The sequence below is a fragment of the Ambystoma mexicanum genome, chromosome 14 (assembly GCF_040938575.1).
Source record: "Ambystoma mexicanum isolate Mex_15411 chromosome 14, UKY_AmexF1_1, whole genome shotgun sequence".
Classification (NCBI taxonomy): Eukaryota; Metazoa; Chordata; class Amphibia; order Caudata; family Ambystomatidae; genus Ambystoma; species Ambystoma mexicanum.
Window position 1 is genome coordinate 112,987,356 of NC_090940.1, and position 1,153,433 is coordinate 114,140,788.

Below are 1,153,433 nucleotides of genomic sequence, written 5' to 3' on the forward strand. Positions count from 1 at the left end.
TGATATCACTTGAACCATGCTGAACTCACTTTTTCAACGCATTTTTTTATTTTTATTATTAGTACATGCCTTATACAATAAGAAAAGAATATTAATTTAACAAATTCATTAAATACCATTCTTAAATTAGATTACAATATTATTGAAAACACACCACTCACTCAATTTCATTAATTTAAAAACATTTTTTTAACTTGCTATCAAGACTGAAAGAAACACAGTAAACGAAAATGCACTCTACCATCACCTGTTTATAGTCATTATTTCACAAAGCGTGCAGCTATATGCATCCCTCCCATTTCAAAGTACCCATCATCTGCACCTTATACAGGGCAACTGTGTCTCCCAGTCACCCACTCACTGCTGGGTCTGCCACCATCTCACGTTAAATGCATCATGGTGTGCCTAAATGCAAAACAAAGACAAGCCAGAGGAGAGCTCTGCCACGCTCAGAAGTCTCTCTCCAAGGTGCAGTGTTTGGCGAATGTGCGTGGGCTTTTTGTTTCTGCAGTTCCCGAATCCAGGAACATCCAGCCCACTTCCAGCACGGTATCCTGTAACGCTCTTACGCTTAGCACTTAGCTGGTGTTGGATTTACAAGATCTGCCATTTGTATGTGAAGGCAGCCTGACTTCATATATAAAAATAGGATTGCAGAGTTTTTGTTTCCTGAATTCAGTAATGGTAATAGTTTGGAAATGAGCGGCATTGACTAGTGCAATGCGCTCTATTTGGCACAAACTGCCTGTTTATTACGCCGTCTTCAGTTACTACAAAACATGGCTGCTAGAGCGGTCACCCACCCTCCCTATGTTGCGCACTTGTCTCCTATTCTTCGTCAATTGCACTGGCTTCCGGTTGAGAAGAGGGTGTTGTTCAAGTCTCTCTCTATTGTGCATGAAGCCTTCTACAAACAGGGCTGGATATCTTCAGGCTAAATTTCTGCCCTATACTCCATCTAGAGCACTCCGCTCTCAATTCTCTCTGACCACCCGAATTCCCCAGACCAAGCTCTCCCGTGTTGGTGGACACGCCTTATCTGTGGCTACATCAAAAGCTTGGAATGCCCTACCCTATGTTTTACGCTAAAGGGAGGATCATTTTTCTTTTCGTCATGCATCAAAAAACGTATCTTTTCTAATCTTTCTGCTACTTAGCCTGCTCCCTTTCGGCTCTCCTTTCTGATCAGTGCCAAGATGCCCTCGGATGAACGCAGCACTCTACAAATTCCTATAACATAACATAACATAACATAACATAACAGTCAAAGGCTCTGGGAAATCATCAGTAACATATATTTTACCTATTAAAACAAGCGTTGACCAAGCCATCTGGTTTGGCTTTGGTGTACGTGCCCCTCCTCCACCTTGTGTCAACATAGACATGGCCCAGCTTAAACAATGGAGGTGCAGTAGCTGTAGACATTGCATTGACACCTCCATCTATCTCCCCCTACACCTGTTGTATACTGACCCACACACTATCATGACACTTACAACATTCCAGAACACAGAGGGATGTACCTGTGTATTTGTGGTTGTCTGCAATGGAACTTGCTCATGGACATTATCCTCTGCATTACATGGTAGATTTGTGCTCTAGCACCTTGAAGAGTCTTTTGTCCTGGATGGAATTACAAATAAAGATCACCGACCAAATAAAGGGACAGACTCAAAGAATATGACAAAAGACTACTTTATTCTCAGTTCATAAAGTAGGGAGACCTGACAAACATCGGACTGATGCATGCACTCAGAAAGCAGCTTGATTACACAGAGGTCTTTATACCCCAAAATGTGTCATCTATGACGTCATTCTACATGGCAAAATACAAAACCCATCAAGGGGAAGGATTGGTTAAGGGAACATATCTACTTATAGAATATATAAGGATTAGTGCATCATTGGCTACCCCTTATCTGTAGGGCACGCCTTAACTACCTCTGCATACGTTCAGTACTGATTATGAATCTGTGTGATTTTCCTGCCGCTAAATAACCCGCAACGGAAATGACCGCATGGGAAATGTACGCAATACAAAATTTTCGTACATTTCCCATGCGGACATCTATTGCAAAACAACCCCAAAACCATACAAACACACACCCCACCCACACCCCCAACACACCCACACCCCCTACTTACCTTTTCTTCCGATGCGCTGTGTCCCTGCGGCACCAGTTCCCTTTCACTTCCATGATCAGGAACCAACGCTGCAGGGTCCTTTTCTTTCCTTTTTTTAATTAAATTGTTTTACTTTTGATAGGGTGCGCTGTGGGGGTGTCCCCTGCAACCCCCGCTCACTAGTGAGCGAGGGTTGCAGGGGACACCCCCACAGCCCCCAGCTTTTTCTTTTTTTCTTTTTGGTCGATTGAGCTGCGGGGGTGTCCCCCACAATAGTATAGTGAGCGGGGTGATGCGGGCGACACCCCTGCAGCCCCCAGCTTTTTTTTTGTTATTTTTATATTTTGATGAGCAGGTCAGCTGCAGGGGTGTCCCCACAACCCCTGCTGACTATTAGCACCTTGGTCCATGCCGGTAAAATACCGGCACCGCCTTGGTGGAAAGGGGAATTACCGCCCTATTCCAAGGTTGGTGGGGCAGTAATTCCCCCTTCCCCCATTGCCCTTCCCCATTCCCATTTTTGCCCCATAGGGCATAATGGGAATGGGGAAGGTGCTAATTACGGCACCGCAAATTGCGGTACCGTAATTAGCTCCCTGGTCCCTTTGCGGGTTGGTTTTTAACGCCTGCAAAAAGCAGGCGCTAAATTCTCCAACCCACAAAGGGACCTCGTAGTAAGGCGGTAAGGGTTTACCGGTACCGGTAAAATACCGGTACCGGTAAACCCTTACTGCCTACCGTGTAATGAGGCCCTGAGTCTCTTTCTGAGGTAGCTTGGTTGTATCAGACATGAATCGGCGTCCATTTTCCTATCATGGCCGTCCTAGTCACATTAAATATACCTTTGTAGCAAGCTTCTATATGTTTCCTTTCTACCGTGCGTTACTACATATTTACAGTTATTGATCAGTAAGTAACTTTATCGTCTTTATAGTCATGATTACTTCAGCTTTAGGTACATGTAGGGGAGAAGGATAGCTCAGGGGCAACGCGTTTGTCTTGGAATCAAGACAACGCAGCGCAATACAGGTTTGAATCCCGATCCCGTGCTTAGAAACCACTCGCTGGTATTAAGTGCGTTATATAAAAACAATTATCATAATAATTATTATAATGTTCCTCTTCGAGCTTCAGTTACATTGTTACTACATCGTTATTCTTAAGTATGTTCATATAATTTTAACATATGTTCATATATCTTCTTTATGACGTCACTCTGCCCTCGTCAGATTTCACTTAATGCTCCATTATGTCCGTAGATGCGTGCTGACATCCTTCCATGTGAAAGCCTTCCACTGGCTAAGCATGAGGGTACATTCTGTACGTCTGTCTGAGTGCATAACATCCCTCGTACACTTAATGTGGTATGGGAATGACACAGGGGGTCCCATTTACTGCTCTTTTCCAACCATTCCAGCTTCACAGTGGTGATGGATTGGAAACTAGTGAGAAAGCGGCTACCTGCTCCTCTACATTCTCCCCTCTGGTCGAATCTTTGACCAAATTCTCTTCTTCCATCGTCTTCATCTTCTCTTTATCATTTGCCTTCATCTTCTCTTCATACTGTTTTTCATTCCCCTTAATCATTTCTTCATATGATCATTTCTTTGGGATCCAAATCTTTGTTACCCCCCTTAGGTTGCCTGCATTCTTTATATGTTCATTCGTAAGATGCTAAAAGCCCTTGGTGAGTATGCTAACAGGAACATGCTCTCCATAAATAATAAGAAGACTCAAATAATGCTGAGCATTGTGGAGATCTCATGCGTGTCAGGCTTAATGCTTGGCAATCCAATAACATTTTAGGCAGACGGTACGCTTTAAAAATGGAAAATACATTATGTCGATATTGTAAAAATTCAGATGAGACCCTGAAACACATTGTAGTGGAATGCACAGTATTAGCAGCTCAAAGCAGCAAACATTTTCAGAAAATTCTTGAAATCGATGTCAATCTAGATGCACAATAAGCTTGGCAAATAATATTTCATGTGAGGTATAAATCAGTGAGATATGCAGTTACGAATTTCTTAGCAGAAGTAAATCTGGCGAGTGAGGAGATTATGGAGTCAAGTGTTGAAAATCATTTTTTTATGAACAAGTGAATCTCTAACGAAAAATGCAGATATGATTATGGCGTAATATATTGTCATTTGCACCCTATTTATTTCCATTTCTCGTTGCACAATGATCTTTGGTTTTCAGTCATGGAATTTCATTTTGAGGTATTTCTAAAATTGTACAATTCAATAGAATGTATTTTTAATTTTAAAATGTACATGTTTAAATTGTATCCTTTTTCTTTTCGCGTTTCTCCATTTGGGACTGTATTGAAAGGTTGATTTATCAGCCAAACAATAAAAAATAAAAAATAAAAATTATATGTTCATCCACACTCTAGGTCATGTGACAGCACTCTTCAGATGATGGACAGAATATCTAGTGTCCTACACATTTTAATGATCCTTGGGCAGTAGAACTTTGTTCCTGGAGGTGCAAGGGAACTCTTCTTTATATTGTCATGGGTACTTTCCTTATCCTGTACTTGTCCTCCATTTGCAGTACTTATGTCATTCATTATCTTCATTCAGGCGAGTTGCTGCTGACCCCGAATCACAGAATCTTCCACTTGACTGCACGGTGCCAGCAGGACATTACAAGTGCCAGGACAGCGTGAAGTCAGGGGTCAGATTCAGTAACTCCCCATTCCCGTAGAGTCCCATAGGACTCCACGGGAGTGGGGAGACGGAAGCACCGGCACCGTTGCTAAAGGTGCCGAAGCTTCCGTGACGGCTCTGCCTACCGAAGCCGATGCGCTCGGCAAGGTCAGACCTGACGGGCACTACGGCCCCTGCAGGGAGACTCGTAGCGTGGTGGTACAGAAACAAGGGTGCTGGTAAGCTTACCAGCACACTTGTTTCCGGACCGAAACACTCAAATGAGGCGCCCATTGTCCCAATGCCACCCTAATGAGACAGAATCCCAGCAATACCAACACTAGTACTGCACCAAGTATTTTGAAAGCGTTTGCCAACTAGGCTGGAATCCATGATAATAAAGATGAAAAACAATCATATGGCGCTGTCTCATCAACTCCAACCTCCATTTTCGTTTGCAGAGTTGTCAGAATAGTTATTGCCTCTGTCAGGGTTCCTTCCATTCCCTTTCTTATGAAATGGTGGAACGTACAGCAAGAAGGCCCCATCTTGGTGCACACTCCTCTTTCCATTGCTGTAATCAGATCTAGAACATATCTGTTCTGGAGAGTCATCAGCCTGATGGTTCTTAATTCTTCTCTGATTGCATTAAATCCTTTTATCAATGAATTGATAGTCTGCAGCAGCTCCCATCTTGTAACCTGTAGCCACTTGGCGTTCACTGCAGTCTGGTGTCCTGGCAAAAATATAGATGTCATTATTACTGCTTTCTTGCTGAACAGTCTATGTTCATTTGAAATATTACCATAGGCCTCGCTTTATTTTGCTGAAAAATATTGCTTCTCGTCTACCGATATAGGTTGAGTGATCTTTTCTTTCTCATATGGTCATCAATTTTTGGAAATACATGGATATGAAGGTCACTTTTGGGGATCACCAATGCTGGAACATATATCATTACCATGGAACATATTCCTCCCTGGTTTTTAGACAGCTGCATGTAGGCTCTGGATCCACAGGCCCAATATCGGTCCATCAATATTGCAGTTCCTCCATTCATTACTGGAACTTTGATTATTTGTCCACTTTCTCTGTTTTCTTCAACCAGGATCAGGCCATCATTCCTGAAGCATGTTGTTGCATTTGTTATTGGTATTATAGATGCAGGTTCTGCTTCATTGTCGATCCATGTGGGTACCTTCAAGTGCTTGGCCCATGATCCTATGCATTTGTCACTCATTATCTGCACTATGCTTGCTGATTTTTTTTTCAGTAGATGTGCAGGGCAGGCCAATAGTGCTTCTTCCCATCTGGAACTGATGACAACACATCTATATAGCACTAGCTGAGCTCTCTCTCCACATGTTGACTCTCCTGATTTTTCAATGATTTCTGAACAGTTCAATTTCTTCATCTGGACAACTTTTATTCACTCTCCAATCTAGGATGGATACATTAGCTTCTTGCTTGTCCATCCTAGTCCATCCTTCTTCTTTTCACATAGGTGTCGTCATATGGGAATACTATTTCTGATCACCATCGTAAAATAGCCCATTTTCGTTCCAATTGTCCTCCAGTTGTGCATGTTGCTGGATAAATGAGGCACTTTGCATCATGTGTAGACATTTCTCTTGCAATAAATGGTCTTTCCGCATTCATGGCATACAGTATTAGGGAACAAACATAACAGATTTTGTCTGACGTTCTTTCGCCCACATCTTTCATGTTCTGGTACCATAGGTTATTTTTTTTTTAAATAAATCAAATAATCAAGATATGTATTTATATTGTCTTGCTCTGCCTCAACATCCCTTTTATATCTAAACAGATGTCTAGACACATTATGGAAAAAGCTGTCTGTACCTCGATTGGGAACAATAATAAATGTTTCATTAACATCGTTCATTACTGTATTGCCTCGTATAACATGTCTGAATGCCATAATGATAAGGAAGAAAACACAAACCATAATACACAATCATATCACCATCAAAATTCCATGAAAACCTATTGATATTCTGGATGGTAGTGAATCTCTGAAATTTTGAAGCCTCCCCATTTTGTGTTTATTTCAATTTGCAAATGTATTACCCCTTTTGAATCCCCTTTGTATCAGAAACTGCAATATAATTGCAATTCTCGTTCTCCAAATCATACAATTATACTTGGTATCTCAGAGAAACGTAATTGTATTTACTCCTCTTCACATCAGGGCTGGATAAAACTGTAATATGTAGGAAAAATAGCATACACGAGTTTGTGTATTATCTCTATAATAGATAACATGCACGATGGACGATACTCTTCTTTTTACTCCTCTTCAAACTCCAGATTCTTCTCCCATTGTTCCTTTGATCCTATCTAAAAAAGTTCCAGGATAACTGCAAGTCTATCTTTTCTTTATCGAATTTTGGGAAACGCTGGTCCTTAGTCTATGCCGCTTGTGTGCACTTCATTTTCTTTATTCACATTTATAGCCATTGAATGGTCTGCATGCGTGGAACTTCTTCTCTTGCATTACTTGAACGGGTCAGCACATGTGGAACTTCTTCTCTTGCTTTAATGTGGGCAGTTGCAGGAGGGGTCGATGGTTCACCTTTAAACAGTGTAATATCAAGCCGGCGCAGCCAGGCACTTCTCCTTTTCAGTTTGACTGCGGTGGGACTAACGTCCTCCACCTCATGTGGCCCTTCAAAACGGGGTGTGTTTCAAGTGCCACATAATCTATATGTAGATGCTGAAAGGGGCCATTGGTCCTCTCACTCTTTGCAAAGTGTATCCTGCAGTACATTTTGAGGAAAACCACTCTTCTGCAATTGTAGCAGCAAGACTCTCTCAAGTCGTGTGTGCTGGGTAGTGAAGCTGCTCCAGCGCTACTCTTTATAATGCTAGAGGCATAACTGACTTTCCAGTACTATCCTGTCCCCAAATTGCCTCAGTGGGAGATAACAAACCCCCCTGCTTTTTCTATAAATCCTGCTCTTCTTACGAAGCTCGTCCGTGTATTTCAATTAACTGATCAATAGACAGCATGTTAAAACCCTACTTTACTAACATACAAAGTCCTGTCATTTGTTTAACATCTTCTATTTCTAAACTAGACACAGGCAGACAGTTGGCTGCCTTTTTGGCTTCTTCATCTGCGGCCTCGTTTCTGTAGGAAATTACGTCTGCTCTTTTAGAATGCGCTGTGCATTTTACGATTGCTGGGGTCAATGGAAGACTTAATGCTTCAATAAGCCTATCTAATATGGCTGCATGTTGCACCGGAGTGTCATCTAAGCAAAGAAAGCCCCTCCTTTTCCAGCGTGACAAAGCTGCATGCACAGTTGACGTCACATAGGTGGAGTCACAGTACACCCTCCCTGCCTCATCCTCAAAGCTCTGCAGTGCTTCGATGAGTGCCACTAATTCTGCAGCCTGTGCTGAGTAATTTCAGGACAATTTTGCACTTGTCACTACCACCAATTCACCCTCTCGATTCAGTTTTACTACTGCTGATCCCGCATGCCTTTCCTCAGTTTTTTTTAATCAATTCTCAATGACCCATCAATAAAGACAACTTCCCCCCTTCCAAGAGCATATTCTCTAACTTGGGGGGTTTCGTTATCATTTTCAACATACGTTGTGAAATCATGTACATAGTCATCCTCTCCTACTGTCTCTGCTATAAACATTGCAGGGTTCACTGTTTTACATCTAACAATTTTCATTGCAGGATCTGAAATAATCACCTCACACCTCGATGCTCTTTATGTGGTCAATGTACTTTTGGCTTCTCTAAAGATGCAAATTATATATGCCCTTCAAATAATGTTATTGAACACCCCATTGTTATACTTCAAGCCTTTCGTATTGTAAATGCAGCAGCTGCTAAAGATTGCTTACAAGGGTAGTTGCCCTTTCATAACTGGATCTAAAATCCCACTATAATAAGCTAATGGCTTGTGCCCATATCCTAATGTCATCTTTTGAGTGAGAACTGCTATCATAACCTCTCCATTTGAATGAGGGAATAAAGTGAGGCAGAAAGGTTCTGCAGAGTGTGCGGAGAAGTGTGCTACTGCAGCTTTAACTGTTCCCCCAGAGACATTTGCGAGGCACCTGTGAGCTTCGGAAGCTCGTCTTCCGGCGAAAGCAAAGCAAAAGTGAGGCAGAAAGTTTTCTGCAGTGTTCAGCGAGGCTTCTGCGGAGACTAAAGATTTTGCCAATTGGCACCGACGCCTACCACTCCTCCCTCAAACCCATGCTGCCTGCAGTAGCGCTAAGACCTCTCTACTTACGTGCTTGATCGCTGAAATCTGACAGAATTTTGGAATCTAACTGTTGGGCTACATATAACCAAATGTCTGGAGGCTACCTTTGTGGCTTGGCATTCATCACTAGGGCCGTTTGTGCCTGCTGCGCTATGAAAAATGTTTGTGTCTAACGACCTGTACATGTGCGGGGAGCCGAACGTCAGCGACTGTTGGTACTTTCCTTTGAACTGACTGCACATGCAAACAATCTGTGCTTGTAAAGTGGAAGAGACCTGGGTGAACTATGGTAGTTTGTGACAACACTTTAATATTTGTAACCTTCAGTGACTGAATTTACCACACGCATTTGATCTATCACTCGACTAGCTTATTTACTTATTTACTGCAAAAGTGGGTGTAAGAGATCGTCTGTGGTCCGTGGGACTGAGTGGCAGACAGGCAGCATACCTTGCCGCAAGGGATGGGGCACTGGACCAGTGCTTGCTGTAGGAGGAGATAAGGTGCTTCTGACAGTTTCTGGCTTTTTTGCCCTGTAACGTGTAATGAGCCCCACATGACAAACGGTATTGCAGCACTTCGATCTTTAATACAAAAGAAAAAGTACACTGTAATTGTTGAGTGGGGGAGGGACCCCCTTTTAAGCTGCGATTGGAGGGACGGTGCTTGTTGTTTGGGTCTCCCCCCAAAAATTCTCTGAACGCCACCTGATTTGCTTTTTACTCTTGCTTGCTGGTTTAGGAACAACTACTTGAAACCCACCAGACTTTATAATAACAACATTGAAAACTAAGAGAGACTCAGTTGAGCAACTACTGGAAGTGGCACGAGGACCAGAGGGAAGCGCGCTAGAAGTCCACGAATGAATACATCAGATTTAAGATCGGTCCCTTGCAGGAAGAAGGTTTCGACATTGCCAGTGCTTAATGCTCCCGCCGCTCAACAAAAGATAGAGCCATTTCAAAAGCAACTCAATGGTACCGGCTGATTTTGAGCAGGATAACATAATGGCATCTACCCTCTCTCGCTCCCATGACTTGGAAAACTTCATGACCTCTTCCGAGTCAACGCTTGAGTCTGGGGAAACAAGGCGGGTACACCTCCGATGCCCCAATGACGGCTGGGTCGTCAGATCCCTTCCTAAGACTGCTGCCTCGCAAGATTCCCCAGTGAAGTCTTTACCCCATTCCTTTGATCCAACAACGAATGGTAAGCAACCAGTGCTTCGAAAAATGGTGGACAAGCTTGTCCAGTGCAGCTTGGGCTAGGGGTGCAAACGTCAAAAGTGATTAATTTGGACCTCTTGTTCCTGAGTGGGCAGGCACGTGATTCTGGAAGGTGCCACCAGTAACCCTGATCCCCTTGGCTGCTGGCACTCAGAAGGCTCAATCTGCAGGAGTTTCAACTACTGCCCCCCATAGCGGTCCTAAATTGATCAATGGTAAACAGGTCTCCTGGCTTGAATGGGTAGACGAAGTAAGGCCCAAGACCTGGGATCAGGAGAGGGAGTTGCACGATCCAGCATGGTGCTCAGATCTGTTGCACATTAAGTTTGTGGAAACAAACACTTCAGTGCATAGCCCTTTTTCAACTGATCTTGGCTCGTTGAACTATTACATTTGATACCGGATCTGACAATCATTTCTTCAAAGGACTTGGTGAAGCTCGAGCTCCCCAAATTTAACAGTAGCGACAGTTGGGTAGTGGCAACACTTGTCTCACCTTTAGTGGTTGTGCGATTATGTAATAATGCCAGGGTCTTAATGCAGCTGAGCTTTGAAGTCTTGGTCTTCTGACCAACCACTTTGGACATGCCAAGTAATGTGGAGATGCAACCTTGGGTGGCACAAAGGGGCCTTGAGGGAAATAAGAAAATCCAGGAGTGGCCGAGACAGAGTGGGTAATAGTCCAGGGTCCCTCTGGCCATGCAGTGACAGTCTGCTGTTGAAGAAACATGGGCGTTTCCATGTGCTCTCCTGGAACTCGATGGGCCACAACTCTTTCCTTGGCAAGGTTCAAACAATGAAGACCCTGAGGAGTGTGGTGTGCTTTTGTTTACAGGAGACCTGGCTGTGTCCTGAATATTTTGTCTGGTTGGGGTGCCCTTAATGGGTCCGCCCAAAAGGAAGCCTCTGTGCAGGTGCCAGAGTTCTAGCAGCTGACATAAAGAACTTGTGAGATCAAACTGTGCCAATTGTGCTGGTGAACCTTTATGAGGGTGGGGTGGGGGGTTGTTGCCAGCAGAAATAATTGATATTGCTGTGGAGACATTTAGAGACTGGCTTGTGCACTTCCCTGGAGGATGTATTATATTGACTAGTGATTTTAATGTTGATTGTGTAGGCAAATTCTCAGCAGGGGAGGGGATTGATAAAAAAGAAGGGTTGAGTACATGGGCCAAAGAGTGGCTGGGTGCAATGGCTGAGTTTGAACTCAGTCCATTGCATTCAGAGGAGGGGCGGATAATATGACCGGTCTAACTACCAACATAACAGTCGTATTTGTTTTATTTTTACAAGTTATTGTTTTGCTGGATATAGCCCAGAGTTGGAAATTAGGTCCTTGCTGGTAAGTGACCCAGCAATGCTTACTTTGAGCTGCCATATGGCCCAGTGTGGTGAATTCACAGGAAAACAGGCTGCGTTGGTCAGCTGGCACCATTACAAGGTTCAACCTTTCTCTGAGAAATAGTGGCCTGACCCCGGAATATTGCCAGACTGTAATATTGATCTAGGAACATTGCAAGCCCATTATGGCCCTACTGAGCGCAGGTATGTTCTTAACCGGAACGGCTATAGCTAAGAAATGTGAGCTAAATGCAGCTGTACGCAGGTTAAGCAGAAACGCCCTTCTTATGGGGAGTGACAAGCGGAAACAGCTAAGGAGTATTAGGGCCGGCTATAAGAATTGACTCCGGAATTATAGGTTCTCTGTAAATGACACCGGGTGGAAATATTTGAATAGGTTAATAACCACAAATGACACCAGGAAATGTTGGCACCTGCTTCGAGACCAATAGCTGAACTTGCTGGAAGAAGAGATAGTGGGGGTAACAGAGGACCAATGGGCGGTTTTTATTAGTATTACAAACCCAAATCTATGACCAACTCACTGGTAAGCCTACAATGGAGGAGGTGGACTTGGTGGAATCCATAATTAAAGTGCAGGTGGCCCAGGTGGCCTCTCCAACTTGGTGTTGATGGCCGATCCGCAAATGTGGGCTTACATCTCACACCAACTCTTCTGGCAGGTCTGAGTAACTGGATGTATCCCTAGAACATTGAAAGTCAACCTTAATTCCAGTTTTTAAGAAAGGATGCCGAGATCTGCCATCCAACTATAGATTGTTAGCAATACTCGACGTCAGCTCAAAGCTTTTTGCTAACTTACTATTAGAGTTGTTGTCAGCTTGGGTGGAGGAAAAGGGCTTGCTAAGTTATCAACAAATGGGATTCAGGAAGGGGTGTTCTACTACTCATTCGATCTGGACCCTCCTGACCCTGATCTTGGACACCCAGTGTTATCCTGGGACATCATTATTCAATTATTTGTCTGCTTTGTTGATTACTCAGCTGCCTTTGACAGCCTTTGACAGCATGGTAAGAACTAAAGTTTGGGCCATGTTAGAATCCTGGCACATGGAACCATCACTGCTTTACTTCTTTAGGGTGCCCTATAGCGATACTGAGGTCAGAGTCATATTATCCCAGGAGGGGGAATTTTCGGCGCCTTTCTCCACCAAGTGAGTTTTAAAGCCGGGGTGCTTGTTGGCCCCCTGATTTTTAACCTATATATTTCTCAATTGCTTCAGAGCCTGATTCAGGTCCAGAACATCCCGCCATTGTATGGTGGAGAACCCCTTCCTTGTCTATCCTATGTGGATGATGTCGTTATTTTGGACCAAACCCAGATGGGTCTCCAACGTTTCCTCCTTGCTCTCCATAGGTTTTCGAGTGCCTTGGGTCGCAATACGAACATCTCTAAGACCAAAATGATGGTATGTGCAGGGGGGCCCGTTTAACTGGTGGGTGGGGCCAAGTTGGAGAGAATTTTAGAATGTAAATATCTGGGCATTTCCATCAGGGCAAATTTGTCCTTTGCTCATTTGGCCGATGCTATCACCCGCAAGGTTTGGTACAAGTGGCTGGGACTTAGGAAAAAGATGGACGCTCAGGGGGGCAGACGTATTGAAGCAAAAATTATAGCATACCAGACCTCAATTGTTCCAGTTTTGTTATATGCTCTAGAGGTCTTCCCACTGAAAGCGGTGGTGTATTTGGGTAAACTTGAGGGGAAGATACTAAGATTGTTGTTCAACCTACCGCCCTGTGTCCCGGTGGAGGCCCTGAGGTTTGAACCTGGCCTTCCTCCATTAACATCTTTATGGGCACTGGAAGTCGTTACATTTTGAGTAAGGATTCAGTATGATCTGTCAAGAAAGGACTCCCTCTTGGGCCATTCTGCCCAACATTCCTTGAGATACTCTAGGAATATTTGGTATAGGCATTTGGACATCAGAGTGAGGTCTTATCCATTGGAGATTGGGGTATCCCCAATTCCCAAAACCTAGCTCTATTTTAATCTGGCAAAGATACCGGAGAAAGCCTGGTCCTATGATGCAGACCGGGCACTGACCCATCTAGGTACTCTGCAGAAATGTGTCAAGTATTCCCAGCAAGCATTTGTACTCAGAGCCCCCAAGTCATACCTATTAAAACCTTGCATTCCAGCTCTTACTAGATTTATCCTTGAACTGGGGAGGCAGACCCTTCCGGTTCTGGAAATTCCTTGGACATGGCTGGGCATCCCCCAAAGTGATAGAATATGTAGACTCTGTCATAAACACATTGGGCCTCATTACGACTCAGGCGGTAAGGGGATTACGGCAGCGTAAACAGCGCCGACCCTTACCGCCTGATTCCGAGGTCCCTTAGCGCCATGGCGGATTTAACACCTGCTTTTAGCAGGTGTTAAAATCCATGGCGCTAAGGGACCATGTTGTTAATTACGCCACCGTAATTTACGGTGGCGTAATTAACGCCTTCCCCACTCCCATTGGGGAAGGGTAAATGGGGATTGGGGACTTACCGCCCCGCCGACCTCGGAATGGGGCGGTAAGTCCGCCAACCACCATGGCGTAAACATAGTTTATTACGCCATGGTGGTAAAGGTACGACCCAGGCGGTAACTTACCGCCTGGGCCGTAATGAGGCCCTTTGAACCTGCCTGCCAGGTACTGACTTAATGGGAGGTGCTTGATAACTCGTATGAGAAAGCATACAATAAATTCAGTTTGACCACATCTGACCAACTGTGGAGCAATATTTTTGTCAATATCAGAGAAATGTTAATGAAATTTAAACTGTGATTTTTTTGTTACTGAATTTTATGATTTGGTAACACCTATCTTAATGAGATTTTATGGGCCTATTTAAAAAAAAAGGACCTTTTAATGTTTAGTTTGTTTTAAAAAAAAAACGTTTATTTATTAAGAGAACTGCTTCACGGCAGGGCCATTATACAAACATTGCATTAAGGTTCAGGCATAAATCTGCTACATATATGTACAAGGCAAACAGTTAAATACATTAATTCATGGGGAGGGTGGAGGTGTTGCATCAGCCTCGGGTAGCAGATCACATAAGTAAAGCCGCAGCAGTGTCCAAATGTCCTTGGGGTTGCAGGGTGTTGGGACCGACAATACAAAGAGCTCCTCATCATCATTCACCATACATAAGTCTTTCAGGAAGTCAGTTCGAGTTGGTCTCGCCGAGGATTTCCAACACTTCAGGAAACATCGCTTGGCGATGACGCATGAGATATTAAACAGTCGCCTAGTGGTTTCTTTCACCTTGCTAATATCCCCAAACAAATATTTTAGGGGGGATGTGGTCGCTGGGATCAAGGTGATCTCCTCAAGGAGCTCTGCCACCTCTTACCAGAACTCTGCAATCAAAGGGCATGACCAGTACATGTGGTACGTTCCAGCGTTTAGGGCATCACACTTTGGGCAGGTTCCTGTACAGTTCTCTACGAATTTGACTAATCTGGCTGGAGAGTAGTGCAGTTGATTTAAAATGTTGAATTGTATCAGTCGCAGCCCAGAGTTCATCAAGACAGTTTTGGTGAGTTGACAATAGCGGGACCACCTAGTGTCATCGATCACGGTGCCCGTGTTGCATTCCCAGGTCTCTTTGATTGTGTTGCATGAAGTGGAGTGTGCCTGAACCTGGAAGTATAACATTGAGACCCCCTTGCCATGACCATCTGCGGATACCACATCTCTGATACAATCATGCGTTGGGGGTTCCAGTGGGAATATTGGCCATCTAGCAGCGAACGCAGCCCTCATTCGGTGAAATTGAAAGCGTTTAAGCTGGCCCCCACCCACTGCGTTAATAAAGTCTGTAAGTTCACAGAAAGTGCCCTGCGGGAACATGTCCCGCATTTTGAAGAGTTTATCTGGATCCCATGACTGCTGGAGAGCCCTGTCGAAAGTAGGGGCAATGCTGGAGAAGTTCCATAGGGGGGATGGGGTCTCTAGACCAATTCTCTTATATATCCTGGAACAGGCATGTTTGGTGGTTCGTACCGGGTCAAGTGGGCAGGTGTCTTTGTAGGTAGAGTTGAAGATAACGGAGCATATGTCGTTGGGGCAGGCGGCATGTTTTTCCAGAATATGTGGGTAGCTGTGTCCTCCAGGTCGAACCAGTGCTTCACAAATTGTGCCTGTGCAGTTAAGTAGTATAGTTCAAAGTCAGGGGCGACAGTACCGCCCTGCGAAAATGGTTCCACCATCTTCGCCGACCCCAGCCTAGCCGTCTTCCCATTCCAAATAAAGGAAGAGGCAAGTTACTGAAGTTTTGTAAAGAAGGTCTTGCCGGACCAAATTGGGTTGTTATTAAAGTAATATAGGAGTTTGGGGAGTACCACCATTTTGAGAAGTGCCACTCGACCGTATAAGGATAGCGGAAGGTTAGTCCACAATTGGAACTTAGTCGTCAGGTTTAGTAGTAGCTCCCCGTGGTTTAGTGTATATAGCGTTTGTTTATCCCTGGTTACCATTATACCCAAATATCATACCTGAATAGGAGTGGGCTTAAACCCCCATATCCTGGAAAGGTCTCCAGTGTTCGGGGTCAATGGGAATATTTCAGACTTGGGGACGTTGATTTTGTATCCAGAGTAATCCGAAAATGTGGGAATGTCTGTCATTATATGTTGCACGTTCTCCTGTGGGTTTCGGATATACAGTAGGGTGTCGTCCGCGTACAGTGATATGATCTGTGGGGGACCGGTCATCCTGAGTCCTCTGTGCGAGTAGTTCTTACGGATATATTTCGGCCATTGGTTCTATAGTAAGTGCAAATAGGATGGGTGAAAACGGGCAGCCCTGTCGAGTTCCTCTGTGTAACAAGAATGTGGGGGACAAGGTGTTATTGGTCAGAACTCTGGCCACTGGCTGTGTATATAATAACCAAACACATTTGACAAAATATTGACCAAGACCGAACCGCTCAAGCACCAAAAAGAGATATGCCCAAGAAACCGAGTCGAAGGCCTTTTCGGCGTCCAGAGCCAAGATGGCCGCTGTCTTGAAAAGGGGTGTTTCTTCCTCGGGACCAGCCCTTATTAGCATAAATCACCCAATTCCACCCAAATTACAGATCCGCTCGTGCCAAGCAATGAACTCATGCTAGTGAAATGACACCTACAGTATAAATTTAGCATTCATTAGACATACAGCATAATATAACAGAACAGTAAATTTAGCAATGGAACTTGGTAATGAATAATAGAAATCACACAACTTAGAGAAACCACAAAACTTAGAGAAACACAGTCTTACGTCCCTTGAGATGGTAATCAGCGCTAGGAGACCCGGGTCATGTTAAGCTAACTGCTGCCAGCCCCGCTCACAGATAACAGCGCTGCAAGGTGCCGCAAAGAGCCACATCATGTTCCGGGCCCTCACTCTTGCTCGAAGCCAGTCCGCGGATGGATCTCCCGTCCAGTTCTGGGTGCATGCACCTTTTGTGCTCTCGTGCCGTCAATCAACATGACGCACAGTTCCAGAACCTTCGTCGTGCAAAATATGTTTGCCCATGGAAAAACCCAGCTCTCTCTGAGATGCTCCGTTCTAGCACCCCTCCCTTGGAGCCCTGTCTGCGAAAGCACTGGAATGTCTCATCAGCGTGGGGAAGGCAGTACCAGGCCGTCTCAGAGAGAGAAGGTATGTTTACAAAGCCTGGCAGAGCCACGATTGCAAAGGCAGAATATTCTAGGAGAAGCTGAATTTAATTAACCCCTAGTGAGCAAGCTCTACCAGGCCTGCACTCATAGCTTAGTGTCTATAGCGCTTCAAAGATTGGCTATCTAAGTGCTATATAGGTGCCATAATGCTCCAAACACTCAAATACAGGTCTCTATTAGCTACCAAACTGGGGCCTCGGCCCTGCATTTCTATGCACAATGCATAATGTAATCTTCCACCCCTCCTAGGCCTGCACATGCCTTGTAGCTCACTACGGCTTAAAGTAGGCGCTACCCACATTACTTTTAGCATTTAGCACATACTTTGAATAAGCTATTGGTTTTTAGTTGTTAATGCAGCATATAAGGCCCTAATATGGAAATATGGCACTTTGTATCTCATGACAGCCGCCCTCGCCGCCGGGTCGATCTGTGCCATTACGCCAAATAAACGCCTCAGGTTTAGGGCCGTGGATCTGGTTGGGACAAAGCTGGCCTGATCGGGATGTACCAGAATTGGCATATATACGGAAGGAGTCTGGTGGCCAGTACCTTAGCGAAGATCTTCGCGTCAGTATTCATTAAGGATAGGGGTCTATAGGAGGCCATATCTTGTGCTGGTCTGCAGGCTTTTAGGAGGACCGTGATAATTGCTTCGCGCATTGACTCCGGGAGTGTGCCTCGGTCCATAGCTTCCTCCCACACTTTCAAAAGTAAAGGGGCTAATATATCATGAAATTGTTTATATAATTCGGAGCCCAGGCTGTCTGAACCGGGGGCCCAACCAGAGGATAGTGATTTAATAGCTACAACAATTTCCTCAACTGTGATGGGTTGGTCAAGTATGTTCCGTGTCTCGGGAGTTAGTGTTGGGAGGTCTAGGTCATCCAGGTACCTGATTGTGTCTTCCCTGGAATTCACATCATGGTTAGAGCATAGAGAGGAGTAGAATTAGGTGAATGTGGCATTAATGTCCTGTTCTTTATTAACCGTTATCCCTAGAGTTGTCTGTATACTGCGGATGGGAGGGTGGTGTCTATCGGCTTTAAGCATATTGGCCAAGAATTTGCCGGCCTTATTACTTTCCCCATATCTGCAGCCCTTAGCTGGGGCTGTCATGTACATGACCTCCCTATTGGCTAGTTCGTTAAATTCTTTTAGTGTAATATGGATATTCGATGGGGTTTCCTTGTTAAGTGTGGCACTGTATTCAGTTTGTAAAATGTCTATTTTGGCTTTGGTTATACCCAGTTCCCTTCGCACGGATTTCAGCACACCGGTGGACTTGCCTGGATAGCTCCCCGGATCCAGACCTTGAATGCCTCCCACAGGGTAGCATAGGTGCTCACCGACCCCTCATTAAGTTCAAGGAATTCCTCAATTTCAGTATGAAGAGCTTCACATATTTGGGGGTCTCAAGATTGTGGGGGGCATCCTCCATCTTCTAGCAGGTGATGGAGTATCACTTAGGTTGATATCAAGCGTTATGGGTGAGTGGTCTGAAAGGGTGCGGGGGTGTATTTTGCAACCAGAGACCGTTCCAGAATGGGATGAGCTGATAAGCCAGTAGTCTATATGCGAATGGGAGTCGTGCACGGACGAATAGAGGGTACATTTCTTCTCGTATGGGCATAGTGTACGCCAAGCGTCTATTGTATCTGTCTGTTCCATTATTTTTTCTCAGAACCAGTGCAGCTTTGGAGGGGGCCCTAGGGATGGCTGACGAGCGGTCTAGGGATTGATCGAGGATTATGTTGAAATCTCCTCCCCAAATTATTTGTGCCTCCCCCGATGCGGACAGCATATCAAGTATTGTACAGTAGAATTCAGGGTCATCTACGTTAGGGTCATATGTGTAAATTATTACTATCTGACGCCCCGCTAGTTCCCCCCATACCAGTGCATATCTACCTTGTGGGTCTATTTTACTAGAATGATGTTTGAAACACAGCTTGGGATTTATAAGCGTCAGGACTCCCCTAGATTGGGCCGAGTATTCCGTGTGATATCTATGAGGTCCCCATCGTGGCAGGAATTTGGTATTGACGTTACCCAATGCATGTGTTTCTTGTATAAGACGAATATGAGGGTCATGTTGCGTTATATAGGCTGCGATCTTCCTGGCTTTTACCGGGTTGTTAAGCCCTCGGACATTCCAGGAAAGTAATTTAATATTTAAACCTTTGTTAGCCTGTGTCATAGACATATCTGAAATTGCCTATTTGTCCGTTGTGTTGCTGCATCTCTGCGCAGTGCGGGGCTCCCACCATAGAACAGCTCCCTGATTTTAGCCTTGTAACTTCCCCTAACAGACCTGGCCAACTGCCAGGAGTAACCCTTTCTCGATTCCCTCTCCAACCCCTACCCGCATCATCAACCTCAACAAGATGATGTAGCCCTTGAACCATAACTTTGGAAGTCTCCTGGGGGTGCAAGCTGTACTCACATGGCGGCTGACTAAGGGGGCTCACAGCCCTACTTCAAACAAGTAGTGGTCAGGGCCACCTCATCACCCTCGGGTTTTGAACTTTATAACGGGTACAGTATGAACGATTGTCTGTCAACCGGCAGGGTCATCCATTTCCTCAGCAGGCTGCAGTGGCAGATTCTGGTTTATTGCCTGATCTCTGGGGGGCAGAGGGATGGAGGCTTCAACATATGTCATGGCTTCCGTAGGATTTTCAAAGAAATGCGCCCTGCCCCCGTGTTGAATTCTCATCTTTGCTGGGAAGATGAGCGCATAAGGGATCCGGCATAGCCTCAGTTGTCTCTTAACAGGTTCGTAGGACCTTCTTAGTGTTTGCATGTTTGTTGAAAAGTCCGGATATATATGTATTCTGCTGTTCTCGTAGTGTAGAGTGCCTTTTTCCCTGGATAGTCTCAGGATAGCGTCTCTGTTCCTATAGTTGAGGAGATGGGCTATTATCATACGGGGTGGTGCTCCGGGCTTGGGGGTAGGTGCCAGGGTGTGGTGGGCTTGTTCCACAAGGAAGTGGTCTGAAAAGGAGTCAGCGCCAAGAAGGGTTTTCAGGAGGGTTTCCACCTGGCGTTCCATGCACCCCCTGCCAAAGGTTTCTGCCACCCCGACTAGGCAGATGTTATTCCTTCTGGACCTTAATTCAAGGTCCTCGCATTTATTTAGAGTCTTTTGGAGGTCCCCTTTCAGCAGAGCGATATCACGGCTGTGTTGTGTTATCGAATCTTCATTGGTACTGATCCTATTTTCCACCTCAGTAATAAGTGTGCTCTCCTTGTCTACCCTTGCCTTCAGGGAGCTGATTGTCGCCACAATTTCGTCTAATTTACTGTTGACTGCGAGGAAGCCGTTCTGGACCGTTGTCATTAATCGGTCTACTCTGTGGTCCACCGGGGTCTCTAGTTGGCTGTCCATTAGTGTTTGTGGTGATGTGGTCGACCCATGAGGCTGGGAGCTGGCAAAGGAGTCCATTGGACCTGTTTTCTTGGAGCCCACTCCCTTCTTGTCATGGCGGCCCATATGGTGAACCGAGTCGCTTGTGTTCTCCCACATCCCTCTGCTCTATGGTGTGTTATTATCCAGCAGTCTTGAGTGGGGTGTAGTATTCTCGCGGATAGTGATGTTGATCCTTCCCGCCATTCGTGTTGGGCTTGTGTAGCTCAGTCGCAGTAAAATAGAGGTGCCAGGGTTGTACTGGGGTTCAGGCTGTTATGACTGAGCTGTATATCGAGATATATATATTTATGTGGGCTCTGCCAACTGTTGAAGCTTTGTATTTCCTATATTCACTTGCAGATGCCCATCTGTGGTCAGTTGCCAAGGTACAAACTGGAGCATGCTTATCTGTTTGGAGTAGTGCTCAGTGGCATCCGTAGCGCGTGTACCCCCCGCCCGCCGCTCTGTGTGTCTATCTGGAGCCGGATGGGTCTGTACTGAAGGGAAGGATTTATGTGATCCTCTTAAATGGTGAGTATTGTAGCATATGGTTGATCTAGGCGGGGCACCCTGCACTGCCAGTCCGCCAGGGCCCCCTAATTTACAACCGCGCCGGTCGGCTCCAAGAGTATCTTTCCCCACTGGGCCCCGAGATGGTGTCTTCTGAGCGTGTGCCACGGATGCCCCAAATGTCTAGCAGCCCCGCTGTCCACCCCAATGCCGCTGCCCGCCGGATTCTTCCCAGGGCGGCAGCCTGTGGGGGTGGTGTGCGTCTTTTGAGCGGGCAGGTTTAGGGTAGGTCGCTCCAGAACCCGATCGACCCTCCGTAGCCCGACAGGCAGCCCCCAATGTACAGGGAGTGCACGGGCCAGAGCAGCCGGACCGCTTTATGGAGGGACAGCTACACAACCTCCTACCTTCAGGCTGGTGTGTGTGGGCCATGGTGGGGATCGTCATTGTGTAGCAGCGGTCTGCGCCGCAAGGGCCGTGGCAGCTCCGGTGACCGGGGGGACCACCCAGGTTGCGGGTCCGCACACCCCCAGCGTTCGCGGCTGGAGGGTAGGTCCGCGCCCCTCCAATGGTCGCGGTCGCAGCTGGGCAGCAGGGTTGTGTGATTCTGGGGGGCCGCCTCACAGTGTTCCAACACGGCGGCCCACCTCCTCCGGATCGCCGCATTCAATGGGCGGGAGCCAGCACCGACCACCCCAGCCGTCCCCCCTGGTCTGCTCCATGGGTGCACACCTGGGATAGTCTCCGGGTAGTTTGTGGAGCTCGTTTTAGGCCAACTCTCCTGTGTCACGGCGGGTTCGCTGATGTCGAGGCGCGCAGCGTGACCCTTCCCCCACTCGGCCTGCAGTTGGTGCCTCGCCTCTGGCCTGCCGTGGTTTCCTTATGGAGCTGTGACTCGGGGTTGACTCCGCCGCTCCCACGGCGTGAGTTCGCAGGGTGATATCTCGGGACTGCATGTCCGTTTTCCCCCAGGTTTTGTCAGGGTGATGCTGCAAGTCTTCCGTTGCCCTTCGCATGTGTTTTTAGGTGGCTAGGTGGCCCCTGAAAGGATTAATTGGAAAATCGGATAGATTACGGGCCGGAGCTCTCCTCTCAGGCAGCCATTAGCTTTGTGCGCAACAGCGCCCCCTAATGTTTTGTTCTTAACTATAGATTTTGTAGATGGTTTTCTTTTTATTCTGTACCAGTGTAAAAGGCTACAAGGTAACAAAATGAAATGTAATAAAAAAATAAAATCAAAAACATTCTTCATGGTAATCTGGAATTCCTAACAAGGGAGCAGTGCTGATATGATATGATATGGCATTTATAACGCGCCTACACACAGTGTTTCAAGGCGCGATGAGGCAAGGGCGGGGGAACAGAGGGAAGACAGGCAGCGATCTTACTAGGCCAGCATGTCCTGTGGGACCCAACAGGGGACACTATCAAGGTGGCAAAAGTGGTAAAAACACTAGGGTTCTACCTTGATTCCCACCTCTCCCTAACCAAACAGGTGAGCGCAATGGCTTCCAGCACCGCATATACCTGCAAGCTGATCAGAGCCGCAAAACCATACCTATCCACTGCCAACTGCCTAACCCTTGCCCGAGCATTAGTGCTGTCGAAATTGGACTATTGTAACGCTCTATATATAGGAGCCAACAAACACACGGTGCAAAAGATTCAAACACTACAAAACAATGCCCTTAGGGCTGCCTTAGGAATTCCAAAAAGGGAGCATATTTCAGAAGCTAGAAGACAATCTAATTGGCTCTCCACAGCGGACAAAATCAAACTTAAGACAGCTTCTCTAACCTTCAAAAGCATCAACTATCTAGCACCTAAATACCTAGCCGCTAGATTCAACAGAAAAATCTCCACTAGACCCACCAGAGAAGCATACTCTAACCAGTTAATGATACCCCCATTCAAACTAAGTACGGCCGGAGGAAATAGCTTCCCGGTCAAAGCTGCCCAGCTTTGGAACTCCCTCCCGCCCGGCCTGAGATCCCCCCAATCCTACGCTCACTTCAGATCCAACTGTATCAATTGGATCAAAGAAAATGACCGATAGTCCATTACCACTGTTCTACAAACGGACTATGTACATAATTATATATCCTCTTTCTCCCTACTGCATATTTCCTGCTTATATTATGTTACATGTATATAACATGGCCTGCATTATGTAATTTCTACTATGTATAATCACTATTTGTAATCATATGTAACCTGTAAAGTTTAAAGTATCCTTGAACAACGCGCCCGGTTACCCTCGGGTCTGGCGCGCGCTATAAATAATAAACTCAAACTCACTCAAACTCAAACAACGATGTGGGCAACCTGACAGTGTCATTCAGATTGCACAAGTGTATGGGAAGGGGGAAAAGAAAAGTGCGGGGGGAGGGGAAAGTGCAGTACAAGGGATAATAAGATAATAACATAAATAAATAAGGAACGGCCAGCTGGTCGCAAGTGCAGGGTGAGTGCAGACATAAGTGCTGATTTGGGGACTGTAGGGATACAGAAAACAGTCCCCAGGTGCAGGGGTTGCGGAAGGCAGCGCAAGCATACAACTGGTAGGTCTTGGGCCCGAAATAAGATGGGTGGCCAGGTAACCCGTGCAGTCTCAGTATCAGCCAGGACTTCAGCAGGGGAGAGGGGGAGAGAAAGCAGAAGCAAGGGTGCTTCCAGAACCGAAGATGGTTCTCCTCAAGTTTCAGCGAGGTGGGGAGGCTGTTCCAGAGGGAGGCCTCAGCCGGAGAGAGAGATCTACCGCCAACTCGTTGCTTGGAGAAGCGACTGACCCTGAGGGAGTTGGAGGCGGATGAGCGAAGAGCTCGAGAGGATAGATATTTAGGAAGTGAGAGTTAAAGGTATTACGGCCCCAGAAGGCCTTGTGGATGATGAAGAGGGTTTTTAACTTAATTCTCGCAGCCACTGGGAGCCAGTGCAGAAATTTCAGTCCTGGAGAGATACGATCCCTGGGCTTGAGGCCAACAACAAGTCTTGCAGTCGTGTTCTGGATGAGTTGCAGAGGGCGTAGAGTAGAAGCAGGCAGATTTAGAAAGAGGCTGTTGCAATAGTCCATCCTGGAGAGAACCAGCACTCTCGAGACAGTGAGCTTCTGGGGGAAGGACAGGAAAGTAAGAATACCTCTGAAGAGGTGCAGCTGAGATAGTGTGACTTCTTAGAGACGTCAGAGATGTGAGGGGAGAAAGAGAAAGAGAGTGTGGAGTCCAAGATGACCCGCAGGTTCTTAGCCTTACAGGTGGGAGCAGGAAGAGGGCCAAGAGAGGCCGGCCAGAGAGCTGCAGGAAAGGAGGGAGTGGGTGTGCCGATGAGGAGAATCTCAGTCTTACTGGCATTAAGGCAGAGGTCATTGGTGCCCCCCCTGATTTTTAACCTATATATTTTTTAATTCCTCAAATACTTCAGTCATTTCTTCTGTCCATGTTAATGTTCTCTTGTCTACCTGAGCTTCTTTAAGTCCTTTTAAAAGCAGTTGAATGTATGTACTTTAATCAAACACCCAGGCTCTACAGTAATTACATAAGCCTAGAAATTGTTGTATTTCCCTGTTTTGGGTGCTAGGTTTTCATGATCGCTTCTGCCCTATGTAAGGAACTCATGGTGGCAACAGTAAAGACAGACACAAGTGATCGCAGTTCAAGGGTGTTTATTGAACTTTATAATGGGCGAAATAAACGCCTAATCTAAACCTAAATCTAAGATGGGAGCAAGCTACGACCACCAAATAATAATAAGGCAGTCCTAGTGGCGTCTTGTCAAATGAAAAGGGCCTATACTAAAATAAACTATTGCCAATCCTTACTACTAAATTACAAAAAGAGTGTGGTTTAATGTTCACCAGAAAAGAAAGAAGTGTTCACAAAATGAAAAGTCAGGATGGTATGGCTGGGTCTCCCTTCCCCACGCTTGAAGCATGGGACAAGACAGGACTTCTGAGCGCAGCACACTACTGGGCCTTGTCAGCACGAGGTTCACCATTCCAGTTCAACGATATCAAAACCTTCAGAGGCTAAGTCTCTTTCCTGACAAAGTCTACGGCCTTTCAAGTGCAGTTTGCAATTGTCTAGAGTCTTAATGTTCTTTTGAACAACTTCTCACTGTGGACAACCCTCGGCCGGTTTCGCTCTTGTCGACATAATGTTCACAGGTGTATTAGTTTCCACCTTGCATTTTGGGCCTCCCTCCGTCGAGTTCACTACGGCTTTTCTTTATCACAGTTCATGTATTTCTATCACAGTTCATGTATTGCTCATTCTCATCAGAAAGCGGGGTTCTCCTTCTCGTAGCTTTCTTTCGGCATCCCTCTGTCGGGTTCAAACTTGCCTTATTCCACAGTTCACAATCTTATTGGAAAGCAGGGTTCCCTTCCCCTAGCTTTCCTTCGGCATTGAGTCAGAGACTTTCGATTGTACAAGGGATTTGATGTGACCCTTGTAGGACCACTCTGACGCCTCTCGTCACCCCCTCCTAGGGGCTTCTGGTTCTTGTAGTTTCTAAAGCAGGTCCAGTTCAGATTCTTTCGAACGAGCGCCCATGTGTGCCGATCCCTCTGCACCTGAACCTCAACTGGGCTTTCTTTAAAGTTCAAACACACACACAAGTTCTTTCTGTTTCAAATTCCTTGCATTCAAAATGTTGCTACTTGCAACATTGGGCTCAACACATTTTGTTTGGCTATCAGCTTCCTCCAATTCACTGGCTGTGCTGAACCCATTGGTTTCTTTTCATCTCTGGAGTCAAGGATAGTACCACGGTAGCAGCTTGCCTCTCCGCCTGCATTATCAATGCCGGAGGCTCCTGTGTACCATTGATATCTGCTCCTCTGCACCCCAGCTGTAACTCCCAGTCTTATGATTTCCCTTTTGGATGCTTCACAGGTTTAAGTTACAAAGGGCAAGGGTAATCCCCCCTTTAACGTCCTTCAAGGTCTCTCCGCTTTTCTTCTCTGTTTGAACTGACGATGTAGCTGTTTCCTTGTGCGTTCGGCCTTGCTCGAAGTGTGCTTTCGTGTTCCGCCTTTTACCCCTGTGGGGAAGTTAAAGGGCTGTCAGTTGTGTGTGATTCTGGTTAATTGCCTGACACTCCGGGACATGTCAGGTGTACAGTTCTAGCGTTAGTTTGTTGCTTTCACAGTGTGAGACAGTGTTCGTGTTGGAAAAGTGGGGTGGGGGGGTCGAGTTTCTAAGTATCCTACTGAGTAGGATGGGTAAAAGGTGTAAAGAGGAATTATATTCTTCATCCTAGGGGGGTAGGTGAATTTTGATGGGTGACTTTGGTAGCGTCTGTGAAATGAATAGGGGGGACGGTGTTGTTTTGTCAAAGCAAATTGTGAATTCGGGAAATAATGATCAGATGGACGTGGAGGAAAACGACTAGCGGTATTCGGGTAGGATACGAGAAAATAGGGATTCTGGGAGAGATAGTTTCCATGTGTAACAGGGTTTGGGTCCTTGGGGATTTGTCATATTGAGAGGGGTTGTTGGATCTGGGCAAGAGAGATTTATTGGGATGAAGGGAGACAGATGTGATACAGCCTACTAAGGTCTAAGGAATCTCGTCCTCCTCTCCTTCTTCCCCGGTATAGTACCGCGTCTCTCCTGGGGTATTTCCCTGGGTACAACCCCAGGATCCCCTACCCAGGTGATCCTCCCTCGCTCGTCCGCACCAAGGATTGGGATCTGAGAGTGCCAGCCCTTTCTTGGCCACTTGAATAAGGGATTCTTGAGGTCTACTCAGGAAAATACCTTCAGGTTTCTCACACCTTTCAGGTGTCGCATTTTTTCACTCATTAGAGATGAACTGTCCTATATAGAAGACTTCTTCCAGACAATTTAGTAACTTCTCTTTGTCTACCTTATACCCTTTCTCTGAGAGTATTGTCATGAGCTTAACTGAGTCGTCTCTGCACCTTTCTTCTGTCTCACTGTACATCAAAATGTCATCCATGTATTGGATTATCGGACATTCGTGTTGGAAATTACCCAAGTCCATCCGAAGGACTTTATTAAAAATTTAAAAGGATTCACAATACCCTTGGGGCAATCAAGTATGTTTCAGGCGAGTATTTCTATACGTAAAGGAAGTCAAATCTTGTGAGACTTTGTCTATGGGAATTGAGAATATTGCATTTTTTAAATCTATAACTGTAAAATATTTGGCTTTAGATGGGATATTGCAAAATATTGTTGCAGGATTTGGAACTAAAGGAAACTCTGCTTTGACAATATTGTTTAGGGGCAAAGGTCCTGTATAAATCTCCATGACCCCCCCCCCACTAATATGCTTTGCTTCATTAAAGTGGAAATGATCTCGAATATGCCTTCATCCACTTCTCTAGACATGGGGTATTGTTTTGCCCGTGGCAAAAGGGCTCCTGGTTTAATCTTAATTTTAACTGCTCCTATTCCTTTTAATAGACCCACGTCATATGGGCTTGTGGTCCATAGAAAACTTGGCACTTTCTCCAAGACTTCCTGAAAAAATGGCGGTTTCTTTCTTACCAACGCTATTCTCTGCAGTATTTCTATATTCTTTACTTTAATCCAATAAGTGAGATTTATAAAAAATACCAATACATCGTCTGAGTGGTCATCTTTAAACAGCTCTTTGTCAGTCAAATTTGTCAGTTTGAATCCTTCACTGAGAGCTATCACCGTTCTCCATCCTCTTCCCTCATCATCTGTCCCATGGAGCATTACCCTTTCATCTCTGGCCACTGTTGCCTCTAATTCTAAGGGAATAATCTTCCCTTCTTCATCGTCCATAGGGATTGCTGGCCTAATCAAAAATTCAGCAGAAATTCTCAATATTTTACCTATCAATCTGGGTAACCATGATAATAGAACAGTCACTCCTGTAAGGAACTCATGGTGGCAATAGTAAAGACAGACACAAGTGATCACAGTTCAACAGTATTTATTAAACTGTATAGGTGTGTTGGAAAAATGCCTATTCTAAGCCTAAATCTAAGATGGGAGCAAGCGTTGACCATCAAACAATAATAAGCCTTCCTAGTGGCGTCTTGTCAAATAAAATGGCCTATACTAAGAAAAGCCTATTGCCAATCCTTATGCTAAATACAAAAGAAGTGTGGGATAATGTTCCTAAGAATGAAGGAAGTGCTCACAAATAATAATTCAGGATGCGTTAGTCGCAGTCTTCCTTCCCCACGTTTTCAGCATGGGACAAGGTATAGGATTCTGGAGCACAGCACACACCCAAGCTTTCCCAGCACAAGTCAATAGTTCTGCTCTCAGCAAGCAGGGCCTTTGGTGGTTAAGTCTCTTTGCTACAAAAAGTCTTTTGCCTCCGAGGACCTGATGGGTTTTAAAATAATAAACAAAAGTTCTGTATGTACGTTGGATGATGACTTTTCAACCCTGGATCCCCCTCTTCTGGGCTTCAAATCCACAAAAAAGTTCTTAATGATATTAGGACCTTCGGTAGTTACATTCTCACGCTTCCAAGGGCCTGACAGGTTCAAAGTGCAAAACAAAAAATTCAACAAAAGTTATTTTCTGGTTGCACTCTGGGTGATGATTCTTCACCCTTGGGTCCCCCTCATCTGGGCTCAGACCCCTTTCGAATATCAGCCTCCCTCCGCTGGATTTACTCTGGCTTGTATTCAGTAACTTGATCTGTTACCTTCACGCGTCGGTGGGTGTCGAGTTCACTACGGCTCACACTGACATGTTTTCTCATTTGGCATTCAGAAATCATCAGGTGACGACTGTTCAGCCCTTGAGTCCACCTCGTCTGGGCTCAGACCCTTCCTGAATGCTTGTCTCCCTCCGTCGGGTTCACTATGCTTTCTGAACACAATCTCATCGGTGACATTTACAAATCTTAATGTCCTTTCAAACAGTTCACTGTGGACATCCCTCTGCCTGGTTCACTCTTGTCAACACACTGTATATTGAGACTTTAGACTTCGCCCCCTGTTTGTCGGCATCCCTCCTTCGGGTTCACTCTTGCCAACTTTGTTACTCGCACATTTTCTCAGTCAGTTCTTGTGATGCAGGGTTAGCTTCACAATCATCTGTCGGTCAAAGACTTTCGACTGTACAGAGGATTTTACTGGACCCCTGTATGACCACCTTGATCTCTTTCTCGCTTTTCCCAAGGCCTTCTGGCAACAGTAGTTTCTACAATCGGGTAATTGCCCAGAGTTTCCTGAGTGAGCACCCACGTGCTGCCAGACTCCTCTGCTGCTGGTTTTCTCCCTTTTTAGTATCAATGGTTCTTTGTACTTTCAGAGTTCAATTAGCCATTTGCTACTTTTTGTTCAACACAGTTCGGTTTCTTATCGGCTGTCCCCTCGACTCACCGGCTGTGATGAACTGCTTGGCTTTTCTTCTCTCGGGAGTCAAGGTTGGTACCACAGAGACAAGCGTCTCTACCCAGCTTGGTTATCAGCAGAGGAGGGCCCTCTGCACCTTTGACATCTGCTGCAACACACGCTGGCTATTGTTTGCGGTCTTACAATTCCTTCTGCAGAGGTTTCACAGGTCTTGGTCATGCACCCTATCTGTCTTTCCCTTTGTCTGCTTCCCTCCATCTCCCTCTCCCTCCTCCTCCTCCTCTACCTTCCCCACATCCTAATGTCCACCCCCTCCTCTCACCTCCCCCTGCCCACCCCTTCCTCCCTGCACAATCCCTTCTCTCCCTAATCTTATCCACCTCCCCACTGCCAACCCCATCAGCATCATCATCATTGCCCTCTGGAACGCCTGATCCATCTGCAATAAAGCCAATGCGGCCCTCGACCTGTACTTCTGACTCAATCTTCACTTCCTCTGCATCACCGAGACTTGGATCCCCCCCTTCAATTCCACTGTCCTGCGTCTCTCTCCACCCCCTCTTCCTCCTTCTCTCACATTTCACGCCCTTCTGGCCGCGGAGGCGGTGTCGACTTCATTTTTCACCCTAAATGTCTTTCCTCATCCCCTACCATCACCCTCCCCACCTTCACTTCCTTTGAATTTCTCTTCAAATCCTTCACTTATCCTCAGACGATCTTCTTCTTAATTATTTACAGACCTCCTGGCCCCCTCTCTTCCTTCTATGAAGACCTGGATCATATTCTCTCTCTCATCTCTCCCTCCCCTACTCCTCTCTCAGTCCTCAGCGATTTCAATCTCCCTCTCTCATCCCCTTCTCATTCTTCTCCTCTTCTATCATTACTCGACTCCTACTGTAAAAACATAAAAATAATATGAGGCCGGGAAGCCCAAAAAGAAACACACCAACACAGGTTACAAAGAACATACAAGTGCTTTATTTAAAAGCTACAACAGTTACCAAAGTCAATTGACAAACAGGATAGCTATTCGGCTCTCAGAGTAACATAACAAACTTCAACGAGAGTTCAATGCGTTAGTGAGAGAGACCGCACATTGGAATACTTGGGGTCTTTTATACTCTTTATCCAGCCCTTGGCCAACCCTCTCGCGGGTTAACCATTCTAGGGGTTGGGCCTATGGGTTCCTTGCCAGGTCAATCCTATAATATATGCATTTTGATTAGTTTCGCTGATATAGTTGTACATTTACACATAGGTCAACAGTAGGACAAGGTCTCAGTTCGCGACCCCAACAAGTGGCCTGCAGGCATATTAATTATTCATGTGTACGGGGGTCACAACGGCCAGAATCTTACTCAGAATGTCATTCGGCCTCCATTTTTGATGTTGAGGGTGACTTCCATATAACAAGAGAACCTAAAATGGCGGCTTAATCCAAGATGGCGACTTACATTACTTTCTCTAAGGTCAAGACCTTGAGGTGGAGTTCGTTCGATGTTTAGACAACCTGGCGTAGGCCAATACAGATACAATTGTTGCGATAGGAGGTATAACATTGTTTCAATTCCGACAAACCCTCCTTTTGGCCTATGCCAAGTGCTAATATCATTTCTAGTATCTTTGTAAATAACTCCATGCATTGTCGTCCATACATCCTGAATCATTATCTGTAATGTCTATAGCCATTAGGTCGTTCATCAGAACCTCTTGTAACACAAACTCTTTAGATGCTGTATCTGGGGCATACATTTTGTGCCCTACTGTGCTCACTGCTTGAGCACAACATCCCCCTAGCATTGCACATACACTAGGTAGACATTGGAAACAGCAACAAAGCAATAGCAGGATTCCCAAAATAACCAGTATAACAGAAAGCACCTTCCAACCCCAGGATCGTAAAGAATCCCAGAACCAGGCGCTAATATTCCAATCTCCCAAAGGAACATGCACTTCAGAACTAAGGATGTGCAAGTTCTGTATTGCTTTGAAAATTGTCGGTGAGGGATCTGGTACGAAAACACAGCAAGCGGACCCCACTAGTTTGCATACTCCACCACGTTCTGCCAGGATGACATCTAATGCCATCCGATTTTGGAGTGCTACCAACTTTATTGATTTTTGTTCTAGTGTCATATTGTAGAGTATATCCGTGGTCCGGTTGATGGTTCTCTCCAGTACCCTTGCTAGTCCCCTAATATTTTCAGAATTTGCTATCTGTCCCCAAAATGGCACAACTGATTTTGCTATATCTCCCAATACTTGCCCAGGGGTATCTCTGTTCTCGTCCCGCCGTGGGCGAGCCTTAGAAACTTCCAATGTACTAGCTATAAATACCCCAGGTAACAGGATTCCTAAATAACAGGTTCCCTGCCAATCCTTGGGCAACCAGGGGAATGCTGAACTACCACAAACGAAATAGACAGGCCCCCCTACATACAGAGGCCTGTTCTCCCCGGTCAAATTTACAATGTTCACACAACCTTCAAAATCTCCCATCGACCGAGTGCCATTTCTTTGTACACAAAAAGGGACTGAATCGGGGCTATTATTAATAGAGTAGGAAGGAGGCACGGCGTCCTTATTGCCTATCGGAGCCATTTTAAAGGAAATTAGAGTTTGCAAAGGAAGAGATAGTTTATCAGATGGCATAATAGAAGCAACATTAAGTTTACTTCTATTTGCAAAAAGCGAGCATCCCAGGGGAGTCAATTCACGTTTCTCAAAATCATTTAAATTAGTTCCATCAAAGTTCCCTGAGATGCTATCATTCCAATGGCCAAAGAATAGTGCTCTAAGAGAGACATAGCAAGCAGTCGTTAAAGGTAAAGGGTGAATATACCATCCTAGCCCCTTGTTCCCATGTTGCGGTAAATGGGTACAAATCCAGCAATTACTCTTATTACAAATGGCATGCGTTGAATTCATTATTATCATTAAAGTGTTATTATGGTACTTTCGTCTATGCTGGGAGTCTCTAGGTGACAAAGTGTGAAGGTGTACAGAGGGAGTTAAAGCAGTAGGTACAATTTCAATTGGCAGTAAAGGGTTTAGAGGGTACATTTCTTCTAAGTACCAAAGTCCCACAGCAGTAACTATACAAATTCCAATTATTATTAACACAACACAGCAATACGTTTTCGGGGCCCAGGCACATTGTTCGTTGTCCGAGTTGGTCACCCCCTTATTTACAAGTCCAATGCGAGCAGCAGCAGTGGAGGTGGCAGGCATCGTAGTTTCTCAATCGACAACCCCAATGTTCGTTGCTGGCGACACTTACGTCGCGCAACTTCTTAGTCCTTCCCCACCCCTAGCCAGCAGAATCCCTTTTTTCCTTTTTTGTTCAAAAAAGAACTTTCCTTTACAAGAGAAAACTTTCAATCACTTTTTCTTTTTCAGATGCACAGAAAAGACCCGTGCGGTAGTTCTATTTTCTTTGTCGAAGGTTGCACCTGGTGGTAACCGGTACTGTTTGATCCGGAAATAGGGTAACGTCACTTCCTGAGGGAAGCAACGTATCGGAGGCGACGGAAGTCGCAGAACTTGAAACAGTGTTTTCCGGAAGTGACTTTTTCAAAGAGTGCGGAGACGAAATGGACTGTTCCCCAAGCTCCACGGGCTCAGAGAAATTCTCCGACGCACTCACAGCGCTGTTTGCTACTCCAGGATCAGAGATTGTAGCCTCAGAGAGGGGTTCTGCTTCTTCTGTAACGTGTGGCGTCAGGTGAGGAAGTTTCTTGACATGCGTTGCGTGGTTCCAATGCTTCTTTCCAGCCACCCGCACTGCTGTTTGGGTGACCAACAGTACCTGGTGGGGTCCCCGCCAGCGAGGCGCGAGACAGGAAGACCTTTCGTAGGCCTTCCCTAGGACCCAACTTCCAGGCTGAATATCGTGTCCTGGGCCCGTAAACCGTACAGGTAAAGCTGATTGGACCTGATGATAAATGAGATACAGATGTTTAGTCAACTGGTTACAGTAGTCTACAAGCAATACATTGTCTACCTCCCTCAATGCTTTTGGCTTCGGAAGACCCCAAATGTTAGCAGGTCTCCCCATCACTACCTCAAATGGAGAGAGCCCAGTCTTAGTTTGAGGTGTAGTACGCATGGCTAACAATACAATAGGTAAGGCATCTGGCCATTTCAATTTGGTGTCGGCACATGTTTTTGCAAGCTTATTCTTTAGGACACCATTATGTCTCTCTACCAACCCAGCACTTTGAGGATGTCTAGCCGAGTGAAATCGTTTTTCAATGTGTAACGCTGTGCATATCTGCAAGGTTACTGCTGCAACAAAATGGGGACCATTGTCTGACCAAATTACCCTTGGAAGCCCAAATCGTGGAAAGAATTCTTTTACCATAGTCTTTGCAGTGGTCATGGCAGTAGCATCCTTAACGGGGAAAGCCTCGACCCATTTACTAAAAGCACAAATAATCAAAAGAACATATTTTAGATTGTTACACTGTTCCATCTCAATAAAATCAAAGTGGATGACCTCGAAGGGGACAGAAGGGGGCCCAAAACTACCCCTTGGAGTTACTGTCCCCTTCCCCACATTGTGCTGTAAACAAATCATACAATTCTGAACATGTCGCTGTGCAGTCTTCAAAATGTTATCATTTACCCAGACTTGTTCTAGTATTTTCGTAATCTGTCCAGCACACACATGCGTAGGACCGTGTGCCATCATAACCATTGCCAGCACATATGAATCAGGGAGCAACCATTTTCCTTCAGATGTATCTACCCAACACCCATTGTCATCCAGTTTCCCCATCCCTTCAGCCCACCTTTTGGATTCTTCTATTGTGGCATCAGTTTGGATATCCCGCACAGACCCAATACCCTCATCCATTACATAGACATCTTTTGTTTCCCTTAGAGCATACATGTCTGCGCTAAGGTCTGTGGCCGTTTGCCTGGCTATCTGGTCAGCAAAAGCGTTCCTTTTTCCCACATCATCTATGACCTTACGATGTGCTGCACATTTCATGATCGCTAACTGCCTAGGGAGTGAGAGTGCCGAGAGCAATTGCACTATCAGGGGACCATGCTGAATCTTGGTCCCATGTGAGGTTAGGAACCCTCTTTCCGACCAGAGCCTCCCAAAGTTGTGAGCCACCCCAAAGGCGTACTGGCTATCAGTATATATGTTTACTGTATGCCCTTCGGAGAGTTCACAAGCCCGGGTCAACGCTATAATCTCTGCGGCCTGCGCTGAATTATGCAGAATTCTCTTAGTTTCAACAACCGTACTCAACGTAGTAACTGCATAGGCAGCTGTAGATGTACCATCTGAGAGTTTGAAGCAGGAGCCATCACAAAACAGCTCCCCTTCTGCATTGCCCAAAGGAGTATCTATAAGATCTATCCTGCCCTTCATTTCCTGTTCAGTGGTATACAGGCAGTCATGTAATTCTTCGTCACCGCAAACAGTATTTTGCGGGAAAGGTAGAAGTTCAGCCGGATTAAGAACACAACACCTCTTAATTTGAATATGAGGGGCAAACAGAATTAATTCATACCTTGTCAGCCGTGCAGAGGTGAGGTGTTGCATTTGAGTCTTATTCAATAGGACATCTACAGAGTGAGGTACCATCAAAATTAAATCATGGCCTAGGACCATTCCCTCACTCTGTTTTACAGACGCGGCAGCAGCAGCGACAGCTCGCAAACATCTTGGCAAAGCGCATGCGACAGGATCAAGGGCGGAGGAGTAGTAGCCGCACGGCCTATTCTCCCCTCCGTGTTCCTGTGTTAACACAGCCAAAGCACATCCATCACATTCATGCACAAACAACACAAAGGCCTTGTCGTAATTTGGAGTACCCAGAACCGGTGCAGAACATAACGCGGTTTTGAGAAGCTCAAATGTTCGTTGATGTTCCGATTTCCATGGCAGCGGCAAAGAAATGCCCTTCTTCGTCAAAGCCAACATCGGCTTTATCACTAGTGAAAAGTTCGGGATCCACAACCTACAGTAAGAAGCCATACCTATTAAGGCTCTGACTTCCTTCTGTGTATTTGGAACAGACATGCCAGAAATGTGTTTTATTCTTTCAGGTGTCAATCTTCTCCTCTCCTTTGACAGGAGCTAGCCTAAATAGGCGACCTCCTGACAACAATATTGACATTTTTTGAGCGAAGCTTTATGACCATTTTTAGCCAGATGAATAAGCAACAATACAGTGCCTTCTTTACAAGCACTTTCAGAATCTGCAGCCAAAAGCAAATCATCGACATACTGAAGCAGTATACAAGTAGGTGGCAATTCAAGGGTATCAAGCTGCTATTTCAAAGCTCTACTATAAATGCTTGGACTTTCAGTATACCCTTGAGGTGCACAAGTAAATGTCAATGAACGTCCCCCCAAGGTGAACGCGAACAAATATCTACTCTCCTTATGTATAGGAATACTAAAGAAAGCATTCGTAAGATCCACAACACTAAAGTGCGTAGCTGTAGCAGGGATCATTGTTAGTTTCATTGTTACATCAGGCACAATTGGAAATTGTGGGGCGACAACTTTGTTAATAGCACGAAGATCAATTATGAAACGGTATGGGATTGCATTGTCGCCTTTCTTGTATACAGGCAAAATCGGGCTGTTACATAAACTACCTGCAATCTCTTCAATCACCCCTCGATGCACAAAATCGGAGACAATGCACTTCAAAGCATGCTCACCCTCAACTGATATTTTATATTGCAGAATGCGTGGTAGTTTAACTCCATGCTTCAAAACTATTTTAACAGGCTCATTCTGTAGCACCCCGACATCATTGTCGTCAACCGCCCATAAACATTCCGGAACAACACTAAACTCAGGAGGCAATGGTCGAGTCAAAAACAGAGAATTGGGAAGTTGCTGTGGTGAAACCGTCAGTCGCACTCCGTCAGAGGAACAATGAATTACTGCATTCAGTTTCTTCAACAAATTTAACCCCAGCAAATTCTCTCCACAGTTCGAAGTCAGGAGGAAGGGACAATGGTCCGTGAAGGGACCCAAAGAAACAGACACCGGCGAAGAAACCGAGCAAGCAATTGGTATACCAGAAAACCCTACAGAAACATTTGTTTGCCCTGACAGTGGAATGTTTGGAACCCGCAAATGATCAATGGAGCACTTCTGTGCTCCAGTGTCTATCAAAAACTGATGCTTCCTATTCCCCATTAATAATTCAACGTAGGGACCTTTCTGATTAACGGGAATAGGTGAAGGTTCCAAACCCTCCTTCAGGCAGTCCTAACGAAATAAAATGTCATCGGAAGGAAGCTCTTCAGAAAGGTAGGCAGCAGAAGGGTGATCAAATATGTTTCTCGTGTCCACACTCGAAGTCTGATTTTCCCGTGAAAAAGGTTGCTGAGGATCTTGCGAGAACTGACCTCTATCAGGGCCCCCCGCTCCAGGGCGACCTCTAGGTCGTCTACCCATACTCCCAAATGCATTGTTTGACCTTTGGCGAAGGACGGGGCACTGTGCTCGCCAATGACCTTCCTGGCGGCAATAGGCACATTGATTAACATTCACAGGACCCAAAGGAGCGTTTCCTTTTGGGACATACTGACCTCTGATCTGTGAAGTACCTCCTCTGGGATTTCTAACAATTTGTTGTAACAATACTTTAGTCTTCAAATCTCATTTTCTCTTCTCTATTTTCTCTTTTTCATTATTAACACGGTTCTCATAATACTGAGCCATGTGCAAAACTTTGGATTGGGATTTCGCCTGCCAAGCGCTCTCAGAGGACATAATCTGTGACTGGATGTCGGGTAACAATCCACGTACAAATTTGTCCACAAACAACCTTTTCCCAGACTCTGTGCCCAAGTCCTGTCCACTGAAGTCAGAGAATACCTGTTCGAATCTATTAAAGAATTCGGTGGCACCTTCAGTTTTCCCTTGAACACAGGCCGTAAGCTTCTCCCAAATAATTCTTTTCTCAGGACTTATGGTTTTCAATTTTGCGACAATTCTATCAGGCAAAGTAAGTATTACCTGAGGTGGTTTCTCACCAGCTGGTCTTTCCCCATCAAGCCTAGTTATGTTAGCCCACGTATCTCCCAACCCAGGTACGTCGTCTATTGTTCGAACCTGCTTCCATAAATCTACGGGCAGGAGTACAGGAAATAGCAAGTCAATATCACTTAAGGTGAACACAGAGGACTGCAAAACGGACTCTATCTCTTTGTAAAACCCTGTCGGGTTTTTCCTGATATCGGGAATTGATTGTCTGATAGTGTTCACTTCCTGTCATGAAAACGGGACGTGAACAAATTGTGATACATAATGTGCAGGGATATCCACAGCGGGTGCACCAGTCCCAGCGTTGGCGGGAATATCAACCTTCGGGACAAATGTCGGAGGAACCTCTCTCATAGGCAACTGAGATATAGGTAACTCCGACCGCTTACTAAGCAACAGAGCCAGGTCGAGCGCTAAGGCAGTCGAAGAAGTGTCGGGCGAAAAAGCCCTTTTACAAATTCCCAATAACTCTATAGGACAACTAACCTTCTTCCTTACACATTCTTTCTGCAGGTACTGTACCATTACCTGAATCACCTTCCTCTGCATTTCTACTGTATACTGACTATACGTGTCATATACTTCATCTGGCGGTACCGATGAATCCAAGATCCATCGAATCTATCTCGATCTACGACACGGGAGGAACCGTTTCTGCACATACATACTGTCGTCTTCATCATTCTCATCTCGTGATTTCTCAAAGTCCCTCCTATACTCAAACAATCTCTCAACATGACCATGTACTTTCTCCTCTGTGTCCCTCGAAAGTGCTAAAGTATTTAGATCCCTCACACCTTGTGGGAGATCCGAATTTTGTAATCTACCCCACATTACACATAAATGAGTCCCCAAACCTTCGATAAAAACATTTTTCTCTGGAAAATTGTCCATATTTGATAATGTGGAAAACACGTTAACTTGATCACCTTTCTCCATACAGTGCTTAGCCCAAGCAAATAATTCCTGTTTCTTGTCTGCAGAAACAGTATTTCGAGTGACAATCTTCGACCCCGCACCCCGATCAACTTCAGTCAATACAGAACCACCCGGGAGAAGAGGTGCAGGCAAATTCAATGGGGGTGCAACTATCGGCGTAAGAGGAAGGGGTGGTACGATAGGTGGAGGTACAACAACTAGAGGAATAGGAACAATAGGTTGCACAGGGGGAACAGGAATAACAGCAGGAATAACAGCAGGAATGGGCAGAGCACCCGGGAGAGGATCATACAGAGGTGGCGCGGAGGCACCGGGCCTGTGTTCGTTTAACTATTTTTCAATAAATTCTTCAGAAACATGGAAATCTTTAGTGAGAAAGCCCTATCCATATTTTTAACTGACTCCGAATGTTTTTCCTTATCATATCAACGCCTTTTCGGTATTTGTTTTATGACGGGGTGCATGTTTATCCCTACTTTTAAGCTGCTGCAACGCTTCTTTTTTCCAATTCTGCAAAACATCAAATGCTGCAGGTCTGGCCTTCTTTTTTAGCAAGACCGATTCTAGGTATTCAATACGGGGGATCTCGAAACTACCATTGATTGGCAACTGAAATTCGGAGGCATGTCTGGTTTGTCTGTGCCAAATATCATTAAATACTATACTTCCAATGCCATACTTACAGTACATAGTACATGCCGGCGACCCATCCTGTGATGCCGGGTGGCTAAATTCCAAAGATTGTCGATCGCTGCAGAACACAGCCCTAAAGCAGCTAGACAATTTCCCAGGCATTTCACAAATAATTGGTGTTACCTGGTCAACAATTGTGTCTGCAGATACAATACGCCAAATTCAAATTGTCAGGGTTAAATTAAGAGTCGGGTCACGACTGCACCTGACCAAACCTAAGGAGGACCGTACGGTTTACCAAAAAACTTACCTAACGAATTTTACCTTGTGTTTGGTGGTTTCGACAAATCTGCCCGCCTCAAAAATGGACCCTCGTCAAGATGCCGTGTCAGACCACACGACTATCGTCCAAGGATCGGATCGTGCAGCGCTGCCGAGGAATCGCGTCTCGTTCGGTCGGGCCCGCAGTATCACACCGTCCGATCCCGGTTCGATAGTCTGCGTCAACCTTCAATGATCTGGCATCAATCTTGAGGGTCCCTGTTCGGGCGCCAACTGTAAAAACATAAAAATAATATGAGGCCGGGAAGCCCAAAAAGAAACACACCAACACAGGTTACAAAGAACATACAAGTGCTTTATTTAAAAGCTACAACAGTTACCAAAGTCAATTGACAAACGGATAGCTATTCGGCTCTCAGAGTAACATAACGAACTTCAACGAGAGTTCAATGCATTAGTGAGAGAGACCGCACATTGGAATACTTGGGTCTTTTATACTCTTTATCCAGCCCCTGGCCAACCCTCTCGCGGGTTAACCATTCTAGGAGTCAGGCCTATGGGTTCCTTGCCAGGTCAATCCTATAATATATGCATTTTGATTAGTTTCGCTGATATAGTTGTACATTTACACATAGGTCAACAGTAGGACAAGGTCTCAGTTCGCGACCTCAACAAGTGGCCTGCAGGCATATTAATTATTCATGTGTACGGGGGTCACAACGGCCAGAATCTTACTCAGAATGTCATTCGGCCTCCATTTTTGATGTTCAGGGTGACTTCCATATAACAAGAGAACCTAAAATGGCGGCTTAATCCAAGATGGCGACTTACATTACTTTCTCTAAGGTCAAGACCTTGAGGTGGAGTTTGTTCGCATACGATGTTTAGACAACTTGGCGTAGGCCAATACAGATACAATTGTTGCGATAGGAGGTATAACATTGTTTCAATTACGACACTACCTCCTCTCTCCCCTTCCTAGCCCCCCTATTCACTCCTCTGGCTCCACGCTCAATCTCATCTTTCTCTCTTCTTACTCTTCTTACTCTTCCTCCCCTGTATCGTCTCTCCCCAACTATCTCTCCGACCACGCCTTGCTCTTTTACTCCCTCACTCCTCCCTCCTCCTCCTCTTCATCCTCCCTCCTCTCCCTCCTCTCCCTCCTTCTCTCGCAGCGACCTCTGCAACTTCAACCATTCTCTCTTGCCAGACTCCTGTTCTTCCTCCCTTTCCCCCCTCCCTGACTTCGCTTCCCTCTCAGCTGATGACGCCCTCTCCTCACTGTCCTCCTCTATAACCTCCAGTCTTGACCAACTCTATCCTCTTACTTCCTTCTCCCCCTCTCACAAACCTTCCCAACACTGGCTCTCCTCTCACCTTTTGTCCATGTGCCGCCTCCTCTGTCGCCTCAAACAACGCTGGCTCAAATCCCCTTCTCTGACTAATCAATCCTTTTATTTCTCATATCATTCTCTCTATGACTCTTGTCTCTCATCTGCCAAGCGCTCCTACTATTCTACCCTCCTCCACTCACAAGCCTCTCACCCCGCCGTATCTCCCAGACCCTTTCTCGCCTTCTTTCCCCTCCTACTTCTGACCCTTCCACAAACTCTCCCCTCTCTCCCTTTGCTAACTTCTTCTCATCCAAAATCCTCTCTCTTTGCCAGAACCTTCTCTCCTCTCCTTCCTTCTCCCCTCCTTTCCCCTCCCCCTCTTCCAGCTCTGCTAACTTGTCCATCTTCTCTCCTATCACCCCAGCCTGTGTCTCCCATCTCCTGTCCAAAACTCACCCTACTGCTGCCCCCTCTGATCCCATCCCCACTTCCCTCATCCCCAAAATGTATCCTTTAACATCTGTTTCTCCTCTGCCACCTTTCCTTCAGCTTTCAAACAGGCTACCATAATCCCTATCCTGACAAAACCTTCTGCTAGCCCTCTTCTTGCCTCCAACTTCAGACCAATCTCCCTTCTCCCCTTCATCTCAAAGCTCCTCGAGCGCCTAGCCTACTCTCAACTTTCTGCTTTTGTCTCATCCCACTCCCTCCTCCCCACCTCTCAATCTGGTTTCCGCCAACACTCCACTGAGACTGCCCTCACCTATGTCCTCAACTCTCGCCTCACTGCTCGCTATGCTAAGCAATCTTCAATTCTCATCCTCCTTGACCTTTCTGCAGCTTTTGATACCGTAGATTACCCCTTACTTTTTAGCACTCTGTCCTCCTTTGGCTTCAAAGGCTCTGTCCTCTCCTGGCTCTCCTCTTACCTCTCCAATTGATCCTTCACTGTCTCCTGGGGCGGCCACACCTCCTCTAGCCTCCCCCTGAACTATGGCGTCCCCCAGGGATCCGTAATTGGACCCTTTCTTTTCTCTCTCTATACCTCCCTTCTCGCCCCAGTCATCTCTTCTTTCGGCATCTCCCACCCCTTCTACGCTGATGACACCCAACTCTTTCTTTCCTTCTCTTCCTTCACATCAGACCTACACCACACTCTTTCTTCCTACCTGACGGCCATAAAAAACTGGATGTCATCCCACTTTCTTTCCCTCAATACTGACAAGACTGAGGTGCTTTTGTTCTCTCCTAACACTCTCTCCCCTCCCCCCCTCCTTTCATCCACTTTCCACCTTCCAACTTCCCCATATCTAACCATGCCCGCAATCTCGGCCTCCATTTCGGCTCCTCTCTCTACTTCTCCAACCACATCTCTCTAACCTCTCATGCCTGTCGGCACCACCTCTTCAACATCCGCAAGATCCGCTCCTCTCTCACCTTCCATGCTTGCACACTCCTAATCGCCTCCCTTATTTTCTCCCGCCTCTTCTACTGCTCCTCTCTCCTCTGTGGACTCCCTGTCTCTCACCTGACTGCCCTAAAATCCATCTACCACTCCTCTATCCATACTCTATGTCTTCTCGGCCCTCGAGACTCTATTTCGTCCTCTCTCTCTCAACTTGGCTGGCTTCCCTTCCTCTAACAACTGAAATTTCAATTCCTCTGTCTTGTCTAGAAATCTCTCCATGACCTGCCCCCCCTACCTTTCTTCCCTCCTCTCATTTTACTCCCCCTCCCCCTCTCTCTGCTCAGCAGATCTCTACCTTCTCACTGTACCCCCAGCCCCTGTGCCTCCTCACGCTTCCGCTCCTTCCAACTCTTGGCCCCCCTACACTGGAACTCCCTACCGCTCTCCATCCGCTCCACCCCTACCTAATCATCCTTTTGCTCCTCCCTGAAAGCCCTTCTTCTTCACTACCCCCCTGACTCCCCTTCCCTACCCCTCTCCCCTTCCAACCCCTGCCCCCCCTTCCCTTCCCTCCTTCCCCCTTCCCCAACAACCTCAAATTGGTCACTGAAACCACTTAGGAGCATTGGAGGTCACCAGAACACTCCCCCTTCTCTTCCCCTCCCCCATTCCCCTCCCTCCCACTCCCCTGACCTCAGAACAGACATTATAACCCCCATCACCTACACCCTCTCCCCTCCCATTCCCCTATTCTTCCCCTCCTTTTAGTAAATGGTTCTACATATTGTTCCAATGATTTGTTTCATGTTTGTAAATATGGTTCTCTCACTATTGTACCTGCTGTTATACTGTAAAGCGCTTTGTCATAAGCGCTATATAAACTCAATAAACATAAACATGAACATAGGAGAGAACAAAATAAATAGAAGTAAATAAATAATTAAATAGGGTGTTAGCGGTGGTAGTGCAGCCTGTAAGAGGCAAAGGTGCTGGGTAAATCAGATAGGGTACATCAGATAAGTGCAGAAGAAAAGTGGGTGGGGAAGTGTATGGGTACAGATACAGGCCCCAGTACAGGGAGTGGCCCGGAGGCAGTGCAGTAGGATGGCAGGGTGAGCAGGTACCTGGGCCCGAAGGACAGAGGGTGGCCAGGTGCACAGTGCTGAGGGAGAGGGCAGATCAGCAGGGGAGAAGCGGGGCAAAGGCAGAAGCGAAGAGGAAGGTCTTGAGGAGTGATCCTCCCTTGTCCGTCTACCTCTAGGGTTGGTTTTGAGAGAGCCGGTTCTTCCCTGGCCACCTGAATAAGGGATTCCCGGGATCTACCTGGGAGAATACCCACAGGTTTCTCACATACCCTTCCCCTATGCTGGCTCAACAGCAGTGTTTCATCTGGATAGTCCATGGTGGAACACCCAGGTCGTTGGTCCAAGCATTCCAGCATATAACTGGGATTGTTACTGCTGGGACTCTCAACCCTTTCCTGGTTGCTTAGGGCGTGTGTAGGAGATAGTATTAAGAGTTCTCTGACTTCTTTTTCTCTCTCTTGAGCTTCCATCGACTTTTCCTCTAGATTGTCAGGGCAGATCGCCATAACATGACTCCAATCCCCACAAAATAGGCATTGTTCAGCCTGAGAGGTTTCTGAGTTATTCAGGGTAATAATGGATATTGACCCTCTTGTATCCTTAATCAGGGGGCTAAAAAGAAATTCAGGGCGTCATCACTCTCTAAGTTTAGTTCTTCTTAGTCACTTTCCCTTATTTGTTCGCCTCCTGTTATTCCCTCTGAATAGAAAGGATGGGGTCCTGGGATTTTGTTTTCTGAAAAGGGAGTCTCTAAAACCCTTCCTGATGTTTCACAAGAGGATATTTTCCCCACGATCCCATATATTAGGTTTTCATTGGGTACTTGCCTTTTATTTTCCTCTAGTTCAGATTCCCTAGGTGTTTCGTGTTCTAGACTTCCCAGCTTTTTATCTTCCTCAGTCCTTGAAATGTTGGAACCTAGTGTATAGTTTTTACATTTTCTCCCCACCCGGAATGAATTCGCAAGGAATTTCTTTATGGAAGGTGTTTTATACTTCCGATGCCAAAGCTAATGGGAAGTTAGTAGGGCTTCTAATTCTGGTGTTGTTGGATTTGGGTCTTCTGGGGAAAGGAAAGGATGGTATATCTGAGACTCATTCAACCTGCTAGGGTTTTGAGTGGTTCCCTTAGATGGGGGATTCTACATGGTCTCACATATGAGGGTTCCGAGAATTTCAACTCAGTGAATATTTTTTGGAGCGGAAGAAAAATTAAGAAAAACATGTTTTTTCTCATCTCCTCAAGATAGAAGGGGAAATATCTATACTGACTTTCTTGTGGGGTATCGCGTATACGGCTGAGTGGCAGAACAACGTATTTGTAAGTCCAGAGAGACCACAATTGTATCCCTCCCTGGTATGAGATAGTCTTGGGGATATCAAAGGTAATAACTATTGCCCTCTATTGTTTTCCGTAAGGGTGGGGTGGCCTGGGGCTTTAAAGTGTGAAAGGCAACTCCCAGTCTAAAGGTGGAGTGGAGTCCCTGTGAATTTGATGCATTTTCTCAGGGGCGGTTCTCTTAGAACCTGGTTCTCTATTGTGATAGGGTCCCCAATTTGTTTCAATTGAGTCAGATCCCACACCTGGCATCATATGTAAAGAACTCATGGTGGCAACAGTAAAGACAGACACAAGTGATCATAGTTCAAGGGTGTTTATTAAACTGTATAGGTAGGTTGGAAAAATGCATATTCTAAGTCTAAATCCAAGATGGGAGTAAGCTTCAACCATCAGTGTTGTTTAAGTTAAAGCAGGGATAGCTTGCTTTAACTCTTGCTTTAGCTCCAGTAAATCCTTTTTAATCCCACTAATGATGTCATCCAATATTGCCAAAGAGGTGTTAAACACCTTCTTCATAGATTACATGCCATCCATAAGGGGGCTCAACTGTCTAGGACTGCCTCCAGTGCCTTAAAGTCACTGGCTTCCGAGCAGGAGCTAGCATCGACATGTATATTTACAGAATCAGTACTGTCTCCTTCCACCTCTATATTTTCCGTCTCCTGTTGATCGGTGGGTAGGGTCAGAGAACCAGAAGGTGATGTCATAGGTGCCATCTCCCTTGAACCCACTGACTCGTCTTTCGGTGCAGGCTCCTGATGCTCAATGTTTGTCACAACGACAGCCCTGTGGTAGTGACAGACAAAATACTGGACAATCCTACCACACTATTTGAGACTGCTCCTCTCTGTGGCCAAGACGCATTCCTCTATCCTTCCAGCCATCTGTTTTAAATAAGAGTTTAGAATTGTTTGGGACCCTGGGGCATCCCTTATCTGGCCCAGGTTATGCTGAGCCTTCTTGCTCTTCTTTACTTTCCTAAAGGGTAGATGCCTAGAAATGTCCTTGCTTCTCAAAGGGTTAAAATAACTACACATACACAATCTTAAAACATGATAAAACAATTCACAATTAAGCTAAAACTGATGTTCTAAAATACTTATGATATCCTCATGACACCCCAATATTCACGCTCGTGAATCTCACAAACCACTGATTTAATAAATTCAACAAAACAAATATGGATGATGATAATTGAATACAACCCTATATAATCGGTGTGCCAAGCCGTGTGAAATATGCAAATGTGCAAATTCATAATTAAAAGTGCAGAATTACAAAAACAAGTATCTAGTCCTAGGGTAAATGCTTTACATCCTTGAAGTCAATTTGAAGCAATAAGGTGTTGAATCAAGATTAGAGATTAGGTTAGAAAAAAATGTTTCAGTTATATTTACTAGAGCTCAATTTGGCTGGGATGAGCAAGAATTGGAACGCCTTGGGTACATCCGACTGGCTTGAGGAGCTGCCTTAGTCTGACGCCCCCCCCAGCCACTCCACCCATTGCCACGCAGTTGGCAGCCACACCCGGACTCTCGGGGTAGAAGAAGCAATACACTGTAGCAAATTTGTGAACCCTACTTACAGATGGGCCCAGCCCACACAGGGTCTCAAACAGTTCCCAGAAGCACTTGGATACTGGGGGGATCTTGGAAGTAATATCAAATAGGCGACTACTCAGCCATCACAAAGTCCCTTCTAAGGTTGCTGGGGCTTCCACATATATAAGTCTAAGCTTCCCTAGTGCTTCCAGCAATAACTTAGGTCGCAATAACACTACAGGCATTATAGACCAAAAAGAAAAATCTTAGAAAAATTACAGAAATCCAGAGGGTCCCACAGTCTCAGTGGAGAATCCTCTTAAAAGCGTGCCAAACCAGACAGACTGGTGGCGAGCAGTAACATTTAAATCACGAGAGTCGCTGCATTCATTGTTGTGGGGACTATCGATCAATGGTTATCAATGATTGAGGGATCTTTTTCTTGCTTTGTGAGTGTTTCGCCGATTACAAGAAGGGCTCCATGGTGCTTACACGGGTGTCGCTCTCGCCATATATGTGAACTCAGGGACCCGAGTGCTTTAAGACGAGGCGGCAAAACATAGAGGTAGACGGGGATGCAGAAATTACTCAAACATAAATAATAAAAACAACTCGGGAAATTGGCAAAGTATGGTTCTGTTTGAATATCAATGATCTAAAACAGGGAGTTACAACGGACATCATCGGACGTCGCAAAGCACGATCTCAACATGACTTAGAAAAAACACATCCTTTATAGCAAATAATCGTCATCCCTGACGTCATGTTACGTGGCAAACTACAAAACCTAGGAGTAACAGTGGTTGGCTTTCAGGGAACATCTAAGTATACGTTCTATATAGCCGAAGGTGATGATTGGGTGTCCAAGTCAGGTGGGCAACTAAGCCGATCCCAAGTGAAGGGTCATCTTCATCATCACTAAATATACAACAATCAATTGGTTACACAAACTATAGTGCTCTTAACTACGTGGCCCTCTACAATTGGCATGGCACACTTTTACCCTTCTGGAATATTTCACATGCTAGCAGCACGCAGGCTAGTATCCCAGGTGCATGGAGAGTTGGTGTGCTCTTGCTTCCCCACCAATTAGCCCAACATCACTCCTACAGTCTGCCAGTCAATTAAGGTTTTGAACTCGGCCTTGCAGAAGCTGCTTGTGCCTGAGAAATAAAGGGAGTGTGGCATTGTTCTGCCTCCTGGTTTTGGTGTAGCTCAACCCACTGGAGACCACTTTTTGAGCCTTATGCTGAATTTAATTCTATTAAACGATGAACTCTTAAGGCCTTCAGTGTTTTTTCATACTACTTCAAACAGAGTTTGTTCTTTTCTCACATTCGTTTGTAGCCTTTTGGTTAATAGACTAGGGCATCCCAAGAGGGAGAGGGACTTATAAATAAGGGTTAAGACTTTCTATTGCACAAAGCCACCTTCACAATGGTCTAGGAGGACTTGCTGAACCCCACTTTGTGTTGTCCCATTCTTGATGCTATTGTAAAGTGCTATCCCTTATCATTTACATAGGGTTTGTCTAACCCAATGCCTTATACTATTCACATTTAACAAAGCCACTCAAACTCAATCCTTGTTTCGCTGTTGTGTCATTTCTCAACCTTTCTACAAAGTAAAGGGCTCTTTCGGCTTGTAATGTGATAGTAGAAAAGGCCATTTCAGCTAACAAGCCACACATGTTCCAGTGCCACCTGTTAGCTATAACTCGAAATGTTACCTCCAGTCCAGAGCCACAGAGCAAGGCACTACTGGTATTCAAACTAGCTGAGAAGCTTGCATGTTTTCTCCATATGGGATGCAAATGGTACCTGTGTATGGTATAAATCCCATGTGGTAACATAACTTAAGTATCATTGATGCTCACAGTAAAGGTAGAAGGGTTCTTTTCTTGCAAACCCACAATAAGTATTTGTTGAACAAGGTTTGGAGAATTACATTCTTGGTTATAAAGGTCTCTTGGAGATAATTTGGGAAATTCACTCCATTTTCCAGAAGGCAATGGCAGACCTCTCTTTCTCTCACAATGGGGCGAATTCTGAGGTGCATCAAACGTAGGAAAGTGTTCTTTCATGAAGGAGGAACACTTTCCTTACAAGCACCATATTCTTATAAAGAAAGAATGTGGTGCAGGGACATGAAAGCCTCGGCCCTAGCAACCATCAGGAATGCAGGGCAGCCACATGGAGGGGATTCTCCTCACAGCAGCACTGGTTTAGCACATTAAAAAAATCAGTTAAAATACGGCACCTGTGAGGTGCCATTAAACTCTACTGCACACTTTTTCCCTTTATAAATATAGAATTTTCATAGACTGCAGCACCACTTTTCTAGTTTAATGAAAGTTTAAGAAATCGTTCTTAAGTTAGAAAAGTGGCAGTCTTTTAAGAAATGGTTGCAATGCCACTGGAGCACATGTTTCCCCCACGAGAGATTGGAGCTGCCTTTTACTGCTGGAAAGCACATCTCCCCTCCAATACTCCCACCCACTTCAGAATGGTGGTGCTGGAAACTGGAGGGGAAAAATATCTTATTTCCATGCTCTTTTTATCCTGAGCTCAAAATCCCCTCTGTGTGACAGGGAAACTGTCATGTTCACCGTCACATTCGTAAATCTCCTGGAATTATATGAATTCTCATGCAGTGCCACTATATTAAAAAAGTGTTTTTTCAGGTGGAGAAGAAAATTATGGGATCTGGGGTAGTGCTGACGACAGCCTAGGTAATGTTGTTACGCCTGTGCTGAGCAACGAATGCAGAGAACAAAGTAAACAAAATAGTTTCTGAAGTAGAATGGACAAAAAATGTCAAATAGCACACACACTCAGCAAACAAAAGGTCTCTGCAGCATTTTCAAACTTTACAGAAATTGACGGAAAATCCAAAATGGCACTGACTCCATCTGATAATACAAATATTGGGGCCAGGGACGACATCAGGGCCATTCAACCTTTTCAAATGAAAGGGGCCTCTAGCCAATGGGGGCCCCCAGTAACTGCCACCAGTCAGCAGTATTGTACCACAGCAATATATTAATTTCTACATTTTCCTTCTGGGGCTCAAAATGTGCGCTTTTCAGCTCTCCCATTACAAGCTGCTTTTTCTCTTCCCACGGGATATCCAGAAGTGTTATCGCCTCATTGCTTTCGAACACTGGGTCCTCCACATGAGGCCCTTGCTGACAAAGAAGGGTTTATAGCTCCTCGGTGGGCATTTAGTGTTTAAGCTCCCTGATATTAACCTTATCTTTGTCGCCATTGTAATGTATGCACCCCACGGGTGCCTCACACTGTTTTCACTCTCAGTATGGGGCCCCCAACCATCTTGTTGAAATGGGCCCCCACACATCTTCAGCCGGGCCTGTTTGTGGCAAACCAGCTTCATCGACCACTAATGGCACACCCATGAGGATGCTACTTCAACTGGCTTTGCGGCAAGATGGCGGCTCAAAATTCCAATCACGTACAGGAGCACCTCACGATGGAGGTGCTACCTGACATGATATTCCAAGCAGTGACACAGGTCATCCCAGTGACCATCACATGCGCTGTGCCACCATCACAATCGGGGCTTCTGTGCCTCACAGTGTCTGTGGGATGCTTTGGCACTTTCGCTGCACTTCCTAGAATGTAGCTTTAGAGCTCTTTTGATCTCAAATTGTGTGTTAGAAGCTTTGGCACTTTTCTCTACATTTTTCACAATGTCTACTGGACGCTTTGGTACTTTTGCTGTGTTTACCTGAACGCGGCGTAATGGCTCTGTTCCAGAATTTAGTTTAGATGCTTTGGCACTACTGCATTTCCCAGAATGCAGCGTCAGGGTTATGTTCAACTTACATTGTTTCTGAAACACTGTGGTACTTTTACTACAATTCCCAGAATTCAATAACTGAACTTTCCTTCCCTTTCACTCTTTATGGGACCCTTTGATACTTTAGCTATATTTACCTACATGCAAGGGTTTAGGTGGGCTGTGGCTAGCCGGGGTGGAGCCCCTGCAGTCTCCAAAAAAGGGTTCTGAGACAGGGCGCTGCCGGGGCTCTCTAAAGTCCCCTGACAGCCCCCTGCTGATGAGGCAACTAGAGGCCAGTGCTTTTTTTCTAAATCCTGAAGCTCTCAAGAGCTTCAGGTTTTAGAAAAAAGGCTGTTTCTTTCATAGCAGTGCCACCAACACCTGCCAGGCATCACTTTAACCAAGAGATGCCCAGGGTCTGCTGCCATCATTATGGAAGAAAAGTCTAGGCCGCTAAAAGCCAAAGTTTTTTCCCCTAAAGCCTGAAGCTCTCGCTCATTTGCAGGAGCTTCAGGCTTTAGGAAACAAGGTCTCAGCTTCTCGCGTCCTCGCCTTTTCATCCTTAATGGTGGTGCCGGCCACCACCAGGGGATGGCTGCATCTCTTAGTTAAAGGGATGCCGGGTGGGGGCTGGTGCCACCATTAAAGAAGAAAAGATGTGGCGCTGACCCCTAGCAGTAATCCCTCACATTTAACCACGTCCTCGTATTGTAGTTTCACCTCGGGTTTCCTGTAGTCTCCCAAGGTCAGGGGCTTTTCTGACTTCTCGCAGCCCCCTGCTCAGGGGAGTTGCTAGGTCTGGAAAAGATCCGGAGCTAAGCTGATGTCAGAACTGTTGGGACTGGGGGCTAGCTAGTCTTTTGGCTGTAGCTCCTGAGATTCTATCCGGGGCTACAACCAAAAGATCAGGGGCTATAGCCCCCTTAGCCCCCTCCTAGCAACGCCCCTGCCCCTGCTTTTTATGGAGGAGCCCCTCGCCCCCTTCTTAATTTTCTTTCTAACTTGTTACCAGCGTCTACCTTCCTATGGTTTAATAAAAACGTGCACCCCTTATGCTTTTTTAAATTCCAATCCCTTATTTTAGGTATTCCTGTGTTGCCTTTTTGTTCGCCATCTTGAACCTTTTCATGTTTTTTTTTCAACAAAGTGTTTTTTTTTAACTGACGTTTATGATACAATGAGAAATGAGCATCGAGGATCGCGCCTCTCAGCATTTAAAAGGCGAACGAGTGGCATTTGGGTTCTAGAGAGGGGCAGATTCTAATTACAGGCGCTAATCTGCATTTGCAATAAATTCACCTGAACTGATTTTGAAAGTAAGATCATATATATATATATCTGGCAAGAGACTCTCACTGGGGGAACTTTAACTTTTTAACTGCTACGAACGAAAATAAAGGTTGTATTTATAACGTGCAACCCGAGTAGCAGTGTTTGTCGTTGGCTACAAATGACTATTTTTGGAACATTTATGTGTGGAGTGCTGCTCGCCTGAATTGTGTCTTTTGATGTTCTTCAACATTACAATATATATATATATATTTTGAGCCACGCCACATATCTCACAACATCAAATAGTAGTCAACGCTCGAAGTCCACCTCCAGTTCTGAGCCACAACAGCAAGGCATTGTGGGTATGCAAATTAGCTCAAATGCAAACCTTTTCTCTGGGAAATTGTCTTTGTCTAAGAGGGCAGTGATACTTTATACATAGCTTAATCAACCCAAGGCAGGCCTTTGTAAGGCTGCCAGGACAACCACATGCCTGGTTTGACCCTTATTAGGGATCAACAGCGCGGTACAATCCTGACAGCCTGTAGTTGGAGTATTTGGCCATGTTTTCACAACACCAAGAAAGTTATGGTGGGTTTAAAAGGTTTTAAAAAAAAACTTTCACCGGAATATGTGACTTTGTTCAAATGGACTACCCTAATGTGTGACTTGGCTCAAATGGACTATCCTTCTTTTACCTTTCAGGTGAACGTTTTTTTTTCCAAACCTTTTTAAACCCGCCATAACTTTCTTGCACATTCAGCACTGAGACTGGCTCAGAAGCAACAGGCCAGTAAGACCATCAACACAAAATGGATGAAATTATAATGTCAATAGCTTGTCAAAAATAGCGATTTGTAATGCTTTATCCCTGCTCAACCCATTCCTCTTGAGCACACTGATCATGGTGTTTTATTCCTTTCTATGCTCCAGCCCCACTCTTATTAAGACCCAACCAGTACACAAAGGCGGCTGTTTGAGTGGGAGCAGCTTTCGCATTGACTCCGATTGCCCATGGCGGTGGTATGGAAAGTAGTCCTAAAGGTCAGCAATCTCTCTGTCCATGATCTACATACTGCAGCTGCTCTCAAGATGCTCTCAAGAATGATCAATGGGGTTTGCACTTGCACTTTATTATTGTGTTCCATTAAATTGATTCTTACATCCCGCATGTATTTTCGAGTTCTTCTGTTATATGCATTTTACCATGGAGTGTTGTGCTTTTTTAAATTGTTGCAATGACATTGTTTCTGCTTATAATGTTCTCATGTAATTGATTGAGACGTGCTTTTATGCCTCAATGCCCAATAAAGTACTAATGATGATTTAGTTATTTATTACATTTTTGACAATGCCCAGATCCGAGGGTATCACAGCGTTAGTACAGCATAAAAGTGAGAAAGCAGAAAACATCATCGCGTCAAGTCAGAATAGTAATGGAGAGCCATTGTTACACATATTTGTCGAACAGCCCGGTTTTCGTCAGTTTTTTTAAAGGCAGATAAAATATGTTGAATCGACTCAATAGCCCAGATGGTCAACGTTCAGATTAGTTTTCCACTCTGTGGCCTCTGGCCTGCTCCCACAACCAATTGCTCCCTTATCACTCTTTCTGTTCCTGCCCCCCCCCCCACCCCTTTCCTCTCTACTCTTTAAGACAGCATAAGCACTATGCAAGGAACCTAGATAACAAAACAAAGCACTGGCGATCTGGTTGCCATCGGTTTAACGCCACCTCAGAGGTTGTTGTAAGTGCAGGGGCATGAGTCTGGTTCTCAAGGTCATGGTGGCGTTCGGAATCTGGTCATGACTCCCTGAACAGGCATATGTAACCTGTGGTGGTCCAGATGTTTGGAACCATGACTCCAAAAACAACAGGGAACTTATTTGGGCCAAACACAAACCACCTTCAAGGGGTGCTTGCCCTATCCTCCTGTCAGATCAGTTTTGGGGACTGGTTACTGATACTGTCCCGATGCTTCATAGGTTCTGTTTTCAATTTATTCCAGCCAGATTGACCTGAGAATGGTCATTAGTTAAATGTCGGGACTCCCGATACTTGGTGTTAATGAACTTTTACCATATCCCCAATTCCCTTCTGGGATAGCATACAGTGGGGTGCTCAGTGACCCCCATGATGCCTCGCCATTGACTAGGATGGCTAGGGCTGATGGAAGTTGGATGTATGTATGTGCTGTGTTTGATATAGCACAAACCTAACTTTCAAGCAACTAAGTGATGTGCAAAAAGGGGGTACAGCGGTAGGAGGCTATAATATGGATGAAGTGTAGACTGTTAGGGGTGCACTTGGAAGGAAACAGGGAGACAGGATGAGGGCTAAAGGCAGTGCTTTAAGTGGCCTATAAAATGGAGCCGGTGCGTGGGGGGGTCCAAAAAGGGGCATGGCCTGGCAGGGGGTTGGCACTTCAATTAAGAGGCAACACTTGCATCACCGTAATGTCACCTGTTAGACCATGCCCCTGTAAGAGCCCCGGCTCGGTTTTGCAAAAGGGCCGCAGCCTAAAGGCAAGTGCAGGGTGGGCGAGAGAAAATGCCGTGCTTCATGTTCATCCTCTGACAAACTGGCCTGTCGCCTGCTGCAAAGGCAATACCGGCTCTCCGTTCTCTCCAAGAAGAGAGCCCTCATCCAAGGCCGCATCTCTGCGGGATCTAACAACTCGGCTGAACTCTTTAAAATCTGCAAGGAACTATCCAATCCTGCCGCAGTCTCTACCTCTCCTGTACCTTCCAAGCCCTCTGCACGACCCTAGCTTCTCACTTCATTTAAAAAACTCAGGACTTCCTGTCCTCACTCTCCTCCTGTCGCCTCCCTCCTTCCATCCCCTACTTTTCCTCTGGCCCTTCTGCAGCCGCCCCCCTCTCTCATTCTCTGCCTTTTCCCTTATCTCTGATGACGATGTTTCTAGAGTCCGATCTATGAAAGTCTCGTCGAAGCAGGTTCACCCCTGTTCCTCCAAACTATCAAGGACCATATCGACTCCCTGGCGCCTGCCCTGGCTGATTTCTGCAATCACTCCTTAGCCACCTGAGTCTTCCCATCCCCCTTGAAGCACTCCCTTGTGCACCCCCTTCTTAAGAAACCCTCTGCCGACCCCTCCTGCCCGGCTAACTATCGCCCAATCTCTATCACTCCCTTCCTGGGCAAAGTCCTGGAGAAACTGGCCATCTCCCAGCTCAATCTCCACACTTAATCTGTTGGTTGTCTTCATGCCCATCAGTCTGGCTTCAGAACTGCTAGAAGCACGGAAACTGCTCTCCTGAACATCCGTGAAGACCTGCTCTCCAACCTTGACTCCAACACACCCTGTGTCCTCATTTTGCTTGATCTCTCTTCTGCCTTCGATACTGTCAACCATGCCATCCTGCTCAACCGTCTCCGTGATAACCTTCGTATCACTGGTCAGGCTCTGGCGTGGCTGACCTCTTTCATCTCCGACCGACCCACCCAGGTCCAACTTGGGTCCTTCCTCTCCGATATCTTTTTCTCTACCTGTGGTGTTCCCCAGGGATCTAACCTCTCTCCCTGGCTGTTCAACCAATACCTGGCACTCCCAGCCCACCGCATCGCTGCTCTCTGCCCCACTTTTCAGTGCTATGGGGACGATACCCAGCTCATTTTCAGGCTACCCTCGGCCTCCTCCTCTCCTTCCCTCATCTGTGACTGTCTGTCTGCTATCCAGGAGTGGTGTGCCGCCAATGACCTCTGCCTTAATGCCAGTAAGTCTGAGATTTTACTCATGGACACACCCACTCCCTCCTTCCCTGCAGCTCTTTGGCCGGCCTCTCTTGGCCCTCCTCCTGTTCCCACCTGCATGGCTAAAAACCTCGGGGTCATCTTCGACTTTGCACTCTCCTTCTCTCCTCACATCTCTGACGTCTCTAAGAAGTCACACTACCAGCTACTTCTCCTGAGAGGTATTCTTCCTTTCCTCTCCTTCCCCCAGAAGCTCACCGTCTCCAGAGCCCTGGTTCTCTCTAGACTGGACTATTATAACAGCCTCTACCTAAATCTGCCTGCCTCTACTCTCTGCCCTCTGCAACTTATCCAGAACAGGACTGCGAGACTTGTCCTTGGCCTCAAGCCCAGGGATCGTATCTCTGGACTGAAATCTATGCATTGGCTCCCAGTGGCTGTGAGGGTTAAGTTCAAAACCCTCTGCAATGTCCACAAGGCCTTCTGGGGCCTGGGGCTGCAATACCTTCAACTCTCACTTCCCAAATATCTTCCTTCTCGAGCTCTTCGCTCATCCGCCTCCAACTCCCTCAGGGTCAGTCGCTTCTCCAAGCAACGAGTTGGTGGTAGATCTCTCTCTTCAACAGGGGCCTCCCTCTGGAACAGCCTTCCTGCCTCCCTGAAACTTGAGGCAAACCATCTCCGGTTCCGGAAGCACCTCAAAACCTACCTCTTTGCTTCTGCTTTCTCTCCTCCTCTCCCCTGCTGAATTCCTGGTTGTTACTGCACTGGTTACCTGGCCACCCTTTCTGACCTCGGGCCCAGGCCCCGACAATTGCACACCTCTACTGCCTCCCTGGCAACCCCCGCACCTGGGGACTGTTATTCTGTATCCCTACAGTCCCCCTACCAGCACTTATGCCTGCTCTTACCCTGCACTTACCACCATCTGGCCATTCTATTATCTTATTTATTCCACTATCCCATGTACGGCACTTTCCCCTCTCCCTTCCCCCGCGCACTTCTCCCTTTCCCCCTTCCCATGCACCTGCGCAATCTGAATGACACCTGGCCTAGTAAGATCATTGCCTGTCTTCCCTCTGTTCCCCCTCCCTTCCCTAGTAGCGCCTCGAAACACTTGTATATAGGAGCGTTATAAATGCCATACCATATGATATCATATAAAGGCGCATTCAGATTAGGTAAGTGTAGCCACTTAGTTGCAGCACCGACCCCCTGCCAGGCACCACTTTACATCCATCACCACCCTAAAACCTGGGGTGCGAGGGTGATGATCCCTGCATTTCAAATTAAATGGGTGCCTGGCTGGGGCGGCGGCACAAGGAAAAGGCAGGCAAGGCTTTCTTTTCTAAAGCCTATAGCACTCGCTTATACGCAAGAGCTTCAGGCTTTAGGAAAAAAGCCTTGGCTTCTAATGGGCTGGGGTTAGCAGGGGACGTTAGGGAGCCCCGGCAGGGCTCTGTCTCAGACACAATTTATGGAGCTTGCCAGAGGTCTGCCCGGTTAGCTCTGGCCCACTTAAAATCCTGGCTAAAGGCAGAGCATACAGAGTCTGGAGGAGAACGTGGACCCATTTTTGATTAATTAGTTGTTGGACTCCCAGCTATCCACATAGTGAAGATATATTCCGGTGAGTTTCATGCACACTGGCCTTCCTAACTGCACCATTGAGTCCTGTTGTCTGCCTGGCTGTTTCCATCATTTCCCTGTTTCTGCTTTGAGGGAGGAAGCCAAGTGCATTTACTTTTAAGGCCCCCCACCAAAAGATGTGAATGCGGCACATCATTAAGCAGCTGCTTCCAGTTTCCCAGACATTTTCTAGGCCAGGGTTCTGCAACTTGTGGCTCTCCAGAGGTTTTGGACTGCAACTCCCATGATCCCTTACCATTGACTATGCTGGTGTTTTGCTCGGTCTTGAGGAATATCTTAGAAAACCGCTCATCTGACCACACTGACCCAGAGCTCTCAGACTCAGGAAGGCAATAATTCACACTAAGATCATTTGGGTAGCCCTTTTACATAGCATCACCATCAAATATCCAGAGTACGTATCCACAGTAGTACACGCATTTTGACACCCTCCGCTAATTGGCATAGGACCGAGATAATCGATTTGACAAATTTGTCCAGGTAATTTTCCTCTCTTTAGCGTACCCTGAATACTATGTGGGATAGACCAATGTTTATGATGTTGGCACACGGGACATTGTAAAATCACAGTTTTCACAATCGCTATGGGCAAGCTAATCCCTCGATCCTGTGCGCACCTGATAGTAGTCTTCTCTCCAAGGTGCCTACTTTTCTGGTGTGCCCATTTAGCAAGCCCTCCCAGATTATCTTCCTTAGGCGGCCCATGACTGAATTTGTGGCAAGGTCATCTGCCACGGAATTAAATTACCGTTCCAATGAGTCAGTTGGACAATGGACATCTACATGATACACAGTTACTGTACTATGGATCAGCATTTCAGCAATATCCTGCCACAATTCTTTCCCCCACACCTCTTTAGAATTAATCTTCCATCCATTCTTTTGCTAGGTTGGCAACCACACAACCAGTCTGTTTGCCACTAACCAGGAATCGGTGTATATATGACAGCAACCAGGTGTCTCCGGCTTTAATGCTTGATTGACTGCATGTAATTCTGCAAATTGGCTCCTCCTCCCTTTTCCTGAGGTGGTCAATATCTTCCTCTGCATGCTCTGTCTGTTCCCTCGTTAATTCTCCATATGGCACTCCCCATTTTACAGGGGTCTCCCTCACCCCATTCTCTTTCGAGAGTTCCAAATCAACCAACGGAACACCTGCTACTTGTTCGTGTAATTTTGTCACTCCCCCTTTTCTGGTTTTGGCCCAATCTTGTATGTACCACTTCCACTCAATGATATTTGCCTCTTGGGCATGTCCTATTCGGTGTGTTTTAGGAGAGCTTAATACCCATTGCATGATTGGAATTTCGGGCCGGATAAATACATCATGATCTATCGTTATTTGCTCTGTTTCCACAAGAGCCCAATAACATACCAACAACTGTTTTTCAAAAGGAGTATATCGGTCACCAGCATCAGGTAACGCACAACTACAAAAACCCAAGGGAACACACTTTTGGTCCTGTTTTTGCCACAGGCTCCAGTTTGTATAATTGTCTTGCATTGACACATTCAGTTCAACCTCCCCTGGCCTTAAAGGCAATACATCCAGTACTCTCTGAACAGTATCCTTTGCTAATTGGAACGCTTTCTCTTGTTCCTCTCCCCACTCAAAATCAGACTTTTTCTGCGTCACTTTGTAAAGAGCTGCTAAAATCTGCCCTAAATGTGGTATATGCTGTCGCCAAAACACAAACAAACCTATGAACTGTTCAGCTTGTTTTTTATTCACAGGTGTGGAAAACTCGAGAATCTCCTGTTTGGCCTTTGGCACCATCTCCCGGTGCCCATTATGCCACTGGATCCCCAGAAAAATCACAGTCTCCGCAGGACCTTGGGTCTTATCCTCATTGATCTCCCATCCCTCTCTTTTTAGTCCTTCAATAATAAGATCCTGATGCATCTGCACGCTTTGCTAATCTTTTCCTTGTATCAATATATCATCAACATAGTGCGAGATTTGCACATCTGGTTTACACAAAATTGTATCTAGATGTTCTGCTACCAGCCGGTGACAGATGCATAGGACTATGCATGTATCCCATAGGCAGTCGTTGAAACGTATACTGCCTTCCGTTCCACGAAAATGCGAACTGCTCTTGACAGTCCTTCACAATTGGTATGATAAAGAATGCATTCACAAAATCAATTACTGCATACCATGTGCCTTCAAACCTTTGCACATTTTCGTTCAAAGTAACCACATCTGAAACTGTGGGGACTAGCAGAGGAGTATATTTATTCAACTCTCGATAGTCCACAGTCATCCCGTAGCTTCTGTCTGGCTATTTGACTGGCCAGATCAGATTGTTCCAAGCCGTAGTAACAGGTTGTAACACACCTGCCTCATCATATCCTTTGATGGTATCTGAAATCTCTTTCTGCCCCCCAGGAATCCGATATTGTTTCACAGAGATTTGTTTAGTGGTTAGGGTAACATTCACAGGGGGCATGTTCAATCTTCCTACAAGTACGGGAGTACACGTTATTGCACTCACCCCAAACTGATAGGTTTGCCCTCTAATCCGAGGGTTAACCAGTCCAGAATGTCAAAACCAATAATCAGGTATGGGGACAATCAATACTCGATACGTATTCCTTTTCAAATTACCAATTTACATCTCAACTTTTGTTTGAACTGCGGGAGTCTCTTTACCTCCCAATCCCGTAATAGTAAAATGTCTAGCATTACATTTGGAAGGGTTCCCATAAATCAATGAGGCCTCCACCCCAGTATCAATTAAGGCGCAAACCTCTTGTGTATTTCCTGAGTGACAAAATAATTTTACATTCACATGAGGCCATCTGTCTGCCTTAAATTGGGCAGCAGCTACCAGGGTTTGACCACAATCCTATTCATGTTTTGACTCTGTCTCTAAAATTGCACTGACCACTTTTTGTAAATCAGCATACATCGGCTGATATGATAAAGGGGTCCCTATAGCCTCTTCTGCAGGTCGAGCAGAGGGACCCTTTCCCTCATTGGATTTCTCAACATCTTGTCTTTTCACTTGCTTATACCGCTCTTTGCCGTCTAACCCTCTTTTTTATATATATACGATACATTTCATGTGTCTCAATTCCGTCAATGTCTTCTCATGGTACTCCATCTTTTAAGAGTGCCAAAAACATACCTTTCCTGGATACACAGGAATCTCGACTATCAAACCTCCTTCTGGGAGTTCGTCTATCACTGCGTGCCTTCTTTTATTTTTATTTTCTCTCTCTCTCTCTCTCTCTCTCTCTCTCTCTCAGGGCTTGTCTGCACTATTTTCCCATTCCCTTAAATCTGCCAGCTGTCTGATAGCATCCACCACCTCCTCGGTCATTATACCGGTCATTTGAACCGATAAAGTTATGATAACATGTTTCTATGCCGGAGGTGCAGTTCGAATGAGAACACTCCTGGCTGATACCGACAATGCCATATCCCACATATGTGCGGGAGCATCAATATGTATGCCTTCCTTCATGGCATGTTCTCGTAATCTTTGGACTGCCTCTCTCAAAGTCTACAATTTCTTCTTCTCATTAGGCCAATCCGAGATGACCGGATACTTACAATTACACCCTTGAGCGGCTAGTTGTAATATTGACACCTGCGGGTCAACCCCTTGACCATCGGCCTGGGGTCTTTCATGCAGTGCCTCCTGGATATGAGTCTCATAGGACAAGGGCAGGAATCTTGAGACATCTGTCCTGTCTACCAATAGATTCACAGCACCCCCATCAAATAATCTGGCCGTCCACATCAGCAATGACTCACCACTTCTCTGCTTCAATCGATTAATTATTTCCCCAAATTCTTGTTGCGTATAATCCTCGAACATCATCATATCTACCATGCCACCTCCGGGATTATTCGAATGGGGTCCCGCTCGCCTTCGTAATATCGGCCTCACAGTCACTCTCTTGTTTTCGGACTTGGTTTCGACAGCGCCTCTCTCTCTGACCCACTCTCAGAAGTAGTACTCTCAAAAACATCTCCAGCCCATTGATCGGGGTCTGAATTCACCCCTGCGGAGGCAATTATTGTTGCAACTTTCTGGATGTTTACCCTCCCTCTTCTCTTCCGATATTTATACCTGGTAACTCTCACGGCAGCTCTCTCGGCTACCGCCTAAACCTATCTCCCTGGTCTCACTCAGAACTGCGCCATACACCCAGGTTTGTGCTGATTTATTATAGGGGCTTTTAGTCCATCCTGGAATCGTAACCTCAGGACAGTCTCCGCCCACAAAGCTTCTCTTTTTCCTAAATAGGGAACTCATGATAACAATGAGTGTTTCACGTCTCTATACCCAATACCTTTAAACACATAATCTTTTTTCCAACCACACACCAAAAATTGCCTATCTGAGTCTGAGCTCCAAATTCGGCAGGGCTCTTTGGTATCAATAACAGCACAAATACCCTGCTCACAGTGCCAAATTATTTTGCTCTGTCTCGTGGTATATCTTAGAAAACCGCTTACCTGACCACACTGACCCAGATCTCTCAGATTCAGGAAGGCTATAATTCACACCAAGATCAATAATTAAAATATAATCAGCTCTTTACAGGCCCTTTATTCATATATATAATAAAACATGCTTAACACTCTATAAATGCATACAATCCAGACATAGACGTTAACAAGAACAGAGGAAATACCTCACGGTTATAGTTTTTGAAGAATGCTTCATCTTGGCCACCACAACACTACCCAGTAGCAAGGCAGGTAGGCAGACAGATCACGCACTAATGGGGTCTGGAGCGGAGTGTCCTCCCTCTCAGTGAGAGTTCTTCTCCCGGGGTTCCAAATCTGTCTATTACCTGGATGCCCTCTCTCTTATGGGGAAACGAGGTCCCCGCCTTCCTTAGGTTGCTAACCGTTCCCGGCCAAAGGACGGACAACAGGTATGGGTGGCATAGAGGTGGAAAAATCCAGTTAATAGTGGAAAAACCCAGCTCGTCTCTTGCGCGCTTGTTCCCAGCATTTCTTATCACTGCACCTCCATAACTTCAACTCCCTTTCCGGCGTGTCCTTGGTCACACAATGCGCCGACTATTCTCTATAGTGTGAATCTCAGCTTCCAAATATAAACATTAGAACTGTGGCAGAACTTAGATCCGCTAATTCAATTCAGAGGAGCATAGACTTCCATTGTGCACATGGGAATGAATGTCTAATATGGTGGCGTACCAGTGCCATGTTTTTTGCCTCCTTTTCTCACACGCATTACAGCTGGCTAGGGCTGATGAGAGTTGTAGTGAAAAACATCTGGAGTGCCAAAGGTTGTTCTAGGCCACTGTTTACCCGGTTCTTAATGCAACTCTGAATATGATTCTTCTGAGTTTCCGTTATACCCGGCTACCGCCACTGCCACTCACGGTTCACAGGCTGGTGCCTGTGTTCCCCCTGGTGCTCCCATTGCTGATTTGCGGAATCACGGAAGCCGGCGGGATATGGTGCGCCACGTCCAGAATGCCAACCGTCATTGGTGCTCATGACGCACCCTTAGCATCACCTTGATGACCAACACCGCTTCAAGAGCACCATAAAACGAGGGTGCGCCCAGGGTACAGCGCATCTTAACGCTCTGCACAGGCTCTGCATTGTTCTTCCTTGCTCTTCCTGGCAGTACCTTCCTTGCCCTGCAATTCTGCTTCTGTTGACTTTAACCCTTGTGCCTCTGTGTTGCAGGTCCCTGTTTGGCCTCCACCTCCTTTTGTTTCCCATTTTCTGGTTGTCCTGCCTTGTTCTGTTCTTGCTTTGCTCTCTTCAGGGAGTTTATCCCTCTGCCTCCCTTGTTGGTCCCTGGTCTGCCTCTGCCTCTCCTGTTCCTACTGCCCTGCTGTTGGTTTCGCCTATGTTTTCTGGTCATCCTCCATCTCTGACCCTCCTTTTTATTTTTGGAGTGTCCTTACATGGTTCATCTGGATACTCTGTCAGAAGCCCCTTGTGCCCTCTGGTTCCGTGCTCGCACTGTCTTCACTCCACGGAAATACCGGAAGGCGACCACGTGGTGTGAGGAGCCGGTGTCCAACCGTCCCTGAGTTCCAGATTCTCAGGGTGGAAGGAGTCTGGTTTCTCCTACTGCTTATTCATCCAGAACTAACCTGGACCTATCATGAACCGCACTTCCTGTCAAGATCCCGAGGACCCGGCGCCCTCGCGGTCAGGTATTTGACAGTTTCTATCCAGGTTTCAAAACTTCTGATTATAGTAATTAACTAAACATTTAAATAGTATACTTTCAGGAGTAAATGCCCAGACAGCAATGAAGCATTTACTGTATTGTGGGGCGGGGGGTACATTGTGTAACCCTCCAGTAAGATTCCAGGTTGTAACTGTAACACTGGTACACAGGTAACACCGGTACACAGGTACCGTTGCAAGAAATTGTTCATTTCTGTTTATTTCTCTTTTAGACACCTGTATTTGAAAGAATAAATGAATAAGTAATGTGCAACTTTATGCAAAGGTGACCGTGTTCTAAAGGAACATGGGCGTATTAAGTCTTATCTGTGGCTTTAGGCCTTCAGGGTAATTCATCCACAATTGTGTGTTTGCAGAAAAATGTGGCTACTATTATTCACGTTGTCTATGTTTGTTTTGCAAATAAATGTAATAATTAATATTGCCTCTTGTGTCGGGTTTTCAGGAGCTAGGACTACGAAATGAAGGGGGTTGTCCCATTTTCGCTGACAGGGGAGACATAGAGACACCTGAGGAGAAATGTCTGTTTTGTTACTGTTGCCCACCCTTGGCCAGAGGGAAAATGGTATGGCCCTGGAGCTGGCAGAGCCCGCGTTTCCGGTCCGAGGGAGACCTCTGGGGAGAGCAGGGAGACAGAGGGGTTTCATTATCCCTCGAGTGCCCTGTCAGCCCTGTTTCAGGCCAGTTCGGCCTAATTTTTATGCATTTTTCTCTTCGGAAAATCTGCAGAAAGAACGTGTGGAGGAGTGAGCCTGCGACAGATGGACCAGGGTTTGGCCACGGTGCCTCTAGACACAGTTAAATTGCTGCCGCGCTATGAGGTAGTTTACCCTTTGTGATGGTTCAACTGAGAGGTAGGAAAGGGATAAAGCTTAAGGGCGGATGGTCTGTTGCCCATGTTATATATTTTATTATGGGCTCAACATGAGGCTGGATTAACGTGCAACATTTTAGTCAGGTTTGTGAGAAAAAGAAGAAAGCAAACACATACCGACAGAGTTCCTGTTTGTTTTTTATTTTTACATCCATCTAATTCTGACATCAAAACATTGTATTATTCAATATAACAATGCAATCACTTTTTTTTTTAAAGTTTCATAAACACACTTTAAAAACGTTTACATCAGTGAATGTGTGTTACATTGGGTGCACGCTGAAGGGCTCAGTCCTGGGGTTTGTGCTTAGTGGGAGAGGTACCTTTACATATCACTACTGATGAAATCCTGGCTATAACCGGCCCCTTGGAAACCTTCACGGGAAAGGTAAAAAGTGTGGGGCGCATTCCTGGTCAGGACACCAAATGTTATATGCTGTGTTATGTATGTAATTCTCTTACAGGTAAAACCCTGCCCTCTGAGATTCGAGGTGGGGAGCCTTTGATTATTTGCTCTATCTGGACTTTAGACGCCTGGCCCGGAATACCTCTGCACCCTGAAGCTGCTACTTCGACCAAAGATGCCATAGTCATTGCTGCCGCTTTGACATAGGCCGTTATGGTGACATTGGAGTGGCAACCTACACCATCTTTCATGCATGAACATGGAACATACACCAGACTACGACCATTTTCAGGAGAGAAACCTGTTCCAAAAGGAGAGGAGGCCTATGAGTTATGGGCGGACCTCACCAAGCTTATGCTGCAAGACTGGAAGGCGTCAGATCCTGACAAGAGAAGGTCTGTAGTAGAGGCTCTAAGGGGGGCCTGCACTGCAGATGGTACAGTCACTGTGAGCTTTGTGCCCCAACCCTACTTCCCAGCAAGTGATGGGAGCTTTGGAGGGAACTTTTTGGAACTACTGAGCCAGGAGAGGCCCTAATGATGAGGTTCCATGCCACCACCTTGAAGCCGGGAGAGAAGCTATCAGACTACCTGGTAAGGATTGATTACATGTTACGATTGGGCCACGAGGTAGAAGAATACTGCCGAACATGTGCCTGGTGTATCGCTAGGAAGACGCTCATCTGTCCGCATGCAGCATTGCAACACCTACAGAGCTCTGGACGATGGATTTAGTCTTTGTTGACTTCCTGAGCCTTGAGTTGGATAGCACCGGGATCAAAAACATATTAGTGGTGACTGATCACTTTACCCGGTATGCCCAAGCATACCCCACGAAAGACCAGAAGGCCACCACAATAGCCTAAGCACTGTGGGACAAATAGTTGTGACCTATGGCTGGCCAGCACGGCTACATTCAGACCAAGGGCCTGACTTTGAATCTAAGTTAATAAAATAACGTATGCAATTGATTGGGGTGCGGAATCCAGGACTTCCCTATATCACCCTCAAGGTGACCTGCAAGCGGAGCGTTTCAATCGCACCCTTCTAAGCATGTTGGGCACGCTGACGGAAAAAGAAAAATCTCGCTGGAATCAGCATGCCTCAACATTAGTCTATGGCTATATAACTGTACAAAAATGACAGCAGAGGTTTCACCCCATATCAGCTTATGTTTGGGAGAGATGCCAGACTTCCTATAGACTTATGTTTTGGGGTCTATTCAGATGGCACCAGTGAGGAAAATCACCCTAAATATGTCAGAGACCTTCAGGATCAGTTAAACCAGGCTTTTCAATTGGCTCATGAAATATCTTCACTGTACTCACCTCCTACCGGTAGGGGATGATGTAGAAATGGATCCGACTGGCACTGAAGTTACTCTGTCCCCCAGAAAGATGGCTACTAGGAGTCGTGCAGAGGAGCCTAGCATTGTGAACAACACTGAACCCACAGGGCCCAGGGCAGATGGTCTGTTGCCCTTGATATATATTTGATTATGGGCTCAACATGAGGCTGGATTAACGTGCAACATTTTAGTCAGGATTGTGAGAAAAAGAAAAAAAAAGACACATATCACAGAGTTCTAGTTTGTTTATGGCAAAAGAGGTAAGTTCATAGCCTTGTCGGTCTATTTCTGTGCAGCGCGATAAAGGGAGAAGGGACGTGTCAAAGACTGAGGGATGGCGAGCTGAATGTTATCCCACATATGGTATATTCTCTGGTCTTTGCTTCAGCTGAGAAACATATATGTTCTGTCTGACAGTTCATCAAAAGGAGATCAGGTATTAAACCGTGTAGATTTTTCTTTTTTTGGTTGCCCCAAACGCAGATGTGATTTTGGTGCCATGGCTGTTCAAGCTCTGGCCAGGCCACGAAACATATAAAGGCTTGTTTCCCTGGTAATGTATTCACAGGCCTAGCAGGTTTTGGCTGAGCCGTGTTTGAGTAAAGCTAAATCCGCACTGAAGCCACTTAAGGTTTCTTTGTTCACAATTCGTGGAGCTGGGGTGATTTTCAGAAATAACATGAAACCTCAACACATTGAGAGAAGAATGGAGCTGGTAGCCAGCTTTTGACAGCCTCTTTACTGTGTAGTGAAATAGCTCATGGAAGCTGTCTGCATAGCCTCTATGGGCTACTCTTTTGCAGATTTCTCCATGAACAATTAAAGGATAGTTCCGGGACTTTTTTTTTATTGTCCCTACGGTTCGGCCATGTGTTTTTAAGCATAAATCGGTAGATCGTAGAAAACTTTCCTATGGACCTTACCCGACTTTTCGTCCATTAACGCACTCGAAATCAGCTGCCATTTTCTGACAATCCTATCATTTCCCCCCATCGCCCTGGCTCACCTGCTTTTGCGGCACTAAATCAAATCCCCCGCCCCTGAGCCTGACATCAGCAGACGCGTACCGCCCATTTCGCAACGCCAAAGCACGTTTCGTGTCAGCAATCGCTGCGCCTCAGCTAATGAAGTGTCGCCATGGAAATGGCAGGATGCCTCTTTCCTCAATAAGTATAAACACACCGTTTCACAACACACAGCAGCAGATTTTCGATTCCATTCCTCTCTCTGTGTTACTTTGTGTATTCTGTGACTCGTTTCTGTGCTCTGGTCAGCTACCTTCGCCGCTTCTAGGCCTTGTGAACACCTGTACCATCTCTGTAAATTATTTTACTTTCTTTACCACACAATGGCTACAATAATGCCGTATATGTACGAGCCTGAGTACACCGAGGAGGAACTACTGGAAAGGCAAGCACGCGAAAACGATGGGGATTCGGACGGCAGTTGGGAGGACCAGTCAACGGATGAAGAGCCTGGACCATGTCGCATGGACGGCGTCTCCACCTGGTGCACGTGCAATCGGTGCGAGCTAATGCCAACTGAGGAGAACTGCTGCTGCCGTGAAAATTCCGGGTGCTTGGCCTACATTTCGGAAGGCGAGCCAAGCCCGCAATGCATCACCGAGCTGCCAGAGTTCAGGGAAGCCTGCCTCTCACGGACCGTGTTGAGGATGATGATGGTGCTTATGCACGAACTTCGCGGCACTGTTCGTCCGCGTAATCCGAGTAACGAGTAAGTATACTCTGGTTTTGATGTCAGTGATGCCACTACTATTTCATGGTCGTCTCCCACATATAAAATGACATCTACATATCATTCGAATGCATGCAAATTGGTTCCATATTGTGCATTTTCTAGATAGAATTTTTTTCAAAGCAGAATTACATTTTTTACCTGAATCGACAGTGATAAGAAAGTTTTGTCATTTTAATACAAAATTTTAATACATTTTAAAACTTTAGGGACGCTTCGCTACAATAAGGCCTTCACTAAAAGAAGTAAACAATGGGTGATCAAACCAGTGTTTGAGGATATGCAATATGAGTTTATTGAGAGACTTATTGTTGATGTCCTAGATAGGCACATACATGGAGTTGTGAACGAACCTTTGCAGGGGACAACTGCATTGCCACCCAACATTGCCTCTGTTCCATGTCCACCTAAAGCAGAGCTCATTGAGAAATACACATCACGGTTTAAATGTTTGTAATTTGATTGTCTGTTCTCTCGAGTCTCCTCATGTTGCAGGCCCATTGAATATGTGTATCTATGTAATGTGTAAATAAAAGTGATTGCTCAGTGTACATGCAATGTGTCTCTCCAACCTTGCCCCTCCCTTCACCGTCCAGTTGTGCGAACCACCCGGGTGTCACCTGTGACTTTGCTCTGGAGTCTCCTCATGTCGCAGGCCCATTGAATATGTGTAGCTATGTATTGTGTAAATAAAAGTGATTGCTCAGTCTACATGCAATGTGTCTATCCAACCTTGTTCATTTGCGCATTAAATTAAACCAAACAGTAATATAAATCATTTTTCAAAAAATATAGAATGTCTCCGTATTTATGGTTCTCTGGGGCTGCAAATGCACGCAGACAAAATGCAAAGATGGAATGTAAATTTCAAGTCCTGTGAGATGGCCTTACACTGAATGTAGCTAACTAGGAATGTGTGCTCGTTCAAAGTGAAGGTCAGCTGCTTTGATTTTTTGCTCGGGTGCCGGAATGGCCCACGACTCAGTATAAGGTTCTATTGTTATTTGACCTTGACAGGCCGGGACCATCCCGAAAGACTTCTTTTTGGTGGTGTGGTGCAATAACGTAAACGATAATGAATATAATTTCAGAAACGAACGCCATTTAATGTTCGTTCATTAGAAGAAATAACGTCGGCATAGAAGGAGTGGTATTTCGGGGCTGCCCTACGCACAGACACAATGGAAAATGCAAATATAATGTAAGTAACTGTTTAGATGAGTTTATACCGCAATTTAATTACTATGCAGTAGCTTTAAAGATGGGTTAAGTTGTACTTGTTCGTTCTGTGTGGCATATTGTTTTGTACCGCGCACTATCTTGAGGAGAACCATCTCCTTTTACGGAAGCACCTCAAAACCTTCCTCTTTGCTTCTGCTTTCTCTCTCCCTCTCCCCTGCTACAACTGGTCCACTGTCTGCGACCTCGGTCCTGGGCCCTTCCACTCTCCACCTGCACTGCCTCCCTGTCAACCCCTGCACTGGGGGACTGTCTCAGTATCCTACGGCCCCCCCTTGACGTATAATACCCAGTTGCACTGTCCTAGCTATGAAATAATTTCCCGACCTAATATATAAAATGAATAATTTTAATAAAGATCTGATGGTGAGACTAATTTCATTTTTTATGTTTTAAAACAGGTACATCCTTCATTATTGTATGTGTCACGAGTACCAGACACCGGCGGATGGCTTTTACAACCGCCAGTTGCTTCTCCGCGTGAACAACGTTTCCACCCTGACCATTTTATGGGACGATCGCCAAGTACAAGTATGCCCTTACGCGGTACTAACGGCTAGATGCAACATACAGACCGTTGTGGTGGCCTAGTGCCTCGTTGTTGGAACAGCCATGCGATTATCAGTGTGACCGAAGAGCTTATTTTATCGTAAACCAACACCCTGTGTACTGCACACGAACATCGCTTGCCTCAAGACGAACTATTTTGGATCGACAGCAAAGAAAAATGCAAATCGCTGAATATTCTCTAAACATTTGATGTCCAATAAATGTACTTTGCCAAATGTACAATCTTGCCGTATGCTTTTAAACCACAGTTTCATATTCCGAATTGTGGCGCTGTATTGTGAGATGATCTAAGACCCTGTGTACAGCAAAGGAACATCGCGTGCCTCAAAACGAACTTTTTGGAACGTGAGCAAATAAAAATGCAAATCGCTGAATATTCTCTAAACATTTGATGTCAAATAAATGTACTTTACCAAATTTACAATCTTGCGGTTTGATTTAAAAGTACAGTTTCATATTCCGAATTGTGACGCGCTGTGTTGTGAGCTGATCTGTGTTTGTTTCCGGGTTCTGTGTGGAGTCGCGTAGAAGACGCCTGGGCGCGTTTGCCTACGCAGCACAGTCACGTCACGGATAGAGGCGGGGAATATGAATGTTTTGATAAAGTCTGTTTCAGGGGTGGGGGATTTGATTTAGTGCCGCAAAAGCAGGTGAGCCAGGGCGATGGGGGGAAATGATAGGATTATCAGAAAATGGCGGCTGATTTCGAGTGCGTTAATGGACGAAAAGTCGGGTAAGGTCCATAGGAAAGTTTTCTACGATCTACCGATTTATGCTTAAAAACACATGGCCGAACCGTAGGGACAATAAAAAAAAAGTCCCGGAACTATCCTTTAATCTTCTTCCCTCCAATCTAGGTTTTCGTTTTATCAGCTGACTCGAGTGTCACTTGTTCATGTGTAAGTAGAGACACAGAAATACCAGTGTTTGTGCAGGTCACTATCCCTTGCGCCGACTACGCTTTATACGTGTATTCAGAATGTCTACTTGCCACTCTCTAGGCGTTGGGGGTTTGAACAGCGTTCTGGTCTATTTCGCTACTACTTCACTGAAATAGGTAACATTTATCCTTTAAACTAAAATCCAGGCCCCTGCACCGTATTTAGAGGAGCTTGTATGACCATTAAGTGACATCTCGATTGTGTCTCGTTTGTTTGTGGGTATTTCTTTGTGTGAAGGTAATCCTTCGGTGTGGTAGACTGCAGCTACCTATGATATGATAGGTTATTTATAACGCGCTTACTACCCAGAGGTTTCTAAGCGCTGACCCGGGGATTGAACTTGTGTTGCTCCGTGCCGTCTTGCTTCCAAGGCGAGCACTTTGCCGCTGAGCTATCCTCCCGAGACTATAGGGTTTCAAATGTGTTCTGGGGAACGTCATAAGTAAATTCAGACTTACTGTCTGAAGAAGGGAAATCTATCACTTTGTCCTGCAATATTGGGTGTTCTTGTTATATGAAAAAAGGGTCTGGCTAAGTCGCTGCTACACCTATGCAATTACATTTAACTCATATTTTATTACAACTGTCCTGATCTTAGGTTAGCTCTCATGTATACATGTCTTGCTTGATGAATATGCTGTGATGCACTTTAAGCTTTTGCCTGACAGTCAGTGTTTTCAGTCTTTTCTCTGTATAAGTGACTGGTAGAGGCTTAAGGCAATAACCGGTGCTAATTTTACACTCACCCAGAATCTCTCAAAGAAGAGTACATCATCATATCCCAGTGTTATCACTTTTCTTGGGGAACTAAAATATACGGCAGACCTCATCTGCCTGAGTTGCTGGTGGGCCATCCATGTGAACAACTGCACAGGGTTTATACTGGGTGGGAGGTGGTCGCCATAACCATATGTGTTTGAAGGCAGCAAACATGACGGCCGCTCCTGCCAGGTTGGTCTTTTACCTCCCTGAGTTCCTGCTGCCCATTCTGGTGGGCGAACGCGCCGACCTCCGGGTGGCAAATGGCGGGCGCCGCCCTTAGTGGAGGCACTCACCCAGCCAACATAGAGAAAAGGAGCAATCTAACAAAGGACCAAGAGCGGGCCCATATTCTGGGGTGTAACCGGGGGGCGGAAGTATGTCATGAGGGGCGACAAAGGGAAGGGGGAAAAGGACCAAGAGAGGTGGGGGGGCTATATAAAGCCTTTGCCCTCTCTGGGGCGCCCTCTTGGTCCTGCTCCCCCTTCCATCCTAGTGGAAATCCCACCCACCCATCCCACTGCAGGTATAAGACCAGGTTACTGTCTTGTAATAAGTGTTATTTTCTCTTCCAGAGCGCCCAGCGGATGTTACATGTTGATCCTGAGAAAAAGCACTGACAGATCCCATAGGGGACTGCGCAGCAATAGCTTAGAAGTAACGGCGCCCAGGAGTACTCGACTCAGGGGAGGCCCTGGAAAAAGGGGGAGGGGTTAGGGGGCTTGGAAGAGCTTCCAACTCCAAACGCAGGGGTGTGGGGAAGGGAGAATGGAAACTGGGGGGAAGGTGAGGGGAAGTTGTGGGGGAACGAGAAGAATGAGGTTACAGGAAGGTTTGGTTAAAGGAAGAATTTGGGGAATGGATAAGGTGAGTGGGCTAAGGAAGGAGTTGGGTAAGGAAAGAAGTGGGGGAAGGGGAAGTATCTAGGTGAAGAGTGGGGGACTGAAACGGCCCTGGGGTGGTAAAGGTTGACAGGTCTGGGAGGAATTAGGCGGTTGGGGAAAAACTTGCTGGGGGATGATGGCTAAGAACTGGGGGGAATGGGCAGGCAACTTGGGGAATAGATAGAACTGAATATTGAAGCAAGGGGCGACAGGAATGGAATAAAACTAAAAATGGGGGGCGGGAGCACTGGGGGGAGGAAGAAGAGACTCTGGAATGAAGGGGGGAGGTAGACAGGGGTAAGGGGCCCAGGTAGGGGGAAGAAGGAAAGGATTTGGAACTGAGAATTAGAATGTTAGAAAGAACAATTGAATAGAAAATGAATTGAAGAAAAGCTCATGAACTCTAAGCAATAGAATTTGAATGTTATAACAAGTGAAGAGAATTAGAATGAAAGAAAAGTACATGAATTGAAAATGAAATAAAGAAAAACGAAAGTGAAAAGTAAAACAAAGAAATGGCCATGGGTAGAGAGGGAATGGTTATGGAGGGACGGGCCTACCCGACACAGTCCTCTGGACACTGACCGAGGCAGGGAGGTGCTTAAGAAGCCACACCCAGCGTAGAATATTCCTGAGGTCTGGTGGAGAAACGGATCACCTGTAAAATAACTGCTGGCTTTATGCAATAAAGCTTGCGGCAGCATTTGTGACTTCCACCTTTGAAAACTGGTCTTGCCTCTTTATTTTCGGGGAACCTTCTGGTGGTCTTGGCAGGGTGGGGGAGGGCAGAGGGGCTGAATGTGGAGCGGCAGCCTAGATGCAGGGAAGGCGCAGCGGTGGGATGTCCCTGCTAAGGGGGATTACCCCCCCCCACAGCCCCTTTCCCGCTCCCTGGCCCATCCCGCCACTCCCCTTTCACCCACCACTTCCCAGTACCGCCCCCCCTGCATCTTCCGTCCATTCTCCGGGTCACGTCCCCGAAGCCCGATGTATTGTGCGTCAATCAATGTGACACAGTCTTGGATTCATGCTCGAAGCCCGCAAACATAAGACCGACGTCGCCCATGAAGGCAGCTCCCTGCAAAGTTGCTCTGATGTCTCCCCTCGTGTCCCCTGTCCTCCCCCACACCCCCCTCCCGCAGTGTAGCCCGGCCTCCCAGCTCTTCCTGCCCCCATATACCTGCACTGGCCCCTGCTGCCTCTTTCATCCGCTTTAGAGGCCACTCACCCGGAGCCCGGGCAGGCCACTATAGCATTAGCCTGGGAGTCATAGTGCAAACCATCTGGAGTGCCAGTGGAGAGGTAAAGGAAGCACACCTAGGCCCTAGGGCACCCATGCATGGCCGGTGAGGCCAACAGCATAGAGGACTCAGCCTGCTGCTGATCTCAGATCTATGTTCCAGGCCCACAAACATAAGACTTACGCTGCGGAGGACTGACCGAGAAGGCGGCCCCTGCTAGGTAGGTCTTATGCCTCTCTCGCCCCCCCCCCCTCCATGTTGGTGGGGGCGCACCATTCCTACTGCTGCAATGACCCGCCACCCCCTCCCTCCCCCCCCCAACAATTACCTGTACTGGCCCTCGATGCCTCTTACGCCCACTCTCCAAGTTGCTTATTCGGTGTACTGTGCCTCGCACAATGTGATGCGGTCTCTTGTGTGTCGGGGTTCAGGGGGAAGCAGTCTACAGACAGCAATCGGCTGATCTCACCAGCCGTGGGAGGATAGCTCATGGGCAACGTGCTCGCCTTGGAAACAAGACGACACGGAGCAACGCAAGTTCGATTCCCCGGTCCGCGCTTAGAAACCTTCTGGGTATGAAGCGCATTATAAATAACCTATCATGTATGAGTGACGCTACCAATGAACCACTCAATGAACCAACATCAGTTTAGTGGTGCACTAAACAGCACCTCACAAGCTTGTTTTATTTTGCGAACAAATGTCAGAAACTCACTTATATAACGCAATGCTATTTCATGGCAGCGTAAAATTAAGACTTTTGGGACTGTGCACCTTTTTTCAGTTTGCATAATCAGTCCTAACCATGCTGCTCCAGTGCGCAGGTAAATACTTAAGAAAATATATGTTATTGACTTGCAGCTGGCTTGCTTAGCCAGTGTTCTTCCTGCAGCACTGATTAAACGAGTCCCACATTCCGATGCCTTGAAGATTTATAGAAGGTTTTCCTGACTGCTGGTGTTAGATAGAGCTGTACATTTGCACAATGGCGCAAAATGCAAATGAGACCCTTTTCGATTCCAGCCAGATACATGTATTCGAGCAACTGCACCAGTGGCGTGTGACTAGCAAAGCAGCATTGGCCTTGTGTTTAAAGAGTGCAGAGGAAGCTCACGCCCCCCCACAGACCCCCCACCGCATAGCATGAACCCAACCCCCAAAATCATTTCACGGTCACGGGTTCGAGCCATGCCTGAAACATTGCGTAAAACACACTGGATCTCATTAAGAAGACTCACCGGATTTATGCAAGATAGTTTTACAGGGGTTTACCAAATACTTATTTAGCACAATAAAATTGTGGCTTGATATGAAGCACTGTGCATTCACAGTTCAAATAATACATTAAGTAAACTGTGAAAATAATCAATATTATAAACTCATTTCTATGATGTAACTATTTTCAGTAACTTCAGGTGCTCATGGTTGAGGTCCTTGGCTACCCGGACCTATAAATAATCAGAAAAGGAAGATGCCCGTTATTGCTAATGTAGAACCCATTGGCACTCCACCTGTATTCACCATCTGAAAATTAAATAGAAAATATGAATTTCAATAACCACATATTGACAACAGAAATTGTATTTAGTGAGTTTCTTTAAGTTTCACTCATTGCAAAAATATATTCTACTAAGTATAATTTTTTAGAAAAAATTCATCCAACTAACAATTCATTCTCGAGGGGGTCCAATAAATACAATGCAAAATCCGCAAATGTGTGTAAACCTCAGATCTAGGTCAAGTTTAAACTTACATGGGCCAGAACAGATGCGGTTCCATTCACCATCAGAAATCGCAAGACCCAAATCTGAGCACCATACTGCCCTACCGTGATCAGAGACCGTGTTAACACTTATCAGAGCGAGAAGTTTGTACAATAATGAGGCTGAAAGAGGTGCGCTCCTGTCCAAATGTATTACAGAGGGGACATCATGCAAAGAGGGTGAAAACTAAGTCTTACAAACTTCAAAAAGCACATGATATCGACAATCCTCTGATGGTCGCAACTTATATTTGAACCGCAGGAATTCAAAGAAAAGCATTGAAACACCATTGTGGACTTGGCCCAATTTCTAAATACCTACATATTGCCAAGAGGACCGGGGAAGTCTACGGTTGTTGATCCGTATGACTGTCCTGTATCAGCAGTTGAATTGCTTTATCAACGTTTTGTGCTAAGGGTTCTAAAAGACTGTTTGTTGCCGCTATAATGAGTCTCCCCGGTGGATTCACCAAACTTATTTTGATCTTTGGAAGAATGTCTAAAACTGGCATCATAGGGTGTGCCTTTGTCAAAAAAAGATTTGTATGATGTGATATCACTTCATTATTTTCTACCTCACTTAGAGTTTCTTTAATTAAGGGTTTCACTTTATTAGTAGTATCAAACAAAAATTCCATGTATTTATCTTTATATAATAACTATCTTTCAATTCAATTTAAATAGTGATTTTTGTCCAAAATCACCAGGGCTCAGCCCTTATCTGCAGGTTTCAAGATAATATTTGTCTTCTTCCATAGTTTTTTAATCACTTGCCTCTCACGATTAGAGAAATTACTATGACGTCTATTCTTGAACCCAATTTTTCCAAAGCCCTTCAGAACTTTTTCCTTAAATACTTCAAAGGTAGAATTTTGTATTGGCGGATACAATTTACTTTTTGGTTTCAACTCCAAGAAATCTGGAGTGTCTGGAGTTTATTCAGTCTTAGTTGTTTCAAAGAATAACTTGAGCTTCATTTTCTGAGTTAAAGTAAACAGGTCAATCTTTTCTATAACAGGTTGCTAGTATATTGAGGTCCAAAGGTTAAAACTTTTTGGAGTGTGTCATTTTCAAATTTAGACAATCGGTACATTGCTACGTTTTCCGTGGGAGAGTTGACGCTTTCCTGAAAGGATTTTTTCTTTTTCCCTCTTCTTGTCTTTTTGGTTGTTCTCAAAAAGAAACCTGCACATTTAATGTAGAAATACTTTCACCTGCTTCTGATTCCTCTGCGGTTTCTAAGGTATCTGTTTGCAGATTTCCATCTTTGGATTCAGCACTAGATATCTCAGAGGATAAATTATCAGTAGAAGTGTCCTGTTTTGCTCTTGGAAATTGTCTTGGTGATCTTTGGGTTCTACTTTGACCATAATATTCCTGGCATGTGTACACAAAATCCCATTTGTAGTCTAGTGTCTCTACGAAATGTCCTTATTTATTTTTTAGTTTCATGTTCTTTATGATAGGTGTCACGACGCGTCCGTCCTAGAAGTTGTGGACACGATGGAAGAAACACTAACGGAACCAGCTGCTGTAGTCTAGTGTTTGGACTGTTTTGCCATGCCCCCTGAGGCTCGACGTTATCTACGCACCGGACAGCTACGCCGGTGCGTTGCAACACTTTGTTTCCGCTTTGAGTCTACACGCTGAGTTTCTTCCTACGCGCCTGCCTAGTGAGTATCCTCTGCCCTCCTGCTGCTTCCCCGCTTGTGTACTGTTTCCTACTTTCCTTCACTGCGCCTCCCGCTTGCCGCCTGCAGACTTCATCCTTGCTTACCTTGCTCTGCCTGCTCTGTCCCCGCTCCTCTTCGTGTGCAGCTGCCGCTTCCTCTCCGCAACATTCCAATCTCTTACCTCTTCGTTGTGCCTGGATTCCGCATTGTTTGGATTATCAGAAGAGCCTTCTGGGAATCGTAGTCACTGCTCACCTGCATTCCATCCTGCAACAGAAAACCATTGCGCCAGGGTTTTTTCCGGCCTCCGCCTTTTTCCCTGGAATTAGGGGCGGACTCCCTGGGGGTCCCACTGCCGAGCAGTCTACTAGCTGGCAAGGTGGCCTCCAGACGAGTTCGTCCCAAACCCTGCAAAGAAAGACAAGAGGGAACCTGGAGAAACAGAAGGACGATTTCTACAGAGAGCTCCTCTGAGGAACAAGAGACAGGTGAGAAGGAAGAGGGGGTGGACTATCCGGGCATTGACCTGCACATAGAACCTTCCATATTTGAGAATATGTTTTTAATTTCTCGTTGATATCATCTAAGGTGTCTTTTGACTGTTCTTGTGTAAGAAGCAACGTCAAATTAGTCTTGATCTGAATTATATCTTCCTCAGTTCTATTGAGTGAGTGTGCTATTTCCTAAATGGTTAAAATGATCAAATCCAGAGAAGAATTGTTCAAAATCTGGTGCCATCTTTTCACAAATGCTGTATTCTCCTTGCACAAAGTCGGTTCAAGTGAGGCTCGTAAACTCTGGGCATACGTTGTGCTCGATGATATTGAGTGAGTATGGCAGTATGTCATTTTTGATTAATCTCTCTCCAGAATAATTTCTCTGATTGCTTAATAAGTTCTTCTGGTTTAGTTACACGAGCAAGTTCACTTTCTGTGATTTTGATGAGGGTTAATATTCTTGAGGCTTCTTCCTCTGAGTAACCAAGTGTTTCTGCTCTACTGGAAGTTAGTTAAGCACTTTTTGAAAAAGTTATCATTTCTGTTAAAGAATTAAAGAATTAAATATCTTTGAGCGTGCTTTCCCAAACAAATGTAGGCCAACGAAACATAATGAAATATGGCAGTTGGAATGCAATGCTACTTTATTCTAAACACTTTTCTAGCATGCAACTATTTTCAGTAACTTCAGGTGCTCATCGATCAGGTTCTTGGCTACCCAGACCTATAAATAATCAGAAAAGGAAGAGGCCTTTTATTTCTAATGTAGAACCCATTGGCACTACCCCCGGATTCATCTTATGACAATTAAATAGAAAATACCAATTTCAATAACCACATATTGACAACAAAAATTGTAGTCTCTTTAAGTTTCACTCATTGCAAAAATATGTTCTACAAAGTATAATTTTTCGAAACAATTGCTGCTTTTCTATGAATGCACACAGTACAGATGTCTTCACAGGGCTACCTGCTTCAGAAGGTATTCCTTGCTTTTTTCGAATGGCAATTTTCCTAAACAAATTTAGCTGATTTTTGACCACCCTTTTTTACTGCAAATCTATATGTGATAATTTTGGGTATATTTTTTTTATAAAGGAGGGGTTCAAGGGGGTGGGGTGGGGTGGTCTCCCCTTATTTTTGCAGTAAAAAAGGATAAATAGTCTGGCAAAAAAAGGAGGATACCTAAAACATCCCGCTAGATTAGAATATGAATCTGAAAGTACAGGTGCCTCACAAGACTATCTGTCGAAATCTGCAATGTCACTCTGTTAGGAGCCCTACCCCAATGGACTACATATCCCAGAATGCACTCTGACTCATTTAATACAGAGGCTCTAAACAGACTTCACAAATTAAAATATCCCGTCCTTCACTTATGCTAGGTGCCCTTTCAAAACGTCTTACCACAGAATACCTCAGAATACCTCCTCCCCTTTATGGAGGAGCTCCGCCACCAAGAGGACTACACTTCCCAGGATGCAACCTACAAAACAGAATGGAGAACTCAAACAGTACTTCCTGTTCCAGAATACCGTATGTCTAAGCATGAACAGCCACTCACAACACAACATGACATGTCCCAAACCTCACTAAAGTTCCCAGCACATTGTCCTGATGTTTTCTCCCAGATGTTTCCCATATCGCATGAAATACTCTCCCAATCTCCCTGCCACTCCCCCAAATCTTTGTGAAGTTCTGTTAAATGTCCCCAGTGTTCACGCCACAATGGCCTGATGGTCCATCTAAATAATGTTGGACAGCGTTCGCTACCACACATGTATTGTGTTGTAAATATCAGGTTACCCAACTAAATGGTACCCAAAATAAATGTGTGGATCTTGGGAGGATGAAAGGAACAGCCTGCTATTTTTGGATGCTATCCTTTGACCTGTAGGTCATAGGCACATACACACACCTCATGCACACATCTCAACAGCGGGCGCTCAACACAGTCAGCTAACTTACCCCTTAATGTTCCCCCCAAATCTCCACAATGCTCCTTTCAATTGTGCCAGGTGTTTTTCCCAAATCTCACTGATATGCTTTGAGGTTCTCCCAAATTAGCTTTTACGTTTCCCAGCAAATCACCCCAATATTTACCCCAAACCTCCTCAACATTCTGCAAATATCCCTCATCCTCCTTGGAAATCTGCTGGGTGTGTGGCTATTTGCACATGAAGTCCTTCTGCTTGGTGCCGGATAATGGGGTAAAATATGCTGCTGGAGCATGGAAGGCGCGGCGTGTGGGCAGCGGAAGGGGGTGTGCCTAATTGCATAGATTGCAGTTGCCTGACGATGAAGATGCTGAGTGTGAGTAGCCCGGTGGCTCCACAGAGGGAAATGGATACAATGCAAGTGGAAGCAATGACATGGAAAGAAAAGTATCCAGGATCCCACCATAAAGTGATGCATGTGCCAAAGTGTTCTCTGCTTATGTCATTATGGAGGACCCTCTTCAATAGGGGTCTGCAACCGTTGGCTCTCCAGATGTTAAATGTTAAAGGTATTTGTACCGCACACCGTCACCAACAGAGTTGGTCCCCAGACGCTCTGGTGGATCTGTAAACGACAAGGTGGGATGGGTTAGTAAGGTGAAGAGGGAGTAGGATAGTGAGAGGAGTGGTGTTCTGTTGGCAGCTTCAACTCGGTATACACCGGGTGCTGAGCTTTGGTGCGAGTATTGGATCGGTGTCAGTCCACGTGTGCTGTTGGTGCGGCTTATGTGTTGTTGCAGTGTTGTGAAGTGCGTGCCGCTTGTTGTGCGAGAGATGGTTGTGTGAGTTATTTGAGTGAGATAAGTATGCAGAGAGTTTGAGCTTATATTGGTTAGTGGGTTGCCTGACATATAACATGCTAACATTCACAGTTCTGTCTAAGTGTAGCACTTGCTGACCTTCATAGTTCCGTCTAAGTGTGCCACTTGCTAACCTTCACAATCCTATGTAGATGCGGCACAGGCTAGTGTTCACAATTCTATCTAAGTGTGGGCATGCTAACAATCATAATTCTATCTAGATGTGATGAGGCTAATGTTCACAATTCTAAGTCTGGCACATGCTAACATTCAAGTTTCACCTAAGTGCGGGCATGCTGACATTCACAATCTTATCTAGATGCGACGCAGGCTAATGTTCACAATTCTATCTAGGTGTGGCACATGCTAACATTCAAGTTTCATCTAAGTGCAGTTTTTGTTGACCTTGACAAGTATGTTAGTATGTAATGTAAGGCAACATCTACAATCCTGACATGAATAGGTTCAGTCTGGTGGTCACAAATCTTTCTAAGTATGCCTGGTGTGAGTCTATGGCAGTCTATGTTACGTTAAGGTAAGATAGAGTGGCAGGGGTTTTCTGGAGTAGAGTAATTGCTCTTCTCCCCACCCATGCCGCACTTGCAGTTTTTGTTGGTGTCTGTTGACTGCTGGCTTCACTGGCTTCCCCTGCAGACACCTGCAGACACATCTTGGTGCCGCCAGTGTTGCAGCCGCCCTTTGCCTTGGGGCCCTTAGCCGCAGGGGCTGCTGGGCAGGGGACAGCCCTGGGCTGTTTCTTGTGAGGGTGTAATGGGCGAATCAGGACTGGTGGGAGGCGGGATCGAGGCACCAGGAAGCGGCCCGGGGAGAGGGGGAGCCGCGCGCACCACGTGCTTTGTAGGCATATCATTTCAAAATACCAAAAGGCCAGGCTCTAGGCTGGGGCATGGGGGCACTCACCTTGCCTGGGCGGGAGGATGAAGTGGTGTGGGTGCGTTGCATACACCAGGTCATTAGGCCTGTGTGTTTTGCCTGGGCCCAATGGGCCAATCAGGACCGGTGGGAGGCGGGATCGAGGCACCAGGAAGCGGCCCGGGGAGAGTTGGAGCCACGCGCACCACGCTCTTTGAAGGCATATCAAAATACCAAAAGGCCAGGCTCTGGGCTGGGGCATGGGGGCACTCACCTTGCCTGGGAGGGGGGACGAAGTGGCACGGGTGTGTCGCAAACACCAGGTCATTAGGCCTGTGTGTTTTGCCTGGGCCCAATGGGCCAATCAGGACCGGTGGGAGGCGGGATCGAGGTACCAGGAAGCGGCATGGGGAGAGAGGGAGCCGAGCGCACCATGTGCTTTGTAGGCATATAATTTCAAAATACCAAAAGGCCAGGCTCTGGGCTGGGGCATGGGGGCACTCACCTTGCCTGGGAGGGAGGACGAGGGACTACAACCCCCAACAACCCATGCCAGGATAATCAATGGCAAGGCATGGTGTTAGTCATACTCCAAAACATCTGGAGAGCCACAGGTTGCAGACCCCTGCTCCAGAACAATGCAAGCCCCACATCTTTTTAATGCTATGCAAATTTCCCTGATGTTGACTTCCATATGCTTTACACTTTCCAGGATGTCCCTTTGCAAACCTTTGATGTTCTTTCCAAATCTACCGTGTATGCCCTGCACATCTCTTTGATGTTCTATTACAATCTCCCTGATGCTCTATGTACATATCTCTGAAGTTGCCTGCAGATCTTAGATGTGTTTCTGCAACTAGCCCTCGCTTTTCCTGCAAATCTCCACTCGGATCTCAGCCACTATCCCCGATGTTGAATGCACATCTCTGTGTTGTGCGGCTACCTGAACATCCAGTCCTGCTGCTCATTGCCTATTTGTGGTGAAAATGATGGGTGGAGGACTCCTGGAAAGTCATGTGAGGAGGACGTCTTTCCCTTGCACTAATGACAGACACCTGATGGTGGCGTGAGAAGGCAGCGCCTCCCAGACTCGGGCTCCAGGCCTGCCTGTGGATTGTACAGGGTTATAGTGATAACAAAGTCCACATGCTGATTCCAGATCTTGCAGCAGACCAGTAGAGAGTGTAGAAGTCTATGGGGCATGTTCTCTGGATTTGAGGGCTTCAAACTGATTGCGGCCCATGTTACATAAGTGGGTGGTTTAAGCTACTTGGCATCAGAAGGGTGGTCGGTGCAGTCCATTGAGTAAGCCCAGCATTCAGGGGTGGACTGGGTACCAAAAATGGGCCCTGGAAATAATTTTCAAAGTGGCTCCATATTACCCATGTTCAGCAAGCACACCCCTTTTCCTATGGGAAAATGTGGAAATACTACACAAAAGAGGCCCAGGGTGTAGATGCCTCCCGGGAAATCTCCAGAGGTTCCGGTAGGTCAGTCCACCCCTGCTGACAATGTCACGTGGCGATTCCAGCGGGTGGGGACTTTCACCGTACACCACCGGCAGAAACCGAGTAGGCGAGTCTACATTAGCACGATAGAAGTGTACCAAAAAACTAGTGGAAGTGTGATTCTAGGGGGGGGGGGGGACAGAGTAGGAAGGAAGGAGCAACGTGCAACACATTTTACATGGGCTGCAGTCATGCTTGTTGACAGCCAATTGAGCTGAAATAGAATTCAGTTTAGCTGAAACTGGTATCCGGTAGCAAAATGGAAAAGTGTGCTTTAACTTCACAAAGAACAGTTCTGGAATGGTGAAAATGTTTGCTAAAAGTTGTGGAACTGTTAACAGTAAAAAATAAAAAGTAGTGGAACACCGATCCCGACCGTTCCCGCTCATTTCAACCACTGCCGACTCTGCACGGGCGAGTGGTGCCCGCGTGAATACCAGCTGGGTCTGAGCTGGTCTAAGAGCAGCCCTTTGTCATAGCAACATTTCGAGTGTGTGTGCACACGTGTGGGAGGTGCAATAAGGAGTCTAGTTCCAGGCCTTCCAGCGGACCAGTACAATGCATTGTGGGAAATAACATTTTTTTGCCTTCTGGTATCCAGCGTCACTGTCTTACGAAGGTTCAAAGCGCACATTTTGTTCCAGGTCTTCCAGAAGTCCACAATAACGCGGGGGTGAAGAGTTGAAAAGTGGGGGCTTCAGGTCTTGCCTCAGAACATCACAATGTCTATGCCTTGTGTGGATTGTGGCGATATAGAATATACATATTCCAGTTCCGGATCTTGTAATGGACCAGCGCAGTACATTTCGGGAGAAGTATTGTTCTTATCTTGAGCACGCCAAATAACACAGGTAATTGATAAAGCCTTATTGGGAGGAATAACTTTGATTTTCCAGTCCTGAGCAACCAAACTATTCCCTACATAAACAAGCTTTATTTGGGATTCCTCACCCACTTAGAATATTAAACTACACAACACTTTACACTCATAAAGTAACAAGCAATTTCTGAAACTACTCTACACTAGCCACAGAAATAGAGACTAACACAAATGTCAGCATGCTCCAAAATCGATGTTGCCTCCCTCAGTAGACATATCCACACTAATGAACAGCCGGAAAGAAGGGTGAACTGGGGATTCCTCCCAGGGGTCCCCTATCCCTGTGGGTGAGGGAAGGGGGCACTACGCTGCCCTCCACCACTCGGTGGAGGCATTCCTGCTGGATGGTCCTAGCTACAGCAAGGTGCATGTGACCAAACACTGTGGACTCCTCGTCCCCTTTTGAAGGGACCTGGCTGCTCTTTGTAATCCCACTGCCCGAGTTTAACTGCCTAGCGCTTAGAAATATATCTGTCAAGACGTGGGCACTTCAGAGCAGGGCGTTGTTCATAGGTTGCATCCATGATATGATATGATAGGTTATTTATAACGCGCTTAATACCCAGAGGTTTCTGAGCACGGACCTGGGGATCGAACCTGTGTTGCTCCGTGTCTCTTGCTTCCAAGGTGAGCAGGTTGCCCTTAAGCTATCCTCCTGAGTGAGTTTCATCCTTCGAAAATAATATCTCTGTGTGGCAGCTTATTTATTGGAATTGCTGCAGTCAAGCTTTGCAGCAATGGATCCAGGGCTAAGTCATTTCCTCACATAGTAAAAGATATGTCTCCACCCCCCACGGGGCCCAAAGTGAGTTAAAGAACAACCTCCAGGAGTCAAAAGAAGTCCACAGGGATATGCTCAAGCGGCAACGCTCAATAGTTATAAACTTTTATCAGTGCTAATAGAGACCCTAGGGGGACACCCCTAGGCTACAGATCATCCGCGTGTTGAGATCAGAAGATGAAGCCATCCTTTTTCAACATCCACAGTGGCCCGAGAGCTCTCCTAGGCTCTTTTGCTCGTCACTGCACCAAACTGGGCCTAGTTCTAAAGGTATCAGGTAATACTATCCCCACCAATAAAATCGCCATATATATAGTCATCGGGAAACGGCATAGGCGATATTATTGATGGCGTTCATATAAAGGGTAAATGGGAGCAGGAGTTTCGGGCGTGTCCCCCGATCCCTTTAAAACCTGCAGGTTCCGTGGGGTAATATTGCCACAAAAAACAGCGCCGTTCTTGTATGGTGATATTTTTGCAGCGATATTAACATATGGAACCTTCCTAAATAGGCAGACGAGAGGTGAGTCGAAGGGGGCTTCTTGGGAACCGATCGGAAGCTGAGTTTTCAATGAGTAGCTATATTTCTGCAACTTTAAACAACCCCAAAATGCATTTTGGGTGATTTATTTTTTTATATGATGCTGCGGTCCAAAGTCCCTGTGCATCTCAGATCTACAAATGTAGCACATTGTCATTATATAATAGGGTCTGGCTCTGGGCTCTTTGCCGATAAGCGCCTGTCAGCAGGGCTGGTTCTAGGGTGCGACAATCTCTGGGGTGCCATATTGACTCATCGTGCAGCAAACGGTGCTCAATTGCCAGGGTTTGTGGACAGGAGGGGAGCAAAATATCAGTTCCTTTAGGACAGGCAAAACCGCTGCATGCCATTCTGTTTTGCGCAGTGCTCCAGATAAGATTTTGAAGTGGGAGTATCTTACTCTCTTTTTTTAAAGTTGGGAGTAAAATGATTTTTTAGGGAGTTTAAATGTAAATCTAATTCCCAATGGGAGTATTTTATAAGCGAGTAAACACTTATTTTAACTGGAATTGTTTTTGTAGCAATAATTCCTTTGCTCATAGTTATTCATACACATTAAAAGACACATGCTTACGTCTTCCTCTCAGGCAGTTATAATGGTAGTATCTTCCTGTGGTCCTATGTTTACTACTGGTCAAACATATCCATGGAGCTGTGTGGGTGAAAGCAGGGGCGCAAGGCCTTACAAGTCTGTTTCCCATTTTTTGTTGGGAGTCTTTTCACTCCCTATTTTGGTTTTTGGTGAGTATTTCCCTATTTGTAGGGAGTAAAAGTGGTCGATACAACCCTTATCTGTAAGGCTGGTTTGGCGGTGCAGTAAAAAACAAAATTGCGATAATTCTGTTACCACCATTTTTCTGTACAGACAAATTCCGAAATTGACCTTGAAGTGGACGACTTATCTCATACACGGTGCTGGAGGTAAATCTCCATCTTTAATGCCAATAATTTGGTGGAATTAACTGTGGGCAGAATTACCATCTCCGGTAGTTCTGCCAATATCCCCATTGTGTCCTATGTACTCCAAAATTGGGTTTAACACTGCCATACCACCACTCAGAATCTGGCAGTCAATCCGTCAGACCCAACGGCAGTACCCGTAATCGAGGTTGGCGGTAATTCTGCAGTAAAACTGCTGAATTGCAGCCAAACAACCATTGAACTGGCTATGTGGTAAGGATAGCGTAGCGCCACCCACTGGTCATTATAGGACTAATAGAGAAAGCAGGATGGCTAAAGGCTGTTTTAAATATGCCCTGCTAAACACCATAAAGGGATGGATGGAACACTTGAAAATAATCATAGCCAGTAGCATCGCTCTGGACAGATATTTTTCTTGTCTGTGCAATTACAGAAGGAGACCAGTCACATGCAAATTAGTATTGCGCCTGCCACCAACCCGAACCGGGAGGCAACATCACCTCTGCGCGGTAATACAAGCAACCACAGCCATGTTTTTTACTCTGTGTCTTTGGCATAGATGATCTGAAACGAAAGACACTATGCCAGACTACAGTTTAATCCTCCGACAAATCTGAAGAGAGGACTTTGATATTTTACCACTCTGGGACTGGAGTTTAGAAAAATTCAAACCACTCCACGCACCAGCATAGAGGAGAATTCACCGAATTATCTCGGTCCATTCACCGTTTTAGAATTGTGCCGACTAACGTATACCATCGGTCTATGGTATGAATATTGTGACATCTACCCAGAACCTGTGGGTCTTTAGAAAATATGCTCTCTATAGAAACTGAATAAAGAAAGAATAACGTTTTATTTGGAAGGCAGTCTTCAAATGGCATAAAGGCAACAGAAAATAACCAAAATATTGGTCCTAAAAAAACTACTAACAAATAAAATCACCGGAATCACAATGTGCGACTACGACGATTAAGGGAAGATTCGGGTGTTAGATTACCCCTCAGGTCCAACACGTGGACATGCAGCTTGACTCTTGGCATACCACCGCCCCCATTTAAGGACACCCATTTAAAACACCCAATTGCCGGGCGAGTGGCAGCAAAAGGTTCCCCTTGGGGAACAAAATTTCCGTATATCGCTTAAGTTGGTTGGGATAGCACCGCACCTTTACTAATCACTACTGGATTGACAGAGAGACACGGGAGAGCCAGTTGGTGTTATGCATAATAAAAGCATGGCGCCAACGCAAGGCGCAGCCAGTAGCAACTACCATAGATTACCTGTGGCGGCTTTCTTTTGGATCATCCGTGAGACTTGCATAAAGCTCCCAAAATCATACAAAAAGATTTCATTATTGTAAATTCCATTTGCAAACACATCAGGGGCATTACCTCTGTGATGGAGAGCCATTACCCTGTCATTGTGACTCTGCCACCTGCTGTCACACACTGTTACCCCAACAGAGCAATTGGGATCATCTGTAAAAAGCCTCTTGTTGTGTTACTTAAAACATGGCATTGCAATTTCTGTAAAGAACTAGACTAGGTTACAAAGCATAACAATTTCTAAAACTGAAAATCATCAGTTGATGTCACTTACTGTATGTTTATTATTTGTGTGGTAATGGAACTTGTATTCACATTATCCATTTCAATAAAACACATTACTGTTTGAAATATTGACCACAAGCAGATGATCTTGTCACAGATGTATATTAAAGACATCTCCAGAACGACTAAGGATGCAACTGGAAAATATGTAGTGCGAAGTGCACACATTTGAAAACTGCAAGGAGAAAACCTGGGCCCACAGCTAGGCTTTCACCTTTGACCAATCGATCTGACCATTGGCAAATCACTCTACATAAAAGGATCTCGTTTTCTTTGGCTACCAGAATTGGGATCCCCTACAAGCGATCCTGTGTAGTGTGAACTCGACAGAAAGCCTCACTCTTGCATGGTGTAATAGACTGCAGTGTTTGCTCCATGTGTGATAATAATGTTTATCATTTATAAAGTGCACATGACATTCTGAATTCTCCCTTAGCTTGACCATTGCCCGAAGCCCCATCATGTATTTTCCATGGTTCGCTTCTAACAGAAACGTGAAATAAATGAAGTGCTACATTGTTTGGCTGGTGAGGGGGCTAGCCTGAGCCTTGACTGTGTATGGAGTCCACCAGTCTTATTTTACTCTTCACACCTGCCCATATCTGGGGCACTGGCCATGGGGTTTCCATCTTCACACAGTTCCTGAGTGGGATGGTGGAAGAGAAGAGAAGGCAGGGGTCCACTTTCTTATCCTGAGGCTTGCTCCCTGCCACACTATGCCCACCATCCAGGGCATGTGGGGGCCGCCTTCTGCTCCCACGTTTGCCTGCTGGAGGACTGGGGAAAGCTGCCTTAGGGCTTTTGCCCACTGGCAGCTTTGCTTGCTTCTTGCCCACCCCTTCCCAGGCAGGAGGGCATAGGCTGATAAATGCTACTCATTGTTCCAGCCTCAGAAGCATTAAATGACCTGCCGGCACACCCAGAATACAAGCGTGTGACCCACAGCCAGCCTGCACACAGATCACTGCAGCAAGTGCAGCATCCAATGGAGTTACCTTACATATCAAAATCAAATGATCGATTTGCTGGGTTTACCTTCTTGGGGATAGGCTAAAAAATAGGGGCTGGAATATGAGAAAACTAATTCTAGAGGGGAAAGTGAAATACAGTCAGAATGCAAGGCAATGTTTTATAACTGTGTATATAGATATCTATCTATATAACAGTGGGGTCACATCTTTACACTACATAAGTGATGCATGCAAGGCTTTGAATTAATCATAACCACTATCATTGCATTGGGCAGCCTCTCATGACATCCCTTTTTAGCCCATCTGACCATTGCAAAAGGGGTCCAGTCAGTTGCAAACTAGTCTTGGTTCTGCTATCAGCGTGTGTGTGTGTTATATACAAGCTTTCCCAGAGCAAAGACAGTGGTTATGGCAAGTGGCGGACTTAACGGTCGGCAGACAGACAAAAGGCGAGCGGGCCCCTGTGCCCTTCCCAGTCTCTCTGAGACACACGTTGCAGTCAGACCCGAATTTCAGCAGAATGGTCACAACACACTGTAATGGAGGCAATGAATCTATTAATGGGCTTTAAACGCCTGCCGCGCAGTGCACAATTGCCATTATTACTCTGTGTTAATCACTTCCCAGTTGTTCTCTGCAGCTCGGTCCAGGGTGCTCTGGCTGGGCAGTTTACTTCTCGCCGTATCCCCTCTCCAGAAACGCACGCTCCTCTGCTCTAGCAAGTGTTTAATGTATTATAGTTAAGAAATAATGCAGATTTAAGCAGACCTGAATTCTGCTTCTTGTAATATTAGTTCAGGTCTGGATGTCTGCGCTCGGGCCTTAAAAATCACAATTTAAATAAAATGAATCATGTGTCCCTAAAGTTCATCTTTGCGCAACTCCGCCCACTTTGGGGCCCCGCCTCCAGGACCCGCCCACTTGGGGGCCCTCTGTAATTTTTGCCCACGGGGCCCTTTGCCTTAAATCTGCCACTGGTTATGGTTCATTTAGTTTTGGTGGAAAAAAGTCCAGTGCATCGCCCAGAGGCACGTGCCCGCTATGCAACTTCCTGTGATGTCAGTCCCCGTGTTGTCACTTCCCATGACATCGCCTGGGTTCAAGGTCGCACCGTAAGGTTAACTCTTGGGAGAAACTCCAAGAGGGCTGGTGATGTGTGGAGCATGGTTGCACATGTTTCTTTCCTACAGTGGTAGCAGTGGCGCGTGATGAATAATGCACCACCCGGCTTTCTAAGCCTGATAGTCAATGTATTTCATAAGTTATCAGCGTGCACCCTCTAGCGGCCGCTTGATATACAGGCCGTGGGTTAGGCACTATTTATCATGGCGAGAACGAGCGGCATAAACATTTTGTGCATATTCATCGTGTGCAGTAATGGGTAGGCTCGTGAACACTCTAAATGAGCAGTTAATCGTCAAGAAGCTAACAGTTATACAATGACTCTCGTTTTAGAACACCTAATGCACTGCCGTATAATAAAGTGCCTGGGACGTGGCTATGTATCTGGTATAACTTGTAATCAGTGCAAAACTGATTGGCTCCATTTTTTGTATTGGTTATAAAAAATGTTCGTACTGTGTATAGACCTAAGGAATATATTACAACAAACAATGGCAAAGCCAACAGTTTTGGCTTGTGTGCAGACATGGCATAGGCGTTTTTCAAGCACTGCCGTAATGGTGCTATGTGGCTATAAAATGGCAACAGCTGGAAAATGGTGTTAGTACCTGGGAATATGATGGCACTGCCTCGCAAAGGCCCAGACAAGGCCTATGTAAGAGCCAAAACAATTGGCTTTGCCAATGCGTGTGTTGAACATGAATTCAGTGCAAGTAACAGTTGCAATGGCTCACATATGACTTAAAAAAAGAAATGTCTGAAGGCACACTTGGCTTAGGCATTTTTATTACACCAGGAGCTGATTTACAGTGGCACTGAAGCCATTACTCCTTGGAAGATCGCTTAGAAATGACAATGGCAGACCCATACATGCCCATAGTTTACTTGTGACAGAGATAGCTCAAAGAGATCCCAGGAGGGTGTGTTTTGGGCCAGGGAGCAGGGGAGAGGACAGGAAGTGCAAAGTAATGACCGGAGGGATTAGCATACCCGTGGGCGTTCATTGGATGGAAAAATCAAGCAATACCCACAGGATCTGTATACTTCCCCACATCCCATCTCCCTCCTAGCCATACTCCTATGAAATAGTTTTGGCTTTATCAGTGGTAGTCCCCCTCTTCTCAGCATAGGCATTTCGACACAATGGTAGTGTGGACTGTCAGGAGGGAATGGGTGACTTGTCAAACTATTGAGTAGAAAATAAAAAGGACCAATACAAAGAGCACAAAATAACAAATGTATATATATATATATATATATATATATATATATATATATATATATATATATATATATTGTCACCACACTATAGCTAAGTTGAGTATCAAGTGTTATAGGAACCCCGAAATTTGAATTGCTAATAACATTTGACTTGCATGACAGATTTGGCTGATATTTTGCAAACAAAACGTTTGTCACCAGTATGCCCACACCACCCCACAGACAGGACATTTTGGGAAAGATTTGTTATAAAATGAAAGAGTTATTACGAAAGCAAAAGACCTGCTGTTTTTGGCCTACTTCCATTCATTTCCACATAGAGAAAAGTCCACATTTCTACACAGTGCACAGCGAAAACCGCTGGACGGAATTGGACCAGGCATGAAACAACTTGGGCATGAAGCGTTGACTCGATTTCCAGGAGACGTCTGGGTTTATTCTGTCCAGTAGTTGTTAAAATATTTGATGGAGAAGGGGGTGCCCCATTCTTCCAGAAGTATAGTTATATCTCAGATGGTGCTTTGCAGCAGAGAGGCTTTTCACAAATGAAAAAGCTGGCTTTTGTTGTTGTTCCATTCAATAGAAAACCGGGGTTATAACATGTGTAACCGTGGTTAGCCGAAAATGAAATGTGAAAAAAAAGCCCATTTGGAGGATGAAAAAGGATAAAACGCCATCAGGCTAGAGCTGGGGAGGGCGAAAGAGGACACCATGAGAAACGGGGGAATAGTGTGAGGGGCTAGAGACCATGTTCAGAGATCGAACGTTTTCGCATAGCCGGGGTTATACTGGGGATAACCGCGGCTATAGTAGAAAATGGGATTGGGAATGAAAGTGCATCACACGAAACTACAAGTGTTGGGGGGATGGGAGAGGACTAGGGAGGGAAAAGGATTTGAGGAGACTTGGGGGAGCATAGCAAGAGAATGGGGGCATGTGGTGAGTGCCTGGGAGGGCCGGGAAGAGTTTTGTATTTTGCACGCTTTTTATGCATAGCCACGGTTATTTGTAGTACATTGCTAATATAACCGCTGTTATGGGAAAATTGTTTTTAAAAAAAAGGAAAGTTACAAAATGAGAAAGTGGAATTTTACAGCTACAGTGAGGTGGGGGTAATGGGTGTGGCCGAAGGATGTGGTTACTGAGTTAATTTAAGGAACCAAATGGTGCAATATGGAATGTGGACAAAGCCAAAGGCCATGGTCACCGGCTATGTGGGCCCCAACAAAATCTATTGGGGCAACATGTCAAGGTGTGCAATATGGAAAGTGCACATGGCTGAAGGCTGTGGCCACTCCCTGTGGCAGAAGGCCATGGCTAGTGTGCCCAAAAGAAACCTAGTGGTGTGACCACGACCGAAAGGCTGTGGCTATTTGGCCCGTTTAGGAAACCTATTGCAGCAATATGTAGAGTGGCCATGGCCGAAGGCCCTGAGCACTGGCCATGGCCGAATGCAATGTCTATTGTGACCAGAAGAAAGATATTGGGGTAACATCCAAATGGCATCCAAGGGTTACTGGTGCACACCAAAATTCGGATTAAGTATTCAATATGACTTAATGTTGCCAAGTGGAGAAAGTTTTAAGGTGCAGGGGAGGAACTGTGGTCCTGGCACAGAACCACCATCAAAACAAGAAGAAGACAAGAGGATCCATGGGTAGAATCCTCCCGTCCCCTGCACACTTTGTAGATCTGTCAATGACAGTAGGAGCATAAGTTCAAATATTTTCCTTTAACAGGTTTTGTGAAGGAATCTGACAAAGTTCGTTTATACAGGTTTTATCGATATGTAATCCAAATAGCTGAGGGGCTTAACATTTGTCACAGATTGAGCATTGCAGGAATTAACAAGAAATGCAAGAATTAATGATAGGCCATGAACTAATTGAGAGGAGACTAAACAGTTCATAATCAGTATATTTAAAGCTGGGCATAATTTCTTATTCACATCCAGATGGCTCCATGTGTATGAGTAACAATCATAAATACTGGTCTACGAGTGACAACCATAAAAAATGGCCTATCATTAATTCTAGCATTTATTGTTAATTCCTGCATTTCTCAATCTGTGACAAATGTTAAAGGGATAGTCTAGTAAAACATTTTATTTTAAAAATAGATAGGCAACATTAAAAAAATAATACTAGCACTTTTTTTAAAAAAACTTCCTATGTAAAATTTTGAGCTATTCAAGCTCAAAATTCGCAAAAGCAAGCACATGGGCGCATCCATTTTGTGAAATGGATGCCCGCCTGTGCTGGCTTTTGCGGCACTATTGAAGGAAAAGACAGCAAGCTGTAGTAAACAAAAGCTACCTCTGGGTTGCTTTTCCTTCATTGGTGCTGTACGCGGAGGACAGGGACCGGAGACCAGAGCAGGAAAGCTGCAGCTGAATCTCGGTAAGTGCTATTTATTTTTTTTTAAAAATAAGCAATAGCTGCGTTTTTTTTTCTAAGTTTTCCGGGCTGGAGGAGCCCGGAAAACTTAGAAATAAAACCGCAGCTTTAAAAACGTTGTATTTATGTTTGCGGTCGCTTTTGAAGCGACCGCAAACATAAATACAACATTGTGTTTGAAAATGCTGCGGTTTTTCTTTCCAAGTTTCTCAGGCTCCTCCGGCTCGGAGGAGCCTGAGAAACTCGGAAAGAAAAACCGCAGCATTTTCAAACACAACCGTGTTGTGTTTCTGCCTGCTGTGGCTATCACTTTGGGTCTCCGGTGCTCCCCCAGGGGAGCACCGGAGACCCAAAGTGAAAGCCAAGGCAGGTAGAAACACAACACGGTTGTGTTTCTGCCTAAATCTGATTTCCCATTTGGGGCTCTCGGGCTCCCAACGGGGGGCCCGAGAGCCCCAAATGGGAAGGCTGATTTGGGCAGAAACACTGCAGCATTTAGCATTTCCCATTTGGGGCTCTCGGGCCCCCCGTGGGGAGCCCGAGAGCCCCAAATGGGAAATCAGATTTAGGCAGAAACACTGCAGCATTTAGCATTTCCCATTTGGGGAGCACCGGAGACCCAAAGTGAAAGCCAAGGCAGGCAGAAACACAACGCGGTTGTGTTTCTGCCTAAATCTGATTTCCCATTTGGGGCTCTCGGGCTCCCCACGGGGGGCCCGAGAGCCCCAGATGGGAAGGCTGATTTAGGCAAAAACACTGCAGCATTTAGCATTTCCCATTTGGGGCTCTCGGGCCCCCCGTTGGGAGCCCGAGAGCCCCAAATGGGAAATCAGATTTAGGCAGAAACACTGCAGCATTTAGCATTTCCCATTTGGGGCTCTCGGGCCCCCCGTGGGGAGCCCGAGAGGCCCAAATGGGAAATCAGCTGTAGGCAGAAACACAGCGGCATGTAAACACAACCGTGTTGTGTTTCTGCCTGCCTTGGCTTTCACTTTGGGTCTCTTTGGGCCTTTGGGTCTGCCTGCTGTGGCTATCACTTTCGGTCTCCGGTGTGGAGGACGAAGCCTCTTCTTCATGAGCCTTGCGGACTGCAGAGGAAATATCACACATAAGGACAAATTCAGTAAAGTTCAAATTCAATGTCAAATCGATATGTAATCTAAATAGCTGATGGGCTTAAAGGGATAGTCTAGGTCCGAAGACCCTAGCTAATGGGCTTGAAATAGGCCTTTGACCATGGCCACCTAGTGGGTCAAAAAGAAACATATTGGGGGAACATATTGGCCGAACGCTCTGGCCATGGCCGAAGGTCATTGCTAGTGGCCCGTAAAAAACAATGGTATAACAAAAACCCTGGAAATTCAATAAAGAATCCTTAGCCAAGGTTCAGTTTAGTTACAATTGAAATTCAGCAGATGTGGGAAGCCATGACCAGCTTAACTCGTTGCGTTCCAGTTGCAAAACCCATGAACACATACATGTTATAAAAGAAGGGAGTCACAATGATATACAAAATTGCATTATGGGGGACATCAACTGGAGCGCGCCTAGTTAAGCCGGTCATGACTTTCCATATCCGCTGAATTTCAAGGGTTTTGTTGCGTTAAATCTGTGCAGCTTAACTGCACATTAACTAAGGTTTTTTCATTGAATGCATATATATATATATATATATATATATATATATATATATATATATGAATGAGAGGAGGCCACTTTACTGAAGTATTAATTACATCAAGTATGCCACCAACGTTCCTGCTTAAGTGCTCTTAGGTCCACAGCATGCAATTTTAGTCATTTAGAAAACATATTGCAAAAATAAAGTGTAAAAACAGGCAAAATCACCTGTACACTTCCTTTTCATACTCCATTTTCAAAAAGTGTAAATGCCACCTGTGTCTTGTGCATGGCAGACGAGGTTTACAGTGGATTCTGATAGAATCTGCCTTTGGTGCACAAAAACGGCAGATTCCATGAAAATCCATTCCTTTAACCCATGTGCAAAATCTCATCAGTGCTTAATTTGTAGGGGTGTTTGCCAGGGCTCAGCCCTGGCACTTATTATTGAGGCCAGGCATTTAATGTCTCAGACTCGCTTTAATTATGAAGTGGTGATAGTCAGTGCATCCATCAACCACAATGAGCAGGTGTGAGCTTTAGAGTAACCCCAAATATGTCAACACCGTGGGTGTCGCTATGCCTGGTGGCAGCAGTGGTGGACAACTGCTCACCCACAGTTTTGTCATGATTTATTACACGGCACACGGCAGCCAGGGAACTCCTTCCCCTAAATTGAATATGGCGCACAATAAAACGCTCTTTATTTTTAATATACTACGGATTCTTTTTGAGTAGGCCTCCAACCTGTCTCGCACCCAACCTCCACAAACACCCTGTGTCACAATGGACTAGGAACCAGGCCGGTGTGTATTAATAAGATATTTATTGATTTATTATTTAATCAAAAAGGAAAATCAACCAATTACACAGCCACCAATGTTGTGGCAACATAAAATGCAATAATTTCTACAAAACAACCAGGTTTAATATATACTATTACAGTTAATTCCGTTTTTAAGGAAAATTTACCACAAAGTGATAGCACCTATATTTAAGCACTCTCCCCTGCAACACTCACCCAGAAACATCAATTGGACTTGATTCCTTTGAATGGAGGGCAGTGGCAAGGAGTAGGAAGATAGAGCGAAAATCGGTTTTGGGGTGAAGCCCACCACCATAAGATGGGAAGCCAGCAAAGAAAAGGAAAACCGTTTTTGGAGCAAAATGGAAGAATGGGTTTTTACCATTTCTCACAACTGCTAGGGGACAGAATAGAAGAACATTTGTGTTGCTTACACTTAGGAGACCGACACAGTTTTAGAGTATAATAATCAGCACACCAGGAAAAATAGAAATAGAGTAGGAAAATCAGTTTTTGGGAGAAAGCAAATGCAAAGGGAAAATACAGTGGCAAATGGAAATTGGTTTACACTGAGGCTTTTCATGAAAGGTAGGCTCTGGGAAATGGAGATGCTTACAATAGGAAAATCGGTTTTCAGTTACAATGACAGAGGCACATAACAGGTAGACTTCTGGGCAAAGGGATTGCTTACACTAATGAAACCAGTTGGGGTTTAAACTGACGGATGCAAATAGGAATTTGTTTGGTAACGCACACAATAAACAGACAAATTCGGGTTTCAGCTCACAAGGGGAATTATTCTTTTGAGGCAACACTTTAATGACTATAACAATTAACAAAAACACTGCGAACAAGATTGTTGGTTTCGAATTTCAACAATCCCGATCCGTGAAATTCAATGGGGGAATTAATTGATTTACTTACAAAAATACTAAGGATTTACACAGACAAATGATGGGTCTTTCAATGGGGATATGCTAACATACACAGGCCAATACGAGATCCTTCTATGTGGAGATGACAGAACTACACGGGCAACAAGAGATTCTTCTATGGGGAGATGACTGAACTACACTGGCAACTGAGGTTTCCAATGGGGAAATATTGAATGCACTGCTACAAAAATTAAGGGCTTATGCAATTTAGGGCTGCGGTTATTGATACTTACATAGCAAGCCTTTGTTTAAGATTCAGGAAACCAGCTGGATCTCAGGACACTCTGGAAAAATAGGCCAGGTCTGGTCACTGCACTCTCAAAGATGGTAGGTTTCAGCAGCCTTCTCTCCATCCTCCTTTTTCTGCCTTCCCCGGTTGTTGTCTGTCTGTCCTAGTACAGTCCCCCTTATATAGCAGAAATTACATCTCTACTTTTACAATCTAGGGGAAGTACCCTGCCATAATCCCTGCTGCTAGTATTGGACAGTTACCCTCTCTCTCTCCGCCCTCAGTCAGGATTGGTTTGGGGGAGGGGAGCACCATCTGTCTTTTTCCATTAATCATTATCCTTTGTTCTCCTTACAACGTTTTGGCAAAAACTAGTTATGTATCATAACTTCATAATTGTACTAGCAACTGCCATATGAAACATATATTCTGTTTGAGCTAATCATGGGAAATTAGATAAGCCGACTGCCAAATCTGTATGATGTAGCATGGCCATGTGTCACATTTTTGTTGTTTCCATAAAATGTACAACAGTTATGAATATGCAAGTTATCAAGCATATTCTTAATTTCATTTTCCATCTTTCATCAACTCTCATAATTGTCACATGTTCAGATCCACCAGAAACCTAATCTAACTGGCCATTACAGTTCCCAAAGTCATAGGCAGATGCATTTTATACCCCCAAAACCGCCTAGAAATTACATGAAAAATGGCATAAAAACGAAATTAATCCTCAGTCTGATTGCTGCGCAAAATGCCTAAAACAAAAATTGTCTTTTGAATTAATTGGAAGTGTCTCCTGTTCAACAAAAGGGAGGCTGCTTCATCCCCCACAGCCATCTGTCTCCCCGGGCTCGCCTGTGATCAGAGTTTTTATGAGTCTCTTTGAAGTCAGTGTGGGCACTTTTGAAGTGGGTGCAACAAGGACTCACATCTTTTTGTCCTGCTTCAGCCAGGGATTATTTTTCCTTGAAATCCCTGCTTTAACTGCCTTCAGTACCAGCTAGTCTGGGGAACAGTGGGCTTTCAACACCTGCAGCAGCAGATTCTGTTGCAGGGCATCATTAGAATGGAGATGTGACATCCAGGGATGGAAGTGGGGTTTTTCATTGTGAAGTTTTGACCTCAGCCAGAACCAGTGTTTCCTGAAGTAAGTGTCTTTTCACAGTTACTCCAAAAGAGTTTTCACCCACAAAACTCTTTTGGAGTTTTGTGGGTGAAACATAAAATACATTTGCTTTGGTCACCCCACACATCATGTTTTGCTTTCCTGACGTTTTCCTGTGAGCAGTGATATCTTTTTCCTTTGTGGTTTTTTAAATCCGTTTTTATTTTCAAACACATGTGCAGGCCGTTTTTGCTTTTAATGTTTGAAAATCCTGTTTTCCATGTCACAGGATTCTTTGATTCCCCCTTCTTGGGTGAATTAACTGCTGCTTGTCCATTGATAATGATAGGTAGGCCTCTTTGCACATGGCTCTCAAACTTTACATGAAACAAAAGAAAAAGCCAGGCCGTTTTTGTTGAAATGTTCAAATGCCTGCCATTCATGTGACAGGGAAAGCAAAAGCCAGGCCGTTTTTGGTTGCAGTGTTTAAATGGCTGTTAATTCATTTGCAACAGACTTCTGTGTGGGGCCTTTAAATGCACCCCACAGTGTCACAGGAGTGCTAGAAAATATTTGGGCCCTGGCACTTATTTTATTACAAATTAAGCACTGGGTATAATACCACAGGGTATTTGAAGGCACAACAGTATTTTATATCCCTACTGTGCCCCCCGCTCTACGTCCAAATAGATTCCAAATTCCCAGAGCATGAATGCAGGCTGTTAACTCCTCATGCCTTGATTTACGCCTTGATTTTACACTCTAGGGACTTGGAAAATGATTTCCATAGAGTGAAAAAATGTCTTGCTCAAAAAAGAAAGACATGGCATGCTCAGAGTGTAATGGGCGTGGGAGGCAGGGAAATCAGAGGGAATGCAACAGTCAAAGAGAGAGGGGCACCATGGATTTCTCCCCTTAATGCAACATCTACTGTATACCTAGGCATCTATACTGCACACTGCTGCCATCTGCATGGTCTCCAGTCACTCTGGCAGCTCTGAAAGAGAGCAGGTGGGTTAGGGTAGTGGGGGGAGAGGGAAATGCAGTACAACTTTGATGTTGTGTTAATGCGTGCTGATCAGAAGTACCCTGAGCTTTGTGTGAAGGTCTGTGTCGGGAGCACAGAGGCATTTGTGCTCAGAGGCGTGCCTTGCATGCCCGTGGCGCTCGGATGCGTTGGCTGGCACTGTGATATGTAAGTTGGTCGTGGAGGTGTATGGTTCTGTTGGTTGATGTCTCCTAGTAGGGTTATTCAGTTGCGGTGTGTGAGTGGCATGTTTGCTATGCTCATGGGGTGTTTGAGATCGAGGCCGAGAAGGATACTGCAGAGAGGTTAGTGCTGGGCCTGGTGGGTCACTTGGAGCATCTGTTCGGCGTGGCAATGGTGATGTCTCGATAATGGTGCCCTTCAGAGAAGGTACTTCTGAGGAGATGCCCTGTCGCACCCTAGAGTGGGTTGGTATCCCTGCCAGTATTGTATTTATATTTGAATTTCAATTATTTCTAGAGCGCCCTCACCAAGGCGTTTGGCAACATTTTTAATGAGTTGGTACAAAGTTTAGTAACAATGACGTATAAAAACAGGGTACAAAAGAAAGAAGTTGAAGAAAAACCATATAGTAGAAATGCAATGATAATTCAGAAAAGCAGTCAGATTGTAAGTCAGGAAACATGATGAATATTACAAGGCACAAATCCAGCCACCTCAAAAGCTAGTTTTGGGGACAGCAAAACAAAATAAAAAAAATAAAAAACATCACAGAGCGCGCAGCGACTGGTCCATTTGCGAGAGTGGGGGGAACACGGGAGGAATGGACAACATAATGAGCATGTAGCAGTCGGTAACAAGTAGAGAGTGGGGGAGAATAAATCCTGAGGGGAGCTCAGAGTAGGAATTCCAGAGTGGGTAGAGTCCTAGTAGTTGTTGTAGAGTGTACATACCACCTTAAGTGAGGGACGACCTTAAAGGCGAGGAGGAAGGACATGGACAAGCGAACAAAGGGGAACAGGATGGGCTGCCTCCTAATTCGCATGCGGGGGTTCCAGAGTGAATGATGACGCAGTCTCCCCTTGTGCCGTGCCAATAAGCGATAGAACAGCCGTGTCTGTAGCAAGAGGTGGTGGTGAGATGTGCAGGTGCCAGTCACTTGAATTACATTGGCGAACAGAGAGCAAAACAGAATGACACTCTTCTATCAGCAGGCATGTTCTCCTCCCCTTGCTTAGTCTGATGGCACTTTATCTTCTCCGCCAGCAAGTATTTACTTTCCCTTGCGTAGGGTCTTTGATATGCTGTGCTGTTACTACTCACCATCCAGAGATCGCCCACCTTGCTTAAAATATTTCATTCAGTAAAGAAAGCAAATAATTACATAAATTCGTCATGGGGCTATTAGGCTATTCACAGGTACAGAACCAATGTAACATAGTGGCGTATTGTACGCTTCACCCCATAGACTTTTCCGAATACCATGCATGTCACACGAGGGAACTACACAGAGGCCAAACAAAAAACAGGCTATGCGGTAGTAGAGAAGTTGGTAGTGGGGGAAGGGATGTGCGAGAGTTCGGCCAGTCACGGCGAGCAGGGGCCTCCTATCGTTCCGTAGTGGCACGATCTTCTTAGCTCTCATTGGGTGTCACCAGACTTCCTGGTCATTGGAAGGACGTCTGCAATGGGATTCCTGAGCTGTGTCTCCTCCATGTGTTAGGCTCTTGACTCAATCTCCTCTTCCTCTGAGTCTGCTCTCAGCCGGCTCTCAACTTTTCCTCGTCTTCCCATGGGCTTGTTCTCCGCCAGTATCTGAGACATAGCCCTCAGCAGGCTCTCAACCTTTCCCGCTCCACCTCCTCTGCATCTTTCCATATCTGAGATATAGCCCACGGCAGGGTGTAGGCTTTCTCTGCCCCCTGTTTCTGGCACGTGCCCGCCTTTGGGGTATGGCTTCCTCAGCACTCGGTTCTCACTCTGCTCTCCGGTTAGGCTCCTTTTCCCTACAGATAGAAGCCTAGTCTGTCTCTCTACCTACAGGACTCTGTCTTTCTACAGGAAGGTTGATTATCCTGACTGAGTATTCTGCCACTTATGTGGTTGTTCCCCCTGCTACCTCTCACCCCGGTCACTGATTGGTTATTTCCAGCTACTAGTTGTGTTTCCCCAGGTGTTGTAATATGTATCTTTCCCTGGTTCTGATTTCATTTCCTCATTTGTCAGTTTGTTTAATGGGTCATTGTGTGGCACTGGCCCAGATCCTTATGCGGTTGTACCGCCATGTTGGTAGCAGACAGAAACCAAATTGCTTGCATGTGGCTCCGCTGTGAGAGCCTGTGGTCTTTGGCAGGTTTATTGGTTTAGCTGTGAAGTTGCTGGCAATACTTTGGAAAAGTTCATCCATGCCGGGGATTGAGCAAGAGCCTTGGAAGAGTCCTCACTCCCCCGCGCATGCGCCAGAGGCTCAGTGGCTGTTCGGCAGCAAAGCTCCTAACAATCTGTTAGTCTCAGTGATATACTGCTAAAGAATGCCTTGCCTTCATTTTAGCTTTCTCCCCATTCCCTAAGGTCTCAAGCCCCCGGAACAGATTGGGAAGATGGCAAGCGTCCCTGAAGGACCTTAGTTGGGGTACAAATTACCCAGGGTAGGAGGAAGCAGGAATGTTTCAGACTGTGACGCCCATGATTTCTCACCATTGACTATGCTTGCTAGGGTTGATGGAAGCTGTAGTCCAAAACATCTGGAGAGCCTAAGGCTGCACACCCCTGCCATAAGGTGTCGGGATAAGAGATACATGGGTGCTGGTGTTCCTGCACAGAAGGGGTGCGTGTGAGAGACAGGGGATCCTCCTTTAAGGGAACGCGGTACTGGGGTGACAGGGTCATGCATGGGGTATAGCCCATATCTCCGGGCTAGCATGCAGAGCATGTGCAGTATCATGCCATGTCAAAAGGAAGCAAGAAGACCGGGGGCACTAGGATGGGCTCTCGGCAATCGCCTGCAAACCCATGCAGGTTGCACATTGCTCAGCCTCTCTGGCTGGAGAAAGAGGGACAGATCATGTGAACAGAGGGACAGATCACGTGACCAGAGGGACAGATCACGTGACCTCATTGCAATCTACTAAAAAAGGCAAGTGTTGGCTCATCTGTGATTGATAGCATGAGCCTGGGCAGTGCCAGGCTGCAAAATCTTGGGTATCACGTTGGCAAGGCAATACAATTCCATATCACAACAGCCTCCATCAAGGGTCTCCTTGAGCATCTCGTAAGCCCATAATCCAACCACACACCTCCCTTGTACATCAAAGAAATACTTTGGCCAGTCACTGGCTCCTCGGGTAACCGCATATTGAAGACCGAACACAAAAACGACCCATTTTGTTCGGTCGATTTTGTGCGGTCCACAATATGCCGTACTATCACATTCTATGATACCCAACCCACCGCCCTTGAATTTACCGACCCCACTTACCCCCCCACCCCTCCCACACTGGCATGTTTTTTACAATTGGGGATGTGGGGGGGTTGTTCCCCTGCCTATTCTTCTGCTCCGGTGCAGGTGTTTCCCGCCATACACAGGACCCCGTCACGGCAGCTGCTACTGCTTTCTGTCTCCCGAACACATTACCGCTTCTCTCCCCACACGCCTTCGGTCCTGTCAACGGACGCTCTGCTGCATACTACTACGAGCTGACCACAAAAGTGATGGGTGGAAGGTTTCGAATTAATCTAAACCACTGGCAATTGCTCTGGGCAACCTTCCACACCACCGTTTTTTAGCCCGTCTGCGCCATTGCAAACAGGGACCAGCCATGTGCAAATGAGTCAGCAGCTGCCGCCACCGAAGGTAGCAGCCCAGCCCAAACTGCTAGGCCAGGTCCCCTTTGCACAGAAAACCAAGCAACCCCAGATTGCATATGGTCTTTCCCCTTCTGTAATGGCTTGGCAGGCGAAGAACGATGGTCTGGAGGGTTTCCCTGAGCAATGCCAGTGGTTAAGATTCAGTCTAAACCTTACAGCCATCACCTCTTTGTTTTTGCTTTGTCACCCCGAGTGGGACGGGTATGCCCAGATGTGGGTCCAGTGCCTGCTGTGTCTAGAGACCTAAGCTACTCCTCACTGATGAGCCCCAACAAGGGCGAAACATGTTTGGGGATGCTCGTGGTCTCATGCAGAAGGGATGTGACCTAGCAGTTCGGGCTGGACTGCCCCTTTTGGGGTGGGGCCAAGCCTGATTTGCATATGGTCTTTCCCCTTCTGTAATGGCTTGGCAGGCGAAGAACGATGGTCTGGAGGGTTGCCAAGAGCAATGCCAGTGGTTAAGATTCAGTCTAAACCTTCCAGCCGTCACCTCTTTGTTTTTGCTTTTTCACCCCGAGTGGGACGGGTATGCCCAGACTAGGGGTGTCACGGTATTAGTTTTATGACGGTACAATAACCTTCTTGCCTAATGACGGTATATCATGGTTATCGCGGTATAGCAGGTGGAGTTAACTAATCTTAACAAATATTTTCTAAAAGGTCATAAATTGTCAGATTTATCATCACAAAGAAAACCATGCCCCCAGGGCCAGAATTGGGCTTTTCAACATACTTTCCACTGAAATGCCACCCCTTGCTTCCACCAAACACAAACACACGTGTGGAGAGGAGGAGGAGGAGGGGGTGGGGGAGGAGGAGGAGGAGGAGGAGGAGGAGGAGGAGCCCTGCTGCGACTGGCAAAGCAAACTGAATAGCTTTTCTTAAGTGGTAATTTAGGCTTTTAGCTCCCCCACTGGCTACTGGTGAAAATGAACATGTTGCCATCTTGATAACCTGCATGCCACAGATCAATGGAGTCTGATGGTAGTATACACTTGTGCGCATGCACACGCACTCTCTCTTTACGTTACAGCCTTTAGTTTACTTCCGGCCCAAAAGGTGTTCAGTAATCACGGACATGTTACCCTTTGCTTTGGCAGCAGGGAATACCCACAGAGATTAGTAAATTTCGCAGTGTGACTTATCATATGGAAATTCAATGATAGAACTAGGGAAATCCCCCATTGTCATATGTTTAGAAAACATTATCCATTGTAAATATATAAACCACAAAGCCACCAACCCAAAGTCCCGGGAGGATAGCTCAGCGGCAACGTGCGCGCCTTGGAAGCAAGACGACACAAAGCAACACAGCGTTATAAATATGCAAATAAGACAAAAACAATTACGCAACTAAATAAACAAAAACAATTTCTTTAACAGCGCTGCGATGCCCGCGGGCTGTGTGAGCGCTTTAAAAAAAAAATGTAAATAAAAAAAAAAGCAAACCGTTTTCCTTCTTGGCAGTGTATTTATTCTTCCTATTGCTAACATATTGATTTTGTGTCAGGCACGTGTGGTTTATGGAATGGCATTAAAAACTGCTCAAACTGAAACTACTTGGCAGACGGCATATCCAACAGTGCAAGACCAAGACTGTGCAGCACTTGCTTACTGCAGCCTTTCCAAATCAGATTGAAAAGCACACTTAACGGTATGAACGGTATACCGGTATAAACAATGTGACGGTTATTATTGTTCAATTCATTGGTTCACGGTATCTTTAACGGTATACCGTAATACCGTTACATCCCTAGCCCAGACGTGGGTCCCGTGCCTGCTGGGCCTAGAGACCTAAGCTACTCCTCATTGATGAGCCCCAACAAGGGCGAAACATGTTTGGGGATGCTTGTGGTCTCATGCAGAAGGGATGTGACCTAGCAGTTCGGGCTGGACTGCCCCTTTTGGGGTGGGGCCAAGCCTGATTTGCATATGGTCTTTCCCCTTCTGTAATGGCTTGGCAGGCGAAGAACGATGGTCTGGAGGGTTGCCCCGAGCAATGCCAGTGGTTAAGATTCAGTCTAAACCTTCCAGCCATCACCTCTTTGTTTTTGCTTTGTCACCCCGAGTGGGACGGGTATGCCCAGACGTGGGTCCCGTGCCTTCTGGGCCTAGAGACCTAAGCTACTCCTCACTGATGAGCCCCAACAAGGGCAAAACATGTTTGGGGATGCTTGTGGTCTCATGCAGAAGGGATGTGACCTAGCAGTTCGGGCTGGACTGCCCCTTTTGGGGTGGGGCCAAGCCTGATTTGCATATGGTCTTTCCCCTTCTGTAATGGCTTGGCAGGCGAAGAACGATGGTCTGGAGGGTTGCCCCGAGCAATGCCAGTGGTTAAGATTCAGTCTAAACCTTCCAGCCATCACCTCTTTGTTTTTGCTTTGTCACCCCGAGTGGGACGGGTATGCCCAGACGTGGGTCCCGTGCCTGCTGGGCCTAGAGACCTAAGCTACTCCTCACTGATGAGCCCCAACAAGGGCGAAACATGTTTGGGGATGCTAGTGTTCTCATGCAGAAGGGATGTGACCTAGCATTTCGGGCTGGACTGCCCCTTTTGGGGTGGGGCCAAGCCTGATTTGCATATGGTCTATCCCCTTCTGTAATGGCTTGGCAGGCGAAGAACGATGGTCTGGAGGGTTGCCCCGAGCAATGCCAGTGGTTAAGATTCAGTGTAAACCTTCCAGCCATCACCTCTTTGTTTTTGCATACTACTACGAGCACACCCCTCACAGCACATACTGGTTTGGACATTGGTTTTTCTTTGTGTGGACGCTTTGCTGGTTTCACTTCCTTTGGATTATTGGATGTTCTGCTGTTTTCACACTACTCTTAGTTATCACCCAAGACCTTCAGGATCCGCTTGCTTGCGCCCTCGTGCCGTTCGGGTCAGCGTTCCCTCTGCCAGGCACTCCTCCTGGAACTTGGTTCTTCTGGTGCTATACTCCTGCTATTGCGATGCATTCCAATTGTTGGCTAACGAGTAGGTTTCAGTTTACCAACACAGACCAGCAGGTAAGAGTGGGGTTACTGAGGGTGGTGCGGCTCGGGGCTTACCACTTGTGGCTGCCGGTATTTACTGAATCCATTCCTCTTCTTTTCCCCTAGCTCTGCTGCGGCTCCTGCCTTTTCACTCAAGCCCCTAGCCTGTCAGGTATACTATCGTCCTGCAAGCTGTGCTCTTGGGGGGGGGGGGAGTCTTTCTCTAGTTGGTATTTCCAGAATTCCGAACACCCCCTGATAGAGCTGTCCCCGTGGACTGTGGTTCTTCATTACTGCCCACGGTACGTGACAGAGCATCCCAAACAGGGATGCACAGGAAAGGTACATTTGTTTTTTTTTTATTTAAAAAAAAACGAAAGAATAAAAAAGCACCCACTTCATGGGTGCTAATGGTGATATAGCTCTCGGCGGCGGGCCGACCCTTTCGGTAAGAGGACCGACGCCCTCCTTAAGGGACCCTCGCTGCGCTCAGGCCCTTAACTTGGGCGGCGGGCTGTTACCTACAGGATCGGCCCACCACCACGGGGCATATCGCCTTATTATTTAATAAATAACTAGTGGAAATGTCATCACAGTGTCCGCGTCCTTCTTCGGACCCGCCACAGAAGACTGTGCCAGCTAATATTTAGCTAACTTGTGGAGTAACATTGAAGGCAGGACTCTGCGACCTGTGACTCTCCAGATTTTTGGGACTAGTACTCCTGTGATCACTCACTTCCATGTGTGTCAGTTAATGTGTGGTGTGGTTTGTATTGTTTTGTTGTGGGTAGCTGATGATAGATCACTGATGCCCTGATGAAGCTGCCCAGGCTTGTTTGTGTGATTGACCAGGATTCCAGAGAAACAAACACATGTCGGTCTACGATCAGGATTGTCCACAAATATGAAATAGTATATGATAGGTTGGATATTGGGAGTATTCCTTAACACTAGTGGAACGCTTGGCTGTCCACACAAGTGGTCAACTGTAAATTGGTCGAAAGACAAATGGTCGACGTAATTTGGTCGAAAACCAAATGGTCGAATTTTTAAAAAAATTTATATATGTATTTTTTAGGTTTTCGTTTAGGAAAAAAAGGGTTTTTTAGAAAAAAAAGGGGGTTGGGGGGAACCCCCCCCCCAAAAAAAGGGGTGAAAATAAAAAATAAAAAATTCGACCATTTGGCTTTTCGGCCAAATTGGTTCGACCATTTGTCCAGTCGACCAAATTTTTTCGACCAAATGTCTGGTAACCGAACGCTTGATATAAATGTTAGGCCTGTTTGTAAGAAACTATGAAATATATAATATCATTTTGATCATATTTATTGTACAAAGTATTCCCTATCAACAAAAATAAATAACAGTTATTTCGAATTCTGAGATATTTATGCTTCAAGTACTCATGAGCTGCAAAGATAACAAGAGGAAGCTAATACTTATGCAAATTAGTTTTCCTTTGATTGATTTGATGCCGCATTGACATCCTTTTTCCACAATTAGAGCCCCCTAATCTTTTTATTTTTTTTAAAAATACATTTATTTATTGAAATTTTCAAGTTAATACAAACAACAACAATGTAAGGACAGGCAAGTAAACACAGGTATATCAATTACAAAACATATGACAACAGTAAACCATTATCCATATGCAAAAGAAGGGAAGGGAAGAGGGAATAAAAAAGTGAAAGAAAGAAGGAAAAGAAGAAAAAAGTAGAAAGATGAGGACGATAGAAAAGAGAAAGGAAAAAAAAGTAAGGTAAACCTCAAGCGTAAAACCCGTTGAAAACATCCCAAATGTCAGAGTATATTTGCTCTTTTATCTTGACCTGGTATGTCACGCTTTCTCTACATGAAAGAATCGATAAACCATGCAGCCAGTCTTCTACAGAGGGCATGAGGTCGCTCTTCCAGCACTTTAAAATCTGCTTCTTGGCCATGATTAGAGCTCTGTAGGCCCCAAAGCGCAAGCCAACAGACACATGAAGCCCGATCGGAGACAACCACAACACACTCATCTGTTTCTTGATTCCAGATTCTACTGGCATTGCACAGTCTGCAATGGAACGTTTTGCCCAATCATTTTCTAGCAATTTCTAAGACCAAAACTGATACATGAGAAGTTTGGAGGTATTCTCAGTATAAAGAATCCATTTCTGCCTTGGTACCAGTAGGTTCATGCTGAATATGCAGTATTTCTGAAATGCCAGATGGAATATTTCAGAAATACTTGATTTTCATTTTTATTAAAAATATATTTATTTTATTTGCTTTGTTATATACCAGGGTGTAACCTTGCAGCCACTTTGCTGTTTAGTGGCCGAAATCCATATGGAACAGCAGTGGTTTACACAAGTGCTGACCCATGGAGAGGAAAAGGCACAGAAGGGTTGGATAAGATCCTTAGGTGCTTTGTGCATCTCCTGTATAGGATTTTGGGGTGAGATTGTGAGAATCTGGGACTCCAGGATTACTGACATACAAAAATCCAGACCAGGACTTTGCAATGAAGCAATAACTATTTTCTGCAAAGTTCGATGAAAGTTCAAGCCACAGTTGGTGCTGTGGTCACACGCTGGAACCGATTCTCAAAGAGTTCCGTAAGTATCTCAGATCTGCACCTGCTGGCCTATACCTATTCCTCAAAACCTAAGACTAGAGCCACAGCCTGAAACCTGTGGCTTTCCAGATGTTTTGGACTACAACTTCCATGAGCCCTCCTCATTGACTCTACTGGCTGGGGCTGATGGGAGTTGTAGTCTGAAACTTCTGGAGATCCAAATGTTGTAGACCCCTGATCTAGAGCAAATCTGGAGCTGCTTGGAACCTCCCTGAGATGCCCGTGGACAAATCTGTATGAACTGCATTTGCATTTTCAAGAGGCTCCAGGCATCTCACGATTTGCTCCAGCTACAGGCTGGCGGAATCAGTTACACGATAGCAGGTGAAAATCTGAACAGCTCATGGGTATCTCCTCATTTGCTCCAGTGTAAATGTGTTTATACAGGAAGTATTACCAATGAATATCAGAATGAGTGACTAAAATACCTCCCTATATACTCAAGTACTTCCACTTACTCATGGATGGATATCCAATTATTTGTTGTTTAGATGTCACAAATGTCAAGTGGTAAATTTGATCAACCTAAATTTAGTTTGTGCATTTGTGTTTTAATAGGGGGTGGGGGATCCCACCTCCAGATCCTGCTCCCTCTACTCTTCCCATCCCCTCCCCTCCTGCTTCCAACCCTTCCTACCCCCACCTCCCACGTATATATTTATTTTACCCCACAACTAAATTGAGGTCGACATCATTTACTACTTTCAAAAGTGTGTCAACGAAAGCACTATATGCGGTTCCGCGTGTACCATGCTCACTCATGAGTTTCCAGCTCTCACGCTGCATCGTGAGCGCGCTTTGTGTCAGACCCCCGAATTCAGTCTTAAAACACCTATTTTGAACAAAACAGATTGATCACCTTTATTTATCTAATATAACATGTTTCTGAACAGAATACAGCATTGTTGTTACGCAGCACCGGGGGAGGGGGGTCAGGCCATGGAATGCCCTTTTTCGTAATCGTGCTATTTTTTCGGTGGGAAAAAGCTGAACCGCTTTTCCTTCTCTTTTTTGCCATCGGCCGAGGGGGTGGAGGGCAGGGGGAGGCTCTGAGTCATTCTTTGGGGATGTGCCGATGCGATGGCCATTGTCAACATCTGGATCCAGTTGTCCGTTTCGGCCTGTCGGAAAGAAAAAACAAAAATAAGAAAAATGACAAAAACCAACTAGCATCCATAAGTGCTAAAATGGCAGAAAGGCGTTTCACTTAAAACATGCACACGTACTCAATACAGCGTAAACAAGTGCTTAGAATAGAATTGGGGAAACATTTTCCATGCACTCAATTGATTTCCATAATGTGACAATACTGAGCCTAAAGCTCAAGACTAAACTGGCATGCAAAGAGGAAACCAGGAAACAGGCCTTCTCTTGCTATGCCCCATTCTTCTGGAACACCATGACAGAGGCAATCAGGTGTGCTCCAACATTCCTGCAGTGCAGGAAGGAACTCAAGACCCTGCTTTTCAGGGAATACCTAGGGGTCACTTAGGAGCCGGTACTCTTCGGTATATACCAGCCATGTAGTATGGGATTTCCACGCTGCATATCGGTCCTGGTCGGGGACAGATACAGTGCTTGTTTCAGTAGTCGATGATCTCACCCGACTCTGTGATCAGAGTGGTGTTGGAGCGCTGATTCTACTTGATTTGTCAGCTGTGCTGGACACCATTGAGTACTCCATCTTGCTTGATCACATGGCTAAGGCTGGCATTACAGGCTCAGTGTTATCCTGCTTTAGATCCTTTCTTGTAGATCAGGCTCAATCGCTCTCTCTTTTGCCTTACCTATTGGCAGCGGCACTGCTGGTCTGCGGGGTCACTCAGGGCTCTGCCCGTTCTCCCATTCTTTTTAACGTGCACATCCAGCCTCTTGTGAAACGCATCCAGTTGTACGGCTTCTTATGTTACTCTTATGCTGAGGACACTCCCATTGTCATATTCTTAGATCTGACTCCGCTCGACACTGTCCCTCGGCTCTGTGGTTAAAGATCTCGGTAATAAGATTTCAGCCTCGCTATCAGCGCAACCTCAAATTAGCACTGTTTGTCAATTTAGTCTCTATAAACTCAGAATCCTTTGGAAGGTCCTTCCATATCTGCCAGTTTATATGCTGGCTCCTGTGGTAGCCTCATTGGTTTTTGGAACTATGTACCTAATCCAGCATTTACAAGTCTTGCAAAATCTGGCAGCCAGAGTTGCTAATCAGTCGCCTTATCGGGTCCATGTCTCCCCTATTCTACACTTGCTGCACTGGCTTCGAGGGCCAACCTTAGCCGGCTCCAATTTAAATCTCTAAGCATCGGCCACTGTGTTTTTATGTTTTGGGACTGAATATCTTCAATCCAAATTCCATCCTTATGTCCCTTCTTGAGCCTTCTGCTTGCAAAAGATGCCCTTCTTCTGCAGGTTCGCCGTTTCCGCCGCTCCCGGTTAGGAGGCTGTGTTTTCTCTGTCCCTGCAACTATGTTGTGGAACCAGCTCCCGCGTTCACTTCAGGCCATTGAGGATCATCAACAGTTTTGCTGCTCTCTAAAAGCGCATCTGTTTGTTGGGTTTTATTTAGCGCCATGGTGCCTTTTGGTGTAAGTTGCACTGTACAAGTAACCTAACATAACACGCTACTATAACCTGTAACCTCCACTCCTACCAACCTCTTTTAACCCCACGTTACCCATACAGCTCTCTGCTGCTTCCTAGCTAAGACTGCACGATATAAATACAAACACAATATACAAATACAAAAAAATAGTCAATAACTGTAGTTATTGCCTCTCTGGTGAAATAAGGTAATATGGTCCTATTGTGTGGTGACAACGTTTCATGCCTCATTCTAGGGACATCTAGTGGAGTGACACTGGAGCCAGGGACCTCCCTCAGCTAGTGGCTGAGGACCCCGGGGATGGAATGGGTAGGATTCCCTGGTCACTCTCACTTAAGCCGCCTTCACAGGGCAGGAGACTGTCACTTTCCAGCTAAAGATACCACTGGTACTTTAAGGGCCTTGCCCAAGGACCCACGACAAGCTCAACCAAGCACAGTGGCCAGCCTCCCCTGATATTGTGGTGAAAACTCAGATGCAATTGAAATGCCCCCAGAGGTCCCACTGCAGACACGGATCGTCTGCTGGGCGCAAATGTCAGTGCAAATGCATGGACTGACATAAACAAGGAATTCAAGATGGCAGTCCAGATTTTGAAATCAGTGGCCCACCCTCAGTGTAGATTTCGGGTAACAACGTATGCTACACCTAAGGTGAAAAGCAATTCTGCGGCAACCAATCACGCACTAGCATTAATAATGATGCACATGTTCAGAGGAGTAGTCGCTAGATTATAAAAGGGGCATCCCTAGAAGGGATGTTCAGGGTGTTTGGAGAAAGAGGTTGTGTAGATTTGGCGATTCTTGAAGGAGGTTGTGGAGGGAGAGAGGGAGAAGAGGCATAGTCATTAGGAGGTTGATGAGGAAGGCATCAGTGGGTGGTGAGTGAAAGTCATCAGAAGGAGGTTGGAAGGTGGGGAAACACAAGAAGCTAGCAAGGTGCCAGCTAGCAAGAGCAGGAAGGAATGACAGGGCATGCTTAGCCCAGAAGGGATTAAACCCACTATGAGAGAAAGGAACGAGCATATGGCGCGGTGTCAAGGGGGTGGGGAGATCAGGACTACAAGAGGAGAAGAGGCTGTGGAGAGAGAATTAGTTAGGACCCTAATGAAGGGAGGTGACAAGGTCCTCTTAAGCGCACCTTAAGCTGTGGAAACTCGGACAGGAAAACTCAATGGGGTCTGTCTTAAAGTGGAAGGGAATCTTCAATGACATCTATGGCTCACAGAGGAGACCCATCAATGACTACAGGACCGTAAAGAAGGTTTGGAGGTGGTTGTATCCCAATATCAAAAACAGATAAGAGGAACCTCAGAGGGTGTCCCTAGAGACTGAGTCCCAGGGGTACCCTGAACTCTTGTGAACCTTATAGGGTGACCCTCAAACTCTTGGAACTGTTTCCAGAGACTCTACTGACACTTTAGGATTTGAGTTTGGATTTTGTGTGTTAAATAAAACCTGTTTTACCTGAGATTGTGTGTGGCCTATTTTGTGACCCATTTGGCTGTAAACAGCAGACAACGAGCTTAAGGGAAAATATCAAGTATTATTAACCAGCACCAAGGTCAATAATGCTGTTAGTGCATGATCAGCTTCTTCTTCCCTGCCTTTTGTCTCTTGTGAAAGAGCTTTTGCTGACGGTGGTGCTGGTATTTAGAAATTGCATTTGGATTGGCAGGACTATCCCCAACATTCCAAAGGATATGCCTACAGCACAACACGGCATTAAGACAAACATAACTTAGAGGATTAAACCCAGAGCAAGAAAATAACATTGTTAATGCCAAGCATGAGCACCTCAGTTAATCTTGAATAGGGACCATCCTGCACTACAGCGGGGCTTCTCCTCTTGACCAACCAGAGCTTGCGAGAGTGGAGATCTTCTGCAGAGCTCAAGGCAAAGTAACCACCTCATGGCTGTTTATCTGAACAACAAATAGGAAAGACCCTACCCTGGCTAAAAGATGGATACTATGCTGCCTAGTAGGCAGGATTAGGAAAGACTCTACCCTGGCTAAAAGATGGATACTATGCTGCCTAGTAGGCAGGATTAGGAAAGACCCTACCCAGGCTAAAAGATGGATACTATGCTGCCTAGTAGGCAGGATTAGGAAAGACCCTACCCTGGCTAAAAGATGGATACTATGCTGCCTAGTAGGCAGGATGTTCCCAGAATTGAAGGGCTAGATTTTGAGTTTATGCGTTGAAATATGCAGGACTCATCAATCAATCAATTACTTCCCAGTCCCGGAAGAACGACATTATTCATTGAAACATGCGAACTACATAAAGGCAGTTATTATGGAAGGCAGGTTTATCTCCCACACCGACTTTCACCCAGGGCTGCAGTAGGAAACAAACATACTCCACTCCTTCCTGAAGATCAACGCACTCACATGCACCATTGCCATTGTCTTGCCCACCCAAGATAATGACTTACCTCATCCTTTCCATGGAAAAGCCATTGGTTGCCGTTGTTCAGTCTAGAAAAGATTTTAAAAACAAGGTTTAATAAGAGCACACCTATCTGATAATTAGATGCAGAGCTACAGTAATGAAATGTTCATTTAACACAGTCACTAGTTTGCATATACCTCCAATACATAGTCCCTCCGTGCTCACGATATCCTTCTTACAGTCTATAGTGCAGTTTCAGGGATAATGATAGCGGGTTTGCAGAACCCAGTGATGAGTGCACAGAATTCAGGAGACAACTCTTCTTGAAGAAAGGGCCCAGTTCTCGACTATAATACGTAATTAGACTTTGGCGACCTGAAGATAAACTAACAATAACTAAAAGGATGGTGATCTGGCACGTATGCGAGTCCGCAAAAAGCCGCATGCAACCTCTTCCGTAGTGAACTGCCTTCCATTGATGCCGAATGCTTCAACCTTTCTTCTATTCGTCCTTGACTGTGCACCCTGCAATTCTGGCTTCTGTGACTTTTCACCAAATTCTAACAGTTCTTATATTTTTTATCATGTTTTACTGTTTTTTCCGCCCCCCATGTAATCCCCCTTCACTCCTCCACCCATTATTGCCCGACCCCAACCCACCATCTCCCTTCAGGCAGAACAATCGATAAAACACATGTTATGATATGATATTTTATTCATAGAGCACCCATACACAAGTGTTTCATAGCGTGACGAGGCAAGGTGGGGAAAAATGGGGGGACAAGACAAAGCTCTTACTAAGCCCAATGATATTGAGATCGCGAAAGTGCAGGGGAGAGGAAAGGGGAAAAGTGCTGAGAGAAGGGGAGGAGGAGCAAGTGCAGGCCATAGGATCTAAACATCGAGAGACAGAAGTGCGGCCAACAGCTGGCAGTAAAAACAAAATCCGACCAGTTGGAAGCCGCGAAAGCCTGAAACCAGATGTAGGATAAGGACTTTTGCTACTAATTGCAATCTAATTTGCAGCAGATATGGTGGTGGATCAGAGGAGTGTTCTATTTTTTTGACAGATAAGCTCAGTCTTGCAGTCTTCAGCTTGCTGGGTCTAAGGATTCAAGTTGCGCACCACTGATTAGGCCCAACAAAGTCGTAACGCGTCTTCTATGTATGGGATTTCCAAAGTGCAAACCTACCTGGGACGCAAGAGAGCGTCGTATGGAGGAAGCCCACTCAGGTGGTTGCACGTAGCAGAGTACTTTGGATGGGAGGAAGAAGGGGAGGCGGGGATGAAGACGACTCCAGAGGTGTCTTCGGACGCAGAGGATGCCGCTTGGCGTTAGCCCCCTTATTTATTGCTAGAGATAAGATACAACAACAGCACAGTTGTTTGCTACTTGGGCACCTCCTAGTGGCAAAGGAGTATTAGTTAAGCATTTATGCCAATCAATGTTAGGATCCTGTCCGGTCTCGTTCCGTCCTTAATCCTTCCGATGTCGATACACTAGTTACCAGTAAATCAAGTAATAATGACAAATAATATTACAGCACTCCGAAGGGTCTGCTATATAAAGCATATTGTCATCTCTTTTTCCTTGTCTTCTTTTTCTGCATATGGCTGAATAACTACAAATCCAAACATTTAAAGGCTAAGGATGTCTGTGGCAATGGTTGCATGAACACATGTTCACCATTAGGTGGCGGCTCTGACAATATATAGCCACACTCTCAGCGTGCAGTGTGTGCCGCTGCGCATGAAGAATTACACCACAAGATCCCGTACTTAGAAACCAATCTCTGGTATTAAGCGCGTTATAAAAAAACATTTTGGCATTCAGGTCGTCTGTGGCCGCCTTTTCAACACCACATTTGGAAAGAGTGTGCATATGCAGGATACGCTGTCTTCATGGATTGAGCTGGTGAAAAACGGTATGCCAGCGAGACACCTTGCACCGATTTAGACCACAGGTGAGACACCATGCACCGGCATGACTTGACAAATTCACAGGGAAAGGAATAGTGGAGTCACTGCATGCCATCGGAACACTGTGTTGTCACAGTGAGATTTGTTTGCACATAGCTTTACTTTGCATACTGTGATGATTTGAAGGAACTCCACATCCTTTATTATGAGAGGACCAAGCCACCGGGGAGAGGGTTGGTCCAGAAGCGACCCGTTGTGCATCGGATGTATACGGTTTGGCCGTGGCACAATTGTTTGACCAAAGCCAGCACTACCAAACATGGGGAGCGGGCTACACCCCCGCAACCCCTGCTCCCCATGTTTGATAGTGATTACCCAAATTGATCGTTTACAAACGATCAAATGATACTGGCCAAATTCTGACAGATTTACCATATGATCGTTTGTAAACTATCAATTTGGGTAATACCATATGCATCACATGGGATGGATGGGGTGTGATTGTCTGTGCTTGGTCTTCTCTTTGAGACGTGGTACTCAGATATCCCCTTTGAGGATGCCATCCCCTCAAATTATGAAAGGGGACTACAAGTTCCAGCAGACCCTGCAATTAGCAGAGTGAAATCGCAGAGACCACAAGTGCTCAGTAAACTCAAACCGTGGAGTAGAATGAAACCACAAGGGTTCATTTAACTCCAGCCAGAGCTTAGAATGAAACGGCTTGCTTTTACAATGAAACCACGAGATTTCAGAAAGCACAAGCCTTGGAGAAGAAGGGAACTGCGTGTGTTCAATGGACTTAGAGCGTGGAAGGGAATTAAATTGCAAATGTATAGGGGAAATACCTTCCGAAGCAAGGACACAGTCTGACCACCCACAAGTTGTGCTGTCCAGCGGAAATACAAACCCTGCAGACATTCATGGAACGCTGCAGAGTCGAAACCACACTTACAAGTAGTTTCAAGATGTTGCCAACTTCCTGGCACACACTTAAAGCTTGCCATTAAACAATATGCGGGCAAATGAATTCTTGCTTTATACCAGAAGGATAACAATAATTAGACAACTCTTCAATTAAAACCTCAAAGGAGACGAAGCCAATCAAAAGACCTGAAACGGACCGCTCATGGGAAGGATCAATCTGGGGCTTGCTTGCAAAAAAACACACTGGGCCAGGTGTATAAAAGGGGATGGGGAACGCCAAAGAGGGTCGGAAGCTAAGAGGAAGCAGATGCGCTACTCACTACTCCCTGGACACCAGAGTAGACGGTTACCTGGAATGGGATAGTTTACTTACTGGCATCTGTTCAGCTGATGCTGTGGCACATGCATGACGGAGGCCACGCCACCAGGATTAGCGGCACGCTGATGGTGGAACACAGGGACAGGTTCTACCATCAAGAACTGAAGTTAGAAGGAAGGCATGAGATCTGGGCAGACCCTGGAGAAGCGTAAAGGAGAAGAATCCCTGTCGGGAGGGATACAATATTGTCTAAATAAAAGGATTCTGGATGAAGGGGGTGGGGGAAATATTTTTTTATCACTAAGAGAATTTGAGAAGAAGATAAGAACTAAGAGAGTCTTATTGAGAATCAGAGATCATGGAGAAACCTAAGAGTTTTGCTGAGAACCTGACGTCCCGAAGTGACCTAAGAGCTGTAGAACCATTTTTCGTAATGAGACATGAGAAAGACCTAAGGGAATCTTATTTAGGACCAGAGGTCATAAAGAGAACAAGAGTTCTGCTGAGAACCTGACGTCCCAAAGAGACCTAAGAGAGCCTTAGAACCAATTTTCGTAACAAGACATTAGGGCGACTGATAACCAGAGGGTTCCATGTGTTAATATCCCCGCAAAAATATCGCCATATTTATGCGGCATATTGACCGATGGACCCTGCGGGGGACGCCCCTGCAATCCCACATTATATTGAAATGTGCGGGGTACAGCCCCACAACCCCCGCTCCCACAAATGATCCCCCCAAAAATATTACCTATGGCGAGACAAACAGCCATGTGTACGGCGATATTTTTGGTGGGGATATTTTGTAGGGGTACCAACCAGAGGTCATAGAGAGACCTAAGGGAATCTTATGGACGACCAGAGGTCATAGAGAGAACTAAAAGCGTTACGATGGAAACCGGAGTCTGTGACTAGACCTAAGATAATTGTTCTAGGAATGAGAGATGGTGGAAAGGCCTATGAGAATTGAGCTGAGAATCATAGGCCTTAGAAAAGGCCTAAGGGAACTGGAGAAGAAGAGACCTGAAGTGGTCTGAAGGTCTCCTGTGTTGAGAGAAAAGGTGGGCAAGAGGCCATGGGGAGGGCTGGGATAAAAATGTGTTAAGAAGAAGAGACCACAAAGAGATCAGAACAAAGGAGCATTTTGTGTTTGTTCATAGAATGGGGCTTGACTTTGAAAGCTTCGGTTGACGAACACTTTTGTTGGCCAGACTTGGGGAACGCTTGGATTGCGAGCACAGGGTTACCCTGGAGGCTAAACGACTTGTCAAGAGTAGGTTAGAACTCTTATGTCAGGCAGTGCATTTGAACTTTGGTTAATAAACTAGCGATTCTCTGGAGGGACCGAGACGTTTAGGCTTAGGGTTAAGAGATTTATGTTGAGCGAAGTGATATTCCCGAAGTGCTGGGAGCACCAGGGAGGCCGCACCTTAGTGTCCATCCATGACACTTCTTTACAGACTTATCTCTTATGGTTTCTACAGCACCTTCCCTAGATCCTATAAGCGCTTGTCCAACCCATACCTTAAATCCCGCAAAATTAATAAAACCCTGTATACGGCAAACTCGCCGGTCACTGGATCTCATTTCACCACATCACTGCAATAGAGAATGCATCATTTATTTATTTGGTAATATACAAATAAAGTCTGTAGAAAATCCCATAAAATTAAATGTACTGCTTTCAAGCATAGCTTTATAAAACTACTATCTTGTATTTTCCCCTTCGTTTTTTTAGCCAGTACAATGTCAAGAGCGATGGTCACTGGGGCGCCATAGCTCCTCATCTAATTTGCAGCAGTCTCATTATAAAAGTTTGCTCCATAACTCATCAGGATTGGACTGGGAACCAAAAGAGGCCCTGGAAATAATTCTCAGAGCGGCCCCATATTACACATTTTCAGGAAGCCCAACCTTTTTCATTTTGAAATGAAATGGGTAAACACACAAAAGAAGTCCAGGGTGCAGAGACCTACTGGGAAATCTCTTGAGTTCCCCAAAGGCCATTCCACCCCTGCCTAGGGTGCAGAGACCTACTGGGAAATCTCCTGAGTTCCCCACAGGCCAGTCCAGCCCTGCCCAGTGTGCAGCGGCCTACTGGGAAATCTCCCGAGTTCCCTACAGGCCAGTCCAGCCCTGCTCAGGGTGCAGAGGCCTACGGGGAAATCTCCCGAGTTCCCTACAGGCCAGTCCACCCCTGCCTACGCTGCAGAGGCCTACCAGGAAATCTCCCGAGTTCCCTACGGGCCAGTCCAGCCCTGCTCAGGGTGCAGAGGCCTACGGGGAAATCTCCCGAGTTCCCTACAGGCCAGTCCACCCCTGCCTACGGTGCAGAGGCCTACCAGGAAATCTCCCGAGTTCCCTATGGGCCAGTCCACCCTGCCTAGGGTGCAGAGACCTACCGGGAAATCTGAGTTCCTCACAGGCCAGTACAGCCCTGCCCAGGGTGCAGAAGCCTACTGGGAAATCTCCCGAGTTCACTACAGGCCAGTCCAGCCCTGCCCAGGGTGCAGAGGCCTACTGGGAAATCTCCTGAGTTCGCTACAGGCTAGTCCAGCTCTAAACTCATCTTCCTATGGCAGAAGAAAAATGCCTTTTTCACAAGTTTCTCTCCACTGATCAGAGGTCAGGCTCACAGAACATAATCATATGATGTGACTATGCATCATGACACCGTTATGCAGAGAAATAGCTACAAATGTCATTCATTCTGAATGAATTGCCAGATACTTCTTCCTGATCTTCAAAGCTCTAGTTATTAAAGATTCTTCAGCAAAACACGTAAGTGCCTGTTTAAGAAACAGCCCACTTTAAAGCGGTCTGTATTGTTTAAACCCTTGGGCTTTGCAGACAGGAGCCAAATAGCTCTTTTGCATTGTAACATATAATGGACAAAACAAATGTAATCAAGTTTCCACTGTGTAATTATCACGACTACAAACATGTTCTTCTTGACCCCAAAGCTATTTACTCATTAAAGTTGCAATGAGGAGGTTGTCTAAGCGTGAGGTTCAGAAGAGATCTGACTAGATGATTTTTTGTATTTTTTATTTTTGTATTTGTAAAGCGCACTACAGCCCAAGGGCATCGAGGCGCTGTTGCAAGCAGATGCCTTAGTTACAACATTATGAAGGATTGCTTGTGAGTTACAGAGAGCAGAACCTAAGCATAATGAACAGGAGGCAGGTGTATGGAAAGACAGTGTAAATAATTAACTCATAGCATACAAGGAACAAGTTACTTACCTGTAACTATTGTTCTCCAGCATGGGTCTGGCATGGATTTACATGCTCATGAATATTCCCCGTCGTCAGGCTGGGAATCCTCGGTAAAGAAAAAATCAGTTTCAGTTTCGTTTCTGAACTGTCCTTCTACTAATAACAATAATACTAATAATAATACTAATAATAATCTAATAATATCTACTAAGATACAGGGTGCAGTGTTGTTGAAACATTTGTGTGTGATGGCGAGGGTTTTGAAGGTGATGCGTTCCTTGATGGGGAGGCAGTGGACTAGTCTCCTGGTAGGAGAGATATGTTCCCTTTTTGAGATGCCGGTGGCAGCCCGGAGGGTGATGTTTACCCAATCAAGAGAGTTCCCTTATGTAGGGGAATTTTCAAAGGGAAACCCAAGCTGGCGATTGGTTTAGTAGCTCGGAGTCCTTGTCCAATGCCTGGTGGTTGTGATAGTCACATGATGTGCAGGATGGCAGTCTCTGCTCTGACACCATTACCACTGTGTGTGTCTCAATTCTTGTCCTGCAGCGCAGCATGTCCCGACCTGCTGCGCCCCGCCCTTCCAAACATCACAGTGGTGACAGAAACGTCCTTTCACTATCTTCTTATATTCAGATATGCTAACAGGCCACAAATTCCCCCACCCTGTGCTTTGCACCAAGTTACATCCATCACCAGAAAGACACACTTAGCACGCTCTGCCTCGGTCCCGCGAGAGCCCACGGCATTCTCACTACTGGGCAGGACACTGCGGCTTAAAACAGTATTCCTGGTTCCATCTGGTCTTGGTGAAAAGAGTTAGTTTAAATAAAAGATTTTGGCTCTGCTAGATGCAGGTATTTTACGTAGAGTACAACTAAAAGTCATAAAATAAAAGTGTCTAAAGGCTTCCGTTATATATTTTTTAAATCAATCATCAATCAGTCGTATGCATGCCGGTATCCACTTATATTTCCGAAAACACATTTTCAACATGCCATTTTCCCGAAACAAATATGTCGAGAAAAAAAATTCCGAATGTATAATTTTTTTATTTTATGTTTTATGTTTGTTTTGTGGGTAAAAAAAAAAGTGTCAATAAAAAAACGTGGGGTTGGGGGGGGGAACCCCCCCATTAAAAAATAAAAATAAAAAAAAACAATTTGGAATTTAATTTTTTTTCCGACATATTTGTGTCGGGAAAATGGCATTCGAAAATGTGGCGTTCGAAAATATCACTATAAACCATGCCTGCCACGTGTGGACTCAACACTAAAGCACTTACATACTAGACAAAGCCCAGAGGCCATTAGGCAGTGTAGGAGATGAAGCACCTCAGTGTAATTTGTAAGCTTCTCTTTAAATTCGGGTTTAATAAAAGTCAGAATCAGCCCAGGCAGAAGAAAGGCAGGAGTGAGCATCCCAGGGTTATCCTCCCGCACATAAAATTATTTTTATTTATTTATTTATATTGCAGCGTAGTCCGCAGGCATCAGGGCGCATACATTTAGACCAGGACAAACATATAGTGAACGAGACAACTGGATGCTAAATGTCCCTGTTATTCTTCCCAATGAGGGCAGGTTCAGAACTGCGTTGCAGGGAGAACCCATGAGTTGCCTGCATTTCTGTGCATCTTTTGCAGTGTCGCGAGATACTTTAAATAATCCTGAAATTGGAGCTGGCCATTCTACCTCCTGGAGAAATCTGACCCAGACAGGCACATAGCGTCGGGAAGAAGCTGCTCGCTGAGAGACGGGAAAAGAAGAAATTGAATTCGAGGCAAATTTGAAAGAAAAGAGAAATAATTACTCCTAAATGTTCCGATAAAACCTATAGGGAGATCCTGGAAGAATTAACCGCGAGTCCCTTGAACTAACACTAGAATTGTGACGGCTAAAAATAGAAGAAGAAAATACCTTCTAACCCACACAGAGGAGGAGCATGATTACCCTTTGTATTTTATGAAGACGCAACTGAAGTTTGTGGTCTGGTCCTGAAGAAAGCTGTTAGACATAGCAAAATCCGCCGAAACCGGTAGACCGATACAAAGTGTTCAGGCTAATCCCCTGTACCCCTAAGACTCTCGGACTGTTTGAGCGCATGGGTTGTTAAAACTGTGATTTTCTATTTGCACAGCATTACTGTCTGCATACATTTACACACACAAGCGGGTGAGATTAAAGGAGGAAACACTAACCCTAGTGTTTGGGCTTTAACGAAATGCAAAGATAGGAAAGTAATGAGTTAGGCTAGGGCCAGCCCTTCTTCTATCTCCTTCCCTAGATAGGCGGCACACCAGGGCCCACTAGGGATAGACAAACTGACTAAATAGGGGATATCTAGACTTTCCGACAGGGAGATTTAGTGAGCTATAGGCCACTGTGTTGACGTTTTAGAATAGAGGCTTTCTACTTGTTATGTGTGTTAATATGGATGCATGTGTTCATATCCCCGCATAAATATTGCGATACAAACATATCACCATATTTTTCCGGCGATATTGAGGCATGGACCCTGGGGGGGACACCCCTGCAACCCCTGCATTATTTTTAAATGTGCGGAGGACCCCCCACAACCCCTGCTCCCACAAATTATCCCCCCAAAAAATATCGCTGATGGAGTTCCAGACGACCATATATACGGCAATATATTTGGTGGGGATAATATGTAGGGATACCGTTAATATTGCGAGCATTAGGTGGAAGCTACTGCTCAAGAGCCCTCCATAGTGTTTTGGCATTCTACCGCCTGCTCATTTTCAGTGGAGAGGGACTTGACTCATGGCCTCCATCCATGGATGGCACACCCTGCCTCTCAGGGGAGGCATATATTAATTCTCACTGGATTTAGGGATGTCACTCTCTGCCATGGTTGTGATAACCAGCTCTATCTTGCTGACAACCAACTCACTTACAGCCGGGGTCTGCAACTTGCAGTTCTCCAGATGTTTTGGACTATAACTCCCATGAGTCCTCAGCATTGACTTTGCTGGTTAGGGCTGAAGGGAGTTGTAGTCTAAAACATCTGGAGAGCCACAGTTTGCAGAGCCCCGATTTATAGATACCTGCACTTTGTACCATAATTGCTCTTTCTTAGCACTTAATCTCTCCCATTGTTCCCTGGTACCACTTACTGATCTAAATGTTCAATAGCTGTGTATTATCTCATCCCTTCTCCTACCCACCTTGGGGGCCTCAAAGTATTATAAATCAACCATACGTAAATAAATAAATCAAAGGCTGGTCGATATCAGGGAGAGGCCAAAATCAATGCGTCCAGGGGTGTTGCTAGGTCTGGAAAATATCCGGGGCTAGGCTAATATCGGGACTGTCGGGACTCAGGGCTAGCTAGCCTTTTGGTTGTAGCCTCAGAGCTGCTATCAGGAGCTACAACCAAAAGACCCCGGGCTATATCCCCCTCAGCCCCCCCTAGCAACGCCTCTGAATGCGTCCATTGACCGAGGAGCAGTGGAGTGTTGCCGTTTACTAATACCAATTCTTCGTACTAAAGGCTCAATTTCTTTCTCTTTGCAACTGATGGTTATCAGTGAAAAGGTGGAACTATTTAAGTTTAACAACAGAAGTTAAAACATGTAGCTTAAAACATGCAATGTTTCAGTACAGTTTGTATTAGTGAACATTTATTTTTGAATTTTTGAAATGTCTTTTTCTTTGCATTTTTATTTTATTTCTGCCTCATGCTCCCAGCACTCTGGCTGTTTCCTCTGCATATACTGCTGGCTATGGGGCTATCATGGATAAAAAAAAAAGAAGCAGAACAAAAATAACCACATAACAAAAATGACAAAACCAAAAAAAGCAGAACAAAAATAACCACATAAAAAAGGACAAAACCAAAAAGAAGCAGAACAAAAATAACCACAAAACAAAAAGGCCAAAACAAACAAAAGAACAAAAATAACAACCACATTACATAAGGTACCCAACACACACGCAAAAAACATTTTTATCAAGAAAATAAACCTAAGAAAAAGTAGAGAAATCCTTATTTGCCACCACTGCAGTTAATGGTCGTCACACTGGATTGTGCCCTAACACGGGTAGTATGAATTAAGTAGTTCTGCTTTAGACTCCAGATCTATGTACATCAACATGCAAATTGTTTTTTAATGTCCTAATAAAAGAGTAAATCTACCTCAGCCTGAATACATATTTCTTCTTCTTGTAATCCCCAGCTGCTTCACAGGTGGCGCTCGCGAGCGTGAAAGGTTCTTCTCCGTGGAAAGGGGCGCTGGAGTCGTAGCTTTTGGCGTCTTTGTAAAACGACAACTCGTTCCTTTGGAGCACGCAGTAGAGGGTGTTCCAGGACCTACAGACAAGGACATAAGCTTTGTGAGCAGCATTAACTGGCAGCTCTATATCATGGTGCGAAAATATTGATGTTACAACAAGCGAACCAAATATTTTACTATTTGTTGAAGTTGGGAGTAAAATGAATTTCTGTGGAGTAAAAAGGCAATGTAACCCTATTGGGGGTATTTTATATGTAAGTAAAATATATATGTAATCTCTAAAACAGATACCATTTTGCAATTCATATATTTTTGTATATCTCCTAGTAATTCATGCAAATTATGCTTTTGTAGAACCAAATGTGTTAATGGTAATTTTGATCGGCCTAATCTGAGTAGTTTGACTTTCTTTTTATATTAATGGGAGGATCCCGGTCCATACCCTACCTCCCTCTACTATGCTCCCAATCTCCTAACCCCTTCTCACCGCCCCACCCAATAATATATATATATATATATATATATATATATATATATATATATATATATATATATATATATACACACATATATACACACACACATTTTTTTAGATCAGGCAGCAATAGTATCAGAGCTCCTTCCTGTGGCACTGCTCTGCTGGAACCACAGATCTGAACATATCCATGGAGCTGTTTTACTGGAAGCCGGGGCAGGCTCCTATGGTCTGTCCTTTACTTTTTTGTTGGGTGTATTTTCAGTCCCTATTTGTTTGTTAGAAGAATTTGCCTGTTTTTAGAGATTAAAAGTGGCCAGTGCAGAATTTATCTGTAGGGCTGGTTACAACATATGAATGGTTTTGCATCAACATAAGATATCTCAAGTTTGCTATGATGCTTCCTCTGCATAACATTTGCTTGTCCCGGGTAGCTCTCCACCCCGTTTAACTCTCCACCCCGGATAGCTCTCCACTCCGGGTAGCTCTCCACCCCGGATAGCTCTTCATCCTGTGTAGCTCTGCACCCCGGGTAGCTCTCCACCCCTTGTAGCTATCCACCCCAGGTAGCTCTTCACCCCTGGTAGCTCTCCACCCCGGATAGCTCTCCACTCCGGATAGCTCTCCACCCCGTTTAACTCTCCACCCCGGATAGCTCTCCACTCCGGGTAGCTCTCCACCCTGGGTAACTCTCCACCCTGGATAGCTCTTCACCCTGTGTAGCTCTCCACCCCGGGTAACTCTCCACCCCCAGATAGCTCTTCACCCTGTGTAGCTGTGCACCCCCGTTAGCGCTCCACCCCGGGTAGCTCTCCACCCCGGGTAGCTCTTCATCCTGTGTAGCTCTGCACCCTGGGTAGCTCTCCACCTCTGGTAGCTCTTCAGCCTCAGGTAGCTCCTCACCCCGGGTAGCTCTCTGCCCAGGGTAGCTCTTCACTCCGAGTAGCTCTCTAGCATGGGTAGTTCTTCACCCCGGGTAGCTCTCCGCCCAAGATAGCTCTCCACTCCGGGTAGCTCTCCACCCCGGTTAGCTCTTCATCCTGTGTAGCACTGCACCCCGGGTAGCTCTCCACCCCTGGTAGCTATCCACCCCGGTTAGCTCTTCACCCCTGGTAGCTCTCCACCCCGGATAGCTCTCCACTCCGGGTAGCTCTCCACCCCATTTAATTCTCCACCCTGGATAGCTCTCCACTCCAGGTAACTTTCCACCCCGGATAGCTCTTCACCCTGTGCAGCTCTCCACCCCGGGTAACTCTCCACCCGGATAGGTCTTCACCCTGTGCAGCTCTCCGCCCCGGGTAACTCTCCACCCCGGATAGCTCTTCACCCTGTGTAGCTGTGCACCCCCGTTAGCTCTCCACCCCGGGTAGCTCTTCATCCTGTGTAGCTCTGCACCCTGGGTAGCTCTACACCCCTGGTAGCCCTTCACCCCGGGTAGCTCTCCAGCCTCAGGTAGCTCTTCACCCCGGGTAGCTCTCTGCTCCGGGTAGCTCTTCACTCCGAGTACTCTCTAGCATGCGTAGTTCTTCACCCCGGGTAGCTCTCCACCCCGACTAGCTCTTCAGGCTGTGTAACTCTGAACCCCGGGTAGCTCTCCAGCCCGGCTAGCTCTACACCCTGGTTTGCTTTCGATCCCCGGTAGCATTTTGCCCCCAGGTAGCTCTCCGCCCCGGGTATGTCTTTACCCCAGGTAGCTCTCCATCCTGGGTAGGTCTCCACCCAGGGTAGCTCTCTACCCCATATTGCCTCTGATCCCCATCACCCATTTTCACCCCTCCTTCTTCCCCCAAATTAATGTATACTGCATCCTTACTACATTCCCTCCCCACTGTTTTTTTTCATGTTTCTGGTGGTTTTTTCATCTGAAAGTCGTGCGCATGGCCCTGCCATTTCTCACTGCCGACCTCCAAATTCTGGACATTTCAGCCATATTCATGTCCAGACATAAATATGGGAACAGTCTCAAACATGGACCCCCAAAATATCTAGTAAATGGCATTCCCGCCAACCAAGCTTGTGTTCCCATTATCATATACATCGGGGGTCTCCAAGTACAGTCCTTAAGCGCATCCCCCATGCCACCTTTTAGGATAATCCCTGCCCATGAGAATGACTCCCATTAGAGTCATTGGGGGCCATTATGACTTTTGTGGTGCAGGAGAAGTGCAGGAAAAGTGCCAGTAAAAATGCTGCCGGTAATTCCATTACCGGCACCTTTCCCACCCCGCAAAAGTACAGGTTTGCTGATGGGGTTCACTGATTTACCTCCAGCCAACAGCTGGAGGTAAATCAGGCCCCCACTGGTAGAAAATGCCAGCATTTCCTATGGGACTCCATGGAATGGGGATTTACCACCCTTTCCGCCACCTGTAATATCTGAGCAATACCGGGATATCAGGCAGAAGAAATGTTAGGCCAGTTTCCGGCATCCCGCGGGATTTACCGGCGGGAAACCAGCAAACCTTTAATGAGCCACAATGTATTTATTTGTGTTGTGTGGAAATCCTGAACACCTGGAGTGGATTTGGCACTTGGGAATCACACTTAAACAGTGAGTCAGTTTCCTAAGACATGAACAAAGATAACAGTTTTTAACTTTCTCTTAGAATTCGAGGAGGTTATTTTCTGTCCTCAAATACACACTTCCATCTTCAGGAGCAGCCTCCCTCACCCGCCTCTCAGACCGGCCTCCTCCACGTGGGCTGTGATCTTGCTTCAAGGATGTGTGCACTGAAGGCCGCTCCTTTTCAGTGACGGTGGGTAGCCTGCGGAACTCTGACACACAAGCTGTGCTCCATGTGGGATCATGCAATCTTTAGGACACAGCTTAATAGTTAGTGTTTCACTATGTAAGAATCCGTTCTATGTGATAATGTCGCCTGGGAAAAAGTCACCAGGACGAAATGTATTTTCCTGCACCCCTAAAAGCCTTCCATCACATATTCTAGGATGGGTATTATTTAATATTATATAATCTGGTCCTAGAATATTTGGGGAAAGTGCTTGATTTGCTTGGCAGAGCAAATTTGTAGAAATGTTTCCACCTGGTGACCTTTTCACAGGTGATTTTTATCACTGGATACCAATCCACTAATGATGTCTCATCTTTTCATAACATACGCTTTTAACATAACAACACATATTATTTTATCATGCCCTGCCCAGTAATGACCAAGAGTGGCAGGATTTTGCAAAAATTGTATCTTTGTTATCTTTGAGTGTTCTCCACTATTTTAAAGAACATTGTAAAAGTAATCCTAAGAGTAAACTTTACCTGTCCTTCATTGACTTTGCAAAGGCTTTTGACACTGTTTTTTGACCTCTCTTGTGGAGGAAATTGAAGTCATGGGGAATTGACCCCATCCTTATTATATTTTATTACTGCCTTATATACAGATACAGCAGTTATGGTGCATACCAATGACGTGGGGGCAATTTCTAGGGAAATAAAGGTAAACAAGGGTTTGGAGTAGGGGTGCATTCATGCCCCCCTGCTTTATAACTTGTATGTCACTGATATGGGCGTGGCCATTTCTGAAGCACGTAACTCCCCTCCCCAAATCGCCAGAATCCCGGTCTCTTGGCTGGGATATGCCGACGATACTGTACTTTCGGATTTAACGCCTATCGGGTTGCAACATTCACTAGATGGTCTCTCGTTGTATGCCGCAAAAAACGATCTAAAAGTGAATGTTGCAAAAACTAAAATATTGGTTCGTGGTGAGATACGTAAGAAGACCAAATTTCGTTGCAAGTTAAATGGAGTTTTTATGGAAAGAGTAGAGCATTATATCTACTTAGGTTTTCCAATTGGAGCGTCCTCTTGTAAAGACTTCTATGGGGATTAAATATGTCCTACAATTCTTAAGAAATGGTTTTATTTTAAGAAATGTATTAAAAAAAGGTAGGAGACAATGTTGAGGGTTTGTTACAGATTTACCAGAGGAGCATACGCCCAGTGATCCTTTATGGATTGGCAATCTTACCGAAATCGATAATAACTTCGGTAGATAGACTTGAAGGTAAGATCCTGAGATCGATTTTGGGAGTACCTGCTACCGTGCCAGTTGAAGCACTCCAGTGTGAATTTGGTATTATTTCCATTCGCTCATTATGTTTTCATCAACGTTGTAGCCTGTACGACAAGATAATTACTCATCCTCCTGGAACGAATACAATAATTGGCTTTCTGTTCACTCTGTACTCTCTTGAGTCCTCTAATAATTTTGTATTTGATCTGTGTACTAATAATCTCGATATTGTCTATAATAATATAATCGAATTCCCTAATTTTTTTGATATTTTAAAGGAAAAAACGAGAGTCTTGTACATAATTGCCAATCTTGACCTACTAGCTAAAAAGAAAATATACACTACGTTCAGTAAACAAGGTTTTAAATTGAATATTCCCAGAACCTATTTGACCAAATTGTTCTCTCCTCAACTTTCTTATTAACTTACATATGTACGCTTTAATATTTTACCATGTAGAGAACATACGGGTAGGTGGTTGAGCCTTTCCCTGTGAGGAGCGGATCTGCCAATTATGTAAATTAACCATTGAAAGTGCCTGTCATTTGCTTACTAATTGTCCTAATTTACAGCACTATTATGCGAGGAGTTACACTACTTTTGTCTACAACATTAATTTGATCAGCACTGAGCAGTTTTGGAGTAATATTGTTGGTGCAGAATCGATAGTCATTCCAGCTTCTGCGTACCATGTCTGGAAAGCTGCTCCTAAATTGATTGTATTAGCGTGCGGATCATGCGATTTATAGCAAGATTCTACACAATTTATTTATCCTAGTAATTTTATTAGATTGATTACAGTTCTAGTATTTTGGTACCAAACCTTTTAACTTAATTTTGTATTTTTACAATTTACGGTATTATTTATGTGTATTACTTGCTGTGCGTTCATAAGATCGAACCAATGTACAATACATTTTTTAAAAAGCATCTTTGTTATGGTTAAAAGAAGAGCTGGGCTATAATTCTTTTGAATGTACGGCCAAACTCAATTACTGTCCCTACCACTTGGTCTGCCAGGAAATCTGCCAGATTACGAGTGGCAGTAAGGCAGTATTAGCCCCCTTGAGGGAGTGCTATAGGAATCCATGGAGATGCCTTAATAATGCCTCTGGATGGTAGACCGCCCATGGTAATTTCTCTAGGGTTTGAAGGTAAAGTGGAGGATTTGCCTCCTGCCCAGTGGAGAAGGCATTTCCTCTATTGCATGTGCAAACGTGCAATCTGGTGGTGCGGTCATTCTGTTTCTGATATTTCTTTACTGCACCATTGTATTCATTGGGGCTCATGTTCAATTGGCGCGTAACGTTAATGAAAAGCGTAAAAGCCTTGCATACTGCTTTTACGCCTTCCATTAACACAACCCCACCTTTTCAATCATTTGTTTTACCGAAAGGAGTGGCGAAATGCAACTTCCGTTTCCACCACCTCCTTCCTCTCTGCCTTACAAATGTTACAGCATTTGTGCCAGCATGAATTTTCATGCCTCAGCAAACGCTGGAGATCACTATGGGATCTGCCAGCTTCATGCACCAGCATAAAGCAGGGAGACCCCATAGGGATACATTGTACACGGTCCCTGCCATGCTTGCATGTCGGAGAGCATTTATTTGTAATTGTGAACGCTGCTTGCCATGCGAGCATGCAAAGCGGCGCTCACAATCAAAACTAAACGCTGCCTGGCATGCCAGCATTCAGGCAGTGTTTGCTCACTCTGCACTGCGGAGTGCAAATGTGAAGAGCAAAAAGCAGCGTACATGCTTGTACGCCGCCTTTTGCCCTTTACATGTGTCCCCCGCAGTGTAAATGACCAGCATTTGGTGGTGAGACCCGCTAACATTACAGTGTAAACGTAACGGCTCCCTGCCTTCAAATTACGATTGTAATGAACATGAGCCTTATAGTGAGCCCCCCGAAACGAACACATTGGTAAATGCTATTTTGATAAAACATATTATTTTAATATTTTGTATTATTTCTATTCTTTCATTGAAAAAACACATTTTGTTTAATGCAACCATGAACATTTATTGTTACGGCAGGGTTTCCATGCAAATGTGACAGAGCAAACAAAAATGATGAATACAAAAATGTGCTTGCATCTGAATCGCAAAAAGCCTTTGAGAGTGTTTCATTGATAAAGGTTTCTGAAGACACTCATAGCAGCCAGCATAAACTGTTTCGGTTGCTTGAACTATCATTCTGAAAATTAGAGGGCCACTAGTTTTGGCTCATAAAGATTGTGATAGCCACCGGGAAGGGAACACAATCTTGGGATAGAAAGTTTGTATTGGCTTCACACTTTTTTTTGCATTTCAATGGTGGAGGAGGTAGAACCGCTGACAGTAGCAAATTCGCGGTGTAATCCAAACACTTGCCACATTTAGGTGATATAAAAACAGTGGTTTGAAAGGCGGCGGGTTAATTGGACTCATGAAACAGGTTCCGGTTTAATAAAAGGCTCCGAAACCGTGTGTGCCTTCAGCCACTTGGTGTCCAACCAATATAGGATCCCAGCATACAGTCCTGAATTAAAGTACTTAGCTTGCCTCTTTTTATACAGAACATGCACATTTTAGTAGTATTTTATTATTGTTTTCTTAAGAAAATGTTAAGATCATTAGTAACATGTCATTACTTTGAAGGGGACTGTGTGCAGAAAGTGTTAATCTATAAAAGTTGTAATGTGAGTACTATCTGAAAGTGGCATAGCTCAGGGGCAACGCGCTTGCCGTGGAAACAAGACGACATGGTGTAACACAGGCTCGATCCCCGGGTCCGGCGCAAACGCGTCATAAATAAAAAATTACAATGTGTTCGCCTCATTTGGTCTTGATATCATTGCCTTAATCCCTTCATGAGTTCCTGTATATTCTATGCATAGCTTGTGGCGCAGTCTCTCGTGTGCCTTTTCATCCCAAACAACCTCTGTGGGATGTACTCGTTAGATGTCATAATCACATGATATGTTTTCTGGCGTTTGTGTCCTTCTTTTATCTTCTTTTCTCATTTCACAATCTGCACGGCTTTTTAGCGTGCACTCCTCACCTCCTTGTAAAAGTATGGCAGGGAGCAGGAGGCACACATCACTGCACCCCTCCTACCTCCAGGTAGTGCCATACATAGGAAGGGAGAGGGGTGAAAGGGGAATGGTGCGCACATTTGAAAGCGTGACACTGAAATAGAGGAAGGACATAGCAGCTTCCACTTCCATTTTAATGCCATACCCTTGGTCATGTGTCCACGTAAATGAATTGTCCCAGGGAGGACATGTCAGCAGAAAAAAAGTTATTACTTTAATACAATGGGTGAGATTATCCCTGTGCCTTAATGTATATTCCTGTAAAATTGAAAAAAGTAGACATGGAACTTGGTTTGGGGGCGGGTACTGTAAAATGATTGTAGCAAGTATTTACATTGCTCCTTGAAATGTCAAACTTTCACCCCCTCCAGCGCCACCTGCTCATCTGTCCACAGAGCAGTTTCATTTCAATGGAAGTGAGTGGACAAAGACTATACTATCCCCTTTGTAGGAAAGCGGGTCTTCAATGAAATGATTTAATTCAGAAACAATCAGCCACTAAACAGGCTGTGAATAGCGCTATCGTGTGTCACCCTACAACCGCACACAGGTGCTGATAACCAGGGGCAGAGTGGGGCCTAAAATGGGCGTGGACACCAATGAAAAAGTGGCTCACATAGGGCAATTCGCGACTTTCATAACCGACTGTTTCAGTACCACACAAGGGGGAGGTTTTGGTAACATTTGTTGCAAATAGTGCATTTGAAAGCATAGTCGGTTAGTAACATTGGCCAAAACTACCAGCGACACTGTACAGTAACTCAAAGTGGACCACTTTGGCAAGCAAAAACGGTCCACGTTGAGTTTTAAAAAACGAGCCCAATGTTAGCATGTTGAGCTGTCTCTGTGGGCCTTGCCATGTTGCCCTGTAGACCGGTCGTAGCCTGCTCAGTGCCTCCACATAGGTCATGGATTTGCAACCTTCTGCCTGGAAACAATGCTGAGAGAAATGGATCTGGGGACTGCCACTGGTGGACACACTGGAAATAACATTGAGGGTAACTCGATATTTATTTTAAAGGCACTATCCAACACTTTCGACAAATATTCTAGGACTGGAGTTTGTTTATATAATTGCACCAGTCTTAAAACATGTTCGGAAGGGTGTTTAGTGCCTTAAAAAAACATATCGAGTCACCCTCGATGTTTTTTCCAGCGATTATATCACATACAACCGGGGGAAAGCTCCCCATTTCTATCCTACTCCCACCTATGAGCTTGGCAGGGACTTGTCGCAAGGGCAGCATGGTCAAAATGGCTCCATCAGGAATATTACAGTTGCCATAGAGTTGCAGAGAAACGTGGGAGGAATACGCGCAAAGACACTCCTCCTACATGACAGGGGTTCTCAAGAGCGCAAACTCCTGGTGGTAGCATGCAAGCCCTGCACACAAAACAACTTGTTCAAGAGCATAGACTCTCACAAACCCAAAAGCTCTTTTCACCCATACAGTAAAACGCAGCTCCAGGAAACTGAAAACTAGAATGTTTAGGTGCTGACCGCCAGATACTTTCTCCATGTACACGCAAACTCTGGAGATCCAAGATGGCCGTCTCGCAAGAAGAAGCCTCTGCCCATGGAGAGAAAGAGGGAAGAGCTAGAAACATGAACCAGCCAGATACACCCCTAAAGGAAACTGTGGCCAGTTACAGATCCGGGGCTCGGACTGTGTACCCATTCAACCCATAGTCCTAAAACCAGCTATGAGGTGGAGCTGGGTATGTATCAAAAGTTCGTAGAGATACCAGGTAGTGTGGGAGTATAACATGAGCAGAAACAAGGAGAGGGGGTAGGTTAGATGTTAGGAAAGACTTTCTTTTTGCAACTTTCCCTCCTTTGACATCAATGGAACCCTCTCACCCCCAACTGTTTGCTATTGTTTGACTCCTGACCTGACTTTTAGAAGGTAAGTAAATTCCTTTTTTCTTTGCTCATCTTTTTTTGGACAGCGCATAAAGTTACCAGTGCAGGGGGATCCTGTCCCCCTTTGTGATATTGCTTGTTATTTTTAAGCTGCACACACGACCTTACAGTGAAGTGTGTCAGGGGTATTTTGAATCCCTTTTTCATTTTCTTTGAGAAGCATTTCTGTTACCTACATGCTGTGTCCAAAATGGGCTGGTGGCAGCGAATATCATTCAACCATGTTTTTCATTTTTCACGCCTGCACTTTTTGCAATTTTCCACATGATGCATTTTTGATTACCTTACACTCAAAATCGCCATGCCTCATGCTTTTCATCCAGGACCTTGGTCATCTTGTCTTTTAGCCCCATTCCTGCCTACTCAGGTCAGGAAAAACAATATAAGGAAAGGCCTTTCCTGGAAAAGACCTCTGCGTTCCCAGGCAAAGCAGCCTTCTTTGCATCTGGCTGGATATGGGGGCTGGGCCTGTCTGGTGCCAATCCACACTCAGGCCAGGGGATTGTTGGTTGCTGAGCAGATGTGGGGCAAGATGGTGTACACGACTGGACAGCCGTTTCCAGTATGAATGGTGCAGATCCTTTCCATAGGTGGGCCGGGGGTGAGCCTGGGTCAAATCTAGGATAAAAGGAGGACTCTTGCAGCCGTTCTTCAGATCGCCGTACGAGCCAAGATCCTTTTGAAGAGCTGCAGCCTGCTAGAAATCCAAGCATGACTGTAGAAGACATCCAGCATTGCCTCCAGCTAAATCCTGGTGAAGCCCTTCTTCTCTGGACCGGTTTCTTGACGACCTTCGTCAGTGCTTTGATTCTGAGGCTGGTGAGGTCAAACAGTCCAGACATTTGCACACCTATTCTGCCCTCGTGAGCCTTTTGGAGTGTACCGGGCTGACCAGCGGCACTCTGGGCCTCTCCTATGCACCAGTTTCCATTATGAGTTTGGACCTGGAACTCTGCACAGGCTGCTACCTAAGAAAGATCCTGCTGTTGCTGCTCTCCAACCAGTATAGAGGTCCTCCTGGAGCAGTTTCTTTGTGTCGGCCATGTGAGTCGCCTTCACTTCTGCTTGCCTCCATTATTTCCAGGGGATCACGTTTCATCGTGGGACTTGCAGGGGTCTGCATCTCGGGGTGGTTTGGTCATCCAGCTTCCAAATCACAGGAAGCGTCTTGACAGAGTTTGGAACTTATGTTTTTGTTTGCCTCTCTGAACCCCTACATTTGGGTGGCCCAAAATGTGTATAAAGGCCAACATAAAGGCTCTTGACCAAGATCCAGGAGTTGCGCCCTCTGTTGAGTCCACTTGCTTTTTTGAGAATCCATATATACGTTTGGGGCAATACGATGTACAATTCATACTCCTGAAGAATTGTTTATCAGGTGTGAATCCTATGTGGATTCTTGAATTCTCTTTTTATCATGTGTTATTTAGCATTTGTGAGTTGCTGGAACAACATGAAATAGAAATGCAAAAACTTTTAAAAAAACAAATGAAACAAAGGGGGTCATTCCGAGTTTGGAGGTAGCCATGGCGCTTTTAGCACCATGGTTGCCTCCAAACTCTGGTCCGGGTCCGGTCAGTCCGAATTGGGACTTACCGGGACATTCCGACCTATGCGGACCCGTTAAGTCCCCATTTCGAAACCCATTCCCCATTCCCATTTGAGCCCCCATAGGGCTCAATGGGAATGGGAAAGGAGCTATTGACGAGCCCGCAAATAGCGGGCCCATTATTAGCTCCATGGTCCCTTAACGGGTCCCGCTAAGGACGGCTGGTCAGACCAGCTGGTCCTGGTAGAACCTGCTAAGGGACCTCGGAATGTGGCGGTAGGGGGTTAAGAGCACCGACATCCTTACCAGTGCCGTTAACCCCCTACCGCCATACTCGGAATGACCCCCAAAGTGTCCCAATTCATTACCTTATGGAAGGGTAATTCTTTGGCTTTGAAAAATACAGAGCTGTACTAGGTTTTGTTTGAAGTTTTTTAATATATTAGTAAGCCTACAGATGCAGGAGAAATTCGTTTTTATTATGACACCCGTACAGCACAGTCACTAGGCTACACCCCCAGGAGGGTACAACCATCCTATTAGGACCCAACGTCGTAATGAAACCATCCTCTTAGCACGGTAAGGTGATTAGATGTCTTGCCGCCCATAGTGATATTTTCCCTATTTCTGATGCCTATCGTGGATTAAGGCTTTTAACCTTTGCTCAGTGCTTGTGTGCTAGGTTTATGCAACCTGTGGCTCTCCAGATGTGTTGGACTAAAGCTCCCATCAGGCCTAGATACCATAGTCAATGATGAGGGATCATGAAAGCTCTAGTCCAATGTACGCATTCTCTTCACAGCACTTTAACCAGAATGAGAACATCACATTTGGAATGATTACTTTTCAGTACACAACTATGCAAATGGACCATTGTGGGTTCCCCATTCCCGACAATGGGGAAAAGCGAGAGCACTGTTACCTCAAAGGATGCATAGACGAGGAAACAAAGGCAGACTCAAATACCATTGGTATGATGTGGGCTATCGCTCCATGATCAAAAATGACAACAATCCATTACTACACCTGTTTGCAGCCTTTTTGGTGGGTCCTTCAAAGTCATGTTTGCGCCCAAGATATCCTTTCATCTCGATGCTGTGGGAGCTCTCGGGCTGCCGGGGGAGAGTGAGCGACTCTTGTATCTCACTCGTTGGTGTGTGCAATACGGTACGAGGTGATTCCTCCGCCTGTTCTTCATGTCCAGTCGTCACTTGGCCTTGGATTTCCACTGGAAGGTCTTCAAATGACTGAGACATGGTTACAAGGTTGGTTTCTACATCAACTGTCACCTAATATTAAGAAAAACAATGTTCATGTTAAAAGTGGCCAATTGTCATACCTGCCAATGCTTACAACACTTGTAGCCAGGTGAGCGTATTGAAGAGGAATTTGAGCAGAGCTGCTTTGATCAAACAGAGAGACGAGAATAAGCATCTCCGAAGGGGGAGGGGGGTTGGAATATATCTCTTTGGTAATGTGCTGTCAGTGTTTGCTGTTTGGACCAATAGCCTATTCAGGAGCTACAAGGAAAGTCGAGGTTGGGGGCGCCATTTTAAAGTCAAGGTTTAGTTAAAACATTGCCACTTGAAAGTGTGCAGCTGTGGTTAGTGTGAATGGACCATTGCAGCTGCTGGTTGGGTATATGCTACTGCTGGGTGTCATGGCCTGTGTTATAGAGATAGCCTTTGGAAAATGTTTAATACATACATTCATAAATATTCTGTGTTTCAGTTGAGGAAGTGGATGTACATGATGGTTACTCCGTACTGGTGTATGTAGGCACAAACTGGACCGATTAATGAGAAATGGAAAATACAAAGGCATAAGGGGTAAGGGAATCATTCTTAAAAAACGTAATAGAGGGTTTCAATAGAAAGAGAATTAAAGGGTCACAAAGCTGCTCTTTGACTCCTCCTACCCTAACGGAAACTGGAGCCACCCACAATAGGGACATTGTTCCTGTGCCTACTTGTCAGGTACCGCTGATTAGGAAGGTAAGCAGCAGGCAAAAGCAGGAAGGATAACAGAGTATTTTGCCCTTTTTGTCTCTGTGGAACCAGGGTTCGGGTCAATATGTGCAGACATTCTATCGGCAGTGAGTGCAGTGCACTCCTTGTGCAGTGCAAGAGTAACATCTTTGGGTTATTTCAAGACTGATGCATCGTATCAGTCTAAATTGCCAGGTATTAATCTATGATGTTGGTGTTTGCGCAGTAGGTTGCCGGTAAAATATCCCTTCAATAGCCCCTTCATAGGGTTTGTATGAATCTGCTCTGTGCATAACTAATGGGTCACTCTGGACACTTGTGTAGATCTCCCCAAAGCTAAGCGACTGCAGACTATATAAGAGGTTGTGCCTTTGCAAGAACATTTTGTTGCTGGCTGCAATCTGCTGGTGCTGGGAGCTTTTGATGTGGTGCCCACTCATCGGGACCTGTAGGTATGCAGACAATCATTAGGAGGTCGGCAGTACCTGTCGGTAGTACCAGTGGGTTGCCGTCGACCTCGGAACACCGTTTCCATCGCCTGATATCCTGGTGCCACCCAGATATTACAAGTCCTGGTGGTCTGGGATGTCAGGCAGAGGGGACTGTAAGTCCCCATTCCCTTGGACTCCCAAAGGACTCCACAGGAATGGGGACACAGAAGCACCGGCACCGTTGCTAACAGTGCCGGTATTTCAGTGAAAACCATGCCTGCAGGTGCTCCCGGCAGGTCAGACCTCCTGGTAGCACTCGCCCTTGCAGGTCGCCTCGTATTCTTGCGGTCTGGAAAGGGTGCTGGTACTGTGCTACCGGCACCCTTATTTCCGCGCCGCCAGACCTGTAATGAGGCCTAATGTGTCTGTCACCTCCAGAGGTTGTATTTCAACTTGACCATGCTTCACCTGAGCTCAGACTAGAAGGAATTGCCCTTTGCTTTTTGTGATACTTTGAAATTTGCCGAGGATCCGCTCTGAATATGTAGCAGCACCTGTTGCAGTGCCGTTTTGTTAGGCTTTGTAAACTTGGTGCCATTAACAGTTGTTTGACTCCTTAACACCTCTAGTATCCAGCAGTGGTACTGCTGCTGCCATCCATCTTGGGTCTGTCTCTACATCTTTTAACCATGTGATACGTCAGCATTCTGGTGAATCATCCACTCCTGCAATTTGACACCAAGTCTGTCCAGTGTGACTCTACCACACCAATGCAAATGAACCAGCAATATTCCATATTCAACAAGATAAGAATGTGGTGAGAGAAAGAAAATATAGAAAATGTTCAGCACCCCCCAACTCCCTGTCTTCTCGAATTCACCAATGTTATCAATTTCCAAGAAGTTGTGAAGAATGCCTGGCAGCGACTTCACCCTTACTGACACCTGGTGGGACTATGACGTGACGCTGTCAATACTGAAGTTTCGCAGATTGTTACAGCAGTTTCCTCTGAACTGACCATACTTAAAAGCAGGTAGATGGCCTGATCATTTCAAACCATGTGCACATTGACTGTTTTATAATGTGGTTATGCTGGAGGCACCATGTGAGATTGCAACCCCACACTCACCCTAGTTGGCCGTTCGGTTGATTGTCGGCTGTGGTGACTCTGGTGTCCTGATACAGAAGCCTCTTCTCTGTCTTCTTCTTCTTGGTGACTAGGAAAAAATTAAGAAGTAGGACACATTTAGCTGTGGTTAAGATAGGAACCTAAAGATTCAAATGTTTAATTTATTCTACCACATTTGAACTCATGATGCACTCAAACCGCCATTGATCAGAGAAGAGTTTCTGTTACTCTTCCTCCTGACACCACTGCCTCTACTTGTTGCTATTAACCGCTCTCTCACCACCGACATCCCGTCTCTTGCTCTTTCACATTCTTTGTCCCACCCTTCCTCTTGCACACTCTCTTTCTCTCTTGTCCCCGCTCCTGCTCTTTCTGCCTCTCTAAACTCCTGGAGGGTTACATTTAGTCCCCAAACTTTAACGCAGGGGTAGGAACCTACATCTAATTAGATGTTTTGGCCTACAACTACTTTTAGCACCGATCAGGATAGTTGTTGCTGTGTGATCCTGGAAGTCATAGGCACAAACATCTGGAGAGACTCTATGATGCATATCCATGGTCTAACCTAAACCCCATTTACTGCAGTAGCGTTGTCTAGTTACTGAGGAACATGTCACCTACTGTGTCTGATGCCCTTGTCCTGGTGACTTCTCGTGATCATGGTCCACACCCTGTGCCACTTTAAGTCTCGCCGCCTCTTGATGTTTCCTCATTTCTAATAACTCGAGCTGGAAGAGAACAGCGTGGGATTAAAAGAGCAAAGTAAAGAAGAGCGAGTACGTCATTTGGGGAGCACTCAATGAAAGCATGATTTCAGACACTAGTCATTAACACCTGGGTCAGAAAGCACTGTAGTCTGATCCTTCTGTTCATTAGATCCCAGGACCAAAAGCTAATGACTACAATGACAACAGGGAAGACAAATGAAGTCCATGGAAGCAAACCACTGCTACCAGCACAAACTCAAAAACGGCTATGAACTGTGAAAGAAAGAACATGAAAACAAATAGACATGAAGGAGATGTTAAAATCTTTCAATGCATTTGCGAAAATATTTGTTCCAGAGAAAATGTTAATTTGGGTTTACGAACCAAAACAACTGGTTCCATCGGGTATAAATGATATTTTTGATTTTTATTGTATTTGTATTGTATAGGGGAAAGCAGAAAAAAGATGTGTTTAGAACAAAATGGCCATGAATGATGGTAGCAATCCCATGTTTGGGTTCTTTACAATATAGAGATTTGTTGGGTAAATGGAAACCAAAAATTGGGAAAGCACTTATGGGAACGAGTTAAACACTAAGCGTGGGGACAAATGAGACCAGTAAAGGAGGTGGGAGCAACCAGGACCAGTAAGAGTGAGTGACAATCAAAAGGGAAAGGGGCAAGGGGCCAACTATGGTGGGATGGCATGTGGTCAGTCAACAAGGGGATGGGGTAGGGGGGAAGCCATGGTCAAGCAAGGGGAGGGGATTGGAGGAAACTAGACCCAGCTAGTGGGAAAGAAGAGATTATAACCAAGACCATCCAGGGGAGGAGGGTGTGGGAAACCAGTACCAGCCGGAGGACAGGGGTTGTTGGCAATCATAAGAACCAGGGGTAAGCGTAATTCAATGAGTGAAGGCCACCTAGCCGGAGCAGCAGTTTGAGAGGCACTTACCAGGAGCGACAGCCTGGGGTCCTTGTGATTGGTATGGAGAGGGCAAGTCTGGCAAACAGGCTAACGGGTGAAACATTCGTGCAATGGGCCTTCACCAAGCCATCCGGGTGCGGAGGCCCAACCCCCAAAGGGTACATTATGATGCAATGCCCATATGGTATGGCCTTCCAAACCCCAGAGACAAATGTGCCAGAATGGCTTCTGGGGCAACACCATGGTGCTGGAGAGGCAGCAGGCAACATCAAAGTATCAGGCAAGTGTAATGGTCTGGTTTCCTTCCTTAGGACTTACACGCTGGGTGTTAAAAAGGGGTGAGGGACCAACAGAAAGAGATTTGATCACACACTCTCTTCTGGGCCTAATGCAGGGTTTCTATGTTGTATGGCTAATAAATCCCCAAAGTTCCCATGCCCCAATGGCTTCTGGGGTGAGTCATGGGGAGCTGCAGTGGTACCTCGAGTCAACAGGGAGCATCTGAGGACCAGGCAGGCATGACTGCTTTGCCACTCCAACTACCATAGAGCGGCTTAGCTTCCCTCTTTGGCTGTATGCACTGCCTCGTTTTAAGGTTAGATGGCTGTACAAAAAAGGCCTTAGCAGACAGACTGGGATTGGTAGAGTCCTAAATCCTATGTTAGAGGAGTTGATCAGGAAAGCACAATATCCATAGAAAACCCCTAATTTAGGGGTGCTAGTGGGCAGCTGAAGGCAAGAGGATAGCTCAGGGCCAACGTGCTCGCCTTGGAAAAAAGACGACACAGAGCACCACAGGTTTGATCCCCGGGTCCGCACTTAGAAACCTCTTGGTTTTAAGCGTGTTATAAATAACCTATCATATAATATGATAAGACAGGGATGACCCTAAGAGATTGTCTTGGATTTTTGAGAAAATGTATTTTCTATTAAACAACAGAATACACTCATATTTGTATGATGTATGATGACTAATCCTGGTCGAAATAAATTGTATGCTGGGAACATAATTCAACTACCCATGTTGTCTTAGAGTTTGTGCTACTTCACTTCATGTGTTTGTGACAATGTAACTCTACTAAAAGCTATATTACCATGTTTTCCTATTAAAATATGTTTCCTAGTTTAGTATATGGTATTTATAAATTTCAACAAATATCCTCAACACATGAAAAATGAGAAATAACAGTGAAAACAGGTAACTGATCTGAATCATACTAAAATGACTCTTAACTGCCTCTAGTTTTGGACAATTCCTTGAAAGGACACTTACGGTAGTCAGTCTTTCTAGAGCTGCAAACCTTTCTTCCCACGTAGCTGTAGATTTCTCAAACGCTTCGTGCCTTTTGATCAATTTCTCGACGTCGTGAACGCTGTTTCCATAATCGCGGCTGGCAAGGTAGGATTCTTGCGCTATTAACCAGGCTTCTGCCACAGAGGCGTCTCTGGCAAACTGGCATACTTCCAATACTGCAAGCAAAAGACGACACAGATCCGGGTGAAACGCAATTCATGAAAGTCCAAAAGCTGGTGAACATTCTGGACTCTAGTCTGAAAAGGATCAGCCTCTACAATTTATAGTTTATTGTGGGCAACTTTCTCAGATGTCCAACTTCCTAGAATTCCCCAACAGGCGCTGAGCTGAAGGTACAGACAAGGCATTAATAACTGGAAGGATATTTTCAGGGAAGGAAATTGATGTTGTGTATGACTTCCATAAGAAACCACCAGCAACTATTTCCTTACCCAAATCACATATCCTCCTCCTGTGACATCACAGCAGAGGATTATGACATTCATAATCAACTGTTGTGATGTCACAGCAGTGGTTTATAGCATTTCCTCTTCTTGCTTCTGTCTTCTATTATCCGAGGGTAGCAGGGAAAGCACAGCACAGCACACCAACTGCATCAATTCATAGCTCCCCCTTATGCCTCCCTTCAAACCACTTGAAATGACAGCATAGCGGTCAGAGGAGGGACCCAGGGGCCCACACACTTCATTACATTATATATGGGTAGTTTTGAACTATGGGGTGCGATCCAACTCGTATTCTAACTCTAGATGTAGTAGCTTGCTCCGGTCCAACTCACACCTAGATGGAAACTTTTTGCAAACTGACTGCTTGGCTCACAGCTTCATAGATTGAAGCACGCTCTTTCATAGAACTTATTTGAATGTTAGCACTTTTATCGTGTTGTATGCTCATGTTTGTAACTGTTACATCCTTTCAATTTTATGTTGCTTTTAACATTCTAAATGCTCAGGGACAGAGTGCAAGTTGGGTACGAGGGACAACGTACAAGTGTTAAACAATTTGCGAGATACAGCCAATCACTGTTCAGCAGAGTCTGCTCTCTAGCTCCAATAGTACAAGGTTGCGCACTGCGGGCAAGCTTCCTGCGTGTCAAAGGTGCAATTAAGACATGCTCGTTTGCGCTCGCCTGCAACAAGATCAAGGCCATACCACACCTGCAGGACACCCGAATCACTGATGCCGGCACAATAGATCATCTAAATACAATCCTGAAGTACTTACCAACTGTTCACACCCCAAACCCTTCACTGGATTAGGAAATTATTGTTAAAATGAAACTAGATAACTTATATCATCCTACCCGCCTTACTAAGAATTATTGTATCAATAAGCTCCAGGTAAACAAGTAGTTCCCAGCACTTAAAGGATCCCAAAAATACAATACCAATAATCTACGCTGCCTGTTAGTAACAAGCCAGTTTTGTAGTTTATGACAGATAGCCGATTCATGATTTAATTATTGACCACAACTCAAATATCTTATTTGTCACAGAGAACTGGATTGCTTAGAACAACGCTAGCCTAATGGTAAATCTAACCCCATCAACGTACAGATTCATTTTGAAACCAAGAACAAATAAAAAAAGGTTGGGGTTTAGAAATTATTTATAAATCTGACATGACTATTACCTCACTTACTAATACTGACCTTGCTCTAACTGAAATACTTAAGTTCAAAATCTTTTCTGAAGCTAGAGACCCACTCAATAGTGCCCTCCTATATAGACCTCCAGGCTCAAAACTTCGCTTTGTGCACAAGCGTTCTGAACTATTGTTTGATCTACTAATGACCAGTAATAGCACACTTCTCCTCAAGGACTTTAATTACTGGACAGAATCCATGTTGGATCCCATTGTAGCCCATCTACTGGACTTCTTGAAAGACTGTCTTCAAATGTCAAGTTAATTATCACACCCACCAAGCAGGCCATACATTTGACCAACTCTTTACACAGCAAGCAAGTGTAACCATAGACCCCTCTCTACCACTCTCATGGTCGGATCATGTGGGTATTCCCTTTCATCTTAACATTGAATCATGCACACCTTTAAAGACCCAACCTACTACTTCTTCTGTCACACGCCCATGGAAACAAGTCACGAAAGAAAGAATAAATTACTTTCTACTTGCAAATCCTTTGGCTATTTTTCACATCTCTGACAATGATCCAAATAATTTAGTAGATACCCTTCATTCCTGCACTATACTGGATAGCATTGCTCCGCCAATATCTACCTCAAGAAGCAAAAGATGCGGCAGTAAATGGTTTACACCTGAATTGAATATCATGCAGGGGAAGGGGAAACATCTGGAGAGACGAGGGTGCCATTCGTACAATCCAACAGCCCTGAGAAAACTCAAACAACATCAAAGTAGATATACAAAAGTTATCTTTTAGGCAAAAAGGAATTACAGAAAATGTAATCAGCTTCTAACTACTCTCAAACACTATTCACGATGGTAAATGAGTTATATGCCGGTCCCGAATCTCCAGAACTAACTCCATCTCAATCTGAAGTTGATCTTCTTGCGTCCACGTTTAAACAGAAAATATAACAAAATAAAAATTAAGTGGATAGCTCCACCTTTAATAGAAGCCCACACAGTTCAAATGATGTCTACATGGAAACTTCACCATCTTTTTTCCTTAAAAAAACTAACAATGAGCACGCACTTCGCAATATCTTACTATGTTCATGTTCTCCATCTGACACAGTTCCTCCAAACCTTGCACAGGACCTTCACTCTTTTTTTCAGGACGACATTCTCAATCTAGTTAATTCTTCTCTATCATCAGGAATTTCCCCATCTATATGGAAAAGGTCCTTTGTTAAACCACTGTTAAAAAATTCCTCTTTAGATCCTAATGACCCGGGAAATTTCCACCCAATAGCACAACTTCCTTTCTTAGCCAAGCAATTGGAGAGAGCAGCTGGGTCCCTAATACGATGCTTTACTGAAAGCTCAGGAATACTAGACAGGAATCAATATGGTTTATGCCCATTCCGGAGTATGGAATCTATTACAATGTCAATATTTGAACAGCTAAGAGAGAAAATAGACAAGAATCAATCTGCGATCCTTATACTATTGGATCTGTCGTCCACTTCTCTTATTGCTCCATGATTGCAGCCTTAAAGATGAAGCTCTGGACTGGATCTGTTCCTTTCTTACAGAGCGACATCAGCAAGCGTGCATGGGCCCATTCTTTTCTCAACCCATGTCTGCAACCTGCAGAGTCCCACAGGGCTCTGCACTGTCACCAATCCTGCTTACTTCATTTCCTTTCCACAACAAGTAACTGTTATTAGCTTCTTGGTACTCTCCCAATTAGATTTTAATAACAGAATATATCTAGGTGCACCAGAACTACTTCTTCAACGCCTACAAAGAAACTAAAATGCGGCAGCTAGAATCTTTCTAAAATGGAAGAAACAAGATCATATTATTCCGGCCTTGAGATCCTTGCACTGGCACCCCTTAAGAAAGCGTGTAGCTTTCAAAAGCATGTATATTGTCTTTAAAAGCCTGACACGCTACAATAGTGCCTGGCTAACACTAAGACTATAAAGCAACGCCTATTGCAACAGCTACTGGTGTCAACAGCAGCAGCTACCTATGGCTACCTTATACCCAAGTGCCCACTTTTAGTGATCTTACAACGTGGAGAAAAAGAAAACTGTATGCTTTCTCCAAATAACCTGTCATGCCTGCTTATGAGCTTTCTGCACCATTAATGTCCTGCCACTCAGAGTCAATGCCAGAATCCTGCTGCCCGCTTGCCTTAACCGTCTGTGATAATGCCCTGCACTCCAGCCTGATAGATTGTCTATTGTGGCTACTGCCCGTTAATTGCCCGCTGTACTGTGCCAATCACTACCATAGTCTACACTAAGGAAACTGAACCTAGGCTTAATGCAAAGTGTCCTACCCCACATTTTGGTTTGTAGTCTAAATGGTACCTGGAATTTATACAACCTGTTTTGCACATTGCATTTTTAGCCTTTACTGTGAATTTTGAATCTAGGTGAACCCCTATCGCCGCTACTGTACCTACTTGTTCTGCACATTGCATTTTTAGCCTTTACTGTGAATCTTGAATCTAGGTGAACCCCTATTGCTACAATTGCACCTACCTGTTTTGCTCATTGCGTTTTAAGCCTTTACTGTGACTTTTGAAGCTAGTTGAACCTATTGTTGAAATTGCACCAACCATCCGTACCTCGCTTGCTCCCAGATTGTATAGAGACCTTGAACCTAGGCGTTGCCCCTTATGGAGTCCCATTGCCAACCATAACTAACTGATAGCGGTAGCGTAGTACTCACTGCTGGATGTATACGAATTGTTCGAACTACAATTGTTCGAATCACAATTGACCTTTGCACAATTGACCGAATTGTGAAGGTCAATTGTTACATATCTGCGGGGGCAAACCCCCCGCAACCCCCCATTATATATATATATATATATATATATATATACGGTCAATTGTGCAAAGGTCAATTCGGACCCTTGACTTTCGATCAATTGGGTCATTCGAACAATTGTGTTAGAACAATTTGGGTAATACCCTCACTGCCTACTATTACCCTGCCTACCATGAGTAACAACTCTAATACCCAGACTGTCCTACTTACGATTGGACTCTTCACCATCATGGCCTCTGCTACCTTGAACACAAGCCCACCCATAGACAGAAACATGAGACTCAGAGCAAGGCTACCCTACATCTATGAGCCCAAAAGAAATTATATGAATAGTACCACTGGACCCTTCTCTACCCATGACTACCGGGCTAAGCGTGCACAGGCAACCAAAATAGGTATCCCAATCCTGGTGCCTGCCCAACCCCACATAAAGAAGCACCCGAGTCAAAATAGACACCTAATCAAACCTTCACACAATCCTAACCCTAAGAGTACCCTGACATTAACCGGGTCACTCATCAACGCAAGATCTATGGTCTATGGTAGCTAAAGGCGGTGGCCTAGCCATCATCTCTAAAACTACCTTGCCTATTAGGCTTACCATCTCACCTCCTTGTTCATCCTGTGAAATACTCACAGCTAAATTGCTGTTATCCAATAACCGCACGCTGACCATCCATTTGATTTACAGGCCCCCAGGACCATTAGGAACCTTTGAAGATGACCTTACCAGCCTCATAGCAAATAACACGAAAAAGCATTCCCAAACCTTGCTGATGGACGATTTCAACATCGGCCTTAATGACCCAGACAACAAGCATGCCCACTCAATAACAGCCCTAGCTAATGACCATGGGCTCACCCATAAAGTCCTCTCACCTACCCACATCAAAGGTAGAACCCTTGATTGGGTATCCAAACTTAACTGTAACATTGCCATCACCGACATCATCCCACAACCTTGGACGGACCATTACTTAATCAACTTCACTGCCACACTCGATCTTCTCAGTCCCAAAAGTATCAGTATGAAACCCCCCCTCCCTACTAGGAGTAAAAAAGATTACTGCTGAAAAACGTATCCCGCTCCTCCTCCTCGCTATCAAGGATCTGGAGAATAACACTGACCCAGACACCTTAGTGAACACCTTTAACAAAGCAATGACCACAGCACTAGTCACCATCGCATCAACTAAACTGCGCAAAGGCAAACAGGAGGCACACTTATATCTAGACAACCTATAGCTCAATGACCCGGCCCTATGGTTGGAACATTTCGCTAGGAAACCTACTCCAAATCAACCTTGCTCCTTATCACTCAGGAACAAGAGATTAGGTTCTAGATTCCGCATACGACATACCCGCAGCAACATCTCCAAGCAACCATCACACACACTACCGCACTCACCCTCCCCCACCACCAACAGTAAATCCGCTACTACAGAGGCTAAACCGCCTCTCATCAAGGGCACCCTTATCAAAGCCAGATCTCTCCCAGCGCACGCACTAGACATTGCTGACCTCCTCACATCCTCAGATCTTGACTTTATTGCCATATCTGAAACTTGGCTACATGCCGCATCTGGCCCCTCACTGTCCCTGGCCTTACCACCTGACTACGGTATCACGCGATGTGACCGCACCACTGCCCAAGCCAGAGGTGGTGAAGTGGCTTTCATCCACAAAAACACTCTTGATCTAAGAGTGTCAACTAACTCCAAACTTGAGTCAGCTGAATTATTATCAGTTAAACTATCACTAACGCCCAGTCAAACGGCCACCCTCCACCTTATCTACAGGCCCCCAGACCCTGCACCCACTTTTGTCAGTGAAATATCCACCCTCCTCCTCGGCAAAACAAAAGCCAACTCTCAAATTATCATCTTAGGCGACCTTAATCTGGGACTTGGTGACCCTAAAGATCCCATTGCATTGGACCTGGAGAACGTTCTAACCAACTTTGGTTTCACCTTACACATTCAAGAGCCTACTCATACTAAAGGCAGGACCCTTGACTGGTTAGCCGGCTCCAACTGCAATATTAATGTCCTTGCCCCTGCTTATGGTCTGACCACCACATCATCACCTTCAATATAGAAGCCACTCCCCGTATCCCGACTCTGATAGCTCCAGCACTCCCCACCAGAAATAAAAGGGACATAACCAAGGAGAAACTCCTCCCCCTGCTACTCCCTTCCCTTCATGCTGACTCCTGCAATGATCCACCTCCCTAGCAGGAATCTACAACTGTAGTATGCTCACGGCCATAGACGCTATCGCTCCCATCAAACTCAGGAAGGCTAAACCACGTGCACATCTTAACTCCTGGTTCACACCACAGTTAAGAGTGCTCCACAAAGCTAAACGCTGTGCTGAAAATCGTTGGAAAAGTCATCCTTCTGATGAGCACAAAGACGGCTTCTTCCTTGCATCGCTCACCTACAAAGAAGCCATTATCACCGTGAAAAAAGACTCCTTTAATAACCGTATCCTGCAAGCTGACTCGAACACCAAGGAACTTTTTAAGATCCTAAAAGAGCTTGAAACTCCAGCCACCCCACCTGATACCTGCATTAAAGATAGTAAATGGTGTACCAATATTCAGTCAGCCATACTGAATAAAATCTCTATGCTACAATCCAAAATTAAAGACAAACAAGATAGTCTGGAACTGGACAACCGTCCTCCCACCCCGGGATGGGCACCCCCTCTAGACTCGTCTAATACCAAACCTTTTGTCTTCTCACCGCTCACTATTGCTGCGGTAGAAAACATTATTCTGAGGATCAAATCATCTAATTGCCCAGGTGATCCGTGCCCTGCTCCCATTGTCAAGGAATCTGCCCACGACTTGGCCCCTTTTATCACGTCCTTTATCAACTCCTCCTTTAAAACTAGTATTGTCCCTGACAACCTCAAGGACGCATGGGTGATCCCATTGCTTAAAAAACCATCCATAGACCCAAGCATACCCACTAACTTCAGACCCATAACCACCGTCCCGTTCCTGCTCAAAATCTTAGACCGTGCAGCATACCTCCAGATCCAAGATCACCTGGAATCCAACATTCTTCTAGGTCTTATACAATCTGGATTCCGCCCTAGACATGGAACTGAAATGGCTTTGATAGACCTCAAAACACAAATAGAAGTCCTGAAGGACAAAGGCAAACTAGCCATGTTACTTCTCCTCGACCTTTCTGCGGCATTCGACCTGGTCAATCACCAGATCTTATGCAGGCACCTCCACTCTGCTGCCCACTTCTCTCCTTCAGCCACGGCTTGGATCAAATCCTTCCTGAGCAATAGATCTATGAGGGTCTTCTCTCCGTCCGCAGCTGCAGATCCCTCCCCAATTCACTGTGGCATTCCTGAGGGTTCCTGCGTGTCACCCACACTCTATAATGTCTTTACTAAACCGCTCTTTGATGTACTCGACTATCTGGGTGTCTCCTACACAAACTACGCCGACGACACCCAGATACTCATTCCCATCACTGGAGACTACTTAGCTGACACCAAGGCCCTCAATGACGTCTACCTGGTCATCCAAGCCTGGATGGCCCAACACCAGTTATGCCTCAATGACGACAAGACTGTAACGCTCACCTGATTCCCACGGAGGCGCTGACCCAAACTGGACTGCTACAGTTGCTTCTATGACTATGATGAGGCGTAGAACTCGGAAGACGCTCTGGGCAGGACCTCCGAATATTGACTGTCTGGCTTGTAAGGTGAGTTTTCTGCAAGTGGAAGAAAAAGGGGTAATTACAAGCTGGTTGGATAAGTTCTGCCACCAATCTTCTGCTTTTCCCACTTCTTGGTTCTCGACTGGCCTCCACGAACTCTCACCTTTGGTTTAGTAAAGCCGAGCTCTCCATCCTGCTTCTGGTGCAGGGGCGCGTGGAATCCAGTTACGTCACTGGATGATTTCAGTGTTTAGGCTCAGTGTCCTTTTGTGGCTTGTAATAGTCCTTCAGGTGCCGAGGAGCTGTTGGCGACACCACCACTGCTGTGCAAGAAGAGGCTCGTGAGTATAGAAGATCTGAGGCCGCTTCTGAAGGAGCACCCTTTTATAATGTCCTTTTCTGTCTTTCAGGTGCCGAGATGCTGTGGGTGATGCCGCCGCTGTTGCACGTGCGGTGGCACGTAACTATAACTGAATTGTGGCCGTTTCCAAATGGGCGCCTCTGATAATGTCTTTTCCTTCCTTTCAGGTGCCGAAATGCTGAGGGCGATGCTGCCGCTGCTGCGCGTGAAGAAGCGCGTAAGTATTACTGAATTGTGGCCACTTCAAAATGGGCACCTCTAATAATGACTTTTCCTTTCTTTCAGATGCCGAAATGCTGAGGGCGATGCTGCCGCTGCTGCGCGTGAAGAAGCGCGTAAGTATAACTGAGTTGAGAACCCTTCGGCTCGGACACCACTAACAATGTCTTTTGTCTTCCAGGTGCTGGGATGCTGCCGAAGCGAAGGCCGTGGTGAACTTCTGTGTGATCACGGATGGATAAGGTAAGCGAGCGCAGCTGCGAGCGTGTTGCCCGTTTTCTAACCTTATGTCTTTATTTGCAGGTTGTCGGAGACTGGACTCTTGTGGCTGAATTCTGGTGAGTAGATGTTGCTGTGCCTTTTCTTCATCCACAGGTTGCTGCTCGAGAAGCTGAGGGTGTGTCTGGACCTGGAATGCAGGAGCCGACTCGGTGAGCGTCCTGCTGCTGTTGCAGAATAACGCGAAGCACGTGAATTCTATCGGGCGTGGTTTAAATAGTGGAGAGGTGCTTTGGTGCGTATTCTTCCTCCAGCCTCACCCAGGTAAGAAAAGAGTTCCAGTGTCAGAGGATTAGCATCAGCCCCACCCAGGTAAGAAAAGAGTTCCTGTAACAGAGGATTGGTCCCTCCCAGCCAGTGGCTGGGACTTCACCCAGCTTGGATTGTTCTAGGTGAGTATGCAGCATGGTCTGCCACAGGTAAGTCCACCCAATCACTACTGCACACTTTAAGAATATGAGCCCGGCGCCCATGGCGCCGGGACTGTGGTTCCTTATGAGCCTGGCGCCAGAGGCACCAGGACATGGTCCAAAGGGCCCCTGTAGGGGTCTGCTGGAACCGGGGGTGTGGATGATGAGCATGCTTCCTGGGACGCTGGGCCAGTCTTAGCTCCTCGGGAGTAGCGCTCATGACAGCACCCCCCCTCAAGGCCCCTCCCAAACTTGTCCTCCCCCGGGGTTTTGGTTTATCGGGAAAGGTTCGGTGGAATTTCCTGACTAGACGAGGAGCATGGATGTAGTCATAGGGTTCCCAGGATCTTTCCTGGGGTCCGTAGCCTTTCCAGTCGATTAGGTAGAATAGTTTTGATTTGATGATCTTGGAGTCCAAAATGTTTTTAACTTCAAATTCGGGCTCTCCATTCACCTGAATGGGTTCTGGAGGTCTGGTCAGTCTGGTTCCAGGTTGCATGGGTTTCAAAAGAGATACGTGAAACACAGGATGTATTCTCATATGGGTTGGCAAATCTAATTTAACGGCCACTGGATTCATTATGGCCGAAATTGAATATGGTCCCAGGTATTTGGGGTTGAAGGTGCGAGGTCCTTTTAGCGATAAATGTTTGGGGGACAACCAGACTTGATCCCCAACCTGGTATTGAGGGGCATTGCTTCGGTGTTGGTCTGCTCCTTTTTTGTACCTTTCTTTAGCTTGTTGTAGATGTGCAGTCGCTTCCTTGAAAGCTTGGGTAATAACAGAGTGCAACTGATCTACGGCGGGTGTTCCAAGATCTTGAGGTGGGTCGAGGTTGGAGGTTCGAGGATGAATTCCATACAAGATGTAGAAGGGACTCTTCCCGGTTCCCGAATGAACTGAATTGTTGTATGCATATTCAGCTATCCAAAGGATGTCCTTCCAGTTGCTTTCAGACTGTTGTAGCATGCATCGTAAATATTGTTCGAGAGTCTGGTTTGTTCTCTCGGTTTGCCCGTCGGTCTGGGGGTGATGGCTGGTTGAAAGTCTTACATCGATTTGAGCTGACCGACAACAACTATGCCAAAAGTGAGAAATAAACTGGCTTCCTCTATCAGAGATTAGTACCGACGGGAAGCCGTGTAACCGGACAATGTTTTCAAGGAATTCTCTGGCTAGTACTGAAGCTGAAGGTAAGCCTTTTAGCGGAATGAAGTGGGCCATTTTAGAAAACAAATCCACAATAACGAGAATAGTGTTGTACCCGGAACAAGAGGGTAAGTCTGTGATGAAGTCTATGGAAAGGGTATGCCAGGGACACGGTGGAATGTCTAATGGTTGCAGAAGACCAGCCGGCCTTTTCTTTTGACCCTTGTTTTGAGCGCACACACCACAGGACATCACAAATTCTTTTATGTCTTTTCTCCATGAAGGCCACCAGAAGTGTCTCTTCACTTTTTCTGTGGTTTTGGCGATGCCAGGGTGACCCTCCATTAATGAATCATGATAACAGGAGATTACCTGTTTTTGTAAATCGGCGTGTGGTAGGAATAATCGTCCTTGAAAATAAGGCAAGTCATTGTTTACGGTGAAGTTCTCTCCTCTTTGTAACCAGCTCTGTAAGTCTTATGGGGTCACAAGTTGTTTAGTTTTTGCCTCAATATCCTCGATGGATTGCGAAGAAATCAGACCCAAGATCCTTTGTTCAGGAATTATTGGTACGGGTTCGGGATTGACAACGTTATCTCCCATTCCAATTCGGGAAAGAGCATCCGCTTTGCCGTTCTTGTTGCCCGGGCGGTAAGTGATCACGAAGTCAAATTCAGCAAAGAATAGAGCCCAGCGAAGCTGTCTGGAGGATTGAGCTTTGGCGGTTTTCAGATACTGTAGATTTCGATGATCGGTGATCACCGTAACGGTGTGTTTGGCCCCGAGGACATAATGCTGCCAGGCCTTAAAGGCGGATTTAATAGCTAAAAGCTCTTTGTCCGTGATGGTGTAATTAATCTCAGGCGCCGAGAACTTTCGAGACCAAAACGCCACAGGATGCAGTTGGTTAGTCTCTGGATCCCTTTGTGATAGAACTGCTCCCATTGCTAAACTGGAGGCGTCGGTTTCAACGATGTAAGGGAGATCCGGGCGTGGGTGTTTCAGTATTGGCGCCGAGGTGAACTTGGCCTTTAGCTCTTGGAAGGCTTGTTCAGCTTCTGCAGACCATTCAAAGCGCTTATTTTTTCTTAAGAGGGATGTGATGGGTTGTACCACTCGTGAAAACTCTGGAATAAATCTGCGGTAAAAATTGGCAAAGCCTAGCATGCTTTGAACGCCTTTCACGGAAGTAGGAGATGGCCATTTGAGGATTGCGTCAACTTTTCTCGAGTCCATGTGGACTCCTTTGGGTGTCAGAATAAATCCCAGAAATTCGACCTCGGTGACATGAAAGGCACATTTCTCGAGCTTGGCAAAGAGTTTATGTTGGCGAAGTTTTTTAAGGACCGCCCTAACATGATTTCGATGATCAGCTTCCGAAGATGAGTACACAAGAATGTCGTCTATGTAGACGACAACACAGACATCAATGAGCTCTCTGAGGACGTCATTCATGAAATATTGGAAGGCGGCCGGCGCATTGCATAGTCCGAAGGGCATCACTTGGTATTCAAATAGCCCATACTTAGTGCGAAATGCTGTCTTCCATTCATCACCTTCCTTGATCCGTACCAAATGATAAGCTCCCCGGAGATCAAGCTTGGTATAAATACAGGCGTTTTTCACCTGGTCGAGGAGTTCCGGGATCAGAGGTAAGGGGTATCTGTTTTTTACTGTTATCTGATTCAGAGCACGGTAATCAATACAGGTTCTGAGGTCACCTTCTTTTTTTGGTACGAAGAACAGAGCCGAGGATGCAGGAGACTTTGACGGACGGATAAAGCCATTGGCCAGATACTGGTCTAAATACTGTCGCATATGAAGGTTCTCAGGCTCGGTGAGGGCGTAAATCCTACTGCAAGGGGGAGTTGCACCGGGTAGCAGATCTATCTGACAATCGTATGATCTGTGAGGTGGCAAGGTGTTAGCCTGTTCCTTTTGAAAAACATCTTGGAACTCTCGATACTCTTGAGGTAATTGTGGACCGTCAGTCGTTGCTGACGCTAGGCCAATGCTGGGTCGTGGATAGGAGGTTGTTGCACACCCAGGGAACATTATCGTCTTTGCTCGCCAATCAATCTGAGGGTTGTGTTTCTCCAACCAAGGGATTCCTAGGATTACTTGGAATTGAGGAGCCTTGATCACGTCGAACACAATTACCTCCCGATGCCCGTCTTCGCCTAGTAACGTCACTTCAGCAGTGGTATGGGTTACCGGTCCGGAGGCGATTTCGGTCCCATCCACCGTGGTAATGACGTCTTTAACCGCCTTTGGACAAAGAGGTAGGTTCATCCTGGAAGCCAATTCGCGGTCCACGTAATTTCCTATTGCTCCACTATCAATGTATGCCTTAATAGCATGCAAACGTTCTGGTTGCTTTGGGTTTACGAGGACCATAGGCATTATGAAGTGCGAGGTCAAAGAACTGGTTTTTAAGCTCGGCAAGCGGACCTCTACACTTGTCGGGCGAGGTCGTTTCCCGGCTCAGGCTTTTCAGAGTTCTTGTCAGAAGCTCCTACTGTCTTCTTAGGTGGTTTTACCAGGCAATCTCGAAGAAAATGTCCAGAGTTTCCACAATAGAGGCACAATTGCATTTGTCGTCTTCTGTCACGCTCTTTCTGGGTTAAGGGACCCTTTACGGCCCCAATCTGCATAGGTTCAACGGTGTCGACCCCTTTGGTGTTGCTTTGTGTTTTCGTGAATACTCAGGTTTCAAACCTGGATCGGTCCGCCTTTCTGTTTTGGAGCCTATGATCCAATTGGACCACCAAATCAATATATTCCGAACAGTTCTGAGGAGGATTCACGACCTGGGCAAGGACGTCTTTAAGTTCACCACGCAGACCTCTGTGAAATAGCGTGATCCTTTTATCCTCGGGCCATCTAGTTTCCACGATTAACCTATTAAAAGATGCAATGTAGGCTAAGAGGTCCTGGTTGCCCTGTCGCAGGGAGAGGAGTTCGTTGTCCAGGGCCTGCCCTTGGGAATGTCTTGCAAAAAGTCTCTCCATACTCGCCTGGAAGGCTGAGAAGTTCTGAAGAATTGGGTCATCCTGTGTAACCAGAAGGATCGACCAATCAGCAGCGCTGCCGCTAAGATACGAAAGTACAAAGGCTACCTTGGTCTGGTCAGTTGGAAAGGCTGCGGGTCTACAAAGAAAGTGCAGTCGGCATTGATTTATAAACACTGCAAATCTTTTAGGGTCACCAGAAAAGCGTTCAGGTGGTGCCAATGGCACATTTCCAGGTAGGTTGATTTGAACGGGATTGGTTGAAGTAACTGGGGTATAATTCCCCCCTGAGTTAGGTAGAGGAGTTTGCCCCGCTTGACTCTGTAATAACTGTCTGGCGAGATCGTCAGTTCGTTCTTTTGATATTATCAATTCCCTCTTAAGGGCGCTTGTTTCCTGGCGAGCAGCATGGACTTCAGCTCTTAATTCCCCCAACAATTGGCCCAATCGGTCTGTGTCGGAAGTTTCCATAGCGCCTGGGTAGGAGATTATGGGTAGTCTTCGCGTTCTGTAACGCTCACCTGATTCCCACGGAGGCGCTGACCCAAACTGGACTGCTACAGTTGCTTCTATGACTATGATGAGGCGTAGAACTTGGAAGACGCTCTGGGCAGGACCTCCGAATATTGACTGTCTGGCTTGTAAGGTGAGTTTTCTGCAGGTGGAAGAAAAAGGGGTAATTACAAGCTGGTTGGATAAGTTCTCCCACCAATCTTCTGCTTTTCCCACTTCTTGGTTCTCGACTGGTCTTCACGAACTCTCACCTTTGGTTTAGTAAAGCCGAGCTCTCCATCCTGCTTCTGGTGCAGGGGCGCGTGGAATCCAGTAACGTCAATGGATGATTTCAGTGTTTAGGCTCAGTGTCCTTTTGTGGCTTATAATAGTCCTTCAGGTGCCGAGGAGCTGTTGGCGACACCACCACTGCTGTGCAAGAAGAGGCTCGTGAGTATAGAAGATCTGAGGCCGCTTCTGAAGGAGCACCCTTTTATAATGTCCTTTTCTGTCTTTCAGGTGCCGAGATGCTGTGGGTGATGCCGCCGCTGTTGCACGTGCGGTGGCACGTAAGTATAACTGAATTGTGGCAGTTTCCAAATGGGCGCCTCTGATAATGTCTTTTCCTTCCTTTCAGGTGCCGAAATGCTGAGGGCGATGCTGCCGCTGCTGCGCGTGAAGAAGCGCATAAGTATTACTGAATTGTGGCCACTTCAAAATGGGCACCTCTAATAATGTCTTTTCCTTTCTTTCAGATGCCGAAATGCTGAGGGCGATGCTGCCGCTGCTGCGCGTGAAGAAGCGCGTAAGTATAACTGAGTTGCGAACCCTTCGGCTCGGACACCACTAACAATGTCCTTTGTCTTCCAGGTGCTGGGATGCTGCCGAAGCGAAGGCCGCGGTGAACTTCCGTGTGATCACGGATGGATAAGGTAAGCGAGCGCAGCTGCAAGCGTGTTGCCCGTTTTCTAACCTTATGTCTTTATTTGCAGGTTGTCGGAGACTGGACTCTTGTGGCTGAATTCTGGTGAGTAGATGTTCCTGTGCCTTTTCTTCATCCACAGGTTGCTGCTCGAGAAGCTGAGGGTGTGTCTGGACCTGGAATGCAGGAGCCGACTCGGTGAGCGTCCTGCTGCTGGTGCAGAATAACGCGAAGCACGTGAATTCTATCGGGCGTGGTTTAAATAGTGGAGAAGTGCTTTGGTGCGTATTCTTCCTCCAGCCTCACGCAGGTAAGAAAAGAGTTCCAGTGTCAGAGGATTAGCATCAGCCCCACCCAGGTAAGAAAAGAGTTCCTGTAACAGAGGATTGGTCCCTCCCAGCCAGTGGCTGGGACTTCACCCAGCTTGGATTGTTCTAGGTGAGTATGCAGCATTGTCTGCCACAGGTAAGTCCACCCAATCACTACTGCACACTTTAAGAATATGAGCCCGGCGCCCATGGCGCCAGGACTGTGGTTCCTTATGAGCCTGGCGCCAGAGGCGCCAGGACATGGTCCAAAGGGCCCCTGTAGGGGTCTGCTGGAACCGGGGGTGTGGATGATGAGCCTGCTTCCAGGGACGCTGGGCCAGTCTTGGCTCCTCGGGAGTAGCGCTCATGACAAAGACGGAGCTCCTCATCCTGGGTACTTTGCAACACCTTAGCAAACTAGACCCGTCCTACCAGTCGTTCATTATTGATGGCAATACCATCCAAGTCTCGAAAGACACAAAAACCTTAGGCTTCTACCTTGACGCCACTCTATGCTTATCTCGTCAAACTAATGCAGTCAGATCAGCCTCCGCATACACCTGTAAACTCATTGCAGCCTGCAGGCCATTGCTGACTACCCCGAATAGTGCCACACTTGCCAGAACCCTCATTATGTCTAAAATTGGCTATGGTAGCGATCTCTACTTAGGAACTAGCCAAGAGAACCTGAATAAATTACAAATCACCCAGAACAAGGCTATCAGAGCTGCCTTAAACATCCCTCGAAACCACCACATCTCTGAACCTAGAACCAAGCAGAGAATCTCACTGAAAACACTTGCCCTCACGCACAAATGCCTGGCTAACAAGGCCCCCCCGTACCTCTGCAGTCAGCTATCCCGACATGCGCCCACCCGACCTCAGAGAACCGCTCAGACCCACTGTCTTTCGATCCCCAGGTTCAAACTCCAAAAAGCGTGTGGCACAAGCTTCCTTGTCCTTGCCTCCAAGCTATGGAATGCCCTCCCTATCACCATTAGATCTGAAGATTCCTTTAACTCATTCAAGTCCAAAACGAAATCATGGCTCTTCAATCAGCACTGAGGCATGCCCTGTACACCTCAGCCTTGCTAGCATTGGCCCACTGATCCTGCCTGTTGTACACTTTTGACTTTATGTCAAATGTCAAACACTTGCTGCTCTGTAAATTATGTATATTGATATATTCGTTGATGATCCTTTGCAAAAAACTATGGAACTATATACACGCTCTGTGTAAATTATGTATGTATATATGCTCTGTATGTAACCTTGAATAAGTTGCGCCCTGTTGCCTCTGGGCCTGATGGTGCGCGTTACAAATAAAACAAATACAAATACAAAATACACTTGAATGCCTGGTACACGCCCCAACTTAATGAGCTAAGAAAGCAGGAAAGAAAGCTTCAAGCCGTCTGGCGCAACTCGCCTACAGACAATAACAAAGCCAAACTAGCCCAATTATTCAAACGCTATAAGAAAGAAATTATTAACACACAAAAAATCTATTTGACGACAGAATTACAAAAGCCAAATCAAACACGAAGGAACTCTTCTCCATCCTTTGGGAAATGGAATCCCCCTTACAACCAGTAGACACTGTCCCAAAGGACAAGATATGGTGTACTAACATACAAAACACCCTATCGAATAAAATCTCCACCCTCCAGCTCAAAATAACCAAAAAGAAAGCCTCTCTGCCCCTCTCTGATCAACAAACGCCACCGCCCATTTAGCACAATACTATTCCGCCCTTCAGCTTCAAAACAATCTCAATCATTGATACTGAAAAGGTCATTCTCTCCCTGAAACCCTCCAACTGCAAGGGCGACAGCTGCCCAGCGCAAATAATAAAGGATGCTGCCAGAGACTTAGCCCTTTTTATCTCGAAGCTCAAACTCCTCCTTTAAATCAAACACAATACCTACCAACCTAAAAAAATCCTGGGTCCTCCCCTTAGTTAAAAAACAAACTCTTGATCCTGCCATCCCCACTAACTATAGACCCATCACTACTGTACCATTCCTACTATGCAGATGACACCCAGATCCTCATACCCCTTTCGGGCAACTATGAAGTGGACCTGGCCTTGGTGAATAAGATATACATCCTCATTCAGGCATGGATGGTGACCCATGGCCTCTGCCTGAATGATGATAAAACTGAGATTCTGCTCCTTGGATCTGACTCTAACCTAAAAAAACGAACCTCAAACTACGCATCCTTTAACATTGAGAACAATATCATTAAGGTTATGCCTGAGGTAAAAGCTCTAGGATTCTATTTGGACTCTTCTCTCACCCTGAAGAAGCAAGTCAACTCCCTCTCCTCCTCAACAGCTTACACCTGTAAATTAATCTGAGCTGCCAGACCATTCCTCTCCAGTGCCAGCTGCATCACCTTGGCCAATGTTCTTATCATGTCTAGACTAGACTATTGTAACGTCCTGTATGCAGGAGCCAACAAGTATGTCACTGACAAACTCCAAAGATTGCATAACAACGCCCTAAGAGCTACGTTAAAGATCCCTTCCAGAGAGCACATCTCTAAATTCCAGAAAGAGGCCATTTGCTAATAATAAAGAATAGAATCCTCCTCAAAACCATATCTATTACCTCCAAATGTCTAAACGATCTTGCACCTCCCTACTTATCGGAAAAAATCTCTAGGAAATCCACAACCCGACCTTTGAGATCTGCCAACACATTCCTGCTCGAAATCCATATGTTTAAACTAACTACAGCTGGAGGAACAAGCTTCCCAGTCAAAGCTGCGCAATCATGGAATACACTCCCAACAGACCTTCGATGTCCCCTACCCTACGCCAGATTTAGAATCAATGCTCTCAAATGGCTTCGCTCTAATGACCCATAACCACTCTTGCTGACAACACTGCACCTAACAGTATCACTGCGACCGACCTGTCATGTATCTGTTCAGTTATACCTTCTATGCTTTACGAATGCCAAATGTATATACTGTTTCACTTATTGTACTCACACTGTATTCACCTGTATCCACGAATGGCAAATGTCTGTACCGCTAATTTACTGTATTTCACACTGTACTCACATGTATGTACCAGCCTGTGACAGGCACTGTAACTAAGCTTTGAGACTTCTTGTACTGCTGTGCCCGTGTAAATGTGTATACTGCTGGTGAGGGGAGCGTGGCAGTGGGAATGCCAACCAAGACCACATTCCCCGGATCCGCTATTGTGGTTCCCAGAACCTTCACCAGAGGAGGACATTCTCCGTCTGGACGATAGAGCTTAATAGCCTTGAGCGAGTAAATGTGGAAATGTCAAACTGCTGCTAATACGATCGAAAGACTAGTCCATCAGGAAGTCAAGAGACTTGGTGGATGAGGAGACAGATGGATTTACCCTGTCCTTGGCCAGATCTTGCATCCACATCGGGATAGGCAACTGGCAACCGGCTCCCAGGTGAATGTTTTCTGTCTTGATGGCACAGTTTTTAAAACTGCTCTGCCATCCACTGCTTCACCTCCCTGAGACAGCTCCTTGACACTGCATCATCCTGGATGGACGACACCCAGAGACAGATGTGAAGGCATCATGAATGAGACACAGACAACGCTCTGAAAGTTTGGGCTACACATTTCTATTTAATATAAAGAAGGTTGATAACTTGCCCTATGCTAAGGTGGGAGTTCCCTACCTAAATAAAGCAAAGGATAGCCTGTGTCAGGAAGACCAAAGCAAATGCCTGTCTGTGTCCAAAACCTACAATTGCCCTCACACCTATTTGGATGCTTATGAGCTTGTCCAATATATATCTGCTTGGATACAACTGTACTCACGCTACACTTCATGCTACCTCATGTCAGAAAAATAACAATCTGAGGGACCTCGACGCGTGAAGGAACATGGCTACATGGAACATCACACTAGGGATAGTATTACTGGCATGCCCTGTCAATGTCCTTTTTTGAGTTTCGAAAACAACAACTGTAATACTCTGCAGCTTCCACTAGATGTCGGCCTATGCACAGCATGTGAATCTAAGCAGATACAAGCATCAGGAATACGATTACGGTGAGTAATATATCCCATATATTGACTTGCTGACTTGGTTGACTTGTTGATAGATTAACTTCCAGTGTTCTCTTTTGACTGATCTTTGTATTTGACTTACTGCTATTATTTGTGCTGAAAAACCACTAGAGAATAGTTTTAAGAATTTTAAAAAAAAATAAAAATGAGTCAGGATAATCCTTTTTTAGGAGAGCTGAAAACATAGGCCTGGCTGACTGTGTTAAATCTGCCCCATTGAAGGAATTGGCTGGAACAACTGGAGCTTATAATGGAAAAGACGCTGCTTTTTTTGAGGTTGTGAGACAGCGAGACAAGAAGCCCTCACTTCAGTGAATTGCGAAAATAGGCAGCATTCCAAGGTTGTATATGACTACATTGGTGGAAAAAACACAATTCCAAAGAACTAGCTGTGAAAAAAAATTGCTAAAGACATAGGGCCTCATTGTGAGTTTCACGGTGCACCTACCACCAAACTCCAAGTTTGGTGGAATTACCGCTTCCAGAATTACCTAGTGGTAATTCTGCCGATTTCTGGAGGAAAGGTAGAGGATCTACCTCCAGCTTGAAGGTGGAGGTAAATTCTTCACTTTTCCTCCAAAGATCGACAGAATTACCACAAGGGAATTCCCTGAGTGGTAATGCTGCCAGAAATCCCAAATGGAGTTCTAGGGATTGCAGAAAATGGGGATTTACACCACCTACCCTCCACTTGTAATCCTGTGGTAAATCCACGGGACCACGTGGTGGTAACAGTAATTCCATTTGGCGGTATCCAGAGGATTTTTCTTTATTACCGAGATACCACCAAATTCGTAATGAGGCACATAGCTCCCATTGCTGTGAAAAAGAACAAATGCCAGTGGAACTTTATCAGTGACCACCGGAATACGAGAAGAAAACGTAAATGTGGTTCTAAGTTATCACCTTTTATTGTCACGTTCAAGCAAAAATGAAGACACATAAAACAACTAATGCAAAAATGAAGGGAAATGTTTTTAAAGTGGTACAATGCTGTCACTCCCATCCTAAAACCTAGCACTGCCACCCTGCCCCAGTTATACTTAATATGGGCCCTTCCCAGTCCCGCTCCCATGATATGCCATCTTTAGGTTTGATCCCACTCACGGGAATGGGGGAGTGACCCACCATACCTCCCAACCCACTCTTTCTCCCCTTACCACTCACCCTGCGGCAGCTTAAACAGACACATATTCCATGTTAAGTTTCGCTTTACTTTGGCAGGTAAACCTCCTTGTACCACCTTTCTGCTTCCTTCTCTCCTCTCCCTTGCCACTGCCCTGCCACAGACAGCAACCCACATGTCCCCCGGCAGAAATACCAGTGATGACGTAACTTGGCAATGATACAAAATCCCAGTACTTTCTGGAATCTGATTTTCCCACCAGTGTTTTTTACACCAAAAACCTCAATGGTCATCGTATTTCAAAATACTGCCTGTTGTTGCTGTCCACCTGATTATGGGGTAGGTAATACTTACCACATGCAGTATTCTCAGGAATACCATAAGTGGTAAATACCACCTGATAATGAGGTGAAGTACCTCATGAATTGTGCTCCATTTTTGACCTGTTCCCAGGATGTGGAGCTAGCACATCCCATCCCTTTAAAAATCCCTTTCTCAAAGGTATAATCTGTTGGAGGACCCCAAAAGGGTGGACAAAAGGCTATCAGGTAATATTATCCCCACCGATAATATCGCCATATATATGGTCGTGGGGTAAGGCAATAGGCGATGTTATTAGTGGGGATAATTTTTGGGGTAAATGGGAGCCGGGGTTGCGGGGGTGTCCCCCAATCACTTTAAAATAAAATGGGGGTTGCGGGGGTGTCCCCTGCAGGTTTAATGGGTTAACACATGGAACCGACAAATGGTCATCTCCGATGGGCACCTTGTCCCTTTCTGTGCGTCCTACTGTAGAAAGAGATCATTAATGTCTCCTCTCTGTGCTAATTTGCACTGTATAGTAGCGATATTATCCGCTGCTTGCACACAATCCATGTCAGCCTCAGAACAGGGAAGGAAATAAATTAATAAAAACACAGTTTGCAGATCTCCTGAAAAGCAGGATGTGCTCTTCTGAAAATTCTGGATGTGTAAACGGTTCCATGATGTCTCCTCGCAGCAATTTGCTCGAGGACCATTTGTTCGAGTTTTATTTTTTACACATTTCACTGCAAATAAATGCCTGGCATCCCCCACCACCCCACCCTTGTAAACAGACATCAGAAATGAGCGATCCTACCCAATGTTCAATGCACTTGTGGAAACCTGGCCGTTCAACGAATATGACTAGATCCTTGGGGCAGGACTTCCTGTTATTGTCCCAATGTCTGTTCCTTTGCCTCTTTTCCTTCCACTGTACAGACGCCGTGATACCCTCGGGTCTAGGCATTACACAAATACAATAAATAAATAAATGCCTAAACCCTACCCCCATCTGCATTTGCGGTGAAATGCGTAGAAAAAAACTCGAACAAATGGTCCTCGAACAAACTGGCCTGCGAGGAAATGGGCTAGTACGGCGTACTCGCCCTGCCAGTGACAGTGTTATGATCAGACGGATTACACCGTCCAGTAACAATAATTACTGCATGTGGTAATCCCAAGAATTGAATTCAGAAACCTCAGAATGAGGGTCTCCCTGGCAGGCGTGATAAAGCCCCTGTCTTGCGAATGAGAAATGCAGAAACCTGCTTTGGCCTTGGGGGGATGGAGGCTTGGAAGGAAACTCAAGAGGGTAGATATATTGTCCAACCAGCAGACCCCTCCCTGCCTTGTGATCTGTACTGCCAAATTCAGGACAAAGTGCAACTGCAGGCTTTTAAAGTGTTGTGGGCCGCGCTTTAACTGGCAGATTGTAATTAAACGTCTGGTGATGGCAGCTTTCACTAAGCTCAATTTGGGTGACAGAATGTTTTGGGTGAAGTCTCCTCATCTGTGAAACTCCACTCCAGGCTCCATCATCTGGGTGGTGGAGGACCCCCATGGTTCGATCAGAGCTTCCTTGGCATTAGTAGTAGTGCAACTAGATGGCCAGGGAGGTCCTCAGGACCAAGAAGACACTTTGGTGACAACTGTCACATTTTATAAGTGACATAGAATGTCATCTATATAGACACCTTACAAAGATGATTCAAGGTAATGGTAGGGTTTACACATACCAGATAATGGACCATTATACCCTCTTATTGTTTGGGCATAGCCCTTCCTCAAGTGCATCGTACCACAGGTGCAGAATACCAGGGCCATGCTTGAAATGACTGCAACTTGAGTGTTCCGTAAGAGAATGTTTGTCAACCAACCATACCATATGTTGTGTCTGTTGATTATGGATTATAATTTTCAAATCAGGACATTCTATAATAGATCATATTTGTTGAGGCCAGTAAAGATTGCATTTTGATTCGTTTTTAGTCTTGGATTGCTTCTATAAATATGGATGACACCTTAGCTTTGTACTCTGTACATCTGGCTAGACTTTAAAAGCCTGCATCCCACAGTGGTCCCTTCTTTAGATGTAATATTAGTATTACATTAGGTGCAGCTCGTGAGAATGTGGTGCTGGTACGCCCTTACTCTCCTCCCTCAAATATGTTCTGCCTATCTTCCTGGCTGCCAGTCACATGGCAGAGAGCAGGAAGGCATGTGGCACAAAATACAAATGCCGGCTTTGTTCCATTTACAAATGCACCAATTATCTTTTAATATTGTGTATAACTTGTCTTGAAACCTCCTCTAATTTTTTCAGCAATACAGGTTGAAGCCTTGCTATGGAGTTGCATCACACAGACCTTAAATCCATGCCAATTTAACTGTTAATAATAACCATAGAAAAAAGACTTCTCATTCAGTGTTTTTGTTGACGTTAAGAGTAATTCCTGATCACAGCAGTCCCTAGTTGGAGACTGGATCAATTGCAGTTTATTTTTTTTCTAGAACTGCAATAACGAGTCATCTACAAGGGATGGCCACTCACTTAAGAAAGCCCAGACCTGCAACTTCCACTGAACATTTCTTCAGCACTTTCTGCTTAGAAGCAACTTCCTACCTCCGGTGAACTGAGCTCTTGATGCTATTCTCCTCTGCTGTCCTTCTTTCTACGCACCACCCCTCCCCCCCTTTCATGTTTTACACCTGGAAATGACTATGCTGTATATGCTATGTAGCATATCACAATGAATACATAAGTCAGTCAGACCCTCATTACGATTTGGCCGTTGTGGAATTAACGTGCTGGTATTACAATATACCGGCACGTTTCCGCACTGGCCAACTACAAGTTTGCCAGTGAGGTGCATGTTATTGCCTACAGCTAAGAGCTGGAGCTAATTTCCAGCACCTTACCGGCATAAATCGCTGATATTGCAAATCCCCTCATGGGGTCCAATGGGACTCCATGGAATGGGGATTTTTTCACTGTCACTGGGAAATACATAATCTGGCAGTAATGCCAACAGACTGAGTGCTGGTAATGGTATTACTATTTGCGGGTATCCTGGCGGAATTACCATCAGGATGCCAGCAAAGTCGTAATGAAGGCCATTAATATACAGATCACACACATATTGTGGCCCATTACACATTTGCCGGTATCCTGGCGTACTGCCAGACTGTATTACCGTTACTGGCACTCGGTCTGGTAGAATGTCCAGTGGATTCCAAGTGCCGGGTGATGGTGTAACTCCCCATTCCATGGAGACCCAAAGGACTCCATGGGGGAGTTTACCGGTATTACAGGTGCTGGCATTACCGGCGCCTGTAATACCTGCACTTTTTGCCCGTAAGGTGGCGGAATGACCTCTAGCTTTTAGCCGGAGGCCATTCCAACCACCTTACCAGCAAACTCCTAGTTGGCCGGTGCGGTAATGTGCCAGTAAACGTTAATACCGGCACGTTCTTACGCAATTGTAATTGTAATGGTTTATTTATAACGTGCTTAATACCCAGAGGTTTCTAAGCGCGGACCCGGGGATCAAAACTGTGTTGTTCCGCATCGTCTTGCTTCCAAGATGAGCGTGTTGCCCCCTGAGCTATCCTCCCGAGACGTTTATCCCGCACCACCCAACTCGTAATGAGCCCCAACTTGTTATTTCCAAGCTTGGTAGAGAACGTTTATAAATGTAATTTGCTAGACTTCAAGATGCACAGTGAAGATCTAGTTTGGAGAGCAAGTTGAGCTATCTGGGTGGAATAAAGATAAAGGCTAGCAAGGCAGCATTTGTCATGTGGTGACATAGTGGCTGATGCTCCCTTTGAATCTAAAATGCCCCGTGATGGTTTCTTCTAGAATAGGGATCTGGAACCTTTGGCTCGCCAGATATTTTGGACTATAACTCCCTTACGCCCAAGGCCAGCATAGTGAATGGTCAGGGATCATGGGAGCCATGGTCCAACACATATGGAGAGGCGGAGGTTGCATAGCCCTGTTCTAGATTAATCCATGAATCAAAGCTTAGAGAGCTCTGGCCTACCAACCTCTTGGCAAATGGGCAGAGTTGTAGTTACTGCCACAAGTTATCAAAATTGCTATGCAAAATAAACAAGTAAATCAGAAGTGTTAGCGCTAGTTCTGGTTTTGGTGTGCAGAATTATTTAACACATGATGGGGGGAAGGGAGGGGTCATTTTGCAATTCCCCCAATTGGAAAATAAGGTGTAAAGACGGCCGTTACACAATAACGCCCCGTATTTAGACCTTTTTTTACGATCCCAGGTAGCTTTCTTTTGATTTTACCTCACTCATTAACATTACACCCCTCACCAAAATGAGCCCCCTATGCGTTAGGCAAGAGCAAAGTTGCAAAGCGGGGACCTATTAAGTCGAAGTGCAAATGTAAATTGTCCCCTCCATGCAATTTATTATATCAATTAAAATGACCCACTTGCAACATGCTGCGCGATGTATGTACTGGCTTGGAGGAATGAAAGACAAGCAATTTATAATTACTTTCATTGTAACCTGTACTTCAACCAGCACTTTGATGCCCACGGGTTTAGAGCGCTTTACACATGTATAAATAAATAAACAAACAAACAAACAAACAAACAAAGCAGCCACTCTGCCTCCACGTGAATCAGTCCTGTTAAAAATCAGGGAGTCACCATAGTCAGCCATGACCGACCCATGTGGTCTGCCAATGATCCTAAAAATGGGGGCAGGAGGCTTGGTGTGTCCGTCCCAGCCCCTACCTAAGCCTATGAACATATAAGCCAGGCACCCTCCTCTGGAACAGCCTCCCCCTTTCTCTCCACCTTGAGTCGGATCACCTCAAGTTCCGCAAGCACCTCAAGACATTCTCACAGGCCTACACTTATTGTATTGGCTAGTGACCCTCTTCCACCATGTGGACACCGCCTGGCACTCTCCCCTCCCCCTCTGTGGAACCTCTGGCCCTTACCTCCTCCCCTGCCCCTTCTCTCTCTCTCTCTCTGCACTTGCACGCTCCGATTGTTCATAAGGCCTAGTAGGACCGCTATTGTATTTTTGCTCATCACTGTTATCATACTCCATTGTTTTGCTGTTTCATTGTTCCCTTCCCTTTGCCCTGTGGGCGCTTTGAAACACAATTTCTGGATGTATAAGTGCCTTACAAATGCCCACTAAAATGAATACATAAATGAACGAGGCTCTGCAGTGGTGATCAGAGACAGTAAAGCCATTGGTGTCTTGTAGGAGTGACTCACATAAGCGAAGCCAGTCCCAGCGCTTGTCCCACTTGTCCATCATTTCCGCTCTCTTTTCAGCGATCTGCCCCAGCTTCTCTTTTATCTGAAACGAGATGAATCGTAACAAGGAGAGTTCATCCATTTTCTCTCTTTGCATACAAAGAAATGAGACTATCAAAAGGAGTGGCTGAAAACATTATCTTTTCACAGGCACTTTGTTGAAGTGTGGAGCAGATAAATTAAAAATGTTCTGTTTATATTTTACTATTTATACCTGTAGTCAGACCTACAGATAAGTTGTGTATTGGCCACTTTTACTCACATAAAATTGGCAAATACTCAAAAAGGATTCAAATAGAGAGTAAAAATACTCTCAACAAAAAAAGGGAAAAAGGCGTGAAGAATTTTGCACATAGTACCACAAGAAGAAACTACTATTTTAACTCCCTGATTGGAAGAGGTAAACGTGTCTCTTTTAATGTGCATGAACCAGGTGCAAATAAATAAATATTACAAAAACATTTTCAGTTTACAATATTTTACTCGCTTATAAAATACTCTCATTGGGAATTGACCCTACGTTTTACTCTCTAAAAAATCATTTTACTCCCAACTTTAAAAAATAGGGAGCAAAATACTCACACTTCCAAATCTTATCTGGAGAACTGCCTTTAGTGCATGCATTCTTTGGGCACACGGTAGCTGCATATGCTGTGTTATGATATTAGCTCTCTATGCTGCGCCCAGTCATCATTGCAGTAGTCGCAGAATTCTTAGGCTTGTCTAAGAGCTGGTATATTGTGCCTCGGCCGGATGTATTCAGAATACACCACCTCTTGGATAAGCATATTTAAAGCTCCCTGGGGTGAGCTTTTTCTTCAAGTGGGCACATGAATATTCAACACCAACAGACAGTATAATTGATAAGACCCTCTTTATGAAGAATGCCACACAGTGCTGGAAATAAGTACAATTTACACTGTCGATTAACTTTGGTAAGGAGCGGGAAGAGACTAGGGTTCGGGAGCCATTTTTCTGCCTTTCTCTTCCCCACAGGGATAAAAGGTGGAGCACGAGAGCACAATATGAGCAAGGCAGACCGCACTACGAGAGGGCTAACTCAGCACGGCTGTTCAAGAGGAGGAGAAAGACGGCACGAACTGAGAGGGTGACAAGGAGGGAAACGACCCTGCCCTTTCCGAGCCAGGCCCGTGAGACCCCCACAGAAGGAATCGTAAGACCGGGAACAATAGCCAGCATGTGTTTCAGCAGATGTCGACGGTACACTAGACCCTTTTCCGCTGTTAACCAAGATTGCCACTGTGGTACAGAGGGGAGACGCTTGCCACTGTGGTACCAGCCTTGACTCCAGAGACAAGAAAAAGCCTAGTGGTTCATCACAGCTGGTGAGTTGAGGGGAGAGCTGATAAGAAACCGAACTGTGTTTGAGCAAAAGTAGCAAAGCAGCTAATAGAAGAAAGTACAAGGAACTGTTTGATTAATACGAGAGGGGAAAAACCAGTGGCAGAGGATGCAGACACCAGGAGGGTGTTCACTTGAGAAACTCTGGGCGATTACCCTATGGTGGAAACTACTGTTACCAGAAGGCAAAGGGAACGGCGCAAGAATAGGGTCAAAGTGGTCATGCTTTAAAATCCTCTGTACAGTCGAAAGTCTTTGACAGACAATTGAAGATAAAGATAAGGGAAGTGAATCCTGCATCATAAGAACTGTTGAAGGAACTATATGAATTGGAAAAGTTGGCAAGAGTGAACCCGACCAAGGGATGCCAATAAAAGGGGGCAAAGTCTGAAATCCCAATGAATAGTGTGTTGACAAGAGTGAACCCAGCGGCAGAGGGATGTCCACAGTGAACTAAAAAGACATTAAGATTCATGTCACAGATGAGATTGTGTTGAAAACCATAGTGAACCCGGCAGAGGGAGGCTAACAATCGAGAAGGGTCTGAACACAGAAGAGGGGGGTCCAGGGGTGAAGAGCTATCACCCAAACACAAGCAGAGACAATCGGAGAAGAACTTTGGAATTTTTGTTAACCTTTTGTTTAATATTGTGGAGCCCATCACACCCTCAGAAGCGAGAAGCTTGAATACCGAAAGGGCCTGATACTGCTAAAAACTTCTTGTGGATCTGAGCCCGGAAAAGGGAGATCCAAGGGTGAAAAAGGCATCACCCAACATGCAAGCAGAAAGGAACTTTATTTTTTTGTTGAAGACATCAGGTCCTTGGAGGCAAGAGACTTCTTGTAGAAAAGAGACTTAACCACCTTGTCCCATGCTCAAAACTTGGGGAAGGGAGACCCTGACTTGTGAACACTTCTTTCTTTCCTGTGAACCCTATCCCACACTCTGTTTGTATTTAGCGTAAGGATTGGCAATAGGTTTTTCTTAGTATAGGCCCTTTTATTTGACAAGACATCACTAGAACTGTTTTATTATTTGATGGCCGTTCCTTGCTCCCATCTTAGATTTAGGCTTAGATTAGGCATTTTTCCAACCCACATATACAGTTTAATAAACACCCTTGAACTGGGATCACTTGTGTCTGTCTTTACTATTGCCAGCGTGAGTTCCTTTCATGTGGTGTCAGGAGTGGGATATGAATCAACTGATAAAAATTGAAACCCATGTTAATAATTGTGGTACCACCGGAAAGGGGAACATAAAAGAGTTGATCTCCTAGATTCTGATAGCATATCCACACTGAAAGAGGTCCTTTTCTTACAGTTGTGTATTCCACCTAGTCAACAAGGTCTATTCTTTAAAACACAAGTCTTTTTGGATACACTTCCTCTCTACCATTACAACATACAGCCTTGGGATCGAATAATTCTCAAAGTTCGACCTGTGTTTTCTTTTTATCAGATCTGGTACTCTGAGTCCAAAACATTTTTTTTGGGGACCCTTCAGGGTTAACAACACATTTTCCCCAGCCTACCCCTTTGACAGCCTCAGATTCAGAAGATTCTGAGAATTTTGAAACCTTATCCAACGGAATCGAGAGCTGTCACTTTCAAATTCAGATACCACAGAAGGAACCCTTACACCACCATAAGAAATGGCCGACTGAGCCAACGTCATAGCCCAATTAGCAGCCTATCAGATACAAGCAGAAAATAGGCTCCAAGAAAATGTAACAAAATTGTGTTACAAACTAGGCCAATACTACCAAAGGGTGTACTTCAGCCATATCTTGAAGGTGAAGATAAAACATTTTTATCTCAAAAATTTGAATGCCTGGCCATTCAGATGCAGCTAAACACTTCCATTTGACCCATTGATGGGAAGAACAGAAGGACCATAAGTCCATCCATCGAATTCAACCTCAAGGAGTAGATAAACAAGGGGAACCACACAAGAGTAAAAAAAGAATACCCTGGGAGAAAATAGAAAGTAGAAAAATTGATCCTAAGGCTAATGATGAAAGTAGAAAGGAGGAGGCAAAAGGAAGTAGCTCACCTCCTTTGATATGTTTTTCTTGCAGAGAAACAGGACATCTAGCTAGACACTGTCCAAAGAATATAAAAGATGAGCCCATGAAAATAGGCTGTTTGGAGGGCGAAGAATGGGAAGAACCACAGGAGGAGATAGAAACTTTCAGTATCTGCCTGTGTCAAACTCCTGTTGAGTTTACCTATGAAAAGGCTTGAGTGAATGGGAGGCAAGTGAGGGCCCTGATTGACTAAGGTATATACGGGCTGATTTAGTTACAACCAAAGATCTGGGCAATGCAGCCCTAGTTAGAGTGACATGTGTACATGGAGACAATGAGGTGTCTCCCAAAATACAAGTGCACATTGAGATCCGAAGTGAGTCCTGCGAAATATCATCCGCTACAATTCCTGGACTCGTTGCTCCCATCTTAGATTTAGACTTAGATTAGGCGTTTTTCCAACCCGCATATATAGTTTAATAAACACCCTTGAACTGCGATCACATGTGTCTGTCTTTACTGTTGCCACCATGAGTAACTTACACAGTACTGAAAAACATGTTACAACCCCCTTAGTAAATGCACTTGCCACTTATTTTAAGCAGGTAGGTTTATTAAACATTCACGCATATTTTAAAAATGATGGGTAAGCAATTAGTTTATGAAAGCAGAGACATGTTGTATTGTATCTTATTGTATTGTAGTAGTCATTTATATAGAACTATTTTCCATTTGAATGGCCTCCAAGCACTTTGTGGTAGGAACGCCCTTGGGGACCGAAGTCCAGGTATGGGAGAGTTCGAAGAGGAGGCTTAAGATGCGTGTGTTCATTTGGCCAAGATTAGGACTTAGGTGGGCTGGCTAGGATCCAGTGAGCAACCCAAGCGCGCAGGCATGTGGGTGCGTGCTGAGGGAAGTCACGACAGAGCGCTGGTGCTGGAGACTCGATATGTAGGCAGCTAGACAGAAATTTGTCATAGGCTGTCACTGTATACTAATGGCAGATGTGATGAGGCAAGTCTGCTGTTTCAGTGCGACGTGATTATGCGTCCAGCTAGAACGAATCTGTCAAAGTCGTAGCTGCATTCTAGTGTGCGTGGGTGGATAGCCGTGCCGGCGGCAGATGTCCACCGAAGTGATGCGTTCATACATACCTTAAGCTCAGATGGAGCTTATCTTTGATGTCGCCGTGACATCCGATCTTCTGTGTGGTAGAAAGAGCCAACTACCTTTCGTAGACCTCTCTAGGCACTATGGACTGGCTACCCTCAAGTATACCAAGTGCAATAGACTAGCTGTCCTACAACATCTTCTAGGCGGGACAGACATGCTACCATAGAAACTAGGATAAGGGATTCTCTAAGCGCAATAGACAGATTACATTCATAGTCTTACTACATACCTTCCACGTTCTACGAACGCCAACCAAAGCAGTCTAATAAGCGCAATATCAAGTATACCTGCATGTAACCACTGTGCGTTACAATGGCTAACATAACATAAAGATACTTTTTTCTAGCAGGACATGGAGGGTTACTTTATACATAACATTTTTGATGCCAGTGAGTTTTTCGTTGACGTTCGCGGCAAACCTGAAAGTCTTGTGCCATCAGGAGGTAACCCGTCAGTCTGATCGACATCGACCTCAGCCAGGAGTCGACTGGACGCCACTAAGGAGGGGAGAAAAGCCCAATGGGAAGCGAGGCATCTGTAGACATCTGTTCCTTCCCACCCCACCAGAACCAGAATAAGTCTTGGTGGTGACCAGCCATAGCAATGGTCAAGGGAGCATTCTTTAAACACAGTTACTCCCGCCAATCCCTTGGCCAACGGTTTTCCTTCAGGGTGGGTATGCACTCCATCTTGAAGTGGCGGCACACAACCCAATCATTTAGTGTCTTGCAATTCATTACAGGCCGCCTGACCACGTAATCCCTCTTTTATAACAATAGAGACTGTATTTTGGAATATACGCTGATTTCTTCAAAATGAAGATTGGGGTTTTCATTCACTGTTTGTGGACTAGCACTAAACAATTCAGTTCCCTCAAGACTATTCTCCATTGGAATTATTTGCTGAAGTATATGGTCTATATGTTGTCCTGACATTGTAATAAATAATATACCTATTCATGTTGTCAAATGTGTGAGAATCCCTCTGTGGAGAACAGCCAGGGCCAAATAACGTGTTCCAAAGGAAGGTGACCCCTCGTCTTCCCCCAAAACAAGGCTCACACATTGAACAAATGTTGAAGTACTTGGGGTTCACTCTTGCTTAGTAACGGCAATCAAGACATGGACCCCTGGCATTCTGTCCCCACAAGGACGCCGTTCCTCCTTGATGGTGACCAACAAGGCAGAAACACATGTCTGAGGTTGCTGTTGAGAGCCATGTTAAGGGTAGAATTAACTGGCGTTTTGGGCGGGCGGGCAGCGCCACCGCCACAATCAGGTCAGTGCGGTTGGGGGGGGGGGATTGGGATTATTTATTTTAAAAAAAGGTGAAGTGTGGGCGTCTAGAAGATGGTGGAACGGGGCGAGGGAGGCAGCGAACGGGCTCCATGTAACGTGGGCTGAGCTCAGCCCGCGAACCAAGGCACCTGATTGGCTGCGCCACCTTGCCCTGGGTGCTCATCTTTGCTTCATTTTATAGTGCTAGAAAGAATAGTGAATTATAATCATTGGTTGTTAGGAGCATATTTTTAGTTTGCGGCGCTACTGCTGCCGTCTATAGAATTCTATTTAAGAACAGGAGGCATTAGGAGGACGAGAGGCTGCAGCATTGGCTATTAAAGATGTATGAAATACATGTTAGACACGTTTTTAAATAGAGTTAAGATTACTGTCTATAAAATGGTAACATCTACTAATGGGAATCTGAACATGAAGGTTAAAACAACCACTCAGTGTACATTGCTGCATATAAACAGAGGCTGTCATTGCATTAAAGCTCCAGCTGACATGGATGACAGAATGTTCTGATACAGGTGAGGCAGACTAGTGTGTTTTTAGTTGACTTTCGTATAAATGTTTTTTTTTTTTTTTTTGCGTAACTCTGGCCTTACTGCGCGCGCCTGAAATATAGATACATTATTAAAAACTTAAAAAGTGAATATCTCGAATTCGGCTGATCCTTTTTAAGAATGTTTGAGGCACGAGTCAGTTTCAGGTGAGGGGAGGGGATAGGATTATTCCGAAAAAAATCTCAAACATTTAAGCAAGCAGTGTTGAGATATGAGTGCTGGAAGGGTGTCATTTCTACTCCTGAACACTTCATGTAATGTAACTTCCCATGATGCCCTCGAGTATCAAAGATGTATGCCACTCCAATGATGTCATCTCAGGTGCTGTCACTTCCAGCTATGCCAATACTTATGCGAATTAGGAGCACACAGTTTGGCACACAGCCCCACCCAGCCCCAAGTCGCAGGATCAGGTGTAGGGATCCTGGAAAGCTGGATGGGTGTTGCCCACTGTCTTGCATTGGCTGATTCTCTGATCCAGGAAAGGGGAGATGTGTGTGTTCCTGGGCCCATGGGGCAGGCCTTGCTGTTGCTGGTACCTGGCGGTGCCCCCCAGACCTCCTTCTTCAGACCCCATGGATGCCATATCCCCACTACTTTTATCTAGTTTATTTATTGCCAATTTCCCGCCTGGTTCATGACCAATCCCAATGAGGGTGCGAGAACTGCAGGTGGCCAGACTTCTCCAAACACCACTATCAGATTAACCTTGTTAACCACTTTAAGCAAAACCCCAGCACGTCCTCCCAGATCCTCTGCTAACCTTCATCGTCAAGCTTCTGAGATTGAAGCGTGAACGAGTAGGAGGCTCAAGCTCCTCTGTCATTGCACCCAATCTCCGGACCACATCAAGATCGAACCCTCTCCCACCGCCTTCAGACAACTCTTGAAAACTTGGCTCTTCGACAAATACGACTAACTCCCCATAACCCTCTTTGAGATCCACCATGTCCTGTGACATTCCACCAGCTCGGTTCAAGCGCTGTGAATCCTCTGGGTTTGGGCGCTATATAAATGTAATAAATAAATAAATTAAATCAGATCTTAAAAAAGTCACACAAGGATCCGTTCTTACCTCTTCTGACGCTGGATGCTTGCGAGCCAGCAACACGTTTCCTAGGTCAACACAGCTGGCATAATTTCGATTCCTCGCTTCCATCTCTGCCTTCAGCCCCTGATGGTATTTCATCAAAAGCTCAACGGATGACACGTCTCTATTTGAAAAAACAGGGTAAAAGATCATATCCCCGACACCGTTAATGGAAATGACTAGCGATGTTTAGCACAACTGTGAAACAGCACTCCTGTAAATGATTTGACGTGTGCTGAAAGTGCTGATTCGACAAAGCAAAGGTATAATTACAACATCATGCAAGGAAATATAAAACAACGAATTTACAAAGCAGCTCCAAATGAAGCTGCATGCGAAAAAAAGGTGGGTTGCATCTAATTAACACAACAGTGAATAAGGCCGCGTGTAGCTGGTCACAGTGACATTGTGTGTATCTGGGAGTGAGTTGTTTGTGTGATTTCCATTAACAGCCACTTTGCAGCTGCGTAGAGGACTGACAATGGCTGGGCAGCGTAAAATGGCAATGGCTGGGCAATGTAAAATGGCAATGGCTGGCCAGTGTAAAATGGCAATGGCTGGGCACTGTAAAATGGCAATGGCTGGGCAGTGTAAAATGGCAATGGCTGGCCAGTGTAAAATGGCAATGGCGGGGTAATGAAAAATGGCAATGGCTGGGCAGTGTAAAATGGCGATGGCTGGGCAGTGTAAAATGGCAATGGCCGGGCACCGTAAAATGGCAATGGCTGGTCAATGTAAAACCTACACATGCTGCTGGAGTATCACAATTCTCAAAGTAATGACGCAGAGCTTGCTCCCATAGCGATTTGCCACAGTTCCAAGCTGGCATAAGAAGCTGTCTAACACTACCTCCACTGGCCAGAGGGAAGGAAACACTGGAGCAGGCCTGAGAGAGGTTCAGAGGATGGCGAAGGAGCAGAGCAGAAGTAATCACATAAAGGAGTTTACAAGGCTGGCAGAAACTAGTGGGAGATGTCCATTGTGACTTGTCTTCGAGCCAGAATCCCCAGGCCACAGACACATGTCATCCTTGGCCGTGGAGAGTCGGTTCCTTGGCCGAAGCAAAGAGAGAGCAAAGTCTAATCTCCAGGCGTCGTGGGGACGCAGAGAGGAGACACTGTTTGTTTGTTTGTTTATTTATTTCTAATGCGCACCAGACCCAAGGGTAACAGGGCGCAGCAGTAAGAAGATGCAAAGCTTACCTAGTTACAAGAATAGTTACAATGAGACATATATAGTTACAAGTATGTTCGCAGTAATACACAGATACAAATATACAGGTTAAAGCAGGTTATGCACAGGAAGGATCGACAGGCACAAAATCAAAAGTATGATGGAAGGGATAGTCTAAGGCAACCTAGGTGGGGCTGGTGCAGTAGCACAAGCTAGTGGTCAGTTGAATTGAGCATGTTAATGTAATTACTTCTAAATTGTAAGTACCGTTGATCTGCTCTAAGATGGTGTGGCAAGGAGTTCCATAGTTTGGATGCTTTCACAGGAAAGTTATTGCCACCAATCTTGGTGACTCGGAATCTTGGTACAGTAAGGCAGTTTGTGTTGCTGGCTCTAGTGGGTCTGATAGACGTTCTTCTGTGGAGTCTGTCTATGAGGTAACTAGGGGCAGCATTGTTTAATGCTTTATAGGTAAGGGAGGCCGTTTTTAGAAGAATTTTGTTACGGATGGAAAGTCACTTATATTGGAGTCTAGTTGCACAGATATGTTCTCTTTTATTCACGCCTAGTGCAGCTCTTAAGGCGTTATTTTGGAATGTTTGTAACCTCTGGATCTCTGGATAATGGCTTTATTGGCGCCACTGTATAGAGCATTGCAGGAATCTAGCCTAGAGAGTATTAATGCTCTTGCCAGGATCATGCAATGTTACTCACCAGTTGCTGAACTGAAAGTTTTCAGTCTAAGCTGGAGTGTACAAAGGTACGATCCAGAACCAGACCTCCTCAACGCGAGGACCTCTTTAAGGCAATGTACCCCTCTGCTGAATAACAAAACAGTCAGAGGAATCAATTAACCAAAAGAGCGGGGAGAACCACACCGCCAAACCCAGGCTGTAAGAACAAAGCACAATATTATGTCACTGACTTGGAGACAACTGTGTGAATTCAAGAGCAGACCAACAAACAATACCTGGTAAAGGTTTGATAGGACTCTAAGGCAATATAGGATGGGTAGTCGGAAAACAAGAAGACTGAAAATAAGGAGAGACAGGTAAGAATGGTAGTCTAATGATTATCAAGAAAACAAACTAAATGACTTTTGGGCTTACCCAATAGGTGTTTTTCGGGTAGTTGAAGTACTAATCAACGGAAGGAAAAAATAACAAACAGGAAGGTTAGTAAAGGAATACTACCCCGAAAGGCACGAGGGTCGCAACCTAGATCCGGGATGGTGCACTGCAGGAGAGCGTTCAGAAAGTGCACAGTTGCTGGAAAAGTTCCAAACGCAGATGTCCATACAATGGGTCCAGTATGATAGGATATGGTCAAGAAGGACTGTTCATGTGTTCATGTATTCCCCCTAAACAGCAACAACTCAAACATGGAATGTTGTAGGCTGAGTGGTGGTCGGGTGAAGGGAAGAGGCCAGCAAGAAGTAATAAATGAAATAAAGGCAGCGTGAGTTCTCAGCAGGTAGGCGGAACAGCTGTTGAGGAAACCGCTACAAGGAGCGGCGCGCCGGCAGAATGGCTTGCCTGAAGGAACGAAGGCAGCGAGGAGTGACGGCAAGCAGCCGCCGAAAAAGCTGCTGCAAGGATGCAGCAAGCCAGGATGGTTCGTCAAATCAAAAGGGTGATCCAGTAGAGAGGTCAATGGAACGTTCCGGTTTCAGAGTTTAAGAAGTGATTCTGGATCAAAGGAATTGCAGTAGTAACGCTAATTAGAAGCAGCGTTTACTTCTCTGGCACTCGTATTTGAAGAGGAAAGGAGGTGTCACTGTGCGCGTATTGCGCGTAGACGTTGTGTCACGTGACTACCCGGAACACGGGCAGCGGAAAAGCCACGTCTCCATGGTAATCTCCAGCGTTGCCAGATCGGAGATGCTTGGAGACGGGGAACGCGGCGGCGGTTCATAACAGTATCCACCCGCAAAGGCCACGGCAACCCCCTGGCAGCATGGAACGCACGCATCAATGCAGGTGAGTGAATATTAGACAAGGGTTCCCATGTGCGGTCCTCCGGCCCATAACCCTTCCAATCCACCAAATAGTAGAGCGACCCTCTGGATACCTTAACATCAAGGATGGCAGAAACCTCAAATTCCTCCTGCCCGTCAACCTGAACGGGCGCCGGGCGTTGAGACAGACGAGTAGCCGGGAGGCAGGGTTTAACAAGTGCCACATGAAACACCGGATGGATTCGCCATGCAGATGGTAGGGATAACCGAACTGCCACAGGATTGACGACCGCAGTGATTTCATATGGGCCAACATATTTAGGTAGGAGGGATCTTTTTCCCGGGATCTTCAAGTTGCGAGTCGACAACCACACCTTCATGCCCGGGGTATATACCGGGGCCGGGGTTCGGTGTGCATCCGCGGACTTCTTAGCGCTAACCTGAGATCGTAGCAAGTGCAACCGGACATCTCGATGTAGCTGATCCATGTCCCTAACACTAGCCAAAGCCGCAGGGTTGTCTATGGGCAATGACGGATCCAAAGGTAAGGATCGCGGGTGGAAACCATATAAGGCAAAGAAAGGAGACACCCCTGTGGCGGTATGTAACAAATTGTTGTATGCAAACTGAGCCAGTGGTAAGGCGGTTAACCAAGAAAACTGAAACTGGAGACATAGGCCCCTCAGATATTGTTCCATAGTAGCGTTAAGGCGTTCTGTCTGCCCATCCGTTTGTGGATGGAAAGCCGAGGAAAATCTGTCATCTATAAGGAGAGAAGATGTAAGAGCCCTCCAGAATCATGAGGTAAACTGGGTGCCTCTGTCAGAAACAATGATAGAAGGCAAACCAAATTGTTGAAAGACAATTATACGCACCAACTCAGCCAGAGTAGGGGCATTAGGAAGATCGGCACAGGGAATGAATACTGCATACTTGGTAAAGTAATCAATTACAACTAGAATAGTATTCATTCCTTTGATGGCTGGAAGCTCCACCACAAAATCCATGGATATCATTTGCCATGGTTTGTATGGAACTGGTAGGGGCTGTAGAAGACCCACAGGTTTGGTTCTAGAAGATTTGCATTGAGCGCAAATGGCGCAAGCAGAGATGTAATCCATGGCATCTCTGGACATGGATGACCACCAAGACCACCGGCGAAGGGACTCTACCGTCATTTGGTGGCCAGGATGTGACGCCACCACTGAGTCATGAGCCCAGCGCAGGGCGTGAATACGGGCAGGGCCAGGAGGTATGTAAACACGCCCTTGGATGAAAGGAAGCCCCCCTTGGACGTCCAAGTTGAGTGATGTTACTTCGGGTGGGTTGGAACTCACACAATCCTCAATGATGGAACGTAGAGAAGGCTGGACAGTGCACCCACATATCACCTTTTCCCCCAGTAACGGCGCCGGATTCATGGAAACCGTTTTATCATCGGACGACTGCCTTGACAAGGCGTCCGCAGGGACATTCTGCCGTGCCGGGCGGTAAGTGATGATGAACTGAAATTGTGAGAAAAACAAGTGCCACCGAGCTTGTCGGGCGGTAAGGCACTTCATGGTTTTGAATGCCAACAAGCTCCTGTGGTCTGAGTAGACAGTAACCACATGTTTGGCGCCTAAGAGATGGTGTCGCCATTCCATGAAAGCATCTTTAATGGCTAGCAGTTCTCGTTCCATGATAGGGTAATTTCTTTCATAAGTGGATAGTTTCCAAGAAAAGAAGGCAACAGGATGTATTACCCCTGTGAGGGAACAGAGTTGAGAGAGAATGGCGCCTATGGCATACCCTGATGCATCTGCTTCAACAAAGAAAGGTATGTCCTGATTGGGATGTTGTAATAAAGGAGCTGAGGTGAAAGCCTCCTTCAGAGATTCAAAGGCTGACTGAGCATCGTCATTCCACATGAAACGGACCTTTGAACTAGTCAGGGCCATCAGTGGAGCAGTAAGAGCCGAAAATGAGTGAATAAAACGTCGGTAAAAATTAGCGAAGCCAAGAAACGATTGAAGTTCCTTGACTGTCTTCGGGATAGGCCAATCTAAGACTGCCTTGACTTTGGACTGGCTCATCTTGATACCTTGGTTGGTGATGTTAAAGCCCAAAAATTCAACCTCGGAGGAGTGAAAGACACATTTTTCGGCCTTGGCATATAGATGGTTTTCTCTTAGTCTCTGTAGGACCATGGAAACGTGTTGAACATGCTCTGCCATCGAGGCAGAGTAAATGAGTATGTCATCGTGGTAAACCACAACAAACTCGTCTTGGATGTCATGAAAAACGTCATTCATAAGGTTCATAGTGATAATATCGAAAACCAAAATCTCGAAAACCAAAATCTCGAATACAAAAGGCCGAAAAATAAAATATCGAATTTTTTTTTCAATGTGTTTTTTTTTTAAATGGGGGGGTTCCCCCCCCAACCCCCCTTTTTTTTCATTTTTTTTTTATTTTACCCCTTTTTTTTACTTACCTGACCCCAAAAACATATATAAATAAATAAATAAAAAATTCGATATTTTTTTTTTCGATATTTTTTTTTTCGGTCTTTTTGTATTCGATATTTTGGTTTCGAGATTTTGACTGACTACCCATTCATAAATGCCTGAAAGGTGGCAGGGGCGTTACAGAGCCTGAACGGCATCACTAGGTACTCAAATAGACCAAATCGGGTTTTGAATGCAGTCTTCCATTCATCCCCGTCTCTAATACGGACGAGGTTGTAGGCCCCTCGAAGGTCCAGTTTGGTAAACACGCTGGAGTTGCCCAATTGATCAATAAGAGTGGAAATCAATGGTAAAGGGTATTGGTTCTTTACTGTTACCTCGTTCAGTGCTCTATAGTCGATGCAAGGGTGTAGGTCCCCTTCTTTTTTGGGAACAAAAAATAAGGGAGATGCTGCAGGGGACTTAGATGAGCGTATAAACCCTGTAGCAAGTGCTTTGTCCAGATATTCTTTAAGCACCTGGTCCTCCTTAATGGACAATGAGTAAACTCGCCCCGAAGGTATCTTGGCCTCTGGTACCAGATCGATGGGGCAATCATAGATACGATGTGGAGGCAACGTCTCCGCCTTGCATTTGTCAAACACATCGAGAAACTGCGTATATTCGATTGGGACCGGGGGGACGGATGTCTTGGTGATTGCCCCTATATGAGCGGACAGACCTGATAGAACCCGGCTTGGATTGTCGTCAACAATGCCTAATGAGGAGAAACAAGTGCTGTTACAAAAAACAGATGGAAACTGAACCAGGCCTAAGGACCAATCTATCAGCTGGTTATGTAGTTTAAGCCACGGGATGCCCAAGATTACTCTGTAGGCAGGGGCTTGGATAAGGTCAAAGCATATTTCTTCTGTATGGCCTTCGGCCGTGGTCATGGTAATAGGTATTGTCTGTTGAACCACCAATCCTGAAACGAGTGCTGATCCATCGACTGCACTGACATTTTCCGGGTGTGATTTTTTTAGTTAATGCTATTCCAGCGGAGGTCGCAAAACTTTGATCGATATAGTTACCGGTGGCTCCGGAATCGATCACCACTGAAATCGGAACAGGATTTTTCAAGGCCCCTGTGAAGGTGACGGGCAGCTTGATTAAGGTAGTCTGGGTTTGGGAGGAACAGAGGGAGTCCAAAACCGACTTTCCCGACGTATGGACCCCATTTACTGTCGGGATTTGGCGTTTCCCGCCTTCTTCTTTGGTTTCTTGGAACAGTCTGGCAACAAGTGTTCTGAGGAACCGCAGTACATACACAAATTGTGTGTACGCCGGTGTTCACGTTATGCCGGAGTCAGCGGCCCTCGTACGGCTCCAATCTGCATAGGTTCCGGGGTGGGAACCCCCGCAGTGGGCATGTCTGGGACAGAAAGCGGAATGCTGGGTCGCTTTTCTCCCTTGCGTTCCGCCCTTCTGGCATCTATCTGAAGAACCATGTCTAATAGTTCATTAAAGGCGCTGGGCACCACTGGTACAGTAGACAGTGTGTCCTTTACTTCCTCGGAGAGGCCTTGATAGAAAACTGCAGATTTCTTTTCTTCAGGCCAATCTGTTTCTGCAGCTAGTTGGTTGAAACGGGCCAGATAGGCAAGCAAAGGTGTGGACCCTTGTCTCAATTTGAGTAATTCAAGATCGGAAGCTTGTGAGGTGTAACGGGTATCAAAGACCCGACTCATAGCAGTCAGGAGGGCATCACAATTGTAAAGAACATGACTGTTCGATTCCAGCAATGGATTAGCCCAAGAGGCGGCCGTCCCTCCTAAGTGTGAAAGGACGAAAGCTGCCTTAGTGGTTGAAGTCGGAAAGGAGGTAGGACGACACAAAAAGTGTAATTTGCACTGGTTAATGAAGGTCCGATAATGTTTCGGATCCCCCATAACCGTTCAGGAGGAGCCAGCGGGAACTGGGATGAGAGGACAATGGAAGGGGGCTCTGGAGCAGATATAGGAAAACCCGAGCCGAAGGGGGCCCCAGCTCCTCCTTCTTGCCCAGGAGGAGCAGATATAAGTGATTGGATCTCATTAATCCTCTGCTGGAATTCGGCTTTCATGGTAGCCATTTCCATTCTCAATCCCGCAAGGTGGTGCAGGATTTCTGCCATGGGATCAACCGGCTGTATGGCTTCTGCCATGGGCTGATCGGATTCCATGTTCTTTTATGGCTTCTAATTCTGTTACTCACCAGTTGCTGAACTGGTCGGGGCGTTGCTCGACCTTGGGATAACCGAAGAGGGAGCAGCTCCGGAAAGTTTTCAGTCTAAGCTGGAGTGTACAAAGGTACGATCCAGAACCAGACCTCCTCAACGCGAGGACCTCTTTAAGGCAATGTACCCCTCTGCTGAATAACAAAACAGTCAGAGGAATCAATTAACCAAAAGAGCGGGGAGAACCACACCGCCAAACCCAGGCTGTAAGAACAAAGCACAATATTATGTCACTGACTTGGAGACAACTGTGTGAATTCAAGAGCAGACCAACAAACAATACCTGGTAAAGGTTTGATAGGACTCTAAGGCAATATAGGATGGGTAGTCGGAAAACAAGAAGACTGAAAATAAGGAGAGACAGGTAAGAATGGTAGTCTAATGATTATCAAGAAAACAAACTAAATGACTTTTGGGCTTACCCAATAGGTGTTTTTCGGGTAGTTAAAGTACTAATCAACGGAAGGAAAAAATAACAAACAGGAAGGTTAGTAAAGGAATACTACCCCGAACGGCACGAGGGTCGCAACCTAGATCCGGGATGGTGCACTGCAGGAGAGCGTTCAGAAAGTGCACAGTTGCTGGAAAAGTTCCAAACGCAGATGTCCATACAATGGGTCCAGTATGATAGGATATGGTCAAGAAGGACTGTTCATGTGTTCATGTATTCTCCCTAAACAGCAACTGCTCAAACGTAGAATGTTGTAGGCTGAGTGGTGGTCGGGTGAAGGGAAGAGGCCAGCAAGAAGGCTTACCTTATGAAATAAAGGCAGCGTGAGTTCTCAGCAGGTAGACGGAACAGCTGTTGAGGAAACCGCTACAAGGAGCGGCGCGCCGGCAGAATGGCTTGCCTGAAGGAACGAAGGCAGCGAGGAGTGACGGCAAGCAGCTGCCGAAAAAGCTGCTGCAAGGATGCAGCAAGCCAGGATGGTACGTCAAATCAAAAGGGTAATCCAGTAGAGAGGTCAATGGAACGTTCCGGTTTCAGAGTTTAAGAAGTGATTCTGGATCAAAGGATTTGCAGTAGTAACGCTAATTAGAAGCAGCGTTTACTTCTACGGCACTCGTATTTGAAGAGGAAAGGAGGCGTCACTGTGCGCGTATTGCGCGTAGACTTTGTGTCACGTGACTACCCGGAACACGGGCAGCGGAAAAGCCACGCATCCATGGTAATCTCCAGCATTGCCAGATCGGAGATGCTTGGAGACGGGGAACGCGGCGGCGGTTCATAACATGCAACTGTCATCTGAGAGGAATGGCTTGCCTGCCTTGATGAGCTTACAGGTTTAAGCGGTGGTGGAGCCCAGAGATTTCACCTGTTTGTCAAAGGACATGGTAGAGTCAAGGTAAAAGCCAAGGGTTTTCACCTCCTTGGCTACCCTGATGATGTTTCCATCAATGGCGAATGATGAATATTCATGGCCTAATTTCTTAAGATTAAGGTGGGTGCCCAGGATGATGAGCTCTGTCTTATCATCATTCAGGCATAGAGCGTGGGTGGCCATCCATGCCTGGATGATGAGATACACTCTATTCACCAATGCTAGATCCTTGCCATAATCCCCAGAAAGTGGGAGGAGAATCTGAGTATCATCTGCATAGTTAGTGTAGGTGATACCAAGAAGGTCCAGATCATCGAACAGGGGCTTGGTGAACATGTTGTATAATGTGTGGGAGACACATGAGCCCTTGGGTACAACACAAGTGATCGGGACAGGGTCTGCAGCTGCCGATGTGGAGAAGACCCTCATAGTTCTGTCGCTCAAAAATGATTCTATCCATCTGATGGCCTCTGTAGAAAAGTGAGCTGCTGAGTCCAAGTGATTACAAAGGACCTTATGATCCACTAGGTTGAATGCAGCTGAGAGATCTAACGGTAGGAGGAGGGCTGTATTCCCTTTATCTCTTAACTCATCAACCTGTGTTTTTAAGTCAATGAGGGTCATTTCTGTCCCATGTAATGGATGAAAACCAGATTGTCTTGCTCCCAGGAGCTTATGCAGTTCTAAATATTTTTGGATCTGGGTGTATGCGACCTTGTCAAGTATTTTGAGTAAGAATGGTACCGTCGTAATGGGACGGTAGTTAGTGGGAATAAGTGGGTCTAAAGATTGTTTCTTTAAGAGTGGTAGTACCCAGGATTGTTTCAGATTAGAGGGAATGGTGCCAGATGCGAAGGAGGCATTGATCAGTTTAGGGCATAATATAGGGATGAATCTTTTCACCTATGCCTCATGCAGTGTCCCAGGGGTCATTCCTGTCACCCATGCCTCATGCCGTGTCCCAGGGGTCCATCCTTTCACCCATGTCTCATGCAGTGTCCCAGGGGTCAATCCTTTCACCTATGCCTCGTGCAGTGTCCCAGGGGTCAATCCTTTCACACATGCCTCATGCAGTGTCCCTGGGGTCAATCCTTCCACCCATGTCTCATGCAGTGTCCCATGGGTGAATCCTTTCACCCATGCCTCATGCTGTGTCCTAGGGGTCAATCCTTTCACCCATGCCTCATGCAGTGTCCCAGGGGTCAATCCTTTCACCACAGGGTCAATCCTTTCACCCATGCCTCTTGTCGTGTCACATGGGTCAATTCTTTCACCCATGTCTCATGCAGTGTCCCATGGGTGAATCCTTTCACCCATGCCTCATGCAGTGCCCCAGGGGTCAATCCTTCCACCCATGCCTCATCATGCTGTGTCCTATGGGTCCATCCTTTCACCCATGCCTCATGCAGCATCCCAGGGGTCAATCCTTTCACCACAGGGTCAATCCTTTCACCCATGCCTCATGCAGTGTCCCAGGGGTCAATCCTTTCACCCATGGCTTATGCAGTGTCCCATGGGTGAATCATTTCACCCATGGCTCATGCAGTGTCCGATGGGTGAATCCTTTCACCCATGCCTCATGCTGTGTCCCAGGGGTCAATCCTTTCATCCATGCCTCATGCAGTGTCCCAGGGGTCAATAATTTCACCCATGTCTCATGCAGTGTCCCAGGGGTCAATTGTTTCACCTATGCCTCATGCAGTGTCCAGGGGTCAATCCTTTCACCAGTGCCTCATGCAGTTTGCCAGGGTCAATCCTTTCACCCATGCCTCATGCAGTGTGCCAGGGGTCAATCCTTTCACCCATGTCTCATCCAGTGTCCCAGGGGTCAATCCTTTCACCTATGCCTCATCCAGTGTCCCATGGGTGAATCCTTTCACCCATGCCTCATGCTGTGTCCTAGGGGTCAATCCTTTCACCCATGCCTCATGCAGTGTCCCAGGGGTCAATCCTTTCACCCATGTCTCATGCAGTGTCCCATGGGTGAATCCTTTCACCCATGCCTCATGCTGTGTCCTAGGGGTCAATCCTTTCACCCATGCCTCATGCAGTGTCCCAGGGGTCAATTCTGTCACCACTGGGCCAATCCTTTCACCCATGCCTCATGCAGTGCCCCAGGGGTCAATCCTTTCCCTCATGCAGTGTCGCAGGGGTCAATCCTTCAACCCATGGCTCATGCAGTGTCCCATGGGTGAATTCTTTCACGCATGCCTCTTGCCGTGTCGCAGGGGTCAATCCTTTCACCCATGCCTCATGCAGTGTCCCAGGGGTCAATCCTTTCACCCATGACTCATGGAGTGTCCCATGGGTGAATCCTTTTACCCATGGCTCATGCAGTGTCCAATGGGTGAATCCTTTCACCCATGCCTCATGCAGCATCCCAGGGGTCAATCCTTTCACCACAGGGTCAATCCTTTCACCCATGCCTCATGCAGTGTCCCAGGGGTCAATCCTTTCACCCATGGCTTATGCAGTGTCCCATGGGTGAATCATTTCACCCATGGCTCATGCAGTGTCCGATGGGTGAATCCTTTCACCCATGCCTCATGCTGTGTCCCAGGGGTCAATCCTTTCATCCATGCCTCATGCAGTGTCCCAGGGGTCAATAATTTCACCCATGTCTCATGCAGTGTCCCAGGGGTCAATTGTTTCACCTATGCCTCATGCAGTGCCCAGGGGTCAATCCTTTCATCCATGCCTCATGCAGTTTCCCAGGGTCAATCCTTTCACCCATGCCTCATGCAGTATGCCAGGGGTCAATCCTTTCACCCATGTCTCATCCAGTGTCCCAGGGGTCAATCCTTTCACCTATGCCTCATCCAGTGTCCCAGGGGTCAATCCTTTTACCCATGCCTCATGCAGTGTCCCAGGGGTCAATTCTTTCACCCATGTCTCATGCAGTGTCCCATGCGTGAATCCTTTCACCCATGCCTCATGCTGTGTCCTAGGGGTCAATCCTTTCACCCATGCCTCATGCAGTGTCCCAGGGGTCAATTCTGTCACCACAGGGCCAATCCTTTCACCCATGCCTCATGCAGTGCCCCAGGGGTCAATCCTTTCCCTCATGCAGTGTCGCAGGGGTCAATCTTTCAACCCATGGCTCATGCAGTGTCCCATGGGTGAATTCTTTCACGCATGCCTCTTGCCGTGTCGCAGGGGTCAATCCTTTCACCCATGCCTCAATCAGTGTCCCAGGGGTCAATCCTTTCACCCATGACTCATGGAGTGTCCCATGGGTGAATCCTTTTACCCATGGCTCATGCAGTGTCCAATGGCTGAATCCTTTCACCCATGCCTCATGCTGTGTCCCAGGGGTCAATCCTTTCATCCATGCCTCATGCAGTTCCCCAGGGTCAATCCTTTCACCCATGCCTCATGCAGTGTCCCAGGGGTCAATCCTTTCACCTATGCCTCATGCAGTGTCCCAGAGGTCATTCTTGTCACCCATGCATCATGCAGTGTCCCAGGGGTCAATCATTTCACCCATGCATCATGCAGTTTCCCAGGGGTCAATCCTTTCACCTATGCCTCATGCAGTGTCCAGAGGTCAATCCTTTCACCCATGCCTCATGCAGTTTCCCAGGGTCAATCCTTTCACCCATGCCTCATGCAGTGTCCCAGGGGTCCATCCTGTCACCCATGCCTCATGCATTGTCCCAGGGGTCAATCCTTTCACCTATGCCTAATGCAGTGTCCAAGGGGTCAATCCATTCATGCATGCCTCATGCAGTGTCCCAGGGGTCCATCCTGTCACCCATGCCTCATGCAGTGTCCCAGGGGTCAATCCTTTCACCTATGCCTCATGCAGTGTCCCAGGGGTCCATTCTGTCACCCATGCCTCATGCAGTGCCCCAGGGGTCAATCCTTCCACCCATGCCTCATGCTGTGTCCTAGGGGTCAATCCTTTCACCCATGCCTCATGCAGTGTCACAGGGGTCAATCCTTTCACCACAGGGTCAATCCTTTCACCCATGCCTCTTGTCGTGTCACAGGGGTCAATCCTTTCACCCATGTCTCATGCAGTGTCCCATGGGCGAATCCTTTCACCCATGCCTCATGCAGGGCCCCAGGCGTCAATCCTTCCACCCATGCCTCATCATGCTGTGTCCTAGGGGTCAATCCTTTCACCCATGCCTCATGCAGTGTCCCATGGGTGAATCATTTCACCCATGGTTCATGCAGTGTCCGATGGGTGAATCCTTTCACCCATGCTGTGTCCCAGGGGTCAATCCTTTCACCTATGCCTCATGCAGTGTCCAGGGGTAAATCCTTTCACCCATGCCTCATGCAGTTTCCCAGGGTCAATCCTTTCACCCGTACCTCATGCAGTGTCCCAGAGGTCAATCCTTTCACCCATGTCTGATCCAGTGTCCCAGGGGTCAATCCTTTCACCTACGCCTCATCCAGTGTCCCAGGGGTCAATCCTTTTACCCATGCCTCATGCAGTGTCCCAGGGGTCAATCCCTTCACCCATGTCTCATGCAGTGTCCCATGGGTGAATCCTTTCACCCATGCCTCATGCTGTGTCCAAGGGGTCAATCCTTTCACCCATGCCTCATGCAGTGTCCCAGGGGTCAATCCTTTCACCACAGGGCTAATCCTTTCACCCATGCCCCATGCAGTGCCCCAGGGGTCAATCCTTTCACCCATGACTCATGCAGTGTCGCAGGGGTCAATCCTTCAATCCATGGCTCATGCAGTGTCCCATGGGTGAATCCTTTCACCCATGCCTCCTGCCGTGTCGCAGGGGTCAGTCCTTTCACCCATGCCTCATGCAGTGTCCCAGGGGTCAATCCTTTCACCCATGGCTCATGCAGTGTCCCATGGGTGAATCCTTTTACCCATGGCTCATGCAGTGTCCCATGGGTGATCCTCATGCTGTGTCCCAGGGGTCAATCCTTTCATCCATGCCTCATGCAGTTCCCCTGGGTCAATCCTTTCACCCATGCCTCATGCAGTGTCCCAGAGGTCAATCCTTTCACCTATGCCTCATGCAGTGTCCCAGGGGTCCTTCTTGTCACCCATGCATCATGCAGTGTCCCGGGGGTCAATCATTTCTCCCATGTCTCATGCAGTTTCCCAGGGGTCAATCCTTTCACCTATGCCTCATGCAGTGTCCAGGGGTCAATCCTTCCACCCATGCCTCATGCATTGTCACAGGGGTCAATCCATTCATGCATGCCTCATGCAGTGTCCCAGGGGTCCATCCTGTCACCCATGCCTCATGCAGTGTCCCAGGGGTCAATCCTTTCACCTATGCCTCATGCCTCCCAGGGGTCAATCCTTTCACCCATGCCTCTTGCAGTGTCCCACGGGTCAATCCTTTCAGCCATGCTTTTCAGCCTGAATGTGGAACTGCTGGGAGACCTTTTTTATTTTTTATTTTATGATTGTTTATCGGCTAAATCGTTGTTTAATCTTAACAATATTTCATCAACAAATTAACAATACAACTTTTTAAATTCTATAAATGACTAATTTCATAAAATATATCAACATTTAAAATTCAGAAAATCGATTCATAAATGTAAATCCACATTTACTACACATTAAATTCATTATATAAGAATCAGGATTCAACATTAGTAACTTTTCCTTCAACTTCATCCTACAAACCCAGAGAATTAACAAAACCAACAATTGCAAAAGCTAGCGATACTGGAACACCTCTCATGCAATCTTTCCAAAAAGAGGCCTTATCTCACAGCTGTCTCGTGCAGATATATTTTGCGAAACAGACTTCACGATTATGGTTCAAGTTCGGGATGTGCATAGTTAAGTGTTCCAGTGTTTCAATCGAGCCCGCCTTACAACAGAAGTGACAACCAGTGTCCTTAGTATCGACAGACTTGTATCACCCCAGAATTTCTCTGGTTTTAAATTGCTTGCAATGGAACCTTACAAAGTCCCGTCTAAGCGTTTGACAGGGGCTCGGTTTCCAATGCTGGGCTAGCTCCCCCAGTCGCTTAGGCTCATGGTATACATACAGCAGACTCTTCTGTTTATGCAAATGACTGTCATTTTACACCAATCAAAAAGTTGGATGGCTTTCTTTGCTCTATTTGGAGAGCTTACAAGTTCCTTTCTTGTAAGACCAATTTCATCCAAAATGGAGTCACAAGACTCTCCAAAATCCCTCAGAATCTTTTCCTCCCATCCCAACAAGATTCGGCCCATATCTGAGTGGAGAGTTTGAACAAGGTGACAATGATTTGTAAAAAAAAAAGACCGTTTTTTCCACTTCTGGAACTGCTGGGCGATCACTGGGATGGGCACTCAAACCCTCCAGTTAGGGGGTAACACCCCGTTGCACCGCCGAAACCCATCTCCCCTTGGAATCTCCAGCCCAAAGCACTGTCTCAAACTTAGCTGTTCTAAAACTTAATTTCCTGTGTTCTCAAACTCCACCCTGCCTTGCACTCTTGCGATGCTCTGGTTACAGGGGCTACATAGCACGGGCCCCGCACAGGCCCCACCTCTTTGGTTTTCTTCCACTGGTAACTAAGCACCCTGAGGCCTGTGGATTAGTGGCACTATAGAAAAACTCAGATAGATAGATGTGTGTATCCGTTATGATCCTACATTGGGCCTCGATTCAGGTTTTTCAGATTCAGCCCTTGGATTACCACAGCTGTTAATTGCAGTTACTGCATGTTAACGCATGCAACATGCTGTATATAGCATGTAGATTTCCCGAAGGAATGCATGCGCTCCCTATGAAAATCTGCGTGGTAACTTTTGGCACCCTGAAAAAAAAACTGTGCATCCCTATTTGGGGTCTGAAAGGGGTTGGGTTCTTAGCATTTCACGCCCCTCCTGTATTATGTATAATCATTTATCTTTAGAGACCCAGCCCGAGGGCCATACCTGAAATATGGGCACTGAAGACAGAGTGAAAGGCTCAGAATAGTGAGGGTGTTTAGCAAGCTTTACACCCTCATAACTCCAAGTATGGCCTCATAACTCCAAGTAAGGGACCAGGGAGTTAATAACGGGCCCGCTATTAGCAAGCCCGTTATTAGCTCCCTCCCCATTCCCATTGAGCCCTATGGGGGCTCGAATGGGAATGGGGATGGGTATTTTGAATGGGGATTTACCAGGTCCTCCAAGGTTGGAATGACCCGGTAAGTCCCCATTCAAGGAACCCGGAACCGGACCGATTTTGGAGGCAGCCATGGAGCTAATAGCACCATGGCTACCTCCAAACTCGGAATGAGGCCCAAAGTCAGAGAGAAAAACAGTCTGAAGAGAGAGAGAGAGACAGAGACAACGTCAGAGAGAAAAACAATGTGGAGAGAGAGAGACAGAGACAACGTCAGAGAGAAAGACAGCATGCAGAGAGAGAGACAGAGACAGGGACAAAGTCAGAGAGAAAAACAGTGTGGAGAGAGAGACAGAGACAACGTCAGAGAGAAAAACAGCATGCAGAGAGAGAGACAGAGACAGGGACAACGTCAGAGAGAAAAACAGTGGAGAGAGACAGAGACAGAGACAACATCAGAGAGAAAAACAGCGTGCAGAGAGAGACAGAGACAGAGAAAACGTCAGAGAGAAAAACAGCATGCAGAGAGAGAGAGAGACAGAGACAGGGACAACGTCAGAGAGAAAAACAGTGTGGGAGAGAGAGAGAGAGAGAGAGAGAGACAGAGACAACGTCAGAGACAAAAACAGTGTGGAGAGAGAGAGACAGAGACAACGTCCGAGAGAAAAACAGCGTGCAGAGAGAGAGACAGAGACAGGGACAACGTCAGAGAGAAAAACAGTATGGAGAGAGACAGAGACATGGACAACGTCAGAGAGAAAAACAGCGTGCAGAGCGAAAGACAGAGACAGGGACAACATCAGAGAGAAGAACAGCATGCAGAGAGAGAAAGAGAGCGACAGAGACATCAAGTCAGAGAGAAAAACAACGTGTAGCGAGAGAAAGAGAGAGACAGAGACAAAGTCAGAGAGAAAAACAGTGTGGAGAGAGAGACAGAGACAGGGACAACGTCAGAGAGAAAAACAGTGTGGAGAGAGAGACAGAGACAACGTCAGAGAGAAAAACAGCATGCAGAGAGAGAGACAGAGACAGGGACAACGTCAGAGAGAAAAACAGTGTGGAGAGAGACAGAGACAGAGACAACATCAGAGAGAAAAACAGCGTGCAGAGAGAGACAGAGACAGAGACAACGTCAGAGAGAAAAACAGCATGCAGAGAGAGAGAGAGACAGAGACAGGGACAACGTCAGAGAGAAAAACAGTGTGGGAGAGAGAGAGAGAGAGAGAGAGAGAGACAGAGACAACGTCAGAGACAAAAACAGTGTGGAGAGAGAGAGACAGAGACAACGTCCGAGAGAAAAACAGCGTGCAGAGAGAGAGACAGAGACAGGGACAACGTCAGAGAGAAAAACAGTATGGAGAGAGACAGAGACATGGACAACGTCAGAGAGAAAAACAGCGTGCAGAGCGAAAGACAGAGACAGGGACAACATCAGAGAGAAGAACAGCATGCAGAGAGAGAAAGAGAGCGACAGAGACATCAAGTCAGAGAGAAAAACAACGTGTAGCGAGAGAAAGAGAGAGACAGAGACAAAGTCAGAGAGAAAAACAGTGTGGAGAGAGAGACAGAGACAGGGACAACGTCAGAGAGAAAAACAGTGTGGAGAGAGAGACAGAGACAACGTCAGAGAGAAAAACAGCATGCAGAGAGAGAGACAGAGACAGGGACAACGTCAGAGAGAAAAACAGTGTGGAGAGAGACAGAGACAGAGACAACATCAGAGAGAAAAACAGCGTGCAGAGAGAGACAGAGACAGAGACAACGTCAGAGAGAAAAACAGCATGCAGAGAGAGAGAGAGACAGAGACAGGGACAACGTCAGAGAGAAAAACAGTGTGGGAGAGAGAGAGAGAGAGAGAGAGACAGAGACAACGTCAGAGACAAAAACAGTGTGGAGAGAGAGAGACAGAGACAACGTCCGAGAGAAAAACAGCGTGCAGAGAGAGAGACAGAGACAGGGACAACGTCAGAGAGAAAAACAGTATGGAGAGAGACAGAGACATGGACAACGTCAGAGAGAAAAACAGCGTGCAGAGCGAAAGACAGAGACAGGGACAACATCAGAGAGAAGAACAGCATGCAGAGAGAGAAAGAGAGCGACAGAGACATCAAGTCAAAGAGAAAAACAACGTGTAGCGAGAGAAAGAGAGAGACAGAGACAAAGTCAGAGAGAAAAACAGTGTGGAGAGAGAGACAGAGACAGGGACAACGTCAGAGAGAAAAACAGTGTGGAGAGAGAGACAGAGACAACGTCAGAGAGAAAAACAGCGTGCAGAGAGAGCATAAGAGAGCGACAGAGACATCAAGTCAGAGAGAAAAACAGCGTGCAGAAAGAGACAGGGACAAAGTCAGAGAAAAACATTGTGGTGAGAGAGAGAGAGAGAGAAACAGAGACAGGGACAACGTGAGAGAGAAAAACAGTGTGGAGAGAGAGAGAGAGACAGAGACAACGTCAGAGAGAAAAACAGCGTGCAGAGAGAGAAAGAGAGAGACAGAGACATCAAGTCAGAGAGAAAAACAGCATGCAGAGAGAGAAAGAGACAAAGTCAGAGAGAAAAATAGTGTGGAGAGAGAGAGAGCGAGAGAGAGAGAGAGAGAGAAACAGAGACAGGGACAACGTCAGAGAGAAAGACAGTGTGGAGGGAGAGAGACAGAGACAAAGTCAGAGAGAAAAACAGCGTGCACAGAAAGAGAGAGAGAGAGACAAAGTAAGAGAGAAAAACAGCGTGCAGAGAGAGAGACAGATATAAAGTCAGAAAGAAAAACAGCATGCAGAGAGAGAAAGAGACAAAGTCAGAGAGAAAAATAGTGTGGAGAGAGAGAGAGAAACAGAGACAGGGACAACGTCAGAGAGAAAGACAGTGTGGAGGGAGAGAGACAGAGACAAAGTCAGAGAGAAAAACAGCGTGCACAGAAAGAGAGAGAGAGACAAAGTAAGAGAGAAAAACAGCGTGCAGAGAGAGAGACAGATATAAAGTCAGAAAGAAAAACAGCATGCAGAGAGAGAAAGAGACAGAGACAAAATCAGAGAGAAAAACAGCGTGCAGAGAAAAAAGAGACAGAGACATCAAGTCAGAGAGAAAAACAGCATGCAGAGAGAGAAAGAGACAAAGTCAGAGAGAAAAATAGTGTGGAGAGAGAGAGAGCGAGAGAGAGAGAGAGAAACAGAGACAGGGACAACGTCAGAGAGAAAGACAGTGTGGAGGGAGAGAGACAGAGACAAAGTCAGAGAGAAAAACAGCGTGCACAGAAAGAGAGAGAGAGAGACAAAGTAAGAGAGAAAAACAGCGTGCAGAGAGAGAGACAGATATAAAGTCAGAAAGAAAAACAGCATGCAGAGAGAGAAAGAGACAGAGACAAAATCAGAGAGAAAAACAGCATGCACAGAAAGAGAGACAAAGAGAGAAAAACAGCATGCAGAGAGAGAGAAAGAGAGAGACAGAGACAAAGTCAAAGAGCAAAACAGCGTGCAGAGATAGAGAGAGAAAGAGACAACGTCAGAGAGAAAAACAGTGTGGAGAGAGAGAGAGACACACAGAGAAAAACAGTGTGGAGGGAGAGAGACAGAGACAAAGTAAGAGAGAAAAACAGCATGCAGAGAGAGAAAGAGACAAAGTCAGTGAGAAAAACAGCATGCAGAGAGATATAGACAGATACAAAGTCAGAGAGAAAAACAGCATGCGGAGAGAGAAAGAGACAAAACAGCATGCAGAGAGAGAAAGAGAGAGGCAGAGAGAGACAAAGTCGGAGAGAAAAACAGCAAGAGAGAAAGAAAGAGAAACAGACAGAACGAGAGAGACAATGAGAGAAAGAGAGAGTGATAGAGAGAGAAAGAAAGAGACAGACATAGAGAGACAGAAAGAGAGAGAGAGAGAGAGAGAGAGAGAGGGGGAGAGAGAGGGGGAGACAGAGACAGAAACAGAGCGACAAAGAGAGAGAGCAACAGCGAAAGAAAGACAGAGAGGGAGAAAGAGAGAGAGAGAGACAGACAGACAGAGACAGAGAAAGAGAGAGCGACAGAGAGAGAGCCCAAGGCAGAGAGTGAGAGCGAGAGAGAGGGAGAGATAGAGACAGACAGAGAGAGCAAGACAGAGAAACAGAGTGACAGAGAGAGCGAGACAGAGACAGAGAGGCAGATAGAGAGTGAGAGAGGGAGAGAGAGAGACAGCGAGAGAGATGGGGAGAGAGAGAGATAGATGGGGAGAGAGAAAAACAGCATGCAGCGAGAAAAAGAAAGAGAAACAGACAGGAACAGAGAGACAGTGAGACAAAGTCAGAGAGAAAAACAGCTTGCAGAGCGAGAAAGAAAGAGAAACTGACAGAAAGAGGGAGACCGTGAGACAAAGAGAGAGAGCGATAGAGAGAGAAAGAAAGAGACAGACATACAGAGAGAGAGAAAGAGAAAGAGAGACAGAGAGAGAGAGAGGGACAGAGACAAAAACAGAGACAAAGAGATAGAGCAACAGCGAGAGAAAGAGACAGACAGACAGAGACAGAGTAAGATAGACAGAGAGAGAGAGAGACAGAGAGAGCCCGAGGCAGAGAGAGAGAGAGAGAGAGGGAGACAGAGAGAGAGGGAGAGATAGAGACAGAGAGAGAGAGAGAGAGAGAGAAAGGGAAAGACAGAGAAAGAGTGACAGAGAGGTAGAGAGAGGGAGAGAGAAAAAGAGACAGAGAGAGAAAGAGAGACAGAGAGGTTCAGAGAGAGAGGGGGAGAGAGAGATATGGGAAGAGAGGGGCAGAGAGAGAGACAGAGAGAGATATGGGGAGAGAGAAAGAGAGAGAAGAGAGGGGCAGAGAGGCAGAGAGACAGAGGGCGACTGAGAGACAGAGTCCTAATCTGGGTCCAGCAAGGCATTATTATTATTCCAGACCAACGAAACTGCAGCGTTTGCATCTTTCCCTTGAAAGGGAGGGGGGTGTTCAGTGGTTGAGGCCTTATACAAATGAAACACAGGAGGTGTTACCTGTTTTATTGAGATGAAGTGACACTATTACAACACGGTGCTAAGATTGATGATCATAAACCAAGGAGTGCACAGCACAGGTTTTAAGTCTTAAGGAACCTGATCTTGACAGGTGCCTGCCCGTGCACTGGATGCGGGGACGCTAGCAAGGCACCTGGGTGTTGGAGCAGAGCGGAAGTGGGCTCTCATGTGTTAAGTGTTCCGATGTAGAGTTAGGCCTTCTGCTTGGTATAGGTGCCAAACCAGCTACAGGCAAAAGGTGTTCTTCCAATCGTGGCCTTTGTTTGTGCCAACATCGCTTTACATAGCAGGGCATTGTGGGACTTGGCGGTACCTCAATGGCTTCTTGGCTTATCCTCTCATAGATTACCCATTTCTCTCTTTTCCCCTAAGGCTGCCAGCCAATACTTGGCTCCGTCCATTCACCTAACCAGCCTTATACCCATTGATTACACAAGCAATTGGCAACTAGGGTTTACTGCAGAGTGTTCTATAAGCCAAGTGAGGGGCCACCATTTTATTTTCCTCTTCCCTTTATGTCAAGGGAATGCTAGCAATATGAAAAGCAGGGGCCTTTGCAAGGTTTCTTTTTAACATAGTGGGTTTGGATTGAAACAATCAAACTGAGCGGAAGTATCATTGCAAAGGGGCTGTACTTAAAATGGCTGGTGGGTCAATGTTCAAACTAAGTGAATGGATTTATAGCCTGCCTTTGTATCGTGTAGATGTTATTAACCAGAACCGGCCTCAGTGTAGTGATTAATGGTGTCTCAAAGGGTACACTACACAGACTCAGTCATTGGGGATCATGACAAGTTTGCTGGTCCGGAAATTAGGCTGCTGGTAAGCTCACCGGCACACATGTACTTAAAATGGCTGGTGGATCAATGTTCAAACTAAGTGAATGGATTTATAGCCTGATATGTATCGTGTAGATGTTATTAACCAAGACCGGCCTCAGTGTAGTGATTAATGGTGTCTCAAAGGGTACACTACATAGACACAGTCATTGGGTATCATGACAAGTTTGCAGGTCCGGAAATTAGGCTGCTGGTAAGCTCACCGGCACCCTTGTTTCCGGGCCGGCTAACTACATGTTTGCCTGCCGGAGCTGCTGTGCCCGGCAGGTCAGACCCTGCTGGGCGCAGCGGTCATGGTAGGCAAACCCGTCACAGAAGCATCGGCACCATTAGCAGCGGTGCTGGTGCTTCCATGTCCCCATTCCTATGGGAATGGTGATTAACACATTTACTGGCGTTTGACATCCCGGCCGCCGGACTCGTAATGAGCCGGTGGCACCGGGAAGTCGGGTGCCGGTAAAGTTTTACGGGTCTGGCGGCAACTCGCCGTTAGCATCGGCAGGGTTACCGCCGGACTCATCATGAGGCCCATTGTGTGTGAGACAATCGCATCTTTTTTTCCAAAGGCATATGAGACTAAACAATGGAAAAGATCAGTATCAATGAGAGGCCGGCGATGGGCTCACCTGGGCTTTTCTTGCGTCTCAATCTGCCTGATAATACTCTCCATCCAAAACATCAGGTCCCGGGCCATGCTGAAGAAGCGATATTTCTCTGCCGTGGTAACGAGCTGCCCGCGCCGCCCCTCGCAGGCGTCCAGAAGCGCCTTCCAGGCATCGACCACTTCTCTCTCCTTTTCTTCTATGGCCACGGCCTGCGCTCCTGCATATGATGCTTTCAGCCGTGCCGCAACGTCCTGGTAGCGCTGAACCTATGTGCACAAATGTAAAAACAAACATGTGCTGAAACCCATGCCTCTGGAAATGTGCAGTGTGGTATGTAGGGCATTGCCATAGACAATGAAATGCTTCTTCAGATTCCAATGTGGTTTAGTTCTTGGTATTTGTATTTTATATTTATTTGAAGAACAGGGATGTCTATTTCAATTAGAAATGACTTACAGTAAAACATCTACAGGTGTAGGGGGCGTTTCCAATGGGACATAGACCAGGGACAAAACAAAACAAAAAAATATTTAAAAAATGGGTGACTTACAAAGGTAACATTAACCTAGGGGTGAGGAGCAAGTGCTTCAAACTAAAAAGGAGTACACTACAGGTATAAAAAAAGACATTATTATGCAGCTTTTGAGGGACTGGTGAGGTGAAGTAGAGAAGATGGGGAAGGGGACAATGGGAGCTCCTGCTTGACAAGTAAGTGAAGTTTAAGCCGAGCTTTGAAGAGATCCACAGTTGGGCTGGATTTGATTGTGATGGGGAGCGAGTTCCATTGAAGCAATAGATCCCGAGAAGCGGGGGGCATTAATGAATTGGTAATGCGCCCAGGGCAATAGTTACAAGCCTGGCGTTGAAACCGTTTCTTAACTCGAGGAAAAAAACTGCAAAAAATATGGCCGCCAGGGATCGGGGAGAAGGGACTACACTAGCCCCTTCTCCCTTTTCATGACGGCTGGGGAGATAGGAAAATAATTCCACAGAACTTGGTGCTCCGAACAGAGCGCTGCAAGGGAGTCTTTTCTGGCAGGTAACGACCCGGGGAGGGCCAAATAAATTGTTTTTAATAATCTGATTATCCCTCGCCGGGTACTAATGCAGCATGTTGAGTAGGGAGGAAGAGCGAAGGGAAAGCAGGCACAAGGGGGCATGAACAGTGACGGAGGGTACTCAAACTGGAGCACCAGTGATGGCATCTCTGAGATGAGCCTTGGGCAGGTGTAGAAGTTGGTCCGCTGGGCCTGTTTTTGAGGACGGAAGGATTGTCCCAGATGCAGGCAAGCTCACAAGTGCTTGTGAAAAGGTCATTTCATTATGTCTTGACTTGTGACAGATCAGTTTCAGTACATTTTTAAGTATGTAAAGTCTAGAAACTGACATTGAGGCTACACAGATTTCAAAGTTGATTTTGTTTTTCTAATGGCAATTCAAACTAGATATATGATGCTTTCGAGAACGTCCTGCAAAATTGAGAGCCTGTGTTTTAAAAATATTCTTGACCGAGGCCTGGCAAACAGGGCGATTGTGTTTTAATGTAAACCTTTCAATGCCCTTAGGAACTACATATAGATCCTCGTTTCCATAATAAAGCACAGAAGATCCAGAATTGAAAGTTTTAAGGATGACTGAATAAAAGGTCCGACCTAATTACCAGGAGTGGAAGAAATATAGCATTGCACCCATTACTACATTACCTTTTGGATTAACCAATGAAAGTTGCAGGATTTGCGGCATTGCGATGTCATGAGATAGGGAGAGTTTACGCCTTCTAAGGGAGTGTTTGAGTGAAAAGCTGTCTATTTTAATCTGCATGCTAAGTTTGAAATACTTCTGGATGGGCAGACTCTGCCTGATCAATTTTCCTTTGAGTTTACAGGATCCGGTTTGATAAGAAAATCCAAGAATGCCAAAAACAGCACTGTATTCTAAAACCTATGCTGTCATCTTTATAAGCCACGTGGCCCATAATTTAACCCTATTAGGTTAATTAACACTTGTTCTCCAGCGGGAACACCAACCAAGGAATTAAACATGATTTTGGTTATTTCTTTTCAATTTTGGGCCTTTTACTACAAGAACAGCAAACCATGGATTGCTTATCTGTTTGACAGGTCCCCTTTGGTCATTTGCAAGACTTTTTTGGTTTAAGGGGATAAAGACATGTCTGTTACCCTGGCCTAACAATTTCAATTATGAATAAGTTTAATAAACATATTTCATTGGAGGAATGTGTATTAAATGCTCACGGGTGATTTAAGCTCTGAGAAGGGATTCTCAGTTTGCTTAAAAATTCAGGTTGACAAACACCAGACACTGCATTGAATCTACTCTGTAATTTTATTAATATCAGCCTGACATGATTTGGTGCTCTTGCAAAAGACATATGTCTTTTTCGTTGAACATAACTTGCTATTAGCAGATCTGCTGGGCGCTCTTAAAACTGTGACAAGATTGGATAAAATATTGCTTTGAACTATAAAATGTTACACAGGACCTCATTACGAGTGTGGCGGTCATTTTAGTGTCAATGGGTCCCGCAGACTGACTGCAGGTTTACAAGTAGTGTTACGGTGGTGTTGGTCACCATTGAAGGACTAGATAGGGCTCCACGGGGATTCTGGACAATTTACCACGAGCGGTAATTCCAGTGCAGTAAATCCTCCAGTTTTTTTTAAGGTAAAGTGAAAGAGTTATCTCAAGCAACCGGCTGGAGGTAAATCAGTTAGTTCAGTTCCAAAGTCAGGATTCAGAATTGCTGTAAAACTGGCAGTCATTCTGTTCCTGCCCCACCAAAAAAGCAGACACAATGGAGAGCAAAATGTTGCTGCACAACGAAATTCGTACTGAGACCTTGTTTGGAGAGCCGGTCTTGCAAGCTATACCTGCTATATGCCAGAGTGTATTTACCCCAGCTGTAGAAATGGATGCAGGCTTACAACATCTGGCAGGTGACCTTTAACCCCCTTTGTTCTATGTTGAATTGCTGTATAGCTCCCCATCATGTACGAAATAGGGTTATCACATAACTTTGAGCAGACAGAGTCCCTTGTGATGTTTTGGAATATAACTTTGATATCTTTTTCCAAACTATATAAGTGGGCCAGTTGTTAGTCCTCAGTTTTGTTGGGAGTTACCACCTCCCCCAACCCCATCACCCATGTTTCTAGATCTTTTCTATAAAAGATACATTGAATGCATACTTAGATACGTGTTAGCCAATAAACAAGGTCTCTTCAAGTTGCTAATAATGACACACAAAGTATACAAGTGCATAAGTAACACATTAAAAGAACTATCATTATTAAAGCATATGTAAAATATATACTGCTGGGCATTAAAGTGTCTTACTTGAACCCTTGCTCTTTAATCTGTTTCTGTTGATCCTAAATCTTTCTTGGAAATGTACATATGTCGCCGCTTGGACTAAGTGGCTCTTGCTTTCTGCTTGGATTTAATGTGGGCAAGATCACCCAAGATGACCCAACTAATGTGGGCCAACCTACAGCTGCAGGGAAACCTTTTTTGCTAGAACACAAGAACCCAAATCATGGCTGTAAGCCATCCACTACTCACCATCACTGGGAACTCAGAAATGAAAAAAGACACCTTTCACAAGACTAACTTTTGAATAGTCAGATGATTATGGCCCAAGCGGAGACCAGCATCCATGGAAATGAAGGACCTTATGCCACTCTTCCAGCTGATTGATGGAGAATATGGTATGCATGATCTTTGCCAATCTGCACACTATTTTGAAGAACAAAATGTCAAGTGGTTGGGTCCATCTCAGATTAAGAAGACATTGGCCCTCATTACGACCATGGCGGAAATCGCGGTGCAAAATGCACCATGGAGCACGGCGGAAAGCTGCCGATAGCGCCATGGGGGTTGGCGGATTTTCCGCCCCATTCCGACCTTGGCGGGGCGGTAAATCCCCATCCCCCATTTTACCCTTCCCCATTCCCATTTTTGCCCCATAGGGTATAATGGGAGTGGGGAAGGCGTTAATTACGCCACCGTAAAATACGGTGGCGTAATTAACAACAAGGTCCCGTAGCGCCATGGATTTCTCCGCCCGGAAAAACCAGGCGGAAAACGCTCCATGGCGCTACGGGAACTCGTAGTAGGGCGGACGGGTCCGCCGCGAATAACGCTGGCGTAAACCCACTCCGCCAGGGTCGTAATGAGGCCCATTGTCTGAGATAAAAGGTAGTCATCACACCAGTGCTATCTACAAAACAGAGCTGTGTATGCTCACAACATGGTGCCTTCAAAAAGCCCCTTTGAAGAAACAGCATGAAGGAAAATGGGGCGTACAAATTACCCTAAGCATTTCAATATTTGTGAAATTGGTAAAAGTGTGTGGTCTAGACCTTGAGCTGATCTGGGTGCAGAAAGCGTCAATTGAATTGTTTCAGAGTGAAACATCTGGTATCAGAGGCCAGCTAGCAAACACATCTTCTAGAATATTGGCCGAATGCAGAGGGAAATAAACTGTGGCAGCTTCAAAGAATCACAAGAACTTGAGCCTACATGTTTTACTGTGAAATTCTTTGCAGCATGGAGATTAATTCTAACAGTCAGGTTTGGATGGCACGGTTAGGAGGGTGACATTTAAGCAATGGGAAAGCACATTCCATGTAGCAGGATCAAACATATAGGAGTTTGTGTGCAAAAAGTGATTGGATGGCTTATTTTCATTTAATCTTCCAATCATATTTCAAAGAAAGCCGCCCATCACTCCTCCAGAGGCTAGTGGTGAACAGAAGGGTAAGTTCAGCAGCTTCATTTAACCCAACTCATAGAGGTAGCAGAGGTTATATAGATATGGTGTGCCTTTTGTACTCCCTGATAGCATCTCAGAACCTTTGGCCCCGATGAAGGGCCATTGTACTTTTTAGTCGAAACTTGAGGCTAAAACATGTTAGTAAAAAGTGATTAAAAACAGAAAACAAAACAGCTAATAAAACTAGAAAAATCATAAGGCATATTTACCATTAATCTATCAAGCGCCAGATTGATTAAATCATAAGCGTTACTAAGCAGTTGACATGGTTCGAAAGCCAGAACATGGGGGTTGCAATTACTGCACCTAGCCACGCCTGAGAGGGGTCCGGAACCATGAGACTGCTTCTGCACGAAAATTCTAATCCCTGATGAATAACAATATCTAAAAAAAATCTATGCTCCATAGATCCTCAGAAAATCTGCTCAGTGTTGTTTTATAATTCGTTGGCTGTATTTACTAAGATTTGCTTTAACGTCAATTTGGAAAGGTCCATATTGACTCAAGTAGATCTCGGGGAAATCCTAAAACTCTACAAGTTGGCTCCAGAACATATGCTGCAAAAACAGAGGCAGGCATTGCTATTGCCGTACACTTTATAGCACTGTGCCATGGACACGGATACCAAATATAGGCACGACCTTGTGAGACACACTATGAACACTGCGTTCTACAGTAACGCAATGTATGCAGCACTGGCTTTATAAGACGTTAAAGGGCTACAAAATTTATGTTTAGAGGGTCTTCCTAGCCATCAAATCATTTTTAATTTTATTGCTAATGGCATATCCGGACCCTCAGATTTTTAGAAGCTATCTTAAATTGAAGTTTAACCGCTGTGAAACACTTGAGATACAAGGGTCAAGATTTGGGATAAGTCGTACTGATAGAACCTGCTGCCTATGTGGGTGCCTTGTGTTGGAATCTTTCGAACATCTGTTTGTGCATTGTGACAGTTTAGTTAAGATTCACACTAGCTTCCTAAAATCTTTCAACAACTTAATTGATCCCGTGATGTCACATTGATATGGTGGAACCTCAGGCAAGGAGGTGATATTCATTTTATATTTTATATGGTTACATTTTATCAGAAAATGTTAGAAATTGTAGACATTTTTAACTGTATATTTTAGGTCGTCTCTATTTTGTGTATTGTGTTCTTATTGATGATGTGATTTTAAAGATTGTTTTAGCTATAAAAAATATGGAATTTCGACACTGGATGTTTGATGGATATATGTGTATGTATTTCATGTTGTGTATGCAAAGCCATGAAGCTACAAGTATATTACGAATAAATAAATAAATAAATAAATAAACTAATTGTATTGCTTATAGCGCGCACCAAGCTCAGGAGCAGCGGCATGCTTTACAACAGGAGGGTGCCAGCATTGTACTTGGCATTTTGTACAGTAGCGCAATAATGTTGGAGGAGGGAAAGATACATTTTTACATGTTCGACAGGTAGTGTTGAAAGAGACAGGCCCTCATTACGACCCTGGCGGAAAGGGGTTTACGCCGGCGTAAACCATGGCGTACCTTACCGCCTGAGTACGAGTTCCCCTAGCGCCATGGTGACTTTAACGCCTGCTTTTAGCAGGCGTTAAAATCCATGGCGCTAAGGGACCTTGTTGTTAATTACGCCACCGTAATTTACGGTGGCGTAAATAACGCCTTCCCCACTCCCATTATGCCCTATGGGGCCAGGAATGGGAATGGGGAAGGGTAAATGGGGATTGGGGACTTACCGCCCCGCCAACCTCGGAATGGGGCGGTAAGTCCGCCAACCCCCATGGCGGAGTTGGCAGCTTAGCGCCATGGACCATGGTGCAAATTGCACCATGGACCTCCGCCAAGGTCGTAATGAGGGCCACAGTGTTTTGCGGTACTGGAGGAAGACGGGTGCGTTTCGAGCCTCTGCAGGGATTGAGCTCCACATAGTTGGTCCGTGGCAGGATAAATAACAAATACCATATTGTAGACTGTTCCTTAAGTTTGGAATTTTCAGAACAAAGCGCATACTTATTACTGACTTAGTTATCAGACCATCAGTGCTCACCCACATGGAGCACAAGGAATGCAAGAGATGAAAAGGAAACGGAGAATACAATACCTGCGTTCCCATTGAATGCATGTCATGTTCAAATGCATTATGCATTCGGTGGAAAGACTCAACGGTGTAGGCATCAAGCCCAATCTCCTCTGGCAACTCCTTGTGCTTGTCTTTGATGAGGATTAAGAGATCGCCGCCATCGTCAAAGTATTTGTGCAGGTCGTAGGAGGCGGAGAGAAACTGCATGCGCGTATCGATGAGCTCCAAGAGATCCGCCCAGCTCTCGTTGAGGCTGTCTTTCCACTCCGCTATGGCGGCTGCCTCCGAATGGCCGGCGTCAATCAGTTCCTCGATCAACAGGTTCACGTTATCCATTCGGTCTTGCCCCACGGCACCTGTTTCTTTGGCAAACTCACGGAATCTCTCTCGAAGCAGCTGTTAGAAAAAGCAGATCATGTAAGGGTTGCATCTGGTCTTTTTTCTGCAGCAAGGTAGATATGGAATTCAAAAGAAAATTAAAGTGGAGAAAGGCAACATTTATTTTTTAACAATTGAGCCATTTAGCTTTGCTTCATTTCTACAAGTCCCCAAAGAATGCTTGTTGTTTAGGTTTTGTTTACTTTTAATACAACACAGTAAAGAACATTTGGAAAGTAAATAATCAGCATTTAAAATAAAAGTGGTATAGACACCTTTGTTCGCACCCAGAAAAATCTGATCTTGGTTGACACAGACTGTTGACATGAGGGTGAGGGTTTTAAATCGGAAACCGTGTGCTGTGCTGCAGAGCCGCAGACTGAGATGGCTGACTACGGGCTCTTCTTCCTGAACAGCAATGTATCCTCTCAAAAAACATCCCTCCATGACACACAATTGCTGAGCGAACGGCTTCCTACTTGTGCACTAAGAGATCTTGAATCCAACAAGATGATAAAATCTACGCAATCCCCTGCGGAAAGCCCACTACCAGACCACCTTGAGATTCCCCTCTCTCCTCAGCACTGACAACAAAGGAAATGTGGCATGGTAGGCCACTAGGCAGAAGTTCCTGGGGCTGCTGCGTGCAACGTGCGCTGCAGCATGCCGCTGCCTGCGTGCTGCTGCTCGAGCGTGACGCTCTGGACTTGAATGCTCACTTTGGAATCCCTCCGCTGCGGTGCCTTAAGTGTGTCTTCTGCTGGTGCTGCACAGGCCATTGACTCTGGGGAGCGGCTGCTAGGCACGCGCCTCGGCACATACTGGTGATTCCCTGTGACAAATCAGACTGTGCCGCCTCCACCCACTGCTGAGGTGAGGACGTGTTAGGGGGCCTTCAGGCCATTGGGGGGGCTCCCTGGGCAGCGATGCAGACCACATGTGCCTTGTATGTGGCTGGCATGCTCTGGCCATCAGAGCCTGTGAGTGGTGACTATCAACACAGCGAACATATTGATGAGTCTCTCGGTAGCTTCTTAGCACCTTACGTGGCCGTCTAAGAGGGTTTGGCATCTTTGAGGCGGGGGAGACCATGTCAGAGAATTATGCTGATGTTAGGGCAAGGGCACCTTCTTGCAATTTTGGAGACAATAAAAGGAAGAAAAAAGGGTAAATGGGTTCAGCACTGTGTGTACCCTTTTGATAGCAACCGTTTCAAGTAATACAGCTGACCGACTTGGGACATATGATGTAACCCATGCTCGTGTTCCATGCCTGAGGAGAAGGCTTAGGTGTCCAGTGCACTGATCTACTACCCACATGGCTCACTACCGGAGTGGTCTCCTTGATAGTGTCACTAAAATCATCTGCCTGCTCTAGATTGATCAGCGTATCTCGATATCCCCTGGTCTCCATCTTGTGGTGCCAGCACGAGAGGAATTAAGAGGCATGGCAGTATGGACAGCTTTGTCATAACAGTGGCAAAAAGAATCTCGTCATCTCCTGATTATGGGATCAGGGACTGAGCACTAAATGATGTGAGAGAGCAAGGGAAGCTCCAAAATGGATGCAGCAAAATCTTCATTCATCTTGACTTCCCCACAGCTTTTTTAGCAGAACACAAGACCGTCCGGGGTGTCAAAAAACTCCTACATTGACAGCAAGTCCCAGGTGCCATTTTGTTTCTAGTGAATATGCGTCTTCATGGCGAAGATAGGCCTTGCTTCTTTTTTCCTCCTCCAATGCCTTTACATCCACTGAGTCCAACATACCTCCCACACCCGCTGGAAGACTTTCACACGATCAGGGATTTCCCTCGTACATCCTCGACCATAAGGAAGCCAAATGACCGACTGCTTGAGGGCCATTGCTGTTTGGTTCGGAGCTGGGCCGACATCCGTGTGACTGCAGTACGTGCACTCTCAACAATTGGCATCAATGTCCTTCTGATTATGTGGAAATGGCAGCCCACAGATTGTCTCTATGCCAGGTAGGCCTGGTCATTGCAGGACCTACGGGATTTGATGTGTGGTGGGAAGTTGACACTGTTGAGTTCGGGATCCGAGTGAGGATGGGTGTCTGGCAAACAGGTACAAAAGTTTGAAAATTATTTTGCTTACAATTTTGCTTGGATGGTATGAAATGCAATTTGAGGGGTGTTAATAACTTGATTAAGCCAAAAACGTACTTGCAAGTATTGAACCCCGTAGGGGCCAGCTCCATGATGCTGCAGGAAATGCACTAGGCCAAACGTGGAGGTAACGGTAGGTTATACACACCTTTCTCAAACCAATCCAGGAGGGTTACCACATAGAGTCATTAGACCCTGGGGTTCCACTGCTCAAAGCCAACATAGATTGTCATAGGATTACGTGATATTTAAAAGGACACTACTGGGGCCAGGGGATTGTCCTCATTAACTCATGGTCTTGAAACAGATGACCTTAACATTGTTTTCTAGAATATGCTTTTTAACACCAGAAGCCCTGGTAATATGGGGTGGTGATTTCAACAGCATAATAGGTGTGGAGATCGACCACACAAATACAACACCCAGAACACTATCAAAGGCAGTACAAATGATTATCGAAATGATGGGAAGCTTAGATCTTGTAGATATGCAGAAGCAGAATGTATGTGCATACACATTCTATTCTACCATTCATGATACGCAATCATGTATAGATCTGTGGGTAATGACTAAATCAATGCTGGGTCAAGATGATTCCTGAAGGATCCTCCCCCGAATCCCTGCACATTCTCTGATCTTTCCTCTATCATGTTACATGTCAACATGGGAGCCAAATGCTGCCCTAGATCCCCCTGGCGATTCCAACCAGCGGCTCTACTTCATACTGCCTGCAATTCCTGCCTATATAACAACATCACAAATTAGCATACTGGTTCATGTCTGTGCATGCTTTGGGGGGCTTTTAAGGTGTATAAGGGGGATAGCTCTGTCCACAGAATCTCAGATACCCAAAATCACAAAAAAAGCCATTCATATAGCTAAGAACATGCTAAAGTCCCATGAAGAAACATTCTAACCATGCAATTGGGTCAAACACATACCTTTTTATCAGTGTGACTCATAAGAACAGATCATATAAAAATGTGGGCGAAGGATACAATGCTCCATAATAAAAACATTATAGTTCAAGCTGACACGAGAAGTACCAGAACAAAGTTATATCACAATTAAACAGATACAGATCTAACATTTGTAGCAACCCACAAGTCTTGGAAATTCATTCCTACTGTTATGGCCCCCAAATATAGTTACCTTGAGAACAAGATCACAATACAACTTTAATTTACTTCGATCTAAGGTACCAAGACGAGCAGAAATAATTAGCAACAGCTAAAGCAACCACAGGTGTGGGGATCTAGTTTGAAAAAAGCAATGCTTCCAGCAGAGATGAAAGGTGGTTCAGGTATATATATAATTAGTACAAAAGGTGCTGTTTCCTTAGTTTCCGGTATAAACTGCACTTAAGTAAGAAATGCTGTCCATCTTCAGTAATAGTAATACAGGCTGGAACCTTATTTGATAGATTTAAGCTCCACTGCGCTGTGAAAGAGGCCAATGGGATAATGCCTATTCTGGATTAAGTGTAAAGCAACTTTCTGTGCTCACCCACCCAATTAAAATATGGTTCACAGCCCCAAAATGATTTGATGGCAACATAATTCAATGGAGACAGAACTAGACTTCTTTCATGCTGCCCCAAAGTGGGAAATTAAATCTCCTCACTAAACGTGCCATGGATACTGAGCACACCACGATTATTGCCAACATAGCAGAGACATCATCCTCAATATACATGACATGGAAAGAGGGAGAGTTTATCGCTGGACATAAAGAGCTAAATCACACTTTTGCTCACTTTTACTTGACATAGTATGGGGATCAAGATAGTGTATCTGCAGATGAGACCCAACCCTTTCTTAAAAGAATCCCAGCCTCTGCAATGACCAAAAGATGGGTGAAGTGCTTGAGACTCTATTCACGGTAGAGGAAATTATACGGCATCTATGACCTGCCCAATGGAACAGGAGGGCTCTAATTAATTGGTAGACAAGACACAACGTCATCTCTCTATGAACCAATGAGGTCTTGCTGTTTTTAAGGACACAAACAAGATCCTGGTAACAATAATGCAAAATGTTTCACAATTGGCTCTAATTTGTGGTTTTGCATTAACGGGACCAAATGAGAAACTGTTCCCCTTTCCTCCCACCACTACTCCACTTGAGGATCTTAGGTAGGTTTAGGTTGGTGGCAGGTACCCTCACATATCTAGGCATCTTCGCAGCTAGCTCTCCATCTGCTTTGTATTCTAACAACGTCGTTCCATGACCATGTACCCCTAAAAAGTGGGATGTTATCAGAAGTGATCTCATTGGTGTAAACACAAGCCTTAGGTGCAAAGTTAATTAAAGTCGCCAGTGAGATGAAGTATTACCCTACACCCATACGACCAAGGACAGCCAGCATAAAGTTCCACTCTAGAGAGTCGAATGCCTTTTCTGTATGTAGAAAGGGAGCAAAATCTGGCAATGTATCATATGATGCTAAAGTTCCCAAAGGTTATGGGAGCGGGAGCACCCGGTACAAATCAAGATTGATCATGGCGGATCATGTCTGAGAGAAGGTTGAGGATTCTGTTGGCCAAAATATTTGCCAAAATCTTGTTATTGGTGTTTAACTTTGATAGTGGCCTGTAGGATCAGCAGTTGCTAGGGTTCTTGTTGGGTATAAGTAAGACTATAATCTTCAGTTGAGGAAGGCAATGCGTCTTGTAGAAATGCCTCTGAGTATACCTCTAGAAGTTTGGGGGCCAGCACATCACTGTGTTCTTTATAGAATTTGATGGCAAGGCCATCTGGCCTAGGCCAGGAGCTTTGCCAGATTGTAGGCTCTTAATTGCTTACATGATTTCAGCTGTGGTGAATGGGTTGTTAAGTAATGTCCATTGTTCATCCCTCAACCAAGTCAACGATGCAGGTATATCTAGTTAGGTATGAGCTGGGGTTCAAATTTGGATCAGTAAACAGAAGAGTAATATCTAACAAAAGCTGTGTTTATTGCAGTGGGGCAGAGCAAAGTACGCCTTCAGTTGATAGTATAGAGTCTATCTCCGAAGATTCCCTTTCCTCCTCAGCATCTATGCTAATAGTCACTGAGGTTGGCCAAATTTAGCAGACTTTTGAGCCCCTGTCTTTTGTGTACACATTTTATCCTCCCGGTCCACCAGCTGGCAGAATTTGGCTAGTTGTTGCTGCAGGTCCTTAAGTGTCCCAGAAGAGCTATTGGATGAGTGCTCAATTTCCAGCCACTTTAGATCGGTTTGACACTAATCTGATTCTCTAAGCAATCATTTCAATATTCCGTAATACAGACTTCCCGGATAGACAGTCTGAACGTTTCACAGACTGAGATAGGACTGTTCACAGAAGGGGCATTACTTTTAAATAAAGATAACAGCCTCTTCCCTAATGTCTGCTTTTAAAAATAAGTCAGTTAGGGACTCTGGCTTAAATCACAATGTATGGGCCCCGGGGTGGCGTTGAGATGTCTTTATATAAGTCGTAACTGGTGAGTGACGAGATAAGGACTAGGGGAGAATATCACAGCCTAGGGTACCAAACCACATATCTAGAAGGTATGAGAATCATATGAGTTGCTGCCAGATTCTAATTAACTTTAAATAGGACATTGCGTCTCGGAGAGAAGGAGCCACTTTGGGGTGGCCTTGTCCCTTTGAGGAGGTTCTATCACGCTGGTCACGAAGTGTAGTAATGAAGTCACCACCAACTAGAATTTCGTAGCCCACCAAGTAAGAGTACTTGGCAAAAGGAGGATTAAAAGGACTGGCCATCTAAGTTAGGAGCGCAAACATTAATAACAACAGTTTTAATACCATATAAAACCCCAAACGCAAGAACATATCTACCCCCCGTATCTGACTCAGTACATATACATCAATGCTTTTGTGAACTAGCGTTATCAAACCCCAAGCACATGTGGAATTCCCAGAGACCCACTCATTCTTCCCCCCAGGATTTAGCTATGGCTTCATGTGCAGAGGGTGGTAAGTGCGTCTCAATGTTACACCTGTGGTGTTTACGATAGGCAAACATCTTACAGGTTTTGATAGGGTTGTTGATACATCTATCGGTCCCAGGTACTTTTACCATTCCGTTTAAATGTTCCTGTGTGTACTTATCAATAAAGCTCCTGACTGAGTAGCTCGCTAAGAGTCCCCCAAAACTAGATTGTTCTGGCATTCTATAGTGGTTACTGGTTTCTGCCTGCAATGTAGGTTTTAAGATATGACCTCACAATTCACTCTCACCCTCGCTGGCAACCCCTACTTCGCCAGCGGTTTACCTCTGTTCATTGAACATCATGGTACAGTTTTCCAATTATTTGGCATTCTCCTAGGGGGCGACTTTGAACAAGCCTGAGCTACCCACTGAATATTTTGGACAGATGGAGCGCATGCTACTTAAACTTAGGTGAGTGCACACATACAGGTAAAGTTACGGGTACTGTGGTAGCATACTTCAGCAATTGGGACGCGACTTTCGAATAGCAGTGTTACACAGTTCCATGCCCTCAGTTTGAGCGTTGAAGAAATGGGATTTATTGTTGTGTATCATCAGTTTTGCTGGATAGAGCATGGCATACTGGATCTGATGGGCCCGAAGAATCTTGCGGCCATTGTTGAAGTACTTTCTTGATACTTGCACCATTGGGCTGTAGTCAAGGAACATTCGGAGGACTGCTGATTCTTATTGCATGTGAGCCATGTGCCTGGCGGTATCCCCTCCGATGAAAATGAAAACCAAAGCAACAAGGCCGAAAATACCAAATTGAAAAAATCTAATATTCGCAGGATTTTGGTACCTTTTTTAATAAATATATAGGGGTTGAGGTAAGGGTATACATTAAGGTAGGGGGATGTGGTGCGGCGCTGTGGGGGCTCTGCCCCCACAATTTAAAAAAAAGAAGGAAATGGAAAAGAAAATTCAGAATTGACCCCAAAATATTTTTTTTTCCGCCTCGTAATTTTTATTTAGCTATTTTTTTTATTTTTTTTTCGATGAAACATCTTTAGCTATTTTAACATAGAATCGTCCCTAACTGCACAGAGTAGTAACTCTCAATCTCAGTAGTTGAAAACTCTTATGATGATAGATCGTCAATACCGGGTACCGTACGTGGACTGAGCACCCTGTGTGCATGCCGATTCTGCAAATATGGCATTTACACAGGATCACCAAGTAGTTCGGGAAAGACCTTTTCCAAAAAACAGTTCCAGGGTGCAAGTGGGAGTAGAATCCGGAAGGCGAGTATCCGGATGTTGTTGCGTCGAGAGCAGTTTTTTCGAAATCATTTTTGGCTTGGGCTTTACTTCGGTCTTGAGCACAATGACCGATGATTCAAGATGTTGCAGTTTGTCCTTAGTTATTGGTATTCGCTGTTCAGTTATTGTTACTCTGGAGCACAGCTGTTTAATTTTGGCACAGGATGGTTCGCCCTTCGCAGTGAGGTTGTTGAGGTTGCTGTCTATGGCGCCTATGCTCTCCGGTAAATTTTGCAGAAAGTTGGCTATTGTGTCAACAGAGACTTGTGTAAGAACCTCATTGTTCTGGCTGTGCCCATTAGTATCGCTTTGGTCATCGCCAAGAAGGCTGTTCTTTGTGAAATAGTCCATTTTGGTTTGCTTTTTTGGTGGGCAAGATTTACTTGACATTTTGTAGTATAAAGAGGGCTGCAGTACAGCACCCAATCACAAGGTGGTGTTGGAGGCAGCTCGGCATTCACCTGACAGCACACAGCTTGGTTAAGGCTGTGGTTCGCCAAGTTTACTTTAATGCAGCAATGGCAATATTGTATGCCTGGTTCAAAACAAGTGAGTAGCTCAGAGTACGTAATTCTTTGATTGTCTCGGGAGGATAGCTCAGGGGCAGTGTGCTCGCCTTGGAAGCAGATCACCTTGGAATCAAGACAGAGCAACACAGGTTCGGTCCCCCGGGTCCGTGCTTAGGAACCTCTGGGTATTAAGTGCGTTATAAATAAACAATTATAATAATTGTATGGGCACACCAGCTATTTAATTGTCAGCAGTCTATTGTCGACCCTATTATTCGGCCCTACGCTTGGGGCTTGCGCTGTGGGACTTTTAGGTAAGTAGTGTAAAACCCCACTGCTAGCAGACTGTTCCTGATGGGATGTGTACAGATTGTGCAGCACTGGTGATTGGGCCGGATTTTCCCGGACCCGGCAAAAAATGTTTCCCTGAATCTCAGATCCAGGAAGTCCATGTGATCCTGTTATGGGTTTTAGTGTTATCGAACTGCTTTTACTGTCGAAACCGGGATTCAAACTCATGTTGTTGGGAACAAAGTCGAGAGATTTATTCACAAGACACCTGAACTTCCGGTCAGGAACTCTATTTAAAAGGTGCTTACACCGTTATAGGAAACGCCCATCCTCTCTTGGGTGATTTTGCAGATATAAATGATTTAACTCCTAAAAGGGACATTTTTATTTATTAGGGGGCTGAGAAAAATCCCCTGACCCCGTCACCCACTCCCTGCAGCGACCCGCGGTCCCCCACCTCTTTCGCTGGTGGGATCCCACAGATAAAAATGTCAATTTCCAGTACTGTGCATATGCCTTGCCTATCTGAGGGTTGAAGTTGCACTCAAACTGGGTGCTCAAGCCCAGCGTCAGTGGAAGCCCATCTCTGTGGTACGCAGGCCTGTCAACTGACCCGCGACTCGCGGGTTTGACCAGCAAAAAAACACAAAACCATTGTGATAGCAAATGTGTTGGAAAAGCCAGAGACAGTGAAACAAGGTCATCACCATGCTATGCTCAAGGCCATGAACGGCATTGCCCCTATCAAACTCAGGAAACCTAAACCACGTGCACACGTCAACTCATGGTTTACACCACACTTGAGAGTGCTACGTTAAATAAAACATAATGCCGAAGCCTGTTGGAAAAGCTATCCATTTGATACCAACAAGGACAGCCTCTTCATATCTTCCTTCAACTACAAAGAGTCTATCTTCCAAGAAAAAAAGACACCTACAACAAGCGCATTACGCAAGCGGACTCGAACACCAAAGAGCTGTTCAAAATTCTGAAAGAACTTGAATCCCCCGTAACTCCCCCTGACTCTTGCAGCAAAAGACAGCACATGGTGCTCGAATATACAAAAATCCCTTTTGGACAAAATTGCCACTCTCCAAGCCAAAATCAACACTAAAAAATGCTGCCTACAGCTAGACCAGCAGCTCAACATCCCTACTAGCACTAACACACCCTCCACTCACACCGTCAAACTCTTTAGCTTCTCACCCCTTACCATTCCCGAGGTTGAAAGCATCATCAACAACCTCAAACCCTCCAGTTGCCAAGGCGATACCTGCCCAGCATCTATTATTAAGGAGGACTCACATGAACTAGCCCCTTTTATCACCACCTTTATAAATATGTCCTTCAAAACAGGCACCATCTCGGATAACTTGAAGGAGGCATGTGCATCCCCCTTCTTAAAAAACCCACCCTTAATCCGAGCATTCCCATGAATTACAGGCCCATCACCACAGTCCCCTTCATGCTCAAAATACTAGACTGAGCGGCTTACCTGCAGATCCAGGATTACTTGAAATTCAACAAACACCTTGGCCTCAGGCAATCCGGCTTCCGGCCAAAGCACGGTACTGAAACCGCCCTTATAGATTTAAAAACCCAAAGTGAGGAACTGAAAGATAACGGGAAACTGGCCCTTCTACTACTACTAGGTCTCTCAGCAGCTTTCGATCTGGTTAACCACCAAATCCTCTGCCAGCATCTCAAATCAGCTGCCCACTTCTCTTAAACTGCTACCTCCTGGATTAGATCATTCCTTGACAATAGATCTATGCGGGTTTTCTCCCCCTCAGCATCCGGTGAGCCATCACCTATACACTGCGGTGTTCCTCAAGGATCCTGCATGTCACTGACACTCTATAATGTGTTCACCAAACCATTATTTGATATTCTTTATCAATTGGGTGTCACCTACACAAACTACGCCGATGATACCCAGATACTAATCCCCGATCACTGGTGACCATGCAGCAGATACCAAATCCATGAACGATATATATTTGGTTGTGCAGGCATGGATGGCACAACACGAACTTTGACTCAACGATGACAAGATGGAACTCCTCATCCTGGGATCACAACAACGTCTTAATAAACTAGATCTCTCTTTTAAGTCATTTACTACTGATGGCAATACTATCAAGGTATCCAATGACACTAAAACATTAGGCATCTACCTTGACTCTACTCCATCTCTGTCTAGACAAACAAATGCTGTTAGCTCAGCATCTGCTTATACGTGCAAACTCATCACTGCATGTAGACTCTTCCTGACTACCGCAAACTGCATCATTCTTGCGAGAACACTGATTATGTCTGAGATTGACTACTGCAATGGCCTTTATCTAGGAATTAGCCATCACAACTTAAATAAACCCATCCTAATCTATTTTTTGCTTAAAAATTGCCCAAAAAATGAACGATTCGAGTTTTCGGCCTCGTTATTTTGTAATTCGGTTTTATGGGGCATTACCCATAAATAATGCAGGACATCTCACAGAGAGAAGGACATGTGCTTAGCGCAAATACCACAATTTGGCAGGGGACGAAACTATTCTCTTGCCAAAATCCGATGCACCGCTTTCAGAGAAAAGGGGGTTGCGGACAAGGGGCGGTGCAAACGGAATCGAGGGCTCTACCTCTTACTCCCCTCTATGTTTATTATTTACTTCTTAAATGACATGAAGGGAGCGCCTCTTAACACCCATTGCATTGTTGAATGCGAGAGCCACTGTCTTGCTTATAGTCAACCATAAGGCCTAGAAGGTTGTGGACACCGTGGAGCAAATGTTGGGCACACCTTTAACTTTGAATCCAAATGTGAGGAGTATTTTGCCCTACTGCCCAATAAGAAAAAATTGATCAATTTGGAACTTACGGTCACATGATCCAAATCTTGGCCCATTTCCTGCGAAGACGCCACCACGTCTCTTTCCGCAATCCATTGCTCCAGATCTTCCACCTCGCGCTTCAGCTGGAACATGTGGTACATATTGTTTAGGTTCTGCCTCCGCTCGGCGGCCAGGTCTTTGAGGCCCGCGTACTGCTTGTCAATTTGCCCCTGAAGTCGAATGATTTGCTCCCTGAAATTTAGAGGACGGGTCAGTGCAAAGGAAAAGCAGATACACCTGTGTACATGTCTACCATATGTCCGTGGGAGATAAGATCTGCGTCCTCTAACATGTGCAAGGAGACATTTGTACTTTTGGTACATGCAATGCAACTATGAATGCTTATTGGAGTGCAACACGCTGGTATTTACCTAGGCCACAAAGACGAGGATCAATAATTTCCCTAAGAAACCACTTTGCTAGAGCTATGCGTTAGACTATTGGGTAGCCAACCTGTCAACCTGCAGAGGATCTGACCTACAACTCCCATGATCCCACACCAATGACTGTGTTGGCTGGGGCTTTTGTGAGTTTTAGGCCAACGCATATGGAGGGGTGAAAGGTTGGCCAATCCGCTTTAGAATCTCTGCATGTACAGTCCTAGTCAGCATTAAAAGAATGGGAGAGACCCTGTGCCGCTGCATGCATGCTCCCACAGTTCGCGTTACACAATTCTCTGATGCACACACAAAAGGGACTCACAAGGCGTAGGATGGGCTGGTTGTGGGCAGAAGGGATCCAGACCCGGGTCCCCCATGCCTCTCCCCAAACCACGCAGCGTCAGTGAGTGCATCAATCTTGCAATGCAGAAGACAACTAAAGGCCCCCATCTTCATCTATCATCTCTGAGCACCACTAACCACCACTGATGTACATTAGCATGAATCGCCCCTCCCTGCCAATTCCAACCCCCATATTGTTATCCGTTACCCCTATTGTACAGTACTCCATGGCTTCCCAGAAAGGTTCTTTCTTCATAAAACCTAGATGCAAAATTCATGCCAGTACATTCCTAGAATGTTGCCCACATTCTGGCAATTATAAGAGTAACAAAAATGTTGAACATGTGTCTGCTTTCAGTTACATTCATTTTGCGAGAAGGCATAGAGAAAAAATGAAGGAGTTAGATATATCTCAAAGAAATGTGGGGACCTCTGAAATTGTTCAGCTGTATGCCATAGGTAATGGTTGCAGCTAGGATAAAACACAATAAAAAGTCAGCCACCCAGAGCAATGCTAGTGGTGATCTGTCCATTCAGCGCTTTTTTCGTACCTTCTGTTAGTCTCCGTAAGTGGGTGGGGATATGGCCAGACATCCCTTGCTCGCTTTGCCTAAGGAACCGAGCCGAACAATGATGATGCCCTACTTAGCTCAAAAACATGTCTGCGGTGCTTGCGCTCTCGTGCGCAGGGGCGTGGCCTATCTGTTCAGGCTGGACTGCTCCTATTGATGGAAGGACTGCCTACTGATTTGCATATGGCTGGTCACCTTCTGTAATCACGCAGATGGACTCAAAACAATCAAATGGAACATGGAAGCTGCTCAAAGCAATGGCAGTGGTTACGATTCATTCAAAGCTTTCCATTCGGAACTTTTTGGTGTCCACTGGTGTGTGCAGACTGCATACGGAGGAATTCCTGAAGTTTGGGGCCTTCTCCGATTATGGTTCAAGGAGACGTCTGAACACCCCCACCACACATTCAGCCAAATTGGCTACCAGCCATAAGCAATATATGCAGAGTTATCATCAGCCACATTCAGACAATATAGTTTGCATACATTTTTGATGTGGTCTCTGAATCATTTTGCAAAGGAAAATTAGACAAGTCCATTTCTCAAGGGCGAGATCTACTGCTCTCTTTTAGACTTGCCACATTAGATACATTCAAATCCATTGAACATAAATGGGATTTTTCTTTTTTGCATAGGTTATCCTAAAAACCTGGTGTGGTTGTGGCCCTTGAGGAATGGACTTGAAGACCCTCTGCATCAGTGACTTGATTCATACCAATAGGATATTTGTAAAATCCCGGCACATATCAATCGCAAATTATGATTCACTTGCCATGGCCGTACATACCCTTCTGGGTGCTCCAAGCCCAGGATCCTCTGTGCCTGATCAGCCAGCTGCTTGATGTCTTTCCCATAGTGCTCTATGGCCTGCTGTAGATTCAGGTGTCTTTTCAGCATGGAAATCCCACATTCTTCGTCCTTCACCCAAAAACAATAAGAATTGCGTTATTTGGTTTCCCTACTCTTGCACATTTGATGGAGTTAACAAGAGACAATGGCTAGGTCTGATTATCGAGGGATTCTGGAAAACTCTCAGGTTCATCGTCCTCGTTATCGCCGTCATCACTGCATTCAATAAGCAATACGCGAAACTGAAAATTGGTGGACCAGCATTCTCCTGCATCTCGGCAAAACTTTGGAACTCACTCCCGAAAGAAATTCGAACAACAGAAGATCAGCTAACATTCAGAAATGTACTAAAAAAACATGACTTTTCAACTCACCAATCTTAACGGAAAATTCCATTGCAGAATAAGAGCCATCACAACACAAGAGAAGCACCCAAAACAACCTAAACCAAACAAACCCTGGATACCCAAGGAAACATGCCACTTTAACGCAAGCCACCATAGAAGAAACTCTGCTCCCTACCAAACCAACATCATCCTTGAAGAGAGGGGCACAGAACGGCCTCATCACTAACCCTAATACCAACTTTCCTATTTCCTGCACACTCGCTGCAAAACACCAGAACACAAACATACCTCACCAAGAGCAGAAACCTGAAGCCACCACAAACTACACAACATCTGCAGTCTCTTCTAAACCAAACAAACTACAGGAAAGAAACCAAATCAGGAGCACACACACCACCTCAGCCTCATGCACAAAACACCACCAAACCATTACCGACCAAAACAGACCGATCACTCGGTGACCGCTTTTTTTTAACTGAAGCTGCCAACAAAACATCAAAGCTCTCTTGCGCTCTAACCCTCCCATACCCCCCCTTCTTTTTCAGATCTGCCAGAGCGCCTGGAGACCATGAAAAGGCGGTGGTGCGTGGTATAAATCACAATGACATAAATAACACCCCTGATGTGTTCCCTGCAGGCCTGATCTATTATGGATATTTTGTAACATGGTCCCTGCAGCCCTCACCTTTCTTTTCTTAAAAAACCCAACAAAGAATGCAAATTGATATGTTTTTACATGCCTATTGTTGTTCTCTATACAGCAATTGGTCATTACATTACATTCATATTTAAAAAAATAAAATATGCCTGGATGCGCCATGCTTGTGGATCTAGCAAGTTGGAGTCCTGTATTTCGTAACTATATAGTGTACTTTAATTAATTAATCTTTTATTATATAAGATCACTTATGTTTCTAGAAGGGGCGCGCTAGAAAAGGATGCTGCAGTGCTCTAAGGGTTCCCTGCCTGCAGCCCAGCAGGGCATTTTAGGGCCATGCAGACTATGACATCTTGCATCAGTGCAGGAATCCTCCTAGTCAAACTCGCTGACTCGAACACTCAAAGTTCTGGGAGTCAGTCCCTGTATCACCATAGCAGTCAGGGGACATGAGATTTCACGTGAATACGTTTGCCTAGGACTACATGCAACCTCCAGCAAAAAAAAAGAACCAAGCCCAGTTGCCAGAGATGGCCCGTCCGGCTAGGCCAGGGGTCTGCAACCTTTGGCTCTCCAGATGTTTTAGACTACAATTCACATGATCTCTCTCTCTATTCACTATGCTGGCTAGGGCGGGTGGGATTTGTAGTTCAAAACATCTGGAGAGCCACAGGTTGCAGACGCCTGGGATAGGCCTTCCTGAAGAAAAGAAGGTCAGCCGCTGGTACTATCGTCTTATGTAGGCTGAGTCCAAATACCTGGAAATTACTATGAAGCCAGGAGGGTAACATGTCCTGAATAACTAAACCCATCCATGAGCTTGAGGATCTGAACAGAAGGGCACTGGTTACCAAGCAACACCCTACTCCCAGCCACCTGACCAAGACCAAAACAGAATTAAGAAAACAGATATGAATCACTGCCCCCAAATATGCATGAGAAGAGGAGCAGCACAACACAAGACCTCTGGGGTAGTCTGCAAGAATCCGTTAGATACAGGAAGACAGGTGAGGTTTCCTGGGCTAGACTCACCCTCATGAAATTTGGACTGTGAGGAGAAAATGAAGTGGGAATGGAGATGCCCCAATTCAATGTATGCTGAAAGAATTACTGCTGAAACAGAGTTTTTAGAGATTCTAATGAGCTGTTGGAACAATCAGCAGCCAAAGGAGAGCCGCTGGCCTCCAGGTGGCCGGGAACGCGGGCCAAATATGGCAGTAATTGCTACCTTTTCTCTCTGGCACAACTCCTCCCCCAAGTTTGGTATTTCTTTCTGTCGCTGTCCCATGTTGATTCCTCCCCACGAATTGTCCCCTGCCCCGCGTCGTGTGAACCAGTCACTCTCCCCAAAATTATCTGCCCGCTCTGCCTCCGCAGCTGGTACATTTACAAGCTCTCACCTGGCCATGCCAGGAGAACAGTGAAGGGACTTACTCCATTCAATATTTCCTATGTTGACCATATGTGTGTATTTATTTATATAAAGAGAAATCTGGCACCGCCACTGCAATTTCCCTCAAAAAAAACTCTTAGCACCCCGGATGAAAGCCCCACGGTGCTAATAGCGATAAACACTGCTTACGAGGGAGGACAGTGCTAGGAAAAGCCCTTACACCTCACAAGGTCCTCACTGTGCCTGGGCAGTCCCTGGTCGGCTGGCGGGCCGCTATCCGCCCTGTCGGCCACCGTACGGAGTATTTATAGCTTTAATAAGAGCCTACAGAGATATCTAGAACACGTACAATAAGATTAGTATCTTCAACAAAGAAAAGGTGAAACCCCCTTGCTGGAAACATTTATGGCAAAAGCATTTGCTGCATTTTCAACGTTATAACCGGTTCTGGCTAATGCTGACCTCGAAAACTGGAGCCGACATTAACCAGTACAGAGGGATAAAAGTCATGGTTATACATTGGGGGGAGGAGCAACGGAGTACAACCCCTTGTTGTGCAAAAAAAAATACATGCTGAAGTAGTTTTTATCAATAATGCATAGCATTGAAGATCCAAGGGTCAGAGTTGCTATTAATCGTTTCAATATATTTTTATAGACCTAGGGGGTCATTAAGAGTAACCGTTCTGGAAAAAATGCAGGTAAAATGGCTTGCACTACCGGCTGTGGCATTCTTTCCGGACCACCTTACTCCGGGTCTACCGATAGGAGCAGTGAACTACCGGCAGGGCCGACCTGCCGGGAGTTCAGGCCCCTACCAGCAGAATAATCACTGAAACTATGGCACCGTTAGCAACAGTGCCGGTGCTTCAGTAGTTCCCATCCTCTTGGACGCCATGGAATGGGAATTTACTGCTGTTGCCGCCACCCGGAATATCCCGGCAACACTGGGCTATCGGGCGCCGGTAACGGTAAGGCGAGTCAGCCGGTAACCCGCCAGTAGAACCGGCGGGTTACCGGCAGACTCTTAATGTGGCCCTTAGTATTTTATTATGAATTTATGCAATGCTTTACAGGAAATATGTATGAGTAGCATTTACACCTTTATCTTTCGGAATTTGTATTTCTTTTCTGACATTATGAAGCCGCCGAGCTAGCATAGGTCCGTTCTAACCTTAAATATATGTTATTGTGTATTTTGGAACACGTTCAGGTGCACAGTGTGGGCATGACCCTGCAATGCTTATAAGATAATTACATTGTAGCTAGTCTTTGAAGTTACCTTTGGTTTCTCATCACCGATCATATTCAGCTGCTGCTCGCAGGTCCATGCCTCAGCGTCCGTGGCGTCCATGTAATACTGCTGGGCCTCCTGCGCTTCTTGCAGGCGTTTCTTTCGCTTTGAGGTTTCCGCTTGCAGTCTGCTCCACAACTCTTGCAACAAGCTCAGCTGTTTGTCGATGTCTCTGAAATCGACATCCGGTTCCGCCCTCATGGCTTCAGCCCTAATGAGCACGTCCTTGATCCGGGGCTGGTGTCCTGTCATTTCATTTTGCAGCGTCTACAAGGGAAGGATCAGCTTTTTACATTTGATGCAATCAGCACCAGCAGTCACCCAAAGCAACAATCATTATCAATCAAATATTCATTGCATTCTGACCCTTGACCATCTTTGCCACTACCATGTCCCTTTCAGAGTCACAAACCACTAACTGGTACCTTTCGATGCCCACGGTACCAGGAGATGGGTTGAAGCTTTATTAGCGAAGGGTTTAATATGTGGGTGTCCATCTTGTGCATGCAGTACTCTTAAATCTAAAATTAACTCTCAATGAATAAGGGCATTTTTTACATCAGGAAGACCATGAAACATGTCACCTTGAGACAGTGCTGTGATAATGATGGTGGGTTTTGAGGGCCGTACCAGCCAGTGATGGCCCCCTAGTCTGCATTGGTTTGCCTAAGCTCGGTGAGGGCCTTCTACAAATACTAAGGGCCGTTACCAGCTGGAACAGCCCTCAGAACCAGTCGGTATCACCATTAGTACCCCTGACTGACACGTAGGAGTGCTAAAGGGCACTTTATTTGTGGGTAATGGCTTTCCCACACAAACAATTGCAAACAAGACGGACACCTGGAAAATAGAAATGGGAGGTCTTGGAAGAGTCTCATTTCTATTTCCTGAGTTGCCATTAGGTGGGTGGTGCTGGTGCAGCGAAAGTGGCAGGTCATTCTTCACTGTTTTTCATGTTTTTGGGGAGCCAGGGAAAAATGAGAATGGGCGAGCTAACTGGAATAGCCGTCCGCTTGCTTGGAATGTTGGTCTTCATCGAAAGATTCGGTATTACCCAAATTGATCTTTTACAATCGACCTTTTGCACAATTGATCTAATTATAGTGGTCCTAATTGACCTTCTGCACAATTGACCTTTATATTATTTTAGTTATTTTATATGTATTGGGTTGGTTTTGGATTATAAATAATATAAGGGGATTGGGTGGGGGGTTGCAGGGGTTTTTGGATTGGGTGGGAGGTTGCGGGGGGGTTTCCCCCCGCATATATGTCCTAATTGACCTTCTAAATTAGGTCAATTCTCCCGAGGTCAATTCTCCCGAGGTCCATTGTTAAAACGTCAATTAATATACAACTTATTTTGAAGCCAGTTCCATATCCACATATGTCAGAAGGAAAATGTATTCCCGTTAAAACATCATGAAATGTTCTTGTTAAATGGCTTTAAAAGTTTTTTTTTTATCAGTAGCCATTTAGTTCTTCCAGGGGCTCGTTGGGTCACTTACTGGTTTCGCTCGCCCCTCCCACGTCTGGAGTAGGCACATGAAGTTAAGGGGGCCATCCTTCCCTCTTGTGCATTATCGTGTTGCTCTCATGGTGGTCTCACACAAGATGGCTGGTGCCATCTTGGTGAAGCAGTCATACGATTGAGGACATCGTCATGCTGCCACAACTCAAGCCACAGAAGGTTTACCAGAAACAATCTCCCGCCATTTTCAGTTGCTGTATGCCCTCTGAAGAGCGCCATCGGCTTCTTGTGCACAAGCTACGCTGCGATTCATGACATCTTCATTACCCACTGCCTTTCTCGCTAAAGGCATCCAGTTCAGGAAGTGTGCAAACCCATCCAGAGAGACTCTTCACTCTCTGGTTAAAGAAAAGTCAGACCTCTCTCTTAGCAAATCCAGCCATCGCTACATGTAGTGGTTTGAGACGCCGACTGCCATGTAAGTTCCGTGCGCCAATCACCCTACTGAAGACAGTAAGGGTTTGTGTATATTACAGTGCTAGCATGGGGCATGTGAAGGCACCAAACATGGACCAGATGGTCTTCAAAGTAGTAAGCAATCCCTTGAAACAAACTGGTGTGCCAAATTGCTGACTTGCAGAAGGCATGCAGCCTTCCAATCCACACACAATCCACCAGTGCCATTAGAAATTATTTTCATGCTTGTTAGCAGCCCCAGCGGGGAAGCCAAGCATTGAAAGATGGGCATGGAGTGGGGTCTACAGGCTCATCGACCATTGCAGATACAATGGACAGTGTCAGAATGCTGGCACTGGCATGATGGACCTCAGTTTACAGTGTTTACAGTCCTCATTGGTATGCTCAATTCTCGTTAACACCTGGGGCGGCCACTACAGCCAATGTGGTTGCTCGGAACACGTGCTGAATCTTTGGTTGTATACTAATTGACTTTTTAACAATTGACATCGGGAGAATTGACCTCGGGAGAATTGACCTAATTGAGAAGGTCAATTAGGACATATATGCAGGGGGAAACCCCTGCAACCCTCCACCCAATCCAAAACCCCCCACAACCCTCACCCAATCCCCTTACATTATTTATAATCCAAAACCAACCCAATACATATATAAAATAACTAAAATAATATAAAGGTCAATTGTGCAGAAAGTTAATTAGGACCACTATAATTAGGTCAATTGTGCAAAAGGTCAATTGTAAAAGGTCAATTTGGGTAATACCTCAAAATACACAATGGTTTGCAGGTGAGCGGGTGAGTTGCTCTTTTAAAGCCTAACCCTTGGTCGGTCACTTAATTAGTGTTGGACCTTTTGAATTCTTTTTTCATGCAATGAATTGCTGCTTGATTTGAATATGAAAAGTTAGAGTCTAAAGCTTGAATTGTGTTTGATCACATATGTAATAAGGCATCCTCAACTGTGTATAAGGTCACTGATAAATTCCCTACACCCGCAGGCCATAAGTGGTTACTTCTTACGGCATTCGATACGTTCATGTTCAGGGTGCATCACTGTGTGTAATTCACTAAGTGACCCCAATCTACACCCACTCCCCAGGTTTCAAACTATAAGCCTCCATTTTTATTCTCAATTTCCTCAACTCTCTTACCTCCACAACCTTCTCGAATCTCCTTTGCTCTAATTTTAAACCGAGCAGCCATTGTGTTAAGTACCTCCAGACAAGGTCAATGTTTATGAATGTTGAATGATGACTAATCATGTAGACCCCAATGATTGCTTGCTTCCTACACATAACTGCCTCGCTTAGGAATTTGGGGTGGGGGAACGCTGCCTCCAAATGCACATTATAATAGTACTTCAAGTCACATTGGCCCCATTTCTGAAAGGGTGCCAATGTTGCACTGGAGGTCAATGTAAACTACACCCCGGACGTACAATACTGCTCACAATCTGCTTCCAAGGTCATAGGTAAATACATTACCACCGCAGGTGATTGCATGACACCTGATATTCTAAACCAAAGAAAAATATGGTCTCCTCAAGTTCTGGTGATTTTCCCCAAGAATAAGATCAGATCTGAGATGGTTTTCAAAGGCGCCACACCCATACGCAGCTGCTACGTTGTGAAGTGTGTGTTCCGAGTAGTCACATCACACTCAAGTAATGACAGGGTTTTTTCCCCACACGGGACCTTTCACTGCCCTCATACAGTATATGTGGCACCGCTGGAAATGCAGAAGATGCCGTATTGCCCACAAAGATATCTAACCCCGGTGGTAATGTTGTGTTGCTAGCAGGGGTCCTGAAGCACAGTGCCGCTAGCATGTGGCATAACCATGATGACAGAAGACCAGTCATTTACCACTGGTGGTATTTCTCACACAATGAGACTGTTCTGATTTGTTGGACAATATAGAGGCCTTCACAAGGTGACTGAACTTTAAAGTAAATTACAATACGCATTTTTATATTGTATTATCTATAATATGCAAGCCCCTCATTTGGTGTGTCCTTTTCTCACTGTCCTATCCTTCCAAATAGCATTTTTCTTGTATCTGTATTCAACCTTACCCCTTAACCTAATCATTGCATACTAAAAACCTTTTTAGGGGGTTTTGTAGTCTTTTTCTGCTTGTGTTTTAACATACATTTTGCATCTTAACTCACACATGTTGTTTTGTAGAGCCTCCATTGTTGAATTTTTTTGGTTCCCTACTGTTGTTTTGAAGTTTATATTTGTGGAGTGGACAGTCTCCATTTCGTGACTAAAAAAGGGGATATTTTTACCTGGCTGTTGGTGCGCACAAAGAGTGGCAGGGTGGTTGCGGACACGCTTTCCTCAGTAAATTCTTAGGGAAGTCGGCTGCCCCTACTGTGCCACTGACACAATTTCCACAGCACATTCTAAGGTGATTACACCCCCCCACAATACTATGGATACACAATCTATATTCTAAATTTAACATCATGGTTAAATGCATAACTACGCACATTGGTGGTTCGCAAAAATACGCTGTGTGAACTTTCGCTGTATACATTAGGATATGGCTTGTGTGATAGAAGAAGAAATAAAACATTGATACAATGTAAATGCGGAACAATACCTGCAACAGGGATTACTGGGCATAGGACGTCAGCCTGTACGCGCTGTTATAACAAGATGGCCGACTCACCCGTATGCTTCACTGAGAGTGCTAGTCCTTACCTCCTTGGCTTCCAGCTGAAACAGGGCTTATTGCAAATGGAATCTGTGACACACAGGCAAGCGCAAACTAGGGATTGCCTTTGCTTACCTGATTCTTCTTCAGCAGTAACTGCACTGTTTGGAGATTGTGCCCGTGGTCTGTGGATTCGGCCAGCGGCAATCTTTCCTGCACCCAAAGCTGCAAGAAAAAGAGATATCAGCAAATGCCTAGCTAGTATGCGTGACTACGCCAGTATCAGTAACACCACAAGACAGTGTTCAGGCGCAACTCAATGGGATGACTCGGAGCTTCATCTGTGATGAGCATACATTAATGTAAACGTATAACACAACAGCCCCTATTGTGGTGGCCTTTGGGTATTAAAACCAGCGAAGGCTACCATGGTAGCATATGTGACCTGTGAGTGATGGGTGGCACGCTTAAAAAAAAAGACTCAGGATCAGATGTATTCACCAAACCAACCCACCACAGAGGCAGCCATTTTGAACATGCCACACCCAAATCTGCAAAGCACAGGGCATCATTACAATTCTCTCCTGCTGTTGTGAATTGCAACATCAACATTGTAGCTACTTGCGCGCTGCAAGGCAAAGGCTTTGGAAACTGGGCAGTGCCCTCTTCCTTGCCCCTCACAGGGACACATGTCAGTGCTTGGCAGGTATTCATGGGTATTCTGGCCAGGGGTGGAGTGGGAGCCAAAAGTGGCCCTGGAACTCTTATTCAATGTGGACCCACACTGCCCACGCGAGAGTAGCTAGAGAACCCAACCCCTCCAAGGTGGGGTTGAGGAGGTTATCCCTAAAAGAACATTTGGAGAACATGGATCCGAGTGGTGCAATGCAAAGCACGGTTGTCCATGTATACGGATTAAAGAGTAGTATAACATGACAAAAACACACATATTAAACCTATTTGTTAAGTGGGGGGAAAACAAACTGTAATCTGTATAACACATTCTTTACTCTAAAGAGCTGTGGGGATCGTGGAGGTGAATGCATGAGAGGGCGCGAGGATCGGAGAAGCAGGCAGCAGCCATCTTTATTTGCTGATGTAGCAGTTAAGACTGCAGACCTGTTTCAGCGTGATCAAGGGGAAGAGAGAAGGGAGGGGAATTGAATTGGGCTCGGTGGGTATGCAGCTCACTGACGCCAGGCTGCATGATTTCCAATTGTGCACGGTCCCGACCTGCAGTCTGGGTGATTTCCGATATCAGGTGTAGAAGATAGCTCAGGGGCAACACACGCTTGTCTTAGAAATAAGACAACGCTGAGCAGCATGGGTTTGAGGCCCGGTCGCACTCTTAGGGGCTGGACTCTGGAATGAAGTGCAATGTAAGAACCCAATTTAATTTTTAAAGATACAGCAAGGGTGATACTAACCCCTAGAAAGAGCACTCATAGATGTTGCTTTTTAACAGGAAGGCACATTATAAGTACCTCCTAGTACTGGTTCTAACCTTCAAAGTGGCTTCAGAGAGACCACATCTGTGGGAAACTAAGCATGAAGTTGCAACAGCTGACAACAGAGAATGATGAAAAGTAACAAGAGTCAATCCCGGAGAGAAAGTGAACTATGTCTGACAGTTAAACTGCTTTTCAGAGCAAGCAATATCTGTCTGACCTGCTAAACTTGTTGATGTGAAGCCCCAGAATTCCTTCAAAGAACCCCTCACTTTTGTGGATGTGGGGAGGGTGTCAGAGGTCTTCCTGCTGAATGCATCCTCCGCAACAGCAGGAAGAGAGTTGCAGGTTTCAGGTCCGTAAGCCAAGAAGACACTGTGATTTGGGTCTTGGGATCTTGGACGTGGAAATCCAGTAGGTGTGTGCTGGCACTTTGGCCCCATCAACATTGTTGGTCTTTTAGGGAAAGTGCAAAGATTCTCCCTGGATACAAAGGGTCCCATCTAGTGCTTCTAAGCATGGTTGTTGTTGGTGCCCATGATATGATAAGTCATTTATAACGCGCATGTACATAAGTGTTTCTAGGCGTGACAAGACAAGGAGGGAGAAGACAGAGGGAGGACAAAACAAACAATCTTACTAGGCCTTGTGTCATTCAGATCGTGCAAGTTCAAGCAACGCAAAGTGCAGGAGGGGGAGAAGAAGGAAGTGCAGGGGAGAGGGAAGGGGGAAGTGCCATCAGGGCAGCATTGCTCTGAGTAAGTGCAGTCAGGGAACCATGGCTCAGGTAAGTTTAAGGAGGCAGGGAACTGTAGGGTTACAGTTACAGCCCCTAAGGACGCAGTAGGCCCAGAGCCTGGTACCCATTGAGACTCTGGGGGTAGCCAGGCAACCAGTCAGTGCAGCGGACAGGAACGTCAGCAGAGGAGAGAGAGAGAGACAGACAGAAAGCAGAGGCGAAAACAAGGTCTTGGTCCCATAAGCAGGGATATACCAGTTTAAGGCAATTGCACATGACTGCATTGGACAAACATACATCTGGCCTTTTATTATATTGTATGATAATTGAGTAGGATCTAGGGCCAGTAATAAGACATTTTGGGGGTCAACTTAAAACAAACTCTGCAAAATGTTTGATTTACAAAGACAAAGTTTTCTTTCCAAAGATGTTGTTTGCAGCACAAACATCTCCAAAATTAATTAGAAATTCAAAAATTGTATTTCCCCTCTCGAACTACTTAAGAGACACAAGTGGGGTTGGGGGAGAGAAGGTGGTGAAAGTGTGCAAACAACCATGCGAATGAAGCATGATGGTTTTGCGCAATAGTTGTGCTCCAGCATTGGGTTGAGAGTTTGAAGTGAAACAGGAGGTGTGGAGCTGCAAGGAGTTTTGCCCCCTAAGCAAAGTGTCATTATGCTGCCCCTTTCCCCTAGGATGAGGCCACATTAATCACGTGTAGAGGCAAATTAGTGCCACTGCCACCTTGCCGAAGCCACTCCGGTCAGCTGCCTGGTATGCTCCCTTAACCAGAGACATTGCTGGCATGGCAGAGGTGGTAGTGGGGGTTACGAGGGACGACCTCCCACACTAATCAAGCAAGGAGGAGCAAACAACAAAAAATGGCTTCCAAAATGAAATTCTATAAATCACTGTAAATACGCGACTGATATCCAGAGTTAATGTTTCGTGTGCAAAATGTCAGCACAAAATCTGTGAGACCCTCACAATGCTGGAGGAGTGGAAGGGATGCACCAGGGTTTGGTCACAAGTCCACCTCTTCATTAACGTTTTCATTAAAAAAAAAGATTTTAAGCGGAGCGCTGTATCTACCAAAATTCCTCAGCCTCATCCAGCGCTTCATTAAGTAAAGATTCTGAGAGGGCCTTTTTCGAAGAAAGAGCTCAGTGACTATTGCATGTTTCATTGAGTTTAGATGTTATAAGCACCAGCGTCATTAGATACTTGATATGTAAAGTCACGTAATATACCATCTAAAGCACTTTTTGAAAGAACAATACTCTTGTTACTCAAAACACAGAAAATCTAGTGGGTACCAAAATCTACAATCTGCATGGCTAGAATGAAATCTGTGCCTGATCGGAATAGATATTCTAAACTAAGATTCCAGTTGATATCATGAATGTTGGAAGACAGGGGTGGTGAAAAGTTTATTTGCAATCTTCAATTGATAAAATCCATTGAACTCATCCCGGCTTGATGTTGCTCTGGCACTTCAATCTTTTGTTTAGACAGACATATTTAGGAATGCTGATATAGGTGAATATTAGATAAAGAGAGGGATTGTCAAGGTTTTGGGGCCTCTAAGGTGATTTTCTGGTTCGAGCTTAAACGCAAGCTGTTGCTTTATATCCTCCACTCCTTAGGTGCTGCCCTGGGATCTCATCCCATACTCTGCACTGCATTATGCTCCAAAAAAGCTTAACAAGGAATGGAGGTAGCAGCCTGCATGAAGTTAACGTTAAAGGGACAATAATACTTCCATATTTTGCAAGATGTTGTAACATCTATCATGTTTTCAATAAGCTTTGCGATGCATGAGGACGAACACTTATATCGAAACAAACACGTTTTGTAATAAATTGAGTGGGCAAAATGTCAAGCATGAAAAATGAAAAACGGACTTGAATTGGATACACATTGCCTCATTACGAGTATGTCGGTGTGGGTATAACATGCCGGTAATTCTGTTTACTGGCACGTTTCTGCACCGGCATACTCCAAGTTTGTTGGTGGGGTGGCTGGAATTACCTCCAGCCAAGCACTGGAGGTAATTCCGCCACTCCACCAGCAAGAATTACTGGTATTATCGGCACTGTTATTACCGGGGCTGGTAATACTGGCAACTCCCCCCATGGAGTCCGGTGGGACTCCATAGAATGGGGAGTAACTACCCTTACTGGCACTTGGAATCTGCCAGTAATTCCAGCAGACTAAGTGCCAGTAACAGTAATTCCGTTTGGTGGTATCTCGCCGGATGTACCGATGGGATACCACCAAATTTGTATTGAGGCCCAATTTTGTTTTTAAAAATATGTTCAAAATGATTACATGTTGAAGTCTGACAGTAGATAATACAGTACTGAATGACATTCGCTGCATCAGACGAGAGGGGGTATTTGACATATCACTTACAGTTTCATCCGCCAAATCCCTGTGCAGTTGGTGCAGCGCCTTCGATGACTGTAGTTTCTTTCTTCTGGTGTGCAAAGGCTCCAAGAGTTGCACAAACTTGGCTTCAATATCCCTCTCCTTCCCATCGATGTGCTCCAGGCCTTCCTTCGGCAGAGGCGGCGCTTGAGATAAAAGTTCTTCCACTTCCAACTTCCGCACACTCACTTGATCCTCCAGCCGCTGTAGATATGCAGGGAACACAGCACTATTTAAGTAATTTTGAACAGTTTGCGAAAGATACATGCTATAGAAGCTGCGAACACATGGCTGAGATGAAATAGGGGTTTTGTAAGCAGAAGAATGGGTGCAAATAGAGAGCATTTCTAAGTCCTAGTGCAGAAAAGGATTTATCATCTGAAGCTTAGACACCTCAGCGAATGATTTCAGATAAATTCTCTTTCCATGACATTGAGACCTTAGGACGCAGCCTCCTCCTTAAAACCACGGCATGTATGTAACTGCATGAGTGGCTGCCACCTCTTTGCCAAGCCTGAGGAACTTATAAACAAACAAAGGCTAGATTGGTCGCTCCAGGCCTTGAGGACTGCACACATGCCAGATTTTCAGGATATCCCTAATTTGTATTAATGAGATAAATGTGCATGCAGTGGTTCCAAATGCATGCATATTTATCTCATGGATGTTAATGAGGGGCATCTTGAAAACCTGACATGTGTGTAGCCCACAAGGCCTGGAATTCGACACCCTTAAAAACATCCTGATCAATGGTGAGCTGATCTGAGCTTCTGGGCATTTCCATGTTGTACTTCTTTATTGGGGTAAAAAGGGGTTTCAACCTGAAACACTTACGAATAGGGAATCATAGACATCGAAGCAGTCATGGATCAGGTTCCATACAAAAGAGGGACAGGTAATTGTGAGGGTTCAGAAATGTGAGATGGACACAAAGGTAAATGTTTTCTCAAGGTTTGCCATTTATTCAAATAAAAAAGGTTTGATAGACGCCTATCTTTCCCTATACTAACAGAGAGGTCCCTGCCTAGCAAACTAAAACTAAAGAAAAATGGCCTACTGTCCACAGCTCTGACCCTCACACTAATACATACAATAAAAATATACAAGGCAAGTATGGCAAATATTTTGTTCAACAAAAGAATTTCTTAATTCGAATTTAAAAATTCTTGAAAACACTCCTTGTGACCAGGGTTGGACTCCCTTCCCCTAGATCAATTCAGGAATACTTTGATTACAGTTCTGATTCAACAAAGTTCTGCTCAAGGTAACAGAAAAGTATTTTTTCAACCACTGTGTCTTTCTCTGGGATACAACAAATGTTTCTTCCACAGTATTTGGTTGATAATTCAAAACAACTTGATGTTTTCCACAATATCTCTCTTGAAAAGATAATTGCCTTTCTTTCACAAACACAAGTTCAAATCAATGTAATTATTCTGTTTTCATATAACACCTTCTTCAAAGGAACTACTTTTAAAATAAAGGTAGCACTTCAACTTTTCTTAATACATAGTCTTGAAGTAAAACACTTTTGTCAGGATAGCAAATCAACGTGTCTTACTGTTGCCACTGCTTGTCAAACAAATGATAAAGTAAATGGATTTTCTTCAACAAAGCTTCTTACAACCCACCTCTTTGCCACAAAGGTATTTTATCAAACTATCTTCTTTCCTGGTCCACTCGCCTGCCAGGACTAACCACTATAAACCCTTTCCTGTTATACTCGCTTGGCAGGAAGAAAAACTCCTACAACTACTTTTAAACAAAACTTTGATGGCAATATTGTTTCCAGAGTTTTCCACACCAATCCCTCTTGGAAAGAGGGTTGAACAACTGCATTTTCATATGGTCTCTCGACTCTTGACAACTTGTGTTCCAGTTTTCCCCAAACTGAGAACGGAATATAGAGGAATTATTCTCAAAGTGCCTCTTAATAGCTTCTAGACAGTTTCTTGACTGATAGCAGTTCAGGTTACAAGCTTCCTCCAGTTGAGATCCCTAAAAGGACGAATTGCACCCTTGTCACCTTTGTATGGTTTCACAGGCTCTTGGCTGTTGGCAATGTGAGAGGTAAGCTTTCCCAAAAGTATATCTCTTATAAGGGGATGTATGCCTTGGTTGCTTTATTGAGGTTCTCTCACAACTTCTTGGCTGGTGGTAAAGCTGGTTATGAGCTTTCTCCAGTGGTAGTATGTTTTTCTTGTAGCTTCTTGACTGTTGGTAATACTAGTTAGAGACTTTCCCCACTGGTAGTTCTGTTAAAGTCGTTTGACAGCTTCTTGGCTGCTTATAATGCTGGTCATAAACTTTCCCCACTGTTATTCTTTCATAAGGGAACTTTCTTCTCTGCCACTTTTGTTCAATTTCTTTACTTATTCAATATTGAGAAAATGTTTTTTGTTTTGATTCATGAATTGTCTGGTGTTCAAAATTGTTATATTGTAACAATGTTCTTGTATGGAGCACCCCGGGTCAGTATTCCCATTTAGCTAACGCACCGGTTCTCTGTGGCTGCTCCGTCTTGCTGTCAGGCTTTGTGGCAGACTTTCAGCATTTAGTCTGCTTTCTCTCTCTCGCCTTTGCAAACCTCCAGTAAGATGCTCGTCAGTCTGACCGCTTTGTTGATCTCCCGCGACTTCACCGACCTGCCGTATGCTGCTCTGGGGGCACATGTCATGCCCCTTGCCAGCCATTCTGATCAGAGGCCAGGGGCTCGTAGGGGTCCTTCCTGGTGCATCTATCCCAGATGGCGTTTTTTGCACAATAGCTAAGTGCACGATTCTGCTCATGAGGGGACCACCATCATATTGGCACTGCGCTTGTGTGGACGGCATGTTCGTCGTTCCATGTATGCGCTGTCCTAAGGGCTACGTGGAAGCTTCTGTTTGCCCTCCAAGCATTCTTTTCACCCCATTGCGCTATATCAGGAACGGAGCCGGTCAGATCATCACTTCTCAAGCTCTCTCCATTGACTTTCCTCAGTTCTGCCTGTCTGCTTTGGGTTCCCCTATCCTGCCTGCCTCGTCAGCCTGTCTGTAATTTCTGCTGAGTCCCTGTTGGTTGTGCTTCTTTGCCTTCATCCAGCACTTCTCAAGTGACCACCTACCTGCGTACCATTCGGATTCTCCAAGGCCTTCCCTGTCAGTGCTTGCACTGTTCTGACGTCACGAAAATCAGGGAAGTGCCATCAGGTGGCATTGGAAGCCGACTCGGCACTGACCCCTGGCTCAGAGCTGGGGGAGGGGGGGTGGGTGTTAGGTTGATTCCCTGCTCTGCAACAACTTCTCAACACCTCCATTGGCAGTCTGGCTTCAAGATCCAAGCAAGAGCCCCAGTCAAGCAGGTATGCAGCACGTCTCCCCTCAAGTTGGGCTTCTTCTTAGTATGCCGCTTCCTGCTGGGCGTACTCTGCAATTCAGTTTGTTTTCACCCTTCATGATGACTTCTGTTGGCGTGCTTCTTACTGTGGCTACTCCTGCGCCTCGGATAGCTTTGGCTTCCTTAGCTACGCCTCCGGCACGGCCTTCAGTAACTCCTTGGTCTTCCTCCTCTTCTTCACCTTTCTTCCACAGCTGTGCCTCATCTTGGGATTTAAATATCCCACTCAGGTACCCTGGTCCTCATTGCCTCTGTGTCCTTCCTCCTCGTCCCAGTATTTCTAGCATTAGGGGAACTGGAATTCATGGAGTATTGTATGACATTAGTTTGTAATTCAGCATTAGAATGAGAACTTCTAATTAAGGCAGAATTATGACAATTCAAGGTTCTCATTTTTAATTCCTGAACCCTTCAGGCACCAACCTTATTCTGTTTAGAAACTTTCTCATGACAGGTTCTTTGGGTATTCATAAGGGAGGGATTGGTACACTGAAAACATGCCATTAGGTGTTTGGGAATGATTTCACTTTCATCCCCAGAAGAAAATGAATATGGAGTCCCTCCCAACTGAGTCACTACTTTCCCTTGACAGCCATCTCCTCCCATGGAGGTTTTGGGGTTTCCCGGTCCCAAATAGGATCTCCTGATGGAATTCCTTCCTTTTCCCATGAATGGATTGGGGAATATATAAAAGAGGCTTTATTAGCATTTATTTGCAGTTTTCAAAGTTAGGAAAGTCTGTGCGAATAATAGTTTCTTCAGGGAGTCTGGGGATAATAGCAGCGTTTATTCTTGAAGCCTTTCCTTGGATTCCAATAGTAACTGGGGTTCGGTGATCCCCTGTACACAAGTTACCTTAATGGGGTGACCCTTTTCCCGACCTTTAAGAGGTATTAAATTGGACTTCAGGCTGGGGTTTGGTGATGACTCCGCTGGAGACATCACATAATGTAGTCAGGGAGGGGAGAAATGCAAGAGTAAGTAGATGGTGGAGCATCTAGGACATGAAGGTGAAGTTTGAGCACAGATTTAAAAGAGTGATTTGTAGGGGAGTTCATAATCTGAGTAGGTAGGGCATTGCCCTCAACCAAGGCAAGGAGGGAGAAGGAGGAAAAGCAGGAGGAGTACAGATTGGACAAGGAACAATGGGACATTGGAGGGTAGAGGAGCAGAGGGTGAGAGGAGGAGAGCAGGTGGAGATTATGCCAGCTAGGTAGGGCGGGAGGAAAGTCATTGATAGATTTGATGATGAGCAGTAGGAATGTAAAGAGTGAATGGCTTCTCATGAAGAGCCAATCGGCATGGAGGTGGTGTTTGGATGTGGGAGAGTAGTGGGGGAGATTACAGAAAAAACGGGTGGCAACGTTCAGGACTTGTTTAAGGAGTAGAGGCTGAGGCCCAAGCAGAGACTGGCACAGTATCCAAGGCAACTAAGAACTAGAGTTTGAAACAGCGTTTTCGCAGCATTGTAAGTGAGGAAGTGTCAGATGTTCCTGTTGTTGAGGAGGTTAATCCTGTCCAAGGTGGAGTTGGCGGTGATGGAGGTGCGGTCACTGTTGGAAAGGAACCCCTAGGTTTCTTGCCTTCAGGGAGGGGGAGAGTAGGCCAGGAGGGAAGGAGATAAGAGATGGAAGGGCAGGAGGGCATTGGATGTAGGGGGTCAGCTGACCCACCTCTTGGAGAACTCAAGCATAAGACAATTTGTTTTTAGTGACAAATCGCAGAGAGGCAGGCTGAAATGTATGATGCTACATCAGGGGTGAAATTAGGGAGGGAGAGAAGATTTGTGTGTCATCTGCGAAAAGGTGGTAGGAGAAATCAACGGAAGAAATCAAGTCTCTAAGGGAGAAGGTATACAGGGTGATGAGTAACAGGTCAAGGACAAAGCTCTGCCAGATGCCAACTGGGATATGGGTCAGGTCAGAGGTGGCCAAGTTCCATGATATGGAGAAGGACCAGCAGGATAGGTAGTATGCAATCCATTTCAGAGCAATGCCTTGGATCCCGAGACCTTTGAGGGTGAGAAGGGTAGAGGAATGATCCACATTGTCAAAGGTGGCTGACAAGTCAAGTAGGATGAGGATCGGGCTAATTTGCGACGGTGAACAGTGGTCTGGAATTTGGAGACATGGGTGAGGACTGTTTCAGTGGATTGATGGCAGCAGAAACCAGATTGCAGAGGGTCACAGTGGTCATTACTGTCTAGTTAGATGGAAAATCTATTGAAGATGACATGCTCAAGAATTCAAGAACAGTGGGGGAGGAGGGATGCAGGTCTATATTTGTTGGGATTGCAAGGGTCCACAGATGGCTCTTTGAGCATTGGTAGGGTAGGAATTTCTCTTTGACCTTCCTGGGGGGAGGGAGGGAGTTCACAGACAAATACTGTGTGGGGCAAAAAAAAGAGAAAAGCTTCAAGGCAGTGTGCCCTCCAAGGTGCTGATATTGATTAAAAATACTACTGATAATAATATAAATCAGCTTACCTAATCATTGATTTATATATCAATGACTAGTATGCCTTTGCATCTTCAAAGCGCTGCAGCTAACAAGGGAATCGTACCAAAATGTCGCCCTCACAATCATGACCGCTGAAAATGCTGACTTTTTTTTTACCCCCCTTACACCACATATATATGTGGGGGGGTATAGAATATAATATTAATATGGGGGGCTCCAGGGGGTCTCCCCCGCATATATCAGTAGTGTAAAAAAAATAAAGTCGGCCCTCGCAATTGTGAGGGTCACAATAATCACATAGATCCCAACAGGTGATATCATTATCCCTACTCAATGCTATTTATTTTAAATAATATGACAGATTAAAAGGTTTAGTGGACCTGCTGGTAGTAAACCTAGTTTCCTACAAATTGCACACACATCCTGGGAGCACTCAATTTCACCCAATTTTCAACCGATCTTTCAATCCTATTTTAGCACTTTAGTAGACATTAATAAATGGTGAACAAAATATGACTTACTTTGTGTTTGTTCAGAAGTTTGTTGACGCTAGTCAAATCCTTCCCGTAGTCGGCAGAGTTCAGCTCGTCTTCCAATTGGCTGATCCACTGCTTGATGTCTGCATAGCTCTGGGCGTGCAGCTCCGAGCGGTTTGCATCAAACAGGCGCTGTGCTTTCTGATTCGTCGTGGACTCCAGCTCCTCCCACAGCCGATGCAATTCACCTAGCCTCTCAGTGACGATTGGCTTGAACTTTGGTTTTCCGGCAGCCAAGTTATTCCCTTCCTTGGGTTAAAAAATGTAGACAAAAATATGTGACTCAACTTCCCTAATTATCCAATTGTCCATAAAATATTCAGATTATTCAATTATTAACTAACACTGTCAAAAAAGTTCCCTATTATAGGTACAAGTAGTCCTATGAATTAGAGCCTCATTACAAGTTTGCCGTTCCGGAATTAATGTGATGGTAATTCCGTTTACTGGCACTTTTACGGACCGGCAAACTAAAGGTTTCCTGGTTTGGTGGCCTGAATTACCTGAAGCATTTAGATCTTGCGACAAAATAATATGATTACCATCAAGCCCGCCGATAAAGGTGAGGCAATTGTAGTTTTAGACACAGATGAATATATCAATGAATGCCTTAGGCACTTTAATAACGGCTGTACGTTAAATGACGGAATCCAAAAAGCTCGTATTACAACATTGCAAAGCCCACTTGCCCGCATTTTGTGATTCGAGTGTTTTAGATTTTGGTTTTTTGTTCCCCACTGTGCCTTTAGTGTATGTGGGGGACACCCCTCCAACCCCTGCAGCCCATAACCGAACTAGGGTAGCGTGGGAACCACCCGCAACCTCTGCTCACCAAGTTCATCATTTTTGGATTAGAGCCTCATTACCAAGAGGTGGAGGTAAGTCAGGCACCTCACTGGCAAAAAACAGCCAGTATTACCGGCACCGGTATCACCGGTGCCGGTAATATCAGCAATTCCCCCATGCAGTTCTATGGGACTGCATGGAATGGGGATTAACCTGCCCTTACTGGCACTCAGAATCTGCCAGTAATTCCAGCAGACCAACTGCCGGTAACGGTAGTTCAGTTTGGTGGTATTCCGACGCATTTACAGGCAGAATATCACCAAACTTGTAATGAGGCCCACTGATTTGAAGACAGTGAATAATGTATGTATTGTGTAAAGTATGGTTTCTCTGAAATCTTGTCTATGGCCCCTAAAAAACACATAGTTGAACACTTAGTGGAAGAAGAAGCCATCCTTAGCAACGCTTGCTGGCACAGTAAATGACTAACCTTTAGCTAAAGAGAGAGCCACACAAATTGTCATGTTTGAAGGAGTATTGTTTTGTAATAATTCTGACAGAGCCTTTGAGGTTGTGTTTTAATAAAATCCTCTACTAGGAGCAACATAAAAGCATGTTTTGTTTAATCACCTACTTGTAAAGGGTCATTTCAAAACAGGACACATGTTTCGGGAAGACATCCGGTTTTCAGACCGGAGTTCTTCAGCAGGTGTAAAACTTGATCTGTCTACTTCTGATAATAGATTGCACCTGGTTGGACTACTGCACCGCTTTGATGAAGAGAGACAACCCCAACCTTCTCCTGGAACTACAGGTTTCCCACAACTCATTGACTGGACTTGTCACAAACGCTAGTTGCTAGATACCCATGCTCCCTGTTCTGCATGTCTACATAGGCCACGGGTTAGGCGGGGACATCCAGTGAAGCTTTTTATTGTGGTTCCTAAAGAGATTCATGAAAATGCCCCAGGAATGTATATACCGTCTTCGCCCCCTTAAAAGACTGAGAAACCCCAAGATATTCTAGCACGAACCTTATTGAGCTCCCCCCTCTTTTAAATCCTCCTCCTTGAGTGGTCAATATTTGCAGTGAGGGGTGCTGAACTTTGCAATGTCCTCTCGTTAACTCACTAACTCACTCCTCATTCATAAACCTGGCTCTTAATTCAAAATGTTTACAAATCGTCCATCTTTGCTTCCCTGCCCATCTTCCCAAGTACTATCAAACCTTTCCATTATGCAAGTAAATAAATAAAAAAGTCTGACAAGTCATCTGACATAGGTAGGTATTTTCCTAACCAGCCCATCATGGCCCTAACATGCTAAAGTGTCCCTTGGCTAAACAAGTGCTTGTTTCTGTCATGGGGCAAGCCTGCACTTTGCAAACTCAAAACCCGGCAGAAGTGATTTTTTTAAATGTGTTATTCTTCTTTACTTACATGCTGATACAATTCCAATTTCTGACGTGTTCACGTGGATTATTATGAAGCACTATATCTGAATACAATGTGCACCTGGATTAGAAATATGATTCAATGGCAAAATGTAAGAAATATGAAGTCAAAATTTAATGGGTCCCTCTCTTGTCCCACAGAGGACTGAACCCTCCCCTCCAACTTCCTCACTGTATAAGCGATATTAAAAGCTATTGTCAGCCCTGTTTTAGCTTTGTTTTGACTAGTGGGACCAGGCCTGAAATACCTATAGGAAGTACAAAAATGTATTTTAAAACATGGGATATGTCTAGCTTATTGCTCATTAAAGCTGACTATTGTTTATGTTTCAATAAAGGTAGCGGGCGCTCCTCTCCAGAAAGAACATGGCATGATAACCTGTTCTGAGATGAGAGTTTGCAGCACACGCTTTTTGCTCACTGTACCTTTCACAGATGGGAAATATCCATTTGCATATCAGTCTTTGTCCCGCCCACATGGGCAGTCCAGCAGCGAAATGCTATGGCAATTCCTCTCTGAACAAGAGTACCAACAGCAACCCCATACACGTGTTTCAGCCTGGTTGGGCTTCATCAGTGAGGTGAAGCTGTGCCTCTCTAAGCACAGTGAGCAGGGAGACCACGTCTGGTTGCCCCCAGGTAACTCAGGGTGACCAACCCCAAGTTCCTTGCGGGTGGGACAAAGACTGATATGCAAATGAGTATTTCCCATCTGTGAAAGGTACATTGAGCAAAAAGCGTGTGCTGCAAACTCTCATCTCAGAGCAGGTTATCGTGCCATGTTCGTTCTGGAGAGGAGCGCCTGCTACCTTTTTTTTAAAATATTTGCAAGGAACTTGGGGTTGGTCACCCTGAGTTACCTGGGGGCAATCAGACGTGGACTCCCTGCTCACTGTGCTCAGAGAGGCACAGCTTCACCTCACTGATGAGGCCCAACAAGGCTGAAACACGTGCATGAGGTTGCTGTTGGTACTCTTGTTCAGAGAGAAATTGCCATAGCATTTCGGTGCTGGACTGCCCATGTGGGCGGGACAAAGACTGATATGCAAATGGATATTTCCCATCTGTGAAAGGTACAGTGAGCAGAGGCGTTGCTAGGGGGGCACCAAGGGAGCTATAGCCCCTGATCTTTTGGTTGTAGCCCAGGATAGAATTTCTGGAGCTACAATCAAAAGGCTAACTAGCTCCCAGTCCTGACAATTTCGACATCAGCGTAGTCCCGGATCTTTTCCAGATCTAGCAACACCCCTGACAGTGAGCAAAAAGCGTGTGCTGCAAACTCTCATCTCAGAACAGGTTTACATGTCATGTTCGTTCTGGAGAGGAGCACCTGCTACCTTTTTTGGACTATTGTTTATGTGCATTGTTGTTGACTATCTGACAAGGTGGGAACAAAAATAATACTGTCATCAGTGTGTATGTGTATACTTCATGTCCTGACTTTAATCAATTACATGTCTGTTTAATTTGGGTCTGCAAGTCACATTTCTGTAAATCCTTCAATTTTTTAAGTATGATTATTCCCCTCTCACACAAAATGGTGGCCGTTTCAAAGCTTTTGTTTGTCCTTGGTGACGCCGGCAGAGTTGACTCAGCCCATTATGCTTCCGCAGTCAATGAACTGAGCACCATTCATTTGGGGAGTAATAACAGCCGGGTGGAATGTTTGAATCCTCGCAACCAATCATGGTCGAAGCCTTTTTCTCATTAGTCTATGGTTTGGGCATGGATCCTCCTGGTTCTCAGGACTCCAACAGCCACGCTAGATGCCACTAGTTGCCCAGTTTTCCTCTCAATTCCTTCCCCTCTGGCACAGCCACCGCTACCTGACTAATGCTGCCCTCTTTGCCCCTCGGACCACTCATTTGATTGGCTGGCCTTCCTTCTGTAGCCCCACCCAAAGCCAAGATACAAACAAAGGACGTCCACCCCTAAGACCACCGAGTGTCTGTTGCTTGGCGGCCATCTTGGAATTAGATTTATTTCTAAAACTCAGAGCAACGCCTAACACCCGTTCACACAACAGGGTGCTAGTAGTCTTATTCTCCAAAGCCCCGTTCAATACAGGATTTTATGTGATGCGCGCCCCTCTTATGCGCCCTCGCTTTGCTCGTGACTTAAGTCAGGTTTCCAGCACACATAAGTGCCATATAAACATTTGTCATTCATATTTTATATGGTGCTAATAAAATTATTGTGAATTTATTGAGTTTTGACAAAGATCAATAGTAAATGAGAGGATGTACTGAGACTGGATGTTGATATTTCAGCATTTCAAAATATTGAGAGCGGAAAATAAAGAACATAAAAAAGAGCAGAATATCTAATATGTCATAACAAAGAGTTCGAAAATAAAGTCAGCAAAAAATAAAGTAATGGCTTAGAAAGCATTGTTTCGGGGGATAAGAGGCATCCAATGGCAAATGGGGCGCATGGTGGTGTCCCCCATTACTCAGATATCTGTGGAAAAGCAATTGGCAAAAGGCAAGTGTTGATGCTTTGCATAGAAACTTGACTAAATGAACAGGACATTGATATTTCTGCATCAGGATCAATGCATTTGCTGGAATTTCAATATTTTAACTTCAGATGTAAGAGGTCGCTATTAAGGCAAGCTTTATTTGGATCCAGGATATTATGGCATGGAGCTGTTCATATACCGCGTGAACAACACAGAAAACAGAACAAAACATGGGTGCTTATGTAATTGTGTTACCAAGAATTGGAAACAGTTGTGTAAAACTTTACCTCTTCAACCTTGTCCAGCCAGCCTTTGTTAGACGCCAGCTCTGCCATGAAGGCCTGGTGTTTCAGCCATTTACTGTGCAAATTGTGTGCTTCATCGTAAGACATGTCCTGAGCGGTCAGCATTTTCTCGTTGATCCAGAAGGTAAGCTGCAAATAGGTGTAAATCAAAGCACTTAAGTGATAGGTTAGCATAAAATTCATCTTTAACATCCTAATAAAACACAGCTAGCTGAGCACATACCGGCTAGCTTAGGCGTCTCCTCAGGCCTAACGCAGCCAGAACTCAGTCTGGGTGTCCACCCTCCGGGCGTTCAACCTACCAGCGCTTTGAGGTCATACCAATGATACATAAGGCGCTATATAAATGCCAAGTAACATAACATCGCAGCACAAAAGGTGCCATGTTTGAATCCCATTCCATAAGTGGAATGTTTGCAATTACTGTTGCACGCAATGCATCCCTCTACCTCGGAGTGTTGCAACCTTTGGCTCATCAGATGTTTTGGACTACAACTCCCATCAGCCGTAGCCAACAAAATCAGCAGTGATGTATCATGGGAGTCGTAGTTCAAAACATCTGGAGAGATGCAGGTTGCAGACCCCTGCTAATTTAATTCCATCTCCTATTGCACGTGCATGCCTGTTTGCATGCTAAATTAATGTGTTCCAGATATTCAGTAATCTAAGTGAAAGACATTTAATCCCCTATGCGATTACTCAATTTGCAGCAGGCGTTGGCAGGATTTTCACTGTCTGCATGTTCGTTTTTCAACAGTTTTCACTGGTGCTTAGATTATCCCTGTTTGTGGCCAATTTACAAAGAATTGACTATAATTTACAAAGAATTGATTATCAGTAACTATGACTTCCCTTTGGCTTAAACCTTGACCGGGCTAGTTTCATCACAAAGAAATTACTATTAGCACATGGAAATCGTTCTTGACCTCCAATCAGAATGTTCACAGAGCGCAGTCAATAACTGCTGATATTGACCGCATTCTGAATCTTCTGACTTCAAAAGCAGACAGGGAAATAAAAATTCAGAATCCAGGCGAGATGTCTTTCAACAAGACACCCCCTGAGTAAGAAGCTTTTTTCACTGCAACATCCAACTTCGCACACTAACTAGAAATCTAAAACATGGGAATATGCTTTCACTTTTTTTAATAGAGAAACTTTGCTTTTATGCGACCCCTAATGCATGCTCATGTTAAACCTGCTATAGTGTAACCAAGGTTGCAAATGAAATGCTTAACGTATGAAGACAATCCTGTTATTTAAACACTACAAAATAAATCCACACTATTTTACTAACTCACTTTGTTGATTTACTTTCTCGTTATCAAACTATGATATGATATGTCATTTATAACGCGCCTGTACACAAGTGTTTCTAGGCACATGTATTGAAACTACCATCATGTGCCAACAGCTTGATAGACCTAACTTGGTGGTGGGTCATTATCCCACGATAGCAGCCCATCCCTCGGTCTATACGGCTGCATTAGTAACTTTGACTTGTTATCGACTTACTAGGAGCTTGTCGGCAGTAAATGAGGAGTAAGCAAGACTTACTCATAGTAACTTCTTTGTGAATGATATTGCCCTTCAAAGGTTTAAGTCAAGGGTAAGTCAGAGTTACTCATAGTAACTTCTTTAAGAATTGACCCCCAAACAGTGGAAGAGCTCGGCGCAAGTGCAAAATACTGTAACACTAATTTGCAGAGAACGTAAACGGCGCTAATGCATGTCACAAATGGAGTCATCTCTCGAGGTCAAGGTAAGTCTGTGTCACTTGCAACACGTTCTTTGTAAATTGGCCCCTAATCATTTCATTCCTTTTTAGAAAATGTCTTATTTAGCCGATTCGCAAAGGTTCGGTGAATTGTAAATAGGATGCACTCATGTTTGCTTTTGTGAATCCACTGCACTTTACCTACATACAGGTATGAAGTGACGGGTGTAAGTGCTTCTTTCCACGGGAGTAGCAAGGGGTGGCAGATGCGACCCCTGACAACCCCCAAATGACTTTCCTGCATAACCGAATGGAAAAAAACAGACCCCTGTAGGGTTCTCCTCACTTTGTATATTTCCATCATATCGACATGATCAGGAAACAGGCTGTCAGCATTGCCTGCGCCACCCAATGTTAGTCTTTCTGCGTACATGCTGGGAAAACACACTATGCAATACACCACCACCAATGACATTAAGGGGGTAATTCATAGAATTCAGCGCACAAGTGGCGCACTCGGCTGGCGCACAGTGTGCGCGTGCGAATCCCTGCGCCAGCCGCATGCGCTAAAATCAATTTCCGCGCACAGCGTATTCATGGATTCCAGCCACCAAAACCAGCCGTGGCGCACAGTGGTGCAGCGACCCTGCAGCAGCGCCAGTTACGCCCCCAAGAACGCCTCTCGCGCAGGGAAAAGCCATCAATATACCCAATCCAGCGCAAAGGGCTGCGCTAACCCTGTACCAGCATGGCAAGCGGGCTACGTGTATCACTGGGGTGCGCGGGAAGTACCTCACGCGATTGGCCCCGTGCGAGCAGGGTACGCATATTTCAGGGGTGCGCGGGAATTTCCACACGCGATTGGGCCCGTGCGAGCAGGGTACGCGTATCTCAGGGGTGCGCGGGAAGTGCCACACGCGATTTCAGCAGGACACGTGTATTTCAGGGGTGCGCGGGAAATTCCACATGCTATTTCATCATGGTACGTAAATTTTGGGGTGCGGGGGAAGTTTCACACGCGACATCAGCAGGGCACGTGTATTCCAGGGGTGCGCGGGAAGTTACACACGCGATTCCATCAGGGTACGTGTATTACAGGGGTGCACGTGGAGCACCACACGTGAATTGCACGTGTGGGTCCTCCCAGGTGTTCCCTCTACACCCTCCACGGCCCCTGCAGGTGGCTCACACCACAGGGGCCTACCCTGCACATGTCCTGCAGGCACACCATCCACCATGGCCATGACCCCCAGCCAACCCACATGTCAACTTGCACTACTGCCCACCAACGCATGTCCCCCTGCACCCCCAGTCACCAGGGGCACCCTCCACCAGGCACCCACCCATGTCTCCCACCACCCCCACCCCCCAGCAGTGCAGGGGCACCCACCACCAGGCCCCCACCCATGTCTCCCACCACCCCCACCCCCCAGCAGTGCAGGGACAGCCTCCACCAGGCCCCCACCCATGTCTCCCACCACCCCCACCCCCCAGCCACCAGGGGCACCCACCACCAGGCCCCCACCCATGTCTCCCAGCACCCCCACCCCCCAGCCACCAGGGGCAGCCTCCACCAGGCCCCCACCCATGTCTCCCACCACCTCCACCCCCCAGCACTGTGGGGCACCTGCCAGCAGGCCCCCACCCATGTCCAACTCATGTTCCCCACCACCCCCACCCCCCAGCACTGTGGGGCACCTGCCAGCAGGCCCCCACCCATGTCTCCCAGCACCCCCACCCCCCAGCCACCAGGGGCAGCCTCCACCAGGCCCCCACCCATGTCTCCCACCACCCCCACCCCCCAGCCACCAGGGCCAGCCTCCACCAGGCCCCCACCCATGTCTCCCAGCACCCCCACCCCCCTGCCACCAGGGGCAGCCTCCACCAGGCCCCCACCCATGTCTCCCACCACCCCCACCCCCCCAGTCACCAGGGGCAGCCTCCACCAGGCCCCCACCCATGTCTCCCACCACCCCCACCCCCCCAGCACTGTGGGGCACCCGCCACCAGGCCCCCACCCACGTCTCCCAGCACCCCCACCCCCACCCCCCAGCCACCAGGGGCAGCCTCCACCAGGCCCCCACCCATGTCTCCCACCACCCCCACCCCCCAGCATTGTGGGGCACCCGCCACCAGGCCCCCACCCACGTCTCTCAGCACCCCCACCCCCCACCAGTGCAGGGGCAGCCTCCACCAGGCCCCCACCCATGTCTCCCAGCACCCCCACCCCCCAGCACTGTGGGGCACCTGCCAGCAGGCCCCCACCCAAGTCCAACTCATGTCTCCCACCACCCTCACCCCCAGCACTGTGGGGCACCAGCCAGCAGGCCCCCACCCATGTCCAACTCATGTTCCCCACCACCCCCACCCCCCAGCAGTGCAGGGGCACCCACCACCAGGCCCCCACCCATGTCTCCCAGCACCCCCACCCCCAGCACTGTGGGGCACCTGCCAGCAGGCCCCCACCCATGTCCAACTCATGTTCCCCACCACCCCCACCTCCCAGCACTGTGGGGCACCTCCCAGCAGGCCCCCACCCATGTCTCCCAGCACCCCCACCCCCCAGCCACCAGGGGCAGCCTCCACCAGACCCCCACCCATGTCTCCCACCACCCCCACCTCCCAGCAGTGCAGGGGCAGCCTCCACCAGGCCCCCACCCATGTCGATCACCACCCCCACCCCCCAGCCACCAGGGGCAGCCTCCACCAGGCCCCCACCCATGTCTCCCACCACCCCCACCCCCCGGCACTGTGGGGCACCTGCCAGCAGGCCCCCACCCATGTCCAATTCATGTTCCCCACCACCCCCAACCCCCAGCACTGTGGGGCACCTGCCAGCAGGCCCCCACCCATGTCCAACTCATGTTCCCCACCACCCCCACCCCCCAGAACTGTGGGGCACCTCCCAGCAGGCCCCCACCCATGTCTCCCAGCACCCCCACCCCCCAGCCACCAGGGGCAGCCTCCACCAGGCCCCACCCATGTCTCCCACCACCCCCACCCCCCAGCAGTGCAGGGGCAGCCTCCACCAGGCCCCCACCCATTTCTCCCACCACCCCCACCCCCCAGCAGTGCAGGGGCAGCCTCCACCAGGCCCCCACCCATGTCTCCCACCACCCCCACCCCCCAGCAGTGCAGGGGCACCCACCACCAGGCCCCCACCCATGTCTCCCAGCACCCCCACCCCCCAGCCACCAGGGGCAGCCACCACCAGGCCCCCACCCATGTCTCCCACCACCCCCACCCCCCAGCAGTGCAGGGGCAGCCTCCACCATACCCCCACCCACGTCAACCACCGCCCCCACCCCCCAGCCACCAGGGGCAGCCTCCACCAGGCCCCCACCCATGTCTCCCACCACCCCTATCCCCCAGCAGTGCAGGGGCAGCCTCCACCAGGCCCCCACCCATGTTGACCACCACCCCCACCCCCCAGCCACCAGGGGCAGCCTCCACCAGGCCCCCACCCATGTCTCCCACCAGCCCCACCCCCCAGCAGTGCAGGGGCACCCACCACCAGGCCCCACCCATGTCTCCCAGCACCCCCACCCCCCAGCCACCAGAGGCCGCCTCCACCAGGCCCCCACCCATGTCTCCCACCACCCCCACCCCCCGCCACCAGGGGCAGCCTCCACCAGGCCCCCACCCATGTCTCCCACCACCCCCACCCCCCAGCAGTGCAGGGGCAGCCTCCACCAGGCCCCCACCCATGTCGACCACCACCCCCACCCCCCAGCCACAAGGGGCAGCCTCCACCAGGCCCCCACCCATGTCTCCCACCACCCCCACCCCCCCAGTCACCAGGGGCAGCCTCCACCAGGCCCCCACCCATGTCTCCCACCACCCCCACCCCCCAGCACTGTGGGGCACCTGCCAGCAGGCCCCCACCCATGTCCAACTCATGTCTCCCACCACCCCCACCCCCCAGCACTGTGGGGCACCTGCCAGCAGGCCCCCACCCATGTCCAACTCATGTTCCCCACCACCCCCACCCCCCAGCACTGTGGGGCACCTGCCAGCAGGCCCCCACCCATGTGCAACTCATGTTCCCCAGCCAACATGTCATCACAATCTAGATCCCTGGTCCCTATGGTCAGCCTCCAAATGCAAAACACCCACCCGAGTATTGCATCCACCCACTCATAATTTGCAATTACATCACAGAACACCAATTGCAAGTTCTGAAACAAACACATTTCCCTCACATACACCCAATGGGTGTCAGTGAATCTCAAAACACATATCATGAAATGCATGAAACCAATGAGATACCACACATTGAAGTTCACCAAAAAAAATATGTATTAAAGGAAACATAAATAGAATAAAAAATGAAGAAACAGAAATGTGAATGTACAAAAATGAAAAGAAGCATGTCCGTTAAAAAAAGCAAAACCAAAAATAAAATTCCAAAGTAATGTTGTCCAAAGTCAATGTCCACAAAACAAAATCCAATGGGAAATAAAAAAGAAAGCCATTGCTCCATGGTTAAAAAGTGAAAAAAATACAATCCAACTGTGAACTATGTACATGAGAACAAACCAGGGCCCATTATCCCAACAAAATAAAGGAAACCTATCTAACTACACTAACTAATAAAAAAAACTATATACAAAAATGTGGCCAATGTCCGAAAGGTCCAAATGAAATAAAAACAAAAATGAAACCTAACACTACCTACATAACTATGTACAAGGGCAGCGGGCTAGTTTCACGGCTCACTTGTGGATGTCCCGGGCCAGGGCATCATCGAACTCCTCCTCAATGTCCCGGAGGCGGTCCTCCTCCATGGCCCCGAGGGTCCGCAGGGCCGTCGACGTCTCCACCTCCAAACCCCTGCGGATAGCCTCGAGGCACTCGGCCCGCCTCAGGGCCCTCCGCATGGAGTTCTCCACCCTGACCATTGTGAGCCGTGCCTCTTCCGCCCGCTGCCGCTCCGCATCTATGGCGTGGCCCAACCGCTGCCACATGGAAGACACTCTCTGTCCTGGGTCCTCCTGCCCTCTGGCCGATGCCTGCCCCTCCGATGTTGAAGGCCCCGAGCCTTCATGGCTCCCACCACGTTGCTGCTGCTGCTGTGCCTCTGCCCATGCACTGCCTCCTGCTGCCTGCACATCCTCCGCCGGCTGGGGTGCTGTCGTAGATGTGGCCACCCCTGCTGGACGTCCGACTCCCGACTGTGGCAGGGATGCCTCCTCCACCAGCCTGGCCGCACCGTCAGAGGCAGCTCCACAGGGCACCCAGGTGACTGATGGGTGGGAAGATGGCACAAAGGACGACTGGCGCATAGGGGGTCCAGTTGAGGAGGGGGTCGTAGCAAGCCCCATCAGACGGAGGAATCCGGCCTGGGTGACCTGTCCCAGCAGGCTGACGTGGTCAACGAGCCATTCGAGATGACGTGCAGTCTCTTCATGAAAAGACTGCAGGTCACCTCGCATGGCCCGTTGACGCAAGGCCACACCAGCCAGGACAGGCTCAAACCGGACCTGGATAGCCACGTCCGCAGGCAGAGGAAGGCCAGTTGACGTGAGCTCATCCCCTGCCTGAAAACGGGTCTGGACGTAGGCATCCCTGCTGGTGCAAGATGATGCAGGGACAGGATCAGGGACAGGATTGCACACAGGCACCTCCGCGGCGGCCTGTGCTGCCTCCTGTCCCTGGTCCTGCACTGCACCACTAGCACCAGTGGGATCCCCACCTCCAGACCCCGTCTCTGGTGCTTGCACGGCCTCCTCCTCCACCAAACCCCCCACCAACCTGGATGACTCCGTGCCATCTTCCCCTGTTGGGCCCTGTGGGGTCCCAGCTGCCCCTTCTGCTGCCGAGGAGTCCAACTCCAACCTCCGCCTCTTGGACCTCCCCCCGGCAGCTGCGGCCTGGGACGCGGCACCGGACTCCTCACTCCCCGACGAGATGACAACATGGGAGGGGAGCCGGGCCTTGCGTCTCCGGCTGGCGGTGGGATCCCCGCCGCTGTGCTCCACAGCACCTTCTCCGCCCTCTTCATCAGTTGACGCTGCAGACAGGGAGAAACAAAACACAGGCATCAGGGCACTGTACAATGGACACATACACACATGACAGTTGTACATGAGTGGCATTGGCAAACCTCAGACATGTCATCACAATCCCCAACACACGTCATTACAACTCGCACACATGAGCCATACCACAGCCATATCGCAACTGCCACCACCATCCATACACATACAACAGCATGAGCAGCCAAAGGTGAGCCAGACATCACTTGCAACACAGGAAGTGCACCACACATGTACACACACCACCACACTTGCATGCATGTGTACACCTCTGCCAAGTGTCGCAGTGTTCAGACAGGCATCCATGTCACATCTGCCAATCAGGCTTCCACATACCGCTGTCACATGCATCCATGTTGCATCACTGTTGCACCCTTGTCAAATACACACACATGCACATGTACACAGTGCTGATACATGCAGCCAAAAACAACATACATGCGTGACATTACGGACATGTCTACTCACATACACATTCATCCAAACATGTGTGCCCACACAACTGCATTTGGCATGCAAGCCTACACACACAAGCACCATCCATGTCTCACACATTACAGCCCTCGCATGTGTCAGCCCCACGGCCCTGTACACCCCCACCCATACTCGACCCCATACAAACAGATGTGCAACCTGCACACTACTGAATAATCACCACACGCACTGCTCACAATCAGGATGCATGTACACTCACCGCTCGACTCCAGACGGGTCTGCTTCTCAAGGGCCTGGACGTGGAGTACTGGGGATATGCGTTCCAGGACCCTCATCTGTTCTTCCGACAAGTGGCCCCGGCGCCCCTTGGCATCCGCTGCCTTCAAGAGGCGCTGGGCCTTGTTCAGGGTCCTGGACCTGAAGTCCTCCCAGCGCTTCTTGACATGTTGTAAGTCGCGGACTGCCACCCCCTCCGCGTTGATGGCAGTCACGATGTCAGTCCAGATCCGAGTCCATCCTTCCTTGTCGGCGCGGGAACTTCCGAAGAGGGCATCATACTGCCCCAGGACTTGCTCCACCAGGACACCAACTTCGGTGGCACTGAAGCTGGTGCCCCTCTGCCTCTCTGGCCGGGGGTTGTCAGTGGTCACAGATGGTGTTTGCCCTGACATGACAACCCCAGAGGCAGGAGTGGGTGGGCAACTGGGTCCTGGGGCTGGGCTGTGGAGCGATGGAATCCCAGTCGGGAGTCTTCAGTTCCAGCAGGGGTGGTCACAGCAACAGCACCCCTGGTTGATGTGCAGGCAGCAAATGGCAGGGCACGTGGGCAGCAGGCAGTCAGGCAGCAGCAGATGGCAGGTGGGAGCGTGCTCAGGGCTCTGGGGGGCAGTAGTTTGGCCTTCTGGGCAGGAGCGTGGTCTTCCGTGTGCTTACGCGTGGCCAGCTTGATACGGAGTGATTTGGCACGTGAAAAATCTGCACGTCAGCGTGTAATTTGAGGAAAGGCCCTTAGCGCGTAAGCGCGTCTGCACGCATACGCATTTTCATTGGACAGAAGGCCCCTCAAGCGCAAGTGCCCCTGTGACGTGACAGACGTGCATGGGCATTTCAGCGCGCGTGAAAAACTGCACGTCCGCGTGTAATACGAGGAAAGGGCCCATGCGCGTAAGCGCGCGTGGAAAACTGCACGTCCGCGTGTAATACGAGGAAAGGCCCTTAGCGTGTATGCACGGCAGCACGCATATGCGATTTCATTGGACCAAAGGCCCTTAGCGCGTGAGCGCGTGTGAAAAACTGCACGTCCGCATGTAATACGAGGAAAGGGCCCATGCGCGTAAGTGACGTGACGCGCGTGAGCGTTTCCCTCAGCACGGGTTAAAGGTGAGCGGGCCCAGCAGTTCGCTGTACGTGCCTTTCGTGGAGACCGACGTGTGTTGCTGCTTCCTGTTGTTTCGCGCGCCATCACAACTTCACAGCTATCAAGGACGTATCTCTTCTTTTGGCGGGGGTATTGGCTACGCGTGTTTTTCTGCATCGCGCTAGTCAGACGGTGAGTCGCACACGCTCTTTTTCCCACTGCGGGTGCCCCTGTGTATCGCACCCATTTTGTTAACATCTTGCTTCCCACCCCCTTCACCCCAATTGCCCAGGTCAATTGTGGTGTACACCTCCCATTGGCACCACTCCATCTGTGCCAGCACTACTACATCTGTGCCATGGTTGGGAGGCCACCAAAGGTGAGGGGCGCCTCAGCTGGGCGTACTCCTCGTGGCGGGCGTGGTTGGGGACGTGGCCATGGTGACCAGGGAGTAGGGGGACTCTAGGGTGTCCAGGGCAGCCACAGAGGGGGAAGAGGCAGGGGTGCGCCACTTGAGCACAATGTTGTGCCATGTGTCGGTGCAGCCATGCCACCACCCCCTGTGGTTCCGGGGGATGCAGCTCCTGCATCTGGCACTGGCACCCATATGACCCGGCAGTCCGTTCCATCGACTGCCACGGGCCCAAGGGTAGTGGTAGCTGCAGGTGCAGCTGTGGACACCGCCACCCAGGCTCAGGGTCTGCCAGCGCAGGCTGCGTTGGCACTTGAAGAGCCGTTGGTAGATCTCCAACTGGCCAGGGGGGAAACCATAGGGGCAGGCCGGGCTGCTCAGACCAAGACACGTGTCCCTGGGGCAGTCATGTCATCTGCTGCCCCGAACAGCCGGGTGTTGGCAAGTGCAGGGGCAGATGCACCCAACAGCACCCCGATTGTGAGTCTGCCAACCAGGACCGTTGCGGTCAATGACCCTGCCACAGCTGATGTTGCTGCGCAGGGTCCATTAGTGGGCACCCAGCTGCCACTGACACAAGTCAGGCCTTTGGTCATCCCTCCACCTGCCACTCCCTTGGCTCAATCCACCGAACCCACTGGCCATACTGGTCAGGGCGGCATTAGCCAGCCAGGGTCTGCGCCACAGTCCAAGAGGAGGAAGGTTGCACCTGCAGCACAGGCTGGGACCCCACACACAGCCACGACCTCCTGCATGTCGAGGAAGAAGGTACTGGACTTCCTCGTGGACTACGTGCGGGGCCACAGCCGTGACATGCTAGTGGGTGCCAATAGTCAGACTACGGCTGCCCAAAGTGACACCCACTGGAAGCATGTTGCGGAACATGTCAGTTCATTCGGCCATGAGGTGCGCACGGCGCAGGAGTGCAAAAAGCGTTGGAATGACATCAAGCGCAGCACTAAGGCCAAGCGTGCCCCAAATTACAACTTGACTCTGGTGACTGGCGGTGGGCCTGCACCAGAGGAGGAAGAACTCACTCAGCATGAGGCTCTCGTTGCGGAGTTCATACCACCTGAATCGGTCGAAGGAGTAGGAGAGATGCTGGACTTTGATGCCCAGTCCAGTGAGTGTTGATGCGTGTTTGTTGAGGACGTGTGTGTTTCACTTGTGGGATGTGTTGTGCATGATTGCTGCTACATGTGACGTGTACATGGTTCTGATGTGTAAGTAATGCAATGCTACCGTCATGCATGTCTCCTCTGCCTGCATGCGGGACTCCATGTAGGCATGCTCCCTTGCCCCTCCTCCGCCACCCTGCACCCCAGTTCCACCTTTGCACTGGTCTGCTTCAATCTTGCCAATGTGTACTTTCTTGTTCATGTGTCCTGTGTAGATGCTAACTTCCAGCGTAGAATCTGCCAGACATATGCCGTGTGGTACAGCCTTAGTACTCGATGCAGGGTATCTCACTTGTACTGTGCATGGGTCAGATGTCCCGCAGGGACATGAGTGCCCATTCATGCTCCATGTGCATTGCACACATGCCCCTATGTGTCCTTGACTGGATGATCACTGTAATATAAGTCCTTGGTTACATACATTGCCTGCCATCTCATCAGCCTTCCCATGTCAACTGTGGCTCAGTCCTGCGTTGCACACATGTTTAGGCTCTGACAATCTGTGTGGCTCACAGGCCTCAGCCTGTTCAATGGCCAATGACTCTGTCCAACTCTTGTTGTGTCTTCTTCACACGTGGGCGGCCTCCGGAGTTTCCATCATGTGTCCTGCCCACTGTCCCAGCATCATTTGCAGTGTTGAAATTTGAATCACATTAAGCTGTTGATGCCAGTCAACACTGCTTGTCAATACACAGGTGTATGGTCAGCCTTTTGATACCACGCTAGGCATCCCTGCTTTGGTACTGGGGTGGAGGGGTGCTTGGCTTCTAGACATGGTACACATTGAATGCACAATGCACGTGATGTCTGAATTTGACATTGCACTGCCTTCACATATCCTGGCACACACCATGTAGTGCTTGTACATGTAGGTAGTGAGTGGCGTACACATTTTCTGCACTGCATAGACCCACTTCCATGGAAACTGCCACCTTTCAACAGGTCTGATCACAGAAGCTATTCAAAGTAGACCCAGCATGCATGCCAGGTCATATGTTGTGTGTCACATGTCTGCCGGATGCCTTTGCTGTCGGTGTGTGTGTGTGTCGTGTGCTTCTGACATGTGTATTGACCTTTTTCTCTCTATTTTTCAGGTGATGACACAATGGAGGCGGAGGATGGTGTTGTCATGCCAGACACAGGGTTGGTAACACCACATCAACCCGGCACTAGTGGGGGTCGTGGGGTGGTAGGCCACGAAAACCCCCAAGTGCTGCAGTCCATCTTGTCTCTGGCTGCCTATGAGTCCAGCCTTGATGACGACTCTGATGTCCATGTTGAGTTGGATGAGCATCAAGTCCATGTGTCAGGGGTGAGTGATTCTGATGTGGACACTCCTCTGTCTGCGACACCTGCACTGAGGGATCAGACAGTCTTGGTTCCTCCACCCGTGGTGGATCGGGACACAGGGTCACCCTCCACACCAGTCACTGATGTGCCTGGGACATCACATCGACGGGGGCATGAGTCGTGCAGCCGCAGGCGGTGCCAACACAGCGAGGACCCCCGGTCCTTGGGTCCCGCAGGGGTCAAGCCCGGCAACGCGGTCGCCGCACGCAACCGCTGTATACTGAGTGGGAGCAAGACATGACTGCCAATTCCGAACGGCAGGGGGCAGCAATGGAGAACATCGCTGAGAGCATGGAGCGTGTGGCCCGATCTGTGCTCCCCCCTGGTAGGCAGGTGCTTCTCCAGCAGCAGGCGGCACGGTCTACGGCCCGCTCGCTCAGGCTGGGCATGGCGGCCTCCGACAGGGCACGCCAGGCTGAAATGTCGTCTCTGCGTCAAGCAATTGCTGCTCACACAGAGGCGCACATGGATACCCTGAGGGAGGAGTATGCTTCTCTCAGATCCACTCTGGGTGTCCTTATGATGTCCCAGAGGCAGCAGGCAGAGGAGAGGTTTGCACAGCTTGAGCGTACCATCTCGGCTGAGCTACAGGCTTGCCGGGAGGTGCAGCGGTTGTCCAGCCAGGCCTTGCAGGAGGAACTCAGTGTTACACGTGCTACCTTGCAAGAGGAAGCACGTGTATCACGTGAGGTTCTGCATGCAGACCTACGTCACATCGCCACACAGAACCAGGCTCACCCGTCCGGCAGACTTGCTGCCGACGAGGGGCAAGCTGCGGCTAGGCGTGGCCAGGCTACTGTGCCACGTCCTCCTTTCCAGGATGAGCCAGACTCGGACGACCATCTATCTCCCACATAGGTCGTGCTGTGCAGGCGTTGAGCCCATGGAGGATTTTTTTTTTGGCTCAGCATCATCGCATGTGGATGTTGAGCAGCACCCTGTACCTCCCCCCTTCTGGGTGCCTCTCCTCCCCCCCGGGTCGTATATGGCCATTTTTGATTTTTCTTCTAGTTTAGTTAGTTAAGTTTCTGTTTGATAGTTAGTTTAAATAGGTAATGTACGTTTTCCATAGTTAGTGTAATTAGTTAATAGTTGAGTTAGTTTAAAATTGCTAGTCTATTGTGCTTTCATGTCACGGTGCGGTGCTTTGTGGCTTTTGAAGGCATCCACTGTCTGTTCCAGCTGGGCCCTTCATGGTTGTCTTGTGTATGTGTTTGCTGCTTGGGGTCCTTGACTCACATATGCCACTCCTGCCTCCCTTATCCATGGGCTCGCAAGGATGGTTCGGTGTTACAGCATTTTACACAAGGGCTTTGGACTGTCATATCTGTGGCATGTCTGGTGCTGTGTGACTTGTGTTGACACCCCTAGTGGGGATGATTTAGGTGTCATTGTCCACTGTTCAGCTTTTGCTAGATGGGGTGTGTCATGATTAATGTGGACATTGATTGCTATGCATTGTGTAGTATGTTTCATATCTTTCCTGTACATGTGCTTGTTGCAATTCATGCTGTAGATAGTGTTCCACACTTTGGAGGTGAAAGACGGACTGATGGTGTGATTTGTGATGTGACTCTCTGACATGGTCAAGTAATGAGATGCCTGATGAGACACACACAGATGTCTTTGAAGCATTAATCATGTGTTTCATGCCCTTTCTGCAGGGGGATGAGCCTCCAGAGCACCTTTGCCAGCAGACATGGCCCATTGGACGACGGAATTCTGGACCCGTTTGTTGGTGCCCACATGCACATGTGTGCACAAGCAGAGGCACAGTGATTGCAGACCCACATCCTAGAACTGCTGACATGTTCCAAGGAACTCCAGGCAAGGTGAGCATCACAGGGGGGCCACGACACAGCAAAGCTTGCACCAGGCGAGTTGCACATGCAGGCTTAGGCACAGCACTGAGGGTGAACTTAGACGAATATTGGTGTTGAAGCACACAATGCAGCTCAGATGTGTTTGTGGACTGATGGCTGTTGATAGTAGGGTTGTCTGGGACACATGCAGGGGCAGTGGCACATACCCTCCGGTACACCAAGGTCCATTGAGACACTTGTATCAACCATTTAGCCTTCCGAGACATGGAAAAGGGCAGCTCACAGGGACATACAGCAAGGGACATACTCGGGTGCAGTGCATGTCTTTTCCACGTACTTCATGATAAATGCACTGCCAACTTTGTTTCGGTCATGGTAGTACGCAACTTGCTCTGTAGTCATGGCTTGCTATATGGGTCTGTCTGCTTACCCAGGGAACATTGCATGTTGTGTGAATTGTGACACATTGGTGTTCCATTTGCCACGCACCCACCACCGGCTGACTTACTGCATTGACTGTGTATGACCCGTCACAGGGGTGATGTTATATATGGGTACGAAGCATCGACCACAGATTGTCTGTTTGTAAAGTAGTTTGTTGCTATGGGGCATGTTTGGTGTTGTGTTTTTGTGTAATTGGCATGTACAGCTTGTTGACTGTGGCTCTCTTTGCAGCATTGCAGTGCTCCTGTAACCGGACCTGAGAGTGCGCAGGCAGGAGGCCAGCACTCAAAACCAGAGCTAAGTGTCTTGTTGTTTGTCTTACGAACTGCTCTGCATAGGCTTGCTGGGGAGTGTACTGATGCATGCATGTATGTGTGGTTCAATTTGGTATGTTTTTTTCTCCCTAATCACACGTGATCCTATGCAATTTTGAAACCTGTACCCTCTACCCGGTGTTCCTGCTTCCCGTGCCTATCCAAGCAACGTTCCCTGACCCTCTTTCCCCACTGGGGTTGCGGATGCCTGTGTAAACCCCGAACTTGCAGGCGCCAAAACCCTAGAGGGGGTGGTTAGTTCGCACCACTCCTGAGCCTGGACTACAGAAGGCCATGACAATGATGTCCAAGTTTGTTTGGATTGTGTATGTGTTCATGCAGGTTGTACATGTTCGTGCATTCCCTACTTTCATGTGTCATTCCTCCTCCCCTCTCCTGCCACTCATTCCAGTCATCCAGTGTGTCAACAACTGTCCTGACTGCATATCCCTGAACCTCATTCCCCACCAGGGTCTCAGGGGCCTGTGTGAGTTTGACCTTGCAGGCACCCGGGACATGGTGGGGGTGGTTGTTTCGTGACACTCCCGCGCCTGTACAGGGGACCTGTGACAGTACATATCCATTCATGGTGCATCATCCTATGTCATGTACCACACATGTCTCACATCCTGTCGTGACATTGTTTTGCTGTGCTACCTTGGTTGTTGCATCATTGTGGTAGTACTTGGCCTTTGTGAGGTACTGCTACGTCAAGTCATCTACTGGAGGTTGTTCGGGTTCGTTTTTATGCCTTGGATTTTGTGATTTTGGAAATGAGTGTGGATTCTGAGGGTTCAGGCATCTTTTTACACACAAGGTGGGAGATGGTGACGAAGGGTAAAGGTGATCCTATGGCCAGGTGGAATTGAGGTTTGGAGGCTCCATGACCCAGGTGCAGTTGTTCAGTGGGTCATGGTCATTTGTGAGGGAGGGGGGGGGTTGTTGTTGATAGTTGCCTTGCCCTGCAGTGTGATGGGAACTCTGACATAGTAATGGTGGTATCCTATGTACATGTTGTGTTCTGCTGATCAATGCCTGTTCATGTGTTGTGTTTTCCTTTCAGGTGCGAGGGGATAGTTGTGGTTTGACATGCGGGGATGTACACATGGTGGATGTTCACATGTGATGTGTAGGGAACACTGATGGTCACTTGAGTGCACATGCATATGTGGAGTGCATGTCCTTGCAGAACCACACACTTGCACTCTGATGCACTACATGTACTCCCACCCTTGCATATCCACGTGTACACTGTTTGCCTTCTGGTGCCCACTGTGTCCCGGCAGCACATGTTCTGTGACCGATCATGGATCCAGTACATGCCTAATTTGATGTTTGACGTGGTCTGTCACTTAGATGTGATGCTCAGGGTGTGCATCACACACAATGGCTGTTCACTGTGCTGTGCGCTGAGCAGTGTGATGCAGGAGTAGGACACTGCACACATGAGCTGCAGTGTTGATTTTGCAATGCATAATGTGCATGTAGACAGGCATTCATTGTGATGTTACGTCTACGACTGTTGTAATGCATTTGGAAATGACTTATTTTGGGTGGGAGATTTTGTTGGTCGGTCATTTCATCTGATTCCGAGTCAGGCAGCAGTGTCCGATGCCACTGTACATTTAGGACATGGCAATGTGTACCTTATCGTTACTGCATTGGTGTATGGGTATTGCTTGCCATGTCATGTTGATGTTTGGGAGGGTTTGAGTGACATGACAGTGATGGCCATGGCCTGTTTTGCAGGTGTGTGTGATGCACACCTTGCATGTCCAGGTCATCCGCTTCTCAGAGCAACTAGCTGGGGGTAGATTTCTCTCCGCAGCAGGGCCCTCCCCCTGGAACAGACTTCCGGCCTGACTTGAACTTGAGGGGAACCATCTCCAGTTCTGGAAGCACCTCAAGACCTTCCTCTTTGCTTCTGCTTACTCTCTGCCTCTCCCTTGCAGAATTGTCCACTGGAACTGCACAGGAGCTGCAACTGGGCCACTCTCACCAACCTCGGTCCCTGGCCCAGCCACTTTCCACTTGCACTGCCTCCCTGGCAACCCCTGCACTGCAGTACTGTCTCTCTATCCCTACAGCCCTCCCTTCCCAGCACTTGTCTGCACTTACCTTTGTAGTTGCCACCAGGCGACCTATGTATTATTTTTTTGGGCTACTTCCCCTGTACTGGACTCCCCCCCACCCTTCCCCTTGCACTTTTCCCATTCCCCCTACCCCTGCACTTGCACGATCTCAATGACACCTGGCCTAGTAGTACCGTTCTCTGTGTTCCCTTGTTCCCCCCTCCCTGCCTCATTGCGCCTTGGAATACTTGTGTATGGCCCATATCATGTCATATGTCATATGTGTGCCTTTTGGTCACACAGGATAGCTTGTGTTTAAGTAGCTAGGGATGCAGACGATGTGGCACTTCCATGGCAACTATCTCAGGGTGGTAGGGTTGTGACAGTTGACTGTCTCTTTGTCATCATCGATTGTCACCTGGTATGTGCCAGGCCTGTGTGCACTCCGCAGGGGTGGGAGTTTAGGTGAAAAATGTGGCCACAAGCTGGGTCCGTGCTTCCTCGCCACGTGCCCTGTCCCCTCCCATGGGCAGCACCTGTGCCTGTGGTTGGGGATGTGGGGGCACCACCATGTCCACCGGGACGCCCTACCGTGTTGCAACATTGTGCAGGACACATGCTGCCACAATGATCCTGCACACTACTGGTGGTGCATAGAGTAGTTGCCCACCAGAGCAGTCAAGGGAGCGGAAACGTGACTTGAGCACTCCGAATGTGCGCTCCACTATGCCCCTGGTTGCAATATGGGCGGCGTTGTATCTTACCTGGGGTGGTGTGGTGGGGTTCCGGATTGGCGTCATCATGTGGTTGCTCAGAGGGTAGGCACTGTCCCCTGGGGAGGTGATAATAGTTGAGATTATTAGGGTTTGGATATTTGTCTGTGTGTGACTTGCATGCATGTGCAAGGGCATTTGTACTGACCTAGGAGCCATGTGTCGCCATGCTGCCCAGCTTCCAGGGCCCGGCTCAGGGCGGACATTCTGTATATGAAACTGTCATGGGTGGAGCCAGGGTAGTTTGCATAGATAGAGGTGATGATTCCCTTTGCATCACATACCACCTGTACATTGATGGAATGCCAGTGTTTGCGGTTTCGGTAGATGTGCTCAATGGCCCTAGGTGGACGTAGGGCCACATGGGTGCAATCTATGGCACCGAGCACTTTGGGGAAGTGTGCCACCCTGAAAAAATCCAGGACAACGGCCTGCCTTTCTGCGGGTGTTCTGGGCATGTATATGTGCCTGCGGACTGAGGGGCGCGCTGTCATGATTGCCAGTACCTGGTGTAGGCAGCGGGACTTGCGTGGCCTATGAGACCCCCCCACTATGGCAGTGGCCCGCTGAAATGACCCAGTGTCCAAAAAATGCAGCACATTGAGCAGCTTCTCCAAAGGGAGCAAAGGGTGGGGGATGTGAGGTCATCTTCCCACTCCCTGACCAGGTCTAGGATGATATGGGGTGGAAACCTATACCTGCCGTAGACCTGGTCATCAGGCATCCCAAAAAGGCTTGTCCGTGGTGCGAAAATGCGTGCCATGGCTATTCTCCTCCTCCTGCGGTGTCCCACGATCAGTGCAGCGACAAATGGGGCATTCATCGTAGCTGTATATACGCGTTTGTTGTTTGCGCGCACTTTTATGCTGTGCGCGGGGACGGCTCCGCCTGTCTTCGTGTGGGCGGACGCGTTGACACCTGTGCACGTCTTTTGCCGTGCGCGGGTTTCCCGTATTCGGATACGGTCCGAGTGTCATCGCGTGTGATCGGTGGGGAGTGAGCGTACACGCAATTGGCCTGGGTACGTGTGTTTCGGGGTGCGTGGGAAGTTCCACACGTGATTAGCCTGGGTACGTGTGTTCCGGGGTGCCGGGAACTTTCACACGCGATTGGTGGAAATCCACATGTGTTCTGTCATCACGTGCAATGAGGGAAACACCTGCTCGCGTCACGTCACAGACGCGCTCACGCGCTAAGGGCCTTTGGCCCAATGAAATCGCATATGCGTGCTGCCGTGCATACGCGCTAAGGGCCTTTCCTCGTATTACACGCGGACGTGCAGTTTTCCACGCGCGCTTACGCGCATGGGCCCTTTCCTCGTATTACACGCGGACGTGCAGTTTTTCACGCGCACTGAAATGCCCATGCACGTCTGTCACGTCACAGGGGCGCTTGCGCTTGAGGGGCCTTCTGTCCAATGAAAATGCGTATGCGTGCAGACGCGCTTACGCGCTAAGGGCCTTTCCTCGAATTACACGCTGACGTGCAGATTTTTCACGTGCCAAATCACTCTGTATCAAGCTGGCCACGCGTAAGCACACAGAAGACCACGCTCCTGCCCAGAAGGCCGACCTACTGCCCCCCAGAGCCCCGAGCACGCTCCCACCTGCCATCTGCTGCTGCCTGACTGCCTGCTGCCCACGTGCCCTGCCATTTGCTGCCTGCACATCAGCCAGGGGTGCTGTTGCTGTGACCACCCCTGCTGGAACCGAAGACTCCCGACTGGGACTCCATCGCTCCACAGCCCAGCCCCAGGACCCAGTTGCCCACCCACTCCTGCCTCTGGGGTTGTCATGTCGGGGCAAACACCATCTGTGACCACTGACAACCCCCGGCCAGAGAGGCAGAGGGGCACCAGCTTCAGTGCCACCGAAGTTGGTGTCCTGGTGGAGCAAGTCCTGGGGCAGCATGATGCCCTCTTCAGAAGTTCCCGCGCCGACAAGGAAGGACGGACTCGGATCTGGACTGACATCGTGACTGCCATGAACGCGGAGGGGGTGGCAGTCCGCGACTTACAACATGTCAAGAAGCGCTGGGAGGACTTCAGGTCCAGGACCCTGAACAAGGCCCGGCGCCTCTTGAAGGCAGCGGATGCCAAGGGGCGCCGGGGCCACTTGTCGGAAGAACAGATGAGGGTCCTGGAACGCATATCCCCAGCGCTCCACGTCCAGGTCCTTGAGAAGCAGACCCGTCTGGAGTCGAGCAGTGAGTGTACATGCACCCTGATTGTGAGCAGTGCATGTGGTGATTATTCAGTAGTGTGCAGGTTGCACATCTGTTTGTACGGGGTCGAGTATGGGTGGGGGTGTACAGGGCCGTGGGGCTGACACATGCGAGGGCTGTAATGTGTGAGACATGGATGGTGCTTGTGTGTGTAGGCTTGCATGCCAAATGCAGTTGTGTGGGCACACATGTTTGGATGAATGTGTATGTGAGTAGACATGTCCATGATGTCACGCATGTATGTTGTTTTTGGCTGCATGTATCAGCACTGTTTTACAAAGGTAGCGGGCGCCCCTCTCTCGCAAGAACAGACATGATAACCTGTTCAGTGGTTATTAACCACTTGAGAGTTCGCAGCCACTGCTTTTACTCACTGTGCCTTTCACAGATGGGAAATATCCATTTGCATATCAGTCTTTGTCCTGCCCAGGGGCAGTCCAGCACCGAAATACAATGGCAATTCCAATCTGAACGAGAGTACCACCAGCAACCCCATACACGTGTTTCACCCTTGTTGGGGATCATCAGTGAGGTGAAGCTGGTTGCCCCCAGGAGACCTAGGGTTACCAATCCCAGGTTCCTTAAAAAATAGTTTTACAAAGGTAGCGGGCGCCCCTCTCTCGCAAGAACAGACATGATAACCTGTTCAGTGGTTATTAACCACTTGAGAGTTCGCAGCCACTGCTTTTACTCACTGTGCCTTTCACAGATGGGAAATATCCAGACGTGGTCTCCCTCTCACTGTGCTTAGAGAGGCATCAGCTTCACCTCACTGATGATCCCCAACAAGGGTGAAACATGTGTATGGGGTTGCTGGTGGTACTCTCGTTCAGATTGGAATTGCCATTGTATTTCGGTGCTGGACTGCCCCTGGGCAGGACAAAGACTAATATGCAAATGGATATTTCCCATCTGTGAAAGGCACAGTGAGTAAAAGCAGTGGCTGCGAACTCTCAAGTGGTTAATAACCACTGAACAGGTTATCATGTCTGTTCTTGTGAGAGAGGGGCGCCCGCTACCTTTGTAAAAAAAAATGTATCAGCACTGTGTACATGTGCATGTGTGTGTATTTGACAAGGGTGCAACAGTGATGCAACATGGATGCATGTGACAGCGGTATGTGGAAGCCTGATTGGCAGATGTGACATGGATGCCCGTCTGAACACTGCGACACTTGGCAGAGGTGTACACATGCATGCAAGTGTGGTGGTGTGTGTACATGTGTGGTGCACTTCCTGTGTTGCATGTGATGTCTGGCTCACCTTTGGCTGCTCATGCTGTTGTATGTGTATGGATGGTGGTGGCAGTTGCGATATGGCTGTGGTATGGCTCATGTGTGCGAGTTGTAATGACATGTGTGTTGGGGATTGTGATGACATGTCTGAGGTTTGCCAATGCCACTCATGTAAAACTGTCATGTGTGTATGTGTCCATTGTACAGTGCCCTGATGCCTGTGTTTTGTTTCTCCCTGTCTGCAGCGTCAACTGATGAAGAGGGCGGAGAAGGTGCTGTGGAGCACAGCGGCGGGGATCCCACCGCCAGCTGGAGACGCAAGTTGTCATCTCGTCGGGGAGTGAGGAGTCCGGTGCCGCGTCCCAGGCCACAGCTGCCGGGGGGAGGTCCAAGAGGCGGAGGTTGGAGTTGGACTCCTCGGCAGCAGAAGGGGCAGCTGGGACCCCACAGGGCCCAACAGGGGAAGATGGCACGGAGTCATCCAGGTTGGTGGGGGGTTTGGTGGAGGAGGAGGCCGTGCAAGCACCAGAGACGGGGTCTGGAGGTGGGGATCCCACTGGTGCTAGTGGTGCAGTGCAGGACCAGGGACAGGAGGCAGCACAGGCCGCCGCGGAGGTGCCAGTGTGCAATCCTGTCCCTGATCCTGTCCCTGCATCATCTTGCACCAGCAGGGATGCCTACGTCCAGACCCGTTTTCAGGCAGGGGATGAGCTCACGTCAACTGGCCTTCCTCTGCCTGCGGACGTGGCTATCCAGGTCCGGGTTGAGCCTGTCCTGGCTGGTGTGGCGTTGCGTCAACGGGCCATGCGAGGTGACCTGCAGTCTTTTCATGAAGAGACTGCACGTCATCTCGAATGGCTCTTTGACCGCGTCAGCCTGCTGGGACAGGTCACCCAGGCCGGATTCCTCCGTCTGATGGGGCTTGCTACAACCCCCTCCTCAACTGGACCCCCTACGCGCCAGTCGTCCTCTGTGCCATCTTCCCACCCATCAGTCACCTGGGTGCCCTGTGGAGCTGCCTCTGACGGTGCGGCCAGGCTGGTGGAGGAGGCATCCCTGCCACAGTCGGGAGTCGGACGTCCAGCAGGGGTGGCCACATCTACGACAGCACCCCAGCCGGCGGAGGATGTGCAGGCAGCAGGAGGCAGTGCACGGGCAGAGGCACAGCAGCAGCAGCAACGTGGTGGGAGCCATGAAGGCTCGGGGCCTTCAACATCAGAGGGGCAGGCATCGGCCGGAGGGCAGGAGGACCCAGGACAGAGAGTGTCTTCCGTGTGGCAGCGGTTGGGCCACGCCATAGATGCGGAGCGGCAGCGGGCGGAAGAGGCACGGCTCACAATGGTCAGAGCGGAGAACTCCATGCGGAGGGCCCTGAGGTGGGCCGAGTGCCTCGAGGCAATCCGCAGGGGTTTGGAGGTGGAGACGTCAACGGCCCTGCGGACCCTCGGGGCCATGGAGGAGGACCGCCTCCGGGACATTGAGGAGGAGTTCGATGATGCCCTGGCCCGGGACATCCACAAGTGAGCCGTGAAACTAGCCCGCTGCCCTTGTACATAGTTATGTAGGTAGTGTTAGGTTTCATTTTTGTTTTTATTTCATTTGGACCTTTCGGACATTGGCCACATTTTTGTATATAGTTTTTTTTATTAGTTAGTGTAGTTAGATAGGTTTCCTTTATTTTGTTGGGATAATGGACCCTGGCTTGTTCCCATGTACATAGTTCACAGTTGGATTGTATTTTTTTTTCACTTTTTAACCATGGAGCAATGGCTTTCCTTTTTATTTCCCATTGGATTTTGTTTTGTGGACATTGACTTTGGACAACATTACTTTGGAATTTTATTTTTGGTTTTGCTTTTTTTAACGGACATGCTTCTTTTCATTTTTGTACATTCACATTTCTGTTTCTTCATTTTTTATTCTATTTATGTTTCCTTTAATACATATTTTTTTGGTGAACTTCAATGTGTGGTATCTCATTGGTTTCATGCATTTCATGATATGTGTTTTGAGATTCACTGACACCCATTGGGTGTATGTGAGGGAAATGTGTTTGTTTCGGAACTTGCAATTGGTGTTCTGTGATGTAATTGCAAATTATGAGTGGGTGGATGCAATACTCGGGTGGGTGTTTTGCATTTGGAGGCTGACCATAGGGACCAGGGATCTAGATTGTGATGACATGTTGGCTGGGGAACATGAGTTGCACATGGGTGGGGGCCTGCTGGCAGGTGCCCCATGGTGCTGGGGGGTGGGGGTGGTGGGAGACATGAGTTGGACATGGGTGGGGGCCTGGTGGCGGCTGCCCCTGGTGACTGGGGGGGTGGTGGGAGACATGGGTGGGGGCCTGGTGGAGGCTGCCCCTGGTGGCTGGGGGGTGGGGGTGGTGGTCGACATGGGTGGGGGCCTGGTGGAGGCTGCCCCTGCACTGCTGGGGTGTGGGGGTGGTGGGAGACATGGGTGGGGGCCTGGTGGAGGCTGCCCCTGGTGGCGGGGGGTGGGGGTGCTGGGAGACCTGGGTGGGGGCCTGGTGGAGGCTGCCCCTGGTGGCTGGGGGGTGGGGGTGGTGGTCGACATGGGTGAGGGCCTGGTGGAGGCTGCCCCTGCACTGCTGGGGGGTGGGGGTGGTGGGAGACATGGGTGGGGGCCTGGTGGTGGGTGCCCCTGCACTGATGGGGGGTGGGGGGTGGTGGGAGACATGGGTGGGGGCCTGGTGGAGGCTGCCCCTGGTGGCGGGGGGGTGGGGGTGGTGGTCGACATGGGTGGGGTCCTGGTGGAGGCTGCCCCTGGTGGCTGGGGGGTGGGGGTGCTGGGAGACATGGGTGGGGGCCTGGTGGCGGGTGCCCCTGCACTGCTGGGGGGTGGGGGTGGTGGTCGACATGGGTGGGGGCCTGGTGGAGGCTGCCCCTGGTGGCTGGGGGGTGGGGGTGGTGGTCGACATGGGTGGGGGCCTGGTGGAGGCTGCCCCTGCACTGCTGGGGGGTGGGGGTGGTGGGAGACATGGGTGGGGGCCTGGTGGAGGCTGCCCCTGGTGGCTGGGGGGTGGGGGTGGTGGTCGACATGGGTGGGGGCCTGGTGGAGGCTGCCCCTGCACTGCTGGGGTGTGGGGGTGGTGGGAGACATGGGTGGGGGCCTGGTGGAGGCTGCCCCTGGTGGCTGGGGGGTGGGGGTGCTGGGAGACATGGGTGGGGGCCTGCTGGGAGGTGCCCCAGAGTGCTGGGGGGTGGGGGTGGTGGGGAACATGAGTTGCACATGGGTGGGGGCCTGCTGGCAGGTGCCCCACATTGCTGGGGGGTGGGGGTGGTGGGGAACATGAGTTGGACATGGGTGGGGGCCTGCTGGCAGGTGCCCCACAGTGCTGGGGGGTGGGGGTGGTGGGAGACATGGGTGGGGGCCTGGTGGAGGCTGCCCCTGCACTGCTGGGGGGTGGGGGTGGTGGGAGACATGGGTGGGGGCCTGGTGGAGGCTGCCCCTGGTGGCTGGGGGGTGGGGGTGGTGGGAGACATGGGTGGGGGCCTGGTGGAGGCTGCCCCTGGTGGCGGGGGGTGGGGGTGCTGGGAGACATGGGTGGGGGCCTGGTAGAGGCTGCCCCTGGTAGCTGGGGGGTGGGGGTGCTGGGAGACATGGGGGGGGGCCTGGTGGTGGGTGCCCCTGCACTGCTGGGGGGTGGGGGTGGTGGGAGACATGGGTGGGGGCCTGGTGGAGGCTGCCCCTGGTGGCTGGGGGGTGGGGGTGTTGGTCGACATGGGTGGGGGCCTGGTGGAGGCTGCCCCTGCACTGCTGGGGGGTGGGGGTAGTGGGAGACATGGGTGGGGGCCTGGTGGAGGCTGCCCCTGGTGGCTGGGGGGTGGGGGTGCTGGGAGACATGGGTGTGGGCCTGCTGGGAGGTGCCCCACATTGCTGGGGGTGGGGGTGGTGGGGAACATGAGTTGGACATGGGTGGGGGCCTGCTGGCAGGTGCCCCACAGTGCTGGGGGTGGGGATGGTGGGAGACATGGGTGGGGGCCTGGTGGTGGGTGCCCCTGCACTGCTGGGGGGTGGGGGTGGTGGGGAACATGAGTTGGACATGGGTGGGGGCCTGCTGGCAGGTGCCCCACAGTGCTGGGGGTGGGGGTGGTGGGAGACATGAGTTGGACATGGGTGGGGGCCTGCTGGCAGGTGCCCCACAGTGCTGGGGGGTGGGGTGGTGGGGAACATGCGTTGGACATGGGTGGGGGCCTGCTGGCAGGTGCCCCACAGTGCTGGGGGGGTGGGGGTGGTGGGGAACATGAGTTGGACATGGGTGGGGGCCTGCTGGCAGGTGCCCCACAGTGCTGGGGGTGGGAGTGGTGGGAGACATGAGTTGGACATGGGTGGGGGCCTGCTGGCAGGTGCCCCACAGTGCTGGGGGGTGGGGGTGGTGGGGAACATGAGTTGGACATGGGTGGGGGCCTGCTGGCAGGTGCCCCACAGTGCTGGGGAGTGGGGGTGCTGGGATACATGGGTGGGGGCCTGCTGGCGGGTGCCCCACAGTGCTGGGGGGGTGGGGGGGTGGGAGACATGGGTGGGGGCCTGGCGGAGGCTGCCCCTGGTGGCTGGGGGGTGGGGTGCTGGGAGACATGGGTGGGGGCCTGCTGGGAGGTGCCCCACAGTGCTGGGGGTGGGGGTGGTGGGGAACATGAGTTGGACATGGGTGGGGGCCTGCTGGCAGGTGCCCCACAGTGCTGGGGTGGGGGTGGTGGGGAACATGAGTTGGACATGGGTGGGGGCCTGCTGGCAGGTGCCCCACAGTGCTGGGGGGTGGGGGTGGTGGGAGACATGGGTGGGGGCCTGGTGGAGGCTGCCCCTGCACTGCTGGGGGGTGGGGGTGGTGGGAGACATGGGTGGGGGCCTGGTGGAGGCTGGCCCTGGTGGCTGGGGGGTGGGGGTGGTGGGAGACATGGGTGGGGGCCTGGTGGAGGCTGCCCCTGGTGGCGGGGGGGTGGGGGTGGTGGGAGACATGGGTGGGGGCCTGGTGGAGGCTGCCCCTGGTGGCTGGGGGGTGGGGGTGGTGGTCAACATGGGTGGGGGCCTGGTGGTGGGTGCCCCTGCACTGCTGGGGGGTGGGGGTGGTGGGAGACATGGGTGGGGGCCTGGTGGAGGCTGCCCCTGGTGGCTGGGGGGTGGGGGTGGTGGTCGACATGGGTGGGGGCCTGGTGGAGGCTGCCCCTGCACTGCTGGGGGGTGGGGGTGGTGGGAGACATGGGTGGGGGCCTGATGGAGGCTGCCCCTGGTGGCTGGGGGGTGGGGGTGCTGGGAGACATGGGTGGGGGCCTGCTGGGAGGTGCCCCACAGTGCTGGGGGGTGGGGGTGGTGGGAGACATGGGTGGGGGCCTGGTGGAGGCTTCCCCTGCACTGCTGGGGGGTGGGGGTGGGGGTGGTGGGAGACATGGGTGGGGGCCTGGTGGTGGGTGCCCCTGGTGGCTGGGGGTGCAGGGGGACATGCGTTGGTGGGCAGTAGTGCAAGTTGACATGTGGGTTGGCTGGTGGGCATGGCCATGGTGGATGGGGTGCCTGCAGGACATGTGCTGGGTAGGCCCCTGCGGTGTGAGCCACCTGCAGGGGCCGTGGAGGGTGTAGAGGGAACACCTGGGAGGACCCACACGTGCAATTCACGTGTGCTGCTCTCGGTGCACCCCTGTAATACACGTACCCTGATGAGATCGCGTGTGGAACTTCCCGCGCACCCCTGGAATACACGTACCCCGCTCAATCGCGTGTGTAACTTCCCGCGCACCCCTGAAATACACGTACCCCGCTCAATCGCGTCTGTAACTTCCCGCGCGCCCCCGAAATACACGTACCCCGCTCAATCGCGTGTGTGACTTCCCGCGCGCCCCCGAAATACACGTACCCCGCTCAATCGCGTGTGTAACTTCCCGCGTGCCCCCGAAATACACGTACCCCGCTCAATCACGTGTGTAACTTCCCGCGCACCCCCGAAATACACGTACCCCGCTCAATCGCGTGTCTAACTTCCCGCGCGCCCCCGAAATACACTACCCCACTCGCATAGGCCCAATTGCTGTATGTTGCCACTTTTGTGATGCGCTGGGACTCTACCGCCTGCCTTCGTGTGGCGGACGTGTTTCAACTTGTGCGTGTCTTTGGCTGTGCGTGGCTTTGCCCTATTCGATTCCATGAATACGTGTGGTTCGAGTGCGTGTGGGCGTTCCGTCTGCTTCCCTGCAGTACATCCCCAGTTACGCCCTTATTTTCGCGCGTTGTTGCCCATTCCGCGCGTTACGCCCCGTGTCCCGCCCACTTTCTGGTGTATAGCGCCGAGGTTGTGCGCTTTCACTGTGCGCGTCGCGCACGCCTTTCGGGATGTTGCAGTGACTTGTGCGTCATGCACGGGTTTGGCGCACATCCCGAGGTGTACACGCGCAGGGACTTCCATGAATCGCACGCATGCGCGTGCGCCTGTTTTTTTCCGCTTGCGCCTGCTTGCGCCTGCTTGCGCAGAGATTTTCGGCGCACGTTTGTTCCATGAATCGGCCCCTAAATTAACACCAAGGGCCTTATTCATGGAACATTTAGCCCGGTGCAAAGTGACTTTGCACTGCCAGCAAACACCCTGATTCACAGAGCGGTGCAAATTGTATTTTTACAGTGCAAAGTGACTTTGCACTGGTGCAAAAGTGGTGCCCAGTCACTTTGCACTGCAGAAATACACGTTGCACCGCTCTGCGAATCACGGTGTTTGTTGGCAGTGCAAAGTCACTTTTCACCAGTGCCCAGTCACTTTGCACTGCAGAAATACACGTTGCACCGCTCTGCGAATCAGGGTGTTTGTTGGCAGTGCAAAGTCACTTTGCACCAGTGCAATGTCACTTTGCACCACGCTAAAAGTTCCATGAATTGGGCCCCTCGTCCAGTTCAATCATTTATTATACGCGGTATCTCTGCGTTTCCTGAATATTTAGTGTAAACCGTGTTTTACCATATGCAGAAAGGGCCAGCTCGTGGAACTGTTCACAAAACAGGTGGAGGTAATGCATTACACATCTGTCCTTGCAGCTGCCTGAAGCACCTGTTCTGAGGATATTGTCCGTGGTGCCAAAGATTGCAGTCATTTGGAAGGAACCCTAAAAAACGACCATCATAGTTGGAACAAGCATTGGCAATGCCAACAGTTTTGGCTTTTGTGCAGATATGGTAAAGGTATTTACCAGACATTGTGGTAATGGTGGCAGAAGCTTGAAATAGTCCACACACTTTGGCATATGATAACAGGGCCTGGCAAATGCCTATCTAATACATGTAGACAAACAGACATTGTTGGCTTTGCTAATGCTTGTAAACCAAGTGGCTAAAGGCGAACTGTTTAGCACATGTGTATTGCACCATTGGTGGGTTTACGGCACCATTTAAACCATTCCGCTCTCAGAAGACTGCTTCGAACAAAACAGGCGGGTAGTTCGAGCACAACGTTTGATGCTAAGGCTTGATTAAAGCGAGCCCAAAGAGTTCCCATGAGGTGTTTTGACAGGGAGGGGCAGGATCTGGGTGGAAATGGCCATAGGGATTAGCATGACCATGGGCAGTCAATGGGTGGGCAAATAACCAAACAACACCTACAATCATTGTGTCCCTCCTCGTATGCCATTGCTACCTGGCTGTACTCCAAGGCATTGGTTGCTGCTTTTAGGTGGTGCTAAAGCGACACCTTATAGCCAAAACTGAAAATGATACAACACATCAAAGCCTACATTCAAGCAGAGGATTAGGGTGGCGAAAACATCACTTTGCCCTTGGAGGTAGCAGCTGATTGGGTTGAGGCTTTCCTTGTTGTTGATTTTGATGTGTGAAATTGATGGGCACAGTGTTTTTTTTTTAGCTTTCTAACATTCCACCATTCATTCCCCCAGAGGCCACACAGTTGAAGAATTGGTGGGAAAGTCCTGCAAGTGTTCAGACCCTTTCAATGTAACCAAGAGCAAGGGGGTGCAAATGGCCCACATCGTGGATATCCAATTATGAGGATCCCCAAGGGTCATAAACCCAGTTCAAGGCATATATGAACCCCACTCCCCACATTCACCCTAAAAGGAACTATGGGCTGTACCCTCAAGTGTGCACTGACTCTATTCAACAGCGCATGATGGGTGTTCCGGAGGAGGGGAAAATTCAACAACATTGGCAAAACCAAGAGATTTGGCTTCTGTGTTGGAATGGGACAGGCATTTGCCCGGCACTGCCATAATGGTAATGCCGGCTCATAAAATGGTGACAGCTGGAATAGGTGTGATTACCTAGGCATATGAAAGCGGTGCTTGGCAAATGCCTATCCCATGTCTACACAAAAGCCAACACTGGCAGCTTTGTTAATGCTTGTTTTTACCTGGATTTCAGTGCAAGGAACAGAAATAAATCACGTGGCTGAATACACACCTGGTTAAGACATTTTCATTACAAAGCAAATGGGATGATACTTGGAAGTTTTTCGAATTAATCCCAACCTCTGACATTGCTCTGGGCAAACCTGCAGACCATCGTTCTTCACCTGCTAAACCATTACAGATGGATTAAGACCATATGCAAAGCAGGCTTGGTCCCACCCCAAAAGGGGCCGTCCAGCTCAAATTGCTTGGTCACATCCCTTCTGCACGAGACCACAAGAATCCCCAAACATGTTTCGGCCTCGTTGGGCCTCATCAGTGAGGAGTAGCTTGGGTTTGGCCCAGCAGTCACAGGACCCATGCCTGAGCATACCCGTCCCCGAGTCTCTCTCTCTAGGCTGTACTCCAATGCAACTGTTTAGATTTATAGGTGGCGCTAAAGCACCACCTAATAGCCAAAACAAACCACTGACGTCCTACCGAGTTCTTTGCCAAATCTGGTTGAGCCAGGAATGGCTCCATCTTAATAAACCCATGACCAAAGTGATCCTCCGCAGCTCAGCGAGTACCACCGATAAGAGCATAGTCCAGAAGGATCTTCCACCCTTATTTTGGGTGGAGAATCGCCCAACAGAGTAAGGTGAAATGCCTGGATGTGATACTACACAACACACTCACCCTGTACTGATGGGAAATTGTAATGGGTTATTTATAATGTGCTTAATACCCAGACGTTTCTAAGCGCGGACCCGGGATTCAAACCTGTGTTGCTCAGCGTCGTCTTGCTTCCAAGCCGAGCACGTTACCCCTGAGCTTTCCTCTCGAGAAAACCAAGCAGTAAAGACCTTTTTGTTCATGATCCAGAACCATTTGAAGATTCATCCTTCAAAAACCTAAGGACAACGATCAATGTTTCGCTTTGCTCGATGGTGGACCGTAGCCATGCACTATGTTTGACTCAGTTGAGTACTTAGGTAAAATCTAAACTAATTTTGGGGTGAGGGGGAGACAAGATTGTTATTCCGGGGAGATGAATCATGGAACACATTTCTGATCCCCCCTGTAGGAAGGTTTGAGAAATTGTACGCTTCCAGCCATCACTCACTGATACTCCACCTCAAAGAATTCTTGACAACATGTCTTAGACCAGTGCCTGGAGGCAATCAGTTTGACGAAGGAGCTATCCAAACGTAGCTACTCGCCCACTGGTTGAAGGACGCACCCTTGGGTGATTCACTGCAGTTATGAGCTTAATGTTGATTAAAATGTGCCATCAGAAGGGTCAACATGGACAGCAAGATAAGAATAGTCTCGAGTAGCTGCGACCTACAGAAGAGAGGACTGGAGTGATGACCATGGCGTCAGCTGCCATTTTAGAGTGGAAGTTGTGAAATCCCATGTATGTAATTTGGAAGTGTCTCCAATCTTTTGAATTTCCAAATGCTTCCACTCTTTTTCCCTTTGGAGTAAAATACTTTCCTTGGGAAACAAGTAGAAGCCAGTTCTTGGATGGGACTGCAGCCAGAAGCCTTCACCTTTATTTTGTCAAGCTTGAGTGCATATCAAAGGCGGAGCAGCTGTTTGGATTTGGAGGGGAAACTTTGGGGGCGTTTGGGGGAGAAACTTGGGGGACATTTTGAGGAGAAACCTTGGCAGGGTTTGGAGCAAAGCCTTGGCGTCAGGGCAATTAAAGGCTGCCAGCTTCAGAACTCTAGGCATTAGCAACCAGAGCTGGAAGAAAGATTTAAAAAACACACACTGCAATCTATGCATGTCTCTGACTGCCTGGATTAGATTTTGGATTTTGTTTTTATTATTCCTATCACATAATAAACTAGCCAAAAGTGCTTACTAGGCACCTATGAGACGTAGGTTATGCAGAAACTGGCTAAACAGACCTTACTGGGTTGTCCAACTCCAGGCCTGAGGGCCGGACACCTGATGGGTTTTCAGGATATCCCTCATTAATATTCATGAGCAAAAATATGCATCATTGTATGCAAATTTATCTCATGAATATTAGTGAGTGGTATCCTGAGAATCCGACATGGATCCGGCCCTCGAGGCTTGGAGTTGGACAATCACTTTACGCCAACATTTCCCCCAGGTTTTGTGGCATGTGTAGTGAATAAAGAGTATTTTTCACTCAGAAATAAAGCAACAAAGTGTCTCCCCAAAAAATGAAATGACCCAAGAAATGTACCTCCTGGCAGTTCTGTAGGAAGCTCTGCAGATCCCGGTTATCCGTCAGCAGCAATGACATTGCCTTCGATTTGCCAGCATTCGCTTTGTATCTGGGAAGACAGATAACATCCAGACCAGTTAGCCCTTTGTAGGAGAAACTAATGAGAATACCCTCCCCAGAGTTTATTAATGCATTGATCACGTTGCTAAGGCACCAATACATCATTCATGGATCATTGACGCATCACCATCAATTTACGACTGCCCCAGCAAACACAATAGAAGCAGAAACCTTGTGTTCTGGCAACAGACATGCAACTAGGATATTTCAAATGCAACACCAGTTGGAGTGCTTCCAGCAGAGTTTCCATCCATCCAGTGGTCCATGCCCTAACACCAAGCATACATGGTGGACACCCTAGCCAACATCGAAGCTAATAATATCCCATTGTTATATTGCGCGTCATGCTAGTTTCCTCCTGTTTCTAAGTGCTGCAAAAGTAGGTGTTATTATTAACCAATTTACAAGGTCCTTTTCTTAAATGAGGAGAATCTGGCAGAGAGTGCCCCCGCTACTGCCTCCTTAGTGCGGGTCCTCAGCTGTATTCTCACCATTTTCTCTATCGGGAGTAAACAGGCCCAGAAACCAAGTGGACCCTGTGTCCCTGTGCCTCTTAAGTCCCCATGCAGAATGTCCAACGAGATCTCCACTGTGCACGACACACAGATAGGTTTGCAGTTAAAGTCTGTACGCATCCACGTCAGCATTAGAATACCGATGCGGGTGGGAACGCCGATGGAAACCGTGCCTGGAGAGGGGAAACACTTTGAGCAGATGTTCTGCCATGTTTCTCGCTCCGTGCGGGGAATCTGCTCCAAAAGTATGCAGATGTGGCATAACCTGAATCCACACCATTTACAAAATGACACTTTTAGCGGTATTCAGTTCATGAGTTGTTAATGATGAAGGGGTGAGTCGACCGTGTTAAGATCCAACACGCACCCTGCAGGGTGAAGACAGGTTCCCAGGTGAGCGCTTACCTGGATGAGCTATTTATTTATTTATTTATTTATTAAATTTATATAGCGCGCAGGCAGCCCAGGGGCATTGTGGCACTGTTACTTGCAGGAAGACTTAGTTACAATGTGAGCAGGTTGTGCCTTGGGTTACAGTAAGGCAGTGACCTGTGATCAGATATATCACATAATACATCATACAATACAATTATGAGGGCTAGGCCATGTAATTGTTAGATGAACAGGGTCGTTTTCAGGGTTTTCCGAAAGGCGGTCAGTGAGGGTTCAGAGCGCAGGGAGCTAGGGAGGGTGTTCCAGTGTACGGCAGCGAGGTACGGGAAACTGGAGCCCCCTGCTCCGGTCTTTTTTGCCCTGGGTACTGAGAGCATGCTGGCATAGGGTGATCTAGTGGGTCTTGTGGAGGAGACCAGGTGGATCCTCTGCGAAAGGTACATTGGGGCGGCAAGATGGACACATTTGTGGGTGATGCTTAGAGCCTTGAATAGGATCCTCTCCTTTATGGGGAGCCAGTGGGAAGCTTTTCTGGCAGCGGTGATGTGCTCTCTCTTGGCAATGCCTTGTGCAGCGCGTAGGGCACTTACTAGCTCTTCAGTTCATGACAATCACAGCAGTTATGGTTAATTGCATTAATTTATTATTTTTTATTTTATTTATTTACTCGTTTATTATCGCCTTAGCAATTTTTACAAGAATCTTGAAACTGTTCCTTTAGGAGCTAAGACATTTACAGCCAGAAGCAATCGTAGAGACGGTATAGACATCAAGGCCGGGTAGGGGAAAAGATGCAGAAGAACGGAGCCCAAAAGAGGATAGTCCAGCCGAAAAAGGATGGGAAGGAGGGAAAGGGCAAAGTACGAGACAAAATTCAGATCCCAAGTCCCTCGTTTTTCTCAGTTTAGAGTCAATTCCCAACATGCTCTTCACCCGCCAGGTCTTCTGCTTGGACTAAGGACCGCACTTCAGTTTGTAAGTTTATGCTTTGGAAGGCGGTATTCCAGAATTTTGCCGCAGCCAAAGTCCAGGACGTCTTTTCCTCTGACGTCAGCCTGTTGCACCAAGTGGCTTCTTCTTCTCCCAGAAAGCCCACCAGGTCAGTGCACAGGCTGTTGAGGTAGTCAGCCCGTACCTTTCTTAGTTCCGAGCACCTCATCAACAGATGTCTTATTGTTTCCGGTTTATTTGTTTCTCCACATAATCTGCATTCTTTCGTGGCTGTTTTCAGTCTAATTGCCTGAATTTCACGTGTCGGGAGGAGATTTAAGCGCGCTCTCATATAGGTTGTTCTTAATTGTTTGTCCAGAAACTTTGTGCAATACGGTAGCGGCTTATTCAGACTATTGAAGGTCGGTGGCAGATGTTTTGTGAGTTTATTTCCGTGTGCTTTTTCCAGGGTATTTATCCAGTCTTGTGCTTTCAATTTCGATTTTACTCTTACTGGATTCATTTGCAAATCTAAATCAGTACATGCCACCTCCTCCAATTTTTCTTTTAGCTTTTCCACCCACCTATTTAAGGCGGTCAATTTGCGACTTGATATTTCAGTTCTGATAATCTTGCAAGTCGGCGGGGCCTCAGGTAGTAGAGTATTTTGTAAGATTTTCATTGCACTCAATGTTACCGATTGTTCTAGAGAAAGCAGACCCAACTCTCGTCTAATAAGGTCCATTGAGACTGAATTGGGTAGACCTAAAAGGGATTTCCACAAATACCCTTCCAGTTTTCGCCATATGGTGTTTGGTATATTCAGCGTTGCCCCCATCCCATATGTAATGGTCGGGACTACTTTCCCTTTGTAGAATTGAATAACAGGTATGACTGAACATTTCCCATATTTTCTGTCCAAGGTCCTCATCTGGGCTGCTAAGGTTTTGGCTTTTTTCAAGAGTGTTGCTTGCATGGTGTCTTCCTGGTTTGAGGCATCTATGAAGAGTCCTAGATATTTGTAGGAGGGGACCACCTCAATGTTTTGCTTGTCCAGAAACCATTTGTGGTTTGTATTTCTTTTTCTAGAGCTCTTTCCTATTATCAGAATCTTTGTTTTTTTCTTGTTTATTTGAAGATTGCTTTGCTCCATATATGCTGCCAAGTTGTTTAGCTGGCGCTGTAGGCCTATCTGCGTCTGATCCAGTAAAATGAGATCATCTGTATATAGTAGCCGTGAGATATTCACATTTCCCAATTTAGGCGGAAAGGACCTTACTGAGAGTTCAGCTTCCTTAAAGTCTCCCAAATACGCGATAAATAGGGCCAGAGCTAGCGGACAGCCCTGCTTTACTCCGCGGTTTAAGGGAATTTCTCGAGATAGCATACCTTGGGTATTAAGGCACACTCTTAATCTGGTGTTCTCATGCAGGGCCCTCACTGGGTCCAATATCTCCTTCGGGCATTTCCATCTTTCCAGTTTACTCCATAATCTTTCCCTGTTCACTCTGTCGAACGCCTGTGACAGGTCTATGAACGCCTTAAACACTGGCAGCGCTGCTTGTTTTACCTTCGCTTTTATAAGGTTTAACATGTAGATATTCACTGTAGTGCTTCCGTTCTTAAGGAAGCCCATTTGGAAAGGATCATTGGCCGGTGACATCTTGGCCCATGTTCGAAAGTGGCCTAGGAGTAGGGTTGCAAACATTTTTCCTATTATGTCCAGGAGAGCTATCGGGCGATAGTTGCCCGGCTCTTCCCTGTTGCCTTGTTTGAAAATCGGTACGATCACCGCTTCTGTCCATGATGGTGGGATTGCTTGTGTTTCTCTGCAGAGATCAAAAAGAGTACTGATGAAATCTGACCATGCCTCCGCATTTTCTTTGATGTCTAAGTTACTGAGGCCATCCGGGCCCGGCGCCCTTGATTTCTTTAGTCTTGTTATTGCCGAGCTTATCTCTTGTTTGTCAGATACATCAATCCATCGCAGACCTTTCGTTCTTTGTGTAGGCCCTACAGTTGATGTCGGGGCTTTGAACAGAGCTTCAAAAAATGTGGCCTATTTTTCTTCGCTCACCGCACTGGTAAGTCTGTTGTCTATTTCTTTGTTGGGCTTTTTGATGAGTGCCGAAAAATCGCTGGTTTACCTGGTACTTAGCGCCCTAAGCATTTCCTCCACATCCTTCTGATACTGGACCTGTCGGTGCCCTAGACTCCAGGATTTATATGCCCTTGTTTCAAATTGCAGGTTTCTCCATGCTGTCGTAGTGTTGAGTTTCTTAGCTTGTTTTTTCATCTTTCTTAAGACTCCTCTCTTTTCCACTACTTCTTTATCATAAGCATGGGTATTTCCGGTTATAGCAAGGTTTCCCCCCTTCCTTTTCTTTCTGTGTTGTAACAGGAACGGTAGGTAGTCCGGCCGTATTGTATTCGTTTCCTGCGAGCTGGATTCTCTTTTGTAGGCCTCCGTGATGTTTACAATGTCCAAAGCCGTTAGATGCAAGCGAGTGAGCTGGTTGTTCACCTCTATCGAGTGTTTGTAAGTTTGAGTTGGAGGGCGTGCTGATGACCATGCGATAGTTACCAGGTTATGGTCACTCTCTATGGTTCTAACTACCACATAGTCTTCTATGTAGTATATCATTCTTTCGGACGTGAAGATGTAATCGAGGATAGCTTCCGATTCTCCTCTCTCCGAGGTGGGTATCATCTCCCCCCACACTCTCGATGCTGCAACATTGTGTAGGTTTCTTGATTTCATTAAAGACATCCATTTGGCTCCTCTTTCTTCAGCTTGTGTCTGAACTTTCTTCACCTCATTGTTTTCCGTGGTAAGGTTGCAATTGGAATTTAGATCTCCACATACAAATATTTGTGTTTGTGGGTCTTCCACAAAATATTATCAACCACTCTTTCTAATTTTTTGCAAAACTCTGTGCTTGATGTTCTCTGCGGATTCCAGTATACTGTTACAATTGCAATCTTCTCTGTTTCTGATTGACTAGTTCCCTTCTGTTTTTTGCTCCAGGTTGTTAAGACCGCAAGAATACCATATGATTCCGGTATTTTCTTTATGATTTCGATTCCTGATCCCATTCGAACGGCTATTAGTAGCCCTGCAGACGGACGGCCAAAGATTCTTTTTGTGGCCGCTGAAAATGCTATTTCAAAGCCGTCCAATGCAGGTTTCGCCATTAGCCATGTTTCCAGGAGACAAAGTATATCAAAAGCTCTAAGATCTTGGTTGTCTGGATTTGTTAAATGATGGTGTCCTCTAGTATTCCATGAGGCCATTTTCAATGTGTTCTTTATCTTCGTTTGATAGGGTTCAGACGGAGGAGGTTGCTTTCCCGGCTCTCCTCCTGATGGTTGCTATTTATCAGATTTCGACTTTAGTGCCGCTTTCAACCATTTCCACGGGCCTTTTGGTTTTCTTGAGTCTTCCATTTCTGATCCAAAATCTCCTCTCTCTTGAGTATTTTCGTACTTCTTTTCCTCATTTTTATTACCGTGTTTCACTAGTCTCTAATGGTGCTCTTTTACTTGTCGTTATAGTGTTTCTTGCTCTTCCAGACCGGAGCCTCCTGTCTTACACTCGTGGCGTAGCTTTCTATTCTTCTACTTGGCTCCCGTCTGTCCTCTCGGTTATTATATCTCCTATGTCTGAGGCTTCCCTCTTTGCTTTCCGATCTTCCTTCAAACTTTTTCGGCTTTTCGGGTATCTGAGGCTTTGACATATGTTGGCGTCTGCAATCATCGCTCTCCTTATTTCTCCCATTTCTTGTACAATGTTTTATCTCTTGCCTGATTGCTGTCAATGGGAAGCCTATCTTTTTTAGTTCTTTATATGGCTCATTTGTAAAGCTCTTTAAAGCCTTGCCTTTAATGTGGAGGTATGTTTTTGCTTTCTGATCACGATGATACGGTTCTATCAGGAGGAAGTCGCCTGTGTTCAGATGTTTCAAGGAGTCGATTTTGTTCACCGTTTTTAGAACTGTTTTCCTATTTAGGATGATGGACTCACTTTTACATGATTGTTCAAATTTGAACAGTCTGACTTCTTCCGGTTCTGTTTCTCGTCTAGTGGGTCTCTCTCGCATTGGCGTCCTTTTTGTTTTTTCCTCCCCGCATCTTTGTGTTCTTTGTTTTTTCGGGGTTTGCTGCTGTCTATTTTCATTCCTTTCTCATTTTTCTTCAGTGTTTTCCAGGCGGATCTGCTCCATTTGGTTTTCTCCTTGCCTTTCGGAGCATATTTGCCCCCTCTTTTTGGGTGTTTTGTGTTCACATGGGGTTGCTGCCTCAGTCAGATCTCTCTTTGGGTGTTCTTCTTGGGATGTATGCTCATAGTCTTTTTCTTGCACTGTCTCTTTTTCCATCTCTGCCTCAGGATAGTCTGATAGGTCCATTAATACGCTTGTCGTTAGAAACTCCTCCACCGTTCTTGGGGATTTTTCTATATGAGTGACCTCTTTTTGCGTTTTTGTTGTATTTTGAATATCTCGAATTGGGGTCTTGGTTAGATCAATTTTAATCTTTTCTTTATTGCCCTCTGATGGTGGGGTTTTATTCTTCGACGTTTCTGTTTGTGTTGCCAGCTGTAGGGCTATTTTTTCTTTTTGATCAATCCTAGGTATTGTTGGTTTTTGGCCGAGTCTCGGGTTTTGCCTTTGCATGGGGGGATCTTCTAAATATATGGATTGTTTATGCTTGTCGAAAATATGTTCCATTTCATCCTTCTCCTTCATTGGCCATGTGTGGGTTGCTCCTTGAGTTCTGCCTCCATGTGTGCCCATTTCGTCTCCCACATTGCTGTTTGTTTTTCATTTTTGGCTTCTACCGCTGTTAAGTAACCTTCAATAAACTCAAATTTTGATAGTAGTTTCCCTAGGATGGTTGTATTATCTTTTGTTGCTTCGTTTATTTTTTCATACAATTTCCCAAATGGGGCAAGAGGGTTCGTAATTGCTCCCATAATTGTTGTCATATCTTGTTTTCTGTTTGGCGATTTTTTCTGTGTGTCCATCGAAATTTCACTGTATCTTCTGTTCTTCCCCGGTGTTTGTTCTTGGTTGTACGATTGCAGGTTAAACTGTGGAGGGATTTCCGGACAAAGGGTGTCCGGGGGGGGGGGGGTTGAGGTTAGTCGATACACCCCGTGGTTCCCGGTATTGCTCATTAATGGCAGTGTTTTATCCGCAGTTTGAAATGAGCGATATTCACTCCTGTTCGGATGGTGGAGGTGAATTTTTGGCTATGGCTGCTCACTCATTTTTCCCGGTGCCCCCTGTGTTTGAGGGTACGCCCTCACCCGCTCCTCCTGTAACTTTTGCTGCCCCTGGGTTTCTGTAGCTGACTTCTTTTCTATGGGATCTAATATTTCCTGTTGTGATAGGCTCCTATCTTGCTGTAGATCTGACTCGGCGGAGGAGTTTTTCACTGGCTGAGCGACCTCTTTTAAATGTTGAGGTGTCATATCTTGCGCTGTCTTGTCTGAGTGCTTGCTATCCTTCCCTTCACTTAGAGGGGGCCTAGCATTTTCTTCTCCTGGTTGAATTTTAGGCTCAGATGTTTTAGGGTCCTGAGTTGGATTTAAAGTTCTATCGGATCCTTTTTCAATTTCAATGTTGGTGTTGCCTTTTGAGTTTTCAGTTTTCCTTGCTTTGTTTACTGGTAGGATCCCTTCTACCACTTCCAACATTTCTGCATCAGATCATTCTAGATCTGAATCATGTTTCCGTTTGTGCTGTTGTTTCTTGAAGAAGTTCATCAGAGCGTTTGAGATTAAAGGGTTTGGTAAGATGTCTGTTCGATTTTCCACCTTCTTTTTTGGCAATTTTTTACTTATTTTTTTTTCTTTTACTCCAAGGCTTATGTCCGTGCCTCTACTACTAGCCGGCACATTTCGATTTGGTTTCGTTTTTTTTTTCTTGCTTTTTGCACTTTTTCCTTTTGTTTTTTACTACAAGTTGTTTTAGTTGCCTTTACACAGGGCGTCTTTTTGGTAGCTAGCAATGTGTTCCCTTCAAGATTCGTCACACTCCCTTCCTCCGTAGTCGCCAGTTCAGATACACAAATTTCTTCCCTATTTACAGGGCATTGTGTTAAGTCGATGATAGCAGGTGTACCTTTATCTTTTGTTATGTTGTTTGTTGCTTCATAACATTTTTGCACCTCTATTTGAATCTGGGGATGTATTTGAGCTGTTATCAGCATTGACACTTTCCCCTCTCTTCCTGTTTCACCGTTGTGCGGTGGATGCAATTCAGGCTCTTTTATCTAAGCCCCTCCTTCTCGTGCCGCACCCTCGGGGGCTTCACTGTCCACTGCACACATTCTATGCGGGTTTGTTAATTGCAAATCCGCTGTCTCTGGAAATGCCAAATTCGATATGTTCTTGTTTATGGCCAGGCTTGCCTCATACTGCTCACATGTATTGGCTGGGCGGGCCGGAGAAAGGGCCAGCCCAGATTGCCCTCCGGCAGTCTCGGCTGGAACACCTCTCGCCAAAGCGGGCCTCTGGCCTCTATCCCCGCCATACACTGCAGCTCCCGCCTGGCCTGCCAACAATGTAGTTTTGCCCAAAGCTGCTGTCTTTATTGTTGCCTGTTCAGCACTAATAGCAGCCTTTGGCATTTTCTTTAATTTGTTTCGACGTTCCGAGGGGGCATCCGGAAGAAAGTCAAAGAGGGAATTTGTGTGTGTGACACATGTCGGAGTGGCTGTAGCGGGGGAGGTATTGTTCTTACCTCGTTTTAATAGAGGTGATTTTCTGTCCGACGGGTGTTTCGATTTACTTCTAAGACATCTCGGCTCCTGCTCATCCGCATCCAGCATCTCCATCTTCACACTTTCTGCTTCTGCCGCTGTTTTGTGGCTCCTCTCTGGGGAGTTAGTGTCTGTGCCACTGCCCCTCTGCACTCTCTGCATGACTGCAGACTGGTCGACTCTGCTGGAGTCTGCTGATGCTTCGCTGTCCGCTCTGAGGACACGGTAGTGTTTTTAAAGTGGGTCCGCCCACAGTAAAGGAAACGAAAAGCAGACTCTGCAGACTTCTCGACTCTGCTGGACTCCACTGATGCTCCTCTGTCCGCTCCGAGGACACGGTAGTGTTTTTAAAGTGGGTCCGCCCACAGTAAAGGAAACGAAAAGCAGACTCTGCAGACTGCTCGACTCTGCTCGACTCCGCTGATGTTAACCTTTGAGTAAATCAACCAATATACCTTGTCCTGGAGATGCTTCAAATGTAAGTGATTTGGCGAAAATATCATGGCACGCAATGAGCGAAATTGCGATCTGAGTTTGCCGCTTCTGAATTAATATCCACTGGCGGATTCAACATCGACATATAGTGGAGAAACACGGAAGACCTTGGCACCAGCCTATCCTGTTCCTTCATGGCAGGGAAGCAGAGTGGTAAAGATGGACAGGAGCAGATGTCTTCACAACCAATCACATGTGGCCTCAACCACAGTCCCCCCCACCTTCATTGCTTCCATCAGGTGTATAGATGCATGGACATTGATGGCAGCTGGAGCACATCTGCTATACCACCCTCCGAATCTATAGTATCAGTGTACCCTATTAATTCCCCAAGTGTGAGTTCACTCTGCTTCTCCTATCACACTCTTGGGATAACCTGAAAACACATGCAATCACTCATCTGTGTAGTTCATTGTTTGTCAATTCTTCTTGTGTATAGTCCTTGTGGACTATCTAGAAACCCCACTGGAATTTACCAGTCAACTGGTTACGAAGCCTAGCCTTACTTTACTTTATTAAGACCCCGCCAACCTATCATTATCCGTATGCTTGGCATTCCCTGATTCATCTCCTCTCCTGCAAACTATACTCGTGCATCACTCTTCATTGGTATCAGCAGCACGCCTAGCACTCCCCTAGCACTCCTGATCTGGCTTGGCATCGTTGGTGATGGGGCTCCAGTACTACATGAGAACCCTGCAAGAGCCACTGGATTGCTGGAGCCGGTTGTTTATATAGGACTTTCTCACTTAACAGCTAGAAACACTACAACAACAAGTTACTACTATTTAATCTAACAGTCATTATTTCTTTTTATCAACGTAGCAGGTTGAAAGGCAGAGTGGTCCCAGCCAGATTTAATTCTGTGACCTTCAGGTTACACACAGATTTCCACAGTGAATGCATTATTCCACTGAGCTATCTTGGCAGCTGGTAGTGACTTGTTGAAATCTGATATTGGCCCTCATTATGACCCTGGCGGTAAGCGATAAACGATGGCGGTAAATGATTACCGGCATCGTTTTCCGCTAGGTCCAATCATGACCCGTGACCGTTAACTACGATGCCATTAGCGGCATCGTAGTTAACGCTGCCGCTAACTGCAACAAGTTTGTGCGCATGCGACCCGCCACGCCGTAAATACCGGCATGGCACAAAGCTGCGCGGATCACGACCCAAGCGGACATGCACCTAACGCCATCACTAAGCCCGTTAAGTACCTTACCGCTATGGTGCTAATTACGCCATCGCGAACCAACCGTAAATGGCCATGTGCAGTGAATCCAGCTGCCACAGGTGCACAGAATCAGCACAGGTGGAGGCAATGCAGGCTCAGGAAGTACAAAAAGAGCACACCCCACCCCTTCCCACACCCAGTCACACTCCACAATGATACCAATAGGACTAGCAATGATGGGGCTGGAGGACCTGATAGCAATGCAAGTGCTACACCAACAACAACAACAACAACAACAGGCTGCACAGAGGAGACGCAGGAGGAGAAGGAGAGCAAGGCAGGGCCAACAAGCCCCACCAGCACAGCCAGTGGCACCACACAGGCAGCCCACAATCCCACGCATCAGAGCCAGTCCATTCAACCTCATCGCTGAGCAGATCCACACCCTGTACCGTTTGGACCGGGACACCATCACCGCCATCGTAGACATGACACACAACGACATCGTCAGCATGATAGAAACACCAACCGCCATCCCACCCCTACTGAAGGTAGTGTCTGTACTCCACTTCCTGGCCACAGGCACCTACCAGCACACAGTGGGGCACTTGCATGACATTTCACAACCATTATTCTCTCGTACACTGATCCAAGTGCCCGATGCCCTCCTCAAGCACACAGACGACCACATCTCATTACCACGGACTGCCCAGGAGATTGCAAACACCAAAGTGGGTTTCCATGCACTAGCCGGCATACCTGGTTGCATTGGTGCCATTGACTGCACCCATGTGGAATTGGTGGTCCCACATGCCATGGAGGCACTGTACCGCAACTGTAAACTATTTCACTCAATCAACGTGCAAATGGTCTGTGACTCCAACAGGATCTTGACACATTGTTGTACCCGATTCCCCGGAGCAACCCATGATTCAAGGGTCCTGAGGAACTCCACAATAGCACGCCACATGGAGCGACATGCAGCCCAAGATCCGGGCTACTCGGTGAGTTTAATGTCATGACCATGGAATTGCGAAGTGGGTAGGTGAACAAAGTACCAATGCATACTCCACCTGGCTGTGAGTAGCAAAGACAACGGAGCCAGATCATACCCTAATGCATCACAAACCTCAGCTGACACCAGTAAACCTAAGGCCTGATGTATGCAGCCCTACCATGTGAATGAAGGTGTGTCCCAACCATAACACAACCATCTGCAAGTGCATTGAACCAATTCAGACCACAATGACTTCAACAAAATGCACCTACATGCACGTCACCAAACACATCAACTGAAAGGCCTGTCCCCCATAACTGCGCACGAAGGAGGCACATGACCCCCCTGCATACATTGGTTGATGGCATGCACAACAGTCCATAAGAGCCATGAGCATATTCCTGTCGCATAGTGTAAATCAATTAGTGCATGTCAAAGTGGTCCGAAGTAACAGTTGGATGCAAGCCATGGTGGCACGTCAAGTTTTGAGTTTGATGTCATGACTGACACATACATTCTCGCCCACATACAGGTGATGCAGGCTATCCCCTGAAGAGGTGGCTACTTATACCAGTCCGGAACCCACAGAACCAGCACGAGGAGGACTTCAACCGTGCACATACACGTACCCGTGTGGTGATTGAGCAGGCATTTGGCCTATTGAAGGCACGGTTTCGCTGCCTCAGCAGGTCTGGTGGGGCACTCCTGTTCCACCATGAGAAGGTGGCAAAGATCGTCATGGCATGTGTCATGCCACACAATATGTGTGTCAGACGAAATGTGGCCCTGCCCCCTGACACTGAACTGCAACCACCTGACGATGAGGATGAGGAGGGTGTGGATGGGGCAGCACCTCATGGAGGCCGCGATGCACAGGAGGGGCGTGAAATGCGTCAAAATATCATTGACCAATGCTTCTAGCACACACGGCTGGTGTGTGTAACATGGAGACGGCACTTGGGGCACTGTGTGTGTCTGGGACATGCACACTGTGGACTATACACCAATAAAGCACACATACGAAATGAGCAATGTCCACACATTTGATTTGTGCAAAAGGAAAAAGTATATTATGAATGTGAATAGGTTTGACACACCCAATCCCCCCTCCCCCCTCCCCCCTGAACTCCCCAACACACCCAATCCCCCCTATACCCTCCCCCCTGAACTCCCCAACACACCCAATCCCCCTCCCCCTCCCCCTGAACTCCCCAACACACCCAATCCCCCTCCCCCCTCCCCCCTGAACTCCCTGCAAAGGTGTGACGGTGCCCGTGATGAAGTGGGTAATGTTCTATTTGTCCACTGGGTGGCCACTATTGGCAGCCCCCTCTCCCGGCCCCCGGGGCCCCCCTGCCTGTATTCTGCAGGTTCCTGGCTGACCTGCGGATGGGGCTGGTTGCGGCAGAACTTGCAGCGGAGGAGGTACTGGGCTGCTAGGTATGCCGCGTGTCCCTTATTGTCTGTACAAGCTCACCGAGCACTTTCCGCACCGCGGCTAGTTCCGCACATATGTCTTTGCTTGCGGATTGGATGGCTGCCTTGACAGTCTCAGCACACCTTTCCATGTGTGCACTTGCACCTCCACAATCAGCCACATGCTGCGTGGGTAGTGAGGAGTTGTTGCCTCGTCATTATTTGGTCCAGCGACTGTTGGAAATCTGGGGCATTGGATGTTGCAATTGCCGGGGTAATTCGGCTACTCCCCTCCTCCCACTGGGCTGGGAGTGGCTGGCCATGACTCTTCAGGGGATAGCCCCTGTGTGCCGTCTCCATGCAGGCTACTTAGGGACAGGTGGGGGGAATGAAGGTGGGCAGTGGGGGGTCCTTCTGTGTCATCCTCCTCATTCCCCACATCGCTGTCAGAGCAGGCTGCGATGGCAGCAGTCTCCCCAATTGTACTGCTCCCCGCAGACACATTCCCCTCAGTGGGCAGCAGTTGTTGTGTGTCTCCTGTGGGTGGTGCCATGCTGCTTGCCTCGGGGATCATTGCTGCCCTGGGCTGTTTTGCGACAGGCAATTTTGGCTGCTGTGGTTGGTCTTTGGGTCCAGCAGAGGTGGAGGGTTGGTGGGCTCTTGCCTCTGGCCTGGCCTTCTTGGCAGGTGTCGTGCCACTCTCGTCCCTGCCGGTGTCCGATTGGGAGCCTGTGGTGGAGCAGAGGAGGGAAAGTGTTATTGATGGGTCAGCGAACATTGAGCAGGCATTGTGATGACTGCCATGAATTTGATGGATAGATGGTGCACTTTGTAGGCTGTGACATGCAGGTTGTCTCCCTTTTGGGTGGGTTGAACATGCAGGAATGTGGGTGCCTGCTGTGGAGTGTGCATGCTGCATGTGTGCAGGGTGTAGGTCTTCTGCTGATGTGTTGCGTTAACCCTATAGGGCAACATTGTGATGCACATGTAAGTGGAATTCAGGGGGTTTCGCATGGCTAAATTAGAGGCACCTACCTGTGTCTCCTGATGTCCACCGACCCCCTCGATGCTCTCCATGCCGATCGTTGAGGCACATATCTCCTCCCATGGCTGCATCTTAATTGGGGAGTCTGCTCCTCCGCCAGTTGCCATGGACATGTTGCGGTTGGCCGACAGTATGCTCCTTACTCGGAGCCGGAGGTCATCCCACCTTTTGCAGCACTGTTTTGAGGTGGGTGCGTTGGTTCCTACAGCGCTGACCCGTTGTGCTACAAGTTCCCATATGGCCTTTTTGCGGGCTATGGCTGGTCTTGTCATTTCTGCGGAGAAGACGATGTCCGCCTTTTCCTGTAGCGTTTCAGTCAACATTGTTAGTTCCTCCCTGCTGAAGCGGTCCTGCCGCTGCCGATCGCAGGCTTTTTTAACAACTTTTGGCAATGTGGGGATGCGTGGATGTGGCTGTAGCTTTCTGCAAGGTCTCGGGGTCAGGTGTGCAGTGCTAGTGGAGGATTACAATGGATTGTGTTTTTAAAGATGGCCGTCGTGCTCTTTCCCGTTCCGCCGCGATGACGCTACTTCCGGTTCCGCTTACTGGCGGTCACCGCTAATTACGGTGACCGCTAATTACTTTCAGTGCTAAGATCGGTGGCCGGGATGGCGGTAGTGCACCTTACGCGGCATGCAATGCCGGTAGGTGCCGTTTTGGGGGCATTTACACCATGGCGCTGTTTACATTACCGCCATGGCGCAATGCTCGTGCCCGATGGGTCGTGATGTGCCGCTTTTTACGGCTTCGACCCAGCACGGAAACATTAATTACGCCATGGCGGTAATGTACGTTACTTACCGCCAGGGTCGTAATGACGGCCATTGTCACTTTTCGATTTGCCTAGTGTTATCTTTACACACCTCATGGTCTATAAGGTAAACAGTATAATCCGGAAAAAAGAGATTTAAAAAAATGTGAGTTTAAAATTTTAAAACGGGGTAGACACAAATACTCATAAGCCAGAGTGGAGAGCTGTGGTTTGGTCAAGTCCTGCCCCCATTGTGGATACCACTTATAAACCAAATTGCCACCAAATCAAATACTCGTAAGCAAGAGTAACCCATTAGAACCAGGTATCGATAACGGCGGAGAGCTGTGTTTTGGTCAAGTTCCGCCCCCCATTGTGGATAACATTTAAAAACCAAGATGTCACCAAATCAAATACTCTAGAAAATAAGAAGAATCTGGTCTCTTTCTGATTACTCAATGTCTAGCCTTAAAATTCCTCCAGGCACCCAAAGGCCTTCTTGAAATAAATTTTTTAGACATTGACTAAAATGTAGTTGGTTCCATATACAAAAACATGTGTCATCACACGAGAGCCGAAAACACCCATTCGACGGCCCACCTCTAATTTAGAATTACCTCTCTTCTATCGAAAGGATCTTCTCCTTGATTTTATCGGCATACATATTTTTGTCGCCTATGAGTTTGTTTCCGTGAACAATAGTTCCTGTGATTTTCTCCTCATTGGTTTCCATGGTGGACAGAAAATCTTCATGTTTTCTGATGCCGGCTTCTGCAGCTTCCAGAGTACTGGGGGGCTCCGCGTGACTGAGGTTGTATTCCTTGAAAACAAAACAATAAAAGTCTCATGAGTGGTTTATTAAAATTGAAAGAGGTCTTGCTTCAGAAATCTTTATCTCTGTGGATTTTGGATTCTCTGTGTAGATATCAAAATATTGACTACAAATTAAAGTTGTCCCAAAAAACAAAGGGGATAGAAATGGCACCCTGCTGCTTATCCCAAACCTCTTGAAGATCTATGTATATACTCTGACCATGACTCCTCAAAGGATGGAAACTCAATCCGTACTATGCCGATTAAACCTTTCCCACTCTTATACTAAATGTATGTTTTCCCATTCTCCGAAAATAAACCTAATGTGAAGAGCCAACAGAATTCTACTCTAGAGTCTAGACCGGAGTGCGACTTGGCCCGAGGAAGAGTGGGGTCACTATATCACTGTTCTCTTGATGGGACCTTCCAGCCGCCATGACATAGTGCCAATCCAGCAGGAGATATAGCTCATACAGAGATCAAGAAGACCATATTGGGGAGACTTGAGGATGACCAAGAGACACAAAGTCACATGCTTTGGAACACTAGCTTGTTGCCAATCAAACACTTTGGTAGATGGTCTACCGCTTCAAAGATCTAATGACAAAAGGGTTAATAAGCTTAGATGCCTGAACACTGTTTGAGACATCTGTTCAGAACATGTTTGCCGTCTTTGACAGTAGTAATATACAGTAGTGGCTTAGACAACATCCTAGCCAGGCCTTGGAAAAAGTGGTTAATGTTGCTGCCGCGTACGAACTGGCATGTAGCCACCAGATCCGCTCGCTCTGCCTCAATAACACCAGCCTCGAATGGGCCATCTAAAACTGATTCATGACAACAGAGAAACATACTGCGAAACCACCAGAAACCCACGACTTGAAATGAGACAGGTGTCTGGAACATCAAAAGCAAGATCATGAAGAATGATTTATTCCCCGTCCTATGCCATTCTCCTGCCAGAGTGGGAGCTAAGAACTCGATGACGAGTGCCGCAGCCTAGGGGATAAACTGGTGATTTGAGACAAAGTCACATCCTACTTTTATTTTTGTTGTAACATAACAAAACATGTATTAGGTATGGACTGAACCCTTGGTTTGGGTTTCAGGGTTATCAGTCAGGCATCCTTTAACACTGTGGTCCCTCAGTGCTCCTCTCGCAACCAGGTCCGCCTTCTTGGTAGCGAAAAGCCTCTCAAAACCTCTTTGATTTATAGCGTGCCACAATTCCTTCTTTCCTTCACTGTGTCTTTCTATGGTGGTATCTAGGGCGGTGTGGTTCTGACACTGGTCCACCTAACCTCTCCTACCAGTCCCAAACCCATCCCTAGCAACCTTAGGTCTTCCGACAGGGCCAGGCATTTGCGCAAGGGTTGTGACCACCAGGACTATAAGGATCCTGCCTAGTAGTAAAGTGTAAACTCGCCTGGCAGACCCTCAAGGTGTTGTATCCTTAAGCCGCCACACCACTGTATGAGATTTCTTGCACTGCAGTTCTGTGGACTGTCCCTCGTTCCCCTCCTTTACCTCCTTCCACCTTTGTTCTTTCTCCCATTTCTTCACCTCCTCTCTGCTCTCTTTTCACAATCTCCTCTCTTCCATTCTCTTCCCTTCTGCTTTGTTCTCTCCCTTATCCCCTTCCCCTACTCTTGCCAGCACTCTATTCCCACTTTCTATCTCGCCATCTTTCTCTTCCTTCAACACTCTTCTGCTTCCTCTCTTCCCCCTTCCATTCTCCTTTTTTTCACCCTTCAGCCCCTCTACTCCACTCTGGGAAGATTGAAAAGCAGTCACAGGAGAGAGGATAGGGGTAAAGAAGGGAAGTTTGCGCTAGGGGGCGAAGACACAGCAGAAAGGGTGGAAGCAAAGTTGGGAAGATTGAGAATTTGTTGCATAGGAAAGGGCAAAAATCCTCGGGAGGATAGCTCAGGGGCAATGAGATCGCCTTGGAAGCAAGACGATGCGGAGCAACACAGGTTCGATCCCCGGGTCCGCGCTTAGAAACCTCTAGGTATTAAGCGCGTTATAAATAAACAATTAAAAATGAGAAGATAAAGATGGGAACATTAAAAAGGTCCAGGAGAAAGGATGGAAGTAAAGAAAAGACAGAACAATTCAGAAGAATACAAAGGGCAAAAGGTAAGTAAAGATGATAAGTATGAGAAGAAGGCATGAGAAAAAAAGTGAAATTATGTAAACTATCAGAGGAAAGAGGAGAAAGGATGTAGGTAGAGATGAGGAGAGAGGAGTGGGTAGAGGGCTGCATTTGTCTCGGGAGGATAGCTCAGGGGAAACGCGCTCGCCTTGGAAGCCAGACAATGCGGTGCACCACAGGTTCGATCCCCGGGTCCGCGCTTAGAAACCTCTGGGTATTAAGTGCGTTATAAATAACCTATTACAATTATATATATGTAGGGAAAGTGGGATGAGGAGGCGCACAATGGAAGAAAAATGGAGAGTACAAACAAAGGAGCAGATGATGAAAGGTGGAGCAGGGCAAACGAGGAAGCGCCAAAAGGGAATAAAGAAAAGCAAAGGTGAAGCAGGGGTGATGAGAAGGAAGGGGCAGAAGACAACACATGGAAGCAAAGCTGGGAAGAGCTGGGGGAAAAGGAAAAACCTGGGAAGAAGGCGTAATGGAAGAAGTGGGAACATAAAGAGCGGGCACAGGAGATGGAAGACAGGGACAGTTGGAAGGGTAAATATGGTGAGAGTGAAGAGGCTGCCACAGAGGAAAGAGGGGGAGTAAAGACTGGGACAGCAGAAGTGGGGGATGCAGCAGGATGAATGGAAGGTTGCAGAGGGAGATAATGACAAGATGGAGGAGGAATGGAAGTCGAGGTGCGGGGAAGGAAGGGCACATGAGAGCGACTCCCGGTACCCCCACCCCCTTGCTGCGCTGCCCTTACCTGATTGCTCAGTATTGCCTCTGCCTGCTTGGCATCCTTCAAGAACTGCTGGAAAGCAAGGCACTGAGACAGGAACTTCTCTCTGCTTTTCCATATCTTGAGAAGGTCCTTCCAGCCGGTGTCCATTCCTTTGAGCCGCTGGCTCAGTTGCTGATACTGCGGGTCTGTCTGTCCGTAGGTCACTTTGCCACCCATGTCCATCACGCTGCGGTAATTATCTTCATGCTCATTGATGTCATCTTTGATGAGAAGATGCTTCTGGAGAAGTTTCTCTGCCTCTGGCAATGAGTTGGGGATGTCATCGGAGGCGATGTCCTTCTGGGCTTTGAAGAGCCACGCTTGCAGATCATCCAGATCCTGCAAGAACTTATGGAGCTTGCTGGCCTCGCCAAGCGAGGCTTCCTGGCTTTGCAGGGTCCTTTGCAAATCGCTCCAGACGCTGTTGATATCTTCCAACTTGTTGTTGATTTCCTCAGCATGGCTAGGCCTGTCTTGTGCCAGCCTGTGGGCGTCTTCCTGTAGGTTGGCCAACTTGGACTCGATGGCGGCGAGATCTCTCTCGATGCCGTACAGTTTCCTCTGAATGGCGATGACGCCGGCCAGATCTTTTCCCAGGTCCTTGGTTGACACGATCACCTTGTTCTTCTCAAGGATCCAGGTCCTGGTTTCATCGCAGTCTATGAAGTAGTTATGCAGGGCGAGGGCAGAGTCGACAGCCTTTCTCTTCTGGGCCACCATGTCTCGGAACCGGTCCCACCTGAAAACAAAAGAAAAACAAAACTGAATTTCTACTGTGCCATAACATATGCACTATCCTTTATTCAGCGGGCATAGTTTGGGAAAAACTAGACTGGCGCTAGAAGCAGCATTTAGCAAAAGGATTTACTAGGCACCCAGGCTCCTTTCAAGATAGTCATACCCTCAGTGATGGGTGGCTCCCAGAAATGCTGACCAAGAACAAACCCACCTAGAGCACTGGCCTTGTGCCATTGTACAGGGCCGTCAGCATCTCTTTCTGTCGCTATGGTATCAAATTAGAGCAAGTGATTGACATTCCAGTTGACCAATTAGAAGTGTTTTCTTATGTGTACAGTTGCCAGCATAAAGCATATAGCATTTAGCGCCCAGACGCCCTAGTGTTAGGCGTGCTTTACAAATGCCTAAACAGATAAATAAATAAATGCTTTTGGACACCATTTGAACTGCTATGAAACTCCAGTTGCTTGCACATTGTACAGTGCCTATTAAGTTTAATGGTGCCCAGTTGGTATTTTCATTTAGCCAGAAGAATTGCCCTTGTTTGTTCCCTGCTGGGCATATGTAGTTTAATGTTCAAAACCATTTGAAAGTGGCCAACTGGAATTGTCACCATTTGTATTATGATCTAAAGAGATCATGTTTTAAATACTACTCTCTCTTGGATATTCTGCTTCTACACACTCTTATAAAAGAGTTTGGCCCTCATTACGACCCTGGCGGAGAACCATGGTGCAATTTGCACCATGGTCCATGGCGCAAAGCTGCCAACTCCGCCATGGGGGTTGGCGGACTTACCGCCCCATTCCGACCTTGGCGGGGCGGTAAGTCCCCAATCCCCATTTACCCTTCCCCATTCCCATTTTTGCCCCATAGGGTATAATGGGAGTGGGGAAGGCGTTAATTACGCCACCGTAAATTACGGTGGCGTAATTAACAACAAGTCCCGTAGCGCCATGGATTTTTCCGCCCGGAAAAAGCAGGCGAAAAAAGCACCATGGCGCTACGGGAACTCGTAGTAAGGCGGAAAGGTACGCCATGCATTATGCCGGCGTAAACCCCTTTCCGCAAGGGTCGTAATGAGGGCCTTTATCTTTTATGTTAATTTGTCGTGTTTGATGAAGGATCAGGGTCTCACTTAGGGACGTCATTTCACCAAAATGCCAGGGCTATCGGAAGTGACATCACACAACCCTTGACATCTTATAACATCACAGAAAGTGATGTCATTTGACTCCACCTCGAAGTGACATCACTGGAAGCAATGGACCACGACCTTTCACCCATTGACAAAACAGGAAGTTGCATCACATAGCATTGTTCCTAGGTACACTAGGAAAAATATGGTTACGATGTCACTGTAATGTGATATACATTTCATACAAGAATGGATCACCATATGTATTGTTAATATCAGTGTGTATAGGCCCATATCACCATGTTACTGTGAATGCAAGCAGACGTCCAAGGTCAAATATGTTATCATATAGCACTTATGCTTAAGCGCTTTGTATAGAACAAATATACATACAATATCACCCAACCTGCGTTGCTACTCATTTATTGACCTCAGAAGGCTGAATGGCCTTGCCGGGATTCAAACCTGCAACCTGCAGATCACACACACATCGCAGCTGGTGCCCTCAATCAACTGAGCTATATTACCGGCTATAGCTATTTTACCAGCTATAGTAAAATGAGCAATTACATATCTGAATGTTCTCAAAGTCAGAAAGCAAATTACACTCTGTAGTGGATACCATTGAACTGGTAACAGAGATTTAACAGCAGGCTAGCTCATCTGCAGGTCTGGTGTAAAGATCTACTTTTCAGGCTTCAGAGGTTGGCAAAATACACACCATTGGGAGTGGTCATAACTGTGTATTAAAGAGTTTAGAGTAGTGCAGGGAAAGTAGTGCACTCACACGGCACCCCGTACTCTGAGCACTCTTTACCTGATACGTGCAAACAAACATCCTGAACAGCATGCCAGGGAGATGGGAAAGAAAGACACATTACAACAAAGCATTAATTGTGGCACAATGAAATCAAGGCCCACTTTATGTGCTATGGTCAAACATTTCTACACTGTACACAAGCTTTAGGGCACAAGGATTTTATCAAGTGACCAAGGACACTGAGATGGAATGTTTTGTGACGATCATAACAGAGAGAAGGGCAGAAAAAAGCATGATATAACTGCAACTTGCGAAAAGCACGATACAAAGTCCGAAATGGATGCTTATTCTACTCTAAATGCTTTTTTGAGGTTTTTGTCTGCATTGTCAAATTGAGGTGTTTAAGAACAGACTAAATCAGTGACTCACCCCCTGAAAAGTGCCTAAAAAACTTTTAATGAGTCTAGCAATTATTTTTGTTCCTATTCTTTCTTATTTAGGGTCACTGCTCAAAGTGTTACACTTGTGGAACCCCCTGTTTTTTAAGAGGCCTCAACAAAAATGCCACCACTCCAGAAACAAAGAGCCACATGGTGCTGGCCACAGCGCAGGAGCATCCATTTTTGTAAAAATAAAAAATATATATATTTTGAATTATTTTTGGGGTAGCAAGGGAGACCTCAGGGGTAGCAAGGGAGACCTCAGGGGTAGCAGGTGCGACCCCTGCAACCCCCAAATGATGTTCCTATGCTCACTTGGTCCTGCCAGATTTTAAGCCTGTGACTATCGGATGCACACATATGTCCAAGGTGAGGTTTTACCATTGCCAAGCTATCACGGTCGCTGGCAAATCCCCGCCAAAGGGATCAAACTCTTCTCTCATGCATGCCAGTCAGGGGCGGCTCATCCATAATGGGCGAGGGGGCGTCGACCCACCGGGTCTTGTCCCCTCTCGTTTTTTCAGCTGAGGGAGCACTCTGAACTGTTAAAAGGAAACCCCCCCCCTTGACAGTTAGTTCCTCAGCTGAGCTAGCTCAATGAGCCTTACAAGGCTGGGGGCGTTTGCTTCCTCAGCCTTGCATAGCTCATTGGAAATGCTGGCTGGGGAATTGCATGTCTGTATGTGCGATAGGGTGCTCCTGCGCCTCCTCCCACATACAGACAGAGCAGGCTGGAGTGGTGTGTCCCGTCACTCACGGTCAGTCAGACCCCTGAACGTATGTGCAGGGCATGTGCAGGAACCAGGAAGCTTCCTGCTTCCTGTTCATGCTTGCAGGGCCTGGAGAACTGGAGAGGAAACCTCTGGACCCACGGCAGAATGTACGTTTTTTTTATTTTCATTTATTTTTTTCATTTAAATTATGTGTATGCCTGTGTTATGAGTGAGTGCATGATGGGTGCTTGTGTGAATGAGACAGAGAGTGCTTGCTGTGTGTATGTTGTGTAAATGTGTGTGATTGTATGTTCATTTATTTATTATTTAAATATGTGTATGGATGCGTGTCTGTTTGTGTGAATGAGAGAGTGCTTGCTGCGTGAATGTTGTAATGTGTGTGCGTGTGTGCGTGTGTGTGGTCCACGGAGCAGATCTTGGCAAGAGGGGGGAGGAGGTTTGTACACCAAAGGCATTTGAAAAATGCCTTTGTTGCACAATCCCCCTCCCCACTGGCCAGAATCAGCTCTCCTTCTGAGGTGCTGTGGGGCCCAGGGGCCAGGGATGGCATTTTTTTAACTGGACATCTATGATGGATGTCCAGCAAAAATACCATACCTGCCTCCTTGGGCCCCAACGTCTTAGAAACATACATAATCACTTTGATTGTGTGTGTGTGTGTGTGTTTAAGGCTGTAGGGCCTAGGGGACAGGAATTGCATAATTTACTGGACATCTACGATAGCTGTCCAGTAAGAAAAAGTACCATGCCTGACCCCTGCACCCCCAGTGCCTCGCATAGACACAATCACATTAATCGTGTGCGAGTGAGGCACTGGGACCCAGGGGGCAGGCATGGCTTTTTTACTGGGTATTCCCAGTACAGAATGCCAGCCCAGTCCACTGGGATTCCTAGTGCCTCACATGCAATGTCATGCCTGACCCTTAAGCCCCCAGCGCCTCACATGGACACACAAAATTGATTATCTGTGCATGTGAGGCACTGAAGGGCAATGGGGGAAGCAATACCATTTATTAATTGGGATCTGATGCCCAGTAAAAAATACCATGACTGGGCCCCTCAGCACCTTGCACACGCACAATTAATGTGTGCCTATGAGACACTCAGGGGCCTCAGGGGTGGGCGTGGCAGTTTTTACTGGGTATCTATGCCCAGTATAAAATGCCATGGCTGTGCCCTGGGATCCCAACTCCTGACACTCATCTGCCCCCTCTGCCCCCAGCGCCTCACAATTACACATAATCACATTCATCATTAATGTGATTATGTCTGAGTGCAAGGCACTGGCACACCATGGAGCAGGCACAGCATTTTGTACTGGGCATGATTGATAAAGCAAGCATGATTAGTGTTATTATGTAGCTAAACTGGCATTTGTATGCAGCCAGTCTAGCCATTTCTTATTGTGGTATGACATTTTAAAGCAAGCATGATCAGTGGTATTATTCTCTCTGTGACATGACATTTTGTATTGGGTATCTTTTATAAAGCAAGCATGATAAGTGTTAATGTGTAGCTAGACTAACATTTCAATGCCGCCAGTCTAGTCATTTCTTGTTGTATGAAATTTGTATTGGGCATCTTTGGTAACACAAGCATAAGTGTTATTATGTAGCTAGACTGGCAATTCAATGCAGCCAGTCTAGTCATTTGTTATTGTAGCATGACATTTTCTATTGTGCTTCTTTGGTAAAGCAATCATGATTAGTGTTATTAGGAAGTAAGACTGGCAGTTTTATGCAACCAGTCTATCCACTTCTTATTGCGATATGACATTTTGTATTGGGCTGATAAAGCTAGCACGATAAATGTCACTCTGTAGCTCGACTGGCATTTTAGTGCAGCCAGTTTGGACATTTTTTCACACTTTGGCATGCATTTTTAATGTGAAAGCCAACTGGAGTATGTTCTTATGTGGGGATTTTGACATATATTGGAAGAACACATATGGGCATGTTTTCTTATAGTATCATTACTGGCATTCTGCACAAAGCAAACATGGGTATGTTATTATATGGGGATAATAGGGTATAATGGTGCAGTCAGCATGGAAATGAATGGGCACAGCCAGTGTTTTATACTGGCATATATTGTGGGAAAAGGCATCATGAAAATGTGTTAGAGAAATGCCCCTGTGCACTGTTGGTGACTTGCATCTATTGGATTTTTTTCATGAGTTACCCTACAAAACCCAATTGCACACTGTTTGGCTTTTTACCCAATTTTTCTAAAAGGTGTGCTCTAAAATGCACCATTTTCAACCATTTTGCCCAAAAATTCAAGGGGGGAAAACCCCACAGACCCCCCTTGAGTGGTGCGGGCACCCATGCTACGCTCGGTCGCTCGGGCATATCTGGAACAGATATTTACACCCCTCCAGTTAATAAATTCTCCAGCCTACGCTGGTGCAATTAATACATGGTTACTGTCACATGGGGACACCTGGAATCAAGACAAACACCAAGAGCAAGAAATCTAATTCAATACATTATTAGGGAAGTGTATAGAATTGGGCCAACCCAAAAGGGTAAACCAGAAATATCCTCAACAGAAGAAAAAACACAGGGAGAGTCTTCACCCAATTTCTCTCTCGCTATATTTTCTTACTCTCATGGGCGCGGGTAGGCCTTTGGACTACTGTAATCATATGGTCCCTGTGCAGGCTGTGCAGAGTGTTCCTGAAGTCTTACATCGCCTATTTCTGGTGTTTCGGACTTAAGGGTGGCCCAAACCTTTTTCTTCTACTCAAGAGGGTGGGCATAGAGCCAGGCTTTCTGGGCTATCGTAACCGATGAATCATAAGGCAGTCTGTGATACCCTGTTCCAGTCTCTGGAAAGAAACAGAAATATCACCCCCTGATCCTCCCTAACCCCCTGTCACCCACGAGGTCTGTTGTTCCTTCCTTTTTCTTCACTGAACTACCACTAAACTCCTTGGCCCTCTGTCACCCACGAGGGCTGCTTAGGGCCTGACCTGGTGCTCTGGCACCTACCTGATCTGACTGATTAGACTCTTCCCTGATACTCGCCTCGCTGAGCAACACTCCAATGAAAGCCTTGGCTCTGAACTCTAAGGCTCTCATCTTCCTCCTGTACCGCTCATCGCTGTAAGATAGCTCTTCCTCGCCACTCTCTTCTCAGCTTCTTCACTGTAGCATTCTCTGGCCTTGCTCTGATCTTCCTCACTACAAACTTCTTTGTCTGGAGAAGTCTCTTTCCAGAACCTCTTCTCTATCTCCCAACCCTTTCGCCATCAAGGTGTTGGGAAGGGCGGACGATTGTCCTGGGCCCCCAAGCGGTTTCAGATGAGTCATAGACATGGAAGTGGGGTGTAGGGGCTTGGGGAGGGTGCATGGGGTAAGGGGTGTTGATAGGGGTATTGCATGCATCGGATATAGAGTGCGTTGGGGATAAGACGCCATCTTCGAAAGTAGCAGCCATATTGGAATCGGGGGCTAACTCTGCGCTGGAACCAGGATCGCAGGCCCAGGCCACAAACATGGACACAAGCAAATGCATGCGGGAATAGGTTATATTATGGGCACCATTGAAAAAGCCCAGAGAATCATTGGCTCATGTTGCCGGCAGTCGTAGTCAAGGAACAATGCGGCCCTGCAAGGCCATGAGGTAGCTGAGAGCTCCCAGCGAAAAGCAATCCCACGAGAAGGAGGGCACGAGCCTCTGACCTTACCCAATGTGAGCTCTAAGTAATAGCACCCTGAGGACCCCTGTCCCAAGACCCCAGCATTCCAAGGTACCAGTCAGTCCCAGATCATGGACCATAAAGCTGTTAGACCCTGAATCAGTCAGAAAAGATCAGAAAGCAGGGACAAGCTGCCTTCACCATTACGTCAAGTGATTTGTGCTGCGAGGTGGCGAGGTGTCGGTGCCGGGAGGGGCAAAGCAACAGACCTAACATGTGGGTGGGGAGCTTTGGAAGGGCACCGGCGTATCTTGTATTGAGCTGGGGTTTGTGAGTTATAGTGACCTCAAAGTATCTTCTTGGCCGTTGTCTACAGTGCCAGATGCACATTATGTTAGAGATATAGAATGCATTGTTTTTCTTTGTATAATAAGCAGTTAATTGTAGCTTCATGCCTGATGACGTGCAAGGAGGAGCCCACATGGAAGACGATGGACAGAAAGGGCTGGGACCAATGGCCTGGCATCACCTATGGATCTGGTAGCCTATGTATAGGGTCGCGCCAACAAGTAATTCGAATTTGTAATGTATGTAACTTACGTCACTGATGATCCTGTGTGCCTTTTTAAAGTGTTGTTAGTGCCGATTTTGGCAGAATGTTCAGTGGAAGCAGAGCTCTTTGCTGGCGCACCTTCTTTTTTTGTGGAAATAAACCTTGTACTCCTTGCAAGAGTTGTGCTGGGCATTTATTTCCTATTGGGTTGTATTTTTTCTGGTGTGAGCGTTGAGGGGCTTCTCTACACAGGTAACCACCTCCTCTGCCTGGGCAATTACCTTCTTCACACTACCACTTTGTCCAGTTCTTCTCACTACAATCATCTCTCTCCTGCCTTACACTGTCGTTCTCACCAGCACCTTGCCTCTATCATCTTGGGCTGCTCTCTATCACCTTGTCCCTACAATCTGGTAGGCCTACATCCGTCCTCTCTCTCTTCCTCTTCCCCTGCTCCCTCTACTTCCTCTACCTCTGGCCCTTCTTCGGACACTTCTCCTCCCTCCTTCTCTGCCTTTCGCCTGTTCTCCCCAGACGAGGTTTCCAGACAAGTCCGATCTATGAAACAGGTTCACCCCTGTTCCTCCAAAACCATCAAGGACCACATTGACACCCTGGCTCCTGCTCTGACTGACTTCTGCAACCATTCCTTCACCACTGGAGTCTTCCCTTCCCCCCTGAAGCACTCCCCTGTGCACCCTCTTCTTAAGAAACCCTCTGCTGACCCTTTCTGCCCCACTAACTATCGCCCAATCTCCATCACCTCTTTCCTGGGCAAACTCCTGGAAAAGCTGGCCATCTCCCAGCTTCATCTTCACACCAAATCTGTTGGTTGTCTCCATGACCATCAGTCTGGCTTCAGAACTGCCAGAAGCATGGAAACTGCTCTCCTGAACATCTGTGAAGATCTGCTCTACAACCTTGATTCCACACCCCATGTGTCCTCATTTTACTTGATCTCTCTTCTACCTTTGACACGGTCAACCACGTCATCCAGCTCAACCGTCTCTGTGATAACCTGGGTAGCACTGATCAGGCCCTGGCTTGGCTGACTTCTTTCCTCTCTGATCGACCCTCCCAGGTCCAACTTGGGTCCTTCCTCTCCTCTATCTCTATCTCTACTGGTGGTGTTCCTCAGGGGTCTAACCTTTCTCCCTGGCTGTTTAACCAATACCTGGCACTTCTTGCCCACCGCATCGCCGCTCTCTGCCCCAATTTACAGTGCTATGCGGATGACACTCAACTCATTTTCAGGCTCCCTTCCGCCACCTCTTCTCTTTCTCTCATCTCTGACAGTCTGTCTTCTATCCAGGAGTGGTGTGCCGCCAATGATCTCTGCCTTAATGCCAGTAAGACTGAGATTCTCCTCATCGGCACACCCGCTCCCTCCTTTCTTGTTACTCTCTGGCTGGCCTATCTTGGCCCTCTTCCTGCTCCCACCTGCGAGGCTAAAAACCTCAGGTCATCTTCGACTCCAAACTCTACTTCTCTCCTCACATCTCTGACATCTCTAAGAAGTCAAACTACCAGCTGTACCTCCTCAGAGGTATTCTTCCTTCCCTCTCCTTCCCCCATGTTAGGGAGAATTCTCTGTTTAGGCTGAATTTCCCTACCTAGTGAGTCCCCCAGCAGCTTTGCTGGATTTCTGGGGTTTCTTTTTTTTTCTCCTGCCAAGAGTGGGACTCTTTTACCCTCACTCTTGGACATGTTGAAGTGTGTTTTCTTGGTTAAACCTTGTGTTGAATGGGCTATGGGGTCTTTTACTCCATAGGGCCTCATGTATTTTTGTGATGTGGGTTACACAGCACCCTCTGTGCCGTGACCCAGGGGTGTCCTAGGGACTCCCCAACATAGACTCCATACCCTGGGACTGACTACTGTCTCCCAGGGCATGTAAAGTCACCAAAGACTTTGCTAGTCTTGAATCCTGAACAGAACCAGTACAAACCATCATATTGTGGACGTACTGGCTGGGGCAATTCGATTGCCCCAGGGTCTGTTAGTCGAGGGGGCACGTCTCCGTCCCCCCTGATCGAGTTTTGGCTGGTGGCAGTGGAAACTACGTTTTATATTCAACCGCGAATATTTTCCTATGGGATTTCCCATTGTTTTAGGCTAACACATTTAATTATTTATTTACGGTAGCCTTAAACATACCGCCGGTTTATATATTTATTATTATGACTCCGGTTGGGACTTTTTGCCAAAACTTGATTCTAAAATGGCGTTGGCGTTCGCCTCTGTAACTCTGACCCAAAGTGGAGCCCTTTGTTCCACTTTTGGCGGGCTTCTCCACAGAAGCCCTCCAAAGTGGTGCCACTCTGTCTGGGGTACTTAGGAGGGGTGGAGGGGGATTTAGGCACCCTGGACTGAGTTACCTTGGTAACTCAAGTCGCACTCCGTCCTGATTGGCCCAAGTGGTGAGCCGGCCGGCTCACCACTTAGCATGTTTGAGTGACAGCTAGGCTGGGTGAATGGGGGTTTGCTGCATAAAAGCAGGGCTTTGGGGACTGGAACTTTAGAAGTCGCCACAGGACCAAGAATCCGACGAGGGAAGAGCTGAGCCGACCTGCTTCGACGACACCACCCGGTGGAGCCCTGCTGAACCGCCTCACCACTTTTCCCGACGACCGAGGAGAACTCTTAACGGAGTGGCTCCTTCCCTTGACTGGTGGGGACAACCAGTTTTCGCCTTCTTTTCGCTTCTCGAGGTATCTCGTGGCCGCCTTGCCAGTGCCAAGCACCCCGGCAACCGGAACCCCACCACTTTTTACCCCAACCACGAAAGTCGGTACAACCCTTTGACCGGAGGACTCCGCGGCTGGTTTCTTCCCGGGCAGTGCAACGACCTTCTTCTTCTGCTCTTCTGCGAGAACTTCTTCTCCCCTGACCGACGTCGAGCCTTGCTGCCACTGCCTGGAACAACTGCCACCGCTGGAGGATCCTTTCCGCTTAAGGTACCGTGTTCCGCCTGGCTTCCCTTGCCACCGACTGTACGGGGTAGATTTAGCCCCCGGCTTTCGAACCTGGGAGTGCCTGGAACACCCTGGCTAAACTTTCTAAGCCACTCTAAACTCTTTCTAACTCTTTGCAAGACTTTGAATCCCTAATAACAGTGTGATCTTGGGCACATTTTCGCTCCGGCTACTCTAAGAGTGGGCCCTGCCTAGTGACTTTTGCTCACCTGTGACTTTGTGCTTCTTTGAGTCTATTGCAAGTATTCTGGACCTTAGAGTGGTGTGTTTAACCCATTTCTGTTTCTTTTTACCCCTTTCTTGAACCTACTAGAGTGTCATCTACGTTAAGCGCTCACCTCTGTTTTAATTATGTGGTGTTAACCTAGAGTTGTCTAGATAGGAGTAAGGGTTGAAACTGCTTTCATTATAACTGTGTTTGAAGTGTTTTTACTATATTTTGCTAGAGTGATTTCAACTTATGTGTGTTTAATAAATAAATAACTATATACTTTGAAACCAAGCTCTGGTCAGTGTTTGCTTGTGCTATTGTATTTGAGTACCTATTGTGTATACTTTACATACTGCCTAACTCTTCTTGAGGAAAGTCTGACTGCTCAGCCACAGCTACCAGGTAAATCTGGGTGGTGCGGACTGCTACCAAGTGGGTTTGCTGCTATACCTGTAGTCTTAAATCTTTTGCAGTGTTCCCCAAGGGAACTGCACAGGTTTCTGCCTAACACTGGTGTACAGCGGTGGGATCTGTATTGAGTATACATTTTATTGTGCTTTAGATACCTTAGTGCAACTAACCACAAAGCGTAGCACTGTAAAAGTAATCCGCTAACATGTCAGTTATAGAAAGCTATAGTCAAGAGTCCCTTGCAGCCAAAACTGCTGATTGTTTAAGAGTGCTCTGTAAACATAAGGATCTCCTGACTAAGGGCAAGAAAATGGAGCTGATTGAAAGATTGTTAGCTAACCAAAGCCTGGGTGATGGTTCAGAGGACCCTACCACTCCAGTAACTGTAGATGACAGTATTGAAATTAACATGGAGCAAAATGTTGATGATTCTGAGGAAGAGTCAGAAGAGGAGGGTGAGGCTGTTGTGACTGTCCCCCCTAGGCCTCTGCCTGCTCTACCTGCTGTACCTACTGGACCTTTACCAGGTCCCACATTTAGTCCTCAATACTTTGAACTGGAGAAAATGAAACTAGAATTGGAGTATAAGAAACTTAATGCTCAAACTGACAAAGAACTAAGGCTAAGGGAAATGGAGCTCAAGTATGACTTAGAAATGAAGAAATTATCTGTTGAGAATGCTTCTCTCTCTGGCTCCTCTAGAAGTTCCAGTCCTAAAAGACCCCGGATGCCTAAAGAATTGGTTGGTATGTATGAGCCTAAGTTGGATGTGTTGGATTGGTTGTCTCTGTTTGAATATAATCATGGGCTCCAGAACATCACAGGAAATGACTTACTCACCTGGTTGTTCTATAGGCTTCCCCCTGTTGCAACTGATGTGGTAATGGAGATGGGGGAGGAGGATAGGAAGGACTATGAATGTGTGAAACTAGCTTTGATAGCTAGGTTTGGGAAGACCCCTTCCCAGTATCTTAAGAGGTTTAGGAGCCTCAAAAAGCATGATGGTACCCCTTGGGCTACCTGGGTGAATGAATGTTTGAAAAACTTAGAGGGATGGATTAAGGGTTACAAGGTGAACACTTATGAAGGTATGAAGAATTTGTTTATGTTGGAGACTATTTATGATGCCTGCTCTCCTGAGCTCAGACAACACTTGGCTGATTCCAGGGAATTGGATTCCCGGAAACTAGCTAAGGCTGCTGACTTGTGGGTTGCCAACAGGGCCACTCACAAGGATTCTGGGGCCACTCAGAAGAAGGATGGGGAGAAACAGTCTAAAAAGGACTCTAAAGAGAATTCTAATACTACAAATTCCAAAGAGGGCCCCAAACAAAACTATAAGGGTAAGCCACCAGGGAAACCAAATCAGGCTAGTGTACCTTCTGGTCCCAGACCAGAAGGAGGTCAGAACAAGCCTCCATTCCAGAGAGCCTTTGGCTCATGCTTTGTTTGTAAGGCTACTGACCATGTGAAAGGAGATCCCAGATGTAAGGGTAAACCTTCAGGGGTCCAGCTTGCCTCCTTAGCCTTCGCTCCAGAAGAGGAAGTACATATGGCAAGTGGAAACTTTCTATTACTAGCTGATGAACCCACTGGAGTCTCAGCTAGTGTTTCTTTAGTCTCTCTGGGGTTGTGGGAACAACAGAATTTAGATGTCTATAACTCTATCCCAGATAATACTAAAGAGTATTATAAGGACAGTGTCCAGGTGAATGGTCAGGAGACTCCTGCCATTAGGGACACTGGAGCCAGCATAACTGTGGTGGATGAACCATTTTTCAAGGCAGAGGATGTTGCTAAGGCACCCAAATGCCTCACCAAGTTAGCTGGTGGGCCTGTGCAGATGTGTCCCCAGTTACCAGTTCTCATCCAATGTAATGATATGGCTGTAAAAATACCTGTCAGTGTACAATGTGAAGTGCCAGGTAGGGTTCTGTTGGGTAATGACCTCAAAGCTCTTGGAGTTGTATCTCATACCCCCAGACCCCCTAGCAAAAGGTTACAGGAACTCACAAAACCTGCAAGAGAGAAAACCCTGAGAGGGTTATCTCAGGAGATGATGACAGAAATCACTCCTCTCCCACTGGAGCAACTTACTGCAGTAACTACCAGATCAGGAGCAAAGGGGCAACCCAAGACTCCTAGGAAAAAGCCAGCAGCAAGCACCCCAGTGCTTCCAACAAGGACTTCCCCTAGGTTGTCCAAAGTTACACCTGTAACTCCACCTCCAGCTGAGGCTGAGAGGGAGGTACCACCCTGTGTGGTTGAGCTAGACTCTGAGGAAGAGCTAGAAGGAGGCCCCAACCTTATTGGAGATTTGGACCCTGAGGACCATCCTGAGCTGCAGTCTTTACTGGCAGAAGGTGGGCCTAGCAGGGCAGCTTTTCGTAAGGGGCAAAGAGAATGTCCAACTCTGGAGGGTCTCCGCCACCAGGCAGCTTCTCAAGCTGATGGGCAAGAGCCTGGGAAGTATAGGTTACACTGGGAAGATGGCCTCTTCTACAGTGAACCCACTGAGTCTGAACCTGGAGACTACAAACGCCTTGTAGTCCCACAAGAGAACAGACAACAGTTCTTACAACTAGCCCATGAGATACCTTTGGCTGGTCACTTGAGTTTCAAGAAGACCAAGGAAAGGCTCTCACTCTACTTTTATTGGCCAAAGATGGGGGCTGAAGTAGATAGATATTGTAAGAGCTGCCATACCTGCCAGACTTCTGGTAAGGTTGGTTCCAAGAATGTGGCACCTTTAGTGCCTCTCCCAGTTGTGGGAGTCCCATTTGAGAGGGTAGGGATTGATATTGTTGGTCCCCTTGATCCTCCAACCTCCTCAGGCAACAGGTTTATCCTTGTTGTAGTAGACCATGCTACTAGGTACCCTGAGGCAATTCCTATGAGGACTGTTACAGCTCCGGCTGTGGCTAAGGCCCTCCTCGGTATTTTTACCAGGGTTGGGTTTCCTAAGGAGGTAATCTCTGACAGAGGGTCAAACTTTATGTCCCACTACATGAAAGCCATGTGGAAAACCTGTGGAGTTACCTACAAGTTCTCAACCGCTTACCACCCTCAGACAAACGGGTTGGTTGAAAGGTTTAACAGAACCATGAAGAGCATGATAGGTGCTTTAGAAGAACCCCTTAAGAAAAAGTGGGACCTTCTACTGCCATGCCTTCTCTTTGCTTATAGAGAAGTCCCTCAGGAGGGAGTAGGTTATTCTCCCTTTGAGCTTCTCTATGGCCATCCAGTCAGAGGTCCATTGGCCCTGATTAAGGAGGGATTGGAAGGTGCTCCTCCCCTCAAGCCAGTCAGAGTGACTGACTATGTGATAGGTCTCCGGAGGAGAATGTCACACATGATGGCAGAAGCAAGTAACAACTTGAAAGCTGGTCAAGCTCTGGTCAAACATTGGCACGACCAGAAGGCTAACATGGTTGAGTTTACTCAAGACCAGCTAGTTCTAGTTATGCTCCCAACAAGGCAGAGGGCCTTGCAAGACAAATGGATGGGACCCTTCAAGATTGTGGGAAAACTTGGAGAGGTCAACTATCTGGTGGATCTGGGCAGACCCAGGGAAGCTCCTAGAGTCTTCCACACCAACCGACTAAAAGCATACATCTCCAGACCTGATGTAGGAGCCTTGCTTCTAGCTTCAGCTGCAGAGGAAGAAGAGAGTGAATCTCTCCCTGATCTCCTCAGAGGTGTGCCTTTAGACGAAAAAGTTGAAGGAGTCAATCTCTCTTCAGACCTGACACCTGAGCAACAAGAGGAGTGCAAATCTATGTTAAATCAGTTTGCCTCCCTGTTCTCACTGTCACCAGGCTTGACCCCTTGGGGTCAGCATGAGATACTCACTGGTGACTGTCTGCCAGTCAAAAGCAGAGGATACAGAATGTCAGAACATGTCAGAACCCACATCAAAGGAGAGGTCAAGAAGATGCTTGATCTCGGGGTAATAGAGCCCTCTACTAGTCCATGGTCTAGCCCAGTTGTGTTAGTACCAAAGGCAGGATCCAAAGACTTGAGATTCTGTGTGGACTATAGAGCTCTAAATGCAGTCACCAAGACTGATGCCCACCCTTTGCCCAGGACAAATGAGTTGGTGGATAAACTTGGTGCAGCCAAGTACCTCAGCACATTTGACCTGACGTCAGGCTATTGGCAAATAGCCCTGACAGACCATGCCAAGGAGAAAACTGCATTTTCAACCCCAGTTGGCTTGTACCAGTTTAAGGTCATGCCTTTTGGACTAAAAAATGCACCTGCCACATTCCAAAGGATGGTGAACCAGGTTCTGGCTGGGATGGAAGACTTCTGCATGGCATACTTGGATGACATTGCAGTCTTCAGCCACTCCTGGGAAGAACATGTGACCCACCTAGGACATGTGTTGCAGGCTCTGGAACAGGCCCATTTGACAATCAAAGCCAGTAAGTGCCAGATTGGTCAAAGTAAAGTGGTCTACCTTGGACATGAGGTAGGAGGTGGAGAAATAAGGCCTTTGCCCAGCAAGATTGAAGCTGTGCAAAATTGGACAACACCAACTACTCAAACCCAAGTGAGAGCTTTTCTAGGCCTCACTGGATATTACAGGAATTTCATTGAGAACTATGGGACCATAGCTTCTCCACTGAATGTAATCTCCTCTCCCAAATTCCCTAAAAAGGTAAAATGGAATGAGGAGTGCAATCAGGCCTTTGAAAAACTGAAGAGAGCTCTTTGCCAAGCTCCAGTCTTGAGAGCTCCTGACTACCACCAACCTTTCATTGTACAAACTGATGCTTCCAATGTAGGTATAGGTGCAGTTCTAAGCCAACTGGATGAGAAGGGTAGGGAGCACCCCATTTGCTTCATCAGTAGAAAACTGAAGGATCCTGAGACAAGGTGGGCAACTATCGAAAGAGAATGCTTTGCTATTGTGTGGGCACTGAAGAAGTTTAGGCCATACTTGTATGGTTCTACTTTTGTTATTCAGACTGACCACCAACCCTTGAGATGGTTAATGCAAATGAAAGGGGAAAATCCAAAACTATTGAGATGGTCAATCTGCCTGCAAGGGTTTGATTTCACCATTGAGCACAGGTCAGGGTGTCACCATCAAAATGCTGATGGACTCTCTAGGATGTATATCATCGACTAGAGGTATGAGGTTCATCCAGGAGTGGATTAAATCCTCCTGTCCCTTAGTCTGGGGGGGGCGAGTGTTAGGGAGAATTCTCTGTTTAGGCTGAATTTCCCTACCTAGTGAGTCCCCCAGCAGCTTTGCTGGATTTCTGGGGTTTCTTTTTTTTTTCTCCTGCCAAGAGTGGGACTCTTTTACCCTCACTCTTGGACATGTTGAAGTGTGTTTTCTTGGTTAAACCTTGTGTTGAATGGGCTATGGGGTCTTTTACTCCATAGGGCCTCATGTATTTTTGTGATGTGGGTTACACAGCACCCTCTGTGCCGTGACCCAGGGGTGTCCTAGGGACTCCCCAACATAGACTCCATACCCTGGGACTGACTACTGTCTCCCAGGGCATGTAAAGTCACCAAAGACTTTGCTAGTCTTGAATCCTGAACAGAACCAGTACAAACCATCATATTGTGGACGTACTGGCTGGGGCAATTCGATTGCCCCAGGGTCTGTTAGTCGAGGGGGCACGTCTCCGTCCCCCCTGATCGAGTTTTGGCTGGTGGCAGTGGAAACTACGTTTTATATTCAACCGCGAATATTTTCCTATGGGATTTCCCATTGTTTTAGGCTAACACATTTAATTATTTATTTACGGTAGCCTTAAACATACCGCCGGTTTATATATTTATTATTATGACTCCGGTTGGGACTTTTTGCCAAAACTTGATTCTAAAATGGCGTTGGCGTTCGCCTCTGTAACTCTGACCCAAAGTGGAGCCCTTTGTTCCACTTTTGGCGGGCTTCTCCACAGAAGCCCTCCAAAGTGGTGCCACTCTGTCTGGGGTACTTAGGAGGGGTGGAGGGGGATTTAGGCACCCTGGACTGAGTTACCTTGGTAACTCAAGTCGCACTCCGTCCTGATTGGCCCAAGTGGTGAGCCGGCCGGCTCACCACTTAGCATGTTTGAGTGACAGCTAGGCTGGGTGAATGGGGGTTTGCTGCATAAAAGCAGGGCTTTGGGGACTGGAACTTTAGAAGTCACCACAGGACCAAGAATCCGACGAGGGAAGAGCTGAGCCGACGTGCTTCGACGACACCACCCGGTGGAGCCCTGCTGAACCGCCTCACCACTTTTCCCGACGACCGAGGAGAACTCTTAACGGAGTGGCTCCTTCCCTTGACTGGTGGGGACAACCAGTTTTCGCCTTCTTTTCGCTTCTCGAGGTATCTCGTGGCCGCCTTGCCAGTGCCAAGCACCCCGGCAACCGGAACCCCACCACTTTTTACCCCAACCACGAAAGTCGGTACAACCCTTTGACCGGAGGACTCCGCGGCTGGTTTCTTCCCGGGCAGTGCAACGACCTTCTTCTTCTGCTCTTCTGCGAGAACTTCTTCTCCCCTGACCGACGTCGAGCCTTGCTGCCACTGCCTGGAACAACTGCCACCGCTGGAGGATCCTTTCCGCTTAAGGTACCGTGTTCCGCCTGGCTTCCCTTGCCACCGACTGTACGGGGTAGATTTAGCCCCCGGCTTTCGAACCTGGGAGTGCCTGGAACACCCTGGCTAAACTTTCTAAGCCACTCTAAACTCTTTCTAACTCTTTGCAAGACTTTGAATCCCTAATAACAGTGTGATCTTGGGCACATTTTCGCTCCGGCTACTCTAAGAGTGGGCCCTGCCTAGTGACTTTTGCTCACCTGTGACTTTGTGCTTCTTTGAGTCTATTGCAAGTATTCTGGACCTTAGAGTGGTGTGTTTAACCCATTTCTGTTTCTTTTTACCCCTTTCTTGAACCTACTAGAGTGTCATCTACGTTAAGCTCTCACCTCTGTTTTAATTATGTGGTGTTAACCTAGAGTTGTCTAGATAGGAGTAAGGGTTGAAACTGCTTTCATTATAACTGTGTTTGAAGTGTTTTTACTATATTTTGCTAGAGTGATTTCAACTTATGTGTGTTTAATAAATAAATAACTATATACTTTTGAAACCAAGCTCTGGTCAGTGTTTGCTTGTGCTATTGTATTTGAGTACCTATTGTGTATACTTTACATACTGCCTAACTCTTCTTGAGGAAAGTCTGACTGCTCAGCCACAGCTACCAGGTAAATCTGGGTGGTGCGGACTGCTACCAAGTGGGTTTGCTGCTATACCTGTAGTCTTAAATCTTTTGCAGTGTTCCCCAAGGGAACTGCACAGGTTTCTGCCTAACACCCCACAAGCTCACTGTTTCCAGAGCTCTGGTTCTCTCTAGGCTGGACTACTGCAACAGTCTCTTTATAAATCTGCCTGCCTCTACTCTCCGCCTTCTGCAACTCATCCAACACAGGACTGCTAGACTTATCCTTGGCGTCATGCCCAGGGATCGTATCTCTCAAGGACTGAAATCACTGAATTGGCTCCCGGTGGTGGCGAGGATTAAGTTCAAAACCCTCTTCCTAAATATCTTCCTTCTCAAGCTCTTTGCTCATCCACCTCCAACTCCCTCAGGGTCAGTCGCTTCTCCAAGCAACAAGTTGGTGGTAGACCTCTTTCTTCTGCTGGGGCCTCCCTCTGGAACAGCCTCCCTGCCTTGCTGAAACTTGAGGAGAACCATCTCCAGATCTGGAAGCACCTCAAGACCTTCCTCTTTGCTCCTGCTTTCTCTCCTCTGCTCCCTTGCTGATCTGGTTGAAACTGCTCTGGTTTACCTGGCTTCCCTCTGATCTTGTGCCCAGGTCCCCTCCCGCCAGTTGCACACCTGCACTGCCCCTCTGGCAATCATTGCACTCAGGGACTGTTTCTGCATCCCTACAGCCCGCTACCAGCACTTGACACCTGATGTCAGCCCTTACCCTTGCACTTGCCATCAGCTGGCCGACTTGCCACCAGCCCGGCCACACTTTTATTTATTATCTTTGTGTTTATTTATTTATCTTTATTTATCTTTATTTATTTTGCACGGTCATCTCATGTACTGCACTCCACCCTCCCCTTTCTCCCGCACTTCTCCCCTCCCCTGCACTTGCATGATCTCAATGTCACCTGGCCTAGTAAGATCGCGGTCTCTGTCTTCCCTCTGTTCCCCCTCCCTTGCCTCGTCGCGCTTGGAAACACGTGTGTATAGGCACGTTATAAATGCCATATCATATCATATCTGGCTCTATTCATCTGACCACTATCTCATTTCTATCCCCTCTGAGTGTCCTCATTCGCCATAAAATCCACTCGCCTCCAACTCTTTTACTACCATCTTCTCAACCACTTACTCTTTAGCTGTTAGCGACTCTGCCATGTGTGTTGCTACCGACACCTCATTCTCTTCTGATCTCGCCACCTCCTTGCACTGGGGTCTTACCCTCTTTTTAACCACGTTGTCCTTATCCATTATCACCTCTGATACTTCTGTTACAACCACCACTTCCTTTCTTTATATTCTGACCATCTCCTTTCACTCTGGTCTCATCACCTCTTTAACCACCTGGGTAGATCTTACCACCTTCCACTCTGGTTTCACCACCTCCTCCTTGCCTACTATCACCTCTGGCACTCCTGCTGCTACCACCGCCTTCCTCCCTTCCGATCTACCCACTTCGCTCCCTTCTGATCTCACAACTCTCCCTCTCGCCTGCTGCCCCCTCTCTAGCACTCTCTGCCTCTCCAACCACCTCTTTCTCACTGCGTTCCACTCTCCTGTCCATCCAACTAACTCCCTCTGCGACGATCTCCCTTCTCCAGCCTTCAATAAACTGCTCCTGCAGATCAGAATACCAGACTGGGCTGCTTCACTCATACTGGGAGATCCTACTTCCCCCTGGGTGGGACTCTGGGTGAGGGTCTGCACCTGTGTTCATGAATTAAGCTAGCCCTGCGATTGATGTCACATGGAGTGCTAGGGGACAATCAAAAAGGATATCCCCGGCGGCCATCTTGGATTCTATGTTTGCGTATGGGGAGGCAGAGAAGGCTGCCATGTCTAGAACACACCTGTGTGCTGCCTCTGTGCATATACGTATAGTAGGGGGCTTTACGGGTGTTGTAGGGTTTTATTTTCAGGCTTGCTGGATGTTTTGCAATATCTTGGCGAGTTTGTGGGTTTGTGGACTTCTTGAGCAAGTCTGTGAACCCAGAAAGAATTCGTAAAACGTTTATTTGTGGCTTCCTGTGCACGTAGGGCTCTTGTTAATTGTGTTTTTTGGGAATATTTGGGGGTACAGGAGGTAGTCTTGGGGTCCCTGTTTTGGAGGGGGTCTGAGAGGGGTTTGCTTGCCTTGGGGGAGTGGACCTGTGGTGTCATGGTGACTGGCTCCTGCCAAGTGACGTGGACCCAGAGACACAGTGACCCGGGGAGCCTCCCAGTTCATTCCTGTGCCAATCGTCCACTGGCTCAGGGTGAGTGACTCTCGGACCCTGGAGCCACTCTCCCAGCAGAGCCAGTCAGGGGCCTTCGTCACACCACTTACTGAGACTTGGGAGGGTTCTGGTACTGATTTCTGAGCAAAAACACCCATTGTTGAGGCTATCCCTGGGAAATACGTAAGCTGAGGAGGTCTGTGAATGCCGGAATATGACACTGCAGAACTGAGTGCATAGATCATATATGCAGAAACAGTGTGACATGACAACAACATACGGTTTGGGTTTATTTGACCTAAAAAAATTGACCTAATCACATTTAATCAAATTTATTTGACCTTCTTTTCGGTCTAAAAGGTGGGGCGAGACCCCTATAACCCCCTCCCACTTCCCCTCAACCTAATCTATACCCTTACCCACCCCATAGATATATATTTAATTACATTTGACCAAAAAAAAGGTCATAATAATTCGATCAAATGTTTTCGGTCAAATGTTTTTTGGTGAATTATGCTAATACATAACATAATAGGTGTGTCAATAATACTGCCCTACAATCAATTGTCATGTTACATTCTTTGTCTGAACAGAATATCACATGAATAGTGAACTTAATACCAGTTACACAACATTGCAATCAGCAGTGATCGCCTTATAAAAAAATAGGAAGAGTAGAGGAGAATAACATGAAGGATGCATGTGCAGACAAATAGACTGTGTGATTTGCAGGGGCTTAGTTAAGGATAACTAGGGATAATCATTTTGAAAACAATAACTCACTGCCTGTACATTGAGGTCTCCTCATTTTTTACAAAATACATTTGAAAATGTGTTCTGGAAATAAAGTATGTATATATTTTTTTTTGTATTTATTTTTTTATTTTTCATTTGTGGTCCTGGTTGTACTCCGACAACCTTACACAGCATTAATTATACTTTCATTAAGAGGTTCAAGCATTATGGGGAAGAGTTGGCAGTTTATTGCTTACATTGCGAAAATAATATTAAAAGGTAATATTGAGCTTTCAGTCCTGCTTTGCCAACCCTGTTTTTGCGCATACACCCTTTTCTCCGCGGTGGGACGTCAGGGTGGCTACGCAACAAAGAAGTAATGGTGGAGTAAAGGAGTTTTGGTGGCTCAGCGTGGAAGGCTAGTGGTAAGGAGGGGGGAGTCTGGCAGAGGTGGAGGAGGTGGTTAACAGAGGTGTCCATCACACCCTAAAACAGAGACGGGAAAGGTGAGTGCGAGAGGAGGAAAGGCGGGGCTTGCGGGGTGTCCCCCAGCTTAAATGGGGTGGTCAATAAATTGTGTCGATGCCTCCTGCATTGCAAGACTTGGGACAGGGTGTGGAAGGTGGCAAAATGGAAGGAGTGGAGCTGTACATGCAGTGCTGGTGTAATACAAATGTCATAACCAGGTGCGCCTTCAACCCGGCAAACTATTGCCCCATCTCCATCACTCCCTTCCTGGGCAAGCTCCTGGAGAAACTGGCCATCTCCCAGCTTAATCTCCACACTTAATCTGTTGCCTGTCTTCGTGACCATCAGCCTGGCTTCAGAGCTGCCAGAAGCACGGAAACTCCTCTCCTGAACATCCGTGAAGACCTGCTCTCCAACCTTGACTCTAACACCTCTTGCATCTTCATCCTGCTTGATCTCTCCTCTGCCTTTGATACTGTCAACCATACCATCCTGCTCAACCGTCTCTGTGATAACCTGGGTATCACTGGTCAAGCTCTGGCGTGGCTGACTTCTTTCCTCTCCAACCGACCCTCCCAGGTTCAACTTGGGTCCTTCTCTCTGGTATCTTTTTCTCTACCTGTGGTGTCCCTCAGGGATCTAACCTCTCCCCCTGGCTGTTCAATCAATACCTGGCACTCCTGGCCCACCGCATCGCTGCTCTCTGCCCCAAATTTCAGTGCTACGCGGATGATACTCAGCTCATCTTCAGGCTACCCTCGGCCTCCTCTACTTCCGTCATCTCTGACTGTCTGCTATCCAGGAGTGGTATGCCGCCAATGACCTCTGCCTTAATGCCAGTAAGACTGAGATTCTCCTCATCGGCACACCCGCTCCCTGCTTTGCTGTATCTCGTTGGCCGGCCTCTCTTGGCCCCCTTCCTGCTCCCACCTGCAAGGCTAAAAATCTCAGGGTCATCTTCAACTCTACACTCTCCTTCTCTCCGCACATCTCTGACATCTCTGACATCTCTAAGAAGTCACACTACCAGCTGCACCTCCTCAGAGGTTTTCTTCCTTTCCTCTCCTTCCCCAGAAGCTCACTGTCTCCAGAGCTCTGGTTCTTTCCAAGCTGGACTACTGCAACAGCCTCTTTCTAAATCTGCCTGCTTCTACTCTCCGCCCACTGCAACTTATCCAGAACAGAACTGCGAGACTTGTCCTTGGCCTCAATCCCAGGGATCGTATCTCTCCTGGACTGTAATCTCTGCACTGGCTCCCTGTGGCTGTGATAATTGAGTTCAAGACCCTCTGCATCGTCCACAAGGCCCTCTGGGGCCTGGGGCCTCAATACTTTCAACTCTCTCTTCCTAAATACCTTCCTTCTCGAGCTCTTCGCTCATCTGCCTCCAATTCCCTCAGGTTCAGTCGCTACTCCAAGCAACAAGTTGGTGGTAGATCTCTCTCTTCTGCTGGGGCCTCCGTCTGGAACATCCTCCCTGCCTCCCTAAAACTTGAGGAGAACCATCTCCGGTTCCGTCAACACCTCAAAACCTTTCTATTCGCGTCTGCCTTTTCTCCTCCTCTCCCTTGCTGATTTCCTGGCTGACACGGAAACTGCACTGGTTACCGGCCACCCTCTCACCTCGGGCCCAGGTCCACTCCCCCCGCCAGTCGCACTCCTGCACTGCCTCCCTGGCAACCCCCGCACTTGGTGACTGTTTTCTGTATCCCTACGGTCCCACTTCCTGCACTTATCACCGGATGTCTGCACTTACCCTTTCACTTGCCACCTGCTGGCCGCACTTCTATTTATTGTTATTTATTTATTGCTCCCCCCGACCCCCCTGCACGTCTCCTCCTTCCCCTACACATCCACTCACTTGCGCGGTCTGAATGACACCTGGCCTAGTAGGATCGCTGTCTGTCTCCCCTTGTTCCCCTCTCCCTTGCCTCGTCGCGCCTTGACACACTTGTGTATAGGCGCGTTATAAATGCCATATCATATCATATCACTTGGTTTATATTGGCTCCTTGCACTGAAGCCCTGTTAAAAACAAGCATTGACAACACCAACAGTTCAGGTTTGTGTATAGGCACTGATATCATATGCCAATGTAATCCCACCATTTCCAGCTGTTGCCATTTTAATGGCAAGTGGTAACCGTTATAGCAGAGCCTGGCACATGCCTATCCCATGCCGACGCAAAAGCCAAAACTGTCGGCTGTCCAAATGCTTGTTTCACAGTTTAAATGTTTTAAGTATTTATTTATTTTGCATTTATATAGCGCTACGAACCCTCAGGCATCTGAGCACTGCTTATTACCCATAGTGTGTGGTGCTCATTTATCGACGTGCGGGATTCGAACCCGCGATGGCAAACTCTGCACAAATGTCATAGCAAGCGCTCTACTCTTGTGCTATCTGGCTAGCTTGTACAGTACAGTAGTGTGCAGTATGTGGCTTTGAAATGCATTCAGACATGTTAATTAGACTTTATTAATTCAAATGTATTCCCATTTGAAATGTAAAACCATATTGTAATTTGGATTGACTGAGACATTGCCCAGAAAACAAACATATGTTATGGAGTGATATAGGTATGGCTAAAAGTGCAGTGCTGAAATTATTTAATTCTAAATTGCTTAATTATAATAATATTGACCATTTATATTGTCCACGCCCAAACTGGGTGTTACTAGTTGCTATCAACACGTGTTAGTCTTTGCAAACTCAATGGTAATCACGTTTCCACCTTTGGGTTAAAAGCAAACCCTGCCCCCACTTGGGCTCAACCGTTTGCTGTTCTGCTTACATAAATATTTCTGCACCAACTGCATTGACCCACTGAGCTACCTTGCACGTCAGTGCACTACCTTACCTTGCATTCAGGTGGTCTTGGCATTGCTTGACTTCCAGGCTCCCAGGGTGGCCGCTCTCGATCAGATGTTGGGAGGCTCGATTCACGCCATCAATTCGATAGGCCAAACTGTTCATTTCTTGATCCAAGATTTCAAATCTGAAAAGATAGTTACAAAGTCAGAGGAGCACTTTCAGGCCAGGCTCTCACACATTTCAACGGCTGAGCATGCGTGGTGTCAACTATGACGTATTCAAGAGTTACTGGTAAATGTCTGCAATACAAAAACAGCTTGCATTTCCGAATGGATTGTAATTGGTTATTGATAACGTGCTTAATACCCAGGCGTGTCTAAGCGTGGACCTGGGGATCGAACCCGCCGCCTTAAGGCGAGCGCATTGCCCCTGAACTATCCTCCTGGGATGCCAACTTCCTTTTCCTGTTGTTGTTTAACCTCCCCCCCTCACTACACAAAAATACCCATTTTATCACCCATTTCAGAATACGAAATTCAATTGGGACATCCGTATGGGAGCCTGTACCCTGAAATCCCAGAATGCTTCGTTTTCAGAAGAGCATAGCAGTTCCAGTTACTGCCCTTGTGGAGGATATGCTGGGCGCCTTGGGAAACCTTATGGGAGATATGCTGGTCGCCTAGGAAAACCTTGTGGGGTATATGCTGGTCGTCTAGGGAAACCTTGTGGGGGATATGCTGGTCGCCTAGGCAAACCTTGTGGGGGATATGCTGGGTGCCTAGGGAAACCTTATGGGAGATATGCTGGTCGCCTAGGAAAACCTTGTGGGGGATATGCTGGTCGTCTAGGGAAACCTTGTGGGGGATATGCTGGGCACCTTGGGAAACCTTATGGGAGATATGCTGGCCGCCTAGGGAAATCTTGTGGGAGATATGCTGGTCGCCTAGGCAAACCTTGTGGGGGATATGATGGGTGCCTAGGGAAACCTTATGGGAAATATGCTGGTCGCCTAGGGAAATCTTGTGGGAGATATGCTGGTTCCTAGGGAAATCTTATGGAAGATATGCTGGTCATCTAGAGAAATCTTGTTGGAGATATGCCGGTTCCCTAGGCAAACCTTGTGGGGGATATGCTGGTCACCTAGGGAAATATTGTGGGAGATATGCTGGTCGCCTAGGGAAACCTTATGGGAGATATGCTGGTTGCCTAGGGAAACCTTATGGAAGATATGCTGGTCATCTAGGGAAATATTGTGGGAGATATGCTGGTCCCCTAGGCAAACCTTGTGGGGGATATGCTGGTCGCCTAGGGAAATCTTGTGGGAGATATGCTGGTCGTCTAGGGAAACCTTATGGGAGATATGCTGGTCGCCTAGGGAAATCCTGTGGGAGATTGGTTATTGATAACGTGCTTAATACCCAGACGTGTCTAAGCGCGGACCTGGGGATCGAACCTGCCGCCTTAAGGCGAGCGCATTGCCCCTGAACTATCCTCCTGGGATGCCAACTTCTTTTTCCTGTTGTTGTTTAACCCCCCCACCCCCCTCACTCCACTAAAATACCCATTTTATCACCCATTTCAGAATACGAAATTCAATTGGGACATCCGTATGGGAGCCTGTACCCTGAAATCCCAGATTGCTTCGCTTTCAGAAGAGCATAGCAGTTCCAGTTACTGCCCTTGTGGAGGATATGCTGGGCGCCTTGGGAAACCTTATGGGAGATATGCTGGTCGCCTACGGAAATCTTGTGGGGGATATGCTGGGTGCCTAGCGAAACCTTATGGGAGATATGCTGGTCGCCTAGGAAAACCTTGTGGGGATATGCTGGTCGTCTAGGGAAACCTTGTGGGGGATATGCTGGGCACCTTGGGAAACCTTATGGGAGATATGCTGGCCGCCTAGGGAAATCTTGTGGGAGATATGCTGGTCGCCTAGGCAAACCTTGTGGGGGATATGCTGGGCGCCTAGGGAAACCTTATGGGAGATATGCTGGTCGCCTAGGGAAATCTTGTGAGAGATATGCTGTTCGCCTAGGGAAATCTTGTGGGAGATATGCTGGTCGCCTAGGGAAACCTTATGGAAGATATGCTGGTCATCTAGGGAAATCTTGTTGGAGATATGCTGGTTCCCTAGGCAAACCTTGTGGGGGATATGCTGGTCGCCTAGGGAAATCTTGTGGGAGATATGCTGGTCGCCTAGGGAAACCTTATGGGAGATATGCTGGTTGCCTAGGGAAACCTTATGGAAGATATGCTGGTCATCTAGGGAAATCTTGTGGGAGATATGCTGGTCCCCTAGGCAAACCTTGTGGGGGATATGCTGGTCGCCTAGGGAAATCTTGTGGGAGATATGCTGGTCGTCTAGGGAAACCTTATGGGAGATATGCTGGTCGCCTAGGGAAATCCTGTGGGAGATTGGTTATTGATAACGTGCTTAATACCCAGACGTGTCTAAGCGCGGACCTGGGGATCGAACCTGCCGCCTTAAGGCGAGCGCATTGCCCCTGAACTATCCTCCTGGGATGCCAACTTCCTTTTCCTGTTGTTGTTTAAAATCACTCCACTAAAATACCCATTTTATCACCCATTTCAGAATACAAAATTCAATTGGGACATCCGTATGGGAGCCTGTACCCTGAAATCCCAGATTGCTTCGCTTTCAGAAGAGCATAGCAGTTCCAGTTACTGCCCTTGTGGAGGATATGCTGGGCGCCTTGGGAAACCTTATGGGAGATATGCTGGTCGCCTACGGAAATCTTGTGGGAGATATGCTGGTCGCCTAGGCAAACCTTGTGGGGGATATGCTGGGCGCCTTGGGAAACCTTATGGGAGATATGCTGGTCGCCTAGGAAAACCTTGTGGGGGATATGCTGGGCACCTTGGGAAACCTTATGGGAGATATACTTGCCGCCTAGGGAAATCTTGTGGGAGAGATGCTGGTCGCCTAGGCAAACCTTGTGGGGGATATGCTGGGCGCCTTGGGAAACCTTATGGGAGATATGCTGGTCGCCTAGGGAAATCCTGTGAGAGATATGCTGTTCGCCTAGGGAAATCTTGTGGGAGATATGCTGGTCGCCTAGGGAAACCTTATGGAAGATATGCTGGTCATCTAGGGAAATCTTGTTGGAGATATGCTGGTTCCCTAGGCAAACCTTGTGGGGGATATGCTGGTCCCCTAGGGAAATCTTGTGGGAGATATGCTGGTCGCCTAGGGAAACCTTATGGGAGATATGCTGGTTGCCTAGGGAAACCTTATGGAAGATATGCTGGTCATCTAGGGAAATCTTGTGGGAGATATGCTGATCCCCTAGGCAAACCTTGTGGGGGATATGCTGGTCGCCTAGGGAAATCTTGTGGGAGATATGCTGGTCGTCTAGGGAAACCTTATGGGAGATATGCTGGTCGCCTAGGGAAATCCTGTGGGAGATTGGTTATTGATAACGTGCTTAATACCCAGACGTGTCTAAGCGCGGACCTGGGGATCGAACCCGCCGCCTTAAGGCGAGCACATTGCCCCTGAACTATCCTCCTGGGATGCCAAATTCCTTTTCCTGTTGTTGTTTAACCCCCCCCCCCTCCCTGCCCCCCTCACTCCACAAAAATACTCATTTTATCACCCATTTCTGAATACGAAATTCAATTGGGACATCCGTATGGGAGCCTGTACCCTGAAATCCCAGATTGCTTCGCTTTCAGAAGAGCATAGCAGTTCCAGTTACTGCCCTGTGCAGCCATGGCAGGGATTTGAGGTGGATGGGGATAATGCAGAAATAAGTCACTGGGGAGGGGCCCCAGTTGCCTTTTCAACATTAGTATGTGATTCTCATTCATGACCACTCACACCTGCCATGGTACTAAAACCTAAATATACTTAGTGTCAATACTATTGCTAAACCCCAAAAACGTAGGGATCCATAATATTCTTTGTCCCCCACTGAGCTGAGTGTGGTCTAGGAGGTTCATGTACTTCCAAATAATTTTCTTCTCTGCATCACTGCCTAGGAAAATCTTGTGGGAGATATGCTGGTCGCCTAGGCAAACCTTGTGGGGGATATGCTGGTCGCCTAGGGAAATCTTGTGGGAGATATGCTGGTCGCCTACGGAAATCTTGTGGGAGATATGCTGGTCGCCTAGACAAACCTTGTGGGGGATATGCTGGCCGCCTAGGGAAACCTTATGGGAGATATGCTGGTCGCCTAGGAAAACCTTGTGGGGGATATGCTGGCCGCCTAGGCAAACCTTGTGGAGGATATGCTGGCCGCCTAGGCAAACCTTGTGGGGGATATGCTGGTCACCTAGGGAAATCTTGTGGGAGATATGCTGGTCGCCTAGGCAAACCTTGTGGAGGATATGCTGGGCGCCTTGGGAAACCTTATGGGAGATATGCTGGTCGCCTATGGAAATCTTGTGGGAGATATGCTGATCGCCTAGGCAAACCTTGTGGGGGATATGCTGGCCGCCTAGGGAAACCTTATGGGAGATATGCTGGTCGCCTAGGAAAACCTTGTGGGGGATATGCTGGTCATCTAGGGAAACCTTGTGGGGGATATGCTGGGCACCTTGGGAAACCTTATGGGAGATATGATGGCCGCCTAGGGAAATCTTGTGGGAGATATGCTGGTCGCCTAGGCAAACCTTGTGGGAATATGCTGGGTGCCTAGGGAAACCTTATGGGAGATATTCTGGTCGCCTAGGGAAATCTTGTGAGAGATATGCTGGTCGCCTAAGGGAAATTTTGTGGGAGATATGCTGGTCGCCTAGGGAAACCTTATGGAAGATATGCTGGTCGCCTACGGAAATCTTGTGGGAGATATGCTGGTCGCCTAGGCAAACCTTGTGGGAGATATGCTGGTTGCCTAGGGAAACCTTATGGAAGATATGCTGGTCATCTAGGGAAATCTTGTGGGAGATATGCTGGTCCCCTAGGCAAACCTTGTGGGGGATATGCTGGTCGCCTAGGGAAATCTTGTGGGAGATATGCTGGTCGTCTAGGGAAACCTTATGGGAGATATGCTGGTCGCCTAGGGAAATCCTGTGGGAGATTGGTTATTGATAACGTGCTTAATACCCAGACGTGTCTAAGCGCGGACCTGGGGATCGAACCTGCCGCCTTAAGGCGAGCGCATTGCCCCTGAACTATCCTCCTGGGATGCCAACTTCCTTTTCCTGTTGTTGTTTAAAATCACTCCACTACAATACCCATTTTATCACCCATTTCAGAATACAAAATTCAATTGGGACATCCGTATGGGAGCCTGTACCCTGAAATCCCAGATTGCTTCGCTTTCAGAAGAGCATAGCAGTTCCAGTTACTGCCCTTGTGGAGGATATGCTGGGCGCCTTGGGAAACCTTATGGGAGATATGCTGGTCGCCTACGGAAATCTTGTGGGAGATATGCTGGTCGCCTAGGCAAACCTTGTGGGGGATATGCTGGGCGCCTTGGGAAACCTTATGGGAGATATGCTGGTCGCCTAGGAAAACCTTGTGGGGGATATGCTGGGCACCTTGGGAAACCTTATGGGAGATATACTTGCCGCCTAGGGAAATCTTGTGGGAGAGATGCTGGTCGCCTAGGCAAACCTTGTGGGGGATATGCTGGGCGCCTTGGGAAACCTTATGGGAGATATGCTGGTCGCCTAGGGAAATCCTGTGAGAGATATGCTGTTCGCCTAGGGAAATCTTGTGGGAGATATGCTGGTCGCCTAGGGAAACCTTATGGAAGATATGCTGGTCATCTAGGGAAATCTTGTTGGAGATATGCTGGTTCCCTAGGCAAACCTTGTGGGGGATATGCTGGTCGCCTAGGGAAATCTTGTGGGAGATATGCTGGTCGCCTAGGGAAACCTTATGGGAGATATGCTGGTTGCCTAGGGAAACCTTATGGAAGATATGCTGGTCATCTAGGGAAATCTTGTGGGAGATATGCTGATCCCCTAGGCAAACCTTGTGGGGGATATGCTGGTCGCCTAGGGAAATCTTGTGGGAGATATGCTGGTCGTCTAGGGAAACCTTATGGGAGATATGCTGGTCGCCTAGGGAAATCCTGTGGGAGATTGGTTATTGATAACGTGCTTAATACCCAGACGTGTCTAAGCGCGGACCTGGGGATCGAACCCGCCGCCTTAAGGCGAGCACATTGCCCCTGAACTATCCTCCTGGGATGCCAAATTCCTTTTCCTGTTGTTGTTTAACCCCCCCCCCCTCCCTGCCCCCCTCACTCCACAAAAATACTCATTTTATCACCCATTTCTGAATACGAAATTCAATTGGGACATCCGTATGGGAGCCTGTACCCTGAAATCCCAGATTGCTTCGCTTTCAGAAGAGCATAGCAGTTCCAGTTACTGCCCTGTGCAGCCATGGCAGGGATTTGAGGTGGATGGGGATAATGCAGAAATAAGTCACTGGGGAGGGGCCCCAGTTGCCTTTTCAACATTAGTATGTGATTCTCATTCATGACCACTCACACCTGCCATGGTACTAAAACCTAAATATACTTAGTGTCAATACTATTGCTAAACCCCAAAAACGTAGGGATCCATAATATTCTTTGTCCCCCACTGAGCTGAGTGTGGTCTAGGAGGTTCATGTACTTCCAAATAATTTTCTTCTCTGCATCACTGCCTAGGAAAATCTTGTGGGAGATATGCTGGTCGCCTAGGCAAACCTTGTGGGGGATATGCTGGTCGCCTAGGGAAATCTTGTGGGAGATATGCTGGTCGCCTACGGAAATCTTGTGGGAGATATGCTGGTCGCCTAGACAAACCTTGTGGGGGATATGCTGGCCGCCTAGGGAAACCTTATGGGAGATATGCTGGTCGCCTAGGAAAACCTTGTGGGGGATATGCTGGCCGCCTAGGCAAACCTTGTGGAGGATATGCTGGCCGCCTAGGCAAACCTTGTGGGGGATATGCTGGTCACCTAGGGAAATCTTGTGGGAGATATGCTGGTCGCCTAGGCAAACCTTGTGGAGGATATGCTGGGCGCCTTGGGAAACCTTATGGGAGATATGCTGGTCGCCTATGGAAATCTTGTGGGAGATATGCTGGTCGCCTAGGCAAACCTTGTGGGGGATATGCTGGCCGCCTAGGGAAACCTTATGGGAGATATGCTGGTCGCCTAGGAAAACCTTGTGGGGGATATGCTGGTCATCTAGGGAAACCTTGTGGGGGATATGCTGGGCACCTTGGGAAACCTTATGGGAGATATGATGGCCGCCTAGGGAAATCTTGTGGGAGATATGCTGGTCGCCTAGGCAAACCTTGTGGGAATATGCTGGGTGCCTAGGGAAACCTTATGGGAGATATTCTGGTCGCCTAGGGAAATCTTGTGAGAGATATGCTGGTCGCCTAAGGGAAATCTTGTGGGAGATATGCTGGTCGCCTAGGGAAACCTTATGGAAGATATGCTGGTCGCCTACGGAAATCTTGTGGGAGATATGCTGGTCGCCTAGGCAAACCTTGTGGGGGATATGCTGGGTGCCTAGGGAAACCTTATGGAAGATATGCTGGTCATCTAGGGAAATCTTGTTGGAGATATGCTGGTTCCCTAGGCAAACCTTGTGGGGGATATGCTGGTCGCCTAGGGAAATCTTGTAGGAGATATGCTGGTCGTCTTTGGAAACCTCATGGGAGATATGCTGGTCGCCTAGGGAAATCCTGTAGGAGATATGCTGGTGGCCTGGGGAAATCTTGTGGGAGATATGCTGGTCGCCTAGGCAAACCCTGTGGGGGATATGCTGGTCACCTAGGGAAACCTTATGGGAGATATGCTGGTGACTGCTCCGTGTATTCATGTGGTTTCACGTTTGATATATGAATGGCGCTGCTATGCTTACCTGTTGTGACAAAGTCCCATGCCCACCAGAGGTGCAGTTACAAGCAGGCCCCACAGAGCACGCAAGGGCCCCTCAGGAGACCCCAAAAGTCACAGAGCCAGATGGAGGGAAAGAGAGAAACCCTCAGGCCTACACAGAATTAAGGGAGCCTGTAGCTCCCTCTAGCTAGACCCAATCTCCCCGCATCGGAAAATAAGCCTTTCCCTATTATAAACCCATCTTGCAACATTCAACAATCCCCAGCACACAGTGAGATGCATGTGTTTCCTCTGCACCGATGCAGAGGAAAGAATGTATCATTATGAATGACCCCCGCATGGGCTGCAACAATCCTGCAGATGCAAAGTTGCATGGAGATAACAGAACACAAACTAGCTTTGAATGCAGGGAACAAACAGTAAAGGCAACCCATTGTTTCACTCCAGAGAACACTGTGGAAGTTACAATATTGCACATTTGCAGTATCCAGTAATAACAACGAATAACCTTTTTAACAAATAGAAAATACAGAAAATGTATTAAAGATTTATATAGGGTGTGTGGTATGGGATTAAAACGGGAGGGGGTTAGGGCCAGGTTATAATCATAGAGAGGCAAGGGGCTGGGTGGGGGACACCCCCAAATAAAACACATTTAAAAAACTGTATTTTTTCGGTATTTTCATTTCGTTAAAAATGTTTGAGTTGAAAAAACTTTCGTTAAATACAGATAGATCTGCAAATTCCTCATTGCAAAGGAGTTCGAATGTATCAACACGATTTACTCACTTAGCTGGGGGTTTTCAGACCAGCAATTCCCATTATGGGAAAGCAGATGGCGGCGCAGGTGGAGACAGGCAATAGGAACCGTGACTCTGTCGGGAGGGTGGTGAGATCCTACACATTGCAAGGGCCAGTCTGCAATCCAAGATGGTGGCAGGTCTTAATATCAGCTGGGACACTGCCCTTCTAAGCCCAAATGACCCATAGCCCATGTCCCAATCCCAGAGAAACCCCCAGCCCCTGCAGTCCTGGTGCCTAAGCACCAGCCAAGAGGAGAGGAGACTGGCCTTTAAAAGGCATCCAGCATGGCCAGAGAGGGTCCGCTCCTGGGACAGTTGGAAGGAGGAGGACATCAGACGCTGGGAGACCCCAAATATAGAGACCCAGTGTGCACAGAGTCTGAAGGTGGACACTTGGAAGGAGATCCTGGTGTATGGAGAAGTGAGAGACGCCTGGGAGATTCTGGTAGAAAGGAGAGATATTTATTTGTGCTGGAGGAGGAAAAGATGTTTGAGGAAAATTCGGATGATCGTGTTGAGGAGAGCAAGGAAAGAGATATTGATTTGGAGAAGGAGTAGTAGGTTGATTTGGAGACAGAGAATGAGGGTTTGGAAGCAGAGACAAAGGTGTCCCACCTTTGAGAGGAAAAGCAGGGGGTATCATCTGATAGGGGAGAAGAGGACTGTTGTGCAAGAGGGAACGCACAAGAGGGAGGCAATATCACCTTGGAGAGGAGGGGATGAAAGAGTTTGTGTGTGCAGGAGTGTTTGGGGGAGCAGAAAGAGAAAGACATTGTGGAATAGAAGGGGCAGAACATATTGTCATGGAGAGCAAAGAGAGAGACATTATTGGAGAGAGGAAGGAGGGGCGGGGCATATACTCGTGTGATGGAAAGAGGAAGATGTCATTTTGAAAGGACGAGAGATTTTTCAGGTGCTCTGGAGAGAAGAGGAGAGTAAAATAAAAGGGTGAGATTATGGTTGGGAGGAGGTGTGTAAAGAGCTGAAGCTGGCAGATAGTTGGGGATTGAAGGACAGATATCATCGACAGACAGAGGGCAAAGGACTGAGTTGTTATAGAGGGGGTAGACCCGGACCATCAGAGAGAGGATGAAGTAGTGGAGACCACCCACTTTGGCAAAGATAATAGGGAGGGTCCGGAGAAGCAGCTGAGTCCAGGGGAGAAAATAGAAGAGGGTAGAGGTATGAGATGGCATTTCTACAATGGAGGGCAGTTGATGAGTACTCAGGGCTGAGGAGGGTCTGAGAGGGACCATCCTGTGGAAAAGTGGGTGGGTATGAGTGGTGCCACACTTCTCCACCAAAGACAACCAGGGCACGCCTGACCAGCCCAAAAGTACTAACCTTGGGCGCAACCTTGCAAGAAGACCTTGCTAACCCAAGAGGAAAGAGATCTGAGCAAGACCCTAATGAGGCAATTAGCCGGAAGACCCCGGAAACACCTGTCTGTGAATAGAACCGTGGGTCTGTAACTCTGGGAAATCCGTAATCCAGCAGAGGAGCGGAGGACAAAACAGCATCTTGATTGAGGGCCACAAAGGATGGCATAGACACTCAACTTGAGGAGGATAAGACACTCTGGATGCTTCTTTTGTTTTGCACCTTCCACCAGACCTTTGGAACTTTGGAGCATCCTTGCTATTGACCTCTTTTGGAGCAAGAGGGGGAAAGGAACATGCAATTTAGCTGTAACTATTGTTCTCCAGTATGGGTCTGGCATGGATTCGCGTGCTCATAAATATTCCTCATCGTCAGGCTGGGAATCCTTGGTAAAAGAAAAACAGTTTAACTTTCACTTACATATTGTATTTCTCCCATAAACCAATCACTGTCCTCTGGGTCATACTGCCCCTATCCAATGACAGTCCTCTCCCTAAGCCCCTCCTCTGGCAGCCATCTTCAGATTTGGTAAGCATGTAAAGTGGCAGTATGACCAAAAAGAGCCACAGAGGAGACAGAGGGAGGGTTTGCATGTGAATCCATGCAAGACCCATGCTGGAGAACAATAGTTACAGGCAAGTAACTTGTTCCTTCTCCAGCATGGGTTCTGGCATGGATTCACATGCTCATGAATAACAAATAGACAACAGTACAACATTACACAACCACGGGAGGTGGCAAGTCTCAACAGAAACAATTCACCCTTACCTCTGAAACAGACTCACCTCAAGCGAACAGGTTGCGTAGCACTGCTTGACTGGACTTCTTCCTGGAATCCCTGTCGACACAGTAGAACTTTGTGAATATGTGCATGGACCTCCACGTAGCTGCCAGGCAGATGTCCAGCAGTGTCACACCAGCCAGGAACACTGTTGTTGCATCGATCGCTCTGGTAGAGTGTGCTCTCGGACGGCCGGACAGCAGTCGGTTTGCTAACCGATGACAGTGCATGATGCAGCCGGAGAGCTGGTTCACAGGACCAAAGTTCACAAACAGCTGTGAAGTCTTTCGTAAAACTCTTTGTACATGCCACGTAGAACCTCAAGGCACGAGCAACGTCCAGCGAGTGCAAGGCCCTTTCAGCCGGTGACGAAGATTTCGGGAAAAAAACAGGTAACATCAAAGGTTTGTTGAGGTGGAATTCTGACTGAACCTTCGGCATGAAAAAGGGGTGCGTCCGCAGCACCACCCTTGATTCGTGGAAAGTCAGGTATGGCTGTTTGCAGGATAGGGCCTGGATCTCACCCATCCTCCTGGTAGAGTTGATGGCCACAAGGAAAGCCATTTTCCATGAGAGGAACATGAGAGGGACCTGATGCATAGGCTCAAAGGGGGCTCCCATGAGCCGCGTCAGAACCACGTAGAGTTCCCACGCCAGGGCAGGAGCCGAGAAAGATCGAAAAAGTCCTTTGAGGAACTCCTTGATGAGCTGATGAGACCAAAGTGCAGCCCTTTCTGGAGACCTGGTGTAGCGTGAGATAGCCACCAGATGTACTTGGATCGAGGCGTGTGCCAGTCCGACCTTGTCCAAAGATAGCAAGTATGGACGAATCTGCAAGGCTGTGACCCTCAGAGGGATAATCTTCTGCAACCGTCCCCACATAGCGAAACGCTTCCACTTGTGACCGTAGCACTTCAAGGTCGACGATGCCCTGGCCTTGGGCAGGACCTCCCTGCAGCCCGCAGGCAACTCATATCCCTCAAACTCTAGGGCTGCAGGAGCCCAGCCCTCAGGTTGCGCGACCCTGGATTGTGATGCAGGATTACACCTCCTTCTCTGGTGAGAAGATATCAGACCGCTGGTAGCTTGACTGGAGGTGACGCTGACAGGATGAGAAGGTCCGGGTACCAAATCAGCCTCGGCCACGCCGGGGCGATATCCTGCACTGAAACTGTCTGAGAGTGTTGATGACTCGTAGCAGGAGAGGCAACGGAGGAAACACATACAGACACATCCCTTTCCACAGGAAGTAGAATGTGTCCCCAAGGCTCCTCGGTTGGTGGAATCTGCATGTTGTTTTTTCTTGTCTAAAATCCAACGGTAATCTATTCCAAGACTGAGCCGGTTTAACGGGAAAAGATCACCCTAACCGATTCGCTCGTTTGGACAAAATAAATACAATCTGTCCCGATGCCTCTGATTTTAGGGAGCGACCAGCCTCACTTGGCAAAGATGTGGTCTACCTGGTCCTACTGAAGTTACCACTCGTGGCAGGAGCGCAATTCCCTGCTGAGGGAGTCTGCAATGGTGTTCTTGGCTCCCGGTAGGTGAAGAGGGACAAGGAACATTTCTTGTCCAACGGCCCAGCGCCACAACTACTGCGTTTTCCTGGAGAGTGCCAGGGATCGAGTGCCCCCTGTTTCCTGATGTAAAACACTGTGGTGGTGTTGTCTGTGAAGATCCTCACCACCTTGTCCTTCAGAGATGGAAGCAATGACTTGAGGGCCCAGAACACTGCAGTAGCCCCAGGATGTTGATATGGAGATCCTTCTCCTCCGTCAGCCACAGGCCTCTGGCATGCAGATGCCCAGAGTGGGCTCCCCAGCCTTCCAGGGAAGCGTCTGTGGTGACTGTTTCCTGGAATGGAGGGTTCTGAAACGCCATGCCCCGGGTGATATTGGAGCGGACGCCCCACCACCTTATCGCCCGATGGAACTCATCGTCCAGAGTGAGCTTGCCCGTGAAGTTTCCGAACACTTGTATCCAGCAAGCGTCCAGGAACTCCTGAAGAGGTTGCATCTGTAACATACAGAGTCAGATGAGGTAGATGCAGGATTACATCATGGTGAGCAACGACTTGACGGTCCGCACCGTGGCCATCTTCATCAATAACAGCCGGTGCACCTTCCACTGAATGGCCACTACCCTCTCTTCCGAGGGCGATGCCAGGCAGGACCCTGTATTGAGTCTGGCTCCCAGGAACAGCACGTTCTGCGATGGTGTCAAGAAGGACTTTGGATAATTGATGGAGAATCCCAGATCCGTCAACAGCTTGACGGATGCCACCATGTGTCCGACGGCCAACTCTCGAGAATGGGCCTGGATGAGCCAGTCGTCGAATGATCGGGTATACGGGTATCCCCTGTAGACTCAGATGGGCCGCCACCGGTGCCGGGCACTTCGTGAACACTCTGGGGCCCAACTTCAAGCAGAAGTGTAGGGCCTTGAACTGGTGCTGTCCCTGCACCACGAAGTGTAGAACCATTTGGTGTTTCCTGTGAATGGGGACGTGGAAGTAGGCGTCCTTCATGTCTAGCGATGTCAAGAAATCTCCTCTTTCCTGTTGGCCGAGCATGTGATACAACGTGACCATGCTAAATTTCTGAGACTTGAGGTACTTGTTCATACGTTGTAGCTCTAGAATGGGCCTCCAGCCCCCTGTCTTCTTTCTGACCAAGAAGTATCTGGAATAGACACTGGAGCCCCGGAGTTGCTATGGAACCAACTCTATCGCCCCTTTTCATAGCATGGCCCGCACCTCCTCTAAGAGCTGAGGGATGTGTTGCTCCTGACAGACCACTGGAGGGATCCGCTATCAATGCTGGATTGTTAGCTTGCTGTGCTACTGTCTTCATTGTCGGAATACAACAGTTCCCCCGACCCTTCCTCCACCTCCACCTCCTCACCTGGTGATGTGGGTAGTTCCAACTTCCTTCTCTGATGCCTTTGGGAGAGAGGCTTTTTCCTTTCGTGCAGATATGGTCTGCCTCGGAAAGAAGCCACCGTGACCCAGTCTCTGGGGCTCACAGTGACCCCCCCTCCGTGACAGCCAACAGGGGAAAAAGCCGTAGCAGAAAAAAACCCTGGTAGGTATGCAGAAAGCTGCTAAAGAACAGCCACTGATGAAAGTCAAAGGAGGAGATGCCGGCTGGATCGGGTCCGGAAGTGTAGCGTCGCAGAATTCCACAGCTTGAGGGCGGATGAACAGGCAAGTAAGTATCCAATAGACGGAAACAATTAGAAGACTGAATGGCAAAAATAAAAGGGAAAAAAAGGGGGGGCTCAGGAGGAGGGATGGAGAAAAGAAAATGAAAAATAAGCCCTCAGTAAAAAATTCACAAGGACAAACAAAACAGAGGATTAGGAGGAGATAAACAAAGGGGAGCCAAAACAGGGGCACGGAAGGAGAACCAAACTGGAGAAGGGCTGAATGCCTAGAGAAAAACGTTGAGGAGCGCACGCAACGAAGAGGATTAACAGAACGTTGCAATGCGCCGAGCCACTCTGCCGCTGTAAGTAAATAGGAAGCGGCGGGCGGCCATCTTGAAAGAACACTAGACCGCTAACCGCACGTAAAGAAAAACGTAGCGGAACGGTCTAATGGCGGCCCAACCTCTATTCCTTCCACAATCACCAACGGCCTACGGCCGTGACAGTATGCCCCCTCCGAAAGGCATGTCCCCCGGGTTTGCCTGGATGCAATCTATGAAACCTGCGCAGTAAGCGGGGAGCATGAACATGAGAAAAAGGTTCCCAGGTATCTTCAGATGAAGGGTATCCCTTCCAATGGACCAGGTATTCAAAACGACCACTGTGATACCGGGAGTCGCGAATCTGGGAGACTTCATACTCGTCAGAGACTGGGTCTGGTAAGGTCCATAGTCTTGGACGTTCCTGTTTCCTGACGTCCGGGATATATGGGCGAAGCAGAGAGGAATGAAATACTGGATGGATCCTACCCAGTGCCTTGGGCAGCTTGAGTCTGTATGCCACTGGATTTATCCTTGACTGTATCTCAAAGGGACCAATGAATCGAGGGGACAGTTTTGAAGGGCGTACCCAACGGGGCAAAAACTTGGTGGATAACATGACTTTAGAACCCTTACACCATGCCGGGACTGGCCTTCGGTGTTTATCCGCTTGCTCTTTATAGTGTCTACTGGCTTCGAGGAGGCTGTCCTTGGCGGATCTTTGAGCTTCTTTGAGCTGCTCTAGAGTGGATTCGAGGGCTGGAATCTTGGTGTCGTCCCAGCAGGTAGGTACAAAGGCTTGTGGATGGTACCCATAGGTGCAAAAAAAAGGGCTGATACCTATAGCCGTATGGACTGAATTATTATAGGCAAACTCGGCAGTGGGGAGTAAGTCTATCCAATTATCCTGCTGCCGGTTGATGAAACACCTTAGGTACTGCTCCAATGTCCCATTCAATCTTTCGGTTTGGCCATTAGACTGGGGATGGAATCCTGAGGACAGTGCTCTCTCGATACCCAGCAAGTTACACATAGCAGCCCAAAATTTGGAAGTGTATTGACTCCCTCGATCCGAGACAATCTACTGAGGGAGGCCGTGTAGCCGAAAGATATCACTAAGAAATACTTCGGCCATCGCTGAAGCAGATGGTAGCTTGGCTAAGGGGGAAAAATGAGCAAGTTTAGAGAACAAATCTACGGTGACCATTATGCAGGTACAACCCCGAGAGACTGGCAGATCTACGATAAAGTCAGTAGATATTTGTCTCCAAGGACCAGAAGGGGCTTGATCTTGCTGTAACAACCCCAATGGCCTTTGAGTAGGATATTTACTCTGGAGACACTTCAAGCAGGTCTGCACATACTTCTGAGTATCAGCTCTCATCGTAGGCCATATAAATGATCTCTGTAGCAATTCTAGAGTACCCCGAACTCCTCGATGACCTGATGTGTTGGAATCATGACACCACTGAAGGACCCGCTGCCTAATTGATTTGGTAGGGATGAAAAGTTTTCCGTCTATGAAGTACAAACCGTCCTTTTCCTTAATAGGCTGGTCTTTAAGATCTCGGATAGGAATAGCTGTGGTGGCTTCTCGAACCTCTTGCAGAAAGGAAGTTGTCACCGCTAGGATACGAGTTTGGGGGAACATCAGCTCCCTCTTGAAGGAGGTGTCAACCTCATCTCGACGAGATAGGGCATCTGCGATCTGGTTTTGAGAACCGGGAATAAACGTGATGGAGAAATCGAACTGGGCAAAGAAATGGGCCCACCTTGCCTGCCGAGTGTTATAGCATTCCTGCTGCTTAAGTATTTGCAGATTCTTATGATCGGTCCGTATCAGAAAGGGATGAGTGCTTCCTTGTAGTAAATGCCTCCACTCTAAGCATGCTAACTTCATTGCAAGGAGTTCTTTCTCAATGACCGAGTAATTACGTTGGCTGGGACTCAGTGTTTTTGAAAAATAGGCAATCGGATACTCCTGGTCTGGGTTGCCTTGAAGGAGAACAGGACCCACTGCAGCTGACGAGGCGTCCGTCTCCACAATAAAAGGCTGCAATTGATCGGGTTGACGTAATATCGGGGCTGAGCAAAATCTGTGCTTCAAATTGAGGAAACTGTCATTGGCTTCTTTGGACCAAACAAAAGGTCCAGAGGACTTCTTTAGTAGTGAGGTTATGGGAAGAACGAGCTTGGAGAATTCGGGAATGAACTTTCGATAAAAATTTGCTAACCCCAAAAAACGCTGGATTTCTTTCACAGATGCGGGGGCCGGCCAAGAGACTATGGCATCTACCTTTTTAGGGTCCATAATGATTCCCTCCTTGGACAGGATAAATCCCAGGTAAGACAAAGAAGATTTGGAGAAGGCGCATTTTTCAGGCTTGATCAACAGATTGTTCTGTTGTAGACGGCGTAAGACTTCCTTAAAATGAAAATGGTGTTCCTCCTGACGGCATGAAAAAACCAAAATGTCGTCTAAATAGACCAAAGCTGTTTGCCCCAACAAATCAGAAAATAGCCTGTCCATAAACCGTTGAAAAATTGAGGGTGCATTTACCAGGCCAAAAGGCATTACCTGGTACTTGAACAGACCGAAAGGTGTGCGAAAGGCGCTCTTCCACTCTTCCCCGGCTCTTATGCGGAGCAGGTGATAGGCATTTCGTAGGTCCAATTTAGTGAAGACTACCGAGCCCTGTACTGCTTCCAGGATCTCAGTTATGATGGGCATTGGGTAACGATCCTTTATTGTCACTTTGTTAAGACCCCTATAGTCGATGCAGGGTCTTAGTTCTTTCGTCTCTCTATTGGGAATAAAAAATAAGGAGGCTCCGGCTGGTGACTTTGACGGACGTATAAGGCCGTTGGCTAGGTTGTCGTCCAGGTATTTTTGTAGGACAGCCTTCTCGGAAACAGACAAAGGAAACATTCTCCCAAAAGGAACCAAGGCTTGGGGGACCAGGTCTATGGCACAGTCTTCGGGTCTATGAGGAGGGAGCTGAAGGGGAACCTGTTCCTGGAAAACCTCAGCAAATTCCAAATAACACCCTGGAATGCAATGGATAACACTCCCTTCTGTTATTGCCACAGTTCTCACTTCTTCAAATGAGGTTTCCGGAAGGCATACTCTTTTACAATAACTTGAGTGAAAACTCAGCGAATTGTTAGTCCAATCCACGGTAGGGTTATGTTTACGGAGCCATCCTATCCCCAGATTAACCGGAAAATGGGCTGCACGGATAATGTCAAAGGAGACCCTTTCGGTATGTTGCTGTATGGTTACGACGACTTCTTCCGTAGTGTGAGTAATGAGGCCAGAACTTAGTGGGGTACCATCAACGCCTTCCACCTTTTGGTCTTCTTTCTTGGCTATCCGGAGAAGGCCCACCTTATCTGGCCATACGGTATCAAGAAAATTTCCGGCCGCGCCACAATCGAGTAGTGCTTGAGTGTCCACTTCTTTTCTGCTGAAGTGAATCTTAATGGCTATGACCATAAGACGAACATCATCCGTCACATGAGAAGATGTAACTGAGAGGTTGGCATAGGAACAAGCATAAGCCCCTCGATAGTCCGTCCTACCAACTATCGAGGGCGTTCGTTTCCCGACCTCCTAGGGGGCACATCTGGACAATCTCGCAGGAGGTGGGTTGCAGATCCACAGTACAAACATAGGTTCCCTTCTCGTCTCCTCTTCTTTTCTTCAGCAGTTAATGGTGCTCTAGTGGTTCCGATCTGCATGGGTTCTTCCCCGGCGGCTCTCGTAGCAGATGATGAGGTGGAGGGACGTGATTCGGGATATGGTGTCATACTTCTGATCTTCTTCTTTTCGTTCTTCCGTTCAAAGAGTCTAAAATCTATTCTTTGGACAGCGGTAAGGAGATCTGAAAAAGTATCGGGCCGTGTCGTTCTGGCAAGTTCGTCCTTTAGTTCCTCCCGAAGTCCCCTCGGAATATGGTGTATTGTACCATTTCGGGCCAGCCAGCCTCGGCTGCAAACTTCTTAAAGGTAGATATGTATGTGAGTAAATCCAAGCTACCCTGTCGTACATCCAGTAGGTCTTCGCTGGCCACATGTGCGCTCTCAGTTCGGAGGAAAGTCTGCTGTACCAGCTCCTTGAAGGCGGCGTAATCTTGTAGGACAGGATCATCTCGGGACACCAATGGTGTTGCCCAAGACAGGGCATTCCCCGTCATGTGGGTGATCATAAACCTCACCTTAGTCTGATCAGTTGAATATGCATTCTGTCTGAACTTAAAGTGGATGTTGCAGGCGTCCAGGAATTCCTTCACCTTGCATCCAGAGCCATCAAACTTCCCTGATACTAGGTGCAAAGGCGGTAAATCCTGAGCCTGTTGTTCCCTGGGGGCTACTCTCTGCTGGAGTGCAGCATTGTCTGTCTTTAGAGCTTGGACCTCAGCATTGAGGTTTTGGACGGCGACTATCAGCTCTTGGAGCTGTTGTGGGGTGGCCATGACTACTTCTGGGCGTCGCAAACTATCAATGCTGGATGGTTGGCTTCCTGTGCTACTGTCTTCAATGTCGGAATACAACAGTTCCCCCGACACTTCCTCCACCTCCACCTCCTCACCTGGTGACGTGGGTAGTTCCAACTTCCTTCTCTGAGGCCTTTGGGAGAGAGGCTTTTTCCTTTCGTGCAGATATGGTCTGCCTCAGAAAGAAGCCACCGTGACCCAGTCTTTGGGGCTCACAGTGACCCCCCTCCGTGACAGCCAACAGGGGAAAAAGCCGTAGCAGAAAAAAACCCTGGTAGGTATGCAGAAAGCTGCTAAAGAACAGCCACTGATGAAAGTCCAAGGAGGAGATGCCGGCTGGATCGGGTCCGGAAGTGAAACGCCGCAGAATTCCACAGCTTGAGGGCGGATGAACAGGCAAGTAAGTATCCAATAGACGGAAAAAATTAGAAGACTGAATGGCAAAAATAAAAGGGAAAAAAAAGGGGGGGCTCAGGAGGAGGGATGGAGAAAAGAAAACGAAAAAAAAGGCCTCAGTAAAAAATTCACAAGGACAAACAAAACAGAGGATTAGGAGGAGATAAACAAAGGGGAGCCAAAACAGGGGCACGGAAGGAGAACCAAACGGGAGAAGGGCTGAATGCCTAGAGAAAAACGTTGAGGAGCGCACGCAACGAAGAGCCGCTCTGCCGCTGTAAGTAAATAGGAAGCGGCGGGCGGCCATCTTGAAAGAACACTAGACCGCTAACCGCACGTAAAGAAAAACATAGCGGAACGGTCTAATGGCGGCCCAACCTCCATTCCTTCCACAATCGCCAACGGCCTACGGCCGTGACATCCGCGGACACCTGTGCTGAAACTCCAGGATATGTCCTTTGGCGAGAGCACTCAGCACCCATCTGTCGGTGGTGATCTTTTCCCACTTGCTGACGAACCTCGTCAGCCGGCCTTTCACCGGGGTGCACGGGTGAGGGCCCGACGTCCTGGTCGGTTCAGGCTCCGGTGCCCTGCCCTGCAGGCGATGCTGTCCTCTGCCACTGTAGGCCTGGGAACCGCCTTTGTAGGCTTCCTGAGTTGTGGATCTGGAAGGCTGACGGTACGATGAGGAGAAACCTTTTGACGATCTGCCGGACCTTCCTCTGGAGGAGCGAAAAGAAAAACAGTGCTGCTGGAGGGTGCCCAAGGAACAGGGCTTCTCCGTATCCGTCTTGATGGCCTGTAGGGACTCATCGATGACCTTCCTAAAAAGGTTATCTCTGTCGAAAGACATGTCCAGTACCTTCGCCTGGTCCTCCTGGTAGAAATATGTGGCGATGAAGGCAGATGCTGTTCCCCATCTGGCGGAACCCTGTGGCGGCAACGTCCAGCGCCACTGTGATGGCGTGATCTGACACTCCCTCCCCCTCCTGGAAGAGAGTGATTGCCTCCATCATCTTGTTGTCTGAGAGGAACTCCAAAATCTGACCGAGCTTGTTCCACAGCTCCCTGTCGTACCTGGTTAGGATCGCCGGTGCGTTGGCCACCTTGATGGTGGACGCTTTGGTGTAAATCACCTTCCTTCCCATGGCATCCATCTTCTGCCCCTCGCTATCCAGAGGGACTGAAGATGACGACAACGGGTTAGCTGACTGTTTCTTCGCAGCGCTGAAACCACAGAATCTGGTGATGTTTGCAACCTTAGGCACTTTGGTGCGGATTCCGGCACCCGGTACTTCTTCTACAGCCTATCCCGTTTGGCTGTAGCCGTGCAAGGTTTCTTCAAGAGGGCCAGGCCCTCCTCCCACATATTGTCGAGAAGGGTCACTGCTATGATTGTCTTCCACTTGGCCTTGCGCCACTGGTACAGGAAACCCTCCTTCCTAGTTTCTTCCGGCCCAAGCTGAAACAGCTCAGAGGCTCTGCCGATCATGGAATGAAATGTCCCCACCTCATCCGGTGAGGACGCCCTAGGCTCCGGGGACCCGGCCGCCCGTTGCGAAGATATCAATGTCTGTCGTTGTGGCCGTATCTATCCCTGTACCTGTGTGAGTCTGCTGGGGGAGAGGGGGCCCGACGCAAATGTGGAGGCTGAAATTGGGACATCGGATGACGCTTCCTCTTCTTTGCTGGTGGAAGATCAGGGGCCTGGGGGCCATTGCAACCAGCCCTTGTGGCATCCTCTTCTGGATCTCCGACACCAAGGTGTGGAGGGTTGAAAGGATGTCCAGAGACACATCACTTGGCAGAGCTGGCATGATCGGGACACTAGACCCCGCGCCATCATCGTCCTCCTCTACCACATCCTCGTGGATCGTGCATAAGGACTCCAGGTCCTTGTCGTCCATGGATGAAATTTCCACAGCCTGGGAATGATCCAGGGCCTCCTTGCTCCCCCCCTTTTCCACTGTGAGGGGCTGGAACCGGGTTCTGAGACAGTGTTCCCTTCTCCGGCATGCCGGCAGACCTTGTCAAAGTCACTGCAGCAGCCTCGCACCTCGGAGGGAGGAATACCTTCAGAGCTATGGGGGCTACCTTCTCAGGGTCAGCCCCATAGCTTTCGACAGAGCAGCCACCACTAGCTCTGTCGTCGACAAAGACTTATCCTGGGCCGCCTGGGCCTTCTTGGGCACTTTGGCCTTCTTCTCCTCTGTCTGTGGCTTCTCTGGCTTTTCCCGTAGTTTAGCCAGTTTGGACGATTTTCTCTTCGAGGAGGAGCTCGATTGCTGATTGATGTCGATCGCGCCCTGTCTGTTGTGGCATCCGCTTCTGCGGTGACCACTGTGCACCCAGACTTGCAGCTGTTGGCCTTATCTTGGGCTCCCATGGATGAGGCGCCCTTACAGGACTTAGAAGACCGCTTCTCAGAGCGACCGTTCCTGGGTGAGGCATAACCCTGCTCGGAGCACGGGGCAGAGACCTTGGCGTTCAGCCACGCCACCAGTCTACTGTGCCTGTCCTTTGTCGTCTTCTTGGAGAAGCCATGGAATAATACGCAATCTGCTTCCTTGTGGTCCGGATGCAGGCAGTAGAGGCATTGCAGGTGCCTGTCCTCCACAAACACATTTCAAAGCCCGCATTTGGTGCAGGACTTGAAGAGGGACCTTCCTTCTTCTCCTCTGTCTTGATCGGATGGCGCGAAGTAGGCCTGATGGCCTTCTGTAAACTTTGATGATCTTCACCCTTGAAGGGCGCTGAACTTCACCGACAACAGATCCCCGCTGTCAGCAGATGGAGAGAAGAGCACACAGGCTGTTCTGGAAAAAAAATAGAAACTTTTTCTGTCGGAAAACACGAAAATACCTAAGTAGCTTGCAGAGCAAACTTGAGGGCTCCCAACACTGAAGCGTGCAGTAAAAATCTGAAGATGGCTGCCAGAGGAGGGGATTAGGGAGAGGACTGTCATTGGATGTGAGCAGTATGACCCAGAGGACAGTGATTGGTTTATGGAAGAAATACAGTTTGTAAGTGAAAGTGAAACTGTTTTTCTTTTACAGAGGATTCCCAGCCTGACAACAGGGAATATTCATGAGCAATTTAATCAATGCCTGACCCCATGCTGGAGAACCCTGTTTTCTGTTGACCTATTTTGTTGAGTCTCACTGGTCCTTACCTTACATTACACCCAAACATTTGGAGCCATCATCCTGGCACCTTATCTGGTTCACAGAAATGAGCAGAAGTGGGGGTATACAAGCCAACTTTACATTATACAATTACGAGTAAACCAGAAGTGAGCTAGGTTACCCATAGCAACATGCTTATTAATTTAACAGCCCTCTCCACATGTAACTCAGTAACTTCTTTTACTCTAGGCCCCAAGTGACTCTATTTCCAACCCTCTTTGGGCTCCTCTTTGTTGCTTGTGTCATTGAAAGGAACGTTTCTGCATGTATTGCTGGCACTCCAAATGCATCATGGGTAGGGAAATCTTGTGGGGGAACTTGTAGTCATCCCTCAGTGGATTCTACATGTTGGTATTCTTGACACACATATGGGGCTGCTAGCCTCATCTGAATATAAATCTCCCCCCAGGGGGGGAGAAATGCTTAATAAGTCATTCTTCAAAAATAATTGAATATTGTCTTGTTAGACAAAGAGATAATGCTATCTTTGGCAGGAAACAATCCTTTTACTTGACTGAGTACAACAATGATGAAGATGGGAAGAGTCAGTAAGCCTCCCCTAAAATATGCACATTTGCTTAGAAGGCATATTGTTCTTGACCTTACAAGATTCACAATTAGGCCACCACTTAAAAAAACATCTAGGTACTACAGTAAACTAATTTCTAATTAGTAATCAGAGTTTGGTACCTGTGTTGAATAACCTCCAGATCCTCCAGTTCATCGAGAATTTCCATTTGCTGCAGCCACTTCTCTTTTTCACTCATCCACAGCTCACACGCATCCGTCTCGCTGAAAACGGTATACAGCGCAAGTGCATCTTGCAACCTCTGTCTTCGTTGCTCTGCCAGTGAGAGCACGTCAGCATACGCTTCCTTCAGCCTTTTCAGCCTCGACTCGATTTCTGGCGAGTCTCTAAATTCCCTGGGCAGGCTCTCGACTTGTGCAATCAAGTTTTCGATAACTTTCCCATTGTTCATGACTTCTCCCGTGAGGTCTTTGTGCTTCTTGACCAATGCCTGAGTGGAATACTCATCATGCCCCAGGTCGTTGCTGGACATGATCCGGTAGGTGTCTTGCAACCAGACCGTGAGCTCGTCTGCATCTACCTGAAACTGGAAGTAGCTTTCTGCATCCCGGAGGTTCTTCTCGCGGAATGCTGCCAGTTCTTTCAGCTGGGCCCACATGTGCATGATTTCTTCAATCCTTGCTCTGATCTTCGGAGTCCCGAAGTGCCTCCTGGCAATCATTCGTTCCCCTTCTTTCGCTGTTTGCTGTAGGTGTGCTTCCAGGCCCCTGAGCTCGTCCTCGAAGGTGCTGTGCTTCCGCTGTAGGATCAAGATGCTGGTAAGGTCCTTACCGAAGTCCATCGAGGAGTAGATGTGTTCCTTTTCTCTGATCCATCTCTCCACTTCCTCCATTTCCCAGAAGAACTTCCACATACGCTTGGACTGCTCCAGGTGCGATTTGCGCTCAGCTGCTAGAGCTTCGAGCTCCTGGTAGCACAGTTCAAGGTGGTTCACGCGATCTCTGATCACCTGTGGATCACAGGGCTGGTAACCTAAAATGAAAAATGGCTTCTTTTCAAAGCAGGTTCTTTCAGTGTAATGATTTCTATAAATATTTACTTAATATTAAAAATAGATAAGGAAAATATTACAAACACAAAATTTAGATACAATATTCATTTACGTAGTTTCAAACATGTATAGGATTAGACAACAAAAATAACCATTAGCTATTGGAAATTAGAAACAAAGTATTGCTCATACTTATTACAAAAACACATTTTTTAAAACATTTCGTATTTCATTGTAAGATGTCCAATTGGAAACCAGGTGTCTATTTAGAATTTTCAAATGAACTTTCCTCAGATAATGGATTTACCTGCTCCTGAGATTAACAATCCAATTTGGTGTGAATCTGCATTGTTGCATTTTCAACCACTGCTCAGAAAGTTATTTTGCATTTGATACAATTGTAATTTACATTATGTTCAGTTTTAAAAAGGAATCCAAGGGTGTTATGTTATGTAATAGGGATTGTACAAAGTGCACCTTCACCAATGAGTGGCTGCTTCGTGCTGATGTTCTATGTGCATCAACCTCCATGATGGAGGGTTTGGTTAACTGGGCTGCTGTGAATGCTGCATTTCTCATTAAGGGGGGGATTTTAACACTAGGTTGGGTAGTGGCTCTGGAAGTGCCTTGTTTGACTCCTGTGAGGATGACCTGGCAGGGATACTGACCCCTATCATGAGGGATGCCAGAACTTGTGTGGAGGGGCTCATGTTATGGAAGCTCCTCCAGAGGTGTTGCTAGGGGTGGACTGGGGGAGCTATAGCCCCAGGTCTTTTGGTTGTAGCCCCGGATAGAATCTCAGGGGCTACAACCAAAAGGCTATAGCTAGCCCCGAGTCTCGACTGACCCGACACTAGTGTAGCCCCAGATCTTTTCCAAACCTAGCAACACTCCTGAGCTCCTCTATGATTGGGGGTTGCGCTCAGCCAATGGCTGTTTTTCAGATGATATCCCAGGCAATTTCGCTTTCTCCTCAGCTTCGGGGCATTCTATGAATGACTACATATCTGTCCCAGTAAAATTTGGGGATTGTGTTGTCGAGTTTAAGGTACTGGGCGATATATGTAGTGATCCCTTCCATGCTAGGCTTGAGGTCAAATTGCAGAGTAAGCATGTATATGTGCCGGAGGGATTCCCTGATGGCCAAAGGCACAGACTAAAATGGCAGTTGGCGGGTCGAGAACGTTTGCAGAAAGATATTGTTATAAATAACTGACGGGAGCTCGAACATTTATTTTCTGGTTGTTTAGATCAGAGTACCATCCTGTGTGATTTTTCGTCACTTTTGTCCATCCATCAAACGCATTCACAAGGCTAGCAAGGGTAAGGTCAAGTCGCAACCAGGTTGGTTTGACTTAGACTGTACGAAATATAAGTCTAACTTGCTTGATACCTTGAAGAATCCCCTGTCCCCCAAGCGAGACATAGTTACTGCCCGGGCCACCCATACGAAGGTTATTGCCCGTAGGAAAAACGAAATCGAAGGAGAGACATGGGAGGAGTGGGTTAACTCTTCTGTCACAAATGATACCAAACTCTTCTTGGATATAGCAAATGACAGGCCATTTTATAAATGTAACGCAAACTGCACAGAGGTTATGGTTTCTGATCAGGCATGGCTAGTCCACTATTCCGCCTTGTATGGTATTGGTCACTTGAGTGTGGTTGCTGAACGGCCACAAATCATGGACCCCTTGCTGTCATCATCCTTAACAAAAGGAAACAATGGGCCTCATTACAACTATGCCGGTCCGGAAACAACGGTGCCCGTTGTTTACGGACCAGCATATTACAACTCGGCGGGCGGGTGCCGTCCTGCCCGGCAGGTCAGACCGGAAGCACTGGCACTGTTATGAACGCAGTGGTGGCTAGTTTGCTTTACATTAAGGGGGAGCCTGTTTTTCTTGCCTTCATGGATCTGAGCACCGCATTTGACCAGGTTAATCGTGATAAGATTTGGTGTGTGCTCAGACCCATGAATTGCCCAGGCACCCTGGTAGATCTTTTGGAGAGATTAAATCTGTCAACAGTGGCTTGTGTGAGGAGTGGGGTATGCAGGCGTGGCACTGCCTTTTTTCAGGTGGAGCGTGGGGTGCACCAGGGGTGTGTGCTGCCCCCCTGCTCTTCTGCCTGTATATAAATGGTCTATAGGACCATTTACTCAAATTGATCCTGGATATCCCTAGGTTGGGCAACAGGCGTTTGCCACTGCTGGCCTAAGCAGACGATACCATCTTGCTGGCCTGACCCCAAAAGCCTTGCAGTGTCTTATTGATGATTATTCTGTATTGATGGATTCCCTGGACCTAAAAGTTAATGCCCAAACATCGGCTGTCATGGTTTGCAGTGGGGGGAAGCGTCTACCCAATTTGCAGGCCATGTTTAGCAAGTGTGTGTTAATCCCCAGAGTGGATAATTTTGATCACCTGGGGGTTAGATTTTCATCGAATCTTAGCGCTAAAGCCCATGTAAATAAGCAGACTGAAAGATTAAAACAGGCAATTGGGGGGTGGCAATAGCTATGGGCATGTTTAAAGCAAAACCGGCTGAGCTGGTGCTCAAAGCATATCATTGCAAACCTACCTCTGTCGCTAGGTATGGCATGGAGTGGTGGGGTTATGGCAAGACTGAGCACATCCAGGTGGTAGAGAAAACATTCTTTAAAAGATTATTGGGGCTTCCTCGATCGGCTCAAAATGTTGTGTTGCATCAAGAATTGGGTTGTAGGTTTCTTAGTGATCTAATTGCAGCCCAGCATGTAAGTCATTGAGCCTCATTATAAGTTTTAGATAAGTGACAGATGTTATGCCCCGCAGGGACTTAAAGCCTGGGAAAGCCAGGGAACTCCAGCATATCATATCTTGGACAAAAGGAGTCATACGAGATCATGAGTCCTGCCAATAGGAAACATACGATTATTGTGCACCGATGTCTCCAGAAGTATCTTCGGTGGGCCAAGAATCCTTTGCAGCGTATTGTTATCACCAGGGCGAGGTTGAACTGTATTAACCTTAAAGCAGTGGTGGCGGCCCGTTCTAATGGGAATGAGAGTCAATCGTGTGTCTTTTGTGAAGATTTGGCACATTTTTTATTGTTTTGTCCAGCTTTTTCGCCCATTAGAGAGCGCACGCTGAAACTAGTTTCGCAGGGTCAGGAATTTTGTTGTCATGCGCCTGCTCTGTGTCACTTGCTATGGGCAGATTCAGTTTGTGTGGACTGGGCTCTATTATCATTTAAAAAATGCGAGGACATTTTGATTGAAGTTTGTTTGAAGTGATTTCCTTGTGTATTTTTGCAATGTTGTTATGGTTTTATGTTGCTAGAATCTTATTTTTGTGATTTGTTATTATGTTGTTCATACTGCTGTTTTTATGGGAATGTTTTGTATTTTCAAAATAAACTTTACGAACGAACGAACGAACGAACGAACGAACGAACGAACAAGCTTAATTGACTGAGCTCTATGTCTGACTTTTTAAATAAGGGATCAGAGAACTACACTCAGTGCTTGGCTTGGACGAGGGGGGGCAATTGTAGCATGGTCAGCCAGGAATTCGCTAATTTGTCTACTACAATGACAGTGACATATGGTACATATGAAAACTTGGGAGTTGTAAAGAACATTGGAATTAAGCTGGGGTTCCTCTCAAGGGCCATGCACATCTGGATATTAAGGAGTTCCTGAATACAATGTAATACAAAAGTAACTCTGCTTTAGATCAATCGGAACAGAAATAGCTTTCGTTCATACAGTATTGGATGAGGTCTAGACAATCTGAGACATTTGGTTATCCCCCACATCCTTTCTGTATTAGGAGTTGGTATTTATTGAGACATTACCTCTATTGATTGTAACAACTCACTCACCATCTCCGTTAGCAAACTTCAGAGCAGCTGCGTTGGAAGACCTCACTTTGTCCGCCTGGGCTGCGATGTCTGCCTCCATCAGGGCATGCTTCTGAAGCAGGTCCTCCACCTCCAGCAGGTGCTTCCCAATCTCTGGAGAAAGGAGCTTACCCTGCAAACAGCCAATGACAGGTGATACCATGTATTAGAAATTAAAGTATGGATAACAGCCGACGTTCCAAAAAATAATGGTCTCAATTCGGTTGAGATAACCTAGGAAGTTCCCTTTATAGGATTCCAATGTATTTTATAATATCACTTTTGGCCGTAGGCCTTATGCACCAATGAGTATTATCAAAAATCAATATATGTGTTTAAAAAAGATAAATAGACAGAGAAGAAAGGCAAAAAAGGAAAAAAACAAGGAAAATGAGAAAACTCCTTGAATTGAAATGAAAATACCTGCGGATTCCTGGAACTGGTCACCTAGGGGACAAAGTTCCACTGCTGGAGCTCTGCTCCCACGGATCACTTTTATGAGTAGAGTTAATTTTAGGGCAACATTGATCATCTCCTTGAATATGTTTTTAATGTTAAATATATATATATATATATATATGTGAAGATAAGAGCAGAGGCAGTTGCTCTTCTTCCTGAACTATGCCCCTTTCTTCGCAGAGGGTCCTTCATCTCGCAAGTTGCAAGGTTCTCGGATAAAGCCTGCTGACGGTTGTCGATGCCTGACCCCGCACAGCCTCCACTTAGTTAAATACATTGGCCCTCTTCATGGTAAAAGACGTCCTGTATGTGGGGGCTGTGTTACTAGTTGCTCGGTTGAAATTCAAATGGACCGGAATTACACAAAACAATCCCTCTCTGGAAGTTCTGCAATAAAATAGATAATTGGTGCACCTAGTCAAAATGACATTACCTGGTGCCGGGAGACAATGTGGCCTACTTCCCACACCTCCTGTGTGGAGGGGCCCTCCTAGGCATTCTCCACGCAGGCCATTCGGAAAACTGAGAACCACACAGATCTCAGGAGATGCACCAGTTCCTACCAGAAACAAAGCTCAATCTTAGACTAGCTGGACCTAATTTAGGCATTGTTTCCGTGGCAGCCACTGGGTCGCGATGAGCAAAGTGCATGGCAGCACCAGCAGGGGCAGGCGAGGCGACAAGCAGCATTCGCGTGGGACAGACCGTCATGCAATGGCGTTCATGCAATGGGTAGACTATAGAGTGGGATGTGGTGTTCCTCCTGTAATCGCTGCTGCTGCTCCTACGAAGTAAACTGCTAGAACTATTGCGCTGACTCGGAAAGGACTGTTGGCTCATGGATGGTATGATCAGCAGGGTCATCAGAGATACGTCTTCAGAGGTAACCCTGATGGCCTGTGCAGTTGGATGTGCATTCTAGAGCTATTCTTTGTTAAGGCACTATTTAGCAATTGGCAATGTAGGTAAGCAATAGCTGGATGTGCTGAGAAACTCCGATGTGGGTATAACGTTCTTTCATCAACTGGTGCAATTTCGATGGTTTTTTTTATGAGTACATTTTACCGGAAAAACTCATTGAAATATATAGGGGGTGGGCGGTTAGGAAAGTGTATATATAAGGGGTGGGGGTTCGGGAATAGGTAAAAAATAATAGGGGATGGATGGGGGTTTGGGAGGGGAACCCCGCCAAAAATATGTTTTTTTCGTTAATCCATACTTGTAAAAAAACATTGAAATTGCACCCTTCGATGAAATGATATACAACCCTGATGTGTACATCCTCTAGGTTTCCCATTTCTCTGGGGGAGATCCTTTACTTGGGGCGAAAGGGTGCTCCTTTCTACAATAGTGCCCAGATGCCTACGCAATGGGCAGTGTCCAATGTATGTCGTTAACAGTGCCAACCTTGAATCAGGCAGAACAATAGCTGGTGATTGAGTCATTTGTGATAGATTAGTCCCACATGCCGCCATTCACGGTATCAACCAAACTCCTTCATTCATCCTTCTTTAATCTATTGCCCCGGAACCAAGGTCAAAGGTCTAGGAGTCAACTTCAGCTCATAAATGTACCCTTGACACCCTCAACAAATCTGCAGTCAGCACATTCCACCCTGCCCTCCCCCTACGCTGATGTACATTTCAGACACCACTCGGCAGTAGGGAACTACGGTCTAGCCCGTTCCTGGTTACACCAACTCAGTCTGTCCTAAGGGAAAAACATGACAATTCCCTTGATAAACCATGGTCCACCATCGGGAAACAAGAGCTGACACTGGTTTGCCAATGATCAAAGAAATCTGGACACGCTGCAACTCTGCCGTCTCAAAGTAGTCGAGTATGCGGCAGCAATACTGGAGTGAAGCCCTAAATTCTCCATTTCCCAGAACCCAAAATAACTCCTTAGTGCTAAAGCCTGTGTCATCTTCATGGCCCTCTGACTCCCCAACAAAGGCATCCACCTGAGGGTACCAAAGTATGCTGGCAACACACAGCACAAAGCTTCCTGAAGGTGCATTCTGCACATCCAACAACAACAGCCATCAGAGCTGAACCCTCTTTTTGGGCCTTCGGATCTAAAGTAAAAGTATGACCCCTCGCTTAACTACTTCGATCACCTTGTATTCAGAACTGTAACTTGTATCTACTCGATTACTATTTATTCAGAACTGTAACTTGGCTGTCTCACCCCCTGCTTTGTCGATTATTGCGGTTATCACCCTGACCACATGTAACCTGGTCCTAAGAACTACTTATTATACTGCATCTGTAACTGCTTAACATACTGTACCTGTAACAATTTTTTATATGCTAAAGCGCCCAGATACCTCAGGGTTAGGTGCGCTCTATAAATAATAAACTAAACTAAACTTACACCAGGCCCAAGACTGAACAGGTTAAAAGAAAGTGAGTACTCCAATGTGGCCGATCAAGTCTATTGGTTCAGCGACTAACAAAGACTAAGCACCCCAACTCCCTGAAGCGCTTAGTTCACAGAGCAGCATTAGCTGTTTGTTTATTTATTTAGGTCTTTTGTAAAGTACCTGCCTAGCCCCATTAGTCACATTACAGCATTTCAAGGATAGAGTATTGAAGAAAGAAGACCTAGGTTGCGCGTGAGGGTAATAGCTGCGTACATCACTCCTCAAGAGGTAGACCCTCTAAATCTCAGTAGGAGTGACCTGAGTGTGTGTGCTCTGTAGCAACAGAGTGGAGTAACTTTACTAAAGGAGTGGTCGTCCTGGTCGCTGGAAGTCCTCTTTGTGCCTCTGCTTCCATTCGTACACTTACCTTCATCTCATCCATCCAGTTGATGATTTGCAGCATCTCTTGGAAGAGTCTCTGAAGAGTGAGATTGATGTCCAGCCTCCCTCGTCGCGCCTTCAGGAGTTCCATCAGGTAGTCCCAAAGACGCAGGATGTTGTCCTTCCTGGCATTGATCCGCTTCACGTCGTGATACCGCTCCCTCTCCAGCTCTGCTGCCACATCCACTATTGCTTGAACCCGCTCCCCGTAGGCGGCGATATCTGTTTCAATGGCGTCTTGCTTCTTCTTGGCGGCTTCTACAGATGGCAGGTCGTAGCCAAAATTATCCTGTGCAAAGGAGAGATAAAATGGGTTTTAGATCGAGTGCGAGTTCAAGATATCACCACCTTCTCAAAAACAAAAATAGGATCTATTGGGGCTCTTCCTACCCAATTTTGCCTTTAGCAGCAGGTGGTCCTAACTTTAGCCTATCAGTGGCTGCAGGTGTCAGGCCTGCTTCCTGCCTCTTCTCCACCTGGCAAGAGGTATAATTTTGTGGACATGGCCCACATTTGAAAATACATTGGGCCTCATCAGGGGTTGGGCGGAGCGGCAGAAATGCAGTGGTAATGCTATTACTGCTGCAGTACCGCTCAGCCCAATCCCGAGTTTGGGCAGAAAGTGGGAGGTTTACCTCCAGCATTTTGCTGGAGGTAAATATCTCCCCTTTCCGTGCCGTTACTGCCCCATAGAGTCCTATGGACACTACAAGAAATGGGGAGTAACAGCCTTACCACAACTCAGGATCCAGCGCTAATAGCACCGGACCGAGTTGCAGTAACGCTATTTGCATTGGCGGTATCCCGGAGCATTTACCGCTAGGATACCGCCAAGCCTGTGATGAGGCCCATTGTCCTTGCTGATGTTTTTCCTGACAATATTGTCACTGGATACCCCCTGTATTATCCCCTTTGCGAGGGGTCTGCAACATTTGACTCTCCAGATGTGTTGGACTGCATCTGCCATCAGCCCTTGAAAATGCAGTCAATGGTAAGGGATTTCGGAGTTGGTGTTCAACAATCGAGAGAGTCGTAGGTTGTAGATCTTTGCTATATGAGAACACATACCATTGCACAATGTATAAATAATATGGGCTCATTATGGGTTGGCCGGTCCAGTATTAAAGTTCCAGTATTTCTGTGTACCGGTACTTTACTGGACCGGCCAATCACAAGTTTTCAAGTAGGGGCTCTGATCTACCGGCAGGCCTGACTTGCCTGTAGTTCAGGCCCCTACTGGCAAAGAATTGCCGGTATTACCGGCACCGGTACTACCAGTGCTGGTAATTCTGGCAACTCCATCCAATGGAGTCCTATACCAGGATATCGGGTGGCAGGGACAGTACGGGTAATTTCCCGGTATCCCGCCGGGTACAAGGTGCCATCTGGCAAACGTATGGTTCAGGTCTGTGTTATATGGAACTATGAATACGCAAAGTCTACCTATGAACTGCACATCAGCTACGCCCACAGCGCACTCTGTTGCCACAAATTCTTGAAAAGATATTTGGAAGGAAAGTTTCAATGGCTATTGCTGTAATTACCTGAGAAACAAGATGTTGGTTCTCGTTGATCCACGTTTCTCTCATGGCCGCCTTCCGGTCGAAGCGCCTTGCCAACTGTTCCAGTTTTTCTTGTCTTATAAGTTCCTGTCTCAGAGCTAGCTCCCGCTCGTGTTCAGCCTTTTCCAAACCCTCCCAGGCCTGTGGGGAAAAAAGGCAATTAGAAATCCTCATCCATGTGGACAGGTGAATGAATATGTCTCAGAGGTGTACAGTGTATTCCACCTAAGCCACAATGTACTCACTCTAATTTACTTCTGACTTACTCTTCTCATTCCAGGAATAAGTTAGATTGATCCCTTGTAAATTCTTTGCGAAGCAAATAGTCCTCCCCAGGAGTAAGTCATGAGTAAGTCAGAGTTACTACTGGTAGCTTTTTTGAGAATCAAATAGTCTTCTCCAGGAGTAAGTCAGGAGTAAGTAAGTCAGAGTTATTAATAGTAGCTTTTTTGAGAATCAAATAGTCCTCCCCAGGAGTAAGTCAAGAGTAAATCAGAGTTACTACTAGTAGCATTTTTGAGAATCAAAAAGTCTTCTCCAGGAGTAAGTCAGGAGTAAGTCAGAGTTACTACCATTAGCTTATTTGTGAATCGAGAAGACCTCTCCAAAGGTAAGTCAAGATTAAGTCAGAGCTACTTAGCTTCATCGTCACTCGAATAGCTTTTTTTCAATCAGTGTAGCTCCCTCAGCTTCTTTGGGAATACAGGTTGTCACAAGGGAGACAGGGATCAACAAACCAGCCTAGGCAGAAGCTGCATGAGAAGGACACTTCTTTATTTGGGATTCCTTGCAAGTGGGTCAGACATGAGGCATCCGAGGTATGAGCACAGCTTTTCTAAATGCACAGTTTGCAACCGTGTGTACCTCATACTGCTCATGTTCATGTTGCCATGTTTAGTTGTTCTGCTTAAAGGATGGATGTTTCAGAAGTTATGGCTTTTAGCGCACACATAATTCTTGTATGTTTCCAAGCCCCTATTTTAGAGACGGTCTTCAAATTTCCTATAGCCCTTTGCTTGGTTTCTCCAAGTTTAGAAATAATATGAGGACCAATGGGAATAGCTCACAGTGCCACCTCAGCTCTAGCACACACCTTGCTGTAATGTTTATGCAAATTACATACTTTCAAAACGCAAGAAACAACTATTTCCCCCCAAATGTTTTGAGGCATCCAGTTATCATTAAAAAAAAACTTTACTCAGGAGACAATCTGAGGGGTGTCCAAAGCATTTCAGACGCATACAAGTCTTCTTCTGGGACCATAACTTCAGAAACTACACAAGCAAAATAACCACATAGATATTATATTACGGTTCGCTGTGATATTAACAAATTAATAAATAACTAAAAGATTTTTAACATATCATTTATACCTAAAAAATACAGATTATTTTATTTTTATTTGCGGGGTTCTCCCCCAAAGCTCCCCATTTCCCTTTGTTTATAACCAAACTCCAACCCGCTCCCCAGCCGTTTTAACCCCTTACACCATCCCCATATATATATTTCTTTTTTTAAATCAGTATTTTTTCTATAAAAATGATTTGTTAAATATGGTGTTCGCTGTTATCTTTTCGTTAGTATAACTGGATACCCTATTTCGCTGCAATACATTCATGTAATGAAACCATTGATCCCAAGCGGTCAAAAGGATAAAACATAAAGCAGAACAACAAAAGATTGTCTCCTGAGTAAAGAAAATATTTTTTAATGATAACTGGATGCTTCAAAAACATTTTTGGAAAATGGTTGTTTCTTGTGTTTTGAATCTTTATCATTTTTATAAGCATTACAGCAAGGAGTGTGCTAGGGGCGAGGTGGCCCTGTGAGCTATTTCCATTGGTCCTCATATTATTTCTAAACTTGGAGAAACCTAGTAAAGGGCTATAGAAAACTTGAAGACCCTCTCAAATCACATCCAGAGGAATTGAAAGTAAGAAAGGGATTACAAACTTGGCAGAATATACACTTTTCACAAATAAAATGGATAATAGCCCAGCCGGAATAACCAAGACATCAGTGGTAGCAGTGTACCGAAAGAAAGTAGTGGAAACTGTGAACTCGACAGGGGAGAGGGTAGGCGGGAGTCTAGTACAACATGTAACGTGGTGTTGCAGCCGGGGCATTGCACTAGTCTACTTGATTAGTAACTAAGGCTCCTCTTACAACTTTACACTTGCCCAGAGACATGAACGAACAAATCCTCTGTATAGAATGGTGAATATGGTCGTAAAAAGTAGAGGATTGGTAAACAAAAAAAGAAAAAGCAGTGGAACCCTGCTCCTGAACGTTCCCACTCACTTCGATCACTGCAAGATACCTACCAGCTCACCTTCCACCTTATTTAGTGACACAGAAGACAGACAAACAACAGCCCACACAAAAGTGTCTTCTTTAGGAGAAGCCAGATGCTGAAGGCCTAGAGACCACCGGACTACCAAAAAAGAAAAAGTCACAGAGGTACGAAGATTGGCAAGAAGAGGAATAAGGAAAGGAAGCGAAAGCAAATAAGAACATCTGAGTGAACGTATGATCACTGTGGAAGAGAGGGGAGCAAATGACGGTAGCCCATCGTTGATTTGCAACCTAACCAACCACAACCTTGCTAGATTCAAAACAGGTACTTGAAAAAGGTCCGTCATACAGTCCTGTCCCTGTAGAACGATCAACTTCTCGGAAAAAGTAATAGACTTTTTAAAGCAACTACACAAACCTAAACTGAAAAAAAGTTATTTGCAACATCAACAGCAATGCTTGTACTGAAAACTATGGCAGTAGTATCAGAAACGATCAAAAGTGATCTTATCAATTTCCAATGTCTCAATTTTGAAAGTAACGGCACTATCAGTCTTTCGGTCATTTATGGCAAACATGCTATTAACAGTGCCATGAACCCTGGTACCACCTTTACACAGAAAATGAGTAATTATGTCAGTTCGTAACAAAGGCTTTCTTCCAAGAAAAGGTGGAAAAACAACTTCTTGATATAGAAGATGCCTATGAGACAAGCACTCAGTGAACTTAGGGCATTGCCATATGGTAGGCTGGTAAGGGAGTGACTATAGTTCACATGAACATAACAGACTACATACATGAAGGTCACCATCAGAAATTAGAAAAGGGATTGAGGTGTGTACACTAAACCTACCACCAGTCCTAAACCTACCATGCAAACCAAATTCCTGAAAATGGTACACATTCGGAGGTTATTCAAATATTTATACATTGGCTACCAGTCGCACTCGTTTATTACCTCCTCCCCAAGATCCCCAAAACGGGCACAATTCCACCATGTAGGCCTATAATTTGAGTTATAGGTTCCCTTACTGAATATATACATGTGTACATAGATCTACTCCTCCAACCCTACGTGACAGCCCTTCCCACAGATGTCAGAGGCAAAATGCATATTATCAAGAGACCCTCCATTGTCATTTGGAACCCAAGTCACACTGGATGTGAAGAAATGATAGACATCCATAAAACATAATCAGGGAAATTGAAGTGGTCAGGACAGTCACCAGATCTGCCAGCCTCGTCCAACAAAGCAACATGTTAGAGTTTACCTTGAAAAATCGAATTCTTCTTCTTGATAATGAGCTGTACATCCAATGATGCAGAATGTCTGTGGGGGGAGGGGGTAAAGCATTTACCATGATTTGCAAACTTCTTCACTGGGATGTTTGATCAGTGCCATGCTTGGGATTGTACTGATCAAACATACTGAGGTCGAGTGGTATAGTGGTATAGACCGCAACCAAGAACTTAGGAAGGTACCATTGAGCGGCAATCAAAGATGCACTTCAGAGGCACTGTCAAACTAACTGATGTACTAACCAATTCCCTCTTCCTGCTCTTCCAACAGAACGAACGCCACTATACACGACTAGGGGCTAGCCACACTACACATAGACACACAGCGAACAAATCTAATCCTCGCACCCAACCAACTCTCTGAGACTCTAGAAGTAACTTTAGAGGAACACACCCTTGCACATAGTCCATATATCCACTGACACACAGGCACATCAACACAACACAATAAAAACACTGAACAGTCATCCGCAACTCTGGACCCCGGTATGGTTGCAAATAACCAGTGCGCAATACTACAAGTATACTCTGACCTCATATGATCCACACACCCAACACTAACACTAGCACACATCAATGTCCCACCCATACAGTTACAACAAACAGGGCCTCAAACTCCCACAAGCAAAACAACACAGACGTCAGTTCCTCCTGGTTCTGAACCTACCCTATCATCCTATGCTCACTAACACACCCCGCCCTCTTCTCTTGCTTAGCCACGTGAGCACCTGGAGACTGCCCTTGGGTGGTAGCGGTGCGCAGTATAAATCAACATAACATAACATAACAGGTTACATAGACAATGGGCATCATTGCAAGCACGGCAGTGTGGGATAAAATTGTGGTAATGCAGAGGTAACCCTGTTACCACTCCATTACTGCCACATTACTGCATCGCTGTACTACAACTTGGTTGGTGAGGTTGGAGGAAAAACGTCCAGCAAAATGCTGGAGGTAATTCCGTCACCTTACCACCAAAAAAACCAGCAAAATCGACAGAATTACCATGAGCTGTAATTCTGCCCGAAATCTCCATGGAGTTCTATGAACTCCATAAATGGGGACTAACACCACCATACCACCACTTGTAATTCAGCGGTAATTCCGCCAGACCAAGTGGCAGTGCTAGTAATTCCATTTGGCGGTATTCTGGCAGATTTACTACTGGAATGCCGCTAAACTTCTAATGAGGCCCAATGCCTTTATGAAATGGGGAGGTTCAGATGAACAGCTTAGTTCATAAGATATCTTCCAACAAAAACACAAACAACCTGTCTTTGCTACGTACAGAAGTAAAACCCTAGCCACCTTCCCCAACATTCAAATCTTCTTTTCTAATGACACTATTCAAAGCAGGCCTTAACACCAACAATGCCATTCTAGGAGCAAATAGTGCTCACACTACAAACATCATCTCTTTTTTTAATTTTTTTTTTATTGGTTTATTCAACCTTTAAAAAAGAAACAAAAGACACAACACAAGATATATACAGCCAACACACAAACACCATCAAAAATACTCTCTGGGGAATGTCTTGGAATATGATGTAATTGTAGCCTTGAAGCCAAATAACAAATGCAATCTGGTCTCATGATCAACAGATTCTAAAAGAAGGCTACCAGAGAAATGCAGATGAAGAGGAAAAGAAGCAGGCAGATATTACCCATGATGCCTCATCACGTACACCCAAATCCAAAGCAAGGGCCAGTGTAGACAAGAGTCATTACCACTGTGATGAAGTACGCTGCCTGGTTCTTGAAACCACAAGGGCCGTGGCACAGGCGGCCAAGCGCACCCCTGCGCTAGTGGGTTTTGGCCTAATTAAGGTATTCAGAACATCCCCATGTCACTTTCCCCTGGTCACCGGCACATCACAGCTGATACTCACATGTCCTCACTACATACCAGTCCCAAGGTTCATTCCCTGCCCACCCCATTGGCCTATCAGGTGGGAAAACAGCCCTAGAAATCTAATGTCTGATATAAAAAAAAAGGTTTCCGATTGGTTGGCTGTAAATTACAACCTTTCAATACAGTATTAAAAAACAAGTGCAAAAAATGCAAGAAAGGTGAACAAAGGAAATAGGACTAACAATAATTCTAATAAGAAAAAAACAAAACCAGAAAACAGCTAAACCAGAGAAATAGAATCACTGCCTATAACATTTACACCAAGATAAAACAAGTCTGCACAGTATTTTTAAAACCTTTCATAATCAATAAGACTACCTGACCCCTCTCCTCTTTCCCAGAACCAAACCTTATGTCAATCCTGGATCAGCTCCTTAATGCTAGGCCTAACTTTTAGGAACAGTAGGAAATGAATCACGGCTAGGGCTAGAGTATCAGGTTTATCAGACTGGGTGGGTAAGTTTTCCAATACCTCGGTTATGTCTTCCTTTTCACTCAAACACAGAGTGTCTCCAAAATCCCCCTCCTCCTCACCTGATGTAGAGGAGTAGTCCAGCCTCTTCCGACGAGTGCGATGTCCGTGAGTCTTGCTCTTCTTAAGTAGGTAAGGCCGGCCTTGGAAGGAAGCCACTGTGACCTCGGAAACGGGTCAACAGAGACTCCCCTCCGCGACAGACAAGACGGAGTAGGGGAAAAGCCTTTGCGGCACAATAACCCCTGTGGATGACGATCTCAGCGATCCGGAAGCAGAGAAGGGAAGCAAGCGTCCAAAGGTAGCAGTCCGATGATCAGACACAGACTGAGCTGGGAGATGCAGGTGAGAGCGGAGGGAACCGGGAGGAAGAGAATGCTAAGCTGGAACAGGAGAAAAATGGCAAGGGTTGAAGGAGAGTCCGGAGGGAGGCAGAGAGAGAGAAAAAGGAGGAAGCCAAGAAACAAGGCAAGGAATGGGCGGAACACCGCCAAGGGAAATAACAAGGAGCGTGACAACGAAGGGTAGCAAGAAAGTTGCAACGCACCGAGCTGCCGAAAGTGGAAAGAATAAATACACTAGGCGGCGGCCATATTGGAAAGAACTAGACCGTCAATAGACAATTAGGGAGGAAACGTGACGGCACAACAAGTTGGCGGCCATGTTTCCACCTGTTCCACAACCACCAGGAACCCGCGGTTGTGACATAGAGAGACTGATTGGGTGCTAATGATCATTCCCCAGGCATAATTGCACAGCAAGTATGGCATAGTCCTTGACATACTTGTAGAGATGTTATTTTCTTAGCAGGGCCAAGTTAGGACAGACCAGCAAAATGTGTTTCAAGGTCTCCAATTTTCTGGCTTCCCCACAGAATCTACATGCTGTTTGTTCACTTGCCAGTTTCAAGTAAATACCCCAGACTTCTCTCGTAAAAAAGAGATTTAAGCGTAGTCTTAGTAGCCAGTTTCTATATCTTGCATTGGGAAATCTACATAAATAACTAAATAAACTCTAATAAATAAACTCTTACAATATTCTGCAGGTTAGTGAAAATGCACCCAACCCCAACAAAGAGAGCCTAAAACTCACCCTAGCCAGATCCAAATCCCAAATACGGACAAGGAAGACTTTCTGTTTATAGAAGAACCCTTCCGTGCGATTGATGAAAGTAGCAAGTACGGTGCTAATGTTTCCGGTTCACCTGGAAGGTCAGCAGGACTTGTGACGAACACGGAGTTTCCACCGATGTATTGTTTTGAGCCTGCAGCTTCCTGAATGCAGAGAAGCTGCCCTGGTAAGCAGCAGTACAACACAGTATTCCCGGCAATAGATTCTTATGCCAGTGAAACAAAATGTCATGCTCTCCACACACACACCATGTTAGCAGTGAACCAAACATTGTAGAAAGCTTACTCAGTATGTTTCCAACTGGTAGTCCACGCACAGGAAACACCACAGGCCAATTCAGGTAACCTCAGGAAAGGTCAGAAAGCAAAGCTTAAATATATGATGGCAGATGACCCATATATAAGCTTTGTCCAACCTCAGGGCAACAAGCCAATCCCAGCCCTCACCCTAGCAACTCACAGGTGCAGGCCCTCAGTGTAAGGCCCTCCCAGTGGGTGGAGGGACCATAGTCCAAATGCAACCAGCACCAGTTGCTGAGTGTGGGTTGCAGGAGCAGAAGTCTCCACTTTGGGAAGATTGGAGATTGCTAATCAATGGAAGAAGGGGAGGCTGGAAGGACAGAAGAGGGTTGAGAGATGTTAGCAGTGGAGAACAGGAGGCGGCAACATGAGGAGGCGGTAACATGAGGAGAAGAGAGTGTGCCGAGAAGGAGGAAGTAATATCAGGAGCGAAGGGTGAACAGAACGAGGTGGTAACGGTAGAAGAAATTAAGGATGAGGTGGTAGCATCAGGAGTGGAGATTGCACAGAAGGTGGCAGTGGTAGCAAAAAGTATCAAGGATGAGGTTATATCATTAGCAGGTAAAAGTGGACAAGGTGAGATCAAGGAGGTGATGGTAACAACTGAATATGTGAGGCGGCAGGGAAAGGTGGCGGGAACAAAGAGTTCCAGTGGGAAGGCAACCCCAGAGAATGAGACACGAGAAGTCGAGTTGGTGAAGGAGAATGAAAAGGTGGCGGTAACAAAGAGTTCCAGTGGGAAGGCAACCACAGAGAATGAGACACGAGAAGTCGAGTTGGTGAAGGAGAATGAAAAGGTGGCGGGAACGAAGAGTTCCAGTGGGAAGGCAACCACAGAGAATGAGACACGAGAAGTCGAGTTGGTGAAGGAGAATGAAAAGGTGGCGGGAACGAAGAGTTCCAGTGGGAAGGCAACCACAGAGAATGAGACACGAGAAGTCGAGTTGGTGAAGGAGAATGAAAAGGTGGCGGGAACGAAGAGTTCCAATAGGAAGGCAAACCCAGAGAATGAGACACGAGAAGTCAAGTTGGTGAAGGAGAATGAAAAGGTGGCGGGAACAAAGAGTTCCAGTGGGAAGGCAACCACAGGGAATGAGACATGAGAAGTCGAGTTGGTGAAGGAGAATAAAAAGGTGGCAGGAACGAAGAGTTCCAGTGGGAAGGCAACCACATAGAATGAGACACGAGAAGTCGAGTTGGTGAAGGAGAATGAAAAGGTGGCGGGAACAAAGAGTTCCAATGGGAAGGCAACCACAGAGAATGAGACACGAGAAGTCGAGTTGGTGAAGGAGAATGAAAAGGTGGCGGGAACGAAGAGTTCCAGTGGGAAGGCAACCACAGAGAATGAGACACAAGAAGTCCAGTTGGTGAAGCAGAATGAAAAGGTGGTGGGAACGAAGAGTTTCTTTTTTTTATTTTTTATAAAATGGTATGTTTGAATTAACAAACTTTTCATTTATGTGAGTTGGTTTTAGAGATTACTGGTCGATTAACATTGTGACCCTTTTTGGTTTCCTGTTTCTTATATTGGTGTCATAATAGCTATCCAGAATTGAATGATTGTGATAATTAATGGTTTGTCATGGCCCCTCAGTATTTGAGACCATCTGTCACTGATATCCATCTGTTTAGCTGCAATTCCAAAACAGTCTCTGAGGAGCCCTCTTTTCTCGGTCAAGGCTGTGAAGAATTTCAGTGGGAGGGTAACAACAGAGAAGGAGACACGAGACGCTGAGTTGGTGAAGCAAAAGGTGGCCGAAGGTGACAACAGAGAAGGAGACACGAGAAGTTGAGTTGGTGAGATCAGAGGTAGAACAGGTTGAGGAGGAGGGGCAGACAGCATTGCAATCCAGAGGAGGTGGTGGAACCCAGGTGCCTGGAGGCGTTGCAGACTTCAAGGCCCAGGAGTGGCAGAGGCTACAAGAGTGGTACAGAGGGGTAGTACAGCAGACATTTCCTTCTGGGAGAAGGCAATCTGGATTAATATTATTTCTTGTGAGGAGATCCTTGTTTTGTATTTAAGTTGGCCATACTTGCACATAATTGAAAAAGAAAACTAGAAAACCAACATTACTGGTATCGGTAACCTTCACGATCCCTGGTGTCTTATGTGACACCACACACTAGTGTCAAAGTGGCAAAGTGTTCTCTATCACAGGAAAAATTGGCGCCTTACAGCTTGGGACAAAGACTGTAAACCATACATAGGCAACACACCGGAAATTGCACACACACACATAACTCTAACCTCAAAAACATGTTATGACTGTGTGAAGCCAAGGGAGGCAAGATTAAGGGCCCAATATGGTACCTTCAAGCAGCATGGGGCTGCCTGAGGGATCAAATGATTTTTTTTAACTGTACAAAATTTAACTTTTGCAAATAGGGCCTTAACAAAACCAAGGAGTTCAAGTTGAACAATCCACAGTCCTACATCATAAAACAATTCATAAACTGACAAACAACATTTACAATATGTATGAATATATTCGTTTTGCCATGTTAAAACATATATATTAGCAGCACGAAAAGGAAACTGAAGCTGAGAAATGAGACGCATGTGGCAGCCATTTGCAACAGGGACTAGAGACACCTGCTCAGCCAAGGGCAGCCATTTCTCTAAAAACATTCATGAGACCCCATGAATTCCTGCAATGTAAAAATGTTCAACAACCTATCACAAGAGGGGGCACACGGAATACAGATGGTCCTTAAAATAGATAGGTAGAGAACTTGAAAACGTCCTGATATAATGTAGCACTATTGCCACAGCTGACCATGTAGACGTAACTTCTGATTATTTCTGCTTATCTCCCCTCTGGTGCTCTCTCCTTTTCCCCACTTTTTCCTGTCCACTTCTCATTTTTATTCTATGTGTTATTTTAACATGGGATAGCGTTTTGTGTCTTGTTACATGCTAGGAAACATATTTAACTCTCCTCTTTTCACGGTTAAAAGATTGATTTAGACACTTCTCTGTGACCAGGCTCATAATTCAAAATGTCTGTGTTTGTCGATTTTCCAGTAATGATGCTCACTTCTTTATTATTTAACTTTTTTAAATCATTTCGGCAGCTTTACCCTCTCTTTTTCTCCCCCTCTCTTACCAGACATGCTTTTTTAATGTTTTGCTTCTGCATGTGTCATTTACCATATTCTCCATACCACTTAGTCTGTCTTCTATGTTTACTAACTCACCTTACTGTGGTTCTCTCCCACCAGGTCTTTTTTCTATTTTTACTCCTCAGGCAAAGGACAGCAGGACGAGTAATCTCCATGTTCTATTTAATTTTGTCAGTTGACATGTGCACTAACCTCTTGCTAAAGCATTGTTGCGTGAAACACGTTCGTGCCAAATACATCTCTCCTCTGCATAACATCAGCATGTGGATCATTTATTTCCTTAGATGGCGGACAAAAACAACATTCAATGGCAGAATGTGGTTATCATTTAGTGGACCTCAATGACCCCTAACAACGGTCTGAGCACTAATCCTCAGCCCTCAAGGCAATACTGCAACAAGGAGTACCAATTTCCCTCTATTCAAGTGATTCTATCACTCCTATGCTTCAGTCATAAAGAGGCCTTGTTAGAGCATTTGTTCTGTCGGATTTAAACAACTGCAGCAATATATACAATAAGGACTCCCAAGGAAATCAACAAATAAGCACTATAACTGGTTTGAATCATACTAGCAAACTGGTACTAGGACTAAAAAGCCAAGGCCGCATCACAAAGTATTAAATACCCTTGATTGGATTTCCACTGGAAATCCCCAGATTATACTAATCAACAGCACTATAGTGCATGATAAAACTTCCTCAAGATTGCACTACTCTCAAAAAGTATAAAGCGAAATTACAGCCATCAAAAATCAATGTTAAGTCAGCAAGACATTGTGCCACATGCACAAGGTACAACCGAAAACTGGATTTCAAAGACTGTGAAGGCTGCTTTATTTCAGCAAATTTTCCTGGAATAACAGGAGCCCACCAAGACCATCATTGATAGGAGTGCAGATTTTCTAAAGTAAATCGTACCTTGAATCTCCCAGATCGATAACACTCAAAATGTAAATATGCTGGCACCTGAATAATTTTTCGGCAAACGCTGTGATTCTCACCTTAGGTCAGAGGTCCGCAACCTTTGGCTATGCAGATGTTTTCACTGCAATTTGCATCAGATCTAGCAGATCTAGTCAATAGTGAGGGATAATGGGAGTTGTAGTCCCACACATCGGCAGAGCCAGAAGTTGCAGACCCATCCCCAGGTCATTGTATTTCATGTCCCCTCATATACTCTACAATTTTCCCTTACCCTCTCCCATTGTCACTCACACCTCTTTGTGTTCTCTCGGCATGAATGAATAAATAAATAAATAATTAAAAAGACATACCTTGTTGACATCAGACACAAGCTTTCCATCAGTTGGTGTGTACACTTTCTGATTGTTGGATCTCATTCTGGACTGGATTGTGAAGAGCAACACCTCGAGGTTGCCCTTTTCTTGAAACCTGTACAAGGACACGATGAACAAATTATCAGTTTAGATATAAGACTCAGGGCACGCTTAGCTTAAATGACTTCTCTGTGCACTTCCATTCAATGGAAATTAAACACATTGGGCAATTCAACAAAGAATCATTTTAAATATATACATATAGCTCAAAATGTTTATCTAGCTAAAACAGTTAACGATTTCCCTTGGTGGTACTCTTCTGGTGTTGTAAGAAATGTGAGGGTATCCAAAAAGAGCCCGTAGTTGCCCACAGGTAACCCAGGTGTACTCTTGTCGCACGCACTCCTTCAATATAGTTCTACAGAAACTTTCAGTCAGTTCATGTACAGAAATTAAAAATAATTATTTTAATTACAAACTCATAAGGGTTAGTGATTACCAAGCAGCCCACACACTGGGCTTCAGTATTTTTAGCTGCAAAAACCAACAAATCCTTTTTTGCTGATTAAGAAAACACAAGTGTCCAAATATTTATGCATTTACAATAAAAGTAATGGAACAAACTCTTAAAGTACAAACAACTCAAATGATTAGGTCAATCAGCCGACGCGTTTTGAATAAATCAATATCCATCTTCGGGGCTTTGAGCTGTCCTTCACTGGTAATAATCTTAACTCAATTTTCACCTGTTCACCTACAACACGTAATTTATCTGTATTAACCTACGTGTACCTTCCCATCACGCTGTGCTGCAATATTCGAAAAATAATAATAATGGGGGCTGTTAGTCGTCCATCTGTGGACCCAACTGATGTCTTGCTATATGCTGTATTTTAGCGGTCTGCATAACCTGATTCGGAATCCTGACTCCGGGTAGCACTCTGTGGAACACATTATCCAGATATTTTAGCTGTAACTCACGTCTATCTGTGCCAACAGCCATAACGGCATAGGATGTAACTTGTTACTTATAAACTTTACTAGATATTACTGAATGGGAGGAGACGTGGAATTGTAGCAGCAAAGCCGGAGTTCACCCCATTCCTATAGCAACCTATGGCGGCACTGTCAATCTCTATTCGTTTCTACGCTCCTCGTGGGTATCAGATCTTTAATACACATGATCGGTCCAAACGGGAATAGCACTCCTACCCAGTTAGATCCGACTTACTTGATGCTTGGCTATGACACAGATTGTGAGGCAGAGGACCGGCAACACCGGTCGGATGCCCCACGACCGTGTATGTAACTTCTGTTATGTGGCTAATCATATAACTGAATTGGATAACCCAAAATCTAATTCCATCAACTAGTGGTTCCCAAGGGGCCATAATGCCCCAGGGTTATTTGAAGTCAATAATGTGATTTCCCTGTAGTTACACTTGCGTGTCTATCTCTCAGGCTAAAAAAGAGAGAAGGGAATGAGGAGCTACCCGGCTACATGCTCAGGCTTGACCCGTTCACATTCTATAAGGAACATGGGGTGAGTCGAGGGCTCAACTACCTCAATTCCAATGGTCAATAACATATGGCAACATTATTTCCAAGCTGACACACCATATCCTGAGCCCAGAACATACTATAGAACAGTCCTAACACCATACATATTCAGTATATGCCTGCACCGATTACACTGGGCTGCAGGCATTCATGTAATCCTCTCAGACTTAACCTGCTCACATTCTAAACAAAACTTATTAGGTCCCATGTACAATTAATCCCCCTGGGAGTAAGGGAGTGAGTCCAATACCTCTATCCAGGCTATCTCTCACTGTAATAATTTCCGATGGAGGTCACCACCACTATTCCCCACTGAGACTTGTTCCAATATAACACTAACTGCGCTACATTGGCCCTCATTAGGACTCCGGCGCTAAACCATGGTGCTATTAGCACCATGGTCCATGCCGGAGTCCGCCATGGAGAAAGGGGGAATTACCACCCCATTCCAAGGTTGGCGGGGCGGTAATTCCCCCTTTCTCCATGGCCCTTCCCCATTCCCATTTTTGCCCAATAGGGCTCAATGGGAATGGGGAAGGCGGCAATTACGGTACCGCAATTTGCGGTACTGTAATTGCCATCAAGGTCCCTTTGCGGGTCCCTACTTTAACGGCTGGTGCAGACCAGCCCTTAAGGTCGGGAGCCGCAAAAGGGACCTCGTAGTAAGGCGTTAAGGAGTTAACGGCGCCGTAGCCTTTTACAGCACCGTTAACCCCTTAACGCCTGGGTCGTAATGAGGCCCATTGTGTCTTGCCTCCACAAAATGTGTTGCTAGAGGGGATCTTCCATTTTTTTGTCCTCATTTTCGACTTGTGCTCGGTCCATTGAACTTTGGCCTTGCGCATTGTCATGCCCACATAGTATAGGCCACATGGGCATGTCAATGCGTACACCAAATTCACAGAGTCACATGTACAGGAGTGTCTCAGTTTGTTTGATTTTTTTACCTGAATGTGGATGTGTTCTTTTGTTCCCATTATTAACATTGCCACAATGTTGGCAGTTGCAGCATGGTTGTGTCCCTGTATAACATTCCTTGGATTTTGTTGGGAATGCGTTGTGACATATACCAAGTGCGGTCTGGTCTCGGTGGTTTTGGAGATAACCACCCTTGCTACTAGCTCAACTTTCTCAGATATCCCTTTAATCAACTCAAGGTTATACTTCCCCTCCAGGAATTTACCATCCAGTTCTTTTGCCTGTCTTTTGTACTCCTCCAAGTTTGATATGTTCCATCTATACCTCAAGAATTTACTCAGCCATATACTGTCAATCGTACGCTTCGGATGAAATTTGGTTGCTAACAGAAGGCTATTTCTATTGGTTGGTTTGGTGAAGACCCTTGTATTCTGTACATTGTTCTCATAATATATCCCAATATCCAAAAAGTGTATAATGGTGTCACTGTACTCCGTAGTGAACCTTATTTGTGGATGCATTTGAATAATCATTTCAAAGAATGTATGAAATTCGCTGATAGTCCCAGTCCAAATACCGAAGACATCATCAATGTATTGTACAAAGATTGAAAGATTGAAAGGTGTTGCATCCACCTCTCAGAATTAAGAACATGTTCAGATTCCAGATAAAGCATGAAAGCGTTCACATAACCAGGAGCCATTGAGGCTCCCATGCTAGTCCCTGAAACTTGAAGATAGTATCTCTTATCGAACATGAAGATAGTATCTCTTATCGAACTTGAAGAAGTTGTTCATCAGCATCAACTTTAAGACAGTGAGAACAAAGATCTGATCTGCCATACATGTGTCTGAATTTAACAATAACCACTCCATAGCTTCCAAGCCTCCTTCATGCGCGATGTTGGTGTATAGGGATGTGACATCCATGGCGGAAAATATGTCTTGTCCCTGTACCCATCCTGTGTTCTGGAGTATTGACAGGAAATCCGTTTTGTCCTTTATGTATGTGGGGCTGTCTTGTATTAATGATTGTATGACTGACCGTATCCCGATATTTTGCAAGTGGTTCAAGTAGGCTGCTCATTGATGCAATAATCGGGCGTCCATGGGGGTTCACCAGACTCTTGTGGATCTTTGGTAAAATGTAAAAGACCGGCATAGCTGACTGTGGGATTTCCAAAAACTTCCTTGTACGTTCAGAAATAACTTTCCTATTTTCTGCTTCATCTAGGACTTCTTGAATTAATGTCCCCATTTTCTCTGTAGGGTCAAACGTGATCTCATGATATCTTTCCCTGTCATTCAATTGACTTTCCACTTCCTTGAGATAATTGGGCTCATTCATAAGGACCAGAGCCCTGCTTTTGTCAGCTGGTTTGAAAATCAGACTCGGGTTATATAATAAACCTTTCTCTCTCTATTGGTGAAATTCCCATGTCTCTTGGGTTGACATGGGATTTTCTTGAATCCCTCAAGTACCTGTTTCTCAAAGGCCGTCAAAATGGGATTTTGAACCAGTGGGTAAGAAGTGCTTTTTGGTGCCATTTCCAGAAAATCTGATCCTTCTTCACTATCACTTGGTTCCTCTATTGAGTCAAAGAACACCTTTAATTTCAGTTTCCTCATAAGTTTGAAAAAATCAGTCTTTTCATGCAGGAGGGTATTGCTATGTTGGGGCACAAATGGCAAGCCTTTTTGTAACGCACTCAGTTAAAATTTAGACAACAGATATGATTAAATATTCACTACTAAGTCTTTTTGTTTGTCGTCGCCTTTCTTTTCAGATTTTTTCTTTTGCCCTCTTTGGGTCGTTCCTTTCCTAAAAAAGGGCCTGGCTAGTAACATTCGTGCTTGATGACGTTGTTGTAGCATCTACCTCAGACTCAGGAGTTATCTCTAATTCAGTACCGGAGGTGTCAGAAGACTTTCTTTCTATATTGGGGACATCTGGTTTTGAAGTATGTGGTTGATTATATTTTGGAGCTCTTTGTCCGTAGTAAGGTTCACCACAGAGTACAGTGACACCAAGATCCACTTTTTGGGTATTGAGATATATTATGAGAACAATGTACTGATTCCAAGGGTCTTCACCAAACCGACTGATTGAAATAGCCTTCTGTTAGCAACTAGCTTTCACCTGAAGTGGATGATTGACAGTGTATCGCTGAGTCATTTCTTGAGCTATTGACGGAACATATTGAACTTGGCGGAGCACAAAAGACAGGCACAAGAACTGGAGGGGAAGTATTACCCTGAGTTGATTAAAGGGATATCTGAGAAAGTTGTAGTAAGGTTCACCACAGAGTACAGTGACACCAAGATCCACTTTTTGGGTATTGAGGTATATTATGAGAACAATTTACTGAATACAAGGGTCTTCACCAAACTGACCGATAGAAATAGCCTTCTGTTAGCAACTAGCTTTCACCTGAAGTGGATGATTGACAGTGTATCGCTGAGTCATTTCTTGAGGTATTGACGGAACATATCAAACTTGGAGGAGCACAAAAGACAGGCACAAGGACTGGAGGGGAAGTATTACCCTGAGTTGATTAAAGGAATATCTGAGAAAGTTGTGCTAATAGCGAGGGAGTCCTTACTGACTCCAAAACCACTGAAGACCAGCCCGCACTTCGTATATGTCACAATGCATTCTATACAGAGTACCAGAATTAACAAAGTTATTAAACAACATTGGGGACTGATGAAAATAGATCCAATCTTACAAATACTATTTCCGGAACCCTCATTGTTTGCCTACAGAAATAGTCAGGCTCTCTGCAACACATTATTGAGAGCAGACACTGTGAGACCAACATAATCCAAGGAATGTTATACAGGCACACACCAATGCTGCAACTGGCAACATTGTGGCAGTGTTATTAAGGAGAACAAAATAACACATCCGCATTCAGGTAAAAAAAATTGAAGTGAGACACTCTTGTACATGTGACTCTATGAATGTGGTGTACGCATTGACATGCCCATGTGGCTTATACTATGTGGCCATGACAATGCACAAGGCTAAAGTTCGATGGAACAAAGCACAAGTTGAGCTTAAGGACAAAAAAATCTAAGATCTCCAGTAGCAACACATTTTGTGGAGGCAAGACACAATGTAGCGCAGTTGAAATGTGTCATATTGGAACATGTCTCGGTGGGCAATAGGGGTGGTGAAAGTGAGAAATTATTAAAACGAGAGATAGCCTGGATAGAGGTATTGGACTCACTCGCTCACTCCCAAGGAGATGAATTGTGAATGGGATCTAATGTGTTTTATTTATACTGTGAGCAGGTTAAGAATGAGAGGATTACATGAATGCCTGTAGCCCAGTGTCATTGGTGCAGGCATATACTGAATATGTGCGGTGGTAGGACGGTGGTAGGACTGTTCCATGGTATGTTCTTCGCTCAGGAAATAGGAGGAGGTGTGTCAGCTTGGAAATAATGTTGCCATATGTTATTGACCATTGGAATTGAAGTAGCTGAGCCCTTGACTCACCCCATGTTCCTTATAGAATGTGAGCGGCCCAAGCCTGAGACTGTAGCCGGGTAGCTCCTCATTCCCTTCTCTCTTTTTTAGCCTGATAGATAGACACGCGAGTGTAACCACAGGGACATCACACTATTGACTTAAAATAACCTTGGGGGCATTATGGCCTTTTGGGAACCACTGGTTGAAGGAATTTGATTTTGGGTTATCCAATTCACTCATAGAATTAGCCACATAACTGAATATGTGGGATCCCACACGAGGGGTAACCCTCGACCGGTATTCACTATAACTCAGCAACTAGCCACAGAGACATATAGGGGATGGAGTCCCAACACACACCAAGATGGCCGCCATATTAGTGCCCTGCTATCGGTTGCATGTCTTGGTTGTTGCTATAGTTACGGAAGTTACTTACATGGCCCGACCGGTGCTGCCGGTCTTCTGCCTCATGGTCTGTGTCATAGCCAAGCACCAAGTAAGTGGGATCTAACTGGGTAGGAGCGATATTCCCGTTTGGACTGATCACGGGTATTAAATATCCGGTCCCCACGAGGACCATAGAAATGAATAGAGATTGACAGTGTCACCCTAGGTTGCTATAGGAGCGGGGTGAACTCCAGCTTTGCGACTGCAATTCTGTGTCTGCTCCCATTCAGCAGTACCTAGTAATGTTTATAAGTAACAAGTTACATCCTATGCCATTATGGCTGTTGGCACAGATGTATATGAGGTACAGCAAAAATATCTGGATAATGTGTTTCACACAGTGCTACACAGAGGGCCTCATCACGAGTTGGGCGGTAATGCCGGCGTTAATAGCCCTACCGCGAAACCCCCCGGCGCTATTAGCGCCGGATCACAGGTTTGGCGGAACGGTTATTGCCCATTCCCCATTGGGCCCATTCGGGAATTCCTCATTCCCCATTGGGCTCAATGGGGAAAATTCACGCTATTACCGTCGGCGGATTTCCCGCCTGCGGTAATTGCGCTGAAAATCGGCAAATTTGCCGCGGATTTCCCCCCAGCTCAGAGCTGGGGGGAAATCCGCCAAAGCCATGATCTTGTGGACCCTTAAATGCGGCGGTAATAGTGCTACCGCTGAATTCAAGGGTTACCGCCAAATTCGTGATGAGGCCCAGAGTCAGGATTCTGAGTCAAGTCATGCAGACCACTGAGATATAGCATCTACCAAGAAGTCAGGTGAGTCCACAGATGGACGACAAACAGGCCACATTATTATTATTTTTCGAATACTGCAGCACAGGGCAATGGTGTTTCATCTCAATACATGAACATTTGTATACACAGCGTCCCTGAATCTTTTTAAGCATGGTGAGTGCCTAGGCTTTACTTGATATCGACCACGTTACAGGAGATTTGCGAGTATATTAGGAATATGGTTGTGATCATGTCAGTAATAGAGTGTATTTTGTTGCAGGCCAGGCCACACCATGGCAATCTGTACAACAATAGGGGTTAGTTACACGTTGATTACTAAGGGAATGGGTCATTGAATAATGGGGAAGGCACACGTAGCTTAATCCCGATACATTACTTGTTGTAGGTGAACAGGTGAAAATTGAGTTAAGATTATTACCAGTGAGGGACAGCTCAAAGCCCTAAAGATGGATATTGATTTATTCGAAGCGTGTCGGCTGATTAATATATTCATTTGAGTTGTTAGTACTTTAAGCGTTTGTTTCATTGCTTTTATTGTAAATGCATTAATATATGGACACTTGTGTTTTCTTGATCAGCAAAAAAAGATTTGTTGAATTTTGCACCTAAAAATACCAAAGCCCAGTGTGTGGGCGGCTTGGTAATCACTAACCCTTATGTGTTTGTAATGAAAATCATTTTTGGTTCCTCTTCTCAGGTGGACAGGGAAAGGCCATTGCTTTTGGATCCTGACACTGGGGGTAGACACGCGAGGGAGGATGACCTGGGTGGAGGATCCTTAGGGATTGGGGAGAGGATATCTACGGGCGAGATATCTTATCTCCCTTTCCCTTATGAGAATCAACCTCACCCTCCCTCAGCCTTTATGTGCTGTTGTAAACCACCTCCCCTCAATTCCCCTCATTCAACCCACTATGGTACTGGTATGAGGAAGAGGCAACTAGGAGTAGTGAAGACTAGTAAGTCATTTCACCACTCTGGTACTGAGACGAGGAAGAGGCCTGAGTGTTGTAAAGGTCAAGCATGTCTCAAGTGCTGCACTAATTGCAACAAGGCAATTACAATTTGGAACTCACACCTGCAACCTGTCAAGTGGTTGCAGGTGTATAAAAAGCGAAGAGACCAGAAGCAGAGAGACCAGAAGGGAATCCTGTATACAAGGAGGCAGCCGAGTTGGGTCCCGCAGGAGAGCAGGGACGTCGTCAGACAACCACAAGAAGCGGTGAAGCCAAGAGTCAGGCAGGCCGCGAGAAGGCCATAGGTGTGGGAGCCTCATTGGTCGGAGGTCCGCAGCAGGAGTGCAGACACAGAAAAAAGAAGCAATGTGACCAACTGCATTGTAACAAAGGCATGGTGTCACGGCTCGCTCCCTTCGCTCCCGTTCCCGCCACTTGGGGGCATGTTTTGGGGCTTCTTCCCTACTGGACATTTCCTCCGAACCTTATGCTACAGTGTCCTGATGAATTGGGAGCGCTAAAACCTTATTTCCCTAATTACTTCCCTTCCGGATCCATTCCAGGTTTTTGGCAGCCAGCATGCTACTGCTACTATAATCAAATGACTATGCTTCCCAGAATGCCTGGCTCACTGCCTCACCTCCTCCCTTGCAGGACAAGGCTGGGTGGAGGATAGGCAACACCTGTGGCTGCAGGTGCAGCAGGCGACACGCCTGAGGGGTGTGCTCGTTAAGCAGCTTTAAAAGCCTCAGTCTGCTTCAGTCCAGCGCTGGTCATTGTTGCAGCGTTCCTTTCGTGACTGGTCCCTTGTTCCTGGTTCCTAGTTTTTGTGCCCAGTTCTAGTTAGTGTTTCTTGTTCCTTGTCCTGGAATTCGTATTTGTATGCCTAATTGATTTCTGCCTTTTGGAAATCCCTTTCTCCCTTTCTCTGTCTGCAGGCAGCCTTTCTCTGAGCTTTCCTTTTGCTGTAGCCCAATTGCCTGTGTTCACTGTTTCCTAGAAATTGCCCTTTGCTACTGAAAGACTTGTTGCATTAATCTTTCCTTTACAGGAAAGGAATGTAGGGTAAGCACTTAGAACCTCCTTATGACTGAAAGGAAAGTCGGCAAACTCCTTACCCACTATGCTATTACAGATACTGACAGCGCTAAGCCCACGTAGAGGGCAAGCAGGGACAGAATCTGTAAGCTGACACTCTAGACGGTACTGGATAAGGAATTTGGAAACAGTACTCACAAGGACCGGAATGACCACATGAATGCCAGTACTCACGAAGACCGGAAAGACCACTTGGATGTCCGTATTCACGAGGACCGGAAAGACCACTCAGAAGTCAGTACTAACCCACAACCCTGTAAATCAAACAAGAACCCAGAAGGCAGTAAAGGCAAAGAGTGAGGATGACTAAATACCTAAACCCAAGTCAAGAGGCAAGAAGGAATAGTACAGTGTGGAAAACAAAAGATAATCACACAGGGGCTAGTTACAACAGCTTCCCATACCTAATAATAAAATAGGAAATAAATGTAAAAGTGTAAAGGAAAACATGGCATGGATCCCAATAGAAGGCAAGGATCAGGAGCAGTGAAAAACGATTTCAAAAGGGAAACTTTCCCACCCATCCAAGGTGAAAAGGCAGGAAACTAAACCTGTAAAGGAAAGATTAATGCAACAAGTCTTTCAGTAGCAAAGGGCAATTTCTAGGAAACAGTGAACACAGGCAATTGGGCTACAGCAAAAGGAAAGCTCAGAGAAAGGCTGCCTGCAGACAGAGAAAGGGAGAAAGGGATTTCCAAAAGGCAGAAATCAATTAGGCATACAAATACGAATTCCAGGACAAGGAACAAGAAACACTAACTAGAACTGGGCACAAAAACTAGGAACCAGGAACAAGGGACCAGTCACGAAAGGAACGCTGCAACAATGACCAGCGCTGGACTGAAGCAGACTGAGGCTTTTAAAGCTGCTTAACGAGCACACCCCTCAGGCGTGTCGCCTGCTGCACCTGCAGCCACAGGTGTTGCCTATCCTCCACCCAGCCTTGTCCTGCAAGGGAGGAGGTGAGGCAGTGAGCCAGGCATTCTGGGAAGCATAGTCATTTGATTATAGTAGCAGTAGCATGCTGGCTACCAAAAACCTGGAATGGATCCGGAAGGGAAGTAATTAGGGAAATAAGGTTTTAGCGCTCCCAATTCATCAGGACACTGTAGCATAAGGTTCGGAGGAAATGTCCAGTAGGGAAGAAGCCCCAAAACATGCCCCCAAGTGGCGGGAACGGGAGCGAAGGGAGCGAGCCGTGACACATGGTATCAAGAGTAAGACAGATACAAGTGAACACAGTTCAACAGTGTTTATTGAACTTTCACAAGGGTGTGATAAACGCCTATTTATACCTAAATCTACAGATGGGAGCAAGCTACGACCATCAAATATAATAATGCGGTCCTAGTTGAGTCTTGTCAAAATAAAAGGGCCAATACTAAAAATAAATATTGGCAATCCTTACCACTAATTTACAAATAATGTGGGGTAATGTTCATGAAAAAGAAAGAAGATTTCACAAAATGATATTGCAGGATGTTCAGGCCGCTGGACTCTGTTCCACATGTTGTCAGCATTGGGCAAGGCGGTTCACTCGAGCAAAGCACACACTCTGGCTTCTGCGGCACGAAGGTACATTTCCATTTTCACAATCAGGACCTTCTGTGTCCAGGTCTCTTTACTTCTTGCAAGTCTCTTGACTAAGAGGGTCTGATGTACAAAAACAACATGCAAAAGTTATTTTCCTTTTACCAGTATTCATTTTGGGTGTTCACCTTCGATCTCCCTAAGCCGGGCCCAGATCCCCTTATTACAATGTTCAGAGAATTCTTTCTCGGATGACTCATGGTTCACCCCAAATCTCCCTCAGATGGGCTCAGATTCCTTTATTTTTACTCAATTAGTCTCCCAGCCGGGCTCAGACCAATTGCAGTGTACATCAAACAATTGAAGACTTTGGAATGTGTACAAGGTTTAGCTTGACCCGCTGCATGACCACTTTGATTTCCAGATTCTCACTCAGCTTCAGTTGGATATGTTAATGTTAAAGGACATTTTTGCGCGCGCACTATCACCACCGGAGTGGTCCCCTGACGCTCTGGCGGCTCTGAAAGAGGAGGGGAGGTTGAGTTAGTGGGAGGAGGCAGGAAAAGTGCAAGAGAGCAGTGATATGCTGTTGGCGGCCTCAGCCTGGTTGGTCCGTTGGCTAGGCCTGGGGTGTTTGCGGCCGGTAGTCGTCGTGTAATGTTGTGCAATACTGTGTGTGTTTTTGTTTAGTTGTTGCAATGTAGTGAAGTTTGTGCGGTTTGTTGTGCTGTAGATTTTGGTTGTGTTTGGTTTGGAGTTTCAGAGGTGTATGCAGAAAGAGAAATTGTTAGTAGGGTTGGTTAGTTTGCATCTCTATCCTGAATTCATGCGCTCGGCTTGCGCAGTCTCCCCTGGTGAGGCTCTGTCCTGATCTGGGTCTGACTGGCATACAAGGTTCCTTACTCCTCTTGCCCCCACCTCTAACATGCTTTCTCGTAGCTCCCCTTATCCTCCCTTCATACTCCTGTGGCCAATGCACCTGCCAATGTCAACCTCTCAGGTAGAGTGGTGATTGCCAATATCTCGACAATTACACACCACTATGGTACCTGGCGGTAACTAAGGGACGGGCGAAAGTGTTGGTGGGATTGTCTGGGGGAGTTGGCTCAGTCTTCGTGTGTGCCGCCTGTGTTCCAGTCTATCCGGTGTCACCCGTCCAGGTGCCGTGGGCGCTACCCTCTCGGGTCGGGGATGTCCGTGTCCTTTCCGGATTAGTCATCCTTTTTCCGGTTTCGGTTTCCAGATTTAGTCTGTGGTGTTGAAGAGCCAGGTTTTTAGTGATTTCCTGAATTTTAGGTGATCTTCAGTGTTTCTTATTTCTATTGGGATGTTGTTCCAGGTTTTTGCGGCTAAGTGGTAGAAGGAGGTGCCTCCAAGTTTTTTCTTAAGGTCTGGTTTGAGTTCGAGGCGGATTTTGTTGCTTGATTGGAGGGGTCTTGTGGGTTTGTAGACTGTTATTTTCTTTTTTAGGAATTCTGCTCCTTGTCCACTGATTGCCCTGTGCGTTATGTACATTGTTTTGAAGGTGATGCAATGTTTTACTGGGAGCCAGTGTAGTGTTTTTAGGGCTGGAGTGATGTGGTCTCTTCTGGATAGTTTGAGGAGTAGAAGGAATGGAATGTTTAAAGGTAACACATAAATGGGTTTTAAAGGGTTGGGTTGAAAGGAAAAATATTGACGATAGAGACACTTATTTTTCAAAGGAAACTCATTCAGTTTTATATTACAGGCGGGGAGAAAGAGAACCCTATATATGCCCAGAGTATTGGCGGCACTCGAACCTATGAGCAGAGAGAAGGGTCAAGGGACCTAACCAGATGCCCATACACAAATGTGTCTGCTGTGCAGTTTTGACAGCGGACAAACTCCTGTGAAAACTCCCATATCGTTGAATGGACTATGTGGCCTATGCAGTGAAAGTCCCAGGAACTTGCTGCAAAGTATGCCTAAAAAGAGGACAAATACGACCGGACAGACGATCTACGGAGTCCAAACCAAGATGATTCGGGTGGAAGAAATACACAATGAATAAAGAAGAGAGGGAAAATCAATGTGTAAAAATACAAATGGGGAACCAGGAAATGTTATGGGATGAGAGCGATGGAACAAATATGGAGTATAAGCCACACGTGAATAAAGTGTGACAAACGGGCTGGTGGGTTACCTCAAAGTGTGACCTTCTTTCAAATTCTCATAGTGGCTGTAAAATTATCTGAGGCATATAGTTAGTTTAAAGTTAAGTGGGTAATAGTGGTGGGATTTAGATAAAAGTAAACAAAGGTATTCTTTAGGGACACATACATGTTTAGACTAGGAGAATATAATGTGTTAGTACTGACATTGTAGAAATGTTGTAGGATACCTCCCATATTAAAATAAATTATATCACAGAAAAGGGTGATTAGGTGATTATATTTTTATAATATAAAAAAGATAAAAAAACAAAACATAACATTTGTACGTTCAATTACAAATTACAAATGCATATGTCATCCATCATAAAAGTAAGAAAAATGACACCTAACAACAAAATACAGTGATTCCAATGCATTTGTGTTTGATGTCTGAACACCACGATTACAAGCTATTTCATTAAACTGTATAAAGTATAAGACAGAGCACATAATTTCCAACCTGCAGCAGATCATGCCATTTTTCACAATTTCAAAATTTCTAACAAAACATACTGATAGTTGTTTGGATCAATGCCACTGGGAGCCCATGATTTCGATTTAGTGGATCTTGCACATGCATAGGGAAAATGCTAATTATATCTACTTCAGTTCTAGTTCATTGGTGTTCTCCGAGGCCAGAGCCATCAAGAAGTTTGCAGTTGCAATAATAATGCTGATGGAAGGTGAGGCACGCCTCAAGAGGAGGAAGCCTGAATGGTGTTGTCTTTTCCAAGACACAAGTAAATTGGGTGTTGCATGAATCGAGAGTCTATGGGTCACTTTGTAGGAAAGATGGGCATTTCAGGAAATCACTCGATCTCCCAATATTTTTTCTTTGTATGATACAAAGCAAAGCAAGGCTGTAGGCAGAGGGCTGGCTTTGAAGGGCATTGGGGACAGAACACCTGAGTATCCCTCCTCCTTCCTTGTTTTGTACACACCTTACATCTTCTGTATGGTTGTGTCTTCCTGGGGGTGGCAGGCACATAATCAGCAAAGTGTCGTTCTTGCAATCTGGCTACATCCTCTACTTCTGCAAAGTTGGGAGTTGGTACATGCACAACGGTCAGCGAAGTTGAAACTGCTAATTCAAAATTCAAAAAATTCAGTTTGTTTTCTAGAGCGGCTGCACGATATACAACATATGCATTGTATGTAGCTAGATGCATAAGGTAAACTGCCAACTTCTTGTACCACATGCAAGTCTTACGCTCTACATGGTATAACTCAAGTAATTGGTCTATTTTGTCTACTCCTCCCATGTACCTGCTGTAGTCCAGAATACACTTGGGTTTTAGCACTTGCTAGGCCTGCCCGTGTACAGTGACAAGGGAAGTACTTTCATCATGAATAGTACTCAGCATGTCCACATCCCTTCGGTGGCAGAATTTTAGTGCCAACAGTTCATCATGCCGCAATCCCGTACATGCTCCCTTGTCCAGCTTCTTACACACAAGTTGTCTGGGGAAGCCTTTGCGGTTACTGCGGATTCTACCGCATGCCAGTGTGCCCACGTTGTACAATTTCTTGAACAGTGGTATTCCGGTGTAGAAATTGTCCACATACAATTGGTGACCTGTCATGTCCAAACGCTCCCCTACTACTGTTCCTTGTTCTCCCACACACTCACCTGCTGCTGTTCCCCGTTCTCACATACACTCCCAACGGCAGTGACAGCAGCAGCGGCACAGCCACAGAGGTTTCCCGGCCGGTGGACCAGTGTCTTTGCGCCCCTTTCCGCGGTGGAGGTTGCCATGGTGACTCCTTCACGCTCCGTGGCGAAACAAGGGCGTATGGAAACCCACACGTCACATGCCCGGAAGACGCCCGCAACACCAATCCCTGTCTGCATTGCATTCCACGTGACACGCAGCTGCGGTCACGTGACCGTGTCACATGACCATGCTCGTATTTGAAAAAGGGCGAGCAAACGCGGAAACATTGCTTCACAGCTTCTTCACAGAGAACTGCTTGGTGTTTTGGTTACTCTTGTTATTCACGTACTACCTCGATCACGGAACGTTTGTTTGGACTGTCTTTTGGATTTCCCTACCTGGATTTTGGCGTGCTCTCTGATCACCTGGATTTTGACCACTGGCTCGGATACTGGACTTGGTACTTGGATTTCCCTGTCTCCAGTTCTGTCTTTTGGCACCTTACCTCGGATTGTGTTTTGGATTGATCACGGATTACGTTCTTGTTCCATACCTAACTCAGGTGTCTCCCGCAGTGTAATCAGAACACCTCAGCCTGCTGCTGCTGTCAGCAATACTACCTGCCTACGCCTATAACTTCCCACTTGCCCACTATAGGTAAGCTGCTGTTACATTGTCACTACTGTCCTTACCATTGTTGTCAATTATCACTGCTTAACATAACCCTTCATTGCCTTACAGTGGTCAGGGGGTTCTTCCGGCGTTCCCGGTTCCAGGCTGACGACACTCTACACCTGTGGCCTCAAAGATTGCTCGAGTAGTGTTTTTGCTCTTACTCGTGTGGTACTTGGGGACGGAGGTATTATTTATCTACACGATTATCAAGTCAGAACAGACTGTGAAGCCTTGTGGTCATCCAGATAATGGATACCTCAGCCGGGGACCCTGTGACTGCTCTAAAGCAAGCAGTTACAACACTCAGGACTGACATGGCCGCCGCCACCACTGCACTGAGGACTGACATGGCCGCTGCTACTACTGCTATACATCACCGCCTTGACACCCTAGAAAGCTCCCATCATCCTTTGCCTGTAGATTCCGAATTTCGGGATCCTTCCTCGTCACAGAACCCGATTCCTGCCACGCCACCCCCTACATCAGCTGTCGGTGTTGTCATTCCAACACCATTTCCTCTTGCAGCCCCCGAAAGATACCAGGGAGACCCCAGAAAGTATCGCACTTGTCTAAACCAATGTAAACTCCACTTTTTGTGCCGACCTCAGGCATTCCCTGACTCAGTAACAAAGGCTGCATTTCTGCTTTCTCACTTATCACGTGTGGCAGCCACCTGGGCTAACCATCTGTTAGAGAGGGGTCACCCTGCCCTTTACGATTTTGATCTATTAGTCAGTGAAATGGCCAAGGTTTTCGATACTAGGTACAAGGCGCAGTCCCGGGATATGGAATTGTTGGACCTCATCCAGGGTAGGCAGTCGCTCATAGAATACATTACTCGGTTTAACCAACTCTCCGCTGAAACCTCTTGGCCCGAAAACACAAAGGCAGTAGTGTTTTATCAGGGTCTGTGTAACGCCATGAAAGACGCATTGTCAGTAGTACCGTCTCTCCCCGCCGTCTATGCCGACCTGGTTGACTTGGTATTACAGTTGGACGCAAGACGGACCGAACGCAGGGCGGAATCAGGGCTGTCACATCTCCCACCATCACTCACACCGGACCCTACTTGGGAACCCATGCAGATAGGTGGGATACGCAGTCCCATCACCCAGGCCGAATGTGAATGTAGGAGAACAGACAATGCCTGTTTATACTGCGGTCCCAACGGTCATTTCGTTAAGGAGTGTTCCGTCGTCCAAAAATAAGACTCCGGGTTTTCAGAAGACTCGCCCTTGAGATCAGGGGTTGGGGCGAGTCCTTCACAAAACCCCTCTGACCCTTCCTTAGGTCCTGTCTGGCCCGTGGTGGTCCAAGCTTCATTGAATCCTACCACAGGCAACACGCATCCAGTGCACATAGTGATTGATTCAGGGGCTGTAGGATGCTTCATAGACATCGCATTAGCCAGCTCGCTAAATCTACCACTGATATCCAAAAGACATCCGGAGCCGGTTCAGGCAGTTGATGGGACGTCTCTCGCTTCAGGTCCGATTATGCAACAAACAGCCCCGCTGGAGGTAGTAATCCAAGAAGTCCACAAGGAAACTCTGTCTTTTGACCTCATTGCTACTCCTCAGTTTGGGGTTATCCTAGGCATCCCATGGTTAAAGAAGCACAACCCTTTAATCAACTGGGGCACAGGCCAGGTTTTCTTTGAGTCTGAGATATGCCAACACTATTGTCTGATTGAGTCCCCTTCAATCTCCAACCCGGCGAATGCTCTTGGGGCAGTAGCTTCTTTGGTCCTCGAGGATGATTCCGTGTCTTTGGGCCCGCATGTGGTAGGAGCAGTCATGGCAGGAATTCCCTCGATGTACCATGACTTTTAAGCTGTGTTCGACAAGGGTTCTGCGGAAGGCCTTCCTCCACATAGGCCATACGACTGCCCCATTGATCTGGTCCCCGAGGCCCCGGTTCCAAAAGGCAGGATCTACTCTTTAACACAGGCAGAAGAACGAGCCCTACAGGAATATATTCAGCAGGCTTCACATTTGGGCCACATCCGCCCTTCGACTTCGCCAGCAGCGAGTCCGATCTTCTTCATCCCGAAGAGGAGGGGGATCTCCATCCCTGTGTGGACTACAGGCGGTTGAACTCCATCACTGTAAAAAAACGTTATCCCATCCCTCTCATCTCCACGTTGCTAGATAAACTCACCCATGCTTCTATTTACACTAAACTGGACCTCCGGGGTGTGTATAACCTGATTCGCATGCGTAGTGGGGATGAGTGGAAAACGGCCTTTTGCTCCCGACAGGGATTGTTCGAATATACAGTGATACCATTTGGCCTCTGCAACGCTCCAGCCACGTTTCAACATTTCATGGATGACATTTTCAGTGACATCCCGAATGTCTACGTAGTGGTCTACTTAGACGACATATTAATCTTTTCCTCTTCCCTGGAGGAACATATTATACATGTCACGGAGGTGCTGTTCCGACTCCAAAAAAACGTTGTTTGCCAAACCTGAAAAATGTCTTTTCCACACCAGTCAGGTCGAGTTCTTGGGGTTTCACATATCACCTGGGGGTCTGTCCATGAATAAATCCAAAGTCCGAGCGATCAGCGATTGGCCGGTTCCAGTGAACTTAAAACTATTGCAATCATTTTTGGGGTTCGCCAATTTTTACTGGCAATTTATTGCTGGTTTCTCTTCTATTGTTGCCCCTCTCACTGCCCTGACCAGTCCTCTAGTCCCTTATTCCTGGTCCGCAGAACAGCAAACTGCTTTTGATTCCCTTAAAGCAATGTTCATTACAGCACCAGTGCTTAAACACCCTCACCCAAACAGTGCAACTCCGCCCTCTGCAACTCATCCAGAACAGAACTGCGAGACTTGTCCTTGGCCTCAAGCCCAGGGACCGTATCTCTCCAGGACTGAAATCTCTACACTGGCTCCCAGTGGCTGCGAGGATAAAGTTCAAAACCCTCTGCATTGTCCACAAGGCCTTCTGGGGCCTAGGTCCTAAATACCTCCAACTCTCTCTTCCCAAATATCTTCCTTCCCGAGCCCTTCGCTCATCCGCCTCCAATTCCCTCAGGGTTAGCCGCTTCTCGAAGCAACGAGCTGGGGGTAGATCTCTCTCCGCGGCAGGGGCCTCCCTCTGGAACAGCCTTCCTGCCTCCCTGAAACTTGAGGAGAACCATCTCCGGTTCCGGAAGCACCTCAAAACCTTCCTCTTTGCTTCTGCTTTCTCTCTCCCTCTCCCCTGCTGAACAGCTAATTTAATTCCTCACTGAAACTGCACTGATCCTGCAACTGGACCACTCTAAACGGCCTCGGCCCTGGGCCCTGCCACTCTCCACTTGCACTGATGCCCTGGAACCCCTTTGCACTGCGGGACTGTCTCTGTATCCCTACAGCCCCCTCCCTCCCCCAGCACTTGTTCTGCACTTACCTCACACTTGCCACCAGCTGTCCCTATTTATTTATCTATTACGTTACGCCACTTACCATGTACTGCACTTCCCCCTCTCCCCTTCCCCTTGCACTTTTCCCCCTCCCCCACCCCTGCACTTGCGCGATCTGAATGACACCTGGCCTAGTAAGATCGTTGTCTGTCTCCCCTTGTCCCCCCCTCCCTGCCTCGTCGCGCCTTGAAACACATGTGTATAGGCGCGTTACAAATACCATATCATATCATATCATACCCAGAGCTCCCATTTGTCTTGGAAGCGGATGCTTCTTCATACGCATTGGGTGCTGTACTCTCACAACCTTGTCCTACTACAGGCCGACTACACCCCGTGGCATACCACTCACGGAAGTTCACGTCAACCGAACTGCACTACAGAGTCACAGAAAAGGAGCTTTTAGCCATTAAAGATGCATTACAGATCTGGAGGCACCACCTTCTGGGCTCGAAACATCAGACTGTGGTGTTCTCGGATCACAAAAACCTACAAGAGCTTGCCTCCCTCAAGTGCACTAACAGTCGACAAGTGCGTTGGCATCTTTTCTATGCTGCATTTGATTTCGTGATTAAGCATAGACCTGGAGTGGTTCACAGGAAGGCAGATGCCCTGTCACGCTCCCCTGGGGGGGAGGCTCTCCCGTCTTTTCCCGATACCCTAATGGAAAAGGGGCATGCTGTTTGCGCCTGTACACCATCGCTGTTAGGCAGAAACCTGTGCAGTTCCCTTAGGGTCCACTGCAAAAGATTTAAGACTACAGGTGTTGGCAGTAAACCCACTTGGTAGCAGTCTGCACCACCCAGATTTACCTGGTAGCTGTGGCTGAGCAGTCAGACTTCCCTCAAGAAGAGTTAGGCAGTATGAAAAGTATACACAATAGGCACTCAGATACAATACTACAAGCAAACACAGACCAGAGCTTTGGTATCAAAGTATATAATTATTTATTTAAAAACACACAGTTTGAAACACTCCAGCACTCTTATTGTAAAATATTCTAAACACAGTTACTATTGTAATATATACACCCCTTTTTCCTTATCAGATAAGTCACTGTAAAACACCACTTATTTTCATACAGAGGTGAGCGCTTAACTAGATGGCACTCCAATACGTTTGTGAGAAAGGGAGGGAAAAAGACAGAATATGGAAAGGTACACCACTCTAAGATTGAGGAACACTATTAGCAAGGCAGAAGAGCAAAAGTCACTGGTGAGCCAAAGTCCAAAGGCTGGGCCCACTCTTAGAGAGAGCAGAGCACAAATGCGCCCAAGATCACACAGTTACACTAGGCTTAGAAAGTCTTGCAGAGGGTTCAGAGAGGGTTTAGAGAGGCTTAGGAAAGTTTAGCCAGGATGTCCCAGGCTAACCCAGGTTCGAAAGCCGGGGGCTAAATCTACCCCGTACAGTCGGTAGCAAGGGAAGCCAGGCGGGACACGGTACCTTAAGTGGGAAGGATCCTCCAGCGGTGGCAGTTGTTCCTGGTAGTGGGTGCAAGTTGCATTGTCGTCCAGGGGAAGAGAAGATCTCAACTTGGAGGAAAGATGAAGGTCGTTGCACTACCAGGGCAAAAACCAGCCGCAGAGTTTTCCGGTTAAAGGTGGTACCTTTGTTTCGCGATTGTGGTAAAACGTGGTATCCCGGTTGCCGGGGTGCTTGGCACAGGCAAGGCGGCCACAAGGTACGTCGGGAAAGCGAAAAGACGGTGAAACTGGTTATCCCCACCAGTCAAAGGAAGATGACTCTCCGGCGGGAGATCTCCTCTGTCGTTGGGAAAAGTGGTGAGGCAGTCCAGCAGGGCTCCACCGGTGGTGGTGTCGTGGCAGGTCGGCTCAGCTTCTCCCTCGTCGGATTCTTAGGTCCTGTGGCGATTTCTGAAGTTCCAGTCCCCAAAGCCCTGCTTTTATGCAGCAAACCCCCATTCACTCAGCCTAGCTGTCACTCAAACATGCTAAGTGGTGAGCCGCCCGGCTCACCACTTGGGCCAATCAGGATGGAGCGCGACTTGAGTTGCCTAGGCAACTCAGTCCAGGGTGCCTAAATTTCCCTCCACCCCTCCTAAGTACCCCAGACAGAGTGGCACCACTTTGGAGGGCTTCTGTGGAGAAGCCCGCCAAAAAAGTGGAACAAAGGGCTCGACTTGGGTTGGAGTCACAGAAGAGAACACAGACGCCATTTTAGAATCAAGTTTTGGCAAAAAATACCAACCAGAGAATTAATATTAATTAAATAAACCAGCTGTATGTTCGAGGCTACCGTAAATAATTAAATAAAGATAGTAGCCTAAAACAATGGGAAATCCCATAGGAAAATATTCGCGGTTGAATATAAAAAGTAGTATCCACTGCCACCAGCCAAAACTCGATCAGGGGGGACGGAGACGTGCCCCCTCGACTAACAGACCCTGGGGCAATTGAATTGCCCCAGCCAGTACGTCCACAATATGATGGTTTGTACTGGTTCTGTTCAGAATTTAAGACTAGTAAAGTCAATGGTGACTTTACATGCCTTGGGAGACTGTAGTCAGTCCCAGGGTATGGAGTCTATACTGGGGGGTCACTATGACACCCCTGTGTCACTGCACTGAGGGTGCTGTGTAACACACATCACAAAAACACATGAAGCCCTATGGATTAAAAGACCCCATAGCCCATTAAACACATCTAGATTCAAAGAAAATCACTCAAATCATGTCCAAGAGTGAGGGTAAAAGAGTCTCACTCTTGGCAGGAGAAAAAAATAAACCCCAAAAATCCAGCAAAGCTGCTGGGGGACTCACTAGGTTAGGAAATTCAGCCTAAACAGAGAATTCTCCCTAACAATCGCGTTCCATGTTGTCCACCATACGTCAATGGGCCTCTCAATATCCGCACACGGTAGCAGACTGGGATCCGGTTATGCAAGACGGGCTACCTTTTGTACAAGGGAAGCTTTACTTACCAACGACTGAGACACAAAATCAGGCACTAGACTGGTCCCATGATGCTGCCATTAACGGTCATCCTGGACAACAACGTACCTTAGACCTCCTCAAACGTTGGTGCTGGTGGCCAACCATGAAACGCAATGTTGAGAACTATGTAAACACCTGTTCTATTTGTGCCCAGGGTAAATCAAGTAGGGGTCGCCCTCTAGGTCTTCTGCAACCTCTTCCCATACCCCCAAGACCCTGGCATACTGTCTCAATGGATCTGATCACCGACCTACCCCGTACTCAGGGTTATGACACCATCTGGGTGGTGGTTGACTCTTATACGAAGGTGGCACGTTTTATACCGTGTAAAGGGATACCCTCAGCTCCAATGTTGGCCAAGCTATTCTTCAAGTCCGTGTTTTGCCTTTTTGGGTTACCCCATGTCTTGGTATCCAATCGTGGTACGCAATTCACGTCACGATTCTGGCGGGCCCTCACCAGACTACTCGGCATCGATGCTCGATTTTCCTCCGCCTATCACCCAGAGAGTGATGGACAGACAGAAAGGGTTAACCAGGCATTAGAACAGTATTTACGCTGTCTGTCCCTCCAATTCCAAGACACCCTGCTCATTCTGTTGCATCTTGCTGAATTCGCATACAATAACACGCTACACTCCGCCACTGGTTTTTCTCCCTTCTTCGCCCTCTATGATCAACATCCCCGTACCCTTCCTTTTCCAGATTTTTCTTCCTCCGATACCCCTGCGGCCATGGCTTGTGCCCGTGATCTGGTTTCAGTCCATGCCCAGACGCTAGTCCATCTGCACGAGGCACGGGCATCCATGAAAACAGTGGCCGACAGAAAACGGGTGGATGCCCCTAGCTACCGGGTGGGGGATCGGGTTTGTCTTTCCTCTCGCCACTTGCATATCCCTGGTTGTCGCAAGTTGCTCCCTCGTTTTGTAGGTCCTTATCGGGTCTCCAAGATTCTGAATCCGGTGGCCCTACGCCTGGCGGTTCCTTCCTCCTGGCGGATCCAACCAGTCTTCCATACTTCATTGATCAAGTCTTGTTTGGGACCCACCCGTCTGGTTGCTCCTCCCGCTCCTGTCTCTGTCTCCTCTCTTGATGTGTTTGAGGTACGCGCCATACTGGGTTCCCGTGTCTTCAGGGGTGGTCTGCAATACCTGGTGGACTGGGTGGGCTACGGTCCCGAGGATCGCTCATGGGTTCCCTCCCGGGATGTCCATGCCCCTCGGTTGCTGGCCCGCTTTCACCGTGACCATCCTTCCTGCCCACAAGGTCATGGGCCTTTGGGGAGGGGCTCTGTCATGTCCAAACGCTCCCCTACTACTGTTCCTTGTTCTCCCACACACTCACCTGCTACTGTTCCCCATTCACACATACACTCCCAACGGCAGCGACAGCAGCAGCGGCACAGCTGCAGAGGTTTCCCAGCTGGTGGACCAGTGTCTTTGCGCCCCTTTCCGCGGTGGAGGTTGCCATGGCAACTCCTTCACGCTCCGCGGCGAAACAAGGGCGTATGGAAACCCACGCGTCACACAACACCAATCCCTGTCTGCATTGCATTCCATGTGACACGCAGCTGCAGTCACGTGACTGCGTCACATGACCACGCTCGTATTAGAAAAAGGGCGAGCAAACGCGGAAACATTGCTTCACAGCTTCTTCACGGAGAACTGCTTGGCATTTTGGTTACTCTTGTTATTCACGTACTACCTCGATCACAGAACGTTTGTTTGGACTGTCTTTTGGATTTCCCTACCTGGATTTTGGCATGCACTCTGATCACCTAGATTTTGACCACTGGCTCGGATACTGGACTTGGTACTTGGATTTCCCTGTCTCCAGTTTTGTCTTTTGGCTCCTTACCTCGGATTGTGTTTTGGATTGATCACGGATTACGTTCTTGTTCCATACCTAACTCAGGTGTCTCCCGGAGTGTCATCAGAACACCTCAGCCTGCTGCTGCTGTCAGCAATACTACCTTCCTATGCCTATAACTTCCCACCTGTCCACTATAGGTAAGCTGCTGTTACATTGTCACTACTGTCCTTACCATTGTTGTCAATTATCACTGCTTAACATAACCCTTCATTGCCTTACAGTGGTCAGGGGGTTCTTCCGGCGTTCCCGGTTCCAGGCTGACGACACTCTACACCTGTGGCCTCAAAGATTGCTCGAGTAGTATTTTTGCTCTTACTCGTGTGGTACTTGGGGACGGAGGTATTATTTATCTACACGACCATCAAGTCAGAACATGACCCTTGTGGAACAATGATGTGGCAAGATCCCACACAATCCTCTCACTGGTCCCTAAATGGGCTGGGCAGCCGGGAGGGTTTATGCTCGAGTCTTTTCCAGTGTAGACTTTCATGTTGTAGGCATACCCAGTGGTACTTTCACACAAAATATAAACCTTTGATTCCATACTGTGCTCTCTTGCTTGAAATATACTGCTTGAGCAGTAGCTGTTTTTTTAACAATACCAAAGGTTTATCAATGAACATGTTCTGGCTAGGAACATACACTTCAGAAAATCGCTGTGCAAAGTGCTTCAGTAATGGCTGAATTTTGAATAACCTATCACAATTTGGGTCAGTTCTTGGCAATGCTGCAGAGATGTCATTGAAATGCAGCATACGTTCTAGTGCTAGGAAGCGATCTTTACTCATTGTTGCTGGAAAAAAGGGCTTGCAAATACAGGTCCAGTAGACCAGTACAGAGGAATAGACGGCATCCTTGTTTGTCCCAAGAGCAGAGTGAGACCCCAAAATGTTCTCATCTCAACACTACCTAACAGAGACTTTTGAATGAGCACCCACGTGGCGCCAGACCACTCTGTATACGATATCGTTTCTTGACCTCCCAAAGTTCAGTTACTCCTTTGATTTCCAATTATATTTGCGTTGCTTGTCACATACGCCTCACACACTGTTCTCTTTATACAATGTTGCCACTTGCAGCCTTGGTTCAAAACACAGGCTGGTTTGATATCAGTCTCTCCGACTCACCCGTTGTGATGTCTTTACTGATGCGCTTTGTTGTAGGAGCCAAGGACAGTACCACGGCGGCAATCGCTCCTTCCAGCCTTGGTTATGGATGCGGGAGAGCCCTGGGTACCTCCAACACACTGTGCAGGTTTTCTCAACTTCCGTTTCTGGTCTTAAGCTACTTACTTTCCGAGGTTCACGAAAATAACGGTCTTTATAGGTCAAGGATACTTCCCTCCTTGCAACCCTCTCTGGTCTCGCCGTCTTTCTCTTCGTATTAAACTGCCATCTTGGAATTGCTATTTCCTCATGTGCTTTGCCTCACTCAGAGTGTGCTTTCATGCTCCGCCTTTTATCCGTGTGGGGAAGTGTGATGGAAAGATGTCAGGTGTGTGTAATAATCTGTAATTGCCTGACCTTACCTGACCATCGTGTTGGGACATGTCAGGTATATGGCTCTGGTGTTGGTCAATTGTCGCTCACGGTGGGCTGTGCGTGCGAAAGTGTTTGCATCGGGAAAGTGGGAGGATTGAGTTCCTAGGTATCCTACATGGTAGGATGGGGAAAAGGTGTCACAGGGAAGGGGATGCAGAGTCTCACCTTCTGGTGTCCCACTTCCACTCCCGAAGACCCCTCATCCAGGTGATCCTCCCATACTGGTCCACCCGCAGGAACTGGATCCAAAAGTGATTGCTGTGTCCTGGCCACCTGGATGACAGATCCCTGGGGACAAGCGGGTGAGACCATCCACAGAGAGAACCAGAGCTGCCAGTGGGATACAGAGAGAAAGTGAAGTGCGAGCGAGGTTGGCAGAGCCGAAACCGAATGCACACCTGCCCGGAGTAGACGCTAGGGACCGGTGGGTGTAGAGGGAAGAGCACTTGAACTGGGGAACTCATGGAGGATTGGGGAAACCTAGATAATTGCTGAATGAAAGAAAAAGCATGAGCAAGATGAAATGAACACAAACAAACGGGTTGAGAGGAAAAGAAGGACAATATAACATGCAAGTGGCAGACTAAAAGATCATAGCTAGTGAATACCGAATAAATGAAAGCTTTTGACAAAACTATGACTCGATGACAAGTATGTGTGAAATTCAAATACTGCCTATTGAAAGCAAAGCCTGAGCCGTATGAAACACAAAAGAAAGCAAGTATGGAAGATTGCGAAAGAGCATGAAAGCAAGGTGCTGAAGGAACAAAGCCACCACAAAGTGAACTATATCTGAAAATACATTGTGGCAAGGCCAAAAGACTGACAAAGGAAAGAACACTTTGTGACAAGGCCAAAAGACTGGCAAAGGGAAGAACACATTGTGGCAAAGCCAAGAGGCTGACAAGGAGAAGCCTTTTGAGTGGGAACTATCACAGAGGTACAGATACAGCAGAACCTGTGTGGGATAGAAAGCGTAGGGTTCCTGGTTGCGCGAACTGTAATGGGTCGACTGTGTGATCTGACAACTGCGCCTGGACCAGGGGAACCCCAATTGTGAAAGCCAAAGAGGTTGCTGAAGTGAAACAGGAAGAAGCAATCTGATTGAACTGTTAAAGAAGCCAGAAGGAGTGTAAAGTTGGTCTGGAGCAATTTTGGATAATTGAAAGAGAAATATTGAGAATAAGTAGAAGTTGACTTTCTTGAACTTGGGGAAGGGATCCCCAAGGTTTTGTGGAACGGTCCTGAACTTGGGGAAGAGATCCCCAAGGTTTTACTGAACTGTCTTTGACTTGGGAAAGGGAACCCTGAGGATTTGAGGATTTGTGGAAATGTCTTGAACTTGACATTTCTGACTCAGGCTTTCTTTAATTCCTTTAGGTAGGGAAATCCCGCCTTGGTACAGGGCAAGTTAGGCCTTCAGCCATCCTGATATTTCAGTTAATTAAACATTTCTGTTTCAACTTTGAATCTGTTGTATGTGTCTTGCTTCATGATGCCTTCACAGTGTGCTTACCTTTGTGGGCAATCCTCTCATTATATGTGTACATTCCTTTGTGGGTAATCATCTGAGTATGTGTACTGTTCTTGATGGCAATATTATGATCATGTATACCTTCTTTAGTGGATAATCCTCTGATTATGCGTACATTCCTTTGTGGGTAATCTTCTCATTGTGTGTACCTTCCTCAGTGGGAAATATTCTGCTTATGTGTACCTTCCTTAGAGGGTAATCTTCTGATTATGTGTGCATTCCTTTGTGGGTAATCTTGTGATTATGTGTGCATTCCATTGTGGGTAATCTTGTGATTATCTGTACCTTCAGTGGGAAATCTTTTGATTATGTGTACATTCCTTTGTGGGTAATCATCCGATTGTGTGCACCTTCAGTGGGAAATCTTCGGATTGTGTTTACCTTCCTCAGTGGGAAATGACTGATTACGTTTACTTTCCTCCGCAGGGAAATCATGTGATTACATGTATGTTCCTCAGTGGGGAAACTTCTGATTAGAAAGAAGATATATCAGGGAAAGGATGGCCTTGGAGGAGGGACAGAGGTGGAGAGCTCAACAGAAGGAGGTTACTGGAAAGAGAAGGATGAGGTTATCCAAAGCAGGAAGAGATTGAAGATATAGGAGGGAGTGGACAGAGTGGTCCAAACCAGTATTTGCCAAGCTAAGAGGGCCATGGTCTAGGTGGGGTGCTGTGGGACAGACAGCAAGACCAGGAGGGCTGAGTTTGAGGGCTGAAATGTGTACAAGTGATAGACAAATAGACATTCTTATTGAATGAGCAAAGAGAGACAGAATAAAGGCTAGCTAGGGCACACTCAGAATGGGATCCAGGAGGGCTTGATCATTTAGAATCAGAGCCAGGGGGGCTCATTGGCAATCTGAGCTAGCAGGGCTCCTTGAGAATTCGAGCCAGTAAGGGGCATTGAGAATCTCTGCCAGGAAGGCTCATAGAGAATCTAAACCAATAGGACTTATTGAGAATCTGATTCTGGAAGGGTCATTGAGAATCTCAGCCACAAAGTTTCAATGAGAATCTAAGTCAGGTGGGCTGAATGGGGAGCTGAGTCTGGAGCACTCCTGACCAAGCCAGGAGTACTATGATGGATCCTATGGAGTCATCACTAAACCCCAGCATAAAGTCTCCTCCCATGTGGCAGGAGGAAGGCAGCAGATACCTGATCCTAACCCTGGGGGTGGTAACATGAGGGAGGATCACATGGGAGGAGACAGCTGTTAAGGGGAAGTGGTGACTCTGCTAGGAGAAATGCAGAATGTATCCTCTTCTGAGGATAAAAGTCCCATAATACCCAGCTACCTAATGGCATGCTGCCAGTGTATAATTCCCTCTCCTAGAACTACCCAAAACACAGGCTATGAAAGGTCTTCTAAACAGCATAAAACTAGTACATTAAGGGTTCAGGAAGTGAATATAACAACCTATAACTATTATGATCCCACCTTATATAGAGGTCATGAACTCAAGGGTAAATCACCAACTCTTTTTTACAACCTCCCATGATATGATATGATATGACATATGATATGGCATTTATAACGTGCCTATACACAAGTGTTTCAAGGTGCGATAAATTGACAACTATAAAACCACACAATGATTTAAGAAAGCTAAATGTAAGAAGACCATCAACAATATGAACTTCAGAACCCATAATGCCCGTAGTACTGAGACGAGGAAGAGGGACTCCGAGTTGAAGAAGGTTACAGGTTCCATGAAGATTCATGAGCAGTCTAGTTGTTATGGTGTGTAGCACCTGAGCAGGACATTTAAATGCCAGAATGGGTTTCAGGTGATAGAAGAGGAAGAGGCAGAAGCAGTAGCAGTGGCAGGAGCAGAGGCAGCAGCAAGTTTAAATGTGGGAGATGGTGTTGAGGCGAACGAAAGACCACCTGAGGCCTATGCAGGAGAAGTCACATGACTGTGCAGAGCGAGCGCAGCTGGAAGCAGTTTGGGGGAAAGCCACACTGTGGGAAAAAGAGCTCCCACCATGCTGTGACCTGCTCCGGCAAAGAAGCAGAGCCGGAGGTCTCACAGAGCTGGTAGAGCTCACCTGAAGGACTGCGCCAACCGCGACAGTCAGACCGAAGCTGGCAGCCGTGGAGGCAGATCCGAAAATACCCCTTGCAGCACCTGCACGCCCAAGGGAGACGCTGAGGAAGACAGTGGTTTGGCCTGAGATACCAGTGATCTCAGTAAAAGTCTGTTAAGTAAAACTAGCCATTTTGAATACCGAACAAATGAAATAAGGCAGACAGGGTGCAACTTCTCTGATAAGGGATACCAATTGGGGATAATTGTAACCTGCATTGCCAGCAGCCAAGAGGTTGACAAAGATTTATTCAAAGGCTACAGGAGCACAACTTTCCTTATATGAGATGCCAATGGAGAGAAGCTTGTAGCCTACAGTGCAAACAGCCAAGATGCTATAAAAGAATGAAACAGAGACAACAAGGGTACAATTTCACTTTTATGAAATCCACATCTGGGGGGAGTTGTAACCCATAATGTTAAGTGTCAAGAGACTTTAATGAGAAGCAGTTATTGTTCAAACCTCCTCACATGGGATACTGGTGTGGAGAATCTTGGAAGAAACAATACCACTGAACGCAATAGCAGTTGTAGGAGTTTTCTATCCTGGCAGGCGAGTACACCAGAAAAGGGACCAATAGTAGTTAGTCCTGCCAGGCGATTGGACCAGGAAAGTAGAAGATAATGTGATGTACTATGGTCATGGTGAAAAGATGTGTTGGAAAGAACTGGGTAATTTTATCACCTTTCTACATGAACTGTTGCATTGCTATACTATCCTGAAAAAAAGAGTTTCTTTTGAAGAAGATATGTGATGAGCTTATAATTACGTGGCCTCTGTGAAGAGAACAATTGCCTTGATTGATGAACTTGTGTTTTGAGGGAGAGACCTTTGCTTTGTCTAGCAGGAGACTGTGGTGAACAACAGCTGTTCTGATTTGTAACCAGCCCTTTGTGAAAGAGATGTTTCTTGCCAAGTGGAAGGAGCCAGTGAAAGGAAAATACTTTGTGTGATATGTTGAATGGAACGTTGTTATTGCACAGAACTTTATTGGAACTGAACATTGCTCAAGCTATTCCAGACTTGATCAAGAGGAAGGGAGTTCAACCCTGGTCACAAGGAGTCGTTTCTAACGCCTTTGAGTTTGAATTGAAATACTATTTTGTGGAACTAAAAACAGCCAGACATTTCTTGTATTATTTTGTATCAGTGTGAGAGTTAGATACTTGTTGGACACTAGGCCATTTTCCTTTAGTCTTAGTTTGCCAGGCAGGTCCATCTTTAGTAGGTTATGGAAAGATCAGCGTTTATCTCACCCCTTTTTATTTAATAAACTGGCAACTGAGAAAACTGTACCTATGTGTCTGTCTCGCATTTCTGACCCCTCACACTACCCCCTGAGAGGTCAGAGCCTGTAGCAGGTCAGGGCCTGTAGCAGGCTCTTGGAAGGCTGGAGCATGCAGTGGGCTCTTGATCAAAGAATAATGTCACCAGCCTGAAAATGTACCCAAGGCAGACAGGGAAGAAATCACCTGTAATTTCAATGCCAAGCTACCACAGGCCAGGAGGGCCAGCGATCACCAGCAACCACTACAGAAAGGTTGCAGTACCTCGGAACTTAAAGTTACTGTGTGCGACTTTGTACGGTTTCTTCAGGGCAACCTTATCATTTTGACTATGATTTGTCACAGACTAGGGCACTTAAACTTAGGAGCATGACCCTATTAGAGATTTGTGGTTTCTTTGATTATTCCTTTCACCTCTTCTCCTCGGACCGCGATGTGTTTCATGAAAATTAAACCTTGTTTTGTTTCTATCTATATTATTGCTCCAACCCCTTTCTTTTGAGTAAAAAAAGATTGTGTTTGGGACCTATTTGGGGTCTTAAGTCATTTGTTGATCCTCTGGCCTGTGTCAATGGCAGTTTCTGTTCAATGTTATATGTACAGAAATTGTTTAAATCTAAGGAAGGGCTTGAGTCAACATATATGGGATTGGTAGTATCATATTTTAACAACGAGTAAGAGCTGTTAGAACAAATGACAACAACATTTTGGTTGAAGAATGGTTGGAAACACCAGCGAGGGGACTCAATGATAACAATGTATGGGAGGCATCCCTAAAATATATGCGTAGCTCTAGGATAGCATCATGGTCAAGGACAGCACACTCTTTTCGGAATAAAAAGCTACATTTAATCTGAAAAAGTATCTATTTTCTTCTCCCTGCTTGGACCTAAAATGTAAAGGGGAAAGGAGCCCTGGAACATATATTTTCAGCCTACTTTTAGTAGGACAAAATATCGGTTGATCTGCTGCGAGATCACAGAAATACTGCAAACGGAGGTTAAGCATCATACATTCTGAATTAAGTGTAGGCTTGATGCAACAGAGAAGGAGGATCATAAGTGCTTTGTATTTACCATGATTTCTGCTGCCAAAAGTAAGTTGCACATTTATTGAAATATCATCCACAAAGAAGTGGAAAAAGAACATTATAAAAGAATGATATTGGAGAAAGAGGTCTGTGGGAACCTAAACATATATAAACAATTTAATAAAAATTGGAAACCATTAACACTGTGGGGGTCATTCCGAGTTTGGAGGTAGCCAGGCTGCCTCCAAACTCGGGTCTGGGTAGGCGGAATGGGGACTTACCGGGACATTCCAACCTATGCAGACCCGGTAAATCCCCATGCCAAATACCATTCCCCATTCCCATTCGAGCCCCCATAGGGCTCAATGGGAATGGGGAAGGCGCTAATAACGGGCCCGCAAATTGCGGGCCCGTTATTAGCTCCAAGGTCCCTTAACGGGTCCCGCTAAGAACGGCTGGTCAGACCAGCCGTTCCTGGTGGGACTCGCTAAGGGACCTCGGAATAGGGCGGTAGGGGGTTACCCCCTGTATGTACGGATGTCAGAGAGACAAGTTGAATTTACAGACAGGTTGCTGGGCACAGCCGACAGGGAAGACTCTTCATGGTTATGACTGCTAGTACTACAATTATTTGTGTTTGTTTAATGAAATGATAAATTGAGCCAGTTTTCATAACTTCCTGCAGTAGCGTTTCAAGAAATTTCAGACTGCACTGTAAAAAGAGAGTTGGGCGTTAGCTACAAGAACTATGCTTGCTGTACTTTATAGGTCTGCAACTGTAGATGACGCAATAATCGAAGAAAAGAAAAAAAGGGGCAAAGTCATTGTCTATTCGACACTTAGCTAAAGGAGGAACTGTCCAATGCCCTTTCCGTCCATATTGGCTGCACACAGTAAGCAACACTTTAAACAAGGTATTTCCCTATTGAAATATTGGTTAATTACGACTGAAGAGAGCAGGTTGGATCCAAATATTCTATCCAATTACCACTCTGTTTCCTTTTTTTAGTCTTAGAGCAGAACAAAATCCTGTGGTGCTAACCATGTGCTGTCCACTGCAGCACAACGATAGCGACCCTCCTGCTGGCAGATGATGCTCTCTGCCTTATGGATAATGGCTATGTTTACATGTTGTCTGTGCAGAAACGCTAAAGAACACCATCACCAACGTCCACACAAATAACTCAGTCAAGATAGTAACAATTTGGTGCATGATTTCAAACAAAGGGTTCCACTCATCTTTTAGGAAATTGCCTACCATCTTGTGTAGCAACTCCAACGATGTGCCATTTAATTGGTTATCTCTTAATTTAGAAATTGGACACCTTCCTTTAGCAAATAAGAGGTTTCTTAATGTTGTCAGTCAATCTGATGAGCTGGGTTTTGGGTCCCACTTCCATGTCTCTTTTTGCTAGCAAATTAAAGTAATGTTTATATGGAGACATGTATAGAAATTCAAATTTTTTACAGCACACACTTTTTTTCATTTCTGCAATAATTATTTTGGGACCTTGGCTTCGTGTTTCTGTAGCATCTCCTTTGGGTCCAGTTTTCCCTTGATGACAAAGTCCCTCAGATTTCTTTTGACGCCCCTGTTGTCTGTACAATTTGTTATTTTTGTGTACATTAACACATATGGTTTACTCATAGTGATTAGGTCATGTTTGCATATGAATACATGGGAAACTGGCCAAGAGTGTATGGTGTCCACAGTGTCACAGCTTGGGGAATCAACAGAGAAATCAACATCCAGAAATGAATGTTCAAAGTGGTTTATTTTACAAACAAAATGTGCCACAGGTTTTTGGTTGGACTGGAATTAAGGATGTGGGATATTCAAGGAAAACAAGGGTCAGATGTTCCAGCTTGCTTGAGGAGCGTAGTCCATTAGCTTGCCCGTCTCTTGCCTATGGCTCTGCTGCCTGGTGGTCAACTAAAAGCCACGCAGAATCTTTGAGGATGCAAGTACCAGGCCCTTTTTTCTTGGCTTGGCTGATTGCTTGACCTTTGTTGCTCTGGCAAGGGTGTTACTTTCTTGGATGGAAAGTTCGACCAGTTAGGACTTGAGGGATCGTTGAGTCATAGGTCAAAGTTCTAAGCTTATAGGATGTTGCACCAGATCTCTCCAAGCGTGGGGATGGCAAGGCACATTTCTCGTGGTACTGTTGGCAGACTCTGTCACCGTCTCTGCAAACACTAGGATGGTAGGCACCCTCCACGTTGATTGCTGCTTGGCTTGGGCACTTCCTCGCACTTCTTGAATCCCTTGTTTTTACCTTTAACTCCCGTAGTTACATCTTCTCCTATTTCCTTCTCGACAGACAACAATTGAGTCTTAGTCCTCCCCTCTGTTTTTCCAGCCCCTGTTCCCTCTTTCTCCCTCCTCCCCTCTCGTAACCTCCTTCCTTCTCTCTGGGTGATTCCTCGCATGAGCTCTCTCTCTCTTTTCTCTTTGCTATTTATTTTCTGGTAAGACATCTTTATGTGCTTCGATCATTTAAGGTTTCTAAGAACTGTCTATGTCCAAAGCAATAGATGAGAGGCAGTAATAGCAGTGGGTATCTAGAACATGAGGGGATTGATCTTCCTAAAAGTTAATAGGTCTGTAATCCTGCACCTGTGTTCCGGAAGACAGTTCCAGGCCCTTGCAGTAAGGTAAGAGGAGCAGGCCTGAAAATGCTGTTTAAGATAACAGGATGTGTTATCTTATAAGCCCTTTCGAGTGATGTTAAGGGTTTTCAATGCACCCTTTGTTCTAACAGGAAGCAAATTAGGGTGCTGCAGAATGGAGGAAATGTGTGCCCTTCTAGAGGCCACGCTGCCAATGCGGGCAGCTGCATTATTATAAAGTTTGGAGGTGCAGGATCACCTAACCAGGAGCACCCATATACAGATCTTCTGAAAGAAGCAGGTGCAACTATCCTCAAAGCATAGCATAGAAATTGGCAGACCTGAGAATATGGTTAGTATGAGCGCTCATGGAGAGAGTAGCATCAAAATGAATACCAAGAGGTTTAACCGTAAGTCTTAAGTGTCTCTTCCTTCCTGCCTCCTCCTTTGTGTTCTTCAAGAGTTCCTTTCCAACCTTTTCTAGGCCCGCAGCTCCTGATACCTTTCCGGCATTATCCCCTTCCACACCCATGAACAACCTTTCTTCAAGATTGCGTGCGCACACAGCGCAAATGCTATTTTCTCTGAGGGTTCAGGCAGGCCTTGGCTTGATCCTTTCCCTGCAGGACCCACCATCATCCTCCCTTGCAAGCTTGCATTTCCGATGCAGGTTGCTACTTTACTGACATGAGGTTCACAGGCAATCTCCTGCTCAGAGTCATTAAGGTTGGTTTGTGTCCCCTTGGTTACAACACTAGCGGACAACGTTGGGACTTTCTTGTTGCTCCATGTTTCCAATGCCTGATCAAGCCCGGTCTGGCACATATTCTTAAGTGACGGATTATCTTGAGTAGCGGGTTAAGGAGACAGCTTCTTCTCAGTGAGTGGGCACATCCTCCATCTCCTGGCCTCCACTGCTCTTTGCAATCTTCTCCAAAGTCCTGTCTTCTCCAGTTCCCCTCCTCAAAACCCTGTAATGTTCATGGTCTCTTCAACCTCCCTCTGGGCTTCCAGCTTCTTCCCAATACTTCGGCCTCATTTTCTCTCTTCACCTCCTTCCTCCTCTCCACATGTTTATTTTCTTGTACATTCTCTATTTCTGTTTGACTCCTCTCCTCTTCCTTCATCCTCTTGATTTCCTCCTTTCCAACCTCCTCAGATTGTGTTCTCTTAGTTCCTGCCTCCGCCTCCTCTTTCTGCTCAAATGGCTTTTCTCCAGCCTCCTCCAATCTTACCATTACTCTTCTCCCTCCTCCTCCACACTCTGCTTCAAACACTCTTTTCCAATCTCCTATACTCCTATTATGGCGCTTTCCAGCCCCTCCTCTTCTCACTGCTGCAAGGGCCCTTTCCCAAATTCCTACACTCTTATGATGTCACTTCCTTCCCCCTTCCCCTCTGTGCCACTCTTTCCAGATCTTTCCGCCGTCCTACGTGCAATCTCTTCTCCTATTCTCCCTCTTCCTCTGTTTACTCCTCCACCTCTCCACTTATCCTCTTTTTCTTTTTGCTCTCCATGTATCTATTTCTCTACTTTTGCCTCCTTGCAGCTGCAAATCACCACCTACTTCCTGCTCTGACTCTATCCACTGTAACACACATCCTGTGTAGGACAGTGGGATTATTTGTACCTGCACAGGCCTATAACTGTCCACCTGCACTCAGCAGTGTGCCTGTATGCTTTGCGCATGGGGATTGTGTTACGGTTCAGGGCTCTGCGGTATCCCGAGGATTAAAAGGGTTAACCCGCCAGACACGGCGTAATCCATCTGTTGGACCTGGTTTTCACCTAGGAAATAGAATCTGGCGCTTTTCAGCACCATTCTATAGGCAGTGGAGGCTCCCGTGGAAACGGGCTATTTCTGCGGCTGTTACTGGCTGCAATACTAAAAGGACTACATGTCCCAGCATTCCCGCTCCATTCCTGGATGCCACCAATGGGAAACCGGAGCCTCCTTCTGAATCCTTCATTGCACGGCAAGACGAGCCGAACGCTGCTTCCTATTGAAGTTGTTCCCACTTTGTTACTGAAGTTGCCTACTTCTGGTTCCGACCTTATTTTCTCCTAACGGACTGCCTTTCAGATTTCCTTTGGCTTGACCTTACTGCTTGTGTACCAGACCCCTGCACGTTTAAACGGACTGCCTCGAACTGCCCTTTGTTTTGGTTCATTCTTCTGTGTACCAGACCCCTGCACGTTTAAACGGACTGCCTCAAACTGCCCTTTGTTTTGGTTCATTCTTCTGTGTAGCAGACCCCTGCACATTTAACCGGACTGCCTCGAACTGCCCTTTGTTCTGGTTCATCCATTTGTGTACCAGACCCTGCACGTTTAAACGGACTGCATCGAACTTCCCTTTGTTCTGGTTCATCCATTTGTGTACCAGACCCCTGCACGTTTAAACGGACTGCATCGAACTGCCCTTTGTCCTGGTTCATTCATCTGTGTACCGGATCCCTGCACGCCTAGCGGACTGCCCTGAATGATTACCGCAAGTATTTCTTGATCTTTCATTTTCTACTTTAAAGTTGCCAGACTGCACAGTATTTGCTTTTGTTACAATTACCAGTTGCACGTTACCTACTCCCCGCACCCTGCCTTGTGAGAAGACTGCTACATCCCCTGCTTGAGGATTCCGTGGACACTCCTTCTATTTCTCGAGGAAGACGTTCAATACAAGTGCACTCCGGGACGCTTTGCATCATCGTGCACCATCCCGACTCCAGTGCGTCCCTCGTTTCGTCGGGATAGTCCCTCTACCAATCTTCCCATTTTTTTATTTTATCCTATTCGTTGTTGGACTTATTAGTGACTTCTTAATTAATTCCACTGGTAAGAACTTCCCTTCTCTACATTCCTTTTTCTTTATCTCAAAGAATGCCCGTCATCCTCTAGTGATCTGCTAGTTACAGGGTTGTTCTTCCTTTTAGGTATCGGGGTAGGGGTTGTCAGAAAATAATCATCACCATAGTTCAGGTATATCTATACCTTCATAAAGATCTAATTCCTCTGTACTATTATTATACAACTAAACAGTGTTACTTTTCTTTTGCAGTTGGTGATCTTAGCGGGTGTGCTATCCGCTCTTTTAAGTGATCGGCCTCCTTGACTGTTACCTAACGGTGGGGGGGCATATCATTGAAAAGAGTTTATTCCCTCAACAGAGAGGAGACCCCGGTTTAGGTCTAACCGGGGTTCTACAATCAAATCAGGTCCGGGCCGTCTTGAGTTCCTCCGGGAGTAGGCATCCGGTGAGTGACAGATTGGCTCTCTGAACTTGAACTGGTCTCATCAGCTGTTCAGCTGATCTTGTATATTTCCTGTGACTGTGCCCAAGATCGCAGACCTCGTACAGGCCATCTCAACAATCAGACCCCCGGCTCCTGGTAACTTGTTTGTATGTTCCTCTTCCACACCCTCAAAGACCTGTATTACAGATCTACACATGCATGATGTGTTTTGCATTGTTTGGTCATTGGCTGACAATTTCTCAAATGAAACCAATAATTTATTTATGTAGGTGTTTGGCTTATGATAATTTGTCACCTTTATCAATATCATAAAACAAAATTAAAACCCTTCCATTTCATTATGAAATTTCTTCTACCAACAATGAATGTTATTACCTCTCAAAGTCTGGGGCCCCACACTCATTCTTTTCCCTGCGGGACCTGGTATCATCACTTGTGGGATTAAGTTTCTTATGGTGTGTACTTTGCTATCATGAGGTTTGAATGCAATCTCATGCACAGAGTCTGGAAGGTTGCTTTGTGTCCCGCCAGTTGCAATGCCTGTGGCCAGGGAGATAGAACCTTCTCATTGTTCCATGCCTTCAAGGCCTGTATATTCCAGGAGCAGCACATAAGTTTAAATGAAAGGTTATCTAGGGTGGGAGGTGTACAGAACAGCTAGAAGTAATACGGGCTAGGGCTTAATCTGTTGGTTTTAAGGTCGTTGGGGCGGTATACCAGGAAGTAGCTGGATAGCTTTCCTTCCTGTCGATTTTTTCTCCCTGGCGAAGACCAGTTCCTTCTTCCTTGGGTTGGGATTCAAATTCTGTCTGTGAAGGGGCCTGCACACTAAAGTCTATGAGAAACGATTATGCAAGGAGCAAACAAAAGCAAAGCACCACCATCAGAAGGACCAAAGCTTATGGAGTTTCGATCTTCCTTCAAACCGACCAGAATAGGGGGATCCTCCTTTTCTATCCAAGCACCCAGAATATGGAAGGCGATTTCCCTTAACACCAGCTGATTAGAGCATCAGCTTGCCTTTGGAAGGCCCTCAAGACCTGAATTTCCCCCCCTTCATCCTGATGGTTCACATTCCATGTCAAGCGAAGATAGCCGTAGTTACGGCCACTACCTGCTCTCATCTCCATTCATATGCTACTTGAAGACACGTTGCACAACACCTCTGCCATTGCAATGCAGCTAAGTCGCACAACAGAAATTCAGTCCAGCTGGACACATAATCAGTCTCCTGGACTCGCATAATCTCCCGACAACCTCACAACACCCATCCACAAGCCAGCTTGACATGGGGTGCTTGCAGGGACTTGCCACCCCTACATGCCTTTGTATAGGCTACAATGCACACACGCATTCTATACTCCTCTGACAAATCTCCCATACTACAGACTTCGGTCCCCGGAGGGCGTTCACCTGTAGTACTTTAAGTCCATACCGATGGGAATAGGTGCTACACAAATGTCATATTACATTACATTAGGAAGCTCAAGGAAGAGAGTATTTATGTTAAGCAAATTTTACCCAGCATGGGTAGCAGCTTGCGAAACAGGGATGCTGCCAACGACCCCTCCACTCTCTTCTTCTCTTCCCACCTAGTCCTCTGGAGATTGCATGGCCCTGTATCTAGGCCAGCACGACCTTCATCAAAGGGGCTGCAGTTAAATCAAGGGCCGGCCCATATCAGTTTGGTTCATGTTGGGTTTAGACAGAGAGGAGGCACTTAACATTACTAATAATGTTAAGAGTCTCTGCTATATCGACATTACATGGGAATCATTAACTCTGAGAGGCAATGTTGTGTCCCTGGACCAATTTTGATTTCCCAACCAATCTACATTAGAGGCTCTGATATCCGGCACCACATGAATTGGAACACTCTAAGAACCGCCACCTGCCATTGAAGTTACTTGTATTGTTCCGGATAATGAAATACTGGATAATAAAGTTTTGAGGCTGGGTAACCAAGATTATGAAAGGCAGAGCATAAGGCCAGCAAGCTTCGTTAGTCAGCCTTTTTTGCTCAGTTTTCTAGCACTCTGCCATCCAGAATACCGCCATTCGTTTAGCCGGTATTTTTCTCTATCTGGCACCAGTGGACACCCCGTTAGTTCCAGGAAATAAAGTTGTTACCGTATGACCAAAATCTGTTGTATCTTCAAAAGTTTACATTGTTACTTCATCTTTCCCCCTTTTACAAAAAGCTTTGTTGTAATGTTGCAGTCTGAGGTTCTGGTACTTGCATGGGTAGTACAGCTCAGTGGCAACGTGTTCGTCTTGGAAGCAAGGCGACGCAGAACAACACAGGCACAGATCCTGGGTCCATGCTTAGAAACCTCTTTGGTATTAAGTTCGTTATAAAACAACAATTATAATGATATAGCCATTCAAGGCAGGTATTTCTATATATCAGCTTAGGTGTTACAGATCTTGTCAGAGGAGGCAATCAGTAATGATCAACCAGGAGGGATTTCAAATGTTTTCCGTGCTTAATACCAGACTAGAATCCGGCTGTACCATCCTGGTTAGAGATGCACCTCGCCAACTTTCCCTGGATAAGATCACACTACATGGTAACAATGTCTTCTAAAGGCAACACAGGTTAAAAAAAAGGGATCAGATTGTTTTAAGAATGCACAGACTGATTCTGGTCCTGTAGAAATAGTTTGACATCCAGGAGAATCACAGCATACATGCCAACATGCCACACATGTGAACTGGAAGGTGTGTCCAGTCTGTTACTTTTCAGATCCTGGACTCATAATCCTGTGTGTAACATGCAGAACTATAAGAAAAAACCAAGGAGCAAGTGTGGTTGACTGTTGGCATGTATGTCTCAGGACACTTAGTGAAAGCCAAAGGAACATCATTCAGTAGATCCAGCAGACTTAACCAATGTCCGGGGGCGACTAGGGATCACACTGGCCTTTCCTACTCTCATCCCGAATCTACTCGCCGGGATCCAATCCTCACGGCTTGAGAGGAAGCACCTCCTCACCGAGAAGTGACTAGTATAGCACTGTATGTAGATTACCAAATGGCCTGGCACATTCTCTTTCCATTCAGTGTGTGTGATGTCACATACCATCAGGGTTCCAGAATTAGAGTGTTAAGTCCCTTTATCTTTGTTTGATGATGTCAGGCCTGGAAGAGAACAATGGATTCTCCAAAGAGAACATTTCACGCCTCGAGCCTCTTAATACCTAGGTCTTTGAAAGGCTTTTCGGTGGTGTTTCCATTTCCAACTATCATAGCAGGGATGTTCAACTAAAGATAGGAAAACAGCTGTATGACTTACAGTTAGTAGTTGCGTGTTCCCTACCTTGACGTGGAGTTGTTCTTGTAGCAAAGGCTGAAGATCTGGTCAAGGTCACCCCAATATCCGGTCATGGCCACCCCAATCATTGCTAAACTTTGTGTTCTGACTGTATTGTCTTTGTTTGTGCCCTGTTTTGACACCCTTAAGCCCCCGAGTCAGTGGTGCGCGATATAAAGATATAAATTAATAAAGTTAAGTAAAGTTAAGTAGCCGTTGAAGATGTGTCTTCGCTAATGATACATTTAATCAAATAGAAATGTTCACTTGTATAGGCCTAAACAAACATTTCTATGTAACTATAATGCATACAATCTCCTTATCAACACCTGCAGTTCATTGGCGTATTTGAAGGGAGCGATGAAATCATAACTTGTTTGTATTAAAAAAAACAAATGTAGAGCTGTAATAGCTTTATGTAGCCGTATAGCGATGTCACAGCACTTCCTGGGCCTGTCTCTGACTGATTGATGGTGAGAGATATTGCTCCAGGCTGAATGCTGTGTTGTTTCAAAAGAGGAGGCTCCGCGGGAAGGGGCAGGTAAGGGGGTTTGATCAACTTATGCAGAAAGAAAAAGCAGGGAGAAAGTGTACAAAGAAAAAAGGGGCAAACAAGAAGATAAAAGCAAACTTATGAAAAACAAAGATAATGGAATAAAAATACACGCAAAGGTAAATGAGGGGCTAGGTGAGAAAATGCAGGAAAACAGTATGAGGAAGAAAAGAGGAACTGAAAGGGAGAGAAAATGAGAACAATGAATGGAGAAAGATTACAGATAGAATAATATGGAGTCATGAAAGAAAAGATAAAACTATAAAAGAAGGGGGCACAGCTAGAAAAAGAGAAAACGCATGCAGTGAGAAAGAACACTGCAAGAATTTAATTTTAAAAAGTGCACACCTTTGTACTGTATTGTAAGGAATTAAGTGACTCAAGTTCTGTGACCTTAGAAAGACACTCAGCTTGAGACCCCATGCCGCTATCTACTGAGGCACTTCTCTGTGAGATGCTGTATCCCAATAATATTTAGTTGGTGGTAGTGTACGCCACTTGTATCCAACTAAATGCATGAGTAGTGCCCATTCGCTCATTGGGTAGCAAGGCAGTTTTTTGCTTAGTTGTCAGTCCCTGCATGATAAATTATGTTGCCGCTCACCCCTTGCTCTAAGTCAAACAAAAATTACTGCTTGCTGAAATTCACCTTTTAGGCATAAGGATATCATTCATAATTGTGCATTTTTAATATGTACATCCCAAAACTTGCCATATGCTCTCAAATCAAAGTCCTACTTACTTGGGAGGTTTTTCAACTGTCCGGTATGTGCTGAACGATTGGAGCTGCTGTTGCACGCCCGTCAAGGAGTTCGCAAATTTCCGGCTTTCGAGGAGGAGGATGGTTTTTTCGATCCATTTCAGCAAATCAGAAGACAGCCTCCCGTATTGGTTAATCATCTTCTCTGTCTCAAGAGCATGATCCAACACCTGACGAAGAAAGGGCAGGTCATTATTTCAGGAGGAGATATACCAGCTATTTGCATATCAAAATATAAACTCTTTCCTCCTAGAGGTTCAAAATTGAATGGTTGAAGTTAATGAATATTAAATTTGGTGCTGTCAACATTGTCTTCAGATATTTTGCTAATGCAAACAAACAAATAGACTCGCCCATATCGTCCCATATGACTCAACGGGAATGGGGAGCCAGAAGCACCGAGTAACGGTTCGGGTGCTTCTGCAACAATTGTGCCTACCGAGCCCATTGCCCCCGGCAGGTCAGACCTGCCCGTGCAACGATGATGACAGGAACAGTTGTAGTTTGCCGGTCTGGAAAGTGGTGCTGGTATGTTGCTAACGGCACCCTTATTTCCGGGCCGGCAGACTTGTAATGAGGCCCATAGTTTTGGTTTGCTTAACTTAAGTGCTGCCTTCTACCAGTGCAACCAGAGGAAAGTTAAGCAACAAAGCTCGATCACTTGAAATGCTCAGGCACCAATTAGACCATGATTTCTGTGCCCATTCTTGCATCACTGGTTCTTACCTGTGTTATCCTTGTTCATCCCACCCCACCCAGATCATAACTCCTTCACCTTCCACATGTTCCTACTTCCCACCTTCCACTGTTTTGCTTCCCGGTAAACCACAAAGTTTACCAGGAACAACTACACTGAGCTTACATAGTTTTTCACCATTGAATGCCACAAATAAGTGTACAATAGGACAATTAGTTTTATGTGTACACTGTATGGTTGGGATTCATATTACGTGCATCAGGTATGTCCAAAAAAGAGTCAACCTCCCCAGGATTACAACTGGTGCTGCAACAAATTGAGTTATCAACTAGAGGTGGTATAACAGATAGAGTAATGAGAAGATCGGCTGACACTGCACTGATTCTGGAAGGCTAATACGACTGGGACAGAGTTATCTCCAGAGTCCTGCATGGGCAAGTCAGTAAAACTCTGTGCCAGACATTTATTCCAAGTCACTCTTTGTAAAATCACAATTTGATTCTTTGCTGGGTCAAAGCTTCTGCACAACCTACCATAAACACATCATTTAGGGAAATGCAGGTTTCTCACTGGCTACTATATCTTGCGGCCAGAATATTGATAAACATTTTGGAATCATTAAGATGAATGTTACGCTGGGGCTTAAATTCTGGTACAAACTGTAAAGGCCAACAACACAACATTTGAAAAAATGGGGAGTGATATGTCAGTGGGCTTTAAACTACCAATTTCTCTATTAGTTGGTCTTAGATACAAACTCTTAAAGATATTGTACTGCACGCCCTATGCTCACACAATGCAGGCAGACAGGTAGTGCTCACCTATCATCGACCACTTGATTTTAAGCTTGGATACTGTTCAGACACCAGAAACTTGCTCCCTGGAAGAACTTCAGCCATTATTTATTTATGCTTTCTCATTTAAAGTCCCATGAAATAATTAAAATGACTTATTGATTTCTCGTATAACCATTAACACCTATAAAGAAGCGGCAATTGAAACCACTGGACACATAATGTAGACACAAGACATGGATACCGTCAGTAAAAAACTATAGTGATTATGCTGAGTGCGACCAACCATATCATTGCTAGGCAAAACACGCCTGAACCAATATAGACAAGAGATAATTCTATACACAATTACATTATTTGACCTATACAGATTTACACATGCAGAATTGATTGGTAAGTACTCTTTTCGATTAGAATGACTGCCCCCTTAAAACCTTACCATCTTGAAGCCACTGATCTCTGAAGCTAGATTCTTTGCATTCATTCAAATATTCTGCCATGGCAGGGCAGTTTCATTGAACAGGCATAGTGCATTTAAAGAATCTTTTCTCTCACGTGACCAATCTCTAGAAATAAGAGAGGGCGTTTAATATACAGCGGCTTTAATGTTTTAAAGTAGACTGGTGTGTCTTCTCACAGTTATTTTGTAATTGATAAGCAAAGGCTTTGGAATGGTCAGAGGACTATGTTTTTTGATCAGGATGAATGCCAAAAATGTATCTGTATGGCTGAAACACGTTATGTTCTAATCATTCTAATACAGTGAAGAGCATGTGTTCAGTCTTTAATGTGTAACTTAGCAGTTCCAAGTAGGACTAAGTTTACAGAAATGCAGGATATTGGTAAATCTACATTGTATTTTCCATTTTTAATTGTTTCGACCAGAGCTCTGTGTCGTTCTACTTTTGTTCTGGGTTTTTGTCCTTCTATTTTGGTGCCCCACAGTTTATTCCTTTCTTCTAGAAAATCTATTTGTGGCTAGTAGATATGCAACAACACCCACAATTGCTAGAAATGTCATTATGTCATTTGCTGAGGGTTTAGGAAAGAACAAACCCCTCTTGGAAAACTTTCAAAAAGAAAAACATAATTTCAAGCCACCCAGAGCTTCCTTGTCCATGACTCCTTAATGAAGACAGCTAGACGCTTATGCATTGGTGTCACTGATGACTGCCCGGGCTGAGTTAGTTGCACTTGTAATTACCACAAGTCTTTTTGTCACCCCCAGTTGTAAGTAGAGACCTGAGCCACAATGTGATAGTAGCCCAATGGCAAGTCCATGGCAGACCTTAGTTAAATCTTATAACTATAACTATGGAGAAATCATACTCCAGGACAGGGATCCCTCCGAGCGAAACAGCTTCCTCTACGCGGCCATGTCTTACCTTGCCAACTCGCTTCCCTTCGACAGCCAGGGCCTTCATCTTGGAAAAATAATGGTAGAAAGACACAACGTAGGTGATAATGGATTTCTCGTCTGGATTTTCAGTGAATACATCTGTAAATCAAGGGCATTTTTATGAAAAAGCTGCCATAGAGATGGTGACAGTGTATGTTATTATGAATATAATATTGATCAGGGTTCGAAATTGAGACTCGTGAGCACTATACATTGTGGCAGAAAGCTTCTCATGACTTCATGAGTATGGAGTTCTGCAACTACAATTTTTAGCCTTGAGGAAGCACTTATTGCATGAAACATTTGCCAGCTTTTTGTTCAAATGAAATGAAACAGCACTTATAAACATGCACGTATGAAGTAATGGGAATTTTGTATGTAAAATAATACCACGCCCATTATAACTATCTTTCTAAGCCAACATAATGGTTTATTTATGGACTTGTGCTTCATCAATTAGATAGCTCAGTACTTGGTGCAGTGTTCACCAAGAACTGCATTCACTATCCTTACAGGTGACATGTACATTTCTGGGGGGGGTTGACCTGCAGCTCAAATGATGCTCTGTCCAGACCCCTTGCATACATTTATAACGTGAATGTGCTCCCGGCACATGTATTACAAGCTCCCATGACACACGTGGGTGCTGGGAGTGCGTTTCACAGTGACGGGCCATGAAAGGACAGGTCACTATGTAATCTCAACAACAAAATCATTTCTATCCCTGTTTGAGAGGTAGAAATGCAAGTCGAAAAGCAGCAGTTTATACCGCTGCTATCCTGCAATTAATTGCGTACCTCCTGCACCTGTTCCAACAGTCACAGAGAATGTTATATAAGTATTTTTGGAAATATATACTACAAAGTCTGGTTTACGGTTGAAGTATAAGCTGGATAGTATTTCAGTAGCAAGCATGCCCCATTTAATGATATCATTTACATATTTCTACACTTTGGTTCTCTCAGGGCATGGGTCTGAAACCTGCAGCTCTTCAGATGTTTTGGACTACACCTCCCATGATCCCTCATCATTGACTATGTTGGCAAGAGCTGATGGGAGTTGTAATCCATAACATCTACAGAGTCAGTGTTGCAGACCCCAACCGTAAAACATAAAGGGGGTTGACCCTGCTTTGTTTCTTGGGAAGAAAGAGCATCCTTCGACAGCCTTTGCTGGTTAATCAACTCACCTTCTGGGTCCAGGAGTTGGGTGATTCCGAGACGCTTGTCTGCAACATCGAAGGCATTTTCCAGGTTATGTCTTGCATTGGACTTCTGCAGTTTGTCAAAATCTATCAGATCCGGTCTGTGAAATGACAGGGATTTTGAAAACAATTTTCACTAAGTGAACCAAAGTTGGTGATCATTCTCACTTACATAAGACTGTAACCGAATAAGAGATTCCAGGGCAAAGTCACAAAGGTATCGATGTTATTCCATCGAGATCTTTTTCTCGAAGACAATTTCATCGAATTCTTTTTTCTTTTATGACATTTCACTGCAAATGTATGATGGGGGAGACCCCCACAGCATCCCTATACCCCCGATTTTTATTATCACCCTAACCCACCCCCTGCATACATTTGCGTTTGAATTCGATGAAAAGAATTCAATGAACTAATTTTGTGCACATTTTCTGCGCTGAAATCTACTGATACCGTCACAAAGGGTACGTGTTATTGTGAGCTTGTTGTAATACTTTGCATTCTTATATATAGTTACATGCCAGATTCCTCACACTTCTAAGCACTGAAATAACAAATGTTAATATTAACCCAAATAATGGTACTAATTATCGACCGCAGAAAGATGAAGAGCTGTTCCGGCACTGCCATCGGATTCAAACTAGTTGAGTGCAGGCTGACTCCATGTACAAGGGAAGTGCTTAACTTGCGAGCTATCTGTAGCATTCTATGGTAGAATGGTAGTCCTGCACTGCGACCAACATGGAATGTTTAGGTTAGAAACAGCCAGGGTTCCAGGTCAGTTGTTTAAGTTCACGTAGGAGGTGGTCGCAGTGCGGGGCGCCGGTTCATTATATATACAAAATAAACTTACTATTAAAAGAAGTCATCCCGGCTCCAGAGATACTTCAATTTGCGACGAGGACACCGGCGCCTGGTGACCCACGCTGCACAAAGAAGACGAGAGCGGCTGCTCCGAGCCTGGGCACAGCACTGGGCTGGCTTGTGCTGTTATAGGCCACACGGCTTATACGTGAGACTGGAGGAGAGCGGATGCTCCGAACCAACGCATTACGGCGTTGGTTTGTGCTGTTTTTGGTGGTGGGGGCTGCAGTTTGGAGCAGATACTCTAGGCCAAACAACCACTGAGGCTGCGTGGTTTGTTTGGAGCTCCGAGCATTCGCTGCGCCTGCTCGTTTGAAGATCTCGGGCCCCACATGGAGTTTTAAGTGAATCTTATTGCTTCACTTCCCCACAGACTCGTAACGATACACTCCTCACATCGCGCATGTTAGAAAAAAGGACCTTGCAATAGGTCGTGATCACGTGGGCCTGCTGGACAAAGACCAGGAAGTCTGGGGAGGGTGAGGATTATACATCCTCATCCTCGTCCTCGTCTTGAAAAAAAAAAAAAAAAGAAACAATTTTTTTTTCCTTTCTCTGTTTAAATACGCAACCATAGAGGAAGGCATAATACTATATGCAAATTATAAGACTGTGTTAGGATACCACAATGCAGGGTATCAGTATTCAACCTCCTGCAAGCTTTTTGCCGACACCAGGTCAGCCAGCAGTGGTCTGGTGAGAATGGAAAGAATTTTGGCTGAATTATATGCAAGCCGTGGATCAAGAAGAACTCACATCCAAAAAAAAAGAAACTATTATTGTTGCATGCACTTGGATTAGAGGGTCAAAAGAAATTCAGGGAACTTCCAGAATTGACAAGAGATGAGGCTGGAGATGCCGATGAACATGACAGAGCCATAAGACAATTGGACAAATATTATGCGCCTGAAACCAATGTGGCCATAAATAGATATACATTTTACACCAGGGTGCAAAAAGAAAGTGAAAGTATCGAGGAATATGTTTCAGAATTAAGGGTTTTATCCAGAACCTGTCAATTTGGCAATGGCATCACTCTGGACGAATTAATACGAGATCAAATCATAATTCACTCAAAGGATAATATAGTTCAAGACAGGCTGTGGATGATCGGTAATCCATCACTACCTGAAACTATAGCTATTGCCAAGCGGGTGGAGCACAGTCAATTGTGCTCTAAGGAAATGAAGGACAAGAAAGAAGAAGCTGTACAGAGCATGCAACGAAACACTACAAAGATAGTACAGGAGCAGGAAGAGCAAAGCCAAGTTAATGCACTGCGAACTAAAGACAAGCCGGAAGCTGCTCCAGGCAAGAGCAACAGAACAAAGAATTCAGAATACAGGGGAGGTTCAAGTAAAGTTCATGGAAAGATTTGGGCTAAGAATGAACCTCGCACACAAAATGATCATAGATATCAGTATTACCAACCAAGGGATGGAAATAGATGCTACAACTGTGGCAGATTTGGCCATTACGCAAATGCAAAACAGTGTCCTGCTCTAGGACAGAAATCTGGAAATTGTGGTATAAAAGGTCATTTTGCAGTTGTATGTAAGAAAAAGAAAATAATTTCTGTCATCGTAGACGAAGAGGAAGAATCAGACGAAGAAAGGGTATTTTTCACACAGGAACCTCCAGAAGGGGAATTTAAGTGCCCGAGTTGCGAGGTGATTCTAGATAACTGGAAGCTCAGGGTGAAGGTGGATAGTTGTTCACCTTGGACAATAATCACCAAGAAGACATGGCAGAACCTTGTGGCACGTGGTCTGGGAAGCGAATTGAAATCATCAGACATAAAAAATCCGGGAGGATTTGAGGGGTCAAGGATAAAAATAATTGGGTGGTTTCCGAGTATCGTACAATTTAAAGACAGACGAGCCCAAGTCAAAGTTTATGTAGCAGAAAAAGGCATCGACATCATAGGATGGAGAGATCAAGCTGGTTTGAGAATCAGGTTAGACCCATGTATGGAAGAACAGATTCTGTTGGTCAATAGTAGTCAACAACAACAAAGAATTGGTGTATCAGTGGAAAAGAATAAAGTCAAATCAGAGTTAGGTTTATTAAAGGATTTTGCACACAGAATTTGTTTGAAGAAAGGAGCTGTACCGGTTAGACACACGAAGTCAAGACCGGTTCCATTTGCCATTGCTGACAAGGTTGAACAAGAGTTGACATTGTTGGAATCAGAAGGGATCATAGAGAAAATTGAATCTTCGGAGTGGGTGAGTCCCATCGTGGTGGCGTTGAAGAAGAATGGCAAACCCAGGATTTGCGTGGACTTAAGAGACGTCAATAAGAACATAATAATCAATATATTTCCAATTCCGATTATTTCTGAGATGTTGAACTGTATTGGTGATGCAGATGTATTTTCAACACTAGATCTCTCGAAAGCATATCATCAAATTGCACTTACTGAAGATTGCAGAGACATTACAGCTTTTATTACGCCACATGGTTTATATAGGTACAAACGTATGCCATTTGGTTTAGCCTCAGCGGCGGCTGTATTTCAGAGGGTAATGATGCATGTCCTCAAAGGAGTAAAAGGAATTGTTGTATATCAAGATGATATTATTGTATTTGGTAAAGGAAGAGAGCAACATGATAACAGGTTAAAGAAAATGTTGAAAAGATTAGAAGATGTGGGTTTGAAAGTTGAACAGAGCAAGTGTCAAATTGGAGTAGATGAGGTAGAATATTTAGGACATACTGTAAATGGCAAAGGGTATAAACCAAAGAAGGATGCCATGGAAGCCATCAGGGAGTCACCTGATCTAAAAAACAAGGATGAGTTAAGGTCATTTTTGGGATTGTGCGAGTATTACAATAGATTTGTTAGAAACTTTGCAAGTGTCACAGATCCTTTGAGGAAACTGATGAAAAAGGATGCTAAGTTTGTGTTGGATGATGATTGTGACAAGGCAGTAAAATACATAAAAAGTGAAATTTGCAATTCATTGGAGCTAGGAGGGTTTGAGTTTGGTAGAATGATGAAAATTACAGTGGATGCCAGTGGTAACGGTTTGGGAGCAGTTTTATTGCAGGTAGATGAAGATGCAAACGAGAGGATAATCAGTCATGCATCGAGAGCCATTTCAGACACAGAAAATAGATACTCAGTGATCGAAAAAAAGTTGATGGCTTGTTATTGGTCAGTAAATTACTTCAGGAAGTATGTGTGGGGAACTAAATTTGTTATTCAGACAGATCATAAACCTTTAATTGAGGTTCTTACAGTCAAAGGAATGTGTAGGGCCTCACCGAGATTAGCAAGACTTAATCTTAAAATGCAGGATTATAACTTTTCTGTGAAGTATGTGCCTGGCAAAAGGAATGTTGTAGCTGATTTTTTGTCGAGATTACCACTAGGAAGTAAACAGATGGTAGTAGAAATGGATGATGAAATGGTAGTTGTGGTGTTTGAGGTCACATCCAAGGATGATTGGATTGAGGAGTTGGGCAAGGATGATGAGCTTCAACAAACTGGCAAATACATAAAGTCTGGATGGCCTGAAAAGAAGGCAGTTCAGGAAACGTGTTTGAGATTTTGGGAAGTAAGGGATGAATTGTCTATGGAGGATGGATTTTTGGTAAGAGGAGACAAATTGATTCCACCACGCAAGTTATGTGATGAACTTATTGAAAAAGCACACTTGGGTCATCCTGGTATTACAGGCACGAAGAATAACATAAGATTAAAATATTGGTGGCCAGGTATGGATCTTATGGTAGAAAGAATGTTTAGGAATTGTTGGCCGTGTCAGAACAGCGATAAAAGTTGTAGAATTGTAAAGTCTAAGCCTATTGACATTCACAAAGGTGAAGCACCATGACAAATGGTAGGTATTGATATTGTTGGACCTTATGTACCTCTGTACCTATAAATAGAAATACTAAATGACACACATAACCTGGGGGTGTACCACTCTGTACCTATAATTAGGAGTGCTGAATGAGACAGATGCCCTGTGAGAATACCACTTTACCTGTAAACAGAAATACTGAATGATGCACATACCCTGGGGGTGTACCACTCTGTACCTATAATTAGGAACGCTGAATGAAGCAGATACCCTGGGGGTGTACCACTCTGTACCTATAAATAGAAATACTGAATGACACACATAACCTGGGGGTGTACCAATCTGAACCTATAATTAGGAACGCTAAATGAAGCAGATACCCTGAGGGTGTACCACTCTGTACCTATAAATAGGAACACTGATTGAAGCAGATACCCTGGGGTTGTACCACTCTGTACCTATAATTAGGGACACTGAATGAAGCAGATACCCTGGGGTTGTACCACTCTGTACCTATAATTAGGGATACTGAATGAAGCAGATACCCTGGGGGTGTACCACTCTGTACCTATAATTAGGAACGCTGAATGAGGCAGATAGCCTGGGGGTGTCCCACTCTTTACCTAAAATTAGGAACGCTGAATGAGGCAGCTACCTGGTGTTGTACCACTCTTTACCTAAAATTAGGAATGCTGAATGAGGCAGATAGCCTGGGGGTGTACCACTCTGTACCTATAATTAGGAATGCTGAATGAGGCAGATAGCCTGGGGGTGTACCACCCTGTACCTATAATTAAGAGGGCTGAATGAGGCAGATAGCCTGGGGGTGTACCACACTGCACCTATAATAATCAACGCTGAATGAGGCACACATTCTGGGTGTGTACCACTCTTTACCTATAATTAGGAACTCAGAAAAAGCAGACACCCTGGGGGTGTACCACTCTGTACCTATAATTAGGAACACTGAATGAAGCAGATACCCTGGGGGTGTACCACTTTTTACCTGTAATTAGGAACTCAGAAAGAGCAGACACCCTGGGGGTGTACCACTCTGTACCTATAATTAGGAACGCTGAATGAGGCAGATACCCTGGGGGTGTAACATTCTGTACCTATAATTAGGAACACTGAAAGGGGCAGACACCCTGGGGGTTATACCAGTCTTTACCTATAATTAGGAACACTGAATGAAGCAGATATCCTGGGGGTGTACCACTCTGTACCTATAATTAGGAATGCTGAATGAGACAGATGCCCTGTGAGTATACCACTGTACCTATATATAGAAATACTGAATGACACACATACCCTGGGGGTGTACCACTCTGTACCTACAATTAGGAACGCTGAATGAAGCAGATAGCTGGGGGTGTACCACTCTGTACCTATAAATAGAAATACTGAATGACACACATAACCTGGGGGTGTACCACTCTGTACCTATAATTAGGAATGCTGAATGAGACAGATGCCCTGTGAGTATACCACTGTACCTGTAAATAGAAATACTGAATGATGCACATACCCTGGGGGTGTACCACTCTGTACCTATAATTAGGAACGCTGAATGAAGCAGATACCCTGGGGGTGTACCACTCTGTACCTATAAATAGAAATACTGAATGACACACATAACCTGGGGGTGTACCACTCTGTACCAATAATTAGGAATGCTGAATGAGACAGATGCCCTGTGAGTATACCACTGTACCTATAAATAGAAATACAGAATGACACACATACCCTGGGGGTGTACCACTCTGTACCTACAATTAGGAACGCTGAATGAAGCAGATACCCTGGGGGTGCACCACTCTGTACCTATAAATTGAAATGCTGAATGACACACATAACCTGGGGGTGTACCACTCTGTACCTATAATTAGGAATGCTGAATGAGACAGATTCCCTGTGAGTATACCACTGTACCTTTAAATAGAAATACTGAATGACGCACATACCCTGGGGGTGTACTACTCTGTACCTACAATTAGGAACGCTGAATGAAGCAGATACCCTGGGGGTGTACCACTCTGTACCTATAAATAGAAATACTGAATGACACACATAACCTGGTGGTGTACCACTCTGTACCTATAATTAGGAACACTGATTGAAGCAGATACCCTGGGGTTGTACCACTCTGTACCTATAATTAGGAACGCTGAATGAGGCAGATACCCTGGGGGTGTAACACTCTATACCTATAATTAGGAACGCTGAATGAGGCAGATACCCTGGGGGTGTACCACTCTATACCTAAAATTCGGAACGCTGAATGAGGCAGATACCCTGGGGGTGTACCACTCTGTACCTATAATTAGGAATGCTGAATGAGGCAGATAGCTTGGGGGTGTACCACCCTGTACCTATAATTAAGAGGGCTGAATGAGGCAGATAGCCTGGGGGTGTACCACACTGCACCTATAATAATCAACGCTGAATGAGGCACACATTCTGGGTGTGTACCACTCTTTACCTATAATTAGGAACCTAGAAAAAGCAGATACCCTGGGGGTGTACCACTTTTTACCTGTAATTAGGAACTCAGAAAGAGCAGACACCCTGGGGGTGTACCACTCTGTACCTATAATTAGGAACACTGAATGAGGCAGATACCCTGGGGGTGTAACATTCTGTACCTATAATTAGGAACGCTGAAAGGGGCAGACACCCTGGGGGTTATACCAGTCTTTACCTATAATTAGGAACACTGAATGAAGCAGATATCCTGGGGGTGTACCACTCTGTACCTATAATTAGGAATGCTGAATGAGACAGATGCCCTGTGAGTATACCACTGTACCTATATATAGAAATACTGAATGACACACATACCCTGGGGGTGCACCACTCTGTACCGACAATTAGGAACGCTGAATGAAGCAGATACCCTGGGGGTGTACCACTCTGTACCTATAAATAGAAATACTGAATGACACACATAACCTGGGGGTGTACCACTCTGTACCTATAATTAGAAATGCTGAATGAGACAGATGCCCTGTGAGTATACCACTGTACCTGTAAATAGAAATACTGAATGATGCACATACCCTGGGGGTGTACCACTCTGTACCTATAATTAGGAACGCTGAATGAAGCAGATACCCTGGGGGTGTACCACTCTGTACCTATAAATAGAAATACTGAATGACACACATAACCTGGGGGTGTACCACTCTGTACCAATAATTAGGAATGCTGAATGAGACAGATGCCCTGTGAGTATACCACTGTACCTATAAATAGAAATACAGAATGACACACATACCCTGGGGGTGTACCACTCTGTACCTACAATTAGGAACGCTGAATGAAGCAGATACCCTGGGGGTGCACCACTCTGTACCTATAAATAGAAATGCTGAATGACACACATAACCTGGGGGTGTACCACTCTGTACCTATAATTAGGAATGCTGAATGAGACAGATTCCCTGTGAGTATACCACTGTACCTTTAAATAGAAATACTGAATGACGCACATACCCTGGGGGTGTACTACTCTGTACCTACAATTAGGAACGCTGAATGAAGCAGATACCCTGGGGGTGTACCACTCTGTACCTATAAATAGAAATACTGAATGACACACATAACCTGGTGGTGTACCACTCTGTACCTATAATTAGGAACACTGATTGAAGCAGATACCCTGGGGTTGTACCACTCTGTACCTATAATTAGGAACGCTGAATGAGGCAGATACCCTGGGGGTGTAACACTCTATACCTATAATTAGGAACGCTGAATGAGGCAGATACCCTGGGGGTGTACCACTCTATACCTAAAATTAGGAACGCTGAATGAGGCAGATACCCTGGGGGTGTACCACTCTTTACCTATAATTAGGAACGCTGAATGGGGCAGATACCCTGGGGTGTACCACTCTGTACCTGTAATTAGGAACACTGATTGAAGCAGATACCCTGGGGGTGTACCACTCTGAACCTATAATTAGGAACGCCGAATGAAGCAGATACCGTGGGGGTGTACTACTCTGTACCTATCAATAGAAATATTGAATGACACACATAACCTGGAGGTGTACCACTCTGTACCTATAATTAGGAACACTGATTGAAGCATATACCCTGAGGTTGTACCACTCTGTACCTATAATAAGGAACACTGATTGAAGCAGATACCCTGGGGTTGTACCACTCTGTACCTATAATTAGGAACACTGAATGAAGCAGATACCCTGGGGGTGTACCACTCTTTACCTAAAATTAGGAACACTGAATGAGGCAGCTACCTGGGGTTGTACCACTCTTTACCTAAAATTAGGAACGCTGAATGAGACAGATAGCCTGGGGGTGTACCACTCTGTACCTATAATTAAGAGCGCTGAATGAGGCAGATAGCCTGGGGGTGTACCACACTGCACCTGTAATAAGCAATGCGGAATGAGGCACACATTCTGGGTGTGTACCACTATTTACCTATAATTAGGAACTCAGAAAGAGCAGACACCCTGGGGGTGTAACACTCTGTACCTATAATTAGGAACACTGAATGAAGCAGATACCCTGGGGTGTACCACTCTTTACCTATAATTAGGAATTCAGAAAGAGCAGACACCCTGGGGTGTAACACTCTGTACCTATAATTAGAACACTGAAAGGGGCAGACACCCTGGGGGTTATACCACTCTTTACCTATAATTAGGAACACTGAATGAAGCAGATACCCTGGGGGTGTACTACTCTGTACCTATAATTAGGAATGCTGAATGAGACAGATGCCCTGTGAGTATACCACTGTACCTATATATAGAAATACTGAATGACACACATACCCTGGGGGTGTACCACTCTGTACCTACAATTAGGAACGCTGAATGAAGCAGATGCCCTGTCAGTATACCACTGTACCTGTAAATAGAAATACTGAATGACGCACATACCCTGGGGGTGTACCACTCTGTACCTATAATTAGGAACGCTGAATGAAGCAGATACCCTGGGGGTGTACCACTCTGTACCTATAAATAGAAATACTGAATGACACACATAACCTGGGGGTGTACCACTCTGTACCTATAATTAGGAATGCTGAATGAGACAGATGCCCTGTGAGTATACCACTGTACCTATAAATAGAAATACTGAATGACACACATACCCTGGGGGTGTGCCAATCTGTACCTACAATTAGGAACGCTGAATGAAGCAGATACCCTGGGGGTGCACCACTCTGTACCTATAAATAGAAATACTGAATGACACACATAACCTGGGAGTGTATCACTCTGTACCTATAATTAGGAATGCTGAATGAAGCAGATACCCTGGGGGTGTATCACTCTGTACCTATAATTAGGAATACTGAATGACACACATAGCCTGGGGGTGTACCACTCTGTACCTATAATTAGGAATGCTGAATGAGACAGATGCCCTGTGAGTATAACAGTGTACCTGTAAATAGAAATACTGAATGACGAACATACCCTGGGGGTGTACTACTCTGTACCTATAATTAGGAACGCTGAATGAAGCAGATACCCTGGGGGTGTACCGCTCTGTACCTATAAATAGAAATATTGAATGACACACATAACCTGGGGGTGTACCACTCTGTACCTATAATTAGGAACACTGATTGAAGCAGATACCATGGGGTTGTACCACTCTGTACCTATAATTAGGAACGATGAATGAGGCAGATACCCAGGGGGTGTAACACTCTATACCTATAATTAGGAACACTGAATGAGGCAGATACCCTGGGGGTGTATCACTCTATACCTATAATTAGGAACGCTGAATGAGGCGGATACCCTGGGGGTGTACCACTCTTTACCTTTAATTAGGAACGCTGAATGAGGCAGATACCCTGGGGATGTACCACTCTATACCTATAATTAGGAACGCTGAATGAGGCAGATACCCTGGGGGTGTACCACTCTTTATCTATAATTAGGAACACTGATTGAAGCAGATACCCTGGGGTGTACCACTCTGTACCAATAAATAGAAACACTGAATGACACACATAACCTGGGGGTGTACCACTCTGTACCTATAATTAGGAACGATGAATGAGGCAGATACCCAGGGGGTGTAACACTCTGTACCTAAAATTAGGAGCTCTGAATGAGGCAGATAGCCTGGGGGTGTACCACTCTGTACCTATAAATAGAAATACTGAATGACACACATAACTTGGGGGTGTACCACTCTGTACCTATAATTAGGAACACTGACTGAAGCAGATACCCAGGGGTTGTACCACTCTGTACCTATAATTAGGAACGATGAATGAGGCAGATACCCAGGGGGTGTAACACTCTATACCTATAATTAGGAACGCTGAATGAGGCAGATACCCTGGGGGTGTACCACTCTTTACCTATAATTAGGAACGCTGAATGAGGCAGATACCCTGGGGGTGTACCACTCTATATCTATAATTAGGAACGCTGAATGAGGCAGATACCCTGGGGGTGTACCACTCTTTACCTATAATTAGGAACACTAATTGAAGCAGATACCCTGGGGGTGTACCACTCTGTACCAATACATAGAAATACTGAATGATACACATAACCTGGGGGTGTACCACTCTGTACCTATAATTAGGAACGATGAATGAGGCAGATACCCAGGGGGTGTAACACTCTGTACCTATAATTAGGAACGATGAATAAGGCAGATACCCAGGGGGTGTACCACTCTATACCTATAATTAGGAACGCTGAATGAGGCAGATATCCTGGGGGTGTAACACTCTGTACCTAAAATTAGGAACGCTGAATGAGGCAGATAGCCTGGGGTGTACCACCCTGTACCTATAATTAGGAACACTGAATGAAGCAGATACCCTGGGGGTGTACCACTCTATACCTATAATTAGGAACACAGAATGAAGCAGATACCCTGGGGTTGTACCACTCTTTACCTAAAATTAGGAACGCTGAATGAGAGCAGATAGCCTGGGGGTGTACCACTCTTTACCTAAACTTAGGAACGCTGAATGAGGCAGATAGCCTGGGGGTGTACCACTCTGCACCTATAATTAGGACCGCTGAATGAGGCAGATACCCTGGGGGTGTACCACTCTTTACCTAAAATTAGGAACGCTGAATGAGGCAAATAGCCTGGGGGTGTACCACTCTGCACCTATAATTAGGACCGCTGAATGATGCAGATACCCTGGGGTGTACCACTCTGCACCTATAATTAGGAACACTGAATGAGGCAGCTACCTGGGGTTGTACCACTCTTTCCCTAAAATTAGGAACGCTGAATGAGGCAGATAGCCTGGGGTTGTACCACTCTGTACCTATAATTAGGAACACTGAATGAAGCAGATACCCTGGGGGTGTACCACTCTGTACCTATACATAGAAATACTGAATGACACACATAACCTGGGGGTGTACCACTCTGTACCTATAATTAGGAACACTGATTGAAGCAGATACCCTGGGGTTGTACCACTCTGTACCTATAATTAGGAACAATGAATGAGGCAGATACCCAGGGGGTGTACCACTCTATACCTATAATTAGGAACGCTGAATGAGGCAGATACACTGGGGGTGTAACACTCTTTACCTAAAATTAGGAACGCTGAATGAGGCAGATAGCCTGGGGGTGTACCACTCTGTACCTATAATTAGGAACACTGAATGAAGCAGATACCCTGGGGGTGTACCACTCTATACCTATAATTAGGAACACAGAATGAAGCAGATACCCTGGGGTTGTACCACTCTTTATCTAAAATTAGGAACGCTGAATGAGGTAGATAGCCTGGGGGTGTACCACTCTGTACCTATAATTAGGAACACTGAATGAAGCAGATACCCTGGGGGTGTACCACTCTATACCTATAATTAGGAACACAGAATGAAGCAGATACCCTGGGGTTGTACCACTCTTTATCTAAAATTAGGAACGCTGAATGAGGCAGATAGCCTGGGGGTGTACCACTCTTTACCTAACATTAGGAACACTGAATGAGGCAGATAGCCTGGGGGTGTACCACTCTGCACCTATAATTAGGACCGCTGAATGAGGCAGATACCCTGGGGGTGTACCACTCTTTACCTAAAATTAGGAACGCTGAATGAGGCAGATAGCCTGGGGGTGTACCACTCTTTACCTAAAATTAGGAACGCTGAATGAGGCGGATAGCCTGGGGGTGTACCACTCTGCACCTATAATTAGGACCGCTGAATGATGCCGATACCCTGGGGTGTACCACTCTGCACCTATAATTAGGAACACTGAATGAGGCAGCTACCCTGGGGGTGTACCACTCTTTACCTAAAATTAGGAACTCTGAATGAGGCAGATAGCCTAGGGGTGTACCACTCTGCACCTATAATTAGGACCTCTGAATGATGCAGATACCCTGGGGTGTACCACTCTGCACCTATAATTAGGAACACTGAATGAGGCAGCTACCTGGGGTTGTACCACTCTTTCCCTAAAATTAGGAACGCTGAATGAGGCAGATAGCCTGGGGTTGTACCACTCTGTACCTATAATTAGGAACACTGAATGAAGCAGATACCCTGGGGGTGTACCACTCTGTACCTATACATAGAAATACTGAATGACACACATAACCTGGGGGTGTACCACTCTGTACCTATAATTAGGAACACTGATTGAAGCAGATACCCTGGGGTTGTACCACTCTGTACCTATAATTAGGAACAATGAATGAGGCAGATACCCAGGGGGTGTACCACTCTATACCTATAATTAGGAACGCGGAATGAGGCAGATACACTGGGGGTGTAACACTCTTTACCTAAAATTAGGAACGCTGAATGAGGCAGATAGCCTGGGGGTGTACCACTCTGTACCTATAATTAGGAACACTGAATGAAGCAGATACCCTGGGGGTGTACCACTCTATACCTATAATTAGGAACACAGAATGAAGCAGATACCCTGGGGTTGTACCACTCTTTATCTAAAATTAGGAACGCTGAATGAGGTAGATAGCCTGGGGGTGTACCACTCTGTACCTATAATTAGGAACACTGAATGAAGCAGATACCCTGGGGGTGTACCACTATATACCTATAATTAGGAACACAGAATGAAGCAGATACCCTGGGGTTGTACCACTCTTTATCTAAAATTAGGAACGCTGAATGAGGCAGATAGCCTGGGGGTGTACCACTCTTTACCTAACATTAGGAACACTGAATGAGGCAGATAGCCTGGGGGATTACCACTCTGCACCTATAATTAGGACCGCTGAATGAGGCAGATACCCTGGTGGTGTACCACTCTTTACCTAAAATTAGGAACGCTGAATGAGGCAGATAGCCTGGGGGTGTACCACTCTTTACCTAAAATTAGGAACACTGAATGAGGCGGATAGCCTGGGGGTGTATCACTCTGTACATATAATTAGGAATGCTGAATGAGGCAGATAGCCTGGTGGTGTACCACTCTGCACCTATAATTAGGACCGCTGAATGATGCAGATACCCTGGGGTGTACCACTCTGCACCCATAATTAGGAACACTGAATGAGGCAGATACCCAGGGGGTGTACCACTCTATACCTATAATTAGGAACGCTGAATGAGGCAGATACACTGGGGGTGTAACACTCTTTATCTAAAATTAGGAACGCTGAATGAGGCAGATAGCCTGGGGGTGTACCACTCTGTACCTATAATTAGGAACACTGAATGAAGCAGATACCCTGGGGGTGTACCACTCTATACCTATAATTAGGAACACAGAATGAAGCAGATACCCTGGGGTTGTACCACTCTTTATCTAAAATTAGGAACGCTGAATGAGGTAGATAGCCTGGGGGTGTACCACTCTGTACCTATAATTAGGAACACTGAATGAAGCAGATACCCTGGGGGTGTACCACTCTATACCTATAATTAGGAACACAGAATGAAGCAGATACCCTGGGGTTGTACCACTCTTTATCTAAAATTAGGAACGCTGAATGAGGCAGATAGCCTGGGGGTTTACCACTCTTTACCTAACATTAGGAACACTGAATGAGGCAGATAGCCTGGGGGTGTACCACTCTGCACCTATAATTAGGACCGCTGAATGAGGCAGATACCCTGGGGGTGTACCACTCTTTACCTAAAATTAGGAACGCTGAATGAGGCAGATAGCCTGGGGGTGTACCACTCTTTACCTAAAATTAGGAACGCTGAATGAGGCGGATAGCCTGGGGGTGTATCACTCTGTACCTATAATTAGGAATGCTGAATGAGGCAGATAGCCTGGTGGTGTACCAGTCTGCACCTATAATTAGGACCGCTGAATGATGCAGATACCCTGGGGTGTACCACTCTGCACCCATAATTAGGAACACTGAATGAGGCAGCTACCTGGGGTTGTACCACTCTGTACCTATAATTAGGAACACTGAATGAAGCAGATACCCTGGGGGTGTACCACTCTGTACCTATACATAGAAATACTGAATGACACACATAACCTGGGGCTGCACCACTCTGTACCTATAATTAGGAATGCTGAATGAGGCAGATACCCTAGGGATGTACCACTCTGAACCTATAATTAGGAACGCTAAATGAGGCAGATACCCCGCAGGTGTACCACTCTGTACCTATACTTAGGAATGATAAATGAGGCAGATAACCCGGGGTCTACCACTCTGTACCTATAATTAGGAACACTGAATGAAGCAGATACCCTGGGGGTGTACCACTCTATACCTATAATTAGGAACACAGAATGAAGCAGATACCCTGGGTTTGTACCACTCTTTATCTAAAATTAGAAACGCTGAATGAGGCAGATAGCCTGGGGGTGTACCACTCTTTACCTAAAATTAGGAACACTGAATGAGGCAGATAGCCTGGGGGTGTACCACTCTGCACCTATAATTAGGACCGCTGAATGGGGCAGATACCCCGGGGGTGTACCACTCTTTACCTAAAATTAGGAACGCTGAATGAGGCAGATAGCCTGGGGGTGTACCACTCTCTACCTAAAATTAGGAACGCTGAATGAGGCAGATATCCTGGGGGTGTATCACTCTGTACCTATAATTAGGAATGCTGAATGAGGCAGCTACCTGGGGTTGTACCACTCTTTACCTAAAATTAGGAACGCTGAATGAGGCAGATAGCCTGGGGTTGTACCACTCTGTACCTATAATTAGGAACACTGAATGAAGCAGATACCCTGGGGGTGTACCACTCTGTACCTATACATAGAAATACTGAATGACACACATAACCTGGGGTTGCACCACTCTGTACCTATAATTAGGAATGCTGAATGAGGCAGATACCCTAGGGATGTACCACTCTGAAACTATAATTAGGAACGCTAAATGAGGCAGATACCCCGCAGGTGTACCACTCTGTACCTATACTTAGGAATGATAAATGAGGCAGATAACCCGGGGTGTATCACTCTGTACCTATAATTAGGAACACTGAATGAAGCAGATACCCTGGGGGTGTACCACTCTTTATCTAAAATGAGGAACGCTGAGCGAGGCAGATAGCCTGGGGGTGTACCACTCTTTACCTAAAATTAGGAACGCTGAATGAGGCAGATAGCCTTGGGGTTTATCACTCTGTAACTATAATTAGGAATGCTGAATGAGGCAGACAGCCTGGTGGTGTACCACTCTGCACCTATAATTAGGACCGCTGAATGATGCAGATACCCTGGGGTGTACCACTCTGCACCCATAATTAAGAACACTGAATGAGGCAGCTACCTGGGGTTGTACCACTCTTTACCTAAAATTAGGAACGCTGAATGAGGCAGATAGCCTGGGATTGCACCACTCTGTACCTATAATTAGGAACACTGAATGAAGCAGATACCCTGGGGTGTACCACTCTGCACGCATAATTAGGAACACTGAATGAGGCAGATACCCCGCAGGTGTGCCACTCTGTACCTCTACTTAGGAATGATAAATGAGGCAGATAACCCGGGGTGTACCACTCTGTACCGAGAATTAGGAACACTGAATGAAGCTGATAACCTGGGGTATTTCCTTTGTTTAGTTTTGCTAGAAGAGGTAACCCCCCCTTAAACTGTTCTTATTCTCCCCTCCACACATTATCTTTTACCCTCCCCTCTAAACTGTTTGGGTGAGTGAAAAGGAATGCCACTAGCTGTGTTATTGCTGCTGCCAATAACTGGATGGCATAGATTTCAAGGTGTTTTGCTTGGTGTATAAATACCTGCATGGTCTTGCCTTTACCTATGTAGCGGAGAAGCTAATCTGGCATTCACCAATTTGCCCCCTGCGCTTATCAGATACCTTGCTGCTGGTCCTATCTCCTTGCTGCTGGTCATCCCTCATTGCTGCTGGTCATCCCTCGTTGCTGCTGGTCCTCCTTCCTTGCTTCTGGTCATCCCTCGTTGCTGCTGGACATCCCTCCTTGCTGCTGGTCCTTCTTCCTTGATTCTGGTCATCTCTCCTTGCTGCTGGTCCTCCCTCCTTGCTGCTGGTCCTCCCTCCCTGCTGCTGGCCACCCCTCCTTGCTGCTGGTCCTCCCTCCTTGCTGCTGGTCGTCCCTCCTTGCTGCTGGTCATCCTTCCTTGCTGCTGGTCCTCCCTCCTTGCTGCTGGACCTCCCTCCTTGCTGCTGGACCTCCCTCCTTGCTGCTGGCCATCCCTCCTTGCCGCTGGTCGTCCCTCCTTGCTGCTGGTCATCCCTCCCTGCTGCTGGTCATCCCTCCTTGCTGCTGGCCATCCCTCATTGCTGCTGGCCATCCCTCCTTGCTACTGGTCTTCCCTCTTGCTGCTGGCCATCCCTCCTTGCCGCTGGTCCTGCCTCCTTGCTGCTGGTCGTCCCTCCTTGCTGCTGGTCATCCTTCCTTGCTGCTGGACCTCCCGCCTTGCTGCTGGACCTCCCTCCTTGATGCTGGTCCTCCCGCCTTGCCGCTGGCCATCCCTCCTTGCCTCTGGTCCTCCCTCCTTGCTGGTCATCCCTCCTTGCTGCTGGTAGTCTCTCCTGGCTGCTGGTCCTCCCGCCTTGCTGCTGGTCCTCCCTCCCTGCTGCTGGTCATCCCTGCTTGCTGCTGGCCATCCCTCCTTGCTACTGGTCCTCCCTCCTTGCTGCTGGTCCTCCCTCCTTGCGGCTGGACCTCCCTCCTTGCGGCTGGTCAACCCTCCTTGCTGCTAGTCATCCATACTTGCTGCTGGTCCTCCCACCTTGCTGCTGGTCATCCCTGATTTCTGCTGGTCATCCCTCCTTGCTGCTGGTCCTCCCTCCTCGCTGCTTGTCATCCCTCCTTGCTGCTAGTCATGCCTCCTTGCTGCTGGTCAGGCATCCTTGCTGCCGGCCTCCCTCCATGCCGCTGGTCCTCCCTCCTTGCCGCTGGTCCTCCCTCCTTGCTGCTAGTCATCCCTCCTTGCCGCTGGTCCTCCCTCCTTGCTGCTGGTATCCCCACCTTGCTGCTGGTCCCCCCACCTTGCTGCTGGTCCTCCTTCTTTGCTGCTGGTCATCCCTCCTTGCTGCTGATCATCCCTCCTTGCTACTGGCCCTCGTTCCTTGGTGCTGACCATCCCTCCTTGCTGCTAGCCATCCCTCCTTGGTGCTGGCCATCCCTCCTTGCTGCTGGTCAACCCACCTTGCTGCTGGTCATACCTCCTTGCTGCTGGTCATGGCTCTTTGCTGCTGGTCATCCCTCCTTGCTGCTTGTTATCCCTCCTTGCTGCTGGTCATCCTTCCTTGCTGCTAGTCATCTTCCTTGCTGCTGGTCCTCCCTCTTTGCTGCTGGTCATCCCTCATTGCTGCTGGTCATCCCTCCTTGCTTCTGGTCCTCTCTCCTTGCTGCGGGTCCTCCTTCTCGTTCTACCACCAGAGGAGATAGACGTGTCTCACTGTACGGAGCAAGACTCACGAACTCTATCCCTTGGAGGGCCCGGAACTTGAAAGAACTGACTCAGTTGCAGAAAGCACTATTGATATAGCTGTTTAATTAACTCACAGAGCCTGGCTTTATGGGATTAAAGTAGGCTTCGGGCCGCACAATCTAAGTGTTCATTTAAAATCTGGGACAGATGCAGTTAATTTTGCCTGGTACTGCGCGTTACAAATCATTTCAATTCAATTGATAGTGACCGCCTACAACGCTTCTAGTGTGGAAACAAGATCAGCACAACTGTTAAGGAATGAAGACTAAGAGATAGCGCCTCAGTTTGCTGCACAAAAATTGCATTCATTTTCAAATATTTTACAATGATTGTATCTCACCTGTGTCTGTGTATCAGTGCGTTAAATGCCAGGCCATCTTTCCAGCAAGAGGTGAAGTTGGTAACATTGACTTGTGGATAGCTAAGAAATAAATAAATAAGAAGAATTCATAATGCCTTTCATTGAGCACCCGCCAGACACTCACGCGGACACACACAGGGTGCACACACAGGGACACACACAGGGCACAGCCAGACACTCACGCGGACACACACAGGGTGCACACACGGGGACACACACAGGGCACAGCCAGACACTCACGCGGACACACACAGGGTGCACACACGGACACACACACAGGGACACACCATTATTAGGGTGCTTTATTTCACATTAACTTGAACACCTGTAACACAGAGGGATTAGAGCATTCCTGGGGAACATGGACACTTTAGTTCTGAAAAAATGTAAAAGAAATCATGCTTTGGAAAAAATAATATGAATAATTGACAACTGTTATTTACTCTCCATTAATACTATTTTATAATATATTTACAGCTGATAAAGACTACACATGTGACCTCATTTTAAGAGCGCTCGCTAATGCCCCTATATCTCCCGATCTCTATCTCCTGATCTCTACAGGTTGAGTCTCATTGGGCCTGATGATTCACAATACAAAATCTCCTGATCTCTACAGGTTGAGTCTCATTGGGCCTAATGATTCACAATACAAAATCTCCTGATCTCTACAGGTTGAGTCTCATTGGGCCTGATGATTCACAATACAATATCTCCTGATCTCTATATGTTGCATTACGAAGCCTTAATACTGCGCCAGTCACCACTGTAGCTGCCTTATGTCACCTGTACCTTCTCCGAGAAACTGGCGGGTTGTGCCCCCACTTGAGGTAACCAGAACGTAGTCTGTGGAGGAAGTAGAAAGGAAAAACAGGGCAAGAAGTAGGGGCGGAAGGGAAACTCAGGAAGAGGACGTGGACGCTCGGAGCTAATGAATTGGGAAGCTACGAGGAGACAGGTGGCGGGAATAGGATGATGTAAGTAGGGGTGCGTGTATAATGGTGGCCAGTGGATCAGGGGAATTGTGGTTCTAGAAAGAGGGAAAATAAAACTTGTGATTAGGGGCATTTCCCAGTGATGGTGTTTTCAGGTACCGTGAAAGACGTACTAGGGCTAGTGGAAAAAGGGTTGTGCATGGCCCTGAAATGAGCCTGGAATGCCTTTGAAGTGTGGAGGGCACACATGCGTTAGGCGCCATGCCCATGCAGATTCTCTTGTCAGTGGGCATGCCAAGTGGGTCAAAAGGGCATCCGCGATGCCTACTTTATTCACAAAAGGATGCCCGCTGAGCTACGTAATGTCTGCGGCACCATTGTGCTATGCAGGGCCTTACGCTCAGGGGAATTAGCAGATCTCTGCCTCTCCTGCAGTGCCCCAAAATAGAAGGCTCATGCAGAGCATGAGCATTTTTATATTTGACATATTTGACATATCTACTCCTGAAATAGGAGTGGAAATGTATGGTCAGCACTGCAGGAGAAGGCCTATTAAGGACCATCACCTGCAAAGACCACCCTGCACTCAGGTGGGTGCAGGCGACCAGTGCATATTAATGTGCTGCGCATGCCGCTTCGCTATGAAAGGGGAGCGCTGGGATAAGAGGAACTCACAGCAGCTTGGCCCCCACATGCTGGTCTTCTCTATGTATGAGGTGATCTTCCTGCAGACATTGGTAGCCAATGGATGCGACACGCATGTGCTTTTTATGGCCATCAGTGGTATGAATCCGGGTCACTGTGTCTGCATCGTGTTCCGGCAGGAGTCAGGCCTTCCCAAGGAGGGATTGAGAGAAACAACTGCTCTTGTACAATCTACCCAGGCATTTGGTTTCTGTTTAACCAAATGCATGGATGGGTAAAAAGCACATTTCATCCACCTGTGCGATGAGTGAGTGTGTGTGCATTTGTGTGCATGTACGTCTGTGCCTTGAAGCCATGTTAATGTCTGGTATTATAAAGTATGCATTCCTGTACCTTGTATATGTGTATAGTCACCACAGGCTTCCAAAATACACATGTATCTCAGCTCCTTGTCCCGCTCACTATCATATAACTATCATAATCTTTTTCGTGATATAGTCCAACATTTGGACTTTACACAAGAACATAGAAACATATAATAGATAAAGCATAAGACGTGTTAAACTATCAAGATAATAAACTTACATAAAGCATAAAGCCTAAGACACAAAACATAAGACCTGATATATAAAAGGATATTAATAATGCCACACCATATCAATTTCAATATATTCTGAATATAACATATAACAGTTTGATGCTGTCTGGTATTGTAGAGTTCATTGTAGTTCATACTATATACTACAACTGCCTGGACTTTTTTTTATGTGTTGGGGTAAACTGGGCTGTCAAGGCAGGTGAAAGCTCTGCCTACTTTTGGGCTTGGAATGGATATGGCTGAATAAGACTAGACAGCTCTGAGCCTCTAGGTTACGGGGTTCAAGAGACGCACATTATTCGGGCTAAGATCAAGCATCAGCTCACAGCAGTTCAGGCGCTCAATGCAGGATTTTGAACTGCTCTACTGGGCTAGCTCAGGAAACATGGGTTCTAGCCAACCGCCGGCCATGAGAGATGGCCGTGTGGCTGAGCAGAGATAGAACGGGTATCAGTGGCGTGCCTATCTCTCGCGGCCCAATGCCTCCCAATCGCTAAGGATGAAGCATACCCAGAAACGAGAATCATGTAAAAGATGTCAACTTCCGGTCCAAAGCGGAAATAAGGAAGCAAATGTTCATTGATGCTTGGGACCCTTCGGCTGCTGTTAGGCTTTGGCAGTTGCTGGCAAATGTTGACAGCGTTACCTCGCGGTTTTGTGGTTGAACTGGCTTTTGACTCTCTGCTGAGAAATAACTTGATTATTGCAGTCATGGCGTAGTGCCTACAGGCGTCTTTGTCTCTATTGGCATTAGGCTTCCAGGAGCATCATTAAGCAGTCTAGACAAGCGTGGCAAAGACAGCAAAGGCTTGGCAGACATCGGAGCTGGCGAGAGGCCACAAAGGGCCTTCCAAGTTGCTCGTTTGTGGTGCAGAACCTTCGGGCCTGGGCAGGCTTGACACTGATGATGGTAGGTCAGCAATTAAGGTCAGTGTCCCTGATCAGTGCTTGAGGGCAGGGAAGCAGCAGAAATAAGGCAGATGAGCCCCAGTCTTGCTTTCACTGACCAAGATGGGCAATCCTGTTTCCCAACGCAGTGGGCGGAGCTTAACTGTCAGGAGAATGTGATTCAGATTGTGGATTCTGAATGCAGACTCTGAATGCGAATTTTGAATGCAGATTCTAAATGTGATTCAGATGGTGGATTCTGAATGCAGACTCTGAATGCGAATTTTGAATGCAGATTCTAAATGTGATTCAGATGGTGGATTCTGAATGCAGACTCTGAATGCGAATTTTGAATGCAGATTCTAAATGTGATTCAGATGGTGGATTCTGAATGTGAGATTTCAAATGCGGGTCTGAATGTGATTCATTGTGATTCAGATTGTGGATTCTGAATGCCTACGACGAATGGGAATTTCGAATGGGAATTTCGAATGCAGATTCTGAATGTGATTCATTGTGATTCAGATGGTGGATTCTGAATACAGACTCCGAATGTGAATTTTGGATGCTGATTCTAAGGGTGGATGCGCAATGCAGATTCCGAACGCAGATTCAAAATGTGGATCCTGACTGAGGAGTTTCAATGCACGTGAAATGCAGATTCTAAATGCAGATTGCAATTTCAGATTGCACATTCTCACACAAATGCACAGTAGAGGTAACCATCTACATCTTGACAAGAGGAAGTGAACTAACTTTCGAAAAACTGGAAGGAATTAGTTAAAAAAACATTTTCTACAAACGCTGGAAATATCAAGTCTAAGGTTCCCGCAAGCACTCAGGCTAAACACACATGGCTAAACAAACACGCACACGCGCACACGCGCGCGTGGATACTACTTAGTGTCCTGGGTACTGTTTTGGCAAGTACTTGCTTACCCAGCTGTTTTCATCTGACACCACAGAAGCAAGGCATCTTTTGCCGAGCGAGTTTCATGACCTTCTTGTGTCTGGATTATGATGTCCTGGATCTAAAGATACAAAGATACAGAAAAAGATGTGGTTGGTTAGCGACCACGTAAAAATACGCCATTGAGTTTTGAGGGTGGAACATTGTTCCTGTCTTCATAGCATACCTGCGATTACTTGGCAAACTGATGACGAATAACCTTTTAAGAGCTATACAATGATAACACGCAACTCATTATCAATACAAAACGTGTCCAATTCATATCATGGAGCTACAGATGTAAGGCGCAGACGTGTGCTGTGCGCGTGGGCAGCATACACACTTTCTCAATGTATTGAGATATAAAGTGGTCTTGTGTAGCAGCCTTCTGCCATTTCTGGTGCCCTCAATGTTTGCGGCCCTGTAAGAAAAGAGGGGCTGCGGCTGCAGGGGGCCGTTAGCGGGACAGCGGGAGTGGCAGATGCGAAACCTGAAGTGCTGATGAGTGCAGGCCGGAAATACCCACACCCTGAGCACTGCAGTGGTTCTAGGTTTGTGGAGATGACATCGGTTGTTTCATGTTGTTAATGGCCACGGACTGTGTCGGAAATGTCTTCTGCAGGTGCATTAAGACTTGCACCGTGCTAAGTATCACAGCGCGCTACCCCGCATGCGCGCACCTACCTGGAACCGCAGAATTATGGTCCAGATGAGACCAAGCACCAGTCTGTGGTTTCCATCAACGATGTCATGGGAGCCCATATTTTCCAGGTGCACTCTCTGCTCCTTTAAAAACTGGAGGGCCTTGTCCACATTTTCCAAGCAGTGAATCCGCATCCTTCCTTTTGTTGGTTTTGGCTGGAAACAAAGCATCAACATGGATGGAGTCAGTTCATGGTATCTGTTCAAATTAATATTCAGAACCTTCTCTAAGGGAGGGTTCTGAGAAGGCTGCACTATTACAGTAAACATGGAAGAGGACATGCAGGCCTTTATCCACAGAGCGTTTTCCAGTGGGGTTTTGCCATTATAAAACGCTTCTATGAATTAGGCCCTTAGTTCTGGTCAAACTCAATCAAGGTAGGTAGCAGAACGGCAAGGCTTAGGCTCAAGAGATGGTGGAGTGGTGTAATGGTACAAAGAGACGCGCATGAAGCACTCAAATAAATCCAATTAGACAGGTAGGTATAAAAAGACACTTTTTACTAGGCCTGAACAAACATTAGGAAATGATAAAGAACTTGAAAACAATACTACCAAACTACTACACACATGTACATATTCACTATGGGTGTCCTGGCTAGATAACACCTACACTTCACTTTTGAAATGGTTGGAATGGATTCAGTTATGTCAGTTATGGTACCCATGAAATAGACATTGTTGTTTGGGCAGCCAACCGATCTCTCCCCTCACACACTGCACCTTCGCAATTTAGCGGAAGACACAGTCTCACTGCACACACCCTGCACTCACAAATATCACAAACACTATTGCAGAGCACCTCTGTCATAAGAATTAAGCTACTTTTAACGACAGCAATTCGATCTGTAGCTTCCCACATAACTCTCTATATCCTAAAACACAATCCCGGCTTTAGGCCATAGTATTCCTCCCCTCCGCCCATAACCAACCCATTTAAAAGTGGGTGTCTACCAGGGTCTTGGCCACTCTTGCATAACTTTAATGGCTGAAATGCACACACGTATAATAGCACCTCCCAAATTCTCCCAAGTTCCTGAACTCGGAGTGCCTTCAACCAAAAGCGTGTTGGGAACATAATTATGGTGAAAGGGACTATAACAAATGACAAAATGAATGAATTAATGAATACCATACAAAAAGTGATTACATACTTATGTAGTTCCGGCACACTTTGTTTTTAAATGCATCCCCTAATTCCTAACTTCATGAATGCGCAAACCATGTGCCTAAATCAAACAATCATGTTTACCACTCTTGTAATTTCTTTTCTCTGCCAACTCAAGTTTCGGCTAATGGGGCCTGTTTAATTCTTCTGCCCAGCCTTCCTCAGGGCATGGTGTATCGCATCAGGGTAGATGGCGCGAAAAAATGCATATATCTGTTAATCCGATATGGGACATATGTCGATCCTTGGCATTTGAATGGAGGCCACGGACTCACACCGCCTCCCCCCCCGAAACCCTGCTATACTTGTATCTGTCTAGCCAGTTCCCATTAGTACGCACAGTCTAACATTCCATCAAGGGACAAACCTTCTTTCTCCCAAGTTGCCAATGCGGATCTAACGATTCGCTCTCTGGTGCCACTGGAAAAATACACATCTGCAATCTCAATTCTACCTCCTGACACCCGCTGGGGTAGTATCAGGCCCACACATGGTAACACTGTCAATTTTTGGATATCCCCTTCAGATGCTCAGCTTTGTTGTGCACTAACTTGAATACGTCTGACAAGAGTTAAACTCCTCATTGAAGAGGCCCAATGGGTGCTTTTCTGAGATAAGATCTTATGTAGTATTTATGTGGCTTAATCCTTTCAGTAATGTTGATTGTTAAGAGCACGCCTCCGAAAGCTTCTCCGTAATATCTTGTGTGGGCCTGTGCACAGGCGTTTATGAACACCTGCCCGCTGCATGGCCAATTGGAAACGGAGAACAAGGGATAAGGCACAGGAGAGGATTTGGCAGGGGACATTCGACCCTTACCACAATTTCACATATCGCTGGTGAAACAGGACATGTGTCACTCCCAGTTTTTCTGACAGCTGGTGTTCCACCTAATCATAGAAACTGAAGGGTTTTGGTTAGACAGAGCACGGGAACAATTTGTGCACCTTGATTGGCTGTAAATATCCTGCTTTAAAGCCGCTGGGCTGGTTAGAGCTCTAAGGCCACCGTGCAGGGGATATCAGCCAATCCTTGCACGTCCTGGACCCGGCAGTGACCTGCAGAACAAGCACGTCGAATTCCCAGATTTCCATGCGGTGGGCCGAGTGGAATCTAATAGGATCCTGCACGATTCCTCTTCTGCATTGAATATTCCACCCACCTTTAATTCTAAGCTATGATCTTTATCCGTTTCCAGCCTTCAGTTCCTGGAACGGACCAGAAATATCAGCTCTGATGGTTTGCTTAAGTCTTTTGTGGGCAAGCTTCACCTTTGATCATCATTCTAGGCTGAGGCTATCTCTCCTGTAGGAGGTCTAGCTAGCACAGAGAATAACTACACTGCACAACTGCTACAAGAATTGTCCATCAAAAAAGCATTAATCCAAAACAATGATGGGTGGAAGATTGTGAATTAATCTGAATCACTGGCATTGCTCTGGGCAACATTCCACACCACTGTTATTTAGCCCGTCTACGCCATTGCAAAAGGGGTCCAGCCATATATAAATCAGTCAGGTACTGCCACCAATGTGAACAGCCCTGCCCGAACTAATAGGCCAGGTCCCTTCTGCATGGAAACTTAGCTGTTCGGGCTGAACTGCCCTTTTGGGGAGGGACCTAGCCTGATTTGCATATGGTCGTTCCCCTTCTGTAATGGCTTGGCAGGGGAAGCATGACGGTCTGGAGGGTTGCCCAGAGCAATGCTAGAGGTTAAGATTCATTCTAAACCTTCCAGCCATCACCTCTTTGTTTTTGCTTTGTCACCTCCGAGTGGGACAGGTATGCCCAGACGTGGGTCTTGTGCCTGCTGGGCCTAGAGACCCAAGCTACTCCTCGCTGATGAGGCCCAACAAGGCCGAAACATGTTTGGGCACTGCTTGTGGTCTCGTGCAGAAGGGATGTGACCTAGCGGTTTGGGCTGGACTGCCCTTTTTTGGGTGGGCCCAAACCTGCTTTGCATATGGTTTTTCCCCTTCTGTAATGGCTGGGTTGGCAAAGAACGATGGTCTGGAGGGTTGCCCAGAGCAATACCAGAGATTAAGATTAATTCTAAACCTTCCAGCCATCACCTCTGTTTTTGCTCCATCAAAAAAGCTGTCCCATGCCTCTACTAATTCCTCTTAAAACGGGGAATAGTTATGCTTTTTCTGTATCTGTCAGATCACAAGTGTGGTTTATGGATATCTGCCACCATTGCCCAGAATCCTGAATTGCATGCAATGTGCTCTGTAAAACCCACATTGTCCCCAAAAATGACAGTAAATATAGTGTTCATAAGAGAAGACCTCTCCTTAGGTTGGGACGACCCCATTCCATCAGTATTCCTACCCACATCCCTATCTGCTTAGATAAGTATCGTAAAACTCAATATTGCAATATCGTTATTTGTGAACGCTTTATTTTGAAAACCTAAATTGCGTGATCTTGATATTTTTCCCAGTTACTGGACCAGTGGGCATCACTTGAGCACTGTTGAATTTACACCACGAACATACACTATTTTGTGGGCTGTGATTACAATTGCCAAATACTTTTTTTGACATAAGGGCATGATACGACATCCTTTCATTGATACCCGTTTTTACTGAAAAAACTGGACTTTTTTTGGGTGGGTGGGAAGGGCCATATAAAGGGGTGGGGCTCGGGAATAACAAAAAATAGGTAGAGGAGAGGGAAATTGAGGGGGAATACCCCGAAAATAATGTAAAAATAAATTCGATTCGTTTTTTCAGCAAAAAGTCTTCGTTAAAACACCCACCGAAAAAACGGGTATCGATGAAATGACATAAAACCAAGGGCATGACCTATACGGATGAATTCAGGGCTGCATTTCACAACTGGCTAACTGCAGCTGCAGCTATGCAAGAAAAAACATCTTAAATTGCGACGGGCGGAGCCAGATTCTCTCTATCCTAAAGTGACCGATGGAACGTTTCATGGAAGGATCCAGAAGAATCGCTCTGGGCAACCTTCCATTCCATTGTTTGTTAGCCGGTCCTCCCCATTACTGAAGGGGAAGAGCCTCTTGCCTGCCAGCCTTTCTCACATCATTGCCAGTGTGTCAAAGTTGTCCTGGTGGAGCCCCGTCCAAGTCCCTTCACCCAGAGTGTCATGTTTTATAGGGAAGCTTTTTATTTAAAGAAAAAACAAACATAAAGATGCACTTCCTTTACTGGCATAATGCATAACCCAATTTCTATTCAGTAATATAAATATTCAGGTAATAATTGAAACTATTACCGGCTACTTGACATGGTATTCCATTTGGGGGCGTGTGCAGAACAGCTCTATATGTACAAGCGTAAAAGAATGTTCCTAAAAGATATGTTCTAGATGGTACCTCATATCGCAAAGATTACACGCTATCTCTCCCGATGAATTTGAAATGTGCTGGAGGGTATGTGGCGGGTGGGGTCTGTGCCAGTTGAATGGTATGCCAGTAATAATGCTATGCTGCATGGCCTAGTCCCCTACTCTGACCATCAATGTGTTCTTATACCCCCTGCCGAGGTACAGCGCTCCATTGCTTCCAAAAGCTAGGTCTGTGCTCAATAAATACCCATAAGGTGAGAAAATAAATAACGGAAGCAGCAAGGCCTTTTTTTAAGCTCTCCCGATTTTAGGAGATACTCGAAATTCGAAACCGGGAGTTCAAGTTATCGCATTTGTATTTGTGGACTTTTTTTTTTACTCTTTGTCATTTTAAAATATTAAATACAACACAAACAGCAATTAACATCTGCGGGTTAGATCTTAAACCAATCAAATGAATCTTACTAATAATCAAAGACATAAACAAATTTAATTCTTCACTATGAAGTCATATAACAGAAAATCATCAACTACAACTAACCCAAAACAACACAAAACAAGGACATACACAACATATAGGCAAAACAACACAACTCAAATCACAAATTATGTTCCTATTCATTCACGTCTTCCCAAACCATATTCTCACCCCAATTCATCCAACTCTCATAATGATAGATTAGCCTCAGTAATAGAGTCCATTGAATGCCCCCATATATCCAAATACTCGTCCTCCCATTTCTGTTTTTGTAGCATGAGTTTCTCATAACTAGACAGAGTCTGCAGATCAAACAACCATCCCTCCACGTTTGGCTTTTTCCTGGTTTTCCAGACCCTTACGATTTGCTTAGCGGCCATGACGAATTCCTAATTTATCCAGTTACCATAGCCTCGAGCTAACTTGCATCTCCCAGCATCCGAGAGCAGGATTACTGAATAAAATGATCTAGGAAACACATTTGCCAAAATTATGCCCAACCTGTCCAAAACTTTATTGAAATTTAAAAAGTGATTTTGCCAATGCGCTTTAGAGAGATTAACACAAACAGTACAGATAATTAAATGAACACATGGGAAAAAACAATCAGCTTAAAAGAGCCAGACTAAGAATCAAATTCTAGAAAGAGCAGAGAGCAGATGAATTTTCAGGTGTGTAAGAAAAATATGTAATGAGGTGGAAGCGCAAACAGATATGTGGAGAGTGTTCCATAGTTTGGGTGCTAGACAGACCCTCCAGCTTATAGTGATTTTGCGATCCCGCAAAATTCCGTGAAAAATGGCAGTTTTTGCCAAAAAAGCGCAAAAATAATATAAAAAAATGACTCAAGGGGCCAGTTTCTAAACTCTTTTTTTTGGACTCAAGAAATGAAATGCACAAGCACATCTCATTACTTGAGCAAAAAAAACAGAGGAGTCCAATCCACAATGGACATCTGAATGGACGCTTCTTATATGCGCCCATTCAGATGTCCTTTTTCACCCCTTTGGCCAAATCAGGGGGCGTTTCTGCGCATTTAAAAGCCCATCCCAAATTGACAAACATGATGTAGGCCACCCTATGCGCCCACTTTAAATACGTGCATGAGGGGTGCCACTGCTTTACAGGGTCTTTACTGACCCTACTGACTCATGCAATACTTAAAAAAAAACCTTTTTAAGTGTGACAGCTGCTGTCTCACTTGCATTTCTGTTCCCCAAATGGGATAGAAATGTGTTTTTTTGGGTTGCATTTTACAGTGGCAGGAACCTTAAGGGCCAGTCACGGTGAAATTCAAGGGGAGCCTGTAGACCATTGTCGGGAGAGCGCTGCCAACACAAACGTATTCAAGATGGCTGGCCAGTGCATCATTTGCGCTACAGCTCAGCCCTGTGGAAATGCGCAAGTCACCTTTGAGATTAAGTGGTCTTATTTCCAAAAATGGGTTATCTAAAAACAACACTGAATTTAGGAGGGAGTCCCATCAGTACCACCTGGGTGGGAGCTCTACCTTGTGATGGGTAGTGAAAACTTTATATAAACAGGAGATAGAAAGCTATTAGTCAACAGTTATGTTATCAACATTAAACACATAACTGTTCTGAAAGTAATCAATTCGAAATTTATTAAATCATAAAAGTACAAGTTATAAAAAACCTCGACTAATTATCATATGTCAGTTAGCATTTGAATGCGAACTGTTCGGCGGCGAGTCGGTAGCGTTCTTAATAACGGACTTCGTTTCCAGGATTGCAATACTAGAGACCCGAATGAACCTGGACATAAAGAAACAGAAGGCTGTTTTCCGAAGGCCGGCCCGTTTTCTATGCCTGACTAACAGTGTGATATACATCCGCTAGGCGGTTAATCTGAATATCAATGTTAGCGTACAAGGCAGACGCTCAGAAGTTTCCGTCTTATATTAACTAAGAGCCTACAAAGAAGGAGATTTGAGACTCCTATCACTCGCTACAGGTGAAGTACCTCTACAATTAGAGGGAATTTCAACCAAATGAGAAGACATTACTTGCTATATTCAAGACTACTCCTGCAATATACTCCACAGAGCAGACCAGTTACAACGGTTACTGTATGAAGAAATTTACAGCCACACTGTTTTACAAGCAACTGTAGATATTCTACAGTCATTTACACTAATAGTAGATCTTGTAATTGTTTTAATAGAATTATCAGTGACACTACTCCTGATGAAGGTCCCTTTAACAACCTATAGAGGACTGAAACATGTTGAGCATATGACAATGGTTTATGTCTCTTTTACCATTTAGAACAGTTATATGTCAAACTATTGATGAATGTGCTTAAGAGATGCTAATTTGAGCCTCTTTAGCCATACCGATCTCCGATCAATTAGGATCGAAGCCTAGTCTAAAAGGCAGTGTTTGTCACTATTTAGGATTTGTATTTTTTATCTAAAAACAACACATACTCTGCTCTATTTCTAGATGCCCATTTTGTTTGCCCAAAATCTAGTTTTCTTCAAAAATTGAAAAATGGTCACAATATGTGAGAGAAAGAAGTGAGAGGGTGAGCGATGGGTGAGCCTTGGCGTGGTAGGCAAGAAAGCAAAGGGAGATCAGAGGGAGAGCAGTGGGTCAGAGGGGGAAGCAGTGGGCAAGAGAGCAGAGCAGATGCAGTGGGGCGGTGGGCCAGAAATCAGAGAGAGAGCGGAGGTACAGAAAGTGGGCTCAGGGGTAGTAGTGGGCCAAAAGCAGAGAGGGACTGGCTGGAAAGGGGCAGTAAGCTGCAGATTGGGAGAAAAGATGAGGGAAGAGTGTGATATAATGGGAGAAAGGATGAAAGATGCAGATGTAACATGCAAGAATGAAGGACTGTATACTGCAGGAGTAATTGGGGAGCGTACGGTGTGAGTTGGGTGTATTATTTGGGGTTTGGTAGGGAGGAGAGAGCACAAATTGTGACTTGGCAGTGTGACAGAGCATGTGAGTATGTGTATGGCTGAGCGTGAGGTTCAAAAATACAAGTTGTAATGGGGAATTGGTGAGACGTGTGAGGTGTGTTGGGTGAGAGAGTTGTGTGGGTGTTTGCCGAATTGCGGAACATAGAAGAGGAACATTTTCAGCATTACAACTGATAATGATTAATAACGTTAATAATATTAAATAGGCATGCACATTGAACCAAACAATGTAGCCAAAACAAACACTGCTCTGCCAAGCCAGAGACATCTAGGACTCTTCCTATTTGATACAAAAGAAACATATATTGACACCCTGGCTCTCTGTAGCCTTGCACGTGGCCTCTTTCCTGCAATGTACCAATCTTGCACCTTCCAGTCAATAAAAATTGTGCTGCAAAAATTCTGTCATAAATAAAGGTTTGTGCTGCAAAATTTGCCATTTCATGCCGCAATATCGTGGAGGGCTTGGCTAGAAGGGATAATGCACATGGAGGTTAGAAGACAGAAGATGAAGAAATTGAAAGCAAAGAGGACACGCAGAAGAGTATAATGTAGAAAGCAGGGGCGTTGCTAGGGGGGGGCGAAGGGGGCTATAGCCCCTGATCTTTTGGTTGTAGCCCCGGATAGAATCTCAGGAGTTACAGCCAAAAGACTAGCTAGCCCCCAGTCCCAACAGTTCCAACATCAGCTTAGCCCCGGGTCTTTTCCAGACCTAGCAACTCCCCTGGTAGAAAGAGAGGAGAAATGGAATGGAGAAAGGCCATAAATACACTTATAAACAATACAGAGAAAATTTAAAAGAAGTCGAGAGGCAAAAGAAAGACGGGCAAAGGAACGAAGAGAGAATATCATAGAGAAGCAGAGTCATAAACAGAACATAAGACAAATGGCTGAGGTATACACGGGAGCAAGAGGGGTAAGGTGTGATGCCGGGAGATCAATCAGAAGGGGAGACCAGCAATCAATCTGAGAAAAGATTAATGAGGTGAGGAGACACTTGGTAGCATGAGAGGAAAGAAAGGCATGGGGGCTCAAAGAATATTCTAAATATGGAAACGACAACCATGAGCGGTTGAAGAAGTCTGAGGAGAAGGGGAGAGAAAAATCAAAGATGACTCCTAGATTGCAAGAAGTTGAAGAAAATGGAAGGAGGGAGGGAGGAAAGGATAGGCAAGGAGGCGAGGCGGGGTGGAGGCGTTCTAGAAGAAGCAGGAAAAAAGAGGATTTCAATTTTGGAAGGATTAACATGATTTACTGTGGATGAAGTGATCCAGTAGAGTGGAGACGCTTGGGTGGAGATCCAGGTTCACCAGGAGAACTTTGATACACCGACTTGTGGTTTACGATGGACAACTTAGACGTTAGAGCACATCAATATCAAGTAGGATGAGAGAATCCTTGCTTCCCTGTAGGCATACGGTTGGTATGCACTTTGGGCTGGTCTATATTAAGACTGGGTGCCCGGATTGCCATAGGCGTTGCCCTGCCCCAGCATTGCTGAGGCAGGGAGCCAGCCCCCATTTGAACTCAATCAGGATGCCTGTTACTCCCTGGTAGGCAGGACTTTCCAATTCATCAATATTTCCTTCCCTTGCCAAGTGTTCTATGCAGATTGTGGCAACGCCTTAATATTGTGCATTGTTTTAGTCATGTCCTGCTCATCTATAATAAATCCCTTGTAGAAGTGCCTCTAATTTCTCCATTCCTCTCTTATTGCAGTCTTGGGAACCTAATGCTACCTTTAACTGGTGGTGATTACCCCTGGTTTGACATCTCAGATTGGGAGGGCTACATCCACACGCTGCATGGCATAGATGCGTGTGTTTGCTGCATGGCATTGGTCAATACCACACATGAGTTGCAGCGTTAGGCCAAAAATTGGAATTCTTAGAGTGCTCCCTTAGTGACAATTATTGAAAACCAGTGAGGTCCCCACTCATTTTACCCACTTGGGTGGCAACTGATTTGGCAGATATCAACATGGTGATATCCAGTTGGATTTGGATATGCTACTTTCAGGCTGTGCACACCTGCTACTTTATATTTTTCACTTGATATTCCTTTCGAAAGATCAATTCGTCTTGACTGCTGAGATTCAATTAAATTAAATTAAATTGATTGACCGCTGCAGGAGTGCCGCTGTGTACCTTTTGTTTCCAAGACGATGGTGGTATGGGGAAATTCCAGTAAACCACTCTTCTAGGTCCATGATAAACACCTGCCCGGGGGACTCCCCTCGATTCACCCAAGCCTTGGTGTAATGTTTGGCTTAGGGGAATTACTTAGCCTTCCCTATAGCTCATGGAGTTTGAAGCACTCCTGTCTCCCCTCCTCAGCCTGGGGGAATCACCAGTCACCACGCATAGAATCATGAGATGTGGACCATTGCCCGATCCAACACGCAAGACCTCTTGCAGAACCTTGATGGTAGGATTGAGGCTGCCCCAGCAGGACGTTTGCCTGGCCCCATCCTCATTGGCTGGCCAGCAGGTGGCAACATACCTGGTGGGAATATGCTACCATCTCCTGACACAGACTTTAAATCTGGGCTTAAAGGGAACCTTCAGATGGTACGAAGAGCCTCTTTGCTGCGTTGCTGTTCCAATTTTATTTATTTATTTATTTATTTATTTATTTATTTATTGTGTGTTACAGTTAATAAAGTTGGACGTTTCACACAGTGTAAGATACAAAAGAAACATTTAATTAGTACATTAGATAAGAACAAGAATTACAATTTTGACCAGTAAAAATTATTAAAACAAAAAGACAATTCCTAAAAAGTCTAAAACTCCTACTAAAATCGCAATTTCATTAGTATTTAAAATCCTAATCCAGAGGTCATCCTGTCCCAGATGCAAATAGGGCAACATGTTTTCCTTTCTAAGAGCGGACAATGCTGGGCAGATTATGCATAGATGATTTAAAGTTTCGTCCTCTCCCTTTCAGAATTTACACAAACGCAAGCCCCTTTGGACATTTCCCCTGATCCCCAGAACCACCGTTGTCGGGAATAGGTTTAGTTTTAGTCTTAACATTTTAAAGCGGAAATAGCTGGATGGATGTTTCCTCAGCTATCGAGAGACTACATTAAAGTTTTTAAATGCCCAACTAAAGTGATCATTAAAGCACGATTAGCCAACAACTCTGCCCTAAACTCAATCCAAGCATTCCTGTAGAGCTTTACTTTAGTTTTGTTAGGGTTTGCCACCAGCTCCTCAGTTGACGACTCAATTTTCTAAAGCCGCTCTCTACAGCTTTGGCCCCATTGATCCAATACTCTAAAAGTCCCTTTTCCCAACATGGAGTTAAGGAGGAAAAAGAAGGACGCTGGTGGGGGCAGGAGGCTAATAAGTTAGCAACAAGTGTCTGTAGAAGTCCCCACTCAATGAAAGTCTGCACTGGGAGCTGACCCAGTTCACGGAGGATACCCGCCAGGGGAACCGCTTGTGGGAGATGCAAAACCTTCTTCCACATTAGTGCTTCCAACTTATCCCAGGGGATACACTTATCGTAGGTTTGAGCACCAAAAATTGGCCTTGGGAGAATGTTTTGCCTATATAGTTTAATTGGTGGAAGTGCCAAGTATCTCCCCAATTTATTATCAGATTGCGTCAACTGAGAAGCAGCTGCGAGGAATTTAGTTTTAAGGTCCCATACAATGCCCTTTTTCCCTCCTTTAGTGTACATTACAGAACCCAGATATCTAAAGGAGCTCACTCTTTCCATATTCTGCCCATTCAAGAACCATCTGAAATTTTTCCACTTAGAACAGCTAGAATTCAGGACCAGAACCTTAGATTTAACAGCATTAACTGTTAAATTGCAATTTTAACAATGTATGCCATTGGTAAAGAAGCGTGTCTTTGAATCCCAACTTCCCGGTTGAACAACCTTTGTGGCCTCGGGTAAATCCCTTTATCGGCTTGTGCCTTATTTTCCCCATAACTGAAAATCCGGAGTGCTATAAAACCTCGGCAACCCCCAGTACTTTGTACTAAATGTATATCATAGGATCACTTGTAATGCCGTGCGTGTACATTTACAATGTCCAACAGTGGAAGACAGAACACAAGCATTTGTGTGGAAGAGCATGCAGGTAGGCAATAAACCCTGGTTGCCCCACACAGTTTTCGGAGAAGGAAAGATCCCCGTACCAGCCGTTCTCCTGAGAGCACCTCCAGTAGTTTGATGAGCATCCGTCCATCTCGCAGGTCCAGGTAGAGGTCTGAAATGCGGCAGCTGACACGGGCCAGATGTGAGTTCACCCACTTTGTGAAGGTCTTCTTCTGCACGACCTCGCGCTCATCTGGAAATCGAACAAGAGGAGGCGGTGAGGACGTGGTTAATACATCACATGGGACTCTAGAAAATAATTGGTCTAGTACATTAAGGCCAACTCAAACTCTACATTAATGCAATGACTAGTGCACCTGAGTTTTATAAGGACTATACCATTTTACTCTTAAATGGGGGAGAAACCTGAACCCAAACTACTATTTCAAACATATTTGTTTTAACCATGTTTTTAAGCTGTTTTGTTTCAACCAGAGTATTTTTTCCCTGTATGAAACACATTTCAATGCCCCCAGCTTCTAACTTCCACTCTCTATCCTTCAATGGCGCAAATAAAATAAAATAAACCTTCATGCCTTTTTCAGTGCATATTAATGTAAGAGGCTGGAGTGAAGGCTGAGATTTCTTGTGTATTTACAAAAACATAGTTTTGGAAACTGAAAGAAAATAGTTTTCCACACATGATTTTTAAACTACACAGGGAATCTCAGCCTTGTTTCCGGTTTGTTGCTTTTCAACGCAATTATTGTCAGGAAAGAAGCAATTTTCTCGGAGTAGAGATGATGCATCTGGTTGACCTTCAAGTACTTCTTTAGTTCATTGTGGTACCCTGCTCAATTATTCATCTACTGGTGGCAGAGCTACCCTCTGAACATCCTTCTTCTTAATTTACCATCCCCAAAGACCATCCCTTTGTCCAGCTCCCATGCCCCCTATCCTTTTCTTGATTATGGCGATTGGGAAGGCAGTGGGTCCCCATTCCTGAGGTATACACGTGTTAAGTGGCTGACTAAGAAGCATCTGGAAGGACGTTTCAGACCTTAAACTCAAAATACCAAAATGATCCTAGTTTTTGGATGGAAAAATTAAAATGGGAGCTTTTTATGGAGTGAACAAGTTACTTACCTGTAACTATTGTTCTCCAGGATGGGTCTGGCATGGGAATCCTTGGGAAAAGAAAAATAGTTTCACTTTCACTTACAAACTGTTTTTCTCCTTTAAACCAATCACTGTCCTCTGGGTCATACTGCCCATCCAATGACAATCTTCTCCCTAAGCCCCTCCTCTGACAGCCATCTTCAGATTTGGTAACCACGTACAGTGGCAGTATGACCAAGAAGAGCCGCAGAGCAGTTGGAGGGAGGGGTTACATATGAATCCATGCCAGATCCATGCTGGAGAACAATAGTTATAGGTAAGTAACTTGCTCCTTCTCCAGCATGGGATCTGGCATGGACTCAGATGCTCATGAATAACGAATACACAGTAGTACAACATTACACAACCACGGGAGGTGGCAAGACTCAACAGAAGCAATTAACTCTTACCTCTGGAACAGACTCACCTCAAGCAAACAGGTTGCGTAGCACTGCTTGGCAGACTCTGGACTCCTCCCTGGAATCCTTGTCGATACAGTAGAACTTCGTCAAGGTGTGCGTGGACCTCCACGTAGCGGCCCTGAAGATGTCCAGCATGGGGTCCAGACAGGAACACCGTCTTCGCAGCGATCGCTCTGGTGGAGTGGGCTCTCGAACAGCCAGGCAGTGGTCGGTTCGTTAACTGATGACGGTGCATGATGCAGCCGAAGAGCCACATTGAAATGGAAGCCTTGGACAAGGTCCTCCCATGATTCAGAGGGCCAAAGTTTACAAACAGTTGTGAAGTCTTCCGAAAATTCTTTGTGCGTGTCACGTGGAACTTCAAGGCACGAGCAACATCCAGCGAGTGCAAGGCCCTTTCAGCCGGTGACGAAGGCTCCGGGAAAAAAACCAATAACACCAAAGGCTCGTTGAGGAGGATTCTGACGGAACCTTCGGCATGAAAAAGGGGTGTGTCCGCAGCACCACCCTCGATTTGTGGAAAGTCAGGTATGACAGTTTGCAGGATAGGGCCTGGATCTCACCTACCCTCCTGGTAGAGGTGATGGCCACGAGGAAAGCCGATTTCTATGTGCAGAACTTGAGAGGGGCCTGATGCATAGGCTCGAATGGGGCACCCATCAGCCTCTTCAAATCCATGTTTAGTTCCCACACTAGGGCAGAAGCCTTCACCTTCGGGAATGATCGAAAAAGTCCACTGAGGAACTCCTTGACGTGTCAATGAGACCAAAGTGAAGACCTTCCTGGAGACCTGATGTAGTGGGAGATAACCGCCAGATGTACCTTGATAGAGGCATGCGTCAGTCCGGCCTTGGAAGAATCTGCGTGGCCATGACCCTCAGAGGAGTAATCTTCTGAGGCCGACACCACATAGCGAAACCCTTCCACTTGTGACCGTAGCACTTCAAAGTCGACGACGCCCTGGCCTTGGCGAGGACCTCCCTGCAGTCTGCAGGCAACTCATATCCTCCAAACTCTAGGGCTGCAGGAGCCAAGCCCTCAGGTTCAGCGATCCTGGGTCGTGATGCAGGATTGAGCCTCCTTCGCTGGTGAGAAGATATGGGACCCCTGGCAGCTTGATCGGAGGCAACGCTGACAGGCTGAGAATGTCCAGATACCAAATCTGCCTCGGCCATGTCGGGGCGATGCGTATCATCCAGTATTGGCACTGTCTGAGTGTGTGATGACTCATAGTAAGAGAGGCAACAGAGGCAAAGGAGGAAATGCATACAGAAACATCCCTTCCCATGGGAAGGAGAACACGTCCCCCAGGCTCCTCGGTTGGTGGAATCTGCTGGCAAACTTCTGGCATTTGGAGTTCGCTGCCATTACAAACAGATCGATCTGGGGCCTGCCCCACTTGGTGAAGATGCGGTCCACCTGGTCCTTCCTTTTCATGGTAGGAGCGCAATTCCCTGCTGAGGGAGTCTGCAATGGTGTTCTTAACTCCTGCTAGGTGAAGAGGGTCGAGGAACATCTCTTGCCCGACCGCCCAGCGCCACAAGTCCTGCGCTGCCTTGGAGAGTGCCAGGGATCGAGTGCCCCCTGTTTAATGATGTAGAACATGTGGTGGTGTTGTCCGTGAAGATCCTCACCACATTGCCCTTCAGAGACGGGGAAGAATAACTTGAGGGCCCAGAACACTGCCCATAGCTCCAGTATGTTGAAATGGAGAGCCTTCACCTTCGGCAGCCACAAGCCTCTGGTGTGCAGATGTTTGGTGTGGGCTCCCCAGCCTTCCAGGCAATTTCTGTGGTGACCGTCTCCTGGTATGGAGGGTTTCGAAACCCTTTGCCCCAGGCGATGTTGGAGATGCCCCACCACTCTATCACCCAACGGAACTCCTTGTCGAGCAGGATTTTGTCCATGAAGCTTCCGGATACCTGTATCCAGCGAGCATCGAGGAACTCCTGAAGAGGTCGCATTTGCAACCTCCAGAGCCGCATAAAGAAGATGCAGGACGACATCATGCTGAGCAACGACTTGGTGGTCCGTACCGTGGCTGACTTCATCGACAACAGCCGCTGCACCTTCCCTTGAATGGCCGCTACCCTCTCCTCCGAGGGTGACGCCAGGCAGGATACCGTATTGAGTCTGGCTCCTAGGAACAGCACATTCTAAAATAGTGTTAAGCAGGACTTTGGATAGTTGATGGAGAATCCCAGATCTGTCAGCAGCTGGATGGTCACCTCCGTGTGTCCGACGGCCAACCCCTGCCAGCAGGCCCGGATGAGCCAGTCATCGAGGTACTTGTATACGTGTATGCCTCATAGATGTAGATGGGACGCCACCTGTGCCAGGCATTTTGTGAACACTCTGGGAGCCGACTTCAATCCAAAAGGTCGAACCTTGAACTGGTAGTGCTGACAGGTTAGTCGACCACTTCCTAGTGGCCACTGATACCACTGAAACTGTCGATGGTTGTGACCTCAGGCACTATCTCGTTTAGCCAGAGCTGTGCAAGGGTTCTTCATGAGGGCCAGGCTCTCTTCCCACACATCATTTAGAAGGGGAACCACAATGATGGTCTTCCTCCTGGTCTCGTGCCTCTGGTACAAGAAACCCTCTTTCCTGGTTTCTTAGGGCACAAGCTGAAAAAGCTTGGATGCTCTGGCGAGCAGGGAGTGGAACAATCCCACCTCATCCAGTGGGGACGCTCTAGGCAACTGGGGAGACCCGCCACTCACTGCAAGGATATCCTCGTCATCGTCCAAAGACCTGGCTGTATCCGTGCCAGTACCCGTGTCTGGGTCTACTGGGGGAGATGGGGATCGATGTGGGTGGGGAGGCTGAAATGGGGGCATCGGATGACGCTTGGTCTTTTTTGTTGGAGGCTGAACAGGGGCATGTGGACCACTGGAACCGAGCCCGGTGGCATCCTCTCCTGGATCTCTGACACCAAGGTGTGAAGGGTCTACAGAATGTCCAGAGACACATCCCTAGGTTGAGCTGGCAGGATCGGAAAACTAGGCCCTGTACCGTTGTCTCCATCGTTGTCGACATCACCGTTGTCCTCCTCTTCCATGTCCTCCTGGACCATGGACAAGGACTCCTGGTCCTTGTCGTCTGTGGATGAGACCTCCATGGCTTGAGCCACGGCCTGGGAGGGCTGTTTCGGGGCCTCCTCACCCTCTCCTTTTCTCCACCCTGTGGGGCTTGAACCAGGGCATGAGCTGGTTTACCCCCTTTCAACGTGCCAAAGTCACTGCAGTGGTCTTGCGCCTAGGGGGCAAGGATACTTTGTGTGCTGCAGCGGCAACCTTCACAGGGTCAGCACCCTTAGCCACCGAGAGAGCAGCTGCCACCAACTCTATCGTCCATAAAGTCTTAGCCTGCGCCGATTGGGCCTGCTTGGAGAGTTCGGCCTCTTTCTTCTCCTCTGTCCGTGGCTTCTTTGACTTCTCCCGCAGTTTAGCCAGCGTAGGTGATTTCCTTTTTGAGTAGGAGCTCGATTGTCGGCTGGCAATGGAGGCGGAGTGTGATATCAATCATGCCCTATCCACCTTGAGACCCGCTTCCGCAGCGACCCCAGTGGACTTGGACTGCAGTTCTTGGCCTTGTCTTGGGCCCCCACAGAGGAGGCACCCTCAAAAGACTTAGAAGCCTGCTCCTCGGTCCAGCCGGTCCTGGGTGAGGCATGACCCTGCTGGGAGTATGGGGCAGAGGCCTTGTCATTAAGCCACGCCGCCAGTCTACTGTGCCTGTCCTGCATCGTCTTCTTGGAGAACCTAAGGCATATCTCGCACTCCACTTCCTTATGGTCCAGGTGCAGGCAGTAGAGGCATTGCAGGTGCTTGTCCTCCACAAACACATTCCATAGCCCGCACTTGGCGCAGGGCTTGAAGAGGGACCTTCCCTCCTTCTTCTCCTCTGTCATGGTTGGATGGCGCGAAGTAGGCCTGATGGCCTTCTGGAAACTTCGACTATCTTTGCCCTTGAGGGGTGCTGGAATTCACCAACAACAGGTCGCCACTGTCGGCAGATGGAGAAAAGAGCACACAGACTCTTTTAGAACAAAAATAGAACCTTTTTCCATCGAAAACATGAAAAAACGTAGAAGTAGTTCACAGAGCAAACTCAAGGACTTCCAACACTCAAGCGTGCAGTAAAAATCTGAAGATGGCTGCCAGAGGAGGGGCTTAGGGAGGTGACTGGCATTGGATGGGGGCAATATGACCCAGAGGACAGTGATTGGTTTAAAGGAAAAATACAGTTTGTAACTGCGGGTGAAACTGTTTTTATTTTACCAAGGATTCCCAGCCTGACGACAAGAAACATTCCTGAGCATGTGAATCCATGCCAGACCCCATGCTGGAGAATATCACATTGCCTGTTGCAATCAGCAAAAATGTATTGCTTGTTGCAATCAGTAAACGTGCATGAGAGATGAACTTTCATTAAAAAGAGGTAAATATGAGCAGTCCGCATGCACAAAACATCTCTGGCTTGATATCAGGTCCACAGTCATCTTCATGAAGAAGAAATGCCTATTGGTCGCCCAACCCAAAGGTTGACCTTTTATAATGTAACCAGTAGCAAATGTTGTCCAATATAAAGAATAGGATTAGGGATTAAGGCTGGCAAGAAGGGCGTTTTAGAGGTGGAACGCAGGTTAGAATTAGAAGAGGGAGTTTGTCAGGGGGAGGAAGCACAGGGCCCTAATGACAAACATGAACACAGTAAAAAAAAGAACAGGGTTGACTTTGGAGTAGGTTGACATTTTGAAGTCGAATATTAGGCAATTGCAATTTATTAAATAGAAAATGGACCTTGGTAGGTTGACCTATAGCCGTGGGGAGCAAAGGGCGCGGATGCTTGTGCACCGAGGATTTCCTTTTTTTCCTGCTGCTGGTTTTGTGCCCCGCCCCCCCACCCCTCTGCACACCAGAGTACTGTGAAGGAGTTAAAAACCGGCAGCTCTGCCGTGACGGCAACACCCGGGGGGACCAAAGGGCGTGGGTGCTGATGTGCCGAGGATTTCCTTTTTTTCCTGCTGCTGGTGTTGAGCCCCGCCCCACTGCACACCTGAATACTGTGAAGGAGTTAAAAAGGTTCCATGTGTTAAAATCGCGGCAAAATTGTCCGTTTACACAAAAATCGCGGCAAAAAGGCTGTGGTTTTGCCGCCGCAATCCATTTAAAGGAAAAGGTGTTATCCTTGAATCCCATTGTTAAGGAACCAGGTGCCTCGTTGAACTCTAGAGCTCATGTGCCTTCTCCATTTAGAGGCATGTCAGGACCCAAGGTTATTCAGCGCTCCACCCCAAATTGGTCAACATCGAAGCTGGGAGGGAATCCTACTGACACCAGGGGAGCCCAACTGTCTGCTCGATCACTCCCTTTAAGCCCTCCTGCTGAGCAAGGTTTTAATTCTGTGGGTCATTCTGCTGTGAGACTGTCTGGCTGTAACTTATTAGCTCTAGGGAGGGCAATGGGGTTCAGGTCAGTAAGTAGCCCCTGTAATTGAGTGGACAGTTGCTCTGTTTTCATGGTGAATGTTCCCAGGCTAATGAGTGGAGTCTGAGTCCTCAGAATCTTTGAATTCTCACTAGATCTGGCATGCAAAAGGTTGCCTTTCAATCATAAGGGATGACATTGTGAGATGCCTGCGGGGCACGACTCCTAATTCAGGTTCAGGCTATATCCATATTGTATTTTCAACAGAGGCCATTGCGAAAGGTTTCCTGAGTATTGATTATAGATGTTATCCAAGTGACAGAGCCAAAATTACAAATAGATCTTTTGATCTTTTGCAATCTGTATATATGGCTCCGGCCAGGCACAGTGTTTTTAGGGCCCACTGTGCAACCACTCAGGGATCGACTGCCTCGAGTCTGAGGAGCAAGAGTTGGGAGCGATAATGATCTGGAAGAAGTGGATTGACTGGTACAGGGGAAGAAAATCCCTGTTGACAATGTCCAATGCTAGAAGCTTCTTTCATGGAACATTTTGGGACTTAGTAAAGTGTTGGTTACTGAGGACTGTTGTTCTTTTGTTCGCAGGCTTCATATTATTGTGTTACCGGAGACCTGGGCAGTTGACTCTGTTTTATTTAAAGGATTTCAGTCCTTTCATTTGCCAGCAATTAAGGGTCCTAAAGGGGGGCCCTCTGGAGGATTATTAATTTGAATTGATGTCACTTAAGACAGGAAGGTTGAGGTCGTGCAAACTCATTGTCCTGACCTCCAAATGTTGTTTATTTGGATTAGCAAGGAGGACGTTTTTTGTCTGTCAAACATTTATAACATACCCTGGACTTAGCATGGCTTGGCAACTTGGAACGTTAATACTAGGTTTTCTCTGTTATCTGTGAAGGAAAAATATATCATTGTGGCCGGGGATTTCAATCTTCAGCTGGAACCCTTAAGGGAGCTAGCAGGGTTATGGGATGGCCAACACTTATCATGGGATATACCGTCCCTGAGTACTGACCCCTCAACCCCCGGCTAGAAAGTAGCGCTCAGCTGTAGAATCTGCCTGTATCATGTTTAATTGAAATCTGAGGGCCTGCAATGGGAGATGTTTTCTAATGATCAGCCTGCGCGAAAAACCTTTAATGGGAGTTCCCATATTGATTATATCTTTATTTCGGCAAAAGACTGGATTAGAATTAGGGACTTCGAGATGCATTGGAGAGAGGAGAGCGATCACTCCCCCCTGTCTGTTTGCATCTTGAGGTTTAATGCATGCCGATCTAATGTTTAAGTCACTCCTAGAAGTCAACTAATAATGGTAGAAGGCCATGCTCGCAAAACTCTGATATGGTCCCTGTAAGAGGATTCAATTCAGCACTACAGCTAAGTCAACGCCTAGTCTAGAATACTGAATGAAAACCCTTATTGATATAACTTTATGTCCAGTTCATGCGTTCTGGATGACTACCCCTATATAACACCCCTCTCTCAGAATCCCCCTGACCCCACTGAGCCAAGAAGTAGTTCTGTTTTGCAAGTTAAAAGGTTTAATTGATACTTTAAACAATATAGATATATATATCACACTTTATAATAAATTAATAATTGAATATCACACTTAATCTGATATGATAAAGATTAACAACGGAGAATCTGGCACTAGCACACTTCTTTATAATCACTAAGGAGTTGACATGAAATGGATAAGATAGCACACTGGTAAATAGGAACAAAAGAAGAAGGTGGTAAAGAATGCTTTATGTAAGCTCAGGTGGATGCACTATTCAATGAATGCAGTACAGAAAATACTCAATATGATTTCAACCAAACAATGTAATCACTTTTCTCTGGCTATTCACTCCCCCCCCTTTATGGGATGCAAGGAAATGGGAGGAAAGCACACAGTTCTCAGAAATGCAATCAATGTAATTCAGTTCAATCCCCCCCAAGCACGCTTAAAGAAAACAGATAGGAGTTTTGAAAACACAGGCCCAAATACTTTTATATGTGCTAGCAATGGATGAGAAATATGCTGGAAATGCTTTTAATTCCCTTTCAGAGGTTCAGGGTGAGTGATATCTAGTTAATATTAGCTCAGGCTCACTCTTGCAATGATTCAGGGATAGTTTTTATGAGGCAAACGATTTTCTGGCAAATGGAAGGCAAGCAGCAGCTGATTTTTACACGTGAAGAAATTTGCAAATCGCGGTAAAATTCGCGAATGCGCCGAGCGCTATTACAGAGGAACTCCAAGGACTATCACTATCGTTTTGGGGTCCTAAGAAAGCCTAGGATCTCAGCTTCCAGATGAAAGTTACTGCAAGTCTCTAAGACAAACGGTCGCGGAGATATGAGCGATTTAGTAAAGGTCGTTTTTGGTTTTGCAAATTTTAAACGCAGCACTTTTTCAGTTTTAAAAATGATGGCAGGATAACACAATTGCTAAGCTGCAGTTCTACTTAGATTAAAAATGGATTGAATTATATGATTTTAACTAAGAGATGTGTGCTGAGTTTTGCTGAGTACTCACAAGAGATTTTAAACAGGAAGGCGGCTTTGTCACGATCTGGTCAACAGGTCTGGACTTCGGACGGTCTCTCCGCACAGCGGTCTGGTCTCTGGAACTGCTAACATGGGTCTGGGTCAGCTCTGCTCTCTCTCTGGGTACAGCACTGCTTCTGGATTCTGGAGATTGAGGGATTTGAAGTCTCTGTTTATCTTGGAGTCTAAGTGTTGGCTCTTTGAAAGTTGATGAGGTAAAGTATGAATTTTCCGGCAGAGCTTCCAGCTGCAAATGGATTTGAAAGTCCCTATCTGTCCTGTCTCTCTGCTTTTATGTGTTTTTGCAAGTGGGTGTGTATGCAGCATCACTAGACCCTACCCCTCTCCACTTCCATTGGTCAAACTTCCATTTCTCCTTTGATTGGGGAAGGAAGTGTGTGTCAGCGTGATGTAATTTTATGGCTTGCAGAGAGGACACTCCCCAGTCAAATTGCACACAAATCTAGATTTGATAACAAAAGACATATTTGCACAGGTAAACATTGGTTTAAAATTACATGCACACATCACATATCACAGGAGATATACCCTGTCCAAACTCTGCTCTTCCTGGGGGCTTGCATTCAGAAATGGCACTTATTTCACTTTTTAACTGACTTTGCAATTTCTGACATTAACCCAATTTTACACACATGTGCGCAAGGAGTATGGACATTAACTGATGAAGTTTCAGATTTTTAACATGCACACATTTTGAGTAATATCCTCTTTTCCGCTAAAACCCCCCTGAACATGCCACCGGTTCGAAAAACCTCTTAAAATGTGGGCAGAAAAATCACAAGAATTATGGTATCATTTATAAAATTTTCACATGTCCGCTCTATGAATGATCCATCTTTTTAAAGTTATGTTCTGGCTCCAAAGGGGTGTGGTTTACCCTCAGCACAAGGTTGAATTTCTGTTTTTTCCAGTTCTGCCAAGCCAGCTTGCTCTCACAGGCAGTGCTCCTCCCCTTTCCTTCAGGAGGAAGCCACTTTTTACGACCATTTACGACCCCCGCCAATAAAACATTTGCCTGAGTCAGGACAGGGCTTTGTTCAGAGCTCCTGTATTCTGTGGGGCTCCCCTTAATTCAATTATCAGAGAGATGGCATATCCTTAGTGTGGCCAGCAAAAGGCAGATAGGCCTGGGAACACAGTTGTGACTCAAGTTTCACTCCTGATGGGGGTAGCTGTCAAGCAAAATCAAGTTCCTTAAGCCAGACTTTCAGCTAACTGTCATGTTTTTTTTTGTTGCTTTTTAAATTAACTTGCAATTTTACACATGCAGCTAGAATGCTGATTCTAAGTGCAAAACTATGACATTTCAACAGTTACAAAGGCATGTGACACCAAACATAGGTCACTCATTTAATCTAAACATTTTCGATTTTAGTGTCTTTAAATCCAGTGCAACTTAAACTGCTGACTCCATAGCAGTTTTGTTATAAGCATTGTTTTGGGCTCTTCATTTCCCAGATTTTGTAGGCACACAACACTCCATTCTACCAAATGTCTGCTGGTGTCCAGTGAGTTTTTAGATGTGTTGCAATGTTTAAAATAGGCATTTTGAGCCTGCCTTCAGAGAAACACAGGGTGGTTTTAAAGCGCTTTGAAGCTAACCGGCGCTACTGTTTTTCCTTTGGCAACCCATTTCCCTCATGGCACCCCGGCCTATCATTCTCGCACTGGTGGGTGGCAAGTGAGGCAACCATTTTGGTGTGCGCACAAACTGCGCAGCTTTCCTGGATTTCGGCGCACATGTGGGTTTTCCGCCATCTTGAATTTTCTAAGCCCACAGCACCAATGTTGCAGCATGATAGCTTAAACGTGGGTCAGGACACCCAACAAGCCCCCCCACGCGACTGCACTTTGAATTTGAGTCGATGGGGAGTCGGGTGCACAAGGGTTTTGACCCACGCACCGGTCTGTCCGCATAATCTTCTTCCAATTCTGCAAATGGCACAGCTCAGCATCTTCTTCTCCATCCGGTACTGATCGATCGGTTCTCCTCGCCGGTCCTGATGGGAGTATTGGGCGGTACACAGGGCCCATCGCGTCTCTGCTCCCGGTCTCCGGATCGTCCTCCTTGGCCCGTCTCCAGGTTTTCTTTCTCCTAGGACGACAAAGGAAGAGCGCCAATACCTACTCATAGACGTTTTTCCACCACTGTTGAGATAGTGGGGCAGCATATGCATTTCATCATAACGAAACATTACATTCTTATTTTGGAGAAAAAAAACAGTATAACTAAGAGACAGTTTCATGCAAATCACAATATTTTAGAGACTAGATGTGGTATGTTTTATGGTTGGAACTGAATTAGTCTGAGACAATACCCGCTAGGATTCCAGAGGATTCCTCCAGTTGTTGCAGAGTGTGCCTGGGATGGCAACATTTCAACTGGTTTATGTGGACCCACTTGTCTTCCCCCTCTGCCGAAGGACCTTTGGGGATGTGGATTTTGTAGGCCACAGGGGAGATTTTGTCGATGATCTCAAAGGGTCCCTTCCATGTAGGCAAAAATTTGCGCTGCTTGGCCTGGTTCCTTTGGAAGTTGTATAGATAGACCCGGTCTCCCACCTGATATTCCTTCCTGGAAGTTTTCAGGTCATAATGGGTCTTCATGCTATCAGCCGATCTTTCTAGATTCCGCTGAGCATAAGCAAAAGCATGTTGAAGGTGTTTCCTTAAATTCTCCACATACTCATGAGTAGTGGAGGCATTTATCAGTGTCTGCTCTTGGGTCCTGTAGAGCAAATGCTGAGGAAGCACCATCTTGCGCCCAGTCATCAACTCAAATGGTGACATTTTGGTTGCAGATGAAGGGGTAGATCTGATGGCCATTAGGACCAGAGGTAATCGGATATCCCAACTTGGCCCAGAATCTGCCACAAACTTCTTTAATATGCTCACAATGGTTCGGTTATATCTCTCTACTGCCCCAGAAGAAGCTGGTCTATAAGCAATATGCAACTTCCTTTTGACCCCCAGTATCTCCCACATCTTTGTCATTACTTCACTGGTGAAGTGGCTACCCCTGTCTGACTCAATCCTTTGAGGTAGACCAAAACGGGAAAAGATGTGGTTAATCATCAAGGCAGCTGCGGTTTCTGCCTTGCAATTTGGGGCTGGGAGACATTCCACCCACTTGGTAAACAAGCATGTCACAGTCAACATGTACTTATTCCCCTTAGCCGAGCGAATCACGGGGCCTACAAAGTCGATTTGTAAATCTGACCATGGCAGTGTCATCCCCCGCTTTTGGAGAGGCGCGCGGTGCGTGAGGGATAATGGCTGAAATTGTGCACACACAAGACACCCCTTCAAGTATTGGTCGAGGTCCTGCCCCATGTGTGGCCAGTATGCAACCTCTCTTAAGATTTCCAGTGTTGTGTGAAACCCCCTATGACCGGCGGTGGCTGCATCATGGGCGTGACTTAACATCAGGCTTCGGAATGAGGTAGGAACCACCCACTGATCGTGGCCAGCTTTGGATTTCCTTACCAACAAACCGTCTTGGATTCGGAACATTTTTGGACATTTCATCAACACTCTTAGGTCCTCTTTCCCAATGTAATCGGTATCCGCCAGGGGAAAGTTCTCAGGGTCCTCAAGGTGCTGGTAAAATTTACCAATTATTGGATCCCCCTTCTGAGCGGTAATCAAATCAGCATCAGGGGTCTCCTTACTCCATTGTGCAATTGAAAGGTCGTTGTGAGCATTTGTCTGGGACCTAGTGATAGCAGTGACCTGGATTTCCCCCAACAGGGACTCAATCTCAATTAGATCCCCTTGGATGGCTCCGGTTTTGGCCAGCTGATCAGCTAAGTCATTTCCAGTTTTGTCTGGTCCCTCTACTTTGGAATGACCCTTGATCTTTTTCCAATAGATGGTCATCTCATTCGAGGTGACCAGATCATCAATGTTTTGGATCAACTTCCCATGTTTCAAGGGTTTGTTGTTAGCACATAACATGCCTCTGGTTTTCCAATTAACCAGGTGCTCCACGAACCCATTCCGTACATAATCCGAATCTGTGATTATGAACAGTTCGTGGAGTTGATGCTGGACAGCAGTGAGGATGGCCTGATGCACAGCCATCAATTCTGCCACCTGACTACTTCGGGGACCAATTTTGTATCCAGCGGAGGGTTCTGGGGACTCATTCACCCATGCATTCCCTACGCCAGCCACCAGTTCTTTCTCCCCATCGTTGTCAACATGGTACGAGCATCCATCCACATAGACAGTGGGCATTCCCTCACACTTGTCCTCTTCAAAGACTTTGTGTGGGGAATTAAGGTATGCCTCCGTGTTGTCCTTTATTTTTAGACTTTCGTCCTCGAGACAGTTTTCTCTGGCACAATCATGCAAGTCAGCCAGACCTTGCGCGAGGGGACTCTTCTTGTTTTGGCCATATCTGACCTCCACAGGAAAGCCTTGCATTGACAGAATCCAGGAAGTAATTCGGGAATTACTCACATTTCCGGCCCGGTTTCTGTCACTTTGGAGATATTGCAGAGGCTGGTGTGGAGTCTCCACTATGATGTGCTCCCCCTGGATAAACCAGCGGTAATTCTTCAATGCCCACACCATCGCCAGGAGTGCCTTCTCACAATCGTTGAATTTCTCCTCCACAGAGGATAACGTTTTGCTCGCATATGAGATTACTTTATTGACCTTGTCATGCTTTTGGTATAATACTGCCGTCAAGCACGTATTCGAGAACCCCGTCTCCAGGAAGAACTCCTTGTTTCTGACAGGGTAAGCTAGGCAAGGCGCTTGTGAGAGGCTTCTTTTGAGTTGTTTTACTGCCTCGGCTTGTTCTGGACCCCATTCCCACTTGACCCCCCCCTTCAGGAGATGAATCAGGGGTCTGGTGATCTCTGCGTAGCCCTCAATGAACTTTCTGCTGTAATTAGTCAGTCCAAGGAGGCTCCTTAGTTCCCGCAGAGTTGTGGGGTCTTTCAGTTTCTGAAGTGCTTCCACTTTCTTTTCCTGGGGACAGAGACCCTGAGGAGTAATCTCATGCCCCAAGAAATTAACACGGGTTCTACACCACTGTGCTTTCTGAAAGGAAAGTTTTGCTCCGGCGGCCCTCAACTGGGTCAGAACATAACGGATCTCCGCTATGTGTTCCTCCACAGATGAACTTTTGATGAGGACATCATCTACATAAGCCAGGTTACCCCTCGCACCCAGGTCGGGCATGGCCTTATGTAGGAAAATGTTGAATTCATTGCCGGAGTTGAGGTATCCGAAGGGAGTCCGGGTCCATGTGTACTGCTGGCCCCCAAAGGTAAAAGCCAATTTGTATTGGTCCTCCCTACTGACAGGCACAGTCTAGTATCCATTGGTCAGGTCTATTGCTGTGAATACCTGTGACCCCTGGATCTGGGCCAGCCCTTGGTCAATGTAGGGCAGAGGCCATCGGGAAGTATGGACCCGTTTGTTGAGCTCCCTGAGGTCAGCACAGAGTCTCCACTGGCCGTTCGGCTTCAATATTCCCAGCACCGGATTATTGAAGGTGCTGTGGACTGGACGGATTATTCCCCTGGACTCAAGGTTCTTAATTATTTCAGTAAGGGACTCCATTGATGCGAGAGGCAAGCGATATTGCTTCACAAACACAGGAGTCATGCCAGGGTCCGTGGGGATTGTTGTGGTGTGGATGTCGGTGCGACCACAGTCATATGAGTCTACCGCAAAGAGATCTTGGAAATCCAAGAAAACTTGTTTCAACTTTTGCTTTTGTTCCAGAGTCACACAGGCATCAGCTAGGTTGACTCTCTCTTCCACCATCTGCCTGAAGCCTGGAAAGACTTCTGGTTTGGCTATTTCGGCGGCCTCCTCCAGCTGGGTGGAGAAGTCCCTGGTCAGAGTGCTGATTTGGACTGGAGGCTTCAGGTGGGAAAGGCAGCCCTCATGGACCTGGAAAATCACCTCATCCCTCCTGAAGTCACAAGTCACATCTTCCTTACCATAGGGGCAGGAAGTGTACACCAGGAAGTTCCCCCCATGCCGGGTAAAAATCCTGTCTGGTGTTGTATTGTCCTCACTGTCACTGTCAAAACAGTCCTTGGGGATTGGTCCTAACAGTACATTTACTAAGTCGATGGAAAAATGTCGGTCATCAACCGCCATTCCAATAATGGTGCCTGCGGCTAGAGTAATACTCTTTAAGTCGCTGTTATCCACCTCTATTGGAATGGTGTCATGTTCTATGTTGACTAATGGTGTTGGGTTTACCCCTAACCCTTGCTGTTGGAGAGAAGCATTTAGATGTATGTAAGCATCAGGGTTTTGCAAATATTGTCCTCTTTTAACTTTCACTTCCAGGGAGAATTGTCGGGTCCTTTCTGGGATGGTGACTTCCTCTTTAATCTGAATTTCAACTGCATAAGGTAGCAATTGGGCTGACCTAAATGCTTTTTCTGGATCATCAAAGCCCATGGGATTATCCGCTAATCGGGACCAAGCTTTGAAGTTTATTAGGTCCAAACTAATGGCAAAGCGATTGAGAATGTCACTGCCTAAGTAAAAGGCGGCAGGGACGTCTCGCACGACCCAACAATTGTGGACTATGCTCTTGTTGCCAATGGAGATTTTGAGCATACACCTGCTTGGCAGGAGATGTTTGGAATTAGGTGCTTTCAGGTCCATTTCCCATTTGTCTATCAGTTTGAAGGTGGGAATGGCTGGATCTTTTGGGAGTTGGCGAAACATGGCTTCGCTGATGAAGCTCTTACCGTTGTTCACACACACTCGAGCGAGAACAGAGTCCTTCCCATCATTTAACTGAACAGGGATGAACAACTGCTCTCCAATTTGTTGAATATCAGCCAGGCTCTGAGCTGATTTCACATCTTTCTGGAATATAGGAGTGGGAGTTTCTGATTGTGGATTAGTATAGAATTTCAGAGTGTTTCCTTCCAGCGTGGAATACCACTTTAGACTGGAAGGAAGGTTGATTTTCAGAAATAGAGAGGACCCCCCATCACCAGTCTGTTGTCCTACTGCTATTACTGTCACGTCTGGAATTTGGTTGTTCTGGAAGTGGAATTCTACTTGGTCAGATTTTTGTTCAACCATGTGGCAGGTGCCGTTTAAACTAACATGGTTAACACTCTGTTTTAATTTTATTGGTCGGCTAGTCTGGGTCCAGAGGACCTTGTTTACGCAATCTATTAGGGGTGACAACCTTCTCAGGAGGTCATTCCCTAGTAAACAAGGGGTGCCCTCTGGGGTCACAACTATGACCGGGTGTTTCAACTTATGTCGCCCAATTTTAATGTCCAAATCTGCCGTCCCCTCGACGGGAATTTCCTTCCCGTCAAAGTTCTGCAGTTGTCCAGGAAGAGAGGTGAGAGGAATTTGGTAATTCTCTCCCCTTCCTGCATTTAGTTCGTCAAAGGCCCTTCTGGACAGAAGGGTAGCTTGAGATCCAGTGTCCACCAGTGCCAAAATTGTACCCTGCCCCTGTACTTGTACCGGGGCATAGTATCTTCCCTCCTTCTCCTCAAGGGGGCACAGATAATGTACATTTTTGGACAACTGGTGGGCTAATTTTCTGGTTTTGGACATGGCGAGAGAAGAGATTTGGGCAGAATTCTGTGGAGAGCCTTGGGAATCTGAAAGAAAAATTTGGCAACTGGAGATCAGAGCCAGTGTGGGTTCCCCTGGCTCTGGTTCCGGGCCGCCCCCCCCTTTTTGGAGGCAGTCACCAGGATGGGTTTGAACCAGGGGATTTTCTTGCTGTTGGTTCTGGGATGAGATGGTGGGCGGCGGTAGCTCAGTCTCCACATCTCCCCAGTCTGGATTTGCATCCCTAGGGACCCATTTTTCTTTGGGAGGAGTTCCCCCCTCTCTGAAGGAGAAGATCCTTTTCCCAGGATCCTCTGAGGATCCCTCTCCCTCAAATTGGAAGATCTGTACCTCCTCCTCAAACTGAGTCTGTTTGGGTCTTTTGTTTCTCCTACCCCCCCTCTGCTCCTTAGGAGGCAGACTTTCAGGGGCAAGAGATTTTGTTTCTCGTTCCTGGGTTTCCAGGGGCTGTTTACAAGTGAGGAAGGAAGCTTCCTCCAAGGCTTTACACCCCCCTTCCCTTTGTGCCTCCTCCCTGGGAACCGGTGAGTTATCGGGGTGCTGCCCCCGTCATTGTTCTGGAGCACCAGGTCCAGAGTTGGGTGCGTTCTGCGCCGGCACGCCCATCTGAGGGTTCTGCTGAGCCCTCAGTACGTGACCCAGATCCCGCGCCATGTTTTGAACCTGGCGCTCTAACTGGGAAACCCGCTCAGGCTGATACGGGGCCCTGTTTTCTCCCCTGGGCTGATCCCGGGAAGGGTAGCTGTCCCTCCTCTGGTAATACCCCAGGTTGGGAAGATTTGGGTACCCCTCCACCCTTGGCCTCCCCTCTCCCGGATTAGGTTGTCTGGGCTCAGGGAATTGGGGAAAGAAGGATGGATGATTTTGGGGTTGGAAATTGGGTGGATACCTGGGGAAAAAGTTCTGCCCAGGATTTGGAGAATTTCTGCCCTCCTGTGGGAAGTTGGGAGGGAAGTTCCCTGGGTTAGGTGCTTGGCTGGATCCCCCCCCTTGGGCTGGAGGAGTCCACACACAACCCAGGATGGGTCGATTTCCCTTGTAACGGGGACTTACATAATCAGGAGAGCGAGGGACCCCATTTGTGGGGCTGCCTCCCTGGCTCCCTGTCTGTGACTGACCCGAGGACCTCCTGGGCCTAGCATTATTAGGTGCAGGTAGGTTTTTAGGCCCCCCCCATCTCCAAATCCAAAACGGGGGTGACCTTTACCTCTGCCACCTTGGCAGCAGCAGGGGTGCTGTTGGCTTTGGGGTTTTTCTGGGCATTACTTTTGCTATCTACCGGTTTCTGCACCTCATAGATCCGAGTAGCCTGTTCAATGACCCAGTCTAAAGATCTTTTCTCGTGAAAATCCCTCACGAGCTGGGTCATGATATATTTGGGCAAGGCATGGAAAAACGTATTAATAAATTCTCTGCTATCCGTGTGCACCCTTCTTGTGGTCTGTGCAAAAGCACGCTTTAACTCCTGCACAAATTCTTGTGGGGCCTGATCCTCCCCACATTGCAAATTGTAGGCTGCCTTGCGAGCCTCTTGAGGATTTCTGTGAACAGAAAAATGTTTCAAGATGGCCGCCTTATAGGCGGACCATCTTAAATGATTTTGGTCCTCCAGCCCCGCAAAGAAACTGGAGTATTCCGGGGAGAAGGTCCACTTTACATATTGAATACAGCTTTGGCTGTCCTTCAAATGGAAAGTCTCCATCATTTGTTCAAACAACTCTAAGTGCTCCCAAACAGAATACTTAGCGTTCTTATGGTAAGGCGTGATGACGCTCCTGATCGCCTTAATCTGCTTTAAGGGGTCCTTAAGCAAGACCCTTTTTGCCTTATTGGCCTTTTTGGTTCGGGTAACCCTTGTCCATTCGTCCTCGGACTCAGAGGCACTGCTCCCAGAGGTTCCCGTCTGTTCTTCCAGGTTTTCCCGGATTCTGCGAGCCTGGGAACGGCTGGCAGAATGTGGGGACCTGGTCTCCTGTGTCCTGAGCAGTTCAGAGGAGTCTTCAGATTCCTCCTTGCTGCCAGGATTTGATGGGTACCCCCTCCACTGACCTAACTGGGCAGAGGTTTTCAGGATGCCCTTAATGGGCCTACTCTCCTGGGGTTCCCCATTGAACTGTACTGTACTTGGGTGCCCATACCCGGATGCCCACCCCTCCATTCCTGAGTGGTACTGGCCTATGAGCCCCATACTCTTAGCTGGATAGTAATCTGCCATCCCTGTGGCCCTGTGCTCATGTGCGCCAGGGGACATGGGGGTGGTAGAGTCCAGGGACTGGGGGAGATGAAGGCCCCTGGTGTTAGGGCTCCTGCGGTTATGGTCAGGAATCTCTCTTTCCCAGCGGACCTCATCTCTATCCGCCCCTGCTCCCTGTTGCAATGCAAGAGCCTGCATTTGTGCTTTCAGTTCCTCTGTTAAGGCCTTACTCGACTCTATCAGTTTCTCCTGCATCGCTACCTGTTGCTGGAGCCTCTCATTGTGCTGGCAGAGAGCCTCATTTTCCCTCTGTGCTTCCTGGTTGGTCCTGGAGAACTGGGCCAGTCTTTGCTGCAGGAGGTTTACCTCCTGAGCTGTGTCCCTATTGGCCTGCTCCTTTCTTGCTAGAGCATCCTCCACCCTCCTGGTGTGCTCTAACAAGTTCTGGTGTTCTTTTTGGAGGTCACCCAGTCCCTGGTGGGCCAGGTGATTTTCTTCCATTTTCCTTTTTAAATGGCAGACTTCCTGGCCTAAGGCATCTCTTTCCTGACTAAGAGCCTGCATTTGTGCCGCCAGGTCGTCCCTCTGCCTTTGAAAGGCATCAGCTTTCTGGCGTTCTTCATCAAACTCTGCCTGGGTATCCAGGTCTTTCAAAATCAGCTTGTTGCTCTCTACCTTCACTCTATCTAGATGACTTTGCAGGGTGGCTACCTGCTCCGTGCATGCCCTGTTAAAGTCTAATTGTTGCTCCAGCTTTTTCTGGCTCTGCAGTAGGGAGTCCAAACCTTCTTGGTGTTCCTTCTGCAAGGCCAGAAATCTGGTATCCTGTTCTGACTTTTCCTTTTGCAGCACATCCATATCCTCCTTTATTTTAGTGATGTACTGTCTGGTCTCATTTTCTGACTCCTGGCTTCTGTGCAGCCTTTGCTCAGAAGAGTCCAGATCAGATTGGGCCTTCTGTAATGCCATCTGTTGCCTATTTGCCAGATTTTGGCTTTCAGCACATCTATCCTGCATGTCTCCCATGTATAGGTACAGGTATGCTGCTATCCTGGCAATCTTATTGTGTTCCTCTTTGGCTTTAGGAGCCATATATAGTTCACTCAGGGCCACATGTAAGGGACCCTGATCTCTATATATATCTGACCCTGTTTCAGTGACCTGTTGTGTGATGGCCTGCAACCACGCATCCTGGCCCTGTTCGGTCCATTCACCTCTCACAAATAGCTTATGCAAGAGGTGCTCTCTGGCTATTTTCATGTCTACTAAGGTCGTCATTCTAGAGATTGGTCTCTGTCCTGACTTACAGAAGTTTGTATTTTATTTTTGCAGAACAGAACTTTTCTTGGAGTGTCCCTTTGAGAAGTGCTTTACAGCGTAACACAGCGTGTGCTCCGACCGGATATGTGTATCTCGTCAGCTGGCACACTGTATTAATCTGCACAAGTGATAGATCTAACCCAAACGTCTGGCCCGAGCCCCCAATTTGTAAGAGGATTCAATTCAGCACTACAGCTAAGTCAACGCCTAGTCTAGAATACTGAATGAAAACCCTTATTGATATAACTTTATGTCCAGTTCATGCGTTCTGGATGACTACCCCTATATAACACCCCTCTCTCAGAATCCCCCTGACCCCACTGAGCCAAGAAGTAGTTCTGTTTTGCAAGTTAAAAGGTTTAATTGATACTTTAAACAATATAGATATATATATCACACTTTATAATAAATTAATAATTGAATATCACACTTAATCTGATATGATAAAGATTAACAACGGAGAATCTGGCACTAGCACACTTCTTTATAATCACTAAGGAGTTGACATGAAATGGATAAGATAGCACACTGGTAAATAGGAACAAAAGAAGAAGGTGGTAAAGAATGCTTTATGTAAGCTCAGGTGGATGCACTATTCAATGAATGCAGTACAGAAAATACTCAATATGATTTCAACCAAACAATGTAATCACTTTTCTCTGGCTATTCACTCCCCCCCCTTTATGGGATGCAAGGAAATGGGAGGAAAGCACACAGTTCTCAGAAATGCAATCAATGTAATTCAGTTCAATCCCCCCCAAGCACGCTTAAAGAAAACAGATAGGAGTTTTGAAAACACAGGCCCAAATACTTTTATATGTGCTAGCAATGGATGAGAAATATGCTGGAAATGCTTTTAATTCCCTTTCAGAGGTTCAGGGTGAGTGATATCTAGTTAATATTAGCTCAGGCTCACTCTTGCAATGATTCAGGGATAGTTTTTATGAGGCAAACGATTTTCTGGCAAATGGAAGGCAAGCAGCAGCTGATTTTTACACGTGAAGAAATTTGCAAATCGCGGTAAAATTCGCGAATGCGCCGAGCGCTATTACAGAGGAACTCCAAGGACTATCACTATCGTTTTGGGGTCCTAAGAAAGCCTAGGATCTCAGCTTCCAGATGAAAGTTACTGCAAGTCTCTAAGACAAACGGTCGCGGAGATATGAGCGATTTAGTAAAGGTCGTTTTTGGTTTTGCAAATTTTAAACGCAGCACTTTTTCAGTTTTAAAAATGATGGCAGGATAACACAATTGCTAAGCTGCAGTTCTACTTAGATTAAAAATGGATTGAATTATATGATTTTAACTAAGAGATGTGTGCTGAGTTTTGCTGAGTACTCACAAGAGATTTTAAACAGGAAGGCGGCTTTGTCACGATCTGGTCAACAGGTCTGGACTTCGGACGGCCTCTCCGCACAGCGGTCTGGTCTCTGGAACTGCTAACATGGGTCTGGGTCAGCTCTGCTCTCTCTCTGGGTACAGCACTGCTTCTGGATTCTGCAGATTGAGGGATTTGAAGTCTCTGTTTATCTTGGAGTCTAAGTGTTGGCTCTTTGAAAGTTGATGAGGTAAAGTATGAATTTTCCGGCAGAGCTTCCAGCTGCAAATGGATTTGAAAGTCCCTATCTGTCCTGTCTCTCTGCTTTTATGTGTTTTTGCAAGTGGGGGTGTATGCAGCATCACTAGACCCTACCCCTCTCCACTTCCATTGGTCAAACTTCCATTTCTCCTTTGATTGGGGAAGGAAGTGTGTGTCAGCGTGATGTAATTTTATGGCTTGCAGAGAGGACACTCCCCAGTCAAATTGCACACAAATCTAGATTTGATAACAAAAGACATATTTGCACAGGTAAACATTGGTTTAAAATTACATGCACACATCACATATCACAGGAGATATACCCTGTCCAAACTCTGCTCTTCCTGGGGGCTTGCATTCAGAAATGGCACTTATTTCACTTTTTAACTGACTTTGCAATTTCTGACATTAACCCAATTTTACACACATGTGCGCAAGGAGTATGGACATTAACTGATGAAGTTTCAGATTTTTAACATGCACACATTTTGAGTAATATCCTCTTTTCCGCTAAAACCCCCCTGAACATGCCACCGGTTCGAAAAACCTCTTAAAATGTGGGCAGAAAAATCACAAGAATTATGGTATCATTTATAAAATTTTCACATGTCCGCTCTATGAATGATCCATCTTTTTAAAGTTATGTTCTGGCTCCAAAGGGGTGTGGTTTACCCTCAGCACAAGGTTGAATTTCTGGTTTTTCCAGTTCTGCCAAGCCAGCTTGCTCTCACAGGCAGTGCTCCTCCCCTTTCCTTCAGGAGGAAGCCACTTTTTACGACCATTTACGACCCCCGCCAATAAAACATTTGCCTGAGTCAGGACAGGGCTTTGTTCAGAGCTCCTGTATTCTGTGGGGCTCCCCTTAATTCAATTATCAGAGAGATGGCATATCCTTAGTGTGGCCAGCAAAAGGCAGATAGGCCTGGGAACACAGTTGTGACTCAAGTTTCACTCCTGATGGGGGTAGCTGTCAAGCAAAATCAAGTTCCTTAAGCCAGACTTTCAGCTAACTGTCATGTTTTTTTTGTTGCTTTTTAAATTAACTTGCAATTTTACACATGCAGCTAGAATGCTGATTCTAAGTGCAAAACTATGACATTTCAACAGTTACAAAGGCATGTGACACCAAATATAGGTCACTCATTTAATCTAAACATTTTCGATTTTAGTGTCTTTAAATCCAGTGCAACTTAAACTGCTGACTCCATAGCAGTTTTGTTATAAGCATTGTTTTGGGCTCTTCATTTCCCAGATTTTGTAGGCACACAACACTCCATTCTACCAAATGTCTGCTGGTGTCCAGTGAGTTTTTAGGGTCCTAAGAAAGCCTAGGATCTCAGCTTCCAGATGAAAGTTACTGCAAGTCTCTAAGACAAACGGTCGCGGAGATATGAGCGATTTAGTAAAGGTCGTTTTTGGTTTTGCAAATTTTAAACGCAGCACTTTTTCAGTTTTAAAAATGATGGCAGGATAACACAATTGCTAAGCTGCAGTTCTACTTAGATTAAAAATGGATTGAATTATATGATTTTAACTAAGAGATGTGTGCTGAGTTTTGCTGAGTACTCACAAGAGATTTTAAACAGGAAGGCGGCTTTGTCACGATCTGGTCAACAGGTCTGGACTTCGGACGGCCTCTCCGCACAGCGGTCTGGTCTCTGGAACTGCTAACATGGGTCTGGGTCAGCTCTGCTCTCTCTCTGGGTACAGCACTGCTTCTGGATTCTGGAGATTGAGGGATTTGAAGTCTCTGTTTATCTTGGAGTCTAAGTGTTGGCTCTTTGAAAGTTGATGAGGTAAAGTATGAATTTTCCGGCAGAGCTTCCAGCTGCAAATGGATTTGAAAGTCCCTATCTGTCCTGTCTCTCTGCTTTTATGTGTTTTTGCAAGTGGGTGTGTATGCAGCATCACTAGACCCTACCCCTCTCCACTTCCATTGGTCAAACTTCCATTTCTCCTTTGATTGGGGAAGGAAGTGTGTGTCAGCGTGATGTAATTTTATGGCTTGCAGAGAGGACACTCCCCAGTCAAATTGCACACAAATCTAGATTTGATAACAAAAGACATATTTGCACAGGTAAACATTGGTTTAAAATTACATGCACACATCACATATCACAGGAGATATACCCTGTCCAAACTCTGCTCTTCCTGGGGGCTTGCATTCAGAAATGGCACTTATTTCACTTTTTAACTGACTTTGCAATTTCTGACATTAACCCAATTTTACACACATGTGCGCAAGGAGTATGGACATTAACTGATGAAGTTTCAGATTTTTAACATGCACACATTTTGAGTAATATCCTCTTTTCCGCTAAAACCCCCCTGAACATGCCACCGGTTCGAAAAACCTCTTAAAATGTGGGCAGAAAAATCACAAGAATTATGGTATCATTTATAAAATTTTCACATGTCCGCTCTATGAATGATCCATCTTTTTAAAGTTATGTTCTGGCTCCAAAGGGGTGTGGTTTACCCTCAGCACAAGGTTGAATTTCTGGTTTTTCCAGTTCTGCCAAGCCAGCTTGCTCTCACAGGCAGTGCTCCTCCCCTTTCCTTCAGGAGGAAGCCACTTTTTACGACCATTTACGACCCCCGCCAATAAAACATTTGCCTGAGTCAGGACAGGGCTTTGTTCAGAGCTCCTGTATTCTGTGGGGCTCCCCTTAATTCAATTATCAGAGAGATGGCATATCCTTAGTGTGGCCAGCAAAAGGCAGATAGGCCTGGGAACACAGTTGTGACTCAAGTTTCACTCCTGATGGGGGTAGCTGTCAAGCAAAATCAAGTTCCTTAAGCCAGACTTTCAGCTAACTGTCATGTTTTTTTTTGTTGCTTTTTAAATTAACTTGCAATTTTACACATGCAGCTAGAATGCTGATTCTAAGTGCAAAACTATGACATTTCAACAGTTACAAAGGCATGTGACACCAAATATAGGTCACTCATTTAATCTAAACATTTTCGATTTTAGTGTCTTTAAATCCAGTGCAACTTAAACTGCTGACTCCATAGCAGTTTTGTTATAAGCATTGTTTTGGGCTCTTCATTTCCCAGATTTTGTAGGCACACAACACTCCATTCTACCAAATGTCTGCTGGTGTCCAGTGAGTTTTTAGATGTGTTGCAATGTTTAAAATAGGCATTTTGAGCCTGCCTTCAGAGAAACACAGGGTGGTTTTAAAGCGCTTTGAAGCTAACCGGCGCTACTGTTTTTCCTTTGGCAACCCATTTCCCTCATGGCACCCCGGCCTATCATTCTCGCACTGGTGGGTGGCAAGTGAGGCAACCATTTTGGTGTGCGCACAAACTGCGCAGCTTTCCTGGATTTCGGCGCACATGTGGGTTTTCCGCCATCTTGAATTTTCTAAGCCCACAGCACCAATGTTGCAGCATGATAGCTTAAACGTGGGTCAGGACACCCAACATCCCACATAATCGAACGCAAAGTAAAATCTTGTATTTATGATTCGATCGTTTTCAAATTTAGAAAACATATCTGAAGCAGATATTACTTACACGGTATTGTTGGCTGAGTTTGATATTATGAAGCCTACAATTCTCCCATTTGTAACTGCCCATGTCAAAGCAATAAAGAAGGGAAGACTAGGCCTGGCTGATTGGTACGGTGGCATGTGCTGTTCGGCGTAAAACAAAATAGAAAACTGTGTTAGCTTTAGCCTAAGGGTGTGTAGGATCAAGCTGCATGCCCTAAAAGCCAATTATAAGAGCTTGATAACCTCCAAAAACTGTCGAGAGATGGGAGGTATTGTTTAATGCCCTCAAATCAGGGGACATTCCCCTTTTTCGGAAAAGGGTCTCTGGTAGGGACCTCAAAATGGACCAGTCCCTTCTATGTTGCATCAGATGTGAATCTTGGAGGTTACATTTTTCAGGCTTGTATTGTGATACTTCCGCTCTTTCCTTTTCTTGTGTTTTTTGTGTTTTACCAGTTGTGTCTGGCCTTGACTATTTGTATATTACTGTGAAAGACGTGGAAGTTGCTTTGGGTACTTTGAAAAGTGGTAAGGCTGCCGGTCCAGATCTTATACCAATACATTTGTTTAAAAATGAGGTTTCTGTAGGGGCTCCTGTGCTGTCTAAAGTTTGTAACGCATTCCTTGCCTTAGGGATAACCCCGACTCTTGGAGAAAAGCATTGATTGTCCCGATTTATAAAAAAGGAGGCAGGGACAATCCTTCACGTTACCGACCAATCTCTCTTTTAGATGGTGTTGGTAAGTTATTTGGTAAGATCATGTTGAATCATCTCCAAGACTGGGTGGATGAAAACAATCTAATCAGTGATCTGCAGGCTGGGTTTAAGAAGAATAGAGGTACGCTGGATCAGAGTTTAATACTCTTTGTGTTAATTCACCAGTACACAGTTTTATGGAAAACGAATTTGTATGTGATATGTTTGGATTTAAGAACCACATTTGGTTCTGTTTAAAGGGCAACACTGTGGCAGATATTATTAACCCGTCGGGCCCCAACCAATTTGATTTCTATATTAATTCAGTTATATTAAAAAACGAATGCATGTGTACAGTACGGGTTAGGTGGTGATCTGACCACTCGGTTTGAAGTGTCTATGGGAGTAAGACAGGGCTGTGTCTTGGCCCCACTCCTATTTAATATTTCCATTCAGGGAATTATTGAAGTATTATTGAATGGGTGCCAAGACTGTCTGAAATCGGCCTTTGGTAAATATCCGGCCCTATTTTATGCTGATGACACAGTTTTCATATCAACTATTCCGCAGGGTCTAGAGAAATCCCTACCCATCTTCCTGGCCAAATGTAATGAGTGACGACTTAATTTGAATGTTGTTAAAACCAAGTCGATGGTGTTTAGTCCTCATTTCTCAAAGCATAAATGTATCCGGCTAAAAGCGGAAGGTGTTTTAATTGAGCAGGTGGATCATTTTGATTACCTTGGAGTAACGTTTCAGGAGTACCGAGGCTGGGTGGCACAGATTGACAAGGCATTGATTAATCTTGGAAAGGTAAGTGGGGCTATTAAGTCTTATTATTTTAGCCATGGTACTGGTGCTGTGTCCCCGGCTCTACGTCTATACTATACAGCTGGTCTGTATGGGTCGGAGCTTTGGGGGCCTGCAAAGTTTGGACAGCTGAACATCAAAGAAAATACATTTTTGAAGCAACTATTGCTGCTTCCCACGAGTGCTCCTTCAGCGTCCACACATTTGGAGTATGACACCATTCCGATAGGTGCACAGGCTCTCTTTAGTTCTGCTCTTTTTGGATACAAATGAATTTGACACCAACCAGGCCTGGCAAAGTGTTGAGATGCCTTGTCACGTTGAACAGGGGGAAAAGTCTTAAATGGTCTGCTCACATCAAAAATATGTTATATGTTTTGGGCACAGTGAGCTGTGGGATAATCCCAGGGGCAGTAGTCGCTCAGCCTTGAGTAAAGTATAAATGACAGCAACACTGAGAACCCGGGATCGACTTTTGGCAGATGCCACCAAATGCAGACTGGGTCACGCTTATCTTGCTTTCAATAGCGAGCCTGGTTTTAAGCAATATTTCAATGTGATTTCACCTGCGTTTGAAAGACCCTTGTATATGCGTCTGAGATTGGGTATTCTTCCAGTTGCCTCTTTTACATACTCTTGGAGCAATGCTGTGTCTGATGTTGTTAAGACGGATATCTGAACTCTGTTCTGGAGGAGCAGAGGTTCAGAAAGCCAGCCTAGTTTCTTGGAACAGGGTAACCTCTGGACAAGCCAGACCAATCAGGGTAGCTATGGCAGGTGGTCAAGACTAAGTCTCAAGAGGGGTGAGGATGACTGAAAGCCTGCAATGAGCACACAAAGCAAGGACACTTACAAACTACTCCAGACAGGTGTTATATTAAAAATATAGACGCATTTATTACAAGGCCTTTGTAACATAGACCATAGCAAAGAATCACAGTAACACTAAGTAAACCAATACATCACACTCAATACAATATATATACAAGACCAATTGGGTCTAAAGGGATAAACACACGAAATATGTTGACAACCTAGAAGGGAAGAAAGCAGGCAGTGCAGGTCATCTTTAGACCCAGTTCCACATCAGTAATACACCTAACTGAGAGGCAGTCCAAGCCCTACGAAGAGAGGAACCTTGTGCTCAATAGTACATGCACACGCTTGTGCCAATGGGCCGGATAGGGTCTTTGCAGCTCAGGAAGGTGGATGAGGTGATGCAGAACCAGTTCCCACTATTCAAGAAGGACCTCCACTTGAGGGCAGAGTCAGTTTTGAGAGTGCGGGAAGGAGTCGCTATTTCGCAATAGCTGGGGAAAGGAACGGGGCCCTCAGGGGCCACTCGTGCGTAAAAATGGGCTCCTGTGCTAGGGGCCACCGGTTGGGGTATGGACTACTCACCGGTCCCCGACGCAGGAAGACCCAAACTTCGCCAGTACAGTCCACTTCGCTGGCAGGTTCGAATGCGGCAAAAAGGACGTCTTGGCACCTTGTAGTTCCCGAGATACAGCGATGATTCCCAAACGGGACAGTGGTGATTTCTCCGCTCCGGGTGGAGGAATCGACCTCAGATCACTGCAGCAGGCTTCAGGGGCAACAGGGTCACAATTGCAGCGAACTTGCACAGGTCGTTGCCGTGGCAGGGCAACACGGTAACTGTGTTTACTCCGTTCCTGCCGCACTCGTCTCACTTCAGACCTGGGAATGCCAAGTATACTAAATTCGGTGTGAGGATGTCATGGACACAGAGCTAGCAGTATACCAAGTTTCGAGGGCCTCCACGAAACGACGGCAGAGACAGAGCAAAGGTCCTGCATAAGCTGGTCAGCCCACTGGTTGGCCCAGGGACATTTCCGAGAAGGCTTACTTGCAGAGTTTGATGAAGGTGCCGAGAATAGTTGGTCCCACTATTCCAATGGGTCGAAGCGTCTTCGTAGACCTTCTAGGACGATCAGATGCAGAGGGGTCCCACTGGACGACAGGGGGCTCAGGGTGCCAAACCTTCCAGAGGGTCACCAGCGGTTCCTCGACTCGGCTTCTTGTTGCAGGATACTAGGCTCCTTATCCTTTGTTCAGTGTGAATTTAGGAGATCGACATGGTAGTGGTGTTTTCAGCTTCCTCTTATCCAAAGTTCTCCTCGCGCCAAAGCAGGGAGGACCCAATGGGAGATCTGCTCACAAACACACACTCCATACGTGGACCAATCACGGACCACGGTGGTCCCAGGCATTCAGGGCATTCCAGACTCTCTGGCACCCAGGATGTGTATTGGGATCAGACATCCCAGCCCACATCCTGGAAGCACACACACAAGGCATGCAGAATCCCCCAAAAGCATTGGGATTCGCGGGAAAGTGCATGACCAAATAAGGACTGACCCGGTTGACTCGACCTGGGGAAGGTGAAGGGGCAAGATGGCCAAAGAACAGGACAAAGAACCTTGTGGCATGGCCATTTTGGAGCCAGGCCACATATTCGTGCCAAATGCGGTTAACGCGGTTAACATGGCAGGAAAGGGTTAAAAATAATGCGAAAAGATAGCTGCCACCAGTCCTGTCCCTGACACATCTGCACAGTTCATAAAAAGTCCAGCGAGAGTTTCTAGGGCCTTTGGAAATGACTAGAGACCCAAGTGTGCTGTATGGTAAGATACCTTGCACACTTGTTACATGTTGCACAAAAGCTGCAACATGAGGAAAGGACTAAGGGAAACAAAGTCTCCCAGTACTGACTGTCTTAAGGGCACGTCAGTTTCCCCATAAAAGTGAGCAAAAGTCCAAAAGAGTTCAGCTGAAGGCTGTGCTTTTCTGGCAAAGTCAGTCAATAGTGTCTAAACAGCAGCAAAAAGTTTGGGGGTTGACACATGGAGGGAAAATTACATACAATTATGAAATCTTTCCTAACAGATGTTTACCCAATGTGTGGGACAGCCAGTGAAACATTGCTGCACTTTTACCTAATATGTGAAAAGACTCTGCGGTTGAGGCACGCATACCTAAAACCGATCTTAAAGGATTCTGGGATTCGTACTTTAAATTCTGTTAGTATATTTTTCACACAATGTTTGTCTCCTCATGTGACATTTTCAACTGCTCGATACAGTTTTAGGGCGCCGCTGCTAAGAAAGAAGGCACGCAATTAGCTATTTTATTAATTCGATCTTTGGAGTTTTATCTTTCAAGGCTGCAATCCTAGTTCTCCTTGCGTTTTCTCTTTTTTAATGCTTATATTATTTTTACTATGGAGTGGTTAGACTGTCATCGCTGTTTATTATTTTTATTCCCTGTTCACATTTTATTGATATTTGTGCTTTCGTTAACTTGAAGGTTTATACCGAATACACGTTTTTTGACTGGCTACAGCTGTTTTGCCATTGGTAAACTCATAGTTGGAAGGCAAGCGCTGACATGAAACCCACAGGCCTCACGAGAGTACCAAAAGTTCACCAACTAATGTAAAAACATATCTTTTTGTTCACGGTTAGGTGTCCGCTGACCACACGCCCTCCCTCACCTGGCCCCTTTGGACATTTAAGATTATACCAATTCATGTAGTTTCCAGGTCCAAGGAATAGGGTGTTCACCAGCCTTTGTCGTACATGTATACCATTGTTCTACAGGTTTGAGAAATTTGGGAAATACTACCGGAATTTAAAAACAGGAAATCACCGGAGCCAGAAATGATTATGCCTTCCAGATATGTCAAAGAACTTTAAAAGTCAAGGGTGGGGGTACCCCATCAATTCGACGTGAAACTACTGAACTACTTGGGACAGCAACTGGTTCCATAAATGATGCAGCAATGCCATCACAGTGCTTCTTCACTAAAGAGGATGCAGGCAAAGGCGAATGCCAATGTATTGATTGCAACTGTATCCATTCATGCAAAGATGTCTGTAACTACGCCGTGACACCCCCGGGTTTGGGCGCACAATAAAAGTCATAAATAAATAAAAAATAAATAAATAACAGTATTGTTTCATTCGTCTTTTAGGTATTGACCCCACATGTTCTCCAAATAAAGCTTTGGAAACTGAAGCAAGTCTTACAATTAGGTGTTTTTGAATGAAGTGTTTTCCATCCAGGAATCTTGCTCCTGCAAAATGGAATAACCCTGCTCCGGGGCCAAGGGCAGGGTATTTAATTTTTTTTGTATTTTATTTGAGTTTTATAAAGCGCTTTACACCAAAGCACTGTACAAAGATTCAAGCGGTACAATAAATTATAAATAACAAAAAATAAGCTGCCATATTAACCAGAGTGAACTGAGTAGGACTTGAGAGGGTCACGGAACAAAGGAAGCACTGTGATAGAGCTAAGGGAAAGGGGAAGATAGGTTTTACCACGATAATGGTAAACCAGCATCATTGCGCCTTTCCTGATCTATAGGCCTTGCCGCATAGCTACAGTGTATATACTATTGCCTTATAGCCATCCGTTATGGGTTATTATTGCTGATAAAGGGACTGGGTCCAGATTGATGCAAGAAATGTCAACAAGATATTCCTGTGTCTTTAATGGCTGTATAATCTCCTCCGTTGGGCTACAAAGCTTTTAATATCACTTCATTTCTTCAGCTTTAATTTCAGCAAAGCCATCGAAGCGCAACATATTCAAAAACATCCTAACATCTCTTAGTCACACAGAATCGTCACATCGTAAAAACATCAAGAATTTCTTTAAAAAGGGAATAAAACTACATCTGCAGCACAATTCATACTACCAAGTTATAACATAAATAGTTCTACAGTCAGAGCGAATCTTCACGTTGACTCAGGGGTCCCAAATCCAGAGTGGAATCTTCATGTCTAAAGTGCGTTACGTGCAGCGCTTGTCATTCATTTCTTGTCTAGCGGTTACAGGATCAAATACAAAATATATACTACTGTCTTTATTATGTACCCTAAGAAAATGTCTTATTTCATGTCTGTCCAGTGCCCAGATACCTACGGGTTCGGCGCGCTTTACAAATGCCAAATAAATAAATAAATAAATACATACATACATACATACATACATATAATACATGACAATAGCCAATATATTAAACATTCCAATATATTTGGTTATCGCCCACCCCATTGCGACTAAGTATACTCAGTGAAGGAACTAAAGTGCACTGTGTTATCTGATATGCTAGTGCATACAGGGCACATTTGTCACTCTCCACTATGCACATGGATGAGCTTTGGCAAAGCTCACATTCCTCCTTCTCCATGCCCTGTGCAAAGAGTTAGCCACACAATGTACCACTAGAATGTCACATGACACATGACATAAGTTAGCAGCTTGCAACATTTCCTGATGTCCAGATATAACGGGCCAATCGGCAGCAAGTGAATCCCACATCCCCGCTGCTTCGTGCGAATGGATACTATTCCACTCCTTGCAGAGCTTTGCCGGCGGTAGGATGCCCAACCGAAGCTTAATGTACCACGCCCTCAAAGGCTTGCTAGTAATGTCATCTAAGTAAGTTTCAATCCCGAATTCCTGCTTTACTGCCCACTATGTGTTAAGCGTGGAGGAACGATTAATGCTCCTCCACACCTCGGATTCCGGCTCGCTCTTAAAAGCTTCCTTGGCGAGCAACTTGGCAGTGCAGTTCATACGGTCGGGCACTTCCCAGAGACCGCTCTTCCCTATTCTACAAAGCTCTCTCTTGACATGAGCAAATCACGAGAGATTAGCCCCCGTCTCTCCGAGCAACCTCCGGCTTCCTGGGCTAGAACATCTTAAAGGGCCTCTTTCTATTTCGATAACTTTGGCGTTGACCAAATTCTTATCCCTAGGAACACAGGCTTTGTCTTGCACACAGACTCGTTTCTGGGCAGGTCGGTTTCTAAAAATACAGCTAGAATTGGGGCACAACGAGGAAGTCCCAAGATGTTCTTAAGGAATTCGTTTTCTCTGACTGCTGATTTACTGCAGTGACTGGCCCCCCATAATGCTGTGCCATAGAGGGCGGACTGCCTAGCCTGCATTTTGTATGCTTCCAGCATAACCCTACATGGCCCACTCCCTAACTCTGAAGCAAACCTCCCCAGCGCACCACTGTATCTTTGTCAACGTTATAACCCGTGCATCCGTCCATTTTGGACCCATCACATAGCAATAACTCATTCCCCTTCTCCCCCCAGAAACGTATAGAATGAGTCTAGCTTTGTTTTTTGGATAAAAGGCTGCAGATTTATTTTCCACAATATCATAAAAACCACACTGCACACATTAGTGGAAATAACTCAGAAGATAAGATGCGGCGACTGCTCCGTGCCCAAATAACCTGCTTCCCCCTTCTTTTGTAAAGAGTCCAGCATAGGCCCAACTCTCCCAACCCTTTGCGTCTGAGCCTCTCCTGCCCCTGCAGGTGTTTCTGGGTGGGGAGAGTGCTGTTTCCTTGGGGGAAGCTGAGCCCTTGTTGCTCCCCCCAGACGCCCCTGCCGTTTAGGCTCCCAAGGGGCGCTGGTCTGAGAAGAGCAAAGACCCTTCCAGCTTTCTCCGGGCTCATCCGGAGTCTGTCTCTTGTGTTTGGTTGCCCAAACACCGCCACACCACAGGTGGGTTACCGCCCGCCGTGGCTCCCCCCTGCTTCCTTCCTTACATTTCTAGGATTTTTGTGCAGAGGTTCAAGTAAAATATCTCCATCCCCCTTGGTGACAAATGTACCCCATCTTTGAGAAAATACTCTGGCGATTTAAAATTAATCAGGCCGTGCCTGATCTGGCCAAAGCCCCTGCAGAATTTTGCCATTGCACCATTAAGCTTTCGTCTGGACCTCTCCACGGCTGCGTGATTATCCGCGCCCCTCCATTCTGGCCTTGGGATTATCTCTGACCATATGATTTCCGTTTCTCCCAATTGGCTTGCCAGTTCCTGTAATGAGCACATCATTTCCCGCATTAGAGCCCCACTTCCCAGGCTTGTCAGGTCGTTACCTCCCAAGTGTATGACCAATACATCCGGCTTTTGCTGTTTCCCTAGCAATCTGCGCACCTGCCCCTGCAGCTGTACCCATTTCATCCCTGGCACCCCATGCCACCCAATTCGAAATTTGCCGTCTGCCAATTCTTCTTGTTCCGCCGTCCAGCTTGCCCCAGCCCTCGACACAAATGAGTGTCCTACTACCCAGACCAATCTCTTTCTCAACCGGGCTGTTGCTAGTGAGGAGAGAAGGTGGCATGTCAACTTTATATTTTTTCAGGTCTGATATACCTCTTAAAACACCCAAACCTCCATCCAGGGGTGTTGCTAGGTCTGGAAAAGACCCGGGGCTAGGTTAATGTTGGAATTGTCAGGACTGGGGGCTAGCTAGCCTTTTGGTTGTAGCTCTTGAGATTCTATCCGGGGCTACAACCAAAAGACCAGGGGCTATAGCCCCCCCTAGCAACGCCTCTGCCTCCATCTACCAATCTGCTTGATTGCTCCTACCCCCATGCCCATGGCTGCGGCTGATGTGGATGCCCCAATCCGGAATGAGTGTGTCCCGAACACTCCCCTTATCTCCCCCATTTTCTCCAGAGCCAGTTCCATAACCCTTCTGAATTGGAAGGGGCTTAGAGCTGCCCCATCGTGGTGAATGAGCAGCGGAGCCTCCCCCCCCCCCCGAGGGAGGTCTCAGCCTGAGGAAACCTGCCACCGCCCTGACTGGGCACACTGTGCTGCCCATGATGGGTTGTAGGGTCACCGTGCACCCTTTGCCTTCCTGGTCAGTTTTTGATCTCTTTATCCATAATGCCAGCCGTTCATCTGAACAATGCACATCTTGCAACTGCAGAAACCCCCACCCCTTGGAATCCTTCTTTTCTGGTACCAATTTGCTCACCCTGAAGGCCCCAAAAAATGCCAAGGTAAAAGCTGCTTTAAACAATGCTACTTCAAAACCCCAATGGCACACTACCTCCAAGCATGCTACTATCTTTTGGAGCTTGACTATGTCTATGGGCCTTCTTTCGTCACTCTTCGGTGTTCCTTTCTTGGCCCAACCCTTCATGGCCATTACAATGTAGTGCTCCTTTGTGGGGTCACCTTTCCATTCCAGCTTGTAATAATGAGCGATAGCCACCAAGTGGTAAGCCATCCATGACCTGGTTTTTCCTTCGTGCCAGCCCCAACCCACAAAGGCCCTCACCGGTAGCTCCTGCTGACTTTCCGTCAATACCACCTGTTTGAATGCCATGTACCGCTCCCAGCATGCCTTGTATCTACTTTCCGTGCCCGGAGCTAGCGCCGTCTGAATCAAGGAACTCAAATTGCCCCAATCATGTCCCACCACTGTGTTTCGAACGGGGCCATCACCTTGTCTGCTCCCGGACAACTCCCTCAGAATTGTTCCCACTGCAAACGAGAGAGAGCATCAGCAGCCGTGTTTTGAACCCCAGGTATGTGTCTTGCTCGTACTTCAATGTTAAGTTCTAGCATCCATTTGTTGAGCTCTCTTAACAACGGCAACACCCTTGGGTTTCTGGCAGCACCTTGATTTATGATCTGGACTACCGCTAGGTTGTCTGACCAAAGCATGACTTTGCTGTCCTTTAGTTGATTCCCCCAGAGTTTAAAAGCAACCACAATAGGAAAGAGCTACAACAGCGTGATGTCCCTGGTGACCCCTTGCTGATGCCACTCCTCAGGCCATGCCATGCCGCACCATTTGGTGTCCAAGATTGCCCCAAACCCCAGTGCCCCGGATGAATCTGTGAACAACCAGGACCTGTCCTTGGTGCTCCAATCCCCTCTCCACATCAGTACCCCATGGAACTTGTCCAGGAATGTGTCCCACATGGTCAGATCCTCCCGTACTTCTGCCCCCGCCCGGACATGCTGGTTTGCATGCTGCAACCCCACGGTTTTCAGCTCGATACTCCTTGCAAACACTTTACCAACTGGGATGACTTTACCTGCAAAATTGAGGTTACCTGCCAGTGCCTGGAGTTCCCTCAAAGTTGCCTTGTTCCTACCTTTGATGGTTTCCTTCAGTTTTTCTACTTTCTCCTGGGTTAGCCTGCACTCTCCCTTCACTGTGTCAATTTCAATCCCCAGGAAGGTCAGACAGGTCACGGGTCCTACTGTTTTCTCCCCCGCTAGCGGGACCCCCATTAGCTTCATCAACCTCTGGAATGTCTCCATGAGGGCCCCACACTCTTCGGACCCCTTCTTACCGATAACAGAAAGTCATCCAGATAGTGTACCACCGCCCCCTCCTGACACTCCTGTTTTACCGCAAACTCTAGGAAAGTGCTAAAAGCCTCAAAATATGCACACGAGATGGCACACCCCATAGGTAAACATTTATCATAGTAATACAGGTCCTGCACCTTGAACCCAAACAAATGTTGGCTTTCTCTGTGAATGGGCAAAAACTGGAATGCAGGCTTGATGTCCGCCTTCCCCATCAGGGCTCCCCTCCCGGCAGCCCTTACCATTTCCACTGCATCTTCAAAGGACGAGTACTGCACCCTGCATAGCTCTTCGCTAATCCCATCATTCACTGACTCCCCCTCGGGAAAGGAGAGGTGGTGAATCAACTGATACTGCCCCCCCCCTCTTTCTTGGGGACCAGCCCTAGTGGGGATATAACCAGATTTGTCAATGGAGGGTTTTTGAATGGGCCTGCCACCCTGCCCAGCTTGACCTCCTTGGCCACTTTCAGTGCCACCACCTCCGGCAATGCCAGGGCCGACCGCAGGTTGACCGCTTCCGCACCCTTCCTCACCTCTGCGCATGGGATTTTAAACCCCCACCTGAAACCCTCCCACAACAGTCTAGCATCCTTACAGTTGTGATAAGTATTCAACCACGGAGTCATTGCCTGTAGTTTGACCGGGGTGGGCAACCCCATTTTAATCACACTATTACACATCTGCTGTTGACTTGACCTTGATATACTGCTCTTAACCTCACTCCCTCTTGACCTTATCCTTTGGTTTGGGGCTGCTTTTACGTTTCCCTTCACTGGCTGAGGAGTTGCGATCCCTGGCAGTTCCCCCTCGGGGGTGCTTGAAACGGCATGCTTTGCCAAAGGTGGCAACCCCCCTCTGCATTGACCCTCCAGCAGTCTGCTTGCTCCCCCTGGTAGCTGGCCCTGTTTTTCCAGGAGGAGTACCCGCGAAAGGACGACCTCCCCCGCCTGGTGTCCCTCCTGCCCCTCCAAACATGGGGCTTCTCCCCTGGGGATTTCTCTCCCCCGTCTCCTGCTGTTATCAGTTTGTCCAAAAACCCACCCACGTCCATTTCATCCCAAGACAAAGCTGGCCAAACTTGCATTTTCTAATGAAAAACCCGATCATATTGCAACCAACCTTCCCCCCCATGCTTCAAATATAGGTCATGGATGTACTGTTCATAGGCCAACATTGACAAAGCATCTTGCGGGCATTTCTCTATCATTATGGATGTGTTTACCTTGATTGACTTTAGCCAGTTATGTATGGATGCCTCTGTCTTGGGTTGCTCCCTGTCCCTCTTCTCCTTCTCTTTCTCAGACAACTCCTTTAACCCATTCCCAGAGGTTCCATTCCCACAAAATCCAAAATCTCAATAAATTCTTTCCTCGATACCCTCTCTTTAATGTCCCGTTATGTGCTATGATAAGGAGTTCACTGTCACCCTGACTGTACCAAACCCTGGCATCGCTCTCCCTTACCGAGTCATCATGGGTCCCCAGATCCCCTCCTGCCCGACATTGGCATTAGGACCTGGGAGCAGACCTGTACCAGCAACCCCTTGCCCCCACCAAGCTGGTGTTTGAGCGGTCCCTGCCTTTGTTATTCCCTCCTGGCTTGCTGGACTGTGCCCGCCTATGGGGTTTGCATTGGTCCCTGCAGTAGCCTGTTGCCCCTGTGCGAACTGCGCTGGGTTGACCTTGCCTATGGAGTTTACATTGCCCAAAATATTGGCCACTTGACCCTGTGTCTGTTGTGCCGCCCCTCCTGGAAATGCCGAGTTGAGCCATGCACCCGACCACTGGCTTAATTCCACTGGCCCCCCCATTGTTGGTAGGATTCCCCGCATGGTACCCCCCGAACCCAGCTCCACTGGTCCCAGAGCCACCCCTCTCTGTTGTATTACAGCTGCCCTGTTCCCCACTTGATTAAAAGCATTAACATTCCCACTCAGTACCTGCCCATTACCCCCATTTCCCCATGCGTGCATACATTGCATTATCATACCTTTTACTGCCTCCAAGGACGCGGGCCCGTCTTCCCTTGCAGCCACCGTTCTGGTTGCAGGCGTGCTGGGTGGAAACTGGTTCCTTGGTGGCTCCACTGGTGCAGGTGCCGGTACGGCTACAACCTCCTGTGTCCTTCCCTTGTTCTTTACCCCAGCAGCCCTGGGTTTCCTGCCCTTTGCGGCTTGTTCTTTGTTTGCCTTGGCTTTTTGGGTCTTGGTCCTCTTTCTTTTTCCGGCAGGCTCCTCTTCCTCTTGCACCCGTTCATCCTCTTTCTGCTCCTGCTGTTCCTCGTTGTCTGGGTATAGTAGAGCGGAGGCCGGCCCTTGACTTGGTCCTGCTTGCTCCTCCTCCCCTGGTCGTGGTATCATTGCCTCCATCCAGTTGGGGCTGTGTTTTGCTGCTGCCAGCCTGGCCATGGCCATAAATGCCTCCAAGTACATGGTTGCTAGCCTCCCCTTTTTTGTGCTTGCCGCTTCACGTGGGGCTTTCCTTCCTCTTCCCTGTGTTCCAGCCCCTTCTGCTGCCGAGCTGATCCCCTTGCTCTCTACACCCTATGTATGTATGTATGTATGTATTTAATTTTTATATAGCGCCGTTAGCCCGAGGGCATCAGGGCGCTTGTACATAAAACTCTGGTACTACAAGACGGACAACACGTATGAGACAGACGATGAATACAGATACTATTGCGTAGCGAAGTCGCAAGAGAAGTCCTACGCCCAAGATCTCATCTAAAAAGGTGTGTCTTCAGCATCTTCCTAAAAGCAGAGTGATTGACTTCAGATCTAAGAGATTCGGGGACGCTGTTCCACAGTTTAGGAGCCAGCACAAGAAAGGATCTGCCCAGCCCTGTTTTTAGCTTAAACTTGGGCACGTGTAGGAGGCATTTTCCACCCGAGCGTAAGTTTCTGCTGGGGTTGTAGGGCACTATGTGAGTTTTCAAGTAGGCAGGCGCTGTGCCATAAAGGCACTTGTGTACCAGGCAGAGGGCTTTGAACTTGATACGCTCTTCTACTCTGAGCCAGTGCAGAGCACGCCTCTCTTCAGTAACATGGTCTTTCCTTTTCAGATTTTTCACTAATCTGACCGCATTGTTCTGGATCACCTGACAACTAGATAGATCCTTGGATGCGGCCCCCAACAACAGGGCGTTCCCATAGTCAAGCCGTGAGAGAATAATGGCTCTGGCTATCGTTGCCCTGTTTACTTCATTAAGCAGTGGTTTGATTGCTTTCATAAGCCTGAGATAGTATGCTGAGTTTTTTTGGAGGAAGTTAGTCTGGGCGTGAGAGTCAACGACTGAGTCGACCATCATACCCAGAGTCTTCACCTTGGGAACCACCTGGATAGTGGCGTTTTTAATTTGAAAAAAGTTGTACTCTGCTCCTAGTTTTTCCAACTGACGACTGGAGCCAAACAACATCAATTCGGTTTTAGAGTCGTTCAGGCACATCCAGTTTGCCTGCATCCAGTCGTCAATTAACTTGTAAACCTTGGTGAGCGCTTCGCTGTCCGTGGCATGATTCCTACCCCCCAACTCCAAAATGAGTTGGGTGTCATCTGCGTAATTTGTAAATGACACTCCGGCTTTCACCAGAAGGCTGCACAAAGTGCGCATATATATGTTAAAAAGCATTGGGGATAGGCTAGCCCCTTGAGGCACTCCGAATATGATGTCACATGGGTCGGAGAAACTGCTACCCCAGTGTATTCTCGCTTGGCGGTTGGAGAGAAAGGATATGAGCCAATCGATGGCTCCCTCCGAGCAACCAACGTTCTCCCTAAGCGCCTTGATGAGAAGGTGGTGATCCACCAAATCAAATGCTGCACTAAGGTCTAAAAGCATCAGCATCCCCAATTTGTTGTCGTCCAGCATAGTCAGCATCTGATTCTGCAGGTCTAGCATAGCTGTTTCAGTGCTGTGGGATGCTCTAAAGCCGGATTGTTGCTGGTGCAGAATCTCCTGATTCTCAACAAAGTGTTGGATTTGCTGTGTGGCTACCTTATCCAACAGTTTGAGAACAAAATTCGAGTTGGTTATGGGACGCAGATTTGCGGGATCCTTGGGATCTAGTCCGATGCCTGCTCGGTGCTCCTTGCTAGTACCAGTTGGCTTGGTTTAAGCCCCTGGTTGAGCCGAGTTCTGCAGTTTTAGAAGGGGTCGCGCTCAGCTAACCCTGCGCGTTTCTGTGGGGCTGCCGTGGTCTGGCCTGTTAGCACAGGTTGCGCTCAGCGAACCCAGTTTTGTTTCCGCCTGATGGTGGAGGCGGCCCCCTCTTCCTGACCAGCTGTCCTTGAATGCGTGCTATGGGAGCGGCTGTCCTTGATGTCAGCGGGTGGCTATAGGGCAATAAGGCGGGCGTACCCGACCTGCAGCGTGGGTGTTATTGCCCCCAGGTGGTGCTCCGCTTTCTGATCTGAGATTCCCCTGCCCGCCGAGCGCTCCCTTACGCTGCCTGGTCCTCTCTGCACCTGCGTCACGCTGCACGCAACCTCTCCAAGCCTCCGGTCCCGCAGCGAGCGCTCTGCCTTCACCAGGTTCTTTCTCCCTCTGTGGCTGGATGCCCCTTCCTTGGAGACTGGACCCTTACTGCCACGCCACCGCTTTCGCAGCTTCATCTCTGAAGCCGCCGCTCCTCCCTGATCCGGCTTCCTCTTCCTGGTGTCGGTCAGCTCCCACGAAGCTCAAGCGCCGAAGATCCTGGATGCGAAGTCCCGCTGCAGGCAAAGTCTCACCAGGTGAATTCCCTCAGGGCGAAGTCCCACAATGAATTCCAAAACGGCGGCGAAGGAAAGCAAAGTCCTCTTCCTGGATGGCGGGCGGGCGTCCCACTGCTAAGGCTGGATGCTGCCTGTAGTGAGAAGCCCACCCGTTATAAAGGGGGTAGTCCCTCCCCTTTCCATTGTTGCCCTTCATGGGCTTTCCTGAGCTTTTGCCGCGCTTCCTTGTGGGCGCCTCCCCTTCGTCCCGAAGAGAGGGAGGACAGGAGGAGGACACCGCCCGGGTTATCAGGGTGCCTCCTCCATTTTGCGATCTTGTCGTCGTCACTGTTACAACTGCTCTATCGATTTGGGTTGACCATTTACAGTCCTCCGTAGTCCTACGGCCAAGGTAATCATATGATTGTGCCTGGTCGATGGACTGACCATTAAGAACTAAGCTCTCTCTCAAATTCCTTCTAGCTTTTGGGCTCCTAAACACTGTAGCTTTTGTTTTGGCAGCATTGATTGTTAATCCATTAGTTGCACAAAACTGCTCAAAGATTATGAAACTGGCATCTAAGCATAAACCGAATAGGCGTTGGCGACAGCGAGACAGCATCACCTGCTAATAGCATTATCGGGAAGGCTTCATTAGCAAGCTTTGGTGCATCCGTGGCGAGATTGAGCAAATCCTGAACATCCCCATTAATAAAAAAGGCAAAATAACTTTGGGCTAAGACGCAAACCTGGCGGGTGCCCATCTGGATGTTTATCGCTCTGGTGGTACGCCCGTCAAGGTTCCATCTGACCACAGCGTCATTTCCACTGTAAAGCATCAGAATGGCTCACAAGAGCGCTAGTGGGATCCCAAGGCTCAGCAAGATGGTCCACAGCCGTCCTCCTGGTATCCTATCAAATCCTGTATGAAGATCAATGAAGACCACATATAGGGATATGCTTTTCAAAGTTACGATTTATCTACAAGTAGCCTAAAGCGCAGGCATTGATCAATTGCGCTGGTGAAGCTTTGGAAGCCTGCCTGAAGGTGGTGTAAGATGCTATTATCTTCTATCCAGGCCTCCAAATGTTGCAGCACACACCTTGCAAAAATGTCACCCCAACATCAAGGAGTGAAATAGGGGGATAGTGACCAGGATTGTCCCTTGAGCCCTTTTGAAATATGAGGACGATCGCTGCCCTAGTCCAAAATGGAGGCACTTGATTGTTTTTGAGAGCTGCATTAAATCATTTGGTCAGAAAGGGACTGCAAATCTCAGGTTCTGATAGATAGAAATCTGCCGGGGCTTGGTCCGTGTTCCTGGGGCTTTGCCTCATTTCTGAGCTAGTAGGACATACCTTACCTCGACCCTCGATAAGCGTTATGTAGGGTGCATTTTCACTGGAGTCCTCCCCAATTGGGAAAGTCCTAGTTTCCTGGTAGAGACTGCTAAAATGATTTTACCAAAGCTGTCTCAGAGATGTATCCCTCTAGCTCACCCTGCTCTGGTGGCCTGACTTTACCCACCAGTGCCCAGAAATTCCTACAGTCCCTGCTTTTAAAACCCAACTAGAATTTGAAAGGTGAATGGGATGCAGTTGCGATGAGCTCGGACTGCACTCATCGGCCACATAACATAAACATTCCAGGCAAAGATGGCCGCCAAAGAAAAGGAAACAGGCACCCTGTCTGAAGAGACAGACTGGGCCGCATTACGAGTTCAATGGAACAGTACATTATTGTAGGTAGGTCCAAATTTACTACACTGCCAAATTCCAAGATTGTAGATAAAGTGGAGCATTCAACTCCAGCTTGAAGTTGGTGGTGAATGCTCTGCTTTACTTCCAGAAATCAGTGGATTTAATGATGTGGATTTAGCAATTCTGATAATTCCACAAAAATCCACATGGAATCCTATAGAAACCAAAACTGGTGGTCAGCACCGACTTGCCATCTGGAGGGAATTCTGCTGGACTGAGTGTTGGTAACGGTAAATGAGTTTGGCAGCAATTCCTGAGATGAATCACGGAATTACTGCCAAACGTGTAATGCAGGCCAGAGTCTCCTTTCCATATGCAGAACGGGGGTGAGGTGGGCGGGCGATGAGTAGATGGTGCAGCCGCAGGCAGAATGAGAAAGGCGATATAAGCAGAGGGTTAGAAGGGACAGTCTCCGACCATGCACAGGAGAAGAAGTGGAAGAGTGGGGAGGTGATGGAGGAGGTGTTGTGAGACCCACAGGGTGCTGGGATTTCTGCAGCAACATTTCCCAGGTGTTGATGACATTTACGTGAGGTGTCTAGCATTCCTAATTAATCTAAAGTGTTTGATTTTGTTGCTGAAATCAATTGATGGAGAAAGCTGAAACGCCTTCTTAGTGAAGAGGAGCTTTTTTATTTTTATGAAACTTTTCGTAAATAACACAACAGAGGATTGAAGAGATTTACAGGTAAACTTTCACAACTTTTTCATATTAGTAGTGGCCGAAAGCAAGCCCGTGCCTTAGTTTCAACAATATTCAAATAATGCATGAAGGGACTCATTACCTTTACTGCCACTTGGTCCGGCGGAATTACCCTGGAGTACAAATGGTGGTGGAAGAGTTTTTTAGAGAGTTCTTTGGACTCGATGGGGCATTTTTGGCAGAATTACTGCCGACGGAATTACTGCTGGTGGAATTACCGCCACAGTAATTCTGCCGATTTTGCCGATTTTCAGCAGAAAGTGGGAGGATTTACCTCCAGCATGATTCTGGAGGTAAATCGCCCACTCCAGGGTCATACTCGTAGTAGGCGGTGTGGGAAAAGTGGTGGTAATTCTGTTACCGCCAATTTTGTCCTGCACCACCAAACTTGTAATGAGCCCCAAAGACTTTTCGAGAATGCATACAATTTATGAGTGCAAAATATAGTGGTTTTGTGACCGAAGTGTTTTCCTTGAAATGCTTTCCACCTAAAATGGAAAGTTACTTGCAGTGCTTTGTCTTGCTTCAAAGCATGAGCTAATTTGCATACGTGTAATGCCCGGGTAGCGCTGTTGCATGTGTGGCTTAGCTAAAATTACCTATTTTCTACTCCATAATTTCAGGTAGAGGAGATTTTCCTTGATTGTATAAACCTACCAACAGGGAAATTTGATTTACTCTGGAAAATGACACATTCTTAGAATCTTTTCATCACATCAGGCATGTTCTGTTGCAAAATGTTTCACAATCCTCGGTTGCTAAGTGTTGAGTTCTGTGAAATCGGCAGTGAAGAGTAGAAATATCATCATTTTATGGCTAAACTTCCAGCTGATTATATTTTGGGCCTATTGCATCAAAATATTGAGATCCATCCAGTATGTGTCTGAAGACTTGCCAAGGCTAGATATGTTACTCAAATCCATACAATTGAAATGTGCACGCTTTGTTTGACCAAATGAGGATTGTTCTCTGGTGAGCTGTACCATAGAATATCATTCTGTTTCACCATACATTTTTTCTCCAGCTGATAAAATTCTATGTCACCAGCTTTTTGTTTTTCCTACTCATGCTAATATAATTCTCTATCACCACTTTTTTGTTTTTCCTAGTCCTGCTAAAATAATTCGATATCAGCACCTTTTTGTTTCCCTACTTCTGCTAATAAATTTTGATATCTCCACATTTGTGTTTTTGCTACTCAGGCTAATATAATTCTATCACCACTTTTTTGTTTTTCCTACTCCTGCTAATATCATTCTATGTCACAACCTTTTTGTCCCCTACTCCTGCTAATATAATTCTATATCACTATATTTTAGTTTTTTCCTACCCCCAATTTAATTCTATATCACCATCTTTTCGTTTTTTCTACTCCTGCTAATATTTTTTTATATCACCACATTTCTGTTCCCCTACTCCTGCTAAAATATTTGTATATCACTATATTTTTGTTTTTTTCTACTCGCAATTTAAATCTATATAACCACCTTTTTGTTTCCCTACTTCTGCTAATATAATTCTATATCACCACCTTTTTGTTTTATTCTTCTCCTGCTATGAAATTCTATATCACTACTGTTTTGTTTGCCTAGTCCTGCTAATATAATTCTGTATCACTATATGTGTGTGTTTTCCTACTCCTAATTTAAATCTATATCCCCACCCTTTTTTCATACTCCTGCTAATAGAATTCTATATCACTATATTTCTGTGTCTTACTTCTCCTGCATAATAAGAATGTATTTACACTGGAAGGCCAAAAATGTATCTACAGTCCTTTTGTTCTCTATTCATACCTCACCAAATATTTATTTTGCTCAAAATAACAATTTAAAAGATAGTTAATTTGCCCAATTTTTTATTTTAAGAAAATTCGTTAATGCAGTGTTAAAATCTATAGGCTGTGCAAATGTTGCATGCATGCACACTCACGCACAGAAGGCAGGTTACATGGTTACTCATTTTGAGACCCTCCAGATGTGTTGGACCACAACTCCCATGATCCTTCACCGCTGACTTTGCTGGCCATGGATAATGGGAGTTGAAGTCCAAAGCTTCTGGACAGCCACACAATGACCATGTCACTGATGCAAGTTAATTAGAGATGTGGGTGTCCTCAATGGGTTTGCATTTCATACTCAAAGAGTAATGCGTCCTGGCTGTGGCAGAACGTTCCACCCATTTGCCATTTTCTTTTAAAAAAGCAACCCCCGGGGTAATGCAGCATTACAGTCAACATTTTGTGGCAGTTAATATAACATTTTGCGCAACAAAACGTTTGTGTACTGTGCATTTTGCATCAATTTTAATTACTAAAAATTACGATATATGTCCTTATGTCATTAGGGGCTCGGCTGATTGAAAACAAGTTCGTTCCTGCAAAGTGATCTGCTTCTTTTAAATCATGAATGTGTCACGGGGACACTGGGATTGAGGGTACCGACAATGCCGTAGTGGGCAGTGCGAAGAGGCGTGGACTAACGAGTGCTGAGCGTGGCCTTATAGTAGTGCATCATGAGTCCATGTAAACGTGTGTTCTGGGTCACTCAGCCTTGCTACAGGTCGTCCTGTTTGAATCCACTCTGAATATTGCAAATGAAACTCTTTCTTGGTTTGTAAATGAATCGCTGTCTGTAAAAATCTCTCTCAATATATAAACAATTCAATCAGTGCGTAAATCATCCTCATGTGGTAAATTAATAAATAACACATGAGAAAGGGGGGCACATGTCTCCAGTGTGGATTCCCGGCTGCTTTGCATGCAGAAAATCAAAGAGCATTTTGAAAACATAAGAATGATCACAGAAGTTTATATTTTGACAAATATGTCTGTGGTAGTCATTCAACCATGAAACCCTTCTTAGCACATAAAGCACACTGGGCTTGGTACTCATTTCATTTGTCACAACACGCACCCTAACAGTAAAATGTCTGCAAGTGACAAACCATGTATACTCATTTGGACAGACTTAAGGGCCTCGTTATGAGTTGGGTGGTGTTGCTCCAAATGTCGGTAATGTGGCGGTAACATTGTTACAGCTGCATTAATGCCGCATTATGGCACCGCCCAACTATGGTTTTGGCAGTGGGGTGGAGAAAAAACCTCTGCCGCCTTACAGCCAAAATGCAGCCATTTCGGCGGAATTACCGCTGTTGGTAATTCCACCGAAATTCCTATTGATTGCTATGACTCCGTAAATGGGGAATAACACCGCCATACCACCACTTGTAATCCGGCAGTAATTCCGCCGGTCCAAGTGGCAGTAAAATCCGTTTGATGGTATTTTGGCAGATTTAATGCCAAAATACCACTAAACTTATAATCAGGTGTGAGGAGTGGGCTGTCCCACTTACACAGAGGACGTTTATTCACTTGGCTAGTTCCATTCCTTTCACAGCTTGATTGATGGTCCCTGAGATTCCCAAAATGCACTTTGCTAACAAGCAAGTACCCTGGCTCGGTAGCAGTTTGTTGCAGTAGCAGGGAGCCAACCCTAGTAGCCCTGGCCCACTTAAATCCTTGGGGCTGGGATATAAAACGATAACAAAAAATGGCACACAATCTCAAATGGTAATTTTTTACTTTTCATGACAAACTGTTGAGTACTACCCTATGGTGGGTGTGTGGTCAAATTTGTTGCAAATAGTGCATTACTTGACACCTCAGATTAATTAAAACGCATGGCAGGTTGTTAGAATGTTTTTCACCTTATAAGCTGTGTTTTGACATTTTAGACCGCTAGATGATAGAGGATGTGGCTATTTGCGGTTAACCGATGTGAGTTCACCCCTGCAGGCGCACATGTGGCAAGCGAATGCCTGCATATGTGCATGACGGTCACGGTTCTTGCGCTCCTACATGCGAAAGTTGTGAATCTGCACCCAGTGTGTTTTTTTGCCCATTTTTAAAGTGGGTATATCCTGCACAGCCCGTCACGTAGCTCAGTAAGTTATGTGCTTGCTGCTGCTGTGATCTGTATTCAAACTGCAGCCGCAGGTTCGAATCCTTGGAGGTGGTCGAACGTGAGCACAAATAAATCAGGTCCAAGTAACCCATTGTTATATATGATGACACAAAATGGTAAAAACTGCTGCAACAAGAGATAACAAGTGATATATAGAAATAAATATATTATTGTTTCTAGCATTACTCTCCTTGTGCTTCAGTGTGATGACTATTTCAATGATTAAAGCCTAGGGCCACATTACAGAAACTTTGCACCGGTCAAGTGCAATTAGAACTACAGCAAAAATTGCCCTAGTGAAAAAAACATGTTCTTTTAATGCACTTGTGCACTTCATACTACTCTTAGGACTAGGGAACATACTGCCCTTGTGCAAAAATGCATTGAAAGAATATTTTTTGTTTATGCTTGGGCAGTTTTTGCCCTCATGCTGAACGTACTCGCACCGGTGCAAAGTTTCTGTAAGACACCACCCTGTCTGGGGAGTAGACTTTGTAGACTGAGGGTGGGTGCGGGGGGTGCCGGTGGACACAATTTTAGGACGTCACATTGAAAGTAGAAGGACTTTCACCACAGATGGCCTTTCCCGGGAAGGGGGCTGGAGCACCCATGTACTTTTGCGTCCCTGCCACTCGGATGTAATCGGCAAATGGCATACCTCTTTATAATTCTTAACTCTCCCACCCTCCCTCCAACTGTCCCATTCTCTTCCTCAGCAACCTTTCCTAGACCACATTTTGTTTCACACTTGAATGGTGCAAGGCGCTGCACATCGTGCATTCTCGTTCTGCAGTGGTTAGTTGGTCACATAGCCGCAGTACAAACAACCATTAAATAAATAAATACATTGACACCTTTGAAAATGTATTTACTTTGTGATTGAGGCTGTACATCAGCTCTTGTTGATTACTCACATTTGTAAGACCGCTGTCCTGGTCGCTATGGCAATGTCGGTGTTTCCCGCAACGTGTTGTTCCATCACGTTTCCGCATTAGCGGTCTAGTCGTCCGATCCAAGATGGCGCCTTTCACGATCAGTACCGCTGCTTTTATTGGGCACTGAGCAGCTGAGCGGACGCGTCTCAACTCAGTAAGTTCTGACCCTGTGTTTGTTTGTTTCCTTGAATCCTGTTGATGTCCATTCCTTGCTTCCCTGGATGTTTTCCTCACCTCCCTGTTTCCCAGCTCCATCCCTGCTTCCTGTCTTCCTTGTTTTCAATTCCTTCCCCTTGTTTTGGAGCTGTTCAGATTTTTGTGTTCCTCATCCCTCCAGCAAACCTTGTATTTTTAGTCTCCTGGCTTCATCATAATCCTCCTGGGCATGCGTTGTCATCTTCCGGCTCACCTGTATGTAGAGGGTTTTTCTAGCATTGCCTTTCCCCTCCTGGTTCCACCGTTGGGGTTCTTGTTCTTTTTGGCATTCTATTCCTACCTGGAATCCAGGGAAACTAGTCACCGTTACGCTGGTTCCATTAGTCAGCTGCCGCCTTCGTGGTGCTCAAGACTGGCGGTAAGTGGGTTTATTTTTGTGTCCATACTGTTAATACTCACAATATTCTATGTTATCAAATACCTTTTAATACACTGAAACCTGTGTGAATGTAGTATGCAATGAGGACACTGGCCTGCTTACTTCAGAAGCCTGGGGATATTTACAGAACTGTGCTTTTCTTCTTCGAATGGCTCCTCAAAGGCCGGAGCTGGCGATTTCCATCTGGAGAGATGATGTTCACCGTTAGTCACCCGTGTCAGCCACACCACTCTGGTAAAGCTCCTCCCACTTCCCAGTGTGCAACATATTGAAGGAGAAATCTGCACTGTTTATCCTCAGACTCCATTTTGAGGTGAAGCAAGTCCACTACACTCTTCACTGTCGCCCCAATGCTACTCAGCCTGGCTATTAGCAGTTCCGTCTGAAGTCTGGACTTTTCGCAACCCATCATGTAGTGATCCACCGTTTCTGGCCTTCCTCACGCCTCACAATTTGCCGATGTGACTCTACCCATGCGTGGAATGCAGAGTTGGCACGCAGAGAGGAAACTATTCTGAATCGCCTAAGAGTGGGCCACGCAGGTTTGAAAGGATGGAAACTTAAGAACTGTGCTCGAATGCATGTTCAAACGTGGTTTATGCTGTGATTTGCAATCTCTCGCGATACTGAGAAAGGCAGGTGTTTTCGGATGAAGCGGTCTGACAGTGAAATTGACTGAGAATCTTGAGTATGGAAAGCGGCGCACCTCCACTTCCGGCGTTTGGAACATGGCGCCTGTGTGTTGCCAGTAAATGTCTTTCACATCTGCTTCTTCGGAGCTTTGATCACCGCCACAAATAGCTTTCAGGAGTACCAGCCAAGTGATGCCGAGAACACACAGTAGTAGCACAGACTCAAATTAACCTGGTGCCACTGCGAGGCCATTGAAATAGATGTATGACATGAACTGGCCGCGACCAATCTTATATTTCCTTGCTATCGCTAGGACTCATAATGGTAAAAAGAAATATATTTTTATTAAATTCAATTTTATAACACCCATCAAAAGAGGCTTGCAAGTCTAACATTTTTGTAATATTGTGTTTCTGTTTCTCGACCCTTCTTCATTTAAGCAAACAAACAATGAACGAGTGAGTATGGAGATTTTTGATGTTATAATTTCACAATTGTTAACAGAGCATTGCATTGGGCCTGGTGAAGCTACCGATTAACGAAACAGTGCTTGGCACATTTGATTTACAATATAATTACAAGGAATTGAGAATGATTTGTATTTTCACCTCTGAAAGCTACCATTTTGCTTCAGAAAAATATGAACTGTCCAATTGGGATTTAAAATAAGAATTTTTTGTTAACTTCAAAAAGAACATAAGCAATGAGAAAGTGACACATTACGTGAAATGGTTACGAGTTTGGAACATGCACCATTTTATTTATTAGCAGTAAAGGAGGGTTTTTTATATTCAGAGGTTAGTTTCACCAGGGATAACCTTCTTGCTGCTTAATCAAATACCTTGGAGTCCCTCATAGTATGTTTTACCATTTTAATTAGTCACATTTTGTAATTGCTTCACGCATGACCAACAGAAGTCTGCTACAACTAATGAGGTAACTTCAAAATATGAATGAATCTTGTAATCCGTTATAATACTTGAAATGAGGAGGTGCTTCTCTGCACATCATTTTGATCCTAATTATGCTGGTATTATGTCTGTGGATTTCTGTGTTGTGACCAATGCTTAGTTTGTAAAAGTATAAGTGCTAGGGCCCAAATATTTTCTATCATTCCTGTGACACTGCGGGTGGACAGTTGCCCACCACTGCTGCCACCACCCACAGCTGCTCCCCACACTATCGACATATTTGGGGTTACACTGCAGCTCGCACCTGCTCATTGTGGTTGATGGATGCACTGACTATCACCACTTCATAATTAAAGTGAGTCTGAGACATTAAGTGCCTGGCCTCAATAATAAGTGCCAGGGCCGAGCCCTGGGAAACACCCCCACAAAGGCAGTACTCTGGCCTTGTCAAGAGGAGGGCAGGAACCATCTCTCAGCCATGGGTGGGAGGCGTACCAGGGAGCCAACCAGAGCCAGTCCTACCCCTGAGGTGGACAACGGCATTTGAGAGGCCCCAATTCCTGTGCCCCCCTTTGTTCTAGCATGTTCGTTTGCACTTATCTCCAGCCTTGCCTCGTGTCTCAGAGACTGGCCAGTGTCTCTTTCCATTTTCAAGGATCACCAGCCCGGTGTAGAAAGCCAACAGCAAAGGCCAGGGAAAAACATCAACATTAGCACCCCACATGCAGATCGGAAGGAAACACAGAGAGGAAAAGCAGCAAAAACCCACAGAGACCCGACCACAGCAGTGCACCACCAGCGGAGAAACAACAGCTGCTGCCGCGCACAGACACAGAGCGGAGACCCGCGTTGCAGGGCCGGCAGTACCTGCTAGTGATCCCGTGTTACAAGTCGCCAGTCCCCTACACCACCAGGTACAAAGAGGGGGAAAAGAACGATCCTTTACCGAAACTTATCAAGATAACCCAAACCCATGGGAACGTGTCCCGGAACATGGACTTGAACATTGGACTCCCCACACTGCCATCTGTGGTATGCGGCGAGCCCATACAGAGAAAGTAGGTTGGGCTTAACACCCTTCGTATGCTTTCTCATAGCAAATAGACCCTCTGGGTGCGGAAGGCAGTGCCGGATTGGCCTGTGAAAGTTGTCCAACCCTCACAAGAAAAAGGGAATTTTAACAGGGAACAGGAAGCAAGAAGTGTTGGTTTTTCGGGTGAGGTCAGAAGTGGAGGACAACCAAGAGAAAAGCAGGAGGAAGGAGGGAGCAGCGGCTTGTGGAGGAGATTTGTGGAGCACGCGAGGGATTTCCTTAGGAGTGGTTCTGCAGCGATTGAGTGTGCTGGTGTTGACCCCGAATGCTCCTGGCACGTCACCTTTATATCCAAGTAGCAGAATTGAACCTTTACACACTAATCTACGGTATTTAATAGTTAAGCTACGTGTTGGCTTCCAGCCCAAATTAGAGCCAAGACATACAGACTTTGGCCCTCTATGACTGGTAACCTGAAGAAGACGCGGGAGGGCTTCCAGAATTAGCCATGAATTCAACATCAATTGATGGGAAGCATGACGGCATTCACCAGGGCCAACTGTAGATTGTGTTGGTAACAGTTGTGAAGCTCCCACCCCCCCCCCCCCGCCCCAGTGCAAAGAAGTAAGTGTCGCAGAAGCATTTCTTATAGTTTGGTCATAACAGGGACATGATATTGGAATCTTCATTCATGGTACAAATACAAATGGTGTGCGTGATATTGATCATCGGATTGTGTAAACATCCAATGCGCAAGAAAGTACACCACATTGTTGCTACAGATTGTGCTCTGAATTATGTGCAAATATTTCACATGGCTGTAATGTACTTTTTAAAAAGCGTAATGTAATAACGACACTATTTGTAAAAAAAATGTAATGCCAATGTGTATTTTCTTTTTGTGCTGCAGTTTATAAATGCTTGTGAAATACGTTAAATAAGCAATGAGAATGTGTCGGCGGAATTGCCGTAGACCGAGGTTCGACCCAATATGTTAAGTTAAAATGTGGCTGCGGACTCTCGAGTGGACCCCTTCCCATAGAGCAGGTCATTAAGCTGTGTTCGTTCTCGCAGAGGGGCGACGGTACCTCTTTTTAAACCCAGTATGTTGTTGCTTTGTTTCAACACACTAGCAAGAACACCCAGGAGTTGGGAAAGGCCTGGCCGCACCTTAGACTTACTCACATCACAAGAACATTTTGCTCAGAAATCGAGTCATACTTGTTCTGCCCATCACTCTCTCCTTACTCTGTCTCCCTCCACATTTGCCTCTCACGCAGTCTGTTCTTTATTTGGCCTTTCTTGACCTGTAGATTTGCAGTCCCAGAATTGGAACTCTGTAGTTTGTTTTGTGCGAGAAATTAACCATACTCACACACAATAAAAGGCAACATGGAGCGCTTGAACACTTTGTAGTACCTATTAAGCACTCTGAAATCACTCTCGCCTTAATATCCCCTTCTCCTTCAGACACCTCAGACATTGGCCCTCATTCCGAGTAGGGCAGTAAGGGATACCGGGCACCGCTAAGGAGACCGGTGCCGGTAATCCCTTAACGCCCTACTACGAGGTCCCTTAGCGGTGCTTTCCTTAACGCCTGGTCTGACCAGGTGTTAAGGACGGGACCCGTTAAGGGACCTGGGCGCAAATAACGGGCTTGGCATACGCCGGCCCGTTATTTGCACCCTCCCCATTTCCATTGAGCCCTATGGGGGCTCAAATGGGAATGGGGAATGGTTTGGTAGATGGGGGATATACCGGTCCCTCCAAGGTCGGAATGGACCGGTAAGTCCCCATTGACCAGTTGGTACCGGTATGGGAGGCAGTCATGGTGCAAATAGCACCATGACTACCACCATACTCGGAATGAGGGCCATTATCCGGCTAATTTCCGCAGTGCTTTGGCTGGCTCGATGTGAACTCTAAACTGTCCTTCTTCATTTAACATGTCCATGTCATTTGGGGGTTGCCAGCGGATGCAACTGTGACCCACGGGGTCTCCCTTGCTACCCCTGTGGTCTCCCTTGGTACCCCTAAAAAAAAAAGTAAAACTTTTTTTTTATTAACTGTAAGCTCCTGGGCTGTGTCCAGCGCCATGTGGCTCTTTGTTTCTGGAGTGGCTGGCATTCTTGTTCCCGCCTCTTAAAATAAGACAGGGGGTTCCACAAGCGTAACACTTTGAGCAGTGACCCTAAATAAGAAAGAATAGGAATAACAAATAATGTGTCTTTCTGGAGTTCGAGACAATAATTGCTAAACTCATTAAAGGATTGTTTTAGGCAGACTTCAGGGGTGAGTCACTGATTTAGTCTGTTCTTAAACACCTCAACTCAGCCTTTCATTCTTATGAAGTCGATAAATGAGTACCAACACAGGTTGGGTGATATTGTATGTATATTTGTTCTATACAAAGCGCTTAAGCGTAAGTGCTATATAATAACACATCATTATCATTTAGCCATGGAAGTCTGCTTGCATTCACAGTAATTTGGTAATATGGGCATATACACACTGATCTTAAGGATACATATGGCGATCCATTCTTGTATGAAAGGTACATCACATTATAGTGATATCGTAACCATATTTTTCGTAGTGTATTTAGGAACAATGCTATGTGATGCAACTTCCTGTTTTGTCAAGGGGTGAAAGGTTGAGTTCTATCACTTCCCGTGATATCACTTCGGGGTGGGGTTAAATGACATCACTTCCTGTGATGTCACCAGAGGTCAAGGGTCGTGGGATGTCACTTCAGCTACACCTGGCATTTTGGTGAAATGATGTCCCTGCCCTCTTAGCCCCAATGCTTCACCCCTCCCATTTCCTTTTCCTCTGCAGACTACTGAATAAATACTTTGACTGCCAGGCAAGCATCGACACTCTGAAACCACTATGGTGGTGGTGATTTGGTGCAGTAGAAAAGATTTCTAACATCATTTAACATGCCCTCTGCTTGTTTTAAACCAATGAATTTCAGCATGCATTTTGTTTTGGGAAATGTACTTTAATAACAATTTCTTACATTGGCCCTCATTACGACCCTGGCGGAGTGGGTTTACGCCAGCGTTAATCGCGGCGGACCCGTCCGCCCTACTACGAGTTCCCGTAGCGCCATGGAACGTTTTCCGCCTGGTTTTTCCGGGCGGAGAAATCCATGGCGCTACGGGACCTTGATGTTAATTACGCCACCGTATTTTGCGGTGGCGCAATTAACGCCTTCCCCACTCCCATTATACCCTATGGGGCAAAAATGGGAATGGGGAAGGGTAAAATGGGGATTGGGGATTTACCGCCCCGCCAAGGTCGGCATGGGGCGGAAAATCCGCCAACCTCCATGGCGCTATCGGCAGCACCGCGATTTCCGCCAGGGTCGTAATGAGGGCCATTGTCACCGTCGTCCCTGAAACTATAAGGTGTGTGTTTGTGGTACGGTCACTTTACAGCTCATAGATACAACTTCTGTGGTATGTCTTTACATATCACCAATAACAACACGCAACCATAATCGGAACAGAGGTCATGTTTGAAACACTAGCCCATCATGCACAGGGCGGAGAGAGCAAGCTCGAAACAATGACTCCGTAAGTGTGGAATGTGGTACCTGCAAGAGCTTTGATCATGCACCCGTCGGTATGGAATGTGTTTCTTGTGAGAGCTTTGATTATGCACCTGCAGGTATGAAAAGTCGTACCTGCAAGCGCTTTGATCGTGCACCAATAGGGTTGGAACGTGGTACCGCCAAGAGCTTTGATCATCCACTGTGGGTATGGAATGTGGTACCGGCAAGAGCTTTGATCATGCACTCGTAGGTATAGAATGTGGTACCGGCAAGAGCTTTGATCATGCACCCGCAGGTTTGGAATTTGGTTCCTGCAAGAGCTTGGATCATGCAACCATAGATAAAGAAACGTGGTACCTGCAAGAGCTTTGATCCTGGACCTTTCGAACAGCCGGGCAGAACTGTTGTCATTGTCGATCTCATCGTCCACGATTTCCCAGCGGGTGTTGATGCGGCTGTACTGCTGCTGGATCTCCAAGTTATCAAAATCTCTTGGGGTTGTCATCGTCTGTCAGTATTGGGGTCTTGAGCTGATGTGATCATGAAGATGTCCTATGGAGCAAAGACATGGTAAGCCACAGATAACACATAAAAGGCTCTGCGTAAACAATGTTTTGCCTAAATCCATAGCTCACAAGCACAGCGCATGCGGTATGCCCAGTGGGCTCCTACAAAATACTGAGAGATAACCGAGCATTGCAATTTTTAGTAGTCATCCCTGTTAATCTGCCATATATCCATTTAAGGCTGGCCTCAGGCATAAATGAAGATCACTCTCATTAGACTACATTGACGAGGCAAGTTCAGAGATTTGGAGACATTAAAAAAGGATTTCTTGGGTGGAAAAAAAGTAGAGAAAGCAGCAAACAATTCCGGAAAAATCGAGTTTGCTGATAATTACCAAAATCTATCATACAAATCAGTATAAAGCTTTTTGAATTTCAAGAAGATTACATCATTTTATGTATTTATAAACAAACAAAGCGCTATGTGGTACATTTCCAGAGTGTGTTCTTTTTTGCAGTGCCCCATGACAATAAAAAATGTCTGAGCCTAAATGTTTGGATGGGTCTACTTAACAAAAGAACGAATACAACTGCTCACAAAGTTTGCCTTGACACAATGACATGGACGTGTACTGTTGTTTCATAGACAGACAGTACTGATTGGAACATTACTTTGCAGTGGTTACTTTGTGGCAGTAAAATACTTAGGTCTATGCTGAGGGGCAGGAGGTATGGAGGGTGGGTAAGAGTAGGGAAGAGGTTGTTGCTTGAGTATGGGAGTAGCCGGCCAACAAATGAAAGAAATGCCACAAGGTAACAATCATAAAGTAAATTACCACCCAGAGATTTCTGTCGATCAAATCAAGTAGAACTGTTGGTACATAGCAGTGGCGTACCGTACCGAGCGTGGAGGGTGGGGGAGGGGCAGCTTGCCCCACCAGTGGCTCTTTTACTAGCCAGACCGGGACATTTGGGAGAGGGACACCTCTCCCATTCGGCACCTTCATTAACAATGAGGGTGCCGAACTGGAAAGGTGTCCCGCTGGCAGGACAATGAGGGTGCCGAGCAGTAGCACAGTGTTCCTGCTCAGCACCCTCATTGTCCTGTCAGCAGGCACCTTTCCCGTTCGGCACCTCCATTGTCAATGAGGGTGCGGAATGGGAGCGGTGTCCCTCTGCCAGGACAATGTCCTGCAGAGCCTCGGGCAGCAGAGCGGCTCTCCCGAGAACCTGCCACGTTGCTGTGTCAACAGAGCATTACAATGGGAGTCCTTAGGCACTGATGGGCGGGAGCGGGACTGTTAGCAGGTGTTTTTGTCCCTTAAGAATTGTGAATGGGGTGTTCAGAAGTGAGAAGGGTGCATAATGTTGCATGCTTTATGAAATAATGACTGGCTTTAAAATCCAAGGGGGATTTGTTAGGCTCACATTCATGGTATTGTGACTTTGCATGCAGGATGGAGAGAATACAACTAAAACCATGCTCTTATTGCTCAACATATTTCTATGATAATGTATATAGTGTGAAGTTTGTTTATTATGAAAGACTAGTTTATTATGTAATATGGTTTGCTTACACGGCATTGCAATAAAGAATTATTTAAGCATATGAAATGCAAAGCAAAACCACAATAAATATTTATATCAATTAAACTTGGGAAAATGTGTTCAGTTGCTTAAATTGTCCACATCCTGGTTTCACCATTTAACCAAAGTGTGTGATCCTGGGCAAATCATTTAATCTCACTGTGTCTTATCTGCAGCTCCGTAAGTGATTCACTTCATAGCTTATGTTAATGTATCACGCTATTATTAAAAAAAAAGCCTAATGACTATAGAGTTGTTCCATATATAATAATAATAGTGTAATTTAAGTATTTTATGTGCAAAGTTATGTGCCACTTGGATCACTAATGGCAACTTATTCTAAAGTCACTTCCATGGTGCCTCCAAGTATCAAAGACTGAGGATGCGCCTTGCAATGTCCTTTTCTGTGAAGTCACTTCTGTGGTGTAATCCATATGCAAATTAAGAGGTTTGCATGTATTTTGCTCCACAGAGCTGTAATAGATGAGTTTCCTGCATCTGTAATGGTCCTGCAGTTGTATTTTATTTTTTGTGATGTGTTAAAATGCCATCTGCCACTAATGTTACCAAAAGAGTTCATTGGGCGGCTGCGCATGATACTGCATGTGTCTCCCCCCACCCCCAGCCCCCACTCTTGCCATGCTGGATACTACCCTAGTACATAGGCATATTGTGTAACTCCTCAGTGGAGGTTGCACTAGCCTGAAAAGAAGCATTTGCAGTGACCCCAGAATCAAGGCTCGGGCAGAGGCTGTGAGCATTCAGATTTCCCTACTATAGGCTAGTATCGTGTGTTCTGTATTGTAGGCTATTGTATACTTTTATATGAATAGTTAAGAGACATGGTTCAAGCGAAAGCTCACTTCTCTTGAACTAGAACACAAAGTGACATGTGCCCAAAAACATATTCGTGTTTGACTATTATTCTGTCAGAACACACAACAAAAGAAACTCTGAGATAAGGGCACCAGCTTGTAGTCATTGATTGGCAAGGGCATACATCCTAGTGGTGTGTGCGACATGACAAAGGATTTGACATGCTAGAATGAATGTCTAACAAGCAGACGTCGAGGGTGCTGATGAGCAGCTGACGGATGTAAAGTTTCTGCTCAAACTACACTCAGTATTTTCAAAATAATACCTGCAGCTTCAACGAGTTGCAACCAAGACTCATTGAGACTGAGGAGAGCCACCAACACCTGAAGTTTTATGTATTCTTGATAAAAAAAAACGGGTCTGCGGCCCAGTCTTCCTTGATACTGTGATGTTGCATGGTAAGGGAAACGCTAACTGCCACCGTGAGCTAAGCGGTGGTGCTGAGTGAGTGGGCGTCAGAGGTTCCAGCTAGGCTCTTTCATCACATACATAAATCGTAGACGAGGGTCCCCTACATTCGACTGGAAGGCGGGGACCTTGCCCCCTTGTTAACCATTTCACGCAACAACGGATCCAGCAGAATTCGTGCAGCCAGGGCCGGCTTTAGGCCCGGGTGGGCAGGGCGACGGCCCAGGGCACCACATTAGCCCCCGCAATGCCGGGGGAGGGAGTAGGGGCACCACATTTTGTTGAGTCACCTCAGGCGCTGCCAAACCTATTGCTGGCCCTGTTTGCAGCCATGTGGTAGGCTTCCTCGACAAACTACTAGAAATAAACGAGCTTGCCGCCATTCAACAAAAGTCAAAATGTTCTTGTGACTCTCTCCCTTTCATTTTGGAGGCGAGGGAAAGTTTTGACTGTTGGGGTTAATTTACATTCACGCATGGGCTCAGAACCCTTACCCTCCTCCGGTGCCATTTCTATAACCTACCAGCATGTGCCATATGCTTCCATCTGGGATTTTGTGAACAAGGAAAAGGCGTTGTACAGTGCTTGAAATCCTAACATCAGAGCCACTTAATAAAATCCATCACGTTTATACCCCAAAATGACCAGGGACAAACTCAAAAAACAAAGCCTCCAGAGCAAAATAGAGGCTTAAACACCGCTGCAGGCTTCTTACAATTCGAGTGGTGGTCTAGATATAACTGGCTCCTCAAATGCATCACATATGGGTGCACTCTCCCTCTCAGATGTGATGAAAGCCATCACTGAAACGAGAACCTCGATCGAAAATAAGATTGACACAATAGGTACTGGCATGGCAATCATCAGCCAAGATCTGAAAAAAGGGTCATCAAAATGGGGACGAGGAAGAACATGTATCTGGCAGAGGATGAAATAAGCATGAACGATATTATGTTCAATGTGACATTGATGCAATAAATGCACCAGTCAATTTCGAAAAATCAGTACATAGTAGCTTTACTGAACAGCCAACACATGTTTCGACCTTATTAGAAAAGGTATTCCTCAGGGAAATTGTTCTATATGACTAGTTGCCATCAAATAACACTCAAAAAGTAATTCAAGTCTGGTGTGGCAACCGTGGTGACCTTGGGCTGTGGACACTTCACTCTTACCAGTGCTAGCCAACCCACAATACTATAACAAGGAAGGCACGTTGATCATTTTAGGATATTCATTTATTGTTGTGGTAGATAGCCTGATGGGGTTGTAGCCCATCCTTTGATTTTTATGATAAAAAAACAACTAAGGGATACAGCTGGAAGGGAGATCAAGAAGACACAATATTCGTGTACTGGGTCTGCTTGAAAAATCCAAGTGTTCCTCCATTGAACTTAAAGAATGGCTGTAAAGCCAAGGTGAGCTCATCCGATCTGTCACATTTTTTGTCTATTGACTGAGCACACCGTGCCCTGGCTACACCTCCACCTGCGTGGGCGCCCCACCAAGAATGGCTGTAGCAGAGGTACTCAATTTTCACAATCGAGCATCATCTTGCAAGTGACCAGAAATAAACGGTCTTTGGAAGCAGATGGAGCCAGAGAGGTGATATACTCGGACAATTACACTTTTTCACAAAAGATTTCTTGTTTTGCTGTTCTTATTATCAGAAAATAAATAAAATGTGTTCTAAAAAACAAGCAGCTGATATGGAAATAAACTCAGCAGTTTCAAAAGAAAGGGGGTTTATGGGGTCTCGAGCCGAGAGGCACCATGGCTCTGTAAGTCACTCAAACATTCTCACTTACTAAGGAAACTTTGTCAAGTGAAAAGGAGTAAATGTCACTGCATCACAGTGAGCACCAGTAGCTTCACAACATTCATTATTAATACATGGGGCCTCATTACAAGGTCAGCTGTAACCCACCAGTGCCGACCTCGTAACACCGTTCCGCCTGACATCCCGGTGCCACCGGGACATTACAAGACCTGTGGCTCGGGATGTCAGGCGGCGAAAGTGTAAGTCCCCATTCCCGTGGAATCCCATAGGACTCCACAGGAATGGGGACACGGACGCACCGGCACCATTGCTAACGGTGTCGGTGCTTCCATGAAAACCGTGTAAGTTATTACAGTGGTATAAATGTTCCACTGTATGTACAATTATGTGACTTTTTCAATTAAAGAGAATTCAAGTTTCAGTGTAGCAAATACGTTTTCATCCATTTTTCTAAACATTGATAAACGACTACTTCTAAATGCAAGGGGGGTAGACGTGACAGAGAACTTACAGTGAGTCAGTGGTAAGACTCGGCTAAACATCAGGTGTCCTTTCAGAAGCAAACAAGTGGATCAGCATGTGGGTGTCTTCGTATGTGCTGCCACATTCCGAAGGAGGGGACCCCTTAGCTTCAGGGAGTTGGAGAAGGCCACAAGGGTCCAGCTGAAGCCTTCTGGTGGACTCCAGGATTCTGGCTTTTAAAATATTTCAGACAAGAACATACACCTACCAGCCACTGTACATAACATTTCGGGCACGCTTCCACTTGTTCTCATTAATGCCTAAATATTTTGTATCTTATTGTTTGATTGTAGGTATTTATTGAGCACAAACCTAGCTTTGGGAGGCAAAGAAGCGCTGTTCATTGGGAGAGGTGACAGGCATATATTAGATTATTAAAAGGGGAAACAGTCCTTCCAACATATAATGTATGACTGCCATACCAATTACTGTTGCATTGAATAGTTAACATTTACCGTGATTGTATCGTGGTTAGAACTCTGCGTTGTGTTCATAGTTAGCATTTACAGCTGGTGAGTATGCAACAGTGCTGAAGGGGGCATTGAACCGGGTAGTTTATAAAAGGGTATTGTCAGGAGGGAAACTGGGCTGGGTGGGTTCAGGGGTGTATGTTATGGTGTGTGAATTATGCACATATCAAGCTTTGGGTTCGTTTTCGCAGCAATGCTCATGCCCTACGTGGGAAAATGGACTGTATGATTTGATCGTAGTCAATTTCACTGCAAACCCAATTTTGCCGTCGGCAAAATCATACCAATCCATCCCCCTTGCTCCCCCATCACATCACCACCTCCCTCCCCAACTTACCTTTCACTGTCCGCCTTACATCTGACCGTGCGGCGTCAGTTCTGTCAGTGCAACGTCGGTCAGAACTGATGCTGCAGGGTCCCTTACTCTGTTTTTTTTGCTTTGTTTTTTAAAAGTCCCCCGTTTCCAATGTCCCAGAAGTGTGGGGCACCCCTGCAACTCCCGTTCCCACTATAGCAAGCAAGGGGAGCGGGGGACACCCCCACAACCCCCATTCCCCTTGTTCATTATAATGGAACCGTATGGCTCATTTGGCCGAATTTTTGAATGTACAATAATTTTGTACAGCCTAAATTCGGTCAAATGGGCCATACGGTAAACAAAATTCGGACATACCGAGAAAATATCAAAGTTGCAACTGCTTGCACAAACTTCATCTGAATCTAGGTAGTCATGTGACAGTATTTACACCGATCATACGAAGGAAGAGCATCAGGCTTCTCCGTGCATGCTCGCGCCAATCCTAAAAAGGAATATGTCAGGGTGTGAAACTTCAGGATGGTTCGGGGACGGATTCGGAAAGTGTTCTGAAACAGTTATTAGATGTACAGAGAACCACGCAAATTTAACGCAATGGGAAGGGCATAATAATGTCTTAAGAATTCCTTTGTTTCAAGCGGTGGTGCAAAAGCATCCCAGTAATTGTGTTACATTGAACGGTTAGACGAAGTGATGGTGAGTAATACCTTCTCAAAGGACAGAAACTCACCCTCTTTTTCCTCTACAAATGTCCCAGAGTCAGTGGATCCCATCACAAGCAACAAACACCACAGTGGTGTTTGCCCCCCTTGCTTGAGCCTTGGGTGGACTGAGACAAGGTGGTACTGCCAGGGAGTACCACCAGAAAATCAGGATTGCTTCCCGGCACACACTATTGTGACTTTATTCACAGTGTGGCTCCTCTTGATGTCATATTTTTTATTTCTTTTATTTTTTTATTGAATTTAGCCGAGTAAACTCAACTTTTTCAAAGATTTAAAACAATTCAATTACATTTCCAAATTTACAACTTTACAAGACAATATTAACAGCAATAGTTACAGAGCACCCAAAACAAAGGCAAGGAAGAAAAATGAAATAAAATAAAATAAAATGAAGTGTGCTACCGTGAAATAAAACATAGCATAGAAATGATGTCATATTTGTATTCAGAGTGTAGGGTCCAGGTTTGGATCTTTGCGTCAAGGTTTAATGTAATGAAGATGGTCTCTTCAGGGTTCTCCATCCAAAAATGTGTTGCCAGGTAGTACTCAGACATGAAATGAGCGCAATCAAGATGTTGCACTTGACTGAAAAGTGGCATAGTGGTGGGGCGGGTCAGAAATCAAAGGGGACATAGCTGGACCTCATCAGGGTGGAGATGGGTTTAAAGGTGTTGCTTCACTCAAAAGTGCAGACACACCTATCACTATACACATGGTTTTGTGGGTCATCCCTGCCATCAAATGAAAAAAAGGTTTTCTTTGGAAGTGTCAATTAAGTTTCTCCATAATATGCATATGCTGTGATTGGAAATATTTCTAAGATCAGTGATCATCACAGGGTCCAATTTGTAGTAGCCAATCAACTTTTTTGATAACCATATACAAAAATCCAGATTTGCAAAATAAATACTAAAATGAAAGTATTAGTGTCAAAAAAATATTTTGCACTAATTATGGACTCGTGGGTTAATTTAATTTGTTTCTAGGGATGCCAGTTTCATTGATTGAAAAGAATTAGGGCCAATGACATTTGTTCTGTGACATGTGCGCTATCAAGAAAGGACATTGCTTTATGAGCTAGCACATATATATTCTTTCGGCCTTCTCACCACACAGGCATAACATATCGCTGTTGCAGTGAGTAGTCCAGACCAACGGGTAGGCGTCTACATCATGTCATACATTATCTCTGCAACCCCGCCAGCGGCCGCGTGGCATTCCCGGCTTCACTAATCGTCTCTGTGACATCACTGCATTCCAGTGATATCCCAGAGAACAGCACACATCTCCCTCTTTGCACAGTGCATGAGGTGTAGCATATGGTGGGCAGGAGTCGGAGGGGAAAAGGCTACCATTGGCCACTTCTTTGAGGGGCAACATACTGCATGCGTCAAGCAAAAGGCTGTCTAATGAGGTATATAAGAAAAAGGATTTAGCGGCATGCTGTTTTCCACTACTCTTGCCCAAAGGAGGGGGGAGGAAGACATGATGACAGATCTTTGCAAATCAGCCCATTAAAGTATCGATCTCTCATAATGTACTCTGAAGATCCAAGATTCCATCAAAACATTGAATACATTTTCCATCTCTTGTTTGAAAGTGAACTAGCAACTCTATGCTATAGCATTGGTCACACTCTAAACACTGGCGCCCATTTTACCAACATGTCAGCTAGTCAACTACGTCAAAAGGTAAACAGACGGCGGATCCTCAAAAGGTTGGCGGGCAGCAATCCCTGCATCACCAGGGTCAAGACAAGCAGACACTGAACCTCAAAATGTTCCCAGACACTAATCACAGCATCGTCGACATCAGAGAAAACTGTGACCGGCTCCCCAAGATATTCAGAGAGCAATGACATCATCACCAAGGCAAAGCGGCCCCACAGACTCAAGGATTTCAAAGACAGCAAACAATGGATCATCAGTACCAGGTAAAAGTGGCCCTTGGCCTCAAAATGTTCACAGCCAGCAGTCACTGCACCCTCACAGCTAGATGAAAGTAGGCCCAGGTCCCCTAAATGTTCTCAAACAACAATCAGTGCCAGGGAAAACTGGAACCAAGAAACTCATAAATGTCATCATCAGTGTCTGCTTACACTGAGCCCAGTGCTTCAAAATGGCCACAGACAGCAATCATTGCATCATCAGTGCAGGGAAAAGTGAGCCCAGGGACTGACCTGGAGCCAGGCTCCGAGCTCTCTTTTTAGAGCCGCGATGTCGAACAAATCCTTCAACATCTTAACAAAACTAGCAAACAATCTAGCATTCACACAACATCCTACACGCAGAGCAGCCTCAAAAGGTTTTCAGACAAGGATTACTCCATCATCACGGTCAGAGAACATTGAGCAAAGAACCTCAAAATGTACACAGACAGCTACTACGCCAACTCTGCCACTGGAAAGTGAGGGTGCAGCCGCAAAGGGTTCACAGACAGCAACCACTGCATGATCAGAGCCAGAGGAAAGTGCACCGAAAACCTTCATACATTTTCTCCTCATCACTGCCACGCAACACTGACCTAGAGCTTCAACATGGCAATTACTAAATAAACATTGCCAGGGGAAATGTGAGGCATGCGGCTTCAAAATGTACCCAGGCACCCTTCACTGCATCATCAGTGCCAGGAAAAAGTGAGTCCTGGACCCAAGTTCGCCATACATCTGGTCATAATCCGGGCTAGACAACCCCGGGCCTGGAGCTTCAGTATGTACAAAGGCACCATTTACTGTATCATTTGTAAAGTGGAAAAGTGGACCTATTTTGCAATGTTCACAGACAACAATCGCCGCATCTTCAGTGCCAGGAAAAAGTGGGTCCAAGAAGTTTGTTATCATCCGTACTACACCAAACAGCACGGGGCCTGGAGCTTTAAAATGTACACAGACACCAATTAATCCATCATGAGTTTCAGGATAAAGTGGATCCAAAACCTAAACATTTTCACAACAATTACAGCATCGTAAGTGCCCACATTTTCATTGCTGTGACCCCACTTTACAATGGAGTTGTTTTCCTCCTCAGTGTATCAGTGGACAACAGAAGGGTACTGCAGACAATGCAAGCAAAAAGGCTGCTTCCTTTGTTCCTCTTCATTACATCCACAGACCCATAATAAGGAGCTCTCATCCTCCCTGACCGAATAATACAGTGTGATTGATATCTGTGATCTACTAGCACTGTCTGCGGATATCGTCAGAAAATGGGCTTATTCATTTAACCCATTATAAACGTGTGTAACCCAATATTGACGTCCACTTGCCCTCATGAACATGTAGTGTACACAAAGTCACTTGCATATTATGTTTCTGTAACTTTTGTCACTGCAGTGTCCACAGGCAACATGCAGTCTGCGGATCAAACTTGGCGTTGCTTTAAAATATTTTGCCATGTCTCACATTCTTTAACCAATCAGCCCTTTCCTCCGATGTCCGCGAACAGCACAGCCGCCCCCCCCCCCTAATTGGTCCGAAGGCGTCCAGGGACATGAACTCAGGAAGTGAGTCTGAGATATCACTAATTATTTTACCTAGTTTTTGACAATTTCTAAAGAAACCACTGCACAGACTAACACCAAATTTGCAAAAGCATGCGTTTGGTCCCAGGCTGCTGCTGCTCCTTACTCAGTTCGTGCTGCAGGTGTGACAGAAATGTGTTCCAATTTAAGTCAATCTGGATTTAAAAAATGTTTGCTCCCTCTTGACGAAACAGCACCAAAGTTCCCCCAAAAAATTCAAAGTCTGATTTATGTTGGTTTTGGAAAGTTATTTGCAGATTCCCTGAAGAGCGCCAAGTTTATATGCCACCAAAATGTGCTCTTCCTGTGAGGAGTGCAACTTAACCATAACTACAGGCCAACCTGTAAAAATAAATACATATTGTATGGTTATGGTGAAACCTAAGATCCATTGACTGTGAACTTTCTTTTGGTAATAACTTTTCATTAGTTTGAACTATATGTATGACATTTTCCAATTATGATTTCTTACCTGGGCTCCGCATAAAACAGTACATGTTGATAAAAATGTGTTTAAAAGTGAAAAGCATTGAAAAAAACGGGCGTTTTTAGTTTCGGCTATTAGGTGATACTTTAAGCGCCACATATAAATTGAAACTATTGCATCGGAGTACATGTAGGGGATAGAAGACATGTGAGGAGGGACACAAAGCTTGTTGGTGTTGTTTGGTTATTTACCCACCCCTTGACTGCCCGTGGCCATACTAATCCCTATGACCATTCCCACTTACTTCCTGCGCAAAACACATCCTCATGGGATCTCTTTGAGCTCCCTCATTCAAGCAGTAACCTCAAACTTCAGCCTGACGGTGCTTTTGTAAGCAGTCTGCTAAGAGATAATAGTCGAATTGCATTTGTAAATGGCTCTGGTGTAATAAAAATGTCTCAACCAATCATGTCTTCAGCCACTTGATTTGTATCTCTTCCATGCACTGAATTCCTGTTTAAACAAGCAGTGACAAAGCCAACAATTTAGGCTTGCGGTAAGTATTTGCCAGATTCTGATATCATATGTCCAGGTAATGGCTCCATCTTCCAGCTGTTGTGATCGTATGGCCGTGTAATACCATTATATCAGTGCCTTGCAAATGCCTATCCCATGTCTACACAAAAGCCCAAACCGTTCATCTTTGCCAAAGCTTAATTACTTTTTGCATTAGATTTCCGATCGGGAAAATGAGCATCGATTGAACAGGCGCACAACTTAAACAACTGGACAGATTTGCTTGAAAATTTAAACAAGCTGGGCACAACGTGGAGCTGATGTACCTTTTGGTGCAGATGCGTCCAGTAGTTTTAATAAAAATTGGTAGAGAACGGGGTGCCCAGGGCCGCATAATCTTTTAAATATCACCTATTTCACATTGCATCAAATGTGGCTCTTCAGAAATGAAAAGTCGGCATTGTTTTCACCGTTGCAAGGCTTTCTCGCAAATATTCTCCCTAGAATGGGAAATTACAACGTTCTTAAAATATTAGAAGGAGGCAAAGTGGATGTTTGCCTTCAGGGAGGATGTGCAGAGAATAAAGGAGTTGCATTCGTGAGCATTTACAGCTTGTGGGGAGCTTGGAAAAATATTTTTTAGATGCCTTTTCATCTTCTTGCAAGTACAAATGAATTATTTGCAAGAATCCCGCACAAGCTTCATGGTGATTTATCCCCCACAATGAACTCTCACAATAACGGGAAAATCATTGAATTCTCGTGGGAAAATCAATGTACATTTTTCCCCGTAAATTTAATGGTAAAATCTCACTGTACATTCTAGCAGTACAATCACACGTTAAACTACTATGAGCTTCTCTCCTGAGAACAAAGGGGATTGCAAAAAATACCCTTTCAAAATGTATGCGAAAACGTCACAAATAGCAAACGCATAGTCGCGTCCCAGTAACGCATTATCGCAAAGCGGCCAATGACTCAAAATGGAGGAAAAATCCCATGTAGCATAGCATAGAAACATACTGATAATATTTAATATGACATCTGTGAGGACGGGAAATAAGAAATAGTACTACAAGCGGTGAAAGGTATGGCATAAACATACCACACTAATGCTTAAAGGGTCCCTTGCTTCTCCAGAACCTTCTTCTGACTTAGTCTTGCATGCTGTTTAACTCATTAGATTGCAACATACTTTTTCCAAATAGTTTTTGTATCAAAAATATCAATTTATTTATCCTCAATAAAAACATCACAAAAAATACATTCATAATTATCTTGAATACAAAATATTGCACTTTTGTCTAGATTCAATTATTGCACATTTGCCACTATTTTTGGCATCGTTGACCACAGACAAAACCTACATAACACTCTGTTATCTCATACCTACCTCTGCTGTTAAATAGTTCATCAGTAGAGGACAAGTTTTTTCATTTTTTAATTTACTTTTTGTGTCCTCTACTGTTTTCACTGGGTATTCTAGATTCCCCAATGTAGTGTTCTACTCATTCACACTTATGTCAATCATACATCCTTTCATTCTACAATCCACACTACCCAACATGTTTCTTTCCTTTATCGATTCTCGCAATTCCAGGAAATTCTTCAGGGGTTAATTTTTGTATAACAATAGTCTGTTATGTGGCGACCATTAGGTCTTCTTGTGTTCGTTACCCTTCTTGGTCAAGGCTCATGTGTTCGACTCACATCTGTTTCATTTCTGGGCCAGAATTCTAAAAGAAGGTATCTGTGAGAAGCAAGTGTGTGAAGAATGGATTTAATTATTAAGCCAACTTCGATGTAGTTTTATTACTGCATTTAGGGTATACAATTTACCATGAAAGAAAGGTATGGCATAACAGTTCAATTCAGCGTGAAAAAGTGGCATTAAAATGATGGTTTAATGCAATAAAACCTTTGAAATCCAGCAATGCTTGAAACTATGCACCTCCCATTAACTCTGAACCCCCCATTGCGCAGCCCATGAATACACTGATGACATCCCAGATGACATCACTGATTACATCAATGATACCATGACATATGACGTCACTTAGTACATCAATGTAAGTGAAAGTCAAACCAGCGGAATAAATTGAAGATACTCATACAGGCCACTAAAAGGCCACCAAAACGGGGAAGGACCCCCAAGGGTCACAACACAGATCAATCCACTAAAGACAAAACAGTCATTAAAAATACTGTATTTATTAGAATTTGTACTCATTAAAATAAGTATTAAATCATCTAAAATTCTATACAAAAGATACGCAAGGTAACAACATTAATGTATCAATCATAAAGTGCATCGTGCAAAGTGACTGAATGCTAGTTTCACTGTTGGCTGTAAGTGAAAAAGTCAAAGAAATAAATCACAGTAGACCTAGATGCTACTAGATTGATCACAAAAAGGGTTTCCCGCACGAGCGAGAAAAATCACTCAGTAAGGGAAACCACAATCGCCTATTCAGATCTGAAGGCAAAAGGGCCAAAAAATAAATCAACAAAGGGCAATCTGGTCACTATTGGATCATGCAGCCAACCGCAATAGTTAGTTACAGCGCTGCACAATATAATGAACACATGAACATAGAAAAAAACGCTAAAATTAGCCAAGGGATGCTATGCGTCAACTACTCTTGTGTCAGGACAAGAACAATGTAACATACAGTACAGTACACCTGGCACGATTAACAGATAGCAGTTTCGATGGAGACAACACATCTAACTCGAAAGCCGATGATATCCATCTTCATCAGGACGTGGCATTCCGGTAGGCGTCATAATTCTTTGAAATTCATCTGTGTCTTTATTTACACCATATATTTAGAAAACAGGGTTAAACATTTCACAATGTATAAAACACACCTAGAATATAAACACAGAGGAAAAAAGAAAAAAATAGAAAATTTAAACAGTTACATCAACAATATGAAAAATAAACATGTAAAAGTGGATGATCTGTGAATGAAACCCAAAGGGCCCAACCCGTTACCCGTAGCTCAATTGCGTCATGAGGTCTAAAAAACAATATGGGAGAAAAGGTATTTACCGTAGTCTCAACCAGTTAGGCTGATCCCGGAATCCTGTCGATAAGTCCAGGAAGTATTAATCAGGCCGTGCCATAGACTAGATCTCTATAAATTAGACCTAGATGTAAGGATATAAAATCACACATAAGAATGTCTCCAGATGTTTATGTACAATGAAACAGGAGCATCCAGAGTGGCAAGTTCAGCTACATATAAAAAAAGATATGAGGAAAATGAATCCAAAACAGCAAGAAAGAAAAAGAGAAGGAAAAATGATTGAATGTAGAACCATTTATATCCTAAAAGTGCAATGGGGAGAGAAGCCCCTCCCAATTGGGATACCATGTTTGTAAAATACATGTCCATGCGAACATTGAACTCGCCAATGTAACGCTAGAAAAACTCCATAGAGTCATGTCGGTTCCAAAATATATGGTTTTCTATGGTTCAGAAGAAATAGTATAGTATGGGCAGCATCCAAAAAAAAGTGTGCCGCCAAAATGGCCATTTGAACTGTTGCAGTGGAGGCCAGCTTGGTTGAGCCTCAATACTCCAGTTATGCAAGGATGAGTGAAACGGAGGGCTGTGAAACAATTATTCAAAAATTGCTGTAGTTAGAATGCGCAAATTAGTTAAAAAGTTAACAATAATACATTGCAAACAAATAGCCTCTTCCAGTTTCTCAAAGCATACGATCATAATGCCTGACGGCTTCACTGTCCCTGGAGGAATTTAAGCATAAACAAAAGGAATCTGTATTGCTAACACCGATCCCCAGAAAAAGAGAAAACCAAACAGAATGGAAATCTACTCCATTAAGAGCCCCAGCCTGAAAGCGGCGTGTACACAGGCACCGCGGGACGCGGCGGCTTTCAAAGCACACTACGATGGAAAGCATAAAAGGCATAAGTGCCCTCGTTAGCGCCGACGAATCAAAAAGGCAACGGTTCACAAAGAAAGATGCTAAAGTAACCGCACTTGGAGCGGAGGCTAACTCAAAACGTGCACCTACAGGTGTCCTCCACCTTACCTTGAATTAGGAAGTCCAACATACACTGACGGCAACAGGCCCGGAAATGACAAGCTGCCGTGTAACGCCTGTTTTTTCATTTAAAGGCACGTCAAGCGCATAGGGCGTGTCCAGTCTGACGTTCCGTAAGAAAAAACAGAACTAGACTGCTCGCAGCGCTAAAAGTTATGTACTTATGAGAACAACATACCGTGGCAACAACGGGATCAGGAGAAAAGTGTGCCATTTAAGTAATAAGGTGAGTTTTTTTTCGAAAACACTGCAAAGCAAAATGAAAATAAAAATAAAAAACAACATGCCGTAGCCACGGCAGAATCAATAGAAGATATACCATTTAAGTAGTGAATAAGTTCACGTTATCACAAATAGTACAAAGCCGGATAGAGTAACAGCCAAAAGGTTCAAGCTGTCAATTGAAGGAATATACCCAAAGGGGACTCAAAACACAACGAGGTAGCAAACATGCATAGCAAGCTGACAAGTAATGTAACATGACCGAAAAGACCTATCTCACATCGTGAAAGGTTCATTGTATCTAGGCGGATAAGATTACCTTCTGAATAAGTATGCGTAGGCACTGTTCAAGATCTCCCAGCCAAGGCAGAATTCCCTGTCAACACTAGTATCTGGGAGTCCTGTTAAACACTGATTGCCATTCCTCCTGAGCGTTTAATCCGGATATATGGCTTTGAGTATTATATATCCACCAGTGTTCACGTGAGGCCAGTCTATTAGCCGTAGCATATTGGTCAGGCCCTGAGACACGCTCCAGGCACCACCATTGTAAGTCCTTACAACTATGTTGATACTCAATAAAATGCCCCACTAAGGGCGAAGACAAGTTGTGCATTCTAATGCGGGACCTGTGCACTGAAATCCTCAATTTAATAGGTCTCAATGTCTTGCCAATATAGGACTTCATACATGGGCACGTTGTAACATAGACCACATTCTTGAAATTACATGTGGTGTGGTCCCTCAATTTCCAGGGCTTGTGGTTAATGGTGACAGTGTTGGTAGCAGTAGTAAATCCACACTGGCAACACTGCCCACACGGGTAGTGGCCAGTGACCTTCTCCATGCCCCACATTTGAGTAATAGTTAGTGGTGCCTTAGTAACATGCAACCTATCTGCCTGAGATAACCAACTCTTGAGGTTCTTTCCCTTTTTGAAGGCATACATCGGATGCTCAAGGTCTGCTATAGTCATTTGGAGCAGATGCCAATGTCTGCCTATGGCCTTCTTAATCTCCGCATGGTACGTGCTATAAGTCATAGCACAGACCATGCGTGAGTGGTTCGAATTTACACAAGTGTTTTTGGCCAATAGTACCTCGCGGTGTTGGTAACGTGCCCTTTTGCGTGACTGCCGCAATATATGCCGAGGGTACCCTCTCTTGGAATGTCTATCCTCTATAGTATTGGATTGTGTCACAAAATCCTTCTTGTCGGTACAATTCCGTCTAGCCCTGAGGAATTGTCCATAGGGGATGCTTTCCCTTAGGGATTGGGGATGAAAACTCTCAAAATGTAAGATCGTATTACGGTCAGTAGTTTTACGATACAAGTCTGTTGTAATTATTCCATCCTTTGTTTTTAATTGCAGATCCAAAAAGGAAATAGACCTACTGCTGGTAGACATAGTGAACCGTAGATGGTCATTTTGGGAATGAATCCATGTCAAAAATTGATCATGGTTTCCCTTGGTTTTGTCCCAAATAATGATGATATCGTCTATGGATCTCTTATAAAAAATGATGGATTGCTGATAAGGGTTGGAAGCGTCAAAAATTGAGACCTTTTCAAAGGCCCACATAAAGAGGGTCGTATAGTTGGGAGCAAAGGCTGCGCCCATTGCGGTTCCCTTGACTTGTAAGTAAAAACTATCTTTAAATCTAAAGTAATTCTTAGTTAGGGCAATTTCTAGCAAATCTACAATAAATTCACTGGGCACCAGCTGCGGATCACTTCGAAGGTCCAGGAAAAATTTCATGATCGGCAACGACTCAGACTGTGGAATGTTAGAATATAACGATTCCACGTCTAATGTAATAAACAAATTATTAACAGAGTCAAAGGGTAGGCCTTCCAGGTGGACAATGGCATTGGTAGTATCTGACAAAAAAGTAGGAGTTTCGGCAGCCAAAGGTTTGAGAAAATAATCAATATATTTACCCAAAGGTTCCAAAATGGACCCACAGAGAGACACAATCGGTCTGCCTGGGGGATTAAGCATATTCTTATGAATTTTTGGAAGAATATAAAATAGAGGGGCCCTCGTGCCTTTAGTCGTGAGGAATTGGAATTCTTTGGAACTCAAAATTTCAGCATCTTTGCCCCGTGTAACAAGTGGTAGAATTTTATTCCATATTCCTTCTGTGGGGTCCCCTCTAAGTTTGAGTTAAAAATCAGGATTATCAAGTTGTCTCAATACTTCGGTGTCATAAGAAGAAGCATCACAGACTACCACCCCCCCACCTTTGTCAGCCTGCTTAATAACAATAGTTGTGTCTTGCTTGAGTTCTTGAAGGCAGAGCCACTCCTTTTTAGAGAAGTTGTAACAATGGTTATGTTTAGAGTCAACCGGTGAGGAGAAAATAGAATGGAAATCCCGAAGGACGGCGCGTTCAAAAGTAACAGTTTCATTGGATACCATGTGCGATGTTGGCGTAAATGTGGACTTAGGTTTAAATGGTGTATTAACGTTATCATCTACATTACTGCTGTTGGTTCCAAAGTAGTCGCGTAACCGTATTTTTCTAAAAAAGCCCCTGCGTTCCATTTCTAGATCCATTTGGCTCGGATTTCGCATCGGAATAAAGGAAAAACCTTTCTCAAGGACCGCGATTTCGTCTAAAGTAAGGGTCCGCTTAGAAATGTTGTAAACTGCTGACAGATCTGTTAACGCTGGTACAATCTCCTCCTGGTTTGGAATGTGTTGTCTATGGGGGGTGGACCTGCATCGGTGGGCGGAAAAGGGAGATTGGGTGGAGGGAAGGTCGGGTATGGGCCCTGGGGACCATACATTGGCATCTGCATATATTGCTGATAATGCCAATTTTGATGACCTCGTCGCCCCCTTCGTTGACCTCTATTCCACTGACGTCCTCTTTGGCCGCGTGTATTTTGGTTCAGAAAAGAACCACTGCCATCGGAGGAACTATCAGAAAATGTAACTCTTTTTCTGTACGATTGTGGACCTAAATTAGGATAGGAAGGATCGATCCATTGACCAGGTCCCACATAATCAGGGCTCAAATACGGGTAAGCAGATTCTTTAGAGAAAGTAGAGATGTCCTTCTTAAGTTTTTCCATCTTTTTGTTCGTAGTGATCTTGATAAACTCTTTCGTGTGTTTGTCTATAAGATCAAGTTTTTCCTTTATGTTTAAGATGGTTGTGTCGAAAGCAAAGGCAGCTTCTGCTTCATCTATCTCATTGCCGACGAGTACACTTAGTCACTTAGTACATCATCAAACACATCACTGGATGCTAGCCCACACAAAAATGTCTTATAAGCTTATAAGTAGCTTATAAGAACTTGTGGGAAACTAGTGGGTTTTTCAGAACAATAATAAGAACTTTATAAGAACTTTTATGACACCAAAATACTTATTAAATTCTTATAAATTCTTAGTTCTTATAAGTTTGAAGTAGGATTTATGTAAGATCTATGTGACGTATCAACTTTTGTGGTACCAGTGGTCCAGGGGTGAATATCGGTTTCTAAACCATCAATCAGCCCCACACCTCTAATACACCAGAAGGGATCCGAACAGATTGGAATAACAAGTAAATTATAAACCTCCTTGACCAATTTTGGTAATGTGGACAGAACAACAGGCTTATTCCCGAAAGGTCGTGGATTGTTGGTTAGTTGCAACAGAGTGAAAATACAATTATTACCCAATGATAAAAGCGACTGTCCAGTTAAGGTTGTATCAAAAATATCTACTTGATTTATATCACAACAGACAGTTCTAGCAACACTATGAAATACAACACACCCTGTAAAGGAATGCAGAGGATAGACAGTTTCAAAGAAGGAAAAGGGATGCACTCTGAATACTGACAGGATGGTAGTCTGTATGATTAATAACCACAACAGTTTAAGGTTTGTTGGCTTCAGCACCACAGGAACAATGGCTCTCAATTTGTCTCTAGGGGCCTTCTGGGAAGGACCAGGGGGACAGAACCACAATGTACCTGGTGCTGTAGGTGTTCTTGGTGCTCGACAGGGTCGAGTCAGCTTCAGGCCGCTTTGCAGGCTTAAGTGACAGAGTTCAAGATGGGAGTCAGTTGCTAGTATCAGACGGCAAGACGGTTTGGCTGGCGGAGCTGGACCAATGGCTGAAGGCTGGCCTACATGGCGGCTCAGGGTCAGGAGGAATCATTGTCCCTGTGCTGATCAGTGGTTCTGAAGCACTGGTCTAGACGTCTCAGATGTCTTTAAGCGACAGCGGCTTGAAAACGGTCAGCATTGCCATCGGTTGCAGATCGAAGAACTCGACTGGCTCGAAAATTTTCTTTAAGGCAGACTTCAGAAGATGCTTGTCGAGGCACTTCTCCCAGCTTCTTCAACTGGCTTGTCTCGTCCTTTAAGGCAGACAGCCCACAGCTGTGGAGTGTTTTGCAGGCAGCTGCCTTGTTCTGGGTTGTAGGTTCAGAGACTTTCTGGCACGCCCTATCCAGGAAGCTTTCTGCAGAACCTAGCCTGGCACGCTGTGTGCTGGCTGGGTACCAGTTCTGCAGCGCTGGAGGGTCCTCTGAGTTCTGTATCTCCCTCTGTTCCCTCGGAGATGTTTAAGGGAGGTATCTTGCTTCCCTCTTTGGATATCCTGGCCTTCCTTCACTGGCAGAAGATGTAAGGCAGACGGTACCTTCAGCCATGATCCAAGGTTGAGTTCTTCTTTGTTACATCAAGTGAAGTCATCAGATGATCTCCCTAAAGAAGGGTTCCAGCCCTCTTTTAAAGCCAATTGGGCCCCAGTGATTAGTGTAGGCTAAGCCTACCTTAATTAAGCAATCCTGGGGTCCCTACCAACAATCTCCTATAAGCCTGAGGTCATAACCAGAGTGCTTTGCAACAGGAAAGGTAAAGGGGTGAAAACAGGAACAAGGTGTGCCCCAGAACTAAAGTGGCAGAATTCTTCTTTCAGCAGGAAGAGCTCTGGCCACACTCCCATGTGATACTAAGTCCCACCCATCTCCCTGTCTGTTATTGATCAAAGAGTCTCTCTCTTTAATGGATCTCTCTGTGGCTTCTTATTAAAGTGGCAGGTCTCCCTTGAAGCTGCAGTGAGTCCAGACTTTCTGGCTCAAGCAAATCACATTCTCGTACCTTATGAATGGAGTCCCCCCTAGCGGGGTGCCTACTGTAAACAGCAGTTCCAGACATGACAGTTCACTGTCATTGAACCTGAGGGCAGGAGCTGGCTTCAGGTTGACACAGTTACATATTAAAGGTTGTTGAGTTTCCTGTCTCCTTTGTTAACCTCCGCAGCCAGGGCTCATGTGGACCTGTTTGAAGTACCCTTTATTGGTGTGTTAATTGCTGCCACCAGCTGAAGGGCCAACAAAAGAGCAGGGTGGATCCATGGAGCCTTTGTTAATCAGGCTGGCCATGGCAGGGGGAAGGTTTGGTCCTTTCCCTTCCTGGAGATGACATAGTGCACTCCTGGCTGTCACAGTCCAACTAAATGTGGGACTGTGCCTGCAGGCTGTGCCCACCCAGAGTACACAGGTCTATGCGTTTGTCGTGGAGTGAGCATTGGAAAATGTGTGTGGATTACCCCCACACATTTTCCTAAGGTTGCTCTACCATCATTCCACTTAATAAAATATTTCAAAAAATCCCAGGCAAGTGTACGCCCCCCCATGTGGATGGTTGCACTCCTCACATGCCCCCCAGCCTCAACATGTTAACCACCACCTAGTTGAGGGTCTGGTTAATCATCTAGGCGACAGTATCGGCTTAGGCCATCTGCATTTCCATGCTGGGAGCCTGGCTTGTTCTGGATGTCATATCTAATCCCCGTAGAGATATGGCCCAACGCAAAAGCTTAGGGTTCTCCGCTTGCATGGCCAAGCCAAGAGGCTGGTGGTCTGTTTGGATGGTGAAGTGCGACCCAAAGATGTAGGGTTTCAGCTTCTTCACTGCCCGCACAACTGTGTAAGCCACTTTTTCAACGATGGCCCAGTTCCTTTCCCTTTTTGTCAATCCCCTGCTAATTTAGACGACAGGTTGCTCTACCCCTTGAGAGTTCAGCTGCGCTAACACTGCTCCAATCCCAAAATCACAGGCGTCTGTCTGGATAATGAACTTCTGGCAGTAGTCTGGCACATTCAGAACTGGGGCCCTGCACAATTCATTCTTCAAATCCTGAAAGGAGGTTTGACGGCAGGGGTCCAAGTTACCTTCTTAGGCATTTTCTTAGAGGTTACATCATTAAGGGGAATGGCAATGGTACCATACCCCTTGATGAACAACCAGCAGTACCCGGTGAGACATAGGAAAACTCTCACCTATGTCTGTGTGGTGAGGATGTCCCAATCCTTCACAGCCTGTACTTTAGAATTAAATTGTTAAGCCGCTGTGCCCTGCGCTATCTGGCACTTCATGGCCTTGATAGTCAAACCTGCGTTCTGCAGCGCCTGAAGCACTTGTTTCAGGTGGGATAAGTGATCCTCCCAGGTGTGGCTGAACACAGCAATGTCATCTAAATAGGCGACACTGAAGTTTTCCAGTCCAGACAAAACCTGGTTAACCATCCTCTGAAAAGTGGCAGGGGCATTCTTCAATCCGAAAGGCATCACAGTGTACTGATAATGTCCTTCTAGGGTTGAAAATGCTGACCTCTCTCTCAATCTATCTGTCAGGCCGACCTGCCAGTATCCTGCCGTGAGGTCAAAGGTACTCATATACTTGGCAGCACTGAGCTTGCCAATGAGCTCATATGCCCGAGGAATGGGGTAAGAATCTGTCTTCATGACGGAACTGAGCCCCTTGTAGTCCACACAAAAGAAGACTTCAATCTTCCCCCACTGGTCTTTTTAGGAACCAGTACCAGTGGGCTAGCCCAGGGGCTGTGGTATGGCTCAATCACTCCTATGGATACATCTTGGAGACTTCCACCTTGATGTGTCCCTGGCCTTATCGCACATCCAGTGAATCTTGCTCTTCACTAGCTTGCTGTCTTCAGTTTCCACATCAAGGGTCCCCAAGCTTTTGTGCACAATGATAAAAAATGTGGATATCAAATGAAATGTAGAGCAACATCCATTCTTTGATGGAACAAAGAATGTCAGTGAAGAAAACCACCGGGCCTACATATGTCAGTGAACAAAAAAAGAGGGAGCCAGACATGTGATGTCATCAGTGATGTCATCAATGACATTTGTGATGTCATCTTTGATGTCATGGGTGTTAGTCTTAGCAGTGCAGGGTGGTGGCGCAAGTTATGGTTGCTTAGCTTAACATAACTGGTGAATTTCTTTTTTCTTTTTGGTTTTACCTGTAAGCATAACGTCCAAGTAGCAAGGTTTTTCCATGGAATGGCCTAGATTTTTTAGTAGTGCAACTTACCCATAAAGTCCATTTAACAAGTTTTTTTGTTAGTGAATTTCATAGCTTATTAGTAGGGCACTTTAACCATAACGTTGCTGCAGGGTACTTGTTTCAATAAAGGGGAAATGTTTGTAGTAGCGCAACTTAAGCATTACGTTCCGTTAGCAATGTTTTCTGTTCATGAATTGCATAGGTTTTCAGTAGGGCACTTTAACCATAACATGTGTATATTATAGTTTTTTTTTAGGAAAGGTGATAGAGCTCTATTTGCACAATTGAAGGATAGCGTCCCTGTAATCATGTTTCTTTCACTAAAGTGTATTAGTTTTTAAGAGGATACGCTTAGTTTGGGAAGATGTACTGTAGAATATACTGAAGACGGTGGCTCTAAAGTAACAGGCACAAAGGTTGGGAACACTGCGTCCATTTGCAGACATCGGGTGGAGTCCAACGTAGCCAGAAAGGGAGGGGGTGGTCATAAAAAGTGGTAACATATAGCAAAGACAAAAAACATGTACAAACAGCAGGAAATGCATAAAAGAAAAGGGAAAAAGTCGTAGCTGTACAAAATCTGTATTTTTGAAAACAAAGTACACAAAGGCATAGGCGATGCAGCATAATGGAAAACACCAACCAGAGAAGTAGCGTTTGCCGTCATCATTGTTACCGCACACCTGTTGCACAATCGCACGAACAACGAAGAGGCAGAGGTACAGACGGCAACTACTACAGAGAACAGAACGTCAGTGCAACGTGGTAAGTGCACAAACGTTTATGTTGTAATGGCACAGGTCCTGTAGTGTACAATAGTAGCAAAGCATTATGTTTCTATTTGTGCGCAGCAATGGCTTCCACCCTTGAATGGCTAGAGAAGAATATTCTGAATGAAGAAATGATTGAGGACGATAGCCCCATTCTTACCCACCGCACTGCGGAAAGGGAAAGAGGGACTGCAAGGGCAAGCACCCTTGAATGGGTGGAGGACAATTTCCCGGATGACCAAATGAGTGAGCATAGTAACCCCATTGTTAGGGAACGCAGTGCCGAAATGAACACAATGACAATGTAAAACTGCATGTGAAGTAACCACATGTGTTGTCTTTTAACAGAACATGCCAGAGTGCAAAGGACTACACCAGAAGCGGCACCTTTTCGACAAGAGCATACCGCCAACGACACTGAAGTGGATGCTGGGCATATACAAGTACACCGCCTGGATGCCAAAATCGATGAAAGGCTCCTCCAATTTGCTGCCTTGAGTCATTTTGTAGAAGAACATATAAAGGGGAAAATAAGATATCACTGCCCAACTTGCACATGCCCGCCTTCCCCATTTCCCAGCCCCGTGTGCCCACAACTTCAGTGTCATGCTTGGCGCTTCGATGAGACCTCAATCTCTTCTTCCCCTCAGCAGCAGCTAGTTGAAGTGGGAAAATCACCAATATATGTATTTGTTTCTGGGCCCCTTCCCTTTCTAATTAGTCGCTATTACTGTGTGATAATAAAGAATGATATGCAAATATGTCCTGATTGTGTATGTGCCTTTTCATTTTGTTTAGCAAGGCTATTGTAAGTGTGAAGAGCGCAGCAGGACTGGGGATGATTGCAAGTCAGAAAAAAGGAGAAGTCGGACAACCGCCGCACCCGGGGGCCCTTTGCGCAATCACAATGAAAGCATCCATAGGATGCCACTACGGGCCGCATATTTGCATGGACACATCCGCCTGTTAATATTGCAGGACCGTCCGTTTATCAGTGGCAGAACTGCGCACATGTGTGGATCGTTGTGTGACAGCTGATAACACTATCCCTGGTGAACATATGCGAATAAACATGTGATGTAGTTGTAGTTTCTGGAACCGTGCACCCACGCCCTGCGACTACTTTGGCACGTAAAAATTCCACCTACTATATCGTGCTCACAACAACCTGAGGTGGAAATGTGCAATGTACGTGTGCCGTAAGTTTCAGTAGTCCTGGGATGGCAAGAGTATCCGTAAGAGAGCTATGCACGTGACCACAAGGTATAATGGAGAAAATACGTTTGGCAGACAAGCGTGTAATTGGAGAACAATGGTGATGTCACCATGGTAACGGATCAACGGTGCGCGTGGTCCCTTATTTGGCGGACACAACCCAGATCAGTACAAGCAAAGAGGACACTTTTCTGCAATGTATAGAGTGTTACACTGATAGTGCACCCTTGCAGAGATCCTACACTCTTCTTTCTACATATAGATATTTATGGGAAACAGTTAGTGCCACTTTGTGGTGTAACGTGCTCCACAACAGCCCTTTAAAAGGGCACACCCCACAAGTGCTCTGTTTGGCTTTCTAGAGAAGAGCACCGGTGCACATTGGGTCGGGCAAAAATACCTTTCTCTCCAATTGTGTGCCTCCAAAGAACTTCTCCAAGTAATGGCCACCAGAGCTTGTGCTGGTACCTCTCACTCCAGAGCACCCACACCCTCACAACCATCACTTCCTTGTGAAGGTCCTGAGCAAGGGGACAAGCATCAGAATGTGCAGGAACATCAAAAAGGAAATGAGAATAAAGAACAAGGAATGCCCATTTCCTGCAGCCAGCGTCAATCCTGGGCATGGAAACTATTTAGGACTGTTGGAGATGTGCCAAAATCTCATGCAAACCAGGTGCAGTGCATCACGGAAAACCCGGCTTGTACAGCTATGGCACCACATCACGCAGTAGGTTATTGCCCTCTTCAGCATCCTCTGCATCTCCTCCTGCCACCACTAGAGACACTGCAGTGGGCCACCGCGTACCGCAAGCAGCCTTGGAAGACATAAACAGTGCAACAGACCCTTACCTTTCAAAGGTCACGGTATTGTGCATATACTGTGACGCGGTACTGTGTAGGGGAGAACATATGGGAAGTGCTTTTGAGGCTTCAGTCCGGGAACATGACAAACACTGCCCTCTACCCAAGTAAGGTGCACCCCACATCTTCTGCTCTCCACTTATAATTTCTTATCCCTGTGGTTGGTGCCCTTTGCCAAATTTCTCTTCCAGTGCTGGCTTTTCTGGCGTGTCTTATAACAACAGGAAAAATGCTACACAGCCGGAATTTGGGGGAACAAAAAGGCTCTTTTCAGAGCCACCGCTCAGTGTTCAAAAATAGAAGTTCAATGCAAGCATGCAGGCGGTGATGCTGCCTATAAGCAATGCGTACAAAGATGGCAACAATGGGTGGCGCGACGCCGTCAAAAGCATAGTACGCATTTACAAAAAGAAGTGGTGGCTATGAAAAAAGTCTTTGGTGCTGTTTGCATTTGCAATGTTAAAAGTGGTGAACAACCACAGGGAAAATGCTTCCTATACTTCCAGGAAGCGCTGCACAGCATTTTGGATGTTACGCAGAAAGAGCTCATTGCCAGCATCAGTCAGAACTCCATCGGAACTAAAAATGTTCCTAATACGAAACATAATATTTTCATTCTGGAAAGAGAACATGCCAAGGTCATGCAAAAAAGCGCAAACAGCCTTGTTCACATTGTGCTGCGCTTTCGCCACCTGTGGGGCCACAGAAGGAAGAACGCAGCCACCTCTGTCTCTGCGCAATTCGAGAAAAAACGATGTGTGATTTTGGAAACATTTCCATGAGTTGCCGAAATGTCTCCTTCATTGCAAACTGGAGTGAAATGCCAGTGACATGCCCTAGACTGTTCCCTCCACAATGCACAATAATAATGTCGGGATGAGGAAGCATCACCAAACTGGCACAAAGAGGACCCACATTGAACCACTTGATCCCACGTTTTCCATACCAGTGTACGTCGACATTACAGAAACCAAGGTGTGCTGCTACTGCGCAGCATTCTGCATAAACTTGTACACAATGTATCCACGAGTCGCCCAACAGCCTTATAGTCCGCCTACTGAACGGCACACCCGTACCTGTAGCCATATCCACTGCTACTGGCAAACAGATGTTCTGGCACAATCTGTTGCTGTACACCACACCCATGAAATCATATTGACCAATCCCAACTCCTACACAGTCCCATTTCCATTGCAGCCACCCTCAAAACACCCGGATGTAGTTCGTGCGCACCTCCAAAAGGCTCCCTGTGTATGGGGCTGCACAAACACATTCCAAGCGTCAGAGAAAGTGGGTATCTTCGTAGAACTTGGCAAAAGTTTTGTTTTCGAATTTCGCTAAAAGGGCGTGTAAAGAAACACCTTTTTCTGTGCTCCTTGCTAGAGTTTTCTCTCGGCTTGTTCTCCATACACTACTACATGTGTATCTGCTGCGTACATTGTACATAGTGCAACAGATTTCTAATTGCAATAGGGGTAAAAAGAAATTCACCGCCACTGACGAAAGTCACACTACAAACTTTAACGTTCTCATGGGCACAAAATAACATCGTAGCATGGAACACAAAAGCAGACATACACGCGAATCGCTAAACCGTAGTCCCATTTCCATTGCAAGCACATTAGGAAAGACAGTATGTAGCACGTGCAATTTCCCCAAATACCACGAGGGCCACGGCCCAGTAAAGTACTCTTTTAGCAGCACTCCCTGATTGGCTACTCTTAAAGTATTACATATGCATCCACCAATTACATCTAACAAATGTGCATTTAACGCTATCACATCTATTCAACAGTGCATAACAACCGTTAAACACGCAGATGTGAAATGTCCTGTAAATGAAAAGCATGTGCATGAGAAAGAACTATAGAACGATCCACGCGTTATGCGCTCACAAACATCAGCATCGCTACCCATTAGGTATTACTATTTTTTCTACAGTACAGTGCCAACTGTGTTATACGTGCGTAGCAACAGGGTAGCTAGGAGTTCATCTCCGTAACATACTCTAAATGTGTACCTTTATGTCTCCCATCACATACCATTAAATTGCTCCTACAGTGGTAGGTGCTGGCAAAGGTTCCTTTTGGCCACAACAGCCATTGGTGTACGACAACGGTTACCCTGTTGTATGGTTCCGACATGTTTACAATGCTTTCCCCCATTAAAGCATGTTCTACCAAATTTGTAATAATCGCACACAAAGTTATCCTGCAGCCTTTCCGACCACACTATGCATGGTGCATATATTTGAAGCACAATGACAGTTTCCACCCGCACGTCATACATAACAACATCAGTTAAGCAATAAAGAAAATGCTGTCCACATTCACAACAGTAACGTACCTAAATGTGCATAATGAAATTAAAACCCACAAGCAATGCCTGCACTCATGTACTGAGCATACATATGTAAAGAGGTCAATGCAAATGGAAAGCCAAAAACATTGTGCTTTGCACTCTGTACATCTTTCCTCACCTTTTGTGTCATCCTTCCACAATGCGCAGTAAACCAGCTGCCACCAATCAACAAAGTAAATACAATACCACCATACTCTTTTATGTCTTAGTGAATGAGTGCACTATTGTTGTACTGAAGAATATAGATGTGTGCCCATCCACCAGTATATACTTCATTGTTACTGATCACACCTCTACAGGTGCTAAGTGTTATCTTATGTTGCCACCATTACATTAATGGCCACATACTAACATAGTGTCCGCAGCCTAAACTTACACACCACTGCACAATGACACACTTGCACTTAAATGGCTGCATACCCACCCAATCACCCATTCACGCACATTGCACACATATACATGTGAAAAATTTCACACCCACACTTCCCTTTCTTCGCCAACAGCTACTACATAATGCCTACCAAACGGCAACTTCGTAGAAAGCAACGCAGACAGAGAGCCACACAACCCACACACACAGAAAGTAGGCAGCCACTGCAAAGTCTACCTGAACACAAAGGTGAAGAAGAGGTAAACCAGTCATTAAGGAAAACAGATGCATGTACCTGTAAACACAGTGTACGTGATGTGGCAAAAGGTGCCAATGAAAATTAAACCGCTAAGTACAGTGCAACGCACACTGCTGCTAAAAGAGCACGTACAAATGGTAATGTAATCACAAGCAAGCATTCTAAATAAGTAATTTTACAAAAAATTCCACCATAGAGTCCTTAAAAACCTTACAAGTAGAGGGCAGAAAGGACGCTCAACCCTCAAAACCTACTGCAGAAAAATCATCCTAGAAGCTCTTGTAGACAGCGCTATAAGCGTAAAGCGGAAATTGTTTATAGTAATTTTAAAGAGAATGAAACCACTAACAACATTAATTTGTAAATTGCAAGGCATACTTCGAAACAAACACCATGTCAGCATAGATACCTTTGTCCACATCTGTACAGGTGAGTGGAGTTACACCACCAACACAGAGCCATGCTTCAATGAAGAAGCATACAAACAACAACAACAAAGTAACCAATTTGCCTTACATCAGAGTGGACGAGGGTATGAAAAGATGCACAATATCATAATGGAACAAGAAACACTGCTTTCAGAAATATCCCCATCAAACTTAGATGTCACTCTCCAATACACCAAACCAACACGCCTTACCTACAAATGACCTTGAATATCAATGTGCAACGTTCGCCAATGCCTAATCAAAAATTTGCAGCAATTCCTCAATCAGTATGTCAAAGGCACGACAAAAGAAAAATGAAAATACTAATCCTGTCCAGTGCGCAACCACACTGGAATACAAGGTCATTCCTTGGCCTGTATTTCTGGACCAGCTTGCAAAAGCACCTTCCACTGTATTAAAATGTTAGCAAACCACCATTCAACAATCCAAAATCTAGTTTACAAACTGTACTATGCAAAAACTCCAGCTTAAGCACTCCAACATTTAAATGATATTCTCCTGCACGGTACAGCCAAACAAGTGCTCGATGAAATTGAACACATCCAAAGGAAATACTGTGGAACTGAAGAGCGCTTACAAACTCCTGTATTTTCAGACAACAGTACTGAGAACAGTGCAGCTATCAACTTGTTATATGACACATACAGAAAAGAAATAGAAAAGTTCAAAAGCACTTCTGCTGAAATGCCAAACCAAGTATGTGTGTGTTGTCGTAGAACTTTCTGTAGAAAAAGCACCAAAACTGTACATATAATGCAGAAAATAGAAGGCAATGAGGAATTCCAATGGTTTCAATTAGCTCTGTACCTTCTAGCAGAAAACAAGTACGAAATTACCAACACCTCCATACTGTGCACATACTGCACTGCAAAACTTGACAATAACCAAAGGCCTTCACAGGCAATTATGAATAATTTGGAACTATTTCCACTGCCAAACACACTACAGCAACTTAATTTGTATCAGAGCATTATATTACAAACAGTGCACCCATTTCAAGCAATAATACATCTTCAACCGAAAACTGCAAAATTGCCTCCCACCGAATTATTAAAAGGCATTTGTGGTAAAGTAGTCTATTTACCGTTAGATCTGAAAGAAAATGTACCTACAAAAGACAAAAGAAATTGGCAACACCTAGTGGACTTAATCAAAGTTAGAGAGGCATTGCAGTACCTTAAAGAAAACAATGAATACTACAAGGAAATAAACATTCAAGAAAACCTCAGAAAAACAACAGAAATAATTCTGGACTCCTCAACAAGTGGACAATTTGAACGTCTAGATCCTAGTGCTGCCTCCAATATTTTAGACCACTATACAATTCACCCACTTTACTGCAAAGACACCATAGACGATGCACTAGAAACATATCAAATGCGGCAAGCCAAAGGAGCGCCAATCAGTATATGGGAAAAAAGTGTGAAAGCACGAGCCTTTCCTCTACTCTTCCCCACTGGAAAAGGTGGAAGATATGATGAAAGAAGCACACGAATAACAGCATCTGAATACTGCTGTTTACGAATGTATTCTGAAGACCCTAGATTTAGACAGAACGTAGAGAACATATTCCACCTGCTCTTTGAAAGTGAACTAGCAACGCTATGTTATGGAGCTGCCCACACATTAAAAACGGGTTCCCATTTCCAAAACATGTCTGCTACACAACTACTTCAAAAGGTGCAAGAGAAGGCCGAGGTTTTACAAGTTAGTGTTACAAATGTCTTGGCAAACATGCGTGGCACGAAAGAGTACTGGTTCCAACGGCACGCAGATGTACGGTGTATTCTACACAACCTTGGCCCACCCACATGGTTTGTCACTTTACTTTGTGCTGAGTATGCATAGGAAGACTTGCACACTTTCCTACGCATAGCAAACAAAACAAAACAGATATAGACATGAAAATACCAGGAGAGCTGCGCTCTTTCGATCCAGTAAAGGTTTCACGCTACTTTCATCATTGCTTCCTTGTGATGCTGAACTTCATTTGCAATAAAAGACTTCCTCCCCTCGGAGAAGTGGAACACTTCTTTTGGAGAAAAGAATATCAAGCTAGAGGAGCACCACACATCCACATGCTTTTGTGGATTATAAATGCTCCTAAATTTGGTGAGGAGAGTGATGAAACTGTTTTGCAGTTCATTCACAAATATGTCACTTGCGAAATCCCTCCCGAAAGTACACATAGTGGCCCACAAGGACTCATTTTGCAATTCCAAAGACACAAGGGTGGCAAGTATTGTCGGCACAAATATAAGAACAGAGGCAAATACTACAGCAAATGCCGCATTGGTTTCCCTAGACCAGTTTCAATAACAGGCCAAGTAAACAGGTTCATGTCTTCGGTTCCACACAGTGTCAAAGAAAAATCTCCTAAAAACACATACTACATAAAAAGGAGTGAAGCATCCAAGTACATCAATGATTAAAATGCACTTATTGCCCTCTTATGGAATGCCAATGTTGATCCACAGTATATTGCAGACAGTTCCACTACTGTTGCACGATATGTCACCGCCTACTTAACCAAAGCAGGGAAAGCAGAGCTCAAAGACCTCTCGGATGACATATCCTCTGAGAAAACACTGGCACAAAAAGTGTACAGCTTTGGCATTAAAATGCTGTCCTTAGAGAATGTGGCAGCTACGAAGCCGCTGACTGCTTAACCGGCACACTCTTATATGGGAAATCTGACAACATAGTGTGGCTAAGCCAAGGGCCTGCTGCATCCAGAAATAGAGTACTTAAATCATATGAAGATATGCAAACAATAGCCAAAAGCGATCCCAACAGCCAGGACATTTTAAAGAACAACTTATTGGACACATACTACCCAAACAGGAGTAGTACTTTAGAAGCCTTGTGCTTGTACCAGGTAGCCCAATACTTCTCATAGAAAAACAACATTACACCAAATGGGGAAAAAGGTACATACAGAGTGGAAAGTTGTGAAGGCAGCCTCGTGAGACTAACCAAACGCAGCCTAATTAATCATATCAAGTTGTCCTAAAACCTCCTCAACACAAAGAACTGTACTACATGGCTCTACTGCAACTTTTTAAACCATGGAGAAAAGAAAATGTAGTAGCCACCTACACATGCTATCAAGATGCTTTCAAAGCCACTGAAAGTACAATTACTGATGAAAACTGTATATGGTACAAAACCATATTAGACAGTGAACGCTAACAAGAAGAAAAATTTCAAGTACAACTAAATGTAGACACTTCTGAAAGCAGTGAACCTTCACAAACAGGCAGTCAAGAACCATTTGGAGAGCCACTCAAATCAAATGAGGCAGAATTAGCCATGACTGAGGTAACCACCACTATGCTTCAGTATGAACACTCTGCAGAAGAGTTTGCAGTACTGAAATCCCAGCTAAACAATGAACAGCGTACCATTTTTGTAGAAGTAAGTAAAAACATTGAACATGGTATTCAACACGAAAGTAAAACTTGCACCTGAGACAACTACAAACCTATACTGCTGTATGTAAGTGGTGAAGCTTGGTCAGGTAAAACATTCTTAATAAAAATGATCAGTAAATACCTCCAACAAATAACAAACAACAACCTTTCTGCGGTTATAACTGCCCCTACAGGTTTGGCTGCCTACGACATAGGTGGCGTCACTCTACATTGATTGCTACTCCTTCCAGTGGAACACCAATACAAATTAGAGTACTATAAACTTTCTGCACAATCTGTTATGGAGCTATGCAGAGTTCTGAAATAAATGAAAATGCTCCTAATAGATGAGGTGAGCATGGTCTCCAACCTAATGTTGGCTTTGATTCACCTCACATTGTAAGAGGTACTGAAAACAGACTACGAAGAACTCTTTGGAGGAAAATATGTAATTGTTTTCAGAGATCTCCTTCAATTGACACCAGTCAAAGCTGAACCTATCTTCAAAACATTAGGGCACAAACAGTGCCAGAAAAGTCTTGGACGCATCAGGAATGTAAATCTTTAGATACATTTCCAATACAGAGAACTAACTCAAAACATGCGTCAATCTGCAGACCTCACCTATGCCAACATTTAAAAAAACATACGGATTGGTGTACTATCAAAGGAGGCACAGTCTGCCCTCAATAGTAGATGCACCCATGAGCTATATGGGCGTACCACATGTGCTACTGATGTCATGGAACAATAAGCTCAGAAAAATGTCAGTTGTATGGCCTTAATGCCAACTCTAGCAAGCTGTGCACAATTTAATGCAACAATGCTGCAAAAAGAGAAACAACCACTAGTAGAAATTCATAGCACAGACAAACTGGATGTACACAGTATGACAATACCTATGTGTCAGCAAGGCATAGCACAACTGCAAGCCTTAGAGAATTCCATCTCCAACACAGCTGGTTTGGAGAAAACTTTAACATTATGTGTCAACTGTGGGGTCATGCTAAAGCGCAACATTGACGTAGAGCATGGTTTAGTTAATGGAGCACTTGGTAAAGTTGTTGGCTTCCAGACATACCCACGGGACAGCAGCATTCAGTTTGTAAACATCAAGTTTGACAAACTTTCAGAAATGAAAAATATAGGATGCACAACGGCACGATTCCTTCTTTTCAAAGACATGTATGTACGTAGAGAACAGTTTTCTCTGTCGCTAGCTTATGCAGTAACTATTCCTAAATCGCAAGGTCTCAATTTAGATCAAGCATTATTTGATATTGGCAACACAGTCTTCAAAGAAGGCATGAGTTATGTAGCAGTGTCACAGCTACATACACTTGATGGACTGCATCTAGTTAATTTTGATGCAACTGCAGTCAATGCAGACATTCCTTGCATCATAGAGTACAATAGACTATGTGCACTGTACACACCCCATCTAAAAATGTACCTATTCCTTAAAAACCAAAAGCTTTGAAAAGAAGGCTCATTCCATCAGAAGTAGTAAATGATTGTGCCACAGTACCTTCAAAGAAATTGAAAGAAAGTCATACTACAGCAACTACCAAAAGGACATACAAAAGGAGTAAAATAGACAAACCAAACCCAACTTCACCTACAAAAAAGCCTCTGCAAAGAAACCACATACCCTTCCTTCAAAGGGCTCAGACACAGAAGGACCTGGCCCATTCAAATGTTCCAATACAACAGGTGTTAATTGCTATGCAAATGTAACAATCAATGTTCTAGTCCAAATACCAGCAGTTGTTGAAAACATGTATTGTTCTCTTTTCCCACAGATAATGCAGCAAGCACTACCACAACATGTTACACTCCATACACAAAACACACTGCCTCCTTCCTCAATGCAAACAGTAAGGGCCTTATTACCCGGTAGGCGGTGAGCCATGGCGCTATTAGCGCCATGGCTCATGCCGGTAAAATACCGGCACCGCCTTGGCGGAAAGGGGATTTACCGCCCCATTCCAAGGTTGGAGGGGCGGTAAATCCCCCTTCCACCATTGCCCTTCCCCATTCCCATTTCTGCCCCATAGGGCTGTATGGGAATGGGGAAGGCGCTAATTACGGCACCGCAATTTTGCGGTGCCGTAATTAGCTCCGAGGTCCCTTAGCGGGTTGGATTTTAACGCCTGCAAAAAGCAGGCGTTAAATCCCCCAACCCGCAAAGGGACCTTGTAGTAAGGCGGTAGGGATTTACCGGTACCGGTAAATCCCTACCGCCATCCGTGTAATGAGGTCCTAAGTCTCCAGCGATTGCTATTGTACTTCTCCACTATGTGCACAGTGCAATGTGTGCACTTATTTCTACTATGCGCATACCAATACCACCATTTACAATGCACACCTACATCACACTATGCAGCTTCTGTGTACGCCCTACACGCTTCACTACACCCTGTACATTGTAGGGCCTCCAGCCATAGACTAAACATTGTACACCCTGCCCACCATTGCCGCTGCACTGCACACCTACACAAACTGAGATCTATCCATGTACCACTAACCCCACACAAGACAGCCACTTACCCTTTAGCCACTTCAGTTTCACATAATACATAACATGTTTCCTACGTACACTGTTCTCCTAAGCCTATACTAAGTGCACACACTCAATTAACACCACTACAGTAACCTACCCGACAATCTGCACAATCACAACAATACAACTTCATGCATGCATCAATACATCTTACGTAATTATCGTAACTGCTACAACATTTGGCTGCTTGCTTTCCACTGCCACTGTGTAGGCCATTAGCTCATTTTCATTCTTATATACTCCATTTTCAATAATGTATCCAACTCATATTTGACCACAGCACATAGATCATAGCTCCTCATCCATATTGCAATCACTGCCTTACAGCTGTACTTTTTAAATGTGTGTTTCCCTTTTTTATTGTGTAAAGGTAACCCCATTTAAACCCCATAAGCGCCTTACAATGTTACACAAATGTACACACTAACTCCTTTCCTTTCCTGCACAGTATCCCCAAGCAAGATCATGCAGCACAAGACGAAACTGCGTACGCTGGACCACACACGCACGTCTTATGAAGCAGCTAAAACATTCTGACATCACCCACCGTTGCCTCATAGCACTTTACACATATAACTGGTCCTTACGCACTATAAAAGAAAATGTTCTGTATGCTGCCATGTATGCATTCACAGCACCATTTGTACGGTTCCATCATATCTACTTGTAGTTTGCACTACCTTCACCGTAATGCCAGTACCAACATTTGTAAATACATGCTGCAATCGAAAGACGTTGCCAGCTGATTCCTTGTTTTTGTTCCTGCATCATCTCCGGAAATGGAAACCTAACATACCTCTCCTTCAACAGGATACACGCTCATTACTAAACAGCCTTCAGGGGGAAGCATATTTAGCTTCAAAGTCACACATTGTATTGAAGTTCAGCAAAAAAAGATACATAACTTACATAGTAGTTCCTCTGTCCATGTGCCCCAAAGCTGGTCTGCAGCGATCCCATAAGGCTGACATTGCAATTTCTCGCCCACCAAATAAAAGCATGGATTTTGCAGAAATGATGTAAGTACACCTTTACATCACATGTGCATTACGATTACCATTTGTTATCATCCTCCTCAGTATGAAAATTTACAAAAGCACTCTACCGCTCACTTTCTCCCTGTACATGACACTAACCTTTGTGACGGCAATAAAAAAGTGCTGTTACAGTGCCATGTCTCCACCATTCCCCGTAATTTGCAACTGTTATTGTACTGTCTTTTGCTGGCATTCTTCCCCACCCCCTCCAAATGCAGACGTACAAGGCAATACGAAAATGGAACTCAACTCGTCCAGTACAGCAGCACATTTTCTGCGCACTCGTACACTGCTACTTTCCCTATTCTACCCTTTCTATGCCCTTTCACACATTTACCACGTCTACCCACCCCCGTGTAGTGAACGTTATAATGGCCACAGGTGCACGCAGCGGTCAACCGGCACACAAACATGTACAGCTCACATTTCATTGATGCACTTCTTAGCAAAGCAACTCCTCCATTCTCCAGCAATCCGTGGTCACCTCCATTACGTCTCTTGTTGTATTACTTTCTGTACAAACACACAGACACATTGTGCTGTTGGTCCAACAACAGTAGCTACCACTATCAACTTTTCTACTAATAAAACACATGACAACAGCGTCTATTCCGAATGGTTCCAACACATTTTCTTGTGTGCTGGCGTACAATCACAGTATTACATAGTTCTCAAGCTCTGAAATCACAAGGGCAGGAGGAAACACATTATTACGTTTTAATTGGTTGAGTGTCCATTGAAAAGAATGGACACATGAGTTTGGCGGCTGAGTGAACACTTTCTGTGGTGGGTGACACACGCCAAATGTGGGTAAGCTGAGACGTATAGTGCTGCTTACAAACCACACACCAAGGCGGTGGGTTAAGATACGACGCTACGCACTAACACACAGGTCATTGTCCATCACGCAGGCAGCTATCTGTACATTATGCTTCCCGCAAACGTTTGTCCTGTACGCTGCAACTAATACCGGCTACTTACATCTACTCTTATTCCTCTTTCATCTCAGATGTCTTGCACCTTACTGCGTGTGCCACACCTTCCACATTCCACAAAACGGCTGGTGGATCAAGCATTTGAAGATTGGCATAAGCAATAGCTTCTCCGTCGTTATTATGTGGGCCGACCGATATGGCCCTGTATGTCCATTTGCAGCTCCTGCTATACGAACCAACCTGCAAACCTTTCTTCTGTAAGGAATCCCATAGGCAACAGATGCTACCTTCTCTACCTTTCAAAGAAAATGTGTTCTTCCACACGGCCCACCAAGTAGCACTACATACTCCTTTTTGCACTTTCCTACACGAAAACAGAAGTGCACAGACGGCATTGGTCACTGGATTTTGTTCACTAAACAAAAGATCGATGAATGCAGCCAAATAGCATGTTGTCCTTTACGCCTCATTACGACCCTGGCGGAAGACCATGGTGCTATTAGCACCATGGTCCATGCCGGTAAGTTACCGACTCCGCCATGGAGAAAGGGGGAATTACCACCCCATTACAAGGTTGGTGGGGCGGTAATTCCCCCTTCCTCCATGGCCCTTCCCCATTCACATTTTTGCCCCATAGGGCTCAATGGAAATGGGGAAGGCGCTAAGTACTGTGCCGCAAATTGTGGCACCGTAATTAGCACCAAGGTCCCTTTGTGGGTTGGACTTTAACGCATGCAAAAAGCAAACATTAAAGTGTGAATCTGGCGTTAAGAGTTTGACGGCGCAGCAGCCTTTTACGGCGCCGTTAACCCCTTAACGCCAGGGTTGTAATGAGGCCCATTGTGTGGCAAAATAAAGCACTTCCAACCATTTACTGTAGTGTTAATAAAGTATGGAATGTTCTGGAGCTGTATACTCTGTGTGCGCATGTCTGCTTTTGGTTTTGTTTATGTTCTTCCTTTCCACAGCTAAGTGCTCACATGACAGAGTGCCCTACGCTTGGCATGCACATACAATAAATATTTGGAGTGCACGTTGTGAGGAACGACTGTCCACAAGTATAGTCACTGACGCGAATGACTGCTGCAATGGTATATGCGGCCCACAGCCATCGGTAATGGAAGCGATGGACCCATTGTAATAGTGCATACCAAAAGCTGCAACCTCTTCCATTGCCCATCTCAGCAAGTACGCCAAAGAAAGGTAACAGTCAGATTGCCTGCCCTCCTGTATATGGTGGCACTTAACGGCGTTGATAGTGTTGTCGGCTGCAAATGTATGTGTGTTGGATACTACATTATCCATACTTAACATGTCTAATTAATACTTACACGTGTCCTCTTGCGCTATCTACGTTCGTTCTCAAAGTACACAGTATTATAACCCACACACCATAGTGTACATTAATTGTGGCATCTCAGTCCGTGAATGCCAACAAGGCCAATAACGTACGCCATATTCAAATGCAGTCACTTCACGCCACCTCCACTGGTTTACCAACTGCAAAATGTCCTCCACAACCATGTTGTGACACTTAGCTCCCATAGTAGACATAACTTTTTCCAACAGTGTACGCTGGAGTTACATATCAGTACAAGAACTGACCCAAAGAACGCGACATTCTCAAATCTACATCCAAACAATGTGTCAGGAATTCGGCTCGACATTATTGGAGGAAATGGAGATTGAGTCATTCTCGTCACCAACAATGGAATTCAAGATGGCGTCTTATCAGCGCCATCTCCACAAAACACTTGCCGCTCTAGTCTTTTCCAACATGGCGACCGCGTCTTCCCATTCTATATCTTCCTCTCTATGGTTTGGTAAGACGCGTTGCTTCTGTTCGCTGCACCGTGCCTTGCCGGTGTTTTCCTGCGTTCTGCTGCTTAGCCTTTTGAGACTTCTCTAAGCCTCTCTCTCCTTTCTCTGCGCCCCGCGCATATCTGTTGTGTTCCTTCCTCAACTTATTCCACCTTTCCTTACCTTGCTTATTTCCTTTCTCCTTGTCTTGTTTCCTTGTCCTGTGCACTTTTGTTCGGATTTGCTTTTCTTCCGCTGCTTATTCTTACCTCGTTTCGCTCGCTCCTTCTCCTCTCCGTCTGCAATTCTTATAGCCTTGAGTTCGGCCTCCACTCCCAGCGGGATCTTCCTGCATACACGAATACTTGGAATCATTCTTCCTCTTCAGTCTGCAGCACTTGCCGTTCTTCCTCAACATTTTCCATTGGACTTTTTGAGACACCATCCTCCAGGAATCAGATTTGGGTTTTCTTCCCCACAAGGGTTTCCCAAGGGTGCTGCCCCCAGGGGGCACTGAGACCAGTTTATGGCCTCTGAACACTTTGGGGGAAGTACCTATTGCTTCGGAATCAATTCTACACATCTGCTGTTCTGGACAATCGTGAGTACTTACTGAATTGTAATAGAAAGCATCGCCCAAAAAACAAAAAGATGGAACAGCAGATGCAACAAGTAATGGCAGCCATGCAGAGTCTCAATACTGAAGTACAGACATTAAGAAATGAAAATGCTACACTGAGACAAATGGTTGCTAACAGGGTGGAAATTCCTCCAGGACCCTTCCCATGGGAAAATACGACGGCAACCCTAAAAAACTAAAAGAATTTCTGGATTCCTGTTTGGTTCAATTTACTTTGAAGGCCTCGTTTTTTCCAACAGATCGAGCTAAAGGCAGCGCTCTTGCATGGGCTACATCACTAGTCACCACAAATAATCAGCTAATGGATTCCTATGCAGGATTTACCAACAGTCTTCAAGCCATGTTTGGCAGAAAAGAATTAGTGGTGTCAGCACAAGAAAATCTACTGGATCTTAAGCAAGGGAACACTGATATCCTTACTTTCATTACACATTTTAAACAATTAGCCAATCAAACGGCATGGGCTGATGATGCCATGCTGACCATTTTTCGCAGGAATCTATGTGAAGAACTCAAGGATGAAGTCTCTAGAGTTCCAAGACCTCAAAATTTTGTGGTAATGGTCACTTTAGTACTCCAATTGGATTACTGCATACAAGAAAGAAATCTAGAAAGAAGAAGAGGGAAACCTCGTCCACCAGTAGCACCTTACAAGTCGGATATTCCTAGGACCAGTAAGAACCAGGAACCCGGAGAACCAATGCAGTTGGGTATAGCCCGTGGATCGCTATCACCGGAAGAAAGACAAAGTAGAAGAACCTTAGGATTATGTATGTATTGTGGTTCCGATAAACATGTACTAAAACACTGCCATCTGACTACTCCAAGATGTCAGGGAAACACCCACCCATGAAGGGAACCATGAGTGGGTCTTTGGTACAAGGTTCCCAGGAAACAGCCTCACCACATCAAAGGATGGTGGTGATCAATGTTTCTCTACAATTTCTAGATAAGCACATTCAACAGATTCCCGCCTTAGTAGATTGTGGGGCGGCAGGATTTTTTATGGATTCTGAATGGGCATCTAATAACAATATACCTTGGGTGGCCAAAACCCTGAGCTTGCCAGTGGAAGGAGTGGACGGAAACCCTTTATCATCAGGACCGATTAAAGAAGATACGGCTCTTCTTACCATGAAGATTTCCACGCATGTTGAAAAGTTATCCTTTGATTTGATAAAGGCAGCCCATTATCCACTTATACTCGGACTCCCGTGGCTTGTTAAACATAACCCATTTATCAATTGGACAGCAGGAACTTTGTTTTTGGGGTCGGAATAATGCTTGCATTCCTGCCTACCTGAAGGAGTGGTGGGTTTGTATTCTACTACTACGTCCCTACACAAAAACCCGGTAATGTCTACCATTTCCAACCTGAACCTACTGCCTGAATGTTACCACAAGTACAGCTATGTTTTTTCAAACAATGAATATAAGGAACTACACCACACCACACAGAAAGGACGACTGTTCTATTGATTTACTACCAGATGCGCAAGTACCCTTTGGTTGTATGTACACTCTTTCTATTCCTGAGAAAGTGGCCTTGAAGGAATACCTACAAACCAACTTGCGCCATGGTCTTATCACTGATTCTAAAAGCTCGGCTGGAGCCTCTCTTTTTTTTATTCCTCAGAAGGATTGTAAAGAACTCCGTCCTTGCATCGATTACAGAGGTCTAAACAAAGTTACTTACAAAGATCGATACCCACTGCCTCTCACCAAGATATTCTGGAAGCTGTACGAGGCGCGTCTATCTTTACGAAGCTCGACCTTAGAGGGGCATATCATCTGATCAGAATCAAAAGAGGTGATGAATGGAAAACTGCTTTCCGCACGCCTTTTGGGCATTATGAATACCGCGTGATGCCGTTGGGCTAGCAAATGCCCCTTCAGTCTTTCAACTTTTTGTAGATCACATATTTGCTGACTTACTCCTTCATTCTCTAATTGTTTATTTGGATGACATCCTCATTTTTTCCAACAATCTACAAAAACACATGATCCATGTATCTGAAGTTTTAGAACGTCTTCACCAAAATCGGTTGTTTGCCAAAATTGAAAAATGTTATTTCCATCTACCCAGCATACCATATCTGGGTTTCATTCTATCTGCAGAAGGAGCTGCAATGGATCCAAGGAAGGTAGAGGCTATCTACAATTGGAGGCCTCCTCAGAACATTAAGGAGATACTGAGATTCTTAGGGTTCACTAACTTCTACCACAAATGTATTCAAAATTATTCTCGAATCATCAAACCCTTCACTCTTCTTCTTCTAAAAGGAAAGACTTTTATTTGGAATTCTGCTGCACAAAAGGCCTTTGAAGGGCTCAAAATTGCTTTCTCTACAGCACCGATTCTACGGTTACCAGATCAGACTAAACCCTTTATATTGGAAACAGATGCTTCAGATTCAGCAATAGGAGGAGTGCTCAAGCAAGTATCAGAAGAAGGGATCGAATATCCGGTTGCCTACATGTCTAAATCCTTGACAGAATCTGAACGTAATTATACAGTACTAGAAAAGGAACTCTTACATATAAAAAAAAAAAAGTTGCCAGGAATGGAGACACCTCCTTTTGGGGGCTCAGCATCCTGTTCAGATTCGTACAGATCACAGGAACTTGAGAGTACTACAAAACATGGAGTGTCAAAACAGTCGACAAGCTCGTTGGGCTCATTTTTTTTCATCCTATGATTTTGTTCTCACTTACATTCCTGGAACCAATAACCACATTGCTGATGCTCTTTCCAGAAGTTCTCACAATTCACTGTCTTTTCTTCCAGAAAAGATGTGGCCACACACAACTTTTCTTTACTTTGTATCATCATATTTGCAAACAATACGAAAACAGATTCAAGTGCTGACTCAGAAGGAAATAAGTGATCATGAACTGAGAATGGAAGACGGACTTTACTTCCGAGAAAACCAACTGTACATACCTGAAGGAACACCAAGAATGAAGGTATTATATATGTGTCATGACCATAAAACCGCAGGACATAGAGGAATGAAAACCACACTGGAACTCATCAATAGACATTTTTGGTGGCCTGGAGTAACACAAGACGTCAAAGATTATGTTTCCTCTTGTTCCGTCTGCCAACAATCAAAGGTTCCCAGACGCCTGCCCACTGGACGGTTGGTTCAACCTAAGCTTCCCATTCTGCCATGGGAGTGCATATCTACAAACTTCATCGTAGAGTTACCACCTTCTTCACACAATACAACCATCATGGTGACCATGGACACTTTGGCCCTCATTACAAGTCAGGCGTTAAGGGTTTAACGGTGCCGTCTGCGTCGTTAACCCTTAACGCCTGATTAAGAGGTCCCGGGTTTTAACGCCTGCTTTTTGCAGGCGTTAAAACCCATGCCGCAAAGTGACCTTAGTGCTAAGTACAGTGCCGCAATTTGCGGCACCGTACTTAGCGCCTTTCCCCATTCCTATTATGCCCTATGGGGCAAAAATGGGAATGGGGAAGGGCAAATGGTGAATGGGGAATTACTGCCCCACTCACCTTGGAATGGGGCGGTAATTCCGCCATCCACCATGGCGGAATCGTAACCTTAGCGGCATGGACCATGGTGCTAATAGCACCATGGTCCTCCGCTTTGGTTGTAATGAGGGCCTTTGACCAAATGAGTGCATTTCATTCCCATGAGTCGATTACCTTCAGCAGCTCAAATGGCCTCTTGTTTTCTACAAACCATATTCCGTCTTCATGGACTTCCTAAACACATCATATCGGAAAGAGGATCTCAATATGTTTCCTCATTCTGGAAAATATTATGCAAAACCTTAGGCATACAACGAAACCTCACCTCTGGGTATCACCCACAATCCAATGGGCAAATGGAGAGATTAAATCAATCCTTGGAGCAATATCTATGTTGTTTTGTGTCAGCAGCTCAAGACAATTGGAGACTTCTACTACCATATGCAGAATTTGCATATAACTATTCTTTTCACACAGCCATCAGAATGACACCTTTTTATGCACCTTTGGATTCCATCCATCCAGTTTCCCTACTGTAACTCCTCAATCCACTAAAATCCCAGCGGTAGATGCATTGGTCTCTGATATCCAGAAAGGACATTCTACCGCTCTTGCTAGCCTTTCAGAAACCAGAGACAGAGTAAAACAACAAGCTGATAAGAAATGCTTACAGGAACCCACTTACAACCCCAAGGATCTGGTATGGCTTTCCTCTAAGTACCTTCCTAAACATTTGGTACAATCAAAGCTATCCCCCAAATATTTCGGGCCGTTTTCCATCATTGAGGCCATAGGAAAGGTAGCATATAAACTACGCCTCCCTCTATCCTGGCATCGGATTCATAATGTTTTTCATGTTTCCCAACTCAAGACTCAAATATCAGACAGATTTAATAGGGGCTTCAATCATACTCCCCCTCCAGTGGATACTCAAGAAGGTCCAGAATATGAAATAGCAGCAATATGCGACTCCAGATAGCATCACGGTAAATTGCAATACCTGATTGATTGGAAAGGCTACAATCCTTCAGACAGGACTTGGGAAACTGCTTCATCAGTTCAAGCCTCGAGGTTGGTGAACAAATTCCATCACTCTCACCCCTGGAAACCTGGGCCAATCACCCCACGGGGAGGGCATACTGTCAGGAAATCGACTCGACATTCTTGGAGGAAATGGAAAATGAGTCATTCTCGTTACCAACAATGGAACTCAAGATGGCGTCCTATCAGCGTCATCTCCACAAAACACTTGCCGCTCTAGTCTTTTCCAACATGGCGACCGCGTCTTCCCATTCTATATCTTCCTCTCTATGGTTTGGTAAGACGCATCGCTTCTGTTCGCTGCACCGTGCCTTGTTGTGTTTTCCTGCGTTCTACTGCTTAGCCTTTTGAGACTTCTCTAAACCTCTCTCTCTTTTTTCTGCGCCCTGCACGTATCTGTTGTGTTCCTTCCTCGACTTATTCCACCTTTCCTTACCTTGCTTATTTCCTTTCTCATCATCTTGTTTCCTTGTTCCGTGCACTTTTGTTTGGATTTCCTTTTCTTCCGCTGCTTATTCTTACCTCGTTTCTCTCACTCCTTCTCCTCTCTGTCTGCTATTCTTATAGCCTTGAGTACGGCCGGGCTTCTTCCCATGTCGGTGCTCGTTCCTGAGTGTGTTTACACTCCTCCTCTCCTAGCGGGATCTTCCTGCATACACGAATACTTGGAATCATTCTTCCTCTTCAGCCTGCAGCACTTGCTGTTCTTCCTCAGCATTTTCCATTGGACTTTGGAGACACCATCCTCCAGGAATCGGATTTGGGTTTTCTTCCCCATGAGGGTTTCCCATTGGTGTTGCCCCCGGGGTGCTCTGAGTCCAGTTTCCGGCCTCTGAACACTTTGGGGGAAGCACCTATTGCTTCGGAATCAATTCTACACATCTGCTGTTCCGGACAATCGTGAGTACTTACCGAATTGTAATACAATGTCCACATTCCTACGTTAAAGACCCATAGCCATCCATACACTCCAGTAGGTGCATACCACTCCCAACACAGCATAGAACACTGATTCCAAAAATCCCTACATCATTTGCAATACACTCCCTATCCCCAATGGCCTCTGAAGATAGTCGCCTGTGCACCTACCCCACAACGCTTCCTATGTTTATATCTGCGTACATGGGCCATGGCGCATACGTGACACAGTAAAATAATCCTTTCATCACCCACTTTACAACTACACTCCCTGAAGGAAATCTCTGTTCACAGCCACACCACACCTAATGCAAATAGTGTGTTATCTCACCAATGGTGCTGTACAAAGTGCACCATGTCCTCCACTGTGATTCTTCAAAGGCGCTGACCTTACTACACTTACATATTTACAAGTGTATATTATGCCACAAGACATGCTTGTGTTAAGTTATGCAAATGATCTAAATCAAAATGAAAGTACTCTCTGTACATATGTGTGCATTGCACATACCAATATGATAGTATTCCCATTCATGACAGCATTGCATTACGGTTCTGTTGCCAATAGCCTACTCCTTCGCCACACCCACTGCAAATCAATGGAGCCATGCATGGAAACATGTGACCACTCCTGTCCACAGGTCCACAGGTACATATTGGTACATTAATCAACCCAATCAACACAACATTCTACAACCTACCTCCAAGCACTGGCCACCCCGTTATGTCCAAGGGACCCAGCCATGTACACAAGGCTTTAGGGGTTTCCAGTCACAACACAACATAGCACTCCACCTGCAAATAGCCTCATCTTCTGTCAAATGCACTCCCCATCCCCAATGGAGTCTGCCTGCATTCACCAAAAAATGATAGGCGCCTCGACAACTGACCACCAATGAAGTATAGGTGAGGACCTGCGTACACATTCCTTCCAAGGGCCTATGTCTCACTGTCCTCCCTAAAGAAAGGATGTGACCAAGCCCTAGGCTCTTGGGTACATAGACGGAGGCCTACGACCTTCGCCCATGCATCCAAATACCGTAGTCCTTCAACACACCCAATGCACATACCAACATCACAGTACTCCCATATATGGCAGCATTGCGTTGCGGCTCTGTTGTCAACACCTCACTCCTTCACCACACCCACTGCAAAGTTGATATGCCCCTCGTCAACTGCCCACCTGATAAAGTATGTAAGAGTACCTGTGTAGAAATTCCTTCCATGTGCCTATGTCTCACTGCCCTACCTAAAGCAAGGCTGTGGGCAAACTCTAGCCTCTTGGGTACATGGGCGGAGGCCTACTGCCTCCGCCCATGCACCCAACAGCCTAGTCCTTCAACACACCCAATCCACATTCCAACATCGCAGTAGTCCCATACATACCAGCATTGCGTAGCAGTTTTGCTGGCAACATCGTACTCCTTCGCCACACCCACTGCAAAGCAATGCAGCCATGCATGGAAACATGTGACCACTTACCTTTCCTGTCCACAGGTACATATTAGTACAGTAATGCACCCAATCAAGGCAACATTCTGTAACCTACTTCCTACTAGACCCCACCCTGTTATGTGCATGGGCCCCAGCCATCCACACAAACCATTAGGGGTTTTGCAGGCACAACACAACATACCACTTCACCTACAAATATCCTCATATTATCTCCAATGCACTCCCCATCCCAATGGAGTCTGCGTGCACTCCCCAAAAAAAGTATACTTGCTTCCACAACTGCCCACCATTATAGTATATGTGCGAACATGCGTACAAAATCCTACCATATACCAATGTCTGACTGTCCTCCCTAAAGCAAGCCTCTGTCCAAGGCATAGGCTCATGGGCACATGGGCCAAGGCCTACAGCCTCTGCCCATACACCCAATACCCTAGTCCTACTACACACCCACGGGAAGGCAATAGAGGGATGCAGGGTAACATTTGCCACAGTGCTTTCCTGACTACAAGTAGGTATGGGTACAGCAACTGACCCAAACAAACATACATCATCACACCTACTTCCAACCAGGGCCCACACTGATGTAGGCAAGAGCCGTAGCCATGCACCCAAGGCAATAGATCCTTTGCAAGTGCTGCCCGCCAATAAAGTGTCTGTCAGTACCGGCATAGAACGTCCACATTGCAAACATGTGATGCACAAAATTTCTTTCCGGTATAAATGTCAACCATTCTCATTATCTTTCCGCCATCTCCAATCCACTACCCATTTCCACGTCACCAGGCAAGGCGTCGCCACTGAAGTTACTCAGTGCCCACCTAACCGCTAAGTACGTCACTGCTCTCCCATGCATTGAGTGATTACATTGCGGCGGTTGGGCCCAAACCGTACGCTCTTGGCTACAAGGTAAAGCCTGCTACCTCTGCCCATGCACTGAAAAGGCTACGCCTTATCCACAACCACTTCCATCCAAGCCAAACAAACACGCAACAAAAACGCACTACCTCTAGATAAACACTGGCAGCCATAGTGTAGAGCTAAAAAATAGCCTTTGTTTGCCTCGCCCTCTTTCACCCAGCTGCTCCTGCACACCATGTTGTGCAACGCCTTTCGGCATGCCACTATCCTCCGATACACCATGGCGGCGTTTCGGAAAATCTTTCACGCACAGCACACGTCCCTCCAGCCAACCACCGGCCGCATTCAATGTTCGCTGACATCACAGCGTGCCGCAAGCCAATGACACTGTGCTCCACGGAGCGAGCAGGGAAATTGGTCTGCGGAGCGGATCCAGTTATCACTAAATTTTTGGGACGTACATTTCACTAATTTGCAACAAAAGTACTGATCAGATTCTTACCAAACACACAAAAGCACGCTTTCTGGCCCAAGTCCCCGCTCCTGCCGCAAATTTGGTAAAAATCTGTCTGGCCGTTCAGGCTGTAGCCGTGCGCAAAATGTTTCCCCATTCAGTCTATAGGGGGAAAAAATGTGGGACTCCCCTATAACTTTGCCCCCCCCCCCACTAAACCTCACCCAACTTGGTAAAAAAATTCAGAACCGGCCATATGCTTTTTTTGCAAAGTTTGGTGAGGATTCCTCCAGCGGGAGCGAAGTTATAAGCCGTAGAAAAAGTGCTCTTCCTATGAGTTTAGCAACTTGACCATAACTACACGCCCGCTACTGCAGGCCGTATACTATGCACATATACATATGTTGTGTATATATATATTCAGTGAAAAACGTTATATAAGATACATATATGCAAAGAAAGATATAACTGATTAAAGAGCGTATTTTAAATGGAGATAAAGCTATGATCGTCCTATAAAATACTAACTGTATGTGTGGAAGTCTTAAGCGGGCAGTGCTGGTAAACGCACTGTTTTTGTAAAGTTAGTATTTTTCAAGATGCGCATTTTTTCCCCATGCTAACGTCACATTCGAAATTATTCTTTCAAAATTCTCCTTTTTGTGCGTTAATAAATAATGCACGGAAAGAAGAGCTTGAAGGGAATTCCCGGAAAGTGCTTAAAGGCGTGTCCATCCGATAAATGTATCTCAACGTTTCGCTATCTCCAAAAACAGCTGGGCGAGTCCTCGCGCCATGCCTGGCATGCGGAGTCAAGTGTGACTGAAAACAAAATGGCTTCCGCCTGACACAGGAGCCAAGGCGGGCTGTCCTGCGGAGAGCGCGCCCGTTAGCAAAACTCCCCCACCCACGCCCAGCTTTTAGAACAGCCTCAAATAGATTGTGTGCCTGTAATGCCGGCAGCAGCTGCCTTGGTGCATCTCCGCCCCCCTGACCATTTCATGAGACACGCCAGGGCTCGGAGCTGGAAAGACATGTAGGTCATTTGACGGCATGACTAGCTAATTGAAACGCACTTGTCAATTGACAATAATTCCATTATTGATCATTAAGGTGGTGCTCAATATGAACTGCATTTTAGAATGATAGAGCGTAAACAAAGGATCGCTGTAACACTGAAGTTGTACTCATTTCGGAATCTGCCAGAGGCTGAAAAAAGGCAGGGTAGGCCTAACATTTTACACGTAGATTTGTGCAGCAGATACCGAACCCCCTGATCTAACTTGAAAACTACCCGACGACCGAGCACGCCACAGCAAGGGCCATACCCAATCAGAAACGTTGGCAGAATATACATCTTGTGCTACAACTTGACAGAGCTAGAGTCACGTATGTCCACGTGATAGGTGCATGTATCGCGGCTTGTCTTAGTAGGGTTAAATGCAAATACTAGAAACCATTTTGAAAACCGGCTAAGAGCACACGTTTTTCATTATTTCCAGCATCTTAACTCAGTCCTTGCTTTGTAACCCTGAGCATTTTTCACCTTGGCACCTGTAGTGCCAGAATTATAATGAAAAGGGGAAAACTACAATCCCCAGCATGCAAAATGTTGGTGGCCTAAAATTGAGGAACGGGTAAAGGAGCTCCGGGTGAAAAATATATCAGATGGATTTTGAAAACATTAATTAAGCCATAATGCTACGTTCAGTAGGCCATACTTAGTGGTAGCGGCCCACCGTCCCAGTAATTAGGCCTGATGCAAGCAGGGGTCACCAGCAGGGGGTTTGGGTTAAAAGCATGTGACTTATTGTCAATCATTGTTGAGGCACAAAGTTGAGTCGCCACCCTCCACCCCGCCCATTAGAACCAGCTGCTTTGTATATTTAGATATTGGGAGTAAAATCAGAAGTAGGCTTTTCTGGGAACAGGGTAATTGCAAGGAAGGTTACAGCCTCAGTTATAGCGCAATTTTGCCGCACCACTTCAAGTGGTGAATAGAAAAACTTGCATCCATTTGTTCCCAGCGGAATACACCAAACTAATCAGCTGTCTAGAGTTGCCTTATTGTAGAACCAGCCCTGGCCGCGAAGTGGCCACAAGGTGACCATGGTTCTCTACGAGAAACACTGCAAGAGATAGGATGCCCTGCTGTAGAGGATAGTTTTATCATTTTATGGATGTGAACAAAAAGGCATTGCTTTTTAGTCAAACTTCAACTTCTGCCAATCTGTCATATCTTGCCCCTGGCTGGACAGTGGCATCAGTTTCACCAAATCTTAGGGGTAGGCAAAGGGACATCACACAACCTTTGTCCCCTTGCAGTAATATCACAGACACTGACATCCAGAGCTAGAAATGAACATTATTACACAGAGATCTCAACTCCTGTGGGGTTCAGGAGGAGAGTCAGGCGCGATTGGCGGGGGTTAAGGGTGGGGTCATCATAGGGAAGAGAGGCTTGTAAAAAGTGTAAGAACTCAGGGCTAAAGTAACACTCTGTTTAATAGAGGTGTTTTGAAAAGTATGCACACTACAGAATAAACCAACCAAACTTTAGTTTAAAAAGGCTTGAAAAAACCTTTTCACCTGCAGTGTGAAAGTAAAATAATCCATTCAAGCAAAGTCACACGTGCTACAATGCCACCTAGTAGCCATCACTGAAAGTTTAGCTCCAGTTCAGCACCACATCAGCAAGGCATTGTGGGTATGCAAATTGCTCAAAGGCAGTGTGTTTGCTCCTGGAAACTGCCTTTGTATTACAAGGAAGTGCTACTTTATCAACCAAGAGTGACATTAAAGATGGATTACTTTACTTTTACATTTCAGGTGAAAGGTTTTATTTCAAACCTTTTTTCAACCCACCATAACTTTGTTGGTGTTTTATGAACATGCCCCAGTGCTCCAACAACAAGATATGAGAAGGTGGTGGTGTTCTCGGATTCATTAAGTGGGTTGCAGGCAATCGTGGCAGGGGATGGTGATAGGAAGGATGTGATTTTGGACATCAGGAGGAAGATTGATCAGTGTGTGCGTGGGGGAAAGGATTTGGAGTTGCCGTGGGTCCCCAGTCACAGTGGCATTTTGGGTAATGAGTTGGTGGATCTGGCGGCGGGTGAAGGTATGAGGAGGGGAACGGTTGATGTGAGGTTGCCTTTGAGTGTGGATGAGTTGAAGGCTGTGGTGGTGAGACAGGTCATGGATGAGTGGCAGGAGAGGTGGGTGAGTGGGGTGAAGGGCAGGTGGATGTTTGGTGTCCGAGGGAAAGTGTCGGTGAAGGTGGACGCGGGAAGTCTGGAATGGAGGAGGGGGGAGGAGGTGATGCTGAATCGGTTGAGGATAGGGCATGTGGGGCTGAATGACTGTCTGCATCGAGTGGGGAAGCGTGAGTCGAGGGACTGTGCAGTGTGTGGGGTGCCTGAGACTGTGGGACATTTTTTGCTTAGATGTGAGAGACATGTTGTGGAGAGAGAATTGATGAGGGTTCGGTTGTCTGCGCTGGGTGTGGCTGAGATGAGTGGTAAGGCTTTGCTGGGAGGTGACGGGGTGAGAGGCAAGAGGAGGAGAAGTGTGTTGTTGGATTTTGTGAGACAGACGGGGCGGTGGGAGGAGTTGTGAGTTTATGTGGGCTATGTGTTGATTGGTGGGTTGGTGCACATCATCCTATTGGATGGGGAAGCGCCTGCGTGGGTCCGCCCACGCATTCAGTAATTTAGAAGAAGAAGAAGAAGACTGTCAAAACTAGAGTGCACGTATGATCTCTAATACAAGTGAAACCAGGTATGTAGTTGCCTGGCAGTCTTGAGAAAAGTGTATCTTGGGTTGATAAGCTACATGTAAAGTAGCACTATCCTGAAAGACAGAGACAATTTACTGGAGCAAATGGCTTGAATGTGGGCTAATGTGCATACCCACAATGCCTTGCAAATGTGGCTCCAAGATGGATGGGAACTTCCAGCAATGTCTACTGTTGTGGCATAGTGACCTGGCTCAAATTGATTATTTTACACATACATATCCCTGAAAACACTTTGTTAAAGGGACGTTATGGTTAAGCTGCACTAAAAAAAAAACTATGAAATTCAATGAAAAAACGTTGTTAAAAAGGACATGATGGTTACAAGTAAAACTGAAAAACCTCAGAAATTTGCCAGTTATGGTAAGCTAAGCAAATGGAGCTGCTTAGTAGGGAGCTGCTTAGTAGGGAGCTGCCCTTTGCCTCGGGCCCTTAGCCAATGGCTGCCCGGGCAAGGCTACCTTGGCCGAGCCACTGAAGAGGCAGAGTTCTGGTCATGTGCAGCAGCACAGACCCCATCAGGGCACCCAGTTGGCGGGATGAAAGGATGCAGGGAGGAGGGTGAGGGAAGAGGCTGGAGAGGAACACAAGGCGGCAGAGGCACAGCAAGAAGAAGCAGGAGAAAAAATATATATAAAGACGGCAAAAAAGGGGGAAGCTTACAGTGCAGGTGAAGTGGCCCTGCAGGCCCAGAGCAAAAGAAGGCCTGGGGCAGTTGCAACATGGAGGCGGCAGAGAGAGAACACAAGAAGAAGGAGAACAAAATAAATATATAGATGGGCAAAAAGAGGGGTGTTCTACCATGCAGGTGGAGTGTCCCTGCAAGCCCACAGCAAAAGAAGGCCTTGGTCAACTGAAACACCGAGGCAGGAGGGGGAGAATAAAGGAAGAAGGAGAAAAGAATAATATATAAAGACAGGCAAAAAGGGGGGAAAGCCTTACTGTGCAGCTGGTGGAGTGTCCCTGTAGGCCCAGAGCAAGAGAAGGCCCTTGTCCCTAGTCAAACCCCACCTTTTCCTCTTGATTGTGATGTAACACAATCCCAATATGGTATTTGACACAAAGTTAACACACTGGGCTCCACGGGTCACAGGCCGAACACATAAACTGGCTGTATATTCCCTCTTTCAGGCTTCTAGAGGCACAAGCCTGATATGTTAATGATATGTTATGTTATGTTAGCAAAGCTTAGTATAGCACACATATTTCCCGAGGGTTTCTTGGCGCTGTAATGGAACACCATGCGAGTTGACGAAAGAGAGGGCCAGTGAACGAGCAATTGAGAACTATATCAATTAATATGGGTAAAGAACGTTTTTTAGAGCCTTGCAGAATTTAGAATGTTCATCAATGAGCCTAAGGACCAAAGGCAAGGAGTTCCAGAGCTGAGGTCCTGCCACAGAGAACACCCAGCCCCCAACCGTGATTTTCTTAGTCTGAGATACACTGAGGAGGTGATGGCCAGCAGAGCTCAGAGCCCTGCCAACAACATACGGAATAAGATTCTTGCGCAGATACAAGGCCCAATGGTCATGTAATGCCAGATGAATGAGACATGGAGCCTTAAACTTCACCCTGCCGTCCACAGGAAGCCAATGGAGTTTATTCAAACCTGGGGAAGCATGTGCAAATATGGAGAGGCCTGCTACCACCTGGGCCGCTGTATTTTGTATGACTTGTAGTCTCTGAAGATGGTATTTAGGCTGGTCCAGTGGTGTGGCATGACAATAGTCCAAAATGCCTATAACTGCTCAAGCAACCACCAGGCCTTCATATCGTCAGGAATGAATGCCATCTGTTTTTATAAGGTTCTCAGCTTCAAGAAGCCAGAGCTGCATCGGCCACTAATCTGTGGATCTAGAGAAAGGGTGGCAGAAATCTTAATCCTCAGATTTTTTATTGATTCGACAGGAGCGGGGAGAGCACCCAGAGATGGAGGCCAAAAATCAGTGGTCCATACAGACTGGGCAGATGGATGGCTGACCACAAGTACCTCCGTCTTATCTCCATTAAGTTTGAGCCGGTTTTGGCTCATCCAGGCGCCAATGTCTGCTAAACACCCTTGCAAAGGTGATGCCACTTCCTTGAGATTAAGATTGACTTGAAGGATAAAATGGGTGTTATCAAAATATGCATAAAATTGGCAGCCATGATTCTGTTTCAGGTCAGCCAGGGGGCGGACATTAATGTTAAAGAGCAGGGGTAAGATTGCAGATCCTTGATGGAATCCACAGGACCAGACCGAAGGTCTTGATCTGACCTGATCTGAACGGGGTAAGTGATAATGTTTGGGAGTGATCAGATAAAATAATTGAAACCACTCAAGAGCTGTGCCAGTAACTACAGCCTGACACATGATAGTATGACCAATAGTGTGAAACACTGCAGAGAGATCTAAAAGGATATGGAACGCCCAATTGGTGAGGATGTAAGATTGAAGCTTCCATAAGAAAGGTATGTAGGATTGTGCTACCACTGATCTTGTAAAGGGACTGTCCTGACATACCGAGCTTCAACTGGACTGCACATACAATGACTGACACCTAACCAACCCCTCCTGCCTTCACGAGAGCACACTAACAGTGTGGGCTGTTTTTTTGTTTCTTTTCCCTGCTCTACAGTTTCACTGATCCCTGCCCCACTTAACACAATGTACCATTTAGACCTTGAAGACTGCAATGTGTGTGGGAGTTGAACATCCAATACATGCCTTTCTGAGCAAAACTACAAATCAGGTACAGAGAGGCACAGATAACGGGGCATCTGCAGGAGGGGCTATGTAAGCTGTACTGCTGTGATGTTTTTCAAATGTTTCATTTAATCTCCGCCCGAGCAAGTGGAGACATTCAATGAAAGCTCACAAATATCCAAAATAAATGACTTCAGTAACCTAATTAAGGTATCGACTCATCGTTTTCTTCTGGATCAACATTCTATATACATGCATATACTATGCCTTTGTCTCTATGGCGTTTCAGAAAATGACTTTTCTTAATAACCCTTGAACACTTGCACTAAAAAGTCTTTCGAGCATGTGCATGCAGAATTTCTGATTTCTGCATTAACGACTTCAGAGTTTAAATTTGTTTTACTTTGATCGCATTCTTAACAGCTTTTAACATGGGGTTGTCAATAGGAAAAAAAAGTAATTTTCGGGCCAAAATTCTTAAAATTGTGCGCTTCGAATGTTCTCATTTTTTACAGGCACCTAGAATTTATCTGTAATTTGCACACTGAAGAAACATTTTGAAAATCGACTTGGTCAATTTTGAGACATTAACGTTTGAAATATATCTCTTATATGGTGCATGCGCAGAATGAATGATCCTTTTTTATATGAACTGTACAGAGAGAGTTTGAGTTTTACAGTATGTACATTACACAATTAACATCTCCTAAAAACTCACATCAAATGCAAGCCTCTGCTGATTTTAATGAGTTTTAAGGTGATGGAATAAATGTACACTTTCCATATGAATTATATACTGAGCATGCACCTACGACACATGCTTCTATGACACATGGTCCTACCACAGAGACCCTTACAACACACACTCTAATAAAACACACTGCTATAACACATGCTTCTGTGGCAAGTGCTCTTGCAACACATGCTGCTATAACAAGAGCTCCTAAAACACACACTCCCATCATACATGTTACTATGGCACATGCACCTGCTACAGATTCACCTACTGCACATAACATGTGGAAATACGCACATGCTCCCACGATGCATGCACCTATGACACACACTCATACTACACATGTTCCTACGATGCACACTCTTGGGAAATCCACTCCTATGACACAATCCTACAAGGATCTATGTACCCCGTGCAGTTACTGATACTTTTTAGGACTACTAAAGTACGATCACTCGTATGTAGGGTACTGGGCTTTTATATTTAAATATGGTGGCTCTATTTAACAGAGACGCTACTGATCATCTCTTTGCCACCTCATTACATGAAAAAGGAAAAAAGAGGCAGAGCTTGCCACTCGGCTTGTTTCTAAAATATGAGGAAGCTAATGCAAATGGAGTTTTACCTTGCCTGACGAAGCTAGAGTGACGTGTGGAACGTGTGGCGTTTTCCACCCGGATGGGTGAGTTTGCATACCACCTGGTCTGCCCAGATTGGTTACCAACTGTATTGTTGTTTTGATATTTTGAGTGTAGCCTGCTCAAGCCCAGCAGCAGCAGCTACTAATAGAGGCAGAGTGTGTTTTTTGGCTTAAAACTGTTTTTCTGAGATGTATATATATCACTAACAAAAACATTGTTAAAGGGACGTTATGTAACCATAACGTCCCAGTACAATGTTTTTCCATAGAATTTCATAGGTTTTTCCTAGTGCAACTTAACCATAATGTCCCTTTAACAATGTTTTTGTTAGTGAATTTAATAGGTTTTTAGTAGGGCACTGTAAGCAGAAGGTTGCTTTAGCATAGAGTTTTCTGTAAAGAGGATACATATTTGGTACAGCAACATAACCATAACGTCTCATTAACAACGGTTCATTACTGAGTCCTGGGCTGCCCTCATGAAAAACGTGTGGAAAGAGCAAATTGTCTGGTATATTTATCCATTTCCGTTACCCCTTACTTTTCCAAATAGTGTTGCTGTATCGTACCAATTACAGATGCACATAGTGAATGTTGTTTAGCGTGTCAGTAGGCTCTCTTTTTGTATTAACAGTGCATGATAAATCTGTGCCACACACTGGTGGCCGAGATGACTACAGATGAGCAATATGGATATTTCTTGGCGTATGTGCAATCACACTGAAAGTATCCATATGACTCCATTAGTGGGCGCATGTCCGCATCTTCAAATTCACTTTTAAGTAGTTGTGTAAGCGCACGTGTTTCCGTTCCACACCTAGACCCATGCATAGGTCATCCACTGTATACTGGTAACAGTGCCCATGTCACCAGCCCTACGGATTCATGTAGTAGGCTACTGCATTTAAAGTAGTGTTGTCGACTTAGTGGGTGGCTATGCAAACCTACCAATGTGTGGCGAACGTACTCCTAACTGTAAAACATCCGCTAGTAAACAAGGAACAGCAACCTGCAGTGTCAGGTGGGCGTGTTAAATGCCGCATTGCTTTGATTTATATGCTGCTTGCCTTACCATGACCCGTGAAACAGATACATTGTGTCTACACTCAGCAGTGCGCTGGAAAGTATGAAGAGGTCACCTGCCGGTCGTACAGTTGAAGACAACATATAACTGCAGGTGGGACAGTTTGTACTAAATCTGAAAAATGGCAAAGCTGGTGCACCTTCCTCACGCACATACTAGTGCATGTGAAGGCAAGTAAGTAAACAGCAGAATATGCAGAGCACAAACAACATTATTGGTGGTTAGAAAAGCGCTGTAGCTGCCTGGGTCGCACACATTAAATGGCTTCCTGTTGCACGTAAAGAGGCTGTGTTTTGCGTTGTTGTAGAAAAGCTTTTATTCCAGAATGTGTGTATATCCGTTAATGCTACCCCTAACACTAATGGCTTAGCATTAAGTGTTTGTACTGCATGTGACGACAACTGAAGTGAAAGCACAAGGGACCAGTGGACAGGCTACCGGCCTTCCAACAATTACGTACAGTACTTTCATGTACACCATTTCCCACATCTGCTGCAGCCAACAAGAGGGGCACTCCTGTAGGGCAGCGCAGTTGTAAAAGAACCTTTTCAAACCATATTCTGCACTACAGACCCTTACCCGGCAAAGGGCATTGTATTGTGCATTTACTTCAATGCACTACAGTACAGAGGGAAGGTACTTGGAAGAGCGTGGGGGCGGTCCTCATGGGAGCATTAAAATGACTGGCGCCTATGTACGTGAGGGCCACCCAATAGTTCTGTCACCCGGCAGTCCCCCATTCCTTCTGTGGCATTTGTGATAACACCATAATAAATGAAAATAAAGTGGGAAAGGAAAAAAGGTACATAAAGAAAGCACCTTTCACAGATCAACAACGCAACTGCCAATGCAAACATGCAGGGCGGGAGGCAGGGGAGTGTGTTAAACACTGCAGTTCAATTGGTTACAAAGGGGGTTGCTGCACAAAGAGGTTTTTTGACGTGTTGCAGAGTGTTTTCCAGAGAGGCACAATGCAACACTAACTACTAAAAAATATAACTACTTTCAAGAAGTGCACAAAGCCAATGTAGATGGGGTGTGCAAAAATCGGGATGGCTGGCGTAGTAAGGAGAACGTTATAGCTGTCCAAAAGTGTTCGTGCTGTGAAACAGGGTCGGACTGGGACAAGAAATAGGCCCGGACACCCAAAAAAAAGTGGCCCACCCCCTGCCTCAAAAAAGTGGCACACCCCTCGCATCATGACCCTTGACCTCTGATAACATCAACGGAAGTGATGTCATTTGACCCCACCCAAAAGTGACATCCCGGGAAGTGATGAAACATGACCTTTCACCCCTTGACAAAACAGGAAATGGCATCAAAGATTATTGTTTCTAAGTACACTACGAACAATATGGTTAGGATTTCACTAATGTGATATACATTTCATACAAGAATGGATCACCATATGTATCATTAATATCTGTGTTTATAGATCCATATTGTCAAATTACTGTGAATGCAAGCAGACGTCCAAGGCCAAATGAAAATATGTTATTGTATAGCACTTACACGTAAGTAATTTTTTATAGAACAAATATGCATACAACATCACCCAGCCTGTGTTGGTACTTGTTTATCGACCTAAGAAGTATGAAAGGCTGAGATGGCCTTGCTGGGATTCGAACCTGCAGATCATACACACATCGCAGCAGTGAGTGCTCAACCCACTGAGCTATCATATCAGCTATAGTAAAATGAGCAATTATTCTGTAGTGGATACCATTAAACTGGTAACAGATTTAACAGCAGACCAGTTAAGTTCATCTGCAGGTCTGGTGCAAAGTTGGCCGCATGTCAAGCCTGCAAGCATCTACTTTCAGGCTTCAGAGGTGGGCAAAAAAGGGAAAGCAGCGCACTCACAGGACATCCCATACTCTGAGCACTCATTACCTCATACATGCAAACAAACATCCCGAACAGCATGCCAGGGAAATGGGAAAGATAGACACAGGCCTCATTACAAGTTCTGCGGTAGACTTGCCGGTAAAACCGGCAGGCTGCCGCCGAACGTGCGATTTTTCCAGTGCCCAGGAATGGGCAATTACCGGGTTATTACAACCCCAGCAGACCCGGTAATTGCCCATTCCCGGGCGCCGGAAAATGTTCTTCCCCATTCCGATTTGAGCCCATTCTTCCCCATTCCTGAATGGTGCCGGTGCATCCGACATGGTCCGACATGCTTTGCTCACAGGTGCCGGTACGCCCACCAGGTCAGACCTGGCGGGCAAAAAGGCACCCGCGAGCAGAACTCATAGTTTTCCGGTACGGTAACAACAGTACTGACAAGCTTACCGGTACTGTTGTTACTGTACCAGCAAACTTGTAATGAGGCCCATTACAACAAAGCATTCATTGTGGCACAATGAAGTCAATGGCCATTGATGTGCTATGGTCAAATATTTCTACACTGTACAGAAGCTATTAGGCACAAGTATTTTGTCAAGTGACCGAGGTCACCGAGATGGAATGTCTTGTGATGATCGTAACAGAGACAACAGCAACAAAAAAAAACATGCTATTACTGCAACTTGCAAAAGGCAAAATACATAGTCCGGAATGGATGCTTATTCTACTCTAAAATTGGTAGTTTATCACTAAAATCACTAATACATATTTTATCATTAATACAACAGCACAGCCACTCCAGGGGGTACCATGCTCCTGGAGTGGCGGCACAGTGACAGCCGCCGGCCCGTCGGCAGCCCCGGCCCCCAACTTTGCATGCTGCAGCAGCATGTGAATGATGCATGCATCATAATTTATGATGCACAAATCATGCATGCATGCAAATAAATCAAAGCAAGGTACCTTGCTTTGATGAATTATGCTGTTGCAGGTGTTATTTATTTCACATTTTATTTTTCAAAACTGGCCCAAGCTTGGGCAGAAACCGGCCCCCACTCCCTAGGGACGATTTTGGCCCGGCCATGGGCTGAAAGGCTGAGGGTCCAATCCGACACTGGAAACGTCATATTTCCATGGGCGAAGTATGCCATTGGCACATGTCGAACAGAGGCACAAATACACTTCTTTGCAAAGTACAGCGCTGTCTGCATTCACAGACAAAACAGAAAATGATGCTGCTACATCGGTGGCTGCATAATGCAATAGAAACGTATGCAGGAGATCGGAAACAAATGCATGAACTGGTGTAGTGGCTCCTTAATTGCAAACGGCACTGAAGCTCGTGTAACATGCTGTCGAATTTTCTCTGCACAATGAACAACAGTAATATCGTCATGATTGCCTGTCACCAAAGTGTCACACAGAGAAACCAAAATCAGGCACTTCATTGTAGCTACTCCATAGCACAAAACATGCACGTGATAGATTGCAAAACCGTACCCTCTGCATTTCTGTCGACAAATACAATGTGTAGCACAGTCTGCCCATACACAACACACCCACAAGCTTTATAGGCCAATCCCGTAGCCTCTGCAGGCCCATTTTATGGGCGTCATCTGCAAAAGGGGCATGTGGAACACATGCCACCCTGCAACTATCGCGATATTTGTGAAATTTATGTGCGGCAGTGGGGGAATAACTGTCAACCAGGGGAGCGGACGTTGTTAGTTGTGGTGGCTCTTAAAAGAACCTTTGGGGTTTACTTTTTTATTTTTATTTTCTTTGTTTTAAACGTACTACCCTAGTAACAGTTTTGTTGCGGTTTCCATATGTAAATGTGTGTTTTCAACGTCAGTTCACATTCCTACAATAGGGTCTTCACTGAAGTGAGTAGATTGTTAAAGAACATTTCATTGTCACTGTGCGACAAAGACATGCCATCTGCCTTGAAAAGGTGTATGTATCGCGAATCAATGTTCTCATTCTCACAGGAGAACATCCCAGCAGCACTCCGGAAGTCACACATGCTTCTGTTGATGAGACCCCTTCCAACCTCTGGCTGCCGACAGCAAACAGTGGAGTCCTTACACACTGTTCTTGGGGGTATACATGAGAAAAGCACCTTGGCAGTAGGAACAATGCGCTGCACTGCTTTCATCTTAATCTTCAGGTGACGGAACACACAGGAACAAGGCATGTAACCCATAAAGATGGCTCCAAAGTGCACTATCGCAACATGTAGAGTTGTCAAAGAGGCCACGCGTCGACATTCTACAAGCAGTCCGCTGAAACAGCATGATTCCACACTGCACCACAAAGCGTCCACTCCCTCCAAACCAAAATTGGCAGACAAGTCTTCTTGGAGGGCATGCACGCAGAGATCTTCCACAAAGCCATCACCCACGACGAAAACTGTGCGTCTTGCCATGTTTGCCAGCCAAAGTACACAAAGTAATGGCAAAAGTGAATGGCGCCCTTTCCTGTGACGTACACCCTATGCACCTGATTGTGAAAAGGCGAAAGTTCCATTTCCATTGGTCAGTATGCTGAGATGAGCAGAATGTAGCACGTGCCTTTCTCCAAGTGCCGCAAGGGATGTGCCCCAGTAAAGCAGGAGTCTTTCTTCCTATTGGCGTGCTTTCCTGTGACACACACCCTGAGCACGACCTGATAGCACAATCGCTACAGTCCCATTTCCATAGGTCAGCATGGTGAGAAGCGCTGAATGTGGCATGTGTGGGTCCCCAAGTACGTCGAGGGCCGGGCCCGAGTGAAGCACAAGTTCCTCTTCCTATTGCCGCACACCCTAAGTATCTGATGGGACAATCCCCATAGCTCCATTTACTTGGCCGCCACCTTCAAAATCCCTGGATGTGGCTTTTGTACTGCGTGCGGGCGTGGAGGAATAACTTGCAACCAGAGTAGGGGGAGCTAGCGGTAAGGGGCTACTCTTACAAGAGCCTGATGGTTTTTATTTTTTTTTGCTGCTTCTACAAAAACACCTTTTTTCGGTTTTTATTAGCTTTTGTATTTTCTTATGCTCACATTAGTGCAATAAACTGTTCACCGCAACCTGTAGACGAGCAAACAAAACTGCATTGCCAATGGGTGACAATGAAATGTAATTTTCTTTGAGAAACTCTGCATGTGCACAACTAACGAGTTCATTGTTGCAGAAGAACATTGCACGAGCGGACAAAAAAGTGTACATGCTTCTGTTGATGATACGCCTTAATGCGTCTGTCTCGGAGCAACATCCATGAGTATTGGGCCATGCTCTTCAAGGTATTATGGATGAGAAAAGCACCTTGGCGGTCGGAAAAAGCGTCCGCACCACATCCAGCAATCTCCTCAGTCTAAGGAATAAAACTAAGCAAGGCGGGTAACTCATATACATGCCGCCGTAATGGAGGACGATAACATGTAGTACTGGAAAAGTAGCGACGTCTTTGCAAAGGGCATGCATATTGGTCGAAATAGCACTCATACACAGCGTTGTACAATGCTTCCACTCCTCGCAAACCAACATTTCTGTCAAAGTGTCTTTGCAGAGCATAGTTCTGCAGATCTATGACAAAGGGATCACCTACAGTGAACACAATGCAGGTCGCCATGTCAGCCACCCTCAGTACGCTGAGTATAATGTACAACAGTTTCACCTCCCCTTCCTGTTAACCGCACCCACACTACCTGATTGGCTAATCCCCACATTGCCATGGCAATTGGCCAAGGTGTTGTAAATCGCAGATTTTGGCATGTGCGCCTCCCAAAGTAGCACAAGGGCAGCACCCCTGTAAAACTGGAGCAGTACTTCTTCACTTTGCACTATCTTGTGTGCACCTCTACTTCATTGGGTTACGCGTAAATAGGCACACACACATCCACCAATTGCTTCGAAGCCGCCATCACCCAACATGGTCACTCCTGTACAACAGTTCAAATGTACCATAACACATTTACAGTACAAATGTTGTGTCATTCCAAGCACGTCCACTACACAGTTCGATGACTGTATGCATGATTTCTCCATCCGCATGCATCCACATAGCCACCCAGGATGTGGCATGTGTACTCCTGAAAGTACTGCGTAATCCACTTCCTTTTTGGGTTAAAGAGCAGAATAATTGTAGGATAACCCAACGTCGTAAAACCAATGATCTATTAAAGATCTCCGGTAAAGAGCTTAAAGCTGCCTTCACACGAATTGATCAGCCTCTGTCTTGTGAACAATGTTTTAATAAAGGTACAGAGATTATGGATGCAATGTGCAAAGAGTAGGCTCCTTTACAACAAGTAAAACCCAGGGAAGGGGCCAACCTCTGGTTCTCCCCAGATCTCGGTAAAACAAGGAGATTGTTGAGATCCTGCGAGAAGAAATGGCGGAAGAGGCAAACTGGTGCTAATCTGGAACAGACAAAAATGACTCAGAGAACATACAGGAAAGCCATTTTTTAGGCTAAATCTGAATTTATTATGAGTAAGATGGAGAAAGCCATTAATACACCATGGGAACTGTATTCGGTGATTGCTGAATTTGAAGAGCCGAACTGTGCATCTGCAGTGGAGGAAGCATCACAAACACAGGCAGATGCATTTAATAACTATTTTATGGAAAAAATAGATCTGATTAGAGAAGAGATTGCCCATGCTGCCTGTATAGAGCCAGAGGATTTGCTGGTCGAGACTAAGGCTGCTAATGTAGAGAGCCCTCTGGCGTATAAGCCTTTTAATTTTACGGAAGTCTCAGAGGAGACGTATGTTCCTTACCCACTAACCAGAAAGTTACAATTGATGTGCTATTTGCAATCCTTTCACTGGTAGCCAAGCGGGTAGCTACGGATATTGCCCCATTTGTGACAGATTTTGTTAATAAATCTCTTTCCACAGGTATAGTTCCAGCCAACCTGAAGAAGGCAGTGATTACCCCATTGCTAAAAAAAAGCAAATTTAGATCCAAAGATTTTGATGAATTATAGACCAGTGGGAGGATTACCAAGGCTAGCGAAGATCCTGGAAAAAATAGTCACGTCCCAGTTACAGGACTACGTGGAACTGGAGAAATGACTGGATCCTCTCCAATCAGGTTTTCGAGCAGGATTTGGGACAGAGGCCGCCTAATTGACTGTTTGGGATGATCTTTTAGAGACTGCAGATCAGGGGGACATGTCATTGTAGATTATGTTGGACCTGTCTGCTGCTTTTGACACCTTAAACCATAAGATCCTGCTGAGGTGGCTTGGGGAGGCTGGAAGGATCTCGAAACAGGCTAAAAAATGGTTTGAATAATTTCTAATTGAAAGGGTACAGAGAGTTAAGTTGGGGGATTATCTGTTGGATTCCTTCTCACAGTTGTGTGGGGTTTCCCAGGGTTCTTCACTCTCCCGACTCCTCTTTAATCTATATATTAAACCTCTCATGGACATACTGAGGAAACATCAGGTAAAATTCCATTCTTATGCAGGTGTTCCTGAGAGTAGAGAGATCAGAGGAGACCTTTGAGTTGGTGGAACGGTGCCTAAAGGAGGTACAAGCCTGGATGTGTTCCAATCAGCTGTTGCTTAATGCTAGCAAAACGGAGGTTGCATTGTTTGGTTCAAAATATCAGTTGCAAAAGAATATGAAGAACTTATCACCATGTTTCCTGGGCTCGCGATTGGAGTTCTCCCAGAAAATAAAGAATTTGGGATGTATCTGGGAGGACAACATGGGATGTGGAGCACAGGTTGGTGTTAAGGTGCAGTCTGTGTTCCACACCCTACGAATGCTCAGATGGATCCGGCCGTTCATAACAGAAAAGGACCGAGCAACAGTCATAAGGACTCCCTTCCAACTCAAGATTGGATTATGGAAATGCACTGTTGACGGGAATACCAGGATTCCAGCTATGAAGACTGCAAGTAGCGCTAAACGCGGCAGTCAGACTGGTATTTACAGTGACAACATCATCTCCCATCTCCAACCTATGGAGATCCCTACACTGGCTGGTGGTGAAAGAGGGCATGGAGTTGAAGATCCTCTGTATCATGTTTAAATGCTTAAATCAGACAGCTCCAAGCTACTTGTCGGATAAAATCCTGTCCTACATCCCAGCTTGCCAGCTATGATCCAGTGACAAGAACGTGTTGAAAGTACCACAGTCTAGATATGTAAGCAAAGGGGACAGAAGATTCAGTGTCTACGGACCAAGCCTCTGGAACAAACTTCAGAGAACCACTCGAGAAAGTAAAACCCTTACGGAATTCCCTAAAGCCGTAAAGACTTATCTATTCTGCTGAGAGAATATCATCTGGTATAACTACTGAATTGTGTATGACTGTCTCTGTCAGAATAGAGCTCGGAAGAAGCCTTGTTGCTTTCTGTCTCTCACATCAGCGCCCTGTTAGGCAGAAACCTGTGCAGTTCCCTTAGGGACCACCGCAAAAAGTTTAAGACTACAGGAGTAAGCAGTAAACCCAATTGGTAGCAGTCTGTACCACCCAGATTTACCTGGTAGCTGTGGCTGAGCAGTCAGACTTCTCTCAAGAAGAGTTAGGCAGTATATAGAGTATACACAATAGGGCTAAAAATACAGTAGCACAAGCAAACACTGACCAGAGCTTTGGTATAAAAGTATATAACTATTTATTTAAAAACACACTTGTAAAAATACACTGGCACTAATATGTCAAGCAAGTTCAAACACAGTCACTATAAGTATATACACCTCCCTGGTTAATTATTCGACAAGTCTAGGTTAAGACACCACTTATTTAGCAAAACAAAGGTGAGCGCGTAACCGTAGATGGCACTCCAATAATTTGGTTAAAAAGGGAGAGAAAAGGCAGAATAGGAACAACAGACAATACCAACACTTTTAAGAAATCACAGCAAGTCAAGAAAGGCAGGGTCTACTGTAGAGCAAAAAGTTCATAGGCCAGGCCCACTCTTGGAGAGAGTAAGGCGGAATGTGCCCAAGATCACAGTGGAAATGCACTCAAAGCCTTTGCAGAAAAGTCAAAAGAGGTTGGATCAGTTCAGAAAGGTAAAGTTAGCAGGTCCGAGGTCACCTCAGGATAGAGAGTCAAGGATTTACGGGACACCTTGGACAATCTGTTGCAAGGGAGACCAGGCGGGACACAGTACCTGAAATGGTTAGAAAGCTCCAGCGGGGGCAGTTGTTCCTGGCAGCGGGTGCAAGTTGGGGCTTCGTCTAGGGGAAGAGATGATCTCGGCGTGGAGGAAAGCTGGAGGTCGTTGCACTGCCAGAGAAGAAACAAGCCGCAGAGTTTCCCGTTAAAAGGTACTACCCTTTTATTCGCGGTAGTGGTGAAGCATGGCTATCCGGCCGCCGGGGTGCTTGGCATGGGCGCTTTCGACTACGGGACGATCCAGGAAGGCGAAAAAGGCGAACTGGTTGGTCCCACCAGCTCAAAGGCAAGAGGACTCTCCTGGAAGAAGATCTCCTCTGTCGTCGGGAAAGTGGTGAGTTTCGTACAGCAGGGCTCCATCGGTGGTGTCGTCGTTGTAGATGGCTCAGCTTCTCCTCTCTTCGGATTCTTTAGGTCCTGTGGCGACTTCTGAAGTTCCAGTCCCCAAAGCCCTGCTTTTAAGCAGCAAAACCCCCATTCAACAGCCTAGCTGTCACTCAAACATGCTAAGTGGTGAGCCGGGCGGCTCACCACTGGGCCAATCACACAAGAGTGCAACTTGAGTTGCCAAGGCAACTCAGTCCAGGCTGCCTAATCCCCCCTCCCACACATCCTGTTGACCCCAGACAGAGTAGCACCATTTGGAGGGCTTCTGTGGAGAAGTCCGGCAAAAAGTGGAACAAAGGGCTCGACTTGGGTTAGAGTTTCAGAGGCGAACACAAACGCCATTTTAAAACCATTAAAAAGTCCTGGCAAAAAGACCCAACCGGGGAATAAATATTAAATAAATAACCAGGCGGTATCTTTAACATTGCACCAAAAAGTGGTGCGTTTAAAATTAATGGGAAAATCCCATAGGAAATATTCCGGTGCAATATTTTGCGTGGTATCCACTGCCACCAGCCAGAAACTCTACAAGGGGGGACTGGACAGTGCCCTTTGGAAAACAGACCCAGGGGCAATCAAATTACCCCTACCAGTACTTCCACAATATGATGGTTTGTACTGGTTCTGTTGACAATTTAAGACTAGTAAAGCCAATGGTGACTTAACTTGCCCTTGGAGACAGTAGTCAGTCCCAGGGTATGGAGTCTATGTTTGGGGGTCACTATGACACCCCTGTGTTACTGCACTGAGGGTGCTGTGTAACACACATACCAAAACACATGAAGCCCTATGGAGTAAAAGACCCCATAGCCCATAAAACACATTACATAGTCAAAGGACATTCTCAAATCATGTCTAAGAGTGGGAGAAAAAGAGTCTCACTCTTAGCAGGAGAAAGAAATAAACCCCAAAAATCCAGCAAAGCTGCTGGGGGACTCACTAATTTTGTCAGGTGCCCGGTACAAATAAATCAAATCAATCAGTGAGGGAGAGGGTGGGGGGCGCGGGAGGGAGCTTGGGGTGGGCGGGTAAACAACATCAAACTGGGTAGAGGGTCCAGACTTGCATCGTAGATGTATAAAGGTTTTTTTTCACGTTGCGTGTAAGCACCTTTTTTTGTATTTTCTCATTATATGCGTTTCTGTGTGCCTCTCTTCACATTTTCACCACATTCTGGTCAATGCTTCTTGCACAGTGTAAAAGAAAACGGCATTGCCAATGGCGCTCAAATAAATGCAATTTCTACAGAACCACTGTATATAATTCTGTTTATAGCACACCTTCCAACCTCTGGCTGGTGTTATGCGTGAGAAAACAACCTTGGCAGTAGGAAAAATGTGCATCACTGCGGTCAGCAACCTCTTCAAGTGACAGAGTAATCGACCACATGATATGAAACCCAAATGTTGACTTCCATAGTGCACTACGACAAAGTCAAAGTTTGTGATGGATGCCACATATCTGCACATGCGAACCATGCCTGCGAAACTGCAGTCAGCCTTACAGGTCCAGAAAGCGCCCACTCCTTCCAACCCAAAATTACCAGCAACTCCACTTTCCACACAACACCTGTGCAGATGGCGCACAAAGGTATCACCCACGAAAAGCACTGTGCGTCTGTTCATGTCGACCTCCCTCACAACACAGCATTGGTACGAAATGGTACCGCCCCTTCCTGTGATCCACGCCCTAAACTCCTAATTGCCTATTTCCCACAATTCTATTTCCCTTTCCACCCTACTCATAATGGCAGGCTGCGCACGTGCGCTTTCCCATCTACATTGAGGTCCATGGGACAGTAAAGCTCAGACAATACTTCTTCCCTTTGGACGGTCATGTTTTCCAGCACTCCCCCATTGGGGCCTGTCAAATTTTCAAACACGCATTCAGCAATCACATACAAAACCTCTGCATTGCCCACTGTAATTTCTATACAGCACTGCATATTTACCCTTTAACACTCTCATTACACATTCCATTCGATTTCAAAGCCCCTCCACCAGAAACTTCTGCTAAACAATGCATGATTGCAGCATCCGCAAAGATCCTAAGATGCACCAAGCACACCTCTGGCCATGCACACATCATTGCAGCCCTTTGCACACCCACCACAACAGTATACATCCAAGCAAGCGACCATGTGGGCACCTATTATTATGCACAAACGTAACATACATAGCAGCACTACTACCCAACTCCCCCACATCATAAAACATCCACAAACGTGTCACACTTAGCACAATCCACAAACATACCACAGCTTGCAGCACCCCTATGTACTGACATTCACAAAGTAGTGTCACTGGCAACCTATGCACAACAGCTTCACAACATTGGGCCGACTTCAATAAATCTGCACACAGCAGAGTAAGCAACCACATATACGGTGCACTTCAACCATACCCACTTCCATTCTCTCACTATGTACAAACTGCACCCTGTGGCCACACTACACAACTTCTCACTGCACCATCTGTGGCCACACATCATATGCTGTAGCATGTTGCAACAATCACCACAACCATGGAATGCACAATACGCACTTTGCAACTGACTTGTGGTGCTGTAGTACGTCCGCAATATGCTCCACCCCCATTCTGAAAAGATCAACACCCTGTGTCTCATGCACTGTCAAACTTGCATTGCTCCACCCAGAGTGCTCCTTGCACACATTCCCCACACTGGCATGTAACCATGCATGTCAGAATGTCACCAACTACCACTATGTACATACGCACCACTGACCCGCACTCCTGGCCAACCTCCACACCGCAATGGACATGCACACTGTTACATGCAACAGTTACCAAAATGTATAAAGATTACACTGTCTCCGGCACCCCTACGCCCTTTCATTCACATACTATTGTCTTACCCACTTCCACTCACAAAGTATTGTGTCTCTGCCAACTTAACCACAAAATGTTAACAGCATTGCCCATACTGCAAGCATTGTGCACACAGCACACTATCCAAGCACATATAAGCTGCCCTTCAAACATACTCTCTACCTTACTGACAGTATGCAAACAGTTCACCCAGTGCCTACACTCCGTGCTTTTTCCCTGCAGCATCTCCAACCACAGCGCACCGCCATGGAGCTATGCAGCAACAAATTCCAACAGTTACCATAATGTACAAACAAAACACTCCCTGCTGCATCTCTGTGCACTTCCATTCACATACTATGGGCGTAACCACTTCCATTCACAAAGTATTGTGCCACTGCCAACCTACCCACAATCTGTTTGCAACACTGCCCTATAACGGCTGAAATGCGATCCACAACCATTCCTTACATTTCAACACCCTCTAACTGATGCACATTGAAAAATGCATTAGTGGCATGGGTGGCCTCAAGGCCTAGGCTCTTGAGTGCATGGCCTACGGCTTACGTCGGTCTGCCATGCACCCAATAGTCTAGGCCTTGAACACACCCACAGCAACGTAATGCCACCATGTCACCAACTACGACATTCACACACACACCACTGCCACCAGCACTCCTACACAAACTGTGCATAACCGTGCAGCTATGCATCAACAAATGCTAACAGTTAACATAATGTAGAAACAAAACACTCTCTCCTGTACCCCTGTGCACTTTCATGCCCACTCCACTTACAAACTACTGTGTCACTGTCAACCTACCCACATTCTGTTTGCAACACTGGTCCTACTGCAACCAATGTGCACAGTCCACACTATGCAAGCATCAGCCTTTACCGAATGCAGAGTCAAACATGGGTTCCTGCGGTGGGTATGTTGCAGCCCTACGCTCTTGAGTGCATGCCCTACACCTTACGGCCTACGACCTTCGGCCATGCACCCAATAGTGTAATCCCTCCACAGAGCCAATGCACCTTCATTCACCCATGCATACCACCATGTGCCCAACTAGCGCATTCCATCAGCAGCACACAGCCACCCCTGTTCCCACCCAACCTATGTCATGTGCAGTTCACTCCCCTTCTGCATTTCACCTGCCACCATTCACCATAAAAGGAGCTTGCCGCAAACAGGTCGCAGCAGAAGCTATGGGGCCGTTACAACAGCTGCCTACAATCACCACACAAATGATTTTCCTACATATGTCACATGAACCACTTCTCACTCCCTTACCCGTTCCCTCCTTTATTTCAGCCAACACATTCCGGTCGGTACATGTTCCCAACCCTTGTGCCGCCGCACTGTCCTTCGATACACCATGGCGGCTTTCCCATAAAATGTTGACACACATCACGCTTCCCTCCAGCCAACCACCGGCCACGTACAAACTTCTCCGACAACATGCCGTACCGCGAGCCAATGACACTTCTGTCCGCGGAACGAACAGTTAATGGGACCGCGGAACGGACCCAGATATGACACATTTTTTAGGATGTGCATTTCAGTAATTTGCAACAAAAGTACTGGTCGGATTTCAAACCAAACACCCAAAAGCACGCTTTCTGGCCCAAGCCCCCGCTCCTGCCGCAAATATGGTGATAATCCGTTCAGCTGTTCGGGCTGTAGCCGTGTGCACAGTTTTTCCCCATTCAGTCTAAGGGGGAAAAAATGATTTTCGGACCCACCCTATAACTTTGCCCCCCCGCACGAAACCTCACCCAACTTGGCGAAAGATTCAGAGCCGCCCATATACTTTTTCGTCAAAGTTTGGTGAGTATTCCTCCAGGGGGAGCGAAGTTATAAGCCGCCGAAAAAGTGCTCTTCCTATGAGTTTAGCAACTTATCCATAACTACACGCCCGCTACCGCGGGCCGTGTAATATATATATATTTTAATATATCAGATATCCGTTTGAGCCAAGTCACACATGCCACAGCGCCACTTCGTAGCTATTGCTGGGAGTTCACCTCCAGTTCAGAACCACATCAGCAAGGCATTGTGGGTATGCAAATTAGCGCACATTCAAGCCTTTAGCTCCAGGCGAGAAATTGTCTTTGCTACTTTATACATATCTTTATCAACCTAAGACACACATCTCTCAAGGCCACCAGACAACTACATACAAAATGGTGCAGGTGCGCTTTTGATGGTTTGTTGTAAATCCATCCAGTAGTTTTTTTTTTTTATTCTATCGAGAAAGGGATGCACCTGGTCCAAAACACATTTATATATCTCCCATGGTGCATTGCAGATCTGCATATTTTCATAAATGAATAGCCGGGAAAAAGTAACGGGCGGTAGCCTTCTTTTTTGTTAAGGGGGGGCCTGGTTTTAGAAGGCAAAGATAAGTATCAGGACAAGGAGGATTAGAACCCTGACTACCCCTCCGTTAGATGTATTGGGGGGGAGGCTATTCAAAAACGAGTGATTGCTTAAACTGTCAGAATGTGTCTAGTATCTGTTACTACACACAAACTAATTACTTTTTTCTTACTATTGTCAAGACACATGTCCTTTTGTCTTCTTTTTGGTTAACAATTGTAACATCCTTTTTTATGTATGTTTTTTAACTTGTTTCTTCAATTAAACTTTGTTTTATACAGGTAAATCCTAAGTGTGATCCTCTATAGCTAGTTTAAGCAATTACTAGTTTTTGAATAGGACCCCCGAACCCCATACATCTAAAGGAGGGGTGGTCTGGGTTCTATACCTCCTTGTCCTGATAAATGAATAGCCGCCAGTTATTTTTCTTTGCTCGGTGCGAGTAATTTCAGTGGGTATGGGGAAAAAAGCAAAGCACTGGAAATTATATTTGAAGGAGGATGTTGGGGGAGGGTGAAAGAGGAGCAAATGGTATGCTCGACACCTAGGGAAGACAAAAGAGGCCCTTTCCGGTCAGATTGCTTTCCTCTTTCTTTGGGGAATCTCATGGCATTATTGAAGGTTCGCCGCGAGACTCAAGTGGAATCAGAAGTGCGTCACAGAAAGAAACTGTGGGAAATCATATGACTAGAGTGCCCGGAAGCAAATGGACTGGGGGATGGGGGAGAGGTGGAGGGACCAGAAAAGGAGAAGATGGAAACACATATAGAATTGAAGGGCGCTGGGTAAAAGGATTTTAAGTTAATGGAGTACCGCAGTAATCAAAAGATGTTTAGTTTCTGAAAGAACCCTTCTTGTAGTAATAGAAGTCCGCGCAAACGTGTGTTTTCTTTTGTTTAACTTCTAAAGCACCTTACGCCAAGGCGCTTTACACAAATTAATGAATTGGTAAAATAGCTGCAATGATGACAATCTATAATAGAGTACAATAGAAAGAATAATGAAGAACAGAGAGAAATGGTTTGATCCGAAAAGCCTGCAAAAATGAGGGTCGAGCAACAGATAAAATGGTACAAGCCACCCCAAAAAAAAATATGAGAGGGGGAGCAAATCTTAAAACGTCCAATATAACTGGTCCATGAGTCTCATATAAGCTCATGCTATCTTGCCTATTTTGTCACAACAGTTGTCCCAAATATTGGACGCCCGGGCAGATATTTCATAGCCCCAAATTCACCACTGTGGTCAGCACAGTAATGTCATCCAACGGGCACTGTGGTGCACTGGCCAATAAAAGCCTCTTAAAGCCAGGAGGAGACCATAACAACCGGCCTCTTACCCTGGTCCGAGCAGGTGCAACCAACCCAGCAGCCGGCTACTCCAGGTTCCCTAGGTCACCATAAAAATGAAGACCACTTCACGCGGGCCCCCAGTCCACGTGGGGGAAACACCTGCACCTGGATTCCAGCAGCTCCTGCTCTGCGCCACAGTCTTGAAAGACTGCCACGGAGACAACCAGAGCCCGTCTCACCACTCCCAAAAACCGCCAAGCAGACATGGTGCAGAGTGATCCCGGAACCAGCAGTCCACGCTCTGGCTTCAGCCCCCCCATCTCTCAGCCATCTCCATTGTACAGGCTGGCTGCTTAGGTCTCTGTCGCACAGGCAACAGCACTCGCCATAAGTAACTCCCCCCGGCAGCTCCCTTTGGCAGCTCTTCACAACATCCCCAGAGTCTCTTGTGGCTGCCATCTTGAGTTCAATAGTTCCCCATTTCAAAAGGTTTTCACAGATATGTTCTCGTAGATAATTCTCTAGAGAAAATCACGTGGGAGTGAAAGGGGGGAGCACTGACCAGTGGACATACGCCATCTCCATTGGTTCACAGGTTTTCACCCTAATTGGAGCAAAGGAACCATGGCTAGTCGAACATGGGCATTTACAACTAAAGGGGATATGGGCCACAACCATAGGCCATGGCCAGTGAGCCACAGCTATTTAGCATAACAAGGGAAAAGAGGCCAGTGGGTGCCAGGCTTTCATGTTAATTGGTGCAAAGGGGCAGAGATCGCGCCTGAAACCGTGGCCATGACTGACTACTACAGTTGGGGTACGATATAGCATAGCAAACTCTTGAATTTCAGTGAAACGATTTCTCACTACAATACCCATGAAATGTGATTGTCACACGTGAGACAGCACTTATCAATTGGCTTAAATTCTTCAGTCATAAATGGTATCAAAGCAAACTCTTTCACTACTGTGAGTTTTGCCACCATCACTGGTGCTGAGGATGGCACACATGTGTAGCTTCTCTTAACCAAAGATTGGTAACCAATATTTAGAAATAGTAGACTGTAGTAGCCCCTGAATTATAGATGGTTGTCAGTGCTTAGCTCATAATCAGCCATTGTTTCACTAATTCAGGCTCTGCACATGATGCCTGCATAATTAGGAAATAGCAGTGCCACACATATTGAAAGTGCAGCAAAAGAGATGTGGCATGGACACTGGGTAGCTATGATAGCTGCATTTGGCAGACATCCGGGCCTTCTCCAACCTATGCATGGGGCCTATCCATGTCATTAAACATCCAGGAGTGACCACAAATAAATATCTACTGCAAACACATGACTGTTTCTTTGCATGTGAAACACAGACTTACAATATGGTAGACATGCACAATAAATATCATAAGGAGGTTCATATGCCGCTGATGAGACAGTTGGGAGGACTCATTGGCCCCAGTTGCATGTTGAGAAATCGTGCGGCTTGGTGACGCATTATGCTCCCCCCACAACAAGACCTAAAACCAAATTATAAGAGCGATGAACAAGAACACCACTCGCTCATCAAACCCCATCAGCGTCAGGGAAAATTCTGTAGACTGCATAGAATCCTTGTAATGAGCATGCTATGAAACGTTCAATCACATTTCCAACCATGCACCACACACCGTTTGCTGTATTTAAATCCTGTTTAAACCGGAGGTGTGCAGCTTGTCAGGACTTCGCCTTTGCGCACTTCATGCCCTTGTTAAGGTTGCAGCAGTCAGAATACACCACAGAGTGCTATGCTATTTTTAAACATATTAAAATCTTTGATTCGAATTGTGATTGACCTAAAACTACATAAAAGCAGAAATGTGTTTTTTTTCTCCAAATGCTACAATTCTATTCAGCCAACAGTTTCTGTAACAATGCGCGGTGAAATTGTATTTTCAGCCATGCATCTCACAACCTCTGTTCCCTCTGAGTTGCGCACATGTGCGCTTGCCCATCTTCCATCTGGGTTCTGCTCAGAAGAGTATTAGCACCTTATACAGACAATTACCACGATCTCAAGCCTTCATAAAGAACTGGCCAGAAGTGTTACTTGCCGCTTGCTTTATCTGTTAATAAATCTAAATTATAATAACTAGTCTGGATATTCTGGTTTAATCCTGTTTTGTTTCAATAAGCCCACTATGAAAAATGCTAGCTCACCAATACAATCCTATTAATTTGCCCTTTAAGGAATGTTTGCAGGCAAGTTTCATGCTCAACATCTCTTACTTTAGCAGTGCTAACAAGGCCTTATAAGAGAAGGTCAACTTTTCAATAGCATTTGTATGGCCTGAAAAGGATTATGGGTATAGAGCTATTCCTGGCACTATCAGGGCAACTCCTACTCAGAAATCTACAACACGTCAGGCAATATATTTCCACTTGGCTCAGACTTTCAGGAATGCTATTGTACGTTTCTACTATAAATTTGTGGTTTCAAGGAGAACTTGCCTAACTCTATCCAACTAAACTAGAGAGATTGGATGTTGCAAACAATATTAGTTGCACTACATAATTATTGTATGCATTCAGATTCATGGTATAGTCCTAAACTGCCGATAATATAATGGTACGGCTTTAAATACTTCTTTCTTTGTAAAGTATCGTGGGTATCTAAATAGCCCAGTGAGTAATTCACTGATTCAACCCCTCGAAGGATCGGCGTAACATTTTACTGGACCCATACATCTAGTATTCCGAGGACAGCACATGAGCCCCTGGGGCACAGGTGTACATTCCTTGATGGTGAAGGACAAATGAACCACTTTCAAAACCCAAGACACATGCTACAGTAGTACAGTACAGTGAAGGCGACGTGCTGTTTGTTTCACTGAAGGACATTAACCTCTAGTAACAGTGTAAGAAACTGCACCTTCTCTTTCTTTTCTGTGCTCAACTTCGGAGGGTTTTCCAATATAATCATGTATTCAATGTTAAGAGCCTTCAGCATCCTCTCCATCTCGTTCAACTGTTAATAGTGAATTGCAGAAGAGGGGCCTCTATTTACAGGAGAAGGTAGTCCATTTATGGTAACTCTGGGTAGTGCTGCAATTAACCCATAAGGCAATCCTAACAACCTATGTGATTTTCTTTTGAAATGGCTCCCTATGGAGAGTTTTAAACGATTAGTGTTGTTTAGGCTGTGATGTGAAAGGGTGGATAAAACAACTTTAGGTAGGTTATTTGTCCAGTCATTTCAATTGCTATGACAGGGCTAAAAGCAGGGATCCAATAAGACATTGCACAATATTTTTATAGGTATGGAGTCAAATGATTTTTCTGCAGTAAAAAAGTAATTTGCATTGTCAATGGATATACTTTTTAGATTAGTTGAAATATATTTAAACTCTAGAATGGATCTCATTTTGTGATCAAAGCTTCTTTCCACTCATTAATTCATGCTTATTAAGATGTTTTCTCTCTTAAAGTTCATCTTCTGATCAGGTGGTTGTATTATTAGAGCTGCTTCCTGTGACAGTGGTCTGCTGGTACCACAGATCTGAAAATGTCAGTGGAACATCATGGGCTGAGTTGCAGGGGAGGCCTCTATGCGTCCATTGATTTTCATTTGTTGTTGGTAGTGTTTGCCGGACCCCACGTTTGCTGTGGAAGTCTGTCTGCAGTGTTTACTGCTACAAGGGCTTAAAAACCCATTTTGGCCGCGGAGCGGCCGCGGAGAGCTGCGAGGAGGTGCAGTCTAGCAGTCTGGCCGCTGGCCACTGGAGCACTAAATAAAGTCAACGTACAGCAACTTTGAAAAGGATTAAAACAAAGTGTTGGTACCCTTATTTAGGAATGGACCAAAAAACGGACCAAAAAAAAACGGACCAAAAAACGGGTACCCACCCTACCGCGCCTCCCCCACTACAACACATCTCAATCGACTCACTGTTGAAGAAACAAACAAAAAAATCATCTAGGGGAGAGTTTTGCGGCAGCATGGAGGACACCACTGGGGGTAACAACCCACTCCCAAAAGAATATAAAGAAACGGGCCGCGTGTTAAGGAGCAGCGCACAAAATACAAAAGAAACAGTGTTGAGTGAAACACGAAAAAAACCGTTAAATATAACAACTGAAACCGCAACCTCGAAAACCAGCACAGCCTCTCCTCCAATCCCCCCCCTCAGATCCCCCCACCAACACGACTCACCTTGGAGAGAGGAGATGAATTTGGAGTCTGGCTGCGAGGGACGTGAGCGGCCGCGGAGTTGGGAGAGACATGTACCCCAGTCTCGGTCTCTGCGAGGCGAAGCCGGCGATGATGAAGGGGAGGTTTTCGCAGAGGGACCGGGGCGGGTTCCGCCGTCTCCCGCACAGGAAGAACGGGAAAATGGTGAGGCGGGCAGCGGTAGTGATGTGAGAGACCGTTGTGGGGAAAGGGAGAGGGAGAGAGGAATCGAGACAAACCCGAAACGAGCGGCTCCAGGGCCCAGTGCGGAGCCCGCGGGGAGCGGAGACAGCGAGTCCACCACTGTGCGGGGAGAGATGGTGCCTGCCGAGGGCGGGGCGAAGGAGTGCAAAGTCACAGATAGGAGCAAGGTGGCTGCACGAGTGGTTTTAGGGCTGAGCGCGGAACTCTTGGGGAACGGAGCCCGCGGGCCCGCCACTGTGCAGAAGAAGGTAGAGACACCACCAGAGGACTTGCTGAGAGGGCACAGAGAAACTGTTAGGGGAGAAGAGCCCGCACGAGCGGTTTTAGGGCTGCGCGTGGAGCTCTTGGGGAGCGGAGCCCACGGGCCTACCGCCGTGTGGATTGAGGAGACGCTACCTGATGGTACACCAAAGAAGTGCAAAGCTACAAATGTAATGAGTACAAATGAAAACATACAAAAGAATATAAAGGGCTCGGCAGAGCCCACAGAGATCGAGGTGATAAAGATAAATAAGAGACCAGATCCACAAGATCTTCAAACATGCGAAAGCAACCTTCATCCAGTGACAGTGAGATCTGACCTGCCCAGCCCGGAATAGAATCAATCAGAGCTTAGAGATGCTAGCTGTCAGAACATTACCCTATCATACTCAGATGAATTGGAAGGAGATGACATGGACGAAGTAAACATCCTGAGAGAACATAACTGGGCAAAAACACATACTTATCTACAACTAGAGAAGCAAGAAGAAGAGTCTCATCAATCAGCAACAAAACAGTTACTTGAGGACAATCTAAGAAGAAAAGAAACACAAATACTTTCTAGTCATAAAGAAAATGAGCTTTTAATGGAACAACAAACAAAAAGCTTAGGAGGGGAAAAATACAATCCCACTGAGGCATCGACTCCGAAAAATAGATTCCCACCAAAGCCGCAAACGAAAAAAATGGGAAAACCGCTAACACCGTCTAACAACCCGATTGGAAGATTCTTTGAAAAACTGGGGAAGCCTCCGATTGTAAATCGTTTTGAGCTTTCCGATTTAGAAATCTTGGCAGGAATTCCACCATCCCCCCAAAAAAAATAAAATAAACCCACTGAAGACAGAAAAATCGACAGAGGGAGGAGTCTTACTATCACACATACGTTGGCACCCAAGCCAACCTCCTGTATGCCAAAGGACAGAAACAACTAAAACGGGCATAGACAAGACAACTACAGAGAACAGACCTCAGGAGCACGAGGAAGATAAAAACAAATCAACACTGAAACTAATAACGTCAGAAAAGGACATTGAAAAAAAACAGGAAGTCATATCAAACTCTATTCAGACAGAAGGAAACAATAAAGCCAGGGAATCACCAGAGGTAACAAATAACAAAAACCAAAAATTGGGATACATACAGCCAGACAAACCAGTGGAAAAAACCATTGAGATTATACACAACGAAAACAAAAACAAGAAAGAGGACAAGAAAGTGGATGACTTGGTCAAACCAAAATCAAGCCATATGTGGAATCCAGAAGAAATAAAATTGGCAGAGGCAATATTGAACTATAAAAAAATGCTAAAACAAAGAGAGAATACTATAGGTGAGAAGTGCTCGCCGCAACATAAAAAATTAGACATCTCGACAGATGCCTTACGAGTTCTATTATCCACACCACATAAAGCGAAAAACGAAACTGGAACTCCATTGAAAAAAAAAGAAGAAAAAAAATCACCAGTCAAAAACTTGGACATTTTACCTGTAATGTCAGCTATGACCATTGCTCTGGCACCCTTTGGGAAACTGTACGAAACAATAAATGAAACACTTAAAGAGCACACTTCAGTACTAGCAGCATGCAACATGAAGCTAATTCATTTGGAAGGATACATAACAACGTTAGAGACCTGGAAGGCCTCCACAAAGGAACAAGGCACCATGACGGATAAAATTGAGGTGTTCCAGTTCAAAAAACAAGCAGTATCCTCTTACTCTCAAACTAACCAGAGGGAGACCAGACAAAACAGCTACGAAGAGGAACTAATAGAAACCACAGCAGATACCAATTATGAACTGACCACAACCAAAGAAAACGACATGAAATTAAAGAAAACGGAAAAAAAACTAAAAGAGGGACACAAAGAAATTCAGCAAATGAGGGACCAAAATGAAATTACCCCGCAACCCCAGAGACAGAAGATCTCAAAAACCAGTTCAAGTCATAAAGATAAACTAAGCACTATAGGGTCAACAGTACAAGAGAAACAAACTACAGAAAAAAACGCAAATTTGAGCATTTCCAAATGGATAGCTGGCATAGCCCAAAAAACCAAAAATATAGAAAGCGAACTACAAGAGACAAACATGAAAGCTAATCGCAAACGGGTGGAGGAGAGCTTGCCAAACTTGTTGGACCTGAGTACATATTCGATTGAAAACTCAAAACCAGAAATCCCTCGTCCAATTAATAAAAAAAGAAAGGTGTCATTTGCGGAAGACAGCATGCCAATAGTAGAACAAAGGGTCAAACACAAGCAGCTACAAGCAAAAGTATCTGGAAAAGAAATAAATAAAACGGACGACTTAAGCTATAGAAGAAGTCGGATAACCCCAGAAAGGAAAACGTTGTTCCGAGTGGCCAACACAAAGATAAACAAAATTGAACACGAAAAAGTCAGGGATTGCCCTGCACAGAACACAAAGGAAAAGCATGTGAGAGAATGGGCCGGAAACACGTCCAATAGCGGAACACGTCACAAACAACACTCTCAATACTACAAAAATACACGACAACACAAACCAGAAACCTCTCCTTATGGAAAAAGGATAAAAACACCAGAGAATCGAAATAAAAGAAGAGAAAAAACGGGCTCAAGTGAGAGACACTCAGAAAGAAATAAGAGATCAAACAGAAGGCCTGCGGCTTACCAGACACAATCCAATCCCACCCGGACATCAACAATTTTTACTCATAAGAGTAACTCATCACGTACCTTGAAATTAGAAAAAAGTGACAAAAAGGGAGAAAAGCTTTTATTAAACAGGAGAGAAACCATGAGATTAATACAAAAAGTACCAAATGGAGACCAAATCAAAAGTGTCGACCTAAATATAGTGGAGTTCGCACATAAAGCTCGAACGGATAGTATCTTCCTCCACATCACATCTCATACAGTGAAGAAACTGCTGTTATCCGTGGCAGGAGATTTAGCCAAAAGAGGGTACACCCTAAGAGAAACAACTGCAGAAGAAAGAGGGCACAGAAGAGAGGATGACCACGACACAAAAGAAAAACGTAAACATACGACAAACGCTAAAGAACCAGGGAAGACAACGCCTGTAACTGAAAGACGAACTAGAACAAAGAGAAAACACAACTACACACCGGAAAGAGAAGAGCAAAAGGAAGAAGATGAACGTCGAAAATCACGAGAAACATTAGATCAAAGTGGTTCAAGAAAGAAAAAGGATAAAGAAAGAGACAAGAGCAAAGAAAATTCTTCCTCTCAAGACAACTGGACACAAAACGATAAGAAACCACAAAGACTATCCCCAAGATACCCGAAAGGGCCGTTTCTGACACAGTCCCGCAGAGAAAAAGATAAACGTATCACATGTAGAAACATATCAACACAGATCCAGACGCAAGAAACAGAAAAAAACACCAATAAATGGGCATGGATTTCTACAGCACTAACAAAATATGTGGGGAAATAGCAATCAAATCGTCAATCTGACAATTGCGTTGGAGAGACGTTAAAGGAGTTACACGTGACCCAAGAACCGGATCAAAACATTATTCTTGGCTCCTGGAATACAAGAGGCCACATTCACCTGACTCATCCAGGAGATGTCAACCTTGGTCTTTTCGACCTCATAACTTTGCAGGAGACCTGGTTGTTCTCTCAACCGAGCCTGGATGGTTTTGAAGTATCACTCTCGCCGGCACAAAAAGGAACACGAGGACGTCCTACCTCAGGCTTGCTGACAGCTGTAAAAACTGGCGGAGTTCTTAGAATAGTTCATAACCTGATATCATCTCTGACAATTCAGGCGACATTGCTGGAATGGAATAAAGAGGACCCCCGGCAAAAAAAAAAACTAAAGCGAGATCTTATCCTGGTGCTAAACATCTACTGGAACCCGTCGATAACGAAGACAAAAAACTTTCTAAATAAGGTGGAGAAAATCCTTACAGATACAACAGAGATGTATGATATGGACCACATCTTGATATGTGGCGATTTAAACGCCTCTTGCCCGGTATCGGAGAAGGAAAGATCAACGTACAATATGAGCAACACTCAATCAACAACGAGAGGTGCGGCATGGGCCAAACTGATGGATTCCAGGGACTTGTACAATCTAAACTCCCTAGACTTAGCCAAATCCAGAATTCCAACATGGGAAAGCGCGGGTAAAAGAAGTACAATTGACCACATCTTTGCCTCTAAAGAGTTGTATCGCCTAATCACAAGCTTCAAGGTAGTGAAGACTACGGCCAGTGACCATAATTTACTAACCGTAATATGGCCAGCAAAAAAAAAGATGTTGGTGACAATGTCGAAAAATCTGGAACTAAACCATCAAGGAAATCGATTAAAAATCACAACAGAAGGCATAACTTCGATCACGGAAGCCTATAATGGACAAGCGACCTTAAATACAGAGAAAGCAAGCTTGGATTATACGCCTCTCTTGATCCCTTATCTCCATCCACGACATAAAAGAGTAGATGACAAAATTCATTTACATACTCACAATGAGGAATTGAGAACAAAGAAATCAAATCTAAGAAAGGCTATTCGGCTTGCACGAACAAATCCAACGCAAACAAATGTAGACCTGGCATGTAAAACTAAAAAGTTGTATAAATCCTGGCTACAAGCGACACGATGGAAACTATATCAGATGGACGCAGAGAATATGCTGAGAGCAGTTTGTAAAAAGAACTCAAGAGATTTTTGGACTATTATAAAACACAAAATCTCGCCCACGGACACAAGAATTACAAACAGTGTCGCAGAAGAAAAATGGAGTGACCACTTCACCGAGTTATACAATGACCCCACTCCAGGGGAAGTAACAACGATTATCCAAGAAGAGGCTAACTGGACAGAATGCTCAGAGAAGGACATTTTGTCTAAGATCAAGAAACTAAATAACTCCAGGGCCCCCGGACCTGACGGCATTTCCAACGCCATTCTGAAGCAGGATGCTGAAAATTGGGCCCCACTAATAGCAGAAATCTTTAGAAGATCTAGGATTTCGAGAACCATTCCGGAGACATGGAAGACTGCAAACATCGTCCCAATTTATAAGAAGGGCCCAAGGGACGATCCGAGAAACTATAGGCCAATCGCACTACTAGATGTGCTTGGCAAACTTTACGGATCAATGTTGTTGGATGAACTGCAGACATGGCAAAAAGAGGCAAAAACAACTGACCCCTTTCAATCAGGATTCGAGAAGAACCTCGGTACATCAGTAAACATTATGCTGATTAGCATACTAAAATCAAAGGTCTTCGAGGGGCAACCATCAACATTCATAGCGTCAATTGACCTGGTGCAAGCCTTTGATCGCGTGAACAGAAAAAAACTATGGAAAAAACTGGAGAAACAAAAATGTCCATCAGCCATTCTCGCGCAAGTGAAAGCGCTATATAGCGGAACATCGATTAAAATTCGACTCAATGAAGCTGGCTTATTGTCGGAAAACATAAAAACAGACAGAGGCGTGAAACAAGGCTGCCCCCTGGCACCGGCACTATATAAGGCCTACATGGCCGACATCGCAGATCCCGAAAACGACACCAGATCATTTCCTCCTCAAATAGGCGACTCAAAAGTGACAAGATTGCTGTATGCAGACGACATCTTATTGCTAGATCAAACAGCAATCGGTCTACAGAGACAAATAGACAGCCTCACAGCCTATCTGACGAAAAATGACTTGGAACTTAATATATCTAAAACAAAAATCCTGATCTTAGAAAAACCAGCGAGAACAAAAAAAAGAAAGAAATGGTTCGCGAACTCAGAGCCATTAGAAATAGTGAAAAGCTGCACCTACCTAGGGGTAAAACTATCGTCGAGCAAAATTGAAATAACGATGCAAGAGCATCTTATCTCCAAAACAAAAACGCTAGCAGACCAGGCAAGATCTCTGGACAGAAAATTTGGGAAATTTTCAATCCTCCCATTAATAAACTTTTACAGAGCAAAGGTCTGTCCAACTTTGACTTATGGAGCCGAGGCCATGCTATACCTGCCAAAGTCACTGTGGGCTAAATTAGAAGGTATATTTTGGTGGAGAGTACTACAACTTCCAAATTCCACTTCTGCGACAATCATTCGATGTGAATTGAGTCTCCAATCTTTAGAATCGTTGGTAATAAGAAACAGTCTCTTATTCCTGGGTAAAATCATAAGGCAGCCGCGGCCTAAAATACTGGAGATAATATATCAAGAGATGAAGAGTGGATCAAACCCAATGCTATCAAGTTGGTACAGCAGACTATTGGAACAAGCAGAAAAAATTGGATGTTCTGAATGGGAAATAGAAAGGATCCCGGGAAAAGTAAAGAAAAAACTGAAAACACAAGACTGGATTGAGACTTTAGATAAAACAGAAGAGCTCACAACCAATACACATCATACTATGAACACCCAAAAAGTAGACGAAGTCAGAAATTACCTAAAAAAGTTTCCAGACAAGCGACTGAGAACAACTTTCTTGAGAGCAAGGTTAAACTTATTGAAAACCAATGAGATCCTCTTTCGAAGAAAACAGTCGACAACTAAAAACTGTAGATATTGTGAGCAGAGGGAAAGTGAAACACTACGCCATCTTCTTATCCACTGCGCAGGAACGGCATCCATGCGAACTATTTATCTTAAACCACACAAAGTTCGGTACCAAACGGCAAGTGAAGAAACTTGGTGGAATATGCTAATGTGTGGCAATTCCACATCTTTGACGGTGGCCACAGCGACCTTCTTGGAAAAATTGAAACTGGACGAAAAAGAAATAACAACAGAAAGCTCTCAAACATCCCATTGACCAGAAAATCCCAGGATAGTCACAAAGGAAAACAGGAAGCAAGGACACAAAAATTTGGACAGAATTTGTAAAAATTGTAATACAATTATATACAAAAAAAAAAAAAAAAAAATTGTTTGCTTGGATTATTTGTCTGTTTTTTGATGAGTAAATGTGGCTGATCTGTCTCTTATCGTTATGGTTGGTTATGACCAAATGCTACCAGCGCTCTGCCCGCAGGGCAATGTAATGCTGTGGTGCAGGATTTCTGTTGATCTGGTTATATGTCACACATATGAATTTTCCTTTTATAGAATGGGCTATATTTGCCCTTCAATTTTTCTTTTTTTGAGAATAATGATTTCCTTATTAATAAAATGGGTGTTTCATCCCCCGCATATCCATCTCCCCACCCCTACACTGCCTTCTCCGCTCCTGCTTTTCACCTCTCTTTCCTCTCCCCATCCCTTTTCACTTTTTATACGCCTTCTTAAACATATATTCCACCTGCCAACAATCTTTTTCTCAGTGATGGCTTTTAATAGTACGGATTCTCAAAAGAAATTTCGAATTGGTGACTGTACACAGATGACCTTATTCTGTGGGCCTGCACTCAAATTATGAGAGGCCTGGAGGCATGTTCTCCTGAGCCCTGAATGACTCCATTCTAATAGCATGTCAACTCTTATCATCATGCGTTCTTTCACACTCCTTGTTGTTGTCATCATTCCATCAGCCATAACGTTTTGAAAACCAATATTTGCTATACGTTTCCAAACTCTTTCTGGCGCCATGAATTTTTAAGATTTCGCTTCAATTTACTTTCCACTCATGAAGTTATTGGGGCAAGGCTCTCAAACCCTCGTGCTTCGAGCATTTGCTGGTTTTGTAGAGTTGAATCATGTAACAAGACTTTGGACCACCTGTTAATTGATTGTGAAAAATGGCACATGTTGAGATGACTGCACTTCACGAATTGTGTATATGATACTTATCAACAAGAGAATTCTGGTATCAGATTTTAGGAGGCAACCAAATGTCGTTAATTTTAGCTACACTGACATTTTTAAATATGCTTTTTCTCTGTTTTAATAAGTTGGCTGTGAACTTTGTGTGTAAGAATGCATGTGCAAAGTTTGTTATAAGCCATCGCACAATAAATAGGAATAAATAACCAGTTTTTTTCTTTGGCACAAACATGAACATTTCTTTCCAATAAATGCTGTACCTTGCCTCTGAGCCATGCTTGCCACTTGAGACCGGAAAACCCCTGACTAAACCCATTCATATACTGGTTACACAAGGCTTTCTTTTGGTACATACATGTATTTCTTTCTGCACAGGAATACTCTTACTGGGTACTGTGGCACATCTTGAATTTGTGGACTGGTTTATGAGCTGTCTTAAAACCACATTTGAAACATGTGTTTTATTGTAGCGAGTATATGTAGAAAAAATGTATTCTGACTTGAAAAGAATTTCAGTGATTAGGGGTGTTGGAATTCCCTTTCACACTCCCTTTTGAGATGATAGCTCACTAACTACACAAAGTGGCTTACCGTGTTAGTCAGTTGCGCACATGGAGAATAATGTGCGCATAAAAGCAAACCGTTTCCGCACTTTGAGAAAAATAATTAGAGGGAATATTCTCAGTTCTGATTACTTCTTAGAACATCTCCCTATGCTGTGCATCTTCTAAAACTCAGACAATGTACTGGTGGCTTTATATAATGCATACAAAAAACCTTCCATTTGAAATCTTTATAATAGATCATTTCAGCTAAGTAGCCACGTGTCATAGCGCCACCCTTCAGTGCAGAGCCAATACGCAATGCATTGTGGATACATTAGCTCAAAAGCATGCGGTTTTGCTTTAGGACATATGGGCCTCATTACGAGTTGGGTGGTGTGGATTAAACGAGGTGGTACAGCCGTATACCACCGCATTACCGCACCGCCCAATTATGAGTTGGGCAGAAGGTTGGAGGATTCACCTCCAGCTACGTGCTGGAGGTAAATCTACCAACTTTCCACCCAATTTCGGCAGAATTACTGTGCATGGTAATTCCGCCGAAAACCCCCCATTGAGTCCTAGGGACAAAATAAAATGGGGATTTACACCACCATCGTGACTTCTAATCCGGCGGTGATACTGCTGGACTAATTGGCGGTAACAGTAATTCAGTTTGGTTCTATTTTAGCAGAATTATCTCTGAGATACCATCAAACATATAATGAGGCTGAATAATTGTCCTTGTGCGATAGAGCAGCACCATTTTATACATCTCCTTATATTCAGAACCTATGTAGTGAAACAGTCCTTTCTTTATTTGAAATGTTTTCATTCCAGGTGTTGGCAGTAGCTCTTGAGATTTAGGGAATGCGGTTGCTCGGTTAAGAGGGTGTGTCTAGGCATTGAAAGTTGATGATTGGTAATTAGCGACATTCACATTCTATGGCAGTGCCCAGGATTCACATGTCTATGCAGATTTGAGTGGGTCCTCCCTGATGTTGCCTGGTTTCATTGTTTACACATTGGCTCTTTCAGAAAATATAGGCGCTTCATTAAGAGTTCGGCAGTATGTCCCTTGAAATATAACACCAAACTCAAATGTGGTTCCCATATGCGGCACTGTGCGGAAACCTCCTCCACACCAGAGCGGGCAGTTTTGGTGAGTTTCACTTGTGCAACTCGTAATTTGGCAGGGCAGTGAAACATGCTAAATCAATAAACACTGCATGTTTTACGGTTAACACCAAAGGTTCAATGAGGCCCAGGTGTAGCAAACCCTTCAGCGCCTCTTCCTCCATATTTTGCACGCAGTAAGGGGCACACCTTTGACGCTGGGCTGCTGGAATCTCGGTTTCCGATATATATGCAGAAGGGTGCTCACAGCCCGTGCAAGGGGTCGCCATTTGAGTTGTCGTTTGGTTGTGTGCATATCCCTTTGTTTCACAGGCCCATGTTACAGGCAACAATGCTGAGACTTCTAGGGTGATGAATGCCAGCAGCACATACTCAATAGCAGTGCGAATGAAGACTGTATGGATGCAAGATGCACTATGTTGTTCCTTCCTTGTCCTAACCCTACTATGTACACACACGTATTCCTCGAGGATAGTGAGAAGCCTATCTCTTGCCTCTAAATGTTATGTCCCGCGACATCATTGGCGGTTGACATTCCAGAGTGGTTGCACTCCTTCCCGAGGTTGGTCTTGAGTCAGCCATCCATGCAGTGGTATTGTTAGGTTTGTACAGCCATACATCTACTCCACGTTTTATCACAGTGATCTGTTATCTTCTTATAAATTATACTTTTATTTAGTCCAATAAAAAGCATCAAAACATTGATTTTTTTGTGGCATTATGAGATCAGATATAGTTGAGTAAATCTACACCACCATGAAGGTGTTTTTTGAAACCATTCAATTTTGCGTGTCAAAGCCTCCTGAAAGGAGTGTGGGAGAAGGAGAGTGTGGGTGCAGAATTCTGGTCATTGTAGTTCAAGTACCAAAGTGTCCAATAAAGACTGTGGCTCAAGGAACGCTCAAACATTAGGCTATGGGAACTTTAGCCAGTGTAAAGTGCCCAATGTGGCGCAAAAAGGAGAGATCAAACACTGAATTAGGATAATTTAGGATCATATACCAAAGAGCACAATAAAGACTGTGAAAGAAGGAAGGTGAAGACACTGAATTCTGGGAATTGAAGTCAAACTACGTGTCTGATAAGTTCTGTGAGAGCAGAAGACTTCTGGAGCTGTGATTATGGGAAACAGAGTCCCAATACCAAAGAATGAGGGAAGGATCTCACAGACATTTCATCCTGGGAGACAAAGATCCAAAGGTTTCAAGAGGTGCTAAGCAGGAGCCAAAGCGCCACCCTAACAACATTATTGAAACATTCCTTTGAAAAATTAAATCAAATACTTGGAAACAGAAATATCAACAGTATTTAATGAGGACAAGCTGTTTTTTTTTCTATTGCAGATAGTCAGGTAAAATTTTAGACAGTAAGAAGAGATTCTCCTAGAGACTCCTACACTTTTTTCGCCTACACAAGTCGCTGCTTCTCAGAGGCTCTCAGCAACTGCTTGACATTATCAATCAGGCAACTGTCTCTTAGCAGCTCTCACAAACCTCTTGGCTTTATAAGGAAATGTTTCTTAGAGGCTTTCATCAGCCTCTTGGCTTCGTTGGGCAAGCATATCTCTGAGTGTTTCACCAGCCTGTTGGCTTTATCAGGCAAACATACAGAAGAAAACTTAATCAGCCTCTCGGCTTTGTTAGCCAAGTGTTCCTCGGAGACTTTCACCAACCTCTTGGCTTTGTCAAACAAGCATATCGCAGAGACTTTCACCAGCCTCTTGATCTTGTCTGGGAAGCACTGTTCAGAGACTTTCCCAAACCCTGTGGCCAACGTGCCTCCAAGACTTTGACCAGACTCTTGGCTGTGCCATGTGAGTGATCCTCAGAGACTTTCATGAACCTCTTGGCTTTGTCAAACAAGCATATCTCAGAGGCTTTCATCAGCCTCTTGGTTGTGTCTGGGAAGCACTGTTCAGAGACTTTCGCAAAGCCCTTTGCCTTGTTTGGCCAATGTTCCTCTGAGAATTTGACCAGACTCTCGGCTGTGCCATGTGAGTGATCCTCAGAGACTTTCACTACCCTTGTACCTCTGTTTTCTCAAGCAAGCATTGCTCAGAGAATTTCACCAGCCTCTCGGTTCTGCCATGCGAGTGATTCCCAGACACTTTCACCAGCCTTGTACCTCTGCTTTGTCAGGCAAGCATTGCTCATAGAATTTCACCACCATCAATGTTTTACGGGCCAAGGATTCCCCAGATAGTTGCCCCAGCCTCTTGGCTTTGTCAAAAAGCAGCTTCATGCGAGGAGTAGGGCTGCATGCAGTCTTCTGCCAGCAGCTGGTCTTGTGTTGCTGCTCTTACAGGCTGACTGTTCACTGCCGCTGCTTACCAACAGATGCCGATTTCTGCAAATGCTTTGTAATAGCTGACCATCTCTGAATGCTTCCCCATTCCTTTTATGCTCTGTAGGCTGGATTCCTGATAGCATCAGGATTTCCCTTTTTTATTTCCTTAGTTATGGAATCTGAATTCTACAACCCTCTCTTCATGAAAAGGAGAGTAACTCTTTCAGATTCCTGGTTAGGTCATCATCACCTCTCCTACTAAGAGAACACATCTTCTCCAAGAGACATCAACACTCATAATAAATTCAGCCCACCAATTTACCGGACACCACCTGCTAATCTTTGTATTTATATTTGCCCCTGCAAAAAAGATATTGCCAACCTAACTTGAATATTAAAAAGGAAATACACGTCTTCTATTGGTGACCTGGTGTTTTCCATGTGGTTATTTATTTATTTAATTGTTTTTTTATAACGCGCCTAATACTATACCTGAGTTTTGTTTCTAAGCCCGGATCTGGGATTCGAACCTCTGTTGCTCTGCGCGGTCTTGCTTCCAAGAACAGCGTGTTGCCCCTGTGAAACTGACTGAACAATTGTTTGGGATTTTTAAAAACCTTTTTGGGGAGACAATTTTTGCTGTAAAATGCACCCTCTCCACCCATAATTTAAACAGAAAATTCAGGCGGAACACTCCACCTAAAAACCCCAAATTTGTTTGGCCTTATTCTATGTAACAGCTCTCTCGTGTCATTTCGGGGATGCTTTCTTTTTTTTTTTTTAACTTTTATTTTTGCTGACAGAGGTAAGAGGCATACACACACATCTGAGCAATAGACACAAATTTGTTGCATATACAGGTGAATACAGAACATATAGGCAAAATTATAGTAACAGCGGTTGAGTAATAACATATCACAGAGCACCAAGGTGCCGAACAGCAATAGGGACGTTAGGGGGATTCATCCACCGAGGAAGTGTCATTTAAGCTAATCAAGTAGCTGTTGAATGCAGACCATATGTTTCAAGGACGAGAACGTACTGGGAGCATACCCAGAAACTCCTCCTCACAGTTTCGGGACCAGGTGAGTAAATTTAACCATTTCTGGAATGTGGGGGGGCTGTGGTTCTTCCAGCTTTATAGGACACACTTTTTGGCTATGATACAGCTTACATTTAAGAACTTAATAATGTCTCTCGCTCCCCCAATCTGCAACACCCCAAACAGAACCCCCATTGGATCAGGGTCCACCTCAGTATCAGTGATCTCAGACAGTTTCTCTATGACTTGACTCCAGAATGTGGCCAGTTCCGGGCAGTCCCAAAACATGTGCAAGTGGTCAGCGCCCTCCGCACCGCAACGGGGGCACAGGCGAAGATCGGAGCAAGCAAACCTTGACACTTTACCTGGAGTGTAATACAGCCTGTTGAGCAGTTTATATTGTATGGTGCGGTAGCAGAAGTTTAGGGACACTCTACTAGTATGGGAACACATCTTCTCCCACTGTTGATCAGTAAGTACCAGTTCCAGCTCGGAGGCCCAGTCCTCACGGGCCCTGGACGGAAGTGGAGAGGGCGAGGTCAAGAGGAGCTTATATAATGAGGAAACCACCCCGCGGGCGCCACCCGAGTTGGCGATGTAAGCAATCGCAGGAGAGTCCCGGGGTTCAATGGGGAAGACAGGCCATGCATTTCGGAAGGCAGCGCGGAGTCTGTAGAACGGCAGGAGCTCCAGAACGGAACCCGAGTGCCCCGGCCTCCACGTCTGCGGTGTTATAAACTGTCCCTCTGGATAGAAATCGGTAAAGGCGTGGTATCCCAGGGCCTCCCAATGGCGCGCCAGGGCGGTGTCATACGTGGGTTCCAGCCAGGGAAACTTCCAGGCGGGGAGCCATTTGTAGTATGGATATTGCTCGTCGCAAGTTTTGAATATCTGGCCCCAAGCCTGTACCGTGGTCCGGACCGGATCAATGGGAGAGTCCGGCACATACTGCCAGTTTAGAATCAAGGACATGACATCAGTGCCTGCCGATGCCAGAACCTCAAGTTTGACGTGGGGACGGGGTGGGGGCCCAGGATACCAGTAAGATGCGAACTGCGCCTGTGAAGCAGTCTAATATCGCAGCAAGTCTGGGGCTGTGAAACCCCCTCTGTCGTAGGGCAGTGACATATCCGACCACTTTTTACGCACCGTGCCAGAGTGCCATAGGAATTGAGCAAACAATTTATGCAGGTTCGTAAAATATTTCCTACCCGGCCAGACAGGAACATTACCAAATATGTACAACAACTTGGGTAGCAGGATCATTTTTACCAGCGAGAGTCTGCCAGCTAGTGATAGTGGAAGGGTACACCAGCGCGCCTCGGCTTGCTCAGCTACTGCCTGGTAGTTGTCTGCTAGTAGCGATTCTTTGGCGAGGGACACCTGGCCTCCCAAGTACTTAATCCCATTCGGGGACCAACGGAGCGGGTACTCGGTGGTGGGCTGCATCGTGGAGCTAGTGAGGGGGAGGATCTCAGATTTCGTATAATTTATAGTGAACCCCGAGTATGTGCCTATGCGGGTGACGTCCCGTAAGATCGGGTCCAGATGAACAGCTGGGTCTCTTATAAAGAGTAGTACATCATCCGCATACAGCGAGATGATCTCAGGGGAGTCCTTCAACCGCACCCCCCTCCGCGCATGCCGCTCCCTGACGTAATCGGCCATCGGCTCAATTGCCAAGGCGAAGAGGATCGGGGAAAACGGGCAGCCTTGTCGGGTACCTCTAAAGAGAGGGAACAGACCGGACGTCTGAGAGTTAACTCGCACCCTGGCCACCGGGGAAGTGTACAGTAACCTAATGTATGCTATCATATTGGGCCCTACCCCCATATTTTCCAAGACCAACCAGATGTATTTCCAAGACACCATGTCAAATGCCTTCTGGGCATACAGTGTGACCGCAACCGCACTCGCCCCTTGGTCAATACGTGCCATGATGTTAAGCAGCCTCCTAATGTTGTGGGATGTTGATCTTCCAGGTACAAAGCCTGATTGATCATCGTGGACCATGTACGACATGACCGGGAGGAAGCGGTTGGCAATCACTTTGGCGAAGATTTTGGTGTCCAAATTCATCAGTGAGAGGGGCCTATAAGATCCGCACTCGTTAGTGGGTTTACCGGGTTTGAGCAGGACCGTGATGGTGGCTTCGCGCAGCTTCGGAGCCAAGATGGCCATGTGCTCCTGGTAGAACTCAGCTGTCAGCCCGTCGGGACCAGGTGCTTTTCCTTTAGGGAATTTAGATATAGCCTCGACTATTTCATCCAGCTGGATGGGGGAATCCAATTGGTCCCTGGTAGCGGGGGAGACAATAGTCATGGGGATCTGCTCGAGGAGGTCGCGCATTTGGGACTCACTGTGCTCGGGGGGTTGGGTGTAGAGCTCTGAGTAAAAGTCTGTGAAGACCTCCAGAATATGTTGGTCAGACCACCGTTCCGACCCCAGGTTGTCCTTGATGCAAGTTATCTGGGTTTGGCCCCACTCACCCCTGGCCAACGTAGCCAGTGTCCTGCCAGGTCTGTCCCCCTCTCCATACCTACGAGCCGCCTGTGGGCGACTGAAGTATTGGCCTTCCCTGGTGGCTTGTTCATTGAAAAATTGGAGTTCCTTGCTGATCTGGGATAGAGTCGCGGGGTCGATAGATGTAGGATGAGCGCTCTCAAGTTCGCGTAATTTGGCTTCAGAGCGGGCAAGGGCAGCCCTAATGGCCTTGAGGGTTCCCGCCTCCCTAGATATGGACATTCCCTTGATGAAGACTTTGAAAGCTTCCCACCGGACCCCTGTAGAAGTAGATTGAGGTGTATTAAGTTCAAAGTAGGACTGGATGTCGGACAATATATCAGCCTTAAATACTATGTCCTGTAAGGCCAAGGACTTGAAACGCCAAGAGTTAATTGTAGGGGCGGGCACACCCAAGTCTATAGATAGCCGGATCGGTGAGTGATCCGACAGGGTGCGCGCCAATATTTGAGTTTCCACCACCCTTCCCAGCAAAGAACTAGACAGGAAGAACATATCAATTCTGGAGGAGCTGTCATGCACCGAGGAATAATGAGTATATTCCCGCATCTGCGGGTGCATTACCCGCCAGGGGTCTCGAATGTCAAGGGTAATGCTATGTGCAAGGAGCTTGCGTGCCGCATTGGAAAGGAGTCTGGGGGCCGTGCCAGTTCTGTCAAGTGTGGTATCTAAGATAAAATTCATGTCCCCCCCCCAAATGATCTGCACCCCTACGTATCCCAGCAGTATGGAGGCAATCCGGTCAATAAAGTCGGGAGAGTCCACATTGGGGCCATACGTATTAACCAGTAAATAGTCCCTGTTCGCTATTGAGCAATGTAGGATAATGTACCTTCCCTCTGGATCGATGTAGCTCTTATGGAGTACAAACTTAAGTGACCTGTGGATCATTGTCAATACCCCTCTGGCGCGGTTCGAATAAGCCGTGAAGTACCTGTGTGGACCCCATGCAGGCGCGATGCACCTAGCTAGCGGGCCCCCACAGTGTGTTTCTTGCAATAGTAATATCCTGCAACCATGTCTGTTGGCATGGGCTATGATTTTGCGCGCCTTGCTGTAGTTACTTAAACCCCGGATATTCCAGGACATCGCTGTTGTGGACATTACAGGAGACTAAGGTACATCCCACAACCGCTGTAGAGACTTACACAGTGAATGAAGGGAGCCCCCACGAGGGTGCCCCGATGTCATGCGCTTTGCCAAACCGCCCCTGTCATTTACAATATTGTTACCCCAGACCCCAACCATACCACCCCCCTCCCTCACTGCCCACCCACAACGTGCAGTGGAAATCACCCCCCCCCCCCCTGGATGCAGGTGCCAACAACTAACCCGACCATCACCAGGAAGTAAGGGTCGGTGGGCGAAATCCAACAGGGATATGCCCTTTCCAGGGCCCAACAGGGGCCAACTAGCAGTAGCATTCAATAAAACATAAACATTGCAATTGCAGTGAGGTGCGCTTTTGCCGTGTGGACGGCTACTTAAACATTGCATAAGACAGCATAAGCTGTCAAATAACAGGTTTCTGCCGAATACAGAGTCTTTGTAGGGTCCCAACGCTAGTCTCCAACACCCAGGTCGGGCCACGGCCCGTAAGAAAATTAAGGGTACCCAGACCGCATGGTCGATGATAGAAAATTGCCATTGACCCATGCACATTGAAGGATTACCAGTCAGGTGAAGCAGTGACAGACTAAGCTACATCTGGTCAGTCAGCGCCGGCGTGGTCAGGCACCGGATTGTGGAGTGGTATGTGAGCCTCGATGAATTTTGCCGCTTCATCCGGGACAGTGAAAAAGTATAGTTTATTATTATGAGTAATTTTGAGACGTGCCGGGAACAATATGGCATACGGGACATTGCGTTCTCTAAGCAGTTTCTTAACCCCAAGGAATTGGCGCCGCTCCTGCTGCACCGCAATTGAAAAGTCTGGGAAGATCCTGATGGTGTGGGAGTCATGGCGCAAGTCTCCCCTCTCACGGGCCAGCCGGAGGATAAGGTCTCTGTCCCGATAGTTGAGGATCCTGGCAATGAAGGGTCTTGGGATATCCCCCGGCTTGGGCCGCGGAGACAGGGCCCTGTGCGCACGCTCGACAGTAAAGTATGGTGAGAGATTCGGGTTGCCCAGTAGATCCTTGAGTAGAGCTTCGACGGCGTCTTCCATGCGGCTCTTAAGTGCGTTCTCAGGGACCCCGATTATACGTAGGTTATTCCTACGGGAGCGCGATTCTAGGTCGTCACACTTGGCTCTCACACTCTTCATGTCGCGCGACAGGGAGGCGACGGTATTCTGCAGCACATGAATCTCGTCCTCGTTCGTGGATATCCTACTTTCGGCCTCGGTAATTCTGGTGCCTGCCTGGTCCACTCGGGTTTTAAGAGAAGCAACATTGGCGTTAATGTCGTCTAATTCTTCGTGGAACGAGGCGAAGTTCTTGGCCATGGATTCCAAAAGTGTGGTCAGATCGGGGGTTCTCGCCCCAGAGGGAGTGTCACTTTCCGGGTCCTCCTGCAAGGACGATGCGTGTCCCATCTCCTCCCTCGGGACTGATTTTGCAAATTTATCCATGGTTCCCCTCCCAGAGGCCCCCTTGGTTTTATTTGGCATTGTGGATAGAAACACAGAGATGGCGGATGGCCGCTGGGGCAGACGACGGAGTGGAGGGACCAGTCGAGGGAACCAAACAGTGAAAAGCCAAGGGTGCCGCACCAGTGGCCCCACGAAGACCAGGCTCCGCGTGGCAGAGCGTGCAGACGCGGTAGGTAGAAAAGGCAACCCAGGCAGATTATAGAAGCAGTGGGGTCGGGGAGGCTGCAGGAGAGTAGGAAGCCAAGGCCGTGTAGGAGTCGATAGGAAAGGGCAACCAGCCCTAGCGAGCGAGCGGCTCCCTGATAATGAAGCCAGACAGTAGTGCTATAAAGGTCCCCCTCCAATCATGTCAGAGAATACTGAGTAGAAGCCGTTTGCCAGGTGGCCCCGGTGGAATGGGAATGTGCAGGCTCGGTACCCCACCGGGCCTGAGACGCGGCGGCCCCCAGTAGCCCGTATATGGTACGGTCCGGGCCCCCAGTTTGGGAAGCGGTGCAGCAGCTTGCGATCAGAGATCCAGGTCCTCCGGGGGTCCAGGCCGCTCAGATGTCACGCAGGGCAGAGTGAGAGGGCCAGGATTCATAGGAGCAGTCAGACAAGTAGATGGGGGTCCGCCCGGTGCACCCCCCCGCTCCTCACCTCCTTAGTCCAGTAGTGTCATTCACACAGGCTCAGGGTAGCCAGGCTCCAGCCAGCCGCCTAGACGAGATGAGCGCTCTGGCGCTGTATGCAAGGGGAGAAGTGGCAGGCGGGGCCCCAGTCGGGTCGCCACGCCGGGACGAGCGCTCTGGCACTGACAGCAGGGGAGAGGTCGGGTCGCCCCCCAGCAGTCCGCGTGTTGTCAAGGCGGTCAGGCTCCAGCACAGCCGCCGCACAGAAATGAGCGCCAGAGCCCCCCCCCAGGCGGGCAGCCGAGGCCGCGCGCACCGGCCCAGCGCCCCGTGGCCGCCGCCGGCAGCTGATGAAGGAGGGCAGGGGGCGGGAGCCAGGCGCCCGCCAAGGCCCGGCACGCCAACCGCCAGCAGGCCCAGAAGTCCCGTTCGCAGGCTTCCCGGGGCCGATTCGGGTCGGGATTGCAGCAAGATTGCCAGAAGGGATGGGGTAACAGTTCCACCAAAGATAAGGCAGTGTAGGCAAAAGAAACCGCAGTTTATGACGGATTTCAGCCGGAGCCGCACGGAGCTCAAGAGCTAGGCAGCCATCTTGGGCTGCTCCACAGCACCACCCACCATTTCGGGGATGCTTTCAAACCAAAAATTCATCAAACATTGCTGGATTCCTGTTATCGGCCTAATGTTATGGATCCATTTCCTAAACGTTTTAAGATTGTAACCTACGCTTCCTTGTAGCTTCTAAGAGTCCTAAAGATGTGTGTGGCTCAGGAAACGGGACAAGTAAGTGGGAACACTTGGGCAATGGTAGTGGCGCAACACAATAGAAAGGGAGGCCCTGTAAATGTGTTAAGTGGCCTTTAATTTGGCTCCCTCCCAGGGAGATCCACAGTCCTTGGCCATTCAGAGGGCCCCAGGAGACAATGTTACACGTAATGTGGCCACTAAGCATGACGACAGAGCGTTGCGTGCAGTTCCTTGAGCATAACTTAAGGCCAGGTTCTGGGCAAAGAGGCCACTGCACATGGTTGCAGGTGAAGCCCAGTGGTCACACTGGCTGCCAACTATTTAATTGACTGGGTGGCACTAATGTAGTAGTATTTCATTGACTGAGTGGCACTGTTGTAGGGCATCTGGCTGCCGGGATAGGAAGGTTGCATCGCTGGATTTTCCATCGAAGGAGAATTAATTGAATTTTTTTTCATCGAGTTTTGCCGCAAATGTATGGGGGGGTGGGTTAGTGTAATAAAAAGGTAGGGGGTTTTGGGGAGAGCTGCTGGGGGTAACACCTGAATACATTTTCAGCAAAATGGCATAAAAGAAAAAGAAAATGGAGGCATTCTCCTGCAATGTAAAAACTCGATAGAATCACACTATTTAAGTGACTGAGTGGTATTTGTGATGAGTTGTCTGAACTCCCCATACTTGTATGTGGGGGATGTGAGCCACCAGGGCCTTGGCTGGTCTGGCTGCTATCTCATGCATCTCCCAAAGGGTGGATGAGGAGGGATCACGTCGGCTTACCGGCCCCATAAATATTCGGTGGTGCACGATCAGGTGTCAGTCACACTGTGGGATACTGGTCTGCAGAACTACATCTCCTAAGAACCTGTACAATGCGCATCCGCAGTCGGGGACAAAAGCAACAATCGGGTCTTTTGTGTAAAACATGCATTCCACAAACCTGCGGCGATTGCGCATCACAGGTAATCGCTATTTGAAGTTTCCTGAGAGAAAGCAAGCAAGAGAAGGCTTGCTTTATGATATGATATGATAGGTTATTTATAACGCGCTTAATACCCAGAGGTTTCTAATCGTGGACCCGGGGATCGAACCTGTATTGCTCTGTGTTGTCTTACTTTCAAGGGGAGCGCCTTCTCTCTGCTTCAAAGCTGCAAGCTCCCAACAGAACGCAGGAGTTGCGGAAAGGAGAGGAACCGCTCGGTGCATAAAAAGAGATTCTAAGATGGCGCTGCACGTCACAAACACCCTGACACTTCGCTGGACCTCATAGGCTGCAACAAAGCCTCTCAGGTAATTACCCAATATGAAAAGGAACACCAATAACAGGACCGGCTCCAGGAATTTTCATCTGGGTGGGCCAGGTTTGTGATCAGGGGGGCCACTCTTTTCTCAGATTCGTGATCTGGCAAAAAATGTCTTCCTGGATCTGAAAAGTCAATTTTCCCTTAATTTTCCCTTAACTTCTTTAGTTTGTTATACTGCTTTATAAGGGAGAAGCCTGGATTGAAACCCAGGTTGTTAGGACCAGGTTTGACACATTTACCCTCCAGAATACTTGAATGTCTGATAAAGATGCTTGTTGGGATTGCACTCCCTGGCACATTTAAGCCAAATGAATTCTTGGGCAAGAATGACAGACGGTCCCGGGTAGATGGTGCATGGGTGTGAAGCTTATGGTGGGAGTCGTTAATCGCTGTCATGAGTGCAAGAAATGTTAAATGTTTTTTAAGTTGTCTTTTTCTTCTATTGGAGCTGTATGTTTAGGGGTATGACTCTAGCTGGAAACAGCCTGTTCACCTCACTAGGTTCTGCTGACATGAGGTGATTTGCCCAGGTTCATTCAATGTGTTTAAATGGGAAACCTGCTCCCACCTTCTACGTGCTCATCACCCCCTGTATCACCCCGTCACCTTCCATCAGCTCCCCCTGACTACCATTCCCATTTACAATCACTCCCACCTATCCCACCCTTCCCCCACCATGTCTTCTTGGCCTGGCTGGGGAGAATCGAGGATGATGCCACCTCCTTCTCTGCAGGGGCTGAGCAACGAGGACGCCAGTCCTTATTCCATCTAACATAGTGTGCGCTCAATAATACCTCCCTGAATACTGTGGCTACTCCCAGGAGGCCACGTAGGAGGTGCGTGTGGTCCAGCCATTTTGTTGTGAAAGACAGCCCCTTCCGCCTCTATAAATATTGAAGCGAGGAATAGGATATTTAGTTTCTTACAAATGACATTTTGAAGCACAACATTGGATTTTTGTTGCAATTTTGCAGATAATTTTAATTGAGTGGAGGATGTGTGGGAGTGCTAGCATGCAGGTGAGAGTGGGATCGTATCTCTCCAGCTCAGAGGTATTGTGCCTTTCCTCTCCTTCCCCCAGAAGCTCATGGTATCCCAAGCTCTGGTTATCTCTAGCTTGGACTATTGTAACAGCCTCTTTCTAAATCTACCTGCCTCTACTCTCCGCCCTCTACAACGTATACAGAACAGGACTGCGAGACTTGTCCTTGGCCTCAAGCCCTGGGATCGTATCTCTCCAGCTTTGAAATCTCTCCATTGGCTCCCAGTGGATGCAAGGATTAAATTCAAAACCCTTTGCATTGTCCACAAGGCTTTCTGGGGCCTGGGTCCAGAAAACCTTCAACTATTCCTCCGCAAATACCTCCCCTCTCGAGCTCTCCACTCCTCTACCTCTAACTCCCTTAGGGTCAGTCGTTTTTCAAAGAAACAAGCTGGGGGTAGATCTCTATCTTCGGCTGGGGCCTCCCTCTGGAACAGCCTCCCTGCCACTCTAAAACTTGAGGAGAACCATCTCCGCTTCCGGAAGTGCCTCAAAATCTTCCTCTTTGCTTCTGCCTTCGCTCCCCTTCTCCTCTGCTGATGTGCTCCCTTGGCATTGTGCACCTGGCCACCCTCTGTCCCCTGGGCTCAGGTACCTGCTCATCCTGCCACCTTCCTGCACTGCCTCCTGGCCACCCCTTGCACTGGGGACTGTATCTGTACCCATACAGCCCCCCCTATTTTTCTTCTTTTTCTGCACTTATTTAGACTTACCCAGTCTGCTGCCTTAAACACAGCACTTGCCACTTGCTGGCTGCACTACCACAGTTTGCCTCAATTTTCTGTTTATTTTATTTATCTGCGCTCCTTGGCTTCTGCACTTTCCACTCTCCCCCTTCCATGCACTTTTTCCCTTTTCCCTTTCCCATGCACTTGCGCGTTCTCAATGTCACTGGGCCTAGTTAAATCGTTCTTATGTTGTGCTGTGTTCTCCCTTGTTCCCCTCCCTTGCCTAGTCGCGCTCTGAAACACTTGTGTACGAGCGCGATACAAATAAAATATCATATCAGGAGGTAGACAGTGGAGGTTGAAGGGTTTCTGGCCTCCTGGCATCACTCCTGGGTGGATGTGGCAGGGAGGAGGGGCCGCCGCTCCCCTGTCACTCCCTACACATCACTGTCTGGTCTGTTTATAATACACAATTGTCCATGATGACTTATTTGACAGGTTTACTTTGTTATTTTGAATGTCACTTTTTGATCAAAAAAAGTGGCCTTATATTTTCCTATGAAAGATGTGTGTATGTCTCCTTGGCTGGCCCTGACCCCTGCACTGGCCATCTATTAAACCATACTGCAAACTGAATCACTTCTAGGGGCTCCTGATTTTGACAGAAAACACAGTGAGATTAAATGATGTTCCCAGGATTACACACTTTGGTTAAGTGGTAAAGCCAGAATGTCATCATAGCCTGAAATGTAGGTACTTGACCACACATCTTCCCAGCTAAAGTTGGTACAAATATGTATTGAAGTTTGGTTTTAAATACCTACAATATTACAATTTTGGGTCTTTGCACACAAGTCACTTTTTGAACAGATTTCGAAATGGTACATATACCCTGCTTACCATAGCCGTTAGTCTGTATATAAAAGAAACTTTAAGTGATAGGGATGATTTACAGGAAAACATGTTTTATTGTTATGAATTGCATACTTTTATACCAATGATTGTAAGCCATGAAAATAAAAATGTTCTTTAATGTGTACGTTCCTGTATTCGATTTTTTCTATTTACTTTTCTTTTTCCATTTATTTAGTTTCTTTTTCTTACTTTGCTAACTTTTTTTGTAAACATTTGTAATAAGCCATAAACAATAACAAATAATAATACTCACTTTTATACAGATTACTTTAAAAATGCATAAGTCACATGATAAACCAACCCGACAATGTGTTCATCATTGTAGAATCGGGTTGATGAAAAAGAGTATTGGGGCAATTTAGTTTTGAATCCTAAATTGCATAGAGGAGACTGCTACCGTTTGCACTTCTTTGCAAAAGGGCCCCTTACAGGCCATTTGAATTGATTCCACAAAGTACTGGAAAAGTAAATAGCAAAACATAGGCAAATCGCCGTTTCACTTCACTTTTGCACTATGTGTCTGGAAAAGTATAAATCTCTCCCACAATTAAAGATTTGGAATCTGCTTACTTTTACCAATAATATTACAATCATAGGTGGTAATTTTCCAAGTCCTGTGGAGTGGAAAAGGTGGCGGTAAAATGATTTTTGATTGTAGCTTTATTTTCCCCGTTCTGATTGAAAGCCTACAAGATCCAGAAAGCTATTTAATCAGAACTTGGAAAAAATCGATACAGACACAAAGTGAAATGAAATCCATAACAAAGTAATTGTTTCACACAGCTTTTTCTGTAACCTCATCATTTCTAATCACCCAACAGTCATATAATTTAAAGAAAAAAGTACCTTTTCCTATCACTAATCACTTCTTATTTTAAATAATCTGAGACATGTTAAAAATATAAGGCGTCAATGGGAGGACCTGTGCAGCCTTGACTGACTTTGAGGGGAGAAAGGCAGAGTAAGGGTGCTCCACGGACATTTGCCTATTGTCCGACTGTTAAATCCACCTCTGATTGCACTCTGTGGGATATATTTCAATACCTTTTTTTATGTTTAACAGATGTGCACCGTTTATACGTTGCCAGAAACATATTAAGAAATGCGCTTGTGTTATTTTCAAGGTTTCATGATCCATCTTCTGAGAGCCAAATGTTTATTGGGGAAAGTGGGAACAGTCGTCCAGTCCTGCACCCCCCCTGCCCCTCTGTCACTGGTGGGATCCCACAGTAAATAACTTTCTGGCACTGCCTAAACACCTAGCAGTTATATCATACTTTTCCAAAAAGACACACAATACACATGATGTATTCAGTTTGCATACCAACATTGTTAATTGTTACTCCAATAGTATGATGTTATTAAGGCAGTACTCATCTGCCCGTTTCATGAAAAGTTCTGGCCACACAGCCGAGGCTTCCACACAGACAAATTTGCATACTATTTAGGTCGGAAGCCCACTGGCAAGTATGCGTGAGAAGATGATGCAAAGGTGGTCCATACTTGCCATGCTAGCCTTGATATGCTCAGGTAGGTTCTTCTTGGACCAACTCAGTGAGATGCACTTTGAGTCCCTAGGCGTTGCAAACAAGGCTCCCACATCAGGGCATATATACTTTCACTTAGGGAGATAAACTGAAACCAACACACATTGGCAAAGCCAACAGTTAGGGCTTTTGAATACACATGGCAAAGGAATTTTCCAGGCACTGCCATAAGGGTACCTCCTGGCAATTAGGTGAGAACATCTAGAAAATGGTGCGAGCACCTAAGCATATGATGTCATTGTCTGAAAAATGCCTTTGTTATACTTATACACATGTCAAAATGGCTGACTTTGTGATTGCTTGTTTTAGGATTCCGGTGCAAGGAACAGATGTGAGGACGACATGTTCCTTTTAAATCTACTGGCTGAAAACACACCATGTTAAAAGATGTTTTATTACAACGGGAGCTCATTTACAGAGGCAATTAAATAATTGAACACTTAAAAGAATGTTTAGATATAACACAAGCAGGCACATAACAGCACAATGTTTGATGTTACTTTGTGACAGAGCTAGCTCAAAGAGTAAACAAGAGGGTATGTTTCAGCAGGGAGGGGGCAGGTAGTTGGTGGGAATACCATAGAGATTAACATGGCAATGGATGGGTAAACGACCAACCGTAACCATTGAATGTGTATCCCTCCAAACATCCTTTCTCCAGCCTATCTGTGGTCCAATGCAATTGTTCTGGCTTACACCTAATAGCCTACTTCAACGCCTTACATCAAATCACTTTGATTTTACTACCCTCTACCCTCCAGGATGACATCATTGTTTCACTTATCCTCTAGTAGTTCATGTAGCAGAATATATAATTTGAATGGAATTTGTAAGGGCTCTCAGTCTGATGGATGTAAGTCTCTGAATCAATCTTAACCACTGCCATTGCTTCAGTCAGGCTTCCATACCGTTATTTACGAATCAGCCTTGGCCTCCCTGCTACTAATGTGAGCAGCCATGTCCAAACTGCTGGACCACAAGGCCAAATGCTTGTGTTATCTTGTGTTCCAGTCAATGTTACTGGTCAGGGTCCTCAGCCATTTATGCACCTGGTGTAGGAATCTGTGTCCAAGGATCATCACCTGCCAGTTATTGTTTTCGACAGTTAACCATCTTATTAGGCATGATTGGAACAACAGTTATATTCCCACACATAAAAACCTACATTCAATTACAGAAATCTACTTGATTGGTTTGAACCAATAGCTACCTTATAAATGAGAGGTTTGAAAGGTAATTAAGATTAAAAGTGCAGTTAAAAAAGCAACGCTAGATAGTTGTAGCCTGCCTGCTTGAGCAGTTACTTAGAGATGTGAATGGCCCTACATATCCCTGGTCATTTCTGCTTTCATAGCTGTGGGCATAAATCATTTTCCAGAGCAAGCAAACAAATCCTGACAGCCTCCTGCAGTGCCGCCCCTCAGAATGCTAATAACAAAATCCCCCAGCTTGTTTTTACCCCCTTACTCTCCCCCTTCATCCCCGGGGTCCAAGTGGAGGTTAACATTTATTTTTTATTTTTTTAAATGCATACAGTTAAAATACATTCAACCTTTTGATGAAAAAAAGAAAAAAAGGACAAAAACCTCACACCACTGGCAAGGCCTCCTTTCTAGCAGGGCTGGACTGATGCACCGGGACACCGGGGGTTTCCCTGGTAGGCCTCGGGCCATAGGGCCTGTTTTCTTGGGGGAAGGATACATGGGGACTCAAAATTAAAATATCACTCGCCATTCCGGGATGTGTGTCCATACAGGCCAGCCTGGGTGTGGGTGTTTGCTGCACGATTTGTTTGTCTGCCAGGCCCGACTCTGCCCATGGATTTTGGGGCTTGTGCTCTCGTCGTACTAGGGCGTGTGCGCGTTGAAACCGAACGTGCCCTAGTATGCTATGTGCTGTTGAATCGCATGCGCAGGTGTTGCTGGGCACGTGATTGAACGTGCCATTGCCACCTGAGAGACACTGCCGACAGACAGTCTGAGTGCTGTGCTGATACCGGGCCCATGCTGTGTGCTCTGCCCGTGTTCACGGTGTGCTCTGACAGATTCAAGAAATACACCCAACCAACCAGGTGAGGCAGGCCACACTGCCTTCATCAGCAGACAGCAGCAGGTGACCCAAGTGAGGCTGTGGCTGGGGCTGAGAGCAGCTGAGGGCAGTAGCCAGACCTGAAAGGTAAGGGATTATTTGTACCTGCATTCCTCTCTCCCATTCTGCTAAGTGCTTCTGACCCTCAATCTCACCCTATGCGTTAAACTATTTCCAATGTGCTGTAATATTTTCTAGCCATCATGCTACAAAGTTTTCCTTGTGTTGCTATCCCGCATACAAGTGCTGACCTTTTTTCTTACTGTGATGCCATGGACTGTAATATTGTCCACCTCTTCTGCAATGTGTTCCCCCTGTGCTATAATCATTTACCGGTTGGGGGCGTGTAATATGTTCTCCATAAACTCTAACATTCCCCTTCCTGTGTTTTAATGTTCCCTACATAAGCTATACTGTAAAACCGCACCCTGTTTACCTAATATCCAATCCTTGTGCGTTGATCCCCTGGCCCCGAACTGAATGGGGATCGTTATTAGTGTGTAGTGGGAATACTGGCAACCCATAGACCTATTAAAATGCTAATCCAGTACTGCCACTCACACCCAGTTCTACAAATATACCTTACCATGACCTAAAGAAGCCCCCACCTATGTCATTATAGAGGCTGACACACCGCTCTGCTAATGCACCTCTTCCCAATCCTGACCTCCCACACCCCTGCAATTCCAGTACGTTAGAGCCATACACCGCTCTGCCAGTGTGCCTCAGCACTGACCTCCATTGACGCCTGCTGTTCCATTACAGCACCTTACGCAAAGTTCACCTGACTGTCACTAATACTCCACCCTTACCAGCAGTAACCCCTTTTCTTCTATTACAGCTATTCACAGAACTGTGCTAATGGACCTCAATCCTAGCCAGCAGCAACCCCTGTTGTTCCATAACAGTGGCTCACATAAAGCTCTACCAATGAACCTCAATCTTGGCAAGCTGCAACCTCCGTTGTTCGATTACAGTGGCTCACACACAGATCTGTCAATGGACCTCAATCCTGGCCAGCCACTGTCTGATCTTTCATGCCTGTGGTAGGTGGCGAGGTCTATATGCCGCCAGAGTTGGCCCTGATAACCAGGTCTAAGGTTATGCTGTTTCTGGACAGGAGGAGTTGTGTATGTGGAGGGGGGGAGGGGGTGTTCCAGCAGCCCCCTCCGCGAACCCCTTATCTTATCCGGTTGTACTTTGGGTGCCTTAGCATGGCATCTCTGCTTCTGGGCCCCTCTGTCTCTGTAAGGAAAAATAACACATTGCAGCTATTTCAGACTTTCTCTGACTGCGGGGAGTGCAGATGACGGCTCAGGCCCGCAGGTGGCACTTATCAAGGTACTTACCCCCTTGTACTGTAACATTCTCAGCAAGGCTAGTGTGCTCTCCCAGTGCTGTACTCTTCCAGCCACATGGTGTAATATTCTCACTGTCTGCTGCACCATCCACTTCCCGCTGTAACACTGGCCTCTTCTGCTGCTACAGTCGCTCCCTGTGGTGTGCACCTCTCTTCCTGAAATATATCCGTGTAGTGTGATTTCCCAAAAACACCTGCACTAAATCTCTCCTTGCTCAGCAATCGTCGGCTAGTACATTATTCCCTGTCCATCCCTTTGCTCCACACACTCTCTGTCCTCCCCTCCACCTCCCCAATCCTCCGGACTCCGATGGTAATGTCATATCTGCCCGGCTGATTCACGGGGGCCTGCCTGTGCAGTTGTCTTCTCGCTGCGCTGAGCACCCCACCCCCCAGCTTGTGCATGCTGTGTAATCCTCCAGCCCGCCACTGCTCGATGGTTCCCCTGGTGTAGGCCCATGGTGTCATATTTTTCCACCAAAGAAAAATCCCCTTCCATATTATGTAATCCCTTAGCCTTGCATAAAGCCAGCCCCGTGTTGTAGCATGACCTACCCATTATTAAACAAACACAAATGGGTGCCCCGATGGACTGGCAGCAGAACGGGCAAAAGTAATGTTAGGAAGGCACAAAGGGGACTGCTGCCGGTGTTGGTATTAGTGTGGTTATTGATTTTAAACCACCTATGACATAATATGTATTTGCGCCAAAATTGTCCAGCCCTATGCTGTAATATTTTACCCTCTGCTTTAACAATCACATTTTCCATCACACCCCCATGCCGTGGGATTCCGCTGCTGTAATATTCACTGCACACTCTCTTATCCTCATCTCTGTGCTGTTTTTTTATTAGTTTGGGCTTCTAGATGGCACTTGCACCAACTATAAACCAAAACTATTGCATTAAAGTATAGATGGGAGAAATCGGCTATGAGGAGGGACAACCAGCGTGTAGGTGTTCTTTGGTTATTTGCCCACCCATTGACTTCCCATGATAATCCCTATGGCTATTCCCACCCAGTTACTGTCCCTCCCAGCCACAAAAACACCTACTCCAAAGAACTCTTTGACTTTGCTTTACTCAAGCCTTAACATCAAACTTTGCACTCAAAGTGCCTGCCAGTGTTTTGTCAAAGCTGCCTTCTGAGAGTTTATGACTTCATTGGAGTTGTAAACTCCCTACTGGTGTAATAAAAATGTCTTCACCAGGTCTGCTTTTAGCCACTGAACTAATAAGCACTATGCATGCCCTTCACTTAAGTCCTATTAAAAATAACATTGGTAAAGCCAACAGTTTTGGCTTTTGTATACGTATTAGGCATTTGACAGGCACTGCTAATATAGGTGTTCAGGTACTCACACTGTTTTTCACCTGCTACCATTAATGGCCAGTTAATACCAATACGGTGGTGCTTGGAAAGTGCTCTTCCCATGCCTACACAAACTGTTGGCATTGCCAATGCTTGTTTCTAATATGAAGGAATCGACAAGCCCTACTTTGCAATAGTGCCCCCTTGGTGCACTAATATTTTCCTGTGCACTTATTGCTTGCTTGTGCAGCGAAATATGGGCCACTTTGATAAAATTTTCCAGGGCCTATTTTGGTTCCCACTCTGGCCCTGCTTTCTAGGGGGGGGCAGAGGCTTGTCTTGGGGGTGGGGGGGGGGGGGCTGGCCCCCTTGCTGGAGCCGGTTAAAGGGTCCCCAAGGAATGACCAATCAGGTTTGGGAATTCAAATTAAGATTTGGATTGACCTGTCAGGGGAAGATTATAAACTAAGACGCAGTTTAGGGAATATAAAAAGTACTGGGAAAAGACGGTGGAATAGAAAATCCTAGAGGAGGTGGAAGGGTCTTACCATGCTCCCTTTACACAAAGGGACATTCCTGAAGTAAGGAACCAGGGAAGGAAAACTGTCTGGGAGAATGCTCAGACAATTGAGGTAGCATGAAAAACTCAGACTGGAAGCAGTCCAGAACCTAAGGCCCTGGAAGGAGAAGCTGACCAGGGTGCTTGGAACGCACCTCCCATACCTGGAGGGAATTAGTAGTCCAAAGCCTGAGGTCATCCATCTGCAACCCTAAAATAAAGGGTAGAGAGACTGGACCCATGCCAGGAGGGTGACATTATACCATCTGTCTGACAAAGACCCTAATGAGGGGGAGAAATACCCATTACGGCTACAGTGAAGGCAGGGAGAAAACCAAAGGTCAGGGAGAGACTGTAGCATCCAGGGACGGCGGCATTCTGTTTGGCATAGGTGGAGAGGAATGCCGGCCTTTTGTCTGTCTTCTCCCAAGATGGCGCTCGCTGCGCCGTGTGCAGGTCTAGTAATTTCTACAGCTGACTTCCTGGTTTCCCCTTGTTCCAGCATCAGAACAAGTCTTATGCAGTCTCTTCCAGCGATCTGGCACGTCGCTACTCTTTTCTCTGGACGCTCCATAAGTTCGCCCTCTTTGTATCCTTGGTTCTATACTTATCAGTTCACTGCTGCTCCCTTACATCTTCTACTCGCCTTCTTTCTTTGTTTAGAACCCCATCAGAGACTTAGAAATCTCCCGCCGTATTGCGCATGACGCTGAACTTGCAAACCATTCGGTACGATTCTAAGTGCAGAAAGCCGACCTCAGCCTATCATTCCTTTTCTTCTGTACCTTACCTATATACTGTTTCTTTCTCTTAGCACGACACAGCCAGGCTTAGTTCCGGGATCCAAACACTGCATTAAGATTAGAACAAGCAGGCAAAAAGACGCTCCTACAGCCTAGCCGCTTAACAATCACATTGGTGGCACCACGAAAGGCTGATTCAATTCTGAAGTCCTGCAATTCCTGATACCAGGGCTTTCTTCCCCAGAGGGTTTCCCTGGGGCTCTGTATCTCCTACTTCATTCTATTACTTAACTACTCACCACTCTGTACCTGATCAGGTTAGTTGTTTATTGTATATATCTGTTATATCAAGCTTAAAGGGTCTATGTGTGGTTTCCTACACAGTGCGCATAACAGAGACAGAGACTGCTTGTGAACCTTGACAAGACTAAGGTCTGGGATAGATCTAATGTGAATCCTGATAAAGCCAAGGTCTGTTCAAGGCATATTGTGTGATCCTAAGAAAGCCTGAAGGTGCGGGAACTGTGAAATCTGAAACTTGGGAGAGGCATTGAAATACAAGCTGAAAGCAGAGAGGCCTGAAGAATAGACCAGACTGTTAGAACTGCTACTAGAACCTTCCCAGAGGGTTACTCCTGTTGTGTTGCCTTAGAATAGGGTTAACTTTGAAAGCTAAGTTTGTGAACCTTTGCTTTGGGGCAAAGCCTTGGAGCATTTGGGTTATTAGGTTAGGGAAGTCATGAGGCTAAAGACTTGATAAGATTAGGTGTTGGACCTTTTTGTTGCCCATTCTTTAGGGTGTCTTGAGGAAAGGCAAGCACTTGTAAGAATGGGTTTAGATCTTTATGGTTTGAACCATAACCAGCTAAGGCGTTAGACAGTTGTATGAAATAGCTCAGGGGCGACACGTTCATCTTGGAAGCAAGACAACACAGCGCAACACAGGATCGAATCCCGATCCTGCGCTTAGAAACCAACCTCTGGTATTAAGCACGTTATAAAAGAACAATTACTATTCTTTGTAGATCTTCCAGTAGAAGCTATAGGCGTTTATCCAACCCCGGCTCACCTTAAGTCTAATAATAATAAACACCCGTTGAACCACCACCGGAGTGTGCCACATGTGTAAATGCTCTACCTTAACACACATTGATGTACATTCTCTGGCTGCCTTCAGTTTCATTAACTGCGTGCACTGATGTTGTGATGTCTGACTGCTGAAGTCTACTGGTCGACTATGCGTGCTGCCTTTGCACTATCCTCAGGAACTTTGAGTCCGGTTTCCATAGCAGCAGTGAACCAGGCAACATCTTGCGTTTCGAATCTTGAGGTAGTAAATATAGGCTGTGGGTGTGGTGATTTTTTCCCCCGGTTCCAGCTTTTTAGGATTTCCTTCATGGCTAATGCGCTCCATAGATTTTGGTGACCAGTTTCCCATGGTGTGCTTGGCCAAGGTGGGTCTCTGAGCTTGATGTGACCGTTATCTGTTGCCCCACCTCCTCCCAAAATACTGATGATACAGTTTCCTTCAGACAGACTATGACGGCATCATGAAGCAAGACACAGACAACAGACTTAAAGTTCAAACAGAAATAATGTATTAACGTAAATGGTAGGATGGTAGAAGGCCTAACTTGCCCTATGCTAAGGTGGGATTTCCCTACCTGAAAGAAACTAGAGAAAGTCTGAGTGAAAGAGTGAAACTTAAAAGTCAGTCTGTGTCCAAAAACTATGCTTGCCCTCACAGCTAATGCTAAACAATGTGTAAGGATGTCAATAATTAAGGAAATGGTGATTAACACAAAATTCTGAGCTTATTCCAGCTCTTTGCTTCCCTTCTCAGCTCCCCTTCTCCAAGTTCAAGAAAGTTCCATAAAAGTCTCACATTTACCTTTCCCAAGTTCAGGCAATGTAGTTCCACACAATTCTCAAGGGTTCCTTTCCCCAAGTTTAATACAACACAGTTCAAACGAAAAACGTGGGGTTCCCTTCCCCAAGTTCAATGCAACACAGTTCAAAATGATAGGGTCTGGAGGCTCTGTCCTCAAGACAGCCTTTTCAGTTCATCACGTCTCAGGATACCCTTCCCCAAGGCTTCAACGTAACAACAGGTATTTGATTTAGTCTTTTCAAAAAGGTTCAATGCCACTCTTGGCTTGTTTTACAATGTCTTTTAGTTTTCACAATTTAGGGCTCACTGGTCTAGATGCAGTTGTTAGACCGCACGGTCCACCCATCACAGGTCGCACAACCAGGATCCCTGGGCACCTGAGCCCACACAGGTTCTTCTGTACTTACCCCTGTGTTCAGAGTCACATTGACTTACTTCTTCTTGGTTGGCCTTTTGGCCTTATGTGCAGGCTTACACCCCTAAGGTTTCTCCTAGTTAGTCCGTTGGCTTTGCCACCAAGTGTCACACATCTCTTGCCAGTCTTTGGCCTTGCTGGACCGCATTTGTTCATAAAGTTTACTTTCAGGTGGTCTAATTCATGCCCCACCTTTATATGGCACTCTAACACACTTGTGCGCTTTTTCATATGTTGCTATCACATGGGTATTGTTTTCATCTGCTATTTGCTTTGCCCATAAAGTTGTGTTCAATTTAGTATTCAATGTGCAGAAATTCAAGTTTTCCTTCAGTTTAATATTCAACATGTATAATCTGACTTTGTTTCGAGTTTTAATTCCGTTCAGTATGCATAATGCAGCTTGACTGCAAGTTTCCATCAGGTTTGGTATCCGAGATACATAATTAAAGTTAGTTTCAAGTTTTCGTCGCATTCATTGCTTAATTATTTATCTGCAGCCTGCCAGGAGCGCACTGGTCTTGTGTGGCTCTCTCCCGACACTCACTGGTCCTCAAATTCTTCCTTGGCGTCTCCCGTTGCTTTCTGCTTTTATGCAGAGCTTGCACGCCAGCTTGTGGTGGGCCTCTACTTGGCAGGACCAAGGCCCAGAGGTGGCAGCTCTGGGCAGAAGGTGTTTGGTTCATTTTGAGGGTTTGAGGTTGTAGGGTTGTTATTTGGGCAGGCTGGGATCTGTTGGTGATGGGCACTGACAATGAGCGTGTAGTTGTTTCAGATTTGTGTTTTTGTTAGTAAAAAGAGGGCGGTGTGTTATATCCTGTGATGTATTGATCCCTGGCTTGCATGAGTGCATGCATTTTATGTGTTGGTTGGAAAGTTTGCATTGGAAGAGTGCTCTAGCTCTGACAGAGTCAGGTCCAGCCTGGGTGGTGAGTGCCAGCGGGTCCCCTCTGAGGCTCTGCCCCTCACCTATGCTTCCTTTCTGTAACATCTTCATAAATGGAACTGAAGCAAATGTACCTGCTGTCTCCTGGAATTCCTACTATGTAACAGATACCCCTTCCAAAAATGTGGTGCAAACCCAGTAAACTAAGGCCACACCCCAAAAGGAATTGCCTACACATTGTGTTCAAAGAATCACTCTAACCCTCATGGAGTAGAATCTGACCGTCTTCTCATAAAGCCAAGATTCTCCTCTGTTGACTGCACCCTGTGCATGTGAAAGGGGGAGGGGGCTGCAGGCTATGAGCTGGTAGCACTACGCGGTGAAGGAGTTTAAACTCTTTGCCCATATTACAGTCTCAGAAATAAGTACAGCTTTGAAGCTGGGGTCTATCGAACTAGAACATTCTGCTTCGGCTGAAATGTTTAATATCATACTACTCGAAACCGAATACTTGTTAAGGCCTGAGGGCACTGGCCGCTTCCTGCAGCTCAAGTTTAAAAGCAGAGAGGGTCAAAGGGAAAGACATGAGGCAATTGCATTGCAGAGTCTAAGGAAATATTGCTTGATTGACATATGTTGATCAAGTGCTTCTGTGGTGAAGAGAAAGAGGGTTGGGGAGGAGTGTATGCTACAGGCGTGGCATAAGCAGTTGTGAGAAGCGAGCTCAAAGAGTTCCCACGAGGAGGTGGTTTGGGAGGGGAGGGAGAGGAAGTGGGTGGGAATGGCCATAGGGATTAGCATGGCCCTGGGCAACAAATGGGTGGGTAACTAACCAAACAACACTGACAGGCTGTGTGTCCCTCCTCATATGCCATCCCCCCCTCTCTGTACTCACCTAATAACCCAAACTAAAAACGGACATTTTACATCAGGTGGTCATCCCTATAAGTAGCCTGAAGCTCGTACATAAACAACTCTTAATTGCAAATATTTTAGTTTTACTATCTAAATGAGGCAACCACTCTATCACCCAAAATTCTCATCAATGCCAAAATTAACAAGTGCCCAGTTCCTACGTAATACCACTTCTTTTAAGTTACACCGTCCAACCTTTTTAAAAATGCTCTCTTGTTCCTGTTTCCATCTAAGTAAAGATACTATTCAAATGCAAATCCTCGATAGTACAGTAGCATGTGACTCCCTAGAGCCAACCGCAACTTGCGCATGTCAACAATAACCCAGTGATACCAACCTCTTTGCTCAGCATCCTCCAAAATGCATGAGTGTGATGCCCAGCTATATACCAGTCACCATGATGACTGACTGCATGTCATTCATCGCCAAACAGGTTCACATGCTACCCTGGAAGAGGAAGCCGGGCTCAGCATGATTGGGTTAACACAATTTGCTACTGCCACCACTGAGGTGCCCACGCCAACCACCAGCATATCCGCCATAACACCTGTTACCCACAATAATTGCTATCCGCCGGAAGACCCCTAACAAGAAAACTCCTGCCACCAGTACCTATAAGGGGTGTCCAGTCATTTGGTCGACCTAAAACTGGTCGAATGACATTTGGTCGACGCAATTTGGTCGAAAAACCAAATGGTCGAATTTTTTTTTTAAATTATATATTTATTTTTTGGGTTTTCGTTTTTTACAAAAATGGGTTTTTAGAAAAAAAAGGAGGTTGGGGGGGACCCCCCCCTCCAAAAAAAAAGGGGTGAAAATAAAAAATAAAAAAAATCGACCATTTGGTTTTCGACCAAATTGGTTCGACCATTTGTCTGGTCGACCAATTTTTTTCGACCAAATGTCTGGTAACCCCTGTAAGGCAGTTGCACCCTCCATCCAGACTGCCACCACACCAGCGGTTTTGCCTACTGACCTTCCCCACCGGCGACAATGCTCCTGATGCAGCCACTCCACCTGCCACCACCGACACTACCACCCTACAGGCCCCTGTTGAGGCCTGTCGGCAGTCGGACACTACGCCAGCCAACCATGGGGTTACACTGCCACCCACTGGCCTGGCTGAAGATTTTACCCAACCGCAGGCACATCCGCCTCTCCCTCACCTGCTGCACCCCTTTAGTTGCACCCTCATCAGAGCACTGACACCTGCGCTGATGATGATGATGCCATTGCATCTATGGATGCTGGTGGGCAGGGGAGACGGGTGCCTGCACCACATGTTCCCCGGGACACACTTGAAGGCATCTGGGTCAAGCTCAACAGCAGCGAGCGGTGGAAGGAGCGCATAGAAAATGCAGTGGAGCAGCATTAGGGATGCTGTGCAGGGCTCCTCCTGACGGGTCGCTAGGGCAATGGGGAAGCAGTGCTGCCACCTCTCAGATGTGACATCATCAACTACGGTGCTAGGGCAGAGAGCTACTGTACTGGCAGAGGCCATACCGGCAGCTTCCGGAGAAACTCCTCCTGACAATGCAGAATATTTGGGGGCTCGACTTTTGCCACCCCCATAGAAAGCTCACTTCCATCCTACCTAGCCAAGAGATTTAATACTCACACTGCGAACAGACCCCTCAGAAGTGCGGAGGCCAATTGCCTCTCGATACCCCCTTTCAATTTACAGCGATCAGGAGGGTCCAGTTTCCCTATCCTAGCAGCTAAACTGTGGATCTCACTGCCCAACCCCCTTAGAGCGGATCCATCCTTGCATTCAAAAAGCAAGCCAGAGCTAAAGCCTAGTCTGGTCACTCTACTTCTCACCCATGGTCTTATGACCTGTAATAAGTTAAGTTGTAAAATAACATGTGCGTGCTCATTATGCTTGTACATATCATGTAAATGTCTAGATTTTAATTTGTACATGTTTTACTCTGCCTGCACATATCTGGTCAATGCTTCAACTCTTGTAAAACTCTTTTATTGTAACTTTATCTTGCAACCCTTCCTGTATTACAAACTATGCGCCCGGATGCCCTGGGGCCAGGTGCGCTTTATAAATAAATAAAATACAAATACCCCCGTCATCGCTCGCGGTGCTCAGCTGCATGGTCACAAGCTGAGCAGCCTGCGAGACATCAGTGCTCACCTCAATATGGCTCCAGTCCCAGAGACAAGGGCCAGGGTGTGAGGGATGAGGATGGAGGGGGGCATGGGTGTTGCGTATGAGGGTGGAAGGAGGGCAAGGGTGTGAGGGATGAGGGTGGAAGGAAGGCAAGAGTGTTAGGGATGAGGGTGGAATGACGGTGAGAGTGTTGGGGGGCTGAGGGTGGAAGGAGGACAAGCGTGTTAGGGATGAGGGTGGAAGGAGGGCCCGGGTGTTTGGATGCTAAGGATGGAAGGAGGGCAAGGGTGTTGGGCATGGCAGTTGAGAGAGGACAAGGGTGTGGGTGTTTCAGCGGGCCAAAGGTACACTCAATAGAAACGCAAATTACACCGTTCGGGGGGGGGGTCTGTGTTCCTGAGTTATGCCGTGCCTCAGAAATAAGGGACAACATGCTGTAAGTAATTAGGAAAGAACCAATTTTTGGCATTACTGAATGCATCAGATATCACAACTACACACGGTTGGTGCATTGCTAATGGCTACGTTCTTAGTGGATCTGTAATACTTCGCACTCATGCATATGCTCTGTTATGGTTTCTGATATTCAAGTGTAATTTGTGATAGCGATTCATGGGGTTCTGCCATCACACCACTGCTACCTGTCTGTGCTGCACTAACATCATACACAGGAGATCGGTGCCTTGATCTGTCTCTATGCAGTTTCCCTGCTTTGTGGTACCTGCAGTCCAACATTTGTGCATGTGGGATTATGCATTTTGGTATGGCCTAAATTTGTCATCAGTGGGCTTGGCAGCTGGTGTAGTAGAGGGCCAGACCGGCATGCCAAGGACTGTGGCAGAGCATGCATTACTTTTGCTTTACAAATGTGAACGCCCCTCCCAGTTGTTCCTTCCCTTCTCACTCTGGACCCCTTCATGAGTTGTTTGAAGGTGTTTCTATTTACCCAGGATCCAGCTCCATTGTTCTCTGTGGGTCTCCATGTATTGTGAGGGGTCAGAAATGTGAGGCGGACAACTTTGTGAAGGTTTTTCATAAAATGCCATTTTATTAAATCAAAACAGTTTGATAAACACCTCACTATCCCTGCCCTGACGAGGATTTCCCTGCCTATCAAAATAAACTAAAGGAAACACTCTAACAAAAGGAATCTGTCCCTCACACTTATACAACAACAAATATATGATGGAAATATACAGCAATTCAAACATCACAAAATCACAGTTACATCCAACTTAAACCTAATAACTGTTTGTCTTTGTAACCTGGAAAATAGGAAATTTCAGTTTTACAACAGGTTTCTGGGGAAACGATTCATCTTACTCCAAAATGTCTTTCACTTGGACTTTCCAACAGTTCAAAGGAAATGATAACTCCTTGTCTTTCCACTGGCACCAAAGTGTTCAATACAACTTCTTAGGAAACCAAAAACACTTACACAGCTCATCTAGAGCAACAGCAATGTTTTGTCAGGATTATGCCACAAGATAGTGTAGTGGTTTTGCAACTCTTCTTCTTCAGTCTTTAACCACAACACAGTACTTCAGCAACTTTTACCTGTTCAACTCACTTGCCAAAGCCCTTTGACATGGTATACTCGCCTGCCTGGACTAAAACGCTTCTAATACTACTACAAGTATTTCAGTGGTAAAGTTCACTTCAACTGAAAAGACATGAAACACATTGGTGCATTTTATGCCACAGGCGATGCAGATTATACTGCAGTTTATACTCCTCTCCTCCTGAATATCTCCTATCAGGAGGGCAGCTCTTCTGCCACAACAATATCTCTTAATTTTAGCAAAGTGTTTTGACTTTCAACACCTGGGAAGAGACTTTAGGTAGGGTTTTTGTGAGGACTCTGCAGGATGTATGCCAGTATGCAGGTAGTGCACTGTTTCACTAAACCACAGCATCATGGCTGCAACCCGGGAAATGGGCACAACAGTGGCTCACGGTCAGGTCAGAATCGCAAGTCACCTGTACATTAGTGCATGTTGTTTTCTGTTCCGGTACAACTCTTTCGACAGCTGGTAAGCCACCAATGTGAAATACTTTACAAATCATGTGAAATTCTTTACTTCATTTTAGAAAATTACTAAAAACCCATCTCTTTTCTATGAACTGAATCTGTTATTATAGATTCTAGCATTCCTTATTTTTCCGTTATTAGAGAAGGTTTCTTTTATTTTATGTTTTTATTAAATTATATTTCTCTTAAACATTGTAAAGCGCTCCCTATATAATCTTTTGATAAGGGCTGTGATATATATATATCAAATACATACAATCCAGAGCTGCAGTAATGCTTTCTTACGGGGTCAGCGGCATAGGGTCCAGCCTTTGTCCTATTTACCACTGCGGGGTTGGTGTGCAGCACGAAGGCTCCTGTGCACGCCGCATGAGCGCAAATAGAACCAGGCCAAACACTGTGGAAAATGTGAGCTGCAGCATGCCATGCAACATGACCACAGAGGGCTAGAAAGTGCCTATAACAAACACGTGCAGCACCAACCCAAGCTTCAATAGTGGTGGGACGCTTGCTGTGCTTTCGCCACTGACTCGTTACCAGTGGTCGAAGTGAGCGGGAGCGGATGGGAGAGGTGCTCCTATACTTTTTTAATGAAGTTTTACAGTTCCTATCCTTTTATTTTAAGAAGAAACCGTTCCGGAACGGTTTCCTTTTAAAATAACAGTGTAGGAAGAGATTGAAACTTGCACTTTCAGTGCATTGCACTGAACATTCCCTTAAACTGTATGCAAATGTGGTTGGGGGTTTGTATTGTGTGTGGGAGGGGGCAGGGCGATGGGGTTTGTGAGGAGCGAGGCAGGCTAGCAGGGAACATATTTCCACTACACGTTTGCCTTTTAAACATGCACTTTTCACCGCCGTTGCCATCACAGATTGTTTTTTTATGCATACATGTGTTGTGTGTTTGGGGTTAGGGTTCGGTGGGGGCAGGGGTGGACTGGCCCATAGGGAACTCTGGAGATTTCCCGGTGGGCCTCTGCACCCTGGGCCTCTTTTGTGTGGTATTTCCAAATGTTCTCATAGGAAAAGCATTGGGCTTCCTGAAAATGTGTCATATGGGGCCACTTTCAACTTTATTTCCAGGGCCTCTTTTGGTCCCCAGTAATTATTTCCAGGGCTTCTTTTAGTTCCCAGTCCAGCCCTGGGTGGGGGGGGGGTGGATGGCTAAATGGGGTTTGGGGGGAACCCCCTATTTCAAAATAAAAACCAGCGAAATTGGCGACTGCAAAAAGTGCACGTTTAAAATGCAAATGTGCAAAAAAGGGTGACGAAAACACGAGGATCTGTGGTGGTCTGGCTGTTCTTATGTTGACCCTGCTCTCCAGCTAGGGGCAGGAGAGTGCGTGGGTCAGCTGTGGGCTGCCTGTTCACGTGGTACAGTGTAATGAGCTGCCCATCAGTATGTGCCCAGGGCTTGATGCACAAAATGGGCCCTCTCCTTACACAGCGTGAGCAGGTGGCATAGTAGGAGACTGCTGCTGCGCATGCCTCTGCGGCCCAATGAACAGCAGGAGGTTCTGGAGCTCATAGGTACCTACTGCTAGTCGCTGTACAGTGCTTGCACGTGTGGGCTTTACATATCATTTCAACGCCTCTTGAGTGCACCTATTGTCTCATATTGTCTCGGGAGGATAGCTCAGCGGCAACGTGCTCGCCTTGGAATCAAGAAGACACGGAACCACACAGGTTCGATCCCCGGGTCCGTCCTTAGAAACCTCTGGGTATTAAGCATGTTATAAGTAATCTATCATATATACCACTGGGTTCATTTGCATCACCTGGATGCATTTATCTCCATCTCTTGAGTGGAGGTAAATAACTGCAGTGCCTTTTTGTGTGGAATTGCCACCTGTTTCGGAGGTCTTTATGCAGTATTTCACCTCATAATATGGTGGAATTTGCATTTTATTGGGCCTAATCAGGGATTGGGTGGAGCAGCAAAAATGCTGCGGTAACAGTATTGCCGCCGCCCAATCCCGAATTTGGGTTCAAACCTGGAGATTTACCTCCAGCTCTAAGCTGGAGGTAAATCTCCAGCTTTCCACACGTTTTTGACGCCATTAGCGGTAATAGCACCAAAAATCCCCATATATAGAGGTATACCGGTAATAGTGCCGGACTGAGTAGCGGTAACGCTAATAGCGTTGGCGGTAGGAAGGCACAATTACCGCTGGGATGCCGCTATGGCTATGATGAGGCCAATGTCTGGTGCTAATTTCCCTAGTGGAATTAGCACTGGGGAATGATCACCCATTTAAAGTAACCTGTAATCCGGTTGAGTGTTAAAATAGTGTGTGTACATCCGCACAAGAGTGCCTGTGTTGTGAACGCCCATTGTTATATGCTCGACAGTAAATGTGGAAGTCTATATAACTGCCTGCTTCTGTGTGACTGTTAGTGCATGCGTGTATTTATGTTTGAGAGCATGCATGCGTATGCTGGCTGTATCATGCCAATATATGGAATATGAAGGCACTCCATGGGCAAATGGTATGAATGCCCAGCCATGTGATGGCAGAACCTGGCAGAGTAGAGGTGGACCAGGGAAATGAAAGCAGAACATTAAATGGTGATATTACCTACAAGTATCATAGCACTAAAAGACATAGGGTACAGGGCTTTGGCCAAACAATGGCAATACCTGGTGTATATGGCATGAGTGGCTAAGCATACCATTCCAGTCCACCGCATATGACGGACGTAGTTGAACATGTTATGGCACCACCTGGACATGCAATGTCAATATCTGTAATGCAACTGGAATATCTGCCGGTATAATGGTGATATGTAGTATGTATATGTGTTTGTTTTTATTGATTTATATAGCATGATTGCCTAAGTGCTTCACATAGATTATGTGATGTGATGGGAATATCTGCTGAGAGGATGGTAATACATGGCATATGATGAGAATACAGAAATCACACTGCCATATACGATTTATGACCATAGTACCTAGCCATATGACGCCAATCGTACCGTGTAACATTAATTCTTTCATTGCGTGGCTTGGCGGGTCGGAAGAAGGAGTCGGACACGATAAGGATATTCTGACTTAGTTTAAATAAAATGATAAGAAAAAGGGGTGTCCAGTCATAATTTCGAAAACATAATTTCGAAAGTCAAAAAAGTCGAATCAAAAATGTCGAAAAAAAAAATGTCGAATTGTTTTTTTTTGTTCGATATTTTTTTTTGGGCTCTAGTTTCTGTGAAAAAAATAGGTAAAAAAAAACGTCATTAAAAAAAAATTCGACGTTTTTTTTTCGACTTTTTGACTTTCGAATATTTTGTATTCGAAATTATGTCTATGAACCGAAAAAGGCCTATCTTTCCCTATTGCTAGAGGGGATTTCTATGCCCCCTTCGTGGTTCTTTGGGTGAGGATTCTCCTCCAGATTCTCAGCTCCAAACTGGGGCGGGTAGGTGGGCTATATAGATGCTGGTGTGGTGGGGCTAGCCTCAACCAAGACCGGGAGCCACAAGTAGGCACGAGGCGGTCCTAGATTCTGATCTGGGTTCCCACAAGGCCACTCCCTGCCTCTACCTCTGTTAGGGTCCTGTTCCTCCTTTCCACTAGCCCCTCTCTGTTACACCCGGGCGCCGATCCGTGCACCTCGGCCTGCAGCGTTTCCGACACTTAAAGGATCAGGTGTATATCCTTGCTTCCCCGTTCTGGCAGCGTTGGTGGTTGCTGGGGAAACCACGTCACAGGCCTGGGTGGCGCATCCTTGATCAGCTGACTCAGACACGCCCCAGCGAATCAACGCCCGTAGGCAGCTCACACCCTCTTCTGCATAAAAACTCACGTGACACGAAGCTCAGTGCTTCTAATTAGCGTTTGTCTTTCTGACCGCCGTTCGTGTGTTTGGATTCAGACTTTCTCCTACTTTGACTCCGGAATTGCTTCTCGACCTTGCTATTGCACGCTCCTTGTCTGCCATTGGATCCACCTGCCTTTCTCCGACCACGGAACGTAACCCGACCTGCTTTTGTCTGTTCCTTATCTGCCATTGAATTTCTCTCCGCAAGGATACCCGAACTTGTGACCCTGCCACTGATCATTCGCGTGGTTGTGCATTCCGTTGCACCTATTGTTCTGTTCCTCTTGAACTTCCCTGACGCTTTGGTTGGACTACATCAGCATTAGCCATTTCCTGGTGCCTGGTTTCCTGGTGCCTGCAAAGAGTGTTACTATTTCCCTCTTATCCATGGTAAGAAGTTTCAACCACTGTGCTTTTGCCGCAATATTCAGTCATCTATGAAGGTTATCGACTAACGAACTTCCTGGATTTACCATACGTGCAAGCTGGACGCTGCGCTGAATTCCTTGTACCATCCCGACCATAGTTGCGACCCTTGTGCCGTCCGGGAAGTTACCCTTTATTAACCAATCCTGTTTATTACTTTGTACTATCGTTGTGTTCTTTGTGGACATCTCTCAACAACTGTGGGGGTAAGACCTTCTCTATATTCTTCTATTAATTCTGCCCATCTGAATTGAACTTCAATCGTTTGAGCCTTCTCTTCTTTTCCCTTCTTTAGATTCCTCTTTTACAACTAGCTGCCAAACCTTTTCAGGTACCTACCTATATCCTAGACCTCTAGTATTTCTTGTACTTATTCCGGTATAACCTGTACCTTTTTTCTTTGCAGCTTGGTGTGGCGGCGTGGTTTCCCCCGCTCTTTTGGGTAATACACCAACCTGCCTGTTCTATTTGTACAGTCAAGGGGGTCCATTATCATAAAGAGCTGCCTCAAGTGAGGTAGTCCGGTCTGAGGAGTCCTTTTAGGGCTATTCTCAGCAGTGACCGAAGTTTCCGGTCCATTGGGTACTCCGTCTGTTCAACGCCCCGGCCAGACCAACTGGTGGTGAGTAACACTCTCTCTCTCTCCTCCTCGTCATCCAACCACAGGCGTGTTCCTCCACCCTACCTCGATATACCCCCTGCTGTCTTGGGGTCCACCCCCTTTTCCTCCTCACTACCATTCTTTAACATTCATGCTGATGCAAAGTCTCTCTCCTCCTCCTACTTCACAATATTCCACTCATTCTCTACACTTCTCTCTAGCACCTTGTCCTCTACCTTTTTGCTTTTCCTCTGCCTCACCTCTTCACTTCCTTCTGCCACCTCCTCCTTCCCCTCCTTGATGTATCGCCATGTTATTCTTTACTTCTCCCTATCACCTCTTTCTTCTACTTCCTGATGTTTCTGAACTCCTACATCTCTTTCCACCACCTCCTTATCTCTTTCGTCTATCTCCTTTCTTGTCTGTCTCATCTGGTCTGATAATGCTTCCTTTCCTTCCACCTCCGATAGCCTCTTACCCAACCTTATGAGTCTCACTCTCACTAGCCCTGCAGGACCTTCTTTTCTCAGCCATCTGGGTCTTTCTCTTCCCAGTCCTCTCCCGAGCCTTCTGGGTATATCTCTCTGCAATCCTGTGCGTCACTTCCTCCTGAAAACTCTGGGTATTTCTCTTCTCAATCCTCTGGGTCTCTCTCTCTCCCACACCTCTGAGTTGTTCTCTTCCCAGCCTTCTGGGTCTTTCTGTCCCATACCCCCTGGGCTTTCATCTTCAAAGCCTCCCATCTTCTCCCTAACCCCAGGCTTCCGGGTCTCTTCCCCAGCCTTCCTTCTCATGCTCCTTTTTGAGATCCTTCTGTTCTCTTCAGCCAGCTCTGTTGGTGCTCTTCCTCCTAACTCCAACGCCTCCCTCCCGGAGTCCTTTGCTTTTTATAGGGCCTAAATTCTGCCTTCCAGCCTCTGTCCTAAGTGAACTCGGGTGTGCAGGCTTGGCCTGGGGAACTTGGGACTCCTAGTGTCTGCAGGATCGCAGGTCCAAGAAGCATGGCCATGATCTAGGAGTTCCTAACTCCCTTACCTGGAGGCTGTGCTCCCAGCATGCGCACGCACCTGGCTTTTCCAATTATTTCCTGGCTGTAATTGGTGGAGTGCAGACCTTGTTACAGCTACTGCTTGATGGTGACCGCGGGGGGGCCACTTTGATATGTGGAACAAGCCCGTAACTTGGTTTTTTAACATGCCTGTTGTCACTGCACCTGACTGGCCGGCCCCTGCACTCTGTTGGTACCACTGAGGCTTGCATCGCTTGTGTCTCATTGTTGCTCACCTGTGGAAATCTCATGGTCTCTCATTGAATGATATGGAGATTACATGTGTCTGAAGCGCCACCATTACCTGCACAAGCGGTTCTGGTTTTCGTAGAGGGACTATGGATCTCTGTCTGTTGCCCCTGCACTTTGCTTCCATTCCATTAAAAGGCATATATGATATGACTGACCTGTGCCAATAGTCAGTGGTATGGTGGGGGTGACATGGGGGTCTTCCCTCTACTGCCCCTGGGCCCCACACTCTGAGACCATAGTCTCCCCACAATCCACCTCCACCGTAGGGCATGAGACTTTAACAGACTATACAACTTTATACAACACTCAAACAATATATACAACCACTCATCGGACACATAAATAAACCCAAACTCAAAGCGCCACATCCCAAACCAAAAACTCAACTATTCCCCACCAATACAACTGCCCATGCACAGCACAACCCATACACTTAAAACAAGCCATAAATAGAATCAATGAGACACACACAATGCAGAGTACTAACCACTATACGATCATGGCCCATCAATTAAGATGCAGACCCTGTTTATATGTCTGGGTTTTGGAGAATAAATGAACCAAAAAAATAAATAATGTTATCTCGTTGGGACACTATGCTGTCAATCAAAGCAGCAGGTGGGAATTAAGCTTTTAAAAATGCCCCAATGAAGCGCACCTTTGGGCTAGTCCGGCCCAAATAAAGTACAACAAGGATTTTCTCAAAATGATATGTGCCTCTGGGGAAAAAGGCGAGTGTTGCTTACAATAAGTAGGCTTGGCCACAGTGTACAGCTTTCCTAGCACCTCCTCTCCGAGCTGAGAGTCCCATCTTTTTGTATACAGTGTATAGAGAATCCGTGGGCTGTAGCAGGGGGGAGAAAGAGCATAACAGAGGAAGGAAGAGCATGGGATCCACTGGGAGGTGAAAAGGGGCAGAGGCAGAACAGTGCATAAATAAGGGTTGTGGGATGAGGACAGTTTATTCTACAAAGTCTGCCACTGCTGCTTTGTAGAGCATTGCACACCAGTAATACTGACGGGGAGTGAACTGTATGACAGCACCACTTTGTGCCTGCATGAAAAGGGGGGCAGTTCTGTAATACACTATTTGGAAAGGACTCATGATTTAATTTTGAGACAACCATCATGAAAAAGTGATAGCCCTGTCAACTGTTGTGAAGACAGGCCTCATTTATGTCAAGCACGCAGCAAAAATATGCTTAACAGTGAAAGTGCTGCCACATATTGTTGGGCAAAGGCTGCATACAATGGACTTTACAGTGACACTGCTGGCATATATTGCGAATTAAGCCTCATAATCTTCTTTATGAACAATCAGCAAAAGATGGGGGCACACTGTGGCATATATTGTTGACAGGCCCCATGATCTCCTTTGAGTACAAAGGCTAAAGAAGGGTGGCAGCACAGGCATATTGTGTTAATAGACCTCATGACCTTCTTGTGGCACAACCAGATGGAAGCGGGCGAATGCTTGTATATTTTGTTGCTACAGTCCTCATGATTTTCCTTTGCACACAGATAGCATGAAAATGTTTTGCAGAATGCACCGGTGTGGTGTTGATGGGATGGCATCCATTTGAGTAGTGCGTGTGCTTCCTTACAGAAACATTTGTAAATGATGTGTATTTTTATCCAATTGTTCTCTATGATGCCCCAATACCTACAATCATTGAAAAATATTTATCGGGGGACCATACTCCAAAATCCCTTTGAGTTGTTTGTGGTTCACTTACGCTGGTAATTGTGGAAGCATATCTATTCCCCACCACTTTAAAAACTCACCATTGCATGTTTTACAGGAGCGGTTGGAAGAGACGCACTCAGGGTAGACTCAATGTCTGAGTCCGCTGCTGTTTGTCCCTTCTCACTTGCATTTACAGGAGAGCAGGAATTCATGGAGCGGAGCATATCAACATCACCGTCCGAGCATCTGCTTTGCGTAATCTCAAGTGTCTGCACACTCATGGGTGGAATTTCGGAGGGGTCAAGGGTGTTTGTCCCCTCCCCCCAACTTTCGTGGTACACCATTTTGTGCCGCTCATTTGGCAGGGGTCTCTTTCATTTAGATGTAATGCCCCCCAGCCCCAACATTTACAGCAAAGTTACTCGACTGGGCACACTCTGCTGTAAAGAGTAGAAAGTGGGACGGATCGGTGGCTCTGGGGCAAAGGAATAGCCAGGGAGAGAGAACAGCCCATTTCGTGATATGGTGTGATAAATCAAAAGCAAATCTGAAAGGTGCAAAGGGTATTTTGATGCAACAGGCCAGACCTTGTAATCATCGCTGCTCCTTTGCGCCATTGTCTCATAAAATGACCCCCAGGTCAGCTAACACAGTTTTGACTAGTTTCCTCTTACACAACCTACTCCACATATCCCACAACTCAAAGTTCATTCCATGGGCAGCCACTGAACCCGGTCTGTTTCAGCTTCATGTCTCCCACTTTCCACAAGGTCATTTCCCTCTCCTCTGGTTCCTGGACCTTCTCAGGGCACAGTCTACTGAGATGTAAAGCTACCCTTTCTCTCGTGCGGGTCGTTCTCCTGATACTTGGTACTCTTGTTCTTCTAACCACAATGCTTACACCACCCTAACATGGAACTCTGAGCCTCACTCATGCCCTAACACCTTGCTGCGAACCTTCACTTCTACCACCTCCTGCCTCGCATTACTCTTTGCTTGAAGCGTAGGAAGTATCCACTCACACGCAATACTTACACCTTGACCTTCACACCACACATCCATCAACACACCAACCACCTCCAAATAGTTATGCTCAATCAGACTGGGAGGATCCCTTTGTAAACCCACCCGGCATGTGCCACCATGAACTGACCACCATGCGATACATCTTGTGCAACACAGGCGTCATCACACATTTTTAAATGGGTAGACATGCAGCACACCTGCGCACAGTTTCTCCAACTTGCCTCGCCACATCTTTTTAGCAACATCAACCTTGCTGTCTTGCTAATTCACCGATGCTCTGTGTGAAGGCATCAGAAGTAGACACAGGCAACTGAGTAAAGCTTGGGTTACAAATTGTTATAAAAATATTAAGAAAGTTGGAAAAAGGCCTACCTTGCCCTATGCTAAGGTGGGATTTCCCTACTCAACTGAAACTAATAATAGCCTGTGTCAGGAAGTCCAAAGCAAATGTCTGTCTGTATCCAAAACCTATACTTGCCCTCACATCTACTTGTATGTAATGTGTAGGGATGTCGGCATAAAATAAAAAAGTGTTCCAATAAAAGTTCAGAGCTTCTTCCAGCTCCTAGTTGGAAAAGAGGTTTTCCCTTCCGTAAGATTCAGGATACTTCACTTTGTCAAAAAGAGGGGTTCCCTTCCCCAAGCTTTCAAGTCTCTCAATGTACCAAAACAGCACAATTCCTTGGGATATTTCCCAGCCCTTGTGGCGGAGTTGCCTTTCACCAATTTCACCAATATAACAGAGTTCAGTTCATTAATATTAGATCACACCAGTTTGCCTTGATCTTCAATCACAAGTTTATAAGTGAGTTAAGTAGCTTTTCCTTAAGGTGGGTGCACTCGGTCTAGGCGCAGTTGTCGGACCATTCGGTCCACCCATCACAGGTCATGCAACCAACACCTTACTTGCTTCACAGTTACACTGTCTCCGTTTCAGCTTCACAGTGGTATTGGACTTCTCCTCTTGGAGCTTCCTCAATACTTGTATTGCCACCATTCACTTGTTTTACTTTGACGTATTCTCAGAGCTATTGCCACTCCACATCATTTTAGTTTACACAGTACCTTATTTTCTTATGGCAGTTGTCAATGATTCTTTTCTTCAGTTTACACAATTCACAGTTTCTTATGTCCGGAAATTTCACCAACTGCTTTCAATACAATTGGTATTCAATCACACTTGCGTTCTTTCGTTTCAGTATTCAAAACAAATGGCTTCTTGCCATTCCATTCAGTCAAATTGGGTAAAGTAATTTTCACCAGTTCAAAAACGTCTTTTTATCGTGTTCACAGTTCAGTAATCACAAAACTCTTTCATTAAGTTTTCTCTTCCTTTGGGTTATCATACTGACAAAAGTCTTTATTTAACACTGGACTGGCATTCAGATTGCCTCAACTGTTCCTTGTTCCCTCGCGAGCAATCCAACCTGTCCAAACCATGCGGTTCACCCCAGAGTGTCCCGGATGCATTCAGGCTGCTTTGACTCACCGGGTACGCTGTCTCCAGGGGCTGTTCTCCGCGTTGGCAGGCTATCTGTGGCTTTCGCTGCTCCAGGCTTGGTACACTTCTCGTCCAGGATCTCTGCCACCTCGGTTGTACGGAGAGGGAGTCTCTCCGACTCCAGGAGGTATGCAGACCAGCTCTGCTACCTGAGACGTTCCGAATGCTCCCGCCACCATCCGCTTCTGCTGCAACGATGCTGTAACTCATAGGCGCTTCAGGCACGTGCCTCCCTGATCTCACCTCCGGCTTCTCCTGCAAGCGATCTCATTAGCCTCACCTGATCAGGCCATTTATTCCGCCTCCTGGGCCCAGGTGCAGGCAATGTTCCCTTACTGCATAGCAGTCTTTCTACTTGCCATCCCTCTTCCTCGTCCCAGTACCAGAGTAGTGTTTGTGTATGTCTGAGTTAATAAAGAGAGGATGTATGACTCTGGGTTGTCTCTCCCTCATCTCAGAACCTGACTGGTGTGTATTAGGAGAGTATTTTCTGGAAAAATGGGTAAGAGATTGGTAATACCCTATAAAGGCCTGGTAGATATTGGACTACTTACAAAAGGGAAATGCGGGATACTGTGTCTCTTTCAAGGGGGCCTCATCCACACTCCCCAAGTCTCCTCCACCCAGGTGATCCTCCCTCGCATATCCACCCCCAGGGTCGGGATCCAAAAGCGACAGTCTTTCCCTGGCCACCTGGGGGGAGGATATGTTGGGGATAGAAGTGAGGACACCCTGAGATTCCTCACACCTGCCACCACGTCGCTCACGGCACAGAAAGTGCCAAGAGGCCATCAAATGGAAGAAACTTCACTTGATACAACTCAATAACATAACACGTAAAAATTAGCATATCAAAAACAGATGAAACCGTACACATCACTCGTCTTGCAGCATCTGTAACTCCTGGCAATGTGCATGGCTGATTGATCGCACCCGCGGCAAACATTTAATCAAACCGTCTTCCCACTCGCTGCGGTCACACTAAAATCGCTAGAAGGTATGTTGGGTTGCTCTTGACGTCCACATGTAGTCTCCCCATCCATCGCTTTGTTTTTCCATTTGTGCACTTTGGTGCAATGCAAACTACAGTTAAGCCATCACCCAAGAAGAATCAGTTTTCTAATCAGTAAATACCCACCTTCTATATTCATACAGGCGTTGTTAAATCGGGCACGCCTGCCTCAATTTATGCAGGCACGATTGGATGACAACTTGCCCACCAATCACTGCACCCTGAGAACCATCCTTGACTTAAGCAAGGTCCCCCTCCTCTACTGCTATGTGTCTCCTTTCCACTGATGATAAAGTTACATGATCTGTAGAGAAATTGACCCCTAAGATTAGGTCACCTGCCAGGCTGTTGGCAAAGTACTGCCCCAACAATGTATTTTATGCCTGCTGACTGCTTCTTCTAGCCAGATCCTTTTGGCAAAATATTGTTAACATCTTGATATCACATTTATCCCTGACTCTTGGCACCAAGAGACCGCGAAAGCTTTCTTAGCTGAATTGGCACGGCCTTTAAGTCACTTTTCCAGAACCTCTCTGCAGGCCGCTGTGGTGGGGGAACCTCTGAAACTCTACTACGACTGTTTGGTTGGCAAGCTGATCACTCAAGATGCCATCTTAGGTTGAAAGTCCCTTCTCTCTACTGTCTCTCTCTGTGACACTTTTGCTGTCCTGCTTTTCTATTAACCTTCAGACTCGTTTGTAACATGTATCGGCACTTCATCAGGACCAGAAGTAGATCCTTCAAATTCAACTCGTTAGGGGACATGAATACGTGGATAGCAGGGTCTACACTACCCTCGTCCAGAAAATGGTCATTCTCGTTGAATTATTGATTGTTGTAACAATTGGTGGCAGGGGCCACTCACAGAAGAGGTGTGACAATGTCCCCTGCCTGGCTCTGTGGGTGGTTAGGAGAGGGACCCGGGGCTCTGGCTGCTTACACAGAAACCCTTGAAGTCTAGCATACTCTTTCATTTCATTTGCAGGAAACTTTGTGCCATTGTCTCTCAAAATTGAGCACAGGTACCTCTCCCGAGCAAACAATGAATCCAAAATACTCAATCACTCGTTATCCTGTAACCGTGCCAGCAATAACTACCTCTGGCCAGCAGGGAAACTCTTCCACTAGGGGTCTGCAACCATTGGCTCTCCAGAGGTTTTAGACTACAACTCCCATGAGCCCTAGCCAGGATAGTCAATGGTGAGAGATCATGAGAGTTGTAGTCCAAAACATCTAGAGAGCGGCAGGTTGCAGACCCCTAATCTGAAATATTTACTCTCCCGTGGAATCAATACTAGCAACATCTGGTGGCTCACAGGTCAAAGCACTATAGAGAGCTGGGAATTCGTTTTGTCACACTTCCTCAATTAATGTTTGTTTAAAATCAGAAATACTACTGCAACAAGGCCAATCCCAATTTCGAATCAATCATCAATACGCTACAAATAAAATGAGTAATACTTAACCAGCATGAATAAACACAACCTCTTAAACATTGCAACTCATAATAACCTAGATTATTATTCCCCATTACAAGGTTCAAAGGGCAAAGTTCGTGGGGTAATATATATATATATATATATATATATATATATATATATATATATATATATATATATTAGAAAATGAGATAGGACTCAGCAAGGTGCAAATGTGCAATTACAATGTACAGATACATAGTAACAAATGGAATTATTGCTTTCACTATGCTCCTGTTAAATAATGAATCGGTGCATTCTATTAATGAAAAAAGCTATTTCAAATTTTCAATTTACAAACAAGTAATACATACAAGTAGTACACACGGGAAGAAAATGCACAATACCACAGAATGAAATACAGTATTTCTCTGCAAACAAATCCCAACGGTTGCCCCAGAATAAAGTATACGTTGTCTAAGTATTTGGTACATATAGAGTGTTTCCACAGTGTAATGGGTGTTCTAGCAACTACTTCAACTTTCAGCACCCAATGGGAATGAGGGTGCTGCCTCCGAGTTCAAAATCTATCCGCCTTATAATGGGTGACTTGGGTGGGTCTTTAAGAGTTGGGCGGTAACGGTAAAAATGGAGGAGTTTGACAGATCACGCTGCTTTTACTACCTGCCCAATTCTGAGTGTACTAGGGAACACACCCCTGGCGGTATTTCCTGAACGGAAATTCGCCAATGTGTACCTCCACACCAGAAGCAGAGGTAAACATTTTAAATTGGGACAAAAATTATTGTTTTTGAGACAATGAAAAATGCTTGTAAATTGTGCTGCGGTAAGTGGGAAAAAATGTGGTCAGCGAATGCCCGTCACCAACTTACCCTACCCACGCCATGCAAGAAAGAGCCAGGATTGGCCTTTTGTGCATTTTAAATAATATGTGGCAATGGTCTGAACCACTACTGTATATTATTCATTTGGAAATCAGACCAAAAAACAAGCGGTATTTATGTACTCGTATTAAAGCAACTTGCAATTGCAAGTTACAGGGATTGGTCCCAGAGAGCCTCAACCAGACAAGATTTAATTAAAGGATCACTGACTAGGTAAAGAAGTCACATTTTCATGAAGTTCATTTAAATGTATTTTGTGTTGATGTAAAAATACTCTGTTTTTATGTAGCGCTTCATACCAGACTCCTGCAGCTTGTACGCGCTGCAAAACAGGTGTTATTATCATCCCATTGTGAATAGTGCTCGATTTGTTGACCTCAGGAGGATGAAAGGCTGAGCTGGCCGTGCCGTGGGATTCGTCCTTGTGGACTGCAGGCTGTCCTCGTGTCAGAGACTAACGCTTTCCTCGTGTAGCCGCCCACCCTTGGCTGAAAACCTGGAGTGGATGTAGGTCTCAAGCAGCCGACTTGGAGAACCCTGGCATGGGACCGAGTCTACACATTATGTTCATTGGTTGTTTCTCTTCCATGCCAGCCTGTTATTCGAAGGATTTCCTACATGCTATCCCAAACACATACCGGCAACATGGCCGTCTAAATATAGCCGCCATTTTCTATTTTTGCTTGGCATGGGCCTCCCTTCTGAAAAGCCACCTGACTTCCCACCCTCGCTCTTTATTATGCAGGGAGGAAATCGACGGGTGTGATACGTGTCCGATAGCCCCCTGTGCAGCCTGCGGGCCAGTGTGCTACCCAACAGGGTCGACTTTAGCCTTAGGCGAAATGAGTAACTTTTGAGTTTATTAATCGCACCTATTCTTTAAACACCAACCGACAGGTCACATTCACAATATTTTGTGCGCTTGACATTCTGGGTATCACTTAAACCCACAGGGGGCATTATAGGTCCAAAACACAGGGCACCGCACCTGTTGCGTATTTTTCAATTCTATGTATAAAAAGGACAGGCTGTGTGAGGCAATGTATGGGTTTAAAATTCTGAGTAATGGCATTAAACCAATGGGAGACGAGACGAGAGAGAGACCTTCCTGTTACCAGGAAGTTGCTCCGCACGACCACCAAACGTGTTACACACACTGCTGTCTTTAACTAATCTTCCCACCAAGCTGCATAGACAGACCCATACTACCATGTGCAGTGCTTGTTGCTGGTCAGGTAGGCTCTTCCTGGGGAAATCCTTCTGCATACAATATAATACCTCAGTGGCATGTGTAGGGTTCCAAATACGCTGTGCTCCATGACCTGAACTTAAAGCGAGTCAGAGAGCGCGTGCTGCACGCCCACTTATTATCAGTCCGGGCCAGAGACATGGACAGCGTTCAAGCCTTGGGAGTGGGTTAGGGAATAATAGCAACACGGCCGCGGCGGAGGCGGGCTGCCCGTTCACAAGCAATTGTTACTATATAGGTAGGCAATGCGAATCTGCGTATTTAACGCTCGATCCATGTCAAAATATCGCAAACACAAATAAACGCATGAATTTCAACTAAAATATGAAGCACTCAATAAATGCATTCAATGTTTTTGCACACATGACTGCTTGCGAGGAATTCCACATTCATTTACAATTGTGTGTTTCACCAGTAGGTTAATGCTTCTTAACCGCTGCACAAATGGAGACATCCGAAAACCGTGCATTGTATAAATGAGATTCTAGACACACATTGAAAATACCATGCTGCTCTTTCAAACGAAATGTTGAATGAATACAAATAGCATATGAAACTGCCCAATAGATTTATTTTTCAGGAAAGGGGTCTTAAACAATTATTTTAACCCTTGATATTATGAATTCAATAAGAAACCTCTTTTTAGTATTTAAAAGAAAACATTTCAATTTTTTGGACATACAACATAATGTTTGGGAAGATAATAAACATGTCATTTTTATTTAAAGAGGACTTGGGGGTCCATTATATGATGCTTCTGTGAATTAGGGCTTTAATGCTACATTAACAGGAACAGACCCACCTTCCCCCTCATGGCCCTCATGCCCCCTCTTCACCTCCAACAACCCCTTTGTCCCCCAAATATAACACTCGATATCTCTACTCTTCGCTTTGGACAACTCGATATTTTGACAGATCACCAACATACCAATATATATAATGCACTTGTGTACAAGCTTTCTTGATAATAAACGTTCATACACTTTGACTTTCACCTTTGGGGGGTGGGGGGGCGAATGCACCCCTTCATATTCAATATACACGCAGCGCTGCCAAATCTAGCAGAATAGTGATACGAGTAATCAACATTTGTTGAACTGTATACCGCTTCCTATCTGATTCTAGGCGCGTTGACTTATAAAAGAGCTTCCGTCAGAAGTCGTGCGCTCCATGCCCGACGCCATTGGCCCGCTGACACGAGGCAGCACGGCCCTAACATGTCGACTATAAGGCACACACACACACACACACGGGTTAACGACACAATCGTAAGCAAAAGAAAGTATTGGGGTACCGTACCTTATGACTAGTTAAACGTTTCAAGTGTGGCCTGGCCCCTTAAGTTCCAAAGCAAGCGACAGCACCTCCGATGGGAAAAACACCCCCACAGACACACAGACACGAGTGCCCTCGAGCAGCAGCTCCCCCGCTGACAGCAGAAGTCCCACCCAATGCCAAAAATAAAGTTATCAGCCAGCGAGCAACAGGCATTCCTCGGGGGCAGAGAAATGCACCCTGCGCCGCCCGAAGCGACGCGCGGCTGGAGGTGGCAGGGGCCAGGCAGACACAGCTAGCAGGCGGTGGCGGGGGGCTACACATTGATAGGATTAGGGACTATAGAACGTGAGCGGGTACTGACTCATTTTATGTACTGTGACAGGAGAGTCCCGTCTTGGAACTAAGGGCTGGAGAGGCAACCAACGGCAGGCCCACCGTCATTATTATTCAATTAGGGCCTGATTACGAGTTTGGCGCTAATGGTAAAACAAGCAGTATTTGGACATATTGGACCTCGTTACAAGTTTGGTGGTATCTTGGTGGTGAATCTGCCGAGATACCACAGAACGGAATTACAGTTACAGCCGCTTGGCCCAGCGGTATTGCTGCTGGATTACAAGCGGTGGAAGATTCTGTGAGTCCCCAGGACTCCATGGGGGAAATTGGCAGAATTACCGCCGGCGGTAATTCTGTTGAAATTGTATTTTTTGGGGCAGAACGTTGGCAGATTTAATTCAACACCTACCTGACAAACTTGTAGTTGGGCGGTGTGGTAATGCAGCGATAGCTGCCACATTTTTACTGCACCACCCAACGTATTATGAGGGTCATTGCATTTTTCACCATTCTTTCGAAATGCCGAGTTCTCAATCTGCAGCTCCTCAGATCAGCCTGCTTCTGTGTGGCGGTAATGACAACTGCACAAACGTATTACTGGACCCGATATTACCGCATGCGGTAACATAGCATGTTCCTATGCAGTCCTGGGGGACACCAATGGGGGAATAACAGAAGTGTCCACTTGACTCAGAATCGGGCGGACCCTTCACGCTCCTGCTTGCTTACCGCATATGGTAACGGTACTTCCATGAGAAATTCCTCCAAACACATAATCCGTAATCAGGCCCTTCGTTTTATTTCTTTGCCCGTATGAAAAGTTTAGTAGGAAACATTTGAAACTATTAGCCGTGATCAAACACAATTTCTAATACTCTCCCCTTCCAGACTCCCGCGGCTGCAATGCCCCCTTGCTTTCCAGAGTCGCAGGTGGCAACAGGGCGCGGTATAAGAACCCATGACATAACAGAACACATACTTAGTCAAATAAAATGCATGCTCAAAGAGGGAAGTCTGCCTGTGTGAGTTTGTTTAGACGGCCTGCCCCTCCCCAGCCGCCTGGCGAAGGGAACAGCCCTATGCCCCATGTCTACCACTGTTTGCAGCTTGAAAGCAATCAAAATAGCAGGTGCTGCTAGGCACCCACTCAGTGCCCTACTCATGTTGCCCAGCCAGGAGTTAAACTTAGAACGTGCAGGGTGCAACAGGTGGTTAACCCACTGAGCTGTCCCATTGCTTTGAAAGCCAAAATACTCCCACGTGTCCATTAATTAGAGGGAAACATACTTCACAGCCCATGAATACACAGCAACACAGGTGGTGAAGGAGGTTAGGGTACTCAAAGGGGTTTTGATTATTTATTTTTAAGGTATTCGATGCAGGGTTGGACTGGCGCATACCATTGGCTCGGCACCAATGACAAAGTGGCCAAGAGCCACATATGGTAATTTGCTCGCTTTGTGAAGACTATTTCAATGGTACCCAAGGGGGGAAGTTTGTGGTCCAATGTGTAGCACATTGTGCTTTTTGAAGAACATGTACTGCGTAACATTAATCAAAACTGCTAATTGAAAAGTGAACTAACTCAACAAACTGGCCCAGTTTGAGCCAAAAATTGGGCCACTCTAGCGTGTTGGGTCTGCATTTTGGCATTGCCCTATAGTAAAGTCTGATCTTGATTTGTAATTGTAATTAGTTATTTATAACGCTATTAATACCCAGTCGTTTCTAAGCGCAGATCCGGGGATCGAACTGGTGTGGCCCCTCGTCGTCTTACTTCCAAGGCGAGGGCGTTGCCCCTGACCTATCCTCCCGAGTCAAATTTGATATCGCGAGGCCCGGGCTGCCAAAAGCAGCAGTGCAGTTTACAAAGGACATTGGTTGTAGCAATGTAGCGCCTCGAACACGAGGCTTGCTACATAGAAAAGCATAGAGGACTGGGTGCGTATTACAGAAACCTGGGTGCTAATACAGCACTCCCAGGTGGACAGCTGATGGGTGATGGTCTGGGCCAGTCTGCACGTGTCAGTTCCTGGCAGTGTTGACTCAGCTCTTCATCCTACCACGTTCGATACATTGAGACCCGGCATGAAGCACTATATAGAAAGACAATCTGGTAGTTGCATGCACACCCACATGAACACCAGTGCATCTGCACCGGACTGTTGTCATGGTAACGGTGGATGCACAGTGTTTGTGCAAGGTCGCATCATGCGGCCCCGGGACGGCACGGGATGGGGTTGGGAACATCTTGTTGGGGCAGGACTAGATAGCACGTGATACAACTGGGGCCCAATCCATGGACATTTTTTGCACGGTTCAAAGTGACTTTGCACTCCTGAAAAGTGACTTTGCACTGCTGACACAAACCCTGATTCATGGAACTGTGCAAAGTGTATTGACTCTGCACTGAATTTACACTGCAAAAATACACGTTGCACAGTTCCATGAATCAGGGTTTTTGTCGGCAGTGCAAAGTTGGTTTGTCCCATGACACCCACATTGTCCCTAGAACTGCCCCATGCCACTTTCCATTGTCCCACTGGCAGGGCTGGACTGGCCCGTCGGCCAATCGGCCCGTGGCCGATACGTTCCGAGGCCCTGGGGGCCGGTTTGCTGTGTGTGGGCCGTTGTGCTGGCTGGCTTGCACGGCGCACAGCGTGTGCATTCATTAAAGAGAGGTAACACGCGAGTGTTGCCTTTCTTTGGTGAATGCACTGGCCTGGTGGTGCCCTGGGCTCTGGGCCGATCCGCCGACAGTGTGGCGCCAGTTGTTGCAAATGCAGTGGGTCACGGCAAGGGGAGCGGCTCCTGGGCCAGGAGCCGCTCCTTTTGTTGTGATTCATTGCATTTGCAATGGCAGGTTGTTGGGGGCTGGGCCGGTCATGTGAGTTCCTGAAGTCTTCCTGGTGCTGAGAGGGCTGAGCGGCTGCGTTCTCTCTGTCTAGTTCCCCTCTTCCCTTGTCTGTTTCATCCGTCCACTTCCCCCCACCTCTCTGCTCTGCTTCCTCCCGCCCCATCTCCCCCGGTTTCGCAGTTAATCCTCGGGCTGTGGCTGCCATCGATTTCCCCTCAGATCTGGCCTCAGTGATCACTTCTGCGGCTTGAAATCGCCTGCAGCCGGAGCCGAGCCGTCAATGGGCCGCCGACACGATTCAATTAACAGCGAGCAGGGCCGGGCGGGGGGCGCCCAGGGCTTGGAGAGGGAGGAGGGCAATGGGGAAACTCCGGGGATTAGATTCGGGTGGGGAGGTGACAGAGCCTGATTGACCCGACGGCCATTCAGCCCGTGGCTGCTGGACCGAAATCATGGATGAGGCACTGGGCCTGCGGCCGGTTGCTGAAGCCCACGCCTGGGCCCGCAGTCGGCGGACGTAAGTTACACATTTTTTTTTTTTTTTTTTTTACTGGCTGGTGTGATTTCCAATACGCCAATCATGCAGTGTTAATAAGTAACGCTGGTGCGCACAGAGTAGTCCTCCATTACGTGTTTGTGATCAGAGGGAATAGTCATGAGGATTTCCAAAATGTGACCGACTATTTCTTATGGCCTATTTGGCGTGGCCTGGCTGACCCAGAGTCATGGCAGGGCAGGACAGGACACAGAAAATAAATAGTGCCCTCGGCTGCACAATTAACACAAGCCCGGCAATTACTAATGTAACACGTTTCACTGTTAGTACTTGCGTTCTTATACATACGTTTGTAGACAATTGAAATCGGGATTGGTGGGGGGGTGGGTCGGGGAGTTAGTACTTGCATGTCAGTGGAGGGATCGGAAGATTAGGGGGTTCAGACCGCTCATTCTCACTGCAGTTATAAGGTGTGTGTGGTTTCAGATATGAAGGGGAGAGTTAATTGCTTGTAACGTTGCGAGTGCACTAGAATACTCTCTTTTGAATGTGTAAAGAAGTTAGCTTCCCCCACACAAGGAAGTGTCCCCCCCGGCCCCCACACATTCTGTGATGTTAGCGCCCCTCCCAACGTTTGAAAGGTTAGCCCCAGCTCTCCCGACAAAATGTTAGTGTAGATGCACCCCTGCCTAGTCCTACTCTGTATTTCCAATTGCATGCTGGAACTTGTAGTTTGTTTTTTCCCATTGTAAGGAATAGCCTACAAGTCCCAGCATGCAGTGGGGAACAGAAACAGGACTGGCTCGAGGAGTCAGACATGTATGTGGGCAACTTGGCAGCTATGCGAGTTCAGGGAGTAGGGTCTGCATGAAGAGTTGCGTGAACGTGGCACACTCCAATCAGGGTGTCAACAGTGAAGTCCCTTAATGTGCGCATGCGGGGCTGGCTATGCAGGAAGCTTTGCATAGATTGCAAGGGAACATGAAGGCCCTGACTCGGTGCTAGGGGAGTGAAGGTACGCTGACAGGGGGCGAGGTCTGTTGCTGCCCCAGGTGCTCTTGTGTTCGGTTGTGTGAGTGTCCACACGCAGTCTGTGAGATTGTGTGCCTCGATAGCCCTCTGCACAGATGACTGGGGTGTGTAACCATTTCGATGATTGTGAACTTTCCGCCTCTCTCTCTTTTGGCATAGCATTTTCTGTAAAGTCGTGAATTGATGCGATTCAGGGATTATGGTTTGAGGGCCACTTTTTTGAGGCGATGGGTGGGCCACTTTTTTGAGGCGAGGGGTGGGCCACTTTTTTGAGGTGATGGGTGGGCCACTTTTTTTCGGACGTCCGGGCCTATTTCTTGTCCCAGTCCGACCCTGCCCACTGGATTACCCCATGGATTGCCCTTCATCCCTGAATTTCCCTATCATCGCTCCATGTTGCTATCATGGCCCAAGAACAGCCCCATGCTGTACCCATTGTCCAATGACACGTACATTGACTCCATCTCTTCCCGATGCCACATTGCTATGTCCCTGGTACTCACATTGCCCTAATAATGCCCCGTGCCATATCAAATTGAAACCTGAATTGCACGTGACCCATTCTTATTTCTCCCAAAATCGCACCAGCCCATTGCCCCATGGCATGCACGACCCTTCGATCGGTCCCATGGCACCTAGATTGTCACTCTTTCACGCATATTTCCTCTTGAATTGCCCAGGTCATCCACTGCCACAGAGACCCTCGCCCCCCAAAAACCCTCACACTCTACCTTGGTCAGAAGCATGAGTGGGAAAGCCACTCCCTCCCAGGGTCCTTTGGACTGGCTCACAAAGACCTCTGGAGATTTCCCAGTAGGCCTCTGCACACTAGACAGGGGTGGACTGGCCCATAGGGACCTCTGGAGATTTCCAGGTAGGCCTCTGCACACTAGGCAGGGGTGGACTGGCCCATAGGGACCTCTGGAGATTTCCAGGTAGGCCTCTGCACACTAGGCAGGGGTGGACTGGCCTATAGGGAACTCTGGAGATTTCCAGGTAGGCCTCTGCACACTAGGCAGGGGTGGACTGGCCTATAGGGAACTCTGGAGATTTCCCAGTAGGACACTACACCCTAGGCAGGGGTGGACTGGCCCATAGGGACCTCTGGAGAATTCCCAGTAGGCCTCTGCACCGTAGGCAGGGGTGGACTGGTCTATAGGGAACTCCTGAGATTTCCCAGTAGGCCCCTGCACCGTAGGCAGGAGTGGACTGGCCTATAGGGAACTCTGGAGAGTTTCCAGTAGGCCACTACACGCCTGCCTCTTTCGTGAGCCACACACGGCCGCGGAGTGGCCTGTTCCTATCTCTAGACATGCACTGTACTGCACGTGCCCGTGGCAGTGAGACTCCGGCACACCCCAAAGCATACTATGGGGCATGCTACACAGCGGTGCCCCGTGTCTGTAGGGACAAGAGCCTGCCTGCTGCTATATCTGGCTGGGTCCATAGCACACGATGCGGGACGCAGGACGTACAGAGCGAGCAGTTTCAGTTTGCTAAAGTCTGCAGCGCGAGTGAAATGCCATGCCCTCTTGAGCACGAGTCTGGGATACGCCGGTGCATTTATCCTATTGAAGGGGGCCTGGCTGACAAGCACGCTCAGCAGTTCGTTACCATAATTGCCAGCTATTGGCCCTGACGAGGACTTCATTTCATGCCGGAATAGCGGAAGTGACATCACATGAACCTTGACCTCTGATGACGTCATTTCACTTCACCTCAAAGTGACATCATGGGAAGCGATAGAACATGACCTTTCACCCCTTTAATGAGTATATCAATTATTGATTAGAATTCCAGAAAGATAAGTTATTTGTTATTCCTATTCTTTCTTATTTAGGGTCACTGCTGAAAGTGTTACACTTGTGGCACCCCCCTCCTGTTTTTTTTTAAGAGGCCTCAACAAAAATGCCACCACTCCAGAAACAAAGAGCCACATGACACTGGCCACAGCCCAGGAGCTTCAATGTAAAATATATATGTCTTTTTTTTTTAGGGGTAGCAAGGGAGACCTGAGCCATGATGATGGACATGTCGTAAATGCATTGGCATTTTTAGTATTGTGGCATAGGCCGCTTATGGTCCTTTTTCAATATAAATACAGCTGTTTCTTGTTGATGTTATCAATAACAGCAAGCAAATGTGAATTGCATCAACAGCACTATCGAATGTTTCTCTAGCCGCCGAGCTAGACTAAGGGTGTGCAACCGCACCACGGGCTCCTTAGCCGGAATACGTACATAATATCGAAAAAACAAAAACGAATCACTGAAAATGCCGAATTCGCCACTGGAAAAAAGAACAAATTCCCATAATGTCGATCAAGAGGAGCAATGGTGGCAGGGGGCGTGGGGGTCCCCCGCTACCATATAAAGGAAAGCCGGGGGCAAACCAAGTTTGAAAAAGAAAAGGACATTACAGTGCCAGTACCCATCCACATAAATAAAGGAAACTGGTGTCTAAGGGAGAAGGGGAGTCGCGGCGCACAGCAAAGTGTGCCTCCAAAAGGTAAGTAAGGGGCTGGGAGGGGGAGCGGGTTAAAATGCAGGGCATTTTGCTGCGGGGTGATGTTAGAGATTATTGCGATTTAGAAAATTTAGAATTTGTAATTTTCGGATTCGAAATTTTCGTAATCAAAATAATCACGGACATCCTCCTTGGCCTAGAAGCACGACATCGTCACCACATTTCCAATGCCTCAATTTTTTTAACGGGTATGCACCTCAAACCTCATTTCCCCACCATTTAGTGAAAGTTAACTAAGCAAATAAGATTTAGAGTAAAGGCCCGCTCAGCCACGTCGTTTCAGCCTTGTCCCATGCCACACATTGGCCAGTGGGTCTGACCCTGGCATGCCTGCTGTTGTACCTTCGACACTTACTGGCACCTGGAATACGCAGGGCAGCTGGGCAGCTGCTCCATGCTGGAGCTTTAAGACAGAACTTCACACCGTTTGGCCTTCTCCTCTCAGCTCCCCCAGTAGAATCAGTGCACCACCCCAGCACGATTAAGGTCCAGCCCCCAGTGTTTAGATCTCTCCAACATGAATACAGTGTATGTCCCAGGGGTCTGGAACCTGTAGCTCTCCTGATGTCTTGGACTACTCTTCCCATGATCCCTCACCATCGACTATGTGGTGTGTGTGGCTGATGGGAGTTGTAGTCCAAAACATCTGGAGAGCCAAAGGTAGCAGATCAGTGGATTAGAGGGACTGTAGTCACTCAAGGTAAGGCTACCGATTGTTAACTGTGCTTCCTTATGCAAATAATTCTGCATAGCTCCCTGTGGGGGTTGAACAGGTTCATTTATTTATTTTATTTATTGAGCATTTGTTAGGCGCTTAGACAACAAAATGGTGTTTCAATGCACTTCTGCCTATTGGGAACATAGTTCATTTGTGACTACAAAGCTCATCTACCTCGGTAACTAGCAGTGGGCTCAACTCGCACATCCTATCATATTCGCGCAGCCGTGCTCCAATACACACCGTTTCACTGAAGGGTGCGTTTTTCTCATCCTATCACGGACCACCACGTCACTATACAGGAAATACTTCGGACGGCCCAGCTATCCAGCAGGCTTTCCTTACAGCAAGCTTCCCTGAGCCGCACGGTCACACACAGCAGTCTGCCATTTCGGCACCGCGGGCAAGTCCACTAGGTGTCTTTGATTCAGTCAGCATCCACTAATTGAGACGTTGTACCACTTAGGATACATGCTCTCATAGACCAGATAGACCTGGGACTATGCGTTTACTATTACGCATCATTCCACCAGTCCCCTCTACAATTTTACTACATTTTATGTTTTCACCCAGGCGTACGCAACGGTGCCATTTACATTCCGTCATTTTTCCTTTTAGGCCTTTAAGGGACCGCTACCATTTGTCGGATGATGCCATAGTACATCGAGCATTCATTTCACTACACTTCCTGAATGGATTTACCTATGACTTAGCCAGCAATTAATTTTGAGTTGGCATAATATGATTTTGGCCGCTTAATTGGTCATTACAACTTACTTTAGACTTTTCCCATTAGACCGGATTACAGATTGTTGCAAATTTCAACTCAGACCTTGGGGGCCCTAATTCACAAATACAGGATCCCTCTACGCGGTTGATTGAATTAAACTTCCAGTAGCCAGGTAGGCGTTTGTCCATAATTGTTCATTCATTCAACTACTATAGGCACATTAGTATGTAATGGAATGGTTTGATTCGTTCACCCACACAGGGTTCAGCTGTATGCTGTTCTTGACCCCGTTACTTGCTCTGTTGCGCTGGCCTGCCATGACGTGAACCTTTGTCAAGTAACTTTGTCCAAGGAATCCCCCCAGAATATTTGGGTAAGGCTCTTTCTGGACATCTAATAATTTGTTCCTTTGCCCTAAAACATTTAGCTTAACCTAAGGAGAGGTGTAGAGAAATTTAACTCACTTTATGTTTTTTTTAGACTCCTTACTGTGTGTTTGTCTGCTTCCCCGTAGGGTTCACCACTTTACATTCTGCCCCGAGGAAGGCGTTTTCAGATTTTGAAGGCCTATAGGTGGCCCGCCGAAACGTAATCAGGTCCTCGCTAGTTGAAACTCTCCTTTTTTGTTCCTCATACTCAAACATTCTGGACCTTTTCTGATATTAGTTTTGATATCTGTAAATGAAGAATTTTACGTAGGCAGACCTGTTATTTGACATTTATTGTCTGTTTTCTCACTATTCATTTATTTACTGTGGAAATATATTTTCTTTGTTGCTTCAGACTCACACACTGATTTCAAACTGATTCCACAGTTGCAAATGTATGCATTTATTATTATACATTCCAATTGTTCTTTTTCTATGTCTGTTTTTTCATTATTCATTCATTGTTGAAACACATTTTATTCATTGTTTTCATGAATATTGTTGAATTCACTTTGTTAAGCACCACCGTTTCTGTTTTCTTTTTAACCAGTATATGTTTAATGAAATACAGTACTATTCTGCATCTCTTAGTTTTGGTGTTTTTACTTTCTTTTTGCCCTCTTTTTTGATTGAGTTATGTTCCCAAGGGAATTTAATCAGGATATCTTTTGATACCATTTTTTGAATAAGAATTAGGATTTACCTTTCAATTCAGTATGCAGCTTTTTGGATTTCTTGTTTTCATTTTATTAGTCCCCCACCATAGCTGTACGACTATTCAGGTGCAACCCACTTTTTTAGTCATACAAAGCTCATCTCAACTTTGTTCCTCTGTGCATGAGGTTCACCGAATCGGTCCAGTTTTTTATCCCTTCCTTCGTATAACCAGACTCTTTTACGGATGCATTCACCCAGATCCAGTCACCCATTCATATATGGCGTGGGCAAAGGCTCCACACGCTGCCCTGTCTTCTTCGACCTCTGCATGGAACCCCTGCGGGACACCTTGCCAATCTAAATGAGGAAACATGCCAATGCACAGAGGACAATCAACACATCCACTCACCGAAACACTGCCTCTTCATAACTCCAGTCTGGATGTCGAGTGTCTTCCAAAAATGCTTCCCTACCAAGAATTCGTCTTCTTTGGAAGCCCATTGAAGCACACTCAAGGCTGAATGAGATGAAGCTTGATGATTTGCATATGGTCTTTCCCCTTCTGTAATGGCTTGGCAGGCAAAGAACGATGGTCTGGAGGGTTGCCCAGAGCAATGCCAGTGGTTAAGATTCATTCTAAACCTTCCAGCCATCACCTCTTTGTTTTTGCTTTGCCACCCCGAGTGGGGCGGGTATGCCCAGACGTGGGTCCCGTGCCTGCTGGGCCGAGAGACCCAAGCTACTCCTCAATGATGAGGCCCAACAAGGCCGAAAAATGTTTGGGGATGCTTGTGGTCTCGTGCAGAAGGGATGTGACCTAGCAGTTCGGGCTGGACTGCCCCTTTTTGGGTGGGACCAGGCCTGATTTGCATATGGTCTTTCCACTTCTGTAATGGCTTAGCAGGTGAAGAACGATGGTCTGGGGGGGTTGCCCAGAGCACTGCCAGTGGTTAAGATTAATTCTAAACCTTCCAGCCATCACCTCTTTGTTTTTGCTCGATGAATCCCCACCACAACTCACACTCGTGGGAAATCACACACATTCACAATAGAGAGAAACACAGAGGACCTGGCATTACCAGTCCATCTCTAACTTCAGACCCAAAGACCAAGCAGAGCTTCTTTCTCATCTAGACCGTAGCATCGGCCACCTTTCCGGTCGTCAGACCATCCATCCTGAGGGAAGTCCACCATCCAGGGCTTCCCAGCGTCCGTCCTGAGGGAAGTCCACCATCCAGGGCTTCCCAGCGTCCTTCCTGTGGAAGTCCACAATCCAGGGCTTCCCAGCGTCCTTCCTGTGGAAGTCCACAATCCAGGGCTTTCCAGCGTCCATCCTGAGGGAAGTTCACAATCCAGGGCTTCCCGTCGTCCATCCTGTGGGAAGTCCACAATCCCGGGCCTTCCAGCGTCCACCCTGAAGGAAGTCCACCATCCACGGCTTCCAAGCGTCCATCCTGAGCGAAGTCCACCATCCAGGGCTTCCCATCATCCATCCTGTGGGAAGTCCACCATCCAGGGCTTCCCAGCATCCATCCTGAGGGAAGTCCACCATCCAGGGCTTCCCAGCATCCATCCTGAGGGAAGTCCACCATCCAGGGCTTCCCATCGTCCATCCTGTGGAAGTCCACCATCCAGGGCTTCCCATAGTCCTTCCTGTGAAAGGCCCCAATCGAGGTCTTCCCATCGTCCATCCTGAGGGAAGTCCACCATCCAGGGCTTCCCAGCGTCCACCCTGAAGGAGGTCCACCATCCACGGCTTCCCAGCGTCCATCCTGTGGGAAGTCTACAATCCAGGGCTTCCCAGCGTCCATCCTGAGGGAAGTCTACAATCCAGGGCTTCCCATCGTCCATCCTGAGGGAAGTCCACCATCCAGGGCTTCACATTAATACAGGTGCAAAGAAATCCATCCACAGCCTGACTGTCCTCCGGGAATTGCACTGGCTAGCCCTTCCCGCCTGCATCATGTTCAAAACAGCCTGCATCGCTTTCAAGGGCCTTCCTACCTGGGCAAGAAACTCAAGATTTCTGGAGGCAAACGCAAAGAAATTCAGGACAAAGGTAACCAGGCTGGCATCCAAGAACTGCAGGAAAGGTAAAATAACAGAAAATAAGCATTCTCCTGCCATGTCCCTGGAATGTGGAACAAGCAACCAACTCACAAACCCGCCCCCTCTTCTTAGAGTTCAGGAAAGAACTGACAACACTAGTCTTCCTGGGATGCCTCGCCAAACATTGAGTGCCTTTGCCTCCCTCAACCTTAACTCCCCTATAGGTTTCCCATCTGCGTGCACTTGTTCTCCCTTTACCAGGAGCACTCTGTTGCTCCCTAATGTGGGCGGTTCGACAGACCACGTGACTACATAATTGACGGTTCAGATTTTATTATTCAAACTCTGGGGTTTGGCACACATAAACGACTTGAGGTTTTATGGGTTTATCTGAAACACAAATAATGATTCCTCTCTGGGAGCAATCTAGTCTCTGGATGGGTCAGATAAAACACGAGCTCTGTTTCGAGTGGGATACTGGTCTCTCTCAAAAGACATTGTCAAGGATATTGCATTCAGCCGCTTCTTGGCTCAAACCCATGGTCATAGGAACATAGTGCTCAACCGCTTCCTTCCTCAGGTTACAGGGATATAGCGTTCAGCCTCTTATGATATGATATGACATGTATAACACGCCTATACACAAGTGTTTCAAGGCGCGACAAGGCAAGAGAGGGGAAACAGAGGTAAGACAATAAAACTACGATCTTTCTAGGCCTAGTGAGTTTCAGATCGTGCAAGTGCAGGGGAGATGTGATGATAAGTGTTAGGAAAGATTTCTTAATTGTGGGTAATTTTCCTTCCATGTGGCAACCCCTAAACTTTTTGCTGTTGTTTTCACCATGATCTAGACTTTGCCAGAGAAGTGCAGCCTTCTGCCGCACTCCTCTGGGCTTTCGCTCCATTCTTACAGGGAAACTGACATGCCCTTAAAACAGTCAGTACCGGGAAATGTTTTCCGTAGTTTCTTTATCATGTTGCAGCTTTCGTGCAACATGGCACAAGAGGGCACTGTAAGCTAAGTTATGGCTCTCTTGGGTCTCTAGTCTTCTACAGGCCCTAGATACTCTCTTTGGATTGTAAATGAACGGTGCATGTGAATCACGGATGGGATTGGTGGCAGAGATCGTTTCTTGTGTTTTTGAGCTCTTTTTGGCGTTTTAAACGCGTTTTAAGCGCTTAGCCCAAAATGGTGGCCTGGCTCCCAAAATGGCCAGACCACGAGGCTCTTTGTCCTGTCCGCTGACCGTCTTGCCCCCTTCATCTCCCCCAGGTCGAGCCGACCCAGGGCCTTCCTTGTTTGGGCATGTACTTTCCCGCGAAACACAGATGCTTTTGCGGGCTTCTACAGGCCTGGTGTGTGCCTTCAGGATGGGGGCTGGGATGTCTGGTCCCAATACACATCCTGGGTGCCAGAGAGTCTAGGGTGGTGTGAATGCCTGGGACCCCCGTGGTCCGTGATAAAGTCCACAAATGGTGTGAGTGTTTTATGAGAGGATCTCCCATTGGGTCCCCTCCGTTTTGGCGCGAAGGGAACCGTGGATAAGAGGGGGCTGGAAACGCCACTACCATGTCGATCCCCTGAGCTCTCACGAACAAAGGAATACAGGAGCCAAGTATCCTGCAACCACGAGGCTGAACCGAGGAATCGCTGGTGACCCGCTGAAGGACTGCTCCTCTGCACTGCTGTCGCCTTGTGAAACCCTTTCTACCTCGGATCGAACAAGGAGGCCTGTACTGGTACTTCGACCCTTGGAATAGTGGGAACAACTATTCTCTGCATCTTCACCATCTCCTGCACCTAAGCCTTCGGAAGTGTCTCTGGGCCATCCAGCAGACTGACCAGCCTACCCAGGAGTCTTGCTCTGTAACCGCCGTCAGGTTGTGTTGTATTACGAGTCCTTGTCACTCTCACACGATTCGTACACTTGGCATTCCCAGGTCTGAAGTGAGTAGTGTACATTGGGCTGAAATACACACGGCTGCTCCGTTGCCTTGCTGTGGTAACAAACTGGGCGGGTTCACTGCGTTTGGGACGTCCTCAACTCAACTTCTGCTGCTGTGGAATCTACACGACACTGAGACGTCCCCTGCTCCTATCTGAACCTGCCAGTACTGAAACTGACGCGGAGAAGCCTGGGTCTGCTTGCATCGGGGACCGGTGAGTAGCATCGCTAGGAACTTGTCGCCCTCCTGCAGGAGCCCATAGCTTGTCCCAGCTGTGTGTAACAGCACGCCTTTTCGTACTCGCACTCTGCTTCTGCCCACAGTGGAGGCTGCGCTTGAGTCGCGGAACTCTGTTCATCTTCATTTGTTCACCGAACTAAACTGCCTGATTCCCTCAAAGAGACTCCCCTTTTTGCCCATTGACACCAGCGTGTGCAGGTACTTTTGAGCACAAGGTTCCACTCTTCGTAGGGCTTGGACTTCCTTTTAGTTAGGTGCCTCTGAAGGCGGACTGGGTCTAATTATTATTCGCACTGCCTGTTTTCCTCCCCATCTAGGTGGTCTACACATTTCGTGCGTCTAACTCGTTAGACTCGTTTGTGTTTGTATATATATTGTATTGGTTTGGTATGTGTTGGTTTACTTGAGTTTTATTGTGATTTCTCGCTACGGTCAATGTTACAAAGGCCTTGTAATAAATGTTTATATATTTTTAATATAACACCTGCTTGGAGTAATTTGTAAGTGTCCTTGCTTTGTGTGCTCATTGCGGGCTTTCAGTCACCCTCACCCCTCTTGAGACCTAGTCTTGACCGCCGCGATCGCTACCTTGATTGGTCTGGCTTGTCCAGAGGTTACCCTGTTCCAAGAAACTAGGCTGGCTTTCTGAACCTCTGCGCCTCTAGGACAGAGTTCAGAAATCCGTCTTAACAATAAGTGCCGTGGGTTTGTGGAAGGATGGACAAGTGCAGCGCAATGAAAAACAGGAAAACAAGTAGTGCAGCCAAACAGGTGGCAAGTGCGAGTGTTGAGTGCAGAACAAGTGTCTGATAAGAGCAGGAGATGGGACCATAGGTTTACAGATACTAACCCCAAGTGCGGCGGTGCATAGAGGCTGTGTGGGTATGCAGCTGGGCAGGCAGGGACCTGGGCCTGAGTTCAGAGGGTTACCAGGTGACTAATGCGTGTAACAGGCAGGAGATCCGCAAGGGAGAGGAAGAGAGAAGGCGGAAGCAAAGAGGATGGTCTTGAGCTGCTTGCAGAACCAGCGGCTGTTCCAGAGGGAGGCACCAGCCGAAGAAAGAGATCTGCCCCCAACTCGTTGCTTGGAGAAGCAACTGATTCTCAAAGAGTTGGAGGTGGAGGAGTGAAGAGCTTGAGTAAGAAGATATTTTGGTAGAGAGAATTGGAGGCATTGGGGTGGCAGGCACCAGAAACTCTTCTTTCCTCAGGTTACAGGGACATAGCAATCAGCCTCTTCTTTCCTCAGGTGACAGGCACAGGGATATAGCGTTTAGACTCTTCTTTTTCAGGTTACAGACACAGGGACATAGCGTTCAGCCTCTTCCTTCCTCAGGTTACAGGCACATGGACATAGCGCCCAGACACTTCTCCCCTCGGGTTAGAGGAACATAGCGCCCAGCCTCTTCTTTCCTCAGGTTAAAGGCACAGGGACATAGCGTTCAGGCTCTTCTTTCCTCAGGTTACAGGCACAGGGACATAGCGTTCAGTCTCTTCTTTCCTCAGGATACAGGCACAGGGACATAGTGCTCAGCCTTTTCTTTCCTCAGGCTACAGGCACAGGGACATAGTGCTCAGACTCTTCTTTCCTCAGGCTACAGGCACAGGGACATAGCACCCAGCCACTTTTCTACTTCACAGGGATCTAGTGCCCAGTTCGCCATTTGTAATCCATCCAGCAGGGCAGTGCCTGGATTAGTGCTCTAATACCTGAAAGTCATTAGTGCTTTAGAATAAACATATACCCTAACAGTGTCTGGATCACTTTTTCCTGATTCAGTGTTATAGCGCCTCGATTCAATAGAAAGGGCTATTGCACCCTTCTCACCCCTTTCATAAGGGAAATGGTGCCAATCTCAGTAACTTCTTAAGTAGTGTTCATGTTCAGGTAACCAACTAGGTCCTGTTCCTGGGACCACTCCTCAGTCATTGCCAGAGATGCTGGGTCAGCGTCCCCAGACAGCTAGGGACCCCAGATACCTCTGGTCCACCAGGCCTGGTGTATAGTAGACTCTCTCCTCCTGCTCTCTCCCCTTCCTAATGCTGAAGGTTTTTCTGGGACTGCTTCTGCTCCAGCACTTTGGCCTACAGTGATCTCTTGGGATGCATTTCCTCAAGATGGCCTGTCTTGGTTTCCTCACTAATCTCTCTCCGCTCTCTTTCTAGAGACTTTCAACAGGGTAGTCAATACCCCTCTTTCTGCTGGTTTGGGTTTGATCTGGTTTCACTGGGGCCTTTGGGGTGGCACATTTGAATTCCTTCTATGTCTCACCTCCTTTTGTGGGTCTACACTGCCTCAAGAGTATGGACTCCCACATGGGCATCATGACCTGCCTCATCCTGGTCCAAGAGTGGATATCAGGGGTGTTGCTAGGTCTGGAAAAGGACTGGGGCTACGTTAATGTCAGGACTGTAGGGATACAGGGCTAGCTAGCCTTTTGGTTGTAGCCCATGAGCTTCTTTCCGGGGCAGAAGCCCGCCTAGATCCAGCTAGCAATGCCTCTGGTGGATATGGATGTGATTGAACAGGTATCCAGTCATTGCCTCGACAGCCAAACCATCGACAACCATACCCTTGAAAAAAATGCATCGAAAAAAAACCATTGAATGCATTTTTTCAATGTTAAAGGGTTTAGTTTAGCAAAAATGGGTTTTTAATGTTAAAAAAGTGGGGATGGGGTGGAACCCCGCCAATAAAAACAAAAATGCATTTGATGGTTTTTTTGTCGATGCTTTTTTGTCAAGGTTATGGTTGTCAATGGTTTGGCTGTCGAGGCAATCACTATAAACCGATTGAACAATGTATTTGCCTATCATTCTATTACGATGGCAATGCTTTATGGCAATACTGTACGGTCTTTGGGCAACCCTCTAGAACTAATACTCCAAGCACAGCCCTAGCTGTTTAATTCATTCTTATCCATCCTTTCACAGTTGAAAGCAGTAACAAAGTGCTCCCACCCAACTAAACATCCAAAGTCCATGTCCTTCACTCTTCAACTTTGGTCACAGAGTCGAGCTGCTCAGACCAATGACCCTGTCGGGGTGGAATCAATGTAGACTGACCTACTCCGATGGACTATCCAACGATTGTAGCTAGTTTAGACATCATGCAGCCAGAAGAGCCCTGAGCAATAACAGATCTGACCACATCCTTCCAGTGGCCTGACGTTCTCCACTGACTACAGGTGGAGAAATGAATCATCGTCAAGTCCTACTAGGGGACTCATCGAGCATGCTGGGCCTCTGTAACAGAGTCAACGCTACGTGCCAGCTTGGTCCACGAGACTAGTCTTCCAATGAAAAAATAGCCCGTCCTCTCCTAATGCCGGTGCTATTGTCCCATTGTATGTGGAATGGAGGGTCCTGGATCTTGCAATAAAAAAATACCACACTAAAGGCTCTACCACCAGTTTGGTGATAGAGCCTTTAGTTAAACATAAAACTGATACCACAGGTTGTAAAGCTGGCGTCTTCACCTAATTATGAATGTATGTTATTTCCCATTATAAAGTCCCATTGGACTTCATTGGGGAATGGAGCTAATACCGCCTGAGGTAATACCGTGATTTATTTGAAGTTAATACCGTCAGGCATATCCAGGTATTTTTGCAGCTTATGGTTTTACAAACCTATAATCAGGTGGACTGAAAAAACAGGAGGTAATACGATTACTGCTGATTTTCTCAGTTACCTCCAAACTATTGAAATCCCAAGAGTACAAAAAAAGACTACTAGAAATAATTCAAACAACTGATGTCTTCGCTCTTCCGCCAGGCCATGTGTGACAAGTGGAGCAACCAAACAAACCAGAGTTGTTACTATGTTTCAAGGCACTTAATTATACACAAGATGGGTGTGGATAAAGTCTTGTAGGGACTACAGGACTCACACTACAAAGGATAAAGAACTCTGATACTGAATGTGTTATGCAGAGGCAACTCGAGGGGTACAGATGTCTAACTATTGGAACCTTGCTCTTCCCAAGTTTTCCTAAGATGGGACATGGCCCCCAGTTCACTTGCCTTTCGTTTATAGTCTCGAGAAATAGCTCCCAGCTCATAGCTTGGCTTCACTGTCACCAGGAAATTGTAGACAGATCGTTTCTTCACAGTCCCTGAGATTTCAGGCCCAACTTGCTTCTTGGCTCCTCCTATAAGCAGCTGGTTTTTCCTCCTTGCTGCACAGTGCAAATCGGGCTACAAGATGGCTACCCTTGGGCCGTGGCCCACATGAGCTAATGATGTAATCGTGCATCATAGATCCTCTCCTACCAACGACTATTTCCTTCCCCTTGCTTAGGGTGAATGTTACCATTTACATTCTTCCATCAGCAAGTATTTCTTCCCCCTTGACTTTGCTCTTTGTCAAGCTGTGCTTTTGTAACTCACCAGACAGAGGTCACCTCTTCAGTCACAATCTTTTCCACTCTCGTTTGGTTTCAGACCTCTTTTTGTGGAAGGAGGCTTGGAACTGACCTTTTATACTTTCTCTCCTCCTTCAGACCTTATCTCCGCCAGTGTTTGAGATATAACCCCGGCCAGCTCTAGGCTTTCCCTCCCTCTTTTCTGGGTCTGGACTTTGCCAGTGTCTAAGGTTTGGCCCTTATCATGCCCTTGCCTTACACTAGTTCTTCACTGGGTCTGCTCTCTTCATGAATCTGAGATATACCCTCAGCAGACTTTTGGCTTATTCTTCGGCTTCTCTGGGTGTGTCCCCCGCCAGAGTCTCTGGTATAGGCCTCAGCAAATGTATGGCTCATTCTTCAGCTTCTCTTTACGCTCACCTGGTCTCTGCGGAGGGGTTGGGGCACGGTTGCAACTTGAATCACTCCCTTCAGGCCTCTACCTCAGTAGAAAAGCTGCGAGCGGTGGTACATGGTGATTCTGCTCCTGCATGGAGATAACAGTGTTTGAGTACACCAATCTGTGATTGTTGTACCTCTCTAACCCTTCAGCCCAAAGTACGGTTTCTGTGAGCATACTCCAGCCCATAAAGCTCACCTTTGAATTATGGAAGATAAGCTCTCCGTCCTGCTACTTCTGACAGGCACGCGTCGAATGAGATCTAGTTCCTTCACTGATCCCTGATAAGGATTAGTCCTGTCCAGCTGCGACTATGCTTCTCCCTATCATTGGGAAGTCTTTCTTGAGCTCTTGTGATGCTGTTCGTTCTGTTTAATGTCTTTATATGTTGCTCCTATTTATGCCCGCAATAATGTCTCTCTTCTGTTTTCTTCCCTTAGATGGAAATGCGGCCTCAATGCAGCTGTGAGACGCGAGATGCGGCCGGATGGAAGATGGATGCTAGCGCAATGTTCGACAGCAGGTAAGTGATGGTTTAAGGAAAAGCGTGAAGTATGGCGAAGCGCAACCTTAAACTGACTGTTTTTTCGATATCTAACCTGGTCTTCTGTTTTTCCTTGCAGGCACTGCTGTCGACGATGGAGCGTGTCGTGCTGCGGTGCCAAGCATTTCGGAGTTCCGGAAAGTGTAAAGATGAATACTTGGTTCGCCGAAGAGATGTACAGGTAAGAACAGCTTCCCCCAGTTGGAAAGTATGCTGGCAGGAAGCAGGATGTCCAGGAAGCAGGATCTTCAAAGATAAGTCTGAGCTCAGGCGACGTTGAGCGTTACGCTGCTTGCAAGTGCAGAATAACGCGAAGCGTCTGTCTTGAGGATCGGGGAAGCTTATATAGCTGAGATCGTGGGCACGCCCATTAGTGCCGGCTTACCAGCCACACCCTGCTACTCCTAGAGAGTGAGCACGTGCGAAGGCAAGCCATTAGCAGCCACACCCAACAATACACTTGGGGCTGCTTAATGGATGGAATGTTCGAGGTTAATGCATCCTGCTTAATGGATGGACTGTTAAAGGTTAATGCATCTGAAGTTCTATGTCCATAATAAAAGCTTTTTGGTGTTAAATGGATGTTCTGGTTTACTTTTGTTCATGAGCCTGGCGCCAGGACAGTGTCCACCCAGCTCTCCTGTGCATGCAACCCCTGCATGCCTGGGCGCCTGACTTCATGACCATGACAGCACTCCCCTTCAAGGCCCCTCTCAAGATTTGTTCTCCTCCCAGTCCTGGCTTGGTGGGATTATTGCGATGGAACTGTCTGATTAAACGCAAAGCATGGATGTGTTCACTAGGTTCCCAAGTTCGGTCTTGAGGTCCGTAACCTTTCCAGTCAATTAGGTAATACAATTTTGATCGAACCACCTTGGAGTCCAGGATGGATTTGACTTCATATTCTGGTTCTCCATCTATTACTTCGGGCTCTGGCAGAGAACAAAGCCGTGTATTGGATTTCATGGGTTTGAGGAGACAGGGTGAATTTTCATGTCAGATGGTAACTCCAATTTCATGGCGACAGGATTGGTTATGGACTTTATAGTATAGGGGCCCAGGTATCTTGGGCGGAAAGCTCTTGGCCCCTTCAGGGGAATATATTTGGATGCTAACCACACCTTTTCTCCAATCTGGTAGGCGGGAGCTTCCTTCCGATGTCAATCAGCAAACAGTTTTTGTCTTTCCTTAGCCTTGGTCAGATGCTCTGTCATCTCCTTAAGAACCTGAGTGATGGTTTTATGCATGTTTTTTATGGCTGGCATTTCCAGGGTATCGGGTGGATCAAATACTGATTTCCTCGGATGTGTTCCGTGCATAATGTAGATTGGAGTTTGCCCTGTGCTTGTGCGAACTGAGTTGTTGTATGCATACTCATCTATCCAGAGTATATTTTTCCAAGAATCCTCGGACTGTTGCAACATGCACCTGAGATATTGCTCTACAGTTTGGTTGGTTCGTTCAGTTTGCCCATCAGTTTGAGGGTGATGGCTTGTGGACAACCGGAGATCGATTTTGGCAATCGTACAACACTTTTTCCGAAAGGCAGAAACAAATTGAGTTCTGCGATCAGATACTAATATTGATGGAAATCCATGCAATCGAATAATTTGCTCTAGGAACACAGAAGTGAGAGTTGACGCAGTTGGGAGTCCCTTCAGAGGGATGAAATTGGCCATTTTGGAGAATAAATCCACAACAACTAATATGGTGTTGTATCCATTGCAGGGTGGAAGATCCGTGATGATGTCCATCGACAGGGTATGCCAAGGTGCTAGTCGTACTGTTAGGGGATGTAGTAAGCCAGCAGGGTTCCGTTTTTGAGACTTGTGTTGTGCACAGACACCACAGTTTTCAATAAATTGGGCAATGTCTTTTCGCTAGGTTGGCCACCAGTTGTTTTACCTTAGTCTGAGTTTTGGCTATTCCTGGGTGTCCTTCCAGTAATCAATCGTGGTAATTTGTGATGATTTGCTTTTGCAGTTCTTGGTCTTGGACATATAATCCTCCTTGGAAATATGGTAGATGTCTTCGATGGTGTATTGGTCACCTTTTAACAGCCATTCCTGTTGTGTTGATTGATCCATCGGGGATTGCAAACTGGTTCTTTGGTCATCCACACACATGGTGGCAGCTATTCTGGTTTGAATCCTTTCCTCAGGAATTATGGCCACGGGGTCGGATGCTGTAAAACCTTCTTTTTCTTCTCTCATGCATGATAGAGCATCTGCTTTCCCATTGCGTACTCCAGGTCTATAAGTGATAATAAAATCGTATTCCATGAAAAAGAGAGCCAAACAAAGTTGACGCGAGGATTGTGCTTTGGCGGTTTTCAAGTATTGCAAGTTACGGTGGTCCGTGATGACAGTGACCGTATGTCTCGCCCCAAGAAGGTAATGTCTCCAGGCCTTGAATGCTGCTTTAATCGCCAGTAATTCCTTATCTGTGATTGCGTAGTTCAACTCGGGGGCTGAACATTTGTGGGACCAGAATGCAACAGGGTGTAGTTGTCCTGTTTCAGTGTCTCGTTGTGACAATACTGCTCCCAAGGATATTTTTGAAGCATCTGTCTCAACTATGTAAGGTAGGTCTGGTCGTGGGTGTCGAAGGACTGGTGCTGTAGTGAATGCTAGTGTCAACTTCTGGAAGGCTTCTTCAGCTTCTGTCGACCAATTGAACTTTTGATTTTTCCTTAACAAGGAGGTAATTGGATGTACACTTTGTGAAAACCCAGGTATAAACCGACGGTAAAAGTTGGCGAATCAGAGCACGCTTTGCACTCCTTTTGTGGATGTTGGTGAGGGCCATTTGAGGATTGCATCCACCTTTTCGTGTATACATATGTACGCCTTGTGGTGTGAGCATAAAACCGAGAAACTCTACCTCGGTTACATGGAAAAAACATTTTTCCAACTTGGCATACAATTGGTGGTGTCGAAGATTCTGTAAGACTGCCCGGACATGGCCTACATGTTCTTCCATGGAATTTGAGTAGATAAGAATGTCGTCAATGTAAACAAGAGCACAAACGTCCAGTAGTTCACGGAGTACATTATTCATAATTAATTGGAACGCCTCAGGGTCATTGCATAGTCCGAAGGGCATGACTTGGTGTTCAAAGAGGCCGTACTTCGTGCGGAAGGCCGTTTTCCACTCCTCTCCCTCTTTTACTCTTACAAGATGGTATGCTCCTCTTAAATGCCGTTTTGTGTCGGCTTGAGCATGTTTCACTTGGTCCAGGAGCTCTGGTCTAAGGGGTAAAAGATATTGATTTTTTACTGTGATCTGATTGATGGCTCTATAGTCGATGCAAGTTCTTAAGTCCCCCTGCTTTTTAGGCATGAAGAATAAGGGCGAGGAGGCAGGTGACCTGGATGGGCGAATTAAACCATTTGCCAGGTACTGATCCAGGTAAGTTCTAAGATGCTGATTTTCCTGTTCTGTCAGAGGGTACATTCGGCTGCAAGGGATCTGGGCTCCGGGTACAAGATCTATTTGACAATCGTAGGGTCTGTGCGGGGGCAGAACATTGGCTTGCTCTTTTTTGAAGACATCCTGGTAATCTTGGTATTCAAGCGGTAAGGAGCTGATGAGGCCCAACACGATTCCTTTCTTCGGTTTCAGATTGGTGTCATCTTTTTTGTAACATGTGTCGCACAATCATGAGGAAATGTCAGAACTCGTTTTCGCCAGTCAATCCTAGGAGTGTGGGTCTCCAGCCAGGGCATTCCCAATATCATCTTGAACTGAGGAGCACTGATGAGATCGAAAGTAGTGTCCTCTTGATGCCCGTCCTGACACAGAAGCTTGACTTTCTTGGTGTATTGTGTCACCAAGCCGGATGATAGCCGAGAACCATCCACAGCAGCGACGTTTTCCAATTTCTGCTTCTGTCAGAGAGGAAGGCCTATTCTGAGAGCCAAATCTTGGTCAATGTAGTCTCCCACAGCTCCACAATCAATATATGCCTCCAAGGCATGTATTTTTGATGGTTGCTTGTGATTCACCAAAAGCACTGGAAGGACTAGATGTGAGGTCTGTATGGATTCCTTTTTCATGATCAACAAGTGGACCCCTACACTTGCCAGCCATTGGCGTTTCCTGAGTTCTGTTCTTCATCAGTTGTGTCTGTTGCCCCAACCGTTTTCTTGGGTGGTTTTACCGGGCAGTCACGGAGGATGTGACCTGCTTGTCCACAATATAAGCAAAGCTTTTGTTGTCTTCTTTTCCTCTTTCTGCTTTGGTAAGGGGACTTCGCAATCCACCAATTTGCATTGGCTCAGACTGTTCATGTGGTTTAGTCTGATTCTCACGAGGTCGTACGTAAACTGACCGTCCCTCTGATCTAGCTAGATACATTTTCTGATTCTGCAACCTATGATTGAGTTGCACCGTCAGGTCTATGTAGTCCGCACACCTCTCAGGGGGATTAACCACTTGCGCCAACACATCCTTAAGTTCTCCACATAACCCTCGGTAAAAGAGTATAGTCCTCTTCTCTTCTGGCCAGTTGGTCTGGGCTATGAGAAGATTGAAGGTTGCAATATAGGTTAATAGATCTGGACTCCCTTGTCCGAGTGACAACAACTCGTTGTTCAGAGCCTGTCCTTGAGTATGACGGGCAAACAATTTCTCCATCTCATGTTTGAAATTCCCAAAGTTTGGAGTAAAGGGTCATCTTGATTTACCAAAGGTATAGACCAGTCCGCCGCACTACCTCCTAAATACGAGAGTATAAACGCCACTTTGGCTTGGTCATTAGGAAAGGCTCCTGGTCTGCACAAGAAATGAAGGTGACATGGGTTCATAAATACAGCAAACTTGTTTGGGTCACTGATGAAGCGTTCGGGAGGGGCTAGAGGCTCTGCTCCTGGAAGAACCACCTGAACCGGTGTTGATTGTTGTGGTGTGGAAGAATGAGAAGAATCGGTCACGCCAGTCAGTGGAACCTGTCCTGCTTGTGCTTGTAGCATTTGTCTTGACAATTTGTCAGTTCTTTCTCGATCTACAATAAGATCCCTCCTTAATGCATTGGTTTCCTGTCTTGAAGCATGTACTTCAGCACGTAATTCCCTTAGTAAGAGGGCTAACTGATCTGTTTCTGAAGTTTCCATAACGCCCATGCAGAGAGTATTAGAGGCTTTGCGTTCTGTTATGCTCCCCTGGTCTCTGCGGAGGCGTTAGGGCACGGTTGCAGCCCTCCCTGAACTTGAATCACCCCCTTCAGGCCTCTCCCTCAGTGGAAAAGCTGTGAGCGGTGGTACGTGCTGATTCTGCTCCTGCATGGAGATAACAGTGTGTGAGTGCGCCAATCTGTGATTGTTGTACCTCTAAAACCCTTCACCCCAAAGTACGGTTTCTAGGAGCATACGCCGGCCCATAAAGCTCACCTGTGAATTATGGAAGATAAGCTCTCTGTCCTGCTACTTCTAGCAGGGGCGCGTCGAATGGGATTTAGTTCCTTCACTGATCCCTGATGAGGATTAGTCCAGTCCAGCTGCAACTATGCTTCTCCCTATGATTGTTAATTCTTTCTTGAGCTCTTGTGATGCTGTTTGTTCCGTTTAATGTCTTTATATGTTGCTCCTATTTATGCCCGCAATAATGTCTCTCTTCTGTTTTCTTCCCTTAGATGGAAATGCAGCCTCAATGCAGCTGTGAGACGCGAGATGCGGCCGGATGGAAGATGGATGCTAGCGCAATGTTCGACAGCAGGTAAGTGATGGTTTAAGGAAAAGCGTAAAGTAAAGCGAAGCACAACCTTAAACTGACTGTTTTTTCGATATCTAACCTTGTCTTCTGTTTTTCCTTGCAGGCGCTGCTGTCGACAATGGAGCGTGTTGTGCTGCAGTGCCAAGATGAAGATTTCGGCGTTCCGGAAAGTGTAAAGATTAATACTTTGTTCGCCAAAGAGATTTACAGGTAAGAGCAGCTTCCCCCAGTTGGAAAGTATGCTGGCAGGAAGCAGGATGTCCAGGAAGCAGAATCTTCAAAGGTAAGTCTGATCTCATGCGACAGTGGGCGTTACGCTGCTTCCAAGTACAGAATAACGCGAAGCGTCTGTCTTGAGGAGCGGGGCAGTTTATATAGCTGAGATCGTGGGCACGCCCATTAGGGCCGGCTTACGAGACACACCCTGCCACTCCTAGAGAGTGAGCACGTGCGAAGGCAAACCATTAGCAGCCACACCCAAGAATACACTGCTTAATGGATGGAATGTTCAAGGTTAATGCATCCTGCTTAATGGATGGAATGTTTAAGGTTAATGCATCTGAAGTGCTATGTCCATAATAAAAGCTTTTTGGTGTTAAATGGATGTTCTTGTTTACTTTTGTTCATGGGCATGGCGCCAAAGGCGCCAGGACAGTGTCCACCCAGGTCTCCTGTGCATGCGACCTCTGCATGCCTGTGCGCCTGACTTCATGACCATGACACTTCTCTTGTTGTGGTCTCTGCCGGAGTCTGGGATATAGTCCTCAGCAGACGCATGGCTTAATCATCAGCTTCTCTTGGTTTGGGCTCTGCAGTGCCAAAGAGATAGTTTTCTGCCAGTTCTTGTCTTGATCACCATCTTTTCTGGCCTGGTCTCTGCCAGAGTCTGGGATAAAGCATTTAGTTGATTCTTGGTTTATTCCATTGCTCCTCTGGGTCTGGTCTCAGTCAGTGTCTGAGCTATAGGCCTTAGTCGGCCCGTGGTTTACTCTCCATTGTCTCTGGGTCTGTTTTCTGCTAGTGTCTAGGATATAGTCCTGTCGGGGGGAAATTCTCCCGGGGTCGGCTGGGCCGTCCGCGGACCTCCGGGCAGGGAGGCCCCAACTCCTCCCGTATATCCCAAAAAAAACAGAGTATGAGACACACGCAAGAAGCAAGGTGGTTCTGCTGTTTATTAAACAAAACGGCAGGGATGGGTCAAGGATCGTACGCGTCCATCCTGACACTCTCTCTCAATTGTGGGGCTCGCAGGCCCTTTTTACCTCAGTATGACGCCCTACTTGCGTCACTTGGGAAAGTTAGCAAAAAACCTATCGCCACTCTGGATTGGTTCCTCGAGTGGTAGGGTTAGTATAGCATACGTATAGATAGCACTATTAGTGGTCAAGGGTTAGTCAGGTGGTATACTTGGGTTGTCCCTTCAATTTGATACATGAAAATTGTTACATGAAGACCCCTGAGGATTGGTCAATGTTAATGGCGTCAGTGATAAAAGCCCCATGTTCTGATTGGTCCATTCGCGAGCCCCCCAGTCTGGGACCATCGCCGTTCCCAGCTCGCGGTGCACCTGTCATTTGCAACAATGTTTCACTATGGGTATGTGCAGACAATGTGAGGATTTATTCATATGCTGGAAGGCCGACTACTCCCACCGCCGCAGATGTCCATTGAGTCGCTTAATTGTATCTGCCTGTGTCTTGAAACGGGGGATCCAGGCGCCTCCCTCCTCCTGGGCTTGGCACCCTGTCAGGTTCGGCTTGGTCACGTGAGGTGGGACCGTGGTTGAGGCAGAATTCTGCACAATTAATATTGCATTTTCCACTGTGTGCCTGGCTTAATTTGCAGGTGTGACCTTGACGTCGGCTTGCGGCATGCGAGATTGCAACATTGTGCCCTTGGCTGTCTGCTTTCGGAATGCGAGTTTGCAACATTGTGCCCTTGGCTGTCTGCTTTCGCCGGGCTCATTCTGCAGGGTCAGCAACCGAACTCTTGCTCATTCAATGTTCTTGGAAGCTCTTGCTTGCGGCCTACTTGGGTCTTGTGCATAGGTGGAGCCGTTTGATACACAGGCGCTTTAGGTTATGGTATCATATTGTTTTATCCCCAGTATCGTGTCTTCGGTATATTTCTCATTATGGCGCATGGGTTTAGGAGAAGCGTGAGCAAGCTTTTTAGATGAATTCATTGTGCGTCTTGCGTTTCTGCATTTTAAAAAGCCTATGTGAAAATAATAAAGATGCACGTCCGTGGGTGTGTCCGTCACCTACGTCATAGCACTGAGTATGTTCTTCGTGTGGGTTGGTGTGGGAGTGTCCAGTGTGCATGTTTGCACGGGTGTGCTGATCGTTGGCTAGGTCGTCATGGCATCTCTAACGATGTGTTGATTTAGTGTGTTGATTTAGTGCTGGATGGTTCAGTCGAGTCCATCCATGCCGCAGGTGTCGGCATGGGCAGAGCGGGCTGGTGGGCAGGCGGGTGGGCACATCCGTATGTTCCTGTACCAGGGTATTTGGTCGTCTGGTAGATGGGCAAACTCCTCTCGTGGCGGGTGCCTGGGCCGTGATCCTCTAGGCCAGGGGTGAGAGGGGATTGGTGGGAGCCTTTTGTTCCATTCTCCCACTTCAGTCCCTATCTGGTCGACTTGTCGACCACAAACATATCCTTTTCCTTATCTCCTCTCACTCTCCATATTTTAGTTACTCCTCCCAAATGTCCATAGTGGTTAACATGGTCTTCAAATGACCAATACATATATACACAGGTTCCTCCAGGTGTGCAGTATACCCATTTCCCTATGTAGCTCCTCGGGTTTCTTGGGTTTTCGAGCTTCACAGATGGTGGGTCCATGTGGTTGGAATGATCTGGTTGCGCAACTTCTCTCTCTCTTTTATTATTGTGCCTGTGTGTTGGCCGTCATCTTCTGGCATCAAAGGGTGCATACCAACCATTTCGATCATCTCGTCTGTGGTGCGTGCCTTCCGGGCCTTCCAAAATCTTATTATGAGCAGTGCAGCTCCAGCCAAAATAGTGCATCCAACTATAATCTTCAGTCCATCTGACAGCCAAGATGGCATCATGACCATAATATTGAAAACCAGCTCTCATCCTTTTTCACAGCTTTACTTTCATCCATCATTTTGGAGTGCATCTGGGCCAATTGTGACACTGCTTCTGTCAGTGTACCATTGTCAGCATCGTTAGCAGGGATGAATGTGCAGCATGATTGTCCTATCTTTGCGCATACTCCTCCTTCCATTGCTGTGAGGAGGTCCAGTACATATCTGTTCTGTAGTGCTACCATCCTCACTGCTCGCAGTTCTTCTTTTATTGCGTTGAATCCATTTACTGTAGAATTAATTGTCATCATTAGTTCCCATCTAGTTATCTGGAGCCATTTTGCGTTTGCGTAAGCCTGTAGTCCTGGATGTATTATTGAGGAGAAGAACATTGCTGCTCTGCTGAATAGTCTGTGTTCTGGCGGAATTGAAGTGAGTGCTGTTTCCGACCTTCCCCACAGGTAATTTCCTGTCAGAGGTTCTCCTTGTCTTTTCCTTCTATTCAGGACAGTGTTGTTGCTGTTGTTTTTGTTCTCTGGCCCCTTCTGAAGTTGTACAGATATCTTCTTCCTCTTGTTTCCTTCATCCATTTTGGGGAAGTTCGCCACATTCACATGTTTCTGGGGCACTACTAGAGATGGTACATTAACGTGTACCATTGTGCATATACCATTCCATAGAGGGGGCAGTGTGTGGTATGCCTTGTCTGCGCAGGCCCAGTAATGGTCCATTACTACTGCTGTTCCTGCTCCCCCATCAGGTAATTCCGTCACGCTTGCACAGTTGGTGTTGTATCCCACGTCCACCTCTCCTTTATGTTGGTAGCATACCTTAGGCGCAGTCAGCGGCAGTATTGTTATTGGGTCTTCATCCTTCTCTATCCACGTTAGCATGGGTACGTACTTGACCCAAATCGTCCAACATCTGTTGTTGTGTTCAGCAATAGTTGTAGTATTTTCTCGGGTTACCATGTTGCTGCCAACCACTCCTATGTCCCATTTGTTGTCCATGTACACCTTCCCTGTTATTGTTACCAGTGGTCTTTCCCAACATCCTTGTTTACCAGGAACTTCAGTGGCGTACCAGTCACATGGTAGGTATTGTAGTGTTACTTTCTTTGTTTCTCCCTTTTCAGGACCACTTGTCATGTATCTGAATGCCTCAGCATGCAAACTGCTCTTGTGGTAACTCAAATAAGTCTTGAGGAAGTTGTTTTCGTATGGATATGTGTCTCGTGTTTTCCACACCAGTTTCACCACCGTCCCTTGAAATCTCCCTTTCGTTTGGAACAGTGCCAGGTATATTATACATCGTGCTGTCTTTTCATCTATTTCCGTGGCAACACATGTTCGAGAAGCGCTCATGGCGTATGGGATCAATGAGCAAACGTAGCAGCTGTCTTCTGTTGTCTGCCTACCTATTTGGGTCATGTGTTGGTACCACATGTTGTTCGAGACGTGTGCTGAATCTTGTATGTAGTTGTCAATACCTTTATTGTCAGAGTATGTGCTGCGTTTAACTCTATTTCCCTTGTGTGGAATTTTGCTAGTACCACCTGACGTAACACCTGTTGCAGCCGGGGGTGGGGGTATATTAGGTTTGGGTACAGCAAAAATATTGATAGCATAACTGTTCTGCCATACAGAGGCAGCCAAGAACCCGGTGATCATCAAAATCCCTATCATCTTTATTACAGAGGCTAATCTCACCTGCTTTTTGCTCTTACATTGCTGCAGTCCGGCAGCTAATTCTTGCGACGTTAAAGTTGCCCGCCTGAAAATTCTCAATATGCTTGTTATTAGTGTTAGTTGTTGTTTTCAAGCTCTCCCTATCAAGTAGTCGTTCAGTGCCCAGGCGAAGAGCTGTTCCCACGCCAATCTAAGCGATCTGTCTCTTAGGACAGGCAAGTATGGGTGGAGGTGGGGCATTGATTGTTCTATGGCCAAGAGAAATGCTATGTAGTAGACACGTACCCTCCTTCTTTTCAGGTACTTTGGCCTTTTTATGTGATAGACAAATTGGTGTGATAATTCTTCAGGGTAGTTATCGTCTGAGGGCACCATCTACTCCTGGGCAGTGAACTTTGTTAGTTATCTGTTTTCTTAGCAACACAATAATACGCGGTACCTGCATGTGCGAGAAAGAAAAAAGAGAACATTCAAGTGTTTACATGTGTATATGTGCAAGACAATGTCCTTAAATTGGGTGGTTACTGTAGTGGGTAGGGGGTCGATGGGCAGAGGGTTTGGGGCTCAACTGGCGGAAGTCTCTTTACTCTTTGATCGTGTGACCATGGGGTGGGCGGTATGGGAGTTACCCCTTTCTATTTCAGTAGTTGTCTCTGGGGAATCTGGGGGGAGGCAGGGAATGGAGACACTTAGGCCGTTAGCTGTGGTAGAGGTCTCTTCCTCCGTTGGTGACGCCGTTGCTGTTCTTCCAATGGCCCTGTCGGTGACGCTAGGGCGGGTCTGGAGTTTGCAGATCTTTACGTCGTGTAGGTGATTCCAGGCACGTTTGTCCTGTAGCTTTACTGCTCTCGTTGATACTTCCTCTACCAGGTGGGGGCCAGTGAAGCGTGGGCTGTTCCACTTTCTGTTGAAATTGCGGAGTAGTACGTGGTCACCTTTAGCAATTTTGCACAGTTTTTCCTTTTCCAATTCTTTATCCGCGTCTTCTTGTTGATCACTCTTAGACCCGCCCCGCGTGCGCTCGAGCTGTTGAGACACAAATATTACACTAGTAATCAAAGAAGACACATATTGGTACATTTCATCACCAAGAACAGTTGCAGTGTTTTGATAATCAGTGAATGCTCTTGATGTTGGCGTCAGAGGAAGGCGCATTTGACGTCCGGTCACCACCTCGTGAGGGGTGAGGTGGTGGTCGGAGCCTGGTCTATTCCTTAGCTCAAATAGGGCTAGCGGAAGGCAATACAACCAACTCTTCTTAGTTGTTTGCTGTATTTTTGCAATTGCCTCCTTCAGTAGGCCATTCAGGCGTTCGCATATATCGTTGGCCTGTGGGTGATATGCACATGCAAATTTATGCTTGATGTTCAGTAAGGATGTGATGTGCTGGAACATTTCATTGGCGAAATGCGGGCCATTATCTGACCGCAGTACCTCGCACACTCCCCACCTGGGGAAGACCTCCCTCACTAGGAATTTAGCTGCTCTGAATGCATCTGGGTGTGAGCAGGGCCCTGCCTCAATCCACCTCGAGAATGGGCATACTACTACAATCATATACCTATTTCCTTGACACACGTTGATCATGTCAACATAGTCAATATGGATGTGTCGGAAGGGTCCCTCTGGCCGGGGTATGGTACCTTTTATCACCTTCAGCGTGTGACCGGCCGTGAACTGTTGACATGTGAGACAATTGCTGATAAAATTTGTCACATGGGAATTTAACTCGGGACAGAACCAATCTTCCCTAATTCGTGCTGCAATAACTTCCTTGCCTGTGTGGGCTGGGTGGTGTAGTTGGCTCAGGGCGGTGTTCAATAGTGCCAATGGCATTACCATCTTTCCAGTGTTACCCTGGCGCCATAGTGCGTCAGTTGGTGACATTGTACATCCTCTTTTTACCCATATTTCTTTTTCTGCAATTGGTGCAGCCGCTTGTAGCTCCATTATCTGTGTGGCTGGGAGATGGGTGTACCCTTCTCTTATCAACATCTCCTTAGCTATTCCCCCCCCTCTCCCTCTCTCTGACTCTGGGGGGTTCCATATCTCACCAAAGTATGCAGCATACTTCGCGTGTGCGTCTGCTGCTGCATTCCCTCTTGAGATATGATCTTCTCCATTAGTGTGTGCGGTACATTTGACCAATGCTAATTCTTGGGGGTCATTTATTACTTCAATTAGTTCAGCCAATAAGAGAGCATGTTGCACTGGAGTGCCGTCAGCTCTCCTAAACCCTCTTCTCCTCCATTTGGACAACCCTGAGTGGACAGTAGACGTGACATATGCGCTGTCAGAATATATGGTCACTCGTTTGTCAAAGCTTTCCTTCAACGCCAAGATCAGTGCAACCAATTCGGCTGCCTGAGCAGAGTAATGCTGTGGTAATTGTACGCATTTCATCACCACACACACCGGTACCTCCGTCATTTTTACCACTGCTGCCCCAGTTCTCCTTATCCCATCACTTTGGTCTATTGTTGATGACCCATCAATGAACAGGAGCTCACCTCCATCTAGTGCGTTCTCTTCAACCTTTCTAGTACATGAGTACATTTCAGTAGTCTGCGTACAATCGTGTGCATACTCTCCTTCCTCAATTACTTCTGCTATAAACCTTGCAGGGTTGACCGTGCTGCATCTAACAATTGATAGTTCAGCTCTAGATAAGATGATCTCATAACCTGACGCCCTCTGCGTGGTTAGTGTGGACTTAGGCTTATTCAATATTGCAAATAGTGCATGTTCCACAAATAGTGTGGTTGGACACCCCATGGTGATTGCCGATGCTTTCTCTACCGCAAAGGCAGCTGCGGCGAGACCTTGTTCGCAAGGGAAATGGCCTAACATCACAGGATCCAAGTGGCCGCTGTAAAACGCTACTGGTTTGTAGCCCATGCTTGTTTTTTGAGCCAACACTGCTTTCATTACTGCTGAGTCGCAATGTGAAAATATAAAGAATTGTCGTTCATAATCTGGGGTGGTCAGCACCGGAGCAGTTGATATTGCATCTTTCAGTTCATCAAAAGCCTCTTTCATTTCCATGGTCCACCCCAACTTTTTCTCCCCTTTGTTAGCTTCTTTTAACGCCTCAAGTAGGGGTCCTATGTATGAGCTGTAATCAAATACCCACGCCCTGCAGTAGTTGCACAGACCCAGGAACTGCTGCAGTTCCCTCACTGTTTGTGGCAATGGCGTTTTTGAAATGGCCTGTGCTCTTTGTGGCGCAATCTTTCTTCCATATTGGGATATGAGCTGACCAATGTAAAGTACCTGTTCCTGACAGTACTGTAACTTTTCCTTGTCTACCTTGTACCCTTTTTAAGCCAATATTGTCAGCATCTTTAATGAGTCCTTTCTGCATCTTCTTTCGTTTGTGCTGCAAATTATTATGTCATCAACATACTGCAACACTGTGCTTTCCACTTCAATGTTACCCAAATCCATCTGAATTACTCTGTTGAAGATTGAGGGTGACTCGCAGTACCCTTGTGGCAATCTGGTGTGTTTCCACTTTGTGTTTCTGTAAGTGAAGCTTGTCAGATCTTGTGAGTCTGGGTGCAGTGGTATTGAGAAAAAAGCATTTTTAAGGTCGATCACTGTAAATCGTGATGCCTCTGCTGGAATGCCGCACAATATTGTGGCCGGGTTTGCTGCTATGGGGTATTCTGCTTCCACTATGTTGTTCAAAGGCCTGAGGTCCTGTATGAAGCGCCAAGACCCCCCTTTAGCCTTGCGCACTGGGTATACAGCGGTGTTGCATGGTGATTCTGATGGGACCAATATGCCATTATTTATAAGGGCCGTTATTGTTTCATATATGCCCTCATCTGCCTCTTTTGATAGTGGGTACTGTTTCACTCTGGGGAGTATTGCACCCTTTTTCAATTTTATTCTTACTCCCCCTATGCTTTTTATGCACCCCACGTCATAGGGGCTAGTGGTCCATAATGATGTGGGTACTTTTGCCATATCCTCCTCAAAGAAGGGAACCGGGGTGGATGTAGGTGCCTCAAGTGCCATAGCAATTTTCTGTGCCACTTGTTTGTACGTCACTCTTAGCCATATTTCCACACTCATCATAAACACCATTTCACCTTCTACCTTTTCTTCTGAGAAGAGCTCCTCATCTGACACCTGGGTGAGTCTACATCCCTCTGCTAGTGCTATCACTGCCCTCCATGCTCTTCCTTCTCTGTCTTGGGCATGTACTGCAATGTAATCAGCGGTTGCTATAATGCTCTCTATGTTCAATGAAATCACCTTTCCTTCTGGTTCATTGGCTGGTGTTTCTGGTCTAAACAAATAGGCTGTTGGCCTCCTCCAGATCTTTCCTTCTATCCCTGGCATCCATGCAAATGCCATGTCTGTCCCATACTGGAACAGTTCACCATCTACTGGCTCAGCCCTAATCACTGTCTGTCCATAGTATGCTTGCATAATTTGTCGTGCAGTGAGCATGTTAATTCCTGGAGTGGAGCAAATTATGCCGTCCTCCGTAAAGGAGATCGTCATATTCAACCTGCTCATTATGTCTCTCCCCAGTATATTTACTGGTGAGGCCCTAGAATATAAAAGTGGGGCTGACATGTCATAATCCCCTATTGATAAGGGAATGTTATCAGTAAAGGGAACCAACCCCCTAGCCCCAGAGAATCCTTGGGTGTTCATGGCTTCACCTGACAGCTTAAATTTACCTTCCCTTATGCAAGACCGGGTCGCCCCAGTATCAACAAGGAATGATAATTTTTTGTCACCTATCGTTACCTCTATGCGTGGTTCCTCCGCACTATTAGGTGTTACCGACAGGATGGGACACACCAAGGCCGTCTGTGGGCTGTCCTATTGAGGGTATAATGATTGACCACTTCCTGTGTAAGGGTTGTGTCCCAGGACCGTCACCCTACCCAGTTGTGTTTGCTGTAGTTGTGTATTGGTAGAGTTTATGTTATGTTCTTGAATTTGGGCAGGTTGCTGTACTTGCTGTGTTTGGGGTTGTTGTGTTATCGCTACCTGTTGTTGTGGCAGTGAATATGTCTGTGGCTGTTGTTGTGTTACTAGTTGTTGCTGTTCATTTCCCTGTTGCAATGTCTGCTGTTGCTGGATGCCCTGCTGTTCCTGTGTGGGCCTTTGTTGTCCCTGTTCATTCCATGATGGTGTGCCAGGTCTCACTCTACATGTGTGTGACATGTGCCCTACTAATCCACAAATCCAACACACCAGTGGTTCCATGTTCTGCCATGGAAAGCTTCCTGTGTTGTCCTGGTATACTGGTTGCCCGGTGGGGTAGGAATTTCTAAGTCCTCCCACCTGCTGTTGTGTGTTATATCCGTATCCTCTCCCTCTCATTATTCCTCCCCTTCCCCTGTTGTAATTATAATACCCAGCTCCTGGCGTTGAGTATCCTCCTCCCATGTTAGTCGTGTATGGTTGGAGTGGCGGCATCTGTTGTGTTACAGTCTGTGAGGATTGTATTTGGGGGGATCTTGAGCAGCCACTACTTGTGTGGGGCTTTGAGTCATTGTTGCAGGTGTAGTTATTAGTGCGCCTTCCATTGTGTATTTAGTAAGTTTTTTCTGTACTAGTTTAGCCTCTTCCGTTTTCCTATCCTCTTCCTTTTTTCTCATTTTTTCTTGCCATGTCCTACAATGATGCACTATTGTCAGTTGTATTTCTGGCCATGCTTTTGCTTCCATCCCCACTACTTTCTTCAGTTGTTTCTGAACTGCTTCTGAGAGCCCTTGTACTAGTATATGGTAGAATATTGCTGGTGTCTTGTCCCATTGTTCTCTAGTTTCCATGCGCCACTTCTCTTGAATTTCCTGGATATAATCAACAGGATCTTCGTTCTCACGCATCTTGCGCGAGGTAATTGCTCCTATGTCTGATGTGTCTGGATACTGTACCCTCAGTGCCTGCCATAATGCATGTCTGCAGTTTGCGAACGGTGCCCCATCGTGTGATGTGTTTGTTATTGTGACCCCGGGGAAGCCCGCTCTCTTCCAAATGTCATCCGCTGCATCCCCTAATATTGATATTAGAAGGCCTTTTACATCCCCTACTGCCAATTTCTGTCCTGCGGTGTGTTTTTCCATTTCATATATCCATTTACCTGCACCTCCACTTAATGATGGGAGCCTGCACTTTATATTTTCTTTGTCTGTATGCTTCCAAGGGACGTATTGTGGTCTAACCCCTCCCCTCTCCAGAAGTGGCATTAAGTTGTGGCCCGTTTGACCCCTTGGGTTCCACAAAATTGAGTCCGCGCACACCTCCTCTTCTTCCGTGTCTACTACATCGTCAATTTCGTCCATATTTCCCCTGCTCTTAATTCTTTCTCCTCCATCTCTTCCCCTTCTTTCATCATTTCCTTTATTTAATGTGGGCGTGTGTATTCGTTCTCCCTGCCTGCGTCCAGCGAGGTCTCTAAGCCTACCTGCATAGGGTGTCAGTTCGTTTGGGAAGGGCGCGAGTTTAGATGGGCATGTTGTACGTAATGAGCGTGGGGTGGTGGAGCATGTAGGACTGGATGGTGATGGAGTGGCTTCACGTGTCTGCCTTTCCGCTATTCCTTGCTCTTCCTCCTCACTTCTCTCCACTTCTTCCTTTCTCCTGCAGATTCATGGTGAGTCTCTATTTGTCCGGGTGGTGTATAATTTATCTAGGCTTTCCCTTTCACTATTTCTTCCTTCCTTCTCCATTCCTTCTTCTTCCTCACTACAAAAGTCATTCGTAAATGGCAACCCCCAATCTGTCTTTTTCCTCCTAATCGTTACTGTTTTTAAATCTATTAGGTCCGTTTCTCCCTTTTCTCCTTTACCAATCGCTCCCCTTTGTGCTGATGTTGCTGCTACTTCTGTGTCTCTATATACATACCTCCTTACTTCACTCTCCCCTCTCCTATCTTCTCTTTCCCCTTCATTTCTCTCCGCTATTTCTCTACCAATTTCCTCTCTTTTCTTTTTTAATTCCTCCATTACTTCACTACTCATCTTTTCCAGTATCCTTTCATCTTCTTTCTTCCTTTCCCATCTCGCCCTTTCCCATTCTAATATACTCTCTATCATCCTTCCTTCTTCGTATTTCCTTGTCGATTCTGATAGTAATCTCCTCTTCCATATTGCCATTTCTTTTTCTTTCTCTTCTTCCTCCCTTTTCCTCTCACGCAGTGCTGCTCTTGATACCCTTTCTGCTACTGCCTTTACCCTTTCGGCTTCTCTCTTTTGCTCCTCAGTTCGTTCCCTCATTTTTTCCAACTCATTCTTACTTTCTTTCCTTTCCCAGGCTCTCCCTCTTTCCTCCCTCTCGAGCTGCTTTATCAGTGTATTCTGCTCATCCCTTAGTTCTGCTAATCGTTCCTCCAAAATCTCTTCCTTTTGTCGTAACAGCTCTTCCCCTTTTCTTTTCCCCTCTTCCCCTTTCATTTCACTCTCCCTGCTATTATCCTCGTACCTTTTCCTTACTACCTCCTTCTCTTCTCCTGTTAATGAACCTCGTAGTTTTAATAGTACCTGCGCAGCCACCCACTCATCATGTCCTATTTCCGCAGTCTGCTCTTCTCCAGTCCTCCCCTCCCCTACTGGCATCTTCCTCTGAGCTGGTCCCGTCGTACTAGTCCGCTCCCCTCCCGTGTGGTCACCTGTAGCTGTATATGGTGGCGGGCTGTATGCCGGGTTCGAGTACCCCTCAGCCGCCCTTAATTGTTCTCTTGCTATTTCTCCTAGTTCTCTCAAAGGATACAACCCCCCTCCCTCTGTTTTCACTACCTTCGCTAGGGGTATATCGTCGCTCTGTTCCTTTTTTATTTCATTCTCTTTTGAGTTGTTACTCTCTCCTCCCTCTTGTCCGTTCCCCGTGTTCTGTGTGCCTTCACTCTCTTTTTCCCCATTCTCTCCTTCCTCCTTAATCTCCTTTTCTTCCGTTGTTTCCCCCACAATGAACATTCCGTTTGGTCCTGGTCAGGACCCTTGGAACATCCTCCATAAGTTAAACACCTCCACGTGGTGTGTCAACTTCTTCCCCTTGTATGTGTTATGCAGATGGTTTAATAGTGAATGTTGGGTATATGGATCGAAGCTACCATTAGGCGGCCATGGTGTCGTCATTTTGTTGTCCGTCCCCTGTATCCATTCTATGCTATACTTGATCAGTTTCTCCCTATGGGGTGACAGTGTTTTACATATGTGTTGTAGCGGGGTAGTGAGGGTGTTCCCCCACCCTCCCCCGTATGACATAGTAGCGCTCCACTTGTTATCCTTCCCCTATTTGGTAGCGGTTATCTTACTACAGTTTACAATATACAGCCTTATACTTTTACCTGGCCCCGTAAGTTTGGGGACTTGCGATAGTCCGCTTAAGGAAAATTAGTAAAATATAGTATTTACATTTGTATATTCTTTTCTTTCTTTTCTTCCTTTACATAACACCCTTACAGCCCCCTGCGGCCGAGGCGCACGTAGCCCCCTGCGGCTGCGTGCCCCTTGTGACGTTCTTATACAGCCGTCCTACTTTCACTTGCTCCTCCTCCCACTTCTACACTTGCCGTGGCCGGCGTTCTCCGTGCGCAGCCACGTCCCCCTTTTCGCCTTCCCCCCGATCAACTCATTACCGTTTACCTCAGTTTCCACTCCCTTAACACAGCTCTCCTCCCCACCACTCTCTAAAATAAAAAATGTCTTGTGCTCGAGGTATCCTATGAAAGCCCTGCTGGTGAAGTCACCGATCTCAAACTACTGATGGGTTCTTCATATGTTTTTTTTTTTTTTTTTTAAGGTTCAAAATACATTTGCAATCTACCCCCGTTAACCCCACAGCTGTCTTCCTGTCACGCCTGGAACAAGGTAATCAATAATATAATCGGACTGCGCACGCTGCGTCGCCTCGCGTGTGATACGCCCCTCGACAGGAGGGCTTAACCAGCCAATTATCTTCCGTATTGGGCAACCAGCTAGCTACCGCCTACAGGGAAACGTCATCTATCTATCGAGTTTCCTGCTCGATCAATAGGGATCCTCATCTACTCATTGGTCAATAATCACCAAATCGTAGGAAACCGCACACACACACACCCTTACACGTGGTCGCGACCTAGGCCAATCAGTGTCTACGAGCGGCCACACGTGATGTTTTCGTGCTCCGCCCCCTTCTCTCCCGTAACGTAGCGGACTGCTCACGCACTCGTCCGGCTACCATTCATTTCATGGCCAACACTAAATTATCAAACCTTCGCCGCGCACCTGTGCAACACCTCCCACCTCCCGTATTCAATTCCTCCCCCCTCCCTCACAATTTCACATTGCTTGTTGGGCGTGGCATACTCACCAAGTTCTCTTGATGCAGGGCCGCTCGACTGCGTGCACCCCTCCAAGCGGCTCGCCACCTCCCCTCGTCTGGACCATGTCTGGACACTCGCCAACCGCCGGCTGGATACTTCTCAACCGGTTCCCGAAGGCCAATATCCGGATTGCGCTGTCCGGTCGTCTCGCAGTTCCGCGATGGTCCTGCAGTCCTCAAAAGGGGGCAGCGGCAGAGGGGGCCGCACCGCCGGGCCTCCTCGCAACGGGAGTACTCGGAAAAATAAAATAAAAGCAGACCTTAAACAGATCTCAGCAGTGCCTCCAACTTGTCGGGGGGAAATTCTCCCGGGGTCGGCTGGGCCGTCCGCGGACCTCCGGGCAGGGAGGCCCCAACTCCTCCCGTATATCCCAAAAAAAACAGAGTATGAGACACACGCAAGAAGCAAGGTGGTTCTGCTGTTTATTAAACAAAACGGCAGGGATGGGTCAAGGATCGTACACGTCCGTCCTGACACTCTCTCTCAATCGTGGGGCTCGCAGGCCCTTTTTACCTCAGTATGACGCGCTACTTGCGTCACTTGGGAAAGTTAGCAAAAAACCTATCGCCACTCTGGATTGGTTCCTCGAGTGGTAGGGTTAGTATAGCATACGTATAGATAGCATATTAGTGGTCAAGGGTTAGTCAGGTGGTATACTTGGGTTGTCCCTTCAATTTGATACATGAAAATTGTTACATGAAGACCCCTGAGGATTGGTCAATGTTAATGGCGTCAGTGATAAAAGCCCCATGTTCTGATTGGTCCACTCGCGAGCCCCCCAGTCTGGGACCATCGCCGTTCCCAGCTTGCGGTGCACCTGTCATTTGCAACAATGTTTCACTATGGGTATGTGCAGACAATGTGAGGATTTATTCATATGCTGGAAGGCCGACTACTCCCACCGCCGCAGATGTCCATTGAGTCGCTTAATTGTATCTGCCTGTGTCTTGAAACGGGGGATCCAGGCGCTCCCTCCTCCTGGGCTTGGCACCCTGTCAGGTTCGGCTTGGTCATGTGAGGTGGGACCGTGGTTGAGGCAGAATTCTGCACAATTAATATTGCATTTTCCACTGTGTGCCTGGCTTAATTTGCAGGTGTGACCTTGACGTCGGCTTGCGGCATGCGAGATTGCAACATTGTGCCCTTGGCTGTCTGCTTTCGGAATGCGAGTTTGCAACATTGTGCCCTTGGCTGTCTGCTTTCGCCGGGCTCATTCTGCAGGGTCAGCAACCGAACTCTTGCTCATTCAATGTTCTTGGCAGCTCTTGCTTGCGGCCTACTTGGGTCTTGTGCATCGGTGGAGCCGTTTGATACACAGGCGCTTTAGGTTATGGTATCATATTGTTTTATCCCCAGTATCGTGTCTTCGGTATATTTCTCATTATGGCGCATGGGTTTAGGAGAAGCGTGAGCAAGCTTTTTAGATGAGTTCATTGTGCGTCTTGCGTTTCTGCATTTTAAAAAGCCTATGTGAAAATAATAAAGATGCACGTCCCTGGGTGTGTCCGTCACCTACGTCATAGCACTGAGTATGTTCTTCGTGTGGGTTGGTGTGGGAGTGTCCAGTGTGCATGTTTGCGCGGGTGTGCTGATCGTTGGCTAGGAAGTCATGGCATCTCTAACGATGTGTTGATTTAGTGTGTTGATTTAGTGCTGGATGGTTCAGTCGAGTCCATCCATGCCGCAGGTGTCGGCATGGGCAGAGCGGGCTGGTGGGCAGGCGGGTGGGCACATCCGTATGTTCCTGTACCAGGGTATTTGGTCGTCTGGTAGATGGGCAAACTCCTCTCGTGGCGGGTGCCTGGGCCGTGATCCTCTAGGCCAGGGGTGAGAGGGGATTGGTGGGAGCCTTTTGTTCCATTCTCCCACTTCAGTCCTCAGCCGGCTCTGGGATTTCTGCCCTTTTTAACGGGCTTGCCAACCTTTAGGATATGCCGACCAGCAGGCTTTGGTCGCCCCCAAAAAAGTCCTCTGCTGACATTCTGCAACATCTGGTTCTTTCCTGCACGCCTGGGAGTGTCCAATACCTCAGGACACTATTCTTGTTTTGTATATTGTATCGACCTAAGTGTCTGAGTCGTCGTTTTCTCCCCAGCACCCTAAATCAATTTTCAAACATAGACACACTTATCCTATATATACTTCAAGAGACTAGGAGTGCAACCGACTCGATAACACATACATCTGGTTCTTTCTCAGGATCTCTTTCTCTGCTCCTTCTGGGTGCAAACCCGCCCTGTGTTCTTGTCTGTAGGGCTTTGTGTCTTCTTATAGGGTAGCCGATTATCCAGATTAACCAATTTGTCACTTTAGTGGTTGTTCCCTTTGTTTTCCCTAATCCGGATCCTAGGTTCGTTATTCCTCATTCCTATTTGGGTCGCTACCCCAGGGATTGCCATTAATTTGTTGAGGATTTCTCCCTGGGTAAGATCTCTGCTTGCTTGTTTGTTAGATTGTGCAATAAGTCATTCCACAATGATGACCAAAGTCTTAAAAGGTTGCACCACCATTTTGAAGTTAGGTGAAGATCCTGCTTGCATGAGACTCTGTCACAGAAGTCAAATGTCTTTGTCAGTCTACGGGTAAGGATTGGGAAGCACTAGCATTAACTGGTGAATTCAGTGTATGTGGGGAGAGAGAGGAAGCTTTTTTAAGAGGTTTGCTCATCTGTGCCTAAATTGGATGGTCTGCATTGGTTCTGCATCCAAATCCCCCTCGATTGGTTGTCACAGCTCCCACTGTGGAATACATGGCTGCAAAAGTACCTAATTAAGATTTGCCATATCATTTACATTGATCAAGAGACCAAACAAAGCCTGGTGTAAGGATTGAAGGAGGTCTGCTCTTTCTTTAAACCGATCAATGTGCATAAATGAAATAGTTGTGGGAATTGGACAGAATTCCAATATAATTTCCCGCTCACGAGATAGACTTAAGTCATCCCTTTCTTTCCTTCCCCAACAGTTCTTCCAGCCCTTCTTCAAATTGATTACCAATCCCAATAGCAAGTTATTTTTTTCTTCGGGGATTGGTCAGGAAGACTTGCCTTTACATATTCTGTGTGAAATCTTGTCAATTCAGGAGCTTGTTTTTCTTTCTCTCGTTCCTCCTCACTAGAGGTTATCGGACAGTCCCAAAGATCTCATTCAAAAACATAAAAAGGTTCACATTCTTGCCGTTCTCTTTGTAAGGTTCACCAAATTTCATAGCGCCTCCCTGTCACTCACAATCATTACGGTCCTTTCGAGTGCCCTCTGGCTTGATTTGAGGTGATGGCGGGCAACCACCACATCAAATTACCTGGCAGGTTCTCTGCATACTTTTGCTGTGTCTTAGAAACAAGGGACAGAAACAGTTGGATGTTCTTTTTTGCTTTATCGCAGAGCCCTACTGGGGTTGCCTGTCCCCTTCTCCACAGAGGAGCTTACCATCGCTATATGCAAGGGTCCTAATTTTAACCCTCTGAACTTCTTCTCTACTGTTCGTTAACCTCCTCAATACCATGCCATATGCTTGTTCCTCCTCCCACGAGTTTAACCCTGATCCGGGGCTTTCCATGCCCCTACACTGGGTGATGCGTGACCGTTTGTTCCTTCTGCTATCACTAGCTACCACCTCACCACCATTGGGTGCTTCCTTCATTTCACAATCTCCTCCTGATGTTTTCATCCTACCTCTTCCAGGTCTCCTTCTCTGGCTACCTCGTGTTGTCTTCCTCCCATTACCTCCTGTTATCTGGGTGTGCGATTGGTTATTGTGAAATTGCTCTCCTCTCTCGGGTGTGCCGTATATTGCTGCACAGGATTCACAAGGAGCCAGTCTGCCATTTTGGATCCATGTGCGGGAAGCCTTCTCCCTCCAGCTGAGCTTGTAACTTAAGTTTTCCTGCTAAACGAGAGACCACTGGTACCATCCAGTGCAGAACACAAAACTGCTAGATTTCTACGGTCAGCTGGTCCTGAACAGGAGAGATGATACCCCTCATTTCTTTAGGTGAAAGATGTCGGTTATGTTGTTTATGAGGATAGGAACCCTGCATCTGACCATGAACAGCAGGCAAAATTTCAGTGCCAAGAAAATGTCTGACTTTTACAATACGGACCTGCCGAATATCGATATTGATAACCACACAGGTTGTGCACATTGAGTGCTCCACCCTGAAAAAGAAGAGTACATTGTGGTGGTGTGAGCAGGATCTGTGATGCAGAAGGGTATCCAGACCATCATGTTTCAGGAGTCCATGCACCAGAGCAAGTCTTGTTGGAGTCTGTAAATACTGGAACTGGGAAAGAGTGTGGGTGAATCTCTTGAGACCAGCGAACAACGAGATGCAGCTTAGTTTCTCTCATGTGCAGCTTGGCAATGGGTACCACCAGCACAAAGGAACCCATGAGCCCAGAACTATTTGGAATGTAATAGCTTGCAATGTCAAAGACCCCAACAACTGCTTGCATACTTTCAGAATAGCCTGAATCCTATCCCGAGTATTGTCAATGTATCCTACATGAACCCAACATACAGAACCTTGTGTCTTGGAATCATCCAGGATTCTTGTAATTTACTGATCGTCTCAGTGCAAGCTAAGTCATTTGTAGGGAATAAAGAAACCTCTCTGGGGAGGAGACCCGAATGAGCCAATCGACTACGTAGGGATGGATGTGGACTCTGCTACGTTTAAGCTACACTGTAACTCAATTCGTCAGCTTGGTAAAGACTCTGGAGGCTTGAGCAGAGTCCAAAAGGCAGCCTCTAAACTGGAGCGACTAGTGCTGCATGGAAAACCTTAGATATTTGCTCTGGGTCTGTCAAACTGAAATATGGATGCGCTCTGCAGGCCCAGGGCACAGAGCCACTGTTCTATAAAGCCAACAGGATAGGGTAACCATCTTGAACCTCTTCACAGGCAGAAACTGGTCAAACCCCGAGTGGTCCAAGAATCCTTTCTCAGAATCGAAAAGCAATGGCAGTAAAATCCCATGAAGGCTTCCGATGGAGGGACTTCATCTCCTACTCAAATATGAAGACGCTTCCAAATCTCCTTGCTCTGATTCAATGACATTTGTTGGGGGATGGCGGTGAGAGAGGAGAGGGAGTTTGAAACCTCAGCAGAGCACAGAGATGTTCAGGGGTGAAGGGAGACCACACTTGGATGTGAAGGGAGATTCTGCCCCCAAGGGGAAGTCGTGATACTCTGACCTAAGGTTTGCCTTTATGGTTTTCTTGAGGATGCCCTGAAGAGCAGTCTCTCCTGCCTCTGGAACCCTCTGAAGCTTTGGCTTGACCCTACCTCTAATTTGTATGAGTAGGAGAAAGTCTGTAAGCTGGCTCAGTTATCACAGAAAGTGACTTCACTGCCATCATGTTTGCCTTTACTTTCATCAACTCCACATCAGACGAGGGGTGAAGGAGCTGAAGACTGTTGAAAGGAAGGCTGTACACTTTTTCCTAGGCTTCTTAGATAAACTTGGTGCCTCCGAGCCAGACGTCCTTGTGCATATCTAGGGACAGGCAAATTTCCTAGGCCGCAGTGACAGCATGCCCTGCCGCCATGGCAAGCATCTCATGTGATACTTGTTTACCCCTTTGACAAGGCTCCCTAAATGTGTTCCTTTCTTCTGAGGAGGAAGGACTCCCGCAAAATTAGCTCTCACCTTCCACAGCGTAACATTAAAGGCAGCAAGAAGCAGGTCCAATTTGGCATGCCTTAAATGTAGGGAGCTACTGAGTAAATCTTGTTGCATCTGCTTTTCTTGATGAAGGTAAGGGGTATCACCCCTGTGCCAGAGCTGCTAAAACCATTACTGAGTGAATTGGAGGCTAAGCATAGCTTTGCCTCTGGGACCAGATGAAACTTAGCATAGAGTCATTTATTGGAGTGGGACAAAACCTAGATACAGTTTGCCAGGCATCTTGGATTTCAAATGAATCTCTTTGAACCTTACTGAGGTAATTTGCACTAAGTTGAGTTCTGTGACGTCTGTAGAATGAGAATTTGGAACAGAGAACAGATGGTCAGTTTTGTAACTTCTCTAATGCATTTGAACAACTAGTTGAGAGGGAAAATGAGTAGATCACTTTGCCGGCATAACATTTGTCCACCAAAAATAATAGAAATGTAACTTGGCTTTCTGCGATGGCTTCAGATTGTTCAGGGTGTCACAAGCCTGATTGTGCCAGCGGGAGTGCCGAGTTCATCAAAGGCCCCACAAGCATCGAACTGTGATTCATTTACATTGCCTGGTGGACTGGCAACTGTATTCAGGTCCACACAATCATTTGTCAAGGGCAGGTAGAGGGCTCTCTCAAAGGAAAACTCTTCATTTGCGATGTTGGGTATTTCAGTCTCGTGCAGGGATGGGTAGGTATGTGTGGTCATTTTGGTGGCGGTGGAGGGGGACCTTTCCATCATGCTCCAAGTTATTCCTGGGGTCTGGTCTAGGGAGCACACGCTTACTGTTGGTATGTCCTGATGGGCTAGTAGGCTGTTGAGGGACTGGGACCTTGGGACTTGGACATTGGCGTGATAACGTGACTGTACCCTACCAGGTGCTGGGGACTGCAGCAGGGGACCACCCCCAATACCGCCCACAGGCCAACATCCACTGGCTCAGGTTAAGACCTGGAGTTCAGGGCCGCATCCCAGTTGATCCCCAAACTCAGACATGGCACCTCATCAGAACAACCCAATGCTTTGGGGTTGTTTGGGGTGGTTCACGACTTCAAATTGTAGGTGACGGTGTTTCACACATTTGCATGCTTCCTCGGGGGACTTGCCCACCCAGTGGTTCTTCATTAATGAAGCCTTGCGGTTCTGGTAAAAACTCAGCTAGTCTTCCTATCCCCTAAGGAGATTACATGTACGTGCCGACACAGAGCGACCATGGAGAGGGACCTGGGCCACACCACAGAACATGCAAGACCGCCCGCAGAACAAGTTCCAGTGTAAGTCTGCTTCTGCTCTAACTAAGGACCAGTCTTAGGTGATGTTTTTTCTGCAGAGCGGGAAGGGATACTTCGATTAACTTTACTCTGGCTAACATGCTAAGACCCTAGAATGTGTGAAGTTCTCCAGGTTTTGTGGGGGAAGGGAGCAGAAGACCTATTCTCACCTGTGCAGCCTTTGATGGAGTGACTGGCCGAAAGCACGTCACAAATACAGTGCTCCAAGGCACTCTCAGCCATAACTATGAGCTGCAGAATAAGATCGGACACAAGATGCCCAGCACCTAAAACCCACGTCACTTGGCATAAGCCAGATGTCCCAAAAAACAAAAAAAGACATTTTGAAACCAATAAGCAGGTCTGTACCAAAAAGCTTCCGACCAGTCAGTGCAGCGAATATTACTGGAAATTTGGCCGGGGACCACGTGCTCTGCCCCAGGCTCTAGCCCCGCCCCCTTCCCAGGGATGGTGTCCCATAAGCATGGAGGAAATGGGACAGCACGCAGGGGTAGGTCGTCATCCAGTGCACTGTTTCTCACTTAAATCCCTATGCCTCTAACTAGTGTGCTTATTTTCCAACCTCTGCGTGTACACCGCTTTTACGGGTATTTGAAGGCAGCCATTTAGCTCAGATGTCAAAGCTTCCATACTTGCAGATATCATGGACTCTAGCTGTCTTGATCGTATCCCTTCCTTCCCATGGTGCTCTGAAGCAAATGTAAAGCTGCGTACAGAGCCCAACAAACCACCAATATATAGTTTTTCCTTCAGATTCCCTGACAATATTCTCAAAAGGCTAAAAGCTGATATGCGGTATGATGGGAAACTGAAAACAGATCTTAATGAGGCTAAACCAGCTGCCGACACTTGAGGTCATTGCACCACGACAGGGAATCCATGAAACTAAAAGAAAGTGCAGGTTAGGTAAATGAGGTCATCAGCTGGAACCCAAAAATTACCAGATGTCAAACACCGTGCTGTATATATGAATCACTTGGAGAAATGTGTCCATCATCTCAATAGTATTAAATCCAGAGTTTCGGGCAGCAATGCTTAATGGACAACAGCATTTCCCTAAACATAGCTCTATACAGGATATGGCAGATAGTTGTATTAAAGCTAACAGAAACCAATAATGTACAAGGTGCCAAGGCTGATAAAGCAATACCCAACTGATATGAGAAATTGAAAAAATTCTTTTCAGCCAATTCCAGCTTTAACTCCTCTCTAGAGCGAATCTTGTGTGCTTTATTTTTGGGTTAAAGATTCCAGGCTCTGCACTTGGAGTGCCTATATTGTGGCTGAAACAATATGTAACTCAAAGTAATGCAAAGAAGAAGTTGGTACTCCTGGTGCAATCCTCCGAAAAAATATATAGTAGTCAAAATTGTAAATATTTTAATTTATTTCATGTATTAGTTTCATACATTAAAACATCCTTCTGGCTCTGATTAGTTTCTCATTACATGTATTAATTTCAAACATTGATCATCCTTCTGACAATGGCTAGTCTCCCAATGGTTAATCTCCCAACACGTGTTCCCCATAACTTTCATTATGGTTCCACAGGAGAGATTTCCTTATTGAAATTTCTTCCTTCCACAATCTAGTTTAGATCACTTGGATGTATATTTTATCCTTCATTGTATACAGGTGCATTCAGATTGCCAATCAGAAATCTTTTATGCTGGATTAGTTCAGATCCATATACAAGGTACGATTGCCTTGCATGCCCCACAATGCTGGAAATTTCAATAAGGAAATCTCTCCTGAGGAACCATAATGAAAGTTATGGGGAAACACGTGTTGGGAGATTAACCATTGGAAGACTAGCCATTGTCAGAAGGATGATCAGTGTTTGAAATGAATACATGGAATGAGAAACTAATCAGAGCCAGAAGGATGTTTTAATGTATGAAACTAATACATGAAATAAACTAAAATATTTACAATTTTGACTACTATATATTTTTCGGACGATCGCACCAGGAGTACCAACTTCTTCTTTGCAACTGATATGAGACTTAACATAAGAATTATTATCTAATGTGAAATGATTTGCTTGCATATCATAATGAAATAAGGTGCGATTTGTAATGCTTTTATGTGTTGTGAGGGGTCAGAATCGAGAGGCGGACACAAAGTGGTAATATTCTCAACATCAGCCATTTTATGAACAGAAAGGGGTTTGGATAAAGGCCTAACTTTCCTAAACCTAAAGCAAGTGTCTGTTCTTATGAAACTAAAACTAAAGCAGGCGGACCTTGTGTCCAAACTAAATCTGAACCTCACACTAATATACATAAACAAAAAGGTGCAAGGTAAAGGTTTCCAACTTTAATTCAATAAAAATGTGCAAACTTAAACATGTAACATACACCAAACAATCCTTGTGTCCAGGGGCTGGTTCCCTTCCCCTGGATTTTTCGTTATACAGTGTTAATAACGAAAAATAAATAACAAATCACATTTATAACAAAACATAATGAAAATTAACAAATTTTTAATGAACATATGTGGGGGTGGGGTAAAAGGTTAAATCTTGTGAGAAGGGGTTTGGGGTGGATTTTTAGCAAGGCGAAACAGGGGTTGGGGGGGCGAAATTATTTTATGTATCATTATGAATTCATTAGTTATTTATCAATTTGTTATAAACACATGCAACCGATTTTTAACTGTCTCCTAAAGGCACTGCAAAGGACTCTTACCTAATACTTTCCACAGGATGGCAAAACAAATTTTGAGGGGATTGGGTCCTCTGACATATTCCAAATCTATGACAGTAATCACCATAGCTGTGCTGCTTCGGAAAATGTTTCGGCGTCTGCGTCCTGCGTCGATGACGTCGATATGCTGTTTGAGGGCCTCCGTCAAGCCGACGTCACCGGATGTTAGAAGTAGGACGCATGACGCCCGTAGCCTCAGTTCTGTTTTTTCTGCGAACGTGTTCGCTTCAGAGATCTCAGTTCGCCTCGATTATACTGAATCCTGTTCTTTCGGTTCTTCGAACCTGTTTCTTCATTGCTATCAATATGTTGTCTTCGGCTTCTTCCACCCCGCGGTCCGGTTTTAAGAAGTGTCGGGTGTGCGGGTCCAAGATGTCGCTGACGGATACGCACAACGCTTGCCTCTGGTGCCTCAGGGAGGACCATGATACGGACGACTGTGTCGACTGCCAATCTCTCACATCGAAGGCCTTGCGGGAACGTAAGAAGAAGCTGTCGGTCGGTAAGGTGGCCAAGCCCCGGAAGTCGTGTTCCATTGGTCTTTTCACGGACGATTCGAGGGGCGACTCTCCGCATCGACGTTGTGAGTCCGGGGGTTCTCGGTCTGGGAGTCTGTCCCGCCATTCCTCTGCCTCTTCGAGGCACTCCAGGAAGTGTCGTCACCGGTCGCCTTCCCAGTCCTCTTCCGAGGACTCCACCCGTCGGCGGGTTGCTTGTCCCAACAAGCATTCCACTCCTGAGGAATGGGATTCCTTCCGAAAGGGGATGTTGGCGATTTTTCAATCGCAGGGCTCCAGTCCGTCCGCGCCGTCTGAGGACGCCGGTCGTGGCCGTGCTAGAGACACTGCTCGTCCGCCTTCGGGCTCGGGCAGTCGTCGCGACCACCGGGCGCCTTTGAGGTCCTGGTTGGACAAGGATGGTCGCTCTAGACATGCCCGTTCCAGGTCCCGGTCCTCGACGCCATCGAGACCGCGTGAACCTGTGAAGTCTTCGAGGAAGACATTGACGCCGGTGGCGCCAAGGTCGTCGACGGACTCTCTGGAGGCCCCGCCTCTGAGGAAGTCATCGACGCCATTGACGCCATCGGCGCCCAGGCTGCTGAGACACGCACTCGAGGCCTGTGTCAACGCTGTCGAAGCTGTCGGCGCCGCGCTCGACATCGACGCCGATACCATTGACGCCCTCAAAACCTTTCGAGGCGGCTTTGTCGGGGATGCCTCGTGCTGCGGGGAAACCCCCTAGAAAGGCTCTGGCTAATGCAAAACATGTCTTTGTTCCTTTTTTGGTTCCCTCTTTCCAGCCTCTGGATTATATTTCTGAGGTGGATGAGGGGTCTGAGGAGGGTGTGGTTCCTGCAGAGGTCCCTGATGCCATTGTTTCTGGTCATAGCCAGCTTGAGGACCTGCGCCAGTCATTGCATGAGGCCAGTGGGCTCAACACCTCTCCGGAGGTGGAATTTGGTAGGCCTGAGCCTGGCACACATGCCGACTCCTCTTATCGGCGCCTGATGTCGAGGGTCACGGATTACCTGGGGTGGTCTGCCCCCCCCTGGGGATTTTCAGCAGGATGACCCAACTGATCCTGGACCATGGTCCACCAACTGACCCGGTGCTGCCATTCCATATGGCCTTGCAGAGAAGGGTGGCTGCGGCTTGGACTTCTCCAGAGTCTCCCGGCAGTGAGCAAGTCCTTGCCGAAGAAATATCGCCCTGCAAGTGGCGACCCCTGCTACTTGACCACGCACCACACTCCGGAATGTTTGGTGGTGCAGGAGGCTACGGCCCCCGCAAAGCAGGCGTCATACCCTACCATCCCTCCTGATAGGGACGACAAACGTTTTGACAGCTGGGCGAAGAAGGTATTTTCTTCTGGGGGTATGGCGCTTCAGGCTGCCAACTCCGTTTGTGTCTCGTCTCGTTTCACGCACACTCTGTGGAACTGTATTTCCCTAGCGGCTGATCATATTCCGGAAGGGAAGGAACGGCATGGTTTCCTTGCTATCGTGCAAGATGGCAAGAATTCCATGTGTGGATCCGTTCAGTCGGGTCTGGACATGGTTGATTGCGTCAGCCGGTCCATGGCGGCAAGCACCGTAATACGCAGGTTTGCATGGTTGCGTAAGTCGGGTTTTGCTCCTGATGTGCAGGCCCGCCTCCTCAACATGCCCTTTGATGGTGAACATCTTTTTGGCAGCAAGGCTGTCGAGAGTCTTGAGAGGTTGCAGACCTCCAAAAGCTGCAGCAAAGTCGTTGGGCACTGCAGTCTGCCAACTTCTGCTTTTTCGTCCTAGGGGACTGCAATGGAGGGGAGGTTCCTTTCGATATTACTCGTCCTTTAGTAAATCGAGAGGAGCTGCTAGTCAAAGGGGCAACTGTAGGAGTGCCAGAGGTGGAAAACAAGGTACTCGAGGTGCCAAGGCCGCGCAAGCAATTGCCTCTTTGCCCTCAGGCACTGCCGCAGCCGCTTCAGCTCAGTCCTGTGGCCCATGCTTCTCCAGTTGGGGGAAGGCTGTCGCAGCATCTTGTAGAATGGCGTGCCATTACTTCAGATGTGTGGGTTCTGGAGATCATAGCCCACGGCTACTGTCTTCCTTTCCGGGAGAGGCCTCACAACAATCCACCAGGGAACCTCTCTTTGAAGGGTCCGGATCCGCTCCTTGCGCAGGAAATTCAATCCCTGCTGGAGAAAGGCGCTATAGAACTGGTGCCTGTAGCGGAGAGGAACAAGGGATGGTATTCCCCTTATTTTTTGATCTCAAAGAAAGACGGAGGATTGAGACCCATCATGGACTTGCGCAGTTTGAACAAGCTCCTCAGGAAGGACAAGTTCAAGATGGTTTCTCTTTCTCAAGTCCTCCAGGCCCTTCAACTTCAGGACTGGTTGGTGTCTCTCGACCTCAAGGACGCTTATTTTCATGTGCCGATCCATCCCAAGCACAAGAAGTACCTGAGATTCGCGGTTGGCGACTCGCACTTTCAGTTTCGGTTCCTGCCGTTCGGATTGACCTCCGCCCTGAGGGTTTTTACCAAGCTCATGGTGGTGGTGGCAGCGTATCTCAGGAAAGGGGGGAATTCACGTCTACCCCTACCTGGATGATTGATCAGAGCGCGCTCTCCCGAGCAAGTCCTGGATCATCTGTCAGTCACCTGCCACTCCCTTCACAAGCTGCGCTTCTCCCTCAACTTTAAGAAGTCTCACTTGACGCCAACTCAGCGGCTCCAGTACATCGGAGCAGTACTCGACACGTCCCTGGGGCAGTGTTTCCCTCCCCAGGTGAGGGCTCATCACATTCAGCAGATGGTGCACAATTTCAACTTGCCCAGAGTCTCCCAGCGTTCGAGTTCTTGAGGTTGCTCGGCCTCATGGCATCCTGCATTCTTCTGGTGCCATGTGGATGAGATTTTTGCAATGGGCTCTCAAGCTCCAGTGGTCACAGTCCTCCAGCAGGATGTCGGACCTCGTTCAGGTGCCACCCTCGGTCGCCCAGGACCTTCTGTGGTGGGCCGTCGAAGGCAATCTGATGAGGGGGGATCCGTTTTGGCTTCCCTGGCCAGAGGTGACAATCGTGACGGACGCGTCCCTCACGGGATGGGGAGTTCATGCCAACGAGCTGACAATCAGCGGTCGTTGGTCTCCGTCGGAGTCCAGACTCCATATCAATCTGTTGGAGCCGAGGGCCGTCAGGCTTGCCCTGAAGCCTTTTCTGCCGACTATGCGAGGAAAGAATGTCCTGATTCTGACGGACAACACAGTGGCCATGCACTACCTCAACAAAAAGGAGGGGGCAGGGTCACTTCCTCTGTGCAGGGAGGCGATGCAGCTCTGGTTCTGGGCCATCCAGCAGGGAATTTTCGATCTCGGCAGTTCATTAGGCCGGAGACGAAAACGAGACGGCGGACGCTCTGAGCAGGCAAAGCACGATCTCTTACAAGTGGGAGTTGGCTCAGGAGATTCTCCTGGAGATCTTCGCCCTTTGGAGGACCCCTCAAGTGGATCTCTTCGCCTCCAGTGTAAACCGGAAGTGCAAAAGGTTCTGCTCTGGTTCTCCTCCAAGAGGAGCCTTAGGAGACGCATTCTTGGTGTAGTGGTCATTCCCATTGCTGTACGCGTTTCCTCCAGTCCCCATCATCCCGCAAGTGCTGCAGAGGTTACAGAATTCGGTTCCTGGGTGATCCTCATTGCTCCGGCATGGGCCAGGAGGACGTGGTACCCGGACCTTCTCGACTTGTCCATCTGCCCTCCACATCGTCTTCCCTACTGAGACGATCTGCTCTCACAGGAGGGGGGGGGGTCAGGTTCTCCATCCAGAGGTCAGATCCCTCAACCTTCACGCTTGGCTTCTGAAAGGTTGAGGTATAAGGATTGGGACCTCCCTGAAGACGTGATGGAGGTGTTGCTTTCGGCCAGACAGTCGGCAACTAAGTCCCTGTACCGTTGCCGTTGGAGAAAGTTCTGCAACTGGTGCAGGGTTCAGAATGTGGATCCTTTTTCATGTGACATTCCTGTAGTTCTGTCTTTTTTGCTTTCTTTAGCCCACAGGGGCTTGCAAGTGGGTACCATTAAAGGTGACCTGGCGGCGCTGTCTATATTTAAGCGCTCGTCTGAGGAGTGTTCTTATTTTAAAATTCTTTTAATTTCTCAGTTTCTGAAAGGGCTCACTAATGTGTTCCCTCCGTCACCTTTCCAGGTGCTCGGTTGGGATTTGAACCTTGTTCTCAAGTTTCTAATGGGTGCTCCATTTGAGCCTTTACATTCTTGTCCTTTGAGATTGTTAACCCTTAAAACTGTATTCTTGGTTGCGATCACTTCCGCTAGCAGAGTGAGTGAGTTACAGGCACTTTCAGTTAAGCCACCCTTCACTGTGTTTCATAAGGACAGGGTTGTCCTTCGAGTTCGTCCTTCCTTTCTTCCGAAGGTGGTGTCGGAATTTCATTTAAGCCAGAAGGTTGTTCTTCTGGCATTTTATCCTCCTCCGCATCCTGGTAAGGACGAGGAGAGGCTCCATAGGTTAGATCCTAGGAGATCTTTAAGTTTCTACATTTCACGCAGGTCCCGGGTCAGAGTGGACGATCAGCTCTTTATTGGTTACGCTGGAAGGTGTTTGGGACAAGCTGTGACTAAGCAGACTTTGTCTAGATGGATTATCTTGGCAATTTCTGAATGTTACCGCCTGGCGGGTAAGGACCCTCCTGTAGGCTTACGGGCCCATTCAACTAGGGGTATGGCTGCCTCTACTGCCCTGCAGAGGGGTGTTCCTATTCTTAACATCTGTGATGCAGCCACTTGGGCTTCGGTCCATACTTTTGTACGTCACTACTCCCTAGATTCTATCCGTAGGCAGGATCTGGCCTTTGGCAAGGTGGTCCTTTACTCTGCAATTTGATTGGGCATTCTAAATTTGTATATTCTAAATTATTTTCCCTCCTCCTTACGTTGGTACTGCTTTGGGAGTGTGTCAGATATGGAATACTTCGGAGGACCCAATCCCCTCAAAGAACAAGTTACTCTCTTACAGGTAACGTTCTTTCGATGGGATGGTCCGACGACGTATTCCATATCGCCCCCTCCCTGCCTTCCCCGCTACAATATTTCTTATGCGATTGCAGCTTTCGTTTCCGCAAGGCTTTCTGTGGTCCTACTGGCAGAATATTGGTGGCACACGTTCTGGGGAAAAAACTACAACTGAGGCTACGGGCGTCATGCGTCCTACTTATAACATCCGGTGATGTCGGCTCGACGGAGGCCCTCGAGGACAGCTTATCGACGTCATTGACGCAGGACGCAGAAAGATTTTCCGAAGCAGCACAGCTGTGGTGATTACTGTCATAGATATGGAATATGTCGTCGGACCATCCCATCAAAAGAACGTTACCAGGTAAGATAGTAACTTGTTCGTCTCTTCCACAATCCTGGTTGGCATATGGCAAAGGAAAGCCCTTCCTACTTTTCAGGATGGTTGAACAGTCTTTTCAACAATATTGATTGAAGTATGGCAAAAGGCAAGTCTTTTCAAATTCTCTGGTTGACAAAATGTTCAATTGAAACAACAGAATATGACAACGTTGCTCTTCAACACACCAGTTCAAAGTGAGTTTCCTGGTACACTCTCCTGTCAGGACACTTCTCAACTGAAACTCTTTATATCCTGCTTTACTCTCCTGCCAGGAATATCTCCCCTTTTGGCTCACAAAGATCCCCTGGTGTACTCTCCTGCCAGGTATCTCTTTCCAAAAAGGTTCACTACCCTATGCTCTCATCAGGTCTCTCTGCAGCATTCACATTTGTCTTAAGTATCACACAATTGTACATCTTCAATAGCACAACCTTGTTGACTTCAGTTATTACTTGTACCCATTTGCCCTATACTAACATCTCATTCATAAGGGTTTGTTCAAGTTCTGTCTGTCAACCTTTCTTTCAATGTCTCTTGGCAATGCTTGTTCCAGGTTTCCCCCAACTGACAACTCATAAGGAGAATTGTACCATATTTGCCTTTTCTATTCTATTCTATTGGGTCGGTATTCTAAATTGCTTTCCAAATATTCTTTAACGTGTTTGCACGTCCTGGTGCCCCCTATTCACCCAAGCTCACTCAGCGGTTCACTGTGCGGCTGCTGAGAGGAGCTTTCACAGGGCCAGCGTCCCCTTCTCAGCAGTCTTGTTTGGTTCCTGCATTGGCTTCCGAGTGCTTCACCGACAGAACCAGTGCAGCTCTGCAGGACTGCATCTCCCTTGGCGCCGCTGCACACCATTCACCTGAACTTCATTGGAGTTCCTCTCCTCCGGTCCCGAATGCTGCCAATCTGCCACTGGCAGACGTCTCCTGTTCTCCCTGTGGCTCTTCTCTGTTGGTTTGCCTCTGCCTCCGGACTCCCTTCCCGCTCTGTGCACTTTCTCCTCTCACCGATCTGTCACCTTCAGGTGAACTCCAGATTTAGATGTCCCATGCAGAATCCTGACAACTAGACTGCACATTATACTTGGTATCACATTCCCTTTTTGCTCCTTTTCCTCGTCTCAGTACTTGAGACTTTCTCGGACTTGGAGTCCTAAATGATTTCATTTACAGTGTTGGACAGTTTTATGCAGACAATCACTATAAACATTAGATGTTAGATATATTCTAGGCTTATCATGCACACATGAAGACTGATTAGGGTTTTTTTTGTTGGCCAAAGTAGTTTTCAGAGTTTTATAAATAAAGGTTCTCAATAATGACAACATGCCATCGAAAAATCTGGAATTAAAGATTTTCCTCGCAAGAAATAGAAGAATACTGCTTCTCTCCTGCTGGAGTCACCACTCTCACCTGACAGCCATCTTCTCACATGTGATCCACCCTCAGAATACCACCCCCAGAATCAGGATTGGGTAGCGAATCCCCTGGCCACATGGGAGGAGACTTTAGGCTGGGGATCAGTGATGACTCTGCAGGATTCATCCCATAGTGTACAGATGAAACATGTATTTGACATTTTAAGAATCTTTTAAATATGTGAATTAAATTGTTTTGTAATTAATATTGTTGTGAAAAGTTCTATGAAGTAAAACACACTAATAAATGAGAAAAAAAAAGAAAACCTCTTCACTTCCATTCCCACTCCTCCTGCTTCCCCAGTTTACACCCATTCCCCCTTGCCTGCTCCCCTAGTAATCCCCCTTAATATCAATGCACCTCTATACTTGTCCTGCATTCTCCATCTGGTCTCCTGTACCACCATCCCCCCATCTAAGCATTTTGATACCATCTGAGTTGTTTCAGGTACAAATAAACATATTGGTGTTAAATTCCCACATTTTACATATTACCTGTGCACTCTGTTAGTTAATGCAACCAATTAATTCCAAGAAGTGGCACTTCTCAGTTCAGATGCAAATTGATACTGATCCAGTGATGTTTTTGTGCCATGGCTAATTCTGGTTAAATAATAGATTTCCCACTCCTGCCATAAGGACAGACATAATGGAGCAAAAGGAGAGAATTAATGGCCGATAGATTAAACAACAGAAATGTATAGTTTGAACTCATACTAAATAAAACTAGATTTACAGCCCTGAACTGTTGCAGTATAAAAACAAAAAAACAAAATATCCCTTCTTTCCTTCTTTGAAGAGGCTGATAAACGTGATAATTTTATGTCGTAATATCAGAGCAGCGGATGCATGTAAAAGTTGTGGCAAGTCCCCTGCATGTTCCGGTATTTTTTATTTTGCCACATTGTTTACCACTTTTGTTTCCGCAAAAATGCAGATGTAAGTTAAGGTATATAGAAGGGGGACGCAAAGGATATTTTCCAATGAAAAAAAAGTGGTAAAATCAGCAAAACTAATTTGGCTAAAATGTATTTCGGCAAACAAAGTCAGGAAAACCTCATAGATCCCATGCCCCTGTGTGTTGCAGGTGGAGTGACCAAAGGGGCTAGGTATCTCCCCAAGCTAGAGGATGAGCTTGAGGTCCTGCATGGGCAGAACCCACTGATCACCCTTCCCCCAAGCATCATCCCAGGCACAGGAAAGTTACAAGGAAATTGCCCACAGACAGACAGACAGACAGACAGACACACACACACACACACACACGAGATGTAGAGAGGATTTGGAGCAGGAGAGAAGATATTGGAGCAGAGACTGGGTTTGGCAATGCACGGGACAACTGTGGCTGAATAGACTGCCTGGGGGCTGGGTGTGGACCCACCAGGAGAAGCTCAGCCTGGATAAAAGCCCAGGTGGATTGGTAGACCAGGCAAGGGAAACTGGTTGTTGATAGAGACCCAGGGGCCGAGGTGAGGTCCCACCAGTAGGGACCTGCCCTGAATAAAGACCTGGGAGGCAAGAAATGAGATCTAGAGGCTGGAGACAACTTAGAGCAGATTGCGGAACCAGCAGGAGGCTGATGTTGGTTTTGAAGAGGAGTATGATGACAGGGAAGAAAAGATTGATGAAGGTGCAGATCAGGTAATTCCTAAACAGAGTGCCAAAACCTTGCAGGAGGCTGATAAGAGGGGAGTAGGAAACAAGTGACTCTGAAAGGGAAGTTAGAAAAGATCTGGAAGAGAGTAGTGAGGTTAAAGGGTACTGAGGAGAAAGTTGGAGGACGTTGGGAAAGATCTGTTGGGGAATGGGGATACTAAGGAAGAGGTTTGTAGAGATCTAGAAGGAGATTGGTGGGGAATATCAGGAAGCAAATGGGGGCAAGTTAAATACGGTTGGTAGAGACACCAAGCAAGAGTGTGTAAGATTCCAGTAGGTTCAAGGAAGGGGGCCGAGAGATATGATACGGCATTTATAGCTAGCCTATACACAAGTGTTTCAAAGCGCGACAAGGCAAGGGAGGGGGGAACAGATGGAAGACGGAGACAACGATCTTACAAGGCCAGGTGAAATTGACATTGCGCAAGTGCAGGGGAAGGGGGAAAGGGAAAGTGCGGGTAGGGGGGAGGGGGCAGTGCAATACATAGGATCAACAGTAAAAATAAATAGAATAAAAACAGTAGGTAAAAGTGCGGCCAGCTAGTGGAAGGTGCAGACATCAAGTGTCACGAGCTGGTGGGGACTGTAGAGGGTAGCCAGGTGACCAGTGCAGTTTCAGTCAGGAGTTCAGCAGGGGGGGGGGGAGAGAGGGAGAGAGGGGGGGGGGGGGGGGAGAGAGAGAAAGCAGAAGCAAAGAGGAAGGTCTTGAGGTGCTTCCGGAACCAGAGATGGTTCTCAAGTTTCAGGGAGGCCCCAGCTAAAGAAAGAGATCTACCACCAACTTGTTGCTTGGAAAAGCAACTGACCCTGAGGGAGTTGGAGGCGGATGAGCGAAGAGCTCGAGAAGGAAGATATTTTGGAAGAGAGAGTTGGAGGTATTGAGGCCCCAGGCCCCAGAAAGTCTTGTGGACAAGGCAGAGGGTTTTGAACTTAATCCTCGCAACCGCTGAAAGACAGTGCAGAGATTTCAGTCCTGGAGAGATACGATCCCTGGGCTTGAGACCAAGGACAAATATTGCAGTCCTGTTCTGGATGAGTTGCGAGGGCGGAGAGTAGAAGCAGGCAGATTTAGAAAGAGGCTGTTGCAGTAATCCAGCCTAGAGGGAACCAAAGCTCTGGAGACTGAGCTTCTGGGGGAAGGCGAGGAAAGGAAGAACACCTCTGAATAGATGCAGCTGGTAGTGTGACTTCTTAGAGACATCAGAGATGTAAGGAGAGAGTGGTGTCGAAGATGACCCCAAGGTTTTTAGCCTCACAGATGGGAGAAGGAAGAGGGCCAAGAGAGGCCGGCCAGAGAGCTACAGGAAAGGAGGGAGCAGGTGTGCCGATGAGGAGAATCTCAGTCTTACTGGCATTAAGGCAGAGATCATTGGTGGCACACCACTCCTGTATAGCAGATAGGCAGTCAGAGATGAGAGAAGGAGAAGGGGTGGCGGAAGGGAGCCTGAAAATGACCTGCGTGTTGTCCGCATAGCACTGAAAGTTGTGGCAGGGAGCGGTAATGCAGTGGGCAAGAAGTGCCAGGTATTGGTTGAACAGCCAGGGAGAGAGGTTAGACCCCTGGGCAACACCACTGGTAGAGAACGAGATAGAGGAGAGGAAGGACCCAAGTTGGACCTAGGAGGATCTATCAGAGAGGAAAGAGGTCAGTCAAACCAACCCCCTGATCGGTGATACCCAGGTTATCGCGGAGACTGCTGCACAGGATGGCATGGTTGACCGTGTCAAAGGCAGAAGAGAGATCAAGTAAGATGAGGACAGGGGCATATTTAAGCGTTTGGGAGGATAATATAAGGGGGCTCAAGGTTGTCAGAAGGTGAGAGTTTCCATTCCTTGATAAGAAAGTTTGGAAAGGATATTATGGATGAGTGAGCGAGACGGCAGAAATAGGAGGAAGGAAGCAGGAAAGCAGAGAATGGCATGAGGAGGAAGAAAGACAGATCAGGCAAGTTCTGGCAGGTCTGGTTGGCCCTAAAGTCCTTTTCAGGAGAAAAATCTTAAGCTCAGAGAGGCAGAGCAGGGATCCAAGAGCAAGGCCCTGGCAGGAAAACTCCCTTGCTCAGGCAACCATCAGAAGACCAAGTCCTCACTGATGCAGGATTATCGAAGCAGGACCCCCCCCCTGAAAGAGCACTTTTGTCTTTACTTCTAAGTGAGGTCTGCAGGCTGCGGACGGACTGACCTGGAGACACAGTGTGCAGGTAATCGAAAAATATTAGACAGCTTGTTTGGGACCTTTCCCCATGCACTGCATTCACCCACAGTATGGGAACCCCTGTAAAACCTGCCACCTGGCAGACTTTGGGTTGGATGGGAACTTTCTTTCGGTGCACCCTTTTCAGAGCCGGGAAGGGAACCCCAGTATCGCCCACACTAGGAGCGACATTAAGAACCTTGGGATTCCTTATATTTCAGTTAGAGTTCACTGAAGCAGCCTGACATCTTTGAGTTACAGCCGATGTCATCTCAGCCGAACACTTAACGTGTTCCAAATAAAGTTCTATGAAACTTTTAAGTTGAGGGAGCCTGGTCTCAGGATATCTGTCACCTACGTGAGAAAGTGCAACACCACACACAAACACACACACAGGGATTACATATTACATGTATGGTCGGCTTCATCGAAACACGTTCTTCTGGCATTTACCAATCCAAATTGACATCCTTCGGAACTCGCGTCAATGATAAAATACATACTTCCTATTGGTGCTTTCTTTTGTAGGAAGAACACAAAAGTAACATAAGACAAATAACTGGAAGCATTTCTTTGGTTGCAAGGCAATTTATTTCTGTAATTAGCTAGTGCAAAACACTACCATATTGGGGCTCATGTTCCAGCGGTGAGGGTAGAGAAGGTACAGCAGAATGTAATGCAATACTGATTGTCATGCATCTATGCAAGATTCCCCCTTTTATTACTTGCTCTTTACCTGCTTTGCTTTTCTCAGACTCTGCAGCTGGACCCCTTCCCTCACTGCCCCTTTGTGCCCCACTGGTCACAGTATTCATTGGCTCTGCGCCACTTGCCAGCTGCCTTCCCATGTGACTGTGTTTTATGGCCTATCGCTGACGAGTAGCTGCATGAGATGACGCCTCCATGTTCTCGGTCTGCAGGACTGAAGCCCTAATTCTTTAGCGAAAAGCAGCTTTGCGTATATCACGTGTGCCGAGTCCGGCGGGGAGAAATGGCTCTCCCATGCATTCTGTCTTATTGCTTATTCTCATATACTGTGTAAATAACTAGAGGTTGCACAATGTAACACTTCTCGCTTCATAAATCTGTTGGCATCTGCTGTGCATGGATCTGTTCTAGGTCTTTCTCACCACACACAGTCCTGCCTGATAACTGTTGGACCCATATGCATGCAAGTTCCTAAGCCGACCCACCCTCCCTGAAATTAAATGTGGGACCACAACATTACAAGTGTTGGCAATAAAAGGCTGTAGGATTTTATTGTTATAGATAGGATTATGGAAACCGTGGCAATAATCACATAACCATATAGATACATACTTTTTGGCACCGGATCCTGAGGTAACCTCCTCTGTCCCGTGCCGCCTTTTTGTCCCACGACTTGTTGTGGTCACCATACAGTTTCCTGGTTTTCTCTTTCTTTGGTCTTCTCCTTTCTTTTTTAGGGTGGGAGGGTTCTGGTAAAGAGCAAGAGGTGGAAGACACTGAGTGAACTGAGAACTTCCAGGCTGTTTGGGACCCCGTTCGGGGTCGACAAACAGATTGTGGTTTGTGAGAGCTGTGCTGCTCTTTTTATAAGACCCATGGGTTGCCCTGGGTCTTTGATGTGTGTCAGTGAGGGCTGAAGTCCAACCCCCAGCCGGCAGCAGCCGACTGTCTGTCCCCATTGGGGGGGGGGGGCAATGCATTGTGATTCCCCTGCCACTTGTTGTTTCCTCTAGGTGCTTAGCACCTTGTTGCTTTGTGGGAGGGTGGGGTGATGTTCACACCTCACCCTTCCCTTCCTTTGTAGGGACAGAGACTGCATGTCTCTGTGTGTGATGGGGAGAGGGCCAGGCAGTGGGGGAAGGAGCTGCCCCTCTCCCGGGCCTGTAGATGGTACCAACAGTTACCCTGCCTCGCTTTGGGAGGCCCTGTAGCATTGCCCAGAAAGGACAGGACTGCAGGATTCCTGCCTCGTCACCAGTTTCCAGTAAATTACACACAGGGGACCTGTTACGTTTGCACTTGGGAGCAAACGGGTCCATTCTATATTTGCATATCACAGCAGGGAAATAGCCTTCACACCTCCCTTCTGTACTCTGCAGTGCAAATTGAGATGGCGCAGCCCACCTTTTGCACATGGCGGGCAGCGCTTACAATGGATTCCTGTGCAATCGGCCTGATTAGAGCTTGTGTTAAAAGGAGGTGGATTCCATAGGAATCCACAGTATGAGCACGAGCATGAAAATGTCACCCTAGCATAAATGTGGTCATATTTGTTTGATGGAGAAACTTACAATTTATGCCCTCCTAAGAAATGCATTAAAATGTGGAGTAACCTAAAAAAAATAACGCGTGAAGTGCTTATGTTTTGATTGTACGCATTATTTTTTAGTTTCTCTCATCAAACTTGATCTCCTTTGGAATCTGGGACTGATTGCAGAAAACGTAACCTGTTTTGGCAGATTTTAAAGGGTAACACTGCTGTGAATAGGCCACCTCTGCTTTATGTCTCGTGCCTGGGAGCTCAGGAAGCGGCTGCTGATAAATTGCACTTTCTCCCTTGAATTCTGCCATGCAACACACAAAAAGAGCAGACCGGTTAGTTGCATTATTGCATTTATGGGTACCGAATCCACCACCAGTGGACTCTTAATGACACAAACACGTAACCTGGCTGATTCCATTGAACAGCAAAGCAAAAGCAAACGATGCAGGGACACAAAACAATACATGAAGGTAGTTGAGAGCCGGACAAGTCTCTAAAACAGTGGAGCCATTTGCCGGGGATCATCGGGCAGGACGCTGATGGAATCTTCCGCCTTCCCGCAAAGCATACAGAGCATGGTGTACTCCTGCGGAGAAAGAACAGCAAGAGCAGGTTAGGAACCCTACAGAGCATGGTGTACTCCTGCGGAGAAAGAACAGCAAGAGCAGGTCAGGGACCCTACAGAGCATGGTGTACTCCTGGGGAGAAAGAACAGCAAGAGCAGGTCAGGGACCCTACAGAGCATGGTGTACTCCTGCGGAGAAAGAACAGCAAGAGCAGGTTAGGGACCCTACAGAGCATGGTGTACTCCTGGGGAGAAAGAACAGCAAGAGCAGGTCAGGGACCCTACAGAGCATGGTGTACTCCTGGGAGAAAGAACAGCAAGAGCAGGTCAGGAACCCTACAGAGCATGGTGTACTCCTGGGGAGAAAGAACAGCAAGAGCAGGTCAGGGACCCTACAGAGCATGGTGTACTCCTGGGGAGAAAGAACAGCAAGAGCAGGTCAGGGACCCTACAGAGCATGGTGTACTCCTGCGGAGAAAGAACAGCAAGAGCAGGTCACGGACCCTACAGAGCATGGTGTACTCCTGCGGAGAAAGAACAGCAAGAGCAGGTCAGGGACCCTACAGAGCATGGTGTACTCCTGGGGAGAAAGAACAGCAAGAGCAGGTCAGGAACCCTACAGAGCATGGTGTACTCCTGGGGAGAAAGAACAGCAAGAGCAGGTAAGGAACCCTACAGAGCATGGTGTACTCCTGGGAGAAAGAACAGCAAGAGCAGGTTAGGAACCCTACAGAGCATGGTGTACTCCTGAGGAGAAAGAACAGCAAGAGCAGGTTAGGAACGATACACAGCATGGTGTACTCCTGCGGAGAAAGAACAGCAAGAGCAGGTTAGGGACCCTACAGAGCATGGTGTACTCCTGCGGAGAAAGAACAGCAAGAGCAGGTTAGGGACCCTACAGAGCATGGTGTACTCCTGGGGAGAAAGAACAGCAAGAGCAGGTTAGGGACCCTACAGAGCATGGTGTACTCCTGGGGAGAAAGAACAGCAAGAGCAGGTTAGGGACCCTACAGAGCATGGTGTACTCCTGAGGAGAAAGAACAGCAAGAGCAGGTCAGGGACCCTACAGAGCATGGTGTACTCCTGCGGAGAAAGAACAGCAAGAGCAGGTTAGGAACCCTAAAGAGCATGGTGTACTCCTGCAGAGAAAGAACAGCAAGAGCAGGTCAGGGACCCTACAGAGCATGGTGTACTCCTGCGGAGAAAGAACAGCAAGAGCCGGTTAGGAACGATACAGAGCATGGTGTACTCCTGGGGAGAAAGAACAGCAAGAGCCGGTTAGGGACCCTACAGAGCATGGTGTACTCCTGCGGAGAAAAAACAGCAAGAGCAGATTAGGGACCCTACAGAGCATGGTGTACTCCTGGGGAGAAAGAACAGCAAGAGCAGGTCAGGGACCCTACAGAGCATGGTGTACTCCTGCGGAGAAAGAACAGCAAGAGCGGGTCAGGAACCCTACAGAGCATGGTGTACTCCTGAGGAGAAAGAACAGCAAGAGCAGGTTAGGAACCCTACAGAAAATCCTTAGGGGATGTGTATGGCGCACAGCTATTGTCGCAAACAATATTGTGGTACTGGAAATAGGTGTGGGGGCAAAGCGGTTTGTGGTCTGGGCTGCCCACTGGATCGGTGTTCAGGATCACACAGTCTAGGCTTGCTACCCCCAGTGGTCTCCCAGTAGGATGTGCTGCCCAGCACGTTCCAGTGTCCCATGATAACATGACCACACGCTTCTATGACTAGGTACAGAAATTCAGTATTTAGGAACCAGCTGACCAGGGCCACAATCTGACCAACGTGCCCCTTTGCCCACCTGTTTGGGCAGAGCGGGTTATTTTTTGTAACCCCCACTCCTCCTTGACCAGAGTGACAGCTCTTTCACCGACTTTTTAAAAACATTTTTTAAAGGAGGGTAGGAATGAAATGTACATGATTTGTATGGGTTTGGGGGTTGAGGAGGGGTGGGGGCATGAGTGAGGGGTATGGGGGCTGCACCCCATAAAAACGCAGTGCAAAAAGCACCAAAAAGCCCCCTGCGGCGAGACGGGCCAGATCTGCATGAAGCAAACCATGGCTGGAACACAACGCAATCCGGTCTCCTGCAGAATGTAAGAACGCGAAGCGCCATTCCCCGTCTGTGAGGCCACCTGCAGCACGGCGTGTGTGGCACAGTCTACTCGGCATCCAGAAACTCCTGCGCGAAACAAAACACTGGCACAGCCCACGATCACAAGATACACGCCTTATTTGGGCATTGCCAAAGAATTTCATCTCAATCGAGCAATGTCCACAGCTGTGCAAGCTTCCACTGTAACACAGAAAACAAGCCCGCACATGCATGCCAACGCCAGCAGGAACCTAACAGTCAGTAGCATCGCCCTGTGCCATGGGGTGTCACTGAACAGCCTGGGTAACCGTGCACTACCGACACCCGAGGGCATGCGGCCCGGGATCTCCATGTAGAGGAGCCGGGGCTTATCTTTGCTCTGCAGGACTGCTTCAGCCCAAGGACACCACCGGCTTGTTTCGTCATCATGGATGCTGCAGGCATCAGTCAGTAAACGGCTTTGACCCCTTACACCATGACGCAAACGTATACTCTAGAAAGCAAGATGTGCTCAGGCACGTCCGCAGCAGAGTGACCGCCCCATAGTGGACGTCCACACTGGTTGCAGTGTTGCAGCCGCGCTAAGGTTTGCACTACAAATTCCAATTCCTGCAAAGAGAATCTTAATCTTCCAGGTCAAGAAACGGTGCACATTTGCAAATCAAGGTAGAAGACGTGAGTGTGTTGGTGCAAATTAGACTGGACCCACGGCTGTCCTACCCTACAGCAGGCTTCCGCCAAGGTAGTTGGAGGTTCTAGAAGAGACCACCACCCTTGTGGCGCCCCAACATTCGATTCTCATGCCCCCCTCACCCGCTTGTAAGCGAACACATGCATGTAGGAGAAGATGCTGATGAAAGTGCATGCAGTGGCCGCAATAAAAAAAAAGAGATGCTGAAGCATGGAAGAAGAGGTGGCACTTCCCCCTGGCGCCGTAAGAAGAAGTGGCACTACCGCCTGGCGCCGTAAGAAAAGTTGGCACTACCCCCTGGCGCCGTAAGAAAAGGTGGCACTACCCCCTGGCGCCGTAAGAAAAGGTGGCACTACCCCCTGGCGCCGTAAGAAGAGGTGGCACTACCCCCTGGCGCCGTAAGAAAAGGTGGTACTAACCCCTGGCGCCGTAAGAAGAGGTGGCACTACCCCCTGGCGCCGTAAGAAGAGGTGGCACTACCCCCTGGCGCCTTAAGAAAAGGTGGCACTACCCCCTGGCGCCGTAAGAAGAGGTGGCACTACCCCCTGGCGCCGTAAGAAGAGGTGGCACTACCCCCTGGCACCGAGTAGGCTCTACTTGGACAGGCTGGGGGCGTATTGCTTCACTTGACATTTGAATGGGTTTTTTTCCCACCTAAATACTAAAAGGCTGCTGCAACGATGGCAGACATGTTCCTTCAGTATTGAAGAAACTACACCTGGGATGCACTCCACCCACCCTAGAGAATCAGCTGGGGGGGAAGAGGGTGTTGCAGGGCAAGTATCAAGAGAAATTGACATCCACTGCACTGGTGGCAAAGTACGACACATACTGGAGTTGCACAAGGTCACAGCAAAATATGATATGAAGAACACAGGGTCACTAAAATGTGCACACCTGGCGAGGCGCAAAGTTTGCAAATAAGAAATCGGGCACTACTAACTGAAGGTTCACTGCCCTTACCACAAGAATATCTTTGAAATTAAATGTGTGCAATGTGTACCGAACAATCGCTTGCCGACTCCTGTCGTGTGGTAAATAACGCTTTGCCATAAAAAAAAGGAGCAAAAAAAACAAAGGTCAAACTAAAGTCGCCCAGGTGGCTACAGTACACGGCCAGTGCTTCAGCCTTGGGTATAGGATATGTGATCTTGCACTTGTACAGTGCCTCCTGCCATGGTTTATGGCTTTGAAGCGCTTTTGCCGGCCAGAGAGGCAAAGGAGGAGTCTAATAGCAAAGTCGGGGGTCGACAGATGAGATGAGGGCGAGGGATGGATAAGATGCCCAGGAAGGCATAAGAAGGAAAGTTGAAGGCGCCATGTGTACGATTGGAAAGAATGTATTGGGAAGCAACTGTATTCTATGGGGAAAACTACATTTGGCAAGGGGGGGCGGCAAGGTTCAGCGCAAGGACCTGTTAGGCTTAAGTGTAGTGAGAAGCGCTGCAGGTGAGTGCAGGGGGCGGGACTTGCCAAGTCTACCACCAGGTAAGTAGGATTAATTACAGGTTTTGCAAACACACTGCGCACAGACACTAGTTAAGACCACGTTGGTATTTAACACTAGGGTAGCCTGACACGTGTTTCGAGCACTTGCTCTTCCACTGAGGCTGCAGTGAGGTGTGAATCAGTTGCGAACCATAAGTATGGTAAGTGATTGAAGAATACGTTTCACGGGCTCCACTGTCACTTGCAGTTGCAACAACAATTATTGAAGCATTGAAGCAGCGTCTCCGCTGCAAATCCGAACTGGAGCCTGGGTCCAGTTCACACCTCACTGCAGCCTCAGTGGAAGAGCAAATGCTCGAAACACGTGTCATGCTACCCTAGTGTTAATTAAAACTACTATACCAACGTGGTCTTAACTAGTGTCTGTGCGCAGTGTGTTTGCAAAACCTGTAATTAATGTATTCTATGGGGCACAGTACTGAAAGGAGAGGTAACTGGAGAAGAGGGGCCGACAATAAGAGCACAGACCACTGCGCCTGTGTAGCAATAACACCTGCATTTAACTCTGTGCCATTCAGGAACTTCAAAAGGCAGGGCTTAAAACTTCAAGAAGATGGTAGTGAAAACTACAAGCTAATGCACGCATGATGCACACACATTTAGCGTTCATATCCTGGTGCAAGCTGCTTCCCTCAGAGGGAGCCCAGATGGAGGCATGTGTAATGTGTGCGTGAACTATTGCAGAGTGTCCCACTTAAAGGAATGGTTCGGTCAGAAAACATTATTGTCCCTATGGTTCGGCCATGTGTTTTTAACCATAAGACGATCGATCGTACAAGCATTTCCTATGCACCTTACCCGAGTTTTCGTCTCTTGAACACAAGCGAAATCAGGTAGCAGGGCGTGGCCATCTTGTGATAATCTTATCTCACTTGCCGCATCGCCCTGGGTGACCTGCGTTTGCGGCACTAAATCATATCCCCCGCCCCTGAGCCTGACATCACTAGATGCGTACCACCCATTTCACAACAACAAAGCACGTCCCGTGTCAACATTCTCTGCGCTTCAGCTAATGACATGTCACCATGGAAACGGCAGGAAGCCTCTTTCCTCGATAAGTATAAACAGGCCGTTTCACAACACACAACAGCAGATTTTCTTTTCCATTCCTCTCACTGTATTGAGTATTCTGTGACTCGTTTCTCTGCTCTGGTCAGCTACCTTCGTTGCTCGTAGCCCGTGTGAACAGATACCAGTACCACCGCTATAAATTATTTTTGTTTGTTTACCACACAATGGTAACAATAATGCCCCACATGTACGAGCCCGAGTATTCCGAGGAGGAATTACTGGAAAGAGAAAGATGCGGAAACGATGGGGCTTCGGACGACAGTTGGGAGGACGATTCAACAGATGAAGAGCCTGGGCCTAGTCGCATGGACAGTGTTTCCACCTGGTGTACCTGCAATTAGTGTGCGCTAATGCTAACCGAGGAGTAGAACTGCTGCTGCTGAGAAAACTCTGGATGCTTGTCCTACATATCGCAAGGCGATCCACAGCCGCAATGCGTTACCGAGCTGCAAGACTCCAGGGCAGCCTGCCTCACACGGTCCGTGTTGAGGATTTTGATGGTGCTCATGCACGAACTTCGCGCAACAGTTCGCCCTCGTAATCCAAGTAACGAGTAAGTAGTCTGGTTGTGTTGTCAGTTAGGCCACTACTATTTCATGGTTATCTCCTATATTCTCGTACTTCAATATATCATTGTCATATCAGTTTAGTCTTGCAATTCTCTAGTAATAGTCGCATAAAAGTCGTTCAATATTGTGCAGTGTCTAGTTAGCATTTGTCCTGGAAAAAATGCCACTGGATACAAGAATTGTCATTGACAACTAAGGTTTAATACACTTATCTTGGTCATTTAAAAACAGTTTTTATCTTTCTTTTTCACAGGTGGTACAGGCTGGTGGCCTATCGTTCATACACATGGTGGCTTCATGGGAGGCTTGGACACTGCGTTTGACGAGTAATACCCGCCTGTGTCGTTGGTGCCATTAGAGAAACTTTCCCCAGTGACAGCGGTCAGTCCAGGGGATTTTCCCTCGCTGTACTGCAACCAGACCTTTACAATATGTAGTAGTTGTGTGCCATCAAAATAAGAAACCAAATAAAACAACATATTTTTTATCAATGGTTGTTTGCGTTTTTAAGTAAATCAAGTGTGTTTCCATTCAGCAGTGTTCCGGTACCTTGTCTGCACGCCCCAGGCCAATCCATCACCCCTCCACTATCAAAAGCAGTTTGCACCTGTGGATGTGCGCTGGCAAGGGGTGCCGTCAGGGGCATGAACGGCCAAGGTGCCAAACACCATGTACACTTCAAAACCTATCTTACGCCCAGGGGCCATTGTTCATATGGCCTCCTCAGACCCTGTGTGTCATGATTCCTGCCCCTCATGTCCCCAGCCCTCCAAGATGCCAGGCTGGAGCCAGGCCACAATCACCTACATGGCCCTCAAGGGCCTCTCCATCCCTCCAAAGACCCACTTGGAGTAAGACTTGGCGCTTGTGGCACCAGACTCACTCAATCCCATAGGATAACATTGGTGATTGGACTTGTAGTGCATTGATAGGGACAAGATGGATGCCCCCAAATATTTCGGTTCCCAGAACTGCATGTGCAGTCTAGTCTTTTGGGTGTGGTTCAGCCCAGAGACACCTGGGATACCCAGAGACTATTTAAGCCACGCCCAGGCTGAGAAACATGCTTTGTGTTTTCTGCACCTGCAGCGTAACTCACCGTGTTCGGATCGGTCTCCAGTAGGCCTGCATCTTTCTTCTGCGCTCAGCTCCTGCTAGAACAAGAACACCATTAGGAACAGCCTTACCGGCCCATCATTCATCGCTCCTTCTGTTCTGCGGGCATCTTCGGGGGTGTCATTACCATTACAGCACGCGGCTTCCTAAGGAAAAGGGAAAAGAACAGAAAAAAGGCATTAGTAAGCATTCAGCAAATCTTCGCTTATTTTTTAAAGACTGTACGAGCTTCAAACGCTTACCTTAATCCCAGCCGCTCTGGGGGAACTCTGTCTCCGGAACTTCTCATCCATCTGCAAGAGGGAAAAGACACTCCAGGTTAGCGTGGAAACATCCAGAGGCACTGCATACCGCGCTTACTCACCGCATTTCTTTTTCATAACCGGCATCCACGCTGAAAACATCGCGGCCCCTAAAAGACACAGGAAAAGAACTCAGTTCAATACAAATACGAAAGGGTTGCCTCACGCTCTCACTCACCTTCAGCGCTACTCATCTCAGCAGCACGTCACCATCCCCGGACGCCGGCCATCATCTAAGGAAGGAAAGGAACGAAGTTAGAGAACTGTTCAAAAGACTCATTATACTTACCTGTCAGACTCTTGTCAGTGAAGTAACTAGGCAGCAACAAGCCTGCATCAATTAACGTGCCCCTGCGCTGAAAGCAGGACGGAGAGCACACTTTCCAAGAAAATAAGGTGAGTGTGGATCAAAGGGAGGGGTTGGACCACGGGGAAGAAGGGGTTCAAGAACCCAGAGACAATAGGGAGTTAAACTCTACCAATCCTGTGTTTCAGGCCCAGTCTCCAGTCGAGTAGATTCCAGGGAAGGGTTCGAGGTCGTAAGAGGTCAGAACAGGCGGAGTGACATCCCCGTGGATACCAGGTGAGCGTTACACTGTCTCCAGGCAGACTCCCCTTGAAGCAGGCCACGCCCCTGCAACACACATAATACCACAACATATACACGTCATTCATTCACAAAAACACCTCTTTTTGTTATTCTTTATAAACCACTTGACATTTATCATGAGAACATCTTTGAGCACTGCAAGTCAACTCGTGAACATGCTACTCTGTGACCGCTTCGAGTGAACTCGTCAGTGTGCTACCTCTGAACATCTCCCTGTTCTCCTGCCACCAACTACTCTGCTTGCTGAATCTAACTGTTTGTTGGTCAAGGTAAGGGCATGTATCCTAATCATATCTCCTTCATTTGTAAATTTATATCTATTTCAAAGTAACGTACTCAGTAGAGTTTCTTTTGTTATGTTATCGATATATCAATTTTTATCAGTGTCAATTGGCATCGAATTGCATCCTTTGCGGACCGTGTCTATAGTATAAGCATGTTTCCTTTTCATGCACGATAGAACATTCAAGGGACGAGTAATATGTTCTGATTTTCAACACATCAATGAATTGATTGTGAAAGTTATCCTATAATACAGCGGCCCACGCTGCACTGGTTTTGCTGTGGTGCCCAAAAGAAAGCGTGCAATGAACAATGTATGGTCCAATTCCTTCTTTCTCACATTTTTATGCTAAATAATTTTCGAATAATGTTGACGTTTATTTTGCAGAATTTACAACAATGCCTACATGTTCTATTTTCCCTTCGAAGACCCATGACAAATCTGAAGGCATTACAATGCATGTATTGTCTACGACTGTTGATCGAATAAAAGAATGGGTCAGATATTGCAGATATCCACCCGAACAGCTTGAAAGTAGAGTCAAACAAGTCTTGGAGGACAAGAGGGGTCATCGATACCGCATCTGCAGCCTACACTTTACCCAGAGTATGTACGACACATCCTTGTACACAAAGAGGAATCAACTAAGAACAACTCGAAAATTGCTCCCAAATGCTATTCCGACTTTATTCGTGAAAATGCCGCCACAGGTGAGTCAAGCTTATGGATTTAGCTTCACTAGCTGTTTAAATAATGACTATTTTTGTAAACATCAGTCCTTGTTTTTGAGAACCCTCATTGAAAATTGATTTATGGGCACAGATAACCATGCTATATTATGCATTTACATAAGCATACTCGTATGAAGTCTCCTTACATGCCACTTTTTAATGTTGGAATTTCTAAATCGAATAATACTTTCCCTTGACAACTCCATGACTATCCACCGAATATGAAGCAACAAGATTCAACATCCATGTCTTGCCTGGAGTCATCAACCACTTCGAGCGCGTATCAGGTAATCTTACCTAGCTATTCTGTTCCAGACTGGTTTATGCACGTAATTTTAGATAATGTGATCATATTTTCGCAAAGTATCATTGCTTTACACAATGTTTATCGTGGTCTGATATTGATATGTACCTTTGTCGTCTTTCCAAATTGTGTGTCCAGTTTCCAATATTTTCATCCTTACTAATGCAAGTACTGTGTTTCAGGGAGATGCTGAAGCGTCCACTACAATTACAACATCCCTCGTAGTAGATTCGGAGCCAGGGGTATGGGTCTTGACAGTTCAATTGACGAGAAATCTGATCATATTTACATATCATGTAATTGCTTTACACAATGTTTCATTCGCACTTCACTATTGATATGTACCTTTGTCGTCTTTCCAAATTGTGTGTCCAGTTTCCAATATTTTAATCCATACTAAGGCAAGTACTGTGTTTCAGGGAGATGCTGGAGCGTCCTCTACAATTACAACATCCCTTGTAGTTGTTCCGGAACCAGACCTTGTAGTTGATCCGGAGTCAGAGGTATGCGTACTGACAGTACCCTCTAATGAAAGAAAGTCAGTCTAATTATATGTGTAATGCAAATGACTTATTTTAAATGGATACTCTTTTTTGTAGGGATGTACACAAAATCCGTATATTGAACGGGAGGCACGTGGCTCTGAGTCCGTGTGCCAGCTTGCTGATGGTGATGTTAGAGTAAAGAAGGTTTCAAAGAAAAGAAAGAAAAATAATTAGTTATAAACCGTTCATATTTTTGGCAATTGTTTTGTGCTGAGGCCTTCATTATATGCTTTATTTTAATGTACATTTTACAACACTGTATGTTGTATTTACACTGAACATCCCTTTTCCTATCTGTCCTGTAGTTGCCCGATGGAGTACGGACTATGCAGACACAGACAGCGATACAAATGACAGATGCTGCTTGCCAAACTGTTTTCGCTATGGAGGAACTATTAATTGAGGCGCGGCGTGTTCACACTCAAGATGCCTATGTCCAATGGCCAGAAAATGAATTTAATTTGACTGGCGAATCCAGCAAAGTGTTTTTGGACCATTGCTACAATGCGCCTGCTCTGCCAGATGAAGGTGAAAGTGAATTTATAGAAGATAGTTTTACATTACTCGATGAGCACTTGACACAATCGACACCCGCCAAGAAAATGCCCCCCAAAAAACAGTCGACATTGATGTTTTCTCCTATCCATGGTCAAGTAACAGATGTTGCAATGACAAGAGACTGAAGCAGCAACACTATTTACCGACGAACTAGATAAAGATATTGACTATAGTATGTCCAGTTTGGCTGATATGTCCACATGGTTCAGACCGAAACAACAGTGTTGCCGGATGACAGTCTGATAAGAGGCCAAACACATAGTATTCAACAGCAGCTTGGAGATTATAAAGATGCTGAAATGTGTGCATTCAGTGGGAGGGGAAGTATGTGGGAAGCCATTGGTGAACGTGACTCGTCTAACACAAGGCAGTAACCTCAGAATACATGCCACCTGTGAAATGTTGCATAAAAGATTTTCATGGTTCGCTCAACCGATGCTGGGGAAACTGCCAGCTGGCAATCTACTGTGTGCAGCAGCTTTACTTTTCAGTGGCTCTAGTTTCACGAAGTTATCCAGTTTCTTTCAGTTTGTGGGACTCCATTTCATTTCTAAAATGCAATACTACAAATACCAACGTGATTATCTTTTCCCTGCCATTAGTGAAGCTTGGAAAATTGAACAAAGTACATTCTCCGTCAAACTGTTCAGGCTAGCCGGCGATGGACAGTGTGACAGCCCCGGATTTTCTGCAAAGTACTGCACCTACCATTTTCAGGACATGGAAAGTAAGAAAATTGTGAGTTCGGTGGCCGTGCAGGTGTCCCAATGTAAATCCTCAGTGGCCATGGAGAAACTTACCACTGGAAGATCTACAATTGAGTGGAATGCAAATCGACCTCATAGCCACGGACAGACACGTTTCAATAGCCAAGACAATGAGAGAGCAGTATCCAAATATGAAACAGCAATTTGATGTATGGCATGTTGCCAAATCAATCAATAAAAAAAACTCTGCGGCAGGGAAAAAAAAAAGGTTCGGAAAGTATTTCACAATGGTCCCAGTCTTTCAGCAACCATCTTTGGTGGAGTTCCAAAACATGTGATGGGTCTGTGGAAATTCTACTGGAAAAATGGTGGTCACTAATGCACCACTGTTCTAACGTTCACCACTGGACAGAAAAGCAACATTTCCACCAACTTGAACATGGCCCTTTGTCCCCAGAGCAGGCTCAGAAGAAAGTGTGGTTGATCCCATCTTTACCTCCACACAAAGCCCTTGAGAAGATTGTGTTTGATAAAACTATCAAGAGATCTGAAGGGACTCACAGAATTCTGTCACAAAGGAGATTTGGAGGTGTTCCACAATATGTGCCTAAAGTACAGGCCAAAGAGATTGCATTTCGGCATCCAACGGATGAAATCTAGGACTTTACTAGCGGTATTAGCACATAACGAGAATGTAGGCCGGGAACAATCTAGGGCTGCAGGAAACTTAGGGATGCTTCGTTACAATATGGCCTTTACGAAAAGAAGCAAAAATGGGTTGTCAAACCAGTAGATGAGAAAATGGAATTCAATTTTGTGAAAAATTTTATTATTAATGTTGTATAGATGCATACTCATGGAATTGCGCACAAATCTGTTCAGAGCACACATACATTGCCACAAAACATTGCCAACGTGCCATGTCCACCCAAAGCAGAGCTTGTTAAATCGTTCAAATCCTGGTACAAATGATTACCATCTGTTTTTGCCAAAAATGTTTTTATAAAGTGTCCAAATAAAGTATGCAATTTGTCTTTTGAAATCTATCCTCTTAGTCCGTTTCTTAAAAATAAAAATAAAAAAATAGTACAATCATTACGATTGCTTTCACATTTCACAGTTTATTCGAGCTACTGTGGGACCTTAATTTTTTGTGATAATGACCAATGGATAACAGTGTGTAAGAATCTGTGGGTTTTGGCAGTTGCCTTGCCATGAAATTCCCAAAACAGCTGAATATCTGCTCGTCACACAAAAGGGATTAGACCTAGGCTACAAAACATTCTAGGCATGCAAGAAGTACTGACTGTGAAAACATGCCATGGGGTAGGAGGCCATGAGATAAGCAGAGGGGGGCCTATTACTAGACACATTTTGACTCCGTTTTTGTGTTACATCGACTATAATTTGGGACTAGGGGGCATTCTGTCATTGGCAAGTTTCCCCTACCCCTCAGCAGCACCACGAACGAGCAGTGACAGCCCCCAATTTTTTCATCCTGTGCCCGTGCTTCAAAATTCATGTTCTCATGGATGCGTTGACATTGGATGTTGCAAAGTAAGAAAGTATGTTCATTGTGAGTGAAGGTCACCAGCTTTGAATTTTTGCTTCGAAGCTGGGAGGCACACGCGTCCCACGCACAGTATAAGGTTCTATTGTTTTTTGACCTTGAGAGACAGGGACCATTCCAAAAGGGATTGAATTGAAGGGGGGGGTCTAATAACGTATGATATGATAAGGTTGTCCATTCCGAAACTGGACCTAGTTACATATATGTTCAGTTTATGAAAAATCATTAACACAAACGGAGGAGTCTGCATTACGGTCTGCATTACGCCAAGAGAATGGAAATGCCGAATATAATGTAAGTTTCTCTTTAGACGGTTTTATACTAGAACTAGTCAAAATATGAATAGCTGACCGTTATTGCTAGGTCACATTGTACTTGTTCGTTCTGTGTGGCATATTGCAATGAAGTGCTAGTACAACCTTTGTGTGCTGGGTCATCTACCGGGCACATGGGCAGGCCAGCATCAAGACGCATGTAGAGCACCACTGGTTTCTCCCTGGTTCTACGCTAATAAATCATTACATTGTTTGTGCCCCTCGAATTGTTGCCCCAGTTTACGCATTACGTTTAAAGCGCAACATACTCCATTGCGCTATCCTCTGAAGCAAATAGCGGAGTACTTGGATATTCCACGTTGTATTCTCTCGGTTCACATTGTGTCACCTATGCGCTAATAAAGATTAATAAAGATCGGCTACTGAGACACATTTCTATTTTTATGTTTTGCAAACAGGTACATCGTGCCATTAGGCGATTGTCATCTATTCCAGACCCCGGCCGATGGATTATTCAATCGCCAGCTGCAGCTACATGTCAATCACTGGATCTACTTAACCATTTTCTGGGACGACAGACAAGGTCCAATATGCCTGTACGCGGTACCAGCGATTAGGAGAAACATAACAACCTTTACGGTGGTCTAGTGCCAAGTTGATGCACCAGCTTTGCAATTCACTGTGCGACCGAAGTGCTTCATTTGGACAAAACGAACACCCTGTGTACCAAAAAGGAACACCGCGTGACTCAGGATAAACATTTGCCGATCGAGAGCAAAGAAAAAAAGTCCCATTTTGAATATGTCAGACGCCGAATGTTATCGAAACATTTAATGGGAAATAAATGTACTTTACCAATTGTACAGTCTTGCTGTTTCCTTTTAAAGTACAGTTTCATATTCCTAATTGTGACACGCTGTGCTGTGAGACGATGTGTGTTGTTTTCCGGGTTCCACGTCTAGTCGCGTAGGTGATGACTGGGCACGTTTGGCTAAGCTGCCCACTAACGTCACGGAGAGAGGCGGAGAATATCAATGATTTCGTGATGTCAGGCTCAGGGGCGGGGGATATGATTTAGTGCCGCAAACGCAGGTCACCCAGGGCGATGTGGCAAGTGATAAGATTATCACAAGATGGCTGCGTGCTGCTGCCTGATTTAGCTTGTGTTCAAGAGACGAAAACTTGGGTTAGGTGCATAGGAAATGTTTGTACGATCAATCGACTTCTGGTTAAAAATACATGGGCGAGCCATACGGACAATAATATTTTCTGACCGAACCACTCCTTTAAACATTGCAGTCAAGGGGTTTATTGTTAGGGAGGTTTTTCCACAGACAGCTGAGGAGTGTGCACTCTCTTAATGGGTAACGCAGCAGGATTCACACCAAAGTACAATTAGTCTCATACCCAACACCACACACAATGTATCGTAGATGTACACTTATCTAGTACTGCATTCAAGTTACTAGCAAACATATACCAATAAAGCAAGTTTACAGAAAAACAAAAGTAAAGGCACAGGGCATTAATTCCACTTCATTCTAGGACGTGCAATAGAGGTGACTACCAGGCCTCTGGAAGACGAAAGGAGAGAGAACAACATTGAAAACTGGCTAAAAGGGCCCACAGGCAGCAAGTGCACTTGGACAGGTCCCAGATCACCCGTCGAAATAGACAGAAACAATTTAATCACTAGTCGTGACTGTTACACCACGATTTCCCATGTACACAGTGAAGAGAGTACTCCACTAAAATCAGTAATAAATCATTAGCATTTTCTAAAGTTACAGTGTTTGCTTCAAAAACCTTCAGTGCACTATGGGGACCTAGTGAAAGGATCTCTGCTCAGGCAAGAACCTTAGCAAGTCAATCTGACCGAGTCTAAGTAGTTTCCAAATTGTCTCCCACACAAAACTATGGGGTCAGATGTCATAGGTCTGCTGTGTTTATAGGGAAAAGGTACGTTCTCCTTTCCCCCGCAAGTGTAGCAGGAGAGGCACAGCAAGCCAAGAAGCGATTGTTGGACAGGAATGGGCGTCAGATTTAGGTTTGGCTAGCTGCTGTTGGGGACTCCAACCTACTACCTAGCAAAGATTCAGACGACGAAAGGATCAGAAAGGAGGACACCTGGGAGGGTGACTCACAAGGCAGAAGAGTCAGCAGCCATAAAGACAGCGACAGGAGCACGGGGGAACCCGAACAAGGTTCCAGATTCCTTTAGGTGGAGCCAGGCAGGAAGGAATGATCCCAGGATGGAGACAATGGCAGGAAGAGACCCAGCAGAGGTGGAGCAGCAGCAAGCCGCACGACTTCCAGTTCAGGGAATCTGCTCACCTTAAGGCACCAGGGGGCTAAAAGGATTTGCAAGTAAGGCAGGACTGCAAGCAAGGAACATGCCAGCCCAGCCATCTAGGAGGATGACAGGAAGCAAGGGAAAGTCCCGGACTGGATTCCAATAGCAGGGAAGGAGCAGGATGAAAACACAAAAAAGAGCCAGGCTCCAACCAGTATGCCCACACCAGTAACTTCATCAGCAGCCCACCTTCAGCAACAGCCTTTGAGGAGTTCAGGTACAGATCTGAGTAATATACAAGGTTTCCCACTGATAATACATGCTCCCAGGGGCTAACATAAGCATGTCCACTAGTCACACTCCAGGTGACCACTGAAAGGTTTTGGCTGCCAGCAGGGATGTCATTTCACCAAAATGCCAGGGGTAGCGGAAGTGACATCAGACGACCCATGACCACTGATGACATCACAGAACTGATGTCATTTGACTCCAGCCCGAAGTGATATCACGGGAAGCGATGGAACACGACCTTTCATTGCTTGACAAAACAGGAAGTGGCATCACATAGCATTGTTCCTAAGATCACTACGAAAAACATGGTTACCATATCACTATAATGTGATATACATTTCATACAAGAATGGATCACCATATGTATCGTTAAGATCAGTGTGTATAGGCCCACATTACCAAATTACTGTGAATGCAAGCAGACCTCCAAGGCCAAATGATAATGTGATATTATATAGCACTTACGCTTAAGCGCTTTATATTGAACAAATATACATACAATATCACCCAACCTGTGTTGGTACTAATTTATCGACCTCGGATGGATGAAAGGCTGAGTTGAGGTGTTTAAGACTAAATCAGTGACTCACGTCCTGAAGTGTGCAGGAAATACATTTTTAATGAGTCTAGCAATTATTGTATAGAATTCAAGAAAGACAATTTATTTGGTATTCCTATTCTTTCTTATTTAAACAGGTTGTTTGGGTGTGCTTACACCTTTTTCTGCGCCAATCAATACATTATCCTTGTTTCATTCTTTTTCATTTTCCAAAATTAAAGATTCCAATTCAATTTTTACATGAAATATTTCTCATTTAGCCCCTTGTGGGTGACACGTGTTTCGGAATTAAAACATTGCCTTTCTCAAATCAGGGCTGGTCTATTTTACAGAAAGAAAAAAAATGACATGTGAAGGTAACTGAATTAATGTATCACATTTGCTGAAAAAAGTGTGGGAAAACATAGGGGCAGCTTGAAGCGCGAGACTAACACTTTGCAGGTCAGCCCTAAAGGCCACTGGAAGCCCACCCTAGAGCATGAGCGATCATTGGCGGTCCCGCCCAATTAGGACCACGCAGCCCCATATGATGTATTTGGTACATTTTATGTGGATGGAACGGATACTCCGAACAGTAAAAACATCATGTAACCAATGCTTAAACTTAGCCACTCGAATGTTGCACTATTAATCTGTGTACTTGAGACACCAAAGTCTCGTCAAACATTTGAATTAGGTGAAATGAACCAAAATTTTAACAATAGAAACGTACTGCTACCCGAAAAGGTAACATAGGGAAACCATTTAAGATCAAGACGAATGTATGATATTCATAGAGCACACCTTGGTTATTTTCTGAATAGGAGGGATTTGAGCCCAGAAATGTGTCAACAGTACGACTCAGATATTCATCTTGGATCACAGAAATAATGGTAAGACATTGCATAAAAACAACTTGTAATACTCTGAAACTGAATAGTATTAACCTGAACCAAATAAAACCAAAGGCTACAAAAGGGTACTATGTACTTACTATATGTATCCGTTCTATCCAATATTGAGGAAGCACTTCAGTAGAACCCCACCCCTATACCTTTCTTCTGGTGTATGTTTTGAGGACCCCACAAGCACGGAATGCATTAACAATTATTTTTGTCACATTGTTAGAAATCACAATGGGTGTCAACACTACGTATTGTATATAGTATTTGTGATTTTTTTGTTGATTAGCAACGATACAAGTCCTAAACACAAATGATGTCATTTTTTTTTCTTTCTGTAAAATAGACCAGCCCAGATTTGAGAAAGGCAATGTTGTAATGCCGAAACACGTGTCATCCACAAGGGGCTAAATCAGAAATAAATATTCCATGTAAAAATTGAATTGGAATCTTTTATTTTGGAAAATGAAAAAGAATGAAACAAGGATAATGTATTGATTGGCGCAGAAAAAGGTGTAAGCACACCCAAACAACCTGTTTTCATATCAAACGGAGTAGAGGGACTCAAAAGTCTCCGTAGATGCATACACCGGTGCGACAAACGCAAGGTTAAATATTCAAATCCAGCTCAATTGGAAAAAAGTATCAGGTCGCGAGGGAACAGTTACAAGATATCAACAAAAAGTTCCACAAGCTACAATTCTTTCTTATTTAGGTTCACTGCTGAAAGTGTAAGACTTGTGGAACCCCTGTAATGTTTTTTTTTAATTATTTTTTTGAAGAGGCCTGATCAAGAAAGCCAGCCACTCCCGAAGCAAAGAGCCACATGGCACTGGCCACAGCCCAGGAGCTTACATAAAAATAAAAAAGAAAGTTTTTTTTTTAACATTTTTTTTTTTTAGGGGTAGCAACGGAGACCACTGGTCATATATGATATGGCATTTATAACGCGCCTATACACAAGTCCTTCAAGGTGCGACGAGGCAAGGGAGGGGAACAGAGGGAAGACAGACAGCGATCCTACTAGGCCAGGTGTCAATCAGAACGCGCAAGTGCATGGGAAGGGGGAGAGGGGAATGTGCGGGCGAAGGGGACAGTGCAATGCAGTACAATAGGTAAAAGTACAGCCAGCTGGTGGCAAGTGCAAGGGTAAGTGCAGAAGAGGGAGACCTCGGGGATCACAGATGTGACCCCTGGCAAACCCTAAATGACATCCCAGCCAATCAAGCTGGCCCTAAAAACCACCAAACACACAGGCGTCCCACACGACGTAGATTGGGAAGTTGTTGGACGTCTGGGATTGGCTGTTGCTTCAAGCCTCACTTTTGGTCCAGTTAAAGCTGAGGGGGCGCATGTGCGTTTGTGCACTTAGGTACTATTTGGAGTGTTTGCAGACTTGGTGAGTGGGTCCGTGGAGGGGTGTGAGAAACTTGCGGCTCTTGCAGGAGGCATATTTGAGTAGCGTGTCTGCGAGTCATCTCAATGTGGGTTTTTGTGTAATGGAGCGGGGCGTTCAGGTTCCTCACTGAGGAAGGTGTCTGGCAGTTATTATCCCTGCAAAGCAACGGGGACAAAGAGTGGCTCACAAATCCCACCCATTCTTCCCAGGAGCCCATCATCCATTATCTCAGGAGGAAACCCTGCTTGCGTACGACGCTCCACAGAACCAAGCAGTGGACTTTGCCACAAGGCCCTACACTTTGCTTCAAAGATGGTCACACAAATGTAGCCTTACTGCAGAATAAGGAATGCATGGGCGCAAAGGGTGCAGTGTGGGGTTGACCAATCAACTAATTAGAGCCATACAGGGCAGCAGGCTAACGACCACCAAGCATATACAACTATTTGCAGCCAGATCATTGGGAGGAAATCGAAAGGAGGACAGGCTGAACCTGGATAGTTGAAGATGGTGCTCACAAAGGGGAACCGGCCCATCACTGCGACTCTAAAATGCTGACTGCGCTTTTAATGCGCTGTGGCATTTCAGAAAATACTGACTCCCATTACTGCGCCCAAGTGGAGCGGAGGTTGCCGGTGCTAGCCCTGCTCTCCATTACCGTAAGCGGGGGCTAGGAAAGGAAAAAAAAATGAATAAAGGACCCAGCGGCGTCAACACCGCCCCACGTTGGTGGGAGGAGGAACCGATGCCACACGGGTACAGGACAGTCGGCGGCGCAGTACAGGTAAATGGGGTGGGTGTTGGAGTATTGCGAGCATGTGGCAAAAGCGATTTATCTGATCACTGTGCCGTGCCGTAATTGGCATCATCCTTTTGGTCTACGCAGTTACGGGCAGTGCAGTGTGACAGATTCCACAAAGGCAGTCTAGGGTACAGATATTTCTGGCATGGATTAGATTGCTGACGCATGGCAACTGAAAGATATCACATTGAAAAGATCAACAAGCCTATTTTATTTTTCAAATGTTCCCGTGTAGTCGGAAGTGGGATGGTCTTGACTGACATTTGACTCACAGAGTAAGAGAGTCGTGTGTTCTACATGACAGTCTGAGGCTACATTCGTCGGCTTTGTGACCCTTCAGGCATGCAGCAGGAGGGAACAGGAGACCACGCTTACTGAAAGCATATGGAACAGCGCGAGCTATTCATATGTTGCATTACACAGTGGGAGCTCCACCTCCACATTCCCATGTGCCTTGCCTTTCTCCAGGCACTGAATTACCCTAAAAAGGGTCCCTTTGCATTCCGTGGAAAACGGAACTCTGGTAATTCGCCCCTATGAAATAGGTGGTTAAGTCACCGTCTCCTGTTAGGCAAGTCTGCAGTACCCTGGTCAGCTGTCCAAGGTCACAAAGGGTGTCGCCATTTGGGGGAGCTGGGACACTAGATGACAGGCATGGGCAACAACGGTGCCTGGCCCCTTATGAGTCTTACAGGGACCAGGTCCTCCGCGACCAGTCCCCCACAGCACCCTAACCAGCACGTGCCTTCAGCCTCCTTCCCTGACTAGCTTGAGTCTGGTCAACCACGTCCTTGCACTAGCTGACCCTTACACCCCTTGTTCCCCAAGCACTTGCCCTCCTTGGGCTCCCCCTTGCACTTGCCTAGCCCCTGGGCACCCACCTCCCGCTCTCCCCCACCTTCCAAGTCTATCCCAGACCGACCACCCTGACCTTCCCCCCTCCCCCTGCACTTACTGTTCACTGCACTTGCACGGTAAGATTGGGGGGCAACTCATCCTGGCCCCTGAATGTGAAGATAACGCTGTGCACAGTTGGCAGAACTCTAGCCTATGTTCCAGGAACATGATGACACTCGGAGGAACTGCTCTGGGAATTGGTAATAAATAAATAAATAGGGCCCGGCAGCAACTAATATAAAAGTGGCCCACATTAGATGATCGCAATCAGTGACTTTTTGCAAGTGACCGAGTAAAGGCCGAGATGCCGTTTTCGGGATTTCAGAGTGGGCTTGATGGACCTGGCCCCAGCCAAGGCTGAGGCTGGGTGTCAGGCATGACGAGGGGATGCTAAGCTTTCGCATGAGGACCGCTGGAGGCCTCTTCCCTTTTCTGTCTTTTTGCCTGATTAGAGGATCGCCTTCCTCTCACGGTTTTCCCTGGACCGGCTGGTGAAGGATTCCGGGAGTGCTAGCAGGTGATTTGCTTCCGAGTTCGCCATTGGGAGCTCAACTCTATGCTATTGCACTGCTCAGCCTGAGCCCCATTATTCTTCTGCAGGAAAACACTCTTCCACTTGATATGATAACCGCTTAGCACCCCCACTCTGTGGATTGGTTACCTGAAGACCCAGCCACTCCTGAGATGCCTTAGGTTAATTGGAGCACCCATCACCCTGGCCAAACCCCCTGCTACGCCTCCGTCTCCCCTTTACAGAATAATAACATTACAAGGGCAACAGGGAAGCAGGATACAGAACTAAAGGGACTCCGACCAGAAAAGGGAAGCAGTGAAAAGACAGCCCTGGGTGCACAGAAGACGAAATACACTCAGGAGTTCCAGGTACTGCAGAAGACCAGCGAATCCCAAGATGCCCCTGTGCCCAGAGATTGCCTACCAGTATCGGAGCATGTTAGGAGCTCACTTACAAATCCTAGGGGTGCAGGAGCTGCATAGACCGGGCATCTCCAAGTCTAAACGTTCAGCTGTTCGTTGATGCTATGAAACAGCTCTCACATGAGTGCACACTATTGCAGACTTGGTGAGGCGGATTAGAAACCAAGGATTCCATGTCCCTTTGCCAACAGGTGTTTTTCGAAGTAATTTTTTTGAAAGAAATTGCTTTGAATTTTTGTTATATTTGGGGAGTGCCTCCAAACACCCCGTTCTCTATATTATTATCCCTACTCCAACCACCTACCTCGCCCCTTTCAACCCCTTGCCCCCTATATATTTTGGTACGTGTTTTTAAAGTACATTTTTTGTTAACAATTACTTTGAAAAAACACTTGTCAGGAAAACAGCTCGATACCAAACGACGCACTTTTTAAATGGCAACACCTACTGGTCATGATTAAACACGCAACAGAATTCTCTCAGTCCAATACATTGTGATGACCAGAAGAAAGATGGAAAAACTGAAGTCTTCCTTGGCACTGCCCCTGAACATGCGCGCTCGCGAGATAACCAGAAGGGGTGGACTGATAGGGCGAGCCACGTGCTGTGTGTGCTGGGACCAGCCTGGAAAAAGAAAGCTGTGACTCACGCTAAGATAATGCATGGAAATATATTCTGCCATCTCGGACGCAAGGAGGCGGAGCCTCTGAAAACAGCGCAAACCAAAGGAACGCAGACAATGCACTGGTTTCACTGGCGCTACAGATGACCTTAGGCTCAAAGGTGGCCTGTGCAATTCAGGAGGGACTGCATAGTGGCGCAAAGATGCGCTTTCCATCCCCCTTGCATACATTAGTGTCAGGAGAAGACGCCGAGGGCACCAAGACGGGCCTTTTAATGCCCAAAAAACGAAAAGAATGTCCATCCCCGTTTGGGGATGGAAATTGTAGTGGGACAGCCATGGTTTAACCCGCGGCTCTAACGCTTTGAAGAAAAATCATGACGGTCAGAAATTGCCCTGCCTTCATTTGCTTCTCCCCCTGCGCCCGTTTCAAAATGCACAGGGGAGGACCCTCGCTTTAGGGAATTTAAAAGTGCATCCCATTTGTGCATTCGGGATGCGTGCACTTTTGAAGGCACTGAAATGTCTATTTGCGCAAAGGTGGAGAGAAGGGCAACTGAATGAGCGCATCTAAGATGCGCTCATTCAGATGCCTTTTGTGAATTGGGCTTTTCCTTGCCAATATATCCAACAAGGCTAATGCAAGTTTAACCCCTTTTATGAGGACTTCAGTACTCCAGAATACAGAATTGAAGAGTTACTCATTAAGAGACAGGGTAGAGACGAATTGGGGGCCACAGATGACAGGCCACTCGTTATGGGGGCTTTGCCAGCTGGTAACGGCCTGGGACCCAAGTTATAGGCCCGATTGAAGCAGGGGCCCTAAATGTTGAGCCCCAGCACTGTAAGGTGAAGCCCCTAGAACAGGTGTTTACTACTATTAGCAGCCCGGGTTTCCTCATTGAAACTCGGAGTGGTAACAGCAATGTATTTTGTTTTGAGGAGGGGGATAGCTCAGGGGCAACACGCTCGTCTTGGAAGCAAGATAACGCAGCGCAACAGGTTCAAATCCCGATCCCATTCTTCAAAACCTACCTTTGCTATTAAGCGCGTTATAAAAGAACAATTATTAAAAAATATTATTGAATGAACAGGACGCCTCGCAGCATCCGGTTCATTCAAACACAATGCCCAAGATGGCGACCGTGGACTTGGCAGACGGGGCTCGATACGCTACCCCTCTTCCATTTCCTTGGCAGCCAGCGGGGACAAGGAGCAGCAGTGATGGATTAGGTAAGTGGGGCAGGGGATGGGAAGGGATCTAAAAACCAGAGGGGAAGGGAGTGGAGGGGGGAAAGAGGGCAGGACAGGGGAAGCAGCCATCAGGCTGCTTGGGATACGGGCTGAGATCATGGGATTCAGGCCGTGAGCTGAGCAACCCGATTGGTTGGCTCCCCAGCCCCGGGTGCTAAGGGACTCAGAAGTGGCTTATGTCGAGGGTTAAGGTGTAGGGTGGTGAAGATGTAGGTAATAGGAGGCGGGGGTGGAGGGTGCATACATTTGCCACAACTTCTGTCTGCTATGTTCACTGGGCAGAAAACAAGGCTTCACAGCATGCATACAGCCAGGTTTCTGTGGGAACCCATGGGGAGTGGTTTCAGTGGAGAATGTGCAGAATGGCCCGGGCAGTACATGTGGAAATGATCAGCTATTCCCAGGGTATTTTCCTCTAATAGGAGAATGAGTTACAAAGTCTCCAAACAACAGTGTACTGTGATGAAGCATCTAATGCCCTGCTGATTTTCAGCCAATCATCAATGTGAACGTACCCTTGCATTGTAAGTTAAATGTTAATTGGTCTGATCAGGTAGGACACATTATCCTTGTAATGTTAACATGCCTCTGAATGTGCACTCCCCACCGGCCATTGGATAGTGATATTTGACTCTTGGCGAGTAAGAAATAGTGTGCTGTGTGTATGTGGCGAACTGAGGAGGCAAATTACTATTTATGCATGGCCAGTTGCTTGCGAATTAGACATTTTAGAAATGGTACCTTTTCATCAGATTTGAGCTTTGATGAAATTTTGATTTCATACTGTAGGCATAGATTGTGTTACAATTACAACAGTATATTTATGAAGGGAACAGTGTTGACGTCCTGCAGGGAGACGCCATCTCTCCATGAACCACCTGGTACAGCTTCCTCAGTAGTAAAGACGTTACTGCAACAAAGATCCTGCTGCCGCACTCTCAGAAACACTGAAAATTGACTTTTTCACTGGCCATGCACAGAAAAGCAAGTGAAACCCTTTCGGGCACTAGCGCACCCTACATGTTTTTCTTCAGAAAGTTCATAGCAATAGTCACAGGTGTGTGGGAAACGTGTGAATGCGCTCATATGGAGCTCGGAGTCTTTCTTTGTGGCTATGTAGGTGCAGCTGAAGAGCATTTTTCACACTGCGTTTGGCCAATCACAGTTCACGATCTGGTACGAGGTCACATGGCGGAGACAAGTCATCCTGGGGACCAGCGTCCACCAACCATCACGCGATGCTAGCACTGATGGAGGCTCGCAGTGATTTCCCCAAAGCCACCTTTCCATCCCTTACCCGCGTCCTTTATGCTTTGCAGGTACCAGGAGGGGAAGTTCCATTTTTAGATACTGAAGAAACAGTCGATGGACCCGAACCAAACCTATGGCAGAAGTAGTGGGGGAAGCTAAAGGTGGAGAAAGCATTGCCTACAGAATGGACAATGACCACTCTGACCCAAATGCCTGGCACAGATCCAGGCTGGCAATTTTAGGAGTTGGCAGTACATGAGTCAAGACCGTGGGCCAGAACAAGAGAGGGCTCGCAGACGGTCTGGTCTGGGCTCCTGGCCATTTTTCTCTTTCCATGTCGATGACCACATCAGAAAGAGTCAGACAGATACTGTGTTTCCCACGTGTTCCCAGGCACATGCACATATTGTGGACTGTAAATGTCCAAAGCAGAATACTGCTGGAAGACACAGACACAGAGAACGTGGCTAAGACCCCAAGACCCCGAACAGCCAGCAATGCAGAGACATGAGAGATAAGCCAGGTGGAGAGGGAACCACTGCAGAATCAGGAGACCACCCTGGCAGTGCTACCCGATTCCAAGGTGGAGTCCCCGACATCTATGTTCTCAGCCGACTGGATAAGCAGCAACAATGTGAGATGTCTTAGTAGCACTTGGATTGGGCGTGGCCCAAATGACATGAACCAATCCATAAGCCTGATCATGGATTTACTGCAGATGCACCAACTCAACCATTTATAGAAGCCAATTGGCTGCAGTCTAGAGTATAAAAAAGGGCCAACTCCAGGGCTGGGGTGGGAGTTTGGACATGGTTGGAGAAGAGTGAGGCAGAGCAGAGGAATGGACAAAGAGCCCGGAGAGAAACATGCATGAGTGGAGCAAGAAGAGCAATGACCAGGAAAAAGAAGAAAGAAGGGAACCACCCAAAGGCAGGAGGAAAGCAAGGACAAGGCAACTATCAGGAGGAAAGAAGAATATTTGAGAAAGAGAGCAATCAAAGGAAATGTGAGGAGTCAGGAATGAGACGAGGATACAGAGGACGCATGATTTTTGGTTATCCATTTTTATTGAAACAAACAGGGGTTGAAAAATGCCTCACTATCCCTAATCCAAGAGGTATTTCCCTACCTCAACCAAAACTAATGGGTCGGTCCTTTGTCAAGATGTCCAAAGCAAAAATATGTCCTGTGTCCGGAATCATATGCTGGCCCTCACTCTTGTGCAACGGCTATCGTCTCCGATTCTCAAAAGGGCACAAACGTTCCAATCCAACAAAAAGGTTTCAAATGCAGAATGTTCACTTCTCCAGGGAATGGCTCAATTCCCCAGATTCCTTGTACTAATTTGCACAATCCAAAATAAAGAATAGTCAAGTTCCTTAGAACCCAAGAGAATCACTCTCTCCTCTAGGCGTGATCACAGTTTGCAGGGAAATAGCTCACTCCCCAGGTTACTCTTTACCTTTAATATGTTTCAGATCCTGAGGGTATTCTTCCTAGGGATTTTCCTTTCACAATCGTTCATAATCTCAACGCCATGGGTCTTCCTTGAGATTCTTGTATATTCTACTTGTACACACACTTTAGTTGGCCTGGAGTGTTCCTCTGCAACGACCTTCATGCAGTCTTTCAGACACTTCTCTTCCCCTGGTGCACTCTTCTGCCAGGACTTTATTTAACAAACATTCAGCTCCACCTGGTATAATCTCTTGCCAGGACTTTATTTTATACACCCTTGTTTCACACAGGTCTTTTCAATATTCGCTTCCTCTTTAATAAAAGGGTTCTTTGCCCCTTTTCCAAGAGCATTTCCTTTTACTTTGCCATTGCCTTTGAGTTATGGGTACAACAACCCGTTCACAGTTTGCTTTACAAATACGTTAACTTCTTCATTAGCCTCCCCTTGTGCCTTTCACCTTATTCTTATGAAGCGGTACACTTTGTCAGGCAACCCGCTAACCAGTCTGTCTTCCCTGGGCTTACTGGTTGCTCTCTGTGATCCCTCACTTCGGTTCCCTTCCTTCTGCGTTACCCTTCCTTCTGCGTTATTCTTACGGAGCGGCATATGCTTGCAGGCAATCCGGTAACCAGTCTGCCTTCCCCGGGCTTACTGGTTACTTCTTGGGTTCCTTCGCTCTGGGTCTTCGCCACTTAATAGCTCGGTGTGTGTCCTGTGAAGGCATCATGAAGTAAGACACAGATTCAACTTTTTAAGTAGATGTTTTATTTTCTTAAATGTCAGAATGGAGTAAGGCCTAACTTGCTCTATGCCAGGGTGGGATTTCCCTACCTAAGAGAAAATTAAAGATAGTCTGTGTCAGTAAGTTCAACCTAAAAGTCTGTCTGTGTCCAAACCTATACTCGCCCTCACAGCGTCAAATGAAATTGTGGTCAAAACAAAGTTCTGAACTTCTTCCAGCTCATGGCTTAAGTTCAGCTTCCCTTCACCAAGTTCAGAACAATTCCAAAAAGGCCTCAGGTTTCCCTTCCCAAGAGTTCAATACAGTTCCATGTTTCCAAGCAACACACAGTTCAAGTCTCTTGAATTTCAAAATAGCTCCAATTCAACTCCTCATCCCTTCAGACTTTTCAACAGTTCATAAAGGTCTTTTTTCCTCTCTCTGGATTTCTCAAGCACCAGCAACGGTAGCAGAATGCAAGCTTCTTCATATTTGCTTTTCCTTGGCTCTTTTTCAAGTAGGGGTCACTCGGTGCAGACCCAGTTGTCAGACCACACGGTCCACCCATTACAGGTCACGCAACTGATGACCCATGGCACTTTGTTACCCTTCTCTATTCTTCAAATATATCAATCAACACTGATTTCAGATCCTCTTGGCATTCTTTTGACTTTGCCACAACATGTATTTCACACAACTCATTCCGTGGTATTCACCTTTTCACACCCACTTTCTTTCACTGTGCTCATAAGTGTGCGCTCATAAGGTTCATCACTTGCTTTGATCTCATGCTGTATTCACGCAGGCTCATCACACCTCTGTTAGTTCGGTATTCAACGATGCTTGCAGCATTCACAAAAAGTAATCACCACACTTTGCATCTTTCTCCTGCATTCAATAACACCTGTAGCACTCTTAGGAATACTTGTAACCCTTTTCAGTATTCAGAAATGCTTGTCATTTTAAAAGTACTTATGCCAACTTGCAGCTTGTTAATCATTCAACAACTCTTAATTCAATGTTCCATAGCAATTATAGTAATTCTTGGTTCGTTCGCTATGCCCATTTGCCCATCTCCAGCCTCGGAGCACCCCGGTTTGAGTGTTCCCTTCTCTTACACTCGCTGGTCTCTTATCGCTCCTCCTGGCTTCCCGATTTGGCTTCTTCTGCTTCGTTCTGCCTTGCTCCCTCACCCCCCCCCCCCCATGTCCTTGGTTTCAGCTGCGCACAGCCCGCCGCCCCGCTCTCTGTGGCGGTGGCAGTTGAGAGCATTCAGTATCCCACAGCTCCTGCTGTGGACACTGGAAAAAAGGGGGTAGCAGGCTTCTTGGGCCTCGCACGACCTGCACTGGCCCCGGCGTCTTTTCGGCACTCCTGTTCGACTCTTCTTCATGCCAGCCGATCCTTTTCCAGCCCGCTCTGCCTTGGACCACCACATTCTCTCCTGGAAGGTTCACACCAGCATGGTTCTCTACCAACTGGTTCTCCTCTGGATGGCTCTCTCCACCCATTTTATACACCTGAGACCTGTTAAGTGTTTTCAGGTGTATGCCCTTCATTCTAGTTGCCTGACCATAATTAAGCCAATTAGCTGGACATGCCTGACTTTTACAACAGTACTCCTCCCAAGCCATCTTCCTCGTCTCAGTATTAGAGTTGTGTGAATGAATGGAAGTGTGCATTACTCCCAGTTGCTTCTTCCTTGTCCCAGTCTTAAAGGAAAATGGCTGCGAGACATTTTGGGTGGCAGAAAGGGCCAAAGACTGATAATAGCCTATAAAGGCAGGGGGATTATAGGATTCCTTTTTTAAAAAAGGGGAAGGGTATACTATGTCTCGCCCAAAGACATCATCTCCCCAGGTGATCCTCCCTCGCATCTCCAACCCCAGGGTCGGGATCTAACAGCAAAGGCCTTTCCCTGGCTAACCTGAGAAGAGGATCCAGGGAGAGAAGTGACGATGCCCTCAGGTTCCTCACAGTCCAGACAACCGCTGCCCTCTCGACATATTCTTTTCTATTGTGCACGGTTCCCACTACCTTCTGTTCTGGGGGGGCAAACTACCTGCACCTGGGCTTCCCTCTACACGGTGTGGTTCCCTTCAGTGTGGTTCTTGGCATCTGCCCAGGTCGCTGTGCAGCCCTGCATCTACCACTCTCTCCTCGTCAGTTGTAGCGGACACCTCTTTAAACTTCCTTCCACGATTGCATAGCCTCCAAAGACTAGACTGTTGCATTGGTTTACTGGTCTTAGGAATCGGATACTGGTATTCATTGGGAGTGATCATTACTACTCCCTGCTTCTTCCTCATCCCAGTTGATAGCGTATTGTTCTTTGTGGGATGTTTGGGAGTATCAACAGTAGATCTAGAGCATGGGTGCACAACATACGGCCCGCGGGCCAGTTGCGGCCCGCCATGCCGTTTTGTCCAGCCCGCCAGCAACAAAGACTTTCCTAAAGGAGGGCAGCCCGCAAGCAGCATAGGCCGCCCTCCATTAGGAAAAAGTCTTTGTTGTCTTCCGGGCCGGACAAAACACTGTCCCTCATTGGTTCAGTGCACACGAACCACGCAGCTCCTACGAGCCACTTAGTGCGTGTGTGCTGCACCAATGGAGGGCCAGCACTATGGCTGGCGTGGTCAGTAAGGCTTGATGCCGGAAGGCATTTCAGCCTTGCCCCGCCCACGCCAGCCGTAGTACCGGACCTCGCCAGCATTCCAGCTAGCCTGCCTTCCAGCACGTCGTCCGGTAAGTACAGATTTATTTTGGGAGGGGGGGATGTTTGTTTGTTTGTGTGTGTGTCTGATCTTTGTGCTGCTTGTATGTTGAGATTCGGGGGTGGGGTGTGTGTCGGGTCTGCCTGAATGTTTGTTTTTGTGTGCAAGTGCAGTGTGTGTTGAGATGCGGGGGTGGGGTGTGTGTCGGGTCTGCCTGAATGTTTGTTTTTGTGTGCAAGTGCAGTGTATGTTGCGATGCGGGGTTGGGGGGTCCGGGTCTGTATGGGTGCATGCTTGTGAGTTTGTTTGGCGAGTTGGGGCTTTGAGGGGTTCAGGTCTGTATGGGTGCATGGTGTATGCTTGTGAGTTTGTGTGCTGAGTTGGGGGTTTGGGTCTGTAAGGGTGCATATTCTATTGGTGTATGCTTGTGAGTTTGAGTGCTGAGTTGGGGGTGGGGGTTTGGGTCTGTATGGGTGCATAGTGTATTGGTGTATGCTTGTGGGTTTGTGTGCTGAGTTGGGGGTGGGGGTTCGGGTTTGTATGGGTGCATGGTGTATGCTTGTGAGTTTGTGTGCTGAGTTGGGGGTGGGGGTTCGGGTCTGTATGGGTGCATAGTGTATTGGTGTATGCTTGTGGGTTTGTGTGCTGAGTTGGGGGCTCGGGTTTGTATGGGTGCATGGTGTATGCTTGTGAGTGTGTGTGCTGAGTTGGGGGGTGGAAGTTCGGGTCTGTATGGGTGCATAGTGTATTGGTGTATGCTTGTGAGTTTCTGTGCCGAGTTGGGGGTGGGTGTTCGGGTCTGTATGAGTATGTATGCATGGTTCATGCTTGGTGGCATGGGGCATAGTGTTTGGTTGGCGGGTGGGGGTCATGGTGTTTGGTTGAGGGGTGGGGGCCATGGGGAATAGTGTTTGCTTGAGGGGTGGGTGTCTTGGGGCATAGTGTTTGCATGAGGGGTGGGTGTCTTGGGGCATAGTGTTTGCATGAGGGGTGGGTGTCTTGGGGTATAGTGTTTGCATGAGGGGTGGGTGTCTTGGGGCATAGTCTTTGGTTGGGGGCCATGGGACACAGTGTTTGGTCGAGGGGTGGGCACCATGGGGCACAGTGTTTGGCTGGGGGTGGGCACCATGGGGCATAGGGTTTGGTTGGGGTGGGGGTCATGAGGCATAGTGTTTGGTTGGGGAGTGGGCACCATGGGGCATAGTGTTTGGTTGACCGGTGGGTGCCCTGGGGCATAGTGTTTGGTTGAGGGGTGGGAGCCATGAGGCATAGTGTTTGGTTGGGGGGTGGGGGCCATGGGGCATAGTGTTTGGTTGAGGGGTGGGCACCATGGGGCATAGTGTTTGGTTGGGGGATGGGTGTAATGGGCCATGGGGCATAGTGTTTGGTTGAGGGGTGGGGGCCATGCGGCATAGTGTTTGGTTGAGAGGTGGGTGTCTTGGGGCATAGTGTTTGCATGAGGGGTGGGTGTCTTGGGGCATAGTGTTTGCATGAGGGGTGGGTGTCTTGGGGCATAGTGTTTGCATGAGGGGTGGGTGTCTTGGGGTATAGTGTTTGCATGAGGGGTGGGTGTCTTGGGGCATAGTCTTTGGTTGGGGGCCATGGGACACAGTGTTTGGTCGAGGGGTGGGCACCATGGGGAACAGTGTTTGGCTGGGGGTGGGCACCATGGGGCATAGGGTTTGGTTGGGGTGGGGGCCATGCGGCATAGTGTTTGGTTGAGAGGTGGGCACCATGGGGCATAGTGTTTGGTTGAGGGGTGGGCGCAATGGGGCATAGTGTCGCACTCTAAGAGTGTACCCAATAATAAAGCTAAAACAGGCACACTTTTTGTGGAAACCTGACTCAAGGCCATACTCCTCTTGGGCATCCCAAACTGCAAAGTATAGCAGACCAAAATAACGGAATGTCCAATCAAGGGTCAATAAAATATATATAATTTAATTAAACAGACAATATGCAATCGCTAAATAGAAATAAATGATAACAATGGAAAATGTGTAGTACAAAATGTAAGTTTGAAATACAAATAAAAATCGTTATACCTCAAAAACGTATTCTTTTTCCATGTGTTTAATAAAAATTGGGGGTTGAAAAGCCTCCCACCATGCCACGTCTGCTGCGCCTACTGCCCCGCCCACATTTACTTTTCGGCCCACTATAGCCATCATGTAAGGTACTTTCGGCCCTCTGTCAAAATCAGTTGTGCACCCCTGATCTAGAGGGAGAGTGCTACAATATGCCATTGGGAGACGTGGAATAGAGGAAACATCCCTAGAAGGGAATGGAGGGCATGTGACTTTCCTTAATGATGTAATTTCCCGAAGGGTCACCTCCCCCACATGGTCATCCCCCAGGGTCAGGATCAGGTAGCGTCTGCTGTCCCCTGGCCACAGAGGGGGCGCTATCTCAGGGAAAAGAGTGATGACATCATCGGATTCATCACAGAAAGGAGAAAAGCATTATCTGGGAAAGGAAGGCGCTAAACGAGGGAAAGATGAAAAGAAGGGAAGCTTGCTGGCGAGAAAAGAGGAGAGGTGGAGGAGAAATGAGCAAGAGTTATCAGAATGAGGGAGGGAAATGAAAGTGGTGGCCAGTGAGGTCTAGAGAAGTGTGATAAATCCAAGGAACTCGACCCTTCTCCCCAAGGGGGAGCCACCCCCTTTGAGGAAGGGGAAGTGAGCCTTCTATGCAAAATACTCCCTAGGGGATCGGGCAAGCAGGACCTAACTGGGGGTGACCGACCCCACCCCGTAGAGGATAATGAATCTCCAGTGAGCAAATCTGTAAAATCTCCCTTACTACTAATGTCCCAAAGGGTTATTGCATACATGGGGGCTGATACCAATGTTAAAGAAAATGGAGCTTTAAAGGACAAGACCCATAGCTGGTGTGGAGAACCCGATGCAGAGCGAGTGGACCATTCGGAACGGACCAACCAGAGCATGGCTGCACTGAGTGAAAGCCACCACTGTAGAAGGGAGCTGACACATCCTGGAGGCAGGACCATGATGCATACGTGGTGGGCGGAGAGTCCGCGGAACACTGCCGAGCCTAGGAGCAATGGAAGCTCCATGCTCCAGGTCCTCGAGAAGAGGGTGACCGAGCCACGACCAAGATGGAAGACCGATATGCCTAAACCACAGAAGGAGCAACATTTCCCCAAAGAAAGCCACCACAAAGAAGCAGGTACACGGTTCTCGCCAAGGAGAGGGAGGAGGGTGGGTGAGCTCCGGGATGCTCTGACAGGGAGTCAGAATGCTGAGAAGGCAGACCAAGGGCCAAAGTAGGCTAACAGACCTAGAAAACCCCATAGACTAAGTGAAATACTAATAGGGGGGTGAATTTGAGGCCATAGGCGCTCATTACAACTCTGGCGGTAGCCGTGCCATTAAAAATGTCACAGCTGCCGTCGGAGTTGCATTTTTTCCGGCACCCGTGAATGGGCAAGAACCGGGTCATGCCGAGTTAGGCGGACCCAGTAATTGCCCATTTTCGGGTGCCGGAATCAAGGGACTCCCCATCCCCATTCTGCACCATAGGGCTGAATGGGGATGCGGATGTCGGATGCACCTGCACATTCAGAGTTGTGCCGGTGCATCCGACATGCTCTGCTCGCAGGTGCCGTTACACCCACCAGGAAAAACCTGGCGGGTGAATCAGTCCCCGTGAGCAGAGCCCGTAGTATGGCGGTCCGGGAAGTACGGTACCGGCATTCTTACCGTTACTGTACTTACCAGACCGCCATGCTCGTAATGAGGGCCATAGTTTTGTATAGGCGCGTTATAAATGCCATATCATATCATAACCCATGAGGGGTTATTTGAAGCCAGAAAGCAAAAACAATACCTAATAGGGGTAAACTTGAATGCCACAACCCCAAGAGGGGTTATTAGAATCCAGAAAGCAAGCCAAATTCCCAAAGGGGTTGAAGTTAAAAGCCACAACCTGTGGGGGTTTACAAAAAAACAGAAGGCAAATGAAACTACCAAAGGGGGTTAACTTGAAAGACATAACCCGAAAAGGGGTTCACCGAAACGAGAGATTAAGAGAAATTTCAGAGAAACGAAACAACCAAAAAGAGGGGAAGACCTGTCTAAGAGCCCAGAGCCTAGTCCGGGCTAAGACTTCCAGACAAACAAAAATGGTGAAACCTACAACATCCCAAAACGTTAGTAGAAGCAGAAGGTTCCCAGGTGGGCCACAAGAATGCCTTATTGCCAAGCTGAAACACTCTGGAGGCATGAGCGAGGGACAGTAGTCAAACAACTAAAAGACCTACAAATTCAACTTGAGCATCTATGAAATTAAATGTTGCAGCGAACCAAATCCTGGTGGAGAGGCATAGGAGTATGCCTGAGGTGTGGATGCTGAAATCCAAGAGACTTGTTTGCTTGAACTGTGTGAATAGACAAGAACTAAAAACTTGGTGGCGGGGCACAGGAGCGCGCCCCTTGTACCTGTGATGGAATCCAAAAGACTTGATGTTTGTTTGAACTGTACAAGAAATCCTGGGAAGGCCAAACAAATATGTCCACAGACATTGTTGGGAGGGGCTCAAGCACCAAGCAGAATAAGTCAAGCAAAGGGGGAGTAAGAAAACGTCTCTGGACTTAGTTTATGGTTCTTTGTTAGTGGTTGGGCCAGTTAAAATGATAGCATACGTTTGGACTGAGGACGAAGTAGAGTTCCTAACGACATGCTCACAAACACCTTTTTTGTGTGTTATTTTCTTAGAATAGAGAATTTCCACTACAGCAATATGGTTAGGTGAGGGCTTTTATTTGACTTTAATAATAAAACTCTGAACATTTGAAACATATCCCGTTGTCTGCATTCTAACAGACCTACCACAGAAGCTACACAGCAATGGCCAAGTCATGAGGATCAAGAGATTGAGGCCAAGTCAGGAGGTGAAAGGCAGAGCCAGCGAGACCCGAAATGGAGGGTTGCCACAATACCAGGACTGAGATGGTGGAAAGCATTATGGACCTGAGGCAGGGAACTGATAGACGCAAACCTTAACACCTGTAACAAGAGGACAAAAGTGAAGGTAGACTGGATCCATAATCAGGCTCCAATAGAATTGTCAAGCATACTAAGGAAACTAAAGAGCACTTACCATAAAAAAAAATGGAGTCTGAAACAAGAAGCAGCAGACAGACTAGCCAGGAGGCAAATTCTGCATCTGGTGGAATAGGCAAGTTCACAAATGGAGGAGCACGGACTTTTAAACAACCCCTGGCGTGGAGCGCACAGTGTGTTCTAGTGTTACAGTGCGGTAGTTGGTGTTGGGGCCATATTTCCTGAATAGATCGTCAACTGCTGTTCTATTGAACCATCATGCTCCAAAGCTTTCCCTTCATCTGATCAGTGTGTCTGGAAGATTGTTAAAGAGTCTGCCTGCTCTGTAACTGCATTTAATTACTTTGTGTACGCACCACCTATAGTGCATGTACGACCTACATAGTAGGTCAAAAAGTTGAAATGAGTATTGAAACCTCAGCACTAATGCAACATGCTCTTGATTTACCTTTACCCGGCGTGAGGACAGCGTATTAGGGGCTAACTCGGAAGGAATTTTGGCCATGGTCTAATATAGCAAAATCCAAAGTAAATAAAAAAAAGCAAAGCTAAAAAATAAAATAATCCCACAATAACAGCTTTCTTTAACCCAGCTTCTGAGCGGGCTGTAATATCAAGTCATGACCGTCGTACCGCTAAGGTAGCACTGGCTCCTTCTTCCCCAATTGAATCTCTTGGTTCTACCATTTCTGATGCGGGTATGTGAGTGAGCCGGATGTCAGAGCTGAACCGGACTAAAGTTTTCAGGAAAGCTTGGAGGACACTAATTTAATGGAAGTTACCACGCATGATACTGACACCTCGACATCTTCATATGCCTCGACTCCAGCGACGGTGGCTCCCAGAAAGCTGACAGCATTGTTAAAATGCATAGATAGCGACATTACTGCAACTATGGTGTCTGGTCAAGATAATCTTCTTCTGGAAATAAATCAAGTTCTGTGTACTCTAGTGGCTTTGTCTGAAAGCGCAGTCCCAAGTTCATTCTTCATTGTTGGAATCTCTGTTATTTAAATTCAATCATATTGGAGTGCACACTAAATTGAAAGAATTCCTGATGCTGTCCGTTCCAGTGCAGACTGCCTCTTCTGAACTTCAGCATAGGGGTCCCTCATATGTGCTCTCTACCTTGGAGCAGTGCTCAGCCCCTCCTTATTGTCGCAGCTCTGTTGGACGGATTAATGCTGACTCTAATTTCACTGGGGTTGATAACAGTATGACAGATCTTATATCATCAGGACTTCTTCGAGGAGGGCTGTGCCGTGAAGGTAGCATGCACAGCCCAAATGTTTCCAATTCTGAGGCTCAGGTGCTAAATATCTCAGAGGATACCTCAGTGTCGAAATTGCTTTGAGGCACCCTACCTTAATATCAACCAAGGGCAAAGCGACGCGTAAAACCGTCTAATTGAATGTAAAACAAATGGAGGGGGAGAAAAATGAACCCCAACTAAAAACCAAAAATCAGTCATCACGCAAGTTTCTGCACACTTACAAAGAAGCCGAATATTATGGCTGCATTAAGGAATGCCCCTCAAAGAAAAACTTTCAAGATAAAGGGCAGTAGCGGCAGGAATCAGCGTGTAGGGGATACTAATCCCCTTATTCACTGGGAGCAAGAGAATGTTGTCCTCACCACAAAAGCATCACAGGAGGCTCAGACTGACTCCCTTCTCTGGACTACCATAATGAACTCTGCATTGATGGGGTGAAGGAGGTGCAAAGCAGCAGAAGCTACCAGTGCTGTTATGGTGGGACCTGTGGAAGGGCATCCTCTGCTCCTTTTTCCTTCCTTGCCAGCATTCTTCGACATGACCAACCTCTCATGCCATCCGTTCCCCTATTCCCTTTAATCAAGCTGTATCCGGCCAGCATTTGGGTCTGAATACATGGGATCAGCATGGTGCATTCCAGCATCAGTTTGGAGGCCCTCATACCTTTGGTGCCTTGCGAGTGGCACACCTCAGGGGGCCTTGTCGAGCACAAGTTATCTGGCCAGCCATCCAGTATTCTAAGGGGCTGTAAGGGCCCAGAGCTGCCTGAAGGTAAGGGGTGTCTTTTATTAGACTAGACTAGTCATAGGGGGCCCGATGTCAAATTCAGCACCTCTGGTTCAGCCACCAGTGCCATGCAAGATAAGTCATGAGTTGAAAATCCTGGTCGCTAACCTGCTCCCAGACAATAGTGATGTGCTGTTAAATCGAGCAAATATACTTCACCTGCTGGTAGAGGTTCCCGAGTTGCGTGCTCAGTCCTCCAAGGACATTGAGCGAGAGGACTTTAGTGACTTGCACAGAACTGATAACATTATTCTGCATCTGCGGTCAAAACTAGTTTTTGACATAATTGTGGCACAAGTGCAAACATTGAGACAACTAGGCTTCGACTTCTCACCTTACAGAAGTGTGTCCTCAACATAGAATTACAAAGCCCAAGACGGCATTTTCCGCTCCCGAATGAAATAATATCTACTGTAGAGGATGGACCGAGGTCAAGAGAGGTGACTTTTGTCAGACCAGAGCCTGAGAACAGGGGCCAAGTCCAGGACAGTTTTTTTGTGATTATCAGTCTTGAAACAACTGGTGGCGATTCCTGTTAATTCCTGTCATGTATATATTTCGTTGTTCTATTTGTATGATGGGCTGCAACTGGGTTCTAATGATACTAAGGCTGTCCAGTATCCGGATACTAAATTGCAGAAGAAAGAAGTCCAGGAATGGTCATGGATTTCTGGAGCCCTGCGTTCATCAAGGCTTGATTGTCAGAGACAGTAATGCTCTGAATTTGGATAATGGCCCAGTTTTTCTATTTTGTCTTGGAATACAAGAGGTCATCAGATCCCATCTGCTAATCCTGCATTGGGAAAGTTGCTTAAACAACATCATTTGATATTCCTACAAGAGACTTGGCTAACAGAATCTCGAGCGTTTGACGGTTTCTCTTCTTATTTCCAACCAGTGCTTAAAGGGCCGAATGGTCGTCCGTCAGGTGGTCTTGTAATCTTGGCAAAATCTTGTCCGGCCATTCAAATTGTAAAATCTAGAGAGATCTGCCGAGGCTTTCCAGCCATCCACGCGATATTGCTTCAGGAAGCATTCTTTACACCTCCTGTGCGTCAATGTGTATTGGCATATTGGTGTAATTGACCTAAAAAAAGACTTGATTTGCTTAGCGACCTTGGTTAATGAGTGGCATTGTTCAATTTGTGGAGACCAAGTGATAGTGCTGAGGGATTTCAACGCCAATTGTGTAGAAACGGACCAGTGCAGTGCTGAAATATCTAACATGTCTAAAGCTAAAGGAAAAAAGATTACTGGGAGCAAATGTGGTTGAACATCCTACATGGTCTTGGTTTACAAATGTTAAATTGTACTACATCAGGAGACATTCCTCCCAAACTCATATGGAGGAATTTCAACTCTAGCTCCACAATAGATTACATATTTGTGGGACGCCTGCTCCATGTGGTATGTTCAGAGTTTTGTGTCCTTGATATTGCCTTTAGCGACCATGGCATGTTGAAGGCCATTTTTTTACTAGACTGCTCTTCAGGTTCGGTAAATGGCCCTACAGATCTTCGGGTGAATAAGGCTGGCAATAAGATCTCATGGTCTTTGCCGAATCTTAGACAAGTTAACGAGTCGCTCCATTTACTTATGATGAAGACTTCATAACTGGAAACTAGAAACAGTCACATCCGATCGTTCTGAGCCTTTTGTAGCTGACCTTGTAAATAACCCTGTAGGTACCAAATTTTGAACGAAACGGCCCAATGGCAGGAATACTCATTTATGATGTGGAGGTAGTTAGAAAACGGGCTCTAAGAGCACAAATAAAAGCTACTGGAGCTAGTTGCGTCAAAGCTCTTGGTGGGTGTGTTGCCGCTAATAAGAATGTCAAATCCTCCTATAGCCATTGGCTAAAGGGTCAGAGGGATTTTGTCGCAGCGTGACTCAGAGGCTACGTTGGCCACTTTAACAAATAAACTAAATACTCAGGAGTTTTGGGATCTTGTAAATCAGTGTTCGATTCAATCGCAAGCTCTTCCAGTAAATGCAGTATCCGAATCCGATTGGGTCCTTCATTTTGAGAAATTGTTCTGTGCCATACCGGATGAGGAGGTTGCTTTCTCTAAAGGTAATGTGGGTAATGCTTGGTCCCATTCCTTTGATAAGGTGATCATTGAAGTCATCTTATCAAAGATCAGTTCGTCCCGAGCACCTGGCCCCAACAAATTAACTAATGCCTTGTTAAAAAGTCCCCAGGAAAATTGGTCAATTGTATTAAACTTATTTTTTGATATTCTGACGACAAATACCTTTCCAGTGTCCTGGTAAGTGCCCACGTGGTACCAATCTACAAAAAGGGGCCCCGTTCTCAGCCCTGCAACTACAGGCCAATAGCCATATTAGATTCCGACAAGGTCTTTGCGACCTTACTGTTGGCTGAGCTGCAGATAGGGGCTACGGAGGTCCGTATTCTGAAGAAATGGCAAACCGGCTTTCGTAAGTACACGAGTACCTCGCTGAATGGAGTATTGTTAAAATCTGTGCAATCTCTTGTCTGGGCAAAAAAAAAAGTTTTTGTAGCCACCATCCACTTATCTGATGCATTTGATGCAGTTAGTAAAGACTACTCTGGTCTAAACTAAATAATTGAAGGATTCCAAATGGTCTCCTTTGCCTTCTGATAGCGCTCCATGAACAGTCTATGGTTCAGGTCAGACTTAATGCGTCTGGCACATTGTCTAGAACTATCCCCACATCAAGGCGAGTCACACAGGGGGTCATACTTGTCCCCTGTCTGTTCAAGCTGGATAAATCAGATGTGGAGGATTATTTACTTGCAGCGGCACATGTACCACCAAAACGAAATTATCTGAGAGTGACCTACTTAAGTCATGCCGATGATTTCTTATTATTTGACACAACCGAAATCGGTCTTCAAAAGCAGTTGAAGGCTTTCAGCTGCTTTGTAAAAGGTCACTCATTAAAAACCATTTCAAAGAAAACCAAAATTATGCACTGTTCTTGGGGAAAGAAATCAACTGCTTTCAGATGGTGGGTCGATGACCAGCCCCTAGAGCGGGTCGATAGTTTCATCCATCTGCGATTCACAATTGTTTCTAGACCACGCAAAGTCCAGGTTTGAGTGTGACTGAAGGCTTGTTCCACTAGTTTAATAAATCGATTGGTAAGAGTGGATGCAAAATATGGTAGGTTCTCGCTTTTTCCTTCACTAAATTCCAAGAAGGGAGAATTGTGCCTAAGTTTGTGTATGGCTGTGAATCTTTTTTGGACCATTGATACCCTCCTGATGAGTCTTAAATTTGCAGAAGTTTGTACCTCTAGCCACTATCAATATGAACTGGGCAGTAACCCGTTGAGGTCTCAAGCAATATGGAGGCTTCTATTATTGTATTGGAAAATTGTATCCCTTTGGCTGATTCCTTACATCAAGATCTGTAGTCTGCAATGGAGTCCCCTTTTTAAATGAAACTTTTGTAAGAAGACCCTGGCTGAGCTAGGTCTCACTAAGGATGATCTTGGGAGAAATCCAACTAGGGTGAAAATAGCATTCTGCCAGCTAGATTGGATTGAAATAGTCGACTGCATGCACTCCTCCGATTCTTTAAAACATTTGAACAAGGAACATAAGAGCTGTGGGGTGCTTGCACCCTATTTGCCAATGGTATTCGTATGGCCCATTTGACTGAATTTAGGCTGTATGAAATGATTATACAACCAGAAATTCGGTCAAATGGCCTATACGGTTCCATTATAGTGAACAAGGGGAACAGGGGTTGCAGGGGTGTCCCCCGCTCGCTCCCGTTGCTTGCTATAATGGGAACAGGAGTTGCGGGCGTCCCTCTGCTTCCAGGTCATTGGAAGTGGGGGACTTTAAAAACAAACAAAAAAAACAGTGTTAGGGACCCTGCAGCGTCAGTTCCAACCCGCGTTGCAGGGACAGAACTGATGCCGCAGGGTTAGATGTAAAGTGGACGGTGAAAGATAAGTGGAGCGGGGGAGGTGGGGATGTATGGGTGGGAGGGAGGTGGGGATGTATGGGTGGGAGGGAGGTGGGAATGTATTGGGGGCACGAGGGTATGATAGAGGCAAGATGGATTGGTATGATTGTGCCCATGGCAAAATTGGGTTTGTGTCAACCGTCACAAACAATTATGCCACGGTCAAATCATACCAATCCTTTGTCAATTTATCCCAACCGTAGAGCGAGGAGGATCTTTCTACTGTTGCAACTTAAACTGTAGCAGACTAAAGACGTACTGATTTGTTATGGTCAGTGTGAGGCTTCTATGGGAAATTGTCGCTTTTGTGGGAATGATGACGGGGTGGACGATCTTGAACACCCGATTATGTCTTGCTCAGCGCTAATATCAAATTGGGTATTGTACTTTAGAAAGTTTCTCTATAAAGCTCATGGTGTGGGTGCTTTGGGGCTCTGACCCGAGTTGTTGTCAGGGCACACCACCAGCACAGTCATTTCTGTGGTGGGATTTGTTAATAGTCTTAATCTAGAAGGAACCATGAAGGCTGTTTCAAGGACTCCATTGGGGGGACCCGAGTCGGACTCACTATTGCAGTAATTAGTGCGTTTGGCCTTTATGTATTAATGTTTAATGAAATTGCATAGTGTTTTTATGTTTGTTCTCTATGGATGCAAGAGTATTGATGTATGTTCAGAATTAGATTCCTCTGCATGTAAAGTTTTAATTGTGAAGAGATAATGAAGGTTGCTTACTCAGACCTGCCGGGGGAGCCTAGAGTAAGCATTGGTGAGTGTGAGAACCAGTTTTGACTGATATGCGTGTTTTAAAAGCCAATTTTGACGATTAGTGTTTTAGCCTTTTTGCATGCATCTATTATGAAATCATTGTGGCTTGTCCAAATGTTTTCTGAATATCTATTCGCTCTTTTTTAATGCAATGATAATGTCTAAATGTTTTCTGAAAATCTATTTATTCTTCTTTACTGCACTGATATTTTATGAACTTTTTTATCTGTAGGTTTTGTTAAAGGCTTTGTCGCCAACAACAATGAAAAATGTTTTTTAAAAACAAACAAAAACTTGCCAAGGAGTCTTGAGCCAGCGACTGCGATTCTGGAGGCTCTTGGGGAACAAGAGAGCAGTAGGTGGCCTAAGGTTTGAAACCAGGTACAAAAGATCAAGAGAACTGCTGAGCATGGGAGAGGCCCGAAGGAGGAACGAGTAGACTGAGGGTGCTCTGGGTTTGGGGCTATTACGCCATTGGCCGGATAATTGACCAAAGTCAGAAGGGGAAGAAGCTGACTGTTGATGGTTGAGGAGATTTTATGGCCAGAAAGGGACAACCTTTGCTGAGACACTAGGAGTGGCTAAGGGTTGTACAATCAACACTCAAAGAAATTAACATGATTCTTTGAACATGGGTCTCTAGAACTGAGGCCCCGAGAATCGCAGGTGAACATTTACTTGTGACCCAGGGTTTCAAGAAATCAGACCCCAGGAAATGAAAAAGACTTGGCTCTCCTAGCCAGGTGAAGTCATCCTGACCTAGAAAATGTGCTGAACCTCAACAACCATTGTTGAACTTTAGCCAAAGGTGATGATTCTAAAGGGTGGGGCCTGAACATTTGGGAGCATTCCCTACACGTATACTTTCTACTGCACACTCTGTGTTTATGGAGACCTATCCTACCTCGGTTTTCACATTTGCCTCTACCGTAGTTTGTACTGCACATAAAAGATCTGTTATGTTACGCAAAACCACCTCTTAAATCTCCGTTGATTGCCCGCACCATGAAGTGTACTAATGAAGTTCAAAGGCATATGTTACCGTAGCAGTTTCTGAGCAGTCCGAACACCTGTGCCACGCCAATGCAGATTATTTTCCCACAATCAGGACAGCTCGTTGCATGGTGAGTGGTCCAAAGGGGCAAGAAAGTGCTGGCATCTTTTTGTCTCATAAAATATTTAGTTTCCTGCAATTTAGCAAGCAGCAGTGCTTGGCAGAATGGGTGGTAAGTCACCTTATAAAACGCAAGAGACGAGTGTCCACTGAAGAGAGTTTTTTTTAAAGCTGCTCGAGGGCAAAACTGAAGTGAACAAGAGAGTGGAGGAGCATATGGTACGCAGCACTATTGTAACAAAATAATCTATATGGCATGCTCAAGCTATTGAGGTGCCTCAAACACCTCAGAGGTTAATATTTGCCTTTCAACTGCTCTAAATTGTTACACATGCTGGGAGACCTTGGAGGTCTAATAAATTGAGCAAACTATATCTCCCATTATGCAAATGGGTGGGCACCCACAATAGAAGGAAATGGTCTATTAAGAACTGCACTTTCAAAGCCACAAAAAAGGTCTCCAAACTTCATGTAAGAATATTCACATATGGGTCTCCCATCTCTGCTTTCAGTTTGATCTTTGGTACTACCCGTTACCAGGGGAAATGGCGGTCCCCCCTCTCAGGGCATACTGCCACGCAGCTCAGTTAGTGTGGGTGAAACGATGGCTCAATCAGAGCCAAGGCACCAGCTGGCACACCATGAAAACCTCCATCATGGCCCCACTGCGTCCCATGGAAATCATGGCGACCCCGCTGCACAAGCTCCCGACCCACATCAAGATGCACCCCATACTGAGACCGACCCTCCAACAATGGCATAGGCTCAGAGCGGCACAGAGGGCAGAGGTCACATACCCACCAGCCTGTGCCAGTATCAGGTCGATCCTATCCTGGCCAGTGACACAGCCACTGCACCACCGACAGACAGACTCATGGGCCAATGTTTGCCTTCTGGACATCCTAGAGGAAGGAACACGGGCGAGATTCCCGGAGGTCCAGCCAAAAATGGCATGGGCCGGGTGACTGGCTACTCTTATCACTCTATTCAGAAAGCGAGACTCCAGCATACCACCCAAGAATCCAGACTCCAACCCCTCCCCTGCCGTGTGTAAAAGCAATGGATCACAACTCCGAGGCATTCCCATGCATTCGCACCTTCTACCAGATGGCAGTCCCCAACAACCTACACAGATTAAATGCTCTAGCAGCCGCCTGGACGGAGGATTTAGACACACCGGTGAACTCACCCGACATACAGAGAAGCTTTGCAGTAATACCCATGGTCTCCCTTCATCTCAGGAACAGAGGAAACCAATTTAAAATGTTACAACGCATTAATTATATTCCTGACAAGATGCACAGGATGGGAATCCGCTCCACCAATCAGTGCTGGAGGGGCTGCAAGGGCACCGGGACCATGGGCCACATCCTATGGACTTGCTCGAAGATACCCGCATACTGGCAACTGGTATACCAGACGCTCAACACCATAGAAGGAACAGACGTCCCCTTTTCCCCGCTGGCGATAGTGCTGGGCGACGATGGCACAGACTGGCATCTGGACCCACAGACGAACAAGCTAATCTCCCTTTACATGTTCGCAGTGAGGAAACTTGATCATACACTGGAAAGCAACCAACCGCCTTCGGGTGCCGTATGGTCACAATCACTAGCCAAAATATGTCACCTGGAATGTGCAGCCTACAAGAGAATCCTAGCCCAAACCTAGGGAGGAATGATGGACACCGCCTCTCACACGGATCCGAATCGGACACACAAGGGGATATGTTATCCTATATTCTGTATTTTGTTATTCTGCATTTCGCTATTTTACAAGGTGTTTTTTTACATTAATGTTATTATCTACTGTTTGTTTACTCGAAAACCAAATATAGAGGTTGACAAAAAAAAAAAAATCAAAATACGAAAATGGAAAAGAAATGTAAGTGCCTCCCTGCAGAAGAAAATATGAACACGCCCTTACATCTAATATTGCCACTACAGCCACCAGTACCTGATCTTTTGTTGTCACACCCCAAAGAGCCGGATAGTTGGGGTTTCAGGGCAAATGGTTACTGTTGCAATATAAAGGAAAATGAAAGCACAAGCTGTTTAGGCACAAACAAAGAAGGAGTTATCAAATAATGAGAGGTTGAACTGTGAGCAATTACAGAGGACAGGATTATGGACACACAGGATATAAAACACTCATAACCAACGGAAGATGGGCAAGGCATTGCCAAAGGGTTCTACAAGACTCATTTTGAAATACAAGGAGGAAACCTAAAACCTTTTTTCAAAAAGAGGAAAACAGTTAAAAAGGTGGGGGCTGCGATAGAGTGTATAGGTTTTCAGAGTAATAAAGATATTTAAGAGATTGCATACCAGGATATCATAAGCATGTTTGTTGTTCCGACTAAGCCAATGGAATACACAGCAGATATCTAGGAGCTAGAGAAACAATTCCTAGGTGTGCGGATTTGCCAATAGTGGAAGGTGGAAGTGAAACAATTGTACCCGTTTTGTTGGCCTGCAGTGAATGAATAGATTTGAGGGGCTGAGGAAATGCAAACGCTCTACAGGAGAAACAGCAATGAAACTTAGTTACTGGCCCAGAAAACGGAGCTGTTTTAGCATTGCCCATAATTTGGGAGGCGCACAAAAGCAATTGATAAATTGTTCTTTATGTAAAATGTATGGATGCAAGAAGGATTTTGGGGTTGTTCTTTTGTCTATAGGCCACTTGGGAAGGCGGACAGAATACTGGAGGCTCACAGGGCCCAAAAGGAGCCGCTGTATATACAGAACCAAGAATAGAAAACAGGGCCCCAGACCGAACAGACCTAGCCTTGAGAAAGACCTTCGGGTCGAAACACGTGTCGGCTGACCACATGACACATCAAGATCCCCACCCTCACACTGTCTGGGTGAACAGGCCTGCCGCTAAGCAGCGCTATACAACAAAAACACAAATCTGTGTGGAAAATACAAGCTTTTTCATCTATTAATTAAGGCAAGGTATCCAGGTTATCCTCAAAATTTCTACCAAACGAAAGAGGTGTGAGCTATACCTCAACCACAACCTGTGACCTTGCTGCAACAAGAAAAACCAAGGAATCTCATTTCAGAGCTCAGCAAGGTTGGTTCCAATCTAGAGCCCAAATCCCCCCCCCCCCCATTTTATTTTATGTATCAAGAATGCATTTATTGTCTACATGGCTTGAATATAAACTAAAAATAGCCAATAATAAAAAGCAAGAGCACAGAGAGGCTCGTGGGTGCTGGAAACTACACATTGACCAATCAGGCAAGCAGAAGTGAAGGATCCTCTTGGCAGTGCCCATCTGATGAGCCAAGTTATTTATGCTGCAGTGTTGGTGGTCTGTACTTCAAAGCCAGGGGGGCTACCTTGATGTGATGACTGACTTGGTCACGTTTCCATACGCAGTGAAATGGAGCCACTTCTCTGATAGTTAAAAGCTTCCAATCTGTGTTGGCCATATATTGTTCAGGAGGACCCAAATGATCCTAGGCCGTCTTACAGGTTCTTTTTGATACAACATAAAGTCTCCATGGGAGTATTACACATGGCAGAGATAGATGAGCGATTCTCGGCATAGTGACGGAGGACCTGGGAGAGGGCCCTATCGAAGGACTCCTGCCCGAGGGTCCCTGCACTTATGCAGTGTTTCCTCTCAAATGTGCTGCAAGGATTCCAGGCAGTCAGAAATTGAAGGCACTTCTACATTTTTGTTTCTCCGATTCCCTGGGGAGATCCTTTAAGAAGACAAATCACCAACTCCATGGAAAAACATTAACGCCAAACATGGCTTCATAAAGAGGGTGCCGCCCGGTGGGACGGAGCTCTGCCCAGGGTCTGTGGTGGCCTAGAACCACTGCGAGAAGATTGCACAATCAGGACGAGTCCGTTCCAAGCAGACTCATGCCAATCTCATGCAATGCATGCACTGTATCCGTGGCATAAGGACACACTGGTCCCAGACCACCACATACAGGAAATAGACAGGAAGATGCAGAAACATTTATCTAGGTTTTCTTCTGCATACTCCTCCTTCAGAATGAGCCTAGTAGATTACTCAAGGAACAGAACATAAAAGTAAACGTTACAGCTTGGAAACGTCAGAGTTGCACCAGTGCAAGTGGTATATGAGCTGCACTGATCATGCTCACGATAGAAATGCTCAAAAATGGATTAGCAGAAATATGTATGGGCTAACTATTTGCACAGCAGTATGCCACACCTCGTGTTGTCTAATGTTGCCTGACCTGCTGGTGATCCACCAGTCTATGCGCCATGAATGCAGCCGTCACCGGTTGGATAGTTTCTACAAACATCTACCGCCTTCATACGGTTGGCTTCAGGATATCCTGAGGTTAGAAACCTTTGATGGCAAAGGTCCCCTCCAACCTTTAGCAAATAAATGCCATAACAAGATCATACATCATGGGGAAGGTATGTACGTTGCAAGCTTCTCGCCAGCCATGAAAAAGACACTGGCCACCTCTATTCTATGCATACACAGAGGGTATCAGGTAATATTGTTCCCATATATAATGTCGCCATACATATAGTCGGTGGGAAACAGCATAGACGACATTATATAAGGGGACAAAATATGGGGTAAATGGGAGCAGGGGTGTCCCCCCCAGGTTCCATATGATAATGTTGCCGGAAAAAAACTGCACCATTACTGCATGGCGACATTTTTGCGTGGACATTATCACATGGAACCACACATAGCAACCATTACTTGCCAAGAGAGTCCAATGTTAATGGCCAATGGCTGGTAGCGAGTGCAACTTTTGCACCCTGATACACAGGGCTCAAGTCGAGGGTACACGCGGGTGGACGGAGTCCCCCACTTTTTTCAGAGGGTACCTTGATATGCTAATTTCTGGTGATGCCACATTCAATTGGTATGTTAATGAATCCCCCGTCCCCCCCGCTTTTTTTTTTTAAGGTCTTGACACATGATACTTATTAACAGTCTATGTAGTATATGAGACGGGTACCTGGTAGTCATCCACCACACTGAAGGTATATTCGTGACTTGCAATGATATGATGGCAATTTGTACACACATCTGAAAGGAAATAACAGATGAACTGTTTAAAATAAATTACTAATTGTAACCATATATAAAACGTACAAAACGGTAAAAACACTTTTTTGTGAAGTACTTGGATAGGATGTGGTTTTCGATTAAGCAGCCATGTGGAGACATTTGTCAAAAGGAGGGTAATGGTGCAAAGCCAGTCCTGTGCCAACTGGAACCCTTTGTGCAGCCACAATCGTCTCGAACACCCTGCGTGGAGGAGTCAGCAATGAGTTTCCTCCAAAGCCTGATGGGAACCACCAGTATATGCCCATGCTCAGGGGGAGCTGCAGATTGCCCCCCCAGCACACCGGCTCGCCGACCGTGCCACCACAGATGCTACTTCACCCCCTGCGCCCCTGGGCACCCACATTCACCTTGTCCCATTGTCCCCACCAGGCCACTCCACCGTCCCGCAAGCTTGCATGGAAAGCGAAAAGAGACTCACATGAAGAGGGGTGCAGCCCAAATAGAACAGAATCATGTTCACTTTCAGGAATTCTTTACCCAAGTAGTGCTGTTCCAAACTTTTTTCACAATACTAACCTGCCTCGTGATTTCTGCATTGCCACAGCGCATGTTTATGGATCAGGACTACTGCACTGAATCGTAGCCACACGTGGATTCACATAGACCCCTGCATTACGATTAACATCCCTATGGTCTCAGATAAGATGTTGAAGTAGAAATATTGTATTGCCTACTTTTTGATGTTGGGAGTGAAACGATTTTTAAAGGAGTAAAAAGGTTATTCCCACTCAAAATGGGTGAATAATGTTAGCCAAGTAAAAATGCATTTCAACGGCAGAACAGCTTCTTTTGTATTCCATACTTCACTGCACCTAGTACTTGAAGCAAATGAAGAGATGTATTGTTACCTTAAAGTCCCTCTTCATATCGGGGAGCAATAATTCTAGAGACCCTTTCTGTGGCGCTTCTCTGCTGGTACCATTGATCTGAACATGACCACACTGTGTCCAGGCCTACATTAGCCGCCATTACACGTTTTTCTCTCTACAAACCATTTGATTTATTAACTGCAAAACAAAAGTACCACCCAAAAATACCTGTGGTCAGCAGGGTTGGAATATCACCCTAGGCCCAGGGCTTGCCCTGCTAGGTGGGGCCAGAAGCATATCCGGGGCCGTGGGGGGGGGGGGTGCACGAGGAGTGCGGTGACTACTTTTAATGTAAAATATAAGCAGATATGGCATCTGGGGGGGGTGTCCTAGTAATAATTTTACTCAAGGTGGGGCTCAGCAACAATATTTTTAATCAAGGGGGCTCTCCATAAAATAGTTTGAATACCACTGCTGTAGAGATAGCATGTGTCATAGATTGTGCTAATTAAATGTGGCACGAACTAAAGGGCAATGAAGCCCTGGGGAGTGAATGATGGGCAGACCTTGGTCTCCGAGGCAATCGCCAAACTTGTTTTTTTCAGTGGGTGCCCAGGCCCAAGATCACCCTCATACTCGGCGCCTTGGATTCCTACTGCAAATGGTCCCCAAACTCAGCAGTAAGCAGCTTTGTAGTAGGCCTGTAAAAGCAGATTGCGAATCATCTAGCATGCCTCCGATCTCTTTTCAAAAAGCAAGAGTGGCCCTGGACCTTATGCCTGCAGCAAATGGACTCATATTGGGACAGGCGAGCACACAGTCACTTGTTGTTCCAGCAACATCCATTTGTTTTGCAACAGGAGGTTAAAAAGTTAGGAATGAGAAGCCGCACCAGCGATTCCGGGGTTGAAAGGAAGGAGGCACAATGCAGAAAACATAAGGTAAACTTTGCAAGCTGGCAGGGATTCACACACTACACGTAGTGCCTGTTGTGGTAATAACAAGGCCCAGTCCACAGCCGCTACAAGTGGGTCATGTGTCACAGAACAGAGTACTGTTACTCTGCCTCAGCATGCAGAAGTACCTATACTCTAACCTGACGTGCCGGTACTTGAGTCACAAAGCAGGAGCCTATTTAAAAAGGACTGAAAACTACTTTGGTCAAGTATTAAAAGTGATCACTTGTGAGGAAGGCATGGTATCGAGCAGTAGACACAGACACAATGGATACAAGTTTCAAAAACCTTTATTTCATATTTTATTTGGGTTGGTAGAATTCCTAACTGATCCCAACTCTACAATTGGAGCAATCTCGACCATTAAACAAATAACAAAAACGTTCAAGTCAGTCTGGTCAAAATGAAAAGGCCTACACTGAAAACAAACTAACTTTGACATCCTTCTAAAATTGACAAATGTGTTAAGAGAATACAAAAGGAAAATTGTTTATGAAAAAGAAATGTCAGAATGGCTTCAGTATCAACTCCCTTCCCCAGGTTCAACCCCACGGGGTTTAGAGAGTCTTTTAAAAAAAAAAAGAAAAAAAGGATAGGTGGATGGCACAGTTCAGTCTTGCACACTTTGGCTTACTGGTACAATTCAACAGTTCAATCTAAGGCTTCCATCTTCTGGTAGTTCAATCACTTAGGCTTCACCCACCTTGCCATCAATATTCAGTTCACATTTACTTTCTCTCTTTCTCACAGTTCTGCACAGGCTTTCCTCTGCCGGACTAGAGCCTGTCTCTTCTTCGTAAGGGGTTCCCTTCCCCACTTTTTATCTAAAGTTTCTTTTCGCTGAAGACTTTCGAAACTGCAAGGAATTCACATATACCTCTGCATGACCACTTCGACCTCCTTTTCAACAATTCTTCAATTCACAATCCATACTCATCTTTTGGCATCAATACTTCCTCGTCCTTGTGGTTCTCTCTCTTTTTAGTCTGCCCTCTTGGCCTTCTCAAAGGTTCATGTGTAACACCTGCCTCTTGGTATTTCTTTCCCCAGCCAATGCCTCTTGATACTTGTCGCTCCTATTCTCTTTAATTTGCCCTCTTGGCCTTTTCCAAAGTTCTTATATTTTGCCCTCTTGGTATATTCACAGTTAATATTTTTCACTTTCCTCTTGTTCAACTTACTTTCTGTATCGTGGTTACTTTCTTTCCTTTGATCGACGCTGTAATATCTTTCAAAACTCATACCATTTCACATAGACGTTCGAATGGGCGACTTCACCTGGCAGGACCACTCTATTACTTTGTATCCTTGCCTTTCAACAATTGTTTTCTTCATTTGCGTTTTTATCAGCACACGCGCAACCTTCAACTTTGAAATTACAGTCACTTTCCCTTTAACATCAACCAGACTTTTGTTCCCTTCGATAATATCGGTTGTGTTCATTGTATTTCGTTCATCTTTTTCCTGCAGCTCAAGGCCGTTACCAGCCCCTCCTCTGCTCCTCCCCAACTCTGCCATTCACCAGGGAGGGTCTCAGGCCATTTTCTAGCAACTTGAAGGTTTCTTTCTTCCGCTCACTAGGCTTTGCTCTTCGAAACGCTCACGGCTTGCTGAAAGCATGGAATTCTTCCCTGGCTTTCTCTTGATCCTCTCAACTGCCCATCAGCTCGTTGGCCCTCCAACTTCCACAGCCTGGTTTGCATCAGCCTTGGAAGAGCCGTTCCTTCTCGTACCCAACCTCGCTCAAAGTATGCCTGTGTGCGCCACCTTTTATCTTCACAGGGAGTGTTAATAAGTGTCAGTTGTCCCTTGTTACAGTTGTGTGCCTGACTCTGCCTGGCCCCATTACAGGGACGGGGCCAATGCAAGTCAGGGTAGGAAATCTTTCTGACTTCATTCCTCATCTTCCTCGGCGAAGTACTGTGAGCTGTGTATTAAATATTGTAGGCTTTGGAAGCGGTTTTGACATAGGTTCTCTAAAACAGAAAACTGCGAACAGGTCTTGCTTTAGAAATGCTGAGCTTGCAATAACAGTAATGCCTATGTAGGGATTCTGCTGCCCACCTTTAGTTGCAGAACAAGTTTAGCATGTTATATAGCAGAGGAACAGCTGCGAGAGAGTAAGTTGATGCCCTGGTCGGAGTTCAGATATAGCCAGGGTCAAAGACCTTTGTAAGACTACACTAATTGTAAAATGTATAAATGCTCTCCTTGTGAATTGGGGGAGCAGACACAGCCAGATAATGAGAAGGAAGGTGGTTCAGGTGGCAGGTTGTACGACCATGTGGAGTTAGCTGCAACTATAACAAAAACCTGTATCTCTGAGAATAAGACAAAATTCTGTTCCGTTGTTTCATTTTGCCTTATTTTCTGAACACAGGCGGCAATACAAATAAGTATTTTCCCACAGTACTGTGGTTAAGATAAAGTGGGGAGGAATTATGGGAGTTGTAGTTTCCCATAAAGTAAGCAGGGATGGGGTTAGATTGGTTGAGGGGAAAAGGGGGATACCATGTATCACCATTGGGCGCTTCTCCCCCACTTCCTGAGGACGTCCTACCCAGATGATCCTCCCTCACTTGTCCACCCCCAGGGTCGGAATCCAAATGTGATGGCCTTTCCCTGCCACGTGAGTATGGGATCCCCGGGGACTAAGTTGTGAAACACCCTCTGGTTTTTAACATCACATACAATTCACTTGCTTCTTTATACATGGAGCATTATTCAACATTCCCTGAGCCCTACACACCGGAAGCAAGCGCCCGCAAGGGCCCGGATGCTTTCATTGGTGGGAAATGGATCCCAGGACAAATAATCCTATTTAAAAACAGAGGTAAAAATAACCTGTTTTTCATTTGAAGTAATGTAAAACACAATAACCTAGAAAATAAAATGAAGGGAGTCAAAATAAAGAAAACTGCCTAGGCAGTTACATTAAATTGGAATTTGTGTGAAAAGAATTGTAATAAGCTATTTCACATGTTAAAGATTGAGGACACCCTACAGCCAGGACTATACAACTCATCATAAAACACTTATCATTTATAATACCTTTTGAAGAGACAGGTGGGCGTGTTTCTATTTTCCTTTTCTCCTCTCTCCAGCCAAGTCAAATGACAGCTGGACCCTGTATACTGCAAGAAATGTACAGTCCAAACATTTTCTTTGAAGTCAAATACGCACTACTGTGAATTATGATCTTTCAAGTGGTACCTTTTCAGTACATTGAAGCTATATTATTTTGTTTTAGAAAATAATTTAAAACAGCATTCTAATATTCACTGAGTGTTTTAAGGGTGAGTTACTGCCAATGCGCTATTTTTAGTGTGGGTTATTTTTCCTTTGTTATTTTAATTGTGTATCATGGAAATTACTTCTCTAGAGAAAACTTTTTTTCACACAAACATTCTCAAACAACGTTGCGTTATGATAAAATCTTACGGTCATAAGTGATTATTTCTTCTCCATCCTCCTCCATTGTTGACTTATTCGTGATCAACACAAAATCCCTTTTATTGCACTCTGCACAGCATGCATAATTTAGTAGGAAAGAGCCATTCTCTAAGCACATGTTGCCCTAGGAAAAAAGTGAAACACATTTATCATTAGAACCATTGCTTAATGACAAGATCCTGTAAAAACAAAAGGAAAACAATGTTATCTGTACAATGTTAATGCACGGCTAATTATTCCAGAATAAAAAGAAGCCAGCCTGATCTACTTTGGCAAAGAGGTAACATATTTAGTGTTTAGCCCTGCTCAGACCCCCCCTCGGGATGCAGGGTAGGTGCACTGCAGCAGTCTCATTGGGTTCTATCACCCCCATCGGGATGCAGGGTAGATGTAGGGTGGGTGCAATTCAGCAGTCTCAATGGCTTCCATCAACTCCCTAGGGATGCAGGGTAGGTGCACTCCAGCTGTCTCAATGGCTTCTTCAGCCCTCTCAGGATGCATGGTAGGTGCACTCCAGCTGTCTCAATAGCTTCTTCAGCCCTCTCAGGATGCAGGGTAGGTGCAATATCCCCAAACTCTAACAACCTTGCAGACCTTCTGCCTACCTTTGAATTGGCAAGAACGTCCTCTCAACTTCCGCCCAGTTTTTTTCCATGGGGTAATTTCTAGGGATGTACTGACTAGCCTATTTAGTATTCAACCGAAGCCTGAATAGTTTGTCAAGTATTTGGCTGAAGCTGAATTTCAAGCGGAACAGCCGTTTCATTTGAAAAATCATGCTCGCAAAACACACTTTTAAAAACACAGGGCTCCGTTTTAATACATTACGTACGAAGGATGTTGCACATGCAAAACAAGCGCTGCTCAAAGCTGCCTGCTTCCCATTGGCAAAGTGCGAGGTTGCAATGAACAAAATGGCTTCGGTGAAAAGGAGTACCTTGCAGCTCACAGACAAATGCATACATGTTTTTCCCCCCTTCGTGCAGGACAAGTTAGGGGCATATGTGAGGTGAGTGGGATCCATCTCCCTACTATTTTGGTTTATAGTGATTTTTTTCGAATAACAAAACATTTGAAAACAAAGTTTCGAAAACAAAAAAGCTTTGACAAGCTATATTTAACATGCAAAAATGCATTCCTTTCGAAACAAATCCATCGACAATAGACATGGACTGGTTTCAATTGAAATGCACTTTCACATGTTTTTTTGTAACTTTAAAACGTTACATGGAGCTGTCCAGTGCTGAAATTTCAGCACTGGCCAGCCCCTTGTAACGTTTTAGAGTTGTGTGTATATTGGGGGTCGGAGTTACCCCCACCCCATCCCTAATTTAACCCCTAAACTAACCCAAGCCCCAACCCTAACCCTATTTTAGATCATTTTTCATTTAGATATATTTCGAGATGATAATAATCGATTTTTTTTTCAAAAAAATGACTATTTGAAAAAAATGGCTTTTCTACAAAAAGTATTCTCACGATTTGTATTTGAAAGTTTGTGTTTCGGAAAAAAGTGACTGGATACCACTATTTTAATAGAGGGGAGGGACTCCCCATAGGCTTAGCATTAGAGAGGACTCTCTGATAGCGGCAGATGGGGTTGTAGCCGTAGCAATCACATGTAACAGAGCATTTCATGTGACTGAATTTGGCCAAACCCTACAAGCTGTACTACAGTATGGAGCAATTCACTAATTGTTAAATGATGTTGGTTCATTACATTTAGAATTGCTTTGGTCGATGTAGATGTGTCTTGAAAAAGCACACTGGGGGAAACGCGCGTCAGCATCTATACACATATATTCCACATTTGATTTCTGCTTGACAAACCGAAATGTTGGCAACTTCAAAATAAAAATAGGAAAATTAGACAATGTGCATTTGAAATTAATTTCTTTGCCATTTCGAATTGTCTGTGACCAACACAATTAAATATTTTTTAAAGCTTAAAAACAATACTTATAGTAATTAATCTGCATTTTCATCACTCTAATTCATGAATCCGGTTCATCTCCTTCTTGATCTCTCTGATGTCTTCGATCAAGTTGATCACCCCCCTTGCCTACCTACCCTCATGGACTCCAATTCACCAAAATGCCAGGGATAGTGGAAGTGACATCACACCCGGTGACATCACAGGAAGTGATGTCATATGACATTTGACCCGGGTGACATCACATGGAATTACATTTAAACCCAAAGTTATCACTTGAAGTTACTGACAGGTGTAAAACAAATAAAATACCAATCTGGCACGAAAGCAGACATAAGACATTTTAGATACCAAGCACATTTTCACTAGGGTGCCGCCTTGACATGCTGTGGAGAGGGTCATGTTATGACAGAGGTAGATCAAGTAGAAACACGATAGGCCAGGGGAACTGCCATGCATTTGCCACTAAAGCCTCATATGGCCATTTACTGACAACGTATGCCAATTATTGCTGCACATGTCAGTAATCATATGTCAGGTGCTCCCATAATACAGTGTGGCTAATGTAGCATACGTGGCTACAGCCATCTCATGTCCGTTATAGCCTTGCAGCCTAGGCATGGTCAAAATATCTAAGTTACAGCTTTGTATATCCAGTTGCTTCGTTCATATACCAAGTGCATCCTCAAATGTCCAGTAATGCCACCCAATGTGAGTTAGTGCCCCATACCTGACCAAGAGGCTGACCCCATTGCATTGCACTTTTTATGGTGCTGACCATAAATATGTTGACCATACATTCCTGAGCTATATCGCGAGTTTCATATACCGATGAGTAGACTGTGCTAAGATTCACACCTGCGAAACACACATAAATACCAGAGTGAGCACTTAACTCACTCAGCTATCTTACCAGCAGTTTCTTCTTAAATGTGAATACCACCGCATTTGGTAATGCAGTGGCACTGGTGGTTACATGCCGTATTAACATGACACATATTCCTACTGCTTCCAAGTACTTTAACGATTTCATGCCCCCCTTGAAAAACCTAATAGAAGTGCTATATTTTCTTTTAAAAAGGACTTAAGGGTACAGGAGAGGGTGATGGGTAGATAACCTGACAAATGTGTTTAACTGCACTATTGATTAAACAGCATTATGTGTCACAATTGGATAGCTTAGCAAGTAAAAAGCTCACCTCTGACAAGTGCCAGCCTGCATTTTCCATGTTCAAATTTCAGCAGGGCTGAATCAGTCCTTCATCCTTCTAAGGTTGATACACTAAGTAGTATTACATTTCATACTAATAGCCCCTATTTTTACAGTGCTCAAAATCAGGAGGCATCAAGACTCAAAACGGATTGCAAACTGTCTGGCTATTTAAGCAATTTTTCACAGACAGTGTGCTGTATAATGCTCAATTTTAACCTATTATGTTATGTTATTTGATATTTGTATAACCCCTACTGCCACTGGTATGGCCACAAAGCACTGCAGTGGATGAACACACTTTGGAAGACCACAGTCTCTGCAAACTATGTAAATAAAAGGAGTAATACAATGAGAGTAAACATTGATTGTCATTCTGTGATAAGCAAAGAGGACTAAATTGAAGCAATTTAATCATGTAGCGCATTTTTAATGCATATTTCAATTCTGCTTGCCTCAGGAGAGCCATTAACTGTGTCTGGTAGTCTGTTGCCCAGCTGGATCTGCAGAGGTGCTACAGTACCCACTGGGCAGGCTTGTGCAAAAAAACCTCAACGCTCTGCGGGTCTAGCAGGGGACACAGGAGGACAATGTTGCAGCAAACTATCTGCAGGAGTCTTTCACCTGTCTATACTGTGAAGACATCATGAAGTATGTCACAGTCAAGAGATATCAAGTTGAACAAAATAATATTTATTAACTGAAATGTCAGGATGGTTGAACAACTAACTTGCCCTATGCCCTCTTCAACATTCTGTTGGCCCCTTTATCATTCTCCCCTCACGATCCACTGCAATGTCCACACTCCCTCCCACATCTCCAGCACTCTGTTGACAGAGTCAACGCATTTCGGCGGCCTCCTCTTTTTCCTTAGCCTGCATTATCCTAAAGTGTGCATTCGGCTACCGATTCCTACCTACGCTGCAACATCAACTTTCACAAACTGACAGGCAGCTATCAGGCATTTATTCCTTTAACTCATGGTTTCTTGTGGGTTGCCTTCATTTGTTTTCACCGACCTGCTCTGAAGCAAGCTGACCTTGTGTATCATTCCCCAACCACTCCCAACTTCTAACTTTGAGTCCGTATTCACCTTATTGAACACCAACTTGAGGTCTCGCATCTCTATATGTCAAGTGTTTTATGAACTTGCTGGCTCTATTTAAATGCTTAATGTTTACTGTACTCCTGATTTTTTGGAATCTAGAAGTGCTTTCAAAATCAGCATCTTGATTGCGTTTTGCTTCTTGTCAGTCTTGCTGAGGTTCAGATCTAGAAATGCTTCTAAAAACTGATTGTCTCACTTGTTGCATGTGACTCTTCTTCACCTCACCTACTGGGAGGCTGCCTGGCGAGTTCCTTGTGCAGTCCCCTCATTTACTGTGCTCCCCCCACACACCCGGTAACTATGGTTCTCTCTATCTCTCCTATCTAATATAATTAATATTCAATCACCTTTCCTACCCCTTTCTCAAAGTCTGGAAAGAGAAAATATAAGGCGGCACTCCTGGCCTCCAACCTAGGATTGCCCATTGCCGACACCTACGTCAATGCTTCCTCCAGGAAGACTATTACAGACATTCACTTTACTGTCCCCTCCCCTGACCTATGGATTGCCCGTATGGTTGCTACCTTCTCCCCTTTTTCTTCCTCTCCCATTAATGATGGAACCAGATGGGACGTTATCTTGGCATATTTCTTGTCATTGAGGTGCATCATTAATGTCTACCCAAATGGCACCATCGTTGCCCAGGGCTCTCAGCTCAACCTCCTCCTTCTCAACAGGCATCTTCCATCTCATTCATTTCATCCCTTCTCCTGCCATTCCTCTGGCTGCCTCCCCTCTGGCCTCATTGCCCCCACTAATGGGTGTACCCCCGCCCCGGTACCCCACCTTGGAAAACCTTTAAAAAGGTGGCAATCAGCTTCATCTGGCTATCCTCAATTCTCATTCTGCTGTCAAACATTCCTCTGAAATCGGTCACCTTCTTGAAGACTTTGACCTCGACATCCTCGCTCTCACCGAGACATGGTTCAATGCCAGCTCAGTCACTGTTTTTGACACTCTTCTTCCTGAGGGTTACAAGATCCTCTCCAAGCCCAGGTCTAAACGGTCTGGAGGCAGAGTGGTCCTTGTTTACCCTTAATGGGTCCCTGCTTCCATCATACCCACTCAATCCTACTTCTCCTTTGAATGTCTTGCCGATCTCCCCCTTCCTCTCTCAGTGGGTCGTCCATGCCTCCTCACTCTCGACCTCTTCCTCCAAGCTTTTCCACCTTGGTGACGTCAATATCCATCTGGATTCTCCCGATTCTGCCACTCTACTCTTTTTCAACCTCTGTGACTCTCTCTCACTCACTATCCTTCCCTCTGGTCCAACACACTAAGCCGCAGAGGCTTTGCTAGGGGGTGGCCAAGGGTGCTATAGCCCCGGATACAATCTCAAGAGCTACAACCAAAAGGCTTGCTAGCTCCAGTCCGAACAGTTCCGACATTAGCGTAGCCCCGGGTCTTTTGCCGATATCTCCTTCTCTAATCCTCTCATTACTCCTTGTCTGACCATTCTCTCCTCCCTTCTCAAGCTCCTGGTCCCCCCGGCTAACCCTCTGCCCGCTCTGCCAGTTTCCTTCTTGGTTATTCGACTGATGAAGCGAGTGTCAGTAGCTGCTTTTGCCACCTCCTTCACCACCCCCCATTCCCACTATTCACTCTCACACTGACTCTGCTCTTGCTAACCTTCACCTCTCTATCTCCAACAGCCTTGACACCCTTCCCCTGCCATGAGGATCTACATGAAGCCTGCTTCCAAGTGCAATAGTAGTTACCACTCCGACTTAGCCTCATTGAAACGCAAATGTAAGTTGCAGAACGGAAGTGGCTGGCTTCTAGCACACCCTCTGACAAACTGGCCTGTCGCCTGCTTCAAAGGCAATAAAGACTCTCTATTCACTCCAGGAAATGGGCACATATCCGATCCCGCATCTCTGGAGCCACAAACAGGCTGAACCTTTCAAAATCTGCAAGGAACTTGCCAATCCTACTGTAGTCTCCATGCTCCTCTTCCTTCTCAGGTCCTCTGCATGGCGTTGGCCACCCACTTCACAAGCAAGAGCCAGGATATCCTGTCCTCTCTCTCTCTCTCCTCTACGCCCCACCATCCCCCACTTGCATGCAGGCCCCCTGCCTCCCTTTTCCTTCCCCCTACTCTTCACCTTCTCACCCATTGCACCAGATGAGGTCACCTAGACAGTCTCCTCTAAACAAGTGCTTCCTTGCTCCTCTAAAACTATCAAGGACAACATTGCCTCTCTCGCTCACTCCTTAGCGGAGTTCTGTAACCACTGGGTTTGCCACTTGCTCCTTTCCTTCACTCCTCAAGCACTCCCTCGTGCACCCCTCCTAAAAAAGCCATCTGTGGACCCTTCCTGCCCAGCTAACTGCTACCCTATCTCCACTACCCCTTTCTTGGCCAAACTCCTGGAAAAGTTGGTCATCTCCCAACTAATCCAATATACTGAATTGGTTGGCTGGCTCCACGACCACTATCTGACTTCAGAGCATACAGAGGCACGGAAACTGCTCTCCTGAACACCTGTGATAATCTGCTCTCAAATCTAGATTCCAACTCTCCTTCCGCCCTTATTCTCCTCAATCTACCGTCTGCCTTTGACACGGTTCTAAAAATATGCACTGTGATACCCTCGGAATAACGGACCGGGCACTGGACTGGTTAACCTCTTTCCTCTCGAATTGGTCCTCACAAGTGCAACTGGGCCCCTTTTCTCGCCTCTACCTTACTCTGGGGTCCCTCAGGGCTCTATCCTCTCGCCATGGCTCTTCAACATATACCTTGCCCCTCTTGGTCACTTGATCTCGACATACTCTCCTTATTCCAGTGTTATGATGACACACAGCTTTCCTTTAAGTTTCTCTCCTCTTCCTCCACTCTTTCCCCTCTCATTCCCGACTGTCTGACTGCTATTCAGGCATGGTGTGCTGCTAACAGTCTCTGCCTTAATGCCAGTAAGACAGAGATCCTTCTCATTGGGACCCCCACTGGCTACTTCCGGCCTACACTCTGACCACCCTCCTTGGGCCCCTTCCCTTGACCCCTTGTGTGAGGCTAAAAACTAAGGTGTCATCTTCGACTCCTCTCTCTCCTTCTCACCTCATAACGCTGACCTTGCCAAGAAGGCCCACTATCAGATTCATATGCTCAGAGGCATTCTCCCTTTCCTCATTTTCCCCAGATACTCAATGTCTCCAGAGCTCTGGTTTTCTCAAGGCTTGAATATTGCAACAGCCCATTTCTTAATCTTCCTCTCTCCTCAATCCACCCTCTTCAACTAATCCAGAATAGGACTGCAAGGCTGATCCTTGGCCTCAAGCCCAGAGACAGCATCTCTGCAGCCCTAAAACCTCTCCACTGTCTCCCAGTGGCTGCAAAGATCAAATTCAAGACCCTCTTCATCATCCACAAGGCTTCCTGGTATCTGGGAACTTGCTACATTCAACTCTTTCACCCAAAATGCCTCCATGCTAGAGTCCTTCGGTCCTCTAGCTCCAACTCTCTGCAGGTCAGATGTTTCTTCAAGCAGAATGGGGGTAGCTCTCTCTCTTTGGCTGGAGCTTCCCTCTGGAATGGCCCAGCCTCCCTGCCCCTCTCCATCTTGAGCTGGATCTCTCCAAGCACTGGAAACTCCTCAAGACCTTCCTTTCCTCTTCCTTCCCTCTCCCCTCCTCTGCTAGTCTCCTCCTGCCGCTATGGCTGGATGACTTTGTCCCTTATGAGTCTCCCTGGGTTCAGTACTACAGAAACAGGGTGTGAGGTGCACAACAATTATTCTGTTCAATATTCAATGCAAAGTAGAATTGTCTTAAACAATTTGTAAATTTCAGGTGCAGCTGGGTATAGCTCTCCGGCCATGGAGAGGGCAAAATGTGAAAAATAAAACCTACTGTTTCCAGTAGATGACCCAAATACACTCTTTAGGGGAAAACATGTTCTTAAAGGTAGATTTTCATCAATTGAAATAAATCTTTTGGATGTAACATTAGATTCCTCTAAATACCTTGCCAACATGTTTCAGTTAAAAATGCAGGCCCTCCTCATCCAGTCCTCCCTTCTCACCCCTTCCTACAGCACTTGCACTCAGGCACCCGTCCCCGATTAGCCTTCCAAGGCTGGTCCACCCCATCCCCTCGCACTATTTCCTCACCCCTAGCTTCCCCTGCCACTAGCCCTCCTGGGCACCCCTTTGTACTTGCCCAGTCCCTTGGGCCTCCTCCCTCCCTATCCCTTCTGCACTCATTGATACTTCACTCGCACAATCTGAATTTCACAAGGCCTAGTAGGACCATTATTGTTGTTTTTTCTCCTATGCCACATTCCCCCCCCCCCCGTCTTGTAGCACCTGGAAACACCTTCTGCTGTATAGGCATCATATAAATGCTCCATAAATAAAATACAGGAAGGATTTCCCTACCTGAATGAAACTAATGAAAGTCTGAGTCAAAGAGTGTATCTTAAAAGTCTGTTTGTGTCCAAAACCTATCCTTACCCTCACAACTACAGCAAACCAATGTGTAGGGATATAACGGTCAAAAGAAACAGTTTTAAAAAAAAGTTCTGAGCCGCTTCCAGCTTGTAGCTTTCTCACAGCTCGCTTCCCCAAGTATAAAACTGTTCCACAAAAAAATTCTCAAAGTTGTCAAATTCAGGATTATACAATATTGGAATGGCTCTCGGGGTTCCCGTCCCCAGGTTCCAAATGTCATAGTTCAAAGCACCAAAAGAAAGTCATGAGATTTCAGAATGTCCTGTTCCAGAACTTGTATGTCACCGTAGTTCACAACCCAAAAGAAAAAGGTAATGAAGTCTCAGGGTTCCCTTCCCCAAGACTTGTTTTCCATCATAGTTCAAACCACACAACTGAAAAAGACCTTATTTCTTTATCCTTCTTTTGGCCCATGCAAGTTCACTTTTCTTCATGTAATAAAGTTATTTTCAGGATCTAAATAGTTGATGGAACCAACACCCAGTGATTTATTCAACCTGGAAAGTTCAGTAGTGTCCAAAATGCAATGGGTTTTAGTGACTGCACTGTTCCATTCACTACCAAACGTATCATGCAGCATTTTCTGCTTAATTATAGCGTTTGCACCCAATTCGGTATTCTCTGGACATTGTTTTGGCTTTTGCTCTTGATTTCATTCAGCCCGCTAAGAAATGTGTGTGCCTTTCACAATTATAAAGTTTTGTATTCAATTCAGCAGTTTCTGAACATTGATTTAGCTTCTGCTTTTGTTTTTATTCAGCCTGTTATGGAGTATTGGTACTTTTCACTTTAAGAGAACTTCCCAACGATCGGAAACTTTCAAAACTGTTGCGTTTTGAGAAACATGACAACTCTGATACAAAGTATTTCTGGTGCTTTGCAGTTCAGCAACGGGAAAAGGCCTAGGAGTGGAGACCTTCGAAAATGTGCTTTGTTAACGTAGACGACCACTCCGCTCTAGTTACAAGGTATTTCAGCACCAATGGAAATGTTCATTCATTAGCGCTTCGCATACCGGGTTTCTTACATTACAGAAACTCACTGGTCTCTCAAGTTGCTGTTCGCATAGCGTGAAGTACACAATCTGCAGCGTCTGCTGCTTGGGGTCCAACCTCTGCCCCTTTATAACCCCTGGGCCGACTTCTCTGCAATGGGTAACAAGCACTTCACTTGAAAGGGAAAGGGGCAGCCTTTCCACCCAGCTCCCTTTTCAGCTGCCAGTCTGTTCCACTGAGCTCTTGCTACTACACCAGGCTGTTTGAGGTCACCTCCCCAGGCAGTCTTTAGCGTCTTGGTGTGCTGTACACCCTGGACCTCTCCATGGCAGTTCCCACTCCTGTGGTTTGCCCCTCTTTCAGCACGGTTCTCGACTTCTTATACAGGACTCCCTAATGCTGCTCATTGTGTTGCTTTATCCTCCTCCTTTTATACACCTGTAACCCTCCAACAGGTTGCAGGTATGTTTTTCCAATCAGCTTTGCCTGACCATAATTAGGAGGACATGCCTGACCTTCACACCACCTTGCAGGCATCTTCCTCGTCCCAGTACCAAAGTGGGGAAAGTGTGTGGTGTTCATTAGTCTCAGTTGCCTCTTCCTCGTCTCAGTACTGTCAAGTACCCCATATGGAGAAATGAGGGGAGCCGACTTAAAATAACCCATAAAGGTTGGGCGAGGGTTAGGTTGCTTGTCAATAGGAAAAGGGGGATACCATGTCTCGCCTGAGGTCATCCCACTCCCAATCCTCAAGGACCCTCCATCCAGGTGATCCTCCCTCGCTTCGCCACCCCCAGGGTTAGGATCCAAAAGCAATGGCCTTTCCCTGGCCACCTGCGCAGAGGATCCAAGGGGGTTAGGAGTGAGAACACCCTCATGTTTCTCGCAATACGAAGATAGGGGAAAAAGGACCTCAGTTTTACTGTTACATATGTTTTCATAGACAGATCATGAGCAGAAAAAAAGAACATCCAAGTAAGGAAACATGACATGTTCATATTTTTGCTATGCAGCAAGCCCTATATGACAATACCCCCCCACCCCCACATGTCCCTCTTCCCTGTCACAGTACTTAACTTGTAAAAGCAGTATACCTTCCCACAGAATCCAAATCCCAAAAATGCTGTATTTTTGTAAAATCAGAGGCGTTTAAATTATGCCAAATGATCATCTCCACTTGATATGAGAGTTTATTTATATAGCGCCTATACACAATGTGTTTCAAAGCACTTCAAGGCAAGGGAAGGAACAAGGGAAAATACAATGACATTCTTACAGGCCATGAACAGTAAGGATGTGAAATTAACTATTGTACTCGGCCTGACGACATTTCAGATAGTGTAGATAAGGAAGTGGGGGGGGGAGAGTGGGAAGGAAATAGAAACAGACAAGCAACTACCATACTAGGCCTGACAACATTTCTGGTAGAGCTGGAGAAAAATAAAATGTGAGGGAGAGGGGTGCAGAAAGGGAGGGAGGAACAAAACATGCGACCATCGTACTAGGCCTGATGACATTTAAGATAGTGCTGGAGGGGTGGGGGGAGGAAAATAAATGTAAGGAGAGGGGGGAGGAGACAGACAAGGTTGCTATCATATTAGGTCCAGAGACAATTCTGATAGAGTATGTGCATAGAAGAAAGTAAGGGGAGGAGGGGACGAGATAGGAAAAGGGAGAAAGGGAGAGGAGGAGAGAACAGAGAGTAAGCATTCAAAAAGAGTGGAGAAGCAAAAGGGGAGAGCGAATACAATTGCAGAAGTCAGTAGTAACACATAATGTTGCAAGCCTGGATACAAGATGAAGATGGGAACAGCATGATTCAGGGCCACCACGAGAAAGGGTGACGCACTGTGAATCAATGAAGTCCATAAAGGTCAAATTCAGCATTGGCCACAAGACGGGGACGGGGATGGTGAAACCAGAATGCATCAGGACAGACTCCTGCAGAAGTAGGCTGGAGGGAGGGTGAAGGGGAGCAGGGTAGAAGAATCAAGCAAAACAGGCAACACCTGTGTGCGAGAAGGGGGGGTGGCCACAAGGGAACATCACAGGGGGACCAGAGGGGATTGGGATGGCCTGTGGGGACTACACTGTCATATGGCTTTAGTCAGAGGAGGTAATGGTAACGTATCAAATCTCAGTTTCAATCAATCAAGTAAGGCAATGATGTGGTTGTTAGCAATGGTTTGCAAGGATGGACACAGAAACACTGTAAACCATTAACATGACCGTTTTCTGAGTGGCCCTGGAGCACAGAAGACAGTACGTACACCCATTTCTACAGTCTGCTGTGCAGCGTTGGGTGGCTCTTCCTACAAGTGTCATTGACCATGACCAGAACCGTATTAAGCACCTATGGGGCCCATGTTATGCTGGCCATGGTTACCAGGACTCAAACCTGTGCTTGGATGGATTTCCCTTTGACTGCATTGACCCGAGGTGTGGGGGGAATCGGGAACCCTCAGCACAAGGGAATGTATCTTACGTAAATTGCTGGCTTTTCAAAGGGCTGCTCTTCCTAAGTACATTTTCTGGGGCAGTGGCGACTCTGACTTTCTTCCTTTCGAGGCCGATTCATTCCGTTTCTTTTTCATCGAGGTGATGAACTCCTGTTGTTGCAGCGCTTGGGGTCAGGGAATTCCAAAGAAGGTGATGGATGGGAGCACAAGTTATTATAAATGGGAATGTGTTAGTGTAGCATCATTTATATGTGGCATACTCACATCAGGCATTCGGCCAATGGTAGTGGATTTCCGTTTGCAAGGCAGTTAAAATATGCCAGATGATCGCCTGCACGTCTCTCTCAGCTGGCTTTAGTGAATTCACCCTGCTGGAGAGGCCATGCATGTATGGCTCTTGGGGGGTGGTTTCTACTTCCTTCTCTTTCTCCCACTGTGGTACCCCATCTATTTCCTTGATCCTTTCACTCCTAATAGGTGGTTTAACATTCTAAGATTTGGCACCTGGGCTTTCCAGCGGGTGCCCAAAAAGAATGCTACCTAACATTTCTAACCTATACTCTGCAAGGGCTTTCTGAACACATCTCGAACTAAGCTTTCACTAACCACAAAACAACATCAAGTTTTCTTATTTTCCCTCTTTGTAGATCAGGGATCTATGTGAATACTACAAACATAAAATGTCGAGGCCGAAAATACAGATTTTTCATTTATTTATTTGTACTCCTTTTCACTACATATATATGCGGGGGGTTAAAGACACCCCCACCCACCCTCTCCCGCCCGTAGCCTGCCCAATACCTCTATACCTTTTGTATTTACTTAACCTACCCCGCCTACATACATATGAAGCAACATTGGGGTCTTGAATTTCGGGAATTTTCGCCCTCGAAAGGTTTGCATTCTCTATTTTGGTATGTTCCCATAGATCAGCATTCCGTCTGATCCACTGTCTACCATTATGCATCCAGCCCGACTTATACATACTCCCTCTACCACAATCACATAGTGTCTTCCCAATTTATTATCTCTGTGTATTACTATCATGTTCCTGCTTCTCACCACCCCCACTTGTTGTCCTGTCTTCCTTTCTTCTTTCTCCACAGACTGTGGTCTGTTTCCCCAGGTTGGGGGCACAATATGCCATTTTCCTGGACAAGATACTGGTGCAGTAAGACCATTTAGGTGGCGAATGGAGCAAAATAAAAGCTTCATAACATAATATCATAAGCGTTCTCAGCACCGGAAGCAGATCCAGAGCGTGTCTGCCAAGAGCATCTGGAGCATGCCATTTGAAGACCATTCCAAAATGTTCCAGACAACCCTTACAGGAAGTTGCCATGCACCCAGCACCTGCAATTACTTGGCCATGGACACGTGCTCCCTGATTCAGGGCCAGGAAGGGCTTGGAGGAAGCCCCATTATTTAGGAGGGGGGAGGTCACCCTTGAAACTTGATCACCAGTGTGCAAGGTGGTGCAGGTATGATCCCTCTGATTGGATACCTCTTCCTTCCAATGCGGGGTGGGCACTGTATAACCAGGAGGGAGACACCATGACAGATAATAGTCCCAGCAGTGCAATGCATGCAAAGTTCAACAAGGTTATCTAGTCCCTACCAACGCTCTTACTCCACAACACCTTGCACCCTGTGGAGGGCGTATCCTACAGCATGCATAAAAGCTTTCCAGACCATATGAGCCCATTATGAAAGCATTGCTCTAGCAGCCTCTAAGTGGTGAGTTGAAGCCACAGCCAGTTTAATCGACTGGGGAGAGGGCTGACTTTGGTGCCGTGTACACGTAGGCAACGAGCCTACTCGATCACCAATAACAACACTGCAAGGCATAAAATAAGCAGTGTCACATAGCAATTTGCTATGCAATTCTGTAGGTTTGCTAATAAAATTGACACTTGTGTAGCAAAGCTAGCTATTTAAGTTGCTCTGTTCAATGAAGCACAACTTGCACTTCCATTTCTCTCTTGCCCTCGGTGCTCCCTTCAACTTCTTTTCTCTGTTCACTTGAAGTGCTAATGGAGAGTGCAGCAGTAATCATCTCCTCCATTCTTAAGCGCCAAAGGCCTGTGTGGGAGTGCTAGGCAAGAATTACTTTTTCAAATAATTGCAAACCAGAAGTAATAGGGATGATACTTTTAGTGATACTTTTATTAAGCTTTCCATATCCTGTCTGGCTTTTAAAAAGACGGCTATGCAATTCCATTCCTAAAACAAAGTTGTTACATAATGCATAATTACAGTATTGATATTGTGAAACACTGCATCATCTGCATGCTTTACAGTAAAGTTTAGGTTAGCGTATCCAAATCCCACAGTGCCAACTAGATTTAATTTTGTTGGAGAAGATGCATCATATTGACAAGTGAACACTTTTGAGACTGTACATGAGCACATGGCCAAATGCTTTCAATGGCAAACCTAAATCTGCAACGGTTGTATACATCTGTGCAACTGATGCTCAACCCATGAGCTGATCCAATACTCCTTGACATTCTATATTATCCCTCTGTCGTTTTATACCAGCTACCCTGAAAGTGAGAGACCACAAACTACAATATTCCACATAGTTTGCCAGGTCTCACCTTGCTACGCCATCCACTGTGCTTGGTCTTCTTTCCTCTTACATAATGAATACACAAAGCTAACTGGCCTAACTAGAAGTTTACGCAACATAGTGATCAATAGTTCCATCCAGTCTGTACATCTACAGATCTACTGCACCACCATATGCTGTAGTTAGCCCCCAGAGCCTGTTTTGTTGTATGATTATGATTGCATTATATATTAGCATCTGCAGGAGACAGCTGGCCAAACTGCTTTCAGAGCCTTTTCATCATATCTATTTATTTGTGTCCATTCATGCAGCTAACCTTTTACATGTTACAGACACTCATTCAGGGCTCGGAAAAAGTATTTTCGGCCACTTTGAGCAGATTTTATGACGGAGATTACCATTTGAAAGGGATGTTTGAAAATGTTATTTAACATTTACTTGGAGTAAATGTCAAATAGAAATGTCACTTGCATGGCTTGTCACTGGGTGGCAGAAGGGTGCCAAACAAAGTGGGTTTGTAGTGACATGCACCATTTTACAGAAATCACATTTAAATGTGTTGTCATGTGTTGCTATGGGTCAAGTGCATTTGTCTTGGGTTGAATAGGTAAACTAAGTTAACCGGCCTTCAGGTCTAGCTGAATTTTATAGAATTTGCAAGGCGCGAATCCTCTCACTAATGCCTTATTTCAGCAGTAGGCAAACCTACTTTATAGTTGCCCATTTCATGTCTTGGGTACAAATCACTTCTAGTGACATTGACAATATTAGTACAACATTGCTAATCAAATGCAAACTCTGCTAATTAGCAAACTCTGCTAATCAATTTTTTAAAACGAATGTATGCCTCGACACTGCTGGGCCTCTCGCCTCCTTGGGTCATGAGCGGGGGATCCCCATCTACCTTTCCCAATGGAGGCCTCGTCCTTCCCCTGGATTGGGCCCCAAGATCACTCCACTTTGAGGCTGCATTGATTTGCTCGAGCTGAAGCAAATATTGGTGACCTGTGCCCTCTGCCCTGAAACTACTGTAACAACTGATGGAAATAGTCCACCTTGGCATCGCCGTCAGAGATTGAGGGGGTTGGAGGGGGAGGGCCAGCACACTCAGACCTCAAGAACACATACTAAAAAGCTACTTGCTCAGTCAGTAGAGCATGGTCTCCTGACTTTAGCATACCTATGATGTGTTCCTAAGGTCTGGATGCCAGAAGTAGGACCTTCCGTTCCCCCATCTGCTTCTTTCAGGGATCCCTGCACCAACCCGCCCCCGGACTACTCATCTGATTCTTGCCTATTGTATTGGTAAGACGCCCTCTTTAATCTAGGTTTAGCTACCCCAACCCCTTCTGGGGCCCGACTACTGTAACACCCCCATCCCATACAGTTCCTAGTCAAGCTAAAGGATCATTACCGGCCACATTGTCTCTAAGGTAAACTAGTCAATGGGCCTCATTACGAGGTGGGCATAAAGGGATACGGACATCAGTGCCGGTAATCCCTTTGCGCCCTATTCCAAGGTCCCTTAGCGGGTCCCGCTATGGGCGTCTGGTTTTAGCAGGAGCCGCAAAGGGTCCAGGGAGCAAATAACGGTACCGCAAATTGCGGTACCGTTATTAGCTCCCTCCCCATTCCCATTGAGCCCTATGGGGGCTAAAATGGGAATTGCATTTTTCAATGGGGACTTACCAGTCCCTCCAAGGTCGGAATGGCCCGGCAAGTCCCCATTGAACCAGGTCGGAGTCGGTACTGTTATTGGAGGCAGCCATGCTACCTCCAAACTCGGAATGAGGTCCAATGGCATCATGAATTGTCACCCCTGGATTATCAACAAACTGATCATGCTCACTCCTGCTCCTTTGTTTGATGGTGAGATTGCAGCAGGAAGAGGTTGATTGACATGACAGCTGCACCCTTCACTGAAGCACCCACCTTGAATGCACGATTGTCTGTGAAGAAGACAGGGGTGGGCAGTGGCAACCCTACTAACGATTATTCGTTCTCGTTGTGCCATCCATGCGATTCCCCTGTCTTCTTCACTCTCCTGCTAGGTGACCTGCACCTGGGATCTCTGGGCTTGGTTATACTGGCAGTGACATGATCGAGAACGCACCTGTCCTCCCACTTTACTCTCAAGATGGATTCGGCTCAGGTCTCGCAGGAGACCTGGGATGGGATTAATGGCGAAAAGTTACCATCATCTTTCTTCTTGATTGAGTTCTTTCATGGTTTTGGCCATTCATGGATTCTTCCCCGGTTGCCCAGTTCATGCAGCTCCCTTTTCTCTGCCCCCTCCCCCACCTGTGAGATACTGTGTTCTCCTTGCTTGGTCTACTTTGTGCTGCCCTTTTTGTCTACTTGGGGCAAGCTGGATGGGTTACCTGCCTTCATCTACCTGCTCATAGGACCCACAAGAAGCCTGAATTATATGTTGGACACCGCAGCTCACCTGTAATTTCTCCTGGGGAGTCCTGTGATGTTGTTCTTCCATCCCTGCCTTCCCTCCATCACAGGGTGGAGGGGTGCCGTTTACCACTATTGAGATAGGTAGGACTTCCTTGGCTGCCTCAGGGTTCTCCCTCTGCCTATTGAATGTGTGCCCTCTTCCAAGTTTGGGAAGTGCAGTACATAAAGCTTTCACCTCTAGCTGTGTCGGTTGGTTAAGAGATGCCACTTCAACTGCACATTCTCAGCAGTCAATCTTCCAAGGATACTTCCGACATTGGTTCAAGTAGGAAAACTTGGTGTTTGTGAGAAAAAGCCCTATGCTGGGTGTGCGCAATCCTGTCTATAGTTAATATACAGAAACTGTGTGGTACAGTGCGCTGCAGTAGTAAGGCAAGGTAGGTGACTTCTCACTGTCACCTATATCAGAAAGCACACTCAGAAAAGGTATCCTCACTAACCGCGCTCACTTACTTGAACAATAGTCTGAAAACGTCATATGGGCACCCTAAAGTGCTGGGTTTATTAAACAAAGAACAAAACACGAACAAAAATAGTACAGCAAAGTACAAGAAACAAAGATTTGGGCACCTGCATAGATGAATTAATACATGTAATAAATGTTCGCATTTGGAGAGAACACTAAGATTAGTATTACTGGTGCAGTTAGTATTTAGAGGTCACTACGCCAACACGTGTTTCGACCCTCCGGGGTCGTCTTCAGGGAATATGGTAATTATTAAGTCATTGTATTTACAATCTTGTATACATCAATTGCACATACATCCATTGTACCAAACAATACAGAAAGTCAATTAGAAATCCTGCAGTTGTCAAAGAAAACACAAGGAAAATGGATTGGGTCTCGTGCAACTCAAATTCTTGTTGTCTGCACACTGAATTTCCATTGAATCCACCCACATGCATCCCGACACAGGAGCCTAGAGAAAAATCGAGAACGCTGGGAATTCTGTGGGGATGGAAACAGCTGTATCAGTGAAGTGATTAACATTGTGCAAATCAGCCTGAATAACCTCAGTGTAGATCTCAGGAAGAGGAAGTAAACACCCTCCACAGGCAATCTTCCCTCACTTTGATAAGTACCTGTGGGAAAGGTAAGATGGAAGTTGCGGGTGCCTGGACAGAGCCCCGATACCTGTTTACAAAAATCATAGTGGATGTGTTGTCTGTTCTTACTACTAGAACATTCCCATAGATCCTGAGAGCAAACACCTGTACAGCATGGGATATGATATGGTCACCAGCTGCCTCCAATTGGAGGAAACTCCCGACTGCTGCAGCATCCGCATCTCTTGGTTTTGAAGCATCCACAGAGTTGTGCCGCACCACAGATGACTGGCATCTATTGTAATCAAAGTTGGCAATGTCTGTTGCAAAGGAAAACCTCTTAGAATATTGCACCTTCTCAACCAACATTGCAACCTGAGTCATCAGGATATGGGCTTCAAACTTCTGGAAGTCTGGGTTCCAATGTTTGTTATTTTAATGTTAGTGTTAAAGGATATTTGTACCGTGCACTATCACGACCGCAGTGGTCCCCTGGTGCTCTGGCAGCTCTGTAAAAAGGGAGAGGGGGGGTGAGTTAGTGGGAATGAGCTGGAAAAGTGCAAGATAGTAGTGATGTGTTGCTGGCAGCCTTAGCCCGGTGGGTCCATTGGCTGGGCTTGGGGTGTTTACGGTTGGTAGTCGTTCTGTGCTGTTGTGCAAGTCTATGTGCGGTTTGTTTTGTTGTTGCAGTGTAGTGAAGTTTGTGCGGTTTGCTGCGTTTAAGGCTTGTGGTTGTGTTTGGTTTGGGTTTGAGAGGTGTATGCAGAGGGATGAAATTGTTAGTGGATTGGTTAGTTGGCATTGCTGTCCTTGCAATTATGTCTAGGTGTCGTGCCTGCTATCATTCACTATTCCATCTAAGTGTGGCATATGCCAACATTCACATTTCTATCTAGATGTGCGGATTGGCAACCAGAGGGCGCTTGTGCAACTTTTCCCAGGGGACCATAAACACACAAACTGCTATGCACCTCTAGACCCATGTGCTTAAGCACCTTCCTGGTCAAGGCAGAGTCCTGCGACAGATGTTTTTCTAGAAACCACTGGTTCCTGGAAGCTCTGTCCTCCAGGAGCATCACCAGACTTTTGGCTGTCCTTGATTGTGCCCCAATGAATTAGAGATTTGGAGACACGATATCTTCATATTCAAAAGGAACCCTCCTCCCTAACAGCTAAATCCACACGCCCTCCACTCCTGACCTAACCTGAGATTGGGCGATGTGTTCCATCTTGGTTCCACCCTTGGTTGCTCGTAGATACATTGCTGCCAAATTCCCTCCCTCTCTCCCCCATTGTTATCTCTAGGTTCCCTTGTATGAATCTCTTATGATCTGCTATTGCCCTCCTAACAGACCCCGACCCACGAGGACTTCTCCAGCTACATAGCCCAAAATGGCCGCCGCACCTAATGCTCACTCGGTGTCATCTATGGTTGCCTAGCAACCATCCACAGGGACACTTGCCTTAATCGGCGAGGCAAGCCGGAGGCGGAAGTGGGCCCACCACGCCTAAGGCCCACTTAGGCAAAGGCCCCTTCCTGTCTGCCCCTCAGCCCACTTCTTATCAGGGCAGGAGCCCTGCAACAGTAGCTGTGCTCTGCTCCCCTTCGCCGGCGTTGCACTGTGCTGCAGGAGCAGCTGGAATCTGAGCGTTCGGCGCCGCACGGCCTCTGCATCCGTGATGCTTTTATGACATCTGGGCCAATAAAGAGGTGCACCGAGGCACTGTGGCCAGGCCAGCAGTGCCACACTACCCAGCAAGGCAATCTTGCCCTCCTAACAGACCCCGACCCACAAGGACTTCTCCAGCTGCATAGCCCAAAATGGCTGCCGCACCTAACGCTCACTCTGCGTCATCTATGGTTGCCTAGCAACCATCCACAGAGACACTAGTCTTAATCGGCGAGGCAAGCCGGAGGCGGAAGCCGGCCCACCACACCTAAGGCCCACTTAGGCAAAGGCCCCTTCCTGTCTGCCCCCGTCCGCACCTACGGCACAGCGCTGGACACTGCTCCGCAGAGCTCCAGCATCATCATCTTTTACTCCCCCCACAGAGCCCACTCCTTACAAGTTCCAAGACGTGCACATGCCGCCATATCTACATACGCCCACTACCAAGTTCTATTTGGCCCGAACATTTTCACCTCCTTCATTTGTCCGGTAAGAGTCTGAACAAACATTGACTATTGTCTAAGTATTCTATGGGGCTCGTTTCAAAGTAATGCTCGCTCACTGTATAAACACGCCTCAGAGCATACCAGGCCTGCAATGCATCTACTACCGTCTACTCCACTAGACAACATCGATATCTATTGTCTGTAACGGCTATTCCACGAACGTATTTCGATTATTGCTGTGAACTATGGTGCATACCAACCTCCTCACTGTTATACTACTGTACCTTTATTACACCTGTTGTTAACGTTCAAATACCCAAAAGTAAAAGGGGTTGTTTGGGGGTGAAACCCGCAGAATTGTAAAAAAAGGCAGTTCTATGTGAAAATACCTAATTATTAAGGTCTCATGATATACGAGCAAGAGAAAACGGCCAGGTCTTTTCACATAGAACCCAATTCACTTCACTGACCATGTGTTACTACCACATCAGAAGCATTCCTTTTCAATACTGCTGTGCTGCCTCCCCAGGCTTTGCCATGCCTACTTCCTGCTGTAGTGTCTGTGTTGTATTACACCGATCTTGCACAAATCTGGTTGTTTTAGGTTTTTTCCACAGGTGTGCGTTTTACGGTCTCTTCTACACTGCTTATGAGTGCCATGGCTTCTTTATGAGTTTGGTTGTGGTCGTTTGTGAGGTTCCATGTAATAATGTCGTCACAAAAATATCGCCATGCAAAAATATCACCGAAAAATGGTCGTTTTTTGTGGCGACATTATTGCATGGAACATGCGGGGGACACCCCCGCAACCCCCAAAAACTTTTTTCTTCTTTTTTTTTACATTTTTTTTTTTGCCCCTGTCGCCCTATATATGGTCACCCAAATAATATTGCCACAACATTTTCCCGGCGATATTATTTACGGCGACCATATATGTGGCAATATGATTACCTGATACCGTTTGTGATTGTCATGGCTTTGTACTAACTTTTGTTGTATACAGCACAACGTCTTTGAGTGCATCTTTGGTCTAGGCACAAAAACCTGCAGGAGACAGCGATTTTCCTTCAGTTTGCTAGGTACTCATCATCTGTTTCATTCATGCCTGGTATCAGGTTGTAGAATGTACACTTGTGCTTCATGCTTTCTTTGGTTTGGGATACCTTGACTGCTTGCTTCAAGGATTCCTTGTACCTGCTGTGAATTTGTTTTCCAGCCAAATACTTTTCTGGTGGTAGTGAGTTAAATATTCTCTAGCACTCCGTTAAATTTTTCAGCAATGCAGTCTTTCTGCCCACCCTTGCTGCTTGGTCCGCCTCTAGAGCGCCCGCATAGATTCCAAAGCTCTGCTTCAATTGGACCCACAGTATGGTAGACGTACCTAGCATTTGCTAGAAAGGCAGTAGTGGTGCAATTCCTTGTGTCATAACTGTAATTCGTCTTTGCATTCTCTTAATTCTTCACTGTCGTTTTCAGGATTCTGTAGCATCCTGAGCTTATTATAGGGTTAGGATGTCAACATTAGACAACATATGGAGGTGATGACACAGGAGGCAAAGCCGGCCCTGGAGGAGGCGTAAGCTTAACCAGGGCAGCAGCCCTGGTAGGCTAAACAAAGAAAAGGAAAAAGGAACTGAATTCCGGGAAATTAGAGCTGGGGTCTGCACCCAGAAGCGACAGATGTTGGTGAAGGCAATTGGCTGCAGGATGGGGAAGAAGAGAAGGCAGCAAATAGCAGGCTTGCCCCGCTCCAGTTAAATAAAAAGGTTTCACGCCCCTAGAAGACCTTCTTTTCTGTTGTCAGCCAAGAAGCAAAGAGGACAGGATAGAATTGAATATAGTTTGATTGGTGTGTATATGTAATAAACCTGCAGCCTTTTAAGCCACAAAAAAAAGTGCCCCCTGGACATTGTTATTTGCTACATTGGTTAAGCTGCAGGTACTGCTAGCAATGCATGGTTACCAGAAAATTAGGCGGGCGGAGGGGGGTGGGTGTATGAATCGAGATGTGGCCAAGCATGCAACCAAATGATTTCTCTCACACAAGGAAGACGAAGGAAAGCTTCAATGTTTTTCCTGGTTTAGTTATAGCATAATAACAGCATATTCACAACTTTTACCAGTATTTGTTGAGATTGGTAAAGCTGTTCGTCTTTCCTGCGAGGAAACCATACGAGAGCTACAGTAGGAAACACTGGCTTATTGCCAGATAATAAAACGCTGTAGAAACAAATGAAAGACTTCTCATGCTCTTTGCACAAGGCAGTGCCACCACTTTCCGTGAGTTTCAGGGAAAACTGACATAAAGGAAAGACCTTGCTCATTTGAGCCGTGGGCAGTTACATTCCTAATCAGCACCATGACAGACAACAAACAGAAACCCGTGGGGCTTACCCGGTCTGGGTATTCCTTTTCCACGCAGTCTGTGCACATTTTGGCCCGGCTTCCGTGCCCAGCAGTAGCTTCTGCTTCTGTTGCGCTTGATGTTACCGGAAATGCTTCAACGAGAACGAGCTGTGTCTTCAACTGTTCTGTGCCAAACAGAAGGCACCAGCCCCAGATCCTCCTTTTGGCATGCACTCACGTGCGCCATCTTGCAATGGTAGTACCCTTGATTCAACGTGCCATAAGATTCTTTTTAAGCAACAAACGTGCACTAGATGGCTCAGTAACAACGATTATTGTTAAACATTTAAAAAATGAAGTATTTTATTTACGGCATTTATGAAAACAAAATAAATACGTATCGTGTAATACGCATTTGTCGGGGAGTAGTTTTGTGTATGTTTACAAGAAAATTAGTCCCAATCGTGGAGCATTAGCATTTCGTGCACGTTATGCAGTCATGGCGATGAAATATTATTATAGCAAAATGGCTGTCATGTTTCCATGCTAAAGATGGAGGACTTCAATTCAAGTCCCTTTTCCCGCTCGATGAATATCTGAAGTGTCAAAATGAAAACTTGACAGCTCTCTTCAACAGTGGTGTATACAGAGAGCATCTGTATGTGAGGCAATTGGTAAACAGTTTGTAAAAGAAATGTATATGATGCTGGACCCTGCAGTGTTCAATATCAGGTTTGCAAACTCTAGAAATTCATGATTTTTCAGTCAAATTTCTCCTAGCCCGTTTGACTTCATGGGCGTGTAAAGGGCTTGGCCAGTGAGTGAGTTGACTGCATGGCTGGTGATACCCGCCAAAAGCGTTTGATTTGAGTGGTGTATATGCTATGCCTTCCCACTCTTCTCTTGCAGTTATGCAGTTGATAACTTTCAAAGTCTACTTTGAAAAATGAGCAAACATATGTATCCACAGCTCTAGAGGGCTTAAAAACATACTCTACAACAACATTCATTTTTCATTACCCCCCACCTCCCTCTTCCTCATCCCAATCGTTATTTCTGAGGTACCCACCTCCATGACGGGAACTCGTACAGCTATTCTTCATACCAGACCACCCCTCTTTAGACAGTGCAATAACCCCCAGCATCCCACAATGCCACATATATTTTTTTTCTGCAAGTCTGGAAGGGATTCTGGTGTGTAGCCAAGCTACACTCTGCAGCAAGTTCCTCTCTCATCTGAGCTCTGAGAGGCAACAGATTGTTTTTCTCCCTTCAGACAATTTGTCGACTCAGGGCAGAGAAGGTAAGGGCCGGCACTCTGGGTCCTTGCTGAGTGCGAGTCTCTGTTGTAGAGGATGCTGGCTCGGCCTTACAGCTTCGATGATCAGTGCCATGAGAGACTAGAAAAACCATGAGGACCAGGCACAGATTAGTGGTATGACATTCCCGGGAGTGATGGTGTGTTGGATTCCGTTAAAATTGATTTTAAAGTTCCTTTTACTTGAACCAGGTCTGCGGGACTGATTGGGCTCACCAAAGACAAAGAAGAGAGTTCCCCTCTGCAGTGATGAGGCACAGTATAGGGAGTGAGAGCCTTCATTTAATGCTAATTTTCTTTCCATTTGCTCTAAATTTTATAATGAAGTACGGGCAATTCAGATTTTTAACACTAACGTTATAGAAAGTCATAATTCTTTTAAAGACACAGAGGCAAAGGATTCTGCTTCTCTAAACTTTACTTCATTAAGCAGCATAAATAAATTAAACAAGGTAATACATATAACAAAGCAAATAAACTGCATATGCCAACGTGTTTGAGTCTTTGGTACTCCATACAATGATTGGTGTGCATATACACGTGACATCCTTTAACCAATCCCATGCTCTTGCGAGTCGTTAAACTGTGAATTTTCTATGACCTCTTCCTCTTTCTTTCGCTGGTCATAAATCCTTAACCTTTGCGCCCCAACCGATTGTTGCCAATTGAAGCTACACACTACCTCAAGAACCTGATGGCTTGTTATCTGCATTTGTACCTACAAAATAAACTATGGTCCTCATTACGATTTTGGCGGTAGCCATGCCGCTATTGGCGGCATGGCTGTTGCCAAAATCGGATACGGGTCTGGGTTTCCAGAATGGGGAATTACCGGGCCATTCCGAGTTTGGAGGGCCCGATAATTCCTCCCTCCAGGAACCCGGCACGGGCCTTCCCCATTCCCATTTCAGCCCCCATAGGGCTGAATGGGAATGGGGGAGGGAGCTAACAACGGGCCGATTACGACTGGCCCGTTGTTAGCTCCCTCTTCCCTTCGTGGGACCCGCTCTGCACGTCAGCCGCCCTCAGAATATCATCCAGCTGTGCTCCTAAATTGTACGCTTTAGAGACCCTCGTCCCGTCACTGACTGCGCACCGTAGATTTCCACATCAATACCCACCTGTTCCATCACCCATTTCGCTAGGGTAGCCGAGGTTATCGCCCCAAAGGGCTTCCACAACGCTATCAATAACTGCGTCACCCCTGCGGGTCTCAGGTTCTCCGTCATATTCTCATAAATCATCGGGCATCTGACTCGGCAAAGCTTCGGCTGGTCTCAGAAAGCATAATTTGATACTGTCCTCAAACCCGTCTTTGTTCTTTTCGTGACTATGAATGTCCTCTCGTTGGTGATACCGTCTTTCTGGTAATCTCCAAAGCTCTCACATCCAACACTCTTGCACGATATCAGACATAGAAGAGTTGTCACCTTGGCTGCAAGTTCGTAGTTCGGTATTGTCAGGCCATCCTGTAAAGAGCCTCAATCATTTATTGACATCCCATAGTTGCGTGTACTTCGGAGTTGGAGGCTTTAGCAATTTTATGCCCCTCAGCAACCTGCATATCAATGGGTGCTCTCCTAAGCTCTTCGACCCACGGGTACCCAGCTGAAATCGCTGATCATGCTGTGTTTATTGTCCTATAAGCTTTCGCTTGTGCTGCTAATTGCACTAGGAAGTTCACTATGTGCACCACATCTTTTCTAGTTCAATGCACGTTCTTCACCAGACACTAGCTATGCGACTGTGTCTATGCTGATCTATAAGCCTTCCTTGTCCCCGGGAGCCATGACTCGTCGATGATCCATTCAGCCTCTCCTCAAAGTCCCGGCCTAACCCAGGATCCCTGCAAATTGCCCATGCCATCAGGTTGGGCTTGCCCGCCTGCCCCAACGGGTGTCTGTTTATGGGCCCCAGAACAATCGACTGCCGCCTTGGAAGACTTATCGGTTTGTTGAAAATCATCTCTAACAGACTGGGAAACCACGCTTGTCCCCTCCAATCCGGTGTTATCAGCACCAGCGCAGCCTTCTGCCCCTTTGCATGTGCTAGCGTCCTCGGTATCATTGAGAATGGCAGGAAGGCATACACTCTGTCTGCCCCCCTGGACTGGAGAAACGCATTAGTCGCCTCTGCTTCCGGGTCCAGCCTCCAACTGAAGAAACAAGGCAACTGTCTGTTCAACCTCGAAGCAAACAAGTCTGTCTGACATGGGCCCCATCGTGCCATCAATTTCCAGAATACCTCCACATCCAGCTACCAATTGCTGGCATCTGTGAGGTGTCTGGAATTCCAGTCTGAAACTTCGTTCTGCAGTCCTGGAAGATACTCTGCTGTCACAGAGACATTTCTCTGTAGGCATAAATACCAAAAGTTCTTTGCTAGCTCTGCCAGCATCTTGAACCTCGATCCGCCCAGATGGTTGATATACATGGCTGCGGATACGTTGTTAATTTTGAGGAGTATGCAACAGTGGACTCTCTCCTGGGTCCAGCATTTCACTTCAAAGGACCCCACCAGTAATTCTAAGCAGTTGATGTGGAGAAAGAGTTCCTGACCTGACCACCTTCCTCTTGTCGTTATGTCTCTCCAACCGGCTCCCCACCCCCATCGGCTGGCGTCAGAGTCTATTACCAGGTCCGGGGATGAGCCAAATATTGCTCTCCCGTTCTAGGCTTCCATATGTTGGAACCACCACTCCAACTCTAACTCCACTCTCACTTGCTGCAATATCGGAATCTGTTGTTCGTATGACAGAATCTTCATGAGGGGCTGGATCTTCAGCCTCTGGAGCGCTCTGTAATGGAGTGAACCTGGCAAAATAGCCTGAATCGATGATGCCAAACGCCCCAGCAGTCTGGCTAATTCTCTAAGTGATATAATTTCCTTCTTCAAGGTGGTCTTGATCTCTTTTATGATCATGTTCACCTTTTCCAATGATAAACTGAGAGTCCCCTGGTTTGTGTCTACCATGAAACCTAGAAACTCCATGGCTTGTTCTGGGTGTAGTTGCGACTTCTCCCAATTCACTAGGAAGCCCAGCTGTTGCAGCAGGTTGGTTGTTACTATCACCTGATCCTGAAGCAGGTGCCTGTCCTGGCATATAGGCATATGTTGTCCAGGTATATAATCAGACAAATACATTGTTCTCTTAGTCGGCTTACCATCAGTTTGGTGAAGCACCACAGCGCCAAAGCCAGCCCGAACGGCAGGCACGTGAACTTGCAGGTTGGACCATTCCAGAAAAAACACGGGTATTTCCAGTGTATTGCCGCAATCGGTACTGTTAGATATGCGTCTCTGAGGTCTATACTAGCAAGACCGTCTCCTGTCCCTTAAGAGGTGGATACCTTCCATTTTGAAGTGTCTGTACACTATGAAGTCGTTCAAGTCTCTGAGGTTGATCAGCAGCCTCAGCTTGTGCTTGCCTTTCACCAGGAACATATTTCTTATGAACCCGTCTCCGGTGTCTGACGTCTGAACAATGGCTTTCTTTCACCCAATTTCTCTTATTTCTTAGTCTAACAACCGCTGATCCTATTTGCTGAACATAATAGACCTCAGTAGCCTTGTTTCAACTGGCAGCTGATAAAAATCCATATGAAACCCTTGGACTGTATCTAGGATCCAAGGATCCCCGGATATTAACCTCCAGTTTCTAGGCGATGCGCAACTCTCCTGCTTACCGCGGGTACATCCATGTCTTTTTGCTGCCACTGCTGCGCTGTGCTTGTTCTCAAGTGTGTTACTATGTTGTTGACGCTCTTCGTGACGCCAGCCTCTTCCTCTGCCTCTTCGAGGGGGAAAATGAGTTTGCCCTTCTGTCATCCTGTTCTTTCCAGGTAGATCTGTCGCTGTAAGGCCTGATGTAAGTTTAACGGCTGGCAGAGCCGGCCCTGCCTCTGCCAGCCCTTCCAAAAACTTGTCTGCCGAAAACCTTTTCAGGGATACTTGAGCCTTGTCTAATGCAGAGTAGGTATTAGCAAACTTTGTTATCTCCTTAATGAAGTAATCTCCAAATAGTTTGCCTTTGACTGCCGCTGTGGCTTCCGAAGTCCCTAACTCACTCAGTTTAGGGTCTATCTTCACCAGGATGGACCTTCTCCTTTTTGCAGTGGTAGCGCTGTTGGGGTTACCCAACAGATATATGGCTCTCCGAGCCCATCCTGCCAACACCGTAGGGTCTATGATCTTCCCCTTTCTGCTTTTCCTCCTCCGCCATCTGGAGGACCTTCGTGAGTGGCCCCACCACATCAAGCCTTTTATCTTGGCACGATCTCCAAGATCTATCTAGCCCTTTCTTCATGCCCTTGATATATCTGCTCGTTAATGTACGTTTTCTCTCTTCTATTTCTGGTGTTTCAGCAATTCCTTCAGGTAGATGTGGCAAGGGAGACTCTGCTCTTAACTTGTTTCTGGCCGCCTTGGCCTGTGGTGTCATCAGCCTCTTCTTTAAATATGCTGCTATTTTAGCTGGCGGTTCCGATTCCAAAGACTTGGGATGGATTAGCGAGTCGGGGTCAAACTCCTCCCAATCATCTTCTGGATCCTTTTGGGCCTTCATTTTCTTTTCAGTTTTATTGCTTTTCTCTTCACTGGAGGATGAAAGTGTTTCCACTTCCTCCTCACTGCAGTGCTCTTGTCAGCTCTCCTCCTCTAGCTCCTCTGAGCTGCCTGAGGAAATCTCATGCCACCTGCCCTCCTTCACACGTGACCTCACTGCTTTCCTCTTGCCACCCTTCTATTTCAGTGGCAAGCCCAGGGGTCTGGGCACTGCGCACTGTGAGATACCAGAAGGTGTCTCACCCGCTAGTCCCCAGAGATCTGTCATCCAGGTGGCCAGGACACAGCCATTGCTTTTGGATCCAGATCCTGGGGGTGGACCAGTGAGGGAGGATCACCTGGGTGAGGGGTCTTCGGGGAGTGGGAGTGGGACACTGGTTGGTGAGACACGGTATCCCCTTCTCTAAAACACATTTTCCCTTTCCTACCAAGTAGGATACGTAGGAACTTTACCCCTCACCCCTTTTACAACCTAAACACTTTCTCACGGACAGCCCACTATTAGAGAAAACAGACTAACACCCAAGCTGTATACCTGACGTGTCCCAATGCAATGGTCAGGCAAGGTCAGGCAATTACTGATCTTCACACACACCTGACTTCCAATACAATTCCCCACACAGATACAAGGCGTAGCACAAGAGCACACTCTGAGTGATGCAAAGCACACAAGGAAACAGCAGTTCCAAGATGGCAGTGAGAGGAGAAAGACGGCGAAACAGAAGGGGATCGCAAGGAGGGAAGTTCCCTTGGCCTTTTTGACAAGGAACGCTTACTTTCACGAAAACCTCGAGAACAGAAAGCATAAGACCAGGAAACCAGGCTGAAGAATCCTTCATTGTGTGTCAGAGGTACCCGTGGCCCTCTCACGTCATGAAGGCGGGGAGAATCCCCAGCCACCGTGGTACTGTCCTTGGCTCCAAGAACAAAGCTTCAGTGAAAAAAACACATCTGGTGAGTTGGGGAGACCGATACAATACTGGTCTGTGTTGAAAGCAAGGTTGCAAGCAGCAACATTGTGTGGCGTGTGCTGGAACGAACATTATTAAAACGTGTGAGATAAGAAACACAAACAATTTTAAACTGCCGAGGAGTGATTGAACTTTAAAGCAAGCTACAATACCTGTAACGGAGTGGTCCAGCATCACAAAGGTGCTCAATCGAAGGTCTCTTTAAGGTATCCAGCTGAAAAGTAATAACAGGAGATAAAGTTGGTCCGAGCCCAGTGGATGGAGATCAATTGAAAGAGAACAAATAAATGTGAATCGAAGTGCTCCTGCAACGGGTCAAGTCAAATCCCACACACAGTCAAAGTCTTAGATTTTGACGAAGTAGAGAAAGTTTGTTAAAGTACATGGATTTGGCGCAAGCCCAATAGAGGGAGATCAATTGAAAGCTTTTGGTCCGAACCCAACAGAGGGAGATCAATTGAAAGCTTTGTGTTAAAGTGGGTCTGAGCCCGGCGGATGGGGGCCCAGGGGGAATCAAAAATCACCCAAGAGGTTGTACATGAGAATCCTGAGGAGAAAGGAACTTTTGAATGTTTGTTTGTCGCATCAGGCCCTCTGAAGTAAGAGACTTGGAATGGCAAAGAGACTTTTACAGAGAAGGCCCTGATACTGAGAATTGATCTGCATCCTAGAGAAGCCAGAGACTGAGCTAAACTTGAGTGTGCCACCTTGTCCTATGCTGAAAACGTGGGGAAGGGAAGCCAACAGCCTGAATATCCTTACATATCCTTTCGTGAACACCTTTCTTTTGTATAACATTGTTTCCTCACATATTTTGTATTTAGAAGTAAGGATTGGCAATAGGTTTATTAGTATAGGCCCTTTTATATTGATAGACTGAACTAGGACCTCATTATTATTATTTGATGGTCGTAGCTTGCTCCCATCTTTAGATTTAGGTTTATATATGTATTTTTCAAACCCAATTGAAGTTCAATAAACACCCTTAAACTGTGGCCACTTGCGTCTGTCTTACTGTTTGATATCATGCCTTCCTTACATAACCCTACTAGCTTTCTTTCTTCCCCCTTTCTCTCTCCCAGGCACTTCTGAACCTCTGAGCACCTCCATGCCTCGGGAGAACTTCAACCAATCCTCCATTAGTGACAAGTGCTGAGTACCATACCCCAAGCTAGCACCCATTGCTTTTTGGATAACTTTCCCCCTACATGGATGAACCTATTTCTTGGCTAGAGTGTGGCCTACTCTCATCACTTCAGCTGCTCATGTTTCCACAATCTTACTTTAGTAATGAAGGTAATCACAGGTTTCTTGGACCTGTCCCGTCAGTGATATAAAATATATATGCAGTGTTTTACAGTAGGTTAGGGTATAGCGGCTTGAACAGTTTACAGTTTTACTTGTCACTGTGCCTGTCAGAATGTACTTTTAGTTTGTGCCTGCAGGGGTCGCTGTATGCTGGCTGTGTCATGTTCTCAGCTTTCACGACGTTGGAGCGCCACCCGTCATACTGCACCTGGAATGTTTACCAATCCTGTCAGGATATTTACTCGCATGCACAAGTTGTGTGTTCTTTCCACTTCAATGATCTGTCTGTTCATTGCGCGCCAATCCCCCTGCGGCTTCCAACTGTCACAGGAAGCGTGTATCTCAAGCCCCGGAACCGCAAAGTCCCGTCGTGCTGAGACACAGGCTTCCTTGATAACTTGCCCCCTGCCGGGAGGCCTACCTCCTTGAGTGCGCCGCAACAGCAGCCCCGTCACACACTGCTCTTCACCTGGAAATTGACCATCTCTCGTTTCACTGTGCTTGCAATGCTAACATATGTTAAACACTGAACTTGCGCAGCGCCAAAAAACCGATAACAGTTACACAATCCGTACAGTAATAATTAAAGGTGTACTTATCTGCTGCTCGACCAGCAAAGAAAGAGGAAGATGTCATAGAGATTCACAGTTTAAGGACTCGTAAGAGAATGGGACTGGTTAAAGGAAGTCGCCTGTATATGCACACCTGTCATTGTATGGACTACCAAAGACTCAAACATGTTGGGGTATGTAGTTTATTCGCTTTGTTATATATATTTGTGTGTTATCTTGTTTAAGTTATTTATGCTGCTCGAGGAAGTAAAGTTTAGAGAAGCATAATCTGAGCCTCTGGTCTTGAAATAGAATTTGAGGTGGGTGCCGTCTAGACTGGATGTGAGCTTTGGCCATCTTAGGTTGGGGAACCCTTGGCATGCATCTGAGCATGCATAGTCATGGGTGTGATCTAAATACTGTGCCGGGAATGCCATTACATTGTTGCAGTTACAGCTTCCTGGCAGCAGCTTCAAAGATGAATGCACACAAAAGCTTGGCTAAGAAGATGCACGTCCAGAAGACTACATGGTCCTCTGGTTCTTCTTCACACATCTCCCAGAGAGATGGTAAAAGAAGAAGGAGACTCAAAAAGAAAACATCTTTTCACTCCATTTCAGAAGGAAAAGTTATGTATCTTTTTAAGAATGCCTTAGAAGCAGGAAGCATTCCCCGTCTTGCTCCTCATCAGGCACAAGTTTAATGTCTTCTTCAGCAGTGTCATAGGTTTCCCTGGAGGGAGATCCCCAGACAAAGATGCTTTGGCAGTATTATGGGGTCAGGTTTCAGACTACAGGAGTTACCTACAAGAGGTGCCCAAATAGACAGGCGTTCAACCAGGAGGCATTTGTGTCACTTTAAACATGCTAATAAGCTGGAGCTACCACCGCTGAGTGAGATCAAGAAGGACATTATAAAAGTATAAAAGAATGGTCTGATCTAGACAAAGTCAGTGGGCCTCATTACAGGTCGGCAGTAACCATGCCGGTGCTACTAGCGGGTTGCCGCCGGACCCCTAAAAAATGACTGGCGGCTGACTTCCCGGTGCCACTGGGCTATTCCAAGCATGGTGGCTGGAAAGTCAGGCGCCGGCAATTCCGTAAATCCCCATTCCCATAGAGTTCCATAGGAATGGGGACACAGAAGCACCAGCACTGTTGTTAACGGCACCGGTGCTTCCGTGATGGCTTTGCCTGCCGTGACCGCTGTGCCCGGCAGGGTCAGACCTGTCTGGCACAGCGGCTCCGGCAGGCAAACCCGTAGTTTGCCGGTCCTGAAACAACGATGCCGGTAAGCTTACCGGCACCGTTGTTTCCAGACCAGCAAACTTAGAATGACGCCGAGTGTCTCAAAGTTCATGGTGAAGGCTTATGCATTTAAGGGAGAGGAACAACACCTTCCACAGTTTATTCAAATGCACTATCCTGCCAAGCCTGGCCGTGCAGTTATCCACTGCCCATGAAGAAGCATTCAGAGACCCAGTGCTTAAGAAGGCTGACTCAGCATTCAAGAGCCCATTTGCTGGGTCACACATGAACTTATGGACCAGTATTTACGGTTCAGGGCTTATTGGAGCAGCAGTATCAGGGTGCCGTGTGAGGGGTCAGAAATGTGAGGTGGACAACTTTGTGAAGGTTTTCCAAAAGATGCCATTTTATTAATTCAAAAGGTCAGATAAACGCCTCACTATCCCTACCTTGACAATGATTTCCCTGCCTAAAATAAACTAAAGGAAACACTCTAACAAAAGGATTATGTCCCTCAAACTTATATACACACCAAATCAATAAGGAACTATATGGCAATTCAACAATAACACACATAGCAATATAATTCACATCACAATAGCTGCTTCTTCTTATAACCTTGGCGAACTCCCCCTACCACAGATTAAAGCAGACTTTTGTTTAACTGTTCAACAAGAATAAGGAAATCATGTCTCATAACAAAACGTTCCACTGCAATTCTCCAAAGGTGATCCACAATTGTTTAACAAAGCTTTCCACTTGTATTCACCTTGACATCAACAATGAATATTTCAGAGCTTCGTTAGTTCCAAACAAATGTCTATGTCAGGATATTTTGACACCACTTTTAGTTTCGGTACTACTTCACCAAAACACTTAAGTGATTCTTCAAGTGTTTCTTCATAAGCTTTACCCCACCACAATGCTTCAAAAACATTCACCTGGTTTACTCTAATGCAACGTTTACCACTACTACCACTCTCTGTTCTGGTGTACTTCCTTGCCAGAACAACACCAATTGCTACAAACGCTCTTGGACTCGATATCCTCTCTTGCCAGTCAAGGCAAACTAATGCAGTTCTCTGTTTGGGTATACTCTCCGGCCTGTATAGAACCATCTGGCATAAAGTTCTGTGGTCTGGTATACTCCCTTGCCAGACCAAACTACTGTTTCTAAGTACTTCTGTGGTAAGGGCCAACTTCCAAAGTATTAGTAATGTCTTCTACTGCACACAATTATGTGTATGAACTTCTTTAAGGGAAACAAGAATCGCACTGGTGCTATTCACTACACCGATGTATTTGCCACACGCAAGACAGACAATGCTCCCCTCCTTCTGAACCTATTTTGTCAGAAGGGCAGCCCTACTGCCACTCTTGTTCCACCTCTGTTTTATTAACCAAATGCTGATAATAACTCTTTTCCTCTTTCACAATTCTTTGGCTCTAGCAATGTATGTTTTAAACCATCTTAACATCCTCTACACATGGGCAATATTTTTCACAAAACGCTTAAACGCTCAATGGTCCTTCTTTGGCTTGGGTAACACTAGTTGTTGATCAATTGCCTTAATTGAGTCTCTGTTCGCTTTTGGCAAAAGAGGTTTGTGTTCCCTTTTTTCAATGTATTGCCCCTTTGTGCTCTTGACCTCTACTGTAACCCAATATATCACAGCCTTCGGTTTGGATGTTTAACTTCTTATTATACCAACTTCTTCAATTTAAATCAGCTTGATATGTGTGACACAATTGTTAAATTCTTTTATGTCAATTTGGTATTCAAAAGGGGGTCTGGACATGGCCAGCGGTCAGACACGGAACGCTGCGGGGTCATAGTATAACAGTGAACTCACCATGTCTGGTGTGCGCATCCGGTTGCCTCGCTGCCTCTAGCTCCTCTGCTTCAGGGCTTCTGCGCGGCCCAGCAACCTTGCTTGCGTGGCTTCCTGCGGCTCATGTCCCTCGCTTCCAGAGCTCTTAAGGCACTCCCAGCGATCCGGTGCTTGCCTGCCACCGGCTAACACTCCACAATGGGAAAGGTTACAAAAAGGTGTGCTTTCCGTTGCAGGCCCTCTGCAGATGAAATCCCGAGCACCTGTGAACCTCTCAAGGCAGACACAAACTTCTCTTGCACTGTGGTCCCGACGTCTTGGCTCTTCAGCGATTTCTTCCTCTGCTGCTTTGTGGGGAGTTCAAAACTCCTCCACCCACTACTACTACTGCCCTCCTGCTGCCTCGGCTGCTTCTGCTTCCTCCATCTTGATCTCATGGCCTGCCCTCAGGGGGCCTTTTATGCCTCTCAGCCACCGTCAGGTGTGGGTCATCAACCCTAATGGGCTGCACTTTTCATGCTTGTGCCTCTGCAGCCTTCTTCTTCATCCCAGTACCTTTGGAATTCTCAGACATTAAGCCCACAACATTAAAACTACTCCTTTAACCAACATCTGTTTTACAATAGTCTATTAGGAGATTAGGGTCTTGGGGAAAATTACCTTCGGTGGTTCTCCCATTCCTTCTGACCTGTTTCCCCTCTCATGTGGTCGTCCCGGCTAAAACCGCCCCCAGATTTAGGAGCAGAAAGCAGCTGCCTTTCCCTAGCCACATGAGAGGAGTTCCAGTTCAGGTTCGCTGGGTGAATCATCTCTTATTCATCACAGCAACCTATCACGTATGGAGGGATTGGCGCCCAGAACGTTACCAGAACTCCACAGTCATGCAAATCTCTTTGGAGGGAGGAAAGTTCAGTAAGATTTGTAAGCTACATTTAAGCTGAAGAAGCACGCTGACAAGGTCAGAAGGAAATTCAGCCAAAAGCACAAGCAACGGTTGTTCAGCGTGAAGATGCTCGTACACCTCCAGTCACACTCCAAGGGGGAGGCAAGCAAGTCAACTACAGAGGAATACCAGGGTTTCTTCATAAGTCTGGGAAAACCTTCTCTTCCCCCAAAGTCACAGAAGTATTGATGCCAGAGGAGTAGGGGCAAGACTCTGGTGATTCTCCAATGAATAGGGCAAGTAGTCAACAGATGCCTGGGTGAACAAGATCATCTGCATACAGCAAAGAGTTTGAGTCTCTGCTGTAGAGTCAGGCGTTATTCAGGCACTGCTTCACAGGGGCAACTCAGGAAATCAGGACCCTTCTCCTCAAAGGTGCAATAACAGCTTGGCCAGAGCTTCTACTTGATTGTCTTTTAGGTGCCAAAAGAAATCGGGAAGTTCAGATTGATCCTGCCCTGAAGAGCAAATAATCATTTCAAGCTGGAATGTCTCAAGAAGTTCATCCCACTAATTTGGGAAACAGATTTCCTGGCAACTTGAAATCTCCAGGATGCCCACATTGAGCCCAATCAGGCTTATCAGAAGTTTCTAAGAATCTTCATTGCAGTGATGCAATTTCAGTTCGGGGTCCGAACATTTGAAAGGCTTCCAGGGTCTTCACGAAAGTTCAATGGTGGCTCTTTTTCAATGTACAAGTGATCCAGGCCTTCCTGAAACTGGATGACTGGCTGATCAGAGCAGTTTCCCAGACACTAATGACGGAGCATATTCAGGCAGCTTGCAACACCCTGGAATCTTCGGAGTTCCTCCTGAACTTGAGGATATCACTCCTGAAGCCCTCCCAAGATTTGCAGTTCATAGTGGCAATGTTTTGGGCTATAAATGGGATGAATTTCCTGCCGGAAGACCGAGAAGAGAGACTTAAATGTCTGTTAAGAAACTCCTAGCTGCTCAGGTGACATCGGCCATTGAGGTGCTTCGGGTTGAGGGCCTACGTGTATGTGGTACCCTGGGTAAGGCGGTACATGCACCCACTAGTATCTCAGTGTAGCCCCTGGTTTCTCGGCCCTGGTCCATGCAAGGGTGTACTCTCCCTTTTCCCAAAGCAGAGACAGTTGCCATGAATTCCACCACCAGGCCGCTAGCTAGGGAGGGGTGCTGCACCTGCCAAATAAAACAGCTGTAAACAGGAGATGGGCTACACCCTGAGTTCTTTGATGACTAACGGACACCGACACCAGATACCAGAATGAACTTTTATAGGGATCCCCATGGGGATGCCTCTTTATTGAACATAACATTAATCTATAAACCTAGACCCTAGGCTTCCCCTGGCATGAGCTACATCTAAGCAGGGGACCGGCCACGTCAGCTCACCCTTCCTTGGTGCGGTCTCAGGGACCGTAAGGATGAGCTTGTTGCAACCAATCCCTTTCCTAAACTTAGGTACCACCCACATGGAGAGTACAGCTAGAGGATGGTCTCTGTGGGTGGCCCCATCTTGCAAGGCGCCTTGGGCAGGCTGCCAACCTAACCCTCTATCTCACGCCAGGGTACCGCCCCTCTACCCCCAATTAATAACAGTGGCCATCTACATAATATCCTATCTATCCCTGTTAAACATTCCCCTACTTAACAGTCCCCTAATGCTGCAACTTATTACCTCCCGCTACTTAGTATTTAACTTTCATAACATTAATCACATATACACCCAACTACAACTATATATATATATGTATATAAAAAGCAAAAAAACGAACTGCAAGATAGCAGTTCACAGTGGCACTCCTCCATCTTTTAATCCAGAAAGTACACCACATTTCCATGCTTTCTCAATTGTAAAACGTCCTTTATTCTTTTCATGTGTGGACAGTCAAGAGCCCACCCGTGAATGAAAAATCACAATAACACATTTCACCCCAAACTGGGCTTCATCGGATGTAATTGACACCATGTTTTCAATTCTTTATACCTCATTTCCTGTTTGGATCCGGCATCTTTCCTGTGTAGAAACCCCTAGACCTGCACTTTTTGCTTTATTGCTCACCTTTTAATGGCGGCCACATTGGATGACTGGTTATATAGTACATCATGCCATAAAGTGCCAAGTGCTAAGGTAAAAAAGGAAAAGGGGGAAGGGAGGAGGGAAGGGGATTTTTTGTGCAATGCTTGCTTTTAGATAAAGTGCATAATATTCTTTGCAACTAGTGCAAATTTAAAGCATTTACCTAGAATTTGGATTTCATGCATTGTGAGATAAGGTGCTTATTGCTTAAAAATGCAACATAGCATAGGATTTTTGTGCAAAGCTTACTTGTAGATAAAATGCATAATATTCCTAGCAACTGATGCAAATTTAAAGCATTTGCCTGAAATTTACATTTCATATATTGCAAAATAAAGTGTTTAGTGCTTGAAAATGCAACATTGCATAGGTTGGTATATTTATACATTAATGAACATCTAATGATCTTTATGCTTTAAAATCTGTGTTAATACTTATCAGTGCTTAATACATCAAAAGATATATCATTAGATAATCAAATGCAAATGCTTTGTCGTATGTCTTACAGTTAACCTACCACTTGATATTGATATTATCGATAATACGGTGTGCAAAGTGAGCTATATTTAACTGAGAATCATATTCAGTGCATTACACAGTAAGTGCCTTAAAATACAATTTAAGATATATATATGCATTGTCTATTGTCCGGACCAGTATCCCGATATGCAAGAATAGATCGTAGTATCCTGAAATATCTAGCATAGCTTTGCTTGGCTTGACCCCTGCCCTGGTCTTATTCTTTTATGCTTTGATGATTTGCAAGGTGTCACTAAAAATATATTAAACACATGTGCTAAAACCTGGATATCTAAATGTGCAAAAGTGAACATATATAAAAATAGTATCAAACATATTTAAAGTCACACTTAAAAAATCACACATAAAAAAGCTTACTCAGTGGGTCTATTACATTCTATCTAATGTTAGCTACTTTTGCAGCTTTTGAAATGCCCCTGCTGTTCAGTTCTTGTCTCCTTTTCAGGGTATGACATTGGTTTCCATTTATAATCCCAAACTGTTGATTTTCCAATCTGAAACACTCTGATGGTCATTTTTCTCTCCTATAAATATATATAGTTCTTCATCTTTATTGTGTCCACCTAGGGATTTGGTGTTATAGTCAATTATATATCGACTTTCCAATTGTCGTAATCTTTGTTCCCTGTTTCTCCCTCTTATGTGTGGCTGTACATGATCTATAACTAAGAACTTGAGAGACTGAATATCTCCTCCATGGACATCAGACATTTTTTTCGCTAAAGGATAGGTTGGATCTGAGTTTTTAATTGCTCTAAGATGCTGCAAAAGTCTGACCTTGACTTCCAACTTCGAACTTCCTATGTACCAGAGATTACAACTGCAACTTATTACATATACTACAAACTTGGTACTGCACAATATAGTTTTTGTAATTTTTACTTCTCGCCCTGTTTGTGGGTGAATGTATTGTTTCGTATTTTGCCCAAATTTGCCAGCTTTGCATTTTGTACACCTCTGGAACCCTGTTGGTTTGTCTGGTAACTAGTTTGTTTTTGATTTTGTCTGAAACATACTTGGAGACACTTTAGATTGTTAAGATTTGGCTCTTCTGAAAGTCACACTTGGATTTTTGTTTATCGCTGATTGAATGTCTTGATCTTTTCTCAGGATATGCCAATGTTTGGCCAATATTCTTTTAATCTCCTTGGCACCATTGTCAAAGGTGGTAATGAATCTGATGATTTCTTTTTTATTTCTTTGGTCTTCCTTTGTTTCTGCATTTGTTATTTCGGACAACATTTCGTGTCTTGTTTGTCTGTTGCATTCTTTGTAGGCTTTATTAATCACATAAAGGTTGATGTTTTGCTACAATTCTTTTTCATACGGAGAAATTCTCCAGATAGTATGCTGTTTTTTAAGTTGGTGGGATGGACACTTTTTGCGTGCAGGTCTGTATTAGTACTTGTTTGTTTTCGGTATACCTCAGTTGTTATTCTGTTATTTATAATTTTCACCTTGATATCCAGGAAAATTACTTCCATCTTACTGTGGTTCTCTGTGAATTTTAAACTTTCACTTTGCGTATTGATGATTTGAAAGAAGTCTTTCCACTCTGTTTCTGAGCCTTCCCACAGGATAAATAAATCGTCAATATATCGACGCCACAAGATTACTTTGTTGGTGTACCTTTCAATTGTTTCTTCTGCAAACAGCTTTTCTTTCCATGCCCCATACATAAGTTCACAAAAGTGGGGGCTACTGCTGTGCCCATTGCTGTGCCTCATGTTTGTGTATAGCATTGACCATCAAACATAAAGGTATTGTGTGTTAAACAGAATGCCAGCATTTCCAGTAACATTAAGGAATGTTCTCTGTAGCTTAATGATCTTGTCGATAGGAATCTTTTTATTGCTTCCATCCCTTCTTCATACTTGATACACGTGAACAATGAGACTACATCTAATGTAATCAAAAGATAGTTTGATTTCCAAGGTATTTGGTCTATCTGCATCAAAAAATCAGTTGTATCTCGTGTGTAAAATGGCAGAGTTTCTACAAATGGAAACAAAAATCTATCCAAATATCTAGAAGTGTTTTCAAGGAGAGAGTCAATAGATGCGACGATTGGCCTGCCGGGAGGTCTAGTTGTCGATTTATGTAATTTAGGAATGAAGTGGATGATTGGTGAATCCTACGTTATGTATTTTTTGTCACTCCAGGAAATCACATCTGCCTCAAACCAATTGTTTAGTTTTTTGTCATATTCAATTTTATAGTCCTTGTATGGGTCCTTTGGGAGTTTCTGGTAGTTCTCATTATTTTTCAATTGGTTTAGAGTTTCTCTTATGTAGTCCTCAGAATTCAAAACTACTACATTGCCTCCTTTGTCTGCATTCCTTATTACTATTGAATCATCCATTCGTAGGTTTTTTATTGCTTGTTGTTGTTGTTCTTTAGTCACATTGTGATTCATTCTGCTTGGATGTGAGGCAAGTTGTTTGATTTCCTCTATAATGAGACCTTCAAATAAATCGATGTTAGGTGTATTATGGACTTGTGGATTGAACTTTGATTTCTTCTTGAGATTACAGGGTGGTCTCATATCTGTTGTCAAGTTGGCTGGTATTTGTACAGTCCATTGATCTTGTTCTGGATTATACTCACAACATATATACAACATAAAACAATATATTACAATGGGATGACTGCTGCAGTCAGTCACCCCTGCACAGTACTTTGATGTATGTCCTGGGGTGCTGGCTCTGAATGGGTGAAAGGCTGGAGAGTGCTGGTTGCAGGCTGGTCCTGTTGACATTTGATGGTGGGGCCCATTCCCTACAGGTCTGGTCTGGGGCCTTGCCTCTCTTCTGTTTTCAGGGTGGCTCTGTTCACCATGTGGGGCCACCTGTGAAACCTGCTAGTCTCCGGGGATCTCTCTCCCAGATTGCGAGGGCATAGCCATCGACTTTGGATCCAGACCCTGGCAGTGGACCAGTGCGGGAGGATCACCTGGGTGAGGGGTTTTTGGGGAGTGGGGGTGGGGCAACCGATGGTGAGACGCATACCCATGCCCCATCATATTTTATAGGATTCTCCAATGTCCCAACTCCCCCCCTTCCTGCAGAAATACTGGGCTCAGAAAGAGTGCGACTGAGAGTAAAGAGGCTAACCCTTACATATCTCATTGGACATGTTCCGCTAATCGGGTCAGGCAAAGTCAGGCACTTGACTTTCATCACATACATCTGATACCCATTAGCTCTCCCCACACAGATAAAAGGCGGAACATAGAGACACACTCTAAGCAAGGTGGAACACGAGAAGGAGCAGATCTTCCAGGGCGAAGGCAAACCCACTGGAGAGAACGACCGATCGAGGGATGAGAGAGAAGGGTAGGGAAACACAGGAGATCCCTGCAGGAGGTTGTTGCCTCTGAAGAGCCGTGAAAGATACGCAGAGAAGGCCAAATCCCAGACAAGAAGACTGCATTGTGTTTCAAGGATGCCAGCAACCCACCCTGATGAAAGACAGTTGAGGAGCTGAGGCCAAGCCTGTGGTAATAACCTTGACTCGTGAATTAAAGCCACAAAGACAAGAAAGGAATGCACACAGCCGGTGAGTTGGCGAACGACATGAAAGGCCGGCGTGTGTTAAGGAAAATTGAAGATGCAACAGTATATCTCATGATTGAAGGCTTTGCACGTGCTGATGAGATGCAAAGGAAGGCAGACCTGTGGTGAACTTTAAATTACTGATAACTGTGAAGCCAGTGATGCAGAGTAGCAGAGTGCTCCGGCAACAGGAAATAGCCCACAAGAAAGTATTTGAAAAATATGTGATATTTTGTTGTAAAACAGCAAAGTGAACAAACTATTTTAAGAGAAAGATTTCTACGAACATTTGTGCATATGATACTGAAATACCAAGACCAAGAGACTTTTGGGCAAATAACATAAGAGTGTGAGCTGAAGAGAAAGTCGAAGTGATCCTGCGGAGGAATATAGTAAAAGCCTTGCACATTCGAAAGTCTTCGATATCCATGAAAGTTCCGAGCCCGACTGAGGGAGACCGGAAGTGTGATAAGTTAGGGGAAGGGAACCCTAACGAATGTGAATAAAGCTTGGGGAAGGGAATGTCATAAACAGACTACAATCAGGTATACACCAACCTCAGAATATTCGTAAAGGTATCAAGGGGTCAAATAAGACCTTAGAAAAGGATACGTGATGAGTCTGCTGTATCCCGTGTTCCACCGTACAAGTATGCCAGAGAGAAGGCTAGAAGATCAATAAGAGACCTTTCAATTGATAAAGCAATCTGTCTAATAAATGAACAGACAGAGTGAGTGATCAATGGAAAGGGCCAAAAGAGAACACACACCAACCTGTAAAAGAAAAGTACTATCAGTATTATTTCTTAAGTGGGACTATACTATAGGCCAACAATATAAATCCCAAACTAACCTGTGGTGAAGGAACTGTAGGTCTGTAGAACAACATAAATCCAATCCAGAGTCAACGACTAGGAAGAGGGTAAGGTTAGTAGGGAATCTAATCCCGAACGACACGAGGATCACGCTAGAGCCGGGTTGATGCACACCAGGATAGCGTCCCAAAGTTCGTGCACATTAAATGTAAACAATGTTCATGCAAAAGAAAAGTTTTCCATTCTCTGGAGGCAGTTCCAAAAAGGCCCTTGAAAGTACTGCAATTATAATGTCCAACTGAATATAAATTAAAGATACAAATGATGATAGCTTGACAGTGCTTACTTGGAGTCTTCAGGCGTGTGATGAAGACCTTAACTTCTATAGGAAACGGGAACACTATCACAGGATCCCATCAGCGTGGTTGAAAGCTGATAAACACTTTCTTTCTCCCTGTTGTATTTGCCGTGGGTGCCCACATGAAACAAAGGACCGCGGGAAGGAATGCTGGAATTCAGGCGTTCCCGGTTTGCAGGAGACGTCCTGCTGGGCTGTAATACAGCGGGAACGTTCCGCTTGTAAAAATGGAGCAGGACACGCTCTGCTTGGTGTCCTGGCAGCGGGAGACGTCCTGCTGGACAGTAATACAGCGGGAGTGTTCCACGTGTGGAATGGAGCGGGATACGCTCCGCTGGAGTCCTGGTAATGGAAGACGTCCCGCTTGGGAGAGCGCGGTGAGAAAGTTGCCGCTTGAAGGAGTGGAGCGGAAATAATGAATCCACAACCAAACTTGCTGAAAGGAGTTTAGAGTACCGGAGCTTCGGTCAGGAGGCACACACAATCAGAAGTACCGGGTCAGCGCCATTGATTGCTTATAAGCGTACTACGGCATCACGTAATAAATCACGTCACTACCACGGAACACATCGTCTCTGCTGTCTTGCCCGAATCGAACGGAACAGCTTCCATTGTGTTTAAAAGGGTCTAGCTGTTCTATGGGCGAAATGCATATACTTTTGAACTTGACGTCCTCTGTGAAGAGGGGGTACAGAGGCGCAGGCATGGCAGGGAACCCCCGCAAGTGCTGTGATTGCGAGGTTTGAGCCCAACTGAGGGAGATCTACGTTGAATCAGGTACTTTTTAGTTGAAAGGTCAGAGCCCGATCGAGGGAGACCTGCGTGAAATTTTGTTGAACTGTGAAAGAACTTTTGAAAGCTGGAATAAGTGACTTAAACGTGGAAGGCCAACCAGGCTTTGTTTTGAGAACCTGAGCTAGAGTGTGTCATCCTGTTTACAGGGGCTGCCTTACTACGTGTTGTCGAACGTGGGAAGGATTGGTGACTCAGCCACATTGATTCTTTATTATTTATGTGAGAAACCTGAAGGTGCCTCACCCGCTAGTCCCTGGGATCTGTCATCCTGGTGGACAGGACAAAGCCATCGCTTTTGGATCCAGTTCCTGAAGGTGGACCAGTGTGGGAGGATCACCTGGATGAGGGGTCTTTGGGAGTGGAAGTGGGACACTGGAGGGTGAGAAACGGTATCCCCTTCCTTGTAACACCTTTTCCCCATCCTACCAGGTAGGATACCTAGGAACTCAACCCCCCCCCTTTCCCGACACAAACGCTTTCTCATAGACAGCTCACCGTGAGCGATAACGGACTAACGCCAGAGCCGGTCAGGCAATTACTGATCATTACACACACCTTATTTCCATCACACTTCCCCACACGGATAAAAGGCGGAGCACGAAAAGCACACTTTGAGCGAGGTGAAGCACGCCAGGAGGCAGCAGTTCCAAGATGGCAGTTTAGTACAAGGAGAAAGACGGCGAGACCAGAGAGAGTTGCAAGGAGGGAAGTGCCCTTGACCTTTAAAGATTGTTACTTTCACGGACCTTGGAAAGTAAGAAACCTAAGACCAGGAACAAAAGCTCATCAAAACTGCACAGTGTGTCGGAGGTACCCAGGGCTCGCACGCTCTGATAACCAAGACGGGGAGGAGCGATTGCCGCTGTGGTACTGTCCTTGGCTCCTACAACAAAGCAGCAAAGACAGCACAGCCGGTGAGTCGGATAGACTGATACCAAACCTGCTTGTGTTTGAACCAAGGTTGCAAGCAGCAACATTGTATGAAGATATCAAAAGAGGACAGTGTGTGAGATGCATGTGATGAGGGATGCGAATATAATTGGAAAGCAAAGGAGTGACTGAACTTTGGGAGGCCAAGAAAGATACTGTAGACAGAGTTGTCCGGCGCCGCGTGGGTTCCCATTTGAAACTATTTTGGGTATCCATCTGATACTTTATGTTGAAAAGGAAATCTTCCAATCAAAGTGGTCCTGCAGTGGGTCAAGCTAAATCGTGTGCACATTCGAAAGTCTTCGATAGTTTAATGTGAACTGCAATCAATCCGAGCCATGCTGAGGGAGACTAATTGGATACAAGGAAGGATATGAGCCCAGGTGAGGGGGATCCGGGTGAACTGTGAGTCACCAGAGAAAGAATATTCTCTGAACATTATAAAGAGGGAATCTGAGCCTGGAAGAGGGGGATCCGCTGTAACAATTGTAACACAAGAGGGATCTGAGCCTGGCTGAGGGGCATCCAGGGTGAGACACCCGAATTGAAAAATCGTAAGAAGAAAATAACTTTATATTTTGTTTTGTACATCAGGCCATCTGAATCAAGAGACTTTTAAAGTAAAGAGACTTGTACACAGAAGGTCCTGATGCTGGTGTATCCCCGTGCCATTGAGGCCAGAGTGTGTGCTTTGCTTGAGTGAACAGCCTTGCCGCTTGCTGAAAACATGGGGCAGGGAGGCCAACAGCCCAAACATCCTGACATATAATTTTGTGAAAACATATTTTTTTCATGAACACTACCCCCACACAATTTGTAATTTAGCGGTAAGGATTGACAATAGTTGTTTTAGTATAGACCCTTTATTTTTTTACAAGACTCCACTAGGACTGAATTATTGTTATTTGATGTTGGTAGCTTTCTCCCATCTGTAGATTTAGGTTTAGATAGGCATTTATCGCACCCTTGCGAAAGTTCAATAAACATCCTTTAACTGTGGTCACGTGTGTATCTCATACTGTTGATACCATGCCTTTGTTACATTTGGTGTCAGGAGTGGGATGTGACTCAATTGAAACAAATTGGGGAAACCTACAATTCCAGAAGCTTAGTCATAGAGCCTCCAACCCCTCTGTTGCCATAAAAGAATAAATAGGCTTTGATATCTGTAGTAGTAGAGAGGGTACTATCCTTCCTGGGAAAAGAGGAATGATTCCCACAGACTTAGTTTTGATACACCCTCCCGGGTGTTATATAAGATTGTCCCCAAAATCTGGCCTGGTTTGGATGTTTGGTATAGACGTTCTAGCAGGTGTCATCGATCCCGACCTCTGGGGCGACATAAAGGTTCTCTTAAAGAACCATAGCGAGATCCCATTTGAAGTACATCGTGGGGACAACATTTTCCAAGGGATTCTTGAAAAAGCTCTACTTCCTCATTTTAGAGAAAGTGAACCAGAAGAAACGGAGAGAAGTACCTTAGGCTTTGGGGAAGCTGATGAACCATCGAGCACTGAAGAGGAAAAGGGAGAAGAGCCTACCATCTATCCCAACCTGGTCTTCCCCCAGCGAAATCACTGAGCCCTCCCTGAGGCTTTTCTGCAATCAATTCTCAAAAGAGAGGGTGTAGAGAAGGGAAGTCCTTTTTTCTTCTTAAAACAAGGATTGCTATATAGAAAAGAAACATGCACAGAAGGCTTGAGTAAAACTCAGTTAGTAATCCTCAAAACCTACTGTGCTAGAGATTGTGCATTCCCATCTGACCGGGGGACACTTACAATCCAAAACCCAGGCACACATCAGCGGGAAGTTTTACTGGCCAGGTATCCATGCTGATATAAAAACCTTTTATTCAGACGCGTAAAATATGTCAGAAAACCAGTACTCACATCCCATTGCCTGCCCCTCTGAATCATTTGCCAATCATAGACGTCCCTTTTTCACTTTTTCAAGAATTGGAATGGACATCATTGGACGTTTAGAAACATCTAGACTGGACAACAAATATGTGCTTGTGATTGTCGACTATGTGACCAGATACCCCGAGGCATTCCCTATGCCGAACCACACCACTCAGCAAATCCTAAAGCACCCACTACCATATTTTTCCAGGGTTGGCTTTCCTACAGAAATCCTGATGGATCAAGGCTCAAATGTTATGAGCAAATTCATGTGGGAAGTCAAGGAACTACTGCATATTACCACCTTACGAACATCAGTGTACCATGCTCAAACAGATGGCTTGGTAGAGAGATTCAATAAAATGCTTAAAATTAACCTAAGAAAGTTGGTAGATGAAGATGGGAAGAACTGGGACCGTATGATTCCCCTGGGCACTGTTTGCCATAAGAAAAACCCCTCAAGTATCTACTGGATTCTCTCCTTTTGAAATACTCTATGGTAGAGAACCTAGAGATGTCCTGGACATGCCCTGGGAAACCTGGGAAGAATGAGAAGAGGCACGCTTTCGCAAACCAGATTGCAAGAACATATGAGACTTGTTTGAAACCTAGTCTAAACTCCTATGTTAAATGCCCAGATCCAACAAAAATCCACATATGACAAAAAGGTGAGCTTAAGATAGTTTTTCGTAGGACAAAAAGTATTGGTCCTCTTGCCTACCTCGTAAAACAAGCTTGTCTCTAAGTGGCATGGACCATATGAAATACTGCAACGAACAGTAACCTGTACTTATAAGGTAGCACAACCTGACAGTCAACAGAAGGTCCATCTATATCATGTAAATCTCTTGAAAGAGTGGATGGAAAACCTGTCTGCCACCAATGCCATGATACTATCCTGTTTGGTGCCTGAAGAGGTAGACAACTTTGAATTAATTCCTCAAGAGCTATCTAGTCAACAACAAGAAGATTTAAAAGATTTAATTATATTGTTCCTCAAAGCAGTCTCGGAGAAACCAGGAAGAGTGAAAGGCATCTATCACTATATTGTTATGTTATGTTAGCAGATCTTGGAGAGGGCACGCCGAAAGGCATCATGGCGCTAAGAGAACACAGGAGAAATTTAAAAAGTGAAAATAGGGTGCGCTCTAGAAAAGCAAAGTTTTCAATTTCCGCCAGAAAGCAAGGTGATCAAGAGTCCTCTATAAGTCAAGAGGAAGTTAATTCCAGGCCTTAGCCACTACCATGGAGAAGGCGCGTCCACCAATGCGCGTATGCCTAAACCGAGTGATGACTATCAAGAGGGAAGAGTGGGAGCAGAGAGCGCGGGTAGGAATATAGCACACAAATTTCACTTGCAGGTACTCTGCTGCATTACGGTAAAAAGACTGATGTACCATACACATGGATTTGAACGAAATCCGAGATGCCACAGGGAGCCAGTGAAGTTGTCTCAACAGAGGGGACATGTGGGTACCAAATTGGGGGTGAAGAATAGATCTTGCTGCTGCATTTTGGAGATTTGGAGAAGTTGAAGCCATCTCAGCAGGTACAGGGGCTGTCCTAGATAAAGTGAGTTACAATAATCAACTCCACTCAGGAGTAGGGAAGCTACCACAGGTACTTGGGAGGCAATGGGAATGAAAGGTAGGACCTTCCTCAAGACCCGGAGTTTGAAGTGGCCAGTTTTACAGACTACATTAGAACACCTAAGGGAAAGTTGTTAACCGGAAACTGCATAGACTCCCAGAAAGCCATAAACAGATAGTGGTTGAGGAAGTGAATAGAATGTTAAGAGCAAACATTATCAAGCCCTCTTCAAGCCCATGGTCCTCCCCTATCGTATTGGTCACCAAACCTGACCATTCCTTGAGGTTTTGCATAGATTTCCGCCAAATTAATGCCATTTCTGACTTCGATACTTATGCCATGCAACGCATCGATGACCTAATTGATAAACTCGGAAACGCCACCATTCTATCAACCCTAGATTTAACAAAAGGGTACTGGCAGGTCCTAGTGTATGGACCTGATAAGGAAAAGACAGCTTTCTCAACACCCCTAGTATTGTTTCAGTTCAAAGTCCTCCCTTTTGACTTACAGCCACTTTCCAACAGCTTATGGACAAAATATTACAACCCGACTCTGATTTCTGTGGAGCTGATATTGACAATATCGTTATTTATAGTAAAGCATGGGAAGACCACCTTTTCCATCTCTATACTATTATGAGAGCTCTCAGAGAAGCTGGCCTAACTGCCAATCCATCCAAATGCAGACTGGCCAAATCTGCAGTGAAATACCTTGACTTCTTTTTAGGGAATGATAGTGTGCAACCTCAACACGAGAAAGTAAAAGCTGTACTAGATACCCCTACACCTAAAACTAAAAGAGATCTGAGAGCATTTCTAGGGTTAATCAGTTGTTACCATAGGTTTATCCCAAACTTCTCGGACAGGACAGCTAGCCTGACAGGTAAACTAAAGAACATTGAACTCCAGAAAAAGCATTGGACTGACAAAGATGATATATATTACAACAAATTAAAACAAACCCTTTACCAGAACTCCATCCTAAAGGTAGTAGATTTCTCAAAAGAATTTGTATTGCAAACTGACACCTCCCTTACAGGGTTAGGAGCAGTCTTATCACAAATTAGCAACGGATTGGAACATCCCATCTTTTTTATGAGTCGCAAACTTTTCCCACGTGAACACAATTACTCTGTGCTGGAATTAGAGACCCTTGCCATCAAGTGGGCCACTGTCCAACTTAGATATTACCTTCTTGGAAGAAAGTTCACACTCGTCACGGACCATTCTACACTAGTTTGAATTAGCCAACGAAAAGACTCGAACCCTCAAGTCAAGCGATGGTTCTTAGACCTGCAACCCTACTGTTTCACTGTGGAGCACCGAAAAGGTAAAGACCAAGGCAATGTGGATTTCCTCTCTCGGTTCCCCTGTATAACAGATGCGGCTACATCGCATAGGGGAAGGGTATGGTATGGAAGAAACCTGAAGGTGTTTCACCCGCTAGCCGCTGGGGATATGTCATCCAGGTGGCCAGGACACGGCCATCACTTTTGGATCCAGTTTCTGGGGGTGGACCAGTGCGGGAGGATCACCTGGATGAGGGGTCTTCGGGGAGTGGAAGTGGAACACCAGAGGGTGAGATGCAGTACTGCCTTCCTTGTAACACCTTTTCCCCATCCTACCAGGAAGGACACCTAGGAACTCAACCCTTCCCCCCTTTCTCGACACAAACACTTTCTCACGGACAGCTCACCGTGAGTGACAACGGACTAACACCAGAGCTGCATACCTGACATGTCCCAACACAATGGTCAGGCGAGGTCAGGCCATTACTGATCATTACACACACCTGACCTCCATCACACTTCCTTATATGGATAAAAGGTGGAGCACGAAAGCACACTCTGAGCGAGGCAAAGTACACAAGGAAGCAGCAGTTCCAAGATGGCAATTTAGTGAGAAAGACGGCGATTCCAGAGAGGATTGCAAGGAGGGAAGTGTAAAGACTGGAGGGGGGTCTGTACTTCTGCTCTCTATATGGTAGAGGAGAGGCACAGAGGACCCCAGCCAAGATTCTCTATTACGGTAGCAATGGACGAGCAATCAAGGCCTAACTTCTCAGGAGGTGATGCAGGCTGGTTCTTAAGTATAGTGTTGTCCCCAAGCCCCCACAAAGGAATGTCCACACACTGTATTAGTTAAAACACAGTCTTTATATAATTAAGTTCAAGGTTATATACACAATCACAAGAAACTTTGTGCTCAGTGAATCTACAATGGCAAATATTTACAGTTCTAAAGGGTACCACAATTATTATTAGATTCCTTTAAAGTGCATCAACTGTACTCAGGTTAAATGTCACACAAATCAATTAATAGAGGTAACCAACAATAGACATAGGTGGAACGCAATTGGTTAGAACAATTGGCAGAATACTGGCCCCGTTACCTAGACAGAGTTCTGTGTGGAGATCCCCCCACCTGGGCAACCTGTAAATAAAGATATCATACAAGCCCAGTCCATATATTGTTCACAAGAGTCTTATTTCCTTCTAAAATAGTTCTACCACCCTAATGTACCTGGAATAGCAGAGTTTGTTGTCAGCTCATCGATGGATTCTTCTTGAGCACCTCCCTTTAAGGCAGGGGCCACGAATCATCGAGATCTCATGAGGAAAAGGGTTGAATGATGACAGTGAGGTGGCAGCTTCATTCCTAGAGGTGCTCGTCGATGGTGGAGCATTGGCGTCCTGCAAGGAAGAGGCGTGGGGGGCACCTCGGTGACGATAGTTCAGGACCGCAAAGAGATTGTGAAGAACTGTGGCCCAGCAAGGGCGTCGAGTTGTCTGGCGTCTCTATGCTCATCAGGTGGTGGGAAACCCACCGGTGGATGCTCCTCGGCGCGTCGACGGCCTCGACTTTCTCTGGCGGGACAAAGCGGTTGACGGTGCAGGCGAGAGCGTCCTTGGATCAAATGTTAATTAGGCAAAGGGAGCACGGGGCTCCGGTCGGCGAGGCCGGTCGTCGACGATGATGGACAGCAGTGTCCGGGCGCTTCTCCTTGTGATTCCGAGCGGTCCCCGTCGCCGGTCGGCAGCCTGTTGTAGGTCTGTCTACCAGGGAGCTTTGGAAAAGATCAGCTGGTGCAAGATGGTCCCTCGTAGCTCGGGAAGAGAGCGCCTTAACAGGTCCTCCCTGGGTCAGTCCTTGGAGACACAGCAGCTTTCAGATTGATGAAGTAGAGCAGCATCAAGACTTCTCTTCCAGCAGGGCTTCAAGGTCAAGCTTCTGTTTCAACTCCAGTTTCTCTTGAGCTTCTGAACACGAATTCTTGCAGTGAGAGGCCCCCAGATATACTAGTTGATCTCCCCTTCATTCTGCTGGGTCACACTCAGGCAACCAATCGGTCAGAAGGGCATTCATGCAGGCAGGCATCCAATCAGGTGCATAGTGCATTCAGGCCATTCACTTCTCTCCAGACACTCACAACAATGTATGTGTATTGGGACAAATACCCATCCATTCAATACTTCATACTGCATTCATACCAGTTTCGGGCAGGGCTGTCTCAGTCATTGTGTCAAACACCAGATACTAGACATCCACAACACAGAATGCGTATTCGTCACACGCTCCATTCACCCAGGCCCAACCACAGGGTGTACCCACAACATACAGTCACTGGGAAGGCTCCAGCCAGTCTGGCTTGGACTTCACAACAACACCATATATGGAACTTCCACCCAACAGCCAGTCATGGGGAAGGGACAGAGTCAGGGATTCCCCCGACTTTGGGAAAACAAGGTAACAGGCAATAGAAAGCAAGAAGCCACAGGGGCCATCTTGTTTCCTATCAGGAATCAACTGATTCCAATGGCAGGGCCTGGGTATCCCAAAATGGAGGATACTCAGAGCACCTGTCAAATTCAGCATGAAGCTGCCATCAGCCCATACCCTGCTCTGTGGGCCACACACAGGTGCCCAAAACATACACTAGGGGCACAGGGTTGTACCTCCACCCATGGGTGCCATAAGGGTATCCCATGGGTCTGTACACCAAACCAAAAGAGAGAGCTGCACCACCAGGAATCCCACATAAACTCCTGCATGGAAAACACGACAGAACACACGATAAAAGGCAGTAAAGGACAAGGATACGGAGGCTCTGTCCCTCCGATGCATTTCCAGCATCACAGGAAGTGCCCCTGACCTTTAAAGACTCTTATTTTCACGTACCTTGGAAAGTAAGAAACCTAAGACCAGGAACAAAAGCTGATCAAAACTGCATGGCGTGTCCGAAGAACCCAGGGCTCGACTGCAGCGATAACCAAGGTGGGGAGGACCGATTGCCGCAATAGTACTTTCCTTGGCTCCTACAACAAAGCAGCAAAGACATCACAGTCGGAGAGTCGGAGAGAGTGATATCAAACTAGCTTGTGTTTGAACCAAGGTTTCAAGCGGCAACATTGTATGAAGAAATCCAAAGAGGACAGTGTGTGAAACGCATGTGATGAGGGATGCGAGTATAATTGGAAACCAAAGGAGTAACTGAACTTTGGGAGGCCAAGAAAGAGACCATAGACAGAGTGGTCCTGCTCCACGTGGGTGCCCATTCAAAAGTCTCTATTAGGTATCCAACTGATGCTTTATGTTGAAAAGGAAATCTTCCAACCAAAATGGTCCTGCAACGGGTCAAGCTAAATCCTGTGCACATTTGAAAGTCTTCGATAGTTTAATGTGAACTGCAATTGGTCCCAGCCCGGTTTAGGGATAAATAAATAAATTAAATTAATAAATAAATAAAAGGGAGACTAATTGGATCCAAAGAAGGATCTGAGCTTGGCTGAGGGGGAACCGGGGTGAACTGTGAGTCACCCAGAAAGCATATTCTCTGAACATTATAAAGAGGGAATCTGAGCCCAGAAGAGGGGTATCTGCAGTAACAATTGTAACAGAAGGGGGATCTGAGCCCAGCTGAGTGGGATCCAGGATGAGACACACGAATTGAAAAATTGTAAGAAGAAAATAACTTAATATATATATTTTTTACACATCGGGTCCTCTGAATCGAGAGACTGGCACACAGAAGGTCCTGATGCTGGTGATTGAACTGTATCCTTGTTCCATTGAAGCCAGAGTATGCGTTTTGCTTGAGTGAATAGCCTTGCCCCGTACAAGAAAATGTGGGGAAGGGAGGTCAATGGCCCGAACATCCTGGCGTATCATTTTGTGAACACTTCTTTCTTTTTCATGAACACTACCCCCAGATTATTTATAATTCATCGGTAAGGATTGGCAATAGTGTTTTTTTAGTATAGGCACTTTTTTGACAAGACTCAACTAGAACTGCATTGTTGTTATTTGATGGTTGTAGCTTGCTCCCATCCGTAGATTTTGGTTTAGGTAGGCGTTGATCATACCCTTGTGAAAGTACAATAAACACCCTTGAACTGTGGTCACTTGTGTATGTCTTACTGTTGATACCATGCCTTCCTTACATATAACACTGACTTTGCTTTGCATACACATTCCCCTTTACACACATTTTGTATAAGAGATAGGGCAGACATTAGGTTTTGTTAGTATAGGCAATTTTGATTTGACATAGACTGACTAGGACTGTATTTTCTCTATTATTTGATGGTAGAGACTACTCTCATTTTAGCTATAGGGCAGAGTAGGAGTTTTTCCAAACCCCAAAAAGATAATAAAGGTTTTGATACTTGTAACTCTTGTGTAAGTGTCATACTTATGATACCACGCCTCCCTTACATATGGTGTCAGAGGTGGGATACGACTCAATTGAGACAAATTGGGGGACCCTAAAATTCCAGAAACTTAGTCACAGAGCCTCAGACCCCTCTACCGCCACAAAATAATCTATAGACTCTGATATTTGTAGCAGCAGAGAAGCCACTATCCCTCCTGGGAAAGGAGGGATGATTCCCACTGACTTAGTTCTAATACCCCCTGCGGGTTGTTATATAAGATTGGCCCCAAAATCTGGCCTAGCCTGGAAATTGGATCTAGACATCCTAGCAGGCGTTATAGATCGAGACTTTCTAGGAGACATAAAAGGTCTCTTACAGAACCATGGCGAGATCCCATCTGAAATTTGTCATGGGGATAAAATTGCACTTGGAGTTCTTGAGAAAGCCCTATTTCCCTGTTTTGAGGAGAAATTGAAGCAGAGGAAATGGAGAGAGGTAACTTAGGCTTTGGAGAGGCTGATGAGATACGTACCACCAAAGTAAAAAGGGAAGAGGAACCTACCATCCTTCCCGACCTAGCCTTCACCCAGTAAAATGATCCCGTACTCGCAGAGGCTTTCTTATAAGTGATTCCTGAGGGAGAAGGACAAGAAAAGGGAAGCCCATTTTTCTTCCTGGAACTGGGATTACTATATAGAAGGGAAACCTCAGGGAAGGCCTAAGTAAAACTCAATTAGTAATACCTAAAACGCATCACAAGATCGTGCTAGAGACTGTGCACATACTTGAAAGGGGGACTCTTGGGGAAATCTAAAACCCCAAGCTCACATCAGTGGGAAATTCTAGCAGCCGGGTATCCATGCTGACATAAAGAACTTCATTCAGACATGTGAGATATGCCAAACAAACAGCTCACATATTCCCCTACCTGCCCATCTAAACCTGTTACCGAAAATAGAGGTCCCTTTCTCTAGAATCAGGATGGATATTATTGGACCATTGGAAACTTCTAAACTGGGCAATAAATATGTTCTCGTAATTGTTGATTATGCTACCTGGTACCCAGAAGCCTTCCCCATGCGGAACAACACAACCCAGCAAATTTTAAAGCACCTGTTGCCATTTATTTCTAGGGTTGGTTTCCCCAAGAACATTCTAACGGATCAGGGATCCAATTTCATGAGTAAGCTCATGGGTAAAGTTAAGGAATTACTACACATTGCCACCTTTAGGATCTCAGTTTAACACCCCCAAATAGGCAGATTGGCAGAGAGATTTAATAATATCCTCAAAATGATTCAAAGAAAGTTAGTAGACGAGGATGGGAAGGACTGGGATCGTATGATCATGTGGGCCCTGTTTGCAGTAAGAAAGATCCCTCAGGTATCCACCGATTTCTCCCCTTCCGAGTTATTCTATGGTAGAGAACCAAGAGATGTCTTAGACATACTCCGGGAGACCTGGGAAGAAAGAGAAGAGGCACCAAAACCCCTCTCACAGACAGCCACCCAATTGCGAGAGCACATGAAACTTGTCCGGAGTCTGGTCCACACTCATATGGAGAAAGCTCAAGCCCAACAAAGATTTACCTATTACAAGAAGGTAAATCTAAAGTCACTTTCAGTAGAACAGAAAGTGTTAGTCCTTCCACTACCTCTGAAAATAAATGTGTTTCAAAGTGGCACAGGCCGTATGAGGTACTTCAGCAAACTGGAACCTGTACCTATAAAATAGCCCAACCTGATAGAAGGCAAAAGATCCACCTATACCATGTAAATTTCCTGAAAGAGTGGAAAGAAAATTTTTCCGCTACTATCTCCTCTATATTGTCTTGTTTGGTACCCAAGGAGCTAGACAACTCTGAACTTATTGCCCAAGAACTATCGAAAGATAAGCAAACGGATTTCAACTAACTTATTACTGCATAAGAAGATGTATTTTGTGAGAAACCAGGGAGAGTACATGGTACTTAGCACTATAGCAGAACTCCAAAAGGGAAAGTGGTCCATTTAAAGCCATACAGACCCCCCAGAAGCATGAAAGCAGGTAGTGGTTGATGCAGTTAAAAAAATGTTAAAGGCAAATATCATTGAGCCCTCTTCAAGTCCATGTTCCACCACTATTGTGTTGGTGACTAAACCCGATCACTTTTGGAGGTTTTGCATAGACTTTAGGCATGTCAATGCCATCTCCGCCTTTGATACCTATCCTATGCCACGTATCGATGATTTAATAGATAAACTTGAAATGCCACATTCTCGTCAATCCTAGATTTAACCAAAGGATATTGGCAGGTCCCTGTGCATGGACCTGATAAGGAAAAACAGCTTTCTCAACGCCAATAGGGCTATCCCAATTCAAAGTCCTCCCTTTTGGATTGCATGGCACCCCACCAACTTTCCAATGACTCATGGACAAGATATTACAGCCTTATTCTGATTTCTGTGGGGCCTATATTGACGACAGAGTCATTTATAGTAAAACCTGGGAAGACCATCTTTTCCATCTTTCTACTATTATGAGAACCCTCAGACAGGCCGGCTTAACTGCCAACCCAACAAAATGTAAACTGGCTTAGGCAGCAGTGAAATACCTAGGCTTCTTTATAGGGAATGGCAGTGTTCAGCCCCAGCAAGAAAAAGTGAAAGCCTTCCTAGATGCTCCCACACCCAAGACCAAGAGAGATCTTAGGGCATTCCAAGTTTTGATCTGATATTATCATAGGTTTATCCCAAATATTTCAGATAGAACAACCAGACTGACAAACTACGAAATGCAGAACCATAGAAAATCCATTGGACTGATAAGGACGATTGTTGTTACAATACTTTGAAACAAACCTTATGCCAAAATCCAATATTAAAAGTAGTAGACCTCTCTACGGAATTCGTATTACAGACCAATGCCTCCATCACAGGGTTGGGAGCAGTATTATCACAAATTCACGATGGATTTGAGCACCCCATCCTATTCACTAGTTGTAAACCCTTCCCCCGAGAGAATAACTACCCTGTGTTGGAATTGGAAGCCCTTGCCATCAAATGGACAATCGTCCATCTCAGATACTACCTTCTAGGGAGAAACTTCACACTCATCACTGACCACTCACCTTTGGTATAGATAAGTCAAAGAAAGGACTGTAACCCTCGAATCATGCGATGGTCCTTAGACCTGCAATCCTACTGTTTTGCCGTGGAACACCAAAAAGGTAAAGAACAGGTAGATTGCCTTTCCCTGTTTCCCTGTGAAACAGATGCGGCTACATCGCATAGGGGACGGGTATGTGAGAAACCAAAGGGTGTCTCACCTGCTAGTTCCGGGGTATCTCTCTCTCTCAGGTGGCCAGGGCACGGCCATCGACCTTTGGATCTAGACTCTGGGGGTGGATCAGTGCGGGAGGATCACCTGGGTGAGGGGACTTCAGGAAGTGAGGATTGGGCAACCGGTGGTGAGATGCAGTATTCCTCACTTTCCCCATACCCATGACCCATCCTATTTTATAGGATTCTCCAATGTCCCTACTTCCCCTCACCCCTTTCTGCACAAACACTGGGCCTAGGAAGAGGGTGACTGAGAGTAAAGAGGCTAACCCTTACATATCTCATTGGACATGTCCCGCTAATCAGGTCAGGCAAAGTCAGGCACTTGACTTTAATCACATACATCTGATACCCGTTAGCTCATCCCACATGGATAAAAGGCAGTACATAGAGACAAACTCTGAGCAAGGTGGAACACGAGAAGATGCAGATCTTCCATGGTGAAGGCAAACCCACTGGAGCAGAACGACTGATCGAGGCACGAGAGAGAAGGGTACGGAAACCCAGGTGATCCCTGCAGGAGGTTGTTGCCTCCGAAGAGCCGTGGAAGATACACAGAGAAGGACAAATCCCAGACAAGAAGACTGTGTTGTGTTTCAAGGAAGCCAGCGACCCTCCTGGGTGAACGACAGAGTTGGGGAGGCGAGGCCAAGCCTGTAGTATTAACCTTGACTCATGAATTAAAGATGCAGAGACAAGAAAGGAATGCACACAGCCGGTGAGGTAGCGAACAACATCAAAGGCTGGTTTGTTAAGCAAATATTGAAGTTGCAACAGTATAGTTTATGATTGAAGGCTGCACGTGTGCTGATGAGACACGAAGGAAGGCAGACCTGTGGTGAACTTTAAATTACCGATAACTGTGAAGCAATTCATTCATTCAGAGTAGCTGAGTGGTTCGGTGACAGGAAATAACCCACTTGAAAGTCTGCACAAAATATGTGATATCTTGTTATAAAACAGCAAAGTGAACAAACTACTTTAAGAGAAAGATTTCTATGAACATTTATGCTTATGATACTGAATTACTAAGACCAAGATACACTGGGGCAAATAGCACAAGAGTATGAGCTCAAGAAAAAGTCGAAGTGGTCTTGCGGAGGTATATAGTAAAAGCCTTGCACATTCGAAAGTCTTCGACATCCGTGAAAGGTCCGAGCCCGACTAAGGGAGACCAGAAGTGTGATAAGATAAGAATTTGAATAAAGCTTGGGGAAGGGAACCCCTGCAAGTGCTATTATTGTGAGGTCCGAGCCCGGCTGAGGGAGATCTACATTGAATCATGTACTTCTTGGTTGAACGGTCGGATCCCGACCGAGCGAGATCTACGTCAACATTTTGCTTTGAGAGGCTTGAGCCCGACCGAGCGAGACTTGGGTGAACTTTTGTTGAACTGTGAAAGAACTTTTGAAAGCTGGAATAAGTGACTTTAACTTTGAAAGCCAAGCGGGCCAAAAATCCATGTTTTGAACTGCCTTTGTTTTGAGAACTTGAGCCACTGTGTGTCATCCTGTTTAGAGAGGCTGCCTTACTTCGTGCTGTCCAACGTGGGAAGGAGAACAGACTCAGCCACATTGATTCTTTGTTATAACACTGACTTTCCTTTGCATACATATTCCCCGGTACACACTTTTTGTTTAAGAAATAGGGCAGATATTAGTTTTTGTTAGTATAGGCCATTATGATTTGACATAGACTGACTAGGACTGTATTTTCCTTATTATTTAATGGTAGAGACTACTCCATCTTAGCTTTAAGGCTGAGTAGGAGTTTCTCTAAACCCCAAAAAGATAATAAAGGTTTTGAAACGTGTACTCTTGTGTCAGTGTCGTACTTGTGATACCATGCCTCCCTTAAACACCACATTCACCGCCAGCAGCCTGGGTTCTTGAATCTATTCTCGGTGGCCCCCTGCATGCATGGGGGACCGCCCACACTCACCACTGCATGCTGGCGGGGCATATGTTAATTTAGGGTGTGCCCCGTTGGCTGGGGGGCCCACCCAACATCACCGCTGTGGCCCTTGGCATCCTTGACGTCCATGGGTGGGCCTTGTTGGTTGGGCGGCCCACCCGAAGTCACTGCACGGCCCGGGCACCATTTTCTATTTTAGCTGCATCCCTCTTGCTATGGGCACGCGGCCACGTTCACGCTGTGGCCTCGTCCTGGCCTGCCCCATCAGCAATGCATTGTGGAAACGCAGGAGGCGGGCCGCAACTTCATCTGGGCTGCTCCACTGGGCAGCCTGGGGCTTTCTTCACCCGGATCACTCAATGGAGCGACCCAAGACTTCCCCACCACCTCCTCTTCACCCGGGTTGGCCACTGAGGCCCATCTGGGTCTTACATCTTAAGCGCTCCAGCGACTTTCGCTGTGCTCTCTGCATTACCTCCCGGGCTGACATACGTAGCCCGGGAGGATTTTTTCAATGACAGGCCAGCCTCGCTGGCCACAAGCTGGGCATTTGGGGGCATGGCCAGGCAGCCTGGTCAGGGCCGGCTGCCACACGCAGTCCTGGCCGGGCTGTTCTTGATTGGCCCGGACAGCCACGGACAGCCACTGTCAAACTTCGTGGGCCATAAATGTCTCTGGGGCCCGTCCCGACAGTCACCACGGCCCTATGCTAACCTGACATAGCATCACAGCCCCCCACAACCCCCATGCACTGCCCAGTGCTTTTCAAAGGTTTAGGGCCTCAGGGGGCTGCCCGAGGCAGCGACCCCCCAGGTAAGTGTCTCTCCTTCCTCTCTCCTTTTCCCAACCGTCCTTTCAACTATCCTTTTTTTATCATTCAGGATTCTTTTCTCTGTGGGTGATGCCATCTTGCAAGGTGCCTTGGGCAGGCCGCCAACCTAACCCTCTATCTCACGCCAGGGTACCTCCCCTCTACCCCAATTAATAACAGTGGCCATTTACATAATATCCTATCTATCCCTACTTAACATTCCTCTAATACCCTAACCTCTTAACTCCCCCTACTTAAAATGTAACCTACTTAACATTAATCACATATACACATAACTACTCATATATATATTCAGTAAAAAAACTTTGTTAAAGGGACATTATGGTTAAGTTGTGCTACTAAAAACCTATGAAATTCAGTGAAAGAAACTTTGTTAAAGGGACGTTAAGGTTCCAAGTAAAACCGAAAAACCTCTGAAATTCACCAGTTATGGTAAGCTAAGCAACCATAACTCGCACCACCACTGCGCACTGCTTAGACTAACACCCAGGACATCAAAGATGACATCACAAATGTCATTGGTGACATCACTGATGACATCACATGTGCATTCAGTTTTCATGCACAGCCTCCACAAGGGATTGTCATTATAATGTTGGCAGAAAGGTATCAGAGATCATTGAAGAGCTATCACATGCCAAATTGTTAATTAAGCAATACATTGCTATAAATGCCATTGCATTACTGAGTTCTCTCAGTACATGAACGAACTCATAAAGAAACGTAGGCATTGTCTGCAGCATGCGCTATAGAGGTGCAATATTCAGAATCTTCCCATGTTGGATTGTAAAATGATGAATGCTTTCATTTCAGAATTTTGTATACTGTGAAACCTAAGTACCCACCAATGCATCACTTACTGCATAATTGTACTACTACACACAAAACATAAAGAGACCACAATGCATAGAAATAGAAGCATATACAAGGAAAGTAAAGTAAGCTAAAAAAAACTGCAGTATTACCAGAAAGTGTTCTTAACCTAACTAACCTTAACCTCTGTTCATGCACAGAGAAGATTATTGTGTTTCAGGATTCCTTCTTCTCCTATGTATATATATCATATAATGGGACTGTACCCTAAGGAAAGTAGTGTTAGAACATGTGAGAAGGGTAAGGTCTTCAAATATAGTACTTTTAACTTTTTTAATTCCTGACTGACAATGAAGAAAGCCACCTGGCCTAGATATGTCAGTGAACAAAAAAAGAGCTAGCCAGACATGTGATGTCATCAGTAATGTCAATGACATTTGTGATGACATCTTTGATGTCCTGTGTGTAAGTCTTAGCAGTGCACAGTGGTGGTGCGAGTTATGGTTGCTTAGCTTACCATAACTGGCGAATATCAGAGGTTTTTCGGTTTTACTTGGAACCATAACGTCCCTTTAACAATGTTTTTTTCACTGAATTTCATAGGTTTTTAGTAGCGCAACTTAACCATAACGTCACTTTAACAACGTTTTGTTTTGACTGAATTTCATAGGTTTTTAGTAGCACAACTTAACCATAACATTCCTGTAACAAAGTTTTTTCACTGAATATAGATATATAGATAATGTAAATTGTATAAATGTTTACTACGATGCCCTTAGTTTATATACATATAACATAGAACATACTGAACCCCCTACCTGCGCTAGTGGGTCTGATATCCGCGGACCATGCACCTGTTCGCGGACGGACTCAGACAACATCAACACTATCCAAAATCTCAGGGGGTATCTTACATTGTTATATCATCCAAAAAAACCACTAAACATGTTCAAAAAGCTTCACATAAATAAATTACATTCAATAATAAATAAGAAGTGAAAATGTGTATATAAGACACTAACAGTCCAATTACATAGCATATGCAACATATACCAAAATACAACAAATATGCGTCCAACAGAATGACCTCACAGAAATTGCACAGCAAAAATCAACAGGACACCTACGCAGCAGTAATAGCAACTAGTGAGTACACTACATTTATTGTATATATTCATAAACTTTCTGTATTAGGTACACTAAAACTAATATTTTTTTTTGTTACACAGAAATGTCCAGTACTTTAGAACGGCTGAAAGAAAATTTTCCTCGGGATGAAATGAGTGAAGACAGTGATACTAATGGTAGACACTACACTTCTCTATATAAGCCAATTAATAACCATTACTTTATGTGTACTTAACACATTCTTTTTTTTAACAGACCATACACAACTTAAAAATAATATACCAAGAGAGACATTAGAAAATCCTCTGCAGCGAATGGAGATAAAAATGGATCTGTTAATGAAAAATGTCATTCTTATAAAAAAACTTTGTGGAGGACCATATAAAAGACAAAATTAAATATCACTGTCCCACATGTGCCTGTTCCCCCTCTCCATGTCCCACCCAACTATCCCCAAAACCTCCCCAGCAAGAAAAACGTTTTGATGAGACTTCCATCCCTTCCTCCCCTACCATCCATCATGTCCAAGCCCCTAAATCCCCTGTATTTTTTCAGTTTCTGCTTCCTCCTCTCTTTCGTAATTTTTATGCGTTTATACAATAATAAAATATTAAGTGTGTTGTTAATATATTCCTCTGTGTCTTATCTTTTTTAAAAAGACAGTTAGGGTGTCCGCGGACAGCGCGACTGTCCGAGATGTCCTCAATTAACCAAAATGAGAGTGTCCTAAGGACACTATACCTGTTCGTATTGTTGACAATCAAAAATCAAAATGGAGGTGTCCTTAGGACACACAAGATGTCCGCCTGTCCATAATTAACCAAAATGGGTGTGTCCTAAGGGCACTATACCTGTTCGAATTGGCCATAGACAAAATGGGGGTGTCCGCAGAACACTAAAGACACCCGCATGTTTGTAGCTATGCAAAATAAAGTGTCCGAAGAACATTTCCCCTGTTCGCATTGTTCGTAACGGGAATGAATATGTCCGTAGAACACATTGTTAGTCCGCCTGTCCGCAAAGTTGTGACGCACATTCGTTTTGTTCGGGGACCTGAACACTGTCCGTAGAACACCCGTGCGCATGCGTAGCACACCCTTGCCCCTATGAACATCGTGCCTGTCCGCAATTGTCTGCCGCACATGTGTCGCACTTTTACTTAGTTCGGGGACTGGAACACTGCCCGTAGAACAACCACACGCATGCGTAGACCCGACCCATCGCATTTGGTGTCCTAGGGACAGCCGTCCCATTCGCCAAAGTGTCCTCGAAGTCATCATGTGACCGCACCCGCGCTAAGCTTAACGAACACTGTCCGGGCCCACGGACACCTAAAAAGTGTTTGTCTCAGCAATCCAACGTATTTTCCTGGGAAAGTTCACCCTTGCAAATGTCCCACACCATGTCCCTGCCGATCTGCATACTTTTTGGAATTTTTTTAGCCCTTTCTTGGTGTTCGAAATTTTCAGGACAGCGCGGATGTTCGCAAACCTCTAAAGTCTTTGCGGGGCTGCCCTGTCACAACCATTGCACTTTTTGCTGGGAGGAAGTGGTGGATCTGAAAAGAGCCTTTATGCGGTGTTTTTTTGTGTTTCGAAAACCTCAAAACTATGCACTTCAATTAACATTGTAAAAAATAATTACAACCAACGTACAAACTCTTCAATACATACCCTCTTCACCCAAAGCTCTTCTAACGACCCAAAACCAACATCATACTAAAGTTAAATAGCTAGTAGTGCGCCCAGTGTTAGTATATCCGAGTGTTAGTATGTCTGCAGACAACCACAGTGACCGCGGACATGGCAAACACATCACAGCCTTTTCCTACCTAAACAAATACAGCATTTGACCCATCTCTTACTCCCCCACCCTCTCCAAGCACTCATACACACCAACACACTCCCCAAAATTGGATTTATGCTCACTTCCACTGCATCCAATATGGCGGACGTATCGAAACAATTTGATGCACCTCACGCCTCATCCCAGCCAATCAGACAACACGTTGCGTGTCCGCGGACATGAAGCAAGCCGATTATCCGATCGGTGTCCTGTCCGCGGAGCGAACAGGGTTAGTGTGTCTGCGGTGCAGACATAGATATCACTAATTTTTTTGCCTTACATTTTTTTTGTTTAAAATAAATCTACTGGACGGATTTACAACAAATTAACAAAAGCACGCTTTCGGGACCAAGCCGCCACTCCTGCCACACATTTGGTGAAAATCCGTCCAGTGGTTTGGGCTCTAAGCGCGACAGAAATGTTTTCCCATTATGTCTATCGGAAAAAAAGACATTTTGGGTTCCCCCCTATAATTTTGCACCCCCCCTTGACCATACCTCACCAAACTTTGCAAAAGAATTCAGAGTGGGCCATATACTTTTTTTGCAAAGTGTGGTGAAGATTCGTCCAGGCGGAGCGAAGTTATAACCTGTCCAAAACGTGCTTTTCCTATGGGTTTAGCAACTTAACCATAACTACAAGGCCACTACCGTGTAATATATACAGGGACTCACAACATATATACAACATAAAACACTATATTACAATGGGGTGACTGCTGCAGTCAGTTGTCCCTTCACAGTACCTTGAAGTCTGTCCTGGGGCGCTGGCTTTGAATGGGTGAAAGGCTGGAGAGTGCTGGTTGCAGGCTGGTCCTGTTGACATTTGATGGGGGGCCCATTCCCCACAGGTCTGGTCTGAGGCCTGGCCTCTCTTCTGTTTTCTTAGGGCCACAGGCTGCATCAGCTCCACAAGTACTGCAGGCAGGATGCAGGATTTTGAAAGCCTAGATCCCCATCAATCCAGGGTTAATAGTAGAAATGCAGTGGTGGCCCAACAATGGAATTCTCGTAAGGGGGTTTCCTTAACGATTGCCCTCTTTTGCCATAATTACAAAAGATGCCAGTGGTCTAGGATGAGGCCAGCGTTGGAGGTCTGGCAGCATCAGGATAAAATGGTGCTGTTTTCCTCCCTGATTCCCTCACCCGTCCCCCAGAAGAGTAAAAGCGAACGATACATACTCTTACAATTTTATAACCAGCTAACCTTCTAACAGAATTAGCATAGATATATATCAAGTAAGTGTATACACATTGACGATGGCAGTAGAACGTTGTAAAGGTTATGATGATCAATATGTGACAGAACTGTTACAGAAGTCATCATTATTTGGTGGTCCAATGGAAGAAACCACCAATCTGGCTATTTGGGACGAGTTAGCACAGCTTAAAAAAAGATTAGAACTGAGTTGCATGGCTTGATCATGCTGAAATACCTGCAGAAAGGGACACTTCCGCAGGGGCTTGTAGTGAGAAATGAGCTTAGACTGTTCCTGCATAACAAGAACATTGTAGTACAGTGGAGCTACATCGCGAACAAGTGTGGGAGAGACTGGGTCATCCTTATAATAGACACTGCTACTGAGATGACAGAGAAAAATACTATAGACCTCCGGTCACTTGAAGAAGAGATATAAAATAGTTCCCCTGGACCTATATAAGAAGAGACTGGATGCTCTCTTAATAGAAATGAATGAATATAAAGATTAAACGACTAAAGATAGAGTTCAAAGAATGAAAAAGGTACCTTCAAAACTTTACCCATGAGAAGGCCTTTCGCTATTCACAAGAAAACTACAATCCCAGCGAACAGCAAGACGATCTCCAGAACAACCATCCTAAGGATCAAAAGAAAAGATTAAGATATAGGGAAACCTCTTTCAGTTCCAGTGAAGGCAGTGCTAATGCTGAAGCCGGCACCAGCTCCACTGGTTACAACCCACGCTACCTGGCAAGAAGAAATAATTACTGGGGTAGAACCGATATAACCGAGGAAGAATAGGAAATAGTGAACATTTCTTAGAGAGTGTCACGGATGGCACTCTGTTAAGAGTGGCACAGGACACCCAGGAAGGGTTTGGGTGGTTGTGCCAGAGTAAGATTGACAGATAAGTACACACACAGCTGAAAGTAAAAGAGAACAAAGAGTAGGCAAGTGTAGCAAGGGAATAAGGTACAACAGAATGGATGTCCTCTTGGGGTGTATGCAGATTAGGAAAAACTCTAGCCTTCTGCACACTTTGCTATAACACAGGCCCACGCTGTTTGCTCATGGCTTGGAACAACAGCTATGGGTGTCTGTAATGCAGAAACGAGACTAGGGAAGGGGCAGAGGTTGCCTGACGGAAACCAACAGACAAGCTCTGTACAAAGGAGTCTACAAACAGTACAAGAGAAGACACTAACAGACAAATCCAGGAAAAAGGAAATCGATAAGCAAACTAGCAGAAGGAAATGAAGGGAAAGCCATATAACAGGATTGGATAGGGATAAAGAACAGAGGGTTGAAAACAAGGAGGAAAGCAAGGGAGCAGCAGTCAGGAAACAGGGGGACTGCAATAACTGAAAGTAAATAAAGTAGGTAAACTGTTGTGGATAGCAGAGGACTGTAGGGTACAAGGTTGAGAGCTCAGAGGAGTAGGAAAGCAATGAGCAAGCCCAAAGGAGCAGGGCTGTAAGGAAGGGAGCCCAGAGGGAAAGGGCTTAGGTCAGCGGAGTGAAGCAGGCTGCATGGCAAGGAGCCCAGAAGGGCCGGGCAGCAAGGAATGAGCCCAGAGGAGCAGGGCCGCTGACTGTAGAAGGCTGCAGAGGACTGTAAAGGGCTGCTAGCCTGGAAGCCCAGCAGACAAAGGCTGTAGGTAGAAAGCAGCAGAGAGATGCAGACTGCAAGGAAGGGAGCCCAAAAGGCTAGGGTTGTAGGCAGCAGGGTGTAGCAGGCTGCATGGCAGGACGCCCAGAGGAGTAGGGCTGTGAGACAGGGAGCCCAGAAGGCTAGGGCTGTAGGCAGCAGGGTGTAGCAGGCTGCAAGGCAGGACGCCCAGAGGAGCACGGCTGAGGCAGGGAGCCCAAAAGGCTAGGGCTGTAGGCAGCAGGGTGTAGCAGGCTGCAAGGCACGACGCCCAGAGGACAAAGGCGGAAGGTAGCAGCGGAGCGTGATCGGCTGCAAGGCAGGGGCCTGGAAGGCAGGGGCGGAAGGTAACAGCTGAGCGTGATCGGCTGCAAGGCAGGAGCCCGGATGGGCAAAGGAGGAGGCTGGAAAGTAGCAGAGTGTGATCGGCTGCAATGCAGAGAGCCAAGCAGGGCACTGGATCCAAAGCAGGAGTAAGGAGGAACCGCATACAAGAACCGTAGCTCAAAGCAAAAAGGTGCAGGAAGGACTCTTAATGCAAGAGACTGAGCCCCTGCAGGCTTTATACCGCCCTGCCCAGCACAGAGGCAGGCTAATTGGCCGCACCTGGATCAGCACACCTGCATACAATCTGCCACCTCCCTCTCTGTTCCTGAGCTGGTGGAAGCAGAGGAGATCCCTAGGGCTTCTGGGGATTGTAGTTCCGAAGGTGACGAATAGGAATGGGCAGGAATAGATGGTTATAGCCAAGTGCATTGTGGTAAGTGTAGTTTGTTGGAAAAAATAGAAAAGCACCAAAGTCTCGCAAATGGAAAATAAAGTCCATATTGATCGTAAATGTATGCGCCCATGGCGCAGGCATGACAGAGAGGGGCAATCAGACATGAGACATGGAAGCAAGAGTAACAAGGGGCATGACAGCCTTGTGGTAAATCTCCCAAAGTATGTCCCTAATATAGAAGAGCATATGGGCTTTGTAACCACTAATTTACATAGCAAATTTACTTTTGAACAAGAATTTTTTGGTTTTATGAGAAAGGTCAATTTAAGACAATTCTTCCAAGATAAATAACCTGAAGCTAAGACTGCAGGTATGGGCCTCCCTAAGAAATCCACTTTCTATGTACCATTACAGTCACAAAGTGCAGAATCAAGGGTCTTTGAGAGTAGAGTGTTTGAAGATATAGAGACACTCAAACAACGTAACCTAGGGACACAGTCCTTCCAAAATATGAGCAAAAGAGGACATCTGGCAATGAAAACTCTAATAAACAACGAGGAGATTGTGATTCTAAGGCACATAAAGGAGGCGCGATTGTGATTCAAGATAGGATCGCACATGTGAAAGAATACTGGAGACAACTCACAGATGCCACATGTTATGAAAAGTTGTCTAATCATCCGACATAAAGACTCCAAAAAGTGATAACACCTAAAATCGAAAAGGCACGACCATGAGGTTGGGTTTCGCATAAAGAGGCAGAGTTTTTAGTCATGGATAAACCGAAAATTCCACAATTTTATACACTCCCAAAGATCCATAAATCAATGGTGGCCCCTCCAGGCCATCCAATTATTTCTGGGGTGAATTCTATTTTGGAACCACTGTCAAGGTTTGTGGATGCCTTTCTCTAACCCATGGTCAAAAAGATGTTCTCATATGTCCAAGATACCACACAGATCATTAAGGAAAGAGAAGGAATGAGTTTCAATCCTGAAGAAGAACTTCTATTAGGATTAGATGTGGTAGCTTTATATACAAGCATTCCAAGGAGCTTCTGTTAGCATGTAAGAGGAACGGTTGTTCCTAGACAGAGTGAAACCACAGCACCAGCATCTTTCATACTTTGGTGTGCCAAAATGGCACTGACTGAAAATTGCTTTCATTTTAATAGGGCATTCTACCGTCAGATACACAGGACTGCTATGGGGCAACTCTGGCACCCAGTGTAGCCAATTTATCCATGGATGCCTTTGAAGTGAATAGCATCTAAAGTGATGGAAATCCCTTTAAGAAACATGTGCGTCATTGGAGGCGCTGTACAGACGACATCCTAGTAGTGTGGAAAGGAAATGAAACTGAGGCCATAAAGTTCTGCGATTGGATTAACATGCAGGATAGGTACTTACAATTTACATACAATTTGAGTAAAAACAATCTTAACTTTCTTAATATCACCATTTTGTTTGACAAAGAAAGGGAAGTGCTGTTTGTAAAACCATTTCACAAATCCACTGACCAAAATGCACTATTACATTATGGTATTTTCCACCCACGCCATGTGAGAGACAACCTGCCATTAGGTCAATTTTTCGGATTAAAAAGGAACAGCACTTGGAGGAAAGACTTCGAGCAAGACACAATTGAACTCCGGGATAGGTTACATTGCAGAGGCTACCCTAAAGAATTAACAGCAAAAGTATTGAAAAGGGCAAACAATAACAATTGAGAGTCCCTATTGGAATATAAAGAGACACGGTTAACCAAAAAAGAAGACGAGAAATTGGTACTTGTGAACACCTTTAGTAATTTGTCCAACCAAATAAAAACAATTATAAATAAGAACTGGAAGATCATGGAGAAAGGCAAATGCCCTATAAAAAAGCAATCATAGATATCAAGAGGAGCAAGAACCTAAAGGAACATGACACATTCAATGATATTAGCTTGAAGACTTCAGGACAGAAAACACTGACTGAAAAATGGGGCATTCCCGCAGTGATGGGTCATTTACCTTACGGGATATGTACCTGCTGTCCTCAAACCACAAACATTTCAGAAGTTGATATCGGGTTGCCAAATCCGTGGAGACAGACCAGTTTTACTAACTGTAATTCGAAAATGGTTATCTATGGCATCTGGTGCCCCTGCAAAAAACTCTACATAAGAAAAACAGAGAGGAAGATTAAAATTAGGATAACTGAACACAAAATCTGCATTAAAAACCGGGTCCAAAATGCACCCTTGGTAGCCCACTGGATAGAGTCCATACATACGGTAGAACAAATGAAATGGATAGTTTTATTCCAACCAAAAGTAGGCAGCGATGTGAACAGTGATAAAAGGAAATTACGAGCAAAAGAACAAGAATTGATCTTTCTGGCAAAAAGTGTGAAAGAGGCCTAAACGAACAGATTGAATGGCTAGATCTATCATTTCCATGAACACTCGACAATTAGTAGCACACTTAATCTGAATATAGACGTCTCTTTAAATAAAAAGTAAAAATTAATGCTAAAAGGCATATCTAAGTGTAGCTGCATTGTAGTATGAAACATAATTCCCTGTGAATACAGTGGGAAGGGGCAACAAGGTATGAAAAATATGAAGATACTGAGTGCACTATGGTATACCTCCACCAACACCATCACAAGGAAGATATTATGCCTCTACTGCTGACATTAAGAAGAAATCTGTACATGTTTCTTAGAGTTTGTTAAACATAAAAACAGGACTGGTGATCGTATTCATTGTGAGTCCATGCCACAATTAGGCCACGCAACAAGTGGGGGTTGCTAACCCATATATGCCGTGCAAACATAAAGAGAAGATTTAGAACACAGAGCACAGTGTGCAGAACGAATGGATTGAAAGCCGGTATAAACCGACCGAATTAGTGCTGGTAAGTATACATAGCAATACTGCATGTTAGTAAGACATAGAATAGTTAGAATGATGATGGTGGTACCTGCATTTGAATAGTGTTTGATGTGGGATCAGTTCAGGATTTTGTTTTAGATCCAAGCAGCTATATGGTGAAAACTAAAGAAGGGACAGCAAAGATCAGAAGTAAAGATTGTCGAACCATCTGGATTACAGAACGGGCTGTGACACTGACACAAGGCGACTTCCTGGTGAGAGTTTAAGTCAAACATGGATGGAACACACGTAGTTCCTATGTTTTTGAGCTGCAAGTAATAAAATAAACCAAATATTACAGTTAACGTGATCCCTTGTCCTATAAATTCGGGTTCACAAGTATGCTGTATGGTGCATGAACATTGTCTAACTACCGCCGAATAATGAACGGGTCATGACGCCGCTAAAAGGCAACTCCCTGGTAAGAGTCCAATGGGTTTACTGGATACACGTAGTGCTCAACACTTTGAGCAGCAAGTATTGAAATAAGGCAACCAGTGTAGTAATTGAGATCACTCGTCCTTTAGGTTCGGGTTTGCAAACACACCGGGCCTCATTAAAAGTTTACCGGTACAATAACAACGGTACTGGTAAGCTTGCCGGTACCGTTGTTACTTTACCAGCAAACTACGAGTTCTGCTCGTGGGTGCCTTTTCGCCTGCTAGGTCCGAGCAGAGCATGTTGGATGCACCGGCACCATTCTGAATGGTGCCAGTGCATCCGGCCTCCCCATTCCTATTGAGGCAATTACCGGGTCCAGCGGGCCGTAATGACCCAGTAATTGCCCATTCCCGGGCGCCGGACAAATTCGCAAGTTTGTCGGCAGCCTGCCGGTTTTACCGGCAAGGCTACCGCCGAACTTGTAATGATGTCCACTGTATTTAAGAATACAGAGGTTCTTAGAAATATGCAAGAAAGAGCAGGATTGCTCCACACCTAAGTAAACATACGAGGCAACAAACTAAAAACATAAAGGTAAGAAAAACCATGGCTCCAATTAATAAAGAGGCAACTGTGTGTGTCCTTCTGGCAATTACAATTGATCAAGTAGCAATTCCGTATTGAGTCCACTTTTTGTCTTTTTCGCCTGACTTTGCCTGACCTTTGTGTTGGGACATGTCAGGTAAACAGCTCTGGTGTTAGTCCGTTGTCTTTCGTGGTGTAAAGAAAGTGCTTTTGTCGAAAAGGGGGCCAGGTACAGTGCCTGAGTATACTATGTGGTAGGATGGGAAAAAGGTGTTAGAAGAAGGGGGGTACAGCGCCTCACCCATCAGTGTCCCACTTCCACTCCCTGAAGTCCCTCCATCCAGATGATCCTCCCTCACTGGTCCACCCCCAGGAACTGGATCCAATAGCGATGGCCGTGTCCTTGCCATCTGGATGACAGATCCCCAGGCACTAGTCAGGGAGACATCTTCAGGTTTCTCACAACAGCGCTCAACCAGCTATCGCTGAAGACCATTTGTGTCAAGGAGGCAGAGACTGTGAGAGCGGACCACCTGAGTAGGGTCTATCCCTTTACTTCATGGTAGTTTGGTCTGGAGATTTTCCTCAAAATATGTGTTTTCCAACGATAGACAATTTTGACTCTCTCCCGGGCACCCAGCTTCCTATGTTCTTATCAGGATTTCCTACACCAGCTTGGGGAGTGAATGCTATGTCAATTCCTTGGCCAATGGGACTAATGTATGCCTTCCCACCCTCTTCCCTTGGTTTTCAGGGTGATCATCAAGATAAGGTACTCCAGATCGGAGTTCATTCTTCTAGTCCCAGTGTGTGGTCAGAGAAATCCTGGTCTCCCCGTTGGTAATGTTAGCAGTAGCACCAATGTTTCTCCTTCTGACGTCTCTGTGTCCATTCAAGAGGTCCCAGGAAATTCAGGGTTGCGATATCCCCAGCTGGGTGTATGGTGAATGAAAGGCAAAGCTTGCAAGACAGATGATTAACTTGAAGCTCGCCCTAGCAGTGCAGGACTGCAAGAGACCTGCTACCATGAAGATTGACCTACGGCGCTGGAAGCATTTTGCTCTTTGATTTGAAAAGAATTCCCAAGCAGCAATTCATTGCCCATTACCATGTATTATGAAGTTTCTGCAGGCAAGTTTTACATTTGGTGTGGGAGTTTCCACACTTTTGGCCCAATGGGCAGCGGTCTTTGCTTTTACAGATCTGCTGATGGTAGGGACAGAGTGGGGCACGTTCTCAAGTATCAATTGGCTAAATCTACAGTTGACATAGGGTTCCCACTGGGCTCTCCCTCTTGTGCTTAAATCATTGCTGGGGCGTCGTTATGAGAAAAGGCCTCCTGTGCTCTTTGCAGCTCTTCGCTGCTCGTCTGCCGTGTGCCCAATTCCGATGCCGTGCCTAGAAGGTAAGAAGCACCACCCCTGCAAGCTTCTCCCTATCCAATGCTGTACCTCAAGGCGCATCAGGTTGCGCGCACGTACATTGCAAACCGACATCAACTCACAGCCCATCCCCACAAGCACCCGTAATACACGGCTATGCTCACGCACTGTACAACCCTCGATACTCGCTGATAAGGCCAGGCTCCCCCGCAAAACCTCAAAACCTGCATCCACTACATGTACTACCATCACAGCGACCAACAAAGTACTTAACTCTTCGTACTACTGTACTGCCCCCATAACGAATGTGACTACAAATGTGTCCACCATCTCTGAAAATGAGCCCCCCATGGTAAAACCTGCGGTATGCAATTCTTCTACCACCATTTTGAATGCTATTGTGCCAAATGCTATGCCACATGTGTCCACTACCTCTGCAAATGAGCCCCCCAGGGTAAAACCTGCGGTATGCAATTCTTCTACCACCATTTTGAATGCTATTGTGCCAAATGCTATGTCACATGTGTCCACTACCTCTGAAAATGAGCCCCCAGTGTAAAACCTGTGGTATGCAATTCTTCTACCACCATTTTGAATGCTATTGTGCCAAATGCTATGCCACATGTGTCCACTACCTCTGAAAATGAGCCCCCCAGTGTAAAACCTGCGGTATGCAATTCTTCTACCACCATTTTGAATGCTATTGTGCCAAATGCTATGCCACATGTGTCCACTACCTCTGAAAATGAACCCCCCAGTGTCAAATCTGTGTTGTGTATCTCCCCTTACTCCCAGAGCGCAGCCCCCCCTCCACCTCACCCTCTTTCATCATGAACCCCCCCCAGCCACTACTGAACCCCACCTGAAATGCGCCATGATTAACGCTAGGTCCATCAATGCCCACGCTCTAGACATCCACGACCTCCTAACCTCCCAGGACTTGGATCTACTCATGATCTCAGAAACATGGCTACATGAGGCCTCCGGCCCGGCGCTCTCCCTCGCCCTACCCCCTGGCTACTCCATTACTAGACAAGATCGCCTCTCCAAAGGTGGAGGTGTAGCAATTATTGCCAAAGACTGCCTCTCTATCAGAAAGGTAGAGAAATCCCTGACCAACAACAACAGCGACTACCTCCAAGTCAAAATAACCCTCTCTCCCCACTGCACCATTACTGTACACACTGTCTACCGCCCTCCAGGCCCAACAGGAGACTTTCAAGCCTCTCTCATTCACCTCCTCTCTGACAACCTCAAAAAACAGTCTAAAGCCATTCTCCTTGGGGATGTCAACCTAGGGCTCCGGGATAGCAAGGACGTAGCAGCCAAATCCCTTGACTCTGCCCTCAATGCTCTAGGCTACAATAACACCATCCTGAGCCCAACTCACACCCAGGGCAGAACACTTGACTGGTTAGCACAGCACAACTGCCCACTCATCATCACAGGAAACAATCCCACCCCCAATCCCATGGTCTGACCACCACATCATCACCTTTAGCATCCTCCCCACTAGCTCCCCTGCTGCCCCCTCACCTCAACCGCTCCCACCCTGCCTCGCCAGAAGCTCACGCCAGCTCACGAAGGAAAGGCTACTACCCTTCCTCCAAGGCCCAGCCTTCAGACCACCTTTTTCATCAGACCCAGAAACACTCGCAACAACCTATGATGTTGCCATTAAAGCAGCTATCAACTCCATTGCCCCTCTCAAACCTCGCAAATCCAAACCCACTACCCACTTCAACTCTTGGTTCACCCCGACCTCCTCACACTCCGAAATGAGAAAAAAGCCGCACTCACACAGTGGCAAACGTCCCACTCTGAAAAAGACAAGATGATCTTTAAAGCCCTATCCACCAAATACAAAAAGGCAATCACCCAAGCAAAGGCCAAATCCTTTGAATACAGAATCTCGGAAGCCCAATCTAGCACAAAAGAAATCTTTGCCATTTTCAGGGAGCTCGAGACACCCACTCCCGCCCCCCAGAATTTCATCAAAGACAAAGACTGGTGTGATGAAATACAAACGGCCATGCTAACCAAATTAAGCCTCCTCAAAAACAAAATACTAGCCACTAAACAAGCCTTACCCAATAAGCATATCCCCTTCCCACCACCTGCCCCGGATCCCCCCTACCCTTCTCCTTCAAACCCATTCAGGAAAATGACATCATCAACATAATGAGGAACATCAAACCCTCTAACTGCAAAGGCGATGCATGCCCAGCCTCCATTATCAAAGACTGCACGGAAGCGGTAGCTCCCTTCCTAACAGCCTTCGTGAATGCCTCCTTGACCACAGGGAAAGTCCCCGCTTCCCTCAAGGAAGCTTGGGTACGCCCTCTTTTGAAAAAGCCAACTCTCGATCCCACCTCACCCAACAATTACAGACCCATCACCACTGTCCCATTCCTCCTCAAAATATTGGACAAAGCAGCCTACCTGCAGGTCCAGCACTTCATTGAAGAGAACAAACTCCTTGGACTCCGCCAATCTGGCTTCCGCCCCAGACACGGGACCGAAACCGCCCTACTTGACCTGAAAAACCAGATGGATGATGCTAGAGACTTGGGTAAACCAGCACTTCTCCTACTCCTTGACCTATCTGCGGCCTTCGACCTCGTGGATCATAGTGTCTTATGCCACCACCTTTCCTCCACTGCCAAATTCTCCCCAGAGGCCACAGCCTGGATCACCTCTTTCTTACAAGACAGAACCATGCAAGTATTCTCTGACCTAGCCGCCACATCACCAACCATTATACTTTGTGGTGTACCCCAAGGCTCCTGTCTCTCCCCCACCCTATACAACATCTTCACACGACCCCTCTTCCTCATCCTCGACGCTATGGGCATATCCTACACCAACTACGCCGACGACACGCAGATCCTCCTCACTCTCACAGGGAACTATGACACTGACTCCCTGACCCTCAACAACCTCTACAACACCATCCAAGCCTGGATGGCAGACAACGGTCTATGCCTCAACTCTGACAAGACAGAACTCCTCCTAGTAGGTTCCCCCGACACACTAAAAAATCTAGATGCCCAATTCAGCCACTTCACCATTGACTCCATTAAAATTCCGGTCTCCGACTCTGTCAAAACTCTGGGAGTCTACCTGGACTCCAGCCTATACATGGATAGACAAGTCAGCGCAATAGCCTCAGCAGCTGCATATCATGCCAAACTTATCAACGCAGTCAGACCCTTTCTCTCCAAAGAGAACTGCACCAACATAGCCAGAGCCATCACCGGCTCTAGGCTAGACTACTGCAACGTACTCTTTCTAGGAACCTCCAACAAAAACTTAGAGAGACTACAAGTAATACAGAACAATGCTCTCCGGGCAGCCCAAGGCATTGCTAAAAGAGAACACATCTCTGAAGCCAGAAAACTAGCCCACTGGCTCCCAATAAAGGAAAGGATCGTATTCAAAGCCCTGACACTGACCCACAATTGCATTCACCTCACTGCTCCAGCATACCTCTCTCAAAGGATCCACCCCGTCTCCACTACCAGGCCAACCAGATCACCGTACACCAACATGCTCTCGGTGCCACTAGTAAAAAGAGTAAAAGCGGGCGGATCCAGCTTCCCCTATCTAGCGCCCACTCACTGGAATGCCCTACCTCCCACTATCCGAGGGGAGGCCTCCCTCACCACCTTCCGCAAAACTCTGAAAACTACCCTCTTCACATAAGACCCGACACACCAGCACGAATACTTATCATATTTGTTGTAATATACGTCCCAATGCAATATCTGTAACAACAGTATGATATCTTGTAGTATTCATAATGTGTTAACAATCGCTTTCATGCCTGCACCATGTAACTAAGTTATTGCAAGTAACAGTGCCTCAATGCCCCTGGGCTTCTTGCGCGCTATATAAATATAAATAAATAAATAAATGAGCCCATTGAACTAATTGTAAGCACAATCCTTAAATTAAACTCAAGATTTCTAATGGCAATCATGTCGGCTTGCAGGCTGGGGGAAATTGAGTCATTACTGTGCAAACCTTCGTAACTTCAAATTTAGTCAGAAGCATTAATTCTTTGACGTGACTATCTTTCTAACCAAAGTGTATTATCAAATTCTATCAGACTCAGGATATTGTTTTTCCAGTCCAAAGTGAATTAATCGTTTAAAAATAAGCGATTATAAAAAAGGCCGATTTAGAAAGAACGCTCTGTGACCGCACAGACCTGTCTTTTAGAAAGACCGCTCTGTGACCGCACAGACCTGTCTTTCTAAATCGTAATGTCAGCCCCTGTGATGTACCAGAGTGCGTGCAAGAGCTGACAGGCGCGGTGAGAACAGAAAGAGGAGTCGCGGGAGTGTTGGGTAAGTGTCTGCGTTTGTATGTGTGTGTCTGTGTGTGTTTGAAAAAGAAGGGTGGAGTAATGAAACTGTGTGATAGTGTGTGGGAGTTGGGGAGTGGGGTACTATGGAGGGAAGGAGGACTTGGTGGGTGAAACCCCCGAAAAAAAAGCATAATCTATGTGCTTTTTCTGGCTTTTTGCGGGCTGCACAAAATCGACCGAAATAAATCGGTCTTTTTTTATGCAGCCTTCAAAAAGAGGGAAAAAGACAATTTTTCCACCTTTCTTTTCGATTCCGCTTCTCTGGAGGAGGTGCATTGGTGCACTTTAGATGACAAAAGATCACTCTTAGCATGCCTCAACAAGACTGCAGCTTTTAGGCAGACTCAAAGTCAGTTCGCAAATGTTGGTGACCTGGGGCTAGGTAGGAAGGCTTCCGTTGCTACCATCATTAGATTGACAAACCATTTGGCTTACTCCTTGTCTGATATTTCATTACCAGGGACTATCCAGCAGGGGCGTTGCTATGGTCTGGAAAAGATCCGGGGCTATGCTCATTTTGGGACTGTCGAGACTGGAGGCTAGCTAGCCTTTTTGGTTGTAACCCCTGAGCTTCTATCCGGGGCTACAACCAAAAGAACAGGGGCTATAGCCCCATCCACCCCACCCCCTAGCCTCTGCCATCCAGAAAAGAAGGGGTGTGGGTAGCCACATGCTGGGTGGAGGCCCAGGGAAAGCCCATTCAAGACATTTGTGGAGCAACAACCTGGGCGGACCAGAGCTTGTTTATTAGGCATTACTGAGTAAACATACACAATTGGTTGTTTAACCTCATTTGGTACAGGAGTGTTGAGTTATGGTATCCACTAATAACCTTGAGCACTGTTTTCTGGAAAAGGAAAGGAACAGAAAACAAGCCTTCTCTGCCTCCGGCCCAAGACCATGGAACCTCCTCCCAGTCAGCACCAGACTCGCCCTCGACAATTCAGAAAAGAACCCAAGGCCCACCTCTTCAAAGAGTCCCTTCTCCTCAGCACCTAGGCCATTACGTCGCCCCTCGTACCACCTGACTTGCTAGACGCCGCCCGCCCCTTCCCGCCACTCGGTACATCTGTACCCCTGCTATGTGCCCCTATGTATCCTACCCCCGCTGTATAATTGTTCTGCTGTTACCTCTGAGAAGCGCTCCATTTCACATCTGTAATGTTGTATATATATATATATATATATTCTCAAAGCCAGGTCCTCGCTCAATAAAAACAAGAAGAAGAAGAAACATAATAATAATCATGGTAATCTGGTAAATAAATTGGTGTTGGGAGATGAAAGCAACATTCCTGGTGGTCAGTGTCTTTTGTTTTGGGACCATTTATATGGTATTTGGTATTCCTTGCAAGAAAGTAGAGGGACAAGATAGAGAGATGCAGAGGTAATTATCTTATTACTCACATGCAATCTTCATTTCTCCTAGTCCTACTCCTCCTTGTCACAGTACTTTTGATCCACCTCTCCTGACCTGAAAAGGGACGAAGTTCTCTATTGTTGCAACATTAACTCTGGCATTGTGGGACACTGGGGTATTGTATTCTCCATGGGGAGGCAGCACTGGTAAATACACAGTTGTAAGAGACCCTGTCATGAAGGTGGCTACCTTAGAAGTATGTACTGTAATGAGAAAGAATAAGAGTATGTACTGTAATGAGAAAGAATAATAAGACTAGGAGTAATGAGGATTATGAGTGAATAATCAGATCGGTTACCACCTCTACTGCCCTGAAATGGGATGAAGCTCTCCATTGTGACAACATTAACTGTGGCATTGTGGGACACTGGGGGTATTGCATTCTCCATGGGGAGGCAGCACTGGTAAGAGTCCCTGTCATGAAGGTGGGTGCCTTAGAAGTACGTTCTGTACTGATTGTGAAAAACCAGAGGGTGTTTCACAACCAAGCCCCCGGGGATCCTGTTCTCAGGTGGCCAGGGAAAGGCCATCACTTTTGGATCCCGACCCTGGGGGTGGACAAGCGAGTGAATAACCTCCTGAGTAGGGGGTCCTCAGGGAGTGGGGGAGAAGCACCCGTGGGTGAGACATAGCATCCTCCTTTTCCACAACTCATTTAACTCCTATGCCTGCTTATTTTATGGGAATCTACAACTCACATAATTCCTAACCACTTTAAATTGACAGCACTACTGATCCGAGGAAGATGAGGAATGAGGCTAGAAAGATAACCTCTACTGTCTCACACTGGCTCTGACCCTCTAATGAGGCCAGGCAGAGTCAGGCACGCAATCCTAACTACACAGACCTGCCACTTGTTAACACTCCCTGTCAGGATAAAAGGTGGCATGCACAGGCATACTCATAGGGAGGCTGGGTACAAGAAGGAACAGCTCTTTCGGGGCTGATGCGAACCAGGCTATGGAAGTAGGAAGGCCAGCGGACTGATCACCAGTTGCAAAGAACGAGAGAGAGCCAGGCAAGGATTCCATCCTTTCGGGAAGACGTAACCATTACAAGACTGAAACCGAGTAAGCAGAAGAAAGAAACCTTTAAAGTGCTAGGAAGCGGCCCACGACTCTCCCGGGTGAACGGCGAAGTTGGGGAGGAGCAGAGGAGGCGTCGCTAAGGGCCTTGACTGCTGCATGAAAGGAGCTGAGGAAATAAGACCGATTAACACTACCAGTGAGTTATCGAAGGCACCCAACGTCTGGTTTGTGTTAAAAGCAAAAGTAACTGTAACCCAACAGTTGAATGCTGCGTGTGTGCCGGTAAACGCATAATGGAAAGGACAATTGTTGAATTGTGAAAGGGAAGTATGCAAAGTAACAGAGTGGTCCTGCGAGGTGAAGTCGTACATTCAAAATTCTCTGTGAAATGTTTTAAGTTGAAAAGTATTGCAACGGGAACCAAAGGCAAGAAAGTAACTGCGATCCCGAAAAAGAAAGTTGAATATGTGAAAAGCAAAGTATGTGAACTCTGAATATGCCAAAATGGCAAAGTATATGAACTTTGAAAGAGGCTAATAGGGCAAACTAAAGAGATAAACTACAAGTACCAAGAGGTATTGGTGATACCAGATGAGAAAGATTGTGGATTGTAGAAATTGTATAAAGAGAGGTCGAAGTGGTCATGCAGGGGTCTATGTAAAATCCTTGCAGTTTCGGAAAGAAAGACAGGCTTGAGCCCGGCAGAGGGAAGCCTGTGCAGAACTGTGTGATTAAGTAAAAAAGTTGAATAGACAGGCTCGGGCCCCGCAGAAGGAAGCCTGTGCAAAATTGTGATAGAGGGAGAAATTGAATGTGAAACAAGAGACAGGCTTGAGCCCCTTCCGGAGGGAAGCCTGTGATGCACTGTGGGAAAGTAAAAGGTCAAGAGTAGAACTGTGTATTTATGACAAGGCAGAGGCAGCCTAAGGAAGTGATTGAACTACCAGAAGCTTGAAGCTCAAGCCAGAAATATTGAATTGTACCAGTGAGCCAAAGTGTGCAAGACTGATAGAACTTTGACATCCACCTTTCCTTTTTAACAAACTCTCTAGATCATTTGGTGCTGAACGTGGGAATGGGAGTGGTTATTTAAGCCATTCTCACATTTCTTTTGAGACACTATTTTCCTTTTGTATTCCCATAACACATGCTGTCATTTTGAGAAGGACAGCAAGGTTAGGTTTTGTTAGTTAATGGTCGAGATTCCCATTCTAGAGCTAGGGCCAGTTAGGAATTCTACCAACTCAACCATCCATTGTATCCATTGTGTCTGTCTCTACTACTTGATACCATGCCTTCCTTAGATGAGAAAGAATAAGACTAGGAGCAATGACGATTATCAGTGAGTAAACAGATCAATTGCCATTCCTATTTCTTTGAAACTTAATGTAAGCACAGCTTCTCAAATATTAAGACAATAGTATCTCCCTTGACTCACAGAATATAATGGCATTCGTTCAAACTTTTTGCGGCAAGAAAAGGGAAATATTGTGGCACAGTCATTGCACTTCGCTGCATTTATTGTGAATTAATATAATAATATATGGCTACTACATTGTACAGATTTTGGTTAGTTGTATTTACAGTGCCTCATAATGGAAAATATCCTCTTACAGAGGGAGTTTGTTCATTCATAGATTGTGTATTAGAACACTGACACTGGGGCCATTATATAGGTTATGTTGCAGAGCTTTTATATTGCACCCAATCACTGCAGTAGTTCTGGCAGTGTCCCTGAATTGCCTGAAAGATCATTTATTGTGCCCTAGACATTAGTCTTCCGAAAGAAGATAAGCAGGTAAAGATAAGTTGGTAGGAAAAAGTGCAGAAAAGCAACATTGATTTGACCTTCAGACTAATTAAAAGTACAGGTGGGTAAAATACAGTATTTCAGCAACTTTTTGGAACATTTGAACATGACAAATATTGCATTTCTTGTTTGCTACAGGGGCGTTATAGTATTTGGAGGGGCTGCCTGGGTATGCCAGAAGAAGGAAGAAAGCCGCGCATGAAGGGCACCCCAAGATTTTCCGCAACATGGAGGTCCACTGGGCTAAGCAAAAGGGACCCTGATTAATGCAGGTATGCCCCCACGGACACCAGATTTCATTGCCCCAAAGAACTTTGGTCCGTTCATGATCCTGGCCTGGGTCAATACTGTTTCTTACCACCTTCGGCTACCACTGTAATGGAAAAAGAACCATCCATGTTTTCACGTTTCCCTGTTGAAACGTTACATGACCAGTCAGTTTTCTTCTCAACAAAAGCCTCTTCCTCTTCCGATCTGGAAGCATGACACCTTGGAGTATCAGGTACAGAACATCTGTGACTCTGTGTGCTGTCTTCAATATCTAATCGATTGTAAGGGCTATGGACCCTGCAGAATATCTTGGGATCCAGTTGACTATGTGCATGCTCCAGACCTGTTACGTTGTTTTCATCTTTGGTACCCTACGAAGCCTGGCCCGGGGACCACTGGAAGAGAGAATATTATCACAGCCTGCCATGCCTTTCCTCCCTATTACAGGCAAGCGACTTCCCACAGATGGTGTTTATTAGGCCGGCATGGCAGCCCATTCCAAGATGGCCACCGAAATGGTTTGCCCTGGCTCAGTCCTCTCCAAGATAGCTGCTGACGCAATCTACAGCTATGCAACATGATCTCTGTCTCAATGCCAGCAAAACAGAGATCCTTTCTATTAGGACCCGGCACCTGACTTCTTCCCTTCACTCTGGCCTTCTTCCATGGGTTCTCCTCCTGCTTACTCCTCGGAAGCCAGAAACCTCAGAGCCATCTCTGTCTCCTCTCTCTCCTTTCTCCCACATAATCAGGACATTGCCAAGAAGTCCCGCTTTCAGCTTTTTCTTCTGAAAGGAATTCTACCTTTCCTCACCTTCCCCCAGGGACTCAATGTTATCCGGGCTCTGCTTCTCTCTAGACTTGACTTTTGCAATAGCCTCCTCCTTAATCTACCTTCGTCCACTCTGCGACCCCTCCAGCTAATCCAGAATAGAGCAGCAAGATTTATCCTTGGCCTCAAACCCAGGGAAATCATCTTACCTGCCCTACAAAGTCTTCACTGGCTCCCGGTCACAGCACAGATTAAATTCAAATCCCTCTTCATCATCCACAAGGCGGTCAGGGGCCGGGGACCACTCTATCTACAACTCTTTCTGACTAAATATCCCCCTCTAGACACCTGCGTACCTCTGGCACCAACTCCCTGTGTGTAAAACGGTTTGCCAAACAGCTTGCAGGTGGTCGGTCGCTTTCCTCAGCGAGCTCCCTAATTTGGAACAGCCTCCCCGTCCCTCTTCGTCTTGAGCAGGGCAGGACCTCCTTATGTTCCAGAAAAGCCTCAAGACATTCCACTTACCTCTTCCTTCCCTCCCTCCCCTGCTAATCGCACAGTAGCTTGACTGGTGTGCAGGGCCTTTATGCATCCTCGGGTCCCTGACCTCCCACATCTTATCATCCCAGCTGCTGTCTATCCTCTGCACTTGCTTCGGCTCACCCTCCACCACTGGAGGTTGTACTTATCTTCTTCATAGCACTTCACCAACTGCTCTCCACGAGCACCAAAGCGCCTATCCCATACCCCTCTCCTTTATACATTTGCCCGTTCTGAAAACTCACAAGGCATAGTAGGTTCGTCTTCCCCTCCCCATTGTCTCTTCTTATATTGTTGTATTAATTATTTAACATTGTGTAACTACATTGTCTATCATGCTCTGTCCCCTCCCTGTTGCCCTTTGGGCACTTTGAAACAGTATTTGCTTCCTGTGTAAGCGCCTAACAAGTGAACAATAAATAAATAAATAAATATGCGGTCGCCCTATGACTAACGTCATGCAGTGGATGTCACACAGTCAGCAGAGGTGGACTCTGCATCTTAAGGCTCCTGCTTCTATAAGTGGACGTTCTGTAGTACTGTGAGTCTTTTTCCTGGTCCTGTGTTTCTTCCTCCTTTGGCGCCCTGAGACCTTTGGACCTTTCGGTGTGGCGCCATATATAAAAATTACAATAAATACAATACATTTTACACCCCTTCTTTTCCTTTGCTAGTCTTCTGTGTCCTTCTTCTTCTGGCACATTGTCACGCTGCTCAGGAACTGTACATTATTATGCTACCTTGAAGTCTCTTCTGTACTTCATCCAATCCTCTGCAAGACACACCTTTACCTGGAGTTTTTTTCAGCAATTGGCTTTTTCCTCTGGTCCACGTTCTGCCTGGTAAACACAGCACCCCAGGATGTGTCGTTGAGTTTCCACCAGGGGTTGCTGTGGAAACCGGGGAGGACTGGCCCTACCTTGCATGTACTCCTCGCTGTCAGGAACCTCAGGTAAGTCTGTTTGCTGATAATTATTCTGACAGGAAAAAAAGGCGAGACAGTCAGCATGTGAAATATCAGGAATGCCCTCAGGGAGACGGAATATTGCTTTGTAGTTTCTTGCATGAAGGAACAAGAAAGCTAAGAGGCCAATGGCACTGGTTCCACTGTAGCACTGTGATCAGGTTCAAGCATGTCCCAGTGAACATGATTAACAGGAAGATCGGACAATGGAATGTGAGAGTTTTGGACCACAAGCACATTTTGCCCATTTGGCAACAGACACCGGCCCTCATTACGACCGTGGCGGAAAGTAACTGACATGACCGCCATAGCGTAAATAGCGTTTCCGCCATTGCACGATGGAGCAAAGTGCGGCCAATTCCGACCCATCGGGCGCGAGCACCACGCCATGGCGGAAGTGCAAAGTCCGCGATGGCGGAAATGACCCCAAAACGGCCCATACCGCCGTCGTACGGCGCCCTAGGTGCAATTCCGCCACCCATCTTAGCGGTCACCGTAATGAGCGGTCAGCGCAAATTACGGTCACCGTAAATATACGGAAACGGAAGTAAAAACATGGGGCCGGAACGGGAAACAGGACGCCGTACACCTATAAAATCAGAATCCCAACACAACCATAAAAAACCGACCCTGAGACACTTCCCAACCGGTTAGCCACCCCATAATAAAAAAGAAAAATGGGAAAAGTTGCTAAAAAAGCGTGCGATCGCAAGCGGCAGGTCCACTTCTCCCATGAGGAACTCACCGTGCTCACAGAGACCCTCCAGGAGAACGCTGCCGTCGTCTTCTCGACGCAAATGACCAGGACGGCACTTGCGAACAAGAAGGACATATGGGCCCTGGTGGCACAGCGGGTAAGTGCGGTGGGGACCGCACCCCGCAACCCACAGCAATGCAGGAAGCGATGGGACGACTTGCGGATACGCGTCCGGAGCATACTTTCAGCCAACCGCAACATTGCCACAGCTACCGGGGGAGGATCTGATTCACCCATCAAGTTGACCCCCTGGGAAGAAATCTGTGCCTCCACCATTGGAATGGAGAGCATAGAGGGAGTCGGAGGGATGGAGAAAGGAGTGCAGACATCCGAAGAATCAGGTAGGTGGGCCAAATTAAACAACGCTAAATCCACAAAGTCCAATCATGTGAAGCACCATGTGTCCCCATAGTGCAATAGAAACACATGTCCAGGAGAACGTCCACATCATTGCCATGATAGCGCCCTGTAAAAGTCAGATTAAATACATAAATAAGTAAAAATCCTAAAAACACCCTCTGCATGTGCAGCATGCACACCCTAACTGCAGGCTGCAAAATAACTGCACCCTCAATCCACACGAAAATGAGAACTCCCCCAAGGCCCTGACCCAAATCACCCTCAGGTACCACCCCAATGCATGTGATACATTGCCATTCCAATTACAACAGACCCATAAATAACGCTTGCCCTCCTTTACTCCACCACAGGGTCAGAATCAAACGACGAGCTTCAGGACACCCCTACCAGCACACCTGCAAAGAGGGCCAAGACCAACGGCCAAAGACCCTCCACCTCAGCTGCACGGATCAAGACACGTCAGCAGCACGAATCGAGTGGCAGCACACTGGAGGGGACATCAACAGGCACCCCAGCAGCCAGCATGTCCACAACAGCAGCACCACAGGTCCCCCCAATGGATGCCACAGAAGGCACTGCTTCTGGTGGCAGCAGCACCATAGGTGACACTGCTTTCATGCCAGCATGCTCCGACACAGAAAACGGTGCTGTAGATGTAGGATCCATCCATGACCTGTCCCAATCCCCCTGTATGTTTCATCCCGTACACCATGAGGACACCACGCAGGGGCACCCACAAGACGACGACTGGCCAACCCCCACAAGGCCTGTGGCAAGGCAACATGAGGTGATCAGCCCCTCTTGACACCACCGGAAATGGGCATGGCCCAGCAGAGGCAACAGTCCCTCGAGCAGATGATAGTGCAACAGCAGCAACTGGCCACGCTTCTCAAGGAGCATGCTGATGAATGTGGAGGTTCTAAGGCAGCCATTGAAACATCTACTGAGACACTTAGGGCAGAAATGGAGCGAAGTACAGAGACACTAAAGGCACAAATTGAGGGAAGCACCGAGAGCCTGAGGGGACAAATGGAGAGAAGCACCGAGAGCCTGAGGGGACAAATGGAGAGAAGCACCGAGAGCCTGAGGGGGGAACTGCATGCGACGTCCAAAGATGTATGTGTTGAACTTGCCGCTGTGCGCCGTGTGCTCACTGAGCTCTCACAAACCCTTAGGGACATGCATGGACGTGAGCAGGCAGAGACATCATCCGTTGCAAGTTCCGTCCAGGGCAGCCCCCAACGCAGATCTGGGAGGAACCTGCGCTCCACAGGCAGGGGTGCCCCTGATACCCGGAGAGGGGGCTTGCAATAGCGTCTGACCAATGACAATGAGCATCTCTGGACACTGGTGTTCTGGGGGGAGGTAGGAGGGTGGAGGGGGTGTGTAGGGTTCTACCGGGTGGCGGGTCGATTGGGTGTGTAATACCATTTCACATTTGCAATACATATATACACAATAATCCAATGAGATGTGTGGACATTGATCTTTGTGTACGAGGCCTTTCTTGGCGTACAGGCCACATTGTGCATGTTCCCGACACACACAGTGCCACAAGTCCCGTGTCCATGTAACAGCCACCAGGCGTGAGTACTAGAAGCATGCATCTATGATATTCTGACGAATCTCACGGGCCTCCTGTGCCTCGCGGACTCCTTGAGGTGCTGCCACATCCCCACCCTCATCATGACCATCTTCAGGTGCTTGCAGTTCTGCGTCAGGGGGCATGGCCACATTTCTACGTACGCACATGTTGTGTAGCATTACACATGCCATGACCATCTTTGCAACCTTCTCATGGCGGTACAGGAGTGCCCCGCCAGACCTGCTGAGGCAGCGGAAACGAGCCTTCAGTAGGCCGAATGCCTGTTCTATGACTACACGGGTACGTGAGTGGGCATGGTTGTAGTCCTCCTCATGCTGGTTCTGTGGGTTCCGGATTGGTGTAAGGAGCCATCTCTTCAGTGGATACCCGGCATCACCTGTATGTGGACAAAGAAGGATGTTTGTGGAATAACATTGCTACGTACGCATCCCCCCCCTTCCTGCCACGTCATTGACGCATCACCTACCCCACATTCACATGCATTAAATGAGACTCACTGAGTAGCCAGGATCGGTGCCCTGCGTGTCGCTCCATGTAGCGTGGTACTGTAGAGTTCCTCAAGACCATAGAGTCATGGGTTGATCCTGGAAATCGGGCACAACAATGTGTAAAGATCCTGTTGGAGTCGCACACCATTTGTACATTGATAGAATGATATTGTTTCCGGTTGCGGTACTGGACCTCCATGGCATGTGGGACAACCAATTCCACATGGGTGCAGTCGATGGCACCAATGCAACCCGGTATGCCGCCAAGTGCATGGAATCCCACTTTTGTGTTTGTGAGCTCCTGCTCCGAGCGTGGTAAACAGATGTAGTCGTCTGCGTGCTTCAGGAGGGCATCAAGCACTTGGAATAGTGTCTGTGACAATAGTGGCTGTGAAATGCCATGCTACTGTCCGACTGTGTGCTGGTAGGTGCCTGTGGCCAGGAAGTGGAGTACAGACACCACCTTCAGTAGGGGTGGGATGGCGGTTGGGCTATCTATCATGCTGACAAGGTCAGCGTGTGTCATGTCGACAATGGCGGTTATGGTGTCCCGGTCCAAACGGTAGAGGGTGTGGATCTGCTCAGCAGTGAGGTTGAACGGATTGGCACGGAGGCGTGGGATTGCGGGCTGCCTGCGTGGTGGTAGTGGCTGTGCTGGTGGGCCTTGCTGCCCCTGCCTTGCCCTCCTCCTCCTCCTCCTCCTGCGTCTCCTCTGTGCGGCCGGTTGTTGCAGTCGTTGGTGTTCGTCTTCTTCTTGAAGTTGGAGTACTTGCAGTGCTATCAGGTCCCCCAGGCCCAACATCGCTAGTCCTGTCGGTAGCATTTGGGAGTGGGTATGGTTGTGGGAGGGGTTTGGGTGTGCAATTTATGTGTGTTCAGGCTGTATAGCCTCCACCTGTGGTGATTCATTTCACCTGTGCCAGCTGCAATTACTTTTGGGCGAGCACGTCCCGCACACAACGCTGCTATTTGACGCATGGCATCTTGCAATTACAATCATGTATATGATCCCGATGGCAGTGAAATATTGGTTAATATGTTGATTCTGCTATGGTCCCATTGTTTCACATACTATTTTTGCAGTCGCGGACAAACTTGTGAAGGGTCAGTGGAATGTAGTACTCGATCAACGGTGGACCCTCATGCAGCACTGTACCGACGTTCACCGACGGGCGGGGAGTCCCATTAGTGATTGAAGCCAGTTGCCATTTTCACACACAGCCGCACTACATAGATGTATTTGTGAATCCAAGCGTTCACAGATGCCTTTTCGACGTGATGTTGCAAATGAGGAATTCGAAGGACAGCGCTTTTGCTTTTCAACTAGCGGCGAGGAGACGCCCACAGGTCTGACTGGAAATGTAACGTTCTATTGTTGAATGTCCTTGGGACAGGGCCCATGACGAGAATGCAATGATTGATGTGAATTGAATGGGATGCGCAATAGCGTAGTGGACGATGAGGCAGGACGTCCCCAAATACATGTTACTTCACTACACTAGTGAACCGGGCAGGAGCACAGTGGATTTTGCAGACTGCATTACGCACAGACTCAATGGAAATTTCAAATGTAATGTGAGTAAATATTCAGGCGTTTCTATTCCGGGATGAGGGAATGATGAATGGATGCATGGACAGATGATTTAATTGAGAGTTTGTCATGTGCATGGCTTTTTGATATCTATCCCCTTCCCCTGCGCTATGTGATGCAAAGCTGCCATAGTGGGTCCATCATCTGTCTGCCCTTGTTGAACCCTCCCTGTCTCGACGCGCCTTCAAACACTTGTGTCTGTGCACGTTACTAATCACATCTAATGGATTCTGTTTTGACAGACGCATGCACACATACACTCGTTAGTAATAGTGTATTGAGCTCGATTTATGTCGTTATGATTCGCAAGTGATTTTTTGGTGACATTAATCCTTTTGAGTGTGCTAGCATGCATATGATTGTATATTTAGTGTGTTGAATGAACTGAGTAATTCATATGAAGTTCGGATGCCCATGCTATTATTTTTTTCTTTTGGGTGACAGATATCTCCTCCCCTTTTGCCGCTGCCATCTGTACGCCACTCCTGCAGATGGCTTTTTCAGTCGACACCTGCAGCTTCGAGTTAATCAGTGGAGAACCATTACGATCTTATGGGACGATCGCCAATGGGCCACATGCCCTTACGCAGTACTAGTGGCTAGGAGCAACATATGTACCTTTCAGCTGGACTAGTGCCTACTTCATGGGACTGCCCTGCGGTTCTAGGCGCTTCCGTGTTGCCTTTTTGGTCGTAAATGTAGGCCCTGTGTACCATGAAGGAAGAGGGCGTCACACAAGTAGAAGCTGGTCATTCATTGCGGATGCAGCCCACAGTGATGGAAATCATTTGGGAGTTAGTTTGCGAATAGCTGTATGGGCTTGGTGATTTGGATGTGCATTAAAATTATGTTCAGATATTGACCGTGTGGCCTTATTCTTTACTGGTGATGTTGCATATTCCGATTTGTGGCGCGATGTATTGTGAGATGATCTGCATTGGGTTCCGGCTTCTGAGTGGAGTTGTGTGGTACTGTACTGGCCGCGTTTGCCTACGAGGAGTTGTGCAATGTGGGCAGGGAGTGGAGTACAGGCACTCAGTAGGGCCATGTACGGTTGGTTCGCGATGCCGTAATTCTCACCATGGCGGAAAGGTACTTTCCGCCATGCTTGATGGCGTTGAGTACATGTCCGCTAGGGTCAGAATTCGCGTACCGTTGCGCCATGGCGGAAATTACGGTTTTGCAAGGCGCGCGTGCGCGTGCTTGGTGCAGTTAGCGTTGGCGTTCACTACGGTGTCGCTAATGGCATCGTACTTTACGGTGACGGGTCATGATCGCAACGAGCGGTATTCGATGGCGGTATTTCATTTCCGCCTTCGTTTTTGGAATTCCGCCAGGGTCGTAATGAGGCCCACCGTCTGCAAAACCGGGGTGTTGCTCATCTGGGAAATATCCAGAGCTACGCTAATGTCGGGATTGTCGGGACTCAGGGCTAGCTAGCCTTTTCTTGTGCAATTGGCGCATGGGCTTGTATCCTTGGAAGTGCGCCATGACCACTGAATTGGTGTTGGATGGCAGGCTGCGTCACCCGTTCCACAGGGCCCACCCACAAGGACCTCAAAAAAGTCAAACGCAATTTAAGGTGGATTTGGGTGATACGCGCTCTGCTTTTTTGAAATTGCATCAACAGTTTTATGGTGTGTAAACAGTTAAAAGTCTTCAAAAGTGGGTCAACCAAAGAGTGATTTATTCTCAGAAGGTCAGTCGACACGTGTTTCGACCTGAGTCCATCTCAACGTCCTCTGAGTCATTGGGTTGGATCCCTGTTGCACCGACAAACATTACACCACCGGCAACTGTATTCGTACAAATTCGCATTTGCTAACGACAGGCTAGACTTTTGGTTGTAGCCCCTGAGTTTCTATCCAGGGCTACAGCCAAAAGGTCCTGGGCTATAGCCCCTCCCCACAATCCCCTAGCAACACCTCTGCCAAAAGCCTGCCAAAATTTTCTCAGAGCACAAAATGAACATCTTGACACAAAGTCTTTGAGAGTACCTCTACAGCTCAGTCACTTGTTTAGAATCATATATGAAAATCTGGATCCTCTACTGTGAAGATGAAACCTCACCAGTGGCAACCGCAATGCTGCTGCTTCAGTGGCAGAGCAAAGCCAGGACAGATAATGGGAGGCTGGGCCTGCGTCATGTGAACCCCCAGTCCTGCGCCCAAGTTACAAAGGAACTGCACCATTACCGCTGCATTTAAGGGCTCAGGCCAAACTCGTGATGAGGCCCAGTCTTTTTTCTACCCCTCATTAGCTCATCCTCCACCTGTTGGCTAATAATTCTTGGTCAGTTTGCATCTAGTCTCTGACATCACAAAACCATGTTCCTCTATGTACTTCCTCCATCAGCAACTGCCTAGCGAGGGCCCGGAAGAGCAAGCACATTTCACATAATCCCAGAGATAGACTTGACAAACCAGGTAGAACCTGTGCAGTGCTGAACGGACCTTAAGGGCTGCACCTTAGAGTAAAGGAAAATATAATACATGAATGTTCTGCATTATCACCAAACCAAGTACTTAACGCAACCTAACACCAATCTACTTGCATTTTGTTTTTGATTTTATTTGTATAGCGCTTAATGCCTAAGCGCTTCACAGAAACATCAACAGCGATACAAAAGGTATGAACATATCAATCAAATAAATCAAAGTAAGAGAAGATGGGCTTGAGGCGAGATTTAAAGAGAGAACAAGATGGAAGGGAACTGGGAGGGGTCATAAATGAGAGACGGACAAAATATTAAATATTATAAGGTTCTCTAGATTAGTGATCTTTAATAAAAGAACAAGGGGTTTGGCTAAAGGCCTACTATCCCTATCCCATAGAAAGCATCCCTGCCTAGAAAACTAAAACTAAAGCAAGTTGACCTTGTGTCCAAAAATATATCTGACATACACAATCAAAAAGTGCTAGGTGTAAATGTTCACATGTGTAATACCAACAAAACAATCCTTGTGTCCAGGGGTTGGTGCCATTCCCCTGAACAGTTTCAGGAAAATTCTTCACAATGTATTGTTCCCACAATAGTCTGTTAAAGTTAAAGACAATGTCTCTTTCACCTAATACTTTCCTCGGGATGGCAAAGCAAATGTCTTTTCCACAACACTGGTTGGTATATAGCAAAAGAAAGTATTTTCTACTTGACAGGATGGCAACATTTTTTACTTTAACAAATGTTTGAGATGACAAAGATTCTCTTTCACGCAACTGTTTGTTTGCTGGTATACTCTCCTGCCAGGAATTTCTCAACTAAATCCTTAAATATCCTGGTTTACTCTCCTGCCAGGAATACCCCCCTTTTGGCTCTTGCATATCCCCTGGTATAGTCTCCTGCCAGTTATCTTATTCCAAGAAGGGTTCACTGCCTGATGTGCATCTTTTACAAGGTATTTCTACAATGTTCACTTTCCTTTAAAGTTTAACACAGCTGCACTCTTTACTTGACTTTACTTGAATTACTTGTATAGCACAGCAAAGAACCCGAGGGCATGAGGGCGCTGATGAACATAGAAGAAACAAACTCCTTCACTTGTTATACCGTGTTGACTCCAGGTATCACTTGCTCCAAGTTTTCCCTTATTGGCATCCCACATATGGGGGTCTGTTCAAGTTCTGTCTGTCAACTTCTTTCTTAGTGTCTCTTGGCTTTTGGCAATGCTTGTTCCAAGTTTCCCCAAATTGACATCTCATGTAAGGAGAATTGTACAACATTTGCCCTTTTATTTCTTCTTTAGTGTCTCTTGGTTTATGGCAATGCGGGTTCCAAGTTTCCCCAAATTGACATCTCAAATAAGGAATATTTGTACCACATTTGCCCTTGTTCTTCAATTCTACTTGGTCGATATTCAAAACAATTCCCCAAGTGTTCATTAGCTTGTTCCCATGTCCTGGGCTCCCAACTCCTCTGGGTTGACTCTCCGGTGTAACGTGCAGCTGCGGCAAAGTATTTTCATCCGGCAGGCTTCCCCTGTTAGGCAGAGTCTCCTTCAGTTTCCGCCTCAGCTTTTCACCCTTTTGGGGATGGAACCATTGCCACTCTACAGGACTGCTTTTTGTGACCGCAAATCTGCTTCTGCCTCTAGGTTTGTTTCCCCCTCCACGCTCTCTGCAGCTCTCCTCTCCTTTCCTTACTTGCAGATGATTTCCAAGTTTAAATGTTCTGTGCAGCTGACAACTAGACCACACGATGTGCTTGGTATTACTTTCATTCAATATTGACTCTTTTGCTCCTCTTCTTCGTCTCAGTACTTGTGGCTTCCAGGGACTTGGAGTCCAATAGATTGTTTTAAGTAACATTGTTGAACACTTTTATTTAAATAACCTCCATCATAAACATTAGATGTTAAATGTGCTTTAGATTCATGTTTGACCGAAATGCGTTTCAGGTTTTTACCATTAAAGGGTATTGAATAATGACAACATGCCATCAGAAATTCTGGAATAAGGGGTTTCTCTTGTCAGGAAAGGGAAGAATACCGCAGGACTTATCAGGGGTTGGGCGGAGCGGCAAAAATGCAGCAGTAACACTATTACCACTGCATTACCGCTCTGCCCTTTTCCGCTCCGCCCAAATCTCCAGCTTTCTGCCCATTTACAGTGCTATTACCGCTGGCAATATTACATCCAGCAGCAGTAATAGTGCTGAAAAAGCCCCATAGAATCCTATGGACTCTAACTAAATGGAGAATTACCATTGTTCTGAATCCAGAAGAATTGTGGAAGTGTTTGTTTTCCAAGGAGAAGTGACCTCAAGATATTGCAGCTTGAATATAAAAACTTTTGTTTTGTGGGAATTTTGTCAAATGCCAAGTGAAAGACTTTTGGACTAAGAAGAGCTTTATTAATAGAATTTATCTATATAAAAGGAACTTTATTCTTTTGAACATTTATTGGAAATTCTGCTTTGAACCTGCAGAAGGGGATCCGACCCAAGCTACAAGCTACAAGGATACATTGGTATCAGGTTCATGTTGAGTATAACTGTTTTATCTGTTGCAAATGAATTGCCATATTTAACATTTATGAGTTTAATGTATGCACAGATTCCTTTTGTTAGAGTGTTTCCCTTTAGTTTCATTTTATAGGCAGGCGAAATCCCCTTTAGGTTAGGGATAGCAAGGCATTTGTCACACACTTTTTGATAAAATAAAATGGCCACTTGTGAAAAACCTTTACCAAGTAGTCCGCCTCGCATTTCTGACTGCTCACAACACACTCTGCTACCATTAGCATGGTCTCCAGGCGCTCACGTGGGTCTGTAAGAAAGAGGGTTGGGTAGGTTAGTGAGGGAAGAGGGATAGGGTAGAAGTTGTGTTCTTCTGTTGGTGCTTGCAGAACCAGGAGAAACTGGCATCTGTGCGTGTCGGCTTTCTGCGTGTGTTTGTATTGTGCACACTGAGGTTTATTTTTATTGTTTCTGGAGGCGCAACGTCCAGTGTCTGCAGTATTTTGGATGCATTGGAGCTTTTTAGTGAGGCGTTCTGGCATTCAAAGGTAGAGGCTGAGTACATAGTCAATTCTTGACAGTACTAAGGAGCTGATTGCAAGAGTTCTGTGTGGGAAGAGGTAGGGGAGGATTCCTCTGATTAGTCACAGCAGGTAGTAGCATTTCTTAGCTATTGTGTTGACTCGTGGTTATAGTCAGAGACCATTGTCCATGAGGTTTTTCATCATGGCAGATGTTTCCGGTTGGATTCCCATGTTTGGCGTCCAGTTCAGTTGTTAGTCTGGTGCGTTATCCACAGCAGGCGAGATCATTATTTCCTTTTTGGCCGGGTTTAGTTAGAGATTGTTTATTGTATTGTATTGTAATTGTAATTGTCATTTGTATAGCGCCTTTCACCATTGGTATGGTCCCAATGAATGCCCTCGGGGGACCAAAGTCCAGATATGGAAAATTCATCAGAGGTGTTATTAGAATGCGGGTGTGCATTTTAGCCATTACGAAGGAAGGAAGGGGTAGCCATGTTGAGCTGGCATATGGATGGGGGTTGAGGGGAGTTCAGGAGAGTATGCCAGAGCAGGAGACTCATTATGTGTGCAGCTAGACCAAATGTATTTCATGGGGAGAGCTGCATTCTTATGGCCAGGGTGTTGTGTGATGTGTCTTAGAGTAGTGTGTGGTAGCCGATGTGTGCGGGTGGATAGCTGTGCCTTTGGCTATATTCCATCAGCATGGAGTGTGATACGTACCCGTGTGTCTTGGCTGGTTTCTTGTTTTCCTGGATGCAGCTAAAATTAGGCACACATAGCCTACAATATAACATTCACCTAAACACTACACATTGGCTGGATTCTAACAGTGCCAAAATATTAATCTAGGTTCAATGCATTGACTACACTCTGATATTCAACTAAATTCAGTACATTGGCTACGCTCTGATAATCACACAGTTTTAATAAATTGACTGCACTCAGAGGTTCACCAAAATGTAATACACTACATTTAAGCTGTACTCTAATGCACTTAATTTAAATACATGGGCTACACTCTGATAAAGCACTAATTTCAGTGCGTATGCTACATTCTAGATTCAATACACCGGCTCCACTCTCAACTGCATCTAGATTCTGTACTTTGGTTATATTCTAAATGTAATAAAGTCCCTATAATGGCTACACTCTACTATGCATCTAGATTCAGAACATGTACATCTAGATTCAGAGCATGGCAATACTCTAGCTTGGAGAGCCGAGGAGTACAGAGCAGTTTGCTGCAGAGCCATTGCCAGAGTGATGGTCTAGCCTTTCCTTTTTGGGTAATCTCCTCATTTCCTTTTGGAAACCTATATATTTCATTACTCCACACGGAGCACGGAGAGCCGAGGAGTATTGAGCAGTTTGCTACAGTTCGCTGTCATTTCGCAGTGAACACGTAACACAGTTGCAATTCAAGATCGCTACACTTCAGTCTTCCCGCTGTGAGGAGGCCCACAGCTGGCAGACACAGCGACCAACGAACTGATAGCAAGTTCTATCTTGGATAAGTAAATATGTATGCGCACGCATTAAGTAGACGCCCGTGCCTGGAAGAGAATGATCTTATTAATGTTAAGCCGGGAAGCATTCCTGATCAAACCGTGACTCCTCTTTTAACCAAAAATGTAGCGGGGTGCTCCTCCAACGCACCGTATAGAGGGACAGGTGTAGGCGGGCACACAATATACAACTTAACCCTTCACTTATAACTTGACATGCCATTACCTGTATCCAACCCTGCTCTCCTGGGTTCGAGATCACCCTGGTGTACTTTGATAGGAAGAAGGTAAGGGGAGGGAAGATTAAGAGGTTAGGGCAGGTTGGTTCCCCAAATACCGCTAAGGAGGAAACACAAGGTTAGAGTAACTGGAGCACAAAAGGAGAGGCTGACAAAAGGAATGCTGGTGTACGGTTCTTTTTTGTTGTTTTAAGCTTTCTTCTATACTTTCCCAGTACACCAGCAGGGTTTTGTGAGTTTTTTACAAAAAGGGCAAAACACTGGACAATATATACAACTTAAATTCTACTAAGCAGCTGCGTTTCTAAAATATAAAACACAAAAATATACAAAGAGTCCTTTAAAAATATAAAATGTCTTTAAAAATAGATATAAAATCTACACAGTGCAATGTATAAAAAACTATTTAAAAAGACGTTACTTGTAAGACAACCTTGCCAGGGCTGTCTCAAGGTCCTTGCTGATCGCTTGATCTTCCTTCCTGCGCGCTTTGCTGGTGACTCTCCGGGCAGTGGGCGGCAAGTGGCATCAACAGTGTGTGGGGCCCCCTAAGTCTTTAAGTCTTTATGTAGGCTGGGCTGCATATGTCAGATGCAGCCCAGCACTCAGAGGCAGCGTGGGGGGCCTGCACTACTCACTGCACCTGGGCCATGTTTGCTAGGTGCGGCCCAGGGAGTTCTGGTGGGCCTCCTACGGAGGTGGCCCTTATTGTTAAATTAAGCCCCCAGGACGGCTAAAACACATTCAAGGGGCTCCCCGGCTATAGGGAGTGCCAATAATTACCCAGAATGAGGGCCTCCTGGGGGGCAGCAGCAGTGGTTAGGGCTCTCCCCTGATAGGCAGGAGAGCGCTTACAGGACCCAAGCAGTGGTGGCTACAGACACTGAGCGGAGCGCCGTGAACCCTGTTGCAAGGTTTCACCAAATGACCCCAGCGTGCTGCTCGCGCCTGCAACAGTATATTTGTTTTCGTTTGAGTAAAGGGACCTTTGCGTGCACACGCATGAGGCGCATGAGGGCCCCTTACTCTAGTATGTTTTCTTCTTGATCCCCGGCGCGGCTCTCACTCTGGGGATCCGATTTTCTTTTTTCATTTTCGGGATCCGCAGCGCGACTTATGTTCCCATGATCCTTTCTTTTATCGCCCTAACCGGGGGTTACACACGTCTAACTCTGCCTCGGTGCATGGCAAGTCCCTAATTGACTTTTCAATACAATACAAGTAACAGTCTTCTGTTAATGGTCCTGTAATGTCTGAACATCAGTTGAAGAGAATCATGCAAGTGGTATCAATAGGAGAGAAAACTCTTGCGGAAGCAGCCAACACTAACCAACTGCTTTTTCAGGAACAGCAGGGTTTTCCGCTCCAAATTGAAACATTGATTGGAGAGGCTGATATTAGTGATCAGCTTTTGTCTTCAGCATTTCCAAATATAACACTGGAGTCACAAGGGATTTCCGCCTCCCCAGACTTGCTCCCTGTGGATTCACCCAGCTCCCCTATTCTGACGGACTATGCCTATGCCCCCCTCCTCACGAATGATCTCCTTTTTTCCACGTACCTCACCAGCTCCTGGGCTACAGGATGCCGAACTGGCATTCTACGTGCTGAATTTTGCATTGACTTCACTGTTTAAATTATTTGAGGTGATTAGGGATGATTGTAAGGGACAAGCCTCCACACTATCATTATTATTATCGAAAATGAACTATCTTGAGGGTTTTGTTGCTGCTTCTGATGAACATTGTAACTTGGGAACTCGTCCACAGTTAAATATGCATGGATCCCCTTTATCTCCTCATAGCATAGATAAGAGAGGTGAGATTGCTTCGAATCTGCCCATATCAATAGGCAACATGTTGGTTTCAACTGAAATGGGGTGTCAGTCTGATGTTAATTAAATATTTAGTGACGGGACGATATTGCCTCCAGATGGAGATGTTCCTAGTAATCAGGAAACAATCGTCTTGTCTATGATCGCGTGCAGGAAACTGAGGACTCTCTTCAAATGAATGGGGCTAGAATTCAAGTTAATCGTTCCCAGATTCCACCCCCAACAACGTTAAATTGCAAAATGGGAATAAATCGGGGAATAAAAGCAAGAACAAAGGATCAAGGGCGTTTTTACGCCGCCTAAACAAACGGTTGGCAGAAAGGCTGTTATCAATGAAGCTCCAGAGCTTGATAAAAATGTAATTACCTCCTCCCCATGTTAAATACCATCACTAATAAAATCAATGGCAAGAAAAAAGAAAAAAAGAAAAATGTTAAACAATTTATGACCGGAAAGGGGTCTATTACTAATTTTCTCAATCCTATTCCATAAATATGGTCTGATGAGCTAGATTTTAGCCTTCTGACCTTGCATCTAGATGACCATGTTTCCATCGCTCATCGTCCGGATTCCTCTTATGTTAATGAATATCTTGAGGAGTTAGAAATTGACTATAAACAGGGTCATGTGCAGGATCAATGTCAGGGGGTAAATGGGACCCTATGTGACGTGAGAGATAGCAGGGCCAATCAATTGCAACGGATCTATGTGATTATTGCGATGGCCGAAAATGACGACTTATTTTTTTAAACCCCTTTACACCACATATATTTGAGGGGGAGACCCCCGCAACCCTCCCCATATTAATATTATCTTCAACGCCCCCCCACATATATATGTGGTGTAAAGGGGGTAAAAAAAGTCAGCATTTTCGGCCGTTGTAATTGTGAGGGGGGCATTTTAGTACGATTCCATTGCAACCAACCCTCCAGCACTTTGGTAAAGAGTCACTGATTCTGGATATGTGTGATCGGTGAGCGTCATTCCTGGAGGGATCAATGAGGAACAGTAATGCTGGCAAAAAAGAGAGATAAGCATCCTTAGAGGCACTTCTAGAAATGTGCCAATTCATTCTCGGAGGAAACAGGGACGTCTCAAATACCAATATCGGATTCAATCCAAGACTGTCAATACCTACTCCCAACGACTTCTACTAGAAAATGTATTTGCTTAGAATGATCCTAAATTACTTAATTGTTCTTTTGTACTAGCATCTTTTAACGACATCCCCAATTTGTGAGCTATAGCCTCAAAGGACATGGACTATGTTAAATTCTTTGATGATCACGACTAGAGTATGGTAATCCTCAATGTCATCTAAACAATCGTGTATGATGTTATCGTGAGGGAATCGGGTCTGCTAAGGTTTGACATTTCACCCTATATTGGTATAGAGCGCATCTGTTCCCCTCAGAGTGACTCACAGTATACATAGTCTGACCTGAAGGGTTATACTGCCACTGTGGCAAGTGTACAGGTGTCCAAGGCTGTTGGAAAGGGCAAAATAGATTGGTCCCACATTACTGCTCTGATTGGCTCTGGAGATGTACCACGTGAACTAAGAACATATTTGGACGGCAGCTTCAAATTGGGCAAATTTGGCGGTTTAAGAGCAAAGCCCTCTACCCATCATTGGGTCAAAAGATCAGTCACAGAAACTCAATTGTCAAGAATGCCTAATTTATTTATTTATTATATTCAAAATGTCAAATGCGGAGAACAGTTACATCCAGAATGAATAGCTCAGTTACAACCTTCTGGTACCCGCCCTGTAGCAGTGAGGAGGGTACGGTCATCGAGTAACGTTCTAGTATCCAGACACTGTTGCGCGGCATTTAAAAGTAAAACACTCACTATCTTTATCATTCATGGAAAAAAAACATGAGCAATGCTGAGCTTAGTTCACAAACACAGTTACAGTATGCAATTCTGCAATGTTGTTTTCATCAGGCACTGCACAAGTGTGGATGGGTTTATTGGGAAATCATGGGGTTTTCCAGCAGGGGTTCCCCAAGGCTGGTTTTCGAGCACCCTAACCCCAGGTTTTTTTGGAAATCCCAACGACCTTATAAATGGCTTCGATTTAGACTCACAGTATTCTTATGTATTTTGTGTATAGATATCCTGGAAAAATTGAGAAATTGATGTTCAGGACGCCAAGCTGGGGCAAAAGGTTGAGTGGAAAGCTGGTGTGATGTGCCATTTCTCCAGAAAGATGCATAACAATTCTGGAGTAGATCCAGGGATCGAAGTCAGTGGAACGGTCGGGAGCAGTGTTCCACTACTTTAATTTTTTCTGTTTACCATTCCTCTACTTTTTAAGGCCATAGCCACCATTCTATATAGAGGATGTGTCCATTCATGTCCCAGTCCATGTGTAAAGGTGTAATAGGAGCCTTAGTTACTAGTCATGTAGTCTGTTGCAATGGCCCGGCCGCACCACTTGTCACATGTTGCAATATGCTTCCACCTACCCTCTCCTCTGCCGAGACCACACTTCCACTACTTTTTCCGATACACTTCTACCACTGAGTAGATCTTGCATGTGGAGTAAATTAATCTAATGATCAGAAAAGAAAATTCAATAAATGTGCAGAAGTGTAACCTTTTCCATGTCTTTGGCAGATAGTGAAATGGTTTTACCCCAGTTTTCTGTGGTTCATTTTTAGGACTCTTACGACAACATCTTTTTAGAATTCTGCTGCTAGATGTGCTTTTTCTTTATTTTCAAGAACATAGAGCAAAGCAGGTCCTGGATACATTAGCACGACTCCACTTTGGCATCCCCTTTTCTCCATTATCAATGCAATTCTTTGCTTTTATGGCGAATAATTCTGTTAAACCTTGCTGTCAAGCAAAGGATATGGACTCATGGCTGTGATGGGAGTCCTACTGGGTTGTTCTTTCTCTTTGATCTTTGTTCAAATCATATTTCATTTCAGATATAGCCGATATGAGGGATCTAGAAGGATTTCCTCCTGAAAATCATGTGCATTGTAGGTGGCTGTTTAGATGTTTCTTTCGTCACTAATGGAATAGCCTTTCATTTTTTTAGCATCAGGGTTCTTCCAGGGCTTTTAAGAAGAACAAAATAGCTGCAAATGTGATGTACATAACCTGTTCTTCTGTGGCGTTCTTATAAAAGGGAAATACAATATGCAAATCAGGCTTGGTCCCACCTGAAAAAGGGGAGTCCAGCCCAAACTGCAAGGTCACATCCCTTCTGCACAAGACCACAAGCACCCCCAGTCAAGTTTCGGCCTCGTTGGCTCTCATCAGTGAGGAGTAGCTTGGGTCTCTGGGCCCAGCAGGCAGGGCACCCACGTCTGGGCATACCCGTCCCACTCGGGGTGACTGTGGCAAAAACAAAAGGGGTGCTGGCTGGAAGGTTTAGAATGAATCTTAACCTCTGGCATCGCTCTGGGCAACCTTCCAGACCATCGTTCTTTGCCTGCCAAGTCATTACAAAAGGGGAATGACCATATAAATGTTATAAGTGACATTACAGAGGAACTGGAGTGGAACAGAGGCCTTGCTGTAGATAACACTAATGAAAACATCAATAGGAGGATATTGCAGCAAACACACTCTTACTATGCTAACTCCATATCTTTGTCTGCTAGCTTTAAAGACTACTTGGATTTCTTCCTTAGATTGATAGCCTGATAAAGAGACCCATCCAGTCTTGAAAGCTGCCAGAAAATAATGTGGAGTTATCCTAATAAAGGCAGTGGTCGAAGTGGGCAGGAGCGGTTTGGAGCGGTGCTGCTCTACTTTTTTTTAATGAAGTTTTACTGTTCCTATACTTTTATTTTAAAAAGAAACTGTTCTGGAATGGCTTAGTTTTAAAATAAAAGTGCAGGAAGAAATTGAAACTTGCACTTTCAGTGCACTGCACTGAACGTTCCCTTAAACAGCACGTTTGTTTGGGGGTGAGAGGTGTTTTGAGCAAATTCCACAAGTGGTCCCATAGCTGGAAGCGGAGATTAAATGCAAGGTGCCCAGTACTCCAGGCATTGGGGGGTATGAGAAGCCGGCGGGTAGCAGCTTTGCACTAAGGGAGAAAGGCAGTCATCGTAGAAAGAGGAGTTACTTTTTCACACAATCTCAAAGTTTCCCAAAACTGTGCAACTAGACTTTGCATTGGGTTGGGTAATATTGGGGCTCGTGGCCAGCAGGTCATGCCTGCACACTTCATTGGCAAGGCCTCACTCAATGCAGCTATCACGTTCATATTAATAATGTCATCTGTTATTTCCGTGCCCTGAGACCGAGGGTGTGTAGTGCTATATAAGAAATTGATATTATTATCATTATATCTCTAGAAGGTTAGCACTCGACCAGTGACAGCTCAGAGGAGAGCTTAAGGGGATGGAGGCATTGCCCCAGAAAAATAATTCTGGAAGAGAGAAGGCAGAGGGAGGCCAGCCTCTTCTATGCAGGGCTGGTGGGGGAACGCGAGGGTGAGAGATCACGTCTGTTTGGAGGAGCCAGGCCCCACAGCACTATAAGCAGCTCTTCGTCGCAGCGGGGCATCACATGCACTGGACTGGCTTCCAGCGGGAAGAGAGGTGGCGAGTGAAATTAGTGACCGAATTGAAAAAAGGCCTCGGGAAAGACACAGTGGCCCTCATTCCGAGTTTGGAGGTAATCATGGCGCTATTTGCGCCATGACTACCTCCAATACCGGTACCGAGTCCGCCCTGGTTCAATGGGGACTTACCGGTCTATTCCGACCTTTGTGGGACCGGCAAGTCCCCATTGAAAAAGCCATTCCCCATTCCCGTTTCAGCCCCCATGGGGCGGTACCGCTATTAGCTCTGAAGTCCCTTAACGGGCCCCGTCCATTACGCCTAGTAAAACCACGCGTTAAGGAAGGGACCCGCTAAGGGACCTCAGAATAGGACGCAAAGGGATTAAGAAATCCTTCACTTTATAAACACATGTTTTTCAAAAAGAGCACACTTTAAGCACGCTTGCCCTTACATAATAAATCAAGGAAATATCAAACTTGTCGTTTTGGTTAAGGTAAGTTTTTTTTTTTATATTGACCAGTTTTAGCTTTCTCTGTGGTTTCATCAAAATAAATTACTACGTGGTAATTTACTTCATAGTCATTGACTTCAATGTTTTTTTCTTTAAATGGGGGCCGCCTCATATCCTGCCCCTCCCCCACCCCTTTACACCCTCTACCCCTCTACATATACTTAGCTATTTTATCCCCATGAAGTAAAATACCTCATAAGAAATTACCATGTAGTAATTTATTTTTATGAAACCACAGTACACAATACATATATATATATATATATATATATATATATATATATATATATATATATATATATATATATATATATATAGTGCTTAAAATTAAAATGCTGTGTAAGAGCTATTATTATTCCCACTAGACTTTCTGTTGCATCTGTTTCCCAACTCACTTCTCGACTCACAATATACATCCATTACCCCACGTGTCGTGGCATGATTTTATATTGTAGGGCTCTGCAATCTGCACACTCCAGATGTTTGGGACAATTGCTGTCATCCCTCACCATTCATTATGGTGGATAGGGCTGATGGAAGTTGTAGTCTGGAACACCTGGAGAGTCAAAGGTTGCAGACCCCTGATATCTAGATCTTCTTGGGGCCTTTTAAATACTAGATGTTGTAAATACATCGCTCAACAGTGATAATTTTAGTGACCTGGAAAGGTATGGTAGTGGTTTCCGGCCCAACAAAAGAGCAAGAGATTTCCAATGCAAGATCCTTTGGTTTTCGCCGGTCTTAGATTTAGTCTTGGGAGGATAGCTCAGGGGCAACGCGTTCAACTTGGAAGCAAGACGACGCGTGGCAACACAGGTTTGATCCTGCGCTCTGAAACCTCTGAGTATTAAGCACGTTATAAATAACCAATTTAATTAAATGTATCCTGTCCTTATTTGGCAAGTTTCAAAAGCCGTTGGATGTCGGGTTCGATGTTAATGGTTTGAAAGTCCTTGCTGTACCGTTTAAAGGGCTCTCCTTCTGGCCCAATCAGAAACTTCTCAAAGTTCCAGGAAATGTCGGATCGATGGACTGGGTTCCAGATGATAAACTTGGGGTCCATTATCAGCGAGGTGGGATTGTCGTCAGGGGCAGCCATTTTGTCCTTCAGGTATGCAAAGACGGGATGAGTTTCTTTGCCGTTAACATCACACTTTTGGAAGAGCATGAAATTGGGTTCGAATCCACGTCCAGGGCGGACATACTTTAAGGAATTAAGGATTTCTTCATTCACACAGTTTTCCTGTTACAAAAGAAATCATACATTTAGAATAACTGGTCAACTGAGTAAAAAATACAATCAAACAAAGTACATTTGTAATTGATACAAAAATGTTTTTGTGGAGGGACTTTATCAGAGCACTCTTTGATAGCGGCTTAAGCAAGAGTCTTGGTCAATAAATATATATGCACTACACAGTTATGTCACTTATTGTGAGTGCTAAATATACAGAGACAACTGGTTACCCCTGACCATCCCACTCATATTAGTTGCACTATTTGATGGTTTCAATCTTTTCAGAAGTTAGCCCAACAAAGTCTTTTTGTTCAAAAAATATATATCAATTAATTAATCATAGCTAAAAACAAATCTTTGATTTTGAGTGTCACTTTCAAGGTTTTTAACCATTCTTTTGCGCAAATATATTTATTCAAACTTCATTCACTATTGATTCCAAACACTCTCAAAATATTGTGCCTTGGGCTTAGTAAGAGGTGACTTTAAACAACATATACCATGCCACATTTGTTAATGCATTTATTTGCACATTTTTACCATGTTTCATTAAAGTCAGCAAACTTGAGACAATGTTCGTCACTTCTTTTCAGAAAAGGGAAAATATGATAGCTGGTAATTCCAGCTGTAAGATTGTCGACACGTGTTTCGGCACGTATGTCAAAATACGTTTTTATCCCAAACGGTGTTGGACGGTTTGTTTTTTGGGCCTTCTACAGGACGAAACTTGTTTGATGTAAGGAAAAAACAAATGTACCCCCACTTTTTGCACAGCAGACACGCTTAATATTGATGGGTGTGGCGGCGGGCAGAACTTCAAAAAGGATTTCTTCTATTTCGTAAGCCACTGATTCTTGTATCATGTACCTATGGGCAATCATGCCCTAGTTGAGATCGATGGATTTTTCTTTATGCTTCTGCGCTTGTCACCTTTGCTGCACTAATGCTGCGCTTAAGCACAGCATTAGCGGAACAGAAGTGACAAACGAAGAAGCATAAAGAAAAATCCATCGATTATATTGCAGTAATAAAGGACATAATTAATCATAATGGTCCTCACCAACACTTATACAAATTCAACTTTGCTAATTTACTGACCTTTATCATACAGGGTGATTTAACAGTCAATTTTAGTGCAATTTTCTATTCATTTTCATTTTTTTCACTATGACTGTCTCTGACTGGAATTAACTACCCCTTTTTTGACTCAAGGATATTAATTTCACTATAGAACCTTTAATTAAAATTATTTCCAGTTGGTAATTCATGTAAGTTAGTCTCATAAACACTTCTTCACTATCCAAATCGCTCTACAACTTTTCCTTACATTGGGTCATAATCAGATTCTCCTTTATTCAGGACGTCAGCTGTTGTGTGCAGGCAAGAGTCTTGGGGCCAACCCATCCTTAAACTTCAGTAAACATAAAACAGGACTAGCTATACAATGAAATTTTTTTAGGTTGCCTTGGCAGCCATTTTACAGTGTAAGCTACTTTGGTTTCTCTTCTCACCACTAAGTGTATATTTCTTTCTTAAGGGTACTCCGGTCATCATTACCATTTATTCTCCCCTATTTAGGCACTCCCCTATTATATTATATACATGTTATGAATATAATATCCTCAGTGTCCATATTCAATATCTTTTACCCCTCTGTTAAATTGTTAGTTACCATACTGTTTATTTCTTCTTATTGTGGCTTCCATCTTATTGTTAACAGTGATGTATCCTCAATATATGTAATGTTGATTCTTTTAATTACATTTATTTGTAAATCATGTTGTTCTAATTGCTCTTTGCTATGGAGCCCTGTTTTGCACATTGTTTTCCTTAATTATGTAAATGTTGCTTTTGTCACTGTGTTTTAGCATATATCACCAACACTGTTTACACACTGCTCACATTTAAATGTTAATACCCACATCATGAAATTACCTGGACGGATTCACAAATTATGATATGGTAGGTTATTTACCCAGAGGTTTCTAAGCCCGGACCCAGGGATTGAACCTGGGTTGCTCCGTGTCATCTTGCTTCCAAGGCGATCACGTTGCCGCTGAGCTATCCTCCAGAGACAAATTGTGCATACTTGTGCACATATTCCTATTCCTTTTAATTATATTCATGGTGTTTGGTTGTGATGCATACATAATCATAATTGCATGTTCCTCATTGAATGTTCCTTATCATTGATTGCTCCTCCCAACATTCTTCTTTTTCAATTAATTTATGACCAGATTGACTCCCATTTCCATGTTTTGTTCATGATCAGATATTTCAGTAATCCATTATCACATCAATTTCCCTTAATTGTGTCATTAATTGTAGAACAACATGTTCAGCTAATGATCCTTGTTGAGTCCATCCCTAAAAGCCCTAATTTCACAAATCATCTTTGCCATCATTCTCCGCAGATGCTCTCTTACTCTTTATCACAGCTTTCTTTCTGTGCTCCTAATATAGAATATTTTGCAAATACAGGCAAACAAATAAAAGAATATATGATTTGCATTGTAATGTAATTTATCACAGTTTATTGATCAATGTAGGTTACACTTTTCTCAACCTTTGCTATGGCACATTGACACATATTGCATCTACTGCATTTAAAAAACCTTCTGGTTCTGCCAGAATCCTAGTATTCCGGTGATTAGTAAATGAAGGTGACTTGTAGTTTCAGCTTAGAATGATTCTATATCCTTTTTCAACTCAATTCTCAATATCTTTGACTAAATAATAATTTGATATTTGATAATCATTTAGTATTTATATAGCGCTTTGATTTAAAGCGCTTAACATAGCACATATTTACATTTCTTATTATTACCCAATCCTAACTCACACTCACTTTATCCACCTCAGAAGGATGAAAGGCTGAGTTGACCTTGACAGGATTTGTACCTGCTTAACTTGCAGAGCCATTTTACCGGCTTATCTAAACACGAGATGTACCAATGTTTACGTAGTATATTATAGTTTAGTATGTGCTCAATATTGAGTAATGAACTGAACTTGATCATTTGTACTGAGATTATCATTCCTCCTTTTAGCTTTCTTACTTCTATTGTTGCTTTTGTCATATCTTTCTTTGCATATCATATTTCTTTAAATCATTGATTATTCACAGCCACTTCCACTGCAAACTCATCGTTGCTACAGTTCCTCCTAGTTCTCCTCATTTCCACTTTGAGAATGCTCTTAATTGTACTGTGTTTAAGACCACTTTTCTTATGTGTGCAACCTTGGCCAAGAAGCATCCTCTAATTACAGCTGTGAGTGCATTGCAATGCAGTGCTCCACCTACTCCGGCAACAGAATTGAGCTCTTGGCACTCCCGCTCTTAAGATATTTGTGTTGCTGTATTTTGCAGTTGACACTGTGGTCTCTCTCCAATCCCATCCTGAACACCTCCCCCGCCATCTGCAACTTTGATATTCTCCTTTTTATTTATCGAGCCAATTAGGTCGTTTTCACTGTAACCGGTGCAAGTCCAACAGGGACATTTTCCCAGTGCTAGCCAACTTCACCAGGACAAGAGAAGCCCTGTTCACAAACCACATGCCTACTCTCAAATGAGATCAGTGTAATTGGCAAAGCAATGTAAAGTCTTCCAGGAGGCAGTTCATCTCCCTTCAGGAATTTGTGAATCTGTCTGAAGCAAGGGTATTTTTAAAGCACTGGAGGCAGCAATGGACAAGGCTTTTCCTGGTTAAGATGTTTTAATCATAACGTTATAATCACCCTTCCAGTAATTTGTATTGTGAGAAACCTGAGGGTATTCTCACTCCTAAACCCCTTTGATCCTCTGCGCAGCTGGCCAGGTAAAGGCCATTGCTATTGACCCCAGATCCTGGGATCAGAGAAGCGAGGGAGGATCACCTGGGTGGAGGGTCCTTGGGGACTGAGAGTGGTGTGCCCTTGGGCAAGACATGGAATCCCCCTTTTCCTATTGACAACCAACCCAACCCTTCTCCAACCTTCATAGGCTGTTAGAAGCTAGTTCCCCTCATTTCTCCACAACTGGCACTTGACAGTACTAGGACGTAGAATAGGCAACTAAGAGCAAAGTAGATTAGGCTATTTTACCACTTTGGTACTGGGACGAGGAAGATGCCTGCTAAGAACTTTGAAGGTCAGGCCTTTCCTTTTGATTGCGGTCAGGCAGGACTAATTGGCCATTCTCACCTGCAGTCTGTCAAAGGACTGCAGGTGTAAAAAAGGAGAACAGCCCAGTGGGAAAGAAAGCAACAGGAGGAGCACCGAGGAGGCAGGTTCAAGCAGCTGGAGCAGGATGCCAAGACACTGGGGACTACAGCGAAAGGTGGTCCAGGGAAGCGTGGCATGGGAGCTGGGACTCCCTGGAGCAGACTGAACAAGGTGAAGGGAGCCATGTGGGAAGGCTGCCCCTTTTCTTGCTGGTCGAAGTACTCGTTCCACTGTGTGGAAGGACCACCACAGGGATGTCTGAGGGGCAGGAGCTGGAGTGCTGACACTCAAAGCAGAAGGCTGAATGATCTGTGCTGCAAAAAGAATTGTGAAAGTGACGGTGAGTTTTTAATGAATGGGAAACCCGGTGCGGGAGAGTGTGAACTTTATTATTGGCTGAATACTTTGTATCAGAGTGGTCGGGTGCTTTGAATTAGCACGCTTTCGAAAGTCTCTGATCCATTATTGTCAATTACCGAAGAGGTGGGAAGAGCTAAGAATACTTTGTATCGGAGTGGTCGCGTGTCTCATGAAACACGTTTTTGAAGCTATCTGAACAGTGGCCAATTCAATTAAAGTGAAACCAATGTATATTGAACAGCATATAAAGCGCAACCGAACCATAAGCAAAACTCTTAATTATTGAATACCAACCTGAATCAAAACCTTGTTAACAATCGAAATGAAGACATTTGGAACCCAGAAAGGGAAACTTTAAAGGATAAGCAAACCACAGTGTGCTAAATTCTAAAATGAATTAAACTTTTAAGAACATACAAACAAAAGTTGTTGAAGGTTGAACTTGCAAATAACAAGGAACATTGATGTCTACTTGTGTGAAAGCTGCAAACTAAAGGAACACATGTTTGAAAACCAAACTGATTGAACTTTGAAACTTAAAATTTAGGTGACAAGGATATCTTGCTTTTTGAACTGTGTTACTTAATTCTCGGGTAAGGGAGCCCCCGAGTCCTGACTTGGGGAAGGGAACCCTTGGTACTGATTCAGACTATTTCATTTGAAGTCCAAGGAAGGTAATTTTGAGACTTTTTTGTAGAACTGTTTTACACTTGGGGAAGGGAGCTGAAAGGGAGCTGGGAGCTGGAAAAAGCTCAGAACATTGTGTTAAACACTGTTTTCTTTTTGGTTGTTGACATCCCTACACATTGTACCGATTTAGCTGTGAGGGCAAGTATAGGTTTTTGAACACAAACAGATTCTTCAGTTGAACTCTTTGCCTCAGACTTTCCTTAGTTTTCTTAAGGTAGGGAAGTCCCACCATAGAATAGGGCAAGTTAGACCTTTTTCCATCCTGACATTTAAGTTAATAAAAGTGTTTATTTTGAATTCTGAATCTGTTGTCTGTGTCTTGCTTCAGGATGCCTTCACATTATTCTCCTTCAAAGCAAACGTTCTGGCAGTGCATACTGTGACAAAGTCCCATGTCTTATGTCAGCAAAAAGAAATGGGGCAGAGAGGAGACAGGTTCAATCAGGCAGTGCACAAAGGGGCCGGTCCACAGCAGGACTACATTTTCTATGTGTCCTGGGAAGAGGTCGTAGAGCGCACGGCACGCAGCTGCGCCCGGAATAAAAGCTTGCCATCCGCCCGTGCCAGGTGTGGCTTATTGAAGTTGATAACGGCACGGGTGGACCCAGCGAGGTGTCTGTAGGAGACAAGCAGCTGGAGACCTGGGCAATGGCAGCGATGGCGTGCTAGGGGTGTTTGTTCAGTGCATGCCGCTCAAGTCAGGAGACCTGAGTCAGGCGGCGGTGATGTACGCAGCTCGCAGTGAATTCCTCGCCATACTCATCAGTGTCCGGGCGGCGTCACGGGGCTCCCGGACCTTCAGTTAAGATTCTTGATACTATTTATGGGTCGCTGGTTGATTCTCTGCGAATTCATTTGTACACGTGCTATGGGGGTTATTTGCTCCGACAGTTTCTCTTTTGTTTAAGGGTTTGGAACTGCCATGAAAACACTGTGTGAAAGGAAACATGAAGTTATGCATGTAAAGGATAGAAGTTAGCAGATGCTGTGTGAAAGGAAACACAGGATTAAGCACTCAAGGAATACCACACTAGTTGAAGCTCTATGTGAAGGGAAAGATGGCTTACTTGGCAAATCGTGTGGGACTGTAGTACGTTAAGACTCCTGCTTAGGGAGAGACTTGTATGTGGTTCGCTTATTGAATTTGTTGCTTGTTTTTCATCGATCATCTTGCCTATCAAGCCATGCATATTGTGCTTCATGTTGAGAATTGATTCCCACGTGTGTCATTCATTGTTTCATCGTGTTCATGTGATATTCAAGTTACCTGCATTTGTTGCATGCTCAGTTGCATGCTCAATGTTTGCTAGGCCATCATCATGTGCAAAGGCCAATGGTCACCTGTACAATCTACCATCAGGAACCCGTGCCAACCACGGTGGGAGGGTCGAGTTCATCCAGCTTCTGTGGTTTGGGAGTGGGTGTTGGTACCCTTCCCTCATGCCTTGAAACCTTAGGCTAGAGGATGGGACTGGAGGGACGATTGGGACCGTGGACTACCACTCGCTCCATGAAGTATACCCCAGAGGGGGTACATAGCAGATCCCCAGGTTCCCCCAGTCCATCCCTATCCTTTTTTGCTGATACCAAAAGCCCTTATATATGCCATGGAAGGTTGACGGCTCCCATTAATAAGGAATTCCCAGGAGCTGTCAGTGAGAACCAGCTGGTTTCCCTGGGAGAAATGCCACTGACTTTATTCTGAAAGGACTTGCTGTTAATACTACAAAGAAACAGAGGCGTTGCTGAGGGGCTGGGGTGGGGGGGGTGGCTGGCGGGTCTATAGTGCCGGGTCTTCTGGTTGTAGCCCCAGATAGAAGCTCAGGGGATACAACCAAAAGGCTAGCTAGCCCCAAGTCCCTACAGTCACAACATTAGCGTAGCCCCAGATTTTTTCCAGACCTATCAACACCGCTGCAAAGATAGACAGGCGTGTGAAACAGTAGAGGCTTGGTGCCATGATCCCAGTGAGGTGTGGACCCGCTACCATGGGTATCCACTGAGGCCGGTGCACTGTTGTGGAAGCTTTGTTTCAAAAGAGACATTCGGCAGTGGGTGTTAGTCGTATATGCATGCACAAACCCATACTGCTGAATTTGTGGGAGACTGTGCGGGAGATGAAGTCCTCTGCATACTAAAACCAAGCAAAGAGAAGATGCAGAGTGGCTGCGACGTCAAGTACACATTTGAAACTGCAGGCCACATGGACATGGTCTAAACTCACAAAGCTGCGCATGGCCCCACTTGTAAACAAACACAGCTCGGAAGGGTTGTAGTTCCTGCGTGGGACTCTAATCAAAAGGCTCACTGTCCGCATTCATACAGGCAAATTCAATCAAACAGTTAGGAGCACTGTCAGTGGGGTTGGTGGGAATATGAAAATGAGATGGTGACAGAGAAAAGTGTGAGAGTCAGGAGGAGGGAGCATGAGGGGAAGAGCAGAGTGGTAAGGAGCAAAGTTAAAGATTGGTGGGAGGGAGCTAAGAGGTCAAGTGGAGCATAATGGAGCATGATAGGAGATTACCACAGAGAACAGAAGTAGAGGAGGTGAAAAGAGCGATAAGGAGGAGGAGTGGATAACATCAGAAATAGAAATAGGACCAGAGGGAAAGAGGGGTGATGAATCCTGCCTAATACTCACAGAATCCCTGCCTAAAGTCTCCTCCCAGGTGGCCTGGGGAAGGCAGCCGTTACCTGATCTTAACCCTGGGGGTGGTCTTAGCTGGGTGGATCGCTTGGGAGAAGAAGGCCCCCAAAGGAACAGGAGGACTCCGTTAGGAGAGACACAGCATTTATATTCTTCAGAGAGGGAGATCTCCATGATGCCAGAATATTTAATGGCTTGTTGTCCGAAAAGAGCTTCTTTTCACAAACCTACCCACATTAATGGTCGTGAAAATGATAATGATGAACAGGAAAATTATATGTGTAGGAATTAGAAACTTAATACCCTGACTTCTAATGAATATAATTCTCCCTTAAATCTGAACCAACCATTAACTCCTAAATAATCCTTCCCTAAGGATCTAATTTATAAACAGTAAATCCAATAAAGTTGAAGTTTGTATTCCTGAAGGAAAAAGAAATCAGAACATTGGGGACTTCAAGTCCCACCATGCCCTAAGTACTGGGGCGAGGAAGAGGGACTCGGAGGCACTAAAATGCAAGGTGCAGTCTAGTGGTTCTAATGACCCACACCTGAGTGGGAATTTTCAATATATAAGGCCCCCACAGGTGCAAGCGATTAAAAACAGAAGGTGGAGTTGCAGAGACCAACTGATGCAGTTGCAGTGGAAGAAGAAAGAAAACAGAGCTGCCGCAGCTATCTGTGGATCAGAGTATGGTCTTGAAAGGGTCACCTATATTGATGGCCTTAATTGCACAGGTTGCACAGCAGGAAGCGGTGTGGTAGCAGGCTTTCCCTCTGGAGAGAGAGGCTCTCCTTATTGCATGCAGTGTCCCGGTGGCTTGCGAGCATCGGAGTGCACTAGGAGCGAGAAAAGATCCTTTACCGAACGGCTGGGCTGCAGAAAACACACCAAAGCAGTCTAACATGCAGGAGACAGCAGAAGAGGCAGAACGAACAGTGGCAGAGGATCGAGAGGACACATAGGCAGAAACCAGTGAGTTTACCATTGTTGGGTAATCCCAGTATGCTCCGTAACTGACCGCAGACTACTGATAATCATTTTGAATACTGAACTAATATGAAGAAGTCAAATTGGCGTAACAAGAACTTTGTAAAAATGAGATGAAAAGAAAGGTTATAATCATTGCTATTAAAGCCAACACGAAAGCCAAGAGAGGGCAATACTGAAGCAAGTTCATCATAACCACCATTGCCAAAGCCAAACAAAGTGCAATACTGAAGCAAGTTGATCATTCCTCCATTGCCAAAGCCAAGAGAGAGCAATACTGAAGCAAGCTAATTATAACCATTATTGCCAGAGGAAGGAAGAGGCAATAATTGAGGAGGATATCAACAAGCATTGCCTAAGCCAAAGAGGGGCAAAAGTAACACAGAAACATTGCCAGCAATCTTATGATGTAAAAGTGGGAAAACAAGAATGGCAGGAGAGAAGCACTCCTGGTATAAAGTATCAAGGAGGAGAGGAAAATAACCTGCATTGCATGTGCCGAATATAACAGTGGAACATACAGCACCAATGTGTTTCATGTTTTCCCAGAAGAAGTTGTGAATTTTGATGTTGTTGAAAGTCAAAGGGGCTGATTCATGGAATTTGTGTGCCGTAAAACAGGGATTTGTGCGCCATTCTGCCTGCGCACAAATTCCATGAATCAGCCCCAAAGACTTTTCCAAAAGGTTTGAAGCTAACCTCACCACAGAGTACTTGTATTAGTGTTAGGAGCTTTTGTCCTGGCAGGCGAGTATAGCAGGATAGGCACCTTTTAGTGGTAGTCGTGGCAGGTTAGTGGACCAGGACAAAATCTTTAAAGTACTGTATTGTGGTTGAAGGTTGTGGAGAAGAAGTGGCAAGACTACTAAAGCGTTTCATGAATTGTGGTGGAAACATCCTGACAAAACATTCTTGTCGATACAGAAGCATTGTGAAAAGGGTTTCCTTTGTTTCTTAAGAAGAAGAAGTTGTGTTGAACTCTTTTCTATAATTGGAAAGATAAAGACTTGTCGCCTGGTTGAACTGTTGGTTAAAGTCCAAGTGAAAGACTTTTGGAGCAAGAAGAACCGTATGATCAGAACTTTGCTACAAAACGGAACTTTCTTATTTGAACCTTTGAATGAAAATCCTGCTTTGAATCTGGGGGAGGGGATCTGACCCAGGTTACAAGAATACACAGTTATTAGGTTGAATATAACTGTAATTTCTGTTATGTTTGAATTGCCAGATACTACCGTTATGAGTTTGATATATGTATAAGTGAGAGGGACCAATTCCTTTTATTAGAGTGTTTTCCTTTAGTTTATTTTGATAGGCAGGGAAATCCTCTTTAGGTTAGGGATAGTAAGGCCCTCATCAAACCCTTACGATTGAATAAAATGGCTTCTTGTGAAAACTCTTTGCCAAGTTGTACACCTCACATTTCTGACCCCTCACATAGGTGATGAGGTATAGAAATGAGGAGGTTTGGAGAATATGACGGAGAGAGAGGAGTGGAAGAGGATGAGGCAGAAAGGATTCATTAATAGGAAGAGGGCAGAAACTCAAAGAGACGAAGGAGGAGAAATAAAGACAAGAGAAGGAACATTGGAGCTTCAGTAGGGAGGAGGAAGAAAAGACAAGAGGAGGAGAGTGAGGGGTGGTGGTGGCGCAGGTCAAAGCGTGGCAGAATGTCAAGGAGAAGGAGAGAGATGCAGGATGGAAGAGGAGAGGTGAAGAGCATAGAGGGGGCATAGGGAAGATATAAGGAGGAGGAGGCACCCATGTAGAGGGGCAGAAAGAGTGAGAGCTGGTTCGGACCTGAGCTCCTGGTGATGCTCCTAGTGTGGTGGATGGGTACGACCAGGGAATGCTTGATAGTCAAACAAGGGCTGAAGCCAGACAACCCTCAGGGCCCAACACAATCTTGGCAAAGACCCTAAAGAGTCTAATTGCGGGTCCGAATTTAGACGACTCAAATTGATGGGTGGTGGTGCTGGGTTTTGCAAGTGATGAAGTGAAATATCCTGACTATGGGAGGCCGAAATGACCAAAATTCACAGTGCCGAGAAATTGGCGAATCCAGAGCAAGATTCTCCCACTTCGCCAATTTTGCAAATTAAGCTAAATTGGCAATTTCAGGCCTCTTCCTGCCTGAAATCTCATTTTTTCTCATGACATTCACTTTTCTGGGGATCACTGAATGTTTCGGGCTTATAAAAACAACATTTCTACGTCTGCTGCCAAGAAAGAGTTGCAGAACACTTATACCGCTCCCCCTCTCCCCCCACAAACTGTGATTTTCTGTTTATCCATCAGGACGTTAACATCTAATGGAGAGAGTAATTAATAATCAGAAGACTTCACAGTGAGAATAGTCATTTGCAAACATAACATATTGTTGAATAGCCCTTCATGATGGATTTCTCCAGCTTCTAAATTCTGTAGTATTTGCTCTTAGAAAACAATATAATTGTACTCACTTTATCGACCTCGGCGGTATAGAGAGTTGAGTTAGCCATGTTGGATTCCAAACATGTTTGCAAACTGCACACATATGTCTGAGGCGAGCGCTGTTGACACATTACATTTTTCATGACATGCCACACTGCCTGCTTGCCCCCAACATCTCTTTGATAGAAGAGCACTCCAGAATCTGGCAGACTTCTGCATCAGTTTGGCAGTTGGTCTCTAGTCTGACCAAGTTGCCAAGATCCAGAGAGGCCATCTTGAAAAACTAGAGCATGCACCGTGCTCCTTCACACACGTTGACTCGCCTGCCATCCCACAACAACACGTTGACGCATCAGCTCCAAAGAGGGGCATGGGCCTGTAAACCAGCTCAGAAACTGGATGCTCGCATGATAGTTGTAGGAAAAGGGCCAGATCAGGGTTCAGAGTTGAGCCGGTCAAGCACGACAAGGGTGGAAGGGGAGCCCTTGTCCATCCTGACATTTAGTGGGATGTTTCGAATGTGGGAAATGTGTTCCTTCTTCCCAAGGGGAGTCACCCCCTTTGAGGCTATGGAGGTGAGCCCACTCAGAAAATCCCTTTCTAGGGGTTTGGGAAAGTGGGACCTCACTGGGAGTGACATCCCGCTAGGGGACAAGGACTCCCATTCCTATCAGGCACGCCCTTTACCAAATTCTCTTCTGCCCATATAGGAGTAGAAAAGACTGATGTTATATCTGTTGATTGGCAGCCAAAGCACACTGTCATTGCTTCCATATCTTGGGCTCAAGGTAATGCTGGAATACCCATGAACTCAGCAGCAGATGAAGAACAACACTCCCCTTTCAAGTACGGAGGCGAGAATAAAGGGACGAGAAACCTTGAATGGAGGGAGAGGAATTCTACGCAGAAGCAAGCCTCTAATGTGACAACATTTTAGAGGGGTGGAGCCGCTCTGCATTGTGGAGCTAGTGGTGGCATGGAGAGACGAAGAGGTGGAAGAGAGACACCAGTAGGACGCCATTGAGAAGAGTGATATTGCCAAGACGGAGACGGAACAAAGACTGTCTTACCTGGTGGTGTGACCATACTGCAGCTGTGGTGGTACTGGGTCTGCAAACTGATACCGAGACCAGCGAGCAAGGGAGGAATGATTCCTACACTATCAGTGCGAGGACCTCAGAGAATGCCGAAGCAGACAAGATTAGGAAAGTGAATGCTTTTGTGACAGAGACCCAGAGGAGAGGGACGAAATGCAATATCCCCACTGAGTCATCACTCTGCTGGAGAACCCCCAAAGCCAATGTAGGTACCAGGGTTGCCCAGGGTGGAGGGAGGCAAGCTGAACAGAACCAGAAGGGATAAAGAAGAGCAAGTGGAGCAATACCACATACGGGTGAGTCAGAACCCCAGAGAGATAACATCACAGTGTTACGGGGGCCATAGAAACCTGAGTGCAGGACATTGGCAGAGGCCCAAGACACAACCACAAGAGTTAAGCAAGTCAGGGGGCTAGAGTGATCTGGAAAGCCCAAGGGCGGCATGTAACACTTTGCAACAAATACAAAAAAGGACCATGGAGGGTTTAATCAGTCTATCTAAGAATAGTAACAAGGGGAACTTGGAGGCTTCTTTTCTATAAAACCAGTAGAAAGAAAATGACCAAATTGATGGTGACAGACTAAGGGAATCATCCCTCCATTTAAAGAATTTAAGACATTTGATTTGTATAAAGGCTTACAATTATTCTTGAGGAGCCGAGAGAGATAGGAGAACGTTTCTTTGGTGAACAGTCAAGAACAAACATTTGAACTGTGACCAGATCATTGGGAGTGGCACAAGTAACATTGGCCGAACGAGGCATGAGATGGGAGGCTACTGCTCAGGCTTAGATTTATGTTATTTATTTTCTAAAGTGGCAGGGCTAGATAGTGAGTATTTTTTGGACAGAGGACACATTTGTTATTTTGTCAATAGGCAAGCACCTTCAGTTTGTTTCAATAGGCAGGGAAATCCCTCTTAGCAATACAGCTTTTTCTTTTAAGTTAAATAAACACCCTTGAAACGGTGTCCTCAAGTCTGACTCCTTTTTCTGGTTTGCCACCGGGGGTAATTCCAAAAAGCACATAGGAAGGGATAGGTGTAAGTACCCTGGGCTAAGTGTTGTGCCTATAGCCTGATCTTGCCAGACCTGTGGTAGTTCTAGGTACTTGAGTCGAGGAGGACCAATGCCAGGTCCTGACAAACCTACACCAGCCATGAAGCAAAGGCATTCACAGTTAGTGCGTTATACCTCATCAAAATAATAACAACAATAAAGACACAGAGTCAAGAAAGAAGTGTTTGAGCACTATAAAAGCCCAGAGTTTGTGAGTGAGTGGTTTATTCACCCAGGAGAAGACCTTGGGCCTCATTACGAGAAGTGCGGAATGGGTTTAACCGCGCCGGTAATGGTGCCGGCGCCATTAAACCCATTCCGCACTATTACGAGGTCCCCTCACGGGACCCGCTCTGGGCGTCTGGTTTTTCCAGACGTCCATAGCGGGTCCCGCGAGGGGACCAGGCAGCTAACAACGGGCCCGTTCGTAATGGGGCATAATTGAGCCCTATGAGGGCTCGAATGGGAATGGGGAAGGACTGGGCCCGGGTTCCCTGAAGGAGGAAATACCGGGCCCTCCATACTCGGAATGGTCCGGTATTTCCCCATTCAGGGAACCCAGATCCGGACCCTGTCGTAATGAGGCCCCTTGACTTGGGAGAGAAAGAAGGACCGTGGGTCATGGCCTAATGGGAAAGGATGGTTCAGCCAGCATATGAATAGGACTGTTAAACAGTTTCTTACTCCATCCCCAGTGGTTCCGATTTGAATTTATATTGTGCATTAACCTCCAAGGAGGGCACATAACTAAGGAGACTGAGCTGCATCTGAGCTCGGGGGATAGCTCAAGACCAATACGTTTGTCTCGGAAGCAAGACAACGCAAAGCAACACAAGTTCGAATCCGCATTTAGAGACTTGTCTCCAGTGTTAAGTGCACAATAGAAGATTAATACATTTATCTGAGCACTGTGAGGGTGTCGAAGAAGGAAGTTGACACAAAGGTGGCATGGTGGTGGTCACACATTTTTATTAGTGCAGAAAAAGGTCCTCACTAGCCCTATTTTCTAAGAGGGGGTTACCTGCCTGAAAACGAATACTAAAGGATACGTCAGAATGTCCGTCAAAATCAAACTCCACCATCCCATGTCACAATCTTCCTCTATTCCTCACACTACAACTAAAGAATAATCCAACAGAAAGTTCTCTCTCCAGGAGAATGAATCCCTTCTCCTGATACTCGGATAGTGTTTAAAAGAATGTTTTCTTGCAACAAGAATGACCAGGGGAATAACTCCCTTCCCCTGGCTTGCGGGTCCCAAACAGCCTTTAAACCACTCCAGGTTCTCAGCCAGGAGAATGACTCTCTTCTCCTTGCATTGGTCTATACCATTTACAGTAAAGCCAGGGGGAATGATCTCTTCCCCTGGCGTCTTTAACACAACTCCCGGTTCTGGACCAGGAGAATGACTCCCTTCTCCTGGCATTGGTCTTTACAGTTCACAACAAGACCAGGGAGAATGGCTCCCTTCCCCTGGCATTTCTTGAGTATGTTCCAATGGTTTCAGCCCCTTTCCCTGGAGAATGGCTCCATTCTTCTGGTGTCTAAAAAGTTCTCACTCTCACTACCTGCAGCTTGATGTATACTTTGCCATTCTGTCTTGGTGTTAGCAAAGTCCCAAATTCTTCTTTTGTGTTCAGTGGGCTTATCTTGGCCACGCCGGTGAGGGAGTTCTCCTCAAATGCCCAATTCACTTATGTTCGGGTCCCAGATTCTTCTCTGTTGGTCAGTGGGCTTATTGCTGCTACTGCAATGAGGAAGTTCTCCTTGGATGCTCAGTTTGTACTGGTTAGGATCTCTGGCCCGTCTCTGGTTGTCAGTGTGCAGTGGGCTTATTGTTGCCATTGTTACAAGGAAGCTCTCCTCAGATGTCTGGTTTGCAATGGTTAGGGTCTCTGACCCGTCTCTGGTGGTCAGTGGGCTTATTGTCCACAATGTGATGAGGAAGCTCTCCTCAGATGCTAGGTACACAACTGTTCGGATCCCCGAACCATCTCTCTTCCACCCTTCTGTCCCCTCTGGGTCTCTCCTACCTCCTGTTACCTTCTGAGAGACTTTGGTACGCATCCGGGACTTCCTGTGACTAGGATTCTTCTCTCCAATGCACTAGGCTTCTCTCTCCAGTTTCCATAGCACTGTGGTGGCTCCGCGTTCTGCTGTGCTGCTTGGCTCTTCTCTCTTGCTTCCTGTTTGAGTCTGCTCCAGCTGTACTCACTGAGAACTCCCTCAACTCGCTGGCGTCCTACATTCTTCAGACTCCATTCTGCTGACACCGTTTGAAACTCCCACTGGTTTACACGCCTGTTGCCTCTCCCGGCTGGGCTTGACAGGTTTGTTAGTCCTTCTCTTCTTATACAATGTTGCCAGTCCCGCCCTGGCGGATTGTCAAAGTCTTTTGTTTCTGTTGACAAACTGATCTTCATGCCTCCTCTGGGCCACCACGTGCCAGTACTAGCACAGTCGGTGATCTTCATGTCTTCTGTGCTCTTCGTCATCCTAATACATTTTGCTTTAGCTGTATTCCATGTGTTACAAACATACATGGGTTTACTCTCAAAAAAATGCCATTGAATAGAGGGGGGCTAGGGAATGTTGGTGAAGGGCATTGCTCAATGGATTGTACCCTAGGGGATCGTCCTTGTCCCCAGAGGTGGAGCCCCTCCCTATAAAGGTCTTCCCATATTCAACCACCCCTAGGTGGACTATTGGGTAATGAATGCACCTCCCTGCCTCATGGAAAAGGGCTCCCCCCTGGGGAGAAGGGATGCCACCTTCCGAATTGTCACAGTGCCAATGTTGTTTTTCCATTTATTTAAATGCTAAAAACATTTTGTACAGAGGAATGTTCTGTTATTCTGAGAGATATGTTTTGAGAGTTTTATGAAAAAGTGTTAATGAGTCCAGAGTGCTCAGGTTAAGAGGTAATTATTTCCAGAGACAAGTCCCCAGGATCAGAAATCATCTGTCTCCTCTTTGGTTCTGATTGGATACCGGTATAACAAGCAGGCGTTGGTTATCGGAGCAAAGAGATCGAGGTGACCAATAAGGATGGATCATGGCCACCAGATATGTTGGATCTAATCCGTTGATACATTTAACTATCATGCGAAGTCTTTTAAATTGTATTCTCTGCCTAACTGGTAACCAGTGGAGGGAGTGACACAGATGTGAGATTGGGGATGACAGAGGGATGTGAACAATGAATCTAACAGTTGTATTTGTGTGACCTGGAGGTGTGCCATCTGTTTTTCGGCGATGCCAGCTAATATGGTATTTCCGTAATCCAATGTGGAGTTGATGAGGGCGTTTACCACAGCAGGCCGTTCACGTAAATGAGAGGGAGGACTGAACGGAGAAGGCAAATCCGCAAATAAATAGATTTCACTCTTTCACTGACCTGGGATTTCTGGCCCAAATTGGCTTGCCATTGACATCCAAGGTTTTCACCCTTAGGGGAGAATGAGGCGGGAGGTTTGAATAAGGTGGGCGGGGATGGAAGACGTGAGGGATTGCTCAACAGATTTTTTGGGCCAAAGATGGCAAGCTCCTTTTTTTAAGGAGTTGATTTGTAAATTGTTATGGGTCACCTATTGTCTGACTTTGGATGCACAATCCATGATGTACTGAAGAGATGTATTACGTTTACTGACCCGCATATACATTTGGGTGTCAACTGCATATGAGTGGTACATTTGAAATAAATACACATGCAGGGCCGGATTCGCCCCTGCATGAAGCCGGGGTGCATCCTCACCCCCTTACTATTCTTTATTTACATTATTGTGGTCATAATTGCACTCTTTTGACTCCCCTAGGCTGGGCTGTGATGCATTCCCAGCTCTATTTGCTGCGGATGACGCGGTATTGCTTTGCACCACCCCCGTGGGCTTGAAGCGTACCTTGAGTTGCTTTCTTAACAAGTGCAAACAGCTGAAACTCGAACTCATCAAGGGCAAGACCAAGGTAATGGTGCTGATACCCAAACAGTGCAAACACACGAACCTGAAGATGGAGTTGGAGGGTCATAGGTTGGACCAGGTCCCTCACTATGACTACCTTGGAGTTGGGATCTCCTAGGGTGGGTTTTGGACAAATCAAATATCTAAATCAACTACCACCCTGGATACAAATAGTGGTGGGGTGAGGGAATTCCACGTCAGTCATGGTGGCGGGAGGTTGTCTCCTGCTATTAAGATTTATAAGATGCAATCATTGCCCTCAGCCCTTTATGGGGCAGAATGATGGGGATTTTGCAACTGCCCTCCTCTTTCCCTAATTGAATCAAAAGTTTTGAAAAGTTTGTTAAATGTCCCAATGAGTTCTCCGAATGCCCCATAGTTTATAGGAGTGTGATATGTGGTCGATCATTGAACCAGCGCCTCTCACGCTTTCTCCTCTCTGCTAATCTTCCTCTACTTTGTGTTCCTCGGTTCTTATGGCCTTGGGCTGGAGGAAGATCTTTTTCTGTTCTAGGCCCGCTCTTCCGGCTGAGCTTCACAAAATTGCTCAATTTCTCCTGTTCCGTAAATGTCTAAAAAACGTTCTGTTCTAGCACCCCAGGGCACCTCCCTCCTCTCTTATACCTAGTGCCTTGATGCCTTTACTGGTAGTGTTTGCGCATTATTAAGTCTCTGTACAATATAATATGCCAGTTCTATGCTGGGAGAGATGTTGGGCGACAGCCGAAATTAGGGAAGTATAGGGAAGCCCTCAAGCAGGCCATGTCCAGTGTAGGTGGACTATCACTCCCAGGGGCTGTGCACATTGAGCAATATCTATTAATATTAAAGGGACTTAGTTTATTTATTTATTTAGAGATTTGTATAGCACACCTAACCCTGAGGCATCTGTGCGCTTAATGGCGCTTTATGGTATGACTCAACCACTGTGGCTGTTGAAGGAAGCCGCTCGTGTTTAATCCTGCGAGAGGGCGATGGAGTCCTGCTCCCTATTAATCTCCGGGGACTCGGTTTTGAAGCTTTTTTAGATATGATCTATCCTACACGTATGCACGTGCCTTATATATAGAGTTTAGATTGAGCACGTTGAAGGTTGCCGAGCTCACGAGACATTGGTCCGGTCACATTTCTGTCATCCTCCCAGTTGGCGGCAATAATGAGGAATCGGTCCTACATTTCCCATTGGTTTTCGATGGTCCCAGAGACTTGGGGGCCAAGTATTTGTACCTGTTGTTTAAAATTGCTCACATTCATCGAGTGGAGGACGCAATGAACCACTGCAAAGCTACCACCAACCTAAAAACAGTTTATTATGTTGCCAGGTTTACCCGCCGTGCGTGGATTAAAAGATTAAAGAGTATACAGCGGGACGCGGCCACCATAAGCGAAGTAGAGACGTAGTAACTGACATGAAATGTTCAATCTGAGAATTACAATGAATGCTAATTAACTTTTGAATTTGTTTTAACATGATATCAATTGAATGACTCGATGCATTTTAAATTATTTTATCTTTGTATGTTTACATTGTTGGCAAATGTCCTATTTTTACATTTTATGCTGTTTTGTTGTACTGTTGTCTGATATGCTGCTAAAGACTGAAGTCGAATAAAGCTTATATGAACAAACGTATATATAAAAAGTAGTGGGGATAGAGAAGAACCCTGAGGTACCCCACAGGAGACAGGAATGGGGGCAAGAATAGTAGTTTCCAAGCTTGACCTGACGCTACGTTCAGACAGAAATGACCTGAACAACTTTAGAGAGTTCTGGGATGCACAAACGACTTTTGCTTGCCTAGATAGCAGAATGATATGATATGATAAGTCACTTATAACGTGCCTGACATGTGTTTCTAGGCGCGACAAGACAAGGGAGGGTATCGAGGGAGGACAAGACAACGATTTTACTATGCCTTGTGTCATTCAAATTGTGCAGAGTGCAGGGAAAGGGATGGGGGAGTGCAAGGGGATGGGGGAAGAGGAAAGTGCAATCAGGGCAGCATTGCTCTGAGTAAGTGCAGCCATGACAGCACGGCTCTGGGTAAGTGCAATGAGTTGGGGACTGTCGAGGGTACAGTTACAGCCCCTAGTGCGCGACAGACCCGCAGGCAGTGCGGGGAGACCGCTCAAGAGGAGCCAGCTACCCGGTGAGACTCTGGGGGTAACCGAGAAACCAGTGAGCATAGCAGAAAGGTAGGTCAGCTGGGGAGGGAGGTAGAGAAAGCAGAGGAGAAAAGGAAGGTTTTGAGCTGTTTGCGGAACTTCGGGTGGTCCGGCTCAAGTTTGAGAGGGGCGGGTAGGCCTTTCCAGAGGGAGGCACCTGCAGAGGCAAGTGATCTACCCCCTAGTCTCTGCCTGGAGAAGCATCTGATCCTCAGAGAGTTGGAGGCAGCAGAGCGAAGGGCTTGAGAAGGCAGGTATTTAGGAAGAGAGTGTTGAATGTAGTGCAGGCCCCCTTGCAGCCACCAGGAGCAAGTGGAAAGATTTCAGGGCTGGAGAGATCCAGTCCCTGGGCTTGAGGCCAAGTAAAAGACTTGCAGTGCTGTTCTGGATTAGTTGCAGAGAGTAGAGGAAGGCAGATTGAGAAAGAGGCTGTTTCAGTAGTCCAACCTAGAGAGTACCAGAGCTCTGGAGACAATGAGCTTCTGGGGGAAAGTGAGAAAATGAAGCGTACCCCTGAGAAGGTGCAGCTGGTAGAGGGCCTTCTTGGAAAGGTCTGTGATGTGAAGGGGAGAAGGAGGGAGTGGAGTTGAAGATGACACCAAGGTTTTTGCCTCACAGGAAAGCGAAGGAAGAGGGCCCATGGAGGGCAGCCAGAGTGTGAGAGGGAAAGCGGGAGCAGGGGTCCCAATGAGAAGCATCTACATCTTACTAGCATTAAGCCAGAGATCGTTGGAGGTGCCCCAATCCTCACGGATAGACAGTCTGGAATGAACGGGAGAGGAGAGGTGGCTGTAGGGAGCTGGAAAGAGAGTTGCGTGTAATCTGCATAACACTAAAACTTAGATCAGAAGGAGGAGATTATGTGGGCCAGAGGGGCCACGCAGATATTAGAGCCCTGGGGAACACCACATGTGGAGAGAGCGGTGGTGGAGAGAGCGGTGGTGGAGAGAAAGGACCCAAGCTGGACCTGGGAGGGACGGTCCGGGAGGAAGAAGGTCAGCCACGCCAGGGCCTGATCCGTGATGCCAAGGTTTTCACAGAGTTGGATGATCAGGATGGCGTGATTGACTGTTTGTTTGTTTATTTATTTATAGCGCGTGCCAGACCTGAGGGTATCCGGGCGCGTGTTCAAGAATACTTTATGCTTACATGTTACAGTTACACATTTCAGGAAGGTTACAGGGTGCATTAAGCAGACGAAAGGTCAAGGATGATGAGGACAGAAGGGGTGCTGGTGTCGAGATTGGAGAGCAGATCTTCACTGGTGTTCAGGAGAGCAGTTTACGTGCCTTTGGCTGCTCTGAAGCCAGACTGGTGGTCATGGAGACAGCCAACAGTTTCAGTGTTGAGAGTGAGCTGGGAGTTGGCCAGCTTTTCCTGAAGTTTGCCCAGGAAAGGAATGATAGAGATCAGGTGATAGTTAGCCGGACAGGTAGGACTGGCAGAGGGGGTGCACAAGAGAGTGCTTGAGAAGAGAAGGCAAAGCACCAGTGGTGAAAGAGTGATTGCAGAAATCAGCCAAGGCTGGAGCGAGGGTGGACATGTGGTCCTTGATGGTTCTGGAGGAGCAGGGGAGCAGCTATTTGGACGACACTTTCATAGGTTGGACTTGTCTAGATACATCATCAGGTGTTATCAGAGAGAAAGAGGAGAAAGGAGGAGGATAGGGAGAGGCGGCCGGAGGGGGGCCAAGGGCGGTAGGGGGAGAGGAAGAGGAGAGCGAGGAAAGGATGTCCTGAGTTTTAGTAGCGAAGTGAGAAGCCAGGGCCATACAGAGGGCCTTCGAGGGAACAGGATAGGCGGAGACTGCAGAAGGATTGGCCAGCTCCTCGACAATATCAAAGTCGGTTGTGTCAAATGCCGCAGAAAGGTCAAACATAATCAGCAGTGTCAACTCTAATGCCTTTGGTGACCACAATGGAATTTACTGGAGAAATGCACATTTGTCTTGATTCTTTAAGGATTAGGTTAATAGATATTTTAAATCAAAATATAATACGATTTGTATACATAACCCACCCAAAATGTCTACCTAGCACCAGTGTAGAAGTGTAAAATTGATGACTTGCAACCTCAAATCTTCATACTGGATGTAGTTCCATACAACAGCTGTAGAGGGCAGTCACAGCGTACACTTGAATGTCTTCACCACAAATCCATCTACTTCCATAACTCCTTTAGTTTCAAAAATAGTGTATTCAGTGAAAGCTATAAAAAAAACTGAGATAGAGTAGTGCACTTTCATGTCGAATTGATTGTTGATTGGTTTAAAATCTGTCCCCATTAACAACTTCCCCAAGGTGTACACGATCAAGTTTCCAGTGGAGACGTGTGGACTGTTGTCCCCGGTGCCCTTCTTGGAAATGGCTGCCTGTGCCTTCACCATAAAAGTGCAAAATCGCACATTTGCGCTCGTAATAAAAGAGCAAAATGTGTCCTTTTGAAATGTCCCGCAAAACGTCTAGAGTGCTGCTGGAATGCAGCTAAAAACTCACAAATGTACCATTTTATCCATCTGCCACTTATTTCAATTAGTCTGAACTTTATGTCCGTTTTTGATCTCCAGCGCCCGCAGAACCAGTGGCTCTAAACTCTGCACTTCAATGGTGGGGGATCACGGTAATTATAGTTCAAAACATCTGTGGAGCCACAGATTGCAAACTCCTGACTTATATCTGAAGGCAATCCCTTGGTGATAGGTTGGTTTAATGCTTAGGCACGACAAGGACATTAGAAATAGAATTCTGCAGGTTGAGTAGCTCCCTATAACTGTTTTAATTAAGCGTACATGCTGCAAAATGTACACATTTGTGCCAACATTTTTCGATTTTCCTGCCACAAAACCTGCAAATCAATGCCACTATACCAATGGGGGCGTCTGAATATGGCATGCACATCCCATGCTCTGCAGGAACCAACCAGTCTTGTGGGACCCAAACAATTAGCTAAAACACAATGAACCATTTATGTTGGTCAAAATTACCACCTGCAAAGCCCATGTGCACTATCATTTTTTTTAAAATAAAATGTATTTTCTATTTTCTTCTCAAGAGCATAGGTTACAAGCATGCTTAAGAAAACCAGTGTAGTATCCCAAGCATTCTTCTTATAGTCGGTGTTCATTTCTTTCTTACGTGAGGTCTTGAGTATAACAATTAAACAATTAATTCCCCCCTTTCTTTTCCATTATTCCCTTTTTAAACAGAGTTATTTTCCCTTTGGCGATACCGTATTCCATACCTACTAAGTGCAACATAACATTTCTTACAACATAGTCCTATTTATTCTTGTTGCTATATTGTGTATTGTCCTGTATCTCCGGGGTTTTCCCCTTTTTATTTTGTTTCATTTTGCCCCCCTATCATTTTTAAAAAAAGATGAGATAGGGATCAAAACCATCCTGCTCTTGTCTTTCCATGGAAGTACAAGCGAAAAAACAACCAAGGGTCCTGTTCAGCAGTCCGTGCAAAATTAGGAAAGTGTTGTTCCATGCAGGAACAACACTTTTCCCAAAAGCACCATATTCTGTGAGAATAAGAATGTGGCGTACATACATCAAAGCCTGGGCTCTTACATTAACCTGATTCATGGCCTGATAACGTCCCTAGTGAGCCATTAGTAATGCAGGGCAGACACGACAGGGCCTTTTCCATGCAGAGCCTTACTTATGCTAAAAATAAAGAAAGTTAACTTGTACTGCACAAGTCTTTCCTGCATAAGCTGGGCGTTTCCTGGAGGGCAGCACTGCTTTTCTGGTGTACTGAAGGCTCAAGGACACTTTTGTAAATCAGAAAAGTGACGGACATTTTTAGAAATGCTCGCAGTGACACCGGTGCACACGCTGCTCCCACAACAATAGATTTGAGCCGTTCTTTCAGCTGGAAGGCACGCAAGCTCCCCTCCAATCCTCCCACCCACCTCAGAATGGTGATACTGGTGGGGAGAATCTCTGCTTTCCACACTCATGAATCATGCACATATATATGTACAAAGCCCACAATATCTGTAAATATCCGCTTATCCTGCCGTAGCAAGTAAATGTAAATATCTGTATATCTTGCCTTTGTAAGTAATGTATTTCATTGTATGATTCTCTGTAACTAAGCTTCGCATATTCTTGTAACTGCTGCGCCCTGATACCCTTGGGTCTGGTGCGCATTACAAATAAACAAACAAACAAACAAACAAAACAAACAAACACTCCTCCCCCCAAACCCCTCCCCTGAGCGTAGAATCGGGCCCTGAATGGATAAAAAGTGCATTTCTCTACGTAGTGTTGTGGCACTTAACATGTGCACACAGTGCGGTCCTTGTTTGGTTAATGCACTTTCGTCACAGGAAATGCAGTAAAGACATGAAAACAAACACAATGCAGGCAAGTGCAAAGGCGCACATTTCCAAAGGAGGTGCCCTGGGGAAAAAGAGCTGCAACGGGGAGAGAGTACTAGAGGTCACGCCCTACAGGAGACATCTTGGGGTTATCTTATCCGATGACCACAACGCTTTAAACCGTGACAAGGCACTGGGGAGAGCCAGGGGAACCATCCGGCAGTTAGGCACAAGTTTGACCAGCAGAATAAGGATGTTGTGTTACTAATGTAGTGCAAACCAGTTGACGAGGTGACACCTGGAGAGTTGGGCTGAAAGGGGTCACATGCAAAAAATAATAGTCCATTGCAGACAGTTCAGAGGAGAGCTGGTGAGAGGGTTCTATGTGAGAAGACCTCATTTTACAGCTCTCAAGAGAAAAAGACCGATTTCCAATGACCGATTTTCTATTGATCGTAAAACCAGCATTGTAAAGGTATTTTTCTCTTGAGCTCTTGAGAGCTTTTATATTCGGGGGGTTTTACCTCAGGGCAACCCATTGCTCCTCCCTACACCCCACCCCTCACATCCCCCATCCTCTCCCAGGGATTTCCTTGAAATCGGGTGTTTTGCGGCCCGAACCCCCATCTCTCAGCCCCCACCGCTCCCTCCCCACCCAAGACTCCCCCCGCCCGAGACTCCCCCAGGACAAAACACAACCAGGCACACAACACACGCGCACACAGTCACTTACCGATTCTCCTCATCCTGTGACTCCGGGTCCCGCTGAGTCTATCAGCCCCTGCGCGCACTCGTGTTCGACAGGGGCGTGACAATTCGATTTAGAAAGAACGCCTCGTGCGGTCATTGAGCGGTCATTCTAAATCAATTTTTTTTCCATTCAGAAAGAAAAAAAAGGTCATTTGACCTAGAACGGGTGACATGGTACAAGATCTGCACCTATAATCTTAAGGAGGGGGATCGAAGGACTGGCATCAATGTTGAATTGATTTTCTTGTAAATGTTGAATGTTTTTGTTGTTTTTGTAATCATGTTTTATGTGAAAAGTCGAATAATTGACTAAACCACATTAATACAAACAAAAAAAAAAGAAGGACTGGCATCAATGTATCTTCACAGCCTGCGGATCAACAGACAGGTCAAAGCCAAAGTGTCGGTTCACTTTCTTTCCTGAATTCAACAGAAAATAAAGGGACTAGGTTTGACTGAGCCCACAGGGTAGGGCTTTCAAAAAATGGATATAAAGGAATTAACTTGTCCTAGGACCGTGGGCCTCAATCATTCCCACATACCCTAAACAAACCTGCACTTTCGGCGGCAATCAGTCCCCCACAGTCGCTGGGATTTTGCATGCCCCGCAGTTCTTTCTTGGCACCTCGTAGAGTCTTCATTGTTTTAGGCTAGTCTTGTAGGGTTTCCAGGCTGGTCCTCATGGACTGATGCAGAACCTGGAACAAGCAACCCCAATGCACTGGGTCAACTTGCCAGACTCCCATCCAGATGTTGGATCCCAGTATCGGCAGGTCTCGCTCTCCACTGCCGTGGCGTGTGCCTGGCTCAGATAAAGGTTCCTCTAAGCCTTCAGATACAGCCCAAGCTCTCCCCAACGCCGCACGCCTTGGCATATGCTTGAAACTGTGGGGACCTTCCCTTTCTCCCCTTCACCGTCTTCCTCCTCCTCTCTTTTCTGCTCATCTTCTCCCGACTGCCATGCCTTCTACTTTCTTCTTATTTTTTACTTCTTTGCTTTCCTAGCTCCCAGCTGGCTTGAGGTTGAATCTTGGCGAATGCAGAGTGCGCCTGGAGGAGGAGGGGAGGGAGCGTGCCACTGGTTTTGATGAAATGTGTGGGATGAGGTAAGAGGGGACATTCTTGTGCAGACATTGGTGAGCAAAGGCAGGCATTTTAAATTCAATTTATGCTTTTATAGGAAGCCAGTGAGGAGCCTCCCTTCTTGTTGCTGAAGTGTGAGCCGAGAGTCCACTCTCCTTACCCCCTCCTCCTTCCCCTTGCTCTCTTGTAGCCGTCACTCCGTGATGCACTGCCACGCTGTAATCTCCTGCTCATTTTTCCTATGCACAACTTACAGCCTGCTTGTCAGCATTGCTCATCCTTTTATCCATGCTTGCGTTGAGGCCCGTGGACCATTTTTCCGATTGGCGTGTACTTTTGTTGAGTACAGTAGTTGCAGCTGTATGTGCTTGGCTTGCAGTCCGCAACTTGTGGTCCAGAAGCCAACACATTAAAACCTCCATCTTTGATTTACTTCCTATACAAGCGCATGTACCGCTGTGTTTGGAGTCTAGGGAGTGTCACTTGTGAACAAGATGGCATGCTTCAAGACAGAGGCAGCTTTGCAGATGTGCGAGCAGGCACAAAGATGGCCCCCAACTGCTGGTTAACCACACTTGTGAGTTGATGAATTTCTGCAAACCAGCCCTCAATCCTAGAAACAGAGGTGTTGCTAGGGGAGGCTGTGAGGAGGTGGGGGCCCTATAGCCCCAGGTCCTTTGGTTGTAGCCCTGGATAGAAGCTCAGGGATTACAACCAAAAGGTTAGCTAGCCCCGAGTCCTGACAGTTCCAACATCAGCGTAGCCCCGGATCTTTTACAAACCTAGCAACACTTCTGACCAGAAAGCTCATGGACGCACAGGCTGGTGGGTTGTGGCGAAGCGTGAGGATAACCAAACTTCTTTCATTCTTATTCTGTATTCTGCATGTTGTGGCCTTTTCAGACTTTCATGTCGGTGGATACTAGCATTATAAATTAAGCAGTAACTCTTTTGAGATTACTTGCCGCTCGCGTCCCTCAGTCTATAAATATTGATGAAGGATTTCTTGATGTACTTCTGTAGTAAAAAGACTGCGCCATGTAGGGGTCTTAAGAATCAACTGTTCCCACCATGCACCATGTTTCTCCAATGGCAATTTGTCTTGGTTCAGCGCGTACTGGAACTTTGCCCATTAGCAATCTCATCAAAGAGACCAAGTGAGCACTGATACATGATCCAAAAGATCCTCCCGCTTCCATGATCGATGGCGGTTAAGCCCATGTTGGAGGCGATGCCCATGTTCGAGGCAGTGGCCATGTTGGAGGCGATGCCCATGTTGGAGGCGATGCCCATGTTGGAGGCGATGCCCATGTTGGAGGCGATGCCCATGTTGGAGGCGATGCCCATGTTGGAGGCGATGGCCATGTTGGAGGCGTTGCCCATGTTGGAGGCGATGGCCATGTTGGAGGCGATGCCCATGTTGGAGGCGATGGCCATGTTGGAGGCGATGCCCATGTTGGAGGCGATGGCCATGTTGGAGGCGATGCCCATGTTGGAGGCGATGCCCATGTTGGAGGCGATGGCCATGTTGGAGGCGATGCCCATGTTGGATCTGTATGAATGGAACACTCACTTTAACCTAGAACTGATGCGTGGTACCACTTATTTAAAGGGAGCTTTGTGTATTAGTGCTGCAGTGTGAGTTAAGGTTGCATGTGCAGTAGCATGCAGTTTGCATTCTGGCAATGGCTGAGCTTGTATGTTAGCGTTGGTATATCCAACCTTTGCAGATTTCATTGTTTATAGGTTGTAACTTCTACTCCTTGTTTCGTTGTTACTTTGCTTTTATACTGCGCCAAATCACCAACATAGTGGATTCAAAGCGCCTGGCCTTGTCTGAGAGGTGGTGTGTTTTGCCCCCAGCAAGGTTATCTGGACGCAGAACGGAGTAGTTAAAGAGGATGGTAAAAGCGAGAACAGGTATTCCATGCAATGGTGACCACTCAGGAGATGAACGTTTTATGAAGTGTTGGCTGCATGCCAATCTGGAAGCATAGACTGCATGCCCAGAGGGATTGTGGTTATGCTGGATGGGTAGAGGTTTTCCGAGGTAGCTTTGGATCATTTTTGTGTAATATAATTTGTTAGCTGCGTCAGGGGCTTGAGGTTGTGCTCGGTCAATAATGGAAGATTGGAAGCTTACTTGCCCGGCTATTAGGTATGATCATTAGTTCCAGGTGATAATGTCACCTGGAAAAAGTCGCCACGTAGGTGACTTTTTTATCCTGACCCCTAAAATAGTTGCCCCAAATATTCTTGGAGGGTTATCATTTTATATTATAAACTCCCATTGTAGAATATTTAGGGACATTGATTGACGCCGATCATTTCACTGGTTAGTATCCAGAATGGTAATTCTGGGCTGTGAGCCTGCACCACCTGCACGACGAGGATGTTGAATGCTTTTGGAAACATAGAAGAGCATAATTCTAAGGTAAATAATCACCTGGTGCTGTTGTAGCAAACATTTGAGCGTTTCTATGGTAACAGGTAATATTATCCCCACCAATAATATCGCCATATAAATGGTCGTGGGGTAAGGCATATTATTAGTGGGGATAATGTATGGGGTTATTGGGGCTGGGGGTTGCAGGGGTGTCCCCCGCTCCATTAAAATAATTATGGGGGTTGCAGGGGTGCCCCCTGCAGGTTCCATGGTTTAAAATTGCAGCAAAAATATGGCAATATTTTTGTATGGCGATATGTTTGCAGGGATATTAACACATGGAACCGTTTTAACATGGGGAAGATAGTTGAAGCTCACATTAATGGGATGGAACCTGAGCTAATAGAGGCATAGAACTAGAGCTAGCCCTCGTTTGCCTGTGGTACAAGTCGGTTGGACGAGTACACATAGCTGCCATAGACGCGCGTCATGATAAGTTTACTATTAGCATCGGAGGATCTAGAGCTGATAGATTAAGAGGGATGGGGGTCGGTAACTGTATCCCCTCGGCTGAGGCCTCCGCGTACATTTCTTGTGGTCTAACACATGAGCACGTGCAGCCCTGTTTCGCCAAACGATAGCGCAGTGGATGCACGTGCATTACAGGGATTGCTATGAAACCACTGGTAGGCTGATCATTTCACGTTGGTGGGCTATCAAGGAAAACCAGAGAAAGCATAAGAAAGAAAAGGGGAGAGAGAAAGAGAGAAATAGAGAAAGAGAGAGAGAAAGAGCCAAAGAGAGAGCAAGAGAGAAAACAAAAGAACAGGGCCTCACACTTAGATCTCATCCTATTAACAGGCCCACCGAGCCCACCATTTGCAACGGGAGTTGATAGGTGATGTTAATAGCTTTCAATACATGGAACATTTGTCCCCAAAGTGGCACTTGTTATAGTCATGAACTCCTCCCGCCCTAAGCTCCACCTACCTTGGGTCCTCTGTCTACCCTGCCTACCGGACCCATTGCCTTTAAACCGTCAATGCTCTAAGGTCGTTTTTTAAAATGTTTTTCCTCATAATTGCTCGATGAACACTCTTCCAATCTTTCTCTTGCTATGTGCTTCCTGAAATGAGACACATTCCATGCGATGGTTCTGTCGGGGGGTCTCCGCTGTTACTATGGAGCCTTGAAGGTGAGTAATGGTCAATGCGGAGGTGGCAAACGTATTGGAATTTCTTGCCCGCCGCTTGCGGACCGGCACGGGGTCCCCTTTTGTAGGTTATGATATAATATATGAGTCATTTATGACACGCCTGTAGACAAGTGTTTCTAGGACTGAGGTTTTCGAGGTTGGACCATCCAGCGCGCCACCTCTGATCTGCATCCTTTTTCACTTGTTCTCGCTGCTTCGATCTTGTGCCTTGATAGCCTTATGCTCCAGATGTTTGATTGCGGGCGGCTCGGGGAGCACAGTGGGTGGTTTCCACCACACGCACCTCCTGACATTTTCCTGTCATTCTGTGCAGAGATTTTATGAAGTCTCTCCACATGGCACACCGTACTCGATTGAGCAATCTGTATCAGACCGTCTCGTTTTCAGAGTGCCCATATATCGTTCCACCATGCCGTTGGCTTGGGGCCATAGCAGTGTTTTCCTACACGTTTTAGAAATGGAGCAAAGTCAGTCCCATTGGACAGAGGACCACTGTCAGTCTGTAGACTTTATGGAATGACCCATGATGAAACTAATTAACCTAAAATTGGAGAAACAGCTGCTGCAGACCACGCGTACCAGGAATACTCATCCATGAAGACTAGCAGGCACTTGTCTTAACGGATCTCCTCCTCCCATCCTCTCACACATGTCAACATGCCCTATTCCATTCAGGAGAGGCGAGTTTGGTCCTGGATTTAACATTGCCTTCTGGGACTTGTAGTCCTGCAATTCCCCAGTATAAACCAAGGACTACAATTCACTGAATGCACAGTTAAAACCAGGACTGAACTAACATCTCCCAACTGGAATGGGGCACGCATGTCCTCTATCTAGGGTGCCCTCTGAACTCTGCAGCTGCAGCATTTTCCTTGTGGAAAAGGAAGAGGTCTTTCTTTTCATGATAGTCCGTTTTCCAGCAGCGTTTTCCCCTTAATGTCTGTTGTCTGGGGCACTTCCTCTAACTGTTATATGAGAAGAGAGAGACAGAGAAAGAGAGAGAGAGAGAGAGGGGGGGGAGAGAGAGAGGGGGGTGTTGAACCCGGTATCTGCACGTGTGTTCTGTTCTTTATGTGTTGGTGTGTTTTTGTGCGTGTTGTGCACATGCCTGAAAGACAGTGGTTGCTGGTGGTTGCTGGCCATGAGTGAATGTGTTACTGCCCCTCCGTTGTCCATATCTGTGTGCATTTTTGAGTATCTGGCTTTACTGTGCGCGCCCCAAAATAGAAGTGTCCTTTGAAAGTGAACACACACAATATTGTGATCTGATGTTCGAAACATTTTGTGCATGCACAAGGTCTGGGTATGTGCCTAACATCTTGCACTTCGAAGTAGTCCATTTTAAGATATTTGCCATGAAAGCTTGCTGTTTATTTATTTAATTATTTTAATTCTTGTACCGCACCACACACCCGTAGGTCTCAGGCCGCACAACACACACAGATATATATATACATTCTACCAAAACTGAAATCTATATCTATGTTTTCTGACGTTGGCTTTAAACTATGAACACGGCAATTGAACCAAAGTCGGTGAATGTCTCTGGGTGAGACAGTAAGCATGTTTTTTTCAGTTGCCTGTCTGAAGTGGGATGCAACCTTAATGATTTTATTGCGATATATTTCTGCTCCCTAAGTGTGACACAGCACCCCTTCCCCCTGCTCACGCCAAGACTGGTATAGTCTTTGAGGGTCGGATTTGTGAAACACCGTCTGCACGGTGTCAGAAAATAGCGCCATTTCAGGCAAAGCGCTACAGCTTCTGCACTCACCGAAGGCGTCCAGGCATACAGGAAAAGCAACGCCTGCGCATACAAGTACTTATGTTATGCAAAAAGGGGCTTTACCAACGTAAGAAGTTACAAAAATGCCAGCAAGAACACATGGGCACAAGGGTACCCATTCCCCCCAAGCCACTTACTTGATAACCAAACTGGTTGCAAGGGAAGCCCAGCACCACAAGCCGGCGCGGGTATTTACCCTGCAGCTCGTTCATCTGGGCGTAATCCCTGGTGGTCGTGCCTCAGAGGGAAGCCACGTTCTCGATCAGGACCACCCGGCCCCGAAATATGTTGAAGTCCACCACCTCCCCCTCCAGGTTGGTGGCCTTCAGGTCGTAGAAGGACTTCGCGATGTATGCCATGGTTGCCGCGGTAGAGCAGCAGTGTGTGATCCCTGGCTGGAATAATTGCCTGAGTGAGGCTGGGCGCCTGGCGTTCGCCGGAGGGAGGCAGGCTCTTACTGGGCGGCTGCCAGGCGCCGATTCCTTCGGGTAATTGACACCGCTACGCCTGCTTGCCTGAGCCGAGCCGGCGAACCATTGAGGTCACCGGAGCTGCCACTGAAACATTGATGCGCCCCAATGAGGAACCACTGGACGGTAGCAGGGCCTTGTTACCCATTAATAATGAATGCCACTCATTATTAGTATGTTCTCTGGCATACAGGGGCAGCGAGGGAAACACTACAGCAAAAGCATATGTTGCCTCCATGCCAGCCAAAGCTAGCATTAGGTTTTGACAATTTGCCTTCACTGGCAATTTGCATGCCAGCTGGTGCAGATAACCTGTGTCTTATTCCCCAAGGCTGCCACGTCAAATCCTGCAGCTATGGCAACTCTTTATTCCTGGCACTCAAGATGGTAAGGCAAAAAGGCTCTCCTGGGAGGAACATCGAGGAGGCGAAAGCGAAAAGAAAGATGTACCCCACGGCTGTGCCCGGCCTGATGTTACGTAATGCGCGCGGCACCAGCAGCAGGTGTGCACAGAGCGCCGGGCTTCTGTTTATGCTGGGACGTCATATTTTCAAGCTTCTTAATGCGGAGGAGCTGTAGGTATATGATAGGTTATTTATAACCAGTGGTGGAAATGGAAAAAATGTGGTGGGGGATCCCACGAGTGCCGGGGTGGGGGAGGAGTTGGGGGGACACAGGGGGCGGGGTTGGTAGTGGCCATCCGATCAAATAAATACTTTTAAAAAAAGAAAGAAAAATAAGTGCCCACAACGGTAACATTGCCTTTTCCGCCGGCCAGGGCTTTAAGTGGGACGGGGCCGGCCGGGGATTAGCCCCGGCAGGCTCCGAAATTTCCTTTGAGGCGGGGCCCTGTGGGGCCCACTAATCTCCCCTGCCAGCCCCGGCCACTACATGAAAAGGATTTTTTTCTGAAGCCTGAAGCTCTCGCTCGTGTGCGAAAGCTTCAGGCTCCAGAAAATAATGCCTTTCAGCCATAATGGTGGCGCCGCACCTGCGAGGCATCCCTTTAAGCAGGAGATGCCCTTGGGCCGGCGCCACCATTATGGAGAAAACGCGAGGCCGCTGGAAGCGGAGGCCGTTTTCCTGGAGAGTTTCAGTCTTCAGGAAAACGGCCTCTGCTTCCAGCGTCCTCACCCTTTCAGCCTTAATGGTGACGCTGCGCCTACCCAGCTGGCAAGGGGCAGTGCCACCATTAAGGCTGAATAGGCGAGGCCCTGTCCCCTGCCAGGCAAGCCTATAGAATATAAATGCAGAGATCAACACCCTCTCCCCTCTGGGGAGAGGGTGTTGATCACTACAAAAGGTTGCCTGGCAGGGGTGCCATTAGCCCATTGAGCCGGGGCTCGTCAGGGGGGCGTGGCCCAACGGCCCGCAGGACCCCTGCAATTAGGCCAGACCCCCTTGATGAGCCCTGGCTCATTTTGTTGTGCGAAAAAAAGGAAAAGAAAAAAAAACGCCTGCGAGGGTAGCATTTACTTAGCGTGGGCACCCCAGTGCCTTGTCCTCCCCCTCTCCTCCATGACCTGGCCCCTCACTCCCCCCCCCCCTCCTCCCCTCATACCACCCGGCATATGTCATACATCACATGTTGAAAAAACAACTCAGACACCTTGTAAAGTTGGAAGAGTAAAATGCCTCAGCAGCTTTATTTTGCATAAAGTCTTGGAGTTATCTTACAGGCGATCCGTAATTCACCACCACAGGTATACTACTCTGTGTGCGGCTACCTAGGTATCCCTTGCCACCCCCCCCCTCCCTTACCCTCCTCGTCCAGTGGACGCCTCATGTTGAGCCCGGCCCTTGCTATTAACCTCTCTCTACCCCTGGCCGTTTGTAGATTTCCCATGAGCGACTTTTGACATAGGCCCCCCCTTTTTCTCTAGGTCTTTGTTGGGAATCCTCTGCCCCCCCTCCCCCGACACTTCACCGTGTCCTGTGTTTGGGTCTAGGTAAAACCGGCAGCCACGCGGTGCCTCGCTAGTGATCAGGTTCCTATATCGGCACCACCACAAGTGCCCCAACGCTACACATATCCCACATCCGTACGTTAAGGCCGACACCGCCCTCCGGTGCCGGCCCACACCTTTCTGCCTGCCTATATGGTCATCGCTTTGCGATGCCCGTCTATTTTGAGTCCTTTCTACTCTACTCTGTCCCCCCCTCCGTCCCCCAAGTGCCGCTTGTACCGGAAGCCCTATCCTATCTATGCTGCCCCCCATGTCTCCCTTCCGTCTTGCCGAGCCCCTAAATCCTCCCAGTTCCCTCTCCCCCAGGCCTCCCTGTGGAGTCTGGCCCAGTGCCCCCCCTGCCAGCGTAATATCTCTTCGGTGTACCCTATCCCTTCTCCTTCCTTCCTTTCCCTCACTTGCACCTCCACTCACCAGGTCCCCAGTTTTTAGGGTCCCGCCAAACCCCCCCCTCCCTGCCGTTTCTGCCCCTCCATATCCTAGCTCCATTTCCCCCCTGAGGCAGACTTCCCAGCCCTGTTCTTCCGTACCCCGTCTCCTGTCCCCCAGCTTTTGGTCCTTGCCCCCCCTTATTCCTTGGGGCTGGCTTCCTCCCCCCTGTTCCCTCTATTCCCCTAGCCGCCCTATCTTGGATCCTCCACCTCCCTCCCCCTCATGCCCCCCTCCTTCCGTGAAGACTTCCCCTTGCTGATTTTGTCACCGTTACCTGAGCCCCCCGTAGTCTCCTCTTGCTCCCCCCCGACCGACTTCCCTTGATGGCCTTGATTGTGAGTTTATGTTGATTCCTCCCCCCGCCCCCGCAATTTTGGGCTTGGAATTGGCTCCCAAGTCCCCTACGTCCCTCCCCTTTTTCCCAGGGCCTCCCCTGAGCCTAGTACTCTTGGGGCGCCGTAAGATCTAAGCTGTTGGCTGATCATTCCCCTATGGGCCTGCCAGTACTTCGCTACAGGGATCGACCTGCGACTCCTCCAAGACTCTCTGCTGGTTGCCGGCGGCAGAGAGTTCCCCCAGCCTGCACAGGTCGCTCCATAGCCGACCCTTCCGCTTGCTCCCCTCGCTCCGTTGCTCCTTGGTTGGTGTATGGCCTCCTTGTCCCCCCCACCCCTGTCCTTCCAAGGCCTTGCCCGTTCCAGGTCCTACTAGGAAGTCCGCGCTTCCTGCTGCATTCTTCCCCGTGCCTTCCAACTTCTTCCTTGAACCGCCCTTAGCCCCTCCTTGTTTACACCAGCCGAAGCACCCTCCCCTGCCAGCCTGCGCACCCTACCCCAGGCAGCAGTGAAGTAAACGCACCGGGGGAAGGGGGTTGACGAGTTGGGCTGAGGCTACTCAATTTGTTGCCATTGCCGGGTTGAGGACCTAGACCTAGGTCAGGTTGGTTCGTAAATGTGAGGGGGTAGGCAAATACCTAATTTCGTTCATGCAGAGAAAAGTTAAAGAGCCCTGTATTTTTTATTATATAATGCTCGATTTTGAAACTACGTCTTGGGGCAACCCTAACTTAAATACGCGATGCCCTTACATGTAGTTTGTTTGCACCTTGATTGGCTTCCTTACCATGTGTACTTACAATGCATTTGAAATTAGTTCCAGTGAATTCGAGTGGATTCTCTACTGCCCCCTTCAGGAGATGCCTCTCCGTTAATCCGCACTTAGCTCCTGCGGCACGTTACTTTGTGTAACTGGTTGGTTTAATTGAACTGTCTTGCCCTACAGATCATGCTTGAATGTGGTATTTGTGCTCTCACCCTTGCCCCCCCCCAATTCCCGGTGTCTGGTTCAGTACCCCTTCATACTGTGCCCCGTTACTCCCTGTTTCGCCGGACCGAGCACCCCAATCCCCAGCCACTCTCTGCACGAGGTGAGGGGGCTCGACGCGAATGTGTGGTGCTCCGTGTGGTCTTGCTCCCAACACTGGTCAAAACTATTAGCCGCCCAGTGAAGTAACTCGTCATCAGTGCCATGGAAGTGGTTTAAAGTTGAATTCATATATAAAGAAATTGCGCTGTTTTAAAATATTATTTTGTACATTTCCTTTGGTTGGAGGTCAACTAATTCAGTCTTAACACTTACCCGCAAGGCATTGCAAGCTCTTTGTCCCCCCACCTCTTACCCTCGTCTTCCCTCATGACATAACATTTTCCTACCCTACAACGCCACGCGCCCCCTGAATGAGCTCCATGACAGGTAATTCATCACAAGCCCTGCGCCGCTTTGAGTTTGAATATTCTGGTCCCCAAGCCCACAAGGTGCCAGACAACAGCGCCTAAAACTACTTACCCTCTTTCACCGCACGGTCAAATTTGCCCAACGAACCATGCTGGGTACGGGGTTGCTACTTACAATGCACTCCGCGTTTCCCTTTCCCACCAAGCCCTCCTTTCCTACGGCAACCAGTTGAAACGGCCATATGCACTTGCCCGACACTGCATTCCCGTTTTTCTTTGCTGAGCGCTCTGGACCCTTCCCAAGCCTGTTGGGCTTCGAAGACTAGAATGAACCCGTTTTTCCAAACTTGTGCCCGGGGGCTATGCAGCCTCTGAGGGCTCGTTCTTCAAATTGAAACCCGGCTGTAACATAATTAACCCCTAATGACACATGCCAAGCGTTTGTCAAACACGAAGCCCATCTTCACACACAATATATAAAGGCGATGGGGCAATTATTATCCTGGCCTCACACTCCTCCAGGCACCCCCTACCCCCCCCCCCCACAGTCCTCCTCACACGCAAGAATGCTCCATGCTTCGCCCTCTTGTCCAATTGCATACTGGTATTACCGGAAATGCACCCCCTGGCCCATGCTCTCCGCTCATTACCCTCAACTCCCCCTCCCTCACTCCGATTTCCTGCCCGGGGATTGCCAGCGCCATGCCCCCCCCCCATTACACTGATAATGACATCCACTTCACGCCCATGATAACACCCCAACCCTCTACCGTGGTATACGCGCGCAGCCTAGCTAAGGCCTACAACGGTCCCAGGCCCGATAGATCCGCACTTTAAAGCCCCGCCCTTTTAAACCTAATGCACTACCACATGATCGTTGTTCCCTCGCATGAAACCCCGTTCCATCCTGCCCAAACCAATCATTTTAGATAAGTTCTGCACCCCCACGCGCTTCCCCGGCAACCCCATACTGATTGTCGGATCCACCGTGCCTGATGCGGCCTGTGATATCACCCTCGACACAGAAAGGAGAGAAGTCCCCATGCACACACAGGGAAAGCAGGGGCAGCCTCATCAACTCGGTCCCTAATATTTACCTCCATTCGTTACCTTTCCTTATTTTACTACATGCGCATGGCTACCAATAACACCCTTGACTCCCACTTAAGGCCAGAGGGCGCTACCACTCCCATCCTCACTCCTAAGTACTCCAGGAGCCCCTTTCCCACGACAGTTTTAAACAAGTGCTAGTCACTGGTGCGCCCATGGTGCCGTGGTCGCAAAATGGGGCCTGCCATCCAAGCAACATTTCCATCAAAATACCTGCGTTGCGGCCATAAACCGCCTTGGCCGCAAGAGGGGCATGCCATCACAGCAACTGTGTCATAAAATGTATGCATATCGTCGCGCCACATGCGACACCATTCTTAAAACCCATTGTGCTTGATCAGGAAGTATGCTCCGTTAAAGCGAACACTCTCTGAGGCCGCTCCCCGCTTCTAACCGCGCTTTTGTAAAAATTTGCTAATTGATTGTGTCGCCCCGAAGTCTGGAAGCGGAATAGCCGATTAATTATACCAAATCCTTGAATGCCATATGGGCACGTGTGCTGCCTTCCATTCCCCAATCGCACCCTTTCCGTTGCTTACTAGACGGCATCCGCCTTGCTGACTGTTCCTCATGCCTGCGACGTGCCCAATTTAGCAAAATCATTCAATATTCGTTATTTAGCAACCGCATGATTAACCATTAATGGCCTGTACAAAAGACGGCCCCAGGCTGCAAGCACCTCGCCGCCCAGCGTTACCTTTCCTACCTCTGCCGTTGAATGACTCACTAGCCCCTGAACAGCCGCAGGCTGCCGCCGTGGCCATTCGTTTTGCCATACCTCTCAACCATTTGTCTCGCAAAGGCGGGTGAAATCACCCGATTTTGTTTTTGGCGGGTGAGACGCCCATTGGAATGAATGGGCGTGCAGGAGGCTTGGCGGGTGAGTCAGCCCTTTGCAAGGCGGGTGAGTTGAGAGCTATGGTTTTGCGGCCCTTCCACTATCACAGGGCGCGCCAAAACTGGCCGCACCCTGTTGCCGCCAAACAGGCCCCAGGACAGCCGCCCCTCCACCAGGTTCACAAACCTGCTGCTCGAGCTAACGGCCATAACCACTACAAACGCCCCCCAAAGCATTCCCAGCGCATGCTCCAACTGCTGAACCGGCTCCTTACCGACCGCCCTTTCATGGCTGCTGCGAAGTTCCCCCTCGCTGGAACCCGCGCCACAACTGGAAAACTTCTTCCTCTCGGTCGGAAACACTGCACGGCCTCCCTGCTCAGCCCAACTGGAAAACGTCCTCTTCATGGTCATGGACTGCACAGCATTACCGCCACTGAAAACCATCCTCGTCAGTCAGGAACTGCAGCAAACGAAACCTGGAAAAACGAAACAAAATCCACGATCCGGTGGGGGCAGGAAACCGAGGGAGAATGTGTTTGTATCTGGAAAACCCGTGCCTTTATGAGGCCTGCTTCTCCCTCGGCTCCCTGCCCCGCCCCTTACGTTTCTCCGCTAAATGGATGCATAATTTGATGAATGTGTGCTTTTCCACTTATAGAGCCCAGCCTGTAAAATAAGACTCCTTAAGAAGACCGTGCTTCTTTCCCTGCAGCCCACCTACACAGTATCTAGGAAGTTAAAAGGGCATTACACAACGTGTTGCTGCTTATCCCATCATTAGGAGCAAAGCACACATTCATAAAATTATGCATCCATTTAGTTATTTTGTATTTCTCAAAACCCCTGGCAGAACATGAATGGCTAAAATTAATATTTCCTTTCTGCTATCTATACACACATTTGCTATTAATGTTCACCGCTTGCCATATGTTGCTGACTCTCTGTAATCGTTCTCATGAATAGAAACTACCTCAAGAACACTTTGGGGTCATTATCACCATCTCCAACAGGATCTCCTAGGTTTTGTAGAAGAAAGAGGGATAGATTGGGCAAAAGTCATTCCGCTTCATTAAAGTGACAGTATTTCCACCCTTCTACAGAAAAGATGTCTAGGAGAATAGGTCAGTTTAGTTTACACCTGAACTACCGTAAATGGAAGGAGGGTGGAGCAGTTCTGCAGATACACAAAGGTTGGACCTCATTCTGAGTTTGGCGGTGCAGTAAAAGTGCTGGTAATTCTGTGACCGGCACTTGTCAAGAGCTGGAGGTTATTCAAGGTCCCACCAGTAAAAAAACAGCTGGTATTTCCAGTGCCGGAAATATTGTCACTCCGCTCATGCAGTCCTATGGGACTCCACAGAATAGGGCTTATCCGCCATTTCGACCACTTGTAATAGGATATCAGGTGGCGGAAATGGTATGTCAGTTTGCCAGCATCATGCCAGAGTTACCGGCAGGATACTGGCAAAGTTATAATGAGGCCCAACATGTCGTATCAGAGTTGACAATGAAAGAAACATGTAAATAGTCACTTCCTGCACACCTTTTCCAGGATTTCCTAGAATTTCCATTCGAGGAATCCTGCCCAAGCAGTCATAGCAATTACAAAGAAATTACATCTGTTTTGACCAAAGAGAAAGCGAAAAACAATTCTAAGAGAACCCTCTTCTGTTGCTAATCAATCCCACCCACTTGGCTGACTAGCTGCATACCCAACTCCTTAAAGCATCTGTTGCTCCATGCGTCCACCCTTCTCCACCCCTGCGCCCCCACCAAGAGCGCAGGTCCACTATTGTATTTGTTGCACCACTGCCTCTGGTCAGCAAGCCCCCACTCCCCAAGATTTTGTAGCAGAAATGCTGTTTTAGTGCTTCATACAATGTATGTTATATTACTGATTCCATGTACCACTGCCATTTGCATGGTCTCCAGGTGCTCTGGCGGATGTGAAAGATAGCTGGGTGGGTCAGTGTAAATAATGACCTTAAGGACGATCACAGTTTCTTCAGGAAGATGAATTCAAAGATAATAAGGGAAACCAGTTGCGTGGAGAGCGCCCACGCCAACAAGCTCTCTACCACAGCTCAAATGCTTCTCCAGGAACTTTGTCCTCCCCCACAATCCGCCCTTCCAGAACACTCACACACGTTCATCCAACATCTGTCCCATTTAAATATACACTTATTAACACCACACACCACCCTTCTTTATTCAGCAAACACCAAAGCCTACATCTCCTCATCTCACTCATGGCCCTCATACTTTCACCACTCTCCCCAAATTCCACACTTGGCAGCTATTAACTCTGCCCCCTCCTGCACAGACTTTCCCATATGCATATGATCACTGTACAACACCTCTCCCTTTCTTTGTATAACTTTCTTCACTCTCAATCAATCGCCCTTCCTCACCTCCAAAACCTTCACGCCTCTTCTCGCATTACTCCTTTCTTTTGTCTTTTCTTTGTATAACATACATCTTCTCCTTACCTCCACCAAATCCAACTCTCTACCCTTATCTCACCCAACCAGCCTGGACAAACATGAGAGTTAGCCTTCCGTCCTCTCATGAGCTCAAACGGCACTTCGCCTGTTATCACATGAGCTTACATTCTCAGCCCTCTTTTTCTCTCTTCCACCACATCTTTCCTTCCTTGCCCACATGCTTCATCTATAGTAACAGCCTCCATTATACACCCATTTACTCTTTCTGCATCCCCATTACATTTGGGATGATACAATTATGTTCTCTTAAGCGTATCTCCACTCATCCTAAAATACTCTTCCGTCACCTTTACACAAAACTGTGTACCATTATACGTTAAAATAGACACCGGATATATCTCCCTTCCAAATATATCCTCCAAAAACTTCACAATAGTTCCTGCACTTGCCTCATAGACAGATTGTATCTCCACCCAGACAACAAATCTATTACTACTATGATATACTTTCATACTTTCTACAACCGCCACCAACACCCATTGCCACCCATACATTCCTAGGAACATCGGAACGAATCATAGGCCTTGCACGTGCACATAACTTCTTGACACCTTTTTCACATTCCAAACAGACATCCAACTTTCTTTCTACAATCCTAATCAGATCTGGCCACCAATAATCCACCTTGAGCACTGAAGAGAAGGAGCTAAATACCCCCACCTCAACCACTTTGCCCATATTGCCTATATGTTGGGAACCAGAGTGTGAGACACGTGCAGTACCAGTGAAAATACTCATACCGAGGAGAATCCTGGAGGCAAGGCTCCCATTGAGGAAACCATACTTGCATACGAGACAGTATGATGGCCATTTGAATGAAATCTTGGAAGAAGCAGGACCAATGAATGGCAAAGAAGAATGGTGACGTCATGCAGAGCTGAGCTGACGTACATGGAAGAGATACAGAGACTAGAAAATGCAGTTATTCTATGAGGCATCAAGAAAGTATCTAAGATAAGTGACATCTTGGGATCAAGATAAAGAAACTTATGCTACAGAACTGATGATGTCAAGTCAGTTTACACGAGTACAGATGCAAAGAAACGTGAGCAAATGAAGTATCCTTGAGGCTAGCAAAGTAGTGAATAGATTGCGGCATGCGCTAATATATATATATATATATATATATATATATATATATAGAAGTGAGTAAAGAATGGATGTTTCCACTACATACTATAGCAGAACTGGGTTAAAGAAGGAAAGCCTCTTTTCTAGTGTGTCACAGTTAGAAACAAGTGAATTACAAAGTGAATCTCAGAAAGACGAGACTTGATGAGCCAAGAAGCCAGGGTTTTATAAGGATGAGTGAGCAGACATTGGATACAAATCATGTGAAAGAACAGAGCTCCTGTTCAGAAGTCATGGACAAAAACAAGGAAGATGTCAGAGGTCTATTAGAAAATAGTATTTTAAATACACTAGAGCTCAATTTTGTGGTCTTCAGTCACGTGGAAGGATGAAGTTGGACGAACATGATGGTCACACCTATGCATGAGGGCAGAGCGTGCCTTCACTCCCCTGAATTCTCCAGAGCAAAGAACACTCCCAAGGACAAGTTCAAAACCCTAATTGACAGCAGACCACTGAGGCGATGATAGATGAATATGGTAATTGGTGGGACGCTATGGTTGGAGACTAGCTCACCAGCACTTGGAAGCCCAGTCTGCATGCTGCTAACGTAGGTGGAAAAGTACTGCCGGAGGTTAGAGTGCCAACCAATGGTAGGGGACTGCATGAAGGGTCCTATAGTTTGTGTAGCCAATGGGACGTTATGTATTTAGTGATGTTCATAGTGATCTGTTTAAGGGGAAGGCTTATTTGCCCCACCTGATGTTAAGAAGCCTATCACTATTCTTCACTCCAGTAGACGAGTATGAATTGTATACTTAGTGTTTCCTTAAGAACCAATCACTTTCTTCACTAGGTTTTTGTAGTTTGCCACGTAGGATGACGCTAGTAATACGTAGGGTGATGTCACCTATGACGATTTTTTGCTATAAAAGAATGCTTTTTTAATGATGCATTGAGCGATCGTACGCTGAGATGTCCGTAGTACTCCCTGTTTTAGATAATTGATATTAAAACAGTTATCCTTTTGCCAACTACCTGAGTCGTTTCAATTATTGATGTTTGAGTAACTTCTGCATCCCCATCCATATCAAGGGTATTGCGACCTCATCTTAAAGGGCTGAAAGACTCCAGTTCACGTGGTAGCTGAGAGGATGGTTAGATATCCATCGAGAGAGTAGGCTTTGGGGTCCCGGAAATATCGCATGACCTCTGCCATTTGGCTGAAAGGACATGAATCTCCCTGTAGATAGCGGTATCCGTTTTTAAACTTTAGACTTGCAGCAAGGGTGAGACGGGTCCCTCGGTTTCCGCAGAATACCCTCCCAGCATCTCCAGGAAGGTGAACGGATGGAAGGTTGAAGAGGCTACTGAGAAGGCGTACGATCCAGAGGGTTGGAAGGTGAAAACACGAATGATGAGTAAAACTGAGTGAGGTGGCAAAAGTGTAAATGGCCAGTGGGTAAAGAAATTGATAAGGGGAAAATGAGTAACGGAGGGAGGCTGGCTGAAGTTGTATTCTTTCCCTCTAACTCTCTTCCCTCTCCCTCTCCTCCCCCATTCATTCATTTTCTTCCCTCCAATCTTCCTATCTCACTTTAAGCTCGTAATTTAGGGGTTCTATTTGACTCCTCTCTCTCCTTCTCTCAACACATTTCCTTCACTTCACACACCTGTCGCTACCACCTCTTCAATATTCGCAAATTCTGTCCTTCTCTCGCTTTCCACGCTACTAAACTCCTAATCTCCTCCCTCATCTTCTCCCGTCTCTTCTACTGTTCCTCCCCACTCTTTGGACTTCCTACTTCTCATCTTGCCCCTCTTAAATCTATCTACCACTCTGCTGTTCGTATCCTCCGTCTACTTTCCACCCGTGACTCCATCTCTACCTCTCTCTCTTACCTTGTCTGGCTTCCTTTTCACTCCCAACTTTTAATTTTCAATTTCTCTGCCTTGTCTTTAAATCTCTCCATGGTCTCGCTCCCCCTCATCTCTCCTCCCGTCTCTCCTTCTAATCTCCCTCCCGTTCCCTTCAGTCCGCTGGCCATTTCCTTCTCACTGTACCTCCGTCCCCTGGTGCCTCCTCTCGTTTCTGCTCCTTCCAACTCCTAGCACCTCTACACTGGAACTCCCTTCCTCTTGCTATCCACTCTACCCCCACTTTCACCTCGTTCCGCACTTCCCTTAAATCTCTCCTCCTACTTTCTCCTCCCTGAATCACCTCCCCACTCCTGATTCCCCCCTCATTATCCTTTCCCCAACTATCTCCCCCCTCTCCTGCCTCCCCCCTCTCACCCTTCCCCTTCCCTCCTCCTACCCTCCTTCTCCACTCCCCTCCTTTCCACTCCCTCGCCCCTTCCCTACCTGTCCCCTTCAGTTAATTGCTCTTTTCACTGTTTTGTTGACTGATTCATAATGTATTTGCTTCAACTGTTATATTGTTTGTTTATGTATTATGTTGTTCAATTGTACAGCGCTTTGGTGTAAGGCGCTTAATAAATCAATCAATCAATGAATATTGAACATTAAGTAATTGACTTGAGGCGATGCCAAGCAATTAAGAGGTATCGTGAGGAGAGGCCACGATAAAGAGTACGCCCAGGTTTCCTGCATTTTAAAGAACACAGAAGTCGTCGCAGCTAGAGCCCTATGGATGGGTGACAGACTACGAACTCGGTTAAACACGAGTTTAAAGAAGGAAATTTATATCCCATGTAGGTTTTTTTTTAGGGGCAAGATTGTTTTAAAGAGAAGACTGTGAGATATATGTGGCCGGTTGAATATGTCCGTTTGTCTGTTCCTTTTATGTGACTATATATGGTGAATAAACAATAGAGGAATTGATAGACGTGAAAGAAGAAAACACGTGATTTGAGAATTATTTATTTGTTTGCATTAAACTAATGGTGTTTAGTGAAAACATAGAGTAAAGTAAAAAACGTGAAATAGAGGGTTTGGAGCCTGCGACGATTGGTTCACGCTCATATTGTTTTGTTTTTCTGAAATGTACTTTTGACAAATCTGCAAAGTTTAAAGGTGAGTATTGACAGTCAAGAGTGATGTGTCAAAATGGAGGATATCACTCTGCTTATACACCTCTGCAAGCATTTACCCAGGCATGCTCCAGAGCGTAGACAGTACAGTGCAGAGTGGGTGAAGGGCACAGCATACAAAATGTTCATGCCATGGCCACAAGGGGGATCACTATCGAAGGCAGTTTTGCAGCATATGACGACATATTTACATGCTGCATATGCAGGAAAAAAGTTAGAAAAACGATTAGCGAGCTTAGAGCTTGGAAAATGTACCAGTAGGAGAGAGAAGAGCTGCCTCCTATAGATTGGATACTTAATGTATGCACAGAGGGGGTCGATGAGCCTTCTGCTCCACCCACTGTGCCTGAAGCAGACGACGATAGTAATAATGATGATGGGTTGAACCCATTAAGGGAGCTCAAGGTAGCAGCAGGGTATAGCAACCCGGCATATGATTTGCCTGCACAAAGCCCAGAGATAAATACTGAGAGAGATGTAATCTCTAAGTTCCCGAGGGACAAGGAGAAACGTGATGAAGAGAGAAGTGAATGACCAAGTACATCCTTAGATATAGGATGGGAAATAAAGAGATGGAAAGGAGAAAAAGATAAGACGGATGAGTTAGCGCTCATACAGAACGAATGGATGGGCGGTCAGATTTTGTTCAAACTTGATGATAAGAGCTTCGAGGACGTGAGGCAAAGGGAAGATCGAGATGAGCAAGATAAAAAGGATAAGGAAAGAGAGGAAAGATTGAAAGAAGATGGGATGAAAAGAAAGGATAGACAACAACGGGAGGAGTTGTATCAAGATGAGCAACTGAGAAAGCAAGAAAGAGCAGAGCAGCAGAGAAAATATGACAACTGACAGAGGGTAATCGAAGAATGAGAAAGAATAGAAAGGAAAAGAATGGAGGAAGAGGAACAGAAATGAAGGAATAAGAGAATGCAAAGATGTAGAGATGAAGAAATATGAAGGGCAAATGAGAGAAGGGACATGAAGAGAAAAGAGGAACCAAGGGTAAGAGAGGAAGCAAGAAAGCAAAGAGAATTTGACGATGAGCTAGAACAAAAGAGAAGGCAAAGAGCACGCAATATTGATCATATGGGAAAGGAAGTAATGAATCCTAATCCAGTAGTGTCATGGGTTGACATAGAAGAGTTCTTCCCAGCAGATGAGCCAATAGCAGGTCTTACTAGAGCAAATCTAGAGGATGAGTTTGACTCAAGAAGCATTGGGGATGCTATCGATAAAGTCTGTCATGATATGAGGAATAAGAAGGTATTGCAAGGGAAGGTAAAAAATGATCGACTCGAGAGTACGCCGCTGTATGATAAAGAGGGAGCCTCGTGTAGTTTTGAGCCAAAGGCGCTGTCTTTAGATAGACTGATTCTGTATAGAGACGAAGAAGAGAGAAGTCACATGAGTTGGGCACAGGATATGTCAGACGGAGATAGAACAACCTTCCGTTGCGTAGAGAAAGGTGACACATGTGGCCCTGAAGGGTGTTTTTCAATGGATAAGGAAGTAAGATGGTTGAATCTAGACCAACCCAAATCTCAGGCGTCAGAATCATTGACGCGGCTAGATTGACCTAAAGGGTGACCCCCATGGTGAGAGAGGTGACTCGCCACCGTATGTGAGCAGGTTAAGGTCGCTGCCAGGTAGAAGGCGGAGCGGAACCATTGTCCCTGTTATGGATAGACAGACGATGGGTGACGAATGTGAGTTTGGGATTTCACAATTTCCTTTGTTAGAAAAGGGAGGAGCTATGCCACAGTATATACCTTGGACAAAGATGTAGAAGGATAATTTAAGGTGTATACTTCTGAGTTTAACTTCCGGCGCTGGAAAATGGATACATGAGTTAGAGAAAATAACAGGAGGAAACACGTTAGCTATAGGGGACATTAAAGGTCTCCTGATTGCTATCCTTGGGTAGAGGGCTGATGACGTTTGGTCAAGAACAGGCTATTCTGGTGTTACCACGATAAACACTGCTCATGATGGAGCACCGTTCAATAACTGTGGGGCGGCGATCTGGAAAGCGTTTAGAGTTCTTTATCCAGACACGTCAGACATGGGAGCTATAATGGGGAAAAAGATGCAGGAAGGGGAGGATCCTCTTGTTTACATTCAGAATTTCCAAGAGCAGTGGGAATTGGAGACACGGGACTCTTGGAGGAAATCTATACCTGTATGTTACCATATATTGTGCCAAGGGCTGCCAGAGTCAGTGCAGAAGCAGCTCACGAAATTGTTGGGTATGAAAGCGAAGCCATGGCCACAAATGCAGTTGACCATTGCGCATTATTACATGCTGTTGCAAGAGAAGAATTGATAGAAAGACGATGTTAGGAAAGGTGAAGAGGCATAGTTAGTGAAGAAGAAACTGTCAAAGTACACCATTGAAGGGGCAATGTTAACTAGTGGAGACGGGTTGAATTTACAGCAATCAGCAAACATGCCGCAGGTGAATAACCAAAGGTAGTTTGATCAAAAAAATAGTGCATTTGCACCACGGGGAAGGGCAGGCTTTCAAGGTAGGGACTTCCAGAATAATCAGGGAAACTTCCAGAACAAAGTGGGTTACAAAACTCACAGAAGGATAGTCAAAACATGGAGGAGGAGCAAAGTAGGAGACCTCCTCCTGTACGCTGGACATGTGGTATGTCAGGGCACTTTTCTCGCACATGTAGAAGTCAAGGATTTGTGCAGAATGGGCAGTTCTCAAAAGGGGGGACTACAAACCTGCCTGCATATTTGCAGCAGAGTGTAGATTGGTTTGCTCAGAATCAAACAGTGCAGCAGACACAAGCGCCGAGAATGCAGCAAGGCTTCCAAGCACAGCAGGCACTAATGAATCCGCCACAAGGGCAGTCACAGCAGTCACCTATGCAGATACAGCAGAGCACAAGTATGGGTCAATTAATGACTCCTAGAATAGGGGGCATCACTGTTGATGGAGGGAATCCTTTCACAGGTACGGGGATGAGAATGTATCAACAATAGGACAGCTCACTGGGAGACTTGATGTGTTTGATACTATCTGTGATGCCTAATCCTCAAGAGGAACTAAGGGTTGACGTCAATATAGGAGGCAAATCCTTTTAGTTTTTGGTAGACACAGGGGCAACATGCTCATGTATACGACAGGGGAAATATTCGATGTCTGGAAATGCCATGAATACTCAAGGTTTCACAGGAGCTACAAGCAGAGTTCCTTTCACTGACACATTGCCAGTCTCTATAGGAGAGTGTGACATGTCTGCGCCATTGCTATATTCAAGGCAGACACCTGTCACTATATTAGGTTGAGATTTAATGACCAAGTTGAACATGACGATTTCGTTCACTGATGAAAGCATTGTGTGTTCAACACTAGGAATGTATTATTTAAATGTGAGTGAATTTATTATGGCGTCTGTAGGAAAGGTGGTCATGCGAGGAGTACTGTTAGAACCAGAAGTTTTTCATTATGGGGTACGCATTCTGTTAACATGGCTGCCAGGCTTAGTGCGCAGAACTATGAGAATACCTGATGAATTATTGTTTTGCCCAAAGATACCTATGGAAGAAGAGGAAGGGAAAATCTTTCCTTTAGAAAGCAGCCATAGTGCAAGGAGAAATGGCTTTGCTTCATGGAATTGATCATGACGGCAGACGATGGTGCACAGTGATTGCCATTGGGGAAGGTTACAGATTAACTGACGTCACTGATGAGGATATGTTTGGACATCATCCACCAGGTGATGAAGTAATATTTGAGATAAGTAGTACTTATTGGGCGAGAGCAATTAAATGTGAGGTTCCTCATAAAATGATGCTAGCACGAAAGCATCCAGAATATTTTGATGACGACATGGCACTGCCCTGTATAAGTGTCCTCTGTTATGATTCTGTAATTCATGCTAACCTGCCAAGTGTACCTACGACATCTAGGTATAAATGTACTAACTGCTCTATGACTACCCCCTGTAACTATGTTCCCTTCAGGTAACAGTGCCACAATGCCTATGGGCTTTTTGTGCGCTATACAAATGTAAAAAATAAAATAAATAAAGGTGCCAGTCTCGATATGTACAAAAGTCCCCTATGACGTAGGCCTATTGAAGGGGGCTGGAGAAGTGAAGATTAAATTGAAACCAGGAGCAATTTTACCTCAAGCACAACAGTATCCCATTCCTCGAGAGGCATATTTAGGTATTTTTAAGACAATATCTGCTATGATGGAACAGGGCATCCTAGTGATGTCAGAGTCACTGTGTAATTCCACAATTTATCCAATTAAAAAAGGGAAAGGAGAGTTGTGGTGTTTAATCCAGGATTTGAGACCAATTAACCAGATTGTAGAGACAGAGTTCCCTCTCGTTCCTAATTCAGCAGCAATCCTATGTAATATTCCTGTCAAGGCATGATATTTCACTGTGATTGACTTGAAAAATGCATTTTCTCTATCCCGTTGCAGAAAGACTCGCAAGATTTTTCGTAATTTACGTTCAGACAAACTCGCCTGAAAAACACTTGTTTACCCCAAGGGTACCGTGAGTCTCCATTGATTTTCAATAGAGTCCTGCAGATGGACTTTAGCAATATTGATTTAGAAAGTGTTGTGTTAAAGTACGTGGATGACATGTCGGTCGGTAGCACCTCAGAGGAAGAGTGTAGATGTGACTCAATCAAGCTAATGATTATTCTTGCAGAAAAAGGATATAAAGTAGACAAGGAGAAATTGCAGTACTGTCAAGAGGAAGTGCTGTACATAGGCCCATTAATTTCATGTGAAGGAAAGAAAATTTATCCTGAAAGGGCAGAGGCTATTTTGAAAATAGAAAAGCCACTCACGATAAAGCACATGCAGAGATTTTTGGGACTGTGTAACTATGTAAGAGCATGGGTCTTTAGAGTTCATACATAAGGCCCTTGTTGCAAGTTCTGAACAAAGCACAGGAATTATGCTGACTACTTCATGAGATGATAATAGAAGCTCATAAGAAAATAACAAGATCTAAGAGAAGTGCTAGGGTAGGGAGGATGATTATGAGCTGAATGATTACCTGGATAGCACTGCACATTTGGGGAATGACATATGGTATCGGCATATGAAAGAAGTGAGAAGGAGCACCCTCAAAGGAGGAATGCTTTGTATGTGCACTCCTGCCTTATAGCATGGGGAAGTCTAAGATCTTCATAGACATTGAAATAGACGTCCAGACAGCACATTGGCTTTCCCACATAGCATTCTTTTGTACACGAGGCCAGTTCATGGGCCGAGATGCCCGTCTCAAATGGGCAACTGAATAGGCAGATACAGATGAAGATGACTATGTCCAAGATACAAAGACAAGGCTAAAAGATCATACAAAGAATCATGTGATCAGATACGAACAGCCTGGAGTAAAAGGAGTTGGAATCAGATGGGAAGTAAACAGAAGACTTGAAAGTCCCGGAAAATCTGCAGAAGAAATTTGAATTTGGAAGAACAGAGGCCAGATGCAGATTTGGGGATCAGTGTTATCACTGCAGGGCTGGGAAGAAGGAGCGGTTATCTGCAGAGTCTGGATGGTAGTTGACCGTCCTGAATCAACTATCTGGAATGCACAAGTGCTGTGCAAGCCATTATGGCCAAACCTTGCTAAACTACTGACCTGGGTCGAAGACAGAGGAGGACCCTTGCAGATAGTGCTGTTGGAAAGCGCAAAGCTGTGCTTCAGAAACAATGGCACAGGAAAAGGTGGCGAGAATCAGAACTGTGATCGTATCTTTGAGGCATCAGAAATGAACATTGGGACAGCAATTATCATGGATCGATATTGGGCATGTGGACCTAATGCTTATATGAAGCTACCCAAAGATAGGGGAGGAATATGCACACTGGTGAATGTTCATGTTCCAGCATTGGTGATTCCTAAAAGTGATTTGAACCTTAACAGTTTCCCGAAAGCAAATACTTACCTGAGGAAGAAGAGATCTGTGGAGTTGATTAATCGAATGAAGAGGGAGAACTATTTATCTTCCAAACCAATAGAGGCTTTTAACTCTATCCCTTATGAGCACAGACTGTTCAGCCAGACTTCGTCAGTATTTACTTTGATCTTCATGCCTTGAATCCAGGTTGGAGCAAATACCAAACAACTGCAGATTACCAGATGGGAATTACTGCAGACTATCAACACAACCATAAAGGGATTCAGTGCTATCAGAGAAGAGATGAGAGCCATATGACTGATGACTCTCCAGAATAGATACGTCCTGGACATGATCACAGCTATGGATGGAGGGGTTTGTGCAAAAATCAGAGAATCAAGTTGCACGTTCATACCTTCTCATGATGATGAGAATGGCACCTTGACAGAGGCCATAGATATGCTACCGAAGCTACACGTCCATATGATAGATGAAGTGGAATACATTGCTGCCAGCTGGTTTGAATCACTCTTTTCTTGGGTTTCACAATGAATGGCAGACATGTTTAAGTTCCTTGGAACTCTGATCATGTTGGTGTTGCTTGGATTTTGTGTGATCAAGATAATAATCACACAATACAAGAAGACAACAAAGAAGGCCATAGGGATGGAAATCATGATCAATAAGAAGTCAGGATGGAAGGCCAGAGACTTGACAGATGAAGACATTAGAGACTTTGTGAGGGCAAGCATCCATGCACCGGAGGGAACGAAGTTCCTGTATCCAAAGAACCATAAGAAGTATGTGGGAAGATGGATCTATTGCAGTCCAAGTGGACAGTGCATGCTCATGACTTGGAACAAGGATGAGCATGTGAAACCAGCTGGATGCCTGAAGGGAGTAATAAAGATATGGATCACAAATAAGCATTCCTGCAGACAAGGATGTCTAGATGTGATGGGAGAGTGGTCGATGAATCGCCCAGAGGGGGGAGTGTAGAGAAGGAGCTAAGTACCCCCACTTCAAACACTTTGCCCATATTGCCTATATGTTGGGAACCAGAGTATGAGACATGTGCGGTATCAGTGAAAATACTGATACCGAGGAGAATCCTGGAGGCAAGGTTCCCATTGAGGACACCATACTTGCATACGAGACAGTATGATGGCCATTTGAATGAAATCCCAGAGGAAGCAGGACCAATGAATGGCAAAGAAGAATAGTGACGTCATGCAGAGCTGAGCTGACGTACATGGATGAGATGCAGAGACTAGAGAATGCAGATATTCTATAAGACATCAAGAAAGTATCGAAGATAAGTAACATCTTGGGATCAAGATGAAGAAACTTATGCTACAGAACAGATGAAGATGTCAAGTCAGTTTACACGTGTACAGATTCAAAGAAATGCAAGCAGATGAACTATCCTTGAGGCTTGCTAAGTAGTGAATAGATTGCGGCATGCACCAATATATACATAAATATATTGAAGTGCGTAAAGAATGGATGTTTCCACTAGGTACTATAACAGAACTGGGCTAAAGAAGGAAGGCCTCTTTTCCAGTGTGTCGCAGTTATAAAACAAGTGAATTACAAAGTGAATCTCAGAAAGGCGAGACTGGATGAGCCAAGAAGCCAAGGTCTTATCAGGCTGGAGTAAGCAGACATTGGATACAAATCTTGTGAAAGAACAGAGCTACTGTTCAGAAGGCATGGATAAAAACAAGGAAGACGTCAGAGGTCTATTAGAAAATAGTATTTTAAATACACTAGGGCTCGATTTTGTGGTCCTCAGTCACGTGGAAGGATGAAGTTGGACGAACATGATGGTCACAACTACGCATGAGGGCAGAGAGTGCCTTCACTCCTTTGAATTCTCTAGAGCTAAGAACACTTCCAAGGACAAGTTCAGAGCCCTAATTGACAGCAGACCACTGGAATGATGATAGATGAATATGCTAATTGGTGGGAAGCTATGGTTGGAGACTAGTTAACCAGCAACTGAAAGCCCGGTCAGCATGGTGCTAACATAGGTGGAAAAGTACTGACAGAGGTTAGAGTGCCAACCAATGGTAGGGGGCTGCGTGATTAAGGGTCCTATAGTTTGTGTAGCCAATAGGACATTGTGTTTTTAGTGACATTCATAGTCATCTGCTTAAGGCAGCGGTGTACAACTGATTTTGATAGAGGGCCGAAAGCGCCTTACATGATGCCTATAGTGGGCCGAAAAGTAAATGTGGGTGGGGCGGTAGGTGCAGCGGGGCGTGGCGTGGCAGGAGGCTTTTTAACCCCCCCTTTACATTAAACACATGGAAAAAAGAATACGTTTTTGAGGAGTAACAGTGTTTATTTGTATTTCAAACTTACATTTTGTACTACACATTTTCCATTGTTATCATTTATTTCCATTTAGTTATTGGATATCGTCTGTTTCATTAAAGTATATATATATTTTATTGTTCCTTGATCGGACATTTTGTTATTTTGGACTGCTCAACTTTGCTCTTTGGGTTCGCCAAGAGGTGTATGGTCTTCGTTGAGTCAGGTTTCCACAAAAAGCAAAGGATGTACATCTCCTAATTGTGCCTGTTTTATCTTTATTATTGGGTTCACTCTTGGAGTGCAACACTATGCTCCATGGCCCCGAACCCCCAACCAAACACTATGCCCCATGGCCCCCACCCTCAACCAAACACTGTGCCCCATGGTCCCCACCCTCAACCAAACACTGTGCCCCATGGCCCCCACCCCTACACCAAACACTATGCCCCATGGCCCCAACCAAACAATATGCCCCATGGCCCACACTGCCCAACCAAACACTATGCCCCATTGTCCCCACCCCTCACCAAACACTATGTCTCATGGCCCCCAACCAAACACTATGCCCCATGGCCCCCGCCCCTCAACCAAACACTATGCCCTAACCCCCAACCAAACACTGTGACCCATGGCCCCCACCACACCAAACACTATACCCCATGGCCCCCAGCCCTCAACCAAACACTATGCCCCATGGCCCCACCCCTCAACCAAACACTATGCCCCATGGCCCCCAACCAAACAATATGCCCCATGGCCCCCACTCCCCAACCAAACACTAGCCCCCCTGACCCCCAACCAAACACTATGCACCAGGCCCCCACTCCTCAACCAAACACTGTGCCCCAACCCCCCAACCAAACACTGTGCCCCATGACCCCCACCCTCTACCAAACACTATGCCCCATGGCCCCCACCCCTCAACCAAACACTATGCCCCATGTCCCCCAACCAAACAATATACCCCATGGCCCCAACTCCACAACCAAACCCTAAGCCCCATGGCCCCCACCCCTCAACCAAACACTATGCCCCATTGCCCCCAACCAAACACTATGCCCCATGCCCCCCACCCCTCAACTAAACACTGTGCCCCAACCCCCCAACCAAACACTGTGCCCCATGACCCCCACCCCCTACTAAACACTATGCCCCGTGGCCCCCATCCCTCAACCAAACACTATGCCCCATGGCCCTCACTCCTCAACCAAACACTCTGCCCCATGGCCCCCACCCCTCAACCAAACACTATGCCCCATGGCCCCCACCCCTCAACCAAACACATAGCCCCAACCAATAAATGTGTCCCATGGCCCCCACCACCTACCAAACACTATGCCCCATGGACCCCACCCCTCAACCAAACACTATGCCCCATGACTCCCACCCCTCAACCAAACACTATGCCCCATGGCCCCACCCCTCAACCAAACCCTGTGCCCCACGGCCCCCAACCAAACACTATGCCCCATGGCCCCCAACCAAACACTATGCTCATGGCCCCATCCCTCAACCGAACACTGTGCCCCATGGCCACCACCCCCAACCAAACACTATGCCCCATGGCCCCCAACCAAACACTATGCCCCATGGCCCCCAACCAAACAGTTTGTGCCATGGCCCCCAACCAAACACTATGACCCATGCCCCCCACTCCCCAACTCACCAACTGAACACTGTGCCCCTCTGTTTGGTGATTGGGAGAGCCTGGTCAGGGTGCGGTGGATGACCAGCAATAGATTGTTTTGTGTTTGGTGATGGGGAGAGCCCGACCAGGGCACAGTGAATCACTGGCAATAGATACTGTTTTTCATTGAGCAGAACATTAAGGAAAGAAAGGCCATGCAGTGTTAAATAGACACGAGGCATTCCGTAGGTTTTGCACTGGTGGTATGGTGTGGAGAAAGACATGAAAAGGAAATGTGTGCCTCTATCTCGAGAGGCATTTTCCCATAGCTGTATGCCATGGAGCTGGGAGCGGCCATCAGGACTCCTCTGTGTGCTGTTTCGTCTGAGATAACCCCTTGATGGTTTCTCAAGTTGGATGTGTGGGCCATTTATAGAGTTGTTCCTTTTATTGAGAAACACGATTGTTAAAACCTTACATCACTAGTCTTTGCTGCCGTTGGTAAGTGATGTATTGGTACCCAGGGGAGAGAGGCACTGACTAATCAGGAAACCAGCAATGTGGGCTTCAGTCCACAATCACCGTTTGTGCTGCCTCCCGGTACTTCACCAGCAGGTCTGACTTTTGTACTCCACTGGGCGGCACACACTTAGACCCTTTCCCCTCTGGCTGAATGCGCAATCTCACCCTTTACCCCCTACAGGCCCGAACCCCCTACCCCAGCATACAGACTAACAAGCATACACCATGCATGCATACATACCCATAGAGACCCAAACCCCTCACCATACAGACTACCAAGAGTGCACCATGCATACATACCCATACAGACCAAACCCCCCCCACCCCATCTCGGCATACAGACTACCAAGCATGCACCATGCATACATATCCGAACCTCCCCCACCCCCCAACTCAGCATACAAACTCACAAGCATGCACCAATACACCATGCACCCATACAGGCCTGAACCCCCCCCCCCCCCACCCAGCAGACATACTCACAAGCGTACACCCTGCACCTATACAGGTCCAAATTCCCCTACTCCCCCAACTCAGCATACAAACTCACAAGCATGCACCATGCATACATATCCATACATACCCATACAGACCCGAACCCCCCCCCACCCCATGTTGGCATACAGACTACCAAGCATGCACCATGCATACATACCCATACAGACCCGAATCCCCCCACCCCCATCTCGGCATACAGACTACCAAGCATGCACCATGCATACATACCCATACAGACCCGAACCCCTCCCACCCCCCAACTCAGCATACAAACTCACAAGCATACACCAATACATCATGCACCCATACAGGCCTGAATCCCCCCACCCCAGCACACAAACGTACACCATGCACCCATACAGACCAGAACCCCCACCCCGCATCTCAACATACACTGCACTTTCACAGAAAAACAAGCACTCAGGCAGACCCGACATCTAACCCCCACCCGCATCATAACATACATTGCACTATCACTCAAAAACAAACACTCAGGCAGACCTGACACCCCCCCCCCCTGCATCTCAACATACACTGCACTTTCACACAAAAACAAACACTCAGGCAGACCCAACACTCCCCTCACCCCCGTATCACAACACACAACATACACACAAAAACAAACACTCAGGCATACCCGACACCCTGCTGCCCCACCCCCCAACCCTTGCATCTCAACATACACTGCACTATCACTCAAAAGCAAACACTCAGGCAGACCAAACACCCCCTCCCCCAGCAATGCATCTCAACATATACTGCACTTTCACACAAAAACAAACACTCAGGCAGATCCGACACCCCCCGCTGCTCCACCCTCCAACCCTCGCATCTCAACATACACTACACTATCACTCAAAAATGCACACTCGGGCAGACCCGACACCCCCCCGCTGCCGCATCTCAACATACACTGCACTATCACTCAAAAACAAACACTCAGGCAGACCTGACACTTCCCCCACCCCCGCATCTCAACATACACTGCACTATCACTCAAAAACAAACACTCAGGCAGACCCGACACTCCCCCCACCCCCGCATCACAACATACATTGCACTTTCACACAAAAACAAACACTCGGGAAGACCCGACACTCCCCCCACCTCCACATCACAACATACATTGCACTTTCACACAAACACAAACAGGCAGACCCGACCTCCCCCAACATACACAAACATAGACGCAGGACAAAGACCAGACACACACAAACAGGCCCCCCCAAAATTACTTACCGGACGTGCTTGCAGGCAAGCTAGCTGGAACGCTGGCAATATTTCTGGTACTACGGCTGGTGTGGCAAGGCTGAAATGCCTTCTGACATCAAGCCTTACTGACCACGCCAGCCGTAGTGCTGGCACTCCATTGTGCAGCACACACACACTATGTGGCTCGTAGGAGCTACGTGGTCGTGTACACTGAGCCAATGAGGGCCAGTGTTTTGGCGGGCTGCAACTTGTGCACCCGTGGTTTAAGGTGAGGGCTTAGTTGCCCCCCTGATGTTAATAAGCCTATCACTATTCTTCACTCCTGTAGACGAGTATGGATCGTATACTTAGAGGTACCTTAAAAAACAATAATTTTCTTCACTAGGATTTTGTAGTTTGCCACGTAGGATGACGTTAGTAATAAGTAGGTTGACGTCACTTATGATGATGTTTTGCTATCAAAAAATGTTTTTTTAAGATGCATTGAGAGATCTTACAATGAGACGTCTGTGGTTGTCCGTTGTACTCCCGATTTTAAATAATTGATATTAAAACAGTCATCCTTTTGCCAACTACCTGAGTCGTTTTGATTATTGACACTTTATCTAACCCCTTTGACTCAAATATTGCATGTAAGGGGTAATGATCAGTACGCAAAATAAAATTGGAACCTCCACACAAAATGTTTGACACGTCTCCACCGCCCAATGGCATGCCAACGCTTCCTTCTCTATTACTGAATACCTTTTATCAGGACCCTTGATGACACGGGATGCATGTATAATGACCTTTTCCTACGTCTGAGACAGCACTGCTCTCAGTGCCACATCACTTGCATCAACTGTAATAATTGATTTCCTCTGCATGTCAAATCGGGGCAACGGAACAGCCAAGTCTATTACCTCCTTTATCTTGCGGAATTCCTTTTCACATTTCCAATTCCACTCAAATTCCACCCCTTTACCAACCAGTTTCCTCATTTCTACTACTTTCCCGGAAAAATTATTTTTGATAGAATTCTATCGGTATCAGGTAATAAAATCATAGCGAAATGTCGCCGGTAAAAAGAATCGCGGCAAAAATGCTGTGATTTTACCTGGTAAAGGTGCACCCCATTATACCATTTAAATGGTATATTGGGTCCGGGGGTTGCGGGGATGACCCCTGCATCCTTTACATGATTGTGGTGCAAAAAAATAAAAACACAGCTTTTTGCCGCAATATTTTGTATTCACGGCCATTTTTGTCGTGATTTTAAGACATGGAACCATTCTATCATACCCAGAAAGGGTATTTTCTGGTCTCTACATTTTTTTATGCCATCACGCAATTCCTCCCTTGGTTGCAAACCCCCCTGCAACACCTCATGTCCCAAATACTCAACAACCTGTTTTCTAAAAATACACTTCTTCTTGCCTAACATCAAACCTCTCTCTTCCAACACTTGAAAAACTGCTTTTAAAATGACGTCTTGCTCCTCAACTGAGTCCCCAATCACCAGTATATCACATTGAAAGCCTAATACACCATGCATGTCACCAAACAATCTATACATCACCTTTTGGAAAAATGATGAGGCTGACACAAGACCAAATGGCATTTTGCAACATTGAAATACTCCCTCATGCGTTTTGAAGGCTGTGAACTTACGTGACTCTGGCTCCAGAGGAATCTGGTGATATGGTGTTGACAAATCCAACTTTGAAAATGGCCTTCATTTTGCAATTATCTATAACATTTCCCCCATATTTGGTAGTGAATGCCTTTCCACCACCACACACTTGTTCAGTTGCCTAAACTCAGCACAGAACCTGATGTTTCCATTCGACTTCTTTGCCACTACAACGGGTGACACCCACTCCACAGCATTTGCTCTCTCAATTATTCCTCCATCCCACCATTTTTTAAATTTCATTTTCACAATTTCCCTCAAAGTTAAAGGTGCTGGTCAAACTTTGGAGACCACTGGAACGCTTCCATCTTTCATAACAATCTGATGTATCATTTCTTTTTAGTCTTCCAATTTTTTTAGCAAACACAGACGTAAATAGTCCTTCCACTGAATTCCCTTCACTTGAAAGCACATGCAATACTTGCCCTTTAGTATTAGGATCCAATTTCATGTCTAATTGCTTTTGTTCCCTCCCTCCTAAAAGAGACCTCAACTTTTGCATTTGGTACACAACACCTTTCTTGTGGAGCATACCGGTCCACTAGCTAAGTGATTACTACTTCCATACCGATAGCACAGATGTTCAGTGGGAGGTCCACTAAAGTCAGCCTGTTTTTGAAACCCACCTTTCCTTCCGTGGCAAGATATATTTTCTCCTGAGCTTTTAAGTCCTTTCATCTTGCTGGCTTTGTTTCCTTCTGAATCCGCTTTGAGGAGTTCAGTTGGAGCCTTTTTTTTCCTCTGCTTTTTTGAGTTTTGCAACGCACGCCATGGAGTGCTCCACTCCCTTTTCAATCTTCCACACTTCATCTAAGGATGGGCTATCATTGAGGCATAGCTCCTCCCTAATACGATTGTTGTAACAGTGTATCACAAACTGGTCATGTACATATGTTCATCCAAACTATTGCCAAAATTGCAGATAATGGCAAAATGTCTCAAAGCAGTCACATACTCTTCCACATATTCGCCATCTTCCTGTGCACGGGTGCCAACATTATAATGTTCCAATAGTCTACTGATCTTGGGATTTGCATGAAGATCTAACTTGAATAAAGCTATCTCTAACTCATTCATTTTTATTTTTTAAACAGGTTTTATTGGTTTTTACTTATACATAGAATAGAAGTACCATGATACAATCTTGCACATAATCATCGAAAACAGAACAATAACACTCCATAAATCTCTTACCGCAGCCATTCCCCTTCCACTACCCCAATTCCCCTCCCTCCCATGTCACCTATAGTACTAGCCGCAACCTGTGTGAACCTCATTCCGCTAAGATAATGTCGGTCCCAATAACTGTAAAGATTATATTTATAGGGGTGTGTTCACCCCAGCTGCGTCTGTGGCTTTTGGGCGTACATGTTTTGTATTAGGGCGTCCCATGTAATAACATCTTCACTGGTAGCTGGCAGGCCAAAGTGTGCCGCTCCCCTCCAGGCCAACACCTCAGCCTGCTCCCACTTATTGAAATCGTGCCACCAGTCCTCTAGTTTAGGCCCCCCTCAGGCTTTCCATGCCATGGCAATCCTGCATTTGGCCAGAATGTACGCCAAAACTTTTATCTTATGGATGTGCTTCATGCGTTTGGAGCGTGGGAATCGACCAAGTAAGCAAGCTCCACGGGAGAGCACGTCCAGTAAAAACCCACCCCTGTTTGTCCTGAACACTATCTCTTGCCAATATCACCGTGGAGCATGCCCAGAACAGGCGTAACATACCGGCCTCCTCAGAATTGCATCTAGGGCAGAGTTGTGCTCCTGTGCTGAGAAAGGGTGAGATTCGTAGTGGGGTCATATATGCCCTGTATGTGACAAACAGCTGTATCAGCTGCAGTCTGGCATTCCGGGACACCCTCCTGTGGTATCTGAGAATCTCCTTCCAGTGTGCACCTGAAAAGGGTGCCCCGACGTCTTCTTCCCACTTGCGCTTCACCGCTAAAGTAGTGGGGGGTCCTCCAATTAGGAGAATGTCATATATCCTTGATATGGTGTGTCCTCCCTCCGAGACCTCCTACAGGATTTCTACAATTTAGTGCTTTTCCATTAATCCTCCATATGTGAGGCATCTCCCCATAATCTCCCCCTTTACCGTTCCGTGTAATAGAAATTGGACTCTGTGCAGGCCTGTGTGTTCGGCTAACTCGCTAAAAGGTATGAAGGAGGTGTCGTGCAGCAAGTCTCCTATCGTAGCAATGCCATTGGGTTCCCAATTCATCTGTATCCTCAATTTTATTGCATGTTAGATGATGCCACAGAAACCAAGGGGATCTCTCCTGAAAACGGGTCCCTAAGCCCGATCTGTGCAAGTGCTCTATCCCAAATTTTTACCCCTTAAGTCACCAAGTGTGAACTTTGGCAGGCATGGGGTCTCTTATTCCATAACAGTTCCCCGAGATAAAAGCATGACTCGGTGGATCGAAGCATTTGCGTGTCTGGGTTGGGGTTGTCCATTAGCCAATCGACCACAAATTGCATTTGTCCCGCTATATAGTATAATTCGAAGTGTGGGACCCTGATTCCCCCTTCATCATTGGGTATGCATAGAGAGAACACTGCTATCCTGTGCCTCCCGTTTTGCCTCCCGTTTTGCCATAGAAATTCACAACACACAGAGTCTAGTGTTTTGAAGAAAGGTTTGGGTGTGCAGTACGGGACATTTAAAAATAATGCAATAGCCTAGGTAGGACAACCATGTTTAACAGAGATGCCCTAACAATTAACGAGAGTGGCAATTTACTCCAAAACCATATGGAATTCTTAATACTGTCCAGAGTGATAAGGGTGTTGTTAACATGCTCCGTCTCTGGGTCGTGATATATGTTGACCTCAAGGTATCTAAATGTGCTGACACTCCACTGTGGTGCAAGGACTGGGAGCATGTGTTGCCCTTTCTTAGACAAACCTGCTAGCAGGAACAGAGATTTGTCTAAGCTGATCGTAATCCCTGAAACTTTTGAGAACAGGGCCAGGGCTTCCATAAGCATCTCTAAGTTGTCCTCTGGGTTTTGTATGTATAACAGGGTGTCATCGTCTATGGATATGCCCGCCGCAAGATATTCTATCCTTAAGTACTGTGCTACTGGTTCCATGGCCAAGATGTAAAGCAATAGGGACAGCGGGCAACCCTGGCTGGTACCTTTTCTTAGCTCCCACAAGTCAGAGACCAATCTGCATGTCTTGACCCTTGAAACTGGTTGGGTGTTAATGCAAAGGAAAACGAGTGGATTAGTGATAAGACATATCAATTTCTAACCAACTCCCATCCGATCACTCCAGTCTTTTACGGACTCCCCAGATACAGAAGGACAAACATAATCCTCCCCTCAGACCAATTGTAGCTGGAACGGAGAGTGTATTCGACCCCTTGGTCATCTACATTGACAAACGATTTCAACTGATTATACAGGCAACATCTACCTACTTAAAGGATACAACAGATTTTTTGAACGGTCTTAAAGATTTTTCAGTCATCAGTGAAGATTGTATTCTTTTTAGCCTTGACGTCTGCAGCTTATACACTTCGATCCCCCGTGGCGAAGGTTTAGAGTCTGTTGAATGGCTATTACTTAACAACCCAGAGATTCAGGGCAACCCACAATTCGTTTTGGAGTTGCTCAAACCTATCCTATTCAACAGTTATTTCAGGTATCAGGGAAAATACTTCTTGCAGACCTCCGGGACCTCGATGGGATCATCAATGGCACCCGTCTATGCAAATACATTTATGTTTCAGTTTGAAAGCCAAAATGTCTTGGAACACCCCACATGGTCCCCTTACATCCTGACATGGAAGAGATTCATAGACGACATTTTTGGCATATGGTGTGGTACACGTGAACAATTGGACCTATTTTTTGAATACATCAACTCAGTGCACCTTCGAATCAAGTTCACCATGGAAATCGGTAACCCATACCTTCATTTCTTGGATGTTAATTTGAAAATTAGTAACAACGTAGTTACAACATCCATATACCACAAACCAACGGACGCAAATAATCTGTTGCACTACTCTAGCTTCCATCCTAGAGCTATGCTTCAAAGCTTACCGTACAGTCAAATCTTAAGACTCAAGAGGATTATTTCCGATCCAGAAGTTCTAACACAGGAATGTAATAACCTTGTGAATACATTTCAGAACAGAGGTTACCCTCCAGATGTTTTAGAAGTTGTTAAAAACACAGTGTCAGAGATTACACGCACCTATTTGTTAAAAACAAAACCCAGTGGAAAGGACACCCCATTGTTATTCATATCGAAATTCTCAAGACAGAGTTTTCAGATCTCAAGGAGTATAAAGAAACATTGGAACATCCTTCATAATGACCAGACTGTCATGATCTCTGCTTCCAAAAGGTCAGGGTTTTCCCAACTCCCTTGGAAGCAGATCCATAACCCAGGTTCCGAGTGCCAACCAGTCCCAATTGGGACCTTTTGGACCCAGTCCTGGCGCCAGTGGCACCAGGCTCATAAATATGCCCAGTCCCAGCGCTGGAAGCGCCGGGCTCATAATGCTTGGGTGGACTTACCTGCAGCAGACCATGCTGCTTACTTGCCTGCCAGTTGAGCCTCTGATCCTCTTCTGTTTGGAACTACTTTTCCTGTTGGGTGGGGCAGGAGCCACTCCCTAGATTCAGAACACTGGAACTCTTCTGGAAAGCAGGAACTCTTTTCTTACCTAGGCGTGGCTGTGGAAGGAGACACCTAAGCACTACAGGAGGCTATTTAAACCACACCCGATGGATGAATCTTGCTTTGCGTTATTCTGCATCCTCTGCAGCAGAACGCTCATCGTGTCTTCTGCATCTGATCCTGGGCCTAAGGAAAAAGGCTTACCATCCTGAATCCAGTCTTCAGCAACACCTATAAAGACAAGAAAGAACAGGTTAGCATTACGGTCTTCAGTGACAGCTCTTCACTTACCTGGTCCATCGGCTGTCACCAACGCCTCGCGCTGCATTCCGGCATCTGAAAGACAAAGGCTTACCTACTCTTCGTGCGCTCCGGAGGTCTTCACACTGCATTCCGGCATCTGAAAGACAAAAGCTTACCAACTCTTCGCACGCTCCGGAGGCCTTCGGCGCTGCATCCCGCATCTGAAAGACAAAACAAGGTGCGTTTAAAGACATTGGGGAACTTTAATACTCACGTGCCATTACTCCTTTCCACATCTAACCCAGTGGGTATTCCGGCACCCTGCAGCCGCTCCGAACTTGTACCTGCAAAATAAAAAGACAGTTAGAGCGCATCGTGAAGCAGGCAACAAGCGCTTACTTACGTGCTTCCAGGCGCTTCTATTCATCACACGGGCTCCATCTTCAACTCACTTCAGCCCGTCATCCGCCATCGCCGGAACCCTGCAAAACAAGAAACATCATTACTAAAGACTTTAAAGACATTAGAATTACTCGAAACTTACCGTTCGTGCAGTAAACGACGGACAGCAGTCCTCTGAAGTCAAGAGGCCTGCTCCCCTTATCCAGTGAAGAAACTGGTTACAGCACCCTGCCCCGAGGCAGATGGAGAGCACGGCGTTCACTTACCTAAGGTGAGAGCGTTAACCTTTGGGGTTCTACAGGAGAAGAGAAAGGGAAGAAGAGAGAGACATTCAATAACCCAGTTCCTTAATCCCATATTTTCTATCTGCAGACATCTTACCCTTCAAGTCAGACATACAGTGCACAGAGGTCCAGCCCAAAGAGCCAGCCGTGTGTTACACATCACCTTTGCAGATACGGTATACGCCCAGTCAAGACCGGCGCCTCTACGGGAATCAGGTGAGCGTTACAGAACGCAAAGACTACCACAAAACTCCCGTCCAGGCGCTATGGAAACCTCGGATACCGACCAGCTAGCCCAGTTACTTGGGGAACTAAGGGCAGAAGTGCATGCAGCCCGTCAGGAAACGAACGCTCTAAGAAGGGAACTGATTATTTCCAAGGAGCGAACAGATGATCTCGCTAGACAATTGCTACAGTCACAAGCCGGACAGACCCCGTTACCCGCATCTGGGGGAAATCTTCCTTCTACATCCTCTATGAATCCAGTGCAGATCAACCTACCTGGGAATGTACCTCTGGCTCCGCCCGAACGATTTTCTGGTGACCCAAAGAGGTTTGCAGTATTTATCAATCAGTGCCGGTTGCATTTCTTATGCCGACCAGCAGCCTTTCCAACTGATCAAGCTAAAGTAGCTTTCGTGCTTTCGTACCTTAGTGGCAATGCGGCAGACTGGTCGATCCCTCTAGTAAATCAAGATGATCCGGTCCTCCATGATTTTCAAGCTTTTCAGCTCAGTATGGAAAAACTGTTCGCAAGACATTCACAGGGGCAGGCCTTGGACAATGAGCTTCTTTCGTTGCGACAAGGTAATCAAGACCTTTTGGCTTATATTGCGTCTTTCAACAGACTGATAGTGGAAACTCAATGGCCTGAGGACAAAAGGATTACGCTGTTTTATAGAGGTCTACGTGGAGAGCTCAAAGATGTGTTAGCCCAAGTAGTGAATTCCCCACAAGATTGTTCGGACTATATAGACTTAGTCGTTCAAATAGATCACAGACTGCAGAACAGGAAGGCCGATCGTTCCAAGTTTGATGCTCGAGTATTTTCCAAACCGCCAACTCCTTCCAAAGGAGTAGACTCCGGGGAACTCAAGCAAATAGGGGGTCTGAAAGGTCCTCTAACACAAAAGGAGCGGGAAAGGAGAAAACAGTTGCAATTATGCCTCTATTGCGGAAACTCAGGGCACTTTCTTCGAGACTGTCCGGTGAAACCTGCCAAGAAGGCAGTAGGAGCTGCAGTTACCAAAGTTACAAACTCTGAGCAGGGAAACGACCTCGCCCGACAAGAATAGAGGTCCTCTTGCCGAGCGTGAAAACCAGTTCCGTGACCTCGCATTTCGTGATACCTATGGTCCTCATTAGCCCTGATAATCCGGATCGATTACATGCAATTGAAGCTTACGTCGACAGCGGTGCCATCGGCAATTATGTGGATCATGAAATGGTTTTGAGGATGAATCTAACTCTTTGTCCCAAGGCTGTAAAGGACGTCATTACTACGGTGGATGGTACGGAGATAGCCTCCGGGCCAGTAACGCATACCACTCAAGAGGTGACGCTAGTAAGCCAAGATGGACACCATGAGAAGATCGTGTTCGATGTGATCAAGGCCCCTCAGTTTCAGATTATTCTAGGAATACCTTGGTTAGAGAAACACAATCCTCTGATCGATTGGCGAGCAAGAACGGTCCAGTTTCCAGAATGTGTCTCTACTTGTCACCCTCCACCTGGTGTTGCACTGGCAGAAATTTCTTCAGAGACTCCCCAGTTACCTCCCGAATACCTAGAATACCAAGATGTTTTCCGGAAGGATCAGGCTAACTCTCTACCTCCTCATAGGTCTTATGACTGCCAGATAGACCTGATACCTGGATCTACTCCTCCTTGTAGTAGAATTTATGCCCTCACCGAGCCTGAGAACCTTCACCTTCGACAATACCTGGATCAATACCTGGCAAATGGGTTTATTCGTCCTTCCAAGTCCCCTGCTTCTTCAGCTTTGTTCTTCGTTCCAAAAAAGGAAGGAGACCTTAGAACTTGTATAGATTATCGCTCCCTGAACCAGATCACCGTTAAGAATAGATATCCGTTACCTTTGATCCCTGAACTCCTGGACCAAGTCAGAAAAGCATGCATATATACAAAGCTGGATCTTAGAGGAGCTTACCACTTGGTACGAGTAAAAGAGGGCGATGAATGGAAGACGGCCTTCCGCACCAAGTATGGACTATTTGAATATCAGGTCATGCCCTTCGGACTTTGTAATGCCCCGGCCGCCTTTCAATATTTTATGAACGATGTCCTCAGAGAGCTCATAGATGTGTGTGTTGTTGTTTACATTGACGACATCCTCGTTTATTCTTCATCGGAAACACGTGAAAATGGTCCTCGAAAGATTGCGTCAACACAAACTTTTCGCTAAGTTGGAAAAATGTGTTTTCAACGTGACTGAAGTTGAATTCTTGGGATTCATATTATCACCTGGCGGAGTGCGTATGGATTCAAAGAAGGTTGATGCAGTTCTCAAATGGCCATCACCATCCTCCGTAAAAGGTGTGCAAAGCATGTTAGGCTTCGCTAACTTTTACCGGAGGTTTATCCCCGAATTCTCTCGAATAGTCCAGCCCATCACTGCCTTGTTAAAGAAAAACAAACGTTTTGAATGGTCTACCGAGGCGGAACAAGCTTTCCAGGATTTGAAGACTACATTTATCTCTGCACCAATCTTAAAACACCCTCGCCCCGAACTCCCCTACATCGTGGAAACTGATGCTTCAAGCCTTGCCATTGGGGCAGTTCTATCACAAAAGGACCCGGTAACCAATCAGTTGCATCCCGTGGCATTTTGGTCCCGCAAATTCTCGCCTCCTGAAATCAATTACACGATTACTGACAAGGAACTTCTGGCTATCAAGTCTGCCTTTAAGGCTTGGCGGCATTATCTGCTGGGGGCCCGACACACCGTTACTGTGATTACGGATCACCGAAACCTGCAATATTTGAAAACCGCAAAAGCCCAATCCTCTAGACAACTCCGTTGGGCATTATTCTTTGCCGAGTTTGACTTCATAATTACCTATCGACCTGGCACAAAGAACGGTAAAGCTGATGCCCTTTCTCGGATGGGAGTGGAAGAACACTTGATCAACCCTAAACCTGTACCAATCATTCCCGAACAAAGAATTCTGGGTGTAATCGCCACAGAATCCATAGAGGAAGTTAAGGATAAGGCCAGGCAACTTGTAACTCCAGCAGACATACAGAAGTGGCATCTGCAGGGAAAGGACTTTGCAGTAAAGGACAACTTATTGTATTTCCAAGAACGATTATACCTACCCAGCACAGATTTACAGAAAAAAGTAATCTCTTGTTATCACGATTCTTTAATGGAAGGACATCCCGGTATGGCCAAGACCTCAGAAAAGATCAAGCGCTACTTCTGGTGGCCGTCTTGGAAAAAAGATATCAGAGACTTTATAATGTCCTGTGGAGTATGCGCCCAAAACAAGAGTCAAAAGGAAAGACCAGCAGGCCTCTTACGCCCTATTGACATCCCACCTCGCCCTTGGCATACGCTTTCTATGGACTTCATCACCGATCTACCTCCATGCTCCGGATACAATACGATTCTAGTAATCGTGGACTTATTCTCCAAGATGGCGCATTTCATTCCGCTCAAAGGCTTGCCAACAGCAGCAACTCTGGCCCGAGAATTTCTCGAAAACATCGTCCGACTGCACGGTTTTCCTTCGGTTCTAATTTCGGATCGAGGTAGTCAATTTATTTCTCATTTTTGGCGAAGTTGCTGTCGGTCGGCTCAAATTGATGTGAGACTATCGACCAGTCACCACCCTCAGACCGACGGACAAACCGAGAGGACCAATCAAACTCTGGAACAGTATTTACGCTGCATGCTGCAACAAACTGAAAAAACTTGGAAAGACATCCTTTGGATAGCCGAATATGCCTACAATAACTCTGTCCATTCGGGAACTGGGAAAACCCCGTTTTTTCTTTTGTACGGCAGTCACCCTCGAACCTCGGAGTTGGATCCCCTCCAAGATCTTGAAACACCAGCAGTAGACTACCTGCATTCTACAATCACCCAAGCCTTTAAGGAAGCTGTTTCTCACCTTCAAAGGGCTAAAGAACAATACAAGAAAGGAGCAGATCAACATCGGAAGGAAGCCCCTCAATATCAAGTAGGGGATCAAGTCTGGTTATCCACCAAATATCTACCTCTAAAAGGGCCACGCACATTCAACCCAAGATACCTTGGTCCCTATTCCATCACTACCATAGTAAACCCAGTAGCGGTCAAGTTGGACTTGCCCCCGCACATGAAGATACATCCGGTCTTCCACGTCTCTCTATTAAAACCCGTGCAACCTCAAACCCGACTAACTAAATCTCCAAAACCTATCCTAGTTGATGGAGAACTCGAGTTTGAAGTCAAAAGCATTCTGGACTCCAAGATCTCCAAATCTAGACTATTTTACCTAATTGACTGGAAAGGCTACGGCCCCCAAGAGAGATCCTGGGAACCTGCTGAATATGTCCACGCTCCTCGCCTAATCAAAAGATTTCACCGAACATTTCCTGACAAGCCAAAACCCCCGGAGAAGCCCGGTTTGGGAGGGGCCTTGAGGGGGGGTACTGTCATGATCTCTGCTTCCAAAAGGTCAGGGTTTTCCCAACTCCCTTGGAAGCAGATCCATAACCCAGGTTCCGAGTGCCAACCAGTCCCAATTGGGACCTTTTGGACCCAGTCCTGGCGCCAGTGGCACCAGGCTCATAAATATGCCCAGTCCCAGCGCTGGAAGCGCCGGGCTCATAATGCTTGGGTGGACTTACCTGCAGCAGACCATGCTGCTTACTTGCCTGCCAGTTGAGCCTCTGATCCTCTTCTGTTTGGAACTACTTTTCCTGTTGGGTGGGGCAGGAGCCACTCCCTAGATTCAGAACACTGGAACTCTTCTGGAAAGCAGGAACTCTTTTCTTACCTAGGCGTGGCTGTGGAAGGAGACACCTAAGCACTACAGGAGGCTATTTAAACCACACCCGATGGATGAATCTTGCTTTGCGTTATTCTGCATCCTCTGCAGCAGAACGCTCATCGTGTCTTCTGCATCTGATCCTGGGCCTAAGGAAAAAGGCTTACCATCCTGAATCCAGTCTTCAGCAACACCTATAAAGACAAGAAAGAACAGGTTAGCATTACGGTCTTCAGTGACAGCTCTTCACTTACCTGGTCCATCGGCTGTCACCAACGCCTCGCGCTGCATTCCGGCATCTGAAAGACAAAGGCTTACCTACTCTTCGTGCGCTCCGGAGGTCTTCACACTGCATTCCGGCATCTGAAAGACAAAAGCTTACCAACTCTTCGCACGCTCCGGAGGCCTTCGGCGCTGCATCCCGCATCTGAAAGACAAAACAAGGTGCGTTTAAAGACATTGGGGAACTTTAATACTCACGTGCCATTACTCCTTTCTACATCTAACCCAGTGGGTATTCCGGCACCCTGCAGCCGCTCCGAACTTGTACCTGCAAAATAAAAAGACAGTTAGAGCGCATCGTGAAGCAGGCAACAAGCGCTTACTTACGTGCTTCCAGGCGCTTCTATTCATCACACGGGCTCCATCTTCAACTCACTTCAGCCCGTCATCCGCCATCGCCGGAACCCTGCAAAACAAGAAACATCATTACTAAAGACTTTAAAGACATTAGAATTACTCGAAACTTACCGTTCGTGCAGTAAACGACGGACAGCAGTCCTCTGAAGTCAAGAGGCCTGCTCCCCTTATCCAGTGAAGAAACTGGTTACAGCACCCTGCCCCGAGGCAGATGGAGAGCACGGCGTTCACTTACCTAAGGTGAGAGCGTTAACCTTTGGGGTTCTACAGGAGAAGAGAAAGGGAAGAAGAGAGAGACATTCAATAACCCAGTTCCTTAATCCCATATTTTCTATCTGCAGACATCTTACCCTTCAAGTCAGACATACAGTGCACAGAGGTCCAGCCCAAAGAGCCAGCCGTGTGTTACACATCACCTTTGCAGATACGGTATACGCCCAGTCAAGACCGGCGCCTCTACGGGAATCAGGTGAGCGTTACACAGACTCTACTGACACTATTCCCGACCCCACCGATGATGTGTTACAAAAGGGGCAGAAATATCAGAGATAAATTAGTAAAGGCGGAGAAAATACCTAAGGACAAGCAACTTTTTTTAACTACCAAAAAATTAGGCACCTTCCCTTGTTTGGGATGCACACACTGTAACAACGTTATTAAAGGTGATGTGGTAACCCACCCGAGAACTGGACAAAAAATTAAACTTAGAGATTACTCCACCTGTTTATCATCAGGTGTGATATACTTGCCGAAATGTCCCTGTGGAAAGGTGTATATTGGCCAGACAAAAAGACCCATAAAATTAAGATTAACAGAACACAAATCAAATATACGATGTAAGAACCAATACTCACCAGTAGCCCAGCACTTCAATTCCGAGAAACCTTCTATTGCCCAAATCAAATTTCAGATACTTGAAGTCGTCAAACACCCGACAAGGGGCGGTGATTTTCAAACCCTTCTACTACAGAGAGAGGCCTATTGGATTGACAGAATGGGCTCCCTACAACCTTGGGGCCTTAATGAAGACTTTACCCTAAACTGTTTCCTGTGAACAGGGAATATTAGACCTTCAGTACTAGCGTGATGATTTTTGTAATGACCAAACCATGCTGAGTTCATTCTTTTTGGAAATTTTAACTGTTAATAAGTAACATTTGATTGAATTTTGTAATGATTTGTATGATTTCCTTGATATCCCTTTGATATATGCTCTACCAAAGGTTGCACTGAATGTATATATGCATATATACAAAGAATTATTTGTGTTATACTTCATATGATATTCCATGTACTAAAATTGTGTCTATTTTATTAATCTTTAAGTCATATATTATGCAGATTAGCCTTGTGAGCTATTAAAACACCCTCTCATTGGGGTTCTGGTGGGTGAAGTTCCTTTCATTTCGACGTTGCGAATTACAGTGACACATTCTCATCTATCCTTATCTTTATTGGGTAGTTTTTCCCTCACTCTGTAGTATTTTCTACATCGCTATTTGAATTTTACTTAGGTCACACCTTTGTGGACCATTCTTTTTTACCCCCTCTACCAATATCACTTTTTGTTACATTTTAGTTAATCATTGAAGGTTCAACCATTGAGCACATAGTCCATTCTAAGATGGCCGACCTTTGAGGTGACTTTATCAGTCCCTTTTTTATTTCCATGCCCGTAAACAAGATCCCTTAGAACTCGCGCCGTTTCCATAGTTGTAATAGTAGGAAGCGTTGACCGGCGGCAGCAGTCGTTATGAACTGTCTCCCTCCATGCAGGTAAGCGCTTACAGCAGTTTATCTTCTATCCTCCTGGGATATTACTTTGACTTATGAACTTACCCTCGAGCCGGGTTAATTTTTCGTCTCATCTTTTACAGACTTCCACTCGTATACTTAGGCTTGCCGTGAACAATTGCATTTAACCTCTTTACGCTCGAGCCACTTTTCATCCTGATTAACAGTTTCTGAGCCGCACGTCCGAGAATCTGTGTTGTCAGCCCGTTGTCCATGACAGTCTGCGCATTGTAGCTTCAATGCAAAAACTTTAAGGTATTTCACTGGCCAGCTATTATCCTAGATTCGGATAGTATTGATTAAGTACATGCTGTTCATTTATATCTTCGATGTCTGTCATTATATTTTCTAGAGTTTTGTGCCTATCTATGTTGATCGCTGATCAGAATTGCATAGTTTCACGCGTGAATGATCCCGAGACCATCTGACTCTCACGTTCTTTGAATATTGGGTTCTTCCCATTTGCTACCTTTTTCCTGCACACGTCACAGGTATAATATTCTAACAAGTGCTAATTGTTGAATGCTCATTTAATTCCGTTTTCTTTAGACTTACATTTTTTTTACATCTCTGTCTGTGTCTCCTTTGACTGTAGTGATTTAACTTACCCGCGGAGGGTCTACACATTGCCTGATTCATTATCCACAATCCTATTTGTACCCGGTGTTCTTGAACACACTGCTCTCTGGTAATTTACTTTACTCACATTTATTCTTCTATATTGTGCCTCATATGGCTTCTTATACCAAACTTTCTTCTTTTTTAACGCTTTGAGTTACTAGCCTTCCCACACTGTTATCGAATCGACAGTTTGAAACCTTCCCCCATCACCCAGAATTGAAACATGAATGAATGTGCCCTGGGGCTACAGGGTTGATTCCATTTACTTCAGTATGCTTATATTCAAACAATGACACTGATTTTGCTAACAGATGACATCGAAATGTGTAGTATGAATAATATGAACTATTCTAAGGTAAAAAAAACCTGTACAAATGATCTCCCCTTTTTCTCTTTTTTGTATTAAGAATTCAATTTTGACCATATGAAGAAGAGGAAAGTATCCTCGAAACGCGTCGCCACATGAATTGGATTCCACTATCTCCTCAAATTTGTTGTGACCTATTTTTGCACTGTTTGCTTCTTGTATCTGTAATATTTCTCCTTTTGAAATAATATGCATTTGATATTCAAGATATAAATTTTACTCGAAAATCACACAACTGGGTTTCCTGGTTTACATTTTCTTTGTATTAACATCAAAATACAGTAGTGGACTTTGTCCAAACACCTTAAAGTGTGCAGGGGATGGGTGGGTTCCCATTTTGAATACTCATCCTATTTATCTGTATACCAACCAAACCCATCTTATACATGCCTGCCCGAAGCCAAAACATTGCAGTGTTGCATAGAGCCATCACCATCTCCCCGAGTCGAACACCTTCACTGCATTGAGCGTTGCTATAGCACATGGGGTCTCGCAGGACGCAGTGCTATCTATAACATGGTGCAACTGCCGCAGATTCCAAGCCATGTTTCTACCCGGCACATAACCAGCTTGATCGGGATGTATAATTGTATGGATCACCTTTTTCAGCCAATTCGCTAAAGTAGCCGTCAGTATTTTATTATGTTGATTGAGCATGTACAGAGGCCTATATGAGCCAAACTCCGTTGGTGGTTTGCAGGGCTTAAGAAGTGGGAAGATAATGGATTCAGAGTTTGAAGGAGAGCTACCACCTCATAGAAGTCAGTGAATATGTTCAGGAGCTGAGGGGCTAGTTCCTTGATGTATACCCTATATAATGTAAGCCGTCCAAGCCTGGAGTTTTGCCTGTCGGGAGTGATCTGATCGTTCTCTGTAGCTCGTCTAATGTGATGGGTGCCTCCAAACTATCGATCGCTTCTTGGCTTAGGCGAGGGAGATTTATCTCGCCTAATACTTCGTGTATACGTACTTGCGATACCTGGGGACCCTCCCAATAGAGGGAATGATACAATTCTTTAAAGGCCTTGTAAATTCCCTCTTACAGGTCACCCTTCGGCATACAGATCGAATGGATGGGGCTCTGGTGCTCTTCCTTTTTATATAACCAAGCTAGCAGCCTGCCCGGCTTGTCCCCTTTCTTATGTTGTCTCTCAACGTATTTGGAGTAATTATATTTGCACAGCCTCTCCCAACATTCTGCGCACCTCTTCCTTAACGCCGCAATCTCAGCATTCAAACCCCTATGGTCCGTTCAGGACTGTTCAAGCATCTGCAATTGCTCCTCTGCAGAGTCTAGTTCCCTTCCCATCACAGTGTTCACACTGCTGGATTTTGCAATGGCGGTGCCCCTGACAACCACTTTGAGAGCTTCCCAGAGGGTTCCTGCGCTAGAGACACTGCCCGTGTTGTGCTTAAAGTAATCAGAAATGCTATCTTTAACAGGGTCTCGGAAGGGGATGTCATGCAGGGCTTCACTCCTCCACCTCCACGTGGGTATTGGGGCTCTAGTGGGAACATATTGCCATGGCAGTCAGTCAGAGGGGGGCATGATCCGATAGAACCCTACTTTTGTATTCTGCGAGTGTAAAACTGTCACTCAGTTCTTGGCCAACAAAGAAGTAGTCTATCCTAGTGTGGACAGCGTGTGGGGCGGAAACATGGGATAAGTGTCTGGTGTCTGGGTGGAAAGTCCTCCAGATAGCTATCAGATCAAATGATGGCAGAATTTTCTGGAGGGACCTAGCAGGTAGAGCGGGTTTGTGAAACCTAGTATCTGACCTGTCCAATACTGGGTTTAAAGTACAGTTAAATTCTCCCCCCCCATATCATGTTGCTGTTCCCAAAGGGGCAAAGCCTCGGCTACAGCGACTGAAAGACGCTAGCAGCGTTGTGTTTGGGAGCGTACGTGTTTATCAAGCATACATCTATGTGTTCCAAAAACCCTTATACTAACACCATTCTGCCTTTCATTATCTGTTTTAATTTGGGTAACTTTAAACAGCAACGTAGGCGCTATCCAAATCATGACCCCCCCTGGCGTATGCAGAAAATGGGGAGCCGAATACGTGTCCACTCCATTTGCTGGATAACAGGGCCTGTTTTTCAGCTGTTAAGTGTGTCTTCTGCAGCAGAGCAATGTCTATTTTACTTCTTCTCAAGTATGAGTGCACCCTGTTCCTTTTCAAGTAATTGTTCAAGCACCTGACATTCCAGGTATGTACATTTACAGTGTCAGCCATGAGCGTCAGTATACTGCGAAAAGGACTCCCACTGCAGACTGGTCAGGTGCCCAATGTCTTTGCAGGGCGGCTTCCAGTGCAAAACATCTTTACTAAGATTTCTCTCAGACTTTCGTACAGGCAAGACATGACCCCCTCTAACAACCCCAACTTTCCCAACCAATAACAATTGCCCAGCATCATTATCCATGCTCGGGTGCATCCGCATCTCACAGTCACCTATGGTGTGTGAACCAGTGGCATATGCGCCGTGGGTGAGCGTGGGAACAAGCACCCACAAAGTAGAAGAAAAAACTATCTAAAGAAAGAAAACGAGAGAAAGCCCAGAGGACATGTCAACAGCAGCCATAGGTCAGGTCTGCATCCGTGGAAGTGTCAGTCTCAGCGTGAGGAGCAACACACCGCAGGAAATGGATGAAAGGAAACCCAGGCGGGGAGGAGCATAGCCCGGATGAATGGACTACCCATTTAGTGGCTCATTTGTCTTAGGGTCCCTTGTTGGTGCCCGGTCTTTGGCCAAACAAATCAGGTATGACAGGTGTAGGCTCTGCGTAGTCTTTTGTTCTCTGTCAGTTTAGTGGTTCCTGGATGTACAGCTTAAGTGCCTCCTTCTCCCGTGGGAGGTCGTATCTTCTCTCTGTCCATCCACTCATGCGCTTCCTCCAGTAGGTCAAAGAACAGAGCGCGGTTATTATACAGGACCTTTAAGCGAGCTGGGTAAATCAACATATATTTCAGGCCAGCTGACCTAAGTCTAGATTTGGCCACTGAAAATTGTGCTCTGTTCTTTTGCTCCAGGAAGGTGTAGTCGGGGTAGAACGGCAGGTCTGCCGAGGCTCTCCGTAGTATACCGCCTTGCCCGGAAAAGAAAAGGATCTTTTCCCTGTCCTTGTAGTTCAGCACCTTCGCAATTATGGGTCTGGGAGGAGCTCTGGGATCTGTGTGCCCTTTCGATTGCGAAGCCTTGTGAGAGGTTCCCTGGACTGATCTCTTGCAGAAGCATATTTTCAACTTATGTTGTGGGGTCATTGCCTTCTTCCCCCTCGGCAGGCCAACAATGCGGACATTGTTTCTGTGGGCTCTCCCATCTGCGTCAGCCACTCTGTTTCCCAGTAGGCTGACTTTCTGCTGCAGGATATGGACATTGGAGCTCGTCGCCTGGAGCCCCACAGCATTTTCTTTCACCTGAGTTTCCAAATTCGTGGTTCTTTCAGCCAGGTTCCTGACATCCTGGCGTAATAGGCCCATGTCTACCTTGATGGCTTCGATCTGTGTGCCCAATGTGGTCTTTAGGTCCGCAACTGTCTTCATCACTTGGTTATGCATTTCTAAGGCATCTCCGTCCTTTGCCTGTGACAACGCCATGTCCGCCCCAGTTACTGGCATAGTTATCCAGTCGTTTGGGTAGCTCTTGGTTTACTGGCCTTCAGAGGCATTTAGACTTCCTTCTGCGCCGCTGTGGTATTTAACAAGTGTTGTTGCCCTTGTGCACCTCTGTGGGGTATCTGGCTGTTCATCAGGATCAAGCCCAGTCAGTGTTTTGTCCTGGGGGCAAGATACATGAATGTTGAGCCCATGTGGTGTAAAGATAGCAAGATAGCAGCTTAGGAATATCTATTGAACACTTTGCTTCTTCCTGCATGGCTGGCACTTGCTGTTTCTCCATTCCAGGTGATGATTTGTGCGTGCGCACTCATTCCCTGGGGCCCTGGCCCCTGTTACAAGTGGAGAGTGGGCGGCAGTGTTTCAGCCTTCTGTCCATTTACTTTTTACTACTGCAAGCCTGTAGAGCCAACTATTGGGTGGTCCACTTCCCTGTGTTTCTGGTTCCCGCCGGGGTAAGGACCCATCGCCTCCAGTTCAGGGCAGCTACTCTGCAGTGACAGCGCTTGTGAGGGGCGAAACTATAAGGAGAGTCTCCCCTAGGGCAAAGGGGATCTCGTGTCGCTGGTTTTATGCGCTGCCAGGTCCTCAGGCAACCTTAAATTGGAGTGGTTATTCTCTTACCCCCCTGTCACCGGGGGGGTCACGAGGTATCTCCTCAATCTAACCTGCTTCTGCTTGGGGCAGCAGGGCACCAGCTCCTGGCCCAATCTGCTTAGGCTGGGATGTGCTGGACGTTTCCCAGAATGCTCATCCACATCCCAACTCCGGCTCCCTTTGTTTGGGCTGTCGGCCTATCTCAAGACAGTACCACCGGCCCTTAGGCCACACTCCAGAACAACGTTGGGTTGCTCTGCATGGAGGCCCAGTGCTGCTGTCAAGGTGCCTTGTAGAGGAGGAGCCAAGTACCTCTACCGGAAGCTCCAGCCCTATTTTGCCTATATGTTGGCAGCCAGAGATTGCAACAAGTACAATACCAGTAAGAGTGCCTATACTGCGAAATGTTCTTGAAACAATGTATCCATTGAGAAAACCCTATATGTATCCACAAAGAAATTATGATCTTCTGAAGGAAGTTCCGGAAGAAGTGTGAAAATGAATGAAAGAAAGAACTGGTGATGTCACATGAAGTAGAGGTGACGCACACAGAAGAGATATATATGAAGTAAGGATATAGACTCTATAAAACCTGATGGCGAAGTAAGGAAGAACGTAACATTTCACCCCTGAGAAGAAGATTGCATGTGCGGAGAGGCACCAAAGAAAATGCTAAACCATTTTACAATTGTATAGACGCAGAAACGTAAGTAGACAAAGTAATCATAAGGTTGGCTGTGTAGTGAATAGATTGCGACGATGCACAAATGTATATACATAGGAATGTATAGAATCTGGATGTTCCACAACGCACTTTAGAAAACTTGGACCCCATGAATGGAAAAATTAAATCTGGTGCAGAAAAATAATAGCTGACGGTGAAGGAAGATTCGAGAAAGGCTTGTCAGGCCCAGAGACAAGAGTCGGGCCGCAGAGAGCCCTGCCATGTACTCGAGAACATACAAAAACGTGAGAAGCAAGCTCAGCTTCCAATTGAGGTGTAATGAAAACTGTCAAGTGTGCCATTTAATGGTATTAAAATACAACGAAGAACTCAGAAATGTGGTCTCTAGTCACATGATCGGATGAGAATAGACTTTGGGTCGAGCTACACCGAGAAGATAAGACCATGCCTCACTCCCTTTTATTCTCAGGCGCAGAGAGCCGCTGCAAGGCCAAGTTCAAAGCTATTAATTGAATGGCAGACCGGAGGAGTGATGATGGATGTTGGGCTAATTGGGTGGGGAGGCATAACCAGGCCAAACCCGCCAGTACCTGGAGTCCCAGTTGCATGCTGCTAGCGTGTGGAAGCTTCCAGAAGGGTACAAGCATACCAACCAAATGTAGAGGGCCACATATTAAGGAGCCCTTTAGTTTGATAAGCCAATCGTATGTCGAATATTTTCATGACACAGAAGATGACTTGCACTTGAGATGGGATTAGTTTCCCATCTGACCTTACAGATACAATCACATCCCTGCATCCCGTAGCAAGTATATGTAGATGTTCCCCGTTCACCACCCACAAACCCCTGTAGGCTTTTCTTATTTGCCACGTAATATGATGTCACTTATGATGAGTTTTTACTATAAAATTGTTGTTTTTTCTGAAATGCTTTGAGATACGTCTGTGCGGCATCCGTTGATGTCCATTGTACTCCCTGTTTTAAAGACTTGTTATTAAAACAGCTTTACCTTTCGCCAACATCTTGAGTCGGTCTGATTATTGATGTTTGAGTAAGATCTTCATCCCCATCCATTTCAGATACTGTTACCTCGTCTTAAAGGACCCGTTGTCCGGGTTCAGCCTCATCCAAAATCTGGTGCCATTCCTGACCCCTGCCCACACACCAGTGTACGGGGAGTACTTATGCCTGAGGGTCAATGGGGCAGGACACAGGCGACACCTACTGCACTTAATGACGGCGTCCCAGCAGTGCCCCAATTGAGGGCTTCCTGCTCTGGCCTCTCTCTTCATTGGTTGCCGCGAGTCGGATCCACTGCATCTAAGTTAGTGCCTATCATTCCTTGCTGCATACAGCCGTTGTGCCACCAGGATCCGCTTGCCGGTGCTCTGCAGGAGGGTGCGGCATCCCGTTCCTGCGGACTGCAGCACCGGTGGCTTCACCTCCATTCCCACTGTGCCTCTTGTGCTCCAGCCCTTCACGTCTGCTTTGAGAGCCCCGCTCGGGCCTGTGTCAGCACGCCTCAGCCCTGTGCTTCGAAGTGCCAGAGCCCATCCTCTGGTGCTTTCTCCTCATTGCGACTAGAGCTGCTCCACAGCAGTTGCGGGCGCCATCTTTCCTTCTCACTGCGCTTCAGACTTCATCGGGTGGCTGCCGTCTGGGGCCCTCTATGCTGTCCACATTTCCTGTGGGTGCTCTCCAGACACTCACGCACCAGTTTCAGGGCAGGATCTCTACTGAACCCAGGCACAAAGGATCTCTTGTCGGCTCAGCCCAGGGATTTCGCTTGAGGCGCTCCTCACAGCACCATGGCAAGCCACGCCTCTGTCTCTATCTCATTCATGTGATCCATGTTATAGGCATCATCCGATATATCATCTAAAGTATCATAAATCCGTTGGCCACCATATCCAAGGAAATGCATTAGTAGAGGCACTTTCCTGTTAATGGCAAAGCCGGTGGCACGGATGTAATGTAAGAAACCTTTTTTACATGGGCCCCACTTAACCTTTTGTACTCCAAGGGAATGTAAAAAAAGAGGGGACCTGGTACATTTGGAATGGCCATGTCTTCAATTAATTAATTGATTTATAAATATGATTTTTATTTGGATACCAGCAGTGTTACAGTATAAGAGCATGTTCCATTTATATCCCTTTCTGTTTCATTTTGGAAGGTGAATCACTTTGGCAGCGTTTAGGATGACTTTCTCGCTCAAAGCCATGCGCTTTAGCCAACCTTCAGTGTTCACACGCAGTTACCTGGATGTAGACACTTCCTTGCATTGCTTGGCAACACTTCCGTTTTTGTAGGTTAGGACGTCCCCATGGTGCACTGTGCTTTCCTCACACCACCACAGTAGCACTCGCGTTGGGCTTCACCTGACTCGTGCGCCGAGCGCTTTTGCCGTACTCCAATCACCAGCCGCACAACGCTGGTAATAACTTGCAGGGGAAGTTACTCTCTTTATCATGGTCACTTCTCAGGAAGCCTCTCTTCTAATTAACTTTCACCATGTTGGAGGCACACCGTCAAGCTCTGCTCTGTGAACAGCTGGGTGGGGGCGCTGACATGTCTACTCGTCATCAGTGTAATAAGGACCTCAATCACAGCTTCTTCAGGAAGATTTATTGAAAGATAATAAAGTAAATAAGATGTGTGGAGAGCACCCCACCAACAACCTCTCTCCTTCCTCTACCGTCTCTGCGGCATCTAACAACTCAGCCAAACTTTTTAAAATCATCTGCAATGAGCTGGCCAATCCTGCAGCAGTCTCTACCTCTCCTGTCCCCTCCCATTCCCTCTGCATGGCCTTGCCTTCTCATTTCATCTCTACTGAGGACATCATGTCCACCCGCTTGTCCTCGCCTCCTCCTCCTCCCTCTACTATCTCCTCTGCCTCCAGCCCACCTGTGACCACCTGTCCTCCCTCCTTCTCTGCCTTTCCTCTGTTCTCCCCAGACAAGGTTTCTAGACAAGTCAGATCTATGAAAGTCTTGTCAAAACCGGTTCTTCCCTGTTCTTCCAAAAACCATCAAGGACGACATGGACACCCTCACTCCTTCCTCGGCTGACTTCTGCAACCACTCCTTCACCAATGGAGCCTTCCCTTACCCCCTGAAGCACTCTCGTGTGCACTCTCTTCTCAAGAAACCCTCAGCCGACCCCTCATGCCCGGCTAACTATCACCCGATCTCCATCACTCCTTTCCTGGGCAAACTCCTGGAAAAGCTGGCCATCTCCCAGCTTAATCTTCACACTGAATCTGTTGGTTCCCTCCATGAGCGTCAGTCTGGCTTCAGAGCTGCCAGAAGCATGGCGACTGCACTCCTGAACATCCGCAAAGGCCTGCTTTCTAACCTTGATTCTAATCAACCCTCTGTCCTCATCTTACTCAATCTCTCTTCTGCCTTCAACATGGTCAACCATGCCATCCTGCTCAATTGTCTCCATGATACCCTGGGTATCACGGAACAGGCCCTGGCCAAGCTGACCTCTTTCCTCTCTGATCGACCCTCTCTGGTCCAACTTGGGTCCTTCCTTTCCTCTATCTCACTCCTAACACCTCTAACACATCTGGTGTTCCCCAGGGGTATAACCTCTCTCCCTGGCTGTTCAACCAATACCTAGCACCTCTAGCTCACTGCATTGCAGCTCTCTGATCCAACTTTCAGTGCCATGCGGATGACACAAAGCTGGTTTCCAGATTCTCTCTGCCACCTCTTCTCCTTCTCTCATCCCTGACTGTCTGTCTGCTATCCAGGAGTGGTGTGCCGCCAGCGATCTCTGCCTTAATGCCAGTAATACAGAGATTCTCCTCATCGGCACACCTGCACCCTCCTTTCCTAGCACTCTCTGGCCGGCCTCCCTTGCCCCTCTACCTGATCCCACCTGTGAGGCTAAGAACCTCAGGGTCATCTTCAACTCCACACGCTCCTTTGCTCCTCACATCTCTGATGTCTCTAAGAAGTAAAACTACCAACTCTATCTCCTCAGAGGTATTCTTCCTTTCCTCTCCTTTCCCCAGAAGCTCACTGTCTCTGGAGTTCTGTTTCTCTCTGGGCTGGACTACTGCAACAGCCTCTTTCTAAATCGGCCTGCTCTCGCCCTCTGCAACTCATCCAGAACAGGACTGCGAGACTTGTCCTTGGCCTCAAGTCCAGATAGTAACTCTCCAGCACTGAAATCTCTGCATTGGCTCCCAGTGGCCATGACGATTAAGTTCAAGGCCCTCTGCTTTGTCCACAAGGCCTTCAGTGGCCTGGGCCCCAATACCTCCAACTCTCTCTTCGTAAATACCTTTGTGCTCGAGCTCTTCACTCCTCCACCTCTAACTCCCTGAGGGTCAGTCGCTTCTCCAAGCAATGAGTTGGTGGTAGATCTCTTTATTCGGCTGGGGCCTCCCTCTGGAACAGCCTCCCTGACTCCCTTAAACTTGAGGAGAACCATCTCTGGTTCCAGAAGCACCTCAAGACCTTCCTCGTTACTTCTGCATTCTCTCTTCCTCTCCCCTGCTTATTTCCTGTCTGATACTGCACTGGTCACCTACCCTCTAATTTTGGGCCCATGTCCCTGCCTGCCCAGTGGCACAACTGCACTGCCTCCCGACAACCCTTGCACTTGGGTCTGTATCTGTAACCCTACAGTCCCCCACCTGCACTTTTGGACACCTGCTGTCTGCACTTACCCTTGTACCTACCACCTGCTGGCCGCTCTTCTTGTTATTGTTTTTGATCCTATGTAGAGCACTGCCCCCTCCCCTTCCCCTGGCACTTTTCCCCTCCCCCTCCCTTACACTTGAGCGATCTCAATGTCACCTGGCCTAGTAAGATTGTTGTCTCTGTCTTCCCTTTGTTCCCCCTCATTTGCCGCGTCACGCCTTGAAACACTTGTGTATAGCTGCGTTATAAATGCCATATCATATCACAGCTGAACTGCTTCCCCCGTGAGCCTTGTCCTCCACCACATTTCATCCTTTTAGAACACACACACACTCATTCAACATCTGTCCCTTTTAAATATACACTTATTTACACAACAGTTAAGTTAAAGGGCAGAGAAATTATAGCTTTGCTGCAGTGTGGACATGTGAATCTTGGAAGTACCCGGGTATAACATGTAGATCTGTTTCTAGGGGATAACTGTGCCATTCATAGGGCATAGAGGCATTTGTGCCCAGATGGGAGGCTCATGTGTCCCTGGTGCTGTGGGGCATGGGCCGGGCAGTGGTATCCAAGTTGGATGTAGTGTCTGTAGGGAGGGATTTCAGATTGCCATGTGCGAGTGGCATACTTGATCTACTTAGGGTGAGTTTGGCCATGAAGAACAGAGTGCTAGTATTGAAGCAAACAGTTCTCACCTGGGCAACACATCTAGGATGCTCAGGAGGAAATTATAGAGGGGAAAAATTAACTAGGTGAAACTATTCAATTAGAGCAAACAGTTTGCACAAGACAACACATGCCCAACCTATCCACAACATTTGCCATTCCAGCACCTGATGTTCTCTGGCCATTTGTGTTCTATGGATTGTTGCCATTCTTCAGCTAGAAGGCTCTCCAGCAGAATCTGTTTAGGGCCATCAACATGTTTATGCTGCAAGTGAAACTTGTCAGAGGCGTTCTTCTTATGGCTCTCTCAGGGAGATGGCTACTTATTACTTGATTATGACCCTACTCACTCCATTCAACCTATCATTGAGAATGTTTTGTCAAATGCCCCGACAGAAGAAAGGATCACAGACAAAACCAAAGATTTTCTGACCAATAAACACCCGGTAAGGCCTGTATCTTATGGACTGCCAAAAATTCTCAAGAACCTACAGGATCCCACCTTTCAGACCCATTGTTGCAGTCACAGAGAGCATCTTTGACCCAATTGCCAAATTTCTGGATAGACTTCTTCAACCATTAATACAGAAAACCGCAACTTACCTTAGAGACACCACCCACTTCCCGACTACACTAGAAGACCTTACTAGCTTTGGCCCTAATTGGATACTCTTCACATTACATGTGCAAAACCTTCATACCTCTAGCCCGCATAGTGAGGGTCGTGATGAACTCCACTCGAATGGATACTCTTACTAGAAGAATACTTCCAATCGGATAAGATCGTCACACTAGAACTAACTAAGTTGATCCTGTATAACAACTATTTCAGGTTCAACAAACAATACTATCTGCAAATATCCGGCACTTCAATGGGCTCAGCCATGGCCCCAGCCTACGCGAACATATTTATGTTCGCTTTTGAAACACAACACATTCTTGAGCATCAGATTTGGGCCAATAAGCTTCCCATTTGGAAGAGATTCATCGACATCTTTGGGATCTGGAAGGGTCCCAAGGATGAACTTGACTCCTCCCTGCAATATCTCAATGAGTGTCACCCCAGGATAAAATTTACACTTAAAGATGGATCCCAGAGTGTACACTTCCTTGATGTAAAGTCACTCCGACAGCAACACACTCAGTACTTCCATCTACCGTGAACCTACGGATGTCAACAATATACTCCACTATACTAGCTACCATCCTCAACATTTGAAAAATAATCCCTCCCCTTGAGTCAACTTTTCAGAATGAGAAGATTCGCCTCTGATGAAAATGAATTCACACAAGCAGCAGACACATTGGCTAACAGATCCAGATCCAGGGGCTACCCAGAAACAATTCTGACAGAAGCTAAGAACAGGAGCGCATCACAGACCAGGAAATCCTTGTTGAAACCCAAAAGAAAAAAAGTGATCCTCCACTTATACATTTGATGAAATTCTCAAAACAAAGGACCCAAATCAATCACCTACTAAAGAAAAATTGGAAGATCACAAGACTCCACACCCGACTTAAAACTGTTCCCCAGACCACCCACGGTAGAGTATACAAGAACAAGAGGACATAACCTACGTGATAACCTAGTGAAAGCAGAAAGAACAGACCCCCCCCCAAAACAACTCTTCCTAGGTTCACCCAGAAATTGAACATTCCCCTGTCTACTTTGCTGGCATTGCAGCAATGTACAGAAAGGGGATTACGTTAGACACTCCCGCACAGGACAGAAATCTACTTTGAAACCGTACACCACCTGTGACTCCAAACATGTAATCTACGAACTGACCTGTCCATGCGGGCAATTCAATGTGGGACAAACAACTCGAAAAATGAAGGACAGACTAACTGAACACAAGTCAAATATCAGGACTAAAAACTAGAAATCACCCGTAGCAAGGCACTTTGAAGAAAACAGACACACTGTTGCCCAACTCAAATATGTAATTTTGGAAATAGTGAAAACGCCATCGAGAGGAGGTAACATGACAGGCGTACTTATCCGCAGAGAAAGGTTTCGGATACATACGTTAGGCTCCTTAGAACTAATAGGAATGAACAAAGAGTTTTCACTGTCAGCGTTGTTGTAATTCACTCGCCTAACATGTGTATGGCATCATGTGTGACAATGTTCAAATAACATAAATTATGCACTTTGACTGCTTTCAATCTATGTCGAAACAGAATATTTAAGTCAATGTAGAAGACAAATTGGGAAATGCTCAATGTAATAACATAGAATACTAGCACATACAAATGAGATTAATGTATAGACATTCGAAGATGAGATGTGCTGCACAACAGCTTTTATCAAAGATGGATGCAACCTAAAATGTATATTTCTACCACAAATTGGAAATGATTTAGTCCATTACATAGGTGGACATCAATAAAAATACTAATGAGTGAATTAGGAATTGTGAACACTTGATATGCTTATAGATGAGCAATTCTGAGACCCCTATATACTAATGAGTGAACACTGTGACTACAGATCAACCATTGAATGGTGTTGGTGTGTGTTTATATACTGTTTAGAAATAGATCCCAGTAGGGTCTAACACCATTAAAAAGTGTCAATACAATACAAAGATAGACAGCATTAAGGACACGCACCTAACAATGCAGTGTGTTCAAGTGTGAATAGGGGTTAGTCCTTTATTGTCTCACACTTTCCCCATACAATGCAAACAATGCACTTTTTGTAGATTACACCCGCACACATAGGCAATGCACTAGCTACTTATGAACTCTAGAGATCAGGAACGTGACATGATCTATTCCATCCTAAAATGTGGTTTCCATCTACCACATCACAACAAATGTTTAATACTTTTCACATATTGATAGTTCTGCATTTAGCGGCATGAAACGCTGAATAAAGATAACGTGACTGCATCTTAAACTTTTTTTTATATATTATAAGTCATTTACACGTTAACAGACAAGATTGGATTAATTACAGATGTGGTATAACATCGATATTCAGTCGGGTAAACAGACAACATCTAGGATACGTGCAGGTCATCGCGATGACATCATCGCGTTTTATCGCGACGCACATAGACGCATATAATTAGCAGCCATCTTAGAACGTGGGAGTGTTTTCACCTGCATCCAAGAGTATGTGCTACAAAAAGGGGTAAATTATACAGGAAAGCGCTTCCTATTAATATTATTGTCACCACTTCGAGATGAGCTATTCCCAAACACCATTTTATACATTTTTTTCAGAATCCATCTGCTGTGTACCAACATTAACATCCTTCGATGTGAGGCCAGACCACCCACACGGGTGGCTTAGTGTAACTGACTAGCTGATTGAAGGCTCCCCAACTCTAATTTCATGATTAGGTGAGTTACATTCATGCTTTGTAGATAACGGAAGACATTGAAATACTCTTCTGCATATTGTATTGCAGATGCATAGACGGACCTGTAGATCAACACTTGAACTCGATATGGATATCCTTTCACTGGGCCCCGCTGCCCACCTTCAGTAGGGTAGGCTCACCTACAAGCATAATGTGATTTTGATATTTATTGAATCCTTTAGTAGGACATTAGATTTGTACTAACCAGAGCATATAACACACTGGGTGATTTCCCTGACAGAATAACCATAAAAAGACCATCTCCGACAAGTGTATTCAAGCATTCACTAAGGTGAATTCCGAACTTGGGACATGCTTCTATTGGAACAATGCTGAGATTATTTTATGAGTGTGTGCACACAACATCCTCTTTACTGATGGGAATTTTCTTTTTACTTACCTTGTAGACATAGTTTTGAAGATGTATTTGGGAATACCTTTGTAAAAAGATTTTCCGCTCCCGATGAAGGGAACTTATTCCCGAAACACGTAGAGCTCACCACCATTTATGTTTATGTTAAAATTCTGCTTATTCATTTTTGTATTAAAATCAGACTGATCGTGGTCAGCACTATATAAACCAGTTGAACTGCGCCTAATTATATGAAAATTGTTTTTTTTTAATCAAACTACAAATATTGACTGAGTCCTCTCAGTGTAAAGAGTGTGCAGGGGATGGGAGTGTCCTCCAATTTAGTATCTTAAAAGATGGCTGATCTGCACCAGTTCATTAGAGTTCTCCAGTCCCACGCTTTTATCCCTACATCCAGGATACAAGCACAGCAAGGGAAAATATGCCTCCTGCCAAAGGACCACACGGTGAAGCTGCCTTCCAATGGAGTTCAGGCCAAAAGCAACTTGTTTGCATGTAGATATGCCTTCACCTGTCAAAATTCTGTCAATTCTACCATGTCCATCCTCTTAATACTTTTGCCTCTTTCAGAAATTGTGATCCAACACCACGCGCATGACTCTGGGTACTCTAGACCCATGCATTTAGGTCAAGGTAAGGATTCCACACCACGGGCATGCCTGCAGCTTAAAGACTGACAATCTTGCAGAATAAACACTGAAGAGTCGTTATTGACTGCTCTGTACATTTTCTTCTTTCGGAGACCTGTGGTCCTGCGTGGATTGGCATCCCTCTCACGGCGATCGAACTATATCTTTTTTTTTTTTTAATTCCGGTATGATTTTTTTAATACTAGGCTAGATGAAGTAAGCCTCTTCCTCAACTCGGTTCCAAAGCCAAGAATGTAACTTTTGGAATTACTGCATATGTGGTAATTAAAGAAATTAAATAAAAACACCAGCCAAATCCTTAATGATCCCAACAGTGATTGGAAGGTTTGGTTTCCATGTGCTCCCTGAAGGAGGTGGATCACTTTTTTACATGCCACAACCTCTCATATGGACCGGGCATTATCGGAGATTTTGCTTCTCCATCTTAGTCTGTTTCTGGGTTTTTATTTCACCAATCACTATTTTGGTTTCAATACTTTACACAGCAGTCTCTTGGTTCAACAGTTTTCCAGGTCTAGTTTATCTCAGTGCACTTATGACTTCCCCAATTCTCAGTGTCCTGATATTTCTAAACAGATACCTAAAATACTTTTGGCATAATCAGATTAATTTCCACAAACCTGGCTTTGTCTCGGCGTACCCATTTCCTTCGGTTTCTATCAACATAAAGCAACTTACATACAAGGTCTCCTTGGTTTCCAGAGGTGTTTGATGAAGGTTTTTCATGCGGAAACCCTTACCTTGGCAACAGGCCACTTTCCACACCTTTAGTCCCTTTTCTCTTTCTTTGCTTACATCTTTATGTGACATTGAAATGTGAAGTAATGCGGCTTATAGAAGTACATTTAGAAAAGAAGAAGGGGTTGTGCCCTTCTTCGAATGCTTCTTTTCAGATCTATGTAATTTCTGTAAAGCAGCCCTTTTTTTTACCACATTTTACCACATAAAATGTGGGGGGACGCCCCGCCTCATTTCTAAATACCTAAACCCAACCCCCATCTATATTTTGCAGTTAAATGCAGTAAAATACTTACGAGGAAATGGGCTGCGGGCAAAATGGCCTACGAGGAAATGGATACCCGTCTTTCCTTCCCCGGGTATTCATTGCACACCCACATTGATGTATGCCCTGGAACATTTTTTTCTATGCAAAGCTCATTTCCCTTTGCACTGTCGCATTTGCTTATGCACCACCACATTTTGTCTATGCACTGCCACATTTTTTCTATGCAGCTCCCCATTTTTTCTATACTTCGCCACATTTTCCTATGTGCGGCCACATTTGCTTATGCACCACCACATGTATTATTATTATTATTATTATTATTATTATTACATTCTTTTAAAGCGCATCACACCCATAGGCGTCATTCCGGTAACAGATGAACAAAAGATAACAGAAAAAAGCAGTGTCAAAATAAGGAGGACCAGGGAGAATCAGGCACAAAGACTAGAGGGTGGAATTTGTCTTAATCCTTAGTATCTATGCACTGCCACATTTTTTCTATATATCGCCACATTTTGTTATGTACGGCCACCTTCTCATCTCTATATTTACATTCTTCTTTGAATGTCCAAGTGCGTTTGCACATATCCAAGCCCGTTTGTGTGGTGTCTGTGTGTGCAGCCATACTGAAGTGGGCGTGATGTGCTATAGAAAATGTGATGTGATATATCCGCATTCTCATGCGAATATTCACATTCACGCAGTTCTTTAGCGTGTGTTCATTGTCTTGCAGGTTCTGCTGCACCTGCACGCAGTCTCCAGCCATCTTTGTTCTTTTGTAAACCCTCTCCCTGCGAATAACTAAACTCTTCTGTGGTACGATTCATGGGAGTTAGTGCTTCATCCGTGTGGGTGTTTGCTGGGGCTGAGCCCTGGCACTTATTTTTGAGCCCCGGCACTTACTGTCTCAGACTCAGTTTAATTATGAAGTGGTGATAGTCATCCATCAACCACAATGAGCAGGTGCGAGCTGTAGTGTAACCCCAAATATGTCGACATCGTGGGAAGCACCTATGGGTGGTGGCAGCAGTGGTGGGGGCCTGCCCACCCGCAGTGTCACAGGAGTGCTAGAAAATATTTGGCCCTTTTTTTTAACACAAATTAAGCACTGATGGCAGTAACCACCCTGTCGCGCGAGCGGCAATCGTTGCGGCTCTCCCTGGAGGTTGCCTCTTGACCTAGGGTATCTCGCTGCTGCCAATCTGGTCATTACCGTCATCCAAATGCGATGCTAAAGACATGGATCCGTGATTGGAACTAGCCCTCAGAGGAGGCAATATCCTGTATTGACCAGTGCAGCAGGTCTAGGCTCTATTCCCTCTGTACCTGCAGACTGTACCTTGTGTGGTCTGGAGGAACCCGATCTCCACTGACCCTTTAGCATAGTGTTAGGTAGTGCACCCTGGTGCAAGCATCCTAGTCTACAGGTCTATGTAAAGATCGGTTTCTAAACCAAATGTCATGATCTTCAGCCTGGCTTCCAACCTCACGGAACTCCATCGATTCCTGGAGTGTGAACAGGGTCAGAATGGGGCCTAACATTGTCTCAGGCACCAATCAAAAAGTGGCCCAAAGTTGCGAATGGTAAGTCATTCCTTTTGTGACAGACTGCTTGAATAGTTCCCAAAAGGGGAGTTTTTTTGATAAAATGTGATGCAAATTGTGCATTTTAAAGAATATGTATTCAGCAACACTGGTGAAAACTACTGGCCGCATGGTGAAGCAACTCACCAAACCGGCCCACATTGGCCAAAAAAAGTGGCCCTCTTTGACCAAAAAAACTGGCCCACACCAGCATTTTGCGTTTTTGTTTCGGGCATTGCCCTATTGCCCCATAGGCCAGTCCGAGCCTGAGTGTGTAGAAAGTTAGGATAATTCCAAAGACATTGTTTGAGCTGATCCAGTAAAACAGAGCTTAAAGTGGGCATGTTTGTACAATAAAACACACATTCTTCCTATCTGCTGATGCTTTATCTTCTGCCTATTTTCCAGCTGAAAAAAATCTATCTTTTTTATTTTAACCATTTTTGCAGGCATTTTTCTTGCTATATAGGCTCTCCTTTTCGGGAACTGCTTTTAAGCCTTTAAAGAGGAAATCACATAAAAGAAAATTCAGTGCAGTCCACAGATCCATTATAAGAGCAAAGTGGCAAAATAACAACTTGAATATTTTTGATTTAACATCATCAAGTTTACTTATCTACTAATCCTGCCCCACCAATAATAGTAGCAGTAGTACCAGAAGTGGTATTGCTACTATAAGCAGAAATAATACTGCTACTTCCCAGTAGTATATGAAGTAGTAGTGCTGTTTCTACTACCAACAGTAGTATAACTACTGCCCGCTTTAGTAGAACCATTATCAGTAAAAGTACTGCTTCTACCATTAGAAGTACTTTTAGAAACACTAGTATTACTATTAATACACCAAATAGTCATACTACTACTACAATCACTACCAGTAGCAAGGCTATTACAATCAGTAGTAGTAGCACTACTATCAGTAGTAGTAGCAGCAATTCTACAACAACGACTGTCCGGAACACTGCTGACAATTTTAGCACTACTAATAGTACTAGTACTAGTGGCACTACTACCAATACCTGTAGTTGAACTACTACCAATACTACTATTACTGATAAAGTACAACCACTAGTACTCCGAGTAGTGTTAATACTACTTTACTACTACCAGTAGTAGACATAATAATAGTACTACCAGTAGTACTAGCATAACTCCCAGTAGCTGTGCTATCTTTGATTATGTTAGTATTAATACTGGTAGTAATAGTACAACTATTGGAGATGTTTGTAACCCTAGTACTAACGCCGGGAGAACATGAAAATGTCTGCAGTGCACAGTACAAATTACATTAACATAGCATACTCTGCTAGTACTATTTCTATGACTACAGCTGGAAGAAGTACTACTAGTACTTCTACTAGTAGTGTCACTTGTAATACACTATTGCGATTAAAACCACTACTACTGGTAATAATATTATTGCTACTGGTAGTAGTGTTACTACATTTGGAGGTAGTACTCTTACTAATACTCCTTATAGTAGTGCTAATACTTCTGGTACTGCTACTATAGGTAGGATGGGTTAAGTAGGTAAGCAAACTAAAGAACATTCAACCTTTTACTTTGCCCCTTTACTGCTGTAATATATCTGCAGATGGCACTTTCTTTCCCCCTCTGATGTCACTTCCTCTTTACAGGTTTCAAAGCAGCTCGCAAAATGAAGGACAACCATTCCAAGTAAAATGCTAACACAAATGTTGAAAATAAGTCAGATGGGAACACGTTGCAAGTAGAACATGAACAGTTAGGAACAACCTATTTTAATTTTGTAAAAACTGCATATACCCTTTAAATTGGGCTTGCCTGACTGTGACTAATTCCTCAAGGTTTACTGGTCTCTTAGGGGGGTCAGGTCCGTTGGGACACGTCTTGACTGCTGTACAGACCAATGTGCATCCGCAGAGCACACTGAACATACATCTCACTCCAGAGCTTTCAAGAGCACTACCAAGCATACGATAATCCAGGCAAAGAATAACAGCTGCTACTGCTGCCAGAATCCATCCAGTTGCCGCCACAGTCTGAGGACTCAGTGCATGAAGGAAAGTCAGGAACAGGAATTCTGGCAGACCCTGGATTCCCCTACCTGTCATACTACATATGCATCCAAATTACTCCCAACCATGCAAATAATGCCGGAAGAAACAGCCTTCGTTTTTACCTTACCTACTTTTTGCAGGTGCTAAAAAGGCACGCACAATCCGCATTAATCAAGCCTCTCCACAGGTATCAGAATCATGTGGCCATGTTTTGAATTTCCTGCACAGAGCGGGAAATCCTGGGGTGAAATTCCAGGTCACAGTTTCCCTGCACGGCTCCCGCTCCTTGCAGGAAATCTTTAGCAAATCGGGTGGATGTGGGTAAAGACAGTTTTGCATGGGATTTTTAACCATGTTCACCAGAATCAGAATATGGCCCCAAATTCACACATGAAAGATATAAAACAACGGGAAAGGTAAAAGAATGGATGTTTGAAGAAACACGCAAAAGAAGGAAAAAGGATGGGCCACACATAGTCCAAGAAAGAATGTTCAATTAAATTGAGCCATGAGTGGGAAACTAAAATCACCCTTTAAGATCAAATTGCAATAATTGGTCCCAGGTATCTGCTTACATCGTCTATATACAAATACATCAAATATTCTTTAGAAAACCACAACCACAAAAAACAATGCTTTCTTTTCCTATAAAAGAGAATCCAGGGACGATTTATCTTTTGTTTTATTTGTAAACATTTGTGTTTAAAATAATATACTTCAGTCGTAGATCGTACAATTAAACAGAGACGAAAGTTTGCAAGTTCACAGTTACAGAGACAGCAGAATATGTAAAGAGTTTCTTTTCAGGACTTGCTTTTCTTGGAGTATGTGTATGTGCAACAGGTTCTGATACAGACTCACTCAAGTTGCTACTGCACATACAGATTAGATTTTGTCTTCAAATCTCAGATTTAAATTAAGGATTTTTCAAATAACATCTTGGTATGTGAATATAAGCAAAATATCTCAAATGAGGACTCTTGTACAGTTGTTTCCTCTGACTTATTGATTGATAACTATAAAGACATACTGTTAGTGAATATGATTAGACACCGACCAATGCAAATTAGTATACAATTGCCTTTTTCCAAAATAATAATATACTGTAATTGCTTACACATCTAGGCAAAAGCACAAAGAACATACTCTAATGTACAATGTGGAGACTTAAATATTAAATTAATACCAAAGTTAAATCATTCACATTAAAATGTTGGTGACCAGTGAGAAATAAATGTACAATTGAATAGGGGTAATCATTTATCAGTGGACTTTCTCGCATGAATAGTTCCCATTTGTTAATGGACTAAATGAACTTCCTGGTTGGTCTCAAGTCCAGTTTTTCTCTTGGATCTACCTTATGTTGCGCTATACTTGCAATTCAATTCCTTTATGAATAAATAAGGTTGTAAAGGCTGCGCGATTTAATAACTAAAACACTGGCCGTTGTCACTTTCTTCTGTTGCGCTTCTTTTTCAGAATGCTGGGCGTCCATCTTGATTTTTGGAGTATACAGGGATAGAAAGTTCAATTTGTAACTTACAAGAGCGTCACTGATGTGGGAAATCTTAATTTGAAGAAGGTTTTGCAGCCAAATGCTCAAGAAGGTGCTTGACCACATTACACTACAGTTTCCCACCCCGTCCACCACTTCACATGCTTTCGACTTACCACCCTGTCCCTTACTGCAGATCCCACTTGAAATTAAGCAGAAGCTAGTAGAGGTTCCGGTGTCCAGTGTGCCATATCCCTATGGTCAGGACCATTATCTTTACAAGGCATGGTTCTATGCGCCTATTGGAACTCAAACGTGTCCACATATTTGTGGGTTGACTTTCTTGCTCAACCACAAACTGTTCCACAGCAAGATTGCGCTTTTTGCGGGAGTGTTTGAATCCACCTTTTTTAACATACTGAAACATGAACTTGGCTGAACATGTGAATGGAATCTTTATGTCAGATGTTTACTCGGAACCAAAGTTTCTGAATTCGTAAAATTGCTGGGACCCCGTTATGGAAGTGGGGTATAATTACCACTGATGGGAAGTGGGATAAACGGCAGAAAATAAGGTTGGCTTTGAGCTCGCCTTCATACGAGCCCAAACCAGAACCAGCAGCTGCTTAGTTAGGTCTGGTCACTCAGATGATAATGGTTGTTTCAATTGCTGCATGAACCCTCTCGCTGCCCCACAACTGACGTATACGATGAGCGTCAACATTCTTTGATATCAGCAGCCAGTATAGTTCATAATTCCAGCAGCGTTTCTTTAACTAATGCACATTCCCAAAGATAGGTTTTCTGACAATGGCATAATGTGAATTTAAATAAAAACCTGGCTTGCTCAAGAGAGTGTGGCGTGCCTTTTGTGGGCAGAATTTCACAAGCACAATCACTGCACTCCCATTTTTCAAAGGATGTTCTTTTCCCAACAATACAAGTGAGAGCAAAGCTTGGCAGAATGTGCTGTAAAACTCCTGTTTACCAGGCTCTAGTGACACCCTAAATGGTGCTTGCAGGCAGGTTCTATACACTAGAAATGTCCAACTCCAGGCCTCGGGGGCCGGATCAAGGCTGGATTTTCAGGAAACCCCATCATTAATATTTATGAGATAAATTTGCATACAATGATTCTAAATATATGCAAATTTGTTCTCATGAATATTCATGAGGGATATCCTGAAAACCCTTTACAAGTCATAAGAAGAAGTATACAGCGAGCGAAGCAGATCGCAAGGGAGCAGGGATCCAACACGGGAGGGCGGGCAATTGCCAGCAAGGGATCTACAAGCAACCAAGGAAGAGAACATGGGGAGCATACAGAGGCATAGCCAGGATTGTCTAACAAGTGGGGCCTGAAGCTAATGTAGTTGGGCCCACCGCAGTGACATTATCATCAGTAAATGGCCAAACAGCGCTATTGAGTGGGCAATTATAGATTTTGGGTGGGCCCTGCCATGTCTACGCCACAGAGCAAATCGCCCACTCTCGAGTTAGAAGAGGAGTCCAGAGGGTTTGGGGCTTTGTGTTAAGGAGGGGCCATTTCCTGAAAAGGAGGGTCTTGAGCTCCTTCCTGAAATGTAGAAACGAGGGGGTGAGTCTGATGTTGATATATGCTGTGTTGGGTTGCTCGTTGGTAGGGCCAACACTAAATATAAATAAATCCAAAAGAACATGTTTTCTTTTTTTTTTTTTTTAAGAATGCTTAGGAGTATTGCTGGCCATATTCAACAAACAGAGTAGAATATGTGACATGTGACATGCTATAAATAGGATTTTGCATTTGAAGCCAGCGGTGGCATGTTACGAAGTGCAGAAGGGGTTAAGGGATGTCACACCAACCTGGTTGCGAAACATTTTACATTTGAAGTCCAATGTGGCACAAAATTGGCTCTGGCACTGATGGAAAAGTGGGACACGGTCACAAATGGCAATTTGTTCCTTTTGTGACATTGTTTGAGGAATAACCAAGGAGGGTTTTTTGGAGAGAATGCTGTGGCAAGTTTTCCTTTTTAAGGAATATGTGTTCAGTAGCACTGGTCAAAACTACTAGCTGTGCAGGGAGGTAATTCATCAAACTGACCCACTTGGACCACACTAGCATGTTGGGCCTGCCCTTTGGGCATCGCCCTGCAAGCCAGTTTTTATGTGAGTGTCTAGCAGTGCCGTTATTGTTACATTTTCATGAATGTCAGGATTCCAGTGTATAATTTGTGAATAAATAAGTGCCAGGGCTCAAATATTTTCTAGCACACCCATGACACATTGGGACGGGCATCTTCCCGCTCACTGTTGCCACCATCCACGACTTCTCCCCTCAGTGTCAATATGTATGAGGTTAAAGCTGCAACTCTCACTGGTTCATTGGGGTTGATGGATGTACTAACTATGGCATATGTGTTACTTACACATTCCAATAACATACTTGCTGTGTCTTGATGTGAGTCAAATGTTTAAGTGTGTCTTTAAACACAATCATTGTTAACATTTTACTCCGATTTCATCAGTGCTTCTTAGGAGGCGACTGACAGTTAAAATAATAAAGTTGCCAAAATGTCATATCATAATTAAAAGGAGACAGACAATAAGTGCCGGGCCTTAGAAATAAGTGCCGGGGCTGAGCACTGGCAAACACCCCCACAAATTAAGCACTTGGCGTATCCAATTACAGCTTGGTTACCATGCAATGTTTAAGCCACCGAGTGGGGTCTCCAAGCAGCTTCCTATTTGTGCAGGGGTATGCTGCACCCAATTTGGTGTTGCTAAACGTTTCCCACAATCCCTTTGTGAGTGAGACAAATGATAGCCTTGGAGGAGCTGCTCTGCAAATCCCCCCACTTATGGGACCATGCATTCAATATTTGAAGCTGGATCACTTAAGAAAGTGTGTTTTTTCAAATGGATTGGGCGATATTGCAGATAATGTATGGAAAAGGTTTGCACTTATCTTGCTGATACAGAAAAAGCATCAAAGGATAAGTATGACATGCAGTAATGTTCTATTGCGTACTAGCAAGATTCTTCCTACGTACACGGGACGGCGTGGCACTTCTACCAGGTGGGATGGATGATAGAAAAGGCAGAGCTCTCAAGTTTCCGTGGCCATGCGTGGGAAGGCCACCCAGTACAGTTTTTGCTTCGAATTTGAAAATTCGATCTTTCAAACGGGAAAGAAAAAAACTACAAGTCCCAGAATCCAAAAGAAAGGACTAGATGACCTTCTCACCATGGCCAGGAGAAACTTGAGAGCTCTGGAAAAGGCAATAGCCTGTCGTGTGTGCTATATGAGTGGTGGAGCCGATGCGTGTGTCCTTGTATCTGATTTTGCCACTAGTGGATGCGTTGTTGGATTGTCAGTATTGGGTATTTGTGATTGTTTCTCTCGTTATGTGTTTTCGTATTTGATGTTTTGGCATAGGCGAGAGCCAGTTTAATAAAGTTGCTTAACAATCTTTACACAGTATACCCTTTTTGTTAACCTGATAGGTCTGTGTGTGCAAAGCTCTTGGAGCTTTACATTGACAGAGCCATCTTGCATTTCTAATTTTACCGCTGTTATTGGTTCTCTGAGAGGCTTATCAGAGAGAAACTCTGCAGCTGGGTTTTGGAGCGTTGTTGGGCCTCAGTAGACCAATGCATTTAACTCCAGGGGCCCGTGTTGGACCTCATGGCTATAGGTTCAGATCCCGACAGGACCACTTCATCCTTCTGAGACTGACACAACGGATACACATCTGTTATCCGCCAATCGCGCCACGATATCCCTGCGGTGAACACGCACTCTACAAACACACCGTTTACGTTCTACTGCAATGTGATGTTACATCATGGTCATTAGAATGGTTTTAGGAGCCAGAGCTTGGTGTATAGAAATGTGCCTAAAATGGAGCTCTCGTTTTAAATGATTTCTAAAAGATTGAGATCCGATTGGCTGGCTCGAGGAAGGAGGAAAAACAGAAATCATACTGTGCAGGTGTGGTCTCTAGTGGCTAACTTGGTTAATTTGGAATTTTGAGGTCTGGTTCAATTCCCGGTTTAAGCACCTGATCAAAAAGAATGTGACACTCCTCTTTGTTTCCCCCAACTACAGCTTGTAAATGTCTGTAATGAAAATATGAAGCAACAAACTGTATTGCGCACCCTCTAGTACTGCCCCAATTAAATGCCCCCCACCGTCAATCACAGCCTTGTCTCAACCGGACGCAACACACCAAAGTATTGATTTTGAAGTATTTATAAAGCGCACACAACGAACTGAATCGTATCCTGGCGCAGATGGTATCCCGAAATGAGAAACGGCAGTAATGTACCCTGCCTCATGGTTGCATGGCTTCTGCCGTAACCAATGCTTTCTGTAGAACACTCGATTTCTAGAAGCTATGTGTCTATTATAACAAATAGCTATTATTCTTAGCTGGTGTGCACTCATTTGCATATTCAGGAATACTATCCTTTAACTCATTAGAAATTAACAGTGTTTGGTTTCTGACATGAAGGCAAGTAGTGTTTCAGCAATTAGCTGGAGTTCTGCCTCCGCTCTCTCAAGAGGTAAGCCGACCCATGCATTACTAAGCAAGGTCGCGGCTCCTTTCTCTATGTCCACTCTGAGACGGGAGATCAAAATGGCTGCTGCGCGCGTTGCTTCCCTTTACCCCCTTCGAGCCTGGCCGCAAAATTAATTTCATTTTATCTGATTTTATTCAAGCACAGATAATAAATGCTCTCCTCGACAAATAGTGCTGTGTAGTTAAGGATGTCTGCGTCGCGGCAAAGGCCATGGACAAGCATGCTAAGCACTACCTTGGTGTGGAGGAAGGAGAACTACCTGGAAGCCTCAAAAGCAAAATGCATTACCCGCTGTGGCTCCTTAACAATGAAAGAGCAGATTTTCCACACAATTTACCACAAAAGCACAGCTGGCAGCCATTTCCATGGTATGGAATTCCCAGTGGATGTCCGCCCTTTTCTTGGAATTGGACAGCTAATGGATTCCTATGAAATCTGCCAGGTAGAAAACCAACGTGGATTCCATAAGAATCCATTTGTATCACACTGGCATGAAGTCATGGAGGAGAAATGACTGGCAGTGATCTCATCTCTGCCCTGTGTTCCTCTGTCTTGTCACTGCTTGAATATGGGACAGGGCAGGAAATGGAGGTGCAAGGCATTACGCCTCACTTTTATGCTTCCATTTCCTACTGTGCAATGCAAACACTGGCGGTGGTATACAGAGGATCCGCCAGAGACTCCCTTGCCTCGTTCAGTCCAAGAGCAGCAGAGAACTACAGCCCCAGATTCCGTGAAAAAAGGCAGTGACAGGAATGCAACAGTCAGTTAAAAGCACACAATCAAAGCTAATTCCACCCAAACTTCCCAAGAGATCAATTGGCGAGGAAGCAAGCATGACACTTTTGCTTGGCCTTAAAGAGATGGGCAAACACACCAAAAACGTAGAAAACCCACCTACAACTAGAGGAAAGGAGGCTTACCTACAAGAAGAGAAGGCGGGCACAAAGGCCCAGAACCTATCAGAGCAAGGGATATCTAGGAAGGGACAGGGCAACAAATCAGAAAGCTCATTGTCAAATCACCCTATTTCCATCAGTGTCAAATAAAGCCAGTTTCCTCCAGCTTTGTGAGGGAGAAGATAGCGTTCCTGAGAACTGGTAATGCAGAGAGAGAGAGAGTGAGGAAGAGAGAAGGAAGGACTGAGAAGGAGAAGGAGAGAGGGGGGGATGTTGGAGCCTGGAGGTGGCAAAGCAAGAGCTGTAGGAAGGGATACAAAGGCAGAGAGAGAGGGAAAGGTTAGAGATGGAGGAGGGAAAGGAAGATCTACAGGAAGAGGAAAGAGCAAGGATCAGGACAGAACACTTCAGAGTAGAGAACTAGCAGGAACAAAGTAAAGACAAAAGGATGATAAGAGGCAGGTGGTGACGCATGTAGGGCTAGAATCAAAATAAATAAGTGGACTGGATCACTTAAAACTTTTGGACCATTTGTTTTGAAAGACACCATCTAGGGCAAGGAAGCCCCAAAGACTTTTGTTAATTGAGAAACACCTGAATGGTTAAAGAAACCCAGCGAAACCTTCTGTTAAATAGGGATTGAACTCAGAATAGACGACAAAAAACTGATTGCACCACGTTTAATTTCTCCAGCCCTCTCCACAGATCCTTGTGAATCTCCATTTTAGGTTTTAGATCTGTGCCCTAGGATCCATAGGCGTTTGTTCCGCACTCAACCCAGACTTTAGCCTTCTGATTGGCCAGAGTTACAGACCATTGGGATTGGCCGGCTAGCAAGGCCCAGACCTTAGGAGGGACTGCATCCTGGAGAATCTAGGCAATACAAAGAAGACTTCCTGGTGCCTCGTCTGGCTTCTCACTATTTGTCACCTGGTTTTCCAAACCCAAACTCTGAACTTTTGGGTCCTGTGACTATAGCTTTTTGTTGATGTTGGAGGCAGGCATATGTGCTCTGTTCTCATGCCTTCATGACTAAAGCCATCTGCTTTGCCAATAATCCATAGATAGGGTTGAATGGAATTTGATCGCTTGAGGAAAGAAAAGGAGAATGAAACAGGTATTTTTCACTGGTCCAAGAACACACTAATGGGAGGATGTGATATAGAATTGAAGATGCAAAATAGTTATGAGAATGCCCAATAGACACTGGTTATAGAAGATGTGTTTTATTTAAGAATTCTTTGTCTATGAAAGCTTTAAAATAAATTAAGTGCTTTTTCAAGAACACATGTCGGGGGAATCAATGGGTTTTAAGATCTTCTACCCCTAGAAGCAGACAATGGAGGTTGGAGCAGGCGGATAAAACATGCATTGTGAAGTTCGCATTTCTAGATGATTGAGATGTCGCCGAGCTCATCTGAGGAATCGCTAGAACTATGGATTTTTGTAGACTCTCTTCCACCCTAACCAACAAGGGTCAAACTCAGATTCAGGGAAGTAAGCAACAGAAGGAATGGCATATGGATCTGCCAATTCAACACTAGAATCCTCTGACGCCATCTCAGAGGTCACATACTTTGCTAATCAGGAGCAGACCGACAGACATATCCAAAACTGGATCACAGCAACATGGTCTTTCATAGTGGATCATTACAGGCATGTTCTTGCAAGATCCTATAGAGATTTCAAAGTCCAATCAATTTACCACCGTCACACTTGTCGGGCTCCTACAAGGAAAACCATTGCGGTCCACAAGAAGCTTACAGAAGCCAACTCCTTGGCAACCTCTTAACAAAATCTCACGTAAATGGCACACATTGAGAAAAAGGCATTAGAGTGGACTGTGTGCAATTTTGTTTTGGACGAGAACGCAGAACATCCTGGTTTAATCCACAATCCCACACGTGATTTAGGAATTAGTCACAATGTGGTCATGCGACCTTGCCATTAAGCGTGCCCGTTTACTGAATGTCAATTTAAGATCGATTTCCTCACTACACCAAAGCACTGGCATACAATTGTTTGCTGTACGTCAATCCTTGCTAAATGAAGTTCACAATTAAATATTAGCTCTGAGAACTATTTTCCAGGCACATATAGGGAAACAAATTTTAAAAAACAAAATCAGTAAAATATCATCAGTTGTCGAAATGAAAGGGCGGTTTGCCAACAACCAGCATAAAACAATGTCTTATTTAGCTCTAGATAAGCAACAAACCAATTTACTGACAATGTACAAACTTTCAGACTGTTGAGTGAAACATAAGCCATTTTTGACAACAAAAACACAGATACTGTAAAGGATCTCAGCATTTCATAAGCCGCTTTCAGTACTGAAATTCCAACATTTTGTACCGGTGTGGGCTTCATGCTCTGTTCTTCATGTGGTGTGCACGCATAAATTGCTACATTAAATATACATACTGCACAGCGCATTTCTAACGAAGCACCTAAGATCCAGCACATTTCTTTTTGGACAACAAAACACCACCTAAAGACAATTCCAGGTCTAAGGAGGATCCAGTGGTGCAAAGAATTTGTTGACATTCAGACGAATAATTTTTGCTGCAGTGTGGCAGACCGGATCTCTCTGAAAACCTGTCGGGAGGAGGATGAGACAGCTGATGGAAAAAAATCGATGCGCTTGGGCTTTCAGCACCAGCAGGCCTTTGGCGAGTTCTCGGAACCATCTGGTTTGCTGTCATCCTCGTTGAGATCTGCTATGCCCAGTTCGTCAGTTGTGTACAGACGCAGTCCATCCAGCTCTTTCTTGTGGGCTTGTAACACTAGTTCGGTCAGTCGAGTGAATGACTGTGGAGAGAAAAAGAAATTGTGCACATCAATTCGACGTGGTGCTCCCGCATTTCTTAAAAACATTCAAACCAAATGCAGGCTATAACATACTTCCAGTACAGTAAGGGCACATTATATATGAAATTTAGTTGAGGAGAGCTTAGTCTCTAGGAACCTTGGATGTACATCACTATATCATCACATCCATACCAATCGCTTTCTAAATATATATCACTGAAAACACGTTGTTCAAGGGATATTATGGTTAAGTTGCACTAATAAAAATCTATAAAAATGTATTGAAAAAAGTTTTTTAAAGGGACGTTATGGTTGCAAGGTAAAAATCGAAAAAACTAAGAAATTCGCCAGTTATGGTAAGCTATGCAACCATAACTCATGCCGCCACCATGTACTGCTATGACTAACACACAGGAAAAGATGCATAGCCACATAGCCTTCCGGAAAGCAAAACACTACTATTCACCTGAAACTGACCAGTACTGAAATGTATTTATTGTAACACTGCCACTTGTAACAGTGCCATTCCTTAAGTAACTAAGTCTTCTGTAAGTGTTGCTACCCATGTAACCCGATTCAACATTGCTACACCACATGTAATCAGTAGGCAACGTTCTATCATGGAACTGAATCATTTTCTTATAACAGAGCTTCGATCCCCCTGGACTGTCAGTGTGCTTTGTAAATGCAAATAAATAAAATAAATAAATGACATCACAAATGACATAAATTCTGATGAAAAGTCCTTACAAGAGGTTCTGTTTAGAATGTTGCTGGCAACATATGAAGGGTGATCAGGAGACCTCTCATGAACTACTCCATGTATAACAACATGCACTTATTGAAACAGAAACGTTCTGTTGAAGTGCTGTTAATACAGCAATCTAATAATACAGACACATTGGCAATGGCTGCAGCCAGTCTGATAATATTGGCCGGTAGAATCATAAATCCAAGCCTATCAGAATCTTGACTTATGTTAAGCTTGGAATTAACAGCTAGCAATTACTACACACGTGTTAGTACAGAAAATACACATGGAGACCAGCAATGCATACAAATCTAAGGCACATACAGCGAAACTCTCGTAAGGGGGAAAGAAACCCCATGACCAGAAAATGTTCTTCATCCGGTATAAAAAATGAATTGCCTGTCTGGGGCCTGCTTATTGTCCCATGTATGTGCACCATGAGATTAGACCAAACCCCAAGGAAAGTACCTTAAGAACATAACTAAAATTCTCACTGTCACTGAACAAAAACAATTGTGATGTCATCATTGAGGCCATTTGTGATGTCATATTTGATGTCCTGGGTGTTAGTCTTAGCAGTGCATGGTGGAGGTGCATGTTATGGTTGCATAGCTTACCATAAATGACAAATTTCTTTTTTGATTTTGCCTTGCAACCATAACGTCAATTTTTTTCAATTAATTTCATAGGTTTTTATTAGTGCAACCTAAACAGAACGTCCCTTTAACAACGTTTTTTCAGTGAATTTCAATGGTTTCTAAAAATGAAAATGTTTCATGATGTTACAGCACTGTATATAAGTTATTAATAATTACTCTTTTACCATATGGTAAAATGCGCTATTCGAATGCCTCATAACATATATAAAAGAACTTTAACGATGGTTAAATTGTCCAGATCATGATGCTCGACCATGACTCCAGCCCCACCAAACAACCCCCGTTTTCCACTGAACCTAGCCTGTATCCTGGCCCAGTTTCCACTATGCCCGATAATGTTACCAATGGCCAGTGTTCATTGCTTACAGCCATGGCCAGTATCTAAAATCCATGGGGCATTGCTTTTGGTAATAAGCAAATCAGAGTAGACATTTGTCCTTGCCTAGGGCCAGTCCCCTGCCCAGGAACCAACGCTATATCACTATTTTCTGTCCATATATTTTGACACTTTGGAATAAATAAAACACAGGACAGATTTGAAAAGCATGCTTTCAGGTCCTTGCTGATGCTCCTCGCGCAGGTTTGCTGAAATCCTGTCCATTATTTGAGGCTGTAGCCGCAAGCAGAAATTGTTTTGCCATTCAAGGCTATCCCGATTTTCAAAAATGTTACCAAAAATGTTACCACATGTTTCTTGGTGACCATTCCCACTTTAACCCCATTGTCAGTCCATGGTGGCCATGGCCAGTGGCCAGATTGTCCAGGGCATACCTCAGTCACCAAATGTATATCACTGTTTTTGTACATACATTATGACACTTTCAAAAAAATAAAACACAGACACATTTGTAAAAGCATACTTTCAGCTCCTTGCCAATGCTCTTCACACGGGTTTGCTGCAAATCCGCCCAGGTTTTGTTTTTTGAAAAGTGTCAAAATGTATGTACAAAGTTAGTGATATAACTGAGCCCCAACATGACAAAACACATTCAAACTATGCACAAACATTCAGTTTTGGGTCTATAATCTTTTTGCAAACTTTTGTGCAGATTCGTCAAACGGTGCCATGAGTATAAGCCAATTGAAAACTGTTGGGGTTGCCCATCTAATCTTGCCCAAATTTGACAGAATTCCACCAAATACATTCAAAGCTGGGTCTAAAATCTTTTTGCAAACTTGTACATACACAGATTTGTCAAACGCCACCAATTTTGTAAGCTATTCAAACATTTTGAACCCCCTCTAGTATGGCCCCCTCTGTAAAAAATGGCACCAAACTTTGCAAAAGTATTTCAAATTCAGTTGAAAATGAAATTGCATAATTCCATGCAGTTTCTTTGTATGGTGCCATAGTTATAAGACATCCAAAACTGCTCTTCCCCAACCCTGTAATGCAGAAATATGCATGGATGTCCTCAAACTTTTGTCAAGTTCGCGAACATCACAGCAATGTCCCTGAACATCTGAGATGTTCGCGGACATAATAGAAGTAAAAGCACCTGATTTTGGGATTTTTCTGGACATATTCCATTCCACTCTCATCACCCCTCACCTCCCAAGGGATTGTTTCATTTGTTTGACAAGTGTAATGCAGTGTTTTTTCATGATGGTTTTACCGTGATTTCTGCAGACTACAAGCATAGTTTGTGAATCAAACATGGCGTCAGTTTCAAAAGTATTGACGCACCTCACGTTTTTAATTGACTAATCAACAGGTGCATACGAAGTCTGCAAATGTTACGCGATGTCCCGATTGGCCCACAGGTGTCCACGAACACTTAATCAGTAAGTGAGTCCTCAGACCGGACGCAGATATTACTAATTTTTTATGGACCTACTTTTTTGCCATTTGGATCCACTTTTTGGCCATTTAAAAAAATCTACTGGAGAGATTGACACCAAATTTACAAAAAAAACACGTTTTCGGGACCAAGCTGCTGCTCCTCACACAGGTCCAGCGGTTTGGGCTGTAGGTATGAGCAAACATAGTTTTTAACGTATGTCTATGAGGATTTAGGATATGTTTCTCTAAGTGTTCTTCTAAGGGGGGCCATAGATTAGGCAACATGGCCATGGTGGGCTGACCCCTTCCTCAGTTTGAAGCTAAGCAGAGTTCATCCCAGTTACTGCAGGCATAGGAAACCCACTGATGCTGTAAAAATACGTATTTTCTTTAATTTTATATAAAACATAAATGGGCCAAAAGCCATGGCCTTTGACCTTGATCAGTTTGTACATCTTTTGGCCATGCCCACTGTACATTTTAAAATAATAAAATGCAATAAGCGATGGCCTTTGGCCGTGTCCACTGTATATTACACAAAACTAACCAACCACTAGCTTTGGTCCTTCGACCATGCCCACTGTATATTATATACACTAACCAGCCGCCAGCCTTGGTTTTCAACACAATACTAGCCATTGGCTGTGCCAACAGTATATTCTGACATATTAATGGGCACTAGCGGTTGCCTTTAGTCCTGGCCACTGACTACAGCTTTCAACGTTGCCCACTGTATATTTTAAAATAGTGACAGGCTACTAGGCATGGCTTTTAACCATGCACATTGGTATTTTGGAACACTAACCGACCACTAGCTATGGCCTTTGGTGCTGGCCAGTGACCCCAGCCTTTGTCATGGCCTAGTCCACGGCCTAAATTGTTATTAAGGTAATCAACGTTTTCATAAACTAACTTATAAATGATGTTATGTCTAATTCCATTATTGATGTGATCGGTTATATACAATGCAATTAGTGTTGTCACCAGTGTGGTGTAACGTCCCAGCAACAAAAGTGTTTTCCTTGAATATATATGTTTGTTTGTTTTATTTATTTGTATAGTGCTCCAAACCCAGAGGTAGAAGGGAGCTTTAAGAAGACGGTTACATATGTATATGCTAACACGTTACAAGCGAACTGCCACTTGTACCGTATTAGCCAAGGATTGACTAGAATGTTGATCCAGAAGAAAACGAGTCGATACCTTTATTAGGCTAACAAAGTCATTTATTTAGCATATTTGTGAGCTTTCGTGGAATATCTCCACTTCCTCAGGCAGAGATGAAACCAAGCATTTTAAAAACATCACAGCTTTACAGCTGGCATTGCCCCTCTAGCAGATACCCCGCTATCTGTGCCTGTCTTCACCGGATTTGTGGTTTGCTCAGAGGGGCATGCATTGGATGATCAACTCACTCACATATTGTGATCGCCAAGGTCTAAATGGTACAGGTTACATGATGTAGGAAGGAAAATATAAAAAATATTTATGCTGCCATGAAATGTCACCAAATTTGCATGCAGCTGTTCCGGCCACATGTCGATTTTAGTGAAGTGGGATGAACATTCTTGTATAGAGAAAAGAATTATGAAAAAAGCTGCATTTTGCGTTTGGTTTTCGGTTGCATATCTCGAAACTGCTCAGATTTTTGCGACGTTAGCAGACCCCAAAGCCCGTGCCTTTAAGTGCTGCACACAGCAATGATATCGACAAATCAGCCAACTAAACCCCAGAAATTCACTTTTTAACAAAAAATAAAGGGGCTGATTCATGGAATTATTTGCGCCGAAAAACAGGGATTTGTGCGCCATTCTGCCCGCAAATCCCTGTTTAACAAATGAGGATTTGCGGTTAGAATGGTGCACAAATCCCTGTTTTTCGGTGCAAAAATTCCATTAATCAGCTTAAAAATGTATCAATTTATTTATTGATTGATTTATACATTTATGTAGAGCCCAAACGCGAAGGTATCACGTTGCTGGTAGAAACGTCGGTAGGATAAGCAGACAAAATAAATAGCAGACAGTACAGGTTATGCATACTTAGTCAGGTATTTAAGAGCTTTCTGAAGGCAAGGTGAGATGTTTAATTTCTCATGTATCCAAGGAGGGCGTTCCGGAGAGTCGGCGCCGTGACACAAAAACGTGTCCCCCCCCACTCCCGCTCGCTTGCGGTTGAATCTGGGTGTGCAGAGATGCGTGGGCAGAAGAGCGCAAGGGGCGTGCAGGTGTTTTTGCTACAATGCAGGATATCAGGTAGGAACGGGTTGTTCTGGTGTAGACACTTTTGGCAAAGACCAACATGCACTTTTTAAAAATCGAATGTGCAGGCTGTGAGATTATACAATCTAAAGATCCTGCCCAATGACAATTGTTGTATAAACTTCATTCTGATTTATCGGCATCCTGAAAATATGCCCGATTTCAACAAAGATTTGGCACATCTCTTAGCCCCTCTTAGCCCCACTTGATAAACCCAATTGTTCTACCATCCTACTGGGAGACATCAACCGTTGGCTGAGAACCTGAAGAACCGTGTAGATTAAGAAGCCCTGGAGCTAGAAAGACTTTTAAAAAGCTTGGACTTTACGGTCTATAACATCGAGCAAACCCACTATGGTGGGAACATTCTGGATTGGATTGCCTCTAGAAATGTCCCCGTAAAGATTGTAAACACCAAGGCTTGTACCTGGTTCAACCACTCCTTTGTGGAATGTCTTATTTCCCTTCCCAGCAAACCATCAAAAGTCCACAATTTACCCAAAACAATTGTGAGCAGGAATCTGAAAAATATTACCCCAGAGGAGCTGGAATTGTATCTGGAAAAAATTATGGACAATATCTCGTATAGGAACTCGCTTGAGTTAATGATGGCCACATATAATACCCAATGTTCACTCCTTCTAGACAGAGTGAATCCTCTAAAATCCCAAACGGTCCGAAATAAGACACGTAAACAGACCTGGTTTACTCCTGCCCTTTTCGATCTAAAGAAAAAAAAAGAAAAAAAGACAGGCAGAACGATTATGGCTCCAAAACAAAACCGCTGAAAATATGGCTTTCTGGAATTCCTTACAAAAAGCTTATAAGAACCTCATTTATGAGGTGAAAAAGAACTTTTATAACAAGGAAATTGAGCTGGCAGGCAACCATATCAAGAAAATGTTTTCGAAATATACAAAGATCTCGAGAAACCCATGTCCCATCTCCAGTACTTTACTCCATCCAATAAGGACTGTAGTAGGGTGCACCATGCCTTTGCCAATAAGATCATAACCGCTCGGAATAAAATATCGAATTCCTTAACTACTGACATCCAGCAGGAACCGGTGGAACAAAGACATCTTAGGTTTTTCCTTTAAAACAACAACTGAGTTAGAGATATGTACCTTCCTAAACTCCATGCACCCCACCTCTTTCCCTGGTGAGACCATGCCTGATAAACTCATCTTACGTTACCCGGAACAATCTGCTCCTTTCTTGACACATTTTGTTAACGCTTTGTTCAGCTATGGCTCAGTCCCCTATACCATCAAACAGGTCATTGTAACACCCTTCCTGAAGAAACCTGGCCTGGACCCAAAAGATCCCAATAATCTGCATCCAATCATGAACATGCATTTTTGATTAAAAATCATAGATAAGGTAGCAACTGCCCAGCTTCAGCAATGTTTTGAAGTTTCTGGTATTTTCCATCCCAAAAAATCTGGTTTCCGAGCAAATCATGGAACAGAGAATGCCTTATTAGATCGCTAGGTCGCGCATGCTTGAGGTGCTGGAAGAGAGCAGGTCCGGGCTACTGGTCCTTTTAGATCTGTCAGCCGCTTTTGACTTGCTCGACCATAGGCGCTTACTGGATTCCTTGAGTACCACCGGTGAGTGCTTAGAAGGGGCCAGAAACTGGATCAGCTCCTTCCTGAGGGATAGGAATTCACGGTTATGCTGGGGGTGAGTTTGTCGCCCACTCTGTTCAATCTCTAGTTGAATGGTGACTACAAGGTCGACTCAATCAGACTTGCTCACACCAATGGCCTGATTAAAAGCTCTATGTCCAGTAATTGGATGTGTTTAAACGGTGCCAAGACGGAGCTAATGAGCTTCGGATCTACGAAGGCTAGAACAAGTTGGGCTCAGAGTACATGTACATTGAAGGTAACCGCATCAACGTTGTGGATAAGGTCGAGACGCTGGGGCTGTATGCTCAAGCTTCGCTTGGCTCCGATGCACACATGGACAGAGTGGTCAGCGGCACATGGTAGCACCTAAAGGTGCTGAGGCAGGTCAAACCACTCTTGTCTTCTAAAAAATGGCACACTCTGGTCAGAGCCATCATAATGCCACGCTTGGATTATTGCAATGTCCTCTTGCTCGTGGCAAGCATAAACTCCATAAATAGGCTCCAAATAATCCAAAATGGAGAGGTCCGAACCATCTGAGACATTCCAAGGAGGGAGCACATCTCCCATGCTATAGGAAACCTCCATTGGGTGAATGTGTCAGCAAAAATACATTTCAAGGCTCTTTCTTTTATCCATCAATGTATCAATGGTAGCGCGCCTGTCCATCTCAAGGAACAAGCAATCCTATATGCCCCCCACAACCACTCCGCTCGAGTAGATGTGGATACCTAACTGTCCCAAGATGCAAAAGAACTAGAGACCTGGGCGATCCTTTCCTGTCCTGGCAGCACACGCTTGAAACAGGCTGCCCATGGTCCTGCGCCTGGAACCAGGGTTTCTGGCTTTCAGGAAACGTTTAAAAACTTTTCTATTTGAATAATCTCTTCCCCAGGCTGCTCCTTTGTCCCGTAGCCTCCATTCTTGGTAATTGCTTTCTGCCATGATTTATGTTCTGTCCTTTCATTGTTCTTTGGTCTTCTGTGTTTTTGTAAGCGCCCAGATGCTTCTGGGCTTTGGCGATCTATACATAAATAAATAAATAGTAGACATCGGTGGGTAAAGCAGAGTGTTTTGAATTCAATGCTAGCTTTGATGGGAAGCCAATGGACCCATCTTCTTGTAGTGGAAATGTGGTCTGAGAGTTTGAGACCTAGTGCTGCCCTATATCCCTACGTGTGAAGTAAGAGGATTTTAGAAATCATACTAGCGTATGCATACAATGCATGCCCATTCCAGCCCCAAACTCTGGACATACCTTGACTAACAACAATATGCTCAGACTAATATGCCTGGAACAACAGTCACATAGTACAATTCAACACAATATAAAAGCCTATTAGTCTCGCAATAGCAGTCAGGATTCTGCAACCTGTGGCTCTCCAGCTGCTTTGGACTACAACTCCAATGATCCCTCACCATTGACTAGGATGACTAGAGCTGAAGGTACTTGTAGTCCAAACCATCTGGAGAGCCAAAGTTTGCAGACCCCTGCATAAGCTGTGCCTGGTGTACCGCATGCCTACCTAGCGTTCGTGCGCTCTCTACAGTCTCTTTTTCTGTCTCACTCTACATCTCTTTCTATGCAGGTGAGAGTTACATTGTTAGAGTCATGCTTTCTAGACACACCCTAGCCATTGCTGACAGCTGTATGATCTCAGGGGAAAAAACAGATACCTTGAAGGGGATGAGGGGGCTGGGCTTTTTTTGCAAATGAATCTAGGAAAATAATTGTACTAACTTTGCGCACTGGTTCTTTTTAAAATGTTACAATATTAATTTCTAAGGATCATTTCCACTGGCTATTTTAGTTATAATAAGAATGCAACACTTGTCTTACTGAGCAAAGCACATTACCTCGAATAACCACACACATTATTTCTGATAGAAGGCTATCATTCCAAGATGGGCTGCCTGGTACACTCCTGCTGTACTCTTTTGAAACACGCCTTTGAGAACGGGGAAGGCAACAAATAACAACAATGAGGGTTCCAGCACGCTTTGCAAACAATCACAGTGCTTTCTGGGAAGTAACAATGGCCAGAGATCTTTATATTCTACAAATATGTCTGTGATAAAAGGGTTGTAATTTTGGGTCACTAAGTACATACTGCAAACTGGGCCTGGTGCTCATTTAATTGTTCACAACATTTACCCTAACATTAAAATGTCTGTAACATTGGACCACATACACTGAATTGGACAGCCTCATTATTCGGATAGGAGGATAGAATGTCCGTGGACATGAGTCACTCCATTCCGGCGATCTCTCACTCTCTCACTCTCACTCTCACTCTCACAGATGAAACTCTAAATACAAGCCATGTCTGGTTTTGGGTGGGCAGTCAAAGTTCCGAAACAAAATTTCTAATGTATTAATATTAAAGGGTTTATTTTAAAATAGTGGTATTGGTAAAATAGTGTTTTAAAAAAAAAAACAGGGTTTTGGAGGGGGGAGTAGCGGGGGGCCCCATAAAAAAAAACTTTTGTCATTCCAAACTATGACTGTCAAAACAGTCACTATGAACCCTGGTTTTAATATGGTTGCCTTGTGGTAATCTACCAAACACTGACCAAAACCTATTCTTGTCATATTATTGTCAGCTTGGTTGCTAGTGACTCATTTGACTGACAGGGCCTTATGTTTCTCCGCGTCTAGGACTGTGTTTCACCCAAAACAGCCATTTGGGCTCAGCCCAGGAAACCACCCCTTATGGTCTCTCTGGGAAGGCCTGTCACCTTCACCATAAGACAGGAAATCTCCCCAGTGGGTTATCTGGGAATCGCTGCTTCAAAGGCAAACCCTGTTAGGGCAATGAGCTTGTCACACCAGGGGTAATAATTAACCAAGACTCTTTGAGGCAGTGCAAACAGGGGATACGGGCAGAGTTAGAGGAGTGGGAAAATAAGCACCAGTCAACAGAAGGGGCCTACCATCTTGGATTCTCCTTGGGTTCGCACACTTCCTATGCCCTCTCCCCACTTTCTGCTGACAAAGCACTCTGGGACTGACATCCCCGGGAAAAAGACTTTGAACACAGAAGCCACGCTTACACCTTTTACAGAAGGCTAGAAGGGGACAATCAGTTGCTTTAAGGAGGTATGACCACCCCATCTACTGAACCATCTTTGGGCTACTTAGGAAGAAGGATTTCACCTACAACCTTATTGTGGGTACAGTCTGCTCTAAAGTCCTCTGCAGCGTTAAAACCAGGACCGAACTAGTGTCTCTCGAATGGAATGGATAATGTTGGCATGCATGTCATTTTTCTAGGTACAGTGTGACCAAATGAAGCCTTTGCTTTCGGTTTAATCTCTTCTAGGTGGCTCTGGTCTCTTCTTACCTCCTTGATGTTGATGTTGGTGCAGGCACTTGTCTCGAAGAAGTCCATGCCATATTCTTTAGCAAGCTGCAAGGACAAATTAAACATGTCATTGATACACTTTTTTCTGAATAGATTAGGATCAACTACAATGCCATGTTTTTCATTGTGAACCCCTTTGCATGTTGTCCTTTATGCTCTCCCTCCCCCACACTGCACACGTGCTGCTCCGATTATTTTTGGTATTTTCTTTCTCTTTAAGTGGAGACCACCCAGTCTTTTTAGTTTTGGCTGTCAGGATGAGCTTCAGCGCCATCTATAAGCCATAGCTATTGCATTGTACAGGTAAACGGGAGATGGAATGTGGGGAGGAACACAGCCTGCAGGTGGATTTTCGCTTTTTACCCACCCAGGGCCATGCTAATCTATAAGGCCAACCCTGCACACAAACGGCCGCAGCCAACCCAAAACACAACTCTTTGAGCTAGCTTTATCAATCGGTAAAATCGAACGTTGTGCCACATAAGGCCTTCTAGTGATATTCTAAGCAGTCTTCTGAAAGTGAGTGGCTTAAATGTAGTTATGAATTAACTTATTGCGCAATCAAAATGTCTCAGCCAAGTGTGCCGTCAGCCACTGGATTTATAAGCAATACACGTATCCTTGCATCTGTTCGTTGCACAGAAGACCTGTTAACAACAAGCATTAGCAAAGCCAACAGTTTTGGTTTGTGTACAGGCAGTAGATAGGCGTTTGCAAGGCACCGACATCATATGCCCGGCTACACACACAGATGTTGCCATTTTATGGCCATGTAGCACCTTTATAGCAGTGAAAGGCACATGTCTATCCCATGCCTACACAAAAGCCAAGGCTCGTTTTTACATACCGCATTAAAGGGCACAACAAAAATAACGCTGCAGTAAAATAACCAGGCACTTTCAGAACAAAACATTGTTCCAAACTCTCCAGAACAGGAGACATTTGGCTTTCTGTCAGGGTACAAGGAAAAGACAGACAGGAAAAGAGCTAGAAAGGAGAGAGAGGATTGGGACAGAGTGGGAGAGGGAGAAGGGGGAGAGCGAGAGAGGCAGTCACACAGTGAGGGATGGGGCATGTGGAGAAAGAAAGATAAATGGGTCAAAAAAGTCCAGAGCAAGCAGCAGATGAGAGAGAAACAGGAAGAGAGATGCAGTCAGAGGGGAATGAAAGACATGCATAGGAAAAAAAGAGCGAGTGGAAAAATGAAATGGAAAAACAAAGAGGTAGGGCATGAGGAGATGGAGGGGGGTATCTAGAGGTAGAAAGAGGGCCAGATGGAGGGAGAAGGGGCTGTGGGCAGGGAAGGGAGAGGAGAGCACGGGAAAGAGCAGGATTTGTAGGGGGCGTAGATGAGGGAAACAGGGATAAAGCGTAGAGTGGGTGAAAGAGGTGGGAAGGTAGAGAGAGAGAGAGAACAGAGTGGAGAGAGAGAGAGGCAGAGAGTACATTATTGGGGTGGAGTTGCAATCTAAATGGAGAAAAAAGGACGATGTGTAGAGAGTAGAAGGGAGGGAGGGACGAGTGGAAGGGATGAAGAGAGCGAAAAAGAAAGAAGAGAGAAAAAGAGGAACAAGATGGAGAGAGACAGCAGGAGGGAGAGAGAAGAAGAAAGAGAAAAGAGGAGAGGTAGAGGGCGAGAGAGGGAGAGCAAGAGAAAAAGAGGAGAGGAATAGAAAGAAAGAGGAGAGACAGAGAGGGAGAGAGAGAGAGAGAGAGAGAGACAGAGAGAGAGAGACGCGCACAGTGGGTATAAGGCGGAAGTAAATCCTTGCTGCGAATTAAAGATTGCAAAAAAAGTGAACCGCCGTGGCACACTTCAAAGAGGCTCTTCCTGCCTCCTGCTGAAGGTAACCCCATTAGTATAAAGGAGGGCGAGTCTCAGAGCCTGGCCTCATGTTTCTCTTAAAGGAGGTGTCTGTGTCACGTGCACCCGCTCACTCATCTAGGAGCTCCTCAGAGGCAGAACATGGCAAGGGGTGAACTGGGTTTAAGTAATACCCGTTTAAACGGTTACCTCCCTCTTTAAAAGGAACCCTTGCTCCTCTTGCCACGTGTTTGCCATTTCTGCAGGGCACACCTTTTGAAATGCTGCGTCTCCAATGCAGGGGTCTGCCGCTTTGGGCTCTGGAGATGTTTTGAACTACAGATCCATGAGGCCTTGCCAGCTTAGTAAATGGAGAGGTATCACGGGAGTCGCAGTCCAAAACTCTGGAGAGCCGCCGCGTACAGATGGTAAGAACAGCATGCTACGATGAGGCCTTTATTAGGCTAACTCCTATTTTTGTTGCTAGGTTATCCGGAAGTACACATATGTACTTCCGGAGCCGGCACAGCACCCCGGTACTCTTGTAAACTAGCAGCCAGAAACAAGAGTTAGCCTCACACAAGTATCATCTGTGCAAATTATTGTTTTTTTTTTTTTTGTTTTTTTTTTTAACAACAAGCTGTGCATTTTATCTGACTACCACCTCCTGTTAACAGCTTCCCGGCTGAGCTACCAGTGTTAAAGCAGGAAAAAGCAGCTGTGAAATGTGTTCTAGCTGACAAACCTAAAGCCGCATGGTAAAATGTGCAATTTGCACACCAATCCATTTATCGTTTAACTGGAATTTCATATGCAGTAAGACATTTTTTAGCATTTAAACCAGGGCTTTGGCCCTCTAGAAACTACCGCTCCCATCAGCCCTAGCCATCATAGCCAATGGTGAGTGGTCATGGTAGGGGCAGTCCAAAACATCTGTAGAACTGCAGACCTAGTTTAAACAGTTACTGTTTAACATCCCTACCATGATAATATGCCAAGACTGCCCATGCAAACATAAGGGCCTGCCTTGGGGACAGAATAGCAGCAGGACACCAGATCATGGAAGTGTTGACATTGCCCAGACCAGTGTGTCTCCATGCAAGCAACAAGGAGTAGCCCCCACTAGCCCTCCCCAACCCAAGAGCAGTCAATGAGACAATGCAGTGCCCCGAACCTGCATAGAATTTAGTGAGCGGAAGAGCCATGGGAGTCATTTTAGGTGGGGGCAAGGGTGTTTGTCCCCCTCAACCTTTGTGGCACATCATTTGCCAGGGGCCCCTTTCATTTAGATGTCATATCCCCCCCAACACTTTCAGCAAAGTTACTCCACTGCGGAAGAGCACACAATAGTGCAAACGCTGTCTTTACCTAGACTTGCGCCTGCATGTAAGCAAGTGATGAGCAACCCCCACCCCCACCGCACAGTGGGTTTTTCAAAGGAGGCAATGCAGAGGGATATATCAGAGTCGGCCTGTGAGCAGGGGAGTAAAAAGCCCTCAGAGTGCGTAAACTTTGACATTGCCCAGAATAGTGTGCACATTATGATATGATATTTTATTTGTATTGCACTCGTACACAGGTGTTTCAGAGCGCGACTAGGCAAGGGAGGGGAACAAGGGAGAACACGAAACAACAACAATCTTACTAGGCCCAGTGACATTGAGAACGCGCAAGTGCATGGGAAGGGGAAAAGGGAAAAAATGCATGGAAGGGGGAGAGTGGAAAGTGCAGAGCAGAGGACAGCAGATACATAATAATAAATAAAAATGCTATAGAATGGAGGCAATAAACAGTGGTAGTGCAGCCAGCAAGTGGCAAGTGCTGTGTGTTTATGGCGGCAGACTGGGTAAGTCTGATAAGTGCCGAAAAGAAGAAAATGGGGGGGGGGGCTGTATGGGTACACATACAGTCCACCAGTGCAAGGGGTGGCCAGGAGGCAGTGCAGGCGGGGCGTGGGCAGTGGCGGAGACAGGGGTTTGCAGGGGGGTGGCCACCTCGCCTGGCTCACCAGCCTCCAGCTGGTGCCTTATTACTCGCCCCACGCACCGAAGGTGTCCACTTGTAGGCAAGGCACGGGCCCAGGAGAATGTAGTGCCACCACGTAAGCAAGGGAAGAATGAGGATCAACTGCAGATTTTGAGGACCCCCGGCTGCTCCCAGATAGTGGCACTGACATTACCCAGAATAGTGCCCACATCTAAGCATCGAAGGCAGTGTCGTGTCCAGACTCTTTTGAATGGGGTGGCCCACATGGGGAACTGACTGACATGCCGGGGTGGCATGAAGTACGAGCGCACATACAGTTCAAATTAAAGTCTCTCCAGATAATCATCTAGTTTAGGGTGATGGGGTGGCACCTGGGGTGGCCAATCAGATTCCATGGGTAGCACGTGCCACCTCAGGCCACTCTGTGGACACTCCTATGAATTAGAAGGAGAATAGATGGCTTAGACCTTCAACTGCGCGCTAGCAAAAAAGTAGCTACTCGTGCAACCAACAAGTGGGCAATGGCGGAACCGGCAACTTCCAGAGAGCAGGCTCTGACACTGTGGAGGTCAGTGCTCACATGTAGGCATGGCATAAGCTGGGCACCAGGGAGACAGTGGAAGCGCTGGCATGCCAAGGCTAGCGGTAGCTTGTAAGCAGGGGACCCCAAGATAATGGAAATGGTGCATTTTCCCAGAATTTCCCTCACATAACACCAAAGGATGAAAGACCACACATCCGCCAAAAAGTAGCGGGAATAGGCGATTACCCAGACCTTGGCACCAAGGACCCAGCAGAGACAGAAGGAGGAAACTGCCCAGCCTATGGCCTGCCTGTGTTTGGAATACATTAAATGCTTTGCCTGTCTCCTACAACATTTAATGGACCTCTAAATTTTTCTTGAGATCCCATGAACTTCTTTGCAAAAAGTTCCTCAGGAGTGCAGAATTGTTCATTGAATGCAAAATCACTATTTTATTTTAATTCTATTTTATTGAGCATTTGTCAGGTGCTTAAACAACTGTGAAAAGTGTTTCAAAGCGCCACAAGGCTAAATGGGAAGGGAACATGGGAAAAATAACAATGGCAAAAACAGTAAAATACAGTCATGGTCCTACTAGGCCTTGTGACATTCGGACGTGTAAGTGCAATGAGTTGGAGATAGCAGGGTCCTAGGCCCTAGAAGGCCTTGTGGAGGATGCAGAGGGTTGGGAATTGGATCCTTGCAGCCACCAGGAGCCAGTGGAGAGGTGTTAGGGCTGGAGAGATCCAGTCCCTGGGCTTGGGGTCAAGGATAAGACTTGCAGCCCTATTCTGGATTAGCTGGAGGGGGCATAGGGAGGAAAGAGGGAGATTGAGAAAGAGGCTGTTGCAGTGGTCCAGCCAAGCGGGGACCAGAGCTCTAGTGACATTGAGCTTCTGGGGGAAGGTGAGGAAAGGGAGAATGCCTCTGAGGAGGTGGAGCTGGAAGTGGGACTTGTTCGTAAGGTCCATGATGCGAAGGATGAGAGAGAGAGCTGAATCTAAGATGACCCCAAGGCTTTTGGTCTCACAAGATGGTGGGGTAGAGGGCCCAAAGAGGGTGGCCAGAGGGTAGGAGGAACAGAGGGCGCTGGTTTCCCAATCAGAAGGATCTCTGTTTTATTGGCATTAAGGCAGAGATCATTGGCAGCACACCATGCCTGAATGGCGACAGACAGGGATCAGAGAGGAGGTAGTACAGGGAAGTTTAAAGGAAAGTTGTGTGTCATCAGCAGAACACTGGAAATGAGGAGAGAAGGAGGAAATCAGGTGAGCAAGAGGGGCAAGATAGATATTGAAGAGCCAAGGTGATAGGACAGAGCCCTGGCGACACCCCAGGTAGAGAGTGAGGTGGTGGAGGAGAAGAGGCCCAATTGCAACTGGGAAGGGCGGTGTGTGAGAAAAGAGGTGAGCGAACCCACTGCCAGTCAGTGATGCTGAGGGTGTCAGAGTCGTTTTATGAGGATGGAATGGGTGACCGTGTCAAAAGCAGAGGAGATCAAGGAGAATGAGGACAGCGGGAGAATTGGAGTTGAGATTTGCGAGCATGGTTACACAGATGTTCAAGAGAGCAGTTTACGAGCCTCTGGATGCCAGATTGATGGTCATGAAGGCAACCAAAAAGATCAGTGTGGGGGCTCAGTTGAGGGAGGACAAGCTTCTCCAAGAGTTTAGCCAGGAAGGGGTTAGTTGAAATAAGGTGATCGTTAACCGGGCAGGAGGGATCAGCAGATGGCTTTTTTAAGAGAGGTTGCACAAAGGAGTGCTTGAGATAGCGGAAAAGAGTCATTGGTGAAGGAGTGGTTACAGAAGTCAGCAAGAGCCGGGGTGAGAGAGGAGCTGTTGTCCTTAATGGTTCTGGAGGAGCAGGGGAGCGCCTGTTTGGAGGAGACCTTCATAGAGCGGACCACTTTAGAGACCTCATCCGGTGCTATGAGCAGCAGGGAGGAGAGTGAAGGGGGTAGAAGGAGAGGAGCCAAGGGAGGCATGCGCGGGAGTGCAATTGAGCGCGAGGACAAATTGTCCAGGGTTTTCGATGTGAAATGGGAGGCCAAAGTGGTGCAGAGAGTCTGGGATTGACAAGTTCACATGTTTATTTTAAGAAACTGTGACCGATTCATCACAGGTCAGCCCCCTGCGCCTCCAAAATACATTAGTGTAATGGATTTTTATTTTTATGTAGCTTACATATGGTATTACTTTGTTTGTATAGAATTATTGAAATTAATTAAAATGAACATACTTAAACTGTGTCAGATTATAATTTTAGCTGGTATTGTGCATGCAACTGTGTTTTTGAGCTTCATGTTTGAGTATTTAGCGTGCAATGCACATTTATTTCTCGTGCCGGTTTGGAGTTTCAGATGCACTTCGGATCTGCGCCTGCTAAACTGCTCAGAAAATAGGAGAGCCGGTGGGCCTTATTCAAAAAGCGTTTTCCAGTTTGATTGCACCATTATAAAACACTTCTGTGAATCAGGCCCTGACACTCCTGCCAATGGACCATCGATTTACTAGAAGAGATGCAGTGCTGAAGCTGTACCCCTCTCGGCGCGCAAGGTGTTTTTAGTGCCGCGACAATCCGCTAAATGACGAGGGGGAATTTTTTCCACGCCCAGGTTTATTCACTGTTACTAAAACAGAACAGAACACTGATATTAAAAAAAACATTCGTAGCCCAGCCTAAGAGGGAATTCGAGTACAGAAAAGAGGTGCGCAAAAAGGAGAGACACATAAATAGAGCAAAAACAACCTATCTCAAAGAAGCGTGGTCTATTGCAATCTCAATGGTATGCAGTGAGTAAACCAAATATGGCCTCCAAATTACTCAAATACCTATGAGAGGTCTGCATACAGCTAGGAAAACCAAGAGTAGAACACTGTGCATATGGATCAGTTTGGATTCTGCGCTGTACCATGCACGATTACGCAGTATTGGATGTCCCTAAAGTCCGCTGTCACCTTCATTCACAAGCTAATTAACACACGTTTCATTATTATTGGCCACATCCCTTAATTTGCAAGGTACCCACAAAGAACCCTACCTTGAGTCCTTGATCCGCTCCAACTTGTCGCTTTTGGCTTTCGTCCGCTTTATTCCCAATTAAAATCTTCTGAACTCCATCGGGTGCGTACTGAAAAAAGATTACGTTAACTAGTTTGTAAACATAATTTTCAATGTGGTACCTCTGCATGGCACTAGTTAGGTATAAGGTATGATTGAAAACAGAAATCCTTCAATATTCAAATTTTGACAAAATTCTTCGTCATTTCGGGTGGAACTAGGGGTTTCGCGTAAACTACTAAAGATTCTGCTTGGATTCGAGTCTGTAGTTTATCCGATTTTTTAAGATCCACTAATATTTGAACCTAAAGTTGATTGGTTAGAAACATTTATTTAAAAAGAAAAAGGGACCATTTAAAAAAAATTGCAATCCTATGGAAAATGAAAAAGCGGTAGGATTACTTAAGCTAGAGATCAGGCTTAGACGGGTAATACATGCACAGGATTCCGGTGCAAGACGAAGAGTTGATCAATAGATCAGGACCTCAGAAATCAAAATTTCAGACGCGAAAGGGCTTTACGCAGTGGAAGTCGCCAGGTCGGTGGGTGGGGGGGGTTATAAGGAGGGGTTGCCGATTCATGGCAGTGTGGTTCTGCCATATATCTAACTGCATTTCATGGGGTAAACCACAGGCAGAATGGGGTGCACCCAGTGCTCCAGACAAGATTTTGGACTGGGAGGATTTTATGCCCTATTTTTCAAAGTTGGGAGGAAAATTATATTGAAGGGAGTAAAAAAGTCAAATTTCCAAAAGGAGTATTTTATAAAGGAGTAAAAGTATGTTTTACCTATAAAACAGAAATGTTTTTGTAGTAGATGTTTCTCTGCAGCTAGTTAATCATGTACATTAAAAGATACATATGTACCTTTTTCGATTGGGTAGTAAAACAAAGTTTCTTCCTCTGGTACTACAAGTCCAAACAGATCCATGGAGCTGTGTGTCTGAAAGCAGGGGTACAAGCGTCTATGTGTTGGTTACCTATTTGTTGTTGGTTACATGTCTTTCCATCGAAAACTTTCCATCGAAACTTATGCAATGAAAAAATGTGCATTGAATGCATTTTTTTAGTATTTTTTTGTGGGGGTTCCCCCGCCAACACCCTGTTTTTTACCCTTAAAAACCCACACCAAACAAAATTAACACTTTGCCCCGCACAAATATGCATTTGATGCACATTTTTCGTTGGATAGGTTTCGATGAAAAAAGTTTTGTTGGAAACCTTTTCGATGGAAAGACTACATACCTTTTTTGTTGCGGTTATTTTTACTTCCCATTTTTCTTTTTTGGGGGTATTTGTCAATTTATAGGGAGTAAAAGTGGCCAATACACCCCTTTTCTTTAGGGCTGGGTGCACCCCTTGTTTATAGGGGCATCATTCAAAGAAGTAGCGACGGGCATGCCAAGGGAAACATCCTTCCGTTGGGACACTGGAGGACAACATGTTTGCCCTTTTTCTCACATTATCCGGGACACCCGTGGCCCAGTGCTGGCAGTAGGATTTGGGGTTTTCCACTGTACTCATTTTCTACTCTTTTTTTTTCATAACAACATTTTATTGATCTTTCAAGATAGTATATTTCATACAACAATGCAATACATATCAGCTTAAACATTAACTAGTGCCTTTATAGTCTTTTGTGAGTTGGGGGTAAGAGAGATGGTGGGTTGATTCCTGGCTGTTGCAGTTGGGTGGAAAAGTCCTGGATGATTGTTCGAATAGGTTCTGGTGTGTTTGGGGGCTGATCGGGAGTCAGTAGAGGGGGCTGCATTGGAGCCACCTTGTGAGTGGGGGCCTCCTGGTGAGAGTTGGGTATTTGGCTGCATAGTCAAAAAGAGTTCTATTTAGGGAGTCTGAGCGAATTGCTGTGATTTTTTCTGATAATGCAATCTCCCAGCATTTGGCCCACTATAGGCCAATCGAGGGGCCTTTTTTGTCTTTCCATAGTCGGGCCATTGCAATTTTCGCAGCTAGTAGTAGGTGGTTGCATAGGCGGGAGATATGACCTGAAATCGGGAATGTTCCATCGCCGATTTCACCCAGAAGGACAATTCCTGGGTCCCAAGGGATTGAGAGGCCAGAGATTTCTTTGATGTGTTTCAGCACTTCCTTCCAGTATATCTCTGCCTTTGGGCAGGACCAGACTAAGTGAAAAAGAGAACCGGGGGCTTGGCAGCCACGCCAACATGTGTCGGGAAAATCCGGGTTGGCCTTATGGATTTGGGTGGGGGTGATATAGTATCTGTAACACAGTTTATAGCCTCCTTCCTTATTCGTGACGCATTGTGAGCTTTTGTGTAATCTGGTCCATATTTGCTCCCAGTCTTCTACTGCTATTTCCCGGCCAATGTCCTTTTCCCATTCTGTCATGTATCTTTCTTTCTTTGCTGGGTCAGATCTGTCTAGGAGCCGGCATACAGTGGATATTCTGCCTTTGCTGGTCAGAGATGACAAAGTGAGCTCCAGAGCTGTTGGTTCTCTCGAGCATTTGTCCCGAGTTCTCCTGTGTGACATCCAGTGCCTAATTTGAGAGTACCGGAATCTTTCCCGTTCCCCCACTCCGAATTTTATTTTGCATCTCTCGAAGGTAATGGGAGAGCCTTCTTCCAGAAAGTCGCCAGTTTTTGCCAGGCCCCCTGCTATCCAGGCATGGAAGTCCTGTGGTGGGTTTCCTGGTGTGAATTCCGGGTTGTTCCAGATGGGAGACATGGGACCCAGGGTGCCTCGAATTCCCCATTTCCGCGCTGCGGTTTTCCAGCATTGGGTCGTGACAGTCGTGGCAGATAAGGGCCCAGAGTTGACTTGTGGTTTTAGCAATGGCAGGTGTGGAAGATCGTGTAGTGGGATTGGACACCAGGACTCTTCGATTTGGCTCCATTTCGGGGGGTCTACTTCCTGCACCCAGGCGAATGTGTGGGATAGTTGAGCCGCTAGTGAGTATCTGGCTAGGTCAGGGACACCCATGCCCCCTTGTGGTTTTCCTTTCATCATGATTCGTTTGTTGATCCTGGGCCTCTTCCCCCCCCCATACAAATGCCATTATTTTCTTCTGTAGTGCCCGTATGGCAAGGGAAGGGATCTGTAGTGGTAGAGATGCACATTGGTATAGCCATCTGGGTATCAGGTTCATTTTCACGGCTGAAATTCGTCCGAACCAAGAGATTTCTTGTTGATTCCACCTTTTGAGATCATTCTGCAGAGAGCTGAGAAATTGTGGGATGTTATTTGAATATAAACGCATTGGATTTTTGGTGATCTGGACTTCGAGGTATTCTATGGCCTCTTTGGCCCAGGGAATTGGTGAGAGTGGTGCGAGCGCGGCCTCCTCCTGGTGGGAGAGGTTGATGGATAATGCTGTGGATTTGGATAGGTTGACGGGGTGTGACTTCACCCCCTGGCAAGGCACTGGTTTTGGGGCGGCATGTGTCTGCTAAGTGGAAATGTGCATGGTATCCAGTTGGGAATGCATTGGATGTGTAAGGCGTGGGGAACAGAGTACGTACTGCATGCCGTAAAGAGGATTTGGGAAGGAGTGATCCACCCACTTGTCTGTGGCTTTACGAGGGCCATCTTTAACTTTAATACCTTTGAGGGCAATTAACTGCCAATATGCCATCAATTTACCAGAAGATGCTGCACCCCAACCAGTGTGCACGATGTTCAGCACAGCACCCATCAGCCCTATGTCCCTACATCCTTAGGCCCCATTTCATGTGTGTATCCCTATATATATTATATATATATATATAAGTTGCAACCCAAAAATGTAAGGCTGACAAAAACGCTTACAGTAGGCTTGTCCAGCTCCAGGCCTCGAGGGCCAGAATCCTGACTGGCTTTCAAGATATCCCTCATTAATGATTATGATTGGTTATTTACAACACGCTTAATACCCTGAGGTTCCCAAGCGTGGACCCGGGATCGAAACTGTGTTCCGCGTTGTTTTGCTTCCAAGGCGAGCTCGTTGCCCCTGAGCTATCCTCCCGGGGACTGTTCAAGAGAACAAATGTGCTTACATCTAGTTCATTGTATGGAAATGTATCTCATGAAGATTAGTGAGGGGCATCCTAAAAATCTGACATGTTTCCGACCCTCAAGGCCAGGAGTTGGACCACCCTGATCCATAGAGCAAGAAACAATCAATCATTGACAGGTGTTTGATCTGGATTTAAAGGCACTCTTACCTATTGAGTCAACCGGGTCTGACCCCCCTCATTCCTGAAGGAGTGGTATGCTAGAATGACGTGTCCAGACTCTTGACTGGGGTGGCCCAAGTGGGGGCACTGACACACACACACACACACACACACACACACGTTTCGGATAATGTGATGGCTAATCAGATTCCAAGGGTAGCCCGCGCCACCCCAGGCGACTCCCTCGACACCCCACTGGTACGCTTTACTACTCAAATAGCGGTACGGCCAGTTTAGTTCTTTTACTGAAAGTTATTTTGTTTTTGTTCTGTGAAATAATTAGAATGTGTTTTTACTGTTAGCCTTGAGCACGGGTCTATGAGGTTTCTTAAAAATAATTTGGCTGGATTACATTTCGAAGAATTGTTTTAAGTTTTTTTTACTGCAAAATGCAGGGGGGTCTTCTTCCTCCGTCACCCACCCTTTGCCCCTCCCCCTTTCTATATACCTAACCCATACCCGCCCATTACCTGTTTTGTGGTAAAAAAAAAAAAAAAACACAAAATGGTCACAAATGCGGCAAAATGTAATTCGGACGACTTGCTAGAAAAAAGTGGGAAATACCACGAGCATATGAACGTAACATAAATCCTATATATACTAAACATATTAGAGTGATTACCTCGTCTACGTCACTGGCCCACTTCATGATGTGCTGGTAGGACCGCTCGCTGGTGATGTCATAGACTAAAAAGATTCCCTGCAAACAGAAAGCATGGTTACAGTGTGCCAGCGGCAAGCAACGAACAAGACCAAACATGATTGCATCAACCAATGGGAAGTGAGTCAAGCACATCCAACGGTACAACCAGTCAGACTGTCAACAAATACTGCCGTTCATTTGTGAACCTGCACATCTGCAAGTCTTGGTTTTACAAAACATAGTTTAAAGGCATAGTTGTTTGTGGTATTGGCATAGTTGACCTAATGCCAACTTGACCTGCTCCCATTTGACTGCATCTTTTTGACCTAATTCGACAGATCAAATGTTACACTTTAATGAAAAAAAATAGTTGTGGGGTGTAAGGGAATAGGTTGAGGTCGGGGGGAGTTGGGGGGTAGGCAGGGGTCTCCCCCTGCATTTGGGTGGTTGCAAGGGGTGGTCTGCCTCCACAGTGGGTAAAATAATAGGTCAAAGAAATTTGCTCAAATGGGGAGTAGGTCAAGTTTTTTAGGTCAAACAACCCATATCCGTTGTTTGCAGGCTATCATTTTAGGCAGCACGCCAGTTTATCATGGCTCGAATAGCCCGATTCATGGAATTTTTTGCACGGCTCAAAGTGACTTTGCACTGCTAGAAAGTGACTTTGCACTGCTGACAGAAACCCTGATTCGTGGACTGTGCAAAGTGTATTTTTGCAGTCCAAAGTCTGTGCAAAGTCAGTGCATAGTCATTTTTGCAGTACAAAATGACTTTTCAGCAGTGCAAAGTCACTTTGACCGTGCAAAAAATTCCACGACTCGGGCCCTAAATACATTGGGACTAAATATTAAGCGGCTCTAATGAAATGTGTGATGACAGCGCTGGAAATTGATATTATTCACTGCGGGGTCCCACGAGTGTCCAGTGGAGGGTGTGCAAGGTGGCCCCCCTATAAAGATTAAACACCAGTAAAATGCACCCAAGAGAGGAGCGTTTCCTATAATTATTCTGGAACAGTATAAATGGTGCACACCTTTTAAACCTAAAAAACTACATTTGATTATTTTCTGTGGGTATCTCGCCTCTAGTCCTAATGACCCAGGTTCCAATCCCGGCTTCGGCACCATTTAAAGTCTGAACACACAAAACCAAATAACCAATTGAAGGCTACAAATGGATTTTCCCAGATCCGAGATCTGGTGAGGTATTTTTAGCTGGATATTGGATCCAGGTAAATCCAGTCCATAGTCCATCATTGTGCGTGAGAAAATATTGTTTGATGGAGGATTTAAAGGGAGATTTTGAGTCAGGTCCAGGGAGAGCAGGGGATGAAACACAGGAGGGGGGTGTAGGTGTGGTACAGGGTCTCCCCCAGGATAACAAATAAAGCTGCAGAAAAAGGGACACATTATTAGAGCCACAATATTTAGTGTCACTATATTTAGCGCAGTGGTAAACAACGTTTGCCTATCTTGATGTTTAGGGCTACAATTCCAATCAGCCGTAGTCAGCTTAGTGAATGGTGAGGAATCATGGGAGAAGTAGTCCAAAACATTTGGAGAACCACATGCTGAAGACCCCTGATTAAGGGTCACAATATGGTGACATAGAGCCTCATAATGTTCACAACATTCAATATCACTCGACTCCTCATTTTGTTTCCTGGACTCCCCTTTGCCCCTAAAACATCCCTGGTGTGGAAGGATATCACTGATGCTCTAATTGCCTTGTGTTCATGGCAGGGGCCCTGCAGGTCGACCATCGCTGCAGTTCATATGCCCGTTGCGCGTGTGGCTGGAGAATTGAAGGGAGCGGCAGCTCAGCTATCACACCTTATCACATCGTAAGCCTTTCCTGGTCAGGTAGCATGGGGACGCAGAGCCAGTGCAGCCCAAAATCATACAATTGTCTAAAAAAGAATCTGTGAACGTTATAAATATGTAAATACTGGCCTCAGGCTCTCAATGTTGATTCCAGATGCTGAAAGATGTTAACATTAGATTTAAAGACCAAGATGCCACCAGCAGTGTTTTAGGCAAAGACTAACATGGCATACATCCACAAGTAAAGCTGAATTCCCATGATGTAAGGCTGGGTTACCTGTGCTCGCCTGTAGTACTGCTTCGTGATAGTCTGGTACCTCTCCTGTCCTGCTGTGTCCCTGAAAAGGCAGAACGCATATAGTATTAATGAGTATGTTCAATACTAGTTGGGTATTTGTCACGCCTATGCAAGGGGTACTTTCATTTCATCACAGAATGCAGGGTGAGGTTTCCAATGGGCATTCTTCACTGGCCTGGTTTCAGGTGGAAGGAGCTGTGCTCCAGCGAAAGATTTGAACCAGAGGTGCAAGATCAACCAAGGCAAGCCCCCTTTCGCCCCTCCCCCCCGCCCCCCGCATGACCTCAAGTGCTTCATGCAAGGGGAAGACTCCAAGGTGGCCCTCAGCCAGGGAACAAGGCAGGGTGGCAGCCAAGTAGCTACATGTCAGGATGGCCAGATGATGTGTTTAATATCATTAGTTTTAATCAGACCACATGCACACACAGTCGCTCAGACCCCCTAGAGAATAGTTCTGCAGCCTGTGTCTCTCCAGATATTTTGGACTAGAAGTCCCATGATCCTTCACCTTTTACATTGCTGGCTAGGGCTGATGGGAGTTCTAGTCCAAAGCATCTGGAGGGCCAAAGCTTGATGGTTGCATGAGGGGATAGGAGTGGGGCAGAGGCAAAGTAATATGTGCAATGAGGGTCGTCTTTCACAGCAGACACAAGTTACATTTGTTAAACATTCCAGATTAAATATGGCTTTCTGTGGTCGGGCAGTCAGATGCAGTCGATCCGTCTAGGAAGGCATTGTAGGACAAAGTAGTTTTCCGGCCTGTCTCCAATTTCTGGTAGAGTGGAGAATTGTAGTGGCGTTCCTGGCCCTACAGTCGAAGCATTTGTCCTCTGCATATTGTATCGAGGTTAATTATGCGAGCGGTGGCCAGGGGCTGGTCAGGGTTGCGGAAAGGAGGAGCTAATGGGGCAGCCAGAAGGATGTGCCAAAGTCTTCCACTGGCATTCAAGAAACCACTCTCATGATCTCACAGAGTGCTTGTTAGGGAGAATTCTCTTATAAGGCTAATTTCCCAAACCCAGTGAGCCCCCCAGCAGCTTTGCTGGATTTTTGGGGTTTGTTTTTTTCTCCTGCTAAGAGCGAGACTCTTTTCCTCCCACTCTTAGGCATGATTTGAGGTATGTCTTTGACTTTTTGTGTGCTTATGAGCTATGGGGTCTTTTACTCCATAGGGTATCATCTATTTTTGTGTATATGTTACACAGCACCCTCAGTGCAGTAACACAGGGGTGTCATAGTGACCCCCAAACATAGACTCCATACCCTGGGACTGACTACTGTCTTCCAGGGCATGTAAAGTCACCATTGACTTTACTAGTCCAAAATTTTGAACAGAACCAGTACAAACCATCATACTGGGGAAGTACTGGAAGGGGTTAATTCGATTGCCCCTGGGTCTGTTTCCAAGGGGGGCAGCACTGTCCAGTCCCCCCTTGTCGAGTTTCTGGCTGGTGGCAGTGGTTACCACGCAAAATATTCCACCGGAATATTTCCTATGGGATTTTCCCATTGATTTTAAACGCACCACTTTTTGGTGCAATGTTAAAGATACCACCGGTTTATTTATTTAATATAAAAATCACCGGTTGGGTCTTTTTGCCAGAACTATTTTCTAAAATGGCGTTCGTGTCCGTCTCTGTAACTTCAACCAAGGTCGGGCCCTTTGTTCCACTTTTTGGTGGGCTTCTCCACAGAAGCCCTCCAACTGGTGCCACTCTGTCTGGGTTCCACAGGATGTGTGGGTGGGGGAATGGGCACCCTGGACTGCGTTGCCTTAGCAACTCAAGTTGCACTCTGTTCTGATTGGCCCAGTGGTGAGCCGCCCGGCTCACCACTTAGCATGTATGAGTGACAGCTAGGCTGTTGAATGGGGGGTTTTCTGCATAAAAGCAGGGCTTTTGGGACTGGAACTTGAGAAGTCGCCACAGGATCCAAGAAACCCGAAGAGGGGAGAAGCTGAGCCATCTGCAACGACAACACTACCGGTGGAGCCCTGCTGCAACGACCTCACCACTTTCCCGACGACAAGAGAAGATCTTCTGCTGAAAGAGTTTTCTTCCTCTGAGCTGGTGGGATCAACCAGTTCACCATTTTCGCCTTCCAGGACGTCTCTTGGTCGCATCGCCCGTGCCAAGCACCCCGGCGGCCGGATAGCCAAGCTTCACCACTGTGACCGCGAATAAAAGGAACGCACCTTTTCACCAACGAACTCCGCGGCTGGTCTCTCCCTGGGCAGTGCAACGACTCCAAGTTTCCTCCTCGACGAGATCTTCTCTTCCCCTGGTCGAAACCATGAACTGCACCCGAACCATGAACTGCCAGGAACAACTGCCACCGCTGCAGCTCCCTCAACTTTAAAGTTACTGTGTTCCACCTGGCTTGCCTTTCTACGGTTTGCTAAAGGTGACCCTTAAATCCTTGGCTTTCCAACTGGGTTGGCCCCCAGACCTTCCAACTTTACCTTCGGAATCAACCCATCCCCTTTTGAACATTTTTACAAAGACTTGTATGCATTTCTAACTGTGTGATCTTGGGCACATTTCACCTTGCTCCCTTTAAAGTGGGCCTGGCCTATGAACTTTGGCTCTACAGTAGACTCTGCCTTCACTAACTTGTTTTGGTCTTAGAAAAGTGTTGGGAACTGTTTTATTTTTATGACCTGCCTTTTTCTCTCCCTTTTATTTAATTATTGGAGTGCCATCTAAGTTACGCGCTCGCATCTGTTTTGACAAATAGTGGTGTTTTGACTTAGACTTGGCTAATAATTCTTAAGAGAGGTGTGTATACTTTTCTGATTGTGTTTGAACTTGCTTTGATTAATAGTGCTAGTGTATTTCTTTAAGTGTGTGTTAAATAAATAATTATAAACTTTTGATACCAAGCTCTGGTCAGTGTTTGCTTGTTCTACTGTGTTTTAGCCCTATTGTGTATCCTCTGTATACTGCCCTACTCTTCTTGAAAGAAGTCTGACTGCTCAGCCACAGCTACTAGGTAAATCTGGGTGGTACAGACTGCTACCAATTGGGTTTACTGCTTACTCCTGTAGTCTTAATCGTTTTGCAGTGGTCCCCAAGGGAACTGCACAGGATTCTGCCTAACAGTGGTGTTGGGGTCTGGTCCCTCTCTCGGGCTATTTCTGCAAAACGGAAGACCCAAGTGACTGTATCCGCATGGACTATTCTACACATATGCAATGTAGCCATTACTCCCCAATATAGCACCTGCTATTGATATATCATTAATATTATGCCACTGGGGTATATTGAGGAAAGGTATCCCTTGAATGTTACACAATCCAAAAGGTGCCTTTGAAGATGGCAACGCAATTTTCTAAAAGCAACTTTTCGCTCCCCATATGCCTTGGACTAGGACTCCCATGATCCCTCAATATTAGCTGTGCTGGCTAGGGCTGGTGGGGGCTGTAGTCCAAAATCTCTGCAGAGCCAAAGGTTGCAGACTGTGGTATCTGAGGGATGTAGACCAATGACTCCAGGTGGTCTGTATTTTGCACCCCGCCCCCCTCCCCCCTCTGCTAAAGTCTTTGGGAGAGGATATGGCAGATGACAAGTACTATCCATGACAGGTGTAGGGAGATGAGGAACCCATCCTTTAAGAAGGTGTTAAGACTCCCACATTGGCCAGTAGTCTTGGCCCCATACACAGAAACAGAAAGGTCTCCAGAGGACACACGCAGCCTGCCATGGTGGGCGCCCCGCTCCACAGTGCAGCTTCAACGTGCCTTATACGTAAACGTCATATTCATGCACTGTCACATGTATTGCTCGTGTTACAATATAGATTACAATAGTGGGGAGTAAGTGGCCCTCCTGGCGAGGTCTTCTTTCTATGTGCACACTATATGAGAGAGGATTTCAATTCTATCTGCGCTCGAGGTTTGATGTGAGATGCTTTCACCAAGAGGGTACATTCTCCAGTAGAACGACATTTCCATACACTGGGTCATACAGATTGACAACTAACCAAGTCAATCGACCATAAACATAGAACAAATACTATCCTCATATGGGGCTCCAACTATTCAGTAGCCGAAAGGGCAATCGCAAGTAGTGACCAACGAAGCACAAACTTAGAGTTTTTCACATTGTGCTTTCCAGGGGCTGCAGGTCAGGACCGGCCTAAGGCACACACAGACCCCTGCCACAGTTCCATGTGGTTTCATCTCCACAATGTTTATAGTGGACTGTTTGGTTGTGGCAATTTCACCTGTGCCATATAATTGTTTCCTTCTTTCTTATAATGGAGTGGACGTGGCATACGCCCCCTTCCCACTAACCTCCCGTCTCCCCCTGTCTCACCTCTGTATACTCCTCTATCACCAATCTATATATCTATTATGTTAGGGTGATTAGACTTCCCGGTTTTGCCTGGACTGTCCCGGAATTAACATGCACACATTCACCAGGCCTTGTAATGCCACCCTTCCTGTGAGGGTAATATTGCTATTAGTATTTGGCACGATGTACTGGATACTAATAGTTTGTTTAAAAACAATTTTTTAAAAAGATGTCTGCCATGGATCTCAAGAAGGGACTATATAGTCCCTTCTCTCTTTCCATGATGGTCATTGACAAGACTGCGGGGATGCACCGGGAACACTGCGGATCCCGGCGTCGGCGAGGGACCGGGCCGTGGAAGGTAAGTGGGGTGAGTTTGGGAGGGGCAAAAATATGCGAAAAAGTGGGTGGGCAAGGGGACACAGATCAGGGCCACAGGGCAGCACAAACCTGAGATCCCGGCAGGGGGAATGCCCCCATTTTGCACCTCCTCATTGATGGGAGGTTGACACCCTCCCCCCCCCTCGCCGGGTACTAATATAGATTATTGATATAAAGGAGCAGTGCTGGAAATAATGTTGGATGGGGGTTGTGAGTACATGTCAGGGGAAGGGGGGGTAATGGGTGGGCTGTGAGGAGGCAGTCCTTTTATGTTGACATCCAGGTTTTTCATTTTGGAAATCTGGTCACCCTACATTATGATTTGGAAATCAAATTTCTACTGCCGAATATTTCACTATAAAGCTCGTAGTGTGAAACCATTGCAGACCCCCTTGTCACAAGGTGCAATGTGGTGAGAAAGTGGTGATTATGCCATGCAAAGTGTAATAGCTTATTGGCATCTGGACATGATTCAGGAGTGAAGTGATATGTGGGGTCCGCCGGGGCACTTGAAAAGGCTTTCACTATAGAATTCGACTTGAGAGTGCAAGTGGCACAAGAGTCGCAGCATGGTACAGTCAGGGGAACGTGGCACGAGACCACGGTAGAAGTGAGGTGTCCAGACTCTCGATTGGGGTGGCCCATGTGGGGCACTGACTTATGCAGGGGTGGCATGAAGTATGAGTGCACACACACCTAATGATCATAGTTTAGGATAATGGGGTGGCCAATCAGATTCCAGGGCTAGCACGTGCCACGCCAGCCCAGTGCCTGCACACGCCCCTGCATGGTAGAGAATGCCTTGTGAGAGGCTCTCGCAGCTGAGCCTGAGACCGCATTTGTTGGTAACCACACCTGTGAGACGAAACTGGCGAAGGACCTGGGGTTACTTTCCAGTGGGCCATGAGGCAGGATGGATGTGATCGTTAACAGCTGCACAGAACAAATTCCGTATGGTGGTGGGTTGTCTTATAGGGGCGGAGCTAAATATTGGGAACTTGGAACGATGTCAATTACATCAAACAATGCTATTAGGGGAGTAATCCCTATTTGTATAACCAGTCCTGTGATCAACCAAAAATGTCACATTCCTCAACAATAATATTTTATTGTGATATAGAAGAAGATTCAGTTAAAAATGTGGGTGCAGGAGTCAGACAAAGCGCATCAATATAACAAGGCATAGCAGAAGATTCAGTTGCTATGGTTCACAATTATTACCAAAATGACAGGGGTAGGGGAACTGACATCCCACGGCCCTTCACCTCTGATGACATCACCCGAAGTGATGTCATTTGACCACAGCCGAAGTGACATCACGGGAAGCGATGGAACACGACCTTTCACTCCTTGACAAAACAGGAATTGGCATCACATAACATTATTGCTAAGTACACTACGAAAAATATGGTTACGATATCACTGTAATGTGATATACATTTCATACAAGAATGGATCACCATATGTATCATTAATATCAGTGTGTATAGGCCCATATTACCAAATTACTGTGAATACAAGCAGACGTCCATGACCAAATGATAATGATGTGTTATTATATAGCACTTATACAGAACAAATATACATACAATATCACCCAACATGTGTTGGTACTCATTTAATGACCGCAGGAGGATGAAAGGCTGAGTTGAGGTCTTTAAGAGCCAGCCACTCCAGAAACAAAGCCACATGGCATTGGCCACAGCCCAGGAGCTTACATTTGTCTTTTTTTTAAAACAACGTTTTCTTTTTCTTTTTTTTATGGGTAGCAAGGGAGACCACAGGGGTAGCAAGGGAAACCTCAGGGGTCGCAGTTGTGACACAGGGGTAGCAAGGGAAACCCTCAGGGGTCGCAGTTGTGACTCCTGGCGACCTCTAAATGACGTCCCTGATGTTTATTTTCTAGTCTCTACAATAGTTAATAAACATGGTAAAACTATGTGAATTCTCCTTTGTATTACCTATGTAGAGACTAGAAAATAAACTTAGTGACACTAACACATTTGACAATGAGGGTACGTCTCTAGTGACAAAAAGCTTCCTGTAAAAATGTTAACTTTCAGTTTACAAACATGGGGCCAAATTATCATGGCTGCCCAAAAAATGTGCCCTATTCTGAAAGGGCATTTGAATGTGCGCATCATAGAATGTTCACCCCTTTGTGCAGATGCCATGTGAGCCTTCAACATTCTTTTTCACGCTTTCGCACAAATTGGGGGCTGGGGGTGCTTTAAGATGTACACAGGACAAACACATTCTCCGGCGCCTGTTTGGGACTGGTGCAGGGGGTTGGGCATTCCAGGATAGGGTCATTCCTGACATCGTCATGCTTTTGTTTTGAAGGGTTTATGGACTTTGCATCGAATTTATTTACATCAAATGCATTTCCATCTAATTCTTTTGTATCTAAAAAAATATGCATCAAATGCATTTTTTGTTCTTTATTTGTTTTTGGGAGGGTCCCCCCGTTTTTAACCCTTTAAAACCCACCACAATAAAAATTAAACCTTTACCCCCCCCCAAAACATGCATTCGATGCATATTTTTTCGATGCAAATGCATTAGATGGAAAGGTATTAGATGCAAAGTCCAGATACCGTTTTGAAGTGGAGCAGCAGCGCTGTGAACCACTGCTGCCCAACTTGCATTTCTAGCTCACAAACAGGGATAGAAATATTTTTTTGGTTTTTGTAGCATTTCACAGTGACAGGCCCTTTGAGTACCTGCCACTGTGAAATCTGCTCCGAGCACCCATGTGGCTGCTGGCAGCCTGTGATACATTAGTGTCAGGCGAGTGCTCCCAACACCAAAAATGTATGCAAGGGGGCTGGTCAGAGCATCTTTGGCGCTCCTGTCCGGCCCCCCTGAAGCAGTCAAGTCATATTTGAGAATGAGGTGAACTACGCATTTTTAAAGAGAGAACAAAGCGCAATCTCTGGCTTTTTTCATTTGAGTTCATTTTTGACCACCTGCCCCACAGGCTTTTAATTTCATTTTACAATCTCACTGTGTATAAATCGGCTGCAAATGGTTCGATTTCTGAAGTTATTTTTCAAGATTCACTCCAGCCCAAGTTTCGGAGACTTGAATGTGCACAATATTAGATGTTAGTGGAGGACCAGGTAGTATGCAGGAAACAAAGTTGCGCAAAATTTGGCAAATGTTCTTTAAGTCGCCAGAAGAAAGTTGCCTGTCCAGAATCCTATGGGCCCGGACTTTCCACTGCAAGAATACACTTTGCACGGTTGTATGAACCAGGGTTTGTGTCGGCAGTGCAAATTCACTTTGAACCGGGCAAATATTCCATGAATCGTGCCCTGAAGGTCTATCGCGTTTTCATGTTGCGCGTCCCAGCAAAATGGTTCGAGCTTGATACCTAGATGCCGCCTAGTGCCCGTTTTGCATACGTCTCCTGACAGATTTGCACTTTGCGCAGCAATTTCCTGACTTCGTACACACGCTTCTGTGATCAGATTACGCGCTTTCATCTCAGGTTATTTGATCCAGACGCGGATCTCAGAAAGCATTGTTTGCTCATTCAGGGACAGGAGATTAGGAAATAATATCTGGAGTTGGAGGATATTAAACTTTTCTGAGAGCGCGGATAAGGTGGTGTGCTGGAGCGCGGAGGCTCAGATAATGGAAAACGCATTCACCGCTGCATGCAGCCGCATAGTTAAAGGGGGCCCATCTCGCTGTGGGAAAGATGGCAATCATTTGGTTTTTGATGTTTTGCTTTGAAGGTTTGTTTGTTTGTTTATTTATTTGTATAGCGCACCAGACCCAGAGGTATTCGGGCGCGAAAGCAAAAAGAGGGTTGTTCAACTTAGGTTACAGGTTACATATTAAACATGGAGGTACAGCTGTGGTTACAAGGCCGTAGACATGTGTACAAGCAAATATACAAATATACAAGATGAGCAGAAAGCAAAGCAGATATACAAGATAAACATAAAGTCCCAGGGGTCAGTGGGGTGATGTTATGTGTCATGTTCTTTTAGCCATTGAGTCAGATTGGATCTGAATGGCCGGTAGGGGAGATCTTCCCTTAGAGCAGGGGGCAGAGAGTTACAATATTGTGCTGCTTTAACAGTGAAGCTGCTCCCACCAGATTTAGTGAGTTTGAATCTGGGTACTTACAGGAGGTTGGAGTTGGCTTTCCTTAAGGGGCTAGGGGCTGTTTGTCTGGTAAATCTGTCTGTAAGATATTGCAGAGCTGCGTGGTTGAGGCATTTGTGTGTAAGGGATGCTGGTTTAAGAAGGATTTTGTCTTTTGTGGAGAGCCAGTTGGTGGTTCTCCTAAGGTCTGATATGTGGGTGCTTTTAGGGAAGTTTAGGGCTGCTCTCAGGGCATTATTTTGGAGTGTCTGTATTTTGGCGATGATGTGTTTGTTGCTGCCTATGTAGAGGGCATTGCAGTAGTCTAACTTCGAGAGGATTAGTGCCCTTGCTAGGGTGCCGCAATTATTGGGTGAGAGGAAGGGCTTGGCTGCTCTGATTAACTTGCAGGTGTAGGAGGTGGCTGAGGCCATGGCACTCACTTGTTTGCCAAAGGTGAGCGTGGAGTCTAAATAGAAACCGCGTGTTTTAACTACTTTAGCCACAATAATGTTGTTATTGTCAATTATGAAGGAGTTATAGTTGGGGCCTAATTTTTTGATGTTAGAGGAGGTGCCTAGAATGAGGAGTTTGGTTTTGTCATCATACAGGCATAGTCCGTGGGAGGCCATCCATGCCTGGATGATGAGGTAGATTCTGTTCACAAAGGCCAAATTCTTCATAATCTCCCATCAACGGGATGAGGATCTGTGTATCATCTGCATAGTTTGTGTAGGTGATACCTAGACCGTCTAGATCATCGAAAAGGGGCTTTGTGAAGGGTGGGCGATACACATGATCCTTGGGGTACGCCGCATGAAATAGGTGCAGGGTCTTCAGCTGCTAGGGTTGAGAAGACTTGCATTTTACTGTTGTTTAGGAAGGACTGGATCCATGCGACTGCTTCATGGGAGAAGCAGGCTGCCGTGACCAAGTGTTTGCAGAGTATTGCATGGTCTACCAGGTCGAATGCGGCAGAGAGGTCGAGGAGTAGTAGGAGTGAAGTCGTGCCTTTATCTCTTAGTGTGTCTATTTGTGCCTTGAGGTCTAGGAGCGCAGTCTCGGTACCATGCTGTGGTCTGAAGCCGGACTGTCGAACTCGTAGGAGATGGTTTAGTTCCAGGTGGTGCTGAATTTGTAGATAGGCTACTTTATCTAAGATTTTCAGCAGGAACGGCACAGTGGTTATGGGGCGGTAATTGGTAGGGATGGAGGGATCCAGGGTTTGTTTTTTGAGGAGGGGGAGGACCCAGGACTGTTTCAGGTTGTTAGGTATAGTGCCTGATGTGAAAGAGGCATTTATAAGTTTAGTGATGAAGGGTGAGAGTTCACGGGTGGCATCTTTTATGATTTGGGCTGGACATGGGTCGCCCTGGCAGTTGGAAGGTTTGAGAGTGAGGATGACTTTCTCGACTTCTTTAATGGAGACTTTACAAAAGTAGAAGGGAGGGATGTCCAGTGTGGGTGGAGAAGGGGTGCATTTCAGAGTTGGTGGTGAATTGGTAATTACCTTGGATGGGGTGCCTGTGTTGACAGTATTTGGGCCAGTTATGGTAGCTTTATTGTTACTGATCTTTGTCTGAAGCATTGTTATCTTGTTGGCAAGGGCATTTTGTATGTCTATGCACCAGTTCTTATCCTTGAGGCAGGCATCAGGGGTTTGGATGGGGGATTCTACTTCCTTTAGGATGGCGAACAGTTCTTTGGTGTTAGATTTAGTTTCAGTGATACGGGTTTGTTTTGCAAGGATGATTTCTTTTTTGTAGAGAGTAGCTAGTTTCTTCAAGTTGTTTTTATTGGTGTCTGAAGGGTCTGATCTCCAAGTTTTTTCACTCAGGCGTTTCTTTTGTCTAATGTCTTTCAGTAGGGGTGTGAACCAAGTATTTAGGTGTTGGCAGGGTTTGCTCTTCCTAATTTTCAGTGGTGCGATAGTGTCTAGAGAGGCTAGCATCACTTCATTGTACTTTTCTACCATGGTGGCAGGATCAGACTGATCTGAGATGGAATTTAAGGTGAGGGGGATGAGGGGAATGAGATTTTCAAGGGTAATATTTTTATTTGTTTCTGGTAGGTGCGGTGGGTGCTAGGATGCTATTGTTTATGGGTGTGGAGGCTTCTAGTGTGAAGGATACCATGTAGTGGTCAGACCATAACTGCGGCTTTATGGAGGTGATAGTAGTTGGGCAGTTATGTTCGGCAATCCAATCAAGAGTCTTTCCTTTGATATGTATAGGTTCAGTAATTTTTTGATTAAAGCCTAGTTCCTCAAGGGTGCTGTTGATTTGTAGTGCATTGGGGTCACGTGAGTCATTGAATCCGAGGTTGAGGTCACCTAGGATGAGACATTGAGTAGAGTTTTTTAAGTTGTCAGATAGTACGTTTGTGAGGTCTTCCTCAAAGGTGCCTAGGGGGCCTGGTGGTGGGTAAATCAGGTGAAAGGTGATGGTTTGATCGTTGGCAATGGTAAGTTTGGCTGTGAGGGATTCACAGGAGTTGGTATTAAGGGGTGAGCAGAGTCTTAAGGCTAGATTATTTTTGACAATTATAGCAAGGCCACCGCCTCTAGACGTGGTGCGATCCATGCGTATAAGAGTGTAATTATCTGGGATGGCAAGCATGATGGCTGGTCTTGCTGTGGGGTGGAGCCACGATTCCGTGATGGCCAGGAGGTCTAGGTTCTCGTTTTGGATTGTGTCCGCTATTTCGGTGGCATGGGCTACCATAGAATTATTAAGGCAGCTTTTATTCCAGGTAGAGTAGATGGGGTAGAGGGTGGTTGGACATTGTGTTGGCGTTTTGGAGGGGAGGTGGATTCTCTAAAGATGCGACTGTTGAGTTGTAGTCGGTGTTGGCCAGTATTATCTGTGTGCAAAGGAATGTTGGTGGTATGCGTGGAGTGCTTATTGTGGTTTAAGGCGGATTGGGCATTAGATAGAGGGTCATAAATTCTTGGGAGTCTGGCACAAAGCCTTAGGTTTCGCTGTTGGGGGCTGCATGGTTTGGTGGCCATGTTGGCTTGCTCCAGGGGTGCACTTCCGTGAGGTAGCTGGTTCTGTGGTTGGGATAAGTTCATGTCGTGAAGGGTGGTTAAGTAGAGGACAGTTCTGAGTAGAACTGTGTAGAGTAGTGGTATATACATAGTAAGCTAGTGTAGGTGGGTTTGGTATGCTGGCAACCTGAGCTTTGATCGTGCAGGCGGAGATGGGTGAGCACTGTCAGGACGCTATGGGGGAGTGCAGGCAGCCTTGGTGCAGATTTGCTAAGGCAGGGACGACTGGTGGGCTAGTGGCTAGTGGACAATACAGGCAACCTAAATGAAAGTTAATGGGGCAGACAGCCTACATACAGGATTACTGAAGCAGGCATAGCAGAGGTGGGCTGGTGGAAAGATATAGGGAATCTAGATGCAACTTTACTAAGGCAAACCTAAATATGAATTTGCTAACACAACAGCAGGCTAGATGCAACTTTGCTAAGGCAAACCTAAATGCGAATTTGCTAACACAACAGCAGGCTAGATGCAACTTTGCTAAGGCAAACCTAAATGCGAATTTGCTAACACAACAGCAGGCTAGATGCAACTTTGCTAAGGCAACCCTATATACGAATTTGCTAACACAACAGCAGGTGAGCATAGATAGGCAGGTGGCCAGTTATAAAAAAAACCTGAATGTAACTTATCTATAGCAAGCAACCTAAATATAGATTTGCTAAGGCATGCAAAAGTGGCTGAGCATTGGCTGGTAGTTCATGGACATTTGTAGGCAGTTTAAGTGCAAATTTGTTGGAGCATGCGGGTGAAAGCGAAACATTGTAAGGCATCTATTGTGCATGCATAGGCAGCCAAATGCAGGTTCACTGCGGCGGGGAAAGGTCAACAATGGAAATGCGAGTGTTTACAGTGAAGAACGCGGGTGAATGGGCCAGGTAGTAGACTAGCAACCTTTGTGTAAATCGACGTATAACGGCAGAGGAGAGGTTGAACATAGCAATATAGGGCACACATTATATTGTCAATATATGATCTCAGTGCTTAGGTACCTGAAGGTGCGTAGCGCTATATAAGTGTCCAGGTAGGCGGCATCATTTGTAAAGGTCCAGGATGAGTCAATGCAGCAGTACTGGTATTTGGTTGCGGCTGTGGAGCGGGGGCTGGCCCCACGCGCGCCACAAGATGAAAACTTGTTTAAACATTGTGAAAATGAAGGATATAAATCCAGTACAACAAAACCAGCCCAGTAAAGACCAAATACCAAATGTACTTACCTCAGGATCATGAGCCATTAAATACTCTGGCAGCAATGATAGCTAATCCTACAAATTTGAAGGCGGTGATAGAAAAAGATAGTCAAACTCATCATTCAGATCAACAAGAAGTAAACAAACACATTTTTCCCACACTAGATGAATTGCGGAATGAAATTAGGGGTTCCATAATCCAATATTCTGCAGAAGCAAAAACATCCACCACGACACAAGCTAAAAAAGTGCCACCACATCAAATGGATGGCAAACCACAAGAGGTGGATAAGCAAACAATCTCCACCAGACAAGAACTACGAGATGAGATCAGAGAATCTATAGCTCATTACATCACACAGTCTAAAGATGCATTAGGAACCATTATAATGGCACAGAAATCTCCTCCTTCGATGCCAAATCTGTCCGCCCTGCTAAAAGGACCCACTGGTAACCACAGTGGCTCGGCCCCACTGCCGGTAAAATCACAAACCATAAATGTAATGAATAGCGGAGATATAATGGGATGCGACCAGTAGGTTTATGATCCTGGTGAATACAAATATTGCCATTGATTAATAATGACTTGTCGCAAACACCCATTCTAAAAATGTGATTTAAATCGTGTGAGCATCTTGAACATATGTGCCGAGATCTCTACTTTGCAGGATTTAACAAGCCCAGATATTAATTTAGTTGAGTTCATCGATCATAATGATCTATCCAGAGTGAGATTATTTATGAGATCTGGGATTACACTGAATATGCTCTGGCAAGCAAGATCAGAATTTTATAATCTCTGCTTTATCACTGCACAAGATATAACAAAAGGGATGGCCTCGGTGACATCCTCTATGCCTCTTAGGACTTATCCAAACATGACAAACTCGTCTCAGAGTACTCACTTGAACAAAAATCTGCATGGTGACTGGAAACCTCATGCAAATAACTCATAACAATGTGAGATAGACGAAGATGTTGAATTGCTCTCCTGGAACATGCAAAGTCATAGGCAAACACTGAATAAGGAACTCAATGCCTTTGACATCATTGTGCTCCAGAAGACATGGCACGTCAATGAACCCATATGGGATCCATTCTATATCTTTATGACACCTGCTATCAAGAACATGTCTGGTCAGCCTATAGCAGCTCTTTTGATAGCTGTCAAAAAATCCATGAAACTCAGAATGACCCCATGCACCTCTGCGTCCCCCTACATCCAACTGGTAAAGATACACAATGCATCATTTACGATTGCATGGTTAACCTATACTGGGGAAGACGGCAACTATCATCGGATCAGTTTTTTTACATATCAGAGATGTGCTCAACTCCTTTGTTTTGGACAAAACTATAAGTCACACGATAGTAATAGGTGACTTTAACCTTCATCTACTCACATGTAAGCCTAAAGGGCCTGCTCACATGATGAACTGCATTGGCTGGAGATGATGAGGGAAAGAAACTAGTGTTAAATGGTTCTATAAGGGGGGACATTCGGGCCAAGCTCACCTGGCACAGAGAATCACTGTCTGCACATCTAGATTATATCTACTCGGATGACAGATTCCTGGAATTGGGCACATCACTGGTTGTGCGCGAAACTGAGTTGAGCGACCATAGTCAATTATGTTTATCCTGGAAATGGCCGCGGCCTTATGACCACAATGCTCTGAGCATTCAACAGGAATTACAACACATTGAAATTAACCAAGCAGGAAATCGCATAAAATGGACAAATTGTAAGCTATTGATGTTCAAACATGTACTAGAGATTGATCTAGGAGGACAGAATCCCAAAGAGGGAGGTTGCTACACAGAATCCATGCAGATGTTTACTGAAAGGGGGCCCTATCGTTATCATCATAAAAACAGACACATCCATGCTTTTGATTTAGCCTTAAAAATAAGGAAAACTCAGTTACGGAAAGACATACGATATTTATCAAAAAACCTGATGAAGAAGAACATCGAAGGGATAAAAAATGTGAAGATGATATATAAAAATTGTCTACGAGCACGGAAATCTGCTCAATATCAGATTGATGGCAAGAGAATGATGAGTCAGATTGTAGCAAAGTCACCAGGTGGTATCTGGTCTCTACTCAATGAGGCCACCTCCTCGACACAAATGGCATTACAAACAAATCCAATACCGGAAACAAAGTGGTCTGAATATTATGTTGATCTCTATCGGACCCCCTTTCCCCAAATTGAGTTTGACTGGTCAGCTTTAAAAATGAATCATCATTTTGACTTTGACAAGGATGATATAACACACTGCATATCGAAGCTTAGTAGATATAGAGAAGCTGGCCCTGACGGCTTACACAACCTGATGATGAAACAGAATCCAGCAATATGGGCCTCAATTATGTACAAAATTTTCAAACATGTGTTGCAAATAGGTTCGATACTTTGGTCTCGGAAGAAGTCCATAATAGTACCTATCTACAAAAAAGGAGCTAGGACTGATCCAAGGTCATATCGACCTATTGCATTACTAGATTACCCTGGCAAGATCTTTGCCCGACTATTGTTTACTGCATTTAACATCTGGTTAACCGAAGGGAATTTAAGGGACGAATTTCAAACCAGTTTTATAGCGGGTCTTGGCACGACAATCAATTTGATCACTCTTAACACAGTAATAGAGGTGAGCAAACAACGTAAACAGCCAATTTTTGCAGCGTTTATTGACTTTTGAACTGCGTTTCATGCAGTGCCTTGTGAGCTACTATACAAAAAACTATTGAATAAGGGTTGTCCCTGGTCAATTTTGAAATGGATAGTGCAGTTGCATTCTGACACAAGCATCTAAATTCGCCTACGCAGAGATGGCTTGCTATCCAAAGATATAAAAACAAAGCGTGGCTTGAAACAGGGATGCCTATTAGCCTCTACAGCAGGGGTGCACAACTGATTTTGAAAGAGGGCCGAAAGTACCCTACATGATGGCTATAGTGGGCCGAAAAATAAATGTGGGTGGGGCGGTAGGTGTGGTGTGGCAGGAGGCTTTTTCAACCCCTAATTTTTATTAAACACTATGCCCCATAGCCCCCACCCCTCAAGCAAACACTATGCCCCATGGCTCCCAACCCTCATGCAAACACTATGCCCCATGGCCCCCACTCCCCAACCAAACACTATGCCCCATGGCGCCCACCCCTCATGCAAGCACTAGGCCCCAAGACACCCACCCCTCATGCAAACACTATGCCCCATGGCCCCCACCCCTCGTGCAAACACTAGGCCCCAAGACACCCAACCCTCATGCAAACACTATGTCCCATGGCCCCCACTCCCCAACCAAACACTATGCCCCATGGCACCCACCCCTCATGCAAACACTATGCCCCAAGACACCCACCCCTCAAGCAAACACTATGCCCCATAGCCCCCACTCCCCGACCAAATACTATGCCCCAAGACACCCACCCCTCATGCAAACACTATGCCCCATGACACCCACCCCTCATGTAAACACTATGTCCCAAGACACCCACCCCTCAAGCAAACACTATGCCCCATAGCCCCCACTCCCCGACCAAATACTATGCCCCAAGACACCCACCCCTCATGCAAACACTATGCCCCATGACACCCACCCCTCATGCAAACACTATGCTCCAAGACACCCACCCCTCAAGCAAACACTATGCCCCATGCCACCAAGCATGCACCATGCATACATACTCATACAGACCCCAACCCCCCCACCCCTGCATACAAACGAACAAGCATACACCATGCACCCATACAGACCCGAACCCCCCACCCCCAACTCAGCACACAAACCCACAAGCATACACCATGCACCCATACAGACCCGAATCCCCCCCACCCCCAACTCAGCACACAAACCCACAAGCATACACCATGCACCCATACAGACCCGAACCCCCCCACCCCAACTCAGCACACAAACCCACAAGCATACACCATGCACCCATACAGACCCGAACCCCCCACCCCCAACTCAGCACACAAACCCACAAGCATACACCATGCACCCATACAGACCCGAACCCCCACCCCTAACTCAGCACACAAACCCACAAGCATACACCATGCACCCATACAGACTCGAACGCCCCCCCACCCCCAACTCACCAAACAAACTCACAAGCATGCACGCATACAGACCCGGACCCCCCACCCCCACATCTCAACATACACTGAACGTGCACACAACAACAACAAACATTCAGGCAGACCCGACCCCTCCAACCTCCCCCCCAGCATCTCAACATACACTTCACTTGCACACAAACAAATTCAGGCAGACCCGACACACACACCACCCCCGCATCTCAACACACACTGCACTTGCACACCAACACATTCAAGCAGACCCGACACATACCCCAGCCCCGCATCTCAAAACACACTGCACTTGCACACAACACATTCAAGCAGACCCGACACACACCCCACCCCCGCATCTCAACATACACTGAACTTGCACACAAACACATTCAAGCAGACCCGACACACCCCCCACCCCCGCATCTCAACATACACTGCAGACATACAAATACAAACACACCCATACACCCCCCCCTTTCCTCCGCATCTCAACATACATACAAAAACAAAAAACACAGTCAGGACGGACCCGAGACAGACACACACACACACAAACATACAGCCCCCGCCCACCATGTACTTACCCAGACGTGCTGGAACGCTGGCAAGGTCTCTGTTACTACGGCTGGTGTGGCAAGCAAGGCTGAAATGCCTTCCGGCATCAAGCCTTACTGGCCACGCCAGCCGTAGTGCTGGCACTCCATTGGTGCAGCACACACGCACTACGTTGCTTGTAGGAGCTGCGTGGTTCGTGTGCACTGAACCAATGAGGGCCAGTGTTTTGTCCGGCCCGTAAAACAACAAAGACTTTCCTAATGGAGGGCGGCCGATGCTGCTTGCGGGCCGCCCTCCATTAGGAAAGTCTTTGTGCCTCCCGGGCCGGACAAGACGGCATGGCGGGCCGCAACTGGCCCGCGGGCCGTATGTTGTGCACCCATGCTCTACAGTATTCAATTTCTTCATTTCAGATATAGGTTGTACCTTTAAGGGACTGAACACTGATGCACCGAAACTCATGGGAACTTCCATAAATTGGTTGCTATATGCCGATGATATGGTCCTCTTGTCAAAAACACCACATGGTCTCAAAACAATTCTGAGAGCACTTGATTATGCTCAAAGGAATTATATATCCATCGATGTGACCAAGACCCAGATCATACAATTCGGCAACCCAAAGCAGAGATGCCGTACGTACACTTGGATATTGCAGAATAGCAACCTGAGAGTGGTCACAAGTTATCTCTATTTGGGAGTCATAATAAGCAACAAACAATCTGATACACCCTATGAAGAAGGTAAATCCATCAAACTCCATACAGCTATATCTCAAGCCAGAATCATCAGAGCCAAATTCTGCAAATTCTTCATACACCCCTTAATCGTTTATTATAAACTAAAGATGACACCGATATTATTGTATGGTACGGAAACCAAAAGATGGCGCTCTTATACTTATTGGGCTAAAATTGAAGGCGCCTTTTGGAAAAAAATGTTACAACTACCCAAGGCGGAGCCTCTACCATTAATAATAATTTAGCATGTATATGCGCTACGAACCCTCAGGTATCTGAGCGCTGCTTATTATAACCCACGGTGTGTGGTGCCCATTGATTCGATATGAGTTAGGCTTAATATCGCTGCACGGCAGATATAAGTGGAAATGGTGCACATTGTACCGAAGGTTGCTGGTGGGTGATCTCAAAAATGGCTTAGTTCGAATGATGGCCTTATACATTGCTCACGAACTGCATGATGAATTCATAAACACATGGAGACTGAGAGCGCTCAAATTGTTGCGTGAAGCAGATATATCGATAAAATTGCTAATCGATAATCCAGACAAGGCTAAACAAGAAATGTGGGAGCGTGACTGGAACTTAACACATGCCCAGTGCTTACGCTATAAGAAATTCAAAGAAAATCCCTTTGAATTGAAAAAGCACGGACAAACAGCACGTTATTTGCTAATATCACCGGGCCCACAGCATCGCTCAGCATTTCCGTGCTTCAGGCTCCAGTTATGCCTTCCTGCAGACTTACTATGTAAGCATAAGTTGTTACCTGAAGATAAAACAAGATGCCGATTCTGTAATATAGAAACTGAGACATCTGCTAATTGATTGCGTTAAGTTGTTGCCATGGAGATGTAAATGCTTTAAGCCTTTTTTTTTGAAGGACATGTAAATGTTACGCATGAACAACAGTGGCCGACGATATTTCACACGAATAAGAAATCGGTGCATTACGCAACAATCAACCATCTAAAGGCACTAAAACTATAGAAACTCAAACAGGAGGGCATGACAAACACCGCAATTATGATACAATCCACTACATATGGCTTTGGTTTTAGGAATCATAACTGATTAAGTTTTATAGACTGGAATGCTCGAATGTAATCTTCTTCTGTAGAAACTCTTCATGAATTTCATTTGAGAAGGACGTGTAATCTGATGATAAAGGATAGAATGTAGTTTTATTTTTGTTACAAAGAAGCAATAAGAAATTATTTGGATTTCTAATTTTGCAAACTGTTGAAAGGCTGGGAAATTCGTTTTCTACAGCCAAAACAACTATAAATAAATAAATATAAAAAATAAAAATTTGATTTTTTTTTAAACTTTAACTTTGTATGAAGAATAAAGATGTTTTACCCCCATTCGTCTTTGCACATAGTGCACACATACAAAAAAGGGATATCTTTGAGATGTGGGTGGATGCGAGCAAAACTCACTCACTGAATTCGGAGCTCTGCCACAGATATTAAGAATATATGCTCAATGTGTGCTCCCCCCTCAACTTTGTGTGACATGTATCAGTGACAAACATTTTTGAAAGATTGAAGGTTACTATTAATGGTACAACATTCATTCACCTACAGTGTTTTTTTTTATAGATTGTTTGCAAAATTATTTTTTCTCCCAAAAAACGAATCGAGAAATATAGGGGTTGTGGGTAACAGTATATAAGGGGTGGAGGAGTCAAGAATATGGTACAATTAATAGGGAGGGGTCATTAGAGCATTGTACAAATAGTAAAAGAAAAGAAAACCTACAAAAATCGCTATTTTTTTCTGAAAAAAGAATTTCAGCAAAAAAACATCGAAAAAACACTGTCGATGAATGAAGATAGAACCCTATTAATAAAAGCTAAAGTGTACTAAGATAGACTAGATATTGAATTATGTTGTTTTCTATTAGAAAAATGTTTAAAAAGGAGGATAATTCAGGTATTTTATGTATGATTGTATTTTGATTCTGTGGCTGTATTATTTTCTGACACTATTTGTACAATGCTCTGACACATGTATTTGTCTAGTTCCCATTATATAAAAACTGTAAACAAAACAAATAAATAAATAGAATACTGGATGATGTATAAGGCACAATGAAGGTACAAGAGTTCAAATCCAACCACTCAGTACAGATGAAATGTGTCTCTAATGCAAAGAGTGATCAGGGGAGCCAAATGTTTTCATTGAAAAACAATGTGTTCTGGTATATGTCCGCCCACATATCCCAGGTGTAATTGCTCGCTAGATAAAGCGCCTGCCAGCAGACTGCATTCTACGCCTACTCTTTCTGCAGCCAGTGGGGTTTAAAGTGAACCGTCTCTCTTTTTCTCTATGTAAAAGAAATCCCCATAACTGTGTTTTTGTTGCTGATTTGATTCTTTCTGTGACCACCATCTGATGAAGAAGCCGATGGGACTTTGAAAGCTAATGCATTTGTTCCATGAGACCCTCATATTGTCAGTTCATCAAAAGGTGTGAAAGCTGGAATTTTGAGGGTCCTACGTGAACACTGAAGGCATCAGATTATTTTTTGGAAAGCGGGCACACCAGTCCCACTTCTTTAAGGGCCAGAGCACCTTAGTTCTGAGGACTTCACGTAGAGTTTCCTACAGTGGTCAGGCAAGACATTTGCATCGGGTTGGGGGTCCCTTTGCTTTTGTGCACCCATACATTTGTCAAGTTATGAGGCACTTATTGGTGTTGCTACCCCGGAGTGTCAGATACATGACATGAACTTGTGGACAATGATCCCATGTAGGCAGGGCATGATCACAGGATATCTAAAGGAAATGTGTTGGCCCAAGAACGTGTAGCATTTTTGACAAAGTGTGGTTAGGACAATCCATTATGGACATGAAGACTTTCTTTCCGAGCCTGCTGGGTTTTGGACCACTGGCACATTAGCTCTTACCCGGCATTAGAACTCCCTTTCCCAGCATACAGTGCTGTTTGACAAACACCTCAGGGTCTTAAAACTCTCTTTGTTAGCATGCAATTTTCTGGCCTTATCATTCAGTTTATTGGCTTTCAAGACCCGTATTATTTCTAGCAGTGTTACACACACACAGTTTTCCAATGCCGTATTGTATTACTAGTTACCACATGCTACAGCAGAAAGACACAGAGGATTGGTTCTCTCCAACATGGTGGCTAAGCTCTCAACCCCTCTTGCCAATGTAAGGAAGGCATGGTATCAACAGTAAGAAATGTATTGAACCTTAATTGGGTTTGAAAAATGCCCATCTCATCCTAAAACTAAAGATGGAGCATGCTTCGACCCTCAAATAATAACGCAGTCCTAGTGGTGACTTGTCAAAATAAAAGGGCCTACACTAATAAACCGATTTCCAACCTTACCTCTAAATACAAATGGTGTGGGAAACAATACGATGCAAAAGAAAAGTGTTCAGGAAAGTATATGCCAGGATATTCAAGTCGTTGGTTTCCCTTCCCCACGTTTTCAGCACGGGACAAGGCGGCACCCGCGAGTTTAGCACAGTCTCTGGCTTCTCTAGCACGAGGGTGCAGTTCAAAACTCCCAACATCACAGCCTTCTGTACCAAAGTCTCTTTGCCGTTCAAAGTCTAATCTTTCAGAGGGCCTGAGACAACAAATGAAGTTCCTTTCTTTCCAGGATTCTCCTACACACACTTTTCTCAGGTGATTTACTCTTCACCTTGGACCCCCCTCCGCTGGGCTCAGATCCATTCTAACACAAAATCTTCAATCAGTCTCCCTCTGCCGGGCTCGGAACAATTTATTTATTGTAACACAAACTTGCTTTAACACAAAGCTTTAAAATGATCTCTCTCCATCGGGCTCAGACCAACTTTATCTACTTTGCCATCAACTTTCTCTACTGTATCAACATCGAAGACTTTGGACTGTGCACAGGATAAGGCTTGACCCGTTGCAGACCACTTCGATTCACAGTCCTTTGGCACTCTTTCACTTTTGTCAACTCTCAGCTGGACCCCTTACAGATACCTTCGATTGAGCATGCACCCAGTGCCGGACCACTCTGTCAAAGGTATCATATTTTGGTTTCAAAGTTCAATCACTCATCTGCAGTTCAACTTTACTTGCAATGGTTATCACATGCGTTTCACTCCATGTTTTCAGATCCAGCGCTCGCCATTCAATGCTGCCGCTTGCAACCTTGGCTTCAACACAGATCGGTCTTGTATCGGTCTCCCCAACTCACTGGCTTAGTTGATTTCACTGATGCTACTTTCTTGTTGGAGCCAAGGACAGTACCACAGCAGCTGGCGATTCTGCTATGGTTATCGACGCGGGAGGGCCCCAGATACATCTGACACCCAATGCAGGATTCCTCGGCCTGGTTTCCTGGTCTTACGCTTTCTATTTTTGGAGTTTCGCGAAAGTTACAGTTCCTTGTCGAAAAGGTGAAGGCAACTTCCCTCCTTGTGATCTCTTTCGGTTTTGCTGTCTTGCTCCTTGTGTAAACTGGCAACTTGGAACTGCTCTTTCCCCATGTGCTTTGCCTCACTCAAAGTGTACTCTGGTGCTCAGCCTTTTATCCATGTGGGGAAGTGTAATGGAAGTCAGGTGTGCGTGGTGGTCAGTAATTGCCTGACCCTGCGTGACCATTGTATTGGGACACGTCAGGTATACAGCTCGGGTCTTAGTCCTTTTTCTCTCATAGCAGGCTGTCCGTGAGAAAGTGTTTGTGTTGTGAAAGGGGGTTGGGGGTTGAGTTCCTAAGTATCCTACCTGGTAGGATGTGGTGAAGGTGTTACAAGGTGTTACAGGGAAGGGGATATCACGTCTCACTAGTCAGTGTTCCGCTCCCACTCCACAAAGACCCCTTGCCCAGGTGATCCACCTGCACTGGTCCACCCCCAGGAACTGGATCCAAAAGCGATGGCCGTGTCCTCGCCACCTGGATGGACACCTTCTGGTTTCTCACACTGAGGACATCAGTACAATCCAGGACCACCTTTGATTAAGGAACATTCTAAAGACCTGACTTATTAACGCCTCATCAACTAAGAAACTGTCCAGCAACAGACCAAGAACAAGAGAGGTCCCCACATTTGACCCTCAACTGAATATGAAGGCATGGTCATTTCAGCCCCACCACTTCAAGGAAATGTCATCCTGTGCAACCCGTGCGACAATGGAACGTTTGTGCATAATTGCCCAATGCACACTAAACATCAGCCACACCACAATAGTGTCAACCTTTCTTTGCACTCCCACACATAAGAATCCCAAGTGCTGCACCACATACTCCGCCAAGTGCCGAATGGTACATGGGCACCCACCGAATACAGGAAAAGAAACCACATGTGCTCTCTTATGTTTCGCTGCAGCCTCTGCTAACCATACACAGAAACTCAACACATGCAGCCCAACTAAGCTAATCAGGCGTGGCTTCTTAATATCCCTCCCACCAGTTGGCAAACAATAGAACGCTACATGTTTACAACCAATTCATATGCCAGTGCATCCTAGCAGAATGGGTACATGGGGTCTAACTTTTGGATACTAACTCCTTGATGCTTGTCAACACCAAAAAACATACATGTAGGCAGGGCTCGGGATACTTCTGGTCTGCATGCATCAACACAACTGCAAAGCAACCCTGCAATGTACCCTCTCATCCAGACTAACCAAGCTCCACCCCCTCTCGTTCAGAGCCAGCACAGCACCTGCAGACCTTGAACATGGCAGCGATACGTGGCATAAATACTAGTATCGTAAAATTGTGTGTGGTGGAGGGACTTGAGGCTTCTCTCCACAGGTCAGAGTCCTGGAGATACTCTTTGTCCCCTCTATCCCTCCATGCCAGATCGCAATTTCGTCCTCTCTTCTCTTGATGAGGTTCCGTCGGCTCATCTCTCTGCAGCTCACCATAATGGTGGAGGTTTTCTTACCCGCCCATTTTCTTTGGTGCACAATTGGATTCCGCCTCCAACTTGCTTTGCTCGAGAGCTGTACAGGGTTCTCGCACAGGTTTCCAGCCGATGGCATACTTCAGGCTGTTCTCCAGGGAGCAGGGGCTGGTTTCTTGTCTTCGCTGGTACTCTTGCCCATGAGTCGGGCATGAAGCATGCTCCCTGCTGCAGCCTTCACTTCCTGAATCTTTCTGATGCCAATAGCTTGCAGGCTAACAGTCTCATCTCCATAGGCTCTCTCATCTTTTAGATAATGCCACTGGCCCTGCTCTCCTCGGATCTCTGTGACAATACTGAATCGGTTACTGCGAATCCAGACTCTCCGCAATTCTTTTCTTGGTTTTGTGCACTTTTTTGCACAAATAAATGTGGGGTGGGAGACACCCACTCCCCCCCCCCACACTCCCTTTCCCAATTAATAACCCCACCCCACTAACCATCTATATTTGTGTGAAAAAAGCAAGAATTCACAAAACCTCAATTTTTGGGTTTGCAGTAAAGGGGTTGGACATTTCTTCGCCCTATCCCCTCTCCTCTACTGGTCAGCCCCCTTACAGGTGGTTGCACCCAACCTTACCTCGGCCCCTAGATAGAGTTTTTAAAGTGACTGTAGTGCTGCTTCAAGCATCAGGTGACCATCACCACTGAAAAAAGACTTCACCATATCCTTTCAGCATATACATTGTCCAGGTTTAACCCACAATGCACAGCTAACTGCATACATGTATGTACTTTGTTCGACATACATGAGTCCTTCCGGTCTTATTGATGGGTCTACAGCATTTTGTAGTTTTACCTCCATTATGGGTCATGGGTTAATTTGCTTTTTGGTGTCAGATTGAAGCGTGGGCACTTATGGTCTAGATGTCCCATTGCTTGATAGCCTGAACTGATTGCGATGATGTACTTCTGTTGAATTATGAATAATAATTCGATTTTCAACAGAAAATTTATGACAGCTTCTTTGATGTAACTAGAAGCACCTTCTTCTCCTAGAGAATGAATCGCAAACCCATAAACTGATGGGAGGGGCTCCAACTTGGCACCCGGGCACCTCGGTTTCATCGCGCCAGACTGGGTGGCTGCGCGTTCTCCATTGCAGCATCCATCCTTCGGAATGCGCCGCCATTGTCCATTTGTTCTACTGAAGACCATCTTGTGTTCCGTCGTCAAGTCAAGACATTTCGGTTTTGCATTTCTTGCCTGCCCTTTTCCTGCTGTTCTGTGTTTTTTTCTCCTCCAGCGCCATGATGCCTCCGGATCACCGACGCACTTTACAAGAGCCGTATAACATAACAGAGGGGAGGCTGTTCGGGTGACCTCTTCTTCAACCAAGCAAAATATATCACCCAAGGCAAGATGTGTGCAGTTGTACATATTTCTTTTGGTGTTTTAAGCTATTACAAAGCTCTATTGGTGTGTAAATGAAGACTAGACCAGAGGAAGATGCCAGATGAACAAGCGGTCAATGACAGAACAAATGTAATCGCTGAGCATTGATAACTAGGTTTTCCACCATGCATAGCTTCAGCCAGGGGGTGGTTCTCTTAATAAAGTTATCAGTTTTCTTTTCATATAGTGCTTCTTACCAGATTCCTCCCGCTTCAAAGCACTTTTTCATTTATCCAGTTTTAAGGTACTGGGATGAAAGGTGGAGTCGACGCTGCTGTGAATTCAAACGTGTAACATGGAGCTGTCACCATGTCAAAGGGGAGTGCTCGACACCCGAGTTATCCTCCCAGGTATATACTCACTTAGACTCTCTAGAATGTAATGAACCTAAAGCTACACAAGAGTAATCTGGAAAAACACCACACCTCTGAGCCTTAGTGAGGCGAATGCCATGCATGAATTGCTGTCATTGAAACACAGCCAATGACATGTGGTGATCATGGGTTGGAGAGGTTTTTCCCAATTGACCGGATGATGAACCGCACAGCAGTGTACTATACAAGCTATGTGCCAACGTATTGTGTGAAGAGGAGCCTCAGTGATCTTATCTGCCTAAATCTGATTGCCAGGTGTGATGGCGTTGCCTGCCTCAATCGAATAGACTGGGTGGGCTGTTCTTGTTTGTTGAATCTCATAGGGCTAGGTGTGATGTCTTGCTTGCTGCATCCCATCAAGCTAGGTGTGATGGTCTAGCTTGCTGAATCCCATAGTGCTAGGGGTGATGGTGTTGCTTGTTGTATCCCATAACGCTAGGTGTGACGGTCTAGCTTGCTGAATCCCATCAGGCTAGGTGTGATGGCCTTAATTGCGGAATCTCATAGGGCTTGGTGCAATGGTCTCCCTTATTGAATCCCAAAGGGCTGGGTGAGGTGGCCTTATTTGCTGAATTCACAGCGTGTGATGGTCTTGCCTGTCTGAAACCAATAGGTTAGGTTTGATGGCCTTGTTTGCCTGATTTCAATGTGCCAGACCTGGCGGAGTCGCTTGTCCCATTTGGAACAAGCTGCAATGACCTTGCTTTTCTGCACCAGGTGGGATAGGCACTGTGGTGTTGTCTGCCTACATCCGATAGGTTTAGTCTGATGGCCTTAACTTTCTCATTCAATGGTCTAGAAATGCTGGTATTGCCTCCCTGAGTCGAATGGGCAATGTGTGAAAGTCCTGCCATTCTGTATTAGATGGACAATGGGCGATGAGCTCTTCCTTTAGTGGGAGCAGAGACTATTCAACTTTATTGTGTCTTTACTGTGTCCTTAACTCTATTTGCAGAAGACTCCCCACAACTCAAAGGTGCCTCCAAAACATTGTGATTTGTGTTAGTACACACAATGAACGGAGGGGTTGTGCAACAAAGGCATATCGGCGTGGGCTACACATAGACCATACAGGATGGAACCTCACTGTGAATATCACTGGAGATTCAAGGTCTTCTTGTACACAATACACTACAGTTCCACGTATGTTTGCCTTGCTGTGGAAACACTCTGACGATAGCATGCCTGGAAGATGTAGCTTGTACTTAGGCACCATACATATTTCAACTTTGTGAAGGGCATGGGAGGCACGGCTGATTGGGCCCTATGTGTACCAGCCAGCGGCAAGACACTAGTGTGGATCTGACTGTCCATCCAAACCTGTCATCTATAACGATGTCAGGTTCATTCACCATGTCCTGTTTAAGTCATGAATGTTGCCATGTATCGATATTGTGAGCACCCTCTTGGGTTGCTTAATGCGTCATGTGAGGTATACGAGCAGTGGCCAAATATTCATGTGCTCTCTGATCAGGGTGCTAAAGGCAGGACCTCTCCCAGCCCAGTTGCTGGTTTGTGGCACTGGCTCTGTTTGTGCCACTGTTTGTTAAGTCACTGGCAGTCCTACCACAGCCTTACTTTGCTCTGTGTCTTTGTGGATGCACTGGAAGGCGTCCATGCACAACGCCACTTCTTGTATATGTTCCTTTTTTTTAAAATATCCTCATACCTAATTTTTATTGGATTAACAAATTCCAAATGTATTTGATTGCAGTGTCTCTAGACTCTACAGCATCACACACCATGCAGTCCTTTGGGGCTCTTGGTTTACGACTTCAGATGTTAGAATATAATAATAGGCATTTTTCTTTGACCTAAGCTAATCCCTTTTTGCGATCAAAACCTCGTTCTTTTAGCAATGTTCAAAAGGGGTTGCATGTGTCAGTTTCACTGAGTAAATCAAAATGGAAATGTGTTTGTGGATTTTTGTGTCAGTCATCATAAGAATGCGTTATGACAGAAGACTGTGTCCATGTAGAGGGCATGTTTTAGCTGCCTTCACTGATAAACTTAGGTGGAATAAGAATAAAGTAGCATCTCCCATTCAACAAAGTGAGAAAAGCTGTTTTAATATGGTTTCATTCTCTTTGCTAAATGCTATGTAAAGACTGAATACACTAAGCAAAGGTTAGTTCCACACCGAATAATAATGTTCAGCCCTTCCATTCTTGTTTTAAGCATGAAAGGTATCTTTAAAAAGTTGTGCAAGTAGGGTGATTTTTGTTGGAACGAAGGGCAAGCGGGTTCTGTGTTTAAGGACCTCAAACATACATCACCGACAGTGAACTGGGGGATAACGTATGCGATTGAGCCATAAAGCAAAGACTCTTGATGTAGCAAGAACATCTGTCGAATATGCAATTTGTCCTGCGCTCTGCAGATTAGGTGGATTATTGTGTATGTAGTTTAAACATATTTGTGTTAGTATCTTTTGCAAATGAATGACGAATGACCTATGTTGATACAGGCTAAATTTTGTATAACAAGCAACTTGGTGAACAGTTCAGGCACTTCACTTCTGCACTTGACATAAATTGGTAGTGGTTTGAACTGAGGTCCGCTCAAGTGTTTTTTTTATTTTTATGTATATTGTATATTAAATGTAACCTGAAATCTTGAAACCCAGTCTCAGATGTTCTATTTGGTTTGAAATATACTGCCTCAAAGTCTCAAATGGCGCCCAACGTGGGGCCCCACCTGAGGACAAGGGCATTTCGATTTCTAGACAGGAAGGAGAGGAATCAGCCAATTGATCGCTTGGTTTCAGGGATCCCTACTATTATGGATATTTGATTTCTCGCAGCTGCCACTGGCCTCCCTCAGCGGTTTTATATCCATAGACACCCTCTTCCGGCTGGGGCCCTTCGAACTCCATGCAATATTTTACCCAGAGCAACTGAGACAGAACTTTGTTAGTAAGTATAGCTGCCTTGGCAGGTAAGATGTGATTGGGTGGGTTAAATTGGAGGTATTTAGCAGATATCTTCTTTGCCAGGATAGAACTGTATGATGCCTGGTCCCAGTAAGCTTAAAATGTGTTGGTCCGTACTTTGTTGCATTCGCCCAGTGAACAATTTAGAATTTGGTCAGCCTGCACCCCCAGAAGGTACTCCGGCATTCGAAATGTATGTCAGATATGGGTTAGGGGCAATAGTATTAAACATTTCATGGTACAAACAGACTAAAAATAAACCTGGTTTGAGATGGCCAGAACATGGTGCTTTTGATGTATCTGTAATTCAACATTTTCAAACTGTTATTAAAGAATAAGGCTAGACCCTCCGCCTTTGATGTTATCCGCGATTGGTGCAAGGAAGCCACACAGAACATCAAACATGAACAGAAATTTGCTCGCAGACATATGTTGCAGGCGGATAAAGCTTTAATCCATGATCAGCAAAAAAGCCAACAAAATAATAGAGAGATAGATAGAGATTGTCAGTTACAAAGAACAGGAATTTCCCCTGCTATACCTACCCCTGCCCAAGATCCCGTAATAGAACAGATTCTCAATAACCCTTGCCAACATCTTCTTCCATCTGCACTTCCTCCTCCGTATGGTGAACCACAGAGCTCATTAGTATTACGGCCCTCCCAATTTTCTTGATACCCAAAATTCCCCCCCCCCCCGAGAAGGAGATGACATAAGATGGCAGCATAGATCCTCCCACTGAATGTATACAAGGCCCATTTTCCAAAGAAAAGACAAAGACACTGGAACCCTTTATTAGGAATACACAAACTGCCTTAATGCCTACCCAACGAAGGAAATTGAGGGAGTGGGCTATTCAGTTAGTATTGAGCAGAGTCAGACAGAATGTGGTTGAGGAAGTACTTGAAACCCAAGGTCCTGAGCGACTAATTTTGATAGAATGTGACGAGATTTGAATCCAGTGGGAACAAAAATTGCCTTTGGCAGTTCCTAGGGAATTAAAAAAATTTACATTTAGCTGCCTTCTCTTGTCATATGTAGAAGGATGCCTTTTCACATATTAAAGTACTTTGTGAGATATTTGATGAAATGAAAGGATGAGAGAAAGCTTGATTGGAATTAGAAGCTGCAACTAATACTTCTGAATATGTCCAACAGCCCACTATCATCACAGCATGTAAAGAATCTCGTGTCGGATGAGGAATTGCAGTTAATTACATGTACCGCTCTTAGATGGGCCACCACTTTGACCCTTCTTTTGGTTATTTGCAGTAGCTTTTGTCAGTATGCACCCCCAGATGTAGATGCATGCCATAAAAGTAATGTTGGATGCAATTTTCCAGCAAAATGAGGAAGGCGAGTTAGAAAATTCGGCGGAGTCGCAACACTTGAAACTGATAATAGATAATGCATCCATAATGAGTATCCCAGAGCAACCCAGACACTTAACAGAACTTTTATAATTACGAAAACCACCTAGTTGTCAGCTTCCTATGTGGGCGGTGCCGGCTGCTTACATACCACAGCATGCCACTATTGATGCTCAAGGAGATCCTGTCCCTGGGAACCAATTATGCAGCCTGCTAAATATGACACCCAATTTGTCCAGGGGCCCTTTTCCAGGCAAGAATTAAATGCATTAAAACAGACAATCCCTGATATTTGAAAAAACCGTACTGGGTTTTATAAAGAATTAGAGGCTGTTTTGAATACTTCTATCTTCACTAGTAGAGAGCTGGAAACCCTATTTTCAGTAATCTTGCTATCATATATTTGGACACCAATCAGAAGTATCACTGACCCTGCAACTTTGGGAAGGACATGGGATGCACTTTTTCAGCTGGACACTAATAGGACTGCTGGCAAAAGGCCTACTCCGCAGTGCTTAACCTTCCCACTATGATAGTTGCACAACTTAAAAGTGTGGTACCCGAGAAAAACATGTATTGGGACAAGCTTGCTGCATGTGTCCAAAATAAAACTGAAGGGGTAACAGTGTATTTTAATAAGTTTGAGCAAGCATTTATTGATTGTTCAGGAAGGAAATGTCTACGCCAGCAGGGAAACAGTCATTTGTAGATACATTTGTTTGGTAATAATTACCAGAAATTAGCGTTCTTATAATGCAATCAGAAAGTGCCTGGCAGACAAAACACCCTCAGATATTTTACATATGGCTCAATTTTATGAAAACAGATTGAATGAAGAAAAAGAAAAAGCAGAAAAGATAAGAGTGTTAATACATCAAGTACAACAGGGAACTAGGGGAGGGCCATTTATTGTCACAAGAGGAAGAGGTGTTGGTCCATTTGTATCATTTTCACCACCAGGGCCCAATCAGTGTGCATATTGCAAACAGGCGGGCCATTGTAGGGCGCAGTGCCCAGCCTGGCTGAATAGGGGGAGTGGAATGTACCAAACACGGGGAAGAGGATGTCAGGGAGGACAGGTGGGAGGTCGGGCGGATGGGTACCAACTGGCCCGTATCGCTGGCCCTGCTGCAACTACTACAGCTCCAGCTAGCGCCAACATTATTGATAATCCTGGTGATGCTTTTGTCACTAACCAATACAACACTGAGGATTTATCTTGGGATTCTTCAGAATAGGACAGCCCTCAAATAAAACTGGGACCAAACCCATTCCTTTGGATCAAGCAGGACCCTACGTCAACATGAGAGTTGAGAGACAGGAACATTGATTTCTAGTAGGCACAGGGGCACAGAAGAGCTCTATAGATCATGCAAAGGTTCCAGACACTCTTTTGAGTGGGCATACCAATATTTCAGAAGGGTTTGCTCAAACACCTGTAGCTAGTAAGGTGTCAGCAGCAGTACCGGTTCTCTTAGAACCAGCAGCTAGTGAGATACCATTGTTGCTAACTACACAGTGTGGAGAACATGTATTGGGTTTGAATGTATTGAAGACATTGCATGCTACTATTTATTGTATGTCATATTACAGTATGCCCTTCAAAAAGGCATACATTTTTAGCAAAACACCTACCACCAGAGTTTGACAATATTCCTAATGTATTACGGTTGGTTTCCGATAATGATGTTGGCCTTATGGATATAGCCCCAGAAAAAATACAAATACAACGGGGAGCAATTTTTCCATGTATTCCTCAGTAAAAAGTATCTCTTGAAGTTTATTTAGCACTTGAAACAACTGTTTCCAACCTAGTAAGACAAGGGATTGTAGAGGAAATCAAGGGGAGTGTGTGTAATAGCCCCATTTTACGAGTTTATGAAAAGGGAGATACAAATTTGCCGTACCGTCTTGAAATTGATTTGGGAGCTGTCAACAAAGTTGTAGTACCTCAATTTCCGATAGTTCCAGACATTACCACCATTTTGACTATGATTCCACCATCTGGAGAATATTTTTCAGTACTCAATTTGAAAAACTGATTTTTTAGTATACCATTACATCTGGATAGCAGATTTCTATTTTCTTTCTCCCTTGGTGGACGAGCATATGCTTTCACTAGAATACCACAAGGATATAGAGAAAGTCTAAGCATATACAGCAGGGCACTTAAGGAACAGCTAGATTCCTTATATTGCCCTCATCTGTCACATTTATTGAATACGTTGATGATCATTTTGGGAAATTATGGGCAGAAAGGGGATTTGTGACTTCACATGAAACCAAGATACAGCATGGTTCCTTATTATTGTGACTGTTGTCATCTCACATGCTACCAAAACAACTAGCCATAGTTAAATGTGCTGCCCACCAGAAAATAGTGACCGAAATTCATAAAGGAAATGATTTTGCTGATTCCATAGCTAAACAAACAGCATTAGATTGTACCTCAGGGATGTATAATGTTGAGTATCTTAGAAGGGTCCAGGATTCAGAATGTATGGAGGAAACCTGTGTCAGCGTCCAAGTGACACAAGCAATGGCCACTGATGAGGAAATAAGGGGGTGGGAAGACAGCTTTGCTATACAGGATGAAGAGGGGTCTTGGGTCACAGGGTCAAAAAAAACATGGATGTTACCCAAGCCTATGTACCTTTGGTTGTGCGTATGAACCATGGATCCACCCACATACATGCTAAAGCTATTGGCAAACAACTAGAGAACGTTTGGTGTAATTCATTGCTTGCTACAACAGCTGAGTATGTGGTTCGAAATTGCATGATATGCCTAGAACATAATGTAGCTGAAGGGACTACGGTCTCCGCAGGAATTCTTTACCCTCCTACTTTCCCATTTGAAGTTTTGCATTTTTACTTATTTGAATTAGAAAGATGTAATAATTTGCAATATATGCCAGTAGTAATCTGTGCCTTTTGCAAATGGGTAGACGCTTTTCCGTTGAAAGACAACACAGCCATCTCCACTGCGAAAGTCATGTTGAAAGAATATTTCCCCATGTTTGGATTACCTAGGATGATCTAGTCTGACAATGGTCCCCACTTTATTGCAGAAGTAATACAAAATATGTGTACTGGATTGCAGATGAAAAGAAATTTCATGCGGCTAATCATCCTCAAAGTGTAGGGTTAATTGAACGCCACAAAGCAATTAAAAAACAAAAATAGCTAAAGTTTATGCACACACAGGACTGAAATGGCCAGATGCTTTACCTTTGGCATTGCTCTCTATGAGGACTACATTTGTGTCCAAATTGGGGTCATCCCCTTATGAAACTGTTATGGGCAGACCATCTAATGTTTGGGGTGCTCATAGACCATGAGCATTTAGGGACATTGAGCACTCACTACTTCTTGATTATTGTAAACAATTGACTGAACAATTGCATTCTATAGCTTGCTGGACAACCATTTGCGAGAGGGCCATCGGGTGAAACCTGGCGACCTGGTGATGGTCAAAAACTTTCAAACAAACACTGCACTGGAACCACGTTGGCTAGGACCATACCAGGTGTTGTTTGCCACCCAAACTGCCATTTGAATAGAAGGTAAAAGGCACTGGATCCACACTGCTCATATCAAATTGGTTCCTTTGCCCTCATCCTCCGATGGAGGACATTCCCCTTTGTCTGAAATGAAGGATCTTTTCACCCCTGTGAGTCTGTCAAATTCCAATATAAAGTCTTCAATACAGACAACCACCTTGTTCGAAGATCATACTATTCCGGGAGCGAACAGATAGATGAGACCCAGGAAAGAATAAGATTGGGCTTCTGAAATCTACAAATGCAGATCTGGTACTGATGTCAGTTCTATGCTTATCAAAAATCTACAAGTGCAGATCTGGTACTGAGGTCAGTCTGTGCCCACTGGAAACCTACAAGTGCGGGTCCGATATTGAGGTCAGCCCTACACCTACGAGTAATCGACAACACGTCCTAATCCCTGTGCACAGCAGGAGGTAACAGGGTATCCAGGGACTGAAGAAACCTGCATTATGGAGCTGCATCTACTCAGTGATCAAATTCGAATGAAAGACAATAAAGTGCCTCTACCTTCTTGCTCACAAAAACTATGGACAAAAGCGAACCAAATCATAATACTGACATTATTTAGGATACTGGTAATGGGCCTTTCTGTGATCTTTTGGTACATGATTCTGTGCATCTTTTAAAGACACTTCTTCCCGATGATGATGATGAAGCTACTACCAAGCTCCCTTTTACCCCCCATGTTGTAACCCATACCCATCACCCCTTGGATGTATTTCAGAGATATGGTTACCGGAATAATTCATATGCACAGGTTTTGAACAAAGTTCAAAAAGCTATTAATCGAAGAAACTGTTGGCTTTGTTCATATGTCCCGCAGAGTCGAGATGGCATAGGAATATCTTATTATGCAGTTCCAGTTAATTGATCAAAATTATGTGCTGTACTTTTTCTGTCTCATAGCAGTTTGATTAATAATTGGGATAGAGCATGTGCACCGCCTGAAAGGATAGTGATTAACACTACGATGAGAAACCCTGAAATATGTAATATTACCCTTAAAAGCAACCTTTAAAGTTTGAGTAGGGTGTCTAAACTCAAAAGGCGATCCAACGCCTCTTGTATGAATGTTACCTATCCTTTATTCCAAGTAACCCACAGGATAGGAGTGCCCCCATTTTTTATAGAAAGAAAATGTCATAATATACAGTTCTTTGATACAATCATTGACTACACCAATTATACTAATGATATTCTTCCTTATGAAAACTGGTATTATGTTTGTGGGGACAGAAAGCATATCAATGGTTAAAGAAGGGTTGGTCAGGTATATGTGATATTGCTATTGTATTCCCTGGAATGTATGTGGCCTCAACAGAAAATATATACTAGTGTGTGACATTAAAGAGAGGGAAAAGAGTGGACCGGACGGATACTGATTGCCAGTTGGCAGCAGATTTTGGGGAAAGAGATAACACCATTGTTAGGGGGTGCCCTTAACTCCAGAAGCATTTGTAGGCTCAGTATAGTGGTAGAAAGTATGTTAAATGAGACTGCAAATCTATTTGTGAATCTAACAACTGAACAGAACACTATTAGATTGGTGGCACTTCAAAATAGGATGTTGTTGGACATTCTCATGGCTGCAAGGGAAGGGGTATGTAAAATACTGGGCTCCTCTTGCTGGACATATACACCAGATGGCTGCAGAGATAGCTTTGATGCTATTGATCAGTTACACATATTAGGAGAAGGAGTACATTATAAGGTTAGACGGGAGAGCAGCTGACCCCAATGGTTTTGGAACGTGTTAAAGGATTGTGGATGAAAATTGCTGTCTTATTAGTGGTATTTGGCTTCATGTTAGGTTGCTGTTGTTGTCTCCAGTGCAGTCCTGTATGTGGTTCCCTTTTAACTCAGAGCTGTGTTAGGGTAGTAAAAAGAATGAAGCCCTCCCCATGAACAGTCATAAAATGAATATCATGATGATGGAAGAAATGCAAATTCAGGATTTAATGGACAAAGATGCCGGAAATCTAGCTGATTTAGGCGAAAAGGAATTCGCCTAGGCTAAAAGGAGGGTTTGTTAGAATATATATGCATTTATCTTAGCCCTACGCTAATCCTTTTTGCGCTCAAAACCCTGTTCCTTTAGCAATGTTCAAAACAGGTTGCATTTGTCCGTTTCACAGAGTAAATCACAATGGAAATGTGTTTGTGGCTTTTTCTGTCAGTCATTATAAGAACGTGTTATGAGAGAAGAAGATTGGGTCCATGTAAAGGACATATTTTAGCCGCCTGGCCTTCACTTATAAATTTAGGTGGAATAAGATTAAAAGCAGCACCTCCCATTCAGCGAAGTGAGAAAAACTGTTTCAATATGGTTTAATTCTCTTAGCTAAATGCTATGTAAAGATGGACCGCACTAAGCAAAGGTTAGTTACACACTGAATCATAATGTTCAGCCCTTACATTCTTGTTGAAAGCACAAAAGGTATCTTTAAAAGGTTGTGCAAAAAGGGTGACCATTGTTGGAACGAAGGGCAGGCGGGTTCTGTGTTTAAGGACCTCAAACATAAGTCACAGACTGAACTGGGGGATAAATTATGCGATTGAGCCATAAAGCAAAGTAAAGACTCTTGACATAGCAAGAACATGTGTCGAATATGCAATTTGTCCTGCGCTCTGTGGATTAGGTGAATTATTGTGTATGTAGTTTAAACATTTTTGTGTTATTATATTTTGCAAATGAATGATGAATGACCTACGTTGGTGCAGGCTCACTTATGTATAAAACACGTGCAGCGACTCACCAAATCTGTATTCGCACTTTTATTCCATCAACATCGATAGTCTTCATTTTAAAGTCTACACCTGCAAATTTAAAAAAAAAACATTAGTTATACAACCCGGTATATACTCTTGCAGGTCAATGCAGCTGATACAATAAGTAAAACACATTACCAATACTTCCTTACTTAGGACAACAATTAACTAAAGATGAATTATCCTGAGTTACCTTTAATGAACTATTAAGAGAAATACATTAAGTATAAAAACGTTGTTATTAAACATTCACTTGATAAGCAATTAACTAAAGGCTAGGCATTTCAATAAACAGGGAGTGGGTCATTTGGGGGCTGGAACGTTTGGCTCAACAAATATTTTGGTTTGCATCTCCCATCGTCCCTAGCCAGCATAGTCAATGGCGAGGGGCCCCTCATCCTTCCCTTATCAACGTGAAATCTGTTGGGACGCCCTCACATTGCCTGTACTGCGAAGTGGTGTTGGGTAAAAGATGGGTGCCTTACAAAAGAATTAAATAAATGTAGGTTTTGAAATAACGCAGGGTAACTTAACCATTGATTTTTTTTAAAGCTGTTCTGCTTCTGCAGTGGTCCTTCAACCGGGATCAAAAAAGCCACAAAAATACATGGATCTATGCGTTTCGTGCCATTTTCGTGCCAAGATCGTTTGTCTATTCTACCTCGTCCTCACCCCTTAATTGCACTGGTAAAACTGCAGAATCGCTGTCAGGCCTATTTGCTTCTCCCAAACTGTTAAATTTATTTTATGCACTTTCTCTGCCTGTCCAGATAATTATTGTCCCAGAATTTCAAGGGCTCTTAGCGACTGTTTTTTCCCCCCTGTTGCCACCCTCCTTGAGCGCGTTGAAACACTTGCCTGTGTATAGACGCTATATAAATAAACAATACCATTTGTTATTAGCACATGGAAATCATTATTGACCTCCGCTCAGCCAATCAGAGTGTTTATAGTGCAGTCAATAACTACTGGTATTGACTTCATTCTGAACATTCAATCTTCAAAAGCAGATAGGAAAACAACAGTACAAATTCCAGGCACGATTTTGTTTCAACAAGACAATTCCTCTCTGGGAGGACATTTCTTTGCTTCAACATGCTACTTAACACACAAAAGAGGAAGATTAAAAACTTTGGAAAATGATTTCACTTTCTTATAGAGAAACTGTTTACTTTTACATGACACCTAATATATGTTCATGTTGGACCTGTTCCAGTGTATACAACCACATTATGAACTCAAGTTGTCTATTTGCCTTACTCACACTTAAAGCACCATAATGACCTGTCCCCAATTTATGGCCCTTGGCATTGCCTCTGGCCATAACTTGGTGGCGGGTCATTATCCCACAATAGCGACCTCCCCCCCCAGTCTACAAGGATATATTAAGAACTTAAAAGCCAATGGCCATGTGGAAGGGCAGGGTTGATGGCCAGGTTTCTTTCAGGGAACTGCAGGATTTTTCACATTTATATCCTAACATGCCTGGTGGCATTTCGGGAGGATCTTTGACTCCCGTTTGTTTTGCATTCTTGGAATACTGCTGGTTTTACCACTCCACATAATTATAGATTTCAACACCCACCTACAAAAGAAAATGCTTGTAAGAGGAGCTACTTACCTTTATGCTCAGTGGTGGTAATACATGCAGTAATTCACCCCATCCCAGGGCTTTAAGTGGACTGGGGCTAGCCAGGGCCGAGCCCGGGCAGTCTCCCAAAACCCTGATCGAGCCGGGACTCACATTACCCCAGTCAGCCCAGACAACCACTTTTTTTTTTTAACTTTGCGTGCATGGGATTCGAACCTGTGCACTGCTGGCGACTAGCCAGTGTAACGTTGCACTGTGCCATCACTTCGGTGGTGGATTTCATTTGTTTCATTCATAGACTGCTTGACACAGTCTATTGAATGAAACAAAATGAATTGAACACCAATGAAAACAGCACAGCGCAATTCAACGTTGGCTTGTCACTGGCAGGGCTCAGGTGAAACCCCAGCGCAAGACGATCAAAATAAATGCAGGCTATAGCCCCTTGTTGCAGCCCCCACTCGATTTCTCAACCCACTTAAAGCACTGTCCTACCCCCAAAGGACGACTATGAGACGGCATAATGGTGAATAGCAAAACCTCTAAATGAGGTGGTTAATTGCAGTTGCCACATGTGGTAATGGCAATCCAGTTTGCTAGTAACAGAAAACTTATAATAAGCCGAAGAAAAAGTGGAAAAGTATCTTGCATCATGGGGCATGCTGGCACATAAGGACTTGCAATATTATCATTATTTGGGGGGAGAGCTATTGTGTTCCTTTTAATCAAGCTTCCCTTTCTACCAGCAACCCATTTAAATGCTTAGTGTTTCACGCCCTCTGTCACAGTGGTCTTCTGGGTACAGTCTGTATTTTGCTTAGAAGTTGCCTGTGACACTGTCCATTCAATTCTCAGCGTGTCACGCCCTCTGTCACAGTGGCCTTCTGGGTACAGTAGGCATTTTGCTTGGTCAAGTTGCCTGTGACACTGTCATTCAATGCTTAGTGTTTCACACCCTCTGTCACAGTGGTCTTCTGGGTACAGTCGGTATTTTGCTTGGCAAGTTGCCTACGACGCTGTCCATTCAATGCTTAGTGTTTCACGCCCTCTGTCACAGTGGTCTTCTGGGTACAGTCGGTATTTTGCTTGGCAAGTTGCCTACGACGCTGTCCATTCAATGCTTAGTGTTTCACGCCCTCTGTCACAGTGGTCGTCTGGGTTCAGTCGGTATTTTGCTTGGCAGATTACCTGTGACACTGTCCATTCAATGCTTAGTCTTTCACACCCTCTGTCACAGTGGTCTTCTGGGTACAGTTGGCATTTTGCTTAGCAAGTTGCCTGTGAGACTGTGCATTCAGTGCTTAGTGTTTCACGCTCTCTGTCAAAGTCGTCTTCTGGGTACAGTCGGTACTTTAATTGGCAAGTTGCCTACGATGCTGTCCATTCAATGCTTAGTGTTTCACACCTTCTGTCATAGTGGTCTTCTGGGCACAGTTGGTATTTTGCTTGGCAAGTTGCCTACGACGCTGTCCATTAAATGCTTAGTGTTTCACGCCCTCTGTCACAGTGGTCTTCTGGGTACAGTCAGTATTTTGCTTGGCAAGTTGCCTACAACGCTGTCCATTCAATGCTTAGTGTTTCACGCCCTCTGTCACAGTTGTCCTCTGGGTGCAGTCTGTATTTTGCATGGCAAGTTGCCTGTGACGCTGTCAATGCAATGCTTAGTGTTTCACGCCCTCTGTCACAGTGGTCTTCTGGGTACCATCGGTATTTTGCTTGGCAAGTTGCCTGTGACACTGTCCATTCAATGTTTGGTGTTTCACGCCTTCTGTCACAGTGGTCTTCTGGGTACAGTTCCTCTGCCACAGTGGTCTTCTGGGTGCAGTCGGTATTTTGCTTGGCAAGTTGCCTGTGACACTGTCCGTTCAATGCTTAGTGTTTCACGCCCTCTGTGACACTGGTCTTCTGGGTACAGTTGGTATTTTGCTTGGCAAGTTGCCTGTGGCACTCTCCATTCAATGCTTAGTGGTTCACGTCCTCTGTGACAGTGGTCTTCTGGGTGCAGTTGTTACTGTGCTTGGCAAGTTGCCTGTGACACTGTCCGTTCAATGCTTACTGTTTCACGCCCTCTGTCACAGTGGTCTTCTGGGTGAAGTCGGTATTTTGCTTGGCAAGTTGCCTGTGACACTGTCCGTTCAATGCTTAGTGTTTCACGCCCTCTGTGACAGTGGCCTTCTGGGTACAGTTGGTATTTTGCTTGGCAAGTTGCCTGTGGCACTCTCCATTCAATGCTTAGTGGTTCACGTCCTCTGTGACAGTGGTCTTCTGGGTGCAGTTGTTACTGTGCTTGGCAAGTTGCCTGTGACACTGTCCATTCAATGCTTACTGTTTCACGCCCTCTGTCACAGTGGTCTTCTGGGTACAGTTGGTATTTTGCTTGGCAAGTTGCCTGTGACACTGTCCATTCAGTGCTTAGTGTTTCACGCCCTCTGTCACAGTCGTCTTCTGGGTACAGTCGGTATTTTGCTTGGCAAGTTGCCTGTGAAACTGTGCTTGCTCCAGCTGCAGGCATTTTGGTGTCAGAACTCAACTTTGATAGGCCGGGGGTCTGCAGGCTTTGGCTCTCCAGATGTTTTATACCACAAATCCCACCAGCCAGCCCTACCTAGCATAATAAATAGTGAGGGTTCACGGGAATCGTAATCCAAAAACATCTTTAATCCCATGTATAAATGGATCCAGGCCCATACGCCTCATTCCAGCTGCCACTTCTCTTCATTTTCTCAGTTCTCTCTCCATTCATTCAGTCTTTTTGTAACAGATTTCCCTTTCGCCTTTTTTTTTATCTTTGCTTTCATCTGGTTCCACAACATGCTTTCTTATCCTTGGCTCTGCAGTTTTACTCCATCCCCCCTTTCATTCAGCTCCTGTATGAGTTTGCTGCATTTTTGTTTCTTATATTTCTTTCCCTTCGTTTTGTTTTTTTTCTCTGCAGTTAGCTTTCTTTTCTAATGCCACGTTGTTCCTCTTTTGGTGACTGTTACCCCAGCGTTGGTCATTGGGCCGCTCTCGCCGGATCCGAAATACGGCACCAGATGTATAGCCGGACCCTCTGCGTTGGGTAACAGTGGAAAAATGTTGGAAAAAAAAACATCTAACTAAATAAATGCCCGCTGACGCCACTGAGTAGGGGGGCGGAGCAGCTCATTGCCACCATGAGCTGTCTGCTGGCTCCACCCCCCTACGTGTACACAGTCGGACTTCGATACAGGTCGCAGCTGCAGGATACACAAACTGTAACTTCCTCTGGTGACCCTGTACAAGGGGTCATCAGAGAAAGTTACAGTCCTCAGCTACGACCTCAGCTTTACATATCTTTTGGTCTGCATGGATGCCTGTATGCCCATTGTGTGCATTTGGTGCAGGGGTCGATTACAGTGGGCGCATGCCCAAATACAATCTTTAGTCATGTGTGCATGTGGCTGTTTATCCATCCCAGATGCATATGTGTCACTCAAACATGCACGACACATTTGTGCACTTGCGCAGAATCATCACGTGTTCAATGTATCCGTATCATTTTTTCTACGCACCAGTCACTTTGGCTCAGTGCGCCAAAATGGCCTATATGCAGGAAAACAAAACTTGGGACAGCTCGAGCAATGTTGCCACAGCACAAGGTTTTTGCTCAAAGATGGCTCCAAGTGTATGGCGAAGGTTTATAAAAACAATTCCATAAAATGTCAGTGTAAAGATAATCGGCGCTGACTCAGCATGTATGTTTCTTAACAGAAAACTGCAGCTTCTGCACCCTAGGGACTCCTGATTTTGCACAAACACAGCCACGACCCGGTTTATTTATTCATGCAATGTTTTTCGGATACTTTTATCCGACAAACATTGCATAAATAAATATACAGGTATCCACAAACATTGCATGAATAAATAAATACCCCTATTAACATTGAAACTATCCCACACGATACAGCCACCCAACTGCTTTCAGAGGGGAGCTGCAGGAGCTGTGCCGGGTGTGGTTCAAGTAAAAGAAAGTGTTGCTTATGGCCAACAGAAAAGCACCTCATAGGATGCAAATTGTGTATTTTTTAAAATAATATTTACTCAGTGGTTTAAAGTGGAATTGATATATAGTTTGGAAAAGAAGCAGCATGAAAGAAGTTGCGCCGTTTTAAACTATTATTTTGGACATTTCCTTTGATCGAGGTCAACTAACAGCTCCGCCCCCACAAACCCCGCCTCCTCGGGCACAGACCCCCCAAACTCCACCCCCACCCCAGACCTTCTGGGATCCCCCACCACATTTATTCCATTTCCACCACTGGTGTTACGCTTTCCACAGATCTAGCGCCCTGGTTCTCCCCTTCCGCCGTTGCTATTTTCATCAAGACGCTACCAAGAGACCCTTTACAAGTGCAGTGTGAAATAATGCACCGCCTTCTTAGTGAGGTCATGACCCCGGCATATGGATTAAAAGAAGCAGCAGTTTTATTCTCATTAGCTGTAGATAAATAGATCTCAGATCACTGAGACATCTGATGGCATGCCAGCACTCATCAACACTTCCGGTTCGTCACCCTGTCTTTTCCTCGCCCCTCCACCCTTTACAGGCTTTAAGCCAACAAAATGGCAGAGGTTATACGGTTGAAGACCACTTTACATTACATGCCGGGCACACATACATTCTGCACCCCTACATTCCAGCGTCCATGGCAAGTCATCAAACGTGTGTTTATTTGTTATGATATTTAAGTACAGCGCCAGCATGCAGTGGGAACGGCTTTGTGACGCTGGGAGGTGGAAAGGAGAGTGCGTGGTGGGCCAGGTAGTGGTTAGACCATTCAGCGCGAGCCCCGTGGCCTGCAGTCTTGAGTGGCAGTCTGCCAGGGCAGTTAGGGCGAGAAAAGAAGGGAAAATATGAAAGTGGGTAGCTGAGCTCAGCATTCAAAGGAAGACTGTGGGCTGCAGTCCTAGTGGTCCGGCATGCATGAAAATGTCCGATCAGCATTCTAAGGAAGACTGTGGGCTGCAGTCCTAGTGGTCCAGCATGCATGAAGATGTCCGATCAGCATTCTAAGGAAGACTGTGGGCTGCAGTCCTAGTGGTCCAGCATGCATGAAGATGTCCGATCAGCATTCTAAGGAAGACTGTGGGCTGCAGTCCTATTGGGCTGGGATGCATGAAGATGTCCGATCAGCATTCTAAGGAAGACTGTGGGCTGCAGTCCTAGTGAGCTGGGATGCATGAAGATGTCTGGTCAGCATTCTAAGGAAGACTGTGGGCTGCAGTCCTAGTGGTCCGGCATGCATGAAGATGTCCGATCAGCATTCTAAGGAAGACTGTGGGCTGCAGTCCTAGTGGTCCGGCATGCATGAAGATGACCAATCAGCATTCTAAGGAAGACTGTGGGCTGCAGTCCTAGTGAGCTGGCATGCATGAAGATGTGCAATCAATGGTGGGGGTCCGGGGAGAGGGCTAATTTGAGCTTTAGCAAGAGTGCGAGCCTGGAGGCAACATACCTGAGGGGAAGACCCAGCGTTAGTGCATGTCTGCTGGTGGGGCTTGGGGGGTCATAGGTACTTCATAGGGCAGGGTGTGGCATTAATGTAGTAACCCTGAGCCTATTAAGGGCAAGTGTAACGAGGACCCCAACAAAAGTCTTGAACTTCTCAGTCTATGGGGTCTCCTAGGTCTGAGTGAATCCGCAGGGCGTGTCTCAGGAGTACCAGGAATGTGAAGATGGAACACGTTAGGATTTACACCAGCAACAGCAGCCTACAGCACCAATCCCCACACCACATCTCCCGTCATACAAATGGAACACACAGACACCATTAAACAGATGTGCTGAAGTTTACTTTGGATGTTTAACACACAATCCATCAAAGAAATACAAAGTACATCAAACACCGCTCATAAACACTGAATTCAGAATGAAATGCAAAAACTACAAAGAAAAAAAAGGAAAAAATAAATGGTACTAAGGACAACATGCGTGAGTATTTGAACACTAATGTAGAAGCCTGTGTACACAGGTCAAAGTGCAGGTTTACATTAACACAGTAGGACCACTACTAGAGCTCCCTGTAGTGGTGACAGGCGAAGCTACTGCATCGGACAAACATACATCTGGCCTTTTATTATATTGGTAGATTGGATTAGATGTAGAACAAAAGTGGTTGGTTTATCTGGTGTAGAACATATGGATTAAGTATTTCCCTCATAAACGTTTATATAATGGGCAAAAAAATAAAAAAATGGGTTTGTTCCTCTGTTGAAATACCGAAAGCAAGTGAACTGCTTATTGGTGCTAGCCATCCAATCCCAATGCTGTGTAAGTGAAGCTAGGGGAAGTCAATCGGTCCTAAAATTAAATAATGTACTGCTCATCGATCCAATTGATGTACCTGTTTGAATGATACCTCGGCTCTATTCCTAGATACTGCGGAATGTACATCTTATTCACTTCTCTGCTCAGCCTTAGTATGTACTTCTGCACTAAATTGCTCACACTCAATACCCTTGGATCTCTTTCCCCCACGATAAGGGTGACGTGAAATATCTGAAAGATTCCAAAGATGTACATTTTTGTAAATATATTGTAGCCAAGGACTGCTACAACCAACATCTGATGCTACCAAATCATATACTATATAATAAAAGGCCAGATGTATGTTTGTACGAAGCCGTCCTGCCCGCTTTGCCTGTTATCACTGCTAGAGGGAGCTGTTGCCTTACACATACAATAAGACTTCAAGATCCTTTACATATTTTTTTTTCTATTAACATACCCCTCCCATACCTTAGGGATAGAATAATAAGAAAAACCACTGCACGACCAACCAGAACAGCCAACTCTTTCTGCCTCCAAACCCCTAGATTCCGACTAAAAAAAACAGGAGGTAATAGCTTCCCTGTGCAAGCAGCCCAGTACTGGAACGCCCTACCAGTTGAACTAAGAAGGGACCAGCCCTACAACAGCTTCAGGCACCATGCCCGTACCTGGCTTCGACGCAATGACCTCTTAAACCAGTGACCCTGAGCATTGTGACCTGATGACACACATACCCCTCCACTCTTACATGTAAAATGTACATAATGTATTTACTGTATATAATTGGTTACCTTTCCACCCTTACATGTAAAGAATGTACATAATGTAATTACTTTATACAGTTTATGTTACCAACAACCTGTAATATGCAACCTGTAACCAAGTTCTAAGCATTCTTGTTATTCTGTGCGCCCAGCTACCCAAGGGTTTTCGGGCGCCCTATAAATAAACAAACAAACAAACATGTATGTTAAAATACACCACATAATATAATTACACACTGAAAATGTCTTCGTTTGCACACATAAGCCCATGTACATAGGCTTTTCCAATAGTCTTATATAATGCGATGGCTAAGAAGACCCATAGCTGTATTGATCTAAGATTGATTGTGCCCAACACCCTCAGAGACCCCGAACATATGGCATAAAAAAAGATTTTCCTTTTTCTGAATTGCTAATATGTTGATGTCTGCCCGGACCTCTGCACCATAGCCACCACTTGTTACTCAGGTAGACCAGAAACGTGCAGATGGAACAAGCAAGGACCTCCTTATTTACAGCAGTAACAGCAACCCACAACAGAAGATGTCAGGATGCTATGGAACAAGCCAACACCACCATTCGAAATATCATTTAGACTGCGCGTTACCACAGTTGCGTGTTGTTGAGCGCACACACACACACCCACAACCACACACACACACACCCCAACACCCCGCACCTTATATACAAGCAACAACCAGGGTTTAGCATACATCCTCCAATGAATGCAATGAAAGAGCTACTCATCGACTAAAACAACAAATAATAAAGCACACATAAAGAAACTGGCAAACTACACACAAGTAAAAGCATGAAAAAAACGAAAGTTATAAGAATGCAAGAGAGCCAAAGCGCAACATAAAACTGAATTTTAAATTAGTATCAATATTAAAACTCCGAACCGAAACAAAAAACCCTAACTACAAACTATAATGAATATTCATTGCAAGGGCATGTAACGTGCTCTTCACCTTCAAATGCTCCTAACATCAATTAGGACAAGGCGGGGGCGGCCTCCCAGCCAATCAGGAAGCTCAGAATGTGGCGGTTTTACCAGATGGTTAAACCCCCACTCCGAGCCACATCGGAAGTCTGAAGGCGCCATCTTCCCTTCTGGGAATCCGGTAAATGCGCCACTCGTGCCCCTTTTCCCCCGCTTTCCCCAACCCCAATTTCCACATCCCCCATCCTCTCCCCACTTACTTTGCGCTCCTTTGTCCCTCACCAGTGCTGGGAACACTCAGTGTTCCCGGCTCATCTCTGTCGTGGCAATGGCAACTGCAATGCAAGGTGGCCACCACGGACCAGGGAGTAAGGAACTACACATAGTCCCTTCCCCCTTTCCATGGCAGCCACCTTGCATTGCAGTTCTTTTTTCCCCAAGTTGAGAAACAGCAAACACACTGCTTCTCAGCTTTAAAAAAATAACTGATTAGCATCCCAATGGCAGGATACTAATATCAATAAACCCCTCCAGAAGGGGGTCTTATCGGGGCGGATAATGCCCTGCGGCGAACATTAAAGCCCTCGCGTGGCATTACCTGGCCCGGTAAAGCCCATGCCAGTAAGGCTTTATTGCTTAATTAATAACCTCAAAGCGCCATGTAATAAGCACCTTCAGAGCATTTTTGCAAAATGCATGTACTCTATGCACTTGCGCGATCTCAATGTCACCTGGCCTAGTAAGATCGTTGTCTCTGTCCTCCCTCTGTTCCCCCTTCCTTGCCTCGTCGCGCCTTGAAACACTTGTGTATAGGCGCGTTATATATGCCATATCATACCATATGAAAGAGATATGTGCCAGGAAAAGAAGTCGCCTGCTACCTAGCGCAACAAGCAAGCAGGGAACATCATAAACCCTGGCTCGACAAAGAGTGCCTGCAATACAGGGATTGGTCATAGTGCCCCCAGCGAGATGGAGTCACCCCGGCACCTTAGCTGTAGGGCGAGGAGACGGCATCTCATCCAAGCTTAGCTAGCCAGGCAGACATCAGCGAGAAGTCTCAGTGATTAAGCATAGCGGCGCCGGTACATACAGACAGAACTTTTCTTGCACTGCTTTTCGTATCTGGTGAAAGGAGGACAGCACAGGAGCAACGCGCTGGTCTTGGAAGCAAGACCACGCAGAGCAACAGAGGTTCGAATCCCGGATCCGTGCTTAGAAACCAAACCCAAGACCACGCAGAGAAACAGAGGTTCGAATACCGGATAGGCGCTTAGAAACCAAACCCAAGACCACGCAGAGCAACAGAGGTTCGAATACGGGATAGGCGCTTAGAAACCAAACCCAAGACCACGCATAGCAACAGAGGTTCGAATCCCAGATACGCGCTTAGAAACCGAACCCAGGTATGGTGTAAGGCGCGTTATAAAAAAAAAAACAATCAAAAAATCTCCCAGCGCGGAAATTTAAAAACCAGGAGGGCATTTGTGGCACAATGTAATGTCGGTATTTAAAAAGTCAAGCTCTTAAACTAAACAAGGCACAATGGAGCAGAGATGCCAACTGGCACCATGCCATCAAGGCCCATACTTATACTCGGAAAGTAAAACCTTAAGTCCCAGCGTGCAAAGGACTCTTGGTTTAAAATACAGGCATGGATAAAGGGGGATGACTGCAGAGGAGACTGTCTGGTCAGGCCCTTTATCGCTGAGGAGGGTGGGATATACTAAACGTCACTGCATTTGCATTTCCTGAACATTATTTTACAAGAAGCCTGCAAGCCGCATAGACTAAGCCTTGCTCCAGGTCCGAGGACGGCGAGGCACACCCTGCTGGAAGGATTCCAAGCAGCAGAAACTGGATCCCAGCCTTTCCCCCGAGTGCAATTAATGTCTAGGATTGCAATAATTCAACCATCTGGCTCCTCGGCTCTGCCAGCATCGCCGCCATCTTGTCGAGATGATGCCCGAGCCGAGTGACTCATCCAATCAGACAACTTCTTCCCAGGCAGCGGGGGAGCCCTGCCAACATCCGAGACTTGCCAGATTGGTGACGCATCGTCAGATATCATCGGAATGAGGAAAACGTCGAAAACATACACCCAGCCGATTGAGTCATGGTCTCCCCCTCACAACAGTAAATTAATGCAATTTTACTTGTCAACCGGGTCAACTACCCCATCTTCATGGCCTCTGCGGGAAGGCTTTTGAGTGCGCACCAATGTAAGCGTGCCTGTAGGATAGCATGGGGGGGACAGTAGGGAGAGGGGGGAGGGTTAAAGTGTTAATGCATACTTGCCAACCCGACACATTTCTCCAGTAGGCTTCTGCTTACATAGTCCTACCGCCAACAGATCGGAATGCCTTCGTGAATTTACCAGAATAACTCAGAAGTGTTTGCATTTGTACTCCAAGTTCTTCTTACAATGGTCTTTGGAGTGTGTGTTTAAAATAGAGCATTAGGCTGACAAAGGTAGTTGATAAGCATTATATGAGTTTTTATATTTGTAGGCCAAGGTATGGGTTGCCATTTTCACATACTGATTGGTTTACTTCCGGTCGGAAACTGTCCTGCAGAGCTGCCAGGACCGGAAGCATCACCAGGTCAAAGGTCATGCAATATCATCATTAGACAAATTGATATTTTGTACGCTTGAAAAAAGTTGGACCACTTTAGAAAAATAATGTTCGCAAGTATGCCTTGGAGGTTCAATTTTAAGAATGCGTTTCCTTCTGGGAGCTCCCTATGTGAGACAGAGGTCTTCCCATGATGCACCTGTAGGTTTAAAGTTCCTCCATTAGGTCAATGTCCCCAGGATGGGTCTTATTTTTGCAGCGCATGGGAACACAATCTTGTGTCATCACGCGGCACCATTCTTTTCTTTATTGCCAGGAGGGGTCCTCATGGATCGGTCTCGGGCACACCTTTGAAAAGTCAATTGGGCCTCATCACGAGTTCGGCGGAGCCATTTTTTTTGCGGTTATGTAATTAGTGCTGTTTTTTACCGCACCGCTTAATTCCGCATTAATATTTGAGGATTCACTTCGAGCATCAAGCTGGAGGTAAAGCCTCCACTTTTCCTCCAAAATCAGTGGATTTACCACAGCAGAATTACCACTCACTGTAAATCCACCACAATCCCCAAGGGGCCCTATATACTCCAGATACGGGGGAATTACACTGCCTTACCACCATTCATAATCCTGTGGTAACCTACGGGACAGAGTGGGGGTAACAGTAAATGATTATGGCGGAAATTCAGAAGATTAACTGCTGAATTGCTGCCAAACTCGTAATGAGGCAGAATTACTTGCAACTACTGACTGGTCACTCGGGTGGCAGGTGTAGAGCAGAAACCCATCTTCCCCTGGCCTCCTAATGGCGCCTTATGCTCCTTCCCACTAGCTTATATGCGCAGTTCAGTAGTTGTCGTGTGCTGCCCTGTTCACAATTCTTGTGTAAATTGTTTTTCCTCATTCCTAATTCCAACGGTCATGCCTACGCTAGTAATGGAACAAGCATTGGCAACGCTAGTAGTTTTAGCTTTTGTGAAGGCATGTGATGGGCTTTTTTCGGGCACTGCCTGCATGGTACTACCTACCCCACAGGTGGCAACAGCTGGCAAATGGTGTTAACACCTGAGCATAGTATGGCAGTTCCTGGCAAATACATATCTAATGCCAAACAATATCCAAAATGATGGCTTGAGTAATGCTGTTTAACAGGAATTCAGTGCAAGGAACAGATGGAAGCATGCACTTTTTTATAAGTAAAGTGGCTGATGGCACACTTGGTTAGGGTAGTTTGAATACACCAGGAGCTGGTTTACATTTGCAATCGAGCCAGTACCTCTCGGAAGACTGCTTAGCAAGAACATTGGCAGCCCCTTAAAAGCACAGAGGAACCTCAAAGGGATCCCAGGAGTGTGTATTTTTGGCGTGGGGTGGTGCAGGTATGTGTGGGAACGACGAAAGAGGCTAGAATGGCCAGGTGCGGTCTATGGGTGGATAAAAAGCCACACAACAACCATAGCTTTGGTGTCCCTCCTCACATCCCATCTCTCTTCCATTATCACTTCCCATGCCAATAGTTTCAACCTTTAGGCAGCGCTAACAGTGCCACCTAATGGCCCAAACTAAAAATTCATATAATTTTAGAGGCAGCATATCTGCCCATGGTAATTATACAAAATATATTTTTTTTATTTCTAGCGCAAGAAGGCCGATTCGCACAGAATTATTTTTTAAATACAAAAAACTTTTTGTTTTGTAATTCCCTCAGCAGGGGGGATTTTGCTAGCACTATCCCTACAGTAAAACAGGTCACTGTGACCCCAATGAACGTTCTCAAATCATGGGAAGGTATTAGCCCACATCGATGTGTTTATTATAATAAAACATTTCACAATGCGATTCATCAATTTCAGTACTATCGGGTATATTCAATGATAAGTACTTCAGCAGTGTGAACAAATTACTCAATAGCAACGTTTGACGCGACAGATGCAGCACAACAGAGTTCCGCGCATCAGCTCCTAGAATTTGGACCTCACTCCCACAGGACATAAGTAAAGAGCCCTCACTCACCCACTTCAAGAAACTGCTAAAAACCTGGTTATTCGATCAATTCTAACCGGCTTACATTCCAACTGCTGTGTCCAGCCCCACCGACATCACCGCCACTTGTAACTATTGTAAGCATGCATGTTCCCCATTCTTAACTTCTGCCTTGTATATTTGCCAAATGTGTCTTCTTTCACCTGCACCTGTTTTCCCTGTAAGCAGAAAAGATATATTGTAAATGTGTAACCTACGCCGCGATACCCTCAGGTTTGGGTGTATAATCAAATGTAATTAATAAATAAGCAAATCCACTGTTTTTGTCGGATGGCTAGAGTGGCTACAGAGGTTTAAGATGGCGGCTGAAGGCACATAGCCTGGCGATTGCAAACACAACATGGCGTGTTTGAGAAAAAAATTCTATGCGTAATTTCAGGGAACCAGCGGGACATGAAGATCTTTTCCTCCGCCTCTAATCCTCCGTTGGGAATTGCTGCTATAGTTCCCCTTTCACTCACATGTATGAGAGAGGCCGCACGCTGCAGTTCTGATGCCGGAGTCTCGCGCTGGGTCAGACACCTACAACCAAAATGCAGTAGCTTGCATAAGTTCTAGGAAGACACATTATCAAATAGGAGGTTTTAGAAAATCTATAAATAATGAAAAAGAATGCCACATTTTACTGATAAGCACATATGATACAATACCTCTTATCAGATGTCCAGGGAAATTCAGAAACATAGCGAAAACAAATCCAGTTAGTTGCTGTAAATAACTGAAAAAGATGGGAGTTGCTGAGAAGTTTTGAAGCGGCTGTACTATTCAGGTCCAAAAATGTGCACCTCTGGTGACCCCAAATATAACACTTTTCGCAAATATTCAATTTTTGTTGTGGTTTAAATGCAAATTTAGTCTGAATGCGTGCAAAAGCAGACCACATTTCATATTGACTTTCACCTCCGGTTGCGATATTCAAATGTCCACATACACAAAAACTGAAAACAGACTCTAGATTGTGGCTCGTTGGTGAATCTTGGGGCCTGAGTCAGAGAGTGTTTTTCAATAGGATTGCACCATTATAAAATGCTTCTGTGAATCTGGCTCTTGGTTTTGTTTGAATGAAGAGACTAGGGTCTCTGAAGATGAGTTTGAAAGTGATGGGCGGGACGCACAAGTGTCTTTTACTTTTCTCACGCTCTGTCTGATGGCCCTTACAGGCTTGCAAAGGGCTACAAAGCAGTCCACAAGCCTAGCACATCTTTTCAAATGATATATTGTTGGATGTATGTAACCATGGCAACAAATGTAACTTTTCTCTGTAAAACAGCGCACAGATTCCTTTGGGATTGGCACGCTATATAAGCAACTAAATAAATAAAGGTTCCATGTGTTAAAATCGCGGGAAAAATGGCTGGGGACACAAAATATTGTGGCAAAAAGGCTGTGGTTTTGCCGCGGCAATCCATGTAAAGGATGCGGGGGACACCCCTGCAACCCCCGGTCCCCTTAAATGGTTTAATGGGGTACACCTTTAATGGGTCACACCACAGCATTTTTGCCGCAATTTTTTATACAGGTGACATTTTTGCCGCAATTTTATCACTGCATACCTAAATAAATACATAAAACGGTAAGAACGCAAGCAGTGCCGCTCTACAGTGTTCCCCGACATCAGAGCGAGCAATGTCTCTCTGCCCGTGTAAAGTCACTACATGTGAAATGCTTTCCTAGCCAAGTGAACACTTCATTGGTTTGCCTGGGGGGTGGAGGGGACACCAACTGCATCACGGGCAACAAAGATGGCTTTAAGCGGAACCTTTTGCCTTGTAGAGAATTTACAGGTGCTTGATTAGGAATTCAGCACTCTTTGCGTCTATGTAGGTATTGCACTCTTTATGTAGAAAGAACTCTGCATCTTGTAACTGAATGTAATGTTTTGTCTGAGCCTCGTTTTCATTTCTTTTTAACCGCTTTGTACTGGATGAAGGTTCATTCAACACGGAGTGGTTTTGGGCAAGGATTTTAAATAGTAACGAGCCTTCTCTAGACATACGGTGTCTAGATTTGTATTGCACGTAATGAAATATGTGTGTACTGTTTTAGACTGGAACGCGGTTTTAGTTAATTGGGTTATTTGTGTTGTATTGAACTGAATTGTGATGTTTTATATGATTGTATGGGTTTGTTTAACCATATGCAACTAAATAAATAAATAAAATAAAGATGGCATAAAGTCATTGCACCAGGTATTTAGCTTCACAGTCATCATTCTCTATGAAATTGATACGTGGACCCATCACCATACATCCTCTTAAGACTGACAACTGGGGCATGTGGGAGGGTGTACTGTGATATGGTGGTTTAGAAACCTGGAGATTGCCCACACTTCGTACTTCATTTTCGCTTCTTGCACAAAATAAGTTTGTTTGCTAATCAAGAACATTTTAATTAGCAAATTCTGCTAATCAATTTCGGAAAACTAATTTATGCCTTGGGACCACATTCCATATTGACTTTCACCTACAGTTGCGATATTCAAATATTGTTGGAGACTCCCGCAGTCCCATATTGGTGTTGTTTGAATTAAAATCTACATTTGCCCAGGTCTTCTCATTGTTTCTCAATCCCATCATAATCTGATTTATACTTGAACTCCTAAATTCACATGAAAGCACGAGGAGCTGTATCACTACAGGGTTGTAGGTCATATAGTCTACAAATAAAGAATGTCACCACCAAAATGCTGATGGTCTCTCTAGGATGTTTGTAACCGACTAGAGGTACAGATTAATCCAGGAGCGGATTAAATCCTCCCTTAGTCTGCGGGGTGGGGGGGGCGAGTGTTACGGAGAATTCTCCAGAATGGCTAATTTCCCTTACCTACTGAGTCCCTCAGCAGCTTTGCTGGATTTCTAGGATGCATTTTTTTCACCTGGTAAGAGTGTGAGCCTTTTTTCCCACTCTTACATGTGTTTTGCTGAGTGTGTTTTACATGTTCTTGTGTTCATAGACTGTGGAGCCTCACCTACTCCACAGGCATCATCTTTTTACTGTGTGTTACACAGCACCCTCAGTGCAGTGACACAGGGTTGTCTTTTAGACTTCCCAACTCAGACTCAATTTTCTGGGACTGACTACTGTCTCCCAGAACATGTAAAGTTGCCATTAACTTTATTAGTCTCTTTTAATCCACAGATCCAGTACAAGCTATCTTACACAGAGTACTGGAAAGGGTTAATACCCATCCCTTTATCTTTTTCTCTTGGAGCATTGTTTCGCTCCCTTTTCATAAAGACTTGGCTGGTGGCAGTGGTAACTACCCTATTTTTCCTACCGCGGTTATCTTAAATAACCTTGGTATAGTTTTAGGCTATCTTGGTAGCCTCGAACTTAAATCCGCTGCACCATATTTGTTTTAATTTGGTTCTGGCTCATTTTATTCGCCATTTCTTTTTGTAAAAGTCTCTCGTGTTTTTCTCTGCGCGTCAAACCAGGTTTGGTTCCTTTGTTCATCGTCCTTTCGCGGGCTTCTGCACAGAAGCCCTCCTTAGGTGCCTGAAAGTCTGGGTAGGCAGAATGTGAGGGAGGGGTTTTAGAACCCCTGCCATGGGTTCCCTTGGTAACCCAAGTTGCACTCCTGTTTGATTGGCTAGGTGACTATCCCGCCAGGACGGCCACCCTGCTGTGTGATTGACAGCCAGGCTGTGTGAATGGGGGAAAACTGCATAAAAAGCAGGTCTCTGGGGCTGGAAAGGTAGAGTCGCCACTGGAACGAAAGAACTGAAGAGGAGCTGGCAGAAGAGGACCCCTACAACGACTGAACTGCCCGGTGAAGCCCTGCTGCAGGTCCGAATCTACATACTCCAACGACAGGGAAGATCTTCAAGTAATCTTCTCCCCTTGAGCTGGTGGGACCAACCAGTTCACCCAAACTGCAAGCTAGGTCTCCCTCCTCTGGTCGAATTTGCTGTACAGAGCTACAGTGAACCTGATAGCCTGGAAGGTCGGACCCTGCTTGGGTTTTAAGGAGTGCACCTTTTATTCGTTGCTCTGCTTTGCTACTGGTTTCTTCCCTGGGCAGTGCAGGACCCTCCAGTCTTCCTACTTCCTGTCAGTCCGACAGTTGCTTCAGGAACCGTGAGCCTGCAGGACCTGCCAGGAATGCCCGCCTACAGCTGCTTCTCCATTTGAAGGTAATGTTCAAATCCGGTTGCTCGTTTCATCCAGCCGCGGTGAAAGTGTGTGAAACCTTTCGCCAATCCGAGGGCTTGTCCTTCTCTATTCTTTAAACTAACTTTTCTGCTGACCACCGGAACTCTTGGCAAAGTCTTGACCACAAACTACCCTGAAGTGTGTGATCTTGAGCAAAAGACTTTTGTCCTATTGACATTGGCCCTAAGCCTTTTGATTGCCTCACTGTAGTTCATTTTTCTAGATTGCCCTGCTTACTTACCTGTTGGTGCTGCTCAATTTCTGCCTAACTTTGTCTTTCCCTCCCTTTTAAAATATTGGAGCACCATTTTGCTCACACTTCATTTTTTAGCTCAACTTGTCCAAAATCTATTGGGAGTGGTGTGGTGTATTAAGAGTGTGATTTTTCAACTGCTTTACCTTAGTGAAATGTTTTACAACTGATGTGTAAATAAATGTATATTCTTTTACTCAGAAACCTTGAGTCTGTGTTTGCTTGAATCATACTAATTGCTGTTCTTTGTGTAACTATTGATACTGCTCACTTGCTCTTGAGCTAAGTCTGGCTGCTCAGCCATCGCTACCACTTCATTGTGTAGTACAGGCTTGTACCAAAGGTGAATTTGTACTGTCACTTGTAGTCTTAATTGTGTGTGGTGTTCCCAAAGGCTACTGCATATAATTCTGCCTAACCGTTAATTTTTTGCCTATCACAATTGGTACCTTATGTTCGCCTCCCCTGATATAAGCAGACAAAGACATATAGTCTTTTGCAGATTACCACCAGGCGGTGCCCTCTTTCAATGGTTCCTGACTAGAAGGTGATCAGAGAAGAAATGTGCACGTTGGGCCTCTAAGGTTTGGTGCTCTTTACTCCTGCTGCCGTGCATGGATGGCGATCGCATGATGGAGGAAAGCAATACAAATGTGTCTTTTCCGGTCTAATCAGGCCTGTTCTGGTCCCATGCTCCTCTCAGGGCATGTTTCGCAGTAAATCAGCAGTGCCAGGATGGCTTCTTGTAGGGACGAGGGGATGGAATTGCAGGGGGCAACCATTTGCGTTATTTTTTTAATCCAGACATACAACAAATCCTCTGCAAACACGGGCAATTTTGCTTTCTACCCCTTCACACTTGCTACTCCTTAACCTTCCATTTGCTGTATCAATTAGCAAGCTTGAGAGGCCACGCCTCCTTAGTGGATCTACTCTGGCTGAGCCCTTCCCATGTTGTGCCATGCATCATGACTCTTGCAGGTGGTGAGTGGCATACTGCCTCCAAGCAGGCCCGAACCCAGACCTTGCCTTGATCTCATGAATACCCTTTGACCATATGGCCATTTCATCCTATCGAATAACTTTTCTGCATCTAAGAAATGTAAAACTGTGTCCTCTTCCCTATGTTGGGTCAAAAAGGCCGGGTTCACCGATTCCCGATATTATCTGGCCCTTGCCTACAACAAATCTCCACCCGGTCACTGTGAATTAAACAAAACAGTACTTCCTTGATCTTCCCCCACTACTACCATAGCTAATCTTTCCAGATCTATGTTAAGGAAAGACATGGGTCAGTAGGAAGAAAAGGTGGTCTGACTTTCGCCATCCTTGGGGGCTGCCCTCATTAATGGCGGCAACAGCTTCCTTTACATCATCCCATCGCACACCTCAGCCATTCCGCCCCCCAAATGCTCATGTGGACTTGGTAGCATTTAAATGTCTGATAACGGCAACATATTTTGGTAGGCATAGATCTTGCAACATGATAGGCGGGTCAATCACTTCCCTACAGGATCCCTTTCCCACCAGCCTTTGTCTTTTATCTGCAGTCACAAAGTCACCTTAAAAGACTCCCTTTCAGCATCTTACACTTACACACGCACGCACAGACACACACACCTCATCTGTTGATCCCAATTTACCACTAGATGTTCTTGACATCTAGGGTGCACTGGGGGTACAGCAGATATGTATGCCAAACCTTGCTTATCTTAACACTTCTACATCGTCTGCCCTTAAATGCCCAACATCTTATCACACATCTTCCAAGAAAGTCAACAAAAATATTTGCTAAAACCATTTTAAGAGCATCATTTTTGTTAAAATGTCTACTACAGCATTTTGCCTAAGCACAACGTAGCAAGGGCTCTTTTCCTCATGTAACCTTTAGTGGACTATGTCAAGCCACTAACCCTCCCCCACCCACCACACCTATCTGAAAACGGTCCCAAATATTTAGAGCCAAAGCCTCATCTTAATATTCTCATGCTCTAGTTCCTTAATAATAGAGACGCCCTCCAGTCTCTGGACCATCCTTGCTCATGGTTAATCTGTTCTGGGTTATGCTTCCTGGTAATTAGGAATATACTTTTAGTTTTGGCTATTAGGTGGCAGTAAAGCACTGCATAGAAGCTAAAACTATTGCCATGGGAAGGGAAGGTTGGAGAGACAGATATGAGGAAGGATACACAGCATGCGGATGATTGGTTATTTACCCACCCGAAGACTGCCCAGAGCCATTCTTGTTCTTCTGGCCATTCCCAACCATTACCTGCCCCATTGCATGTCAAACACCCCCTTCCCCCTCCCGGATCTCTTTGAGTATAGCGCCCTGCTTTCTGAGCAACCTTCTGAAATGTAACGGCTGAATTGAAGCTATGACCTAGTTAAACTAGCACTTGATGTAATACAACTGTCTTACTAAAGTGTGCCTCCAGCCACTTAATTTCCAAGCAGTCCTTGCATTGAATTCCTGTTAAAATCAAGCATTCTCAAAGGCAACAGTTTTGCCTCTTGATGGGCATTTGATGGGCACTGCTATCATATGCCCAGGGCCTACTACCATTTTCCAGCTGTTGCCATTTTATGCCCAGGTAGTACCATGATGGCAATGCCTGGGAAATGCCTACACATGCCTACTGTAAGGCATAAGTAAGACTCAGACACATTGCCATGTTGAGTGTTGGTTATAGGCTTGACACAAAAGTAAAGGGGGATTTGGAGAAATCCTATCTATCACAAACCCTAAGAGGGGTTTCCCCGCCTCAACAAAACTAAGGAACATTTGTGTCAGGATGTTAAACCGAAAAGCATCCTCTGTCCTGTGGCCAAAAGCCCTAAACTGACCCTTACACTCTAAACTTAATATGATGTGTAACACAGGATTTCTATAAGCTATGCACTTGTAGATTTTCGAAGTTCCAAAGTTCTAAAGTGCAGAAAAGAAAAGGAATAAAGTTCCTCAAGGAAAAGGGTCTTCCCTTCCTCTAGATTTGTTCTGATGGTGCGAATGTCACTTTATCACAGTTTAAGGGGGAAGACTCTTCCCTTGAGTCTTTTTTAAACACAGAGTTCTTTTAAATCTTTCAACCACTGGATATCAGCTATCGTTAAAGGGGTATGGTCCTTCCCTGTTCCATTGTTTATTACTGTTTCACGATTTCAAGTAGGGGTTTTGACCCCTGAGCTTTCTCAATCCTCTTCCTACCCCTGGTATACTCTCCTGCCAGGGTATATTAACGTTGTCACTTATCCTTAAAAGGGGTATAGATCTTCCCTTTTTGTATTGGTTATCACTGTTCCACAATTTCAGTTCACTTCTCTTCTTATCCCCTGGTTTACTCTCCTGCCAGGGTATCACAACTTTATTACTTGGGTGCGGGTCCCAGACTTGCACACTGCCTGGTCTACTTTCCTGCCAGGGATTTTCTGCTTTCCATTCACTCTCTCTTGCATCCAGGAAATAATAATTTTCAAATATTGGGCCACCGACCCTTTTACACGGTTTGTGTCTGTATCACTTATTCCACGTCCTTTAGTCAGGTTCTTAACAATATTCGTATCTGTATCAATTATTTCACTTCCTTTAGTTAGGCACTCTCGCGCTGTTGACGGTACACAGTATTCGCCCTGAAGCGCCCCAGTAACCCATTCACTCTCCCAGGGTTTACCAGTGTTCATTGGCGGCTTCAGCATTTCTCGCTACAGCATTACTTGCTTTTGGCCCGCTGACTCGGAGTGCGTTCTGTTAACTGCTTGGTTCCTGCTTTGCCTTCCTCTGCATTCGGCAGCTCCAGCTGCCCGTGAGGCTGTTCAGCGGTGTCAATTTTAAATGTTCGGGTCTGGTTTAGCATTTTCCAATGACTAGAACGTGCATTGGCTTCCCACTTCTGGTCATCCTGATGCCTCCATACCTCTTCCTCATTTCAGTAGCAGAAAAGGGTGTGTAAAGAAGGTTGTTGGCTATGAAACCCTGGGGATTCCCTATCCACGTTACAATAAGCCAAGTAGGAATGTGGCAAAGGGACACAGGTTTCACTAAGAATTATAGCTGGAGGATTATTCTGATCCAGTATTTTCCTCCCTGGAGTTTGTCCTCCCCTATGTGGTCCCCCTGCAGACAGACACCCCCAGGGTCAGAGTCAGGTAACTTCTGCCTTTCCCTGGCCACACAAGAGAAGCTTCACTCCAGCGAATCAGTAATAATGTTGCTAGATTTGTCACACTACATAAAAACCCAAACTGTTGGCTTTGCCATTACTTTATTAGTAGCGGGACGCAACAGAGCCTTGAAGGCCAGTGAGCGCCTCCTAGAGTTTCAAGGCACAGATCAATGTTGTCGATTTATTTAGGAGTGACTACTATGGTGAGTCAGGTATTTTCATAAGTCTACATAGAAGAGTTGCAATAATACAGCCCGGAAAGCACCAGGACTTCAGTGACCTCAATCCTCTCTGGGATTTCTAGGTACAGGTTGATTTTCTCAAAATCACATGAAGTGAGAAACATCGTTTTTAATGGCTCTGGGTTGATTTGTGGGATACAGGGAAGAAGTTTGTCCAATACAGCTCCCACGTTTCTAGCTTGCAAGATGGGGCTAGGTGAGAATTCCCGTTGCATGGTCCTTCTGAACAAGAGGGAGCGTCACCCATTGGGGGGATGGGCGCAGCTCCCCAGTGAATGATCTATTGGAACATAAGGGATCTTGACCCAGGATGGGGCTGTGCAGGGATTCTCGATGCAGGGTCAATTTGAACAAGTGGGTGCATCACCCCAGATGGGGATGTGCAGGGATCCCCAATGCATGGCCTAATGCAACACGAGGGAGCTTCACCGATGATGGGGCTGGGAGGGGATCCCCATTGCACAGACCTGTACCTAGGATGGGGCTGAACGGGGATCCAGAATGCAGCATCCCTTTGAATAAGGAAGACCATCCCTTGGGATGGGGTTGGGTGGGATCTGCAATGCGGGGCCCACTGGAACCAGAGGGCGTGTCACGCAGAATAAGGCGCGTGGTGATCCTCAATGCAGGATCCATTTCAACAAGGAGATATTCCAAAGCAGATCTCTGTTTTCTCAGCATCCAGACAGAAGCTATTATCTTTAGGCCAGTCTAGGAATTCTTGTAGAAAGGAGGTGATGGGAATATAATGGCGTTCCCTAGCCCCAAGGCCTAACAATCTGGGAATCATCAGCGTGCATTGGAAAAGTTGGAATAAAAGATTTGACCAGATCTGCCAACAGTCTCATGTATGTTCGCTGTGAATGCCACACATGTAGAAACCCTGCATTTCAAGACTCTGCATGCGCAGCTGGGCTATGACTTTGTGTTCGAAGTACTACGCTGGGAAAAAGTAGGAGCAGCTCATCATTAATAGAAGCTTAACTGCACATTATAAACTGTCAATGACTGTGAAGTGGAGTAATAGGGCACACCTTGATAATAGGAGTAACACTAATAGTTCAGAATGCATTACATCGGCAAAGTCTATACAGCCCTAAGATATTAGGATTACTGAACTTAATGATACAAGTTTGTATAAGTGCCCAACTTTCATCCAGCCCTTTATAAATCAACAGCACTTTACATGCTGGAACTTTCAGTTGAACTTTTTTCATTATTATATTCCCCCCCCACCACTCCCCATCTCCACCAGTGTCCCATAATGCCAAGTACTGATAGCTAAAAAGTCAGGGCTGGAAGAAAATCCTCTTGTATCAAAGACGTGACATAGTTGGCAGTCATAGATTGCATCAACCTGAACTGATCTACCTGGAAGTCAGCAGGGCTGAGTTTAAACATGTGAACTCCAATACATAAGCAGAAGGTTCTTCGCAGCAGGTGCAGGAATCCACTGAGGTATCTTACTGGCCCTTTAAGCATCTTCGAACAACATACAATGCTTTAAATTGGTTATCCCAAAAATATGCATATATAAGAGATGATTATTGATTCTTAAGTAATTCCAAAAACAATGCATTCCAGACAATGAAGTTGGTTTAACGTTCCTATCCGTCATCCATCCCAGAAGTGCGCCTTTGCTGCATCAGGGATGGATTAGACATTTAAATGGCTTTTGAATTGCTTAAGCCAAGGCATGAAATCTTTAATCACTAGTAGGAATTTGATCTCTTCAATTGAGTCTGCCAAACTCGCTTCCCTTGCAGAAATTCAATTAGCGGCACAGTACATCACGAATTAAATCAACCAGATGCGCACAATTTGTTCAGTGTGAAGTGCGCGGTTCTGTTTTCTTTTTATAGGAAACATCAGAATAGTTTCCATCCTCTCCCATTGGCATAACGTATGGGTACGGGGCAGCAAATAAAAGTTGCAAAAGCCTCTGTAGGATGATGGAGAATAACAAATCTGCTAATTTAAGAAGAGAATTTGTTTTGATCTATTTCTTGTCGGCTCGTCACTTACCGGCCTCTCAGATAGCAGCACAAACAATATAAAGAAGAGAGAGCAGACACACTGAACAATCATTACAAATTAGGAGCAACAGTCAGACTGCCCGTTTTAAAAGCGGTTATAAAAATCATAAAAATCAGGCTTTAACAATACATCGTCAACGTAGAACACCTTGGAGTCTGAGGAATTGAATGAAAAAGCCTAGTTTCAAAAATAGAAGCTATACATTAGTTAGTTAGATTTAGAAGGGGCCAGTTCAAAGCGCAGCCAAGTTCTATACAGTGTTTATACTCAAAAGCCAGCTAACACATTGGCAATACTCAAAAAGGCAGCCGAATATAACAGTGGCTATACTCAAGGATTCTGCTAAATATAAAAGTGGTTATACAAAAAAAGCAGCTGAATTTGACAGAGAGGCTGTACTAAAAATGCAGCTGAATAGAAGATATTGGCTATACTCAAACTGCAGCTAAATTCAGCACAGTGGCTATACTCAAAGGACAAAATGCTAAATGCACAGATTTACATTTTCTATGGTGCATATTAGAAAAATAGTATATAAATCTATTGTTTTCTAAATGCTCTTATGTATTGTGATGAATTACAAAAATGATGGGTATTCTAAAAAATATGAATACTACATAATTACATATATAGAAAAAAATGTAGTTATAAATTTGAGATGTACTTGTAGACATGTAATTGGATTCATATTACTTTCAGTTATTTCTTTTGTAAATTATTATTTTTTTAATACCAATCTAACAGATGACATGCCAAAGGAATACCTTTACATGTTATGCTATTTTTTGTTGCACTCATTTTTGTAATGCACTTCAAATGGGTACAACACACTTAATTTAAAGAAATTACAGAAGAATAAGAAGTACCTTGAAAATATGTACATATATTTTATGTAAAAGAAAATAGTCCAACAAGTTGAACATTTTATTAATGTAAGCAGTGCTTTGATCAGTGAAGTCCTATATGATGTTATCCTTGAAGTAATCAGATATGCCATATGATATAATTAGTGATGTCAGCAGTGATGCAATCTCTGATGTCATACAGTGCACACAAGGGGGTGAGTAGTTAAGGTGGCTTTCCCTGAATTGTCCATAGAATTTCAAGGGTTATGTTGTGTTAAACTTTCACCTTAATGTCTTGTAAGGGTGCACAAGAAGGACTCTGACACAAAGGTGGCATGTTTGGGGCTATAGACTTGTATTAAGAATTACATCAAGGGAAAGGGAATGTTCCCTAATCCTAAGAAGGGTTTCCCTGCCTCAACAAAAGTTCTAAGGTGGATGTCTGTTAAAGTAAAAGTGCCCACCATCCTGTGCCGAGAAAACCCTATATCTGGCCCAAACACTATAAACTAAGGAATAAAGCAGTGAGCTGATCCCAGGAGAATGCCTCCCTTCTCCTGGGTTATGGTCAAGGTTCCACATAATGCTGCCTTGGTGAGCCAGGGGAATGCCTCCCTTCTCCTGGATTATGGTCAAGGTTCCACATAATGTTGCCTTGGTGGGCCAGGAGAATGCCTCCCTTCTCCTAGCTTTCGGTTTTAAACAACCTGAAGAGAACCACTCTCTTCCCCAGATGACAAAGTTCCAAATTATAAGACTGGAGGAATGCCTCCCTTCCCCTTGTCACAAAGTTCCAAACAACATCCACTCTCTCGTGGGCTAGGAGAATGCCTCCCTTCTCCTGGCATTTGGTCTTAGTCTCAAAAAGATCTGTGTGAATGACTCCCTTCTCCAGTGCACAAAGTTCCAAACAATATCCACTTTCTCGTGGGCTAGGAGAATTCCTCCCTTGTCCTGGCATTTGGTCTAAGTCTCAACACAAAGTTAACAATATTAACTCTGAGTGAGCCAGGAGAATGCCTCCCTTCTTCTGGTGTTTGATGGCTATCTCCAAAAGACCCAGTGGAATGACTTCCTTCCCCAGGCCTTTTGGACCTTCCTCCTCCTGGTCCGAGTTACCAAGAGAATGACTTCCTTCTCTTTGTAAAACAATCTCTTACAACCCAGGGGAATGACTCCATTCCCCATGGCTTTTCCTCATTAGGTTTCAAACTTACAACACCCAACTCTGAGTGTTATGAGGGTCCGCAATCCTGGCTTCTCTCTTCTTCTTTGATTTGGCCCACTTCCCTGCCAAGTACTGCCACAAGGAAGATGACTCGTATCACTCTCTTGGTTTGGGTCCCCTACCCTTGTTTCTCTCTGGAGGCTACCATTTACGGCCTCCTGGTCAAATTACCAAATTTTCCTCTGACTGGGCGGACCTCTCCTCCTTCCTCCTGGCCTCTACCACTCAACTCCTCCTCCGAGGTGACCTCAATATCCATTTAGACTCTCCTTGTTCCTCCTCTATAATCTTCCATAACCTCTGGGACTCCCTCTCCCTGTCCATCCTCCCCTCTGGCCCGACTCACTCTGCAGGGCACACACTCAATGTCTTGATCTCCTCTGACCTCCCCCTCTCCATCCCTCTGACCAGTCCCTCCTCTCATCTCTCCCCCTCCTCCCCCCCAAGCCAAGCCTACCCCAACACTGCCACCAACCTTATTGGGCATCCGGCCCATGAAGCATGTGTCAGTTAAGGCTTTTGCTGTCATCTTCTCTCCCCCGCCGTCCACCTCTGACTGTCTCACATCCTGACAGAGCCCTGTCTCTGCTCTACTCTTCAATTTCTGATACTCTTGATGCTCTTGCCCCTGTTCTGAGGATCCATTTGAAGTTCAAAGCCAAGTGCAATTCCTGCTATGACTCCGACCTGGCTACACTTAAACGTAAGTGTAGGGCAGCTGAGAGGAAGTGGAGAGCTTCTTGTTCATCCTTTGACAAACTGGCCTGTCACCTGCTCCGAAGGCAATACCAACTCTCTGTCCTCACCAAGAAGAGAATTCACATTCAAGCCTGTGTCTCTGTGGCATCTAACAACTCGCCCGAACTCTTTAAAATCTGCAAGGAGCTGGCCAACCCTGCTGCAGTCTCTACCCCTCCTGTAGCCGCCCAGCCTCTTTGCAATGCCCTTGCCTTGCACTTTATCTTAAAAACCCAGGACATCCTGTCCACCCTATCCACCCCTCCCCCTCTCTCCCCTCTCCGTCTGTGCTTGCTGACCCTCCTTCAGCCACCCCCACCCTCATTTTCTTCCTTTCCTCTTTTCTCCCCTGATGAGGTCGTTAGACAAGTCCAATCTATGAAAGCCTCGTCAAAACAGGTTTATCCTTGTTCCTCTAAAACCATCAAGGACCACATTGACACCCTCACTCTGGCCCTTGCCGATTTTTGAAACCACTCCTTTGCCTCAGGATCCTTCCCCTCCCCTCCCCTCTGAAGGACTCCCTTGTGCATTCTCCTCTCAAGAAACCCACATCTGATCCTTATTATCCGGCTAACTATTGCCCAATTTCCATTACTCCCTTTCTGGGTAAACACCTGGAAAAGTTGGCCTTCTCTCAGCTTAGCCTTCATTACAATTCTGTTGGCTGTCTCCATGACCACCAGTCTGGCTTAAGAGTTGCCAGAAGCACGTTAACTTTTCTCCTGAACATCCTTGAAGATCTGTTCCCCAACCTTGACTCTAACCTTCCCTCTGTCCTCATCCTTTTCGATCTCTCTTCTGCCTTCGACACGGTCAACCATACCATGCTGCTCAAACGTCTCTGTGATAACCTGGGTAGCACTGATCAGGGTCTGCCCTGGCTGACCTCTTTCCTCGCTGATCGACCCTCCCAGGTCCAACTTGGGACCTTCCTATCATCTATCTTCCTCTCTACCTGTGGTGTTCCCCAGGGGTCTAACCTCTCGCCCTGGCTTTTCAAACAATACCTGGCAACTCTTGCCCACTGCATTGCCATTTTCTGCTTAAATTCTCAGTGCTATGCTAATGACAACTCATTTTCAGGCTGCCCTCGGCCACCTCCTCTCCCTCTCTAATCTCCGATTGCCTAACTGCCATTCAAGATTGGTGTGCCGCCAATGATCTTTGTATAAATGCCAGCAAGACTGAGATCCTCCTCATCAGCAAACCTTCACCATCCTATCCCCTCACTGTCAGGCCAGCCTCCCTTGGCCCTACCCCTAGCCCCACCTGCGAGGCTAGGAACCTCAGGTTCATCTTTGACTCCACACTTTCCTTCTCTGCCCACATCTCTGATGTTTCTAAAACATCAACTTCCTACTGCACCTCCTCAGAGGTACTCTGCCTTTCCTCTCCTTCCCCCAGAAGCTCATGGTCTCCCAAGCTCTGGTTCTCTGTAGGTTGGACTATTGTAACAGCCTCTTTCTAAATCTACCTGCCTCTACTCTACGCCCTCTGCAACTAATCCAGAACAGGACTTCAAGACTTGTCCTTGGCCTCAAGCCCTGGGATCGCATCTCTCCAGCTCTGAAATCTCTCCATTGGCTCCGAGTGGATGCAAGGATTAAATTCAAAACCGTCTGCATTGTCCACAAGGCTTTCTGGGGCCTGGGTCCAAAATACCTTCAGCTATCCCTCTGCAAATACCTCCCCTCTCGAGCTCTTCGCTCCTCTACCTCCATCTCCCTCAGGGTTAGTCGTTTTGCAAAGAAACGAGCTGGGGGTAGATCTCCGTCTTCAGCTGGGGCCTCACTTTGGAACAGCCTCCCTGCCACTCTAAAACCTGAGGAGAACCATCTCTGTTTCCGGAAGCACCTTAAGACCTTCCTCTTTGCTTCTGCCTTCGCTCCCCCTTTCCCCTGCTGATCTGTTCTCTCTTGGCACCATGCACCTGGCCACCCTCTGTCCTCCGGGCCCAGGTACCTGCTCACCCTGCCACCCTTCCACATTGCCTCCGGGCCACTCCTTGCACTGGGGTCTGTATCTGTATCCATACAGTCCCCCCTTTTTGTTACTGCACTTATCAGACCTACCCTGTCTGTTGCCTTAAACCCAGCACTTGCCACTTGCTGGCTGCACTACCAGTGTTTGTTGCCTTTATTATTTATGTATTTATTATTATTGATCTGTTTCTCCTTTGCTACGCACTTTCCACTTCTCCCCCCTTCCATGCACTTTTCCTCCTCCCCCTCTCCCATGCACTTGCGCGTTCTCAATGTCACTGGGCTTAGTAAGATCATTGTTTTGTTCTCCCCTGTTCCCCTCCCTTAACTTGTCGCGCTCTGAAACACTTGTGTACGAGCGCGATAGAAATAAAGTATCAATATCAATATCCCCTTCTCTTTACGTCCCCTAGGCTGCCTCACTTGCCAAGTACTGACATGTTACAGCCTTTTCAGAAATGAAAATCCACCATTTTTTTGCTCGATGCAAATAATTACCATGGTAATATCCAGGGAATGCAAAAACGAAAAGTTCAAAAAAAGCTCTTTGGAGGAGGAAAAGGGATGGAAACAACGGATAAAATCGCCTCAGACTACAGGTGGGGAGGGGTAAAGAGGGCATCGTGTGAAATTGGGGACACTCTGGGGAGCCAGTTTCAGTTCAGACATTTTTGCATTATCGGGATAATACCAAAGGAATCCTGCGAGATTACTGTGGCTACATCGAAAGACGTGATCAGGAACTAAACTGCGTCACACGAAACCAAGAGTGATGGGGATAACGGGAGAGAGCTAGTGACAAAATAAAAGCAACCGAGGACAGTGGGGGCACAGTGGAAAAAGAGGAAGGGGCACTTGGTCAGTGCCTGTGAGGGCAGGGAAGAGGTAATACTGGGCTAATAATGCATTCATGGGTAGTTCATTGCCACTGCATGTGTAGTTTGTTAACATTATCGCGGTGATATGAGTGATGTCATTCGTGAGGCCATCGGTGATGTCATCCTTGTGGTTATACACTGCCTCTCTGCCCCACTTGATCTCTACCTTCTCTCCTCACTTCCAGTGTTATGCTGATGACACTCTCCTCTTCTTCCTCTCTCATACCCGATTGCCGGACCGCCATTCAGTCACGGTGCACTGTCAATGATCTCTGACTTAATGCCAGTAGGAAAGAGATTCTTCTCATTGGGACACCTGCTCCCTGTTTCCCTCCCATCCTCTGGCCTCCCTCCTTGTATCCCCTCCCCTCATGTGAGGCAATAAACTTGGGGTCATCTTCGACTCCTCACTCTCCTTCTCTCCCCACATCACAGACCTTGCCAAGAAGTCCCACTTTCAGCTGCATCTCCTCTGAGGCATTCTCCCTTTCCTCACCTACCCCCAGAAACTCAATGTCTCCAGAGCTCTGGTCCTCTCCAAGCTGGACTACTGCAACAGCCTCTTTCTAAACCTCCCCCTTTCCTCCCTACCCCCCTCCAGCTAATCCAGAATAGGGCTGCAAGACTTAGCCTTGACCTCAAGCCCAGGGATCACATCTTGTCAGCCCAACAGTCTCTCCACTGGCTCCCGGTGACTGCAAGGATCAAATTCAAGATCTTTTGCATCTTCGGTAAGGCTGTCTAGGGTCTGGGACCTCGCTACATCGAGCTTTCTCTCCCTAAATACCTCCCTGCTAGAGCTCTACGGTTCTCTAGCTCTAACTCTCTGCAGATCAGACATTTCGACAAGCAGAGAGTAGAGGGTAGATCTCTTTCTTCGGCAGGGGTCTCCCTCTAGAGTGGCCTCCCTGCTGCCCTCAGACTTGAGCCGGATCTCCTTAAGTTCCTGAAACATCTCAAGACTTTCCTTTTCTCCTACTCCTTCCCTCTACCCCTCCCGTGCTAATGTCCCCCGCTGCTGCAACAGGTGCCCGGTCCTTTATGAGTCCTACAGGGACCAGGCCCTCCTCGACCAGTGTACCCCAGCACCCCTAACTAGCACTTGCCCTCGGGCGCCATTCCCGGACTAGCCTGAATCTGGTCCACCCTGTCCATCGGACTAGCATTCACTTTGCACAGGTTTCCCTTGCCACTTGCCCTCTTTGGCTCCCCTTAACACTTGTGCAGCACCTTGGACCCTTGCCTCCTGCCCCCCTTCCGTTCTCCCAGCCCTTCCGCACTGACCTTCCCCCGTCCCCTTGCCCTTTCTGACACTGCAGTTGCACGGTCCGAATGTCACAAGGCCTTGTAGGACCGTTATAGTTGTTTTTTTTCCTATGTCCACCCACTACCCCTTTTTTCTGTCTTGTGGCCCCTGGAAACACTTGTGTATAAGCGTCATCAAATCTCCAATAAATAAATTAATTAATGTATTTAAATGCGGTTGCTGAGTTTTGGCGGTTTTCTTGCGTTAAATCTGATCACCTCAAATATCTCTTTTTTTTAAAGTTGTCTTTATTGGCATTTTCAACATGTATAACATATATAAAACATTCCCACCCCCCTTGAACCAAACCCTTTCCCCCCTCCCCGTGCCTGAATTCTACTCCAGTAAGACCGTTTGTAGTTATCCCCTCCAAGATATCTCTTAATCAAGATTTTTTCAGCTGAATATACTTTATGGTCACTGAAAAAACACTAGTTAAGGTGATCAGATTTAACGCAACAAAACCCTTGAAATTCAACGGATGTGGGAAGTGATGATCATCTTAACTTGGCATGCCCCCCCCCCCCATTGCTGACCCCTAAGATCTGATCCTGTGTTATTTAGATAGCGCGTACGCCCAACCGCTTTACATAAAACACATACAATAGCACCCAACCGGAGTTGGGATTCATTTATCTACCTCTGAAGGATGAAAGGCTGAGTTTGCCTGGCCGGGATTCACCAGACGGTGGAAGTATTTCAACCCAGCTTTAGACTCCACCAATTAGCGAGTGAAGGGGGACCTCACCACACCTAGCACAGAGCACTACCTGTCCCCCGCCCAGCCCTACAGACCAAGCCACAGGTCCATGTTACAAGTGTACCCCTGTGTGAGAATTGCATTCTCAGGCTCAAGGCCTTATTGTATATTGCATAGGTCTCTTCTCATTTTGCCCCCAGTATGTGCCCTACACTACCCCCACAATGTCACCTAGTTATTTCAGTGTACATGCAGCCATCCCTACTGTAAAGTCCTGCTACACAGGGGCCACCACTGTTCTTTCTATTTTCCCTCCTTCCTGGGAAAAATTACATCCGGATTGTTCAATAAATACAATGCAATATATACAACTGGACCGAATTGCTTGCAGGTACGTCAGATAGAGGTGATGCGACTTTTTTTTATTTATTTGGATTTTTAAAGCGCTCACACAGCCCGGGTGCATCGAGGCGCTGTTACAGGAATATGTCTTAGTTGTGTATTTATAATTCTAAGTGCAGACCCGGGGATCGAACCTGTGTTGCTTCGTGTCGTCTTGTTGCCAAGGCGAGCACGTTGCTGCTGAGCTATCCTCTCAGGTCAATGTACAGAAAGCAACATATGTAATGCTAGAGTAATTTGGGTGCACCATTTATTTGGGCAGTGGCTTAGTGCATGTTTCTGAGATACTTGCGAAACTAGTAAAGCTGCACTACACTGCACAGGAACGAAGATGTATTTCGCGCATAACTAACCGAGAAAGGAACGGTTCCTGCTCAAGAAATGAAGCTGATTGCAGGCAGACACAATGGCCACTAGAGGGCAACACAGGACAGAAGACTGAAATGCAGCCGTGCTTTTCTGTGGCTGGTGGGTAAATCATCAGATCAGTTGTGTTGGGCTACGTTCACTTGTTACTGGGTGACTGTGAAACGGAGGTTTGCTGCCACCGCGTATTATACAGTTGACAAAGTCAACTTTTTATACAGTGCCCATAACACGTAAGATACAGAACAGCCGATGTCACGGTTTTTACCCAGAAAAGAAAAGAGGAATAACCAGTGCTTAATTTGTGGGGGTGTTTGCCAGGACTCAGCCCCAGCTCTTATTAAGGATCCCCGGTACCTATTGTCTCAGACTCAGATTAATTATGAAGTATTGATAGCCAGAACATCCATCAGCCACCAATGAACAGGTGCGAGCTGTAGTTCAACCCCAAACGTGACCACACTGTGGTGGCGGCAGTGGTGGGGGATCTGCCCCCTGCAGTGTCACAAGCGTGCTAGAACATATTTAGGCCCTGGCACTTATTTTCTTACAAATTAAGCACTGGGAATAACAGACCTGTATATTAATAGTTAAATCAACAAGATACATTAGGCAAAAAACTCACTTAAATTCTGTACCAATACTTAGTTAAAAATGTATGTAAGCCTTATTATTTCCACCCATAAAAACCATTCAGGAGAATGAATTTTTCCAACAAGAAAAAAGTTTTATGCAACTAGGACATACATAACAAGATATGAAGCTTTAACGATAGCGATAACATGACGTTTTTATCTAGCGCTTCACGCCGGATTCCTCTCACTTCTAAGTGCTGTAATTGGTGTTTTTACCATCCAATGTAAATGGGGGTAATTACAGCAGGATGAAGGCCAAAAACCTGCTTTTGTGCTGTTGGGGGCTTCCGTCGGATAGGCCACCGGCCAGGCCTAGGCATTTTATCGCCATATACAGAATAACACCTTCCAACATCCACCCAGATACAAAACTCCGCTTCAGTAGGCAACATTTGCCAAGATCTTTTCTCTGAGGAAACAAATCGCCAATTGCACAACAAATGCTGAACGTTTTCTAAAAAATGACCAAATCGAGACAGTAGTCAGGAAAGTGTTAAATATTTTAATTCCATCTCATCCGAGTATAGTGCCACAGTGTTAAAGCATAATAATATAGCCTTCTAGACAGAGGCATGGGTCATTATCATGGGATAATGACCCCTCCCCCCCACCCAAGTTAGGGCCTGAGACAAAGCAGAGGCCCATAAATTAAGGAAGGGTCATGATCCCAAGTGCTAATGACCCCTCCCGAGGTCTATAAGGTTACTAGCCGATAGTGGTACTAGCAAATCATGTTTTGGGCTTTTGGTTATTAGTTTTATAATGAGAAAGTAAATTGACAAACTCAGTAAATAAAATGTCTTTTTATTTAGTAGTATTTAAATAAAAATAAAAAAGGTTTTCTTCGTCAGATAAGCATTTTAATTGCAAACTTGGTTAAACTGGAGATGGGATAACATGGGCATGAACTAGGGGCCATATACAGGTCTACGGTTGCCCAAAAGGAAAGTGCACGCATGTTCCATGTTTTGGTAGCTTTCTATTTTTTTAATGCTAAATAGGATGTTGCAGTGATAAAACAGGTCCTCCTAGAGCGGAAGTGCCCTGTTGAGAGAAATCTTGCCTGGAAATTGCATTATTGACTGCCTATCGCAGCTTTTGAAGTCAAAATATTCAGAATGCAGTCCATATCAGTCGTTATTGACTGCACTTTGAACATTCTGATTGGCTGAGAGGAAGTCTATCTCAATGTGATAAAAAAAAGAATATGACCAAAATAATTCCGAGTTTGATCAATCCAATCCAGCGAAAATGTCTCTGACAGGGGCAACAGCCCATTCGATTCCAAAAAGAATCTTGGCACTGCACCCTCTCAACATAAATACGTTGTGTTATAGCAATGAGAATTATATTTGTGCTCACGTTGTGTGTATAACTATGAATTCATGTGGGTTTTAGGTATTTTGTTAATATGTTGATGATATGTTATTTTGAACAGACTGAGAAGGATGCAAACACACAGAAAGAACCTTGTCCCCATTAACCCCTCAAGTGCCAAGGACGAGTATGCTCGTCTTTTTTGCATAGACTTGCATAATAGCCTGGCATTTGGAGGAGGATGGTGAAACATGACCCGCGCATAAAAAAGGATACATGTTTGACGTCTTCGATCCTTTTCATCGACACCCTAATTGACAATGTACTCTGTAAATAGATACGATTATCCATTGATATAAGATATGATAGGTTATTTATAATGCACTTAATACCCAGAGGTTTCTAAGCGCGGACCCGGGGATCGAACCTGTGGTGCTCCGTGTCTTCTTGCTTCCAAGGCGAGCATGTTGCTGCTGAGCTATCCTCCCAAGACTAGAATATTTTCAGGCGCTTGATCAATTTGCTTTTTCTATTGATCTATATTCATTTCAATGAAATTCACAGAATATGATGCAGTGTCTTGACTCACTTTGTCCAAACGGTGACAACTTTAGTTGCAATCCCATATCTTTTGACATGGTTCTATCGAGTCAATTCAGGCTTTATCCAACGTAGACTTCCCTTAGGGTTTCCTTCAAATTCTCAAGGCACTGGTGCCAGTAGTAGGACCAGTCTGAAATTAGGGACCCCTTGAGGCGACCTATGGGATAACCCTGGAATGGTGAAGGGTCTTACACTATAACCCACTCTTTCCTCTCTTGATACCCCATGTACTCTGATGGGTTCTGTGGACTATATATCAATATGGCACTATGGCCAAAGGATTCCGGGCAAGTGTGTAAATTTGTCGCGCATACGGACGCGCATCACCAAAGTGCAGTCTTCACCTCCGGCCCTATCCCTGTTGGCCAATCAAATGTTGCAGCATATTACAGTCAGGCACTCATATTTAGAATCACAGTTCCAGTAATTCCACTGCTGTAACCACAGAGTCTTGAAAGCCTAGGAAGAAGATGACGGATGGGGAGGACAGTTCTTGGCAGCAGCAGGAGCTCAGGAAAGAGAGACTGAGCCTGTCTGGGCACTTAAAGCCAGCCCTTGAAAAAGCAAAACCACAGCCACATCTGATGTATTGCTTGACTCCTCGCGGATCGAGAGAGCCGACGCCTTGATGCGACTGTAGGGAAGGGAATTGGGGCATGCATGGCAATGCACACTGCTTATCCGCTGCACACCACACAACTTGCAACCAACTGTGATGCCAGAAATCCTCAGAGCTAAAGAAGGTATACTGACCGATGCATTTATCCAAAAGAATGTAGCTTTACATCAATATGCCGGCAAAACAGCGCAACAGGTTCATGCTTCCGCGTTCAATGAAATCTGTTCGTCAGTGCTACGAGATGGAAACAGTGCAAGACTACGCAGATACGAAGGGTGCAAGCAGCTCCGGGCATAGGATAGCTTCCGCAAGCTGTAAATATTCCTCCTGTCCTGAGGGTACAAGATGGCACTAGGGCGTCCACTAGGGCGGCAAGGATCATTGCCCTGGTCATTCTGTGTCTTACACTATATGAATGGTCAATATTACTTTAGTTGTAATTACATCTACTCTCCCCTCCTCTACACAGGGCACTCTAAGGAGTGTCATCTGGGACAAAAAGCAATACAGAATTTATTAAGATTCCTATGAAGCGGGAGCCGCAACTTTCCGCCATTTTGGATTCTGATTGTGTGCTCGTCTCTGGCGCATCTGAGCGATAGGCTAGTGATGAGGGGAGGCCATGAGGGATTGCATGGGAAGAAAGGAGAGAGGGTCCATATGCTAAGTGCGAGGAGGGGGGGGGTGGCCTTGACGAGGGGGGGGCAGTGAGCTGGAGTCCCATAGAACTCAGAGGGAACCAGGCAGCCAGTCACTAAGGCAGGGGGTTGTTAACAGGGGAGGAGGAGAGGGAAGGAAGAAGAGAAAAGGAAGGTCTTGAATTTAAGGAAATCCAGCTCAAGCCTAAGAGGGGCAGGGAGACACTTCCAGAGGGAGGCTTCTGCAGAGGACAGAGATCTACCCCCCCCACTCTGCTCAGAGAAGCGTCTGATCTGCAGAGAGTTGGGGCTAGAAGACTGTAGGGCTCTAGCAGGGAGGTATTTAGGGAGAGAGACTAGGATGTAGCGGGGTCCCAGGCCCCAGAAAGCCTTGTGGGTGATGCAGAGGGTCTTGAACTTGATCCTAGCAGCAACCAGGAGCCAGTGAAGAGATTATAGGGGCAGAGAGATGTGGTCCCTGGGCTTGAGGCCAAGGATACGTCTTGCAGTCCTATTGTGGGTGAGTTATAGGGGCGAATGGAGGATAAAGGAAGATTTAGAAAGAGGCTGTTGCAGTAGTCCAGCCTAGAGAGGAGCAGAGCTCTGGAGACGGTGAGCTTCTGGGGGAAAGTGAGAAAAGGCAGAATACCTCTGAGGAGGTGCAGCTGATGTAGGACTTCATGGCAAGGTCCGCGATGTGAGGGGAAAAGGAGAAAGAGGAGTCAAAGATGACACCAAGGTTTTTTTGCCTCACAAGAGGGAGCCCATAGATGACGGTCAGAGGGAAGGAGGGAGCAGGGGTTCCAATGAGAAGGATCTCAGTCTTACTGGCATTAAGGCAGAGATCATTACCAGCGCACCATGCCTGAATAGCAGTCCGACAGTCAAGGATGAGAGAGGAGGAAGCAGAGGAAGTAGAGGGAAGTTTGAAGGAGAGCTGCGTGTCATCAGTGCGCTCACAGGCACCATTTTGGGGGCTGTGAGAGATCGCGTCAAACACGCCGAAAAACAGATGCAGTTCACAAATGAGATTCCAAGTCCTCGAACGTGGGATTCAGTTCTCCACTGCTTCAGCGGAACGGGGATGGCCGAGTTCATGACCAAAAACGCATTTCGGCAGGCTCACAGTGCCAGATCTCCCAGAGCGCACGGTGAAAACGTCTGATCAGACTGCCGCCGGAAGTACCGGAAGCTGCACTGGGTACAGAAACCGGGTGAAAAAGCAATCATGCTATTAGTTCATAATGCACTCTATGCAAGGTGCAGCTGAGAGAAGTCTTGGCACCCGGGGCGGACTATGATCCAAAAGTTGCCCTGCAAATGTTTTACAAAGCGGACCCGTATTGAAATGCATGAGCAAGCCCAAACTCTGCAAGAACAGTTTGGGGGTTGTCCCACAAGAACATTTGGAAATAAATTGGTACAAATAGTGACATTTACTGAAAACCAGGGTACCAACAGAGGCCCATGGTGCAAAGGACATCCGGGAAATTACCAGAACTCCCTGTAGGCTGGTCCATCGCTGCGTCACACCTTTAATGCACTGTTAGAATTGGACTCTAGGCGCAGCTTCTGGGAGAGCGGCTTGGCCTTGCGCCATATGGTCACCAGACGTCCCGGTTTTGCCGGGACCATCCCAGTATTTTACCCTTGCTCCCGGGCATCCCAAGACTTTTTCAACTGTTAAAACCATGTCCCGGGATTTGAGGGATGGCAGACTAATGTCCTGGTTTTTGCCGGTAATCCTTGAATAAATACCACAATTGGGCTGGGCACGGCTCTTCACGATTGCGTTTGATTGTTTTTCACACTCTCCCTCTCCCTCCATGGCTTCTCACCTCCAATGAGCTTTTAATAAGCATGCACTTTGCGTGGAAAAGGCCGCTGACATAGACGTAGTACTACAGTTTCATTGGACTCCAGTGTGCGTTTTAGTCCTTTTGTCTGCTGAAACGGTAGTCCTACTTCTATGTTGGTAGCCCGGCCTGGTTTTTTGGTTTAAAAATCTGGTCACCCTGTTGCAGTAGTCTTCTACCAAAGAGATTGAGCTCTGTAGGAAGGGGGCGTGGGGGAGGCAGCTTTCTGTGGAAACTGGAGCAGAGCCGCCTGGCTGGCTGCCATGAGCTGACAATGCAGATGAGTTGTAGCAGTCCTTAAACTGCCTTATAGACTATGCTAGGCAGAAGGATCTGAGCGCTGATCTGAGTGGGGTGGGGGGGGGCAATGTAGAGCCTTCAGGATATGGGGTGGGGGTGTTCTTGCAGCGGGACAGTGACGAGCTCAATTCGCCATGGAAACTGCCCAAACTCCTACCCTACTCTGCTTCCATAACTCCGGAACCCGGTACCTTTTCCCTGCTGTGAAGTGAGTCAGGTAACAGCGGGTGATGGCAACAAAAAAACAGCTGCTGAGTCACTCAGAGAGACACTTAGATGACTAAAAATAATGAGAATAAGAGGCAGAGCGCATGTGCGTCAAGTACGAAGGAAGCGGGAAATGAGGCCTGCGGCTAGGGATACCAATTACCTTGCATAATAGGGAAATTATGCAAATATGTATGTGAGGGACGAGACTAGCAGCATATTTTGGTATTTTAATAAAAACATTGAGCCGCGATAGAGGGACGATGAACGCAACCGCGGTTTACGTCAACTAATGAGCACGGAACAGCCTGTGAGATTCCGCAGAAGACACTAATTAAAGAGCGTAGCTGGTGCCCACACCAACCTCATAATTGCAATATGCCGCCTTAAATTGCTACACCGAACAGAAGCGCGCTACAGGCGAAGAGTCAACATTGGCTCGTGGGCCTTTGGGCTACTGAGGGCTGAGCTCATTGGTGAAACCACAGGTTGAGGAGGACTCTTCCTCAATAAACATTGGTCGAAACTTTACCAAAAGGGCGTGTCAGGCCAGGCAAGGACCGAGTCTGAAGGTCAACATTAACGAGCTGCTGGTTCTTCTGGTCAATCGCTGCCAAGGTGCTGTGGTGCCTAGGGGGCGGTGCACTCTCTAGTGGGGGTACAACAGTGTGCTCTTGCGAGGTTCACCACGGAGGGCTTTGTGAAATTGTAGGGAGCTGCCTAATGCGCCAGGAGCCGAAGGGAACTAGTGCCTAGATGCCTCTGGGCCTTAGTTTGGCGCTTTATGAATGCTATTACATTACATTGCAACTGCGGGGTGCCACATTGGGCCTAAAAACAGAATGTATGGTCCCAATTATGGGAGGGGGTACTTCGCCTGTTGAACATAATCCTTGCAGTGGTCCAGCTCCGTCTACAGTCAAATACGGTAAAGGCCATTTCATCTATTTCTTCCCCTTATCTTTTTTTTTGAACTTTTAATGCATACTAGTTTAGTGACTACCTACCTAATATTTCTATAAATACTTATGTCTGGGTATAGAGTTCTTTAATATTTATTATTCTAGCAACATCATGTGCCTGTTGACCTTTGCACTCGTCCTCGGCAGCCCAGTGGAATTCAGCCCTCTGGCTGGGCTTGCACTACCATAATGTGAGGCAAGGGTTAGTTCAATGAGATTATTTGACTTGCTTTTGTCTGTGAACCCACACATAGGCATTCTGGGAACTAAATCTAAACTACGAGAATCCTTTACCCTCGGGATGGTTTTTCATACCAGGAGCTGATAGCATAACCTCAAGTACTCCACTTTTGCCAGATCTAAAATGCCAGCTAGTCCCTTCAGAAGGAAGCTTTTTCCATTATATGCCTCTGTACTTCCTCGTTACCCTGGTTTTGGCTACATATGAAACTCAAGGGCTTGGATTTATTCACTCCTTTCCCTTGCAGTGCTCTTCCACCAGGCTCAGAGGTGTATCCATGGTTATGTAACCAGCTCCGCCTCCTCCAGCTCATCAGCCAATCAGGAGCCACCTGATCATCCTTATATCCAGCCTTGCCTAGGTGTCCTCATTGCCGGCATTGTCATCATAGGACAACGGACTGGATGCCTATAAACTCTATTATTTATTTATTATTATTATGGTATTTATTTAACACGGAGAAGCAACAGAGCGCTTTTCAGAGGGAACAACAGAACAGATATACATTGGGGATTATGATACAGTGGGGTACAGAGGAGGGGTACAGCTGTACCAGGCGGCAGGGAGGAGAGAGTTGGGCCGGGTCTAGAAAGTCAGGTGGCGCGAGGAGTGACATGATGGCCTAGGTGTGGTGGGTCCTGAGTTTTATTTCTGAATTGTAGGAGCGTGGGGACGAGTATGATGCTGACGGGGAGGAGGCTCCATAGTCTTGGGGCATAGTCAGAGAACTCCATTCAGCCCCTGACGTGCCATTTCCCACTAACACACACACACTGTCCCTTCCCACGTCATCGATCGCCCACCTGACAGGTGTGTGGGTCCTCCCTTGATGATGTCTTTGTGAGGGGATCAGCATCAAATCACTCAAAAACCTTCTCCTTTGGTCGTCTCAACTTACCAGGAACCAAAGCCACCAAGCGCAACAGGGACGCTCTCGATCATCTCACGGAATCTATGCACGTAAAACAACACGTAATGATGCCCGCCCACATCCGGGAAAACCTACTCAACCTCGTCTCTTCTGTGTCTTCCCTGCTAAAAGACCTCCACGCGATCCCACTAGTCTGGGCAGACCACTCTGCCCTCCCCATCCCCTTAAACATACCCTCCTGACTAACAGGGGACAGGAGAAGACCACTGGGTCTTTTAGTTGCTCCTTAAAAGAACTTCCCCTTGGACGCTTTAGCACAGTCTTGCAATACTCGCCAGTCCAACCAACTAACTCGAACGCAAACGCGTTCCAGGCCAGGCTGTCTGTTGCCGCTCATCAAGAAAGCAGCCAGTTAGCCTCACCTACCATCTCCCACTATTTTGCTGATGTGTGGTATGGGGCAAGCAGCATAGGCTGGTCCAGTGGTTCTTTGCTGAAACCCCCGTGCTACTCAAATAGGCAGTTGCTGGACATGCGCTGCACCCATAAGCTAGACCACAGGAAGGTATAGCAGAATGCAGTGGTGGGAGAGAGGGGGGAGGGAACATGGACATGCTTGGTTTCCATTAAGGCCACAGGAAGATGCCGCTGGAATGTACCATTGTCACAAAGGGGGGTAGATGAGGGATGAAGGCAAGCATTGGATTCTGCTTCTGGCCCACCCCTTTCCCCATGCCTGCTACCTGGCACCCGCTCACTCATGCCTTCCAAAGAAAGCCATCAGCTCCTGCACATATTTTCCCCCCTCTAGTCCTCAACCCCCTCCTTCACACCCAAGCCCTCTGAATGCCCATTGGTTGAGTCCTAGGGACAACAGGTTGGGTTGTCGAACTCCAGGCCTCGAGGGCCGAATCCTGACGAGTTTCCAGGATATCCCTTGATGTTTATCAGGAAAAATGTGCATATATTTAGAATCATGAATATTAATGAGGGGAACCCTGAAAACCCGGCGTGGAGGCAGTCCTCGAGGCCTGGAGTTGGGCAACCTTGTAAGACATTGTTGGGAAGCTTAGCGTGGCTGAGTCACCCATGAACGCCAGAGGAGTGTCGTGAGCCAACTGTCTTCCCGCCCTGTGACATACGCTCATCTAGGAAAGGAGGTGCATTTTGAGTTTATTTGGTTGATTGGCAGCCACTTCTACCAAACAGAAAACCGGTAGCAAAGGCGGTCCCTTCTCATGGTGCCTTTACATAGTTACAATTCATATTCTGGAGCCGGCGAGACGGCTAGCGCAAGGGTAATGCTGTGGGATACATAAAGGGGGCTTTTGGAGACAGAGTGACATATATATATATAGATTGTACTTTTGGGACATGGACCAGTGTATATATACATTACCGCATTTACATGTATATAGCTGGGCACAGTGCTCAACCAATGAAATGGCGTACTTATCGGGAGGATAGCTTAGGGGCAACGTGCTCGCCTTGGAAGTAAGCCGACGCAGAGCAACACAGGTTCGATCCCCGGGTCAGCGCTTTGAAACCTCTGGGTATTAAGCGCGTTATAAATAGCCTATCATATCATATCATATAGCATAACGACAAATGGAAGCTGGCGCACTTGCGTTAAACGTGAAGTCCCTGCATTTTGGAGCTCCACAGCCTTTTAACACATCTTTTCCTCAGAGCCATTAGATAACAAAGCTCTCTGCAGCAAGGTCCAATTAGAAGACATCATTAAAAGAGCGCGCCTATTCATTTGGAATGACGATGCGCTCCTATTCAATTATTACACTTTTTAGTGGGTGGAGAAACCTTTTTGGAAAAGTGAGTGATGATGTTTTAAACGGAGCCCAAAAAGGAAAAGAAAAAACTAACGTCACTGAGGTGTTCGAAGAATACGTTTGGTATTAATTATTGTAGCGGCGCAGAAAAAGTGCAGACGGGGACATGACCTCACTGGAACCCGTAGCAACGGCGAAGCATTTCTATTGCATTTCATGAAAAGGATCTGGAACAAGTGTCGAAACAATTCAAAGGCTGCCTCTGCTGTATCATTATCCAAGCACTTAACTAAAAGCCCTCCCCTGCCATTACACAATGCAGGAGGCAATGTAAGCGCCTGTATGCAGACTGAGGCGCCCCTGGATTGCAGAAGCCCGGGAGAAGGCACCGCAGGAGGTGCAGGGGTTGAAATTGTTGGGAGCTGCTCAGTGCCTGCCAGGGCCGGTCTTAGTCCAGATTGCACCACAGGCAGAAAGCATCATTGGTGCCCCCCTCCCCTAAAAAATGACAACACACATTTGATATTACAAATGTTGTAAATGGGGGCACTAAATAAAGAATGAGATGGAAATAAAGCCACTCAATTTATAAGCACTCTGCATGTCCTTCACTGAGATCCTGGTACAAAGTAGCATTGGCAAAAGAAAACATTTATTGTTTTAAACATTTGCCAGGCACTGCTATTAGAAGCCCAGGTACTCACACCAGTTTGCACCTGCTACCAACAATGGGTAGTTAATACCACTATGGCTGTGAATGGTAAGTGCCTTTCCCATGACCACACAAAAGCCCAAACTGTTGGCATTGCCAATCCATGTTCGAGTTGTCCTAGGCTGGCCTGGGACATGTCTCCTGCGAGTGTGATTGACCCCCACTCTGGACTTGTCTCCTCATTGTTACTCTTTGGAAATGAGGGCAGGCATTAACACCCATTCTGAACTTTAAAAGCATTCCTTGAGCGCTATGTGGTGACACACTGCAATGCGTGCGCAGTTAGCATATGACAAAGAGGTCTTCATGAAGTTATCAAAAGTCATATAAATGATCACATTTTCTCATAAGTGTGATAAAGAACTGCACAGCACGCTGAAGGAGCTTACCTTTGGCACACCATATTAACAAAACTAACAAATGACCAGACCTGAGCTCAGTGCCTGCTTTTCGGACCACAGCAGTCAGCAGTGTTTGCACTCACACGCTTTGCATTGTTCCGTTTTGCATTGTTCAGTAGGTGAATGCAACAATGTTCCGTTCTAAACCAATGTTGTTAAAGAGTTTATAGACGGCTTGGGCTCAAAAACTAAAGAGTTAATAACATTTCCAATTTCAGTAAAAGGGCAACAGATGTGCCTGTGTTCCTCCATTAGTCCCAAGGCAATGCCTGTAAAGAGCTTCTGAAACAAAATGGCACAACTGTGAAAATATACTATTTACGTTCTATCACACGATTGATTACAGCCTCGTTTTGGTGTAAATCCCAGGCCCACATTACAGAAATGGTGCACCGATGCAAGTACAATTTTGCACAATATTAGCACTCAGTCAAAAATTGGCCATCTGCAAAAAAAGTATTCTTTCAAAGCATTTTTGCACCAGGGCAAAGTTTGCCCTAGTGCTAATACTATGGCAAGCTTTATCCTGGTGCAAAAAGGCACTGAAAGAATACATTTTTTCATTAAGACAATAACATTGCTTATTATAACGTGTACAAACTTTGCCCTGGTGCAAAGATTCATTGAATGAATACTTGTTTTGCTCTAGAGCCATGTTTGCCCTAGTGCTAACACCATGCAAAATCGCACATGCACTGGGGCAAAAGTTCTGTAATCTGACCCCACGTGTGTTTACTTTCCCCAACTCCATGTTGCCCTCGTCAGAGGGATGAAAGGACGAATTGACTTCTCTGGGATTTGAACGCATACCAATCTCAACACGAGAAAATGCTGAGCTCTCCTAAAAAGGAGGATTGAACCCAGGATCCGACTGGAGCCTTGGTTTGGACCACAATGAACAAGTTTCCGCTAATCAATAGTCATTTTGATCTTTTTTTGAGAGACTGTTGTAGTGTTGCACATTGTGTATTTTAAAGTATTTTTGATCCATAACACTGGTCGAAACCTCTAGCTGCATGTTGAGCCTGCACTTCTGACAATGCCCTGCACACAAGTACAAGACTGATTGAACCCACTGATGTGAAGGTTTCTGTGGGTCGCATGAGCTTAATAAACTCAGCTATTTCCACCTAGCTTGCTTTTAACCTATGACCAAAGTGCACTCTGCAGGTCGTTCTGGGCGGAGTTTCATTTTCACTGGTTGCTATGCTATCTATTTCCTAAGCGTACTTGTTTGCAATTTCCGTTTGCCATTTCTGTATAAGCATGCAGTGTTATTACAGAATATTCATAAGTAAACTCCATTGATCAGGCTCTGCAGTCACGATTCTGAAGTGAAATGTGTGTTTCTCCCTGTGTCTGGTGTGTGTAAACTAAAGCTCAGGATGAATTAGAAGGCCGAAGTTGCCTACGGCTGATGGGCAGGAACAATAACATAGTGTGTTGTTTAACATCTTGCCTGATGCATTGCGGGGAGGAAACTTACGTGCCTGCAAAAGGCCAGAGAGATGCACAAACGTGACAGAAGTTGAAGAGTGGTAGAGAGCCAAGTGACAGAACAAGAGTTGAAGAAAGGCAAGAGATGGAATGCAAGAGAGGGGGCAAACTAAAAAGGAGAAAAAATGGGGACAGACACGAGACAGAACAAGAGGTATGGGGAGGAGAAACAACAGGAGGCCAAAGAAAGAACAGGAGAAAGAAGGGAGGCAATCTGAGAGGGACAAAGGAGACACACGTGTGCGTGTAACAAGGAGAATGAAACGGCAGCATTTGAGAGGATGAGAAAGGCGAGAGTGTAAGAGGGACCATGAGTAAACAAGAGAAAGAGCAAAGGAGGGAGGTAGAACAGGTGTAAGAGAATGAAGGGGTGCCAGTGTAACAGATAGAACGACTGCAGAAGGACGAGGGAGAGGCAAAGGGGAGAAACAGACGAGGCAATGAATTAAAAGTAAATTGCCAAGATAATGGTGTGCAGATTACACTGTAAATCACATGCTTAGTAACCAGGTTTTTGATGCTCTCTGGTTCAGACTGGCCTCTCCTAACCCCCATTCCATAGTTCCATAATGAAACAACCTGGGGCATGAGGTTTCTCGCACAGTCTCTGACCCAACCCTACTGCCTCGCAAGCAACCACCTCACTCTTGCTCATTTGAAAGTGCTACTCTTCTACGACTCTTTCTGATCTACAAACAAACTAAATGACCAATAATGACTTCAGCGGGACCACTTTTAAAAACACGATATCGCATTTACTCTCCCGGGAGACTGAACAGGTATAATAGAATGTGAGTGGTTTGTCTCTTGGCAAGCTCCTTGCTCCCAGCTCTCCCTATAATGTCCCCTCTACCCAGGACCTATCCCGCGACCCCAATGAATGGGGTGTGGGGTGGGGGGTAGGGGCTCGATTTCATAACTTCATTTCCTAGGGGTGCTTGGCATGCAAAAGTCTGAAGACCACTGCTCTACAGTTCACCCCCACATTCCCCCTCGCTGGCGTGACAGTTTAGGAAACCTTGATTGGCCAAAAATGCTGTGACACCCCCTGCATCACCCCCACCCCGCATACTGGCACCAAAGTGAGAATGACAAAGTGTGCTAATGCAGGAACAGAGATTTGTTTTTTTCAGCAACTTTGCAATCCAAAAAAGCACAAGAAGTAACATGTGTTCAAATAAAACACTTTACAAGTCGGTCGCTGTTGCATCCCTTTCGGTGGCCACTGGGGGACCAATTGGTAGAACCAAATGGTAGGACCAACTGGAAGGCAATAGTCTGGCAGCCAGTGGCAGCTGGGGAATATTTTCATTGGAGTGTCCTGATATATGCACGTGAGAGTAACACATGAAAAACAATAGATGCCAAGTCGCCAGCAGAACGCAGGAGCATTTTCCAACGCATTTTGTTCATGCATTTCCCCACAATATATTCTAGTGTAAGAAGATATTTTCATGCTGGCTGTGGCAATATATGACAGTAATGCCACCTAAAAACAAAAGTCATGTTTGTTTCCCCCCCAAGATACTAGTAATGCCACTGTAAGAAAACATGTTAATTCTGGTTGTGCAAGCACAGGCCAGTATTGCCACATCAGAACACACACATAATAATGCACTAATTCCAGCGTAGGGAAACAATTGACTGCAGGCAGCACCAGTTTCCCCATACTACGCTCCTAATGCAGTTACTATACCAATGTTGCAAAACATGTCCAGCATGTCTGAACCGATAACATGCCAGTAGGGCCACCTAAAAGCACATTCACTGACATTGTTTTTGTTAATAATGCACTTATGTAACAGTTAAAAAACATGTCCATGCTGGCTCTGCCAATATATTCCGATATCTCGACATAAGAACTTGCTCATATTGGCTTTGCCCATAATGAAGTAGCAATGCATGTGTAACAAAACATGTCCAAGATGGCTGTGCCAATACATGACAGTAGTCACACCTAAGGACAATCTCGCTACTGTTGTTTTTGCTAGAATGCAAGTTCAACTACTGGCGCCTTGTTGCCCTTCCCACTCTCTGTCAGAACTACTAGACTTCCCCATCCTCCCACATGCACACATCACGAGTGCACACCTTACTAAAACACTCACATGCACATACATGCCCTCACTCATTTACATGCACACACGCTCACAGGTGCCCTCGCATACAACCCCTCAAGTACAGATATACATACAATCACAATACATACAAGTGTTCCTACACTTACCTGGTTGGTTTTGTCATCTTAGCTTCCCTCCAAACATTGACCAAGATGGCCCACACAGTGCCTCTATGGGACTGCATGTCTTCTCCTGTTAATCACCTGGCTGATCCCATGCTCTTTGCACATAGATGAGAGGTCACGGAACATCAAAACAATGCCCTTTCGCTGGTTTCGATTAGATGGGGACCCGCCAAACAAAACCTTCTACCAACCCCCACTGACACAATAGTGCCCACCCTAGCGTCCTGCGGCGCTACCCTCAGGACCTGTGCACCAATCCCAGGCTCAAACATGACAGTAACCTACCCCCCGCCCTCCACCGGTACCTGCTTGCGGCATGCCCAAGTCGCCATTACCGGGGTTATGGGGAGCGCGTTTGCCTCTTGACTTGGACTGCGGAAAGCTGAAAAGAGCAGCTGCTGCAGGGATTATTTGTAACCTATAATCTTCAGATTGCGCACGTGAGGCACACACACACATCTCTTCAACAGGCGCCTTAACCCATCGAGCTATCTTCTCGGAGATGCAGATCCCTTGATCTTACAGTCACAAACCATGCAACACACCAAATGCGCCTTCGAACATTAATTATTATACTTCGGAAAATAGCATGACAACCACCTCTTCAAGGTAACGGTCAATAATGCATTGCTGGATTATATATACATTTGGTTTTACACTCTTATAGAGTTACAGTTACTTACCAACAACACCGTTCAATCTTGGCAGTGGCACGGCAGCTGGCACAACAAGGGTAGCTTCTCTGGGCTCAGGCTCCTCCTGGCTGGCCTGGGCACCTGACTACCTACGTCCTGCCTGGCTGGCTGGGCCTCCCTTGATGATTCCTCTTCAATTTTCACACCAGCTGACAGAGGGTCGCAGCAGGGCAGGCTGGCTGCTCCCAATCCATTAACCCCTGTGGGACTGTCGGCGCATATGCTGAATGAGAACACGTGCGGCCAGGCCTGGGGTCTGGCTGGCAGGCACCACCGGCGGGGAAGTGAAAGAAACACTGTTGCTATTGCTGCCCTGAGCGGAGACTGCTCAGTGCACTGCTAGCAGTACATTAAAATCAACGTGGTGCGGCCTGTCTTTGCAGGAGCACCGAAATGGAATGCACTAAAGACACTGTCTATTTGAAGTTGTATGCGCATAATTTCTGTATGAGATGTGGTCTCTCGGACTTTCAGGTGCGGCGCCGGCACCCCCCTAGAGGCTCACACGTCAGGCAGCCACCTGCACTGCCTGACACAAAGACCGGCCATGGTGCCTGCTTTTGTAATGGGTTGGCAGGTGAAGAATGATGGTCTGGATGGTTGCCCAGAGCAATGCCAGAGGTTAAGATTAATTCTAAAGCTTCCAGTCATCACCTATTTGTTTTGCGTAAGTTACACCGAGTGGGACGGGTATGCCCAGACGTGGGTCTTGTGCCTGCTGGGCCTAGAGACCCAAGCTACTCCTTCCTGATGAGGCCCAACGAGGCCGAAACATGTTTGGGGATGATTGTGGTCTTGTACAGAAGGGATGTGACCTAGCAGTTCGGGCTGGACTGCCCCTTTTGGGGTGGGACCAAGCCTGATTTGCATATGGTTTTCCCCTTTCTGTAATAGCTACCCAGGCTGAAAAACAATGGTCTGGAGGTTTGACCGGAGCAATGCCAGAGGGTAAGATACATTCTAAACCTTCCAGCCATCACCTCTTGTTTTGCTGTAGTCACCCTGAGTACGACGGGTATGCCCAGACGTGGGTCCTGTGCCCGCTGGGCCTAGAGACCCAAACTGCTCCTCACTGATGACACCGAAACATGTTTGGGGAGACTTGTGGTCTCGTGCAGAAGGGATGTGACTAAGCAGTTCCAGCTGGACTTTTGGGGTGGGACGAAGTTGAATTTGCATATGGTCTGTCACCTTTCTGTAATGGCTTGGCAGGCGAAGAACGATGGTCTGGAGGGTTGCCTGGAGCAATGCCAGAGGTTAAGATGAATTCTAAACCTTACAGCCATCACCTCTTTTGTTTTTCTGTAACCTAGAGCCTCCCCAGGCCAGCTGGCGCCTTACAAGCATGCTTATTACGTAATACTTTGTGTTTAAGAATGTGTTTAAACAAGTATTAGGACACATCTAGAAGACATTTAAAGCATAGCAGGGCCATCTCTATATATTAAACTCAAGTCTATGTTTTGCCTCCAGTGTGGAAGTTAGATTTGCCGCACACCATGTGCCACCTCTTCGCCGGAAGCAGCTCCTTCTCACTCTTTGATGCCAGACACCTAGGACCTGATTTTAACTCGCACATCAAATCTTTATTTCCATTGCTGGAGATACAGAGAAGGGGCACATATTGGAAAGGCACCTTGTAATGGGGCACCCAGGAACCCTGATGCTTACAATATAGGCTTTGTAGACAATGTAGAACATGACAAACTTTTATGTTTCTTTCATTTTGTATTAATTTCATGATGAACCTGCAGAACGGGGCAAGATCACAGGAAGGAGGGCAACATTAAAAGTCAAGACAAGGGACCCTCAGGTGAAATACATCTTTAGTCAATTGCGGGTCGTCAGTCAGCCTGCCCCAGGGACAGCGTCAGGGCCTTTCAACCCTTTCAAATAAAAGGGGTTTTGAGACTCACGCGGGTCCCCAGCAACTGCCCCCATGTTGCCAGTCAGCAGTCATAACACAGCAATATATTCCCTTTTCTATTTTCGTTCTGGGGCTTAAAATGTGCACACTACAAACTGTGTTTTCTCTTGCACGGGATATACAGAAGTGTTATCACCTCATTGTCTTCTAACACTAGACCCTCCACATCAGTCATTGGCTGACAAAGAAGGGTTTAAAGCTCTTCAGTTGGGCATTTAGAGTTGAAGCTCCCTGCTGGCTGGTAGGCTCGTGATAATCAGCGGTCATTAACCTCATCTTTGTTGCCATTGTAATATATGCACCCCATGGGTGCCTCAGGGTTTTTGCTCTAAGCAGGGCCTCCCAACCATCATGTTGAAATGGGCCCTCACTCCTCTTCCTTTGGCGCTTACCTGCCCCGAGTAGGCGACTGGAACAGCGTGGCATTCCAAATGGACGAGATCTCTGCATGTTGAGTTGTGCCTCCAAAATATTTGAGTTTGAACTGTCAAAGAACCAGTTTTTTTCTTTATTCTAATTGACATGAATGTATGTACTCACCCCAATACACCTGCCGCGTGCTGCGGTGGTGACGATTGCCCGCGCACAGCATACCCTATGCAGCGCACCATTTCAGGAGTGACTGGCACCAACCTCCCCCAACTTGACAAAGGCCTTGGCCACAGATATCCAATGGTTGCATGACAGGTGTGAGTAGCTCTTCCACTAGGGGTTACACGTTTCTCATTCTGGGATTTGCAATTCTGATTTCCTCATTATAAAGGCGGCCTTTCAAGTTGCAGGCTCAAAAGAACGGCTGTACTGGATATGCTTCTCATACTCCTTACCTGGGAAAATGTGAGTGCTCTGAGGACCTGGCGTCATCAATGAGCTTGTCCAAATTACCGCAACCCTGAGAATGTGGTACAGCCTGGGAGGAGTCAGGGAAATGGGGCGTGGTCTAATGTTCAAGCCGTCCCTAGTCTCACCATTAGGCTGGAGTTCAGGAAGGACCAAAGGAAAACAACTGTGGATTCATGCTTACTCTAAAAGGGGAGACCAGCAGCATTGAAAAAGGTGCAACCCAAGAAAAGACTACCCTAAAATATGCTCCCCCACCTTTGGAGGTCCTTCCCAGACATGTTCTGGATACAGGAGTCTTGCTGGATTGCGCCTCAGTGTTGCCTGTTCAGCGTGTCTTGTTTTTCCATATTCGTGTAGCGTCTGGTACATGTTGTGCGTTTCCATTGCATCATAAATTAGAATTTAAAAAGTGTGCCTATTGTAGACTTATGACACTCATTTTAGAAAAAGGACAGGAGTCGTTTTGTTATGCTGTGTGCTCCTCTTCCGGCTTCGTATTGAACAGCAGAACATCTTGGTTCTACGAGATTCAATTTGAACCATCGCTACGGATTGTCACGTGCCTCCGTTTTTCAAGCTTTCAGGGCTTCACATGCTATGGAGGTCTAAGTCTGTCCGTTTAATGAGTAAGTGGAGGGACATGCTACACCACTGTACGCCACCACGAATAGGCCACCGGTCAATGACCGGACGCTCTTACCGGCCCTCAACGATACCAATACTCCTGAGACGCATACCCATAAAGGGCAACAATCATGGATACCCAACGGTGAGCTATCGGCGGGAGCTGGCACACCACCTACTGGCACCAATTAAGAAAGAAACTCCGGCACAACAATTGACAGCAACCACAAGGACACAAGCATGAACCCAGGGCCCCCTGACCCTTACATGATCCTTGGAAACCTGCATTCCGAGACATAAACCACAAGACCCAACCTCCTTGCCAACTAAGCAACCCAGCCCCCAACAAAAATCCCTCTTCCACTCTGTCCTCCATACATCAACTATCTACTGTATCATCCCGCCATGTTGAATTCTCACACAGGCCCATGCTTGGAGACGGAGTCTTAACCCTAACCAAAGGAGAATCCCACGTAGGGGCCACATGTGGCAACATGAAGCACGTGTCCTACTCACCTGGAGTCTCATCGGCACACATACGGCGGGAACTTGTGACTCTGCGCTCATGATTCACCCCTTGACCACGGTTCCCAATATCCACCTCCCCGCTCTTTGCTCGGGAAGAACCTAGTGCCAAGAGCCGCCCCATCATTTGAAATGTCATGCTACATAGGACCCAGTTAAATTACTTGACTAAATTGTGTGTTTCTGCGAAAAGACACAATCATCCTGTTCCGCAATATGATCATCTACCAGAGGGGAAGCGCTTTGAAGCAGGTTAAACACTATCAATCGCGACATAAAAAGCTGGAAGTTGACAAGACATAAGGCCTCCTTGGGTTCCCCGCTAAACTGGTTTACATTCAAGATCTTGTGTTTTGTCCTACTGTGGTTGACCACGAATAGCACGCCAACCTACCCATGCCGGGGGCGGAAGACACAGACACCACAAGGCATTGTTCCCAGTCAACAATGGAAACTGGGCTGGCCATGGATGCCCGGCTCAAATGCAGGAAGCACGTTTAACTAGAGAACTGTGGCAAGTGAATCAGAATCACAGCCTAGTGGGTTGAGCACCTCAGAGACCTTCATGTCCAGGGTTTGATTCCCAGCGAGGCGGAGGTGGGGGATGCCATTTTGTCAGCCATATGCAACCGGCGGAGGCTGCTGACATTTGCGCCTGCGTCCATTCACAATCTGGGAACACATGGTGAATGGCATTGGGACACAAGCTATGGGTCCCAAGCTTGCTGTGCCTAGATACCCAACCTACATGTCCCTGATGAATGCCTAATGAAGGCGAAACATGTCTGGCCTCGTAGATGCAATCAAGCAGTTTGAGCTGGATTGGCCCACTAAGGCCATTCCCCTTATGAAACCACAGGCTAAAAAACAGTGGCTACGGTTCATTCAAAAGCTTCCATCCATTACGAGTCCGTTTCCTTTGAACTGCTGAGAAGCTCAGGGAACCCTGAGCAGTTGGATACTGTCCCACCATGTCAAGGCATCCTGACCCACACACAAGGAACAACAAGGGGGCAAATATCTGCAGGGATCTTTCAGATGGGAAGCTGTAAAGTGAAAAAAGGTGAAAACGACACTAATTCAGGTAACCATGGTGTCAAACAGTGGGGGAAGGGAAACACCTTCAGTAGAAAAAAATAAAGTGCATGTTGCCCCTATTCCCACGTCTCTGACTTACAGCAGTTTAGAATGGGGGCAAATTGTTGCCTGGAGCTAAATCAAAATTGAGTTGCGCTTTCTTATCTTACAAGAGCTGTCAATGGGCACTCCTCCAGTCACTCCTATTTTGCATATTCAAATTCTGGATTAATTTGACAATCATCCTCATCAGCAAATTCAGTCCCACGCGTATGTCTACAGTTTGCCCACAATCTGCGCACAGAGCCAGTGCTACCACTAGGCAAGGTTAGGCGCTTGCCTTTAATGTGAAAACGTTGGAGCGGCAAATACCGGCAAAGGCAATAACCACTTATGCATTTTTTTGTATACATATATTTATTATTCTCTCTCGAGTCGTCTCGACTACTTGAAGGCCGCACTGTTTGCAGCAGCAGGCAGTGCAGCAGGCACCATGAGGTTTGGGCTGGGTGTGGCGCTGTGCTGTGCTGTGCACAGGGCCTCAGGCCACACCGCCACATTAGCATTGCACACACCATTGTGAGGCACGTGCGACTGTTCTTCTGGACCATCTGTGGGCCTCCCTGCCTCTGCACTAGCTGCAGCCAGCCTCCATTGGCTGCGTGCGGTTGGCATTGGCCCCCTTGCTGAGAGAGACTCAGACACATGCACAGGCAGGTGAAGTGCCCTATTGTTTTGCAATTGATTTTGTGCCTCTCGGTCTCAGGAGTGGCAATAGCCGAAACTGGGATAGAGTAGAGAACGGGCAAATTGGAGCCGGTGGAAGTTCAAGGATTGCAGGTGGACAGTGCTCATTACCAACCTATTCGGTGCTGCTTACGTCCAGTTGGCATTAACCAAGTCCAAAACCCCAAAACACATTTTAGTTTCATTGAATGAGGGTGCTACGTGGAGGACTAGGAAAACAGTGCAGCTCCATGGAGTTACTTACCTTGGCCTTCAACCTATGATTGGGTCAGTTAGTATGAGGCATACGTTAACCTTTGTGATGAATCTGTGGATGTCATCCCTTCTCCCCCAGGGGGAGACCTTTCCCATGGGGTCAGGGCAGTGGGTTTACAGTACAATAAACCCCATGGGGGTGGTGCACAGGGGGAGGATCACATGGGAGAGGAAGCCCCTCATGGGATTATGGACGACCATTACCAGCGAATGCGGTATACCACCGCCTTCTTAGACCCTACATCTTTGCCCAAGCAAAACTCTCCTTCCCTCTTTCCCACCAGTGTCAATGTCTGCTATTGTTAACATTCATCAACTTAATATGTTAGACCAGATTAGTGGCCCTGAAAATACCAATTGCTTTCCATATAGCTCCATTACAAGTACTGTGAAGAAGAAGAAGATGACCAGGAGTATGCAGATCACTCTTTGGAACCAAAGTGAATGGTCTAGTCTCTCACGGCATTTGATTGGTTCAAGAAATACAAAACATTAGATGGAAACAAACATGGAGAGATCCATCCTCTGCCAAGGAATTACGGTAGATGCTGACCCGGCGAACAGGGGACCGTAGCAGGAGACGCCATGCATGGAGGTGGACAGGAGCGCGAAGGAAGTCCAAGGAAAAGGAGCTTCTTTGCTCTCTGCCTAAACAAACCTACGGGCTGACCTAAATCCAGCAAGCTGCCGGAATGCAAAACCCCATCGCAAGAAGAGAGTAGAATATGGCAGAGCGTCCGACAACGGGAAGACGAACCCGAATGCAAATTGACCGGCGGCGATGGCGCCAACCGCAGAGAACGGCCAAATGCTGCTGGAGCCTCTGAGGGGTCTGGGAGGAAGCAGGGAACAGCGGCAGAACACAAGATGAGATGGTTTGGGAGCCACACCCATATGAGAGCCAAAGAATAAGAGGGTCTGGGACCCTGAGAGAAACAGATACATTGTAGAAAGAAGCATATGCCTGGGAGGAGAGTAAACCAGGATACGGCAGCAGCACATTGTGAGTCTGGGGACTGCACCCATATAAAAGCCAAAGTATAGGAGGGTCTGGGACCCTGAGAGAAACAGAGATATTGCAGAAAGAAGTGTAGGGCGCTTGAGAAGAAATGGAGGGCATCAGGTGCACCCCTTGACAAACTGTCCTGGTGCCTGCTCCAAAGGCAGTACAGACTCTATGTCCTCTCTAAGAAGAGAGCTTACATCCAACACCGCATCTATGCGGCATCTAACAACTCAGCTGAACCTTTCAAAATCTGGCAGGAGCTGGCCAATCCCGTTGCAGTTTCTACCTCTCCTGTTCCCTCCCAGGCCCTATGCATGGTCTTGGCTTCTCATTTTAACACTAAAACACAGGACATCCTGTCCACCCTCTCCTCCTCTACCGCCTCTTCCTCCTCCTCTACCACTCCAGGCCCATCTGTGGCCATTTCTCCTCCTCCTCTCTCCTCCTTTCCCTTGTTCACCCCCGACGATGTTTCTAGACAAGTCCAATCTAGGAAAGTCTTTTCAAAGCAGGTTCTCCCCTGCTCATCCAGAACCATCAAGGACCACATCGACAGCCTTGCTCCAGCGTTGGCCGATTTCTGCAATCACTCCTTTGCCACTGGAACCTTCCTCTTGTGCACCCCCTTCTAAAGAAGCCCTCTGATGATCCTTCCTCTATGGCTAACTATCGCCGATCTCCATCACTCCTTTCCTGGGCAGATTCCTGGAAAAGCTGCCCATCGGCCAGCTTAATCTGCATACTGAATCTGTTGGTTGTTTCCACAACCACCAGTCCGGCTTCAGAGCTGCCAGAACCATGGACATTGCTCTCCTGAACACCCGTGAAGACCTGCTCTCTAATCCCGACTCTAATCTTCCTTCTGTCCTCATTCTTCTCGATCTATCGTTTGCCTTTGATACGGTCAACCATGCCATCCTGCTCAATTGCCTCTGTGACAACCTGGGTATCACTGATTAGGCACCGGCCTGGTTGACCTCCTTTCTCATCAACCCTCCAAGGTCCAACTGGGTCTTTCCTCTCTTCTGTTTCTCTCTCTACTTCTGGTGTTCCCCAGGCGTATAACCTTTCTCCCTGGCTTTTCAACCACTACCTGGCACCTCTTGCCCACTGCATCGCTACTTTCATCTCCAATTTTCAGTGTTATGTGAATGACACCCAGCTCTCTTTCAGGCTCCCCTCAGACACCTTTACTCCTTCACTCATACCAGACTGTCTGGCTGCAATTCAGGAAGGGTGTGCCACCAATGATTTCTGCCTTAATGTCAATAAGACTGAGATCCTCCTCATTGAGACACCTGCTCCCCCCTTTCCTTTCTCTCTCTGGCCACCCATTTGGGGCCCTCTTCCTGCTCCTTCCCGTGAGATGTCATCTTTGACTCCACCCTCTCCTTCTCTCCTCACATCTCCGACGTCTCTAAGAAGTCAAACTATCAGCTGCACCTCCTCAGAGGTATTCTTCCTTTTCTCACTTTCCCCCAGAAGCTCACTGTCTCTAGAGCCCTGTTCCTCTCTAGCCTCTTTCTAAATCTGCCTGTCTCTCCTCTTTGACCTTTACAACTTATCCAGAACAGGACTGCAAGACTTGTCCTTGGCTTCAATCCCAGGGATTGTATCTCTCCAGCTCTGAAATATCTTCAATGGCTCCCCATGGCTGCAAGAATCAAGTTCAAGACCCTTTGCATCGCCCACAAGGCTTACTTGGGCCTGGGACCGCACTACCTCCAACTTTCTCTTCCTAAACATCATCCTTCTTGAGCTCTCCGCTCATCCACCTCCAACTCTGAGGGTCAGGCACTTCTCTAAGCAGAGAGTGGGGGCAGATCTCTCTCCTCGGCTGGGGCCTCACTCTGGAACAGCCTCCCTGCCTCTCTCAAACTTGAGCAGAACCACCTCCAGTTCCGGAAGCAACTCAAGATCCTCCTTTGAACTTCTCTTTTCTCTCTTCCTCTCCCCTGCTGATGTCTTCAAATGCTTCATGCAGTGGTCACCTGACTACCCTCTGAACTCGGGCCCAGACTCCAGCATGTCCAGTTGCCCTTGCACTGCCTCCAGGCTCCCCCGGCACTTAAGGGTCTGCATCTGCAGCCCTACAGTCCCTTCTCTCTGCACTTATGGTCCACCCTCTGGCTACACTTATTGAGTTACCTGCACTTCTCCCTTCCCCTCCCCCCTGGCACTTCTCCCCTCCCTCTTCCCCGCACTTCCGTGATCTGAATGACACAAGGCCTAGTGAGATCGTTGTTTTGTCCTCCCTTTGTCTCCCCCCTCCTGGTCTTGTCACGCCTAGAAACACTTGTGTACAAGTGCGTTATAAATGTCATATCATATCAGGAGGGTAAACCACGCTATTGCAGCAGCACATTGCGAATCTGGGACCCACACCCATATAAAAGCAGGACAACAAGAGGGTCTGAAGCCCTGAGAGAAACGGACACAGTAAAAAAGAAAATATGTACTTGGCAGGAGAGTAAAACATGTTATTGCAACCATGCATTGCGAGTCTGGGACCCACACCCATGCGAAAACCTGAGAATAAGAGGGTCTGGGACACATCAGAAGAAAACCGGTGCCTGCAGGAGAGTAGACACATCTGGCATAACAAAGCATTGCGAGTCTGGGGCTCGCACCCAAATGAGAATCTAAGAATACAGTGAAGTTCGTTCAAGAAGGTACCGGGTCTGGGACCCAAGGAGTTAAGAGAGGGAAAGTAGAGTCAAAAGGAACCAGGGGAAAGGAGAAAACCCGTAATCGTTGTAGCAATGCCTTGTGGAACATTTCTTTTGTTATTTTTATCACCTGAGACATTGGGAACCTTTCTGTTGGCAAAAACTGTCATTACCACTTTAAGTTGGGAAGAAACCCCCTTGCACATTAAAATTGTGACTTCTCAAGACTGCACCAAATGAGAACTAGCACAATAGCTTGGTTAGTTAGTAAAGTGTCATTTTTATTTTCGTTTTATATTTAGTGATGTCCTTAAGTCGACACGTGTTTCGGCCGATTACCAGCCTTTTTCACAACCGGGCATAGTCAAGATTTTTGTGGTATGTAATGGGTTCGATCCCTCATTTTGTTACTTCTAATGCATATTCTGGAATGCGTCGGCTCTTGCTGAGCGGGTGCTCGGCGCCATGACTACGCTCAGCAAGAGCCGACGCATCAGCCGAAACACGCGTCACTAAATATAAAACGAAAATAAAAATGACACTTTACTTACTAACCAAGCTATTGTGCTAGTTCTCATTTGGCACAGTCTTGAGAAGTCACAATTTTACAGTTGCCACTAGCGGTTTCTGGCTATATCCGCTTTTCTAACAAGACGTGACATACTTTCGACATACAACTTCAAGTTAATGCCTAACTACTAACAGTCAACTTAATTGAAACAGGCTTACATAGGAGTCGCGCCGACCCGCTTTTCTTAAAGCCAGACCCTTGTTCTTTTTCCCCCTTGCATATTAGATTTAGGTTATTAGTGTTAGGGTTAGAAGTAGGGTTCTGGGGCACGACAATAACTATTTGTTTGACATCGTGACGTTTTCCTTAGATTTCCTTGAGGCAGGGAAAGCCCCCTTGGCTTTACAGACAGAGAAGCCTTTATCCGAACTCTTTTCCTGGTTAATAAAAGTTTATAGCCAAAATCATGCCACCTTTGTGTCTGAGAATTACTTCTGCACCCTTACACCTGGTACATTCAACCTCCCTCCGCTCTGTCACCCACATGCCTTCAATGACTGAGCAAATGGGGGCGGTGGGGGCACTGGTGGTGAAGGAGGATATTTTATTTAATATTTATTCAGTTTTTCTCTCCTCGGCTCCGCACTTTGCACTCCCCCTGCCCCTACATGCACTTTACCATTTGTTTCCCTTTTCCATGCACTTGCGCTTTCTTAGATGTCACTGGGCCTAGTAAGATTGCTGTATATTTTTATTTTTTGTTCTCCCTTGTTCCCCTCCCTTTTGCCCGGTCACGCTCTGAAACACTTGTGTATGAGCGTGATATGAATAAAATATCATATGATATCATAAATGTTCCCTCTGCTTTTGTCCCTCTGTAAATGAGTCTTCTCGCTGTCAGGGCTCAACTTCCCTTCAACACACCCAAACAAGGCGGTCAACGTGCACTGGCTTTCTGCGTAACTACTGCCACTGGCAGCTGGTGGGGTTACTGTCACTCGGCTGGTTTACACTTCGGCTGCTGTTGAGCGCAGCTTCCCCGATTAATACCGCATTAATTTGCTTTGGAATTGACTGCAGAGGCGCAAGTGTGCTTTTGTCTGAATATCTCAGGAGCGGCTCATATGGCTTAATGAAGGGGCAACGTTGATACACTTTTCACTTAACTAATGTAGCCTCAAAGGTAAAAGGATTAGACCACACATAATAAAGTGGGAAACGAAAATTCCCAATGAGCTTCAATATCAAGTGAGCAACAATTCTATTGGGCCGCAGACATATTACAAAAAAGCGCACCACGCCAATGCTAAGGTTTGCAGTGCAAACTATACAATAGGTGTATTCCTCTGCATTGCATCTCTTTCCAAGAGCTGCCCCACTCTGCTATGGTGTCCTGGCTGAATCTGGACCTCGCTGATCTGATCGCGTTCGTTTCGCTTTTTAAAAACAACTGCCCAGTCACTCACTAATGCCGAGTTCCTGTGAATGGTGTTGGTCACTGTGTTGGCATTCTATCTAACCCTCTACATCACCATTCCACCTTTTGACTTTCCCCTTCAGCATTGCAGAGTGCTGCCTTTATCTGCACGCAATCTTCTGAAAGGTAATGACTTGAGAGCAGTTTTAAATCGGATCCTAATATGACAAAAATGTCATAACCAAGTGTGCCTTCTGGCACTTGATCTTGATCAACGAATGTGTGTGATTGCATTAAAGTCCTGTCAAAATGAGCTTTAGCAAAGCCAATAGCATGACTATTTTATAAACACAACATAGCATTTGCCATAGACTGACATTATTTGCCCTGGTACTCCTGCCATTTGCCGGCTGTTGGCATCTTATCGCCAAGTGGTACCATTATGGCAGTGCCATAACATTAAACATCGCATTAAACATAGAGGCCGAGAGTTTCTACAGCCCATGAACGCGATTCGTTAGGCAAAAAATAGCAAAAATAAATGTCCTTATCAATGAAATGAGGTTAAAATAGATACATATTGAGACTCAATAAAACAATTACAGTTAAACAATACCCATGCTGCACTGTGTGGGCATGTGGGGATGGCCATGCTCTTTGTTTCCATTTGATTTCTCATGGCAAATTCTGTTTCTGCCGGAGTGAGAGAAATGTTGTGTGGGACTCACTTTTATGATTATATTTTTATTTAAGCCAGTCTGATAGCACAGCGAGTAGAGCGCTCGCTTTGACATCTGTGCAGAGCCTGCTGACGCAGGTTCGAATCCCGGCAGGACCAACTCAGCCTTTCATCCTTCCAAGGTCGATAAAAGAGCACCACACACTGTGGGTAATAATAAGCAGCGCTCAGATACCGGAGGGTTCATAGCGCTATATAAATGCCAAATTATTATTATTATTATTATATAAAGTGTATCTCTGGGTTAAAAAAAAGCACAAAAAACACAGGATCTTGCAGAGATGGTACCTTTCATAGGATAAATCATATTCTTGTCTGCTAGCTTGCAAGATTGCAGCCAGTAGAGGACAAAGTATGAGTTTGCCTAATAAAGGCATCATCGCCACAAGATCCTGTGTTGTTTCTCGCGTATGGTTAAAAGTAAGAAGCTTTACGTTATTCCAGCCACTGCGTCAAAAGAAAGCTTTAAACAGTAGGAGTAAAGGGAAGGTTGTGGGTTATTCACACTATGGGAGGGTACTGCATTCATCTGAAGTGGCAGGGCATGCAGCTGTCAGGGTGTTGAGGGGGACGTCAAAATTACCTTTTGCCTAGGGCAACCAAGTTCCTTGCACTGGCCCTGTCTGCGCACAAGCATTCACTCCTTATAGCTGTCTTGTAAATCAATCGCACTTTTTACATTTACGCAAACGGGAGAATAGCTCACGGGCAATGTGCTCGCCTTGGAAGCAAGACGATACGGACACAGGTTCGATCCCCAGGTCCGCGCTTAGAAACCTCTGGGTATTAAGTGCGTTATAAATGATCTATCCTATCATATCAAACAGTTTTTTTAGTTAGTTCAAATGCATTTGCACTCGCATACAAGCCATGCGAATCGTGCCACCATAAGGATAGGTTTACTTGGGAGTGTATGACAGCTAATCCTGGATTTTAGAGAAACAATGTTTTTCTGATTCAGTCACTGCAGTGCATTATATCATGACAGGCACCTCCCATTGATCAGTGCAAATGCCTATTAGACCAAAAAGTGGCAGCAGATCAAGCAATGCCAGCATGCCTTCATTGATTTACACAGCGTGCCCACTCACAACTAGGGCACCCTGGGGCATAACCTTTACAAAATCGATATCTCCCGGGCTGTTTATGCATTAACTTTCAAGACTGCAGACGTTCCGCGCTCACCCCCCTACTACACGACATTAATGGCGCCATTTCTCCAAAATCATAGCGATAGTGGAAGCGACAAGCAGCACCCTTTGACCCCAATGACATCAGAGGAAATGACAGGGCCCTTGACGCCCAGTGGCGTGTCGTACATGTTTTGGGAAGTCAAGAGTGCGGCATTTTAACATATAATGATTGTTAATGGACGCAAATAGCCATCTACAACAACTAGTAATTGATGAAGGTCTACTATAGCCTTAAAGACTGAGGCAGGGGTCATTCCCCCCAGCCATAACTTGATGGAGGGTCATTATCCGAAGCCAATGGGCTCTCCCCCCGTACACCCACCCCCATAGTCTGTCAGGCTATTAGCACATAGTGGTAGTACAAATAGATGTTTTGGTCTTGAAGCAAAAAAATGTTAAGATTGAGTAAAGTAAATAGACAAACTGAGTTAGTAAATAAAAAGTGGTTTTATTTTCAAGCATTTAAATAAAATGGTTGTCTTCATAAGTTAAGGCAGTTCAATTGCAACTTGGCTGAACCGGAACAGATTTAACATGGGCGTGCATTAGGTGTCGTGTAAAATTTCTCTTTCGTGCGTTAAATAACATGTTGCAGCAAAGAAATGTCCTCCCAGAGAGGAAGGGTCTTGTTGGAAAAAAATGTCCCTGGAAATTGCATTTTTGTTTTCCTGTCTCCCTTCTGAAGACAGAATATTCATGATGCATGCAACACCAGTAGTTATTGACTGCACTCTAAACATTCTTATTGGCTGAAAGAAGGTCAATAATAATCTCTATGTGCTAATAACTTTGAATAAATCCTTTTGCATTTTGACTATGTACCTACTTTTTCACATACAGCACACGTTTGATTTCTTTTATCGGAATAGCTGAAAACATTATAGTCATACTGCAATGGTAAAATGCTAGGAATATGTCAATCTGGCTTCAGACCTCAACACGGAACAGACACCGCCCTTGTTGATCTCAAAAGCCAGATTGATGAAATTAAAGACAAAGGCAATGCCGCAATTCTACTCCTCTTAGACCTCTCAGCGTCCTTCCACCTGGTCAGCCACGAAATCCTTTGCAACCACCTAGCCACCGCAGCTCACTTCTCCTCCTCTGCCATCACATGGATACAATCCTTCCTGGCAAATAGAACCATGCGAGTCTTCTCAACAACAGCTGCAGCAGACCCCATCCCCATCTCATGCAGGGTTCCACAGGGATCCTGTGTATCCCCCACTTTGTACAATATATTTACAAAGACTATTTGACCAACTGGACCATCTGGGTGTCACCTACACTAATTACGCAGATGACACCCAGATACTCCTCACCATCACAGGCAATTACCAAGCAGACGTCGCTTGGATCAACAAAATATTCTCCATCATTCAGGCATGGATGGCCTCTCACGGCCTCTGCCTGAATGATGAGAAGACAGAGCTCCTCATCCTCGGCTCCCCCAACACCCTAACTAAACTCAATCCCAACTACAACAACATCACGATCGATGGTCACACCATCCCTATTGCCAAAAGTGTGAAAACCCTTGGCTTCTATCTGGATGCCAACACCAACCTCTCCAAACACACCAATATGATTGCCTCAGCCTCTGCCTACACCGGCAAGCTCATTAGGGCCAGCAGACCCTTCCTATCACCCAATAGCTGCCTCACCCTTGCCAGAGCCCTCATACAATCCACACTAGACTACTGCAATAGCCTGTACCTAGGTGCTAACCAATCTGTACTTAACAAACTACAGGTACTTCAAAATAACGCTCTGCACGCAGCCCTCAACATTCCCAGGCGAGAGCATATCTCCGCTGCTAGGAAAGCCTGCAAATGGCTCTCCATACGCCAGAAAATTGACTTAAAAACCATCTGCCTCACGTACAAGTCCCTCAATCACCTAGCACCACCATATCTAACTAACAAATTCACCCTGAAACCCACTACCAGAACCACCAGATCCTCCAACACTCTATGCCTGTCAGTGCCCAGATTCCACCTAAAAAGAGTTGGCGGGACTAGCTTCACAGTACTTGCCTCCCAACTCTGGGACACCCTACCTCTCAACATCAAATATATCAAATCCTTCCAGATCTTAAGGAGGCAAGTCATCAGCTGGCTCCTGAACAAAGAGTAGCTAGCACCTGACCAATAACTGGCTCATGTACTGTATATGACTGTATATTATAAATGTATATTAATACCTGTATATTATTCTAACACTTAAATTGCAAATTGTATTCCTTATATTACATATGCATGTACTATAAGTATGTATGTACGAAGTATGCAACACAAAGATACTTCCCAACTATGTAACCATCTTCTTAAGCGCCCTTCTACCCCTGGGTTTGGAGCGCTATACAAATAAAATAAAATAAACAAACAAACAAAAGCATTAGCATTTAAAGGTCCTTTGCCGGTTCAAGGCATTGCTACAAGAGGAACCACAGTTTAGAAGCCACCATCCTTTAAGAGTGTCCAGAATTCCTCCCCGCTCCCCTCTAAAGAATCTGTCCATTTGTCGCTGTTTGCGACTGAGAGAAGTTCATGTGTGCACTGGTTGGTCCAATGAAGGCAGTAGAGGAAGGGCTCAAAGCTTGACTTGAGCTAAAGGGATGCAGACACCACTGGGACATTTCACACAAAGGGTGCTAGATTGCCACTCCATACACGCCATATTAAGGACAGTTGCCCTTCCAGCGGGTAGTCCATCAGTGAATATGTCCACTGGCCTAGCTAGCCTGCCATTCATTATTTAATAACCTCACCTGTGAATTAGTTTCTCTCCCAGTGAATTGCTCTGCTTTGCTCATGGAGTATAATTAAATGGGCCATGCATTACAACATGGCCTAGGATTTTGTTGGACAGAATTAGAAGAGCACACGGAAGCAGTGCAAACATAATGCACTGACATCACACTACTCCCATATCCCACACACGAGAGTTCCCTTCATGGAATGGCCAGACAGGCATTGCTAATGCAGGGAGGTTTTCACTTCCTCGTCCCGATTCGCCCTCCCCACTGTGCTTTCACCGCATTCACCCTCTTGGTGGAGCATATTCTCGGCTCCGTCACTTCTGATAATTGGCCTGGCAGTCCCAGAGGATACCCCTAGGGTTTGCAGGGGGTGCCTAAAAATGCTGCCTGACAATTCTGGCCTCCACAGTTCAAGGGATTCCCGAGCAGATCTCCAGCCATCACCGACCCGTTCCATGTAATAATGTCCCCTCTAAAATGTGCCCAGACTAAATCGTCGCCATTTTTTGCGTAGACATTATTACATTGAAAATGCGGTGGGCACCCCAGCAACCCCTGTTTGGAATTTTTTTATAAATGGCTTTTCTCTGCGACATTATAACCTGATACCCACAGAAACATGCCTACACTAGTTCTTTTACACAATTCCATTGTACTATAAAGTGCAGCCACAGTCTTAGTTACCATAAGAATTCTCATCTTGCTTTGTTCATTGTAAGGTGTCCATTCTATCCACGGTCTGCCATTTTACACTTACACACTTACACACTTACACACACACACACACACACACACACACACACACACACACACACACACATACACACACACACACACACACACACACACACACACACACACACACACACACACACACACACACACACACACACACACACACACACACACACACACACACACACACACACACCCACCCCCCCCCACCCACCCACCCACCCCCCCCCCTCTACTTATACAACCACTTTGCCTTTAATGAAACCCATCGTATCGTCCCAGTGTGTTAGTTCTTTGCATCTCTTTCATATTACTGCTGCTCACTTTTGCCATTTTTCCTTTCTTCTTCCTTCATAGACGGCAGCCTGGTTACCCCGGGTTAGGGCATAATGTGCCAATTTCCCAGACAAGTTACTATATGATGACTATGGCAATTGGCACCCTACAAAAGCCTTACAACATATCAAAACAAAAAATATTTGTTTAAAAAACACAAAAGAACAGAAAATACACCAGTAATTATTTCCCCTCGATTTGTGTACATTGCCAGGGTTCGAAATTGAGGGGAGCTGGGAGCTATTTAGCTCCTGCTGGTAGGCTAGAAGAGCCTGGTTAGCTTGACACCAACAGGTAAAAGGAACTACTTTTGGCTCCTCAGGACAACTGATGCCGAACAAACACAACTATGTGTTGTAACTGTGCGTTTTGGACAACTCAGGGGCAACGTGCTCGCATTGAAAGCAAAACGACACAGAGCAACACAGGTTCAATCCCCGGGTCCGCGCTTAGAAATCTCTGGGTATTAAGCGCGTTATAAATAACCTATCATATCATATCAATATGGAGTCAAAAATAATGGGCACAATTATATTTGTGCATATTATGAAGAAGTTAGATTTGCGGTACTCTATGTACTAACTCCTTGTCCCTCCGTGGTAGCTTCTGGTCACTGGTTGATGCTGGATACCCAGGAGCTGCTTTTAGCTCCTGCTTATCCAATCGTAATGTTCAATCCCTGACATCGCGGCTAAGACTTTTTCTGGTCTTAGCCTCTACCCTTATTTTCCTTTATTCTACCCTCCCTTGTTCCATCATTCTCTATAATGTGCTGATTGACATGTTCGGTTTTCACAAATTTCCCTCATCGTCACTTGTTCTGTGCCCCGTTACTTTGTAAAGTGCTCCGTTGCCTGTTCTGTTCCGATTCACGCCATGCAGATACCCAAAATATATTGGTTTTAAATATAATAAACCTGACCAACTAAATCGCAGGGATTCTAGAACAATCCACTGGGATTCCAAGTACCAATTTCTACCCCATAATGATGCCCCTGTAAATATTCCCCAAGCCCCTCCCAAATGTCTTGTGATGATTGGATTGTGCCAGTGGGTGATTGTACTTTTTGGTGTTCTCGCGGAATGTCAGATCTAGCATATATCTTTCTGAACTCGGTGGGGTATGCCTGCGCAATTTAAGGCATTTAAACTTTTTTTCAAAACAAAAGCTGGGCATATTAATTTCATTTGTACAGAAGGGATATTTGGAGGACCTCCGCAGCCGTCCACACCCCCAACCACACTCCCTCTGACCCCACATCCTCACTTACATGTCCTTTCACATCTCTGCACTTGCCTGCTGGCTGGCGGCATCCTAGCCCTAGAAACAGTGAAGGGACTAGCGTCCTTTGGTATTTCCTGTGCGGGTCATGTTGGTTGTTATTGTTTTTAAAGGAAATCGTGCACATGCTATTCTATATAGTGTCAGGTTTATGCTGCAGGATCTAGTTTAGCTCTTAAAGGCCAGCCATGAAGAAAGCGTTGGATGCTGGTGTGGAGCCCCAGGCAGGACTGGAGGAGGCCACTGCTTACTTTACAAATCTCGGCTCAAATTGCAGTTTCCTGAAATGACCAAATAATCAGTTTCCAGGCAAATCCCCATGAAATTACCAAATAATGGGACTCCAGGGAAATCACAGTGAAATTGCCAAGTAATAGGCCTCCGGGTAAATTACTTTACCACGCTATGCCTTATTTTTCTCAATATCCAAAATTGAAATCACAAGAAGTATAAAATATAGGAGGCCTTCCCTTATCCATCAAACCAGAAACTGCAAAAATTTGAATTTGAGGTCTGAAAACTGAAATTTCCGTTCTGAAAAGGTGGGGCTGATTTAAGTGCAACCGAGAGTACGTAAATTAAACATGTTTACACATCTAACCCATTGAGTCACTTTTCTAATCCTCCATCGATGTCTTTAGAAGTTAATTTGTTGCAGTTCTTACTGGTGTTGGATTAGTTGACCAATGTGTTTTTCCAAAACACAAACCGTCAATCTGGTACCCTAGCGTGCCATTCTATTGTTCATGCAATGCCAGACATACCTGGTAGTATTCACAGTGCTTCGTGAGGAGTGATTTCTACCCTGAGGGTCAGACCCACAAATAGTCCATTCCAAGAGTAAAAGAAACCTCAAACAGTCAACATATTCAAACATTGACCACGCGCATTCTCTTTGTTCACTCAAGAAGCACCCCCAAATCCTACCGGTCCCAGCTTCGGCTACTTCACTCGCCCCCCCAATAGACCCTGCCCTCCTCTTACCCCCAGGTTTTATCTCATTCTTGGCTGCAGGGCCCTTTGTTTTAAACCTGTCGCTGCTTCTCACCCACCCCCATTGACTGGCCAATACGAGTATCTAGCTCTGTTGTCACCATAATAAAAATCATTATCAGTGCATACCCACTGAGGGTCATAACCTCTTGGAATAAATTGTGCGGAGTCGCACAGCACCACCGCTATCACAGTGGTTGGGAATCCCAACACTGTTTGCACTGCAAAGAGCTTTTAAATACAGGAATCCTTATTGCAGTGCTGAGGCCTACGTTAGGATCCAAGATTACGTGCTCCGCAGTCTAAAAATCCTGGCAGCGCTCTGCTTGCAGATTTGGGATTCCGAATGCTGACATCAGCAGAAAAAAGCCCACGCCAGACTCTTGCAGGAAGGGAACGGCAACACTGCGAACACGCTGCATGAATAATGCAGCAGAACTAGAAGCGGAAAAAGGGAATCAAGGGATTGTATATCTTACAAGATACACAACGACTACATCAGTGTTTGCATTCTATACCCTTGCCCGGCTTTTCTGTAAACTCTCTGATGGCAAGATATGCACGCCACCGAGTAGAACACCCAAAGGAACGCGCGGATACTCATCCGGTAACGACATTTTACACATATCGGTGATGTGCACAGACATTGGCATCTCTAACCATCCTGATGATATCACAAGATGTGTTCTGCGTTGTTTTTTCGAAGTAAATTACTCTGTGGTAATTTACTTTGACAGAATTACTTAGATTATTATTTCTTTTAAATGGGGGGGTCCGTCCATACCCTCTGGCCTCAGACTACCGAGCTTACCTCCCATCCAATTAACCCTTATACCATATATTTATTTCCCAACAAAATAATTCTGTTGAAGTAAATTACCACGGACTAATTTACTTCGATTAAACAACTGCATACGATGGGAGGTGACACCAACATCACAGGAAGTGACATCATGCAGGGCAGAGTAAGTGCAACACTTAAGCAGTATTACCCGAGCAGGGGGGCATTACCTGCCCTGGTAATGCTCCCCCCTGCGAGGGTAATATTGCCATTAGTACCCCAGCACATTGTACCAAGGTACCAATAGTGTTAATTTTTTAAGATGAGAAAGAACGTGTCCGCCATTTATCAACTTAAAAAATATACAAAATAAGATAGCCGCCCTGGATCGGGGCGAAGGGAACTATATGTAGTCCCTTTTCCCTTTCCATGGCGGCTGGTCTCGCTTCGGGGATGTGCCAGGAACACTACTGTTCCCAGCACAGGAGAGAGAGATGGCAGCAGCAGTTAAGTGGGGCGGAAGGGGGCTAAACATGTGGAAAAGTGGGATAGGGGATGGGGACGCAGGGCGGAGGGGAGAACTTACCTGTTAGCTGGTGGGTGAAAATGCCGGCCTCCAGCTCCGATGAGGGTCAGAGCAAGGGCTTTATGATGTGGTAAAGCCCCTGTTCTGAAGCTCCTCATTGGCTGGGAGGCCGAAGGCACGCCCCCACTGGGTACTAATAGCTAATCATTTTATAATGTAGACAAAAGGCATAGATGGGGGGGCATCGCAATTGAAACCCTCGACGAACCCTTACTCAACCTTCTGCCAACATCGATTGTGCCACAGAATGTCTTCCCATCAGTTTCTTGGCAGTTCCTGTGGTAGTGGGGTGGTAGTCACAGATGCCCTCCTTGCTGTGGGCTCTAGAGTTCCAGGATGTGGCTCAGCTGAAAGCAGATTGGCTCATGAGCATAGCTATTGATTGGTAAACTGGATGCAAACGTAACCACTGGCAAACCCTGGAGGGTGCCTATCCTTTGATGCCAACCGTGCAGTATACTTTTGTTTAATCAAAAGGAGGAATCGACACCTAATTTGTGGATGGTATCAACCTGATCTTCTGATCTTCTCAAGAACTTTGCAGTTCGGCCCAGAAGGGAAAAGAACAATACATTTTGAAAAACAGACTACATACGTACCTGCTGATTCTTGAGCGAGGTGGGGCTCCCTGCACGATTGAGGGATTTCTGCAGGGCATCTCAGCACAGTATTGTCCTGAATGAGCTGCCACCAGCCCACAGCCCCCCAAAGTATGTCATTGACTGTAAGCAGGTGCATTCAAAAGGGTGCATCAAAATCCTTCATCAAAGATCTTTCTGTGGAGGTCATATGTGAAAACATCCTACGTAAAACACACTTGGGGAGTCGGGGCGGACGGGGTAAATGATCTTGAACAACGCATTAGGGTCAAAACCCATCCCCCGAAAATACCAACCACCTGAAAAACAAGGCACTGAGCAAAAAAAGATCACTGGCGAGGGAAGGGCATGATCAGTAAAAGGGGACTGTGGGAATGCCGCGAAGGTCTATGTGCGGGTGCCGGTGAGTGGTGCAGGAAGAAGAGACGCCCTGCAGACAGTGACTCAATGTGGTCAATAAAGTGACAGGAAAGTAGGGAGGGGATGGGGTCGGGTGCGGGGCAGATGAGGAAGGCCGGTTGTAGAGGTCTCCACTGAAAAGAAATTGAGCGGGCAGGAACACTGCATATGGCAAGCGATTTGTGAGGCAGGGGGCACGGTGGTGCGTGGACCGGAGGACAGTGGAGAGATGGGGCAAGGGTCAGAAGGGGGACCAAGTAGGAAAGGGTATAGGGGGTCTTCCCCACCAACAAAACGTGTGGAGACTGAAGGCTAACAGGCTTGAAGGAATGTGATGGAACAGGCATGCAAGGGGTTAAAGTAGTAGTAGTCTGTCATTTATATAGTGCCTTTATCCCATTGGTGTGGCCTCAATGTTATTGGGAGCATAACGTAGTAGATGGACGGGTTGTCATTTTGCACCATTGTTTCCTTATTGTCTATGTCCTATTGCCATTCATGTCCTTCATCCACCAATGAGCATTCCTCCAGGCGGATTCTCCACAGGATTGCCTTTTTGTATCTTGAACTCGCATTTTCAATGGACTGGCCCGACTGACCGGAGTGAACATTGAAAACCGTGGAAGATACCCTCTCCTCTCTGCAGCATTTTCCTTTCCCTGCAATCAATAAGTGAGGAACCAGCTTGCTCTTCAGCTATTACTAATCGATTTGTGTTCAGTATCATTAAGCGTTGACTGCCGCAGAGGCCCCATGAAAAGCACACACGATTTGACTTGGAAGATATTATTTTACGGGTTCATAGTTGTACAACTGTAAAGGTTCAGTATGAAATCCAAAACCATAACACGGGAAGTCTTGGCGATCACAAAGCAAAAAGTCTCGCACCCTGGGGTGCCCGGTTCTTCTGTCCCAGGATTGGGTCAGTCCCCTCAGATTAACTAAATGCTTGCTTTCCTGGGTTCAATACCCATGATTGTCTAACTCTCCCTGGGTGGCCCTGTTCTTCAGTGTCAGGGATGGGTCAGTCCATGTAGACAGGCTAGTTGCTTGCTTCCGTGGGTTCTGTAGCGATGATTGCCTAACTCACCATGGCATGCCCGGTTCTTCTGTCTCAGGGTTGTTTCAGTCCCTGTAGACTAGCTAGATTCTTGCTTTCCTGGGTTATACACACCCATGATTACCTAACTCACACAGGGATGGCCTGTTTTTCTGTGTCAGTGTTCGGTCAGTCCATGTAGACTAGCTAGTTGCTTGCTTTTGTGGGTTCTGTACCCATGACTGCCTAACTCACCAATGGGTGCCCGATTCTTCTGTGCCAGGATTGGGTCAGTCCCCGCAGACTAAATAGATGCTGGCTTTCCTGGGTTCTTTCTGTACCCATTATTGTCTATCTCACCCTGCGGTGCTCTGTTCTTCTGACTCAGGGTTGGAGCGGTCCCACTAGATGCTTGCTTTCCTGGGTTCTGTTCCCATGATTGTGTAACTCACCCCAGGGTGGCCTGTTCTTCGGTTTCAGGGTTGACCCAGTCCCTGCAGACTAACTAGATGCTTGCTTCCCTGGGTTCTGTGCCCATAATTGTGTAACTTACCCTTGGAAGCCCTGTTCTCTGGTCTCAGGATTGGGTCAGTCCCCGCAGACTAACTCGATGCTGGCTTTCCTGGGTTCTTTCTGTACCCATGATTGTCTATATCACACTGGGGGCCCCTGTTCTTCTAACTCAGGATTGGGCATGTCCCTGTTGACTTGCTAGTTGCTGGCTTTCCTGGGTTACGTACCCATGATCGTCTAACTCACCCTGGGATGCCCTGTTCTTCGGTTTCAGGGTTGGGCCAGTCCCTGTAGAGCAACTAGATGCATCCTTTTCTGTGCTCTGTTCCCGTGATTGTCTAATACCAAATTATCTCCTCTGGTCCAGAGCCAAATCTGCTCCATCAATCTTCTGGGATTTGTCTTTCTGCTGCCACCAGTTGTTTTAGGTGGACACCAGGAATCCTCACCACCACCACCACCACACTTTAGAACTCAGGTCCCTTCCTCAACTTCAGGTCTGCTACTTGGAATCACTTGGCCCTTCATATATCTGAACTACCAGTCATCTTCCTGTCCTGGTCACATTCCTCCGCCCACCGTCTGGTCATGCCTTGCACACCGGAACCTTCCTGAGCTGCCACCTTCCTCTCCAGCTTGTTTAGCTGTCAGAACGTCCTCCAGCGGATAAAAAGTCCCTCCTGATGTTATCACTTCCTCGACCCTCCCTCTCCAAGTTGAATCAATTCCTCAATTTTTTCACAGCCTCATTCAACGCTTCTACCACTTCCCGATAATTCTTTCATTTTTTTATTAAGCTATACGGTCTAAAACAAATCTTTACAATGTTTCACATTTAAAATACAATTTTACAATGGATTTTATCACAACATAAGGTATGGTCACGTTAAATAAATGTCTGCATGTCAAAAACACATTCTAAAACTAAAACCTCAAAATATAAAATCTTATAAAATAAAACACTGTATTAACAAAATTGACAGATCTTTACAAATCTAAGAAAGCAAGTGTCATTGTAATGGATCGACCCTCCCACCCCCCATCATTGTAAACCATGGATTTTCCACATATACCCAATCTACATTATTCACAAATTTACAAATATTAGAATATGTTGCGGAAACAAGACAGGACAAGATAACAGCAGATGTTTCAAATCCTCTTCTCCATTCAAATACTTACAAAATCTACAAAACGCTGATTCCTTTGATAATCCATTTCGAAAAAACACTATCTTGCTGGTTTCCATCACACTTAAGTGAAACTGCATAAAATGAACTTGTTGGGCCCGGTCTGGATATGTCAACACATAACATTCAGCTACTCCAGCTCTTTTATGAACAGATCTTAAATGGGCATAGAACGAAAAACCTGCCCAAAACTTCCTTGTATCAATCCAATCAATCCCTTATTGAGACTCTCACATTAACTTTACTACATTTAATTACTAACATTTCCGGAGTCAAGTCCAAAGCAAAAAGTTGCTTCAGACAGTACTCTACAAATTCATTAATGAGAGAGGCCTTTTGGGCAAATACTTCTGTACCAACTTCTGTGTGTGTACAAAGAGTCTGGAGACAAGCATAACAGTATCCTAAATAAGGCCAGTTGCCTCCAGAGAACTCTACTCCGAAGAGACTGCCGGCCCAATTCATGCCGAATAGCCACCAACGGCAGATATTTTGGTAAATCAATAAAAAGAGCACCCTCTTCCAAATGATAGCTTCATAGAGATCTAATTCACTCATCAGCCATATTCGAAGGACTTCCAATAAACTTTCATAAGAGGAGCTAATGAGAACCTTGCACATTTCCTATCTATACTCTTCATTTGAGCTGCGAGCATGCTAGCTTTCCTTTTTAAAAGTTCTCTATGAGTTGCCTTACACGGATGGGCCAAAATTGGCAAGCCCAAATACACTAAATTGTCGGTGGTCTCCAAACGTACCCTATTGATAAACCAATCAAATTTACATTTTCTCTTCTTTGAACAAAACTTCTTCGTAGGATTGATTTTTAATGTATTATTGCATATAAACTGCTTAAATGTTCCTATCAGGTGCTGTAAACCAATGGGGTGGGGCTATCAAAAATAATAAAATCATCGGCATAAGCAAGCCATATGACCTTCATTCTCCCCACTTTAGGAGTCACAAAAGTAGCTTTCCCAAGGACCTCTCCTACATAGCAACATACACATAAAAAAGGCAAGGGGCTAACACGCAGCCTTGTCTCAGGCCTGATCTTATCTCTATTTCTCTTGACGTTAAACTCTCACTATTTAATCTCACCTGATTAGTAGTCCCTGTATGCAGATATACCAAGATGCGAAGTAAGCCTGAAGGTAAACCACACCTGTACATAATAGGTTTCTGTCCACTAAACCGAATGCCACTGGGAGGTCCAAACATTGGTGCTGCATCTTCTCTCCAACCCAGTTTTTGTACACAGTTCATTAAAACCCTCTACAGTCTATCCCCATATTTCTACTAAAACCAGTTTGATATGTACTTAAAATCCCATTTTCCTTCTTCGATTCTTTTTCCACTGCCTGTGTCACGACCTGTGACCCAGAATCCCACTGGCGTGGTCCCATGCCAGGTAGGGTTAGGGCTCGGGGTTCATTTGGGGCCCCAAGGGCCTTGCATTGTCACCAGAGACTCTCCTGGAGTCAGTCCTGGAGCCTTTGGCGCCAGGCTCATATTTGGAATGGGACTTGAAGGGACTACTTTTCATATGGAGGCCTGCAGCCAACATGGAGGCACCCGCACAGTCTAGTCCCTAAGAACCAGACTGTGTGGTGCAGTGTTTTAGGGTGTGGTAGCCCAGACTACTTTACCTGGACTACTTTACAAGGTAGGCTATATAAACCACACCCAAGCTAAAGAACGTGCTTTGCGTTATTCTGCAGCCAGCAGCGTAACGCTCACCGTGTTCAGAGACCAGCACCCGGCGTTCCTGGAATCGTGGACCTGCAGAGGAGACAAAAGAACATTATTAGCAGTTCCAGTTTAGCTGCAGTCTTCCATCCTTCGATCCCAGCTGCTCGCGGTCTTCCATTCCCGTTGGCAGCATCTTCAGGACATCGTGCTCGCACCGGAACTAAGCACATGGGGAGGAGAGAAAAAGGGACAACGTTAAACAGGTTACTCACGGCAAGCTCAGCAGTAACCAAAATCTCCTCACCTGGCTGGGCATATCTTGGCCGGTTCCGCTCCAGAAAACACTGCATGCCCAGAAAGACCATCGTAACCTGAAAAGGAATAAAGAATACAGGTTAGCCCAAAAAGACATTAGCGCGCCGCGCTTCACGCTGAACCTACCTTGCTTTATATGCTCCGCGCCCATAAATCCCGGCAGGAGCCGAACCCAAGCAGCGCACCCAGCGCACCTCTGCATACCAACGGGGGAAACAATCAGGGAAAGACATTAATAGCCCACAAGAAAGCAAAGGCCCTCAAAGACTACTATAATCAAACTTACCTCTTTAAAGACACTTGAATGGGTTGGCATCAGTGAAGTTAACTCGGTCGCTTCAACCCGCAGAAACTATTTGCCCCTGCGCAGAAAGCAGTACAGAGAGCATGCCAGACATAAGGTGAGGAGGGGGGCCTTCAGGTCGAGTCCAAGGGGCTGGTGGGAGGAAATGAAATCTGAACCTAAGCCCAGTCCTCCTGTGTTTTCAGACCCACCTGCCATAGAAGACATCATCCCGAATTGAGTACATCTGGGGGAAATCCGGCAACCAGGGCATACAGGCGTCCCCGTAGATATCAGGTGAGAGTAACAGCCTGATACTACCAGCGCCATTGAGCGGCTGCCTTCTCCTCCTGACCCCTTCAGCTCCTCTCCCCTCCAACAACCTTCAGAGCTCCAAACTCCTCCAACCTCTGCCACAAACTTCTCCAACAACCTACACTCAGAAACTGGGGCTGGCTGGATTCATGCTCTGCTTGCCCCCATCCCTGGTTGGTGGTTCTCTCCCAGAAGGTCAGCACCTAGGAGGGGTGAGTGATGAAGGATGTGACTGAGCAAGAAGGCTTGTTACCAGTAAGTGCCACCCCACTGCTTTTGCAGATGGCATCTTGGAGTTTCCCTGCATGGGCCTAGAGGAGTCAAATACCAACAGTAACCATCTCAGTGTTATCAAGCCTAGGTGCATGAATTGAAATCTTAGTATCTAGTACATTAAGACTGTCTAGGAGCAGCTTTAGCTCTCTGTGACAGACTAATGTTAAGGTCATAAATATGGAACTTCCATAAAGGGCACTATCATATGACAGGAAGTCCTAAACGGCAACATTGACTGGTCGGACCACTTAGCCATGCCTTCCAACATCCTGCACACACCCCCAGTCAAGCACGCCTCATCAAGGGTCTACGCAGATACAAACACATCACCCCGGCCCTCATCGATCTTCATTGGCTCCCACTGCACACACAAATCACCTTCAAGTCTTGCTGTATCATCTAGAAGGCAGTCACCCTCAAGTCTGCCAGCTACCTTGTGGAGAAATTGAGCATCTCCGGCGGACAGCACACCACCAGAAGCCAGGACATGTGCAGACTTGAAATCTGCCACTGCAAAAAGGAAAGGACCAGACAACAAGCCTTCTCTGCCTACACACCAAGACTATGGAACCTCCTCGCCATCAACATCACACTCACTCCTACAATTAAGAAAAGAACTCAAGACCCACCTTTTCAAAGAGCCTCTCCTCCTCAAAAGCTAGCCCATCATGTTGCCTCTCGCACCATCCGACTGGCTCAATGCCGCCCGCCCTTCTCTACCCCGCCACTCGGTACCGCTGTACCCCTCTTCTGTGCCCCTCTGTATCCTACCACCCACTGTATATCTGTTCTGTTGTTACCTCAGAAAAGTACTAGGTTAGGCATCTGTATTGTTGTATACCTCTGTAAAGCGCTCCGTTGCTTCTCGGAGCTAGGTCCACACTCCATAAATAACCTAATAATAATAATAATAATAATAATAATAATAGAACGTTCTTTCTGATCTGTGTATGTGTCTGCCTTCACTGTTCAATTGAGACTCATAATGCAGGTTTTTACTATGTGGATATCTACTGTAATCATACCATAACGACGGTACAGTTCTTAGAGCATCTCCGAGTCTACCTGCACAAACAAAATATAAGAAATTGTGCAGCGTTTACACTTTGTTTGTGTTTCTGTCTAAGATTGGTAAATAGTGCTGTATTTTGAGTCTGTGGGCCTGCTCAAGTCTGCGTGCCTGCTTGTACTACCCACCTACTACTAAAAGTGTAGTGTTTGCAGGACAGGAGTCTCAGAAAGCACTCATGACATGATACAAATAGTGTAGTGTTTACAGTGCCACAGGTTGCAGTAAGCACGCAATATAATTGCTGCATTATATACAGCCTACCTGTGTCTTTTCCCTCTAATCACATGATACAAACTATGTACTTTAAATCACATAGTATCTGTCAGTGTTTGCTTTTGGTTTGCAAGGGGGATACATGTTAAATTAGGACCTGAACATAAATTCAGCATTTCTATGCAACAGCTGTGCACACCATCTAGATGAAGAGAGTAGTGGAATGCATATCTAACATGCCTGGCACACGTGGCAAGTCTTGGTTTCCCAGGCTCAATAGCAGTTCAAAAGCCTCTGGGTAGCAGCGCCAACAGTGACCTCTACACCTATGAGTGAGTCAGGTTTCGAAATTGAGGGGAGCTATTTAGCTCCTGCTTGTAGTCTAGAACAGCCTGGTTAGCTTGACAACAGCTACCAGGAGCTACTTTTGGCTCCCCATGCCAACTGATGCCAAACAAACAAACACCATGTAAATTTAACTGAACGTTTGGAACAATCCATAAATAAACATTAGGACACATCTATACGACATTGAAAGTATACGGGGTCATAGAGAAATTGACAAAATTATAGGTTTGCATGTTACGTGGAAGTTAGATTTGCAGAACGCTATGTGCTATCCCCTCATTTCCCCCATGGTAGCCCCGAGTCACTGGTTAATGCTCGATTCCCAGGAGCTGCTTTTAGTTCCTGCTTATCTAACCTTAATGTCAATCCCTGTTGAGTTTGAGGCACATTTTATGAATCTGGCCCAGCAGTCGCAATGGCCTATATCATGATCCAGCTTTCTCAGGGGATTAGGATGTAGACATGGCACGTCTGCTGGTAGGGCGGAACACGTTGGTTGCCACACTTTCTTCAACCACAGACCTGCCTGCCAATCCATTTCCCCCTTTGAGTGTATGCCACTTTTCAAAGCGCACCTAGCCACCAGCGCACTCAAGTGCAAACACGATTACAATCGAACCAGTGGGTAGTATGCAGAGCATTCCGAGGAAGAGGTACTTCTGAGCGGGAGGGAGGGGTTGGGATGGGATGGGTGCAGGCAGAGTTTGTGTAGCACAACTTTAGTTAAAACAGACGTTGAACGATCTAATATTAGCACATGGGGATGGTTATTGACCTCTTCTCAGTCAATCAGAATGTTCAGAGTGCAGTCAATAACAATTGGAATTGACTGCATTCTGACCATTCTGGGCCCCATTACGAGTTTGGAGGTAGCCCTGCCCTTAATAAGGGCAGGGCTACCCCCAAACCCGGGTCCGGGTTAGGGTTCCCTGAATGGGGAAATACCGGGCCATTCCGACCTTGGAGGGCCCGGTATTTCCCCATTCAGGGAACCCGGACCCGGTCCATCCCCATTCCCATTTGAGCCCCCATAGAGCTCAATGGGAATGGGGAGCATGCTAACAATGGGCCGGGTAACTGACGGGCCCGTTGTTAGCATGCTGGGCCGCTCGCGTGACCCGTTAATGACGTCTGGTAAAACCAGGCGTCCTGAGCGGGTCCCGCGAGTGGACCTCGTAATGGGGCGTTAAGGGGTTAACAGCTCCGGCACCTTTACCGACACCGTTAACCCCTTGCCGCCCTCCTCGTAATGAGGCCTTCTGTCTTCAAATGGAAACAGTGAAACAATGCAATTTCCAAGCAAGATTTCTTTTCACTAAGACACTTCTTGTCCAGGAGGAGCTTTTCTTGGCTGCTGCACGCGCTGTTTAACACAACAAAGAGAAAGCGGAATCATGGGAAAATGCTTTCACTTTCTTAGAGAGAAATTGATGACTTTTCCATGACACCTAATGCATGCTCATGTCAAACCCGCTCCAGTGTAAATCGAGTTTACAGTTGAAATGGTTGACTTATGAAAACAACCTTATTTAAATATACAAAATAAAATCAGATTTAATTTACTAACTCATTTTTTCAACTTACTTTACTCACCATTAAAGTAATGCATTTACTTCTCCACGAAAACTCTAAAACATGCATTAGTATTACCATATGCTAATAGCCTATCGTATGGCTTGGTGGCGGGTCATTATCGCGCTATAGTGACCCCTCCCACGGTCTATAGAGATCATAAAGAACTATATATATCAAAATACAATAAAAAATAATAATCATAATGGATCAACACACAAAAAAACAATATCAATAAGAATAATACGTAATACGTAATAATAACGTGGAACATTTAACAGTATAAACTAAGCAGTTTTTCTAAAAAAAAATAAAAATAAACTCAGGATCTTGCAGGGATGATACATTGATTGGGCTAATTATGGATGTGTGTCTGCTGGCTTCCAAGACCACAGCGGTCTCTTCCTCCGGCAGTAACAGTATTAAGAATAGTATTATTAATATCCATAAAAATAACACGACTAATGAACACTTGCATAGCTCACACCAAAAGCAGAATGTTCTACCAGCCCTTTCAAAAAAGGTTTTATCACTCAATTAAACAGCCCCCATTTGCATGCATTCAGGCCTGATGACCGGTGGCCTGTATCCTGCGAGGACTAGTTACACCAGATCTCCATAGCAGGGGCGCGATCAAGTACTTAACCGTGCCAGTCGCGGATTCTCACCCACCCTATTAGGGTCCTGAAGCAGACTGATACTGATTTTGGCACCACCTGCTGGTAAAACATTGTTTAATGCCACTGCTTATATAAAAATGAAGTCTTATTAAAATCACAAGTATAAATAATTAAAACCCCCACAGTCCTCTGAAATGTGGTTTACGGACATGTCACAGAAACGTCCTCCTACATAATAGCAGGTCACTGGATATGAACGGTACCGTTCCCGCTCCCGCGTCACGCAGATGCAGGAGACAATGTTGAGACGCGTCGTGCCACCCCCCCCACACACAAAGCCATGCAGTAGCATCATGCAAATATCCATGTTTGTGTCTACGCTCACAGACAGTAAGGCAATATCATGACATTTCTGTGAATAATGTCAGCAAGCACAGTCAATGCGCTCCTTCGATACGCGTTGTAGCACAAGTTTCCTCCAACGCTCTTGTGGTACATTCCTGCATTTGCAGCATACCCGTCCCGCTAGCTGGCCACTTCCACTTGGCCTGCTTATCTCTACTCTGGCACCATCCATCCTATACTGCACAAAGGACCCCAAAACCCTGCTCTTCAAAGAACATCTCGCCAATCGCTGATCGCTCCACTCAACCCTATTCCTCCCCCTCAGGTGCTTTCCCTCTCCTCTGCCCAATTCCCATCCTAGCTTCTCGGCTCATCCCTATGGCCAACCGCGGTGAACATGAACCCTTTGCAGTTTGTGTCCATTGCCTGCGGACCATCTGCTCCTGGTGGACTAGGCTTAGACACTGCTACCAGTCAGGGTGGGCTTATGCAAGGTTCTACATCTAGCCCCCTCTTTGTTTTTTAACCTTCTTAATATTTTTAGGTCTTTCCTGCAATTTTGTTATTTTGGTGGAGGGTGGCCTGTGTGCCTTGCAACATTATCATTGTGTTGCTCAACATTGACTGTTTTCATGGTTCTTCAATTTGAATACCTTGCTCTATTGGTGTTGTCTTGTTCCTTTCTTACTGTATCTTTTCTCTATTTTTATTATTGTCATCTTTACAGCTATTGTGCCAACTCATTAAATTTCATAAAGTGCCTTGGCGTAAGGGGCGATAGAAGTACAGTAAACCAACAAACAAAACCCACACCTTACTTGTAACCCCATGGATGCGTCACCTCTGTGCAGCGCACCAGTAATTTCCACCTAGATTTGCCCTTTTCCCGATTGAGCAGTTTTAAATACTTGTTGAAATACTACTTGCTCGGTTATCAAGTACCTTAAGGTTTTTTCCTGTTTAGAATTTGGTTTGGTAGGGTTCTGTGTATAGCTGTTCTTTCTTTCATGTTTGTTACTTTGGTACTATCTATGCAAATCTAAGCAAATCTATGCAAATCTATGCAAATCTATGTAAATCTATGTAAATCTTTTCTCTTGTATTGTTTGTATAGTGCCATGAAACTGGTTTCTCTGGTAAATGTTAGCATTCAATTCTACTACTATTTAAATGTCATACCAATGTGAGTGAACCAATTGATCGACAATAAACACTTTCTTTTTCTGGCTGATTTTCAGTGACAGGCTAATTTTTAGAAATCGGTCAGTAAATTAATTTTGAAAGAGCACAGCAGGCCACACAGAAATTCATTAACAATTCAAGAAAATTCATAAATATTTGAAAAAGTCACATCGCGTTTGAACGTTTTTGCAATGGCAACAAAATCGGCACATTTGGTAGCAAGCCTAAAAAAAAAGCAAATTTGCCCAAAATTCAGCCACTCTACTGGTTTCAACTTGCGCTCATTCTGTAAAACTCAAGAACCAGTGAGGCGGTTCTGACCCCTCATTCTAGACCTTCTGGACCTGGCTTCAGTCCATCTAATGCCCAGCAGTGCTGGATGAGCCTGGCTTATATGTCCGCGCTTGGCGGCCTGGCCAGTTAGCAGGGCTGTTTGGTTATTTTCCAGGATGGAAATGCTATACCATAACCACACTAAAACACATTTTTTAAATAGCACTATTGCAGGCTTTATTTAAGAGATTGTATGATAAATCTTCAACTAGTTATCTACTACTACTAGAACATGCCTTTATTTGTTATTTAATAAATACTGTAACCCTTTAACTGATGATTTCATTACAAACATGAGCAATAGGGACATCTATTGAGCAAGAACAGTATTGTTAGCATCTTTTGCTTTCAGAAATCAGGTGCGGCAAGTCAATTTGGGGAGCCCTGGCAGAGCCGAGACCCAAGGACAATTTGTGAAGACAGCTGGAGCTGAGCACCGGCTAGCCCCAGCCCACTTTACGCTCTGCACGCAAATAAAATCTCCACATGCACAATTACATTGGAGCTACTGCGAATGACCTATCACTGCTTTTTACAGTAGCGCTCATGAAACTGCGCACAGGCAAATTGCCTTCGGTCCAGTGTAAATACACAATAATATGGTCCCTGATTTTACATCAGTCAAGACTGGTGCGCGTGCACATTTCTCTACTGATTGGCTTTTTTTGGTTCCGGATTTGTGCGAAGGAACCGCTTCCTCTTTGACAGGCGTCAAGTCCTAAGAAGAAAAAAAAGTGTGGGGAGGGGGGGGGACTCATTAACATACCAATTAAATGTGGAGTCACCGCAAATTAGCATATCCAGGTGCCCTCTGAAAAAAGTGGGGGGACTCCTGAAAAAAGTGGGGGACTCCACCCACCCCGTGTACCCTCGACCTGAGCCCCTTGAATCATATGTGGCTAGGGCAGCAGCAGGGTACATGATTAAAATAAGTTTACTCCCAATTTACAGCAATATTGAGTTTGAGGCCTGATCTACAGAAATTCCTTACCTATTTTAAGACGACATATGCACCCTTCTTTGTTTGCCAAGAGATCACAAAGTGTGTTTGCTCATGACCTCAAAAGTGGCTTTGTAAAACTCTGCACACAAGGCATAGCTTATTTAAAGGTCAGGAGAAGCATAGAAGGCCGGTCTATTCATTTCATGGCTGAGGGACCTGACCCGCATATGCTCTTCGAACAGGTTCCTGGCTTCGCAAGCTAAAGATTTGCAGAAAGAGCTCACATTTCAGTGCACGGTTCGCCGGTTCGTGGACGCGTGCCACAGATTACAGGTTCCCTTCATTAGTGTGCTTCCTTGACCCTACCTTGATGCCTGTTCCATCCATGCAAGCATCCAATCTGCAAGAGTTTATTGGCTTGCAGATTAAAGGTGACCACTCCCTGCTAGTGCCAGGAGTTAAATAAATAACACATCCAAATCCAGCTCAGACCGCCATAGTGTATTAAACAGATATTCTACTAAATGTATAGCGGCAGACAAGGCACAATATTAGGAAAGCATGCGTGTCAAGCACACCGCAATGTTTCCTTGGCCCAGGCAACAAATGTATCCTTATTTATTTGGAGAACAGGGATGTCAATTTCAATTAGAAACGATTTACACATTTACGGATGGCGGAGGCATTCCTCGGAAGGGTGCGTGTACAACAGCACAAAGATGAGAACAAGTGAATAGCCAGTTTGAGGGTGTGAACAAAGTAGGAAACTGACCAGGGCCAAAACCAAAACAAAAATATAAGAAACAGGTGACTTACAAAAGGTAACATTAACCTAGTCGGGAAAGTGCTTAAAACTACAGAGGAGTACTGTACACTGTGAGGTATCTAGGGTATTCGTCCCTTCTCCCAAACGGGGATCCACCCCCTTTGAGGCTACTGAGGTGAGCCTGCTAATCACGACCCTTCTGAGGGGCACGTGGAACCTCAATGGGAGTGACTTTCCTATAGGGGGAAACGACTCCCATTCCTAAGAGAAACTCTCTATGAGTGAAACAATATCTGCTTATATGGCAATTAATATGCCTGCACTTACTGATATATCACCTTCAACAACCAGTAATACAATTCCCATCTCCTTGGTTTTAGGTTGTGCTGGATTTCACATAACCAAATCAAGAGAAACGAAACAGCCCTTTAAGTCGGAGGCAAACTTAAAGAATTGAAGAACCCAACGAGAGGCAGAGACAACCTTACGGGGAGGGGAGCCTCTGATGAAGGAACGTCCTAGAGGGGAAGAGCACTGCTGGGCCATGACGTCAGCGGCAGAACGAGGGAATATAAGGAGCAAAGATGAAGGCCGGAAGGCCAGAAAAAGGAGCAGTGGAGCAACTACTGCAGGGACGGGGGTCGAAAAGACCGTGACGCATGGTGATGTGACCACGGGGTTCCCGTGATGGGCTTGGAGCCCACAAACAAACACTGATACCGAGCGGATTGAGAGGCACGAGTCCTCCGCTTTGCCTGTGTGCATAATGACTGCTGAGGTGGGCAGGTCGAGAAACGGAGATGCTAAGAGAAAGGAGCGTGAAACCAGTAGAAGACGCCCAGACGAAACACCAAAACCCGGGGACCAGCCCAATGTTGAAGAAGGTAGCGGGGTGGCCCAGGGAAGGGGGAGGGAACTGGAAACAAGTGAATTAACTGTGAAAGCGGGTTACAGGAGCCAAAGAAACACAAAGTGGTGCAGACCACAAATGTTGTCAAGTTTAAGGAATCATGAAGGCCTGGAGGGCCCTATAAGAGTCACTGGGAAAGTAATTAATAGAATCTGGGGGATTCAAACTATTACAGGTGAAACCACAGAAAAGCATACCATGGAAATGGGGAAAGGGTACGAGAAGAATCCCTATGTGTGAAGACGTTAAGACTTTATATGTATACCACGAGTTACAGAATCTCTTGAGTGTGTAAGGAGGATCAAGGATCTTTCTTTACTGATTTTAAATAAAACCTTTTTTTCATTTTAACTAAGAACACTACCCCGAGAAGAAGCCCACTGAGTTCGGCCAATGGGAGTCTTAACCAGAAGTACAGTGCTCTGGTCTTGAGGTTCTTTTTCTATAGTGGTAGGACCAGATAGAATTAGGTTTGGGACAGAGCACATGTTTTGGGTTTTTGGACGGCTGACAAGCACCTGTAGTTTAGTTTCTTAGGCAGGTACAATCCCCTTAGAGATAAGGATAGGTAGGCCTTTTCTTATTTTACTTAATAAAGAACCATTTGAAATGTCCTCAGTGCGTCCGACTCCTCCTTCTGGTCCACCATATATGGTGTCAGAGTGGGATGGCAGACTACTGATAGAAGTTGGGGACCCGTGCTATGTACCAAGTTAAACCCCAGGGCCAAAGCTCTCACAGTAGGGACCCCACAGTCAATAGGATTCCATTTATATAGTCTAGGAGATCACAATCCCAGTCAATGACAGACGTTTGGCATTTACCAGGCTTGGTACCACCAGGATTGTATGTCTGTTTAGCCTCAACATGAGGACTTGCCCCCCCTGGTATGCCCTGGATGTCGTGGCAGGTGTGATAGACCCAGACTATCAGGTAGAAGCCAAAGTCATTAAGCATAATCATGGGTCTAACCCTTATATGGTTCAGGGAGGAGAGGCAATAGCCCAAGGAATTCTAGAGCAAGCACTTTTTCCAATTCCCCAAAAGGTGGGACTCCTAAGTGGAACAAAAATGGCTTCCGAGTGTTTGGAGATGCTGACCTCCCTAAGGAAGAGATAGAACCAGTGGAAACAGAAACCATCAATCCCCCTTTCTGACCTTGCCTTTGCACCAAGAAATGACCCTGCCCTTACGGAGGCCATTGACAGCTTAACATTGGGAGAAACTGGACACAGTCAGGCTTGACACTTTCTCTTCCTCAAAAATTGGCTACTATATAGAGGGAACCTTGGAAGGGATGTCTTCCCTGAACCCAATTAGCAGTTCCTCGAAGTCACCAGAGGATAGTGCTGGAGCTGGCAGCCCACAAAGGAGCTGGAAAAAACACAAAGCCAGGTGATCCCAAGTTTTTATTGGCCAGGAGTATTTGTGGATGTAAAGGGATGTGTCTCAACGTGAGACATTTGTAAAAGAAATGCAACTACACCAGTACCACAGTCTCCCTTACAACTTCCATCGATCATTGAGGTGCCATAGTTCACCCTTTAGAAACATTGAAACTTGAGAACAACTCATTTTGGTAATTATTAACTATGCTGCTCAGTATCCCGAAGCATTCCACCTTAGGATCAATGCAAGTCAACAAATCCTAAAGCATCTATTACAATTCCTTTGCTGAGTAGGATTCCCAAAGGAACTCCTCATGGATCAAGGCACCTCCTTTATGTTCAATATTATGGAGGCGGTGAAAGAAATACTCCACATTAAAACCTTGCGTACATCAATATATCACCCTCAGACCAATGGACTGACAGAAAGGTTCAATCAAACCTTAAAAAAGATATTACATTAGCTAGTAGAGAAGGATGGCCTTAATTGGGATCTCATGATTTCCTTGGTTCTCTTTGCTGTCAGAAAAGCACCTCAAGCATCTCTAGGCTACTCCCCTTTTGAGTTAGTATACGGAAGGGAACCTCGAGATGTACTCGACATGTTGAAAGAAACCTGGGAGGAAAGAGAAGAAGCCACTTTGCCCATCTCCCAAACAGCACAAAAACTTTAAGCTCATGTGACTGCTTTCAGGCAAATTGTGAAACAACATCTAGGCAATGCCCAAGAACATCAAAAATATTTTCATGAAAAGCAGGAGGTAGCACAATCCTCCTCCATTGGCGAATCCGTCTCCTTCCCAACTCGGGTCCCTATAAAAGTCTAGAGAGAAAAGGTCCTCTAAATGATTTAGTGTCCCAACCAGATAGATGTCTAAAGATGCAAATATATCACATAAACCTATTAAAAGAATGGAAGGTCGACCCAGTAGAGAAAACTACAGTGATCATGGCCACACTCCTTACCAATGCAGACCTAGAGAATCAGTTTATACCTAAACATCTACCACTCTCCTAACAAAAAGACCTCAATGATTTATTATGACAGTTTCCATAGATTTATTCTGAATAACCTGGTAGAGTGAATAACCTTTTCCATTTTATTTGAACACCCACTGGACAAATGCTAAACCTGAAGCCTTACCGGGTCCCAGAGGCCAGAAGTAAATCATAGAGGCTGAACAGGACAAAATGCTCAAGGCTGATATCATTGAGCCATCCGAGAGCCCCTTGTCTTCTCCCATTATTTGAGTGGCCAGACATGATAAAACCTGAAGGTTTTGTATCGATTCCAGGAAACTTAATTCACTCTCCACCTTCGATAATTACCCAATGCACAGAATCAATAGGCTCATTGAGAAGTTGGGGTCATCTAAATAATTTCAACCTTTGATTTAACTAAGGGATATTGGCAGGTACCCATAAATCTGTTGGACAGGGAAAAAATATGATTTTCCACAACTCAAGGCTTATTCTAATTTAAGGTACTTCCCTTCGGCCTGCATGGAGCTCCTGCTACATTCTAGAGTCTTATGAAAAAAAATCATAAGGCCCTGTTCTAGCTTCTCTCACACATATTTGGATGACATTGTTATCCATAGTAAGATCTGGCCCGAACACCTGTACTACTTATATGTGATCTCATGCACCCTCAGAAGAGCAGGGCTAAAAGCAAATCCATAAAAATGCTATCTGGCACATGCAGTTGTCAAATGCCTGGGCTTCTTTGCAGGAAATTGATCAATCAAACCTCAAGTGGAAACAGTCAAAGCTATACAGCAAATGGACCTAGAATGAAAAGGAGCATTCGAGCATTCTTAGGGTTGATTGGCTACTACCAAAGAATTATTCCTAATTACTCGACTCTGGCCACTAATCTTACAGACAAATTGAAGAACTCACAACCCCAGAAACTTGTCTGGGAGAAAAAAGATCAGCAACGTTTCGAGGGACTGAAAAAAATACTGTGCCAGGAACTGGTCCTAAAAATGCCACATATTAAGAAGGGATTAATTGTTCAGATGAATGCTTCTAATGCCGGATTGGGGGCAGTATTATCCCAAGAATCCAATGGGATGGAACACCCCATTATATACACCAGCTGGAAACTCTTTCCACAGGAGCAATCATGTGCCACAGTAGAACGAGAGGCATTGGCATTCAAAAGGGTGACATTAAATCTATTCTACTATTTGACAGAGTGGAGATTTCAGCTTGTGATGGACCACACGCCCCTAACTTGGATGAGCCTTAGGAATATTCTAATGCCCGAGTCATGAGATGGTTTCTGGACTTACAAACAGTTTGTTTTGAAGTAGAACACAGAAGTGGTGAACAACAAAGAAATGTGGACTTCCCTCTTACTATGGAAGGGGGAGTCACTCGCTTAACGGGAGGGGCATGTGATGAATTTAGAGTATTCATCCCTTCTCCCCAGGTGGGAGCTACCCACTTTGCGGCTAGGGAGAAGAGCCCGCTAAGCAAGACCCTACCTAGGGGTCTGGACAAGTAGGACATCACTGGGAGTGATTCCCCTCTAGCGGACAAGGACTACCATTCCTAAGAGGAACTCCATATGAGAGAAGCACTATCCTCTTATATGGGAATTAATCAGCACTTACTGTTGTATTGCCTTAAAAAACCAATACAATACCCATCCCCTTGGCTTTAGGCAATGCTGGATTTTACATAACCAACAAACAGAAAAGAAACGCCCCTTTAAGAGTCTGCGGCAAACTTAAAGAGATGAAGGACCCAATGAGAGGCAGAGAGAACCTTCTGCTGAGGAGAGCCTCTGACTAAACAACGTACTAGAGGGGGCAGAGCGCTGCTGGGACACAGAGCCAGCAGTAACACTTGAGAATCAAAAGGAGCAGAGACGAATGCTGGAAGTCTGGCAAAGAGAGCAGTGAAGCAACCGAATCAGAGACTGGGTTGAGAAGACCGTCCCACTTGGTGGCGTGACCACACGGTTCCTGTGGTTGACTTGGAGCCCATGAATGAATGCCGATACAGAGTGCGTCAGGAGGCACAAGTCCTCTGCTCCGCCTGTGTGCGCAGAGACTGCAGAGGCAGGCAGGTTAAGGAACAAATGCTGAGTGGCCGGAGAGTGAAACCAGGGGAAGACACCCTGACGAAACGCCAAATCCTGGCAACCAGCCCAACATTGAAGAAGGTAGCAGGGTGGTCCAGGGAAGCGGGAGGCAACTGGAAACAAGTGAAGTAACTGTGAATATGGGTTACAGGAGCCGGAGAAACCTGTAGTGTGAACATTGGCGAGTGCCAAAAGTGTTGTCAAGTATAAGGAATCACGAAGGCCAGGAGGGCCCTATAAGAGGCACTGGGAATGTAATTAATAGAATAGAATCTGGAGGATTCAACCTATTACGGGACAAACCAGAAGAAAAGCATAAGAGAAATTGGGGACAGGGTACCAGAAGGATCCCTATGTGTAACGATGTTAAGACTTTAAATGTATACCATGAGTTACAGAATCTCTTGAGGAGTTTGCAAGGAGGATTAAGGGTCTTTCTTTATTGACTATAAATAAAACCCTTTTTTCATTGGAACAAAGAACACTACCCTGAGAAGAACCCCACTGATTTTGGTCAAGGGAAGTCTTCACCAGAAGCACAGTTATCTGGTCTTAATGTTCTATTTCTATAGCTGCCGGGCCAGATAGAATTAGGTTTTGGACGGAGGACATGTTTTTGGTTTTTGGACGACTGACAAGCATCCGTAGCTTTGTTTCTTAGGCAGGGGCAATCCCCTTAGCAATGGGGATGGATTGGCCTTTTGTTATTTTATTTAATGAAGAAATCATTTGAAATATCCCGAGTGCATCTGACTCCTTCTAGTTTGCCATAACACATTTACAAAATTACATATTAAGTGACACTGGAGGGAGTGGTGGGGTCAGGCAGCAAGGATGAGACAGAGGGGAGGGTGGGTTCTCTTTTTCACAAGTCAGTGAATTTTAATCCAAGCTTTAAAAAGATGCACAGTCTGGTCTGACTTCCATTGCGATGAGCAGTGGGTTACAATGGAGTGGGGCAAGTAGGGAGAAAGAGCCGAAGCGAGAGGAAGCACAGGGACGGTATCAGACAGAGAGGTTGAGTGCAGAGGAGGACCGGAGGGAACGAGATGGTGAGTAAACTGAGATACAATCAGACAGGTACCGAAGGAACAAGACTATTGATCACTTTTTAGACTAGGAGAAGGAATTTGGATGCCCAGAGAACCAACCAGCGTGTTGTAGGCAAGTAGAAGTGGGGGAGAATCTGGTTAGGTGGTAGAGAGTGAGGTTAGCAAAGTTATGGACTTTCTTTAGAGGGAGGAAGGAGTAGAGAAGAAGGCCAAGGAGTTGGCTTTAGCAGTAGTCAGGTTTCCTGCGCAAAAGAGTGGACATTGGAGTTTTTGTAGAGGGGTTGGTAAGAAAAGGACAAATCTTCTCAATATTGAGAAGTTTCATATCCATAAAAGAACCGTATGTCTGGGGAGCCGACACGCTTTGCGGGCCCCCACCAAAGGCCCTCCACTTAAGGCCAGCAGATCCACCTGTCTGGACCTGTCAGGATCTAGGAAGGCTCTGATCACCTGATCTCACTCAATGGTACGTTACACCAATCCCTAATGGCTATGCCCGCCCCCTATTGACTCCATGAAGTATGCCGCTGCACATCGCCATCCCCCCCCAAGCTATTCCTACCTGCTGCTCTAAAAGCGTGCTACGACAAGCCACCGAAGCCCCACATCAAACTGCCAGCATCTTCATGCCCTAGTTGGGCTGCCCCCTGCTCTGCCCCCATAAGGAATCTGCGGTTCGCATCCTACTTTGTTACGGGCAACCGGTTGCATCTGAAACCTATGTCTACCTATTTCCGCAATACCCGCATCGGCAATAGAACAAAAACCTGACCGAGCCTGTTCGATAGGCATGTTAACAGTGACTTCTGCGGCCGCATGATCTCTGCCCCTTGTTCACCAGAACTGAAATTCCATCCCTCCTCATCAGCAAAAACACTGTTTGCCCACAGCTCCCAACCTGCAAACTTCACAGTTGAAAACCCCATCCATCCTGCAGGTGATACAGCAACATCTCGTTCATCTGCCTCACCGCCTTGCATCAGTTCAACATTGCCGGCTCTCTCTGGTAATAAGCAATCTATATGCATCATGTCACTAGGCATAAGCTGTATTCCAACCTCTGTTGCAAATTACACTCCATTTCTTGCTGCAAAATGCACCCCCCCACTTCTGAAGTAAGTCACACTTCTGATGTTGCTGTGACATGTACTCCCACTCTTGAAGTAAGTTGTACTTCTGCTATTGCTGTGAAATGTGCTCCAATTCTTGTAGTTGCTGATACTGCTGCCAAATGTACTCCCTCTCTTGAAGTAAGCTGCACTTCTGATATTGCCTTCAAAATGTACCCCTACTCTTGGAGTTGCACCTCTGATATTGCTGGGATCTGTTCTCCCACCTTCGTTGCCATTGCTGCCACCAATTCTTGCCCACCACTGGCAGCTAATACCACTGCAACAAGCCTGCTCACCACAATCCCTCTGTACCCAATACCCAATACATATGCCACCCTGCTCACCTCAAAACTCTCCCACTGTGCCTAGAAACACCATTGGGAAATTCAACCATTCCTGCCTTCCCAATGTAACCTTCTTTGGCCCACCCCCACTCCCAACAACACTCGCTCAACCAGCCCCTCCTTGTCCAGTCCGGACCTCCTACAAGATCCTGACTGAACCAAACACTCATGACATGTTACTCAACACTAGTTGAACAGGTCGGGGCGTTGCTCAACCTTAGGACACTAGGGTAGAGGGAGCTGCTCCGGTAAGCCTTCAGTCGAAGCTGGAAGGTTCAGCGTACCGAACTCTCCAGAACCAGACCTCCTCAACCTGAGGAGGTCTTTAATGCAACACACCCCTTTGTTGTTTAAGAATAAACATAAACAAAGGAATTGGTTACACAAAAGAGCAGGGATACCCACACTGCTTACACCAAGCTGTGGAAAAAAAGAACACTGTTACAAGGTGATCGGGTAACACAATATACAAGGTATTTAGCAGGAGAGGGAAACAATACCTGAAGGAGGCTTGGTAGAGCTGATTAGGTATCAAGAGGAGTGGAAGTAGGGAAATACTAGGAAGGGAAAGACAAGATTGATTAACCCAAATAATATCCGTACAGAGTCCCAAAATGTATAGAATTGTTGGAGAGCTTACCCTACTCGTAAAGAGTTTCAGTGTAAAGGAAAACAACGACAGGATAAAACAAAAAATAAGACAATAGGAAACTACCCCGAACGGCACAAGGGACGCAACTAGAGACAGGATGGTGCACTGGGCCAGGATAGCGTTCAAGTAGTGCACAGGAAATCACTGATGGTGATATAGTTCAAGTATCCCAGTTGAGGAGATCCAAAGAAAGCGAGGCAAAAGAGAAAAACAAGTCTTAGTCCAATAACAGGGAAATGCCCAAGTCTGAATGAGTGCCACTGAAAATAGTTCTTTCAAAAGGGGTAGACCAACATGGAAGGATCTTACTTGGTATATGTCAGGAAACCTGTAATTTGGGGTCCCGCTTCCAAGACTTTATGTTCTGCCAAACAGGCGTGCTCCAAATCTCAGACACCTTTGGAGCCCCGGTACTCAGTGAAACCATGTTTGCCCAAGATAGGATCGAAATGTTTCATTGCCTCACGTTCTCGATCCCTTCGACAACGCTGGGGGTTGCTCTGGAAACGTTGGTTGCCAGAGCACCTACGTGCATGGCTACGGCATTCACAACGTTTTTCCTAATGGTCATGTGACTTTCTATAAAGCTCCGACCTAACAGCAGAACTCTGCTTCTGAATTTCGTTTGGAGCTTTCATGTTTCTGATACTACTGCCCTGGTGTTTACGACCTTTGTTTTTGCTTAACGGATTGTCCCTTGAATTTACCCTTGGCTGCTTTACTTGTATATCCAGGAACTCTTGACTACGGAACGAACGACCACGCCTTTCAGCTTAAATGTTTTCTGTTGTGTCCCTTCGGAACTTCACATCCTGCACTTCCCGAACCATTGCTTTTCGCGGAACAACAAAGCTGTTTTCCCAGTTCTTTTGGCAAGCACGGAACTCTCCACTTCACATTACTTACGGAACCTATCTACACCCTGCTGGGATTTTCACCTAAGGAGCACTTCACTTACTGTTTGGTATAGACAAAAGACTTCCTTATCCATTTTAGGCATCCGCGTGCCGGCGGGGGACAGGTATAGGTTGGATTGTCCTTTTCTTCTGGAACTTCGCTCCTCGGACGAACAGTTCTACACCTTCTGGGATTTTCACTTGGGACATTAACTGCTGGAACATTTACTCACAGACAACTGGTCCTCTTCAGTCACCACACCAAGACTTGTTTCCTAGATGTTTCTGGGTAAGGGATTAGTGTCTTGTTTTTATTTTTCTGGAAGCATTATTTCGTTACAGTAACTTCACTGAGGTCCTTTTCTTTGGTTTACTTTGTTGTAGGTTCCTGCTTCGTCCTTACCTGCATTTCTTGCCCAGAGGTTTTTTCCATTACATGAGTTTTTTCAGGATTGTTTTCGGACAATGTCTATTTCTTGTTAATTCAATGAACCCAAGCCCTGACACTGTGTTCTTTGTCTAGGCCGCTGTGTTCCGAGTCACTTTTCCTCTTCCGGGCAATTCCCCTTCCAAACTGTCCATTAGTACTTTTGGGAGTTGCATTGGCAGGAAGAATTCAACGGCTACACTACGCGCTCAACTGACTACTGGTCTATTCACCGGGTATACTTGGGTGATTTTCCTACAGTATAGAAGAACAGGAAGGTTCTTCACAGGCAACTTGGAAACTGAAGGTTACAGGAACTCTTGAAAAGCTAAGAGTCCGCTACGCCGCCTGCGCCATGCTGGATGGTAATACAGTGCTCGGGAATACACTGCCAGCTCGGCAGGAAGCGAAGTAGCGAAGGGGCCCCAGGCGAAGATGTTCGGTTGGCGGACGGCCGTTACCGAAGTGCAAGTCGACAAATCCAGGGAGCAAGAGAAAGAAGAGTCGTTGAAGGAAATCCGAGGTCAAACAATCCGATATGAAGAAGGTAAGTAAATCCGGCAGGTTAACGCTAATTAGAAGCAGCGTTTGAGACTCCGCAGGCTTCTTTTAAACACCTCTTCGGTGCAGGGGGGCGGAGCCTATCCCGCCGTGAGCGTGAACATAAAGTCCCATGACTTCCACGGACTCGGAAAGCTGAGAGTCCATGTCTCCATGGCAACCTCCAACGTTGACATATGGAGGAAGCGCATAGCGGAGGGGATTTTGTAACATGACAGGCCCCATGCAGCCACTTCTCCCACACTAGCCCTGCATATCCTTACCCCTACCTTCCGCACTTGACTAGCCAATACCCAGGATGACATCCACAAGCCATCCAACCTATCACTTAATCTAGCCTTGGTAAATGCACGCTCAGTGACTGCACATGCTCTAGATATCCACAACTTTCTTATAATGAACACACTTGACGTCCTAGCCATAACTGAGACCTTGCTACACGCAGCCTCCGGACCAGGCCTTTCCCTTGCAACACCCCTAGGGTACACCATCTATAGGAATGAGAGAGTGGAATCAATTGGAGGGGGTGTAGCCCTATTAGCCAAAGACCACCTAGACCTTAGGCAAATGAACAGTTCTCTAACCGACAACTGCAACATCCTTTCCCTTAAATTGTCGACCTCCCCTAGCAACACAATCACCATCCACCGGGTCTACCGCCCACCCATTCCTACTCTAACCTTCTAAGGGGACCTACTTCATGCGGTTAGCCTTAATATCAGGTCCTCCTCACTAGTGTTCCTTCTGGGCGCCCTTAACCTAAGCCTGAACGAGACACCGACCCCCACGCCACATCACTAGCCAATTCCCTAGCCGCACTAGGTTTCTGCCAACGCATCTATAACCCCATGCAAAACAAAGGACGGACCATAGACTGGATTGCTGATCTCAATTTCCTCATTGCTGTCAGACTGTTTGAATAGTACCCAAGGGGGTGCTTATTGCTGAAATGAACGTAAATTGTGATATTTAAAGAATATTTATTCAGCAACAGTGGTCAAAACTACTAGCTGCATAGTGAAGTAACTCATCAAACTGGCCCACATTGGCCAAAAAAGTGGGCCATTTTGAATAAAAAAACTTGCCCACACTAGCATTTTGCATTTTTGGTTCCGGCATTGCCCTATAGGCCAGTCCGAGCCTGGCAGCTCATCCATAATGGGCGAGGGGGCATCGACCCAGTGGCCCCCTCATCCATTATGGAGGTGCCGAGGAGCCAGCCCAGTGAAACACTGAGCACTCCCTCAGCTGCTTTTTCCAGCTGAGGCAGTGCTCCTTGGCTGGCTGAACTGTCAAAGGGAAACACTGTTTCCCTTTGACAGATCAGTTCCCCAGCCACGCATGCTCACTGAGCGAAGCAAGGCTGGGGGCGTTTTGCTTCGCCAGTCATGCATAGCTCATTGGAAATGCTGGCTGAGTACCTGCATGTATGTATGTGTGAGGGGGAGCTCCTGCACCTCCTCAGACATACGGACAGAGCAGCCTGGAGCAGGGCGTTTCAGCACCCACGTGCAGGCACACGCAGGCCCCTGCTCATGTGTAGGCCACTGCGCACGCATGTGCAGGAACCAGGAAGGGGTGTGTGTGTGTGTGTGTGAAATCTTGGTGAGTGGGGGGGGTTGTACAACAAAGGTATTTAAAAAAAATGCCTTTGTTGCACAATCCCCCTACCCACCTGCCAAAATCAGCTCTCCTTCTGAGACGCTGTGGAACACAGGTGACAGGGATGGTATTTTCTTACTGGACATATAGATGTCCAGTATAAAATATCATGCCTGCCCCTTGTGCCCCCAGTGCCAATTGCAAACTGTTTGGCTTTTTACCCAGTTTATTTTCAAAGTATGCTCTAAAATGCAACATTGTAACCCATTATTTAAAAATAATTCCTGGGGGATAAACCCCACCAAACACCCCTTGATTGGTTCGAGCTCACTCACTACGCTTGGTGGCTATGGCATATCTTGGGGGAAATATTTCTGCCCCTCCACTTAAAGAATTCACCAGCCACCACTGGTCCTGGGACTGTGCTGGTAGCAGGGTGGGGGAGCCCAGGGGCTGTGGTGGGAGAAGGATGGGCGGGAGCCATGTGATAGTGGTAGGAGCAGAGTGGGGAGAGCCCACGGTCTGTGATGGGGTGAGGAGAGCCCAGGGACTGGGTAGGAGTGGGATGAAGGAGCCCAGAGACTGTGATGGGAGCATGTGGGGGAGCCCAGGGACTATACTGGGAGTAGGGTGCAGTGACAGCGCGCAATAGTTCATAGCCATTTCGACTAACTGTCCATGTGGCATCTTTGGCGGGGACCCGGCCTGCCCACATTTTGCTCCGGGGTGGCCCATTCCTAAAAAGTTTGAAGACCCCTGCTCTAGGTGCAAAGTGGACATCTGCCCAGCCCCCCTGGTCAAAGATTGCACTGTAGCCCTAGTGCCCGTCATCACGGCGGTCATCAAGTCCTCATTTGCAACAGGGGTGGTTCTGACTAGCCTCAAAGAAGCCCGAGTTCTACCCCTCTTAAAGAAACCTAGTCCCGACCCAGCCTCACCTAAGAATTACAGACGCATCACCACAGTTCCCTTCCTACTAAAGAGACTGGATAGAGCAGCTTACATCCAGATACACCACCACCTAGAATCTAATTCAATACTAGCAACCCGGCACAGAGTCGGCTCTTCTTGATCTGACAAATCAAATGGATGTGATTAGGGATAAAGGAAAACCTGCCCTCTTGGATCTAGCTGCAGCCTTTGACTTAGACGACCACAGGATTCTGTGTCATCACCTCACCGTCTCAGCGTCCTTCTCACAGGAAGCAGCATCCTGCATTGCCTCATTCATTGAAGGTAGAGTAATGAGAGTTTTGTCTGACAATGCAAGTGTGGTGCCTGCCCTTGTCGACTCTGGTGTTCCGCAAGGTTCTTGCGTTTCGCCGACCCTCTATAACATTCTCTAAGCCACTTTTCAACCTCCTGTATTCCCTCAGCATAGCCGATACAAACTATGCTGATGACACATAAATCCTCCTCCCCTCTCTGGCATATACACCAACGATCATGCCACGCTGAGCGCTGCCTACTCTACCATCCAAGCCTGAATGGCAACCCGCTGCCTTTGCTCGAACAATGAGAAAACGGAATTACTCATCATAAGGCCTCCAGCAGTCCTGAAAAAACTTGACAAAGTATGCAGCCTTTTACATCGATGGGTCCACTATCCAGGTTTCTCCAGCGGTAAAATCTCTGGGAGTCTATCTCGACACAACTCTCTCTCACCAGACATGTAAATGCCATATTCTCCTCAGCAGCCCACTCTACAAAATTACTAAGTAATCTGTTCCGAGATGACTGGGGTGATCAAGAAAATTGAGAAAAACAGGCGATAGTGAAAGTCAAAGGATGGGATACGTCTACCTATGGAAGAGGCAGAGTATGCGTAGCAGAGGACAAAGGACTGATCCTTGGGTCGGGGTCAGAGGTCTATGAGTTCCTGGAGAATTTAAAGGAGCAAAGACGCACAAAGAAATGTTAGTTGCGAGGTCATGGTGTCACAGGAGGTCAATGCAACCCAAGGACCTAAGCTATCGCCAGGCGGGAATTCTAGAAGTGCAAGAAGGAGAATACCAGAATACGAGCATTCTCCTGCTAGGCTCCCACGCTCTGGAACAACCTTCCTGCTAACATCTGCAAGGCTCCCTCTCTCCTGCGATTCAGGAAAGATCCTTTCAGGAAGATCTGAAGACCCCTCTCTTCAAAGAACACTGCACCGACAAATGAGGACCATAGACCCGCAAGACGATGTTCCACTCCCCTATGTTCCACTGTACATCCCTCCATTGCTTTGTACCTAGGTTTGCATTCTTTATTCATCTCCATACATTTGGTTTATGCAAACACGGTTGCATTGAGAACATTTGCAGACTTGATTTAGTAGAAAGTGCACCTCTTATTTGTTGCTACATGGCATTGGGCCTCATTCCGACTCAGGCGTCAAGGGGTTTACGGCGCCGTAAATGGCGCCGACCCTTAACGCCTGATTACAAGGTTCCCTTTGCGGGATGGCTGTTTAACGCCTGCTTTTTGCAAAGGGACCTTGGCGATAATTACGGCACCTTTCCACATTCCCATTATGCCCTATGGGGCAAAAATGGGAATGGGGAAGGGGCCATTGGTGAATGGGGAATTACCGCCCCACTCACCTTGGAATGGGGAGGTAATTCCGCCATCCACCATGGTGGAATTGCAACCTTAGCGGCATGGACAATGGTGCTAATAGCACCATGGTCCTCTGCCAAGGTTGTAATGAGGGCCATTGTGTTCATCATGTATTTGTAGTTTTGGCTATTAGGTGGCTCTGTGAGCACTGTCTTAAGTCAAAATATTTGCTTGGAAAGTGGCAATGTGATTTGTGTAAGGACAAACAGGGAAGTGGGTTGTTGTTGGGATTTTTACCCACCTATTGACTGTCCATAGCCACGCTAGTCCCTGTTGCCATTCCCACCATTGATTGGCCCAGCCCACCTAAAAGAAACACCCTGGGATCTCTTTGCATTAGCTCTGTGCTGTTGAGGGAGTTCTAAGCAGTTTTCCAAGAGGTAATGGTGTAATTGTAGCTGTAAAAAAGCTCCTAGCATAATACAAAGGTCTTGACCAAGCGTTGTTTCAGCCACTGGATTTCTAAACAATATGTCCTCACATCTGTTACTTGCACTGAATTCCTGTTCAGAAAAAAAATTGGCAAAGCCAAAACCTTTGTCTCCTGTGTAGGCATTAGATATGCAGACACTGCCATAATATGTCCCAACACCATTTGCCAGCTGTTGAGATCTTATGGCCAGCGTGATGAATCCTTGGATGTCATCCCTTCTCCCCTAGGGGGATCCCCTTCTCATGAGGCCAGGCTAGTCGATAGTCCCCTTGGGGGTGGTACTCAGCAGGAGGATCTCATGTGGCTGAACTCCCCCTAAGGGACTAGGGACGACTATCTAGGGAGAACGCGGTATACTTACCCTCCCTAACCCTCCTCTACTGTGTCATCCCATGTACATGTGTCATGCACATAGCATGAACCATACTGGGATGACGTAGAACATAGTCAACCCAAGAAAGATCTATGGTAAAAGTACTGATACTAAGAAGAGTAAGGTGTACTTTAGAGAGAGCTCTTGGGTAAATACTGTGATGAGGAGGAGGTGCAGAGGCATGAAGAGCGATCCTCAAACACTATGGAGAAGTTTAGTATTTCAGGAATTCGATTGGCCAAAGCCAATACAAAATAGAAGAGGGAAAACCAAGCAGAGAGAGGCCCGCCCTGGAGGAACTGCAAGAGCAGATGCCAACTGGAGTGAAGAAGCAACACAGTTGCTAGCTGGAACCCAGGGACACAGCCCCAGAGCAGTGGAATGCTGCTGAGTCGCTGCAGCCCCCAGAGACCCACAAGAAACCACAGGGAGACGTGCATGGCAAAGCTCAAGACCGACCAGAGAGGACTGGCGAACACCCTAAAGGTACCTAGGTGACCAGGACAGTTGGTGGGGTTACAAAAGAGAGAAGCACGGGTCTGGGACCTACGTCCAATTGAGAAGAGCATCTCAAATCCTCTTCTTTGGCACAGTACCTGGCAGAGGTGTGAGCCAGGCCGCATAGAGCAATCAGAGAGAAGTGCGGGTCTGGGACCTGCACCCAATTGCGAAGAGCATCACAAATCCTCTTCTTTGGCACAGTACTTGCCAGAGGCGGGAGCCAGGCCTGCCAGAGCAATCGGAGAGAGAAGTATGGGTCTGGGACCCGCACACAGTTGAGAAGAGCATCACAAATCCTCTTCTTCAGCACAGTACCTGGCAGGAAAGTGAACTAGATCTCACAAAGGAAAGCAGCAGAATCCTAGGGGTCTGGGACCCACACCTACAGGCCAGTAAAACAAGGTGAAAGGAAGACCAGGGGAAGAGAAGCATTCCCCCTGCCGGAGTAGGACTGTGGGAATACAGTACCAAGAGAAGGGAGACATTTTCTTGGTACACCAAAGTCAGGGGAAGGTAGTCATTGCCCCTGGCATTGTGAACTGTGGTAAAGAGCCCGAGAAGGGCCAGGGGAAGGAAGACATTCCCCCAGCCTCTGTGAACTGTGGTAAAGAGCCCGAGAAGGGCCAGGGGAAGGAAGACATTCCCCCAGCCTTTGTGAACTGTGGTAAAGAGTCTGAGAAGGGCCAGGGGGAGGAAGACATTCCCCCAGCCTCTGTGAACTGTGGTAAAGAGCCTAAGAAGGGCCAGGGGAAGTAAGACATTCCCCTTACTACGGTGAAACTGAAAGCCAAGATAGATCAGGGCAAGGAAGCCCTACCCCTGGTGTTGTGTACCGTGAAGCCAAGGCGAGCAAGGCCCAGGTAAGGGAGTCATTCTTCTGGCGCTGTGAGAGTTCTGAGATCAAGGTACCTGGAGAAGGGAGGCAGTCTCCAGGAACCAAACAGTGAACAAAACTGTGGGCAATAAGGAACTTTACCTTCCGAGTTTGAAATGAGAACTTCACAGCACCACAAAATGGAACTTTGTTTTGTATCTTGGAAAGGAACCGAGATCTGGAAAATGGAGTCATTCCCTCAGGCGAAGTTCCCACCTGCCAATTGGAACTATGATCCGTCGTCCAGAGGAAGGGACCCCTTCTGCTTGACCAAGACCATCCAGTACTTCTTTAGTTTAGTTACAAGTGTGAGGGACAGAAGGAGGCGGCATTTTGACACACGCCTGTGGACTCTTCATTTGCCTGGACATTCTGACCGATTCCTTAGCTCCTTAGTTGAGTCAGGCAACCCCCTCTTAGAGTTGGGGAGGGACAACAGGTTATGCCAACAATCATGCCACCTGTGTGCCAGTCTCCTCCTTCTGCACCCTTACACTAGGTAGTAACACTGTAGCAGTGCCTGGAAAAAGCCTACACAAAAGCCATAACTGCTGGCTGTGCCAGTGCTTGTTTTAATTGGTACTAACACAGAAACCAAACATGTTTTAATGAATGAATGAATGATTAACCTCCATCAAACATAGTTCAGCAACAAATGTTCTTCCTTCTTGCTGGGGTAGCAGCGATTCACCTCTCAGTCACATCCAATCAGGAAGTGCATTATGGATATTAACAGGATGATGACCTTTACAAAAACTGCCCCCGGTCCCAGGTGTGTATGAATGGAAAGAGATTAATACCTTTGGCTCTCCAGATCTTTTGGACTGCAATTCCCATGATATCTGGCTATTGACTTTGCTGGCTAGTGATGATGGTAGTTGTAGTCCAAAACATCTGGAGAGCCGGAGGTTGCAGACCCCTGATCTAAGGTCTGCCAAAGCAATTAGTCGATCATAAGGGGCAACTGACTTCTGAAATGTCAGGAGCTGCACTGCATTTTGCAGCTAGTACTAAAAAAACAAACAAAGAAAAAACGATCAGTTTTAGCTAGAAACACTATTTGGAATAAAATCTACAGATTCTGGAGCAGATGATGGTCTACAGCCTTAGTGTTCGAGACAAACCTTTCATTTTGAAATCTTTTCTGGGTTCCTAGAAATGCATTCAGTGGCCTTGTTTATAAACAATTAAATATCTCATCATGAAATAAAAACCAACAAGGCGTTTCAGGACAATGGGCCTTATTACAAGTGTGGCGGCCACAGAATGAATGATGCCGGTAAGGGACCGGCACCGTTCATTCCGGGCCACCACATTACGAGGTCTGCAGCGGGTCCTGCTCTGGTTGTCTGGCCAGACCAGACGTGCAGAGCAGGACCCGCTAACAGAACAGGATGCTAACAACGGACCCGTCATTAACGGGCCCGTTTTTAGCTCCCTCCCCATTCCCATTGAGCCCTATGGCGGCTCAAATGTGAATGGGGATGTACCGGGTCCCGCGAACAGGAATTACCGGACCCTCCAAGGTCGCAATGGCCCAGTAAATCCCCTTTTGCGGGACTCGGACCCAGACCCGAGTTTGGAGGTAGCCATGCCGCTAAAAACGGCATGGCTACCTCCAAACTCGTAATGAGGCCCAATATATATACATATATATATATGTACTATGCATAAGACTCCTAAATATGTCTGTGTAATGCCACAATTTTCAAGGGGGTCGGAAACGGTATAACCAAAGAAGTTGCTTGATTAACGCAGCACTTTTTAAATCTGTCCAGGGAACTCTCCACCTCCACCAAGCGCAGAGTGGAGAGCATCTCCACTCATTTGAATCAAATGCTACTCCTCCCTAACACCTAGGCCCACACACCTTCCACTCCCCACCTAGGCCCACACACCTTCCACTCCCCACCTAGGCCCACACACCCTCCACTCCGAGTCCCCACCGAGGTCCATACACCGCCCACTCCCCACCGTACCTGAGGCTGGGTGATCCGAGCCCCACTGTTTTCTCCCTAGTTACTTGTAGGTCCACTGCTGATGATTGCCCTCCCCCCTGCTGTTAGATCCCCGCTCCATTGTTTCTCTGCTTCCCTAACCTTGTTCTTCCGCCTATGATTGTAAAGTGCTACGTTGCTTCCTGAAGCTAGGCTCGCACTCAATAAATACCCTAATGATGATGATAATAATGTTGGACTTGCCTTCCCCTTTATCTCCCTGCACGCCTAGCCACGCCCCCTACCAGCATGCATTGCTTTGCTGGATGCCCTTCTGCTATTCAAAGTTACTATCCTTCAGTTGTGGAAGCAAATTCATGCACAGTTCACCAGCCTTGCACATAAGCACTTGATCCGAAGTTCATGGCGCGTCGCTGGGCTGCGCGCCACCGTTATTACAACGCTCAAAGGCGGTCACATAGCCAATGCCTCCCAACTCCTGGTGGTGGGGGGGGATTAGTGCACTTAATGCATGCAGCACTGTCTCCATGCCAACCTTGCAGGTGGTTAGGGTCTTATGACTCATGCAAAATACAAGTCGGCTTGTGAATTATGCGCTTCAGCACCAGCTGCAGAAATGATTGTATCAAGGTTGGAGCGCTGTTGAAGGACCTTTAAGGAATTCCATATTTCGCGCTTTGAAACACTTGTGTATGTGCACGCTATAAATAAAATATCATATCATTACCCAATTGCTTGAATTGAGCAGTATGGATGCCCCTTTAGTAACCCAAGATATGCCCCTTCCTCTGCCATTGCGCGCCTCGAGGGTCTTTAGTTGATGAGGAGGCACTACACAAGGCCCTCAATCACGCTTACATTCGTTACTAGCTCACTTAAGGTCAACGCGCCTACGTTTTTTGGAAGGTAAGGTGTGGACCACACCAACATGGAACACATCTGGGTTGTTCGAAGAAAGTGGGCACAGTGTGTGGTGGGTGGGGGTAGAGATGGGGATGAAGAAACTCAATATAAAGAAGACAGAAGAGGCAGAGAAAAGGCTCAGATATTTAAAACAACAAAACAAATCTTATTTGATCAGTTTTCGAAAATAGGGGGAAACAATATATTCTGTAGGATGGATATGAAGCAGAAATGGAGTGACGACTTCTAGCATTGCGGTTAGTGATGACTGCCCCCCACCCCTCACCCAGGCAGGGTCGGACTGGGGCATACAATTGTCTTGGGCACCAATGAAAAAGTGGTCCACAGTTGCAAAGGGCAATTCACTCCTTTGGTGGCAGACTGTTTGCATAGTACCCAAAGGGGGAGTTTTTTGATAACACGTGATGCAAATTCTGTATTTTAAAGAATATGTATTCAGCAACACTGCTCAAAACTACTAGCCGCATGGTGAAGTAACTCATCAAACTGGCCCACTTTGACCCCAAAACTGGCCCACTTTGACCCAAAAAACGCACCCACACAAGCATTTTGTGTTTTTGGTTCAGGCATTGCCCTATTGCCCTATAGGCCGGTCGGAGCCTGCCCCAAAACCTATCCCTCTAGCGCCGTTCCTACTTTTATAAGGCTTTGCACCTGCTACAGCGCTGCACTGCCTGGAGATGCTATCGATTGTCATGCTTACCACCCCATCCATCCCTCCTGCCCCATGCAAAAAACCTAAAAATATAATATAAATAAATAACTGCAGGCTTTGGGGTCATGAGTGACGTGCACGCTCCTAATGACCTCCACTCCTCTACCCTGGTGGGGGACAATAATTTATATAATTTTATAATTGGTTATTTATAACACGCTTAATACCCAGAGGTTTCTAAGTGCGGACCCGGGGATCAAACCTGCGTTGCTCCACATCGTTGCCCCTGGGCTATCCTCCCGAGTAGGGTGCCTTCCCCTATTTATCCTAAGTGGCAAGAGTGGGAGACCTTCCACTTGTCCACCCAGGGAGAGGAAGACTAGTGTGACTTTTTTGGCTATTAGGTGGCACTTCAGTAGCATCTATAAGCTGAAACTATTGCATTGGAGTACCAATGGGAGGGGGAAGAGATGTGAAGGAGACACACAGCTTTTAGGTGCTGTTTGGTTATTTGCCCACCCATTGACTGTCCATGGCCAGGCTAATCCCTATGGCCATTCCCACCCACTAACTGCCCCTCCCCACCTAAAAATCCTCATGGGTTCCCTTTAAGCCAACTATCCAGAAGTAGATCAAACATTGTGTTGAAAAGACCTCCAAGTATTGTTTATAAGCAGTCTTCTGAGGGTTAGCGGCTTAATTGCAACTGTAAATGTGCTACTGGTGTAATAAAAAGGTCTTAACCAAGTGTGACTTCAGCCACTTGATTTATAAGCAATGAAGCACTGATTAAAAAAAAGAAAAGCATTGGCAAAGCTAATAGTTTGGGCCTGTGTGTAGGTGTGACATACCCATCTGCTCACACCATTTTTCAGCTGTTGCCATTATATGGCCAGGTCAAATGCCCATCCCATGCCTACACAAAAGATAACCTTGTTGGCTTTACCAATGCTTGTTGATCCTGGGTGTGCAGGTGGGAATCCACTACTCTTGTCGGGGTGGGGGTCAATAACCGGTCAAGTGGCACAGCGAGTGCTCGCTTTGACATCCGTGCAGAGCCTGCTAACGCAGGTTCGAATCCCGGCAGGGCCAAACTCAGCCTTTCATCCTTCCGTGGTCCATAAATGAGCACCCCACGCCGTGGTTAATAATAAGCAGCGCTCAGATACCTGAGGGTTCGTAGCGCTATATAAATGCCTAATTATTATTATTATTATGTCTTTCACTAGCCTGCAATCCATGGATTAACCTGATAACGAATGAGAATTAGACAATCCGCAACATGATATGGGAATGATATATATATGCCCCTTTGTTTTGAGAAAGGCTGAGCATAAAGCCGAAACACGTGTCAACAGTATCTAAGGGCGATCACAAGATTTTATACAATTTGAAAATACAAGATTGTGTAATAACTAAACTGTGGCGCATTTCTTTGGTGTGAAGAAATACACGTTTTGAACCACGTAGGTGGGGATCTTTGGCTGCTCCGACATCACACTGTTCTTGTGACACACAGGTATACTAGGATAAAAGTCGCAGAGCATAATAAGTTGCACCAGAAACAAATATCCCAAAAAAAAGGCTTTTAAATGAACCCTGCTCCTGTTAATTTATTTCTTTTACCCCAAGGCGAGGCCCCGTTATTTCGAATAGCGAAAATACCAAATCTGAAAACGGTGGCACGCAGTGCGCAGATAGATCACACTGTGCCGCTTTCCCCCTGCCCGAGACTTCCGTCACAGGATCTTGAAGATTTTTTCATTTTTTCTTTATTTGCCAGAGTTGCACTACTTCAATTCGAGGCGGGGACACCCCCGCAGCCCCCAAACTCATAATACTGAACATGGGGAGGGTGGGACACCCCCGCAACCCCCAATTGGTATTATGGGATTCAGCATTTCCGTTTGTGTCGAATGTGCAGTAAAAGTGCATTCGCCATTTTCTGTCTTGATCAGGGGTGGACTGGGAACTAAAAGAGGCCCTGGAAATAATGTTCAAAGTGGCCCCAAATGACACATTTTCAGCAAGCCCAATGCTTTTCCTATGAGAACATTTGGAAATACCACACAAATGAGGCCCAGGGTGCAGAGGCCCACCGGGAAATCTCCAGAGTACCCTATAGGCCAATCCACCCCTGGTCTTGATGTTTGCCGCCATACCGATGTTCCCGGCAGCAGCTGCTTGAATTGCGGAACAGGCTCCATCAGTATGGTCGAATGGACACAAACGTGCATGTGGTCAATATCAGGCCTAGTCCAACAAGTTCAGTGAAATCCCTGGTCAGCCCACCCCACCCCACCACTACTTCAGTGGCATCGTCCCTTTCACTCCCCATCACACAGGGTGGATCACGAGGAGTTGGAACCGCCATCAACACCGCCATCACACATTTCCTCCCACTGCCTAAACCAAATTGACGACCACCAAAGGATCCAGACCCTTACGGAAAGAAGTGAGTTGGGAAAACGTCCCGGGATTCAAATGAAACTGACATCACTAAACTGGCTTCCTTTTAGCACCTGTATCACCAATAAAACCATCCATGAAAAGCCCCTCAATCACCTCAGCTACAAAATACAAGGAGATGCCCTGAGTGCATTTACAAAAACCTTCTCCAGGATCACGTAACCTTGCTGCCTCTTGAAAGGAGGGCGCCACTTCGAAGTCCAAGGTGGTCAACTATGAACGTGGAAAGTCTTCAGAAAAATGCTTAAGATCAATTTTTCGTTATCCATCCCTACATACTCCCTACCCCTAAATGGAACTAAGGCGGTGAGCCATGGCGCTATTAGCGCCATGGCTCATGCCGGTAAAATACCGGCACCGCCTTGGCGGAAAGGGGATTTACCGCCCCATTCCAAGGTTGGTGGGGCGGTAAATCCCCCTTCCGCCATTGCCCTTCCCCATTCCCATTTCTGCCCCATAGGGCTCTATGGGAATGGGGAAGGCGCTAATTACGGCACCGCAATTTTGCAGTGCCGTAATTAGCTCCGAGGTCCCTTAGCGGGTTGGTTTTTAACGCCTGCAAAAAGCAGGCGTTAAAGCACCAACCCGCTAAGGGACCTCGTAGTACGGCGGTAAGGGTTAACGGTCACCGTTGCCATTAACGGTGACCGTTAACCCTTACCGCCGTCCGTGTAATAAGGCCCGATGTGTTGAATTGTGGGAGAGGGTACCCCGGATTGAAGATTCAGGGTCGACACTGGCAACACGCAGGCCAGTAATATTGGCGGTGCATTGCCAGGGGGCACTGCTGATCGGATCAAGGCTGCAGGGACTTGCCGGGAGGGCAGACTGAGGCACGCATCATTGGTGACCCTCTTGGAAAGGGGTTATGGAGCGAGATCCATCTGTTCCCCTGACTTTATCACGGAGCACCCATTAAGGCATTCCGTTCCAGAATGACCCTACACACGCATGTGATTGAAAGCTATAAACTGGGACTGGCATGCATGAGTTTGGCACACTAGTGGGCGAGAGTCCCCACCAGCTACCTCATTTTCCATCACCACCACTCTCGCGGATACCTCCGGCCAGGGGTATTGCTAGGTCTGGAAAAGATCTGGGGCTAGGCTATGTCGGGAATATCGGCACTCGTGGCTAGGTTGTAGCCCCTGAACTTCTATCCAGGGCAACAACAAAAAGGACCCAGGGCTATAGCCCCGCCCCCCCCCCCCAGCCATGCCTCCACTTTCGGCTGTGGCCTCATAGGTGCAGGAACGATGAGCCAGCTGTTGGGGACAGGCCTCTGTGCCCGTTCCAAGATGGAGTGCCAGCTGCTGGACAGGAGGAGTCCGCGACTGGAGATGCCCAACGCACTTCCTGCAGTGTAACCAGGACGCAGAAACTAGCAAAGGGCCAGTTTAGCTTGATATTGCCTTGCAGTTATTACACAGAGCCTATCTGCTAGGTGGATGGCACCAAGATGGCCACCAAGTCCTAATGTTGAACAGAACAGCGATCGTGCTAGTTAATTCAGGCAAAGAGGTCAATTTTCTGGAGTTTGTGGAGGGTGACCTGTGGAGTGATCTCCAATTGGTGGGGTCCTCAGTTGAGTGGGGTTTGGTCTTGGCACAGCAGTCTAGCAGTGAAGATAATATGCACCATAAAATAAGTAAACACAAGTACAAAGTTAACATCTTTTAATTCTATTGTTGTTCTCACCCTCTGCTAACAATGCACGCTTGCTGTACTGCACTGGCTGATAAAGAGAGCAGCTCTGTGTTTTTATTTTGGCGATCAATCATAACCCACTAAGCAGCTGTTAAGTCTGAAATTGAACAAAGCAATTTGCATGATCAGTGTGTGAGCATTTTACAGTTTCTTGCCTAGCTGTCGTGTAAGAGCTGTCATGTGTTACTCACATTGCAGTTATGGCAGAGTGCATCGGAGACCAAGTTAACCTAGTTACACAGAGTGAGACCGCTCTATATAATGTGATATGATTGTGGAGCAAATCAGTTAAATCGTCAGCGCCGCGTGGAATAGTCAAACACACAGAACTGAAGGCGTAGCTTGAGTAATGGTTGGTCACCTAAAGATGGAAAACAGAGCCAGCATCCGATTCCTCAGCCACCCAGAACAAAAGGACCTTCACCAAAGCCCTTGGCCAACTCTTCCAACGCTCTTGCAGAGGACTCCTCTATGGGCGTCTTGAATGCATGTTAGGGTGGATGATGGATGCAACATAGGGGGTGTCATAAAAAGGGACATTTAATTAATGTTCATGGGACAAGTAAAAGGGAGAAAAGAGAACTTGGGTATTCACTCTCTATACGTGCTCTGTTAATGGATATTACCAGAAACTATGTAGCCTGGGGTAAAAAGCCGACTCTAGAGTTACCCTAGTTCCACATTGAGTGTAAGGCACCCTAGCTCAGGTCTGGTTTGACACCCATCTACAGGAGACGCAGGGGACAGCCTGGCTTCATCCTGCAAGTTGCCAGTTTGGGGGGCAACCCTGTTCTCAGAGCCTTATCTGCTTGTATCTGTTACTAAACATAACTTTCTCTCAATATTCCAATATATAGCCGTTAAGATCAGAAGTGCAGGTAACATTTCTTTAAGCTTCACACAGCTGCTACCCTTTGTCATCTAAAAATAAAAAGCATATGTTGTTCGACACTTGTTAAATTTACAACACGTTTCAGACAGTTTTGCAAGTACTGGCTTTCTTCACGGCTAGAACTCAAAAGATATGGCTTACTCTGGTTATGTTGGTAAGCCACTTAATGACAAAGAGGATGTGGCGGGGATGCAATCATACACTAAATATGCTGCAAAGCTCATTAGGCCATTGGTAGAAGTGGATTTGGAACCAGAGAATCTGTACTGAGTAACGATGACCATAGAATCTCTACACACCAGTATCCCACAAATAGAGACCACAAGAGCCGCCCAATTATCCTCAGAGGACCATAAGCAACACCTAGATGTTCCAAACAGATGAATCATGGTGGTTCTGGACATCATGGTAACCCAGAATTTCTTTGCATTTCAAAGCAGTACTTTATTGGCAAATCTGAGGCCCTGCTATGGGGTGCCCGTTGCACCGTGGTTGGTACATGCATACGTTGACGACTTCGAGGAGAGAAACATCTTCTGGTTCATCAATCCTTTGTTCACAAATGTTACCAGCTGGAGATGATACACTGACAATGTCACGGCCATTAGGGTTGGAACCAAGGCTCATTTAAGAACCTTTGCAACTGACCTAAATCAACATACTCCCCAATTTATATTGGCCCACCAATAGAGCCAGCAGACCATACACCTTCTAGACTTATAAAAAACGGTTCCATCAGGGCTCAAATAATTGGCCTATAAGACCTGATCAACTCCAGCTCTACTGAAATGTGACAGCTAGCATTTGAGATACTTGTGGGACCAACTCTCACTTTAGCACTTTCCGAGGTTGTATACAAATTGTTTGTTTTACAACTGTTTGAATTACAATTGACCTTTTCACAATTGACCGAATTGTGAAGGTCAATTGTAACATATATGTGGGGGGAAACCCCCCACAAGCCCCCACCTAATGCCAAACCCCCCAAAATCCCAATATATATAAATAAATATATATTACCAAACAGATAAATATATATATATATATATATATATATATATATATATATATATATATACGGTCAATTGTGAAAAGGTCAATTGTGACCCTTTAAATTCGGTCAATTGTTCATTCGAACAATTGTAAACGAACAATTTTGGTAATACCCTTTCCGAGACACTCTAGAAACCTCATTGGAAAATACTCAAGGTTGGCACTTCCACGCAGCCAAAACTGAGATGTGCATTGAAACCGACTCACAATTTCAGAGTCGATTTGGTGTGTATAAGAGCATGCAAGCAGCAAACAATGCGTCAGGCTTGCCTCCAGTGATGGGCGGCACCAGTGTGGCATTGCCTCTCAAAATCAACAAGCCTGGACCCGAGGAATGAGAATGACTGATACAAAGATCCTACCATTTTGAGAGGGCTGTGTACATTATTGGATGCCCTTGCTTACTAAAATAAATTCACATGACACAGACTGGTTAAAAAAACTATAATTGGGCACAGATCCTCCTACATGAGAACTAGCAAACAAGTACTTCTTGTACATAGGCCATAATGCCAAAGAGTTAAATTGGAGAGTGATCGAGCAGCCTGTATAGCTTATGGGAAGCAGCCTGGAAGAGCTGTGTATGAACATGAGCAGGAATGGATAGAGCACCTTCACACTCGTCAACGAGGGCTTAACATGAACATTGAATAGCACACATGATCCCGAGTAAACTGAGTCTATAAGATTGAGTGGATAAGGTGGAGACCCCTCCACTAGTGTTTACTCCATAGAACCGATCAAATCTCTCCAATTAATAACAGTACTGGACGGGGACGCTACTACTCACTGGATCCAAAACCTTCTAGGTAAATGCAATTCTAGGACTGCAGGTGGGTTTGAAAGAATCCATCCTATTGGTGGGGGGGCAATCGAACAGGAAGCCTTTCTGCCTTCACAGGAATGGGGAATAGGACTGAAACGGATGGTCAAGATGGCCAGGGAAACCCAAGAGTAACGCGTAATCATTAGACTGAACAGGCCCTCATGCTTAAATGGCACAAGTGCTTTTCCTTACACAGCTAACGATCCATCAGCAACACATGCAGGTTGAGGCTTCACAGGAAGAGTATTTCTATCTTTCCTGTGTGACACGGCTAATACACAATGCTGTTTGATCGTCAATGCGGCAATTGCCCTCACAGGATTGATCATCTCTGTTGAGATAATAAAATAAGTGTCCTTGCTGACATTAGTCAAAATGCTTATGAAATATACTTCTGTGTTGGGGATGATAGCTTGATACATTGGGGGTCATTACGAGGTTGGAGGTAATGGAAAAACAATGCCGGTAAAGAATTACCAGCATCGCATACAGCTCCGGGCTATTCCGACATGAGACCCCGTATTAGAGGCACCGCTAATAACGGTGCCTCTAATAGCGGCATGGGTGCAGGCACGTGGCCCTTCAGGCCGGCAATACCAGCATGCCGCTAATGGGAGGACATCACAAATCAGGCAGACATGTAAATACCGGCATCATGAAGGCGCTAATAGGGGATACCGGCATCGCGAACTAACCGTAAAATGCAGTGCAGTGTTCCCAACTGCCATAGGTGCACACAATAAGCACAGGTGGAGGCAATGGAGTCTGGGCCAGCACAAAAGGAGCACACCCACACACCACACCCCTTCCCACACCAAAATGATTCCACTAGTAGTAGCAATACTGGGGCTGGAGGACATGCTTGCATTGCTACACCAGCAACAACAACAACAACAGCAGGCACCACAGAGGCACAGGAGGGTGAGACAGGCCCAGCATGCCCCACCAGTGCAGCCAGTGGTACCACACAGGCATCCCCCAATCCCTCGCATCAGAGCCAGTCCATTCAACTTAACCCCTGAGCAGATCCACACCCTTTACCGTCCGGACCGGGACACTATCACCACTATTGTGGACATGATACACAACGACATTGTGGGCCTCATTGAAATAGGCACTGCCGTCCCCCCTCTACTCAAGGTAGTGTTGGTGCTCCACTTCCTTGCCACAGGCACCTACAAGCACACAGGGGGGCACATGCATGGCATATCACAACCCTTATCTTCTCACATGCTGAATCAAGTGCTGGATGCCCTCCTGAAGCACACAAGGGACTACATATCCCTGCCACAGACTCCCCAGGAGATTTTTGATACAAAAGTTGGCTTCCATGCACTGGCAGACATGCCGAATTGTATAGGTGCCCTCAACTGCATCCACATGGAGTTGCTGGTTGCGCATGCCATGGAGGCGGTCTACCGCAACCGCAAGCAATACCACTCCATCAATGTGCAGATGGTATGTGACGCCAGCAAGATCATCACACATTATTCATGACTCAATGGTCCTGCGGAACTCCGCGCTACATGGAGCGACATGCAGGACGACGTGCCTGGCTGCTTGGTAAGTTGCATGACAGGCACATGGTAGTGAAATGAGGGGATAGATGCACACGCCACCATGGTGTCATTGTTGATGTGACAGCACGATGTGCACATCACAAAACACTGCCCCAAAGCATCCCAAACTGAACATGACAACCAAATCCCATAGCAATGAAGTCAGCTGGTCACCTATCACAACATGGCAAACTTAAAAACACCCCACAGCCCACAACACATCCACCACCCATCATCGTACCTCACCCTCCGTAACATAATCCAGCAACATGCTGCGAATAATCAGTATGTAAATATGTCTTCAGCAAATCACTACACAGGACATGCATCCATGGGAGTGCACTGAACAAAATCACCAAGGGAATCCACAGCTTGTCACAGGGCCACCACCACCACAGAAGTGCAGCATGTCACCATCGTAATAATCTGCGCTGAATGCCTAATATTGCAGAGCCTACTGCCAACGCTGCCAGTTAGTAAATCATACAGAACACAACACATCACTAATTTCACACGAACACAGCGGTATGCATCCACAATGCATGAGCAACATCAAGGCAGTGCACACCGTGTATCATCTTGGAGATGCAACCCACACCATAAGTCCATGGCATAGAACACATTGAGGACATTAAAATTGTGCGCATACAACCAGGGACATGTGCATGTGACCAACGATAATCTGCAGGCATGTGTGCCTAGTACAGCTGTCCATCATGATTCAACTGACATACACCTTTTATTGCCTCTCGTGCAGGAGATAGTGGCTATCCCTTGAAGCCATGGCTCCTTACCCCTGTCTGAAACCCACAGAACAGGCATGAGGAGGACTACAATCGTTCCCATACACGTACCCGTGTGGTCATCGAGCAGACCTTTGGCCTGTTGAAGGCACGGTTTCGCTGCCTTAGCCGGTCAGGTGGGGCACTCCACTAAGCCATGAGAAGGTGGCCAAGATCATCATGGCATGTGTCATGCTGCACAACATGTGTATCCGACAGAATGTGCCCCTGCTTCCTGACATTGAACTGCAACCACCTGGTGATGATGAAGGGGATGACAAATATGTGGGTGCACATCATCGCAGTGCTGATGCACAGGAGGGACGTGCTGTGCGTCAGCCAGTGATTGTACAATATTTCTGACACACATGGGTGCAGAGGCTGACATGAAAGTCGGACAGAGGGCACTGGGTATGGGAGTACATGTACAATATGCACTGTATATCAATAAATGACACGTATGCAATAAGGAATGTCCACTCAAGAATTTTTTTGTTCACACAACGGGTGTATTTAACTGTCCAAAAAATATTAAAGTGCTGAAACCCTTCAACCCACACACCCTCACCCCCTCACCCCCTCCCCCCACAACTTCCCCACACACCCTCACCCCCTTTCCCCTCCCCCCACAACTCCCCCACACACCCTCCCCCCTTCCCCCCACACACCCTCACCCCCCTCCCCTCACAACTCCCCCACACATGGTGTCCAAGCAATTGTCTATTGCCTTCATCAGACTGCCCCGTCTACATCCTGCCACTTCCTGCACCAGGTGGCGGCATGTCCGAGCAGCGCAGGGTGCACGCCGACCTGCATAGGGGGCTGGTTTGCATGGAGCTAGAGGAAGATGGGGTGGCCGCCTGCTCCATTCTGGGGGCTTGACGCTCAGCCTCCATTGAATCAGCAATGCAGGTGAGGACCTGCCTCAGGGCAGACACCTCCTCACACAATATATTTGTGCTTTCCACGATGATCTCCCTTAGGGAGGCGGTGTTGTCGGCCCCTCCTGTCTTGCATGGGGACTGTCTGTGACGAACTGTCTCACAAGGGCAGTGAGTTCCTCCTGCCGCTGTGCAGCGTGTCCTGCCTGCTGCACCCCCACCAGTACACCAGTGGAGGTGGAGGGTGCATGTATTACGTGGGCAACTGCATTTGGGTCCTCTGTGACTCATGCGCCCTTGTATGGACTTACCCCCAGACTGCTCCGGGGTTGTGTCGCGGTATGAGTCGACAGGTGTGAGTTGGGGGGATGGGGCAGGACTTGGTTTAGCAGGTAGGTCGGAGGAGTCGTCATCTGTGAGGGGTGCTGTAGCTGCTGCATCCCCAACAGAGCTGTCCTCTGCAGATTGTGGCTCTTCAACTGTCTCCTCTGCAGGTGCCATAGGTGTTGTGGGTACTGTGGTGGTAGGCCTTGGTGGCACCAGTGCCGTGGCATCCAGGGCTGGTTTGGTCTTTGGTGCCTGTCGTGGCTTGTGTGGGGTTTTGGAAGAGGGAAGGCATGTTGCCTTCATCCCTGGGCCTCTTCCGGGGTGTATTCACCTGTGGCGGTGAGTCCCGGTCCTCGCTGTCTTGGTCTGAGCCTGTGGGGGATGAAGAGAGGGACGGCATGAGTGATGGTTTGACAAGCATCATGCAAACATTAGTATTATTGTTCATCTACACATTAGAGGGGGATAGGCAGTGGAGTTTTGATGATCAAGTTGCTTGCTATATGGGTGGATCATGCAGCCATCCGTCAGGGTCACTCATGTTGAGGCGGCCGTATGCTATGTGACATGTATTTCTGTTGTGGCCTGCGTGCAGTGTGACTGATGCCTTTTTCATATTTGTGTGGTGTGTGTCAGGTATGGCATTGCCATGCTGCAGGCATTTGCATGTGTTTGTGCTGCAGACGACAACTAGGCTGGGAATGTGTATGTATTGGGCCATGCCTTGCATCTTTAGACAATCAAATTGGTAGACTGTCATCAGACTTTGCATTACAGTGTTTTCTTGGGCTACTCACCTCCCTCCACCGATGACGTGGCGCCACACTCCATATCGTCCACGCCTTCGATGACCTCTATGCCAATCGTGCTGGCACAGATCTTCTCCCACTAGCTCAGCTTTATTGGTGAGCTTGGTCCTCCACCAGTAGCCATGGCCTGGCTCCTGTTTGCGGACAGGATGTTCCTGACTCACAGGCGCAGGTCATCCCATCTCTTACGGATGTCCTTTGTGGTACGGGGGTGTTGCCTACTGCGTGTTGCCTACCGCGCTGACCCTTTGGGCGACTAGTTCCCAAATGTCCTTCTTGAGGACTGCCTCCCTCTTGAAGCAGTTTGCAAATACGACATCGGCATGGTCAGCCAGGGTCTCAGCCAACATGGTGAGCTCATCCTCATTAAAGCGCTCATTGCGCTGGCGTGAGGCGCCTTTTTTGACTGCCTTGGGCATTATATAGTTGTTGGAGGTTGATCTATGCACTCAGCAATATGCTCCAGGTCCTGGGTGCTGAGGATGGCAATGGATTGTTTTTAAAGATGGCATCTGTGCTGTTTCCCGTTCCTGTGTGATGACGCTCCTTCCGGTTCCGCTTATTTACGGGCACCGCTAATAATGGTCACCGCTAATAGCGGTGCCCGCTAATGCCATATCCATTGATGCCGGTAGTGCGGTCAGCGCTTTCCATGATGCCGCTAAGGTCCATTTTTTGGACTTTAGCGGCATGCCGGTAATGTCGTTACCGGCATGGCGCAAAGCTTGTGCCTGCAAACTCGTAATAGCCCTCTTTTAGTGGGCTCTTTACTACACGGACACAGTATTTGTTCCATGCCGGTAAGGAGAGTTACTTACCTCCAAACTCATAATGAGACTCTTTGGCTTATGCATTCTTTCCAGCAGCACAAGCCTGGGAACAAGTAACTGTGTTAAATAAAACACAATATAAAATGTTGTGCCTCTCAGTGACTAAATGACTTTGCAAAACAACAATAATGATTCATATCTATTGAGTACTAGCCCATTTTATTCTTATTATTATGGTATATAGGGAGCACGGAGCGAGCTTCGAGAAGGAACTGAGCACTTTACAAGTCATTGGGGTGGGGGAGCTGATTGAAAGGATGAATACAATGGAGCGGGGAGCTAACAACAGCGGAGGGTCAGGGCAGGGAATTAGGCAGCAAGGGATATCAGGTCAGATGGGTCGTGGACGGGGGGTGCGGACTTAGCTGTCAAGGAGGAACCAAAACTTAAAGCGGAAGCTCTTGAGCTTCTTCCTGAAGTGTTATTTTGTCATCCCAAATTTCCCAACACTCTTTAGAATGAGCAGGATGGTCGCGAGGACACTACTCTGGAGGATAGCTCAGGGGCAACGTGCTCGCTGTGGAAGCAAGACGACATGGAGCACCACAGGTTTGAACCCCGGGTCCGCGCTTAGAAACCTCTGTGTATTAAGCGCATTATAAATAACATATCATATCATACTGTGAGGGAATTGTGATGTTATAGCAGTGCTGGTATATGATAATTGTTGTAGTCGGCCATCACAATGCTGTTAAAAGTAATAGTTCTGATTTTATGGCCGATTTACTTCCTCAGTCCTTATCAGCTGGACAGGCAATTGGATATAGTAATGGTATTGTAACATATCATTACACAGACTGACTTGGATTCAAGCCAGGAGATTGTTTTTCTTGCTTTTTCCCCCCAGCATCACTTACATACCAGCTCTATTTGTTGGTTGTGTCTTTATGTTGATTCTTTGCAAGACCCGTATTGCTCTACTATCCGCTGTGCATGAAAGGCCTTTAAAATGCCCACCATCTCATACTTTGAAATATCACACTGGTCTGAATTGGTATCTTCAGGTATTCCCTGAAGAAAGTCAGCACTTGCATAGCTGACTGAAACAGATCTGCAAGTTCACAAGTGCAAAACAACATGACACTGTTTTTGGCAATGATACTGGGTTGTGGATGTGTGCAATTGCAAGATCCACTTACGCACAACTCAAATATAATAGAATATCGAGGAAAAGGTAGATTTTGTACCAAAGATACACTTGACACGCCTATATGGATATAAGGATCGTCTAAACAGGCAACCCAGGATATGTACTGGAAGGAAGCAGTCTGTCGCGTCATCTCACTTGGCACAAGGCGGCACATCACAGGAAAACTATGGCGAGTCAAACTCAAGCTCCAGTCCCAGGAGGTGGGGACAACTTTGGGTCAATTAGCTGTTACCCACAGACTGGAGATATATACTTTGGAGTAAGAAATTAATTGACAGGTTATGTTTTGAGAACAATTGCATACTCTTTGCTTGCCACCAGCTCCAGCCTGCTCACCACACCCACCTCTGAAAGCCACAAGACTTCCAGGATTTGACAATAACGCGAGGAAAACAAATGGCCAACCTAGACAGTGGCCCTGTCAGTGACATACTGGTGGTAATGGAACCACGTGAGTAGCAGGGACTTGCAGGACCAGATTGGAAGTGAGGCAAGTCGGAGCAGACAGCGAGTGGAAAATGGATGTATCCAACGGCTGTAGGAAAGAGGACCATTTTCCCGCCAAATCCCGAATGAATATACAGAATCTCCCTGCAATTTCCCTGGTTCTGAAACTGATTACCAATCAGCTAAAAGAGATACAACAGTGGATACGTGACCGAGAGACTACCGGTGTTGCAGGTTGTACTTGATCAGTTCTTCGGTTCCAATGCCCCGGTCCCTCTATTACACAAAGCTCTTCTTGCTATGTTTTGACATGTAAAACTGAAATCGTATGAAAAATGATATCTAACCAGGGCATTAAATTGGGCCTTACTCGACTGAGCACATTACATGCATAGGTTGTTGACCATTTCTTTGCGTTTGTGCTTCGTGAAACGCGTAGCACAAAATGGAGGCTCCTAGTAAGCTTTGCGTACATTCTGCCAACACTATATGCGCCGCAACTTACATCACAGAAGAGGACCCGTCAAGAGCGGTTTTCGAAAGACTGGGTAATATGTTGCAGGAGTCTGACACATTCTGAACAGATAAAAGCTGCAAAGCATTTAAAAGCAAAATCATGTCCCAATTACCTGTGGAAGGAAAAGAAATATTGTCTGCTCTAATTGCTACCAAAGAGCCCTGACACTGCATCTAGAAATCCCAATTATCCCCCAACCCGCCGGCGCGCACAGATCTTCCTTCGTAGGCTCATTTTCTTCCCTATGCACGAGTCATGGAACAGTAGAGGTTAGGCAGAGAAAGCGCCACAAGAGCATCCGCGTAGACGCAATTCCCCGTTCCTGGGTGCTTCACGGTGTAACTTACTCCCTAAACCCAGCCTGTCTTCCTGAAAGGTCACACAGCCTTTGTGTTTCGCCAACTGACGAAAGCACAATGGTCCAGTCTGTCAAGTGGATTCTGCTGCCAGTTATGATGCTAGGTCTTTGCAATAGACTCACCCTGAACTTCTTAATTGACCACAAGTCAGTTCCATCACCTTTTGTAAACTTTCAGCAGGTATTTGGATCACAACGTTTCAATGTGAAGATCTTCTCTGAGATCCTAGACTGTCAGCTGACCCTTCTGTCAATGACTTGTCAACACAACCGGCTTGTAGGTAACTGGTCTGGCCGTTCAGGTGGGTTCAGGAGAGTGCTCCTTTAAGGCAAACAAACTGAACTCTTAAGATTGAAGATTGGCTGGGTTTGTTTCCTGAATGTGCTTTCCTTACAACCTGTAAGGGTGCAGAAGTATGATGCGGACACAGGAGTGGCATACTTGTTCTTATTGACTTTTATTAGAAATGAAATAAGGTGAAAAAAACGACCTGTCCCTATGATTAAGAGGTAAGAGTAAGGAGTCTGTCAGGATGTCCAGTTGATATCAAAATAGTCCACGTCTTGTGTCAAAATGCCTATTTCCAGCCCTCATAGTTACAACTAATAACAAAGGAATAAAGGGACTTTCTAGTCCAGAGGAAGGGCCCTTCTCCTGGTTTCAATTCTCAAAAAGGCCAACATAAAGTTCCAGGCTCAAATTAACAAGTTCAAAGTTCAGAGAAAAAGATCTCTGGGAAACGCCATGGCGAATTACTCCCTTCCCCTGGTCACAGTATTTGCAATGCCAATAGGTTTCACCTCTCTTGGCTCTCCACAAGGTTTACAATACCGAGAGGACGTCTCTTCTCCCTTGGCATCTCCAGGTTCTCACAAGCACCAGGGGCGAATTAACCCTTCCCCTGGTTACAATGTTCACAACACCAAGAGGACACCTCTCCTCTCTTGGCTTCTCGTGATTCTTACAAACAGCATTCACAATATACAGTACACCAGCTTCTTATCACCCAAAGCCTGTCTGGTATACTTTCCTGCCAGGCGCTATGATATTCTTTCATTGTTTGAACATTTGGAGAAAGTGAAATAGGTTATTCTTTCATACTCCAACTTGGTCATGGGCAATATTTTCTGTGCCCCTAATTTCCACTTCCTGACACAGCCAGCCTGGTTCGCCCTTCATCCAGGTGCTGTGTCTTAGAAGACTGCTGCACTGTTCAACTGGAACCCCTGGTATAATCCCCTGCCAGGAACCGCCTTGGGTTCCAGACCCCTCTCAGTTGGCTTTTCACGTATGGGTCCCAGACCCTTCTCACTGGTTTGTCTTGTAGCTCAGCACTGTGAGAGGTCAGTAATACGAGGCGGGCAACTGCGTGTATGATTCTCAGTGTTAAACATTTTATGAACAGAAAATAATGCAAATAAATCCTTGCTACACCTACTCCGTCAGGAAATTCCCTACCTAGTCTAAGAACTAGGGGAATCTCTCCTAACAGAAACAAACTGGCCCTCACTCTAAACAACAAAAACATATAAAGCAGAAATCCAACAACATAAATAAACAAATAAACAACAAGCAACAATTTGGATGACCTTCACTAGTCCTGGGTTAATCTCTTCCCCAGCATTGTTTACAGTCACTTTCTCCGAATGTTCAGACAATGAAATAAAGTCTTGAACCAGTTTTTGTAAGTTTTAAAGGAAATAAAAGTTCACTAAACAAAAATTCACTGGTATCAGTTTGTCGGCTTTCAGATGAAAAGACCCCTTTCCAATTTTAGCCAAATAAATAGCATCAATGGTAATCCTGGACGTCTGTCTTCTAGAATTGCTTGGCACAGTTCATAAAACATATGAATCAATTCTCCTACAGTTTTACAAATGTTGGTAACCTCTGCAGTACCTCTAGTATGTTTGCCAGGATGCTTCTTCTTGGGTTGTTGTTCACCTCTCAACAACCACCCTTTTACTACTGACACTATAGAAATCGACTCCTTGGTTCCACAGTGTTCTACTAATACAACCACTTTTAATATGACATGAACTGACAGTCTAATACCAAACAACAGTTCTGGTTACTTCTACTTTAGTTTCTTATATGAACATAGTTAGGCAAAAGATAAGACACTTTGACCTCTACAGGTAGACCAGGCACTTTCCTTTTCCCTGCTTCAAGAAAAGGGCAGCCTCTTTGCCTCATTAGTCTTACTTTCTGCCACCAGAATACCTGTCCTTGCTTCCAGAATGACTTCTTGCCTACTTCCACAGTCCCAGCATTACAGGCTACTAGGTGTATACGTCTTACAAGCACCCAGCTCCCATCCCCAGCTTTGTACACACTGGGCCTCATTATAACCCAGGCGGTACGGGGTTAATGGCGCCGGTAAAGGTGCCAGCGCCGTCAACCCCGTACCGCCTGATTACGAGGTCCCCTCGCGGTACCCGGTCTGCACTTCTGGTTTCACCAGACGTGCAGAGCGAGTCACGCGAGGGAAGGAGGGAGCAAACAATGGGCCGCTCGTAATCAGCCCGTTGTTTTCTCCCTCTCCCATTCCCATTCAGCCCTATGGGGGCTGAAATGGGAATGGGGAAGGTCTGGGCCCGGGTTCCTAGAAGGAGGAATTACCGGGCCCTCCGAACTCAGAATGGCCCGGTAATTCCTCATTCTGGGAACCCGGACCCGGACGCGAATTCGGAGGCAGCCATGCCGCCAATAGCGGCATGGCTACCGCCGAGATCGTAATGAGGCCCACTGTCTCAGTTCCAGTAAGTTCCCTGGAAGCTGAATTGCCACACTTCAACAACTTCCCCCGTTGAATGGTTTGCTTTCAACAGGGTTTTCTTCATCATGGAAACGGTTCGCCTATTAGCTTGAGGTAATGCTCGTCTTTTTTTCTTAACATAACTTCTACTTTTAAAATAATGTTTGTTTTCATTGTTACAAGGCTCAGTCTTCACAGGAAAACCATTTTTAGGTACACGTAACCACTCATTACAGTACAATTTTAACTTTTTAACTTCAAGTGCCTGTAAAAGTCTGTATTCCCACGCCTTTAAACAGCGGCACTTCCTTCTCTGGCTGGGAATCAAAATTGATCACACACGACCTTCCTTTGATGTTAAACACGCTTGTAACAAAGTGTGAAAGTCAGTTTTCAATATTTGAGACTTTTGAAAACGTTCACCTGCTTAATGGAGACATGCGACTACTCCGGTATTAGATAATCGTGTAACAATGGAAAATAAAAGGCTTTTTCCATACGCAAGCACCGTAACTTCTATCAGAAGTGCGTGCAATAAATTTCCATTGTCAAACTTCAACTTCCACAACAACAAACAAGATCGTTTGCTTCTCTTCTCACGCGAGCCACTTCAGAGCTGGTTACAATTACCAGCAAGGGTTTAGAAGGGAACCTGAATGCCAAGCCTCACTCACCAGCTTCTTCCACGGCTCTAGGCACATCTGGGACCCACACCCTCTACAACACAGGGTCTCCGGTCCGGCCATACCAAATTGGGGTCTCCTGCACTCCTCTGTCCCTTGGCTTGCTTCTTGCTACGGGCCTCAGGCTTCAGCACGGCTCTGCAATTGCAACCACTATGCGCACCTGGGAAGACTTCCACATTCAACACGTCTCTCTAAGTGAAGCCACGGCAAAGCAGGGTTTGTGAACACAGGACTCTCTCAGGACCTGCAGCTGAAATCTGCTCCCTCTTTGTCCTGGAGTCCCATACGTGATCACACTTCCCAATGAATTGCCAGCCATGTGCTCTTCTTCTGCTACTTCTACTGCAATCCTTCCAGCTCCTGCTCCTCTCCCAGCTCCTTCTCTCTGCCCCTTCTTGCTGCAGCCTTTTATGACCCTTAGGTGGGGCAATTCATTTAGTGTTCATTGCCTGACACTGCCAAAGGCTGTTAGGTCTGGTTGCCTGACCTCTACTCCTACAGGTCTCTTCAGCCCTCTTCTTTGTCTCAGTCCCTATGGGATTATGGGACTTGAAGTTCAATTTGCCAAAGATAGGTTTTTCTACTTCTGATAACTTTTTAAGGCTAGATTTAATTCCCTTAATATTTTTAACAGAGAGGCCATCACTTGTAGGTCTACTAGAGGAAGAGGCGGTAGAGAAGACAACACTTTCATCATTCTTTGTAGCGTACCTTTGATATTGAGGAGGACATGTGATGTTAGGGATGAAAGGGGTTATTTCCTTGGGCGAAATAGGGATGGGTGTTACAACCTTAGGTTTTACTGTTTCAGTTTCAACCCTGGAGGTTGAGAGATATTAAAATGACAATAGGCCATAACCTCCTCTGGCATAATGGAAAGAATCTTCTTGTCAGAGGAATAATACTGCGTCTCACCCCACAGACTCTCCTCAGTCCCTTGGGCCTTGTCTCCACCCAGGTGATCCTCGCGTAGTGCACCACCCCCAGGGTTGTGATCAGAGAGCGCCTGCCCCCCCCCTGGCCACCTGTAAGGATACTTTAGGCAGGGTTTTAGTGAGGTGTCCGCAGGAGTCTTCACAGCACCTCCCTTGTGTGCCCCCTTAGACTTCAATGGGTCCCTGACCCTTCTGTACTCTTGTGTGGCATCCCCATTTTCATATGGATCCCAGACCTCTCTTTCAACTTTATAATATATCTTAACTATGCCCAGTTCACTATCCTGCCAGCGCTCTGCCTCCTTCGAATGCTCTTTCACCCCTTCCCAACCACAGCCTTTGGGGTTTTCCTGTGTCTTCACAAACCCCTCCAGGTACCTTTGCACTTGATCCGCAAGGGCTCTAGTCCTCAGCAACACCAGTAAGCTTCTCTAGGTGGCTCCCCAGCCGATCTCTTCCAGTGAGGGGGTCTCATATTTCCCTTAGTCCCTTGCACGCTGCTGGCGCTCAAGGTCCCCCCCTCCTTTTTGGGCAGCACTCTGGTCTTCTTGGTTCCCAGAGAGAGGAAGACTCCAGCTTCCCGCTGGGATCAAGGGTTCCCCCTCTCTCTGGGTATTGCAGTGATTCACAGCCCCTTCTGTTCCAGCACAGTATTCCTGCTCCCCCTGGGAAGGCTTGACAACACTTCCTGCTTTTCCTCCTCTATGACCAATGGCAAACCAGCAACCACTAGGCTGTTCCTCATGGTTCTTACTGGTGATCCTTATTTCTCCACACTTTCTCCTTGTCACAGTACCAGGCTCAGACTCGCTTGTGAGTCATTGGGGATCTTCTTCGTCACAGTACTTTCTAGAGCAAGGATAGTGGGACTACAACCTATGAGTCCATTAGTGAATGGGTTGTTGCAGGAAGGAGGTTTGTGTCAGGTGATGAGCGGGGATACCGTGTTCTCTCCAGTTGGTCATCCCTAACATTATAGGAAGTAGCCCCCCTCTTTTGAGACTTGCAATGCCTTGCACTTTGTCACAAAAGGCTTTCCCGATCTCACACATGTCGCACGTTAGCGAATTACAACACATTCCGTGATGGCGCTCCTTTGCAATTTGTTTTTTCCTGTACTACATTGCCAGATGTTACTGAATGTCCCTAGGCTTGACCGTATGTCTCCTTTTCATTACTGGAGAACTCCCCCTCTGCACAGGGTTCCTGACCACTTCTCCCCTCTTTCCTACTCCCTTTCGTGCAGTCTGTGGCATCCTTCCATTCCTTCATAATGCCTCCCTCTCACCGTTCTCATGTCCAGCTGCTCCGCCGTCCCCTCAGACCCCATCCCATGCCTCCTATTCTTTCATTTAATGGCAGAGTGCTCATGCCATCTCTCACCATTCTTGCCCCTCCACGTCTGCCCGGTCTGCTCACTGACATAGATAACAGACTGTCAACGTGATTGGTAAACTGTACCCAATGTTTTCCGCAATTCAGGCAAGACGTACCTTCCACGCACCCAGGCATGCAAAATTGCCCAGTGGTTCGTGTAACTAAATTTTCAGATTCATGAAGAGGGAAGATGACTGCCATTCCTCACAGTGAAGAGATGTATATGTTGGCTTGTTTTTACTGTTTAGAGTATATCATTGGTTGTTTCTGGCCACATTGCTGTTGGTTGAAAAAATGGTTTGGTTATCACAAAATATAAAATAAAAAAAGTTGATCTCTCCGCCCCAAGCAGTTTAGTTTGCTTGAAAGCCGGGTGATCTCTTATTTTTTCATTAGAGATGGGTTCCTGGATGGACGGCGGCATTGGGACCCCCATCTTGTGCAGTGGGTGCGCCATGTTCAATCAATGTTCACAAGAAGCTAACTGTGTGGCAACGAGGGTTGAAACTATGGCACGAAGTATAAGTCCACATACACAATGGGCGTTGTGGGCCAGAGCAGTGCCAGAGAAGTCCGGAGGTGACAAAGGTTTCTTTGCGTCGGATCCATTTCACTAACCCCTTCTTCAATGCAAGGGGATCTACGACTACAAGAAGCCTGAAACAACTTTGAAGAAAGAGTACGTATTATTTTTTCTGAATCATATATCAGAAAGTTTAAAGAAACTATGTTGGGTCCCCTAAGGGTATTACCCAGGTTTCCCGCGACCGAATTGGACGTGACCAAAATGGACGAAATGTTTTGTGCCCGTTTTGACCAAAAATATATGTGGGGGTTGGGTTTGGGGTAATAAATAATATAGGGGGATTGGGGAGGTGTGGGGGGTGTCCCCACATATATTTTCAGGCAAAACAGCTGCAAAATATTTGGCACAATCGGCGACGGGCAATTTGAAACGAGCAATTCGTATACATCCCCACTAAGCTCTTCATCGTCCCAATCTTCACGTCCACGGTTGATGAATTGAGTCGAAGGTTGCAAGGAATGATTACAGTCATGAGTAACATTGGTTCCCAAGCGCTCTAAAACTGGAATCCTGGTGATAGTGGCGCATTACAAAACCCCACATGGGATCTTAAGACGTTTCACCACCAGTATTGTCCCCTGTGCGCAATCTGCCTTCTCCCCCTATTACGTCTGACTCAGTGATGGTAATACTGTCATGGGCCCCATACTTTTGCATAGTCCCTATTTTGAAACCCGACTTGGTCCCAAACATTACTATCCATCCCTGCCTCCATCCAGGCAGCCAGGGAGTACATTTCCTACTCAAATCTATTCTTTATCGAGTTTTGCTGTGGCCAAGCAAGTTATGTTACGTTAAAGTGTCTTGTACCGGGCACTGTTGCCACCTGCCTGGTCTTTTGGTGCTCTGGCGAATCTGCAATGCAAGGAGGGTGGCTGGGTTTGTTAGTTGCAAGAGAGCTTTAATGTGCTGTTGGCAGTATCATCTCAGAGAAACCGGTCACTGGGCATTGGTGCATTTTCGGTCGGTAGCCATGTGTTCATCGTTCACATGTATTTATACCGAATGGTTGTATACAGAATGAACATATATCGAACATTTTTTAACAGAAATGTTATAGAGAATGCACTTTAAAAAATATATATAGTTGGGGGGGGGTCTTCCCAAACGCCCATTTCTGACCCCTAAAAACCCACCGCAACTGTTTCCCCCCAAATATTTAACCCTTTACCCCATCCCTAAAGGCATTCTCTATCAAAAAAATTGATAAACAATATTCGAGATAGGTTCAATTATTTATAAGATATTAGATATAAAAACTGCATACCGTGTTCATCAAACATTTAATATATCAATTGGCACTGCCGTCCTCCCATTTTTTGGAGGCGGGTGGGGGGGAATGTACGTCATCTGCATCGGTAGCTATGATCTTCCTTAAATTGTTTTAGATCTTCAGAGTGTGACATTTATTTAGCATTTCCTTATTTTGGCTCATGCTGTCATGGATTAAAGAGCAACAACAAATAAAATTCTACCGCGGCTTCCCGCGCTTAGAAGGTTACGGATGATATCCTTGCTCCAAAGTGCAGGCCGTCCGCTCGAGGCAGGAAATGACGCGGCTGGATGTGAAAGGAGTAGGGCATTTGGGGCAAAGGAACATCTTTCAGCTGTGTACGCTCCTAGCTAAGGCAGGTAGGGCATGAATCAAGTGGTTGCAGCATACAGAATTGCACACAGTGAAGAATGGCCCTCCACGCTCGCACCCCTGCAAAATCACTGCTAAAACAAGTAGCCACATTAAGGGGGGTCTGCAATATGATCGGATGCTGCTCAGAGGAAATGAATGAAGATTACTTGTGTAGTGCGTAGTAGCACCTTCAAAGTGGAGTTGCCAGGTTTTCAGTTTGTGTAGGTGTGACATTGGCATCTTTGTGGTGTGCTCGTGCGACATTTCCCTGCATTTTGTATGACACTGAGTGACACCTTGGGGCTTAAGCAGAAGCATCCTGATGCTGACAGATGAAGGCTACCTGGTAGCTAGCAGAGAGCAGCTGCTTTGCTGACATGTGAAGAGAGCAGGGAGAACAATAAGCTGCAGATGGGGTCAAGAAAAGGATGCCACAAGATGATGATAATGAGCAGCAGATGTCTGAAGAATTGTGTGGCAAAGCACAAGGAGAACACAGACTCTGATCTTCCATTTTATGGTTCTTCAATAAAAAAACATCAAAACTCCTAACTTTCCTATACTATGGGCTGTCCCTACCTAACAAGAACTAACTACGGTGCTCGTCAGTTGTCAGCGAGTTCAATAGGAACATCAGCCCACTGTCCAAACTGATCTAACCTGACCCTACCACTACAAAACAACTAGGGCATAGAAGAATGACTCCCTTCTCCTGTGAGCTGGTTTCTTACCAAGTTCTCTTCAATAAAGAATTCGTAGGTAGTTCTTAGTAACTAAGGTTATCAAGTCATATAGTTCAGATACTGGGTTTTTCAACTTTTCAACAGTCTCTTTTATTCGCTGGTTCTCGCTTTCCTTTTTATTCTCCTCTCTTGTGATCTTATTCATTTGTATCCCCCTTTTACCTTGGGACAATTATGTCCCTTCCTTGTTAGCCAAACCTAAGCATTTCTCTTTACTCAATGTCTAATCCTTCTCTTGACTGGAACCAATGAGATTGTTCTGATAAGGATTCTCCTTCTCTCTATTGACTTTTGTCACTATGTGTTGTCTGGGACAGGTGGGAGTGTTCCAATTACATTTCTCCCTTTCTTCTTGTATTTGAGATGGTTTACTCTGACTGGGGCGAGTAGGAGCATTCCAGTAACGATTCTCACTCTTCTGATGTACTTCCAAGATCTGGTGTCTACTGGGATGAGTGTGCGCATTCTCGTAATGATTCTCACTTGTCTTACGCACTTTCAAAACTGGGTCTCTACTGGGACGAGTATGAGCGTTCGAGTAATGATTCACACTCTTTTTGTGCACTTCCAACACTTGTTCTCTATTGGGACGAGTATGAACAGTCCAATCATTTTCTTTGGTCCCCCCACCCGGGTCTCCCATTCCCCCTGTTACCTTTGTATCTCGTGGATAACATCACTCGGACCCTCTTTGTTGAATGCGAGGTTTGCTCCGCGTCTCTTCACTTCTCTTTTGCTCTGCACGCTCTGCGGTGCCTTCAGGCAAGTGGTTTATGGCCTGCCAAGTCCACTGGGGTTCGGTCACACCACCACTTCTTATTCAGTTGCTCTTCAGATACTGTGCCAGTTCTTTGACTTCTGTCGCCTTAAGGTTTCCTGAATGCCACACGCTAGGATTTACACTCCAGCTTCTTCCCAGTATTGGACGCCATATGTCCCAGTTTCCTTTAGCTTCTCTCGCACAGCCGATTTGAAACTCCTGGGTTTCTTTCTTCCCCAGGTCTCTGCCACTAAAGATTTATGACGCTGCAGTGGCACTTCTCTGTCGCAGCGTCAACGTCCTTCTTCTTTGGTATACTTGTTCTCCGTATTACTCATGTGGTTTTCTTCGTCTCAGTATCCCATAGGTATTTCTTTCCAGGTTCACTCAAATGTTCTATGTGCCAATAACAAATTTCAGTTTGTTCTTCATGTTTTCTTATAGTAGATGTTACTGGCGATGGGCCATAGGTAGGTTGGTTGGGGGGCGGGGGGTCTCTCCCGGTGAGATCCTGCTTGCCTTTACCCCTACCCTCACAGGGAAAGCCCCCACCCCGGGGACAAGTGACAGAATCCTATGATTGGTCACAATTGGCAATATTTTTTTATTTTATTTTTTATTTGTGGTCTGGTTTATCTCAAACCTTACACATGGATAACAGATAACACTTCCTTGTATGTATCCAAATACATAAATATAATGAGTGGTAATTACCCAATTTTTTGTTGTCGGGGGATGAATTCTCAAATGGGTAAATTCATAGAAAGCAGGGAGTGCCAAAGCACAGAGAATTAATTACCCCTCTCTTAATCAAACTGCGAGTTGCGAGAACACAGGGTGTTGGTCACACTAAGACAATTATATCAACATTTATATTCTATTTCTATTGATCCTAAGGTCAACTAGCAAGACAGAACAAAGTATATGCAAAGTGTTTTTTAGCAAAAAACAATTTCTTTTTAATATGATTCAAATCTTTTTTTTTTTTTTTTTTAAATATGGTGAATTCATACATATTTGTTGTAAAAACATACAAACCAAGAAACAACAACAGGGGGTGTGTCAACCTAGAGGTGACAGGACCAATGTATAACAAATTAATCAATTTGACAACTAAATTTAGACGTCCATTAAGAGATTAGGTGTCGACATGTTTCGGCCATGTAACAAATTGGACATCCTCTCTAATGTCCATTTGGAAAAAGGTGTCAGGGCTATCTTCAGGACAAAGGATTTCTTCCCACGAATCTTCACGTACGAGGTATTACCCCAGGGTGTAAAGTACATTTCACATCATTGATTTGCTTCTCCAGTTTGAATGAGAAACAGTGACGATGGTAAGTAACGTCAAAACATTGTGACCAAGTGAGTCTTAGGGTACAGGACCCAAGAAACCTGCATCGAGATCGAGTACAGAAAAAAGGTTTAGATCACCCTAAAGGCTGCAATGACCAGAGGTCTTTTCATTGGAACTGAGGCGACTGGAACCGATATTCAAGGGCCAGGAAAGACCCACAAGCTGAAGGAACACTGAGGTGGACATTGAGGTCTCCCAGAAGTGGACTCACCAGACGAACCCAAGGAGAAGGGGAGGAAGAAAAGCTCAGGGGCAACACGTTTGCGTTTGTCTTGGAAGCAAGACAATGCGGCCCAACACAGGTTTGAATCCCGATGCTGCGCTTAGAAACCACTCGCTGGTATTAAGCGCAATATAAATGAACAATAAAATAAATAAATAAAGAAGAACAATCCTGACCATTTTTGTTTGGGGAAAAACCCATTTATGATTAAGTTGACACTTATTGTAACAAAATCCCCAAAGAAGGTTGCTGAAGTTTAATACATGGTTTTGGAATTCTTTTGCATCCCGGGCAAGACTGTGATGCCGGAAGGAGTAGCTCTTAAAGATACAGTGGCATGCATAGCCCGGAACGGTATGTGACAGAGCGTGGTGACACCGTGGACGATGATGCTGGTGATTACAGCAGCTGTAACAAAACCTGTGCCACGGCTGTGCTGCCCGCCCACAATAACCACAGTGTTTAAAAGTAGCCTCCTCCGACAACTGTACACAACAAAGCTGCACTCCCACATACAGTAAATCTAGGATAACATCAACAATGCTTAAAATGGAAAATCACAACAGTTGAGAGGTACACAGATACAACAATAAAAGAACAAACCCACACTTACCTTTTCAGATTTTAAAATAATAACAACATTGCATGCCCTTGCGTGCAGCATTAGTTCAAATATCCTGCAACTGTAACCGCACCTTCACTGGTCTCCTGCATCTTGACTTGCAGCTTGTGCTAATAATGGCGGGTTTTAGCTCATGCCATTGGCCGTTGAGTTTGGCAGGCATTGTACCTACTTCCCCGAGGGGACTTTGACCAAGAGATCATCTTTAGCCAAAGAACAAATACATGATTTTCGGTGAAGAGGCCAAAAGTTGAGTGCCCACGCCAATGTGCATCCTAGCGTTTGCCAAACGGTGGGACGCGAGCAATGGAAAGTAAAGCAAAGTTCCGTTATTTCTGCCCAGATATCACCAGCACCGTCCCAAAAAATCAATGCAAGAGCACGCCAGGCAAAAGTGCCAAATGCACCACTCGATGGTCAAACTGGAAAAGGTCCTCTCTGTTCAACCAAGAAGTGCCCAAAGATGGTTCTGTTCTATTCAGCCTGAAAGCACCTAAAAGCTGTTTTCAGTAGGCGGTACTGCGCTACACAAGTCGCTTCATGTAAATTCATTGATGAAGTGCTACCGTTAAGCACTGCATGGGATTACGAACGAGGTGTCTTTCCTGCCTTTTGGCAAACAGACGCAAAATCAATTTTGGGAGCCTTTGTAGGTATCCACCTCCTGTTGGGAGTTCGATTTTCTGAAAGTACTAAGAATTTCCCAGAATTCTGGCCCATGGAAACCGATAGAGCCATGCAGTGGTTCTGTGAAATGCAGTGTAGAGTAAAGCACCCTCCAGAGCTCTCCTTTTATTTCAGGTATACTTGAAAGTAAATGCCTGGGTTGCATTTGACAGACAGTGGCAATCACACATTGAGGTCCAATAAGACATCCACTGAGAAATCCGCAAAAATGAAATCCACCCTACCGCTAAGACTAGGCGAAACAACTATCGAGAAAGTCTATAGTTTTAAATACCTCTGAGTCATTCTAGACAGCACTCAAAGAGACAACGCGATGAAAGAGGCACTTCGTGGAAAAACCACAAAACTAGCGACACAAGGAAAATCCATTGACATTAAATTCGGCCGATTTTCAATCATACCAGTACGAGACTTCTACAAAAAAATAGTCATACCATCCTTGACATATGGTGTGGACGCAATGCCGACCATCCCCCAAGACCTGTGGCAGAACTTGGAAGCATCCTTCTGGAGAACAGTCTTAGGTCTCCCTAAATCCACGCCAATAACACTGATTAGACGTGAACTCACGCTTTCATCATTGAAAGCAACCATCGACTGTAATAGCGTCCTGCTCTATCGGAAGTGCATCCAGAACGACGCCCCATACGCCTACAAGTTGATAAGTGAAGAACTTCGTCTTGGAACTTGTCGAATGCTCACTCACTGGGAAACAAAAATCTTATCCATCCTAGACTCAGTGGCTTGTAGCACGGAGGACCTTATCAACAATCCAGTCAGAGTCACCAAAAAAAATCAAAGAACTGGATTGGATTCTCACCACCGATACGGCTATGCGATACAAACTCACCAACCATCTACCAGTCTTTTGCAAGAAACTTGATAGTGTCCAACCATACTTGAAACTATTTCCGAACAGATTGGCGCGAAACTACTACCTAAGAATAAGACTAAATCTTTTGGAAACTAACGAAATTCTATCGATCAGACACCTATCTAATACCAGCAGTTGCCGGCTTTGCAAATCAACTTCGGCAAAGGAATCCATACGTCATCTTCTTCTGACCTGTCCGTCAACGACAGACATTCGACGCACCTATTTGAAAGACATTTTCACAAACTTTACCTTACAAGACGAAGAATCGTGCTGGAACAAACTGATAGACGGCGACAAACAGTCATGGCAGCTCGCAACAATAAACATCATGACCCACATCTTCAACGTGCTGCTCCCACGACAGGCTTCAGGAAACGCTCCTCCAATCTGACCGCCAAATTTGACGGGCAGTTCTTGCTGCCGTTTGTTAAAAAATCTTTTAGATTAAAAAAACAAATAAAAAAAAAAATAAAAAAAATAAGACATCCACTAACCCATGTTGAACTGGAAGTAGCTTCCCCATTAACACCTAATGTTTATTAGCACCATAAAATCTGTGATGGCGGTGTATCTGTTTGCACCCCCTTTGAAACATTAGCACAGTTCTCGGTTCATTTGTTTATTTGAATATGTTAGAGAACACCAGCCTTCTTTCCACCACCCGATTGCTACAAAGTATTCTTTAAATTAGCTATGTTTGAAGACAAAGCTTTCAAAAAAGCCAATAGGCACGCTGACCGAGAGATCGAACCTGCGTTGCTCTGTGTCTTCTTGCTTCCAAGGCGAGCACGTTGCCGCTGTGCTATCCTCCCAGTCTAGGCTTCTCTGCAGCGGAAGCCTCAGTTATTTCACGGTCACTCGAGGGACATGAGAATTGATTTCCAGCTTCGGATAAGCAAATTAGAAGCGATGTTGAAAAAACAAGTCCACGTCTCTTTGCATGCAGTGCCACTTGAAGAATATTTCAAGAATAAGCTAATACTGACGCGGCTCTGAATTTTACTCACGCAGATGTAATTCAGGAGCAACAAGGACTTTGAGCAAAAATGGCAGATGAACTTGAGCTGATGTTCTTTGAATTTAATCCCCATCTTTAATAATTGTGGTGCGAAACTTCTTAAAATTAATTTTGAATGTATCTAATTGTTGATCTTATATGAATTGTGATATGGTTGATGAGTTTTTATTTCTTTTAATGGTAGAATAATTTTTCATCTATTTGATTTTTTCACATTTTTATATGACAGGTTTTATGTTTCAGCCAATCCACAAATAAAAATAAAACTGATCTAATCCATTGCCTTCTGAAGGATTAAGGGATTGGCATTTCCAACACTGAAGCATATCTTAGTAACCACTAAAACTACTGAGGAGTGGGCCTAGAGAGGATTTGGATATGTTTTTTATTTCTTTTTAATTTATGTAATATACTTATAGCCGCACGGCTTTGTATATACAATGTGAAACGACACATTACCACATAAAAACAATATGTTTATTGAGAGTCAGAGTTCTGAATTTTTCAAAACCAAGGGAAAGTTTTGTTGAGATCTTTAAATGCATATATAACCCAGTTTAGACATGGGCAAATGAACTTGCAGTAGAAACTTTCTAGATTTATGCGTAAGCAGGGAGCACAGTGACTGCACTGCTGAAAATTCAATGCATAGATTTTTCAGTGCAGAATATTCATCAATGAAATTCACTGAGCATTTAACTTTTTTTTTTAAAAAACAGATGATGGGTTTCAGAAATGCAATATTGAGCTTACAGAGGTGGGGAATGGGGTTAGCGGTGAACGGGGACCTGTCGGATGAGCTGCTGCATTTTGTGACGGAAGTTAGCTCAGTCTTAAATGCAGTTAAAAAAAAACAGTAAAATAAATAAATAAATGCTTGTAAAAAACATGGAATCCTGACCCGCTGTGACCCTCTGAGGATGATTCAAATGAAACGTCTTCTTATGTCAGCACTAGGGACCCTGGATATAGACCTTCCCCCTCAGGTGAAATAGCTTCAAACTCTTAATTTCTAGACACTAGTCCAGCCCGAAGATTAGAAGAGAAGGCAGAAAGATGAGACAGAAGAAACACATGGCCTCAGGCACAGTGACATTAGTAGTTAATATTTCTCCTAGAACACTGACCACTAAAGAAATTGAAGTCCTAAATAGCGGGTCATCATTTGTTCCGAGTCAAAAGAACAATGAATTTTAGACACACGCCTAGTGAAGTCTTCAGATTTGTTCAAGCCTTACTATTCAAAATGCTTTCCACCCCAGGAACACTCTTGAACAAAGAACCAGAATTCATCCAGAGGATGGGTTTAAAAGGAGCAGAACTTTCTGTCCCCCAGCACAAAACACAACTCTTAAATCCTTTTTGAATGTGGTACAAGAAAAGGTTGGCTGGTTCGTTTTCAAGGGTGGAAAATGGAGAACAAACATTAGTATGTCAGAATATCAGCCTCTCAGATTGTTAAGAGAGGATGACCTCCATAGTCGTGAAAAGTGCTGACAAAGGTGACAACAGAAGTTATGGCCTCAGCTGAATATGGCAGAGAGCTCATCAGACAATGGTCAGATGCTGATCATTTACAATGGACTGGACTAATCAGATTTCTAAACATATTTATTCTTTGATCGCTGTTGGCATTGAATACGATTATATTTCTGAGGCCACTGCTAAATTCTACAAAAGGATTCCCGCAGACACCAGTTCGATATAGTCTTCCAAGCTACGTAAATCACTTAGCAATCCTCTGGAGCGGCACATGATGTTACAGGGATATGCCTTCCTTGAACCGAGAGGAATATCTTTCTTCAGAACTTGTTGACTTTGGATGAACATCATGTGAAAGCCTCAACTGCCTTGATGATCCATAAACTAAAATGTAGACTTGCCTTTGGCGATTAGACAGTAAGAGCAAGGAATGGTAAAAAGAGCATTGACCTTAAAAATGCTTACATTCGTTCATCTTGAATTTTTGATTACTTTGCTGTCTTTAGCTTTTACATACAATTTTTATTGGTATAATACCACATTCTATAAATAATTGCAAAGCAGATAAACAGCGAGCTATGTTTGCCCATGCATATGCAGAACTTGTTCTGGAAGGGTTTATATCAAAATTTCCTTTCAATTGTGACCTCTTGAAGATTGGTGGCAGTTAATGGACAAGTTATATAGATAACAATTATAATAATGACATTAATAATAATCAACTTCTTAAATAGTGTTTCATGTAAAAATTCTCCAGCTTCTGTAAAGCTGTGATTATTAACCAACTTTGAATGGTAACTGATTTACCAACCTTAGACGGATGAAAGGCTAGGTCTACCCTCTCAAGAGATTCCAACTAGCGAAGTGAGGCTGCCCTCTTGTCAGTGTCCAATGTTTTACTCGTGTAGTTATGCACCCTTGACTTTGAACACATCTTTGTAACTTGGCAGTTCTTCATAAGAAGACCACAAATCGCAATTCATTGCTGGCAACTTAATCGTTTCACCTCAAATCCATGATCAATCTGCTGCAGTTTGCACAACTTTAATATGCAAAGAAAGATAATTACAGAATCATCAATGTTTGAGCCTACGGCATCAGAGATACTTGATCCTTTTTGCATACTTCACTATAGTGAATATTCTTTCCAGACTTTAATAAGGTGTTAGTTCATCATCTGAGAGCAGGCATTTTTGAAAAATCCAAGGAATGAAATTGTCCCCTCCATTAAATGCATATTAACACATGGACCATCTGTGAACCATGTCAAAATCATTGTCATCATGAAATACTGCAATATTATACTAAGCAATCCAGAAATTAATTGATTGGTTGAGAATCAACTCATATTTGGACATAAACCATCACCAATTCGACAGACAGTTTCAGGAAAGCAGAAAATTGCAAACCGACAGCAATTTTTGAGCCGACCCAATTGGGGTACATTTTCCTGCTCAAATTGTAGTTGTTGTAACAATGTGATTAAGTTGGACTGTGTCACGCAAGTTCTGAAAAGTACATTCTGTGAAGGCATTATGACTTGCATCCACAAATACGCTGTTTATTGTTTGAAAGGCCCCTGTGGCAAAGTCTAGGTTGGACAAACAACTCGTAAGATCAAGGAGAGGATTACTGAACATCGTTTGGTAAAGATCCTCCCTTACCTCTATCTAGGAATGCCTGAACGCCTCACCAAAAAACTGCAATTCATCCAACACACTGTAGCAAGACTACCCCGGAGACTACATAGAAGAGACCAAATCACACCAGCCCGGAGAAGTCTACACTGGTTACCAGTGAAGAAACGCATCAACTTCAAAGCCTCTGCATTGCCCATAAATCACTATACGGACAAGGGGCTGAATTTCTTCAAGCAAACATCACCCGATATCAACCGAGAATAGACCTTCGATCTAGCACCGACTTTCAAATAGAGACAATACACTACAAGACTATGGAGGTCATCCTCTCTCAGAGGAACCTCATTCTCCCATCTGAAAGCCCAACTATGAAACTCGATCCCAAAGGAAATAAGAACAACAGAAGACCACCTAACTTTCAGGAAATGACTAAAAACCTGGATACTCGACGCGCTGAGATAAATATAGACCAAATATACAACTACCACCACCAAGAGCAGTCCATCCCAACCTCACACAATGCCCACCTCTACAAACCATAAACCCAGGACAAAGAAAATACATTATAAATACAGAATGAATAATCAATAACACATAGATCACCCAAAACCCACTAACCACCCCCTCTACTCTCTTTGACACCCACCACCTCTTACCTACAACACATACCTAGAGGGCTAGTAAAACAAGCAACCTAAACAAGCTAGCTGCACATCCCTCTCTAACCAAGCTACAAACCTAATACAAACCCAACACCCTCCGCCAACAAACAACTTAAACACTGGAAGCTACCCTTCTGGACACCACAAGCCCCAGTGCACAAAGCAAAGCACACCCAAGACGCTCAGAAGCACAGACGCCAGTTGCTCCTGGTCCTGCACGCATCAACAGAAGAGCACAGCATCTATTCCATCCCTCTCTCCCTCCCTCACTAGCCTTACAGAGCCATGTGAGCACCTGGAGATCATCAAAATGGTAGCAGTGTGCAGTAGAAATCAACTTAACATAACATATTAGGTATAGGGTTTTGAATTCTAGTGTCATACAGCCTTTCATTAAACTTGAACACTGTGAGCCAACTCTAGTGTCAATGACTTTACCTAATACTGGCAGGCAAGAGTGAGAATGAGAGAGAGGGGGATTTGACTTGGGCAAAGCAAAAGCATTTGGGTTCATCAACTCCAATCTTGTCAGCTGTTGGGTCTGAATGAGGACATAGATTGAAATGTTGATTTACAGTAATTGTCATCTTTTCTCAACACATATCCATGTGAAGTTTATTTTCAAAAATGTTGATATTTTGTCATTTGTTTTATTTGATGTTACTTTTTTTGATCTGTTGTGAACATAATCTTTTTTTGGGTTATACACTGTACAATATTAACAACATTTGGCATATTATTTTATTGCGTCTTTTTTTATTATTAAATATTTTTTTGGGTCATTGATACCATAGGAGATCATTTTTTCATATCGACATGTTAATCTTTATGTCGATAGATAAGATTGCACATATATTTCTAATTTCATGATTCTGTTACAGTGGTGTCATGTATTGTATAAAGAATTTGTTTACACTTTAGTGTATTTTCTCCATCGCTCATGTTGATTTTATAATTTCCAGACTGCTATTTTGATTTTTGATTGTTCATTTGTTTATTGATTTACCAACAGCATTGTACGTTGAGTATATGCCTTGCACATCATTTTCCTACTTTTTCATTGGTCTTTGTTCATTGCTGTTTTAGGTGTGGGATGCAGGTTTACACTGCAGGAGTACCGCCTGTGGTGATGTCAAACAATCGCGCATGTGATGATGTCATTGCGCAAAGTGAGGACATTACGTGGTGTGAATGCGCACCTAAAGCTACGTGCTGTTAATACGACATGGCAGACCCATGCACATTTCTTTCACCAGCTGCGGGTCACCATGTGGCTGTACGCTCCTAATATTCAGGTACTTTTGGCTGCATCCCTAGAATGTCACTTGATTTTATTTTTAATCAGGCTCCTATGTTTTCCGTTTATGCCATTGAACCTTTGGGATTTGCACCTCAGAGAATTCTTTTTTATTTTTTTTATTGACTATTTGATAAAGAGGTTGCACCACCCCGAAACATGTTATAGAAAGGAGTTCTATATCTGCTGTGCACATTTTAGAATTTTTGTGGTTCATCAACAAAGACTCGTCCATAGACATTTCTTCTGTGGCTGACGGGCCCGGAAAGGGTGCAATCTGTGATTTCTGTTTGCTTTGTGTGTATCCATTTCCAGCCACGAATGCCAGATGCCTCTGACACATGCTACATACAGGTGCACTGAGGCGTGCATGATCTGGGCCTGCTGTATGTATCCACACCACCAGGTGATACATGCAATGCTACAAGGCACAGACACAGAGAGAAGGAAAGGCGCTTTCCTCCTTGTTCATTTGAGTCGGAGTGACTTCTACCTTTTACTTTAGGATTATTTGCTGGGGGCACCTGATGCAAAGCCCTTGACGTCTTCCCCTTGTGATAGGCTATCTCAGGGGCAGCAAGACAACAAATAGGAACACAGGTTCGAATCCCCGGTATTAAGCGTGTTATAAAAGAACAATTATAAATTATACTTAACCCCTTCCTTCCTATACTTCACCCCTAGCTCTTGCTGTTCATCATGTGATCATGCCAAGTTGGGGACCTTGCGCAGTATAGCAATCCAAAATGGAATGCCCCTGGGTGCTTTAGCAGGTATGGAAGATTTTGCTGAAGAATTCGACCTTAAGTTCAGGGCACAGGCCACATTCAAGAGGTGGGACCTAGACATGTGAACCGGGACCCGCTTCCTCGAGGTTACATGTCATGTTTAAAGCAAGGGGGCATTATGAGTTGAATGTTCTCTCCCATTGGCCTACATGTAGTCTTTGCCTGCTTCTCTGTCCACCATCCTTTCCGCCTATCTTTCCTTCCACCTCTCGCCATCAGTGTCACGACTCGCTCCCTTCGCTCCCGTTCCCACCACTTGGGGGCATGATTTGGGGTTTATTCCCTACTGGACCTTTCCTCCGAACCTTATGCTACAGTGCTGTGATGAATTGGGAGCGCTAAATCCCTATTTTCCAAGCTACTTCCCTTCCGGATCCATTCCAGGTTTTTGGCAGCCAGCATGCTTCTTTAACCAAATGACTTTGCTTCCCAGAATGCCTGGCCCACTGCTCCACCTCCACCCTTGCAGGACAAGGTTGGGTGGAGGATAGGCAACACCTGTGGCTGCAGGTGCAGCAATCAGCACACCTGAGGCGTGTGCTCGTTAAGCAGCTTTAAAAGCCTCAGTCTTACTTCAGTCCAGCGCTGGTCATCGTTTGCAGTGTTCCTGTTGTGACTAGTCCCGTGTTCCTTGTTCCTTGCCTTTGCACCTAGTTCCTAGTTCCTGTTTTCTTGTTCCTCCGCCCTGAATCTCGGATTCATGCGCTAATTGATTTCTGCTCCCTTCATTCCCTTTTTGTCTTCCTCTGTTTGCAGGCAGCATTTCTCAGTGCTTTCCCCTTTTAGATGCAGCCCAGTTTGTCTGTGTTCTATATTTCTTTGACTCTGTCCTTTGCTGCTGTAAACCCGTATGCCTTAGCCTTCCTCTTAGATTAGCTTCCTGTCTTTTCCTTGGAGGGGTAGGGAGAAGTTTGCATTGGTTATTTCATTTTTCCCTGCTCCTGATCCTTACTTTATATTGGGATCCATTCCATGTTTTCCATTGCACTTCTGCATTTATTTCCCATTTGATTATTAGGTGTGGTGTGCGGTTGTAGCTAGCTCCTGTGTGAATGCTTATGTTTTCCTCACTAATTTGTAATCACTATTCCAACTTAGGTATTTAGTTTTCCTCCCATTGCTGTTATAGCCTTTCTGGGTCCCAGTTTCATCAACAGGATTCGTGGGCTAGCTGACATTCAAGAGGTTTATCTCGTCCTCGTGAGTACTGTTCTTTAGTTCCCTTATTTAATACCATCAAGAGTGTTAGTTCACAGATCCTGTCATTGCTTGCCCTCCACGTGGGTTTAGCGCTGTCAGTACCTGTAACAGCAATTGGGGGAAAGGCGCTTGCCGACTTTCCTCGCGGTCAGGTGCTTACCCCACATCCCTTTTCATATATTGGTTTTGTTGTCACACTCTATTTACACTCCTGGGTTCTAGCATACATGAGTCGTTGTTCCTGTGTGCACGTAGTTTAATTCGAAGCTAATCACTGTGTTATTTAGTGCACATTTCCCTTGCCATATTCGCTGCCTTTGTACTCGCCTGACTAATCCTGACAATCAGTCCTTCCCTCACGTCTCCCGTTTCTCCCGTCATTACTTGCTATCCCCACTCTTCGTCGTTCCTTGCATTGCTAGAAGCAGAGTACTTCCTTGCAAGAATTTCTAGCGGGGAGGAAATTGTTGCCACCATTGCTGTTCTCAAAATCTTGCATGAAGCCGTTTTGCTTAGATTAAGATGGGGATCCTTCATTTTCTGGTTATTTCTTGTATGATGAATATAATTTAGATCTGTTAGGTTAGAAATAGGTTCTATGTGTTTTAAACAGAATTTTACATGTATTATGCCTTACATATGTGCAAGTTTTTACTTTGTGTAAGGTGGAGTACGGACAACCAATATCACAATTAAAAAAAGAAAAAGAAAATCCTTCCTTTTACTCTTCCTTTTTCTTGTCCTTACCTTCCCCATCTCTTCCTCCCCTCCACTCTTCTTTACCCAAATCTCTTCCTCATGTAAGGAAGGCATGCTATCAATAGTAGACAGAGACACATGGGATACAAGTTTTAAAAACCTTTATTTGGTATTTTGGTTGGGTTGGTAGAATTCCTAACTGGCCCTAGCTCTAGAATGGGAGTAATCTCGACCATTAAATAAATAACAAACTGTCCAGTC

At 46.0% G+C, this 1,153,433-nt stretch overlaps 5 protein-coding genes across 6 annotated transcripts in view; 1 reads left to right on the forward strand and 4 right to left on the reverse strand.

Annotated features, from left to right (window-relative positions):
* Positions 1-106,379: 106,379 nt before the first annotated feature.
* SPTB (spectrin beta, erythrocytic) lies at positions 106,380-630,863 on the reverse strand. 2 transcript variants are annotated; one of them, XM_069638664.1, is made up of 36 exons: positions 630,696-630,863; positions 498,132-498,326; positions 442,636-442,787; positions 430,559-430,732; positions 429,865-429,956; positions 425,839-425,919; positions 406,934-407,049; positions 405,731-405,843; positions 402,837-403,024; positions 361,398-361,515; positions 349,575-349,733; positions 348,017-348,319; positions 344,748-344,898; positions 339,991-340,861; positions 317,020-317,157; positions 291,894-292,650; positions 288,789-288,991; positions 273,586-273,676; positions 241,635-241,781; positions 236,633-236,896; positions 230,259-230,477; positions 225,792-225,881; positions 221,040-221,318; positions 217,299-217,429; positions 215,205-215,409; positions 203,800-204,174; positions 196,913-197,157; positions 174,245-174,383; positions 166,714-166,798; positions 140,637-140,833; positions 138,350-138,456; positions 137,729-137,816; positions 135,207-135,469; positions 123,022-123,195; positions 112,525-112,567; positions 106,380-108,605 (listed from the first exon to the last, which is right to left on the reverse strand). In XM_069638664.1, exons 2-36 carry the CDS (start codon positions 498,277-498,279, stop codon positions 108,450-108,452), a joined length of 7,062 nt encoding a protein of 2,353 aa, XP_069494765.1. In that variant the 5' UTR covers positions 498,280-498,326; positions 630,696-630,863; the 3' UTR covers positions 106,380-108,449. The 2 variants fall into 2 exon arrangements, with proteins under 2 accessions (XP_069494765.1, XP_069494766.1); XM_069638665.1 differs by lacking the exons at positions 498,132-498,326; positions 630,696-630,863 and adding an exon at positions 497,817-497,839.
* LOC138527174 (peptidyl-prolyl cis-trans isomerase G-like) lies at positions 576,936-578,879 on the forward strand. Its single transcript, XM_069638280.1, has one exon. The coding sequence runs from the start codon at positions 576,936-576,938 to the stop codon at positions 578,877-578,879; it is 1,944 nt and encodes a 647-aa protein (XP_069494381.1).
* A 60,366-nt stretch (positions 630,864-691,229) lies between the features above and the next one.
* On the reverse strand, positions 691,230-768,738 carry CHURC1 (churchill domain containing 1). The gene is made up of 4 exons (XM_069638666.1): positions 768,556-768,738; positions 745,793-745,928; positions 740,474-740,544; positions 691,230-693,498 (listed from the first exon to the last, which is right to left on the reverse strand). The coding sequence occupies exons 1-4, from the start codon at positions 768,592-768,594 to the stop codon at positions 693,406-693,408; spliced, it is 339 nt and encodes a 112-aa protein (XP_069494767.1). The 5' UTR covers positions 768,595-768,738; the 3' UTR covers positions 691,230-693,405.
* A 79,784-nt stretch (positions 768,739-848,522) lies between these two features.
* On the reverse strand, positions 848,523-881,027 carry GPX2 (glutathione peroxidase 2). The gene is made up of 2 exons (XM_069638355.1): positions 880,747-881,027; positions 848,523-849,459 (listed from the first exon to the last, which is right to left on the reverse strand). Exons 1-2 carry the CDS (start codon positions 880,966-880,968, stop codon positions 849,109-849,111), a joined length of 573 nt encoding a protein of 190 aa, XP_069494456.1. The 5' UTR covers positions 880,969-881,027; the 3' UTR covers positions 848,523-849,108.
* Positions 881,028-941,444: 60,417 nt separating this feature from the next.
* Positions 941,445-1,153,433, reverse strand: part of RAB15 (RAB15, member RAS oncogene family) — a 474,790-nt gene continuing 262,801 nt past the window's right edge. Inside the window, exons 2-7 of the mRNA XM_069638667.1 lie at positions 1,012,056-1,012,116; positions 975,323-975,383; positions 973,202-973,279; positions 968,364-968,453; positions 960,987-961,052; positions 941,445-950,554 (exon numbers count right to left, since the gene is read on the reverse strand). Of these exons, the coding sequence (XP_069494768.1) occupies positions 950,396-950,554; positions 960,987-961,052; positions 968,364-968,453; positions 973,202-973,279; positions 975,323-975,383; positions 1,012,056-1,012,116 (515 nt within the window). The 3' untranslated portion in view covers positions 941,445-950,395. The remainder of the gene's footprint in view (positions 950,555-960,986; positions 961,053-968,363; positions 968,454-973,201; positions 973,280-975,322; positions 975,384-1,012,055; positions 1,012,117-1,153,433) is intronic.

Bases quoted from the DNA above. Each gene is read 5' to 3' on its own strand.
- CHURC1 (XM_069638666.1), bottom strand. From the start codon at position 768,594: ATGTGCACAGACTGCGTGGAAAAGGAATACCCAGACCGG. The intron at 745,929-768,555 runs GTAAGCCCCACG...CTTTTTTCCTAG, and splicing joins AAAAGGAATACCCAGACCGG to GGCAACATGTGCTTAGAGAA. The intron at 740,545-745,792 runs GTAAGATTTTAT...ATTTCCTTTCAG, and splicing joins AGAAATAATCACTTATGACC to ATGTGTGTACAAATTGCCAT.
- LOC138527174 (XM_069638280.1), top strand. From the start codon at position 576,936: ATGACCATTGCTCTGGCACCCTTTGGGAAACTGTACGAAACAATAAAT.
- SPTB (XM_069638664.1), bottom strand. From the start codon at position 498,279: ATGACAACCCCAAGAGATTTTGATAACTTGGAGATCCAGCAGCAGTAC. The intron at 217,430-221,039 runs GTAACTTCAAAG...TTTTGGGTGAAG, and splicing joins TCGGTGATGAGAAACCAAAG to GACGAAGAATGTGGGATTTC. The intron at 197,158-203,799 runs GTATTGTATTCT...TTGTGCACATAG, and splicing joins TGCATTCAATGGGAACGCAG to GTTCAGCGCTACCAGGACGT.